This window comes from Hippopotamus amphibius, chromosome 15 (genome assembly GCF_030028045.1).
Source record: "Hippopotamus amphibius kiboko isolate mHipAmp2 chromosome 15, mHipAmp2.hap2, whole genome shotgun sequence".
In the NCBI taxonomy this organism is placed as follows: Eukaryota; Metazoa; Chordata; class Mammalia; order Artiodactyla; family Hippopotamidae; genus Hippopotamus; species Hippopotamus amphibius.
In genome coordinates this window covers 62,207,737-63,361,169 of record NC_080200.1, presented here as the reverse complement: position 1 = coordinate 63,361,169, position 1,153,433 = coordinate 62,207,737, and the positions used below count along the sequence as shown (strand labels likewise).

At 40.8% G+C, this 1,153,433-nt stretch overlaps 3 protein-coding genes, 1 non-coding gene and 1 pseudogene across 13 annotated transcripts; 2 read left to right on the top strand and 3 right to left on the bottom strand.

Moving 5' to 3' along the window:
• Positions 1 to 255,600: 255,600 nt before the first annotated feature.
• Positions 255,601 to 256,470, bottom strand: LOC130836443 (complement component 1 Q subcomponent-binding protein, mitochondrial-like; annotated as a pseudogene).
• Positions 256,471 to 350,304: 93,834 nt separating this feature from the next.
• SEMA5A (semaphorin 5A) lies at positions 350,305 to 832,926 on the bottom strand. Of its 10 annotated transcripts, XM_057709292.1 has the most exons (25): positions 832,790 to 832,845; positions 825,997 to 826,080; positions 719,465 to 719,559; positions 692,096 to 692,265; positions 662,619 to 662,815; positions 616,119 to 616,218; positions 600,438 to 600,483; positions 533,009 to 533,071; positions 516,901 to 516,999; positions 515,071 to 515,284; positions 496,278 to 496,563; positions 491,338 to 491,473; positions 483,593 to 483,797; positions 448,822 to 449,029; positions 433,977 to 434,094; positions 425,684 to 425,865; positions 419,982 to 420,125; positions 409,099 to 409,246; positions 376,864 to 377,089; positions 373,732 to 373,950; positions 370,080 to 370,250; positions 368,385 to 368,540; positions 366,918 to 366,965; positions 361,913 to 362,124; positions 350,305 to 357,878 (listed from the first exon to the last, which is right to left on the bottom strand). In XM_057709292.1, the coding sequence occupies exons 5-25, from the start codon at positions 662,737 to 662,739 to the stop codon at positions 357,759 to 357,761; spliced, it is 3,222 nt and encodes a 1,073-aa protein (XP_057565275.1). In that variant the 5' UTR covers positions 662,740 to 662,815; positions 692,096 to 692,265; positions 719,465 to 719,559; positions 825,997 to 826,080; positions 832,790 to 832,845; the 3' UTR covers positions 350,305 to 357,758. The 10 variants fall into 10 exon arrangements, with proteins under 10 accessions (XP_057565275.1, XP_057565270.1, XP_057565272.1 ...); XM_057709287.1 differs by lacking the exon at positions 692,096 to 692,265; XM_057709289.1 differs by lacking the exons at positions 692,096 to 692,265; positions 825,997 to 826,080 and adding an exon at positions 720,739 to 720,899 and having other exon boundaries at positions 832,790 to 832,834.
• Positions 832,927 to 835,946: 3,020 nt separating this feature from the next.
• Positions 835,947 to 836,016, top strand: LOC130837625 (small nucleolar RNA SNORD123). Its single transcript, XR_009049388.1, has one exon. It is a non-coding gene; the product is annotated as a small nucleolar RNA SNORD123 (small nucleolar RNA).
• Positions 836,017 to 913,863: 77,847 nt separating this feature from the next.
• On the bottom strand, positions 913,864 to 914,763 carry TAS2R1 (taste 2 receptor member 1). Its single transcript, XM_057710519.1, is given in 1 exon segment — positions 913,864 to 914,763. A coding segment is annotated over 1 exon segment (900 nt).
• A 203,347-nt stretch (positions 914,764 to 1,118,110) lies between these two features.
• On the top strand, positions 1,118,111 to 1,119,027 carry LOC130837137 (thiamin pyrophosphokinase 1-like). The gene is given in 2 exon segments (XM_057709941.1): positions 1,118,111 to 1,118,152; positions 1,118,154 to 1,119,027. Coding segments are annotated over 2 exon segments (732 nt in total). The 3' UTR covers positions 1,118,844 to 1,119,027.
• Positions 1,119,028 to 1,153,433: the final 34,406 nt, after the last annotated feature.

The window sequence follows — 1,153,433 nt, the reverse complement described above, 5'->3', positions numbered from 1 at the left end:
AAAGTGACTGCAAGAATTACACTTCTGCCAGGCAATACCCACCTTGGAGTGAAGAAAATATCAGTCTGAAATCTCTGATTCCCTGATCCATTTCCCGGGAAATGGAATCCATTTCCTGCTTTATTCCATTAGTTGTTTCTGATGTGGCAGCTGACTGATGGAATTGCTGTTTGTGCTTCTAAGGAATGTCACACACATGTGTCAGGGGTGGCCTTGTGCCCAGTGGCCACCTCCGTGTGATTCCAGGGTTCCCTCATCCAAATCTCCTCTTTTTCTCCACTCCTTTGCCGACTTTAAAAAAAAAAAAAAAAAAGCACAACATGAGAGCTGTGAGTTAAGTTTTATTTGGGGCAAAATGAGGACTGTAGCCCAGGAGACAGCACCTAAGATAGCTGTGAGAACCTGCTCCAGAGAGGTAGGGGAGGAAGGTGAGTGTATATGTGATTTTGGTGAAGGGGGAGTACATGTAATTGAGCACATATGCTTTTGCAGAAGGTATGGCTAGTCACCAGGCTCAGACATCACCATGAAAAATTTTAGTGCTTTTCTAGATAGGAGATACAAGAATTGGGCTCATAACATCGGCTCCTGAAAATATCAAACTACCTGAAGATCTGTTCTGCCAGTTTTTCCCAGAGCACAGAGGGCCTCATGTCTGCTCTCCACCCTGAACTCCTTTCAGGGGGTGTCGAAAGTTATCAGCTGCAGCGGCTCATGAGAGGTAGATGGCAAGAGGCAACGGTGAGTGCCAAGTTGTAGGTGACACCCTGAATCCTTTGCTGGGTCAGCACTGTAATCTCATAATTTACAAAAGGCCATCGTGTGGATTATTTCCAAGGTTAAGGGAGGAGCCAGCACTTTTCATCCAGTTTCACTGTAGTTGGTATTTCTTACCTCTCGATATTCACATTTTTAATAAATAGGACCAGAGCTGGAGAACAACCAGACCCATGACTGAGGGTTTGTCAGAGAGGATGGGGGTGGGTCAGGGGAAGAAAAAGTGGACACGGGAAGTACCGGGACACAATTTTTCTTCTTTGAAAATCTGTCAAAACGCTAACTTGGGACACTTTCTAGAACTTCATGGGGAAAAAAAAAAAAAAGAGGTGGAATTTGCTCATAAATTAGTCCAAAAGGAAATCCCTGTTCAGATTCAGAATGGAGTTGCGCTTCCTTCTCAGTATTACACGTATGGAGAGAGTAACTGTGCTTCCGATTGGGACTTTGATAATTTGGGACTGAGGTTTAGCATTCTGTTTGCTCAAGCTGTCCTGGGTGTCATTTCAAAATCTAATTTGGATTTTGAATTGATTGGGAAAATGCCTTTCTCATTTGGATGTATTGTTCTCTAATTCTGGTGAAACTAATAATAACATCCTTAATGAGTGAAGTTGGTAGACCGATTATTAACAAACTTTGGTCAGAATTGACATTAAGATCAAGTAAGATGGAACAAATAGAGAACCAATAGTAATGATGGTCTGTGTTAAATGCTCTTATTTAATTCACAAGCAGTGAATTAAGTAAGAGAGTTTAATCTACATAGATGCAAAAGACCTGTCTCAGGCTGCAGAATTAAAAAAAGAAAGAAAAAAGAAAAGACACTTTACAATGCTTAGAGACCATTAGGTCACAAGTTTCATTCTCCAGCTCTGGACTCCTGATTTTTCAGTTATTTGGGGATTCTTTTTAAAATTTATTTTATCTTAAACTTTCCTAAGCAGAGATTTCGTAGCTATTCTGATCACCCTTTAATTTTAATGCGACACAATATTGGCTCTGTTGCATAGGATTTAATTTAGAGCGGGTGGTTTCATAAATCTATCAAGAGTACTGGGGCGGAGAACCAATTTAGTTACTTTCTCCTTTGGGAGAATAGAGCATATGCTACAGTGATAATTTGAGATGCTCAGCCTTGAGTGGACCGTATTTTCGATGCTGAGGAGCTGGCATGTTTTGATAGCTGTTTTATGTTACTGTCTAGAAAAGATGACCCTTATATGAGACCCAGAGGAAGAAGGCATTAGTTCTAAGGGAGGGAACCATAATTTGTTCAGGGGAGGAGGGATTTCAATTTGGAAATAGTGATAATCAGTGGATGTTAGGATATACCGATAATCACTAGCAGCGCTAATGGCATTCTGGTAGGTGCATTTTTTACTGGAGATTACCATCCCCCATATTGTAGGATCTTTAGTGAACCACCCCACCTCCCCACTGTGTCCCACGCAGGCGTTACAGCAACCGAAGTAGCTCTGCACACTTCTACATACCCCACAGAGGGGCAGTATTGACCACACTAGGGATTGAGGTTCTTAGTGGGACCAGACCATGTAGAGCTTTTGATCATGTTAGTTTAGAGCCTCTGGGAAAGAGGTCGCAACGCCACAGGTCACGTGATATTTTACTGTAAAGGGTCCCTACAGGTTATAGCTGCATGTATTTGGGTCAGAGCCAGTTCTCACAGACTACAACAAAGTTATAGAGCTAAGCTGGCCTAGACCAAGCACAGGCTCAACAAAACCAACATGGCACCTGGGTACCAGCAAATGAGTATGTCTTGAGGGTGGCCATAAGCAACGGTAGGGATGTGAGCTGTCCTTGACTTTGAACTACACGGGCAAACGCATCGTGGCTCATAGTGGGCTTGGTAAGCAGGTTTACCTAAGGCAAGGCTTCCTGGTGGAAATGCTTAAGGGGGCAGCCTCTTCCTCTTCAGCCTACCCTGTGAGCAGGCCCAGCCCTGCTCATGACTGGGTGGGAAATTTTACGTAATTCAGGAGTTCAATATTGCTATCCGATGTCAGACACATTTTCCAGTTGCTCCCTGCCCTAGCCTGGCCAGGAAGATGCTGCCTGCAGAAATAGTTGTTCACTATTATTCTTAGTCCTAGAGTAACAGGGCACAGTTCCCACTCCCACCATAGTCCCATTTGGTGGGGAAGGCTGCAGATTGGGGATGTGACCTCAGAGCCCCAACCGTTTCTCTGCTCAACAGAGATTCACATTCTGTAACTCGTGCCAACTGTTGCCTGTATTGTGGCAACCAATTAATCTAAAATGAAGCGGTCACACACCAGGGTTTTGAGCGCTGGTGGAGCTGCTGGAAATATTAGGCAAATTATTCTGAGAAACATTGTGGCTTCACGGGAGAAGGAATTAAACTAATATCATGTCAGAAAGCATGAGAGTTTGGACAGAGAATGCTAATGGTTTCATATCAGGTTGTTTCCTTATAAAAGTGATTTCAAAGACTGAAGTTAGCGTCTGATATGAGAAGTGAAAGGGAGTTATAACATAGGTTAAAGTAAGACTTCGTGTTTGTGTTGCTTTATTTGTTTCCTTATAGAGCAGGCAAACAAAAAGACCAAGTCACGTTTGGGAGAATAGCTATGGAATTTGGTGACGAAGAGGTTTGTTTCACTGGATTGTCTGAAGCTATTTTGAGACAACATGTGCTACAGTGTTATCAAAATTCACCTGTGATCCAGCTCAGAAGTGAAGACTCTGGAGCCTCGTATGATGGCAGGTCTTGGTACCTTCTGGAAGGCAGTCACACTGCTGGCCAATCGCATTGGTCAGCTGTGCTAGAGGGATGCGGACTAGCATGTGGCTGAAGTGGCCTGAGAACACAGAGACAGAATCCTTTAGGTCCTTTCAATTGTTGCCAGTTTGCCACTTACTCATATCCTCTTGGCCATATCAGCAAGAGTAATGTAAATATTCATGGTCTATTAGCGTTCATCGTCAATCAACATGCAGTAACTACTCCACCTGTTGATACTGGTACTTATCCAATGTCAATATCATTATCAATTCCAATATCTAATATGAATATCAATTCCAGGGCAGCAATTATGATACACAGCTCAAAATGGTTTGCTTTGTAATCTTCAGAAGTATTAACATTTGAATAATTTTTTAAAAGCCAGTATGAAATTTCCCAGTTTCTCCCCTAAGCTACTCCTCTGCGATCCCATCAGGGATGGGAACCTTATCTTCAGTAATCACTGCACAGTATCACTCAGCTTCTCAAAGCTTCTGTTGCGTGTAGCCACCTGGACCTCAGAGGCGCTATCTCCCAGGCAAGGGGAGACGGACTCCATGTGGTTCCCGAGCTCTGTGGAGACACTGGGTTCTGGGCGTGGCCCAAAGCCCCAGAAGGTTTAGGGTGCCTTTCCCTGAAGTGCAGACCGCCTCTCCCTGCCTTTCTCCAGATGATGCATTCACTCAGTGCCTCAGGGAAAACTAGGGCAGGGATCTCTTTAATCTTCACAAATCATCCTTATGGCTCCCCTTGGGGTTAGACGCATGGCTTCCTCTTGTGGAAAACCCTTTAACGAAACAAAATGCTAAGCAGAAATGCTCATGTCAGACCTACACAAATCCTTCGTGAAATCGAAAAAAAAATGTAGAGGATTTTTATTAATTAATTTCTATATAAATAGACAGGATGAGAAGGAACACCTTTAATGTTATGTCTTAGTCTGCTTCTTGTTTTATAGTCTGCGTAGGTTGCCCTAAGAGACTAGCCCAGACTGGGTGGCTTAAACAGCAGGACATTATTTTCTCACAGTTCTGGAGGCCAGAAGTCCAGGAACAAAGTGCCTGCAGAGCTGGTTTCTCCCGAGGCCTCTGCCCTTGGCTTGCACACGGCCACCTTCTCTCACCTTCTCTCACCGCATCCTCCAGTGGCCTTTCCTCTGTGAGCACACACTCCTGGAGTCTCTTCCTCTTTATTCATCCTATTGGATTAGGGCCCCACCCTTATAACCATAGTTAGTCTTCATTACCCCAGTAATGGCTCTATTTCCAAAGACAGTCACATTGAGGATTCAGCTTCAACCCACAAATTTGGGGGAACAAAACTCAGTCCAGGACACCCCTCATGCTATGGGCTTTCTGCTTGTGCCACACGATGTGCTCCCATCAGGAATCAGGCTGTAAGATTCACGTTTAGCTGTGCCCAAGCAGGAGCATCGCGAGGATCAGCAGGTTAACAAGCTTGTATCTGTTGGTCTCCGATCGCCTGAATTTTGTAGGGATGGACAGGAGACATAGTGAAATGAGACAGAGAAATGCATTCCCAGCACATTTCCGAGCGAGTTAAGGTCATATCGTAGTTAGCTTCGTGGGTCGGAGCCTGGCACTCACAGGGCTCTGAAATCAGGATCCCACGTGGGTCAAGTAACGTCTCAGAGATGCGAATTCTGATGCACGTCCCAGAAGGCAGCACAGACCCAGGATGTCCTTCCCAGAAATGCCTCCTTGGAGCATCTGAGTTAGAGAAAGCTGATCATTCTCACTACTTTAATAAGAACCCGAGGTATGAACCCTTGAAATAATGCGTTAGTAAGAGCGTATTTTTCTCCTGTTGAAAATTGCCCTGGGTCTCTCACAATGGGACAAGGCTGTGAGATGGACAAGCGTGGCGCCCAGCTTTCTCATTGTCTCTGGACTGTGGGGTCCACCTGGGGTCTCTCGGGGTTTAGTTCTAGGCTAGCTGTAGAAGGGCTGCTGTGTGTGGTTGATGAGGAAATTGAAACTTCCATACTTGTAATTGCTTACTCTCCTCTATCTTGCAAAGGCCTGCTCGCCACTCTCAGTTAAACAGTAAAATGAATTACTAAGAGTGATCAGATAAGGGAAGAATATCTCGCTCTCAGGCACCCACCCCAAGCCTTTGTTTGAGACCCTTTGCACATAGACTTGTTAAGTGACCATTAACTTCAACCTGCAACCAATGTGAGAATGCAAATTGTGACCTTAGTCCTGATAGGAATGGGATGTCTGGCTCCTACAAGTTCCTGTTAGGACCCCCTACTGTGTGTGTAACCCCTGGCAACTCCCGCGCTCTGTAACTGCCCGTGACCTATAGTAATTTGTAGCCAATCAGTTTGTACCAATTATACATGTCTTAACCTATATAAGGAGAAGACTCCCCTGAAACGGGGCCCCAGAATTTTGGAGCGTTAGCTCGTCTGGGTCCGCCTGCTTAATAAACCTGAGTTCTCCAACTCTCCGAGTGTTGTGCTTGGTTTCTCTTGGGATCAGTTTTTTTCTGCTACATGGTGATGGAGGGCTGCTCCCTTGCTCCATGACTCCCCATATCCTAGTCCTTTAAAGTCATGAAGGGCTCAGGCCCTGGGGCCCCTCGACCTGTCACCAGGAGCTCGTGCTGGATTCACTTCCTTCTCGACAGCCCTTGTCCTATAGCAGGACCCACCCCACAAAAGCCCAACCTTGGGGGAGCCCCTTTCCCTCCCAGCACCTGGACCACTGAACACTCTGAGAAATTAACGGATGCATATGGCATCCAGATTTCAGAGCCTTGTTGGTTCCAGGCTCTGACCCACGGAGCTAAACACAAGCAGGATTTACACTTGCTTAGACATATGCTTGCAATTTCTTTTTCATCTCATTTTATTACCTTTTCAGCCAGTCGCTACACAACTCAGATGATCTGAGACCAACAGACAAATACGAGCTGTTAACCTGCTATTCCCCATAATGTTCCCACGTGAGCATAAATGAGAGTGAGTCCTACAGCCCGGTCCAGCCTTCCCGTCATTTCCAGGGCGAGCATATCATTTTGCACAGGAAGGAAGGCTTGGTGTGACTGCTTATTGTTCAATAGACATACATTAAAAATGGCTCTCATTTTGGCAATTGGTAGAAATTAATAAAAATCCTCTGACATTTTTTCAATTTCATGAAGGATTTGTGCAATGTGAAATGAACAATCTGCTTTGACTTGTCTTTCTTTAAAAAGGTTTTCCCTAAGGGGACCCCCATAAGCCTGACCCCTGGGATGTCTCACCCATGCTTAGTCACACACACCATCACCACCACTGCCATAACTTGCTCTGCACAGATTACCGGTTTCTCTCTTCTCTTTCAAAGAGAATCTATGTCAAAATGTCTCCAATCTCCTCAAATCTTTGATGCCTCTGTTCCCCTTACTCTCAGCCCACAAAGAAAACAGAAACCATCAGAAGTGTACACCCTCAGTTGCCCTGCCCCTGACCTTACCTGCATCCTTCCCTTCTGTTACCTGGGATGCGTGTGTTTCCTCCCATCCAACCCAATTCCTCCTTTGGGACTCTAGATCCCATAACGTCTTCTGTTAGGAGTGTAGATGAACATAACATTTTTAAACTTTCTAATCATTGTATTACAGCAAATTATTAGTGCTTGAGTGGCAAGAGCAAAGATACACACTGTTTGAGAATTTTGGTGTATGCTGGTAAATGGCCTCCAGCCAACATGGACCAGTTCGCTGCATGCTGACTGGGCATGTGTATATTTACTGCTTTACATACTTCCTATTTCATTCTGGGTGTTGCAATTAAAAATACAAAACCAAAAAAATTTTGCTTACCTAATAAGGGGGGACTGGTATTTCACTGTTTAAAATTTGTGATATTTTACTACGGAGGTGGACATTTCTTGGCAAGTGTTTACTGACCTTTATTTCATTTTTCCTCTTTTGTCATTGTCTCGTCTTCTTTATCCCTTCTCCGGATCATGTTTAAATATTCCACACTGGCATCCGTAAGAGGTTTTAAGAAGATTGTAAACAGAGAAATATTAACACTTATTCTGTGCTTATTAGGTTTCAGGAATAATGCTTAGTGCTTTTATTCTATTATCTTAAAATAGCAATGCACAGAGCTGAGCTGTTTACTCTACCAGGTTTCCCCAATATGTATGTAATTGTCCCCGTCCTATCCAGCACTCAGCCTTGCAAGTGAATTTATAATGAATCTATGGTTTTCAGGAATGAACAAGTGAACATTAATAATGGTGTGGACTTTTATATGTGGCGGTCAGTCCAGATCTGATTATTTTCCTGCAAACTTCACATGACTCATCTGCTGAATTATAAATCACTATTTGATTTACATGAATGTAATAGTCACTCAACATGAATTTGTCTTTTTTTTTTTTTTTTTTTTTTTGACTAAGACCAAAGAAACAGATAAGAGTCTAGAGGTAGCAAGCAGATGCTTATAATAAAAGATCAGGATGCCCTGTTGTGAATTCTCTGTGACTCTCTCTGTGGATGGCGCCGCCCTTAGGCAACCCTGGGCATCGCACGTTCCCTGAAACCAGCCGAGGCGCTGCTCCAGGAGGCGCACTGGCCAGTGTAGACGCTGACTCCCAGCTCTGAGCGAAAGCCTCAAGGTTCCTTATTGGTTTGAAAGACACTGGTCCCTAACTGGGCACATAAGAGAGAGGGTACATACGAGGCTGTGTTAAATTTTCCTGAATAGCAGGATGTGCGCGGGTTGGCAGAGCTTGAAGCTCTCAGATTCTTCAGCTTCTCTACCTGCGCCAGGTGTGCCCTTGGTGGACGGCCGGTCCCTCTCTGACTCGCTGGGCGGCAGCGCCCCCGCCTCGCCCACATGCCCCCAGAACCGGAGGGGGAGAGGGGCTCCGGGAGGCTGCCGGGTGCAGGAACGACCGTCCCGGGCCCGTTTACGCCTTTCCCGCGGGGCCGAGGGGCTCCTGACCCCCGCGTGGCCGCGGACCCCCGGAGCCCGGGCCCCTCCGCCCGCGGTCTGGGCGGGTCCCCGGGGGCTGGGTCCCTGCCGAGTCGCTCCAGTCACACAGCACCCACGCCACCCCGTGTAGTTTCAGTCTTGCAACCTTACCGACTGCCATTTTGGTAAAGGATTTGGGCCGCATCAACCTTTATAGGGAATAACTTCGCCAGGTGATGTTGACTCATTCTTTTTCTATAAAGTTCACTTGTCAAATTCTAGTGCAGCTTCGAGTTATCAAAGTACACTTTTTTTTTTTTTCCCCAAATGGCCTCGTAGCTGTTTTTCCTCCCATCTTTTGGAAACCTGCCCTGCACGGAACTGGACCGTCCCAGGGGATGGGCCGCGGTCAGAGCCAGCGCTGCCCTGCGGGGTGGGTGAACAGCGCGCGTCCTAATCCCTGGGCTCTGGGTGGAATGACACGGGGGTGGGCTGTGTGACTTCACACCGCAGGTCACCAGCGTGTGGGCATCGTGTATTAGAGATTACACGTGATGTGACTGCTCCTAAGGGTGTTTATTGCCAGAACCGTGTAAAGTGGAAACCCCACAGTCGCAGCCAACACAGGTTTATTCAAACCTAATATACTGAAAGACTGAATTTAGCGATAATGGCGTGGATGAAATCATTCCCTGAATATTTATGGGGCACTTGCACATCTCCGGGACAGAAACAAGACCCCTCTTGTTTCTCTTGTTTTTTTCTTTCCTGGTCCACGGCTTCACAGGTTCTAGCTGGTTCCCGCCCCCAGCAGGGGCGGCTCAGTCCCGGGCGCGCCAGACTTAAGGATACACCTCCTTCCCCGCCTCACGTCACGTGACCGAGGCTGAGCCCAGCTCCTCCCACCAGCTGCGCCTGGTGTGTCAATCACAGCATCCTTTCCCCAGGTCCAGAGTGCGCATTACCAGGGGCTGACCTCACTGGAGTCCCTTCTGATTCAGTATGTCCTGCAGTCCCCATCACCACACGTCCAGAGAGTTCTTCGTGTTCTCTTTTCCTTGTGTAACTTCTCTTCCTCCCACCACCACCCACTCACCCTGATACCAAGATCTTCACAGCTGTGCCTTGACTAACCCCGACTCCATTGTCACTCCTCTAGCTTCCTCCTACCCCCTCCTCCCTTTCCCTAATACGCATCCATCCAACCTGCTGCATAGGTTGATCCACTGTGATTGTCAGGTTCACAAAATGTCAAGAGAGTCAGCATTTGGTTCCATCTTTCTTTCCTAGCTCGTCTTTCTACCAAATCTCTGCTTCAGTCTCTGATTAATCTGTGCTCCATAAAGCAGGCTAGGTGCTTTGGGTTCATTCTCTTCTCTACCCTTTGCTGTCTTTCTCCTCCTATCTTTTTTTTTAACTTAAACTTGTTCACAGTTCGCAACTCTGTCCATCTCACAGAGCCCTGATTTTCCTGGCCTCCCATCCTCCCCCTTCTCTGAGCTCTACACTACTGTCTGCTCCATTAACTGGGCCTTTTCAGTCAGGTCCCTGTGTTTTCATAGCTTCCAGAAAACTACAGATGAGCTTTTCTGCATCTTCACGTGGTCTCATGTTGTCATATCTCCATCCAGGGCTGTGCAATATGGCCTTTTCTCTTCACCACCATCTACTGAGGCCCTCTCATTAGCTTAGCATACATTCGCTAGGCACCTATTACAGCAAAGGCCCTCTGCTAGGTGCTGGAGTTATAAATACTGTAGACTCCTTGGTCCTAGGACACTCACAGTAAAGTAATGGCTTCACACATAAACATAGGCAAATACATTTCAATGAAGAACATGTTTAGTAGGGTGCTATAACAATAGGTTTGGGTTCAAAGCATGTTGATTTTAATCAATTTTGTAAATTGAAGTATAGTTGATTTACAACATGTTAATTTCTGCTGTACAGCAAAGTGATTCAGTTACACACACACACACATACATTCTTTTCTTAGATATGCTTTTCTATTATGATTTACTATAGGATATTGAATATAGTTTCCTGTGTTATACAGTAGGACCTTGCTGTTTATGCATCCTCTATATAAAAGCTTACATCTGCTAACCCCAACCTCCCACTCCATCCTTTCCCCAACCCCCTCCCTCATGGCAACCACCAATCTGTTCTCTATGTCTGTGATTCTATTTCTGTTTCACAGATAGGTTCATTTGTGTTATATTTTAGCTTCCACATGTAAGTGATATCATATGGTATTTGTCTTTCTCTTTCTGACTTACTTCATTTAGTATGATACTCTCTAGTTGCATCCATGTTGCTATGAATGGCATTATTTGTTCTTTTTTATAGCTGAGTAATATTCCATTGTCTACATGGACCACATCTTTATCCATTCATCTGTCAATGGACATTTAGGTTGTTTCCATGTCTTGGCTATGGTGAACAATGAAGCGTGTTGATTTTAAAACTTGTCATCAGTTATTGTCTCAGTAAGATGAAATTAGCAATAGCTCTATCATAGGATGGTTGTGGAGATGAACATGTTAATCTGATGGGGTACTTAGCTCAGCACCTGGCATCTATACAAGCAGAGCAATGGTCCAGGTTGCTGTTATAACTCATCCCAGGCACCAGGGAAACTGTCTGAGGTTCAGGAGCAGAGAATGAGGCAGGGGGTGTTTCTCATATGGGGATAAAGGCAATGGGGTAACAGGGTAAGTTTTGAAAATTTACTAAAAATTATTTTCTCTGCTGCTATTCTGAGTACTTATCCTCCTGATAAAAATCTGCTCCAGAGAAGGATTTGATACAAAATAAAGAAAGGGGGAAATAATTAATTAATGATAATTAAAATTCAGTTTGGGAACATGTACTATACTTAGGCAGCAGTATTACAGCCTGGCAGTACTGTTTTAGGAGAGAATTTTACATATTTCTGTGAGAAATTCTAACTCCTCCTTAGAAATGTTAAGAAATAACCTTGGATAACCCAGTCTGTAAAACTCTCCTCTAGTTCAAAACATACTCCACCTCCCACATGGGATGGTAGAAATCAAAGAGAAGCTCACTCTTCTCTGACGAAGGAAGTGTGGGGTGGAGAAGAGAAGGAAGCATTGATTCTGCTTCTCCCACCCATAGGAAGTCAGGCAAAGAAACCCCTTTTCCCAACCCCACAATGATGTGTGAGTCCAATATCCTCTCCCCTGAAACCTGGACTCTTCAGGGAGAGGGAATAAGGAGGGAGGACCCTCAGGGACATGGAGCAATTTCTGGACCAACTAAATGAGTTATTGGTGAGATGCTTGTGCACTGAGTCAGCTGCTTGGATATGGGGCTCAACGGGACAAAAAGATAAGTTTTGGACAAAGAAAGAGTTTAAAATTTCTTTGCACACTTTTTTTCTGTTGAATTTGCACCATGATTCCATTAGTGGGGAGAGAGATGAGAAGTAGTGTGATGACCATGGGAAAATGCTCAGATTCCGTGGTCAGAGTGAGCTGGTTGTGTCATCTCTCATACAGTCATCTCCAACATGTAAATCCTCAAGCTGTGACAAGAAGATAAGTGAGCTACTGGAAACATGTGCTTTGTGCACTCCAATGCTGGGCTGAGTTGTATTTATTTTTATTTTATGACTTCTATTGGCAAACGGAAGACTTCCCTAAAGTAAAAATAGCCTCCTTTGTCATCTGATCATGGTTTGTTTCTTGTCTAATATTTTGCTTCATAATTTGTTGCTAGCACGATATATTTGGAAGCCAAGAGCAGGACACAGCAGTTAAGGGGGTCATAGGTCATGAGAAGGAAGGAGAAGATCTTTTCACAAAGAGGATAGAGGGGGGGAAATTCGAGAAAGCTCTGGTTATAATTATTGTATATTTTCGAAAAAAATATCACAGTAAAGTGTTCTGAAATACTGCCACATCCAGTGTTCTCTTGGATTGGTGAGTGTTGGAAAGGAGCTGGCAGAAGAAAGCTTGGAGACAGAAATCGGACGTGATGCCCTGGTACAGCCAGTATCCTGCCTGCTGTGGACTGAATGTTTGAGTCTCTCCCAAGTTCATCTGTTGAAGCTCTACTCTCGATACAATGGTATCTAGAGGTGGGACCATTGGGAGGTCAGTGGGCCATGAGTATAGAGCATTCATGATGAAATTAGTGCCCTTGCAAAAGAGGAAGTGGTAGGAGATCTCTCTCTCCACCATGGGAAGGTGGCTGTCTACAAACCAGGAAGTAGGCTCTTAAGAGACACCAAATCTATCAGTGCCTTTATCTTGGGCTCCCCAGCCTCCAGAACTGTGAGAAACAAATGTCTGTTGTCTAAGGCACCTAGTCTGTGGTATTTTGTTACAGCAGCTCAGGCAGACTGAGACACTGCTGGTGTCTTCTGTCTGCCTGTGGGCGGGCCCAGCATCCTCACCGCAAGCCCAGATGGGAAAGAGCCCTGTGTGCTTATTTCTCAGGGATTTGCTGCCAATGACGGTGTGAATGAAACATCCTTCTGTTAAACAGATTGCTCTGGAAGAAAAATGCCCAAGAACCAGCGCAAGACAGCAAAGTATTTATTGAGTGTTAGCCAAGTCCAGTGTTGTGCCAGGTGTCAGGAGAACATAGAATAGAATCAGACCGTGAGAAGCTTATGGTTTAATGTTCCTCAATGATTTTGAGGCAAAAGCATGACCTCCCAGGGCATAAGGTTGGCAGATAATCGCTGGTGACCATGGGGTGGACACGTTGTAGGCTGGTCTCTCCTGAGCGTAGGCAGGACAAATGGCTGTGTGGACAACTCAAGACTGCCCACTGCCACCCTCAGCCACCTCACCCACGGGCCCCTTAAAAGTGCCTGAAATTCCCAGGGTCAGAATCCGAGTCAGTCAGACTCCAACCAAGGAAAAAGAAGACAATCTCAGCATTGTACAGTATAAAGATTTAGTTACATGGGAAACAGAAGATGGGAGAAGCCCACAGGAGGTAGTAAGTCAGTGAAAGAAACTCCTCCACACAGGCTGCAGGGACTCACAGAAGGGGGCGTTCTGGAGCCCAGGAACTGGGGTTGCGTGCCAGAGGCCAAGATATGGCCCATCTGCCTAGTGAAGTTGGATCTAGAAAGACCAGCCATTACTAGAGATGATTAGAGGAAAAGGGTGGCAAGTACCCTGGTTTCTTCCTTCCTCCTGCTTTGCAGTCGCTTGTTGACAAAACCAAGCCGGGAGCCAAGGGAGAGGGGAGCCTGGGATCCGTAACTCTCTGTGCATGGAGCTGTGGCAGAAAAATGCCTAAGGATCAGCTGAGGGTGATGAAGTATTTATTGAGTGTTAACCAAATCCAGCGTTGTGCTAGGGGCCACTAGAATATACAACAGAATCAGACTGTGAGGAGCTTATGGTCTGATGGGGTTTGGGGCTGCCCAGAAAATCAGAGTGGAAAGTCATAAACACCAGGAGAGACTGCAGGTTAAGTGCTGTGGGAAATCAGAAAAGGCAAGAGTTTACATCTCATTAGGAGATCATGAAAGTGACATGACAAAGCGGGATTTCAGGCGCGTTTTAAGGATGGGCTGGATTTGTGTATGTGAACATGGGGGGGACACCCCCAATCCAGGTTAAGCAAAAGGGAGATGAGATGGCACAGGGCTTGTGCAAGGGAACTCTGGGTGAGTCATTTTGGCTGGGGCCCTGGATTGTGAAGGGGGAGGTTGGAAGCGTGTCTGGCCTTGAAAGCCAGGCTGGGGGATGCTTTACGTGAAGGTCCACGGATGGAACCGAGGCCACAGTGAACACCGCCCTGGAGTAGGAACTGTGCATTTTCTCTGTCTCAGAGCAGGCAGGAAAGGCCCAGCTCAGTCCTACAAGAAGCCCCAGGGATGGACCAGGAGGGTGGCCCAGGATGAACGGACCTTGGGGTGTGCTGAAGGAGGAGGTGATACTGAAGGGACGACTGACGCAGGACTTGTATAAAATCCCCCTTCCAAAAAGCTGTGGGATTTTATCAACTTCCCTGTTCTGTAAAATGGAACAGACGTCTTTCCTGGGTGGTTTGGAAGGATTAGATGAATCAGTGTGCAAAGCCGCTAGTGCAGTTCCAGCCACCGCAGACACCGGTCACGTGATAGTTTGGTTCTGCTTTGGTAAAAGGCAGATTTGAGGAAGTAGGACTCCGTTTTCCTAGGACAGTGTTGGAAAGGAGATGGCTGGGGGGGGGGGGGGGGCGGGGGGTGGTCCCACTCTGACGTGCATCGTGAAGCTGATGTAAAAGAAGCTGTGAGCCTGCTGGGGGCCCCTTCCAAGGCAGGGTGACCCAGAATATGGTCAGCATCTCTGCTGTATGGTAGGTGGTTCTTGTTCATGCTCGTGTGGAACCATCTCCGCTGGAAGAGGCTGAGTCCAAGCTGCACACGGGATTCTGATGTGTCTTCGTGTCTCGGGGTTTGTTTCCCAGATCCTCAGAGGGTCATGGCCTCACAGAGGAACCACGATTGGCAGCTGGGGAGGGGGCAGCACAGCAAGTGTCCTCAGGCACTTTATGTCCTCTTGTCATATGATCTACAACCATCACCCTTGTAAAAGCAAACACCTGTAAGCCTGTGCTCCATGGGCTGGGAAGAGGGGACTTTCAGGACAGGGGAAATGAGTCTGACGTGAAGTGCGTCCCCTCTCTTCTCCTGTGATTGCATCTTCCATTATCTGAGAAATTTAGGTTGTGGGCACAGTACATGCCCAGATATTCCTAGCGTCTGGGGAAAAAAATCAGGCAATATTAAATACTTTAGAAATCTAAATCTACAATTTAAATATAGTCTAGGGTTTGGATCCCACGTTCTATGCAAAGGCAAGATGAGCTTCCCTAGCATAAGGTAAACATATTTATATCTTTCAGGAGTTTTTCACCATTTTAACCTCTACAGGAAAATGTTTCCTTGGTGGGTTTTTTGGGTACATTCTTTAAGATTACATTATCACCATTTACCACCATGATGTGTATCCACCACTGTGGTATCATAAGGAGTAGTTTGTTCCACCTACTCATCGCTCCATCCCCCCGCAACCCCTGGAAACCACTGATATTTTTACTGCCTCCATAGTCTGCCTTTTCCAGAAATCATACAGTATGTGGTCTTTTCACAGTGGCTTGTTCTACTTAGCAACACGCATTTAGGTTTCCTTCATGACTTTTCATGGGTTTATAGCTCATTTCTTTTTATCACTGAATAATACTCCATCGTCTGGACTAATGACAGTAATAGATCCGTTTTAAATAGGAGAGTCTTATTTTTTTATTACAAAAGTAATACCTATATAATTGCCTTAAAGAGCAATTATATAAAATAAAATTATATTGTTGGTCCTATAAATTATAGAATTTTAATATATTTGACAGTAAAAGCACCAAGGAGATGCATAGAACAAACCTGTATCTGAGGAAGAAATGGCATTATTTGGTAACTTGAATACACAGGAATAATATATAAATAACAAGGTTCATATACAAACACTACAGAGATAAACTTGTTTTCCTTTCTCTCTCAGCTTCTTTAAAATATGTGAATTATATAAAAAGTAATAACCATAACAAAGGGCTTCTTGGTTGAAAACAGTAATAGAGGGAAATGTGATGCCTCACTTTCAATAGTGGACAGAACCAGTAGGTGGAAGGTAAGCAAAGAAATAGAAGACTTACACTATGGGACGAAAGATTAGAACGAACAGGTATCTGTAGAATGCTCCACTCAGCGGCGGCAGAATACATATTCTTTACAAGTGCATGTGAAGCATTCTCCAGAATAGAGCATGTATCAGACCATGAAACCAGCCCCAACAGATATAAAAGTACTAATGTCCTACAAATTATGCCCCTGAACACAATAGAATGAAGTTGAAGATAAATAAAAAAAAGAAAACTAGGAAATTCACGGATATGTGGGAATTAAAAACATACTTCTAAGTAACCAATGATACAAAAAAGAAGTGACAAAGGAAATTTAAAAATACTTTGTGATAGATGAAAAGGAAGACAAGACATGTGTCTTGAGTTGTTCCTGAAGCAGTAGTGAGAATGAAATGTAGAGTTTTAAATGCTTATATCAAAAAAGAAAAAAAAGAAACAAACCTCAAATCAATAACTTAAACTTCCACCATACAACCCTGGGAAAAGAAGATCAAATTAAACATAAATAAAGCAGAAAGAAGGACATACTTAAGAGTAGAGTGGAAATACATAAAATAGAAAATAGAAAAACAACACAGAAAATGAACAAAACTAAAATTAGTTCTATGAAAAGATCAACAAAATTGACAAGCCTATAGCTAGACTAATAAGAAAAAAAGACTCAATTTTTAAAATCAGGAATAAAAGAGGGAATAATAATACTAATTTTACAGAAATAAAATATTATAAGGGAATACTATAAACTAGTATAGGCTAACAAATTAAATGAGTAAATAAAATGGAAAAATCCCTAGAAAGACACAAATTACTGAAACCTACTCAAAAAGAAATAGAAAATCTGACTAGTTCTACAGCAAGTAAACAGATTGAATTAGTAAATTACAAACTTCTCACAAGAAAATGCCAGGCCTATTTGGCTTTACAGATGACTTATACTTACCAATCAATAAACAGTTAGTGCCAATTCTTCACAAACATTTCTAAAAATTAGAAGGGGTGAAAACACTTCCAAAGTTATCCTATAAAGTTGATATTAACCTGATACTAAAACCAGACTATGGCATGATAAGGAAAGAAATCTACCCACCAATGTCTCCTGTAAATACAGATGCAAAAATTCTAAAAAAAAGAAAATACCAGTAAACAAAAAGATACACTATGTCCAAATGAGATTTATCTCTGGAATAGAAGGCTGGTTTAGCATCTGAAAATCAATTATTTGAATACACCATATCTATAGACAAACTTTTAAGCTCACACACACACACACACACACCCTGATATCTAAACTTCCTGCAAAGCCACAACAATTAAGACAATGTGATCCTATATAAAGGCAGACATGTAGGTCAAAGAAAATTGAGCTTTCAGACCTAAACCCTCACATTTATGATCGATTGATTTTTTTAACTCTTTATTGGAATATATTTGCTTTACACTCTTGTACCCGTCTCTGAGGTACACCAATCTACACACATATCCCCATATCCCCTCCCTCCCGTGACTACCCCCCACCCTCCCTGTCCTGGCCCTCCAAGGCATCTCCCATGAAGTTGATCTCCTTTTGTTATGCAGCAACTTCCCACTAGCTATCTATTTTACAGCTGGTAGTGTAAATATGTCTATGCTACTCTCTCACCTCATCCCAACTTCCCCTTTGCCCCTCACCCAGCCCCATGTTCTCAAGTCCATTCTCTACTTCTGTATCTCCACTCTTGCCTGTCACTGGTTTCATTTTGACAAAGGTCCCAAAACAATTCAATGGGGAAAATAATATTCTTTTCAAAATTGGTCCTGAGGCAACTAGATGTGCATATACAAAAAAACAAAACTGAACCCCTACCTCATACCATACACAAAAAGTTGTCAAAATGGATTGAAGACCTAACGTAAAAAGTAAAACAATAAAATTCCTAGAAGAAAACATAGGAGTAAATCTTTGTGAGCTTGCATTAGGCAGTCTTCTTATATATGACACCAAAGCCACAAGCAACAACAAAAATAGCTATATTGGATTTCATCAAGATTAAAAACCCTGTGCTGTAAATGAGACAATCAAGAAAATAAACAATCTACAGAAAGGAAGAAAATAATTTGCAAAAATTTATATATGATATGAACTTTTAACCAGAATATATGAAGAACTCTAACAACTCAAAAAAAAAAAAATAGTAAACATAGGCAAAGGATCTAAATAGATATACAAATGGCCAATAGGAACAAGAAAAGATGCTCAATATCACTAGTCATGGTGGAAATGCAAATCAAACCCACAATGAAATATCACATCACTTCCACCAAGATGTTTAAATTAAATTAAAAAACAAAATAAGTGTTGAGGATGTAGAAGAACTGAAACTCTCATTGTAAAACATTGAATCTACATGGGAAAACAGTCTGGCAGTTCCTCAAAAACTTAAATATAGGGTTACCATATGACCCAGAGGTTTCACTCCTAATATATACCCAAGAGAAATGAAACATATGTCTACACAAAAACTTGTACGTGTGTGTTTATATCAGCACTATTCATAAGAGTCAAAAAGTGGAAGAAATACAAATGTCCATGTGGTATATTCACACAAAAGAATATTATTCTGCAATAAAAAGAAATAAAGTCCTTTATATCCTACAAAATAGGTGAACTTTGAAAACATGTTAAGTGAAAAAATCTATATGGTAAAAGACATACCCCTCGCTCTATGATTTTCATGCCTGTGACACCACAGCCATTCTCAACCATCATCAGTGATCAAACAGTTAACTTTTTAATTAACTGCAGAAATTAAGTTCTGTAGTACAGAAGTCAAAGAATACATTAGAATGCATGATATTCAAATAGAAATAAAGAGGCAATAAGGGAAAATCACATTTTTCTCAAGACAGTTGATACTTTCTTAAGTTATAAAATTTCTACAGATATTTTTGTTTCTTATTCTTCTGGATTTTTAAAAAATTTTGCCCCCAAAATTTATCTTTGTAAATAAAACTTAAAATAAATTACCAACTTTAGTCCAAGAGCAATCGGCTCATACATTTTCATGAAAATCAATATATAGTAAAATGACCAAATTATAACCATTTATAACATCTATCAAGACAGACACAAGCTACCTTTTCTAAAAGTTAGATACTAAAGAAATAAACTTTGTATGGGTGTAAAGATTCGCATTTTCATGGACACTTGTCCACAAAACATATTTATCTGAATTTAATTGAATGATGGGCCTGAAAGTTATTCTTAATATGCAGACCCAGAATTAATTTAATTATCTAGTTTGGATTTCCTATTAAAACTTCTTATAGGTTGTGGTCAAGCAAACTTTACAGTAGCTAATAAAAAATTATAGGATTGGCTTCTGAAGTGTGAATTAGAGTACAGCTCGGATGCACCAAGAGATGAATTCTGGGTATTAGGGGACAGAGCAGCTCCAAAGAAAAGTGACTGAATTCTCAAAAGTGCTTTCGTATGGTCTACAATCTACATTCAGCTTGCTCCAGCACAAATGCTTGAAAAAACTGCTAACTCAGTTCCTCACTTTGAACAGGGGGCATAGCTTCCAGAAGGAATATTTTTCAGTGCCTGGAATACTGGACAGAATAACATATGCCCTGACACTGTGCAAGGCCAGTCGTACCGACTCCCAAGAGGCAGTTGTGAAATTTTAAGGAATTTTGTGAGCTGGTTGATATCGAGCTAGTAGCTTGAAATAGGCCAAAGTGGGAGTGCATACACCAGGAAATTGGCAAGGACACTTTTACTCCACTCCTCGGAAGGGGAATGTTGAAGGAACATTTCCAACTTCTCTCTTCCCCTCCAGAGAGAATTTCCAGTCTGAACTGAGCCCGAGTGCCTTTGGATCTGTGGACTCTACCTCTTTCCAGATGTGCTACCCCTGGAAGCTCTTGTCTAGCGTGTGTTTGGCTTATCAGGGTGGCCACTGGCCTGGGACTGTATGGTTCTGGCTGTCATCGCACATGTTTGCTTTCTGTGGAATATTAGGAAGCCCACAGTGGCCACACATCTGGATCAGTTGGGGCAGCAGTAACCATGGTTACATGAGGTATCCATCTCTCAGAATCTTGGATCTGTCTTCAGCTGGTGACAAACTCAGAAGGGGAAGAAAGATGTGTGGCATTGGCTTTCTAAAATACTTCCAGTATTTACCTCCTCAAACTAACCATTTTCTTAACTTATTTTGTAATTAAAGTTCTCCCAAATCCACCAATTCTCCCCCAAAAAACAAATCCATAAATTCAATTTCTTTCTACTTCTCTATTACAAACTTTATTTTTTTAAATTATTCTTTCAAAGACTCAACAGCTTTGTCTTCAGTTTCTGCAATCTACTGTTGTGCACTAGTAATCACCATGTGTTACACGCTTACACATTTGATTGGATCTGAATCATTCAGCCCCACTACCTGGAAATGACTTCCTTTTCTTTCCTTTTGTCTCTCACATATCCCAGATTCCAAGTTGTCCTAACCTTCTGCTTTTTAACTCTGAAAGTCCTGTGTAAGAGCCTTATTGCGAAGGTTAATCTTTTGTGTCAACTTGGCTAGACCACGGTGCTCTGATACTTGGTCCAAATTTATAGTGGATGTTTCCTGGAAGGTGTTTTTGAAGATGAAATTAACATTTAAATCGGTGGACTCTGAGTAAAGAAGATTGCTCAGACATTACCCCATAATGTTACTGGGCCTCATCCAGTCAGCTGAAGGTCCTAATAGAACAACGCCTGACCTCCCCTGAGTAAGAAGGAATTCTGCCTCCAGACAGCCTTTGACCTTGAACTGAAGCTCTTTCCTGGGGCTTCCTCAATCATGTTTTGGACTCTCCATAACAGAGACAGTCAATTTCTCAAATAAAAAGAGAAAGAGATTATTACCTTTGACACACCAAACTGTTCATTTTCCCGCATCAAAACCTCTTCTGCAGTTATTGTTTTAGCACTGAGGAAGCGAGGATTTGGGGCCCAGATATGGAATCAACATAGTTTTCTCTGAAACCTAATTATTTCAAAAATCTCTCACTTGATATTTGTTTCTTTGCAGATGCAAATCTCAGTTCAGATACCTTGTTCCCATGAGTAAGACTCACAGTAAATTATGATCTAAGTAATTAATTAATCAAAGTGATTATCTGGTCTTCTCTGCATATCATTTCTTGGAAGCTGGCCCCATATTTGTCTGCAAACGTCTCAGCACACATCTTCTCTGGGAAGGGTTTTCCTACTGCTGCCCCCACCCTCGCCTCCCCTTTCCTCCAGACTTTGGAGAAAATCCAAGTACAGAGGGCAGCAGCTACTTTCCTCTCTGTTTGCTTTCCTCTGCTCCATTTGTTACCACCCTGGGCCTACTTTTCTACCTGGCACTCTTGATTTTCACGATAGGCTTTTAACTTATACAGTCTGCCCTCTCCAACCACACATACACTCACACATGCACACACACAGAGTTGATATTCACTGCTCAATGCAAATTCTAGAAGAATCATCATAGCTATCTGCATTTCCTGGAGAAGAAAACAGAAGCAAAGACCTGCCTCAACCCTCACAGCTAGTCAGTGACAGAGCTGGAGAGGCTACTTTTGTCCTATACCTATACACGTCTGACCAGGTACACCAGGGTCTCCCCATCCCGTCTACTAGCTTCTAACTTCCCAGGATGAAGTTCCTTTCTTGACACTGAATGGATAGTAAGAGAATCATGACGTCTTCCAAATCAATGAAGCAAGCCATAGACCTGCATTACTCGAAAGTGGACTTTCAAATAAATTAATTACAATTGTGTCTGTATTTCTGGTATTGAATGACCAAAGACTATTTAAAAAAAGACTCTGTGAATTACATATTTTTAAATATCAATATATCGACATTTGTTTTCCCGTTCTCAAGGGATTTCCACTATGACTTCTCTAGCTCCTATAGCTATGTCTTTAACATTAAGTGGATTAAATATTTGGAACTAAATTGTTGTCAAATTGGACTGATTATGATTTTTTAATAAATGCAGTTGAACAAAAATCAGCTTGTAATCCACAAACTATGAAAATTTACAAATGAATGGCTTCAACTAGGGCCAACCTAAGATGCCCTAGTGGCTGAGCCCCATATGCTTTTTTTTTTTTTTTTTTTTGGCACACGGGCTTAGTTGCTCCGTGGCATGCTTCCTGGAGCAGGGATCGAACCCATGTCCCCTGCGTTGGCAGGCGGACTCTCAACCACTGCACCACCTAGGAAGCCCCCCATCTGCTTTTTGATGTTGCATATTTTCTGAAAATACCAAGGAATATGGAAATTTACAGGTAAAAATTAAAATTTACACTAATGCTCAGATTTTATGATGGAAGATCTAAACCTTTCAAATGAAGTGTGAACACACATAGTTACATACACACAGTCTTTGTGTATACAATTCCATGCACACAGCCCGCTATTCACACACACACACATAGTCACTCAGTTAGGTACACACACATGCATTCACGTGCATAAGCCCCATACTCTTACATTGTGGAAGAATATTAAATGAAAGTTATTTTGGGAAACTAAAAAGCATATCAATAATGAAACCACAAATACAACTACAGCAACAACAACAACAACAAAACAGCCTAAAATTAAGTCCAGTGTGACCTCTCTGCCCTGGCTTTAACACTAGTGCACATGAACTTGGCCTGTCTGACGTCCCTGGGACACTCTCACATCTACCTCTCAGCCCCTTTAAGAAGCAAGCACAGATATGCTCTTTGGTTTCTTGTGCTCTTTACCTCAAATCTACATTTCGCATCAGAAAATAATCCAACGTAATGGCTTCTCCCATGAGATATCTCTAGATATATGCATTTATTGATAGAGTGGTCAAATGGAAATTTAATCTAATGTACATTTAAGTGGAAAGAATAAGAACAGGCACATTCATTATTTCTATTTATCCCAAGTTGATGTTGTTTTGAGACTCTACAGCTGAATATTTTTTAATGAGTATTAAGTAAAATGGAGCTTGCATCACTATTTAATGTTTCTGCTAATGTGTTTCTTGATTCTAAACTACTATAAATTCGTTGCAATTAAGTGGTAGAATTATTTAATGTGATTTTGCCCGTCTGAATCGATTATCATTTGTCCACAAGAAGCTGTCTGGCAAACACCAAGAATGTATATCACTGACAAGCGAATAGATACCCCCTCTCAGCAAAGTGTAATGTGTAATTTAAGTTCATTATCTGAGACTGTAAGATCACATTACACATACAGAAAATAATCCTCCTGGTCGGGAGCAGCTGAATTCCCACGATCAAAATATTTCATATCTCTACCACATAACACTTTATCTGGAAAAACAGAAGAAAAGTGCTATTTTTATCAGATTCACCAGTTGTATTTGTCAGATTCTAGAATGTGTCCTACATTTGTCCACAAGGTTTTAGCATTAAGCCAATAAAGAGACCACGCGACTCCCTCTTTCTGCCGTGGACCAGCCGCTGGTCTCCCTTCTACCTGTGCATTTTGTATGAGCACCAACAACCTAGAAGCTGTTTAAACTCTGATACTTTATTAGTTACTGAAAACAGATCCATTGGCATTTTAGCACACCAGAGTTCCACTCAGGATATTTCCTTCGGTTCTAGAACATTCAAGCGGAAAGCTACCTACAACATCTGTCCACTGTCCTGTTTACCAGATACGAACGTTCAGGGCAAGAATTGGGGAATGAGTTGCTCTTGTGTAGAAGTACAGCAGCTTGGAGTGTTTACTGTATGTTTCTCTCCCTAGGCCACCTCTTTAGGCTTAACTAACTAGCACATCTTACCTATCTTTCTCCACTGCCCCTGCTGAATAGACCAGTGCACACCTCTTCCCCTGAGGGCTGCCTACCCTGGGGAAGACCTTTGGGAGCTCAGAGGGCTGTGACCAGTGGCCCCAGGGTGGTTCTCAGCAGCTGCTGGGCTTGGGGCTCACCTTCTCCATGAGGCTCCAGACTTAGCTCATTCCATCGCATCCCCACCGGAAACACTCCCCATGCCTCCCCCACCACGGACGCATCCCCCGTCCCAGTGACACTTCCCATGGGAAATTCACAGGAGGGTCTTGCTGAGCCTCCTACCAGCAACTGCAGAACCACAGCCACCCTTTGAAAGTCAAGTTTTCCTGAAGGAACTCATTCAAAACTCTCCATAACTGAGCACATGAGAGAGAGAGAGAGGCACAACAGGCTCGCAATTACTGTGCAGGCTCTGGGGGTAGATACAGTGGTGAACGTGGCTGACACAGTCCCCGCCCTCACGGCGCTGGGGAGGGAGCAGAGTACAACTAGTCAGTAAATAACAAACCCTATAACTGCAGAAATGGTACGTTTTCCAAAGGAAGCAGTCAAAGTGAGGAAAGAAAGACAGGTTGAGAAAGCCCTGCATTAGGTGGATCTTGGCTCTAAGGAGGTGACACTTGAGCTGAAATTGGAAGCATAAAAATAAGCCTGTCAAACTCCAGCTGCTTTTACCTTTGCCCATGAAGCTCCTGCCACAGTGGCCTCCACTGAGAACCTCCAATCCCCAAACTTGTTGCTGCCTCCGGACATTTGCTTGAATGTTTCTTATTCCCAAGGTGCTTCCCCAGAAATCCCAAGGTCAGCTCTTCCTAATCTGGCTCTCAATTTAAATGTGATCTCCTCAAAGGGGTGGGCCCCCACTTCACCATATGTGTTCTCGACCACATCACCCTGTTTCCTGAATTTTTCTTAGGATTCCAGAAATAAATTATATGACTTACCTTTTACCCAACCTTAGTTAAAATTCTAGTTGAAACTGGAAACAGGTAGCAGTTAATTAAAAAAAAAAAAAACCTTGAGAGAAACTAAGAGTAGAAGTTATCAAGAAACACAGTGGACAAAAATATATTAAGTATATAGATATAATTTTTATAATTTTGATAAATTAATATATAAAGTATAAATATATTAAGTATAATGTAAATTCTAGACCTCTTTAAATATTAATCAAAATCATTTTGCAGGTTATAGAAAGTATATGCCATCATAAAAACATTTTGAAAAGATAAAAAAAAAACTTATAACAAGAGAATATCTCATTACCAATAAACAGAGACAAATGAAAGACCCAGTAACTCCCAGTAACTGCTCTGATGGAGCAGAGGTGATCCACAGGTGTTAGTTAGTGCAACCACTTGTTAAAGGTTTGGTTATATCCAGTCAAGCTGAAGAAGAGCAAGCTTACAACCCATCCATACTCCCAGGTAGATAACCTGGGAGACTTTGAACCCCTGCACAAGGACACATGTACAAGTTCATATTGGCATTGGGGATGCAAAAACAAAAACAGGACACTACCCAAATTCTTATCAGTAAAACAGAAAAAATAATTTTTGTCCATTTCTTCATGTGAAATTCTGTGGAAGATATACACGTCAACATGAAAAATCTCACAACTGTGGCACAGAGTGAAATAAAGCAAATCCCAGAATGTGCATGTAAAGTTTAAAAGCTTTTAATGCATTGTATTTAGCTATACAGACCTACACGAATACATATATTATATGACTACTGTGTACTGACTATTAAAAAAATGACTTGAGAAACATAAATTTCAGGATGGTGGCTCCCTCCTGAGGCAGGAAGGGGGATGGCATTGGGAAGGAACACAGGGCTTCTGAGATGTGGGAATTTTCCCTACACCAGGTTGCGTGGATGGTATGTGAGCATTTGTTGTGTTGTTATATTAGTTGCGTATATAATTCATATAAATTCATTTATGAAACATTTCATAATGAAAATGGGCAGCAGAAGAAGAAAAGCCAATATAAAAGCTTTTAGAATACAAAATGCAGAGTTAATCATTAAATTTATATAGACATAAGGAAATGCAGAGACTATGCACATACTGGTTCTCCTAAAAAAATCAAATCTCTACTTTCTCTGTATCCTTTGGCTATTAATTAATTAATTATTGAAACTTTTATTTTATTTTTCAATACCCCATCATGTTTTTAACCCAGATTTTGGCTTAAAAGCCGTATTTTCTTTTTTTTTTTTTAATTGGGGTATAACTAACGTATAGCATTATACATCAATTAGTTTAGGTGTACAACGTAATGACTGGGTATTTGTATATATTGCAAAATGATCTCCAGAGTAAGTCTAGTTAACCCATCGGCATACGTAGTTACAAATTTCTTTTCCTGTAGTGAGAACTTTTAAGATCTACTCTCTTAGCAACTTTCAAATATGCAGTGCAGTGTTATTCTCTACAATCACCATGCTGTTCATCGCATCCCTGTGACTTGTTTTATGACTGGAAATGTGTACCTTTTGACCTCCTTCACTCCTCAATATACATATATATACAGAGAGAGAGAAAGAGAGTAAACTTGCCGAAACCTTCATCAATTAGATTTCTCTTACATTTATAAACTGCTTGTCTTGGAGTTCATTTTATCACCAAACTTCTGCTAATTAAGAAAAGAGGATGACTTCTCTACTCTGGTTAAAATGAATTCAACTAGCTTTCAGAAAGCTAGTTTTCAAAAATAAATTACTAGCTATATCAGATTAACCGCAAAATGCAATGTCAACTCTTAATCTTCCAGCACTCTGATCTGATATTTTTCTGTTCATCTATTTGATTATTTCTTCCACCCCCTCATAGATGTAGACATCATGAGAGAAGGTTTCACCTGTAACATAGCTCTTAGAATAGTATCTAGCTCCTGGTGAACCTTGATAAATATTTACTGAATACATTAAAAAAAAAAAAACCTCTTCAGAGATTTATAGGCAATGGACTTACATCACAAGAGAGTCAGTAAAGCCCAAGTCTGAGCTTGCTGCACTCAGAGAGATTTTTCACAATTATTATTGACTATAAAATTTAACGAATTCTCTCATTCCTCTTGACCTTCCCCCTATGAATACAAGATGATATTTCTGATGCTCTTAATTTGAAGGGCAATAATTTTCCCATTAACTTTCTAAATAGTCAATAGCCATTATCTTTGGTGCCAAATATCAACAGTATATTTTTATAGAAATTGTTGCAATGATTCTATAGACCTTCAGTCATGAATCCTCACATATTATTTTATCAATAGTTTTCTACATATTTCTACTGGTTTTCTCCTTAGGTGACTGTCTTCCAATCCGCTGTTATCAGCTTCAGAGAAGACAGAACTAGCTTTTGAGTTGCACGTGAGCATGGAGGGTCTACCTTGTCCATCTCCCCAGCCCCAGTCCCGGTTCAGATGCTGACGGATGGCTCTTGAGAGCTCTGACGGAAGGAGGCAGCAGTTACCAGGGGTAAGAGGAATCACAAAGGACCACCACACAGGGCATTAAAATAAATCAAAATAGACATTTCAAAATTCTTCTGCCAGAGAAAATGGCAGGAGTCACCACAACTGGCCACCAGCAGCTGCCCTGGGGCTTTGAAGCCTTTGAACAGGTAACTGAGTAAGATGAGGATGGAAGCTGTCGGTACAGAAAGAGCTCAGCTGTTAAAATGGCAGGTTTAGAAGGTTCAGGATGAGAAAGCAGATGCTGAATAGACAACGAGTTATAAAATTGGCTAGTGTGCAGTTTGATGAGCTTGGACGCATGCATACCCCACAATACCATCACCACAACCAAGGTAATAACTGTATCACTGGCATGTGCATATGACACAACTCTTTAAGTGGTATACATTAAACGTGCAGGTTTTCTTGGTATATCAATTATATCTTAATAAACCTGTCAAAAAAAGATTTTTGGCAAAAAAAAAGTCCCTCTACACTGAAATGTTAGGCTATAAGTTATGGAAAGATTCCATTATCTTACATAATGCAGAATTCAAATACAGGCAAGAAAAGTACAAGGAAAAAAATTACATAGGTCGTTCTCACTTATGACCTTTTTTTTAATCCTAAGTGAAACAGCAAATTGAAAAAAAATTGGCTAAGGTTTTGTAACTCTGAGAAAGTTTAGGTTATGCAAAGCAGACATCATTGGCATGAAGATCAGGTAATATAAAAGGTTAGACTTAATGACGATAATTTTTTAAAAATGGCTAAATATGGGAGTAAAAATTAAATGGAGATGAGACTGGTTAACTGATAAAAGCAGTAGGTAATTTTTTGGTGTCAATTTTGTTTTTCATGGGATATCATGTCCAGTAACTCTACTGTATATGCCCACTGGATAATTTATTCATTCCTGCTTTTTAATCAGCTGTTTACTGAAGGTCAACCACATGCCAGGAACTGTGGGTTGAAGGTGGAATAAGTTCCCACCTATAACCCCAAGGAGTTCATGATGTTATCTGAATAATCTTTCTGTGCTGTATCCTTGTTGAAAAATATTCCACCATTTTATATATATATATATATATATACATTTTTTTTTTTTTAAATTTGCTGCACTGTTAGAATACAAATACTTCTGTGTGGGATGCTAACATTGTAAATATGACCAGTCACACAGTCATACACATGTTTAACAATTCCAAAAAAGTAAGTTAAAGAAAAACTAGCAAGCATCATCATCCTCTTTCTTCATAGCAGGTTTATTGGGAGTGATGGAGAGGAGAGAAAACTATGAAAGCTTTGCACATCTCTCCAGGTGGAGGTACAGAGGCCCCTGTGTGATGAACTGTGTGGAAATAGTCTCAGAAATGTCTATCTTATATTCAAAGATTTTCTTAGCACTGACAGTAAACATGATTATTCTTGATAATATAACACATTCTAAATTGCATATTTTGATTAGAATCTTCATAGAATTTGACTTATTTGATAAGAAACAGCTGAATTAAATATACTAATTGTTATGGATTGAATTGTTTCTTCCATAACCTCCTACTTTGAAGTCCTAAGCTCCAATATCTCAGAAGGTAACTTCGTTTGGGATAGGCTCTTTACAGAATTAGGATGAGGTCATTAGGTCAGGCCCTAATGCAATATGACTGGTGTCCTTATAAGAAAGGGAAATTTGATGAACTCCATGTGAACATGAAAATAACTGTCTGGAAGCCAAGGAGAGAGGCCTGGAACAGACCCTCACTCACAGCACTCAGAAGAAAAAAAAAAATCTGCCCACATCTTAATTTCAAACTTCTAGTCTTCAGAACTGTGAGGTGATAAGTCTAGATTGTTTAAGGCACCAGTTTGTGAAGCTCTTGTGACAGCCCTTGCAAAGTGATATCCTACCAATATCTATTGCAGAAATAACTTTGCTTTATAAAAATATCAGAGTTACATTTGTATAGGTTGTGGTTTAAAAGGGCCATGTTTAATGCATATTGGAATATTTATAAAGTTCATGAAAACCCATGGAGTTCACTGTGACCATTCTCTAGGCGATCACGTCTAGCAAATTAGGAGGCTTCCAATTTTGAACTGGTATTTCAAAATTTCTGGATTATGTTGTTATAGTTCACAACATGAAAGAATTGTGTATAAACCTAACAAAATACGTATAATATCTATATAGGAAAAAACTACAAAACTCTGATGAAAGAAATCACAGAGGAATTAAATAAATAAGGAGATAGTCCATGTTAATGGATAGGATGACTCAATATTTTCCAGATGTCGCTTTTCCCAAGTTGATCTACATGTTCAATGTAACCTTATTCAAAATCCAAGCAAGTCATTTTGCAGATATCAGAACATATGCTAAAGTTTATGGGAAGAAGCCAAAGACCCAGAATAGCCAACACAATATTGAAGAACAAAGTTGGGGGATTGATGCTATGCAACTTAAGATTTACTATAAAGCCACAATAATCAAGGCACTGGGATATCGGTGAAAGAATAGACAAATAGACCAATGGAATGGAATAAATAGCCCAGAAATAGAACCATATAAATTTAGTCAACTGGTCTGTGGCAAAGGAGCAAAGAAATACAATGGAGCAAAAATAGTCTTTTGAACAAATGGTACTGGAAGAGCTGATATGTACATGCAAAAAAAAAAAAAAAAGAAAAGAATTTAGACACAAGCTTTACACCCTGCACAAAAATTAACTCGAAATGAATCAAAGACTTAAAAAATGTAAAACTTAAAACTATAAAACTCCCAGAAGACAACATAGGAGACAACCTACATGACCTTGGGTATGACTGGGATATTTTAGATACAACACCAAAGGCACAGTCCATGAAAGCAATTATTGATCAGCTGGACTTCATTAAAACTAAAAACATCTGCTCTGAGAAAGACAGTGTTAAGCCAATGAGAAGACAAACCACAGACTGGGAAGAAATATTTGCAAAACACACATCTGATAAAGGACTGTTATCCAAAACATACAAAGACCTCCTAAAACTCAGCAATAAAAAAGCAAAAATCCCAATTAAAAAGTGAGCCAAATATTTTAACAGACAAGTCACTAAAGAAGATACAGTTGCCAAATAACCATATGAAAAGGTTCTCCACATCCTGTATCACCCGTGAAATCTGAATTAAAAGAATAAGACACCACTACACACCTGTTAGAAAAGCCAGAATCCAGGACACTGACAACACAAAATGCTGACAAGGATGAGGAGCAACAGGAACTCTCATTCATTTTTAACGGGAAGGCAACATGTACAGTCACTTTGGAAGACAGTTTGGCAATTCTTGCAAAACTAAACGTACGCTTATCATATGATCTAGCAATCACACTTTTTGGTATTTACCCAAAGGAGTTGAAAACTTGAGTCCCTACAAAAACCTGTATTTTAATATTTATAGTAGCTTTATTCCTAATAGCCTAAACTTGGAAGCAACTGAGATATCCTTCAGTAGGTGAGTGGTACATGGTACAACCAGACAGCGAAATATTATTCAGCACTAAAAGGAAATGAGCTATCAAACCATTAAAAGACATGGAGAAACCTTAAATTCATATTTTTAAGTGAAAAATGTCAACCTAAAAAAGCTACATACTGTATGATTCAAACTATGTGACATTCTGGAAAATGTATAACTATGAAGAGAGGAAAAAAATCAATAGTTTTCAAGGGTGGTAGAGGGAAGAGAGAAGGAAGTAAGCAGAGCATAGAGAATTTTTAGGGCAGTGAAATTTGCAATTATGAGAGAATAAGTTATTACACATTTATCCAAAACCATGGAATATACAGCACCCTGAGTGAACCGTGATGTAAACTATGAACTTTGATTAATTATAAACCAATGTAGGTTCATCAATTGTAATAAATGTACCAATCTCCCAGGCAAGGTTTTTGAGTGGGGAAGTCTACGTGTGTGTGAGTCTGTGCACATGTCAGGCCACAGTATATGAGAACTCTCTGTTAACTTCCCACCAATATTTCTGTAAAACTTAAACCACTCAAAAAGTAAAGTAATAATAAAAAAAATGTACTGAGGGGCTTACTAAATTCTCTGTTAATAAAATAGTAAATCTAAAAGAAATCAAAATAATTGTTTCCAACTAGTATTTTCGGTTCTTGCTACATTTGAAAGTACCATATTTCATATTTTGCCTTTTCGATTTAAAATATTATGGTCAGTACTGAGGCTATTCATGGTCATTGCCATCAAAGTGAGCTTCTGCAAAATTCCCTTATTTTGTAGTTGACGTCTGCTGGCTTCCATTTCCACAGTATTGTTTGATAGAAATGTCTAACAGGAGTGTTGATTTCATTCACCATCTATCAGTATCTTGTTATGTGAAAGGTTTTGTATATTTTACCATCATTGCTAATGGGTGTTTCAGTCATACAATGTCTGGAGAAAGTGGTTTGATGTCTTGCTTCAACAGGATGAAATTTAAAACCCAAATTTGCCAGAATCCCACATAGGCCCTCTGATAACAGTCCACGATACTTCTACTTTACGGTACTGTACAACGTTTATGTCTGGCATACAATGTCCACTCATTAAAATACCTAATGTGTGTATAGCAGCAGTCCCATGCCTGATATGTGGATTTTCATTCTCTTACTGCTCTGCTTTATGTATTTCAAAACATCATACATCAGCCTAACTTTATTTGTTGGTAGCTACTAATTCTTTACATTCTACTCTTTATGACTATAATTAGTCATTTGTTTTAACAAAGCGTGTATATCCTGGGGGTATTAATTTACATACAGACACATTCTACATATTGTTTCATCAGTTTCATACTGAGGATGGATTTTAAGACACTGAAGTGACTAAATACAGGTACACTTTTATGTCAATTGGCATCAATACAAGATAGTATTAGACAGAAAAAGGAAGCAAGTTTAATAAGTCTTACTTAAACAGATGTAAGTATGATTACACAGAAAAATATTAATAGAGTTTATCTATGGTAAATGGAAATAGAGTAGTTTTTCCTTCCTCTTTATGATGTTTCAAATTAAGGAAGACATGTTAAATCAACCATATACTACTTAGGCAACGGAGACACCGGAAGTTCTCATTGCTAAGTGAGGTTGAATGTGGTCCCAGAACATAAGAATCTTTCAACTCTTTATATCCTTTGGAGAACGCCAAACCTTTGGAAGCTGTGAATAAATTCCTTAAAATATAAGCGAATATAGTTTAGTAAAATAAAGACTGCAGGAGGCCCAGCACCAGCTACTCCTGAAACATCAATCCCAGCAGGGACAGAGCTGTATCCTAGGAGCTTTGCAGGGAGTCAGCCCAAGAGAATCCTTTCTGTTCTGCCGGATTTGGGGAATTTTGATCCTTAGGATTCTTGCAATAGCTTACTGGGGCTACATAGTTTGTTACTAAGTCTCTTTTTCTAAACATAAGTGGTCTTCAAAGAAATGTTTAGCTCAAACATTTCAATAAATTTACTTCAGCCATTTGAAAGCAAGCAAAACCTTTGAACATAAATCACTTTTGTAGGAATAAAGAGAAACCAGCCACAGAAGTTCGAATGGGGTTAAAACCTGCTCTTAGCTACAAAATCTTTTGATTTTAGTCCCTCACCCAGCACAGGGCAGATCTCAGCATAGATCCACAAATTTTATTTTATCTTTCAACGCTGTTTTATAAGCTCTGTATTCTTAACACTGTGCTGTCCCCATTGACCTAAATATCCAGTTACAGGGGACATGTTTGCTCAGGGCCTTCAGCTCTGCTTTTGTTTGAAATCACACCTGGTGGGAGGGTATGCCCTGATTCCGGCTCAGAAGGCCTATGCTCAAGCAGAGCAATTTTTGTTCCAAAAGAAAACAGCAGCCACTGAAAATCCAAGACACGCCAGCTGAGGCTTTCCTACAATACAAATGTGTAAATGCTTCCCATTTTCACTCAATCCAGGGTGTGTCAGCAATAAATGCATTTGAAACGCATTTGCAAATCTCTTAGACTCTTTACACTAATGAAATTCATGACTTTGCCCGCTTTGCATGGCCCTGCAAATGTTCTCATGCACACTGGCTCTTGATTTTTCTAAAATCCTTTGGCTTTTGCTATGAGTCATACAATTTAGCAGTGGGGTATCATGTATTATTTTATAATTGATTCACCTTGTTCTCTAATTGATTTCTGTCTGAGGTGTACCACTGAAACCACATCAAGGATCTCTCCAGAATCTTAAAGAGACTGCAGGAACATTATCACCTTCTACTGGAAAAATCTTATAAGCAAACCACTACTATAGATAAACAAATATGAATACATATATATATGACTATGAATATATATATATATATATATATATATATATATGTATATCACTGATGACCAAGGTGTCCTTAAGTTGTAAATACCCATGACAAAAAAATAAAATAAAATGGTGTTATTACCAAAATAAATATGGAAACTGGGCAGGCCCCAAATTGTGAGTGTTACCTTGTGCCCTCTTTTGATTCCATTGTGGGGTATAATTTTCTACGTGCTGCTGGGGCCCCGGAATGGGAAGTATGGAGCAAATGAGAGCTCCAACATGTGGACTTAGTTCTCCATTCTTAACTAGGAGCCCTAGACTCTTTTTAAAGGAGGGAGAGTTCATTAATTACCCAGGACATGAAAATACTGTCATCGCCTCTTTCCTTGTGTTCTTTTTTCTTTTTTTTCTGATTCTAAAACCACTTACCACTTCATTACAAAGCATGGGTTTGAAGGACAGTATGTACATGCCTCACGTTGACCACATTGTGCTATCAACAAATTCAGGTTATACCAGCTCTAACGGAGTATCTACTCAATTACAGGCACAAAAACTCTCCTGGAGCAGCAAACAGGACCAAGATCCAGACCACGGCTCTGAGGATCATGCAATAGAGTGGCCCTGGACATGGGATCAAGTTCTCCCGTGATCAGTTAACTCGCTGAATTTCATGGCCACAATCTGTACTTTCCATTTCCTACAAACCTCCCTCCAGTGAGTCTCCAGGAGTCCAGAGGGATAAGTTTCTATAAGTCTTTGAAAACACTCTGCCTCCCCTGTGAACTCTGTGGACCCCTTGCTCTCCTTAGTACAGTCTGTGAATATGGAATGTTCCATACATGCACTGCATAATTAAACCTAATTTCTGCATCATAATGAAAATTATCAGGTGACTAATGTTTAATGATACATCAACTTCATGTTTTATCAAAATTCTTACTTCTATATCCTATTTCATCAGAAAACTTATATTTTAATATGTACAACTGAACTAGTCACATTGGGGACCCCTAGGAACTCAGAATTGCCAAAGTCATGTGTGATGTCTGTCAGGCGATTCCCGAACATTGTTTAAAAAAAAAAAAGCAAATTTTAAAAAGCCTCCTTGAAAATTTAATTTACGCTTCTACTCTGAGAAGATTTTGGAATGTAAGAGCTGAAATGTTAGTCTTTAGCTATTCCTTTAGACTTGAGGAGTTACTCATTTTTACTTCAATGTTTGATTTTTTTTTTTTTTTGCATGTATGTGGATTAGCCTAGTCCAGATGCTTCTTAATTGTTGGAAAAATAGATCTTTCTATTTTGTTATATTTTTACATTCTTTAATCCTAAAGCCACACACATCCCAGATTTACAGGGATGTCCCAATTTATATTATCTCATTTTCTGCATCAACAAAAGTAACCAGATAGTCCAATATTCAGTGTTCAAAGCACATCTCATAGACAACCTCTTGCAATAAAAATGGCACAACATTGATTTGTTGTACAATTGTCCCAATTTTTGTTTGGGGGAAGAAGATGATACTCTAGATATTGCCCTAAGAAACCAAGGCAGGAGCTTCAGCTGTCACTCTGCCTGAACGTTGCAAATGGTGAGAGCAGGTTTGACGGTCACTGGGGCACGGACAGCATGCACTGTGTTTTGTTTACAATTTAGTGAACAAAGATTCATAGTGTAATAAGAGTGCACAGAGCCTGCAATTAGCCAGCACATTTCCTGGGAGGCAGGTAAATGGTCAATGTATTACATGGTGTAAAGTAGTTACAACAAAAGTGGGGACACAATGCTTTGTGTTATGGGGTGAATTGTGTCCTCCCCAAAGAAAAGTTAAAGCATTAAACCCCAGTACCTATGAACGTGCCCTTATTTGGAAGTTGGGTCTTTCCAAATATAATCTGGTTAAGATGGAGTCATTAGGGTTAACCCTAGTCCAGTGTGACCGGTATCCTTACGGGAAGATGGAAATTCAGATTTAGACACAGGCACACACATGATAACAAGGCAGAGATTAGGGTGATATACCTGCAAGCCAAGGAAATTTGAAGATTGTCAACAGCCTCCAAAAGGGAAAGAAGGGGAATGGAAGAATTCTCCCCTGCAGTTTTCAGAGGGAGCATGGACCGACTGACATCTTGATTTCTAGCTTCCAGAACTGTGAAACCATAAATGTCTATTGTATCAAGGCAGCCAGTTTGTGGTACTTTGTTACAGCAGCGCTAGGAAACTAATACACCTCATCTTCAAAAACTACCACCACACAGAGATTTGTTGATCACCAGCTTTGTACTAGACAATGGGTCATCTCTGGGGATGCAAAGACAAATAAAATGTGGCTGATTTCTTGAAGAAGTATGTATATTTTACACTAGTTGGATGTTTTGTCACAGTTGGGCGTGATAGCAGATGGAAGCCCTAAGAGGCAGTTTTGATTTCTTGCTGCAGGCATACACTTTAAAACAATAATTGTACTGTGAACTTCTTTCCAGGGCTGCAGGATATTTCAAAAAGATGTAGATTTATAATGATAAAACCTAACAACAGACTGTTATGCAAACTGTAGTTTTCAGCTCCTATATTTATTAAGGAAACATTTCTGTAGGCTAGAAGATTACGGGTGGGAATTGTAAGTCATTTCTTCTCGGTATGTTATTTTGAAATCTACTGTAGGGCTCCCAAAGAGAGGAATCTGTGTAGCTTACTGCTTTCGGGTCCTGAGTCAGTGTTTCTTGTTGGTAATCGTTCTGGAGTTTTGCACAGCAGCTTTGTGGACTTATATCTCTTCCTGTCAAATGTGTGATGTTTGCTCTTAGGAAAACATTAGTGGTAACTGGCACATTTGAAATGTCTACACTTGAAATTGCATTAAAGGCAAAAGCACCTTCTCTTGTCTAAGGATTTTATTTACTTCCAACTATCAGCATCTTTAATTGGAAACAAAATTTGAGGATAAATCAACAGTGTAAGGAATCCTGAGAGTTTCTGGCACTATTAGGAGGCTTGCTTTAAAATTATTGCACGGATTCCTCTTTTTTTTTTTTTAAACCTCACGATAGTGTTATGACAAGTAGCTCACAATGACTCAGTCTTTCTACCATATGTTCTCACTATTTAATATTAACATCTGGGCTGGGGTCTTGTAAACTAACCATAAATTTTTCTTAAAGACTATTACAGGTAAAAGAGAGGTTAGTCAACATTTCTCACCTTATTTTATGCAAGTGCATTAAATTTTGAGTGCTGAAAAAATTAGGAAGGATATGGAATCAGCTACTATCTCTTTCATTGAGCAAATTAAAATTTAATACTTAGAGATATGATGTAACTACTGGGTATTGAACTCTTTCTTTTTTCTGTCTCTTTCACAGAAACATATCTGGAAAAACTCAAGAAAGGGCTTAGATTTAGATATCATCTTCTACCCGTCTTCCATCAGAAAAAAAAAAAATCAGGCCCAGAGCAGTGACATTTTTGTGATTATACAAATAGGAGTATGTATATTAAAACCAAGAGTGTCATTTTAAAATTATACCCCGACATTTATTTGGGGTAACCCATAATATGAAGTATACTGAGAGTATATTTGAGAGTATATTTGAGAGTATATTTCATTTCCTAGAGAATAATAGAAGAAAATTTATTTTGATTACTCTTGGAGAAAAAGAAATTGTGGTGAGTATCGTGGTGAATCTTTTCATATCCATAATTAAAGCTAAAATTTAAAAAAGCGAATGGAATTTAATATTGACCAGAGAGTATCATATGAGTAGTATAATTATTCTTCTAAGCATCAAGCCAATTTTTACACAAAATCCTAGAGTTTAGAGCTCCCCCTCTTCCAGGCAAAGTTGCAGATGGGAGTGGGGAGCTGCTGTTTTACACTTATCAAATAAGGTGATAACACGGACCCCATAATTACATTGAAAAACACCACCTGCTCCTGAGCACACGGACTGGCTTGATTAAACTCTGGTGGATCCCTGTGGCATTTGATGACTGTGTCCTTCTCAGGCAATGATGTTGGCGGAGTCATTTAATTTCTCATATTTTCAGTCTACGATTTGGGAACATTAGCAATCTGTCACCAGTTTCCATCAGAGAATACGCAGAGCTCAGCGATTTTTGTTTGTCTGTTCCCAATTCTGAAAGTGACTTTTCACCTTTGGAATAATTTTGGAATCTTACACAGAGGAGGGGCCATGACACTTCCAAGTCTGACCATTGAGCATGGCCCCAGTATTATTATTTGATTATTTTATGCTCCTTTGGAGTAACTATAAAATCACTTCAAAAGGTAGCAGCAACATTTCACTTATGTAAAGTATTTTTTGTTATTGCCAATAAAAGTATAGACATATGTAAAAGAGAGATTTTGAAGAGTTCTGCTTTGAATTAACTATTTATTTGATAAACAACTAAATTAAAAGATATACACGTAAGATGTGAAAAGAAGACAGGAAAGAGGAATTTGGATCTTAGTCAAAGCAAAAGGCTTTAACTTCATAAAAAAGTGTACAATATGTTTATCCTGCAATTGGAATTAAATATCAGAGCAGTGTTTAAATAATATGTTTGTTAGTTTACTAAAATACTTTTCCAATAATTACCTTGGGGAATTTATTTTATAAATATGATTCCTCAAGAACTCTTGTTAGGAAGGAAAACAGTGTTAATTATCTGATGAAATGACTATGTAATTGTTGCCAGCTAAAACCAGTTTGAATTTATTACAAAAACAGATCTTCCTCAACTTATAATGGGATTATCCTGATAAATCCATCATAAGTTGAAAATACGGTAAGTCCAAAATGTATTTAATACACCTCACCTCAGAACATCATGGCTTAGCCTAGCCTACCTTAAACGCGGTTAGAACACCTACATCAGCTCATAGTTGGGCAACATCATCTGACACAAAGCCTATTTTATAACAAAGTGTTGAATGTCTCATGTAATTGATTGAATACTGTACTGAAAGTGAAAAGCAGAATGGCTGTCTGTACAGAACGGTTGTGAGAGTATCACTTGTTTACCCTCGTGATCACGTGACTGCCTAGGGGCTGCGGCTGCTGCCACAGGCCAGCACCAGGAGGGAGTAAGTACCACATCACAGATCACTAGCCTGGGAAAGATCAGAATTCAAAGCGTGGTTTCTACTCAATGCCTATCACCCTCCCACCATAATAAAGTCGAAAAACTGAAGTGGAATCATGTTAAGTCAGGCACCATCTGTGTAACTGAGGGAAGTATTTTTAAGGGGATCCTGACTCACTAGTGTTAACTTTTATCTCACACCATAGTTTAAGTAGATTAATATTAGTGAATATAGGTAATATAAATGAGCATATGTTAGTGCCTGCTCTTCAGTAAGTTACCTAGCTTCTGTTAGTGTACAAAATAAGGATGAAATAGTACGTGCCTCCTTGGGTTGCTGTGAGGAATAAAGGAGTTGATAGGGTATAGCAGTATCGATTAGTATTGCTACCGATCAAAGAATGTGTATGTGTGTGTGATGTAAATAACCCTATATGCTAATTTTCACTTACCATCGTACCATATGTATTTTCACATTGTTGTTACAAATTACCCTTCTATCAATGTCTGTGTATAAAGCCTTTCAGAAATAGATTCTTAGCTTAAAAAAAAAAAAAAGATTCTTAGAAAATTCTAACATCAAGAATAAAATTGCTGTACCAAAAAATGTGAAAAAAAATGGAGGCACATTGAACATGTTACCCAATTACATTGCAAAATTTTATAACAAATATATATATAATATATAAATACATATAAATATAAATATATAACATATATATACATATATTTCATTTTCACTTCAAAGTAAAAAATGAATTGATGGGGCTTCCTAGGTGATGCAGTGGTTGAGAATCCGCCTGCCAATGCAGGGGACACTGGTTTGATCCCTGCTCCAGGAAGATCCCACATGCCGCGGAGCAACTAAGCCCATGCGCCACAACTATTGAGCCTGTACTTTAGAGCCTGTGAGCCATAACTATTGAGCCCATGTGCTGCAACTACTGAAGCCCATGTGCCTAGAGCCCGTCCTCCGCAACAAGAGAAGCCACGGCAATGAGGAGCCCGCGCACCACAACGATAAGTAGCCCCCACTCACTGCAACTAAAAAGAAAGCCCACGCACAGCAAAAAAGACCCAACACAGCCAATAAAATAAATAAATAAATTAATTAATTAATTAATTAAAAAATAAAACAGTCGATGGCCTAAAAGATGGAGGCCTGGATATTTCACCTTTTACAGGTCTAGACTCTGTTTCGGTCAAGTGTGCAGAACCTGACCAATGTGGGCGGGGCTGACCTAAGGGCTCCTCTTCTCTCAGCCTCCTCCATCAGCGCATCTGCACTGGGGTCAATGCCACTGTCAGCTCTTTGATTCTTTAGTTTGCAGCACTGGGTCTTTGCAGCTTCTCTAGAGCAATAGCTACCTCAAATTTACCTTAAATGAGTCTATCTGGTTCCCAGTCAAGTCCTGTGAAGTTGGACATGAGGACAGGCAATTTCAAATGGGTCATGTGGGGGGGGGGGGGTGAGGGGGGAATGTTAATAAGTTACAAAATGACTGGACTTTGGTGGATCCTCCTGCACGAATCAGGGAGGTCTGGGCAGTCAGGGAAAGAGTTGTGGAAATAAAGATGACCTAGTGAGGATAAGCAAAGTCTAGTTAGTCACAGCTGGCTGCAGCAACGGAGTCAGTCACCATCACTTGTGTTTGGCAGGAATGTTTTATAGTGGAGGACAAGGAAGGCTTCAGAGATGCCCTGACTGGAGGCTCTTGGCATGGGGAAGCTGGAGGAGGGCTAACTAGAAGCTGGGGGCATCCTATGTGATCGGTTAGGGTTGCATATTTCTCTGGTTGGTCCTTAGGTGGAAGCAGGGACAAAAATTAGAGAAGCTGTCAATTATTAATCAGATCCTGGCCATTTGGGACTCACTGTTGCGGGGGCTGTTGTTTGGCTTCCTGGATTATTGCTAGAGACAGTGGTTTGACGTCCTACAAGGCTGACACAGACAGCAGGCTGGCTTCCTAGGCTGGTTCCATAGACAATGGGTCGGTTTCCCGGGCTGGTTGCTGCAGATCGTGGGTCAGAGTTCTCTTTCTATATATGGTCTGTGTATTCAGTCTCTCAGCGTGAAGACTGTGGAGCCTCCACGAGGCACAGAAATGGGGTCTGTCACAAACACAGCTTTCATTACTTTGCTCCTTAAATAAACCATGGCTGCTCCAAGCAGCTGTGGGGCTTAGCAAACTGATAATCTAAGATCTCAGAACTTCTCTCACCCCAGTTTCAAAACATTGCCCTGGAGAAGTGTTTCTGCAAAGAGAGATCATTAGTCACCTTTGTTCTGTTTATGGCAAAGGAAAAATACAAATGCTGCGCTTATCCAGAGATTAAAAGGAAGGCAGACAAAAATTTCCTCTTCTGTTGAGACTCTGATGAATTTCATTAATAATGTTTTAATTCAAAACAACAAAATCACAGTTTTTATTAAAGAAGAGCAGACACATCATTTCTAGCAAAATAAAAGAACTCAAGTTGGTTTGTGAGTTTTCATTTACATTCCCCACATGACCTGAAGTTCTTAATGCATTAGGTATGTAACAAAGTGATTTCTGCCCTCCCCCCCACACCGCGACTGTAGAGATAGCAGGTCCTTGCTCGTTTGGCAAGCTGTCATACCAACGTGCTTTGTCTACACTATGGATACGTTGATGCTCACAGGTTTGGCATTTTGACAAAATTTTTGACCCCAAGTCTTGATGGTGCTCATTACTGGCTTGATTTGTCTATGCCTGTGTGAGCTGTATCTTGCGAGAAGGCTCCGTAGCACTGGCTGAAGCTTCTCTGAGCCTTGCACTGAAATCTGGCAGTGACCTAACATTGACCTCCCTGGGCCGGGATCTTACCTTCAGGAATGGGATCAAAAAGAACATATCATCAGCCTGCATCCCGGGCTCCTATTAAACACCAGATGTAAGTTCATGGATAATTTTCATAATCCTGACTCAACTACATGATGATTTGGAACCTATGCTGCTGTCTCTTGTAGGACAGAGTGTTTGTAACTGTGATAGCCACATGTCAAAATGTGCAAGTTGTGTTTTCTGAGATCCAATGGAATAATCATTGCATTTTGTGAGGTGGCTGAAATGTATGGGTACCTTCCTGTGGGTGACCATCCAAAGCAACAGTTTGCTCTTAGGTGTACTGCTGGAAATTGATCATCTGTGATTTGCACCTCCAATCGGTGGTCTCTTTCCAAGGACTCTTCCCTCATCAGAATATTAATCTATCGAGTAACTTCAAAAAAGAAAGCAGGTCTGAGAGGTGAACAGGGAGAAGTGAAGCAACGAGATGAGAGACCCTGTGCAGGAGAATCACAGGTTCAAGATGGAATCAGCCTATAGACTTACGGGCCAGAATGAACAAAGAAGACATAAACTGGGTGCAGGATTATTCTGCAAGGATCAACAGGGTGACAGAAATATTTTGTGATGGATAAATAATCAAGGCAAATGAGTAGTCTATTTCTTTGATTCATTCAGAAAATCTTTATGTCACTTATTCTTCATGTGTCGGGCTTGTCTAGGCCCGATAAGGGATACAGAGAAACGACACACACGGTGGTTACAGAGACCACGCACACTTTCAAAGTAAGGGAGGAGAAACCTGGGTCCAAAACATTTTTCTGAAGACAAAGTGAAAACTCCTGGAGAATGGGTAACAGTGATTGTTTTAGAATTCACAAGGACAAGAATTTAGTAAGTTTCCTGGGGGAGGTGATACTTGAGGCAAGCCTTGAAGATGAGATGGATTCCAGCAGGCAGAAGAGGGGGCCTGTATTCCAGAGGAAAACAATGACATGAGCAAAGGTGGAGGCAGAAAAGTGGAAATTTGTTGAGTACATTAGGTTGTGGGTAATAAACAGGGGGTGTATATGAGAAGTTTCTCATCTGTCACATATTTTTGGTGGGTTGTGCCTTCAGTGTTAGACCATTTCACACAAGCTATTGCAGATTCCAGCGAGCTTTCACATGTAAACAGAAACAATGCTATTTTTTTCTACCACCCCTCACAATTTGATTCTTAGTTTTTGCACTACTTGTGCTGAGATAAAAACTTTGCACACAACTTAACTGCAGAGTTTGGTAAGTGCATACAGACACGTAGTGCACATTCCCCCAACTCCCCAATACAAAACACTTTTATCTTTCCAGAAATTTTCCTCCTATTCCTTCCCAGTCGGTCCTCGCTGCCATCCAGAGGCAACCGCCGTTCTTATTTCTTCATCTAGGTTAGTTCTGTATAACTAAAATCATACACTCTGCATGTTTTCATGTCTGACGAATCTTACTCAGATTTATCCATGCTGTTTTGCATATCAGAAGCTTTGTTTTTGACTGCAAAGTAGTAATTCGTGGAATTAATATAACTCAATGTGTCAATCAATTCTCCTGTTGATGGGTATTAGGCCTGTTTTCAGTTTTGGGTATTATAAGTAAATGCAAGTCACTTGGTGGAATGTTGTCCAAGTATAATATTGAAATGATGACTGTGAGTTTCATCCACGTTTTATGTGTATCTGTAGTAGTTGTTGTTTTTTCCTGCTCAGTAGTATGGGTTGTATTGACGTACTACTTACCAGTTGATGGACATTAGAATTGTTTCTGGGTTTTGACTATAATTAGATAATATCAATATACACACACAGGTTTAAATTGTAGCTGTTTTCATTTCTCCTGGGTAAATACTAAGAAGTGGGAGGTTTGAGTCCCATAAGCACATGGTAAATGTATATTTAACTTTGTAAGAAACTTCCAGAGTGTATACTCAAACTAGCTGTATCATTCTGCATTTCCACCAGGTAGGCATGGGCATTCCAGTTGTCCTTCTTCTTCACCAGCACGTGGAGGGATCAGTCCTTTAAGTGCAGCTATTATAATGGTATATATAGTGGTATCATAGTATGGTTTTAATTTGTATTTTCCTAACACCTAATGATCTTGAACATCTTTTCTTATGCTTGTTGGCCATTCTCTTAACTTCTTTGGTGAGATGTCTGTTCAAATATCTTGCCCATTTTTAAAAATTGAGTTAGTTGTTCTCTATTATATAAGAGGTCGTTCTCATATTATTACATGAGCCTGATTATTGAGTAAAGTTTTTTTCAATATTCAGGACACAAGTTTCTCATCTGATATGTGCTTTGCAAATACTTTCCTCCTAAACTCTGGCCTGTTCTTTATTATGTTAAAATATTTTTTTTAAAGATAAGAAGTGCTTCATTTTGATGGACATCAGTTTATCTTTATAAGATATTTACAATGTACAATGAGATAAAGTTTGTCCATCTAGATAACCACCGTTTTTTTGCACCATTTGTTAAAATACTTTCATTTTCCTCTTGAATATCTTTGAAAACTCTGTTAACAACCAATAGTCAGAATAAGTGTGGGTCTATTTTTGGACATTTTATTCTGTTTCTTTGATCTATTTTTCTATCCTTTTGCCTTAATATTACTTTAACTAGTTCATTCATCAGAGTTGCTTGAGAATATATCAATATCTCCCTCAATAATTAATGCCTTAAAATATTTTCTTAGTAAATAAGTCTATTTATTTGTGATTGACTTCTCAAGTTCTTGACTTCTCCAAATGGACATATTCAGATGAAAAACAGACCTAAACCATCCCAATGTGAAACTGAAGTTTAACTCTTGTATATGATGGAATTAATTCTTCATTTATGTGCCATTTCGAATAGTGTATAATTATGTTATTCTGTTCATCTCCTTTTTCTAAAATTAAGGAGCTCTTTAACGCGGCATTTCTTACTGTTTTCTCCGACTACTGACTGGCTTTAGTGCATACACCTCAAAAATAGTGCTTGGGTTGACCATGGTTTTGTCAATTTACAACACACGTCAACTTTCCCTGCTGCCTAATCTTGCCCATTCCTTTCATAGGTGTTTATTCCTAATTTCCAATTTGTATCCCAAACAGGAATCAAGCATCTGATTATGGAGAAACTGAAATGAGACAGGGACATAAATTTGTCAAGTGGGGTTTTAAAATAGAACATTCCATGAAAACCCCTCATTCCATTTGTCTTGTTACAACTTCATCACCAGCTCCCTCACGCTAAGGCTTTCATCAAACAATCGATTTTGGGGGGAGAATGTGTTCTGTCCTTGACACAGAAAGATGAACAGTATTTATACAGTTTGGGGGACGAGGCAATCAGCCAGCATCTGTTATTAGCTTTGGCGTACTGATAAGCGCTGCAGCCAGGCAGCCTCTCTGGGACTCCATGGAATTGTGTTACAGGTGTTACGACACTGTAACACTGTCGCACAGCGTGTGCAACATTGGGAGTCATTGCGGTCCTTTCCCCATTTTGTTTTAACATGCATGTTTGCTAAGATTGTGGAGAGTTTCTGAAAACAAACAAGCAGACAACAAACAAGGTAGCAATTTTTCCTGTCAATGATTCACTCAGTTATGGAAAAATGTCCCACGGATGATGGAAGGTAGGCAGCTACCATATTTGTAATACCTCCTTTGTGTCAGCTTAGATGTGTCCCCTAGAGGAAGGGGAATAAAAACCAGGAGTAAAGTCAGTTCAATCATGTGAAGATGGATCCAAAGTTCCAGTCTCTTTGTGAGGCAGGCATCTCCCCACGTTCTGGAAACTCTATCTCCATCTGCCCACATCACCCACTGCACTTCCAACACTTGAATTTAACAAACAAAGAGTGAGGCCCTCATCGTTTCAGATGCCCCTCCCTAACCATGTCTCTTCCTCCCCAGGGATGTAATCCACTGATAAGTCATGGTTGAAAAAGGAATCAGAAACTTAACAAAGGGCTCACATCAGGGCACGATGGGTTCAAAAATATATGTTATGAGGACCTGAAACCAGGAAATTTAATGCCAGCTAAAAGAATTAGACCCCAACTTGAGAAATTTCCTCTAAGATTTGTTTTCATATTGTATTTTTTTAATTAATGTTTATTGGAGTATAGATGATGTACAATGTTGTGTTAGTTTCAGGTGCCCTACAAAGTGAATCAGCTATACATATACATATATCCACTCTTTTATCAATTCTATTCCCATATAGGTCATTACAGACTGAGTAGAGTTCCCTGTGCTATACAGCAGGTCCTTATTAGTTATCTATTTTATATATAGTAGTGTGTATATGTCAATCCCAACCTCCCAATTTATCCCCCTCCCTTCCTTCCCCCTTGGTAACCACAAGATTATTTTCTACATCTGTGACTCTATTTCTGTTTTGTAAATAGGTTCATTTGTACCATGTTTTTAGATTCCACATATAAGCAATATCATGCAATACTTGTATTTTTCTGTTTGACTTTCTTCACTCAGTATGACAATCTCTTGGTCCATCCATAATTTCCAAACAATTGATTGGGAGCTCAAGAGGTCTTCTGTTTTTGGCATTTTGGTGATAGGCTCTGAACTAGAGTTTCGATTAATTTCTGAGGGCATCTCTTGAGGGTTAGGAGAATCAAAAAGAAATCACCTGCCTTTGGGCACAAGGGGAATTCAAGGGACACCGGACATCACTGGGGAGCATTCCTCTAGGCCCAGGCTGTAAACTCAAACCTGAGATTTCAGAGACTCAATAATTAATTTTCATTGATTATTAAAAGGGGCAGGTGTCAGTGACAATCCAGCTGGAAAAGAAATATAAACAAGAAACGTGAAGGACTCATTTTCCTGACCCAAATCCACTGCCCAAGTAATGCACCTTCTGAAAAACAACAAGATTAAGATTTTAAGGCTTCCTAGGCAGCAACAAAAAAGAAAAAATAAATCACTTTTTGATGGTTTGGGAGGTTTGAGGAGGAAAAGTCATTTCTAGATCTATAATTATGAATACACTCATAATTATATTTTTTAAATATTTATTTTTTAACATCAGCACTGGGTACTGGATCTTATGTGTGTTTCCACTCTTTTCACTCTTGTATAGCATGTGTTGACATTTTTCACATTTTCATGGTGACTAATTCCTTGCAAAATATTTAATGCTTAGGAAAATATATTCAGTAATTCTATAATGTGTCGTTAGCATCTGCTCTTCTTGTTTATAAATATTTATTTTCTCTTATTGCTCTTCAAGTTTGCTACCACAGGCCAGAATATGTACAGTTGATTTTTTGGTGATCAGGGGACAGTAAATGCTGTTAGCAGGTGAGTGCATGGGGATTGAAACTGGAGGCTGGGAGATGCCGTTTCCCTTCACAGAAAATCTTTCTCATCTAAAGTTAGGACGCAGTCAGAAATGCATCCGGTGTTGATGATGAGGTGTCAGCCTGAAGTGATGCTCCTACAAAGTTGGGTTACATATCAGAAGATGCACATAATTTCCAAATCAACAATAATGTGTGTGTAATGGTTTTCACCTGTGATGGTTACTTTTATATGCCAACCTGACTGGGTTAAAAGATGCCAGAGGGCTGGTAAAGCATTATTTCTGGGTGTGTCTGTGAGGGCATTTCAGGAAGAGATTAACATTTGAATCAGCAGACGGAGACTAAAGAGTAAAGACAACCCTCCGCAATGCAGTTGGACACCATCCACTCCATTGAGAGACTGAATAGAACAAAAGGTGGAGGAAGGAGAAACTCATTCTCTCTACTTGAGCTCGGATGTCCATCTTCTCTGTACCTGGTCACAGGTGCTTCTGGTTCTCCGGCTTCTGGACTCTGACCAGGACTTATACCTTCCATCCCCTGATTCTCAGGCCAATGGACTCCAGTCAGGACTCACAGTATCAGTTCCCCTGATTCTTATGACTTTGGACTTGAACGGAATGACTTCACCGGTTTTCCTGGTTCTCCAGCTTGCAGACAGAAGAGTTTTCACCTTCATAACCTGGTGAACCAATTCCTGTAATAAACCTCTTCTTATATATCTCTCTATACATCCAATTTGTTCTGTTTCTCTAGAAACCTTAATTCAGTATCTATCACTTTTTTCTACTAATCTGTCCCACTTGTCGCCAAGAACATAGGTAGATCTTATCATTATCTCAACGTTTAGATGAGGGGACAGATCAGAGAAGTCAGGAGTCTGCCTGAGGGAACTCAGGACCTTGGATTTCACCCTTACAACACCTCTCTCCAGCCTTGAAAAATGTTGGGTCTCTTGCTGCTGGAACAAATCCAAGCTGTAATAAGTTGTCTAACTTCCTCACAAGAACCTGGTGAGACTGGCACGGCTGGACCCCGATGGGCTTCCTACAGGCAAGGAGGTCCTTCATCAGCCCTTGTGACACCTGAGGAGAAGGGTCTAGTTTTAAGCAACACACTGCATTCACTCACAATGAATTCACATCCTTGTTTTTCACTGAGAAGTTTTCTTTAGCTTTTCAATGTTAATTTTTATAAGAATATCATTGGGTGATTAAAGTGAAAAGAATGTTAGAAGCAAGACAGCTACTTCCAACTTTCTTATGGTTTCTTTTTCTAATGGAGTAAGTGACCTCACCTCTGAATTTATTTTCTAATTAAAAATAACACATAAACTTCAGTTTTGCTGTGGCTTTTTGAGCCCTAATTGGTTAGTTATGTCATAGGAGATTTGAAAAATTAAGTGGAACTAATTTCGACTTGCTGTATTTTGTCTCTGGGAAATATTTCTGTGTTACCTGTTCCTGTTCTGCCTTTATCCATCTTCTAAATACATATTCTTTTCCCTGCATAATACTACACACTCCTTTCTGTGCTTGAAGGAACATCAGACATGAGAGAGACAGAGACAGCTGGAAGAGCTCTTATACTGCCGGGTCCACGTCTCCATTGCTCCAGGTATCACCTTACTTCATTCCCTTTTCCCTGGGTTTTGAGCCATCCCACCCAGTTTGCTAAAGTTCAATTATTTCTTATGATCTATTTCTTTGCTGACTTTGTTTCTTGAATATATTAATTCGTACTTATGATAGTCATTGGCCAATATACTTATTTTTAATGAAAAAATAAGTGAGGAAGGTAGAACAACAGCCCCCCAAAGACCTCCATGGCAAAATGCCCACAATTGCTGAATATAATATGTTACAAGGAATTAAGTTTGCAAATGGAAATAAGGTTGCTAATGAGCTGCCCTTAAAATAGGGCAATTGTCCTGGGTTATCCTAGTGGCCCGGTGTCATCCCACAGGCCCTTCAAAGCTGAAGAGGATGGAGGCAGGAGAGTGAGAGAGTTAGGACGATGGAAGAAGAGGTCAGAGAGATTTGAGGTGTGAAAGGGACGTGACACACTATTGCTGGATTTGGAAGCGGAGGAAGGGCCGGGGACAAGGAATGCAGGCAGCATCTGGAAATGGAAGAACAAGAAAATGGATCCTCCCTTAGAACCTGCAGAAAGAAACCTGCCCAGCCAACACCTTGATTTTGGTCCAGGGACACCCATTTCAGACCTCTGGCCTCCAGAATAGTAAGAAAATAAATTTATATTGTTTTAAGCCCCCAAGGGATAGTTTGTTAGAGCAACCATAGGAAATTAATCCAATGAAGAAGCTAAAGACACGTGGGAATGGTGGCAGTCATGATTAAACCGCAGCTTTCTGGTAACGAGCTAGCTGTTCTGTTGCCTCTGAGTCTCTCCTGGGGAGATGGAGCCTGCACGGATGTGGGCCTGGGGACAGTCTGGGAGCCGGTTGTCATCGGAACATATGTGCAAAAGCCTCCAAATTAACATGATCTTTTCTTCAAATAATACATAATGATTGTATTTGTGTGTGTGTGTGTATGGGTGTGTGTTCTAAAATTTCGTTTTGACATTCATATATATTTTTAATATACCAGGAGCCTAAATACTGGGTGTGGGGAAGCTCTGTGATGTCCCACTGAGCATGTCTGGGCATCTCCATCTTCAGAGAACCTGCCATCAATCTCTGAGTGTTTTATTGCACTGACTTTGCGGTTGATCCCTCAGGCAATTAAGACCAAGAAATGCAGCATATTTTCTTCTTATCTTTAAGGAATGTTTTTTACCCCTTTCTAACTGTACACAGAACTACAGATAACACTGCTGGCTCCTTTCCTATGTTTTCCATATATACATTTATATTTATATATACATATATTTATATATATTTTATATTTTCAACATGTAAAGCCTTCTAAAGGAATGAACAAAATAAATGTAATCATCTGTGTAAAATAAAATATAAATGATAAATCAAACTGCCTCTTTAAGCAATGAATGCATACAAATATATAGAGTATACAGTAGTTCCTGGCATTTAAATTATTATGTAGAATTAAACCGGTGGGAAATATTTTCCTGCCATAGTATAGTCTGTTTATGTTTTCACAGCTATTTAGCTTTTTTTTCATGTTTGGTTAAAATAATTATTCTTGAAGTGCTCTGTATACATTCTATGTTCTAGAAGCCCTGCCTGGCTTGTATTTGTGGTGTTTTTAGTGAGTACAGCTATTGTGGCACGACACTACTGCCCATCCTGTATCCTTTATTGAATTCAGTGTATAAATACATAAATATGAGATGGCATTTATAAATACTGATGAAAAGGCAATATGATTGGTGTCATTTGCATAAAATTGGTATCACCAATTTTATGCAAATTTCAGAAACAAGTTCCATCCTTAAACACTTGCTATGATCCTTATGGAAATTAGTGAGAACCATGCATAACCCCATCACAGGTGGATGTTTTTTATAGTACCTTACTGAGACCTTAAGTTCTATTTTTATTATATTCAAGTGAGCGACTTAATCTTTCCAGGTAACTGTATAACCAATAATATAGATAAAGAAAATATACTGAGAATTTTATAAATTATTACATTCTTAGATATTAGGAGCAGAATTGTGTCCCCACCCCCACTCCAAAATTCATACGTTTAAGTCCTAACCCACCAGGACCTCAGAATGTGACTGTACTTGGAGATAAAGCCTTTAAAGAGGTAATTAGGTTAGATGAGGTCATTAAAGTGGGTCTTAATCCAATATGACAGGTGTTCTTGTAGAAGAGATCAAGACACAGGCACACACAGAGTGAAATGATATGAAGATACAGAGAGAAGATGGCCATGTACAGGCCAAAGAGGGAGGACACCCCGATCTCAGACTTCCAGGCCCTGTAATTTGAGAAAATACATTTCTGTTGTTTAAGCCTCTCAGTCTGCGGTACTTCGTGATGGCAGCCCTAGGAAGCCAACGGACTAGATGTGGATCTTGAAAACCAGCAACTCAGCTCCTCTACATGAAGCAGAGAATGGAATAATTTCAATAACTACCCTTTCTTCTAGACAGCTTGCTGAGAAAATCAGTAACGTTGACAATGATTTTACACCTTTTAGAATTTTTAACTTATTTGTTTACATTTTGATTAATATAACCTTGAAATACATTCAAAACTAACCAGAACTTAAAAATATATTCATTTTACATGAATTTATTTTACTATGGTTTTCCATTAATACTCGTCTTAAATTTTCCTAATCTGTTTGATCTCTTTTATTTTCTAGATTTCAAGTTTATGTTTTTGTCCAATCTTTGGATTTCAGAAACTCCCAAGCAAGAATAAACTGGAGAACTCAGAGTCTCAACTATTTTTAACGTTTGCAATCATGATATGCTTGTTTATAAAAAGAGTTTTCATTCAAATTAGCATAGATGATGAGAGTTCCCACATTTATATTTTTTCTTCAACTATGGGTTCTAACTTTTCTAACTATGGAAGAGTAAGATTACCCACAGGAGACAAGAAGTCACTGGAAAATTAAATAAGGGAAAGGAGTAAATTGGAAAATTGTAAAAGTAGGATGAGGTAAAAGTACTTTGGCATGTGCACTTCAAAACAAAGGCAATTTTGGACAATAATTTTCAAAGTTACTTTGTTATTACAGTTGAGAGGCCTGATTGTCCAGGATGTTTTTATTTCTTCAACTTTTTTCAAATTTGTATAACATTTTGGTCATGTAGATATTTGTCATATTTGGAAATATTCTCTAAACAAGTGTTCATTGTCTCAAAAGCTACCAGTTTTGAAACCATGCAGATGCATTTAGGTAAAAAAATAGAGGCAAGAGTGGGTTTTAAACAACATGTGCTAGAAACATTGAAAGCAAGGCTCACGGATTGTTGGCTCGTAATGCATTGGTCCTATATTTGCTTGTCCGCAGGGGTAAGAAAAGTAGCAAGTGGCACATGTGCTATTGATTACTTTCTTAGAGTAGGGTTTTTAATTTGATCACGTCTGAGTTATAACCTTTTTTCTGACCTTTAGAGTAATTTATAATCAATGCCTATTTATAAATTTAAAAAATCGTGGATATTGTGTATAATAACTTAAGTGTTCAGAGTCAATTAACCATTATACCATGACCCAAGGATAAATGAATTGCTGAAAAGAGCGATGCTGTTCCAGCTTGTTCATTAGAGCTGTGAGCGTGAGCTGTTTTTCCCTTTAAAGTTGTTCTCTGAGCTTCTAAAATGCGAAGGCTGCCGCATGCCCTTTCTTTTTCCAATAATCATCTTTTTTTGAAAATAATTAATCCCGTAGTCTCTCTTGGCATTATTAAAGATTTCTGTTAATACAGACTAATTGCATTGGAAAAGTAGACCAATCCTGACAAAAATTATAAATGTATGGGTAATATCTGAAATTAAATGAATCATGGATTTTTTACTTTTCAACAAATAAAAAGAAATTCTATGTATATAACTCTTAAGGGTGACTTAGGGTATTTTTAAAATTCTACATTTACCTTTAAAAGTTGTCTTCTGAATTTTGAGTTGTTATTTTATTTTAGCTTGTATTAATTTATTAAGGAATTTGTTTTGAACACCTACTATATAGCCAGGCTATCTTCTAAGCTCTAATATTTTACTTAAAATATACCAGTTCCCAATAGAAACAATTTAAATTGAATTGAGGGATATCTGATCATCTGTCTAGACTTACTGGACTCTCTAGATTGTCCTGATGGATTTGCTGACATCTCAACTAATTTTCCTCATTTTTACTTCTGTCACAGGTATTTAAGAGTTCTAATATTGATTATAGATTGATACAGTACATTACCCTTGGGTCATGGTAGGAAATCAGCTGGTACCACCTAAAATTCAAACAAAGTTCAAACAGCCACAACAAAAATAATTCCAAATTTTATGTTTCTGCTAATCTTATTTATTAGCCTTACAGAATTTTCTAGAAATTATTCCTTCTTAAAGTTAGGAAAGATCCAATGTAAATTCAACAATTTCTTCAGCATTGAATCTTCTGAATTCAAGTAAAATCAAATTAAATATAATACTTTAATAGCAATTGTTCTGTATAATCAGATATAAATCTTGCTATTATTGTGTTTGTTTTTCTACTCATTGTTCTATATGATTCTAGGCAGAGGGTATTCTTGGATGATATTTAGGTAACATTAAAAGTGGTTATTCATGGGTCAAGAGATAATTATTGATTTTAAATTTCTTCTTTGAACTTTCTGTATTGAAAGGGAAAATCTGAGTGATAATGCAATATTCCAAAATGAAAATAGGGACTAATTTCCACCCCCAATAAGTGTATGCTTTTATTATAAAGCAAAAGTCTAGTCGTGTTTTCTAATTATACAAGTAAAATTTCACCACACTTCATTGATCATTTAAATGCATTGATTTACATTTTAAAAAAGTGTATAGTCCTATTTTCTTAAAATCTCCAAAACATACTTAATCACTCCAAGAGTATACTTCTGGATGCATCTAACTGCTTTGGATGAAGGTACATGATGATGGGGAAGAAAGAATCATGAAAAACAGGAAAACACAAAGCCTGCTTTGGGAGCCAGGAGCGGTCCCTGTGGTCTCAGGACTAAGCAGCAGTAGGTGTTCCTAGAGGAATCCGGTCTTTAAAGTGGGCTGCGGACAGACTGTGGGGGACTTTCCGTGTTAGGTCCATGAGTTTGTTCTCAGTTAGGGAACCAACCACTGGACATTTTGATTAATAGAACCTCACTCACTCATTCATTCACTCAACAACCATTTGCTGGGCGTCTCTCCAGCACCGTGCGGTGGGGACAAATGCGAGAAAGTCATGGTTCCCGACCTCGTGAAGCTCTGAGACTCCAAAAGGAGACCACAAGGTGAGCAAATAATGAAAAGTCCATGAGTTAAGGATGAATAAGGAGCCGTGAACAGAAGCGCAAGGTGGGTGGGATGAGTTCTTCAGGGGCTCATCCTTCACGCGGGGAACAAGTGCCCGTGTGTTCTGTGTGCCGCGGGTCCGTCCCCAGGGCTCCACGTGCGACGCTGCGTTCAGTGCACACGAGGCGGGTGGACGCACCCCCGCTGCCCTCAGATGCAGAAGCACAGAGAGGGAGGGACGCCTCCCCAGGTGCACACAGCCCGGGTCGCAGTGCAGGTGGAATCCGTACCGCACACGAATGCACGTGGTAGACCCCAGAGCCCTCCGTGTGCATCCTGACTTTGACACGAAATGTCGGATAAACTGCAGACATTTAGCTCACAGTCATCCGGAGTGTTTTGATTCTGCAGTTAGAGAGGAAATGGTAGAGCTCTTTGACTATTTTTTCGGCCATATATCCTAGAGCAGAGGTCCACAATTCTTTGAGGAAGATATTAAAGAAGGAAAAAAATTATCATCAGAGTAGGTGTAGAATTTTCCCCCCAATCCTCAATACCTCAATGCCTCTTTGGCTTCTACTGTGCTGTTTTGAAAGAAGTGAAACTCAAAGCTATTGGAATGATGAAAATAGCTTGGTTTTAACCAAATGTGTTACTATTTCCGTCTGTCTGAAGCATCTACAGTTCCTCAGTGGCACATACATTTATGGTAGAGGAAGGAGGCGTGTGGGTCAGGAAGCGGTCGCAGTGCTTGCATAAATGCACGCAGCTCCACTGCCCACAACTGAAACTGGTCCCGGGGTGGCGGGGTGGGGGCGGGTGCTGCATCAGAGGGGCGGGCACAGGCCGGGGGCCAGCAGGAGCCTCCGGAGTTCAGAGTGCCTGCGCCCGAGCTCTCCTGTCTGCTCCTCACGAGAGGCCACAAGGTACAGGACTGCATCGTCTCCATGTGCAGATGTGCACGGAGGGTGGTGTCGCTCAGTCAGGCGCATGGGGATGGGAGATGGGCTGTGGAGCAGAGCTCGGGAGAAGGACGCAGCGCAGCGACGCGCTGGGGAGCAGGTCCGCCTCTGATGTGGGCGCACCCGTACCGCTGCTGCTGCTCCAGGCCTGCTGGCTGGAAAAACACGTGCATCTTCAGATACCAATTAGATTCTCTAATTACAAGAAAGTGAACATTCTTTTTGCAAGAAGAACCTGTGGATTATGACTAGTTAACTCCTGTAATCTATTGTGTCCAAAGTCCTGTGTAGCTGGCCTGTACTGAGATTTTCCAGTGTCAGCCACGCCATAGAATGTGTTTTCTTGTTTCGGTCGTAAATTGTACCTAAGTGCAGTGTTTAAAGTCCAATACATGTTTTAACAACACCATAAATATAAACTAGGCACAATAGAGTGTCCTATTGACTTCAAGGAAAGAGTAGCATTCAGTAACTTTGGGTTATGTTCCGTTTTTAAATTATCTGTTGTGAATATTTCTATTAACTTGGCCAAGTTTTCATTTTAACCAGGATATTTCTCTCAGGAACCAGTCACCTGCATCATTCTTTGTTAAGAAAATACAGAATCAAAATAGGCTAAACAATATTGCCAGTATTTATGCTACAGAAGACACTTCTGTACATAGTTACCCAGACTTCAATCATGCCTTCTGCACGTTTTAGTAATAAATGTAAGGGTTTTTAAATTGATCATCTGCTGTGTAGATCTTTGGCTGGAAGTAGCTCACACTGTGGCAGGAAGACACATTTCAGAGCATCCCTTAGGCTGGGTTTGAAGGCATCCTTTTGTATTATGGGAATCTGGATTGGGGAAACATTTGAAAGCATATTTTGTCTGAATATTAAACATCTTTTGAATGTGGAGTTTCGGTATTAATAGAAAAAAAGACAGAAAAAAATTTTGTTTCATTAAATAGAAAATTCACAAATGAAATACTACTAAACCAGAGCTTGAGTTCTTGTTGGAAACTTGGGACACATGAAGGACACCCCTGTTTTTCTCTACTTTGGGGACACCTGCAGCAGAGAAACGAGGACATCCTGATGTTTGTAAACACTGCTGCAGAAGTCTGGTCACTAAGAGGGGACAGAAAGTCCTCAGTCGCTTCCCCTAGAAGGGAGATCAGCGAGGCAGAATGGCAAGTCTCTGGGGTGTTTTGCTTTCACAGGGAGCTCTCAGGTGTGAGAGTTCACTGCATACACAAGTCTGCCTTTTGTTAATCTTCCCTAACTCTACACACAGCAGGGGACGTTGGTACCTTTTAAGAAGCTAAATACAAGTTATGCTTGGACTGGTTTGAACCAGGGCTGAGAACAGCGGGATATTGGCTGGTAGATGAAGAAGCACTCCATCTGCTCTTCTGGGATCACAGGATTCTCACAGTCAGTCTGGAGGACATCAACTGCCATCGCATCTTTTTTTTTTCTTCTAGAAAGTTCTTTCTTCTCTTCCATCACAGACATATAAAAAGCATTTGTCCTGAGTATCAATCATTTTGTTTGTGTTCAGAGTCATTTTTCTGAAGGTTTTTTTTTTGGAGAGCTGAATTGCATTTTTCCCAAAGACTAGAAAGCAACATATGTATTGGAACATTTTCTATTTGTCATCTCCATGGGGGCCTGGATATAGTGGGGCAGGCTAGGTCAAACACGACCATGAGCATAAGGACACAGGCTGGTCAGGAGCAAAATGGGTGGCCAGAGAGGTCCCAGGAGCAGGCAGTGGGGGAGACTGCTTAGGAGAAGCAGAGAGGTACCTCAGGCAAAGGAGAGAATGTGTCTTAGCACGTGCTTTTATTCTGCATGTAGTTAAAGGTTATATACTGAGACCGTGAACCAGGAAAAAAGCAGGAGACACCTTAATGTGAGCAAAAGCTTATGTAATGACATTGAACACAATGTTCTTTCGCCTCATCAGGCTATGCATCTTACCAGATCTCACTGTCTCTCTCCTGACAATATAAGCCTTCCTTCTCAAATATTCTCTCCTACTTTACCAACCTTTCTGAGATCGATCAGTGTAATCAAAGAGGGGACTGTAATTTTCATATTCAGAATTGAGTGATCATCTTCATAAATCATGCAAAGTAGAGAGTGTTTCCAAGTTAAGAAGACAATGGCAAAATAGCACAAAATTCCATGTGACTTATAATCAATTTCTTTCCAGGGGTATAACAAAGACACAACACTAGCATTTTGTTACACGTTAAGTGTCAAAACATAGCAGAGTTTGGGGCATTTTACATGACAAGCAGCATGGCAAACAACAATTGATATGATGTGACTTGACAAGTTTTCAGCATGAGAGATGTTACCAGCACTACTTCTTTGCTGAAAAATGTGTCAATCCTGTGATTTGCAAGCCAAATAAAGGTTTTGCATTAGAAACAAGTGACTTCTCCTACCTCCAAATCTCTCCTGTTTTTCCAGGCATCATTGTCCTGCCTCTTAACCAATTTTATAATGAATGCTTAGTACAAAGTACAGACAATTTTGAAAGTCAGGATAGATTAGGTGTGTATGGCTGCATAGACAGTAAAAGGTTGGAATGTGTGGAATAGGATTCACTTTCGAGAGCTTTCTCCCAACGGTCAAAACGGTTTCTCGTCTCACATGCACTGGTCTTTACTCTCATGTGGGCATTTCTTCCCCATCAATTCATCTTTTCTCTCAAAAGAAGTCTGGGTTTTTTTGTTTAAAAAAAAAAAAGCAAGCCAAAACAAACAGAAAACAACAAACACCTCATCTTTACTCACTTTTGCAGTGTAATTGCAAAGTTAACCAGCTTCCCTCAGCTTGGAAGTTTGCCCCATCTGAAGCTGTGCTTTTAAGACTCATCCTCCACAGCCCCTAAGATACATATATATACAAACAAACAAAAAATGCCAGATGTTCTAGCCTGCACTGTAGACTTAAGTTGAAATAACAAACACTGACATATTTAATGTTTTGTGTTTCAAAACCTTAGAGGCAAGTCTCTTGAATTTCCTAGCAAAGGTAAATTACAATAAGTTTCTAGGAAGATGCATGAGCTACACTTACACTTAGAAGGAGTTGCACCCTTTCCTGTAAATTTGGGTAAGAAACCTGAAATAATGCTCACTTATCGAAATGAGATGGTCAAACACTCATGTGCGCGTGTACACACACACACACACACACAGAGACACTCGCATATACAAGAAGACTGATATTCTTTGGGCTGATGCAGTGAATGGAGTGAGATAAAACCAACTTTTAACTTTAGATTCAAATTTGAAATTAGCTAAATTTTTCCTAAGTTGACTTTTTAGTGTTGAACTATTTGACAGCCCAATAATTTCAGAAAGAGTTTTATTCACAAAAATTATAAATTACAAGTAAGAAAAACAGATGACTGTAATTTTGATTAAAAAAATAGATGTTTAAACCTTTCTAAATAAGGCATGTATTTTGTGGTACAGAGAGTCATGATATCTATTTGACATCTTTCTAACTGCTGAACTTAAAAAGAATAACAACTCATGTTATATTAAATTTTCCCCTATGAGAATGCAATTGTGTCTCTGTATATGTAAAGAATACTTCTACTTTCTGGACATTTCATAAAAATACTACAACTCACCTTCCTTTCTCAAGAACTGAGATATTTTGCAATATTTTTGACAAAATTCTTTCACAGATAAGGAGAAAAGAAATAGGCATTGGAGAGATGATTACAGAGTCTTTACTCTGACAGAGAGAACTCAGGAAGAATATTGAGCTACATGTTTTTTCAAATTTTCAAGGTTTTTCGAAGATGACTGCAACTCCGAAAATGAAACCCGTGGATGTCTCACCTGCCATTGTTCAGAAGGTGAGCATTATGTACAGACAGCCAATGATTCTTCATCTGTCATATGATTCATCTTATGGTCTGGAGACCCCCCATAAGGAAGGTGGTATTAAAGACTTAGTGCATCCCACATTTAAAAATCGGCTGGTAAATGCCACTTCTGTAAAGGCAACCAACAACCCTCAAAAATCCTGTCCTCCATGTAAGCAAGAAGAACACTGGTGAAACTTGCCAATACTAATATTTTCAAAACTCTGGAAGTTAACCAAGCTCTTTAAAAATTTAAGAAGCATTTATTCTAGATAATAACTGAATATTGGTTTAAAAAAAAAAGAGTGATATCTGTAATGTAATGTAACTTGGCCCATTCCTATCACCCTCCATGATAGCATTGAAAACCAACAGCCTAGCAATCATTGCAGCAATGAAAAACAGCATTGTAGAAGCCACTGAAAGGGGCAGAACAGGTTGGAACTCCCCAAAACCCCATTCTAGAGAATTGTTATTATTTGGCCTGTCAGTTTTCTAGATACCCCAACTCACAGGCCTGCTCCTGATCCAGAGTTCAGTCTGTATGAACAGCTTTCCCCCCGGGATTATTTTTTAAAAACAATTAGCAATAGCTGTTTAATGTTGCACCTGCCTAAGGTGAACCAGTTGGAACAAACAAGAAATTGGCTAAATAATTTAAAAGGAAAAACTCTGGAATGAGATATCCATAGGGACTTTGAAAAGTTCTTAACATATTTCCCAGGGATCCAGAAGTCCATCCACATGCACACAGCTGTGTATATGCACAGGAGAGACCTAAGAAGGCCCTAATCTCTCACCTCTGGCTGGCCTGGAGGCTCTGCATAGTAGGTATTAAAAGATAAGGCCAAGTTGTAAACTGCCTACTGCAGAAATTAAAGCATGCCCCGACATGCACACAGAGCCCCTCAGCAAAAGTTGGCGGACTTACTGGTTTAATTCATTTTGGAAAATTTCTGTCAAATAATTATGTAGTCACCAAGCTTACTAAACAGAGACTTCAGTTGTTACACACACAATAAAGAATATGCATTTTGTTGAAGAAGTTCAGGAAAGTCAGTAAACAAGCCAAGAGAAATAACAACAAAAATCCCTGAGAAGGGAAAGAATCTGATTTCCAGAATTCCCACATTATATTATTTTTAATGTCCAATTTTCAACAATATATTATTAGATATGCAAAGAAACTGAAAAGGAAGAGTCCTGAGAAATAAAAAAAAAAACAAAAACAAAAACAGAAATTGTACATGAGCAAGCCCAGATATTGGACTTATCAGACAGAGGCTTTTAATACCCTATTGCATTCAAAACACTAGAGGAAGTGGTATCTAAAGAACTGAAGGAAAATAGAAACACTGTCTCACCAAATAGAACATACAAATGAAACAATAGAAATTGGGGAAAGAGGAGTAGTGGAAAAACCAAATAGAATTCTGGAGTTGAAAGTATACAAACTAAAACTAATAAGCATATTTGAGGGGAATGATGAAAGAACCACTGAAATTTAAGATAGGGCAATTTAGATCAATTTAGATTATCTGTTCTGAGGAACAGAAAGAGAAAGAAAAAGGAAAAGAAAAAGCACCTCAGACACTTGCAGGACACCAGTAAGAATGAACCTGTATGCACAATGAAAGTCCCAGGAGAAGAGGTAGAGAAAGGGGCAGAGGAAAATTTAAAATTACTAATGGATTAATATTTCACAAATGTGATGATAAACTTTAATCTGCATATCTGATGAAAACAGTGAACTCCAAATTGGATATACTTAAAGAGATTCACATCAAGATACATCATATTAAAACTGTTGAAAACCTAAACAGGGAATCTTGAAAGTAGCAAAGCAGAAGCACCGCATCACATGCAAGCACTCCTCAATAAGCTAAATAGCTGATATCTCATCAGAAACCATGGCCATCAGAAGGCAGTAGAATGACTCATTCAATGAGCTGAAAGACTGTCAGCCAATATTTCTATATAAAACAAATAAAAACCATCTCCTTCATAACTGAACATTTCCCAGACAAACAAAAACAAGGAGGACTAGTTACTAGAAGTCATGTCCTACAAACAACACTAAAGGGTGTCATTCAGGCCCCAACCTGTCTCCCCAAGTCCCTGATGAGGACCCAACTCCTGGGCACAGCCTCTGGCTGTTTGTTCCCACAGGTGGTCTGTCTCTTCAGGGGCAGCAGAGGAGCCCTGAGAGGCTGGAGCCGGTCTGTGGTTGCACTGGGGAGCCAAGAAGAAGGAAGGGCTTTGACTGACAGACCCCACGTCCTGGGCTCTCAAGAAACGGCAAGACGTCCCTTAGTGGTGATGGCCTTGTGCAACTACAGGGACTGCCTTTTCAAGGTCTCAGGGTCCCTGAGATATTTTGTCCTATGAATTTCTTAAAAAGTAAGTGTTTAAATTCTGAAAAATAAAAGAGCAAATAAAAGCACTCCCTCTCTCTCTCTCTTTCTCTCCCCCCCTTCCCCTATCTCTCACCACCTCCCCTTCTCTCTCGCCACCCTCTCTCTCACCTTCTTACCTCCTGTTTCACTGATTTCAACTCTCTCATTCCTGGTTGTCCACCATAACATGTAAAATGACAAAGTCCTTTTCGGGATGAGAGGAAGGTACAATTTAGATCCAAAATGATTATCTCAGAATCTTCTGTGTGTGTGTGTGTGTGTGTGTGTGTGTGTTGCTCACTGTAGCTGCAAAAATTCCTTTACAGTTTTTTTTTTCTGGTGATAACAATGTTTTCATTCTCCACAATAGGAATTAACTGACAGGACCTCCTGATACTTATTACCTTCAGTTATTAGGTGGAGGTTTAGTTACTAAGATACCTGATACCTCATCTCTCTCCAGGCCTCATTACATGCATGTGCAGCTCTCCAGGAAGATTTAGAATGTAATCACACCACGTTTATTTAAAATAGATGATGCTGTTAAAAAATGCCGAAATGTTTATTATAAATAAGCCGTTAGGTGACTCTAGTGTCTTCTACATTTATTTTTAAGATAGACACGATATTTTCTTAGCTATTTTCCCAGCCAGAGACTTGCAAGAGGCTTGAAAATGATCACTGAAACTCAGTGTCTAATTCATGAAAATGTACAAAGAAGGAGAAAAGGCTCCAGTAATTAAATCCCCCATGAATCCTATGAATGGAGGCAGTAACGCTCTCCACAGCCTTATCTTCATCCCAGCTGCCTGCTGTTTCCAACACATCTGTCACTCCTCCATGACACAACACTTCTGCCACCATATCTAATTGAAGAAAATCTGTACTCTGAGTGATGATTGCTCATAGAAAGCTGTGAACTGTCAGTCCCTACTTTGAAATGGGTTGAGTTTCTTCTAAACTTGTGCATGTCCAGGATTAGCTCACTTTTTATGTTTGGGTTTCGTCATTGAGCATTTTTAAAATTTTTCTTTAGTCTTTGAAATTTGATTTCCTAGGACAGAAAACAGGGAAATGCACACATACGTCAATTACGACAGCAGGCTAGTTTAGCGCATGGGTGCAAGGGGAGACCCCGTGTGTATTGACTGGCTTCAAGATAGGACTGGCACTTCCTATCTGTGCAGCCTTGGGAAGTTACTTAACCTGTTTGTGACTGACAATTAACTTTATGCATCAATTTGGCTAGGTTTCGGTGCCAAGTTGTTTGGTCAAACAGTCCAGACGTTGTTGTGAAGGTGACTTTTAGACGTGATTGATATTTAAATGCCTAGACTTTGAGTAATGCCGATTACCCTCCATAATGTGGGTTGGCCTCGTCCTCATCCAATCAGTTGGAGTCCTTAATAGCAAAGACTGAGGTTTCCTGAAGAGGAGGAAATTCTACGTCAAGGACGTAACTGAGAAACCCTACCCGAGTTTCCCACCTGCCGTCCTGCAGAATTTGGACTCGAGACTGCAACGTCAAATCTTCCCTGAATTTCCAGACTGCCAGCCTGCCCTATAGATTTCAGACTTGCTAGAGTCCATGATCACATGATCCACTCTCTTAAAATCCTCCCCTCTGTCTCTAGTCCCCTCACCTAAAACCTTGTCATTACCTCACAGAAGCTGTGTAATGATATGTTGTCCTCATTTAAAAATTTTTTTTGTTTACGCATGAAACTAGGGATATAGAAATTTGGGATCTAATGAAACAAGAGTGAACACAACTCTATGTGTGAAACCTTGAAATAGACATGGATTATGGGTTGTAATTAAGGTTATTATGGTAGAAGAAATGTTTTCTCCCAATCCTCTCCCACATTCTGTAGGTAAGTTGGGCTTGATAATTGAGCTGATGGACACAGAAATCATCGGTGCAAATGTCTTTGAAGAGAAAGGTATAAAGAATCTCATGGAGGTGAATTTTACAAGTGCAGGAAATGGTGCAGAAAGATCTTTTAAAGGGACGAGGCAGCAATTTTACATGAACTGTGTGGTACATAACTTTCCATAAGAACGTTGGTGCTTCTGGTCAAGGTGAGACAGCACTGTAGGTGTTAATCCCCAAGGCAGGAAGTCTGTACTTGATCCAACCTTGCCCTGAGTGTCTAGAGTTTATCAGTTGAACGTGTATGGAAATGCAAAGCAGGAATTTGTGATTGCCTTGTTTCCTTGGTCAACATGAAGATCATATAAAGAAGTTCCAATAATTTTTCTTTGGTTTCTTTGTCATTACTGTCATATCTTACTCTTTCATTAAACCATGCACAAAACTTTACTGAGTCCCCACCTCCTACGCTCCACCGCCTTGCTAGCCCCTGAGCCAAGCACCAAAAACACAGCAGCTGAGATGTGATTTTGTTTCCTAGACTCATTGAAACTCAAATTTTAGTGAATCGGCGGAACTTTCTAAGATGGCCTTCTTTGTTTACATGCTTAGACTTTAGAGGCTTTGCTGTTGCATCGAGAATTCATCATTTGTCATTTCTCTAGACTCAGTCATTCTGCACTTCTGAGCTGATATTTCTACCCTTTTGTGACCGATCCTAATGAAAGACATGTTGTTTGCATTATAATTATGAAATGGCCTTCAGTCATAAGAACTGATTTCCCTAGTAGAATGGGGTCTTTTTTTAATAGGTGGGGGTTTGCCCAGCTTCTATGGAAAGCTGAAACTTTGCAGTCATGGCAGTTTATATTGTATGACTTCCAAGAAAGCTTTACCAGGGGACCCAGGTCCACCCTCCTAGGAGTCAACACCTTTTCAAGATTCAGGTGGAGTCAGGGTGGGGACAGGTTTCCCCAGTGCTGGGAAGACTTGCTTGGATAGCACTTATATCCAGACCTTGTTTTTGTCTGTCTGTTATAAGTAATTTGTTGTGTTGAAGGAGCAAAACTTGGGCATCAGACAGAACTTAGAGTTTTAGCTTCACCAATTACCATTTGTATAATCTTTAGAAAATTACTTGTGCATGGTAATCCTCAGTTCCTTCAGTGTAAGGTAGAAATGAAAATATCTACCTTGAATTACTGCAGTGATTAAATTATGGGACAATAGCTCTAATGTCAAAGCTGTGACCCAAGCTTGTGTATTTGTAGGGAATAGAAATGATCCACCTGGTGAATGGATTTCAGAAGCTTTGTATATGGGTCCCAGTCTCAGGGGAGAGATCGGGGCAAAAATGTAAAAATGGAGTCTTCAGCATGTAGCTGAGAATAGGAGACATAGATTGAGAGGGGGTGAGAAATGAATTTGAAACCCTGAAGGGCCCCCAAATGAAAAGAACCAGCAGGAGAAGTAGAAACCAGGTAGTTATGGCTAAGATACTGATCAAATTAAGGAAAAGATTGCCAAGTGTAGCCAAAAATTTAAAACTAAAATACACTTTAGGTTCCACTCAAATTTTCACAACACAAATAAAGGAAAATATACAAGAAAAAAAATCATATTAAATGTTTTGCTTTTGCCATTATAACAACAGTATTAGGTGAACCAACTAAATTTATTGCTTTGACCCTTCAGAGAAGAATATAAGATGGTTCATCAAAGCTATGATGAATTGGATTAGAAGATGAGATAATGTAGAAATTTCACCATCAATTGTCTATCCATCTTGCTTGTTTTAGTATAATAATCCAATGCAGTAAAATGTGAGCAGTATGTATGACTTTTATAAGAACATGGCACAAATACAATAGCAGAACAAACTCTTGTTTTATTATTTTAATATGTATTTTGGCAAAAATAAAGAATATTTTCTGTGGGTGTGAAAATAATCACAGTAATTACTGCAGGAATGGTAACTCACATTAAAATTGTGAAAATTAAAATGTAGTAAAATAGTATCTTTAAAAAGTGATTGATATTACCATACAGGCCAACAATTTTATTAAAGAATGACTTATTTGAAGATACTTCAGTGATATTAGCAACAGTATGGCGATATGTTCCAAAATTTACTGTTTCTATCAAATTCCACTGGCTATTTTGAGGCTAAATATGAGCACAAATGTTATACATTTTTTCAAAGAAACCTAGTACAAAATTTCCTATCAAAAGTAACATTTTGTGGAATTCTTGTTGATATTTTCAAAGAGTGAATATAATCAATGGGGCAAATTCAAGATTTCTGTTACCATGTTTAAATCTGAGATGAAATAGTGATGAAACTGAAACATGAAGTTTTCACAGAAGAATCAAAACATAAAAAAATAGAATATGTTGAAACTTGGGCTGCCTGTTCAAAATATAAAGCACTGAGCATCCAATATTTAAAAAGTAATTTTGTTAAATATTTTGTGGAATTAGGGAGTCTAAAACTCTAATGTGGGTGATCATTTGTTTTAATGTAATCTTGGTAGCTGTTGTGAATGTAATTTTGTACAAATATGCTTAAAATGTATTTGAAACCCCTTTTTGATAATTTTTGGTAAGGTCAAAAATTTGTAAATTCTATGGCCTAGTAATTACATTAGTAGATAAACTTTAGCTCCTTTCACCAGAAGTTAAGAATATTCAAGAGGCTGTTCCTAAGAGCAAACAATTCAGATGGCAATGGGATGACGGATTCACACCGTGGAATAGTAAACAGTCCTGAAAATGAATTTACCACAGCTACAAGCAGTAACATGAATTACGTTTTGTAACAACACTGAGAAAAGAAAAAAAAAACAAAAAAAACGCAAGTACAGGAAGACTAGATATAGCAAATTAGCCTTGGAATAAAATTAAACAAAGTGGTAACAAAACAAAATGATACTCTTTTAGGCATATACATATATGTGACCAGATAATACACAGGTTTTGAAGTTTACTCTTGGAAGAGGTGAAGTGTCTTTGGTGTTCAAATTGTATCCCCTCATTTCTCGGTGCAACTTTGGTTGTAGCCATATCTGTGTGAACTCAGCCCCCTGTCACATAGGGGGACAGTTACAGAGGGTTTCTGTATGCTTCTCAGTAGTTCCTTGAGTAATCAAATCCCTGTGACCTACAGCGGTGACCTTGAAAATCCACCCACTAAGATTGTCACCTTTGGTGTGTTGACATGGGTTAGGAATGGAAGGGGAAGAGTAGTCTTGTAAAGGAATAAGCATTTCGATATTACGAGAACAAGAAAACAGCTCTGCAAACAATTGCTACCAAAAACAGCCTATAAAATATCTAAAATAAACCCCAGCAAGGAATGTTGAAAGCTTTTGTTAAAAAATATTGAACTATATAATAAAGCCTATCTGTGCCCTGACTACATGGAGAGATATGCAGTCTTCCCATTTGGTCAGACTCAAGAATGAAAAGAGAGCTATCCTACCATAATTATAATATGAAATCAGCATATTTTGATAAAGTTTTCCCAGGAGCTCTTTTATTTATCTTGATAATTTAATTTTAGATTCATCTGAAAAAATCCCCAACAATAATCAAAGGCATGTAAAACAATAAAGGGACTTGCCTTACCAAGCAGCAAGGTGTATTATAAATCCATAGTAATCAAAACATGATATTGATGTAAAAATATGAAATTCAGTCATTGAAACACAATAGATGGTATTAAGAGATCATATATATATGAAAGCAATGTATCATAAAGGTAATATTTCAAATCAGTGATGAATAAGGGAATCACAAAGGTAAATTCCAGAAGTAATAAATATAAAAGGAAGCAAAGCTATAAATGTATTATAAGAAAATAAAAGGAATTCATTTTTAATATTGAGATAAAAATAATTTTGCAAGCAAATAAAAAATGAGAATTTTTCCCTTTATCTCAATAACAATATGATGAAACAAAACTAAATTTGACATCATGAAAATATGCTTGAATAAGACAAAGTCACTATAAATTTAAAATGTTTAAATTTAAAATAAATTTAAATTTAAATTTATAAACATATAAATTTATCATATTTTAAATTTAAACATATTTTCAGTGTATACAAGGAAAAATGATTAATATTTAGAGTATATTTAAAAATCTATAAATATTCAAATAACCTAAAAATCCAGTAGATCAGGGGATCATGAGTGAAGAAAGAGAATTCAGAAGAGAGGAGACCTCAAGGATTCACAAATAGACACAGGGTCCAATTCTCTGCCTAAGAGCAAGAGGTATGGAAATAATACAAGACATATTTTTTCCCTCAGATTTACAAGACCAAAAAATATAATAATGGCATCATCTAATTTCGTTGACAATGTAGGGAAACAGGTACTGTCATTCACTGAGTGATGGGTTGGTCCAGATTTCAAAGGATAACTTGAGTCTTTATTGACATGATCAATGTGCTTCACCTTTACCTGATCATTTTCACTTCTCCATATGAAATCTTAAAACATACTTAAAGCATAGGAAAAAACCAAGACACTTACACAGTTTTCATTGTACCTTTGTACTTAATATTAAAATGTGGGGGGAAAACATTTTGACCGTCATCTCCAGGGGAATAGTTATTCACCCACAACGTGAAGAGTACAGGGCAGTCTCCCCATTGGTCAACCTCTCTCCAATTCCAAACTCCCCGAAGGTAACCATGCTAAAGTGTAGTGTCTGTCTTCCTTGAACTTTAATACAGCATGTCCATAGTTTTATTTGTAAATTTTATATATATATATGTGTGTGTGTGTGTGTGTGTGTATGCATATATACAAATTTGTATACATACATATATGAGTATATGAATATAAACCATTAATGTGTAAATGTATATATAAATAATAAAGAAATTTGCTCCGTATATGTTTTTCTAAACACAAGGCATTTTACTAGCTGTATTGCCTTGTAAGTTGTATTTTTTTAGTTATTAAGGTTGTGGAGATAATAACCTTATAATAATTCATAATATAATAACCCCATACAATTTTTCCTTATTTGTATTAATCTTGGTTTAAAAATTCTTAATCGACTATAAGGCACAGGAGAATGATGTGTACATGTGACTGTGTATGTGTCTACGTCTGTGTATACGTGAATATGCATGTTTGTGTACTTGTGTCCGTGCAGATTGTTTTTTAATTGGTAAACCAAATTTGAATTCCTAAGATAAACCCAAAATGACCATGTGACCATTTACTTTTTTTTTCATTTTATTATTTTGTTTTATTTTTTACTTTGTAAAAATTGAAGTATAGTTTATTTACAATATTATATTAGTTTCAGGTGTGCAACATAGTGATTCAATATTTTTATGGATTAGATGCCATTTAAAGGTATTACAAAATAATGGCTGTATTTCTCTGTACTGTGTAATATACCCTTGTTGCTTATTTATTTTATTTATTTTTTTAAAATTTTTGTTGGAGTATAGTTGATTTACACTGCTGTGTTAGTTTCAAGTGTACAGCAAAGTGAATCTGTTACATGTATATATCCATTCTTTTACAGATTCTTTTCCTATATAGGTTATTACAGAATATTGAGTGGAGTTCCCTCTGCTGTGCAGTAGATCCTTGCTGGTTATCTATTTTATACATACCAGTGTGTGTATGTCAATCTCAATCTCCTAATTTATCACTGCCCCAACATTTTCCCTTTGGTAAATCAAATAAGTTTGATTTCGAGATCTGTGAGTGTGTTTCTGTCTTGTGTTTTTGTTTGTTCATTTTAACTTGCTGACTTTGTTAATAATTTGTTTAGAATTTTTGTATTCACATTCAAGAAAGAGGTTGCCCTGTGGCTTTCTTTTCTAGCACTGTCCTTCCGAGTATTAACAGCAGTATTTTAAAAGCCATGTTTTTGTATTTTCTGCATGATCTAACAGAGGCTGATGCTTATTTACTATTTGATATGCTTATTGGCTCATAATGCTTATTTGCAACATAATACTGTTATTATACTTTTCGTTATATTTTGATAATAATAATAATAATACTGATATTGGCCCTGGAAGTCTTATTTTGTGGAGATATTGTTATTTATTCAGCTTTAACCCTGAGCACAAAATCTTTGGTCTTGTGAGGTCATTCATTCTGTGTGGCTTTAATGAGCTCTGGGTTAATGGGCTTCATGGTGGAAAGGTGCTGCTTTGAACAGTGAGGGGCAAAGGTGGAAAATAATTAGTATCTATTTTAGGCCTCAAGGTCTTTCAGTGACAATGGGGGAGGAGAGGGCAAAACAGAGTAATGAGGAAAGAACTTGCCCAGCAGGACACCAGCGTAATTAATTTACCCCAAGTTAATCTGAAAAGAGTGGAAAATGGACTCAAGATGCTTATACTCACATGCATGTATTTTTTAATTGCTAAGCTTTTTATGGGGAATTTTACTTTATCCCAGTAAATAACAAATCTATTTACTTTAATGAAGATACTAAACCTGAAGCCAAAAAAAGGCACACTGTCATTTATTTATTTCATTTTAATCCATTCATTCTTTTTTTTTTTAAACCAAATGATAAACATCAACAACAAAGGCATAAAATATGAAGTAAATTGGAAGGGAAATACTTCTAAACAAATATTATTCCAGCAATAATAAAGTCACTTTCTTCACGATTTGCCAAGATGCCTCATGTGATTTTCAGTTATGCTTATTTTTTAATGAGTATTTTTGTGATTATTTCAGTTAGGACCATGAAGCAGACTCAAGGTCCTGCATACGTTTCAAATAGCCCTGCGTGATCAGGAGAAACATGGATAGTTCTCTACTAATTCCAAAGAGATTTGCTACTGAGTTTGTAGATTTTTCAAAGACATAACTTTCTGAATAGATTACCACCCAAGACAGCGTCAAAGTGAAGAGATAAAGTAATCTATCGTGATGTCTCAATAAAAGGGGCTCTGTGAAATCAAAGACTTCTCAAGGTCTCTTTTCATCTCAGCTCCTGACCTGGAACCTTCACCAGATCCCCTTGTATGCAGCCCTCTTTATTAAGAACATGTGCACAGCACGCGCTGTAAGTAATTAACAACATACAGTAAACTAGTCCATGACCCATTGTGTGGTTGTGTGATGTGCAGCTGTGAGGGCAAGCAAGGCAATGAGAGGCTTGCAGTCACAGAGACTCACTTTCTTAGCTGTGTCCCTTTAGAAAGCCCTGTGACCTTTCTCGTATCGCTTCCTCAACTGTAAAACAGACATTATTAGCCTCACTTTATCGGATTTTTAAAATAAATTTATTTACTTATTTATTTATTTATTGGCTGTATTGGGTCATCACTGCTGCGCACGGGCTTTCTTTAGTTGTGGAGAGTGGGGGCTACTGTCCGTTGTGGTGCACAGGCTTCTCATTGCAGTGGCTTCCCTTGTTGCAGAGCACAGGCTCTAGGCATGTGGGCTTCAGTAGTTGTGGCACATGGGCTCAATAGTTGTGGCTTACAGGCTCTAGAGCACAGGGTCAGTAGTTGTGGTGCACGGGCTTAGTTGCTCCGCAGCATGCTGGCTCTTCCCCGCCTAGGGCTTGAACCCATGTCTCCTACATTGGCAGGCAGATTCTTAACCACTGTGCCACCAGGGAAGCCCGTCACTTTATCGGATTTTTAGTAAAAGGAACATTATCTTGGAAAACTTTGCTCACCATAACATTAATTTTAATTAGGTTATATCAAATATTTCCCAAATTCCCATCTCAAGGTGCTGCAACTGATACTCTGGTGTAATGCTGCCAGTCATTTATCATGAAGGACCAGGTGCTGGATCTTACTCTGGTCATAAATCTGGGGAGATACACTTGTGCCTGTGGACTCCTGTGGGTGGGTGTACATTTGGAAAGGAGTGCAGTGTACTGAGCTGAAACCAGGAAAATGGAATCTCTGTTTCCTTTCAACTACTGAGATAATTGTAGATTTACATGCTATCTTGGTTTGGGCTGCTGTAACAAAAGATCACAAGTGGATTAAGCAATAAACTTTTATTTCTCATATTCGTAGACTGAGAATTCTAATATCAAGGTGCTGGCAGATTCAGTGTCTTGTTGGGGCTCTCTTCCTGGTTCATAGGTGGCCATTTTCTCATGGTGACTTCACATGGCAGATTGAGAAAGAGAGAGAGAGAGATTGAGATTGAGAGAGACAACTAGCACTTGTCTCATGATAAATAAATTTGGTTTATCTTCTTTATTTTCTTCTCAGCTTCTGGACAGCTCCATCTAACTCTTTAGTCATCTGAGTCCCAGCTTTTGTAAAGGTTACTCTTTGTAAAGCATCAATTTTGGACCGGGATGTGACCATCTGCATTCCTAAATGCCCCTGAATGACACCTGAGCTTCTGATAACCTTCAGTGCCCCGATCCCCCACCCCTGCCGAGAAGCACCTGTTTCTACGCTACACTCAATGACCAATGGCCACTGGGGTGACCCAGGAATGATTTTTGTGTCAGCTCCTCCAGACCTCCACAGACCATGCTGGGAGCTGCCTTCAGATGGTAATTATTCTTGGCTTCAGCAATGGCCCCATTAAAGGCAGAACTTTAGAGACGACAAGTCCTGGATCTCATTATCAGTCCTTACTTCAGACGTGAAGTCTGGAATTTGAAGGTTCTTCACGTGACTTCCGCACCTTAATGACGCCATCAGTCTCTACTACCTGAACGAAGGGTGCACTAATTATGGCACTGAGATGCACGACTGTATTTCAGTTAATTGAGTTCATTTGCTAGTTGGCAAGAAAACAAAAGACACAATTAAGAAAGAAACTGTGCATGTTGTATTTTTTGCAGGTCAACTTTGAAATGGTAAGTGTTTGATCTGCTCTAAATAAAATGAGAAAAACAGTCCACGCTGAACTCTTCATAGGCAGAGGTGAGGAACATATGTTTCTGACTTGAGCTAGGAGGAAAGCAAAAATATACAATTTTAGCAAATCTTAGTTCTTGACGACCACTCAATATATTTCAGCCTAGAAATGAGCATATGGTTCAAGGAATAAAGAAACTAGCTGGCTTGATGTGGAAATGATGCTGCTAGGCTCAGCATTTCATGACTGCCGTAGTCTCGGTTTTTTCCCTAAGGTTGAATTTTCAATTCCTGTGGATTTCCCCACCCGTAAAAGGATGCTGTTGGCCCATGCAGGTCCTGTTGGAATGGTATGGGTGCTGCCACTGTTTTACCTCACACTTTAGGTGGCGCAAGTTTCACAAGGAGTCTATGGGGTGTCCTCAGAGCTGCCACATCTGGATGTGATCAGGTGGCTTGATTTGCTTCAGGTAAGTGTGAAGTGTGATGTGAGGGGATGTTGATCGCCATCTGAATGGCAAGGAAATAGGGGCTCAAAGTGGAGGAGGAGTTTGGCCACAATGATGCTTGGCTTCTTTCCCAGCCAGAATGGCTTTACTCCAGTCAGACTATGGGCTATTTATTTTATTTTTTGGCACATCTGTTACTGTTTTGTTCCTAACCCTAGGAATACAGCGCTGGCTTTGCATTGTAATTTATAGAAACAACATTGATTTTAAGCTATCTCTAATAACTGAGTCACACTCTGAGATGTACAAGGTCCTTAGGGGACGCTTGTACACATTGAAGTTTGGGGATTGCTGGGGAGAGGGGAAGATGCATAGTAACAGTCCCAGATGTTTTCAGGTTCTCTCTTAAAGGGAAGCTGAGCTAAGAGCAGAGGACTGGAGCTGAAACCATGCACAGGCCCCTCTGCAGAGGGGGTGTCAGAGGTCCCCACGTCATACCCACTTTGACCTCAGCTAGTGTTTTGCTTGGTGACCCATCCGTTTGGTGCTGCCTCATGTACTGCCTTCTATATCACCGGCCTCCCTGGAGTCACAATTCATTAAGATGCAGGCACTTTCTCTCCAAATAGCCTTCTTCAAATGTTGTTTCTCATCCCAGCAGTGAGGGCCAGATATGTTCTTTATATCTCTCCTACACCCTCACCTTTCTGAGATGCCCAGATTTTTACGAAGCTGTGTCTTCCCCGGTAGTTGCAAGGGGACACTTGTCTGAGGCTTGTGTTCTTTCCTGGACTACTCACTGGAATGTGACCACAGCTTCTCTGGGGCCACAGGCTCTCAGGAGCTGGTTCTTAAAGAGGGCTCTGTAGTATCTTCCCTTGCGGGGCTGGGGGCTAGGGGACAGATCTTCTGAGTTCATTTAAATCTAACTTTTATCTTCTCCAAAAATCTATTTCTTTCTAAACCTTCAGTTCCATTCAGGCAGAAGCTCTATTCTGTCTGCCTGGATCCTCTCTAAGACCCTCCATCCCCTCCTGTATATATACTAACTTTAACTGATTTCACTCCTGAGCTGGAGGTGAATGACCTTCTTTGTCTCTCACCTTCACCTCTGTCTTTCACCTAGGAGAGAAGAAACAAATGTGTGGGCTATTTTCTCAAATTTGCCTTCTTCCATGAAGATTAAAGCAGCTGATATGAGGATATGAAGGGTCCTGCCATCTACAAGATGAACTCTGCCAACCCTGTTATGTAGACCCTGCTTGAAAGAGATCAGCACATTGTGTGTTTTAAAGAAGTGGCTCTAGATGCAGGATGAGTAGAGATCACAGGAAAGACCTAACAGCTGATGGTTTTCACCGAGGACTGGGTTGGGATTTGCCTCCAGGTGCCACAAAAGTGAACTGCCTGTGTTGAAGACAGCAGGTTAGTATGGGTGAGGCTAACCTCATCGCAGCTGTCTACTGGCTTACTTATTTTGGGATCACCTTTTGAGCAGGTGAGTTACTTTAGAGAGAAATTACAACCGCAAAGATATTTGGTTTTCCACTATTTTTGCAGTCCTTAAAGTGAGTGGTGGTCTATCACCAGAGTTTGCAGACAGGCTTCATTCCTGACTGTGCACAGCACACCTGCTAACTGGAAGTTCAGGTTTGATTGTGCAGGTGTGTAAGTGGCTGGCTGGTGTGCACTGACTCTGATGCCGTACATGATGGGTCCCCCTTATGCTTCACAAGGGTTGAGACCTCACTAGTGAGCAACACTAGCCTTCCATTTCCTCAGAGTGGAGACCTGTCTCTAGTTCTTTCTCCCCATCTCCTACAAGGGAGTTAGAGAGGACTCACTTCCCCTCATGCCTTCGATTAAAGAAATATCACAGTAGTACAATGATTAATTGAATTTTTTAATTATGTTTTTCTCTAGGTACATGCCCAGTAGTGGGATTGCTGGGTCATATGGTAGTTCTATTTTTACCGTCATACAGAGTGAAGTAAGTCGGAAAGAGAAAAACAAATATCGTATATTAATGCATATATGTGGAATCTAGAAAAATGGTATAGATAATCTTATTTGCAAAGCAGAAATAGAGACACAGACATAGAGATCAAAAATATGGATACCATGGGGGAAAGGGTGGGTGGGATGAATTGCGAGATTGGGATTGACATATATACACCATTGATACTATATGTAAAATAGATAAGTAATGAGAAACTACTCTATAGCCCAGGGAACTCTACTCAGTGCTCTTTGGTGACCTAAATGGGAAGGAAACCCAAAAAAGAGGGGATATATGTATATGTATATGTATATGTATATGTATATGTATAGCTGATTCACTTTGCTGTACTGTAGAAACTAACACAACATTGTAAAGCAACTATACTCCAATAAAAATTAATTTAAAAAAATCACAGTAGGATGTGTCAATCTTTATCTCAGCCAATGCTATGACTAACCTTTCCAAATAAAGTGTGGAATTCGATGTATATAACATTCCATAAACACATTTTCTTACACAAAACAGCACAAAATCTGACTCCTGGTGTTTAGTGACATGTGGGACTTTTTCTCACCCACAAGCAGAACTGGAGTAGTTTATGTTCTGGGATGGACCCCAGGCTGCGTGCTTGAGGACTTCTCTCTGAAGAACCCCCCCCCCCCCCACACACACACACAGTACACACACTGTGTAAATCTTTTCTCATGTCTGCCCAGAGCCCCTTCACTTCTCTTCCCACCCGCTCTATAAATCTCCTTCGTGTGGGTCAGCTAAAGTATTTACCACAATTTGCTGAATAAGATCCCCCTAAACCAAATTTGCTAGGATGGCCTTCCCATCCATCAGTCTGACCCTAGGGATCATCCCAGTTAAATGCCTGGATGAAGTTTCTTGGAAAATGTAACATTGTCTTGAGTATGCTCCTTGAAAATGGAGCAAGAGAGAACTTCTGTGGGGAACTGGTATTTAAAGGGAATGAGGTGTACAGTTGTGTTTCTCAAGCCCATTCTCACCAATAAAAATGACTCAGGATCTGTCACCTTTGTTTCATAGACAGGAGACTGCTGCTCATGAAGGTAAAATTAGGTGCTCAGAGGCTCACGAGAGTGTAAAAGTGTGCTGGTCTGTAAACCAGCTACTGCTGGAAAGAACCTGTGCATTTGAAAATAATGAGTCGATGGTTAACCACCATTCTTGGAGTACTTATTATCCCAGTGAAACCAATCATCGTATAATTGGGCCACGAAGATCTTTTAGGCCATTGAAAAGGTGTCACCTCTTACCACACAGCAAGAACAAAGCTTGTAGGAAAATACTTACCATTTGTAAAAATTACCAGAGATTCTGGAGGCAAAAACGAACTTCCACTTCACATTTTGTATCTCAAATGTATAAACCTTGAAATGTAAGTTACCTTTATGTATACCTTGCTCTTTAGTTATCTAGAGTATAAAAGGGACTTTTAATATCTACTTCTGTATTTATTGAAGATAGGTGATGTTCTGAAATTTTGGTTAAAGAATTATTGTGGAGTCTTTGTGGGTCAGTTTAGGGGAGGTAAATCCATGGACTAGCTTATTTTCTTCCTTTAGTGATGTCTTGATTTCAGTTATTGTGTAGGATGTGGTTTTAAGGCTGCACGATATATTAATATTTCTATTTGGTTGTAGGATTATTGTCTCAAAGTCACATCCTTAAATTGTTTTCAGCTCAGAATCGTTCCTTTATCATTTGTTGGAATAACAGTATTAATAGATAGTCTTAATAGTTTGATAGTCTTAATAGAATTTGATACCTGAGAAGTAAAAATATACTTCAATGCAATCCATCTGAGCTTTAAGTTCATATAAGTGATTACAATAGCAGGCCTTGTGAAGGGAGTAAAAATATCAGAGAAAAATGAGTACATCCATTGGTAGTAGTAAATTAGTTATTTTAGTAATTTGTTCAATAAAATGTTTGGGTTTCAATTATGCCTTTGCTCCTGGATTCACTGCTGGGTATAAAAATTCAGAGACATAATCTGTGCCGCCCAGAAGCTCTTAGTCCAGTACAGAGTTACCCAAACTCAACATTATTGAGATTTTGGTCCAGATGATTCTCTTGCAGTGGAGAGTGTTGTGTGCAATGAAGGATGTTTAACAGTGTCCCCCGCCTCCACCCACTAGATGCCAGTAGGATTCCCATCCACAACTGTGACATCCAAACCTATCTTCAGAATTTGTCAAAAGTCCCCTGGGAGGCACAATCATGGGTGACTGTCCTAGTAGGACAGAGAGTTTGTTAAGGTCAATGAGAGATGATAAGTGCTGGGACAGCACAGGGTGCCTAAAGAAAGCTGTGAACTGACCCCACATCAGGGCTAAGAGAGGCAGAGAGTCCTGAATGGCTTGTTTTGATGGCAGTTCACTCAGGAGAAGTAGGCTACAAATTTAAACTTAATCCGGTAGAAAGTGAGATATTGTGTTAGCCAAAAAGATCGTTCAGGTTTTTCTATAAGATCTTACAGAAGAAATCAAACAATTTTTTTGGCCAACCCAATACCTCTAAAGCCTTATTCTCCATGAAGTGATAAGATGAACATTTTCATTTTCAGCCAATTTCTCTGTTCTGAGACTTGTAACTCGTTTGTGAGTTTGAGATGGAGAAGATTTCCCTAAATATCGTCCTAATTTTTTTCACAAGTGTTTTGCCTCTTACATTCATACAATATAGTCAAACAATTTTAGACTGAGGCATTGATTCAATTTTATTGTCTTCACATGGTGAGCAAGTTTTTCAGCCTGATGTTCCTGATCTATGGTGTCTAGCTCCAAACAACCTTGGTTTTCAGTCTTCACTCCCTTTCTTTCTTCCTTTCTTTTTCTTCCTTCCTTTCTTCCTTCCTTCCTTCCTTTCTTGCTTGCTTGCTTGCTTTCTTTCTTTCTTTCTTTCTTTCCTTCTTTCTTCCTTCCTTCTTTCTTTTTCTTTCTTTCTTTATTTCCTTCTTTCTTCCTTCCTTCTTTCTTTTTCTTTCTTTCTTTCTTTCATCTTTCTTTCTCTTTTCTTTCTTTTCCTTTTCTTTCTTTCTTTCTTTCTTTCTTTCTTTCTTTCTTTCTTTCTTTCTTTCTTTCTTTCTTTCTTTCCTCCCTTTCTTCCTTTCTTCTCTCTCTCTCTTTCTTTCTTTATTTTATTTATTGGCTTTGCTGGGTCTTCGTTGCTGTGTGAGGGCTTTCTATAGCTGCAGAGAGCAGAGGCCACTCCTCATTGCGATGTACTGGCTTCTCATTGCAGTGGCTTCACTTGTTGCAGAGCATGGGCTCTAGGGACGTGGACTTCAGTAGCTGTAGCACGCGGGCTAAATAATGGTGGCTCCCGGGCTCTAGAGCACAGGCTCAGTAGTTGTGGCGCACAGGCTTAGTTGCCCCGCAACTTGTGGGATCTTCAAGGAGCAGGGCCTGTGTTCCCTGTTTTGGCAGGTGGATTCTTAACCACTGAGCCACCAGGGAAGCCCTGTTCTTTCTTATTAGCCCATTTATCCGTCTTTTCCTAACTGGCAGTCTTTGATTTTGTAATATTATCTCCTATATAGTAGAATAAGTCCTCTCTTTTTCTTTTTCAGAATTGGTTCATAAATCTAGAAAGAACTGTACTGCTGTAAATTTGAAAATTGTGCAATCTTCCCCAAATCATTTAGGTTTCTATCAGTCACATTACATTTTTTTGTTTTATTTGGAAAGGATGGATATCTTAACAGTGTTTGTCTGTGCACCTTTTACCTACACTTTATTTTGCTAAATAACTTACTCTCTAAGAGCCAATATACCTACAGTAATTCCTGGCTATGTAATAATCTAATGTTTATGCACAGTGACTTATTATGGAATTTTCTAATTACATTTTCTGCATTGCCTTAGGTTTCTGTTTTGATCTGTACAGCTATTTTGTACTCACATTTTATCAGTTTTTCTGTTGATTCGTCTGATTTTTGTATGTGCCATGTTTAAATATGCCCTGCAGATAACAATATTTGACTGTTTCCTCCTATTATTATGCTGCTTATTTTTCTTTTCGTAATGGTATTGAGTAAAAGTATCTAAAATGGAAATCTTTATAGATTCAGCTATATTTTTTTTTTTTTTTTTTTTTTTTGGGCACATGGGCTTAGTTGCTCCGTGGCATGTGGGATCTTCCTGGAGCAGGGATCGAACCCATGTCCTCTGCATTGGCAGGCAGATTCTTAACCACTGCGCCACCTAGGAAGCCCTCAGCTATATTTTAATTGAAAAAAAAACAGAAAAAAAGATGCAAGTGATTAACCAGAAATTTATTTTTGTTTCTTATATAAATTGACCAATGACTTTTATCTAAAATATTGTAGTAATTCCTAAAATCAACACGGATAAAGAAACATAATCCAAATTATTATGTTTTAATAAATTCATTCATTCATTTGTTTATTTATTTATTGGCTGTGTTGGGTCTTCGTTGCTGCACACAGGCTTTCCCTAGTTGTGGCGAGCGGGGGCTTCTCTTAGTTGCGGTGCAAGGGCTTCTCATTGCGGTGGCTTCTCTTGTTTTGGAGCATGGGCTCTAGGCGTGTGGGCTTCAGTAGTTGTGGCGTGTGGGCTTCAGTAGTTGTGGCTTGTGGGTTCAATAGTTGTGCCTCCCAGGCTCTAGAGCACAGGCTCAGTAGTTGTGGTGCACGGGTTTAATTGTTTCCCAGCATGTGGGATCTTCCTGGACCAGGGCTTGAACCCATGTCCCTTGCATTGGCAGGCAGATTCTTAATCATTGTGCCACCAGGGAAGTCCCATAGGAGATAAATTATTAATGAATATGAAAAGGCAACTCATAGTTTAAAAAATCTGAATAACTAATAAGTTTGAGCATCTTTCCCTATGCTTATTAATAAATAAGAGGATAGTACATTTAATATTGAAATACCACTTTATGTTTCCCTATTGCCAAAGTTTGAAAAGTTAGATACAAATCTCATTGTCAAGGCAATATGTAAACAAAGTTTTAGTTAGAACCTGAACTAATGCAGCAAATTTGAAGAAAAATTCAAGCATTTAATAAGCCAGGGTATATGTTTAACTTAAAACACAGTGGTTCCATTAACAAGGTGCATACTCAAAGGGAGCTCTGAGTGAATAATTTATTGTGCATAGTGGAAAGAAAGGAGATGCTAAAACGTCTGATCTACATCAGGCATAAATCATGATTTCTCCAGTCAGACCTGGATATCTGGTCACCCACCCCATGGAACCCTCATGCAAGTTCAAAGACAACTAAAGAAGGCTAATTTCATCACTGTAATATTGAAAAATGGATAAGTCTAGATCTGTCAATAAAATGGACAAATAAATTCTGGTATATAAATATCTTGAAGTATCATAGAACAGCCCAAAGTAGTACATGTCTACATATCAATATAGATTTAGCTGAAAAGCAAATTAGAAATGAAAAAAAAGTAACATTTTATATATGGAATTATACATTTCTATAAAACATATACATCAAAACACTATTTGCTCACTATTTATCTGTATATACATAGTACCTTAGTCTGTTTGGGTTGCCATAACAAAATAGAATAGACTGGATGGCTTAAACAACAGGAATTTTCTCACAGTTCTGAAGGCCGGAAGTCTGGGTTACCAGCATGGTTAGGTGATGGTGAGAGCTCTCTGCCTGGCTTGTAGATTGGCCTGCCTTGCTATATGCTCATATGGCCTTTCCTCAGTGTGTGTGACATCTCTCTCTCTCCTCCTCTTCTTATAAGGCCACAAATCCTATTGGATTTGGACGCTACCATTATGACCCAATTTAACCTTAGTTACCTCGTAAAAGTCAATGGTTACATTGGAAATTAGTGGTTCATTACAGGAATTTAGATGAAAGAACAAAATTTAGTCCATAGAATATAGTAAATCAATAGATTTATATTCATTTATTATAAGTATCTTTTATGAAGAGTTTTTATGTAGACACTGGTTTACATGAACACTAGTGAAACCTTTCACTACTACATGGGAAATAGATTAGGATTCAATATATTCAAATTGCTGTCCATGTGGAAAGGATAATAAAATTAAGATGCAGATGAAAGGGAAAAAAATAAGGACTGATGGATAACAACGTATCCCAAACTGGGAAATATAAATAATGGTATAAATTAAATTCTCTACAAATGAGGAAAAGCAGATTACAATATATGAATTTAAAACTCTAACAGGTGTACAATCAGAACGGCCATCATCAAAAAATCTAGAAACAATAAATGCTGAAGAGGGTGCGGAGAAAAGGGGACCCTCCTGCACTCTTGGTGGGAATGTAAGTTGGTACAGCCACTATGGAAAACAATTTGGAGGTTCCTTAAAAAACTAAAAATGGAACTACCATATGGCCAAGCAATCCCATTGCTGAGCATATACCCAGAGAAAACCATAATCCAAAAAGAAACATGTGCCACAATGTTCATTGCAGCACTATTTACAATAGCCAGGACATGGAAGCAACCTAAATGCCCATCAACAGTTGAATGGATAAAGAAGATGTGGCACATATATACAATGGAATATTATTCAGCCATAAAAAGGAATGAAACTGCGTTATTTGTAATGAGGTGGCTGGACCTAGAGACTGTCATACAGAGCAAAGTAAGCCAGAAAGAGAAAAACAAATACCGTATGCTAACTCATATATATGGAATCTAAAAAAATGGTACTGATGAACCCAGTGACAGGGCAAGAATAAAGATGCAGATGTAGAGAACAGACTTGATGACATGGGGTTTGAAGGGGGAGGGGTGCCGAAGGGGAAGCTAGGACAAAGTGAGAGAGTAGCATTGACATATATACACTACCAAATATAAAACAGATAGCTAGTGGGAAGTTGCTGCATAACATAGGGAGATCAACTCAATGGTGGGTGATGACTTAGAAGGCTGGGATAGGGAGGGTGGGAGGGAGTCGTGGGAGGGAGGGAATATGGGGATATATGTATAAATAGAGCTGATTCACTTTGGTGTACCTCAAAAACTGGCACAGCAGTGTAAAGCAATTATATTCCAATAAAGAGCTTAAAAAAATCTGTCAGTGTGTGTAGAATGAAAAGACCTTTGGTAATGTGTCTTGGAGAACTCCCAAGTCTAATTCAAAGTTTTGCTTATTTTGCCAGAGGTGGCGCTTAGCAATTATCACTTCATCCATTGTACCCTGCATGGATTCCAAAGAAAATAAAGCATAAATTCAGTACAATGATTTTTTTTTCAATCTAGTCTTCTGTGAAAAATAAATAACATGGTATCACAGTAAAATAAAGAAAATCTAAGTGTGAAATTAATCAAGTGCATGAATGTGTGAATGGGAGTAAAAATGAAGGTAAGGATAAAATGAAACTATTATAAACCAGCAAAGTTGAATTTATGAGCATTTATGAGTACTATTTACAATTGTTCTCTAAATAAAAATAAGGTCATGTTTTAGATGTCAAGTGGTAGAAATAATACCAGTTGAAGACTAGCACACATGCAAGATTTTGCCCCATTTAGATGAGGGCAAATCCATTAATGTTTGTGACATTTATAGCAATTAATAACTTGAAGATAAAATATAAATAAAATGAACTCTAATTTAGACGTGGTGTACTTAATGTGATTCATTTATGGTAGAATAACATTTTCACTTAAAAGATTACCAGAGGCACATGCTTTCTTCAATCTAGGACAGTTCTTGTCAGCATCTCATATCAACTCCATGTTGTCACGCCCCAAGGTTTTGTCCCTGTTCTCATCTTACTCATTTTTGACACAGTAGATATTTCTCAAAATAAACTTTTTCTCCCCCTACTTCCTTATCTATTTCTTTCAAATCTCACTTACTGTTTTGTTTGCTTGGTTTGGTATTTTGTTTGTTTGTTTTTCCCCTCTTCGAATCTGCCTGGGGCTGGTGTTCGCTCTTCCCTCTTCCCTTCATGTGTGCTCTTTCAGTGAGTGGTTTCATACATCATGTGCTGCTGATTCACAAATCTGTATCCACCATCCTCCATTTCTCAGGAGCCCCGGTCTTTTACAAACAACTGCACACTTGATATCTCTCCTAGGATGCCAGATATGTATCTGGCAGATCTAACAGATCTAACAGACCCCACATATAACTCTTGACATAGTCTCCCACCTTAGTTCTATGCTTTCCCCATCTCAAGAAGTAGCACTAGAATCTGCTGAGTTGCTGAAATCCCAAACATGAGTCATCTTTCCTAACCCACCCACTTCTATTTATTTATTTATTTATTTTGGCACACGGGCTTAGTTGCTCCGCGGCATGTGGGATCTTCCTGGAGCTGGGATTGAACCCATGACCTCTGCATTAGCAGGCGGATTCTTAACCACTGCGCCACCTAGGAAGCCCAACCCACCCACTTCTAATCTCTCAGCATGTCCTCTCGACTCGGTCCTGAATCACCCATCTTTCTGCAGTCTCACTGCTCTCTCTCTAGTCCATCATCTCTAACCCAGACCCCTGATGGGGAACGGTCCCTGCTTCCAATCTTGCCTTCCCTGCAGTCTCTCTTCCACGAAGCAACCAAAACGACCTTTCAAAAATGTTAATCAGGTCACATAATTCTCCAGTTTAAAAGCCTCCCAGGGTCTCTGATCATACGAAGGATGAACTGTAAACTCCTTGCCCAGGTGGTTATGGATCTGTGTGTGTCAGCTGGCCACCGTCTGACATTCTGACCTTCGTTCAAGGAGCTCTCCGCTAATGTTCCGTCCCGGGGAACACAGGCATTCTTCATACATTGTAGGGCACGGCTGTGTGGCATTTACGGCTCTAGTTTCCTCTGCCTGGGATTCTCTTCCCTTGGAGCTATCCGTAGCTGATGTTGGCATGTCATTCAGTTCGCAGGCCAAATGCTGCCTTTGAAGAGAAGTCTTCCCAAATAATCCACTCTAGGTAGGACCCTCACAGCCCCTTCCCCACATCTAGGTTGCTATCATGTTGCCTGGACGTATTTTTTTTCATACTGTTATCCTTTTTTATTGTAATTATAATGCTCTCGTTTACCTTTTGCAGTTATTTATCCATTAGAACTAAATTTCACGGAGACAAGGACAGTCCCTTCTGTTCATTAATACACACTAATATGTTCCTGGTCTCTAGAATGGACCCTGGCACATGGGGAAACAGGAGAGCTGATATATTTGAATGCTTGTTATGGACCAGACATGATTCAAAAATTGTTACCTTAAATCACTGACTGCTCCAGATGACCCCATGCAGCAGATGTGACTGCTACTCTGTATCACAGAGGAGCTGTACAGTCAAGAACAGCGGGCTTCCTGGGGCTGTGTTGTGAATGACAAGCAGAGCTGGGGTTGTAACCTAGCACGTTTATGTCCAGAGCCCATACGCAATGTGGAGCATTGTTACTGTATTTACAGGTAATGAACTAAGTAATGAAAGAACAAATAAAACATTTTCATTCGTGTTGTCATACATTATGTTAGTTCTTATCTTAAGACTGTTCAGATGTTGTAGTATCCTCGATGTTAAATGTTGAAAATGCCCCAGCCACTGGAGTTGGAAACAGTAAATATTCTATACACAACTGCAGCCATAAAATCCATTGACAGAGTGCTATGTACACGCAGCTTCTCATGAGTAACTGGAAATGCTGAGGGCAATGATTCACACCCACCACCCCTGAACTTATCGGCCAAGATCTAAGAGGCCTGAGATCCCTCAGTGAATCCTAAAATATCCACTGCTTTGGGAACATTGTCCTGAACATAGATTTTTCTTACATGTAATTATTCTGTCTCCTGTGGCATAGTCTCCCATGTTCCCCTTCCAGTTTCAGTGGGTGACGGCGCCTGGGTGGTGGTGAGCCAAGGTGCAGCTTACTCCCAACCCCTCCAGGAAATCAACCCAGCACCCAAAGTGTGACACGTGTTTATTCCTATCATTGTCCCAAGTATCCCACCCGCCATTGCTGCTAATAGTCATGAATGAACAACGCCAACAGGTGGATCCACAAGTCTAAACCTGTGCCTCTTCGTTCACGATTCATGCCTCGCATAATACAATGCATACCGTGTGGTCCCCTGTGCAGATTCTACACACTTTGTGACTTTGCTTTCATCTCTGCATAATCACAAGGAAGTTCAGACAAAATGGCATTCCTGCTAACTACTGAATTCCAGCCAAACTCCTATAGGGCTGCTTATTTTGGCCCGAGTTTCTGTTCTTTTTAGCTGCCAGTTAATAACATATATCATCATGGCAACACTCTCTAGGTTTACAGAACCTAGATGAGACCGAGGCATGAGACTTCACCTTTAGCTACTGAAGTAGCAATTTTCATCTTAAAGGATATTGAAGTATGAAAGATATTGAAGAAAGCTTTCATATGATTGTACAAAAAAGGGATTCTAATAGGCGTAAATCTGTCTCTATGGACTCGTTTGCTTTTACTAAGCCTGGCCTTATTTCAGTATGTATTATTAATCCTTAAGACAGGCTTTATGAATCCTTCTCTACGTTGAGCTATTTATGAAGGATGTCTCTGAATTGAGATAAGGTTAATGAGAAAAAAATATCACCTACAGCAGCTGAACCAGGGAAGGGACATAACCTCATGCCAATTTTTTTAAAGTATCAGCAAGGAAAAAAAAAAAGACATTCTGGAGAGGAGCAGATAATGCAACATGGCTTTTTCCCTGACCTCAGCCTTATTTGTGTCACAGAGCTATAATGCGGGTTGATTAAATCCCAGCAGTGCTCACTAATACTAATACTAGACTCGGAAATAATCAAAATGTAGGTTCATGTTTAACTTCTTCCTCTTCTGCCTGGGGGAAGGTGAGTGAAGTTAGGAAAGCAGACAAGAAGACTGCTCTCCTCTGTCTGAGTTGAGATCCCATAGCTTCAGTGGGAATTGAGAAGTGATTTGAAATACTACGGTATTACCCATGGGGAACACACACACACACTCACAAACACAACACAGTATATGGTAATGGCCCTGGTCTAGAATATTTAACATACTCAAAGGAAAAGACCACAGCCAAGTGATCCAGGTAAAGAGGAGACCACCAGGTGGGGATCCCTCCTCTCCAGCACCTGAGTCATTTCTGAAAGCTACATGCAAGGGCATTGCAGTTCTGGAGAGAAAATAAACTACTACCCAATAGGATGGGAAGAGAATCATAGAGTTAGCATATTACCTCAAGAGGACCAGTTGGATGCCTGCCCAGATTTGATCATCATGAACAGGACAGAATGTTGATCATGCAAACATAAGACAAGGAGAAATAGGCATCAAAAGGGTCAGGAGAAAACAGAACAAATTAGGAGAAAACAACTCAGAATGGAGGAAAATGCTCATAGTTATTTCCTGATATGAAACAATAAAAATATTCATATTAGAAGGATCTTAGATATAAGAAAATAGGAAAATGAAATGCCAAGGAAGATTTCCAAGTGAGGGAAATAAAGTTAGAATTAAAACATCACAATTATAGGTCAAAATAGTGAATTAGATCAAGGAACAGAATAGTCCTATGAATATAAAATCACTAACATAGAGGAAAGATTTGAGATCATGATAGAACATATATGAAAATAACAAATTAAGAAAATGTTAGTGAACATGGAAGACATACAGTAATTTTTATTCCTAAATTATACATTTCAGCAAATGAAGCAGACATACTTAAAAATACATTACAATTTTCTCCAGAAATTAAAAAATACTGAATCAACAAGTCAATTGATAATATCATACTCCATGATATTTTGATACAAAATACTAGCCCATATTTGAGTTAAGCGATTAAACTTCAAGAAAAAATTCTTGAGGCAACCAGGGAGAAAATTAGGGAAGTCATATTATCAGGATTTGAATAATGGTCTAGGCAACATCTATAAAGTTCTGGGTATATGTGACTTAAGGACACTCTGAACAGCCAAGCCTCAACTAGCTTAGGAAACATTGCTCTAGAAGCTCTCAGAAAAGCAAAACTGACTTAACAATGAAATTCTTCCAAATAGAAATAAATCAACGTAAATACCCTAGAGACTGAGAAACCATGAAAGGTTGAGTGATATTTTCATTTAGATATGGCACTAAAATATATTCACATGATATTTTAAAATCTAGAGAAATAAAACTAGCATTAATACTAAATTTGCATGACATTTACAAAGCTAGAAAAATTATAGCTGTGGAATGTGAATATTCTATAGTGACCAGAGATCACTTCAATAATTGATTATGTTAGGACTTCCCTGGTGGTCCAGTGGTTAAGACTCTGCGTTCCCAATGCAGGCAGCACAGGTTTGATCCCTGGTTGGGGATGTTCTGCATGCCACAGGGTTCGGCCCAAAGTAAAAAAAAAGAAAAAAAATGGCATTAAAAAACAATTGATTACATTAAAAAAGAAAATATATATTCTAGGTTTGGGTTTATACTTATTTTTTTAATTTCTAAAAATAGAAATGTAGAATTATTTTGGTGATAAGAGGGACCTTTGTCAGTTTTAAGAAAATGAGGTTAATATACAGAATTTCTTACAACAGAAAAAACGAGAGTGGATGGAACGGCTAATGATGATTTCATAGAAACTGGAAATCACAAGTTTCTAAATTACGGAAGTAAGTGGCCTTAAATATAGTCTTTTCTCTTTCCCACACAGATATTAATGATACCGCTCTACGCAGAATATGGAGGTGAAGGCTAACTTTCATCAGCTTTGCAACCAGTCAGTTCAATTCGCCTGATTGGTTTGCACATGAGCCGTGTATCCTGTGTCATTGCACGATTTCTGCTGACTTCTTTTGTATTCCTTGTCAGGGTTGTTCCAGTGCTTTGGGGGATGTGAAAATAACATACAAGGCCCTGATTTTTCCAAAATGACTCTATCCTGTAGCCAGCTGTTGCCATTATTAGGGTCACCCGTGGCCTGGTGAGTAAAAAGAAGAACAATATTTCCAAAAGCTCACAGTAAACTAATATTTCTTTATACTTCACGCTTATACTTGCCTAAATTCATTATTTCATTGACAGTGCTCCATTTGTGATCCTGTCGAAATGTTGAACTTGATTTAAAATTTTGGTACCTCCATAGGATTAGCTCAACACCAAATTAAGGGGCCAATAGAATTGGCCACAAGGAAGAGCAAGCATCTTGCTCCAAAGCCATCAGCACCAAGTCCTGTGGGTGGGAGGCTGGTGTTCTTTAGTACTGCTGCTCTATTCTGCAAGCTTGAAGTGGATTAGCTTACATTTTATTGGATCTATGTATTGTTAAATATTTTGCAAAAATATCTCATTAATTTGCTTTCTGTTATTTAAAAAAAAGTGTTCTGTTTTCCTTTCTGAAATCCACTCTGGAAAATGAATACAGAGATAGAGACTTGAGGGATTCTTTTTTTCTTTTTTATCAGTTCCCATGGTTTTTATTTTTTAACAAGATTAAGGAATCTCAGGGATCCTTCTGGCAACAGTTATATATTTTTTAAGAACTTTTATTGAGATACAATTGACATACAATAAACTGCATATATTTAAAGTGTACAATTTGATTTTTTTTTCTTATTAGTAATGTATATATGGCAATCCCAATCTGCCAATTCATCCCACCCCACCCCCACCCCCCTGCTTTCCGCACTTGGTGTCCCATATCTTTGTTCTCAACATCTGTGAGACTTGAGGAATTCTACCGAAGACAGCTTTCACACAAAGCTGCCTATTTTAAAATATTGTTGGAAGTGCTCAGTAGAAATAGACGTTATTTTGAGTCACTTTATCAGACAAAAATCCCATGCAGCTTTATTTTCTAGTCTTCCTATCTTACGTCCAGCTCCCTCCAGTGACCCTGTACCCACTCTCTAAGCCAAGGTTGGAATCACTTCTTGGCCATAGCTCCAGCCACTACCCCACACCAAGCCGGTCACCTGAAAATGTACTGCCACTGTTCTTGGTGAGCTAAGTAAGGTAAACATTAAAGTCTAAAGAGTCTCTTCCTTCCAAAACCTTTTCTTTTCACTCCAACCATGTCTAGAAGAGACAGGCCCATGCCCCTTGTGTACCCGCAGCCCTGAACACAGAGCTGAGACCCTCTGTGTACTAGGTTGTCTTTATCACACAATGTCACAGCCAGGAGGATTCTAGCTAAAAGCATCCTAGCCTGAGAATCTAATAAGGCTCTCATCAAAATTTATGAGGCAAAATAATGTCAGAACCCAAATAAAGCAACCAGATATATACACTTGTTTTAGATAGCATGTAATTGGCTCCAGCCTTTGTTCATAAATCTGCATCTCACAATAATTACCCAGAAGTTTTGAATAGAGTATTCTCATTTGAGAAATGTTTTATTACATTTCAAGGCAAGTGCATTATGTCCTCTTTTAAAATCCAGTATTCAGCAAGGGTGCAATTTTATATTTGTTGGTTTATAGATTCTAAACATGGTTTATGAAGAAAATGAGAGAAAGAAGGTGTCAGAAAAAATGAACGACTCTCCCCCAGACAGGAAAAGCAAAAAACACACAACCCTGGGGTAATATGCCACATGTGTCACCACAATGTCAGGTGTATACAGTTTACATAAAAAATATGTTAAAATTCACAAAGCTTGTAAATGATGAGTCTTTTCATTTATTAATCTGGATTTTCCTCCCTCAGGGAAATTTCATTTCACAGATTTCAGTGGGAAACACATTTTGAAATCAAAAAGGACACTACTTTATCTTCCTCAGCAAAGCTGTCACACAATTCTCTGCATGAGAAAAAACACTTGTACCAGTGCAGACGTGTTTGCAGGTTGTAGAGGTTAACTTTTAGAAAATAAGCTATTTTTAATTTTGTAAAGTTATTCTTCTAGAATTTATTCTTAAGGAAAGACACTTTAAGCCATCTGAATAATATCTTCGAAATTACAGCATCCTAAAATCTCTAGAGTTCTTATTTCTTTCCTTTTCACACACATTTGAGAGTCTAAGGAAATAATAGAATATATTCAATTGTATAGTTGAAATACAAAAAGTGACACATATTTAAAGCATGTGGTTTGATCAGTTTTGAAATGTATATAAACCCATTAAACAATCACTGTAATCAAGATAACAAACATCCCCATAGCTCCAAAAGTCTCCTCATCCCTTGGTAATCCAACCTTCTCTCCTCCCCCATTCTCAGACAAACATGAGTCCTCTTTTTGTTATTCTCTATAGATTACTTTGCATTTTCTGGAATTAAATCTAAATGGAATCATACAGTATGGTTTCTTTTGGAGGGGTTGTTTTGCTACATTTTTTAATTCAACACAATGATCTTGAGATTAATCTATATTGTTGTGCCGATAGTGCACTTACTTTTCTTGCATCCCATTGTATGGGCATACCACAATTTGTTTATCCATTCACTGGTTTTTATCCATAAACACTTATGTATGAAAAAAAAAAAAAAGAACACATCCAATTAACAGAAGCAATTTGTTAAGTACCTGCTATGAGCCAAGTGTTGCGATGGATGCTGGGGATATGCTAATGAACAAGACAACCCATCTTCCTGGGAGACAGACAGTGAAACATGTAAAGCTCAATCATGTGATAATAGGGGAAAGAGGGAACTAGGGAATGTGAGCAGGGCCAATGCAGCTGGGTCTACAGACCAGAGGAGGGGGCCCTAATAGAGAGATATTGAAATTGAGAGGTGAACCAGAGGTGAAGGATGCAAGTCGGGGAAGACTCTTCCAGGTGGAGGACACAGCAAAGATGAGAGGAAACATGCCACCTTTGGGACAAATGGAGGAGGTCAGCAGGCTTGAACCCTGGAGCGGAACTGTGGTGACAATGAGGGAGGAGAGGCCAGATCTGGAGGACTTGAGAGAGCCTGGTAGTTTGTACATATTCTGCACAGTGATGGGAGGCCATTAAAGAACTTAAGTAGCACAGTTATGTTAATTATGCTTATAACCATTCCTCCTCCATCTGTAGAGACTAGAGAGGCAGAACTGGAGGCACATGGTAAGTCAGAGAGCTGGATCTATAGTCTAGGAAAAAGATGATTATAGGTCCTGCCAAAATTGGATGGGAAAATGGAGGGATGTAAGAGATATTCCAGAAGTAGAGCTAAGCATGTTTGGTAACTGTGAGAACTTTGAGGTTGAGGAAGAGGGAGAATATCAGCATACTCTGTACAGCTGTGCAGGTTGTACAGTGAACAATCCAGGGGTGCCATTGTCATCACATCTATATTAAAATCTCTTGATTAAGCTGTGTACTGTGGTGCAACCTGAGAGCCCAATGATGAAAGGCTATGTTTTGTTCTCTATCCTGTCCAAATGAAAACGCTAGTGGCATTTATTGTAAGGTAGGAGGCAAATCAGGCTCATGATGGGTAGTTGGGTAGTGGTGGCAGTGATCAGGGGAAATGACAAGACGACTGATAAACAGTTTGAATGAAGATGGATGCTAGTCAAGTGTATATGTGTCTGCTCTTCAGGATACTGGCAAGATGATATATGTTTGAGAAATCTCCGCATTCAGTTGATAATGGAAGCGTGAAAGTTTCCTGAGATTAGACAAAAAGTGTGTAGGGACTGAAGAATCTTTGTAATTTCAACATTCATTGGCTAGGGAGAAGCACAGGATGAAGAGATCAGGGAGGTAACTGAGAGACCAGGGAAGGCTGGGGACATGGAAGAGAGGGAGGAAGGGGCAAAGTAGCTGAGTTTGAAAAAGGGAAAGTGTCCACAGGGTATAATGACACAAGGGTGGCCTTGACTAGAATGGTTCTATTAGAAAGAGGGGGAGTACCCAGGCTCTAATGGCTTGAGGATGGAGTAGAAAATGCAGAAATAGAAACAGGAGGTGTACCCAACTCTTTCATGCAGTTTAATTGAGGAAATTAGGGTGAATAGGGCAGTAGCAGAGGGAAAGTTAGAGTAAAGGGAGGTTTTAAAAACGCAAAACAGGAGTAATTTTTTTAGGAGGATAAGCAAGCAAAGTTGAAGCGATTAGCTTCCTGTTGAAGCAGATACATATCCTGCTTTGTAACAAGAGAGAATGTTATCCCACACACTTCTCATTTCTGTTTCACTTGAGTTAGCTCAAATCAACAGGATATAAACTGATACAGAAAGACACTCAGAAAGAAAATTTTCAGGAAACAGTTTGAATAATCATAGGTTCCCTAATGCAATTACTACTTTATCATTTTTTTGGAGAAGTTCTTTTTCCCTTTTCAATTTACCTGTTCGGTGGCTTATAAAATTTTAATGTTAGTGGTACAGGAAACTTAAATAGTGATACATGCACAGCACGAAAAGAATATCTGTCTTATACCAAGTTAGTTATAGAAACCTTGAAGCTGAACTTCGAAGCAGTAGCTGGATCCTTGAAAGAAGGGTCTTCTGCTACACATCCACAGACTGGCAACCAGAAGTCCACATATTTTTTTCTCGTCATATTCAAGGAAAGAGTAAAAAGGAGTTATAAATAGAAATTCAACAATTTTTGATCAGAAATAAATTTCAATACTTTGAGTACTTTCAATATATATTAAAAAGAAGAGAGATTATAGCTATTCTATTTATCCTTTCAGGAAATTATCCAGAGAAAGATTATTTCCAAGAAAACGTATTTGAAGAAGCTTTCAAGGTTACTTCATGAAAACAGCACATGTAATACTGTTGAAAATAGTAATTTTAAATAACTTGTGATTGCTTCTGTTGACATAGTTTAATTCCTGTTGAAGGAATTTTCATGTTAGAATTCGAGAAACTATCTAACTCATTATTCATTGCAGGCCCTATAGCAGAAATTCCATACAATTAAATACTATTAGATTATATATTTTGTTTCCAAGCCATCTTCTTTCTGTTGAAGACTTGGCAATGATTCCTTCTTTCTCAAATGTATGCCTTCATCACTTACAACAAAGCTGCTGTGTTAAATTAGCCCAGGGAATTTGAGGGTCTTCTGTGTGGTTCATTTTCAGTGTCTGTGTTGGTGCATTCAACTGGATGGTCCATTAGCTGGGAAGCATCCAGGCTGTCTGCACTTGGCATCTTAGTCACCTGGAGCACCACCTGTCATGCTAACACGCTGGCATTCTCCCATATTATAATCAGGTTGCAAAGTCCTACTCTTCATTAGTGTGAGTTCACTGATTTCTCTTGAGATGCTAAATTTCTTCAGCTGATGTTAGTGTATGATGGATGAAACAACCGAATCCAAGCACAACTTCAGAGACACTGTATTGTCCAGTAAATTATTTTTATTTTGTAGAAACCATTCCATTCTGTTCTCTTTTCTCCTGCAGTGTCTATGAAATTTTCTGTTTTGCAACATCACTTGAGAAAATTGGAGAGATATAATAGAGTATTTCATGATAATGTATGGGAAGACTAATTATAAATAATTAATAGATAAGGTGACACATTTGTTATTGCCTAATTGTTAGAAATATTGCTCATTTTGATTCCTTTTGCAGTCTAACCTTTTAATGCATTTTTTTTGTAGTTTCACTCCCCAACATAGTGAAATGTAGGCATCATTATATGAAATTTTGCATATGAATAAGAAGCCCTTCACTCTCAACCCATATCACCTGGCAGTCAATCTGTGGCTCTATATCCCAGAATCATTGCTTCTAATTGACCAGAAACAGTAGGATTTTATCTCCCCATAAAATTAAACATACATTTTTTTGATTCCTTATGTTAGAAATTTTTGATATTCTAAACAAAAATCTACTCACTTTTGAGCAGCAAAATCATAGAGGCAAGATAATTCCATATATAAAATGTATAATACATGTAACTCTCTCTAAAGATCCTGAATTTTTTGTTCTTAAATTAAGTAAGCAAAGTGATGCAAAGTATAAAAGTCTCCTAAAGTGTATTAACCACGGTCAGCACATTATTCCTCCAGAGTGTCTCTTAGTTGAGAAGGACATTTTCATTCTCAACATCTGAATGACTTAACCAAAACAAATCTCTGCATTTGTTAGTCCCCAAAATACAAGATTCTTGCTGTTAACTGAAGGGCAAGGCTGGTTTTGAGTGTAGGAGGAATGAAAATCACTGGCCCCAATCCCCTCTTTTACTAAAAGGAGGCTCTTGTTAGCATCTCCTTTGCATTCTCTTGCATTAGATGTAATTTTTGATGAAGGCTCACACTTAAGGAAGAACTCATATATTTGTCAAATTGAAAATAGTGTTCACATTTCTGTACTGACACCATCTGAGACTTTGTAGGAAGGAACTAAGGAACCAGGGGACACTGTCTTCTCAAAAACCCAAGCAGAATCTCACACGACACAGGGGATCAGAAAGGATGGCAGGAAGTAGCAGGCAGACACTGAGGGGGGGGGGGCCAAGGAGAAATCTGTAAAGACTTTTCTGTGATAACTAATACAGAACCTCAAGGCATCACAATAAAGTGTTCCACTGGTCAGACAACCCTCCAGGGCATTTGTTGATCCAGGCATCCTCCATCTTGTCATGCTGCCACCTTAACGAATGACGTTGAGTCCGTCACTCATGGGAAGAGAGAGAAAGAGTCATTCAGTAGGCAGGAAATGTTCAGGCTCAGAAGAGACAGGGGCCATGCTGCTTGTATCACATTGGCCAGAATTTGTCACATGACCCTAAATATGGATGAAGTTGGCGCTATCCAAAAAGCAGGGGATATCTCTGGTGCACCTGATTAAATGCTTTGCCTGGGGTGTTTCCATCAAGGACATCATGTCTAAACCCTCATCAAGATATCACCTGTGGTGTATCAAATCTGCCTGCCTTGCTAGTAGTCAGACAAGGAAAGGTGGTCACACAAATTGGAAGTGAGATACTATTTTCTCATTTATGATAACTATATTCTCTGGAAAATATTAATTGAGGTCTTCAGTTGAGGATGTGAACAATTTGAAATTTAAGAAGGCTGACACAGTATGGAGGTCTGAGGAAGAGCCGTAGGGTTTCCTCATAGGGTAAAGTGTCTTCCTGAGATTTGTTTGTGAGTGCTCACTTGAAGTGAGTCTGGCCAGTACAGATACTGTTTTCTCAGTAATCTCTCGGCTGTATGTGTGCACGTGTCTTCAAGTCTGGGAAACCCTCTTCTGTTGTTTAACTGTTGTCTTCCCTTCATTGTTTCATCTTCTTCTGGCACTCTCGTTAGAAAGATGTTTGAAGATCTGTTCTTTCCTTATGCCTTAACTTTACTTTCGTTCTGTCAGTTTAACACCCTTGCTCTGTGTTCTGAGAAAATTCCTCGCTTCCATTTTCCAGCTCCCTGATTTTCCGTTTTGTATTTAAACTACCTATTACACTTCTATTTTGTCAAAAATTTTCATTTCCAAGTCTCTTTATGATACCCTTTTCTCTTGGATACAACATTCTTTTTTATATTTTCTGGGATGATGATTACTTTAACTTTTAATATCTACCTTGTTGCTTTTTAGAGTCTTGATTCTTTCTTTAAGAGTCTTGTTTCTTTCTTTAAGAGGGTACACACTTCCATCACCCTATTTCACTCTTGGATTCATTTTGCCACATCACAAAGATGCTTGTAGATAAATGTTCATGAACCTATAGTCTTAATTGATGTTTATTTTGCACATATGTTAACATGGAAACAGAAATATTCTATGATATTTATGTTCCTTGGCCCACATATTACACATTTATATACAAATATTTGAGTCATTTATAGTCCTTCTAACTAACTTCTAGTTTTCCTCATATATTCAGCATATCTTTGTTTTGGTTGAATTGACCAGTCTCTTAATGAAACTGTTTTTGTGTGTGTGTGTGTTCTTTTTATTTACTACAATCTATTTTTTGATTTACAGTTTATAACCTAGAAAACCACATGTTTTTTATGTCAAGACTTCAAAACCACATGTTGATGTCAGATGATTTTCTCTATTGTGACTTTCCAGCTTTGGCTGCAATTGTAGGATTTCTTCTGGGTTTTTCAAATATTTAGCTATAGTCTCTACTCATTCTCAGCAGCTCACTTTTAGCTTTCAAAAAGTTAATACCTCTTTAACAATAAGTATACATGATTGGGCACATGGACAGACAGAAGGCTAAATATTCTCATGACTTGTGTGTATTTCCTAGCAATGATGGATATGATCAGTGACAGATGTGATATTAAATGATTCCCTTAGAAACAAGACTTGGCTACCTTGTACCTCAATTTTCAGTTGCTTATGTTTCTCATTCAGGGAAAGAGTTTTGAAAGGAAATTTAACACATTACCTAAGTAAACAAGAGACACTCCCTAAGAGTACCAATGGCCCCCCAAATTGGGGCTTACCTTCTCCTTTCTTCATCCATCTCAAAACTTCCCCAGGGCTCCAGTTCACTAGAACAGGACTTGATTCCTCTCTCTGATCCTTCTCTAATTCTGTTTATCATATCAGTGCTGTGGGGAGGGTTGGGGAATAAGCTGGTTATGGATTTTCACTGACATATTTATACCTGATGCACAGAGAAGTCATCTGTTTATCATTGACTCAAATGCTCTGGCTAATGTAAGGAGATAACAGGCAAATTGCCAGTTTTCTTGTGTTTAAGACTAGTTTTAGGGTCTCTCATTAATTTAATCACCTTCTTCTTAGGGGAAGAAATATACTACAAATATATCAATTATAATGTACCATCTATTTTTTTAATATTAAATGCTTTAAAAATTGTGTTTTAGAATAAGGGGTATGCTATTGTGAAATTATGTCTCATTTTGATTCAAGACACATATTGTATGCAATACCTATCAATTATCTGAATTCTAGCATTTCAGAGAAAGGGTATAAAAACAACATTTGGTCAGAGCTAGCTACATAATTTGTAAGATGAATTAGAAAATAAAAATGTAGGCTTCTTGTTGAAAAAGCAGGAAAAATATGTTAAATACTAAAATATGAATGTTTTTTCCTTTGTTCTGCAGTATCTTTCTTTACTTGTTATACTGCTTTTTGTATTTGTTATTTAATGTCCTTGTAAGTAATGACAGTCAAAATTATAAATTATTGGCAGATGTTTCATCATTCATTTTTATATCATGCAATGCCAGTGTTAAATTCAAATATAAAAGCATTTAATTCATTTGGAGAATCACTGAAATTATAGAATTCATATTTTATAGTCATACATGCATGCATATTTTATTCTTATCAGAACAATGGAAACACTGTACAACCTTGAATCACCTGCTTTTTGGTTTTTGTTTTCACTTCTTGATATGCCTACTTTTTACAACATTCTCTACCTTCCGCTTATTGACAAGTGAGGAAGGACTGAGAGGAAAAGAAACCATGGATTATTCTATTTCTCTTTCCTTGCCATCATTTTTAACATAAATGGTTAATACAGGAAAGTAACATAGGTTGAAAAAAAAGATATGATTATCTTCCTCCATTAGTTGTGTTTCTTACAATAATATTGCCTTCTTTCTTTGTTTGAAGCAAGTTCTCATTCAAAGTAAGGTCTGGTTTGAATGGAAAGATTTGCTTCTCAGGGATGCCAGTGCCTCCATATACTTAGCTGTAGACCTAACGTGCTCACCTTGTGTTCACATTGAGTCTAGTTGAACTACCAGCACCATGAGTCCACAGAAATGCTGTGCTCATTGAATATTAAGAAGGCTATCTGGGGGTTTCCCTGGTGGTGCAGTGGTTAAGAGTCCGCCTGTCAATGCAGGGGACACGGGTTCGATCCCTGGTCTGGGAAAATCCCACGTTCCGAGGGGCAACTAAGCCGGTGCACCACAACAACTGAGCCTGCACTCGAGAGCCTGCAAGCCACAACTACTGAGCCCAGGAGCCACAACTACTGAAGCCCCATGCCTAGAGCCTGTGCTCCGCAGCAAGAGAAGCCATTGCAATGAGAAGCCTGTGCACCGCAACGAAGAGTAGCCCCCTCCCCGCTCACTACAACTAGAGAAAGCCTGCGCACAGCAATGAAGACCCAACACAGCCAATAAATAAATAAATTTAAAAAAAGAGAGAGAGAAGGCTATCTGGACACAGACGGTACACCTTTCCTAAGAATAACTCAGAATGGATCACAGATCTAAATTAAGATTGAAAACCATGAAACTCCAGAATATAACATAGGAGAAAACTCAGATGACCTTGGGAACGGCAATGACTTTTTAGGGGCAACATCAAAAGCACAACCCATGAAACAAATAATTGATAAGCTGGAATTCATTAAAATCGTGCTATGCTAAAGATAATGTCAAAAGAGTGAGAAGACCAGCTACAGTCTGGGAGACAATATTTGCAAATAACATATCTGATAAAGGATTCTTACCCAAAATTTACAAAGGACTCTTAAAACTCAACAATAAAACAACAAATTTTTAAAGGTACCAGGAACATAGCAGGGAAAAAATCCCAGTACACAAGGTGGCACCCTTGCCAGCCTATCTGTGCATTTAAGTAACCATAAATAGAACTTAAAAAGCCCACTCTTTAATAGAAAGAAATGAATCCACACTCTTGTGTCTTTTAATTTCACTTCCAAGCTTCAAAGAACCTAGTGATTGTTTCCCTGTGTCTGCTGATGAATCACGAGCAAAATATCTCCATTATTCTAGGAGGTGGGTCAAAAAAGATCTTGCTTTGATTTATGTCATAGAGTGTTCTTCCTATGTTTTCCTCTAAGAATTTTATAGTGTCTGGCCTTACATTTAGATCCTTAATCCATTTTGAGTTTATTTTTGTGTATGGTATTAGGAAGTCTTCTAATATCATTCTTTTACGTGTAGCTGTCCAATTTTTCCAGCACCACTTATTGAAGAGGCTGTCTTTTCTCTATTGTATATTCTTGCCTCCTTTGTCAAAGATAAGGTGCCCGTATGTGTGTGGATTTATCTCTGGGCTCTCTATCCTGTTCTGTTGATCTATATTTCTGTTTTTGTGCCAGTATGAGACCAGATGAGAGAGTAACATTGACATATCTACACTACCAAGTGTATAACAAATGGTTAGTGTTAAGCTGCTGCAAAGCACAGGGAGATCAACTCCAAGACTGGTGATGACCTAGAGGGGTGGGATGGGAAGGGCTGGAGGGAGGGTCACGAGGGAGGGGATATGGGGACATATGTATAAATACAGCTGATTCACTTTGTTGTACAGCAGAAACTGGCACAACAATGTAAAGCAATTATACTCCAATAAGGAACTTAAAAAAATAGCAAAATACTTTTCCTGAGTGGTGCCTGAATTCTGCCAGTTCTCCAGTATATTCCCCATACTTGTCTCAAGGAAAACTTTTCACAAACTCAGCTCCCAAACCACTGACTTTCTGAGTCATTTTCTGAACAAGAAATGTTAAAATAGAATTAACTCTTCTGGCTCTCATTTCCTCTAAGAGCTTTGACGACCTTAAAGGAAGATATGATATTGACTATCTTCTGCTTTACACATAGACTTATTTTTACATATGGATTGTAATTCTAATTCAATGGTAAGTGAAATACAGTACAAAACCAAAAAATGTTTTCTTTTCATAACATTGGTAAGAAGGTACCTAATTTATCTCTCCACATGTAAAAGGGAACTGAACAAATGTGATTCATTAGTATGCATCTAATTTTATTTCTTGTAGCCTGTACCTGTGCCTTAAACCTCAAAAGGAGGTTATTTCTGGGTATATGATAAAATAAATCTGTTTCCAGGCTAATTGCCACCAATTATATAATTGAAGTGAGAACATAAAAAATTGATGATTAATGTATTTAAATTGTATTAAAGACAGAATGTAAACAAAGAAGAACATTTCCCTCCTTCAAGTCGACACTGATTCTGCAGCTCTCACCCGTGTTCAAGTTATGACTTAATCCCATGCTCACCAGTTTTCTCACCAAACCTGCATCTCCAGTGCTGATATCCACACTCAGATTTGTCGTCCTCACCTAGAGTTCAACAAATGCAGAAACAGTTTCACCATCTGACTCCTTTTCCTCCAAATTTTCCCTTTTCCTAATGATACAGTGTTTTCAGTCCATCACCCCCGGTAGAAGTCTTGTCATCTTTTTTTAGACTGTGATCCTCATTTCTGGTTTATCAATTTCTTTCATCCCCTTGGGCCATCCAGCCACCAGACCTTTTCCCTTCCTCCAACTGCACAGGGGTTAACCTATTAGACCTGAGACTCCTTAGAAAGACCTGCTTGCAAAGTTGGGTCTTGGCTGGAGTCTGGGAACTTGGCTGGTATACAGTGCCCTGCACTGATATAAAACTTCCCCTAAATGATAAGCATGGCTCACAGTGCCTAGACTGTTTGTACAAACAATGTAGTCTATGCTGAACAAGTCCTTTCCTTGTAGGCATCAGGGATTATACACGGTAGGCAGAGAGTGCTGACGTGACCAGCCCCTTACAAAAAGCCCGGGCCCCAAGTCTCTAGTGAGCTTCCCTGGTACACGACACTTCTCACATATTGTCCCAACTTATTGCTGGAGGAATTAAGCACATCCCATGCTACTTCACTGGAGGGGAACCGAGGGACCGTTGAGCCTGGTTTCTTCCATGCTTATCTCCCTGCATGTTTTCCCTTTACTGATCTGGCTTTATTTCCATTTGTTGTAATAAATCTTAGCTGTGAGTCTAACTCTGTTCTGAGCCCTGGGCACCTTCCTGGTGAATCCTTGAACCTGGACGTTGTCTTGAGATCTTTATTACACCTTATATGTTTCCATTATACTTTTTTTGGCGGGAGGTGGGGGTGAGGCGCAAAACCTTAGCTTGCTTTTCTGGCTTTTATCTTTCCACTTTCAAAATAACTCTGTAGGTTGTTCTAATTCTTAAATATTGTTCACTCTTTACTGCTCCACTCCTATCAGTTTAGCTTGCTCACTTTCTCACTGGCGCTGTCCCGGGAGTCTTCACTTGCAATCATCCGGCTCTCATCTTGCTTAGTCAACAATCTCTCATACTTTTTCTAAAATAACCCTTGAAAGACACAAGCATAATCATGGAACCCCTGATTTACAACACAACAAAAGCCCCCTGAATGACAGTCCCCGATACATCTCAGGAGGCCCCACGTCTCAGCTTTATCGCTTACTGAGATTGAGCTTGTCCCTGTAACCCACACATAGGTACCAGTCATGTCAAACTGCGCCCTGTGTCCTGGATACACCAGCTAGTTTAATTGCTTCAGTTCTCTGAAAAGCACCCCCTCTTACAGGGCTATTTTCCCCACACAGCAACGACTGAGTTTCCAGAACTCATATCAAGAGTGTCCTCCTCTAGGAAAGCTCTCTGGCATCCCATCATCCTTGTGAAGATTTGACGGCTTTCTATGTGTTGTGCATCCACTCCTGGCGTTGCTTCCTTCTGTTCTGAGACCAGTGTATGTGTATGTGTATGTGTACGTGTGTGTGCTCACGTTTGCAGGCACACGTATATCCTTTCTCACAGGAAGACCAGATGCCCCGTATCATGCTCATCCTGAGCCACTCGTGCCGGCTCAGTCACTGTGTGGAATCAGGCATCTAAGCATCACTGTGGACTCAATGATTATGCTCACTCTCTTTTTTTATTTTATTTTATTTTTATTTTATTTTATTTTTTTAAAGTATACAATTTGATATTTTTTTCTTAGTAATGTATATGTGGCAACCCCAATCTCCCAGTTCATCCCACCCCAACCCCCCCCACCCCCCTCTTCCCCACTTGGTGTTCATATGTTTTTGTTCTCTACATCTGTGTCTCTGTTTCTGCCTTGCAAACCAGCTGATCTGTACCATTTTTCTATAGTCCACAAATATGCGTTAATATAAGATATTTATTTTTCTCTTTCTGACTTACTTCACTCTGTATGACAGTCTCTAGGTCCATCCATGTCTCTACAAATGCCCCAATTTCATTCCTTTTTACAGCTGAGTAATATTCCATTGTATATATGTACCACATCTTTTTTATCCATTCATCTGTTAATGGACATTTAGGTTGCTTCCATGTCCTGGCTATTGTAAATAGTGCTGCAATGGACACTGGGGTGCATGTGTCTTTTTGAATTATGGTGTTCTCTGGATATATGCCCAGCAGTAGGATTGCTGGGTCATACGGTAACTCTATTTTTAGCTTATCAGGGAAACTCCATACTGTTCTCCATAGTGGCTGTAACAATTTACATTCCCACCAACAGTGCAAGGGCGTTCCCTTTTCTCCTCACCCTCTCCAGCATTTACTGTTTGTAGATTTTTCTGGTGATGCTCATTCTAACTGGTGTGAGGTGATACCTCATTGTAGTTTTGACTTGCATTTCTCTAATAATGAGTGATGTTGAGCAGCTTTTCATGTGCCTCTTGGCCATCCATATGTCTTCTTTGGAGAAATCCTATTTAGGTCTTCTGCCTATTTTTTGATCGAGTTGTTTGTTTTTTTGATATTGACCTGCATGAACTGTTTATATATTTTGGAAATTAATCCTTTGTCTGTTGGTTCCTTTGCAAACATTTTCTCTCATTCTGATGGTTTCCTTTGCTGTGCAGAAGATTTGAAGTTTCATTAGGTCGCACTTATTTATTTTTGTTTTTATTTCCATTACTCTAGGGGGTGGATCAAAAAAGATCTTGCTTGGTTTATGTCCAAGAGTGTTCTTCCTATGTTTTCCTCTAGGAGTTTTATAGTGTCTGGGCTTACATTTAGGTCTTTAATCCATTTTGAGTTTATTATTGTGTATGGTGTTAGGGAGTGTTCTAATTTCATTATTTTACATGTAGCTGTCCAGGTTTCCCAGCACCATGTATTGAAGGGGGTGTCTTTTCTCCATTGTATATCCTTGCTTCCTTTGTCATGGATTAATTGACCATAGTTTATCTCTGGGCTTTATATCCTGATCCATTGATCTGTATTTCTGTTTTTGTGCCAGTACCATACTGTCTTGATTACTGTAGCTTTGTAGTATAGTCTGAAGCCAGGGATTCCAATTCCTCCAGCTCCATTGTTTTCCTTCAAGATTTCTTTGGCTATTTGGGGTCTTTTGTGTCTCCATACAAATTTTAGGATTTTTTTGTTCTAGTTCTGTAAAAAATGCCATTGATAATTTGATAGGGATTGCATTGAATCTGTAAATTGCTTTGGGTAATATAATCATTTTCACAATGTTGATTCTTCCAATCCAAGAACATGTATATCTCTCCATCTGTGTGTGTCATCTTTGATTTTTTTCATTAGTGTCTTATAGTTTTCTGAGTACAGGTCTTTTACCTCCTTGGTTAGGTTTATTCTTAGGTATTTTATTCTTTTTGTTGCAATGGTGAAAGGGATTGTTTCCTTAATTTCTCTTTCTGATCTTTCATTGTTAGTGTATGGAAATGCAAGAGATTTCTGTGTGTTAATTTTGTGTCCTGAAACTTTACCAAATTCGTTGATTAGCTCAAGTAGTTTTCTGGTGGCATCTTTAGGATTTTCTATGTATAGTATCATGTCATCTGTGAACAGTGACAGTTTTACTTCTTTTCCAATTTGGATTCCTTTTATTTCTTTTTCTTCTCTGATTGCTGCGGCAATGACTTCCAAAACTATGTCAAATAGTAGTGGTGATAGTGGACATTCTTGTCTTGTTCCTGATCTTAGAGAGAATGCTTTCAGTTTTTCACCACTGAGAACGATGTTTGATGTGGGTTTGTCGTATATGGCCTTTATTATGTTGAGGTAGTTTCCCTCTACACACCTTCTGGAGAGTTTTTATCATAAATGGGTGTTGAATTTTGTCAAAAGCTTTTTCTGCATCTATGGAGATGATCATGTGGTTTTTATCCTTCAATTTGTTAATATGGTGTATCACATTGATTAATTTGCATATATTGGAGAATCCTTGCATTCCAGGGATAAATCCCACTTGATCATGATGTATGATCCTTTTCAATCTGTTGTTGGATTCTGTTAGCTAGTATTTTGTTGAGGATTTTTGCATCTAAATTCATCAGTGGTATTGGTCTGTAATTTTCTTTTTTTGTAGTGTCTTTGTCTGGTTTTGGTATCAGGGTGATGGTGGCCTTTTAGAATGAGTTTGGGTCACCCTCTTCATCATAAAAGTTCATTAAGATCCAGGAAAAATAAACATGACTGCAACTTCAGTACATATTAAAAATAAAATTAAAGGGCTTCCCTGGTTGTGCAGTTGTTAGGAATCCACCTGCCATTGCAGGGGACATGGGTTCGATCCCTGGTCTGGGAAGTTCCCACATGCCATGGAGCAACTAAGCCTTTGTACCACAACTACTGAGTCTGCACTCTAGAGCCCATGAGCCACAACTACTGAGCCCCGATGCCACAACTGCTGAAGCCTGTGTGCATAGCGCCTGTGCTCCACAACAAGAGAAACCACTGCAGTGAGAAGCCTGCACACCACAACAAAGAGTAGCCCCCACTCACTGCAACTAGAGAAAGCCCATGTGCAGCAAAGGAGACCCAACATAGCCAAAAAATTAATAAATATGTGTAATGTAGACAGGATGTTATTTTCATTCCTTTTTGATATAGGTACATCCAGGCAAATACCCTGAAGTTATTTTCAAATGTCAGATAAATAAGGTAAATGATTCATATTTGTTTTAGAAGACACTGTTTATGGTAATGCTTTCATATTATCTTTTGTTGTTTAAAGCAGATTGCCATAATATATACAATGATTTATGTCTGAGGTTGAATTGGAATAAATTTACAATATGTTGTATTGAGAGTAATAAAAAAATAAGAGCATGAATGATCCTGATGTTTTAACTTTTGTGATAGCATACACATTTCATAAGGTAAAATAATACATTTTTTTCTTTAAAAAGAGCAGGCAGGTGCAATTTTGGACCAATAAATAAAAATATACCAGAAATTTCAAGGAAGCATTTTTATCCCTATGAATATGATAAATTGAATTAAGTTGTAAAATAACAAAAATTTTGAATTTTTTAAAGTAAACATAATAGAAGACAAACTTTTATTCAACAACCTCCTGTGAAAGAAAAGTGGGTAAGTTGGTTGTGAATGTTGAATTTCATGTACAATATTATGTAGCATATGAGTTTTCCTCACTGAGTTAAATGTAGGTGAATGCAGGTAAATACAAAGGGTTGAAAAATCACTGAGTTCATAAAATAAGCATCTGAAAGAGTTCACATTGTGAAAATAGTGTAAAATCTGATAGTTGTTGAAGTTCAGAAATGTTATCATTACGATAGTACCTTTCCCATTCTTTCTAAATATACACAAAGCCCATGTGTTATAATTATTGACTTAAATTTCAGTCTGATTAGAACTAGCTAGAAATCTGACTCCACAGGTCTCTCAGCTATAACACTGCACTGTGGCTCACAACATGTTTCTCCGGAACACCCTTATCTGATCAGTGGGCTGTAGGTATCTTGATTGTGGTTGAGTAGCTCGCTGATGTTGCATTCAAGATCAGAGTGAGATTTGGTTATCATTTAGAAATTAGGATGTGGAAGGGGCTAGAAACTGCTAACAACTGTGTATTTGCCACCTGTACTCTAGGTCTGATATCTAGGTCATTTCTGGTATGTTTTATTTATTCTTCCAAAAGTGTACCTTCTTGTTTTAAATAAAAAAGTATTATTTTACCTTATGAAATGTGTATGAGATTACATAATATCTAGCACAGCATATGATTAAGAACTTGAATAGCAAACATTTGTAGAATAGTGAATAAAATAATAAATAAAAAATAAAAATTAACTTTATAGTAAGAGGAATATTTTTGGCTGTATATGGGACCTCTGATAACAGTTAAAGAAGCTTGTGCTTCCTGAAAAGGGTCATAACCAGCTCATAATTCTCCAATAAAAATTTTGACCAGGACTACCTGAGAATTTTGATCTCAATATCTTAGATTTCCATGTATTTTAGAGAGTACCAAAAAGATCAAGTCATTCTATAATAAATCCAGGAAAAAGGTGAATAAATTGGGTTTCATTTTCTTTATTATTTAAGTGATATTCTAACCTACAAGGGTAATCTATTTAATAAATTTAAAGTGAAGTCATCACACAATTTTTGTAATATTCAGAATCACATTCTTTTTAAAGTGAGTATAGTCAAATTGGAGTCAGCAAGTTTTGTTTTTGTTTTTGTTTTAATTTTATTTATTTATCTATTTTTGGCCGTGTGGTGGTGCTTGTGGGATCTTAGTTCCCCCACCAGGAATTGAACCCGGACCAGCATGGTGAAAGCGCTGAGTCACTGGACTACTAAGGAAGTGAATATAAATGTATAACTTTAAAGGAGTAGAAAATAGGTTAGAAAACACTGAGAACAAGCAAAGTAAATAGTGTCTTGCTGACAGGAATTCAATCTGAGTAAAACTCAAAGGCATTTGGAAGGTTTTGAGCAGAGGGTTTGCATGATGTCATTTATGTTTTAAAGGATCGCTCTGACTGCTGAGTTGACAGCAGACTCTTGGGGGTCACGGTTGGAAACAAAGACCATTATTATGGTTACATGAACTAGTTCAGTAATTCCTGTATGAAATGATGGTGGCTTGAACCTGAACAATATTAGGAAAGGTGCTGAGAAGTTAGAAGTGGTCATATCATAAGTGTATTTTGAGATAGATTCGGCAAAGAAAATTTCCTGACATATCAGATTTGGAATGCTGGAGAAACAAGGGGAAGTTTCAAAAATGAATACCATACTTTTGCTTGAGGGAGTGGAAAGATGGAGCCCCCTCCAGAATTTGGGTGGTGGGACAATTACAGGGAATTATTGAGTTCTGTTTTGTACACATTAAGGCTAAGATGTGTATTAGATGTTCCAGATGAGATATTGAGGAGAGAGTCAGTGATGTGATCCTGGGACCTTGAGGGAGAGATGTGACCTAGTACATAGGTGGCATTTAAAGTCAGGAGAGTAAAGGAAATCTAAGAAGGGACTATTGATTAGAAAAGCAAAGAGAACCAGGGACTTGGAGCCTTGAGTTTCTCCAACATTACACATCAGGGATAAAACATTAAAAGAGGCTGAAGGAGGAAACTAAGAGTGTGGTGTTCTCAAAGCCACGTTACTAAGGATGAAGAAGTGATCAACCATGTCAAATGCTGCCAGACAATGCAAGGACTGAGAATTGGTCCTTGGAATTTACAACACGGAGGTTATTGCTCATCTCAGAGAACAGGTCTGATAGGCTGGTGAGGCAAAGCCTGCTTGAAGGGGATTTAAAAAATAACAGGAACATGGGAATTCAAGACAGCATGCATGGAAAACTCTTTGGAGAAATGTTGTTATAATAGGGAGCAAGGAAAGGAGCAGTTGCTGGTGGGAAAGTGTAATGAAGACAATATTATTCTTTAAGGTAGAGGACAAAACACTATGTTTGTATAATAATGTGAATGATCCAGTAAAGTAGAAAGAGAAACCTTGATGAGCAGAAGGGAGATGGACCCATGTTGCTCTGGAGTAGGTAGAGGAGATGAGGACAAATGTACCAGTGGAGGTGTCTGTGCTAGAAAGGAGTTTTGTAGTTCATAATTGCAATAGGAAGTTGGGGTAGGTGGGTGCAAATGATGGTATTGATGGGTGTAATTGCTAGTGGGCATCTGTGAAAGTTCTGTTTTTATCAATGAAGGGTCCTGGTCATCTGCTGAGGGTCAGGGTGAAAAAGGACAAGTGGTGTGTTTGAGGAGAGAGTATAAGGTATGAAATGCTCGCATAAGAGAGTGAGGAAGTAAAAGGAAAAGAATATGTAGTATGATCAACAGGCAGCATTGAGGACCCAGTTGATGTTGAAGATCGTGAATTAGACACAACACCAGCCAAGGTGTTGTTTTTACATTTTTATCTGCCCCTGATTGACTACATGGGTGCAGGGCAGAGCTGGCAGAAAGTCGGCCACAAACTAGAGCACAGCAAGAGAGGCACAAGAATTTCAAAGACGTATGATGCAGTAAGAATATGATTATACTGTCTTAGCTTATGATTCTATTTTTAATTTCATCTCTTATTTGTTTTATTTCTTTACCTCCACACAGTTTGGTCTTTACAAAGTGGTATATGTTCTTTTAAAAAAGCCAAGCAGCTCTTAGAAATGTCTGTTCTCTTTAAGTTTATTTTTTGACATAATATCTTTTTGTGGTATTCAGTACTTTCTCAGAAAACTATTTTCCCCCATTTTCTTCAGTTATTGTAAAACAAGCCCTGATGTCTTTGACCAGCCTTGGTCCATGTTATCAGAAGGCACCTTGGATTGATCACTAATGTATGGTTGACAGCTAGAGCCTCTTCTTTAAACCATAGCTGGAGACAGAAGGATGCTCACAATTCCCTTTCTCATTGCCATTTTGTTCACATACATTAATGGTAGTGTGTACTGTATCTAACTGTAACTAGGTGCTTTTGGTTTTTGTTTTTAAATTATGATCCAGTTTTCAGGGGTAATGAAACTGAAGCTTAGAGTTGTGAAGCCACACTGATATCTGCTTGGAAAGGTCCTGTGTTACAGATGTGGAATTTAAACTTTCCTTTCGTTGTGTTGATGACCAGATCATCTTTACAAGCATCCTATAATGTTGTTTTCCTGTGGTTACACCTACAATCCCAAACCTCTAGGTGAGTTTATCATCCCTACCATGGACTTCCCAAATTTCTGAGCCATGGAATCTCTGAGAAAAACAATACAGTTTGTCATAACAGAAAGATAACGAGAAGAGCAAGTAAATTCACCGTGATCTAGGCTGACCACAGATTGCTTCTTCATGGACCAACATTTCAGCTCTCGGTCAGAGATAATACTTTGGCAAAACATCCTATTGCTGCTTTTTGGTCAGAAATACTCTCAAATACTCTTTTATTCTAGCATTCATTGAGTAAACATAAGCTCATTCATCATTTCTTCCCAAACACTGAATCATGTTTTTCATCATGTTATGTACTTTTTTATTTTTCAAACTATGAATTATTCTTTTCAAACTTATTGCCTGGAGTGAGAATAATATATATATAGATATTGTTGCTGATGCCAAATTAACAAGTTTTAGAATATAACGATAGCAATTATTTCTACCCAAGTCTTTTGGACATTTGGACATATAGCTAATCTGTGCATGGTTTTTCATTGTGTAGCATAATTTTGCACTAAATCAAGGATGTTTTTGGCAAGATCATTATGGAAAAGCCAATGGGTTTTGAGATTTGTGTAGGTGCTGCTTGGTTCAAGTTTTTGTCCAATATTTTTGAAATTTGAGACTGATAAATGGTTAATTGGCACATTATATCCAGACACAATGAGTATAAAAAAGCTGTAGTTGAAACCTAAAATGAATGGAAGTATTCTTTAATCTCACTAGGGTTAAAATAGGAAAGCAATCTGTGCATCTATCTCAATATTCTCTTGCAAGAAATTTTAAATTATTCTAAAAGTTTTCACTCGAAGAATATAGACATTCCAAATCACAAGTAAACTTCAAGATCCTAATGGACTTTAACTTTTTTAAAAGAAGTTTCATAGATGTTTGTTTTGTTGTCATTGTTGCTGTTTGCTGCTTCTTAGCTTTTACTTTGAGTGAGTTTTTCACTCTGACTACTTTGTTACTCTCAGTTCCTGGATTCATAACTTTTATTTCAGGGGCTCTGAATCCTCGGAGCATGAGTGTTTGAAGTGAAGAAGAAGACTGCCATACGACCTTAATACTGCATGTGTGATGCTAAAGAACTTAAGGTCAAAGCTTTAATCTTCATAAATTCAAGTTAATAGCACACAAATTAAAATGAAACAAAATGAATGATGTGTAATGTTCAAAATAAAGTTGCATCATTCAATGTAACCCCTCAAATCTACCAAAAATACGTAAACAAATGTGTCTGCATTACAATGGTCTGATAACATGCTTCTAAATGAGTTCTCCACAGTAATTTACAATAATGAAAATTAGGTCCTACTATTGTTCTTCTAATTATCTTTCCAGTATAACAAAGTATGTTGTTATTCTCAAGGATTCCATGGCTCAGAAGCTGGGGGAAGTCCATAGTAGGGATGACACACATCTCTCCCCAGGATATCTGGGGCTGGAGGCACAGCTGAGAAGACCTTCATGACTGGGAGATGGGACACTTTGTTCCTGGTAAATGTTCTTGCCTCCTCGTGGAAAGAATTCAGAGACAAGATTGGGAGGTTAAGAAAGTAAAGTGAGGGTTTATTTAAGCAAGAATAAGCTCTCAGAGGGAGAACAGGCAGACAAGTGAGGAGCTGCTGCCCTGGGTTTCTTTGGGAAATCTGTTACGAAGGGCACACAAATGAAGGGGTGGAATATTCACTAGGGGAGGAGAAGTTTGGGGGGGTCATATTCCCTGATTTTCATCCCAGTTTCATCCTTCTGAAAGGAGGCTGGATTTTATCCTTGTTTAGCTTAGACCAGAAGTGTCCTGGCTTCAGTGCACAATGCATACTTCTTATCCCCAAGGCTAATTTTACTGTAATGAAGGCATACGAGCAGCCGGTTACATTCTGACGCAGGAGATTCCCGCTTACCTTTCTTTGTCTGCCTCCAGGATACTTATCACCCAAAATGTGTGGTTTCCTGTCAGTCTGGAGGTTCCTGCTTTCCTTTGCTGCTCATGGAACCCCCTCCCCGCTCTTTTCCTGCCACCTGGCCCTGCCCCCATTTCTCTACTCATACCTAGCTACCTGCCTGCTGTTAGTTTCTAACTTGGTTAGAAACTTACTTCCAAGATGGCTTCCACCCTCACTGTTCTGATGCCTAGACCAGTATGACCCGAAGGCTGTTACCACTGAGGACCTTTCTCCAAGTACCCAAATGCAGCCTCTCCACACGACTTGGGCTTCTCACAGCATGATGACGGAGCTCTGAAAAAGAGCACGTTCGGGTGGGGCCTCAGGAAAGAGAACTTCCCAATGACACAAGCAGAGGTTTCATGACTTTCTGACCTAGCCTCAGAAGTCACCGTGTTGATTCCCTTCATTGCATTCTGCTGGTCACAGGAGACAAAAGCCCACTCAGATTCAAGGGGAGGGGACATGCCTCCACCTCTTCCTGGGAAGCATGGCAAGGTCACATGGTACAAGAAGCTGTGCGAGGGCAGCAATGCTGCAGCCACTTGGAAAATACAGTCTGTGCACCCGAATGTTGTTACCATTTGCTCGCATCTCCCAGGAGAGTCACATGTACACAGAACACACTCAGACACCACACATGAAGCCACGCCTACGAGGATAACACAAATACCCTGAAACCTCCCTCGAGCCCGCTGATGCTGCCACTTGGATCTTGGCTTACTCTTGAAATACCTTACATGAATGATGTATCAGAAAATCCATATTTCGTTATGCTATGACAACAATTTCTTGGGAGTGTAAACAGCAAGTGTACAGCACAGTTACAGTAATGAAGGTGAAAGTCAGTGTCAATGATCTTAGTTCCAGATGAAAAGTGGTGAAATATATTTATTTATTTACTTATCAATTTTTTTGGCTGCATTGGCTCTTTGTTGCTGTGAGCAGGCTTTCTCTAGTTGCAGCGAGCAGGGGCTACTCTTCATGGCAGTGCGCAGGCTTCTCTATATGGTGGCTTCTCTTGTAGTGGAGCACGGGCTCTAGGTGTGCAAGCTTCAGTAGTTGTGGCACACAGGCTTACTTGCTCTGGGGCATATGGCATCTCCCTGGACCAGGGCTCAAACCCGTGTCCCCTGCACTGGCAGGCAGATTCTTAACCACTATGCAACCAGGGAAGCCCCTGAAATACATTTTAAAGTGACATGCAGCCAAATCAAAGGACTTGTTCTATCATGCTAGGATATCTATTTTTTAAGTGTAGGAGGGAATTGGGGCAAACATAAGATGTTTTGTAATAGTACTTTCTATATGCACTGTAAATTGGTGTTATATCAAAAATAATCTAAGAAAAGATATTCAACCAGAGCCTACACAACATGCGTTTTTGTCAATTCCCATCTACATAACTATGAAAGATTTCTTTGAGCACAGACGAGTGTCTGCTGAGAGCAATTTGCTTTGCTTAGCCTGCATTTTTTAGTTTACTACATAGAATGTTTAAAATAAAATACATTACATACATGGAATATATGAAAACATACAGAATTCTACCACGCTGTATAGTTTTTTTTTTTTTTTTTTACTGAATGAAAATCCATCCCCCTTTAGGAAAATCTCTGCAGATCAAGTGAATATATGCACATAATTAATTGGATTACCAAAATATAATTTATTTGATAAAAATAGATAAATATATGCATTGAGACTAAATAACTGTCCTTTAGATTATTGCATAAAGCAGCAGTATAATATCTGCAATTGGCTTATTAAAATGTAAGGAGTAACATAAGTGAAAAAAAAATAAACTATTTAATTAGGTACATTGGTGGCCCCTAAGCCTAATTAAAAGTAGTAAAAATTTTTATGCAGGAAAAGTTTATTAGTTTTGGTCATGACGTTTGTTTTTTATTAGAGATCAAAACCTATGCTGATACCTACACTGTTTAAAGAACATCTGTCTTTTCAGAACTGATTTGCAAATTGTCCAAATAAAGCTCTGACCTTTTACTGCTTCTTTCAGACCGAGTGAGGTCACAAGTTACCTGCTCCTCCCTCCATCTGTACTTTATTATTGTGTATCTATGCTGTACTATTACAGCTCATGTATCTGTTACTGCACTTATTACCCACTCAGGATAGGATTCACCCTTTGAACATCTTTCCATCCCAAGTATTTAGCACCACGACTAACATTTTCCTACTAAAAACAGGAACATTCAGTAAAATTTATTATTTGGTTGAATGAATGAAAGAATGAATGTTAATTCACTTCTGAATCTGCTACAAAAATTGCTATCATCTACCAGTTTTCTAAGTTTATTTTTTAGGTAAAATTGACATTATTATTTCATTAGAGTTATCCAATTAGATAACCCAACTAAAGCTATGTTTCAGACACTGCTTAATCTAGACTTCTACTGGATATCCAGTGAGAATTGCTTTGTCAAGTCACAGTGTTCCAAGGGCTTTCAGAATGATCTTGTCCTTACTTTTCCTTAGTAAGCGAATGAGGCAAAGCTTAAAATATATCTACTCTATTCACATTTTCCTATTTATTAGATATTTGGGACCATATTGTACACACATGTGTTCACCCTGCTTTTTTTGGAATAAATACACACAGATGATCACTCCAAAATAAGACATAGAGTTGCTTTCAGTCAATTTTATGACTGCAGAGGTCTCCACTGGGAAGAATGTCCCGTTGTTCATGCAGCCAGGCTGCTGCATATGGACATAGTTTTAATAATTTTTGCTGCCACAAAAAGTGCTGCAATAAACAGCTCTATGTATATATCTTTCATTTTCTTCTAGTTTATCTTTGGGATAGATTTTCAAAAAAAGCATTGAAAATCATGCTAAATTGTGCTATATTTTCAAATACCCCCACAGTGGATAAACACTCAGAATTGGGATTATTAGATCATAGAGTAGGTTTGGGTTTTTTTTTTTTAATTTTTTGAGGAATCTTCATACTGTTTCCCATAGTAGCTGCACCATTGTACATTCCCACCAACAGTGCACAGTGATGCAATTTCTCCACATCTTAATCAACACTTATCTTAAAAAAAAAAAAAAGCAATCCTAACAGGTTATAGTGTCAACCCTGCCTGACCCTTGGATCTTCTCTTTTTTGTAATGCCGGTGCCTGAGCTAAGCTTTGATTGCTGAGGTTCAGACAGCTCACTGTGATGAACACACTGCCAGCCACTTGGCTAGAGAAAGACTCAGGCCTCCTCCCTAACTTCCCTATCCTCAGTATCCTTTGTTTTAGAGATTTTTTTTAAGTGATAACCTATTTATTTTCTTATAAATATAATATTTAGAGTAAATTCCCTTGATGACAAATGCAGTACTTACAAAAAAGAATATTTAGACTTGATGCTAAGCCACTGAAAAATTTTCTCAGAAGAGCGACATAACTGAGAACTTTACTTGTTCTAATCAGGGCCCCTCTGCATGTTACCGTGGATGGGGAAGGGCACACAATAATACCTCATATTCTAAACATTTCTGTAAGAACCGACATACCCATGTGAAATCAAGAAAAGAAGAAACACTACCTGGCACTTTCAGTCACTGAAAGTGGGTGAATTCACTTCATTTCCAGTTTTCCTCACCTCCAGGCTAACTTAATAAAGATTTAAAATTAATTAATTTAATTTATTTTAGGATTAAACAAATAAAGCCTTTTGCAAAGAATCAGTAGGGTTATTTTAAAATCTTTGTCATGAAAGAGACAGGTTATTTCATTAACTGACTATTTGGATCGCTTGTTTTTCATCTTCCTGCATTTTCATTTCCACTCTTATGTTGTAAATTCACCAGTAAAGAGTTAGCCTGTGAGACTCTAGGTCCCCAACCTCAACCCCAATAAAAGCAGAACCCAAGATCCAAGTTCTCCCCCTCTCTCTCTACCGGATACCTCACTGGGTGGCCCCATGTGTGCCAAGTAATTTCCAGGACCTGTAAGTAAGAAACATTTTCCCCCCAAGGTTTCTTGCTGGTTATTCCTGAGAGTGTCTTGCAATCATAATAAGAACTTCAAGGGCCAGTCCAACCACAAAATTGATTATTAATAGTTTGAGACAGAACAAAACACAGATGCGAGATGATATCTCATGGTTTTGAGTTGCATTTCCCTGATAATTTGTGGTATGTGAATATTCCCTGAGTAAAGCTGCTAAAATTAAGGTAAATACAAATTATAAGCTACATTAATAAACTTTCAAAAGTGCAAGATTGTTGGCAGGATTAAACTGAAGGCAGAACACGGTATTAAATAGAGAACCTCTTGATTTTCTTTGGCCAAAGATTGGGTAGAGCATTCACCAGGGAAGGTGACTTTTAGAAGGGGCTTCAGAGTCTAATGTGCATTATATAAAAGTTCAGTACCCATTTTTGCCCTTAATTAGGGAGTGTGACATTTTTCTTTCTAATCTGTAAATAAAATTTCAACATTTGTCTCTTCCAATGGAAACCCTTATGGATTTTTTTCTATTCCTGAATTTATTCAGAAGCCATGGGTAGATCTGCAGAGTCTCAGAGCTGAAAGGGAAGTTATTAGTCAATAACTCAAAAGGTATGACCACTGTCTTTCAAAATGAGAAGATACAGGTCTAGATGTTGTTTGCCAAGTCAGAGGCTATTGGTTTATGGAATAGAAACACATTATGCAATACAGCCCTCTCTCTGTATGGGGTGGGGGTGGTTCCAGGAGCCGGCCCTCCCAACCCCCACTCCACCACCCCTATCTGCAGATGCTCACATCCATTATATAAAATGGTAGAGTATAGTTGTCTTTCCATGTCCATGGGTTTCCCATCTGCCGTTTCAACAAACCGCCGGTCAAAATTTTGAAATTACCACCCTCGATTGAATCCACAATTCTGAAACCCTTGGATACGGAGGGCTGATAGCATTTAAACAAAACACAGGGAGAGATGGTTTCATAAGCCAGCCTTTGAGGGGTAATGAGTCTATAAAACAGAAGTCCTAACAACAACAACAACAAAAATATACCAGCTAGGTAGGACTTAGTTATACATGTTTGTAATTACTCGATAAATTCAGCTAGTGGCATTTCCTATTACTTGGAAAAGAAGCTTACTAAATCCAATTATGGGATAATATGAGCACCTCATTTGAGCAAATTTTTTCAGGAAATAAATCAACATGCTGTAATATTATATAGATTATTCAAATCTAGCTTTGATAATGCTTTTTTCCCATATTTTTTACCTTCATTTACTTTTTAATCACCAAACACTTTGCCCTAGAAATAAATGTGTGTATGTGTGTATGTGTATATATGTGTATATACATATATATGAAATTTACTATACAGGCTACCATTGTACTTTATATTCCAATGCTCATAAAGAAGTAAAAATTGTACTGGATATCATCCTGGCTTCACCAATTTACATTCCCAGCCACAGTGTCTGAGGGTTCTTTTTCCTCCACATCCTCGCCAACATTTGTTACTTGTGTTCTTATTGATGATGGCCATTTCGACAGGTGTGAGGTGATATCTCATTGTGGGTTTGATTTTCATTTCCTTGATGATTAGCAGTGTTGAGCATCTTTTCACGACCTGTTGGCCATCTGCATTTCCTCTTTGGAAAAATGTCTGATCAGTTCTGACCATTTTTTAATTGGGTTGTTTGATTTTTTGGATGTTGAGTTGTGTGAGCTGTTTATATATGTTGGATGGTAATCCCTTATCCCAGTGTAAATTGGTGCAGCCACTGTGGAAAACAATATGGAGGTTTCTGAAAAAACTAAAAATACTATAGAACTACCATATGACTCAGCCATTCCACTCCTGCGTATATAGCTGGAAAAAAAAAAACAAAAACCACTAACTCAAAAAGATACATGCACTCCAATGTTCATACCAACATTATTTACAATTGCCAGGATGTGGAAGCAATCTAAAGTGTCCATCAACAGATGAATGGATAAAGATGTGAGATATATATATATATATATATACACATATATATATATACACACACAATGGAATACTACTCAGCCATAAGAAAGAATGATTTTGCCATTTACAGCAACATGGATGGACTTGGAGGGCATTATGCTAAATGAAATAAGGCAGACAGAGAAAGACAAATACTGTATGATATCATTTACATGTGGGATCTAAAAAATGAAACAAACTAATGAATATAACAAAAAAGGAGACAGATATAGAGAACAAACTAGTGGTTGCTTACCAGTTGGGAGGAAGAAGGGGCAATATAGGGGTGAGAGAGTCAGAGGTAAAAACTACTGGGTGTAAGAAGGGCTACAAGGATGTACTGTAGAGCATGGAGAATATAGTCAATATTTTGTAATAACTGCAAATGGAGTGCAACCTTTAAAAGTTGTATAAAAAATTTAAAAATTTAAATATCATGGTTTCAGTAAAAATCATAAATACCACTTTTCACTTTATTGGATGTTAAGATACCAAAGACAATTAAAATTATAATGCAGTTAATCATAGTTCAGGCATACAAAACTGGAGGGGGGCAACCACTGAGGTCCCATTCTCAGACAAGTCCCTGCACCACTGAGAACTTGAAATTTCTGCGAACTATACCTGACCCAAGTACATTACAATTTCCAAGATGTGGAAACAATCTAAAGTGTCCATCAACAGATGAATGGATAAAGAAGGGCCCCAACTAAACCAAGGACACCAGTGGTTTTAAAACAATATCTGCTAGCTGCTACTTCGTGTCTCAAGGTTGTTTCCCTTGTAACTCTGCAACCATTTCAGGGCCCAACCAATCCTTACTTAACAAGCACCCTTTACCTTTTACCAGCTTCAATATAATTCTTGATAAACAACTCACGTAAATAACTGTAACCTTGTGGGTTTGGCTTTTATAAGCCTTCCCTATTTTGCAGGCTAGCAGAACGATTCAAGAGCTTCTTGAATCTGTGTCTCTTGGGCTACAGTCCTAACCAACCCCAAGCAGATGCCTCTTTATTTCAATCAGGTCTCTGTTTCTTTGAATTTTAGTTAACAATACTTAACATGACTTTATTTTCTATAACTGATTTTATTCTGGCCATCTGCAGTTATTGGATTTTTTTTTCAATCAACATATGTAAGAATATGCAAGCCTGTTGGAATTAATTTCCATATATAATCAATTCATTGTATATATAATCAATTCATTGTATATATGTTTCTTTCTCAATTTTTCAGTGATGTTATTTGAAATAGATTTTACTCATTGTCTGAACTTTGGATTCTCTCCTATAGTAGGTGTACCAAGTTAGTATTGACAATATTAGTAGCTATTAACTGGCTGCCTTTGCATTTGTGTTAGTTCTGTCTGGGTCATGTTTATTCTTAACTCATAGTTAAGAAAACCATTACCTATATGAGAGTGAGTCAAAAATTATCCTCACTCTGGCTGTAGAACTTATCTTAATTAACTTTTAGAAAAGATAAATACATCATTTTTCAACATTATCTCCTTGCTTTTCAATACACTTTGTGCATCTGTCAACAAGCTTTCGTATTACCTCATTAAAAAATGTTTTAGGCTGAGCTGTGAGCCACAAATGCACCACTGTCTTCACTTCTTCATCAGAAGTGAATCTCTGTCCTCGTAGGGCTGCTTTCAGGGGACCAAGCAGGTGAAAGTCCAATGGAGCAAGGTCAAGACTCTAGGGAGGATGCTTTAACACCTGAAAACGAAGTTTTTGTAGAGTGTCAACAGCGTGGGCAGATGTGGGAAGACATTCTGGAACCTTTTTGAAGCATTGAAAATGTTGAAGTATGTGGGCCGAGCGATGGGATTCAGAATGTCCTGCTTGAGCAGTGGAGGAACTGAGGGTGCAGGGCGTGGAGACTAATATCACCCTGTTTGGCCCTGAGGGATGGCTGGTTAGCCAAAGACGGGTAAGATTCCTCAGAGGAGGAACAACCTAAGACAGGCACAGTCGCAGAGGGGCCAACACGGGTGGGGCACAGACCCCTAATATCTGAGAGAGGTCTCCTGCCCCCAGGGCTGTTTTGCTCTCCACCCCCAGCTCAAATCCACACCTGCTCAACTCGGACCCAGGAAGTAAACAAAGATAATTGCCTCAGTCATGTGAGGCCTTTGATTGTTTATGAGTGTAACCTGAGAATGTAAGCCGACGAACTCAATAAAAGCAGCCTGGGATGAGTCAGCAGGGCTCTTGATCCGAGAGGTCTTGAGCCCCCCCGTCCCACTTTTCTCTTCAGTCTGTGTCTGTGTGTTCTTCAAGCTTGCGGCACCCGTCACTCACCTCGAGTTGCCGAGCTGGTCTCGGCAAGTGGCGCCCAATGTGGGGCTCAAAAGGCTTGAGTGACGAAGGTTCACGGAAAGTGAAATTGATAAAAGTAAAGAATTGGGAAGTGCCGTGAAGCCCCCAAGAGGAGAGTAAGAGGCCTCTGAGAAAATCCTGCCAGTAAGTAAATCTCTTGGGTAGTTTGTGTTCGGGGTAAAATATGGGAAATAAAAGTTTAGATTAATATCGACCAGATGTATGCCTGTTACGGCAGCTCCTAAGGGCAGGTGGAGTAAAAAGCAAGTGAAGGTCTTGTAAAAAGCAAGGTGAAGGTCGATTGTTAGAAATTCTGTAAATAATTGAGAGAATATTGTACATAGTTTCCTTCTTTAGGCTAACACTGGGTTTATGTACTTGGGGATAAGGTTGGGAACAAACTTAAAAAATTGCATTCTAAAGGGACTCCCGTACCAGGTTCTGTTTGGTCAAATGTGGTCTCTGATTAAGTCAGTATTAGAGTCTCTATTAGAGCCTCTATGGGCTCCTGAGGGCTCAAATGATAGCTTTGATGAAGAAGCTGGTCCGTCAGAGGACCGATGGGCATGTGCGGTGCCAAATAAAACTGAAAAACAGAAGGGAATACAAATGGCTGAGGGATTAAGACCATCGGCTCCCTTACTTGTGGAGGAGGGCAAACTTCCTATACTGCCCCCTCCTCCACCCTCTTTAATGCCGCCTGGGGGAGCTTATGCCTTTCCTGTGTCTATAGGACACTCAGTTTTATCACCCTTACAGAAGGGCATTTTACAGGCTAGACAAGAGGGAGATCTGGAGGCTATGCAAATGGCATTTCCAGTGACTGTTCATGAAAGGGTGGCACCTGGAGTGGATCCTAATAATCCTAATGGAATTTATGAGGCAGTACATGAGCCGATACCCTTCAAAATATTGAAAGAATTAAAACAAGCAGTACAAAATTATGGAGTAAATTCTCCATTCACCATAGGTATCATACAGGGAGTAGCCGAAGGCTCTCGTTTGATTCCAGCTGATTGGTCAACGTTGGCTCGTGCAGTACTAGCCCCGGGAGAACTTTTACAATTCAAAACCTGGTGGTGTGATCATGCTGAAACTATGGCAAACCAGAATCGAGTAAGGCAGATTCCTATCTCCTTGGATCAATTGATAGGTAGTGGAAATTGGGGCAGAGTTCAAGATCAGATTCTGATGGACGATCAGGCCATAGAACAGGTGAGACGTTGTTGTTTAAGAGCCTGGGAGAAAATAGAAGCTAAAGGGCAAGCTCCTGTCTCTTTTCAAAAGATCATGCAGGGGGCAAAAGAGCCCTATACTGAATTTATTGCCAGATTACAGGAGACTATCAAGCGGCAGATCACTAATGCTGAGGCTGCTGATACTATTTTGCAATTATTGGCCTTTGAAAATGCGAATACAGATTGTAAGAAGGCCATTGGACCTATGAAAGGAAAGGGAACATTAAATGATTATATTAGAGTGTGTCAGGGAGTGGGAACTGAGAGCTTTAAAGCAACAATGATGGCACAAGCTATGGCTGGACTGAAAATAAATTACAAATTTCCAGGGAAATGCTTTAACTGTGGTAAACAAGGACATACAAAGAAACAATGTAGGAAGAGAGTGGATAGAAGGGCTGTTAATTTTCAAGATAATGTAATCAAAGGGCAAAAACAGTCTGGACTTTGTCCAAGATGTGGAAAAGGATTTCACTGGTCAAGCCAGTGTAAATCTAACTTCCATAAGGATGGAACCCCCTTGTCGGGAAACTATCAACGGGGCTCACTCCTAGCCCCGCAACCAAAGGGAGCCTATCAGATCTAGAAACAGACAGAAGTGGCCCAATACTCCGCAGTGCCATGGAATTATCACCAGCCACAGCAGGCAGTGCAGCCTTAGACCTTCCTTGTGCAGAATCTATTATTATACGGCCTGGAGAAACTCCAACATTGGTCAGGACAGGAATTACTGGACCTTTGCCAAAAGAAACCGTTGGCTTAATACTAGGAAGATCTGGTTTAACATCAAAAGGAATTAGAATTCATACTGGAGTAATTGATAATGATTATGCTGGAGAAATTAAAGTGATGATATCAACTTCGGTTCCATGGAAAGCCCATCCAGGTGATAGAATAGCACAGTTGCTTATTCTGCCATATTATAAGATTGGCAATAGTACAAAAGTAAGGAGAACGAAAGGCTTTGGAAGCACAGGAGAGGCCAGAGTTTTCCTCTCTGAAAAAATTTTAGAAACACGCCCGACGTGCTCAGTAACTATAAATGGAAAAGCTTTTAGAGGATTAATAGACACAGGTGCTGATGTTTCAATTATAAGCAGTAATCATTGGCCTTCTTGCTGGCCTACTTGTCCTGCAGACATTACAGTGGTAGGTTTAGGTAGAGCTCATGGCTTGCAGCAAAGTGCTAAAATATTGCCTTGTATTGGCCCAGATGGGCAGCCAGCCCACTTACAACCCTATATAGCAGACCTTCCAATTAATTTATGGGGAAGGGATTTATTGCAACAATGGAAGGCTGAAATCCACATTCCAACGATAGATACTTATAGCATGCAAAGTCAAGAAATGCTAATAAATCAAGGATATCAGCCAGGGTTAGGTTTTGGTACATATCATGAAGGGAAACTATTTCCCATTCCAGCTGAAGGTAATGCAAATAGAGAAGGTCTTGGATATCAGTCTTTTCACTAGTGGCCACTGTTCGTAAAAGCTTACTGCTTCCCCCAGCACCAATCCCATTGACCTGGAAAACTGATACACCTGTATGGGTTGAGCAGTGGCCTTTAACCATAGAAAAGTTAGAAGCTCTAACAGAATTAGTGACTGAACAGTTAGAAAAAGGACATATTGAAGAATCTTTTAGCCCATGGAACTCTCCAGTATTTCCAATAAAGAAAAAAACTGGTAAATGGCATTTATTAACAGATCTCAGAGCAGTCAATGCAGTTATACAACCAATGGGGGCCTTACAACCAGGCCTCCCATCACCTAATATGATCCCTGCTAATTGGCCTTTAATAGTTATTGATCTGAAAGACTGCTTTTTCACCGTTCCATTACATCCCAAGGATAAAGAAAAATTTGCTTTTTCTGTGCCTGCACTAAATAATAAAGAACCTCGAAAAAGGTTTCAATGGAAGGTGTTACCTCAAGGCATGTTGAATAGCCCTACTATTTGCCAGAATTTTGTTGCTAAAGCCCTTGAACCAGTACGACTAGAATTTCCTAATTGTTATCTTATCCATTACATGGATGATATCTTGTGTGCTGCTCCTAATCAAGATTTACTTACTTCTGCGTATATTAGCATGCAGCTTTGCCTTGATAGAGCAGGACTTAAAATAGCTCCGGAAAAGGTAAATGCATAGCCCATATAAATATTTGGGCACAATAGTTGATAGAACAACTATTAGACCACAAAAGGTGGAACTGAGGACAGATCAAATCCAAACTCTTAATGATTTGCAAAAACTCCTAGGAGATATTAATTGGCTTCGCCCATGCATAGGGATCCCCACCTATGCATTGTCTAATCTATTTGCTTTGTTAAAAGGAGATTCAAAATTAAATAGTCCAAGAACTTTAACATCAGCTGCTTTAGAGGAACTAAAACTTGTAGAAAATAAAATTCATTCTTCTCAATTACAGAGAGTAACTGTTAATCAGCCATTGCAATTAATTATATTACCTTCTCCTCATTCACCTACGGGGATATTAATGCAAAATGAAGGAATTGTGGAATGGTTGTTTTTAGCAAATACTATGGTAAAATCCTTGTCACCTTATTTAATATTATTAACTCAGTTGGTTCTGAAGGGAAGAACTCGAAGTAAGCATTTAATTGGAACTGACCCTTCACATATAATTATTAATTTAACTACTAAAGAAATTCAGGCTTGTTTCCAAAATTGTGTAAATTGGCAAATAGCCTTTGCTGATTATATTGGAAAAATTGATAATCACTATCCGAAAAATCCCATTTTGCAGTTTCTTAAGAGAACTCAATGGATTCCTATACCAGATGCTTCTATAATTTTTCTGATATGGTGGCAGGACCCATTGACTAATATCTGGTCATCAGGAAGGTTAATCACATGGGGAAGAGGGTTTGCTTGTGTGTCACCAGGACAAGGCCTGGAACCTGTGTGGATTCCATCTCGGAGAATTAAGCCATATCATGAGCGTTCCAAAGAAACGCCATCTTGAATGGGATATAGACTCTCCGGAGATGAACTTTGTACATTTGTTTTCAGGTTTGAGCTTTGGAGACTAAGTTTACTAATTATGCCATCCCTGATAGACCTTTGTGTAAAATAAAACGGATATGGGCTGACAGACAAGATCAGATTCTTTGGGATGTTTGCTGTGGGACGGAGGGTGTGATACTACTTAATGGTTCCTATGGAACAGTATGAAACTGGTCCCCTAAGGGGTATGCGGTCTCTAATGGTTTACACCAAAACAACTCCTCCTGCAATCCCTATAAAAGGTTGTGATGGCATATACCAATATTGCCATGCACTCGCCCTATCCCATCTTATGGCTTAGGATTGGATTAATACTTCCTTGGCCTCAATTAGAGAATGGCAGAGCTCAAACAAAAATATGGAAACTTCCCTTGAGTATAAGAACATTACAAATCTGGAATGGCCATGATGCCAGTGACACATCTGCTGGGATATGGAGCGGATGGTGTCACACTGGACATACAACAATTACAAACTAAAATAACTGGCATGCAATATGAATTTTGCAGTTTCTACACCAAAGTGCTACTTTACAAAGTATAGCTGATGGATTAAAAGCATTGCATCCATTGGATTGGATAAAAGGCATGAATAGCAGTCTCCTAAGCATTTTGATACTTTTTGTTGTCTTGTAATTATCCTATGTTTAGTTCTCAGGTGCACAGGAGGAACGCTCCAAGGATTGAGGGAAAAAGAAATAACTCGAATAGGCTTATCTTCTCCTACAGGCTTATCTTCTCCTAGGAAAACAAAAAGGGGGAGATGTGGGAAGACATTCTGGAAACTTTTTGAAGCATTGAAAATGTTGAAGTATGTGGGCCGAGCGATGGGATTCAGAATGTCCTGCTTGAGCAGTGGAGGAACTGAGGGTGCAGGGCGTGGAGACTAATATCACCCTGTTTGGCCCTGAGGGATGGCTGGTTAGCCAAAGACGGGTAAGATTCCTCAGAGGAGGAACAACCTAAGACAGGCACAGCCGCAGAGGGGCCAACAGGGGTGGTGCATAGAACCTTCCTTATATCACCGTGTTTGGCCCTGGAGGATGACTGGTTAGCCAGAGACGGGTAAGATTCCTCAAGGGAGGAACAACCTAAGACAGGCACAGTCGCAGAGGGGCCAACACGGGTGGGGCACAGACCCCTAATATCTGAGAGAGGTCTCCTGCCCCCAGGGCTGTTTTGCTCTCCACCCCCAGCTCAAATCCACACCTGCTCAACTCGGACCCAGGAAGTAAACAAAGATAATTGCCTCAGTCATGTGAGGCCTTTGATTGTTTATGAGTGTAACCTGAGAATGTAAGCCCACGAACTCAATAAAAGCAGCCTGGGATGAGTCAGCAGGGCTCTTGATCCGAGAGGTCTTGAGCCCCCCGGTCCCACTTTTCTCTTCAGTCTGTGTCTGTGTCTTCTTCAAGCTTGCGGCACCCGTCACTCACCTCTAGTCGCCGAGCTGGTCTCGGCAGGCAGATGTATGTGGACGTGCACTGTCATGCAAGATCACAACGCCCTTAGATAGCAGTCCTCTGCATTTAATCTGAAGTTTAGATTTCCACATAAACTTTTCGAAACCTAAGTCTGTCGTGGATTATTTCATAGGCAGAGCCATGGCTGATTTGCAAATGATTTGCCACATGATCCACTGTCCCTCGTCTACTCGACAGAATCATTTCACGTGTACGCTCAATGTTGTCGTCAACCGTGGACGTGGATGGGTGTGCAGCTCCTTCTTGATGGCTAACACTTGTGTGACTTGCCTTGAACTTCTCTATTCATTCATACACACTTCTTCGCGACAAAACACTTTCTCCATACTATGCACAAAGTCTTCGATAAATAACAGCACAAGGTACACCCTCAGACCACAAAAATGAATCACTGCACGCTGCTCTTCTTTCATGAAAATCACAAGTGGGGCATCCATGTTTGCTCACACCCCAGTTACAAATGAACTGATGTAACACCTTCACACCTGCACAGCAGTGACTGGGGAGACACTAGTCTTGAAGGGAAAGCACTGATAAGACAGTGCAGCCAACAGTAGTTCGATATAACCAGAGTGCGGATAATTTTTGACTCACCCTTGTAGATATTTCTGACATATTAACTTCTTTTTAATAGTGCAAGTCTTTGCACTTGTTGTTTTCCGTGCTTGTGGTTATGGTTTCCATCACAATTTTTATAAGTTATTGTGCCATTATGATTTGTGAACAATGACTGGATAAACTACGAAAATTATATTTTTTTATTACATGAGTTATTAGTCTTCATTTTTAATTTTACTTTCATTGGAATTTGAGTATTTTTTGTTATTATTGTTAGCAAGAATGACCTTTCCACTATAACAACTCAAGGGGAGGCATACTAAAATCATAGCAATAGCTAAGTTCCTTTAATTAATTAGGACTTTAGTTTCTATCTATGTTCATAAGTGAAGTAAAAATGTATTTTTTTGACATTTAACAAAAGTGTAGGAGAGAACTTCCTGCTTTCTGTTGGCTTTAAATACTTTGGTACATACCAATATGTTCAATGACTATTCAGAAAATAATATAGAACATTTTTATGGCAATTATTAACTGTGTCTGAGAGAATTCTCTCCTGAACTGATGTATTGGCATTCAACTACAGAAATGAAGACATGGAAATGCTATGTCATTGCCTGTTCTTACTGCCACCATCATTACAGGATTCTTAATAGAAAATCCTTTAGTATCCGATTTGGTCTTTCTGAGAAATATTGGCTCGAATACATAACCTTGGTGCTTTCTTGTTGGACATCTTGCCCTTTATTCTTCATCCCAGGAAGGCTGCTGTCTTAGAATTTCAGTGGCTCTTTGACTGTCTGTTTTAGACCCCCCTGTAAAGTTTTTGAGCCTCCTTCCACAAATGGCAGAGTCTAATTTCTCTCCCCTTGAATGTGAACATTTGTAATGAAAAAAGAAGCAAAATTAAAATTACAGTACCACTGAGACAAGGTTAGAAAAGGTGACACTGCTTTTGTCTGGCACTCTCTCCCTCTTCAGATATGTGCCTTGGAAACCCTAAGCCAACTTCTATGAAACGTGCCTACTGTGAAGCCGCCATGCTAGAGTCACCTTGTGGAGAGGACTTATAGGAAGAGAAACACCCCAGGCTTATCAGTACCAACCTGTTCGAGTCTTAGCTCAACCCTCTGACATGGGTGGGCAAACCTTCAGATTCTTCCAGCCCAGTTTAAGGTTGTACTACTGACTGCAAATTCTGAGATGACCCTGTCCCTCTCTTCCCTGTCCAAATTTCTGATTCGTAGAATCTGTAAGCATAAAAGATGATAGCTCTATGCCAATAAGTGTTCTTTTGTTTTGCAGTCATAGTAAAGGAAACCCTCCTAAAACATATTCTTTAAAAAACATAATTAATGCATTGATATCACAGGTCCCTTCAGCTGCTCTTTCTCTCTCTCCCATCTCTTAATTTAAATCAATTTGTTAATCAATAATGGAGTATAAAGCGCACACCTGAACAATAAAATAACTATTTTATTTTAGCAGCTAAGTGGAAAGCTGCTAACCTTTTCTACACTTTGAGCATGTTTAATTCCAATAGAATATAACCTTTATTTACATTTATTTAAAATATTACCTCTTTCCTTTTCAGACAATGATCATTTGAGTTGGGTTAAAGCCCATAAGTATCTTCTAAGAGACAAATTTTATAAGCAAATCACTCAGCTTCTTTCTTTCTAAGTTTATCATTCATTATCCAGATGGGTGAAGTTGTTCAGCAACAAGTATCAAGTGCTGTTGAATATTTACAAAGATGAGGAACGAGAGAGACTAAAGGCTAATGGTAGCCTTGGCGAGAGACACTTGAATGGAATTTCATGGTAACCAGTAGTCTGAAGGATTAATGAGACAGGGACAATACCGAGTACAGCCAATTCAAGATTTTAGCTGTGAAGATGAGGAGAGATATAAAACTGTAATTCCTAGAAAGCAAACATGGAACCAAAGGAAGGTGTCAATTTTCCTTTTTTTCTTTTTAAGATATCAAATACCTGAGCAGGTTTACATTCTTTACTGAATGACTCAGTGGAGAGAAAGATTGACAGCACATGTTTTAGCAAAGACAGAAGAGAGATCAAGGTCCCCAGCTAATGAAAATAAGCTTTCTCATTTCCTACTGAGCTCACAAGGAAGGATTTGTTTAGAGACGAATAAAGGGTACCCCTTTACGTAAGATAAAAAAGAAAGATAAAATAATATTAAGTGCTAAATAGAACCTTAAACTTCTTTTATATAAATTTATTTATTTATTGGCTGCATTGGGTCTTTGTTGCTGCACATGGGCTTTCTCTATTTGTGGTAAGTGGGGGCTACTCTTTGTTCCCATGCACGGGCTTTTCATCATGGCAGCTTCTCTTGTTGTGGAGTATGGGCTCTAGGTGTGCGTGGGCTTCAGTAGTTGTGGCACGTGGGCTCTAGAGCGCAGACTCAGTAGCTGTGGTGCATGGGCTTAGTTACTCCGTGGCATGTGTGATCTTCCCAGACCAGGGCTCGAACCTGTGTTCCCTGAATTGGCAGGCAGATTCTCAACCACTGCACCACCAGGGAAGTCCTAGAAGCTTAAACTTAATTTGCCAAAAAATATAAAGTCTAAAGTCTTGACAGGATGAAAGGAAATGGAGAATAGTCTAGAAAAAGACTTCCATATTGTAGGACTTGCTCTAGGATTCTAAAGAATATGACTTCTAGTAAAAGAAAAGATGGGGAAATTCTTCCATCTCCAGCTCTTCCAAGGGAAGACAAAAGAACTACAAATTTTTAAGCAGGGCATCCTCCACTGCTAATCAGGAGGTCTTCTGGCAGAGATGTCCATCAGATCTCCTTCTTTCTTTTCTCCTCAAAGAAGTAAAAAGGATATGTTCATATTTTTAATGAATCAAAGCCGTCAACTCCGGGACTACAGTACACCATATTTTGACAATGCTTCAAATGCTTCTGACAAGATGCAAATGAATAAATCTTCTAAACATGGTAACATTTGTCACTACCTTTTTGTCAAAGCATATATAAACTACACTAAATTGTACACTTTAGATCATCCACTTTATAGCTACAAAATGTATATAGTCTGTGTATGAACCTGTGAATTTATGAATAAAGATAAAAAACACATACAACATTTTCACTTACATTCCATTGCTTTGACAAGTAAAGCTATGGGTTAGTTTAAAATTCCAAAAAAAAAAAAACGTTTGTGGAGAGTGCAGAGGTGCTATAACACAGTGACCTTTTGGAGCCACTTCTATTGCACCTAGGTGTTTAGGTAGCATTTATTTCCCAGACTGACTTGTCTCATCTCAAAAACACTATGGAATAATGAGATTCAAAAACACCTTACTACCTTTGCTATGTGTAAAATTACTGTGTTAGTTGGTTAAAACCTCCAGCCCTAACATAAAAACCAAATCATAAATAAACATTTTGAGACCCTAGACATTCATAAACATTTATGAGACTCTAATTTGGAAATATTCTTCAATTTCATCAACTTACATCCTGCTGTGGATGTAACCCCTACTTCCACTAAATATCATTTGCACATTAGTGTCTAAAAAAACCTATTTTTATCTAGGCAGTCATTGTTTTTCAAGCATAAAGCAAATACCTTTGGTATTATTTTCTGTTGGACTTTATCAATATTATATTTTATTTCTTAACATCATTCTGAGTTTGAGTGACAGGAGTCTGCTGAAGAACTAGCCCATAGTCCTCACTAAAATCCCTAACTATAGGTACTTTGTGGAAGTATAACTGCAGTTATTAGCATTTATCTGTTTATACTAGCTCCCCTCCCCACTGACACGCACACAATATACAAGGAGTAAAACCAAGACAAGATGTAGAAAACTGTCAAGAAAGGAGCTCAAGTGAAAAGATAAAGTACCGGAAGTTCACCAGTCTCTGGACACACATGGTCTCATAAAGGAAAGATAGAAATGTATGGGAACAAGAATATGATTGTTATTTGAGAGGTAAGAATCAATATCTGTCAGTGCAAAGGTAGCCAATCATCTCTAGGGGACAAGATAGACAAGGCTCACCTGCCATTAGAAGTTGGTATTATTGAGAAAGCCATTGGCTTTTCAACTAACTGGTTGTTACAATTAGCAAATCACTCAGTCCTTTGAGGTTCAGCTTCTTCATCTGTAGAAATATTTTAGGAATGAAACATTTTAGGAGGCTGGTGAAATATTTTAGGAGTTCCTAGAAAACATTCCAAGGCAATAGTACACGATAGAGAAGTGCAAAGAATGGGCGTTAGAAGCAGCAATTCTGCTTTGCCTGCTTCTTCCTCAACATCATAGGGATGCGGTATTATTTATATATATTATAAATAAAATAATATAAATAATGTCATCTTAAATAAAAATATATATAAATATATAAATAATTTCATAAACATACTTATATATGTGTATATATTTTATTTACTGAAATTTTGTTTAGAATATTTGCCTGTATGTTCATAAGGGATATTGATCAGCAGTTTTCTTTTCATGTGTTTTCTTTTTCTGGTTTTAGTGTCAGTGTGTTAGGCATCATATAATGAGTTGAGAACTATTCCCTGCTTTTTAATTTTCTAAAATAGTTTGTACAGATTTGGTATTGTTTCTTAACTCAGTGTTTCTTAGAAATATTATTGCAGCCATCTGGGCTTGGTGTTTACTTACTTGAAAAGATCTTAACTATAAATTCAATTCTTTGATAGATAGAATTCCACTCAATTGTTTATTTCTTCTTGAAGAGGTTTGCTAATTTATTTGTTTCATATAATTGTTCAATTCTGTCTAAATTATCAAACTTATTGTCACAAAATTAATCAATATTAATTAATAAAATTAATATTAATTAACAACACCCTTATTATTTTCTTAGTATTTAAAATTTTTGTAGTGATATCTTCTCTTTATTGATTATTTTGATAATTTTCATCTTTTTCCCTAATCTGTCTAGCTAGATGTTTATCAATTTTATTGATCTTCTTAAGAGACAAAATTTTTATTTTGTTGATAATTTGTTTTGCTGTTACCTATTTTATTATTTCTACTTTTTAACTTCATTATGTTTTCTGCTTACTTAATTTGACTTCACTATTTTTCTAGTTTCTTAAGGTAAAAGCTGAGGTCATAGATTTTATACCATTCTTTTTCTCAATAAAGAGTTTATTACTATAAAACTTCCTATGTATACTGCTTTAGCTGTATCTCTGAAGTTCTATATGTTGTATTTTCATTTCCTTTCAGTGCAAAAAATTTATAATTTTCCTTTTGATTCCTTTTTGCAATTGTATTATTCAGAAATGTGTTATTTAGTTTCAAAATGTTTGGGAATGTTTTTCAGATATCTTTCTGTTAGTAGTATACAAATTAACTTTATTTGGGTCATAAAGCATATTTTGAATCATTGAAATTCTTAGAAATTTATTGATGCTTGATAATAAGGCTGATTTACAGAGTTTACCTCCATACCTGCAGATTCAGCATCTGCTGATTCAACCAACTTCTGATTGAAAATACACAGAAAAAAAAAAATTCCAGAAATTTCAAAAAGTAAAACTTGAATTTTCCATACACTGGCAACTATTTAGCTAGCATTTACATTGTATTTACAACTATTTATGTTGCATTTATAGTGTATTGTAAATAATCTAGAGATTTTTCTAAACATAAAGGAGGATGTGGCTAGGTTTTATGCAAACACTACATCATTTTATATAAGGGACTTGAGCATTCACTGATGCCAAGGGATGACTGTACTGGAAAATGTTCTGTGTTCACTAAGACTGTGTATCCTGATGTGTGGAGTATTCTGAAAATATCAATCAGATCAAGTTTGTTGGTAATTTTGCTTTGTTTATGTCTTCTCTGTCCTTACTGATTTGCTGTCTACCTGTTCTGTCAGTTCCTGGGGACTGGGTGTTGAAGTCTCCAACTACAACTGTGGACGTGACTCTCTCTCCTTTCTAAAGCTCTGTAATTGGGTGCGTGGTATAAATTATTGTGTCACCTTGTTGATTAGACATCTGAGAGTAATCAGAAAAAGTGAACAAAAATCTGTTATCTCAATTGCCCTTGAATGAAGTTGTGAGCATATTTAAAAGCAAGTTGTTTTTCTGTTTAAGACACTGATGAGTTTATGTAGGGTAATTAGTGATTTAAAGGATAAAAGACAGAGAAGCAATTTAAGTTTGAGGGGGAGAAGCTCAGAGGGCAAATGGAGGAGTCAGCATATTGGGCAGGCTTTGCTGACAAAAGAGAGCAACAGGGTACCCAGTGGCAGGGTGACCAAAATGGCACCTTGCACAGTTGAAATGTCTAAGATGAGACTGGTGTGTTCTGTGGGGTAGCTGACATAAATCTTTCCTATAAGTGACCCACAAAAATCTTCATTAAAGTCTGCTTTTATACAAATGCTCTTTGTTTGAACAGCATCTTTTTGTTCAATTCAGATCAGTTTTGAGTTTTAAGTCACCATGGTGAGGCCCAAAGATCACCAAAGTGTGAGAACCCTGGGTCAGTGTGGCCATCATGCCTGAGAGTCTGAGGGAATTTAGGACGCTTTGGACTTTTTCAAACTATGGAATTTAGGGCTGAAGGTATTCACATATGTTCTAGCTGAAAGACAAAATTACAGCAAAAGAAAGGATTTTTAATCATTAAGTATACTAGATTTACCCTTTTCAGATGTGGATACAAGGGAAGTGTTAAATTTAAAAATCCTAAAAGTTGTACTGCTTCCAATACTCACTATGGGAAATCTCACTGGTAAGGCATATCATTGCAACTTTGAATGATTTGCCATTTGTCTATGGTCAGATGTTTTCTGGTTATAGTTTTGAGAACCACAATATACAGGCTTACACATTTACTGACATCAGAGCTTCCACACATATGCTTTTAATGAGTCACAGGGTCATGTGAAGGAAATTTACCTTTAGCTGAGGAAGACTTAGAGCCTTTACTTAACATGGTTTGAGTTTTGTTTACAGTTTTCCGTATGCCCAGACTTTAACAATCTGTCATACAGATTAAAAAAATCATTTGCAATCATCCAAGTTTGCTTCAGCATAAAGAATATATACCCAGAAATGTTTGAAGATAATTAAAATGAAAACCAGCAGTTTAGAGCATGCTGAGTATGAATTAAAGTATGCTATTTCCTTACGTGGGAATTTTTTTGAGAAACAGATGGGCACTTTTCTAAAAATGTCAATAGCATTCACTGATCTACAGAGTGTTTGAGTCATTCAGCCCAAATGTGGAGGTAGTGCCTTGGGAAAACGAGAGTGGGTGTGTTGCCAGCATCGAAATGCCCCTCAAGTAGAATGTTCTCAGAATAAATGTTGCAAAGTGAGTAATAGTTTCTAATATGTTAATTTAGGGATATCTTGAAAAGCTCAAAAATTCAAAACCCATGCCTCATTCAACCTGTGGAATTGGGGATAGTTCTGCCTGATAAAACTTTACTATACTTGAAATTTACAAAGAAGTTTAAAAACAGAGCAAAAATCTATAATTATACTGGAAGCTGGTTTATAAGAGTGATCAAAGTACTGGCTTCCACTTTTGCTGCAATATGACCTCATCATGTGCCCGTGGGGCCGTTATTTCACTTCTCTGAGCATGACTGGTTCTCTATCTAGAAGACAGAGATGACAATGGCCTCTCCTGATGAGGTTACTTAGAGAACTAAACCAACATGGTACACGTGGGGAAAAACTCAGAACCAGTCACTGCACGTGGTCAACGATCAGTCAATGCGTGCTCACCTTGTAAGCAAATTCCCTTATCAGAGGAAGCGCATGTGGCACCTTTTGTACTGCTTATAAGGCATACTGCACCTTGGGGATATATGCTTTAGTGGCTTTCATAAATATATAAGTAAAGGCTTTTCATTCATACCTTCGCTTCCTAAAAGCGTTCAAAAAATTTAAGCATTGGGAAAATGGTTCTGTGTCCTTGGTAAACATAAGTAAAAAGCACAATCAGGGCTCAGTTTATTGTTTGGGGGAGAAAATGATCATTGCCTTAAGGCGTCTACCTCCATTATTATGTTAGAGCAGGAACTTTTTGTTGTGAAGTTTTTACAGGACCTGCAGTTCACTCCTTCTCACTAATTATAACACTTAAATAAATGAATGATTTACTTTACAGTCTTAATAAACTCATTAAGAAGGTCTGATTTACAAGACTATATTCCTACCACAGAGATTAAGCAAAGGCATTTGACCTTGAAATACAGTAAAATCATGCCATCAGTCAAGAAGTGAGATCTAACAGGTTCAATCATGAAACAATGCAGATTGTATTTTTGTGAAATTAGAATAAAAAGATACTTTGCTGTTCATATATATTATCATGAAAAGTTCCAAAGAAAAGATAGTGAAATGTACAGCAGCCACTGAACTTCCTCTGATCTGAGGAAATTCACAACATCAGACATCAGCCACTTCTTTACCAAGTTCCCTGGAGTCAAGAGCATGAACCAACCACATGGGGCAGCTGGGGCAAACAGAAGCACGGAGGCTGCTGGTGTGTTTTCTCGCATCAGAATTTTCTGTCTGTTTCAGTGCATCTCTTCTTGCCAGTCCACATGCAGTGGGGATCTTTTACCAGCTCCGAGTCAGATGTGGACCCCATTGTTAGGATCAAACTTACTTTTCTCTGACTAAATTACATGGTAAACTACCATTCTCAAGTGAGGGTGAGTTGTCAGTAAATCTAAAATTCAGGTAACTCAGCTCTGGATTGATAGTCACACTCCAAAGCCCCCCAGCCCTTGGGAAGAGGGGATCCCGGAAGCCACGCATCCCCTACACATCCTGGGAGGGTGACCATGGTCTTCATAGAGCAGAATTCTGCTCTATGACTACACTGGGGTTGACACTCGGTGGTAGTTCTCACCCTCTGCAAGCCCAGGTAAACTCCCACAAGCACCATGCTCCATTCTGTGAGATTCAGTGGTCCTGGGGTGTAGCTGGGGCTGGGCTTTAGGACTTCTCATCAGCCAAGGACAATTTGGCGTGAAGACTCAGATTCCCAACTCTCTTATTTGGCTGCATGGTACTGAGGCGAGCTCTACAGGAGGGCTGGGTACCAGCCCACATCTAGAAATGCCACCCAAATCCACAGAGGATTTTTTTTTAACACTGTGCTTCTCTCAGTCATGGTGCCATTTTTGTATCCAAAATTCTCCATATACAATATACACATGAAGGAAATATAAAATAGTAAGAAAAGTGCTATTTGGGTTATTTGCAATTTATAGTCTTCTAAATTCTAAATGAATGAATGAATGAATGAATATACCTCTTTCTGAAAAGGTCTCTGACCAAATATAACCTCCCTAAAGAGGCATCCCGACCTCCAATTTAAATTAGGATTCCTGTGACTCTTTAAGAAAGGATAAGTGCTTTTCTTCAGAGCACTCATCTTTACCCCATATTATATTTTAATGTATATAGTAAGAGTTATATTTTTCTATCTCTCCCTCCAGAATGTTATTCCTTTGAGGCCAGTGGCTGTCTCTTTGGTCCACTGTCGCATTCCAGTACCTGAAGGGCATCTGGCTGAAAGAACAAGCTCAGAAATATTAGTTGGATACATCACTGGGAAAATAAATGAGTGATTGAGCACAGGCAATGACGACTCCAGTGCTCAACACTTCCCCATGGTAACAGTGCTTTGAAGATCCAAAGGGAATTAAGACAGATCCCTGCTATCAAGTAATTCATTCTCCTGGATTACATTGTCCAGGCAAAGATTTTTCACAACTTGATTGCATTCTAATTTGCACCTACTTGAAAATGGACCCAATGATTTTTAGAAGATGTCAATAATCAAGCAATCCATCCCAGTTCAGTGTTGGAAAACTTCCTTCAACCCCAAAGATTCCTTGTGCCTATTTCACAGTTGATGCCCACTCCTGGCCTCCACCCCAGGAAACATGAATCTGGCTTCTGTCTCTATCATTGTGCCTTTCCTAGAAATTTCACATGAATGGAATCACACAATAAGTAGTCTTTGCCTCTGACTTCTAGGACTTAGCATAATCTTCTTGAGGTTCACCTATGCTGTTGTACATATCAGTAGTTTATTTCATTTTATTAATGAAAAACACTTCAATACGTGGTTATACCGCATATTGTTTATCCAGCATTGGATGGACATGTTTTTGGCTTTGAACACTCACGTATGTCTTTGTGTGGACCTAGGTTTTCATTTCTCTTGTGTAGATATCTGGGACAGAATTGTTGGGTTATCTGATAAATGTATGTTTGATATTCTGAGAAGCTACCCAACTATTTTCCAAAGTGCTGTTTTACATTTCTACCAGCAATGTACAATAGACCTAGTTTTTATAAATTCTTGACAAGATTTCCTATTATCTGTCTTTTTCATTACAGCCTCTCTAGTGTGTATGGAGTGGATTCTGATTACAGTTTAATTTCCATTTTCTTAATGACTAAAGATGTTGAACATCTTTTCATGGTCTTATTAGTCATTCTCATATCTTCTTTGGTGAAATGTTTTTTTTAAATATTTTCCCATTTTTTAAACTGATTATTTTATTTTTATTGTTGAATTATAGTAGTGCTTTATATATTCTGGTTATGAGTTCTTTACCAGATAAATGACTTGCAAATATTTTCTCCTAATTTGAAGGAGTCCATTTATCAGTGTTATTTTAGGGATCATGTTTTAGTACCATATGTAAAAATCCTTGCCTCTCCTGAGATAAAAACATTTTTATCCTCTTTTCTTTTAGAAGCCAGATAGTTTTGATCAGTTTCCTTTCACCTTTTGTCTTTTCTCTCATTTACCAGTTTTTTTTCCTTGAAAATTTTTCCTCAGATTTTTTGCAACCCAGGAATAACGGGGATCCCATTCTCCTCTTTAAATAGAACGAGTAACTCTCTTTTGTTCTTGTTTGCTTGCTTTATCTGTTTGTTACGGTGAGAAATCTCCTCAGGGCAATGGTAGCTTCCGTGTATGAAAGCCAGGCTCCCCCAGGGGCCGTGGAAAAGAAAGGAACACTGATCAGTTGAGCTACATGAATCATGTGGGTGTATATCGTTAATTTTTTCCAGGTTTATTGAGGTATACTGGACAAAAAAAAATTGTATGGGTTTAAGGTGTACACCATGATATTTTGATATACATATACACTGTGAAATGATTACACCACAATTGAGCTAATTAATATATCCATCTATCACCTCACGTAATTATAATTTTTTGTGTGTGGAGGGGGAGAACACTAAGGATGTCTCTTGGCAAATGTCACGTATAGCATACTGTGTAAAAAAAAAAATACAGTGTATACCTATTACCTACTCTTACCATGCGCTACATCAGATCTCTAGAACTTATTCATCCCACATAACCAAACCTTTGTATCCTTTGACCAACATCTCCCAATTTTTCCCACCCTGTTGCCTTTGGCAACAATTATTCTATTCTCTTCTTCTGTGTCTTAGACCTTTTTCTAAGATTCCACATGTAATCATGCAGAATTGTCTTTCTGTTTCTGGCTTATTTCACTGAGCATAATGTCCTCCAGTTTCAGATACAGAAACAAGCGTCCATTGATGGATGATAAACATATGTATATATAATGAATTTAAAACATACAGCAAGAAGAAAAAGAATCAAGGGGAAGAGAGTAGGATAGAACATGGTGTCAGGAGTGCAGCTGAGCTGGAAGAGAGAGAAGCACCTGTCAGGTGTGGGAGTAGCTGATTCAAGCAGGAAGCCCAGAATGAAAGAGACAAGCCTTCATCACTTACTGTGATTGAAACAAGTGTCCAAAACCAGAGGAAGTGTCAACTTGCCATGTTCCATTTGTCCCAAGGAAAAGCACACAAACCCTAGGTCAGGTGGTCAGTGCAGACTTGGGGGTCATTTACTTTTGAGGGAGCCCTGAACAAAGGCCCTGAGGTCAGAGGAAGGGCACAGAGTTGAACAGTGCTGGATACTGAGTCAGTGGGGAAAGAGTTTCAAGGTTTACTGCTCCTTCCCTTCCTGAGGAGGTCTCAGCAGAGAGGCCAGAAGAGGACTTCCGCCCAAGGCTACAGATGAAGAGAGAGGAAAGGAGAGCATAAAATGCAGGGCTTGCCAATAACCAGTTGAGCAACTGTAGCTTTTATCTGAGCATCTCAGACAACAGACACATGGAGCCAGATGGATTTTACTAGAAAGTGGCCAATTTAAGGACAGCATAGCTTTCAATTTGAGGTGACAAGATTTGTGCCTTATGCAGAGATAAATTTACTTGGTTCGTTCTTCCTCCCTGAATTCCAGCAGAAACCTAGCATATCATACAAGCCACTTGCTTCTAAATTTTTTTTTTTTTAGCAGGATGGAATATTCCAATATCATCATCTCAAGATCTTGGAAGAAAAACCACTGTTGCCCTCGTGTATGAATAACACAAGATTTTGTCAAACTACTTTGACAGTATTTAAGAAGTACATCAAAATAAGCTTGGATTCTGATTAACACTGTGAAATTAAAATTAAAACCAGAAGATAGTATATGATTAGACATCTTTCTACATAAGCCATTCAAAAAGCTTGAGTGTTTTTTTTAATATAGAGAGAAGAAGAAATATTTTAAACTACCTTCTTATGCATTTGCTAATTAAAAGTTTTTTTAAATGAAAAAAATGACATATGCTGTTCATTCAGGTAGAGAAAAAACTCAGCAACGAGAGATAAAAAAGGGATCACTGAAAGAGATGTTTAAAGCAGTGGGAATGTGTCATTTTACAGCTGTACTCATTTCGATCTTTTCAAAGTAGATTTTAAGCTTTCATAGGCTGCAGGGGAAATTAACATGTACACGGCAATGCATGAATACGTGATTTATTTGGGGCCTCACATTCATTAGTCTTGCTGCCACAGGAGAAATGAGACAAAGTCTACATAAGACCTTTCACAACTGGCACATCTGTCTTCAAACTTGAGTGTCTTTCTCATACTTTCTTGTGTGCCTTCTAGTAGATGTATAATAAATTACTTTTCCCAAAGTATTGCAACTGTAGGTCTGGTAATGAGAGTGAAACAAATTGCGGTGGCCATTTAGTAAAGTGATGAATTGATCAGAACCACTTAGAGGCAGAAAACTTACCATTATGACTATGATGAATGGGTGAGTGATGGTAACACTTGTCTGTGAGATGTAGCTTGAGAAGAAATAACTCTCCTTCCATACCCAAAGCAACAAACTCTTCATGGTGAAACTGAAGATGCACATAAGCGGAAGGGAGATGGATTTGTATTTCAATATATGATGCCAAGCACTTCATTCTATGGCAAAATTACCTTTCCCCTAGAAGGAGCACCCCCACTTCCTCAAAAAACAAATTGCCTATTTTTTAAAAAAACTTTGCCTTTATCTTTTATCCCAGGAAATTACTTTTTACTTCTATGGCAAAGTGACATTCCTTGAATTCTTATTTTAGGTCTCTACTATCCTTAAATTTTTGATTAAATTCCTCCCCACCCCATCACACTTTGATGATCATGTACCATTAAATCACTTTTAATTTTACTCAGTGGAAATTGTATTAGGATTATTTTAAAAATAAACTTTTAGTACAAATTTCAAATATATTGTAAATCTAGAAATGTTGGGTAGTGAATGCGATTGCAAAAGGGCAAACTATTATTTCAAAAGTAATCATTAATTGAAATCTCAAATGATTTTCTGACATTGACTTGTCTACTGTTAAATGCATAGGAAAAATCCGATGTTCTAAAAAAATCTAAAAACAATTTAGAACCCTTGAAAGTAGTTTAGCCTAGAAAAATCAAAGGCTTTAAAATATTGACATCCTCTGCTTTTAGCATTTTTTTACCTTCACTCACTCTCTCTTACTAGCACTGGTTATATCCATTCACTCCTGATTATTGGTCATGGTTTCCCAGCCAAAGTCCATGAAGCCAGTGTCCCTGCAACTCATTTCTATAACTTAGTGATCTACTTAGCTTATAAGTCTGTGTGTGTGTTAATAAATAAGAAATACCTATTGAGTTTCCAATATGTGAAAATTATTATGAAAGATACAGGGAAGAATAAGAACTCTCCCTTGTCCTCATGCACTTTGAGATGGTGGTCGTGGTGCTAGTAATGGATGGCAATGTTATATGTAATTCAATTGTAGTCTAAGGCAAGGCTTGCAATTTTTTTTTTTTTTTTTTTTCTGAAAATGGCTAGATAGTAAAGATTTCTGACTTTGGGAGTTAAATAAAGCACCTGTTGCAACTACTCAACTCTGTCATAGCAGCGTGAAAACAGTTATAGACAGTGTATAAACCAAGGGGCATGGCTAGATTTTGCCTATGGGCCACAGTGTGTCTCAGGCAAAAGCACAGAAGTGGATGATATATAGATAACTTAATGTATCTTGTAGGCAACATGTGATGAAATAAAAGCAGGTAAGCTTTCTGTCAAGATGATTTCTGAAGGCATCTTCAATAATAATAATAATAATAATAATGTCATAATTATTGCCCTGGAGGAACTTCTAGGCTTTAATAGGAACTAGAGAAAATATAGTTATTCCGTATAAGAGGCCTCACGTAACCAAGTATTTTCTGAGCCTAGCCTAAACCAGACAGAATTAGTCAGTGGGCAGTAAACAAGAAGATAACCTCTCTCTGTGCTCCTGGGTGGGTAACAAATACAAGAAGGAGGAAGGTCCGGCAGGAGTTCTTGATAAACAAAAGGGCCTGTCTGGCGGAGGCACTGTTGTACCTGAGACTGGGAAGACTAAGAAGTTAATGTACCAAGAATAAAACCAAAAGTCATCATTCAGTCATTTTTGCAAGGACTGTGAAACTTTTTTTGAGACTGATGGCCCTGTGAGTTCAAACTTTCCTAATTTCCTTTTAACTTTATGTAAGAGCTGTTTTACATAACAGCTCAGTTATATGCCAGAACTCTATGTGATGTTTACATTTAGACACATGTAATTAGTATATGTAGCAATACATTGTGAATACTAACAGTGCTTACTCGTTTTGGATCTATTATTATTATTATTATTTTTAAGTCTACAAAAAAACCTCTCTGTATTAGAACTTTTCTGCAACCTAAATCCTTTCTTTCCTTTCAGCAGAAGTGGTCATTTCTAAGTCCTGCTTTCCTTATCGTGAAAAAAAATGATGACCCTTTGCCTAGACTCTCATTCCTCAAAAGACCAAAAGGTCAGTACAACCGTGATCTAGTAAACAAGCAGAAACGTTTAAACATTTGTTTCTTTCCCTTCAAGTCACTTGAATTGATGCATGAACATCTGGGAGTTATCTTAATACTAATTTCATAGAATTACATCCTTGATACTTCTCACTATTCTACAAAAGATGCTGTATGCCAAGAGATTGAGCTGAACCCTTTCACATGCAAATACCATATCCTTTTGAATGAGAATTCGCATCCACTACCAATAATACCTTCTTCTGGGATTAAACAGAGATTGAAGTTGATTCAAATTAATCTTTTATTCATACCTACTTTAAGCTATGAAACTATGGGTAAAATTATTTGTAGAAGTGACAGATTTCTAAAGATTAATATTTGAAAATACATTATAACAGTGTATTTTTTACTCATGATTGCAGTAACTAAAAGTAAATTGCATCAGCTAGGTAACCATTACAAAAAGGTTCATCTCCCCACACATGGAATTGTTACAGATAAAACCATGTAAATGCAGTGAATGTCAGCTGCATCTCTGCGATTGAATAAAAGATGGCCAAAATTAGTCAGCTTTTAAAAAATCGGAATGTAGATCCAATTTCACCCTATTTCTTTTGCTGTTTTTTTTTTTTCTGTGCTTAATATATCAAGAAAAGAAAATTATTTTCACATTTAGGTTATTCACGTAATTAATTACATCTAAATATGGATACCTTTCAGATAAGTCCCTTAGAGATATTAAAAATGTTACAGTATACCACCATTTCTCATAGCTTACTCTATTAGAGCTGTTACAACAAATAATTAAAAAGTAATTCAACAGGAGTGATTTTAAGCTTTTGCATGAGGGCTGACAAACAGGATACTGGCTGGTGACTCGTGGCCAGGTGAGAACAGGTCAGGTTCATTATAGCCTTGCTCACAGATGCTTAGTCTTTCTGGTGTCATATTCAAACTTTAAACTTCCCTTGTCAGATACTTTTCTACAACACATTCTACGTGGCTTCAAAAACATAAGAAATTTATGAATGTCATACATGTGTTAAAATGGGGTTGAGACAGCAAGGTAAAGTTCTGATAAACTATTAGCATTATTTTTTATTTTTTTAATGGGGTATAGTTGTTTTACAACGCTGTGTTATTTTCTACTGTACAGTGAAGTGGAGTTCCCTGTGCTATAGAGCAGGTTCACAGTTATCTATTTTATACATGGTAGTGTATATATGTCAATCCCAAACTCCAAATTCTTCCCACTCCCTTCTTTTCCCACCTTGATGTCCATATGTTTGTTCTCTACATCTGTTTCTCTATTTCTGCCTTGCAAACTGGTTCATCTGTACCATTTTTCTATATTCCACATATATGCTTTAATATATATTTGTTTTTCTCTTTCTGACTTACTTCACTCTGTATGACAGTCTCTAGGTCCATCCATGTCTCTACAAATGACCCAAAGAGCTAATAGTTAATTTCAACTTTGTTTTCAAACGAAGTTACCAGAATGTAGAGTTTCAATTTTGCTCTGGATAATCTTTAGGAACTTGACTTGGCATTTTATTTGTTCACTTTCCTTTCTTCAAATCTAATAGTGTTACCAAGTGCAATCTTGTACTGCTTGCCAAATGACAGGCCAATGACTCGAGATGAGTTGTTGGGGAAAGGAAGAGTGACTTTATTTGGAAGGCCAGCAGACTGAGAAGTTGGTAGACTAACATCCCAAAGAACCATCTTACCCAAGTTAGAATTGTCTTCTTTTCTTTTTTTTTTTTTTTGATATTTATTTTATTTTATTTTGTTTTATTTTTTAAGCTCTTTATTGGAATATATTTGCTTTACACTCTTGTACCAGTTTTTGAGGTACACCAAAGTGAATCAGCTGTATTTATACATATATCCCCATATCCCCTCCCTCCCATGACTCCCTCTCCCCCTCTCTGTCCTGGCCCTCTAAGGCATCTCCCATCATCAAGTGGATCAGTCTTCTTTTACACTAAAAAGGAAGGGAGTATGGCTCGTTGCAAACTTTTTGGTGCTAGAATCCTTTGTTCTTGTAGCTGTCCATGTGGGTCTGGTAACAATATTCCTATTAACTTCCAATAAGACAAATGTTATTCTCTGTTCTGCAACATTTTATGTATGTAGTGGGAAAGTGTTATACCTTTAAAGGTCAGAGTCTTGAGAATGGGCTATCCTGTATATTTCAGGCTATAGGTAACATTCTTTTACAGAAGGTGCAAAGCCAGCATGACTAAGCACAGGTGACAGAGCACAAGGGTAAGAGAGCTAAAGGAATAGATCCAATCAGGTTCTTCTTACTACAATAAGATCAATTAAAGGCTTGTCTGTAGTAAAAACAGTACCACATAATAGTCTGGGCTCCCCGGGCTCCCTGACATTAAAGGACCCAGGGGATCAGGCATTTTCAGCACTGACAATGGACTGTATGAAGTCTGACAACATCCACTAGGATTGTTTAGGCCTTCTGATCATACTGTAGCATTTTTAGGCTCCTTGAACCTGGAGAGGGTGCCCTAGCTGGGGGACACCTGAGTTCATCTTTGTGCTGGTACACCTCCTGTAGTGTGTGAATGCTCTGTGGATGGGAGTTAGAAGTACGAGATGCAGATGGTCCAGGAGACCTTCACTTCCTGCATCCTATCATCTTCTCTTCATGGCAACTTGGAAAAGATCCAGAGAGTTGTGGACCCACAGAGGACAAGCCTGATAAGAGCACACTTATTGTACCATTAAGTCAGCCTGATGACATGGTCCAGTGCCACCCCCCAGGAACTGGAAATGTAGCTAACATGTTTTCCAGGGCTGGAGGCAGGCCCAGGGCCATCCATCTGAGCTGCTTCCTGCACACATTTCCATCTCGACTTGCCCCAGAGTCAAGGATTTTATTGACACTCTGATTATGATGAAAAGTCAGTCTTGGGAAAGCAAGGACAGCCATCAAGAGCAATGTAGCCTAAGGGCAGAGGAGCAATGATGACACTTCCTGATGAATTAACTTTTCTGACTATTCCTGCAAAGCTTTCATGTTTGGCAAATCTGTGTTTCATCTCTGTAGACTCAGGAAGGTCACTTCCTGGGTATAATCTTGGAAAACAAATAAATAAATATGGAATTCAATACAAAACAGGAAGAAAATTGAAGTACTAACTGCCATCTTTTTTTCATTGTAAGACCAAATTCCAGTCAATAGAACTGGTGATACGAGAACCCATTGGGTGAAATCAAATTGTGTGATTTACCCTCAGTATGTTGTACTTGATCTAGGGAGCAATTGTCCATGAGAAACTGAGAGCATTAATCCCTAACCAAACTTGGGATAGGGCTAAATATGCAAAATCACTTTCACACTTTTGACTTTGCTAGAAAGATTTTGCTTAGAATGCCCTATTACTTTGGAGCTCTACCCCCAGATAGAGTCAGCTGGGGTAAATAAATAAACCACGTAAGCAGAATAATGGTTAGAAACACTCCTCACTAGTGATTCTGTTTCACTGCCGAGAGAAATTTTCTAGTAAAAAACAGAGTTAATGGGATACTTAGCTCATCTTGATACTATTAATTCCCTTGAATGAGCTGAGGGGAAGGTAGTTAACCAGGCATATTATCCCAGTTTTACTGCATCACTAATGCTCAATTGCCTGTCCCAGCTCCTGCATCCAGTTCACCCATCCTTTTGCTTTATCTTCTCAACCTTTTCCTGGACTGGCATTGTCATGAATACTGCTGAGTTCTCACCTTGTATATGAATGCAATATGTAATAAATTAGGATGGCATTAAAAGGGGGTAGCTCATTAAATTGTGATGGGCTCTTACTACTCATCACCCAGGTTTGGTCATTCTTCTTTCAACTTTCTTCCCTCTGGCCCCATCAGGGTTGATACGAAGGCTGTTTCAGCCACACCAGGCTCTTCCAGCTGTGTCTTCACACCCTCCTCCTCATCACCACTCCCCCATCTTTGTCCAGACTTGAAAACTGAAAAGAGTATTGATATGATTATCACAGGCTACTTTTTCTTACAGATGTAAGGTCTGGCCCTGGTCAGTATCTGTGTGGCCTTGGACAAGTAGTTAACCAGACTCTCAGCGTCTAAAGGACATGATAGTTCCAGTGTCAAAAGGCAGCTGAGGATGAATGAGTCAGTGCATGTGAAAGACCCGCTTATATTTCCACGCTGGTGACTATCGTTAAGTTTTCCCACCCCGTGCTCACCACCGCTGAGATTTGCTCCTCCCTTTCTGGGCATCCTTAGCATCTTCATGCTTCAAGTTTGTGTCCCACTACTTGTTTTTTTTTAAGATTTTTTTTTTTTTTTTGATGTGGACCATTTTTAAAGTCTTTAATTGAATTTGTTACAATATTGCTTCTGTTTTATGTTTTGGTTTTCTGTTTTCTGCTTTGTGGGATCTTAGCTCCCCAACCAGGGGTCAAACCCACACCCCCTGCATTGGAAGGTGAGGTCTTAACCACTGGACCACCAGGGAAATCCCATGCCCCACTTCTTTCTTACAACCTTTCTTTCAAAGACCCACTGGTTTCTCATTTCCTTGAACTTCTACAAAGATGTTGGCTCCTAACCTCATACCTGATTCTCTTCTTCCCATGTTTGCTACATCCTTGAGTCATGGATCTAAGTGGTCTTCATTCAGGATGTCTCTAGGCAAACACAAACGGTGTGATGTGGTTTTCATCTGACTGACTAGGTGCTGGGTGTGCTCCTGACTCCCTTGCTACTCTCCATTGTCCTCCACAGGTTCTCCATAGCTTGGGCAAGAACACATGTTTTCACCTTCCTTGCTTATTAAACGTCTACCTACAGTGGGCATCATAAACCCTCTTGGTTTCATAGATGACTGTTACTTAGCAGACACAATAACATTTTTTTTAATTTTTTTAGTTTTTTAATTTTTTATTGCAACAAGAATTTATTTTATCTATTTATTTTAATTTTATTGGCATGTAGTTGATTGTGTTAGTTTCTTCTGTACAGAGAAAGACAAATCATATGATATCGCTTATATGTAGAATCTAAAAAAATATGGTTCAAGTGAGCTTACTTACAAAACAGAAATAGAGTCACAGATGAAGATGAAATTTGATATAGTAAATAATTCTTGTTTAGGCATCAATTACATGAGATTTTAGGAAGGATCGATAAAATAAACTGTAGTATAACCACTTTTGTGATTGGCATCTAATCAGACTTGTATTGTTTTCAATGTTAGATATGCCAGATCTCCGTGTTTGACTATAAGTAGGCTATGTATTATGTGGCTTCTTAAAATATTTTCTTTCAGTTAGAATTATATCTTTGTATTGTCATGTTTTATTCCTACTAATTTAGATGTCTGCCTTTAGGAATGAAATAAAAAAATAGAGATTTTCCAAGTTTTAAAAATGTCTACTATTATTTGCTATATAAGTATGCCAAGAATGCTGTTAGTTGCCAAATTGGGCCAGAAAGAAATTAACTACATTTGAAAATTCTCAGAAATGCAGTATATTCAAGTAAAAGCAGATTCTAGAAGCCAAATAATTGTGATTGCCCAAAATTTCTTTGCTAATTTTTCTGCCACTCTACAGAAGGCTTTCAATAATTCTTGTTCAATGCTCACCACACCCTAAGAATTATGAATGCTTGCACCATGCCCTAGAAGAGGAGAGGGTCATCATTTTCTGCATAGTTTATCTGCATTTATTAATATCTATGCTTTTTCATATTGTATACAATGACCAACTTGAATAGTCTAAAGTACTTTCCCAGACATTACAAAAAAGTTAAAACATTCCTTCCAGATGAATAACTGAAAAAACAAACCTCTCACTTTATTTGTTTAGACCCAAGGTTAGTAGATAGTAAAATCTAAAAAGAAATGTGCTAAGATAACAACAAAAAAATAGCAGTCTATAAACTGCAGTGCATCTTTTTGAGGCAAGCTAGACCTAAAATCGTGGTCTGTGAGTGACACAGTGAACGGCTTGGGAGCACTGGGGATGCTCCCACCAGCTCACATGCTTGGCAAGCTCTCTGTATCCAGGAGTGAAGTTCCCTCCAGGTGTTCCTGCCCAGGGGCCTTCGGACAGAGGTTCCAATTGTCCCTCCATGTTCACTGTGAAACAAACAAGCTCCAACTCTCTGTGGTCATCCCCAGAGGGCAGGTGACTTCACTTGGCAAGATTCTTTAACATTGTTTATTACTGAGAGCCCTCATCTCTACCTGGTTCCACCCGGTGCTTAGGGTACCTGCACCCCCCTTTGGTCTTATCTGTATCAACCAAGTCCTCTTCTCACAGCTGTGGCCCTGTTGGATCCTGATAGTGCAAAGCTGAGATCTGAAGCTGCACATTCATCCCTCTGAATTCTTATCTTCCCGAATGAAGAGAATTAATAAAAATGACTGCATCCTCCTACTCCTGTGTTTGACATATAGATTGTAAACATGCATTAGGTTATTTGTTTCTAACTGTGTTTTTTATCTATTACCATGTATTTGCTTTTTTAGTTATCAGGCAACTCCCTTTTGCACCCCCCCTTTTTAACATGCTTCAGTCCATCAATTTGGGTGTTTTTCCTTAAGTTTTTTTTTTAATATTTATTTATTTTATTTTATTTTGGTTGCACCAGGTCTTAGTTGTGGCATGCAGAATCTTTAGTTGTGACATACGGGATCTTTTAGTTGCAGCCTGCAGTCTTCTTAGTTGCAGCATGCAAACTCTTAGTTGTAGCATGAATGCAGGATCTAGTTCCCTGACCGGGGATTGAAGCCGGGTCCCCTGCATTGGGAGCACAGAGTCTTACCCATTGGACCACCAGGGAAATCCCTCCATGAGTTTTTGTTTTGTTTTGTTTTTTAATTTAAGACTTTTGACCTATGATTAGAAACATTCTCCCATTTGCATACCTATAAATATTTTTGAGCTCTGTTCTGGGACACAGTTACTTAGAAATAAGTTGATGTTTTGGGGTCTTGCTTTTTAAGATTTAAAAACAGGAGGACAGCTAGGTTTAATCCAGGGCTGATTATTTCACACCAGTGAGGCAAGACCCTTCTGAGTATTCCACCCAATGAGCCAGGAATTAAGAAATGTTTGAATTTGGCTGTTGGGAAGGTACGCTATTCCCACCCCTATTATGACTTGCAAGTAGTGATCCTTCCAGTGATTCCAGGAGAGTCTTCCCTCACTTGCATGCTGAATAGGGGTGCTCCACGGATCTCCGGGGTTCTGCTTGAAGGCAGCATCTCTCCTCTTTGGTGCTCTGTCCTATGAACTCCAATCACCTTGGTCTCCCCAGATTTCTGGCTCCATCTCCTCAATAAGGGAACTCCACGGGGGTCACTCTGAGATCCCATCCTTGCCCCATGGCCGGGAAATTCTCCCCAAACAGGAAGCTGGAGAAATTTCAGTGCTCGCCTGATTTGGATCTTGTCTTTGAGGAAACATACCCTTGGTTTCTCAATGTCTGCTTCATATATTTTGCTTTACCATATTTGTCTATGTGTTTCCATTGTTTCAGGCAGGAAACGTGTAGACAAATCTACTCTGTTTTGCTTATCTGGGCCAGAAGTGGAATCCAAGTACCAAACTATTTTAATTACTGTTCCTTTCTGTTAATGTGGTTGACATCAGTGGGTCTTGTTCAAGCTTATTCCAAAACAGTTTTGGAAACATTACACCAATTCATACACATTTATTTTTCATAACTTCTTTAGAATCAGTTTATCTATATATAAAAACAATCTTTGTATGTAAAAACAATCCTCTTTTGCTTATTGGTTTCCATTAAATGCATAGGCTAATTTCTGAAAAAGTGGCTTCTATACAATAAATTCCAAGAACAGGATGTGCTTTCTTATTATTCAAATCTTGTACATGTTCCTCGGGAGCATTTTAAAATTGTATCCCTGTGGATTGTGTATGTATTTTGGTTTACTCCTACATATTTATGTACTTTCGTTAGTTTAGAAACTTGATTCTGTTATTTCCTTGTATTTATTAGCTGTTGTTTCTATTTGCGAAAGTTACTGATTTTTACATATTAGTTTTGTACCTAGGAACTTACTGAATTCTGTTATTTATTCAAATGCTTTTATTTGAATATTTCGGTACCTCTTCATACAGTTCTATCTCTCATAGATACCTACTCTGAAAGAATTTATTATTCATTTGTATTTTTCAATATGCACATAGGTCCCTTTGCTTTTTGACAATCTTTATTTTTATAAATTTACTAGGTTTTGATTCTACTTCTCATTTTTCTCCAAGTCAAGTAGAAAATTGTGGTTTGTGAAAATCTCATTAATAAATCTCCTCTACTCTTACCTATTCTTTTCTACTTCAAGGGAGTGTTGTGTGAATATGTAAGATAATTTTCTTGAAATAATTAAGACTGTTCAAGAGAGAGATTTTACTTAAGTATTAAGAGTTAGCATAGTGCTTTATCTTATAAATATTCAAAAATAAAGAGATGGTAACATAAGAATGGTAAGTGGGCTTGGCCGTGTTAAGAATTTAAACTACATGTGCATGAATTAAAAATTAAGTCTTAATATAAATAATTTACACTAAGAGAAGTTTAAGTACATGGCTTGGAGAAATTCAAATGCAAATATGTATCATCCAATGTTGAGCATGGAAAAAGAACACAAAAGAACGCAGATGTGCTGAGTATTACAAGGGTGAATAATTTCACTGTAATTCAATTTTTTTAAATTTCGTAAAAATATTGTGATGTCTATTAACTGTGATAGATTAATACTGCAGGGGATAATTGATATCTAAACTTTCAGCAGCTCACCATAGAAATTTGTCCGTACATTTCAGGGATCAGTTGGGATAGCAGAGGCTACACTAAGCATTTTGGATATAAAAGTTTTAATATAGGAAATAGCATTTTATACAACTTCTGAAGATCCAGAAAGCTGCCGTGGCCATCTCAGTGAGCCTGATACACTGAAGCGAGTGCTTCTTAGACCCACCAGGAAGCTGCAGAAGTTCTCAGGAATCTCTGAGATGCTCCTGTCAGCTCTGGGGGTCAGTGGTGATATGGGGGTTACTCCTCAGGGGCTCACCAGGAAGCCAGAGTGAATCCTGCATCTGCCCAGAATCTGCCTGCAGCTGGTTCTGAGAATGATGACTTGTCCTCCTCTGCTGTCTTCCATATCATGTGTGTATTCTCTCAATGTCAAACTCTAACCTGGACCCAGACAGGAAAGGGAGTTCTCTGCTTCAGCAGCACAGAGGCATTTGCAAAGGGGTGGTAGACAACAGAGAGGAATGCAAACTCGTGTAACAGTGAAGAGGGATGTGGGTTTCCTGGTTGCTGTGCTCTTTGGTATTTGGGAGGGTGAGTGCTCTCACGTTCTCCTGTCCACTCACGTTCACTTGCCTCCCCATCACTTCGCTCACTTTCCATTGACAGGGACAGGCTGTATGGCCCTACCCCGTGACAGGAGGGACCACCTCTCAGTGACTAGCCATAGGATGGGAGGAGGAAGAGTAATATGAGTGAAAAGTTAGCTTCACAAATAAATCATTTAAAGAAAAGATTTGATTAACCTGCAATTGGAAAAAAAGTAATACCAGATCTAGCATGTAACACGAAATAACAATTTATCAACATAAATTATACTGTTGACACCATAGATTTTCTTATTTATTGAATGATTACTTTGAATATCTTTGAAACAGTCTAGTGTTTCCCTAGGATACAAATATTAGTGCTAAAAATCAAAACTGCAATGAGGTACAACCTTACACTGCTCAGAATGGCCATCATTAAAAAGTCTACAAATAACAAATGCTGGAGAGGGTGTAGAGAAAAAGGAACTCTCCTACACTAGTGGTGAGAATATAAATTGGTGCAGCTACTATGGAGAACAGTATGGAAGTTCCTCGAAAAACTAAAAATAGAGTTACCCTATGATCCAGCAATCCACTCCTGGGCATATACCTGGACAAAACTATAATTTGAAAAGATACATGCAGCCTTATGTTCATAGAAGCACTGTTTACAATAGCCAAGACATGGAAACAACCTAAATGTCCATTGACAGATAAGTGGATAAAGAAGATGTGGTACATATATACAATGGACTACTATCCAGCCATAAAAATGAATGAAATAATGCCATTTGCAGCAACATGGATGGACCTAGAGATTCTCATACTAAGTGAAGCAAGCCTGACAAAGACATACCATATGATATCACTTATATGTGGAATCTAAAATATGACACAAATGAACCTATTTACAAAATAGAAACAAACTCACAGACACAGAGAACAGACTTGTGGTTGCCAAAGGGGTTGGGGGAGAGATGGAATGGAGCTTGGGGTTAGCAGATGCAAACTATTACATATAGAATGGATAAACAACAAGGTGCTACCATATAGCACAGGAAACTATATTCAATATCCTGTAATAAACAATAATTGAAAAGAATATGAAAAAGAATATATGTATATATGTAAATATATAGCTGAATCAATTTGCTGTACACCAGAAAGTAATACAACATTGTAAATCAACTATATGTCAATAAAATGAATTTTAAAAATAAATTAATAATTAATTAAAATAAAAAAAATAAATATTAATGCTGAACTAACCCCAAATTCTATTGTATACAAGTATTGAATTAATATGCTAACTTTTCTCTGTTGACAGTCACACTGATCCTTGTCCTTAAGGAAATGGTCACATTTCTGGGAACTTGCAGAAAACCTACCTCCTCAATAAAGCGATGAAGAAGAATCTGAAGTTTGCTGATAAAACACAATTTTTATATAAACATAGAGGAGACACTTTTGAGCTTCACTCAATCACCATAGTATAATTATGTGAAGTTTTACAAATAAATGCACTTTATAACCTTGTTTTGGCTAGAAAATAGAGTTTTGGATTTCACTCATTATTGTGAGAAAAAATTAGAAGTTACCTGTGGAAACTTTTAGTAAACAATGAGAGAATGGACATATTTATGTTTTCTGAAGCACCTTCAACTAAGTCTCCAAGGAGATTTGAGCAATTACTTAAGCTAGGAACATTTAGTACATTTTATTCACCTAAAAACAGCTAATTGAATGGTTTCTGAATGAATGAATGAAGTGAATTATTTATGTAATGTGTTTACTTCTCTGTCTCTACAGCAATGCTCTCAAAATCAGATATTTTATTACCTTCACCTAACAATATCTGCCACATTAATTTTTGTGAATGAATAAAAGTTGAAATTACAGTCAGATGTGCTTGATCAGTCCTTTTCTTCTCAACAGAAAACCCTAATATTTCTCCGCACAAAAACATCTTAATTATGCATTTACATCACACAAATTTACTTCTCTCATGCTACTGTCCCCTTATGCTACTGAAGTTCAAATAAAATCTACACCACTAATAGTATCCAGTCACCTATTCTACATTTAGTTTGCAACATCACATGCATTTTTATTACAAAAATGCTACAAAGATAGATTAAACTGTGTTTCCCCAAAGCTTCATTACTGTTTAAAGGCACAAAAAGAGTTTTATTGTATGTCTCCAGGTCATCCGAGTTATTACCTAAATGGATTAACCATTTGTAGCTGCCTGAATTAAAGCTTCTTCAGGGATTACCTGAAATTTGTTTAAAATTTAAGAACAATTAACAGAAACACTGCATTACGCTAGGCAATAATCACAGCTCTGACAAAGATATTTTACAGATCATATATTTCCAAACAATTTTTTTTATTCTAAAATAAGCTTAGCACAAAAGGTCTTGTCTTGTAGATGTATTATCTAAAAATTTTAGGCAGAGTGGATTTAGAAGTGAATAAACTACGAGATAATAAAAAGCATATTTCCATGTAATCTAAGGTTGAGAGTAATACTATAATTTACATTCTACAAAGCAACGTTTCAGGCATGGGGTTTTCAAGTATATAATTGTAAAATGCAATTCACAATGCTGAATGGAAGTGGCACATATACAGTTGGTGAAGAGCCATGTCAGGGACAATCTAAGCTTATAGGAAACTGAGAAACACTGAGCGCTTGCCACTTTATGTGTTTGTAAAGAAAACCTAAAGTGAAAGATAGTAATAGCAATTCAGTAGACTTCCTCAAAAAGGGGACATAAGGCTGTGTGTGTGTGTGTGTGTGTGTGTGTGTGTGTGTGTGTGTGTGTGTGTATGTGTTTGTACAGACCTCGAAAGCGAGGGCATCCTGCAGCCCTCTCAGAACCATACTGCCAGGTGGGATAGATTCCCTCCTGTACTGTTCACTGTGACTTACAGTAACAGAGGCAGTTTCTCAGGATACACTGTACATCCTTGGCGTTACTGTGTTACTGTCCTAAACAGCTGTTAACATCTGTTAGTTTTGGTCATAGAAAAAAGACTGTGTTTTAAAATTATTATGACATAGTAAGTAAATAACGATATAATTGAGTGAGATTAATGTTGTTATTTTAACCTAAAATCTGATAATATATTCTGTCACTGGCACATATTTTAATTTGCCACTAGGCCTCCATGACAATAAAGAATGTAAGTCTGTATTTGAGATGCCTATGCCTTTCCTGTAATTAACTATGGAGAAATCAATGATTATAGAAGGTGCACAGTCATTATGAAGTCTTGTAATTTTATCTCATAGGTGACTAAACATTTTGAAGTCTTAATTATACATTAATAAAGACAATGTAGACACGATAAGGAATATTACAACAGGTTATGACACTTGTTAATTAACCAGAGGAAACTGATATCTGTCCAGCAGGAAATATGTGTAATCACATAGCATCATATAGAACACAATTATGTTCTTTTGACAAATAAATGAAAATTGATGCTTTCATACTCCAAATTGGTCTATGTTTTACCTCCATTTGATGATTTTTAAAACATCAACGAAGGTATTCACTCTGTTAGAATGCTAAATTCAATCTGTAATTATACTAGAAGATAGTATGCCAAGTTTCTGTTCTTTGGCAGATTTTTAGATTAATGAAGTGATAGCTTAGCATTTACTATGGTTTTATATTTCCTATAGTAACAAAGCAAACTAGTAAAACTTATTTAAAGCAATCAATTTAAACAATTGAAAGTCTACAGAAAGATCTAGACAGAACATGCAGCTCAAATTGCAAATACTCCATCAGAGCTAATACCAGCGTAACTCTGGTCTGCATGAAATCATTCCAAACTAAACTGAGAAACACGGATATGCACAACACTGAGCTATTCTGTGTTTAATACCTCCTCACATGTGTATTTTATTTTCTGATGCATATTTTTGTCAGTTCCTTAGTGTGTTTATATAAAAATGTTGAAAAATACTGAGCCGCATTAGAAACTTTCAGCACAAGCATTTAACCTGCAGGAACAATGAAGCTTTCAAATACCATGAATTATTTTAGTAATGCCGAACCCTGTCAAACCATACTCAAACTTTGCTTAAGGTTAAACGTTTTTATTAATAGGGATAGAAATTAACATATAAAATATAATTTGTATTGTTTTGTGCTCCAAATATTTGAATTTACATATTATTTATTTTATAATATGTGTTAATTAGTAACAAAGTCACTTTCTTGTGCATGGCAAAAGTATTTTTTTGCATACAAAGGAGTGATCAGGAGAGAGAGATGGTGAGCATCGTGTTTTGGTTTTAACAATGTGGATGATCATTGATTGTCCTTTTTGGTGAGCAGTCCCTGTTAGGACCCTGACTAAACACAGCTAATCTCAGCATCCTCAGGCAAGCCCACAGAGGAGCTCTGGAGGCAGTTCACTCACTCCCCACTACTCATCTAACCTCTGAAGAGACCCCGCTATGTTTCTGTGGTAGGAGCATCTTTACCACTCAATTTTATTACTATAAAAATGCCAGTCCACTCTTTCTGGCTTCTACTGCTTCCTTTAAGAAGTCAGCTGCCAGTCTTGGGGTTTTTCCTTTGAAGATCATGTGTCTTTTGTTATTTCAGTAATGCCAAATTTAAATGTTATATTTCCTTTGATTTTCAACAGTTTTACTGTGATGTTCCCACGTGTTGCTTTCATTGTGATCTCCTTTTCTGGGGGTTCTCTGAAGCTTTTAACATGTGAGTTGGTCATTTTCATCATCATGACTTTGATTTTTGCTCTGTACCCATTCTCCCTCTTCACTTTTCAAATTGTATACGTATTTATTTTATTTAACATTGTATATAAAATGCATATACACATACATACATACACATACATACATGTATAAATATGTTTCTGCTGGTCTAATAACGAGTTCTTAATTCCAGATATTGTATTTTTTCACCTTTTAAATGTCCTTTGGCTATTTTCATAAATTCTCAATTCTCCATTCTTTCACATAGCTTGTGTGTATGTGTGTGTATATATATATATAAAATATATTTTCTTGAACATATAAATAATGATTTTATAGATCCTTGTGTACCAACTCCAATGTCTGAACCAACTATGGGAAGGCCTCCTTAGATTCTTTTCTTTTTCTTTTTTTTTTCACCTTTTCATGTGTCATATTTGTTTTTTATTTTATGTTAGACATGATATAGAAAAAACAACTGTGGGGGCTCCAGGTGCAGCAGTCTCCCAAAGGAAAGATTTTAGTTGAAGGGCTGATAACCTCGATTCAATCTGGATGTGGAGCTGGGCTGAGATTCAGTCCTACTCACTTTTATTCTGGTTTGTTCCTGTTCCCTAGGTGTTGTTTTCTAGGATTTTAATTGTGAGCCTGGTGGATATCCATCTTCCTAGCTCTAAAAATACAGTTGGAAATTTAGCTTTGCCCTTTAAAAATTATCAGCTTAACTGCTTGGCCCACAGACTATTGTAATTTGCTAATATCATGGGGAAGAGACCAGATGTATGTTTGAGGAATTTCCCCTGAGTGGGGCTTCGTTCCTGAACTCTGCAAGATTGTAAGATATTTCACTCTGCCTTGGAAAAGCCTCTAATCTAGCTCTGACATATTTTTCTTCTTTATATTACTAACAACCTCCCTGGCATTTGGCATATGTTAAGTTTATTTAAATTTTGATCCATTCATTCCAGTAATTCTACTTCATATGGCATATGATATTTTCTTGTTTTTATTTCATAATTTTTTTTACCCTTGGGTAACTAATTCATGGCTAGTTTATTTGAGAAGCAATTTCAGAAAGCACGTGGAAGAGAGTGGGAAGAGTAAGGTAGCTCCTATTGTTGCACAGCAAATTCACCCCAAACTTAGATTCTTAACATTACCATTTGGGGTTTTGGGTTTTTTTTTTTTTTTTGGTAGGGTGTGGTGTTGGTTTTTTTGTGGGAAATTTTTTTTTTTTTTTTTGCTCTTGAATTTTTGGATCAGGAATTTGGGCCGGATTGCTAGCGCCCACATTTTTTTGATCAATACATTACATTTCTTCCACATGAAAAATTCACTTATGTCTACCCAAGAACCATCAAAATTCTCATCCTGTTATAGCAATGGTCCTTAGAATGTTACCATCCACATCACCTGAGAACTTGTTAGAAATGAAAATTTTCACTCTCTCCCCAGGTCTACTGAATCAGACCTTTTGGGAATGATCCCAGCTAGCTCTATTTTAAGACGTCCTCCCTGTGAATATGATACATCTATTTGATGTTAAGAATGTAGTCACTGAAGTTTCCAACATTTCTGGTTTGAGTGAATGAATGAATCAGCTATGATTTAGGGAAACATAATTTGAAGACTGTAAAGAGGCTTGGTTTACACATATTGGGGGTTTTGTGCTTGTAGCATCCAAATGACCATATCCCAGTGGGACACTGAATACATGCTCCTAAAACTGAAGGCAGTGATAAGGGCTGAAATTATAAATTTGAGAATAATTAGCAAACTGCTGGATAAAACTGTTATTTTGGACAAGGTTGCCCAAGGAAGGCCTATAGAAAGGAATAACAATGAACCTGAAACATAATTCTGGGGATTTACATTGTACAGTAAGTGTACAGTGAGATGGATAAGAGAGCTCAATGGAAGGAAAAGATAAGGAAAGATTGGAATTAATGGCATTAATGGAAACAAGCCAGGGAAGAGGAGAGGTACGCAAAATTTATTAGTCAGATGGTTTCAGTTCCCTATCAATAAAAATTCATTCTTTTTTTTTTTTTAGGCCAAAGGAGGAAATTAATTCATTTAAGTAATAGGGACATCTGAGTGAGGCTTGTTTCAGCCCAGATGCCTTAAGCAGTTCGAAAGATGTATTAACATAGTTTGTTCTTGGTCTCCCTTGGCTTTATTTTCCTCAATACTGGCTCCACTCTCAGGCTGATTCCTGCCTTAAGATGAGCATCCGTGGCTTCAGTGTGCATTTTGAAAGATTCAGGTTAAGTTGGAAGGAATGTTTTATTTTCCAAATTCTGGGAATCACTCTGCCTACACCATCCTTGAATCAAACACCAAACACAGAAAACTCAATGCTTGCATTGATTTGGCCTGAGTTACATACCTATCTCCTGAAGTCAGGATTAGCCACCAAAACACCATACACTAAAAATGCAAGACAGAAAATTCTTCATGGAAAAGACTGGTTATTCTCATGAATAGCAAGTGCTGACAAAACTCCGTCTCTGTTCACTGGTGCCAAATAGAAACACAGAGACAGAGTTTTTGGTGAAGTAGACAAGAGTAGCTTTTATTGCTTTGCCAGGTAAAGGGGGCCACAGTGAGCTAATGCCCTCAACACTGAGTGTTGCACTCTGGAGGGGTAGTGAGGAGTCTTATAGGGTTAAATGATCAGGGTGTGATCAGCTTGTGGACCTTCTTCTGATTGGTTGGTGGTGAGGTCATCAGGAGTCAGTATCATCAACCTTCTGGTTCCAACCGGTTTGGAGTCTATGTGCTTGTGGGCAGCATACAGTTAACTTCTCCCACCTGGTGAGGGTTTCAGTATCTGCAAAACAGTTCAGAGGACATGGCTTAGAATATACGTATAGTCCTCGAGGAAGAACGAAAGTTCCTTAACTTTGTTTAATGTCTCCCTTGACAGTTTTCCTTTCTTTCTGCATTTTCTCACTTCTCTGATTGAATTTATTCTTTGACTAAAGTTTTTCAAAAAACAAAAGGCAGGCAGAGGACATGGGTGGGGGTCTGTTCTGGGAAGGCCTCATAAGGTCCTACTCAGTTACACAAGAAGAAGCACACAGAAGGTAACCAATAGAAGTAATTGAGTAAACGTCGTCAAGGAGTGAGTTATTCGTCATGGCGAATTCTACAGAGAGATTCATGGGCACGGTACTGACTAATGTTGTTGATCATTATCCTCCCACATATTCTTGTCTGTAAAACTAGTGATGGGATTCTCTTCCAACACCGGGATTAAAGGCAGCAGTTTTTCCACACAAGCTAATTTTTCTTGCAGTGCCCAATTGGATTATATTCCAACTCTTTAGAATATATTATCTTTGTGATATATTTTGTTTTGCCTATTAGAGACATTGGAAACAATTTTTCCCAAATAGCTCTTATATAAAGGGATTCCTGTTCTGTATTATTTGCCAAGGTAAATAAAATTTAGTTATATTTTCAAAATCATCTTTTCAAAGATTGATCTTGCCATCGTAATAGTAAAACAAATGTGTTTACTGAACCACCATGAAGATGTTTAAATTGAAACCCAAACACATTGGTGAATTAGCCCATTATTTTCTACTTGTTTTCCTTATCAAAAAAAAATATTGAAATGTTCAATACGTTTCACATATTTTGGTAACTATAAATGTTTCAATATTTTCTTCCTAAATAAACTTCTTTACTTAACAATTATTTAAAATTGAATACAGAAAATAGTTGATTTGGAAGAATCAGTCAAGAATAACAAAAAATTAACTAAATTTCCTGCGGCTCTAATGACAGACCCAGCTCTGTGCTCAGACGTAGATATTTCCTTTCATAATATTTTCTTAATTTTTCTTTCCCTCATTTTATTATTCAGCTTAAAAAATTGCTTGTGAAAATTATTGTTTTGGGGCAGTTTGCCATAAACTCCTTCAAGTTATTTGAGAATGACATATTAAAAATGACCAGGACTTCCTAGGTGGCACAGTGGTAAAGAACCTGCCTGCCAATGCAGGGGACACAGGTTCAAGCCCTGCCCTGGGAAGATCCCACATGCCACAGAGCAACTAAGCCTGTGAGCCACAACTACTGAGCCCGTGTGCCACAACTATTGAATCCCATGCACCTAGAGCCTGTGCTCCGCAACAAGAGAAGCCACGGCAATGAGGAGCCTGCGCACCACAGGGAAGAGTAGTCCCCACTCGCAGCAACTAGAGAAAGCCCATGTGCAGCAACGAAGACCCAACACAGCCAATAAATAAATTTAATTAATTAATTAATTTTAAAAAAATGACCGAAACATGAGTAAACTGTTGAATTATGAATTTTTCAATGTAGTGTCTCATTAATGGTGTTCTGTAGTGTAGCTTTTTTCCATATTCACATGAGGTTGTAGGTTGTTACGTGACACTCATCCATGACATTTCACTTTCTACATGCTGTCATGAAGGTTGCTCTTTCTTTAAACCCCTTAGTGGCAAAGTGAGAAAGGCTAGAGAATACATAGAAAGAATTTATCTCTGTAGGACTTAAAAGAAAATCTTTAGTTTACATACTTTTAAAATTTGGGGCAATGTCTTACTCGTTTGTTTGTTTTCAGGAAATATACTGAAACAACTGCCTTTCCACACTCCTGAACGCTGATTAGAGCTGGAGGGTCTCTTTACAGGAGTGATAATTTTACCACACATCTGTGTAAAACTATAAACGTCCGTAACAGTGTCCTCTAATACAGTCAGTGTTTTCAAGGGATTATTATTAATGCAGAAGTCTCTTTCTGTACATTTTTTTTCTCATGAAGTAACATCGTAAGTTATCACTAATGAATGAGTGATGCTTCTTTCAACATATACTTTACATTTTTCCAAAATAGTATAGGGAAACCAGCTAACTGCCAAATTCATTATACAACCATGATACTCTATAAATCCAGGGTAAAGATGATTTTTAAGGCTACTTAAGTTTTCTCGGTCATGATATTTTACGTTCAACGAGGTAATATTTTAGTTTGATGACTTCAGTGACTTAGGGCCACATTGTGCTAGTGATTTACAAAGATTTATTAGATTGGCTTCCAATTTTTCTCTCCTCTTTCCTAATTGAAAATATCTTTAACTCATCTCAGTCATGATCATATTTTATATAAATTTCTGTATACAGTGTTCCGACCTGTATATCAATTCGGATTTACTTTCAACTCCTGGTAACAATAACCTGACTTCTGAGGTCTGTACTCATAAGGATTTATTCCCTCACATAAAGGGGCAGTGGAAGTTGGCTGTCCAGGGCTCAGAAAGCAGCTCCACTGAGTTGTCAGAGCTCTAATGTACGTGAAACTTCTATCTATTTTGCCACCTTTAGTTTAAAGCTTCCAGCTATGAAAACACTCCATGCACCAGGATGGCAGTCAGAACAGCAGCCTGCATGTCCATCACATCAACATTCCTGAATGTTGATACAAGGAAGCCTACCCTTAGTATATTCACCCATGTTGGACACCAAACTTAATGAGATTAAGACAAATTTTTAGAGTGAAAGAGAATATGATGTTGAGAACACACATTTTTATTGGCAAAGTTTCTTAAATGAGTAATTAGATAAAAGATATGTTTGGAGAATGGTAAGGTTCCTGAAAAATAATTTCATTTTATTATAGGCAGAGAGTTTTCCTGATCTAGGTTTATAAACCTGCTCATATAAAATTGTGGTTTAAGAAATCATTCCTTTGGAAAATTTAAACTCTTTTTTCCTTTCTCAGGAAATTCAGACCTCAAATGTCAGTGCTGCCAAAAATGGTAATGAACTGAAGATGGTCTACATCAGTGAGTGTGACGGGTACACCCTTGTGTTAGCAATCTATTGGTCAGATCCAGCAATAAGAAGGTACATCATCAGTGATTTATAATATATTTGGACCATTAAGAGTTTAACATGTCAACTGCCCTACCAAACTTATTTATTCCTAAAGCTGCATATTTTTTCACAAGATTTATTAAAATATTCATATCTATCTATATGCAGGGCATAAAGTTTATAGTGATTGGGCTATTAAATAGTTATATGTTGTCAACTCACAGAAATTAATTTTATTTTATGCCCGTTGATTTCCCAATAAACAGCATATTATGTACTTCAGCATCTTGGTGAAATATGAAGCACTTTAAATGAATATTCTTCTAGTGGAGGTAATAATGTCCTCAGTAACAATGTTGTAAATTGCTCTTGATTTGCTAGCGTGTTTCTCTCCACATGCTTCTGCCACAAATACTTTATTAATGCCTTAAGTCTGCCATTAAAATAAAATGACTTAAATCACTCAGAACAGTACTATCCACTTAAGTCATTCGTTGCATTTCAAATACTTTGTGCCAAGGGGAAAGTTAAATGAACACACTGAAACTCACGAAATCCATGCCCGAGATGGTTTTTCATGGATTATACTGAAAATAGCATGCTATCAAGTTTGTGTCTTGTTTATTATGTGTCTTGGGATCGCTGAAGATTTTGAGGTGCCTATGGCTTTATTTGAAATCCATACTCTTCTCAACATTTTCTTCTTAAATTAACTGAGAGCAATCTGAGAATTTTAGCGTTATGTGCTGCCCAGAAATGCGAGGACTGTCTTCTCAATCTAGTTTGAAATTTTAGTGCTCTGCTTTGATAATGTATCTACTACTGGAGCTATCGAATCTAAAGAATTCTAGTCTTGGACTGCCTTACCTGTAAGTGTGCTGTGTTTCATTAATGCACTTTCAAGTGGTTTTTGTCTACACAATGCATCACAGTCAGTCAATTAACAAGTACTGACTTAATATCAATACTTGACGCATAACACTTGTATCTGAACTTTGTCTTCAGCTGCCACCTTACCATCTCAGAGAATTCTCTCTGAGTCACTTTGTTAAGCTCCACATCCAGGCTGATCTAGAACTTTACCTCCTGATGACTTTCCACATGCCTCTAGGGCCAGGTTGGTTGTTCTCCTTCTCCCAAACACCTCCATCCCTCACAACCTATTCATCTCGAAAGTTCCAGCATGCTCCTGGGATTTCTTAAATTACTCCTGAACAAGTTTATCCAACTATATATTTCAGTAGCTAGTGTGAGGAAATAAATTCACATTTTAAGTTTGAATCAACTGCATGTAAAAATCATCAAGAAGAACGAGGAATGGGATTTTACTGTGGGATTCAGAACTGAGACCTTAATGAATTTCTGAGAATTATTTATAATAGTTTATCAAATAGATTGTACTGTTTAATTCATGGTGTCCTCATGATCTTCTTTTAATAGTACATGCAAACCAATGAGTGTATTGTCTAAGCTTTATATATTTCTACTTGCTAAAAGCCAACAAGCTTCTGACAAGAGCTATATATTCTTGTGGGGGGGTGGGGAACAGATTTTAAGTGCTGGACAGTAACTTGTCATTTTCCCTGACTTCTTATCCAACTTTGTCTTTGACACTTGTCATTTTGAATGAAGATATTTGACATTAATTACACTTTTGTGACCCTTGACTACTCTTGTGGGAAAAGCCAAGGACTTCAGAGAATAAAATTGTAGTGAAAAAATCTGTGAGATCAGCTCATCTCTCTAGGCTGTCAATTCAAGTCCTAGTTCCTTTGGGAAATTGTTAAAAGGGTCCTCAATGTCATTTCAATACAAGGCTACTGAAATGCATCTTTCATTTCACAGGAAACAGAAAATATGAGGGGAATCGACTCATACCTCTGATTTCACAGCACCTGCAACAGACCCAGTAGGGTGTCTTGCTGTGATTATTTGATTTGGCATCTAACTCCTAAGTGAGGCTATAGTGTTTTTTAGGGACCACAAAAAATACATAAAACATCTCCAGTATCTAGCATAATATTTTCTATGTCAATAGTGATCAACACTCACATGAATACAGAAATATCATAGCTACTAATACATAGTATATACGTCTGCTTTTAACTGATTTGTTAGATGCTATTATTACTGGTTTAGTTTAGGTAAAGTTATTATTTTTTATTCATTTAGGCTTGGTGCAAACTTGTGCTTTTCTATTGATATTCATGTAGCTAAGAAGATGTGCTTTTTCTTTTTGTGTTTATATGCAGTGCTGCAGCTGAGCACGCTTACAGACTCAGGTTTCCATCCTATGGTTGAAGGTCTTCAAAGAGGAGACACAGGCTAAATATATTTTAGTGGAGCATTCCTATTTTCTTGATACTCTTGGCTTAGTGAGAAATATTGTTTGCCTTTTACCCTTTGTTAAATGCATGAATGAGTCTGGACTTCTAGGAAATGCTTTTTCATGTAAACCTCTAAATATTGCCTCACGTTAGCAGCTTTATTAACTTTGAACTACGCGTGCTTCTGTAATTAACGCTACTTTGTTTTATGTGGTGTCCTAATATCTTACTAGATTTTGTTTTAAAGGCTTTTAAGGATTTTTGTATGTATATACACAATTTAATGCTAGCGCATATTACTCTGAATAAGATAAACTATATTGAAGTAGTGAACAAACCTACAGTCTCAGTAGCTTAACCAAGAAAGGTCTATTTTTAGCTGATGGTATAGATGCAAAGCTGTTGAGCTGGGGGCTCTGCTTCAGAAAATCACTCAGAGACTTTAATCCACAAGGTCACGGTCATCCTCTTCTGGCCTCATCCCCGGGAGCAGGAGGTCTTCACAGTCATCGAGGCAGAGAGAAAGCATAGGCATCTTACATGCGCTGAGGCCACGCCAGCCAAATGTCAGGTCTTGCAGCCCCTGGCCTGAAGGGGACTTGTGGCTCAGCAAGGGGCTGGGTTGTGCAGTCTTTCTTGTGCCTGGATGCGGAGCTGCATATTGGTTAGCCATGGTCACATGCGGCATGTTTCTGTGTGTGTTACGTTCTGGAAGAGTTGCAATAATGTATAGTGGCTACTTGCTAGGATTTCTGTAAGGATTAAAGTTAATATGGGTAAAGCAAATACAGCTAGGCACATAGTAAGCGCTGAAACCTGGCTGCAGATGTAATAATTATTCTAATTAGGAGTAATAATGGCGGTGGTGTAGTGGTCAAGAGAGTAGCAGGAAGCACATTTGCAGTAGTCGCGGGAGTAATATGGGTAACAGCAGTGGCCGCAGGATTACTAGTAGCAGTAGTGACCATGGGGGTAGTAGGAGTAGCAGCAACAGGAGTCATAGAAGCAGCGGTGGTAGTAGTTGCAGTGGTAATACTAGTAATAGTAATAGTAGTAGTAGTAGGGTTCCCAGTGGATGTAAAGTTCTTGCCCCCTCTCGAAAGAATTCGGAGATGAAGCAGGAGGTTAAGAAAGTGAAGTGAGAGTTTATTTAAGCAAGAATATGCTCTCAGAGGGAGAGCGGGCAGACAGGTGAGGACCAGCTGCCCGGGGTTTCTTTGGCAAGCTGGTTACTAGGGGCACCCAAATGAAGGGGACGAATATTCACTAGGGAAGGAGGAGTTTGGGGGTCCTGTTCCCTGATTTTCATCCCGGCTCCAACTTTCCGAGGGGAGGCAGGATTTTTGTCCTTATTCAGCCTTGATCAGAAGTGTCCTGGCGACGGTGCACGATGGGTACTTCTTAGCGGCAAGGCTCATTTTATTGTAATGAGAACATAGTGATCCACGAGTTACATTAGGACCCAGGAGGTTCCCACCTTTCCTCATCTTTCTTTGCCTGCCTCCAGGACACTTATCACCCCAAATGTGTGGTTTCCTGTCAGTCTGGAGATTCATGCTTTTCTCTGTCTGCCCGTGGACTCCCGCTGTTTATAAGATGCGTGATTTCCTGCCACCTGGCCCTGCCCCTGGTTCTCTGCTCATACCTAGCTGCCTGCCTGCTCTAATGGCCGCAGTGGTGGTGGTGGTGGTGGTAGTGGTAGTAGTAGTAGTAGTAGTAGTAGTAGTAGTACTAGTAGTAGTACTAGTAGTAGTAGTAGTTTGGCATCAACAGCAGCAGCAGCAGTAATATCAGGGCAGCCCAAGTATTTGAACTACAGGCAGACCTTGGAGATACTGCGGGTTTTGTTCCAGACCATCGCAATAAAGAGAATATCGTTATAGAGCCAGTCACACAGATTTTTTGGTTTCCCAGTGCATGTAAACGTTATGCTTACACTATGCTGTAATCTATTAAGTGTGCAATAGCCCTATGTCTAAAGAAACAATGCACGTACCTTAATTTAAAAATACTTCATGGCTAAAAAATTCCAACCATCATCTGAGCTTTCAGTGAGTCACAGTAGTGACATCAACGTTCACTGATCACAGGTCACCGTGACAAAGATAACAATCATGAAAGTTTGAAATATTGCAAGAATTATCAAAATGGGACAGAGAGACAAAAAGTCAGCAAATGATGTTGGAAAAATGGCGCCTTTGCCCCCCACCCTGTGTCCTCAAGTCCGTTCTCTACATCTGCATCTTTATGCTTGCCCTGCCGCTGGGTTCATCAGTACCATTTTTCTTAGATTCCATATATATGAGTTAGCATATGGTACTTGTTTTTCTCTTTCTGGTTTACTTTGCTCTGTATGACAGTCTCTAGATCCATCCACCTCACTACAAATAACTCAATTTCATTCCGGATGAAGTGGGAGAGTAGCATTGACATATATACACTACCAAATGTAAAATAGATAGCTAGTGGGAAGCTGCTGCATACCACAGGGAGATCAACTCGATGATGGGTGATGACTTAGAGGGGTGGGATAGGGACGGTGGGAAGGAGTCACAGGAGGGAGGGGATATGGGTATATATGTATAAATGCAGCTGATTCACTTTGTTGTACAGCAGAAACTGGCACAACAGTGTGAAGTAATTATACACCAATTAAGAGTTTAAAAAAAAAAAGAAAAATGGTGCCAATAGACTTGCTTGATGTAGGGTTGCCCCAAACCTTGAATTTATTAAAAGCTCAATGAAGCGAAATGCAATGAAAGGAGGTATGCCTGTAGAATAATAGTGGGGTTAGTAGAAGCAGTAGTAAGGTTCCCGCAGCAGCCGTAGTAATAGCTGTACTACCGGCTCCCTTGGCACTTGGCAAAACTCACGTGTGTAGACTTTTACCTTTTTAGCACTTAGTTTTAGATTCCATATTACATTTTCATTTTGATTTGTTGATTGTTCTATTCAATTTTCCATTAGACATTTAGTTAAGCATTAGCATTTTTACTTTCATTTATTTCAAAAAAAGTTGAGATATTCATTTTACTATGATTTCACCTTATATGCTCACGACTGTTTTAATATCCTCTGAGATGGTTGGATTCTTGGATACGGAAACTAGATTTTCCTGGGCTTTGGTGCTGCCTCCACCACGCCTGAGTGTTCTCTGTTTCCTCAACTATAAAATATGAATCATAATAGTACCAACTTTGTAGAACTGTTTTAAGGATTAAATAAGTAAATATGTGTGAAGTACTTTGAACAGCGGCAAGCCTAAAGCAATTGCTGGCCAAGAATTAGCTTGTACTGGGACGTAGATGCTGTCTCTCTTCCTATGCTATTTATTTGCATCTGCTCTCTTTTTTTCTCTTAATCAGACTTGTCAAAGATTTCTCTATCTTTCACCTAATCGATTGCTTTAACTTCTGGGTATTATAGTCTGTAATCCATTCTCTTCTACTTTCTTTGGCATTTTTCATTTTTTTTTTTGCCAAAGTCCTACAGTTGTATAATTAGTGAATTTAATTTCAGTGTTTATTTTCTCAATATATGCATTTAGAGCTAACTGTTTGCTTTGTATTTCCTTAAGGACTAAAAATGTGCAGAATTTTTTCATGTCCTTATTGGCCATTCGTATGTCTCCTTTGTAATGTGTCTGTTTAAATCTTTTGCTTATTTTTATTAGGTTTTCTTATTATTAAATAGTAAGTTTTTTATTATTTATATAACATATTACATTATGTATATTTATATAATCTAGCTATACATTCTAGATGATGCAAATATTTTCTCTTAGTTTGTGACTTGTCTTTTCATTTTCTTTATGACATCTTTAGAAGTGTATACATTTTTTATTTACATTTCTTTTACCATTTTGATTTTTGCATTCTAAGAAACTTCTGCAAGTCCCAAAGTCACAAAGATTTTCTTCTATATTTTCTTCTAGAAGTCTTAACAATTTTAGATTCTACACTTAGGTCTCTGTATGGGGTGAGATAGAGTCCATCCTCTCATCCCCCACTGCATAAAGGGACATCCTACTGCTTTCATGTCATTTCTTGAAAACAATACATCTATATCTATTATTTTACTGTTTGTTTTCTTTCAGTCTCACCAATTTGATATATCTTTTTTGTCTCCTCTTTTAATTTCTTTTGGATTAATTCATCAATTATCATTATCTGCTCTTTAGTTGTACATTCCTTTACATTCAGGAGTTGCTATAAAGATCACAATACACCTGAATAAATTATTTTATTCTAAAACAAATTATTTTATCTAATCTTCTTATATAATACTAGGACTTGGGGATACTTTAACTTCATTTACATCAATGATTTTTTAATATTTTCTTATTATTCTGCTTGCCTATTTTAAATTTACATATATTTTATATACTACTTGGCATTATTATTGTTGTTTTCTAATGTTAATATGCATTTACATTTACCAGTAGATTTATTCTTTAAGTTGTCCTTGATTCTATCCTGATTTCTTTTTTCCATCTTGGATTATTTTCCTCTAGTGAGAAAACTACCTTTAATATTCCTTTTAGTGGATAGCTGCAGGTGATAATTCTGCTTTTATTTGCTTTGTCCTTGTTTATTTTAACTGCATTTTTGTGAGATATTTTCACTTAGTATAGGGAGTTCTAGATTGGAAATTATTTTGTTTCAGCCTTTAATAATGTCATTTTATTTTCTTCTGACTTCCATTGTGTTTGCTGACAATAGCAGCTGTCAGTCTTAATCTTGCTCCTTGGAAGGTGATGTGTATTTTTATTTGCCTATATTTTATTTGTGTATATTTATGTGTCTGCTTTCATATTTTTCAGCATTTTTACCAGAGCTTGTCTAGGTGTGGTCATTTTGCATTTAAGCTACTTGCATTTACTAAACTTTTTGAATCTGTAGAGAGTGGTTCCTTTATTGATTTGGGGAAATTATCAGATTCCTAACTCAGTCTCTCCTTTTCTTCTGGGGTTCTGATTGTATGGAAGTCAGACCTTTTAACAAAGCCCCCCACTCACCCATTTTAAAACTGAGATAGTATCTTATTCCAGAAAAGTTTCACCCTATTCTATGGTACCTAGCTGGAGTGGAACAAATCATTTTATTCCAGTGCAGCTCTGACTCAAATTTGTGTTAAAATTTTGAAACTTCTGCCTACCACCGATTCAGCCCTGCTACTACTGCATAGCTCTCCAATTGTCAAATTTAGAGTCTAATATATTGCCAGGCTTCCAAGTACGTCTTCAGTGCTCTGCTCAAGTTTCTGTCTCCTCTACATTGGAAATCAACTGAAAACTGCACTGCGATATTTCAGCTTTGTGTCAGCTTCATTTCTTTTTGTCAAACTACACTTCACTGTGCAGTTTAAGAGTTTTGCATAGGACAACATGAAAACTCACTGCTCTACCCTTCTCCTTTCTCCAGGATTTTGGCCTCCTGAACATGAGTTATCTACTATTTTGGTTCCAATTATGCCTTTGGAATAGAATCCTAGAAGAGCAATTATTGGGTATAATGTCTTAATGTTAATAAAATTTTGACCCATGTTGCTAAATTGTCTTTCACAAAGATTGAATCAACTCACTCTCTTACCAAAGTGTATGGCATGAAGTGCATTTACTTGTAAAGTGATTATTTTCTGTAGTCTCTTGCATCAATAGAGGCAATAAATAAAGTTGAACAAAATTGGAGTATTTTTTATCTATAAGAAAATCCTTCCATAAGTAAGAAGGGAAAAGTAGTGGCAGAGAATTCCTTTCAGCTTAATAAGAGAAGATAAGCTAATGGTGCTTGCTTGAAGAATTACAAGCATCATATAGAGATCACCATAAATTTAGCACTAGACAGTATGTCGAAGACTAATGTTATAGAGAACTTATTTCACCCATATCATTTGGCTGTGAGAAGAGATAAGTCTTTGCTTTTGCCTTCTACGAGTTTGTGTATATTTTTATCCAGGCATAAATGTTTATGTGTTTAATAGACTACAAATGATTTGAGGTTTGGGACCCCATCAATTCTCCTCCAATTACATGTCACAGCTTCCAGTGCGTTGTGCGTACTTAATAAAAGTGTGTTGAATGAATATTTCTTGAAGGATGTATACTTAGCAATATCAGCAAAATCTTTAACATAAAATATGTCATCACAATTGCCTTTTTTAAGAAATATTTCATAAGTTGGCTAATAAATTCCTTTCTGTTGGTCAAAAAGCATTATTGGAGCATCCAAGATACAGACACGCCTTGGCCAGTTAACATAGGTCAATAGCAGTTAAAGAGACTGATGTAATTCATTATCTCAATTATCTTGTTAAACATACTATCTTACATTTTTAAATTTCAGAATCTTTTCTTGCTAGCACAGCTAGTATCCAAACAAGAAAGAACTGTTTTTTTCACCATATTAAAACTAAGACTTAAAAAGAAGCCCTAGCAACCTTCCATGATTCATGCCACAGGATCCCAGGGTCTATAACGTGTAGGCTGGGCGTGTATGAGCCTGGGAAGGAATTGTGACTCGTGCAAACTAGAGGAAAGGACTCAGATCGCGCACACACACCACAGTGTAGCAGGGAAATCTGAAGAATTATTCACAGCTGTTTCACTCACATCTCTTAGTCAGGGTCCCCCCATCCCATATTGAAGGCCTGGTGGCCCTGTTCACCCTGATGGATTCACTGTGTCTGCACAGCTTCAGGCTCATTCGTACAAATATTCTGCCCAAGCACAGGTTTTACAGGGCAACGGAGCCCAAAGTATTGATGACACTATTAATCAAAGTGTCGTTCCTTAAAACTTTTAAATTACAGCCTTTAATATCCTTGGGACAGTCATGATTTTAAAGGACCTAGACTTCACTGTTTTTATTTGATTAAAAACTCCCCCAAATTCTCAAAAATTTAATGTCCTAAGACACAAAGTTTCTTCCAAAATGTAGGCATTTTGTAGAATTAAAGTAAAACAACGTCAGGCCCTGAGGGAAAACCCCTGGCAAATAATCATGTCAGCAATCTTGGGGAATAATTGTTTCTGTCTCAATGACTGGGTCATGATTTACTCCCTTGCTAAGCCAGGTATAAGTGCAGTTATAATTGGAAAGCGGTTTACCACATAAGATTAAAAAGCAACATGGTGGACATCTAACAAGAGCCAGGTTTATGATCAGGGCTGCTCTTGTCTATAAAGCTGCCAACTTTCAAAGTTTGAAGGGAAAAAAACACTAGCTGCCAAAACACCAGTCTTTTGGTTGTACAGCAAGAAAGCCTAGACAATGAGAATCTTTTTTGCTGGGTTGGTTCCACTGAAGCTTTGTCCTTGAAGTCAGAAAGTACCTTATCATTAAGGGATGCATTGTAAAGTTCTATTGATATTAAACACCTCCTCTGGCCACTCAGAACCCCATGAGTTCAACACCAAAGGCACTGAAGTGGTCCACTCGTCCCCAGACACAACATCTTCAATTTAGCCTCTAGATCAGGAGTCATCAATACATGGTCCTTTAAGGCTCATTATACACAGTCCTCTATGAGAAGGATTGTCAGTGCTATGGAAGAGCACCCCGATAGAGAGAACATCCTGAAAGCTGGAAAGGATTACACCACTGAAGATGCCATCACTGTTATAGAAAACCCACAAGAACCATCAAGCCTGAAACATTAAATTCCTGCTGGAGAGGGTTGTGTGCAGATGTCGTGTGTGATCTCACAGGATGTACAACAGAGCCAATTAAGGAAATCATGAAAGAGAGTGTGACTATGGCTAAAAAGGCAGAGGGAAGAAGGGTTTCAAGATACAGATCTTGGAGACATTCCAGAGCTGGTAAACACCACACCGGAAGAAGTAACAGAAGATAACTTGATGGAGATGAGTGCTTCCGAATGGTGCTGGGCAATGAGGAAGAAGACGTAGCAGAAGCAGTGCCAGTGGGAATTCCCTGGTGGTCCAGTGGTGACCTGCACTCTCACTGCCAAGGGCCCGGGTTCAATCCCTGGTAGGGAACTAAAATGCCAAAAGGTGTATGGTGCTGCCAAAATGAAAAGAAATAAAGAAGAAGCAGTGCCAGCAAAGAAGCTGACGTTAGACAATCTGACAGAGGGTTCTGATTAATCAAGATTGTTTTTGGCTTCTTTTACTATATGGACCCTTTTATGAAACAGGCACTGAAACTAAAGCAAACAGTAGAAGGACTGGTATCATGTAGAAACATTTTTAGAGAAGTGAAAGCAAAAAGTCGGACAGAAATTACAATGTCCTTCTGTAAAGTTGCACCAAGTGCGCCTGCCTCTCCTGCCTCCCCTTCCATGTCCGCCCCTTCTTCTGCCTCTGCCATCCCCGAGACAGCAGGACAGACGCCCCTTCTCCTCTTCCTCTGCCTACTTGGCGTGAAAACAATGAGAATGAAGACCTTGAGGATGATCCACTTCCACTTGATGAACAGTAAATAATATCATGCTGTACAGTTAATAAACTCACCTGTTGTATATGCATGTGTGAGTGTCTTCAGGTGAATTCTAATAACTGTATGGCCAGAACCGTACGAGATGCTTTTGCTCCATCATCATCATTGCCGAAGTATTCATCGTGTAATGCATCATAGGCAAAACTTGTATTGAAGTGGTTAGGCTCTCCTTACATAGCACAAGGGGAGTGATATTTAATATGAAGTTAATGATATGCTAGTTTTCTTACCGCTTTATAACTTTGCTTTCAAAGAATTACATTACCGTACAGTGTGCCTCTCTGTGAATGGGAGAAACTGAGAATCAGTCTGTCATTTCAATGAACTGGTTTTATAAAAAATGTGACAATGTTTCTAATGCTGTATTATAAATATGACTGTGATACTGTATGCCATAATAACTTTACAATGACTTATTCTTTAGAACATAGGCTAGGCTACCATGAAGCATTTGCATCGATTACACTAGGCTACCCTAAAGCAATCGTACTGCCGTTTTTTCATGATCAATGCCTGTAAATAAATATGAATTTCTTTTTCACACTATCTTTTCCTTTTGGCACCCAGGGTTGTAATACATATAACATCTACATTGTTTTGTATTATTTAAGACGATACTGATGTGGTACTGATGGATAATTCATCTTGTAAACAGATGACATAAATATACATTATCAATAAATACAGTACAGTATTGTAAATATATTTCCTCTTCCTTAAGATATTCTTAATAACATTTTTTCTCTAGATTACTTTAGTCTAAGAATACAGTATGTAATACACACACATACAAAATATGTGTTAATTGACTATTTATGCTATTGGTAAGGCTTCCAGCCAACACAGGCTATTGGTTACTTTGGGGGGCAGTCAAAGTGATATGTGAATTTTCACCTGCTTAGGAGGTCAACACCCCGACCCCATCTTGTTCAAGGTGGGGGGTTGTATACTTAAACTGTTTACTTAAAAAGGGATAAACTTGAAACCTCAAGACAATCCAGAGAACACATGTTAATAATTGGCACCAACATGATACCTAGAGTAAATAGGAAGAAGAAATAATTGACTAACGGGTGTCCTCTCTCTCTTTCTCTCTCTCTCTCTCTCTCTCTCTCTGCCGTATTGCATACTTGAAATACTAGGTAGGAGTCAGCAGGAAGAAGAAAAAATAGTAGCATATCCTGGATAATTCTCAATCTAATTAATAACACCACAATGCTCTTATTTGGCTTAAAATGATCTCTGTGTGCACAGAAATGTGAGGGTCGGAATTTCTAATAAAACGGTACAGGTTCAATGCAATATCCCTGTGCTGTTTTAAAATCGAGGAGACAAACTCTTACAAGTTAGCAGACTCTCATGACGCTGTGTCTTATCCAGTGTGTTTGGAGCAGTTGAATTCAACTCTCTGCCTATCGTTACCCTGTAGGTAATAGCATTTATCCCTATTACCCTTCCTTACCTAAAGTAGTCGTTAGGTAAGACAAGCAATGCCAAACACTCAGAGGGGGCAGAATGTTTCATATGCCAATTTCAAATATGCATCTCAGTAGCTGAAACCTGTTGGAGCACTCTTTTTTCCCCAGCTTTATTGAGATACGATTGACATACAACATTGTGTAAGTTTAAAGCATAAAATGTGTCAATTTGATACACTTATGTGTTGTGAAATGATTATCACAGTAAGGCTAGTGACCACTTCTCTCACCTCACATAATTATCACGTGTGTGTGTGTGTGTGTGTGTGTGTGGTGAGAACATTCTCTTACCAATGTTCAAGTATATAATAGAGTATGATTACCTGTATTTACCCTGCTGTGCATTAGTGCCCCAGAACTTATTTACCTTATAACTAGAGCTTTGTACCCTTTTCATAAACCTCTCCTCATTTCTCCCCACCCTCAGCCCCTAGCAGCCATCATTCTTCTCTCTGTTTCTATGAGTTTGGCTTTTTTAGATTCTACATATAAGTGAGACAATATGATATTTGTCTTTCTCCCTCTGATTGATTTCACTTATTTCAACGCCCTTAAGTTCATCCATGTTGTCACAAATGGCAGGATTTCTTTCTTTTTATGGTTGAATAATATTCCATTTTATGAATATAACACGTTTTCTGTATTCATCCGTCAATAGACACTTAGGTTGTTTCTACGTCTTGGATGTTGTAAATAATGCTGCAATGAATATGGGTGTGCAGTTAATCTCTTTGAGATAGCGATTTCATTTCCTTTCCATACATACACAGAAATGAGAATGCTGGATCATATGGTAGTTCTATTTTTAATTTTTTGAGGAAACTTTGGGAGCACATTTGAAACCTGAAAGTTTTCTCTTGTATATTCATTAAAATTTCACATGGTTCCTGGTCTTATTCCATATCTTCTCTACTGATATATGAAATACTCCTAAATGCATCTAAATACAAAATATTTTCTTTACATAAATCAGTAAGCAATCATTTAGTTGTTCCTGTTTAGAACTTATTAAATGCAGTAACATACACAAAGAAGAAGGTACTTAGGTATATGATACTGTCAGTGGATATATATAATCTGTGTCAGTTTTTTTTTTTTAAACACAGATACCTCCTAATCTTCCTCTCACTTCTGCTGATGAGTCTTTATAAGTCACCAGCTGAAAATTATGTATCAAAAATATTTGTTTCATGTACTAGTTGGATCCCATTTCCCTATTGGTAAACTTGTTTAGGAAATTAAAAATGCAATACTCTTAAAAACATATTTTCTTGGAAATGTCTCAGATTTAGAGAGAATGGTATTTACAGCAAAGCAACAAAGACTTAGATGTCAAGATTGAAGAGATTCTGAATTTTCTCCTTAGATGTTTAGTGCAACATTTTAAGCAAGTCACTTACGCTATTAAAACAAATATGACAATGATGTTATTTATTCTGAAGATTGATACTTTACATTGAAGTTCTGGGAGGCAGAAATGCTGCTCAAATGCTGCTCTTCCATTACTAAAGACTGTAGAATTGCTGTTGTAGGAATACTCTGTTTAGTAATACACATATTTCCAGACACCTCTATTGAGGTGAATTTAACTGCTGTCCAAATGGTGATTCATTGAAGTCAGATAGAACATTTTTCTGACAAATACTAATTTCCTTATATTGGTTTTATTCCATAAAAATTGCAACACATTTGAGGCCATGTTAACCATTTTTAAAATAAAATATTAATGATAATTTTTTTCTGTGGCTATTTGAAGCATCACTATATATGGTTTTGTTGTCAGTTGCATAAAAGTATCAATCTTAGGTACTAAAATATTGATATATACATCAGTCCTACTCTACTCCGTTTATACTTCAAATAAAAAAAAAATCTTAATTTTTACTCAAATACAGTAAATGAATTTTCCATGCAATCATATCTTTAAAATCTGATTTATAAAGTTATATCAATGCCTGAAATCTCCAGGTTTATGTACTACCTTCATTCACTGCAAATGTAAAATGCCTCAGGTATGTAATCAAAGAACTGGTAGTACTTGCTGTGCTAACATGTCTGCATGGAATAATAGAGTATGGATACTCTAAAGGGAGAGAAGAACAGCAAGTTTGTCTTTCACTGACAGTAACAGGCAATACAGCTAAACTCTTTCACATGTCAGCCACTGACCCTGGGCCATCCACGAAGTTCAGTTCACTAGGTGAGTTGAAGCAGGTTACCCACCAGACTGCAGAGACATTTGTAATTAGACAGTCATTTCCCAGCATGTTCCCTTGTGTGTTGTCATTGATTTGAATTCTTGTGGGTCCGCATCCCACTAACCAAGTCTGAGTTCCTTTTCTTTGACACAGCTGATGTCTGGTGCTCTGACATCAGACACCCTAGGTCACCTATCGTGCTTCTGACGAGTGTAGAATCAGGAGCAGACAATAGGTGTTTACGCATATACATTGTATAAATGTTTTGTAGATTTCACGATGACTAGTCTATGCATTCAAAAGTGGAGTGTTCCTGTTTTGTGTTCTTCTAGGCTACTGCTACATCTCAGTGCTTATATAATACCTGAAGGCTCAATTTAAGAAATGTATGCCCTCCATACATTTCCCAAAGAAATATGCATTAACTGATCATATCAAAACTTACACTCAAATAACCTGTTATAAACTTTGCTTTTAAATATTGACTTTGGTTTGTTTTGGATGGCTGATAAAAATTACATCAATTTGTCACTTTTGTGTTACTATATTTACCACAAGAAAGTAAAAGGGAGGAACTGGGGAAGGAATGGTGGAGAAACCAGTCATACCCTCCAAAAAGGGTATTCAGTAAGCAATAGCTTTAGAAAAATACCTGTTTCTCCTAGCTGATGGAGAAGATATTATAATGACTTAATTTCCAATAAAGTTGACATAATTCATAAATTTGTCTCTAAGTAAAAGTTGGTAAAAACAGGAATGCTTTTTTATCTGCAGAATTTTTTAAAAATGCTTTTTTATATATACTAAGGTGTTCTAGATCATCTTACATATAGTGAAAACCAACCCACTTTGCTGAACCTAAAAAAAGCATTATCAGGTTAATTGCTTAAATTAAATACAGCAAACATAGCCTTGATGACTTGAGGCTATTCCTAAGAGCATTAAGTATTGTAATGTCCCAAGAGCTATAAGCCTTTCAGATGTGCCACCATTCTCATTAGCCTATATTTACCTCTGCACTTGAGCCCAGATTCTCAATCTTACCTTCACCAAATTAAATCCCATAGTTGTGTTTTACTCCCCAAATCATCCTACTAGGCAGGTCTTTATACAATGCAAGTTAATGCAATCAAACTTCCCTATTTGTTTCATTCAGATCTCACGTAACTGTCACCCACAGCTATTTATAGCCAGTTCTCTGCTAACAAGACCTTACAGGGGAGACTTTGGGGAGCAGCTTACTATTTAGTCTGGGGCTCACAGAAGGGGTCAAGGCTGGAGATTGACATTTAAGAAGTCACCAGTATGGAGACAGTACTTGATGCCCATACATTTAGTGTCATTGGTGAGTGTCTTAGTTCAGGCTACTAAAGCAGATACCATTGACTGGGTGGCTTAAACAACAAACACCTATTTCTCACAATTCTGAGGCTGGACTTCCAAGATCAGGGTGCCAGTGTGGTTGTGGTCTGGTAAGACCCCTGTACCTTGTTCAGACATCTGTCTTCTCATTCTGTTTCACATGAATAGGAGAGCAGAGAAAGAGCAAGCTCTCATGTCTTCTCTTATCTTTATAAGATAATCCCATCACAGGGACTCCAACTTCATGACCTAATTACCTCCCAAAGTCCCCACATCCTAAAATTATGACATTAGAGTTTAGGATTCCAGGTCACGGAAGCAACGTAAATGTCCACTGACAGATAATGGGTAAAGAAGATGTGGTACATATATACAATGGAATATTACTCAGCTGTAAAAATGAATGAAATTGGGTCATTTGTAGAGACATGGATGGACCTAGAGACTGTCATACAGAGTGAAGTAAGTCAGAAAGAGAAAAACAAATATCACATATTAACACATATTTGTGGAATCTAGAAAAATGGTACAGATGAACCAGTTTGCAAGGCAGAATTAGAGACACAGATGTAGAGAACAAACGTACGGACACCAGGGGGGAGAGGGGGATGAACTGGGAGGCTGGGAGTAATGTATATACACTACTATATATAAAATAGATAAATAATGAGAACTTGCTGTATAGCACAGGGAACTCCACTTTGCTGTACAGTAGAAACTAACACAACTTTGTAAAACAACTATACCCCAATAAAAAAGAAAAAAAAAAGCATATGGATTGCAATGGGACACATTCAGTTCATAACAGAAAACATGTGATTTCCTAAGAGGGAGAAACACCAAGGTCTGAACTCTGGGTGAATCAACCATGTAAAAGTTTAACCAAGGAGTTGGAGCCCGCAGAGGAACCTCTCAAGGACTGGTTGTGAGAATAAGGGGAAACCAAGAGCATAGGTCTCAGAGAAGCTGAAAAGTTCGTATTTCAGGAAGGAGGGTGATGTCAAAGGTTGAACAGTTTATGAAGAAGAGGATTTTAGGCAAAAAAAGGTAAAATCATTCTCCTGTAAGGCATTGGTGCTTTGGAAGATCAACTGTCCGTGCACGCAATGAAAATACTTACCATTATATCATAAATGTTAGACACTCTTTCTCTCTCTCATTAATGTGTATAGCTATGAATCGATTCCTCACAGGTATTTTAGAAAACGTTAAGTTAAAACGTTTCTAATACACTTCGAAGGCTGGAAGCCAAGCTGGGAAAGCATTTACTGCACAACCAGCCAATATGAAACAAAAGCAAATGCAGAACCTTTAACTAATCATTGAGATGAAGCAGATGATATAAAGGAATAACAGAAAAAATGAGACTGGAAGGCAACCATTGATTCTCTCCAGGGGCTTGGCTTTCATCTCCTGTGGTGCAATAGAAGAGCACCCTTTGATGGTCAGTCATAGAGACAGACAGGGTTCTGATTCTGATTAAACCTCTCATGAGCTGTGTGATGCTGGCCAAGCAGCTTGGCTTTTCTCATCCTGTTTTCTTGCCTATAAAATGGGGGAAATTATATCCATTTCATGAAGTTTGCATGTGGACTCAGAGATTTCTGTAGAAAGTCTAGAAGGGCATTAAATAAACATCCCTACCCCTAACATATATATTTCCAAGTCATCTGAATAATAACTAATCTTTAACGTATTTTTAGATAACTAAGTAAAATACATTTCTTTTGTTATATACTAACCTTACTCATAATCTCCTATATGCTTGTTAATAGTGATGGAAAGATCATTTCATCTTTGTCTTCTCTCTATACTATGTTTTAGTTCCTGTATCCTCCAACTCTTAATATTTCAGTTGATTTTTTCTCAACCTATTTTGCAAATGCAAAAGCTTCAGGTCACAGAGGATAAGGGACTGGCTTATAATCATATAAACAGTTTGGAATGAAGAAGGGAAGGGAAGTTCATCCAAACCTTCTGTTCCCTAGTCAGAGATTCCAGAAAAATGAAGATCATACCAGATTAGTTAAAACCATTGCACCGCTTATTATATTTACCCTAACCATGTGCACTTGTGGGTAAGACATCACATCTGTAATTTCAATCTGAGCACCTTCATAATACTTAGAAGAATTAGGAGAAACCCCATAAGGCCCTATTAGAAGTTATTCACATAAAATGTGGAAGAGAAACATTCAATGATCACAGAGGGTTACACTGATCAGCACCTGGAAGTGGTTTTTTATCGGTTATCATTTATTTTAGACATATTAAAAGTTATTTTGGTTAATACTAGTTTGACAATTTAAATAATTCACTTTTGCTGTTATTTTTCTGTCATTTCACAGCCAAAACCCATTCAGGTTGTTTTTAACAGGAGGCATTAAGTGGGAGGTTGACAGTTTTACGGCAGTAAGTCACATGACTGCCTGAGTCATTTTTCACTGAGTTGTCTTCCTTTAAAAATTCACTGTAATTTCATTACAGAAGATTAAATCCAAAAGTCCCTTTACATAAATTGGAGAAACAATTTGGCTCTCCAGGTGTGTGGGATGTTTTTACTTTAACAATTAACTGACCGAAAAATAAACATTGTCACCTGAAGATGCCAATTACTGTTGCTGTTTGCTCGGAGGATTTAACTCCGTGTGCCTTCTCTATAGAAGCACTTTGTTATCCGTAACACATTGCTACTGCCCCTTCTCAAAGTCACAGCTAATCTCGTAATGCGCTTTTGCTTTCATTGAATGTGATATGGTTCCAAACCAGTTTAATTAAAGCTTTCAGTGGTTATCATTATTAATATTTTAAAGTTAAACATTATAGATCATTTCCATCCACCCACAGTTTATAATCAGAGAATTAATCATCCTAGATAACCTGCTGGCAGGTCAGTTTGAAAGGATGCCCCATTTCTTGGTTCAATTTTAACCTTAAATCATCAGCCACATTTCCTAGTTCATATTCGAATGGTGTTGTCATCCATGTGCCTGAAATTACAAATAAATGAATGAATGAAAAAAATAAAGAAAATGAGACAATGCCCACTTTGTCCTGTATAGAAGTATCATAGGCATAAGATATAAAGTTTTAAAATACAGAACACAAAGACAAAAGCATCATATTTAATGCCCTTTTCTGAGAAAAATCCCTGTTTACCACTTCTACAATTGTGTTGTTTTCTGCCTATAACAGTGTAATTATAGATGTGCACAGGTACACACATGTGCAGATTTACATAAATGCAAGAGGATGTTCCCACACACAGGTGGCTATAGGTAGTCATTTTGCATAGTCTATGTTCTATTTTTCTATCAGATATGTCTATCAGTTTTCATTTTCTAATAACTGCGTATGCTCGGTTAAGTGGTAAGTACAGTCCCTACACAGAACCCAGCTCAGGCTCCTCAGCAGCTTACTCCTACCGGGTTAGGGAATCCGCACGAAGGTGTGTGTTACAAACTTTCCTATCCCTTCTGCTCAGCAGCCACACCGTCCCACCACTTGCTTCCTATTTTATTTCCCCCACAGCTTCTTAAACCCTACCTTCTAAGGACAGGGTATTTATTTTTATCTCCCTCCCTTTGGAAACAAGACTCAAATTATGTTCTTCTTTTTTTTTAATCTTTATTGGAGTATAATTGCTTTCCAGTATTGTGCCAGTTTCTGCTGTACAACAAAGTGAAAGAGCCACATGTATACATATATCCCCATACCCCCTCCCTCTTGAGCCTCCCTCCCAACCTCTCTATCCCACCCCTTTAAGTCTTCACAAAGCAGTATGGAGGTTCCTTAAAAAACTAAAAATAGAACTACCATATCATCCAGTAATCCCACTACTGGGCATATACCTGGAGAAAACCATAATTCAAAAAGATACATGTACCACAATGTTCATTGCAGCATTATTTACAGTAGCCAGGACATGGAAGCAACCTAAATGTCCAGCAACAGATGAATGGACAAAGAAGACGTGGCACATATATACAATAGACTATTACTCAGCCATAAAAAGAGATGAAATTGAGCTATTCGTAGTGAGGTGGATGGACCTAGAGTCTGTCACACAGAGTGAAGTTAGCCAGAAAGAGAAAAACAAAAATAAAATTATATTCTTAAAATTTGGATTCTTTGTGCTTTGGTTTCTGAGTGACAGTGATGGAAGAAAAAGACCCACATGAAAAGAAACATTATAAATTCTGCACATTTTGTCTCTGTCCCAGACAACACTGTTTGCAAAGGAAAATATGCTTATGATACTAATAGAAACAAATTATCTCATTAATAAAATGAGTATTGTCATTGTAGAAATTGTTATTAAGGGTAGAGGTTGTATTTTACATGTCTTGGGAGGTCAGTTCTTTTTTTTTTAATTTTAAAATTATTTATTGATGGATACACATAAATGTTTCATTATACGAATAGACATATAAAAGCCTTCTTTTCAAAAGCCATTTACAAAAACAAAATTATTTCTCAAAAAATGAAAATAATATAAATTCATGCACATATAATATTAACAGAAAATTTAAAACATAAGCAAAGTAATTATTTTGGGTATTTATTCATTAGTTTTAATGAATTTCTTACTTATATCTGTTTCTAATACCATGTCATCAGTATTTTTTCTTTATTGGAATATAATTGCTTTACACTCTTGTACCAGTTTTTGAGGTACACCAGTTAATCAGCTGTATATATACACATATCCCCATGGGAGGTCAATTCTTATTTTAAAAGTTTGGTTTTTTCATTGGGAAATCCTTGCTTTGTTATTTATTACTGCATTGATCTCAACATCATTATTAGTAATATATTTAGAGTAAATAGAATTCTCTCTCTGTCTCTGTCTCTCCCTCCCACTGTCTCCTCTCCCTCTCCTTTCTCTCCTTACTCTGACCTTCCAAATGCCTTCTCCACCCTGCTAATTCTAACACTGTGCTCTTGGACATTAAATGTTCCTGGGTTAGGGAGAAGAGAAAAAGAACAAAATTTAAATATTTTTTTTCCAAAAGATAAAAGAAACAAGGTTCTGTGCCAGGACAGAGAAGAGAGCAAGTTAAACAATTTATCAAAGAACAGAAAGCCCTGCCCATCTGCCTACGGCGATGGCAACTCATTATTGCTGTGCTGACTGGTGGACACACGGCTCTACCAAGGTTAAAACTAAAAGCAATCACTTCACATTGTCTTCAGGCTTCAAGATGACCAAAGAGAAAGCACAGCTTTTTAATTTCCCCTGAGGTTAAAAAATAAAGGTAAGATAGTGAAGCAATTTACTTAGGAATGAGAATGATCAAAAGCAATGTTTTCTTTATTAATCTAAAATGTTTAATTATTTTCCATGCCACTTGACTATTATAAATTAATAGTCAAGATTAATTATAAATTAATCTCTCAAGAGATTTTAAGTCTGGCATTCATAGTGAATAGGTTGTTCAACATAGGGATATTATTCCCTGCAAAAAACTATTTTTTTCCTTTACAAATTTCTAGTGGATACTCTTCAGAAAATGTTAATAGTTTTCCTTTTTTATTAAATGAATGCATGCACGTATGAATGTATTTTCAGTAGAGCGTATCAGACATCTCAACCTTGGAAGCCTCAGAGATGTCAAGGCAGACATCGAATATTGGATAATTCCATGATGCAAAAGCAACATTAGGGACTGTGGGTTCCATGCTGAAGCATTCCATACTGTGATGCTCCTTAAGTCATTACATTTGCTCTTTATGTTTTTTTCTTCTGCTGCTGCTCTCTGCTGACATTTCTCAATGCCAAGCATATCCATTCATTGAGGAAACTTTTCAATGCCGTATGATATCTGCTCTGTTCTGGGAAGCTGCATGACCAAACTGAAAGTATGGGAAGAAAGCAAATGAGATCTCCGAGAAGAGGCACATCTTGTAGTGCCAGAAACTAAGTGCTCAAAGAAAAAAGAAAGAAAGAAAAGAAAAAAGAAAAGAGAACACATTGCCAACTGGACACAGGAGCCAACTGAAATAGCCAATGACCAAAGCTAAAACAATTTGAGCAAAAAAATCAGCAAAGAAATAATGGAGTATTGAGTAGAATTCACTGTGCTATACAGTTAAGTCTTTATTAGTTACCTATTTTATCTATAGTAGTGTGTATATGTCAATCCAATACTCTGTAATGACCTTTATGGGAAAAGAATCTAAAAAAGAGTGGATACATGTATATGTATAACTGATTCACATTGCTGTACAGCAGAAACAAACAAAACATTGTCAATCAACTATACTCCAATGAAAATTTTTTAAATAATTAATTATTAAAAAAAGAAGTAGTGGATAGTAACCCAAAGTAGAAAGTAAATATCCGTGAGTGTACATTAATGTAAATAAATGATCAAATAAGTAAATAAATTGGGGAAAGAGAACATCTTTCCTGTGCAGAAAAATTCCCAATAAACTACGTTGTTACTCTGCCTTCCTGCAGGCAGAGTTTCCTCCCCACTCCTTAAATGTGATCCTCACATAGCGACCTTCAAAGAGTACAGTAGGGAAAGAGGAGATAAAAGAGTAACTTTACAGAAGAGAAATCTGACAAACTCTATCTCAACCAATTGAACAAGGTCACCAACAGCCATAAATCATGTGGATATTATATACCCTTGATATCATGTGATGAGAATGGCACTTTGCCTCTGTGGCCCTTGTTCCAATAATTCACAATCCCTGTCTAACCACAAGAAAAATGTCATACAAACCCAGATCATGGGATGTTCTACAAACTACTGGACCAGTACTCCTCAAAACTGTCAAGGTCATCAAAAAACACAGAAACTGGGAGAAACTGTCACAGCCAAGAGAAGTCTTAGGAGATATGATAGCTAAATGCCATGTGGTATGCTGCATGAGATTCTGAGACGGAAAAAGACATTAGACACAAACTAAGGAAAGTCCAAAATAAACTGGAATGACTGCATGAAATAACTTGAATTAAGAACATTCCATTAATGTTGGTTCATTAGTTGGGATAAATGTATCATACTAATACAGGCAATGTTAGGGATGTGCAAAATTGTGTTGGGGTGTACAGGTACCCTCTATACTATCTTTGCAACTTCTTTTGTTAGTCTAAAACTATTTTAAAATAGCTTATTTTTTAAAACTAGCAACAGCTTATTTCACAACACTTGAATGTGTTATATCCCCCCGTTACTTACGGGAGGTGTCATAGAATCTGTCACCTTAAATCAGCATTTCCGAACTCTGATCTGCACCAAAATCGCTATAGTCTCTGTCACCATCTTATGAATAGTTCAGAACTGCTGTATGTTGGCTTTCCCTGTAAAACTACCTATTCCTGACCCCTCCCTGAGAGACTCTAACTTATTTGCTTTGGTGTGTGCTGAACAACAGGATTTTTAACTACTCCCCAGTGATTCTGATGTACAGCCAACCCTGGGTAGCCCTTTCTTTAATGTTTTCTATTGCAGATGATAGCAGTGCTTTTCCCCCCTTAGAATGTGAATAACAGACTGGTTGTATCAGCATCTCTAGAGCGTCTTTTTACACGTGCACCTTCCTGGTTTCTGCTCCACAAGTTAGAATGATGATCTTAAGGTTTCGGGTCAAGAAGTTCAAACTTAGCAGCAACTTGCTCATCTCCGCATGTGACGTTCAAATGACTGATAGTGTAGAGTCTTCAGGAAGGGGAGAAGCATGGGGGCAGAGAATGACTTAGGGAGGGAGGAAAGTGGAGGGACCAGAGGGGATCCAAAAGCAAAGGAGAATCAATTTTAAAGACTGAGAAGAGAATAAGAAGACAGAGGAAGAAGCCAAAGAAAAGAAAATAGGAACTAAAAGGTATTGGGTTTATGATTATCCATCTTCCACATGTATGTTCAATACATTCTCTTATAAGAGCCCATTTATGGTAGTATTGTCCTTATTTTACAAATGAGGAAAGGACTCAGTGAGGGTTAATTACTTGCCTTGAGAGTCTGTGGAGCTGAGAGTCTAGTAAGCCCAGGGGAGGGATGGGGGAGAGGGGTGTGAAGCTGGGATTGTCTGCTGTCTAGGAGAAGACAGGAGGAGTTGATGATGCAGCTGGAAGGTTAGTATCATCGAAGCAATAAAGTCAGGCAAACCCAGAGCAATTCTTGTGCCTGAGTCTGCCAGTGTTTCTAAGGAGAAGGGCTCTTGTAAAGTCAATACACCCATTAAATAGTTTAATATTAGAATAACTGAGTGGATTGATACAATACATGCTTGTCTTGACCTTTCGTTGGTGTTTTCCTTAAGTTGTTAAGTATTTCCTCTCTGAAATAATGTTCTGTTTCATATAATCATAAAGAATGTGTGTGGACTTCCCTGGCGGTCCAGTTAAGGACTTTGCCTTCCAATGCAGGGGGTGCAGGTTCAATCTCTGGTGAGGGAGCTAAGATTCCGCATGCCTGCTGGCCAAAAAACCAAAACATAAAACAGAAGCAATATTGTAACAGATTCAATAAAGACTTTAAATAATGTTCCACATCAAAAAAACAAATCTTAAAAAAAAAATGATGGTGTGCATTCACCACGTATTATCTAGCTGTCGATGCTGCCTCTCTTTTCCCAGGAGTTTCTTCTAGAGCACCTGTAAATAAGTGCCTAAGTCATGAGGACTTGACCGGAAGAGATGATAACCCCGGGTGGACTCTTCAGCATGGAGGTGGCTACACCAGTGAGGATGAGTACGTGGTAGGAGTAGGTATACATGAGCGTGTGAGTTTCAGGTCAAATTATGAGAAGTGATTGGAAAATGCTGCTGCTGAAATGGCCACAATATGGAATGAGAATATTTAATGATGCTGTAGAATATGTAGACACTAATTGCAAATGAGAAACATTGGGAAAAATACCTCATCCTATTGGGAAACATTGTAGTGTACATGGTTTACTTAGGGAGAGAACTATAGTACTATTTAGTTCAGGAAACGTGAAGAGAAATTTGTTCTAAGAAGAACTAGGAAGAGTCCCTTGATCATGATGAAGTGTTCACCGTGTGCTGAAGGGAGGAACTAGTTCATCAATGGGTACTACCTGTGTTGCTATATTCAAATGAGATGAGGGTCTTGACCACAGACAGTGAAAAGGAAACCAATGGGGCCAGTTGTATAAATGACTTCAGAGGGAGATTCCGTCTCAAGCTACCTGAAAGACAACAGAAGAGAAAGCAAAATCCTTCGGTGGGTATTAGGGTTTAATTCACAAAACTCTCTGAAGTTTCTGTTTATGTGGAAAGAAATTAGTCTCCAAGTGACTGAAAAGACAGCAAATTGGGGGTTAGGGAGAGAGTCAGGATAAAAGAAATGAAAATGGAACTTCATAAAGATTAGAAATGTACATTTGTGGAGATATTTTCAGAAGAGTATACAAGCTGGAGTGATTTCCTTTTTTTTTTCTTCTTCACTTTTTGTTATTGTTTCCTGTGAGTCGCAAACAAGGCATGTTTAGTTCACTCCTTTCTATATATTAACGTGTGACCTTGATCTTGAATTAAAGTTATTGAAGTGTATGACAAATATTGACAGCCATATATCTACAGGGCTGTGAATTGTTCATTTATTAACATGAAAACAATAAGATAATTTCCCCAGCTGACCTTGGTGCCCTGGCAGACAGACAGGAAGGACAGCTATGGGTTTCCCACTTGGAGATCTGGTCCATGAGGATATGTGTGCCCTCTGGGGGGCTGCTCCAGGGCAGCTCACCCTGTGTCCACAACAGACCAGCCCTGGGGATGTCTTTCCGACCCCAGACATCAGATGATACAGACTCGTGTGTGTGTGTGTGTGTGTGTGTGTGTGTGTGTGTGAGAGAGAGAGAGAGAGAGAAAGGGAGACAGAGAGAGACAGAGAGTCTACTTATTAGCCAATATCTAATTGATTTTGTCTAATTATCAGCATCCTGTCAGTTTCAGCTCCTCTCCATCCTTAGTTGGTGACCCAGTGTTTCCTGGGTCCTGACATAAGACAGCATTAACTGAGCCACTGTGATAATTTGTTTAATATGTTCAACAATTTGTGGAAATAACAGAATCAATACCATTCATTCATCTAACCGCTAAGGTTACCAAAGATGTGCTGTGGCTTGTCCATCTCCCTAGATGTTGTATAAAAATATTTGAGAAAATGATGTGTAAAAATCATCCTGGCATTATTAAATGCCAGAAGCTATTTAATATGAGAGAATGGTGAGGTTAGATCTTGACTGTATATTTCAAATTGCTGATTTAGACTGAAAGGCCTCCAGGCCAATAGAATTAAATTCAATTTATTAAAGTAGGAACCTTTATTATAAATATTCATATTTAACATATTTCATAGAGTTTTTAACTTAAATTAGGTCATGTTAAGCCATAAATCGTCTTAGAGATCAACCTTTTCTTTTTGTATCTTGAACTGGAATGGAAGGAGTGACCCTGGGGGGGGGTCTCTGTTTTGTATAATAAATAGCTTTGTTGAGGTATAATTGATATACAAGAAACTGCACGTATTTCAAGTATATGTCAGTTAATTCCGACATAAATATACACCTGCAAAACCAACCACAATCAAAGCAATAACATATTCATCACCTCCAAAAATTTCCTCCTGTTCCTTTGTGTTTGTTTTTTGTTGTTTGTTTTATTTGTCACTGTGGTAAGAACATTTAATGTGAAATCTACTCAAAATTGTAAGTGCACAGTATACAGTATTGTTACTACAGGCACAACATTGCACATCAGATGTCTGGTCTTTATTCATCTTACACAACAGAAATTTTGTACCCATGATTAGCAACTCCCTATTTCCCCCTACACCCAGCCCCTGGCAACCACCATTCTACTCCTCGCTTCTATAAGTCTGACTACTGTAGGTACCTCATGTAAGTGAAATCAGACAATATTTGTCTTTCTGTGTCCGGCTCACTCCACTGAGCATAATATCCTCCAGGTTTATCCATGTTGTTGTATATGGCGGGATTTCCTATTTTAAAGGCTGAATAACATTTCCTTGCACATATATACCATATTTTCTTTATCCATTAATCCATAAATAAACATTTAGATTGATTTCTTGGATAGGACACCAAAGGGAAGGGCAACAGAAACAAAAATAGATAAGTGGGACTATATTAGAAAAGGCACGCTACAGGATGGGAGAAAATATGAGCAAAACATCTATCTGCTAATGAGCTGATATCCAAAATATATAAGAAACTCTTCCAACTCAATAGCAAAAAAAACCCCCAACTGATCCAACCAAAATGGGCCAAGAACTTGAAAAGACATTTTCCCAAAGAAGACATACACATGGCCAAGCGTTTACGAATCTAGTTATAATCACAATCAATACATTTTTGTATTGTACTAAGGAGCTCATTACTGTGGGGTAAATCAATCTCAGTCTCCCTCTCTCTCTCTCCCTTTCTCTCTCTCTCACAATATTTTCATGATATGAATAATGACATGAAGTATTTTTCACAAATTCAAAATTGTAACAGTCTGCTTTCATAAAACTAGATAATCATGAAGCTGGTTATGCCAAATATACTGAAAATCCCCTCTCTGCACACTTGTGATTGTGGCTGAACCCAGATGATTCTTCACTGATATTGCCAGGCCATTACCTTTATAAAATTATCGTCTCCAGACTAGCGAGGACAGGATGAGAGATGGTTTTAACTTCACCCAGCAGAATCAATGCCACAGTGTGGAGAAAAGCCCACCACATATGCCAGCAATTCTTTATCCAAACAAGAGCCTGGGTTGGAATCTTCTGAAAATATCCTGAAGGATGTTAGCAGTTGCCAAAATCTACGTAACAAATTCAGCTTTTACGCTCTTCCTAAGAAAGGCTGCCTACTAATTGGTATTCAAGGAGTTTTTTGAGACATGTACTGTTTCACGGTGGGATAAATAATGGACAAAGTATAAGGGAGGGGAGATGTAAGGAAGAGGATCTGGGATGGGAAGTGGGGTGTTGATCTCACTGGACTTGGGACCCGTGAAGCCACTCATTTGGCCATTCAGTGGTTTAATTTGTGCCACAGTTCTTCGGGAAAAACGGAAAAAAATCTTTATTTCAAGAATTGTATTTCTTTTTAGATACGACTAAGTCTTGATGACAAAAAAAATTAAGTAAAATAAGTTATTCTGTTTAAAATAGGTAAAATAAGTTATAATACTGTCTTCCAAGGATGATCTAAAATAACTGTTTATATATTCAGCTTGAGTAAAATGCCACCAGACCTCATATAAGTATAGGATATCCAGCATTTCATGATGCATGAAAGATTAGGAATGATTAGAGACCTTCTGTTAGTTTTATCCACATGGTAGAAGCTCATTAAATGCTGAATAAGTGACAGAATCTGTAGACTGAGACACTGGACTGGAAATCAAATTCCACAGGTAATTTTTTTTTTCTCTGGGTGATTCCTCCACTCTGCAATTCCTGAGTTGCAAGGAAGCTCTCAAAAGAGATGTCAGTGTCCTTTGGAGGATTATTTACATTTCCAATATAGTGCGGGTTAAAAGGCCCTCAAAGAAAAATGGCCTGTAATAACTTGGGCCCCAGGGGGCCCTGTAGGAGGATGTGGCTGGAGTGAGTTATTTGAAGAATGTAAGGCAAATGCCACCCTGTCAATAATGACAAGCTCTTCCAGAAGATGAGCTGTGGCAGAAGAAATCATAAATAGGTTTTCAGGTGTCAATCAGGAAATAAGCTATTACTTTTTCCCAAATGAAGAAGTTGGGGACAGCAGAGCAAAATATTGCATATGTGGATACTGCCGTGAGCTCTGGGTACCATGGCAACCAATCATTCCCAAGGTAAATAGACCACAACAGGTTTCCCTTCTGAACTCAGAATACGGAGGCTAAGAGGTATAAATGGATAATTTATTTCGCTAACTCCATGTGCGACAGTCTGAGACTGTCCAGACTTCTGGAGACCATTGAGCAGCCCAGGGCCATGGGTGGGTGGTGGAGAGCTCATTCAAGCATCCTCTCTTCCCTCCCTTGCTGCGTGAAACTTAGCAACATCTCATTTTCACCCTGTACAGAATAGCACTGATCAGAATCTTTGCCAACTGCCACTGGGAAGCAGACAATAAGGGAATGAAGCAGAGATATTTTGAAATAAAGTAACTTCAGATAACTCGTATTTTGCATAGAATGTGAGTTATTTGCTATTGTGGAATGATAATTTTGAAATTCTAAAGACTTTCATCAACCACTCATCCTGTGATCTTAGTAACAAAAGGATCTGGGTGACAGGAGGCTGAGGAATCCCCTTGAATTTGTTCTTTGATTCTTATTTTTGAGTGGCATTTCTTTTAAAACAATAAAAACAAAAAAGCCCAGATTTGGGCTTGTGCAAATACAAGTGGGCCAGAATCAGAATGTACCATATGAGACATATTGATTGAAACTTTAATGTTCTATTTGCAATCTTCCTTCTATCACAAAAATACTTCTGAACTCCTTTTCTCTAGACCTTCTCAAGTTATGACTACAATTCTGCACCCATTTCTGATGTGTGGGTTTTTTCCCCACACTAAGCAATTCTTCTCACCAGCTGGATATCCTAGGATTCAACTCAGCTCTGACACTATCTACCTGAAGTCAGTATCAGATTCCAAGGTGAAGGGTTCAGTCCTACAAGACTGCTCTCCACATCAGACACCAATCAAAAGCCCAGGTTGTTATCTGGGCTTCTGACCAACTGGCTACAGCTTGGAGGGTCCCACAACCTCACCCTTGGTTCAGTTAATGTCCTAGAGCAGCTCACAGAACTCAGAGACATATTTTACTTACTAGATTATCAGTTTATTATAAAAGGATATAACTCAGGAGCAGCCAGATGGAAGAGATGCATAGAGCAAGGTGTGGGGGAAAAGTTGGAAGCTTCCATGCCCTCTCCAGGTACACCATTCTACTGGAAGAGCCATATGTTCAACAACCTGAAAGCTGTCTGAACCCCATTTTTTTTTGTTTTGTTTTTTATGGAGGCTTCATTACATAGGCATGATTGATTAAATATTCAGCCCCTCTCTCCCTCCCTGGAGGTCAAGGGCATGGGGCTGGAAGTTGTAATCCTCCAATCACCTGGTTGGTTCCCCTGGTAACCAGACCCCATCCCTAGGTGTTTTCTGAAAGTTACCTCATTGACATAAACTCAGGTGTGGTTGAAAGGTATTTGCTATAAATGTAAATTCTAAGGGTTTTAGGAGCTCTGTGCCAGAAATGGGACAAAGACAATATACATAATTCTAATTATACATCACAATGTTGTAGTGACTCATATGTTCCTGTGGGCCTAAGACATCTGCTCAGATACAAGAATTCTATAAAATCTTTGTCATGTCATGTTTTTATCTCATTGAGAGTCCTGATTTTTTTCTGTATATTAATGAAAAGCTTTTCTTTTAAATTTATAATCTATGTTGAAGAATCTTTTCATCGGATAAGTCCTTTGATACCTCAGTTAGTCTTTTGTAAGGTGAGATTGTATGTTCTTGCTATTTTATTTCAACTTGAAGGAAAAGCTTTACTCAAGTTTGGGAAATTTGCTCTATACATATCCATGTCACCCCTTGTTCCCAGAACTTTGACATATAACCCAGAAATACTAAGAAAGTTGCCTCTTTCTGGGAGTCCAGTATAACCACCTTCTTTCATCCACTCTTCTGAATACTAAAATCGACACCCGTTAATGCCAACACTGGACAGTAAAATGCTAATACAAAAATTGAACAACAAAATCTAAGTGGCGTTGAGAAAAGTATCCATCTTTATGCTTTTAATGCAAAGAAAATGTTTCATATTTTCACTCTCAGTATTCAAAGATGTAGACAGATGAAAGAAAATGTGACTAAAGCATGCTATTTGGAGGCTGAGTAAATAAATATATGTCCATTAATTAGTTGTAAATCCATTTAAGCACTAGAATTAAACCAAAGCTTTAGGAGACAGTCCTCCCTGTATCAATATTTCTCAAGTTTCTGAAAGTCAAGTGAACACAGGCGATAATTGACTTTACACTGGACTATCATTCCAGGTACCTTTGTATAGCAAACAGCTTGGGAAGACAGTGATAGAGAGCACCTTGCTACTCAGTAAAATAAAGACACAGTCTCCCTCCAGGCAAAGAGTGGCATGTTTACTTCCTATTTTAAGAGATTCAGGTTCCTGAAGCACAGGATACCTCTTTTTTAATGCTTTCCATGTGTAGGTACACATATCATCTAGCCTTCCTCACATCTGCCTATTTCAAGTGAAAAATATATACTTGAGCTCCTCTAACCCTAACCCTAACCCTAACCCTAACCCTAACTGGATGAGTTAACAATGGAATTCAGTTAATGAAAGTTTAATGCAGACTACTCTGATTCCAAAGATAGACCTGAAAACAATTGGAGGGATTTGCAGAAAGGTCAGTTTTTGGAAATTCTGAGCTGATCAGAATTGAATTGGTTACTTTTTGAGGAAGTGTATCCCCAGCTCTTTAAGCAGAGTCTACACGTTTATGTGAAGAGATGGAATCTGTGTCTCAGATGGCACTGTTTAAATGAGCTCCAAGTGGCCTCATTATGTCCTTTTATTCTGTGGCTGGAGGACCTGGCTATTAGGAATTTAGGAACCAAAGGCTCAGCACTCAGATCAATGTGCTCTTCATCGTCCCTATGAAAGCACTTGCAGCCACTGAAAACGCTACAAAGAATGCTAGTGTTGGGCCTGCTTCCCTATCCTATCACCTTTCACAGAATCACCACTAATCATCTTTGTTTCTTCTGGATAAATAGTAGGAAACATTCATATTGAGAGCAAGATTCATCAATAAAATGTGTCATTTGCCATTTATCTGGGATTCACCTTTAGGGATTATCTCAGCACAAATTTTCATGGTGGTTATGTAACAGGGAAAAGCCAAATCTGACTACGTGTTGGATCTTTTCCTGTTGCTTTAACCGTTGCTTCCCATTGCTTTTGTTCACTAAAAGGATACTGTCTATACTCAATGGACTGCCTTCTGCCTGAATGCTAAACCAAAGTGCCTTTGTTCAGAGAAACATCCCTGACCCTGTCCACGTGTGGATGGCTGCAAAAAAGAAGAAATTAACACATTCCCTCCCTGAAGCTGGCCATTCCAGAGGATAATTGCAAAACTTAGGGCCTTTTTACTTTACTTCCTCATCTCTCCCCCTCTCTGTTCTATAAAAGAAACTGGCAACCAGACCCTGATAAAGATGGTTTTTGGAGACATTAGTTGGCCATCTTCTCAGTCTGCTGGCTTTCCAAATAAAGTCGTCCTTGCCTCAATACCTTTTCTCCTGATTTATTGACCTGTCGTGCAGTGAGCAGATCAAGCCTGGACTCAGTAACAGTTATCCAACTCTATGCATTTGTCAAAGCTCAGAAATGTACCCCCAAAAGAGTAAATTTTACTGTATGTTAGTTAAAACATAAGTTTTTTAAAGTTGACTTCTAAAATTTCTTCCAGTTCTAATAGTCTTTATTTAAAGGAAGATTTTCACTTCCCAGAAATGTTTCCTGACATTTTAGCAGAGAGAGTCTTTGAAGGTTTGCCTTAGTAGGATCCTGACTTATACAGGAGATCTAATGAATACTGAGAGAGGGCTATACCATATTTTTCTTGGGCTGACAAGACTTTCAAATTACTAGTAGTCATGTAGCTGGCTTTCAAAGGAATGCAGTCACTTATTAAGTTGAAATAGCTTCCCTTGGAATTTGTAGAAATGCAGCTTGTTTATTTGATGCAAAGTAACACCTGGTGTTGTTTTTTACTTCCATGAATGACTGAAAAGATTTTTTAAAGATACTGACATTAGCAATCTTGGTATTTACCGGGCACTGTGCAAAGCGTTTCACATGGATTGTTACACTTAATCCTCACCAAAAACTTGCAACCTCAGTACTGTATGTCATTTTCACCTTTACAGAGAAATAAAAATAATTTATTCTGTGCACGATCATTCTACTGTAACAGACAAGGCTGAGTTTTGAACCCAGGTCTGAGTGTCTGAGAAGCTCACCTTCTCAATAACGTGCAGTAGGTCACACACATCTCAGTTTCTCTGAGCTCTGTTTAAATGGATTTTCAAGCTCTCTCAGAGGCTGGATAAACTTTGTAAGCTTCTTAGAAAGCAGTAGGAACTCACCCCTCTGTTAAACATAAAGTCTTACAAATGGAGTGTGGAAATACTACTTTCTATGACTTAAATGGTCACTTTATTTGACTTAAACTTGTCAACATTAAATCCCGTTGTAGCTTCCCATTTGAAATAAGAAAACAAAGCACTATTTGGGACTGCACACAGTCTCAGCCAGTGTGCCTCCTGTTCAAGGTTCAATCTCTCTGTGATGCTCCTAAAGGGAGATGTGCCATGTAGATGCCTTGCAGGCTCCAGGGTTGGGATAAGGAGGAGCTGGAGCAGGAGGAAGGCAACGAAGAGTTTCCTTCTCATCCTCAGTTCCCCTGAAGTTCACATGCTCCTGATGACAACATCCAGTGGCTGTCCTTATTTTTCCTGGAGGGGCAATATGAGGCTTGGGGGGCAGCAGGGGATGACACAGTAAGATGTTCAGCCAGACTTTTGCTTCTGCACATTAAATTGAACCAGAAGTCACTCTCCTCTGTGTCTATCATGTTAAGTTGTCTTTGACAGATTTGAGTAAATTATTCCTGGAAAAGTTGAATGGGTTGTGAACTTCATGCTTTTTTTCATCTATAGGCAAAGAAGTTCTGTTAGTGATTCAATGGGAATTGATAGAGAGAGTGGAGGGGATCTTTCTTTGCCTGCGAACCCTCCAGGCGGTCATCCTGTTCAATGATGGGAAATGAAATTACTGACCTTGGGAATTTAGTCTATGTTGCTGTTTAATCACCTTCATACTATTGCTTCAGGGAGGTTCCAAAGTCCTTTTCATTTCACCCCAGTTCATTCAGTTTGTTAGTGTCAAGGTTTAGGTATAAGGAAAAGAAAGTCTATGATTTGAGATATTTTTCTTTTTCTGCAAAGCTGTGCTTGCATGTCTGTAGACCTTGCTCAGAAACTATCTGGAGAACAGATACCACTCCAGAAAAGGTGTTGCATTGTGTGTGTGAAGGTTTTCCTTTTGCTTAATTTGGAAATGCTGCCTGCTGCAGTGGTTCCGTACAGAACATTAAGATCACAAGGCTGTGAAGCGTGAGTTCCTCTCACTAATTTATCATTGACTTGCACTGATCGTTCTCTGACATTGAACATCTGCTCCGGAGCTTATTGGACCCAACATGTCTCCCCAGAGCTTCCCCAGCAGGACAGCAGCAGGCAGGCTTCTAGACCAGCCCAAACGAAGCCCTGTGCATTTCCCTGTAGAGCAGGTGCTGCCTGCACTACCATTAGCCTGACAGCTTAGAGAAGGAGAGAAAAAATACAAAGCGATAACGCCACAAACATAACTGCTTGCTGAGTCTCCTAAGACTTGTAATTTCACAACTTCTGTTGAGAACATGAATGGGGAGTTAATTAGCCATTGTTGTGACTGATACTGAAGTCCATGATTTTTCTTTTTATGGGACTGATGCGTTATCTAGGCTAATTTGCAAAAGTTTAATAACCAGAGGTTTCACACCAGCATGAAAAATAAATCACAAGTGATGAAAACCTATTAAAAACATCCAAATAATCAGTCTGCAAACTGCCACTCCCAATCACTGGAAGTCATCAAAAGATAATCAAACAAAGGGATCCTTTGAGAGCTTCAGCTAAAATTCCACACTAAAAAAAAAATAAAGGACAATTTTCACATCTTGATTGGAATCAGAATTCTTAGAAACTCAACATGGATACAGATGCCATAAAAGGCAAACTGTGCTTAAATCTCATCAGGCTGTTGGGGGTGGGGTAGATGTAGACATGAGGTCAACTCTGTCCACCAAGGGAGCAAGGATGCAGACACTGCAGGCTCCAGTTGGGGCTTCTCCCAAAGGAAGCCTCCACCAGGCACATGCCAAATCCTTTCAGAGGGTCCATGGTAGGAAGCTAATGTCCTGATGTCTTCCAGCTGCAGAGAATAACACAGACTCTGCAAGGGCACTAATAACCCAGCATAGAAGTTTTGACACATCGTGAAATAGAAGCATTACTATACTCTTTGCAGTTCAGCCTGTGCAAAAGTTGGTAAAGAGGCCATTGCATAATAACCAGGCATGGATTCCAGTTCCACATGACATAAGATGAGCCTCACTGCCAGGAACACAGAGGAGCCAGGATGCAATGTCAGAGCTGCCTGGGCCATGGTGTTGGCACCCACCACCTCCAAGCTCCAATGAGTGTCAGGCACCTGCTTTCCAAAGACATAAGTGTGATATGTCAGCAATCCTCAGGAAGTTCATGGTCTGGAGTAAAGAGGAGATGGGTTTGCCCTGCAAGGAAAGGGGAAGCCAGCATTCGAGTAGTCCCTACCAGGTTCCAGAATGAAAGACACTCTGAGTGTGATCCCTCATTAAGCCCTCAGCCCAGTCCTGAGGAGGAGCTTTATCTTCTGCCTCTGACCACAGAGAAAACTGAGATTTTGTGAGACTGAGAAATGCATCCATCACTCAGCTAAGAGCCAACAGGGCAGAACCCAAATCAAGGGTCTCTGACCCCATAGTCCAAGCTCCTCCACCACCTTGTTTCTCCCTCTGGAAAACCTTGATGAAGGTCTGGTGTCCCTCCAGTCGTTCTCCCTCAGTTTCTCCAGAAGCAGACTTTCCTCACCTGTAGAACCTTGATCATTTCATTCATGTCCAACACATGATAGTCAAGTTACCAAGAAAAAATAAAATTAAAAAAAGGAACAGTCATCATTCTGTAATGTCTATAGAGGAAAAAAACCTACATTCAAGGACTTAGTTTAGCAGTACAAGGTTAAAGAAAATCAGGGAAGTCTATTTTGCAAGTTAGACACCAGGGCTTTAATTTGACTACTGTGAACTGCTGGTCTTCTCAAGTCTCGTTTCCTGAATTATCGCTCAAGACACTACTCTTTATAAAATAGATAATTAATAAGGACCTACTCTATAGCACAGGGAATTCTACTCAATACTCTGTAATGATCTATATGGGAAAAGCATAGAGTGGATATATTATACGTATAACTGATTCACTTTGCTGTACAGCAGACGCTAACACAACATTTTAAATCAACTACCCTCCAATAAAAATTTTTAAAAAAGAAAAAAAGACAAGCTGTGTGTTAGAGACATCTAGGATGCTTGTGATTAAATCCCTTCTGATCATTTAAGAGCCACTCTCCATGTATTACAATACTACAAATAGAGTTTATTCATGGGAAAGTTAACAGAGACCAGCTCCTTGATAGAGCAAAGAATAGGAGTCCCAAGAGCCACACTCACTTCAGCAATCAAAATATGCTGGAGAGATATGTGTCCACGGGGTGACTTGGGAAGATCCATGAGAGAGAGGAGCATTTGAGTTGTAATATGAATCATGAAATAAGACATACTGTGTGTGTGCTGATGGTGTGAGAGGGTAGCATTGACATATATACACTACCAAATGTAAAACTGATGGCTAGTGGCAACTGCTGCCTAACACAGAGAGATCAGCTCGATGATTGGTGGTGACCTAGGGGGGTGGGATAGGGAGGGTGGGGGGGAGGCTCAAGAGGGAGGGGATATGAGGATATATGTATAAATACAGCTGATTCACTTTGTTGTACAGTGGAAACTAGCACAACAGTGTAAAGTAATAATACTCCAATAAAAAAAAAAGACATACTGTGGACATTTGGGGGAAGAGTCTCTCATTGGAAGGAATGGCAAGTGTAAAAGCCTTAAGGCAAGAAACACTTGGCAAGATTTAAGACAGAAAAGAAACCAGCACTGCTGGCAGGTAAGGACAAGCAGGAGGATGGCATCCAAAGATCAGGAAGGTAGATGGAGGCAGGATCGTGTGGCTCCTTTCGGACCACACAAAGAAGTTTGGTTTTTGTTCAACTCGTAATGTGAAATTACAGTGGCATGTCAGTCTTCGTTTACATTTTAAGAAGGTAATCCTTCTTCCTGTGTTGACAGTACATCAGAGGAAGGCAAGAATGGAGGACCAGAAAGATTCTAAGATTCTGTAAGAGAGATCAAGGTGCCACTGATACTGGTCTGGACCACGTAATTAGCCCTTGAATTGTGAGAAATGGGTGGATGATTGAAACATTTTTCAATGGAGAGCTAACTAGATGTGAGATGTGCAGGAAAGAGAAGACACAAGGATGACTGAGTGTTGGCCGGGGCAATGGAATTTTTGGTATTAGCAACTCATAAGAAGGGGAAGGCTTTGGGGGAGGCAGGGTGTGTGTGTGTGTGTGTGTGTGTGTGTGTGTGTGTGTGTGTTTTCAGGGTTGGGGTGAGGTGGGGAAGGAAAGCTGGGGTACTGAAGTTAAGCAACAGTGAGGTGTCACTGTTGATTTCACTTTCGCTCCCTCCTCGCCTCCCCAGTTCATCCATGAGGAGGTCTAGTTGACACTACCTCCAATACATTCATATCCTGGTCCTTCCATGTTTCCCCACTTCTGCAGCCACTTCCCACATAATCATCATCTCTCCCTGAGCATCCATTCTTTCCCTCTTACATTCCATATTCCATTTTCCATGCAACAGTCATGATCTTTAAAAATGCAAACCTGATCCAATCACTTTGCTGCTTAAAAATCTTCTAATGAATACTTCTCAGATTTGGGGTAAATGTCAAGGATCTGTACATCTGGTTCTGCCATTTCTTCATCCTCCAGCCACACCACTCCCCCCACCCCCCTCTCCTACTGCAGTCTGGCATGCGAGCCTTCCTTTTATTCCCCCAGGGTCCCCAAAGAGCACATTTGTAGGACCTTGGGAACAACAGTTACCCCTGCTTGATGTCTACATAGCTGGCTTCTTCCTGTCACTCAAATCACAGCTTTAAATGTCACTCTTCAGAGAAATGTTGTCGGGCCCCTCTCCATCACATAATGCTATTGAAACTCTCATTATTAGTCTCCTTACTGGTATTGTTCTTGTTAATGTGTTTGTTGTTTACAGGCTGCCTCTCCCAACTGGAATTAAGGTGCAAGAAAAGGGGCTCCATCCTTTTTGATCAGGTTGGACAGTGCCTGACACCTAGAAACTCAAATATTATTTGAACAAATTAATTGTTATTTCCCCAGTACCTTGCAACTGCACTTGGCATAAAGCAGGTGTTCAGGGAAGGTTTTGAAGGGTTTGTTTTTTTTAATAAATGAAAGCTGGAAGAAAGAGCCCAGGAGATACTCAAGAGTCATCCAAGTGTCCCATTTCTCTTCACTGCATCACTTGAGTAGGCAGTAATGAGTAATTTTCATAATTTTTGAATCAAAATACTGCTATGACAGCTGGCAGCTAGGTACTCTGATACGCTTAATATTTTGCTTCTGTTTTGGATGTGGAAGCATTATCTCAGGATTTTCAACCAAATTTGTCATGTATTGTTAAAAATTGTCACTAAGCATATCATCCCCCATGAATCAAGGCCATTTGTCCTATTTGGCCAAGGATGGAGATTAGTGTACCTGCCTCATCAAAAGAAGATTAGACGCCTTTCCTCTTCAACTTGATGGGGAGGGGGGAGCATTTCCTTCTCTTCTGGGGAACATTTCACTCTCAAAGGTGGGGATCTGATTAGAAAAACAGAAGCATATTTGCAGATAGACTGCAATATCAATTTATTGCAGAATAAACAAGTAAATTAAGTAGCTATTCCTTCACTTCCCCACGGAAAGCAAAAAGCTAGTTCAGTCTGAATAGCGAACAGAATCAGTTCTCACCAAAACAGCCATTTATCAAATGGATTCTGTGGCACTCACACCCCAATTGACACATACAATTAGCCTGACTTCAACATATTGCCAGAGTTTGGGGGAGGATGGAATATGAAGGTACTAAAAACATCATCACCCAACTGGGGTCTGAGCCCAAGAGTACAATGAGGTAATCAGCAGTCTCGGGATAAATATGGCTTCTTATATAGGAGCACTGACTTATCTCAAAATTTTGGAGAAAATGTCAGGCAGTTAAACTTATAAGCTAAGATCATCATTTTTTAATTAAAATCACACATTCTTAGGTATGCTAAGAAGCAGAATGCGTGTTCATAAGAATTGATGTGATATGAGATGAAACTGTGAAGGGAGACCCCCTTAGACTTAAGGACTGTTTAGGTTATATAACCAGGCCTCTGGGGTATCTCCACTGCCCTTCAGCTCCCACTGCTATTAGACATTTCAGCAGAAAAATTCTAGAAACCCAATGATGAGTAAGATCACCTTCCTACTGCCTTTGCCCTAAACCCCAACAGACACATCCACCTCCCAGCTGTGCTTTCTTTCCTTTCTTGGTAAACCCGAACTGGCTCCTCCATGACCTGCTCACGGGCATTCCCTCAAGGAGATTTTCCCATAAGGAATCCATGCAAGGTGCCCACCTCACGTTCCACTAGCTGCTGAGGCTTGCCCCTCCCACTGGCCTTCACTCTCTGCTCCATCACCAGAATGCAAGCTCCATCACTCTAGCAGCCAACCTTCATCTCTGCATCCCTGATTCCCGGTACCATTAGGGCTCAGTAAATACTTGAGGAATTCATAGAATTACTCTTCTTCTTGGATCATTGTGCTGAACTTGATGACAAGATAGTGGACAAGAAAGTCCTATGAGCAAGAAGAAGCCTAAAGAGAGTGGAAAGTGAGGGTTACAGGGATGTGAGAGGATACTGGAGGGGTAAGGAAACTCAGACCATGCAGAGCCTGGTAGGTCAATGCAAGGGATCTGGACTCAGAATAGGTGCAACAAGAAGCCTTGAGAGTTTTCTTGAAGGGCGTTCATAAATTAGCGAGTTTTTGTTATTTGCATATGATGGCTGAAGGACATTTTGCAAAGTACTTTTAAATATTAAATTCATATAGTCTAAAATAATCTTAAATGTGGAGTCTAAATGCAACCTGTTCATATTATGCAATTAAACAGATGCAGAACACTAGAATAGAAAGTGGTTTCATTTATTTTAAATATTTAATATGATTTAATTAAATTTTCTTTAAATTTGAATAAAATTTTGGCAACAGATATGACATAAAATAGTGTATTCAATAATGATGTTTGTATTCTCATCTAATTTTTTTTTAAATTTTCACTTGCTATAAGTTTCTTTATTTATTTTTTGGGTGCATTGGGTCTGTTGCTGTGCATGAGCTTTCTCTAGTTGTGGGGAGCAGAGGCCACTCTTCACTGTGGCACATGGGCTTCTCAGTGCCCATGGCTTCTCTTGTTATGGAGCATGGGCTCTAGGCATGCAGTCTTCAGTAGCTGCAGCACATGGGCTCAGTAGTTGTGGTCCACGGGCTTAGTTGCTCTGCGTCATATGGGATCTTCCCAGACCAGAGCTCGAACCCATGTCTCCTGCACTGGCAGGTAGATTCTTAACCAGTGCGTCCCAGGGAAGTCCCATATTCTCTTCTAATTTTAATATGTAATTCTCAATGTTTAACCTTTTGTCACATTTCCTTTAATTTAGTTGTTTGAGGAAAGTAAATTCAATTTTGTATACTTCAAATACAATTATATTTTACTCTTAGTCTTTTAGATTATGGTAGACTAAAAAGTGAATTTGTGTTACACAAAATTGGTGTGAAAATCTTGACTATAAAAACATAATAATTTTGTCTCAATGTTATTATTTTTCCGAACATTGTCATCCTACTAATAGAACACTCGGACATAGGCAATTACAATTTGTTTTGGTTGTTTTACTATTTTGTTGACTTTCAGTTATGTAAAAAACATACCTTTATTTTCTTTCAATGTTGTCATTTTAACAACATATCTGGAAATTTAGAATAATAGAACATGTTTTATTGGACAAATTGTTAGCTTGATTTCTACATATTACCCGTGACATGGTTAAACCCTTGTTACGGTTCTGCAATATTAGGGACAGATCCATTGGCCTTCACAGTGCAGCACAATCAACTCTCTTACCCAAACTGGTGAGTCCCTTGCCCTTGTCTTTCCACTTCAACTTCTATCCAAAACCCTGACTGTGGTTCACACAAGCGTATTTCATCTGCCTCCTACACCTGGGAGTTGATCTGGGTGGGCTAGGGTCTGGGTGAAGTGTGGGAATTGAGCATCACATAGATGGAGCTACCACAAACTGGTCCTGTCTAACCGACTGGCCCCTCAGTGTCCACCACAGATACTGTGCATCCCATGAGGCTGTTTCCTCCTCCTCCTCCAATGATTCTTCCCACCCACTGCTCCTCTCCAAAGTGAGTGTGAAGGAGTCCGAAGACTTACACCGACAAGAGCAAGTATTTGAATTCTACCTCCACTATTTATTTGACTTGGGTAGACGCCAGAGCTTCTCGAGCTCGAGATTCCTTGCTTGTAAAATAGAGATAATAACCTCTATTCTTCAGGGCTGCCATAGGATTAGAAATAATAATAATAAAAAATGGTCATTCACACTTGATGTGACACATAAATGGTAATAGTACTACCCGATCCCCCTCCTCAAATAACTCTCAAAGAAGATGTCATTACTTCTCCCTAGAGAAGGATAGAGAAGAATATACAGGAGATATATATATAGGATATAGGAGCCATGAAGCAAGACCTTTCTCAACTTGCTGCCTGACCAGTTAGAAACTACTCACTTTTTTCTCCCTCCACGTCTGTTGCAGATTATTCCTGCCCCCATAATGTAAATTTCATGCCTTTACTTTCACTGATTACATTTCCTCATCCAATCCCCACTGTATTGTATCTTTACCTCCCACTGCCCATTGGTTGATACTTATTGGCTGTTAAACTAGCTTATACAATACGAAAGCCAACAGTTTTCCCCAAAGGAACATTCTGTGGCTTAGGCCCACTGTCCCAGACCATCCATCCTCCCTTATCACCACATTCTTTGTGTGGTTTTGCTGGCAGTACTTTTTTTTACTAAGGTGTGCCCATGGAAGGGAACAGGTCAGATGGGTTCTACCCTTGATTCTACCAGAGTTGCTGGTTTCATCAATCCAGGGCCACTTTGCATGGTCTTGTCTCAGGTTAGGATTCCTGATCCACACAGGTAATGCAAATTCAGACTTCACACCCCTGTGTGGCAAAAATGCAGTATGGATTTTCCATAATTCAGCAACTATTAACTGAGCAACTATGATGTGTGAGGCACTGCCTGGATGGTGGTTACAGCCTTGAACAAAAAGGCGAAAACTCTGTCCTCAGGAAGCTTACATTTTCAGAGGATTGGGTCTCTTACCCTGGGGGCACAGGAAGAGAGCAATCTCTTTTGCCGGTTCTAGGTGGTAGTGGTTTCCCTTACATACTTAGACTGGCAGCATTGAAAGCACCCTAGCTCTGTGCCAGGCACTCAGCTCTATATCCCCTTCTTGGGTAGACTCCAGGCCACAAAACCTCCTTCCCATGGAAACCCTATCTATGCAGGATATATGTTTAAAATCCTTTCCCCTTGTGCTGGTATTCAGATCCTGTATCACCTTAAGCTGCTAGGGATTTGGCTTGAGTTCCACAACACTCCTGGACCACAGTGTTTCTCTTATTTTTGAGCTAAGCAATTTATTAAGGTCACTTTTATTATTTAGTACATCTTAGGGTGTCCACAAAGCCTGAAAATAAAGATTTGTTTATACTAAAGATGTCCTAGATGATGTCTCATATATTTATCTATTTTTCCAGACTTTATGGACACATGTCTTTAGAGAGCTGGTTTTGATTCCACTCAGTCCATTTCTGCAAACTTCATATATGGGTACCATGTCCACTTTCCCACTTCTTACTTTAATATATTCTTATTGTGGAGTAATAGAAAGGGAAAGAGTCACAGACCTTGTCCTGATGCGGATATACTGCTTTACACAGTCTAAGGAGCCAACGCTCTCTTCTCCTTCTCTGTAAGGACTGTGTCCTCTGAGTCCATCCATTGTATGTTCTCTATTTTCTTCCAGGGTTTTGTCTCTGGTGGGGTATAAGACTTGGTTCTCTTCCTCTTTGTTTCCCGCTCTCCACTAGGTGGTGAACAACATTTGTTCTATGCACCCAGCATCTCTTACTCCATCCTTGGTCACAGTCCATATAGGGAGTCTCCATGTAGGGAACACTTTTCTTCCTCCTCCACGGTTGCTGGTGGGACTGTTAACATGAGTGCTCTGTTCTCCATGACGACAGGAGGGGAAGAGTGAACCAACATGGCCCATTTTATAGCAACTCCAATATTTCAGGTATCACTGCTGTGTGTGCAGTAAAACACCCCAAAGCTTAGATCCTTGAAACCACCTTAATTTATATTGAGTCATGTGTTCTGTGAATTCATAGGGTAGGTCTTCTCCTCTAAGTGATGTAATTTGGTGCTGGTAGGTGTTGCACCTGAAATCCTGTCCCCTTCTCCTAACCAATTTACATCCCTCACAAATTCTTATGGCCACAGACTCCTTCCACTCATCTTCTCCTATCCTAATGCTGTTCACACTGTTGTCATGGTGATATTCCTGAAGCACACATTTAATCTTGTCCCTTGCAGGACAGAATCCTACAAAGTCTCCACTTAGACTTCAGAGAAACGTCCAATACTATGGTGTAGCATGAAAGAACCTATAATCTGTTCAACCCTGTTACCTTTTCCAGCCACACCCCTGACCACAGTTCCCCTTGCTTCCCCTGGGCTTCACCCATACAGAACTTGCTTCAGTTCTTTAAATATATTACACTTTCTTTAGAAACAGGGTTTTGAGACTTCTGACTGGATTCCCTTTCTGTCCTTTCATCTGACCCCCCACTGAGACCACTATAATGCTCGTGTCCAGGAGGATTTGGTCAGATTGAGGCAGCAAGTGGGAAGGAAACTGGGAGATGAATATTAATCCAATATAAAAATGGACTTATCCCTGGACTCAAAAATTATACTTCTAGTTACCTAGTAGAAGAAGTACTTAGCGTTTTGCTACAAAATTATTTCATTGCAACATATTCCATCACAGCAAAATTAAAAATATCCTATATGTCTCTCCATAGAGAATAAATGTATGGATACCAACGGGGAAAGGGGGGTGGTGAGAGGAATTGGGAGATTGGGATTGACATAGATACACTATTGATACTATGTATAAAATAGATATAATGAGAAACTACTGTATAGCACAGGGAACTCTACTCAGTGCTCTGTGGTGACCTAAATGGGAAGGAAATCCAAAAAAGAGGGGATATATGTATACATATAGCTGATTCATTTGGCTCTACGGTAGAAACTAACACAACATTGTACTGCAATAAAAATTATTTTTAAAAACCCTATATGTCTCTCGATAAGAGACTGATTAAAAACAGTTTTGGACAGTTACACAATGAAATATAATACTAGGCCCCTGCTAGATCCACATGTAATAGCACTAACAGAAAAATCATATTATTAAAGAATATGAAGAAACAGGGAAGCTGAGCATCTAGGAATGTTGCACATAAGAGACTGTTGCTTTCTCTGTTGATTGGAATTTTATTATTTAGTATCAGAAAAATGTACACATCATTCCCGGAACATAGAAGTAGAGATATGTTTAGATGTATCAGCAAACAAATCTTAACATCTAGGTTAGGATTAGAAAACTTTCATCCTATAATAAAATGGTCTATTTTCTCCCTTTGTTTCTGGTTTAATTTTCTGTCTGCATTTGCCTTTGTGACTTCTCTGTAGAAACGTCAATTTCCATGTGGATTCAGGCAGATAAATAAGTCTTTTCATGGAACCAGAGCAATATGTAAGTCTTTCCTCACATGAGCACACTTTTTTATGTTTGTTTTTAATTACAGCAGCAAGTCGATATGGCATTTCTTATATTTTTACATTATTCTCATTCTCTCTCTCTCTCTCTCTCTGTCTCTTCAACTCTCATCTGTTCTTTGACTCCAGTAGTCATTTTTTCTCTTAAAATTATGAACCCTGTCATGGTTGTATTTTATAGGATACTATTTATCAAAAAATGTCCTCCACCTTCCTTATTTTAGCCCATTTGATCCTGTGCCCTGAGATGCTTGATGGTGCCAGTTTGTAAGCCATTTGAAGAATCTGTCATGTAAACTGAGTAAACTGAAGTTCCCAGCTTCTCTCAACATCACTTTGGAGTAGGTATATTCTCCATCAAATCACAGTGTCATCTGGAAGCCTTGGGTGTCCCAGGTCTGTCAGTAGCATCTTCTTCCAGATTCCAAAACCCCGTTGCTCTTGTGGCTTTTCCTGTGTTTTGTATCTTTATAAAACTAGGTCTATTGGTGACTTCTGGAGGGAACAGATTTAGTTCTTATAGCTTGAATACCATCTTTGAACTTATCCCAGAAGTTGTGTATAATCTTTAATACGAGGGCAATGTAATTCTCCTTTGTAAGTGGTTCTGGAAAGTTGAAATGGCAAAGGAAATCTAACCATGAGAACCAAGATTTATTTCTTATTATCTTAGGCAGAAAACAGCCTGAAATCTTCAGAACTACATGTAATGGATAGAACAGTATTTTAAATGATAACAAATTAAACATATCCCAAAGCAGCAGTACTAATGCATCTAATTTCTTGTATTATTGAAATGTTAAAGAATTATTTAATATCTTACATATTAAGATGCAAAGTTAAAAGCTTACCTGTAAAATATGCAAATAAGTTAAAAGAGGATTATCAAATGCCTGTGTGTGAGGTGGATAACTATTGATAACTTCCCAGCTTTAAGGTATTTGTTCTAAACCATGAACTAGAGGAACATTTGAAGTGAGTTTTTAATCCATTTTTTATTATCCAATTAAACTTCTTCTAAAAGTACAATTACACATTTATGAGAAAGGGATCGGAACTCATTAAAGAGTAAAGCTGATATCAAATTTCTAATTTATGGACTTTCAAACTTTTAGCCTTCTGCCCTTTTTATTGATTGAAATGCTTATTCTTTACAAATCTACATGGACAAACTATGGAACTCTAATTTGTCATTGCTAAACACACATGAAAATCCTTCTACATGTTCTTTGTTCATGTAAAGATGTAAGCCATACTAAATAACCCTCACTTCAAGGTTTTGGATTAAATATATCTATGTATATAACTATGCTTATATGTATATTTACATCTATATTTAATGATTTTCTTGGACTTATACTCCTGGCAATATGGTAAATTAAACACAACACAATTAGGTCTTGAGTGAATTGAAACAAATACCCTTTATTTATTTTGTCTTCTAGTTTTATTAAGATGTAAATGGCACACAGCCCTGTATAAGTTTATGGTGTACAGCACGATGATTTGACTTATGTATATCTTGAAATGATTATCACAATAAGTTTAGTAAACTGCCATCATCTCATATAGGTACAAAATTACAGAAAAAGAAAAATATGTTTTCCTTGTGATGAGAACACTTAGGATGGACTCAAATTTCATACATAACATACAGCGGTGTTAATTACATTAATCATGTTACACGTAATCTCTAATACTTATTTATCTAATAACTGGAAGTTTGTGCCTTACAACCACATTCATCCAGCTGGGAAGACTCAAAACCAGTGTGACTTTAGCTGGTGGCTGAAATCATCTGAGGGCTTCTTTACTCACATGGCTGGTGGGTAACACTGGTTATCAACTTGTACTCAAATCGGGCTGACGACCAGAACAATTACATAGCACCTTACACACGGGGTTTTATCTGTGCACCCCATGATATAAGAGAACATATTTGGGATTCCTCATGTTGTGGAGGTTGTGCTTTGAGAGCGACTGTTTGGAAAGAGTGGGTCTTTGTTATGACCTAGCCTTGGAAGTCAGCCAGCATCACATCTACTATACTCTATTGGTTGAGACGGTCACAAAGATCCATCCACCTTCAAAAGCAGGGAGCATATATGCATCCAACTACCAGATGGGTTGAATGCCAAGGTCACATTATAGAAGAGAGTGTTGCACCATCTTTAGAAAACACTCTGTGTCACAAGAGTTTAAAATCCACAGAGGAGATTGAAAAAGTCTAACATATGAATAATCAGAATCCCAGAGAGAAAGAAGATAATGGCAGAGAAGCAATTTTCAAACAGAAAATGGCTGAGAATTTTTCACAAGAATGGACTACACGAATCAACCAGGAATCACAGCCTATACCAATAAAGATTTTTAAAAAGGAAAATGTACTTTTTCATATTGTAATAAAAGATACAAACAAAAGAAAAAAGGGAGAACATTCTTAGAACAAAAAGAGAATAGAAGAATCACTTAATGAGAAATATAAGGAACGGCTCCTTGGGCACAAAAATAGAAGCCAAGAAGCAGGAAACTATGTCACCAAAGTACCAAGTGAAAAATAGATCTCATCCTGAAACTGTCTACAGAGCAACACTGCATTCCATTAATGAAGGTGAAATATATTTCAGGTTATGAAAAACTGAAAAAATTTACCTCTTGTCAATCTTTGCTAAAAAATTTTAAAGGATACGTATTTTTTTTGTAATTTTTCAGCTTTATTGAGGTATAATTGACACACAGGAAACGTTTATATTTAAGGTATACAACTTGACATTTGGTGTATGTACACTTTGAGAAACGATCAACATGGTCAAGTTAACTCACATATCCATCACCTCAGTTAGTTATCCCTTTTTTTAGTTTTCTTATCAATTGATTTTCACCATTTCTTTTTTTTAATCAGTCAATTAATTTTTGGCTGTGTTGAATATTCATTGCTGCGTGTGGTCTTTCTCTAGTTGCAGCGAGCAGGAGATACTCATCATTGAAGGTGCATGGGCTTCTCATTGCAGTGGCTTCTCTTGTTGCAGAGCATGGGCTCTAGGCATATGGGCTTCAGTAGTTGCAGCATGCAGGCTCAGTAGTTGTGGCTCGTGAGCTCTAGAGCGCAGGCTCAGTAATTGTGGTGCACGGACTTAGTTGCTCCTAGGCAGGTGGGCTCTTCCCGGACCAGGGATCGAACCCGTGTCCCTTGCATTGGTAGGCAGATTCTTAACCACTGCGCCATCAGGGCATCCACCATTTCTCAATTCATAATTTGTTTCTGCTTGGGTTCAATTCTATTATGACTTTTTAAAATTAAGACTTTTCTTACAGCAGTATGAAATTCAAGGCAAAACTGAGGTGAAGGTACAGAGATTCCCCTAATACACCCTGTTCTCACATATTCATAGCACGCCCCCACCCCATTATCAATATCCCTCTCCATAGTAGTATATATGTTACAACTAAGGAAACTATATTGACACATCATAATTACCCAAAGTTTACATTTTACATTATAATTCACTCTCATTGTTTTGCATTCTGTGGGTTTGAACAAACTTGTAATATATGTATCCATCATTATAGTATATATATTTTTGATATTTATTTATTTATTTCATTGTGCCTGGTCTTAGTTGCAGCAGGCAGCCTCTTTACTGCAGCTCACCTGCTCCTTAGTTGCAGCATGAAGTCTCCTTACTTGTGGCATTCAAACTCTTAGTTGCAGCATGAATGTGGGATCTAGTTCCTGACCAGGGATTGGACATGGTCCTCCTGCATTGGGAGTGCAGAGTCTTAACCACTGGACCACCAGGGAAGTCCCCATCATTACAGTGTTACACAAAGCATTTTCACGGGCCTAAAAGTCCTCTGTGCTCTGCTTATTCATCCCTTATCTTCAACACCTAAACTCTAGCGACCACTGATCTTTTTCTGTCTCCATAGTTTTGACCTTTCCAGAATTTCATATAGATAGAATCATACACTATGTAACATTTTCAGATTTTTTTGTTCATAATGCTTTTAAGTGGGTGCCTGAGTTGGTAGCCTCAGACACATGAGAGAGGATCTGGAAGAGGTTATTGAGGGACCGCGATCTCTACTTCCAGGTGCAGGTAGCACCATTCTGGATAGTGGATAATGTCTTACAATATAGGGAAGGATGTTACCAGTCATTTTTTATACCCAGTCTGTAAATATGTAAAATAGACCCAGGACTAATCTCCTGCCGAAACTCTGCTTTATTTTCCAGGGTTAATACTGCTTTCACTTGTATCAGCAACAAAAACAGGGTCAACTCTGTCTTCACCTTTCCCCTGTTGGAATCTTTATTTTGTTACCATAACAACTCAATCCACAGATCTGATGATAATTAAAAACTACCCAGGAGAGCATCTTCACCTACTAGAACTGAGAAATAAATCCTCAAAAGTATGAAAAAAAGTAAATACCAAGCCAGTAACCAAAAGAAATTTTAAAAGTTGTACAACTCACTGCAATGGGGAAATATATTAAAGATTAAATCGTTTAAGCATTTAAAAGTTAATTATGCCCTTCCCCCCAAAAAATTCTTTTTGCCCACAATATGAATTAATAAAGTATTTTTACTTGACTTAAAATTATTGTATGGATTTGGGGGTTTGTTTATGCTTTTTATTTATACAAGTAAGATGGCAATATGCCATTTATTAATCTTTCAAAAAACATAGAAGCATATACTGTAAAAAGGGACAAGTCCTTGTTCCTTTTCCTTACTCTTTTTTTTTTATTAATTATTTATTGGCTGTGTTGGATCTTCGTTACTGAGCGCCAGCTTTCTCTAGTTGCGGAGAGTAGGGGCTTCTCTTCAATTGCTGTGTGCAGGCTTCTCATTACTATGGCTTCTCTTGTTGCGGAGCATGGCTCTAGGCATGCAGGCTTCAGTAGTTGTGGCACGTGGGCTCAATAGTTGTGGCACATGGGCTCTAGAGCACAGATTCAGTAGTTGTGGTGCATGGGCTTAGTTGCTGCACAGCATGTGGTATCTTCCTGGACCAGGGACCAAACCCGTGTGCCCTGCATTGGTAGGTAGGTTCTTAACCACTGTGCCATCAGGGAAGTCCTCACTTTCCTTACTCTTAATTGCCAACCGCTGGTATTGACTCTAGTTCCTTCCCTATAAAGCATCACTTTTTAACACTGTGTATGTGTGTCTGTGTGTGTGTATCTGGGACTTCTCAACCTGGCACTGTTGACATTTGGGCCTAGATCATTGTTTTAAATTGCTATCTTGTAGGATGTTTAGCAGCATTTTGGCCTCTGCCCAGTAGATGCTACTAGCATACCCACCCCCAGCTGTGTCGAGCAAAACCCTCTCCAGACATTGCCAACAGAGAATACTGTCCTAGATTAATCTTCTTGGACCTTATTTTCCTTCTCCATTCACACTTCAGTGAGCATGGGTCTCCTGCAAAATGGTTCAGGTTTTAGCTTATAGCTGAGATGGTAACAGGCCAAGGAAAACTCTTCAATATCATGCTGGTGGTGGCATAGTTCCTTATAGCTGTGTATTCAAGTATTTCAAAAGTGTCACTTCAGGACTGGCTCCAAGTACCCTTATAGCATCTCTACATATACCACAGGAGGTGGAAGTTGTCACTATCTGGATCAAGTTTGCTACAATCTGTCCAAAGTGAAGAATGGCTGGAACTCTTGTTATGAAAGGTCAAAAAATTTTTTTTTCAAGTTAAGCCAGCCTCTCACACATTGCTGTTAAGAATTTAAATTGGTACGATTCCTATGGAAGGTAATTCAGAAGTATATATCAAAATTGTAAGTGCATATGACCCTCGATCTAACAAATCTATATCTAACATTTTCTGTCAATCTTCTTGCATACATGTAAAATGATACACTTACAAAGAGTCTCAAGCATAGTTTGTAATAGGAAAACATGGGAGGCAACCTAAATATTCTCAGCAAGACTGCTTAAGTAAACAGATTATATCCATAAAATGTAATTGTAACGAAATCATGCTTCATTGTATATCCATTTATATTTTGTGCATTTTAAATTATGTGAATATATCATCCATACAAAAATGAAATATAATGAGCCTTCATCCTCCTAGAATAAAAAGAGAAGAATACCTAATTATTTGGCAAAGGCCATTAATATTGGTATCATTTTAATTTAAAATGTCACCTCAACATATGTGAGATAGAATGAAAAATTATGTTTTGAAAAAATTTTCAATTGGACTAATTGAAATATGGGTAGTAAATCCACTGATGTTGTAAAATTCCAATACTTCTGTTCCTAGCATATTTCTTCCATTAGTTTATTACCCTAGGAAATAGGAGAAACAACGAAAGGACCTCAGAGAATTAGCAAAGTATGGGTTCCTCCACATCTTTGCCAGCAGTTGATTTTGTCTTATTTTTCTTTCTTTGAGGGGGATGAGGTCATCCTTCTAAGTGTTCAGTAATATTTCAATGTAGCTTTAATTTGCAATTCCCTAGTGACTAATGATGCTAAGCAAATTTGTTTATCACCTGTATCACTTTTGTTTCCTTTTTTGTTTCTATTGTTTTGTTTTATTATGTCTTTCTTTCTTTGCAATTTAAAGTTCTTTACATATTCCGGTTACCAATTCTCCATCAGGAGTATGCTTTGGAAATATTTTCTCCCACTGGTTGGTTTTCATTTAATAAACGTTTTTCAAAGAACAGACACTTTAAATACTGATTAATGTAATTTATATATCTGTTTTCTTTTCTGGTTCTTCCATATTGTGTTCTATATAAAAAAAAAAAAATCTTTACCCCAAGGTCATCAAGATTTTCTTCTATTTTCTTCTAGGAGTTTTATAGTTTTAGGTTTTACATTGAGATCTCTGGTCCACTTTTAGCTAATTTTTATGTGGTGCCAGTTGTGACTATCCATTGGTTTGTCCCCATACTTCTTTGCATTATATGTGTAGCAATTGTTTTGGGGATTACAGCATATATCTTTGATTCTTCACAGTCTAGTTAGAATTAATATCATACAACTTATCAAATATAAATATCGAGGAACAGAAAGATTCCATTTACCATGCCCGAATGTTTATCTTTAGGAGTCATGTGTATTACATATTCACGTCACATAAACTCCAAATACAATCTTATAGTATTTGCTTTGATAGTCATGTGTTTTAAAGAAGCAAATAAAAATAATAGATAATTTTAATATGGATCATATTTTCCAGTTTCCAGTGTTATTCATGTCTTTGGTAAAATTCTAGTTTTACTTTTCTTCAGACTAAAGAACTTCCCTTTAGTGTTTCTTGGAGTGCAGTTCTGTTGACCAATTCTTCATTGTTTTGAATAAGATATAAGCCACCTCTCATATCTTTTTTCCCTCTGTATGTTATGTGTCTTTTTTTCTGTCCACTTTCCAGAGTTCCTCTTTATCTTTGGTTTTTATCAATTTAACTATTTTGTTTCTGAGGTGATGAGTTTCTTTTTCTTTATGCTGCTTGGGAATTGTTTAGTGTTTTGAATGTAGAAATTATGTATCTCACAAAAATCAGTTATTGTTTCCCCAGTTTCATTTTCAACTCCAGGTTTTTCTTTTCTTCTGGAACCGCATGATACTTATGTTGAACCCCTTGATATTGTCATGAAGATCACTGAGGCTCTATTTGTTATTTGTTTTTAAGTCTTTCATCTGTCTTTTTGCTTTAGGTTAAATAATTTTGAAAGTTCACTAAATCTTTTTTCATCCTTCTTTAATCTGCTGTTAAGCCCATCTAGTAATTTTATTTCAGTTATTGTTTTCTTCACTTTTTAAATTCCATTGGGTTTTTATGCTTTATTTTTCTCTGCCTAAGTTTCTTATTTGTTTCCCCACTGAGACCATGTTTTTCAAAATTCCTTGAACACATTTTAAGCAGGCACTATAAAGTGTTCATATTTCTACATGGACTTCCTCTCTGTTCATTCGTTGCAAATATATTTTCTTTAAGTGCTTAAGCATAGTTATAACAGATATCTAAAAATCCTTGTCATTGAGCAACATCTGGGACACCCACAGCTTATTCTCCATTGATTGACTCTTCTCTTGCCCATGACTTACATTTTTCTCTTTCATTGTATGTCTTTTTTTTTTTGGGGGGGGGGGTACACCAAGTTCAATCATCTGTTTTTATACACATATCCCCATATTCCCTCCCTTCCTTGACTCCCTCCTCCTCGAGTCCCCCCCACCCTCCCCGCCCCAGTCCTCTAAGGCATCTTCCATCCTCGAGTTGGACTCCCTTTGTTATACAACAACTTCCCACTGACTATCTATTTTACAGTTGGTAGTATATATATGTCTGTGCTACTCTCTCGCTTTGTCTCACTGTATGTCTTTTAATTTTGAATTATATACCAGATATTGTGAATAATATCTTGGAGAGCCTAGATTCTGTTATGTTCCTCTAAAGAGTATTGGCTTTTTTCCTTTCACAATCTTTTATCTCAGCTGAACTCAAACTTCAAATTCTGTCTTCCCTACAGTTATCAGAAGTTAAAATATGTTAAGTTATTTAACATTTTATGGGTTACTCAGACCCTATTCTGTACAAGCATAGTTATGGGGACAGCCAGTAATCTGGGTAGATTAGACAGAGCATGTTTTTCCCCCTCTTTGCTCTATTTTGTACAGAATTTTCTCCTTCACATTCCAACTTCTGTGGTCTCTCCTTACTCTATTCTGATTTTTCATCCAGTAAAACTGTAAAATTTTACCAGAAATTTAGCCACTCCACATGGAAATAGCTGTGGTCTGCCATCAGGCAATATGCCACAAACTGGGAAAGTTACTCAGGGTTACCATCTTCTTTCCAGTGTCCAGTTTCCTCCTATCTGCTTTGGGTGGGTTTTAATTCACTAGGACTTGTTTTTTGGGGGGTTGTGTGTGTGAGTGTGTGTATTCATCTGAGGATGAGTTAGTCCAATATGAACTGCTCTGCTATTAACTGAAGAAGAAATCCTTACAGTGGTTTACTTTTAAAAAAGAAGATTTTACCACTAAGTGTATTAAAAAGAATTTGTTTCAAGAAAGACAGTAAAGGTAGAGGAAATTGATAGTTTCCTAATGACAAATGATGTAGCACCAGAGTGCAATAATAGCTTTGTAAGCAGAATTGACCTTCTGTTTACCTAAATTTACTTATGAAAAATGTAACTCATGAGCATTCCAAATATGTTTTTTGTAAAATGGGTCTATACTCCTTAAAAGTTCATAGAATGAGGGACTATTGCTGGAAAAAAAAAGTATGGTGATTATAGTAGGAATGAAGTTAGCTATAAATTGAAGAAAGGTAAATAAAGAAAATAATTTTGTTTATTTCAGCTTTCCATTGAATTTCTCATTTTGCATAAGCAGTCACATAGAAAATTAATTTAATACATGATTAAAATTTTGAAACCTTCCTAATTGTTTTGTTCCTCACTGATTCCTAAAGCGCTTTATGATAGTAAAATTCATAACTATTATTACTATGCAGAAGATGAAAAGAAGTATATTTTTTGCACTACCCAGAAATAACATACACTATTTTCAGTCCTCCTCAGGCAGTTTTTGGAAATATGCTTGTACAGTATCAAAGTGTTTCTGCATTGATATAATAATTCTTCTTCTGTCCTGTGACATGTAAGTTTTGAGTTTAGTCAATGGAGTTTAAATGTAAAAACTTCTAGATTTGTCCCCATTCAATTAATACTTGGAAATATCCTAGATATATATATAAAGTAAAAGTTTACTATTCTTTTAGAAGGATGACAAATTCTTTTGACTTTCAAAGTTATAAAACCATAGTGCATGAATTTTATCTCAGAGAAATAATAACATGGCATGTTGTAGTAAATCTCTATTTATATGAAATGTTCTTTCTTTAAAAAAATTCAGGAGGTATATCATGACATTCAATATTCAGAGTGATGTTTCTGAGGCCCTGCAAAATCTTGACTCTTAGATAAATCAATGCTTCTCAACCTGCCAGTTTCTCCCAGGATCCCAATCAATTAAGAACTTCTGAAAATGGGACTCAGGCATAAGTATTCTTTTCAAAATCTTCCCTAATCATAATATGCATACTAGATTGATAAGTACTGACAAAGTTCATCAAATAGAGGTGTCTATTATATCTTAGTTGTTGCTTTTCTGATAAATATATATGTGATAAATACACATATATGCATATCAACTATTAATCTGAAATTTAATTCCAAATAATGTTTCCAAATAATCCTGGGCAAATTTATATTTTATATGTGTTTGCTAGAATATATTAAAAATAAAAATAAAAATTCAATATAGAATAGTAGGGTAAAACTAGGATGCCTGGAGATACATCATACAAAAGAGTAGATATAATCTCACTGAATTCCCCCAATAACACTATGAAGTAAGTGACATCACTACTGTTGTTTTACAGTAAGGAAACCAAAGCACCAAATAGCAGAGTAACTTGCCCACAGTCAGAGGAGGGAGAGGAACCCAGACAGCCTGGCTTCAGAAGTCCCTGCCCTTACACTCACACCTACACTTTTCTACTCATATAGCAATGATTTCCAATGAAAAATAACCTTCAAGGAACATCCATTCCAAAGATGTCTTCCCTCTGACTCTCATAACTCCTGAATTATTTTCTATTACTTCTTCTCAAAGTAACCAGAGAACATATTTTTACTCTTTTCTCCATGAAGTCATGGTCCCTATTATTTCTACAGGGTATCCTTGCTCTGTTTACCACATACACACAGTTCACCAATAGCCTCCAGACACCTTTTACTCTACAACATGAATGTGACAGATGCCTCAAGTCCCTGCCCATATCCCCTCAGTCCACCCAAAATTTACCTGCAGCTTTGGAAGAGAGTTTCCAAATGCACCTATGGCATCATTACTCATGAACCCAAGTCTTTCTGCCTAAGGGCTGTTCCTAGGACCAGGGTTGTCTAGACATGCAGAAGTGGCAGGGAGCTGATGTTCCAAAAAGCAATTCTTTACCATGAAGTGAGGGAGAAGAGTGGATAAGAACAGATTCTTTTCTCCTCAGTGGTATAATTCTGTGTTGTGTTTTACACATTCTCTCAGGGGTTGCCCAGTGACAGCCGTCTACCCTGTAGCCCATAGTGACCACCCACTTATTAATGCACTCTGTACTGGCTTTGCCTATTCCTTCTTTGTGTTCCTGGAGTCACCTTTAAATAGATTACATGCAAAAAATTGTTGATTCAGAGTCATCTTTTGGGGGGAACTCAAACTAAGATGATGGATCCCTCTTCTGTTCCTCCCCTTCAGTTCCTTGTTACTCTTTGTCCACCTCCTAAGGAAGCTCCACTTGCTCTGTCCATCACTTGACAGTATCCTCAGGATGCTGTATAGTCCCTCTTATCATCTCACTTCCAGAGGCATCTCATCCTTCCAAAATTAAATTACCTTAAATTACTACCTGTATGTTGATTGTTCCCAAATCATTAACTCCAGTTCACATGCCTCTCCTCTGTTTTACAATTGCCTTTCCAGTCATTTATTCCACAGTATTTATCACATGCTTACTTTGTGTCTGGCACTGTCCCAGCCATCAGTATAAGATCTTCAAACACAGGTCCTACCTCAGGAAGCTCACAATTCCTCTGGGAGAGAGAGAATACCAAAAAAAAAAAAAAAAAATACAAGGTATAACTGACAAGATTAACTAGTGAGCATAATAGAAATACAACAGAAATTGTGTCAGAGATTCATGGAGATGAAGGAGAGCTTTGGCTAAGATGGCCCGGGAAGACCTTCTGCAAAGTTCATACTTGAGATGAAACCTGAGTTTCCTCCTCTCCATTGAACGACTCCGTCAGGTACCAGATTGCCTTTGTGAGAGCTCCATTTAGGTGCTTAACTATTGCAAATTGAGCACATTCAATACTAAATGAGTGATTTTCACCCAAATATGCTTCTTCAGCATCCTTCCCCATGGTCAACTCTGTTGGTTCAGCTTCTTTGGACACAGAAAGAACTAATGATCCTTTCAAGTCTTGCTTTTATAAGTTAGCTGCGACCAGGGCAGTGTTTAGTGTAGACTTAAATATTCCTCACTATGAAGCCAGGGCCCTTTGAGCACAATTCAGTCTCTGAGAATTAGGAGATTTTGCAGTCTGGGTCACGGGAGCAGGTGCTCTTCCATCTGATTCTCTTGGCTGTTTCCTCCCCAGATTTGAAGAGTTTATTTACACATACACACTCTTCAGTACTCTGTGAAACATACCCTGTGAACATCTCCAGATCAAGACCCTCTGAAGATCTCCAGATTTCTTTCTCTCTACTGTTCTCTTTCTTCTCTGATTCTCTGTCCTGGAAACTCTAGCCAGCTTGGTATTCTGCTGTTATTGGAGGAAGAAGTCAATTGATGACAAAATATTTGATTTTCTGAAGTTTGAATAATATATGCTTGAGTATACATTCATTGGCATTTATCCTGTTTGGCGTCCTCTGAGCTTCCTGGATCTGTAATTTACAATCTGACAGTAATTGGGAAAATTCTCAGTCCTTATTGCTTCAAATATTTCTTCTGTTCTTCTCTTTTTTGTGGTATTCCTTTATGCATATGTTATACATTTTCTGTTTTCCCACAGTTCTTGGATATTCCGTTCCATTATTTTTTGCCTTTTTTTTTCTCTTCTCTTTTCTATTTTGGAAGCTTCTAGTGACATATCCTATAGCTCAGAGAGTCTTCCCTCAACTGTGTACAGTATATTAATAAGTCCATCAGAGGCATCCTTCACTTCTGTTACATTGTTTTTGTTCTCTAGCATTTTGCTTTGATTTTTTTTTCCTTAGAATTTTCATCCCTCTGCTCATATTACCCATATGTTCTTTCATGTTTTCTCTTATTATATAGATCATAGGTGTTTTAAGTTCGCGGTCTGACTATTCCAACCTCCCTGCCATATCTGGGTCTCATTCTGATGCTTCCTCTGACTCATTAAATTGTGTTTTTCCTTTTTGTTTGCATCATAATTTTTCTTGAAAGGTGTGGACATGATATACTGGGTAAAAGGAACTGCAGTAAATAGATCTTTAGTAATGCAGTGGTAAGGTGTGGGGGAGGGGGAGTGTTCTATAGTTCTATGGTTAGCTCTCAGTCTTTTGGTGAGCAAGTGCCCCTGGACTGTGAACTTCCACTAGCACTTCTCAGTTATTATTCCCCTCTTAGGTGGGACAGGGTGGCTAGAGGGGGCTGGATTTGGATATTTCCCTTCCCTTGTATTCAAGGCTAGAGGGGGCTAGAGTTGGGCATTTCCCTTCCCTCAAGCTTGCTAGCTTCTAAGAGAATCCCAGTAAGGTAGCTCTGGTAAAATAATTGTTCTTGAGGGCAGACCTTGTTAAGAAGACAGAATGCTCTGATGGACTTGAAGATGCTTACTTTTCCTCTCTTCCTGCTGGAAGCCAAGGGGGTTTTTCTCAGATCTCTACTCTGAGAATCTGTTAGAGTTCTAGGAAATCAAGCTTGCAAATGCATGGGGACCCTATGACCATGACCCCCTGAAGTTTTTAACTCACAGATGTGTCCACACTTAGTCACCAGCAATTTGTCAATCACTGTCAATGTTTTCTTACCCTAGCCTTGGTTACCTGGGAGGTTTCTACTTACGGATTTCTGTGTAAGTTAGTTGTGATTCTCTGCATTTGCCGGTCTGTCTCTCCAATTTTGGAGGCAACAGTTTGCCCTGTGACCTCACTTCTCTGAAGGATCTAAGAAGAGTTGATTTTTCAGATTGCTCAGCTTTTCACTTGTGGTCAGGAAGTAGTGGCGAATTCTGAACTCCTTACATGCCAGACCAGAAAACAGAAGTCTCTGATTCCATTTTTATTTTTATGTTACTTCATAGATTAACCCTCATACAAGTAAGGAAAAGAAAAAATTTTAAATATAAACTCACTTTTTAAATATTGTGATTAAAATGCCATTAGATGGATGTACAGTTTTCTTGATTGTTTTTATTTTTTTCTAGTGTGATGTAAATGGTTTGAAAGGGGAAAAAATAAGCAATTCAGTATTTATAAGTCCCAGTATTAAATATATCTTCATTGAAAACTATGTTATGCTTTAAGCCAACACTGAAGAGTAACTTACAGAACTATATCCAGAAGCTTGTTATTAAATATCTATGAAATAGAGATTTTATACTTTTGGGAGTGTTTGCTCACCTGATAAGACTTTTTAGCAGAAAAGGAGGGTATGAAATCTGGATCACATGTGAAACTTCATTCTCTTTAAGAGGTGTTTTTTTTCCCCCAAAATCAGGCATCAAATCAGTAGTCAAATACTTTAATGGACAACACTATGTTTATTTTAAGAAGAGGTTTAGGAAAGGAAGACATTTCTGATATTAGAGAAACATACTATCTTTGTGGAGAGTGCTGCTGTAGAGCCTGGTGTCCATGGAAAAAGGAGCTTTCACACACCAGGCCACTCTCACTGTGGAATTAATCCGAGTCAAAGGAATCTCTCTGAAAAGGCTGTTCCTAATTGTACCGTCTCTTTAAAAGATTCTGTCACATTTAACCATAGCCTGGTAATGTACTGAAGAAAGTGTTTTTTAAGAAATGTTTAAATTTTGGAAGAATATGTGAAGAGATCGGATTAATACTTTACTTAGAGTCTTTTTAAAGTGATTGTCATAAGTGGGTACATCATTATTGACTAACCCCAAACCTCTTTGCATTTAAATAAACAAGATGCAAATATACGTCCTCAACCTCCAACCAGGGCTCATTGCTTTCTCTTTTCCTTGATTTCTTCTCTCTCTCTCTCTCTCACACACACACGTGCACACACGCATATACACACACAAACCAGAAAATCTAAATTCGATTGTCAAAATTCATCCCTTCTTGCATCTTATATGAATTGTTCATAGTGTTAAAGAAAGTTTATACGGTGATCTCTGAGGTATTTGGATAGAAATTCAAATTATTTTCTAATTATATTGTGTTAAATTTATTCTCTAATTATATTGTTTTACTGTGTAATCAGCTGTACAAGATAAATGATTTCTACTCAAAGTCCTCAATTTGATCCTTCATATAGTGAATAAATGTGAAATGAGACTTTTAACATATTTACATTTGCATCATCCAAAAAAAAAATAGACTTATTTTTTCAATATGAAGACATTGAGAAACCTAAAAGTAAATTGACCTGAAATTTTGACAGGTCAGAATTAAGAATAAGAGTAAAATGTAGTTATTTGATCATTTCACAGACAAAGTATAGAAATAGGATGAAACTCCCTATTATTATTAAAATTGTAAAATTTTATACCACAAAAACATTATTTCACTAAAATGTATTAAGCATAAAGTTATCATTCCATTTGTGCTGCTCTTTGAGGAATAGATTATGAAATATGTAAATACAATTAAATATTCAAAACAAAAAATCAGTCTTAGTTACTTTACATGTCAGCACTTTTATTAAGATCGTCTGCATTTAATTATATTTTCATTTTGTTTGAAACTATAAAGTCTTACTAAAAATACCACTTAAAATACACTATAAAATAATAATTGTTAGAATAAAAGTATTTTGTAATTAAAAAGGGTTTTGTGAGAAATCATATACTATTGTACCAAATATTTCTTTAGGTTACCAATATGTGCTTTTTCAGACGTTATCATTTATAACAGGGGAACTAACCCAGAAAATTCATCCTGAGTTATTTTTTCCCCTACTGATCAATTACAGAGCTAAATGCTGATGCAACTGGACTATTTGCTACTTGTGTATGTTTTTCCCGAGGGCAAGTTACTTACACTTCAGTCATTAATCTAAATAGCTTGTATCACAAAAAGTTCAGATTCAAATAGGACACCCAGAGCAGTTCCTTGTTTCCAGTTTACTTGTGGATTGATTGATCCATTGATTGATTCACACAATAGGTACTTTCAAAAAGGCCTTAAGGAAGTTCACCTTAACATACACAACATGATAAGATAAGATATGATTAAAACACTTGGAGCTGGAAAATGGGCCGTCCTTTCACTCCTCTGTCCCTATCACGTCTTCCTCCACAGGCCACACGGTGTTACTCAAACACCCTAATTCTTTGAGAAAGAGAGAAAAAAAAGGACCCAACAAAGGGAATCGAATCTTATGGAGATACACGATGCTGAATGTTCTAGAATGTCACCGGTGGGAATTCTGACCACTCATGGGTCTGCAATTTGGGCAGTTTTGCATCTGGCAGACCTATTTCACATGCGACCATCTGACCATTCTCATGTTATACCTCTTTGCAGAGCCTTTTACTTTGCTTTTTAAAATGGAGATGTTGGCCTGCTAGTCACAAGCTCACACAGAAGAAATAAGAACTGGGATTTATGATACTAGTGTTGTGGGAGCTTAGCAAACGCTGACTGAAATGCTGAAACGCCCTGTGCTGTGGGACCAGCACGCTCTGGCCATGCAAGACAAATAGCCATGAGCACCTGCAGCAGCAAGAAGGAGAAAGCCACGGCCTCCGGCCAGGCCTCTACCACGTTTGCTCTCTCAGGGCCGACTCAGATGGGGCCTAGTCACAAGCTCAATACTTGGTAACATTAAAATTTCAACCAGTAGAATTATAGTCATCAGTTTTATAAAAGCCTCCATTACTTTAGCAAATTTACTTGCTTCACATATGTGTGGTTTTATACCACTTCTCAAAAGTGAGGCAAAATGAAATTTTTTACAGGAGAAAAATGTGTCCATCTTGACAAACCTGTGGTTTACCCTTTTCTTTCCTAAAGTTTGATTGGACAAGTGAAGCCTAGAAAATGTCACCTGTGTTTTCCTCTAATTCTAATCTGCTCCTTCTTCACTCAGACCACCAGTCACTGACTCTCCACCAGGCGCTTAGGGCATGGAAGACCAGTGCTAGGCCCCAAAGACACAAACCCTACAGGACCCACCTTGGTCCGGGTGCTCGTGAAACAGTAGATTGTCCAAGCAAGTAAGTGAGTAAATCAATAGGGAAATGATTAGAAGCTGTGATGTGTGATACAAAAGCAGCAAGTGGTGCTAAGACAGGGACGGTGAGAGCAGTGATGTGGAGGGAGCCACACAGGCCCCAGGGACTGGGCTCTGGGCAGGGGCCCCCAGCAGGGAAGGAATCCCAAAGAAAGAGAACAGGGGGTAGGGGAGTGGTTAGGAATCAAAAGTGCCTTCTAGAGATTGTCATACTGAGTGAAATGTCAGAGAAAGGCAAATATCATATGACATCGTTTATGTGTGGAATCTAAAAAATGGTACCAATGAAATTATTTACAAAACAGAAAGAGTCACAGATGTGTTTCAACAAACTTATGGTTGCCCGGGAGGAAACGGGTTTGGGAGGGATAAATTGGGAGATTGGGATTGATATACACACACTACTACAGTATGTATAAAATAGATAACTACTAACAACCTACTGTACAGCACAGGGAACTCTACTCAGTACTCTGTAATGACCTACATGGGAAAAGAATCTAAAAAAGAGTGAATATATGTATATGCATAGCTGATTCACTTTGCTGTACACCTGAAACTAACATAACATTGTGGCTCAACAATACTCCAAAAAAAATTAATTTTTTTAAAAAAAGTGACTTCTAACTCTATGACTCTGGGCTAATAACCTCTGACCTGTTTCCTCACACTGTGACTATTGAACCTGACATGTAGGACAATAGACGAGAGTAAATGTTTACAGTCTGTTCATCTTCCCTTTTCTTTGCTCTCTCTTTTATAGTGCAATTCTTCTCACTTCCATTCATACCCCAACTTGCATTTCTCTCTATTCTTGCAGAATCCACTGGATAGGACCCAGGACCCATTCTGCTTTTTAAGTCCTTGCTAATCCAATGCCCAGGGAACCCCATATATACCTGAGCTCATCTAAACAGGAGATGTGCCCTATGCTATACGCCCATGGCCTTCATCCCAGCCTCTGCTTCATTCAGCAACACAGGAGTCCACCCTGCAAAGCTATGGAAGAATACAGCCACAGAGAACACTGCCACCTCCAACTCCAGAATAGCAAACCAGCACGTGACCTGTGGCTATTCCAGGGGTATTGCTGTACTGATGAGGGCACATCCTTGTTAACCAAGGATTAGCAACCAGTGCTTCCAATCACAGTGATCCAGGGTCCTCAATTCTTCTGTTACAGTCAATCTGGCCCTCAATTTTATATGTCATAAACACCTACCCCTGCCACTAGTGAGAGTCACTGTATTTTTTTTTTTACTATAAATCTGTGTTGTAGGCAGAATGATGCCCTTCAAAAATGTCCACGTCCTAATCTTTGGGTCCTGAGAATGTCACCTTACACGGCAAACCAGGGACTTTGCAGGTGTGATCACATTAAGGATTTTGAAATGGGAAGAAAATCCTGGATTTCCTGAGTGGGTGCAATCTAATGAGATGAGTCCTTGAAAGCAGAGAACCTTTCCACGCTGTGGTCAGAGAAATATGTGACCGCAGAAGACAGATCAGAGAAATACAATGCTGTTTTGCATTCTTTCATGAGAGTGTCAGTCAGGTAAGACCAGGAGAGGACACACAGGAGAGATGCAGGAAAACAAAGTGTATCACACTCACAGGTCCTAGAGAGACAGAGTTACTGCACATCATGAGGGGACCACATGGAGGGAGGACCAAGGGAGCTAACTCCACGTAGCTGGGGGGAGCCCCGGGTGTGGACCCCTGGACCAGTGCCTTTAACGAGGTCGGGGTGAAGTACAGGAGCAGAGGGCATGACGGGGTTTCACTGGTGCATGTGAATGTCGCTAGGTCACAGTCAGAGAAGGGCAAGAGGAGAAGCTGCTCCCCGGGGAGAGGTATTCACAGTCTGTTGGAGGGAATGTTGAGCCAGCAGGAAAATACTATAAGTTAAAATTCACAAAACTGACCTAAATGGGAAGGAAATCTTAAAAAGAGGGGATATATGTATACGTATGACTGATTCACTTTGTTGCACAGCAAGACACTAACACGAAATTGGAAAGCAACTGTACTCCAATAAAAACTAATTTTAAGAAATTTAACAAACAAACAAAATTCAGAGTACAATCCACCTTGTGGGTCCTCAGTGTCAACAATACTGGTTGGAGGATGACCCTTGGCACCTGGTCGTAGAGATGTGGAGGTGACTGGGACCGTGTGACAGCGCCCTGAAGCCAAGCCTTGGTAAAGGCAGCAACTAGGAAGAGTCCTGTGAGGCCTATGATGAGGGTTTAGTACCCACTTAGTACTTTGTGGCAGGAATACTTCAGGCTCCTCTGGACCGAGGGCATCTGTCAGGAGACTTGGTTACGTTATGAAAGACCTTCATCTCTTGGCCTGTTCCCCATACCTCATGTCTGCACCTGCTCAGAGTTCTTACGTACACACAGCAGGAACTACTCTGCAGAGCACGCGGCCCTCCTTCCCTGGTTAGTAACACCAGCCAAGAGCCAGTCTCTTATCCACGGTCACGTGGCCCTGGGGACTCCGGCAAGGAAGGGAGAAATGTTTGATGTCCAAAGCGGCCAAGCGGCTGATTTAACCAATGATCCTCCTAACATAGGTCAGCCTGGCCACGTTCCACCCCACGGTCCCCTCCACGCGCTACAGAAACAGAGGATCCCCATACAGGGTCTATATGGAGATATGCCAGGGCTGAAATCTCCGTTCATCACCTCTGGATGTGACCTTGGGCAATTACTGGGCATCCCCAGGCCTTAGCTTTGTCATCTCGGAGACGGGGATAATAAGCAGTGTCCACCTTGCTGTGTTACAGGAGAGTTAAATGAGTTGATGTATTTACTGCTGACAATAATAGTGGGCACATATTTCGGGCCTGTAAACTGCATGTTTCCCATGGTAATCACAGCTCCTGACATTTATCTGAGAGGGGGATATTTAGAGGAAAAATACAAGCGTCAAAAAAATTGGCTTAGATGAACAAAATTTTAGGACAGAAAGAACCCTAGATATACTATCTGATCCAAATTCCTCATTTTCTGAGACAAGGAGGAAATCATTTGTTTTGTACTGATTGCCCTCAGTGAGCCAGCAGCAGGACATGGTGGAATCAAAAATGGAACCAAATGCTGGATCGATGCCTTTTCTCCACCACTGAGACCCCTCTCTGCAGACTCTTCTTCCACAATCCAAGTGGAGAATTCATTTGAAAACAGCCAAGGAAAACCAGGATGACAGCATGTACATTCTGATGAGATACATTTGCTTATTTTTCGCTCCTATAATTGGTTTTCTTATTTCTAGTTTTCTATCGATGATAACAAAAAAAAAAAAAAAACAGGAAAACTACCAACTGCTCCACATGGTGAAGAGACACTAAATTGTCTATACACATCTTCTAAATCAGCCTGGGTAAAGAATGACCACCTAAGTCATTTATCACTTGTCAAGCCATATATCCTCTGCAACACACCAAGTTGTGGTGAGTCTATAAGTGTCACGAGACAGAGATTTTGTTGTTGCCTGTTGGGTTCAACAGTCCTTTGAACTCTTCCTATGAGAAAGGATTTAAAAAAATTCCTCAAACACCAGGACACACACAAAGACAATTTACACCAAGAAAACAGCTGGAATTGTTTGGTGTAGTTCTCATTCTAGGCACTTACCAGGAGCATTCTAAATAAAATGGGTAAATATTTACATGATGAAGATTCAGAGATGTATCAGAATTGCCCTTTAAAGGTCAAAATTTTCCTTTCTCCCCCAGGGAAATAAAATTTTATTTCATGCGTACCTGGAAACAGAGGCTTGGAGGAAAGGAGTGAATACACATAGGGCTGGCCTTCCTGAGTCTGGATTACTGAGATAAGTTTGGGGTCGAATGAAGATGTATCTCTTATCACAGGTGTAGAAAACAAATATATGGTTACCCGGGGGATAGGGGGGAGAGGGATAAATTGGGGGGATTGACATATACACATTACTATATATACAATAGGTAACTAACAAGAACCTGCCATATAGCACAGGATGGGAAAAGAATCTAAAAGAGAGTGGGTATGTGTATATGTGTAACTGATTCACTTTACTGTAGAGCAGAAAGTAACACAACATCGTAAATCAACTATATTCCAATAAAACTTAATTTAAAACAAGAAAATGTATCTCTTACCCCAGATATACAAATTATAAATGTTTTAAGTTTCTCCATTCCCAGGGTATGGTCATTTTTCTTCCCAGGCCGCTGCTAAGGTGCTCTTTGGTCCCCATGCACTGGGTATGTTCCTCTCACCCCAGCCCAGTTTGGCTCATTCCTTTTTGGTTGGTTGGCTTCGCTTATCCCTATTGTTTCCCAACATCAAGTTTAGATCTCACTTCCTCCAAGTCAACTTGCTAACCCTCACTGGAGAGGTCTAGGGGTTCTTCTGGATGAGACCCTGTTCAACCACTGTCATAGAGATTACCTCCCTGCGTCTTCTTTGTCTTGTCCATCCGACCCTCTGAGCGGTGAGCTCCTAGAGCACAGGGTCTGAGTCCTCCATCGTCTCCCTGAAATAGAAAACAACTCCTGGGGCATAATGGATGTTCGGAGAAGACTTTAATAAATTAAACCGCAGCCCTTTCTACTCTCTGATACCATCAGAGCACATGCTTGCTTCCGCACAAACCCTTTACTATCCCTTCATGAAGGGGTATTAGAATGCAAGTGAGGGAGGGTCAGGGTCTAAGGATAACACGCCATCTACTTTGATCTACAATAAACAAAGGGATATTGTGAAGCCACTCTAACTAGTAACAACCGGCTTGTAAAACACCTCATGTCAGATTACAATTTACAGATATTTTATCAATCCAGAGTTGATTAACCAGTACCCATGGATCAGGAAAAAGAAAGTTCTGTGGAACAGATATGTCCCCAAAACACACGAAGACACAAATACAACTTTGGGACATGTGAATTATGAGAGCTACACCTATATCACTGACACTAGGTGCTCCCTCAAATTACCCAGGTTAAACACAAAGATATGAGGTGAGAGGAGCAACTCTCAAGAAACCCAGCTTAAATGTGCCTTTACAATCACAAGAGTATCTGCCTATAGCCAATACATAGTGCCTCCCCTCCAAGGTATACTAAGTACCAAACATAGAGAGGTAAGGTATAGTAAATTAGGGAACTACTTACTGCTTCCATTAAATCCACGTAGATTTATTTGGTAGCCGTGGTTATCCTGTTTTCCTGCCTGTGATTTAAAAATGTAACTGTTAACTCATGCTATAAACCCAGATTAGAGTCCTGGTTCACAGAACTACAATAGAAGTTGAGTAAAATCGGTTGAGGAATTAACATCAAGAGAAACTTTAGGAGAGGAACTCTAAGCTGAAAAGAAACGTTATGTCTTTGCTCCATGGTCATTAAAGTGCAAAGTGTTCTAGAAGTTGTTGAGCCCATTTAATGAACACCCACGTGGAGGGATGCATCCTGTGTGCAGTTGTCTCCTGGCAGTCAGGTGTGTACAAAGCACCAACCAGGAGACATCACCATCCCTAAGAAAGAGCCAGACGCCAGTGCAGGACTTCAGGATCAGCGCTGGCAAAGACAGATGAGGCTTTTAAATGAAAATGTGTGCTGTTCAGAATTTTTAAGCATCTACATTCTGCATGGAGGTCAGTGCTGATGGCATCTCCCCTAGTGATTTAGTCCTATGAAACCTCAGTCTGATGCTCAGTTCTGTTGTGGTGCATTTGCATTACCTGTGTGAGGATGTGGACCCCGTAGCAGGAGCTGGGCGGCAAACATAAAGGCTGGGCTGCAGCCTGCCCCATATTGCGCTTGAGTGCAGACAGCTCTCTGCACTGTTTCATCCAGTGTTGATGAGAAAGAGTGAAGACCTCAACCCACCAGAGAGAAATATCTTCCAGGATCCTCAGGGGTGTTTGAAACAGAAGCGAGCATGAGAAACGGACAATGACAAAGAGTGAAAAATGATTAAAGCCTCATATATGACAACCAGTGTGCAGCTTTACATCAGTTGTTTCAATGCTACTCTCTCTTTAAAGTCCATGAGCAACAAATGTCTACATCTTAAGGGTTAAGGAGGCTCATAGGAGTGAAGGCAAGTAACTTATGCGATGAGTTGCAACAATTTTTCTGAGATATAAAGGCCTCACTTTCATCTGTTTCTGGGTGAGGTGAATCATAAGGACATTCCATTTCTACATTGATATATCCCCCATGGGCCCCCATCCAAGCCCATGTGAGTAGAGCTTCAATACCAGAGCAGTGATCAGCTTTCTATGAATGTGAGTTACTGGCTCATGGACAATTGATGGGTGTGCTATGAACTTGCATGTCCATGTCTCAGTCTTTTGTGTAAAACCCATCAACATCACATGAAAGGCATCAATATACGTGGGATGTAACAAAGGCAAAGTTCCACATATAATAGAAAACTAGAGCCCATCAGTAAAATGGGCTGTATTTTTGCTCTGAAATTACTGGCTAAAATCAAAAAGTAAGCACGAGAGAGAAAAAGGGAGAGATGAGAGAATTTCATTATACTTGGATTTTTAGTTCATGTATATTTTGGTAGACTGTTGGATTTTTTTCCATTGCAATATGGAATTGGTCCAATATTTTTATTTAATAATAAATATATTATGAGACCATGCAGAGATATCATGCTTGTATTAAGGACTTTGTTCTTTTTACCTTACAAGCACTGAAAAAATTATTGGAAGCTTTTATTAAGGGCAAGACGATTAAATTTACTTCAGAATCTAAAAGAACATTCCCTATAGAGAACAGAAAATGGATTACAGGATCAACAAAGCTTGTGTTGTTGTGTTGGACTATTTCCATGTTTCTCTTTGGCATTAAAAGTCATGATTCTGAGAGTCTCAAAGCAGCCTTTTTTCCTCGTATATGAGTCACACTAACTTGACCAAAAGTTACATTCTATAAAAACCCTTCAAGGAATGTTATTACTTTTTCCAAAGATGCAAAGAATAGCTTTGAATCTATAAGACAACAGAAATTCTAAGAGGCCAACAACAAAATCAAACAGGGTATTCAACAAATTTTGCATCCAACAGAGTATCTGTGTTTTGTTTTTAATGTCTTCCAGATGGCAAGATTTCAAGAAAGTTTATATAATTGCAAAGATCATACTGTGTTGTAGGTCACTTTATATACATTATATATATATATATATACACACACATATATATACACACATATACATATATACGTCATTTGCCAAAAGTAAGAATTTCAATATAGCCCATTTGCTAAAAGGATGGAAGATGTGTGGATGAATTAAGTTAGTACTTTCATTGGACCAAATTCAAGGAGGTTTTGTGAATCCTCAGATGTATGTTTCCCCAGTCAATCAATTATGAAGTTCTGGTTATCTATTGCTGAGTAACAACTAACTGGATTAAAATAATCTGTTATTATCTCTCACAATCCCGACAATTGATGATTCATTGGGGCATCTCCTTCTTGGGGTCTCCATCAATTGAGGCAGGTCAGGGCTGAGCCTGGAGACATCCAAAGCCTTCTTCACTGCATGTCTGGCATCAGTCCTGGACCCAAGATGGATAGAAAAGCTGGGGGTAGACCAAGCACCTCTTTCCATTTGTTAAAAAATCTTGGGATCCTTACATACACAGTAGTTTCAAGGGATCAAACATCTTACAGGGCACTTGGATTGCACCAGAGCTAGTGGTCTGAGAAATCATGGCAGAAATTTCACAGTGTCCTTTAGGTTTCTTGTAACTTAGTCTCAGAAGTCAGACAGCATCATTAACACTGTGTTCTCTTCGTTACACAGGGTCAGCTTGACTTAATGTAGGAGAGGGTTACCCAAGCGGTGTGAATGCCAGCAGGCATTGCTCACCAGGGCCATCTGGGAGACTAGTTATTAGGAGGTTATAGTCATCTACTGGAGGCTAGTGGAACAAACAAAGTGTAACAATAAGGGAGTATAAGTTTTCAGCCCAATTCCTTTGAATAAGAGGGATGTGTGTTACACAGCAGATCAGTGCTGTGATATTACATTGAGCAGACCCTACACAGGAAGGCAGTTTAATTAAAGAGGGAACTCATTTATTATTATTTATTTTAGGAGGAAGCAGAGAGTAAGAGCATTGCTATTTCTTACTACCAGAAAAAGATTAAATAACTGAACTGTCTCTTCGAGTTAGCAGGTTAAATTCACTTGTTAAAAATTTCAGGAATGGTTATTTTTATTGCCAGGAAATGAGGAACCAGCCCACTGCTTAGAATCTATCAGACTCTTGAATAGCCCCAGTAATCAAGGAAGCTAATGACTGATTTATCCAGAAAGCAGAAATGTCATTTGCCTCTATCACCAATCAGGAAGGTGTCCTCTTGAGATGCTGTAAAATGTGCTGCCTGGTACAAGTTACCCATGATGAATGGATCTCTTTCTCCTCATTTTCCTCATTCTTTGGTGGTTACTGGACACATGAATCACTCCAGAAACCTCAAAAGCCCCAGGGCCTTTGTGCTAAACTCTACTTATCTAAATTCTCACGACTGCGAACGCTGGATGTCAAGAGAAAAAGAACTGTTCCAAAGTGCTCTAAAAGTACCTCCTTGTTTAACTTGGCTGCCAGACAAATCGGTTCGTCTCTAGCAGGACAGAAGCTGCCTTTTCAGGAAGCATGGAAGCTGCCGACTAATACAAAGCAACGCCACATGAGAGTTTAAGCCAGGAAAGAAAAATGCCCATGTGATTGGAATCCCAGGAAGGAGAATCTCCATGGGCACACCAGGAATGATTCCAAACTGCGAAGAAGAGCCGGTGAGGCCTGAGGCCCCAGAACAAGCAGGGCTTCGATGCTCAGCGGGGAATCTCAACCACGGGAAGACCCACCTGCCACCAGGCCCTGCCAGTGGGGGGTCTGTGTCTGTGGAGGGGAACACCTTTGCCACCTGTTGGGCCACTGAAGACCCAGGAAGTTGCAGCAATAAACAGTAGGACAGGAGGGATGCTGCAGGTATACACAGAAAAGGTCAAATCATCTGAGGACCAGCTAGTTTATGGATGTGTTTTCAGTGGATGAGACTCAACATGCATTGGGAAATACACAAAATGAAGGTCATTAGATTACTCAGGTGCTACATATTTAAGCTTTTCTTTTTTGCTAGTTCTAGAAGTCTGAACTGAGTCAGTTTACAAATTGACTCTGTCTTGGAGCAGTTTAACAAACAGGAACAGATATTCAAGACAGGACAGCTGCCAAAGGCAGGGCAGGCAACCGGGCTCATTTCTCTTTTCACGAAAGTCTTCTTTGTGTTGTGGGAAGGAGAAGCTTTGTGTCATCTCCCAGGGAAGGATGTGCCTTCAGGGCCCGCTCACCCTCATTCCTCAACCAGGGGCACCAAGCACGTTAGTGAAATGGCACATTCGGACACAGCCTGACCCCTCGGGACACAGACCCCTCAGGAAACAAGTGTAAGTTTGGCTCTGAATTAACTCTGTCAACACAAGGACTGTTCACAGCTGCCGTGCGAGGCTCTTAGTGAACACAGTCAGCACTATTCATGGTTGGTTTAGAATCAAGGTGCTTTTTCTCATTATTTCACTTTTGTTACATTTTTCCAGATCCCCAGGATGAAGAGAAGAATGCAGTGCAGGGAGGGGTAGGACACTGAGCTGCGGCCTTAGGACTTGTGCCTAGAACTTTGTAGTTTTACAGCCTTGGTTGTCAACTCCATCCATTTGGATTTCATCCTCCTTAAAACGAAACACAGGGTTTGGACCAGCAGATCTCTGACCTTCTGTGGCATTTAGATGAGACCACGAATGATCGTAATGCATAATCAGAATATTGTTGATTTCATTCATTCATCGTTCACTTAGTCCCTGCATGTCTTTAAAGGTTAACATGTACCAGAAAGTTATGATGACAGAGACAATAGGGTGTGGCCCTGGTCCTCAAGCAGCCCCCACCACAGGGAAGAGACAGAGGCACAATATCTTTGATTACATTCATTGATATCTTAAATGTAATTAAGGTTTAATATTTATCAGGAAAAAGAATGACCTCTGACCTGACACTTCACAATCTGACACCATTTGGTTCCACGGCTGTCAATGAGCCCACACCCACAAAGCTCCCGTGATGTTGGGAGGAGTGTAACCAGGCGTCTCTTAACACAGCTCGCGGGGGTTCAGTGCAATAACAGCTCATCAGATGAGCAGTATCGATTACAGTCCTCCTACCTTCTCCATCACACTTTTGACAGGGCATTAAACCCTGAGATAATTATAGGCTCCAACTCAGAAATTAAGATGCCTAAACGATACTCCCAAACCTGCGAATTTAATAAAAGCATGACAAACACTCTACATGACACGTGACATCCCCCAGCCACTGCCATGTGCAATATTACATTTGATTATCTCTTAATCGTGTGAGGCACACAAACGAGAACAAGTGGGTTCTGGGACTTCTTAATCTTCTCAGATTTTCCCAGCTGGTAAATGTTCTTTCTGAATTTCTTTCTTTTTTTTTTTTTTGAAATGCTGTCCTGTTTGTTGAAACAAGGGATGCCAATCCCAGCATGGCCTTCCTTCAGTTAATGGTTTTCATGGGGTGTGTCTCCTAAATCCCACTGACAGTTGCAACAGAACAGCTTCTCGTGATGAACTTTAGCCAACTCCCCCAAGGCAGCCACGTTAGCATTTATATCTACCTCTTACTCCTCAGGGCCTTTGCCCTGCATTGCCTTTGCTTGACCTCTAGCGTTTAAGCTGCTCTATGCTGGGGGCTTTGTTTGTTTTTGTTTTCTTTTTTCCCACTAGTTCTGCTGAGTGAGGCATCAGCTCTCTGCACAGAGTGAGCTCAGGGGGCCTGTCATTCGAATTCATGGGTGAAGACCTAGAGAGAGACCCCACTTCACAGAGAAGGGTAACACGCTAAGCTTTCACCAGATCATCAGGAAGAGGACACAAATGTCAAGGTCAATCAGAAGTGCTCCTACAAGGTCAGAGCTGAGACCTGCAGATTTGCAATAAGTTAGGAGGAGCCGGGGGGTGGGTGCTGTGTTTGCCTCCGCAACGCACCCACTCCCACGTTAGCACAGGAGGGGAAAAGCAAGGCTGTGGGAAAAGCTGGGGACAGGCCCTAGACCACCCAGAGAGTGAGGGCAGCCCTGGGTCCTGCAGGCACGGCTCCTAATTCCCAGCCCAGAGCCTTTTGACCTCCCTGGGACCCTGTGTCTGGCTTTTCCCTCTGTTGGTTGAAATGACAATATTTATCCAAGAATGGTACTTGCGTGGCTTTTCAGAGGACCTTGAAGAAAGGCTGTTCTTCAAATTGCACAGCATATTTCTTGCAAGGACAGGATCTTTGAAACTGAAAGCTGAAGACTGACGTGAGATTCCATCACACAGGCCACTTACTCCCAAGCGTCCAGACAGATGCCCATCTCAGGGCTCGATGTGGGAGCCGCGCGGATGGAGCGGGTGCACGCTCTCTGCAGCCCTTATTGCTCCTGAGCTTAGTGGAGGCGGCTGAGTGCAGTCATTACCGGGACGAGGAAGCAAACGGGGGAGTCTCGGCTTCTCTCCACATCGGACAGGGCGGGTCCCACACAGGCTGGGGCTGAGACCCAAGGCTGGTGAATGGGCAGAGCAGGGCAAGTGTGTGAGACAGGAAGAGGGAGGGACTGTGAAGATGTGAGAGTGCACGTGCGTGTAAAGGCACACATTTGTGAGTGTGTTTTGTGAGAGTGTGTGGCAGTGTTAGGTGAAAGTGTGTGTAAGTATGAATGCTTTGAGTTTCCGTGTTCTGGGGGACTGGGGAGTGGTAAGAAGGATGTGGGTGAGTCTCTTAGGGACTTTCCCAGGAAAATACAGACCCTGGCATTTAGCCTAACTCATGCACGCATGTCTTGCTGAACCACAGGCCCCAAAAGTCTATAAAATTGATGCGGCAACCCGGCAAAATGAAAATAGGACCCCTTGTAAATGCAATCCGCAGTGTGCATTCTCGTCCTGGCCCCGCAGCACCTTCACCTTGGGGGTGGCTCTCCATCCAGGCGTGGGTCTGCCGTGTCATTGGAAAGAAAGTCCGCTAGAGCCCTCTGTGAGGGTCTGGTCGCCTGCTCCCTTTTGTTTTTCAGCCTGTCCTTTAGTCCCTTTGTACTTTCAGAACATATGATGCTGATAACTTCTGGGTAATAACTTTCAAAGAGAAGTTATTTGGAAAAGGTCTGTTTGCTCGTTTTAGATTCTGCTTCCATACACCTGTTAAAGAAACTCACGTAACAAAATCAGCAGAAACTAGAAGAATTTATGAATTTGCTGTTTCTGTTTTACCCTGAAGAAATCCCCATAATTGGGCATGGAGAGCTTATCTGAAAGTCCTAACTGGGGAATGTGGCTGCACTATTTTCCTTTTGCAGATGGAATACCCCTCCCCTGCTGGGGAAGGTCTTCCTCTTGCAAGCGTTGAAGGGCTGCTGTGGAGCAAAGGAAAACCCTCATCACAGCCACCTCTTCTGCCAAAGCTCTCTGAGAAAACGAGCATTGTCAGCTCACATCCCCTCAAACAGTTCTTTCAATCCAGGACTTCTCTAGAAGGAGGGAGACACATTCACTTAAGGAGACGACAGAGATGCAGGAACGAGAAAAGAAGACAGACTGTTGGAACATCCCATGGGTGGGAACCTGGGGCTGGGAGTCAAGACCCAAGGCTTCATCTTCACGTTTGCATCTTGACATGTGATTCTAGTTCTGAAACACTAACATCCCATGTAGATACATTTAATAATTATTTTGAGAAAACTTGCCTTATTCTATGAGCATCAAAGATCACATTAGAGAAGTCTAACTACAGACTTTTGAGGCACAAACTAAGAGCTGTCAGTGGTAACACCTCAACATGGGGGTGGGGTTTCTGTGTCGATGATGCTGAACTGCAGCCTCAGGCAAACAGGGACGGAGACCTTTCAACCTTTGCCCTGGCCTTTGTCTTGGGCCCTTTCTGCAGCTCCATATGGTGGCCACTGTGGCCATGGTGTCGGGAGATGACCTACCTGAAGAAGAGGCAGAGCTGGGTCAGGGTCTGAGTGCTCCCAGAGACTGTGACCCCACCCTGCTGTTTCTTGGTCTTGGCTGCTTTTTTCTTTTCTGAAGATGCCAATAAGGCCTCTCCTTTATATCTGTATATGCATCATACAAACTGATACAGTTGATCCTACAGAAGAATGTTCCTCCTGACTTGTTTCTTTGTGGATTTTCATGTTTACGACCCCTGTGGTTTTAAGTTTCAACCCAGAGCCAAAGAGAAAACACTTGCCAATACTAAGAAGGCATTTCAGTGTCTTTTCTAACATTTTAAGAAGCCAAGATTTCCAAGAAGAACAGCACCTGTGGCAGGAACTCTTCCTTGAGCTTTTCTTACTGACTTAAAATAGAGACCTGGAAGGAGTTTTAAAACATGGGGGAAGAGTGCAGTCCCACACATGAATGACATCTCTGGAAAGTTATCTGGGCCACCTGTACATGGCCCGTCTTCATCTTTCTACACCAACACCTGTGGACATGCACTGGTTTCCTCCAGCCTCAGAAAGGCAACCCAGCGTTCTCCACTGTTAGGCGTGTGCCTCAAAGAATGGAGAGACAGACAAGGAAGACAAAACCAAGACTCCACACTGAGCACTAGAGTATTTTCCATTATAAAGTCACTGTATTCAGATGATGAAAATTCCTATACATATTGCTATATGGTGACCAGGCCTCGTATTCAGAGAGAAAGGCATCTCCTTCCGTGAAGTAAACAATGAGCGCTTCAGCTTAAGCACCTTTGAGTTATTACTCATTGAAGAGAAACCAGATTGTTGGTTCTGAGGAAATACTGAAACTAAAAGGTCAATGTGATGTTTAGATTAGAAAAGAGTCAGACTTCCAAAATGGAAGATTCAGGAGCCATGGCGTTTATAAGTGAAGTGCCTTCGGTGAATGCCAGGGCCAGACGTGAAGATGTGCATCCTGGCGTAGTTGAAAAGATTTTGTTTTAGGGATGTGTGGAAAATGAGAGCTACCCTACCAATACAGGGCCTAGAAACACAAGGAAAAGAGGAAAGGTTGCATTTGTATATACCAATTTAGACATTAACAGAGGAGACACATTGAAGGAAGACAAAACAATCTGATTGCCAATCAGTAAATTATAAATTAAACCCTCATCTAAACAGAGATACATCTATTGAAGTAGAGCTAAAAATAAGAGTATTTCTCATATTGTTCTAAGTGTACCACAACCATTTTAGTTTTGTATTCACTGTTCCACAGTATTTTGGACAACTTGAAATAGGCTCTCCTTGTTCTGAAACAAGTAGCTGAAGTTGAAGCTTGCAGGAGCATACTGCATCCTCGCTTACACACGTCACCGTGGCAAATTTGCTACTCCTAAACATACCTTCTTGCAGCTGCATGTTTTAGCCAAGAACGTAAGATTGCTTAGTGGAAGGTAAACCACACTGCTTGGATATTCCATTTGCTTTGAAAGATATAAAAAGAAAAATCAATACAGGTACTTAATTGTTTTACAGTGGCTGCCATGACAAATCAGCACAAATACAGAGGCTTTAAATAACAATGGTGTTATCTCACAATTCTGTAGGCTGGACATCCAGGTGGTTCTGCTGGTTTTTTCGCTCCTGTTCTCACAAGGCTGTAATCAAGGTGTCCGCAGAGCCGTGTTCCTTGCTGGAGACTGTGGATTATCAGCTCCTGAGCTCCTGATGGCTGTTGGCAGAATCAGCACCAGATGAACGCAGCACTGAGGTCCCCGTTTCCTTGCTAGCTTTTGCCTGGAGGTCATTCTTAGCTTCTAGAGGACACCTGGCTTGTGACCGCCTTCATCTTCAAAGCCAATGTCAAGTCTCTCTCAGGCTTCAACTCTCTCTGACATTCTACATCAGCTGAAAAAAGTTCCCTGCTTCTGTGGGCTCATGTGATCTGATTGGGTCCACCTGGATAATCCAGGCGACTCACCCCATCATGCAACATGTACATCAAAAATGTACATTTCTTTACATTGTAAAAGAATGCACAGGAGAAGCTATGTGTTTTACATAGGAACACACATATTAACAAAGCATTTCTTACACCTCCCCAAAACTGTTAGATCAGTCTGAAATTTATTGATTAAATATATCCAAATGGTTACATTGAAATGCCTAAAACTATTGGACATGCTAGACTTTTTCCAAAGTCAAATGAACAGAGACTCTGAACATGGTTTGTATGAAATAAACTTTATTTTTAGCTTTACAGCATATATTCCATAAGATGCACCTTTACTGTGACTTTGCAAACAGGATAACTTTCTTTAAAAACTGTTCAAAATGTTCAATATTTACAGCTCTATATGACAGATTACAGTGCAACAGTATTCTCGTTGTGTAATTATAGACATGTTATAGAACCCAAGAGCACCAGGTAAGCAAAAGAAATACAACTCTGAGCCATCTGGACATGACATAATGGAACAAATTCACGGGTTTCAGAGATTGGGGTGCGGACATCTCTGTGGGGCTGTTATTCTTTCTATCTTAGGTACTGTTTTCAAAATACAGAAAGTTTAACAATTATCCCCATATAAGTATCTGCTATTTTGGAATGAGATATTAGAATTTTGAATTTAAACGATTTGGAGTTACTTACTACTGAATTACATTGTTCGAGCATCTTGGTAAGGATATGCATCTCATATTGGTTCCATTCCTTATGTCTCTTACGGCACATGTACATATAATTTGTATGTTGTATTATATATAAAATATTATATATGGCATATGTGTATATGAATGTATGCATATTAAAGGTATGGAATAAAGGTCACTGAATTTTTCTTATCTGTATTGAATGTTTCAATTTCTGATGATTCACTACTGTCTTCTTTCTACTGCTTTTTGATGTTTGTTTGTTGATTTGTTGTTCTTGTTGGGGTTTTTTTGTTTTAATGATCATCATATATTTTCCAAGTCGTTAGTAAAACTTTTAAAGACAGTTTCATTGGGGAAGAAAATTGCTCGATAAACATGAAGCGGATCCTCCTTTCTTCTCCTCCTACACATTTCCTCCTATGATATAATGAATACTTTTAGGGCTTTTACAAATGTAGTGCCTTATCTCTCAACCCAAATGGTATGATTGTTCATAGGTATGATTGTTATGGCTGAAAATTTGAATTAATAGGGGGAAACTAAAATGATTATAGTTCACACTTTATTTTTATAGTGGTTCACATTATTTTTAAAGGCATATTTATATTTATGTTTTGCATGTATATTTTTGCATTCATGTTTACTAGAATCAAATATTTAACTTGCAAATTACAGACTGGGTTGATTTCTAAGAAATATCTAATTATATATATATATATATATATAATATAAGAAATATATTCCAATGTGGTCCCACAGAGGATACAGGGTTGCAAAGCCAGGGCCAGATGCTAATTCTGATGCTTTCAAAATCTTCCTTCCAAAACAATGACTAAAAGAGTGAGAGAGCACCAGGCACAGCTGCATTTCAAGGGAAGCCTTTGGCTCTTCTCAGGCCATGGAGAAATTATACAAAAACCCTTAAAAGCCTGAATGATTTCTGTTGCTCTAATAACTTGTCAGTTAATATTGGACAGGAGAAAACTTGGCTCATGTCTGTCCAAGCTTCTAAACAAAGCACTGAAATTCAGGTCACTGTATTACCAGCACGCATTACACTCTCTTATTCTTTTTTAAAAAGCAAATTCTTTTTTAAACAACAGCTTGCAATTTCTGTTCAAAATAAAAGGCTGATTTCAACTCATTTGCCATGGAAAATTTCTAATGTAAGAAATTCAGAGCAAAATAAATTGAATTCAATTTCTTCTAATGCACTGCTTAGTGAAGGCAAAGACTTTCAGCAAAGAGAAAATTACAGCACTAAAGCTAACATAAAAAGGAACCCTGAAAATAAAATGACAGAGAGGAAATATTAAATATGAGAAAACCTGCCCTGAGCAAATACTGTACATTGATGTCTTGATTCCACAGCATTTCCAACATCATTTGTAAAAGTGTTCTACAAATTGCCTTCAATGTTTTGAAAGGCATTCTGTAGATTCAGGCAAAGTTGAGGAAGAGTTTCCACCTGTGGAAGACAAGGCTCTTGCCTTTGACACTAAAATTGGCCTCATGGCCTCGGACCCCAAGTCTCTGCCAGCCTGTGAGTCCTCCTCCGACGTCACCCAAGTGCTTGACATCAGTGAGCTGCGATGTCACCCGGGCAGGGTGAGAACAGGTCTGTCGCTCCAGCGTCACTCACAGGAATGAGGACACACACACCAGGATGTGGTCACGGCATAGACTGTTCAGTCTCCCCAAGACAGGCAGTGGGTGACGGGGAGACCAAGGTGTCCGGTACAACACCCTCTGCCCCGTTTCCCCACCTGGGCTCTGCATCATCAGGGGTCAATGAGCAGATGCCCCACTGGAACATCACCCTGGTACCTGGTGAAGGCTGATTGGAGGACACAGGCTCCTGGAGAGGAAAGGAGGCTCAGTGAACCTGGGAACCAGCCACTCTCTCTCCTCTGCCCAGGCCAAGGGCAAGGCCTGCAGGGCAGGCTCTCTGGGTCTGGCAAGTGCCCCCAGAAAGTCTGGGACGGGGTGGTTCCAGGCCACTCAGCTCACTCAGGGTCCCCACCGCACACGGCTCTTCCTTGGGCGCAGCGGGGAGATGGGGGAGAAGCCGGGAATCACACTAGGGAGCTCCCTTCCCAGGAGGAAGAATCAGGACTGGGAGTTGCCCCAACACACGGGCTTTGGGGTGGGGACACCCCTGACCTTGACTCTGGACCAGCCAGCCAAGGTGGGCAAGCTTCCTGATTCTCATGGGGTTTCATTTCCTCGTGTGTAAGCGCAGACAATTATGTAGATTGAGGAATGGGAGATAAAGTGTGTGAAACACTTAGCAGATGCTTCATAAATGTGAGTTAATATAAAATTTGTCACTCTGAGCCACGTGTATATTTAGTCCATCATGGGTTTTTGATACTTATTCATACAGTAACATCTGACTGGTTACAGTTACACTACAGTGCCACTCCACTTAATCTATCTGCATTCATTTTGATAGAAATCAGAATATCCTGGGCAAGGATAATGGCATATTTTCAATCAAATGCATGCAAGTGTAACTAAGTTATAGCCAGATGCTATAGACCGAATGTTTGTATCTCCCTAAAATTCATGTGTTGAAACCTAATCCCCAATGTGATGTAGTAGAAGGTGGGGCCTTAGGGAAGTGATTAGGGCATGAGAGTGGAGTCCTCTTAATGGGATTAGTGCCCTCATAAGAGAGACCCCACAGAGCTCCCTCACTCATTCTGCCATGTGAGGGCGCAGAGAGAAATGACCATCTCTGAACCAGGAAGCAGTTTTACCAGACACTGAATCTGCCAGTGTCTTGACCTTGGACTTCTCACTCTTCAAACTGTGAGAAATAAATTTCTGTTGTTTATAGGCTACACAGTTTATGGCAATTTTATTATAGCAGCCTGAATAGACTAAGACACCAAGTTTTGCCCCCCAAATAATCCCTCTATTAATTTTACCTTCTTAATATGGCTCACATTTGATTAACTTTCTCCACTTTCTCAGATACAAGCTTGGTGAAGCCACCTCTCACCTGTCCTCCTAAATATTCTCCCAGTCACAGGTCTGCTTCCTTCAGTCTCTACCCCAGATAACTGAGAGAGACTCATCTAAAAACGCAAATCAATTCAAGCACTTCCCTTTGCCTCAAGACAAAATCTAGGCTCTGCTTCTCTCTGCAACTTTATCAAACACAGTCGCCTCATCGAATCTGGGCTCCAACCATCCTTGCTGTAGGTTGAGTCAGTTTCCCCCATGTGCCTACCCTCTGGACCTTTGCCTTCTCTCACCTGCATCCTGTCCTTCTCTCCTGGCCTGGTAAACTTTACTAGCTTTTCACCTTCATGGGTATATCAGTCCTCATATTAGACATGACTTTCTCAGGAAAGCCTTCTTTGACCTGCCAAGGCTGGAGTAAACATTATATTCAAGCCATAATCTCGTACTTCACTTTATGTTATAACAATTTTTAGCTGCCACTCCCATCAGAGCAGACACTCTGCCAGAAAACAGAGCAAATTATTTCATGTGTTCTCACTACTGTGCCCAAGGATAAGCATATATTGTGTCCTGAATAAATATTTCTTCAATTGACTAGGAATGAATGAATAGGATAAAAGTACATGACTTTACTTCAGTGACTCTACTCTCTCTGTTCCCATTCAATATTCCTATTTTCCCAGTCACCACCTTTCCATCCCAGAGATCAACTACGACAGTCCTTCACACTCCACAATGCCTAGTGTAATGAGTGCCACACTTCCTTCTTTATCTGGAATAACCAGAATAAGATTCAAAGTCAAGCTCATGGATGTGACATAAAGGTGCAATCAGGAGCGTTCTCAGCATAAAGGGTAAAACTGTAGAACCCACATGGAGCATCCCTTTTTGAATCTTTTTTCTTGGGGTTTCTTCCTCTTTGATTTCTCTTCTTTCGCATCCTGCTTTGCACTTCCTTCTTCTGCTTGTCATAATCACCCCTCTTCTTTTGGACTGGTAAACTTGAACATTCTTTTGGCTTTTATAGATTCAGTTATCAGCTAAACCCGGCTACATCTGCACAAAGCCAACATCCGGAACTTTAGAATGGACAGGAAAGAATTCAGAGGAAACAAAATTCAAGTCTTAGACCAGCTATATGAGACTCGAGGAAGTAATCATCTCATTCTTCTCCCTACGAAGTGGAAACCTTTGGAGGATGAAAAGGAGGGGCATGCCTAGGTGTGTGAAAGATGCTAAGGACAAGTAGTTTTTATTCACTCTGGCTGTCCTGTCCAGGTCAGGACCAAGTCTGTGCAACTAACATCCGATCCAGACTAGCTCACCAGGTACAAGTTTTCCACACTGTGTTCCTAGATCGAAGAAGAAAGTGTTAAATATTTGCTTAATCTTCCCTGCTGATCTCCTTCAGATCCTTGCGGAAGTGGGAGGCCGTCAACTACTGGAGATTTTAAAGACCTTGTATCCCAGGTATTTCTCCATAGGTTCTACATAGACAATGAGAATATCATTGCCTCCTGATGGGGGTCAGTCCCTCTCCTAGCACCTCTGACTTTATCTTACCTTGCACGATTAAGCCTGGCTTCTATCTCACGTGTCTCCTTTCTCCTCTCTGCCCGCTTTAACATAAAGTAGTCTCCATTAGTCATCATCTCTAAAGGAAACCTTTCCTGAATCTTCTCATCATTTCTTCCTCTCATGCAGCTGACCTATCTCTAGCCTTCCTTTTTTTTCCAAACTCCTGCAAAGAACCATCTAGAGCCACTGAACCTACTTCCCTAGCTCTCATTCATTGGCCAAATTCCAAACTCGGTTATTTCCTTGAAATCATTTTGACTTTTTAAGTTATTTTCTTAAATTGCATTTGCCAAGGTCAACAGTGGCCTATAATTTGCCATATTCAATGCATTTTTTTCATTCAAGGGGCATTTTCTAAGTAGGCTGTTAAAATATGTTTGGGGGGCTCTTTGGCCTTTCACAAGCATCACCCTCTCCCTGATGTCTTTACTGACAGCACTTCACAGCTCACCTCTCAGTCATTCACATCCACTCCTCCTCCTCTACTCTCTCCCCTTATCTGGTGTTACTCGGAAATCTAATGTCAGGTCTAATTTCTTCTCCTCCTCTGTGTCATTTACAGATAATATTATCCATCCCTGTGTCTTTATACCACTGACAACTTTTAAATATCTTTCAGCATTTTGACTTTTTTTCTGAGGTTTCAATCCACATTTCCAAACTGCACAGAGAACAGCTTCATGAAAACAGCCTAAGGCAATTGAAATGTAAACTTATAAAACCAGATCTTATTATCTGTCCCTAAACACACTCTACTTCTCCTGTACCACTGATGGAGCCAAGATGGTTTTGTTAATAACGGTTTATTAATTTTTTAAAATCACTACTGTTTTCCATAGGGAAAGTCCTGTAACAGAGGCATTCTTATTGATCTACAAAACACTTTGATGTGGATGTAAGGCTGAGCTTATCAATGAAAGCTGGGGTGATTTAAATGCTTGACATAAACAAGAATTGTGAGTGCTCAGGTACTTTCCAGGAGAAAAACTGAAGAATTAATACAGGTGTAGGGAAGAAAAGAAAAGAGCAGGTAAAATGATAAACTGGGGTTTGATTTGGTAAAGAAGAGTTAGTGAGAGACTGTGGGTTTCAGAGTAGCTGAAAGGAAATAGATCATCGTAAGTTTCAACTCATGCAGGGTGAAAGGTGAGCCCTCCCAGCTCTCCAGGAAAGAAACTTCTAACCAAATTCAGCCAGTGCCTTAGATCAGGGGTCCCCAACCCCTAAGATCTAGTGCCTGATGATCTGAGGTGGAGCTGATGTCATAATAATAGAAATAAAGTGCACAATAAATGTAATGCACTTGAATCATCCTGAAACCATCCCCTTCCCCTGGTCCTTGCAAAAACTATCTTCCACAAAAACGGCCCCTGGTGCCCAGAAGGTTGGGGACCACTGCCTTAGACAGAGGGAATAAAGCAGAAGGGACTTATTTCTTGGGTCTGGAATGATATCAGGGCAATGATGTAAGGACCATCATAAAACAGATAGAAGATAATCAAATAAATAGACATCATGTGTTGATGACAAAGAAGAGGAAATGTAGACCCTGATGAACATTTGGAGAGATCTGAGGGATGCTTTCAGACTTTCAGAGTTTTTGAAAGAGGGCCGGAATCAATCCTTCCCGAGCATGAGGTCAGGAAAACTCCCTGCCAGAGTGCATTTCCTCAACTTAGTCCATAACTTGATCACAACCAGCTATCTGAGTCACTCTCAACTGAGAGATATTCACCAGTACCTCCAGCACCTCCAACAGGTTCTGCTTCTGCAACTGTTGGTCTTTACCCCATGCTTCACCCTCCTCCTCCTTACTTTCTAGCCCTGGGTCCATCTCTGCAGGCTGCGTCTCCCATTCTGCCATGACAGCTTTGCTCTGGTGGGACCCTGCAAATGGGAGGCTCCAGAAGGAAACAGGAAGGTAAAGGAAAGGGAGAAACCAGGGCATTTCTTCCCTCCCTCTCTTGTTGGTTGAGTCTTTGACAGGGGCTGAGTCTCCTCTGTGGTTTCAGGCAGGATTCTGTGCTTGCCCTGTCGCTGGGTGACCCCAACCCCAGGCTCTGGAGACTTTCTCCTGCTTTTGAGCATCCAGCCTACAGAGGAGTAAAGTCGTGTCCTGTGTGGTCCATCCCTGGGTGGCCTCACCAACTTGTTCAGATTCTGAATTTTCTCCATCACATGTATAAGCAACATTGTTTACATCTTCTCTGTTTTAAACACACAAAATGGTTTCCTTTTTCTTCTTTAAAACCTCACTGATAAATTACTTATGAACAGAGTTTCCCCAAAAAGTCCTAATGAGACACATACACTTGTGTTTCAGTTTGGATGTCATGTTTCAACCAATATCATTTCTTGAATTTAATATTAGAAAAATATCTAAAGTATTAAGTACATAATCTATTCTAAACAAAGATATGTCAAGGGTAAAACGGCTCTGGAAAGTGAAATGTTTTCTTGGCATTTTGGACAAACCAGAGAAAGAACAAAAGTCGTTCATCCATTCATTTCTCTGCACCTATTTGTTTAACAAACATTTACCAGCACCTTACATGAATCAGACAGTCTCCTTTGTTTCATCAGGAGAGGGATTAGAGGTGTGTGGACAGGAATAAATGACAGCCAAATCAGCAGCAACAACAAGAACAAAACTGGTTTCTGCCTCTGAGGAGTTCAGATTCAATTGCAGGAGAAGAGTGTAAACAATTACTGACTCCAACCAGGTTCTGCTCCCATATATATCAGTGCCAGCCGGGGAAGGAAGGACCCCACAGTTATTTCTGATTAAAAACACAGAAATGTAATTTTTTTTAAATAAATATTTATTATATCCTGTGTGTTTACTCTTACTACAGTTCACTTTTATGCATCTTCTGTTTGACATAAGCTTCTGGATGCTCTGTCCTACAAGCCTTGTGTTCTCACAGCTGTTGGGGACTGAAGTCCACACTTTTGTGTTCATTTGATTTATCAGACAGCAGACAAACGTGTGCTCTGGCAGAAGGACCAGAGCAGCCATATAACAAGACCTATTTTGAAACTGACTACATGATGTATTACTTTCTTTCCAATTCACTATTTCCCAGAGCAGAAATACATTTAAATGTGTTATTTTGTAGACTTATCTTTGTACCACCAAACACAATACTTCACTTGATTTGAAAGCCAAATGCAATCTAAGCGGTTCCCCCGTATCTTTTATGAGATGCTACAGCGTGGAGCAAACCTTGAAGAATCACAGATTGTGAGTGATGCCCTGTGGGTCACCTCAGCATCTGCGGTGTCACTGGAGAGTCACACAGATCTCCGTGATTCATAGGAAATGAGCATAATTTAAAAGGGGCACAAAAATGTTTTTGGAAATCAATTGTGTGAGAGACTGAATATACAAATGGACAGCATCAGACCATATATGACAATAGAATTCTGACCCACAATCTGCAGCGAGCAGCGCAGGAAACCAAGCCATTAACCATGCAAAGAGCCCAGGAAGCCCAGCCTGCTTTCTATGTCAGACCTGTAGAAAGTCAGACCATTTTCTCTAGTGACTAATCCTGGAAGCTAACCACTAACCCCAGTAACGACTGGTAAAAAGAACCAGGACTTGGTTAATAACTGGCAGCTTCCCTAGTTTTTGTTCCTACTTTTAATTTAGGACCAACCAGAGAAAGCCAAATACGCACATCCTTAACCAATCACAAAGGACACCTCACTTCTACTTAGCTCACCTCCAGCTTCCAATCAGGGCACACCTGAAACTGTCCCTTTTTTTTTTTTCCAAAATAGAATTTTCCACTCCTCTGCCTGCTTTTGAGTCTGCCAAAATGCAAGTGATAGTAACTGACTTCCTTGTTGTAGCAAAGTTCTGAATAAATAGCTTTTACTTTCCTCAGTTGGTCTTTATTTTCATGTATGATTTCTCTGCTTTCTCTTTGCACGTGCATTTTGTTGGCTAGACAAAGAGTTCATTACTGCACTGAACAATGTGCTTAGGTTTTTAAGGCAAGATTAATTATCAGAGCTTCAAGAAGCTACTTCTGAGAGAGACTGTGAAATTGTTTATCATAGCATCTTGGCTCTAAACCAGAGTATATCTAATAAACCCAATAAATGTACTAAGAGAAATTCCCTACTGGGGTCTATGTCATTTGTGCTAAGCAAAATGTAAGTTCTTATGGGAACAAAAGCTAAAGAGGTGAAATTAGAATGTGCCTGGAGAACAACTCTGTCATATAGAAGAGCATCCTTAACAACTACAGTAGCTGGGGAAAGGGTCCGCAGGACACCAGGATGGGTCTGGAGCCTCATTAGAGTGGGCCGGTTACAGCAGGAGACAGCCCACCCATAGCACAGACAAAAGAATAATTTCACAGTGTACATCACAGCTTTAACGGGATCTGTGGTTGGAAGGAAAAGGCGGTCTGTTTTGTGATGCTCTAAAATACAGCACATGGACTAGCATGTTGAACGCAGGTGGAAAAAAGTATTTCAAGTGTATGGTTTGGAGCGGGCATTAGACTGGGTGATTTCTTATTTGTCTTTAAGATTTCATGATTCTACACACAACTGTAATTATTATCCTGGGACAATAATGTAGCCAGATATTTGCATTGCAAATCTCGTGACTAGTGCACTTCCACTGAACAAATTCAGGATAGTGTTTTGAATTCAGTCTCTCAACGGTAGCAAGAGCTTGCTTTATGAGAAGAAATGATAAATAAATCCAATGTTTTATCCTAGATGAAATCCTGGAACAGAAAAAGGAGAATGGGGAAAAACTAAGTATCAATATTGGCTTATTGGTTGTGACAAATACACTGTAGAACATAAGATGTGAACGGTGGGGGAGAGTGGAGGGAGATCAAGATGGCAGAGTAGGAGGACGCTGAGCTCAACTCCCCCACAAACACAAGATCCACCTACATGTGAAACAATTCTCACTGAAAACAACCTGGGGTTTCACAAAATGGCTCTTCTACAACCAAGGATAAAACTAAGAGTCTATCAATACTAAAAAGGTTTTACAAGTGTTAAAGTGTCTTCTTTAAGTGGAAAAGAAAACACTACAAGAAAAAGTAAGAATTTATAGGAAAGGAAAAATCCACTAATAAAGGCAAATATAAAGTAAAGGATGTAGACTTAAAAAGTCAGTACAAAGATTAAAAGACAAAGATTATAAAATCAAATATAATTACAATAAACCATGAAGAGATAGATATAAAGATATAAAATACAACATCAAAAAAAAAACTAAAATGTTGAGGAGAGGAGTAAAAAATGTACTTTAGAATGTGTTTGAATTTAAATGACTATCAATTTAAAACAAACATATATAATCAGCTATACTCCAATATAAAATTAAAAGGTCAAAAAAATAAACAAGTAGATATAGTTACAGGTCAACATATATGAACCCCATGGTAACCACAAGTCAAAAACCTATAATAGATACACAAAAACTACCAAGAAAGGAACACAAGCATTACACTAAAGAAAATCAACAAACCACAAAGGAAGAGACTAAAAGAAGAAAAGAATGGAGAACTGGAAGAGAAAATAAAAAAACCTCCCAAAAATAAGTAACAAAATGGCAATGCCATAAGTACATACCTATCAATAATCACTTTAAATGTCAATGGACTAAATAATCCAAATAAAAAGACATAGGGTGACTGGATACAAAAACCTAGACATACCTACACACACCCTAGTTTTCATGGTAGCATTATTTATGCTAACCAAGATATGGAAGCAAATTAAGTGTGCATCAACAGATGAACTGACAAAGAAGGTGTGAGACACACACACACACACACACACACACACACACACACACGATGGAACATTACTCAGCCACAAAGAAAAGGATGAAATCTTGCCATTTGCAACAACATGGATGAACCTGGAGGGTATTATGCTTATTGAAATAAGTCACTCAGAGACAGACAAATACTGTATGTTATCACTTATATGTGGAGTTCAACGCAAACAAATAATATATTTATAACAAAACAGAAACAGACTCACAGATATAGGGAATAAACTAGTGGTTACCAGTCAGGAGAGGAATGGGAGGAGAGCAGAGTAGGGCTAGGGGATTAAAAGGTACAAACTACTACGCACAAAATAAATACGATACAAGGATATATTGTACAGCACAGGGAATATAGCCAATATTTTATAATAACTTTAAGTGAAGTGTAATTTACAAAAACATGGAATCACTATGTTATACCCCACACTAATATAATATTGTAAACCAACTGTACTTTAATAAAGAAAAAAAAAGTTAGATGAAAGAGTGTAAAGTATACCGGAACTCTCCAAACTACCTTTGCAATTTTTTTTAAATTATTGTAAAATTAAATGTTTATTAAAAAAAAACTGTGCTCCTTAAAAATATAAATGACTGAAAGTGCATAGATTTTTAATTTTCTCTTCACTAGGGTTATTCAGCTAAGACCATTGTCAAAGTTACAACATATCAGAGATATTAGATTAAGTTCTAACCTAAATCTGTGAGGTGGGAAATTCAAAGAAAGTGAGCAGAGCTCATGCTACACAGACAATTCACAACAGTTAATATATTTAGGAAAATGTGAGAGTCAGTCATTGCCATAGTTTCAACCCCAAACCGTTTTTATTTCATAGCTTTTCAAGTGTTCAAGATTGATGTTAAAGCATGGGAGTCAAAAGCTTTATTATAAAATGTATAAAATATTTTTAACTGGGCAGGTTCCTTCACGGGATTCCACTTATGTATTTGGATTTCCTTTCTAAATAGTGTGGGAATTTTAACTTTTAGTCGCTACGCTAAATAAACTGTTATAACCAAAGACTGTAGATAATGGCATATTATTTATAAATAGCCACTGACAATATTCAATTATTGGGAGTGATGGCAAAGCAAAACATAACATCTGCAGGCTCCACTAGATTAAACATTGTGATTTACTCAGCAGGTCACTCTTTGAACAGTTAAGTTTCCATCATAAATTAAGCCTAACTAAAAGTTAAATACGAGAGATAAAGGAAAAAAAATTACAAAAAATTTGAAGCAACTTACGCAATCAACTCTGGATTTCATTAGGAATTCATCATAGAGATATTTTAATGCATGCAAGTTAAAATACAGGAAAAAAATTAAAGAAATATGACTTACTTTTGCTGTTTTGAAATGTGTATATATTCTGGTGCTTTCAAACAGTTTTATTGAGGTATAGTCGACGTATAATAACCATCTATAGAAACTGTAAAATATGTGCAAGAAACATAAGACTATTACCACAATCCAGATAGTGAGCACATTCATCTACTCTGTAAGCGGCCTCGTGCGCTTCTGTAATTCCTTCCTCCCTTCAGTGTTTGCCTCCTATGCCCAGGGAAACAATGATCTACTTTCTGAATTTTCTAGAATTATATACAATTAGGTGACAAATAAATACACATAGAGAGAGAATATACTTCTTTCACCCAGTATATTTTGTGATTTATCAATGCTGTGTGTATCAGTACAATAACCCAACCTTTTTAATTGCCAAGTAATATTCCCAATATTTCATGGTATTGATGTACTAAACTTTGTTTATCCATTCACTTGCTTATAGACATATCAGTTGTTTCCAGTTTTGGGCCATTGACAGTAAACCTACCATAAGCATTTGTGTACAAGCCTCTGTACAGACATAAGCTTTCATTTATGTTGCTTAATACTTAGAAGTGGAAAAGCTAGGAAATGTCATAGGTGAATGTGAACTGCCTTTCAAATGGTTGCACCATTCTACGTGCTCCTCAAGAGTGTATGAGAGCTGCAGTTACTCTGTGTCATCAACAACATTTTTCATGGGCTGTCTAAACTTTTAGCCATTCTTGTTGGTGTGTAGTACAGCTCGTCATGGTTTTAATTTGCATTCCCCTAATCACTAATGAGGTTGAGAATTTTTCAAGTGCGTATTTGCCATCCATATATCTTCCCTGGTGAGGTATACTTTGATATCTTTTGCCCATTTTATTATTAGGTTGTTTGTTTCCTTGCTATTGAGTTTTGAGAGTTATTTATGTATTCTGGAGATGAGCACTTTATCAAATATGTGACTTGTAAATTTTCTCCCAATCTTCTGTAGTATCTGTTTTAGTTCTTTTAACATTGTCTCTCAAAAACAAGAAGTTCTTAAATTGGATGAAGTAATATGTATCCATTTATATTTTACATATATATGTGTGTGTGTGTAATTTTATTACATATGAAGCACTCCCTCCAGGTGTTGTTAGCTTGTTTGAATTCTCTTAGCACATTCTCATTCTCCAGAAATCCCTAAGAGCCAAATGTTTAAAAGATTCACCCTCCCCCCTCAAGGAAGTGAAGCATATGTTCTCATGCCTTAAATGTGGACTGCATATAGCAACTGCCTTTCTAAAAAGTACAATATTGAAAGGGGTAAAAGAGTAACTCCACGGTGAAGAAACCTGACAAAACTACCTCAGCCAACTGATCAAAGTTAACGTCAATGGTAATTAGTCATGTTGATAGTAGGTACCTTTGATAAGATGTGAGGAAAATGGCACTTTATCGCTGTGGTCTTCCTCCCAAAACCAAAAACTCCAGTGTGAGAGAAATGTCAGACACCCCCAATGGAGGGGAATCCTACAGTATAATGCAGCAGTCCCCAACATTTTTGGCACCAAGGACTGGTTTCGTGGAAGACAGTTTTTCCACGGAGGAGGGGATACGGTTCAGGCGGTAATGCAGCAATGGGGAGTGATGGGGAGTGATGGGGAGCAGCAGATGAGACTTCCCTTGCTTGCCCACCGTTCACCTCCTGCTGTGCAGCCCGGTGCCTAACAGGATGTGGACTGGCACCAGTGCACAGCCCGGGGATTGGGAACGCTGGTACAAGGGACCAGTACTCCTCAAAACTGTCACGGTCATCAAAAGAAAGTCTGAGTAACTGTCACAGCCAAGCAGAGCCTCAAGAAGACATGACTGATTAATAAATGCAACGTGATAGCCTCAATGTATCCATGAACCAAAAAAGGACGTTCGGTAAAAATTAAGGAAATCTGAATAAAGTATGGACTTATAATAATGTATCAACATCAGTTCATTAATTGTAACAAACGTACCACACTAATGTAAGATGTAATAATAGGGGAAAAGGTGTGAGGCACGTGGGAACTCTGGGTACTATCTTTCCAAGTGTTCCTTAAATCTAAAAAGGTTCCATTTTCAAAAGTGTGTTTTTAAAAATTGTCTAAGGACTTGGATTTACATAATACCTTTAAGCTGTTCTTTGGATGTAGATATTATGAACTGAAGGGTCATTTTCTATATTTCTTGTAATATAAATTGGTCACCAGCGGCCATAAAGCTGCTGATTATACGAGTATAAGAGAGCAAATGTTCCTTTTCCTGTTCCTTTGGTCCAAATGAGTTATTATTGTGAGAAGTCACTGCCTGTGATTTACAAAAGCAGATAAATATTTCACATCAAAGTCTTCCATGGCTTATAGAATTTTCTTTGCTGGAGTGGTATCTGAGGATGAAATTCAAGCTGAAACAGATATTACAGTAAAATCGCAGTGAATTTTGAAGAGTTCTGAAGGATTGAAAACATTGAGTGAAACGCAAGAAAACTAGCACTCCTTTCCATAGATAATGCTGTCAAAATATAACCAACTGAAATATTATATTAAATAGCTTTAGTGTCATTTAGTATTTTGACAGTTCCATGTTTACCATATGAACATAATGTTAGGATTTAACTACACAGTTGCTATAACTCATTAATAACAGAGTGGTACTAACAGTAAGAAATAGTGCAAGGCTGCATGTCAGATTCTGGTCTCCACCCTACTTGCTTCTTATGCAATTTCAGGTAAACCATTTAACCCAGGGTGTTCTTTTTTTTTTCCTTCTGTAAAAAAGGGATAATAAAGTATCCACCTCCCAGGATTATGAACTATTGCTGTTTTTGTCATATCATTTACCTCTAAATATATCTTAAAACCTACTATAGAGTGTTGTTCGTTTAAAAGTCAATTTTCTTTTCAATTAAAGAAGAAAGAACACACTGTCTTTTACAGTTAATCACCTATTTACCATTTACTGTACTGACCACTCCTACCTCCAGAACCAAGTTTCCAGTTGGCCTGCTGCCCTTCAGCCTGAAAGACAGTCCGTACTTAGCATTTCCTGTGCTGCAAATTGTCTCCGCTTTTGTTAACATGAAGGTATCTTGATTTCTTCTCATTTTTTGGAGGATATTTCTGGCTGATAAAATTTTATTTTTTAACATCCAGTACTTTAAAAAAATGTAACATTTCTGTAAAATCAGTAGTATTTCTTATCTTTGACTGCCTGTACATAATGTCTTTTTTTCCCCTCTGGCTGTTTTCTAGGTCCTTTTTTTTCTTTTCCTTGAATTTGCTTTAGAGCATTTTGACTATGGTATGTCTAGTATGAGTCTGTTAATACTTACTTTGTTTGCGTCTCACCGAGATTCTTGCATACATAAATCAATTTTTCATCAAATCTTGAAAGGTTTTAGTTATTATGTCTCCAAATATTTTTTCTCCTCCAGTTTTACACTTTTCTCTTTCTGAGGAATAACTACATATACTCTAGATAATTTGATATTATCTACAGTTCCATGAAGAGCTGGTTATTCTTTTTCAATCCAGTTTTCTCTTTTCTTCAGATTAGATAAATTCAATATTTATACTTATATTTTAATATCATAGATATTTACTTTTATACATTTTATATATAAATGTAACACATGTTTAATATGCAAAATAATATAATACATAATATATAATAAATATACATCATATTACTTATATATTATGTCATATAATATATTATTTATAATATAAATATTATAAGTAAATATATAGTATATTAATATGAATATATTATAAAATGTAATGTGAATATAAATATTATTTGTATATTTATATATAAATAAATATATTATTTTTAACCTATGAAATTTAAACAATTTATATTTTAATTATATATAAGGTGTATAGTATATTATATATAGAATAATATATAAATATATTTTGTTACATGTTTAATATTTTATACATAGTTCATGTATAAATATTTATATTTAATATTTGTATTCATACCTATGTAAATATAGATGTTGTTAAGTGACAATACATATGCATATATTTCTGGGGCACTGTTTTGGCTTTAAATAATATAATTTATTTTTTTATGTCTAGGAGGCTTAGCTCCTCCATTTATCTTTTTGCAGGTTAAAATTCTGTAGCAGTTGCCACCGTCATTCCTCAGCAGAATTGGACTTCCCTGATATCCTGAGCTCACATATAGCAATACAACTTGCTTTGGACAATTAAATGTGATTGATGGCCACATGTGACAATTCCAGGCATTGCTATAAGAGTCAGGATGCCCTTCACCTGATATTCTCTTTTCTCTCTGCCTTGTTGTCTATCTGTGTGCCAGAAAGTTGAAGTCTCATCAGGCTGAGTTTGGCATGAAAATTACAATCATGCAAAGCAACGATCTATAATGATCTGAGCAAAGAATAAACATTTGTTGTTCTAATCAATGAGATGTGGGTGTCACTTGTTACTGTAACCAAGTTAATTTATCCCGTTGATTCCTTAGATAATATATGCACTTACGTATTTTTAGAATAATGTGTCATTTTTAACTACATTCCATTAGAGGTTTTATGGAGTTTTATTAGTCACACAGAATAATTCAACATAATAGACATATTTAGATTATTGAATGATTCCCTTCAAAAGCATAATGTGTGTTTCCATTTATGTAAATCTTCTCTTATGCCATTAAAGAGGCATTTTAGTGTCTGTTATAGCATAATTTATGTCAACTTTTTTCTAATGAAGAGTAAGTAATTATTTTTATCTTTAATCTATTAATAGTAGTATAATAAAATATTCTGCATAAATAGTTGACATGACTTCTAATTAATTCCCCATCATAAATGCATGGAGTAAGATTACTAAATTAAAGGTGATAATGATCTTTAAACTCTTGACTACTGCCAAATAATATCTTAGAACAATTGTATGAATTCATTTCCCACCAACAATACATCTCTACTGGTAATTTCATACATACACTATTACTATTAAATTTTATCTTTTCTTCAGTAAAGCTTTCAGATGGATGGGTATGTTGACAGATAAACAGTAGATAACGTGTGTTTTGTGAGTGTTGGTGAAGATGCCTCTATAAATAAAAAGTATTTAAAATGCATGTGTGTATATGTATGTATACACACACACATATATTTTGCACCTAAACAGTGAAATATACAGATATATATTCACACCTATGTTCACATACACGTATGTGTGCAGACACATGTAATTGTTGGCTGCTGCTAGCAGATTTAGAAATCATTATTTGGTCAGTCTTCTTTAATTTGTACCCTCCAACTTCCCATTGGAGTACAATGCAAATTCCAGACATGGTATCATTTTACCCATAAATTCTTCAGCCAAGAATCTTTCATAGATAAGAATGCAACACCATTATTGCAATTAGGAAAACAGTACTTCCTTATAGCTATATAATATTCCCTTTGTTCAAATTTCCCCAAATAGCTCATAAATATTTGATGTTTTAGACTTTTTTGTTTTTACCTTCCCTTTAACAATGGGATATTAGATTAAATTATTAAAAATATGACTGCTTTTAACATGCTTGTGCATATATCCTTGCAAATGTGTGATTCATTGTATCTTTGATCTCTACATAAAAGTGGAATTGTGGGATCATAGAACAAATGCATCTTCTCCTTTCTTTTTTTTTTAGATGATACTAAATAATTCTCCAAGGTGTTTATACTTATTTATCTAACCACTGATAGTCAGTCATAATTCTTATTACTTATTGATCTAATCCCAGTTAGAATTTACTCGTAACAGTCCATTATTTATTGTTGAATTTGCTTTCTCCAATTATTAGTGCAATCGAGAATCATTTTATGTTTAATTAAGTCTAATCTACCTTGATTTTTTGTTTAGATCCTTTGACATTTTTCTCTAATAAGAAGTTTTATCTTCTTTTATTAATTTGTAAGACACCTGTATACATATTCTGAATCCTAATCCTTTGCAATAGGCAGTATAAGTATTTTCTTCTAATCTTCATTTTGACTTTTACAAGGTTTAATGGCACATAGAAGTTATATAGAAGTTCTACATTTTAATGCAATCAATCTTTTCCTTTACACAGCCTTTTGTTTCCTGTATGAAAAGTATTTCATATTACAAGACCATAAAAATATTTTATATATTTCTCTAAATATATTTTATATATTTCTTTTAAATGTTGCTTTCATATTTACATGCTTAATCTATCTAAAATGTATTTAGGATATTTCTCCACTTGGTTAGTCACTTTTCTCAAAACCACTTTTTTTTTATTTTTTCCCCAACATTTCTGCCATTCCTAGGTCTCTTATATTCATGTTTCTATTTCTTGTTTCCCCACTTTTTTTTTAGATTTATTTATCCCTCCATGAAGATTATTTATTGTTCTTGAATTTTTATTCTTCCATAGAAACTTTAAAATTAGCTTTCCAAATTTGATTTTTAAACTCTTATCAGGATTTTGATTGGAATCTATTAAATTTATACATTATTTCAGATAAAATTAACATTTTATTTTGAGTACCCCATATTTCCCCATTGCATTATTCTTTTTTTCTTTTTTAAAAATAATTTTTCACAGCTTTCTTTGTATGTTCCGTCCATCTTTTTTTTTTTTTTTTCCACCTTGGAGATTTTATTGTCCATCATTATGTTATACAAAAATCTAGAAATAACAGGTTTGTAGAGAATAAATGGTAAATAAGAGGCAACAGAAATAAGTTAAAATTAAATTATTTCCCATGATATTGGAATGAAAACCATTTCAAAGCACGTGGGCGTGGCTTCAGAATAGGTTTTGTTCACTGGCCAAAGCCTGCCATAAAATTAAGGTGTTGAGCCCCTTCTCTTCTCTACTGGCTTTTGACAAAACCTTTGAGGTCTTCGAGAAAAGTAATGCAGTCCTGGTGCTCCAGGGCTGTGCCGAGCTCCACCAGCTCATCAGCGAAAGTGTTGTCCACCCCTCGGCCCGCAAGGAAATCCATTAGGTGGTCGTATAAGCCCCCATCCAGGGAATCTGTGTTGATTGTGTAACTTGTGTCCTTCCAGTCAGAATCGCTGGCGGACTGAAAGCGCACTTCCTTGGTGGAGAAAATGTCGCTCTGGTCCTCCTCTTCTTGTACAATCTCATCTTCTGGGTAGTGACAGTCCAGCACGAGAGCCCTGTTGCTAACCTATCCTTTTACAACTTCAACCACAAAATTGGGAATAGACGTCTGTTCAGGCTCTTGTTCTGCAGCCTTCTGCCCTTCTGAGGGTTCCGCCCCACCATCAAATGGGGGTGGGATGCTATTGTTAACTTTGAAAGTGACAGCGATCTTTTCTCCGGCAACTTTCCGCGTTAATTCCGCTTCTGTCCCATTCGCTTCCAGCTCCCAACCTCCAGACATCTTGGGAAGAGGTTTATACTTCTGCATCTTCTTTTCCTCCTTAATCTCATCACTGAGGAATTCAACAAAAGCTTTGTCCTGGTCGGTGTGCAGTCCGCAGCCGCAGCCGCAGCCGCAGCCGCAGGGCTCCCGAGGCCGCAGGGGACCGGGCAGCTGCACCGACCCCGCGCGCACGCTGAGCAGCTCGAAGGGCCGGGCGCACGGCCGGAGCGCGGGCTGCAGCAGCGGCAGGGAGCGCGCGGCGGCGCGAAGGCCGGCCACAGCAGCTGCAGCATTTTGGCAGCAGTGGACACGTGCAGATGCGGAAGACGGCTCTCGCCAAGAAGCACCCATCTTTTTTTTATTGTTCTCTTTTTAGGTGATTGCAGTAGACTTTTCTGCTTTTTACCCGCACTTCCATTCTCTCCTCCAGACCCTTGGAAGGATTAAACTACCCCCACCTTGAAGTTAGATGTGGACAGGTATCTTGATTTGACCAATGAGATGTGGGCAAAAATGATGTTTAAGAATCAGTATCCCATTCCCTATAATCCTAGAAAAAACTCACAGGAACCAAGGATGTCTCATGTCACACACGGAAGCTATGACAGTGGTGCCTCCTTCAGCGTGGAAGTTCGGTATAAGGGCAATATGAAAGATAGTCCATCTGGAGAAACAATCAGACTTACAGTGAGTGGACACCGAGTCAGCGAGAAAGATTTCCAGTGTTAAACTTCTCAATTTGGGTGTTCTGCAGCTTAATTATTCTAATCTGATTGATACAGTACCTTCCCACTAAATTTTCTATGTAGACTATACATCTACGGTAAAAATATTGTCATTCTTTCTTTGACACCCCCATACCACTTATACGTTTTCCTCATCTACTTACATTAGAAAGCATCTTCTGTACATGCACTGAACACTCATTGGATGATAAGGGAATAGAGGATGACTTTGTCTTGCTCCTGTGCTTAAAGTGCTATTAAGTTATCTCTAAAAAGTACTACATTTGTTGTAGGTCTCGAACAACTGATCTTTTTCAGGTAATAGAATTTAAGTTTTATTTCTTCTTTATTTCATACATTTTTAAAATCACAAATGATGAATTTCATCAAAGATTCTTTATATAACTTTCTCATAGGACTTGGAATCTGGTGATTCTTATTCAAGGTAGTTTTGTATTCTAGGTCCTTTGCATTTAAACATAGAGTTTAGAAAGGACTTGTAATTGTCAACAACAGAAATAAAAACAGCATCATCAACAAAACCCACTGTGATTTTTGAATCCATAAATCTATTTGGGGAGAATGTTAACTTCATTACACGTCATTAGTTTTGTATAAAAAGACTGTAGACTCTGGGATTTATGAGTTGATTTCATTTATTTGTTTGTTTGTTTGTTTTGCTTTTTTTTCCCCAGAGATTTTTCCCTCTCCTTTTAGGCAGCAGTTATGAGAGGCTGATCTCAATTCAGTCAGGAGCTGAAGAAGGTCCCACCTGGTAGCAGCTTTAGTAATACCCGGTCCTCCTCTGGTTTCTAATATCTGCAGCCTGTGGGCTCTGCTGTTACACTTGCTGCAGACTCTTTCTCCAGGCGGGCTTTGCATCCAAGAGGATACAGCTGTTTACCCTCGCTTGCCAGCTCAACACTCAGCAAATGTCCCGTGGACAAAAGCAGCCTTCTCCTAGATAGGGTCCCCCTGAAGTCTGTTCCAGCAGGCTACACACTCTGCTGGTATGTTTTTCTTGCAGAGTCCTGTGCTCTGAACCAAGACCATGACCCTTCCCTCCAAGAATTGCCAAATGCCCCCAGGAAGATAATGCCCCCTATCTCATCCTCACTATCCCATATCTCTCTTCTCCGTAGAGAATTTTAGTTTAACTGGTCCTCTCTCTGACTCTCCTTTGTCTTTAAATTTTTGAGTTTTGTAGTGTGTCCACCTTTCTCCTGGTGTATGTGGTAGGGGGCAAGAGTTTGTCACTATCTACTGTATACATTTTAGAAGAGGAAGCTCTTATAATATTTTTGAATGAAATCTTTGGCAATTTTAAAGAATTCTGTCATGGTTACTGGTATTTTGAGACTTTGTACTTCTGGAGTATTGTTATCAGAGAATTATACATTCATACTTTCATGCATTCCTTTGTTCATTCATTGACTTTTAATTCTGTTAGCATAGACATGTACATAGCTGTCTACTACATCATCTTGTTATAAATTTAACTCATGTTTTCACTATTTCAAATTAATCAGTGACTTATTTAAGTGCCTTAATCTCTTTTTACCTTATTTTCAGTTTACACTTTTCAAATTTTATTCTACTTCTTTGCTTTAATGTCCTTGATGTTATTTTTCTACCCTTTAGAATATCCCTATCTGTAAAAATACAGAGTGAGAATTTCTTCCCCAAGTAGTGTTATAAACATTAAATGAGATAATAATGTAAAGGCCCTTAACACAGGGTTTAGCCCGTTTTAAGGGCTCAGCATCATAATGATATATAAGGCTTTATTTAATTAACATCTTTGATTTACACTATATTTTTGATACATATTACTCCTTTTATAATTGTTACTTTATATAACTTTTAATTCAGTCCTTAGCCCATTTCTGATCCTAAACATACATATATAATATTTGTATAAACGATATAATATATGTACCTGCATGTATATGTTTTATATAGATATATACACATACACATCTATAGGTATACACATATACATATAGATTAGAGAAGTTACACACAGGGAAGATTATATTTAATTGCTCTTCTTGATAAAGTCCCAGAGTAGCCATCTCTCAGTGGTCCCCTTCTTTTGGATCTCCCCTCTCTCCTGCAATCTCCCCATCCCTCCATCCTCCCACTGTGTCTGAGCATCTCTCTCTAAGGAGCCAGCCCTTAGTGTCAATCAGACAGTTTTCTGTTCTTTATGATTTGGCTCTCACTCCTCTGTGTTCTTTCATTATCTTTATTCCAAACAGGAGGATGTTTCCTGTGTTCACTTACACCAAATAAAATAACTATTTGAATTATAAAACTATATAAAAATTTTAAGTATTGTGACTTTTTTGTTACAATGAAATTTTAAAGCTGGTTTATCTCCCTTCATCCAGGAGGCCTTAGGAAATGGAATTCTGCATCTTCTATCAAACCTCCAATCCCTAACCATTTATATAATGTCCCTTCCTACTTCCATTAACCTGGAAAAACAGCTGTTTGGGGGCTCCTCACCAGCACTTCTCCGGGAAGATGTGAATGTCCTGAGGCTCTATGATAAATTAATCCTACTTGTAAGCTATTGGCTACACAAACCATGTTCTCAGGTTACTCAACCCACTCTGAGTCTTGCAGCCATCCTTCTTGCGCCTCCACCTCCTTTTCCTTTTCGGATGCAGGGTGGAGTTCTCGCCCAGCTGGGAGTCCAGGAAACACCATCTTTACTGGGGACAAACACATCAGTTGTTGGTAGCACCCCCAGCTTAACCGTCCCCACTCCCTCATTCAAACAACTTTGAAGAACAGTCACCTCCATCGGTTACTCTGCCCCGAGGAAGAGGCTCACTGTTTTTCCGCTGTCTGAGGCCCCAAGTCACATGCAGTCCCGCTTCTCTATAACTGTTCATTACACCACAGGGCTGCTTCCAGGCAGAACAATTAAGACAGCTCTGAAACTCTCGAGTCCGGTTCTTCCTGCATCTTCCAGGTTTCCCTGCACCCAGGCAAGTGGAAGGCCCCCTGCTGGGATCACTTCCTGTGGATGCGCCCTCCCCTTCCCACACATAGCGGCCAGCCAGACCCCTGGGCGCTATGGACCCTCGCACTTCTGTGTGCGTCTGAATGTGCACCAGGAAGTGATCATGGGACAGTAGAGACCATTGCATCACTATTAGCAAAATGCTTTGTCCAAGGGGGAGTCTAGATTCACTTCAGCAGGCGTTGGGGTGCAGAGCAGGGCAATCTTGGGTCCTGAGCAGAAAGATATTCACAACATCTCTTCTCTTTAGGCAACCATGTTCTCATGACAACCAGCCTTTTGAGTCAGAAAATCAGGCAGAATAATATATGTTAAAACTCACGGAGACGGAAGACAAAAGCTAGAGTGTAAACCCATCGCCTTTCAGGGCCTCGCTGCCTGAATCCCTTGTAAGGAGCGGGATGGCCTTTCACCAGCTGGAATGGCAGCATGGATGTCTTAAGGATCCCACACGTGAGCTTTGGAGTAAGTGTGAGGCACAGGAAACCAGTGCACTCCTTGATGGAATGTTGTTAAAAGCTGCTGCGAGAAGGTTGGCCAGCCTTCCCAACCTTCTGTTCTACTCTCAGTACCTTTCCCGGAAGGTACGACAAGAGGAGGAACTTGCAGGAGTGGGTGAAGCTTTCTTCTGACCCGTTTATTATTCTCCTGCCCATTTGTTGGCGGCACTGGCTAGCACTAAACCACCTATTGTTCCCCTGTTTTTTCCTCAGTTTTCAGCTGTTGTGTGTCATCTAATGCCTCCCGTCTCCATTTTGGCAAAGGCACAGTTGATGTAGTGATGGAGACTTTCCTAGCTGTTAATCAAGAATTCTCCCTCAAACACCTGCTTCCCTGCAGCCAGGATTATCATTAGAGTATTGCAGATGTAAGGGAACATCTTGAACCCTAAGACAGTGCTTCTGGAGACTGGTCCTGCTTTCTTTGAGGGTTTGAAAAAAATGAAATCTTTCCCTCCTTGGCACTTTCAAAGCACGGTCATTCAAGGGAGGAGTAATTCTTGCATATTTCTGTGTCCCCGTGAGGACAGAGCTGACTTTATGAAGTAACATCATGTAGAGTCTGCAGGCTCATCTCACCTGTCAAAATATACGCACTTGCCCTAATTCTAGTCAGTTTCTGTAAGAGAGCAATTTCTTTGTCTTAATGGCAACACTTCTTAAAATCTTCCTCCTGACCTAAATCTCAGGGCAGAGAGAGAAATGGGACCACTTAGATGTCAGGGTGAAAAGGGTAGCTTCAGAGAAACGGAAATTCATACTGAACCCTCATGTTTCACCTGTAAATACCATGTGAATTTTTACCATGTGCCATTTTACGTTCATTTTTTTCAGAGAGGTAATATTTTGTGTCACCCATCTTCAAGTAAGTCAATTCTACCTGAACTTTTCCGATCCTTATCTTGCAGCTTCCTGTGTTCTCTGACATAGGCAAGTCCCATTTTTAAAATTAAGGGTTTAAGATTCTTAGCTTCTCTTACTTGCAAATACTGTATCCCTTAAGTAACAGATCATGGAATAGTTTATCAGTCAATTAGTCAACTGCAGTTTAGTATGAATAAGCTTGCTAGATCTTTCTCAAGAGAGAGTTAGTGTAGAAGAAAAGATAGTATAATTATGAGGATGCTGGTGACCTAAGAGGGGAGAATGGATAACACTGAGTGAAGACAATAACAGAGAGCTGGACGGGAAGACCATCGAATGATTGTGAAGCAACACACATCCGACTGTTATTTTAGGAATCAGTACTAGGGATCAGAAGTTGGCCTTACTGTTTAATTAAGGCAATTTTAATAACGTCTATGGCAGTAGTTCTTTTAATCTTACAAACTACATTCATAATAACAATTAGCAATAAAAAGTAGAATATATTCCAGGATTAAAATGAGATCTAATAGGAAATCGATATGAATGATTGAGACAAATGCAAAGTCATCTGAACACATGTCACAAGGTTGGCACAAATAGCCTGCTTTAGGAGTTCAGCTCACAGAGAAGGGGCTGTGGAGGTTCTTTCAAGGCTGAAGGTATATTTAATAGCCACATATGGGGAATGTGGATAGTAAACGGGTAGACTAGACAAAATCAAGTTGTACAGGAAAAGAGCTCATGGCACGTTTGAAAAATCACCGATTTTTAAAATTGATTAATTTATTTAGAGCAGCTTTAAGTCCACAGAGGCATCAAGCAAAAGTATAGAAATTTCGCACATACCTCCTGCCCACATACACAACAGCTTCCCTCCCCGTTATGGACGTCCCCTCCAGAGTGATACATTTGTTATAACTGAGGAAGCTACCCTGACACATCCTCACCTTAGTTCCCATTAAGATTCACTCATGGTGTTGTACATTCTACGGGTTTTAACAAATGTGTGATGACAGGTATCCATCATTACAGCATCACAGAGAAGAGTTTCACTGCCCTAAAAATCCTCCATGTTCTGCCTATCATCACCCCCTCCTTCAATACCTGACAACCACTGCTTCTTACTGTCTTCGTGATTTTGCCTTTTCCAGAATGTCATATAGTTGGATCAAACAGTATATAGCCTTTTCGGATTGGCTTCTTTCACTGAGTAATACGCACTTAAGTGTGCACCATGTCTCTTCATGGCTTGATAGCTAATTTCTCTTAAGTGCTAAATAATATTCCTTTGTCTGATGTACGACAGTGTACTTATCCGTTCACCTACTGACGGACACACTGACTGTTTCCAGTTTTTGGCAATTGTGACTAACCCTGCTATAAATATCTGTGTGTGGGTTTTGGAATGGACTTGAGATTTCAGCTCATTTAGGTAGATACTAAGGAAGACATTGCCGGATCATAAGGTGAAAGTACATTTAGTTTTATAAGAAACCACCAAAGTGTCTTTCAAGGTGATGGTACCGTTTTGCATTCCCACCAGCAATAAATGAGGGTTCCTGTTGCTCCACATCCTTGCCAGCGTTTGGTATTGTCAGTGTTTTGTATTTTCATCCTTCTGATAAAAATCATGAATTTTTAACTTGGCTGGAATTCAGGGCATGTGTAGGGGAGTAAATTAAGCTCAGACTGTAACTGGCCCTAACAGCCCTCCTAGAAAGACAACATCATTCAATAGACACGCCCTCGTCCCATTTTTCAAAGGTCAGCTCTTTCCAGGTCTAAGTGGAAGGTACCCAAGGTTTATCTTACAATCCTCCAGTTTGGGGCTCTGGACTTGCTTTTCACGCCCACACACCCCCTCCCTGGGCCCACCGAGTCCCTCCCAACCTGCCCCACCCCCACCCCCACCCATCTAGTGTCACTTTGCTAATTCTCTCCCCTGCAGTTCCCTCCCCGGCCCCTCCCACACTTTTCATACTCCCCCCATCCCACCCTCCCTCCCACTTACCTCCCAGCCCCTGCCCATCTCCTTCCGCACTTTTCCTCGCCACCTTTCCTCACTGAGATGGATGCTGCCCAGGAAACTGCTCCTCTGCAAGGGAAGAGCCCTCACCTTCCTTGACTTCTCTTCTTTTACGCCCTGTCACCTGACCCCGCCCAAGGCTCTACCAGTGGGTCAGGGCACACCTGTGTTCCTAACACTGTGTTTTCTTCTCTTCACATGCCATGACTTTGAAGAAAGGGCACCACCCCAAACCTGTGATGGGTCAGTCTCTATCTGCCTTTCCAAAAATAGAACTCAATCCATCCATTGGGGTGGATTTGCCCCATAATCCATCCCCTCTCCCAGAAGTGCATGTCAAGGTCTGACTCAAGAAGGACCTGTGTCATCCCAGGTGCCAAGAATGTCCCAGGAAGGTTTTTTTTTTTTTTTTAAAGATTATTATTATTTTTTTAAGATTTATTTATTATTTATTTATTTTTTGGCTGCGTTGGGTCTTCATTGCTGCGTGCTGGCTTTCTCCAGTTGTGGTGAGCGGGGGCTACTCCTCGTTGCGGTAAGCAGGTTTCTCATTGCAGTAGCTTCTCTTGTTGCAGTGGCTTCTCTTGTTGCAGAGCATAGGTTCTAGGCACACAGGCATCAGTAGTTGTGGCTCACAGGCTCTAGAGCGCAGGCTCAGTAGTTGTGGTGCATGGGCTTAGTGGCTCCATGGGGATCTTCCTGGACCAGGGATCGAACCCATGTGCCCTGCATTAGCAGGAAGATTCTTAACCACTGTCCCACCAGGGAAGTCCCCCATTAGGGGTTTGATGCTCCTGGCAAAGAGCCCAGGGCAGCCAGGGACAACCTGTCCAGCTCCTTCAGAGATTATCTTCAGGATGACATTTTACTGTCAGACACAGGAACCACACAGCTGTGCGTGGAAATTCTCCCTAAACTGGCACTTACCTGCAGCTTCCCCTGCTGCCTAAGTGCCACTGGTCTCAGTCCAGCCAGCAGCCTTGGACTTCACTCCCATTTGTTACCACAGGTCTCTGTGACAGTGGTGTCCAGGTGCGCCTCCCTTCCTGGCATTTTAGAGACAGCTGTTTCATGGAGCCTGGTACATCACTTGATCAATGTGAAAACAAATGCCTGCATGCCTGCTTCTGGCTTGTGTGGACCTGGGCACCCACTTGCTTGTTAGAAATAATGACATGGCCAGACAGTAATTGAAGTCAGTGAGCCTTCCTTCTGTCATGCCTGGACGGCAGCTCTGCCCTGCATTTTTTCATTTTTTCATTTGGATTTTAGCCTAGGAGAGGTCACAGCAGTAACTGATCAGTTTGAAAAAATGCCCAATATTTTGATTTTGCATTTGAAGGTCTGTTTTGAAGGTCGTCATTGGGAACCATTGGCACACTTGGGGAGCTTTTGTGAGAGCAGACTTATCTGTTTGAGTAGTTTAAGCCTTTTTCTTACAAGAGACTAAATAACATTACAGAAAAAAATGTTTTTGAAAAGCAATGCTTTCTTATTAGTTTGTCAACTGAGGAAGGTATCTGGCATCCTATTCTGGATGGGAATGCACATGAGCCAAGAGCACTAAGACATGTGAGCCCTGAAGTCACAGAGCTTGGGGTTCGGTTACCATGACAATTGCCCACCTCTCACCTGTGGTTCACCTCTGACAATTAAGATTAACTGTTGTATTTTACTTTTGGCTCGTGGGTGGACATCACAAAGAGCCAGTTTGGGAATTTACACAGTTAAAATCCTGACTGGAATAAAGTATTTCCATGCCTGGGCACCACCCAGAGATTTTGGTTTGCTTGTTCTGTGATCAGACCTGGACATTGGAATGATAAAAATATTCAGCCAGGATCGTATGTCCCTGATGACCAAACAAGATGGGGATAGGATCTCAGGAAATATTGTTCCAAAGGTTCTTTTTCTCTTCTGATTCTTGGTTTGAAGACTGATTTAAAAAACAACAATGGTAAGGCAACTCTGTTCATATATATTGTCCAAGATTCCAATTAGCTTTCCATAAGCACAAAGTTTTCTGGGCTTGATAGGATGTTATATTGAATCTGAAAACCTTTCCTTTTCTGAGGCAGTGTCTTACTTTACATTAACAGACCTAAGAATGAATGACTTCACCAGGAACCTTGAGGCCATCTGAGGACTAACCCACAGGGCCTTACCCTCAACCACTCATGGTTTGTCAACTTGTGACTGAAAGGGTTAAACTATGTTACCATGAAATTCCCTCTCAACCTGCATTTCTACCAACAGCTTAACTGTGTCACGGCATTAGAGATATTTATAAACACATGCCTTGTCCATTTTCTTTCTGTCCACACGTGCATGTCAAGGCTGAACCTCATTTCTTTCTTTAAACTGGGCTGGCATGTGAGTTGATTTGGCCACTGAAGTGTGAATAGAAGTGAGATATCTGGCTTCAGAGCAGAAGCTTTAAGAGCCAGGGCATGATTTACCACATTTCCATGCACCTGTTCTGCAATGATGGTAACTTAGACTGAGATGAAGCTCTGTTAGTCTGGATGTGGAATTATTATCCTGGGGCAAAAGATCTTTGCCAACTCACATTGTAAAAACTAGAAATCTTAACTGTTTAAACCACTGAGATTTTGGCAATATTTGTTACTGCAGCACCACATAGTTTTTCTGACTGATACAATGCATCCCAACTTCTGAAATCTTCATAGGGATGTTTTAAATGCTTGGTGCCCCACTAAGAGTGACTTAGGCAAATGTGTGATGATCACGATGACCCTGATAGAGCAACCTGTTTGATTTACCAAAAAAAGAGATCATTTTTCATGTATGACAACTATAAAACATGTTTATGGCTTCATTTGTCAATTTCTTGGATTTGGCCATTGTGACTTACAGACATTAATGCAGTCCAGAGATTTCTGCTTCTGAGGATGAATGTTTAAGGATTTTGACTCTGAGTGACAGCCACCAATGAAGCAGTGGGAGCTTTTTTTCAATTTAGTGGTCAATGATTTGGACACCAAATGCTACAGAACTTGTAAGAGAAGCTTCATAGGAAGTGAATTACCCCCTTTGAGATTTAATATTATTGTGTTTAACATTTAATACTTGAGATTTGGTTTTACCTTATACTTGTGGCAATAAACTGGGTGGATGGCATTCAGCTAAGATCATATGTACAAAATTACATGAAAAATTGAAATATCAAGGTTCATTTAGCACAGCTGCTTGCTAATGAAGACGCATCACTAATGAAGTTATTTATTCTCTAAAAGGAACTTCCACCTGAGGCTGTGAAAATACAGAATAGATGAGTAAACTAAGACAGAGACAGGAGGCATTATTCCTAATTAAACATCAGTGAAGTATTTGCTCAGCCTCAGATACTGCAGTGAATAGATCGCTGGTTGTGAAGGTGGAATTCAGGCTCTCCTCCTAGCTGATACTGTGCTGGACTAATTTGAATTTGAAATTGCCAATGTACTTTGCCCTGTGTTCCTGTCACTTTAAAATGCAATTCTTTGTATCTTTGTTCCTGATTCATGCATTCCAAAATAAGGCAGTGAGATACCAAACAGCTCTTGAACTTTAGAACAACAACGGTAGCAGCAGCAAACACATACAGCAAAAGAGTTCTCTTTCTTGGGCTGAAGGTGCTAAAATACTGTTACCTGCCAAAGTCAAAACAGGTCCTATAACTTGTCTGGTGTTTGGAAGTGCGTCTTTCTCTTGCAACACACTCTACATTGTGTGTACATGCTTTGTAAAAACACATGGTAAAATTGAAGCAAAAATCATCTATTTTGGCTATTCCCAAAGAAGCTTTCAGGAATAAGTACAACATAAAGTAACAGAATGACAATCGCTGAGGCTGTTAAACTTGAGGCAACAATGTTTAATACAGAGGGGCCGACGCAGCCGATGAGGGGATAATGGCCAGACACGGAAGGCTGAAGTCCCAAGGACAGTTCTCAGCCCAAGGGCAGCTGATTGTGGAGTCTCACCCCTGGGGTGGGTGGCCTGATACCACCCATCCACTGAGTGGAATGTGTGGGAACATTCTGATGAAAGCTTACATCAAAGATTTTTACAGACCTCAAATGACAGCTCACATGCTGTTTCACACGCAGAGTTCTCCTGTCCACAGCAGCAGCGTGTAATGGCATTTGGGTACTGACATCCACCAGTTCATTATGGGTACTTATTGTGTGCTTCAGTGCTAGCTGAGGATATAAAAGTAAACCAGGCCAAGGCCTGATTTTCCAGATGGCAAATCCGGGTGGCCCTTGAGGCTTGTATTCTCCTTTCTTTGGGGCCCGGCAGGGAGGTAACTTAGCTGGTTGGCGTTATTTCAGCAGACAAGCAGGCTGATGTCAGTCGCTGTTCACCCTGCCTCGCAAGGAAGTTCTCAAACCAGGGAGCATCCTCTGGTGATAGTCACACATGTGTCCCCTGCTCCCTGGCCCTGAATGTGGAGCATCAGAGGACAGGGACTTGCTACATTGGCAGGCTGACCATGGGATGTGGCCACTAAGGTGTGGGCTAGCGAGAGTTCAGGGGTACACATGCTCTTCTGTTTCTCAGCTCTTAAGTCTGCCTACCAAACCCCATGTTCTACCTGCACTAAGAACTAGTGGTATTGAAACCATGCCCCACGGAGTTAACAGAAGCTGATAAGTAGTAGTTGAAATTCTTAAACTTGTCTTAAAGAACAACAGATAAGGGAACAGCTTGTTAAAACCCCTTTGCTCATAAACTTCCTTCATTGATTGTTTGTTTTCTTTTTTTTTTTTTCCTCTTTTTTGTTTTTGATTGTGTACCTTCCCAGATTCATGCAGCCCAGTTGTTTCATAGGAATTTGGAGTCAAGTTCTGCCCAGTGCAAGCCAGCTGGGGCTTGTTGGGACCACCGACCCCAAAACTGGACCTGCACAGGGGTCTGATGAATGACTTGTTGACATCAGAGGACTGGAAAACTCCACCCTCAGATCATGCCAAGCACCCCCATTTTGAACATGCATACACATGTAACTGAGGTGTGCCTGGGCAAAACACTGATTACCTCACCTTTTCCCTACCTCCAATCACCTTTCCCCAAGCCTAAGACCACCCCGTGTACCCCATAAACATCCCAACCCCCTCAGCTTTGGGGAGGCAGATCTGAGACTTGTTTCTCCCGTCTCCTCACTTGGCTGCCTTATAAATAAACTCTTTCTTGGCTGTGAACCTGCACATTCTCAGCATTTGGCTTGCTGTGAGTCAGGCAAACGGACCTGGTTTGTTAGCAGTATCTGAAAGCAACCCTTTTGCACAGCTCAGAAGGAGCACAAACTAGTCATCCGCCAACCCAAGTACTGTTAAACTGACATAAAACTAACCTTGTGCTGCACAGAAAAGAGCACTAATTCCATCTGAGTCTACTGGAAGTTTTCACGGGGATGAGGTCATTAGGTTGGGCCCTGAAAAACAAGTAGGATTTGGATAAAGGCAGGAAGAAGGCCTTGGGGTGAAGTCAGGGGTTCGAGAAGGTGGATGGTGAGAAGCCCTGCAGGGCTGGGATGTATGTGCGCTCAGCGGACAGCATCTGCCCAGACAGCAAAGCCTGCACTGGTGTTCTGGGTCAGTCTCAGCATATGATAGTGATGCTTTCTACCAGGAATGACTGGGCACTCATCTGGGCCCCTACTACCTGTGGCAGTCCCCACAGACACGTCCCCACCAGAGCTGATGTCATGGCTGGACCAGCCCATGTGCGTCTTATTATAACTGCAAGTTGCACCTCAGCAACAACCACCAGGGAACTCTGAAATAACAAAGCTTATTACTCACAAGTGCTGCAGGGTACACTGCACACCTGGAACCACACAGTGAGGTGGGGGTGGGGAGACCTGAAGTTCTGCCTTTATTGGGGTCAAGGGGGGGTGACTATGGTTTCACAGGTTCACTCTTTATTGGTGAATTTTAAACGTAAGAGTGGAAATTAAAGCACAGGGAGAGTAAATAAAGCAAGCAGGTCACCCAGTGTTTTCTCAAAAGGGAACACCACAGGTAGGGTGCCCTGGCTCTTTATCTAGTTGAATAGCTGTTGATGTGCTTATTTGACAAGTGTGTATTTGAAGTGGATGCCTCAGGATGCAAAAGCTTAATGTCAGGCACTTATAATCAAAAAAGCTAATTGTCAGATACTGACACTACAGTTGGTTTATGCCACAGAGCTCCTAGCAATACTCCAGCCAGGAGACAGTTATCTCCAGGAAATCATGGAACAGAGAGCTGAAATGGACTGAGATCTGTAATATATTTTTTCTATTGATACTGATTTTCCATCTCTCCTTCAGAGCATTGCTTCCTCAAATGCGTAGTGTCTTAAGCTCCTATATACAGCACACATACAAACATTATTAAATATTCGCTTATTTTCAAAGCCTTTTATTAATTGTTTCTCATAATTTTTGACTTATAGTTGATGGAAATGAATTGGTGCCATGCCTTCTCTTTCGACACATGGATTGATGCTTTTTCTTCTGTAAGTTCTGGAGTTTGCATATAATAGGGTGAATGTTGTCAGTACCAAAAGAGAAAAGATCAGTCTCCTTTAAAGTTTTTAAGAAAATACCTGTGTTCAACTCTATAGCAATAATGTGACATTCTGTAAAGAATTATCATTTTCTAGTAAGGCTTTCTGATATCACCTTAGCAGAGTAACTACTGGGGGGAAAAACACTAGAAAGGTCACCCAACTGCTTCTTTATATTTTTCTCAAAAACATATAATACCATTGACCAAAGGTAAAATTTTTAATTCAACTGAAAACTCCCTTGAATTGTTGAGCAAAGGTTTTAAAGATTTGAGGTTAGGTGAAAATTATAAACTTCATAATGCAACTCAACATGAAATACCCTAGCTTCTGAGCATGGAACATAAATGGGTAAAAAGGGCAGTTTTCATATTGAATTAAACATAGAGTTAAAACTTTGTATCTTTCCTTTCATTCCAGCTGCCTTCGTTTTTTTAACATGCAGTTCACTTTGACCTTCTCAAAGAACCTTTCCCAGCAGCTAGAAGAGGGCCAGGGAAGCATGGTACAATGAACACCATGAATTGCTAGAGGGGAATGACAACCTAGAAACCCAGCTACATTTTCCTCCTAAAGGCAAAACAAAGATATGATTAATTAAACAAAACTAGAGACAATTTTTTTTTTTTTTTTGCAAACAGACCTGTCTACAAGCTTTGTTAGAGATGTCTTCATGTTGAAGGACAATAATACTACATGGAAACTTGTATCTACCTAAAGTAATAAAGAGCCCTGGAAATAATAAATATGTGAGCAAATAAGAGACTTTTTTAAAGTATTTAAAAGAGAATTAGTGTTACTGAACTCAGGTTTGGCTGCTCACCACTTGAAAGCCAATACGGAAGAGAAAAGTGTTGGTTGGAAATGAAAGTTTGCTTTACTTAGGAGGCCAGCAACCTGGGGAGAAGGTGGACTTGTGTCCAAGAACCAACTCCGAAGATAATGCTAGACCATGACAGTGTTTAGAGGGAGCAAGGGGAAGTTAATTGCAGTTAATCATTTGCGGGGGGCGGGGGGGGGAGGGCGGTCAGAGTTTTTATTCTCTTCCACTGTGTGCAGACTTTCTTCTGATTGGTTAGTGGTGACTTAACAGCAACCTGTTCCAAGAATCTGGCCCTCAGCTTGAAGTTAACATCCTCCACCTGGGTGGGAGCTTTAGCTCCTGCAGAATAAAACTTACTGTATAACACAGGGAACCCTACTCAGTACTCTGTGGTGACCTAAATGGGAAGGGAATCTAAAAAAGACTGGATATATGTATATATACAACTGATTCACTTTGCTGTACACCTGAAACTAACACAATCTTGTTAATCAACTATGGGCCAATATAAAATAAAAATTGTTTAAAAATTAAAAAAATAAAGAGCTCCAGCTAGCTAGATCAAGAAAACAATGTTTATAAGAAAAATAACTGCATTTTCCAAAAGAGAAAAAAATTAGTGGGTAGGATGGCACTGTTTTATATTTTTGAAAATCTCTTTTATACCTAAATAAAAGACAACTAAAGCATCGTATCTGCTTTCACATTAATTTTGTTGTAATATAACACATAATGTAGCCTTTGGAAAATTCTCTTTATGGAAGAATACAAGTTTAAAAAGCAAACAGTTTTACCATTATGAAATGATTTTAAACTCATGGATGTTCTGAAAGGATCTTGTGAACCACACGAGACCCAAGGCTGCACTTTGAGAACCACTGGTTTAAATGAAAACATGATAACAATATATCTTGAAGTTTATAACATATGTAGAAGTAAAATGTGTACAACTGTTAGCATTTAGGCTGGGAGGAAGGAAATGAAAGTAAGTTCATTACACTTGAAATGGTATAATTTAGAAGTAGCCCATGACAATATATGAATTGTAAATCTTAGAGCAATTATTAAAAATAAATAACTGAAACAGATTTAGCTAATAGTCCAAAAGTGAAGATAAAATCAAGTATTAAAAAATAATCACTCTCAAATTAAGTCAGAAAGAGAAAAACAAATACTGTATGCTAACACATCTACATGGAATCTAGAAAAATGGTACTGATGAACCTAGTGGCAGGGCAGGAATAGAGACGCAAATGTAAAGAATGGACTTGAGGATACAGGGGTGGAAGGGGAGGCTGGGACGTAGTGAGAGAGTAGCATTGACATATTTACACTGTCAAATGTAAAATAGATGGCTAGTGGGAAGCTGCTACAAAGCACAGGGAGATCAGCTTGATGATTGGTGACAACCTAGAGGGGTAAGGTAGGGAGATGGGGATATGGGGATATATCTATACATATAGCTGATTCACTGTGTTGTACAGCAGAAACTAACACAACATTGTAAAGCAATTATATTGCAATAAAGATGTATCAAACAAACTAATCACCCTCAAAAAAAGTCAGGAAAATAAAAAATGAAACATACATATGCGATACAAACAGGAAGTACATTAAGTACACACAAACTTAATAATATCAGAAAGTACATTAAGTATAAAAGGTTCACAATCAATGACACCTTCAATTATTGAAATTCCACCTTAAGAAGACAGAAAAAGCAAATTTAAACAAAAGAAGTATACTGAAGGAAATAATAAAGAGTTGAAACAATGAAACAGAAAACAGAATCAGTAGAAAAAAACAGTAAAACCAAAAACTGGATTTTAGAATATATCAATAAAATTTGTAAAACTCTAACTACACTTAAAAATTAAAAAATTAAAATTAAAAAAAAAAAACAACAAAGCAAAAACAACTATTACCAGTGTATTAATCTGCTCAGGCAGCTATAACAAAATACCACCAGCTGGGTGGCTGGAATAGAAATGTGTTTTCTCACAGTTCTGGAGGATAGAAGTCCAAGATCAAGGTGCCTCCAGGGGTGGTTTCTGGTGAGGCTTCGCTTCCTGACTTGCAGGAAGCACCTTCTCACTGTTCCTCACATGGCCTTTCCTCTGTGTGTGTGTGCGGAGAGAGCTAGAGCTCTGGTCTCTCTTCCTCCTCTTATAAGGGCACAAGTTCTATGGGATTAGGATCCCACAATTATGGCTTCATGTAACCCTAATTACCTACATATAAGCCCTCTTTCCAAAGATAGTTACACTGGGGGTTAGGGCTTCAACATATGAATTCTGGGGAGATGCAATTCAGTGCACAGCATTCACCCTCAAAAATAAAAGAATGAACATCACTAGAGATTCTGCTGACATTAGAAGGACATGTAATAGCATGAACAAATTTATTCCAAATAATAGACAACTTAAATAAATATATTTATCCAAAGATATAAATTAAATTGACAAAAAAGTAAAATATTTTAATAGTCTTATACCTATTAAAGAAGTGGAATTTGAAATTAAAAGCCTTCTTACAATGGCACAGCAGTTCCAGATGGCCTTACTGGTGAATTCTATCAAATATTTAAGAAAAAAATGATATCAATATTACTGAATATTTTTAAAATAAAAGGATAAACTATTTCACAAATCCTTTTAGAAGGCCAGCATTGCCCCCTTACCAAAACCAGACAAAGATAATGTAAGTAAAACTGTGACTTTCAAGAACGTGTATTCAAAATCCTTTTAAAAATATTATTATTTAGCAAAATAAATACATAAAAGTATAAAAAGCTTAATTCATCATGGCCAAATGAAGTTATTGCTAGGAATATGAAGTTGATTTACAAATCAAAAATCAATTATTTAAGTTCTTCATAATGAAAGAATAAAAAAGAAAAACTATATGATCATCTCAATAGAGGCAGGAAAAAATATTGCCAGAATTCAACACCCATTCACAGTTTTAAAAATCCCTCAGAAAACTAGAATTAGAATTAGGAGAACTGTCTCCACTTTAAAAAGATCATTTACCAAAATAATAATAAAAATAATTATTGTGAAAGAATACATCCTTCCTCTCCAAGTGTGAGAATGCTCAAGTATGTCTTCTGCCACAAGTTCTATTAAACATTATATTGAAGATCCCAACCATTGCAATAGTACAAGAAATTATTACATTATAAGGCAATGAGATGCATTGTAATGACATGGACTCAACACATAGAATAGCCTAAGGACTTTTCATTAAAGGTAGCAGAGTTTATAAGTGATGATCACAGCGTAATAGGATACAAAAAAATCAACATACAAAATAAACATATAAAAATGTTACATATACCCATTCAAATGAACACTTGAAAAAAGAAACAAACTCACTCACAATTACATCAAAGACATGAAACAAGACTAATTTAATGAAACTATTCAAGACCTATACACTGAAAACTATAAATCATTGCTGAGAAAAAAATTAAAGATCTACATAAGTGAAAAGATATATCTTGTCCCTGGATTGGAAAGCTCAGTATTGTCAAAATGTCTATTCTCCTTGAAGCAATCTATGGATTCCAGGTCATTCCGAATCAAATTCTAGTAGGTTTCTAAGAAAATCTGATAAACTACTTCTAAAATGTATGTAAGAAATACATATAAATTAGAACAGTCCACAAAGTTTTCAAAAAGGACTACTACACTGCTTAGTTTCAAGACTTATGATTGAGCTGAAAGGCATTAAATAGGGGCGAGGTGGATAAATCCACAAGTGGCTTCACTTTAGCCCTGAGGCTGTAGAAATTATAAACTTCTAAAATCATGATTCCAGAATTCAAGATTCAGTCAATGAGAGAATCATCAGAGATCATCACTAAAGCTGTGGCTCCCTTCTGCTCCAGGCCACACTACAAACAGTGGGGCCGGGACCTGCACATCCCCACTCAGAGGCCTTGACAGCCTGGGACACTTATGGGCTTCTAAGGAGTTAAACATCCTTTAGTCTTATTTTGCTAACTTCTTAGACCCACCCTTATAGGGAGTGGGGGGGGGGTCTTCTTTTAAATTTTTTCTTAATTCTAAATACTCTCCCTTTAAAATTGCAAAGGCATATATATACAATGGAATATTACTCAGCCATAAAAAGGAATGAGATGGAGCTATATGTAATGAGGTGGATAGACCTAGAATCTGTCATACAGAGTGACTTAAGTCAGAAAGAGAAAGACAAATATTGTTTGCTAACTCATATATACGGAATCTAAAAATGGTACTGATGAATTCAGTGACAAGACAAGAACAAGGATGCAGATGCAGAGAATGGACTGGAGAACTCGAGGTTTGGGGGGGGCGGGGGGTGAAGGGGAAGCTGAGACGAAGTGAGAGGGTAGCTTAGACATATATATACTACCAACTGTAAAATCGATAGCCAGTGGGAAGTTGTTGTATAACAAAGGGAGTTCAACTCGAGGATGGGTGATGCCTTAGAAGACTGGGACAGGAAGGGTGGGGGGGAGTCGAGGGAGGGAGGGAATACGGGGATATGTGTATAAAAACAGATGATTGAACTTGGTGTACCCCCCAAAAAATAATAAATAAATAAATAAATAAATAAATAAATAAATAAAGTCGAAATAGCAGTTGCCTTCAGAAGGATACAGGGTAGGAAGGGGCACCTGGGAGCCTTCAGGATGCTGGAAATGTTCTCCAGTCACATATGTGTGTAAATACGTAGAATTAACTGTGCTGCACACTTAAGATTAAGTGTGCACCTTACTCTATGCAGGTTTCCCTCAGTAAAGGAGCACAAGAGAAAGTTTGGGAACATTTATCTTGCTAGATTTGCTGGCTGAGAGAAAATACAAAAATAAGTTTGGAACTATTTTATTGTCCTGTAAGACCCTTTCTTCTTTTAAATAGATCTAAAACAAAATTGGAGTCAGAAGAGGCAGGCTTTGTTTTATCACACAGCTCAGAGGTCATGTGGGATCCAATTTAATGAGAAGAGAAATAAAATCATCCCGCATCCATGAAAGTCCCCACCATCCAGGCCTGGAGTTCTGTGAAAGGCATAGCAATGACCTGCTGACTTCACAACAGCATGCCTATAAGACTGCCCTGTCAGTCTTTACTTAGGACAGCTACACACTCTTCCACAGCAGAAGTCACCACTTAATGCAGACATCCCATGTGCAGGTTGTATGTGCCTGCAGATTTTTAATTACCAGGATCTCTCTGGATCAGGCAACCCTTTGGTTTCCCTCTCTGAGAATTGGTGCTCATCAATTGTTCACCTTTCACTGATGCTACATTCAAAAGAAAGAGGCAAGGTAGCAGCAAATTAAGAAGACCGAAAGCTGAACCCTCTGAGGCTCTATCCATGTAACTGGGTTTATTTGTTCTCCTCACAAGGTAAGATAATAAAGGACTTCTAACTAACTGGACAGATTCGAGTGTTATTGCAGATGGTAATGACTGACTTGGGGACAGACTACTTGACAGGCATAGTGTAGTGAATAGGAGTCCTGGTCTGTGTAAACCAAAGGTCCTGCAGGGAGACAGGGTAAAATATTCTGGGTGCCCAATTTACAACCATTTCAAGTAAGACAAGCAGATTATTCAGAGGAAGAACAGATGAACCTGAAATCTCATGACTCAGCATAAGAGAAAATTATTTCTTACTCCTGTAAAGTACAATGGATGTGTCCAGCTTTGTGCAGGCATTCAGCAGTCCATGCCATCAGAAGCTCAGCCCTGTACAACACATGGGTCCCCAGGCCACCTGCATCTGATGACCTCCCAGCTTATGGGGGGGGAGGGGAGAGATTGGATGGTCTGTCTGGAAGTTTTTAAGGGTCAGGGCTGGAAGAACATAAATTACATCTGTCCACAACCAATTTACTAGAAGTCAGTGACCTCATTCAGATAAAAAGGGGTCAGCAAAAATAGCTACATTATGAACAAGATGCATGAGTCCTTGGTGACTAGAGAGCTGTCTCCACCACAGACACTGAAGTACTGTTTGAAATAAGTTTCAAGACTATTAATGCAGTAAGGCACTTACATGGGTTCAAACCAGAAAATGCTTGCTCTGAACATCGAAATAGCCAATATAGTTAGGTGAGATTATCCAAATACAATCTGCTAGAAAGATTTGTCTTTGGGATAAAATACTTTCCACTTTAAGGGGACAGTAATAAGCAAAATTTAATGGATGTGAATATATATGTTGAGAAAAGGGAATAGAGGCCAATATTTCCTAATTAGAGAGAGTTCTTAATAAGCATATGATTCACTAATTTCCTTATTAGGGTACATGGGCACAAATTTTAAAACATATACAACATTTATTTTTAAGTAGCTGTTTTATTGAAATGTAAAATATAAAAACTGCTCAAGTGTGTACCTCATTGAATTTTCACAAAATGAACATCCTAGGAAACGAGCAACCCGTTGGAGATAAAAAAACATGCCCAGCACCACCAGCCCTCTTCTGCCCGACGCCAATCATGAGGCCAGATACAGTTAACTGCTCTCCTGACTTGCTGCTATTTCATACAAGCGCTACCTGATTTTGGACATTATACAAGAGGCATCTTATGGGATGTACATGTTCATCTAGGTTCTTTTCTTCAACATTGCATTTGTGAGATTCATCCCTGTTATTGCATTTAGCAGTAGAATACACACTTTGTGGCTGAATGATATTCCACTGCTACTTCTGAGGCTGCTAGTTCCCAGGGTTTTGCACACAGCCTTCTTTTTCTGTGCTCTCTGAACTCTTTCTCTGCAATTTTTCTCGAATTTCCAGATAATGCTGTATTCTCACACATTCCACCTCAGCTGAGATCCCTTTGCTAATTATAACGTCTACTTTTATTGAGCAGGTACTAAATATAGAGCTTTGAGATATGGAGACTGGTCGATGTTAAGTTCTGTCTGCAGTGTTCCCCAGCCTCTGCCGTTAGGTGTGGCCATATAACTGGATTTTGGCCAATGGCATATGTGTCTAAGTGATGTCTGAGGCTTACAGGAATGGCCCATAGGAACAGCTCTCACCTGATCCTCCATGTTCTTTTCTCCCCATCACGAAGCATGGGGATCTTGGAAATCACCCACTCAAGATTTCCTGAAGGAGAGCCTTCTGCCAATCAGAAACACCAGTTAATAAGATGTATATGAGTGAAAAATAATCTTCTACTCATGCTTGAGATATTGTATCTGTTGTGTGTTTTTTGTGTTTTTTTTTCTTACAGCAGCTAGAATCGCCTTAACTAGTACACCTGCTCCAGGTGCTTGCAGACAGCTGCCCCCGACAGCTCCCCTGTCGGTTTCATAGGCTCTGCAAGCTTGGCAGGTCCCGAATTGAACCTGTTTCTCCTCCCCCACACCAAATCTATTCCACTTTCTCCATTCCATGTCTGCAATCCACCCACATGTCTAGAAGTCAGCCTAGAACCACCATAAGCCTGGAGTAATCATCCCGCCATTTTTATGGACTCTTCCTCCGGAGCATCTCTGATTCCCATCTCCTCCTATCATTTATCAGCATCGTTGCCTGGTTTGAGTCTCCATCATCTCTCACCTGAACCTCCTTGTTATTCCTGCTTGCTGGTTACTCTCTGTACAAACCAGGGTTCTCCAGAGAAACAGAACAAACAGGATATATAGATACATAAGAGGAGATTTATTGTGAGACTTGGCTTAAGTGATTGTGGAGGATGAGATATGCCAAAATAGGCCATATGCAAGCTGGGGAATGAAGAAAATCAGTGGTGTAATTCAGTCTGAGACTAAAGGTTTGAGAAGTGTGTGTGTGTGTGTGTGTGTGTGTGTGTGTGTGTGTGTGTGTGTGTGTATCAGGGGCAGGGGAGGGGTGCTAGAGAAAGTCTGAATCTGAAAGCCTGAGAACAGGGAGTTCTGATTCCAAGAGCAGGTCCCAGCTCGAGGGTAGAGAGAAAATTTGCCCTTCCTCCATTTTTTTGTTTTCTCTGGGTCCTTCAAGGGATTAGGTGAGACCCATTCACTTCGGTGAGGGCTAATCTTTATTTAGTCTACTGATTCAAATGCTAATCTCGTCCTTAAACACCCTCACAGACACAGGCACAAATATTCTGCCAGCTATCTGGGCATGCCTCAGCTCAGTCAAGTTGACACATAAAATTAACTGTCACACTGTCTTTCAGAATATTCTTCCTATAATAAAAATCATAAAAATCATTCCAAATTTCAAAGTCCCTCAGCAGTCCTTAAATTTTTTTTAAAGGCTTTAAGATCTATGATTACTGTCCAGGCTCATGTGACACTTTCCTGAGCCACTGCACTATGAACGCCCCCTGCCTAACCACTGACCCCATCCCGTGACTCACCTGTGCTAATGGACTTCTCCTGACATGTCAAGATGTGCATTGCGTGGAGGCTTTCCTTATTGCATGCTCTCTGCCTGGCACACCCAGCATCATTTTTGGAATTCCTGGGGAATCTATCTACTCACAGCTACCCATTACCACGACCTCCCTTCCTTAGAGAGGAGCAGGGTTACTAAAACCATGTTTCCTATATCAAAAGCAATTCTCTCTCTCTCTCTCTCTCTTCTATTTCCCTTGGCATATCCACTTTGCTAAGCATTACCAGTCCTGGAGTCCCATCCAGCTGCACCTCCTTCTGGATTTATACCCAAGTCATTCAAGCCACTATTCCAAAGGTGAGGCTTCATCTTCCTTCATTAACAACTCATTTCCCAGCAACCTGTCTTCCATGTCTCTTCCATGCTCAGCCATTTCCTTTGATTTCTTAACATAATTTTAAAAACAGCAAAACAAAACAAACAAACAAACAATACCTTCTTTCAGTCCTCACGACTCCCCATCTCCTTCAACCATGATATCGAAGCCTTTAATTCCATCCTGAGCTCAATTCCCTCCAAATCCTTTGAGCCCTCTCTGGATTGGTCTGGGACTCTTGCTAAAGCTTCACTTCTTTGGCCAGCCCCTCCCTCAAAGGCTCTCTCACAAGCCCTGCCCCTGACTCTCCAGGTTTCTGGTTTATACCCTTTCTGGGATGCCCTCATGCAACTCCTGGTGCTGTATGACAGCACCTGGGTGATAAGGATTGAAAATGGGTACCCCAGCTGTCCTCTGGACTCTGGATTTCCTCCAGTGCCTGAAACTCATCATATCCCAAAGAAACCCACTTTCTCTACCTGCAAATTTCCTTCTCCACTTTCCACTCAGCTTTCAAGCTGCAACATTTAAGCCTTCTTCAATCTTTCTTCCTCCCCTCCCTAAATCCCTCTATCTCCAAAACCTCTCTTGTGTCTTTCCGCCTCCATTCCTCACCAGGTGAGTTTCTGCCCTGATCACTTCTCTCCCAGGCCACTAAGTTTGCTTCCCTTCCATTTCCAAACAGCTTCCAGAAACTTCTTTCTGAAGTGAAATTGGACACATTGCCATTCTGCCTAAAATGCTCTTGGAGGCTCCTTATCGAATGCAGAGTATAATATGCAGAATCTTAAAGTGATTTTGGGGTTTCCAACCAAATAATATTACCAGTAACTGAACCCTGTATTCAAAGGCTTTCTTGCTCAGCTCTCCACATGTGTTCTACCCTGGGGGCCCTCACACTATTTTACCTTTATTTGAGAACACCATGCACATCCTCATATACCCTTCTGTCTAAGAAACCTTTAAATAATGTCCTCTGGTGCTCCTTTTATGTCTGAAGCTATTTTGAGAGATCCAACTCAGATATCTCTCGTGATGCCTTTTAATCCATCACTTCTTTGTATACCTATAGCACTTTATTAATATTCTTATTATAGATTTTCTTTCCATAAGTGAATGCATAACACATATCTATTTTTCTTTCTAGAATATGATCTCTTCAAAATTAAGGACACCATGATATTCATCACTGTATTCGCAGGACCTAGCATAATGCCTTGAATATGATAAGGTTTGGGAAACATTTGCATTTTGTCCCTATCAGACACTTATATTCTATTTTGCATTATATTTACATGTTGGAATTTGAGATACCACTAAAGCAAAGCCAGGAAAATTTGTATAATGTCATTATCAACCTGGAGAAAAATGTTCTTTATTTGCATCATTATTATTTTTTTTCAGGGCCTCTTTTTTTTCATAGCCATTTTAAAGGTTATGTTCAGCACAGCGTGTATAACCACTGTGAACTCTGAGCTAATGGACTCTAAATGATATTTTAGAACATAAAGTACTTTCTACCCTGGAACAGCATGATTGACACATTAATAGCCTACACACAGCATCCGAAGTTGAGGATTCAATACAAGTCAATTGCTTTAAATACCCAGTAACTTAACCTATAGAAAAACAATGACATTGGTAATAGTTGTCCTAAACATAATTTCATGTACTTTAAGTCCTTAGATATTGTCTTCCCCAAGATGGGGAAACACATGACAAAAACAATGGTAGTGGAGATTAAACAGCAGTAAAAACAGCAACAGCAATGACAAAACAAAACAAAACACTAACGGCTAATTGTATCAGACTCATGAGAAAACCAGCTGGATATTCTTTTCTCGACTTAAAAATCTTGAGATAATATAATGTATATAAGAATAGTCAATAGTTGAATACATCTCAGGTCATCCACAAAAGCAGAAACTCAACCGTAGAAGAATTCAGTTGCAGTTTCTATACCAACTACAAGGACAGCAAGAGAACCAAAATGGGTCACAAGATCTAATCCTTGAAAAGGTATTCAAGGGAGGATATGAACGTCCCTTTCCTGGAAACCATCAGCACTTACTCTACATCATGTACACATACACCTGGAATACGTCCAAGGACTCCTTGAACTAGAGATACCAGACATTCAGCTTCTGGACAGCCTACATTATAAAGGACAGAGCTTGACTGTGTCCCCTTGTTTCTCCAACAAAAGCATAACCCTTTACAAAGAAAAAAAGACAAAAATTCTCCATGCTGATCTTTTTTTCTTTTGTCTCCCTGCATATTTTTTTCCTCCAATTTCAATCTTTATTGTGGAGCCCAAAACCAAAATCAAAGTGAATTTATGGCCTAGCAACTCAATTCCAGAGTCAGCTCAACCTCCCCCACCCCAGCAGCACTGGTATCCGAACTTAGGCTATATTTCTTGACTTGGGCTAGCTGACAACACCACCCCATATTAGGGAAGGTATTCACCATATAGGATCCTGGCCTATCCCCTAATGACACCCTTTGCCTTATGGCACACTGACCAATCGATGAATGCCATTCTCCCAGCAGGAATTTTCTTTGTCTAGGGGTTATAAAAGTGGGCTGCGAGCCCTTGAAGGGGTCGACTCTCCCTGGTCTGCCAGGAAGTTGTCCTGCTGATTTTCCAGCGTCTTTCCCACCCTCTCTGTTCTTTGTTTCCAATAAACCTACTTTTTCCTACACTGCTTTGTGTCTGGAAATTCTTTTCCAACCTGTGCTTGAGCCATGATATTTATAGAATCACATTTGCTTCCTAGCCTGGTGCTTGGGCTTGGCTATCTACCAGGATAATTGGTCATGTTGTTGTGGTTCTGTGATTCTCTAATGTGATGCTGGCTCATGATCCATATGAACCATTTCTACTTCCTGTGACCTGTGTTGAAGGGCATGCCCTTCCTGGGAAATCTATGCAATGAGATAAGCATTACATCTTTAACTGCTCTTCAAACAGTCCTCTGATCCATAACAGTCCTTTGCCTCTTCCTGAAGAAGAATCAGCCCTTCCTCCAAATGTTTCCAAGTCACAGTCTCCAGTACCAGTGTGACAGCACAGAAGGAAAGAACCAGTTTCACATACTAGAGGGAGTATATATATGTCTTTTCTTCTATTCACAAGCATACTTTTTTTCATCTTAATAACTGAGTTTATTTGGTAATTAGTTTTCAAAGAGGCTACTTTAACTCACTTTTTCATTGATCTGGAGATTTTCTGTTTCCTCTTTTTAAGACTGCAGAGTATCCTACATCATTTTTATTAATGAGTTACTATGATTTTCTGCAACAAGTTTTCTCAATAGTTTTGTTCCATGAGCAGGTGGCTTGGAACCTTCCTTATTCTGTTGCATTGCTTCCTTTTCTTCAGTTCATTCCTACGGCTTCTCAGGGGAATTCCTGATGAGACGTTGATTGAAAATGTAAATATTCAAGCCTGATCTACAAATGGGTCTGCACAGTAAACTAGTAACACTTGAAAAATCAATAGCTACAGTATTACAATCCTGCTTGGAGAACACTCTTTCCCTGCTGTCCTTCTAGGTCACCTCGGAGTGCTGGGGCAGACTCCTTCTGCCTCTCTGTCTCTGCCCAGCACAGCCTACCTCGATGTCCAGCTGTTCTGATATCTGGGGATCTTCAGTGTTCTCACGAAACTGGGGCAGCAGGAGGGTCCTCCAGGAACTGCGGTCAGAGCTCATGAGCCCGTGGCAACTTCCCCAGAGAGGAGGACAAAGGGGAAGTCTTACGTGTAGGGCAGCCTCTAAGAACTTCCAGAAATAACTGGTGGACTATTAGGGGAAAGCACTGATGCCCCATCAGTAACACAGAAGGAATTTATCAATTCATTGGCTACTGACTGCATCGTTATTTCACACAGCCATGTCACTGTCCCCATGAGTGATTCCCTCGATCTCTTGGTTGAGGTGGTTTATACCACTTAAACAGCAGGCTTCACTTTCTGCTAATTAACTATATTCATGTTCTCATCATTTCTCACAATTCCAGAAAGATTCCACTCCCACTCCCCAAACTGATTAAAATTGAAAAAAAAAAAAAAAAAAGATGATTCCACTAGCACTATTCCTGATGATCGATTCCTAGCACTAGCGAAGGTACTTGGAAACAAGATGGAAATATATATCAAGACAGCCTTTCCAAACAGCAATTTAACAACCAAATAAAAAGCCTCAAATACATGCCTAACTTTGACCCAGTAACTTCTTTTACAGAAAATGTCTTGAGAAATGGAATATTTTCTGCCATATCAGTAAACACAGGATGTCACTGTCATCAGCGAATGCAGTCACCATGGATGGTGAGCTGGTGAGCCCTAAGGGAACTCAGGAAGGAAAGAATACCTGCCATCTATCAGCCATCAAACTGCAGCCACTCCCCACGGTGAGCCCTGAAGAAACTCAGGATGTGAAAACACTGGATCCTGGCCCCAGACAGCTGAGTTGTGTATCAAAGGAATGATTTCAATGAGCCCAGACTCTTGCATCTTCCCACACATAGAAAAGCACTAAACTCATTAACTTGAGATATCTGGTTTTCTTTCATTAGCAATAATCTTTTGATGTTTAGACTACCTGCCCTTCGTTGTAAAATTCCTATGTATCCTGGCTCCCCCCTTACTTCCTCGGAGCAGTTCTCTCAGGGTTAATTAATTCAAATGCTGCCTCCCTGGCTGGAAGTCCTAAAAATCCCCACCAAATAAAACATAACTTTCAACTTTTAGTTTGCGAGTTTTTTTTTCGGTCGACAGTCTTAAGATGTGCTTACAAACATAGTCTTCTCAGCCTTGTTTGTAATAAGCACTCTTGGAAATGACCTAACATCCCACAGATAGGGATTTTACATTCATGACATGAAAACTACAGAGTCACTTAGAACGATGGAGAATACCTAGCAGCTTGTTTCATGGAACAAATTCATGTACAATGTTAAGAGAAGAAAAATAGGCTAAAGAGGATTTAGTTCCATATTTATATAATATGTATAAGTGCTTAATAATGCAAACATCTCACTGGAATAAGCACATTCTGGATGTGGGTTTTCCTTGCCAGCACCACCACCCATAGAGTCAGAATCTTCATCTGTTTTCATGGTGTCCACACAGCAATGCTTTTGATCAGGAACTCACCTCACAGCAGTAAATGCTGCAATGGGCTTATATCCATACAATGGACTGCTGTTATCACATTTCCCCTCACCTGGAAGCAGGTCACCAAAATGAAAGGTGGAATGGTTTACTGGGGACTCAGTTATAGCACTAGTTTGAACACAATACCCTAAGAGAATGGAGTTCTGTCTTACAGGTGAAGTTTCCCCTTTGAGCCTGAGATCATCATAAGGTGCTTTTTCCCCCACATCCAGAATGCGTGAGCCTGGGGCTCAAGGGTTGGAAGTCGGTATGTCTCCATTCAATATTACCCCAATAGGCAACTCACAAAAGTTTTGCTATCTATTCCAGACACACTGAGCACTACTGGTTTGGGGGTCTTATTTCCCAAAGGGTAATGTTTGCACAAAGGGATACAGCAATAGCTCACTGTATTGGAAAGTGAGACTACTGTCTGGTCATTTTATCTTCTTATGCCAGAAAGAAAACGGGTAACTCTACTGACTGGAGAGATTGACCTTTATTATCATCAAGAAATTCAATTACTGCACAATGACAGGCAGGGAAGACTGTCTCTAGAGCCCATAGGAATTCTCAGGGCTGATGCTTAATACTTCCATGCCCAGTGGTAAAAGTTAATGGTAGAATACAGTAATCAAAACAGTAGAACTCTTGTGTGTCAATTCCACATGGGAGTGAAATGGTGAACCACTCCTTGACCAGCTGAGGTTATGGCTGAGGGCAAGAGAAATGTGAAATGTTAGTGGATGGAAAGAGCCAGAAATAATCAACTACAGTCTTGTGACCAATTTTTTAAACGGGAATTACTGTATTGATATATTTGCATATTTCCTCTTGTTTGATATATATTTATATTATTTGTAGATACTAATTTGTTTTTACCCTCCCTTTCATTTTTATTTTATGGACAAGTTATTGGTGGTGACTTTACAATAAGTCTTTAGAGGTTGTTTTGGGTGAGAAAAGAGCAGGCCATGGACACATTCTTTTCAACAAGGTTTGAGTCTCAGCCTTGGGGGTTGGGTAGGTAGGCTCTTCCAAGTAAGCTCTTTCCTTAGGTATTTCCCTCAGTCCTAGGATTAGTGGTTATCATTTACATCTCTTATTCATGTATTTCTTAAAATTCTCTTTACTGCTCTCAGTAGTCAGTTCAACTTCACTTATCCTTTGGATAAATATAAGAGTGTGAAGAAATAGAGGCATAATATCAGTGTGAGGGTTATGTCTGCAAAAGTGGCAAAGTAAGGACTTCCAAACATCTGCCTCTCCATAAAAGCAATGAAAACACTGGCAAAAAATGGTCAGAATAAACTTTTTCAGAATTCTGAAAATTAACTAATAGCTTGCAGCAACCTGATGTGCATTTAGTCAAGAAAAAGAGTTAAGTCTCAGTAAGAGCTGTGAGCTCTGCAGCTTTTCCACTTACCTAGTCCCATCCCCTGCTGCTCAGCTCCACAGCAGCCTTGGAAAATAACAGCCCAACTTCCCAGTACCAGAGGGAGCCAAGCAACTGGAACTCTCTCAGAGCCTCACTTTCAAACAGCCGTTGTTATCTTATTTGACTGCTATTTCTTCGGTAGAACCGGGGGTTCCAGGCAATTCAGGAAATCTCTTTACAGTCTCTAGCTGATCACTAAACTAATCAAGTAGAGATGGCAAAGATACAGACTTTATAGAAATAGATTTTGAGTCACTCAATGAACAAACAACAACCACTGCGACAAATAGCAACAAAAACAAACCTTGGAGTGCAGTGAGAAACTGATTTATAGAGTTGAGAAATCTTTGAAATGTCCTATTTTTAACAAAATAATGTCATAGGAAGAAAATAATGCCTATACATACAGAAACACAACAATCATTAGAAAACATCCCCTGGAAAACCCAGATATTGGACTTACTTGACAAAGACTTTAAATCAGTTATTATACATATTTTTAAACTTAAGGAAACCATGCCTAAAGAAATAAAGTATGAGAATGTAACTCACTAAATACAGAGTATTAATAAAGAGATGAAAATTCTGAAAAAAATGGAAATTCTCGAGTTGAAATTCAACAATAACTGAAGGGAAAAATTCCCCAGAAAGGCTGAAGAGAAGATCTGAGCAGGCAGGAAAAGAACCAACACACTTATCTATGGGTCAACTGAGGAACAGAAAGGAAAAAAAAGTGAAGAAAATTCAACAAAACCTTGGAAACCTGAGGAATATCATTATCAGTAATAGCAACATATGTGATGGGAGTTGCAGAAGAAGAGAGAAAGAAAGGGATAGATATTGGGAAAAAACGATGGCCCAAGGTTTGAAGACAAATGCTGGGTGTTCACCCAAATCACTGAACATCTTCACTTCTCTCTTTCTAGCGTCTGGGCGTCAGTCTCCTAGACCAAGAATACAATCAGCTACATGTGCTTTTTGTCTTTCAATAAGTGGAATGACAGAAATAGTCACATTTATCTATTTCACTTAAGTCCCTCTGTCACTCACCTGCATGGTTATTAGGAAATTCAACCTCAGTCACTATTGGTGTTCTTTTTTCACCACTCCCTCCCTGCACAGGTGATATGGAATCCCTGGTTTCTGTTTCCATAAAGCCAGTCTTGGTGACAGATGCTAATTCTGTGACGGCTTCTTGCAGACAGGAACACAGGTAGAGTTCGTGTGTTCTGTTGGAATCAGGGGCTTCGCTCCTCTGCACCAGGCCTCGGCTTTAATCGTTCCCCTAGTGTTTAGCACCCTGAGTGTGTGAACCCCATTGCAGCACATGTCAGTCCAGTGCATCCCAGCACTCCCAGAATCTACCACCCAGCTCATGTGCCAAATTGAGGGACAGCCATCTTTCCCATCCTGAATCAGGACCACTTCTGCTGCCCCGACTCTGGAACTCATTTTAGTTCTAGAAAGACATGGGATCGTGGTTATAAATGGGCCAGATACACAGACAGTATTCTCTCCTACTGTCCACCCTCCCAACCTCAGACCACTAGAACCCAAATAGGAGACTTTAAATCATAAGTTAGGAGTCGGGGTTGGTGCTGCTTTATTATTTCCTAGAGAAGCCCCAGGTCCCCCCTAGTACCACCAAAAACAATGATTAAATAAACAGTACTAAGTGGATTTCTTTCTCTTTGATAACTCCCTCAATCACATGTACATAGAGATGGATACGCGTATATACATTTAATTTATTAGATACTGAGCATCTACTTCTTTACTGGTTTCTCCTCAACAGAATTCTAATTTTATTCAGGTGGCCTTTACATTCAGGTGGTTTATCAGAAGCTGACTCTGTCCAATCCTTCACTCATTATTCACTCATTTAGCAACTCCTTCCATTGCCCTTACTTTGTTCCAGATTTTTTAAAACTATTAATTCAATATCTCACCCCCATTTTCAGATGTGCCCCTGAGTAATCTGAGTCAATCATGTTCAGCCCTTCCCTGTTGCCAATTTTTGGACTGGAAGTGGAAACTTGACACCCTCTAGACTAGTGAAGTAGAAACAGAGGTTTGACACCAGCTTCAGAGAATGCTCCTGCTAGTCTTCTGGAGAAGGCCCAGGAGAAGGCCTTTCCATCTCCAGGTATAAATGAGGAATCCTGGAGCCCCAGGTGCTTGGCATTCCACTGTCGGGAAACCAGTCCTGGCAGGAGCTGTACTGCATACCACGGTCTGGAGAGACAGGAAGCCTAGGACCCCACAGCTCCACTGAGCCAGGAAACCCATCAGCACCAAGGCCAGCGGCATCTCAGCCTTCCAGGGACTGATTCCCCAGAGCTTTCCTACTTACTTACTTACTAGGCAGTTAGGGGAAGGTTTCTACTTCCATTCACTGGAAACTCCTTTACATGTTCATGGGCCTTTCAAGCCAAGAGAATCAGGGTGTTTCTGATTATGCGTACATTGATAAAGAGAATGGCCCAGGGGATTAAGGCTGGGAAGTTTACTCTAAATCAGAGACCTGGTCCAAGAGACCAGCTTGCTTTCTAATTATCCATGCTCTGGCCCTTCCTCACTCTTAACACTCAAGTAGGTAAGAAAAATTATTCCATGGGACTTGGTGAATATGCAAATGAATGGCAATGCCCACGCAAAGTCAATTATAATTAAATGTATCATGCTTTCAGCTTGGTCTGATTCATTACAGGAAGGCAAGTTTTCAGACAACTTTGAATTAACTGTAGAATAGAATTTTGGTCTCCAGTTCCTTCCCTTGCATCACTACTAAGAGTCAGCCAGTGGTTGTGATTTAAATGCATTCCATTTGGAAGTCAGCCAGAGGAACTCCCCTACAGAAGTAAGAGGAAATAAAATAACTTGGCATTTTCATAGGCCTCTTTCAAACTGCATACCAGCAAAATTCATTGAAAAATGTGTTTAAAATTCAGCTTCCCAATTGATCCTCATTTGCTCACATTTCTAATGAAGCTGTTGAAGTAACACACATCTTCCCAAAGTTACAGATGAAATCTCTAAACTTCCAGCAGAGCAAAAAGTCAAGCAACAATGCAGTTCAAAATACATGATGTTACTAGCCTCAGTTTCCTCTTCTGTAAAGTGGGGATTGCCTTATCAATTTCAAGATTTATGGGATTTAAATGAGATACTATTATAATGCCCAGTACTATGACCATCTTATAATAGGTATGCAATTGTCACTTGTACTCACCTCCTTTTCTACTCATAATACTAACATCTGCTCAGTCTAGGGCTCAAGTTTATTCTTTATTTGGCTTCAGCTGAACTTCTACCTTGCCTTCAATTTTTCTCCTAGTAAGTCCTTCCTTCTCTCTGGAACCATCTTTGTATCACCTTCCACTCACTGTGCATTACCACCTGCAGTGGGCTTCTGCTCTGGCTACTCTCCCTCCCTCGCAGGCTCTCGCTCTCTCCAACTCCCCACACCTTGGCGACCCAGTTTTCCGCCAGCTTCCTGTTGAGGCCTCTCAGGCCCGCCGGGGCCATCCACTGGCTCTGTCTCCAGAGCATAGTCAACATCTCATTATGAAGCCGAGGCCAGGTGGCACTAAAGTTAACGGGGTGGCTGGGGATCCAAACACCTGACTTAGAGCTAAGCTACTCCACTTACTAGTCGTGGGACTTGTAAGTTCCTTAATTCACCTTTTTGAGACTCATACCCCTGTCTGTAAAGTGTGATGACAGTATACCTGGGTCATAGATGTGTTACGGGTGAGAATCAAATCACGAGCGCACGTGAAGCGCTTAGGACAGAGCCCTGCAGTTGGCGCATGCTCACTAACGACAGCTCCCTGCATCGTGCAATGACACGGGTCCTCCACTAGGGGCCCGGGCAACAGATGACTCATCCCAAAGCTGTCAGGGAAGCAGGATGCTAAGGGGACACCTTCTGGTATAAGCGAAATCCCACATCTGACTGCCATTGACAGCAAAAAAGGTTTCCAAAACATTGGAAATTGAAAATGCTACATTATACGTTCTGTCTTTCATGTGGTACGACTTGATTTCTTTCAGTTTATATTTTAATTAGCAACATGATTCCTCTAGGGAACTGAGAAACTTACAATTAATTAAAAAGTAAACCGTCTACTCTTAATTTTAATTATGTTACCTAGTCTATACATCATACTTTAGTAGAAAAATATTAACCCAGACTCTAAGTCCAGCTTGAAAAATTACTGGCCGCATGACCCTAGAAAAATGCATTTCCCTTCAAGAGCCTTATTGTCTTTATTTAATGCAACACAAATAAAACAGCTGCCCCCACAACCAAGTGTATTTACTGAGAGTTCAAACTGAGTAATTTATATGAAAGATGTGTGAGAGCTTTAAACTGCTATAGAACCTCAAAAGTCCATCAGGAAGCTGAACTTACAACAATGTTTTTAAATTAAAAATTGCCCAGTGATAGGTTTTCAATGTGTCAACTGCTCGAAGTTGCACAGAGCAAAGGGTTATGACTTTAGTCCAGGCTTTTTGGAATTCACAATTAAATCAAACTGGATAGTGCCATGACCTGTGGCCTTTTCTTTGCACTCTCCTTAAGTTAATTATTAATGAAACAAGTTTGATTTGTGTGTTTTGTGAAGGAAAAAGACGCACAGCCATATATGTTAATGTCTAGACTCTCAGGAAAAGCCATGGAGAGACAACACAGGCTTTTCCTAGAACAGAGTGATTCAACACTTGTTTGAAAGGCAAAAAGAATGCACGTGATGCCGGATTTTTAATTCTTCTTCCTGTTTTCGAGCTCCCTGTGTCCAGCAGGATTCCCCTTCATGGCACAGCAGAATAACAAGGCTGTTGCAATTGCATGGTTCTGTCTATCTACCTGCTGTGACCAGTGGCCATGAGGCAGGAGATGGGGAGAACCCACACATAAGCAGTTCAGCTCATGTTTTCTGCTGTTCAAATGATGTCTATTTTGGAAAGTAGAGAGAAGTCATTGCAGAGGTTGAGAGCTATTTAACTCTCCAGATGTCTATTGCCTCATGTATGGTGTGGGGCTGATGGGACCATCTTTCACAGCACAGTAATAAGAATTAAGTGAGAATTCACAGATGGCGTCGTGGGAATCCTGTGTCTGGGTTTTCTTCCCTCAGTATATCCCTGGACATGCACATCCCTGGACTGTACAGGATTCCCTGTGCTAGCAGAAGAGGTGTCAAATGGTGCATCTGCCTTGAAAAAGCTTGCGATTTCTGTGTTTTCCATGAGCTCTGCTTTCTTTTAAGTAGGACAAAGCACATAGAGCACCATTAGAAGTACCTTACTGGGTGTTGCCAAGAGTGGGAAAGACAGGAGCCCTTTAACCTCTCCCCGCCGGAGGCAGCGGAAAGTGCAGGAGAGGATCAAGGAAGGGAATGGAAAGAATTGGAATCACCAGACACTTCCATGTTCCCAGTAAACCTCCCCAACAGCACTCTGAGTGGGGTTATCATTCTTCCCATGAAAAAGTAGTTGAGAGGGATAAGTAACGTTTTTATGGTCACCCTGTTTCTGGTTGCCTAGGTACAAACTAGATCTTTTGGAAGACCCTGCATCCCCCTGGCAAAGGAGGTGACCAGTCCACCTTCAGGCACCCTGTCCCCTGGATGTGAGATTAAAGAGGGCAGGGAGGTGGGGAGAATTGCTCTGTGGATTCACAAAGCTTTTGCCTGGGGAGAATATCTCTTTTGCTGAGATGAGCATAAAAGGTCTTCCTTTCTTCCTATCAAGGTCTTTATCATTCTTCTCCTCAGTAACTTGAAGCCAACACAGGATTCAGAATCACATGGAGAATGCCCCTCTCCTGCAGCTCTGAATGAACTGACAGGTGGCCCATTGGAGGGGAAGGTTTTGATGAAATGCCTCTCAGCCAAATTATTCACCTGGTAAGATGCTGACTCCTCCACCGTATGTCTGCCTTAGCCTTTGCCAAGATAGTTCTTGGCCACTGTGAGTGCAGGCCAAGATTCTTACGCATTGTTGGAAAGGAACAAAAGAAATACTTGTTTAGTGAATCTGAAACTACAGAAAATAGGACAGAAAATTGGTCAATTTAATGATATTCACTTCAACTTTTATCATAAAACAACTAAATTTATTCTGGATGTTGCAAGAGGATACTATTATGGGAAAAAATTTATTTTCTAGTTGAAATTTTCTTCTACAGAGCATGCATTTGTTGGCGGCAATGAAAATCTTTCAGATCAAGAATATAATGGTTTTTAACTTAACCAATTCAGAAGTCCTGGTTTAGTAAGACGCAATCAAAATCTGAATTGTGGTTGATACTGTGCCTCAGAATGGTTTACAAATCCAGATGAGCAAGTAATTGCCCCATTCATATATTATTATTATTATTAAATATTTATAATTGAATTCTTCATTTAAATGCATTTCCATTGCTTGCATTGGGGAACACTTCTCATAAATGTATAAAAAAGAACTAGACAATTGGGATATTATGGCATAAATATTTTAAAAGATTTTTTGAATACTGCGATTTTGCAGAGGTGACATTTATAGCTTGATATAAATTTTGAACACTCTGTGACATTGGAGCTTATATGCTTAAATATTAATCTGAGGTGTGTGATACCAGGTAACTGAAAGAGCAGATGCGGGTAGGTCAAGGCAGCAAACATATGACACATGACACATGAAATGTCTTCTGTAGAAATCATGAAGAAATTGTGCTGACTCCATGGTGAAATGAGGGCAGTAGACTCTGCATTTTCAGAAAAAAGAGATCATAATTGTGCATTAAAATTGCATACTTAGCGTGTTCCAGGTACTATGCTGATGATTTTACACGAATGTCTCATTTCATCTTCAGGATTTGTCAGTGAAAGAATAGCAGGACTCAGCAACAAGGAAGAGCAGTGAACTTGAGGTCTGACTTGACAAAGTGGTATCAAAAATCACTGTTATGATTGGCAAGACATATCCTGCCATCTAGGAAGTATTTTCTGCAAAGTGAGAGTTTCTTGGTAGATAGTGTAAGCATGTCAAAGAGTTTCAGTTATTCTGAGCAACACGTATATTGGTACAGTGTGAGAATAATGCATACACAGAGAAAGAGGCACTCAGGAGGAGAGGAAATTAAATAGGACTAGATCATCAAATGAGGTTGAGGACTTCCTCAGCCACACCCCGCCAAATCCCAGAGTCAGACCAAACACATGATGTCCTGTCTTACTCTTATTGCATCGTACATTCACCTGGGTCAATGGTTAATTGAAGTAGAAGCTGAGGAATTTTTTTTAAGTGTAGATCATACAATGTTCCTGTGCATGGCAGATGGAGGCTGTTTGGGGAGATAAATTAAATGTAGTTCTCTGTATATGCACTAAACCACAGATTGAATCATGAATATATTTTCAAACATTTTTTAGTTCCGTAAGTAATACAAGTTGGACAAAAAATGGCACTGAATCATCCATCTCACCTCCTGACCGACCTAGCTGTGACTTTGGGATACTCAGTTCTGGGGGCTCTCATTTTTCTTATCTGTAAAATTTGGGCAATTGATTACCTTGTCCTTTTAAGGGAGATGTTTCCATGGCCCTGAAGCATATGTCTCTTGCAAGGGAGTTTTGTAATAGTGCTACACAGAAACCGTCAAAACATCCAGTTTTCCTATCCAATAGGTGAATTTTGTTTTCACTTTGGAACCCAACGTTCCCATAAAAAGGATGACACAATTACCCCTAAATAGAAGTGGTCGGGAGCAGCAGTATATGACAGGTTCTCGAAATGGGGCCTGTGAAACCTAGGGAGAACTTGAGTCCCTATCAGGCAAAATACAAAGTCAAAAATATCTTTATAATAATTCTAAGACATGATTTGCCTTTTTGCTGTCATCTTCTCATTCAGGTACAGTTGAGTTTTCTAGAAACCATATGCATGATGTCACCATCACTCTGATAACTAATTGAATGTATGTTTATATATTCCTGTATTTTCTAGAGTTTTCGAAAGTATTATATTTAGTGTACAAATATAAATGAGTGCACTTTCAGAGATTAACTCAGTTGTTCTCAGTGTTCCTACATTTGGTTCTGACTTGTGCTCTACCTGCTAAATTTTCTTTAACCTCGGTATTATTAAATAAATAATTATTGTTACAGCTGGAAATTTTCCTTAGACACATGCAGAAACACAATAAGAGGAAAGTACACAACTTTTTTTTCTGATCTTCATTGGAGTATAATTGCTTTACACTGTTGTGTCAGTTTCCACTGTACGACAAAGCGAATCAGCTGCATTGATACGTATGTCCCCATATCCCCTCCCTCTTGAGCACAGTTTGTTGTTTCTTTTGCAAATACATTTTTATATTTTATGAAAAACATTTTTAAATTTTTAAATTTTATATATACCATTATTTATTTTAGAATTTAACGTATTATTTTAAAATACAAGATGATTTATGTTACATTTTCCCTGTGTTTGATGTTTGATCATTGACCTAAGAAGGTCATATACCACTCACTTTCTCAAACTACAGGGGCACTGTCTATATCTAAAACTGCTCAAAAAACTCAGCTGCCGTGTCAGAGTACTCTGACTTATGACAGAAAAGAATCTACTCCAAAGAAACTGGGTAAAACTATATATAAGAAATTAAAATATGATGAAGACGATTTTTCCTCAGGCTTTATAGCTATTAATAATTGACCATATTGAATCTTTGTGTGACATGATAAATGTCTATTGTTGTTTTAGGTCATTAACTTTTGCGGTATTTTACAGCAATAAATGACACGGAAACCAATATGAAAATCTTGTAATAGCAAACTGCTTCAACAGGTATAAAATGGCAGACTAAGAATCATTTTTTTCCTTCCCAAACTTTAAAATCTGAATATTTAGTATTCCACTAATACAAATGTGTAAATCAAATTACACTGAAACTCACTTATATAGTTATGTAAAAACTAAACAATACATTTATGATTAGAATACTCTAGGTGTGTACAAAGGTGAGTCAAAAATTATCCGCACTCCGGTTATATTAAAACTGTAAATTCTACAGCCAAAGTGCGGATAATTTTTGACTCACCCTCGTATGACTATATTGAATCTTATGTAATAGAACATTTTAAATAATATTATGGTGCTAGGTAAATTGTAGCATCATTTTGAGACTAATCATTCAAAGATTAAAGAAAAAAGAATTCGCTATACTAGCTACAGATACAATGACCTCTTTAAGAGACACAAACTGTTACAGACTTTCACACCAGAAATGAGAAAGCCTAGAAGCATCTTCCAGGGTGAGTTACTGCACTGTGTTGGCTGAGGGACCACCAAAAGCTGAGACACGGATGCCTGCTGGGTGAAAATGCAACATAGGAAGCAGTGTTGGCTTTCTCAGGATTCAGTGACTTGTTGATTCACAAATTTTGCTACAAACACAAAGACTGAGTCAATATCTCAGGGCAGAATTGCACTTTGTCTTACAAGTGGCTAAATCTATAGATGTGACAGAAGGGCAGAACTTGCTATTTTGCTCACATTGGTCCAATATGATCACCAAATTGTCGTTTTAAAAAAGATTTCCCAATACCGTACATGAATATTTAACAGAAAACTTAGGTGGTGCTGAAATATTTGAACTATTGAATAACTTTTTGAAAATCATGGTTTATCCCAGAAAAAAAATTGTTGATGTTTTCACTAATGATGCAGAAGCGGTAGTGGATAAAACTGCTGGCAGACGAATCAAAGCTATGGCAGGAAACTGTACTGGCAGGCATCGTATTCCTCCCTCCCACATACTCCTATCAAACAAAACAAACAAATTTCAAAAAGAGTTGTACCTAAGAATGTCCTAGGGGAAGCAGTAAAAATTATTATTATTAAATCTCAACCCTTTAGTATACATCCTTTTAAAAAGATTTTGGGTGTTAAAATGGGAAATGTAATGGTTATCTCAAGAAAAATCACTTGTGTGATTATTTGAGTTACAAACAATACTAGCTATTTTTCCATAGAACACCTTTTATATTTGAAAAAATAACTGCGATCAACTATGGTTTTTCAAACATGGATATATGGCAGATACTTTCTTAAAAATGAATAAAGTGAGGCATTAACTTCAAAGGAAATAGCTGACAAGACTCATTTCCAGTGACAAAATCTGAGCCTTCAAATGAAAATTAGAATTTTGGAAAACTTATGTCGGCCCCTGTGAGCTAGACAGCTTCCTGATATTTTTTAAATGTTTCTTATAAGCTTGGTAGTCATATTAACAAATGTGATTTTTTGTGTTGTATATCAATAGATGGAACTCTTATAAACAAAAGCTCTTTTGGAACACTCCTTAATTTTTTAAGAGTATAAAGTGGCCCTGAAACAACAACAAGAAGAAGAAAAATTTGGAAAATTAGGGTAGTGAACTGTTGCAGGAAAACAGAAGAGAATCAGTGGAAAATAAATCCTGGTCAGACCTACCAGAATAGAGATGATTTTCTTACTTCAGCAGTTTAGTGAGGAGGTACCAACTCCTCCTCACTCACAAAGGAGGGACCAGCACTTTAGGGAGGAGGGTTTTAATATGGAACCACTTTAACGTAAACATGGTTGAACTAGTGCAGTGCAAACCGTGCCTGAGGAAGACCAGTTCTCACTGTGAGATGCAGGGCTCAGTCTGGCCTGGGAAAACCAGGGACATATGTATCGTGGCCAATGAATGAAAGCACTAACGTTGGGATAACAGGTACCTACACCTGAGTCCTGGCTGTGCCCATAACCATTCCGTGACTTAAGTTGGGTCAACTGCCAGGTCGCTTGTTTTTAATGTTAGGATACAACAGCACCTCACTTGTAGGGTTGTTAGGACAATGGACATGCATGCAATGTCCTGACAAGTGTCCCCAAAATAGAGTGAATCTTAGTAAATGCTCTCTGCCCACAGCAATTTAGTGCCCAGAGTGGCCAACCAGAAGCCATCTTCCTTAGAGCAGTGGTTGTCAAACTTGACCGTATTTTCAATCCTCAGCAGGACACTCCAGGGCCTTTGCAACTGGTGCCCAGTTCTCTCACAGGCTCAGCTCCCACCACTGTATGAACTCAGTAAATCACCTGCCTGCCTGGCTGTTCCCACTCCTGGGCCCACTTCCACTCCCCACTTCCCTCCAGTTAAAGTGCAGCAGCTGTGCTACTTCTACCAGGAGCCTCACGCACAGTCAGAATCAGTATCTCCATCTTCTGATCCATCATCACCCTCTGTGGCTCCTTATTACAGGATTATTTGTTATAACGTGTGCCATTGTTATATATGTACATACCCAACACAGTATGTGACACATAGGTGACGTTCTGGAACTGTTTCTTGAACTGAATTGAGAACATTTCCTCAATCAGGTGGCATGTTTTCAGAGAAGATAGAAACTTCTCAACTTCAAGATGATCTGATATCAGGAAGATCATCTCACTCCTGGGAAGGGAGGGGGGGGAGGGCCTCTCACTGCTGGGGGGGGGAGGGGGGAGGGCCTCTCACTGCTGGGAGGGGAGGGGGAGGAGGGCCTCTCATTGCTGGGAGGGGAGGGGGGAGGGCCTCTCACTGCTGGGGGGGGAGGGCCTCTCACTGCTGGGATGGGAGGGGGGAGGGCCTCTCACTGCTGGGAGGGGAGGGGGAGGGCCTCTCACTGCTGGGAGGGGAGGGGGGAGGGCCTCTCACTGCTGGGATGGGAGGGGGGAGGGCCTCTCACTGCTGGGGGGGAGGGGGGAGGAGGGCATCCTGGGCACTGGGATGAGAGGAGGGAAGACTGGACCCAGATGGAGGTAAGGAAGCAGGTGGGGTTGGGGTATATTTTGCAGGTAGAATGGCCAGGTATGTTTGCCTAAATCGTAACAGCCAAGCGGCATCATCGTCTGTCTCCCTGTGTGGGAAAGGCAATAGTATGAGCAGGAGGAAGTAGCATGAATCTTTCAAAAGGAAAATTTTGATCGACTAATGGCTTTTGTGCATTATTTGCAAGTATGACTTAAAATGTATAACTCTATTTTCCTCATAGAAAAAAAATTCCAGTGTTCTAGTAATTTCTCAAAACACAAATAAAGCAAAGTATTGGGTGATGCTAAGAGTGAATATTGGCAATTCTTTTACTCAATATTATTTAACCAAAAACTGAATGTTTATCATAATTCTATTGCAATGATTTTTATTATTATTAGTTTTTATGATTATACTTCAGCAGCATTATCATACTTTTTTCATTTGCCACTTCTACTTTCCTAAAGTTTCCCTATGTATATTTTTAGAGACATTTTCATGTTAAATTTTCAATATGTTAAGCATTCAATAATCATATTACTCACACTCTATTTGTATTTTTATCCCATTGTCTTTTTTTTTATTTCACTTTTATAGCAAGGGCTTTGCAAGACATGGTAGGTTTTCATAACCATTTTAAAAATAGATATACTTAGGATGATATTTCTTTGCAATTTTGACAAAATAATAATAGCATTATGACTAGTTTGCCAATGAATAGAGTGAGGAAAAGTAACTTTTCACTGCAGATACATAAATCATACAGAATTTTATAATAAACTGGCCAGCCAGCTAGCATCTGAGACAAATATCTTCAGGTTTTAGTCATTATCACATTTAAGCTTGTTACCTCCTCTGCACAATTAATAAGAACTCAATTACCACTCCTCCGGCTTTGTCTGCACTCGTGTACTCCCTTTTGGGGAGCTGGGCAGGGCTGAAGGATGCACGTTCTCGAACACGAGATACTTAAGCTGTCTGAAATTCTTCATCCTCTTGGCAATTTTCTCATGGCAAATGTTTCCATAAACTTCTTCCTTTTCAACATATCCAGTGATTGATTCTTCCTATAATGCATCTTTCATTCATCCAGTCACTCGTAAAAATAACATACAGTTTGCTCCATGGCATCAATAATAGAACTATACTTGCTATTTGCTACCACTGAAGATGCTACCTATCTGCCAATTCATATGAAATATACTGATAGTAGCAGCAACACTAATGAAGTTTTATATCAGCTTCACGTGTCTTAAGATTTTGAACTGTGGCCAAATCAGTAAATAATTAAGAATCAATAGACCCCATGGAGATTAATGGTTTCAGACTTAGCAGGAATCCCAGGAAGCCCCCTATGGTACAGGGAGAAAGACCTCCAAATTCTCAAGAGCTTCAATTCATGACTTTGTTGGGACACTTAGCCTCCTGGAGGGGCAATCTTGGGGAAGAAAGAACTGGAGAACAAATCATCTCTTGGCTTCTCATAGATGTTTTCAGTTTGGTCAGAACCAGCAAACCTTAAGCCACTTGCTTAGATTAATGATGCCAAAAGTGTTTATCTTCCCTCTGAGCCCTTAAAATTCATGTAACTTCCAGTACTGGGGGCAAAAGTAGGGTATGTTGAATTGTCTTGGTTCTATAGATAATATAAAATTACCCAGGAAATGTCTCATTTTGTTTCTTCTCACAGTTCTGTCCTCTCTACTGAACAACATAATTATAAGGAGACATTGTGTGTATTTTGTCTTCTCCTAAAGAAAAAAATTCTATTAAAAATACCCATGAAAGTTATAAACACTATCTGCATAATTCTAGAAAGTTGACATAGACCTCATATCAGTCTCTCATTTTTATTTTATCTACATAGCAATGCTGTGAGGAAGGCAGAGTGGTTATTGCCTCTACTTCACAGATGGAAAAGATCAGACAGGAAAGTTGTGTAATTTCCCAGAGGACTGGAAGCTTGGATGTGGAGGGGAGAGATTCAGGCCAAGATGTTCTAGTTTCTTCCGCCAGTAGCCTAAGCCTCCTCACTGCTCCTTTCTGCCCACTGGCTCACAGTGGTTTGGGACAGGAGGTTCATATAAATTCTATCAGTTTAAGAATATAGCTACATGAAAATCACAAATTATTTAAATAATATTAGTACCCAATTTTCATTATATTACTTTGTGTGGGCTTGGCTAGGTTTCTAACAAGTTATCAGTGGATTTGCACTCTTCTGATGATTGCGTCAACAGATTGGTTTGTTGCACTCCAAACCCTTGCACCAAGACCAACTAGAAACATTGACAAAATAAAAGGAAATATCTGCTTAAAGTCTTGGTAGAACAACCAAGACAGGAGAAGCCAAGATCCCTGAGATAAAGGAAGTGCAGAGAAGCAAATTTACCATGAAACACGATTTTTTGTCCCTTGAGCGATTTGTAAATTAAAAGGCTAGTTTCCACTGGCTCGGAAGCCAACTGATAACTAAAGCTGAGAGGTTAAGAAGCTGAGCAGAACTTCCAGAAGCGTCATTGCATTAGAGAGACTGAAAATGGAGTTCAGGTCTCAGCAAGAGGGGAATGCCTGGCAATTAACCCAGACATTCAGTTAGAAATCCCACCAAATCCGGAACGGCCACATCCTATGGATAAGAACAAACTGAAATGAACCAACCCTTTAAGAAGAATACAGTTCAGCCTCTAAGTAGTTAATCCCTGATCCGTTTCAATTTATGATTTGCTTCTGAGCCACTGAGTTCTGAATTTTTAGTTCACAAAATCTCAAGCGGCAATTGGTGCTTAACAATGAATTATCTGCTTGTCAGAAGTAAAAATAGACCATCTCTAAGAATGATAACAAATTATCTTTACAACATTTGAAAATATATATGCGGTATTAAATTAAAAAATTACTTAGCACACCAGGAGATAAGACCAAATGGTAGAAAACAAACAAACAAACAAAAGAAAACAGACACAGACCCATGAGAAATCCAGGTATTTTAATTAATGTTATCAGACACAAGCAAATTATATACACACACTAACATGATCAAGAAATTAGATGGCAAAATGGAGATTATCAATAAGGAAACTGAAGCCATAAAAGTGAATCTAATGGAAAATACAAAATTAAGTATATGCTGTAAATATAATTAAGAGCATAACATATTGTTTGACAACAGGATATTGAGAGCTGTCGAAAGGATTATTAAGCTAAAAGACAAGTCAAAAGAAAATAGACTAAAATTGAGGGAAATATGGGTAAGCGTATACAAAATAATAAAGTTCATGATGAAAAAGATCTAACATACTATGTTTAAGTGGAGTTTCAGAAATAGAAAAGAAAGAGAATGTAGAAAATCTGTATAGGAAAAAATAAATGACAAAACTTTCAAAAACTGGTGAGCAATGTACAGTATATACTAAAAAATTATGAAGAGAAATACACCCATTGGAGAAAAATTTTTAAATTTTAGGACAAATAGAAAATCAAGAATAACTGGTGGGGGGGACATAGAAACTTCAATGAGGAAAAAATCTGACAGAACTTCTCAGCTGAAACAATGCAAATTAGATGACCTGATAATAAAATAATCAACATGTTGAAATAAAATATATGCCAAACTAGAATTCTACACCCACCTAAATATCATTAATTTTTCAAAGGCAACATAAAGATATTTTCAGATAAAGAAAAACTGGTGGAATTTGTAACCTCCATACTAAATAAATGATCCCAGATGGGAGCACAGAGATATAGGGAAGAAAACAAGCAAGAGAAAGAATTAAATATGTGGAAAAAAACCTAAATGAATATCAACTTTCTCTGACAATTATAAAGTTTTAATGAGTTTTAAATATCTGGAGTATTAAAATATATGGCAACAATAGCACAAAATATGAAAGAAAAGCAAATAAAGTGTACTAAATTCTGCAAAGTGGTAAAAGTAAAAAGCATGGATTCAGGTTGTAAACTCTCTGGCAATTGTGCACCAAGAGACATGTATGAGAATGTTAGAGCAGCATTATTTGTCATAGAAAAAGGAAATCTGGAAGCAACCCAAATAGTCATCAGCAGTAGAATGTCTAAACAAGGTACGGTTATTCATACAGTGGAGAACTATACAGTGACAAGAATGGACACACACTATGAATGAATGTCACACACACGAGAAGCAGAGCACAGTAGAATACTATTGTTCATGACTTTCCGTATAAAATTTTCAAAAATCACTAAAGCTTAGCTATGCGACGTGAAGTGAAGGTAGTGTTTTCCAACACAGAGAAGAGAAAAGAGCTGGTGATAGGGAAGGGCAGAGGTGAAAGTCTCATGTGCTGGAAATGCTCTGTTTCTTGATATGGGTGATGTTTACATGGGTGGGTTCACTTTGTGATAATTTATCACGTTGAACATCTGTGATTTATGCCCTTTTCTGTACATATGGTATACTCCAATAGAAAAGAAAGAGATGTCTTCAACACTAGCAAGGAATGATAATCTGTGGTCTCTGATTTTCAGGGGAATATAGGATGCCTTTTCCAAAAGGCACCAGTATTTGTGCCAGGCTGGAAACTCTACTGAAACGAAATAGCTTTTGCTAACTCCTGCAAATTTTCCTGTGTTTTCCCCAGTGTTGATACCTTACTTCTTCCCGAGGCTGGAGGGAAGAAGGTAGAGGATGAGGCTCCTGTAGGACTGCATGCATGTGAGCCGTGTAAAGGAAGCCTCCCACTTGACTGGCCTGGAGCTGTGTTTATAAAGCAGTCAAGTTAGAATACATTTGATTATTGAGTATTAAGTAAAATGCCTCATTAAATTAAAAAATTAGAATATGTATATGTATAACCATATCGACATTATTCATTTATAAGTTTACTTCACTGGACCATCACCCAAAGTGTAAGACTTGGTTGAAATGAAAGATCAGAAATCAACCACTGGGATTTTTTTCTAATAAAATATAAAATAGAGAGTACATACACGTTCCAGTACTTCTCACTAGAATATTATGAGTAATACTTTTATAAAGTTAGCTTTTCCTATTTCTTTGAACATCCTTCTCCATTCTATTTTTTGGTACAGAATGATGTGGAATAAAAATGACTGAAAAGCTTTTCCTCCAGATCAAACGTAAGGACTGAACAATATCATTGTACAGTCCTTCTTTTGTTCATTTTATGGTCTCTTATCTATTTGTCTTATGAAACCCCTAAGCTTTATTAGTCAGAACAGAAATCAAACTGTACCAGATTCGTACAAAAATAGTACATGGGAAAAAGTATAACCAATAGACACAGAAGCTACATCATATCCGGAGGGGATTTTCTTTCTGTCTTCGTTCAAAGTCATTACTAGAACTCTGTGAACTTAAAAAAGCAGTTTATTTTATAGTAAAGATAGCAAATATGTAGGAGAAGTTATCTTTAGATTCAAATAAACATCCCAGAATGGAATGAGAACTTACTCTCATCCAATCCGATCTAAACTATAACCAATTTCCTTTCCCATTCTCTATGGATTATTTAAATATTTTCCCTCCTAAAACTCCACTTCTACAGAAGCTCTTTCTTCAAGCATCTTTGGGAATTTAACCATTGCCTGATCTATGTCAGAATTTTATCACCAATTCCACAAAGAATTGCTTTCCCTCGTATTCACCATTTCTTCCTCCCCTTCTGTCCTTGGGAGCCGGCGCTCCTGAAGTAAGCCAAGCTCTTCCCCAGATGCCCTGTGGCCTCATCCACACAGCCGCCTCCTCGATTCTCAGAAGCTCTGACCTAGCAATTGTCTTCTTTCTGCTCTATATTCAATCTCATATTTTTTATTTGCTTATCAGCATTTATGATTCTCCTTTCCTAAAAAAAAAAAAAAAATGTCCCTGGCCTTATATATTCCTCCAGTTACCCACATACCCCTTCTTTCCCACCAAAAACTTGAAAATTTGCTATATTTGCTCTCCCCAGCTCCTCACCACTACTCTCCAGCTCATTCCTAACTCTCATTTCTCCCACCGTGCATTTCCCACTACTGTACATAGGGCCCAAATTTGGTCCTTTTTTCCCAGTGTCACCACGTTCTGCCCAGTAGTTGGAGTCAGAAACCTAGCAAGAAGCGCCACTGAGATGAGAAGAGACATAACCTTCCTGGTCCACCACCTATCCTCGTGCAATTCTGCGGAGCTTCACAGACAAAGTAAATGCCAAACACGTTTTAAGACTTTGGAAATATTTTAGCAATTATCTTCGAGAATGTGATGTCAGTTTACTATTCTACTAGAAGTGCGCAAAAAGGCTGGATTTGATGACATAGGGATATTTTCCATTCTTTTTTGTCTAGGCCAACGTGATGAGTGAGAAATGGTACTTTACATTTTTGAATTCCAATAAGACTGGAATCTTTTTCCACCTAGCCATCGGCCCTTTGTATATTTGGGGGTTTGCACTTTTATCTCATTTCCTTAAACTATGCGTACTTCTTATTGGTTTGTAAACACTCTAAAAATTGATGTGACTCTTTTGAATAAAATTTTACCTATAAAAGATACCCAAATTATACATTATTTTAAGTCTACATACATATGAAAAATACAATCAAATAAAATTTGCTCAGAGTATGGTAGAAATTCACAAACTGTCATTCATAAAATACCAGCATCATGGTAGATTCAGCCTTGGGACTGGGTAGATAGTAATAGGGCCAATGAATAACATCTTACTTAGACTGAAGAAAAACCTTGAGTGTTTTTCTAGTTCATTCTAGGACAGACACTATATTGCTTCCCAATGCAGTTCAGAGTTACTGATTTTAGTCGGTCTTCAAGGCAGGAAGATTGTAGTCTGAGTTTATAGTGAACTGTGAGGTGCTTCCAATCTCCCCCTTTGGGTGTATCTGTCACTTTGATGAATGACTGCTCTGCTCCTTCTCTGGGGCTGGGTCGGGGGCAGTATTAGGTGGTGGGGGGAGGGGTGCAGATATGAGTACAACAGCTGTCTCATCCGTCCCCAGTATATGTAAGAATCAAACACTGACTCTTTCTTTGTAATTATGTAATCTAAGTGCTAAAAAACAATGATATGCAGAAATCTGGACTAAGCAAGAGATTGTTTTCAGCTCTTATCAGACAGACTCCATGCGGTTTCCCGGGCCTCTTGGCCCAGCTCTCTCCACCCCTTACCTGAAGATGCAGCCACCTTCCCAGCCTCCCTGCCTGCAGTACTCCCTCCCCGCCTGAGTTACACAAAGTCAACTCATAAGTCTCCCCACACATTGACTTTGGCGCTGTGACCCTCTACAGGCTCTAAAGAATAAGAGTAGGTTTAGGATACCTAGTTCAATGTCTGGCAGTTACTCCTTGAAGAAAATATTCATTCCTTTTCCAAATTTGAAACATAACAATAATTCTTTTTTGTTTTGTTCACTAGTGTGTTACGGTGTTTAGATTCCGCATATAAGTGATACCATACAGTATGTCCTTATCTGACTTATTTCACTTAGCCTAATGCCCTCTGAGTCCATCCATGTTGCTGCAAATGGCAAAATTTAATTCTTTTTTGTGGCTGAGTAGTATTCCATTGCACATATACATACACACACACACACACATATACTACATCTTTATGCATTCCTCTGTTGGTGGACACTTAAGTTGCTTCCAGACTCACAGATCTAGAGAACAAACTAGTATTTACCAGTGGGGAGGGGGAAGGGGGGAGGGGTGATATAAGGGTGGGAAAAAAGGATTATTATGGGATTACATGAAATCACATGTGTGAAACTTTTGAAAGTTGTAAAGTGCTATAGAACTTAAGGAGTGTTTCATTCAATAAAAATATAAAGGTGCTAATCATTCAGTGAATCCATCCTTTACAGATGGAGTGTGAGCATCTCAGTACCCAGTTGAAAGCCTCACATGTATCCATTTGCAGACAAGACCCTCTGTTCCCCCTATTCACTCTCCCCTAAAGGACTCACGGCCCAACTCACTCTGGCTTGTCTTCTGCATGTGCTAGGGGTCCTGGTTCCTCCCTGGGACCCTTCTCCTGACTCATGCTGGGAAAACCCTGTCTTTCACACAGATGCTGTTTTCCTCCAGCCCAAATGCCCGTGAGGACCTGGAACTCCCAGCACGGGTGTGATGAGCAGTACAGGATCCCAGAGCCTCAGAAGATGCTGCATGTCAGTGCACCCTGACCCCTGGAGGCTGGTCAATGCTCCTTCGAGTCTGAAAGCACTGATGGGACCACCCTCCGCATGACCACCCACAGCATTCAGTGCCTATTTTATTAGTTGCTGGAAGGCAGCCCTCAGCCTCTCCTTCTCTTTGCTCCTGGGCTCTCCAGGCATTGGCACTGATCGCAGATCCACTGGGTCCCAACCCCAGTCCCTCAGCCTCCTGGCTGACAGGTCTCAAGGCTGCCTTCGTGTCTCACCTGGAGTTCCTGCGAAGGCAAACCTGGACCTGCCGGCTAGTACCTGTATTCCCTGTGCCCCCCATGGGGCCCAAGACTCCCCTTTCCCACAGAGTCTGGGGCTCAGTCCCTCTTCAGTCGGGCGTGGCCCTGGCCTGACAGACCCAGGGCTCACTGCTCTCCAGATGACAAATAAATGCACCCTTCATCTGGGCCTCCCCCTGATGCAGGGGCCACACACACAGGGTTTCTGAGACTCTGGGGAGAGAAAGGGGTTTCCTGGGACCACCTGATTGCACTGGGCACTGCTGGTAATAGGAGGAGAATCAGAAGTCACAGGAGTACCTTCACTATGAGACTCCTTCTTGCAGCAGACAACGCAAAGAGAAAAGCCTGTACGAGCAATCGGGGAATCTAAGCTCATATTTGGGGTTATAATCCACCAAGACAGCTTGTTTCAGCGAAGCAAATGCCACCTGCAGTTTGTGGGGAGGGGTATACAATATTTACTCCAAATCCCCCGAACATTGGTTTGGGTTTGCAATTCCAAGGGGAAAAGGAGGGAAACAAAATCCCACACTTTGCTGCTCTACACTCTACCCCCTCAAGCCCCACACATGATTCTTAGAAAAAAGGAGGCAAGGGTGAATAAAAAGAAAAGGCCAAACAGCAGGAGGATTCATGTCTGATTCACGCTGCTTTCAGAATGGTAAAAACCGCTTCACTTATTCGAATACAGAAGCCACACGGATTAGTTCCTACGTGATTGTAGCACACAGAACAGTGATAAAAGATTTGGTTGATGAGTTAAGTTATTAAACTTTTATAACAGTTTATATTCACACAGATCAATTCATATTGACTCATGAAGTCTGATTATCTAAATCAAATTGAGGAAGAAATTTTGTAATCATGCAGTTACTGTCAAAGATGATAATTGCCCAGATGGATAATTCAGGGAAAAATGGCCTTCATCTCATGCCTCAATTATGAATATTCACTGATCCTTACAATTTTCCGTTAAGAGGACAAAATAGGAAATCGTTCAGTCTAGCCACTGGATAATAAAGATAACTACTAAGAAGGCTAATTCTTCCTAATTTTGGTACGTCATTTCTTCTTTGATTTTGGAGAAAAGTTTATTGTTTTCTTCCAACATCTCTTTCCTTTTTACCAAACTTGTAATCATAATAACCAGTAAAACATGTTGAGACTATTGTATCAATTTAAAATAAGATGAATATCTGCCTGAATGTATGGGCGTGTGTGTGAAATATGAAAGTATGACAGGTTAGGTGCAATTGGAGTGAGTTAAGGAAGAATGAATAGATAGTGACTACCTTATATTTGTCTATTTCCGTGTTTCCTCTTCCTATTTTATCTTCTAATAAATGCCTGTGGTCACATTTAGTTGCTGTCTTTCATGATGATTGTTAAGATGTCTGGAATTCTACTTTTCCCCATCTTATTTTGTAACTTGTGTCAGAGTTTCCTTCAACTGAAAGTGATATCAATTTCATAGTGACCTAACTAAATATATTTTTCTCCACAGGCACCAGAAGTGTAGAGATACACATTCTGGATGGGAAGAGTATCTCCAAACTAAACCTCGGAACCAAGTTCCTCCTACCTTCTTATTCTGTAATCCTTAATGTCTGACATTCATCCTCATATTCACAGAATGACTGCTGTGCCTTCAGGTGTCACATTTGTATTCCCGACAGCAAAAAAGAAAAGGGGAAAGAGAAAAAGATTGCACCAGCTGAGCCTGACACTTTTTATCAAAAAAAAAAAAAAAAAAAAAGGGAGAAAGTAGCTTCTCCAGAAGCCCCACCCCCAAATCTGGATTATTTCTTATTGGACAGAACTATGTCACATGGTCACCACTAGCTAGAAGGCAGCCTGGAAAGCTGAGACTTTTAGCTGGACACATGGCTGCCCAAACGACATTTCCTTAGAAATGGAGGAGGAGGGGTAATAAATGTGGGTAGACTAATTACAGTGTTTTTCTACTGTTCCCACTATGGTTAGGGTATACTTACACAGTTATTTTAGATGTAATAATTAACACTGGATATAAATTAAAGATATATGAGACCTATGATATTTGTGATATGAGAAGAGGGAGCTGTGATCCAAAAGACAAGCATCAAACACCGGCTGACCAGTGTGTGGACGTGCTCACAGATGGTCAGAGGAGCCCCTGGAGAAAGCCTCTCGTGCAGCTGCTGGTGCTGCTGGTGTGTGTTCACTGGGAATTGTGGTAGGACAGTGGGAGGGAGGATGGCAGGGGGTGAATTGGGAGAGAAGGGGCTCCAGAGCTGTGATGTGGACAGGGAAGGATGTACAGAAACTACAGTGAAGGCTCACTCCTGCATGGGGTTTCAGATATCCTATCGTCATTTCCCTTGATACTGTGTTTATCACAAGAAACTTCCTTTTCCTGAAGTCCTGCAGACAGAACAATGTCTAATTTCTCCACAGGACACCGATGACCCCAGGGAGGCCAGATGATAATTATGATAAGCACAAGAATTTCTCTGACATGTGCTGGGAACTAAGGTAGGTTTTTTTATTGATCCTGAAGCCGATGCTGTGTTGGGTTCTTCACCTGCAGGGTCTCATCTAACCCTCGTAAAAATCCAGTGAAGCAGGAATTCACCTCATTTACACACATGTACTGTGGACCAGGCAGATCTCCTGCTGATGCATGCCCACTTGTCCACAGCACTGTATTATCCAGAGAAACAGAAGCAACAGGATGTATACGTATATATACCTGTGTGTGTGTAATGCATGTGTATGTGTGTGCCCATATGCGTGTATTCGAGCATCCAGAAAGAAGGCGGTGTGGGAGAGAAATGGAGAAACAGAGGTACCTGCTGATCAGGTTCCAACCTCTTGATCCAGCCATGCCTGAACGAGATTTCTGCTCTGGGAGACATTAAATTCTCATTTTACATTAAGCTAGTTTGACCTGTGTTTCTATTTGGGTAGAGTATTTTCCAATAACATTTAATAAGCATCTCTTCTTCCCCAGCTGCCAAATGGATAACCAGCTGTACATCTTTCCCTTTGAGGGGTTCTCCTTTCAGCATACGTGAGCCATCCCCAGTGTGGGGGAGAAAAGAACAGGTCAAGTGCAGCAATCACAAAAAATAAAATGTGCACAAATACACCAACAGCTTCTGGCCATGAGAGAACTGTTCCTGCAAGGGTCTGCATGTGTAATTCTGAAGTCATGATTTAGAAAAATGGATTTGTACTCTTTTTAGATAGAATATGAATCCGCTCACTTTCTCTTCATCACATCTCCTCATTTTGGTGTTCTGTGCCAATGTAAAACACATTAGGGATCTTAGTATAATAGTTGATACTCCTAGATCATGTTAAATTGTTTTGCATCAGGAAAAGAAACCATTTCGATCTATGATGATACACATAATCTTTCTGTCATATGGCGGTCCTGTTATGATGGGTCAGACGGCATCTATATTCTCTCCCACCACTGCTATGGCGATGGTGTCCTGAAATGAGCTCTTTCCTTCCCACCTCACCCCCTACAAAATCCTCTGCCTCGTTTCTATCCCTGTGTGAGAATAGGCTGTGCTTTCTCAGTATATCCTTTCATGCAGTCACTTTGAAATACAACCAATTTATTCTCTCTTTAAAATACCCATTTTGAAATTTTGTAATTTCTGGAACTCATTGGCCATGTTTCATGTTGACAAGAAAATCACCTGATTCTATGATGTATATCGACTGTATTCCATATGCACATAGCCAGACTTATTCTTTAGAAAGTAATTTAGTAGCATAAATTGAGGACGAGGGAATTTACACATCTAGAAATAGATGTGGAGTTCTTTTATTCCTTGACACATTTTCCAAAATGATTGTCCTTTCATCCCAGGATTTTACATCTGGCTAAATAAGGGAAAGCTTAAATTCCCCTTAATCATCTCAGATGTATCGCCATGTCCCATAACTTCTCTTTCTGAGCAGGACATGCTCTACCCTGACCAGACTTCCCTCTCCTGGCACTTAGCATCTCCCAAATCCAAAAGTAACAGCTAATGTGCAGGCTCTTTTGTTTCCACTTCTGCCTAGTTCTGTGCCAGATTGTTAAGAACTGTGTAATAAATTACTGGTGAAGATGATCAACCTTAAATCGACACTATTAGAACCAATTATTAAAAGCACATGTAGTGATTTGTTTTCTCTTTTTTTCCTTTGGGCTTCAAGAAGTAGAAAAGCTCTGTGTATTATATTAAATGATAAGCAAATTTGTCTTTGACCTTTTCTCCCAAGGTGGGGAGTCACGTGACTACCTGAGGGTCATACAGATTGTTTTTGAGTTGGAACATTGCTTTGATACAGGTGAAAACAGCCATGCCAGAATGGACAGGGTCGCACGTGTAGCATCCCCTGGAACGTGTGTAGGGGGACTTCATTTGCATATGACACTTGTGGAATCTCAGTGGGCCCCAAAGGAGTTTTTATTTGTGAGTCTGCCAACAAAAGTAACTACAAAGACATAGTTGCAGGGCTTCCCTGGTGGCACAGTGGTTAAGAATCTGCCTGCCAATGCAGGGGACACAGGTTCGAGCCCTGGTCCAGGAAGATCCACATGCCGTGGAGCAACTAAGCCTGTGCACCACAACTACTGAGCCTGCGCTCTAGAGCCTGAGAGCCACAACTGCTGAAGCCCGTGTGCCGCAACTACTGAAGCCCACACGCCTAGAGCCCATGCAACGAAGACCCAACACAGCCAATAAATAAACAGATAAAAATAAACATAAATAAATAAATAAATAAATACATAGTTGTAGAGTCTCTGGCAATTATCTCTGGTTAAGCATGTGGGATCCAAGAGATTGCTAATGTATAGAAAAAGATACTCTTTTTCTTTTTCATAAAAAATGGCTAAAAGGAAATCCTTCCAAAAATCTAGGTTCGGATAGTCAAATTTAACACATGAAAGTACTGGAATGAATTGCCGAAGAACCCATTTGTACACACTTTCACAATCATAAGGGATTCAGTCCAGAAATCTCTGGAGCTTTGTGAGGAATTGATTCAAGAAGACCAAAGCAATTTACTCCAGCTATTATAACAGGCCTCGAAGATCAGGGGAAGGCAGCAGACATGGCCAGTCTGCTGCGAAAGTCATTGTTCCCTCCTGTGGCTCTCAGACAGCAGCTTAGAAAGTTTGGTCCTTGAGGTCTTAGAAGAGAAACATAAATCCACTGTAAAGTTAGCCAGCACTGCAAGCCAGTACGCTGGAGTGTAACCAGACCTATTTCCCAGCAACTCCTTACTAACAAAATCAACCTTGGGCAAAAACAAACAAACTTAAGAAGAGGCTCTCAGTACGATTATAATAAAAGTAAGCAAAATAGAAAGCATAAATTGCATTGTGTTAATATAGCTCTAGGGACTTCCCTGGTGGCACAGTGGTTAAGAATCTGCCTGCCAACGCAGGGGACGTGGGTTCGATCCTGGTCCAGGAAGATCTCACATGCCGCAAAGCAACTAAGCCCATGTGCCAGAACTACTGCAGCCTGCGTGCCTAGAGCCCGTGCTCCACAACAGAAGCCACGGCAATGAGAAGCCCACACACCACAATGAAGAGTAGTCCCCCCTCGCCACAACTAGAGAAAGCCCACCTGTAGCAAAAAAGACCCAATGCAGCCAAATAAATAAATAAATTTATAAAAAAATATATAACTCTATTGGAACTTTGCCGTCTGGGGACTTAATTGCCTAGTCATCTTAATTCATCTTATATTTTATCCAATAAACCAATAATATTGTTATTTATTATTATTATTGGTAATATTGAAGGAATACTATTACGTATATGCAACTGAACCCCAGTAACGACGCCATCACAATTTCTGATTTTACAGAGGAAGGATCTGTGTCTTTATCAGTTTACGTAAAGTGAGGGCAGTGATCAGAGTCAGGTTGTCTGAGCCCAGAGTCAAGTTCTGCACACTTATGCATCCTTGCCTCCCAAATTCCTGTGCTTATTACCTGGGATCTACACATTGAAAAGGATCTTGAAACCAAGGTCACTAATTTCACCTCTGCTGGAGGCTTGACGTGTACAGTTGTAGAATATCCTCCCTCTGAGACTGTCTTTCTCTCAAGATGTTTAAATCAACTTTTGTAGCAGGTGCTTAAACTAACGTCCACAGGGCCAGGCAGGTAAACTGAATGTGTTATTTCTCTGAGTATAAGAAGATATATTTCAAATATCCTCACACATCTGGTAGGCTGTCTTTTTGTTTTGTTGATAGTTTCCTTTGCTGTGCAGAAGCTTTTTAGTTTGATGTAATCCCATTTGTTTATTTTTTTTGTTTTTGCTTTCCTTGCCTGAGGAGACATATCTAGAAAGATATTGCTAAGACTGATGTCAAAGATGGTACTGCCTGTGTTATCTCTTATAAATTTCATGGTTTCTGGCCTTACATTCAAGTCTTTAATGCATTTTGAGTCAGTTTTTGTGTACCATGTGAGATAGTGGTCTAGTTTCTTTTCTTTTCTTTTCTTTTTTTTTTTTTTGCATGTGGCTGTCCAGTTTTCCCAACCGCATTTCTTGAAGAGGCTGTTCTTTCTGCATTGAATATTCTTTGTTCTTTTGTCATAATGTGTCTACATGTGCTTGGGTTTATTTCCAGGATAAAGAAGATGCAAAAAAATATATATATATATATATGGGATACTACTCAGTCATTAAAAAAAAGATGAAATCTTGCCATTTGCAACAACATGGATGGATCTTGAGGGCATTGTGCTAAATGAAATGTCACAGGGAGAGAGACAAATGCCATATGATTTCATTCATAAGTGGACTGTAAAAAAACTTACAAACAAACAAACAAAAACCAACATAAATCAACAAACCAAACAAAAGTGAACACATAGATAAAGAGAACAGAGTAGTTATTATCAGAGGGAGAAGGGTGGGGGAAAGGGTGGAAAGAGTAAAGGAGAATCAACTGTAGGGTGACAGATGGAAAATAACATTTTGGTGGTGAGCACATCACAGGGTATACAAAATTAGGTATATGATGTTGAACACATGAAACTTATTTATTGTTATAAATCGATGCTACCTTAAATAAATAAATAAAAATACAAGATGATGAGGGCTGTATCTAAACATACACATACACACACACACGTGCTCACACATGTACAACCCCAGGTATTCAAAGTCGCTTTTATAACACACTATAGGCTGACCAAGAGAAAGTGCTCCACAATCCAGATTGCACTTATGAGCAAGGGTTTGTGACCCTATTTCTGATGTCAGCGATAAAATCAAGTGAGAAAAGAGCTCACTTGAAACTTTGCTCACAGCACAACTAGTGAAGAAGATTCAGACTTTGAGGTGCATTTGTGAATGTTCTGAATAAGCAGGTTGTAAATGGATAATCTTTCACAAGATTGAAAAGGAAAACTGTTGGAATGAAGTAATAAAATAATACTATTATACTGGGGGCTATTATACTGAGCAGTAGTGGAATAAAACTTGAGCCACGTTAATGTTCTAATTAGATGCACTGTTGAATGCTGTTGCTGTGATAGACCTCTAAGTTTTTCAGAGGTTAAAGTCTTTTGGTCTTATCAGGCATGAACAATCTGCATTTGTTATAAATGAAACGCTAGGGATGCCAAAATGAAATATTCAACTCATGCAAACTACTCAAGCATTTGAATCTCTTCTGTAGCATGTTTACGAGAAAGATAAGGTTCTGAGCTTCTATAATTCATCTTTATTTAAATTGTAAAATATTCTGGTGATGAGTCAGGAATGACTAGGACTTATATTTACCAATGTTGGAGAATATTAAGGTAGAACGTAAATGTAAGCCTGCAATTGGGATGTACCATGATCTCCAGGGCACTTCAATGACCATCATGTAACTACTTTTCAGAATCACTGTTTTGGAAGAAATAACCTTTTAAATTTGTACTTTAGCTGCCTTTGGTTGTCTATACCTTATATCAGCAAAATATTGTGTTGACATTGTATTCACACTCATTTTCTACTGTAAATGGAAAAAAAAGGTGACATAAAAAATTGTTTCAGAAGACGTCCATGTGAAGGCAGAGACAGGGAAAATGCCCTGTGAAACTAGAGTTTTGCAGTGATGCATTTATAAGCCAAGGAGTTTCAAAATTTCCCAGAAAACCACCAAATCTAGGAAGAGGCAAAGAAGGATCTCCCTACAGTTTTCAGAGAGAATATATCCCAGCCAACACCTTAAATTCAGACTTCTAGCCTTCAGAACTTTCAGACAATAAATTTCTGTTGTTTTAAAGCCACGTAATTTGTGGCACTTTATTATGGCAACTGTGGGAAACTAATATAGTGGAGAAATAGAAGTGAACCTAATCAATACAATTGCCAAAGACATTGCCATTTTACATTGGTTATCTTATTAATAACATTCATTAACTCTCAAAAGTGACCCAGTTTGGATGAAAAATAATAGACTTTAATTCTATAACTTTCATCTAGCCAGCTTCAGCTCTTTAATTCCAAGTGTTCCCCTTCTAAACTATGTGAGTTGAGGGTACAAAAGGTTAAGAGATAAAGTGAACAGCATCCAAGTAGGAGGTGATAATTTTAAAAAATCTCTGAGATAGAAAGGAAGTATAGGCCACATGTACTTAGTTGGCATGTAGGAAAACTGGTTGCTTCAATTCCTAGCTTGGTTAATCTGCTTGTGAATGGTGAAGCAATTTGAAAGACTCATGAACAATGAGTAGAAACTCACATAAAAACAAGAGGACTCTGTGAGTTCCTGTTTTTTATAGCTTTTAGCTGAGGCCAGCCTTCAGTCAGGGCCATGCTGGGTGTCTAAAACTGAGCTAGAAACACAAGGTCTTATTGGCTTGAGAAATCAAAAGGCAGAGTTCAAAGTGAACATGGAAGCTGGAAAGAAAGAAAAGAAGTCCTGATATTGGAAAAGCCACAGTGGAAGAGCCCCAAATTTTGAGTATAAACTGCCCGTATCTCTGGCTGACTCTGGAATTACCCACATGAAGTTCTATATGTAGGCTAAGCTAAGTCCATCTAAGTTTAAAAGAAAAGAATAGAGATTTTAGCTACTACCCATTTCTAGGGAAACAGGGTGGGGAATTTGAGTTTAGTCAAAACAAAAACCTAAATCAATACTTTCAAGAGGAACATGTCAGAATTCATAGTTTTTATGATGTCTCAGTCATAATGCCCAAGATACAATCCAAAATTACCAGACATACAAAGAAACAATGTGAATGCATACTCAAGAGAAAAGGCAATCAATGGAGACCTCCTTCTCTGCAACTTCAGCAAAAAAAAAAAAAAAAAAAAGAGAAGTTGCAAAGCACTCAGTTATAACCATGGAGCTTTCTGGCATAAAGTAGCTAGGCAGAGCCTTCTGCCTTGGAGTATGCACAATATTCTCTTTTTATTTTCACACTTCCATTGTCAAGAGCCCTTACTTCAAACTCTTATCAATTAAATTTCTCCTTTATTATTAGAGTGATGGACAAGGATAGCCTGAGTGGGAAAGAGGAGGAAAGAGGAGGGAAAGCAGTTTTGTTTTCCTAGTTAGGTGAGTTTGTTTTAACTTTATCAGACTTGAGGATATATGACATTTATAGGAGCTGCTAAGGAACAGCTTCTGAGCTTTGGTGATCTGCTGCTCATTTACTATACTTTGTAGGACTGAGCAGAGGAGGTAACTATGTTCCTGTCAAAGATTGTGCATTGCCTCCATTTACCTCTAGGCCATATTTTCTGGTTTCTTCACTGATTTCACTCCATAAGAGCTTAAAAGGGCCCTGGAGATCATAAAAAAAGCTCAAATATATTTACAAAGTTTAACACTGGTTAGTGTCAGTACTGGGCTACAATACTACATCTTCATCCCCAGCACCTGTGTTTTCTGCACTTCAGCATCTTTCCACCAATCAAATTGCTTGAGTAACATATTAAATGTAATTTTTGTCACATGCCTATTAGGTGCCAAGAATTGTCCTGGGAGATGGAAGTACATTAGTGAACATGATAGAGAAGGTTTCTGTCCTCAATCTCTACTTACCATCCTGTCTTGGAAGCTATACATCTCCTGGCTTGGACTTCTAATCAACTGATAAATTATTTATATTTATTTATTTATAATTATTTATTATAATTTTCACTTCTGATAAAGAAATTTCATTTGTTGATTTTCCTAAAATGTTATCCCTCTGCCCCATGAGTTTTATTTAACTGCTCTATAAAACTAGACATTGCAGAAAACAAAATGGTACCTTTTTAACCTTTGCTGTAACTAGACTTGCTTCTATGCTGTATCTATTAAACATTCATTCGTGTGACAACAAACCCATTAAAGGCCATTTGAAATGATACATGTTACACTCCACGGAATATTCTCTGTTCCAGAGTCATTTAAACATCTTTTACTTGCTATCCCCCTGCTGCTTTGTTCACTGCTGAGAACAAAGAAAACAACAGAAAGGGTCATTACTTTTTACTTACTTCTTCTGATAAAATTCATTGTCATCTAATAGAAATTCATTTTCCAAAAATTAAAAATAAACATTTTGCACATTAACAAAAGACTCTTGTTGCTTTTCATGATTGTTTGTCTTCTCTTTGTTGAAACTTGACTCAGGATATTTGGCCTTTACTAATTGGCTGTAACTATTAAAATTGAATTCAACTCAACTGTAAATGCAGTGCAAACACTAAAATCATGTGGTTATTCATTTGCTCTAAGGTGATTGAATACGTAGCTGTGAGTGTTTATGTGTGCCTGTGTGTGGGTTTGGCTATTTTACCACTTCTGTGTTATCAAAATGAGAAATAACATGATTTTTTAGAATGAACATGTGGATTACCATTTATGATACACTAGGCTATGGTTAATTCTCATTTTTATGCTGCAAAGAAATCCATATCTTAATTTGCACTGCTGTGCTATTCAATATCTAATATCCAAAACCTAAAAATCAATTGGCCAACACTTTAAGACATTAATTTACACCACTCTCCAATTTACTCAACAGAAGAGTTTTGTTAATAAAGTATTACTGAATCTTCTAGCCATTTAATCTGTGCATGTATCCATATAACAACAGAAGGAAGATATTTCCTTGAAGATTTAATCAACCCTTGAGGATATTTTTCAGGTTCTCTTCAAAGTTTCCTGGCTCCTACATTCCAAAAGTGAGTCGTTACTTCTGATAAAATCAGACTTGTAGGCAAAAGAGCAGAATATGCCCAAAGAACTCTGCCTTCCACTCAAAAATATAGAAAAAAATGGAAGCACACACATAGACACATACACACACATTCAGATGTAGGTTAAAAAAATAAAGTTAAGGTAATATATCTTTGGATAGTTCTACAGAGGGGAGCCAAATATTTAGAGGTCTAAATATTCTAGAATTGGCAGCAAGCTGCGGAGGCTCACATTTAATTTGCTCAGTGAAACAGCACTTGAACACGGCCTCCTTGTTGCAGGAGACTATAGAATGCCTCCCTACATGAAGTGAAGCCTAAGCCTGAGTCCTTTACTTATGAGCAGAAGCTGAACATGCCCTGGGAACCCAACTGCCATGTTGTAAGGAAGCCCAAGCTGTCCCACACAGAGATCACAAGGAGAGGTGCACCTTCAGTGGAATCCCAGGCCTCAGCTGAAAGCCAGCATCAACCAGTCAGCATGTGAGTTAAATGGATCCTCAGGTGACTCTAGCCTCTGGGTGTTCCACATGAGGACCCCGATATTGTGGGCCAGAGACCAACCCTCCCTGATGGTCCCTGTTTGAATTCCAGACCCACAGAATCTCTGAGCATAATATATGTTTGCTTCACTCTGCTGAGTTTTAGGATATTTGTTTCATAACTTTAGTTAACCATTCACAACACATCTCTTTATAATTCACCGAATGTTGATGATTTAGGCAGAGCTCAGGACAAGAATATGATTTATTTTCTCCAAACATTTTCTTTTCATTAGAGAAAAATACATGTAGATATACACCATGCCTGCTCTGCTGATCTTTTTCTTTAGTGACTTTTGTCAATATATATTTGCTATTTAAATTTATGCAAAGAAACTGTACAAGATTTTCATATCCAGGATTTTTCAGAATATTTGCCCATTAAGATTTATTATATCTCTTAGGTGGAGGTGAGGTCGGGAGAGCGTTTCACCCACACCCGTTCCCATATTCTCCCCAAGTCCAAGCTTTAATTAGACTCTGCTTTCTGTATAAGAGCTCGATACTCATGACACTTACGCTTCACTTCCATCCACACATAAAATTTTGTCTTAAAAATAAGTAAAGTTCCAAGACCAAGTCTAGGTAATTTCCACATCAACCAGACATTGGAAGCTATGCGAAAAGTGAACTCAAGCCTGAATACATAATCTTTTTTTATTATTTATTTCAAAGTTTACATAAATTCTACAGTCCTGTAAAGACATATTAGAGGTGTCAAGTATGCATTTCCATAGACCATAACATGAGACACAGAGTCTTTCAGAGTGGACATCAGGGGGTCAATTCCAGTGCTGTGCTGAAATTACAGTTCTTATGAGTTCTGCTGCGGACAATTTAATTTCACTGTATCTTAATTTACTAGAAACAGTGATGTAAAATAAGATCTGGTTGAACACCTGGGATGTCTAATCAGGGTGATGAAGATGGAGTGAGAGTCAAGATGCCCTTGGTGTGAACGAAGCCTGGACATTTAATTCCCCAAAATAAGTTTTCTCTAACACTAATGGCATCCTTCCTACTGTGAATAATTATAATGTTATTTTCCATGTGGGCACATACATTCTTCCTGTAAGTTACCCAGTTCATGGTTATGAAATTCTTTGACAAGTGAACTAAACTTCTCCCCAAACTTTTATATTTTTAGAGTTGTTTTCTGCTCACCTTTTTCTTTTTCTTTAATTAAACCAAAATCTAGAAACAAACTATCATGACTACATGCCTCCTTATTTACAAAAAGGCAGGGCACTGTCCACTACTAGTGACGTCACTGGCAATTCGGTCCCACGTGTCTACAGAGGCTGAGTTAGAGGAGTTGTAGCAAATCATCAACCCGCACGTCCTATACGGTTCAAAATATGTGGAGTTAAGAGTTCGTATGATTTCAGCACATCGAAATTCTTATAAAATGACTTCGGCACTATTAGTAAAGTAGGAACAAATATTCTATTAATGTATTTATTCACATGTTTATTTTTAAAATGTTTTAATTTAGCTTTCAGGGAAGACCTGCTGTATCTTTTGTTAGACACATTAGATGTGAAGAACGTAATAAGATAAAATCTTTTCATTCATTAAAAAATAGAATCTAAAAGAATAAAAAGTAGATGCTAACTAGAGAGAAAATAATCTACAGGCTAAAGCTGCTTTGTGTCCTTTATTGAGTGAACTCTTCCATTTTTCTAAATTCTGTAGCAGTGTTTGTCCTTGCATCTAATATGATGGGCATCTATAATGGAAATGGGATAGACATCATCAAAGCTTGGGGGAAAGATTATTTATGGTTGACCATGAGATAAGGCACTAAGGACATTGTTTTAAAATCCAGTGTAAAATTTAAAAATCTTAAATTTTTAAAATCTCTTAACTCGATCAAATTATGCTCCCCAATTTTAAGACTTCAGTGTACTTATATCAAAGTATTCTACTTCACAGTCTCACACAAGACTTCCATTGAGATAATCATTTTCAGGTGAGGAGTGACTACCTCTAAGGGAAGCAATGCCTTTCTAGAAATGAGATGACTTCACTGGAATGCATAGGTAAAACTTTCTTCCCTGCTTGAGTTGCAGAAAGCCCTGGTTAGCCCCTTCTAATAAGTTAGTCCCTTGTAATAAGCTACTCATATGACTTCGCTGAAATCAAAAGATGCAAAGAAATGATCTCCCTTCTTTCCTTCTTCAGGACCCAGTGGGAAGCTGGCTACCCCTCCTCTGAATTAAGCCATCATTTTTTACCACTCTTTTGGAACGTATCAATGTTTCCCAGGTGTTCTTATGTAAACACATAATAAAGTTTGAGCTTCTGCAGGCAGAGTCTGCGATCATCTCAGATCCCAAACAGCCCCCCGTGACAGGGGTTGACTCTGAAGTTGACTCTCCGTTGTGGACCCTTGAATATGACAGGGCTAGCAGGATCCTCACGGATGCTTTCATCCCCATCCCCATCCTCGATAGGGCAACAGCTGCCAGTGAACCGTTCTCTTAAATTTAAGAGAGATATTTTTTCCAGAACATGAACAAATGCTGTTATTTTTACTTGTCACAATACACAATTGTTCTTCACAGATCTGCTTTCTGCTTTTTTGATAAAATACATTTGGCTCAGCCCACGGGCTTTTATTGATGGCATCTCTGCTCCAACACTCCTGGTTCTATCTATTATCCCAAATCCACATCAAGTGCAGCAGAGCTTCACAAACTTGTATGTAACCCAAGAAGACAGGTGTATTGATACAGCTGCTTAATCCAGCTGGAAGACCAGTCCTGTCTGCAGGCAACTAGAGTAAGAGTGAGGACAGTGCCAAGCATGGGGCATGACAAACGAGTGTCTGTTGTCTCATGAGGTTCAGGGCACTCCGTGCCCTTTGCCTGCCTGAACTGAGAGGGGGGCCCCATAGGGACCTGAGTGACACTGATGGGAAGGAGACAGCTGGCATGGACCCTCCCACACAAGCTGCTGCAGTGTGTGCTAGGACATGCTGAAAGTGAGACGAGTGTGTCCCAGTGCTGACTCTGCCTCAGTGAGATCTGGGACCTAGAAAGTCACTTTGTCACTCCTGCCTTGGTTTCCTCGGGGCTGGAATGATGGGATTATAACCAGATTAGTTCCAAAGGCAATGCAAGCTGTGATACTTTGTTCTTTAAAAATGTTAGAGACAAACATAGGTCATGTTCAGTTCTACCAGATGCCCAAGAGTTTTGTGACTGTAAAGGATGTACCTCTGTCTAGGAAGAGAGTTAAAACAACATGCGTACAGCTGCAACTAGCAGTATCCTGTGATGGAGAAGCTTATAGATGGTCGTAAATGATCGCATGACTGTGAGGAAACAAAAGGCATATGATATCTCAGGATTTCTATTTTTCTCCAAAGAATTTACAGAAGCCAAGGCCCTTAGATTTTACTCTTATATCATACAAAAGAGAAGCATGTACCCCAAAGTAGCACAACCTGAGGTATCAAGTTGTTACTGGAATAGGACTGTGAATGCAATTCTTTACAGCATTTTTGTTTTATGAGGAGAAAGGTTTTTATTTCATTGCAACTGCATTACCTTGAAATCCATGAGAAAAATAATGAGATGACAAAAATCGAAGACTCATTATCAAAATAAGTATATTGTAGGCTTGGTCACTTTAAAGCATAAAAACACTTCACCCTGATTTTGCTACAGATGCCACTTTTTTCATAATGATTACGAAAATTTGGGGACTATAATTTGGAATTAAGTTTTCTTTAAAGATACACATCCTTAAACCCTATCATGTGTAAAATACAAGTATGATCAGGTATAAGATGTAGCTATTTTGGTAATATTCTCCTATGACTTGATAATTGATGCAGCAGATTGTTACAAGGCATTTCCATGTTCAAGACACTCCTCTATGCGGTGATTTAAGGATGTGGCCACCTTGGTCTTTCTTGTGGGGAGTTACAGTCCGTGAGAGGATATATACGCAAATAACCACAAAACATCGCAGTGATGGGTAAAAACCTATAATAGTGCTTCTTGGTGTATGTGTTTCACTCCTAAACATTAACATTTTTGGATCCTCTCCACAGATCTGTGGAAGAGAAAAGAGTGGATGATATTGTTTCAAGTTTACCAGTGAAGACATAACCTCAAATCACCCACGGGCAGAGTCAGCAACTGAAAAATGCAGAATTTTACTTCCTCCCAGTACAACAAGCTCTACTTACAACTCAGAGGCGAGAGTGGTTATTGTATGGCCCTGTTGAAATCAGTAACCAGAGAAAGCTTTTGATTTGTATCAGAAGGAACAGGTGTGAGCTATCTTAATGGAGCCCAAGGCGTTGAACATTTCAGATGGAGGAAAGAGTATGAACAAAAGGACACATGTGATATGGTGTAAAGAAACAAGACACTGACTGATGTATGAGGCACCTGGAGGGGTACAGGGGCAAAAGAACACAGAAAAGAAGGCTGCATGTGTCAGATCTGAGCTATTGGGTGGAGATTGGATACAGAGTGTTAGTCCGTGGAAACTGAGAATCACTGGAAACACTTTAGCAAGCCAGTGATGGGTCAGGTAGGTGATTTGGGGAAAGTAACTTGGGAGCATCTTGTTGATGTAGCCTGCAAGCATCTAACTGGAAATAGAGAGAATTGGGAATTAATGAGGGTGGAGGGTAAGAAACTCCACTGAAATTAAATAGCAACTCAAAAACAAGACACTTTTACCTCTAGAAGGCTAACCCCCCAAGCTTTAAAACATAGGTGGAGAGATTGGGTTAAACAAATATGTATCTTCCTTGCTTAAGCAAATAAGACACTCAGTAGGTAGATGATGATAGATAGATGATAGATATAGATAGATGATAAAGATAGATGATAGATAGATATAGATAGATAGATGATAGATAGATAGATAATTTCATGGCAACCTCTTCCTTTGATAAGTGGAGGTTCCAACAAATTTCTCTGAAGACCCTCTCTTGGTCTCATTCCAAGAAATGTGAACCAAGAGGAGAACAAAGAGGACCCCTTAACTCCCACACTTGATAAGCCTTTCGAACTGCTGCTCATGTGTCTAAACAGTGTTATCTGATCGGACTTCTTTCATGAAGCTTTTACTGTTGAATTTATTTTGTTATTCTACACCTTGTTAAAAAATAGGTCTTTGAATAAAGGAATTTGACGTTTTCTGGGAGGTGCAATATTTGGTAAATATTATCATAACTAATCTGATTCTTCTACTGCTTGCTTCACTTTTACTTTTTGTTCCTCTATCTGTACCAAGTCTTGTCTTGCGTTTCCATTTCATTCTGTATTATGTCTACTGAGTGTATAACGGGTTGCTCTGTAAGGGGAAGTGGAGGCATAGGCCAAATAAGCCTCCAATCAAGTGATTCCCATGAACTCATGCTTGGAGTCTGCAAGAACAACAACCACTTTGTGCAAAGGTCTGCGATGCTTGGGTCTCCTCTTCTGCCCCCACCACCAACCAAGTCGATGTGAGGACATTCCTTGTCTTATCAAATCCTGAAAGAAGATCACTTTGCTAACTCCACATTCTGAGGTCAGTCTTCCCAGTTGTATCCCATATGGCTTTTTCCTAACCTGTATTCTTCGAAGACCCAAGACAGCATTCGTTAGTTTAGACTTTTGACAGTCTATAGCCTCATCATATTTGCCATGAGCTTACCTTCATCAAAGCCACAACCTCCTCCAACAGAATTCCTCTTTCCTGTATTTGTCCTCTCAAAAAAATCCCTGTGACCACCCTGATAACTGGAAATAGTTCATTAAGGAAGACTTAGAATTGTAACAGGCATTATGTAGATGTTTTGGTATATAAAAGGTACATTTAAGAGGAACTCTAGAAAAGAGATAAGAAGTGATTCTCTGATTGGATGCAGAAACATCAACAAAAAGAAAGACTCCAGGGGAGCCTCCCTTAAAGATCCTACAGGAAAACCAAGGGAAAAATTTCACTGCCACTCAGGCCTTCCAAAACCTACACACTTGCATCTCTCTACAATCCACTTTGTCTTCACCACTCACTCAGACCACTTCCATTCCTTCTGCTCCCCCTTTTGACCTTCTTAAAGTGCTACATTTCCCTCAAGTTTTGCTCCTGTCTTTACTTTTAAACAGGAAAAAACAAATCTCATTGAAAAATTTCCTCTTAAAATTTCTAGATCCATAAAAGATGAATTTAAGCCCTGGTCTAGAAATGAGTTGAGGACTTTAAAGATATTTCCCTAACATTTAAAAGTATTTATGCCTTTCATAAATACTTTTCATGAAGAGAGAAATCTTCTGTTTCATGCAGACAGAAATCAATGACAGAATTCAGGACTTTGGTAGATAATTATTGTCTTAGACTACTATTTCTGTAGTTCCTTTTATTCCTAGGCCCTTGGAAGGGGAAAATGGTTAAAGCAACACTGGGAAATTCCAGGAGAGGATCTAAATAATCTTACCGTGCATAAATCAGAAAACAGCTTTAGAAAAGGAAATGAATTATCTAAGGCCATTTTGGAAGTATTTCCCTTAAGTTCAGATTGGGCAAAGACATAAAATTATAAACAAAATAAAGATGAATCAAAATAAAAGTGAATATCTTTTAAAATAGTCCAGATATAGTTTAAACAATATTTTGGAGTACTTAAAGAATTGAATTGAAGAGAGATTTGTTCCTCTTTAAATGGGGTTCAGATATTAGAAAGAGGCTTTAAAATGGAATTGGCGATTGTCAATTTAGAAGATTTTGAACATTTGGATGAATATCTTCAAAAAATCTTAGAAAGAATTTGCAAATCATTATCTGATCATGTTAGTATCCAGAATTCCTAAAACTCTACATCAAAATGACAAACAATCCAATTCAAAATTAAGCAAAAGACTTGAATAGAAATTTCTCCAAAGAAGACATACAAATAGCCAATAAATCCATGAACAAATGTTCAATATCACTAAACTTTAAGGAAAAGAAAATCAAAGCACAGCGAGATACCACTTCACACACATAGGATAGCCATCGACCAAAATGTAGGAAAAAAACGCGTGTTGATGAGGACGTAGAGGAATTGGAACCCTTACGTATTGCTAGTGGGATTGTAAATGGTGCAGCCACTGTGAGACACAGTATGGCAGTTCCTCAAAAAATTAAACAGAATCACCATATAATCCAACAATTTCAATTCTAGTTATATGTCCAAAGTAGCTGAAATCTGGGACTCAGATAATTGGACACCAGTGTTCACCATAATTATTCATAATAACTAAAAGGTAGAAACAACCAAATATCCATTGATAGGTAGATGGATAAGCAAAATGTACCATATACATATAATAGAGTATTATTCAGCCTCAAAAAAGAACGAAGTTATGACACGGGCTACAACACGGATAAAGCTTGAAAACATTACGCTAAGTGAAATAAGCGAGACACAAAAGGATAAATATTGCGTGATTTGACTTATATGAGGTATCTAGGATAATCAGATTTGTAGAGACAGAATAGAAGAGTAGTTACCAGAGATTAGGGGCAGGAAGTGGGGAGGTATTCTTTAATGGACACAGTTTTTGTTTGGGATGGCAAAAAAGTTCCGGAAGTAGATAGTGGTGATGGTGTTACAACAGTGTGAATGAACTTAATGACACTGAATTGAACACTCAAAAAAGATTAAACTGGTACATTTTATGTCATGTATATTTTATCACAATTTTAAAAAAGACAGAAAGAAGGTCTTCCTTGGTGGTGCAGTCGGTAAAACTCAGTCCTCCCAATGCAGGGGTCCCAGGTTCAATCCCTGGTGGGAGAACTAGATCCCACATGCATGCTGCAACTGAGTTCACATGCCACAACTAAGAGTCCGTGTGCTGCAATGAAGATCCCCTGTGCCACAACTAAGACCCAGCACAGCCAAAAATAAATAAATAAACAAACATTAAAAAAATAAAACTATAAAAAAGGAGAGAAAGAGAAAGCCTTAGGAAGTAAGCAAGTTAGGAAATGAAGCAAACGTGTAGAGTCTATATTAAAAAAGCTGGATCCCAAAATAAAAACATGACCAAAAGGCTCTCTAATTTTATTTAAATTAGGAGACTATGGATCAGGACACTTGCAGATATTACAAGCACAAGGAGTCCTGGAAGGACCAGTGTCTCATGTTGTCTAAGAAATAGAGGACAACTTTCCAAAATCTTTCCAAAGATACTCTACCAATGGACACATCAGCACCCCCAGATTCCACGTCTGTATCCCCAAATCCTCTGTTGAATTGTACATAACTGTAAAATAACATGATATTTTGTGGGCATGAGTCCCTCTATAGTCCCATTTATTTTGATCACTGATGACTTAGAGCATCAATGATTTGTGTGTAGGTCTTAATTTACAAAAGCAGTTCAGTGGCAACATGCAGAGGTCAATGACATTAACAGTTTAATGTTACTCACAGTTCCCTAGAAATGAGAGGCATGGCATGCCACACGGGCCACAGTGGGAAACATCAGGGTCGGTCAGGAGGTGGAAAGCAGGGAGGGGAAGGTATAGATCAGGGTCTTTAGTCTCCAGGGGAAAAACAAGGCAGGGAAAAGTAAACAGTTTAAGATTTGCTAGTTTTAATAATTCCAGCCAGCTTTGGGGCACAGGGGCTGTCCTTAGTTGTCTGGTCCCTGGCCCGGAGTTGATTTAGGGCAGAGGAAATACTGGCCTGGTGTGTGAGAGTCAGATAAAGGAGGTCGTTGGGAGTATGGACTCGGGATTAGTTGGTTTCTGTATGAAAGCCAGGCTCACTGCCCAGTTTTTTTACTATCTTTAAGGATTAGTTAATTCTGAAGGGACAGTCTCTCCCCAACCAGCAAGTCCACCAAAGACTTCAAAATATCATATAAAATAAAATAAAAATGATTAACACAATCAGATCCTTTGGAGTTCTAGAATCAAGCATTGGAAATTTCTAACAGTCCTAAGTCTTTCCTCCTGACACAAGCTGTAATGGTTATTTTGGAACCATTATCAGAGAAACACAGTGTTCTCTGAAGCACAGCCTCTACAGAATTTAATGAGTAGAGCTCTGCTCTGCAAAGCGAAAAAACAGTAAAAGCTACTGCAGGGGGGACTAATTTTAGAAGAGCCTGAGAGTTCTCCTACACCTGGTCAAATTTTACTAATTTAGACATTAATCTAATGATGTTGTATATGATTCAAAAAACAAAGAGTTAGGAATATTCCTGGAAACTCTGTAAGCAAAAAGACTCCTCACACCTAGGCAGAATAATTAGAAAAAGTCCTTGAAACACCATGCGGACTTTTCCCAGGTTATAATAACTACACTCATTGTAGAGCACGTGAAAGACGACACTATGTTCCAGGGGTGTCAGCTCAACAACATGGAAACCTCATGATTGGGATAACATTTTTGAAATCAGAGATGTGCCCACTCTCATAATGACACATTGGATGTTTCTGTACAAAATTCTAGCTTAACATGGTTTGTTTATAGACTTTACTTTTAAAATGAAGAGAGGCAATACACAGCTTAGTCTGCAATAACACTCCAGATTCCCTTGTCGAATCAGTGCTTTACCAGATGTCAAATCACCTCAAATGGCTGAACCTATAGTCTTCTCTGGGGCATGTTAAATTGTTAAAGACAAAAAATGGTAAATATACACACTCACAGTCAATATACTTCTGAAATAGTTCATAATTCCAGAATGCTATGGAAACAAGAGTGTTCTTAACTTCCTTATGCACCCCTGTGAAAACAGCCCCAAAATATAAGAATTACTTGATGCCTAGATACTATCTCCCCCAAACCTACCATCATAAGGGTAGAGGTCCACCATGAAAAGGAAAAAAATAAAGTAGAGGAAAAAATTTAGCAGACCTTCATAATAAACACTCTGTTCTGACTAAAGGACTTTTTTTTACAGAACAAAAAGGTAAGTTCACGGAAAAACTGTAAAGATAGAACACTGATTAGAATCACAGTTTAAAAAGATCTTTTGAGCATTTCCAAATGGGTTTTATACAATTGTGTCCCTCCAAGGACTGTGGATGTGTCATAATATAGTGATTTCCTTAGATAGTTTCAAACAATCCCCCTGTTTAAAAATAAGCAGAGCCTTAGTGGATTAAAAAAGGATAGTGTTTTGTGTTTTCTAGTTAGGGAGTTATAACTTATCCTATAGTAATAGAGGAAAATATTTTACTGGGAAATCTACTTGTGATTTACTTAAGGCTTTCTCAATCACAGAATTCTCTGTCCTCATAACCTGCAAGCCTCCACAAAAGTGAGTGAGTAAATAGAATATTGAAACTAAAATTATTTAAACTATCACACACCTTTGAAATCTCGGAGCCTAAGATACTACCGCCAGCTTTCACAGCCCACAGGAACTTATATATTTACCTTCTCTGCACTGGTCACTGGCAGGCCCAGGTCACAGAAAAATACATCCATTGATGCTCAGTTCCTATACTTTATGTAGCTAAGTACCACATAAGAATAACCCAGTACACTCAGTCCTATCATGAACTTTCACAGGATATTTTTCTTCAACAAACATCTTATCAGCCCCAAAGTGACAAAAACTTGGGTGTCAAAAAGACACCCAAGAAAGGCTGTCTTCCAGCATCACTGGTGAAGACCATACCCTGTACTCATGACCACTGCAGTATAATTAAGGTGCAAGGAATCAATCTTTAAATGCTTGTTTCCCAATTAAAACAACACCACCCCTTCTCAAATGACAAAAATGGGAAAATCACAGCAATTAGAGATCTCAAACTGACGTTCTCCAAGGAAGTTGAATGACGACATAAGATCCTCAGAACAAGCAGACACTTTGTGACATCGACAACTTCTGTGCAAGACCATCAGGACAAGATTCTTTTACATGCCTGGAACCACTGATGGTCACATTTCGCTTTGCATACTTTCAGTCATATTTTTGGTCATACTCCTTTTGGCACTATTTTTAAACAGTTCGTATTTTATGCTTCTGATTTAAACAATCATAACAACTTGCCTAAGTCTATGTTTTACTACAGACAACCACAACCCCACACTCTAAACTTCAGATTTCACAACCTGTTGCTACCACAAACAATTTTAAGCATTGTCACACATTTTATCCCTTGCCAGTTCTTAGAAACACTCAAATAATGGCCATAATTGCAATTAATGCTATTAAAATCCATCTTCATCAAGGCTCTTCTTATCATTAATTAACCTTAACAAATGGTAGTCTGATAAACATCCAAACAGAGTGATTATGATTTTACGTATATACAAACCGTAACTCAATGTGATCATGTGATGTGATCTACCATACTTTCTCTTTGATGATTGTTAGTGGTACTACGACTCAAATCCGCAAAGAGACTCCAACATTTGAAACCATATATATTACTACAAAATGACAGAAAGATCAAAGTGTTTAGAACTATAAAAAATAGAGCAATAGAGCATAAGGAAAAGTTATGTTACACCAAATTATCCAGTAAAGACTCAAAGGCATATACAGAATGAAATATTGACACAAACTATAAATCAGACCGCAAACTATAAATCAAACTATAAGTGAAACCTCAACACTGAGGACAGTCAGCACTTTGGGCTGCTACTTCGGATAAAGGATGATCAAAAGAAGAGATTGTGAATAGGAGTTCTCTCACTCTCCAGAAACCATGGATGATCCTGTAACCATAGTAACAAGTAACCACAAAGAACCAGTTTTAATCACGTCTAATAGAGCAATGACAACTCTGCTCCATGACATCACTTTTATTTTTTTAATTTTTTTAATACATTCATTTATTTATTGGCTGCACTGGATCTTCATTGCTGCGTGAGGGCTTTCTGTAGTTGCAGAGAGTGGGGGCTACTCTTCATTGTGGTGTGCGGGTTTCTCATTGTGGTGGCTTCTCTTGTTGTGGAGCACGGGCTCTAAGGTGCATGGGCTTCAGTAGTTGTGGCATGTGGGCTCAATAGTTGTGACTTGCAGGCTCTAGACAGCAGGCTCAGTAGTTGTGACGCATGGGCTTTGTTGCTCCATGGCATGTAGGATCTTGCCGGACCATGGATCAAACCCATGTCTTCTGCATTGGCAGGTGGATTTTTAACCACTGCACCACCAGGGAAGTTCTGACATCACTTTTAAAGCCAGCCAACCAGTGACAGGCCACACTCCTGGAAGTGCACTTAGTGGCAGCATAAGCATGTCAGCAACCACTGTTCTGATAGCAAGCCACTCTGCACCATACACACACTAGTACATGCATCACCCAGATAATGAAACAAACGCCTAAACACCTCCCCTGTCAAAGCCCACCAATGTCTTAACTATCCACTTCTCAGAATCCTATATGAAATCAGCTCCCTGATCTGCTCAGAAAGATTGTTCCCACAAGCATAACTTTTTTTTGCCTTTGGCATGTAAGAAGTTCAGCTTAGTTGGGTAGTGGCCTCCTTCCTTGACAATCTAAAAAAAAAAAAATCAAATTGATTCATTTTTTTAAATAGTAAAGATGATGCTTTTTTAACTATGTAGAACATTAACACAAGGAATCAAAAGTATATGTCTGCCCACTGGTGGATAGATCAAATCTGTCAAATTTCCCCAAGAGAAAACCTTTGGTCATTTAAGAGAAAAACAACACAAAAGATACCAATTTTATTACAGAAAGTTCAGAAGCACTTGCCTGGGTTTCTCTTAAGACAGCAGATGTTTCTCAGAACAGTCCTACCTTCAGGGAATGTTCAGGTTAGTGGACCGTCAACCACTCGTCCATGCTGAGGTCTTGTCTTACTCTGCACTCTACATCCATATAAGCTTGGTGAGATTAGAGCTTATCTAACTTCCTTTACAGCTTTGCCTGAATTTATATGAAGAAAAAGATAGAAAAATCTTAAATACAAGATGATGGTTAGGTATTATATACTATCATATGTCCCAGACAGTTTTTCTTAGAATAATCACCTGTTTTTGAATCTGATGAGAGCACATAACACCCAGCTACCCCACTGCCTCATTCTCCCAAGGTGCACAAATTATAGATGGATTACATCCACACTCTTACAGAGCAGAAAACGCACATGACATTTAGCCTCATTTTAAAAGAAAGGGAGCCGGCTCACCTATCTTTCTTTCTTTCTTTAATAAATTTATTTATTTATTTATTTAATTTATTTTTTGGTTGAGTTTGGTCTTTGTTGCCGCATGGGCTTTCTCTAGCTGCGGTGAGCAGGGCTCCTCTTTGTTATGATGCAAGGGCTTCTCATTGCAATGGCTTCTCTTGTTGCAGAGCACAGGCTCTAGGTGCATGGGCTTCAGCAGTTGTGGCACTCAGGCTCAGCAGTTGTGGCTCACGGGCTCCAGAGCTCAGGTTCAGTAGTTGCGGCACACGGGCTTATTTGCTCCGCGGCATGTGGGATCTTCCTGGGCCAGGGCTTGAACCTGTGTCCCCTGCAACGGCAGGTGGATTCTTAACCACTGCGCCACCAGGGAAGTTCCAACTCACCTTTCATATCCAGTCTATTTTCAGTATGACCTCTTCTACCTCTAGAGCATGGCCCTCAGTCGCCTGCTACTCATTTTCATTCCCAGGATTCTAGAAGGAATTTCCCAAACCTCGTACTACGGAACACTGTGCTCCACAGAAAAAAAAAAAAACAAAGTTGTAAATAAATAAGTTGGGGAAAACACTAGAAACTAACCAACGCAATAAATAAATAAATGAAGCCAGAAGTCAAGGGAGAATCATCCAACAATTTGGTTTCACTACTCCTTAACTTTAACCCTTGTGTTGTTTGCAGAGTCATGGCTGCTTCCATAATGTGAAAACGCTGAAAACAAAAGAGATGATGGGCTCATAACAGAAAGTATGTGAAATCTGATCTCTCCCCCGGTGGTGGGAGGATTAAGAATCATTCCTATGATGTGTAAGCCAAAACCCATTAATGTACTGTTTCTTGTCAGTAAAAGTAACATGATCATGAATGTAAAAACATCTCCTCAAATGTTATTCAAAGTTAATTTCAATTTCAGTAATGACCACTTTTGCCTGATCTTTAAATGATTCATAATAACTGATTATGTGATATAAGAATCACTGAGTTCGCTCTTCTGTATTGGCATAATTTAAGAGACAGTAAAAGCACTTAATACTTTCAAACGTTCCTTTAATATTCTAGTTAACATTCTTGTTGCTAATGAGCTGTTTTTAAATTGCATTACTCCTTAGAGAATATGCTTAAATCTAGTCTTCCTTCAAACTCTATCATAACAGTTTGCTAATTCAAAATAGAGGATAAAAAAAGGAAAAAAATAGAGGATAAATTATTCCCACAACTATAGACAGAGTAGAAAACATGGAGTTTGAAGAGAAGTAAAAAGATAACATAATTCCTAGTTTATTGCAGGTTTATCTCTTTTGAGTCCCCAAATCATGATTGATATTGAGTGCAAAACTAAGCATGATGGTTGGGCCTTTGTGATTGGTGTAATCGGAGGACACCTCTCTGAGGAAATCAACAACCACCACTATGTGTAAGCTGTACATCTCAGAGACGTGTATGCACTTGCTGTGTCAGTAGGTTTCCCAAGAAGAATTAACACACTCAAATGGGATATTGATAACAATGTGTACAAGGTTAAAACAGAACCAAAACGACATTTTAGTACCCCAAATTTAGCAACTGTAAGGCTCTGATCGACCTTAGGTGTGTGCCAAGGTGGGAGATCTGCTCCCACAACCCACAGAGAGAGTTGTAGCTACAGATTAGGGTCACACATAGGAAGCAGTGCCCTCCAGTGAAGAAGCACAGCCACTGTCCACCCATGGTCCAGCAGGCAGGGAACCAGGCGTAAATATTTAAACTTTCTTTCCCTCCCAGCTATGATCTGCTCCTAGCACCTTGCATTGCACAAGTTCCGCTGGAAGCTTGGGGACAAAGGAACCAACTGAAACAGTCCATAACGGCACGGAACAGTGGAGACAGGAGCCGAACAGATCTGGGGGAGCAAATGGAGAATAACACACACGCTAGCCTTGCTGCTCTGCACCTCTAGCAGAGTTCTTCTTCCCTTTAAAGGGCAACAAGAACATCACCTCTCCACAGAGGCTGTCCTCTTTGAGACAGTGGCCGGGAACACTGACTGTGGGCAGGCCCCTCCCTCATTAACCATGTGACTCCGGAAAAAGTTATTTAACCTCCTGGAGCTTCCATTTTCTCAACTGAGAGGTAAGCTAATAATGGGATAGTAGGCATGATTTAAGGATGAAGTTAGCTTAGGTGGGTTGATGTTGAGAAGCAAGTTACAGGCTGGTACACTGTAATTCCCAGTTAGATTTTATTGTGCAAACACGTATATAACATTTACCATTGCTGTTTGTTAAATGCCAAAGTGGAGGTATAGCTTCAGTCTGATAATAAAGTTTCTCAAACTTTCGTATCTTAGGAATCTGTAATATTTCTCATGGAGAGGGGAAAATTGGGGCCTGCCTGTTGCGGTTTGGAGGACACAGGGACCTTATGAGGAGAAGGTTTTAAGATCCACAGTGAGAGCAGGTGAGACATGAGATGAAAGGGCCAGGGAGAAAGAGGATCTAGGAAGCTGGAAGTTTAGTACTTTTCCTAGTAGAAAAGCAGCTAAAAATAATAATTTCTAATAGCAAGTGAGCATTTCTAGGTGTCAAACAGCGTGCTTGGAGGCTTACAGGGTTAGCTCAGGTAATCCTCCTGGTGATGTTATGATCAAATCACAGTTTTATACTCATCTTCTAGATACGGAAACAAAGGCAGATGTTAAGTAGATATGTCCAAATTTTACAGCTAGTACAAAGAAAAGGAAAGCAAGAAAGAGAGAGAGAGAGAGAAAGAAAGAAAAAGAAAGAGAAAGAAAGAAAGAAAGAAAGAAAGAAAGAAAGAAAGAAAGAAAGAAAGAAAGAAAGAAAGAAAGAAAGAAAGAAAGAAAGAAAAAGAAAGAAAAAGAAAGCAAGAAAGCAGGAAAGAAAGAAAGAGAGAAAGAGAGGGAGGGAGGGAGGAAGGAAGGAAAGAAGGAAGGAAAGAAGGAGGGAGGAAAGGAAGGAAGGAAAGAAGGAGGGAGGGAGGAAGGAAGGTCCACTTTTTAACTATTCTGCTGCAACTTTCCATCTTACCATTGCTCCTTGCTACTCCCTGGGCTTTATTTTTTTATACCTCTTTATTGGAGTATAGTTGCTTTACAATTTTGTGATCACTGGGTAGCTCCAATGTGAAATAACACCACCACCACCCCCCCAGCCCCTGCCTCCTCCCTTCTTTTATTTAAAATGCATTCCATTCACTGTAGGTTCACCGCGTTCACTTTGCTCCTTTGTTAAGCAAATCCAGGGGCCTGTGCACTTGACAAGGGTGTCTCAGGAATTTAAGGGATGCGAAAGAGAGGGCACTTTGCTTGGGGGTCAAGGCACCTCTCAGCCCCTCAGTAGGATCCTTCTATTCCGTTCACATCCATGGTGTTTAATTTCGAAAATGGGAGGGGAGAGGGGTCATTCTGGTGAGGGGAGACTGAAAGGAGAAGAGAACATTGAGGGGTGAGGAACACCTGCTCACTGGGGTCCCTGGAGCTGATTTAAGCCTCCCCACAAGAGAGGATTCAGATGCTCCGGATCGCTGGCCTGTCTGAAGAACTTGGTCACTTGGGATGCTGAGCTTGTGTCCAGAGTCGCGAAGTAAAGCACCTTGTTGCGGGGAGACTCGCTCTTGCTTCCTGGCCTCTGTCCCCCACCAGTCTGCAGCCTGCAGGTCAGGCAGCTAGGATACCTGCCTAGAGTGTTGTGTGTCCACAGGAGAGTGGGACAGCAAGGGTCTTCCAGGGGCTTTGCAGGTGGGACAGCACGGGGTGGTGGTGGTGGGGTTGCCAGAAGAGGAAGACAAGGGTATAGGATTATTTGTGGGGATACATGCAGCATCCTTGAACCCATGAAGATCTTCCAAAAATCACTGAGGTAGAAGGGGTCCTTGGGGCAAAGGACTGATGCTCTACCATTAACATGGTAGGGACTTGACAACCCAAAGACTGCCAACTACATAATTATTTCACGCAACACACCACTGTCCCAGGCACAGTTCCAGTCATCTTCCAGTTGAGACACTTTACGCCTTTCATACAGATGGACCTCAGCTTCCCCCAATTATCTGCAGCTTCTTAGTACCCCTCACAATTCCGGAAGGATTTCACCAAAGACTTTTTTAAAAGACATTCCCTCGTAGCACTAGCAAAGGTACTTGGAAAACGGGTGGAAATACAACTTGGGATAACTTTTCTAAAGGACAATTTCACAATCAAATCAAAAGCCTCAAATCCATGCCTAACTTTGACCCGGTGATTTCTTTTACAGGAAACATCCTAAGACATACTCGCCAAGATAGTCATCACAGCCTTGTTTGTAATGGCACTTGGAAGCCACCTAACTTCCCCCAAACTGGGGTTGCACATTCCTAACAGGGGAACGAAGGAGCCACTTAATGTGGTGAAGGAGCAAACAGCTTGCTTCCTGGAACATATTCACATACAGTGTTTAGGGAGGAAAAATGGGTTGAATGGTGTTCAAGTCTGTATTTATAAAACTATTTGTATATTCCTAATAAAATGAAGATTAGTTGATAGCAGTCATCTCTGGATGCCAGGTTTATATGGCCGGTACTGCTTTTTATTCACATATTCTCCCTCCTGCCCTTCTTCCCAAGAGAATCTTTCCTTTGTTTAGAATTGCAGTGTACCAGGTAACGAAGGACACTTCCCAACCTCTCCTGCACCTGGAGGTTTGACCAAATGAGATGCAGCGGCTGTCTGCCAACGGTTCTTATGAAAGTTTTGCTGCTCTACAGCAGGACCACCCTTTTCTCCTCACCCCCTCTTACTCTCTTCCGGTCTGGAGTAGACAGAACCCTTGGAGTTGCAGGAGGGCGAAGACCACTGGCTAAGAAGAATAGAAACACTTTGAATAGAGGTGCTGTGAACATTTGTGCACAGGTCTGTATGTGAAGGTACAGTTCACTTCTGTAGGAGTGCAGTCGCTGAGTTATATATGTTACATATAGATACAATGTATAAGAAAATGATCAGTTCTCCACCCAGTACCATTTTGCATGTGCATATCACAATAGTTGGTCAAGGAATGAGGCCAGACCTGCCCATTACTAGCATGAAGATCTTTCTTCGAAATTCCCCTCTGCCAAATGTACTTCTCAGTATGTTCATATTTACTTTAATCCAACATTTTAATGTAACTCTACTGAATGAATGTCATAAACGTCGCTATTATTGTCTTAACATTGTCATTATTTTAGTGTGTTTCTACATATGGGTGTCAGCACCTTCTCCTCCCCTAAATCTGTGACTTGGAATCATTTCTGTCTTGTCCAAGTTGGAGAAGCGCAATGAGACACACACGCAGGTGCTGTGAAGACTCCGCAGCCGGCGGCAAGTGGACATGGTAAGATTTATGAGCCTCTGTTAAGGGTTGGTAATTAAAATTCCTAAAACCTCAAATTATGGCTTCCAGCTTTAGAAGGTTTTTCTAAAGTACTTGAAGTATCCTATCTTCTTGGAGAATGCTGGAAGCTTATATTTTTTATTTCTCGTCAATGCTTAATTTCCATGAACTCAACAGGGATTTTGCACAGAGACTTGACACTGAAGGTACGGAAAGTCTTTCTAGGCTCTGTGACCTTGAGCAGTTCAAAACCACAACATAAGAAATAATATTTAAGAAATAAAATCTATTTTCTAGTAAATACTCTATTTGGGGCAGACAGAGAAAAAACATGCATGGTGTAAGTTCAAGGTCTTCCTATGAATAAGAGCCATTTAAACATCATTTATCTCTAATGATACAGCAGAGAGAACTGACTGAACACATAGTCTTGAAAAATATTGCAATTATCTTTTTTAAAAGATCAAAGGGCCTTAAATGCCTGAAAGAGGAAGCATGTTTCTATAGAATGATAGATTTTAAATGGCGTTTTGGTAACATTTAGGGTAAGCTAACTGATTGAACGAATAGATCTCAAATGACATAATGGCTCAAACACGGTAAGAGTTTGGTTCTTGTGCATATATTATTCTCCAGGTCAACCAGGCCGGGAGGAGTGGTAGGGGGTGGGGGCAGGGGGAGGGATGAACTGTTGATACATCAGCAATGTGAGTGAATCCCAACCTAACTATCCTGAGTCTTCTGGGGGTCCCCAGTGGCAGTGCCAATGCCTTAGCCAACACACAACTCCCAAGGACTCGTGGGCATCTCCAGTCAGCACTTGAGCAGGGCCTGGGAGAGACTCACACCGAAGTGACAAAGTGATGTATATCCTTTCCGGTTGCTCACAGCCCAGTGGTCAGAATCCTTACCTGATTCCCCTAAATGCACTAGGATAGGGAAATGCAGTCCCTCTCTGGGTAGCCACTTCCAGGAACAACTCTAACCTATATTGGGGGGAACACCAGTCTTTTATGGACAGCAAGCTCTCTCTGACAAACTATTGTTCCAGAATTTGTCATTTGTTTTATTGATTTATGGAATACTTGGTCATTGAGATATGTCTGGGATATTTTTTCCATAAATCTTTTCCTCTTTATTTTCCCTGTGCCTAACCCCTTTATTTCCATCAACTGCATTAAATCTAAGCAAGATAGTATAAGCTGGTACCCGGCAGTGCTTTTGAGTATTGCTTCCTGCTATATTTCTCTATTCTCATTGCCAGTCTTCGGTGTATATTAAATCCTCTCATTGTTTTCGTCACGACTCTTAACATCTATTTTGTATTTCATAGCTGTGGTTCATTCTATCTTATTCCTTCGGTTCTATCTTCTAATGACTGTCTTCCCATTCGTAATATCTAATTTACCATTTACCCTTCTTTCCAGATCTTTTTCAATAGTTCTAGGGATTTTTTCAGAATTTTGCTGGATTTTCTGAATTTTCATTTTCTTTGTGTATCTTGCCTTGTTCTTGGCTCATAGATTCTACCATTTCTCTTATCTTTTCAAACATCTAAAACATACTTACCTGCTGGGACTTCCCTGGCGATGCAGTGGTTGGGAATCTGCCTGCTAATGCAGGGGGCACGGGTTCGATCCCTGGTCCGGGAAGATCCCACATGCCGCGGAGCAACTAAGCCTGTGTACCACAACTACTGAGCCTGTGCTCTAGAGCCTGCGAGCCACAACTATTGAGCCCACGTGCCACGCCTACTGAAGCCCACGCACCTAGAGCCTGTGCTCCGAAAAAAGAGGAGCCACTGCTCGCCGCAAAGAGAGGAAGCCTGCACACAGCAAGACCCATCTCAGCCAAAAATAAATAAATTTAAATAAATAAATAAATAAAACGTACTTACCTTCGAATCTTTTTATATGATTTGAAGTAGCCCCAAACTAGAAATAACCCAAATGGTCATCACCTAACGCCACTGTCTGAAACTCTCTTAAGGTGGGACCTTCTCTTATGCCTCATCCTCTTTCCTAACCTTATATGAGAACTGTTTCAGGGAGGCACACTTTGTACCCAAGTGTGGAGAATTCATAATGAGTCTTTACATTTGTCTCTGTCTGGTCCACATTATTCGATCCTTTTCTACACTAATTTTTTTCCATTGGCATTACTGAAACATAAATAACACAAAATAAATTTTAAGGGTAAACTTTAATCCTTGTTGACAAATATATACATTCTTTTAACCATGAGTCATTTATATCACCCCTAAAATTTCCCTCTAGCTCCCTTGCAGAGAATGTGTTCCCTTCCCACCACAGCCCCAGACAACCCCAAATCTGTTTTCTGAAGCAACAAGGATGTATTGTACAGCACAGGAAATTATAGCCATTATTTTGTCATAGCTTTTAATGGAGTATAATCTGTAAAAATACTGAATCACTACGCTGCACACCTGAAACGAATATAATATTGTAAATCAACTATAATAAAAGTAAAATCTGTTTTCTGTTACTGTGATGTTGCCTTTTCTGGAATTTCATATCAACAGACTCACAGATCACATAATGTGTGCGTGTGTGTGGCTTGTTTCACCCAATATCATGCTCTTGAGCTTCGTTCATGTTGGTGTGTTTCAGCAGTTTATTCCCTTTCATTACTAAGCAGAATTCCACTTTATGAATATATCACCATTTATCCTTCATTAGTTCCCGGACATTTGAGCTGTTTTTACCTTTTTGCTACTGTGAACAAAGCTGCTATGTGAATTTTGCATACAAATATTTGCATCATATTTTCTTCTTTGCCTGCTTGGTATTAAGTTAACGGATGCTGAAAATTGCAAATTGTGTGTTGTTTAGTGTTGAACTTTATTTTATTCCTCTGTAGAGTGTTGGGGCTTGCTCTGAAGATCAGTGATGTTATTTCGATTGCTTTGACCTTTTCAAGATTTGCTTTTAATATAAGCGTGAGTATAAGCAGATTTTATCATTGTGAGCTACCCTTCAGCATTTATTTCTACATTAGATGTTTGCACATTTATTGTCACGGGCTACTCGTTTCCAACCATAGCCCAGAACTCGTTCTGACATAGGCCTGGGATTCCTAAGTAGTGAGCACAGGTTGTTCATCCTGACCTTATGGATGCGCCTGACTTCCCAGTGCCTGAACCTCTATCAGAAGGTCAATGCCAGGTCCCTTTAGAATGCTATCCTTGAAGCTGCCCTACTTCTCTACAAGCATGTCTATCACCTCAAGTCTAATTTGTGCAACCTTCTGTTTTAACAAAGCATTCAGTTTAAGGGACACTAGGCATTTATGGTAGAGCTTCCTGGATGGGAAAGCCTTAAAGTATCACAGCTTTTTCTGTAAATGTATTTTATTTCCCTAGAGAAACTCTTTGACTACGTGCAGAGTGGGCAGCCTAGAAATAGGGGGCTTAGTAAACGCTGGTCGCAGTACTTTACAGGTGATGGAAGGGTAATGCAGACGGGCTTTTCCAAGAGAAATAGTTTCCCTCTTCAAAACATAAATAATCACTGAAGGGAGAATCCAGTGTAATGGAGCAAATATAATGCTTGTCTTCTCAAACAAGGCAAAAATTGGCAACATTCTCTCTAATGAATCCATGTGTGAGTTACACGTGTTAACTTGCTTTTGTTTCAGGCAGTCAAAATTTTGTAAATAACAATGCCCAGTTATGGCAGTAGAGATGCAGGATCCAGACAGGCCCGGATATTTTCCCTAATTCCTTCCTCTCTGTTGTTTCGAAGCATCTAATCTTTTTCTTTTCATTAGCCACATCCAGCTGAGCAAGGTGAATGAGCTGCCACCCCTCAGGTACTAGAAACAGATTCAAAGGGCATTTCCACCTGGGCTGGGTAACATCTCATTGTCTCACAAAGGATCACCTTCCACAAGCCCGAAAACCTTCTTAGACTGTTCAACAATAGGGTTGATTGTTACCTAGGTCTCATTTTCATTTTACTATGCTATTGATACTTGCTTTCTGAAAAGCTTCCAGGAAATAACCTGAGTACATTGTAACGTTCACAGGGATGGGTTTGAAGATAAACAGGACAGGTGGCTATTTTCTAAGCACTGAGAGCTCACCCTGCACCCTGGTCTCCAGGTCTGGCAATCTGACATTTGCTGACTGCCAAGTTCAGAGGGCCCATCCTTAGCAAAAGGCCAGCCCCTGCCCAAGGGCCCTTCTGTGCTCTCAAAGTACCCATCATCTCTCCTTCTTTCTCTCACTCTAGATTACAAAGCGCTTTTCTCCTAGTTGTGCTGCATTTATTGCCTCCTGGTCTATGAAAGGGTCATCACTTCCTGACCATGTCTTCCAGGCACTGATTCTTCCCTGAGAAGCTGTGTGGTTGGGGGTTTGGACGGTACCAGCAGCCCTGGCCGGGGGGAACAGCCCAGGAGAAGCAGGTCTCTCGACGCCTCAGCCACGCCAGCTCCACCCTTAACTGTTCTAACTGTGCTTCACATTCACTTTATTTTAAAAAGAAAGGTGCTGCCCAGTTTAAAACAAACAAAAAATTAAGGCCAGTCATTAAGAGTTGTTTGTGTTCTTGACAAAGGCTCCCTCCGTGGCGGGCTCCTCCTGATCTTTCGAACTCCTCTCACCTTGCCCCACAGAAACTCTCTGTCCCATCAGACTCTTTCTTTCCTCCCAGCCTCACTGCAACCTGCCCCGAGCATCCTCACCTCCTTTCTCCCACTAATACTCTTTGCATTGCCTACAACATACAGCTGCCGGTTGTCACACCTGTCCCTCCTCTGCTCCTCCCTCCTTCTGGGAAAGCCGCAGGGCCCCATCTCTCAGGAGTCCCCCTGCTCCCTGGTCCCTGCGACCTCACACCAGAGCCTGGGGGCCCTCCTCCTTCAAGGTGCCCAGGGCTGTGCATAGTAGACTCCGCTTCTCCACACCTGCCAGCTCCTCGCCCGGTCCTGCCTCCAGAACACTCTGCAGAGTGGGCTTGCTAACCAGGAACCAAGCGAGTAGCCCAGCTTCATGAATCCCAGCTTTCCATAATTTTAAATAAAGATGTGCATTTTCAGGGAGGCATCTTCCTGTGAGATTGCGCCTGGGAAGGAGGAGGTTGGTACTGAAATTCAGCCGCTGTGAAAGGGCTGATGTTGCTGAATTACATTATCCAAGTAGGTGCCAGGCCCTCCCAGGGGTGAGGCTTTGGATGCAGCCGGTCGACCTGATCTGGCCGCTGGCCGCCCTCTTGTGAGGACAGGGAAATATGGACGGACGAGAGGACGAAGGAGAAAAGAGAAAAGCACCTAATGTGGGCATCTCTTAGTGAATGCCTGGCATCCTGGGGTAGGCAACCGTGAAACGTAATAAGATGCCTGACAACGCCGTCCTGCCGGCCGCCCTCAGCCCGGGCGCTTCCCACGGGCTGTCGGCTTCTGTGAAGGGGCTTCCAGGCCCCTCCCGACACCTGCCGCGGTTGTGTTGTTGTGGCCATGGACACACCGTCCCCACTCATTCCACAAAGTGCACACATCGATGTGAGGCTGCGCCCGGGAACCCAGAGTGTCCTCACCCCGTTTCTACTCACGTCTAGTTCACCTGTGAAGTCCTCCGACCCGGGTCCCCTCGGGAGCGTGACAGGCAGCAGGTGGCCCGGGGCAGATGGGCTCCCCCGGCTGAGGGACACCTGGGGACCCAGTGCTTCACCCCCCACCTGCCTCTCAGGTGCTCGGCAGGTGCTTGGTCCGCTGCCCCCTGCCTCCCAGGACCTCCGGAGCCCTGGGCTGTGTCCACGGGCAGGACTCCGCACCCACAGCCGTCCCGCAGGAAGGGGCCCGTTCTCCTCTCCTGGCTCCACTGTCCTCCCTCAGATCAGCAACTCCTGCTCCTGCCTCTGCGTGGAGTTGCCACCACTCAACACATCCCTGGCAGAAAGCCAGTCGTCTCTCCCAGGGCTTGTTCCCAAGACCCTCTCAGGAGATGGAGAGCTCTGGTCCCCACAGAAGCGGGGACAGCATCCTCCCCAGCTTGGGACACTCCTCAACACTATACCGAAACTGTGCTTCCCAAGACACCCCAAGATATCTGCCTTCTCTTTAAAACCCTCCTAAAGCAGATAAACACTCACAAAAGCAGTTACACACAAAAGCCACCTGTTGCTCTGAGCCCGTGGCCTCTTTTCTGGCCGAGACGATCCCAGATTCCAGGCCGATGCAGCCCCGGCCCGTCCCCTTCTTCACCCCCCACCCGCTGACCCCACCAGGCCCCCCTCACTGAACAGCCCTCAGACTCTCTGCCTGGCTAGTCTTATCCCCAACGCTGGGGTCCCCTCGTTTTTCACCACAGCAGGCCTGGGACCCTCAGGCCTCCCCTACACCTTGGAGGAGAGCACGGGGACTTCGGTGTCACCCGGTCACACTGGATGCAGGACGCAAGGAAGACCGGGCTTCCTCTGGTCGCTGCTCCCTCATGCCTCAGCTGGACCAACTGGACTCAGGGCCCAGCCTCAGTTCAAAGGGCACATGAGACAAGGAAAATAAACAAACAAACAGGAAGACTGGGAGCAGAAACGCAAACTAAGTCATTTACATGACCGTGTGCAAAATAGATAGCTAGTGGGAACAGGCAGTAAAGCACAGAAAGCTCAGCTTGGTGCTCTGTGACAACCTTGATGGGTGGGATGAGGGGTGGGAGGGAGGTCCGAGAGGAAGGGGATATACGTATACATATAGCTGACTCACTTCGTTGTACAGCAGACACTAACACAACATTGTAAAGCAACTATACTCCAATATAAAAAAAAATTTAAAAACATAAGATTGAAAAACAAAAACAAAACCAGAAACGAAAGTGTTATTCTGGTACAAGTTGCAATCAGAGTGACCACCGACCCCCGTTCTAGGCACAGGATCTGGGTTCTTTCCTGCGCTTTTCCTACTTTCCTACGCTGATCTCCCACCACCTTTCAAAAAAATCTCATCCCCCAGGTTCTGGCCTTGTGTCAAGGTCCATCCATTGGATGGCTTGGATGGATTGGCGAGGGGCCCTGCCACCTGAAGCTGGTGCTGCTCCCGGTCTTCAGGCTGGGTCTGGACCTGCCTCTGTCCTCCTCGGAAGACAATACCATCAGGGCAGCGAGCGAGTACTTGCTTTCAAATGTCTAGACTTTCGATGCTCTTGTGGATGGCTCTCCTTTGGCCTTGAATCCCAACAGTTTAGAAGACATGTTCACATTTAGTTCTGTTTTCTACAAAGTTTTCTTTTCCCACTGCTCTCAAACCCCAGAAGTTGGCCAAGGCTACTTTGTATTTGTGTGAGTGTATGCAAGTCAGACCCCACCCAACGGCTTTAGAGCCCTACTGGGGATGCAACTTGCACGGTTCCTTTCCAGCTGACTTTACTTGTTCATATACTGCCTCTTACCTACAGGCCCCTCCGCCCAGAGGAACACTTCCAAGAAATTCCAGGACCTGCACTGTCTGAATTTCAGACTATTTTATAACTTTTCCAAATCCCAATTTCCATAAAACTTTGAAAAATACGAAGCAGTGAAAAATCAAACAGAAAGAGCAAATGACAGAATATAAAATATCCAGGTCATTAAACATGCTTTCTCTAACAGGTTTTTCTCAAGTTCTCAAGCAGCCCTTGTGGTGTCACAATGACCTTGGTCTCCGTTTTCTGAAGCAAAGTTCAGAGGTTGGATTTTTGTTGGTTTTACCCCTTAGGGCTTCCTGTCATTCTCAATCTTGCAAAAGAAAAATAGACTAGAAACAATGAAAATACTCAAAACTACCTGTCTTTTAGAAACTTGTTCCTTTTTCTGGTTATCTCAAGGTCATGGAGTCCAAGGTAAGTAGCAACCTTCACTACTGACCACAGAAAATCTATCTTTTCCATAATTCTTGAAAAAATTAAAGTCCCTCACACTCTTTGTTTGCATAATACATACTAATCATAAGAATATTGCCTTAGATGTACAGAAAACCTTCTTCTTAAGAGCTGTAAGAATATCACCTGTCTGAGCAAGTCCTTCCATTATACCTTAAAGAGAGGCTACAGGTTGTTCTGTATCCACAGAACAGAGCAATTGAGAATCTAAATGTTCCCTTCCCCTTGGCATCTCTATCACGGACAGTCATGACTTGCCTGTTTTTTCGCCCCCGGAACAATCCCCAAAATGTGCATCTGATCAGCCTGATTCTCTGTTGCCCTGAGATGGACACGTATCTCTTCTGATAGTCACTTGGCCTGAAAGCACGTTTCCCCTCTTCAAATGCTGTGTGTTTTTTTTTTCTTTTTACCTGTACGACATCCTAGTTGTCACAAGGAGTGTTCAATAAAGTACCACTGATTTAAATATTATTCACATTATCCTTCCATTTATAATAAAAGCAATAACAGTAGTGATGTGTTTGTTTAACCCTTTGTATGTGGCCAGGCCTTTTGCTACTTGCTTTGCTCGTGTTAATTTGATGAATCATCCAAAGGACCTTTCCATTCAGGCAGACCTCTGAGATGTGGGTTCGATTCCACACCATTGCAATCAAGTGAATATCACAATAAAGCCAGTCTCACAAGGTTTTTGGTGTCTCAGTGTATATAGAAGTTGTATTTACACTATACTGGAGTCTACTAAGTGTGTGATAGTGTTATGTCTAAAAACATACATACCTTAATTAAATAATACTTTATTGCTAAAAAATGCTAACCATCATCTGAGATTTCAGAGAACCATTATCTTTTTGCTGGTGGAGGGTTTGAAATATTGTGAGAATGACCAAACTCTGACACAGGGCACCACGCGAGCAAATGCTTTTGGAAAAATGGCACCAGTAGACTTGCTCTGTGCAGGGATGCCTTAAACCTTCGGATTGTAAGAAATGCAATATCTGTGAAGTGCAATAAAACAAGGTGGGTAGATGCTCTTATCTCCATTTGCAGATGAGAAACTGAGACACAGAGAAGTGAACAGCCCTGAGGTCACAGCCATAAGGGTAGAGTCACTGTTGGAATCCAGCCCAACACTGCCCCCCACCCCACCAACATCAGGGAGCCAAAGGCATGACTGTCTTGGCCAACTCTGTTTTCCCATTTTCAGGCCCAGACCTTGTGCCTGGTGGTCCAGAGATGGAGTACCATGGAGAGAATGGAGAACATGCTTCATCCCTTCACTTGCACACGGTCATGAGATTTTCTAAAATGTGAGTGTGTTACTCAGTCCAAGCTTGCTCTGCTCGCCACACGACAGGCCAATGAATTGGAGGCGAGGTGCTGAGACAAGGAATATGACTTTATTTGGAAAGCCGGGAGACAGAGAAAATGGCAGACTAGTGTCTCCTAAAAACCGTCTTATTGGGGTCCAGATGCCAGTTTCTTTTATAGAATCAGAGAGGGAGAGGTGGGGAAGTAAAGTCAAAAGGGTTATCAGTCTTGCAAAAGATCTCCTAGAATGACTAGCCTTGGGGAAAGGATGTGTTAGTTTCACAGGTGGGTAGGGTTCCCTGACGCAGGTCATTGCATATGATTAAAGCAACTGAAAAGCAAAGATTAAAGTCAAAGAAACAGATCCAACATGGAGTCCAATTTAGCTCTTCCCTGCTACAAGTGGTTTTCTAAAATATGAGTGATTTTGTAAAATATGCTCCGGTAAAGAATTCAACTGCAGGTAAGGCTCCTTTCTCTTTCCATTCTGATTCCCCCCACCCCACCCCCATCACATGTCCCCGTCAGTTAGGGGACACTGGAGTGGCTGTGGACATTTCTGGGAGGTTCTATGGGGAAATTGAGATGGGGATACATTCAACTGGGCTTTGCGAAGAGTGTGTATGTGGTTTGCAGTCACCTCTTTGTAAAGTGATGTTATTGCAGCATCTTGTCGTTCATGTGGGAGCACTCAGCCTCCCTCCATCATGTCCCCCATGTGCTGACACAAAGATGTGGCATCGGAGGGCCTGTCCTGCAGTGCACAGCTGCCAAGTCTGGGAATAATGGAGAAAGATCTGGAAACAGAGCCACAAGCTGGTCTGCATAGGTAATCCTCCTGATCTTCTAGCTTGTACAGGAATGAAAGTTGGTAGAAGTTGTTCCAAATTTTGACAAAAATCCTAAAATTTTAGATGTGGTTACATCTAACAAGGTGTTATTGATAAAGATAAGTCAACCTTCATTAATAATTATTTTCTATTCTCACAATAAAATAGTTTCTGTCTGGCAGTTAACACACACACTCTGTTGTTTTTCTTGAATTTATTACATATGCAGTTTCTGTCGTAATTTTTTTTTTTAATTTGATGTTTGTAGTTATTTCTTTTCTAAATCTGAATGAACATTGATTTTCATACTTAACTTCATAGGGTGAATTTTGTATTCCTTTTCTTCCCAAGACATCCAAATTACATAAGCTTCAGATGCTTTAAAGGGGGAATCTATCCCAAATATGGGCTACAAAAGCATGTGTCACAAAGAGTTAGGTTAGAATGACTGGAAGCCCAAGGAAAATGTTTCTCCAAGTTCAGAACGGAGCCCTTGCAGCTGTCGTGTGTACTAGTGCAAGTGTCTGTCCCCTTGTCTCTTCAGCAAACAGGAACACATCCTAGATTCAGAACACAGAATTTCCAGCTGCCCTGCTGACCTGAGAGTGGGTGCACTTGACTCCTCTCACTGGATGGCTGTCTGGTCCGGGCTGCCCATCCGTCCTCCTGATGCGAATGTCCTGGCGCCATGTTGCTGCCCTGACCATCTTCTCTCAGGGAAGTGCGAGGCCTGGCCACCAGGGGCTCCTGTCTCAGGATGGGCACAAGGAGATCATGTAACAGGCATCTACCAGCAGGAAACAGGAGGTGACAGCAGTGCTGAGGCGGGAAAGGGGAGGAAACTGAAGAGGAAGAGACCTGTGGACAGGCCTCTCTGCACAGCACTGGAGTGTGGCTGTCTTCACTGCTCTCCACGTTCTGCAGAAAGATGGCCCATGAAACTGTAACAGAACCCAGGTTTGGCCAATAATTCTAGAGGCAAGTGTCAGTAGAAAGGAAAGATGCTTTAATCAGAAAAGGGGGCGACCTGAGGAGCTGGACTCGTGTCCAGAGACCAACTCAGAATATTCAGCTCAGCCACGGCAGTTTTTAAAGGAAAAAATGGGGATGGGTGGCGAGAGAACCTCAGTGAGTCATTGAGGCAGGAGGTTGGATTCTGCATCTCCATTGCCTGCAAACTGGCTGACTCTCTCCTCAGATGTTATCTTGCCCATGTGATCTGCCAGCAGGATTGCTTAGGGGGGCTATTGGGGATAGAAAGTTAGTCTTATTTCTTTTTATCTAGGAAAAGAATCAACTGGTTGGACAAGACGTGGTGTGCATTCAGGAGCGGATAAGGCAGGAGTTAGTTTCAGTTGTTTAGTGATCACATTCCTATAATTAGGTTCTTTTAAGATTAGAGGGGACAGAAATAGGCAAACAGGAAAAGAGGCAAAAATGCTGCTTTCAAAACCACCACTGTGACGAACAGCTGACCCTCTGGCAAGGGCCATGCGAAGACCTGACGTATATCATGGAACTCACGTGCATTAAGATTGAAAAATTAAAATTCAGCCAAGCTTTCTCTCTGTTGTATGGTAGGATTTGTTTTCAAAATATTAACAGAGGCTTCTCAAACTAGAGATGAACTCTTGTAGTGCCTATGTACTGTACGAAGGCTCATTTCACAAGGGTTACCTTTTGACTTTGTTTCCTCTAAGGAGCCCTACACTGCCCAGAAGCATCAATGTTTATCAAATTTGTCCTCCTTGCTTTCAGCTCTAGTTTTGACTGTGATCACAGGGGTTGGATCAGGGCCTCAAACACTTCCAAGGAAAATGTATGTAAGTCAAGTCATTTGATGGAAGTAAAGCCATTTCAGACATCACTTTCTGTTTGGTTTCATAAACAAACTCTTTAAAGAATTAAACCAAGTATAAACAAGAATAATTCCAGAAAATAAGCACAGTTTCAGATATCATTTTAAGGACAATTTCTCCTCACATTAATTCCCTATAGTTGTGCAAGTAATACAGTGTCATTCCTGCTATTCCTCACAAGCTGGGGTTGACTTAAAAAAATAGGTACTCAATGTGAGAGTTGCAAGTTAAGTTTTATTTGGGGCAAAATGAGGACGGCAGCCCAGGAGACAGCATTTCATATAGCTCTGAGAAACTGCCCTGTGGAGGGGAGAAGTCAGGTTATATAGTTTTGCAACAAAGCACAGGTTGTCAGGAACCTCAACAGATTATTGTTAATTAAAGGAAACCAGATATCTCAAGTTAAGAAGTTGAGTGCTTTTCTGTGTATGGGAAGATGCAAGAGTCTGGGCTCACAGAAATAGTTCCTTTGGTATGCACCTCGGCTATCTGGACCAATATCCTGACACATCCTGAGTTTCCTCAGGGCTCACCACAGGGAGTAGCCGCAGTCTGATGGCAGGTATTCTTTTCAGCTAGGGCTGCAATCCTGAGGACTGTGACATCTTTTGTTTATTCATATGGCAGGAAATATTCCATTTATAAATATTTCACTTATCACCGGGCTCAAGGAAACACTTTAAATACAAATTTACATTAGAGATTTCAAAGAGGTCCAGAAAGCGATTTTAAATCATACTTCAATTTTATTTTTAAGAACAAATGAAGTAGATCCTGAAAAGAAGATGTGGATACATGAGCATTGGGTGAAAATGTCTACATATTAGAATGTATCACTGTAAACACAAAGATACAGGAAAAAAATCGCAAGGAAGAAAATTGTGGAAGCACATTTATTTCACTCACTTTCTAAACTAGTAGCCAAATGTAGGTTCTTCGTGGAATGCTTTAAAATTTTAATATTTCAGCTAATACAGATACTCAGAATCCAAACTGAATTGGTCTGGGATGGGGTCTAGGTGATATTTTTTTCAAAAAGTCCCCAGATAAGACTAGTATGGAGCCAGAGCTAGTAATCTCCTGGACTGTCAGCTTGGCTAATCAGGAAAGAACAGACCTCCACCAAAAGCTGTAGGAAATTATTCTTCTGCCCTTTTAGCACTAAAGGACACCCAACCTTCCGATAGGAGAGGTGAAGTCTTTTAACTATGCAGTCAGCGTGGATCATCTGGGTAAAGACAGGTTTTAAAAATTAATATTTCATTAGTTGGGATTAAAAGTGGTTTAGTCATTACAGCATGCTTCACTAGTTTATATTTTTGCATAGATTTACTTTATGTTAATTTTTTGTATCCATATTAAATGTGACTTTCACCTTTTTGCTCAACTGAAAATTATATATATGTGAAACTATACACGTTTATATTTACGTGTATGTGAGTATATATTAGATGTAAATATGTGTGTGTATATATATATATATGGGGGGGGAGATTTAATGGGATCATGAATATTGAAATACACCTTTCAGGCATCTTTTAGCTGTATTCATGCTGACTGAGAGTCAGCAGTTCATTCTAGAAAAACCTTGTTTCATGCAAGGACAAATGGAACATGGCGTGTTGTAGATAAGACCAGCTTAATAGAACAGTAAATCGATCAACAGTACAGATTTATCAACTCCTTGTAAATTAAAAACCTAATCTATTTTCCTTGGCATACCTGCCTTATTGTCCATTGTAATATTTATAAAAGTTGTTTACGGCATCACAGACTCATCACGAAGCTGGTTGGTCCTGTCTTGGCCTCCACACAAGAGGCCTTGGCATCTGATCACACAGGAGCGTGTTACGGGGTTTTCCCAGGAGGTCGTCTACAGTCTCACCCTGATGAAATGCTCTCCTTTAACTAGTGATGGTGCCCCAGCACATCTGGGGACATAGGGGCAACTGAGGCTGTGCAAAGAAAAATGCCACTAAGTTGTTTCCTAAATGGTAGAATTTATTTCAATGCTAACTTACAAGTGAAAGAGACAAACTATGTACATAAAGCATAAGTACAAAAAATATAATACAATTTTTACTGTACATAATCAAGATTCTCTTATTTTGGCCCCAAAATGTTGGCAGATAGTGATGAGGAGGGGGCTGTTCTGGAAGGAAGCTTGGGGACTGTTGGCTGTACTCTGGATCATCCTTCATGAATTTATTGTTTATAAAAGATGCAGAGGTTTGGGTTATAGAACCTGGCAATTCGGCAGGAACAGTGAGTGAGCAGGACACTTTCATTTCTGGGATAACAGCTCATTTTTCCTTATAAATATGCTTGTTTTCCTCCGGGTTGAGGCTGGGAGCTTGTGAGAGGTGGTTTCCGCTGATGGGTTGGGAGACCCCCTCCTGCCTCTTCCCTGAACTCCCCTCATGGATCCAGGGCAGCGGGCACTGGGCGCCCTGCCTGCACTGCCTCGGCTGGTGTCTTAAACTGATTTTGAAAACAATGTTTACCGGGTGTCATTAAACAACTTTTGTAGATATAGACCTGGACACTCTCAAGTGAGATTTTTAAGACCAGTGAATTGATGAACAGAAAAGATCAAAGTGAAGATCACTGGAAATCTGTATTTACACATTTTTCACAATAAGATTTCCAATGAAGCCTTGAAAGTCAAATGTAAGGACTGAAAAACGGTGTGGGACTCCCAATGGTCCTGAGAGGGAATACCCAGAAATGCACAAACATTCCAAGAGGGGGAGACAGTGCTACCTCATTCTAAAAAGGCTCCATTATGATTAATATATATTGTCTTTTTTTTTTTTTTTGAGATTTTTGTTTCATGCACAAGTTAATGAGATATTCTGTTAAAACAAATATTTTTATTGTGTATATATCAAGCACTAAATCAGGCTTATTTTTAATTCTCTGACTGATCTTTTAAGGTGGGTATTTTTACTCTCATTTAATAGAATTAAGAAAACTGGGGTTTAGGCAGATTAATGGGCTCACCTGGACCACAAAATTAGTTTGTATTTAAACAGAGGTCTGCCTGATACATATATATATATATATATATATATATATATACACACACACATACCATATTGTCTTTTAAACACTAATTTCAAGATCAGTAACATTCTGTAAGTTTACCAAGAGGTCAAGGTGGCTTCGGAGAAGGCTCAATGAAAAAGAAAAGGAAACAATCCCAAATAAGTTTATTTTGTATCACAAAACAGCAACAGCAAATTAACACAGAATGAGAAATTTAACATTTCATAACATCTTCCAAAGTCACATCAAGTGGCATAACACACAAATTTAGTTACATATTTTTGAAGACTCCTACATTGGACCAAGTTTGTGCACTTTCTTTGCAGACAATGTAGAATTTTGGTGGTGAATGTAGGTGCTTGTGTTGAAGTTTCATAGTGTGCTTTCTTTCAAAGTGCAGAAGTTCAAGTTTGATTTTGGCCAACAGTCATGGTACAGGAGAAAAGGAATCAAATTCCGCAGAAAAAACACTGTTAACTTTCTTAACTCAAATTAAGAATGAAAACTATGTGAAGTCATGAAGCAGTTTTGACATTGACTTCAAACAAACAAACAGCAGGCAATATTCTAGGTGGTTCTCATCCCACTCACCATATCTGAGCCAGTTATCACCAGCCTATGTCTGATTTTCCTCTATCTACAGACTTGCCTGAAGAGAGACAGTAACAAAACCCTCTAACTTCTACAGGCAACCCATTGACAATCCTACTACAGAACAAATGCTAAGGCGTTCTTTGGGGAAGATGTAAGATTACAGCGATGTCAGTTTCTGAAAGGCTGGGTTCACCTTAAATTCTAACACACCACGGCACCCCTTCTGGCATCACAGCCCCAGTGGGGCCAGAAATCACATCTGACGATGATGTCCTTCTTGTTCATTTTCTATTCCTGAGTTCAAAGAGGCATGTAAAAATGATTTTCTTCAAAGTATACTCAATCGGTCCTCTGCTTGAAACCAATAATATCCAGATGAAATGATAAGTCATCATCTTAAACAAGGCACTGGCAACTTTTTATAGGAAATTAAACCATCTGTATTTACTAACCAGTCTCTTTCTTAGTGACACGATAGGGGGATAGTTTGGATTTTCTAGAATCCAGATTGTGCTCTCCAGCTTGTATTTATCTAACATGGGAGCTATTTTAGACATCTAATATTTGGGCCATTTTTGGCATTAAGTTGCCAAAAAGCTGAGAAAGAACAGGAGCAGGTTTGAACTGCTGGCCTCCGATGTCTGACTCATATGGAAGAGGGGGAATGAAGTTCATTGCCCATCCAACATGTTAGTTGGAGAAATACCACAGAGTGGTTTTCTATCTCAACTTTTCTCCTTTCTGGTCTTAGACCATCTCTGACTAGTTACTGTCATCATGTCAACAAAGTAAAACATGTTTGCCTGCATGAGAATTGGTACTGAATCTGGTCATGGGTAATAAGATCGATGTTTTTTCTATGGCAGAACTAATATGGTCTTTTGAAAATACTTTATGAGACAGCTTTCACTAGGAACAGTACATTCATGTCAGGCTCTGATTTTGGTTTTGATGATGCTCTTAGACCCTCTGCAATGTGAACTTATATTTTCAAACGAGAACAGGTATCCATTCCTAATGCTTCTGAAACATGTACGAAATTTTGGATCATGTAACATGACCATTAAAAAAATCCCACTTTGATCCATCTGCTCCAAAAATAACTATAATGCATCTTTAACATAAATCCATAAAGAAGAGTATGGGGTAGTCATTTTAAAAATCCCTGCCAATAATCCAACTTTACAACTTGTTCATTACTTTTCAATTTCCAAAAGAGAAAATAAGCAAGGATGAAAGCAATATATTTTCTTGTGTTTTATCAGGTTATCAAAGTAGATAACCAGAAAGCATTGGTTCTGTATTTATAGAGTTACAAAACATCTTTAAATCAATTATTATCAATGACTTCAATAGGAGAGAACAGCAGAAATAATTTCCACAATGGCCACTGGTCTCCAAATATTTTATCTTATGTGGTAATACACTTGAAATATTTGGTATTCCCTTTTGCACATTTCTCAGGCCAAAATGGATGTTCTCCTACTTCACACCCATTGATCAGGATGGCTTATTAGTATCTGATAATAGTTAAGGATAAGTAATCAGAGGTAATCAATTTTGGTAATGTCATGTCAACATGAATCACCACGTCAACATAAATTACCATGAAATGAGAGAGTCAGTAGAAGGAATAAATGTTCTGGGTATGACCAATGAGATCTGTGAACTCCAATTTATATCATCTTAAATATAAGAGCAAAGAGTTTGCATATGGGTAGATTTAAGGTTAGTGTTTTAATTCCTTGCCTTCACAGGCAATGATTATTGGAGCTGTGGGATTTAAGTCCAGCCCTGCCACATGGAGAGCAGTTGCCTGGGGGCAGACTCAATGCTTGGGATCCACTACTGCTACCTGTTGCCTCTAGATAGATGCTCCAGAGTCACTTTTTGAAACTGAAAGATGGAATTCAATCCAGTTACCTCAAAATGCCACACACAAGAAAACCCCACTGAAATATAAAAGACACCCTGGGGCTAAAGAAAGTTGATGCCCATGGGGCAAAGTCAACGCTGAAAGTGCTTTGACAGTGTTGGGAAAAGGTACGTGATTGATTCTAAAAGTGAGGAAAATGTCATAAAGGAGGATGGGAATATGCGTACATTCAGACACTAATGAGGCTGCACATTCAATGTGCATTAAGGACGTGTTTACACAAAATACTAGCTGAGCACAGATGTGATACATTTTTCAATAAAATCTTCTTTGATCTGCAGTTGCACTAATAGCATCCCTTCAGGTAGCCCCTGGGAGTCTCCTGCTGAGACTCTGTCCATAACTTTGAAGGCATCTGACTCACGAACTCTACTAATGACTCCAGTGGGAACTCTCACCACACAGGCTTTGATTCCCATGAATTTCACCCTTTTGCAGATAAGGAAATAGAGGCACCTTCGCCTGCACTCTGGGCAGTTGATCCCAGAAGATCCAGGGATCAGCCCACAGGACTTTGAGAGCCAATCGTGGGTCCCCACCTGGGACCGTGTGTGACACTGGGCTGGGAGGGGCCAGGTCCCCTTCTTTTCAAGGTCACCTTCTCCCACATTTGCTTCCTTTCTCTTCGGCATCACTCGTGAGTCAATGGAGCCAGACCCCTTGTTCACGCCGTCCCCACGTCTCTTCCTGGGCACAGAGGCTTTCCCACGGCAGAGAGCCCTCACATCCCCTCACCATTTACTCCTCTCAGTTCCTTTAGAATCTCTGCCCACCCTGCACACACACAGGAACCCTCTTTTATTTCCCCAGTATTAGTGCCAATCCAAGTCAGAAACTACTGGCTTAAAGAAATGCCCCTGAAGAAGCAGGAAAGTTCAGATCCTTCCATAAATTTCCAAGGAGCAGCAGCATAGAAACATGCCTAGAGCAGGTCAGACAACTGGGTTTGGAAACGCCGACTCTGGGGACGCTGGGTCTTCACGTAGCAGAGCCTGATCCTGCGTCCCCAGAGCACCTCAGAATTCACAGAGTCCATGTCATTCAGGGTGACAAAGGCCTTAGTGTCATCAAAGCCATCATCTACAGAGTTATTTGGGGAGGGCCAACTGCTATGCGGAAGGCGGGGATTTTATGGTACACATGGTTGATATTAGATGCTGGCTAGTCTAGTCTACAGAAAGCACTGAACGCTGGGAATCACTCCCAAAGAATTTCAGTGTGAGACTAAAGCCAGTTTCCTAATGAAAACCAGCCAGATTTCAACAGTATCCAGAAATAACCCTAGAAATTAAACTGTGATTAATGTCATTTGACGTCAGGCTCAGAGAGATGCAATTTAAAAATATTAGTCTCTATCTGTACTGCTCGTACGAGAAAGAAAAGAAAAGAAGAAAGAGAGAGAGAGAGGGAGGGAGGGAGGAAAAGGAAAAAAAATAAAGAGAGAATGAAGATGTCACACAGTAATTTAAAATGTGACAAGTGTTGGCAGGAAACCTAACCATGCCAGTCTAAGGAAGAGGTGCTGTATGAAGGTTCCAGCAGAAGTGGTAGGTACCAGTGTGAAAGCCCAGCACATGGGGGCTTGTTGAAGGGTACGGAGGCATAGACACAGTTCTACAGTAATGGGAAAACAAAAGTTATTCCATAGATGGTGAAAAAACTTACATTATTGCTAAAACTAAACACTTTTCTTTTGAATAGAGTGTCAGGGGACAAAAGTGAGTGAATTTCTTTGTAGTGACAACTGTAAAGGTTTATGTAATCAACAACATGAAAATTCTGTGGTGGGGGAGGACGTTTTCTCTAGTCATTGCATAATATTGATTAAAGACCAACTTTGATGTCATTTAGAAAGCATTTCCCATCAAGGCCAGTGACTTTTTTTTTTTTTTAATATTAGTATCCTCTCTCCTAGGGGAGAGAGAATGATCTTTTAAGCTTAGAAAACATTGTGGGAAGGAAATAAAAAGAAACAGCTAAAATGCACTACATAGTGAGGACATTTTTCTTACAGGAAAGTGATGAGACAGGTTGAAGCATCTAGAGAAAATCCAACCTAAGGACACCTAGAAAACTGGCTGACTTTCACCTCCCAAGTGTGGACTTTGTGTAGACAGAGCAATCTCTCACAGCCTACACGCAATACAGGGGATATAGTATGAACGCCCCACTGGAAAGACCCGAAACATCATTCATTTGAAATCTATCAGACCTCCCAGAGTCCTACTGCAATCTAGATTTTAATTTTAGTAGAGCCATTTCTGAAAATTTGGGTATACGAGAATATTTTGAACTCAACAACATTCATTACTAAACATAGTATTTTCTACCAGGCCTTTCTCACAACACCCAGAGGCATCAAATGAATCATTTCAATCTTGTTCTTACTTTCATTAGTTACTCAACCAACTGACATATGTTATGTTTCTGTTTTTTGTGAGTAATTTATCCTGTTTTTTTTTCTTCTGGGGACCACTCTGAATAGTATCATAACACCCTGAAATGCCTATGAGTGATTGAAGCTCAGAATCACAGGGATCATTAAAAACCTTACTTCCTGACACCCTGATTTCTCAAGGTACTTCTTGAAATGCCGTTGCCCTCATACAGGGAGAAGTGGGAGTAGGTGGATGGGAAGGCAGCACTGAGATAAAAAACAAAAGGCACCAGAGCTAAACATCTCCTCCTCACCTGACCCGGAGGCAGCAAATGACAGCTTGGTACTTGGGGAGCACTTCAACATGTATAGCGACAAGCTCAGAAAGCCAACTTTACACATCATTAATGCTCTTTAGGGGCTGATGGCCATATGTTAGCTCTATCAGGGAGATGGAAAATAAAAAGTTGCTTTTCATTAAATGTCAGTTCTTTCAATACTTTCTGTAACATGGAAAATAAAAAAAAGTTTTCAATCATATTTCAGTTCTTTCAATACTTTCTTCATTGGCATTATGAATGTTCAAGATTTTTCTTTACAGAGAGAGGGGAGGTGTAGGGTCTCTTATTCAAATGCTAAACAAGTGGTTCTTTTACAGAGTGGTTCTTCAGGATATTACTATGGACCAGGCAGGTGGGCTCCCAGGCCGACCGCGTGGCAAGCAGCTGCCTGAATGCCATGAAATCCACAAGTAAGAATAAGGCGAGCTTCACAGCAACGTGTAGAACATGTTCCCCCTTCATCGGGTCTGTGCCTCTGCTCTTTACACTCTGCTCCCCCAGGGAGAGCACAGAAACTGCAGCAACACTGAGGGTGGAGCACTTCACACCTCCGACCGTCACCTCTGCAGATGAAAGCGAGGCTGAATCCCTGGGTGTCCTCAGGCAAGAAGCATTCCAAGTCCAAACACACACCGCACCATCCAGATTGAGAAGACAGCGTTCCATGGTGAGTCACTGTATGGCCACATTCATATTCTTCATTTTATCAATACTATAAACCGTGTAGAGGTGGGGAGGTTCTCATAGAAAGTGTCTGTTTTCTTGAATTAAAACATCATGAAGATTTACTCTCAAGGTCAAGAAGATGTTCCTGTTTCTAAAGACCCCTTCCAATGTGGGTGGTAGAGTTATGAAAAAGCTCAAGGAAACAACCAACCTGTTAGAAAAATGGACTGAACACAATTAAAAAACTGCACAGCATGGCTCATTAAACAATGATCAAAAATTGTAGACCAGATTTTCACGATGTCATGTTTAGATTTTTGTTGCTATTGAGGACGTGTCTTTTTGGCAGCAATGGGACACTCGCGGCTTGAAATGCACTTGAGACGTATCCATACTCCATCTCTGAAGTCTTGGAGACGTGGGCAGTCATGGGGCACAGGCCTTGAGGAACTGGGGGAGTTACAAGAAGCCAAGAACAGAAGAGCTCTTAGTACTCATCATAGTTATTGAGATCTGTAAAGTAGGCATTAGAATAGGTTTTCCCAGTGAGATGTGGGTTGAAGTATTTGTTTCTTTCCTCTAGGATCAAGTTGTTTTTGTTAAATGCCTGCAAAAAATAAAATAGAAGATTTAAGAATATTCAGTAAGTGAATACTCAGAAACAAAACACAATTAGGAGACAATTACAGCTGACCCTTGAATAACGCGGGTGTTAGGTGAAACAACCCTTCTCGAAGTCAAAAATCCGAGTATAACTTCTAGTCAGCCCTCCATATCTGTGGTTCTTCCTTATCTGAGGTTCCTCTGTATCTGCAGTTCTGCCTCCTGGATTCACCCAACCTCTGATCACGTAGTACTGTAGCATTTAATACAGTAAGTCCCCTACATACGAAACTCCAAGTTGTGAGCTTTCAAAGATGTGAATGCGCATTTGAATGCCCAATCATGTAAGCTGGTTCACGTGTCTGGTGTACATTGTCACATGCGTGCATCTTCTACAAGTGGTTGTGCTTTTGTGTGCTTTACTGTATAGTACTGTATAAAACACAGTAGTACAGTATCTTTATTTCTTGCTTGTTCACTCGATACCAGCCCCTGTATGCCAGCTGTTGTACTGTACTATTGTACTTTTCAAGGTACTGTACTGGAAGATTCAAATTTTTTGTGTTTGTTTTTTATGTATTATTTGTGTGAAAAGTATTATAAACCTATTAGAGTACAGTACTATACAGCCGATTGTGTTAGTTGTGTACTAGGCTAACTTTGTTGGACTTATGGACAAATTGGACTTACAAACGCACTCTCAAAACAGAACTTGTCTGTATGTAGGGGACTTACTATATTGAAAAAATCTTCATATAAGTGGACCCGCACAGTTCCGTATTGTTCGAGGACCTGCTGTATGTGGAATCTGAGCTCTCCCCTAAGGCTCCATTATTTTAAAATGTGTTTTCTCACTTGCTTCCTCACAACATTTGCTGAGGACTTGTCTGGTACCTAGAATGAGGTTGGCAGGTTTTCAGACCAGACTGCTTCTGCGCTTTACTCAGGAAGTCTACTTTTGAACTTTAATCAGGAAGTTTTCAAAGTCTTAGAAAACCTAAATCGAAAGCTCCTGGAAACCCAAGACTCTAGTGATTTCAAATTCACGAACGCTTTGAATATTACCACTTATAACTGAGTAGGTGTTTAAGCAGCTCTCGGGTTGTCATGGTACATTGGTAAGAGATTTTGAAGGAACATACTTAAATAAATGCATGAGAGTCTAAAGTTCTCTTCATTTTTTACACTTGTTGGAAGGTGACTCTTGCGGCCATTTCTGACCCAGACTCTCTTCCTCATTAATGGTCATAAAAGTTACCTGTACTTTTAAAGAGCTGAACTATCCCAGAAAGAGGGCAAAGTTTGAGAGGACCAAGATAAAGATGTGAGGTAGTAGGCATGCCCAAATGCCCAGGGCTTGTCTGGGCAAGGAATCCGAAGAAAGTTCTAGAAAGATTCATTCACGATTAGGCAGCAGTACTTTGCCTTCAGAGCAGCAAGATTTCTGATTAAGTGGCTACTGGATCTTCAGTGAGAACAGAAGACGAGCTGAGTTATCTTCAGATGCCTCGAGCATTATTCACCACAGAGAAGCTGATGCGCTGGGATCACGCTGAGAGGGGCCCACTTCTTGGGTCCTGGAGGTTTTTTCTTGAAGGGCCTTGCTCACGGGAGCTTGTGTTCCTCCTCATACTTTGGGAGCCTGGTTCTGAGAGGGCATGGGGACGTGTTATTAATTCCTGGTTCTTCATTTTCTGGCTCTGTCATCTGATCAGTATAAGATGCTGATGGGCTCTGGATCCTGCCATAAGTGGGGTCCATGAGTAAAAGTGAATTGGCTCCATCTCTGTGCATGTGGGGGCCTCGTGGTGGGGGTGGGGGGGAATGGAAGTGAGGACACTGCAGCTCCTGGGACACAAGACCATCCAACCAGTTGCAGTGATAAGGGCTGAAGATGTTCCGTACTCCGACATGGGAAGGAAACTGAATTTCAAAGGAAACCATCATAGCAAAGAAAGGGCATCAAAATACTCCCTAGGAATATCAAGGGGAACCACCAACTTCACAGGAATGTCAAAATTTAGGTAACAATGAAATATTGCCATTTGCAGTAACAGGGATGGACCTAGAGATTATCATACTGAGTGAAGTAAGCCAGACAAAGACAGATACCATATTGCTTCTATATGGAATCTAAAAAATAATACAAATGAACTTATTTACAAAACAGAAACGGACTCACAGACGTAGAAAACAAATTTATGGCCACCAAAGGGGAAAGGTGGGGGAAGGATAATTTAGGAGTATGGGATAAACAGAAACACACTGTTATATACAATAGAAAAAGCAAGGATTTACTGTATAGCACAGGGAACTAGATTCAATATCTTGTAACAACCTATAATGAAAAAGAGTCAGAAAAGACATGTATGTATAACTGAATCACTTTGCTGTACACCTGAAACTAACACAATACTGTAAATCAATTATATTTCAATAGAAGAAAAAGAAGAAAAAAAAGAAAAGAAATGTAGGTTAACTTAGCTCATGAGAACTCCCTGCATTTACGTGAGTGCTAGGGGATGTTGGCTGCAGTAGTCAAGAGCCTGTGATGTCTTTTTTTTTTTATTATTTTGTAAAAAATGCTTTTTAGTTTTGGCCGTGTTGGGTCTTCATTGCTGCGTGCAGGCTTTCTCTAGTTGTGGTGAGCGGGGGCTACTTTTTGTTGTGGTGTGAGGGCTTCTCGTTGCTGTGGTTTCTCTTGTTGCAGAGCACAGGATCTAGGTATCTGGGCTTCAGTAGTTGCAGCATGCAGTTTCAGTGGTTGTGGCTCATGGGCTTAGTTCCTCCATGGCATGTGGAATCTTCCCGGACCAGGGATCGAATCTGTGTCCCCTGAATTGGCAGGCGGATTCTTAATCATCGTGCCACCAGGGAAGTCCGAGAGCCTGTGATGTCTTTCCAGCCACACTTCTGACCTCTTGCGCAGACACAGTAAGAACAACAGCCGCTACATGCTGGACGCTGGGCTTCATGTACCTTAGTGCATTTAAACCTCACAACAATGATTCGGGAGTATGTATTGTTAACCCATTTTAAAGATGGATAAACTGAGGTTCAAAGAAGTAACTGGTACTCTGAACCAGGATGCAAAATGCTTGAAGTAAAAACCACTTTTATTTTGCCAGGCATGCTTAAGGCATTGTGTATAATTTACCTAACTCGATTCTCATCATCTCCAATTTACCGAGAAAACGGAGGCTCAGTCAGTGTGAATACCTGGGAGAAGTCTACCCGGCTGGTAAGTGACTCATGAACCCAGATCTATCAGGCCCAACCCTTTTCCACCTTTTCTTCCTTAGAACAAGAAGGAGACTGGTCATTTACTCTAAATTTCTGGGTCAAACATCACATGGATTAATCACCCACTTGGGAAATGTAACACAACGCATCACCCCCCACCCAACCCATCACAGCAGCATTTACATCACACGGAACTGCAGATACTTCATTATGCTTGAAAATTATACGAAGGCAGTCTTTATACTAATGTAACAACTCTTCTCAGGATGCCATCCTGGGATTCCTGCGATGGACCTGTCTCTCTGCCCAATCCCGGTCCTCGTTTCACTGCCCAGCGTGTGCAGGTCCTCGACCCAGAGCCCTTCTCTTTGGCAGGACCCCTCTTTGGAGGCTGAGGCACAGTGGAGACAGAGCTGGATGGTGACCAATCACCCGATATTTTCCAGCATTTTATTTGTTGCCGTTTCCATGTCCCACTTTTAACCTAATTCCCAATATAAGAAGCCACCTTTTCACAGGCACAGCAAAGCTCAAAAGGCAGTTCATCAAAAGAATCTGAAGAATAGGTACACGTATATGTATAATTGAATCGCTTGGCTGTCCACCTGAATCTAATCCAACATTGTTAATCAACTATACTCCAATATAAGATAAAAATTGACAAAAATAAGAGGAGCCACTTACCTTGTCCCCGCCCCGTCACCCGCGCCATCACCACTGAGCTTTGCCGACCGCCCCCCGGATCCACCTGCCTTCTCCGCACACCTGGCTGCAGTGGAGGCAGCCAGTCCTTACCTTGATGGCCTCCACCGAGTCATACTTGTCCAGTTTGTTGATGTGGTTAGTTATGCTGGTGTTGAGAGGGGCGGGCGCCACGGGGTGGATGACGGTGGCGTCGTGGGACTGCTGCTGGTACCGCTGGCAGTAGGTGTAGACCAGCAGCGTAAGAAGGCAGCCCAGGATGGAGCTGCTGAGCCCCACGGCGATCATGTGGAACAAGTTGAACTCTGGGAAGACAGCATCAGAAGTGAGGCCACCCTGGAAAAGGACACGTTCCTCCCCAGCTCGGTGGGCTCAGGGGAAAAGAGAAAGACACAGTGGAAAGCCCTACACCCCTTCCAAAACTCAGGAAATCGTAGGACCTTCCTTTGAAATGTTGTGGCCACCAAGACACTTCTCTGCCATGAGCACAGTGTAGTTTAAGCCAACTCTCTGATGGATTATAACGAGTCTTCTGGAGATCACCAAATATGCTAGCAGGGACACTTTTTTTCTTTAAAGGCTTGTAAGAGACTGTTCTTCTGTTTCAAGGGCAGCATGATCTGTGCTCTGTGGGGTTCTAGGAAACGTGTTTTCCATATTCCTGATCAGGCTGAGGGTCCCTGCGTGCGGCGTGGCTATGTCCCTGGAACAAAGCGAGGATGTATCTACTGCTTCCAATCACTGCTCACCTGTGAACCCAACTATTTCCCCCTCTCCTTTATCATTTCATTTTATTTAAAAATGTGTTCCCATTACATCATTCTTACATTTTCCATTATATTTTTTGAATATGAATATGCACATATTGTATAACATGAGAAAATGAAAAAGAGTATACAAGAATAAATCATTTTTTCTTTCTGAGAGAGAACGACTGTGTCCGGCTTCTCCTGTGCTCTTCCAGAGACACTCTGTGCACCCACATGTGCACCCACATTCTCCGGGGTACCATTTTTTCACTCACATTGTATTTTGGAGACCTTATAAAGAAAATGGCTTAGTCCAAAGAAATAAAGGATTTGTGTCAAAGGAATATGATCTTTTAACGGTCATGAAATGACCCTCTTTTTTTATTCTATTTTCTTTGAGTAATAAATACAAAATGTTGAAAAAATAAGCTGACATGCACTTGTGTCTCTAATATAGGATTGGTCTGAGTGATGTCAAGGCAGCTTAACACCTGCTTAATCTCTGACAAAGAACAACAAAAGAAAAAAAGATATTCATTGTGTGTTGGGAAAACACTTTACAATCAAAGTTTTAAGCCTTTCAGGAAATAAAGACAGCAACCAAGCTGTGCCCATGAAGCTGAGATTATTGTAAATCAGGTAAAGCCAAAGAGGACCTCATTTTTTGTCTGCTGTGTTGGCACCGTATAGCTAAGCGGTTGCCTACGCGTTCCCGGCCTTGTCTCCATTGCACAGGGCACATCCTGAGAATCTGGCTTTTCTCCCAAGGTGTCCCCTCTGCACACCACCAGAGGGCCCAGTGTCACCCTTGCACTCCCTCACTTGTCCACCCTGCACCCAAATGGGAGCACTGAAGATGCCTGCTGGGCACTGCTGTGGACACCGGGTGAGATCACTGGGCCACACGGGGAGGTCCCCAGGGCTCCTGGGGAGAGAAGACCTGTGTTTGTCTCCTGAATACAGGTCCTGGGATATCTGCACTTTAATCATCTGGGCTCCTCCCCAGGACTCTGTGAGCCACCTCTGTCTCATCTGGGATCTGCAGCACAGGTAGAACATCCTTCATCCTTCCCTAAACCCTCTAAGCTTCTCCCTCTAAGCTGTGCCCCTTTGCTGGTCCTGGACACCATGTTCTGGGGTCCTGGGAGATGGATTCGCTCCAGTAGGTGGATGAGCAGGGTTTAGAGAGGCAGCCTCTTCCTCTGTTCACTGTGAGCCATAACCAACGTATTCCACCCACACCAAGACTCCAAACAGGTGATTCCTGATGCAGGCCTCAGGTGTCTTCGGCACCTGGGGCTGGCTAATCCAGGAGGATGTTACTAGAACATTCCACAAGTATCACCCACAACCTGACCTCTGCCTCAGTGTTTCACTTCTTGATTATCTGGTCATCGGTTTAACAAAGTGGAAGGAATCCATAAATCTTTGGCTTTTCCTGATTTGGGCTGAAGCCTCCAAGGCTGGACAGCTCCCAACCTGGGGCTGCTGGAAGAAGCATCCAGGGGCCATTCCACCAGCAACCGCTAGAAGCTTTTACTCTAACCCTGAAGCCGCCCTCAAATGAGCCAGAGCGATTTCACACCTGCTGTCACTTCTCGATACTTTAGCCATTTGGACTCCCCAGGGGCAATGCCATGTACAGACAAAAGTACTTCTGCTGCACTCCTAACATACTATATTATAGTACCTGGAAGATGTATGACTCTCTCCCTGTGTAGATACTTTGTCATTAGTCAAATGACTCATTCCTGCAGGTGTCTGGGGAAGGTTGGGGCCAGCTGACATCTTTATGATGCTTATACAGTCTTTGTGTCTCATGCAACTAAAAATAGCTCTCCAAATAGGAACATTTCAATAGGCCTACATTTTTTTCTGCATAAGCAAAAAACTGTGCCTATTAAATCTCTTGAATCAGCTTAGTGTGACTCTTTGCTTTGAATACAATGCTTTTTGCTATTGTTTTCGGTCAACAAAGTTGGAATAGAGACCAACTACCAGTTGGCTTGACTGGCTGATTTTCTGTGCAAGATTTGATTGATTTTTCAACAAATTGAAAAAAAGATATCTGTGTTGTCCCCTCAACATCCCCAAACATGCCTGCTAGGTGACTGTTTTTACCTCTCAGCCCCACAATTAGCGCCACCTGACCTTTTACCCGCCTACTCCGCTGTGTCAATGTTAGCAGCCTAAGACCTAAACACTCAGTTCTGAATATTGTAGAGTAATTAACGTTTTTCTGATTGAATCAATAGCACCTCAAGGCTTGATCTGATGCAGCCTTTGGTGGAGCTGGTTCAAATCTGCAGAAGCTGCCGTTTAGGATGGAAGTGGCCTTTCTGCCTTGTGTCCTCCTGGGTGCTCAAGGCCTTGCCAGGACTCCCATATCTTAACCCTGAGAAGGTCGGCCGAGGAAAGTGGTGTTTGAACTTGTGTTAGGCCTGGAGGGCTGGTCATGCTGGCTGCCCCCAGGTTCTGCCGTGGCCTCCCTCAGGGCGGGAACACTCTCTACAAACTCTGCTCCACTCTGGGCCCTGGGTGTTGTCCAAGAGTGTCACCCAGCCAGGCTGCTGTGGCTGCAGAGCCCACATGCCCTCCCCTGGGACACTCAGCACCAGGGCCCTTTTCCTGCGGTGCTCAGAGCTTAAAGCTCACACCGGGATCCCCCTGCCTGGATCCAAAGCTGGCTCCACTTCTGTGTGTCTGCGTGAATCTCATCTCCCTGACCCCTGTGATGCCTGTTTATAAAATGCAGATAAAAAGCCATGGCTGCTATTCCTTTTCTACAATTTCCAAAACCCAAATCTCTGAAAACTGAGTTTTCATCACTCACCTGGCAGCGGAGCCTGACCTGTCCTGACCATTTGCTGCTGAACCAACCAGAACGGCCAGGAGGAGGGTTCATTAGCATCTTCGCTTCACCCACATGTCACGGCAGCATCACTAAAGAGATTGAGTACGGAGACCCCCCAGACCCTCAGGAGTGTCATATATTATATGCCCCGTATTATCCATCTGTAATCTGAAACATGCTGACTTCCAAACCCTTCTCTACCTCCGAGGGTTTTACGTAAAGAACCGCGGGCTGTGGCACCCACAAGAGCACTCTTTGTGAGGATGAAACAGGATACTTCTTGTCATTTGATACGGTGTCTGGCACACTGTGACTGATCTAAAATTACTACGGCTACAACTCTTTTTATGTGAACCAGCGGACATTCATCTTGCAGCTGGATCCCAAGGTAGTGGCAGCCAGTCTGTGAACCTACTGAACTAACCCACGTCAGACACCAGACACCGCCCTCCTCAGGCACGGGGCTCTCTTGGGATGTGACTTTTGGTTCCAGAGGGGCTATGGCTATTTGAGTCCCCAGTGTAAGCTCAACACCCCTCACAAAACTGGTGCAGAGTGGATGCTCATGAAAGAGGACTGATCAAATGGATTAACTGATGGGTAACTAAACAGTGGATTCTCAGTCAATGCAGTTTATAACTGTAAGTCCATGCCTACAACACACCTACGAAAATCCAGACTCCTTCTGAGTGTGAGAGACCAAAGTCCGTTGGGCTGAGCTGTCTGGGGCTCCCTGCTGGGACGGGTATGAAGAGTCATCAGCTACACACAGGAAGACGCTGGTCTTATGTGTGGATGTTGGCTCTGACACCAAAGGTGGACCGGGGCTGGGCTCTGACCAGTGGATAGCCAGCCCCTCCCATCCAGACAGGATAGAACTAGATGGGAAAGTCCAAAAGCATCATGGATTTGACCCAGAGCATATGATTTCTGTCATTCAGGGTTGCAGGAAGTTTGAAAAATGTCTCTAGAGATATAGGTATAACACTTTCCCCATAATATACTTGTAACATTTTATCATTTCAGCAGTTTGGAGATGCGAGGCTGGCTTCCACGGATTTGCACCATAAATATAAAGAAAATGGTTGAATTGTGCTTTACTCATGGGGAATCTCACTGTAGCTAATAATACCAAGGTCACTGGGCCATAAAGCTTATGTCCACTAGACTCACCTAAAGGGCTTATTATACCACAGCGTGCTGGGCCCCACTCAGAGAGGTTCTGATTCTGTAGATGGAGGTGCAGCCCGGGAATCTGCATTTCTATCAAGTTCCCAGGTGATACTGCTGCTGTTGATCTAAGGACCCCCCCGAGAACCACTGATCCAGACGTTAGCTCTGGACTCCAGCATTCATATTACCAAAATATAAGGTGTTTGGATCCAGGAATTTCTCCAGTCTGTTTTTCTTGGCCAGTGGCAGAAACATCATATGAAACATATGGGAAGAGAAACTGTTGGAAAATACCAAAAATTAATTAAGAAGAAGCACTTACCTCCACACCTTTTCTCTTCTACACTGCTGGATCTCGCCACAGATACTTCTGGAAGATCAAAAATTCAATCACAGTGTATAGAGGGTGCAGGGAAGGAAGGTCACATTAGCGATTCGTTACAAAATGTCTAATGATTTTGAGCTTTATGGGAGGCAAAGCTTCCAAAAGCCCGATTAATTGTTTTTTAGAAACGTACTCATTTCCGTTTGTTTTAACCAACCGGGGATGTATTTGGTCAAGGCCATCTTGATTGGAAAGGGGTGAGATTCATCATCACAAAAAGAAAATGCTATGGTCTCCTGGGCTGAAACCAGGGCACTAGTTTCAAAATAAGGCTGGTGTATGTGCTGATTCTCTGTTACAATGTATTCTGCCAGCTGTGGAACCCCACAGTGTTTGCCTGCGGTGTTCCTGCCTCAGATCTTTTGTCTCATCAAAGCCAGTGTGGTCACATTCCCTGGGGAGGGGGACCACGCCACCAGCACTCAGAGGAAATTGCCACAACAAATAATCTTCCTACTCAGGGCCCATTCATGCTGTCTGCCATGCCCCGCGCATGACACCCGCAAAGAGGATGCCAATAAAAGGTGAGATCCACCTACACGGTTAACCCCAAAGATAAACGCCGTTTCAGGAGTCCAGGAACACTATTCTCTCCTGTATGGATTCTTCATTCGATAACAAGAATTAAAAATATGTGCGTGGTTGAAAAGGAAACAACAATAAACACTCTTGCAGTTCTAGACCGTAGAAGATTGAGGTGCCTTATAAGGCTGAAGCTGATAAGCTTCTCTAAAATATCATCTTTTCCTTTAGTGGAGGAAAACAACGTATTCCCTATTATTACCCTGTAAGAGGTTGGTCTCTGCTTTTGGTCCACATCAGAGTGCTAAGGCATGTGGTTGGCATAGGTGAAATGATTTGTAAGCATCTAGCCCGTGCCTATGTGAGCATGTGATTAGCTATTACTCATAACTAAACATCGATTTCACATGGAAAAGCCTGTAGCCAGCCAAAGGGCCAGCCAAGCTCTTCTCCGAGATGAGAGCAAGGATGGGTTTCCATTTTCTGAAATAAACTAAGGTTGCATGAAGAGAAAGGCCCTCTTTCCTCTGGGTGAACACGCATAGCACAGCATTGCTGAAGCATTTAACCTGATAGTAAAATAACCAAATAACCTATTTTCATTTTTGAACAAACTATTCTGACAGTGTTGCGGTCAATATTAATCATAGAAGACCCTGTGCTTAAAATAAAATCTTAAAACGCATGGCCTAAATTCAAGTCTACAACCGCAGTTATCAACAAATCTATAATCATCTTGAAATCAATAAGAATTGACGGAATCATCTCTGTTTCACCAAACAGGACCTCAAAGAACAGATAAAACTCCCACCTATAGAATCATTTCCTATTGAGACATTGGAAATGATTTTGTTCGCACTAATAAGCATCTCTCCCCCTTACCTGGGATGAAATTGGAATCAAAAACACAGGGCCGGCTCTCCGTGGTGTTTCCGGAACACTGGCTGCCCACGGGGAACAAAAGGATGCACTGGCGGGTGCGGACCTGGACTCCAGACACATCACACTCGGACCAGTCTGACCACTCGGACCAGCTCTCTGCAGCGACCAGAAGACGGGAGATGTGGCAACAAGACCCACTAAACTCCATCAACCTGGAAGTTCGGTCAGCTTACGTACATTAAGTTTCCATGGGATGTTTATAGTGGGTCTGTGTATAAATAAGATGGACTCGTATCTTGCGACCAGTCCAGTAAATAAAATACACAGGAGCAGGAACAAAAGAACTGGTATACCTTTGTTTAGAAATAATACGCTTAAAATGCATTTTCTAAAACCCACGTTATTTTAATATTCTAAAGTAACTGTGTTAGACATCCCATAAGCTAATCCATGAAGCCTGGCTGTGCATGGTGGGGGAGAGATCACCAGTGCAGACCCCATTCCTACAGGGTCATGCTAAATGCTTCCCTGGAAATTCCTACAGGCCTCAGTGCTCAGGCAAGAGAAATGACGGTGTGTTAACGAGAAAGCCTGGTTGCGGAAAAGGGTTCAAGCTACTGCAAATACTTTCCCTCCTGTTATGAAAACAGCTCTGTAGGGTTAGTACCCCAGAGGCAGGCTGTACTTGAGGTAGAATTCATTCTATCTTGTGTTTACTGTCACTGAAGCACACAGGATCCACGTACAAGTCTGGGTCAAGGTCAAAAGATGAGCTAGCTAAGGTCACTTTACCCCAGAGGGGAAGATGTGCTAGGATTTGTCAAATTCACCCAGACCTACAGATGTGTGAAAAGAGAGGATTAATCCTCATTTTATGTAAGGAGGTTAAAAGAAATGAACTCTCAATATTTATGAAATATTAATAATATAAAAAATATTTTTTCTAGACAGTTTGCTTTTTTTCCTCTTTTTAAATTTAAGCATCTTCTTTGCAGTTCAGGGAAAATGTGGAAACCAAACTTGTGTTTTGATCCATTGTAAAGGGTACAATATTTTCCTTAGAAAAGTGTAAAGTGACAGTTTTTGGAATGACAGAGAATCTGGTTTCTAGGCACGTTTCAATATACATGGAACCTTCCAGAAAAATCTGAAGGAGCAAGTTAAATATATATGTGTGTGTGTGTTCCAAAGTTTAAGTTAGACTCAGAAGAGACTGTCTCATTTTCATTCCAAGTGGTCCCTCTATGTGAGAAAACTAAGCCGATCACTCGGATGGGGAGGGCTGCCGCAGGCCATCCACCGGGCCCCTGGGCCAGAGGTCTCCGAGCCCGAACCCCCACGCCCACAGTCCTGGGGGGATTCCCGTGAAGCAACGTCACAAGGCCTCTCCCGGTTCCCCACCCTGATTCTCAGCAACAAAATGTCAGCTCCCATCAGCAGGTTAAATATTCTAAGAACGCTTAGCTATCACGGGTTTCTGTTACTAGCTCTGCAGCTACGGCAGGGTGAGGATGATTCCACTGTAGAACAATGTGTTGGGAGGTCGCGTCACCAGTGCCGTGCGGCATGGACGCGTTCCCCTCTTGTGGTCGTACTGTGATGTTTTGTCATCCGTTTCCCCATTTCTACATCAAGGAAAAGGGCGCGTCTGCCCTGCCGTGGGCACGGGCCGGGCTGGGCTGGGGGGCTGCTTACCGGGGCAGGGCTGCGTATTGCAGAGCGCCTCTTCTGTGTGCAGACCCAGGCAGATGTCGCCTCCGTAGGCGGGGGCTGGGTTTGTGCAGGAGCGGGTCCTCATGTAATGTCCACCTCCGCACGTCGCCGAGCACTTGGACCAGGAGGACCAGCAAGACCACATGCCATCCACTGGGAAGGGACACAAAGCCACAGCACTTCTGAAATCCACATCTGACCCATCTGACGTGGCCATAGAGAGAGTCTGCACTGCAGGAACGTGCCGGGCACACCAATGACTGTCGCAGGCAGGGATTTGGGGGTCGTCCACCTGGCTTTGCACATTCCTCCCTATGCTTCTTCAGTCCCTCTTAATTCTTTCAGGGAATAGTTCTAAGCATGTACTATGCAAGCTTGAGGATGACCAAGGAGTGCATGTATGTCTTCAGTACAAAATCCCAGCCCCTGGGGATGACCGTGAACCCTGTTCTGTAGTTGTTCAGGTGAAGCCCCAGTGAGTGCTACCTCTGCCAACCGCACAGGACAGGACCAATGACTTATCCTCCTTTTGTGTCCCTTGTAGTTTACAGAACAAAGTGTGGACTCAAAGATTTCATGGACGGAGAGGCAAGGAGTGTTCTTAGCACACCAGAGGTGCTTAACAGATGTTATCTACAGAATACACACCTGTCCGAATTCATCACTTTGATTCAAAAAGTCTCCCCTTTGGGAGGTTCTCACTGTTTTTTCTTCCTCACACTTACTGTTTTCATAGTAAAGAAGAAATAAACTATCTTATTGAATTGGACTACTACTTAGGAACAAAGAACCATCTGCTGTTTCTACCTTCGCTGGCCAAGGTCTGGAATCAATTCTGAATCAAACATGAATTGAGAAAAAAGAGTGACAGAGAAAAACCAAGTTATTTCTCAATGCTGGAAGTAAATTACGTAGGCGAAGGTGCTAGTTAGACCAACAGAAGATGAAAAAGGATCATTTCAACATGGGCTTACTGCAGGTTCTGACACACATTATAATTAGAGATCAAATTTTTCATTGATTAATTGAAAAGGTATCTTATATTTCTCTGGTCTTAGATTTATTTTCCAACTTAATCATGATGAGAAAACTTGTTTTTAAAGAAAATACAGCGCCCCTTTTGTAACTGTTTCTTGTGGACCCAACAGGACAAAGGAGTAAATTCATAGGGAGGAAAGAGTCCTAAATGAGGTAAAAATAGCCTACAACCGGCCGAGCAGCTCAGCATCCAAAGCCCTGAGCCCTTCCAACCCCTCCGTGTTGAGTTACAGCCTGGCCTGTGTTAGGAATTTTCTAGGAGGCGGGAGAGAGAATTGACATTTGCCCCACTCAGCCCCCTAAACTCATACATCCCCAAGCGGAAAGTGAGGAGGGCCACTCTGAATATTTCCACAACCCTCTGTGGAATCCCGGCTTTCAAAAAGAAGATGAGAACACAGCTATTTCAAGACATTAAGGTTATGTATACATGATACTGGCTTGACCATCAAGTCAACGAAAATAAAAACAGCCACTAGAGCGTGCAGATGGGATGACTCTGAGATGGGCCTGAGCCTTGCACCCGGGGGCCGAAGCAGTGTCCGAACATCTGGGGGAGTCTCTACATTCCACCAGTCCTAACGTTCCCATGTTGCCTTTCTGCCCCATTTTACGGCATGGATCCTAATCTAATAATATTTCCCCATGGGCTCCCTCTCAGCCCCCGGAAGGAGCCCTTCCCCTCTCCATGCTGGGGCTGTGGGAAAGGCAGGGCTCTGTGACCTTTCCCAGCCCCTCGGCATCATTTGGCCAGGAAAACTGGGTAGTTTGGAGAGAAGAGTCTCTTGAGGCCGGAGAAATTCAGGCAGAGACAACCTAGGAAAAGTGGAGCAGTGGGTAAAGTGGGAATAGCTACAAAGCTGGGAACTCTATTTTCAGCTTACTGTACATGTTTATTCTTCCAACCACCTATTCACCCACCAATCCAGCCATCATCCATCCATCCAACCATCTCTCCATTCATCCACCCACCCATCCATCCAACAGATGTTCACTCAATACTGCTACAAGCCAGTTCCTTGCCTAAGGAACTCAGAAAGTTATTTGTACCGACTGAAAAAGATGCTATACTTGCAGGCTTCTGTGCCTTTAAAAACACTGTACACAGTATCTGGAATGACTCCTCATTCCCCACCTCTGCTTGCCTAGATGGCCAACTCCCACCTGTCCCTGAAGACTCAGTCCAGGGGTAGCCTGCTCAGTGTAACTGCCATGATTCCAGCTCCGTGGGTCCCCGGCTGATGTAGCCACTGCATCTGGTCATCAACCCAACCATATTGGGTTGGCACTGTTCACCGGATGCATCTTCACTAAACTCTTAAGTTCCTTTCTGACTCTTAAGCCCAGACCAGGTCACTGTGCCTTTCTTTACTCAGTGAATAGTGCACAGTGGACGATACAAAAATGTTTGCTGAAAAACTGAATAAAGAAAGGGAGATCAGGTAACCAAGTGCTTATTTTCTCATCCTTCAACAACCATCACTGAGAGCTATTTCGTGTGTGTGCCAGGCCCGCGCTAGGAGCGGAGGGCACTGCCATGAGTGAGCTGGTCCTGCCCTCCTCGGGGGGTCACTCAGACAAAGTCAAAGGCAGGACACACAGCCAGAGGCTAGCACACAGGATGGCTGTGAGGCATCGGGTTAAATTAAAGCTCCTCTGATGTGGGAAGGTCAGGGGGAAGCGATCAAGGTGACAGAGCTGCACCAGAGCCAGGGCAGGAGGAAGGCAGGTTAGAGCATCGAAGGCGACAGAGGAGCAGACAACACTCTGAGTAGGGGCTCCTTAAGCTCATTTTACAAACTCTGTGCTTGTGTGGGAATCCCGTGGGATGAAAAGCCAGGGCTTAGGAGGAAGACCCTGACAACACAGCTCCTGTTGGCATTGGGGAGAGGATGCTGCATGTTTATAGGTCTGACCCCAGGAGGAAGTGGACCCCTGTTGGCTGAGGGCAGCCCGGATGGGGTTGGCATGCCAATGGTGGGCCACCCCTGATAACTGTCATCCTGGTGAGGACTCTGTGGTATGGAGGGAGGCCAGTTCTGGGGGGGGGGGGGGGGGGGGGGGGCTGGGCGCATCAGGGTCTGCAAGGGACCAACCTCCAGTTTCAAGGATGGGACACATCTCACCAGAGCATGGCAGCCTGGCCCACTTCTCATGAGGCGCAGTGCTTGGGGCCATGATCCCTTAGAGGGGCTCCTGAGAATGTTTCAGTCCCTCTCTCTCTCTCTCTTTTTTTTTTTTTAACATCAGTCTCTTTTAAAGGAGAAGAAATAGATGAACATAATGCAGCCTAGGTCACATTTGTCTTTATACCAATGCAGTTGGAAGATTATATCTATATATGTTTATCTACATCTACATCTGTATCCACATCTATATCTACATCTACATCTATATCTTTACCTACATCTGTGTCTGTATCTATATCTATTATATATCTATATCTATGTCTGTATATGTTTATCTACATCTACATCTATATCTATCTACCTGTGTATCAAATTATGTCTCAAGCATAAGGCCAGGGAAGCTGAGTGAGAAGGTCTTGCAAGGCCCTTGATGCTTTGATCTTCACCACATGACGTGACGCACTCACCTGGGCAGGGCAGAATGTTGCATTCCTGGTATTCCAGGGACGGGCCCAAGCAAGGCATGCCCCCGAACTTGGGCTCCGGGTTGTTGCAAACACGCTTCCGGTTCCGAATGCCCCTGCTGCAGTCTCGGCTGCACTGTGACCATGAGGTCCAGGCTGACCAGGCCCCGTTGACGGTATGAGCAGAGTATCTCCCAGCACGCAGGAAGTCACCAGAAAGGCCTGCCAGGGAGATGGCCAAAGCGCGATTCTGTTAGGAGCTCTTAGAGGAACTAGAGTCCGAACTCACTTTCATTCTGTAGCGCTGTCTGCTTTGCTTCGGCAACTACGCTCTCAAATATCAGTGGAACACTTTTTACACACCTCAGAAGCACAAAACTAAATAAAAATAAAATTGCAGTTTGAGTGATAATCTCCTATAATTCCAGCTTCTTTCTCTGCAGCTGCTATTAAACAGGGGTGCAGCTAAGAACTCAATTTGTGAACGTGGCAAAGTCCTTATACAAGTAATAGGTTTTTCTTGGTAATAGGTTACTTGTTGTTCGGAGAAATTTCTTACAAAGAAAATACACCTTTCTCACTTCCATTGGGAATTCTGCAATAAAATGCCCTTGTGCAATTCATGTTCCTTTTGATGAAAATGCCTACTGACTTAAAATATTAAAAAATTTTCACTCATTTTCTCAAATGTAGGCAGTGTGACACAAGTTTTAACAACTCTCAACGTATGCCGTGAAGCTCTGGGGATGTGTGAGAAGGCAGAAGTGGGAAAGTTCTACCCATTGTTAAGCTCCTTGCTTGTTTACTTAAAAATTCTGGCTCAGAAACCTAGGCAGATGCTCCTTAGAGAAAATAGATGAGAAACCTTTTTCTCTGATGAGACAGCACTTTGTGGTTAATCAGTGAAGAACACACCATTTAGCCTCATTTCATGTGGTTGGAGGCAATCACGTCCAATTTTGTATCCTCAGGATTCAATACCAAAACGTGTGGCCGGTCATTAGAACTTGAAACCATGAAGACACAAAAGGGATGAAGTATTTTTTAAGCCATGCCCATGATACACTTTAGGTGGAAATATGTCTTTATAAACGTGTATCAAAATGTTTCCTTAGTGTATATTACTATCATCTAAAACAAATATTAGTGTTGGTTTTATATGTATCGGAGAATGGAAGGATTAAAAAACATATGTTCAGAAAAGAGGAAAAAGAGAAACAATGTCATTCGTTTTCTGTTTTTTAACTTTGATGTCATAAGAAGTAAGTTCACAGCCTGCTCTGAAATAAGGGAATAAGTGATTGAATTGGGGACAGGGTTGCCAGATTTAGCAAATAAAATACAGGAAGCCCAGTTAAAATTTAATTTCAGATAAACAGCCAATAAGATTTTAGGATAATACGTACCAAATAGTGCACGGGACATACTTACCCTAAAAAAGATTCATGGAACATACTTACACTAAAAATTTTTTGCAAAATATCTGAAATTCATATTTAACTGGGCATTTTATATTTTATCTCAGAACCCTAAATTGAGATCACAAGACCATCCTTTGCGGTATATACATCTTTAAAATGGGTCTTCAGTTAATTTATCTCTTGCTATTCTATCATATATCTTTTTTTCTCACTAAAGCTAGATTTTACAATTAATGAGTAAATATCATTTTACTTGGTTTTCTAGGCGGGTGGTGTCTATTTCTTTAATTTGAAGACGTATTCACAAAATACCCTTCACTAAAGTAGACTTTACGTTTCCCCAAGAAACAATGAACAAGCTGGTACAGTTGCTGAACTACAGGGAGCAGAGTGGTTTGCAGTCCGGAGACTGTTAACATCAGTGAGAACATGATGAGGCGTGGCTCTTGAGGGCAACTGTTGAGCCCCCAAGCATCCTTGGAGCTGCATCCTCCAAGCATCCAGGCTGGCAGCTCCAAGCTGCCCTGGGTGCTCAGCAGCTTCACAGAGGAGGCAAGGGGATCTGTGACCTGTGCAGAGAGGGGTGCCCTCACTCAGAGCCACTCCTCGTGAAAGCTTCCTTCCAACAGCATAGGAGGATATTTATGGCGCCTCCGTAAGCTTATCCCACCCACGTCAGCCCAACACGGTGACTCAGCAGCTCCGTGGCTCGCCAAAGCCAACCGCTCTGGGCCTAAGGCTCCTTCTCTAAAAATGATGTTGATGGTGACTGTGCTTTCTCTATCGCAGTCACGTTGGGAGAATGAGGTAGAATCATAAACACAAAAGTGTAAGAAATGTTCAAGGTGGTCTAGTGCAATATTACTACCACTGTTCTCAGCATTCTGCTCCAAGAACCATCTGGGAAAACTTATTTTCTCCTTAGAATTGGACAGGTTTTCTTAAACTAGGTGAGAGTGATAGGAGAGATGAATGAAGATGGAAGGAGAGATGAATGAAGATGGAAGCAGAAATGAACCTCTTTGGGATGGCCACCCTCCCCCCCTTTCCTGCAATTGAGACACCTGAGCTCCAGGGGGAGCAAGTGAGTTGCCTGAGGTGAGGTGACCATTCAGTGGCAGGACCCAGCAGAGGGTGGATCTTTCCGTCTACCTTAGTGCTCTCCCGACATGATTCATATGGCATTGAAGGGATTTACATAATTACAAGGGGCAAAGGAATTTCAAAGACTATTACAGGATTCTCACACGCTGTACTTTTTTAACAAAGATCCTTTTATAGACATAAACATAGAGATGCACTTCTGTTGTCTCTGTCCAGTTTGGGGGTAAAAAAAAAGGAAAACTTATTCGCAGCTTACATTTCAATGCCAGAAGAACGGTGGGAGAATGCTGCATCTCCCTCAATATATTTTCAGATACTAAATAAATCTCCCACAAACTATTCTGGAACTATTACACATACAGTGTTACATTGAGGGTGGATGTTTCAGGACCACCTCAATATGTAGCTACATTTTCATAGCCAGGGTCTTCGGCATCAATTTGTTATAAACTCCGTTCTACTGTAAAGAGATCATCGTTATAAAGACAGCTCAGCTATAATCAAAAGGAAAAATCCCTTCTGCCCTTTGCTTCTCTATGAATTTAGAGATAAAATGGAACAGCTGACCCCGGAAACAAGCGGGTCAGTCCCTGTGGAGTCGCTTACTCACCGTCGGTGGAGCAGCCACTGGTTCCATCACTAGAACAGTACCGCATCTCGATTCTCTGCCTTCCCACTTCCAGCAAGTTTGGATCAGGCAGGCGGGCCTTGCATGTGTACCGGAACCGCTGCTCATAGTGGCCCCCATTGTCAGAGATGTTGACGGGCGTCCAGGGTGTCCAGGGCGTGGTCTTCTTCAGCTCAGGGCATGGGTTGGTATTACAAGGCTGGTACTCCTGGGAGAGAAAAGGCATGATGTGTGCTTATGATATGGCAGAAACAGAGCCAGGGGCTTCCTTCCTTGAGTGAAAGACAGGGCTCTCAAAAACTTTAGGTCCTGACACCCACCAGCTGCTCTACAAAGTTAAAAGCTCGTTGTGTGTAAATTCGGCATTTAAGAGAATGTTCAGTGTTCAAGTTAACTACAAAAGGAATCCACACAGTTTCTGCAACAAGGAGAATGAGACAATAAATGTAATTGTATGTGAATACAAATGGTGATCCCCACCAAATTATCTTCCTTTCACCTAAGTGACCAAAAATGCTGATTATTCTGATGTTAACTTTAGCTGTTTTTTGTTTGTTTTACAATTATAGTTAAAATGATGGAACCAGAATTTGATTTTTGGACCACATTATGGTCAGTTTGAGATTTATATTTCAGGCTCTGGATCACAGATTCAAAGTGTTAGAATGGTAGCTATCCAGTTGATAACACAATATATGATAACGTTTAATCTATAAGAAATTTTCATGAGATTTCCCTGGTTAATTCCTCAATGGCATTTCTCAGTCTCTCTTCCCTTTCCTCAGTACCAGGTACCTCTTTGTGAGCACAGGTGGGAGGACCCTGGCAAGTGGGACATGCCATTTTTGGGCAGTGGAATTTAGGACTATAAATTTAGGTCTCTTAATTTAGTAAGAATTTTAAGCATTCTGTCTCCAGAACAAGACCAAATTTAAGGAGCACTGGGTTTGACCCTGAACACAGCAATAGATCCTAATGCTTCCTTTTGACAACAAAGGATGTTTCATTAGAGGGAAAACCTACAACATATAATATACAAAATTATGGTCATACTTTTAAAATAACTTTATTAATGTTAAACATACATATAATGTCAGAGATAAATAGTTTTCTAAGATTTATTATGGAAAAGAGAACTGTTCCATCCTTCCCCCATCTCTTTCTTCTTCTTTTCTTATAAATTTATTTATGTGTATTTATTTATTGGCTGCATTGGGTCTTCACTGCTGCACACGGGCTTTCTCTAGTTGCAGAAAGTGGGGGCTACCCTTCATTATGGTGTACAGGCTTTTCATTGCAGTGGCTTTTCTTGTGGTGGAGCACGGGCTCTAGGCGTGCAGGCTTCAGTACTTGTGGCACATGTGCTCAGTAGTTGTGGCTCACAGGCTTAGTTGCTTCTTGGCATGTGGGATCTTCCCATCCCAGGGCTCAAACTCGTGTCCCCTGCATTGGCAGGAGGATTCTTAACCACTGCGCCACCAGGGAAGTTCTCCCCCATCTCTTTCAATTGAATATCTAGATATTTATCCCTTAGGGCTAACAGCAAGAATTTTCCAGCGTCAGGCACTGTCTATTAACTGTGTGCTACAGGGAAAGGATTTCGATCTGTATCCCTTGGCTCAGTCCCTGTGTCTCCAACACAGAGGCAGCCTTCCTGTCTCCCATCATCCTAACATCGTTACGCTGCACTTTGGGTCAGATCCAAATCCAGTGTTTGCGCTTATTGCTAGAGGAACACTACCCACAGGGGACAGGTGTGGAGAACTGATTGGTTTCTGTTTTGTGTCCAGTTCTCCCCCAGTCCAAGTCAGGGACTATCCTGGTTTCTGGGAGTAGTTGTCTAGTTTCTATGAACTTGTCATGAATTCACCCCCCGTCAGGTATTTGGACACAGTAAGGATGTGTTGGCTGGTTTATGTTTTGAAAATAAAAAAGTCTTGGTAACATTGTATAAATGAATTCTGGCAGGAGAGAAAGTAGCCATGCATGTCCACACCAGAAGCTCTATTAAAATATTTATTTTGTCCCAATCCTAATTATTCTAATAGTTTTCTTTACTCAGGATCCATCTTTTAAAAATCTTTACAAGGGACAAAACTAAGGGCTCCTTCATGGCTGTGACTCCATGGGCTTTTAACAAAAAATGTGTAGCGCAATGATCACCAGTTTCCTGATTTAATACCTCTTTTATCCCTCCCTGGCCCACAGTGATGCTCCCCATCTCCATACCAACACACACCGGAAGACGGATGACGCCATTTTCCTTTGTTTACAGCATCTTTTATTATAGCATCTCTTGGATGCTGCCTTTTAGATGAAAAAAATAGCCCTAATGGATGCCATAAACCCAATCGTGTGAAATATTACTGGACAGAACACGTGTGTGTTCTTTTTTGCTTGAAATGGAGACCACATGATAGGAATATAATAACCTTGTCTGGGACCTTCCAGGCCCATAGTGTGGCAACACTGGCAGCCCCAGATCGAAAATGCCACATGCATTCCCTTCATGACTCTGCACCAGCCTGGCTGGACAAGTGTCCAGGGACTTAAAGCATATGCTGTCTATGGACCCCTGCTTTTAGCATTAACAAGTTTGACATCACCTACAAAACAGTAAGATCCCATGTCTCAATAAATAAACACAGAGGGTCCTCCCAATAATTCTGAACTTCCTTGCACTAGAAATTTCACCTCTTCTATGGAGATGAAGTCTTGTTTTTGAAACAAATGAGTGGAAAATCTATTTTAAAGCCTGGGTTGGCCTCTGTGTACTGGTAACATGCTTAGCAGAGTGTGTGTGTGTGGGTGTCACATGTCCCAGAGGTGGTCGCACCTCAAAGGTAAAGAAGATCAATTTGGGCCCATTAGACCTAAGCCTCTGATGACAAAGTCTGTTCTTTTGTTCCATTAGCTCCTCATTGCACAAAATCCAACAGGAGTCTCGGGACCTCTCTTTTCAACGGCTTTTTTACGATTTGATTATGATACGTTCATTTAAAGTATCAACTTATGAACTACTGAGAAATGGTATGACTGATCTGTTTTACATTAACCACCAAAATTACAGTGATTCAATTCAAAGGTGAGTAGCTGTATAGCTTGACTGAGCCCCGATGCTCCAATTTACTGAGGAACCACTGCTAAAGTCAAATAGAGAGATGGTGAGAATACAAGCAAACCCAACTTTGAGTGGAATGTGAACAGCACTGCATTTTATGTTAAAAAGGGAAATTATTTTAAAAGGGATTTCAGGGAGCTAAGTATTGTTACCTGCCACATAGGAATCTTAATATTCTGGCGGAAAATATTAGATAAGAATAGTTACTAATCAATCCCACTGCTGCTATATATCCAAAGGATTAAAATCAGGATCTCACAGAGGTATCTACACTCCCATGTTCATTAGAGCATTACTCACAATAGCCAAGATATGGAAACAACCTAAATGTCTAAGGACGAATTAATGGATAAAGAAGATGTCTCATACACACACACACACACACACACACACACACGCTGGAATATTATTTAGCCATAAGAAAGAAGGAAATCCTGCCATTTGCAACAACTTGGTTGGACCTTGAGGACATTATGCTACGTTAAATAACACAGGTAGAGAAAGACAAATTCTGGATGATCTCACTTACATGTGGAATCTAAAAATGACAAAGTCAGAGAAACATGGGCAGAGTTTGGGGATCTAATGTACAGCATGGTGACTGTAGCCAACAGTACTGTATCATATGCTTGAACGTTACTAAGAGAGTAGAGCTTCAGTGTTCGCGTCACAGAAAAGAAATGATAACTTTGTGACAGGATGGAGGTGCTAGCTAATGCTATTTATGGTGGCAATCATTCTGCAATGTACAAAAGTACCAAATCAGCACATTGTACACTTTACACTTACACAATGTGTAGGTGTCAATTATATCTCAATAAAGCTGGAAAACAATAAAAATAAAGGCAATAGCTTATGCAAGGACAAAAACATGGCCAAGAACAACAAAGGAAAAATTAAAAAAGCACGGCTTTAAACAGTTTTCCAAATATGTTGCCTGTGTTTCCTCTGTCCCAGTCAACAGTGATACAACCATCTATTTAAAAGTTCAATCCAGAAACCTGGGAGGTACCTGCCTGTTCTCCCTCACCTCTGGGCCAAGTCTTAAAGACATGGCCCCTTGGGCTCCTTCTCTTAACTGTCTCTTTTCTAATTTAGGCTACCATCACCTCAGGCCTGTTTCACAGAATCAAAGCATATATTTCACTGACATTTAATTGTGTATTTATAAGGCTGCCTCCACTAATAGACTGCAAATTTGTCACAAGCAAGAACTTTGTCATATTTACTTTATATTACCAACCGTAAGTACAATGTTATTATTTTTTGGTGAATGGATAACTCATACTGATCAATTCACAAATAAGTCCACTCCAGCAGAATTTTTATAAATTTGGGGAAAATTAGACAGTTAACTGGGGCCCCCATTTTGCTGTTTATTTTTCCTTTGAGAAAACTAAAATATATTATGTTCCATTAGTTGAAAGTAAAATAGAGAGATGGTGACCATCCAAGAAAAATGTTGATACCATGTGTTCAGCACAAAATAAGAAAATTACCCTTAAAGCAATTTCATCAATAGTTGAATATATGAACTAAGTATATTCTCATATGGAATACTCATGATTTCCATGTGCATTTATCCAATTCTCTTTCAGTAACTAAGTGTGTCACACTGAGACAGAAAGTCATTCTGCATAAGTGAAACAAGAAAGTATGAAATTGTGCTTGCAAAGGGCCAAAGCACTGAAGCATGTCACAAAAGTAGATCTGTGATCCCAGGAGCTTGTGGAAACAGAGCAAAGATTGACAGGATATAGTGGAAATTAGTTTAGTGTCCCAGCAAGGAAGAGAAGAAAAGGAAGATAGCACATTCAAAATTATAATGTCACAGAATGACTCCTGTTTCCAACCAAGATGGGTAACAGAAATGGGATTAACTCTTTCACCAAAAATAACAAAAAATACATAAAACAATAGTTCTTAAGACACTGGACATCAGGTGATGAAGGAGAGTGATCACCAAGTTTGGGAAACCTGATGTGAGTCTCACACTGACATAGCCTACGACCCTGAGAAGGATTCCAGGTGGTGGTGGAGGAAGAGATAACCCAGGTACAGACCAGTATTAGGGGGTACAGAACCGGGAAGTGGAGGAAGCCAAAGGGTCTGAGGTTCCCAGAAGGAAAGGGCTGCACAGAGAGAACACTCCAGTTATGTACAGCTTCCCCCTCAAGTATTCAGCTGAGTAGAAACCCGTGAACGTGTATGAAGACACTACACATGGGTGGGGACAGACACCTGAAAAGATCAGAGGGAACAGTGCACATCATTCACCTTGGGCTGGGGACAGTGCTTGCTCCTAAGAGCCAAGCTGAAATGCTTCATAATTCTCCTGGCATCAGTTAGGGTACCAAGAAGGGTCTTGTCTCCACTGTGAGGAAAAATCACCCCAGACTAAACTCTGCTCTGATCTCAACTAACAAAGGTTCATAAGCAAAACCCAAAAAGATCAAAACAATTTCACATAACTTGATCTTGTCCCAAAGGAGAGCTCCAGTTTACTTTGGGGAAGACAAAAGTGTCTGATGCACAACAAGGAAAGGGTCACAATGTCTTACAACTAATCTAAAATTACCAGATATGCAAAGAAGGCTGCTAAAAAAAAAAAAAAAACCTCTTATGAGGAGCAAAATCAGTCCATTGAAACTGGCACAGAAATGACACAGATGACAGAATTTGTAATCAGGAATATTTAAAACCATCATTATAACTGTATTGCATATATTCAAGGAGCTAGAAGAAAGACAATGCATTAAGTAGAAACAGAAGATATGAGGAAGAAATAAAATCAACTATACACAACATTCTGTGAGGTCAACTTTGATATAAAACACCAAAGACATTAGAAGGAAAGAAAACTACATGTGCATAGTCCCCATTAACCTAGATACAAAAGGATCCTAGATATTAACAGCATTTTAATAAAACAAAACTCCAACTATATAAAAAGGTTAATATCTCATAATTAGGTCAGGAGTGCAAGGTTGCATTAACATTTAAAATTGGATCAATGTAATTCACCATATTAAGTCTACAGAGTAAACCTATCTGAACATCTCAATAGATACAGAAATATCATTTGACAAGATCCAAAAATCTATTCCTTATAGAAATTCTCAATCAACTAGGAATAGGAATAAATTTCCTAAATCTGATGAAGGACATTTATTAAAAACATACCAAGCAGCATCTTAGTTAAAGGTTAAAGCCCACATGCTTTTTTAAAGCCGAGGAATATAAGATCAATGTAAAATATTAATTTTGTTCCTATGAACTAGCAATGAGGAATCATAAGTTAAAAGAATGCCTTTTACAATAGTATCAAAAATATGAAATACTTAGGAATAAGTCTCACAAAATATGTGCATGACTTGTGCACGTAAAGGAAACTCAGTCTTCTAAATGATCTATAGAATCAATGCAATCTTCATCAAAATCCCAGAAGGCCATTTTTAAAAATAAAATTTGACAAGTTAATTCTAAAATTCATATAGAAATACAAAGCATCTAGAATAGCGGAAGCATTTTGCAAAGAAAGGACGTCTTTGGAGCACTTGTACAACCTGACTTCAAGATTCATTATAAAGCTACAATAATCAAAACACTGTGGCATAGGATTGAAAGATTGAGCAAAGGAATGGAATGAAATGCCCAGAAGTAGACCCACATACATATGGCTTATTGATGTTTCAAAAGGTACAAAGGTAATTTAGTGGCGAAAGTAGTCTTTTCAGCAAATGGTGCTGGAACAACTTGATATCCATATGTGAAAACCTGAATTTTGATCAATAACTTTCTCTACCCATGATAATAAACTCAAATGGATCACAAACCAATATCTAAAATCATAAACTTCTAGAAGAAAGCCTAGGAGAATATTTCTGTGACCTTAGGTTAAGCAAAGATTTCCTAGATACAGTGCCAAAAGTATCACTCACAAAAGAAGTAAAAATTTGTGTTAATCAAAATCAGAAACCTCTGCTTTTGAGAGACACTGTTAAGAGAATGAAAAACTAGTCACACACAGGAGAGTATATTTGCAAATCAGATATCTGATAAGAAGACTCATACCCATTACACATTTAAAAACTAAAACTCAACAATAAAAAAACTGTATAAAATTGCCAACTGTTGAGACATTTTGACAAAGAAGATACACAGATGGCAAGAAAGCATTATGTAAAGATATTCAACATCATTTTATAGAAAAACGGGTGAATTAAAACCACAGGAAACCACCACACATTTATTAGAATGGCTAATATGAAATAAAACAAAAGAAACCTTGAACCTGACAATACCAAATGCTGGCGAACTTGTAGCACAACAGGAACTCTCTCTCATACCCTGCTAGCAGGAATGTAAAATGACACAATTGCTTTGAGAACTATTTGACACTTTGCTAAAAATGTAAACATACACTTACCATGTGACCTAGACTTTTCCCTGCTAGATATTTACCCAAGAGAAGAGAAAAGATACGTCCGTACAAACACTTGTACATGGATGTTCACAACAGCTTTATTTGCAATAGCCAAAAACTGGAAACAATGCATATATCCATCAGCAGGTAAATATCTAAGCAAATCTTCTTATATCCAAATAAGCGACTACTTAGCAATAAAAAGAAATGAACTGCTGTTATAGTCAACATGGAAGAATCTGAAAAGAATTGTGCTGACTGAAAGAAGTCCCCCAAAAAGGAGTGACAAGGTATGATTCCATCCACCTAAAATCATGAAAAACGAAAACTAATGTAGAAGCAAAAAGCTGAGTGGTTATCTGGAAGGGTGGGGAGATGTATGAGGGAGGGGTTACAAAAGGAAACAAGGAACCTTCAGAGTTGATGAACACTTTCATTCTCTTGTGTTGATAGTTGCAGGAATGTACATACTTGGTAACACGTATCAAATGCTAAACATGTGCGGTATACGGTACACCAATCATACCCAATAAAATATTAAAAATTACGTGGTCACAGAAAAACAAGTCTCTTTCTAAAAAATGGTGGGTATTTTGCTAATTTAGAAGTGATATTCAGAACAGCTGTATTTGCACACACCTGCACACAAACTAAAATTAGTTATTTTATGGCATTCATATTGGAATATTTGAGATGGAATGTAACTACTAATATTTGTAGATAAATGTTTCATAAATACAAAGTGTGCATCAAGCCCAATTTTACCTGTCATACCACATGCCTGAAAAATGCTATTTTCTATCATACAATCAGCCAGTGTAGCAAATGCCTGTTATAGCCTATATGTACATGTGCATCAACTGCATTCTTTTATAATCATTTCTTTTACAATCAGTTTCTTTAGCTGCAGTGCATTTTCACACTGATATAGGTCTTTGAACATGAAGGGGTTAAGATTATCTTCCATGGGGTTTGAAGAAGTTTGTGTGTCACAGGATGGCTGGGGGGAAGGAGAACTCAGCCCCAAGGCCACCTTCTAACTTACTGTATAATCTTCTGCAAATCTTTAGAATATGTCTTAGTCCATTCAGGCTGCTAGAAAACAATACCACAGACTGGGTGGTTTGTAAACAACAAGAATTTATTTCCCACCATTCTGGAGGCTGGAAGTCCAAGATCAGGGTGTCAGCATGGCCGCGTGAGGGTCCTCTTCTGGGTCACAGATGTCTCTGTATCCTCACATGGTGAAAGGGGTTAGCTAACTCTCTGGGGCCTCTTTTCTAAGGACATCGATCCCACTCGTGGGGGCTCCACCCTCATGCTAGTCACCTCCCAAAGGCCCTACCTCCTAATGCCATCACCTTAGGCATTAGGTTTTCAACACATGGATTCTGGGGGGACACAAGCATTCAGCCTATAGCAGAACATATGACAACAAATGACAAATGAAGCGTTACACAAGATGATCTCAAAGCACTTCACAAATACATTTTGGAATGTACAATCCTGCTTTTGATTTCGTCGGCCGAATCCAAAATAAATATTCAGTGCACGCACTTGAATCTGGTTCATGGAAGGTGAAAAGATTTGATATCCAAAGGCTGCATGACAAACAGTCTATGCCAGCTACTTTGACTAGAGGATGCTGATTTAGAGATTTTAAAGAATATTCTTGATTTATTTCCGTTAGTATTATTAGCATTAAAGGTCCAGTGAAATAAAAGAGAAATATTCTTTAAAATGTAAAAGCAATAATGGAACAAAAAGAGTATATTTTTAGGTAGAAAATCCCACATTTCTACTGCAGTAACTGCTTGCATTTCAGCAGACCTCCTCTGCGTAGACAGTCCTCTCTTAGACCACGTTCATAAATCTTCACTGTATCACTTGTTTGCTTCGGGGTCTCCCAAGCCTGCAAGCTTTTCGAGGGTAAAGCCTGAGGTGGATGTAACTTCCTTCCCATTTGGGTGACTGGCAGCATGGCTGGCTCCAAAGGGGGAGCAGATTCTATGAACATCTCACGAGCTCTCAAATGGCTGCATTTACTTTCAACAAGCAGTCAACCTGCATTCTTCGAAGTGCAGAAAAGCAGCAAAATATCCCTCTGCTTTCGTACTAAAACAAGATGTAGTTTGCCTGTGTGTGTTAGATTATATACGTGTGTATATCTATAAAAATGGAGCTGGCTTTCCTCCTTGCACATAATTTTTGGCGTTCCTTTTTATAACCCTGTAGAAATCCCAAGAGAATAAGAAAATCAGTGTTGTCGCCAGAAATCTGTTTTATTATAGAGGCTGAGATTTGTAGGCCCTCCATAAACTTACATCGCAGATGAGAAGATCCATTTGTTTGCTTTATTCTCTCACTACCATGCCCTTAAATTCTTAGTCTCTGAGACTGAATGTCAAGAATTCAGACATCTTTTTTTCTGGCAAATACCTTGCAATGAGAAGAGAAAGTACTTTTCGTTAGGAGTGAAAGCCTATCATTGGGAAAAATGTTTCCTTCTCAAGTTGACGACTGAAATGGGTGACCTTGAGAAAAGTACACCCATTACTGCCATTCCTCCATCTTTAAAGGAAAAAATGCTTAACTGTAATATATTTGCTTCAGAATATTTGGACATATTTTAAGGGTTCTTATGAGGAATTTTGGGAGAACTGGAGTAAATAACACAAACCAAACTGAGGTTGTGTTATTTAAGTTTAAGGCTTTGAAAGGACAACTCAAGGCGCGTTGCTTTTACAGTAACACACGGGGGTAGCTGCCCTGGATTCAAGTATAAAGAACGTCATCTGCTTTCTTACTAGAAAATGATCCTGCATGTGTGTGTGTGTGTGTGTGTGTGTGTGTGACCATCTCACCGCACATATACAACTGTAGAAAAATATGATTTAAGAAAAAAATAAGAAATCCTCCCTATAATCATAGGATTTGGATGTTGCGGTTACAGTCATAGAGTCACACTTGCGTGGGCTGAAGTGGCTTCATTTCTTGGCAAGAAAATGCAAAATCAAATTAGAATAATGGAATGGTTACAGAAAGTTCAGCCATGAAGACACGGGCTAAAACCATATTCATGGCTTGGGCAAACCCTGACGGAAAAAAAAATATATATATTAAAAGCTATTACTTAGCAGCCTAGGCAACTTGGTATTTTACCAATACGTGGTTATTAGTCTGTGTCTGATAAGTAAACATTTATTTTATATATAAATTAATTTCTAAAACCATCTGTTTTGTACTTTTGAGAAATATACTAAAAATAAATGTGTCAGATGGTGTTGATAAATATATGCAACTTGTTTTTCCCTGACCATTGTTTGCAAAATAAATACCATTTTCCTCTTTTAGATAATTTGGATTCTTTTAGATTGTCTTTATTCGGCTTGTGTAGCTAAAGGAACATAGACCAAAACAGAGTTGTAATATCTTCTATTTGCTTATTCAACTGGCAAAATTCCTAAAGATAACTTAGGAAGATATCAGTTTTCTTCTGCCTTTCATCAGGCATGGAGAGTTGAGAAGTCCTCCCTGGGACCTTGGGAGCAGCTGGTCTATTTGACGTTAGTCACCTGCACCCCAATTCCTTAATTACAGCACAGCTGTGATCTTAAGGGTGCTCTGACAGTCAGCGCCCTCTTGCAGATTGTGGTAGGCAGAATTCCCACATGTCCCCACGATCTTATGTAATCCCCTCCCTGTGAGTGTGGGTGGGTTCTGTGAAGATGATGGCCTAGCGGCTCTTGACTGGGTTCCTCCTGATCTAAGACCACCTTGCAGTGCACAAAAGAGAGATTCTCCTGCTGGCTTTTGAAAGTGTCTGCTGCCACGTGTGAGGGGACCACGTGGCTAGGACCTGAAGGCAGCCAATAGGAACTGACAACAACCTCCTATCGACAGCCAAAAGAAAATAAGAACCTCGGTCCCCGAATTTTAGGTCACCGTGTTTCAGTGAAATATGTTGAGTAAGTGTCTTTTGCTTAAATGCACAGGCAGAATTTAAGATGGTGTTCTATTCCTTCCATGGAAGGGCTTTTCCTAGTGTGTCTCCATGGGGTGCTCATGGCTCTAGAGAAAAAAAGCATCTGTCATCAGGAGGGACTGAGAAGCCCTGAGTTCAACAAAGTTAAATGGGTTTCATCAAACCCGGATTGATCAGAGCTGATCTTGGAGCCCGCTTTTTAGAGCTTCTCGGGAAACCAGAGTGGAGTAGAGGGCACCTTAGTAAATGCTGTCAGAGAGGATGCTACCTGGAATCAAAGGAGTTCTCAAAAGGTGAGAGCAGTTTCTCATTGGAGGACTCATTCTAAAATCAATTTCATTGATTCAAAACTGAAAACAGAGGTGTATCTCCAGCATTTTGAAACTGCGTGGAAGTCACCCCTCTTCTGCCAAACCTAAGCAGGATTTACAAGACTGAGGATGCAGTCCTATGTTCATAAAATCCTTACCCCACTTGATTCCATGTTCTAATGGGCAAAGCCATCTAGAATATTCCCCAGTGGGTGGCTTTCCAGAGAGCGTATGATGTCTAGGGAGCAGGCACTTCATTTGCCTTGCTCCTCTAAGGACTTCCAGTCTGAGTTTATTTGTAAGTAGGATGATCAGTTCTTACTGTGAAACTCTCCGCTCACTTCAAAGTTCATGGCCCTAGGTGATACCCAGGAATGCCCACCATTATGCTCTTAACCTTAACCTAGTGCCTCAACTTTCTCATCTGTAAAATGGGCATATAAAGAAACGCATCATAATGATTGGAGAGTATTAACAAGATAAGGTGTTCACAGTGATTAGCAGGGATCCTGGCATAGGGGGCATCTTTAGTCTGCATGGAAACCTGGAAATGAAGATGGGATGCAGAAGGTGAAAATATCAGGGGTTCTTCTAAGTTGGTCACTAGCAATCTTGAGAAATCATCCTCTGTCCAAGAAAAGGCAGATGGTCACAACAATTCCAGCAGGGTTACACACAGGGGAATGGATTTACCTCACTGGCAAAATATGTTTAAATTTAACTTGCATCCTAGTTGCCATGGGCATCATTTCACTCCCTTGATAATGTGATCATCCAATAGAAAATTATCTTTGAAATTTGTTCTTATCTGAGTTTACATGAAGCTGACATTTTATCAGTTCATATTCCTTAAATAATTAGTTAAGATTTCATGTGCTAAAAGATAGTAGTAGGAACATTTATTTAATCTAAAATTCCTACACCATGAAATGACTCATTTGGAACATTCACTGCTAAGGTCAGAGTTATTCTGTCATTCTCTTTCACCAGTACAGAAATATTTGGAACTCTTGGGTATTTTTTTGGCTCTCTCAGCCAGGATCCCATCATTTAATGGATCTCAGAAATGAAAAACACATATGTTTTATCAACATCTTTGCTTACAATTTAAAGCCCAATTTTTTTGCTCTTCTTTTGACCAGTTTACTGTGGGAAATTATATTCCTCAAATAAAGATCTTTAAATGACTTTCTTCTTATAATTCAGATTAATTAGGTTCCTATTACCTAGTGAATATTTTCTGCTAGAACTTATGGATAATGTCCTAAATATCTCAATGTAAACAATTATATTTTTGAAATTAAAATTCAAACTAATATTGCCCAAATAGCATTTTCAATTAATGATAGAGTGATGAAAATAGAAGTATCATGGTATCCATCTATCTATCTGCTCATCCCTTCATCCTTATTTCAATAATCACTGCTGGAGCATCAGTACTTTGTAAAAGATGCTAAGCTACATCCTCAGGGGATCTTAGATGTTAATGGTGCAAATAAACAGGGGAAGTTCAAGGTAGACGTGAAAGTGTCACAAGCCTCACACCAACTACGTGTTATGGGAATTAAGATGCATGGGGGACTTGATCTTAAATCACATGAGAACACAGTAATTGACATTGTGGCCAATTCCACTGGTCACTCGGCCTGGGGTTCTGTGTCTGACAGACCAGTTTTATACCAAGGGGTGTGTTACTCCCCAGTCACAGCATCGGGGGGACGCACCCAGCAGTTTACTTGCCTTGAGCCACCAGTTCTGGCTAAATTATCTTTGCCTTCATAGCACAATGTCTCTGCTAATTACAAAACAAATGAAGACCCCAGGGCAATCGTAACCACCTTCAGAAAAGTTTAAAGTTTTGACTACAGAAAATAAAAGACTTACTGGTTAAAATATAAGTTGTCAAAAGAGTTGGGTATGTGTCCTTACTTTTTCTTAATAAAGTTAAAATGCGTTATGCTCCAATTTTATAAATGTTCAGGATGTATACACAGGCTCCCAGCAAGAGGCCTGATGAAGAGGAAACTGGGAGAGTAACCTGTACAGGACCATGGTCCCAACTGATGGCCAAGGGTCATTCCAAGGCCTGGGTGGTGTCTCCAGGTCATCCTTATGCTCCTGGCTTTCCTCTCAAAGCGGGGGCTACCATAACAAGAGACCACTGATCTCCCAGCAAAGGAGACTTGTTCCAACCCAAGGATAAAGGCGTCGCTCTTTTCTGGTAGAGTCACAGTCTCAATGCTGTAACATAAATATATAACAACTTTTCTAATACCTTTCTCAAATAGACTATCACAAAAGTGAATCTTCTGTCTCAGTGAAGTTGACAACCTCATAACACAATCATTTGTCTAAGACCACTCTTGATGGATAGATTTCTAAGATTTATAAACCTCTCTCCCAGAACTTAATTTAATGGTTTACTGAAGTCTTGGGGTTATAATTAAATTTACTTATTACTGACAATACTAGTAATGCATTCGATTCATTGTCGCTGTTGTTTTGCCATAGCCTGGACACATTTCTCACATCTGCTTGAATTCTTTTTTTCTGTAACCTGAGTTTTTGGCCACAACTCTGCCACCGTATGCCCCCACTTCTCACGGGCCTCTTTCTCCCCCATCTATGTGATACTCTGGACGATGGGTCATTAAGCTGATTGGAGCACAGATCAAAGAGAACAGCCAGAACTTGTGAGGACTTGGAGTCTGGGCCACAATGTTGGAGAGCAAAACCTTTGTACACACCAGCTTCCTAAACCTGGCTTGACCTTGGCCTCCGGCACTGATGAGGCTATTTTCTCATTGGTGAGGACCACGGTAGAATTAAGATATTCAAGGTGTTAAGATCAAACTTATAAGCTAAACAATTCTAGCCTTTAATATACTTAACATATGGCTATGATACAAAACAGTTTGCTTACCTAGAAGTTTGCTGTAAAAAATAATTATCCAAATAAACTTTTAAAGGCTGATCTACATGATGGATTTTCACCTACTTAAATATAATTTGAAAATCTATAAATTCATAATATACAATGTGGTGATTAAATTATTAAGTGGGTAAACTTCCAGCAAATCCATATTTTTGTCACAGATATTTATTTATTTTGACGTATGCTATACATTCCTTAGATTTTAGCCATACAAAACTTTCCTCCAACTGTCACTATATAAACACACTTGTGTGTGTATATATATATGTACACATATATATATATATTTCATATACATATGAAAATATAAAAACTTATAATGGAGGTCACTTATTGGGAAGTTCATATGTGAAGATTATCTAAACCAAATGTGGCTACCAATCTCTTGTTCCAGAATGTTACTTCTTTAATAAAGCACGGATGTTTCTTGTTTCTTATTTAAAGTTCTCTTACAGGACTATAGAAAATGTCCCAGTTAAAATATTTAGAATTCTGTACCGTGAATGACTTTAAAATTCATTTTTTCTCTTCTAGGAAATGTTGTAAAATTTAAGCAAGACTATTGACTTCTTTCTGCTTCAATATGTATTCATTTAAGCAAAAAGAAAAAATTATGAAGTGGCTGAATAAAAATGCCTGCCCTTCCAAAATAAGACTGAAGTATCTCTCAGTTGCTTAATTTCCCTACAAATATAAGTATATAGAATAAGAAAAATGAGCATTGTGTTAGGGTGACTATAGACATCTAAGTTTTCTCTTGTGTTGTAACAGAAAAGAATTTAGTGTTCTTCTTTTAGATCATTCCTCAGTGTTCCAGGCTATTTGGCTTTATTATACCATGAAAGGTCCTACCCCATATTCAGACAGAACACTGCAGTCAGGGGAGTGAGATGCAAGGTTTTCTTCAAACAAGTGTCTACATGGGCAGGCAGGAAAGATACCAGCAGCTAGAAGCCTAAATCTATATTAATGCATACAATATACAGTTATATATAAAATACATATGTATAATTTAACAAAATTATACTCCAAGTCCTACGTGAGGAGACTCTACAGCATGAGAGTTTGAATGGTGGGGGTGGCAGCTTCGAAAAACACTGGCTCATTAGTGTTCATTGCGTTTCTGTGACGCCTTGTTACCAGCAGAATAAAACCTGAAGTGCTCAGCTTTCCAGATTCAGAAAATTAGATCCACTGCACTGGCTCAACCCCTCCCATCCCGTGGCCTGTATCCGAGCCATGTGGCACTGTCTCAAAGACCCACAAATACATGCTGTGGCTTCAGGCCTCTCTGCCTTTGCTGCTGCTTCCTTTCCTGTAATATGTGATTCTCCTACATTTACCTGAAAATACCACTCCCTCATTCGTGTCACCATTGCGCCCTGGAAAGTAACAGATGAAGGATGCAGCACCACAGGCATCCTTGCATGGAGGTGTCTCCAGTGATGTGTGAAGACACCTGCTACCTAGTTCTCAAGTTGTTTCTAGCTCAGCACTGGACACTTGCTGCTTGTTACACAGCAGAAGATCTCCTGGCCCCTCCTTCATCAGAAAACCAGCCTTAGCACCTGTGTTTTTGATAACTTTTCCTCAACGGTTCGCAAAATCTTTAAAAACACTGAATAATCTTTCAATCAAAAAACGATACACAAACAGACAAAGACCAAGTGGTCACAGTTCAAGTGGGGTAGGGGTCAGGTACTTGTCAGTTGAGAACCTGCCCCGCCCCCAATGCCACCTGCAGGGGCTCGACATGGTGACATTTGCCAAACACACAATAAAGGGATGTCACCTTACAGCTAATGACTGGCCATTAACCAGCAGTCCCTGATCTTTGAGACACAGGTAAGTACCTGGAGCTGGCGGGAATCCTTGGGATAAATCATTCCCATCCTTGACCTGACAACTCTTATTTCTTTGCCTTGTTGTATTACATTGGCATTGGCCATGATCTCCAGAACAATAGTGAACATTAGCAGGGCTGGCAGGAATCCATGGCTTTCCTTTGACTTTAACTGCAGAGCTTCTAACCTTTCACCGTTATGTATGATGGTGTTTGCTACATCATTTTAAACAGGTTTCCTCTGTAAGGTTAAAAAAGCTCCCATCTATGCTTTGTTGACTTCTCAGAAAACTGTTATGAATGAGGGTTGAATTTTATCAAACATTTGTTCTGCATCTATTGGAATGACTGATATTTTTTCTTCTTAATCTTATTACTATAAAATGTATTATTTACAAGATGCTCCACTCGATCAGTATAAATGTCATGTTATGAATATGAACATGTAAGTGAAATATAAATATTTGCATAGGTACAATTTATATTTATACATAAAATCTGCTGAATTAAGGTTGTACAAGTTTGCACAATATGTACACTACACAAAAGAAGATCCTGGCAGAGGGGCAGGTGAGGGCTGAAATTCAGTCTGCATCTTTTCCTAAGCCATGAGTTTTGGCTGAGGGCTGTCTGTCCTCAGAGGAAGGAACGTAAAAACACGCTGGCTGCCTGCCAACACCTGAGCCTAGGGTGTTGTGACCCTCAGAAGGGGAAAAATGTACTACTTCACACAAAGGCACCTTACAGGTGAGCAGTGCTTCTGGGGCTCATCTGTCTCTAACCCTCAAGGTCAACACCATTTACCAACCAGCTCAACCACTGGATATCTTATCTTGGGAGAACCCGCCATAGGAGTCTCTCGCTTTAAAACAAACTGTTCCTCTCTGTCTACGACTCAGCCTCCCTGCCACCATCTCCAGGAGCTGGCACCTCCAGCTCTGACTCCTCATGCCTTTCCCCTCCTCGAGGCGGTGGCCATGACAACAGGCACACAAACATTTACGTAAAGCAGAGAGGCAAATACAACTTAAAAGGATGAAGACCTGACTCTTCTTGCACATGTGATGATTGTGTGGGGACTTCCAGAGATGAAGGCTGGATCTCTGCCGCTGGTTTAAATTTGTAACAGTTCTCCCTTCATCTGAGTTTTGCCAGGGCCTTTCACACAGTTCACTGAGCAGCTCTTTTGCGCCAGGTACGGAGAAGATGCTGAGGATGTAGGGCTGAGCCACAGAGACATGGCATCTGCAACTGAGGGCCTGGAGACTCACGGCGTTCTCAGCCCGTGGTCCCCAGGCCCCCTGGAGCACCTCCCTTCTCTAGTGGAGAGGACCACAAAAAAAAAGCATCACCCAGCTTTCTTGAAATTCAGGCTCACCCAATGATTTCACCCTGGTACAGTTACAAGGACATGCTTGACAGCTTAAAACTGTGCCGAGCACCACTCTGTCTTCCATGGAGATGTAACAGAATGCCTGCAAAGTGCCAGGTTGCAAACCTTTTCTCTTTCGGCTGCACTGTGCGGCATGTGGGATCTCAGCTCCCCAACCAGGGATCCAACCCTTGCCTCTTGCAGTGGAAGTGTGGAGTCTTAACCACCGGACCCTCAGGGAAGTCCCAAATGTGTCTTTTATAACACTAGTCCCTTATCTTTTTTAACTTGAGTACATATGCTGAAAGTTAATTCAGATTTCTTTCAAACAAATGAGGTAAACCCGATAAACGTACAGTAAACTCCTAGACGTACCTACTCAGAGGCCTCCCATACACAAATATCAGCCTAAAAGCAACAAAAGGGAAGTTGCAAGTTCTGCTAAAGAGCAAGGAACAATGACTACTGGGGAAAAAGTTACAATTTCTATTAATTATATTTTTTTGGCCACGATTCGGTAAAAGAAGGGAAGAGTCAGAATTTTGAAAATTGACAATTTGTATCAGGATGAAATTGGATTTCCTTTGGCCAGATTCCTCTCATTATGCTGTGACTGCTGGGTCACATCTAAGAATAAGATAATCTATGAGCATCAAGGATGACAGACAGGCAGAGAGCATGAGAAGCCCTGAGAAGGTCATTTAAGACACATGCACCGAAGAAAAAGGCTTCCAAATCCTCACGAAGGCACACACATGGAATGACACCTCCGTAACAGCCCAAGGAACTGGAGTTTACAAAATCTAAAATCAACCCCAATGGACCAGAAGTATTTACATTTCCAGTTTACCGGCTGGGCGGGCAAAAGGACTCGACTATTTCAGTGAGATTCCCAGTGCATGGAAAACATAACAAACGGACCGGAGGTGCTTAGGCAGATCTCTGTTCCGCAGGGTACTGTGGGAGTGCCTCAGTGGATATTTGGGGGGTACCAGAGGCAAGCCGCCCCCACACGCATCCTCAGGGAAACTCCAGAGCCTCAGCCAATCCCAGTGCCAACCCCTCCTGCTGGAGCAGACTAATGGGGACACCATTTGTTATTTGAAGCCCCATTGAACACTTGTCTTCCTAACTCTCAGTAAGTCCTAAAACACCCAACCAACTTCTGCTAAAATAGTGAGGTAGGAATTATTCAGAAAAACTCATCCTGTTTACAGGGGGCTTAAAACTACAAGCTTGACTCCTTGCATCCTCTGGACACCTGTGGCTTATTTTCAATGTGGCACTATCTACTGGGAGTTGACATTCTAGGGTTGTGAGGGTTTCTCCTCCCAGGCTGAGAGAGCTTCTTGGGGTCAAGGACAGCAATTTACCCAGACTCACCTGTTGAGGGAATAGAGCTCGACTCAACACTGGTTGTGTGCATGAAGTGCCCCAAGGGAAATAAGACCACATTTGATTAACACGCAGGACGATGGTCTGAAAAGAGCTCAGGGCCATTACATTTAATTTCTTATTTACAAAGGAGAGCTCAAATATTGGAATCCATGCAACTTTAAAATATTAAATTCAGATTTTCTTTTCTAATTGGGTACTCTGCATTAGTTATGTGCACTCTTGCCTATGGGGGTCTGACAAGGTCTTGGAAGGTCAGGGCCAAGTGTAATCTAATATCAAAACCAATTTTAATGAGCTTCATACACCATGACTGCAGGCAGACTGGCTTTCAGTGCAAACTCGGATTTGGTTGGAGCAGCCTTGTAAAGCTAATTAGAAAGAATTCGAAATAGTTTAAGATTATGAGCAAGAAATGAAATGTTCATAAGCTAATATCATGGAAAGAAAAATTAAATGTGAAAGAAAGGCAGCTCCACTGGGGAATGAAGAGTCCCTGTGAAAGAAGACTAATCACAAAATATGTTCCTTTGTAAGAAACTGTAAGAAAGAACCAAAGAGTAGACAAAACCAATATAATGCACAAGAATAATCACTTCATCTGAAAAGATGTTGCTAACATTTTCCCAAATTGCCCTTGTCTTTTAGAAAAATTAGTACAAAAATTTAATAACGAGTTTCATTTATTCATCTTCTTACACTCTGCTAGGTATTGAGGATACAATCACAAATAAAATAGATATTGTCCTTGACTTTGAAAATCTAAAAATATCTTCTTTTTTGGTATTAGTAAGTTTAAAAACAAATTCATTTATTCATATTAATGTGATAGAACTTTCCCCTTTGAAATTGGAATAAACCCAAGTTTATGTGACATATTTGGGGACAACACTGACCTTAATTTATTATTATTTTTTTTTAGGGTTAGAAGCACCTACTAAAGTTGAAAGAATGATTATGGGAAAATAGCAAACTTCAGAATAAGTGCTATCTACATACACACCCACACAGATTTGCATGATGTCATGTATGTACTCACAATTAGATAGCTTCTTTTAGATAGTAAAATCAAGATGAGTTGTTTTTTTTTTTGCCATAAGGAAAAATAATTGAAAGCATGATGTAGCTTATATGCTTGAAAATCACCGATGGATTTCTATTGTGGAAATATTAACACAGAAAGTTACCCTAGCCCCAATTATGTAACTGCAATAGCAAGTAAGTGACAGCCTAATGGCTATGCCCTTTAGCCTGATATTCAAGACCGTGCAGGAATGAAACACTTTACTTTCCACGTCTATGTCTTGCCATCTTCCTTTACACATCCTCAACCACACAAACGATACTACTTATGGCTTCCAGTGTACCTCCCACAGCCGCTGATCCACAGCCTTTGTTCACGTTTCTTTCACAGAGAAGCTCCCATTCCCATCTCAACTTGGCCAAATCCTAGCCACGCCTTTGGGACCCTTGACCCAGCCAGCCAGAGGTAACCTCTGCCTCCTCTGGACCCATTGTCTTCTCTAATGGTTCCATTGGCATTCCTGACTTCTTCCTTATATTCTGACCATTAGATTTATATTTTTCTCCCATGGTTAGGTGTTTTCTTGTACACACCTGTGTATCTTCATCTCCCATAGGACCTTTACACACAGTAAATAGTCAACATTTCTGGTTGACTACATATACAGATGAAAAGACCTGAAAATTCTAGAGGATAGAATGGAAGACATGAATCAGTAACTGAAGTCACTCTCAATGACTTCTCTGTTCTTCCACATGTAAAACTGTTTAGAAATTAACAATTACATATGCGATCACACCAAACACGAGAGAAATTAATTATCAAAATGACTCGTTTAACAGGTGGAGTGCCTTTCCACCCTGCACTTTCACATGTCAAGGCTTATTCCTAAAAGCTGTTAGCAGTGGCAAGAAGATAAGAGAGAGAAATCAATTACATAAGCGTCATAAGGAAAACTGCCTGGCTAACATCAGAGAGCCCCTCCTGATGGCTGGATTCCATCTGTTTGCCCCTGCTCTTTTTGTCTCTCTCTCTTTTGAGAGGCGATGGCACACGTGCTTCTGTGGAGCCAGAATAATTTTATAAGGTAAATTTCACAGCTTCCTTTTTCAGTCACTGCCACTTCTTTCTCCCACATGATGACACTCGAGTTCCTTGGAAGACTGCTTTTCAATAGTTGCAATCCAGGCAATTTCATGGGATGAGGATAGACTGGAACAGATGTGGAAAACCTTCCACATCATGACAGAAGCAAAATGCCAAAGAGCAGTGTGTAGGATGTTATTTTCTCACGCAGCTTGGCTTAGAGAATAATGCAAGAATGCGACATTCTATGAGCCAACTCTATTTCCAAGAGGCTTTATTGCAACTATTTCTTTCAAACCAGAACCTCACGAGATCCTACAAGTCAAACAGATCTTGAAAAAAAGCATGCCATGGAGTGAAATGAACAGACAACTGTTCTAAGAATGTCTATTATTGTAGCACATCCTTGGACCACAGTGCAAAGTAATTCAGCCTTTTAATTTTTCTGACAAATGTTGAAGGCTTCTAAATGGAACCTTGTATTTCTACTTAGCAATATTAACAAAAAATCTAAATGTAGCCGTAGCTTCTTCATTCTTTCTCATACTCACATAGATGAGTTCCGAGCTAGGCTCTTATTCTTAGAAAATTTGAGGACTAATAAAGGGATAACACTTGGGAAGAAAGAAACCACGGCATCTGTGAAAAATATTCAATGCTCTAAAACCATTTTTTTCATGTTCCAACATCTGTTACTTCCTTCTTTACTTAATTACAAGTTGCTTTGAACATTGTTATGTATATGCATTGTTTTAACAACTGAAATTATACATGCTCAATAATTCCATTGGAGGTACTCAGATGAAATAATAAAAAAATAGGAAATGCAAATCTTAAGCAAAACACCAATTAAAACATATTGTTGATATAATTAAACACTCACGTTGCTTCCCCCAAAAGGAAGAACTGCTGGACATGAATAAAATCAAATGACAAATATAACAGGATCAAAACTTGTTGTAAAACTCTCTGGTTGCACTAGTATACGTGTGAACTCTTTCTACAACACCCCACACTCTTGCTAACCCAAAACTGGTACTAAAGAATATTTTGAACAACAGAACCCACAAACCAAAACAAACTAATGAACAAACTGGTTCATAGAGCATTTCAGGTGAAGTTTTGCAACTGAAAAATCCCCCTCAAGTTTTAAGGAGGAACCATGAGTCCGTTATTTCATCCTGGTAACTCCAGAGCCCATCATGGGGCAGAAGCTGAAAACTTATTAAGACATAATGGCATGGAAATGAGTAAAAAATTAAGATGCTCAGATTCTAGCTGCATCAGTGTGAGTGCAGACAGACATTTATTAAGATTGTGATGTATGCAGGTCTTGCAAACCTGAGTTAACACCACAAGAGAGGCACAATCAATTAAGTAAATGAAAACAGGCTTTGCCGACCAGAGGGATGTCTCCACAGGCTTTTGTTTGCTTGATTATTTCATTGGTTTTAGAGGGGATTTTACAAATGAGTCAGCTGAGGCAGTATGTTGTCTTCTATAACATGGAACCCACGATAGATCTGACCCTGGCTTCCCTCCACCTTTTCCATAAGTTAGTAGAGCAGAGTTAGTCTCCTGTAGAACCACGGGTCTCAGATTGATTGGGATGGCTGGATAGACAGAATGTTCTCATGCAGCCACGGCTCAAGATCCTATGAGGTATGAAAATATCTACTGGAAACATGGCCTCAGCCTGTGCAGTGCGGTGCTGGACTGGAACATGATTTTTAAAAAGTGTGGGGGCGAGAGGGAAGTACTCAAATGCAATAGCACATCCTTGATGCTACAAACGGCACACGGAGGACAAGAAGTCCTCGTCTCCAAAGGATGGCAACAGAGAACATCATTTAAAGGCCAGTTTGCTGGGATAACTAAACTGGTTTTTAAAAACTAGGAACAAGCAAAGCCTGTTCAGACTCCAAGAGAGTGTTCTCTTTAATTGCAGTGACAAGTGCCCGGTGCAACTAGAAGGAGACAAGGTGAGCTACAGAAATGGACCAAAAATAAGTGCCCAATTTGGCAGAGACATCAAATTGACTAAATGACCCCAGGGACATTCTCTATAGAGAATCCACGATTAGCCCAAAGTATCAGCAGGCTACAATCAAAGACTGCAGATGCATCTGGGAAAGGCTGTTTTTATAGGAACTTCTCCTAAGGCTTTGAATGCAGAAAGCCACATTTAATTACTCATTTTGTAGCCATTAAAACTCTGGCATCATTTAAAACAAAGGCCTGGGGGACTTTGCTGGAGGTCCAGGAGGCGCGGGTTCATTCCCTGGTGGGGGAACTAAAGATGCTACATGCCTCAGCCAAAAAAACCAAAACACAAGAAAACCAAAAAAAAAAAAAAAGAAAAAACAAAAAACAAAAAACAAACACACCACAAAAAACAACAACAACAACAAAAACAAATGAAACAAAATCCACAGGCCTGGGTTTCCTACAGCTGAGTATTTACTTATGCCCTTAGAAAATCACTTTGTCCTGTGTGTAGTATGTATTTGTCTACAAAAGATTTTTAAGCTCAGGGCCATTTAGTGGCAATTGTTACAGCTGAGAATACTGTTACTGTGCTTCCATAAGTAAAATTTAAGTATTTTAATATCAAGTATTGGAAAATCTTTATCATGGAATTTATTGATAAACTGTAAAAGAAGAATCTGTGTGTGTGCGTGTGTGTCTCACTTAAGTCACTTTTACAACAGAAAACCTCTGTCCATGAAAGCTGCTGTTTTCAATTAACTTTGCCATCACTGTATTTGAATTATTATGGGCAGAAACAAATCTGATGTTTTTGTAAAGCCAAAGAAATCCAGGCAACAGACTCTTCCAACACTGTAAATAAAACATTTTTGTGAAATACTCCAGGTCTCCACACCAATTACACTTTCCAAAGATTGTGGGATAATTCCTGTGTTCCAGGAGCAGACTTCTGATGGATGAACTCTTATAATCCATCATTTTCTTTTCTCTCCGTCTGCATCATACATCATTCTCAAACTTGATGGCCAAACTTCCACTTTGAAATTTCAGAGTGCTTATACTTTTTCGGCCAGCTGCTGTACCACTTGATTTTCTGTACTGATACTGACTTTTTCAAAATACTCAAGCCTCTTTTAACAAACTATGGCATTTTTACATTGACAATCTTTCACATTTGAAAGCTCTTCACTGAGATCTCACATAACAAAAGAAAGTCAATTTTGCTTCCTTATGCTTAGGAAAGTATAATATCCAGATTCAGCCAGGGAGATACATCATTCCCCTTTGCAGAGGAAGATATGGAAATACCAGTGAATGCATTTTACAAGCACAGTGCAGTGGAAGAGTGAGGGTGATGAAAAATATTACCTTTATCTATAAAATTTTTTCATGGTTTCCATTGAATTAGAATCAACTATTTGATTTTTACTTCATTTTATTTATTAAATTGCATTTCAGAAAATAGCTATTTTAGAATTATGAAATGGTATTTTCATAAACAATGGATAAAGCTAGTTGTATTTAACCCAGAAGGGCCACTGGCTCATTAAAGTAAGCAGAGCTTCCAGGCAGCTCGACGAGGAGTCCCTGTGAGGAGGCCAGGAGAGAGGTCAGCATCCGTGACCGAGCTTTCAAGGTATTGTTGGGGCAGCAAATAAATGTGCAGAAATGGATCTTGATCCAAAGCGAAGTAATAGCCCTTTAACTAACACATCCAGCTTAGTGTAAACTGGCAATGTCCAAGTACCTCAATCTAGCACATGCTGGGCTTACATTGTACAAACATAACAAAAGCAACAAAAATAACTGGACCAAGAGAAAGCATGCTATGTACCTCCTCATAAAAATGCTCCTGTCTTCCATTGCAGGACCTCTAGATTTTCTAGTGGATCTCTAGGAAACCACCTTTAAAAGTGAGGAAACGCTAAATCAAAGTGGAAAGGAAACTAACCACCGCATACCAGGATGCAGCCAACTTAAACTACTTGTTCAGGTTTAAAAACCTTCCCAGCTAAGGTTTCCTCTCTATTTTACGCAGAAAGGAGGTGCCAGCTGTCCCATCTGAGGGAAGTAGGTGCTATTGCAAGGAGGTTGTTATTCTCTTGAAGGTATTTTAGTACAATAAATAAATAAATAAATAAGGCCCTAAAGATAATTCTATCATTTAGGAGAAAAAAGGAAATGTCTTCTATTAAAACCTTTTTTAACTGATCCAGCTTTGTGGGCGGGGACATGAGCTCTGTCAGTTAATCAGTTCTTGCTCCTGCATCTTCTGAGGAGGCCTCAGCATCCTGGACCTCTCAGCACCTTAGGGTCAGAAGACCTGGACCCAGGGTCTTGCTCTGCCAACTGCAGGGTTTTGCGTCCATCAATTATTTTCTCTGGCCCTGATTTTCTTATTTGGAAAACCAGGAACACATGAGACGACATTTCTCAAAATATTTTGCAAACTCCACTGTGCTACACAGAAACGAGTTATTTCATAATATTGTCATTATTTTCATACATTAGAACCTATTTAAAGTTCCAACTGCCAGGTTTTACTTGCTTCTAAATGTGTCCATGGTGCCATTACTTGACCCAAACAAGTTTTAGTGTGTTACATCAACTCTGATTAACCTTCACAGAATCCCTCTGACAGCAGGTATTGATTTTAATGTCTTTATTCTTGACCTCTGGGGGCCTCTGTGGTCGAGGTCTTTGTATTTAGGAAATAGATATGTCTCCTGTCCTCCTGCTGATATCTGAAACCACAGCTTTTGTCAACTGTTTTACACCACGTGTGATATTTCAGCAATAAATACAGTGCTGGCAGGACTAAGTCTGTTTTGAATTATCTTTGCTGTATGTGACACTGTCTTTCGCTTTATTCTTTCATACATCTGCTAAACGTTTGAGGGAATTCCGAGTTACATTAATTTGAGAAGCAATTCTATTTACATACTATAACATTTTATGTCTTTCTTCCTTTCTTGTGCTGTAATTTTCAAACAAAACGCATAATTAAGATTTGGATTATAAGTTCATCTTCAATTAATTTCCATGCTCATGAGAATCTATTAATGGAACTCTCACGTTGGCAGAAAGGATATTATCACGATATTATGGGCATGAAGGGTGCTAATGAAGAGAAGTGTTAAGGAAAGGCAAAAAAAAAACCCTCTTTCTCTTAAGATATGCTTTGTACTTAATAAGAGTAAAGGAAAATAAGATCTTATCATTTACTACTTAACATTAAGGAAAAAAAATTATGCACATGCATTTGTGTCATTAAATTCTATTTGTGCCCAAAGAACCAGTTCTCAAATGCTGGCCTAGGCACCCACGAGCAGCTAGGTACCGGCCAATTTCACGAATCTCTCTCAAGTGTTCCCATCTCCACGTGGAGGTAATAATGAAAACTGTCTAGCAGGGACACAGGGAAAACAAACATAATCGATCTGGATCACTCTTAGTGCACGGCAGTAGGTGCTCAATAAAAGTTAATTATTTGATGATGTAACACAGAATTTCTGTCTATCATAAGACACCTAAAGAACAACTCCAGGGTTCTTGGTTGTAATTTCCTTTCCCTATTTCATTTGATATCATTCAGTGAGTTAGGATTTGTAGGACTCGAGGTCACGATTACCATCATGGCTATCAGATATGACCAACAAAGGTTAAAAATGAAACAAAAATATGCCAAAGATAATAAAGCCCAAAGTGGCTATTCTAAAATGATCTAGTTATTTTAAGTAAAATAATGATAACCTCAAACTTCTAAGTCATTGCTGTGATCTAGGCTTGAATCCCAGCAGCGGGACCTGGAACAGAGACACTGACCCTCTCTCAGCCCATCTCCTCGCAGGTGGAAGGGGAAGAGTCAGCAGAATAAGCAGAATAGTGCCCTTCGCCCTGGGGCCCCGCCCCTCTAGGGGCGGGCTCAGTACCCTCGGGCCCACTACCCTGGGCTGTCTCGCTCTCCTTCACCCGTAAGCACTGGTGCAGTAGCGTCACATTTACACAGTTGTTATAACAGAAAGAGAGGCAGATAGCTTGCACCCAGCTCTCAGCAGGTGCTCGATAAACAGCATCAATTCTCTTATTTCTACTGCCACCCAGGGTTACCGTGAGCGCTTTGTTATACGACACAGGAGTCCAGTCTCTCATAACATGCTTAGATAACAGCTCGACTTTGTCTAATCGTAACGCCATTTCAATAATTCATGTGACATTATGCAGTAAGTTAGGATTTGTAAGACTTGATCTAACAATCATCATGATGGTTACCAGATATTATCCAAAGAGGTTAAAAGTAAAACACATATGCCAAATATAGGCAACATAAAATAATTTATATTTAATATGAATTTATGTTTATAGAAATACAAATTATGAATTATACAGATAGCAATATAAAAGTAATTTTAAGTAGAAAAACATAAAATGTGAGTTGCTAATGCTATATATTACTCAAGAATAAAACAACCTTTCCCCAAGACTGTGACTTGATGCCAATCATGATGGTGACAATTTCCATTCCTATTTGCCTGTGTTGGCTTGGCCACTGAGCTAGGATACGTAAACATGGGTCTCGTACATTCTGTGCATCCTCCCAGCCAGCCAGGGGTTTGCATCTGTGGATGCTGACTGGAGGCGTGGAGCAGGGCCCCAAGCATCCTGCTGACATAGAGGCAGAGCTGGGAGATGGCTTCTCCTCTCTCCCCTGCCCTCTTTGCTCTCCCCACCTGCTCTGGGAGGCCACAGGTGTACAGGGAGGCTGTGCAGAACTCGGGAGGAGCAGTGGGGACTAGAGGAACCCGTTGCTCCTCTAGGTTCTAGACAAACTCACTTGGAAGTGGGAGGAAATGTCTGTCCATTAAGTGTCCTGATGTCTCTCCTTCCAAACTCATCAGAGGCCTCAGCCACCAGGGAAGGACACCTGTGCCACCAGGGTCCAGAGAAGGGGTACCAGGATCACAGAAGCAGTGATTTCAGGATCTGGGCACTTGAAGGCAAGCTGGCTTTGCCCTGCGCTTCGGGGAGGAAGACAGAGGCCCAGAGGACAGTGTGCAGGCCTCGGGGCCACACAATGAACTGGCTGCAGAAGACTCAGGCCCCCCCTTGGTGTGCCACTCAGCTTCCCAAAAAGCCAGGGTTCCGTGGCTCCATGGCTTCCACATCTGGAACCTACTTTTCTTTAACTTTATTTTTTACTATTTTATTTTCTCGTGGTACACACATTTAACACGAGATCTCCCTTCTTAAATTTTTAAGTGTTCAGTACTGTAGTGGACAGCAGGCACAATGTTGTAGAGCAGACCTCTAGAACTTGCTCATCTTGCTTAAACGAAACCCTGTCTCCCATTTCCCTCTCCATGCAGCCCCACCACCCTTTCACTCTTTGATCCTATGTGTCTGACTATTTCGGATACATCCCGTAAGTGGAATCACACGGTATTTGTCTTTCTGGGCCTGACTAATTCCACTTAGCACTAATTTCACTTCATGTCCTCAAGGTTCGTCCATGTTGCCCCATAAGGCAGAATTTCCTCCTTTTTAAAGGCTGAACGGGATTCCATTGTATGTGTATACTGCATTTTGTTCATCCGTTCACCTGTAGATGGAAATTTAGGTTGTTTCTGCATCCTTGCTATTGTGAATAGTGCTGCAATGAACATGGGAGTGCAGGGGGCTTTTCGAGATCCTGATTTCAATTCTTTTGGATGTGGAGAAACTGGAACCCTTGCAGGCTGTGGAAGGGAAGGCAAAATGGTGCAGCCACTGTGGGAAACAGCATGGAGGTTCCTCAAACAATTAGAAATAAAACTACCATATGACCCAGCAATCCTGGAATCAGGATTGTGAAGAGATATTGACATTTGGAACTTTAAGAGCAGAGCCTCACAGGAAAAAACAAATGGCTCTCAATGAGGGTCCTTAATTGTCCAATCTGACCAGCTCTTACTGAGATTTACATAAAGGTGTGGAGATTTAGTGAAAGACAAGGACATATGAATGTCACAGGTGAAACATGGGAAATCTTTTCATGACATTTCAATTTAAAAATGGTGGAGCAAGGAAAGTTTCTCAAGTCTTTTTATCAGCCATTCATGCCTGAACTTGAAACCAACTCTTTTCCTAGCGGTTGCTCGCATGCTCAGGAAATTCAAGTTGTTACACTTTCCACAAACCCGTGCTTTACTGTCTTAATAGTATCTCATCAGCATACAGTCATTTTTCACTGAGCTTGAGTTCAGAGAAGCAGCTGAAGCCCAGGAAGAACAGTGAAAGAAAGGAGAGGAGGAAAGAGAGCAAAGAGGGAAGGTGAGATCTTCAGGAGAACGGCACGAGCATCGCTGCACTTGATACTCAGAGTGGCTCTGGGAGGGATGAACGATCACCGCCTTCTTAGCGGAGGAGACAGAGATTCAGAAATATCACCTGACTTGTCATCCAGCCAGATACAGGCGGGCAGATAATCAACTTCGTGACTCCAAGATCCATAAGTTACCTATACTTAAGCCACATCTTCTTTTCAACTTAAAACGTCCTTACATTTGTTTCTTAATTCTGTTTTTTTAATGTTTAATGTAACTTTTATTTTGTATTATAGTTGATTTACAATGTTGTGTGCCATTATCTTGACAGAAGACAAAACCTCAAAAACAAACATGTTTTGTGGCCAAAGATTTCTAAACTGCAGCGAGAATAGGATCAACACATTACCTAAATAGCTATTATTTTTAAATAAACATCTTAGGAATTGAATGGATAGGATGCGTTTTCTAAGCGATCCGAGAAACCAAGGCCCTCTTTCATTCTGCTTATGTGTATCGCCATCTGTCTTAGAAGAGACAAAAACTGGAATAAACAGAAAAAAAATACGTGGGAAAAAATAAACGCTGTGCTTCTGCTATAAAAGAATGGATTGCTCCGCTAACACCTTCCTGGATTTACAATGGCCAGCAGGGTAACCATGATGGGGAAGAAAAAGAAAACTAAACTAAAATACCTAAAAACTTATATTAGGCTCCTCAGAGATGCTCATGATACTCCTCTCGATTTGAAAATTGATGTTAAATTTTTCTCATAAACCATAATTCTGTAAATTGAGACTTAAATAAAGCAACAAATACATGAACATCTTAGAAAGACATTCAGTTTTTACATGTATAATCATATGTCTCTCTCTCTCTCTCTCTCTCTCTCACACACACACACACATACACACACTCCAGTGACTACGTAGGAGATGGGCTACACTTTTCTTAATATAATTTTTCTTTCATTAAACTGTTTTTAAATGTAATAATTGAAGTCAGTTTGCAATAAGAAAATGAATGACTTGAAATGTTTTCTGAGTTATTTGTATTGCAAAGTTTTAGAAACTAAAGTACAAGATCAACTCAGGTCACCCATCCCTGTGGTTTCCCAGCACAGGAGACCAACCTTGACATGAGAGTGGAGGCCCCAGGGTTGGATGCAAAGCCTCTGGGAACAGGACTGATACATTTCAGCAAAGAATAAACCTACCACATTTGAACTGTTTTCCTAGAATATGTGAATGTTCACAGATTTACCTGTCACATTTTCATAAGTAATGTAAAATCTTAGCATCTGAAATATCAATAAATACTTCATCCTAAACTGGACACTAAGACTCTCCATGGTTGACAGTTAGTTCAGGCTGACCTGGAAAGAAATGCCTCTGTAATCAGTTATAGATTCTATTAAAGCTACTGCAATATCTTTGCCAGTACAAAGGGGAAGAAATCTAATTGCAAATCTCAATAACAGAAATCTCCTTGGGTTGGGCGTAATATCTGACAAAGCATCTCATAATCCTCTTCCTCTCCAAATTTCCCAAAGCTATCTGGAGTGTGCGGTTTTTGTGTCTAAGAAAAACAACCTTTACAGCAACAGAAAAACATCCTGAGCCTCATGAGCCAGGGTTACAAAATTGCTGCAAAGACCAACTGGAAGATCAGCGAGGAAGGGCACCAAGCCAGACCTTCTCATGGTGAACCTTTTCACCAAAACACCACACTGTCTCTGCATCCACTTTGCAGTGCCAGCACCAGGTGCAGGCAAATGAAGTGAAAGCAAAGCAGACTTTGGTGCTCAACCATTCCGACATCTGACACAGGAAGAGCCATGACAGGCCTCTGCACAAGTGGAATTTTATTTGAGAGTCTAAGGTGTTAAGAGAAATAGGACGCACTAAGGCAGAAGAAAAGCAGAACCATACGTTGTCTTTTATTCCCTCCGAATTGGCACCAAATGTGCTCTGACAATGGCCCCATGAAGTTTCTCAGTCCTCAGTGTCTCAGGTTTGTCCACATTTTATAACATAGTGTGGTCTCAGTCTGACAACCTTATCCCTTTCCCTAACCAAATATAGTACCCAGAGTTAAGCATGCTGAAGTTTCTGTACTAGCTCAAAAATGAGAACTGGAAAACTCCTGGGGCAGTTTATCCCATGTGGGAATATTTATTCCAAGCAGTCCTCAGGAGACTCTGAGTTTCCAGTATCTCCTCCAGACATTCTCACCACCCAGAAAGACTTAAGTGATTCACAGCATCTAGTGCCTGGATGTGTCGTGTTGACAGAGCACTTAACATTTGCAGAACATCTCGTGTCTGTTGAGAATCTCGTGTGTGCAGAAAATCTAGAGTGTGAGAACACCTAGTCCCTGCAGCGTCCCAGCTCTAGACTGTGTTCTGGGGCTCAGGAGGGCTACTCACCACATTGCAGCCTGCACAGTCAGGACCATTCTCACAGGTTCTGCGGCGAGCTTGAATGCCACCCCCACACTGCGCTGTGCACCGTTCCCAGGGACCCCAGCCTGTCCAGAACATGTGCGGGGGGCACAGCAGGTGCTCATTGCAGTATCTGTGATGGGGAAACCAAGAGGAAGAACCAAGGGTTTAGTGTAACGTGAGGCCACAGGCCTTTCCACTCTCCGACCCTGCACGGGATGTTGAACCCATGGGCATGCTCCGCGTGGGGGGCGCTTCGTGGTCCGAGTGGTTGCGCAGGGATGGAAGCAGATGTGGCGCTGGCCATGCTGTGTGTGCACAGACAATGGGATGCGCGGGACACAATGAGGAAAATGCTAGACTCACAATGCAGGGTGGATCTTCCTGCGCAGCCAATTAGAGGAGAAACAAACAAAAAACCCTTCAAACAGACACTCAGAAAATGAGAACACATAGAAAATACCTAAGTAGGGCATTTATCATCTAAATATAAACACTGAAAGATAAAGTAGGTTATGAATATAAAGTCAGCAAATTGTATTTGGAATTCATTTCTCCTTCTTGAATCAAATAAGGTCCATAATCCTCCTAATATAAGTTAAAGAAAAGTTAGTCTAATATTAGCATGAGGCTTCCAGTCACATGCTGCCAAGTTATTGTATTTTTAAATTTATTTATAGACTCCCAGAATGCTGTCCAACAACCCTAATTTAGATGACTACCAGTTATGGAAAATGAGTTGAATTACTGTTGACAACTAGTCCTATTTTTTTTAGTGATTGACTATACTTCTGCATGTACATTCATATTGCCAATTTTTAGCCTTCCTTAGCCTTAGATAGATCAAATTTCTCCTCAGTTTTTAATACTACAAGTGAAATAAACTGAAGTGAGGGAAAGAAATAAACCAAAAAACCAAAAATTAGAAAGAAGCAACCTGACCATGCACAGGTTTACAGCTCATAGGGAAGAGGGTATTATTCTGAAAGTCGCCAAACTTTGACACATTTGGCGGTTTAAAAGATTATTTAAATTCAATAGTCCATCTATTAAGCACACATTTAGCTTCTAGAGAACACTAGAATGTAAGACTCTTTCTGTTTTTTCTCCCCATCCTAGGCCATCTACCTTCAGAAACAAGACGCAGAGGTTCCTGTCTGCTAGGCTGTTCCCTCATCATTAATGTCATTATTAATAAACAGTCCTGCAGGGGGCATTACAAAGCTGCTTCCCTAGCACAGGTGTGTCCAACCTGAGATGAAAACAGGGAAACAGACCCAAGCCCAGGAGGTGCAGGACAGAACACACTTTTTTTTCTTAACTGAAGTATAGTTAATTCACGATGTTGTGTTCGTTTCTGGTGTACAGCAAAGTGATTCAGATACACACACACATATACACAAACACATTTTTTCATATTCGTTTCCATTAGTTTATTACAAGGTATTGAATATAGTTCCCAGTGCTGTACAGTAGGTCCTTGTTGCTTACCTCTTTTGTATGTAAATGTTAACCCCAAACTCCTCGTTTATCCCCTGCTACCCTGCTATCCCCTTTGGTAAAAATACGTTTGCTTTTTATGTCTGTGAGTCTGTTTCTGTTTTGTAAATAAGTTCATTTGTATCCCTTTCTTTTTTTAGATTCCACATATAAATGGTATCATACGATATTTGTCTTTCTCTGTTTGACTGACTTCACTTAGTATAATAATCCCCAGGTCCAGCCATGTTGTGCAAATGGTGTTATTTTATTCTTTCTGTGGCTGAGTAATATTGTATATATGTATATCTGTACCACATCCATTGTATATCTGTACCACATCTTCTTTATCCCTTCCTCTGTTGATGGACACTTAAGTTCCTTACATGCCGTGGCTACTGTAAATAGTGCTGCAATGAACACGGGCGTGCATGTGTCTTTTTGAATTATGGTGTTCTCTGGGTATATGCCCAGCAGTGAGATTGCTGGGTCATATGGTAACTCTATTTTTAGTTTTTTAAGGAACCTCCATACTAGTCTCCATAGTCAGAAAACACTATATGAATGAGCAAAAAATAGAGGTAAATAGTAGCTGATTTCCAGAAAGTAGGAAAGGTAATTCAGGGACCGTAGTCTCCTGAGAGCAAATGCTGATAAAATTTAACTGTTTTCCCATCAAATCAAGGACATTTAATGGAGAATGTGATGCCTTCAGGAGTAGGTACAGCCATGAAAAGCAAAAAGCCAGGCCAAGCTGGAGTCAACGGGATGAAGGCAGTGACCATCAGTGGGCATTTGAGAAAAAAATAGAAGGGAGGAGTCGGAAGAGTGAAGGAAAAAGGTGACGGAGGAGAAGTGAACAGGAAAAGGCGACAGGAGTGGCATGATCTATCGTTACACAAATAGGGTGAAAGAACATGAACTTTATTTACAAGGAGCCAAGGAAATCCCACCAAGCTCCAGAGATGAAATAGCACCGTCAGAGTTAGACAGTGAAGACTGGGCTGCAGGAGTTGCTGTCTCATCCTGCTGGTCTGGAGCCCTGAGATGAGGGGAGCTTCCCATGCTTAAGTGTGGTCTGAGCCTCCAAAGGAGGGTGAGGGCTTGTGCAGGAGGAGCTGATGGGGCAGATGCCAGCCAAGAGGGGCTGGCTGCAGCAATCTGACAGCACGATGGCCCAGGGTGGACAAATATGATGGTGGTGGCAAGAGAGGGCAAGGGACATCCATGGGGTTGGGTAGACTGGAAATAAGATGGCAGCTGTGTTGGACGTACAGAAAACAAATTAACAAACTACCAGTCAGCCTCTCAAATGACAGTGGGAGGCATGCTTACTTCTAGGGAGAGACAGTTGATATTTTACAACAGAAGGAGCCTCCAGAGAGTCGAGAACCAATCAGGAAAAAAGTTTGGTCTCTAAATCTTCGCATGAAAGAGTAGCCAGTGAAACTGAATATTTTTCACTCTTCTTTGTATGTTTGGTTTTTAAGACAGATAGTCTTCCAGGGCCCTGAGTCTCAGAGCTCAGGATTCCAGACAGTCTTACACATGGGAGGGAAGGGGAAAGAGGCTTCTAATTAAGAGAGTGTGACCTCTGGATAGTAGAGCCAAAACCACACTGAGGACACAACCGATGAAAAGCATCTGACCTTAGGAAGCCTGTGCAGATGTGTACTTACAATAAGTAAAGCAAAGTGTCCTATTCCTCAGTGATTATTAGCATATATGTTGATACAGGGAGCGTTCTATAAGGAAGCTGCCATTTGTTTTGAGAACGCGTTTGAAAGAAGTCAATTAAGAAAACTCAGAACATGAGAACTTTCAGCACTTAATTCAAAATATCCATGTGTAGCTTTTCTCACTGTGAACAGAAGACCACCTTCTATTTCCAAGGTGATTTTGCCCACATTTCAAAGATCTGGACGTCTTTGATTCCTTGACACTAATTTCAGCTTTCAAAAACAAACCAACAATAAGAGTAGAGAGGGTCAAGGAAAATCTTACTAAAAGTACTTCTAAAACCCTTGACTTTTAATAAAAAGCACAGCAACGGAGCTACCACTTCCCCACAGCGAAATAAATCACAGTGCACAAATCCTTTCTCATCTCTGCCTACAGCAGGCCACCCACCCCATAACATTCTCAGCCTACTATTACAGCTGAAAATGTACTGCAGGAGAACTTGATAACTGCATAGTAGTTCTGTAGCATAGATCTTTCAACCAATGTTAATAAATTATATATTTGGCTGCATTTTAAGGTGGTCAACAATGTGCTTTCCCTCTTCTCTTTCTCCTTCTATAGTAGTCCTATGACAAAAGATACACCAGGATATGTGACTCTCACCCTCTGCAAGGGAGGTTAGAGGGAACTAGAAACTGCCAGGTTAGTCTGTCCCTTTATACCTGGATTTCACTTGCAAATTCACCCTGGAAGGGTCTGCTCGGAGGCTAAACACTTACAAGCTTCTAACTCAGGATTCTCTGCAATGTCAAGGGAGTACTGTCCCTCTGCCCCACTTACTCCCTCACCCAACGAACATGTGCTACATGTTTAACATGTAGCTCTTATTTAACAAGAGACACACCTCTTGTTAAACTACTGACTTGGCCTCCCGTGTCTTTCTTGGTCACAAACAGCAACACGCATCTAAACTTAGTTACCTTGGTGACTCTGGGCGTGCAAGGATTTTTATTAATTTATGGATAAAATAGCTACACAATAGACCAGCCATTGGTTGCTCATTCTCCAGTCCTTTACACACAGCTGGCTTTTACCAAATTATAGGCGAAACACTTTTGAAATGCTATTGGCTCTCCTGGACCTCTAGCATCTTAAAGCACAGACAGTCACAGATGCATTTCACGATGCATTAAAAATTAAGACGTTAATTTTGCCTGTGACTGTTCATTCTCATTTTGCATTTGAAAGTGAATTAATAGCCCAGCAATATTTCTCCACAAATTATCCATTTTTCCACAAACCTAGTCTCTGTGAAGAGAACTGTCTTTCATAATCTTGCATAGACTAGATTTTCAATACTGTCTCATGTTCCTTGTCCCATTTCTTCATGTTACAAATTGTGTTCTGTTCTGGTTCAATCCACGTTGGCTTCTCACTGAAACCTCTGTTAGCCTGAACAGATCAGAGTCCTGTTAGAACTATTTTCTCCTTGGTTTGCTCTAGGTGATTGCTCCTTTGCTGGGCCACACTGGGATAATGGGATCCCCTGTGGCACCAAGGAATCTGTACGTGTATTGAGTCCTCTGTAATATTTTTTACTCCACGGGAAGGATAGGGCAACCATTAGGATAGAGTGATGATAATGATCGCAAGGAGCATCATTTTGGTTCATCACGGGATTAAGCAAACGTGCCCATGAAGAAGAAGGGAAATCATATAATAAAGCCCCATTTGTTCCTGGGTCACTTAACTTTGACAGTGCAGTGGAAAGACTCCAGTGTGGGCTCCATGAGCCTCGCTTCCTGGAATTCACATCCTGTGTAAACCCCTCCCACTCCGTGTGGGTGGGAACTGGGACTTGCTTCTTCTTTTTTTTTTTTTTTTTAATAAATTTATTTATTTTTTGGCTGCATTGGGTCTTCATTATTGTACGGGCTTTCTCTAGCTGCGGAGACCAGGGGCTACTCTTCGTTGCGGACTTTGGGCTTCTCTTGTTGCAGAGCACAGGCTCTAGGCACATGGGCTTCAGTAGTTGTGGCACGTGGGCTCAATAGTTGTGGCTCACGGGCTCTAGAGTGCAGGCTCAGTAGTTGTGGCACATGGGCTTAGGTGCTCCAAAGCACGTGGGATCTTCCCAGGCCAGGGATCAAACCCCTGTCCCCTGCATTGGCAGGCAGATTCTTAACCACTGCACCACCAGGGAAGTCCCCTGTGACTTACTTCTCACCAACAGAATATGGCACAGATGACAGGCTGTCGCACCCATGAATACATTACATAGCACTGTAATGCCCTTCTTTCAAGAAATTCTCTCCCTTGCTGGCTCTGAAGATATAAGCTGTCAGATGGGAAAGGCAAGGAACTGAGGGCAGCTTCAGTCCAACAGCACGAGGGAGCTGACTGTGGCTGATAACCATGGGATTTAGGAAACAGATCCCCTCCCACCTCCAACTGAGCCTCAGATGAGACCATGGCCATGGTCTACACCTTGGTGCACCCTTGTGAGATCCTGAAGCAAAGGACCCAGGTAAGCTGTGTCCAGATTATGAACACGTAGAAACTGTGAGCCAGTAAAGCATGTGGTGTTGTAGGCAGCTGAGCTTTTGGTAATATCATTATGAATGACAACTAAGACAGATCTTGGCACCTAGGCATGTAGTGCTACTGTAAGAAATACCTAAAAGTATGAAAGAAGCTTCAGGACTACAGAATGAGTAGAAGCAAGTAGAATTTTGAGGAGCATATGGTGGAGAAAACCCAAATCACCTCGAGCAGACTGTTAGTGTAAATGCAGACTTTGAGGATGCTGCCAGTGAAGGTTTAGAAGGATAATAAAGAACTAAAGCTCAACAACAACAAATCAACCCAATTAGAAAGTGGGCAAAGGCCTTGGCATTTTCAAAATAGATATACAGATGGCCAATAAATACATGAGGAGATGCTTGACACCATTTGTCTTAGGGAAGTGTAAATCAAAACCACCATGAGACACTTTATACTTGCTGGAATGGCTATAATCAAAAAACGAAAAATAACAGGTGTTGGCAAGGATGTAGAGAAATGGGAACCCTTGTATATTGCTGGTAGGGATGTAAATGGTGAAGCCAGTGTAGAAAATGGTTTGTCAGTTGCTCTAAAACTAAGCATAGAATTAATATATGACCTAGGAATTCTCTCTATATATGTACACTCCTACATATATACACAGAGGAAGTGAAACAAGGACTTGAGCAGATACTTGCAGGCCAGTGTTCATTGCAGCACCATTCACAACAGCAAAAAGGTGGAAATAACCCAAGTGTCAATTGATAGGTAAATGGATAAACACAATATGATGTAGCCATGCAGAAGAATATTATTCTGCCTTAAAAAGGAATGAAGTTCTGATACACGCTACAACATGAATGAACTTTGAAAACAATATGCTAAGTGAAATAAGCCTGACATAAAAATGGCCAATATTGTATGATTCTACTTATATGAAATCTCCTAAATAGGCAAGTTTATAGATTAAAGGTTATCAGGGGCTGGAAGGAGGAAATAATAGGGAGTTGTTGCTTATTGGTTAGAGATCGTGTTTGGGGTGATGCAAAAATTCTGGAAATAGTGTTATGATTGCATAACACTGTAAATGTAATTAATGCTAATGAATTGAACACTTAAAAATGGTTAAATGGCAAATTTTATGTTATATATATATAGCACAATAAAAATTAAAAGAAAATAGGATCATATTATGCAGTTATATGGAAAGCAGAACATGTAAGAGTGACTTGAGTTATAAAGCTAAGGAAACTTCCAAGCAAAGTGTTGAAGATGCCACCTGGTTTATTCTTGCTGCTTATAATAAACTGTGAAAGGAAAAAAGTTGTAGGAAGCAATGTTAGAAAGAAACAGGTCGGGCTGGCTTTGGAAATTCTTAGCCTCTCCTGATGGCAAAAGATGCTAAAATGAAGAAATAGCTTCTGAGCACTGTCAAGAAAGGCTAACATAGAGTAAATAGCTAAGGATGTGACTGTACAACCTTTTGTTAAAACCTCAAAAACATCAGAGCAGAGTAGTGTTCTGTCCCACACGGAGACCTTTCAAAAGGTCAAGAGCAAGAGTCGCAGGTCCTCTCAATAACAAGCAAGCTGGAGGGTGCTGTCTGTCAGCCATCTCGGCAGGAACCCCAGGTAGAGAAGGCCTATCTCAGAAAGATCTGTGGGTGTAGATTTGTTTAGTGGAGTAAACCTCAAGGAAATTCACAGATGACTTACAGAGTTTATTTCAGCCAAAAGATCACCAGCTTAGACTGGAATGTATGGAGAAAGCACCAGTGAAATGATGCTGTTGGAAGTCCCAGCTCCTACTGGCAGGAAGCAGGCTGATTAAACTGCTCAGTGGAAGCCCCTGCTACCTTTTGTGAGAAAGGAAGGATGATTCAGGAGACAGAAGTGAGAACCCAGAGCGCAGAGCTAAGAACCGTGGAAAATCATGCCCAAGCCTTGAAACTTAATCAGGCAACTCCATACACTCCTCTGAATCGATTTCAGAACTGCAGTGGAAATGTCTTTGTACTTTCCACTTCCCTCCCTTTTTAAACACAACTTTCTGTAGCTGTTAGCCTTTCCCTGCCCTACCACGTGCACCCTGGGTGTGTGCTGGTGGCAGACCATGTGTCTCTCACTTTAAAGATGGACAGACTGAGATAAGCTACACCCAGGAAGGCTCATGCACATTTGGGTCTCATTTAAATGATATAGTTCTGGGCTGTGGGGAAATGGTTGAATGGTATAAAATTTGGGGGAAACTTGCGAGGGGGGTGAAATGCATTTTGCATGTGTCAGGGACAGAAAATCCATGCCGGCAGATAAACTAGATGGTGATTTCAATGATCCCTGCCCCCCTGATGTTCACATCCTGTGTAAGGCCCCCCCCTTGATTGAGGACTGTGTCTGTGACTTACTTCTAACCAATAGAATATGGCATATGGGTGGTTTGTCACCTCTATGGTGACATTACATAAGATAGCAACGTCCATTTGGCAAGGAGATTCTCTCCCTTGCTGGATTTGAGGAAGCAAGTGACCATGTTGGGAAGGATGGTTTAAAAAGAAACTGAGGACAGTCTCAGGCTGACAACTAGTGAGAAACCGAGGTCCCCGGTGTGACAGCCCATGGGGAACTGAATGCTGATGGCAACCACGTGATAGTGAAAGTACATCCTTCCCCAGTAGAGCCTCAGATGAGACCACGGCTCTGGCCAAGCAGAGAACCCAGATGGGTTATAGGGGAACTCCTTGTCCATTGAGACTTGAGGTGATAAATGTGTGTTGTTTTAAGCCACTAAATTTGTGGAACTATTGGCACATGGCAGGAGAAAATGAATACAATGACATTTGCATTTTGATAATATTTATACACAGAGATCCACTGCTTCATCCTTGCTGGGAGCCTCTTTGGGAATCGGTGCTTCTACTCATTTTCTGCTACTCAAGAAAATCATTTTCTAGGAAATTTTAGAACAGGAAAACAAAACGCCTATGCCTTTTAAAGTACATCTAGAATATAAGTTAGATATTTTCTTTATCCTTTGCGTAGAAAAAATGATGTAACTATTTCTGAGATTTCTGTTGTGATAAAGCTCTCACTGAATTTTTCACATACTGGAGATTTCATCCCAAATAAAAAGTCACTGAGTATAGTCCTAGCATTAAGTTAGGGACTTTTCCGGGAGAGCCAATTTATGCATTTGTGGCCACTCAGGAGTTCTTTAGGGTTGATGGTGTTTAAATAAACCTGATGTGAGTTTATTAATGATCGTGCAGGTCTAGTCCATGGTCTTTTGTACCTTCTCAGGGAGACCAAGGTTTCCTTTAATCCTGAGTTTAGTTGTCAAATACCCCTTTCGTCAGAATCAGGACGGTATTTCTTTACGTTACGTTGGTAGAGAGACTTCCCACGTAGCAGGGCAAAAAAACCTAAGAAAGTTTTGCTTGTGAAGACCGAGAAAGAGACATTATGTATTTTTATCTAGTTTTCATTAACTTCTTGATTGCCTCCTAAGAAGAGTTGTTCCAAAGGGAGACTTTCCTGGGAACACAGGCCCTGTTCTTATCCATGCATCTATTACCTAGGTCCCAGTGCTCCCTTCTTAACCAACTATTCATCTAGCCCAAATGAGTGTTTCTTCTGTAAAATAAGAACATTTTAAATCTAAGTCCCCCAAACACATTAGCCATCCTCACCTTTTTCTGAAAATGGAGCTTTATGAATACTCGTAAATGGATACAGAACATACATCTGTGTTAACCACAGAATTAACCAGCTTCTTCCTTCCTGTGTGCTCAGCCTGGGAAAGGTGATAACAGGTGTGAGGTTGTGGCGGTGCCGTGATTCTAGGGGCGGCTTTGCACAGATGAAGGTGACTCTGCCTGAATGGTCTCTATTATGTGACAACGTACAGCTTTTTAAAACTTCTAACCAATTTAAAATCTTATAATGCTGGGAAATAGCAGGGGGACATCTGCTTTCCCACGTATCAACTGGTGTCAGATTGGAAATGACAGGCTTACACAAGACTGTCACAGGGGACTCCTTCAAAAACGACCAACTTTGCTTTGTAAAAACCATCCTTCATTTTTCTCTAAGTCAAAAGAACAAAATCTTAATTGGTGATTTAGGAACACAGTGAAGAAAGAAAAAAAATGATTCTCTCCAGTTAAAATCAGGTTGTAACAAATCTTTGGTAGAGAATTATCTATACACTAAGCCTGTTGGTTTTGTCTATATAAATATGAATCACATAACAAATAACTACATACAGTATTTTCATGAGGCTCCTGCTGAACCCATTTCACTGTATAAAAGTCTTACTACATTTTAATTAAAAAGTACGGAAAGCCACTTTGCTTCTCATGGGTTAACAGGGTAAGTTTTTGTGAGTATGAAGAGTAACAATCCTGAAGGTGATGTGAAACTCACCCACTTGGATTTTCTCCCATAAACGAGCATGTCCTTTAAATATGCAAGAAAGAGTCAATTATAAAAGCCATAGATTTTATGAGGCCAAAACCAAATGTCTGCGTCTATAAAAGCAACAAACTGTTAAATGCGAGACTGAACTCAAATGTCCCCATGATGTACTGAAAGCTTAAAATGCACATGGAAAAAGATCCCCCCTTCTGGGCTGTCCTGCAGCTTCGCTGAGGGTACCTGTTAATAGACAAGAGTGTAGTTGTAAATGTAACCAAAATACTGACTATGCTCTCACCCACCTGCCGGTGGCTTAATTTAGTTGTGATGGAAAACTTACCTCATCTGAGCAATACCGTTGGACCCAAGGACCAGCTCAGGCCCTATTTGGAATTGTAGATTAGAGACTGATGTAGTTAATTGTAACAAGGACAATCATTCTCCAGCAGATCCCCATGCCTAGTCTCCAGCACAGAGATGCCCACTGTCCCTGGATCTCCATCCCTTGAGAACCGCTCAGCTGCGCGAACTGTGCAGCCTCCATGGTGGCCCAGTGATGCTGTTGACCCCCTGAGCTTTGGTCAGAATGAAAGGATGCCAGAAAAAGAGGAGGGCCATTCAGCTCTACAGAAAGGGATGCCACAGATGAGCTGAGCTGGATCTGAAAGTAAAACCGCAGGGAAACCGACCACACTGGGATGACAGGAAGCGTGAGGATGACGATGCCGGGGGGAGCAGAGCGGTACCTACCTCTCCTCACGGTTCTGTCCCACGCACACCCGGCCCCCGTGCCGCGGTGTGGGGTTGCTGCAGGACCGCTGCCGCACCTGGAAGCCGATCCCGCAGGTGGTGCTGCAGGGAGACCACGAGGTCCAGGGGGTCCAGCCTCCATTCCTGCGAGAGGAAGCAACGGGGTCACTGGGTCCGACTGGCTCGGAGCCCAACCTCTGTCTGCACCCACCCCCACATCCACATGCTTCCCCCACATGGACCACTGACTGTGGGCTGCAAAGCAAAACGAAGCCAAGAGTCTTGGGAATAAATGTGCTGTCACAGGAACCTCAATTACTGTGAGGTTTTTCCCCCAGGTATCTGATTTTAGAGTCAAAATAGAAAATTTGGGAGTCAAGTTTTGAATGCTATAAATAATCTTTAAATGCACTATAATTTTTAAATGGGCTATATTAGAAACAATTAAGAAAGTTTAGTTATGAAAATGTTAAACTAATGAAAAATAATGTTATTTCTTTGAGAAGCAATTAGAGATGAATCCCTGAACCTTTAGCATTTCTGATTTCATTTGACTTGTACTATATCAGTTATCACCTATGAGAAGTGCACATTTGAACAAAATAATCATCTAAATGTTTCCTGTAAACATCTATTAACATCAGTGAAAATCAGTACCTCTCTTGATGGCATTCATATAGAAAAAGAGCACTGTAATGTCCAAAGCTTTAAAATAGGCTTCATTAAAAACAAAGAAAGGATATTTTAAATTCAGATTCTTGGCTATTTTCTTATAATTTGACAAAGATGTAGAGTATAAATAAGAAGTGAAAATTGTGTATGTCCTTATTTATGTTATTTTATGTATATATATAATAAGGTAGATATATTAAAATAGGAAATAAAATAAAAATAAAATGAACCACTTTTATAAAAGTGGTTTATAAAATACACTACTACTAACAGCTAAAGAAAAATTTTTGTTTAATATTGTATTTTTTCCTTAAAATGTCTGCACGTAGACTATTTATAATTTAAATATCTCCCTTAGCAGTTTGCCCCTGCTACTTAAAAACCAACTATAGGAATTAAAACAATGTTTAAGTATTAAAATATCTGTTAAATCCAAAGTCCAAACTCCCACGTAGATGGTTTATTGCATGTAGATTTTTTTTCTATTTGTCTAATCGCATATGCATTTTTAAATAGCTGTTACCCTCATCCATAGGATTTCTATTCCCACTGAAAAAATCAATTCACATTAATTCTTACTTTACTTTATAAATTCCTTTAAAAGCATGCAGGTCCACAGCTATAGCATTGAAGCTCGAGGTATAAACAACAAATTGAATATGTAATTTCTAACACAATTTCAAATGAAAGTTCCTCTGAGAAAATTCTTAGTATATTTCATATTTCCCTACTTTATTTTCTGAAACTTAAGAATAATCTAAATAAAATATAAAGTGATACCTCAATGCATGACATAATAACAAAGCTGCTTTGTGATAATTTAACCAAAATAACACAAAATAAGACAGACTTCCCAAGTTGCTTCTAAAAGTAATTAGTATCTTATACATCACTACCTACACAATTTTAAAATGTATCCAAGTAATTCACTGAATTGCATGCAAAAACAGCAGTTTCAACATAAATAAAATGAGATTTTTACTTTCAAAGTTTCCTTATATATGAAAAAAACTGTTAGATAATGCAGGAAACACTGCTTCCAAAATTGTTTGGAAATTCTTAATTTCCTAAGCCTTTTAACAAATGTGACATCTGATGATACAATCTACTTACAATCTATGGAATCTGTTGTATACAGGGAGATAGGTAAATGGAAGTATTTGTAAATAGTAGGAGTATAATACGGGAGGGCATAAATGAGTGCATTGTCCACGGATGTGATTATTCTATGGAGCTGGTTTGCACACCTCGAAATGCTGCTTAGAGACAGACATAGCAGCAGGCAACCAAAGAAGTAGCATAAAGTAAGCATATATCAGCAGATGGATCATTTTGTGATTGTCAGTTGAAAACAACCCACGTATGCATTTAAAACATCACTAAAGCAGGTTCATTTATCTGACTTTTAAAATAACCACTAACTGTATCGTTGTATCGCGGCTCTGCTTAGTGAATGACATTCCGAAACTAGAACCAGAACCGAGGAGGTATCAACAAACAAGTCACAGTGATGCTGTGGAAGTCCTTTTTTTCCACTAAACAATATAAAAAAGAATATCCTTCACAGACTATAATCTTCCAGCAATAACAGTTCTATAGCTTTTATAAAGTTTCTGCCAGATATCAGTGGAAACCAGCTTAGCTTTACAAAAATAATGCAGTGCGTAATGCAATGTTGACATGCTCTTGTTTTCTGTAATAACACAAATAATCCAACCTGTGTAGCCCTGATGGGCTCCTTTCAGCTTTGTGGAGAGATCTGAGCTGGCCTCTGGAAAAGGTGAACAGAGAGCAAAATCTGCCCATGTACCTTGCCTTTCCTTATCTGACTGCCCTTCTCTGGGGCAGGCAGTGCCCTTATGCCCTGGGCTCACATATAGTGTGGTCACCCAACATGATTTTCAGTGTTAGTGATGTCACAGACCACTTGCCCAGAGGTCTCTGCATTATAAATAGGCTTCTGGAAAGAAGAGAACACGTAAAAAAATATCCTACGTGAAGTGAGGAGGGAGAGTTTGGAGACTGATCTGAGAAGCTTTCTTGGTGCGTGCTTTTTAAATTTTTTTATTTATTTTTTATTGAAGTATAGTTGATTTACAATGTTGTGCGACTTTCAGTGTCCTGGTGCTTGCTTTAAAATATAAAATATTGATGTGGCCATAGTGCTATAGGTGGTACAGGGAAAGTAATAGCAAATTGAGTATAGTTGGAAAAACAAAATCTAACAACAAAAAAGCAATACGCAGAGGAGACAGGAAACCAACTCTGTGGATCACACTATTTGAATCGTTCTCCAGGTTACCCAGCAGCAGATGTTAGTTGAGTTGGGTGCTCTGAGCATAGCCCAGAGCAGAGCTTTTTGATTAAGAACTTGGCTTCTGTCTCCCAGCTACTGTCAACGCACACAGTAGTGGACGCTATGGTCTGCCTTTCTCCAGATGCTGGGGGTGCTGGTGGTTATAATTCTCAGGTGAGAGGATCTAACAGCATCAAAGGTCCTGCCTGCTGCAGAGCTCCCTGTATGACGAGCTGAGGTCTGTATGGGGCCTGCAGCACGGCTCTGCCCAGCTTCCTGCCTCCCCCGCTCCCAGCCCAGCTGTAGATGCTCAGAGCCCTCTCCAATTTACTTCCTGCACACAAATGTCACAGCGGTCCTCCGGACCAACCCAGGACAGACATAGGTTTTGCTCCTAGAGAAAAGTCCCATAAGAAGATACAAGTAAGGACTTCCCCGGTGGTTCAGTGGTTAAGACTCTGTGCTTCTAATGCAGGGAGTGCGGGTTTGATACCTGGTCGGGGAACTAAAGGTCCTACACATATGTATGTATAACTGAACCACTTTGCTATACACCTGAAACGAACACAACATTGTAAATCAGCTATATTTCAATAAAAAAATTTAAAAAGAAGGTATAGGTAACAAACATTCAAAGCGTGCAGACTTATTTTATTTAGATGACAAAGTCCTGTCAAGGCTCCAAGCCTTCCGTGATGTTCTTCCTTTCTACTTCCCCAGTTACAGTTCTCTCTCTCTCTCTCTCTCTCTCTCTCTCTGTGTTCTTCCCTCCCTAAGACTTAGAATTCAGAAGTGACATAGGCATTCATGTGTTCATTTTAATTATAAATTTAAACCAGATTTTCCTGATCGGTGGGAAGTCTGACATGGCCCTGGTTTGATAATAATGTCTGGCTTAAATAATTACTTTCTATTGTGGATTTCTTCCCATAAATTGAATGCCTTTAATCTGCAGCTCCAAGATAGTGAAGGAACAAATTTAAATGATATGATACGATAAAAGCATTTAATCAAAGATATTATATTTGCAAAGGTATTGAATTAGCAATATTTTGAATTTTCCAACACTTTCTATGTATTTGGATTTAAACAAGTACAATCATAAATAAAGAACAAGTTTAATTTAGCATCATCAGATCAGTCTTTGAAAAGGCTCTTGGAAGTACTTTGCACAAATTGAGGAAGTACTTGACATCACTGACTGAGCCAAAAAAAATGGATTTGTAAGTTTGGGGGTTTCCAGTTTTTTGCTTCCAACAAAATTGAGGCCAACATTAACAGGTTATCAACTGATAAAGGCCATTAAAAACAATCTCTGATGTTAGATGACCATACTTGTAGCAGAAATTGTAGACTAGCAGTCCCTTGCTGCTAGAACAAAAAACGTGCTGTGAACATGCCTGATCCACTTGGTTCCTCACAATTATCTCCTTCCTCTGACAGCATCAGTGGCTCCCAATGGTTAGAAGCGAGTGAGTACAATGGGCCCTCCCGCCAGTCCCTGCCATGAGGTGCTTCCTAAGCATGAAGGCAAACCTCAGTGACACATACAGAACTGTGACATGGCCAGTTTTTGTAAATGATGGAGTCCCAGCTTCCTATCCCTCAGGCGTGCTGAAAGGTACACTCCTCAGAGATTCACATCAAGCAGATGTGATGCTTCTAGGAGTTGACCAGCTAGCCTTCTACTCAGAGCAGGGAAAGGCATCCTACTTTGTCATCATGGCAGGCACTACCCCCAGTTCATGCAAGGACAGAGATGCATCCAGTGTACCAGCGCATGCATTCTTGAGTGCCTCTTAAGTCATCAACCAAAAATTATCCCTAACAGCCCATACACCAGGGATGCTCTCGTGCAGATTTGGAAAGCAATATGAACTTTTAGAAGCAGGGTCCTCCAGAAGGTGAGTGCCAACGTAGGAGGGTTTTGGTAGTTTCAGAAGCTGCCCCTAGAGTCGATATTCCTGAACCCGTAAAGGACAGTTCTAGGGTAGCAACTAACGCTCCCATGCCCACACATGTACCTGTGATGGGACAGCTACCACTCCCAATGTTTGTACTTGGACAGTGTGGTTTTTGGGCACAGTGGTCTTCATGACAAGTTACTCACCTGCCCCCTAAAAGAATGGTGATGAACTAGATACCTCTCAACTACTTATAACTTGGCATCGAAGTCTTTTTCATCAAAAGTTTCAAAAGTTGCAAAGATATAATTTCTGTTACATCACTATTTAAATGTGTGAAGGAATTTAAATACCATAGTGATTTGATAGCCACCTTCCCATTTAAAAAACTGATGAGCAGGGACTAAACATACGGAAATTTTATGCTTTTCCTTCGAACGTTACGCACACTCGAAATGCTTTCCCTAATCTAACAATGAGCATATGGATAGGTTTAGATTTATCTGAACATATAAAGAGGTTTAGAATCTAATTTGTAATTTTTTAAATTGAAGTTGATTTACAATATCGTGTTAGTTTCAGGTATACAGCCCAGCGATTCACTTGTACATATGTATGTATGTATACTATATTTATATATGTATATGATGAACCCAAGTTGTAATTTAAAATCTCCTCCCACAGATCACGTCACTTTTAAGTGGCAAGTGTCCCTGTCTTTTTGTGACCTTTCTCTTGAAGAGGAAAGGCATGTATTAGAAGCGATTTCCCAAACTCCTCCAGAAGCTGAGTTTACACGAGTGTAAGCCCGAGGGTCGGGAGGGACACACCTGGAACAGTTAGCGATCTCCATGCGGGGGCCCTCGCACGGCCAGCCGCCACACTGGGGGGCTGGGCTGTCACAGGAGCGGGTGCGACAGAGGCAGGACCCCACGGCACTGCCATCCGTGTGTGTGCAGGGCGTCCACGGAGACCACGTGCCGAAGTGCCCATCCACGGTGAGATTCCTCGTCTGCGAAGCAGACACAAGCACAGATGTCAGAAACGGTTAAGGCTGCAAATATCATAGAGAAAAAGCGAAAGGTCGCCCCCAAGACCATCAGAACTCATTTGGAATATTTCATATGACAATTAAGAAGAGAGGGACAGGGAAGTATTTTGAAGTAAAGCAGCAGAGGTCACTGGTGGAGACAGGGGTGGAGGACAGGGAGTGTGGAAAAGGAGGTAGAGGGGAGGAGGGAACAGAAGAAAGGAAGGAAAAGACGGGTGGGGGGGGAGGGGAGGATGCCAGTGGCTTGTTGATTGAGTGATGGCAGGACTGTCCTCTCATGTGAGAAACCCAAGGAACAAAAGGAATTGGAGTGAAAATTCACAGATGCACAACTCTGCTGCATTTTTATGTACCCTAAAAAAATTTGAAAGATTGGTCAACTAGTTTTATTTAAGACCTGGCTTGGCCTCAAATGTGACCTCAACCTGACAACATTTAATTTATAGCATATTAAAAGAGTGCCTATTAAGCAACCAGAACCTACTAGTTCTTAGGCACCTTCCAGTCAAACCCATACTATATCCACCTTCCAAGAGTTCATAAGCTGGCGAGGAGGAGCTGAACCCCTAATTATTACTGCAGGTAAATCCAGTAATGGAATTCTGAGCAGGGGCTGTGGGCAGAGGGGGACTCTCGGCAAGCTCATGGGACAGGGAGGATGGTGAAGAGCCTGTGCTGGGTCCTGAAGGATGATGAAGACACTGGGTAAAGAAGTCGGTCAGGGCTGTCGAGGCAGAGGGCAGCCTGAGTGATGACAGTGAGGAACGATGCTGTCACTATGTACTGAGGGCACACGGGCTGCTGTCCCTGGGACGGGAGCAGGTCATCCGGAGGAGGCAAAGCTGAGAGCTGAGCTAGGAGCCACGGCAGGGTCACAGCTGGGGGCGTGACTGCCCTGTGATGTGGATGCTCTGAGGGCCCCTCGCTGGTGGTCCCCGGGCCCATGGTAACTAGTTCCAGGGCAGGTGGAAGACCAGATGATGTCACCGCAAATCTGACCAGGGGATCTTCTCAGGAGCGAGAGTGTTCCCAAGATTTAAGACTCATGGGGCCCAGCCTTCAGGTCACTCAGCCCCCAAAAGGAAACTCCCCTCTGAAAAGGGGCTGAAGAAGGCCTAAAGTCCAAACCTCCCAAATTTAACATGGGGCTTTTTGCATTTCTTAGAAAATATGACAAAGGAAGAGATGAGGTTACAAGTAAGTCACATGCGTTCCTTTACCCTCTGCTGCCTGCTACTCCCACCTTCTCGGCCAAAGGTTCCTTCCCTGGATGATTCTGGGAATTAGAGACTCATCATCCACCCAGGAGAGGCCTCCACGGATGAGACAGTCAATTCCTCTGGGGCAAACAAACTGTACCTGCACGGCAGAGTTTCAGAACAAAGCCGACACCATATTTTGTGTGTGAAAATCCAAGTGGACTTTACCTCTGCTCTGTCATGTCTCCAAATACAACAGGAAAGAATAAACACTGTGTGCTCACCTCCTCTGACCTGGCTGGTTGCCCCTCCCTCTCCAGGTGCCACAATTATAGCTCTAACCCTCCCCTTTCTTATCGATACTCCAAGGCTTTATATCCACTAACCGCACGTGGCTATTTCTACAAGATGCTGTGATGAAAGGGAGAGGCTGAAACTGCACAGTCCTCTGCAAGCAGAGTGATTCTCTGGGTCCCCCCCAGAGTGAGGGAACGTACGAAGGCAGATCTTTCCTAAGAGGAAAATATCCCCATTTCTAAAGTCCCCGTAACCCCCCTGTCCCATTAGGATAAAGATGCAGCTTCTACTCTGAGCTTAAGGAGACCTCAGTGTTTTCTTGGAGAACAGAGCCCTGCATGACAACGGGGTTCACACCGCTAATTTCTCCCTGAATTTGTTGTTGAAGCCGCAAAGCCTCTGCCAGTTGGAAGTTTCAGGCTTCATCCTCCATCCTTTAACAGCCCTCCTGCTGCCTCTGGTCGGAAAGGCTCTTGTGCAGGTAGAAGAGGGATCAGCAGATGCCCTCCATGGGACTGACCACGCTCACAGATCCTCATGCGACCTGCCCACTATGTAAATGCGGCTGTGATTGTTCTCACTGCAAAAAGCACAAAGCCCTTGCTCATGTAGCCGGCATCAATAATAGTGATCACACTATATATTCATAATAGTTACACAGTATAGCCCATACTATTTTGACTAATCATATTCATCATTATTACTACTTTGCGTGTGTGCTGTGAGTCTGGGGAGCCCTGTGGAGTCAGCCCTCCTCTACTGCTCCGCCCTCAGGGTGCTGCGCAGGGCTGGGCGTAGGGGTGACCCACCAGCTACTGTGCTATGGGGGCCAATCCATCCCTGGTAAAGAGGAGTGATGGGAGGTTCTACCCTTAGGCTGTGCTCAGAGGCGACGGAAAACGGCACCTGAGTACTTGTCAAGTGGTCGGCACAGGGACTACACTCTCGTTAAGGGCCGACCAGAGGTAAAAGCGTTGCATAGATCATGTAGGAATGATGCTGAGTCCACTCTGATCTCACAAATACAAACTTGGTTCTACCTGCCTCCCTCAAGGCATCCAAATGATGCTCTGCCTCAGGTAAGAGCCAGATCTGGACCACAGGGAAGCCAGTTCCCTAGCCTTCCCCATCTGCTTCTGGAATGCAGGTGATGGCTGGAAGGGGAAATCGGGGACGAGAATTCTCATGGGGAGATAAGGAGAAGGGAGGTGTCTACGGCTCGGCACAGTTTCACATTGAAAACATTTCGCAACTCATTCAAATTCCTGACAGTTTTGGGTCATTGGCTGGACTTGTACCACATACGAGGGATTCCTTACTGAGTTGGTTATTGGTGAAGAGATGAACTGTGGAAAGAGGGGATTTCAGAGCACAGGACGGGACTGTGTCACCATGGTGCTGCTCTGTGCATGATGTAGGGGCAGGTGGTTGTGCCTCTTACACCCCAAACACACACACAAACATACATGTCACAGTTCATGGAAAATAGTGCAAAAACCTAAAGAGCTTAAAAGTGAATTTTTAAAGCAACGTAAAAAATCAATCAAAATAGACTATCACCATCCAAGTAGTTTATCACATCATGCTGACGCTAAAATTTTACATCGAAAACTTCCTCCTCCTCTGAAGGCCTGCTTTGCTATGGACTAGACTCCAATCCAGCCCAGAAGGAGCTGGACGCCTCTAGTTTGTTCCTGGAGGATCAGGAAAAGGGAGCCCATGAGTTACATAGTATAAAATAACATGGCTTCATGATACCAGTGGGGTCTCAGAGAAGATCTAAGTCTTAAGCACCCGCATTTATGATGGTCCTGGCAGGATGTGGAGTGAACGTGATGAAGGCAGCCTGGGCAGAGGTGTGGGTGGGCTAAGCGTACCATCAAGGGATGCTGAAGCTGCGGGGACCAGAAACACAGGGAGTTACAACAGTGCTCAGCCTGATGGCCTGTTGGGAAGAGGGGAGAACAGGTATGGGGGGCCTGAGGGAAGGATAGAGCCTCAGAAGGGGCTGCCTGACAGGGCAAAGCTGCAGGCTGAGCTGAAGGAGGGCAAGAAGGAGCACCCCAGCCTCTCTCTTCCTGCCCATGGTGCACACTCTCTGGGCCCAAGACAACCAGAAAGCCTGGGAGGGGAGAGAATAGTCTGGAAGTGGGGAAGCGCAGGGCGTCTGGGCAGGGAGTGGGTGGGCAGGGGATGGGGACTGAGAGCACAGACCAGCACATCACCAACACCAGAGGCTCTCTGAGACTTCTGATTCCTTCCATTGGCCTCCTTGTCTGTGAAGGTGTGAAGGGTCAAATAGGTCAGGGAAGTCGTTGTGATTTTTGAATGTTTATGAATTCCCCAATATTGATTAGAAACTTTTGAGGGGGGGATGATTTGGGGACCAACAGGGTACAAAGACGGTTGGTTCTCTTAAATCCCCCTTGGCTTCCGTTCCTTTGTCTAAAATTCAAAGGAAACAGCACAGAGATTGTTAGGATCTTTTTAACTACAAGAGATCTTGAATATAGAAAAATCTATGATTTGTGAAGTCAGGAGGAAATACGATAGGATGCTGACGAGTGAATGAAGATGGAAGATGGAAGCAGCGATCATTCAAAATGTTGGAAGAGGACATTTACGATGGAAAAATAGGTATAAATGGGCAAACAAAAGAATGTCAGTGACTCGTGGAAAGGGACCTTCAGGGCCGCCAGCGGAGGTGGTCTTTGTAGAAGCTAAATTTATCAGCGATGTGAGGCACTGCACTGAGTGACTGACAGGTATTATCTCCTTGTATCTTCACAGCATCCCTAGAACCTACATCTCATTTCACAGATAGGAAAACTGAAGCTCAGATGTCACTCAATTAGCTCAAAGTCACTGGCTGTAAAAGACCCGAGAATCAGTCTAAACAGGCTTAATCCAGGGTCTGAGATCCCAGCCATTTCATTGGGTAACGTGATTCTTAAAACTTTCTTTGGTGAGACATTTGTGGAAATCAGCTTCATATATTTTAAAGCCAATTGTGTAACAGCAGAGTTCCCTCTACCTAGGAAAGAATGGACTTCCAAGAGCTGGCTAAGGAGGATCCAATTTTGGTTAACAAGCATAATCCTTAATCCCATCTTTGATTTACTCATGTTCTATTCATTAATTCCCAACTGATCAAGGACGTAGATGTGTCTGATAAGCACAGAGGTCCCTGGAGCATATCTTTAGGTTCTTTCTTACTGTACTCCAGCCATCATGCTCTTATGACACAACTGAAGTCATATTCTCTATTTGGATATTTTTTTCAGAAGTTAAAAGATTTTCCTTTATTTACTTTCAAAGGCTCATGTACCTTTTGTCAGAGACTGTAACAAAATGGGATATGGGATGTGCTCCTTGGCAAGGCTTGTCTCATGTTATGACATCAATTTAATATCATCCTGAAGTCTACCTGTATAAATGAATTACATGAAGGGAAGCTAGCACCTTTGAAGAGAACTAAGCTGGAGCTCTGTGTGGCCTCTGGCAAGACGGATGAGTAGAGGCAATCTTTATTGCCTCTGAATCCCAGTTCTTCCATCTATGAAATAAAATGGAAGCAATACTGTCATTATGAACATTAAATGAGATACTCCACTGAAAGTTGCCTAACGTGGCACCAAGCACATGGTCTAAACACCCAATTAACCTTAATTCCCTGTTCCTTCTTTTACAGTAGATTTCAGTGATACCTCTCAGGCTACCTGAGTCCACCGATGAGCGACTGCTTTGGGAGATGTTGACAGCTGGGAACTACATTGTCTTGTAGACTAGGGATAATGTCAAACGTATTGGATTTAAGTCCAGATTTCTTTCCCAATGTAGTTTCAGAATCTTGTGTAAAGTCTCTGGTCTATGGTACTGGCATCTAAATAAAGGGCTGTGGACTTAATCATTGCTAAAGTCCCCTTTCACTCCAAAGATGATAATTACACAGTAGCCAGGGAAGCATCTGTTACTTTAACACATTTAGGTGCTTATTTGGTCTGCGTATATTGCTAGTCACCGCATGACATATTTTGGATCAGAGTCTCATTGTGTGACATAGGATGCTGATAACCCTGTGTGTGTGGATGACACTCACACAGACATAAGGCCCAGGTAGAGTCTTAAGACTACACCATCCTTGTTAAACAGCACTGTAAGTTATGTAGGTCATATATATTATTTGAATCACCCTAGGTATGTAAATTTAGATCTTGCTTGAGTACTTTGAATCTCTTAAACTGAGAGTAGTGTTTGCAATTACAATAATATAAGCAAAAAGAACATTAATGAACATGTCAGTCAACTATTTCCCTGTCTCCTGGACAAGAGAAACCCAGAAACATTTTTAAATAGGGATCTTTCAGTGGAAAATAGGTCTCCATCTTTACTCTGGCCCATAAGTCAAGACCTTTCTTCCATTTCAGTCAAAAATTAAAAAAGAAGAATATGAAAGCAGATTACATTTTTAACAGCTTTTGAAAATACTTCTTCAAGTCTGCTCTACATGAATGCTAATCATTTCATCTAGCTCATTTCTTTCTAAGAGATTTTTTGAAAGGGATGTATGATTAAGACAATAGTTAGGTAATATGGGATTTCCCATTTTCTATCTGGTAGCCTACGTAAGTCAGAAAAATACATGTTTTTATTTCCTGTTTTGCTCAAAGTGACATAATCCATCATTGTTGGATACTTTGCATATTCTTCTCAAAAGTGTATCTTGATAAATGACAAATTACATTGGATGAGATGACAGAGATGGTTTTATGTAATGAAATCACCTCAAACCAGAAAAAAAAAAACCTTGCTATGTATGTTTTAGGGACAGTGAATCGCAGATCACATCTCAGCTACATTTTCCAAAAAGAGATGGTGGAAGGGCAGCTCTGAAACCAGGGCAGGTCCACATCACCCTCTGACCTTGCTTGAGCTTATAAGAGAAGCTATCCTCTCAGCAGAAAGAAGCGACTTTAGTGATAACCCTCCTGTGTCTTCTTAAAGATCAGATCATCTTCATTTTCTGACCGTAGAAACATACAAGACGTACTTTTATAAACTAAGTGGGTGAGTGTGTATTTCCCATTACGTAAGTAAGCATGTCCCAGGTATCCACTAAAAGAACCTTGAGTCCTGGACCAATGGCTTTATTGCTTAAGAAGAACTGCTATTATCTTCCGCCTTCTCTTTTTACCATTAAAACTGTAAGATCAAACATCTACAAGAAGATGCGCGTGTCTGAACTTTAGAGCTACATTTCAGACAGTGCACTTTGTGTTTTCTTTAGCTGCAAAGAATTTAAGGTGAACACCTCTGCGCTTTTAAAGTGTGTTTCAGACATTAAGAAGGAACTTCACACAGACAGTGGCATGTTTCAACCAACTTCACAAGACAATGCAGAAAAGTTTGCTTCTAAATTCAGAGATCCAAAGCTAAAGAACCAAAAGGACTCACAGCTAATCCCACTGCAAGGCTTTGCTCAGAGCCTGGATGTGGTAATACACCCCCACCCCCCACCCAGTGAAAGGCCTGGATCCCCCGCCAACATTTGGGGAATAACACTGGTTTAATAGCCCTTGCTTCCTTCATGACACTCTGCCTGATTTTCTCACTTACAAACTGAAGGACAGGCTTCGTGGCACGTGGCTCAGATAATGGAAAGTGCAGGTTCCTTGATAAGAAATGGACAGACTGTTCAGGCACCCCCAGCAGTTCTGAACAGAAGAAATAGCACGGATTTAAAATAACGGAATGTGTCCCTTGCCTTCTCACCTCTGTGTTGCACAGGTGAGGCCAGAACTGACAGCACGGAGATCCGCAGTGATGTGAGAGCAACTAAATTTTCAAATATGTCGAAGTTAATAGCTGTTGCTTATATTCTCTGAGAACAGAAAAAAGAACTTGGGATGACTTGATTGAGGGCTGTAAAGACAAAGGGGAAGAAAGGCTGCATCCTACAAGTGAGGACGCAAACAAATACACTGGCAAAGGAAAGTGTGAAATCTGTTTTCTTGGACTCAGAGTCCAGCTCTGAACACAGAGGAGTCTCTCCTCATTCTGCAGGGTTCCCTGTGGGAATGTACGTTAGGCTATTTCTCCCAGGACTTCCCGTGACCCTGAGCAGTAGCGAGGACACTGTCCTGCATGGGGTTCCATCATAATATCCTTTAATTTATTCTTTTAAAAGCTCTACTTCTCAGCTTCTGGAATTACAGCTCCCAAGGGCTACTGAAGGGTGTGGAAGTTGCTATTTTATTAACGCTGCAAAGGGCAAAAGAGTCTGCAGCAAACTCTGGAGATAAAAATCCAAGAATAGAACAGAGATGTTACATCCCATTTTCAAACCAGCACTGTTTTCTCTTAAGATGGTTCTCTTCAAAGCAGACAGTAAGGTGATGGCAATCCCATGTGGCTCTGTGCAAGGAGGGGCCAAATGAGTTAAGAGAGCACAGGTTGGATTTGCAAGGAAGCTTCTAATATGAAAATGCATGGACACCACGGAAGCGTGGGTTAGGATCGGAGGATAGCTTGGTTCCCATGGACAGTGTTTCCAGAGCTGGACACACGGACACTCACAGGGCAGGTGGCGATGCTCTGCTCCCACTGCGTCATGCTCAGGCTCTCCTCCAGGCTTGTGCATTTCTTCATCACCACATCCCAGCCACAGTAAGGGTCCTGAGCCCCAATGCAGGCACTGGAAACACACAGCAAAGGGTCAACAGAAAGACAGGTTTATCTCGTACCGGAGATGCAAGCTAAGCCTTGACCCTTAGGACTAGACAGGGGACCCAGGGATGAGAAACAAAGTTTTCATCTGCACACTAGAGAACGCAGCTAACTGCATACACCAGTAAGTATCTGATTAAAATTAAGTAAATTAATTTTAGTTGAAATATCTATTTTTTCCTAAGATACAGGGCAGACAATGAAATGACTGTGCAACGTGATGCCTTTCGGGTGTCATGAACAATCTGAAGTCAGAATTTTGCAGTGCTCTAAAACACTAGTTGTCATCAGCACCACCATCATCACCCGCCGTCATCCCCTTAATAGCAGGTACTGTTTGTTGAACGTCTACTGTGATAGAGAAAATGATTACATCCTTTATACATGAACGACTTCTATAGGCGGGTGTTAACGTTTTCACTCCATCATCATCCTAATCAGTATCTCCACCATCGCCATCATCACTGCTGTCATTACATACATTATCATCTCCCTCACCCCCTTAATAATGGGGATTATTTGTTGAACACCTACTGTGATATATAAAATTACCATATCATCTAACTATTTAAACAACTCTATTGAGGGAAGTATGATTATTTTAACTTTGTTGATGAGAAAAAGGAGACACAGCAAATTTCTAAAATTTGCCCAAGGACAAACACATACACCTAAATTCCTGCAACCTGGCTGGGTCAAATTTAGTAAAATAGAGAAGTTTTCCTTTTGAGTACTGTAGCTTAAAAATGTATTAAAATTTTCAATTTAATAGTGGTTTAATATAGTCCTGTCTACAATATTCAACATATGAGATCAGAAATACTGTAGATGGTAGATATTTTAACTTTGTCTAAATGAAAGAGTTCATATACAACATGGGCATGATTAGATGAAGATTTGGGGCCCTAAGTTATTAAGACAATAGAAGGTTGGGGCCTCCCTGGTGGTCCAGTGGTTAGGATTCTGCACTTCCACTGCAGGGGGCATGGGTTTGATACTGACCAGGGAACGAAGATCCCACAAGCTGTGTGAGGTGGCCAAAAAAAACAAAAAATAAAAAAAATATAAAAGAAGGTAGTGTGGGGAGAAAGGAATCAGACAAAGATGACAGTGATAGGGCCAAAATTATACAGAAGATGACCCCACAGATGAGCAGGGCACTGAGCATTCTCTCTACAAAGGGCCAGGAGGTCAAGGGTACAGGGAATTGTAGGGAGGAAAGTCAGGGGAGCTAAGGTCTTCGGAGTCAGGGCAGAGCTTAGAAGAGGCTGAATCTGTTACAGAGTTACCAATTCACCAAGAGTAGGTCTGGAAATCATAGCATTGTCATCAAACAGGGGCTCAGGGAGGCATTCTAAGTAATAATAAGTTGTTAATATTAATGATATTTAAAACCCCTTATTAGCACATCAAGTACGCTAACCTTGTATAAAAGCACTGTTCTAAGAACTGGACCTGTATTCGCTCATTTAAATCTCATAAAACCTTTACATATCGTACCTCCATTAGCTACTCCATTTATTCTCACTTTACAATTAAAAAACTGAAGCAGAGAAAGGAGAAGTCCAAGTTCCACAGCCGGGGAAGATATATCCAAAGATAATAAATGAAGCAATAGCGGTATTAAAACGATTACTGATTAAGTTACTATAAATTATTGTGTATTAACCAGCTAAAGAAGTTCAAACGGTTAAAATTGGTGCTTCTCACTGCAGGACTAGGTGGGGGTGGGAAGGGGTGTCACCATAGCCTTTTTGATAAGTGATGCTGTACCTGTTAAAAGATACACTGAGGCCTATTAAACTGTTCAAGAGTTTATTTGAGGAAAAGTCCGTCAGTGCCAAAGGGGCATTGGTTAGGAGGCTCCGCTCACAGGGGCTGAGAAGTGGTTTTTATAGAGGAGATTGAGAAGCAAAGCTAGCAAGTTATTTGAGTGCCTGCAGCGTAAGCAATGCCTTGTTTGGGAAAGCCTGGGTGGTTGCTTAAGTTTCATCATCTCCGTTCCCAGTACAATGGTTGGTGCGGGAAGGACCAGCGTCCCAGTCCAACCACCATCACTGCTGGATTCCAAGCTGTACATCACACATCGGACTCCTCTCTGTGTTTGATCCCGTTTTCCTGTCTGTGGGCCAAAAGGGCAAAGCGACACTTCGAGAATTATTCAAGAAGCCTGAATTCCGTTTCATGTTTCTTATTCAAGCAACATGACCATGAGACAAACTTAAACTTCCAAAAAGGAGGAAATTCCACCAAGTCCCTAACTTTGCCTGCGGCTTCCCCTTGCAAAGCTGCCTGTAGAACTGAAGCAACGCCCCAGGGTTACGAGGACTACTTTAAGCTATTTTGTATGAAAAGCTGCTTGTAATAACATCTCTTTCTTCTGATACTGCTGATGGGTCTGCAGATTCTTAAAACTACACTTGAAATACTAAAACTTCTCTACGATCACAAGGGCCCATTCATTGAAAATACCATTTATACATAAATATGTTTTCCTCACTTAAAATATTTCATAACATGGGGAACATTCTGAAGAGCTCTACCTTTATTCTAAATTATACTTTAGGAAAAACCAGTCCTGACATATTATTTTTGGAAGGTGGATCTCTTAAGCAGATCTTATGGAAAAATCACAGGCTTCCTATGAATGCAGCCATCATAAAGGTGGCTTTTCTTTATTCTACTTTGAAAATGTTTTTCTTTGTGTGATGAATCTTTTTAGTAATTTTTGTGAAGAACCTTAGATTATTCTCATTTGATATATTGCCCTGGTATCTGAAAGTATCTAAACTCAGAAAACATGTTGGCCAGAATCTGAGGCTTAATTTGAAAACACATCTATCGAAAATGTATTTTAGAGCAAATGTATATTTAGAGGTAGATCTTAATTCTAGAAGGATAAACTACTCTCCTTCTTACAGGAAATTTATCTAATGATATTAAAATTCATCTAAACTCTTCCTTTATTTTTTAAAGTTTGCAGTTATACTATTTGTTGAGTAATGGAAAAAAATAGGTATATTTATCAAAATCTTTTCACTGTATTTCTGGAAGGCTGCAGCTAATTACTAAATATGAACCCCTTGCATATTAGACTATCTAAGTATTGATGACTTCATCTGACTTGTTTCTGTTATGCTAACTGTCATTATGTCAGTTTATTTCTGATATTAAGAATTTTTGCCATATCAACAACATGCATTCATGAGAAAAGGGATTTCAAAAGTGTTTTCCATCATTCATTTATTCAGCACATACTTAGCATGTGCCTTGAACTGACTTTGAAAGTGGTGGGTGTAACAGGCTAACAAAATAGACACAGTCAGTTGCACCCAAAGAACTCACTTCTTAGTGAAGGAAATAAACATTAAACAACTACACTGATGAATATTAGCAGCCAGTTGCAAAGGAAAAAAACAAAAGGAGGATGAGGAGATACGTGGGGAGGGACATGTAAGCTGGGACCAATAAGATGAACAGAGTGACTGATGTGATACTTTTCAGCAAAAACAGAGTGTTTTGGCAGGAAGACCACCATAGAGAAGGTGCACAGGCAGGAGGGAATGAACTTGAGAGCCTGAAGAAATACCTCGTAAATGGAGGTGGTGCTTTGGCTGAAGCCTGGGGTGTAGAATCTGCTGAGCCCTCAAGCCTCCCTCCCTAAGGACTCAGGGTCCCTTGTAAGTCCTGCACCTTTAAAGTGTTTCCCAAATTCTGTGCAAAAACTGCATGTCAAATGTCAGTATTTATTTGTATTATCACGATGATAGCAGAGAGAGAGAAAAATTTAGCTATTTGTAAATGCTGGTATCTTAATTCCTAAGACAATCTCAGGTGCCTTGTTCTTAACCGCTATGTCACCATATAGTTCACAATCTGCTTTTACTTTGAGTTGCATTAAAAACATTATCTTACTAAAAATAAGCCTGGAAAATTCCAGTTAGACAATAACCTTGCTGAGGAATGCATTCTAAGACACCCACAAATCCCTCAATTGGTAAATCCAACTGGAACATACACTTTCTCCAGTTTCATCTTCTGTAAAACTGGAATAATACCTCACTGCACTGTTCTGAGAAATAACTTACATCATGTAGTAGAAAAAAAGTTTTTTTGAGATCGGATGCATACAAGTTATTCTACTTAATCTTTAAGCATAATTACAAATCAATATATGCTATCAACTTCTGGGAGTGTTTGAAAACCTTCTATACCAAAAATACTACATCTGTGAATACCACAGGTTCTTTACTTAATAAGGCGATGTGAGACACCACAATGTGTTCCATTAAGTGGTGCAGAGCATTTCAGCTACATGTTTGGATCAATTCACGATGATTTTTTACTACTTGCAGGTGCAGGCACAGTACCATGTGTTGCAGACACAAGGGCCAGGGATGAACTTGCAGTCTAGTGACCAAGAAAGGGAGGAAGACCAAGGGAGGAAGACCAAGTTCACGACCATTGCTTGACAATGTCATAGTGAGCAATGACTAATAGCACCAGACAACTGGTACTATAGCAATCAGAGGAGAGAGCTGTGGCCCAGGAGAGTTCCAGGAAGAGGTGACGTTTAGGCTGGCCTTTGAATGAAGCTGGGGTTTCGTTGGCAAGAAGGATATCCCCGGTCCTGATAACTCCAGGAAAGACAATGCAGAGTCGTGTGCACGTGGCATGATCATGTGAGATGAGCCGCTTGGCTGGGCTGAAGTTTCCTTAAGATTCCGGGGAAGTGTACTGATGTGATTAAAACATGGGGGTTTTGCTTAAGCGAGGGGAATTTGGCTGTGGTGTATAGGATGTGTCAGATAGTGAAATCTACCAGAAGATTAATTTATAATTCCCAAGAAGAACTGGATGCAAGTACAATTGCAATAGCATTTTTTAAAGTTAGGACTCATGCCAAGTAAACAAAGACATAATTACCAGTAAAAATATAAGTTTACACTCACTATGCATAACTTGCTAAAGGCATTTACTAATAATTCATGTTACATGCTATGATATGTAGAGGAAATTAATGAACTAGAATTCCAATTAGTCACTAACATTAACTATATTAAAAGTTGTTCACTGTTGCCTTATCATTAAATTACATTGATTAAATAAAATGAGGATTTTTCACATTTCAATTTGCTTTTAATATCAAATTTAAATAATTGATTTGTACTGCCAGTAATGCTAAGTAAATGGTTTTTAGTTAAAATCTTATTAGGTAGATAAAACACTCAGATTTTCCTGAAAAATCTGTTTTTAAACAGAACAAGATTGATAGAAATTTTAAAGTGAGGCATTATGGGAAAATTGATAGTTTAAAAAAATAGTGGAAAAAGTAGAGGGCATTTGAAATAAGCAAAACAAAAGTACTTTCTGGAAATTTCGCACTTGTGGTCAGCTTTGATTTCTGATGTGATTCAGACAGACCCGTTTCACCCAGTTTTCCCGTACAGATTCTTGAGCTGTTTATCTTGGCCTCTGGGTGGGTCTCAGTCACTGGGGACTTTTCTCTAGAACAGACATAAAAATTTTTCTGGAAAATTCTGCCCCCTGAGGGAGGCTCTCCAGGGAAGGCAGTCTGTCCAGCTTTGGACTCAAGGATGAGAGGGGCACAGAGGGTACACAAGAGCCCTTCACAGCTCAGGGGTGTTGAAATAACTTGTAGAAGTGATGACTGGAAAATGCTTTGTCTGTGTGCCCAGGAGGGAAAGAACAGCATCCCTGGTCTCTTTGTTCAGGGAAAAGCCTACACTTTGGTCTTCTATCTTCTCTGGCCTGTAAACTAGAGGTAATTGTAGGTTCCTCCAAGTCCACTAACTCAGTCTTCTCTCCTCTCTAGCCAATCACGGATAAAAATTAAGACACAATTACTTCCTGCCCATCTCATGTTTCTTCAAGAGAAACCCTCTGTACATGAGAGTTTATGGGCAGAATCAGAAGACAAAGGAGAGGTTGAAGGGTCATCAGTCACACCTGAAGAATGTACAAGGTGTCAAGTATTACATCTTAATTTTTACACAAAACCCTAGAGGACAATAAGCTGAGAGAAAAAAGTTTTTATTATTCTGGCTTCTTATAACTCATTTGACTTAACAGTTTTCCTGCATCTGAGTGAATGTGGCTTGGGCCAAGGTGTCCTCCTGGGGAGCACAGCCCACCCTAGGAAGGACATCCACCCATCTCAGCAGAACAGTAGAGGCACGTGTGGTGCCTGCCTTGCATCTGGATTCCCTGTTGCCCTCTCCATCCTTCAACCACTGGGGTGGGTCTGGTGACAGCAGCAAAGGTAATCAATCGGCTCTCCTCACACTTGGTCCTCTCTGGTCTCCATCAGTGCTTGAACCTCAGCCCTTCTGCTAAGGATAGATACCCACTCACTTGAGACAGGGGACTACTGAATACGCACTGACAGATGCTCCTGCCCATTGGCTGGGGCCATGCTGACATCACTCACCTAGGCACAGAATGTGGTCGTGGTAGGCTCTCACAACCGCCAGAAAATCCATTTGCTCAAACAAGACAAGACCTAGATAAATAATAATGCAAGGAGCAGAATCTGGCCTGATGGGCCCATACATCTCAGACAAGGTGAAGTTATTTAATGGTGGAAGAACAAATTCTCGACAGGGTCAGTTTGCCCTCTCTTTGGTCCAGAGGCGATGTGAAGTATATCTGGGCAAAGAAGGCAAAGCATGTGTATAAGAGCAGCACTGGCTCTGCAGGACACACTGAATACCATACTCAAGTAGGAAAGGAGAGGAGCTGTCTCATATTGGATTCTTCTTATTTACCAGACCCTTTATATGGTCTCTGTCTTTTCGTCCTAGTAACACACTGAGTAACTCGCTCATAATCACACACCAAGACAAAGGCTTATTCAGGATCCACCGGAACCCAAAGCCCATGATCTTTCCATATCTGAGCTGCTTTGCAGCCATATAGGGATAACGGTTTCCTTAAGAATCATTAATTCACTGGACCATGCTGTCAGTACAATCTGAGGGGATGCTCAGGGTATAAATGCCAAGGTGCTTCTGCTCAGGATAACTCAGAGGCAAAGATCTGGAGCTGAGAACATTGCTGCAGCCCAAGCTTTCCCATAGTGTTAAATATGGGAGCTCAAAAGCATGAGGCCTGTAGAGTAGACATTAAATAATGAAACCTTGCAGTGTGAGCCCTTTAGCTGTGCCTCTCAAACACAACCGAGGTACAAAAGGTTTGTAGTTATACTGATTTTAAAGCTTTATCCAAGCGACTATTTGGAACCCAGACTGCCATTTAGAAGACAGAAACATGCTCTTTTAGGAAACTGAACAGAAAGCTGAACCCAAAACTGTTGGGTGGCTAAGGAAAGCTAAGAACCTGTACTGGGGAATTTGACCTGTGGAATACTTTTCGTACACTTTCTTGTTCTTAGAAACTTATTCTCCTTTGTAACAACAATATTATTACATTAACACATTTGTCAGAGGAAAAGAAGGAAAAAATGTACTCATAAGTCTCTGGTTGTAGGGGCCGCCCATAGCATCTCTACAAGATGACTCATATTTTCTTTGCTTTTACTGTCTACCTGGATCAAATATACGTTTATGTCATTGTCACAGGTGGATTTACCATGAAGCTAAAGAAGCTTGAACTTCCTTGCTTCATGAGACCCTTTAAGATTCTGTGATTATCGGTGACATGGATGGACCTAGAGACTGTCATACTCAGTGAATTAAGTCAGACAGAGAAAGGCAAATATCGTATGATATCGCTTATATGTGGAATCTAAAAAAATGGTACAAATGAACTTATTTACAAAACAGAAACAGAGTCGCAGATGTAGAAAACAAACCTGTGGTTACCAAGGGGAAGAGGGGGAGGGATAAATTGGGAGATTGAGATTGACATATACACACTACTATATATATAATAGGTAACTAGTAAGGACCTATCATACAGCGCAGGGAACTCCACTCATGCTCTGTAATGACCTTTATGGGAAAAGAATCTAAAAAGAGTGGATATATGTATATGTATAACTGATTCACTTTGCTGTACAGCAGAAACTAACACAACATTGTAAATCAACTATACTCCAATAAAAATTTTAAAAAAAGCCAAGACCACATCTGATTTCTCTTTGTATTGCCTACATTCAAAATAAGCTGGCCAGGAATTGGTCAAAAAATGCTTGATAGATGAAAAAAAATGATCCTGTGATTGGCTCCAGTCATTTTTGTATTTGTAACTTGATATTGTTTTCCTTAGACTAGAAAATTCCTCTTGGAATAGAGAATCCCTCTCATATTGTGTTTCATACCTCACATAATCTACACTTTTCCATGATTATGACAGAACGGTAGTGCGACTTCCATTTCTTAGTTTACTAGTCTAGTTCACACATGTTCATGTTCTACATATTACATTTTGACTGTTCCTTTCCCACCCTGCCCAGGACTTGGGGATGTAAGTTCTGACTTTGCTGGAAGACACTGTGTTCCAGCCCAAGTTCACCACAGATCCCTTCTTACAATGTTGTAATTAGCATGTTGGCACGTATTTTACAGTTGTGAATAGCATGCTGGCATGCTATTTTGTAAACAGTATTACTGACGGCACAACACAATATTGTCTTGCTCTTTTCAATTCATATCATATCATATAGATGTCTTCACTGTCATCACTTAATGATTTCAGAATAACTCACTATGTGAATACTCCACGTGTCAGTATATCACAACTTGGTAATTAATTCCCTTACTATTGGAAATTTAAGATTGGAACACTGGTGGTGATTCAGATATAGCTTAAAATAATAATTGGACAGGGATGGCAGGCTTGGCGATTAAGTCCTAGTGGAGTCCAGGATCAGATTTTAAAGATAAATCGATTTTGGGATAAAGTCTAAGATGACTCCAAGGCCCTTTGGCTTGAATCCACAAGAGATATTTGGGAGATTTTATTTATGTCAGAATTTCTCATTAGATTCTGAGCCCCACAAAGACAGGGTCAGGGATGCCTCATCCGTCATCATACACTCAGAGCCTGGCTTGGTGCTTGGTACACATGAGGTTTGATAAATATCCTATGAGTAAATTAAGGAAAATCCACAGTCTTTAGAGGCTATACCAAAGCCAATGCAAACAAAAACTCAAAACATTGAGATTTGGAAAATATTAAATTCATTTTGAAGGGAGAATATTTACTTTGTAAAATGGGTACATGTCAAAATGTCCTTCTGATGTTTGTATGACTCGTAACTGAACAGCTAAGGTTGTCTTGCTGGGGGACCTTGTGGGGGTCCTGCAATTTCTTTCCATACATTGTGTGTTTCTCCCATCAGGCAGATGCTGTCTTTAGAGAATATTTAATTAATAAAGGTGCCACCCTATTAACTCCACCTCTTAAACCCTTGCTCTTTCAAGAAACAAATGTCCTACAGTAACCTAATTTCCACACTCATTTTCTTAATGAGGTCTTAATTTTTTTATTACAGGCTAACTGAACTAAAAATGACTAGACACTCATTCACAAAGGGAGCTAAAGTTTTCTCATATTGGTTTCCCCTTTCCCTCCAGTTTTATAAAGCAAAATTTAAAAGCCATGTCTCATGTTATATATAGGCTATGATTCTTCCAGTTTCCAACTTTTATTCTCGCTCTAGTTTTTTTTTTTTTTTTTTTTTTTTTTTTTTTTATTGGAGTAGAATGGCTTTACAATGTTATGTTAGTTTCTGCTGTACAATGAAGTGAGTCAGCTATATGTATACATATATTCCCTCCCTCTTGGACCTCCCTCCCTTCCCAGGCCCCATCCTGCCCAACTAGGTCATCACAAAGCACAGAGCTGAGCTCCCTGTGCTATACCGCAGGCTCCTACTAGCTATCTATTTTACACATGGGAGTGTATATACGTCAATCCTGATCTCCAAATTCATCCCACCCTCTCCCTCCCCCACTGCATCCACCCATCCATTCTCTATGTCTGTTTAGTGTTTTTTTTTTTTTTTGGAGAACTCAGGTTTATTAAGTTGGTGTCTGTTTAGTTTTTATGACAAAGCAAAAATGAAACAAACACCTAAAGACTAAAGGTTTTCAATCCTTTGGCTAATGTTTTATATCACTATACTTTTCTGTAAAGGGAGCTTTACTGTTTCTCAAGAATTAAGGTTTTCTTTTTTAGGTTAGAAAGAGAAATAGCAGAAAGGGGAGAGGCAGAGTATCCATTTGTTAATTCAATAAGTAGTTACTGAGGCTGTCTCAGGCTGGGCACGTGCTGAAGGCTGCACGGAACCTGAAAAGACAATGCCCAGCCTTTGGAAGCTCACGTTCCCAAGGCCTGAAGGAAGAATTCTAATTTCTGTTCTATGATTCTTTGGACATTCTCTCTCTGATTCCAAGTGATCCCTCATCTATAAAATGTTAACTCTACAACCTGATGGGTTTATCTTATCTCATCATTGTGGTGGATGTCAAATAAAAAATAAAGAACATATGAGTGTCTGAAGAGTAGAAAACGCTAGGTTATTAATTTACTAGGGTTAAGAGTTAAATTATGTAATTTAATACTTAATTTGTGTAATTTAACACCTGATTTTAAAAGTCAGTGTGTATGATGATGTAAGGCACATTCATTCACTCAAACAGCATATATGATAATAATCTAATTCAGGAATCAGCCAATGACAGCCCATGGCCCTAATCCAGCCTGCTCCCTAAAGTTTTACTGAAACACAGTGTAGGTGAACGCTCAGCCCTTGTGCCCTGGTAACTTTTCATGTCTCCACGTCGGGTGAAGCTTAACTACAGCCAATGTAAGCTTTGGCAGAGTGCCCTGGGACCCTCCTGGTCATGCACATGGGAGGATTACATGGGTCCGCCACAAAGCTGTTTCCTTCCCACTTCCCTGTGCTCCAGGGAGGCTGTCATGAGATAGTTTCTCAATGCCTCCTGGGTTTTAATGAGGTGTAAGGCTTTCTGCCCCTATTCTGCCCCTACTAGGGTGCAGCTGCAGGCTATAAAACCTTAGCATGGAGTCAGCTCCTCAGCAACATGGGGTCCAAGTTCTCCTGTGTGCTGTCATCTGGCCTCTTTTGGTGTCATCTATGGGATAAGGGACCTGGGTAGCTGACACCTTTTCTGAGCTTACTTTTGTCGTCTACATAAGTAATAAACTGTCTGAGTCTAAAAGTGAATCCTTCCTTTGCCAGATGAATCTGTGTGTCTGGCTGACACACAGCTACACCCACTCATTATGGTCTGCGGCTGCTTCCATGCTACAGGGACGGAGCTGAACAGCTACAACAGAGACCACAGAGCCTGGAAAGCCTAAAGCATCTTCTGTCTGGTTCTTTACAGAGAAAGTTTGCTAACCCACTGATGTAATGAATGCACAATCTTTAAAACGGCTTTCAAGTCTAAATCAAAAGCCTTCCCATCACCACTTCCCCGAGCTTTCCTTTCCTTAGACCTGAGGAGATTCAACCCGTCGGATTAACTGGAAGGTTATCCTATTTCCTTGTGGGTGAGGGATAACAGCTTGATTTCTGGATGTGACTGTTACAGCCCGAGTCCTGTGATCCTTCTTTTCTTCCTGAAGCAGGGAGATAAGACCTCTATTAGCTCTTGGCCAGTCTGTTTTTCTCCAAGTGGCAGGTGATGACTTCACTGGTATTAACATCAGTGGGAATTAAGTTAGTGGCTATTCTTGGCTGCCTCACCCTGTGCATCCGTATGAAGAGCTTTTGCCACGTTCACGCTGCTCTCAGAAGCCCCTGGCTGTGCACTGGCCTCAGGTGAGGACGGCGTCAGCTTACCTACCTTCCACTTCACATGCTGTACCCATACACAGCCCTTTCCAGATTTCCATGTTCCTCAGAATGCAGCAAATATTAATTCATTTCATGAAACTAACACATGTGTGGTAAGTCGTAAGAGTACCAAGGATACACAGGAAAGGGAATGCTATGTCCCAAGAAGTCACCATCCATTCTGATGAGCTGCTTTATTATTTGCATAGTTCTTCCATGCTATTTCTTAAATGCATTGTGCAAAAAAAAGCTAAAATTAAAACAAATTTTTCTGCTCATTTTTTGAGGTCAAATTTGACAGAAATACATTTTTAAAAGATTGTTTTCTCAGAATAGCTTTCCAATGAAAACAGTCATGGGAAGTTACAAACATCAAGCTGCTGGCTCCAAGTTACAACGTGTGCACAGCACGGATGGCGCAGGTGTGCACTTTTTTCAGCCTCTCCTGGGTCCAGGGTCACCTCTAGAACAGCTGGAGAATGGGGACTTATTTTACAGCAACCTAGGGGTGCAAAACCTCCTTTTGGCCTCCTTAACCCGGCCTGGTGTCAGGCATCATAAAGAAGGCACGAATGGGAAGAAGCTGGGAGGCCCTGTCAGTAGACCTGAGTTCAGCCTGTCCTGGTACTAACTAGCTCTGGCCCTCAGAAACTCCACGATAAAGGTCATCAAATGTCTCGTCTCTGCTGAAATCAGACCACAGAGCATGATGTCTTCATTGTACTGGTGGCAACACAGAGAACCAAAGAGAAGTCTGGGCCTTGGTTTCAGAGTCCAGCTCTGAACCTGGGTTTCACATCACATGAGCTATGTGACCTTGGGCAGGACGCCAAAAGTCCCAGAAACCATTTCCTCATCTGAAAACTGGAGATGATGTTTGACTTTACTGTCAGGGTGTGATGATGAGGGAAAGTGGGGATGAGACCTAGCACAGAGCCAGACGTGAAAAGGATCTTGGGAAATTGCATCAATTGTCATCATTTATAAGCATTTTAATAGGTATCAAACTGCAGTGCCTCTGAAAAACAGATATTCAGAAAAATGAACAATGTGAATATGATTTTGAAGGAGGCAGGTAATTTAGTTACACTTGATTTCTCTTCTTAAACACTTCAAAATTCATTTATAAAATTGATTTTCTGATAACAAAATTACTTATATTCTACTATGAAAAGTATACTTAACAAAGACGTGTATTTACTGTTACCCAGTTGTTATGCTGTTCCTATGCAGTGTACTTCTTTAGGCATATTTCTTGAATGTTAAAATTGCTTTGTCCAGAAAAAAAAAACCACACAATATCTTTCTCCATAATTTATAAAAAACACATCTGGTCATGTAGATACCAGTTCCTTAAAAATGGATTTTTTTTCCTGCAGTGAGTGTTAGAGTGGTTTTCCTGTCTTTCTATAAGAGGAAGATGACAGAGAAACATTGGGAGAAATCCAGAGAAACTCTTGGGTTGAAATCTTTAGATTTTCTTTTCTCAGATAGAATATATAAGGGTCAAATACAAACTAACCCACTCTGGGTGTGAGCACACAGAAGACCACAGTGTATCAGTTTATAATAAAGTTATCTCTCACTGCCTTTCTTTGAGCAAGTGGACAAGTAAACAGCAGGGAGATTCAGCTCTGGATATAACTGTAAAATTTTGTCCTTGCAGGAGCCTGGTGAAGACAGACAAGGGGCTTATTCTCCTTGAGAGAAAAAGGGGGAACTTTCAACTCTTCCTGGGCGGCTGTGCCTGGTGGCGGTTGGTGCCTGTAGATTCATAATTGAGCTTCAAGAGCAGTTGCCTAGGAGACAGGAGCGGACAGAGGATGCCTGGTTTCCCAGACCTGATGCAGGACCTAGTTGCCTAAGCTGCACCTCCAAGTTGTCGAGCTAGCAGAGCACCACGAAAAAGGTGAATTGCCTTGTGCCTTGCAAGCCCCAAATTCCCATTTCAGCACCAGAAACACCTGCGTATGGTGCAGATCTGTCTTCCTGCCTGTTATCTGTCACGGCCCCAGAGCTTGCTGGGCTGGAGCTGGAGGACTGGTGCCCTTTCAGTTTCCTTTAACTTGTGACACTCCTGTTGACAAGACCCCAACCCTCCCTGTCACCCACTGAACCATCAGCAACAGGGCCAGAATAATTCCTGCCCTAGGCTAGTCGTGCAGCAAACACAAATCAGAACAAATTTCAAGCAGCCATCGGTTAAATTTAGGGAAAAGGTGCTATATAAAAGACAGTTGCTAATCAATATCACTCTCTGTTACTATTAATCACAACAGCATCATTGTTAGTTGCGAGGTCCCTAATGTTATTTATTTCTCAACACTGATACCAAAGGGGGCAACATATTATATATCTCATTGTCTAAAGTTATCTAGAAAGGAATATTGTAATGATTTTTACTAAACATAAAAACCTTCCTTCTACATAAGAATACCCATTTTGCAGAGTGCTTTAAATTTTATATTACATATATTTTCCCATTTGATTCTACAGCAATTCACATGTTAGATGAGAAAGTGAGGTTTAAAATACTTTAGTGACTGGGTTAAAAATATACATATGTATATAAACTTGTAACATCAATTCAGGAACGCCAAACACCAGCATCCTCACTGAATGTTATAATGCACTGAATAATTTATTTTAATCCTGACATCTGCTTACAGATGTTATACAGCAGCTCCTCCTCTACAGATGCTGACATGTTATTGTCATCACAGCAAACCGGTTTGCATCAGAACTCTCTGCATCCTGGGATGCAGGGCTCACAAGGATGCTAAGGTCCTCATCCCATTCAACCACAGGAAATCTGAAAGCCCTCAGGGCTCCTGTGCCCTCTCTCTGGGTGGCGCGTCTACAAGGGGCGCCAGCATGCTGGATGGTCCCCTGTGGCTGCCCTACCTGCGTGTGTGGTGGGACGGGCACCTCTTCAGTGGGATCTTGGCCACGTGCTCCCGCAGGCCCACGAACAGGACGCTCTGGCTGTGGAGGATCTGCAAGCTCCTGACGGGCTCCGGCCGCCTCTCGGGGAAGAGCTCCATCTCTTCCAGCAAACAGCTGCCCGAGGTCTGAGTCAGGGGTGCCCGCACCTTCTTAATGGTGCCATAATCTGCAGAGGCACCAGGGAAAGAAGAGAGCGAGGTCAGCGGGTCTCACCAGCCACCAGCCAGCTAAGCCACCGGGGTTTCTCCAGCCTGGCTGCACATAGAGTCATCTGAGGAGCTTTTACAAATGCTGATGCCAGGGCCCCACCCTGGACCTGTTCTATTAGCCCCGCTGGATGTGGGGCCAGGCGCCAGCGTTTTTAAAGTTCTCAGCAGAGCTGACATACAGCCAAGTATGTCAAGCTTGTGAGGAGAATCACTCCGTTACCAGCCGCCAGGTCCTGACGCGAGTCTAGAGACCCAGAGCACAGTAAAGCTCCCTGCGGCCCAGCGCAGCCAGCTTGGCACCACCCCCTGGAGAACATCAGGTGAGACGAATCCTTGGATTCTCCATGTCAGACAGAGGAAGTGACTCTGCTGCCCCAACACAGCAGATCCCACACGAAGGACAGCTGCAGATACGCGGGGAGCAAAGGACACACCCGCTTCCCTCCTGCCCTGGAAGTGCTGCTTCTCTGCCTTTCTGTCTAGATCCCCTCCTTCCTCTCTCTCTCCCTTGAGCTTGTTCTTTGGGACCCTCTCAGGGTCCCAGCTTCATGAATTCTTCTCTCCTGCAGTAATGAGCATCGTTTCTGAGCCAGTCCCCTCCCCACTCCCTGTTTTCTGCTCACCATGTGCTTATGAGCGCTGCCCGAGGACACGTGTCCCTGTGTCCCTGAAACCACACAGACTCCTGCAGAGTGGCTGTGATGGGCACAGAGAAGGGTCCTCTAAGCCAGGGAGGGGCAACGTGCAGCCAGTCCCCAGGGTCGGGACACAGACTTGAAACGTGTGCTGCTGTCCTGGGCGCGCTGTGGTGAGGCCGCCAAGGCCAGTCTGCAGGTCCAGGGAATGAGACCCAGTCCTCTAGAAGCACCTCGGAAAGCCATCCACAAGTTCCCTCAAATCACCCTGAAGGCACTGACTTAATAAAACCCATGGGGATCTGAGTTTCAAAACATTACAGTTCCTATTCTGTATACACAGACAATGAGGCTGTGGAGGTATCCAAAACAGGAAGTAAAATCAAGAACCTCTGGCTTCAAGGCTTCCGATCAATCTGCTAATCTCACAAGAGATTTGAACAGAAATACCTTTCCAGTTTTCCCTTCCTAGGAGAGTCCTTAGAGACTGAGAATGTTTACATTTAAAGAGAAAATACCTAGGCGGATATATATTATCCTGAGTTCATTAAGAAATGTGTACCTGAAACATCTCCAGTGAACATTTATTGCATATGAACTGACTGCTATGAGCATTACACATGTAATAGTGTATAAAATTACACATATAATGTATGCAGTATTAGTAAACCATTGCTTAATTTTATTTTAGGTTAGGTGGTTAAACATGTCACTTTTGAGAAAGTTCAATCACAAACAGAATTATTATGTACGCTGGGAAGATTAAAAATATAGTACCTGTCTTTAAGGGAAGCGTGTGTGTTTGTGAGCACACAGCTAGGGAGAGGGTGGGGGACAGAGGGAGGAAGGGAGAGAAAGAGAGAGAAAAGCGGTCAGCCCATGCAGCAAGGCAGCATTTTAACAAATGCTCAGACTTAAGTGTGCAAGAGAATTTGTATGTATTTACTGTGTAAGTCAATGTAATTTTGACTTGGAGACCACAGTTCCCAGCTGCTGGGGAATTCAAGCCAGTGATGTTTGGGTCTTCCTGCCTGTATGGTGCAAAGCATCGAAGATGAGCACGGCACCAAGGCAGTGAGGGGAACAGGTGGGAGCTTCAGGGAAGGTGACTTCAGCACAGTGGCTCAGCCCCGACACCCTGAGATCAGGTCTCCACCAGCAGATGGAAGTGCCAGCCTCCTGTGGAGCAGTGATGGGCACGGAGCCTTTGCTGCCCTTTGGGACATCCTGACTATAGGGCACTGTCCAAGACAGAAGTTAGGAGCCAGGGCCGCCACCACCCAGGGAGCAGTGAGACTCTCATCCGGTTTAATAAGAGATTCTTGGGAATATACACACTACTCCATGTAAAATAGATAACTAATAAGGACCTACTGTATAGCACAGGGACCTCTACTCAGTACTCTGTAATGGCCTATATGGGAAAAGAATCTAAAAAAGAGTGGACATATGTATTTGTATAACTGATTCACTTTACTGTACACCTGAAACTAACACAACATTGTAAATCAACTATACTCCAGTAAAAATTAAAAAAAAAAAAGAGAGAGAGAGAGACTCTTGGGAAAAAACAGAACATTTTAGAGCAATGCAGGGATTGGAGGTGGGGAGGGGCAGAACAGGCCTGAGTGCAGCTGGAGACCTGTCATCTTCTGACTGTTACACACTATTTTCACGGGAAACACGGGTGACAGAACTAAATCCTATTCAACAGATGAACAAAGACCCCTGGTTGTTTATTATTTACTTTGCTGATGGATTATAACTCTGAGAAACCAAATCAATAATGATTCAAACATCAATATGTTCATATGCACTTTGAATTCTTAAGCAATTGTGGGGGAAAACAAATTTTGAAAGATCTTTAATAATTTGATTTAAAAGAGCTAACCGTCATTGATCAAAAGTCTCCACGTACATTTCTGCACACCTTGTATCTGATGACTGGGATCTAACAAAGCTATAGGACTCAGCATTTCAGAGAATGGTGCATGGCGTGGATTTTCATCCTTGTCCACCATCTACGCCTCTGCTGGGTCTACTTCACTCTCTGAAGCATCCGGTCCTGCCAGGCGCCTCGTGAAGTTCCCCGTTCTGTTGGCATCAGGGTCAACATATCTGACCCCAGAGGCCCTGCAGGAGCCTCTTTCTGTTCCCTTGAGGCCTGTCCTCCCCCAGCCTGCATCTTGTCCTTGCTCTGATCACACACTGTCACCTTAGTGTAGAACACCTTCCTCACCCGGACGTTCTCAGAATACTCGCCCTAAGCTCCTGACTGCATCTGGCAGGAGCATCGGGACACATGTGTGACCACACCCCTCTCCTGCCTTGGGCCCTCTGCATTAGGTGTCAACACAGCACGGAGTCACCCATGGTCCATGTTTGGCCCAAGCCTAGCCTGGTGTCAGTAAATCGGCTTCACTGCATGCGGGCAAATGGATCCAAGTTTGGTTTGGTTATAAAGCAAGGACCTAGCAAAGTTGTTTTATTTTTCTTCCAGAGGCAGAAAGTCAGAGCCTGGCTCCTAAAAGACTAAGGGGGCAAAGGTTCATTTCATATGAGAGCACAGAACAGCATGACTCCAGGAGGTCCCTCAGAGTGCTTTTAGTTTTTGTTGTCTTTGCGTCATAATATTTGTCACAGTTTAATTACCGAATTACTTGTTTTGTGGCTTCTACACTTGATGTTATTGAACTCCATCAGGACAGACACCATCGGTTTGTTCTCTGACAGCTGCAGAGTGGCCACCACTGTGGCCTGTGCAGATTAATAAACGTGCTGGATGAGAGACTGAACAAGTGAGTGAGGGAGGGAAGGAAGGAAGGAGGGAGGAGGGAAGGAGGGAAGGAAGGAAGGAAGGAGGGAGGGAAGGAGGGAGGGAGGGAAGGAGGGAGTGAGGGAAGGAAGGAAGGAGGGGGGCAGGCAGGAAGGCAGGCAGGCAACTGTTACAAGAATGTCATGATCACCTATATTTGCCAAAAGACTCCTGATTAATATCTTTGTGTGGCACCTTTAATGACAGTTACGATATCAGTCAGTGTGAAGCTGAAACAAGAAACAGTATTTCCCCTACTCCCAAATATTTCAGCTAAAAGCAGCAAAAACTAAATATAAATGAAGAAAGCCATTTTAATTGGTTTCAGCTGAGAAAATATCAGCTCTGAAAATTCACCATAGAAAAATAAAACCATACACACCTTCCACACACCTGAAACTCAATACTCTAATCAAAGTCGGTTGAAGGAAAAAAAATAAATGCTAGAAGTACAGAAAACCTTCTCAATCAGTCTTCAACATTTTGGGATCAGAAAGAAAAGAGAAAATTGGCACCTCCTGTCAATCTCAGATAGAATCCCCAAGGAGAGAGGAAGAGAGCGTGGTTCAGGAAGGGCAGAATCATAGCTGACAGCAAGACCACAGGGCTGGCACTGCTTTGGCCCAAATTCTCATAATTGTCACCTTTTTGTGAAAATGTTAGCTACTAATGATGTTATGGACACAAATTTGAGAGTCGATATTTGTAGTTTATCTCTAAAATTGAAAACCACAGCTACGCATTATGAAGGAGACAGAGCTACTGCACGATTTTTAAGACTGATGAAAGTATGGTTGTTATTTGAAAGACGTGAATAGTTGTAATTACATGAAAATGTAAATATTGTGCTGAAGAACTTGAATTTGTCCAATCTCAGTAGAACAGGAAGCATGCTTGTACCCTAGGAGGTTGGCCAATTAAATAAAGGATGCCCACTTACATTTGAATTTTAGATAAACCACTAATTTTTTTTAGTATTAGTATGTCCAATTCAATATTGTTCATGGTTTATCTGAAATTCAAATTAAAGTAGGCACCCTTTATTTTTACTTGTTAAATCTGGCAACCTCATTATATCAACATCTCATCAAGCTGCTGAGGATGTAAGAAATACATGTATGAGTGTTCCCACTGTACAGGTGAAAAAACTGAGTTTCAGAGAGTAGAAGGACTGAAATATATTTCCTATGAACTTTCAAAATCCTGTAAGGGAGTCAGACATGAAATGGAGGTTCACGTCAATGCTAATGAACAAGAAAAAGTAACAAAGGACCCCAGATAAACTTGAATGAAAAAGCCAATGTGATTCCTAGGAAAGGGCAGTTATATGGATATTGTTTGCATACTCTTTGTACCCCATGAGATCTTCCAGACGTCATGAAATGTAACCAGTTGGGAGGTAGCTAGAAGGAAGGCAATGTCCTGATCCACTGGAAGCTGCTCACGAGGAGGACATGTGTTGGCAGCATCTGCTTCAGAAAGAACCGGGGTCTCCCTGCCCCCGGACCACATTCCTTCTCCGGGTATCACCCTCCAGGTACAGACAGGCAAATACGGTGACTGATATCCGTGCTCCCTTATACCACCTATGTAAAGAATGAGGCACGCAGAGCCAGATCGAACACATCTGTGGATGAACAGAAGTTGTACGTACACTTAAAAGGCAGTATTTCTGGGAATAAGAGAAAGGGACACCTACCCCCCAAAACAAGAGCCAGGCAAGACACCGTCACCAGACCAGACCTTGAACAGATGAAGGGCTTCACTGAGGCGCTTGCCAGGGATACAAGAACTCTCCTGGACACAAATCATCAGATGGCAGTGCGTCCAAATAACTCCTAATAGTGATTTTTGCCGGTGACTAATAAAGTCATGGAAGACCAGAGGCGCATCTGATGGCAGGTGGAAAGCACAAAGGTAAAACTGGATTCTCATCATAGGAGAGAGATTCAGTTCAACCTCAATATTCTGAGCCATTAGGAAAATGACCAAAGGAAAAAGCAAAAGTCGTAAATAAAGTGGTTTACAAAGGTAAAGTTGGAACACTGGGCCACAAAACAGTGATAAATCCAATTTTAAAAGTGACTGAAGGGGAAGACGTATTTACATAATACTTATCAGAAGACAGTGCTACTTGAAAAGAACATGGAGAAATCTGCATCCCCTCAAATTCCAACCACGAGAAGTGATGCATGAAAACAATGAAGTTTGTCCTACAACCTCCTACCCACAGGAAAATATGTGCACATCCTACAGCCAATGAGCCACCAAGCACCTTACAGGAAGAGTAAGCGAAATGAGAACAAAGCCAAATAAACGAAAATGATGTGTTTTTCTGCAGAAAAAAATATTTTGGTTTCAAAGAAAAAATGTCCTTAGAACAGAGTGTGGTAGTAAGGAAAGCTGCCAGGACACATTCCTAAGGCATTTCATTGGGAACAGAGCAACTTGCACATGGGACCTGAGGCAGCAACGAGGACTAGAATCCCCACAAAACTTTCCAGCCCTGATGCCTGGAGGCGGGAGCACACAGACTGAGTCTAGACCAGCATCATCCAGTGGAAATACGGAGCAATCCATGTAAGTAATTAAAATGTTTTCTAGTAGCTACATTTATTTTTCATTTTTTAAGATTTTGAAAATAACATTTATTTCTTAAAAGTTAACTTGTGCATAATAGGAAACCAAAGAAAACATGAAGCGAAAAACAAAGTGAACCATCATCACAAGCAGTTTACCGTCCGATGTGTCCTTCTAGGTCTCGTTTGTGTATTTACACAACTAAGCACGCATTTTTATGTACTTAAGATCACACGGTTATGTATCATGCTTTTTCACACATCATGAATATTTACTGTTTCAAAGTCCCAAAACTACGAGTATTTTGATAACCAGTAGTACACTACACCAACTCATTCTGGAAGGAAAAAATGTAATCCTGCCTTTCTTGGTGACAGAAATTTCAGAAAAGACAAAAATGGCAACAGGCCTCTAGATAAAAAATATTGGCAGATTTATGATTAAGATAGTACATTCCCTTATGATTAAGATACTACATTCCCTGAAGTGTTCAATTAAAAATGAGACATAAAGCAACAGAGCACACAAAGTATAATGCTTTTGAGAGGATTCATTATCAGATCTAAGCTATTAAAGTATTAGCAAGGAGGTATGTTTCCATTGAATCACTTAACAATATATTCCTAGAGCACAGCCAAGAGATGCACACACATCCATGGTTATCATCCAGATATAAATATGAAAGCATCCTCATATACCCCTCCCTTTATACTTCCTTCTGCCCCTCTGCTGCCAACCTAATGAACAAGTCCTGACGCACATTTCTCAGAGATGGTTTAACAATTCCAAGTCCAAGATGCTGCTTTAAAAAAAAAAAATCAATTAAAAAAAAATCAACAAAGATATTTACAAATTGGTTAATTCACAAGCTCTACTTTTTATCATACATTGTCACCTTAGGACATCTAAAAATCTAGATGTTGCAAAAGAATGAACCTTGTCCATAATAAACATTGGTACTTCATAAAAATGTACATATAGACCTATGGCTCTAACTTAAAACTGTCTTCTAGATATGCAGATATTAGCCAAGAACCCTTCCCTTCACCCTTCCTCTTACCCCTCCTCCAGCATTTCAGCGACTAAGTACAGGACTGCATCTAGCTCCAAGAGGTGGATTAACATACACACTCCCAGAAGACAGAGCCCTTCCTCTGGGAGTGTGTATGTTAGCAGCCACATTTAAAAGAGGAAAAAAAAAAAAAAAAATGAGCAGGTGAATTAAATTTAATTACAGATTTTTATTTAACCCAATGTATCCAAAATAATAAGCAATATTCCAATATGTAATGAATATAAAATGATTGTGCTATTTTGCATTCTTTCGTAATACTAAGTCTTTGAAATGAGGGTTCAATTCAGATTACCCACATTTCCAGTGTCCGGCAGCCACACGAGGTTATGGCCACAGTACTGGACAGCTTGGAGATGTACAAAGGTGGCCCAGTGCTGCCCTGAAGAGCCAGGTGTCCACCACTCCCCCAAACATGCAACAGCTTCATAACCCACAAGGTGGCAAGCTTCATTTTACTGCATTTCACATATTAGCCTTGCCATGTGATTTCCATGGAACAAAGGGGTCCAGCAGGAAGGGCTGAGAATCCCTGAACAAAAGGTTCCAGCTCCGCAAATGTTTGAAAATCCCTGCACCAGAGCTCCGACTGCAGGAAAGATGATGCAGGTTCTCAAAAGTTAACTGAAGGCTCATGGTTGTCCAGCAAGTGAGTGTAGCCCTGAGATTAGAACCTGGTTCCTAACCCCTCACCTGGCCACCTGGTGTCACCCACTGGCAATTTGCCCACAGGCAAATGAAAGATGTCCTGTGAGAGTGAATGCAATTATTGTCAGCTTATATCAGAAACTTATGGACTGCCACAAAGTAAGCACAACCACTAAAGAAGATTCTTTCTGTTTTTGTTCATTTGCTTTGTAGAGTTTTCCTTTAATTAGAGGTTACGCTTGTCCTGACTCTTTTGGAGTGGTGTTTCTGTATTGCTTTTCTGAGAAAAATCAATGACCCTGATGGCCCTCCCAAACAGAAATGGTGAAGGCGACATGATTTTTCATCACACACAGCCTGAATAATCAGCATATTAAAGCTAGTGTGAACGAGATTAAAAAAACTGATATATTTATACCAAAATTAAGCTAACAAGGAAGGAGGAGCACAGATGTAAACTTGATGTACAAACAGAAAATGACAGACCACCTTTATTTTCCTAACTTAGTCAACTTTCTGAATCCAAGATAAGTCCCTGGGGGAGAATACAAGAGATCCCATTGGTGTGGCCACACTAAATGCAAATCATCTACCATCATTATGTTTTCTAAACTAAAATTTCCAAAAGTCATAGGACATTATAGTTGGAAGGGACCTACAACAATATTTTGAATTTTGCAGGTGAGGAAAGCAAAGCCCAGAAAGGTTGAGTTCCAAAGGGCAGATGATTGGGCCAAAATTCAGGTCCTCTGCATGTCAATCAAGTGCTGATTTCTAAATTTTTGAAGGTATTTTTGTTTTGAAAATATGGAAAATGTAATATGGAATCCTTATAATGGTTCATCAGCAATAGCATGGCTGATGAGTTTCTTAAAAGATTAGGTGACCTGACAAAATAGTGTATTAAGCAGTAGTTGTTATTCAAGACAAAGATTAAATTATGACTTATGGACATGCCTATCTTATCACAGAATTCCCTACACAAATAACTAATGTATAAGTGGTGCCAAGCCCAGGACAGATTTAACTTCTCTACCAGGCTAGAAACTCTTATTTCCCTGAGTTCAGGAAGCAAACAAAATAAACTGATGAAAAATGCCTAGAATATTCTATTTCAGTTATTTTTTTAAAAAAGAGGATTTAAGGTGACAAAAGATGGATTTAAACAAAAAACTTTACAATAAAAATGACGCTTAAACCACTAATTGCTTTATATGATGTAATCCCTATGTAATATAAACTCTAATGCACATAATTCAGTCATTAGTGGTTGAAAAATAACCATATTTTTGCCTTTGGGGGAAAATAGCCAGTCTTTTTCTAAATTTCAAAGTTCAGTTTGCTAATTAACATGGATCCAATAGTTTAAACAAGATTCTATTCTGCATCTTGATAGGAATGGTCAGGTATCACTATCTCTTATTTGGTATGAAATCTTCCTTATAGTAAGATATGGACTATAACGGGCTGAATTGCACACCCTCAAAACTTATTACTTAAGTCTTACTCCCTAATACCTCAGAATGTGGCTGAATTTGGAGACAGAGCCCTTAAAGAGGTAATTAAGGTAAAATAAAGTCTTACGGGTGGCTCCTAATCTAATGTGACTGGTGTCCTTATAAGAAGAGGAAATTAAGATACAGACTTGTGTACCCACATGTGAGGAGACATTGGAAGTTGCCTGTCTACAAGCCAAGGGGAGAGGTCTTAGAAGATATAAACCCAGCCAACACCTTGATCTCAAACTTCTAGCCTCCAGCACTGTGAGAAATCAACTTCTGTCAGATGGCAGTACTCTGTCATCTTTGTTAAGGCAGCCTGAGCAGACCAGCAGAGGGACCCACGTGAAGAGTGGGAAGATTTTGTCACCCAGACAATTTGCTCAAAGCAATTTCAAAACTGACTGCAAATTATTTTTCCACATTTCCCAAAGATATTATGCTTCAAATTGTAATGCAATTATAAACTATGTTAGACAATTTTCTTTTTACCTTGTACAATTACAACATGAAATTCATATTAGTAACCATCCGGTGTTGTCAAATGTTGTCATGTATTTCACTTAATCCCCTTTACCTATGATCCTGGGCTAGAAAAGCAGCAGGAGATGATACAGAACATGCAGTACCATAAAAACTGATGCATTTTGATAAACATTATAAAATAATTCAAATAGCTGAAGCCTTGCTCTCCAACCTTTATGCTAACGACCCTGGTGATCTTTGGGGGACAATTAGAACTAAATGAGTGCTCAGGAATGAGCTTTCCAGTATTTGAGGAAAAGGTCATTGGTTATAATGAATTTCTTTTTGGAGGATGTCTAGAATTTTAGTTTCACTGAAATTTCAAGAGTTCATGAAAATAATTTTTTTGGGGAAAGAGGGAAGGCAGAAAGGAAAGAAGGAGAAAGAGGAAAGGAAATATAGCATTTAACATGTAACAATATAGCATTTACTACTGCTATAAATAAAAATAATAATTTTTTTATTTTTCATGCTTGTATGTAATCAGACAGCCTTCTGCAATTCATTAAGGCTTCGACAATGAAACAATACTTAAAGGGAAAGTCATCATGTCCTATGTGTATAGCTGCTTCAACTGTAAACGAACTTGAGAACCCTGGAAATGAAAAAAGGCCCAGAGAAATCAATTCTTCTTGAGTACAGCAGCCCGAAGCACCACCAAAACACAGAATAAATATATATTTCCTCTAAGGTGCAATAAAACACTTAAGAGGGTGGAGCTGTAACATACTGGGTACATATAAAATTTTTGTTTTAAGAAAGGAAAAAGCCACACCATGAAACAAAGAGAAGGCTAGTTCAGGGAAATGTGATATAAAAATGCAGGATTATTGCAGAGCTTTGGACGGTTAAGTCTTTTATCTTGACTCCATTCTCCTTTTACTGCTTTTCTAAGTTCTGTTGTATTTTAAAGGGTTGTTTCGTATTCAACTTGCCACGTGCTGAATCTAGTACAGAAATTACACCTGTGAACGGGAATGGCAATTCTGACCATGGTTGCCTGTGACAGGCCTGGAGATTCACTGCAGACACCAAGGACACTAATCAGGGAAGCTAAATTACTTTATTTCCAATTGTGCATTTGACTCTATTTGATTCTCTGCTGCTGTTTCCAAGAGACATTTTCAGTGTTTGTCTCGTCGACCCAGAGTTACTGCACAGTAAAAGGAAGCCCTTTGTATTTGCATCTGTTACTGTTCTGAGCATTTATCAGTGAGGTAATGATGAAATGCCCTCTTCCACTCACTGGGCACCATGTTGCCATAGCAACAGATCATTATATAAAGTTCATCAATTCAGCCGGTTGTTACTCCAAAGTAGCAAACAACTAATATGTGTCGAAAGTTCTTTCTTTTAACGCATAATTGAACAAATGAATTAAATTGGTCTTGGCACTGGGAACTCAGTATCCCATTTATATAGTAAAGGGGAATTAAGAGAAGAAAACAGGCCTTCTTGGCCAGTGTATGCCTGAAAAGGAGATTTTAATTAACCCAGTTTATCAGATTCAACTAATGGCTTATTTTTTCTCAAAAATAATATGTTAGCCAGCTTAAACATCATAAATTATATGCAACATTTTCTTATCCCAAAGTATTATTTTAAACCATATTCCTGTATCCGCACCCTCGGCACATAAATTCCAGGGAGTCAGGCGCTGGGGGACCTAGCATGTCTTATTCACTGCGATCTCACGGGCTTCTGTTCCTGACATGCAGTAGGTGCTCAAGCAGAGCACACGGTTCCGTGTGTGGACCCTGGAGCCTGATGGCCCAGGTTAGACTCCTGTCTCCAGGTCACTCACATCTGTGTCTCCTTCACCACAGGGCCCAGATCACAGTCCAGGGGCCATGCAGGGAGCTTATCTTCGCAGAAGGCTTGGGTGGTGCCTGGCAGGCAGGGTGTGTTATGTAAGAATCACTGTTATTATTTTATTGCTATTTTTAGCTTACAGATTATAAGCCCTACTCAAGTTTTGTCTAAAATGAGCAAGCTCTCTGCTCTGTCAGTACTGGCTGCACATAAAGCAGAGGAGTAGAAGATAGCTCTGTTACACCACCTCCACTGCCTTACTGAAAAACAAAATGAAACAAAACACTCCTCTAAGTACTCTAAATCCTAAAGTGGAGCTTATAGGAAATGTACCAGTGGAGTTTCCTGTGAATAAAAACCATATTCCATTTAAAACGGGAGTGCAATTAATAGAGTCCTCTGGGCATCTTTTCTAAGCTCTCCTCTAACCCCACAGCCTAATTCTAACTCACCATTCTGCTAAGGCGGCAAGTCAAGTTTCTAGAAGGTAATTACTTGCCTTAGATTTATTGTATCTAAATTACAAAACAAAGACCTAGTTGGCAAAGTCGGCAGCCCTTCTCTGACAGTCACCAGGCAGGAATACAGAGTCTAAATTACCCCCTCACCCCCCGTGGTGAAATTTATACTGTGCCTGGTCCCATTAAGTGTAGACTGAGACGGCTGAGAAAAATCTATGCAAAGCACTTTTGTACTTTTGCAATATTAATTTAGAAGAAAAAAGACAGCTCTCTACTCAGTGGAATAAGAAAATTATTTTGTCATTTTTCTGTATCACTACATTACACTAATTATGAACCAGTGGCTGAGATTCCAAACTTTGGGAGTCGGACTTTCACATGCTTTCTTCAGGCGTGATCTCATCCATTCCTGTGGCTTCAGAGTCAATCTGAGGTCTCCGTCACTGATCCAAACCTTTCTCTTTAGCCTCAAAGAAGGATTTCCGACCAACTATCAGACCTAACACAGGAAACCAGAATTCAGCACATCCCCAAAACTGAGCTGTGTCTCCCCTTCAGCTTAAATCTATTCATGAATCTGAAATCCCTTTCCATTTATTAGCATAAAATTTTCAATCTGATGTGTCCTACGTTTTAGCTTCATCTTCTATCTCTCTACCCACAACGCCAACTAATTTAATTTTTTCGCCTTTCAGAACACTCCATGCTTTTCTATATCTGTAGGTTTTCCACATCCTGTGCCTTCTCCCAGGAAGGTCCGTCCAAACATTCTCCACCAGGCAACCATCTCCCTGTCTTCCAAGAGCCAGGTCCCCCTCTCCTCTATGGGGTGTTTCTGACCCTCTCAAGCCAGGTCGTTGTTCCCAAGTCTTTGTGCTTCTGGGATCTAGAGGAAACCCTGAACCAGTCTTTGAGGAGAAGGTGGGGAAGGTCAAGTCTACACTTTTCAACTGGACCTTGAAAGATGAATTCACATTTACCAGGCAGAAAAGGAAATGAGGACAGGTCGGGGATGGAGGTGTCCTGACTAAAGTGGGGAAGATTAGGGACGGTGGCTCACAGACAAGAGGATTAAATGTTCCTTAGAAGGGTGCCACATTGGATTGGACCTAGGGAATGACCATTGGGAAACAAACAGTCCAGTTTCATGTGTTTGTGCAATGCCACAAACTGGATCAAGTGTAATAGATAAAGCCCTGAGTTCTAACAAAACACTTAGGTGAGCGATCTGGAATAGTGTAGCAGAATTGAAGATTCCAGTAGCCTTTGAATCAGCAACTTTAGCTTCCCAGCCCATGGGCCATGACTAGCTTGACTAGGTTACACATCTACCATGACACAGACGTCCTCCACTCCGGGGGCAGTGTGGGCAGCTTTGCCCTGCTGGATCGGTGCCCATGGTAGCAAGTAACCTTGATTTTTCTAATGTGCTATAAACAGAATATCACTTTCTATGGTTGCCACGATTGGGAAGCCGTGCCCTGGACAAAGTGCTGCGCATGAGCTCCAGGAGATGTGCAGGGGTTGCAGGGAAAGATGGAGAAGCACCACTTATAAGAGCAAAAAGCTGGAAACCACCCAAATGCCAAACAACGCGATTACCTTTAATTCAGGCAAGCAGTGGAAAACTGTATAGTGGCAAAGATGAAGGGACTTTAGCTGAGTACATGAACATGGATGAATCGTTGATTTAAAAAATGGTGAACAAAATCTTAAAAAGAAAATCTTAAGAGAACATACATAGATCTATTTAAAGTTCAAAACCATATAAAATTAAGCTCTATGCCATCTAAGGAATAAAATATGGTGAAATTATAAAAGCAAGCAAGGAAATAATAACAAAATTCAGGGTAGCGGACACTTTGGGAATAGGGCATGGGTTTGTGGAGGGGATGAAAAGGGGGACCTTCAGAGCACGTGTGCAGCTCCGCTGTGTGACTTGGCTGGAGGGTAAATTGATGTGTCCATGTTATTACTCTTCATACCTAAAATATATAATTAATAAAATAGTAGTCTATAATCCACCCCCAGCAAAAAAAAACACACCCACTTCTTAAAAATGGAAAACTACTACATAGAATGCAATTTTTGATCTTTGCAAACTTATCTTTTTAGGTGAATGGACACACCTATCTCTTATACCACGTGCTATACATCCCCTTCAACACATACACACATTTAGATGCAAACATATTACAATAGAAGTGAGTATTAAAAATGAAAAGCATTATAATTATGTAATAAGTTGCATATACTTCTGGTCTCTAACACTCCTGTGGGACAGAACCAGTTATTCTTTGGAGCGTGTCCTGAACAGAGCCTGAGATGGGAGCTGACACGCTTCCCCTTTATCTGCCCTCTGGACCCGGATATGGGGGGTGTCAAGGAAGAAAGTCTCCATGGGAGATAAGGGTCAGATTTCTGTTGGGAGCCTACAGAGAAAGAGTGAAAGATAAAGGAGTGGGAGAGAGAAGGCAGAGAGATGGCAGAAAGCTGCTAATAAACCTTCCTGGTGACCATGGAACCCTCACGGCATCTTCCAAACTCACACAACGCTTGCTGTGCCTTGCTCTTTTTAAACACAGTCTGGAGAAGGAGCTGAGATTGTGTCTGACTGTGTGGGAAACACAGTCTGCCTGAGAGTACGCGGGACTTCATGAGCATGAGCTCAGAATTAATTAACAGAAATTGTGGGGAGAGCTGAGGACTTCCAAGGCCACGAAATTGGGAGTCTGAAATAAGAACCAAGTATTCAAGGGGCAGGAAAGTCCCAGCTGGTCTCCACTGGGCAGGCATGATACATGTTATTAAATATTTGTGTGCCGGGAATAGACTTGCATTGTGACTTGTTACTGAGGTGAAAAGCTGAGATATTCAGCCACTAAACATGCACCACACTAATGATGCAGATTCCGGGGCCCTCAGCCTGCTGGCTTCAGAGCTGACCTTCCAGTGTGGCTCCCGAAGCTTCCGTGGGTACCGGTTTGTTTGTGATCTACACGGCCTCCCCACCCAGTTCTTAGACAGAAGACAAGTTATGAGTCCTAACAAAATGCACTGTTCTTCCCTTACTAGGGTTCAAGCAGCTGAGGGGTAGCCTGGTCCCAACACCAGCGGTGCCTCCTCCAACCATGAAGGTCAAGGTGAGTGTCCCAATCAGACACGCAGAGAGAGGACCAGAGGGGCAACAGGTCGGTGTCTGGACATGGAGCAGGATGGAGCGGGCACCAACCACAGGGCACAGGAATGGCCCTCTTGTTCCTGGGATGAGAATATACCAGAGAAGACAGGATGCAACTCCGACACTGGAGAGAAGATGGGATCGCAGGTCACAAGGGAAGATGTCAAAGGCCCAGTCACTGAAACTGGGTGTGAGGTCAGAGCCCAACCAGGGCAAGATGAGTGGGTGCTGAGCCCCAGGCCCTCGTGTTCCTGGCACCCCTGGCGCTCAAGGCAGGAAGGCCCCAGGATCTGAGGAATCCAGAGGTGCAGGTTAAGGAACCCCAGCCTTGGAAATTAGAAGGTCCTGAAGACAAGCTGCAGGTGAATCATCACAGGTCAGTAATTCAATAAAGACCAGGACAACTGGCTCTTATCCAGTCCATGCAGAGAGAAACTAATGCTGCCCACAATGTAAAAATAAATGCCAACATTATGTAAGCAATACAATTTCTAACTAAAAAAATGTTATAGTTTAGCTCAAAGAGCAACAGTGCATTGTGAAGACTGCCTGTTTAAAGACCTAGGTTACCAAGGCCAAGTCAAGGTCTCTGCAGATGGGGCTATCTTTCACTTTGCTATGGTCAAGGTCAGATTTTAAAAATTAATTGATTATATCAACAAGGACCTACATGAAATGCCTACACTGATAATTAATCTTGGAGATCAATTTCAATACTACAGGTAAGGCTTCTGTTTATGAGATTTTGAATATTTAGAATTATTGACATTTTTATCATTAACACAAATACATGAAAATTGAGGGCCATCAAACCTCATTTCTGTTCTGGCGGTGTGAAAACCAGTTGCTGCTGGTCTTAACTCATGACTGCTGTAAGGAACTGTTGTTAACTGTAGATAATGTTCAATATTTTATCCTCACATGATAACAACGCTTAACACATATTTTCTAGTTAAAGAAATCATCTATTTTGAGTAAATTTTCTTTTCCTTTCTCTCCACTCAAGTTTAATTCCTCAAATAAAAAAATTACATATTTAATCAGCTTCATTATACTCAGTTGGAGTGCAAGATTAGAATAAAAATAGATGACAAGCACTGCCCTCTGAACACTGTTTTAATCTGAAAATGCTTTAAAAATTTCAAACAGAGTTAAGCTTTTGTAGCCTTCAGAAATCGAAAAAGTGATGATAATTATTCACTTGGTCAGAAAGTTAATTAATTTGCATTGAATGCTCTTAAATGGTGAAAAAGCTCAGGGTTTTTTTTCTTTCTTTCATATTTGGGCTTAGTTAACACAATGACAATGGAGCTGGATGATTGGAAGCATGGCTGGATGGACAGATGGACATCTACCCATTTATTCAGCATTGATTTAGCATTCACTATTAGCCAGTGCACAGCAGAGAGGGTACTTTTGTCCTTTACATTCATTTTTCTTTGGTCTACAAGAGTAACTTTGTACATAATTATAATTTCTGATATTCTTGACTTTAGGGGTTGGTTGGGTTTGGGCTGCCTTGATTCTCCATCAAGGTCTCATTAGCTAAAGTCAGGTCCTCAGCTTCTCTAAGGAAATACTTATCCAACAGGTAAGTAGATAAGACCAAGTAAGGACAGCATTTGCCCTAGGGACACTGGCTTAGACCATTATTCCATTCTTAACACTATGACAACTGTATGGCTGCTTGATAAGAACCTCTGCTGCATCTTTTTGGAAAGACAATTCTGTTTAAAGACCATAAAATACCCTGTTTAAGAAACATTGATTTGGCCATTTCAATATTTCAAAGGGGAAAGGGGGATGAAAATATTAGAAACCAACAAATAATTGGACAGCTTTTTAATCGCACTGTGGGATTATCCAATTTTTTTTGCAAGAAATAAATTAAAAGAAATTCTGATGTTGACATCTCTGCAAATGACAAATACGGTTTCCCACACCCACACAGGTTTGTTTGTAGACGTTCACTGTCAATAATCACGCCACCATCAAGCTGTTTACACGGATCACAGTTTGCTGCAGGCATCCTGCTGAAAGGATTAATTGCTTCCACCTGGGTTAATTCACCACTTCCTCTAATGGGCTCCAGGTGGGAACTACAGTATTAATAGGTACATGTCGCCCCCCCCCCCCCCCACACACACACCTTAGTGCTCTCTTACTCCCAGGTCTGTTAAACCTCTTCCTTTTGCATAAGGGATTTCTCTACCCTACGTCTCCTCTGCAAAGGCTTATTTGCAAAGAAATGATGGGGTGTTTTCTCTTCTAGTCACTCTACTGCGTAACAACTTCTGGAAGGAAGCCTGTATACAATGTCATCATTCATGATATTTCATCACACAGTGGGGACTGCACTTATTCCTTCCTGGTCCTTCTGTGTGCCCTGCTGTTTGCTTTAGAATTTAATTACCTGGTAGCCAAGGCCTAAATCTGCTTCGTAATGGTTGGTCATCATTGTCCAACCATTATATATGCTGAGTCATATACACGAACCAGTGAGAGCTGTGGAAAGTGCTTAGACAAGGAATGAAAAAGGTAGACAGTCAAAGCCAAAGCATAAACCGTCCTACAAGGAATTTGCTGCTGTGATCAATTGTGGGTCCACTTCGGCTCAAGCAACCCGACCCCTTTGCAAAGCTTCCGTTACCACGTCCTCCTGCATGTTAGATGAAATCATTTTAGAATGATTTACTCCGAAAAACATGTTCCTTTCAAAGAGCGAGAGGGGCCAGCAGCCTGGCCATCTGTGTGGAACCCGAGTCTTCCTAGTGCGAAGATGCAATTTGTTAACATATCATAAACGCAATGAAATTATTCCAGATTTTATGGTACTAAGAAGAATTTTGCTTTCTGATTTCATAGCTTAGAGAATGACAGTGGTGGCCCAGTGGACAGGAATTGCACAGATTTCTTTCATGCCCAGCAGCAATGTGGAAGGCTGAGGGAGTCCTAAGAGTCTGTTCCTTTCATTCCCAAAGGAATCACAAAACCTCAGCCTGATCCTGTGTGTCCACGGTGGCCCACGTCAATTCTGAGCATCGACAGGCTCTTGTGGGAATCCTGAGTGCTCCCCTGTGGTCCTGGAATAACTGGGTGTCAGAGAGGGAGTGCCCCCTGGGGGAGAGATGCAGTCGCCTCCCCGCCTATAGGGTGATGTCAGAAGGATTCTCCTGACAGGGTGTGTGTTTATCCCTGCAGTCAGGAAAGAACCACACCTCAAGGTCACAGGACAAAGAAAGGAAGGAGGAGAGAGAGAAGGCACACATGGTGATGGCCCTTACATTTTTAATGTTGTAAGATATTTTGTTTGTTTATTTGTTTTTGGCTTGTGAGGGAATTATCTGTTACATGTCATAAAATATTTCATTTTCCCCCTGCCTTCCACTTCTACATTATTGATTTTTTTTTCCAGTGCAGACATTAGCTCATGGAGCACCAGAGCCAATGAAAAATGCCTTCATTCTGCCATGAGCACTTCAGCGGGGTCTAGATAACCAGGCGCAGAACCAATAATCAGTGCAACCGGGCAGCTCAAACTAGAGCAAGAGATGTTTTTTCCCTTTATATATGAACGATCCTAATGATTGCAGGAGTAGATATGGGCCCCGAGGAGAAACATTTTGTATTTAATTTTAAACTTTCAAAATTGAAACCTATATTGAGAGCCTTGTTTGTTTGTTTGGTGGGGGTGGGTAGCAGGTGTGGGGTGGGTGCCTCAAGAGACTCCCTGTGGTAGCAAATTTCTCCGGTGGCCCCACAATTATATATATACGTACCCCTTCTTCTTGAGTGGCCCAACCTGTGATGGTGGTATGGCACTCCTGTGATTAGGTGACATCATATGGAAACAGTGAAGGGATTCTGCAGATGTCATTAAGATCCCAAATAAGTTGATTTTGAGTTACAGTGGGATTACCCTTTGTGGGCCTGACTTGATCAGGTGAAAGGGTAATCCCACTGTAACTTAACAGAGGGGCAGGACCTTCCCTGAGAAGAAAGGCTCTATGCAGGCTGGACAGAGAAGACTGGGCGGGAAACAGCTGCAGGCAGCCTGCTGGACATGAGCGTGGCCTCGGCCAAGAGCCAGCAAAACCCTGGGGCCTCAGTCACACACCCAAGAGGACGTGAACTCTGCGCACAACCTCAACGAGCTTGCACGTGGATTCTTCACCAGTCCAGGCTTCAGATGAGATGGCAGCCCTCCCTAACATCTGGATTGCAGCCTGGTGAGACCCTGAGCAGATGACCCAGCTAAGCCCAGGCTTCTGACCCATGGAAGCTGCAAGATAATATATATAAGTTCTGTTAAACTGCTATGGTTATATACACATTTGGATAAAATCCCTTTTAACAAGTTTGGTGTGAAGAGAGATAGTTAACAAGTGTTGGTAATAACTGTACAATGTATTTAATGTATTTTGTCCCAGACATTGAAAAGAATGAGGATGGAGGGACCATTTAATTGGGAAGTTTATTACCTATGGAGATGTTGGTTTTTAAGTTCAACTAGAAAAATCCTTTTTTAATAACACTTGCAAGTTCATCATCAAATTAGCAGACAAGTGGGTCTTCTCATAACTGAATTTCCAGGATAAAAGTATCTGCAAAAACACATCCTAAATTATGCGTTTTGATAAATGGCGATCTACATTCGACTCGCCGTACCACTGTGCGTCTTGTGCGATCTTAGCTCCCCGACTAGGGATCTAACCCGGACCCCCTGCAGTGGAAGCTCAGAGTCCTAACAATTGGACCCCCAGGGAAATCCCTCACAGTAAGTGGTCTGAATGTTTCTCTGCAGAAGTGGAGATCTATAGTTCACAAGACAAGAAAACCTGGGATATTGGGTGGCTATTCCTAAAACCTGTTGGGAGTTATGACGTCATTTCACATAGAAACAATAATAGACCAACTAGAATTCTGTATAAACAAGAGGACATCAGGCTTGGAAACATGACAACAGGACCTGCCATGACATCTAAAAGGGTTATATTAAAAATGCATATCAGGCAGGATTTATATGAAAAGATGAGGTAAAGAGAAACATTTTGTATTTCTCTTTTCCACGGATTGCAACACATTACTACCTGGGGCAACTTTCAATCCATACTGCTCACGTGAAACATGAAAGATTTACCTGGGTCTAAAACAAAGAAAGGCAGGAGACAGAGAAGAAAACAGTAAAATTAGCTCCTCTATAAAGGCAGAAGTGGATTGCATCAATTTAGAGTAAATTGGGATATTTACTAATTAGCATAGAACTTCAGATTATTTTGTGGTTGGGGAACTAGGCATAAAGTACTAAAATTATTCAGTAAACATGTTTAGAACCAAAACACATTAAAAAGCAAAAATTAAGGTTCCTATATTTAGTAAAACAAAGCAATTAATGGTGTTATACCATTTTAAGTGGTTTGGCATATATTAAATTGCATTCAACAGCAGACTTTTCATTTTAATTGGGCTTGACATAAAGTAATACTAAGATACTAATTTTGTTCGTTAAGTTCAGGACATTGAGAAATGTCAGGGGAGCAGGAGAAATCCAGGCTAACACCTTAAATTTGGTTGCAAGATCAGGTGCAAAGTGGGAAAGTATACCCAGGTGGATTAGTGTCCTGGGGCAGCTATAATAGAATACCACATTCTAAATGGCTTAAAGCAATAGAAATTTATCATCTTATTGTTCTGGAGGCTAAAAGTCTGAAATCAAGGTGTTGGCAGGGCCACACTCCCTGGAGACTCTGAGTAAAATCCTTCTTTTTATCTTCACAGTGTCTGGTGGTAGCTGTCCATCACTGGTATTTCCTGGCTTTCAACTGCATCACTCCAATCTCTGCCTGTGTTGTCACATGTCATTCTCCTGTGCCTATCTTTCTTTTTTTTTTTTCATTTTAAGAACTTTTATTGAGATACAGTGAACAGACAATAAACAGCATGTATTTAGAGTGTACAATTTGGTATCCCAATCTCCCAGTTTATCCCCCCCAAACCCTCCCCACTTTCCCCACTTGGTGGCCATGTGTTTGTTCTCTACATCTGTGTCTCTATTTCTGCCTTGCATTTTCTCTTTCATAGTTGCCAGCATTTGCCTTATGTGTTGAGGTGCTCCTATACTGGGTGCATATATATTTATAATCGTTATCTCCTCTTCTTGGATGGACCCCTTGATCTTTATGTAATGTCCTTTCTTGTCTCTTGTAACATTTTTTATTTTAGTCTATTTTATCTGATATGAGTATTGCTACTCCAGCTTTCTTTTGATTTCCATTTGCATGGAATATCTTTTTCCATCCCCTCACTTTCCGTCTGTATGTGTCCCTAGGTCTGAAGTGGGTCTCTTGTAGACAGCATATATATGGGTCTTGTTTTTGTATCCATTTAGCCAGTCTGTGTCTTTTGGTTAGTATATTTAGTCCATTGACATTCAAGGTAATTATTGATATGTATGTTCCTATTACCATTTTCATAATTGTTTTGTTTTTGTTTTTGTAGGTCTTTTTCTTCTCTTATGTTTCCTGCTTAGAGAAGTTCCTTGAGCATTTGTTGTAGGGCTGGTTTGGTGGTGCTGAATGCTCTTAGCTGTTGCTTGTCTGTAAAGCTTTTGATGTCTCCATCGAATCTGAATGAGATCCTTGCTGGGTAGAGTATTCTTGGTTGTAGATTCTTCCCTTTCATCACTTGAAATATATCATGCCACTCCCTTCTGGCTTGCAGAGTTTCTGCTGAGAAATCAGCTGTTATCCTTATGAGAGTTCCCTTGTATGTTATTTGTCATTTTTCTCTTGTTGCTTTTAGTAACATTTCTCTGTCTTTAATTTTTGTCAGTTTGACTACTATATGTCTTGGTGTGTTTCTCCTTGGGTTTATCCTGCCTGGGACTCTCTGCACTTCCGGGACTTGGGTAGCTATTTCCTTTTCCATGTTAGGGAATTTTTCAGCTATAATCTCTTCCAATATTTTCTCAGGTCCTTTCTCTCTCTCTTCTCCTTCTGGGACCCCTATAATGCGAATGTTGGTGTGTTTAACATTGTCCCAGAGGTCTCTTAGGCTGTCTTCAGTTCTTTTCATTCTTTTTTCCTTATTCTTTTCCACATCAGTGATGATCACCATTCTGTCTTCCAGGTCACTTATTCACCCTTCTGCCTCAGTTAATCTGCTATTGGTTCCTTCTAGTGTATTTTTCATTTCAGTTATTGTGTTGCATATCGCTGTTTGTTTGCTCTTTAATTCTTCTAGGTCTTTGGTAAACTTTTCGATCTTTGCATCCAGTCTTTTTTCAAAGTCCTGGATCATCTTCACCATCATTATTCTGAATTCTTTTTCTGTAAGGGTGCCTATCTATCTCCTCTTCATTTAGTTGTTTTTCTGGGGTTTTATCCTGTCCCTTCATCTGGTACAAAGTCCTCTGCTTTTTCATTTTCTCCATCTTTCTGTGGCTGTGGTTTTCAGTTCCACAAGACGAAATACTGCTGATACTGCTTGATACTGCTTTCTACCCTCTTGTGGAGGAAGCTCTCTAGGAGGCTTGTGCATACTTCCTGATGGGAGGGACTGATGGTGGGTAGGTCTGGGTGGGCAGAGCTCAGTAAGACTTTAATCCAATTTGGTGGGCAGAGCTCAGTAAAACTTTAATCTGCTTGTCTGCTAATGGGTGGGGCTGTGTTCACACCCTGTTGGTTGTTTGGCCTGAGGCTACTTAGCACTGGAGCTCACAGGCTCTTTGGTGGGGCTAATGGTGGATTCTGGGAGGGTTCACGCCAATAAGGTCTTCCCAGAACCCCTGCTGCCAGTGCCCCTGTCTCCTTGGTGAGCAACAGCTGCCCCCCACCTCTGCAGGCAACCCTTCAACACAAGCAGGTAGGTCTGGTTCAGTCTCCTATGGGGTCACTGCTCCTTCCCCCTGGGTCCTGGTGAGCACACTTTTTTGTGTGCCTTCCAAGAGTGGAGTCTCTGTTTCCCCCAGTCCTGTGGAGGTCCTGCAATCAAATCCCGCTGGCTTTCAAAGTCTGATTCTCTGGGAATTCCTCCTCCTGGTGCTGGACTCCCAGGTTGGGAAGCCTGATGTGGGGCTCAGAACCCTCCCTTTAGTGGGTGGACTTCTGCAGTATAACTGTTCTCCAGTGTGTGAGTCACTCAGCCAGCATTTATGGGATTTGATTTTAACGCAATTGCGCCCCTCCTACCATCTCATTGAGGCTTCTCCTTTGTCTCTGGATGTGGGGTGTCTTTTTTGGTGAGTTCCAGTATCTTTCTGTCGATGATTGTTCAGCATTTAGTTGTAATTCCAGTGCTCTTGCAGGATGGAGTGCCTGTGCCTATATTTCTTATAAGAACACCAGTCACATTGGATTAAGGGTCCACCCGACTCCAGTATGACTTAGTCTTATCTAATTACATCTGCAAAGACCCTATTTCCAAATAAGGTCACATTCTGAGCTATTGGTGGGTGAGGACTGCAACACAGCATTAGTGGGAACGCAATTTAACCATAACACCAGGTAATTGGGATTTTCTTACACTGTTGTTATTCACTACAATTATTTTATCATTAAACTCAAAATTCGTTAAATTTTATCAAATAAGCACTCAACGACATAATGTTCCCTTTCAGCCTTGGGGAACCCCTTACTTTATAAATGGGCACATATAGAGCAAAACCAGATTAGGTTTGTATTCCAACTTCCAGTGAAAAGGACAGAATTTGGAGTGATTGTAAAAAATCTTTCCAATATAGGATTTTTGCAAATGTTTTTTATGCTTGTTTTGGCGGTACCACACAGCATGTGAGATCTTAGTTCCTGAACCAGGAATTGAACTCACGTCCCCTGCATTGGAAGCACAGAGTTTTAACCACTGGACTGTCAGCGAAGTCCCAGATTTTCACAAATTAATGCTTGTTTAGTGCTAATGACACTTAGGTAGTTGCAAATTGCTTATAAATATTAAGGGAGAGAATTGTTAGTATGGCAACAGTAAAAGTATTACTTAATTTTTGGTGCCTGAAAAGATCTCCCAAGGGTCCTAAGTCTTATGCACTTTAGTCCAATGGAATAGTGAGGCCTGTCCCTCGCTCAGCAGTCTCACCTTCCTCTCTTTAGAAAGGGAGCTGAAACATTGGATAATTAGGTCCTGGAAGAAATTACACACAGGGGGATAAAGAAGTCAGGAATAGGGTTTCAACTTCTGTTGAGTGTTGGCAATTGTTACTCTTACACAAGTTTCTAGAACATTTTTTATTTCTAAAACACTACCTCTCTTTAAAGCATCAACTAGGGACTTCCCTAGTGGCGCAGTGGTTAATAATCTGTCTGCTAATCCAGGGGACATGGGTTTGAGCCCCGGTCCAGGAAGATCCCACATGCCGTGGAGCAACTAAGCCCATGCGCCACAGCTACTGAGCCAATGTGCCACAACTACTGAAGGCTGTGTGCCTAGAGCCAGTGTTCCGCAAAAAGAGAAGCCACCGCAATGAGAAGCCCGCACACCGCAACAAAGAGTAGTCCCTGCTTGCCGCAACTAGAGAAAAGCACATGTGCAGCAACAAAGACCCAACACAGTCAATAAGTAAATTAATTAATTAATTTCAAAAATAGAGAAAACATTAAAACAAAACAAAAAAATTGTTCTGTATTAAAAATGTATTTGGAAAAGAAGAAAGGGAGGGTAGGATAGAGTCATTAATGGTATTTTCTCCATGGTCCTCACAGAAAAGCTACGTGGAGCCATGAGGCTAGGCTCGCACCTGCATCGAGGGACTTCTTTCTCTTCCCTCTGTTACCTTGACTCTAACCCCTCGTAACCATCAGAACTTCACCCTTTAGTGGCCCCTTCTCTTGCTCAGTTTTCCTTCTCAGTGAGATGACACCCAGCAGCGGGTTACAAACTTAAGACCCAGGTTCATGGGGTCTAATCTCTACTGAAAGAAGCCAAAGTTGTATATTTCCCCAAAACTGAAGTCCTGGAAACTGGAATTCCCGTCTTTTCCTCACACCTCTTAGAAATCATTATACACCATGGATGTCATATGTTACCCCTAGAAAGGCCTTCTTAACACTGAAAACTTCCCCTCACCCCCATTCCTTCTTCCTGCTTTATTTCCTCCCATCTAACATTTAATGTAACTATTTACTTTGTTGTTTGTATCTCTTCCTAAAAGATAAGGTTCTTGAGAACAGGGAGTCTGTCTGTTATGTTCACTGCTGAATATTCTCCAGGGAATTTGACACCAAAACTTCAGTTTCTCCCTTCTCAGAAAAGGTTGTCAGCAATTACTCAACTGCTCAAACCAAAAAATAAAATAAAATAAAATGAGAGACAGTCTTTTTTTTTTCTTTTTTACCCCTTTCCTTACCCATACACACCTCCAGAACATAACATACACTGAATCTATTTACTTCTCTCCATGAAAATACTCAACATCAGTGTTTCTCAAACTTTTTAAAATTATCACTCTGGCAAGGAGATCTTCTCTTATTTTTCTGTCCTCATGCCCATGAAATTTTAATACTAAAGACAGTATATTGGTTTATGGAGTGCATGTATATCTGTGCTTTATACATAAAAAGAAGATCTTTTTTGTCTCTCAAGAACAAATTTTTGCTTCCTTGGGGACAGTATAGCCAAGCTGAGAGCGTGTGCCTTAGTCCACACCACCACTGTCTGTCTGCTGGCCAGGCCCAGCACACCTGTCCCATCCTGGACCTTGTTTATGAGTGAAACAGCATTGACCACAGGCTAGACTTCATTACATAATTACAGTGAATGACATGTCACTACAATGCCTGTTTATTTTTATATAACCAGCAAATCTTGCAGCAAATCATACTGATGTTGTAAAAAAGAAATTTTACCCCAATTTTGCCCTGCTTCTACCCTTGCTGCTATTCTCCAATTCATTCTTCAGGAACTATGGAAACTAATCTTTGAAGACATTTATTGATTCCTGTTATTTCCTCTCTTTACAACATGGCCTATAGAGCATATATCATCTACCCCTGCCTTCGTTTTTTAGCCAGGCAGCTCTACCTGGTTGGGTGAATTCTCCTTAGTGTGACTGCCTAGAAAGCAGAGCATAAAGCAAGCATTAGGAGCTGATGCATTATTCGGGGTACAATCAGAGGGCGTGGGAGTGAGGGAAGAGATGGAGCAGGAAAGGGGCGGGGAATGTCGTGTGAAGGGTCACCATGGGCCACTCCGGTATGCTGAGACACAAAGGCACATCTGCTTGGCTAAGTGAAAAACCCATTGGGTTCCTGAACAGCCCGTGGGATAGGGGAAAAAAAGAAAAAAGAAAAAAGGAATTTATTAGGCAGTTCCTTCCCATATCCTGCCTCTCATTGGCTGAGGTTCACCTCATGGGAGTTAATCCCCCTGCACTTCTGGGTTGCACCTCCCAGGCCCTTTAGCATCCGCTTGAGAAGCCACATCCCAAGGCAGTGATGTGATGTCTCATCCACGTCCAGAAGTGGCAGGAGGGCCTGGTAGCCAGCTGGTCAGCATCAGTGGGAAGAACCTCATGGTCCTGCCCAGGCATCTAGCAGCCCAGGTAGCAGCTGAGATGGAGCAAATGGTGGAGAGTCCAGGAGAAAAGATCTGAGGAGGAGCTTGAGACCTGTCCAATTCATGGACCTTCTCCAAGTTTCCTGTACACATGATGCTCTCCTCCACCTCTCAGAGCCCTTCTTGTTCTATAGGACACGTTAATTTTTCTTTCATCTGAAATTAAAATGAATCTTCAGCTCACCACCCATCCTTTTTCCCTGACTTCTTTCCCGAGATTTCTGTTCTAATTTTCTTCTTTGACTACAAATCAAGGTTTTCTGGTTTGAAAGTAAGAAATCGCAGATGCTATATCTCTAAATTCTCCATGTACCTATATTTTCGAAGGAAAGATTAGCTTAGAATGAAACTCTTGAGTCACATTCAGTTTTCCTCCAATTTTCACATATATTGCTTTACTTGAAATCTGGTCGAGTGCTCCATTATTTTGTTTTGCGTTGTTTTCCTTTCTTTCTCAAAGCTTCTCGATCATTTGTTTGGCTGAATCTAGCCGGTAATTAGTCTTGTTTTATGCTAGTAAAAGACACTCCTGGTATTTATTCTATTGCCTGAGATTTTCATTTTGTGGAATGTCTGCCTGTTTTCTTTATTCCTAGTTGAATATAATACTCTTGATTCATATTTTCTTTTTTTTTTTTTTTCAGAATATTTTAGACCACATTTCACAGATTTATGCACTCAGAGAGAGTGTTCTGGAACTACCTAACTTTTTTTATTTTCCACTTGTAGGTATTTTTTCTCCTAAGTACCTGAATAATTCTTTCTTTATTTATGTAATTTAAAAACTTAACCTGACTACCTTCAGTGTTCATTTATTCTGAATCAATATTGCTCAAACATAGTGTGCTTTGAAATGTACAGACTCAATTATTCCTTTATTTCAGAGAAATTATTACTGGTACCTTTGCCTGTCCCTGCCCAGACCACCAAGTTCTATTAGATACGATTCCTGACTTTTTTTTTTTAGCCTGATATATTTTAATCATTCTGTATAGCTTACTGCATCTTAAAACATTTTCTTTCAAACCAAGTCACATCTGTTTTGCTAACTTGTTAGCAAATCATATCAGCGACTAAGGAGATGAATTGTAAACATGTCTGTTAGGCTCATGTCAGACAACAGATTTTATATCTGCATCACAAACAATTAGAAATCAATCACAGTGACGTCAAGGCCCAAGCACAGAGAGAGGCAAGGTACATTCATTATAGAGAAGTGATTCTAAGTAAAAAAAAAAAAAAGAAGAAAAGAAACAAACAAAACAAAACTATTATTTCCTCTAGAACAGCAGTTACTTAAATATGGGTCAGAAATGCCTAGCATTAAGATGACCTGGGAGCCTGTTAGAAACACCCCACTCTCTGTGCTGAATCAGAATCTCACAGGGTTGGGCTCAGGAACCAGTATTTCTTATGCCCTCAAGGTAAGTCTTATCCATGCCCTCGTTGAACAAACACTGGTCTAAAATAGCAGCCCAGAAATAAGATGGGTTTGAATGAAGGGAATAAACAGTTAGGGACAAATAAAATAAGTGGTTAGCAGAGGCGGCAGAGGGTTCAAAACTATAGAATGTGGTACCTGAACGAGAGAGAGAGAACATACGGGAGAAGGAACAGATTGGTAGACACACTGGAATAGAGACCAAGTGAAAATCAGGTAACACATTTCACCCCAGAGAGGATAGTAGAAACTCAGAAACTGAATGGTATGTCCAGGGAGGCAACACCGAATTAGAACAACCACAGCTGAGGGCAGAGCAGAGCAACAGCCACAGGTGAGGAACAGACAGAATGCAAGAACTGCCAAAGGAATATCTCAGAGGGAGAAGAGCCAGAAGAGACAGGGTTCCGCCAGTCAAGAGTCCCAGAATACGTGGATGGTCAACACGATGCTAGTTTTGTCTTTGTAGAGAGGAACCGAGCAGCTGCTTGGATATGAGACGCAGCCGCTTGCAGATCTCCAGTCGTAAACATTCTAAAGGAGTCACCACTGCCTTCTTGCCCCCTGCTCTGAGAGGACCTTCAAAGGAATACCTTGCAAAACATCAGCACAGTCATGGCCCAGATACTGTGCCTGAGCCTGGCTGAATTTCCAACAAGAGAGAGACAGGAGTGGCATGAAAACAGACTCAGAAGGTGTCCGGGAAAGGCTGTTGGTCTCAGCCGCGTGGTGGCCAGTGGGGAAATGCCATTCAAGCTGCAAGAAGCACCGTGAACTGCATAATGAACTTAGGTCTATTTCACTTCGATTTTTGGATAATATTGACGAGTAAAATTAACCAGCTTTCACATGGCCATGGGCAGGTTTTCTCCAATTTGTGCTTATTCAAGTAAACTCCAGGTGAGAGAAAATGTTATCACCAAACCTGATTCCCAAACCCAAGATATCAAACTGATTTTATTAGCAAGTTAGGAAGCATTCCAGCTTCACAGTCACTGGCTGTGAATGTTATGCTCCCGCTCTATCAGCTGGGAATGTATTAGTTCCTGAATAAAGTACAGCACATGGACCCAGCCACGTGTGCTCAATATCAGCTTTACTATCAAATGTATCCAAGGTTTGCCTTGATGTAAACTATTTGAGCAAGATATAAACATCAGCCTTTTGAATTTTAGAAGTCAAATTCTGTAATCTTTGTTAACCCTACTTATCAAGAGTTGTTCAACTCTTACAAGGTGAAGTTAAAACAGACCTGCAGTTTTGGATATTGTTTCTAAGATTCCATTTTTACATTACAATGCCTTGGAAATAAAGAAGAAAGCTATCTTCTACTTCATTAAAATGATATCCTTTAAAGCTACGTTTTATTCTGAATTAAAACTTGTAAAAGAAGATATCACCTTTAAAATGTATTCATCAGTGCTAAAAGAGATAAAAAGATCCAGAACTTGGTTGAGACATGAAATTTGTAATTTAAGGCATCCTAAAATTAGAATCATCAAGCTAGTCTAAAGGGTGAGTTGAAAGTTATCTGCACTCTGGTTATATTAAAACTTCCATTGGCTGCACTGTCTCAGTGCCTTCCGTTCAAGGCTACTGTCTCCCCAGTCACTGCTGTGCAGGTGTGAATGTGTTACATCAGTTCATTTGTAACTGCGGTGTGAGCAAAAATGCATGCCCCACTTGTGATTTGCACGAAAGAAGAGCAGCGTGCTGATCAAGAAAAAATTCAAAAGTCAACCATCAGCTGGAAAATTGATGCTTACAGTTTTCTGGGATTCTCAAAGGCCAGTATTGGAACATTATCAGGAAAACAAGTTCAACAATCAACAGTGCTCATTACAGTGAGATGCTTATTGAAGAGCTGAAGCCTAAACTTTGGATTAAACACAGAGGACTGCTGTCCAAGGGTGCTGTGATCTTACATGAAAATGCATGTCCACACACTTCTGCCCACACTGTTGAAACTTTGTTTTGAGGTGTTAAAGCATCCTCCCTGTAGTCCTGATCTTGCTCCATCGAGTCCTGACCTTGCTTCGCCTGTTTGGTCCCCTGAAAGCAGCCCTAAAAGAATGAAGATTCACTTCTGATGAAGAAGTGAAGACCAGGGTGTATTCGTGGCTCGCAGCTCAGCCTAAAACATTTTTTAATGAGAGAATATGAAAGCTTGCTGACAGATGGGCAAAGTGTACTGAAAAGCAAGGAGATCATGTCGAAAAATGATGTATTTGTCGTTTCTAAAAGTTTATGACAATAAATTCTACAGCCAGATTGCGGATAATTTTTGACTCCCCTGGTATGTATCCAGATGCTAGGAGAGCTCTGCAGGTCTGCCCTGAGTCCCTGCATATGGTTGTGAGCAGGGCTCTCTCTGGGGCCCCGTGTATCCATGGTTCTTTCCCTACTGGACAGGTCCTTCACCCACTGCAGAACCCCCTTCCCCTTGAGTTTAACAACGTGAATAGTGAGCCATGGAAACTGCAGAAGCGTTCTGTGTGCGGCATTTTCCCTCATAGTCTCACGCTGTGATTGCCATTAGTAACATCTTGCTATGCCAGGACTGAATTTACAAACAGCAGTAGATTAAAACAAATGCAACCAATCAGGTCTGCAGAACAAAAAAGTTAATCTCTGTAGGACATATTTGCCGAGTGGCTTGTGGTCTATCACTGTCAGAAATGAGAACTGCTAACCTGGAGGCAGGATCAGACAGCCTGGGGTAACCATAGCTGCTTTGACCTGAGCTAATCCCCTAGCTTTACTGTGAGAGGGGATGGGGAAGGGTTGGGGAGAGGAAGAGATCATTCAAAACAGACGTGAGCAAGTTTGTAGAAGGCTGTGCTGTTTAAAAAGCCACAGATACTGACTATAATTTAATCTCGGATTGGTAATTTATCTAGGTTGGTCCATTTGAATTTGATTTGGATTCTGTTCGGACATGTTGTTTGTAGTCAAAATCCTCACATATTTTATTCCAGTGGGCATATTTTAAACAGTGCTAGAACAAGTTGCTTATTGCTATGGACAGAATGTGTGTCCTCCCAAAATTCACTGTTGAAGCTGTAATCTTCAAAGCAATGATACTTGGATGTGGGGCCTTTAGGAGGTAATTAGGTCATGAGGATGGAGCCCTGTGATGGGATTAGTGTTCTTATAAGAAGATACAGGAGAGGGATTGATCTCTGTCTCCACCACATGAGGACACAGCAAGAAGACAGCCATCTATGATCCAGGAAGAGGACCCTCACCAGGAAACAAACTGGCTGGCACCTGGATCTTGGACTTCCGGCCTCCAGAACCGAAGGAATAAATGTCTGTTTTCTGAGCCACCCAGTCGGTGATATTTTGTTATCACAGCCTGAGCTGACTGAGACACTCCTTAAAATCAAGGTAGAAGGGCAGGGTCATTAGAAATCATCAGAAACTCACTATAAATCCCTATAAACACAACGGACCTTATAAACAAACTTGACCTTCCCACGGCCTTGGCTGTGGTTTAGGTCAGGTTTCTCAGCTTGAGGCCATAGGCTGCTCTGGGCTGACCCACCCAGGCCTGCTCAGAACCAGCCCCTCCCCCCTCACCATCCCCCCTCCAAGTACTGATGCGCAACTCAGCAGCCTCCTAGATGCACACGATGACTCTGTTCTCTGTGGTATCAACCAGAACACTTATGGGGGAAAAAAAAAAAAGGAAAATTTTGGAAAGGTCCATTTCATTCATTCCTCAATCTACCACACCCTATGGGGGAATTAAGATAAATATAGCAGAAAAAAAGGGTCATGGTTCCTTCTTAGACTCTAGTGAACAAGACAGACACTGTGATGGTAATTCCTTGTCGGCTCTTAAAACAGAGTTGAAGTCCCATCCCCCTGGGCTACCACCTCAATCTTCTATAGGCCTTCACTGAATTGCTTCTGGAAGCCTTGCTCGTGGTAGGTATTTCCCTCTAACCTCCTCCATGGTCCCTCCCTGTCCCCTACTCCTCCCTCAGACTGACCTTCAGAGGCACCAGTAGCCTCCTCTGGTGATGCAGTGGTCACATCCCTGTCCTGAGCTGTGCTGACCACACAATGGCACTGGCCACGGGTGACCACTCGTGCATCTGGCACCTTGGCTGTGACCCTCCTCGTGCAAGGCCAGCTCTGCCTCCTCAGTCAGCTCTCAGCTTAACCTCACCAGCCAAGCACAGGAGCCTTCCTGGCTCTCCTATCACATCGCTCTGTTCACACCCACCGCATAAGCTTGTCATCACCTCTTACAATTTCCTTAGTGGTTGGTTCATTATTTGCTGTCCCTACAGGAATATAGAACAAGACGCTGCCAGGCTGTTCACCATCTCACTCATTGGTGCTGAGATGAACCACGAAATAGTAAAAACTCAGTAAATATTAGTAACTGCATGAATAAAATTAACCAACTGATGGATATATAAGATATTATTAACAACAAAAGCAGAAATTGTGTCCTATGAAAAAATGTCAGTTATACAAAACACTGCATAGAAGACGTAGGGATGGGGTGGGCTTCACAAAGAGGGAGTTTCTATATGGAAGGACCTGAAGGCAAGAAAAAGCTGGGTGAGTTTGCAAAACTAAAATCCAGCCATGAGGCCGGTCTCAGGCACCCGGCGCTGTCCAGGTAATAAACAGAGATAGAACTTGCCTTCAACAGGTGAGTTACTGTGGAAACTGAAGAGGTCTAGTTGTCATTGATAATTTGATAAGCACTGCTGCCTGTGTTTTCTATAAAATATTTTCTTATTCATGTCCCCAAACATGTTCTTCAGAATGTTTCTATGTACAAGCCTTCAATAGGACTTCAATGCTGTCAGCACTGTTTTTAAACCAACTGGAAATCATAAGACAATCTCAAGACAATATTTCACCCAGCAATGTCCTCTAGCAAATTTCACCATCTTAAATTATCTGAATTAAAATGGTCTTGCCAAGAAAAGACTTATTTTATGAGTAGTAAAGAAATAATAGTGAAAAAACCAGTATTTACAATAGCCAAGACATGGAAACAACCTAAGTTGTCCACCCACAGATGAGTGGATAAAGAAGATGTGGTACATATATACAATGGGATATTAGTCAGCTGTAAAAAAGAATGAAATTGAGTTATTTGTAATGAGGTGGATAGACCTAGAGTCTGTCATACACAGCGAAGTAGGCCAGAAAGAGAAAAACAAATACCATACGCTAACTCATATATATGGAATCTAAAAAAAAAATGGTATTGGTGAACCCAATGACAGGGCAAGAGTAAAGATGCAGATGTAGAGAATGGACTTGAGATCACAGGGTGGAGGGGGTGCAAAGGGAAAGATGGGACGAAGTGAGAGAGTAGCATTGATGTATATACACTACCAAATGTAAAATAGATAGCTCATGGGAAGTTCCTGCATAACATAGGGAGATAAACTTGATAAAGGGTGATGACTTAGAGGGCCAGGACAGGGAGGGTGGGAGGGACTCTGTGGGAGGGAGGGGATATATGTATAAATACAGCTGATTCACTTTGGTGCACCTCAAAAATTGGCACAACAGTGTAAAGCAATTATATTCCAACAAAGATCTTTAAAAAAAAAGAAGATATGGTACATATATACAATGGAATATTACTCAGTCATAAAAAAAGAATGAAGTAATGCCATTTACACCAACATGGATGGACCTAGAGACTGTCATACTAAGTGAAGGAAGCAGAAGAGAAAGACAAACACCATATGACATCACTTATATGAGGAATGTAAAAACTATGGAACAGAAACAGACTCACAGACATAGGAAACAGACTTGTGGCTGCAAGGGGGGGTGAGGGAGGGAAAGACAAGGCATTTGGGATTAGCAGAGGCAAACTAGTTTGTACAGAATGGATAAACAACAAGGTCCTACTGTCTCACACAGGGAACTGTATTCAATATCCTCTGATAAACCATAGTGGAAAAGAATATGAAAAAATATAGACATATATACACACAACTGAATCACTTTGCTGTACTGCAGAAATTAACACAATGTCGTTAATCAACTATACTTCAATAAAATTAAAAAAGAAAAAGAAATCAGACATTGCTTTTCCAATAAAAATTTTGACTCATGGAGTGATAAAAGATGATGAGATTATTTTTGGAGGAGGATGAAGAGAAGGAAGCATCCCGGGCTTTGCTGTTTCGAGGAAAGAAGACAGGCCCAAAGCTTGACACTGCAGTTGCATGTTTAGAATTTAAAATACAAAATCAGAAGACAGTAGAAAGCGCCTCAGAGGAGGGCGAGCTCCTACCTGTGGCCAAATAGATGATGTGGACGAGCGCGTCCCTGCCCTGCACCACATCGACGGCCACGTGGGAGAAGCGGCTGTTGTCCTCCATGAAGGAGGGTACTGCGGTCACTGGCTGCACCACTTCATGCATCAGGATGAACTTCTGAGCATCCTGCAGGTTCCTTTCCGTCAGGTTCACGTACAGGCCCTGGTCCACGGTGCCGCACTGCAGAGGAAGACAGGCCGTCACTGGAACTGGCCACCCGCACACCCACAGCCAATCCTGGCCACGCCGTCTGGAGGGCGATTTGGAATCTGAATATCTGAGTGTGCAAACATGCTCCTTTCTCCGTTTCCCCCAAAGTCCCCATCCTTGGTGTCCCTCCCATTGTAGATTTGAACTTGTTATATTTGAGGAGTCTCTCAACTTCCATCATAAGTGAATGACCAGAACAAATGAACTTATCTACAAAACAGAAACAGACTCACAGACTTAGAGAACCAACTTATGGCTACCGGGGGGCGGGGGGGGGGGGGGGAGATGGGATAATTAGGGATTTGGGGATTGACATGTACACACTGCTATATTTAAAACGGATAACCAACACAGACCTATCGTCTAGTACAGGGAACTCTGCTCAATGTTATGTAATAACCTAAGTGGGAAAAGAATTTGAAGAAGAATAGATACATGTATATGTATAACTGAATCACTTTGCTGTACACCCGAAACTATCACAATATTGTTAATCAACTAGACTCCAACGTGAAATGAAAAGTTAAAAAGAAATAAATCAATGATCAGAAGCTAAAAAAAAATGAAGTACAAGTTGCTGCTAACTTCCATTTGCGTGGCATATACATTAAACCTCCTCATCACCTGTGGAGTCCCTTGGGGGCTGTCTGGCTAAATGTACACTATTCAATCTGTCAGATATATCAGGTTCCCAGATGGCCAACACAGCAATCAAACACATTTACTAGTTTTCCTTGGAATGGTGGATCTATAAGCAAAGTATGGAGTCCACGGAGATAGAATTAGGTCATTTTAATCTATAAACTATGTGATATTGTTCGACTGTCTTTCACATGGGCTGCAAAACACTGTGCTGGCCTTATTGCCTTGCTCTCATATTCTAAACTAAAAGAAACAAAAAATTCATTTAGAATCGAGCGTCTGAGAAAAAACACGGTGCAGGGAACAAAACTTGCCATCCCCAAAAGCCTCTCTGGCATGTGGATTATTTCGAGCCGAAAACAATGAAGGCCCAAAAGACTCAGGAAGAAACTTTGACCTTCCCCCTAAACGCCTAAAAAATTTTAGGTGGACGGCCTGTTCCTGGAATAGAGCTATCTCCAGAGATATCTGCAAGGAATATGCTCTAAGTGTGGTGGGAGAAACACAAGAGAGCCTCGAGGTCAGAGCCCACTCTGTGTCCCATTGTCTCTGCAGGCGCAGCAAACACGTATTCACCAAACATCTGCTTTTCTATGTCCAGGTCTTCCTCCCCTTTGAAGTCCCAAACCACTACCCTTAAGATGCTCTTTTACCTTTAGCTAAAGATGGTATTTAAGATGAGGGTTTCAGCCATTTGGGTGAGTTCCTCAGTTTTCCTGGGTCCCTCCCATGCATACCTGTTATTAAACTTTAGTTTGATTTTCTCCTGTTAATCTGTCTCATGTCAATTTAATTCTTAGACCGGTCAGGAGAATCTAGAAGGGCAGAGGAAACTTTCTTCCTCTGAGACAACGAAGAGCTTTCAAGAAGAGCAGGGGAGTAAGGGGATAAAGGAAGTGAGGGAGGAAGGGAGATGGGGAGAGAAGTGTCAAGGAAGAAATCAGAAGGAAGTAGGGAGGAAGGAGGGAGATTCTCAGGTAGAGGAAATACCATGAAGAGGAGTCGGGATGCCCAGGGGAAAAAACATCAGGCCTGGAAATTGCTGAGAATTAAACTCAGAGCCGTCTTGTGAAAGGGCTGGCAGGTGTCGTGTAGGATGGTTTTGGGCAAGGATGAGGTTAAAAGAGGGGAAGGAAAGCAAACAGAGCTTTCCTGGGACTGAGCACAGAATCAGAAAATTATCACCACGTTTTCTCATTCCTTTCATAAACTTTAAATCCTGGTACCAATAAAGGCTGATCCACGGCAGAACTTCACATAAGTAGGTTTGATGGAAATGAATTTCCCTGTCCATACCATCTGAAACTACCTTTATAACATGTCATTTCTAATACTTGGTTTTATAATAGGTGAAAGGTGCACAAGTATAAGATGGAAATGGCTTTTTAGAAATAGATGGTGGTGTTTTTGTAGCACTTGATACAATACCCTACATGCCATGATACGATAGGCTGATTGTAGAATTAAAGAATATTGGAGCAAAATGGATTCCAAGACTGGTCCAATGCTTAGTTTAATGTCACACCCTTGCAGGGGCGCCCCGGGTACCAGGTGATAGGAGGGTCAGGTGAAGGTGAAGGGCGCAGCTCTGTGACCCAGAAGCCACGTGGTCTCAGGTGAGGCCCTGCCTCTTAGCCTGTCTCTTTACCTGTAAAGTGGCTAGAAAAACACTTCCTCTGCTCACTTTGGAGGGCTGCTGTGAGGCCAACTGAGACCATCAGCGGAGAGCATTTGTAAATTAATTGAAAGTGCTTGTAAATGCCAAGGAACAAGGCCGTGTGCCTGGCACTGAGAAGCCACTCAAACAATGGTCAATGGTCAATGCCTCTGTCTAGTAGCCGGGCAGCAATTCTATGGTCTATTGAGCTGCAGGGGCCAGAGGGAATGAATGAATACATAAAGGAAGGACGGAATCAATGGGTGAACACACAGCAGTTGTCCTGGGGCCGGGGAAGCTGTGCCAGGAGATTTCATATAATTAGCGTATTTAACAGTAACACTTGGAGGACAGAGATATTGGCTGTTCACAAAAGCAAATCGCAAAATGAGAGAGCTTGACTGGGCTTGGTCTGAAGTCTATCCAGGTGAGTTCTAGTTCTGAGAGTGACAGTGTTTGGCTGTATACTCTTCCTGAAATTAGCAGCAATCCTGAAGTCGCAGGTGGCAAGGAGCAATCTGTCTGCTGGGTAAAGTTTTGCATGCAGGTTTTGTTTCCTCTGCACGGTGGGTGTAAAAAGTGGCATCAGAAAAATCAGGAGACATAATATAAAACGGAGGACCTCTGGCTGCTCTTGAGGAATCTGGGGACCTAGGAGACGCAGAGGCCTGCAGAGAAGGACCCCCCGTGCCCCGCCCCGGACGGCTCCTTGTCGGTTTCACAACCCCTTGTTTTACTTACGTCAGCAACCTGAATTGTCACTAAGGTATTGTGATTTATACTAAGAAACATATATTTGGTCTTTGTCCCTGTTCTGTCACAGAGCTCCTAAAATGCTTGAAATTGCCTAAGTGATGCAAGCAAGCAAGGTGTCCTTTGTTATGCTAATGAGATGACTTCAGGACCTCACCTAATGATGTGGGCTGGTCCCCAGGGACTCACCAAATGATTAGAGGGTCGGAACTTGCAGTCCCACTGCCCTGACCTCCAGGAAGGAGAAACGTGCTGGAGGTTGAATCCATCACCAATGGCCAAATGATTTAATCACTCACGCCTCTATGGAAGCCTCCATAACAACCCCAAAGGATGGAGCTCTCAGCGCTTCTGGGTTAGTGAACACATGGAGATTCAGCTCAGAAAGAGCTCCACGCCCTTTCCCCATACCTTGCCCTGTGCATCTCTTCCACTGGCTGTTCCTCAGTTAGGTCCTTTATAATAAACCAGTGATCTAGCAAGTAAAATGTTTGAGTTCTGTGAGCCTCTCTAGCCAATTAACAAACCTAAGGGGGGGGTCCTTGGAATCTTCCACCAAATCCCACAGGTCAGAAGCATGGGTGACAAGATGGACTCAAGACTGGCGTCTGAAGTGGGAATCAAGGGGAGAGCCTTGTAGGACTAATCCTTTCACCTGCGAGCTCTGATGCTGTCTCTGGGTAAACAGTGTCAGAATTGAGTTAAATTGTTGGACACCAGCTGGTGCTGGAGAATTGCTTGGTGGTGTGGGAAAAACCCCCACAGGTTGGAACTGATTGACAGAATTGTTATCCAAGAACTAGTTTTATAGTATATTCTATACAATGTCCTGGTTTCTTTTGCCAATCTATAATGAATATCTCACCCAAGGATTCTTTTTCAAATATTTTGAAAGCTATTTAAATTTATAGCATATATTTATTGGATCATAAGTAACCCACCTAGCTCTCTAACAGGCTGCAAATTCTCTCACTGTGCCTTATACACTGGGCTCCCGCAGTGTCTGTGTGACACCTCGGGGACTCTGTACAAGAGGAAAACAATAAAAAAAGTAAAAACACAGCCACCATTCTCCTGTGGTTTACCATCCATAACGGCTGTCTTGCTAACACCTCTGAGAGTAATAAGATCAGTATGTCTACTGATTCTTAATACAATAATACTTGCAGTCTCATTTATTTTTTTCAAGGATGAGAGATCCATCCTTGTCCTAGCTTATCAACCCTTGGTGGGCAAGTCCACGGTCACCTAGCCGTATGCTGAGAGTGCCTGATTTTAATGGTACCCTTCTTCCCATCTTGCTGCAAACATGTATCCTGTACCAAAGGGTGCTGATAACTTGGCCAAGTCCCTTCATCTGGTCCTCCAGCAATGGCCTCTTCATCTGCTTGACCACTTTAAGGGGTCCGTCTTCCATTTTGGCTGCATCATTTTTTACCAGTGGTAATCAAAACTGCACAAAAATTCCAGAGTCTGTCCCACTGCAGCTGTGCTGTGGGACCTGGATAATGATTTCTGGAAGTGACTGATGCTTTTTCTAGCAAGGCCCAGAGTCTGGATGACTTTGGGGAGTGCAGCCTCTAACAGAGCAAACTTTCACAGCACCACCAACAGTGGTTTCTAGATTGCATCTGATAAAAATCATAGTGTTTTTGTTTTGTTATTGTTTTTAATTGAGATTTCTATATCAAATCTTGAAAAATTATGCACTGTTTTTCCCAACCCAGTCTTCCTCCTAAACCTGAATCATGTTTCTGCTCTCCTAATTAATTAGCTACTTCTGGTACACAAGTACTGCACAAAATTCCAAATGTTGGTAGGCAAACAATAATAAAAAAAATCTAACCACTTCTAACTGTTGGTTATTACAAACACAAGGCCCTTCATCCACGACTAGTGGAAGGATCCTTAATTCAAAACATATTCCCACCTCACACCTGCCTAGATGGTCTCGTGAAAGTTGGTAAGGTTGCCTTAAACTAGCATGGTTCTCAAATAAGGTAAACCGAGAGAAAACACGTGGTACCTACTTGCACCAGGAGTTATGCAAAGAGTCGCCGTAATCTATAACTTTAGGTCCACGCAGATTTTAAATTCGACCCAAAGAAGACACGCTCAGCTAAGCAAGCTCCCTGCCTGAAATGCACGCCACATTCTGCAGGCTTCATTCATTACACTACGTGGCCTGACTCTCACCTCAGAAACATGAGTAAGCCCTGGCATTATAAAACCGGATGCCCGTGGCCTCAGGAAATGAGGGGATTTGCTGTGTGCTACAAATATATCCAGACAAAGGGGCTAAAAGTTATCCACTGCCTGGAGGTCATTAGGCATCACAAAGTTTATTAAGTCATTGTTCACTGTGAAGATGTTTGCAGTCAAAACATTGAGACATTAAAAGAACCCTATAAATATCATGAGCATCTTTGTTAATTTTTTTTTTAAACTTCAGGACTTCACAATGGACTTTCTTAAAGGGAATGATATATTTCACCTTCATGGTTTTTACAAGGGGACTTTTTAAACAGTTACGTTACTCCAAGATCCAGGGTACATAGGTGGTGTTAAGATGCAGAGACTCAATAACAGGGCAAAGAGAGTCAGTGTTCAGTTAGTAATTACATAAACTGTATACATCATCAGGAAAAGTGATGTATACTTCATGTTTGGTTCCCACTAAATTGTCAGCTTGCCTGAATTTCTTTGTCTAGTACTGAACTATCTTAGCAGCAAGGCTTAGGTAATCTGATCACTCGGTTTCCTGACTTATACATGGGACTAATGACGCTCACTTTATAGATGTACTAAGAGGAGAAAATAAGACAAAATACCTAAAAATAAACAATCCTAAAATGGTCCTCCTTCTTCATTTTATTGATGAAAATATAGAATGGGAGATGCTACATAATTTTCCCAAGTAAAGCAGGAAGTGGTAAACTCGACGTGTAAACCCATCCCAATTCCCAGCCCCGTGATCTGTAGAAAAAAAAATTCGAACAATTAGAATTGAATGGTCCCTGCCAAAGTCCAAGTAAAATGTAAAATAATTGAACTTTCCCATAGTCCCAGTTTTCTCAAAAGCCAGAGGTTTCATGTGTTGGGATCATAAAACAATCAGAATTTGGAAGCGTGGATACAGGACCTGGTTCTAGCACCAATTAGTTATGAAAACTAAAGTTCCTCTAGTCGGAAAAAGTTGAGGCTTTGCATCTGAGGACTGGGGTTGGGAGCCCAGCTCGGTCACTAATCAGCTAGTGGCCTTGGCCTAATTACGTGCTCCGAGGTTCAATGAACACCCTTCTCTGTCTGTGGGAGAAGTTGTCACGGATCACAGCACAGTTGCCAGGATGCAAGAACATACATGAGAAGCACAGCCTAGTGTCTGGAACCTGGTGGTCCTAAAATTTACACCCACGATGCTGCTGCTGCTGAGCCAATGAAAGTGCCTCTCAGAGGAAAGGCCCTCAAGGGAAGCCTGATGTTATGTATGAATATCTGTCTCCCTAAAACTCATATGTTAAACCCTAACCCTCAGGGTGGCTGTATCCAGGATTAGAGCCTCTAAGGAACTGACTGAGGTTAAATGAGGTCATAAGGGTGGGGCCCTGATCTCATAGGATTAATGTCACTCCATGCTCAGTGAGGAAAAGCCACGTGAAGACACAGGGAAAAGGTGGATGTCTACAAGCCAGGAAGGGAGCTCTTGCCATAAACTGAATTGGCTAGAATTTACAGACTTCTAGCTTCCAGAATTGCAAGAAAATAAATGTCCTGTCCATGGTATTTTGTCACAGCAGCCCAAGCTGACGAATACACCTGCTGAATGACCACACATGCGTAGATAGCTTCATCTCTTTGCGTTTCAGCTTCTTCTGAACATGGGTAGATGGAGTAGATGATGTACGGAGCCCCTTCCAGCTTGAACACGCTGCAGTTTAGTGATTCATACGAGAATGGCCTCCATCCGCTCTTCTTTCCCCCACAGCTGCCCCATCACATCCCATTCACCACAACAGGAACTCTCACCACGTTCCCAATTAGAGCTCAAGTTCTGTTTGTGCATCTCCACTGCTCTGTGCCCCGGACCCCATTCATTCCAGTGTCATTCACTAGGAGTCAGAGCTTCTGGGGACACAGAGTCCACCATCATTAGTACTAATTGAAGCTTGGACTCCCAACCTGCTGCATTATGCTGGCCTTTTTCAGTCCAGCCTCAGGCGGCACAGACGACAAAAGGCCCTTTTGTGGTGGGGCGCCTGGGTGGACAAAAGGCCTCAGTCTATTTACATGAGACAAGCCGAGTGTGGGACTGTCCTCAAGGGGGTGAGGTGCAGCGGCTCACAGCTACACGGTGCACGCACCGGGGTTTAAATCATCCCAGCCAGTCTGTCTACACAAGGTTTCTGCATGCTGCCTGGGGGCATGACAGAAGGAGTGCCCTTTTGTCCCCAGAATTACCTGGAAATTGGGGTTGGGGTTGGGATACGGCAGCCAGGCAGACCGAGAGTTCTCCTGGTACTTGAAGGGCCCATTAAAGGCCTGTGAGATGGCACTGAGGTTGAAGACACACACGGCGGAGGCAGCAATGCTGTTCCTGGGAGGCCGAGGAAGAGAAAGGAGAAGGTGGGTCAGGAGGCCCTGCAGTGACCTCTGTCCCCCCCCACCCCCCCGACGCTGGGTGCCAAGCAAGCACCTTCCAGGGGAAGACTCGCCATCAGTCTCCTACACACCCCAAGGATGACGCTGGAGCAGTGAACAGTGTCCCCCTGGCGTTTCCTTATGGGGGACCAAACACGTCACTCTAGAAACAAGGGTATTGAGCAGTTATGACACCTGTAATCCTGCCAGATGGGATGAATTCACCCAGCCACAGCGGGAGTGACAGAGGCTTGTGAAGAGCTGTATGTTATGCTGTATGTATGTTTCTCCTCCAGTGGCTGGACTTCTCATCAGCCTAGCAGGGCTCTTGTTCCACCAGTTTACCTGGTTACTTCAGCTCGCAGTGGAGCAAGCTTGCTGCTGCTGCTTTTTTAACAAGCCCCAGATAGTTGTGGTTATATGTGATCCTTTAAAACATAACCAACTAAAAGCATTTTGCAAAAAGTTCCTGTCAGAGACCCTTCATATAGTTATATATATATATATTTTTTTTTTTTAATTTAAAAAGCATTTTACATTCAAAGGGTCAGAGAGAAACATTTGACATAACATTGACATAGGACATCTTGAAGTCTTAATTTAGAATTCAAGTTCTTCAGAACTGAAGGTTGTAAATGAGAAGCTCTCAGAGTTCAGTGCCCTTTTACTAAGTGGAAACAGCAATATACATACACACACACACACACATATACATATAATTTTTCTTTTTGTTGTTGTTGTTAAATAATTCTGCATTTTGAGCTCAGCTGTGGTTTTAAAATTTCGTGTTAATGCTTTTAGCCGATAATATATCTACTTATCCATTTTTTTCCTGAATCAAAGAAAAAGTCAAGAAACTCCAAAATGAAAATATTGATCTTAAACTTGGTTCATCTGAAAAACACTGAATAGGTGGTAGACACATTCTAAAGGCTTTACAAACTCCAATTCACTTAAGCTTCATAAGGTAGGGCAGATTCACTGATAGAAAACTGGGAGTGAATGTCCCAGTTAGGTCAAGACACCTGCCCCAAATCACCCAGCCTCTAAATGGGGGAGCTGGACTGAAACCCCAGGCAGGTTGGCTCCAAAAAGAAAATTTTGAATTCTTTGTGACAGCTCCGTGTGAACAGTAATGGAAAACACCCCTATGGAAGGTTAGAGCCTTGAGAGCAGGGCTGCGTGCTTCCTCTGAAAGCTCTAGCACAGAGAGTCTGGCAGGAAGGCTCGTACCCCCTCACTGATGAACAAGCTGATAAATGATAAATAGGAAAGTATTCATATCGCTAACTTTACTCTTTTTGCAGTATCCTCAGAAAACAAGAAGATGAGAAGTCAAAATGTGTAAGGAAGAGTTAGCCTTTGGACGTGTGACAAGACCTCAGTAAGAACCAGAAGACAGCTCTGTTAGAGCGAGAATGGTCAGCCAGACCCACGGGAGGGATTCTACTTGGGGGCCAGGTGACCACACCTTGGTCTGGCACCGTGACAGTCGAGGGGGGAGTATTAATAATAATAATACCTCCCTGAGCCCTCTGCTAAGTGCCTGATAGGGGTCACCTTACTTATCACAGGGACCCTCTAGACCCTGAGGCCAGCCTGGTTTTACAGCTGTAGGAACAAAGGCACAGGGTGGTTACTGAACCCAAAGCACAGGCTGAGAGAAGTAAAGCGGGATTTACACCTGCTTTGCAAGGGGCCTTGGGGTTCATGCCTTTGACCCCATTGCTATGCTTCCTCCCAGGAAGGGAAGAAACGTATCGCCTCCCTGCGGGCATCCCATTTCTCAGTTTACTGCATTCATTCACTCTGAAGGGGTCTGGGCGGGGTCTCTGGGGTCACTCTGGATGCCCCAGTGGCTGCCAGCCTGATCATCCCTGGCAGGTATCGGTGGACACTTCTTCCCGCCCTCCTGTGAGCTGAGTCCCATTGGTACAGCACATGCGTGCTGTGTATACAACACACACACACACACACACACACGCACACACACTTTCCTGCCCTCCCTCTGCCCTTTAACTTGCTGTGATCTGAAAAGGGTGAGGAGGAAGGACCTGGGTGACTCCCGAAGCAGCTCCTTCCGTGGCTCTTCACGGGGTGGGCCTGCCTGGCAGAACTACACATGCACCTTCTCCTGCCCATCCCTGCAGGCAGGGGAGGCCAGCCCAGGTCTAGACTAGTGCGACCTTGTGGATGAGTCTGCTTAAAGCTGGGGTCAGTAGTCTTAAACCCATTTGGCTCACAGACCTTCAACCACGTATTGCAAACTGGCCTCCCTCAGTAGTCATGGGGATAACATGGCCTTCATCTAACGCTCTGTTTTATTTCTTCTCTTGTTTAGAGCCCAGGCAGGTAAAAGTGGAGGTAGCCCCCCCCCCCGACCCCAGGGAGCCCCAACAGTACGGGAACTTAGAGTTTGCTTCTTTAGTCTGCTGGAAGCCGCTGGTAGAAAAGTGGAGAAGTTCCTCCTAGCTCTTCATCTCCCAAGAAGGGAAGGAAAATCAAAACTTTTTCCCTCCCTCACTCCCATTACTTTATTATCTGAGAGCCAGCATTTTTGGATATCCAAGGGAAAAAAAAAAAAAAAAAAAAACAGGCAAAATCTTCCGAGACTCTGTAGCAAGAGTGTACCATTTCCTGCAGCCCAACTCAGCCCCAGGGGTTGAGAAAACCACATAGCGCTAGGGACAGAACCAGCTGGAACAGTGACATTCCTCCCCATTTCCCCGTGCTAGGGACCTTGACGAATACACACGGACAAAGCGACCCTACGAGCAAAAGCACCAGAGAGCTCAGCCAGGGCACTTTCAGCCATCAGTTCAGAGACAGGGCATAACTGGTACCTCGAACTGTCATTTTCTTTCAATGTGGAGCAAGTCTTGCCAAGAATGAGGTCATTTCCTGAGAGGGTAAGAGCAAGGCTGAGCCAGGAGAGGGAGCAGAGGCAGGACAAATTATGGGATCAGAGATGGACAGATCAGAAAGTTGTTCCCAAGACCTGCTGAGAATAAGTATTCGAGAGAGAAAGGGAAGGTCTGGCAATTCTATTTCTGTTAGTACAGATGCTACATGCAGGGTGCTTTCCAACATGGTAGGCATTTGCATCACTCAACAAATAGTCTGGAATAGCCTGAAACTTATTTTTGCAAGTGTCTAAATTGAGCATTCACCCTCTTGGAATGGCCCAGACACAGTACTTTTATAACTTTTTAAATTGTTCATTTTTGCTCGGAGCCAGGGGAATGAACAGCTCAGTAAGCCAAGCTCCCATTGTGTGTAAAATTGATGTCAACGGATCAAGTGCACATCCATCTTGTGCAGCCTAGGCTATTTCTTAAACAACGTTTTGGAAAGCAAATCAACTTCAGAAACTATACATTGATTTTTTTCAAAAGAAACTTATCAAGGAGAGAAAATAAGCTCTGGGGTTGAAAACCAGATTTACAATAAAGATGGTCGTGGCGGGGTAGGGGTGGGTAGGGAAGCATCCATTTTAGTCTTATTTTTCTAACTTCATGTCAGAAAGAAGACTCTTCACGGCGTCACATTAGTATCAAGCGAATGTTAACACCGCAGCTCAGCAGTGGGAAAAACAGGAGGGAAGAGTAAGAAGGACGTAAGACCCAGATCAAGTGATTCTTCAGAAATGCAATTCTCGGGCAGGCTTCTGACTGCAGAAGAGATGAAAAAGTAAGTTAACAAGACTTGGGAAGCCGAGGAGACACCATAGGGTGGCCAACTGTTCTGGTTCGCGCAGGACCTAGAGGTTTCCTAGGATATAGGGCAGTCCTGGGTGCTAAAAGCTGGAATCCAGGACAAACCCAGACTGTCTGGCATCCTACCCCACTGATCAGCACTTTCAGCCCATCCTGATTCAGATCCTTTACTTTGGATTCACGTATTTGGCTTTTGTCCAAACCATTAGATCAGCAGATAAGAGATTTCAAAGGCGATGCAACAGAGCCCACACTGTAGACTCCTGATGCCTACGGCCAGTGCTGAGCAAAGTGGAGCTCAGAGCCTCTGTGATTCCTGGGGGTGGGGTGTGACCTTACAGAGTCTTAGCACATCAGCTAAGAATGGAACTTAAGAGTGGGACCCTGCTACACTTCACCAGACAAAGAGTGAATGAAAGTCAGGAAATTTCATATGCTTTGCCTAGTCCAAATAGAAGTATCTCCCCACAAGAAATAAAATACTGTCATTTTTTACAAAAATATTTGAAAAGGACAATCATCATTTTAGAAATGCCTAAGTTAGCCATCTTCTGGAACAATAGTTTACAACCCAGCTATGGGAAAAAGAGAAGGTGCATTTCCTACAAGAGCAGGGGTCCAGGTTAAGAGTTACATTGTCTCAAAGATCAGACTCTCTAGACAACACTGCTTTCATTATGCAAAGATGCATGACCTGCGTATAGAAAAAAAAAAAAGACATCGAATACATTTCAGCATTTCAAAAAGTACCCAGAGCACACTGGTAAATCAGCAAGGAAAAATTTACAGAGAATAATTTGATGCTACCATGACACATGGATAGATCAAAACTTTCCGATTGGCTTTATTTTCCTAATACCAGACTCGAAAATCATTTCACTTTTGGTAATATTTAATTCATGCTTAAAATTTCTTTTGGCTGTTAGCCCAGTAAAAGAAGCAAGATTACTTTCAAAGCAACTTGTAAACCTCAAGGGCCAGAGAACAGTAGACTCATTCAGAAGGAGTAGAAAAGCATGGAAGGGATGATTTCCAGTTACGTACACATTGGTGGTAAAGATGCCATAGATCAGATCCAGCTCGGGCAGGAAGAAAGTGCCCTGCAGCTCATTGTAGTAGAATGGGACCTCTCCGGGGCGGGAGCAGTTGAGACGGGCTTTCATGAACGTGGTCCACGTGTCCTCCAGCAGGAAGCGGCCTCCGATGTCGTTCTTGCACACCCGGGCAGCTCGGGAGAACACGGTCTTCCCACAGTCATGCTCCACCGCATTTTCTCGGAAGAAGAAGTAGGTGAAATTTCCGATGTCGTAAGCTGACACGAAGTTTGGTTCTAGAAACAACAGGAGAGAAGAAAATTCTCAACCTACTGTATACCACAGCGAACTCTGCTCAATATTATCCAACAACCTAAATGGGAAAAGAATTTGGAAAAGAATAGATACCCGTATATGTCTAACTGAATCACTCTGCTGTGCACCAAAAACTAACACATCGTTAATCAACCATACTCCAATATAAAATAAAAAGTTAAACAAAAAAACAGGAAAGAAGGACTTCCTAGGTGGCGCAGTGGTTAGAAATCCACCTGTCAATGTAGGGGACACGGGTTCAAGCCCTCCTCTGGGAGGATTCCACATGCCATGGAGCGGCTGGGCCCGTGCGCCACAACTGTTGAGCCTGTGCTCTACAGCCCGTGAGCCACAACTATTGAGCCCATGTGCCACAACTACTGAAGCCCATGTGCCTAGAGCCCGTGCTCTGTAACAAGAGAAGCCACTGAAATGAGAAGCCTGCGCACCACAATGAAGAGTAGCCCCTGCTCACATCAACTAGAGAAAGCCCGTGTGCAGCAAGGAAGACTCAACGTAGCCAATAAATAGAATAAATAAATTAATTAAAAAAAAAACCAAAACAGGAAAGAAGAAAAAGTCTCAACATCTATATACTATTCCTTTGTGTCTTGCCTGCTTACTATTTCTTCCAAGGAGACTTGATGTTGCGTAGACAACACTGGGTTCTTACAGAAGGAACGGGAGGCCCTAAGAGCAGCTTAATGATCTATGCCACTGGGTGGGACTGAGTACACGAGTTCTAAGTGACAAGAAAGCACCAGCGTGATTCCACACATAAGCATCCTGAGTTAATGCAGCACTTAGTGCATAACATTAATACCATCAAAAATAGGCAGCAAAAATGTGCAATACACTTGAAAGCCATAGATAGTACTTCATTTGTATGTTCTTACATAACCTTCAGAAGCAGTGGGAGATGAACTTATTTACAAAACAGAAACAGACTCACACACTTAGAGAATGAACTTGTGGTTACCAATGGGGGAGGGATAGATTGGGATTTTGGGACTGACATATACACACTGCTATATTTAAAATAGATGATCAACAAGGACCTAATGTAAAAAAAAAATAGATAAATTAAAGATAAAAAAAGAAAAAAGAATAAATTAGACATAGTAAGAGATTAGCAAGAATAATAATAAAATAGAACAATTATTACAATATATTAAAATAAAGGTTATGTGAATGTGAAAAAAAAAGAAACAGTGGGAGAAAATGAGATTAAAAACAGGAAATGTGATTCAGAATACAGAAGTCCAGTACCATGTTTGTTTGTGTAGAAGACAACAGAATTCTTTGATTTTACTTATATACATGAGCATGATTTTGGCCTAAGTTATGTGCTTTTAGTAAGGACTTTAAACATATTTTTTCATTTGTGAAAACTGAAACTATAAGGTTCGTGTCCTGAATCAGCTTTAGCAATTCCTGTTACTATGGTGACCATGTAAATGTGATCATCAATTCTTATTTTCTTAGTTCTGGGTTTCTGAAGAATCCGTTTAGAGGAGGGACGTGTATCGAAATGGAGTCACTGCCCCGAAGCTTTCTGATCTCATGATTAGATTAGAAACGACAACATTATGACAAATCTTTACTTAATCACCACACTCATTAGGCGTTCAGGAATTTACTACAGTTGTCAACTGAATTTCATATATAGCATTGAAAGTGTTATCTTCATAACTTCCTGTTTGAGTCTGTTGATAATAAAGATGTGATACCCTTTCAGACACAGATGTACCCTAATACTCATCTTTAAAAACTCCAGTATCCAGGTATGACTATTACACTTTTCTCTATTGCTAAAAGCTTTCCACTCAATCAGTTAGTGTCTTAATTTATGGTGCAATTAGGATAATAGGACAATAACCTTTGGTATTCCAAATTAATGGAAAGATACACACCACAATTATATCTACAAGGACATATTTCAGGGACAGTTAGTTTTGGAGGACAATTCAATTGGCCTGGTACTTTGTACAGCAGACATGTGATTGGCAGGATGGCTAAGAATATGTTTGGCTACAAAAAGACTCATTAATGTTAAGAGTAGACCACCTTGGGGTCACCTGTGATCTGAAAAGCAGACACTGATTCAGAGACTGACAAGGAGATGGTGCTGAGTACTCTGCTATCCTGTCCAGAAAGGCTACTACCAGATTTCAATCAAATTTGATTGAATTTCAATCAATATGTGATGTCATCACAAAAAATTTCAAATTAAATCAACTTCACATTCCAAAAATGTAGCAAATTTTCTACACTGTACATGTCAGGTGTTTTTCTCTTCAGTCCATGATATTGTTAAGTCATATTAAGTACTTAAGTAACAGAGAATTCGGTAAGAACTGATTTTAACTTAAGAACTGTCAAACATAATGTCTGATCACTTGCTTTAGCTTGAAATGGATATTGAAAAAAACCACCCTGGATTGCATTAAAATGTATGAGATGAAAGTTGGAAATATTTACTGTACAGTTTGCTCTAGCATCCTGGAAAGATGCTCACAAAAACAGGAGGTTACATATCTCCAACTTGTGTTTTTGGAAAGTAAAGCAAAATATTGGGGGATTTTTGAATCTGTGTTCACTGTGAGTCTCCCAAAGAGAACCGCTCACTGAAACAGACCCCAGAAGCAAAGATATGAAACAATTACGAAACTGTATTTGGTTTCTAAAGAGAATATTCACATGTATGTCTAATTCTGAAGAGAAGGCTAAATCACTGCAGAGCAGGTTCTGCACCCAGGCTCATATAACCAGAATGCAGTTTGATCATTGAAACGAAAACAAACAAAACCCCATCATCATCAACAATGACAACAACAACAAACCTTATCTACGATGAAGAAAACGGAGAAAGAAGATGCAGGACAGGTGTGTCTAGCTACAGCTCCCAGCACCTGTGGATGAGGGATGAGGCTGAGTCCACAAGGTTTAGCAAACACCCTCATGACCACCTACTGCTGCTAACTAGGGGACAACAGCATGAAAACCACATAGTAAATATCTCCAGTAGCTAGGAAGTCTTGAGCAGGAAATTGAGGAGTTGCAAAGGTAAAAAGATCTGCCTTGGTTTCTTCCAGCTCAAGGCTGGTCTATAATTTAAAATCCCTGGTGAGTGCTAAACTCTTGTGTGAGGCTCTGTGCTGGGTGCTCCCCCTTCATAAGCTCAGCAAACTCACAAGAATCATACAGGGAGATGCTGTGTTACTCCTCCTGTTTCACAGGTGAAGACACTACAGCCAGAGATTGAAGAACGTGTCCAAGTTCACACAACTAGCAATGGGGGTGAGTTACGTCTTGATTCTGGACAGTCCGACCTCAGAGCCTGTACACATACCATGATGCTACACTGAAAAAATAACGAGCTGTAAGAGAACAATTGGTTACGTTAACAACTTTGAATAACAGGACTTGGAATTCCGGACAATGCTTTAGAAGCCAAAGCGGTGAGCAGGTGTACTCAGAAATAGGATGACACAGCTTTGAGAACAGATCAGAGGAGAAGACAGATGCCCAGATGAATCTTTACCCTGCAGTTATTAGGGACATCAGGGATGCCACAGAAGGAAGAGCGGGGAGAAGAAGCCAACAATCTAAGAGCTTATTAAACAAGAAAATTGTTGGGAAGCATTTGCGCCAACCCCAGAGATGACATTTCCAATGGCGCCTATCAGAGCCTGGGAGGGCCCCCCCAGGGACCAGAGAGCCTCTGTCTGTGTTCATCAAGTTCACCGTCCACCCAGATTTCTCATATAGCAGGGAGTATGAGTCATGCCAAGCAGGTTAACCCACGGCTTCCTCTTTCTACATAGAACCTCCAATATCACTCCAAACCACCCCGAACCCATTTTGTGACAGGGTGACCTAGAGCTTTTTAGATAGAAATGCTCAATTTTTTTTTTTCCTGCTGGGAAAACAGGGAAGAATTTGTGCCTGGTGTGCAGTGTATGTGTTTCTCTAACTCACTGCATATTACAGGTCATTTTAATCAGGGAGCTAAACTACATTTGGAAACACATCCTGCAGCCCCGCAGTGGTCCTGCAGGAGGATGACGGGCCCTGCCTGGGTGACCTGCTGTCACATCAGGAGGCTCCAGAGCCTTTTGAAACTCAGCCAGTATCCTGTTCCTTTTCCAAAGGTATTAGAAAAGCAAGAATAATTGTTAAATAGACAGCCAAGTAGCTCTTGCATTTATGGATATAAATCTGGAGGTAGGGGATGTTTGAATCTCACCAGGCAGGAAAATAAGATGCATATTATTTCCTTTCCATTATTTAAGTTCTGTCTCTTGTTAAAATGCAATTCACCATAAGCTAGTATCTGTCACTCCTGAATGAATGGAACAAGTCATAAGTCAGTCAGTGGCCTTCTTGTCTACAATGAATGTGAGTGCGTGAAAGAGAGCTCCTTTGTGTGTTATCATTATTAGAGCTACAAATGAATAGAAGGTGCTGCTAATTCAGGATAAAAAGAAATTTGCGTATATGTCAGCTTACTATAAATATATGCATGGAGAAGCTGGGTTTTTTCCCTCATGTTTGTAAAACATATTTACGGATTACAGAGTATTCTACAAAATATGTTATAAAAATTATGTTTCATGATACAAGAACTTTTATTTTGCACCTTTACTTATATAAAAGTGACCATGCAGATGGGAGCACTGAGTAGAGACCCACAGTGTAAATAAACATGAGCGATGAGAAGAGCAAAAGCACAAAGATCTTTGAGAAGCCTCTGATCATGTAAAACCAAACTCTGAACATCCGGATGGGTCCTTCCCCTCTGTCTTCTCTCTATTCCACTACCTACTGCATCTGTCTGGAGGGGCATCAGGTTTAGTGGTCCAATCCGATGACTGACTAGATCACTGAGAGGCTCTTGTAATAGCAATATTTGTCTAAACTGATGATTCAAGACAGAAAGAAATTCCAATTTTCCAACTCCACAAAAATCTTACTAGAATCAAAATCTATCAAAAATTTTATGCAATCAAAGGCTACATTGTGACACACTTGCCAAAGGCAGACTGGAAAATGGTGGGCTTGGAGCCTGTGTGGGATGTGGCTCTTCCCATCCCAGCTCCAAATCCTGGGCTGGACCACTGGCATCTGGAATGGTCCTTCATCCTGTACAAGAATTCAACCTAAGGATGAAAGAGCCTGGTACAAAGTAGCCTCCCAATAAATGATGGCTATAATTTTTATTTCATGATTTCCTTTTGATTTCCTTTTTTAATAATGTATATTTAGTAGAACTTCACATAATTATGAGTAATCAAACATGCATATATTAAAGATGATCAGAATTTGAGAAACATAAATAAAGCCAGGCTGAGTTTTTAAAATAGCAAACCATTCCACAAAAAGAAAGGAGTTAATGGAAACATTTAGACATGACACACAGTGAGCCAGAGGTTTTCAGTTCCCTAATTTGTTGATCTCAGTTACTATCAAAACCATTTCTGTGCACATTCCTAGATTTCAGGTCCTCCCTTTATTGTGAACAGTTTCCCTTGTCACAGCTACATGAAAGTGTGCTGCAGAGGATTCCAAAGTAAAGCTGCTTTTACCTAGTTATTTATTGAGTGGACAATTAAACTAAAATTAAATTAAAAAGTAGTTTAAAAGCCATCAATACACTAAAATTCTTTCCTTAAGACTTCTAGGAAGAGATTAGATAGGTAGATAGATAGATAGATAGATAGATAGATAGATAGATAGTAGACAGATATAGATGGATAGATACACGTTTGTATATATGTGTTCTGTGTGTGTGACATACATATGTATAGGGTTGAGGTATATGTATATACGGCTCAATACTTCCACCTACTGGCTGTATGAACGTAGCCAGATTATTTAACAGCCTACCTTCTCAGTTTCCTCCCTTTAGAATGGTGATAACAGTACCCAATATGCAGTATCATTGTGAAAAGTCAAAGGTAATGCATGTCAAGTGCCTACCACTTGGTCACTAATCATCAAAATATAGATCACTATTTGCTTACATATATAAATTATATAAATAATAAATACATAAATTAATAATATATACAAAATATATAAATTAACACAAACGCACATGTTGGTAAACATATCATCAGTATTCACTTCACAAGGTAACTCATTCAATTTGAATTCTGTATATCAAATTAGGGTCTGTGCTCCCTTCTGCAGATCTGGAAGCAAACATGGTGGAGGGTCTGTGCTAGAGGCGGAGCCTTGCCTGCCAGCCAGAGCCCTCCATCATCAGGTACTTCCTTACCACCTGCTGTGGGGCTGTCCTCCTGTCCTGGGCCCTGGGAATTCCACAGCCCACGCTCTCAGGGCCAGTGTGAGGCAACAAACGAGACACAGACCAACGTGTCATCACAATGAGGAGGAGGACAATGATGGCCAAGGGCAGAGAGGTCAATTGGAGAACCAGAAAGGAGGGGCCAGGGAAAGGGCAGATGCCAAGTGGGGGCGGAGCCCCAGGCCATGAGCAGGAGAGAGGGCAGCCAGAGAGAAGACCCTCAGGGTGGCCAGGAATGGAAGGAAGCTACTGCTGGCACAGAAGGAATCAACGGGACAGGCGGCAGGGGGCCCGGCCAGGCCAGCGGTCCCCAGGGAAGAATCTGGAATTCAGCTGCCCCTGCAGAGACACTGACGAGTTGCAAAGACAGGCTGATGACCCAGATTCCCGTGTGTGGTGGTGGCGGTGCCAGGTGAAGGTAGGGTTGGGATGTGGCCCCAAGCGTGTCCTTAGTGATTACGGACGCAACACGGTGAGCCTGGGAACCCCAGGTCCTTCACTCACCGAGAACCTGGCAGAAAGACTGCCATCGCTAAAACACCCCAGGAGGACTAGAAATGTGATTCCAGCAATCTTGATTCCTTCCTTCTTCGTGGGGAATACGAGCTGTTGACAGTGTGTTATTTGCATAGATATGCTGGTTCGAGTAAGAGCAACTTGTACCACAGGGACACGTGGCGTCTCCTTCTGAATGAGAAGGGCCACCTGTACATCAGCTTGTACCCTAGGAGCCCAAACTCTCACCTAGCATTCTCTCTCTCTCGATGTCAATAGGAGGTCTATTAACTGGCTATTGTCTACCTGTTCTGGCTCACAGGGCCAGAGACATCCTTCTCTATCCTGCTGACTCGCTCCATTCCAAGCACAAAGCCTTTCCGATCTCCTTTAAGATTCGACTAAACCACACAGGCCAGGGCTCAATTAGCTACAAGTAATTTCATGACTATATATTTCTGAACATTTTCAAAGCTGCAAGTTTCTATTGACATTATTTCTTTTCTTGATTATATTTTAAATGTATAGCTTCACTTCTTTCAGGAATTAATCATTTATAACCTGCAGAATCATAAAACCTTAAGGAGTTTTTAAATTGGAATATTAACTTTAATTCAAAGATCTTAGAAATAGTTTAATGCCTATAAAATATTTTTAAAGACCAAGAGGAAAACACACAAGATTTAACTGAAAGAAAATATTGGGCTTCAACATTATGCAGTTAGAATAAGTAAACTCATATGATGACTTGGCCTTGAGCTGATCTGGGGCAGGGTGAGAGAGAAGACAGAAACACAGAGATTACACCATCCAATGAGCAGCAGTGAATGAAAAAATGTGAGAGGCCACTGACTGAGGGAAAATAAGAAGTTTCGTAGAATAACATGGAGACAAATTTACTGAAACACAGAGAACTGAGTATCTTACAAAGAGGATGGCGATATGATTTATGATCCAAACTGGAGATCTTTTGAGAGGGAAAGGGAGCAATATCACGCCAGGCGTCAGGAGGGACCCAGGACCGTCACGAGGAAATAGCTATGCTCTCTAGACAATAAACATCAAACCATTTTCCTCTGTGGCTCTATAAGTACTAGTCAATTTCTACATCATAGATCGTGCTCTCTATGATGCGGTATATCTTCTTTGTGTGGATTTTTTTTTATTTTTTGATGCAGGCCTCCATATGTCTTAGTGTATGTAGTTGGTACCTCTGGCCTCATGATGGCCTGATGGGGGAAAGAAGGGTGGGATTCATCCATTCTCTTTTGAGATATGTAAACTGGAAATCTACATCTCAACTGAGCAGGACCCTACCGGGCCTTCCCAGGACAGACCCTCCTATCCCCAGCCCCATCATCCTCTGACTGCCTCTTGTCTGTTAAAAAAAAACTCGGTGGAAGAATACATTTCGTGAGAGAAATGGGAAAATACAGAAGCAGAGGAAAATGGTCAAGGAGGACAAAATAATAAGCGCCATTAAACAAAGTCAAGGATCTTCAGTTCCTCCTCAAGGACTATAGATGATATTCTAAGCCCTGTTCTTTGAGGTATTTTGCAGATACTGAAACCCCCACCAGGGGCAAGAAGTTAACTGTATGCTGCCCACAGGCACTTAGACCCCAGACAGGTTGCAACTGGAAGGTCAATGATGTTGACTACTGGTTACCTCACCAGCAGTCCGTCCGAAAGATATCCATGCGTTGATCACATACACTGCAACTTTCTCCTCATCACATGGCCCCTTCCTCTTTTCTTTATATAATCGCCAAGCAAAGCCTGGGGAGAAGAAGTTGGTTCTTTGAGTCCACCCTCTCCCCAGAATGGCTGGCTTCCTCCATAAAGCTCTATTTCCCTTTACCTAACACTTGTCTTTCAGTATTGGATTCTTGAGCAACATGCAGCCAAACCTGAGTTCAGTGACAAAATGACTTACTGGCAAGTACAGCGTCTTCATCACAAGACTGAAGGTATTCTGTGGCTGCCCATCTTTCGGGAAATCAGCACTAAATGGCCAGGGGAGAACACAATGCTATTTTGATAGAGCATCCTGAGAATTGATTCCTTCCCGTCACCTACCAGACGTTTGTGTCCACAAAAGTCTGTGTTAAATAACCCCACAGGCTCTTCTGCTTTCGGTTTAATAACCGCAGCTCATGCCATCTCCTTTTGCAAGCTTTCACCAATCAAGAAACACTGGCCACTATTTCCAAAGTCCCCATACCCCACTTCTGTGGCAGCTTGTGGATAAAAATGTGGACATCAGGAGAGAGATGGAGGCAGCTTAGAATGGTGGTATTTCCAAAGGTATTGACTAACCAAAGGGGAGGCCAGGAGCCTATAGAGGGGAAAGGATCTGTCTTCAAATCCTAGCTCGTGCACGCACTGGCCATGTGGCCCTGGTTCAGATAACACATACATGGAGTCTCCCATCTACCTGGCAAGTCATAAATAGCCACTGTGCCTTCCCCCCTGCACCTGGAGTAACAATTGGATGTACCAGAGACTCCAGCAGGTGCACAGACAGGGAAATGATATGCAGGGGGGCCATTTATTTAAACTGGTTTCTGACCCTACAAAGATCATCAGACTTGGTTTACAACACTCTTTCCAAAATACATCCATCCCACACAAGACAGACAATCCACCAATGCCCTCTGATAGGCTTGATCAAGCCTGAAAATTAGGAAAGGGCAGCTCATCATGCTGGGTCCCATGCCATGTGATTTTGCTCTCACGCTCTAAGTCCACGTGTCGTCACCCTAACAAGTCAAGGCTTCACGAGTCAGCTATCACGGGTTAGCCTTTCAGCTGCAGTACTGAATAGAGCCCACTGTTCACAAGGACACCCCTTTCAAAGCATCTCCCCAGATGCTGTCCGGTAAAATACAGAACTAGGCTGCTGACTATGCAATTGTAATTTTTGCTCTGGGTTTTACTGAGTTTCTTTTTCTTGATAAATACTATAGATTTCCTAAACAAATATACTTCGTTCCACGGCCCCACTTGTCTTTTATTTTGCTTTAGCAAATCTTGTCTGTCCAGGGAGAACCTAGTGCAGACTCTTCACACATTCAGGGACTGCACTGTGTAGACTCTGCCCAAGGTGATCTCACTGTCCCCAGGATGGAGCCTAACAGGGTCACCCCAGCCTGGCATGTCTGGACCCCCAAGAAGTGGTGTCTGCTCCCAGGGAGAATCAGAGAGCTCCACAAAGCACCTGTCCTCACGATAAGCAGAAACTATTTCTCCTTGAGTTAAGCACAAAAGGGATTTTTCTCCCTCCAAGTAAATTATCTTTAATCACTAGGAGGTTAATCATTGTATTTTAAAGACCTCAGAGTCTATTTAATGTGTGGGTAATGTCAATAAAGTATTTCAAACCAGGAGAGTTTGAGGTTGTTACAAAAAGAGTTTTCTTAACTAGAAACATAATAGCTCATAAAAATGATACTATGGACTTCAAGTGTGTTTTCCTCCAGTAGAGGTCAAGGTTGGAATCTCAGAGGATGGAGGAAGCTGTAGAGTTCGTGGAGAAAATCCAGGAGAAAGACAAACGCTGCCTCCAGGGAAGGAAACTAAGCAGGTTGCCGCGTGCCAGGGAGGTTATGCCCCTGTAGATGTCCACGCTGAGTCAGCAAAGCTCACTGATAGATTCTTTTTTCCAAGTTCCTACTGAGGTTTTAGTCCACGTGCAAGCTAGCAGTTGGCTCAGAACCCACAAACTCAATTTGTACAATGTTAATCTGGAAATGTCATTTTTTCCCTTTGCACGGGTTGACTGTTTCCCCCATTTGATTGCCAGTTTCTTGAGTTTTACAGCTTCTCTATTTTAAGCATCAAGCATTAAACATTTATTATCCTGCTTTACAGTAATCATTTAATAAGGGTTATTAACGATTAGTATTTTAATGCATTAAGGCTGTTAAGGTATTTATCTAAACACATAAATTTGTTTTAAGAGTGATTTTGGCACAGAGGAAAAATCCAATTTTGAAACCGGTATGCCCAAACATGTAACTCACTATTTCAAATTCCTCTAGAACATTACCCAATCAATCACGCTGTCTTTAATAACTGACTGAATACATAATGGGAGTCCAAATGAGATGGAAAAGGAAGATTTCAAATGTTTGCAATTGCATCAGTTTCAAACACACAAATCTGTATTTTTAGAATTCTGGGTTACAATTAATATGACACCTTCCCTCTGTTAACAACAAAATTCATATTTCTACTACTTATGCAATGTGCTTGTCTCCTACCCATTCAACAAACATCATTGGAGCCTGTGTTTCAGGCACTATATGAAATGCTTATCCCACCTAATCCCTGCCCTCACGGAATTCATGGATGGGGAAAACAAAGACGTAAACTACTCATCTATTAGCTCATTTATTCAAAAATGATGTATAGGGTGCTTACTGTGTGTCCAGCACTGTTGAAAGTAAATGGGATACATCAGTGACCAAAACAAATAAGCCCAGCCATTGGAGAATCTACATTCTAGTGGAAGAAAGGAGACAAGTACTAATAGAGCATAATACTAAGGATAAAAGTCTAACATCGCGGGCTTTCCTGGTGGCTCAGCGGTTAAGAATCCACCTGCCAATGCAGGGGACATGGGTACCATCCCTGGGCCAGGAATATCCCACGTGCCGTGGAGCAACTAAGCCCGTGCGCCACAACTACTGAAGCCCTCGCACCTAGAGCCCATGCTTCTCAACAAGAGAAAGTGCATGTGCAGCAATGAAGACCCAACACAGCCAATAAATAAATAATTAATTAATTAATTAATTAAAAAAAAAAAAGTCTAACATCACTAAGGGGAATCAAGAGGGCCCCCTGGAGGAGGGGGCCATTTCAAATAAGGTGGTTGGGGGGAGGCCCCCTTATGAAGCAGCATCAGAGCAAAGACTGGATGGGACTAAACTCACTGGCCACATGGATTGTCTGTCTGGGGCAGAGAGCTCTCCAGATAGAACTGGGACCAGCAAGCTATAGCCTTCAGGCCAGATCCTGCCTGCTGGCTACAAATAAAGTTTTATGCACACACCCCATCCACATATGCGTTGGCGATGGCTGTTTTCATGTTACGATGGCAGAATTGAAAAGCTGCAACAGAGACCATGTGGATGCAAAGTGTAAAATATTGACTCTCTGGCCCTTTGTAGAAAATATTTGCTGATCCTTAGGAGGACCAGCCATTGCCAGCGTGCAGCAGTAAGAGGTTAAAGCAGTGAGACCCAGGGGCTGGCAGGAGTGAGCACAGGGAGGCAGTGGGAGACCGGCCAGCAGTGCCTCGGTTTTCTCTGCAGGTGAAATGGGGCCTCGAGGAGTTTGGAGCAGGAGAAGGACCACGCGATCCAGTATCATGGGGTGCGTACAACCATGCCCAACACCCGCCCAGATGGGATGCAAGGGACCCACAGAGTCCCGGGGAAACTGAAGCTTCAACTGAAGCTACACAGGAGCAGGAAATACAGAGGAGGCAAAACTCGAGGGAAGCAAGAGTAGCATAAACAGCACGTGGGAAGGAGCGTGGTGAGGATGGCAGGACACCGCACACGCCTCCTGAGAGGACACCGAGAGGGCACGTGGGCCAGGTAGCAGTGGAGTCAGATCACACAGGCTGGGGCAGAGAAAACCTGATGAAGGTGCCACAGCCGGCCCCGCTCTCCCCTCCACGTCACCCTCGCTGACAGCTGATGTCCCGGCCACCACCCGGGTCTTGCGACACTGGTGCGGGGGGCAGGTGGGACACCCACTCATTGGTGTTGGTGGTGTCATCAGACATTGCACCTGGAAGTCTGGTATGAGAACCAAGGCACTCCGTTTGCTCAGAGCAGGCTGCTGGAACTATACCAAGTTATTTACGCTGAGTGTCTGGGAGGTGTGGTGGGAAGATAAGAGGCTTGGTAGGTCCTTATTCAGGGCTCTCTGTATCCTAGCAGGATGTCATCCTGGACAGCCCAATGTCACCATTTGCCTGAAGAGTAGCCCTGAAACACAGGGGGTCCCCAGGGGCGGGGGTCCATGAAGGGTCATGACTTGTCATGTTCGGTCTACATGTTCCGACGTCCTGAAGAGCATCCTTTGTGTTGTGTGCTTCTCCTAGTCTGGAGGGTCAGAGTGCTGTCTTTTGCTAAGCCTTCACTGCAGCCCTTTAAGGGAGTAATTCAGACACAGAATGAGGGAGATGAAATCCACTTCAGAAAGCTGCCTAGGAGAGAGGCACTCCTTCCCCAGAGACTGTGGGGTGGAGGAAGGAGGCACAGTGGACAAGGCGGCAGTTTAAGTGGACGGACTGTCCACCCCAGTGCTCTGGAGGAAGGAGGAAATGGGTGCAGGCCAGCTCTGCCCGGGGCAAAGAGCGTCATCCCCTGAGCCCTCCTCAAGGACTTCTGATGCTCGCTGGGAACAGGAAGGCGACCCTGTCTGTCGAGGATGAGGAGGATGCCGCTGAGAGTGGGAGACTGGGCAGCTGAGGATTCATCCACAGCACAGAAAGAGATGGAAGAGTAGCGTCGGAAAATAGGACAGGAAAGTTTAAGATTTCAACGTATGAGTGTTTCCGGATTAGGGCACTGTTACGGGTTGCACCCCCCCAAATATACGTTGGTACCTATAAATGTGACCTTATTTGGAAATAGGGTCATGGCCAATATAATTAGTAAAGATGAGGTCATACGGGACTAAGGGAGGTCCCTAATATATGAAGACGGCCAGGCAAGGACATGGAGTCACAGGAAGGAGGCCACATGAACAGAGGCCAAGCCTGCAGTGATGCTGCCAGAAGCCAAGGAATGCTGAGGGCTAAGAAGCTGGGGGAGGTGAGGAGGGACCCTCCCCTGGAATCTTCAGAGAGGGCATGGGCTGCCGACACCTTGATCTTGGACTTCTCACCTCCAGAATTCTGAAAGAATACATTTCTGCTGGGATAGGGAGGGTGGGAGGGAGTCGTGGGAGGGACGGGATATGGGCTCATATGTATAAATAGAGCTGATTCACTTTGTTGTACAGCAAAAACTGGCACAACAGTGTAAAGCAATTATATTCCAATAAAGAGATTTAAAAAAAAGTAGGCATTTCTGTTTTAAGCTACTCACTTTGCAGTACTTTGCCCCAGCAACCCTAGGAAACAAACAAAACACACACAGCCACCGTCCAAAAAGTCGCTGAAGGTGGGCTTTGAGGAAGTAGAGTTGGTTGGTGCCTGGCTGCTGGCTGGCCGGAGGCTGAGGAGGAAGATGTCTGGCACAGGACTGGCAGAGGCAAGCGAGAATGTCAGTGACTGCTGTATGGGTCATGCCATGACTTGCTCTACATGCATGAATACAATTATGCGGAAAGGCTATCTCCAACGTATAGGCAAATTATCCTACACACAATTTAACCACAGCAGTGAATCTAAAAACAGAAACTGTGCTGACCCTGGTTTACAGGTGCTCCCCTCCACATCTTCCCTGCTGAGAAAATTCTCTTTCCTCAACAGAGAGATGTTGGCAAAAAAACTAGAAAATGTCCAAAACAAAGATGTGAGCTCTGTTTATCATAACATGTGAACAGCTGTTAGCTGAGTGACAGCCGCCCAGGGACCCTGAGTCCTGCTTACACCTGGAGGTACCACAGATTGGGCAGTGATGTGAGTATGCCTGGGGAACCTGGATGTGGCTGCAGCAGGACAGGATGGTCAGGAGAGGCCGCCCAGAGGGGTGGCAAGTGGCACAGTGGGGACAGGACAGAGGAGGCTTGTCAGTGTCAGGAAAGACAGGAAGCAGGAGGCTGGTAGGTGTCAGTAATCGGGACCCAGCGCCCCCAGTGTTCCCCCGCGCACTCAGCCAACAAGCATTTACTCACTGCCACTACCATCAGATATTGTATCAGACTTTGGGGAGTTCATAGTAATTACATTTATTTATTGAATACCTGCTGTATGCCACTAACACTCATCCTCTCTGCGTGGTCTCACTTGATTCTCACAACGGCCGGGTCTGGTGCCTAGTTATCTCCAGTTTCCATTGAGGAAACCAAGAAGTGAGACAAATCAGCATCCTGAAAGGTAAGCATCTATTCACCCCTACCCTTTTATATGCCACTGAACCCGTGAAAAGAGAGTGACCTCTGCCCAAACGACCTTGTCAGTTAATAGGTGCTTGCTACCCTGTTCTCTGTCTCCTGCTGGTGACTGGGATGGAGGGCTGCCCTTCCCCAGCTCCTGGTACTCGCTTCTGGGATCTGCAGGTAGTAAACTTGTGACTGTACTTCCTTGGAGTGAGTGTATTGAAACTGCACCTTCAATCAAAGCCCCAGGGTTTTCACTTCCCCAAAGTGGGAGCTCGGATGCTGAGGGAGCTCCCTGCAGACCCCACATGGCAGGCTGTGCCTCTCCATCCAGCAGGTCATAATCCACATACTCTTAACACACCCGCCCTGGGACTTCCCAACACGCCCACCAAGCTCGAACAAGAACAGATCTAACTCTCTGATCCTCACTCGTGGACTCCTGTGCCTTGACCCTCGATCAGTTGAAAACTCAGGAGAAGAATATGAGAGCATCACTTAGAAGGTGCCTAATATCACACAGGAAACAGGACCCTTCTTGGATACTGGAGAACTAAGGGTGTTTTTAGCTTCATTGTATTTCTTTGTTTTTGTCTCATGGAAGAGGGAGGAGATCTGAGCATTTTTATAAAAAGATAATGATTATCTCCAGAGAGCAAGAAATTTAAAGATACGGAAAAAAAGGATAACAGGTCAGGTAACAACCTCCAGTAAAGAAAGAAAACTACTCCAGAGCACATTGGAAAGAACAGAGACAGGGCGTCTGGTCAAAGTGCAGATGGCAGAAAAAGTGTGGATTCCAATTAGGACAGTGAGAATAAATGTCCCTGCATCCAGGCTCAGAGGAGGGACAGAAGCAGAGCTAAGTGGGGGGTCAGAGGCCAGAATCTATGCTGGATGGAGGGTCAGAGCAGAAAATCAGAGGTAGAAATGATAACTCAGGGTTCAATAGAAGAAGAAAGTGTCCCAAGAGAACACAGGAGAGAGAATCAATACTCAGCACACAGGAACTTGGGACCCTCGGGGTGGGGGGGGCTCTGCTCTCTGTCCTGGGAGAGAGGGCCTTCCTAGTGGGGGCAGGGAGGGAGGGGGTGCTGCTCTCTGATGAAAGCGGGCCTTTCAGTGCCATGGGAGTTATGACGACACTGTGAGCCGAGTGGCAGCTTCACCATGTTTACATTAGACTTATTTGCAATGGCTGCAGTTGTTGGATAATACCATATATGATTTTAGGACATATATGCCTATCATGACAGTGGAAACCCTGGGTGAGCACTTCAGCTGTCCTCATGACATCATCACCTGACTCTCAAATGGAAAAGATTCCACCCAGAGGGTTAACAGAATCTGAGCACCTGGTCTGCCTGGATATCTAAGTCACATGGAGAGAAACAGTGTTTCTAACTCATGCTATAACCTGAATCATTTGTCCAAGATATTCTTCAGGGTGTCACTTCTGGGAAAATGAAGAGATTGTGCTCCTAATTAATTTTTACTTTGCTTTCAGCAAACTCTGAATGCAATGCTTGTGGCTGGGGAAGAAGTCATTTTGATTTTTAACTGGACACTTTGCTTGGCCAGTAAAAATCAACAAATGAATAGAAAGAACTTTTAGCTCCACAGATGAAAGCATCAGAGCGGAAAGACCTTCCAGAGAGAGTCAAAAGGTCCAGCTGAAACCAGTTCAACAGAAATAATGTTAATATAGGGAATCTAGTCACTGCTTTGGTTTGGGAAAACAATTCATGTTGCTCTTTCGAAGCACAAGGAGTCATTCAACTTGCTGAAGAAACTGGATGAGGACACTCTTTTCTCTACAAGGGAGTCTTTTAAAGGCAAACTGTGATGGCTGGTTTGACTATATTATTTGACAAAATTCTTGTGTGTATATGTACACATACATGTAAACATGCATCAATGATCATTCTAAACCAGTGATTCTCAAAGAGAGGCAGTATTTTCCCCAGGGAATATTTGGCAGTTTCTGAACAAAATTTTTGTGGTCACAGTTCAGGAGGGGGCCATGCTCTTGCATCTAGTGGGTACAAGCCAGGGATACTGCTAAGCAACCTACAATAATCAGGACAAACCCCCACTCCCAACAAGAATTATCTGGCTCCAAACATCCATAGTGCTGAGGCTGAGAAACTCGGGTCTACAATCATGAGCTTGTACTTGGCGAAAAGCCAATACATCTTTGTATGACTTGAAAGCTCAAAACAGTAAATATTATTGCAGCAATTACAAGATTGCATCTTTATGCAAACTATCAAATAAATGCTTGAGGGAATGGATTACATATGCTGCAATATATCTATCCATAACATTGTGTTTGCTAGTGTGTGTGTGTATGTGTGTAACCATATTCACACATGAATGTACACATATCCAAAGGGCTGAATTTCAGCTGGCAAGTCTCGGCACATAGCCAAGTTTAACTGCAGTTTGGGTGGCTGGAACCACTCTCTATTTGTTTACTGAGCAAGTGACCAAGTTCTAAGCCCAGGATTCAAGGGACATCTTCTGGAGGGTTCTGATTTCTTCAAAAGGAAAAAAAAAAAGGACACAAGGAATGTGGTTCTTCTTCCACTGGATATTGTCATATCTGGATGCAGTACCAGGAATTGTAGCCATGAGTTTGGACCCAGGAGCAGAGCTAGCCTGAGGACCAACCTGATAGACTATGGGTGGCAGAGACAGTGGCTATAGGACTTGGGTCTCTTAGTAACTCGAGTCATTAAAGTGAGCAACTCTGAAGACACCTGCCCTGACCTTCTAGTTATATGACTTGAAACCTTTTTAAAAAAATTTGGTCAACATATATGCACAATCTAAAAAAAAAAATGATACAAGTGAACTTATTTACAAAACAGAAACAGACTCACAGACTTCAAAAACAAACTTATGCTTACCAAAGGCGAAACATAGGAGGAAGGGATAAATTAGGAGTTTGAGATTAACATACACAAACTAGATAATCAACAAGGACCTACTGTGTAGCACAGGGAACTCTACTCAATATTCTGTAATAACCTGTATGGGAAAAGAATCTGAGAAAGAATAGATACATGTATATGTATAACTGAATCACTTTGCTGCACACCTGAAGCTAACACAACATTGTAAATCAACTATATTCCAATATAAAAATTAAATAAAAAAATTGATCGAGCTATTTGGAGCTACCTGTAGCCAAACACATTCTTTTACACAATTGTCAGAAACTTTCATGAAATGCTAGTAATTTCCCTTTTTAGGTATATAATAAAGAAGTTAAGAAAGAATGCACATGAGTCTACAGATATCTTTGACACAAAATCAGATTTCCTAAACTTCTAACAATAACATGAAAAAGCAGCTTAAGTTTGAGAAATGCTCATCTCAACATCAGCTTTATTATCATGTCCTATGATGTTGAGAATATCACTTCTCTTCCTAATGGGCAAAGAGCCATCTGATGCCTTTCCACACTGAAGTACAAAACAAGGTATATTTTGATTTCTTTAGAAAATGAAGAAATTATTTTTAGAAGCTGTGACAGTTTGCTTTTTAGCACCAAGTCATTGGGCATCACAGACCAATGGGGTGGGAAACTGGGAGTGAGGGTAAGACTTACCGTTGAGCCATTTGGAGTTGTACTGCGCAGTGCGGAGAGGGGGTAAGATGCCCAGACTGCGGTAAATGGCGGGATCGCGTCCCGGGAAATCCATGGCCGTGGCAGCATAGAGCTCCCCGCCGGCCGTGAGGAGAGCCGTGGAATTGTGCTGCGGGCTGTAGGGGCAGCGGGCCATGCCGCTGATCTGATCATGGATCTCCGTCAGGTTACTCAACTAGGCGTGAGGACAAGACAGAGAAATCAATTATCCCGCATGAAACCCCTTTAATAGTGTAATGGATCACATCCACCCAAATTGCAAAGGAAGCATGTACAATAAATAATCTGGGGCTCATACGATGTGACAAACGTCTGCACCCTGACTCGGGTGAGCACAGTACGCTGTGGTCATCCTTAGGGAATCTACCAACCAACCTCTCTCACCATCCTTTGAGTTTGTGAACCTTCGGCTATTGGATACTCACAAAAAGATGACGTTAGATTACTGTCTACGACTTCTATTTATAATGCATGGGGCAGTGCAGATTCTTCCACCTTAATTAAAAAACCAACTTCGATATTTATAGAAATATAAACTGCAATAAAAATTAGGTACAGATTTAAATTACCAATAAAAGTGAATCAAAACACTATGACTAACCCTACACTGTGTTCACAGGTAAGGATGTGTGGATATTTAGCTCCATGTAACCCAAGTTGCCAAGGCTTTAATTTGTAGCTTCCAGAGAGGCAGCTCAGTGTCTTGCAGTCCACGGGTGGGAATTCAGCATCTGAGAAGCTAAACAATCACCGAATGAGAAAAGTTCTTTGGATGGGGAGTGAATCTTTGCTCCACTGGTTTCTTTACTCTTACCTGAGATGTACGAGAGCAGAGGGATCAGGCGGGGGGGGGGCTCAGATACACTGCCTGCTTTATTAGACGTGAAGCCCCAGGTAAGCTACTCAACCTCTTTAAGCCTCAGACTCTTCTTTTATAAAACGATGACCCCAAAGATAACTACCGCGTAGGATGGATGTGAGGATGAAGTGATTGGGTTGTTGTAAAGTGCTTAGGACAGGCCGTGGTACCTAGGGATCTTTCTGTGAGCGTCACTTCTTATCCTCATCCTCCCTTTAGTTCCACTAACTGAATGTTAATTTGAAAATAACGATTAGTAAAAGAGGACAATAAACTCAGCTTTTGAGAGAAATTGTGTAACCAGGAAATTAACATAATGATATTTGTGCATCATGTTCCTTGAGGAAGATCAAATGAATATCCCAAATTAGGAAGATTACACGTGTGCTCTGATAACCCTGCATTTCTACGGGTATAAGACCTGGATGCTGAAAATTCCCCTATCAATAACGACAGGTTAAAGAGGGTGGCTTATAACTTTACTTTCCTAGGGTTCCATTTTGTTGTTGGTTTGCTTTACTTTTACGACACACTTCTTATCCAATTTGTAAACTGTATTTTCCTCATTTGGATTATGATTTTAGGTCATTTTAATACTTAGTCAGTCTCCCTACAATAAAGCAGAATAAGAAATAAGAATACATTTAGGATTATGTTAAGGGTCTCGTGGGAAAAAAAAGCTGGTAGAAATAGTTTGAAAGCATATTTAAATTTAATTAAACAAGCTGTAATTATGACCAGTTCTTTATATGTGTTATTAGTAATAGATCAATACATTAAATATTTATTCGGTTTGACAAGTTTTTTTTTTTTTTTTTCGAATTAAAAAGTAACCCTTTGCAGAATAGAAATACATTTAAAACTAGGGTGTTAATAGAATGTTTGGATTTTCCTGGCATTAAAATCTGCCAAAGCTCCACATGAAGCCCTACCGTGCGGTTGGTGCAGACAGGCGTGAACGCGTTGGTCCCGCAGGTAAATAACCGGTTGCCACCCACCAGCAGTACCCGGATGTAGTTCTGACATTCCTCCTGGGGGAAAAAAAATCACAAGAAATTCATTAAGGAGCCCTGAGCACAAGAGAAACGGTGAATATGAATACATCTTGTCTAGTTCATAGATTAGATGTTAATTAACCAGCTGAAAAACAAAACAAAACAAAAAATCTCTCGGATGTTGACCAAAAAATAACAACAAAATTCTAAAATAATCTGACTTTCTCTGCATACTTACTCAATAGAGGATATTTGTAAAGATAGATATACATATATGTTTGGTTAAAATCTCAAAGTGTGTGTCTTCTTTTGATGAATGTGATTTCATTTGGAGTTGAATCTGATAACAGCGCAAGCCCTAAATTGCCTTCAACTTATGTTAAGAAAATAAAGAAAGAAACTATAAGACGCTGCTCATGAAACAGTGTCTTAGAAAACTTCCCCAGGAACTTGAAAAAACACAGTGAATGCTTCCCCGGATTCGAGAGTCACATGTGAAACCCTGATTACAAGTTGGAAGAGGTTTTACATATTCTCAAATGAACACACAGCAAGAATCTCTAAACATGCTTGATTCTTTGATGAAAAATTAAAATATAACTAGTAAGTAAAGGACGTCTGGGACAGGAGGGGGGAAAGCCCATGCTGAGGAATGACCCAAGGATGCAAAACATACACATAAATCTGGGGCCTTGTCCTAGCAGTGCAGGAACTTTCAGCTGGAAAGCTCTTCATTCCTTCAGCCGGCAAGCATTTACTGGTTAGATACTCTTTGGTAGAGACTATGGAAGAAGTCACAGTCTAGGCCCTTAGCACAAAATTAAAATACATGCAGTTGTCCTCCTGCTCTAATAAGGAGGCACAGGAGAACACCATGCTGCTAACTGCAGATGAGAGGGGCAGGGAGGAGGTGTAGGAAGGCTTCCTGGAGGAGGTGACACCTGAGATAAGTTTCAAAGGAAGAGTAGGATTTGGTGAGGCTTCCTGGAGGAGGTGCCACATGATGCTTGCAGGATTTCACTGAGCAAAAGAGGGAAAAGACATTTCCAGCAGGAAGAATGGACTGTTCTAGGGCAATATGGCTGGAGAAAGCATGGTGCTTTCGTTGTGTACAGGGGAGAGAGACATGGGCCAGGTGTGCCAGACCAGTGAGTCTGCTTTTTATCCTGAATGTGAAGGGAACATTTTATGTTTTTACTGCATGCAGTCTTGACCTGATTCGATGTTTGTTACGGAAGGACCACGTGGGAAGCCACGTGAAAGCTAGTGGAAGTGGGAGACTGCGGTTCAGGAGACAGGTAAGGAAACCACTTCCATAATTCAGTCCCTCCTGCTTCTGCACCTGGACCACAGTGTGAGGTGTGAGAGGGCAAAGCCAGACTTCAGCAAATGGACAGGACATGGTGACCAACCGAACAACCGGCCCTAGAAGATGCCGCATGACGCTACATTAGTTTGAATCACACATTTCCCCAATCAGGAGGACCTGGAATTAATGGCACAGCAAAGCTCTCTTCAATGGAATGGAACCTCCGTCTCCATGAAAGGTTGATTTGCCAAAACTCAGGCTGTGGTACAGCCTGGCTGTGGATGTAAAATGAGCTACAATATCTGAATTTACTTTCTAACGGTAAAGTGAAATATATCAAAGGTAGGTAATCTTCCTAATACTACTACTAACGATAATTGTAACAAGTTATCATTGGCTGCTAATCTGAAGATACTCTGAGAAAAAAAAGGACAGCATGAAAGATCGAAGTTAACGATTAGAAGAATTAAGAAATGAGTGTCAACAAAAGACAATAAATTGAGTAACTGAGAAAGGTACACCACACGGGGAGGCTTGTTTTGTTCTAATCTGTTTTGTTTTTATAACTGGGGGAATGGAAGGAGAATTCTAAAGAGAAAGAACAAAACCAGCCTTCAGAAAGGCACATCGTTACCCCTTCCCGGGCTCAGGGAGCTCTCGCTCGGAGAACACAGAGCAGGGGCGCGCAGCCCCAGAGAGCGGAGGGGCGCGCAGCCCGAGAGCAGAGGGGCACGAGTTTGCAGAGACAGTATCAAGGCCTGGGTGGAAACACCAGACCCAATCGCATCTAAGGGCACTCCAGAAAGGCATCTCCGGGAATGCAGGGCTGAGACTGCTCTTGAAGGCCGGAACGGACAAAACAGACACACCAATGACACTATGATAAGGAATGAGAGAAAATTACAAATGCTGGAGAGATGTGGGGATTTTGTTTTCTATTGCTGCTTTGAGAGCTCTTTCAAGAATGAGTCAAAATGTAAAAGAATGTTTGTGTTTCGATTTTTTAAAGCAGGAGATTGACACAGGTAGAAATGCGCTAGAGGCAGTCACATCGCTGTGAACTTGGCCAAGGGTAGGTTATTCCAAGAGAATCATCCCCATTGAAAAGACGTGATCGCGTGGCTGGGTCCTACAGAGCCGGTGAAGAAAAAGCAAAGGCCTCTAATCAATTATGGGAAGAGAAACAATCATGATAACAAATGTGGTGTTTATCTAAATCTCCCAAAAGAACAACAAAGTGAAGATAGGAGTGTAGGTCACTGACCTTCCTGAAGGCCCATCATGAACTTAATGGACAACTTGAAGAATGGTTGGGGAAGTGATAACCAGGATACTGACTTGTGTCCCAGGAGAGGGTCAAATCCAACTGGTTAAAAAGTAAATGAGGGCGGGCACAATAGTATTTCAATTAGAACAGAGAGGGACTTCCGTGGTGGTCCAGTGGTTAAGATTTTGCCTTCCAATGCAGGGGGTGTGGGTTCGATCACTGGTAGGGCAGCTAGGATCCCACGCGCCTCGTGGCCAAAAACCCAAAACATAAAACAGAAGCAATATTGTAACAAATTCTATAATGACTTTAAAAAAATGGTCCACATCAAAAAACTCTTTAAAAAAATTCAGTGGGAGATTGGGATTGCCATATATACATTACTAATAAGAAAAAATATCAAATTATACGCTTTAAATACATGCCGTTTATTGTATGTCAATTATATCTCAATAAAAGTTCTTAAAAACAAACAAACAAAAAGAAAAAAACAAAACAAAACAATTAGAACAGAGAATTCACAAAGTATGTTCTGGAAATCACAAGAATACACTTTACTCTGAGAAGGCTGTACCCGCTGGGAAGGGTTACCTGTGCCGTGTGTGACCCCCACACCGACTGGCTACCCCAAGTTGAGTGAGGATGTAGGGAGGGAAGCAGGTAAATGTCAGGAAACAGGACAATCGGACATGGAAGGCTGTGCTGTCTTTTTCTAAGAGGATGCAGGCAGCCCCAGCCCTATGAAAGCCATAGTTGCTTATAGTAAATGGCATCTGACGAAGGTAATGCTCTAGGTGAGCCCAGCATGGAAGGTCGGAGGGAACAGGGAGGAGGATGGGGAGGAGGAGTTCTGTCTCACCCCCAGTGAGGCTGGACGAGGTCTGCTCACCCACTGTGTCCAACAGGAGGACCCACTGGAAGTGGGGTGCTCCTTTTTGCTTCTTCTTAACTGGCCAGAGCTGAACTCATTCACCCAACAGTCTGGGTCAGCTCAGCTCAGCCCCTTCCTCTTTCACTCCCATAAAGGTTCCCTCATGGGTAATTCGCAAACTGCTCAACTGAGTCTACCTAGAAGCAGACTGAATGTGAATCCTAAACAAATGAACACATTGAAAAAAGCAACTTTATTTTTCTTTCTCTTTGCTCCCCCCTCCCTTCTTCTCTCCCTCCCTCTCTCTCTCTCTTTCTTTTCCTTCCTTCCTTCCTTCCTTCCTTCCTTCCTTCCTTCCTTTCTTTCTTTCTTTTTCTTTCTTTCTTTCTTTCCTTCTTCTTTCTTTCTTTCTTTCTGGGCAAGTCCAAGCAAAACAGAATGTAAAAACAAGAAGGAAGAAAGCAGAAGTGTTTTGCTTTTGAGCAGAGGATAAACTTAAGAATCAGAGAGTCAGAATTAAGAATGACAGGAAAAGGACCGAGTGCCGGGCCCTGTGATACTGAGTTTCCTCATGACGCTGATCCCCAAATCCAGATTCTGCTCCGGAAAATCTACAGGAAATCGCTTGGTCAGTCTCTGCTACGGGTGAGGGCTTTTCACGGGTTATCTGAACTTGCTAGAAGTACTGCTTAGACCACCTGTTTTAAAATATAGTTATAATGTAGAAGTCCCTTTAGGAGTTTCTACTCTAGGTTTATCTTTTAAATGAGCTCATCTAAATGCCCCTGGTAAGAATCTCACCTGAGAATTTGTTTCTTTTATCCCATTACTATAGTTTGAAAATGGCACAAGGGGATTTAAGGAATTCTAGTTTTCCAAGAAGTTACAGTGCACATTCCCAAGGCTCCAGGGAGCCTGCCAGCACAGGGTTTCTGTTGTTATAATGAGACTGATCTACCACACTTCGATAATAGCACTTGAACATCAGAATAACCCCCTTGTGCCTGAGATCCCGCAGGTGGGTCAGCCTGTCCTTGACTTTGAAGCAATTCCTGCTTGAACTGATAGCTGACTCACCCAAAGAGCTTTTAGATGAGATGGGCAGATGCCCACTTGATCTCAAGGACATAAGGCCCCGGCCACAGCAGGGAAAGCACGTGTTTTGGGACCATTTTCCTCATGAAATAACTGGGTTTTCCCTACAGCACTTCATCATATTTATTTCCCAAACAGGTGTTCTGCTTGATGAACAACCCAGCCCATCGCCCACCCATCAATCTGAGGGAGGAGGAGGAGGAGGGCTGCACCCTACAGCCTTTACGTGAATTACGGCATCTCCACTGACAGCAGTGTGTCTTCCTGAATGATGCAATACCTTTGTGAGTATCCAAAGTGGAGAACAGCAATTTATAGTAATTGCATGCACCTTTTAGGCGGAATGTATACAAGCAAAATCATGATTACCAGGTGGATCTTGAAAAGCCGTACCATCCAATCAGATTTTATATATATATACACACACACACATACACACACATATATAAGATACATATACACATATGTAAGATATATATATACATGTGTATGAGACATATATATATTCCATATGAATATATATGCATACATGTTACAGAAGCATTTATATAAGTATATAAACATAACTATTATATCCATATTTAGATATATAAATATAGAATTTATATGTATATCTATAAACATAAATGTACAGATACACATGCATATGAATATATATTAAAATAGTATCTTATATAAGTGTATTAATAGAGTATATTATATATTTATTTACATAATGAGACTATTTTCAACTGAGCTGAGTCTAAGGGTGACTTGCTAGGGAACCTCACTTTTATAAACCAAAATTCGGTATGTGTAATCCACACAGGTTGTTTAGTATCTAATCTTCAAGAATCGTTCATTTTTGGACCAAATATACAGAATAAAGGAAACTTTATAGTGTGTCGCCTGCACTGATTAACTCATAGCTTTCCAAATACTGGCACTTTGGATGAAAATGTTTTCACCCCCTACGTCACCTGGTTCCCAGGTGGGATGGCGTCGTGTTTTTCTTCTCTGGTGTTTACCTGTTTGTGAGCAGAATTTGACAACCTGGGAAGCAGGACCGCAGATTACAGCAGGAAGAACAATACACACAGAGCACTGGATTCTAATCAAAACTCTCCCACTAACTAGCAAAATCATTCGAGGAACTTGGTGTTAAAAATGCTGAAATGAGATCACAAATAAGAATCTTTTGAAAATTATAAAGTATAACATGTGCATAAAGGAGCTCTTTCATTCCCTTAATAATCAGTTGTGTTTCCTTTGTAAAGTTCCTAAAGGTCATGGTGGGAAGGGCTTTGGCTTAGACATAATAACCCCAAGAAGACAAGGAGCTCTTGTTAGATCACAAGAGAATTGACTATTTACATTTAAAATAATATTTGTGTAAAACACATTTAAATACTTCTAGAAGCCAATTTTTATAATGAAGTTTCAAAAATAACTAAAGACAACAGACTTTATTATAAAACCTTTCTGAATCCATGAACAACACAGATTTCCCCCTCTTTTTTTCACGGATGGAATGTTTAAGTCATTTCAGGACAAGTCACCCCCTTTCTCCCAAGTGAGCTAAGAATTTTAAGTAAAATAGAATTCAAAGCTCACCATCCTCCCTCCTCTGCTACACAGGCCCAAATCAACGTTCTGGCAATGTTTTCTTGACCCCAATTCCCTAAATAGTCATTTTAACGCGCTGAACATGAAATGATGCTCATCGGTCCGGGAAGCACATGGGAACACCAGGAAATGTGCTCTCTCTCTTCTTGCCTGCTCTGCAGCCCCTGGAGAAATGCTCTCCCCAGAGGACTGCAGGCCAGGCAGTACCGCCCCCGCAGGCCCAGCCCCCTCCTCCACCCTCCACATTCTTGCCTCTGCAGTAAAAGGCATTATGTGCAGAAGCACAGACTGCTTTTCTTAGGGCAGGAAAAAATGAGTTCAGTCAAAATGGTTGGCATTTTTCTCATTTTTGAGATGTCACATTTTGCATTATTCTTTTTATTTCGGGGAGAAGGGAAATTCTGTCCATCTGTGTGTAAAAGTTGTCATATTACTATAGCGCTGACAAAAATAAAAAATAATTGAATTCTTATTTCTAAACTCAGGGCAACTAGGAACATCTGAATTCCACTCTCCCAAATAGATGTTACATTTTCGTCAAATGGACCCTGTGAAAATGTTTTCTGATTTGGCCCCTGGAACTGTCAGAACTGGGAAACTAGGGTTGCGTGAGTTCTGAATTCAGGGGCTAGCCTTTTGGAGCCGTTTATTTCCTTCCCTTCTGTGTTTCAGCAGCTGGGCTCAGGTCTCTGATGGCTACTGCACCTGGTGCCACTTTAAAGAAGCAACGGAGATGCTAAATAAGAGAAAGGAACTAGTAAAAGAAAATAAACAGCCCTGGATGTCCCTCTGGTCTCACCACCCCTGGACCAGCCCAGCAGCACTGCCTAGGCTGATGTCTTCATAGACCTATCACATCATTTTGTGCACGTGAACTTCACTGCACGTGGTTCTGCTACAAAACAAAATTCTATCTCAACCGAGCATAGGTTGTTCAAAATTGTCTGTGAGTTTATCAGTGTACTTCATGCAACCTAAAATAATATGCCATTTCTCTCTCTCCCAGTCCTGGCACTTTGAAATTCATCTTCATCTCTCTTAATACACTCATCTTAAAAAAGAATTCCATCCACAAACGCAGTTTGAATCAGTGTATAATTACTGAGGTTTGCCATTGTTCTTAGCCCATTAAAACCAGAAACATGTGGAACTTAAAGGTATGATTTTCTTTGACCATGTTTGTTCTGCTCATTTTCCTTCTGTGTATCAGGAAACCTCAGTTATGTATAATAATGACCTGTCCTTTCTGTGAGTTCCTAGAAGGCATGAAAGATGGCCTTTCCTGTGTGTTCTCTGGTTTTTACTCGTTTAATTTCTAAGCATCAAACAACCAATGATCACAGCTTAAGGAAAAATATGGGACAATTTTGATTCAGCAGAAGCAACTTCTCACCCCAAGGAGTAATAATCTACCAGTATAAGACTACCATATGGATTGTTTTAAAATTATAGACTCACAGACTATCAGCGGGAGTAACCTTGGCTAAATTCAGTAATTAAATGTTTTCCTTTAACACATGGGAGACTGAAGTCCATAGAGACGAAGGGGATTCCCTGTGATTTTTTTAAAGTCCATGAAATAAATAAATAAATGTGATCTAGGTGAAATATGAAAGTACTCACGGGGAGAGCAAAATTCAAGATAGACGACGTAAAAGTTGTCAATACAATAATACCACCTTTGGAATTACAGCCGGGATTTCCACCCAAGTCACTGTCCGGTGATGTCTGGAGACACTTTTGGTTATTTGGGTTGTCATGGTGGGTGAGAGGAATGACCAGTTATGCAGAGGGTAGAGGCCAGGGCCCTGCTAAACATCCGCCAAAGAACAGGACAGACTCTGCAACAAGGAGGGATCCGCCCCCGACATCAGGAATGACGAGGGCAAAACCCAGATGAAGGCTCACGTGTCTGTTCACGCCTTAGTGGAGTGGAGTTAAACGGCCTCCACAGGCTCAACAACAATCCCTGTGGCCCAGCTACCCGTTCAGGGGAGGGGGCTGGATAATGAACATGCAGCCTGACCGGGAAATACATATGGCTACTGAGAAGTGATGCTGTGTGAGGTGGGATGGGTCAGGCAGGAATCCCGAGGGCAGGGGACACACAGGTCCAGGGAGAGGGCTGAGGGAGGCAGGGAGGGGGAGGGCAAGGTGGGTGGGGGACAGTTAGGATGGGGCACTGGAATGGCAGGGAGACCCAGCCATCTCTCCCCTTGCCCAGGGCTACCAACTACATATGTTCCCAGACAGGCCTTAAGACAGGCAGTGTCAACAAAGATTTTGGCTGAGTTTCCCAAAACTGAATGGTGCTGCTTATAGGTGTATCACAGCCCCTGCAAGAAGAAGAGGAGGAGGAAGATCTAAAGGATCAGAGGAAGATGAAGACAAGAAGAGCAACAAGAGAAAAGAGGATACGTAAAAGGGAGATGAAAGCATGGGCAGAAAGAGGCCATCAGAAGGTGCACAGGGACGCTGGGGTCACCTATGTCATCAGACAAAGGGGACAGTGTTGGCATGAGAACCATGGAAAGAAAGGGCAATGTGTCCCACCGGGGGATCTTGCTGGAAGAAAGAAAGAAAGTCATTTTTTCCCACCCTCACCCCCAGGCAGATCCGATTCCCCACCGTTCACTGCTCACTACAGGGGTTCTTACTGGAAGACTTTCCTGTGCTCCAAGGAGCGAAAGTGCAGGAATCTACCCTCAAATGTATAAGCATTACAGGGAGGACAGGAAACCATATAGGAAGCCCCTATTCAAAAGCTTCATACATAATTTACAAAAATTCTACTGAATTTGTTACAGAGGTAAATAAATTTACTATATACTGATTTATTTATTTGGGGGAGTATTTTAAGAGACAATATTTCTGAATCTTTTGAACTGGGTGCCGCCTTTAAATCTTCTTGTGTCTCTGATCGTTTATCTCAGAGGTACTTTCTGAGGTTAAATATCTTTCAGTAAATAGCCTTCATCAATTTCTGCTTTTGTTAATGTCTCCAAGTGTTTCTCTAGCTAGAATCGCATTTCCTTCCTTCTCTTCTTCCTTCTTTCCAGTTCTTTACTCAGTTTCGGGAAACCTAATGACTGAGACCTGCCTCCGTGTCTGACTCTCAAAATTGTTGAGTTAAATGAAAAAGAAACAGGCAATGAAATTGGGTAAAATAAAGTGCATAATAGTCTTGGACAAACACAGGTGTCGTGAGGATCTGTTACCACTGTCCTCTCCCTTTGCTGTGTTTTTCCCCAAGCTCTTGGCCTTGGGACCATGCTTTGTACAGGGAGCCCTCTTTGCTGCTCTCTGTGTGTCTGCTTTATTCTGTAACCCAAAGTGTGATTCACATCAGAAAGGCCCACATTCCAATAAAATAAGATGATCACTAGCAGGATGAGACATAATGAGCTTATGCACCAGCTGCAGAAGAGATTCCTCAAGATGATCCAGTGGGATTGCCTCAGAAACAAAGACTTCCTCTGAAAAAAGCCTCGTGTCTCTTACTGAGCCCACCAATTGTGTGATAGTAGGCCTGCAAAGTGCACAGTAGCTCAAGAAATGCATTTCTGAGGGAGAGGATCCAGATGGTGGAGCAGGAGGACATGCGCTCACTCCCTCTTCCAAGAGAACCGGAATTACAATTAACTGCTGAACAATCATTGACAGAAAGGCACTGGAACTCACCAAAAAAGACACCACACATCCAGAGACAAAGGAGAAGCTGCAATGAGATGGTAGGAGGGGCTCAATCGCGTTAAAATCAAATCCCATAAATGCTGGGTGGGTGACTCACAAACTGGAGAACAGTTATACTGCAGAAGGGCACCCACTAAAGTGAGGGTTCTGAGTCCCATGTCAGGCTTCCCAACCTGAGAGTCCAGAAACGGGAGGAGGAATCCTCAGTGAATCAGACTTTGAAAGCCAGTGGGATTTGATTGCAGGACCTCCAAAGGACTGGGGGAAACAGAGACTCCACTCTTGGAGGGCACACAAAAAAGCGTGCTCACCAGGACCCAGGGGGAAGGAGCAGTGACCCCATAGAAGACTGAACCAGACCTACCTGCTGGTGTTGGAGGGTTGCCTGCAGAGGTGGGGGGCAGCTGTGGCTCACCAAGGAGATGAGGGCACTGGTGCCAGGGGTTCTGGGAAGTGCTCATTGGCATGAGCCCTCCCAGAGTCCACCATTAGCCCCACCAAAGAGCCTGTAAGCTCCAGTGCTAGGTGGCCTCAGGCCAAATGACCAACAGGGTGTGAACACAGCCCCACCCACTGGCAGAGAAGCAGATTGAAGTCTTAATGAGCTCTGCCCACCCAGCCCAACCCACCACCAGTCCCTCCTAACAGGAAGCACGCACAAGCCTCCTAGATAGCTTCCTCCACAAGAGGGCAGACAGTAGTATCAAGCAGTATCAACAGTATTTCGTCTTGTGGAACTGAAAACCACAGCCACAGAAAGATGGAGAAAATGAAAAGGCAAAAGATTTTGTACCAGATGAAGGGACAAGATGAAACCCCAGAAAAACAACGAAATGAAGAGGAGATAGGCACCCTTCCAGAAAAAGAATTCAGAATAATGATGGTGAAGATGATCCAGGACTTTGAAAAAAGACTGGATGCAAAGATCAAAAAGTTGGAAGGAAAGTTTACCAAAGACCTAGAAGAATTAAAGAGCAAACAAACAGAGATATGCAACACAATAACAGAAATGAAAAATACACTAGAAGGAACCAATAGCAGATTAACTGAGGCAGAAGGGCAAATAAGTGACCTGGAAGACAGAATGGTGATAATCACTGATGTGGAAAAGAATAAAGAAAAAAGAATGAAAAGAACTGAAGACAGCCTAAGAGACCTCTGGGACAACATTAAACTCACCAACATTCGCAATATAGGGGTCCCAGAAGGAGAAGAGAGAGAGAAAGGACCCGAGAAAATACTGGAAGAGATTATAGTTGAAAACTTCCCTAACATGGGAAAGGAAACAGCTACCCAAGTCTAGGAAGCACAGAGAGTCCCAGGCAGGATAAACCCAAGGAGAAACACACCAAGACACAAAGTAGTCAAATTGACAAAAATTAAAGACAGAGAAAAGTTATTAAAAGTAACAAGGGAAAAATGACAAATAACATACAAGGGAACTCTCATAAGGGTAACAGCTGATTTCTCAGCAGAAACTCTGCAAGCCAGAAGGGAGTGGCATGATATATTTCAAGTGATGAAAGGGAAGAACCTACAACCAAGAATACTCTACCCAGCAAGGATCTCATTCAGATTCGACAGAGAAATCAAAAGTTTTACAGAGAAGCAACAGCTAAGAGAATTCAGCACCACCAAAGCAGCCCTACAACAAATGCTCAAGGAACTTCTCTAAATAGGAAATATAAGAGAAGAAAAGGAGCTACAAAAACAAAAACAAAACAACTAAGAAAATGGTAATAGGAACATACATATCAATAATTACCTTGAATGTCAATGGACTAAATGTACTAACCAAAAGACACAGATTGGCTGAATGGATACAAAAACAAGACCCATATATATGCTGTCTACAAGAGACCCACTTCAGACCTAGGGACACATACAGATGGAAAATGAGGGGATGGAAAAAGATATTCCATGCAAATGGAAATCAAAAGAAAAGTGGAGTAGTGATACTCATATCAGATAAAATAGACTTTAAAATAAAAAATGTTACAAGAGAGAAGAAAGGACACTACATAAAGATCAAGGGATCAATCCAAGAAGAAGAGATCACACCCAATGTAGCATCACCTCAATACATAAGGCAAATGGTAACAACTATGAAAGAGGAAATCAACAAAAACACAATAATAGTGGGGGACTTTAATACCCCACTTACACCAATGGACAGATCATCCAGACAGAAAATTAAGGAAACACAAGCTTTAAATGACACAATAAATCAGCTTGATTTAATAGAGATCTACAGGACATTACATCCCAAAACAGCAGATTACACGTTCTTCTTAAGTGCACATGGAACATTCTCCAGGATAGATCACATTTTGGGTCATAAATCAAGCCTTGGTAAATTCAAGAAAATTGAAATCGTATCAAGCATCTTTTCTGACCACAATGTTATGAGGTTAGAAATCAATTACAGGAAAAAGACTGTAAAAAACACAAATACATGGAGGCTAAACAATATGCTACTAAATGACCAAGAGATAACTGAAGAAATCAAAGAGGAAATCAAAAAATACCTAGAGACAAATCACAATGAAAACACAATGATCCAAAACCTATGGGATGCAGCAAAGGCAGTTCTAAGAGGGAAGTTTATAGCAATACAGTCCTACCTCAAGAAACAAGAAACATTCCAAATAAACAATCTAAGCTTACACCTAAAGAAACTAAAGAAAGAAGAGCACACAAAACCCAAAGTTAGTAGATGGAAAGAAATCATAAAGATCAGAGCAGAAATAAATGAAATAGAGACAAAGAAAACAACAGCAAAAATCAATAAAACTAAAAGCTGGTTCTTTGAGAAGATAAATAAAATCGATAAACCTCTAGCAAGACTCATCAAGAAAAAGAGGGAGAGGACTCAAATCAACAAAATTAGAAATGAAACAGGAGAAGTTGCAACAGACACCGCAGAAATAAAAAGCACCATAAGAGACTACTACAAGCAACTATATGCCAATAAAATGGACAACCTGGATGAAATGGACAGATTCTTAGAAAGGTATAACCTTCCAAGGCTGAATCAGGAAGACACAGAAAATATGAACAGATCAATCACAAGCAATGACATTGAAACTGTGATTAAAAATCTTCCAACAATCAAAAGTCCAGGACCAGATGGATTCACAGGTGAATTTTATGAAACATATAGAGAAGCACTAACAGCCATCCTTCTCAAGCTCTTCCAAAAAATTGCAAGGAAGGAAAACTACCAAACTCACTTTATGAGGCCACCATCACCCTAATACCAAAAACAGACAAAGATACTACAAAACAAGAAAATTACAGACCAATATCACTGATGAATTTAGATGCAAAAATCCTCAACAAAATACTAGCCAACAGAATCCAACAACACATTAAAAGGATCATACACCATGATCAAGTGGAGTTTATCCCTGGAATGCAAGGATTCTTTAATATACACAAATCAATCAATGTGATACACCATATTATCAAATTGAAGGATAAAAGCTACATGATCATCTCAAGCTTTTGACAAAATTCAACACCCATTTATGATAAAAACTCTCCAGAAGGTGGGCATAGAGGGAACCTACCTCAACATAATAAAGGCCACATATGACAAGCCCACAGCCAACATCATTCTCAATGGTGAAAAATGGAAGCATTCCCTCTAAGATCAGGAACAAGACAAGGATGTCCACTCTCGCCACTACTATTCAACATAGTTTTGGAAGTCCTTGCCACAGCAATCAGAGAAGAGAAAGAAATAAAAGGAATCCAAATTGGAAAAGAAGTAAAACTGTCACTGTTCACAGATGACATGATATTATACATAGAAAATCCTAAAGATGCCACCAGAAAACTACTTGAGCTATTCAATGAATTTGGTACAGTTGCAAGATACAAAATTAACACACAGAAATCTCTTGCATCTCTATACACTAACAATGAAAGATCAGAAGGAGAAATTAAGGAAACAATCCCATTCACCATAGCAACAACAAGAATAAAATACCTAGGAATAAACCTCACCAAGGAGGTAAAAGACCTGTACTCACAAAACTATAAGACACTAATGAAAGAAATCAAAGACGACACAAACAGGTGAAGGGACATACCATGTTCTTGGATTGGAAGAATCAATATTGTGAAAATGACTATCCTACCCAAAGCAATTTACAGATGCAATGCAATCCCCATCAAATTACCAATGGCATTTTTCACAGAACTAGAACAAGAAATTTTACGATTTGCATGGAAACACAAAAGACCCCGAATAGCCAAAGCAATCTTGAGAAGGAAAGATGGAGTTGGTGGAATCAGGCTTCCTGACTTCAGGCTATACTACAAGGCTACAGTGATCAAGACAGTATGGTACTGGCACAAACACAGAAATATAGATCAACGGAACAGGATAGAAAGCCCAGAGATAAACTACGGTCAACTAATCTATGACAAAGGAGCCAAGGATATACAATGGAGAAAAGGCAGCCTCTTCAAAAAGTGGTACTGGGAAAACTGGACAGCTACATGGAAAAGAATGAAATTAGAGCACTCCCTTATACCATACACAAAAATAACTCCAAATGGATTAAAGACCTAAATGTAAGGCCAGACACTATAAAACTCCTAGTGGAAAACATAGGAAGACCACTCTTTGACGTAAATAACAGCAAGATCTTTTTTGATCCACCCCCTAGAGTAATGGAAATAAAAATAAATAAGTGGGACCTAATGAAACTTCAAAGCTTCTGCACAGCAAAGGAAACTATAAGCAAGACGAAAAGACAACCCTCAGAATGGGAGAAAATATTTGCAAACTGATCAACAAAGGATTAATCTCTGAAATATATGAACAGTTCATCCAACTCAATATCAAAAAAACAAACAACTCAATCAAAAAATGGGCAGAAGACCTAAATAGGTATTTCTCCCAAGAAGACATACGGATGGCCAACAGGCACATGAAAAGCTGCTCAACATCACTAATTATTAGAGAAATGCAAATCAAAACGACAATGAGGTATCACCTCACACCGGTGAGAATGGGCATCATTGGCAAATCGACAAACAGTAAATGCTGGAGAGGGTGTGGAGAAGAGCGAACGCTCTTGCACTGTTGGTGGGAATGTAAATGGACACAGCCACTATGGAGAACAGTATGCGGGTTCCTTGCAAAACTAAAAACAGAGTTACCATATGACCCAGCAATCTCACTGCTGGGCATATACCCAGAGAACACCATAATTCAAAAAGACACATGCACTCCAATGTTCACTGCGGCACTATTTACAATAGCCAGGACATGGAAACAACCTAAATGTCCGTCAACAGATGAATGGATAAAAAAGATGTGGTACATATATACGATGGAATATTACTCAGCTGTAAAAAGCAATGAAACTGGGACATTTGTAGAGACATGGTTGGACCTAGAGACTGTCATACACAGTGAAGTGAGTCAGAAAGAGAGAAACAAATATTGTATATTAACACATATATGCAGACTATAGAAAAATGGTACAAATCAACTGGTTTGCAAGGCGGAAATAGAGACCCAGATGTAGAGAACAAACATATGGACACCAAGTGGGGAAAGCAGGGAGGGTTGGGGGGGAATGAATTGGGAGATTGGGATACCAAGTTGTACACTCTTAATATATGCAGTTTATTGTCTGTTAACTGTATCTCAATAAAAGTTCTTAAAAAAAAATAGAAATTCATTTCCAACCTTAGCTATAATCTGCTCTTTCCTTAGGAACTTGGTCATGTAGATTTTCATATCAAGAGAGAGAGAGCTTATTGTAAAGACATGTTAAGATGAATTACAAAAAGTCTCAAATCATTTTTGATATAATAATTATATTTTTCATATAGTTACTTTCTGGAGTCAGCTGTAAGGTATTACTGGGGGGAATTAAAATAGTATTTTCAAAATTTAAGCCCATTTCTTTCTAAATGACATCATAACCAATTAATTTCTTATCTTATTCTAACGATTGGGAGGGCAAATGAGATCTGATCATATGTTCTGAATCCTAACAACTGACTGTTGTTAGTCTTGCTTCAATGTTAAAACCTTGTGAATTCACTGTGTATATATTTTGAATCTTGCTTCTTTTTTCAGTTTCCATGGCATCATAATCAGGAATAGATTTCATATTAAAGCATTCTATATGCAGTCCTTCAAAACGGTGACGACGGCCCATAACAACGCCCTCCTTACCTGGGACTTGCCTTTGCTGTAACAGGCCTTCTTGGTTGCTTCATCACACTCCCACTCCACAGCCTGCAGCAAACACAAGATAACAATGATTATTAGGACTCTGACTGAATAAAAGGGAAAAAAATAATAAAGCATCAGTAACCAGATTACGTAAGGTGGGCACACCATGGCACCAACATTTTCACACTAACAGAGGATACACATCAAAAACATGACATTCAGTCACGTGGGCTTATATTGAGCTTTCAAATTCAAACATTTTAAAGGACTCACCCCCTACGTATTTTCATTTACGCAGCAATAATGTGATTTAAAACTAGTCACTGTAAGGGAAGCACACACCATGAGTTGGTGACTGCTTCATTGATTACAGAAACACCCACTTCAGTGAAATCACAGATTAGATTCATAGGATGCTGAAAAGAGAAGCCTTGGAACAAAATGATCTAAATCCTCATTTAGACATGTATATTTTATTTTAATTGTCTGCCATTTATCAATATTCACATATAATGAAGCAAGAATGATTTTGTATCTCCTCACTCCCCAAACACACACATACATGATGAATAGTCAATACAATAAACAGCTCATACAAAAGCCCATCTACTACTTCCTCCCAATGCCAGTAATTTTCATGGTGTTATTAGCTCTAACTAAATACTTAGAGCCACGACTTTTAAATTTTTTTCCTCACTTTCCAAATCTAACTCTTGTTGATCATTTTTTTATGCACTCTTTCACATCTGATGCTAACTCGCAAATGGACCTGTGATTAGTTAAGATAATTCACAACACTCACTTCATAGGAAGAAATGATTCCTGGTAACATTAGTGGCTGATATGTTGAGACTGTGAATCATATTTTGAATAGATTTAAGCATCTGAGATATTTATGTTTTCTATAATTTTATGGAAGTGTGGACTTTCATAGGGCAAAAATGTTTTCTTCATTCTGTCCATCTGTTATTACAATTATGTTCTATCTTACTATTAGAGTTGGATTTCTGAAGAATTCAGGATTTCTGAAGAACCAGTTAAATTATTATCAGAAAAAAAATATTGAAGTGAGGGACAATTTGTTGTTAGTTTGGATTACTGTTGCATAATAAACTAAGCCAAAAAATACTAATGTCAAGTATTACAAAAGAGAATAATGGCTTCGCTCTTCTAGAAAGAAGGGTTTTGTTTTGTTTTTTCTAATTCCCCTAAATTGTGGAGAATTACAAAGTCATATTTACACCATTATCTAATATCTACTGTTCTGTAAAGAATGTTACATAAGAGAGATTAAAACATAAAACACTGCATCTTGCATATCTTATCTTACTTGGAAAAAATGAATCTGTAAGAAAAGTGTTCTAGAGAGAACCACTTCAGTGCCTTTCAAACAGAAGCAACACTGTAACCATTCTCCCCCAAGCAGACTTAGAGATTTTTGTCCCTGCCAACATCTGATAAGAGAATTTGTTATTTCTTCTGTGATGTTTTCCTGTTCATAATGTTTAATGGCAACAATAGGTTACAGCTAATTAGCATCTAATGCAAACAAATGACTTGAATTCCATAGCAGAATGACAGATACTTTTATGAGAAGTGATGACACCTCCAGAGAAGAGATAAGAGCCTCACATACAGTTGCATAATTATATATTCTATGCAGCACAAATAAAACAAGTGCATTGCTGTTACTGGAGCTTTCCTTCAGCAGATCTCTGTATAAAAGCTCGTTCTGTTGGTTTTATTTAAATAAAGATATCCGTGCCTTTGCCCTTCCTTAAACTGAAGACAGAATTGATACATTGATATATTCTTTAGCAGAGTAGACCCCATTAAAACTTGGATTTTATATCATCAAGAGGATTTAGAGTTATACATCACAAAGAGGAATTCATGCTCTGTAATTACTAGGAAAATTATTCAGTGAAATGCTTTAGATAAAGAGGCATTCCTAGTGGCTCTCATTGGTCTAATGATTTTGTTGAAAGTTAAATAGTAATGCTCTCTTCAGTAAACTTAAGAGCTGCAAGGAGCAGAGTTAGTCCCAGAGTTACAAGAAGGATATTTATCAAATGCCATCAAAATTCTTCAAATCCTTCTGCTGAAATGGCAAACAACCAGCTTCCCAAGTCTGCCTGATGTCCAAGTAACCTTTGCATTTTCAAGATAAACATTGGCCAAGGATTGGAAGGGGATAGTAATGGACAAAAAATGTGAGAGTTCTCAAAAATATTTCACTACTTCATCTAGTTTACCTGGGAAGGGCAACTGCTCACACAAGTTTATTAGACCAACAGAAAATAGGAAAAATATTACAGATTTTTCTGAAGGCAGTTATTAAACATAGCAAAATTACTTTCCTGAGGAATTTTTATTACAGTATATCAACTTTCCAATAATATTCAAATCCAGAATTAATTGAAGACTGTGATTGTATAGCTTTTCTGTTGATTCGCTTTCGACCTGATTAGAAGACAGGATAAAGGGAAATTACATTAAAAATGGAATTGAACTACCTATTGCAGGGTTGAACACATGTGATTGGATAGCACAGAATTTGACAAAGAATATAGTGGGAAAATGTGTCTTCTACAGATTGGCTTAAAATTGGGGGTTCCAGACCAATCCCCTAGCATTCTGTTCACTCAGTGAACTAGACTTTACCTATTTGACCACATGGCAGCAATGAAACAAAAAACAAACAAAAAAAAAGACTTTCACTGGAGAGAAATATGCATATCAATCGAACTCTGCAGTACCAGATTTCCCAAAATTACTCAGTTATCCTGTTTGAATTAGATTAAGTTTTAATCTGGTCACAACTTTCTTTATTGCACAAGATTTATTCTAACCAATTAAACTTCTTTAATCAAGCCTTCTTGTTCTATTCTCAATGGAGATTCACTGTTATTCTTTCATGCATCAAAATTTTGGAAGAAATCCCACTACTGCTTTACAAAGCCATCTTCCTGGTTGACTTCCTTCTAAGACACTTTTCTACCCACCCAAACCTATCTTTATGACAGTCAAAACAAAGGCTAAGGCATTCTGCATTCTACATTTCAGATCTCAGTGCAACACTCACAATCTTATTTTCAATAAGATTGTTTCTTTTCAATCTTTAATTTTTGTCATTGCTTGCCTTTTTCTATCGCGCGAGAGCCCAGTAGAGAAAAGGAGTCTTAATCCTCTACTCCATTCTGTATTTAGTCTTCGTTACATTTTTCAACAGCAGACATGTAGCTGTGATAATGTGGGTGCTTGGCTATCCAAAGGCAATGAGTTTGAGACATTTACATTTTAAAAGACACAAACAGTCCTATCTGTGGCACAGCTTTTTTGTCTGTAAATAGAAATAACATCTGTGCTGTTCAACAACTTGCAGAAGTGTTGCTTCATACACATGTACCATTCTCTCATTTAATAAATATTCATTAAATACCTACTAAGTGCAAGAGAGATCATGAGTGATAGAAGGAAACCACACATACAGATAAGATTTGTACACATCAGATATTCATTTACAATAAAACGTAAGTGACTTCCATCAGCCTAGACTATAGCACGCTAAAATCTGAAAACGTATCAGTGGTCACTTTCATTCTAACAGTAGCCACGTTCATCTCAAAATCCAGTGGGACACTGGAACGTACAACATCACCATCCTTCAGGAATTGACAGTGCTATGGGCAGACCTAAAAGGAAAGCGAATAGGTTTACAGAAAATCATTTTATATCTGCCAAAACCCTGGGGATGTACGGAAGCGCCTATTGTTTCATGATACAGTACACACCTCCCTGTCACAAGCACACACGTGCTCAGGTTATGATAAGCAGAGCTGTGATCTCAGGAATAAATCAGATGTGAGAAAGAAAAGAAGATTGGCTCCTTTTATGATCGAGTTACATGCGTATAAATCCACAGTTCTCGGAGGTATATAAACAAAGCTGTGTATTATCACATTCTGCAGCGAGAGAAGTTAATTAGACAGGGACCAGAAAGGCAGATACTTTTCACAAAAATGAAGAGAACAACATTCTAGGCAGATGGGCCAGTACTCTTTCAGCAGATGGCTTTGCTAATTAGATACTGGCAAAAGATAACATTAAAAAAAAAACTAGTTTAATTACACAGTGCCAAAAATTAACAACCACCTGAGGGCTTTTTTTATATGTTTGCATTCATATTCTTATGTCATGGATTTCTGTGAAATGCCGTAGAATGTTAAATTGTCATGGCGATTACAAACAAATTGCCAGGGAACATGAGGCTGTATGCGTTCAAAAGAGAAGCAGGACACAAACGAGTTGGACGTTGAAACAATTGTGATTTTTATGTGACCTGAAGCAAGTGTCAATCTAGTTATCTTTGGGCAGAGGCATTTTAGCTAATTACTTTTAGTAGTCACACCGGACAGGTTCAAAACAAGTGGCACTTGGAAATTCCCTGGCAGTCCAGTGCTTAGGACTCTGAGCTTCCACTGCAGGGGGGCATGGGTTAGATCCCTGGTTGGGGAACTAAGATCCCGCATGCCGTGCATTGCGGCCAAAAACCAAACCAAAACCAATCAAAAAACCCATGTGCCATGTGAGATGGAATGGTGTGCACTGAGGACATTAAGGGGTACAGAGTTGAATCACTTTGGTAGGATTTGTCCAACTTGCTTCTCTGCCTTTACTCCTTAGTGGGCATTAAGTGTAATTTTTCATTTTTAATATCAAGTTGCTATACACCTGCACTTATGTCCATGGCAAATATAGGCCAGTCCATTTCATTCTTACTGGCGGCCTCCAAATCGCAGAATTGGAAGGGGACTTTTGTCATATCTTCTAACTGCTGTTTTCTGATTCTTAGGAAACTGAAGTCATCCAACATTAGAGAAACATCTGAACCTCAGAGAGTCCCATAAAAATGTGTTATAATTATTTTTTAAATCCTTATATCAAAGCCCAAGATTTTCTTTCAGAAAAAAATCACCAACTCAAACTTCCTTTGATCACTGCCTGGTGGAGCTTCCAACTTGTGAAATGCTTATTGGGACTTTTTGTTTTAGAATCAGGCTTTTAAAATTGAGGGCTGTTTTTAATTTTTGTTTTGTTGTTGTTTTTAAATTAAGTGGACAATGTATTAGATTCCCAGGGCTGTTGTAACAGAGCACTGCAAAATGGGCTGCTCTAAACAATGCAAATTTGTTTTCTCACAGTTCCCTAGGGTAGAAGTCTGCAATCAGCCAGAGCTGACCCCTTCTGGAGTCTCCAAGGGAGAATCCCTTCTGGGCCTCTCCCGGCCTCTGGTGGCTGCTGGCCAGCCTTGACCTTCCTTGGCTCATAGAATCATCACTCCAGTCCTTGCCTCTGTCGTCACATGGTGTTTCCCCTGTGTGTCTCTGTCCAAATGTCTCTCTGCTTATGAAAACACCGGCCTTTGAATTAGGGCCCATTCGATCTGGTAAAACCTTATCTTCACTAATTACATGTGCAAAGACTCTGTTTCCTAAATAGGTCACATTCTGATAATAAGGGTGAACATGAATTCTGGAGGGACCCCCTGCAACACAGTACAGCCAGCTAGACATCATGACCAAAGAAATTCCAAAACGGACAATTGATAGCACACTAATGAGGACCACTCTTCTGCTGCAAATTAGCTTCCAAATCTTAGCAAAACACTGAAAACAATTTACCAAACTTTGGTTATGAGCTAACCACAGTGCTAGGTGCTTGGTGGGGCACCAAGATTCAAATTTGGTAACTTAGAGGGAAGCCTGGGCTCTAAACCACACTCCCTCCCTGAAATTGTCAAAGTAAGCAACCTTCATCACTGATTGTCACAGTTTCTTTACTTCATTTTCCCACGATTTAGAAAAGTATATACCTAAAGCACAGAAGTTTGTGCACATCTAAGTTCAGAGCTGTAGTCATTCAGTAAATATTAATTAATCAAAAAAGCCATCAATTCCCCTGTCATGGAATATATTCATCTTTAAAGCCTCTGGACCCGCTCATGGTCCTAGTATTGATTTTAAAGGGGACATGGTTTATCTAATGAAATGCTACAGTTAACAACTGTATGGCCAGGGTATGATATACAAACCTCAGGCTGATTTTGTGAAATTACACATCTTGAATATGAGAACACAGTCTGCTCTTGACACAGCAGCAATGCTGTGCTTTTAAAACGGATGTTGAGATGCCATCCCCTCTCTGCCACCGCCCTCCAGGGGCCCTTCATTCACCTGGAGTAAAAGCCAAAACCTTCTGGAATGTTCCACCAGATCTCACTGCTTGTTTTCTCTCCGGCTGATTTCCTAGTACCCTCCCCTCCCCCCAATCTGTTCTGATCCTCATACAATGCAGATGAGTTCCCTGCGTTGTGTGTACCAGCTAGTCACATTTTCTGGGATCCCCCACCTGGCTAATGCCTGTGGCTCCTGCATGTCTTTGCTCAAGCGTTACCTCCTCACCCAGGCCTATATAGCTACGCATGTAGAACGGCAATCACTCTCCCCAACCCCCACTAGAAGGTGACTTCCACCTGGACATGCATCTCGTCCTCCTGGTTCACGTCTATGTCCCCAGTACCTAGAACAATGCTTCACACACAGGAACTCGGTTGTTCAACAGTCCACTTGCTGAATAAATGGATGGGTACAGCATGCTCTATACCTGCAGCCTTGGAAGTGGCTCCAGGTGCCCTGATGGTGCCCCCAAGGGGAAGGGACAGGTGGGGCTTTGGAGCCGTCAAGCTGGCTGGGCAAGACTACCATGCCCTGTACTTCGGTGGTCAATGTCCCTCAAGGATTGCTCTTCCACACCCTTCCATGCGCTCTGACAATTGGAAGGGCAACGTCTAGGTGGGTGCAGAATCCACTAGAGCACGGATTTCCACACTTTTGCTGCAGAAAATTCACTTCATTAATTAAATTCTTATGCATAATCTCATATAAAAGAACGCAAAAACGGTATTTACCTACTTCATGTTATAAATATAATACAAGACGATGGCCTTAAATCATTAGAAAAATGTACGGTCACTTGGCCATACAGTCATAGCATTCTCAGTATCCAATCATTTCTGTATTTTGTTTCAGTTGCTGACTTTTGAAATAACACTGATTTATACCAATTAAGTAGTAATAAGAAGTCACCTTTGAAACGCAGTTAATTTGGAATAAAATCTGAAGTGGTAGCAGACAATGTGTTCCATGCTCTACAATGAACCAGGTTACCCAGGTAATATTATAATAAAAGTTATTTCATTGAGGGTTGCCAAAGCCTTAAAATTCTGTATCTGGTATTCATTAATGTAACTAATTTTTAAATCATAGAATTAAAACATATGCAATGCATAAAATCCCGTAACATCTATAGAATTCTGGGGCTTCAGGAAGCATATTTGGTTCTAAGGAAACAAGCATTTTTGAAAAGCTATTTAAAGTGCTTGGAATGAAGCTGAAGATGGGGAAAACCAAAGCAACAGAAGATGCGTTCTATTAACCCTGCTCCTGAACATCAATGAGCCCCACTAGATGATTTTGTTAAAAAAAAAAAAAAGTGCATTAGGAAGGAGGCCAATATCAAAGGACATGATAATATCTGGTATAATATTTAGAATTATGATTCTCAGACAGTAAGGCACCAAACAACTGTTACAATTCCCACACGTTGCCATCAATGAAAGTGTCGCTGGAAGGTACGGCTAGTAAGAGCAGCTGCTTTTGGTTTCAAAGAAATTATTTTCATGGTTCCAAGAGGGATCAGTTTGAAAAATGGCATATTGTCCAATTTGTTAGCCTAAATGTAGGGATAAAAATCTAATTACTGGAGAAATGACTATATACATAAACTTGCTAAAGTATTTGTATATAAAGAACCCAGTTCAAAGTCAATCAAGGGATGAAAGTGTTGCCATCACAGTGGGTTGACATCTCAAGGACCAGCTCCCTAATTAAGTATTTCCCAAATGTTTGAAAACTATTGCTTCGAATGCCGTATTTTCAAACATACAATTACATCTTCCATCACACAGATGATGCAATTCAAACATCACAATATTTGTAATGTTCAACAAAAACTGTGATGTTCACTAGAAATTAAATAGATACATCACAATCGGATCAACAGTAGACACTGTAGCTAATATAACATTTTTTCTGCACATGCAAAGAAGTACCCTGAAAGGGATAAATTGATTATATATAGTCATGAAAAGTATCAGACCAAGATGAGCTTTTTAACACTACTTGAAGACTTCACAGGACAATGACAAGAGGTTTTGCAAAATAAAAATTAAAAAATATAGGAGCAGCATATTGCCGTGGGATGCTCTGTAGGACCTTACTCGACTGGAAGGATAAACAACTTTGTGTAATTAACATTGTCTTGGAAATGTCTTCACAGTGCTAAATTTGTAGTATGGCTTTGACCAAAGCATTCTTACATAGGGCACTTGACTAGTGGCAATTGCATCTTAGATCCATTTGGAAAGTTGAAGAGACACAATTCTGGTCCTAGTACAGGAATAAGTTTCCCAGTCATACAAGATTTCATTTAGGAATACAGTTAAGGGATTCAAAAGGGACTGCATCTCACAAATAACATGAAGGACCAAGGTTGTTATTCTGAGGCAACAGGAAACAGATGGAGAAAAAGACTCCAGCAACCACAGCATGAAGATGCAGCCAATAAAGATGTAGACCCCTGGAATTCTTTGCTTGGCTTAGACTTTTATTTTATTGATGGTAAAGAATATTTTTGTGTTACATGTGTGATCGTGTGTGTTAGGTTTCTCTCGCTTGAAACATAAGGTCACTTGTACTGGGTTAATCAGTTTGGGTCCTATTATTGTACATTCTAGCTAAGTCCTAATGAAGGCATTCTACATGAGCTGTGATCTTAATAGTCAACATACATGTAAATCTATGGATATTTGTTTTTAGTTTTTCCACCAATATTTAGTTTCTCTTTGTTTCTGAAACTAATTTCATGAAAGCAAACAATACTTCATTCCCAATTCCTTTTCTCCGCGGTTCTGAGTTAGAATGTGTCACTAGACTCACTGAAGTACTTATTAAGCCCAGATTATGCATCCCTATTGGGGAATTACTTTATACTCACCGCACCACTCAGAATTTATGTATTATTCATGTTATCGACGCTTGCTTCCTGAGATGCACCCTACCACTCCAAAGACTGACTTTACTGCAACTTCAGAACTTATTGATCGATTTGCCAGATGACAAAATATATGGAAAACTCTATTTAGAAGCCTTATGCAGCATTAGTTCCATAAATTTTAATTTGCAGCTGAGAGAAATGAACATAAAAATTTTTTTTCTGGTATATACTTGGGCAGTTACATTTCTCTCTTATTTTACACAAAATGTGTAACAGGATGATACACTTCTATTCAAGAAACATTCTTTATAATACTACCACAATGTTAAGGGAGAATGTAATGAACATTATGGATATATTCATTTCCCAGTTAATATTTAACAGCCTCATAACTTTATGAATACCTGCTTGAACTTACTTAAATAAATAATTCAGCATTCAACAGCAATGTGTGATTTCATTGTTTATTTCTTCAAGAATTTGTCTCTCTTCTATAGTATAATCAGTTTATTTATGTGTCAGGGTGAATATTATAACTATTACTAAAGTCTTTGATGAGAAAGAGCTCTGTCTTGTAAACAAGTCCAAAAGTGTTTCAAGTATGAGAATGAGAGCTGGTGATTTTTTTGACACATGCAATGTGTAAGATATTTTGATTGGAAATGGATATTTTTGTTATAATTCTACAATAAATTGAGATAGACATCTCTCAGTTCCCCTTCGCCCTTCCCACTGGTTCTCAATAGGTCTCTTGGGATCTGATGAGCCAGAGTTGGCAACTAATTGCCAGTCTTGTGTGAAGGAATTTGATTTTGACCTCTACGGCTCTGAGGAGCATCCAGTAACACAAATTTGTGTGTCTAGCGGTGGGGCACTTTCGGTAGATTTGAATAATGGCCCCTGCAAAAGATACTCACAAGCTGTTCCCTGGAACCAATGAATGCTACCTTGTAGGGCAGAAAGACCTTTTCAAGGACTTCCCTGACAGTGTGGTGGCTAGGACTCCATGCTTCCACTGAGCAAGGGGTGCAGGTTCAATCCCTGGTGGGGGAACTAAGATCCCACATGCCCGCACAGAGAGCACCACCACCCCCCATCCCCCCCCAAAAAAACTTTGCAGGTGTGATTAAATTAAGGATCCTGAGATGCGGAAATTATCTTGTATTATTCAGGTGGACCTTAAATACAATCAAATGCTTCCTTATGAGGGCGGCAGGGGGAGATCTGACACACACTGAAGAACAGGCAATGTGATCCCGAGGCCGAGATTGGAGGGATGCAGCCGTCAGAATCGAGAAAAGGAAGAGAATATTCTCCCCTAGACCCTCCAGAGAGAGTGTGCCCCAGAGACACCTTGATTTTAGCTCCATAAAAATCATTTTGAACTCTTGGTCTCTAGAACTGTGAGCGAATAAATTTCTGTTGCTTTTAAGTCAGCGAGTTTGTGTTCACTTGTTACAGCAGCCACAGAAAAATGAACGCAGACATAATTACGCATGAACTGCTCCCATGCACACTCACACACATACAAGTGATTTTAACATCATCAGGTGAACAGATTCAGCTCCATGTTTCAGCCAGACATCTGAGGTGGTCCCTGTACACAGGTGGGATGCAGTCCCTGCTATGCAAGAGCTGTTGGGGGGAGACTTGCAGTGGTTTGGGGAGCGCTGAAGAGCCCTGGCCCAGGTGTGGTTAGGGATGCAGTTGCCCAGGGCAGCAGGCTTGAGCTCGATTGTGAAGGAACTGACAGTGGGGGGGTGAGGGTTCACGGAAAGGGAAGGAACCGGGCATTACGAAGGCCTGGAATAGAAAGAAAGTGTGTCTGTGTGAGGACCTGAGTCTCCGGGGTGGGGAACGGAGGGGGACTTTCCGGGTTGGCATGCAGTTTAGGACAGGCCTCATGAACCATGCCAAGGAGTTCAGATGTTTTTCCTGAACTTCAAAAAGCCATGCATAAGAGTTAAGCACGATGCTGGAGTGGTGGGATCAGTAGTTGAGAAAGCTCTCTCTGGGAATACAAGGCCTGGAAAGGAGCATGGTGGGTGAACAGGAGACTGGCATAGAGGCCACTGCAGGCAACCAGCGGGCTGATGTCCAGGGACTGAAATAAGCAGGGACAATGGGATACAGAAGCCATGAGTGACCAGCCACTGACTAGTGGGCAGAGCACTGCCTGCTGAGAAAGTAGATGTGTGGGACGGGACGCCCGCTCACCCAGCCAGACAATTGGTGGATGTCAGTAGCTCAAGTCTGTCTCACCTATAAGATGAAACTGATTCCACCCACTCCTCTGGCTGGGTCTGGGCTAAGCGCTGTGCACAGTTCTGGACTGCCTTCTTTCTAACCCACAAGAAACTCCAGTCTTAGAAAAGTTAAACTACCTTTACAATGCTGTTTGAAGAAACACATAATAGGATGGTACATCTCCTATTGAAATAGCAAAGTAGTTGACAAAAAAAACAAATTAGTAGGATGTTTTGATTATCACACTTTTGAATCAAACATGCTTTAGTTCACTGGTAATAAATTCTGTTTTTTTCAAAATAAACTGGAGAAAAAACAACAACAACCAAAAAAGCAAACCATATTCATTCATCACATGAAAGATATTGCTAGCATCATAGGAATTCATAGTAGTTCAGTAAAGGAACTTCTTCTTCAAAGTCATACAATACTGACTTTTTTTGCTTGGAATTCTGTGTCCTGAGACAAGCAAATGAGATGATAGAAAAGAAATATGAGATAAATGGGAATGAAAAATGAGGGAAAACATAATCCTTGACTTACAGGACATTTAACAAGGCTCATGAAGTTGACATTTGTTAAGTGGAAAAAATAAGAAAAATACAATAGAAAAAACCAAGCTTTCATATCTGTTAGGCCCATTTCTCATTTCTCAAATATGTGGAAAATTCTGAGAAAGAAACATGCTATTAAAAAGTGAATATTTATTCACTTCCAAATCAGCCAAATTCAGAATTCACGCTGCAGTTTCAGGTATACTTGGGTTTCAATTGCGGTAATTCTCAATGTCACCAGAGGAAATTTAATGCCATTTTTAGGGAACAAGTTGGGTCTGACTCTGATTTTCCAAGTTGTGACTCTGGATGAAGTCATTATGGCCTACGTTTTGAATCAGCATAGTGAGTTCAACCAGACGCATCAGATATGTATGGGGAAAGCTGTCAGTCAGTCTGGAGTTGACACTGTTACAGGAATAACTGGGACTCAGAGGAGCAATACATTAGCAGAAACCAGGAATCAGACAACGTGTGACAGTAAAACACCCTCAAATAGCTGCCAGAGAGATATATAGAGGAGAACACTCTAGAATGCCTGATGGGGATGGTGTCTGGTGTTCCGCCCATCGCTACAACACTCTGCCCTCACAACAGCCACATGAGGCAGGCACTAGTGTTCACCCTGCACAGTAGACAGAAAGGTACATAACTTACCAAAGGTCACCAAGCTACAAGCAGATGACCTGGGATTTGAACCAGGCCACCTGGCTTCAGCATCTCTGATGTCAGCGAACGTGCTATGCTCCCTTCTTTCAGCGAGTAAGCCACGAGGACCTCCCAGATTCCTCATTCCTTCCTGCCTCACCAGAGTCCTACTCAAAGATGGAGTTTGCTTGTTTTGAACTTGTCAGAGGAAATAAAATGTGTTGCTTTCCCCTTGTAATAAAAGGAAAAAAAGAGTCTTGGTGGGAAAATGGGAAATAAAATGATTTGGTTGAAGAGATGATGCCTGTTCACTTCGTCTTCACTGAGATTTTGACAAAACCATTCATGGTTGCAGTGTTGATTCCATATCATACACACGGACTCATTTGAACGCGTGGCAAGTATCCCCTAGCCTTCCCTTTTGAACTCTGAAAGGGCACAGAGGACACAGAAGCAAACTGAGAAATAGTCTATCACTCTGCAATTCTGCTGACTTATCCAAACTCACTTGAAATAATATCCGAGGCAAGACACTGAGTATATATGAGTGGATAGGTGTGTATATAACCCCATCCTCTGGCGCCTTCCATCTGGGTAAAGATTATTAAACTACATATGGGTAATGCAAACTGAGTTACATTTCCAGCATGAGTTTATATGTTGGGTTTGAGGGAATAAAGTAAAAACTCTCCCACAGAAATATCATGCAAGCTGATAAGCATCGAGAGCAACAGACCCCAGTGTCCTGAACAGGTTATGACAGACTCCCCCATTTACAGGGGCCACAGCCAAGAAAACACCACATTCCAGACTGAGCTCGTAAGGTTCTATGTTCTTCCCATTGCAGCGAAAGGTAGGTCTCCATCTCCTTACAATGGAATATGGAGGCCAACCACTTCCTCCCCCAGCACAGAGCAGGGAAGCCCTGAGGAGGTGTGAAGGGGCCATACCAGAGCTGGGAAAGACCAGGAGGAGGAACTGAGGGACCCGGGGCACTTCTGGGTCCTTATACTGGCTGGGAGCTAGCCTAGGTGGTCTCTCCTACAATGTCACTCTTCCTGAGTCCAGTCTCAAGATGCCCCTTGCTGTCCTCTTACCAAAGGACCCAGCCCTTCAGAGTCTTCCTAAATAGTTCCAACGTTGTCAACACTGCCACCTTAAAGGGGGAAACCAAAAGCACTGGCTTTAAATTTAGTATTTTCTAGCATAATCGTACCCTAAAAGAGCCCTAACCTGCCTGAAATAAGTGATGCTAACAGAGTTATCCTCCTCATTTCCTGAGGTCCACAGGTCTGATTAGGCTGAATAATTCAGAGAAGCTGTTTTCTCTCACTTGTTTTTCCAAATAGGATGACTTTTTCTTGTACACGTATATGTGTGCTCTCACCCAAGGGCAACTGGCTTAATGGATGATGATGATGGATAATTAGGTCTCTTAATTATTTTCTTAGGATTACTGTTGCTGTGAAAACCAAGCCACATGCACATACATTCAAACAGCAATTATAAAATATTTAATTGCTTTTTAATTTGGAAATGATTTCTGGTTTGGGGAACTATCTCTGTCCCGGTGTGTTTATCATTTTCCTTTGCACATTCAAAGACCTTATCAGTCTATTTATAACCATTTTGATTGGTTTACCTTCTATGGTGGTTTGACAAATGTCATTTGTAATTGGTTAGATTTGTATTCACGCTAATACACAATCTGGGTGATTCGACCAACACGTAATGCTTAATTACCCAATTTTAACTGACTCTATTTAAAAAATGGATGCAGCAAGTGCAAATGCAGCCTACAACATCTCAGAATTTCACTCTTTCTAGACATCTGAACGCTGGGCGTTTCTAAAACACTTCATCCCTAGGCCATCTCTGCCAATCCTTGCTTTTCCTTTAAACAATGATGAGTCTCAGGAGGAAGAAACTCAGTTTTAGGAAGTAGCTTCTATGTTGCCATTACATCCTGATGTTGCCATTACATCAGTGATAAAATTATCATTGCACAATAGTCCTGAGATGGCAAAGAAAACTCTCCCTTCTGATGCCTAACAACACGAAGGACAGCCACTGAGGCTCTTCTGTGTTTAATATTAATGAACGCATGAAACAGGAAATATGGATTAAAAACGCTGCTGTAACCCTGAATCATTTGTAATCTGCTCTATGCTAAGAAAACACCCCCGACAGGCAATGCTAACTATCCAGTCACATTCCTATGTAACCCAGTTTACAACTTGTAGACTTATTTATCTAATATTTACTGAGCACCTGGTCCATGACAGAATTTGGGATCCAATAGGCTCCTTTCTCAAACCTGCTGCACTTTAGGAATTCTGAGCCTAGCAGAGGTGACAGAAAAGTAAGGAGTGTTGATAACACAACTTGGGAAGTAAACGTAGACACCAGGAGAGCACGCAGAAAGGAACACACGAGGTGGAAGAAATGGAGAGTCACACTAAGCAGCTCAGCCAGGCTTGCATCTGAGCAGGGCTGAGGAAAAATGCAGGCTCCCCTGGTAAATGAAAGGAGTAGATGCTTCCCGGGAACAGGCAGCAGCATGTGTAAGGTCTGTGAGAAGCGAAAATGCATCTCACGGTCAGGGAACTGCAAGAACCCTGTATGGCTGAAGGCCCTGAGGAATGGTGGAGACCAGCAGGCTCTGAGGCTGGAAAGAGAAAAGCTCAGACCATGACACTTCTTAGGTGATGTGGTTCGAAAAGAGAAATTTTCACATTTAAGGGATTTAAGTAGGAAAGTAATATAATAGTGTACTTATATTAAGCCATTAATCACAGTATAAGGCAGAGGACACTAAGGCATAGAGCGTTACAAACAACTGCACAAAGTCAGGAAGCCCGTGAAGGAACTGGGATTCAACTATGTTCAGATAAGCAGCGCAGAAATCGACTGAGGAAAAAGGATTGAACAAATGAGAAAACAGAGAACAACTCACGAAAGAGCATTACTTCTTTTAAGCCCACGGAGAATAAAGCAAAGAGGCCAATTTCAAGAAGCATGAATAAGGCAGAAGCACTTGCAGAAATGGGTAGGATGTGTACGTACAGGCTCCACGAATGGAGACAGAAACGACCAAAGGCCTCAAGTGCTCTGGACAGAAAGTCTCCAGTCTGCTGCCTGAGGTCAGTTTGAGGTGCTTCATTCACGGGGTGGTGGTGGTATGAAAAAGTATTCTATTGTTCAGGAAAAGGAGTTGGATTGGAGGTGAAGACAAAACGTTTTTGACTTTGAGCCTTATATTGTCTTTGCTTGGGAACAAAGGGGATATAGTGATATAAGAGTGGCCCAGAGGTCTTGATGTGGCTTCGCTGTGTTCTTTTCTGGGAAGGGAAAGGAATAAGAAGTTGCAATAGCTCACACAATCACAAATCTGCACTCCGCAGGCTGATTAACAGGCAGTGTCCATGCCCAGCTGTCTGTCGTATTATCGTTACAGCTAAGGATAAACCAAGATCCCTGTGTGAAACACGCTTGTTTAGAGGGAAAGATGCTTTGCTGGAACACGAAGACACATGGCTAGAGCGCAGTGACATTAAGATCAAGAAAACTCAGTACGGTTTGTTCTCCTGGAGAACAGAGTGAAGTGTCCATCGCAGCATCTGATTATCTAAGCGTTTTGTTAATGACGTTTCAAAAGCAGTAGAGAGTCGACCTCTCCTTCCTTCTAGAACCACCTTCTCCCCATGCTATACAACTCACATTGTCCAGCTTTTCTTCTTCACTCACTAAGTGCTCTGGATTTTAAGGACAGTGGAAAGCCACAGGAGGGTATCAAATACAATCTAATACCTTCTCAGCCTCCTTTATCAGTTCTTCCCCTGTTGTGTTCCCTCCAGATGGTGGCCTGATGCTGGCATCTGTCTGGGACTCTCATCTTTCCTCTCAACCCCTCCTTCTTGAGGACGATGACCTGGTCCCATGGTGGTGAAAACCACCAATACCCCGTCCCTCCACTCCTATCCGTTGCCATTCACTCTTCTGACCCTCTCTTGGATCTATCCCTGGGGATCATCAAAGGGTGTCTCCAGCTGAATGTACCCAAATCACCATGCACGGTTTCCTTCCCTGTGTCCCAAATTGCTTCTCCCCAAGGTTTTCCCACATCACCAGCCACTCAGTTGCTCAGGTGAAAAATCTATGAGCCATCCTTGATTCCTCTTGTCTCCTCGTTGCCGACATCCAAGCCAACAGCAAATCCTACTGATTGTAACGGATATAAAAAGATCTTAATCCATCTGTCTCTTGTCTAAACTACTGCAGCAATTTCCTAACGTGTTCTTCCTCCCATCTTGCCCCATTATAACCTTTTCTCTACACCTCAACAAAAAGCAACTTTCTGATGTGAAAATTAGATCATAGTTAACAGCTTCCTGTGGCTTTCCATTGTATGTAAAATAAAATCCAGAGTCCCTGGCCTTGTTCACGAAACCTCATGAGATTTTACCACCATTTCTCTAACCATGTGATACCGTTCCTCTGCCCCTTGACCACTAGGAACCACTAACTGTAAGCTTCTTTAATTCCTTTGGCCCACCAGGGTCACACTCCCTTCTGGTCCTTTGGATCTGCTGGTGTCCCTTTCCAGAACTTCCTTCCCCTCACCTCTGCCTGACTCCTCAACATTCAGACATCACCCTACACATCATTTTCTAAGGGTGGGCTTTTCCCAACCACCTTATCTACAGAGCCTCATAGACACTGCCTATTGTATCACTGCATTTGATTCTCTACTTCTTTCCTTAACTATTCATTGAGTAATGTTTGTCTCCAACTATTAATTTCTAAGAGAAGAAAGCTCTTTGCACTGGCTCACCCCTTTACTCCCGGCACTTAGAAGTCTGACTGACACATAGGACATCCTGATAAGAAAGTTTTGAAAGGAGAAATGAATCCAGGAGTTCAGGAAGGCACAATGACTTTGCCTTTAGAAACTTTCTGAACACAAGGTAACATTCTTTTTTATTTGGACACGGCATGTGGGATCTTAGTTCCCCAACCAGGGATCGAACCAGTTTCCCCTGCAGTGGAAGCACAGAATCTTAAACACTGGACCGCCAGGGAAGCCCCTGGAAAGTAACAATTTTAAGGCAAAAAACCTCATTGCATTTGTTATCATGTGAACTTTGTTTTAAGACCATAGGTTTAAGATGAGTGTGAGGTTCAGGCACATCATTTTGCACATCTATATAATGGGAATAAAAATCCCTGTTTTTCTTGTTTCATTAGATTGCTGGAAGATATGAAGAGACAGATGTGGAAGCTCTATATTAACTCTAGGGCAAAGTAAGGCAGTAGTAGTTGGGCCTGGGATCTTCTGTCTTCATCAGGCATTGGAAAGCTCATTCTCGTCCTAACGTATTTGCTGCCCATTGAGTGGCTGTGGCATAACCAGGCGGTGGCCGTCACCACCTGACCCTGAAGAGTTTTGCATCCGGCAACAATCCAGAGAATAACTCTTTTGCAAGTTAAAAAACACAGAGAAAACTTCTTAGCTGTCATCTCTACTACTTCCTCATAGCAACCTGTAGTAACACATTCAGATTGCTCTACGGATGAAAATCAGCTCACCTTTTCCTTTCAGTAGAATGCATGGTACATGTGCTATTACACTGGAGAAATAGGCACACAACTATTATAAGAGGAAAGAGTAAAGCTTAGCATATCTGGCAAACTATACATATATATATGTATACACACACACACACACACACACATATATATATATATCTTTTTTCCTATCAAATTAAATTTCACTGAAAGCCAATCAAATGAAATGAAAGCTTCTGTGTAATACCTAAAAATGTTCATCAAAATAGCTCCAACACAGAATGTGTGGTTTATATTTATATTAGGGACTCAGGCTCTGTACGGCTCTAAAAAATTGATTATAGCTTCTCCTTACAACAGATGAGGTCAATGAATAATGTTTAGTATAAACAAAGCTCCCTACCTTCTTCCTTCCCCCACTTGAGCCACAAGCATCCCTAGTGATTCTGAACCCATGCACTGGAAACTTCAGCAGTGCATAGTGGTTCTGTCCATGGCTTCCAGATGTTTGACAAGAGCAGTGTTACAGGGCCTCAGTGGGATGTAGGAGGAGCAGAAGTAGGTTACAGAAGAGTGAGCAGAGGGAGACGGGCTCTAGACCACCCTGCACACAGCAATGGAGGCCCCCAGGAGGCAGAAGTCCAGAAGAGGACAGGGTGGGTCAAGGTAATATCATTGCACCCTACAACCAGCTGCCAGCACCTAGGGCAAAACCCCAGAGGCGTGCCCCTGCTGAAGACTCATTTCGACTGAATACTGAAAACTGACAACACTGAGGAGAAGAGTTAACAAATGTCACGCTGCTAAAATAAAATAGAAATATTCATGCTAATTTGGAACGAATCTCTCAAGAAGTTACAGTCCTTTTCCCTTGAGATAGATCCCCAAAATGCTAGTTTGAGGTATAACTCCATGTATTCATTTTAGTTCTTAAATTAGAAGTCTTGGTGAATCAAAATTTTACTACGCAATTAAAATCCTGACTATTGGGTTAAAAATGTATTGATCAAACTTAGTCTCAGGGATGGTGTTATATTACCTAATGAACACTGATAGCCAAGCAGGCAGGCCACCAAGCAAGGGGAGAGACAGCAAGTCTGAGACAGGAAGGGGGCAGGGCACAACCTTTAAAAGAATGAGATAGCGGAGGACAGGACGTTAACTGATTAGAACCAACTAGGTCCAAGATGGTAGACAAGTTGACTTCCACATTGTAACGCATTGTAACACATCAATAAGGTAAATGACACACCCCCCAGGCACCATGAAGTTTCCAAGGCCGACCACAAAAGTCAAAAAGTGGGCAGTGGCCCAATTCCTGGAAATCCCCACCTCGTCCCCAGAATAGCTGGAATAATCCTCCCTCTCACTGGCCTATCAAATTATCCACCCCTATAAGAACTGACAACCCCAGACACGGGTGGCTCTTGCCTTCCAAGATGGCCCACACTCTATGGAGTGTGTAACTCCCTAAATAAACCTTCTTTTGCTTTACTGTCGCTCGCTCTTGAATTCTTTCCTGTGCGAAGCCAAGAATCCACACATGGTGGCTGTCTGGGGACTTGGATGTGACCTGGGATGTGGCCATTCTCGTGCCCCACTCTCTTTTCTGAATCAGGTCTGTCTGTTAGTCTGTCTTCTTCACTTGCAGTTCAAGGCCCAAGTTACTACCACCATGGGCCCTCTCTCTTCGTTTGCTCCATGCACCCTTGGGTCTACCTGGGGGTGGGGAGAGCTGAGCAGAACCCTGATGAAACTGAGCAGGACCCTGTGGGACCTTCCCAGGTACAAATTCTTTCCAGGTCCCCATGTCTCATTTGTAGCAAGCAGGCTTCATTCAGCCTCCGTGACCTTCCCTGAGCTCCCAAGGGCAGATTCAAACAGTTGTTAATCTGGGAAGGGAGGGGATGCAGAAACAAAGCAGGAGCAGTGAAGACACAATAGTGTAGACAAATGATTGAAGCTAAATGACTTATTCAAGGGCTCTAGGCCAGCCAGCACTATGCTATTAATTTAGATTAATAGTTTTTATTTTCCCAGTTGGACTGAACCCCTGGAAGGTGAAAAAACAATTAGCAAAGAGTTCAAGTCAAATACAAAATGAATATGAGCTTTTGTGATAATATAATATCCTGATCCTGGTGCCATGTGGCAAAAAGGAGGTTGCACTGATTGAGAAATGGAACACTAAGTGTTCAAATAAATAGCACAAGGCAAGTATGTGGTACAGTTTTATAAAGTACTTTGAACTCTGACTTCCATTCAAGTATTTTAACCAGAACTCTCTAAGCAGCATTCACACACACACACACACACACACACACACACACACACACGTATCTTTAATATTTATTTTTGATTTAAAACCCAGGGTATCTTTAAACTTTTTTTTCTTTTACTTGACAAGTACATATTTATTTGACTTAGTGCCAGGAAGCATAAATATATTTGTATTGGCATATTTGCTGAGTTTTAAGTGTAAAAGGTCTAAATTTCTGAATATGGAATTTCAGATTCTAAATTAAAAAATCATATTTATATTCTTAAAAAAAAAAAAGAAACAATAGTGCAGCTTTGAAGCAGGGTCCTGGTTCCTGCTCAAGGAATATATGTAACAACACCTTTGAGTTCTCAGGCAGGAACTAAGGCCCCACCCAGGTGGAGGATGGTACCTTCAGGCTAAGCACAGGATTCCTGGAGCCCCGCCCTGCTACCTCACCAGCAACCAATCAGGACAAAGTCTGCACTCAGTGGAAGCTAAAGGTTCTGACCCCCTCCCCAAAGGATTCTTGCTCGAAACACTTTCATGGTCATGCAGACTCTTTGGAGTTGGCTTTTGTACACTAGTTTGCCTTCTCCTCAGGTTGCCAGACCCCTGAATAAAGCAATCTTTCCTTTTCAGCCCACACTTGTTTCTCGAGTATTGGCATTGGAGAAGTGAGCAAAGGAACCTAAATCTGGTAAAACTGGAAATGTGAGTTGAGAGAATCTTGTCATTTCTCTCTCCTCCATGATTTCTTATTGGTTAATGGGTATACAAAGAAGCAAAAATTTCAAAAGGTCATAGTGAGTACTGAAACTGAGCACCCCTAAAACTGAGTTCCTCTGTTGAGGTTGTATCCAAAACTGTATTTCCTTGTCCCATTCCTGTTTCCCTCAGGACTGAGAAGCACCAAAAAAAAAAAAAAAAAAATGAGAGATTGAAACAAGCAGAACCCTGAGGGGCCTTCCTGGGCACAAAAGCCCCTCCACGTCCCCTGTTTCCTGTTTGTAGAAAAGGGTTTAGTCTCCTAGGCCTTCCCTGAGTTCTAAAGAGCAGACTCAAGCAGTTACTAATTAGGGAAGTGAGGGAAAGCAGAAAAAAAAAGCAAAGGTGGTCAAGCAAGAAAAGGAATGACAGCTTAAACAACAGTTCAGTGATAAAGCAGAGATTTAGTTCCTCCTCAAGTGCTACACATAACAGCCTGACGCATATCTTTGAGTTGTTCTGCTTTTAAGACCCCACTCAGGTAGAGGATGGTGACTACACAATGACCACAACACACAGACCCAAGACTGGCTGGAGCCAGAAGACTGATGGTTAAGTTTCCAGAAACATCACCCTGGTACCTCACCACCAACTAATGAGAAGAAAGTCTAATGAGCTGCAGCCTTCACCCCAAGTGTTGCCTTTAAAAACCCTTCCTGGACTTCTTAGGTGGTGCAGTGGTTGAGAATCTGCCTGCCAATGCAGGGGACATGGGTTCGATCCCTGCCCCAGGAAGATTTCACATGCCACGGAGCAACTAAGCCCGTGCGCCACAACTACTGAGCCTGTGCTAGAGCCCGCAAGCCACAACTATTGAGCCCATCTGCCGCAACTACTGGAGCCTGCGCACCTAGAGCCCGTGCTCCAAAATAAGAGAAGTCACCGCAATGAGGAGTCTGCACACTGGAGAAAGAGTAGCCCCCGCTCACCACAACTAGAGAAAGCCCGTGTGCAGCAATGAAGACCCAATGCAGCCAATAAATAAAGAAAGAAAGAATTAAAAAAAAAAAACAACCCTTCCCTGAAAGCCATCAGAAGTTCGGGTCATTTCAGCATGAGCTGCCTGTTCTCCTTGCTTGGAGCCCTCAGTCAACACCGTACTTTCCCTCATCACAGCCTGGTCTCAGTAAATTGGCTTTACTGTGTGGCAGCCTAGCAGACCCAAGCTTGGTTAGTACTGAGAAGCATTTAAAAATGGCATTTAACACAGACCCTTAATTAAATTAAATAAATGTAATTATTTAAAGAAACATCCTTTTTAATCCCCTTCTAATTCTTCAGATATCTGTCTTTAACTTGGAAATACAGCTACGGTGCAGGGGAAAAATGCAAACAGCTACTGGGCAACAGTTTGCTTTTTATGCTCTTAAAAGGGTCACAGTAACACATCCTCCCATGTGTGCTGACAAGAAATTGTTCTTTGCTTTGGGGAAGATGTGAAAATAAAATTTCAAACAAATGCTTAAAGAATTCCAAATGATTTGAAAACTTAAATCCATTCAGTCAGTCAGAAAAAAAAAATACAGATGTCTGCCCAAAAAATCTGTTCAGAATATTAAGTTGCTTATTGCAATACCTGGAGAAAGCTGGAACAAACCATGCCGTGCATCAAGGAATTTATGAGAATTTGTTATCAGTCTGTGATACAATGAGAAATGTATATTTGGTCTTCTTCCTGTCCTTCTCACCCTCAGTTCCTGACCCAGAGCTTCTAAAACCCTGGGAATTTCCTGAGTGACAGGAATCTTTTGTTATTCATAACAAGCTACTTTCAACCGCCCTAGAATTTATGCTAATAATGTGACTCTTGATGGGCCCAAAAGTGGCTTCAGGACGGGGGCTCCTTGCAGGGTGAAGCAGCCCCATGATTATAGTGTTGGAACTTACAGTCCCACCTGCAGGAAAGGTGAGAGGGGCTGAAGGCTGAGTTAAATCATCAACACCCAAAGATGTATTCATCCACGCTGATGTAATGAAACCTCCTCCAAACACTCGAATGATGGGGTTCAGAAAGCTCCCTGGTTGAGGCTGGTGAACACTTCACGGTGCTGGGGGCTGGCATGCCCGGAGAGACCATGCACGCCCCATCCACTGCCTCGCCCTAAGCATCTCTTCCACTTGGCTCTCCCTGAGTTGCATCCTTTATAATAAACTGGTAAACGAGTAAAAGTAAAGTGATTCTCTGAATTTTGTGGGCTGCACTAGCAAACTGCTGAATCTGAGGAGGGACGGGGGGAAGCCTTGATTTCTACCAGTTGATCAGAATACAGATGACAACCTGAATTTCCTGAAGCAGGAATTAGTCTAGTGGGGCTGCATCCTTAACCTGTGGGGTCCGGCGAACTCCAGGAAGTTAGCGTCAGAATTGAATTGAATTGAATTGCAGGACGCGCAGTTGGTGTCAGGAGAGTTGGAGAACTGTTGGTGTGAGCAAAACACCCCTCATTTGATGTCAGAAGTACTGTGAGTAGATACAGATCAGACAATAAAAGGAATACACTTGCCCCTGCTTTTTCACTCTGTCCCCCAGGTTCACTGATCTTGCCACTTAACCTTTATCTGTGACTTGAATTTAGCTTCTTGCAAACATAAGAGGACATGGTCTTTAATGCTTCTGACTCGTCCTAGGGCCTCATCATGTGATTATGTGGTAAAAATCAAGTTATTCTTATTGATTACACTTCGGTTTTTCACTATGATCTATTCTGAAAGATGTCCCTCTTGGCGTGGGTTTTCCCTCTTTCGCTTTGGTGGTTTTTAATATGCAGAAACATTGCAGAAACAACCTCAAGTGCCATGAGGATTTCTCTTTTCCCAAACACGTGCTCGCCTCATCTCTCCCTATCGCCCCTGCAGAGATTGATAAGAGGAGAATTAGCTTGTAAATCTACTTTTGTTGTCTTTAAATAAATTTGAGGATTGGAGACTCTCAAATGGTGGCTATGTGCCTAGTTTCTTTTTAGAAAATATGGGCCAGTAATGAAAGACGTAAATAAACTCAATTCAGGTCTATTTTGGGGAAGTATGTTGTAAGACTGGAAGAGAATAAAACAGCTTCAAAATAGATCACTTAAGTTTTGGTTTAGGTCTACTATTTCCTATTTGAGAACATTTCACATTTGCCCAACACATTCTTACAAGCCAAGAGGAACGGGACTGGATGACAGAAAGAAGCAGGGGCAAAGAAGGAGGGAAGGGAGAAGGGAACAGAGGCCAGGAAGAAGGGGGAACTGGGTAAACCAGAAGCTAAGAGGGTGACAGTGAGGACGAGGAAGTGGGAAGGCAGTAAACCACCTGGTCTCCGAGTAAAAAATGCATTTTGTTTCAATAATGTTCGAAGAAAATCCCAGAATAAGGTACCAGAATAAGCAGCTGAAGTTAAATGTAGCCACACATTCAGGGAACCATTTCATAAGGAAATAAATTCATAGCTGACGTCAGATGAAGGACTTGAGTAGAAAACATCCTCTGGTCCTCACTTCTGGGATTCCAGGTTGGTCAGCAGTGGGGCATCCTCACATTTACACCCTCCCTTCCACCTCACCCGTGGGTACCGTTCCGTGTTTCCTCAGTGGATCCTGGGGACTGAGATGGAAACACGAAAAAGGGAGTGCATCTCCAGTTTTACAATTCTGTATATCCTATTTGAGGACAAAGAAAGTTACCTTCGTCTCAGTAACGACAGTATCTCTTTAACAAAGGACCTTCATTGCTACCTAATATGTGATGTTTCCAAGATTTGCTGCCTCGAGCGAGGAGGGACGTGAAGTGAGGGAGGGTGGCCTGTGGCCTAGAATCATGTGTCTTTATTTATTAAGTAACTTATCCCTTATTTGGAGCTCCCAAGAGGTGAATACGATTGTCTTTGATCTAAAATTCCTTCTAATCTGACTCTTGGGATTCTCCACTGTAATGTATACACACTTTAATATTTAGGAATAGAAAAGTAGGGGAAGAGTATTAATATATGAGCTGAGTGACTGAAACAGTGAATGAGTGGTCCATTGGGATTGCAAAGAAATGCATTTTTTTTTTCCGAGCTTAGTAGTTTAAGGCCTTAAATTAAGGTCTGATGTTCTGTGCTGCCTGCAAATCTGGGGGAAACCTGGAGGGTCTCGAATGGGGTCCCTGCAAGTTTTCCTCCTGCTCTGCTCCAGTGAATAAGGTCCCTTAGCCAAATGACCCTCCTCATCACTGGACCAGGCACTGTTCCCGCTCATCCCTGTGTCGTGGCTTCTGTTCCCTGCCAGCCCACATGGTTACTCAAACAAACGCATCACATCCACCTGTGGAAACCAGGGGACCCTTCACCCTTTGATACCACAAAGCCTGCCTCCCACAGCCCCGGTTGTTCACTCTATTCCCGTGTGGCCCCAGCGTCCTGCTACCCCAGCTGTGAGTACACGCGACTCATAAACTGTTATCATCGCATCTGTCCAGTGTTGAGTGTCCTGTGTCCGGCCATCCCCATAGCCCCGATGTCAGGGGATCTCCTCCCTCACCATTCGGGTGAAAAGAAGGCAGTTAAAACAGGCATCACCTCCAGGGTTAGGCTAAACCAAGTTCAAGTGAGCTGCCCCCTCAGCTTCCTTCCAACCTTCACAGGACTGGTTTCCACCCACACTGAATGTCTGGGCTCCAGACACGGGAGTGGCAGGCACTAGTGCACTCCCCACCACGCACTCGCGGGGATTGGGAGGCACTCCGCTGGCATGCCATGTTTTCATGTCCAGGGCCTGCCTGGCATCTGAAAAATGCGGCAAGGAGAGGGCAGCGCTTTGCGGAGGAAGACCAAAGAGGAATTGCTAAGTTTTAGCATTCCTCGCCCCACAACACCCCCTCTTTCCAAGCCTCTCCCACATTTTCTCCCACCACCACCAAAAAATCCACTTATCTGACATTTTCCAACCTGCTGCTGAACAAAGGACATCAGTGCTCAATTCCTCACTGTGTGAGCTCCGAATATTGCTGGCTCTGCATCTGACCTGAGGGCATCTTAGGAGACGATGGATCCTTGAAATCTCTGAACACAGGGTTGATGTTTCCAGGGAGAGAACAGTCTTGTCCACAGTTCTGTGTTTTGTTTTGATGTTGCGGATTACACGGAATGTCAGAGTTCACCAGGGCACATTCCAAAGCATGAGAGGCTTTCTGTACTTTCTAGGTATCCTATAAATAGAATCTGTTGGCAAACCTCTACTTGTAAATACTGCTAATAAAGAGGATGAATAGAAACACATAAGTTGGGGGATAGCCTGTTATTTGTGACAGTCTCTAGAGGGCTATGTCTCCATACATGACGATTACACATTTACAAGGTCTCTATCAATACAATGATGTAATGCTTGGTTGAATAAGCCCTTCTTATTTAATGTAATTTTAGGCCACAGTGGAAACTTTTACCAGGTCCCTTAAGACAGTACTAGAAAACAATATTTTACCTTTAAAGCAACTTCTTCCCACCTGTGAGAAAAAAAAAATCTAGGAAGATTATAGCAGTGAAATTATTGCAACTACTCTTTCGATAGGACGAAGCAAGCATGGTTAAACTAAAAATATCCTTGTTTCTTCTAGAGTGATGAAGAGAATTCGATCCACCCCAGAATGCCCTCCACACTCTAGCCTCCCACTGAACAGACCTTGTGCAACTCATCATTGTACCCCCAGGTCAGACTGCAGAACAAATTAGCACAAATTCAACTGTATCAAAACAGTATTAACACGGAAGGTTTGGGAGGCTCTGGACATTTGAACAATTAGTTCAAACACTAAATATCAAGCAACTGAGTACAGAAGAAAGGAGAGAGACTTAAATTATGGCCCCTTGTTGCATTTTCACAAAACTCCTTAAAGTTCAGGTTAAAGGTAGATATTTCATTGAACCCTACCCAGATAGAAAGTGGCAGAATCAAGAAGAATTGCTAGGTTGTTGACTCAAAACACTAGGGTCTTTCCATGACCCTAGGTGTCCACACTACGAAGAGCAGGATGAAACTTTTACCTGGCTTTCATATTCAGAAAAGATTAGATTCCTAGTTCATAAAACTATAAAGAGGTTGAGCTGAGAATCCAACCATACTTCATAGGCTCTTGGGTTTGGAGAGAGCCATGTGACTTCTAATCTCACTTAAATCCCCTTTATCTGTCCCTCTATATCATGCTGCCAAGCTGTTGCTCTGTCCACTTGATAAATCCTGTTGGTTAAAAACATCAATTTCTTGTGACAGTCCATCGAATCTTCAGCCCACTTGGCTATAGGAAGTTCTCTCTTTAACTGAGCTGACATCTATCACCCCATAGCTTTTACCCATTAGTTCTGGTTCTACGCCTTAGAGACATGAAGATAAATTCTTAACCTTCTTCCACATTATTGTCTGTTTCTTGTTTATGGACCCCTAAATCGTCCTCCTGGGTCTTTTACTCTCTAGACCAGTATAGCCAAGTTCTTTCTCTCATTTCTCTGATAATATGATATCTGATTCCTCTTATTATTCTGGTCCCTTTCCTCTCTCTTCTTCTTCTTCTTTTTTTGTTTTTTTTCCTCTCTCTTCTTTCTGACTGGCTGTAACTCAAAAGTACAGAATGCAGCTAAAATGTTGTAAGATGATATGACATGCTGTTGGAGATTTGCTTCACAATAATCTGTGGCTGGGGTGGGTGTGGGGGAAGTGAGTAAGGAAATACATAAAACAAGATTTGCAAAATATGTGGATACATTTCTAAACTGACTGCTGAGTACACAGAGCTTCATAATACTAGTCTCTTTATTTTTAAGTTTAAAAGTTTTTTAAACAGTATAGCATCCGAAAACACGCATGATACTTTAGACATGATAGGATTTGTTAGAAAAAAGCTAAGGCAACACATTCTATACCATAATATAGTACATTGACTAATGACAAACATGATTTCTTTTTTTTAGAGCCATGTAAGTTTTGTTGATTTGTGTTTCTTGAAAAAGCTATGTTATTTTTCATTCTTGATTAGCGTAATCAGTTCTTGTTTTTTAATTGGTGGTGGGTTTAGCTTCAATTGTAGAGCTTATTATTTGCCCTGCAGAATATTATTTTGGAAGATTTCATCTGTTAAGCACCAATAGACCCTAAAACTGTCAATCAGCTTATTCATTTGAGACTTTACACAAATATTTTCAGCACATCCTTTAAGTCCTAATCTGAATCATTGATGAAAATACCGAGACAGGCTGAGGTTAGAAACCTAAGAAGGAATTGGCAAAACATTTTCTGTGCGTGGAGGAGATACACAGTTAGCAATTCAGTCTGTAAGTCTGATTCAACAATGATAAGACCACCATTCACTGAGGAAAACACAGAAGATGAGCTCTCAGGGAAGGAAATGTAAAGCTTACTCCTTATCTTTTTTTTTTGCAATAAGGTCCAGAATTTTTTGGTAATGTAATGACACTGACCTAGAATGTAAAAAATCTTAATGATGCTGGAACTAAAAATGCCATCTTAATAAATATTATTGTCCCTGGGCAGTAAGCGTTAATGTAGAGGTAGGACATATTGAATCTAGAAGTGAGGGAAAGGGATAATTGGATGTTAATAAAGAATTTATTTTCCTTCCGCTGTGGCAAATTTCACCTACATCACACTTTACAAATAATTACCTTCAACACTTCAACAGATTGCTGCAATTTATCATGAATTTTTAAAATGCTACCTTGTATATAGATAATTAATCAGCACCAACTGTTTGATTTGCAATTGCTTAATAATTCGGGGATAAATTATATTTATCTCTGTTTTAAACATACTATTTATTTTTGAAGTAGGTATATTTCAATTTGTTTTAGAAATGATGACAGTTTCATGATAAATAAACTAGTAAAGTGTACAACATTTGCATCATACAATTATCTTCTGAGATGCTAAGCAAAAAAACATTTTTTTCACTCCAGGTTGTAAGATCAGATCTTTAGACTAAAGGAACTACCAAAAATGCATCCCTTGGAATCATCACAGAAACCCAGATGCAGAGGGAACGGTACTGAGAGAACTATTAGATGAAGAGCTGAGAGCCTCGTGCCTCAAATTTGTTATGTCGCAGAGTTACCTAAAGTCCTCACCTGCAACAAACTGCCTAAAATAGAATCCCCACCCCCAGTTACAGAACCTTGGTGGCAGTTGGAGGAAAGAAGATGGGCAGGTAGATATAAGGGAAAGTTTAATACTATCTCTGGTAGGCATGAAAACAATACAAATAAATATTCATGCTAATAACAGCCTCTTGTGCGGCAGGTGTGACTCCTCTGATGCAGTAAGAAGACACTAGAGAAAGCTGTGGAGTTCAGAGAGGAATATAATGACAGCATTTGTGTGTGTGTGTGTGTGTGTGTTTTTATTAGCTACGCAACACTGAGCAAATTGTCTGATCTGTCTAAGTTAGTTTGTTCATCTGGAAACATATATATATAAACTCCCTAATTACCAAAAAACAGTGATAAAGAGTTCAAAGAAGATAATGTCCATGAAGATACTCCTGTCATTTTCAGTAAAATAGAATAGAAACATGGTAATTATAACTATTCATGTGATAGTAGCAAAAAAACCCACAAAATAAGAATGCAAGGTTTTGTATGATAAAAGATGATCTTATGGTTTCTATAAACGTGTATAGGATTTCTCAATATATATCCTCTATTCCTACTTATGCTGTATTAAAATATAAAGAAAATCTGTGAGGGCGAGTCAAAAATTATCCACACTCTGGTTATATGAAAACTCCTGTAAATTCTACAGCCAGAGTGCGGATAATTTTTGACTCACCCTCGTACATGCACATAAAGTCAGGGGTGGTTCTAAGGGTCTTTTATGACTCAGGAATCCAGTGCTAGTAAATTAAATTCCTCATGACAATGAACTCCAATCCCCTCTTAATAACTGTACAGAAGGGAGTCTATATAGCAGACCTGAGACTGTGATCCCCAGAAGAGCCTGGCCTTCAGCTGGTATCTGGGAGCTTGGATTTCAGGGGGGGTTTCCACCATTCTCCAAGAAGATTGGTTCACTGCGCCTCAACTCTATGGAACAAGGTGGCTTACGCTGAATCCTGCTTTCCTTCAAGGAGTCTGGAGGTTCAGGAGGTTCCAGGCAGAAGGTGCCTCTGTGACCAGCCCTCACAGAACCCCTGGGCACTGAGTCCACTGAGCTTCCCTGGTGGACAGCACTTCACAGGTGTTTTGTTGTCAAAACTGGTTGCTGGAGGAATGAAGCCCATCCTCTGTGGCTCCCCTGGGAGAGGTGTCTCGAAGTTCGGGCTTGCTTTTCCCTGGACTCTCACCTTGTGCTTTTTCCTTCCCCGGACTTGGTGTGTATCCTTCACCATAAGAAACCACAGTCTTGAACACGACTTAGTGTGGAGTCCCATGAATTCTCCTGGAAAACGGTGGCAGCTGGGGGAAGGGGGTGGTTGGAGACCCTGCCCCCAAACACAATCACTTCACAGATGTGTGCAGAAGTGAAAAAGTGCAGAACTAGATGGTCAGACACGTGAGCAGTAAGATTTCATAAGTCAACCTGAAACAACCACAACCGTGTCTTTAGACTCTGGCCGGAAAAGGAAGCGTGAGAGGACCGGGAGCAAGTCCTGGCTGGTCAGACACACAGCCTTGACTTTGAAACACCTTCTAGGTCGGCCTGAGCGCTCCTGGCTTGGCCCTCAGGGACACTGGAGACCATCAGCTTGGACGCACTCTAGTCGGATATAGAGGAGATTTCTCCAGGACAAGATGATGAAACTTTGTTGTATCTGGAACTTCTACTTCGGAAGAAGATACTAGGAAATGTGAAGTTGTAAAATAGATAAATATATAATTATATGTGGATGTGTGTCTGTGTTTATACATTATAATTTAAAGAATCTCTTCATTAGCTTAACCCAATTCCTTGTTGATAATATTAGTTAACATGAATTGAGAGCTTCTAGGCAAAATAAAAGCCACTTTGTAAGTCTCATGAAATCCTCACAATAACCCTATGAGGTAGATGCCCTTGTCATCCCCATTTATGGATGAGAAAATCAAATATATTATTATTAATGAATTAAGATGGGTTAACAAAATTTAATTTCTAATATTTAATGATCTTTAAATCTACCTTTACCATGTTGACCTGGCAAAATGAACAAAATACAAAAGCAACAGACAATGACTATACTTTGATAATGGCCTATTTACTTCTATCAGAATAAAATTTCCATTTTCCCTCTAGCACAGAATGTTTCTCTACTGGAATTAAAATATTCTTCACCTTATTCAAGCACCTAATTTAATCCAGCCAACAGCTCCTAGGCAAACCATTTATTCGCTGTTATTCTCTGATATGTTTATATCAGGGGCTCCAACTGGGGATGTTTGCCACCTTAGGGACATCTGGCAATGTCTGGAGATGTTTTCTGGTTGTTACACTAGGAGGTGGGATGCTACTGGCATCAGTGTGTGGAGTCCAGGGATGCTGCTAAACATCGTAGAAAGGATGCCTAAGACAGTCCCACAGTGCAAAATTTTCCACCCAAAATGTCTACTGTGCCAAAGTGCGCAAACCCTAGTTTAGCAGAAAAGTAAATTCCATACCCATGTTATTGAATATTTTACTGATTTCCTACTGACTTACTGATTGACAGAGCTATGGAGAGATAGCTAAGGAATATCCACATTCTTACAAACATTTCTAAACAGTAAGGTAAACAGAGCCATGAAACCGATTAAAAGAGATCAAGAAGTGTTGCTGTCCCCGACAGGAGAAAAGACAGCTGTATGATAATTTGTCAGGTCACTTAACCTCTCAGAACACTGGGGCCTCTTAAGGAAAGAGAGAGATGGTTCCTGTCTCTTTTCCGTCCCACTCAACCACCCGAGCATCATTGGAATTCAGGTCAAACAAGGTTCATTCTTGGAGCAAACAGATTAATGCCAAACACACTTTGAAACAATAATGAATACAAATAAAATTATGAAGACCCAACAAAGAAAGTACAAAAAGAAAAAGGAAGCAAAGAGAGAGTTAAGGTTGGAAGGACAAGAAGCCAAAACAAGCAGTGAGGCCTGTGGACACACTGGCTCTGAGCCTTGGATTTGTCCCTGGTGTTTTCAATAAAGCAAGTGAAGGGGACCCAGGACCCCCTAAAGGCAGTGACTGGAAACTTAGTGACTGCATGTTCTCACAGCTTTCAATCAAAGGAGCACATATGTACAAAATGACACCCTCTCCTTCCTTGTGAAATGGATACTAAGGAAAATCTACATTATATAACATATATTTATAGCCAAATCCACTTAATTAATTTACTACCATTTCTAGAAATAGTGTAATCTCAAGCACCATAGATACACTGAGGCATTACCCACTTTCTGGCAGTCATACCCGGATGGATGGAGAAAGGAATTCCGAATTGGGCTCCCTGCCATGACATCAGAATGGTCTTTCTGAAATACACATTCCACCATGTCGCATGTGTGCCTCCCATTCCACAACATAAAACCTGAATTCCCAGTGGTAGGCAGAATAGAGATGTCCATGCCCTAATCCTTGGAATCTGAGAATGCATTAGGTTACATGGCCAAGGGGGGATTTAGGCTTGCTAATCAGTTGACCTTGAAATGGGGAGATTATCCTGGATTATCCAATGAGTCCAATATAATCACAACGGTCTTTATAAGTGAAAGGGGGACACAGGAGACTTGGAGTCAGAAAAAGAGATGGGATGAAGAAAGCAGAGCCCAGAGTGATGAAGTCATTACCTTTGAGGATGGAAGAGGCCGTGACCCACGGGATGTAGGAAGTCTTTAAAAGCTAGAAATGGCAAGGAAAAACACTGTCCCTGACAGCCTCCAGAAGGAACACAGCCCTGCTGACACCTTGATTTTACCCATTTTGAACTTCTGATATCCAGAAGGGTAATAAGATAAAACATTTATATTTAAGCACTGAGTATGGGGTAATTCGTTACAGCAGCAACAGAAAACTAATGCACTCCTGTTTTAATTTTCTATTGCTTTCTAATAAGTTGTCATAAACTTAGAGGCTTAAAGCAATGCCCATTCATTAGCTCACAGTTTTTGTGGGTCAGAAGTCCAGAGGTGGCTTGGCTCTGTTTAGGATCTCACCAGCCTGAAATCAAGGTGTCAGTTGGCACTGAAATCCCTTTTAAGGTTCAGGATCCTCTTTCAAGTTCATGGGCTATGGTAAAATTCAGTTCCTTGTGGTTGTAGGACTGAAGCCCTCTGCTCCTAGGGGCTGCTCACCAACTTCTGCCATGTGGCTCTCTCCACAACATGGAAGTTTGTTTTTTCAAGGTCAACAGCAGAGCATCTGGCACAACTTTGAAGCCCCTTTTAAGGGCTCACATGGTTAGCTCAGGTCCACCTAGGATAATCTCCCTTTTTGATTAACTTATACTCCACTCATTACTGTTAATTATATCTGCAAAATTCCTTTCCACATAAGGTAACCTAATCATGGACGTGAATCCTATGATATTAACAATGCTGCCCACATTCAACCAGAGATGATTAGATAGGGCATGTCTGCCAGGGGGTCGAATGATGAGAGCCGCTTAGAATTCTCTCTACTATACTCCTTGGCTGGGAAACCTAGGTACTTTGCCAACTTGCCCCTGCCAACTTATCTTTAACCAAATCCCCCAGCAGAGAAAATAGGTAAGTTGTAAGTAACTACCCTGGGTATGCTCATGGTTACATAGAACCCGTGTAACCTCAGGCAAGCCCCGTCCTCTCCAGTGATGGCCCGCAAGTGGTTCCCCCAGTTCCCTCTTAGGCACCTCAAAGAGTGCTCAAACTTCACCTCATTTTCATGGTCAAAGCACCTAACACACAATGTAGGATGCATGGAATTAATTATCATGCACCTTAATGCACACGATCCACGGTTTGAGTAAAAATAAGTATATAATGATTTTGTCACTGATTGAATACTCCAATTCCACATGAAAGAACATTGTAATGAATATCTAGCAATGCAATCATTTTCCGGAGACTATAGAACAGTAACTAATAAAGAATTCTGAAAGAAACGAATAGTGACAAGGGGAAAGCCGAAGACCTTCACTTTCATAATGTAAACTCAAACCTAGATTTGCTTGCTTGAGAAGTATCAACGTAGACACATCCTGAATGAATTATGTAGAGAAAGCGGCCCTATGGGACTTAGCAATGAACCTTCAAATAAGGAAAGACCAGAATATAATTACTTCCATTCCTTCTTTTATGACGGATTGGGTTGATTCAAATTAGACCCTGTTTATCAATTATTATTAACAATCACTACTGATGGAATAGCTGTCCTTTATTTTTCAAGTCAAGAACTCTTTCTTAGGGTCCAATTTTGAGAAAATCACAAATGGAACAGACTCCCTGATCCTGGGCTAGGGCGAACCCCTAGGGGGCTTTTATGTGAAATAAAGAACAGCCTTCCTCCTTGTTCTTGCAGTTTTCAGCTGGCAGAAGGCCTACCAGTACAAAACGGATACGCTTTCATAAACAGCTCTCCTCATGCCAGCACACCACACATTGCTTCAATTACAGTTCTACTGCAGCGCTGCGGGAAGGAAGGATCAGTCCTCACAGGCAAGCCTCGGGGACTATGATGGGAGCACAGGAACGAGGGCTCCTTCTGGCCAGCCAGACACACTGGTCCAGTCTGGGGCAGCAGGCCCAGCAAGACAGCTCACATTTCCTAATAATTCTATTCTAATGATAACACCAAAGGAGAGGAAGGCAGAAAAAAACATCTGCAACTGTGTGCTAAATTCCGCACGCCTCCAACACTTCCCAAGCCCTCCTCCCTTTCATTAGAACATTTACACCTCATCACAAGCCTCCTTTGCCTTCCATCCACCGTCTAAGACGCCTTCCACTCTAGTAAGAATTTTGAGCATCTCTTGTTAGAAAATGTTCCTGCGCACAAAACGCTTGCATTTCCAGACACAGCTCACCTACTTCCATCGTGTGGTGTGGGATTCTGCAAACCCTCGCGGAGGGGATTCTGAGCATCAGTCATTGAGCCGGGAACCGGCCAAGACAGCGGCCTCTGTGAGTCAGCTGGAAAGGCCAAGATGCCTAGAGCTCTTCCTCTTCAGAGAAGCACAGGATTAATAAGCAACTCCTTACTTAGTCTCTCAACACCCTTACGTCCACATTAAACACATCGTTACACTCAGACTATAGTCGCCCTGTCAAAGCTGTGATTCAGGCTCAAAACCAGCCAGGCCTGGTTCTTCTCTAAGCCAAACTTAAATATAAGCTCGCAAGTTTCCAGAACAGCTGTTTCTGGCTGCCTGATCCATCTCTCTACCCATCAGTGGTCCTGGGCGGGCAGTGGTGACGTCTGGTGCATGGAGAGCTGATCTCAGGAGCACAGGTGAGGAGCACACCCCCCAGGGGGTCTCAGAACTACCTTCTCCCCTATGGAGGCGGTATCCTGTAATGAATCATGATCCAGGCGCTCTGCTGGTGGCCGCTTCATGGGGGGTGGAATAAATACTATCAAAACACCTGGATGCTTCCAAGAAAACTGAGGTAGGATGTACGAACTTGGAGGTAAATCTATAGAGCTGCACTAAACTATATTTATCTCTTTATATAAAGCTTCCAAGAACACGAGAGATTTGTTCCACCATCTTGAACAAATACAGATGCTAAATTAAGGTGCTACAATTCTATCTGTAATATTATATTATATTAATTTATTTTATTTATTGGCTGCGTTGGGTCTTCGTTGCTGCACACGGGCTTCCACTAGTTGCTGCGAGCAGGGGCAACTCTTCATTGCGGTGCTCAGGCGCCTCATTGTAGTGGCTTCTCTTGTTGTGGAGCACGGGCCCTAGGTGCGTGGGCTTCAGTAGTTGTGGCACACGGGCTCAATAGTTGTGGCTCACGGGCTCTAGAGCACAGGTTCATTAGTTGTGGTGCACAGGCTTAGTTCCTCCGTGGAATGTGGAATGTTCCCAGGGCAGGGCTCGAACCCGTGTCCCCTGCATTGGCAGGTGGATTCTTTACCACTGTGCCACCTAGGAAGTCCTGTCATATTATATTAAGAAGAAATCACAAAGAGATTTCTCATGAACCTATATTTGAACATGTACCTGTGTGTTACATGTAGGTGGGTTATCCTCACCTGACTGTATCAACATAAAGACAAATTTTCAAATAGTTACAATTCTTAAAGAGCTATTTTAAAAAATTATATATTGTTTTTTCCTACCATTTTATTGATAGCTTTATTTTCCATAGACTCTGGTACCCATCCCCACCCTTCTCTCTACCACCCAGTCCAGTACGTTAAAAAGTATCAGATCCATCTTCGCGGCCTGATTTGGAATTCTCACATACTTCTTTGGGCAACAGAATAGATACGTGGTCTTCTCCTCAGCACACCAGGCTCAGTGCCAGGGAAATAGCGCTTCAAAGCATGGCCCCAAAAGACACGGGCTGTCTGTTCCCTGGTCTTAGCTGACTGGACCAGTCATGGACAGTTAACCCATTCCACTCCAAATAAGATATTCCTTAGTCCAGCGGTCCCCAACCTTTCTGGCACCAAGGACCAGTTTCGTGGAAGACAATTTTTCCACAGATGGGGGTGGGATGGTGGCAGGGAGGGATGGTTAAGGCAGTAATGCAAGCGATGGGGAGCGATGGGGAGCAGCAGATGAAGCTTTGATCGCTTGCCCATCATGGACTGCTACTGGTCCATGGCCCGGGAATCGGGGACTACTGACTTAGTCCTTTGCTTTCACTCATCCTTTACTGAACAATCATTTATTCAGATGTTCATAGTCAGTCTCCTCCTGTCTCTTGCACACGCGCGTGCACACACACACACACACACAATTAAGACTGAGAAACAGAAAACTGATGTCTGCCAACACCTGAAGTAAAGCCAATCGGCAGAGAAGAAAACAACCCAGGTTGAGACACATGAGAGTCTCCTGAGATCTGTCTGGGGCCAGGGCCCTTCTGTACCCTGGCAACACACTGACTTTGGACCCTTCAATCTTTGAACATGTTCCCCTGCTTTAGTTACAGTCAAAACATACACAGCCCATTTCGGCCCACTGCTTTTGTTCTGCACGCACACTATACAATGAAGGAGACAGATACACTCTGGAGTGGTCAGCTATGCAGAAGACCAGGAGCTAACGGATCAGTGCACGCGTGCACAAACATACATGCACACATGCAGAAAATGAATAAGGACATTTATTTTTATATTTAAGTCAAACATCGGCATGATCTGAAATACACCATCTGTATCCACACTTGGTAAGGTTAACTGAATATCTGTTAAGTGGTTTCAGAGTCAGTGAAAGTATCAAATGTTATGTTTAGGCTTCACACAATACACTAAATATTATTTAATTCAAACAAACTAGGCACTTACTCAAGTTCTTTTCAAACATATGTAGTTCTTACAGCCAAGTATTTCTTTGTACACTGTCATTATTTTTAGATGAAGGTAACTAGGAGTTTTCCCTAAGCAGAATTTAAATAATAACTTAAATGGCAAAAATTTTATAATTTCATCCATTGTAAAGATTTATAATTTGTAAGCCTTTAAAAACCCCATGCTTTTGGTAGAAATTATACCTATTTACCAGTGTTGTGTTACTCTAGTACAGAAATTAGCAAACCACAGCCAGCAGGCCAATCTAGCTCATCACATAGTATTATAAATAAAGTTTTATTTATACAATCACCTCCATTTATATATTGTCTGTGGTTGGTTTAGCAACACAATGGAAGAGCTGATTAGTTGCACCAGAGATCACATGGCCTGCAAAAGCTTCAAAATTCACTCTCTGCTCCTTACAGAAAAAAATTAGCAACCCTGGCTCTAGTCAAATAAGGCAAAGCACTTTGAAAATCTTTTTCCCTCAAACCCTAACTTAAAAAATTTAAATGCTGTCCTATTCAACCAAACAATTAAAAATGTAGATTCTCAAAAATCTCTGTCTCTCTTTAAAACCATCGATGGATGGAAAGAACTAGCAAATAATATAAGGAAAATTTAAAAGAAACACATGACATAAGCTATGTTCTAAAATAGAATTAAAATGTTTCTAAAACCAGGAAAAATCATAAAATACCTTTATAGGATACTTTATTAACCTAGGGTCCTATAAGAAATATGTGACATCATCACATAACATAATTTGGGAAAAGCTTAATAAAAGAACTATAAATTAATGTGAGTAGGTAGAAGGAAACACAAGAGTCCCCAGTGCCTCAGCAGACAGAGAGAATACTGGATCCATAAAGAGAGTCAGGCAGTACAGAGCTCTGTGGTCTGAGGCCTTGGGAAGCTGGCCTTTGGTCAAGAGCCATAGCCAGTCTAAGGTGACCCTATGGGAATGATAATCCTGTCTCCTCTCTATTCAAGTTCTATGTGACTTCTCCAGTGGCCCCATCCAACCAACTGGAAGCTTGAAGGCACAGGAGTATAGAAGTGGTCCATACAGCACAGCCCCATGGAGAAGGAGAAAGTGTACTGGGAGGGGCAAGAGAAGATGCCCAGTACAGGTACATGATTTTTCAAGGGTGATGAAACAGGAGAAAATAAATGTAATGCCATTCTCAATGGTGTTTGTATTTCTAGCAAATACAGTCTCACAAATGAAATTCATTTTCTAAAATCAGGAATAAGGGTATTCTTTTTTCCAACATTAAACAAAAAACAACTTTACCAAAAACAGGTTGCATGATGAAGTGGCTAGAACCAAAAAGTAGTCTTGATAAGATAACAGCCTGGCAGTAGGGAATTTACAAGTTTTAAACTAGACCTAATTAATATCATGTGATATTTGAAAAAAGTAGAAATGACGAAACAAAGCAAACAAGAAAGCAGAGAATATTTCATAATGTTCTCCAAACAAAGGTTCTGTTGTCTAAAAAATATTTTTAAACAAAGAGGCTTTTTGCTGGAAAGAGAATCCTAGCTGCCGTAATATCTTTTTTTAATTTTTAATTTTATATTGGAGCATAGTTGATTATCGATGTTGTGTCACTTTCAGGTGTACAACAAAGAGATTCAGTGATACATATACATGTATCTATTCTTTTTGAAATTCTTTTCCCAATTAGGTTGTTACATAATATTGAGCAGAATTATATTTTAATCAATTGTTTAAGCTTACTAGAGACCAGTATGTGGTGTTCATAGAACATCTTTAATATAATTACCAGCATTTCCCAAAATGTTTTGCCCATACATTCTTATCCGTAAGACTTTTGGCATTTACTCTTTATCAGTATATATTTCATCATTTATATATTATACATACAACTGTGCATGTGTATATATTTTTTACTACATTTTAAAAGAATTACATAAAGATACGATGAAAGTTATTATATAGAATAAATGTTATTTTATATTTTAATTAAACAAGTTTTTTAAAATCGTGGAATAATAATTTATGATATAGTGATACAGTGATTTAAAATTCTGTTTAGAGAGTGTGTTTTCACATTCAGTTTATTTTGACTTTTAGTCTAAAACTGTTATAACTAAAGCAGACATCACACAGACATGTAAACCCATTGCACCCTTGACTATTCTTACTAAATTTTGATTTCTTTCAAACCCATTTTCTGATTAGATGGTTTCTTGTTGAAATTTGCCTAGTACATTTCCATCCTCACTGATGTCAAAATCTCTTGCTTGAAAACTCATAAGAAAAGTTTAAAGTAAGCACAAAACACACTGAAACCCTCCAGCTGGAAGTTTTACAACCAAGTTAAAAGTGTAGATAAGACTGTTTAAAGAAGAATTTTCTAAATTTCCAAATTTTAAATACCGATAAAGTCATTATTATAGTAACAATTTTACTTCATTTTTCAACCACAAATTTATGTAAGGATGGAATTATTTTAAAATGTCTGATTAAAAAATTACTTTTTCATTGCATTAGTTTTTTTGAAAAGCAGATTCTGTCTCACTCGCTCTTAAAATAAGGATGACATTTTTTCCAAAAACACCTATTTATCAAACTATTAAAAATCACAGAAAGTTCAGCAAATTTGGACCACTTCTCTCTTTAAAAAGGATGGATACATAGATAGATAGAGAGATATAAAATTTGTATATACATATATGTGTATATACATATGTTAAGTTTAATTACTCTAATATATTATATTATATTATATTATATTATATTATATTATATTAATATGACAATTTTTAAAATATGTTGCCACTAAATACCTATGGAACCCCTCTATGGAACACAAAGTAAAGGTCCCTCCAACCTCATTACAAAACATTATGAAGATCCTACCACATAAATAACATAATGCAAAAGTCCACTTTACTGGCACTTGGAAACCATTTGTCCATGGTTCCCTCAGGATACCCCAGAAACTGAAAAAGTGAGGGCACCAGCATCAACTTGCATATTAATATGAGTAAACTTACTTTTATATAAAAATAATAGAAACAAATTCTAATATTTCTTCCCATCCATTTTTTTAAATTTTATTTATTTATTTATTATTTTTTGGGGGGTACACCAAGTTCAATCAACTGTTTTTATACACATATCCCTGTATTCCCTCCCTTCCTTGACTCCCCCCACCGAGTCCCCCCCAACCTCCCCACCCCAGTCCTCTAAGGCATCTTCCATCCTCGAGTTGGACTCCCTTTGTTATACAACAACTTCCCACTATCTATTTTACAGTTGGTAGTATATATATGTGTGTGCTACTCTCTCGCTTCGTCTCAGCTTCCCCTTCACCCCCCGCCCCCTCCCTTCCCATCCATTTTTGAAATAATTGCTTTTGACTCTAGACTCTGTGCGTCAGGCTCACCTCAGGTGTTTGTTAAAAATGAAGATCCTTGGTCAGTGGGGTCAGAGTCTATGGGAGGTGGGGTCACAGGACACAGGACTTAAATTCAGGGACGGGCAGACCGTGAGCCCCACAGCTGGCCCCACAGTGTCTCCCCCAAAAGGCCTTTCTGCAACGTGACCTGCAGATCCCCCGTCCAGAACTGGAGTTCAGTTCTTCACCACTCAGCATCCCTACAGACCTGGGAATGCTTGACCAACAGAATATGACATAAGTGGCCCTGTCCCTGCTAGCTTTCTGCTGAGTCCTAACTGGCCTGACAGCCTAGCTTTCAGCCCCGTGAAGCCGGCTTCCAGGTGAGAACAGGGATTGTCCTGAGAGCAGGGGAGAGTCCCCTAGGGATAAAATGACAAGGGGAGGGGGGGCAAGGAGTTAGATGGGAAGTGTTGGGGGGTGGGGGGCAGAGTGGGAGGGAGAGAGACGGGGAAGAGAAGGAGGAGGAGGGGAGGAAGAGAAAGAAGGAGAAGGAGAAGAAGAAGGAGGAAGAGGAGGAAGAGGAGCAGGAGAAGAGAAAGGGGAAGAAAGAAAAAGGAGGAGGAAAAAGAGGAGGGGGTGCAGAGAGAGAGAGAACCCAAGAAGCAATGAAGTGCAGACCTAGGAGTTGATAAACCAGCTTGAATAAGGAACTTCCAGCTCTAAATGCCTCCATCAGATGCCATGATGGGGGTCATACATCAATTCCCCAACTTAGGCTTCTGGAATTTCCTGATTCACAGAATTGTGAGCAAAGTATCAATAAAATGGCTGTTTTAAACCACTAAGTTTTGCAGTTGTCTTAGGCATCAATCAACAGGCAACCGAAGCAAGGGGTAACTACTCTGCCACAACTCCGGGTGTCTAGTAAGGACACTTCCCCTGCTAATCCAGGTGCGCATGCCAAGCCCACCCACCCACGGGGTCTGCGCTCAGCCTGCAGCACCAGAGACAAGCTGGCTTTCATCCCTGTCTCACCAGCCTGCCCAGGCTCCTTTTGCCCAGCTGGGCTGGACCATAACTGGGGCAGGGACAGTAGTGGTACTTAGAAGAGGCCAAACATTAAAATAATGATGTATTTAAATGTATGCCAATGTTTAAGCCCCCTTCAATTTACAAATGAATTCTGTGAGTCTCCCAGCCCATTTATGGTCTTCATTTTAAAATACAGCAGTTACCAGAATACACTTGATTTTAAAGTTCGCAATTAGAACAGTAAAATAACAGTGACACCCATTCAGTGCTTGTGACAGGCCGGGCTGCTTGCACAGAGTGTTATCTGCACTGATTCATCATGAAAACCTGCAGGAAGGCATGAGGAGTATTCCCAAGAGGAAACTGAGACACAGAGAGTTCAAGTAACTTGTTCAAGGCCACACATAGAGACAGCGCGCACCCAGAGAGCATTTTGCAAAACTCCTCTTCAAGCCTCTAGTTATTCATACAGAAGTTGTAGATGGAATACCAGATAACTGAACTTTGCTGAATTTATAGGAAGATGAACTACTCCAGAATTCCTTGTAAGTTTAAATAGTTTTCATGGTACTTTATTAAACAAAAACTTGCACAGAAAATAATATCTGTTTGAATGTCCTAAGTAATGTAACAGGTATTCAACTGCTCCTACCATGTGGGTAATTACAAAAGCTGAGCAGCTGCTGTTAGTGTGGACCAGTGGCTCTCAATCAGGGGGGCTATTTTGCCCTCCTCCAGCTGCAGGGAACATATGGAAATGTCTGGGGACATTTTGGTTGTCATAATTAGGAGGGAAAGGCACTGGCAGGTACAGACAGCCACCGCCCCCCCCCACCATGAAAAAGGATTATTCAGCCCCAAATACCAATAGGACAAGAAATCCTGGTACGGAAGGTGATCTGAGCTGTGTCCTGTCTTCTCTGATCCTCACTCCTTGCTCTGAGCTCCCCTGGCCTATTTGATGTCACACACTGGCATTTAAGCACAGAAGGCCTGGGATAGCACTGTCACTATTACTACTACTTTATCAGGAGCATAAATCTTATCTTGTCGACCATAAGCTTCTACTGAGTTCTCATGTCCCTTTCTTCCTTGGCAGAACACACTGCAAACAGTCAGCACCTGATATCTATTTGTCAGCATGATTTACCTTATAATTTCTGTTCCTTGAAAACTTGAAGTGAGAGACTCAAAGCAATCCAGATAATTGTTTCCCTCTGAGAAAATGTCTTCATTTAACGTCTTTGACTTCTTAAAAGTTTATGAAGTCATCCTTTCCACCTCCCCCTCCAGAGACATATGAAAAGAAAACTTTCTCGAATTTGAAATTGCAAGAGAAAGTGATCACTAGAGAAACAGAAACTTGAATTTTTGTACATGCAGTGTCGACAGCCAGCTGTTTTAAGCTCACTGAATGGACAATTGGTTAACTGCTGTGTTTTTGCAGTAATAATAATAAATTTAATGCATGCCATTAAATTTTACACTGTCCTTGACCTCAGTTTGTCCCAGTTTACATCTATACAATTTTTCTTTCATGTCTGCCTCTCCTGAACCATTTGTGCATCTGACTTTTTTTTTCACTTGTCTCTCTCCTCCTACAAATTTAGATTTATTTAGATAAATTCTCGATCCTTCCGTGTGCCTCATTTACCCATGCTGCACCTAGTATTCAGAATTAAGAAACTGTTAAACCAAATTAGTCATTGATATTCAGGTGGTGGTGGAGGAGATGTTCACATTTTTTTTGCAAAAATCAATAAATAAGTAAATAAAAAGATGAATGCTATTGGTGTCTATGTTAGCTGCATATTAACTAGCTGTGTTAGCTCTACTTTTCTCTAAAGAGAAAAAAAATGAAGAGCAAGTGGTTCCTTGATTTGCAAACCACAGTCTATATATTTCACCCTCTCAGACTTATCACCTGATGGTACCTCCACCAACAGAGGTATAAGTGGTTCTAAAAAAAAATGTTGGCTTTTAATTAATCATATAATTGAAGAGATAAGAGAGACAAGAAAATGAAATGGGGAACAGAAACTCAGATCACATAGTAATCCCCAAATCTTGTCTGTCTGTCTTCGAAGATGGCCAGACGGCACTGGGCTGGTTGCCATGCATCTGTGAGGCAGGGACCCTCTACCCACCACCAGGCTCAGCTCCACTGTGGCTGCTCAGCATTTGAGAGCTGGAAGGGGCATGACACTTTGGAGGCACTACACCTGGGAATAAGCCTCAGCACTTGCAACCTACATCACTTTGGGGAATCAGACAACGTGAGATATTCTCCACTGACATTAGCAAAGTTGCCCCAAACCTGGGCAACTGACTCTTGCCTTGAGCTCAGAAGTCACAGTTCTGCCAGACACCATGAGATGGACACTTAAACTCATCCTTCTGTTCTCTCCTGGATTCCTCCTGCTGTCTCACACAAGGATCAACATTATGCTTCCTTTATGTCATTACCTACTGGTGCCAAACTCCCTGCTTGGCATATCCAAATACTCAGTGCTGTCCAGATGTCTTGGCCAAAATCTCTTCATAGATCCACAGACCAGCCTACCTGCTTAACCTCTCAGAACTCCAAACCCTGCACCTGTTATCTGCTTTGCCCAGGGACACTGGATTCCTAACACCTCACCCACAGAACACACTACTGCCTCTTCCTTTACATTAAGGACTCAAGGCAGAACTGGCTTCTTCATGAGCCAACAATCTAGCCCCACTCCCAGACCTACCCGGTCCATAATTCATTCATTCATCCATCCACTCATTTTTTCATTTTCTCTCTCACTCTTTCACTTTCACTTGTTCTGTTTTCCTCCTCCTTCCCTCTCCTCTATCCCCACTAAGACTTTAAAATGCCTTTTCACATATCCACTGGACAGCCAGTGGGATGCTTCATCATCACTCAAGGTCATTAGCATCAAAGCAGAACTTCCCATCTTCCATCTCCTCAATCCACCCAACCTCCAGCCCCTCCAACCCCACTCTCCCTACTGCTCTCCAGCACTTCTTTGCTTAGATGCACTATTTTCACAGCCCATGTTTGGATCCATTCCCATAAAGTATGACTGACACCAGTGCTCTCCTTTCCCAAAGTTCATGTTCAAAGCAGGAATCCCAATGGTTCTAAATCCTTGTTCAATAGGCATGCAGGGATTTGGGGATTTCCACCTTTAAAAGTCTATTCAAGTGAATCTGATGATCTAACAGATTCTAGAAGCACTGTGTTAAAATCAGTGAGCGTCTGTCCTAACTTGCATTTGTAACACTCATTCCAGTGGAAAAGGCAGTGTACAGAAATAAACTAACCTTTGTGAGTTAGAATTAAGTGAACAAAGAGAGAGATGATGGACCAAATAATTCACAGTGGAGAGTTTGGATGGTAGGCTTGGCAGAATTTTCCAGTGGTTCAGGTGGCATGTGGAAGCTAAAGTGGAAACTAAAGGGAAAGGGACAGACAATGGGGAGGGAAGGAGGAGGAGGAGTCACCGTCCCCCCATCCTGTTCTTCAGTATTTATGTTAGAAGGTTAAGAACATGTACTACAGCCAGGAGGTCTGAGATCTAATCTGGAGTCCACCAAGGTGACAGGTGTGTGATACTGACAAGTTGTCTTCAAATGCAAGGTCAGGATAAAGATGATGCCTATCAAATAGGAGCCCTGATAAGATTCAATGCATGCTGAGCTTTTAGCACACAGATGGAGATATATATATATGTAAAACAGTATCTCAATATTGGCTAAGGTCACGGTTATATCAGTAAGATTCAGGAAAATGTGACCTCCTTCTATTGTTAAATATATTCAGAAAATTATATTGCACATAACTGAAAGGTCTGGGTGGAAATCACTGTCCTCACCCAATTAGCACCCAACGACTCTAGGTAGAACTAGAAAAATATATAGTTTCTATTTTCCAAATAACAACTCTGATAACCACTGGAGCAAACAGATTATTACTTATCCTCTAAAGGGTATTTTAATGGGATGAATGATAATTAAGGACTCAAAACTTCAAATGCTACCATGTTAATTTAAAAGGGGTGTGTAACGGGGACAAGAAAATACAGAACTGAATCCCACCTGAGGAAAGGAATAGGGTGTAAAAAACACCAGTCACCTTAGAGGATCAGGAAAAATGTTATCAGTGTATGAAATGTGTAATTAATACACTATCTATACCTCCCTTTATAGGCTTATCATGTCTTAGAGGCTGACCTATGAATCTTCAAATACACTGGCTATATTTAAACTGCTATGACAAACTGAAATTTGTCAAAACCTGATAAAACAGGTTTCTTTCTAAAAAAGTTAAATGTGATACATTCATACAGAGCTCTCCAAGCATCAGGCCACATGTATATGATGTGACATATTCTATAACTATGAAATATATATCTTCCATGAAAATAGAAAAGTCCCTGTGTTCTACCTGAAAAATGGTACTTTTCACAAATGTACTTATTAACAACTAATGTGTCATTTCTGGCAGAGTTCACTCCCACTTTGAATGCTATGGGAAAAAGTTAATAATTTGGGGCTTGAAATTTGACTTATGACCTAATAAGGGTAAAAAAATTAACTGAAATTTATAGGAAGATAGCAATTCTACAGTAAGACCTTAAATAATTTCACCGGCAATTTACTTATTGCATACATGCCATGTAAATCCACTAAAGGGTTTTGTTCAAACTATATCACCTTTTTCTCCTCCTTTCCAATTCACTTCAAGCACATACTATCTTCTCAAGTTTGCTGCTCCTGGATCATGCATTTTCTTTTCTTTTTGTACAAAAACAGATGCATGTTTCCTTGACTATAAGCAATGAGTTTAAGATCATATACATTTGCTTCAGCCATGCTTCAAAATGATAAAGGCCATTTTAGTTATGATTTCCTTGGGGAAAAAAATCACCTATTATTAGAACTAAACTTTTATTCATACATGCAAGGCTAATAAAAAAGCCATCAATGTGAAATCTCTATTTACCAAGGTAAATAAATTACACATTCTTTTCTGACTCAGGGAACACATTTACATTTACGGTTATGTGTAATTCCATTTTATATTCAGTTGTCAAAAGGCAATGTATTATTATGTGCTTGGTCAGATCTTTATAATGCCTGACGTTGATTTTTACATTTTATAAATTTGATGCTCAAGGTTAATTTGGTTACTTTTTTTTTTTTTAATTACAAAAGGAAGTCTGCATTTTAGAAAGTCTCTGACCAAATATAAATGCAAAACATCATACAGAAAGTAACCTGGTGCAGATGGAATACTTTATGATTTTTAAATTTCAGGATTAACTTTTGAAATAATACCTCTGCAGTATTTTATAACTTTTAAATTTCAGGATGAAATTTGGACATTTCATCCTGATGGAGAGCAACAATATTGGGCAGGGAAAGGAGACAAGAGGAGGGAAAGACAGACAATATTGTATGTGTCAGACATCATGCTCCAAACTGTGTGGGCTCAGAAAAATGTGTAAAAGCACTCTCCTCTCCTCAAGGAGTTTTAACTGAGTTACGGCAGAAGCTTCAGGGTCTCCCTCTGGAAGACAAGACAAAGGAAGCAATATGTGGTGGGCAAAGAATAACAGTTAGATTTCAGAGAAGACCACCTGCATCACTGAATGCTCCATTAGGAGGAAACAAAACGGTCGGGGAAAAAGGAGAAAAACAAGGCGGCATAACTGCGTCACTTTGCTGTACAGCAGAAATTAGCACAACAGTATAAATCAACTATACTTCACTTAAAACAAAACAAAATAGGGGATATGTGTATAAAAACAGATGACTGAACTTGGTGTACCCCCCCAAAAATAATAAATAAATAAATAAAATTAAAAAAAAAAACAGAATAAAACAAAACAAAGAAAACACAAGGTGGCATGGTGGTTTACCTAAAAATGTCTAATAGCCCAATGTTGTTGAAAAGTGATTAATTTGACTTAATAAAAAACTTTTTTCTAAGTTCCATACCATCAACTAAACTATTACCCCAGGGGTGGGGGGTGGGGAGAGTTGATTTACTTGCTCACACACATGTGCAGAATTAAAGACTATATAGATATGAACTTAGGTGACCAAAATGTCATCTATCGTTAAAAATGATATTGATAGTGTTAAAGGTTGAATTGTGTCCCTTCCCAAAAATGATAGGTTGAAATCCTAACCCCTAGTACTTCAGAATGTGGAAATAACATTTTTATAGCGGTAACCAAGTTAAGATGAGGTCATTAGGGTGGGCCCTAATCCAATATGACTGGGGTCCTTCTGAAAAGGGGAAATTTGGACACTGAGATGGATAAGCACAGAGCGAAGCTGATGTGAAGACACGTAGTGAGAAGATGGCCATGAGACTGGGGTGAAACCTACACTCCGGGATGCCAAGGACTGGTGGAAAACACCAGAAGCTGGAAGAGGCGAAGGAGGACCCTCCCCTAGCACCTTTAGAGAGAGCAGGGCCCTGCTGACACCTTGATTTCAGATTTCTGGCCTCCAGACCTGTGAAGGAATATATTTCTGATGTTTTAAACCATTCAGTTTGTGTTGTGCTGTTACAGTGCTCCTAGGAAACTAGAATAAAAGCCTCACAATCCAACTTTTTTTTCGAAAGTTGGATTGTGAACAACCAAAAATGTATAAATGTATAAATAATAAAAAAAATTTACACAGTTTAATTTTCTAGTGCTGTACTGTTCCCATTTTTAAAGAATATTAAATATGAGTTCTGTCCTCTGTTTGTCATAGAATTTTGAATAAAGTTTTTAAAGGAAAATATCTGTGATTAAGGTGCTTTTTCAAGATTGTGGTAGTAGCTGATATTTTTGCCGCTTTAAAGATACAAAGTGACACCTTTAGTGAGAAAGGATGGTAACAGTTAAACACTTCAACATGGCCCCACTGTTGCATGATTTGCAAACCGTTATCATAATATAATATTTTAGCAATGAACTCTCATGGTCTTCAGCTCCGCTCACTGTAGAATGGAGGCCATTAGCCTAAGTAAATACTTGCCTTATGGAGCTGTTAGGAGCTGGGGATCTCTTCAGTTCGGCATTTGGACAGGCTTGATAAACCAAGCCCACAGTGAACGGGCCATAAAGGCACAGAGTGAGCTAGGTTTGCTGCACCCTCAACATTAATTAAACATTGAGAGTGAGCTTAACTGTTCTGAAGAAGGGGGCAACCATAGCAACTGAACATGCAAATCTCAGAATCTTAGAGCTGAACGGCCCTTGGAGATCACCCGTCCATCTAGTCTTACTCTGCTGGGATGGAGGAGAGCAAATGAGAATAGGGACAGGAGCATTAGGAAACAACAGCTGACATGGAGGAGGGCAACTAAAATAATATCTGCCAGCAGTTGATTGAGAGGAGAATAGACACAAAAGTGTAGGGTCTGATCAGGAGAAACAGCACGTGGAGACAGGTGGGAGGTTTGCATTCAGCTGGAGGAGTCAAGCCAACACTCAGGAAGCAGGAAAGCTGGGACTGGTTCATTGGTGCCCACCCTGTCCTGGGGACTTTCTCAGAGCTGACCTTGCATGTTTATCAGCTCGCTGTCTCAGGCTGTGCACTGACTGACGGCCCGGGGAGGGAGGGAAGCGAGGGGGAGAGCAGGGCAGAAGAGTGTTGCCAGCCACCCAAGTCCACCTTTGCAAGGTGGGGCTCAGGTGCCAACTTTAAGCACCCCCCCTAGGAGCAGCCTTAGGCAAAATTTCATCATTTGTAAACACCTGTCATTTGAACAGGTTTTGGGAAGGAGGCTATAAATGCGTAACACCTTTCTCTGCCCTCCTAACTGAAACTGTAAAATGTCAAAGAACATTTACAAGAAAAACTGGGCAGTGATTATTACAAATGGCAGAAAGAAGAGCTACGCTTCACATTTCCTTCTTCCTTATGGGGCTGGACCATAGATTTCCTAATGCGGGTGAAATACAACAGGAGGAGAGCTCCTGAACCCTTTAGGGGCCCAGCTCAAGTGAGAGTTACAAGCCCCCCAAGGCTGTCACTCTGACACATTACTGTACTGAAACAAAATCTAAACAGAAAGAAAACTGCAATCCTACCCTCTCAATTCCCCAGCACTGTATCCAAAGGCATTTCCAGGACACTGTGCTCCCATAGCTGCCTCAGGGATGTGCGGATACTGTGCAGCAACTATTGGTGTAGCACAGTAAGCTGACCTGTGAGCATCTTCAAGGAGTCCTCTTCCAGGATATCACTGAGATGGGCATTAGGACAAATACACTTTCTGCCGCCGTCACCTCCTTGTACGTCTAAGGTACGTCCACTCCAGAAACGGGTCAGAAAGGCATATTTCCATAGTCCATTTGTTTTGCCAGAGAAAATCCATTCCCTCCACTTCAAGTATAGGAAAGGCAGAATTTACACTGGCCTCTGTGCTCTCCAATTTCCTGTTCTCTTATCTCTTTGCCTGTATGTCGAAAACATTTACCATCACCATTGGGCGATGTGGGGACAGAACAATGCTTCTCAAGTGTGGACAATTTTGCCCTCCAGGGGACATTTGGCAATGTCTGGAGACAGTTTTGGTGTCACAACTGGGAGGCAAAGTGCTACTGGCATCCAGTAAACAGAGGTCAGGGCTGCTGCCTTTACCTTACATCCTATAGAGCACAAGACAGCGCCTCCCCATAAAACAAAAAATTATCTGACCTAAATGTCAATAATGCTGAGTTAAGAAACCCTGAGATAGAGGGGAAAAGGAATAGTGATTCAAAAAGTTCTTGCAGCTATAGCACAAGGGGACGCTTCAGAGCACCATGAATGGGTAGAATCTCTTTGAAACAAAGACGCATAAAAGGACATCTTCTAAAGACCCCCTGACTACTACCCGCTGTGGGTTGAACGGCAGCCTCACAAAAAAGATATATCTACCCAGAACCTGTGAATGTGACCTTATTTGGAGAAAGGATCTTTGCAAATCTAATTAAGGATCTCAAGATGAGATCGTCTTAGATTATCTGATGGGTACTAAATCCAATGACAAGTATCCTTATACAAGAAAGGTGAGGGAGATCTGAGACATTCTGACACATGGAGAGGATCATATGAAGATGAGGGAGAAACTGGAGGGGTGCACCAACCAGCCCAGGAACGCCTGGAGTCACAGGAAGCTGGAAGAGGCGGGAAGGATCCACCCCTTCCTGTGTGGCCCTGCTGGCACCTCAGTTTCAGACTACTGGCCTCCAGAACTGTGAGAGAATAAATATCTCTTGCTTTAAGCCACTGAATTTTAATTAGTTAATTAATTAATTAATTAATTAATGGCTGCATTGGGTCTTCATTGCTGCACATGGTCTTTCTCTTGTTGTGGAACACAGGCTCTAGGCTTGTGGCCTTCAGTAGTTGCAGCACGAGGGCTCAGTAGCTGTGGCACATGGGCTTGGTTGCTCCGAGGCATGTGGGATCTTCCCAGACCAGGGCTCAAACCCGTGTGCCCTGCGTTAGCAGGCGGATGCTTAACCACTGCGCCACCAGGGAAGTCCCTAAGCCACTAAATTTGTAGCTTAAATTTATTACAGCAGCCCTAGGAAATGAATACACCACCCAAAGGTATGTTCAGACTTAATTCGTATGCTTTCTAAAGGACAGAACTGCCTGGTTCAAATGTGACTTTCAAATGAATTCTTTGAGATCTGCATTTATAAGCCAAGTGTGTTTCTCAGAGCTAAGTACTCCCTCAACCAATGGTAATGTTTATTTTATACAGAAGAAAATCACACTTGGTGACCCAAATCACACTTTAAACCCAATGTTCTAAAACAGCCTCTTTCCTCAAAGCGTACACACATTTTAGGCAGTAAATTCATAAGCCTCAGGAGTCTCAAAATAAGTGTACACTGGCATTCAAATCTATCTTGAGAAGTTTAAACACTAACATCAGACAAAATTAAAATCATTTTAACCAAGCCCTTAGAACTTGTCACTATCACATGACAAGTGATAAAAATTCAATTGCATTGGTTTAAGCCAAAAGTAAAAGGTTTAAAATATTTTATAACTGGAAAGTCCAATATGAGAAACGCAGACTCAAGCACAGACAAGCCTAGGGATTCAAAGTATGCTGTAAGAATTCAACAGTGCTAATTCCTAGTTATGATAGCCTCTGTTGGGCCTTATTCTTGAGCAGACACCACATGGTGACAAAATGGCTGCATATAGCCTATAATGATATCATCCTTTGAGCTCATGATTGCAAAGAAAAGCGATTAGCCTTGTTTCTTTCAGGGCATATTTCAGAGTCCTTTAAGGTCACTAATTAGCTACACTTGGGTCATTTACAGAACCCTGGAACAAGGCAATTGGATACCCTTATTAGGCTTCCTGGGTCACTAGCCTAACTGCAAAATACAAGTAATAGATGTCACTGCATTACCTTCCTGTGGCTGCTGTAATAAATTGCCATAAACTTGGTGGCATAGATGAATAGAATTTTATGCTCTCAACATTTTGGAGATCAGAAGTCACAAATCAGTATCATTGGATCAAAACTCAGGGTGTCAGCAGAGCCAAGCTCCCTCCAGAGGCTCCAGGGAAGAACTCTTCCTCACCTCATCCAGCTTCCAGTGGCTGCTGCATTCCTTGGCTTCTGGCTGCATCACTCCAGTCTTCAAGACCAACCTCTTCAAGTCTTCCTTTGTTCCAACTTCCCATGGATTTCTTCTCTGCAAGTGTGTGTGAAACCTCTCTCTGCCTCACTCTTAAAAGGACACTTATGAATGCATTTTAAGGCTTGCCCGTATAATTCAAGATATCCTCCCTATCTCAAGATTCTTCACTTCACTGCATTTTTGTCATAATAAGGTAACATTCACAGGTTCCAAAGATTAGGACATGGAGATCTTTTGAGGGGCCCGTTTTTCAACCTACCACACCAGGTCACTGGCACTATTGCCAGAATCACAGAGAGTGGGGTCCTGGAAACCCCAGAAGAAAAATAAATAATCAAAGCAGTGACAGATGCCCCTTACAGGCTAAAATGTGGACTCTTTCAGTTAACCCTCCTGATGTTGATTCTCTAGATACTAGGAAGTCATTAGTGTGGACCCTTGAACAACATGAGGGGTGGGGCACGACCCCCACACAGTCGAAAATCGTGGAATATCTTTACAGTCAACCCTTTGAATCCAGGGTTCTGTATCCTCAGATTCAACCAACCACAGATCATGCAGGATGTATTTACTGAAAAAAAAAAAAAATCCACACATAAGTGAATCCGTACATTTCAAACCCATGTTGTTCAAGGGTCAGCTGCATGTATTTGAACTGTCACATAAGCCAAAGAGAATCTCAAACCTGCTGTATCTTTGTGGTGGGACTAAAGCAGATAGTGGTGGAAACAGCCTTTAATCTCATTCTCGTCACCATGTTCTGTTCACGCTCATTGTGGGCTGTTTCTCAGAGCAGACTTGTAATGATCATCAGGGTGTGATCACAGATCACAGGTGTCCAAGCTGCTCTGGCATTAATATCAACTACATCTAGACAAAGCCAAAGCTGAGACGGAACCAGCGGCTGTGCAGATGAGAAATCTGAAGCCACACGCTGGCACTGCAGAGAACCGTGTTGAGGGTGGAAAAGAAGATACCTATCCGTTCTCTCAGCATTTCTTCTCCAACTCTCCTACTAGGCTCAAGCTGAGGAAGAGACAGGGACCCCTCAAGAAACTCTAATTACAATATGGTAAGAAGTTCTGAAATTAGGTTTCTTTTCCTGCATGAGTCTGTTTAAATGCATAAGCCTTTGATGATACTACGAGGGTGAGTCAAAAATGATCTGCACTCCAGTTATATTAAAACTTCTATAAATTCTACAGCCAGAATGTGGATCATTTTTGACTCACCCTCGTAGAAATAATGCACATATATGGCAGGAGATTATGAAAATTACAGTAAAGTGTAAAAAGGAGAATCCAAACCACCCACCACATAGAGATGAGCACTGGTTAACTTACGTATTTCAGAAACTAAATATAAATTAAATATAAAAAAGGAAAAGAACTTGAAATCAAATCAAAGGAATGTCTAAATTTCATATGTCACCATACATATAAACTGCTACAACATTCCTAAAAGATACCATTAAATTTTGAAAAAAAGTTTTAAATATGTATAGGATGAAGTCATTAAGGTTGCTGTTTATTTTTTAACCACGTTTCTTTATAGAATATGTTTTTGTTCCCATATAGTAAAACTTGGGTCAGTTATTTAAGAAGAATCAGAAGAAACAAGTATAAAAAACAGTTCTTGACAATTACAAAGTTTAACAAATCCTATATAAAATATTTTGAAATGAAACCAGTTTTAAAATCTAAGCTTGCTTTTAGCTTGATTCTCAAAGAAACACAGGAAACAGAAGATGAGCATTTATCAAGCAAAATATCCCATTCACAAAAGGCAAATCACTTCTTGGGGAAAAATAAACATTACTGAAAAGTGATTGTGTCATTAACTATAATAAATGCTAAGAAATTACACACAAATAAAGACTGCAGGCTCATGTTCCATCCACATTTGTTGCTTTCAGTTTCTCATACTAAAAACCATCCCAAGTTTGTTTATATTTGGCATATATTCTTGTTTTTAGAAAAGTTTGTTTCATATTTTAAATCTTTCTTTTACATTTGTTTTATGTTTATATTTGTTACATGTGATATTTATATCTGTTTTATATTCATTTACATCCTGTTTTTAAAAAGTTCGTTTTATATTTGGAGTATATTCTTGTATATTTATTATTTCTCTCTGTTTTCCAATGGAATTTCTAATTGAATTTCTACTTTTCCTTTTGATAAAAATAATCATCATATAATTAACCACTTTCCAGTTGTTAACCTTGTGATTTAGATAAAAATGTCTACTTTCTTCTTGAAGGCCTTTTTATGGAATGCTTTAATTTGTTTTTGCATACTTTTGATGAATTATATATATGACATCATATTTTTATTTCTATAAATTCTTTCTTGATAACCATTTTCTCTTCTCCATGGCAGCCTTTTCACACTTTATAGGATAGAGTATCTTTATATTATTTTCTTAACTAAAGTTAAATAAGCACTTAATTTATAAAGACATCCACAGGGCTTAGCACAGAATACTGAAGAAAGCCCTCTATTTTGTGGCTCATAAACTGTTTTAAGTAAGAACTTCCAACTCTTTCACTGGTCTATTTTGGCATTTATCTCCAAATCTCTAAATGATATGGTTTCACTGCTGTTTCTTGATTGCTTCAGTTAAAAATATCAATTACTGGCTCCTTTTCCAGCTTACATTCCTCCTCCCCGTCAACACATGCACATCCTTCCATCTCCACTTTCTCAATACGGATTTATTATAATTCTGCTTGGATACTCAATGTTTACATATTTATGACTATGACAATATTCACAGATGTATACACACAGATATGCCCTGGAATAAAATAAATTGCTCAAAACAATTTCATTTTTCTTGGAGGTAATAATGGTCTTAGTCTGTTCAGGCTGCTCTCACAAAATACCAAAGACTGGGTGGTTTACAAAGAACAGAAATTTATTTCTCATGGTTCTGGGAGCTGAGAAATCCAAGATGAAGGTGCTGGCAGATTAGGTGTCCAGTGAAGGCAAGATTCCTGGTTCTTAGATGGTGTGGTAACCTCACATGGTGGAAGAGGAAAGGGATCTCTCTGGGGTCTCTAAAGGTTACTAATCCTATTGATGAGGACTCTGCTCTCATAACCTATTCTTCAGTGATCCATTGCTTGTTTAGAAGCATATTGTTTAGTCTCCACATGTTTGTATTTTCTGCATTTTTTTCTTTGTAGTTTATTTCTAGCATGTGGGCTGAAAAAGATGCTTCATATGATTTCAATTTTCTTAAATTTACCAATGTCCAGCATGTGATCGATCCTGGAGAATGTTCCATGTGCACTTAAAAAGAATGAGTATTCTGCTGCTTTCAGATGGAATGCTCTATAAACATCAATTAAGTCCATCTGGTCTAATGTGCCATTTAAGTTTCCTTATTGATTTTCTGTCTGGATGATCTGTCCATTGATGTAAGTGGGGTGTTAAAGTCCTCTACTATTATTGTGTTATTGTCAATTTCTCCTTTTTTGTCTGTTAACATTTGCCTTATATATTGAGGTGCTCCTATGTTAGCTGCATATACATTTACAATTGTTATATCTTCTTCTCGGATTGATCCTTTGATCATTATGTAGTGTCCTTCTTTGTCTCTTATAACAGCCTTTATTTTAAAATCTATCTGGTCTGTTAAGTCTCTAATTTGTGACTACACCTCTCTGTAACTGCCAAACTACATACTGGTTTCTCTCTTTCTGAGCAGCAGCCAGCTACCAGAGGCTAGGCCTCTGGCTAAACCTCAAATAGTTTTATCACCTCTCTCTCCCATTTTACTTGTTCTTGTGGGCTTGTAACACCTTATGTCCTCAAAATAGTATGTCAGAAAAGAACTGAGATAATCCTGAGTGTTCAGTCTTCCACTCCTCACTGAATACCTACAATATTTTCTTGATTGTCTTTGAACATAATATTTGAAATTTCTTTAATATCCTATTATAGTCTTTGAAATATTACTGATTCATCTGAAGTAATTAGTTTTGGTTTTATCTGGCTTTCACCATAATGTTTCATATTGCAGTGTTCTCTGATCTTTTGTCTTTCCAAATTTCCAAAAATCTGTTTTTCAAAAAATCTTAAAATTTTGTGTGTTTATATATATATATATCCATTTCTACTATTGATATAATTTCCCTTTTATGCACCTTTATCTTCATTTAAATGCTATATTTTGATGGATTGAAGATCAGTACATGGGTTCTCTTCACCTTCTTAAACTAGAAACTGATGGCTATACTTTAAGAGTACTTTTGAGTTCAATACTCCTTTATTAAAATGATAAGTAAAATTTTTCAGGAAAAGACTTTACAAGGTCTTTGTACTGCAAATATTAACACAATTCCATACATAGTTTTACCCATTTTCTTATAAATAGACTACTTCCAATAGGACCTCTAATAGGGCAACTTGCCTCTGTGTCCTCTAGAAAACATGTAAACAATAATTGATTGCCCCCAAAACTTGAAAATAGAGTTGAACCTCAAGAGTGAAACTGTACAATCAACCCACGTAAAACCATAACGGACATCATACCCTACAATTTGCAAGAGGCTGAGTAGCCTCCAGGTTAGTAAGAAATGATGCAAATAGATTAAATATTGTGACCTAATGAAGAAGTATTATATAAACTCTAAAAGGTTAGCTATGTGAGAACAGCAAAAGGAGATACACATATATTAAACAAAGGTAGAACCCATCATAGCTCTATCCAGAGTTACTTTCTCCAAGTTCAACACAGTTACTGAATAAATTTAGGATGACAAATAGCTCATATGTTAAAGAATCACCAAGTTAAGAGTTTCGATCCATTCACTCAAGAATGGACCGAATGTGGCTCACGTTGTTTTCATCTATATTTCTCCCTTGATCTTCATTTTCCCTTGGCCCCTAGGTAACTGGGAGACCTCAGCTTCCAGGATACATAATCTCTTACCCAAACAAGAAATCCATTACTTAAACTTGAAACAAAGGCTTTTCCTGGTACACCGGCTTATCTGTTTGTGTTGGTGTTTTGGGAGAGGCACCATAAATGAGGAAAAAAGAAAGCAGACCAGAGAAATATAAGCATGCTTATCATTCAACAGTTATGTCAGGTACTGGGGCCACTTCTGAAATAAAAGGAGAAATGCACTTTAGATAAATGAAATGGACCCCTCCCTTTGTCTATAGCCTGTGATTGTCAGACAGCATTTGCTATTGGCTTACAGAAATTGCCTGACCTCATTTCATAAAACAAAATGATACACATGACTAAGAAAAATATTCATACATCTTCAATTTAGTTTTTGAGGCTGCAAGTGAAGCATAAATTCAGAAATGGATAGGGAAAATTATTAAAAAGTAAGGTGTGTACAACACAACAGAATGTATTCAATAATCAAGTATGTATTATATTTTTTTTTCAAAGACATAAAACATTTTGCTTCCTTGGTGGTGGGGACCAGTGTCTGTGCAGTCAGGGTCTAGAACATTAGGACAAGCTGAAGTAAGGTACCTACAAATCCTGAATGATACATACTATAGTGAATGCTCCTGGTGCCCTGCCCAGCCCTCCTCATAAGCCTGTGCACTTTCCTCTGACTGCTGTCAGTGTTGAAGGATTCTCACCCAGGCTGCCCCTTCTCTGGAGAACTGCTCTTGGCTGATGAGAGCCACTCTGCCAGGAGATTCACCACATCCCCCACCAAACTCAAAAACTTGTTTCTACTGACTGAAGGACAAGGGGGGAGCTGGGTATAAATCATCATCCCCTTGCCTCCAAGGGGACCAACTGAGATTCCATTCATGCCCTGGAGTTCCCCTGGGATCAGGCTGATGCTGGACTCCAGCTGAGAGCAAATTCTTGCCCTGTTCCTTTCTCTGCCATATGCCTCACCCTCCACCTGCTGGGAACCCACCCTCAATAAAACACAAGCATGTAAATCCCTGTGTCAGACCTCAGGGGACCCAACTTAAAATCCACAGGCAAATGATAATTATAAATTAACAACTATCTCTACCGTAGGCCAGTGGTCAACCACAGGTGCTACGGCAGTCAGTGCCAATGATGACAATAAAGTAGCGTATTAGTGATGGAGAGACTGTGCTCTGGGGCCCAACGTGCCCAGATCCAAATTGTAATTCTGCCACATCCCAGTTGGATGATCTTGGCTAAACCATATAAACGCTCCAAGCTTCAACTCCTCCTCTGTAAAATACTGAAAATAATACCTTCACCTTCCTGCCACCAAGAAAACAAAACTGAGATGATTGTATGTGAAGAGCTGAGTACAGAGCAGGGCACCGGAAATGCTGTCTGCTATTACTGTTGTTGTTGCCCTCGTTATCTTATGACAAATTAAGTCATTAAAGTTACATCAGGTAAACACAATGCCAAGTTTCCAATTACAGGGAAAGTTTTCCTTAAAGAAGGAGGAATCCAGGAGTCGTTTAAGCAGCGACAGAAGGAAGAGGCAGCACAAGGATGGCACGCATTAAGATTTTAATGCTGTAAGGGACTGCAGGGCTAATCCAGCCTACTCTTCTCCCTGACTCTCCTCTCCAAAGGCACCGTCAAGAAAAATGAGGTCCAAAGAGGTTAAGTGGTTTGTTCAAAGTATCCCTGCTTTGTTATTTACAGAAATGTTAGAAGCGTGGATAAATCTGAGTATGTAGGAGAAAATTAGAATTGCTGGAATGGCAGGGGTAGGCACAGACAACAGGATCAGTTAAGTGCACCCCTAAGTGATAATCTTGTTTTTCTAGCCCCGTGTGGGAGAAAACGTTAATGCCGGCCGATGTCTGGGGGTCCAAATTTTCTGCTTCTTTCCGAGTATCCTGACAAACTATAATCCCAGCCTCCTTGTAGTTGGTTGAGGCTGTGTGACCTAGTGGTGGCCCCTGGGCAGAAGGGAGACATGCCACCTCCTGGCATGGCCCATGTTGCTCTCCTCCACGTGATCCGCCACACTTTCTTCCACGCTGCCCCGGAGGCGTGGGTGGAAGATGGAGGCACCAGCAGCAGGACACCCTGCGCCCCTGGATGGCAGCACAGAACGGAGCCCCCACAGCTGCCGCACTGGACGGTCATTGTAAGTAAGAAACAAGGCTTCTGCGTGTGTTTAGCCACTGGGAGTGAAGAGCTGTTTGTTAACAGCATTAATTCAATGTGACTAATAGTCTCTGAAACTAGTAAAAATCTTAGTCTTCATCTACACAAAATGTACATCAACAACTCTTAAGTCCGTGTAACTATGATCAGCAAGTCTTTGGTTATTGAAACCCTGAAAGGTTTTAATAAAGATCTCTAAGCTCTTTAATCTTTAAAATCCCTGCTACTTCTACAACATCATGATTTCCAGGACATGTTTGATAAAGGAAGGCAAAGAAGAAGTAAAATTTAGAATCATGATTGTTGAGGACTACATGGAAGACCAGTCTCCCCTTGTCCAATATAAATATAAGACAAGATTTTAAAAATTAATCAATGTGAATATCTCACTTGAATAGTTATTTTAAATTATTAATTAAAATATCATTCTTTAAATTATAGAGAAGAATTCCAACAGAGGGCAGTTATATCAAATTGTTATGACCCATTAGAGAGGGTATTGGTATTATAAATTGACAATTTATTTTTAAATTTAATTTTATATTAATAAAAGGAAGCAATTTACACCCAAGAATCCCAGCGGCTTCTTTAGAAATGGCCACTAAGGGCTCATACACGTGTTTGGTTAAATATACGAAGGAATCTAAAAAGGAAAATTCCCCAAGTGTCTCAAAGATCTTCTGGATTCAATTAAGTAATGTTAACATCATAGATTCAAAAAGTGGCTTCTTCAAAACCTGTGGAAGTGGAGGCAGTGATCACCTAGGGTTTCTCAAATTAGGTGCTATTAGCATTCAGAGCCAGGAAATTCTTTGTTGACCGAGGAGAGGCCTTTCTGTGCATTGTAGACAGTTTAGCAGTGTCCCTGGCCTCTACCCACTAGATGCCACTAGCACTTTTCCCCTTCAGTGGTGACAACCAGATGTTCCCAGCAGGTAAAACAGCCCCTAATTGAGAAACACTGGTTTAGAAATTGACGGGAGTTGATATGCAATTCCCCAAACCCAAATACAGATGAAACAAAGTTAGCATTTACCTTAACTTTGGAGACAATTCTCTACCAATATTGACCAGGTCGTCAGAGACGTAACAGTTCTCAATTTAAAAACCAGAGAGAGGCAGGTGGTAAATTGGAACACAGATTTCAAATTTTCTGCTTATTCCAGCAGTTGTGAGTGAGAAACAGGCTGTGAATTCCTTTCCCTCAGTAACAAAGCAATATAAAAATGGATTTTGAGCTATTTCCCAAAAGAATGTTAGGAAGACATAGAGGTTAAATGAGCTGCAGTCTCTGTGTTCTTAGGATAGTGTTCAATGCACGTCTACCCCGGGGCCATCCGAGGCACGGTCCCAGATGGGCAAATGTTGTCAATTCGTCTTGAGGCCAGCTGCATTTTTATATTTTCCAAAAAGCTTTGTTCTTGTAAAATAACCGCTGTGATCAAGGCAAGAAGAAAAGCGATGCTGACGAGTTGGATCTGTTATTATGACAAGAAGCAGGAAAGACGCCTGATAGGAAACCTCCACATCCTGTCACTGTGCCTGAAAATGATTGGTTTCCAAGACGTGATGGCTACATTTCAGCACACGGTGAGTTACAAGGAGATTTATCACAGCCTCCGAGTGGAAAGACGCCTTATAAATGATGTCACATGAATATTTGATTCTCCAGTCATTGATGAAAAACAGGTTTTGTTTCCTTAAAAGCAACTCTTGGTCTTTTACTTTAATACATTAAGGTATGTTTGAAAATCACAATATTCCAAATAGAGCCATTCTACCTCGTGGCATATTTCTATGTGAATATCTTTGTGGTGACGCTAAGAGACTTACTTCAAACAGATAACGTTCGCTGGAGGTAATAATAATCGTGTCCCAACCCAATCCTTGCTCAAATCTTTACTGCCTCACAAACTCCACTAGCGACGTCTCAACTTTATTAGGGAGAAAAAGGGAAAAAGAACTCTGATTCGGGGTTCTGTTGATGTCAGTTCTGGACTCTGGTCAGGATCAGGCTTATCAGGTGATCTGACCTCACACTTCGTTTTCTGATTCTGAAGCCATTTCACAAAAGTCCATTCTTCTCATCAGTGGATTTCCACATGGTTGCACAAGATGAGCCACAAGGGCACGACCACGTGGGATGGACAAGGTGCTCTGATTCCTGTGAATAACACTGGCAGCCCGGCTGCCCCCCTTTCTCAACCCTCAGGCAAGAACGAGAGCTGGGCCCTCTTCTCCTCTCACTAAAAACGGAAGTTGGGATTATCAGCTCACGGGGTGGGGACCACGCTGGCGCGAGGAAGGGAAGATGGAAGCATGCACTAAGGGTGTGCACCGTGCACCCACGGTGGCTGGGAGCTGTGCTGGCTGCAATACACACGTTAGTGCATTGAATTTGGGGGTCAGGGATGGGGGGGGCCTAGAATTCTGTGAAAATCAGTAAATAAAAGAAAAAAGAAAAGAACCTTGTTCAGCATCTGTGTTCTCATTACTGATCCTAAACCAATGTCCAGGTAGAAGAATTTAGGGCAGAGGAAAAGTACAGAGCAGTATCAAGGAGACAGGTGACTGGTACGTAAGAAAGGAATGGATCAGAGTCAGGAATTACCTGTACTGTCCTGGAATCTTCTTGGGTGAGAGTGTGGATGCATGTGTTTTAGGATGCCTCTTTCACCAGGCATTACTCACTTCTCTAGTCGCTGGGCTTCATTACTTTCCTTCTTTTGAATTTAGGGACAAAAATATGAAGTTCACCCATACCCTACTAATGATAAGTTTTAAAAAGTTGTAGAGTGAACATATTACATATCAATGTCAAGGGATTCAAACTTTCACAGACATTTGTCTTGAGTCTATCACCTGCCAGGTAACTGCATCTAAGGATCTACTTTCATCTAATACTGAGGAGACCAAGAAATCAAACCCTCCAGACAGCACAGAGTGAAGTTCAATCTGAGGCGACAGATGATCATTAGAATTAAAGGCTGAGGCTGTGAAATCCCTCCGAGGGTCGTCGGCCCAAACAGACTCAAGGTGGGTTACAAAGAGGTGACAGTTAAAGTGAGATCAAAAGATTAGCAGTCTTCTTCTAGATGGAGAAGAGGATCAGGTTAAAATTGTTCACAAGAAACAGGACATGAGTAGATGCTGAAAGTTGGAAAATGGCCTCCAGTCTGGGAAGATATAAGCAGCCTGGCATTACAGACAAGGATGCGCCCCGAGGTGATGGGGAGCTGCCCCCGGAGGTGATGGGGAGCTGTCCCCGGAAGTGGACCTTGCTGTTGGGCAGAGAGGGGCCAGATCAAATGAAGCCTTGTCTGGTGCTAAATAAGGGCTGTCCCTGATTCTCCGATCTGATTCTCTCCACTGCTTATGCAAATTGCTTTTCTTTCCTGGTTTCCACTTTCTCATTTTCTCATGTTTAAACAATTACTTTCTATCTTTGAAGAGAGAAGGAAGGAGAAAATTTTTGGGCTACTGTATCCAAATTAATTGGACTGGTCCCTGGAGAAAGCAATATTTCTGCAACATAACTGAAGGCATATAAGTAACAAATGCTTCAGCTCATCGTGCCCAAACAGTGCGCTGTCCCACTGGGTAGAAACAGCTCCACTGAGCTCTTGAGCGGTGGCTGGTCCAAATCCACATGAGCTCTAACAGTGAAAGACACACTGGAGTTTGAAGACTTAATACAGTTAAAATAAAGAAATGTATCTCATTAAGTTTTCAGAATTATTGCACATTAAAATGATAATTTGGGGGAGGTAATGAGCTAAGTAAAATATATTATTAAAAATAATTTCACCCAACGGGATTAAGAGGCACCAACTACTATGTATAAAATAAATAAACTACAAGGATATATTGTACAACTCAGGAAATTTAGCCAATATTTTACAATAACTATAAAAGGAGTATAACCTTTAAAAATTGTGAATCACTACTTTGTATACTTAAACTTATATAATATTGTACATCAACTATACCTCAATAAAAAAATTGCCCCTTGTTTCTTTGTACTTGTTTCACTGTGACCATCAGATAATCTTAAACTACCCATGACCAGGCTCACCTATGCCTTTACTGGATGGTGCTGTTTATAACACCAGCACAGCCCTTTCCTTATCAGTGTGCCTAGTCTTTTTTGTTACCCTTGGAAATAGTCATTTCAATTAACATAGAATATTCATAGAAATCAAAAGACCACTTAACAGGAGACATGTAAGAAAAAGCAGTCTGTCCTGAAGAATTCCCAGAATTCCCCCTCCACGGTGAGTAAACAGTGGGCTCCAGAGCATCGTACACAACCAAGAGGAGGGTCACACTGTGAGTACCAACCGCACTGTGATGTCTGACACCTGTCACTAGGGCTGTGTGATCCAAGCCTCCACTCAGAAAGCCCCTGTCTTCCTGTTTGGCCATCTGTCAGCAGGCTGTGCTCTCTCTTACCAGGAGGAGATGCTGATGAGTTTTCCAAACCTCAATAAGAACACTTCAGTTTCATCAATAACCTCAACCTAATTGCCACCAAAAGGTATCATAACAATGAGAAGCGACAGTGAGGAAACTACAGTTAGTCCCCTCGCCCTTAAAATTACCATCACACACGTGGTAACAGCAAACACATCTCCTGAATTTTTGCATCTATTTATTTTGAAATAACGTCAAGAAGTGTTGCAAGAAAAATCCAATGGACTCTGATAAACCCTTCACCGAGATTCCTAGGTTTTCATCATTAATATGTTATCACATTTGTGTTATCATCCTTTCTCTATGCATGCATGCGTGTGTGCGTGTGTATGTACACATATATGTATGTGTATATATACACACACATATGGTAATTTTGTAAATCACTTCAGATTAATTTTCAGAAATGATATCCCTCATCCTTACTTATCTCAGAAGGTCTGTCCAAAGAACAAAGACATTCTCCTTCATAACCACATTATGGTTATCAAAGTCAGGACATGAATATTAACACATTTCTAAATGCTATATTCTCCACAGACATTAAAATTTCACCAGTTGTCCCGATAGATAGTGTCCTTTATAGGAAGAAAAAAATTTTTTCCTGTTCCAAGATGCAATTTGAATCAAGTATTTCATTTGATTGTCATGCATATTTTTTTTCTTTATGATGGAATAGCTCTTCTTTCTTTTTATGCCTTTCATGACTTCGTGATTTTTGAAGAGTAGAGACCAGTTTTTTGTGGAATGGCCTCAAGGTCTGGTCTGTGTGATGGTTCCTCATGATGAAACTGGTTACAATTTTTGGCTGTAATATGGAAATCTTACTGTGGCCTTTTCAGGGCATCTAATGAGGAAGCGTATACAACTCTTTGTCCCATTACTAGTGAAAGTACCTTTCAGGGGGGGTTGGGGGGAATGAACTGGGAGATTGGGATTGCCGTATATACATTATTAATAAGAAAAAAAATATCAAATTGTACACTTTAAATATATGCAGTTTATTGTATGTCAACTGTATCTCAATAAAAGTTCTTAAAGAAAAAAAAAAGAAAGTACATTTAACTAGTTGGTTATCATGGTACTGGCCAGGTTTCTTCATTATCAAGTCACAAGTTTTCCTCTTATAATTAATAAGTATTTTATAACTAAAGACTTTGAGACTATATAGATATCTTGGTCATCATCAAACTCTCTCCCACAAACTTAGCATGCATTGATCATTTTTGCTTGAATCAGTTTTTAGTCTGATGGTTGTCAAATGATAATTTCCTAATTAAATCATTCCTTCAATATTTATTATTTGGCATTTTAGAGTAAGGAAGAGCAGTCCCTTCTGTCTCATTTGTTTATCCATTCATTTATTTTTATGTTAGTATTTACTCACAGATCTTTACTTTATTCAATGTGTTATAATCTGATAGTATCATTATTTATTCTAATCAAATTGTCCCAGATTTCTTCAGTGAGCCCATGTCGAGCTGGCTCCTAGATCCTTTGACCCACTCTCATCATTCTTTGGATACTTCCTTAATTTCTGAAACATCAAAATCTTCCAGGCTTATATGGGACTTTGGCTGTCCAGGCCCTGGAATCAGCTACTTCTCCAAAAACATTTGATTCTTTTTAATGGAGAATGAAATTTAGAAACCAAGCACTGGCAATTAAGTGTGCTCACTGCTAATGGCATGACAATGCTTCTAGACCCTCTCAGCCAAGGGAGCCAGGAAAGTAGGAAATCAATGAATATGCATATGGAAACATACATTTGCACACACACATATCTGCATATTTCACTTTTTCAACACACACAATATGCCAAATAGTATATTATACCATGAAAACCAAAATGAGAATAATCCTATCTGTTGAACAATCTATATATGTTATAAAAGATTAGTTAAAATCAGAGCATGAAAATAGTATTTTGGTTAAATTGCTGATCATTATGATTTCTTATTAATACAATCAAAATCTTACCAATGATCAACTTATTTAAAGATTTCAGTTATATGCTAAATTTCAGTGGAGAGACGATTCATTGTCCATTGTGATGAAATGATTATAAGAAGTTATTATTTAGTGTCATCACTTTTAAAAAACAAAAGCAATTAACATTTGTTGCAAAAGTACTATGCCTTATCTCTTGTGCATGCCTTACTTTGTTTAATTCTAGCAAAGATAGTATGGGGGTGGTAGTGCTTTGTCAGCATTCCACCGAAGAGGAAACCTACAATTGCTGGGAGGCACAGAGCTAGACAACAAATCCAAGTCTATGGGTCTTCAACATGCTTTACGGATATTTGTTTTCTTGGGGGATTGGCTTATTTTAAGGCCCTGGTGAATAAAAACTAGACCTAATTTAAACCCTAGCTCTAAAGTTTCCTGAATGCTCACAAATATCAGCATCACATAAGAGAAGAAAATAATACAAACCTCTTTCCAATCACTTCTTAGAACTCTAGTACATGAAGGTGATTAAAGAACTTTTCCAAACTACAGACAGCCCAAGGATTCTGGCGTGCTCCTTGGGGAGTTCCAGAATCTTGGTGAAGGGGACACACTTATGCCATGACCCTGTCCTTCTCCAGGGAGACCCTGCTAAAAGACTGAAAAGGTGAAGTGGGCCTTTGCAGTTCAGATCTGCCACTAAAATAAACATGCCTTTCAGGTGTAAGCATCTCAGGTTCCTCCTCCTCCAAACCACAAAATACACAAGCAGGTAAATTTCATTTTTACCTATCATCACTAATTCTTTGTCATATGTGGTTTTTAAGCCATAGAGTCATATTTATTTAATTATAAATAATAAAGAAGAAACAAAGATTTTTTCTTACAATAATATGATGGCTGAATGCATGGAACTAAATAATCAATGAGGATTCTAACTAGAGGAAAAGGCCACTTTCTAACACTGAGGAAACGTCCTCTGAATTATCTATCGTTCAGTGAAGAGTAAATCAGGATGATACCCGTGAAAGGAGGAGAGCCCGCACAGCAGGCAAAGGGCTAATTGGGAATTAAAGCAGGTGATGACTCATGTCAAACAGGGCAGCCAGGCGTCCTGCGGCCTGACCCGCCGAGGAAAGGAACCCCTGCTCTGACTTGATTAATACCTTCACATACATCTGTCTTCATCCCCTCAAACACTGAGCTAATTGGGATGGAAAATGAAAGCTTGAGAAAAATAAATTGCACTTACCTGGATCAGAGACAAATCCTCAAGCTGTAACCTGAAGAGGTAGTTTCTACAAAATACAAAAAGAGAGCAGTTTCATTTTTAATAGATCTAAAAAAATTACAGTTCATAAAAATTATGAGAACAAGGGGAAAAAAACTTAACAATTTTTGGCTTCCAAAGCAATCTGCTGCTAAGACTGTGTGTAACACAGTTTTCCTTGGAACTCAGAGTTCAAAGAGGCATTCAATACGTCAACAGAAACACGCATTTAAGATTGGTGAGAAAGCTAAGGAATAAGGGGGCTGTGTGTGTGTGTGTGTGTGAGAGAGAGAGCGAGAGTGATTAAGGTAAATCTAAATTATTAATCAGCTCTCTTAATCTATGTGTAATGGACAAAAGGACGTGGGTATTTGATTCTGAAACTGAGTTTAAGTTAAGCAAGATGATATAAACACACTCTTCATGAGTCTTCATCCTGACAGATTAGCTACCTTCACCATGTTGTATAATTAAAACACATCCAGGTTTTGAATTCACCAATGGTCTGAGTATTACAGCGCTCTACCTTGCTGGATGGATTCAGTGTGTAATAAGTTTAGAAGCATGAACTTGTCTGTCTGCCATCAAGGGTTTAAAAGACTCAGCCCTGGCTGCCCAAGCATGAAAGAGGAAATCAGAGAAAAGGAAGTGATCAGTTTTCAACAATGAAGGGAAAATTGTGAAATATGCAACAGAGATCAGCAGAGCATGGAGGAAGACGTAGCTATTGGTTACACGAGACTGTGGACTGTATTGCTGTAGCTTTTAGAAACAATGCATTGCCCTCCAACTTAAGCCAGGAACAAAAGTCTCCTTAACATCATACAGATAAGAAGTTGGTGCAGATGGAGCAGCACCTGAGGGACGGATGGAGGGGAAGTCCACCCAGGTGTGAACAACAACAGCAGGGAGAAATTGGCAGCTAGTGGAAAGCAGACCTTAAGAATGCAGGAGTGTGGGGAGGGGTCTCCAAGAAGTCGGGGGTATTGTTATAATGGGCTGGTCCAAGGTGATTACTATGGCATCAGGAGAATAACAAAATTCTCCCAATACCAGCAAGAAACAAAAATAAATGACTTTCACTCTCTGGGCAGATGGGCAGATGTCAGAAGTGAACACGCTGTCCCAGTAGAGGTGACAAGGGACAGCCACATCGGGCTATGGGCATAGCCCTGAGAGAACCAAGAAACATTCCTACGGTGTGGATGCAGATGGGAGGCACAAGGCATCAGGGACGGCTCCATCCCGGGCCAGCTGCGTCCCACAGCTCGTGTGCGTACACTGCAGAAGAAGAGAAGGGACTTCGGTCACTTTTAGGGCGGATGCACAAGTCCCCTGGGCACTCAGGCGTTTCACCGTGTGTCCCCCGCCACAGGAACACTGCCATCCTGCATGCTGAAAACTGCCTCCCCAACCACTACAACGGCTTGTTCACCACAGTCTTTCTGTGCCTCCTACATAACCTCTGAAATAACACCAGAGAAGCACACGATGCTTCCATCACAAAGCCATTGGGGAAAAGTTCCCCTCTCTTTTCTTACAGTGGAATCAGCCCTCTAAGCAAAACTAAAGATGCCTTTGAGGAGGGAATGTGTCAGCGGAGTCTACTTCTATTTAGTCCAGCACCATGGAGAGACAGGTTTCCACCGGAAACATCTTCCCTGCGGGGGAAGGAATGTGAACTCAGCGCAGGCACGGAGGAGGGTAGTGGAGCTGCCAAGGTAACTGCCACTGGAGGCCGGCTAGCATTTGAAGATCTGCCAGGCTCTCACCTGATGTGAAGCAGATACCAGCACAGCTCCTCTAAGAGAAGTTAGAGGTCTGCATGTACACAGAGATAAATCTTTCAGATGAGGGGCTCAGCAGAGCACCAGAGGCAATTACTGGCCACAACCCACTCACTGCCTCTGTGAGCACCATGGCTCCCTACCCTTGGGCTGGCTTCATCCCGGGCTTCCCGGCTGCAGGAAGCTGCCACCAGTCATGCCTCCGCACTACGGGAGGAAGGGCTGTCTAGTGGTTAAGAACATTTGTGCAAAGCCCAAAGCTCTGCCACCAGACAACTTGGGGAGGGAAGCTGAGTCCTCTATGCTTCAATCTTTTCATCTGTAAAACAAAGCCAGTAGTCACATCTACCCCCTGATGTTGTTGAGAGGTTTAAATCAAAGGAAAACACTTAAAATGGTGTCTGAGCCGTTAACAGCACTCAATTAATAGTAGCTACTTCTAGGTAGTTTATGGAAAATATTACAGTTTCCAGACATGCTGAAATTCTCAGCATCTTCTCCACTGTATGGAGAAGGAAAGAGCATTTCCACCCTCCAGCAACAGCAGAAACAGGCAGGCACATTTATCTCTGCATGTTCAGGTATTGGAGGTTGTGCAGTAGGGATGGTGGTGGCACCACTAGATTTGTGGAAAAGAAGGCAATATTGTTTATCTTGTCGTGGTTCTGGGACACAGTCATCACACCCTTTCCAACTCACTGGCTCTCTTAAGGAAAACTTTTTCTCTGAACATTCCCAATAAAGAAGCCATTCATATTTTCAATCAATGAATTTCTTGAGAGCTTTGATGCTATTGCAAGGCCATCTCTCTCTCTCTCTCTCTCTCTCTCTCTCTCTCTCACCTCCTCTCCTGCCCTGCACATATATACACATACAAGCATGAATGCACCCACTATGGAATCTGTCTCTGAGAATTTTCTAGAAAGGTAGCTCTCATACACTAAGGAGGAGCTGGAAGCCCTTCCCACCATGGAAGAAAGAGGGTGGTGGTGTCCATGATTTTCTGCAGAGCTATGGGCAGGGTGACCGGATAGAATAGTTCAAAGTCCCCCTTGCTGTGGTGAGGGTTGAAGGAGGCATCGAGCTCATTCTCTGAAAACCCTGGGTCCCATTTTCAGGTGTTTTTCAGGTGTTTTTCAGGGGGGAAGTGCTATAGTCTGAATGTTGGTGTCTCCCCAAAATTCATGTAATGAAATCGAACCCTCAAAGGTGATGGAATTAGGAGGTGGGGCCTTTGGCAAGTGATTTGGTCATGAGGGTGGAGCACTCATGAATGGGATTAGCACCCTTATAGAAGAGGCTCCAAACAGCTCCCTCGCCCCTTCCACCATGTGAGGACACAGTGAGGAGTCAGCCACCTGCAACCTAGAAGAGGGCCTTCACCAGAACCCAACAGGGCTGACACCCTGATCTTGGATCTCCAACCCCCATAAATCTCTGTTGTCCGCCAGCCACCAGTGTGTGGTATTTTGTAATAGCAGCCCAAATGGACTAAGCCAGGGAGACATTGATTTACGATGACAAACATGCCACACTCTCAGCCTACATCTCTCCAGCCAAATCTAACTCTGCCGTCCACTTCTGCCTCTTAGGTTCCAACAGTCTGAAAAGGTACTCCTCTCTTCCCCAGTGGATTTCAACCTTCTACTCTTCCTTCCCCAGACACCTGAGAACTATGTGCCATCACAGCCATCTCATCAGTACTCAATCAGTATGGCAGAGGTATTCAGTAGGTGAACAGAATGGGCAGAGAAGAGGAGAATGCTTGCTAGGAAAAACAACACAGTAATTATGAGATACCATCACCACCACCGCCATCACCATGCCAGAAACCCTAATAAAGAGAAGCACCAAAGATTTGAAGTTTTCCTTCGGTATTTCCTGGGTTACAAGATGCAAGATGGTGATTTTTTAACCCATTCTCAATTTTTTTTGATCTAAAAAGAAATCATAGAATCCAAGAATTTGGAGCTAGGTTGTCATTGTAAAGTATATATCCCTCAATTTTTAGATGAGGAAACTTCTGCAAATTAAGAGGTGTTGTGTGATTTATCCACGATTATTAGGATTCAGAGAAAAGTCCTATGATTAGAAGCAAGGCCCCCCACTTTGCTGTTCTTAATATCATTGTGCCAAATGGCCTCACCAGCCAGTCATCCAGTGTCCCCTTTCTAATTTAACTGGCACCAAACACACACACACACACGAATCATTCTTGCAGTACAATTATTTCATGTCACCACTGTTCATTCACAGGTGCATTTACAAATCATTTTGAGACAATTCAAGTCTTAGCACTACTCATGACAAGCTTTTGATTGTAGGTAAATGATTCTCAGCTCCGGGACTGTGATCTGACTGTGACACATGTCAAACTGTTGAGAACATGCTAATCCTGCAGGTCCCGCTGATTACATAGTGCCTCCTTCTCCCTCTTTATTTCACATGAATTCTCCCTGAAACTGCCTACCCATACTTACCATAAGAGTGCCCAAGTTTCTTGCTTTATAAAATGAGAGAGCTAAACTATACAATCTGTCAGTATGTTTAATGCAAACTCCTAAAAAACTGTGACCTGTTTTAGAGGTATGAAATGAGTAATAGGGTTGGACAAGTATATGGCCATCTAATGAAATAACTGTTATTATAACATATTTCAATAAATTCCTGACATACTTTTCAAGTGTTTTTTTTTTATTTTTTGTAACCAGGTACCATACCTCAATAATCTTAAATGAAATCTCAGCACATAAAAGAAGTAAGAAAATGTATTCAATAATTTACTTACATATAACTGTTAATCATAAAGTCAATTGATTAAGCTGATTTGAGCATTTTGAATTTGGCATTATGGAACTATCTATAATCTCATATAACCTCAACATCCATTTAAGGCCTATTTTTGTGTTCGTTGGTTGCTTACATTTTTGTTGCTGTTTTCTTATTTTTCTTTTTATTTTGGAAACAAAGAGTTGGCAGATGCTTTCAAATATTTAACACACGAACTGTGTCTGCACAAACCCATAAGCAATTTAATGCCTTGCTGGACCTTTTCATATTAGAAATATGTAATAGTACACATTTCAGTATTCACTTTATCTATCACGCTTTTCAACAATTTTTTTTAATTGTAAAAGAAGAAATATATATGAAAAATCTGTGGAATTCCCTAATCACCTCCCTGGAACCTAAGAATCTGACAAAATATAGTGTGGATTCCTATTTTCAAAACCCTTGCCTCAAACTATTTGGTTCCAAATACAATGCCAAGTATTTTTGCTTGGAAAAATTCCAACCCAGCCAGCAACAGGAGGAACCAGAAATCTCCCAAGACAGCTTGATCCATCACAGCTTAGGTCAATGACCTATGAAGTTAAAGGTTACAAAAAGAAAGAAAATCTTCTAAAAGGAAAAAAAAAAATGATTTTCCCAGACGTTGGGGCATCTAAAGTAAGATCTACGGTCCCCTGCAAGTGGCTGCTCTCCAGGGCACTGTAGAAGAGGCAACCACTTTATCTTGCAATTGTGAGCACACAGAGGAAGAAAAACATTATATGTCAGGTTCACGAGAAAGGCTACCAACCTTTCCAACAAGAAGGAGCAATGCTCTGGCTCCCAGCCAGAGGGAATGCTAACCAAATGTTTCACATAAGGTCAGCTTCTCTAGTGGGGCAATGTTTTGAGCATCCCAAAGCATTTAAGTGGTCCCATGAATCTTCCTAACACCCCTATATGTAAATAGGTAGTAATGAGGAATATTGCCATCCTTCAGGGAGAAAGGCAGGAGGTTAAGAGATTAGATTCTAAGAGTGCATTAGTTGTGTAGCGCAGGGGGAGCCAGTCTCTGTTAACATGTCCCTCCCCTTGTTACAGAAGTGCAAAGCAAGAGTTTCACCAGGCTGCAAAGGTTCAATTTTATGGCCATAGTAAATGAAAGTATGGGATTTTCTTCCCTTGGTATGAACTTACTCTTTGTCAGATACCTTGGAATAAAATTTGACATTGCACATGTAGTAACCGTATTACTTTGAGGAGTGATATATGAGGAATACAGATATCCAATCAACTGAATAATTCAAATCACAAAACCATTCAGTTCGGCAGACACAAACTGACAATTGTGAAGCCCATTCATCCTTCCCTCCCACTAGACACCTGAGTGCGTGGTCTCCCTCTTCACCAGGGAGTGTATTTCTTTTTGACTATAGGACTGAATAACTCACTCCTGCCTCCCACCGCATCCCCCAGTGGCCTATCAGCAACAAATCACTAAGCACAACAATATATTCTCTGAGGGAGCAGTGACGGCCTTAATAGACGAAGTTCATTTGTGTCTTCATGTAAAGTAATAAAATTCAGCCAGCATTAAAGAAAAGGTTGAGCCATCACGAGCATATTAACTAAATGACTCATGTTATCTAGAGACACTATAAAACTTAACTCTGACCTCCATGCCTTATGAAAGACAGAGGTGTTTTAAAATGACAGTCTCTTAGAATAACTCAATTGGTCTCCGATGAATATAGCTATAAAGTCAAAGGAAAAAATTCCAAGTTCTTATGGAACATGTAGGTTACAGGCTTGCTTATAACTGAGGCACAGAAGTCTGAATAATTAAGAAAGAAGAACTTGCACTTGGCACTAAGAAAATCAAGAAAATTGAAGAGAGACAGAAAAGCAGGTAAATCTATAGAACATGTCTTAAACAACAGTGACAGAAACGTATGTTTGATGTTTAATAAAAGTTTAGACCATTGTTGATGATGAAAGAATCTGAGAACAAAATACCCACTGCACACAAACTGTGACCATTTGGGTAAAGCTGACAGTGAAGCTAGTCTCACCTGTACCGGCGCCAGGTTCATCTGCTCCTGTGGTTTCCCTTCCCTGCAGGACTCTCTCCTCACTTTGTCAACATCCCACTGGCACAGAGCATGATGTTGTGACTTCCTACGTGACACCCGAATTTTCAACTGCATTGATAGACTTAAAGACTAAAATAGAAATGTGTAACTTTGAAGCTAAGGAAAAGTAGTAACTATACCCTTTAAAGCACAAAATGTTTTCATAAAAATATTTTAATTCTCTACATGTAAATACTTAATATCTCAATCACATCAAAATTTTTAGAATGTGAAGATTTAATATCAGCATGTAACCAACTCATGTAGTTCACCAATCGATCTATGCTTGCTATTCCTAAGGCTTTCATTATGCTAATTGATTCTAAACAAATTCTAGGAGCCTTTATTTTTTTATGTTATTATAATCATTCTAAAAATATCTCTTTGATATACTTTTTCCATAAGATTTTGGGAGTTTAATTCAGTTTTAATATTACCAAGTTATTTTAAAGATATAGCACTATATTTAAATAGTGGGATCACATTTAGATCACAGTTTTTGAATGCTGAATTTTTTAACTTTGCTACATATTTTGAAATATAGTGACAAATGTAAAATATGATCATATTATGAGCTACCTCCTAAGTCAAATTTTTTTCAACCCTCTTCAAAAATAATAAATCTGTGTACTTTGGGCTATAAAACATTTTAAATAATTCTGATTTTATGGTTATTGTCGTTACCATAGATGTCTAGTACTCACTCTCCCCAAATTGTATTGGTTTATTTCATTACCTAGCCCCAAAAGTCTATTTCAAACCTCTGAAAAGTCTTGGTTATTATAAATAGGTTTCAAAGAATACAACAAAACCAAACTTAAACCATTTTAATAGTACTTTGTATGTTTAAATACCAAGATTAAAAGGCAAAGAAGTAGATGGATAACCTCTTACTATTTTGCAAGTAGAATCAAATAACAAAGATGGGTTTTTAGTGGTATGCAACAATTAAGACCAAAGTTGTTAGCAAATTTCAGAGATATGAAACCAGAAAAACCTTTTCCCATAAGCATATTTAGGGACAAAATTATTAATCAATACTGTCAATAATCACACTGATAATTTAAATTTTATTATGTTCTAAAGATTATGTGCAAATCTCTAAGTGCTTGGAGGATTACAGGTGATGACTTATCGCTCTAAATTTAACTCACAGCTTCTGCTTTGGCTGGCCAATGGGTTTTTGATTTGTTCCTTTCCATTCTTCAGTTACTAGAGATCATTTTTCATTTGAAAAAATACCAACAGTATTATTCTCTGATTCCTTTAACCTATGCTTTCCTAGGAATATTCACTCTTCAAATTATCTCCATATACAGTATTTTTCTGGGTTATCTTCAGAGTTAGTAAAATCTGAGATTTTTCTCATGGTCTTCCAAAAATTGAAGAATTACAGCTCATTTCTCAAATGTTAATCCCAGCTGATATCATTACACATACTTTCAAATCTCGCTCCCAAATCTCATCTTTGATCCTTGCCCTAGGTCACCAATTGCAATTGGCGATCAATCACTGTCAAACCCAGCTCTGACATAGTCTCAAATCTGACCCACCTCCATTCGCACTATCACTGCCGAAGGTTAAGTCCTTACCACTGTCTTCCTAATGCAAATCTGAGCATGTAAATGTGTAGCCTTAGAAATCTCCTGGGCTCCTACTGTCTTTAGCAGAGGTTCTCAAATTCACTGGGCCAGAGGATTACCGGAGGCTTGATAACACCAAAGATTCCAACATTACTTCTAGAAAGTCTAATTCAACTGTTCTAAGGAGAAGCCTGGCCATCAGCATTCTTAAAAGATTTCTCAGGTCACTCTCCTGACTGCCCGAACTGGAAACACTGGTCTAGGGGATGAAATCCCAGCTCCTCCACAATCTAAAGCTCCAGCCTCACCAGCAATCACCCCTCCTCTCAGACTCTAACAGGTCTAGTCAAGGTGGACTCTTTTCAGTCTCATCAAGATCTCTGACTTCCCCTTTCTATGGTCCTTCTGGCAGAAAGACTCTCTCCCACCTGCCAGACCCCTAATCCCTCTCCAAGGCCCACCTGAGAAAGCACCTTCTCAGTGCACCCTTTTCATCCCCAAAGACCATCACCTTTCTTTCCTCTTGGTGTTTCCAGGGCCCTTTATTCAGACCTCCCTGGAGAACTTAATTGCCTTGTCCCCCATACCCACCAGGCCAGGAGTCGGGAAACCTTTCCATGGGCTTAATACTGCACCTTTGCGGTCCCGTTGGAACTACTCATCTCTGCGTTGAAAGCAGGAAAGCAGCCACAGGCAGTATGCAAATGAACAGGTGTGGCTGTGTGCCAATAAAACTTTATTTACAAGCCAACCTAGGGGCCTTAGCCTGCCAACCCTTGCACTAGGCTCTAGAGCCTTTATCAGATAGAGACTCTGCTGCATCTTCATTTCCTCAATATCTAAGATACTTCCCAGCACACAGTAGGTTCAATAAATATTTGGTGAATGAAGAGTAACTGTGTCAACCAATAAATTCTGATAGACCCCATGTGGAACTGGCGAGGAAAAAAGCTCTCAACACTTAAAACTAGTAGCACACACATGCACTCAAAGCGAAGAAGTTGGTTAATTTTTATCACACTCCTTTGTTGACTCATTCAGGGAATATGGGAAAAGGGAAGATTATACGTATGTTTATAACTTAACAAGTAACTATTCTGCTAGGTCTATCTCCCCCCCCCCCCACTTCCAACAGAGAAGAAAATGCAGAGAAAATTTTGTTTTTTAAAACAGCAAAAGGAACACAATAGTTGGACATCTGTCCCACAGGAGTGTCTGCAGACCACGTGTTGGTCAAAAGCTCACACTCTGGGACCACCTTCCAGCCGCCTGGATCAGCAGAGCTGGGAGGACAGGCAGAGGAAGCTTCATTTGGCATGAATGCCCTGGTGACACTTAGGTACACGGCTGTTTGGTAAATACTGGGCAAAATGTTTTTTTTAAACACAGACTAGGTTAATTAATCAAACAGGCCTATTGAAAGACAGGAGAGAAGGAAGAAGATAAGCAAAGAGAATTTTAAGCAGAAAACACACCTATGAATCAAGATCCAACAGGAAGAAGGAAACATTTAAACCTTAAAGTACAGTTTTAAAAAAATTCCCGTTGGGGTGGGGTCAAAGTGAAGAACAGAAATGAAAGCACCATTCTTCCTTTCATCACCAGCTGTTTTCCTAAGTCATAATTAATGTAAATACAATGTCAACATCATCATTCCCTCGGATTTCTTTGCACAATGGGGGTTTACTAGTTTTTTGGATTCACTCCTAATTGCTGATTTCACTCAACTCAGCACAAGTTACCTTTAATTGTATAAACTTGACTGAAAGTGTCCTTTGGAAAATGGAAAGAAGTAATGGCTACTGGAAGCAGGCTTGCTGATATCGTAAAAATTTCCAGTTTTTCTTTTAATTATAGACTGCTTCCAACAGATTAATGCCAAGGTAAAACTTTAGAAGAAAAATAGGGATTAAAACCACCAGAAAAAGAGTGAATTCTATCGGTCAGTTTTCAAAGATGATACGTGACTCTAAAATTTAGCTTCACTTGTTTAGAACCAATGGCAAAATCATTTTCAAAGGAGGAATTTATACTAATTATATAGAAGCCTGCCCATTCATTTGATGTGATGTTATGAGAATATATGCTTGGAATACATAAAGCAAATTCAGTCTCAGCATAGCAAAAAGCAAGGTAATCTTTCTTTTTTATCTTATGTCTATAGATTCAAGCCATGAGCAAAACAATGGTTTAAAAGAATACAATGGGGACTTCCCTGGTGGTCCAGGGCTAAGATTCCATGCTCCCAATGCAGGGGGCCCGGGTTCAATCCCTGGTCGGGGAACTAGATCCTGCATGCATGCTGCAACTAAGAAGCCCACATGCTGCAACCAAGATCCAGCATGCTGCAACCAAGACCCAGCGCAGCCAAAATAGATAGATGGATAGATAATAAATAAATAGTAAAATAAATACAAAAGTGTAAAGCAATTATATTCCAATAAAGAGCTTAAAAATAAATAAATAAAGTAAAATAAAATAATACATTGAAAGGTTTCAACACCAGTTTACTGTGACTGTAGGAAACACCACACTCTGCTTTGAAAGCAGTTGGGTTTTAGTTTTCATTTTTAGCAGAAAACATGCTGATTTGAAATCTGTACTATTTGCCACACAGATACATGTACAGAAATATCTTCCAATATATGGAAATAGTCCGTTGACTATAATGGCAAGTCAAAGGGTTCCGTGCAAGGCACACACTCATGGCTCAGGGCTGGTACTCCCATCTGGCCAGATGTTCAAGGAGACCCACACATCCCCACTACCCTTTCAATTGATATCTTTGTCATGTTCCCACTTTGCGATGTAATTTTAATAGAGTTGAAATTAAAAATTTCCCAAGACATACATAAATCTTATATTTATCATCAATTATGATTTTTACCTGACCCTGTATTGGGTCTATGAGCTTCAACCCCTTCCCCTTCGTTATTGGCAGATGGGTGGGCCTCCTGGACTCACAGGTACGTGTGTGAGAACTCACAGGTGAGCATTCTTACTAAAATATCACAGGTCGCAAGGCTGTGTTCTTCAATGATATGTTTCTCTTACACTGAAGCTTGTTAGAGAAGAGTAAGAGAATCAGAAATCAATTGATAGGAAGAAAGTGAAGAAAGACCAAGAAACAAACACAAAAGCTGAAAGAAATTCCCTTTCTCTTTGATGAGAAGCTCTTTTTCTCATTACTATGGTATAGCTTTATACTTTACAAAAATATGGCTAATTTGTAAATGCCCTGATTATGGTCAAACACTGCTTTGTGTATGAATCGAGTTAGCTGTTATTCGGAATAACATTTGAATTCAGCCCAGGATCACGTGTCATCCATACACTGAACCTGAAACACTAACGACAGGTTGATCTGGAGAATAAAGTGTCATCACTCTCTCTTAGATCTGCTGCTACAATCCTATACATAGCAAAATGGAAACTTATATCAACTTTGCGAACTATTACTACCATCGTCACTTTTAAAATTATACAAAGACCTCTAAACATCAGCCGTCTTGCACTCGGAATTTTCATGTATATATAGAGGAGAAACTGCTTTTAGTAGGTTTTTTTTTAACAAAGAAGTATACAAATCACCCATAAAATATTATCCCAATAGTACAAACAAATAGAAATCAAACACTGGGGGGAAATAACTGAAAAGGTTAACCGTGATGATTTCTGAAATTGTGCTTTTTCTTTATGCTTTACAGCATTTTCTATGTTCTCTACAATGGAAGTGCCTGAGTCTCAGCACTGAAAACACAAACATTATTAATTTTTAAAGAGGCATGGGTAAAACAGGATATGAATATCAATGCTTTTGAAATAATGTGAAAGGTAATGTGCACCTTGAAAATGGTACACTTAAGGATCCTCCCAGAAATTGCATGACTTCAGATGCAACTTTCTTCTGGTACTACATAACCACAAATCACCTACAAAGAAGTGGTTTTTCAGGTTGGATTTGTTTGTTCATTTTTGTTATGGTCTTTTTTTTTTTTTTTTTGCAGCAAGAGAACTTCTTTTTGCAAAGAAATTTTAACTGATTTCAATTTAAGGAACATAAAGTATCACTGGTATAAAGTGAAACCACACAATAAATGGCTATGAGGCTTAGTGCTAACTACGGACAAACAAAAATACTATCATTGTATTTTTCCACTGCTCATATATTTAAACCATTACAGATTTCTGAAATATACACCTGCTATCTAAACTTCTTTTGCTAGGTCAAGCCCTCCCAAACAGGAATCTGAGGGCTGGGTTATTTTTAAAGTTTTATAACTGGCTCACACTCCCTCTCAAACTTTCTGAGCCTACTCCCACCAAGTATCTTAGGTAAAACTGCTATTCTCCGTACTCAGTGATATCTGCCCAAAATGCACATGCACACACGTGCTGAAACCCACAGATACCCACACAGCTTCCCCACCGCTGCATGCTAACAGGATGCCTGTTACGGTGACAATCTCTTTTCCTGCATTATTTCATTTAATCCTCACAACAGCTGAAAGGGGTAGAAATAATTATGTCAATTTTAAAGATAAGAAAATTAGATTCTGAAATGGGCTCAAGGTCATGCACTTAAGTAAGTCCATCTACGCGTTTCTTTCATCGCTTTATCAAGTATCACAATGTACCACATCCTGTTCTAGAATAGAAATACAGTCCATGATCCTACGGTTGCTTATATCGAAATTCAAGTTAACTGCACATCCTGGAATTTCATGTGCGAATTCTAGTGATCCTATGGCTCCTGGTCACCATGCCATAGTGCATGCTAGCTTGACCCAGTGGGTAGTCCAATCCCTCCCTTGGTTGGGCTGGGACTGTGGTGAGATGAGATGGATGGAGACTTTGAGAAACTCTGGGATGCAGACCTCCAGGGATACTGGGATGGATACTATCAGGAATAGGTGTCCCCTGGGGACAATTCTCAGGTGCTGTCTGCAGCCAGGACAGGACTATGGAGATGTCTCTTCCAAATCTTAGTTTTCTCAGTGGCGTCTCACATCCCCCATTAGGCGAATTGGTTTCACTGACCAAAAGCCTACCACCTGCAGATGTAGGCATGTATGTGATGCTGCCCTGTTCATGTAGCATCCAGGACCTCCGGAAACAATGGAGAGCCTTTTGAGTCAAGCTTACAGGAAAACTATTTCCAAAGTTGTTTAGAGTGGAATGAGAGATTTCGGACTCAGCTATATCAATTGAGGTAAGAGTTGCTACACCAGCAGGGGTAAGAGCTTGACTAAGGGTAAGAGCTTGTTTTCCCTAAGGATTAGATTTGGGGTTTAGAGACTGCTGTTCCCTGTGTCCTTGCCCAAATGTAAGCATCTGAAATAAATCTGCTACAGCCCCAGCCCCTTCTTCCCTATGTATCCTACCAAATGCAGAGGGTCACATACACAAATCAAATTCTGGAAATAAATATGGTGAATTAACAGATATCTTTGGGCTTCAACCCAGAGGAGAAACTGTGCTAGATTTTACAGAAAAAAATAAATGACAGACACATCCTCTTCCATCTGGTAAATCACTATCTAATAATGGAGAAGGAGTGAATATGACAAGAAATAAGCCAAAATGCACAGTAATGAAGGTAGATGGCAGGTGTGCTAATAGAGCCGTGCAGAGCAGGGAACACAACAGCTGAGGCCCAAAGGAGGACCCTTGAGCCAGATCCTTACAATGAATACGCGTTCACCCAGGGGATAAATTGGGTTGGGAGTGGGTGGGTAGCTAATATTCCAGGAAAGCAAAAGAGTTTACCAAATCGCTGAGGCAAGAAAGAGAACATTCTATAGTTGTGGGCAACATAAATAATTCCACATGCCTGGACTATGTGAGGATGAAAAAGATGTGTGTGTCTCAACGGGATGTAGGATCACAAGCCAGAGGGTCTGATGGGTCACACCAAAGAGCCTAATGAATCCAAATCAATCCAGGTGATCCCTGGAGAAAGTAATATTTCTGTCACAGAATTGAAAGCATACAAGTCATAAAAGCCCCAGTAGGACCTACTGAGGAGGTATTTTTAAAAGATGACTTTGGCCATGGTATGCAGAAGGAGAAAACTGGAGGCCCGGAGACCAGTTAAAAAGCCCTGCAATATATGGCCCAGGGTCCCAATGACAGAATTTGATGGAAGTCAGCATCAGAAATCCCCCAGGTAATCCCAATGGGCTGAAGTAAATAAAAGAATACCACGTAAGCCGTCCAATCTGTGCTCACTGTCCACTCAATAAACACTAAAAGAGAGACACATGACACGTTAAATGCCAAGAACTAAGCCAAATTCTGTCTATTCATTTAAGTTATGACTGTACATCTCGAGCCTTCACGTTTTAGGTGGATGCACAAGGTCTTCTTAAGATCTGAGAGCAAAAGCAGTGATTCTAGAAACTGTTCAGTGTCTGTCCAGAGCTTAAGCCAGATTTAACTTCGCTCAGGTAGAAACTGCACAACCTCTCTTACTATGAAAGATATGTTTCAGAGTCTAGTAAATTTGGCCAAAAAAGATAACGTGCACTCCTCTGCCCAAAGTGCTTTCCTTGAAGGCCAGAAGAGTCCAGGTCCACAAATCACCGCTTCAAGTTATTATACCATTTTCCTAAGAGATGAAATATAAAATGTTTAACCTGTATAATCCTCAAAACACTCTGGCAAGATAGGTGATTTGAAGGCAGGGATTTTGCATGTTTTCTAGGGAAGTCATGTAAATACGAGGAACACAACATAAGATCTGTTCTGATTGGGTTCCAGTGGCCTCATCGTCAAACTGGAAGGTCAGGCATGGACCTGGACACAGGAGCACGTGCTCCTTAAGAGAAATAAATAATAATGACTCAATTGAATTCTCCATTGACTAGTATATGGCATAATGGAGGTGACAAAGAAAGGTAGCGATGGGTGTTGGAAAAGACATCAAGGTCTCCTGGTCTCTAGAACTGTGCTCAACAATGTACTGAGAAGTAAAACCATGGTTTTTGGAGTCAGACTGTCTGGGTCTGAAACCTGGGTCCATCTTTTATTAGACGTAATAAACATGTCCCCAGGGTAACATATTTATCCACGTTCTGCCTCAATTTCTTCATCCGTAAAATAGGGATGGTGACAGTACCTACCTCTCAGGTTTCACAGGAGGGAAAAAATGAATTAATTCATGTTACAACAGCTTCTGGCACAGGGGAAGCGCCCAATAAACGTTTCCTATAAAGAGCAGCGTCATCTTATTAACTGTAGCACACTTCATGACACTCAAACGGAATTTCATTCTTAGACAAAATATTACTTAGCAGTCGTCAACTATGGCAGAAGCGCACGTGTAACTGCAGAGACGTAAAATGAAGTCCGAAAATATCTGCAGGGGCAAAACGTAAGCTCTCTCACCTTGCTCCTACAACAAGTTCTTTCTGTCCTGGGTCAAATGTTAACTGCGAGAAATCCACAGCGTTCTTCGCTCTGAACTCCCGCAACCAGGGGCCAATTTCTAAAGAGGAAAAATAAATAAATAAACAGATAAAAATGAATGATTTTTTATTTTCCCTCTGGGGACCACAGAGAATGAACATCAGGTAGCAAACATTACATTTCAGAGAGGATTTGAAGGTTCCCCCCGACGTGCTCTTTTAGGGGCCACCGGAGGTTTCCGTCAGGATGTCACATAATCCACACTGAGAATGTGTAAAACATAGAGGGCAGCCACCCAATAAAATGGGAGCAAAGCATCAATGCTTGGTTGTGATTTACAAGCCAGATGTGCATTTTCCTTTTGGCTCTGGACTGGGCAGAAAATAACACAGCATTCACATGATTCATCAGAGGAATACTGAATGCAAACAAGACCATTTCCTGTGCAGCTTGATGGGAAGGAGCTCAAGACATGGAAAAATCACAAAAGCCACAGGAGCACCGTTTGCCTTCTTTCAAAGTGGGACATTTCATTTTCCTGTCCTTTGGGTTCTATTTGGGCCCCATGATTAGACTAAACACATTCAGTCCCTTCTAGATGAGAAAGCCACAGTAACTTCTAGGCCTTATTTGCATTTTTTTTTGAAGGGAAATCAGAAAATAGTCACTCTTTAGAGACAGGTTTTTTATAAGCCCTGTTAACTCCTATTAAATGACCTCCAGTCTAGAGTCCGATTATTATAATGTGACAGTATTTGAACAAGGATAGAACTCAGCTTTATGAGGCACTTTTGCAACTTTCATTAGCTCATTTCTGACACTGAAAAAGTCCTGCCAGCTGTACTGAACCTGACCACTGACCCTGACAATTAACCATGTGATCTTTTCTCCTTGGGTTTAATATTTTGAGTGATATCACACTGACCACTGGCAAATCAACACAGTTATCAGTTTGAGGAAAAAGTGTGTAGCACAGAAATAATCTCTTTCCATAAAAACAGATGCTAAAAACAGACCTAACATGCAAATATGCCCATGTCCTAAAACATGTCCTGTAGAAAGGCCTTTGTTGACATGAATGAGGTAGATTATTTTCAAGCAATAGCTGTGTGTGACAAATATGACATTTCTCTACTATCAGTTATTGAGGGGAGAAAATGACATGAACTGAAAGTTCTATTCTGTTTAAAGGAAATCAGGGTTGAATTATATGGAGATCTGCATTTGGTTTCTGAAATTTTAATGTGTATGGTATCTTGATTTGTTTTAGTATTTCATACAAAATTCTTCATTTTATAGGTAAGTCAATCTTAAAAAATATTTGTAGCAAAATAAGTACAAGGCCCTGGAGCTATAAAAAGCTGTTAATAAATGGTCTGTTCCTGGAGTTTATACTTCAGTTAGGGAATGAGCTCTAATATCGTCTTTAAACATGGTATCTATAGGTACAAGATCCTACAGGTATTTGCAGGGTCACGGGAAGTATTCATACATAGAAAGGAGAGATGATTGGGGGCTTAGGGACCAGGAGAGGAGAGATCCGACCAGAGAGTCACAGAACAGTTGTGTCCTAAAGGGAGCGAGTGTGCCATGTGGGAGACCTGGTGCCCCCTGTGGTCCTAATCGGTATTGCTCATCTTCACTTCCAAGGCGTCCCTGAGCGGTTCCTCTGCTCTTGGGAGGCGGAATCCTAAGGGTTTTACGTCTGCATTGCTTACTGTGTTGCCTGCAGGTACAGTACCCTGAATGTGACAGGTGATGCTAAATGTTTGGAATGAAAGAGTAAGAATGAACAAGTGAATTCAAGAGGAGGAGAATTAACAATGAAAGAAAAAGGCACAGGGAACTCTGCTCATTGCTCTATAGTGACCTCAATGGGAAGCAAATCTGAAAGGGAGGGGATATGTGTGTATGTATAACTGATTCACTTTGCTGTACAGCAGAAACTAATGCAACATTGTAAACCAACTATTCTCCAATATTTTTTTTTTTAATGAAAGAAAAGAGGAAAAAAGGAGAAGAGAGAAAAGCAAAGCAATGGCAACTCAAGACACTACTGGGAAAGGTGTATTGAAATATAACTGTAAAGAATCTACTTACAGGTTAAGAAGTCTGCACTTGACCTCATCTGAGACAGCAAGGCTCTGAAAAGTTTGCCAGCAGGCACTGGACACAAAGTAAATATCTTAGGAATATGAATGGGCAGGAAAGAGGAGGGAATGGAGGCAAGAATATTAGCTTTGAAAACTAAAAATGTTACAATTTAGGTAGTGGCTATGAAAATGCAAAGAAGATGTGATGGGAGAGTCTGGTTGGCCTGATAACTAATTGGAGAAGAGGCCAAAGGAAACAAGTTAAAGAAAACAAAACAGTTTTGATATTCAGTGAAGAGGAGAATAAGGATGACTAAGACATAGATATCAGGAGTAAGGCTGGTTTTAGAGAAAGCTAATGGCTTCAGGGGTGACCATGCAGAATGTGATCTATGAAAAATTTCCAGTGACATATTGACTCCAGACTCAGTCATTGCTAAGCATCCCTAAGACCTAGAAGTGTCCATCAAGTTGTTTATTTCAAGAGGATCATCCTAGAGATAGGAAACCCGTGACCAGGGAGCCCTGGCAGGACTACAGTCCTGAGTACACGTCTAGGGTTCCTCCCCCCAAACTCACAGCTGCCAGAGCCAGGCACATGTCATATCCAAGGTGTTGAGGGGGTCTAGGTGGTGTGAGGGAAGAACAGAAAGCCAAGGGCTGACCCTTCTGTTCCAGAGTGGAAATATGAGTCACATAGGGGAGAAAAGACTGAAAAGACAGGGAAAGAAAACCAGCTAACTCATCTCCCATGCATTCATCTTTTTTTTCATTGAGAAGATTTGCAAGAAAGTGACCAAAAGGAACCAGATGAAGAGACATATGGCAGGTTTGGTCACTATACTGAGCAGCAAGAAAGTGGTTACACAACTTCCTAAAATAACCTCAAGTAATAAAAGGAACCATGTAAAGAGCGAAAAATGAGTTCATATCATATAGTTCTATCAATATTGTTCAATTTTCCTTATTTAAATTTCTAATGAGCTCCCCCATTAAAACTGTATTTTTATGGTTAACACTAGATCAAAGTCGGACAGTCTGCATATTCTCTTCTTTTCTGATTTCCCTGTGTGATCCTCCGGAAGGTTGGGGTACCTTGACTTTGCATAACGCGTGGCCTCTTCCTTACTGGATACCATGAGGGCCTTGATGGAAATTTCCGGCACCAACCCGTCACTCTAACTGAAAATATGCCTGCATCAATACCTGTCCTTTCAACTTCCTATATAAGATCAGAATCATGGTGTTCCATCCTCTTTTCAAAGCCAGTCCCTCCAACTTTGCTTCAGTCCCATCTCTTCCTTCCTCTTTAATCCCGTCCCTAAATTACTTTTTTTCCCTATCATCTCCAACGTTACCAAGTCCCTTTCCCTCTGCCTGTAAGAATATGCATACTCCTGCAATTTAAAAAAACCTTTTAAAACACATTTTTATTACACTCTTTTGTTATTACAAATTCAAACACCCAAACAATATACATAATTAACTCCCAAGCGCAGTATGTTAAAAAAAGCTGTAGGCTCAGTTGGTTTCACATGTAAGTGTTGCCAACTCCTTAAGGAACATAAAATCCCAATTTAATACAAATTATTTCAGAGATTAGACAAAGAGGTAAAGCTTCTCTTCTCTCTGAAGTTTTGAAGCTATTGTGATCTTAATAATATTGATACCAAAGCTGGACAGGATACTATGAAAAAAGGAAAATCCTGGGCAAACCTCATTTAAGAACAGGGCTGATATTCATAGTGAGGTGGATGGACCTGGAGTCTGTCATACAGAGTGAAGTAAGCCAGAAAGAGAAAAACAAATACCGCATGCTAACTCATATATACGGACTCTAGAAAAATGGTACTGATGAACCTAGTGGCAGGGGAGGAATAGAGATGCAGACGTAGAGAATGGACTTGAGGAAACTGGGGGGAGGGGAAGCTGGGACGTAGTGAGAGAGGAGCATCGACATGTACACACTACCAAATGTAAAATAGATGGCTAGTGGGAAGCTACTACAGAGCACAGGGATATCAGCTTGATGCCTTGTGAAGACCTAAAGGGGTGGGGTAGGGAGGTTGGGAGGGAGGCTCAAGAGGGAGGGGATGTGGGGATATAGGTATACATGTGGCTCTTCCATTTTGTTACACAGCACAAACTGACACAATACTGTAAAGCAATTATACTGCAATAAGATTAAAAAAAAAAGAACAGGGCTGACTGAACACGTTCCCAAGGAAATGCCTACATTAGCACATGACACACAGAGATATGCACACACATAGGTGTGCACACACACACACTGTTTCATATGGGATAGGATTTATCCCAGAGACACAGGGATGCTCACCAAGTGTGACATCAGAAAACCTACCACTAGAATTCTCCACCACAAAAACAGTAGCATGAAGAATTCATCAATGCTGCTTTCTAAGAACTCAGAAGGATGAACTGGGAGATGGGAACTGACATATATACATTACTAATAAGAAAAAAATATATCAAATTGTACACTTTAAATATATGCAGTTTATTGTATGTCAATTATATCTCAATAAAAGTTCTTAACAAAAAAGCAGGTTTTTTTTGGATCAGTCTCTTAAGGCAAAAGAAATAAAAGCAAGTATAACTGAATCACTTTGCTGTACACCTGATGTTAGCATGACATTGTTAATCAACTATACCTCAATAAAAAATAAGAGGGTGAGTCAAAAAAAAAAAAAAAAAAAAGAACTCAGAAAATGAACAGTTATGGATGCATAAGAAGAGCTAGGAGAGAACAGCGTCAAGTAAGGCAGGAGAGGATGGAGCACCAGGGCGAGTAAGGTGTCGAGTAAGGTCATCAGATGCCAAAGAAAGGCCAGGGAGGGACAGGAGAGCAGGCTGGTCACACAGTATGTGAGGGGCTGTGGAGACACAATTGCCAGTAACACTGGCTTTCTTAACACCTCTTGTTACCCCCAAATAATGTTTACCTTCCCACCACCCCAATCCTCTCTTCTGATCTCGCTGAAAGAACAGTATGATGAAATGGAACTTAAATACGGCAGCCAATATGACCACTGTTTGAAATCAAGTAGTGACATAAAAACCTATAAATTCAAATTGAACATTTCATAGATAATTTTTAATATTTGATATTAATCATCCTAGATAATCCATTCATTACACAAACATGGTTGTTGAAATATGGCCTCTGGAAATGAATTTCTATTGCAAAATTAACTGTAATGATTCACATCTGCCTTCTCTTACTACCATGTAGGCACCCACATGATTGCTTTATACACAGCCTAGCAAATGTATACTGGTTCAATTTTTAAAAGAACCGAGTGCTACAGCTTTTAGAAATAGGAGCTTTCATGAACATGTATCAATATTACTAACTTTGGTCTAAATAACTGGCATATATAAATCAGAGACTAGTTTAACAGATTCAAGTTCATCTCTCCCCACTCCCCAAAAAAGAAAGAAAAGAGAAAGAAAAAGTAGTAAAAGTTACTATTTTAAAAAAAGCAAAAACTCTAAAGTTGTCCAAGTTAGTGACGATTATATGCTAAGGAAGCCTTTTAGAGCCTGATCAGTAAGAATCGCAGGAGATTCTGCTGTTGAAGAACAGCACTTGTCCAAAACCTGTCAGTCATCCCCAAAATCAGACGGATGGCTCTTCCATGGGCTGAAGGCCGTAGCGCTGATGGTCCGCAGACCAAGATGACTTGTGGGCAAACACCCAGCAGGGAAACCTCCCAGGTCGAAGGAGGGTGGCTCTGGATAGCCTGAGTTTCATTCTTCACTCCTTCAAACCTCAGTCAGTTAAGGACCTGAGAAAGCAGGATGGTGAAATTTCTTTGGGGAACTTGAAACCCATATTGGAACCTGAGTCACAGGCTAAACTGGACGAGGCTAGGGGATGGCGGGTAGAGGCTGTTGAAGAGGCACCAGAGCACAGGTAGCAACGTAAATAAACATAAATGAAAGAGTAAATCAAGGCCTACTCTTCCTGATTCTCAGGAAGTTCTATTTTGGTTTAATCTACATCTACTCATGGAAATAATCATAATGCTAATAACACGATTATTGGTAAAGCAGCTAATAAAAATAGCTCATATTCAAATAGCATATGCCGCACGCTAGGTGCTAGTCTGTGCACCTCACACGTATTAATTCCTGTATTCCTCTCACCCACCCCATTATAGGTGAGGAAACTGAGTCTTGCCAAGATCAACAGGAGTGAGATTCAGCTCCTAGTTTTGGAGATGGTGTTTTTAGCCTCACACTCTACTCTTAAATGGCAGTGCATCTGAAATGTAGCTTCCCACGTGACACATTTGGAAAGTAACAGAAAGAAAGAAAAATCAATGACCCTTTCACTTTGAAAAAGTGAGTTTATCCCCGATGCTCTACACTGTTAAGCAAAAGTTGCCACGCACTCAGTTCAATACATAATACATTTATTGTTTCTACTGTTGTTACCATTAATAACGATGATCTACATGTTAAGATCTACAGGGAAAAGCATTCACCGTTTTCCGTAGTTAGGTTTTATGATCCAAGGGTCTTGATGTAAATAAGGGGGGAGAAAAAATGTCAATAACCATTTACTCATCTGCTTTATTGGATGAAGAATGTTCTGGAATGAGAAGGCAGGGAGGATGCCATGGCTGGATTTCTCAGCAGACTAAGCCACTCAGCTCTGATGTGGGGGGGACAGGACATTGTCCTGAACATGCAGGAGCTGGGTCCTCACCTCCCTTAGCAGGCACTCCTGCAGGCAGGGCGAGCAGGGCAGAAAGGCAGGGTGGACTCTGGGCTGAACATTCTGGAAGCTCTCCTTGCCTGACCTTTTCCCAAGTTGTGAGAGGAACCATCCTACCTCCAAGATACCAATTACTCTTTGAAGTTGACATGCGTCACCCTTCTAGGGACTTCATTTTCAGCTTCAGTGCATTACATGAACCATTCCATCAATGCAATCTGGGCTCAAAATATGATTGGAAAACAGAGGAGTGGAATTTTAAAAAGCCCTAAGAAGAAGAATAGCAGGGCAGGTCTGTGCTGTTTACTGCGTTATCTCTTGACTGCTACTATTTTTCTCCCTTCCCTTTCCCCATCTGCTTTTCCAGGCCTGTTCCTCCAGCAATGACTCAGAACAAAGCAACTCAGAACCACCACTTCGGGAAGCAGGTTGGTGGCACCTCCACGCCACGTTTCACCCCCAAAATAAGATACAGCCAGGCTTGAGTGGCAGATCAAAGCAAAACACAACATCAGGGAGGAAATATGCAAATTCATAAACATTTATGCAAAATGTGAAAAAATATATCAAAATAACTGATCTCTCATTTATGCTTTTTTTTTTACTATCTATATTTTCAGTGTTTACTTGGTTTCAAAATATATTAGATATTTTTATGTTAACAACTTCTTATTTCATTTAATGTTCATAATCCTATGAGGCTAGACCTATAATTTCTGTTGTAAAAATATTTTTTTTAAATAAAAAGCCCTGAGATTTTGACAAGTTAAACATCTTGCCAAATGCAACAAAGTGGGAAGCAGTTTAATTGGAATTTAAACCCAGGATAGGACTAAGGCAATATTTCCATAAGGTCCAAATTAAAAATCAATTTTCCAAGGAATGTATAAAGTACGTCAATCCTTAGCACCTCGTAGTATATCAGCATGGATTAATTTAGTGAAAACGGTGGTCACCACCTACCAAAAGAGACAAGAATTGGAAAGGAGGGAATTGGTGACAGTTTTCTGATGGGGGACAGGAACGGTCCAGCCCAGGCCACCCACCAGGCAGGGCACAGCTTTAAGAAGGGAGGTTCCAGAGGAAAGCAGAAAGAAGCCAGGGCTCACCACAGGTGACAAACATCCAGAGGAAGAAGATGCCAACAGTACAGAAAGTATCTCCATCATTTTTTTCTAAGACACGTCCTGGTTACATCTGCTACCTTAGAAATATGCAAATATGCTATGCCTTACTTTAGTTTTGTAGAAAGGTTGGGAAAATATTAGGCAAATTCTGTTTCTCCAAATGTATAGATCTCAGTTACAAGGGTGAGTCAAAAATCATCTGCACTCAGGCTGTAGAATTTATTTTAATTAACTTTTAGAAAACAAAAACATATCATTTTTTGACATAATCTCCTTTTCTTTTTTTTTTTAAGTTTTTATTGGAATATAATTGCTTTATACTCTTGTACCAGTTTTTGAGGTACACCAAAGACAATCAGCTTCATTTATACACATATTCCCATATCCCCTCCCTCCCGTGACTTCCCCTCACCATCCCCTCTTCTTGCTTTTCAATATGCTTTGTCCATCTGTCAGCAAGCTTTCATGTTCCCCCATTAAAAAATGTTTTAGGCTGAGCTGCGAGCCAGGAATGCACTGCTGTCTTCACTGCTTCATCAGAAGTGAATCTTCGTCCTCGTGCTTTCAGGGGACCAAACAGGTGAAAGTCCGATGGAGCAAGATCAGGACTATAGGGAGGATGCTTTAACACCTCAAAACGAAGTTTTTGCAGTGTGTCAACAGCGTGGGCAGAAGTATGTGGACGTGCACTGTCATGCGAGATCACAATGCCCTTGGCTAGAAGCCCTCTGTGTTTAATTCAAAGTTTAGGCTTCAGCTCTTCAATAAGCATCTCACTGTAATGAGCACTGTTGATTATTGAAACTTTTTCCTGAGAATGTTCTAATACTGGCCCTTGAAAATCCCAGAAAACTGTAGGCATCAATTTTCCAGCTGATGGTTGACTCTTGAACTTTTTCTTCTTCGGCGATGGAGGATGTTTCCATTCCATACTCTGCCGTTTACCCTCAGGCTCGTAGTGATGAATCCATGTCTCGTCACCAGTAATGATTCTCTTTAAGAAACTGTCACCTTCCTTAGAGTATCGGTCCAAATTTTGTTTGCAGATATCCAAAAGCTTCTGTTTATGCTCTTCCATGAGTTGTTTCAGTACCCATCTCTCACAAACTTTTAGAAATCTAAGTCTGTCGTGGATTACTTCATTTTGAGGTGTTAAAGCATCCTCCCTATAGTCCTGATCTTGCTCCATCAGACTTTCACCTGTTTGGCCCCCTGAAAGCAGCCCTACGAGGATGAAGATTCACTTCTGATGAAGAAGTGAAGACAGCAGTGCATTCCTGGCTCGCAGCTCAGCCTAAAACATTTTTTAATGAGGGAATACAATAGCTTGTTGACAGATGGACAAAATGTATTGAAAAGCAAGAAGGTTATGTCAAAAATGATGCATTTGTCTTTTCTAAAAGTTAATTAAGATAAATTCTACAGCCAGAGTGCAGATAACTTCTGACTCACCCTCGTATTTTAACAGTAACTCCTTCCCAGGACTTGGTAGGATGAAAGTAATTACAGTAGGACATGTTATTAATTACCCTGCAATCTATCCTCCCTTATTTTATAGTTGATAAAACAGGGTGAAGAAGGTATATGACCCCAGAGTCACAGGGCAATGAGTGACAAAGGGGAAAACCCCAAGTCCTGTGACTTCTTTGCCAAGATATATTCTTCTCCATCACAGCACTAGGAGGACATCCAAGTGGAAAACCACAGACTGGTCTGTCAGACTTATCTGAGCACATAAAACTTTCCAAATTGTAGTGTTTTTAGGGACCAAGATATCTATATCTATATTTAGGTGTATATATCTATATTGAAACGTATATTGGTAGATTCATGTGTATGTGTATTTACATATATCAATTCACACATATATACATACATAGACATATAAATATGGATGTATCAATACATACTTACATATATATCTAGATATATATACAGTTGTACATATTTATGTCTGGATACAGGCATCAATATTTCATTCATATATACACATGTGTGTGTACATGTCTTTGCATAAGTATATGTAGAGAGATATAAACACACTATATATATGCGTGTGTATATATATGTATATATACAGATACAGAAAGATATATATTATACACTAAAGACCACAGGAAAATAATGGTCTCAAAATCTTGCTACAGGAAACGATCAAAATGTTCCATGGATGTGACCTTTTCTTTAAAACAAAACAAAAATAGTTAATAATAATCTATTAGATAATTATAATATTATATTCGACAACAACCTATTAGATAATTATATTCTTATATTAGTAAAAGTGAAATAATCCAACTGCCAAAAAAAGCATAAAGTATCTTTTATTTACACTTTTTTTTGCAAACATGACACACAAAACACAGCATTTTAACATGCAAACAGTGCTTGGCCAGATCCTTTTTGTTTTTAGCTGCATATCTGCCCCCCGTGCGTCTGGTGTTCTATCAAGTCTCCTCACTTCTCACAGGTTCACTACAGGAAAAATCCACAAACTGCAAGTAGTATAAAATATCTGTGCTCTGGAATTGGGGTCTTCTAAAATTCATGGCTTTATCTTGGACAGCCTGCCTGGCGGATTTCTAAGAAACCAAAAAGGTATGATAGTTCATTTTTCTTGTAGTTCCTGATGTGGGTGTTCTTAACTCAACGCAATTTGAAAACCACATGTCTCAAATTAGGCTATGTTTTACAGCCTGGACTCCGTGGTATAATAGATATTCACAAGATAAATAGACATTAAATAATAACCACAAATCAGTGAAATTACAGGAAGGAACGCATACATAATTCCGGGAGGAGTAGAAGCAGACAGCCTGCATGGAGGCGGTGGGGGGTGGTAGCTGTTAGATAAGGGAGGCCCAGAGCAGGCTGAGGGCATGCTTTACTCCTAGAAGCACTTCTTGCGTGACTTTTGGACACAGCATTTCTTAAAGCTAGATAATTGCAGGATAACACAGAACTAAATAAATGTATTTGATATTTATCCTGAGTATATATTTTAAGAGAAATCTTAGGAAACAAAATTTCAGTGGACTCGACTACCATTTCATAACCAAATGAAATGTACTCCCTTTTTGAACGAAGTACAGGATTTATGATTTCCACTGTTTTCCCAACTTTTCATTCCTTTGCATGATTTTTCTGGCCATATTAGAAATACTTCTTCAATCTCAGGATCTAAATGTTACTGTTAGGTGAGAGCCAGGCTTCTCTGCCCCCCCCCCACCCCCCCACCCCGCCAATTCTGAGTCATCCAAGGATTACCTGAGACACACCTGGCAAGGTAAAAAGAGAAGCTTTTGGAAAGTTGTTAGTAAACTGGGTTCAAAATCCACCTGGCAGGAGGTGTTGCCGTCTCTTTTGTTTATAACTCTTAAGATAGTGGAAACCTCCTGTTTCATTGAACCATCTGGAGCAATTATTGCTGGTGACTACAGGTTAAGAACCAAGCTAATCAGTGGCACGTTTTTACTGCTGGATCACTCACACAAGAAGCGATTTCTATTCATCCATCCATCAAGGCAGATTTTTTTTTTAGTTAAGATTATGCAAATTCATATGTAAACTAGATGAGACGCTCAAATTCCTGGACTGGGATTTTGTCCTCTAGGATGAAATGCTGGCGCCTGGGCTGCCCTGCACTGAACTCTGTGTGGCTTATAAACACCCTGCGTCACCCACAGAAAACTTTCTTGGTGCAGAAGGTCTTCATGTTGCCTTGTGACCTGCAGCATATGACTGTAGGCTATAAAATCTAATTGCAAAATCTTAATGTTGTGCCAGAGGACATTAAAAAGCAATTTCCTTCAGATTTACAACTTTAGAATTACAAATGATGTTAATATGTCGTGAAGTATAAAAATGAGCAATTTCTATTCAACAGGCACTTAGATTATTCCAAGAGTCAGCCATGTGCTTTTGTGTAAGCTGTCATGACCAGAAGTCTGACAGGTACAAATAAAGCCATTTGCCTCTGTGTAACTCCAGGGATTGCAGCAGACAGTTTCAGGAATTTCTAAGAACCTTAGGGTGTTTGGTTTTAAAGTGTTCTTACACTTTGTTCTGCCACATACTCAGGGAATTGCCAGACTTTGGCTTTAAGAAAATAAATCACTTCCTGAAGCTAATATCTCTTTCTGACAATTCACACTCAGATTTTCTCAAATCTCCTTGCTGGTGGAAAAAGCATGTGATCTCATCTAAGCCTCTACCGCCACAGACCTCAGGATTCAGGGGAAGAAGCAAGCCCCCATGACTCAGGAGACATGCCAGGGTTATGCCAGAAGTCTCCTCGCCTGAAGACATTCGAAAAAGTCCCAAGGTGGTCTCAGCATGAGTCCTGATTCTATCTGTATATCAGAACTAGAATGGGTTCCAAGACAGACCCGGATTTTCCCAGGAACTTTAGGGTTAAACATTAGGACAATATACACCAAGAATATTCTTATACAGTTTAGGTAGTCAACTAATAGTTCTTGAGTACCAGCTACAAGGAAGAACTGGGCTGTAGGTACTGGCTAGGATACAAAGTTACATAAGACAGACCTCTGCCCTCAAGACATTTATAATTAAGTTTAAAAAGTGAGATGCATACACAAGAGAGTTTAGTCAAAGAAGAGAAATGCTTGTTGGTCGCAAGAAAAGTGTGATGATAAATGTTCCAAGGCAGTACTGTCCAATGAAAATATATTGCTACCTATACATGTAATGTTAAATTTTCCAGTAGCGACATTGAAAAATGTTAATTTTCAATAATATAGTTTATTTAACCCATATAGCCATGATATCATTTCAACGTTATCAAAATAAAAATTATTAAGATATTTTCATTTCACATGTATGTTCTAAGTCTCTGAAAGCCAGTGTGTATTTTCCATTATCCCAAGTCTCAGTTTGGACTAACTACATATCAACTGCTCAATAGTCAAACACAGCTAGTGGCTACTCACTAGACGGCACATATCCAAAGTACCAGGAAGACCTCAGTAATACAGAGGTATGGTTCTATTACCTCCATTACCGAAAAGGAAATTAACTCTGGGTCTTCCCAGAACTAACTGCCATTAACAATGCAACTGAATCAGAGACTGACTCCAACAGACTGCCCTCTCTTCGCCTAATCATTAATGAAAGTGACATGGTCCTTGGAGTTCAGCTGCCTTGGGTTTGAATCTCAGATGCAAAACTTTTATCTGTGGGACTCTGAGGTCAGCACCAGTTGCCTTATTATTTTTTTAACAAATTATAAAACAGGAAAATAATAGAACAATATTTTATGTTGAGAACTATATGTAAATTAATTTGCAGGAAGCAGCCCGCAGAGTACCTAAAGCAGGCGAGGGCCTCAAGAAACACCAGTTCCCACCCTCACCACTGGGGGCATTAAAGGGTCGTTTTCACCCATCTCACAATTTTACCACAAGGATGGTGCTATTATAACTTTTGACAACATCCTGAGGACCAGGCAACATATCTGACATCAGTTTTGCCTCCTCTTAGAACTATATTCACTTTCATGTATTGGGGTTGGCCAAAAAGTTTATTCAGGTTTTTCGGTAAGATATTATGGAAAAACCTGAACAAACTTTTTGACCAACCCAATAAATTACATTCTACCTGCTCGGGGTGTAAGACCCCTGCCAAATTTAGAAAGACGTGAAGAACCATTCAAAACCAACTGAAAAGGTAACACCCTTTGGCAGAAATCTATTAATCCAGTGAGAGGTTATTCAGAAATGGGCTGACTCAGCAAGTCTAGGGCATTCAACCCTTGCATTTTCCAAATAAAGTCTGATCCTTGACCAGTTCCTGGGATATAATCTGTAAGACCTTGGCATATCCTGCCTGATAAGAGTGATTCTATATACCTGGGAGTCTTGATTAATGGTGAAGACCTTTGACCATGGTGTATCAGTCTGACCTCCATTGGGACTGGAGACTAAATAACTAAGGTCAGCCACGTGGGTGTTCCACGCCTACAGACTGAGTCAAAAAAAAAATACCCTGGACCCCAGGCTCAAGTAAGATTCCCTGGTTGGCACTATTCCATGCATTTTGTCACACATCTTACTAAGAGAACTGAGTGCTGCCCAGATGATTCCACTGCAAGAGAACAAATAGAATCTTGCACCTGGTTTCTCCCGGACTTTGCTCTACGTGCCTTTTGCCTTCACAAATTTTAATCTGTATCCTCTTTTTTTTGTAATAAACCATAACTATAACAACTTTGCTGAGTTCTGTGACTCTTTCTAGGGAAATCACTGAAACTGAGGGTAGTTTTAGGGGCCCCTAACTCAGAGGTTTTTTCCCCTTATAATGAAAATCACAGTAAATAAGATAATGAAACCCATATAAATATCCCCGGAAGGTATTCAAATACAGATGTGTTGGTTTTGGTGAGTCAGAAATCACTCTCTCACTCTGTCAGAGGATTATTTAACCTGCTCAACTAAGAAGAGATCCCAGTTCCCTTGAATAGCTACGAATCACTTAGGAGGCCAGTCTACAGCATTTCCAAAGGGGCAATTCTTTCCTACAATCAAGCTCTCCAAATTCTTTATGTGAGTTGTAATAGATCTATGGCTGGAAAACAGATAAATGTTGTTCATAATATAATTAGTACATTTCATTTTGATTTTCTTCGCATATTTCACAGCCTCCCCCGCCCTGTTTCCTTGTTTTTGTTTTCCAAACCAGCATAAGAAATTCTCCACTTAGGAATTTTTACCTCGGATTCTTCCACAGAACCAACAAGATAACAACAGATTAACGAAATGAGCAGACATTCCATTACAGAGCTCATTGTTAACACTGGTATTCAATGAAGAAAGAAAGGTAAAATGCAACTGCTTTGGAGAGATCTTTGGAGGGTTGGAAAAAAGAAAAGTCACATTCAGAGTCATGAGTGTCCCAGTCCTCTTGTGAAATTCACTCTCACATCTGAAGACACATTGTTAGTGTAGGATGTCCCTGTGAACTGCCAACACGTGGGCCCACCAACAGCCTTTGGAAGGCCATCCAATACTAAGCGTCAAGGCTGCCTACGGCATGCACTGGCTTTCTCGGCCTACAAGGTTCCACGGGCCACAGCAAGCTGCCTTTGCTGGCCATCAGCTCCTCTCAGACTCACCCGCCCTTCAGTTCTCCTCTGTTTTCCCCAACAAACCCCTTCACAGTCACACCACAATCAGCTCTTCACCGAACTCACTCTCACATCTTCATTTTGCTAACCCGATTCCATCTTTTCTGAATGACCTTCCTTCCTGCTCTCTAACAAATATAACAAGCTGAGAGCCACTTAAGAGTAGGGTGCAAGTTTATTAACATCTGTGTTCTAGCATGTAGTCCAATAGGCCTCAAGTGAATACGCATTTGAAAATGAAAGTGAACACTGAAGAGAATGCTGAACATTTCAAGGCCCAGTGCAGCCCCAGAATCTACCTGCATCCTTCTTTAATAACCCTCACCAGCCATTTTCCATTCTCCATCCCTTCTGGGCCACCAGACATCACCTGTATGATACCTCTTGGTTGTGATTATGTTTCAGTTGCCCTCATGAACTATACTGTACCATTCTTTTGTTTTAAACGTGAACAAGCTCATATACAAATAATGTTGTATATTTATCTTAAAAAGCCAATTTTACTATTTATACAGTAAAATTGTTAGTATCTAGGCTCTAGAATAGGGACTGGAAATGATGGTCCATGGACCACCCTGGGCCCATTGCCTGTCTTGTAAATAAGTTTTTATGGAACAAAGCATTCATTTATGTATATTCTAGGGCTGCATTTGGGCTACACTGGCAAAGTTGAATACAGATTGTCTGACCTCCAAGGTCTAAGATATTTACTATCTGCCCCTTTACAGCAACAAAAATGTATTCCAACCTCTGCCCTAGAAGATCATAAACTAAGAAGAGCTCAATAAATATGTACTACAGATAATTAACCATACCAAGTGCAATTCATTAGCAGCAGACACAAAAAATAACACACAACCTTTAAGTAAGTAGGAACCTCTGGCCTCATCTACTCAAATGCTGCATGTGAATGATGAGAAATCTGGACTGATCAATCACCCTACCTGATTCGCTCCATAACACTTAGCATCCATAATTAATAGCATTTCCAGAATATTTCATTCCATTAGTTTCACTTGTCCTTTAATATCTTTCAACTAAAACAAAAAAGGCACACAGAAAATTGTTATTCTCCTCATGGACAAAAGTTGAGTATTCCATGCACAGCCACACAAAATCATTCTGAAACCCCAGCTAATTACTATACTTCCATTTCCTTCCCCAAAATAAATAAACTTGTTGAAATTCCTAGCATGGTCTGTTAGCTGATGTTATCTACGCTTACAGAAAGCTTACATACCTCACTCCCAGGCTTACTTTGAGACCAGTAGCCCCAAGTCAAACACTCAAGATGTCAGACTGAAAAAAAAGTGTTTTAAATTAGAAACAAAAGCTGACATTTATGGGTTTTTATTTCCAGCAGAGGTGGATTTCTGCTCGGCCCGGCATCCCCAGAGAACTCTGCCCTCTGCACCTTCACATCACCAACCTCCACAAAGACAGGTTCACGAGTGGTGCACAGTCAGAAGGGATTAGGGAGGATAAACGCTCTCTTTCCCTTTGTTTTGTCCTCTCTGGGTTTATTCTGGTGACACCGTGGTTGTTTTCATTTTTGGTACTAACCTGGCAGGGACCGTAAGCCTGGTTGTCTAAGAGCTGCTGGCATGCCCAGCAGGCAACCAAGCCACTGTGTGGACAGACCAGGAGCTTAGCTCTGAGTTCCTCAGGGAGGGTTGTCAATTCAGTGTCACAGTCACATTTCCAATCTTGTTTCAATTTTTTCCTCTTAAGTTCACACTCTCATTCCCGGACGTATCGCAAATGATTTCAGAGACCCTTCTGCTGTTTGCCCAGTGTTCACAGCATTCCTCGTGGTTGAGTCTGGTCACCTGCTAGATCCCGTTCACGTTTCCTCCCTGACCATCTGCTACCAGGCACACGGCGGCTCTCATCCGGCAGTCACTCGGCAACTCCGCGCCTGGCCCTGGTCTAGGAACCAGAGACACTGCGGATAACAGACAGAGAAGGTCTTCCTCTCATTAGGTGCATCTGCTAGTGAGGAGGACAGAATCGGGAACATGGTAAGTGCCACGATGGAAATTAAAAGGATGACTTTTTAGGGTGCAGCTTGGAGCTACGTGATGCAGCGTTTACAGAGAAGACCACTCTGCTGAGGTGACATATAAGCTGAGACCTGAGTGAAAAAAACAGTCACACAGAGGCCTGGCAAAAGGGCACTCCAGGAGAGGGACCTGTCTGGGGACAGACCTTAGGTGGCATGAGCCAGGGTCAGAGGGCAACACAGACATGGCGGGCAGGCGTGTCCTGAGAACTGAGGCCAGGGGAGGCCAGAGGGAGGCAGGGCCAGCTCAGGTAGACTTGCAGGTGAAGGTGAAAGGTTTAGACTGAATTCTAAAGAAGTGACTGGAAAACTCTCGCTGTAAACGGCCGGAGAGTATTTTAGGCTTTGCAGGCCATATGGTCTCTGTCACAACTACTCAACTCTACTGTTGTCTCTAGAAACAAATACAGATGAGTGGGTGTAGCTAGGCTCCAATTCAGTGATACTCACATCGCTGGAGGTGGGCCAGATCTGGCAGTGGGCTGCAGATTCTGCCAAGCCCTGTTCTATGGCCCAAGGAAGCCAAGGTGTGAGGCAGAGAGTGAAGGTGGATGGAGAAGCATGAGCTACTTTGCATTTTTTAAAATTTATTTGTTTATTTATTTATTTTTTAATTTTTTTAATTTTTTTTTTTTGGCCACACCACACGGCAATGTGGAATCTTAGTTCCCCAACCAGGGATGGAACCCGCGCCCCCTCCAGTGAAGGCACTGGAAGTGAGGAGGCTTAACCACTGGACCACCAGGGAAGTCCCATCTTTGCATTTTTAGAAGCGCCTATGGTTACAGCATGAAGAGGGACCCCAGGGGACTTAAATGCAGGAAGTGGCTGTACCTCAGCAGTCCAGGGAGCCAGAGGGAAGGGGTGAACGTAGGGAGGGTTTTGAACTAGCTGACTGGCGAAAGAAGGAAATGTAAGGCATTAAGGATGACACTCAAGTTTTCCCCTAGAGCAACTCAGTCTCTGGGGGCATTTCTGAAATAGGAGAGTCCAGAAGGAACGTAGGTTTGGGAGTCTGGAAATCTAAGTGGAAATTCTGCCTAGAAATCCCAGTGTTGACATAAGTAGATAGGCGCAGGGCAGTTCTGGGGCTCAGGAGTGGTTCAACTCGAGAGAGAAATCTGACAGCCATCAACACAGAGATGGTGTTTGATACAGTTCTCGACAGGGATGTTCAAGAAAGCAAGTTAGAACAAGGCAAAAACGGGTCCCTGTGCTGAAAGTCAGAAAAACGCCTTGTGGGGTGTTGAGCAAAGGAACAAACAGATGCACAGAAGACGGAAGGAAGGAAGGGAGGAAGGAAGGAAGGAAGGGAGGAAGGAAGGAAGCAGGGAGGGAGGAAGAGAAGAAGGAAGGGAGGAAGGAAGGAAGGGAGGAAGGAAGGGAGGAAGGAAGGGAGGAAGGAAGGGAGGAAGGAATTCCATGCTCTGCGTTCGTGAGGTCATGCTAGCTTTCCCCATCAGCTCCAGCTCCTGTAGTTCACTGTAGAATTTCACATCTAATCGCAGTGATGGTATTGATCTTAGAATCTGACGACATAACCAGTAAGCCATTTATCTGCATATGTGCTTTTAAGTGTCTCCCAGTTAGATGCTATTTCTAGCACCATAAATATAAATTCTAACTTGCCTCCTCTCACCCTTTATAGGTCGTTAGGTCCCCAGCCTCTCTGAAGGGGCGTTTCCTCTCTGTGGGCTCCCTTCAAAGACAGAAACTCTTTTGGTGGTAATTAGATGGGTAACTAACATCCTTTTGGAACCAGTTACTAGTTATTTGTTCTTGTTTGTTTCTGCCTCCCAATCCACTCATTTTATGTGCATGGGCAGAAAAAGGACGTGTGTGCGCGTGTGTGTGTGTGTGTGCGCGCACGTGTGTGTATGCACATGTGTGTGCACGCACATATGCGTGTGGCGTGTGAAGAAAGCTCAGCTCTGCCTCTTTGCCCCGGGGTATGGAATGTAACAGATGTTACAGTAACTACAAATCTTTATGCTTTAAGAAAAGGATGAAGGAGCTGGAGTGGGCTGACTTGAAGGGTCCTACCAAAAAAAAAAGAAAGGCTTTGCACACAGTTACAAGAAAGTGCAAGCGGAAAAGAACCCCTACAGAGTTCAAAGGCACCTGAGTTTAATCAGACAAAAACAATTTTTATAGCCTCAGGAACCCACTCCGTGTGCGAGGAAGTTGTGCATTAGGCATTAAAGCCAGCAAATGTTTGTATTATTCTCTCTTTGTTTGCAGTGAGTGTTCAAAGAAATTCACTGTGTAAAACAGATACTGAAGTGGATGAAACCCATGAATTAACATTGTCATGAAAAGCAGCTTCCAACTCTGAGCAAGATAACGAGTCGCCTGTCAATTACAGTCCGTGCAGAGCTCCCCTCTTCCAGGGGTCCTGTAGCCTGGTTCACTTTGTCTCTTCCAATGGTGCTCTATGCACATGAAATGACCGTCAAGCTACCTCGTGACCTCACCAATGAGTCCAACTTCAAGTAAAAGCCCTGAAAGAAGGGGTGGCAGAAGCTGGCAAGATGTAGAGAGTCCTTTTCCTCTGAAAAATCTTTCTCCTTCCTGGGCCCATTCACACGGGGCTTTGTCTGTTTCCTACCTGAAGGTCACATGCGTGGCCAGAACTCCATCTCATTAATTACAACTGTTGGCAAGCCATTAAAAATCTCATTTCATTTTACCGTTCACCCTCCTTTTAACTGACTTTTCATAATTATAATTCCATCTTTGATATACTAGACCTATTAAATTTAATGCCATACAGAGATTTTAGAACTCCTTAAGAAAGGACCAATGCTGGACTGTGTCCACCAAAAAAAAAAAAAAAAATGCAGTCCTTGTTTGAGAATAAGTGAGGGGGAAACCGAAGAGAGTTCTATTTTCATGCGGAGAGAAAGAAAAGTCAAGTTAATTGCATATGGTCAGTACAATAATGCCGCCCTTCTGGAAAGACTATAATTAGCCAGAATTGTTTTCACAAACAGGACCGACCAAGCTGATGACTCCAGCTTGCACTAGTTCTTTTTTTAATTTCCCCACCATCTCTAAACATTTCTATTTTTATTCTTCCCAAAACATAAACTCTACTACATTAAAGATGCCTAAGCATAAGAGATCCTGACAGTATCTTTATAAACTCTAGAAATAAACATAAGCCTCTTTTCAAATGTTAAGTCCATTAAAAGGATTAGGGTGACGAGAGAGAGTAATTCTGTGACCCAAGGAGTCAACACTGAATTGGCGACGTGAAGACGAAAAGCCCCAGGTGAAACATCTCTTCTGACTTGTGTTAGTACTTGTCCTAAAGGGAGATGCACAGAAAAGTCATCTGACGCCCAGTGTAAAGATGAGCGGGTCATCTGAATCTTTCATGTCTTAACATTCATAAGGGCACGAAAAGAATGAAGTAATGTCATTAGCAGCAACATGGACGGACATTTATTACACTGAGTCAGACAGAGAAAGACAAATACCGTATAATAACGCTTAGGTGTGGAATCTCAAAGAAGGATACAAATGAACTTATTTACAAAACAGAAATAGTCACAGAGGGAAAACAAATGTATGGTTACCAGGGGGTAAGGGGGCAGGGAGGGATAAATTGGGAGATTGGGATTGACACATACACACTACTATATATAAAACAGATAACTAATACGGACCTACTGTATAGCATAGGGAACTCTGCTCAAAATACTCTGTAATGACCTATATGGGAAAAGAATCTAAAAATGAGTGGATATATGTATAGGTATAACTGATGCACTTTGCTGTACAGCAGAAACTAAGGCAACATTGTAAATCAACTATACTCCAATAAAAATTTTTAAAAAATATAAAGCAAACATTCTTTATCTCTACATCACGCAGTATATCAATGAATATTTATGGATACATTTCTAATGCACTTCTTAAACCAAAGTTATTTAACTAACATCACTGAGACAAGAATTACGAGAATACCTTTCCCAGTGCTGAAATTCAACTAAAAAAGTAGGAGTCGTCAGGTTTTAATTAAACTGAACTCAAGGAAGTGAATTACCCTGGAACAGATCGCAGTGACACTCTCCCCCCTCACCCCTGCACCCATTCACGGAATCCCGCTGCTTCTACTTCTTCAATGTGCACTCTTGGCCCCCCTGCCATGACTCTGGTTCTGGCCGTGGCTCCCCCGGGCTGTGCGGAGAGTTGCTGCCTCGGAGCCCCGGCCCTGCAGTGTCCCCTGCCTGTGACCCCACGTCAACATCCTTGGATGAAACGTCGGCAGAACCAACTGACCTGGCTCCTCTCCAACCCGTGCTCTCTGCCGTCCGAGGTGCATTTGGGTTCTAACTGTATCAAGGACTTTTGCTCCAGGGACTCTCCAGACCTCCCCTCCCCTCCCCTCCCCTCCCTCTCCTCACCTGGAGCTCTGTTACCTGTTTGCAGGTGCCAGCTGTGACAGCAGCTCCTAGGGGAAGCCTCCGTGAGTCTCCCCAGACAAGAGGAAGGATGCTCCCACGCGCACCCACGGCACAAGCTTTGCCCTATCAGAACCCAGAACCCAGGACGCCTCGTCTATTTGCCTGTTCACGCAACTGTCTGCCCGCTTCCTGCATTCCCAGAGCCTAACACAAAGGCTGACACGAAGCGGCGCCCCCTGGAGAACAGTGTAGCTAATGCATGAGCAGATGCTGGTTGAATGAAGAGCTGAATGAATGAAGGTTGAACACAAAGATGAAAGAATGAGCCTTAGTCCTTCGGTAGCCTCTCTGCAATGAAAACAATCAGTCTGGAATACAAGACAAAGCTGTGGATGTAGGCTAGTTCTTTCAACTACGTGTGGGTGGGCTGTCCCTCTGCAGTATAAGAAAGACCCCTGGAATCCAGCAAAGGAGTCCCTTACTTAGGCGTGAGGTACATAATGAGACATTCTAGCCTCAAACTTTTTGACTCAAGGGGCACAGCACTGGCTGAGAGCCCCTTGTAAATCTGGCAGCTAGGTTAACAGAGAAGCTTCTGGTAACCCGAGGAGGGGGAGAGACACATGTAGACTAGGATGGAGCCAGCGTCCCCTCCCATCTGGGCGCCCAGATCCTCAGGGGCACCCAAACCCACTCCCCTCCACAACACACACATACACAAACTAAGACATGCGCACAAACTCAGAGCAGCATGGAACAAGCATTTCAACTGTGACATCATCTCTTGGCAATGGCCTTGGAGCCATTTGGGCAGTTCAGTGACCTAGTCACCCAATGAACCACTGTTCACCTCTGTAGTGGGTATCATATCTCATCCCCCAAGGCTAAGAGATGCAGAATTTTAGAGCCTGACCCATGCATTCCAACAGGCCAGGGATCCAGTCCCTGCTCAGCTGCAAATGTACTGTGGGCTTGTGGGCAAGTTACTTCACTTCTCTTAGCCTGTTTCCTGGGCTGGATAAAAGGGTAGAGACAGCACCACATTACAGAACTTTCATAAGAACTAAAAAACATGTGGTATGTAAGGCTCAGTAAATATTAGTCGTTGCGTTGTGAGGCATAGTTAGAATTCAAGACTGCTATTCTTTATTTTCTTATTTTCTTCATAACCTGTCATGATTATCAGCACTGTTTTTCCTGCAATAGATTCCCTCTGTTAGCACATGGCCCAAATAATGAAGTGGCCAGAGAGGGAACTTCCAAATATCAATTCAGATTAAAGCTGAACTGATGACAAGTTGACATCCATGGAATTCAAAATGAGTCCTTTCTCTCATAGAGGACACTTTCATACCCATACTAATTATTCACATACACCCAATTTTGCCCCTTCCTTTAAAAATTCAAAAATTCATCAATTCCAACTTGTTCTGTGTTTACATCTGACACCACATCATGTTGGCTTGTTGAGCAGTGAAATATCCACGTTAGCATAACTCCACCATTTTCTTGAGGGCAAGGGAAAAAGTAAACCAAAAAACATGGAAAAAGTTACACTTTGAGGGCAAAACATCCACTCAGTTTCATAAGAACCACTGGGAGAGGAGGCAGTATGATCTGGAATCCAAGACTGTGATGATAAGAAAATTATTCCTTTGAAAACACTTGGCGGTTGATTCTTCTAAGGTCATAATAACAGATTTTAGAATTTATATTGTCCTCATTTTACAGGCAGATAATAAGAGATTTTTGTTTAGTTGTTAAATTCAAGATAAACAAGAATTTCAACTGTGACATCATCTCTTGGCAATGGCCTTGGAGCCATTTGGGCAGTTCAATGACCTAGTCACCCAATGAACCACTGTTCACCTCTGTAGTGGGTATCATATCTCATCGGTACTGTCTGAACATCAAACACAAGTTAGCATCAAGCAGGGACACAAATACTTGGAGATAATGTTTAGGGCACTATTCACAGGGAGGGGATTTTGATTCTGTTAGCAACCCTAATAAACTACAACGAGCAAGATCTTAAGAAATTTGACAGATTGAATATATTTCAAAAGAGACATTTTTTTTCTTTAGCCATGCCACGCAGCATGTAGGATCTTAGTTCTCCGACCAGGGATTGAACCCATGCCCTCTGCAGTGGAAGCATGGAGTCCTAACCACTGGACCACCAGGGAATTCCCAAGAGACAACATTTTAATAGTCTAAAAATCAGTAAAGGTGTTATTTGAAATACATACATTAACAAAAATAAAGGCAACTATAAAAAGAGGTTAGGTTAAGAGATAGAGACTCAGGAAAAAAGAACTATCTCAACAGTAATCCTCAAAACAAATTTTTTTTTATTACATCCCATACCTTACTCTTTATAACAAGACAATAGCTACCAATAGAAATGAAGCCTTAGTACACACTCTTGAGGAGTTTTATTTCAGATGATGGTGAAAATAATAAATTTGCAACAATAACACCAATAATGGTATTGACTGCACACAATACTTCAGTCACTAAGTTAAGCAAAATTTGATGGTTATTTTACAATATACATTCCTGAATCTTGAAAAATCCTGAAGCAAATAATATTATCCACATTATTCATGTAAGAAAACTAGAATTCTAAAAGCCAAAAGGCAAAGAAGAGCAAGAAACACAAATGATGGATACTTTCTATTTTATAATTTTCTCTATGATTTACTTTTGAAATGCCTATTTTTTAAATTTTCCTCATCCTATTGGAGAAAGTAAGCTCTCTGAAAGCAAAAAATTAAGTATGAAGTCATTCCACCAACAACTGTGAAGTCCTTGTTTCAGGTACGAGAATGAATAAAAGAGAAATCTCACCCTCTAAAAACCCAAGTCTATGCAGAATCATATACTTTTCTCATTGAAAATAAGGGGAGAAAATATGGCTCTTTTTAGAGAGATAGGAGGAAAGATGATCAAAGTTAGACTATGGAGTCTTCTACTTTTTTTTTTCTGTGATGTGGGACTGAGTCATATATTTTTTACATGTTATGATTTCTAGATAAATACTTAAATGAACCCGACTCTGAATTCAAATAGAGACTAATCTATCCTTCTCTCTGTACTACATGTGCACAGATTTCCTCAGCCTTTTTTTTTCCAACTCATGACACTCTTCTTTGCTACATCTGTTTTCTGTCTCATCTATGCCCTGGCCTCTTGCTCTGGACATCCTGATTCTACTTGCACATCCCTTACGTACTTTAAAATCTGTCAGGGGTGGGTCTACTACAGGGTCTAAGGGGGCACACGTTCTGCATTGACTGTGTCTGCTGACTCTCTCGGGGTGATTTATGCCCTCAGGGTTACCTAAGGTTTGGCTCTGAGCTCATCTTCAGCAAGAGTGAGTCCCCCAAGAACCCACGATCCAGGAACAGCGGAGGCACTAGACAGCAGAACACTAGAGGGCCCTCTCGGGTCCAAGACCTGGGGTTTTCCTCTCAATCGCCTCTTTCTTTGTTTGGGGCTCCTCCCCCACAGGGGTGGTATACGCCTGGATCCACAGCGGGATCCCATAAAGCAGGCATGGTGTTTGAACTTCTCCTTCAAGCCTCTCTTTCCACCCACAGCCAGCTTCCCTCCGCCTGCTTCCCAGCGGGCTGCTTCTCTTGCCCTTGCCTTTGGCAGGTAGGACTGTGGCTTGTAGCTTTATACTGGAAGTTGAGTTTCTACTCTTCCTGCCCAACAGGACCCCCCCCCCCCCACCACACACACACACAACTTCCATCCATAAGCAGGTTTTAAAACCCCAGCCCCTAAGGCCTTTCAACTTGGACTGCTACAGAAGATTCCAGACTTGACTCTTATTTGGATACCTGCCCTCCAAGACGTCCCCTTTTCTGCTTTTGGAGCCTCTCTGTATTTTTTTGATGCCATTATATGAGTGTGAGGGATTTCTCCCATCAACTCAGTTTACAGTTTTGCTGGAAATCTTAAATAAGAACTGTCTTCTTTATGTTTTCACATCAATTCCTCAGGACCTAAGAATATTACCCTAAAATGAACAGAGAAGATTATTCCCAACATTTTCATGTTGATAAATACTCACATTTCAAATCTTCAGGGAAGAGCTATGTAATTTTAAGTCCCTACTTTCTATTTAACATCTGCTTGTTTTAAATAGAATTTAAATTACTAAGGTAAATCTCATTTAACCATTCATTATATCAAAAAAAAATAAAATAAAAAAGAACATTAAAAATCCAAGTGAACACAAAATTCAACTCTGTGCCCCATGGTTTTAGGGATACAGTCCACACACATCTAATCTCTTTACTGGGCCCTCATGCTAGATAAATACCAAATGTGAGATGATTTCAGTGGTTAGGAGCTGGGGTAAAAGTAGAAAACATTTAATCTCCAATGCAAATCTTAATTTTTTTTACAGTTTTATAAATCGTTTTTATTTTAGCCACCAGTCTGCTCAAAAAGACATATGTGTATGAAATTAATATGTGCTAGAAAGTAATGATTTTTTTAAAATCTTAACTTGCTGAATATTTTTTAATTAGACAATTTTTTGAGGGTTTTGTTTTTGTTTGTTTTTACAAAATTCTGCTCTGAGGATTTAAAAAAAAAGTTTATTGAAGTATAGTTGCTCAAATCTTAATTTTTGTATGCAAAACAATCTGTAAATGCTTAGAGGAGAAATGATGAGTTTCCAGAAAACATTCGACCCCTCACCTGGCCCTAGGGAGTACTCAGAAGGATCCCTCAGTGACTTCCTGGTCATGCAGGCACGCTATTTGTGAATAAGTCTTATTTATTTTATTTTTTTGCATTTTTATTTCCTTCAATATGGTTAGGAAAACCACTCATTAAAGATCCCAGAATTCCATAGTACATTTCATTAGAGTAGGATTTTTCATGAGATCTTATAATCATGCTAGGTTTTTCGGACATTGTTTGTGTGGTTATGTGGCCAGAGGAATTGGGTCCCAGACTATAAAAGGAATAAGTCCTTCTCATCTACACATGAACAAATATAGTACACGGGAAATCATTGCCAAGTGCTGATAGAATCATTCCTGTTTTACCCCATCTGAAGATGGTTGCTGTCTCTCCATGCATGCAGGTCCCTTAATGCTCTACGGATGATAAAAACACAGCAGAATCTGCACCTAAAAACACTTACGGCTCCTACTCCCACCTACCGCAGTAGAAGACGGAGGTCACCATTATATGATAGGGCAGGAACAGGTCAAAAGCAAATTGCTGGGATGAGAGAAGTTCTAGAAGGTCACACTGTGGGACTGGCTGGAAAGTAGTTCTGGCTCTAGCAAATGTTTTTGCTTGGCTTGAAGTCACAACAAGAGCTGTTGCTGCTTAATAGAATTACACGTCCTCTGGGAGATATCTTTCGCTTGGAGTGTGAAATTCTTGGCGGTATCAGCTGCAGCTTCACATAGGTATAAAGGTAGAAGAAACCCAGAGTGTTTGAGAGTTACAAAACATGTCACAGATGGAATATTATCTAACTATATTTTCCAGCCCTGCCACCCCACTAGGCAGCAGTTACATGGTTCTTGCCAAGAGCTACAGACCTGCAATGGGTCTGTTGCTCAGTTGCAATGAAAACAGTTTCTAATTCATGCAATGGAATGGCTGAATCAAAAAAGAAAGTAAAATAAAACAAAAAGACATCTCAAGTGACCAGAAAAAAACGAGCATATGGAAGTAGGCAGGCCATGAGGCAGGATATAGCTGGGAGAAACACAGTATTACATTGGTTGCTTAAAAAAAAAGGTTGCCTAAAAAACCAGGGGTGCTCAGGTTTGGCTTAGGAAGAAGGGGAAGTCTTAAACAAGAACAGTAATGATAAACACATGCAAAGCTCCCTATAATCTTCCCACTTTTTCTTTCACTGCTGTGTAAGTTAAATTTCCTCATAGCAGGCATCTTTAACAACCAACTATGTAAATTTATTATTTCCATATGTTCTTCCTTTTCTGGCCCTCAATTCCAAACATTGCCCTCAAGAGCTTTCAAAGCTGAATTAAATCAGAGAAGACACTGAGCAATTTTGTGCAGACACCTTTGAGACTGAAGAATTTATATCTTATAAATGGTGTGAATAATACATTTGACCCTTAATACAAACTTCTTTCATAGCCTTGCATGAAATTCCTACAACATATCTATATTAGACAGGCTTCACAGGTCTAGATGAAATTTTTTCATATGAAATTTTCATCATGGGAGCGTTACTTGTATTCTTAAGGAATAGCCTGAGAGAATTTTAAATCTTTCCCAGTGAGAGATGGTAGCCTTGCTCTTATCACGCTCCCTAGGGGGAAAAAAGCTTCAGAGGTTTCAAATAAACAGTTTATCAATATCACCTAAGAGTTAATCAGACCAAAGATAGAGTGAGATGAATATTATAGGAAGGGTGAATTCTTTTGTACCAGCTTTCATATTGCATAATTATAATTTCCACAATTTTGCATCATGAGTTCTTTGAGAACATTCTTAGTCACTCAAAGAGTCAAATTCCCATTTTCCACTTCAAGAGACATGAAAAGGCACCAATAGATCTTTCTATTCTCTCAACCTTTTCATGAATAATCTTTTAAGTCTCACGTCATTCAACAACATTTCTTTTAAAATATGAGAAACTACAAAAGTGAGGAATTCTTGCTCTTCTTCATGGGGTCTCAGATTTGGTTGGAAACAATCTGCAAGGCAAAGGTTTTCTGTCTCCTACCAAGGGAGTGTCTAGTCAGTGTTTCAATCACAAAGAGTACTGAGCACTACTGCTCTTCAGAAATAAATACAAGATAGAGTATACACTCTGTTTTTCAACCAGGGTTTTAGAATATAAAATATTCCGTGAAGCATATAAAATAATTTATTCATGGGACAGATACACCAGAACCAATGGCACACCTCTGCAGACAAAAGCTCTGAGCTGCCTGACAGCTCCTCCTTGCTGACAGACCCAATTTTGTAAAGCAGCAAAAGCTGGGACAAGAGGTAGGCAAGTGAGGTCCTCACCTAGAGTGTGAAATTCAAGAGGGTGCCAAAAAACTCAGCAATCAAGATAATACTTTAATGCAATATTTTAAAGGTGTAAATTAATGTAAAAATGTCCATGAAGAACAAACGATCAAAATTTTAAATAAAGATATTGGATCTCCATAGGGCTTGGAAGGAGACTGTGCTGATCTTGACTACTTAAAATCTGCATAGTTTGTTCACTGCAGATTTTTTTGTCGTTCATATTGATTTTAAAAAATATGTATTGCATTACCTTATCTCAGTTGACAAGTTTTTTGGTGCCTCTTAAATATGCACCCAAGGTGAGTTCCTCATCTCACCCTGTTCCCAGGCCTGCTGGACTCAGGGGTTAATTCATGACTTTTCCCATTCCATTTTGCCAGACACTTCCTTTCCCTTTACAATTTGAGGCACCCATGTGACACAGCTCTGGCCACTTGCATATAAACAATTCTGCACATGGCTCCCATGAAAGATTTTGCATTTGTTGCTGATTTCTGACACGAAACAAATGAGTAAAGAAGTTGGTTATTCCCCATCCTCCTGCTGCTGCCGGCCTCCAAATGCTGTCAACAGCTATCCACATATGAAATGAAAACAAAAATCAAAGGCCAACTCCATGAGGATGATTAAGCGAAATGACAGAGCTTGGGTCGCTGCCGACACTTTTGAGCTTGGATGCCTAATTTTTTGAGTCTAGTTAGGGAACAATAAATATCCTTACACTTTAAACCTCTATTAGGTCCGCTGTCTGTTACTTGCAGCCAAGATATGTCTAATTGATGTTGTAAGCTTAATAGCCAGTGAGCTTTCAGCGTAAGAGTTTCTAAACTTCCCTGCATTGGTGACTTAAAATATAAAAGAATATTTCACATCTGAGTTGTTTGCTTCTACATAGAAAAAGCGCTATGTCTAAAGTGAAATATGATTCCACTTTAATACATTAATTAATTATGGAAATGTATGAAAATGAAAGTTCAAACCATTCTTTATATATGAAATCAATTCATTTTTCCTACTAAACATTTGTGATAAAAATGTTGTCAGTGTCAACAATGTCAAGAGAAATCTCAATTCCTATTTTGCTTTTATCATACAGAATTTTACATTATTATTGTTTGAAGAATAAGAGAGGGGGGAATTTTCTTAAAGACATAAGGAATGTCCCAAATATTCTTTGGGCTACCTTATTATCCTAGTTTGAAGAGCAACAGAATAAGTGTGGTAAAATCTTTGACAAAATAGCCCAGTATACTCATTTTTCATTTAAATAAATTCAGACCAAAAGGAAAGACAACAAGAGATTTCTTTTACATCAGAGAAATAGTTAATAGCAGAATTATAACATTTACACAATTTTCCTTTTCCTAGCCCAGTTTTCTTAAAATGTGAACCATGATGCTTTCCAAAAACCTGACTCAGTGAGGATGCCAGGGCACAGGGCAACCTGTAGACACACAGGAACAGCAGCCTATGCCAATATTGATCATATACTGCTAGAAGCCAAAGGTCTACACCTGTGCTATTCAACATGGTAGTCACCACGAATGCATGCCTATTTATATTTCAATTTTAGTGTATTAAAATTAAATTTTAAGATTCATTATTTCAGTTGCACTAGCAACATCTCCGTCCTCAACTGCTACAGATGGCCAATGGCTACCATGTTTGCCAGCGCAGAATACAAGTATTTCCATCCTTACAGAAAGTTCTATTGGACAGCACTGCTTTACACAAATGGGTTCTTTAATTGCCCCATTTCTAACTGTAGAAGTTGGTAGAAGGAAAGGACCACCTATAGAAAATCAGCCCTGTAAAGAATAAAGAACCCAAATGAACTTTTTGGCCAATCCAATACTATATGCATTAAGACCAAAATTATTGTAGCTAAATATGTACTTCTCTCATTTCCTCGCTATGCTTTTAATAGCTGCTAATTCCAAGACATATTATTATCTCTTAAATTAAAAAGTAACTTACAAATCAGCAATTCTAAGATGTGATGACATCTTCTCAAAGCACATATGAGTCAGAAATATTCTCCTCCAAAGATTACACTTGGGTGGGGGCAGTGTTTGAAGAAGCTTTCTATATAAATTACCTCTCTTCTACCAAGTTAACCTGAACTACAAGGGTTTTTGGCTTTTAAAATAACTCTGGAAGGAAAAACCTGTACTGATTAAGCTTATGTGGTGGTTTTCCGTTGAAGATCTGAATATCTTGGATTTTAAGTAGCTTTGCTGGTACACACATACATATATACACACAGCTTATTAAATGTTGCATAACATTATACATAACAATTTTTCTCATGGTAAAGTTCTCACATAATGCTTGGCCTTAATGCCAAGGAAATGTGGCCCTGTGTTTCAACAAAGTCAGGCGATTTCTTAAGCAATTCGATCCTATGCTTGGACAAGTCCATTCTTTTCCATTAGAGCTGGAACTAACATAATTTTTATTTATTTTTTCCATTTTGTTTATTTTTTATTTATTTATTTTTATATATACATGTATCTATTCTTTTTCAAATTCTTTTCCCATTTATATTATTACAGAATATTGAGCAAATTTCCCTGTAAGAACTAACATAATTTTTAAAATTCACTTCACTGAGATATAATTTAAACACAATAACATTTACCAATTTAAATTCAATGACTTTTACCAAATGTATAAGCCTTGCCACCACCACCACCTAATTGAGAAATAAAATGCTTGCATCAACTCACACTTTTTCTCAGGAACCCTTGCAGTGAATTGCTTCCCTTGCCCTGTAAACTATTAATAAGTATTCTGCTACTATAGTTTTGTCTTCTATAGAATTTCACAAAATGGGATAACACAGAATATGTCATCTTTTCTCTCTGGAATCTTTCACTTAGTATAATACTTTTAAGATTCATCCATTTTGTTGTCTCTATAAGTAGTTTATTTCTTTGTATTGTCTGGTAGTATTCTATTTTACATAATTAATTTGTCTACCCCCATTGATGGACTTTTGAGTTGTTTCCAGTTTGGATTAGTAGGGATGCAGCTACTGTGACCCTTTGGGTACAAACCTTCCTGTAGACATTATTCAACTTTTTTTATTATCCTTGGCCAAAGAGCTACAAGTGAGTTGGCTGGAATTTAGTGAAATTATATATTTAACTTTTGAGCAAACTCGTGTTCCAAAGTGGCTGCACCATGTTACATTATCAACAGCACATCCTACCCAACGCTTAGTACTATCAGTCTTTTTTATTTTAGTCACTCTGCTGGATGTGTAGGGATATCTCAGCCTGGTTGTCATTAGTATTTTCAAATTGTCTAAAATCTCTAGTTGATTTTTAAAAGTTGCAAGAATTTACATATTTTGGGCACAAAAACATTATAAGATATATGTTTTGTAAATATTTTCACATAGCATCTGGATTGCTTTTCCTTTTCTCAATGGTATCTTTGAAGAGCAAATGTTTTTAATTTTTATGTGGTCCAGTTTGTCAAATTTGCTTTTATGTACTGTTTCGTATCCTAACAAACTTTTGCCTAATCTATGGTCTGAGAAATTTTCTTTCAAAAATTTTCTTCTAGAGAGTTTGTAAGTTTGCCTCAACTTTAAGTCTATGATCCATTTTAGTTAATTTTTGCATTGAGAGGTCCAGTTTTTCCAGCACCACTTTTTGAAAGAACTGTATTTCCTCATCGAATTACTATGGCCACTTCACTGAAAATTAACTGACAGTAATATGTGGGTCTATTTCTGGTCTCTGCTTTCTGTTACATTGATTTCTATGTTCTTCCTTGTGCAAACATCACACTGTCTTGAATTAAAGTACTGTAAGCCTTCCAAAACTACTCTCCTTTTTCAAAACTCTTTCAGCTTTTCTAAGTCTTTTGTATTTCCATGTACGTTTTAAAATCAGGTTTTCAATTTACACAATAAAATCACATGAATTTTTCACTGGGTTTGCATGAATCCATACATTGTAATGCATATGGTATAGTTGAATTTATACCAACATTAAATTTATGATTTATAAATATTTCTCTCCAATTGTTTAAGGTCTTTTTAATTTCCTCGGTAATGTTGGGTAGCTTTCAGTGTTTGAACATATTTTGTTAAATTTATCCTTATTTCATATTCATGAGCTACTATAAATGTTACAATTAAATTTCAGTTTCTAATTATTAAGGGATAGTGTATCACAATGCAATTGAATTTTTTTATACTATGTATCTGAAAATCATGAGAGGTTCACTTAATTGTTGTAATAGTTTTTTTTTTTAATTTCAATGACAGCTCTTATTCTTCCCTTTTAATCTGTATGCTATTTGTTTATTAAATTACTTTTATTATAATATTTATTTATTTATCTAATATTAGCTTCCTCAGGGGCTAGTACAATGATAACTAAAAGCACTAAAACTGGTAAGAGTGAACATCCTTACAGGGAAAGCATTCAGACTTTCACCATTAAATATTATATTAGATTTAGATTTTTTTAAGATGCCTTTTGTCATGTTGTGGCAACACCTTTTACTTCTAGTTTTTATCATGAATGTGTTGAATTTTATCAAATATTTTTCTATATCTATTGAGATGAATTTTTAAAAATATTTTTGGTCAGTTAATGCAGTGATTTACACTGATTGATTTTCAAGTGTTAAACCTTGGAAATTCTGTGCAACCTTATATTTATGCACTAAAGCCCACTGGGATGTGATGTATTATCCTTTTTACAAATTGCTAGATTCAATTGTTGAACTGTTATTAAGGATTTTTGTGCCTATGTTTTTGGGAGATATTGGTCTATAGTTTTATATTTTAAAATGTCTTGTCTGGTTTTGGTAAGAGTAATAATGACTTCTTAAATAAGCTGAGAAATGTTCCATCCTCTTCTATTCTGGAAGAGTAGAATCAGTGTCCTCTTTCTTTCCCTTAAGTACTTGTCAAAATTCACTATTGAAGCCATCTGGATTTGAAGTTCTCTTTGTTAGAAGATTTTCAAGTACAAATTTAATTCCTTTAGTGGAAACAGAATTAGTCAGTTTATCTGACTTTCCTTAAGTGAACTTGGGTAGATTATCTTCAAAGAATTTGTCCATTTCATCCAAGCTGTCGAATTTATTGGCATAGAGCTGTTCATTGTGTTCTATTAATATCTTTTTTAACTTCTGTAGGTTCCGTAGTGATGTCTCCTCATTCATTCCTAATATTGGAAATATACCTCTCTCTTTTTCCTAACCAATCTAGTTAGAAGTTTATTGATATTATTGGTCTTGTTAAAGAACTAGGTTTTAGTTTCATTGATCTTCATTATTCTTTATTTCCACTCATACTGATTTATACTCATCTTCATTTTCTTCTTCCTTCTCTTTACTGTAGGTTTAATTAGCTTTTCTTTTGTAGACTTCCTTAAAGAAGATCCCAAAACTATTGATAGCAGATCTTTCTCCATCCCTAATATAAATAAATAATGATATAAATCCCCCCAATCTCTGCTTTAGCCATACATGACAAATTTGGATAAGTTGTGCTTTTACTGTCATTCGGATGAAAAGATTTTAGAATTCCCGTTTAATTTTTTTATTTGACTTATGAGCCACTTAGAATTATACTGCTTAAATTCCAATACAATTTTCTATATACCATTTTGTTATTGATTTTTAGTTTGATTCTGACATGCTCATTGATTATACAGGCAGGACTTCAATCCATTTTAATGTATTGAGACAACTTATGCCAATATATGTTTGTATTCTCCATTACTGTGCTATGTCTTGGAAGCTACTTTCAGTGAGCTGAGACACTCATAGGACTATCTTGTTTATTTCCTTTCCCTAAGAAATTACAATCCTGCACCATCCTCTGCCTGTTGTCCATTGTCTGAAAACTGCACTTGCTAATATTTTGTTTCGTTTTCTTGTTTAAATTATGAGGGTAAATCAAATCCCTTTTTCCCATTACGGCCAGATAGTAAAGTCCCCTATATCATTTCTCAAATTAAAAACCATCCGTTTACCAAATCTTGGTCAAACAAAAAACATAAATGACAGAAGCTCTCGTCAATTCGTATACAATTTCCAAAATTAGTATTAAATGTTATGGTTAAAAACTCTATCATGAAAGAAGAATTCACACATTCATATACTTTGTGTAGGTTTGCATTTATAGTCCCCAAACTAATTATCTTTAGTTAGGGATTTCTACGTTTATTCATGGGTTTATCAGCTAAAATTTTGTTTCCCCACTATGAAATGGAGAATTTCCTTGATGGAACTTTACTTTTGTAAATATGCTTTTTTTAAGTAGGGCTCACTCTTTGGAATTAAGAAATAAAAGTATTCAAATGAGTTCTAAGTTTGAATGAATCATGCTTTATATTATTTTAGTCTTTTTTTTTTAATTCAGAAAATGTTTAAATCGGGCTTGAACCATCCATACAACGATTTGAAGTTTTCTCTTTAACTCCTAAATTATAACTTCGCAACATACCTTTGAATTATACAGAGACTAACATTAAAATCCAGACAAAAATCATAAAGACTAAATATTCAGATTTCTTGTTCCCTTCATCACTGCTAGTTCCCAAATTGACATGCCTCACAGAGTTTTCAAAAATTGCTCCCCAAAAATCCAGACTTGGATATGCAACTGCTTACTTGACATTTACACTTAGATGCTAAAGAAGCATTTTATACTTAACATGTCCAAAATTGAGCTTCCAAAACCCTTTCCAAGTATGACTCTCTTACAATCTTCCTCATCTCAGTAAATAGCACTTCCACGCCAACCAATTGCTCAAGCCAAAAGCCTTCAAGTCTCTCTTGCCTTTCTCTTTCTCTCACAGCACTTATACAATCTGAAAGGAAATACTTTGGACATGACTTCCAAATACATTATAGCCAGAATATGGCCAGTGCTCCTTGGTGTCCGCTGTTAACACTCTCATCCAAGCCACCACCATCCCAGCTTAGATTACCCACCAGCCCCCAAACTGCTCTCCCTGCCCTGTATCCCATGAGCCCACCCGCAATTCAGTCCATCCTCAGCACAGCAAGCAGGGTGACCCTTTAAGTCATGTTAGTTCCTTACTACATCATTCCTCTGCTGAAAATCTTCCAGTGCCCACCCCCCCCAACTCAAAATAAAGATCAAATTCTTAAAGGCCCTACAGAACCTGGCCCTTATTATCCTTCTAATCTCACCTCCATTAGTCCTTCCATTCTGGTCATACAGGCCTCCCTGTTTTTACTCAAGCCTGCCAACTACACTCCCACCTCAGGGCCTATGCACTTCCCGCTGCCTGAAACACACTTTCCTCAGTTATCCAAATGGCTTGTCCCCTCACCTCCTTAAGTCTTGACTCAGTGGGTTATTCTGTATGCCTCACAATTTACTCAGCAGAACAGAAACGACGCTAGGTAGCTTGAAGAGAGAACATTTAATACAGGGAATTGGTTGTAAATGTATTGGAAGATAAAGTCCAAGAATGAAGGAAGAATGCATGACACGCAGAGATGAGCAGCTGCTAACACGCTGGGCTGGACCCCATCAGCCTGTTGCTACTGCTGTGCTCTTCTCAAGCAGCTGTGGCTCCAGCTGTGACTGCCTGCTCCCCAGCCGGGGACTCAGAATCACCTCCATCCTCAGCCACTCTATGCAGCCATAAAGGTGATGCTCAGCATTCCTCCAGCCTCCTCAGCATCTGCTGGCTCCTCCCATTCACTCCTCCTAACAGGAACCCAGCTGGGCCGGGAGCCTGAGACATTTCGCTGACTCCCTGACCAGTCTTACAAAGTGAGATATAAAAGGGGCAGGTGTGGGGATGGAGGCAACAGGTAAATGCTGGGCATACCTGGATACCCCGATGAAAATTGCAAGACTCCTCCCCTACTTAATCCATTTCCTGCTTAATGTCTTTCCTCGGCCCTTAGCACTACGTAATCCAGTCTGCATTACATCATCTTATTATTATCTGTCTCCCCTAATAGAATGTAAACTCACTATGGACTGAGGTTTCTACTGTTTCACTTATTGGGGTAACCCTGTGACGGAAACCATTTCCAGCACGTCATACACACTTGAGAAAGACTGATTGGATTATTGACGAGCTGGACCTCTGCTTTCATCTTCAAACAAGCAGAAGCTAAAGCACTCTGTGGGATGAGGTGAGGGAAACCAGTGGCACAAAAATCAAAAATACAAATGAGAATGACAGTCGTTAATCACCTTCTGAGAGCCACCAGGAACACTCGGCCAGCCCAGCCGTTCCTGGCATCAGGGTCTCGTTTCATTGATTTTATTTAATAGGGTTTGCACTCTGTGTAACACGCAGCCCAGAGGTGTTTTCAAGGTGGGAATGGTCAAATAGCATACGACAAGTCTGTCATCTTGCAGACTGGAGGAGTCTGTTCTTTTGATGTGTTAGCACACGTGGTTACCGCGCTCCTGATTATGAATGAGAAGGCTTCTTGTTTCACGTGACACATGTGATGTGACTTTCTGAAGTCCACCCCAACTCACATGAGGGAAATGGGAAAGCAAAAAAGAAATTGAAAAATTACTCCTCTTTTAAAAGCTTCAGGAAAATAAAAGGTTAAGGTGCTGATTAAATTAGCACACAAACTAAATAAGATTTAGAGAACTCCATGTGGTCTTTTCTTTGCTATATTGATAACAGAAAAATTTCAGCACTGCTGTCTGCTGAAGCGGGCATAATGCTTTGTGTCCTCACATGTGACCATGGCTACTTACCTTGCCTTGATATTAGAAAAAGACAAGGAGTCATAAATCCAAGAAAAATATTGCTTAATTAAAAGCTTATTCACCCTACATTTAATCTCCAACGCTTATTCATAAATAAAGTAAGGATGATAAGATTTCTGTCTACCATCATTGTGAGAAACGGATGAATAGCCCATTTAACGCTTAGAAAGACTATGATATGCTTGAAGAAAAATAAGATACAACAACATACCATTTGAGGCCAAATGAAATGATTGCTTTGAATCAGAGTCCTGACAATAGCTTCACAAAATCTTATCCCCAGTTTTAATGCAATCCCATTGAACTACTTAATTTATAAAGTATTCCATTTGCAGTCTTAGAATAATAGAAAGTATTTCCCTACCCAGACAAATCAATCAAAAATTGATTATCTCAAGATAAAACACAGATGTGGAATCTTACAAATTATTTCATTAGTGGCCTTAGAACACAAAAATAATCCAAAAGCTACTGATCATTCTAGAAACTCAATAAATTATTTTCATCAGAACTTAATGTTTATAAAAAAACATACAACAGGGAGCCTCTCAGCTTTCATCAATCAAAGATCAGTAACAACATAAAAGTACAAGGTAGGTACTGGCACCAATTCACTCAATGAATAACGTACAGGGGTTTTACAATGAGTGCATATTCTTCTAACCCCTCATGAGTGGTCATTAAAAACCTACATTATAAGAGTTGAAAAGCGGTGTGTTTTTTAATATTCCATTTTTTCACATAGCAAGCTAGCACAGACTTTAAAATAAAAAACATATTACCAAATGCAGTTTTTAATGTATAAAACAGGCAGTGTACTTATACCTTATCTGCTTCATTTGTATATAGGTTCAAATATTTTGCCCATGTCATTTTGAGATTACATTATATGAAACATTCAGTCATTTGCATGATAACAGATATTAGATTACTGATGGATCAAAGGACTTTTTACAGGATTCATAAAAACACTTTTCTTTCCCAAGTAACCGCAAAGGAGAACTCATAATCTGTTATGAAACCAGAGACCCACACTTGATTTATGTAAATTTTAGTTTTTACAAAGAAAAGCCTCGAGTTCAAGACAGCTTCCAGCAGTAAGCAGTGTCTTGATATACTTTAATCTGATTCATATGAAAATATTAAAATGAATTTTATGCACTCTAATTTTAGTTAAAATAAATTTTCCTAATTCTTCCTTGGAGAAAGTGGGCCACTGTCATGCAATCATACACATTTACGACTTATAAAGGTCAAATGGCAGATCTGAGACTAGAAGAACAGAGAGAAATACTGTAAGCAATTTTAATCGAGGTCTTTACGGGCTCAAAGATGAAATCTCTGAAATCTGACAGGGACTCTAGAAATTATCTACAACAGCCCCTCCTGTGGTGATGAGCATGCTAGATTCTAAGATATAAAATCCAGCTGGGATCCTGAAACCACCTGCCTGTCTGGGGCATCAGACACCAGACAGCCAAAACCCAAAGAGACAGTGGAGCATCATGGGACACGTACAGAGCCCTGGGATGCGCACGAGGCCACGGGATAGGTATGGAGCCCCGAGACAGGCATGGAGCCTTGATACGCGCATGGAGCTGTAGGGCCACATGAAGAGCCTTAGGACAGGTATAGAGCAGTGGGAGATGCACGAGGCCACGGGACAGCCATAGGACCCTGGGACACAGAAGAAGCCAGAGGACAGGTGGGGAGCCCCAAGGGGAGCAGGTGTGAGCTGAGCACTGCCAGTGGTCCCCAGGTCTGTGAGACAGGCAAGGGAAGAGCGGGAACAGGCAGGACCACGGGCAGGATTGGCAGTTACAGGGCAAGAGGAAACATGCCCATGCCACCTTCCAGACTGGGAGGGAGACAGCTGCTCAGAGGTGAGGAGCACCTGAGGTTCCCAGCAAGTTAACATGAAGAAGAGCCAACGGAGGGTTACAAAACTTGCCACACAGTCTTACGGTCGACATTGAAGAAAGCAATGCCTTTAACAGGAAGACAATGGAATACAGCTATAGCATTCAAAGGGAAAGTACAGGATCCGTGAAAAATAATCATTCATCCTGTGATATGGGAATAGAACCCGAATTATTTAAAATCCTATGTTGGCCCCTTTCAGGCATGGTTTTTTCAATCACCCAAAGCTGCATGTGGCAATAAGGCAGTTGTGTAAACTCGAGGGCCACATGCCACGACCCAGTCCGGTCCCCATGATGGCCCAGGCTGCAATATCCATTCTCATCCCCTCAGACCTGGGGCCAAGTGGTACCAATCCACTGGCAAGCATCCATACTGTCCTCCTGCAATCTCCAAAACAATTCCCAGGCCAATCAACAAACCCAGAAGCAGGAAGACACTCATCAGGAATATCCAGGAGTTACAGAAAGAGATCCCAGGAGCTGAGAGGAAGATTAACAGCACCTGGACTGATTCTGCAGGCAGAAGTCATCTTAGGCATTGATACCAAGTGATGTCAATCCCACTCCCAGGCAAATATCTGGACAAAACTATAATTCAAAAAGATACAGGCACCTCTATGTTCACAGCCGAACCATTCACAATAGCCAAGATATGGAAATAATCTAAATGTCCATTAACAGATGAATGGATAAAGAAGATGTGGTGTGTGTATGTGTATATATATATATATACACACACACATGATGAAATACTATTCAGCCATGAAAAATAATGAAATAATGCCATTTGCAGCTATATAGATGGACCTAGATATGATCATACTAAGTAAAGTAAATCATAAAAAATAAAGACAAATGCCATATGATATCACTTTTATGTGGAATCTAAAATATGACACAAATGAACCTATTTATGAAACAGAAACAGACTCACAGGAAAAGAGAACAGACTTGTGGTTGCCAAGGGGAAGGGGATGTGGGGGAGGGATGGATTGGGAGTTTGGGGTTGGTAGATGCAAACTATTGTACATAGAATGGATAAACAACTAGGTCCTAGGATGTGGCACAGGGCACTATATTCAATATCCTGTGATAAACCACAATGGACATGAATATGAAAAAGAATGTGCACATATACACATATATATTTTATATATGTATAACTGAATCACTTTGCTGCACAGCAGGAATTAACACAACATTGTAAATCAACTACATTTCCAAAGAAATAAATTTAAAAAATACTAACTGCTGTCAGCTAAGACATTGAAGAAAGGCCTCAAAATTAGTCATGATATTAAAGCTGCAAGGCAAAGTAAGCCTGAGTACAGCCTGACTCACTCCAGTGGTGCTCTTTCTCTGTGCGTCATGTGAAATTGCTCCAATTCCTTTAACTGGCGCACGCTCTCTAAATAGCGAGCATGCTGGGTAAACTTTAATCAATATACAAACAAAAGCAGAATATGGCACTATTGCCTTAAGTGGACATTAAACATTTACAACTCATGTCGGAGCGGTTATGAGACTCAGTAAGCGTGCCGAGAAACATGCTGTCTTGAAGGGTCACTATTTTCCCCTCTTTATTGGAACAGACATTTAAGCAAACGACAAGGACATCCGTGTGAAGGGTGTGTCTGTCACGGGTCAGGGTGTTTTAGCAGCCACTGCACAGTCAGGGATAAATATTCCAGAACATGTAGTCAAGGGAGTAACCTTGCAAACACAGCAAGCTGTTAGGGCTTGTTGAGCAATGAACTCCACAAGACAACAGGAGCCCGAAGTGGAAAACATTTTACCACCGTGCTGGGAAAAATGATCCTGCCAGCATCTTCTGCCCAGCCAGGTAAACCGAATCAAGACTTCAAAGATGCGTGCTTCGTTGTATTGAGATGTTCCTGTAGACTCTTCCTGAATTAGCCTCCTGTGCAGAGTGCCTCCAACATATAACGCTAAGTCATGAAATTTTAAATGTACCCAGAAATCAAGATTTTAAACGTCAAAATGATCCATGCTTCCTTTGTTTCTCTCTTATCAGCATTTCACTGTACTTTCTCAAACTTTTTTGCAGAGAGTACAGAAAGGTGTTTCTGGGGTGCAGCTGTGGCCACCTGCTCAGCTATCAAAGGAGCCATTTCAAGGACTGACTGGGCTCCGAACAGCCACGGGGAATCTTTTGTGTCTGTTTTGGATCAACAGTCTTATCCTTTCTTTAGAGAAGCACTTCCTTCCTGAAGCCCCCATCCTCTTGGCCCGTGGCCTGCTTACTCCTTCTCAGCCAAGATGGAGGTCCTCAGGAGCTCCCTCCCTCTAAGTGCCCTGGCCTCCCTCTCTCTGGGCGTACTGGCAGTGGGGTCTGCTTCCTGTGAGCTAATCCCTCACCTGTGCCCAGTATCCTATCCCCTCCTACAGCCCCGGGGACTTTGCCTGGTCAATTATCTCCCCCGTCTTTTCTCTCTTCACCATCACCATTTAAGGATGATTAAGTAATGTTCTCTTAAAAGCCATTCCCTGTCCTCACGTCCCTGCCACCTGAGACAACAATTCTCTATTTTTGTGTCTACTTCTTCACCTCACATTTATCCCTCCCCTCTTCACCATCTAGGTTTATCCCCCAGCACTGCTCTGAAACGGCTCTGATGAATGCCGTTTGTGATGGGTTGAACGTGCTCCCCGCCCCAGAGATACGTTGAAGTCCTAACCTCATGTACATGTGATGATTGTGACCTTATTTGGAAATACAGCCTTGATGTAATTAATTAAGATGAAGTCATGCTGGGTTAGGGTGGGCCCTAAACCCACTATGACTTGTATCCTTATAAGAAGAAGAGAAGACAGACACGGAACACAAACACACTGAGTGAATGCCCTATGACTACAGACTCACAGATTGGAGTGATGCAGCCACAAGCCAAAGAATGCCAAGGGCTGCGGGCAGCCACCAGAAGCTAAGAAGCAGCCGAGAAGGAGTCTTTCCTACCGCCTTCAGAGAGGTCAGGACCCAGCTGACACCTCGCTTTTGGACTTCTAGTCTCCAGGATTGTGAGAGAGGTAACTGTTATTGTCTTAAACCACTGAGTTTGTATTATTTGGTTACAGCAACACTGGAAAACTAACACACCATTGCTGACAAAGTTTCTGGGAGGGTAATCATCTCTCCCAGTTTTCCCAGAACATAGAAGGGTTTTCAGTGTGATACCCCAAAAACTCCAGGGAAATCAGGATGAGTTTGTCGCTCTACCTTCCGGCCCACATCCGTCTTGAACTGGCTACATCATCAGACACTCTGAGGGCCACGTCCCTCTCATAAAAGCTCTCCTTTCTTGGCTCCCATGATACCTGCTCTCAATTAGTTAACTCCATTCGATGGCAGCTAGGAACTCAGCTTTCTCCGTCTAACACCATCATTTCTGATTCCCCGTCTTTATTCCATCTGGAATCCAGAGCCAAGAACTCGGGGCTCACACTCAGTGCCTCCTGCTCCCTCCTGTCTTACATTCTTTAAAACATCAACAACACCCTCTTCAGATTTCCAGATTCCACCCCATTCTTCACATTTCTGCTAACACTCCCGTAGCTCAGGCCCTCATGCCCTCATCACTGCTCCCTTTGGTCCAGCAGAGGCCCCAGAATTCACTCTTTCTACCACCATTTCTCTATCCTCCAAGCTAAGCCTGTGCAGACAGAGGGGGACTTCTTGAGATGCCCTTTGATGCCGTGCATTAGTGACTCCTCACTTTGAGTCTCAGCTCTCTCTACTTCCTCTCCATAATCTGAACTAAGATTTCATGACTTACTGTACTTGACTTGCCAAAACCTGCTGTGCTCCCTCCATGAGATTCATAAACAGCTTCTAACAATCACCTGGGACTCAGCTCTGGCATTGCTTCATCCTAGAAACCTTCCTTAACCACTCCTCTACAGCCCAGGCCGTCTGGTTCAGACACCTCTTCCCTGGGCTCCCACAGCACCTGGCAAAGACACCTGTGAGTACTCTTAATAGAACACAGTGCAACAGTCCTTTTGGTTTATAGTCCTCAAGATACTCCAAACCCTTAAAAGGAACTATGTTTCTTACCTCTATCCCCTCAACATTTAGCACAGACCCTGGTACATATACAGGCACTTATTAAATGTTTGTTGAACGTTCAGTCCAAATTTTAAAAATGAAAATGAAACGTATGTGGAGATGTCACTTATGAGCTATGGGGTTTTCCCAAATCCCAAAACATAACAGTGCATTCTGCTGGAAAGGCTAGCGGGAAACAGAGACTGATACCCAGGGCACCGAGAAAGCAAAATGGTGCAACCTTCCTAAAGGGGACCCGGGCAGTATCTAGCAAAAGCAAAACTGCACTCACCCCTTGACCCAGCAATCCCAATTCCAGGAATCTCTGTCAATGGTACACTTGCAAAAATATCAAAAGATGTCTGCAGGAGGTGCTACACATTGTAACACTATACACCAACACATCTCCCAGCAGAGAGTTGCTGAGTAGACTAGAGTTCATTACATAGAGGAGAGCTATGTGACTATGAGAAGAAGTGACAAAAACTCATACTACTGGGGCGTGGACTCCAGGGTATATCATGATGTCAAAAAATGCTAGCTAGAGAGAACTTTGTACATATGCTACTTTTTAAGAAAAGAGGGTATGAATATATATGTGCACGTGTATGTGTGTGTGAAGTTTTGTTTACATTTAAAAAGAAGCATAAACTATTAACTATAAGTAAAAGATGAGCTAATGGCAGAGAGGGTGAACAAGGTAAGGAAAACAGTTTCTCTGGGCACCCCTTGTTTTATTCATTTGACTTTGAAACAGTACAGAATAATGTAATGTAAATTTTGAAAATCTTGAAAAATCAAAAGTGAAATTAACCAAATTAACTGGATTTTGAGTTAGTGGCACAGCCATCCAAAAGGAAATTCTTTCAATTTCAAGGTGGTAAATTTGCTTCAATTTTCCTGTGAGATTTATGCCCTGAGGACTAAAAGAAAAGAAGGAAAATCCTCTGAAAGGATTTCCTGTGGTCAACAAGGGCTAGAGTTGCACAGTACTGTTATTCTGAAACAACTGAGTATGTATTGCAGGAAAAGGCAAAGGAATAATTATGTCAACCTGCAGAGACAGGATTCTGTGCACAGGGAAGATAGAGACATAAAATGGAAGAGGTCCAGAAAATCCCTAGAGTCCTGGAGATGAACTGGAAGTATCCAAATCAACTAATGGTGCATTTTAAAGAACGTTTTCCTTAGCTCTGTACACTGAAAAGACCTCACTTTGATCACCTCTATGTTTGAATCAGATAAAAATGGCTGATTCTCAGGTCTATGAAAGGAAATGGATAAGAGGAGTCTTGTTATCCCAGAGAATAATCAGGCCAGCAAAAGCCTCTTGGGTTGTTTCAAAAGAACTCAGGAGCCAACTTCAAGAATTGAAATGTGACGATTTCACCGTCTATAAGAATATAAGCTGCAATTGATTGAAATATATCAAATATTGAAATCCATGTATTAAAAATAATTTTAATAATCAATTTTTTTTAAATCAAGCACAACATTTTATTTGTCCCCTTTGGATAATATTAGAGAACCAACTAAGTAGGCTCTTTAAAAAATGGTAAAGGGAAGAAAAATAAGCATTCACTCTGCCTTTCCTATGTCAGTTGCACCCTCAGGATATTCAAATAGTTGAGCAGGGAAAGATACCTAACGTAGAACTCTTCTAGCCATTAAATGAAGAAAGAATAGGAAAATTTAAAACTCTCAGTTTTGCACCCATGAATGAATCAGTAGATTTATGTCATGACCATTGATGACTGATCATTTCCCATCCCGATGAAGGACCATCCACAACACAATAGAGACAAAAATATGCACACCTGAACCTGGGTGGTCTCTCCATATCGCTACCAATTTACTGAAATATTCGGGACAGAAGAACATGCGAATGACACCAGTGGGAAGCCCTGGGAGAACTCCAGGCTGTGGAAACTCTACAGGATGATGAACTCGAGTGTCTTTAAAAAATAATTTGCAAGGAAAGCAACAAAACAACAACAACAACAACAAAACAAGGTGAAGGATGAAGAGACTCAAGAGAGGCACCAACCATCTGCAATACACGAACATCATTCAGTTCCTGACTCAGTGCAACTGTTAGTGGCACAAGGCATGAGCATTCCTGCCACCGTCAGGGCTCTCACAGCCCTCACTGGATGTTTGCTAATTTTATGGCACTGGTTTTTGTTGGGGTTTTTGATCGCTTGTTTTGGTGTGGTAATAGTATTATGAATTTCTTATCTTTGATAGTCAAGACCTGAAATATTATGACAAAACTATATGATTTTTTAAATCTGCTTCCAAATAATTTGGTGAGTGTGGGCAGCGCATAGGTGGGGATTTACAAGAAAAAAGGTGGGCCATGAATTAATAAATGCAGGGCTGGGTGCTCCTTAGACGCTCCTATCTTTGCATATATTTCACATTTTTTGTGATACATAAGTTACAAAATAAAACACAAAACTATCTATTGGATGAATTATTAAAATATAATGTCTGATTAATTATACTTAGCTTCATGATATAAGTGCCAAGTTCCTTGAGGACAGAGACAAAGACTAGTTTACTTACCATCTTAAATGCTTAGAAATGTTCAGGGTGTAAAGCACCCTAAAGAAATTTTGATGAATTAAATAATAAAAGAATGTGTATACATACTAATCATTTGTCCCGAATATGTAGACATATTTCAGACAGCAATCAATTCTGTCTGCCACATAATGCCAGATAGAGACAAAGGCGTACATTGTGTGGTGGGACTAAGGCTTTGTTGGGAAATGCTGAAATGAAGAATTTTTTGTTTTGCTTGGTTTTGTTGTTATTTCGGTGGGTCATATTTTTCTCCCCCGGTTCAAATGCCTAGGAGGCTGAGAGCACCTGGTAAGTAAAGGTGGCCTCAACAATGGGACTTTCTACCTGTGATAACTCTGAGCTTGGAGTCTTCTTGAGACAGTGATCCGTTTCAGAATATGAAACTCTCGTGATGGGAGATTTTGTATTTTTGCTCTGATTTTAAACAACGTCTAAAGCAAGAGTCACAGAATCATCGAGTGATAATCGCTGCTATTCTGAATATGAAATGTGCATATAAATAGTGCCTTTGCAATCAGGGCGTGTTTGACCCTCACCTTTATAGGAAATGACCGGGTGCTCTGCTCTCTGGCACTGAGATGCGTCTGTCTCTGGCTGGGCAAGTCTCCACCACCCCAGGCTTGAGAACAGCCACGCGATGACGCAGGGTCCCTTCATGGTGGGCAGGAGACCTTGGGCTCTGGACACTTGTCTTTAACCAGAAGCTTGTTGTCCCGTCATGTGGGGAAAGTGCCTAAAACACACAAAAGAGAACAAGTGCATGAACATGGGTTCGGGTTTTCCGGTGGGTGGTCTTTCGGTAAAGCCCCATCACGCCCTTTAAAAAACAGAGCCTTGGAGCGCTTGGACAAACACACCTTTTTCTAGAAGATATTTCAGAAATGTGTGAGTAATTGTGTATGTCTCAATCCAGACCTCTTTTCCTCCCAATAATTTTATAACCCACTATTATAAAAGAAGGAATGTTCAAGTTTAAGCTCTATCAAGTTGTCATCGCTGCCCACCCCACCAGAAGAATTCAGTTTAAGAGCTGTGATCGGGGCTTCCCTGGTGGCGCAGTGGTTAAGAATCCACTGGCCAATGCAGGGGACACGGGTTTGAGCCCTGGGCCGGGAGGACCCCACATGCTGCGGAGCAACTAAGCCCGTGTGCCACAACTCCTGAGCCTGTGCTCTAGAGCCCGTGAGTCACAACTAATGAGCCCGAGTGCCACAACTACTGAAGCTCCTGTGCCTAGAGCCCAGGCTCTGCAACAAGAGAAGCCACTGCACTGAGAAGCCGCACACCATGATGAAGAGTAGCCCCAGCTCGCTGCAACTAGAGAAAGCCTGTGTGCAGCAACAAAGACCTGACGCAGGCAATTAATTAATTAATTAATTAATTTAAAAAAAAGAGTTGTGGTCATTGATTGGTTTTCCCTTAGAATATCATTCTTGCCCCATCGTGCAAATGCAGATCTATTTGTGGAAGCCCTAAGAATCCCTCACCTTTCCTTTTCAAAATACAAAACCCCTATTAAATCAGGCCATGACCATTGTCCTTTCCTAATAACCTGATTGATATCATGCTACCAACTCTTAAAAATCATCCACAGTGGGGGCACGGATCCTTTGAAATTTACAGATGACCCGCCTGCAAAGTTTCTGGCTAGAGATCAAGTGTGAATCAAATGAAACCTATATGGAACACCTACTGGATGAAATGAAATTACTGTGCTGGGAGCTGGGAAACTTTAAAGATTATGAATAATTTAAGAGATTAATAAGCTTTAAAATAAGGTAGGCTTATAAAAATAACTATAATCCAAGCTGTCAGAAAATCATAAAAAGAAGCAGGAGTGCAGCGCGAGTTAGCATAGAGAGCACTACTGCTATTTAGAGGGATCAAGGATGAGTCCAAGGAGGACTTCATGTTTGAGTTTAATAGTGGAGGATACAGAGGATTTCAACAGATGGAGATTTCCGGCAGTAATCCAGAAGAGGATGAAAAGACGCACTGGAGGGCCGAGAGGAAGGAGGAGGCAACATGTGTTGGGAACAGTTTACTGTACTTGACCCAGACCCCAGAGGATAGAAAGGGAAAAAGTGGGAAGCAGCTTAGAAAGCAGGTTGGGTTAAGATTTGAAAGGTGAACGATACTAAGGTCTGAGGTCTCTATGTTTAGGTATTAACCTATCACAGCATGTTAACATTAGAAGAAATAACAAGATGGTTCTCACCATGGAGTACATAGGAAATCGGGTAAAGAAGAGCACAAAGGTTGAGAAGTGAAAGTGAAGCTACAGCAGCTGTTCAGATGAGAAATAATTGAAGCTGTGACGTCAGGTGGAGTCAATGTGAACAGACATGAAGGCAAACCCAGCATAAACTCAGTGCGATAGGTAAGGGAAACTACAGAAAATTAAAGATGTCCACAACTTCTTCGACCTTCCTCCCACTGGAAGCTGGATCTGCGCCGCCTCTGTTGAAGCTGCTTTTCTCAGTCGAATGCAACAGAAGTGAAGGTATCCTAGTTTCCAAGCCCGCATCCCAAGAAGCTGGCAGTTTCCATTTCCTCTCTTTCAGGACATGTCCTCTGGGGCACAGAGACACCGGGTCAGAAATCCAATGCCTCTGAAACTGCCATGCCAGAGGGACCACATATAGGTCCTCCTAGTGACATTTCCCACTGAGCCCAGCTTCCCAGCCAACCCCATCAAGATGCCTGATACATGAAAAAAGCTGAAACCCACTGAGTGACTTCAGTAAGTGGCACACGAGCAAAGGAAGTCAACTAGTTGAGCCTTGTCCAATTTCCTAACCCCCAAAGTGTGGAATGTAATACATGGTTGTTCTAATCTGTTAAATTTGGGGGAACAGAAAGCAGAGAGGCACAGATGGACTCAAGATAAAGAACATAAAAGTCACTTTAAGGATAGTCATGCCATTTTTTCAAATATGATAATCAATAGAAGATGTTTTCGAGGACGATATGATCATTTGGTTTAGTGTATGTTGGGTTGAAGATGCTGAGAGAATATTTAAGGAAATGCAGCAGATTGTGGAAAACCCAGGTTGGATGCTCAGGAAAAGAAAAAAAGAACTGAGACAGCATATAATATTTGGAATGGTTAAAATCATGGGTGTGGTTGAGACTCACCAAGGGAAAGCATGAGAGAAAAGAGGGCTAAAGAGAAGTGTTTATTTAGAAGTTTTTCAAGAAAAGTAACCACCCAAAGATGAGAGAAGGGAACAGATATAGCACCATGGGAGCCAAGTTAAGTTGGAGGGTAGAAATAGCACATTTTAAAAAGAGACCTCGTCAACTGTATCTTGACGAGGCAGAGTGAAGACCACTGTCAAAGGACAGCCTATGGTCAAGTCTGGGGTCAGTTTCAGAAAAACAGGAGACAGAATCCATGATGTGAGGAACCAGGAAAGAATGGATGGAGAAAAAGTGGGACAGCATATCGGTGGTACCTTGAATGCAAGGTAACCACAGAAAATTCAATGAAATCAGCTAAGCACTAAAAGATCAAAGCTTAGAAAATTTTAGAGTATAGAAAACAGATCATTAAATGTAGCTTCTTTTCTGAGGAGTGATGAATGGAGAAGAGATGTAGATTTAAGAGGGAGAGGTGGTACAAGATCCAGAAAAACAGAGGTGGCAAACTATTAAGGTTCCAGTAGAGACGGTGGTTATGAAAGGGAGGAGAAGGGAGAAGGGCCTCATTTCTTTTCTTTAAATTGGGGTATAGCTGCTTTACAATGTTGTGTTAGTTTCTGCTGTACAGCAAAGTGAATCAGCTATAAATATGCATTATATATATCGCCTCTTTTTTGGATTTCCTTCCCATTTAGGTCACCATAGGACACTGGGTAGAGTTCCCTGTGCTATACAGCAGGTTCTCATTAGTTACCTATTTCATACATAGTAGTATATATATATGTCAATCCCAATCTCCTAATTCATCCCACCCCCCTTTTGACCCCTTGGTGTCCACATTTGTTCTCTACATCTGTGTCTCTACTTCTGCTTTGCTTTAGGTTCACCTGTACCATTTTTCCAGATTCCACATATATACACTATTATACAATATTTGTTTTTCTCTTTCTGACTTACTTCACTCTGGATGACAGTCCCTAGGTCCATCCACATCTCTACAAATGACCCAATGTCATTCCTTTGTACAGCTGAGTCATATTCCACTGTATATATGTGCCACATCTTCTTTATCCATTCATCTGTTGATGGGCATTTAGGTTGCTACCATGTCCTGGCTATTGTAAACATTGCTGCTACTAACACTGGGGTGCATGTGTCTTTTTGAATTATGGTTTTCTCAGGGTGCCTAATCTTTAAAAAGGAGTTGTGCACGTGAATATATGGTGAGATGTCAAGATGGAGAAAACATGAAGTGGAGGGTACGTCGAATTTCACAGTCTCCATATTTTGAGCCCCATTGAGTCAATGCTCCCATAGATGGAAATGTTCAAATTAGGCAGAGAAACAGGTGAAGGGGAGGCAAATCGACATGAAGCCAGAGGGTGGTTTCCAGAGGAGGGAGAGAGCCTGAACGTGAAGGCGGAGGAAGGAGTGGAGAGGAAAGCTGGGGGCCAGGGGCACATCTGTCCAATGGGTCCATAGTCCCTGCCCAGGCACAGCACATTGTAGGACAATGGAGGCACACGTGCTATTTTTCCCTCATTTATAAAATTAAAAGTATGATTAATTTCCCTCTCAAAAAAGGGGTCACAGTATGCAAAACTGGAGACTGCTCTAGAACTCAAGTCTGGAGGCAAATACATGAAGCAGCCCTTCTTTTCTTATTCCTCTGACCTGAGACTTAAGACATGACATGACATTTCACCAAATGACATATCTTAATAGGAGTACGAGATTAACACATACACAATACTATATATAAAATAAATAATTGACAAGGACCTACTGTATAGCACAGGGAACTCTACTCAATATTAGGTAATAACCTATATGGGAAAAGAATCTGAAGAAAAATGGATATATGTATATGTAGAACTGAATCACTTTGCCGTACACCTGAAACTAACACAATGTTATAAATCAACTATACTCCAATATAAAATAAGGAATTAAATTTAAAAAGAGTAACTCCCATTAGAGGTGTTTTAGATGTAATTTTGATCTGTTCAGAGCAAGCAGATTTGGAGCACCCTCACCAATCCACTCGAGGAAGGGCTGCAGGTAGATTATCACTGCCCCACGTCAAAACAAAATGGTGATGATAAAAAAAATATGGGAAGGATAATGAAAGTAACAATGAACTCTGAGCAAGTGCTAGCTAGCTCTGTGGCAGGCGGGACACCACGCACTTACACCCACACCTGGTTCCCAACAGGCACCCAAAGCAGTATCTCTGACACACCGCCTTCCACCGAACAGCATTCATCACAGAGATGGATGGGAGCATGGCCATCTTGACCTCTGAGACTGAGCGCAGGTCATCCAAGGGCTAAAGGCAAATTCTTCTCTTGCAGATAGCTTTTCAATGTGTCAAACCCAAGACAGCATAGAATCCCCTTCTGTTAACCATCAAACAAGCTATACAGACAACTGCCAATTGGACCTGTCCTACATTTACAATAGCCATGCACTCCCATCTCAGTCCTAACATCTTGCCTCCTGCAGGAAAGGTGAAGAAAAATAACACAAGTGCCTGAAACGTTCTTTCCCTGGGATTTTGTAAGTGATGATTAGAGAAGGAAATGCCATGTCAAGTGCAAGGGCAGCGAAAATGGGACAGACACATGGTTCAACGGGGATGAGATGAAATTATATGTTTGCCATGTTAAGCGAAGGGAAGCACATTTAATGAGAACAGGTGATTTTTAGAAGTTTATAATTTTCAGAATATAACATGTTACCTTTTTTCTTAAAATAAAGGTACTATAAACAGTCAGCCTGGTAAGGTGCCAGGGAGGGGTATTCACAGTCTTCATTTAAATCAGGGTTTTCTGAGCATTCTACCATGCAAAGCTAACTCTGTGAATAGCCTTTTACTCTAAATAGGCTCAGATCTAAAGATCAGGTCCTTCCATCCTGGACTCTCGCCTCTTCGTGGAATATGGGGTGGGGTGGGGCGGAGAAGCACGTTTATATCAGGGATTTTAGTGCTCAATCTCGGCCCTATTGTGCCAGGTAATTCTTTGTTCTTGGAGCTGTTCTGAGCATTTAGCAGCATCCCTGGCCCCTCTCTACCCACTAGATGCCAGTAGCACTCCCCCCCCCCCCCAATCTGTGCCGACCAAAATTGCCTCCAGACTTTGTCAGATTGCCCTGGTTGAGAATCTCCAATTTGTATGTATCAAAATACTTCTCCCTCTCTAGAAATGAAATAAGCTATCATCACTTGAAAGATTATTTTAAAATATGCTTATACAAATCACCCAGCTGAATTCCTATGGAGTCATTTCAGCAAAATTTCAATAAAAATGAAAGTCACGTTAATTAGAACTATTTGCTACATGGCGGAAATACATGATGAAGGAATTTTCAAAGGATCAATTTCAATAAAAGTTGTTCAAATTGCATCCTACAACCTCTGGAAAATTAAAAATATATTTGGTGAGTTAATACTAAACAAGTGATTTTGCCAATAGGAAGATTTATTACAGCAGGCCAATTTGGGCTACAGAATAGAAGCATTTTTGTTGCATCTAATTCAAAATCCCTGAAGCCTTCCCTTTAGTTTCCTGATGTGGGAGGAGGTTCTCTCTGTAAGTTCATTCTAAAGAAGCAAAACTCTGTATATACGTGTTTGTGCAATAAATAACATTTCCCATTCACACCCACACTGCAAATGAATAGGCTTTGGGGAACAGAAAATAACTGTTCCTTTTAGTTAAAAAAAACAAAACAAACTGCTGTCAGATAGAAATCAAAAGAATGAAAGCTTCCACAAGAACTTTTGCTTCAGGAACAAAGTCTAACTAGTTATTAATAAAAATAGATCCAAAATAAGCTTTGTGTACTTCTTTTCAGGGGAGGCTGGTTTTCTTCTGAGCTTTAGACCCACTGTCAACCTGGAATAGGCCAGATTCATTGGGCAACTCAGAGTCCACAGAAACTCTGCCAGCCCGGCTCCTACCTGATGGCTTTAGGACCTACACGGCAGAGAGGATGGAGAAGTCAGGTGAGAGAATTGACCAATGAGCTGCTAGGAAAGGACCAGGAAGCTGAGCCCCAAGCCCACTGGACCACAACAGTGGAGGATGCTTCGCATGTGCATCTTAATTGTAAAAAGTTAGTCTGTTGTAACGTCAGAAACACAAGGACAGGATTTATAAGAAGGGGATGGACAGCTCTTCTGAAAGGTCTGTGTTTGCCTTCATCTTTCCCTCTCTTGGCCCTGTTCCATGGGATCAGATGAACTGCTCCCTGAGAGAGTAAAGCCCAGCCCAAATTGAAAGCAGCAGAGCCAATGAAGAAATCAATCCATCATCTGGACAAACCATGGAGCCTCATCCCCGCACACCGCAGCACAGCCAAACATGGCATGATGGCATCTCTTGCACAATCGTCAGCTGCTGCCAGGTAAACAGCCCTGCCCTATTTAAAACTTCTCAGGATTTTCCCAAAGCTTTCCAAAGAAAAGACTGTGCTCTTTCACCAACAACCCATCCCCTCCTAATTCCACCTCTACTCCTCCTACTGCCAAGGCTTCCCTTCAGCCCCTCCAGCCTAGCCATGGTCCTCCAAGTAAGCCTTGCACACTCATTTGCACGTCTGCTGGTGCCTCAGCCCCCACATCTGCCCCGCGTCTTCCCACTACCCAAGGTCAAGGCTGGCCTCCACGTTCTGCACACACGGTCGCCGCCTTCTCCAGCCACGGTGGCACATCCTTTTTGGGAAACCCCGATCTACCAATTACAGTGCCTGCTTCCTCATCAAAGGGTTTCATGGAAAGTCATATAACCTTCCAGGTTTCTAAGTTTTGACTTCTTTTTATTGTAAACAAGCTATGGGTTGAACATGCAGTTACAGCCCCAAGTGAATGCATTCCAGCATGCTGAATCGGCCTTCTGAATGAATCAGAAATCACACAGCCAACGTTCTATTCAGCACCTAAAACTCAGCCATCCCTTGCCACAGAGCAAGCATCACTGTCAGGTGCTTTATTTAGACCCTTGGCACACAGGAGACAGGAAGTAAGTCAACAACTCACTGAATTTGAGAGGTGGAAGGGGCAGTTGAAATCACCTCGTCTCTCTCGTCCCTTTGCAGCAGAGAAAATGAAGGATTAGATGGATTGAATGGATCTTACAGGTTAAGGTAAGATCAAGTGCACAGGGGCAGGCCATGTCAAAACAGGAGCAAAACTGTCTAGCCCTTTGCACGGCACTCTCAGCCTTCCTCCTCATACTGCTAAAAACACACACTTCGGGCCACAAGTTCAAACAATCTGAATCATCCCCAGAAATGTAGTCCTTTCTCCAGAGTAAAGTTTAAGGGATGAACCCATGCCCTGGAAACAGGAGGCATCTTTAATCCAGCCAGTCATATTGAAGGATGCCACCTGCAGGTAAGGGACAGCCCTCCAACACAGTGGGGCAAAGATGAAGAGGACACATTGTGGGCACATCCAGCTGACAGGTATGAGTAGTCAAGCAAGTAAAAATCCATCTTTCAATGATTACCAAATTATCCTAGGAGTAGGAGTAAAGTCCTAAGGAACATAGAAAAGGGAGGAATCCTTCTGGAGGAAGAAGACAAAAGCTGTGGCCTCTGAAGGGGTTCAAGTTCAAGTGTTCCAAGACGGCGGAATAAAGGTCCAGGAGCATCCAAGCCCACAGTGTGTATTCAGGGCTGGAAGGAACGCGTTGAGTGAATCTGAGCTCGTTGCTAGCAGTAACATCAGACATTCTAGGTACTAAGCAGGAAACAGCATTAGATGAAGAATCAATAAAACAATAAACTGAAGTTAATGCACAGTGTTCAAGTAAATAGATTCTTCTAACCTTTTTCAAAAGCAATAACTGAACATTTTATTCTTTGGGAAATAAAGCAAAATTAAAGTTTTCTTGTTATCGTGTTGCGTCTATAAGCGAAATTAGGATGTTCACCAGACATACGGCATCTTCACTTTTTAGGTACATTTTTGTAAAAATTGGATCCTATTTATATTATTTTTAACTCATGTACTGCGAAAGCCAAATTCCAGCCAAAAGAGGTTTAACACAAACGAATTAGTGCAACAGTTTTAGGAACATCTTAATACAAACACTGACCACCCTCAAGAACAGAAGCACTGCTGGGTACCATCTTCAGGTAACCGAAGACGAAACTGGCTTTGTTACTCACAGGTTTTCATCATATCTGAACGAAGATGAGATAGGATTTTATGGCTATGTAAAATGACCTCATGGTATAAAATGGGAAAAAGCAAACATTAAACTATTTTATACATTTCAATAATGGTTCGGCTCCAGTGACCTTATTTTATATCTCTCTTCAAAGGAAATTGTTATTACACTTTTGCCTTTTTCCCCTTGTTTAGCTCCAGATCACCTGGAGGGACCATAAAAATAAATGAAGTCCATTAGATAAAATTATTATTTACACAAAGGCAATATTAATTTTATCTGTCAGCAGGTTTTAAAACTAAGTGAAAGTTCATTCAGTCTACTTCTGTGCTAGCTAACCCAACGGGAACCCTTTCTAAGAAGGAAAGAAATAAAAACCTTAAATAACGGGTCCTTCAGGGCAACATAACTATATCGACAATTTCTAAGGGATTTATCCAGAGACGTTTCCTCAAGGCAGGAAACTCATATGGACAGAACAAAATAATCACGTTATAAATGACTCTTATAGTGTAACAATTACTCTTCATAGCTCCAGTTCTTTTTTGGGTAAGATAAGCACGAGGTGGAGTGCCACTTTGTCTCTTGTCAACTAGAAGGCGTGATGTCTATGATGACCTGCAAAAGCATGCAACCCTGGCAGGAAGATAAGAATGTTCTCCAATGTCTCTGCTCTGGTCAGCATCACTGGTCACCTTCTGATTGCCAACTCTGGTGAGCAGATGGGCATCTGTTACCATGGCATCTGTGCCTGTGACCTCTCCTCTTGAATATCTCCCAAAACCCTCTCCTCCCTGGTTTCCTTAATCCCCTAGTCTCCCCGTGTTCCTATGCATCCAGAACTCTTATTTCTCACTCTCTCCTTTAAATGAAGGTGCATCCCAGTCTCTCCCAAACGCTCTCAGTGGTCTGTCTCTTCAAACTCACGTGACTTTATATACTTCCTAAAAGTGGGTGACTTCCAAATCTGTAACCCTCTTCGAGACCTCTGTACACAATCCAGTTGCGTAAATCAAAAGAGACATCTTCAAGCAAAATAGCCATCATCACACAAACAAGCCAGAGGTACCTCATCCGAGGGCAACCTCGTTGTCTGTCTTTATCAACGTCTCCTTTGTACCCATTTCCTCTCATGGCTGCTCCTCTGTTTACGCTGACATCCAACTCATCATCCGAGGATTCACCCGCCATCTCCTCTCCTCCACCTTCCCAAAGCTCGTCAGTCATGTTGTCTCTGTGTTCTGACAATGCTCCCCGTACCCATATTTAGAATCAGGCCCCCTCCCCACCCTCACCAACCCTCTCTACTTCTCACCTCTACAATGTCGCCTGTTTTTTGACAGGTTTCCCTGCCTCTAGTTCCAATTCTTAAGCTTCATCTCTGAGTAGCCTTCTTTGACTTTTTCCCACTTCCCCCACCCCCAAGGGGACCCTGGACATCAGCACTCATTTCTATGATAGACTTTATCACCCTGAACTATAATTATCTGTGTATGTGCCTCATTCTAAAATAAGGCTGTGAAAATCTCAGCCTCTGGACAATACAGCCTCTTTGTAGTACACACAAAAAATTACCACCTGAGAAAGGAGTCAATGGAGAAAAACAAGGCAAACCCGCATCCACCTCTCTAACTTCTTATCAATATTTATGCTTCCATTAAAATGCAATTCTTGTTTCCTTTGCTTCTACGACTCTGCTAGTCATTGTCACAGATGTTTTATTCCTCTATTAAAATGCTCTTAACATCTGGTCCAAATACGAGGATTCCCATGGTTTTGAGAAATGTCCTTTCTAAATGTCATACTTTTCCGATTAATGGTCAAAGGGATGAAGGGATTACTATAGGCAGACCAGCTAAAAAGAGGAAGTCTCCTGGGTCTGGAGACATGAAAGCACATGGAAGATATAACTGAAGTGTGTGAACCCTGAGGGCTTTGGATAAGTCCTTCTGGTACATGTAATTCACTGGAGCCGCTTGAAAAATCAAAGGACAAAAAAAGGATGATATTACAATTCACAGCAAAAGTAAATTCATCAAATCCATTATTCTAGGGTGAAAAGACAAGTACCTTGAAATCGTTTCAGATAAACTTACAGAAAATAGCCTACTGATACGCTTGGGAAAACTAGAATAGTTAGTGAAAAGGTCTCCGATTTGTGTTTTCAGATTTCAGCTGGGAATGGTCCCTGTGAGTGATATCTGATGAAACCTGTTAGGCTCAAGGGACCAACGTGTCAAAGCTGATTCATTTCGGTTCAAATCTGTCGCACTCTTTGGTCTAAGGACAAAAAAAGACACACCTCAAGAGCACTAATTACAATTTTAGGGTCCATGTATTAAAAACAAGGATAAGAAATCCTTACAAAAATTAAAAATAACTACAGTCAGTAATATAGTATTGCATATCTGAAATTTGCTAAGAGAGTGAATCTTATAAGTTCTCACCACAAGAAAAAAATACTGAGACGTATCATATACAAATCAAACACTTCACTAATCAGAGAACAGTAAAATATGGGGGGGGGTGAATCCTCGGATTATGAGTTGGATGTCAGAGTAAACACTGCAGAGAAGGTTATGTGGTTACGCACAGCATTAATACATCCCTTGTGCTCCTGAAATAAGCCTGTAAAATATTAGCATTCTTTCCTAGTCTACAGATGTGGAGACTCAAGGAGGTCCCACAGATAAATGGAAGAGCTCACAATTCTAACAGGTACATCCCTGGCCCCAAATCCATGGTCATCTTGCTGCACTGAAGATAGCGTCTCTGTGTACACCTCATTTCTGCAATTATCATTTATTGACTAGGAACCGGGAGCCCTGCTAGACACATCTGGCTAAAAAGAATTAGCAGGGGCTCTATTTCTACAAACGGACTTCTGGTTGGGCCTGAATATGTGTCTTCTCGGGGACAGAAATTTCGCTAAGTGACTGGCAGCATCATTCACCCATCCTGGAGCCAGAGACCTCACTGATCATCAGGCCAATGATGAACGTGCACCAGCCTGTGCGCAACTATGAGATGGCCTTAGTATCTTGTGTCACCCTCTGCCCACCATCTACGCATCCTCCTGGGGGCCCAAGATGTGGAACTGCAACCATTAAGCTGGTGAATATAAATGTATATCTCAGCTCCAACCTGACCCTGAAACTGCAACTTCCATCCTCGCTTCACTTCTACCTGAGTGCAAAGAATTACCTCCAACCAAACATGGACCTGACAAACCCTTAGCAGCCCCTCTTCCCCAAATCTGCTTCCTGCTTGAGTCCTCCCCATCACAGCTTAGAGTCACTTTGGTTTCTCTAACTTCCCCACCTGACACTCTACACCATCAGTAAACCCGGTCCTACGGATTACATACCTGGCCCCCTTTCACCTCCATGGCTGCAGTCCCATGTGAAGCCACTTCCTCTCTCACCTGGACTCAGCAGAAGCCTCTCTAGTCTGGGTCTTGGGGCTTTTCACACTTGCCTCCCCCTACCCGAAGTCTATTATCTACATTGCAAGCAGAGTAATCTTTATAAAGAGCCTAAAAAAGGCAAAGTCATAGAAACAGAGTAGAACTGGCTGCCAGGGGCTGGGGAGTGGAAGAAATGGGGACATGTTGACCAAGGGGTATGAAGGTTCCGTTAAGCAGGATGGAAATGTTCTAGAGATCTAATGGGACAGCATTGTGACTATTGTTAATAATACCGCATTGTGTGCTTGAAATGTGATGAGAGCGTAGATCTTAAATGTCCTCGCAGCACACACACACACACACACAGGTAACTAGGTGAGGTGACAGATGTGTTTATTAGTTGGGTTGTGATAATCACTTACAATGTGTGTATATATATCAAAACATCACATTGCAGTTTATGCTAATGATATGGTATGCTTATATGATTTCCTAATAGTGGAGCACCTTTGCATTACAAGCCCAAACATAACTAAATCAAGGCAGAGTTGTTACTTTATTACAACTGATTAATTCACTTCACTAGGATCTTAAGTCAGTTGTGATTGTATATTACCTTTTTTAGGTTTTGTTATCAAAGTTACATAAGTTTCATAAAATTGTTTAGATAATGTTCCAATAAAATTTTCACCTTATTTGCTCTTTTAAAAAAAACATGTGCTGTACACTATAAATATATGCAATTTTTATTTCTCAACTGTACCTCAATAAAGCTGGAAAAAAAGAATCAACTATAATAAAATATCTGTATTTTTTAAAGGATGGGCCCCACCCACTTCTGTACCTTCCCCAGCGCTCCCATGCACCATACTGGGGACATACACACACACACACACACACACACACACACACACACACACACACATATTCATCTCTCTGGTATTTTCACCCACCACGCTCATCACCTTTCAGATGCCACTTGCTGGTCCTCAGGCCCAGAGATCATTTCTCTAGGTCCTTTCAAGGGGCCTCCTTCTCTTTACCCAGGTGTCCCTTAATGTCACCTCCTCAAAAAAGCCTCCCCAACCAGACCAGCTGAAGCACGGCCTCTTCCTCTCTACCACATTCTGCTACCTTCTCTTCTTCAAGTCACCTAAAACTATGTGAAATCACTCACGGGATGTTATCTGTTTATGGCCTGTTTGACTCACTAGAATATGAGAACTGGAGGACTAAGCCTGGGTCTTGCTCACTGGATGTCCCCAGGGCCCAGAAGAGAGTATGATATTAAATACTATTGACTGGCCAACTAGTTCCTGGAGGGGATAGAATCCACGACAGCCTCCATCTAAGTGATGGAAAAAAATCACCGTAAAGGCCTGGATGCTTTCTGACGGTGCAACTGAGTCGTGCTTACGGCCAGTTTCAGGAGCGTCTCTATGGAAAACTACACGTTTCCCTCACAAGGAATCGGTCTATGAGGTGAGATTTCAGGAGAACGAGGAAGTCAAGGAAGACCATGAATTAGCTGCCGCAAAAGCACCGAATGATTAGCACGTCATGCGATGCCGGGACAGGCAGACGTGCTGTGAGCATATGGTGTTTAATTCTTCAGTTCATTAGCCTGAAATGTGGAAAGGTCACTGAGGACATTACAATGAAGGTCTCCATGGTTTAAAGTAATCCCCAAGCGTTTTAAAGTCTGCCTTTCAAAATATTACATGGTGGATATGTTAATGGAAACACAAAAAGAACGATTCCTGAATACAAGTCCAGGAAAAGCAATGACAGATTGCACCAATTTGGCAAGCTGTTCCTTAACAGTGAAGGGGCTAACCACAGCTGCAGGATGCCCGCTTGCTGGCTTTTGCCTTGTGAAAAGTTAAGGACTATCTCTGGTACCCTCAGCCTGCAACGTCCCGGTGCCCCACCCTGCCCACTACCGCTAATTTGGGAGAGGCAGCGTCACACAGATGCTGAGAACACACGCTCTGGAGCCAAGCCGCCTGGGTTCCACTCAGCTCCTGCAATAACCTTATGCCTCAGGTTCCATCATCTGTCAGATTAAACCCATGGCTTAAGATTATATGAGTTAATTTGAAAGAACATAGAAAACTCCCTAGCAATTAGCAAGCACTAAAGACGTTTTGATAAACAAATAAGGGCTATTTTAAAAACCCTTCTCAAATCTTGTAGGAAAAAAAAACTCTAACCACTAAATTAGTGTCTTCCTACAAAGAGACGATAAAATCAGTTCACTGTTTAAAAAGAGCTGTGATGGTGGGCGGCCTCAGCCTTAGGAAAATTCCACATCTCCCCAGGAAGCATGTAAAAGAACATCCACAGCAGCATTTTTCATAATAGCAAAGAACTAGAAATAATACAGGTGTCCGCTGAGAGAATGGAAAATTTTCTAGTATATTATATCATGGGGAAAATGGATGGACACCAGCTACATACAGCATAAACAGATATTAGAAACATCACAGTGAGAAAAAAAGTCGAGAACAGTATATAATATATCATTATTTATTGCAAATATACAAAGCAGCAAAACTAAACAACAACTTGAATTTGTTAAAACTATATTTAAACACAGCATTGTAAATCAATTATACTTCAATTTTAAAAAGATAAAATTCACGGACACGTTTTAAGATGATTTAAAAATGTAACAAATGAAACATAAAAAATATATTTAAAAAGCAAGGAAATGTAAACAGAAACTTCACAGTCGTGGTAGCATGAAAATGAGTAAATATTGAATGAACAAGAGAGGTATTTCAGCACTTCATCACCTCCCCATGATCAAACCACTTAAATCAATCAGCCTCTCTAATCCTCTTCAGGTTCCCCACATTCCCACTTCCACCCTTCTGCCTGGAACACACTCTTCTATGTCTATATTAGAACCTCACGCCTCCTCTGAGGTCCAGATCAAACACCAGTTCCCCTAGTCCCATGACCACTTCCCCAGCGAGAAGCAAGGGCCCCTCCACTGAGCCTCCTTGGGATACAACTGTCTCCACAGCCTTCAGCTGACACTGTCCTATAGTCCGGCTTCTTCTTCTTCTTCCACCTGTGACAAGGCATCCCTGCTGTATGGGAGGACCACACAGCAGAGCCTGTGCCCCACTCACCACTGGAGCCCCTCAAAGCCCACCAGATTTTTTCTGTACATAGAAAATACCTAATATTTGTTGAATGAATGGATCAACCAACCACTTACAAATAGTGGAAAGAAGTGTCCAGCTAATATAGGAAGAGGCTGGAGAACATGGGAATCATGGAAATGAACCGGAAATAAAAAGATTACATTTGGGGCAGAGAAACAGAATAAAGTCTCAGGGTAGGATTTACTGAAAATGGGGTAGTAAACACATTCATCTGCATGAAATTTAAAGACCAAAGTTATAAGCAATGAAATCAAATAAATCTTGGCACATTCATACTATTAAATAGTATACAGCTTATAAAACCAATGTAGTAAAACTCTATGCACGGATGTAAAAATCCAATAATGATGCTGAGTGAGAAAAATAAAGTGTACACATTTATCTATAGAGAGAGAAAAGAGAGAGAAAGAAAGAGAAGGGTCCCATTTTTGACTGCAATAAACCAGATGATTTTTATGTTTATATGTTTGTAGGTGAAAAAAACTTGCGGTTACTCCTAGGCAGTGGGGGAGTAAATGTGTTATATTCTTCTGCAGTGTTTGAATTTTCAGAAAGCATTGATTTAGTTTGTAATTTAAAGTGAGTAAAAATATTTAGGTTTCATGTACCTGAACAGGGTGAGATTAGTTTTCTGGATTAACTAATGAGACTGCAGCCCTAATGCTCATCTTTAGATTCAACTCAGGTTGACTCACTGGTTATAAGGGATAGAAAATGATGGGAGAACAGGAGCTAAGGGCAGGACAGAAAGCAGGGCAAGTTGAAAGAGGGGATGGTTAGAAGGTAGAAATGTTGACAGAGCAGAAGCCAACTTCCCATAAGGATTCTCCAGACAGAACAGGAAATTCCTATTATTCTCATTTAAAGTCGGGTGAACAACACTTATGATGAAAATACATGACTTGCAGGTGTAAACTAGGAGTCGGTGATAGACATTTCTACAAGTGGGGCCTCTTTAACTCCTTTATTTACTACACTCATTTCACCTAGGGAAAAAGGGAAATCTTCACTCTAAATAAGAAAATGGGATTGGTTTTACCAGCCTAGAGAGATAAACTGTAATATGCAAAGCCCTCTGCTTATCCAGAGAGGAAATGACAAGGCACCCAGGCTTTGACAAACACTTTCCATCCTGACATGGCCATCCTGCGTTTTTGTCCTCAGAGTTGCCCCTTTAGCTTGGTAAATAGCACATACTGTGAAATCCGTACAGGGAAGTGAGCTCACGTGTTTGCTTTGTCGATTAAAGGCCTGGATGGAAGTGATGTAGCTTTTCCAATACCATATGTAAGAGGCAAAATGTTATGGTTAATCTGGGTATTCTGCAAGATTCGTGCGGTTCTCTCTGATTAGAACCACGAGAAGCAGCGCCTTACCCCCAGAGGTAAGATTGGGGGTGCATGGGCCTGTGCGTTCACTCACAAACACTTCATTCTGGAAAGTCCGATGTTTCCCAAGCACAAAACTTGCTGTTTGAGGACACCCCCTTGCAGCAGAGACTGCTCTATCTAGTTGGTAACTAATGTCACGAATCACAATAAATCGGCAAGTTACAGAAGAAAGCTATGTATTTAAGAAGTTCAAAAGCAAAGCTTGTTTCCACCTTGTAGAATCAGGTATTGCTTTAACGACCGCTATTTTTGAAATTCGAATAACGAGGCACTTGGCGGTGACTATTGGCTACTTGAAAAACTCAGGTTTTTTTGCCTTTGATACACATACACACACTCACGCACAGACACTCACACCAACACACACGAACACACACACACACTCACACCAACACACACACAGAGAAAATTTTTAAAGGGCTTAAAAGTATTCATACACTTCACCGTGGTGGTTTCATCTCTAGGACGTTCTCCGAAGGAATTCTTCAGATAAATCAACAGAGACTTACTTTGAAATATATTCCTTCTCGTCTGATTATTTTGTGCTACAACCATGATTTGCAAGCTTCTGTTTAGAGAAAGGGAAACGGTTCTATACAAATAAAGAAGATCAGGAAGATCTGCTCTGTTTTTAAGAGAAAAACAGTAAGAGAAATTTCCGTTTCTCTTAAATTTTCTCTTAAAATTTCTCTATTTTTAAGAGAAATTTTAAGGATATGAGAAATACTCAAGATACAACATTAAATGTATGAGCAGGAGACTAAACTCTGTGCCTGGCATATAAACAAGTGCGCACGTGCACACAGGGCCCACCCACAAACACATGCTCACGTGCATGGACACACACAGACATTCTCATACTGAAACGTAAACAGACAAACGCTGGGAGCCTGGGCGCTGAGTCGGACTAAATTGGATGCAAATTCCAGTTCCGTCCCTTGCTGGTTGCATGGCCTCTATTTCCCTCTTCAAGTGGGGATAACCTTTGAGGATTTAATTTTTTAGTCAATGTGAAACACTTAGAACAATGCCAGCCCCGCGGTAAGTGCTCAATAATTGTTAGACACCACAACGTGGATCTGAACTGTTACAACGAACATCTGGAGGAAAATACACCCGATCGTTAGAATGGTCTGCGATGTGTGGTTCTGCATAGTTTTCTGGTACTTTTGGGGGTGGTTGTGCGAGTTTACCGCAGATGGGCATGTGTAATTATTATCATCAGAGGACGTGTTTATGTATTCTTTTACTGAGAAAATGTTACAGAGAAGAATCAAGATGAGATGGGGATGGCAATCCCCTCTCTGACTCATTTCCATCACCAGAGGACAGAAGTAGCCCTATCCAATAAGTCCAGGATTTGTTACATGTGTCATGCTTGAAGATGCTAGCAAGAACAGGGAAGATGGTTTCAAAAACAACCTTCAATTATTTTTAAAAGGACCAGATTCTTGTAGCTCATCAGAGGTAGGTCGCCATCAGAAAACAGCTCCCTAACTCAGGAGCACCTACTGCATCTGAGTGGTCCTCTTCTCAGAGAAGAGCTGATCAGTGCTATAAGCTTCAGAGAAAAATGCAGCAGAACAAGATGACACACCCAACGTCTCTGGAGGAAATTCCGCACAGCCGAAGATTTTGCTCACAGTAGGAAACCAGAATTTAAATTAGATTTGTTACCTAAGCAGCACAATGACCCAAGATCCGCTGGCTGAAGCCAACACAGAAAAAAAAAAAAAAAAATCAAGAAAAACAGGATAATGTTCTGAAGCCTAGAAAAACTATGACAGTGGCGTGGCATCAAATGAAGGACGTTTGCAGGAGTCATCCATAACTTCCTAAATGGAAGTCAGAGCTAAAGTGTTTAAAAGCACATCGCTGGAGTCTTCATTTATCTTGTGGGTTTCTCCCACACACACCATAAAGATAGAAGATAAAATACAATGAGATCATAACCCTTCAAAAGCTTAGTTTATTGTCCAATATTTTTCTCTAGTGGTTAATGGTGATTCTCAGAGATTAGAACAGAAGAGGTTACAGGAAGAGGCAAGAGTGCAGGCACACAGAGAAAACAATTTCCTAGCAGATGAGAGCCACAGTCGAGTAGCCCGGTGTGACTTAGGACACCGAAGAGCTGCAGTCCAGGTGTGCCAGGCACCAACCCCTTCAGCCTCCAGGTGAGAAGTCTCCACCACTTACCAAATCTACCCACACGATATTACCATTTTCTGCATGCAGTGACAAGAATTACTTTGGAAAAAGCTGTGAGAGCTTGAAAATCACAGACCCGAGCTCTCTCCAGTCAAGATGCTATGACTCAGAGAACTCAACCTTCTGGCTGCAGGTTATCGGCAAAATCTAGAAAGGACCAGAGCCAGAACTGGAATTCACATGTGTTTGACTCAAAAAACTGTGCCATCCCATGTCACCAACGGTACAATGATTGACTGCCTTAGGCAGATGGACAATTCTGCAGTCACAGTGTACCAGCCCCACTAGAGAAAGTCCCATATTTAAAAATGTATAAAGTGTGTGCTATATTTCAAATGTAAGACGGTACTAAACCATTTGTCTCTCTGTAAAAATGAATTCCAATGGTCCAAGGTATTCTAAGAAAGATATATGTACACAAAACATGTACATGAGTGGTGATAGCATAACGATGCATAACAATCCAAAAAAGAGGAAATAATGTGAAAGTCCACCAACTAATTAATGGTGATTGAAAAAAGAAAATGTGGAATGCCCTAGAATGGAATATTATTCAGCTAGGAAAAAGAATAGTGCTGATAGATTGTATCAACCTGGATGAACCTTGACAACATTATGCAAAGCGAGAGAAGCCAATCACAAAAGGCTGCATATTCTATGATTCCATTTATATGAAATTTCTAGAAGAGGCAAATCCATAGAAACACACTATATAGCAGTTGGAGGGAGCAAATGAGGACATATTGCTAATGGATACAGGTTTTCTTTTGGAGGTTATGAAAATATTCTAAAATTAAATGGTGGTGACTGCACAACTCTGAATATATGAAAAGTGCTGGTAAACTTTAAAAGGGTGAATTCTATGGGATGTGAATTATATATCAAGTAAAGCTATTATTAAAATAATTCCAAATTCCAACTCAGGCTACCATGTTCTTGTGATGATAAAACTAGGAGCAAAGAAAGAAGGTTTGTGTACAGCTGATTTCCAGGAGGGATCTTGGCGGATCTTTTCAGTTTGGGGGAGGAGGGCCTCCAGCAGTGCTGTTTTGGGGTGACAGCAATGGTGGGGACCCCATAAGTAAGGAGAGAGCTCTTCATATATGGAGATATTCATAGGCTGGGTTCCCCTTAGGCTGACATAAATCCGGGGATGGCTGGGGCAGAGGTGGTTGAACTACTGGTGAAAAAAAAGTAAAAGAGCCATACAAAAGCCAACATGCAACTGACGTTGTTACTCAATGGTTTAAGCCCAAAGCACATTTTTAGGTTGAAATGCACTAATTATCCAGATAGCTTGTTACCACATACATACCCATGAAACAACTGACTCTGCAATAAATTTAAGTATCCTTCACTATTTATAATGATGAATTACTTTATAACTTATATTATCCATCATAAGGAATTACCTCATCATTTATATTACTTATATTCTACTACTTAATACTCATATTGATGGAGACCTGGCTCCAAGCCCAAGAATTGACGTCCCCAACATGCCATGTGAACCCTTGGACAATCTCCCGAGACTATGCCCACACTTCCTCACCCAAACATATCTAATAGAAATTCCTATTCTTTTCCCAGTGTTTTTCCGATGTGAGAGCAATTATATCAGACAGCTAAGGAAAGGTCTTCCAGGACCGCATTTCTCATTCTCCAAAGAGGAGAGTAAGTGGAAGAATGAATGAGCATGAAGGTGGCTGGGTGGTGACTGTACCTTTGGTCCTCTTTTCAGCCTTTAAATATCAGTCTTCCCCCTCCCTCCACTGTCCCCACAGCCTGAGGCCATAGAGTATGCTGTGAACTGTCAAGTTACCATTTCAGATCACAAACGAGTAATGTTTTCCCCAAACCTATATAAATCTTTAGCCAGCATATCTTTACAAATCAATTCCTAGACCGCGGAGCAAGATTTCATCCAATGGGGATTTTCTGGGCAGGATTCTCATCACATGGGAGTCTTCCTGAGGAATTCCAAGGATGAGAACAAGTCCGGGGATGCTAGCTAAGCACGACACAGCCCTAACAAACAGCTGCCTCTTCTCCTGTCACCATTCCCTCCAGGGCAGTGTCTCTGAGCAGGCCAGCACGTTCTTCAGCATGCTCTGATAAATCAAACGCAAGCCTGTCCCAGTCCAAGAGGGCCCCACAGATGAATTGCTAGACAGTCCTCTGCACTGGTCTACAGCACGGAGAATCGTGTCCGTATTTGCTGTAACCATGTGCTTAAAACAATTAACTCTGCACACTCACAAACACACACGGGACTCAGATGTCTAAACCCTTTTCTCTTGGTCCACCCTTTCCACTGAATGTCAAAACCCATGAAGGAGGATCCAAAACACCCCCACATCTTATTATTCATAAAGTGATTTTGCCCGTGGGGGTGGGGGCTAATTGGTTCCCCGTAAACACACAGCCACAGAGCAACAAAGGACTTTGACAGCTTATCTAGTCTATCAACACCTCTCTGGAATGTTTAGAAGCAGCATGTTTCAACCTCGTCCTCAATCTCAGAAGAGATGCTACAGCTTTATCTCTAATTCCACTATGCCAATCCAATTATTCCACAAGTCTTCCCAAAGACTTTGCAATCAGACAGATGGGAGTTTGAATTCAGCCTATCTTCTAGCTTGAGAATTTTGGAAGAGTTTCCTAACCTTTGCCAACTCTCTTTCCTCCTCTAAATTACTAGGACCATCTAAGTGTCATGGTGTGTGTGAGGACCACATAAACTCATGCTTTTAATGCTCCCCACATGTCACCAGGCATGTACCAATGGTCCATGTTGAATGCCCTGCTCTCCCTGACCCAGCCAGTGTTCTGGTTGAATCACGACTGGCTTTTTCTCTTTTTCTTCCATCTATGCCCAACATGGATTAAATGCCTCTGTCTTGACCCTCTGCATTTGATCCTGTGGACAGTTCCTGAGCATGGCTGACAAGATGCAACACAATCTTACTCCAAACTCCTGTCTCACATCCCACCAGGTACCACGCACGATTCAGCATTCTTGAGACACAAGCAGGCTTATACTTGTACACCCCTTTCACTCTTTATGCTCAAAAGACCTTCTCCCAACTATGACTTTCCATCTACAAGTCCTCCTAACCTGTGAAGGCCCACCTCAGATGAATCTGCAAAGGCGTGGTTATCTACCCACTCTCATCCCCCATGAGAACTAGTTTTTCCTTTGACCTTGCACTCAAAACCAATTGCATATACCCTTCACCATTCCACTTACAAAGTGACATAATTCTTCATGGACTTGGTTGCCCCACCACAGCATCAGCCCATGGGTAGCAACAGTCTAATTAGTAGATTTTTTTAAATTACAATAGAGAACTTGGATAATAAATGTTATGGAGACACAGCGAATGTTTGGGAGACAAACGAGGACGTACAGGAGTGGCTGAGAAGCCCAGCTCCTCCGTCAGGCTTCCTAGGTTTCAGTCCCTGCACTGTACCTTGCTCACTGAGTGATTTTGGGCAAGTTACTTAACCTCTCTAAAACTCAACTGCCTCGTTATGAAACGAAGATATTAATTGTACTTTCCCCGTGGGTTGCTGTGAAGATTATGATATTGAATTCCTCGCATGCATCATCTCCCACTGACTGGCACGCAATGATTAACACACACCTGCTGTCACATTGTAATGAAAATTGGAACCCCTCATTTCAAGCCATCTCATGCTCTGTTGAAAAATGGGCCAATCTTCTTCACTGAGTATTCCTTGTTAGTGCTCAGAGGTTTAAGCCTTAGAAACAAACAACTTAATAAAACAGAAGAGGATGAGAGAAAAGAGAAACAGAAACTGTACACACACAGCTCTCCTCTTCTGCTACTGAAGCTGATCAGAAACACAGTAAAGGTGGTACATGGTGTTTACATCCAAGTTCTAAGATAGGGACAGTGTTCTACTGTGAATCATCTTTAGAAGATGTACATATGGCCCTTTGGTTAATTTCCTCATGCATGAAACCCAGGGTTATCATATATTTCCCCTCACCATGGTGATACATGTTTTCATTAGCTGCCTGCCACGAGGTTAAACTAAGCAGGACACATCAATGACTTTTTTTTTCCCTAATCAAAGCCATAAAGTCAAAGTCACTCTCATACATGTATGTGTGTATATACATATATACATATGTACATGGGAGAAAAACAGGACTCAAATTGCAGCTTGGGTACCCATAACTTTCTAATACCAGTGATTAATCTCTAAGACAAGGTAAACCATTTATAAGATTTAGTAGCTGCTCAAAGTTTCCAATGCTGTATCACTAGCTTCCTTATTTAATCAAATTATTTTGAAATGTATATTTGCAATGATGAGTGATTAAAGGCTCCTCTTATAAAGGATCATTCCAGTGTCCCATTGGCACATAATTTGAAGACAAATAATTTCCCCTTATAGGCACAAATCATGATTAGACTAACTTCTGATAGCCAGTTCTTGAGATCATACAATGGAAATTACCACAAATGAATGAACAAACACTAAAGCCTTCCAGGTGGACTGTCTCAGGTGATCTCCAAAGGTTAACTCATGTGAGGGGGATGCTGGCCTTTCAACCCTAAAACCAACAAGCAATGGGCTGTTTCACCATCTCCAGCTTGCCAACAGGTAGTAGATTCCAGAAGGGATTATCGGGCCACTCAAAGAAAGGGTGAATAGAAGGTAACCAGCTCTCAGGCATGTTCTCTCACTGATTTAATGAGAAGCCATGTGGTTTGGAAGCAACTTCTAGAGTTACAGAAAGCTAATCAAGATACTCATTATTTTATCCCACTGTGAAACAACAGGCCTGAGCAGCCAACTCCGGGAACGGCCTTGGAGACTGTGTTAGCACACGTCAGGAAACAAAGCAGGGGGTTCAAAACACCCTACTTGTTACAGCCTTTCTGTCCCTTCTGAGAATCTGAGTAACACTTAGAAATGGCTTCACAGAAAAACGGTCTCTGCAGAGATTCACAATTCTGCAGGAATCCCACACTGGGGACTCTCCTGCCTGCTCTCACAAAAATCCTCCCTACCATCCAGAAGCCATGATTATCTCCAACTCAGGGCTTGTCAAGCTTTCCATTCATATGCAGCACCTTTCCTAATTTTAAGCCATATTTGAAGGTAAATGTGTGAAGGCCCAGGACAGGGTTCCTTCCACACCTGGTCACCTCCCTTCACTCTCGTGGAACTGAATGATTTATACTGTTTAAAAGCCAGTGGGGCTCTGGTGAGAAGACATTACTTGGAGCTGGGCAGACCCGAGCCAAACATGGAAATACAAACCTCAGCCCAGTGACTTCAGCTCTGTGAGGTGAACTAAGGGTACCCAGGCCCACCTCGCAAGGTCATTGCAAGGACTAAATGAGCTAATAACCTGCAAAAGGTCACCAGGGTGCCTGGTGCCCAGCTGAGGGTCAGTAATCAGGAGTTAGTTTGCATGGCCTTTTAAAAGGGGGACTTTGAATCTTCTAGATTCTCTTCCGTATCACCCATTACTCCTTACTGCTGAATGGACCACCTGGAGGACATGTGCGGATAGACAATGTCTGCAATAGAGGACACCAGTGCAGCTGCGATAAGTATGCACAGCCAGCATCTTACACACTCACGTGATACAGCAGCAGGAGAAAGGGGCCCACAGGCCAGCAGAAATGACCAAACATGGTGAACATCTGGGCTGTCTCTTTACCTACCAGGAAAAACAGAGCTTTGGTTTTCTAATTCCCCATGATGACATTAATTCATGTCCCCTGGCTTAACTAGTCAGAAAAATGGGAGAAAGAATTTGTTAGAAATTAAATAAACAGAACACAGCGAAAGTGACGCCACCAAATCAGCTCTGTCTCAAAGGGTTTCACATGCCCAACAGCGGAATCATCCAAGTAGATACATTTTCCTAAAGGCAATTGCTTACTCATCATTAAATTTGGGAAAGTCTTGGATATCTATTTATAATATCGTAAAAAAGAGAGCATAACACAGGCTTTTAAAAGGTTGGCCAGCGGGAATAGTCTCATAAAGGCTCTACCCTAGATTTATTAAAAATAAATACAATAATCAAAGCCTAGAAAAGTAGGAAGCTAAAAATATTTCCTCAGACATGAAGCAAATTATCCTCATTTCAGTATTCAAATCCAGTGAGATCTGAATGTATTTCTTCTTTGAGAGAAAAAGAAACACTGATTTTTCTCTTCAATGAAAGAAATTATGAACATCAAAAAAAATAATATTTTAACTTATACAACTGCTTCAAGTATCAAATATAAACAGCAAATATGTATTGGATAAGTAAAGCATTATAGCATTAAACTACATTTTGTAAATAATTCAAAGAACTTTACAAAGTATTAAGGAGCTTAAAACCAAATGTGGGAAGAAAAAACATATATGCAAGTTGACTACTAAAAATTGATAAAAATTCCGTGTGGAAAAGCAGAAGATATTTGCAGGGTTAACACTTAAATTGGAAAATTTGTATCTAGAGAACAGAGAGAAAAGATATAAAAAGAAATTAGCCCAAGGCAAGAAGGTTTTTTTGTGGCACACAGATTTCAAACAGGTCTTTGAGATTAGATGTTCATCGTCATGAAATTTGGAAAACAAGAGATTCTAGAATGAGAAACCTGTATCCTCTCAGTTTTTTCATAGAATAAACACTACATACCAGAGTTTCTTAACCTCAGCATTACTGGTATTTGTTTGGGATAATTCCTTGTTGAGGGGATGGTGCTGGGGGTCCTGTCTGAGGACTGGAGGGTGTTTAGCAGTATTGCTCGCCTCCACCTAGGAGATACCAGTAGCTCAAGACAATAGTCTTGACAATCAAAAGGGCTCTAGATATTGACAAGTATCCGTGGTTTAGCTGGGCGTGTGGGTGGGAGCACAAATCATCCTCCCTCCCACTGAGAATCACTGCTACATACAAAGTGAAAATTTCAAAGACGTTTCTGAGTTTTGACATAAAAAAAGGACGACACATAACAAGGGAGTGTTCCAATCTTTTCTCCATGCTTCAATTTTCTTGTCTACTTACTATGCCAATATGATCCTGTAAATAGAATGCTCTGCACATATTAATCAGGACTGTGTCCTGAATCCCTACAACATACAATTTCACCACACTGAACTGTGGGTTTCACAAAATAGTTATATAATGGAAACCAGATAAGAGTGCTTGTTACCACAGGAACGAGGACAGCGCAGTTTCGGAAATGAAATGAACACGGTGAAAATGTGTAAGCAAAGCCTCTATCTAATCCATTTCAAAACCCTGAACAAGAACCCTGAATGTCTTGAGGAACTGTACGTTGATCCCTCAGCTACCTGGCTGCTTTTGCTTTGCTTTGCAGATGGTAACAGAACTAGAAGCTACGTACAAGTACATATCTGCGGAAGAGGCTATCTGACCTTCACAGGGGTCAGCCATGAAGAGTAAAAAGAAAGAAAGCTAACTGCCTATCTAACTGCCTACCCCCCATTTCTCTTCTCCTCTTGCAGCTAAGTGGCTCTTTCCCTTCAGTCCCAAGAGCCAACCGAGCCTTTTCTTATCAATTGGCCTGGAGTCTCCAGATGCTTTTAAGCTCTGGGTGGGGACAGCACAATAGTTAAATAAAAAGGAGAGTCTCCTGTCCTGTTCCACTACCATCACCACCACCTCCACCATCATCACCACCAGCACCACCACCATTACCACCACCTCCTCCTCCACCACCATTCCCACCATTAATATCACTTCCATCATTAAGACCACCACCCCCACGACCACCATCACCACTACCACCACCTCCTCCTCCATCACCACCATCATTACCACCACCTCCTGCACCACCACCACTGATCCCACCATCAACATCACCTCCACCATTAGCACCACCACCACCACCATTTCCACCATCAATACCACCACCACCTCCACCACCACCATCACCACCTCCACCACCACCATCATCACTGCCACCATCACTAACACCACCACCTCCACCACCACCATCATCACTGCCACCATCATGATCACCACTGCCATTAGCTGGAATAGAATTCCTACAGCTAGGAATCCTGCAGCCCCACACTGGTCCCCAGCACAAGCTAACCCCTTCTTGGACATAAGCCCACTAAACTTTCCAGCACACACGTCTTACCTACACTAGACTTTTCCACTTCTAGAATGCCTAGATTTCCAAAACTTGCCCAAGTTGTTCTCTTGGCCTGCAACATCTACTCTACACAAATGCTTAATTTACCAACTTATGAAGCCAAGGTGGAAACACATGGGACACGCAGAAAATACTGAAACTGCACACAAATTGCAGAAATTCTCTCCACGTTACAAAACGAGTTTTCCAGTGGATAAGCATTCATGTATTTAACTCCTACACAGTGCTTCCAGGTGCCAGGTGCCGTTCCTAATATTTTACAGTTATTAACCCTCCTGCCCCTATAACAACCCAATGAAACAATTACTATCATTATCTCCTATTTCAATTAATAGACCTTTTACTAATTTTGCATATTAATTATGGATAATTAATATATTTATTATTATTTTTGGGGCCACACCTCATGGCATGTGGGCTCTTAGTTCCCTGGCCAGGGATCGAACCTGTGCCCCGTGCAGTGGAAGCTCAGAGTCTTAACCACTGGACCGCCAGGGAAGTCCCTAATTTATATTTTTAAAGCAGCCTTCATTTCATAGCAAAACTGAGGGAAAGAGATTTCTCATGTGCCCCTTGACCTCACACATATACAGCCTTCCCCACCATCAACATCCCCCACCAGAGTGAACCTACACTGGCAGACCATTATCACCAAAAGTTATTGTCCTCTTTTCACAGAGGAGGCAACTGAGGCACAGGGACATTAAGAAATGTGCCTACAGTCAGAGTAAATGGCAGAGCTGAGATTCGAACCCAGGCAGCCGTCTCTCCAGGGTCTCTAAACCACTCCACTCTACAGCCACTCCAAACTGAAAACAGTTCCAAAGCTGTTATACCCTTTGCAGTATGTAATATTTTTCATAAACTTGTAAGTTCCACTTTTTAAATAAATGTCAACGACTCATCCAGAGCTCTAGGAAACTTTGGTCTGCTGATTTTCACCCTGTTTTTCTAACAACAGAACTCTATTTTCAAAAGCCTTGACCCCACCCCCGCCAAGAGCACGTAGAAACCACTGAATTTTACTTCAACCTTCTCTATTCACAGACATGGAACCTGAGGCCCCAAGAGAACCAGCGAACCACTGAGCTACTTGATAACAGAACTGAACCAAGAACACAGGAGTCATGGTACCAACCAGCCGCTCTTCAATTATCCCTTAGCACCCTGGCTAATTGACACACACAAGTGCAGTTTACTATATTAGTTTAGTATCTATCATAGAGATGTGGCTAAAGACACATGAAAACAATTCAGCAGGAAAGCCAAAAGATAACCACTCCCCCAAACACACCTCTCTCTCTCAACCTTCAGGGTCAAGCATGCTAGTGCCAAATCTGGGATCCGGGCTGTCCCTCTCATCTATGGACTCCAAAGACCTTTTCAGGCAAATCTGGGCAACCAAGTCACTGGCACAGTTGGCCAGGGAGAAACTATAATAAACACTTCGATATCCCAAGTTTATGGCTGAGCGAGAACTAAAACCTGGGTCCTCTGTCTGTCTGTCCATCAGTGTCCAGTACACACCCCCAGCCCCAGGCTCTCCCTCCCGGCCCCACCCAGGAAGGGTCATTTACCTGCATGGGGAGGAGACACAGAGGCTCCTGAGCAGCTGCTCTGTAATTGATTTACAGGTTGACCTTGAGACCTTCACATCTTAAAACTTTCCCTGTGGAAAAACAGTCCTCCCTCTCTGGGGAGGTGTTGAGAAATGCTTTAACACACCTGGTCGTGGTGTGGAAGTGCCTCCAACAGAGATGGGGCGTCTGTGCCGCTATCAGGATGGTCCCCATCCCTCTTTCATGCAGCTACTCAAGCCAAAGTCTCCACGTGGAGAAAAAGACTTCTGGAGAAAGTAAGACCCCCTACTGCTCTGTGATTTCATATTGAGATTAAGTGTGATCCTATATCCTTTACTTAGGGTGTTTTCCCCTATATTCAAGCGTGATGCAATCTGAATAAAAAATGTTATGTATCTTCCTGTAAAATAACAATTCGATAGGAAAAAACGCTTTTAGCTTTCATTTTGTCATGAGAATTTTTTTTCCTAGAAACTGTTAATTAAAAGTGAGTCCTAGAGGTTTTATTTTCTGGCATCTTTCATTTGTTTTTATTAAATAAAGGAAAGTGTGTAAATAAAAGATAAGCATATACCTACACCTATAATAGGACAAAAGAAATTGTACGGTTGTAGGTCTATTTATTAGAAAGTAAAAAATAATAACAATAATAAACTCCAACAAGACACTAAAATCTTATTAAAAATATCCTATGTGTAACTAATAAATTTTCTCTGACATTACATGGGCTCCAAAAGGTAGGACCTCTCCTTATTCACCTTTTCAAAGCATTATCTTCCATCTTCCTAGGGCTATTTTCATGTCTGGTTTCCCTGGGCAGTCAGTTGCCAGTCTCTCCAGGACTGAGATTTCCATTTCATTGGTCTTTAATCTTGCAAAGCATCCAGGCTATTCTTTTCACAGATTATAAATAAGTAAATAAAACAATCTGCAAGTAAAGAAAAAAAAAGGCATACAAGCTGCTTACATTTCCACAACAGAGCGTTCTGTACCTATTCACTTTATTTATTCTTGAGTTATAGCAAATGACAATTTCCATCTGGGCTTTTTTTTTCATAAAAGGCATTTCTCATCTCATCCTGTGATAATGTGAAAAACTGTGTACACTGTGTAACCATAAATAAAATAGCTTACAGCACCACTCCAAAAATTATTCTCAAACTTCACGCATACTAAAGCTAGCTGTTCCAGCCCAGCCAAGAGAAACAGCATCAGATGGCTGCACGATGGAGGGGAAGAAACAAAACGGTCTGTCTCTGGCATGTTCTCTGCTGTGCTGCTGATTATCTCGTGGGCTCCAGAGTTTAATGAATCTTCTTAATTGGACACTTAGCTCAGCCACTGGGTTAAAGCAGTCAAGTAAGAGACGACTCTTTGTTGTCCATTTCTACTCCGTGCCTTGTCTATGCCCTGGGTACCCTCTGAATTCAGCCACTTCAGGGGCCATACATCTCCAGCCCATATGCAAGCAACATCACGTGAAAGCCAAAGCGTGACCCTAGCTGCACTCGGATAAAAGCCACCTGTCTCACGTATACTATCCTCAACTACAATAAGCTGGGCACTTCCCTTAAGTCACCCATAGACTGACAGTCAAGTGACAGCATTACCACGTTTCACCCCCTGCCAGAAGGGTGGCTCATCCCCAACTCAGAGAATTAAACTATGCTGCAAACTAACTACCCACAAGGAAGGGACAGGAGAAGAAAGAAAGAAAATCAATCTCGTGCCTACCAAATAGAAAGGCTTATGTGAAATATATAATGATGATATCTAATACCACAAATTATAACCTACAGGAGGATAAACTGAAGCTCAGTAAGGTCAGATAATATTGTGACTGTCGGCACTAGAGCTTTATGTAGATGAGACACAGGGTCTTAGCTAAATCCATGCAAGGCAGTCCCTGGAATTAAAAGACGGTCCCCTTCAAGAAGGCAGTGTCCTGTCCCAGTAAACCACGGGTGGAAATTCACTCTTGTCATGCGTTCCTTTACCCTTCTCTTCTTCTGCTGTTTGTTCCAATTAAGCTTGAGAACTATTTCTGTGAACAGAAAATACAGTCAACCACTTCCCAGATTATCCTATACCTATTGATGAATGACTTATCTTTGGGTTGCATATCTTCATTGACTAAGCATATTCTTTAGACTTGCATGTTAAGAGTGTCATATAAAGCAAAGAACTATGAACTGTATAGTGGACTCTACTACTTTACTATTGTTTTCGACACTGAACAGTCCCCATTGTTATTATTTTCCTGTATAAAGAGACTTCATTACCAAAACACAGTGTTCATACGTCCATCCATCCACCCACCCATCCATCCATCAGCAATCTCTGATGCTTCATCTACAGTGTCTACCATCCCACATAACCCACCCCATGAAACGTACGTGGAGTTATTGAAGGCCAGAGGGGAAACAAAATCTGCATCCCCAGCCAGGGGCCATGAGGTCAGACAGCCAAGTATTGGGGTCCTCAGAGTCAGAGTAAAGAAAACTTTGGGAGTGACAGGTACATCCCCAGGAGAATGGGATATAAAATTATCCAGTGACAGGGCAGTGGGCAGAAAACGTTCCCTAAATCACTATTAGAGTACTCCAGGGAAGGAGAAAGGGCATGACTTAAATATAGAGCACCTAAGATAGCAAATATAAAAGTATGCACTTGCTATAGATGGGGCCAATTGGAAATAAGGAAGTTGGGCTGAGGAGAGTAAGAAGGAATTCAGTCGGCTTCTAAAGACTTAGACAAGACTTGGAAAGTTCAGGCAAGGAGTACTGTAAGGCTCGCGTGGCAGGACGATGCTATCGGGGAGGGCGGAGCTAGCACTCACAGCAATGGGCTGGTGTACACTGCTCTGTTGGGTATCTTCTGGTACATTCAGTTCGACTTCCTAAAGGAAGACGCGTACGTCTTCAGAATAGTATGAATTGGAAAGAATGAAAAGGTGAGCTGGCGTGTGTGACAGAAGGTGGGTAGAAGAGGGAAGGTTAGAAGAGAGAGTAAGAATGAGTGCTTGAAATCGTTGCATAAACTGGAGAAGTTAAATCATGATCTAGTTCCACCCTGTCGTGTATACTTAGTTAAAGGACTGGAAAGACAAACGATAGCAGGTATTATTTCACAATGTTTTTGTTATACATGGACAACAAAAGCTCCAAATGCTTAATAAACATCAAATTACACAGTATTAATCATCTGTTTCCGAAACATTCCTGTCCTCTGAATTTCCCCAACAGTCTAGCATTTACAAAGCTTATTTCTTCCCCTTTAAGTGAATTTCACTGAACACAAGAAGGTATGTTCCAAAATAGGTATGTAAAACCTCTCTAAAGAAAAGCTCACCTGAAGAAATTAGGAGATGACATTTCTAACTTTTTTTTCTATCTAGTAGAATCTGATTCAAAATCATCATCTACTGTATTTCTTATTTCGCTAAATGGATACCCAACTCTTTTGTCACTATGAAATGAAAATTTATTATGTAATTATTTTAGGAAAACACATATGTGTAAATAGACATTATTATAATCATTTTTCATTGCAATAATATCTGAGACTTTAAAAAATACCATCTAACAAAATTAATTTCATTTACAATAAATGAAGCAGAAGATATGGAAAACCCTACCCGGCTGTGTTCAAGATCTAGCTATTCACTATCAGTAAGAAAAAATTACTTTCATCTAAGATGAGAGTTTTTCTCCAGCTCTTTCTGCTGATGCCTAGACAATATATTCTCTCCAAATGAACATAAAGTAAAAAAGTTCCTCTGATTAGATTTTACAACATAAATTTACATTCGGTGCTCTAAGTATCATGAATTTTCCATAAACATTAAGACGGAAACATGTCCATTTTCCAGTGTTTATAAGGCATTTGCTTGAATGATGCTTTTACTGTTTACTAATCATAACATGGAAACACTGGCCACATTCTTTACTAGAAACTTCCATACAAATGATATAAGAAAGTTAACCAAAAACCTTAGCAAAACCTACCAGATCTACTGATGAGAAGAAAATACCAACCACAGGTATCAGTCACAACTAAGAGAAGAATATTTCCCTGAATCAGGACAAGGTTTTTTAAGGTAGAAGATCCTGGAATTAATCTACCTTCATGATTCTACCCTGGGAAAGTTAAAAAGGTCTGCGTCTCAGCTTTAGCTATTAAATGGGAATAAAACCCTTTACCCTGCAGGGTTTTCATCATGACTGACAAAACACTCAAAAAACTCCTAGAACCACGCCTGACACATAGCAGGTCTGCTATAAATATTACACCATTTCATAGATGGCTGTTCAATAAGCGTTACACCATTTCATACATGTGTCTTAATTTTGTGTGATTCATTGCCACCCAAAGCTTAAGGCCCTTCATACCAAGTTGGAGAAGATCTGGTTCCCACGAGATAGGACGGATCTGTAAGCAGATGGGCATTTGACCCAAATAAAACAGAGACTTGTATTTTTCAAATGTTAAATCAACCACTTCTTGACTTATCCAATAAGTTCTTCCAGTCAGTAGTTACTTTTAAGATGCAGCTTTCAGAAAACTGTTTTCTTTAAGCAAAATTTCATTAAATAATGAAAAAAAAAAAAAAATCTCTGGCCAATATAGAAGAAACTGCACCAACCAGAGGGTATTGACTGCTCACTGTCTAGGGTTCCTTGATTGTAAGACGGAGCTCTCCTACCTAATAAAGTGAAGATGATCACTGAACACAGACACCTGTGAGAAGTACTGGGCCTCGGAGATGTAAAAGGACAGCAAGAGGAAGGACAGGAATCTAAACACATTGTCACACATACCAGATGACAAATACTCACCAAAGAAAACTTAAAGGAACTTAATCTAACTCAGTGCATGTGTTAAAAGATGAAAAATTAGCATTTCTTTTAACATTCCTTTAAAATCAATATTTTTATAATTTTTTCATCCTCTATCTTTTTTTTCTTTCAATTGGCAAGGTGTCAAAAGGCAATAAAGAGAGAAAGTACTTCCAGATGGTGGGTCCAAGCAAAATGGGTGGAATTTTCCTTTAAATAAAGTGGAAAATGTATGTAACAGAGGCCATGCTGAACACCTATCAAGTCAAAATGACTACTGTCTACATCGTTACAATTCACTCCCTGCTTTATGGCCTCACTCTATTTCAAACAGTTTCCCAAATTCACACAACGTTCTGCAGCGCTAGGGCTGCCATCAGGTCTCTGATTTAGTGCAAAGATATAGACTGTGAAATTTTCCGTTGTTAGACAACATTCTTCTTGGGAACACAGTTGAGAAAGTTGAGGAACAGCAAACTAATAACATTTTTTTTAAAATTTGCATCCTTTCAAAGGTAGCTGTAACCTGCCCTCACTCAGCTCAGTAAACTCCATGGGTCTCAGGGGTAACATCAAAAAAAACCTCACTTTGACATTCCAAGTATATATTTTACTCTAATCATTGTGTTGTTTTGGAGGGCTGTCAGTTAAAATAAGGGAGGCAAATGAAATGATGGTAGGGTCATCAGATCATAGATTAACTCTCAAAGCTCTTAGAAAAACTTACTCTTAATTTCTTCAACTTTCGATTGGGAGGTTGAATTTTATTTGTCCCACCCTTTTATTCTAAAATGAGTAAATGAGGGGGAAAAGCATTGAGATTTAGAGATGTGGGAGGTCAGGGAAGGCAGAGGTTAACTGGTGGTAGCCCTGGTCCACTCTAACCCATTTCTGATCACTGGTAACTATGGGATGAGCCCCCACGTCATTATTCATCAAAAGACAGGCCCCACACTTCCCAGCAATTAGATCCAGGTGAGCGTCCCAGAGCCCCCAGGGAGGGGAAAGTAGACACCGTAACTGCGGGTCCTGCCTGACCCCTCCCCTTCAGGGCTGTCTCCCCCGTGTACTGGATGGAAGCTGCTGGCACAAGGTCAAAATACTGTCAAAGGCAACATGAAAATTGCAGTGTATCGAGTCCAAGCCTTGGCCTTCACAGCTGTATGGCTACACGAATACACACAACATTTTCAGGACTTATATTGGTCCTGCTTTTAATTTAGTAGCGTGCGTTCAGACCAATAGCTCAAAACCAAGGGCGATTTTAGTCCCTCTGCCTGGGAACAGTTGGCAATGTCTGGAGACAATTTGGGCTGTCACAACCAGGGGATGCTACTGGCATCTAGTGAGTAGAGGTTAGGGCTGCAGATTAATTTCCTATAATGCACTGGAAAGCCCCACCCCCATAAGAAGAAACTACCCTACCCAAAGTAGTGTCAAGGTTGAGAAACAGCTCCAGTAAAAAAAAAAACAAAAACAAAAACCTGCAATTTAGGGGGCATCGTGCCCTGTAAGAAGAGAAGGACTGGGTAAGACCAATTACCAGATATAACAATCGGCCCCCTCCCAGGACAGCAAAGAAAGACTTGCCATTTGCTCACAATTCCTGTCCCAACAGGAAAGTTCCCTGTCCCCTGCATGTGACACCTATTCTCCACAGCTCACAAGCTGTAAGCTACGGAAAACTGCAAGCTCCTCACCACTGAAACTTTTCTCAGCTGCTAAAATCAGAAGCCTGCGACAGTCATTGGACAACTTTCTAATTATCTTTTACATCCTATACAGATTCTCTCTTTATTCTGCCATGTCAAAAATAAGAGAGGCAATTTATAGCAAGCATTTCAACTCTCTGCTATATTATTTTAAGACGCTGCTGCTTTTACTTTTTACCCCAACAAAGCTTCACTAGAATAAATAAAACCAGTTGGACACAATTCATGAACAATTGTTTCTCAAAGAATATTTTTTTCAAAACGTTATAAGCTGCAACTTCTAATTAAATATTTGATTCCACTGGGTTGTATATGCAGAATATATTTATCATTTCTACTTATGTACATCATCTGCTTTGCTAAAACATTTTTTTTCATTTCTCACACAAATCTACATTTATTTAAGCCCTGGATGGGATCTCAATGTGTGCATTTTTCTTCTCAACTACCCATACTATTTGATTCCAGTGATTCCCTGGCATTGCCTGTAACCTGCAGAGTAGGAACCAACTATTAATTCTTGTAGATTTCAAAGCTGAGAGTTACAAGAATGATGGTGAAGGTTCAATCCACCTGATTCTATGCATGCAGTCCTGTCTCTGGAGACATTTTTCCTTCACTTCTGTGCTGTGTCTTTATCACCACGGATCCTGGGATCCACACGTCCTTCGCACATCAGTCAGTCTGTTTGATAACTTCATTTTAGCATTTATTAAATCCCTCCTGCCTTAGTCAGCTTGGGCTGCTATAAGAAATTACCATAGACTGGATGATTTTTTGTTTGTTTGTTTTGTTTTTTAGACTGGGTGGCTTTAAGAGCAAATATTTATTTTCACAGCTTTGGAGGCTAGGAAGTCCAAGACCAAGATGTGACCTGATTTGGTGTCTGGTAAGAAGCCTCTTCCTGGTTCATAGAGGCCATTTTCCTGCTGTGCCCTCACATTGCAAAGAAAGAGAGGTGGGTGGCGGAAAGAAAGAGAGGAGGGAGAGCAGTCTCTTGTATCCTCTATAAGGGCACTAATCTCATTCATGAGGGCTCCACCCTCAGGATTGCATCACCTCCCAAAAACCCCACTGCTGACATCATCACATGGGAATTAGAAATTTAACATTTGAACTTCAGAGGGAGGCCACCATTCAGTCCATAGCACCTTTTACATGAAAGATGGAGCAAAATTAGGGCACACACTCCATTTTCCAAGTTTCTCTCCTCAGTAGGAGCAGCATTTGGCTTCAGCCCACAATGATCAGATGCCCTCCTGTGATTGCAATCAAAGCCTTGCCATTTGCTCAAAATCCCTGCCACACAACAGGAGAGTTCTTTATCCTCTGCACGTGACAGCTGCCCTCCCTAGATGACAAATACTGAGGGCAAGCTAAATGGCAAGATTCTTACCATCAGGAGCTCTGATATCTATGTCTTTATATACAGAGAGAAATAAACTCATCCTAAAGGTGCTCCTGATGTTGATGAGGATGAGGAATGGGGTTCACTCTGCTTGAAACCTCCTGGTGCTGAGAGGGGCTCAGGTGGCCAACGAGCATCTTAGTCATTTAGGACAAAGGAAAGGACAAATAGAACATGTCTTGGCCAGACTATGTGCTTCACTTAGGAAGTAAAGGCAGAGGCAGAGGAAGCGTGGTGCAAAGTCATGCTCAGTGAGGTAAACCTGCACCTCTGAGCTGAGGATCAAAGAGGACAAGGTGATGATGGACTCTGGGTGCTGACTTCCCAGCTACCTCTCAGCCGGGCAACCTCTTGTGATGCGGTGTGCACGCAAGGAGTTGTAGCCCATGCATGGGCCTGATGGTGCCTGACAGAGGGGATAAAACAGGAGGCCTTGGGTCTTTCCTGGCGGTCCAGTGGTTAGGACTCTGTGCTTCCACTGCAGGGGGCATGGGTACCATCCCTGGTGGAGAACTAGAATCCCATATGCCATGTGGCACAGCCAAAATCAAAAAACCCACAAAACCAAAGACAAACAAAAACCAAAAAGAGGAGGCCTGGTCTCCTGGGGCCTGCTCTAATGCACAAGTGCGTGGTAGATTTAAATGTTTGTAAATGACACCCGCATGACTTCTATTTATTCACCTGGGCAGCGTTTCACTTTCCTCAAGAATCCGTATATGATAAGATACAGCTAAAGCCCAACTAAATCAACATATAACCGGTAAAAACAAATCTAGTTTTCAGAAGAGCAAATTAAGAACAGCTTTTGTCTGTGGTGTCACATAGAGAAAAGGTATGACTAGAGCAGACACTCTTTAATGTGTATCCGCAAAGCCCTACAAGTACCTGTGCAGCCAAACCCTTGGCTTCAGGACGTGCTCTGCTGGGCCCTTGGCCGCCATACTGATTCCAGATGGAGTTCAAATAGGGAAGAGCGTTTGCTCAAGGGCAGCACTGTTGCATTTCTCCCTGGTGTCATTTGCTGGTACATGTGCACACATGGCACTGGAGTGAACCATCAGGACCAAGCACGGTGCACTGGAGCTTTTCAAACAGCAGACCAGATAGTCTACAGAAACTCAAGGGAGCCCCACCTCTATCACTGACTCACATGTATCTCACCACGCACCATGTATCTTTCTCTCCCCCACTCCCTCACCAGTTTTCCTTCTTTTAAGTAATAGCAGCAGCATTCGCCCACAGAGCAGTGCTGGGGGCTTATATGAGGTTCAACCTTTCTGTTTATACAACACCTCCTGATAAAAAGTTAGGTGCTTCCCTAGTGATGCAGTGGTTAAGAATCCACCTCCAAATGCAGGGGACATGGGTTTGAGCCCTGGTCCGGGAAGATCCCATATGCCTCAGAGCAACTAAGCCCGTGCGTCACAAGTACTGAGCCCACGTGCCACAACTACTGAAGCCCACACGCCTAGAGCCCGTGCTCTGCAACAAGAGAAGCCAACACAGTGAAATGCCCATGCACCACAACGAAGAGCACCCCCTGCTCTCTGCAAATAGAGAAAGCCTGTGCATAGCAACGAAGACCCAATGCAACCAAAAAATAAATAAATGAAAGTAAATAATAAAATTTTTTTAATCTATAAAAAAAAGTTAGGCATTCACTGTTATAATTTATCTTATTTACAGTATTTATCACTACCCATAATACCCAAGAGAATTATGGTATTTTCACACATAGAAAGGGAAAAGGAGACCCAGGAAGCTGTTTTGACTTGTCCTGGTTACTCCTGTGCTGGACAGAAGGGGAAAAATCAAGTATGTGACATCGAATACCTAAGGGTAGACTTAGGGTTTCTAATGCACTGCTGGTGAACGTCTGTCTTCTAAGAAGGGACTATTCAAAGGAGAATGAATGTTATGAAAAGACAGTTAGAAAGGATTCCTCACATAAGGAAGCAATGGATGGTGGATGAGGAAGAGCCCACACCCCTTGTGTGGCTCTCTGATGATCTTACTTACAACCAGACCTCTGCTACATCCAGAGCAACAGCATCAGTGTTTACAACCCGAGATTCCCCAACCTTCACATTTCTGTAAACTCAATGCTTACTGCAGGGTCATTTCTCCAAAGCTGCTTCTCTCCTACCCACATAGCCATCCTTAGCAGTCTGGTGGACAACCTTCTAGATCTTTCCCCATGTTCACGTATCACACAGGTACAGAGACTTGGGGGATGAGGGTGTTTCTGCCTTATGAAATGAGATCCAGTTTTCTCACTGATTTTTTTTAAGAACTTTTATTGAGATAGAGATAACAGACAATAAACAGCATATATTTAGAGTGTACAATTTGGTATCCCAATCTTCCAATTCATTCCCCCCCAAACCTCCCTGCTTTCCCCACTTGGTGTCCATGTGTTTGTTCTCTACATCTGTGTCTCTATTGCTGCCTTACATTTCCTCTTTCATAGTTGTTAGCATTTGCCTTATGTACTGAGGTGCTCATATATTGGGTGCATATATATTTATAATTGTTATCTCCCCTTCTTGGATGGATCTCTTGATCTTTATGTAGTGTCCTTTCTTGTCTCTTGTAACATTTTTTATTTTAAAGTCTATTTTATCTGATATGACTATTGCTACTCCAGCTTTCTTTTGGTTTTCATTTGCATGGAATATCTTTTTCCATCCCCTCATTTTCAGTCTGTGTGTGTCCCTAGGTCTGAAGTGGGTCTCTTCGAGACAGCATATATATGGGTCTTGTTTCTGTATCCATTCAGCCAGTCTGTGTCTTCTGGTTGGTGCCTTTAGTCCATTTACATTCAAGGTAATTATCAATATGTATGTTCCTATTACCATTTTCTTAATTGTTTTGTGTTTGTTTTTGTAGGTCCTTTTCTTCTCTTATGTTTTGCACATAGAGAAGTTCCTTTAGCATTTGTTGTAGGGCTGTCTTGGTGGTGCTGAATTCTCTTATCTGTTGCTTGTCTGTAAAGCTTTTGATGTCTCTGTCGAATCTGAATGAGATCCTTGCTGGGTACAGTATTCTTGGTTGTAGGTTCTTCCCTTTTATCACTTTAAATATATCATGCCACTCCCTTCTGGCTTGCAGAGTTTCTGCTGAGAAATCAGCTGTTAACCTTATGGGAGTTCCCTTGTATGTTATTTGTCGTTTTTCCCTTGTTGCTTTTAATAACTTTTCTCTGTCTTTAATTTTTGTCAATTTGACTACAATATGTCTTGGCATGTTTCTCCTTGGGTTTATCTTGCCTGGGACTCTCTGCACTTCCTGAACTTGGGTAGCTGTTTCCTTTCCCACGTTAGGGAAGTTTTCAGCTATAATCTCTTCCAATATTTTCTCGGGTCCTTTCTCTCTCTCTTCTTCTTCTGGGACCCCTATAATGCGAATGTTGGTGTGTTTAACATTGTCCCAGAGGCCTCTTAGGCTGTCTTCAGTTCTTTTCATTCTTTTTTCTTTATTCTTTTCCCCGCATCAGTGATTATCACCATTCTGTCTTCCAGCTCACTTATTCGCATTTCTGCCTCAGTTAATCTGCTATTGGCTCCTTCTAGTGTATTTTTCATTTCAATTATTGTGTTGCATATCTCTGTTTGCTTGCTCTTTAATTCTTCTAGGTCTTTGGTACACTTTTCAATCTTTGCATCCAGACCTTTTTCAAAGTCCTGGATCATTTTCACCATCATTATTCTGAATTCTTTTTCTGGAAAGGTGCCTATCTCCTCTTTATTTCGTTGTTTTTCTGGGTTTTTATCCTGTCCCTTCATCTGGTACAAAGTCCTCTGCTTTTTCATTTTCTCCATCTTTCTGTGACTGTGGTTTTCAGTTCCACAAGATGAAATACTGCTTATACTGCTTGATACTCTTTCTGACCAGTTTTAAACTGCTCTGGTGAGCATCTCGTCTACTTCTTGTGCCTCATTCAATAGCTTCTCTGGTCTGCCAGTAGCTTTCATAATTAACAACCGCAAGCTAGGAGAGCATATAGGCTTAAGGCTATGGTCAGGATTTTATCTGTTGGTATTGGAGAGTTGCCTGTAGAGGTGGGGGGCAGTTGTGGCTCACCAAGGAGACAGGGGCACTGGAGGCAGGGGTTCTGAGAAGTTCTCACTGATTGTTGGAATCTCTCCACATTAACCAGGAGTAATTTATTTTCGTCTTTAAATGGCTGCAAATTATCTGAGGCATTCTTATATCTAATTGATACATAATCTATAATCTATTGATGCATGCTCAATATTTCGGGTTGTTTTTGTAGATTTTTTTCAGGGGGAGGAGAGCAATGAAAACAATCTATTATGAACACCTAATACACATACCCTTATATATGTATGCTGGCATTTTTATCTTTATACTCTGTGTTCCCAGAAGTGGTAGTGCTGGGTCAAAGAATGTGTACATTTTTAATAGGAATTGTCATACTTCTTTCCCCAAATTATAAACAATTCACATTTCCACCAAGAATGGGTGAGAATCCCCTTTTATTAGCATCCTTACCACCAGCAGTGTTGTCTTTTTTTTTTTTCTTGACAGTTATAAGTGGATAAAACATTATTTGATCTACTTACTGGACATCAGAATTTAGTCATATGTGAATTGTCTATTCATATCTTTGCCCATTTTCTTGTGGGCTGTTTGAATTTTTCTTATCCATTTACAGCTTTTTTTGTATATTAGAGACACTAACCTTAAGCCCATCATATGCATTACAAATATTGTCTGTATGTGATACTCAGCTTGTTAGATTGTTTATATTATCTTGCAGCATAGATTATTTTTTTAAATGGCAACCAAGTAACATTGTAGTCTTTTCGTTGCCAAAAAAAGAAGAGTAAATCAGCAGAAAATTCCCAGTTTGCAACTGCTAAAATTAAGACTCAAAAACCCACTGAAACATAAACTTGGAAAGGATCCAGTATGAATAAAACTACATGTCCAAAAATGCATTCTTCACCATTGGCACAAACGTCATTTTCCCCCTTGCCTGGCTGAGAAGAATGTGCCTACCCACACAGTCGATGATGTGGCTAGTCCTGCCTGACCCTTGGGGTGGATGTTACTAAATGTAGTGCTCTTTGTAATTCTTAAATCTGGGCAGATTGTTTGGGAGTTTTCCGCTACAAATACTACTCTGTGCTGTCCAGAAGATGGATTTTCTTTTTTTTTTTTTTCTTGACCAGAACATTTGCATGATATGCTTTGCTCAGGAACTGTCTCCAGTATCAAGAGAACCAGGAATCCCAAAAGGAATGCAGTGTAGCTGTATATATGAAATGGGGTGAATTGGAGGGAGAAACTTCTCTCTGTCTCTTTTAAAAAGGTATGTGGCATCACAGTTTTTCTCTACTTTAGAGTTAAAGAAACAAGAAGGCTAGCAGACATATAGTCCACCAGAGAAGCGGTTCCTGACATTTTCGTTGAGAGTTTGTTTTCCAGCTCTGTCATCTCCCAGAGTTTTGCAAGTAATCAAGTCATAGACTTTTTTGTTAGGTGGTAAAGAAGGAGAGAAATATATTTATAACTTTACCCGATTTTTGCAAGCATCTTTCAGTGCTGTTGGGTTTTTTCATCTTATTGAATTTTTATCAGACTGACACTGGTATCAACATTAAAGATGCTATATCATGTTTCTAATCCCACAAATGGTGGAATAAAGTTAGTCTTAAAAAGGACAATGGAATCCCCTTCAGCTCAGTTACCTAATATGACAGCCTGGATCAACTGTAAAGTCATAATATAATCCCAAGTGATGTGATCTCTGGGTCTCACAGACAATGTTTGTGATGCATATGATGGACCTAAGGTGAATATCTCTAATATACAAAAAGCTATAAATTGATAAGAAAAATTCAAACAGCCCGCAAGAAAATGGGCAAAGATATGAATAGGCAATTCACATATGACTAAATTCTGATGTCCAGTAAGCAGATAAAATAATGTTCTACCCACTTCCAACTCTCAAAATTGACAATAGTTCAAAACCCTGACCAGTGGCGGTAAATCCCACCTTCATGTTGTACTGTCCTCAGTGAGCGTCACATTATTCAAGAAGAGACACTTCTAAGTCAGAGAAAGACAAACACTGTCTGAAATCACTTATATGTGGAATCTAAAAAATACAACAAAGTAGTGAATAAGTCAAAAAAGAAGCAAACTCACAGATATTGTAGAAAACAAACTAGTGGTTACCGGTGAGGGAAGCGGGGAGAGGCAAGATAGGGGTAGGGAATTTAAAAAAGGGTTATTATGAGAGTGTATGAAATTATGTGTGCAAAACTTTTGAAAATTGTAGAGCATTACAGAATTTTTTTAAATAAAAAAAATTTTTCTAAAGAAGAAGAGACACCTGTACTACCTGAGATCCGAACAGCACCATACATCAGAGAAGGGAAATCACATAATTTTACAATTCAGGCTGGCTGAGACTGAGGGTGCTGAAGGCTGACCTATGACCCCCTGATTGACTTGTTCCAAATGACATTCATGAGAGGTGAGTCTCAATCTCAAGAAATAACATGAATATTTAAAACAGGATGTCCTATACACCATAGAGTCTATAGCTAATAACAAGACTATATTGTATAATTAAATTTGCTAAGAGGTTAGATCTTAGGTTAAGTGTTTTACCAAAATAAAAACAAAAAAACAAAAACAAAAAAAAAAACCCAATAATAAGAAAAAAGAAGACAAGAGGAAACTTTGGGCAGTGACAGCCTTGACGGCCGTGATGGTATCATAGGTGTATTTTTATTCAAACATTGAGATCTGTACCCTAAGTATGTATAGCTTTTTATATGTCGATCATACCTCAATAGAGTGTTTTTTTTTTTTAAATAAGATCTTCTGGATAATTTATAAACTACTTTCTACATCGGTATTTTACCAATGAAATGACCCACTGGAAAAAAGTCTTATTCTTTAGTTCAGCTCATCAGTTTTAACAAGTGCTTGATCACCGTGCCTTACAAATTGTGCATGTCCTTTTCACAAAGGTCTCTGTGTGGATTCTGGATGCTCAAACCCATTACTTCTCAACATACGGCCCTATATCCTGGCTTACAGCAGAAAACATCTGTCTCAGGGAATCTTAATGGCCAGAGTCAAATCTTATTTTCACTAACTACGAGAAATGAGAGTGCTCAACCTTACATTAATTGGCCAAATGCATTTCTCTTTGATAGAAATCAAAGTTCTAAGCCACTGATAAAATTCTGGTGACATCCTAAGCTTTGTATCTTTGACCCTTTTACAAAAGGCGTTAACAATGTGAGCAGGGTTAACTAGAATCCTTGCAGGGAATAAAGCACTAAGTGGCCTGCCTCAATCTCTGCTGTATTATTATGAACAGCATGCCATAGAGTCCCTTACCCAGCGCACTGCCAATGTCCACGGAGATTCATTTCGTCAAGAAATATGCAGACGGCTGCCAGAACGGACATTGAGAATATGAAGTTCATTGGCAAAAACATTCCCCGGGCCTCTTAAATACCAAACTTTCACTAGCTCAAGGTCCCTGGGGAAAAATATCTAATTACAGTAATTAAAAGAGCACGCTGAGGGATAAGAAAACAGTAGTGCAAAATTTTAACGCCAGAAAGTAGCATGTTGGTAATAAAACTGGGTAGATCATTAAAACCCACGTCACACCTTGTTCCATGTCTCCCAAGACTCAACTGGGAAGAGACTGCTTTGAGAAACAGCAGCAGCCGGAGCTGCTGATTGGAAGAAAATTTGCAGTTTCCACATCTGTGATTCAGCCAACACCGATCAACATGGGGAAACCTAGGGCCAACTGTATTCACGGCACTCCACCATTTACTATAAGGGACTTGAGCATCCTCAGATTTTGGTATCTGGGAGGTCTCAGAGCCAACCCCCTGCAGAGACCGAGGAACTGCTGCACTTTGTTGTAAGAATATGACCTTATTTCCCACAACCAGAATGGCATTTTATGTTACAGCAGTGAAGAATTTTGCTGCTAACATGTTAAATGAAATCTCTCAGTGGGAGAATTACCTTTGGGACGCTCTGTCACTTTTAAGATCACTTCTGGAGTATCAAAGCACTACTACATCAAGCAAATATCATGAAGCACCCCCCAACAGGTGCCAGCACCCTACTCAAACGTTGCAGCTCCCACAGCTCTATCTGCGGTGCCCTTTTCCTCCCTAAGGTCTCTCCTAGGTGAGAGGCCTGGGACTTTAAATACTGTCAAATATGGAGATGACTCCAAAATACTGATCTCTGGTCTCAATCATCCCCAAACAGTCCAGACTCACCTATATGACTGCCTATTCTTTCCAAGTGGATGAAAAATGAAAGCCTTCAACCCAAAATTTACATGACCCCAGGAGAATTCTTGTTTCTTCTTCCAAAACCTACACTTCCCCAGAACTTCTCTCTCAGTAAATGGTGCACAATCCAACAACTCACTCAAACCCAAAGCTTACTAAGGCGCTTAACTTTTCTTCCCCTCTCCCCCAGGGCTCAAGCCATCAGAGTACCTTTGACCCTGCTTCTAAAAACATGCCAAATCCATCCAGTTTTCTCCACCTCCACCAACACCCTGGTCAGTGCCACCATCATGCCTCACCAGGTCACCTGTGATGGCCTTCTAGCTGGTCTTCCTTCTTCCCCTTTTGCTACTCTACAATCCCTTTTCCCAATGGCAACCAAGAACATTTAAACGACAATTTAAAAATGCAAACGAGGAATTCCCTGGCAGTCCGGTGGTTAGGACTCAGCTCTTTCACTGTGGTGGCCCAGGTTCAATCCCTGGTTCGGGAACTAAGATCCCACAAGCTGCGTGGCATGGCCAAAAAAATAAGTAAATAAAAATAAATAAAATATAAAAATAAAAAATACAATATAAAAAATAATACATAAAAATTAAAAACTAAAAAGAACAAATCCTATCGCACTGTTTCTTCGGCAAAGGCTTCCCAGTGCCCATACTGAGGTTTCCTGTACTGTCTTACAAAGCCCTACACACTCTAACTCTTGCCCGACCTCTTGGTCTCAATTCACAGCACCCTCCCCTTCCCCACTACACACAGGTGGCCCAAAGTTGCCACCTAGTCACTGCCTATCACGTGACCCTATCTGGACTCTCAACATAGTACTTACCATTATATGTTACTTTTTTATTTATTGTGATGTAATTATTGTTTATAATCTAACTCTCCCCCAAAATGTACTCCATGAGAACTGGGAGCCTTCTTGTTTGCCAGTATATCTCCAAAACCAAAAACAGTCTCCTACCCTGTATGTATTCAATAAAGAATGGTTTGGAGAGAGGGGGTGGTGGATACAGGTTATTTCTCCTTGTCACTTTCCTTGCAATTTTCAAGAAAAGTGGTTAGCGTGTTACAACAATAATAGAAACCCAATTTCCAACCCGACATTAATTGGGATGCCCGCTAGTCCTTGATGACCCCGTGTACAGGAAGAGATGCTTCAGGGGCACCCTGTGTTTATACAGATGTCTGTCCATGACGGACTTTTGTTTAAGATTAACCACCAATCATGTGTTTTCCGCAAGGAAATTACACAGTGAGAGTGGATTCCAACCCTCAAAATGTTTGCTGGCTCAGTGAAATAAAACCAAGACACTATTTGTAGAAACCTATAGCGGCTTTATTTTGCAATAACATTTAGGATAGGTAGGTCTATTGCTTTATAATTCTTCTCCGTAATATTCTGCAATGGAGTTCCCTTTGCGACCTTTAAAAGATAAAGGGGATGAAACACATTCTGGATTCAGAAGTTATCTATTATCCACTGGGGTTGGCATCTGAGTAACCTCTAAATTACCTTGGCAAGTTTCTTCACCTCTCATGCCTCGGTTTACTCATCTCTAAACTGAGGATAACATTAGAACCTGCTGTGTATGGTTGCTGGGAAGATGAAACGATATAAATAAAGCAGTTATACCAGTGCCTGGGATGCAGGGCATGCTCAAATAACTTAAGCCACTGGTAAGAATTACTGCTAAGGTGTTACCAGTGGTTTATAAAATGTTCCATATTAGGAAATGTTGGACAATCTCTATCAAATTTCTATTATCATTGCCACATTACAAGGGGCTGTTCAATAACTTCCTCTAGTGAACATGCAGGCAGGTACAGGGAGAGGTGACCACCCTTTCTATATGCGGGGAAATGGCCTTCATTCAGTTAAAAAAGAAGAACCTACTCCAAATCAACATCTTCACAAACCATGCACCTGTGGTTAGAAATGTTAGTTGCAGGTACATCTGACCAGTCAGGATTTGCTTAAGAAAACCAAAATGAGTTTGTAAATGCTCTTCCATAGTGACACAACTTGAACCAGAAAATAAGCGTCAAAGTTAGAATATACATGACACAACATTATAACCACAGAACAAAGTTAGACCATCATAATTCACTTTTCTTATTATTGCTGTTATTATGACATCCCAGAAGATACTTCTAAGACCTTGACACAACCCTTATTACATCTGGATTATGAAACAACAGCATATAAAATAGAAAGTTGCAAAAGAAATGTAATCAGCTCCTAGAAATATGGAGTGGAATGATCACTTTAGCCTATAACCACATATCAAATTGAGTTAGGAAGGAATTCCAGAAAAAAAGAGAAAAGTCATAGTTGGGAGAAAAGAATTAGATTTGCCTCCTAAAAATTTGCTTGCTTCAGTGATGACAATTCCGAATGAGCATTTGTATGGGAAATATGTGGTCATTCACTGCTTCTGTGATGTTGTGTCATGTGATCTTGTTTGGGTCCTACTGTGTGCCCAGCCTGTGTATGTATCCTACCTGCTGCTCACAGCTCAGAACATGTTCAGGGATGGATGATAAAAATGGTGGCGCCTTGTCCACACCGTCCGATGGAAAACATTGTGTGTGTCTGTGTATGTGCACGTGCTTATTATAGCGCCAAGTCAGTGAAAGATTATTCATTTAAAAGGCACTGCATAGCTGTGGATCCTTCAGTAGCTATCAATTAATTTACCAGAAACTCATAATTAAGCCACAAAGCTGGGCTTTAGTACACTGTTTTACACATTTATCTCATTGATTGTATTCCTGCCTTAGTGACCTTCATGGGCTCAATGCTAGTGCCATCTGTGTCTGTATTTAAGGCTATATCAGCTATACCGATATCTGCAAACCTATATATATCTATCAATATATCTATATCTATCTGTTACAGGGAAGAACTAAATCAGACTCCACATTGGATCTGTTTCTTTTATTTTAACCTTTGCTTCTCGTTGCTTTTGTTCACTAAAAGGATACTGTCTATACACAATGGCCTGCCTCAGGGAACCCTGCCTCTGTGCCTGAATGTTAAACCAAAGTGCCTTTGTTCAGGGAAGCATCCAGACCCGGTGCACCTGTGGGTGGCTGCAAGAAAGAAGAAATTAACACATCCCCTCCCCGAGGCCAGCCATTCCAGAGGATGTTTGCGAAACTTATGGCCTTTTTACTTTTCTTTCCCACCCCTCCCCCTCTATGTTCTATAAAAGAAACTGGCATCCAAATCCCAACAAGATGGTTTTTTGGAGCTATTAGTCTGCCACCTTCTCAGTCTGCCATCTTTCTGAATAATGTTGTATTCCTTGCCTCAGCACCTCATCTCCCAATTTATTGGCCTGTCGTGCAGCGAGCAGAGCGAGCTTGGATTCGGTAACATATCTATTTATATCTACCTATCTGTCTATCTATCTGCCTATCTACGGATGTATGTATTTAACTGCCTCGGAGTTGTGACCCCAGCATAGCAGGGACTTTGCAAAGGCACATCAGTGCTGTTTTTTGAACATGCACATCCCTGATAACTTCTTTACAGGAAATACAACTCCACGGTTCAGAGCCTGGCTCAGCCCCATGACCTGACAGATATGCTGCTCTGTGCTATTTGTACATTTAATAACACATACTCCTTGAAGATGATACTGATGAAATTCCAGTGTGATGCTGAGAATGGGTCCAAACACTCAATTTAAGAAGCATTAAATGCCAGGAAGGAGCTGACATCTGATCCTCCAGTGTAGGGGAGGGGCCATTGGTCTTGGTCTGTGTGTTACTAGACTACTGTCAACTTCCCTTTCAGTTACCTTCACAACCCACAGACAACCATCAGGGAGAAACACACTTCGGAAGGACCGTGCACTCTTTCCTCTCTAAGATATACTACGAATGATGTGCACTTACACTAGAAAACAGCAAAGACTCTGGAAAAACAGTAGAATGAATGGCCTCAGCTGGACAATTTGGGGATAGTCTATATTGGCTACCGCAAATCTAATTATTTAATTATTGTGAAATCATGAAATAAACATCTTAAATCAAATGTAGCATAATCAGAAGGCTAGAGGAGCACATTTTTATCACACTCTTAAGGACCATTAGAGTAAATCACGTTTTACAAAATTTCAGTTGGAATCGCTTCACTAAATAACACCTAAATATTCAGTGCTTGTTGTACGCTAACTACTAGGAAGGTGAACACAGTCAGGTCAAGGGCTTCGTGGTCTGAAAAGGAAAGACTGCATGTTTACAGGGAACAGTTCAATGAATCCACCTTTACATTGCCATCGTGGAGACACGCCCAGGAATATGGGGACACAAAGGAAGTGCCACGTGATTTATCCGGCCATGGAGAGGGAAGATAAGGGTCCATGGAGCAGGTAACATGTGAACTGAGCATTGGTGAACAAGTAAGTACCCACCTGCTGGACAATATGGGGAAAATTCTACCAAATACACCAAATTCTGGTTGAGGGTAGAGGGTGAATCATCCCATTCCTTCCTCTTGCCAACAATCTCACGTACTTTCTGGTTCTGCACCCAAATTAGAAACAGGGTTTTTCTCACCCAGTTTGAAAAATCCCAAAAGATCCATCCATCCATCTACCCAACAAATAATTATTGACAGCTGTTCTGTCTCAGGCCGTTCTCTCTGTCTGAGGATGGAGCATTGATCAAAATAGGCAAAAACCCCCACCCTCATGGAGCTTACACTATGGGGAGAGCAAAAATTATACAAATGGTGAGGATGGTGGGGGACGAGATGAAGTCAAGGCACCGAGTCCTTCGGGACTCCAGCTGGGCAGGGAGATGAACAGTTGAGACAAATGGCCAGAAATGTGGGAGTCACTCCAGGGAATAGTGATGTCTAAAACCAGACAGAGGATGGAAGATGCCTTAGAGGACTGGGGCAGGGAGGGTGGGGGGGACTCGAGGGGGGGGCGTCAAGGAAGGGAGGGAATATGGGGATATGTGTATAAAAACAGTTGATTGAACCTGGTGTACCCCCAAAAAAATAAAAAAATAAAAAAAATAAATAAATAAAAATAAATAAATAAAACAAGACAGAGCAAGTGCTTCAAGGAGGTGGGAGGGATGGACTATATTGTACAAATGCTGCTGAGCTTGACTGTCACATGTGTTGCTGACTGCACATCGACGACTGGATGTAGCAATATGGCGGCGACCGGTGACCTTGAAGAGGCAGGACTGATGGAAGGACCCAGTGGTTCAAGTAGGTTCGAAAGGAAGTGGACCCCCAGGAATTCAGGGTAATACATATAAACAAATGCTTTCAAGGAGTTTTTCTGTAAAGAGGAGAGAACTGGGTTATAGCTGGAGGGGAAATTCAGGTCAACAGGTAAATTGTTTTTAATGGTTTCATATTTGCATTCCTGTTGGAAAGATCTAACAGGGAGGGGAAAATAAAACCTGATGAGGCAGAAAAGAAAGGGAAGAACCGTTTAGGCACTATCTTCGAGTAGAACAGAAGGAATGGGATTTTGGTGCCCAGGATGGAATCTTGGCCTCGAGTAGAACTGTTCAGAGAGGTCACCAGGTGGGATGTGTGATTGGCCAGTTGGTGCAAGAGCCTCACCTTCACTGAAGCAAGGAGGTGGCTTTCTGTGGAAGGAGGAGGAACAGTTCTCCAAGGTTGTGAAGCTGTGAGCAGAGGAGTCACCTCCCCCACCCCCCAAAAAAGATGCTGAGCAATGATGGATAACTTAGATGCACCCACCTAACTCGTCAACGCTGTAAATGGAAGATCTGATCACTATTTTTAGATACTATCATATGAAAATACAGTGGTATTTACTTCCCAGAATCTTCTGACCATCTTTCCAACCTTTGCTTTTTCTGCTTTGGTTTAACCAACAGTGGTTACTGCCCAAGCTTTAAGCAGAAGCAAATGAAACAAAATGACGCTGCTCCCTTTGTGGCCTGGGAGGCCAAAACAGACGCAAACACACACAAAAACCACATGAAAGGCTCCAGTGGATAAAACATGAACTGATTAGGTTTGCAACCCTGCAGCTATAGAAACCTCTCCAATACTCTGATCTGGAGACCGCAAGACAGGAAAACCTCAAGTCCCATGAAATCCAAAAATCCAAACACAGGGTCATTTTCATGCCCTTCGGACAGTTCTGCCAAAAAAGAGATCTTATGCACAGTTTAATCAAGGGGGCAGTATCCTCACACGCACGTGTAAAGCTTCAAATCCAAGCAATCAATCCCACATACATCTGCCCCTCTAACGGGCATGTGAGGATGAACAGTACGCAAATGCCATCCCAAGCCCCACTTAAACACAAACCGAGGGCACAGAAATGGATTCTGAACGTCACCACGCCTCTGTGACTCACATATATTTATAGCAGTCACAAAGCCAGGACAATAACACACTTGCCGGTACTCACCTATACAAACAAACAAACAAACAAAAAGGCCAAATCCCAACAGGGAAGAGAAGAGGAGAGAAAGCAAGTTTCCCCCAGCTCGGGACCCGGAATTCCGTTGCCTCCTCGCCTGGATAATGGAAGCAGACACTTCTCCTGTCGGTGAACTTGGCAAATGTGGAGTGAGATGCACATGCCAAAGTAGATCAGATCTGCATGGGGCCCTTCCAGATCGCCTCATGGAGATTTTCCATCCGGCTGACTAGACAATGGGACAAGAATAATAAGATCTGGAGACCACAGCTTTAGTATTTCAGACCTTATTGAGAATGACAGGCTAAATCTTGATCAAAATACAACCACTCAGCATGTTTAATCAAGGGTTGTGTCAATAATATACATAGAAATGCATGGCAAGTACCATAAAATAGGATTCCGATCAGCACAGCGGCACCACCTGACACACTGACAGCAAAACTCAGAATTGTACAGCCAAGAAATCCAGAAAACTAAGAAAAGATGGAGACTTGAGTTGGGGTTCAGTCTTTCCAAAGCCAGGTTCACCTCCATCTAAGAAATAGAACTCTAGCTAACTCTGTATCTTTTGGAACTTAGAAACTATGAAACCATTATTGTAGGCACATGATAATTTAGTAATCAAACTAATATTTTAGGTGAGTGCTCTAAACTCAACGAGTGAAGACATCAACCAATACACATGAGATTTGACCAATGTTGCCCTGGTCTTTCAGACACGCTACAGAACATCTAATGCAAACACCAAAAGTTAGGTACAAAATTAAAGCAAGAAGAAAAACACTGCTCAATAATGTTCAACGTAATGGGTTAAGTTCTATGAAAAAAGTCTGAAATACAGATGTTAAAATATAGGTAAAAGCTGTAGAAGACCTGAAAATGCAAAAGCTAACCTTTCCCTAACCAAAAGAAGAAAGTAAAAGAATGAAAGAATTTCAGTTGTCTGGCTGTAAAACTTGGTTTGTAGGATGAAGCAATGTGTCATTGAGATCTCTCATTTACAAATATTTTGATTGTCTGAACATGCTCCTTAGATTAAAATTGTGGGATAATTTTTGGCAGAGAGTTAAAAGAGAGGCAGAATAAAACTATGAAAAGAATTATAAAAAATGATAGCTATCCTTAAATAACTCTGATTTGTCCAGAATTTGAAGTGAGGAACAAATATATTATCATCTACTTTCCTTCTACATTATCCCTCCTGTTTCTATTCCAATTCTATCCCAGCCTTCATTTTAAAATGTGTTCCTAGAATACTTTATACCTTTGTCTTAGCTCATAACTTACCCCTTCAACCTAGAATTAGAACAGACCTACTTTTTGAGACCACAATCTTCTGGAGGACAAGGACTGGAGGATTAATCTCTGTATTCCTCCAGGAGGTACATAAAAGCATCAAATGATGACTCAGTTGAATAATGTATTTCTGTTTTCTTTCTCACAAGGGAGGCATGCCTAGAGATCAGATTTAATTCAGTAAATTACAGGCACTGTGCATTTCATAGTGGAGGGGATTGTTGGGAAATTTTGAGGGGTGGGTAGAGGAGGGAGGAAGTCACTGGTCATTTTGAAGTACTTCCATCCCTGGTCTGGGCAATTAGCTGTTTATTTCTGATTGTGCCCTGGCCACTTTGTTGTGTTTATGCACAAGAATTGTATGTGCCAAGTTCATTTCTTTTCACAAACCTACGCTTGTTTAGTTTGTCATCACTCATGCCACGAGTCTAAGTCACCTTAGTCATGTTTCCTTACTCCTTATATCTAGTCTCCAGCTAAGTCCTGTCAGTTCTACCTCAACAGTCTTTCATATCTTTTCTCTTCACTTAGATAATATTCAGTGGCCTCTCATCTTCCTTTACCTCTTCTTACTCCCAGCCTACTTTCTACATGATGTTAGATTCATCTTACTGAAACCTAGCTCTGACCATGTATCCCATGTATGCATTCTATCTTCCCTACTAGACTGTAAGCTCCTTACGGGCAGGATCTGTGTCTGAGTCATCTTTGTATCTCCCATAGCACCTATCAATAAATATATCTTGAATGAACAGCATAAAAAAAAAAAAAAGAAGTATAAAAAATGATAGCTATCCTTAAATAACTGAACTCTTCCCTGAATTAAAGAGTTGAATATTTTTAATAATACCAGAAAAAAGTAAAGGAAAATTTTGATTCGGTTTCTAAGCACTGGTTGAAATAACCATAAAGGAACTATTTGGCAACACTAAAATAAACTTCTTTAAATTTAAAAGGATAAACTTAACAAATAAATAGAGTGGGAGAAAATGACAACAAAGTGTTAATATTCTTAAAAATAAATTCCATAAATATCTGTAAGAAAATGCTGCATCTCAATAGCTAAACAGTATAAAATAAGGACTAACAATTTTTTCACACATGTAAGTTCCCTTCCTCCCTTCTACTTTTTCTCTCTCCCTCGCTCTCCCCCTTCTCAAAAAACAGCTAATTATCACATAAAATTTTTTAAAATCTACCAAATAACATAATGAGTAAACAATAGAACATATAAAAGGAAGCAATACTATCAACCTGATAAAAATATCAATGGTGATAATGACAGGAAGGTTTTAGGAGAACAAACTCTCTAACATTATTGGTGAAGTATAAATATCTAGGATGCTTCTGCAAAGCTAACTGGCAATTTTATTAAAACTCATTGGCCCTGAAATAGTAAAACAACTACAGCTAGTCTGACTTAATGAATTAAACTTCAATTTAAAAAAAAAAGCTATGAGACTTCCCTGTGGTCCAGTGGTTAAGAATCCATCTTACAATGTAGGGGATGCCGGTTCCATCCCTAGTTGGGGAACTAAGATCCCACATGCCGCAGGGCAACTCAGCCCACGTGCAACTACTGAGCCCCGCGTGCTCTGGAGCCCATGGGGCACAACTAGAGAGAAGCCGGTGCACCACAACAAAAAGACCGCAGGCCGCAACTAAGACCCAACACAGCCAAGAAGGAGAGAAAGAGAGAGAGAGAGAGAGAGAGAAAAAGGAAGGAAGGAAGGAAGGAGAGAAGTAGGGAGGGAGGCAGGTAGGCTGGAAGGAAGCAAGGAAAGTAAAGCTAAAAAAAATAAAATAAATTTTAAAAAGCTTTGTAAGAATAGTTGCTATTGGTTATGAAGCATCTACTTTATGCTCCAAATTTCTACTTTTCACAAGGCAGTGATTGTGTGAGCTGTAAAAATCAGAAAGCAGCAGTGGAATCCAGGTGTTTGCTACACTACCCTCAACATGATCCTTTCACATTGTCTATGACTTTTGTTAACTGAAAATAATATATAACTCCAGCAAAGAAGAAGCAGTAAATTACATTATAGTGCCTTTACATGATAGAATAGTATGATGCTCTAAAATAAAATTTGTTAACAATTTTCAAAAACATGATATATTATTATCGTATGTGTATAACATAAAAGGTATGCATTATAACAAGTGAAAAAGCAGTAGGTAAAATTTTATACCTAGTGTTATTTCAACTCTGTCAAACACTCAAAAAAGACTATATTTTAAATGACAACATTCATTGTCTTTGGTGAAGGCATTATGGGTCAATTTTCCCCTTCTTTTACATAATTTCCATAATTAGCATTCACTTTTTAACTCTTTATTCCATATTTTTAAACTGCAAAAATACAACATTCCTAAAAAAACTTTAAATCGTAACTATATGGCTCATAAAGAGCAAACACCCTCAACCGCAAAGATAATCTGTTTAGAATTTGGTGTATACTGACATATGTTCTAGTGGACTTTGTAACACACAGGCACTTGCGTGCAGAGGGGATGTGTGTGTGTTTTTAAGATGAGTGGGAGTATATTAAGTTTATTATCCTGCAACCTGCTTTTTCCAGTTAATAAGTTACCTTGCATAGCTTTCCGACACTTTTATACTCTGAATTTTACTTTTTATATCATTGTGAAGAACACTTCTCCATTACTTATGGAACAAGTACCAAAGGACCAGCAGCTCTGGAAAAAGGCATATCTTCAAAAGTTATCCTACATTAGGCTCATGGGCTTGCTACAATTATTTATTTCTATGAATGAATGAACGAACAAATAGGACAAGTTCGTGCTTAAACTCCTTCAAGAAATACAAATTAATCGGTTTTCCTTTACCCATCTTGTTAGATGATAAGCAGTGAGGTAGAGAGTCAAACAGGCCTTAAAGTGTCAAATGTATCTCTCTTGTAAGAAACAGTTAAAAAAAAAAAAAAAACCCCGCCACCTCATCTGATGTATGTGGCCAAGGGTGTTGCCATGTTATCCCATGATTTATGTTGATCTTATTCAAACTTGACTCTTGTAAACATCTGCTTTTGCTCAGAATAAAAGATGATGTGACACCAGAACACTTCTGTGCAATATAATTATAAGACAGCCCAAGATAACTGCATATTTTCCCTAATACGTTTAAGTGGCAGCATATATAAGAATACAAAATAAAAATGTCACGTTTAGAAATTATATGGAGACCAAAACAGGAAATGCTATCTGAACTTATTTTGTAAATGAGCTATATATTCTAGATTACCAAAATAATCTTGATCAGGCCCTGTTTTGAGCAAAGCTGTAGTCTAGGTGCTTGGACTTAGGCATACAGACCACGGCAAGCATTGGAACACCAAATGCACCCACTCCAACGAGTAGGTTTTTGCAGCCACAACAGACTTCATTAAAAGTGGCTTACGATTAAATTCTGAGCATCCAAGCTACATTTTGTTAAGGGACTCACACCTACTGGCCACTAAAACGTTCTCACTCTCTACACTGGGATCTTTGAGCATTGCATGTAGATCAGGGCTCAATGAACTACAGGCTGTGGGCCAAATCCAGCTCAGCTTGACACCTGTCTTTGTAAGTTCTGCTGGAATACAGCCACATTTGCTCATTTACATAAATCATCTGCGGCTGCTTTAGGCTACAACACAGAGCTGAGTTAGTGCCCCAGATATGAAATGGCCAGCAAATCCTAAAATGGTTACTACCTCAACCTTTTCAGAAAAGGTTTGCCATCTCCTGATATAGACTGCTGTCAAAAAACTGATTTCTTATTATTTATCGTGAGCTTTTCTTTAAGGACCCGAGTATTTCCATTACAGAATGAAAATGTGTCTGTCTTTATTCTCAGGAGGCATTCTTAGGGCTAAGAGGTAGTATTGCATTAGGGTTAAGAACGTGGTTTCACATCCCAGCTCTGCCTCCAACTGCTTGTGAGATCTTGAGCTGCTTTCTTCACTTCTCTGTGCTTCCAGTTTCTTTCTGGAAGCTTGCTCATTCGTTCACTGCCGTTTTTAACAGCAGAGATAACTGATGCTCAACAGCCATCACAGCACCTCAGTCTCTAAAATTGCTGGCTGCTTCATTTCCCATCGGGGTGTCCCACTTACCAAGGAGGGATGGGAAGGAGCGTTTCCTGGTTCATGTATCACACAAAGAATCCACAGCCGCTCGGGCAGTCCCGCACAAATCTCACACACCAATGCTACAAAAAAGAAAATGAAAAAAAAAACCCAGACATTCTATTAATCCATTTTAAAAGAGGCCGTGGCCACTGCTTATCGATTCTGCAAAGTTCCATGAGCGCCCTGCACAGCCAGCTGCTTTGGCAACCTTAGGCTTATTAGTACAGAGTGACCCAGAACAAGGTGGAAATCACAAATGTGACAGCCCTAGCCGTGTATCCCATCCACCAACGGACTTCTTTCTTCAGAAAAGGAGAAATAAACATTCAAATGTTAATATGTGAAAACAAATCCCGTGAAAACAAATCCCATGAAACAACCAAAAGGACCATCATTTCACACCTATTTGAACTACTTTAAGCAGCTGAACATCAAATTCAGATAGCTTGTGTGAATTTACCCACTTTATGATGGCTCTTTCATTCTGTTTGGGGGACTATAGTTCCTTAAGTGATGCATCTCAAAAATGGGAGATAAACGCAGAAGGTATAGAATAAACTATAGCAGATTTTGAGCTTGTATTTTTATTTACATATTAGTTTATTTGATGCAAGTATGATACTTTATTTTAAAAAGGAATTGTAAACCATAAAAACAATTCACTTTACTAAAACCAAGTAAAGTTATCCAATCTGCTCAATTTAACATATAAAAATCCTGAAAACTTGATATTGTAAGGTAATGAAAAACTAGCGTAAAGCACCAGCCTCCTTAGAACCATGTATGCCAGAAACTGGAGAAATGGGTTACTTTCCATTTCTTATTCAAAAAAGAAACTTGTCCACTACTGGTTAAGGGTACTACATTTTGGGGGCTCATGCTTTTCCTGTTGTCCTAGTTCATGCTGTGTTTTCTACTCTCTGCACTCCTCTGCCATAAACTTCTAAAACACTTCAGTTGCCGACCCCAACACAAACACCTAAGTAGCAGCTGAGAATGATGATGAGAAAAGGGGGAGAAGTTTCCAGAACATTCTGGAACATTCTGGCTATCCCTCTATGCAATGATTCCCACACTGTCTACTTCGTAATTATCTAAAGGCCGTCTGCCTGCAGGAGATCCACTGAATTACAGCATCTGGACATTTATAAAATTTTCTATCTGCTGACATGCCGTTGAAAGTCCTGAGGTTCCGTGGCCAGAGGGCAGTGGCTAGATGACACTGCCCCTCTGTGAGGCTCCGGGCCTCCATGAGGTACCTTTTGTTAGTTCGTGGGAAGCGAGGGCGTGGTCCAACATATTCAAAGTTTATTCAGAATTGCCCGGGAAGGCGCCCACAGCTCAGGTGCACGCGTGTACTGCAGCATCACAGACCCCGATGAAGTCCCAGGTGAGTCTTTGAAAGTCTGTGACTTCATCCCTTGGAAAGGAGGAGGTACAGATGCAAGTCCTTAGGCCAAAAGAGCAGTAACGGAGCTCTCCCCAAGGTAAGACGGCATACTCAGCCCAGGAAAAATTCCTAGGAGCGGCCAGTTGCTTCCTCACAACACCAATAATATCTCTTTTGGGTGTGGCAACAAATATGTTAGTTGGGACTTCTTTGTTAAATAGCATGCTTGAATACAACAACTTCCTCTCTTGAGCCCTAAAAGTCTATTTTACAATTAGTACTAAAATTTCTTTGTATTTGTTTATCTCTTAATCAAAATTTAGCTAATAAACTTGGTCAGGTCCACTGGTTACTGCCATGAATACCCAGCAATTCCTATAGATTCCCGTGTGTCAGAATTAAATTAAAAACAGGGCTGATGATTAGGTCTGGAGGCTGTGCTCTCCCATCCTCCCTCAGTGAGATCATAAATTAGCTGATGTGGTCCCTCAGCTAGGACATCCAAGAGTCACTCCTGCAGAGAATGGTCAGCCTCTTAAAGCCAAAACGGACATAGAAAGAATCGAGAATCACTGACACAACCACACAACAAACACTGCAGGAAGAGCACATCCCTGCTGAGTCCAGGCGGGGACAGCCTGCATCCTGGTCAGCCAGACACTCCTGGCCCACCCTTCAGACTTAAGACTGGGATTGCCATATATACATTACTAATAAGAAAAAAATATCAAAATGTACAATTTAAATATATGCGGTTTACTGTATGTCAATTATATCTCAATAAAAGTTCTTAAAAAAAAATGAGACCTCTCCTTGTGAAAAGGCAGCACTCAAGTAACAGAATCCCCATTAGAGAGTTCACATGGCTTTGGGGGAGGAGAGAACTCCCTTTACAATCTGTTTAAATCCACATTTTTTTTCTCATTCTAAGCAGCAAGGGCAGGGGGAAATTTGCATATTTTAGCAGAAAGCCATGTTCTGATGGGCGCTTAGTACAAACTGACACTTAAATTTTACGTATGCATTTTAATTTAAAGAGAATTTTAAGATTGTCTAAACCGGAAACTAGTTCCAGCAGCAGGATTTGGAGACAAACACCCGGAAAGGCTTTAACTATACTTGTAGTCACATCAACAGTAAAAAAAGACATTTTACCACCCTGGCCCATGACAGCCAAGCAAACAGCATCAGGACCTTCTACTCTGGAGGGTCAACCCTTGCCTGGGTAGGCATGCCACCTTCTAAGGGGATATACACCATTCAATGTGACACCCACCTGCACCGAGCGCTGTAGGCTCCAGGCGGAAACCACAGCAACAAAGCAGTGACCTTGAATAGGCTAAGCTGAAGTCACAGATATCAGCCCCTTCAGGTCTGGAGGCTGAGCCCTCCTATCCGCCCCTCCCTTCCCCGCCCCCACCGTGAGGTCATAAATTAGCTGATGTATAAACCGTAAATCACTGACACATTTTCTAGAAAACTGAGAAAACTTCAAAAGGTAAAGAAGCTACAAAGCCCCAGAGGGTCATCTCAGACGGAGGTTGGAATATCTTAAAGCAGATATTTAACTCCCCATTAAGTAAGAAACTGCTTATGTTTTATTAATATATAATGTCCCCATTGACTCAGTTCCATGTGACCCTATTATTTTCTCATTTAGCTGAGTATCAACTTCAGTAGAAACAAGTCCTAAGTCCTCTGCCTCATGATGTTCAACTAGGGCCTCGCCATGGAAAGGACGGTCACTATGCACATAGGTGTAGGCCAATCCCTCCACCACTCTGTGGTTCACAATCAAGAAACCTTCCTTGGAAGTTGTACCTGTAGCCACCTTCACAGGCTCTTAAAATTGTCTTTAAATTAAAACATATACATAAAATTTAAACATCAATTAGCACTAAGTGCCCATGAGAACATGGTTTTCTGCTAAAATATGCAAAATCCGCCCCCCCCCGCCCCTGCCCATGCTGCTTAGAATGAAAAAAAAAAAAAATGTGGATTTAAACATTCTCCTAGAAACAACAGGTTGGCTGAGCAGTGGCCTTTATCCTACAGATACAAGAGAGAAATTAAAATTTCAGGCCAGTCTTAAGAGCTCCATTTAGAAGTAGTATCACAGTAAAATCATAGGAAATACGGTGAAAATGGACAAGACCACCTGGGGTCACAGAGATGTTTAGTAGAGCCATGGAAAGAAACCCCATGAGGTACAGACTCAGAAAACCTACAAGCTGTCGGGCTAGGGTTTCCCAAGTTCCAAGAATTTTACAGCGTCCATAGGGCTTCACTGAGAGACATCCCATCATCAGTCAATCGGTTAGTGAACCCCCATGCACAGCACACCCCCGGTCTTGCGTGGCAGGAGGTTAGAGGACAAAGCAGGAACTGATTCTGTTCTCAGGAACTCACACAAGAGACTGTATGATTTGTCTGCTACACAATTCAGTAAATACTATGAAAAGGGAGGTAACTTCTGGGTGAAAGAGTCAAGGAGAGCTTCCTGGAAGAAGACACATGTAATCTGGGCTTTGAGGAGTGGGTAGGATATTCAAAGAGATGATGGCGTGTATTTGAGTGGAGTGCATTACAAGTGAAGTGAATGGTAGATCAGGCAGGAATACCTGAGAGTTCTCTGATGAAAAATGAACGTCTGGTACCATCCTTGGATGGAGTGAACTGATGGAAACCCCCACTGTGGGGCCACTGAAGACAGGAGTCTACAGGAGAATGGACTGACCTGGGACAGGTGAAACAAAGCAGCTCTGCTAAGGTGGAAAATCAGGTCTGGAGGGCAGTGAGGATCACAGATGGGAAGCTGGGCTTGTGCTCAGGTTTGTGGAGGAAAACAAAGAAAGCAAACAAGAGAATGGGTTCCGAGTGGGAGGTTGAGGAGCAGGGAGGGTGGCATCAGGAGTGTGTGGACCAGCTGGGGAGTGTGCAAGGCAAGTGTACGGGAAAGGCCACTCCCATGCATGGCCAAGTGGGAGGAAGGCTCAAAGGGGCAGCTCCAAGGAGCTAATGGACTAGAAAAGCAGACAACTGGGGCATGTTAACATGAAAAGGAGAGGAGACTACATCCAAAGGACTGGGGAGTGGAGGGAGGCTCTGTAAAATGCCAAGATGAGGGTGGTATTGAGGAGAACCAAGATGGCAGCTCTGCAGAGAACAGACAAGATGGAAGGAACCACGGGCGAGAAGCTGCCACAAGAGAACTTTAGATTTTAAAATATCTTTTAAAAGACTACAAATCATAGCCCATTTTTGCAAAACATTAGTTGTATGGGAACATCCGTCTAGAAACTGAGCGTGGACCCATGAGGAATGAATGTCTCTGAAATGAAGACAATAGCGAACACTGAGAATCAGAATTTTCTCAGTAGGAATGGAAGACACAAAATGAGTTAAGGATGCTGTTATTCCCTCCCTGGTCCAACACCACTCATGTGGTGGAGAAGCCACCACTCAGAGGTACACAAGGAGTTGAAGAAAATGAGTCGACTGTCTCTGTACACGCCACGCCCCTCCTCCTCCTAACACTGTCCCTAACTTCACGCTTCTGTGTGAAGTCGCCTCGGACAGTCTCTGTGGTTCCCTCTCAAACACTCGTGCCTCGCTGGACTATGCTTGGAGAAATCAACAGGGGACACTAAGGGGAAAGAAAGATGCTGGCCTGAAATTAAGGCAGGCTCCTGTGGGCTGGGGGGTCATCAGAAACCCCCAGGCATCCAGAAAAAAAAAAAAAAAGTGCCAGCAATAGGAACAGGAAAAGAGGCCTGAAGGAAAAATGGTAGAGAGGAGCGGGGACGAGGGAAAGAAGAAAGAAGGACACAGAGAAAACAACGTGAGGACTGAAGACCAAACCAAATGCACACAAAGCTTGAGGTGATGAACAAAGCATCTGGTAACGGCAGCAGTCTGTAGAGAACCATTCTGAGCTGCTCTGGGGAGCGGCCACCTGCCTGTCCCCTCTGGGCAGATGGTGGCCAGTGTCCGGGGCTGGTCCACGGGGCAGGTTCATCACGATTTCCCCAAATATAAGACTGCCAACCGCTTTACACTCAATACCGGGTCAGTATTCACATTTTGAAAAGAGTTTTGTTTTTAAGATGAGTCTGTTGATTGTTCAATATTACCACCTAAGCTCTGAACGTTTTTTGACATCGGGATGTGTAAATGCTGAAAGCAGTGTTGGAAAAGGATGGGGTGAGGTGGCCCAACTCTTAGGACGTTTATGTTTGGAAGGGTGGTCCTTCACCTCAAGGTTTTCCCGCACTGGCCAGCATTATGGAATTTGTGGTGCACCCCAGCCAAATTCTGTTTGCCAAGTGTCTGAATCAAGTAGCATTTCCACAGGTACAACATCAGCGCAAATAGCTGCGGCTTTAGAAGGTTAGAGATCTTACAGAAACATGGATGAAACAACAAATGTTGTATCTGAGAAAAAAAACATTTAAAATCTTTAGAGTTGTAACTACACAACAATATTGTATCTGAAAAAGCAAATGGATGTTTTGTCTTACTTTCCACATCAGTATACACGGCCAACCAGACACTCTCCTGCATCACAGTTGAGTAGAGGATGTATCAAAGAATGGCATGCACAATGCCATCACTGTGTGGAAGGGTCCTGTCCTCAAAGAATTCACCCTTGGCTTTCCCCAAATCAGAAATGATCTCTTTAATAACCACCTAACTAGTTTCTGTACAAATAATGCCACATATTGATCAAGACCATTTAGTAAAAAAAAATCTCTGATAATTATCTCACCTACGTTTAGAAAAGACAAGTACCAAATGTCACAATTCCCCTTCTTTAAATCTCTGGCTGCCTTAGCAAGAGTAGGAACACCTAGAGACCAGCCTTAGCAATGACGAAGGCTTCAAGGACAGCGTGTCCTCATGTGGGGACACAGGACCTCACATCTGGGTCATTTCATGTCACAGTCATCAGGCTCTGAGATCAGCAGATGTAAATCCTACCTCCCTGAATAGAAGAAGAGGCACTTCTGAAAGCCGTAATCAAAGAGTAAGATGCACACGCTTCCCGCTTGGAGCCCGCACACCCAGATCTACCCCGAGACCCCTCTCTCCATCAGATAGCCGTCCCTGTGAAATGTGATGGTTTAGAAATATTAGACACAGCTGAGACCTACAGAAAAGGGCAGGCGGAATTTGGGGATTTCATTTCTCACAGTGTTGACGAATCCTAACAACATTTGGGAAAAAAGAAATCCAATTGTTTTCCATTTCGTCTTCCTGTAGCTCATCCTTTGGTGAGTATTTAAAGCTGGGAGGAGTTGCTGACCCGGGAACAAATACATTGCCTCAGTAACTGAAACAAAGCTGGTGTAAAAAAATACTTCCTATTCCCCTGCTCCCACACCAGCCAATGAGATGCGTTCTGAGCTGCCAGGAGGCATGGAAAGAGAGGGAAAGGAAGAGCAGAAATGACAACTTTACTCAAACAAACAAGTCGCCCAAAACTAAGCAACTGCCCAAAATGAGCAGTTTCTAAGATCGGCTCTCTGAGGACACCAACGTCTCCCAAGAGTGAGTACTTTCTTCTTTCTGCCGCCATGTGCCAAATTTTCAAAGGGCAGCCTCACTTTCCATGCAGGCAATTTTGAAGCACTTGCACAAGTGGTTAATTTGCATGGGCAGTTGGCCTCTCCATTTTCATTTTGACAGCTAAATTGATCTGTCCCTTGTAGACTAGAATCTCACTGCCCAGGAAGAGAAGGCTGTCTGAGGCTTTTTGAAAAATGTGGTCTCTTCAATTCCTATTTATTCGGAACAACGCATTCAACAAGAGTTACCCTGTAAGCAGTAGTTTGTTCACACAAAAGAGATTCAAGATTCAACTCAAGATCGAAATTCAAGATTTAATTCTAAGATCAAAATTTAACCCTCAAAAAATTACTTTACTGTTGCTACTTCTGTTAAAGCCAACAGGACAGGCTTGAGTTCTTAAATCATCTGTTTGGTCATTACATAGGAAGAGGGAAATGTCTGCCACAGATTAAACTCACCACTGGCACCAAAACCTTCTGTGGACGCAGCTGAGCTAAGGCAGACAAAGGTCTCATGCAAGAGCATGAAGGAGAAGACGGCATTTAGCCCTGGAAAGATGGCAGACTGTGAAATTCACAACGAATTGTTAGTGAAATGGCAATGGGGTAAATCACTCAGAAAAATATTTTCTTGAAAAAAGAACAGATAGAAGTTTTTTAGAAGTTTCTAGCTACAAAGGATGCTCCCTCTCCATTTCAGTAGAGGGAAACATAAAGACATTCTCCTTTAACTCAGTAAGGACAATCAGATTACTACAACCCACACAAGCCAATCCCGTAGGCATTCTGGGCTGTGTCCATTCTGCGTTCTTCACGTCTTCATGTATTTCATGTGCCCAGCCTCTATGCTGCTGTTTTCATGGATACAGCAATCTGGGCCAAGCAAATTGTGTTTTGACTTAAAAGTGAACCTATGGTCTTATTTTTTGGCTTAAATCCAGCAAATGCACTGAAATTATTTCAGAATGTCCATTTCTCCAAAGGCATGAAGACTAATGGACATTTGAAACCTGCTGAAATCAGTGGTAACAACCTGTTGGGTCTTCCGCTGTCAAAGGTGGGCTCCAAGGCTAAGAAAGAAGACAACTCGTTTTTTTGTTACTGCGAGAGGCCACGCTGCTCAAAGATGTATTTGTTCCATGCTTTTGAGGCTACAGCAGGCTTGACACAATATGAATCCCTGGGTGTATTGCATAATCCAAAATCTACTTCTGTTCTATCTGTCATCCTCTCAATATAAATTAGTGATAAAAATAAGAAATAGGCTACTACGCATTGAACCAGATGGTGTCTTACCTTCCTATAAACAGGGCTGTGTTTAGAGTATTTACACATGTGGGGGAATGAAAAGATTTTCATTTCTTTACAGTTGGCAATGAGTCATGTCACCGGTTTCAGCACAAACTGTACTGAAAATTCCTCCCCAGGAAGAACCAGCACAGCTTCACTAATGTTTAAAAACAATTGTGTCAGCTGCCTTTGATTAGTCACGAAGCCGTTCTGCCCATCCCGCAGCCTCCAGCAAGGACAAGATCTGATCAAATCGGACTCGCTAAATGGAACCAGAAGGCCAGGCGCATCCTGATGCAAACCTGCTGTAGAAAAGACACTCTTTTGTATGAATCAAAGATGCTTTCTCCATTTTCTCTGCAACACACACCCTTAAAAATGTCAGCCCAGGACCCTGACTTAAGGGCATCCCCTCTACCTGCATCCTTCTTCCCACCCTTGATGGGTGATACCGTGGACCAAAATAATCAGACCTGGGAGAGGAGTGTTGAATAATCGAGAAATTTCTGAGCTTACTGATTGTTAAAGGAGGCACAATCCAACACTAACCACTGCACTCAATACAAGCCCTGCTCCGCTGGACCAAGTGGAAAGGGAACAATATCGGTTTGAAAGGCAAACCGGTATTTTACAAAATTGTGTTCCGTTTTTTTCCACTGAGAAGCTCTGCCAGCAAATGTGACAAAAGAGGAGAGTGATTCAGGCCATGTCTGACCCATACAAACTCCCAGTGCTCGTTTGCCCTGTCCCTTCTCCCTGCCCCCACAATGGGGTGGGTTTGGGTTTCCTTTTCATAAACTGTCGAGAAGACAAACCACCCCCCCTCATTGGATGGACAGTATGAAACTTACCGCTGACATTGGTTTGTTTTCTTCTTCTGGTTTTGCAAGCTACTGAGACAGTAACTCCCCGCCTGGTGGTATTTATGAAGTTTATTTATGAAGCTGAATCGAGAACTCTGTATTTCTTGCCCTTTTGGATTATATCTTGTTGGCTTGACCTTGTTGCTCAAGCCAATTAACCTAAGAGCCGTTCCTGCATCCCAGCAGGCTCTCTGAAGTCCACATGCGTCCCATGTGACCCATGCAATGTAGTCACCTCTCCTCTGTGACCAGGACACCCAGTGCCTGCCTCTGGTTATCTCACATTGCCCTCTGTTGTTTATTTGTCTGCTTCCCCCATCAAGGGCACTCATCCTGTCATATTCAAATTTGAGTCTCTGAGCCTGGGCTCAGGTAAATGGGCAAACATCCGATAAGGTTTCCTTCATTTTACTTCCGGGTATATGCAATGATAATGGACCCATGGACCCAGCGGCAAACCCTAAAATCAGCTTCTCGAGATACTCTTCCAACTTGGCATCACATCATCCAATCCGACATCAAGCAAAATCACCCAGAAAACAGGGGCAAACCTAACCTAGGTGGGACTGAGATGCTGCCTGGCCCTCCCCCAGGTCTAGAAGATGCCAGGTGCTCAGCAGGTGCCAAGGTAGGAGATGGTAGGTGGTGGCTGTGTAGGAGAGAAAGTCCTGAAGAGAGGGAATCACGGCTTCCTGGACCAGAGGCTCGAGGCTTGCCTTGACCCCATCTCTGCTCGAAATAAAATTCTCCTTTCACCTCTCTTTAGAAGGATTTCAAGTCTCAGAGGCAGCTTTCTGATGCTACTCATACAGGTTTGTGTACCCTTTTTTTACATCCTGTTTATGCTGTAAAATCCAAACTTATCCCAGACTCCTCTGTGCAAAGAAGCTGAAATAGCTCTCTGTCTGTTAAGCCAACTGGCCTATACAAGGGTCCTTCTGCAGACTCCCCTGGGGGAGCTGCCTCAACAGCCCCCATAACATCTCCAGGTGCTCAAGTACGTCCCCACGGAGAGATGGCCACTCACAAGAACAGAGTCAGGATAGGAGAACAAGGCCAACCCGGTGGCCAACAGTGACCAGTCAGGAACATACCTTTCCTTAGTGATACAAACATTATCTTTGTAAATCGAACATGTATACTGATAATTCCCTTCATAAACCCGTTTCTCACAGCTATCAGGTCAATTGCTAAGGAAAAATTACTCTGAGCTCTGAACTAGTGATGTTCATTTGAACTGGAGTGTTTCCTATGTAGCGATTCCATAGTGAATGATTAAAACAAAATCCAGTTTTGGTTCTTGGGCTTCTGTTCTCTCTATAATCACAGGTGTCAGGCCCCTTCACTCACACAGTGTCCTGAACATATTTGACTCTTGGATGGTGGCCTGCACACGCTGTGTCCTCTCTCCCCAGTTAATTGCAGAATAAGAAAGTTTCAAGCAGCTCCCTCTCACCCTCCTGTTTTCCATGTCACACGCAGCTTTAGAAAACACGGATGTGCTCAGGCCAATCTGAACATGAAATTATGATGTGCTTTGCCCTGTTAAAAACTTCAAAGCATGTTCGGTAATTTAGCACCAGAAAAATCAATCTGTTCTTGGGGAACATTTTATGCTTGACTTTAAAATGTACATTTTCATCACAATATTATGTTTTTTGACTCTGGTCGTTCATACTTCTAATTCCCGTCAACCACTCTTTAGGCCTATAGAATCGATGCTATTTCATGAGGGTAATAAGCCTAACCATTGAATCCAGCTTTAAAGAAGGGTCTGTATAACTCCAGTAAAGTGGACAAAACAGTGGTACAGAAAATAAAGTCAAGTGACAGCAGGACACAGACCTGTCCTTGCTTTGGGATTTTGTTTTTCAAACTATATACTCAAATGTTAAAGTAAGACATTCTTGTCACATCAGGCTTCTCATCCACGTCCCCTCTCTTGGACCAGCAGACAGCCAGCATTTCAGCACACTGCTAATGCAAAATCTGTCTCTCTCTCCTCATGTATTTCATCAGAGGAACTACGGTCTAATTATGGACTATCCTATCAATGCAGCCGTCACTGGGAACGTCAGGGAAATTAAACCATAAACAGAACCCCTCGTTCACATGGAAAGCTGATAGCATTGTGGGAAGAGGTGATAAGACCCATTAATATTCTTGGAACAAAACATCTCGCCCTGTCTGCCGTTTACTTTGTCACGTGCTTCAGATCGCACTGGGACAGGGCTATGCATTATTTACTGATAATTTCTCAAGTCGTGTTCCCTTCCCAAATATCATAAAAGAAGCTATAAGTCAGAAAAGTGGCATGAAATTTTGGTGACAGCTGCTTGTCTCAAAGACTCCTAAGGTAAACCAGCAAACCATAAGTTGATGTAACAGCACGGTCTTGACCAACATTCCTTGATGAACTCCTCACCTCCTGCACACTAGATCTCTCCTAGCTTCATAGTCTGGGGGACACAGGGGTCTTCCAACAGAAGCTAAAAAGATGCAAATTGATCATAATCACCCTGAGATGAGCAAAAGCCAGGTCTCATCACCCCCCTCGCTGTGAACTTTGGGAGAGGTCAACCTCCCCAACATCATCCTCTTCATTCTGCCATGGATGGCAGACAGGAACTCTGCTTCGCAGACAAGGCACCAGACAAGGTGTGCACACCAAGTAACAGTGTGGGTTCTATCTGAGCCTTGCAGTAGAAGGAAAAAAATAATAATCATGGGGGTAATCTGAATAACTGAACTGTTTGAGCCCTACACCTAGTCCATCTGCCGTCAAAGGACAAACCATCAATAGAAACAGACTGTTCCCCTTGGTCCCTTGCTCTACCTTTCCCACCAGCATTTTCTCCGTTTGTCAGTCCTACAACTCCCATGGGCCCTACTGTGCTCCTTACGGCTAGGACAGGCCTTTAAAAAAAGGAAGGGCAGAGAAGCAACAACGACATGAGCTCTCCTCCCTCGAGGACATTCACTTCAGGAACTGTCACCGCTCAGAAGACATCTTCGTTCCTGCTGAAATCACCAGAGGGAGTCCCCTTTCTCCTCGATTTCAATTTGCTTTGACAGACACACGGCCATCGAGGAGCCGCAGGCTTCCCAAAACAAGATGCTGTGCAGGAATTCCAGAGCCGTCCTCCGTCCTCGGCTTGTCAACAGACGGCGGCGGCTTGGGAGGAAACCACTGTCGCAACTCAACCAGGGTTCCATCCCACATGCAGACACGTGATCTCACAAGCAGAAAAGCATCCCCGCCCAGATGACTCCAGCCCAGCCTCTGAGGCCTGCCACCAGGGCATGGAAGCTGGTGCTGTGTTTCGGAAGGAAGTTTCACAGTCCTGTTAAAAGCAGAATCACGGTGGGCTCCCACACATAAGGCCACATCCTTTAACCCAGACCAAATGAAACTTTCTTTTACCTTCCAGCCACCCTCTCCTTAAGCAAAATTTAAAAAGAGAAGCTGGAGATGCAAAATAACCATTGCCATTACTTGCTAGGTAGATGTGCCTACCTTCCTCACCCAGCTTGTTATTCAAGGTGTTACTTATCACAAAAGCTTTAAATCGCTGTTCTCCTTCAGGTCAAAGCAGAAGCACTGATGTCCAGAGATAATGAAGCCATCAGCAGGACAGGCAGGAAAGCTTCCAAGGAGGTCTAATTCCATCAGGAAGAAGGAATGTCTGAGAGCTGCTTCCGAGCTGGGAGGTTTTCCACCAGTGATGCTGCAACCACGAAGGACATAGGGATACACAGAAAATCCTGCTTCCTTACCAGGAGCATAAACATCTGCTTTGCACCTATGGGATTCAGAGTACAAACGGAGTTGGACAACTCCAGACATTACTTCTTTCCTACGGTAACTGATATTCATGCAAGAAAAAGAAAATACAGTCAATCCTCATTATTTACAAATTCCACATTTGTGAATTCGCCTATTGGCTAAAACTTATTTGTAACCACAAAATGTGCTGTTGGCTGTAAGTTCAAAGGTAAGGAATCAACTATATACTAAATAAGGTGTCTTTAAACAGAAATATGCATACGATGTGGTTCTTTATTCTTAGGTTGATGAAGATGTTGGGACCAGAGGTTCTCGGGAACCTAGCCCTGTATGTCTCCTAGGAGCACTGATTCACAACTAGCTAATTCCGGGTTCCAGGGAACTCACCAGGCATGAGTACCATGAGTCCTCCACGAGGACAGACTGTAAATACTGAAGATCAAGAGTGACACACAGAATACCATAACCATGCCCCAGCTCCACACAGGGGTGTCAGACGCTGGCTGATGGGACGATGACGTGACGATGGGCGGCAGGATGGCATGAGTGGAGTGCATGTCACACGGAGGAGGGGCCACCTCGATGGAGGGAGATGAGGGGTCAGGCAATGCAGACTCCAAAGATACAAGTGACCTGACTGTTCCTGAGAAGCAAACTATTGGCGTTGTGACTTAGAGGAGCCCAGAACTCATCGCGCTAGTAGCAAACTGTGGGAGTCTCTAGTGCCTGGCTCTCTGGCAGTAACCTTTCTGAAGTCATCCCAGAGTGACAACTAGACCACTCAGAAACAGACATCTGGATAATTCCGGGCATCAGGGATGACAGGCCAGTGGCCAAGGTCACTGGCTTGGCGAGTGGGGGCTCCGGCTTCGGCCGGCAGGACGCTTTAGAGCCCTCTTTATATAATGTGACCCAGATCCCGTCTTCTGTAGCAGATAATGATCCTTGCTCCCTCGATTTAAGGGATGATTACGGTCTAAAGAGTTGATTGGGTCTCATTACACGTGAGATAATAGATGCCTGACAACCGAGGCTATTAACGTGAACTTCCAAACGCATCACACTGGCCCCCTGACATGTTCCCATCTGTCACATGTCAAATAGGAAACTGTTTTCTTGCTACACAGCATGTAAAGGAGAAAAAGCTAAACTGGTATGGAACGGTGAGTACTGTTTTTGGTTTTTTTTTCCTAGTCCATGAAAGTCTTAAGTCAATTGAGTCACTACACTACAAAGTACATGGAGACCTTTAACATTGAAAGACAAAACAGGCAAAGCATTCCATGAAGGCCATAAAATAAAAAGGCCCAAAGCCTTTAGGTTCTTGTTTCCTTATGGTTTTACAGGCTTTTTCCTCTAGAAACGTCTCCCCTTTTATTACAATATTAAGAATTATAATTACTACATTTCAGAATGGAATTAACTTCCTTTTAAAACTACATTCCTCCTTTTATAATGAAAAAAGAAAGAAAACTGAGCCTCTCACCCCTCCTCCACCTGTACACTGGGGGTTGTCCAGAGAAAGAGAGTGAAAATAACAGAAACGGCTCACACGTGTCTCAGACTAAGAAAACATACGGATAAAGCAATGCACGCACTATTTCCCAAGTTCAGAAAGAGTACTTTCAACCACGACCACAAAACTATCAGCCAGTTGGCTCCACAAACGCATTCATAAAGAAAATCAGAATAATCTATAAATGATAAATCAAACCCAAGAATTATGAATATGAGTCAGGTACCTGCATTTTTATTTCACCAGCCTGAGACAGGGCTGTATCTTGCCCATACCTGAGGCTGTGATTATCGCAAACTAACCACACCTCTCAAGGAGTTCCCTGGGTAGTTAGCATATCATGGGCTTAGTTCTTGAGACAGGGAAGTGAGGTGCCAATATGAACAGGCCAGGACAGGAAACGAGTTTCAAACTGGGATCAAGCAATCTTGTAATAACAAATTGTGAGTTTTTTTTTTTAATGACTATTCCATCTGGCTTTCCAGTCAAAGTTGGCTCTAAAAATTCCCTGATCTCTCCGAATACTAGATGCTACAATAAAGACACGTGTGTATATGTTAACTGAGAGTTTTAAAGAGATCCAGTGGCAACATGAAAGGAAGGCTTAAGCACCACTAAAATTTGGAGCCGAAAGCAGAGAAATGGTTGACGTTTGACTAAAACTTTCAGAAGACCCTTCCAGGAAGTGAGAGTGCGTCAGCAGGGTACACGGTATCTGGAGAGCCTCAAACGCACAGAGCACTGAGAGAAGGACGTGATCAAAAGAGTTTGAGGACGACCAGAGAAGGTGCTTAGAAAGAATCAAGTCTCCGTCTGCCAATTACAGCAGGAGTCAGCTCTTTGTTTCCAAGAAGCCAGCACTTACGGGACTGAGACTGGGGCATAAATTCTAATTAAAGTAAATCTTTCTGGGTTCCCTGCAGAATTTCCACCCACCAGCTGCATCTTTCATCAGGGTTTGAGCTCCTTGTTACCCAGCTCAGCAAAGAGCTGCTGTGTCCCCAGCCCGGCCAGGGAGGGAAATACGTGTCATGGTCACACTGTGACTTCCTGGGAAGTTTAATCTCTCTTCTACAACCCACTTAAAAAAAAATTGCTTCTGTAAGACAAGCACCGGGGATCTGGGTGCAGAAGGGAAAGGGTAGTTGAAATCAGAGAACAAAACATAACAAAACAAGAGAATGAAAAACCCGGACTTTCAAGGGAATTCAAGGAGAACCAGAGAGGGGAGAAGAAGAGAGGAACGTTTCTGGTGAGTGGACAGAGCCCAATTAGGGACACCTGTGACTTTGGGCGCTAACAGAAAGCAGATGTGTCCGTGGTCTTGGCTTTCTGTCCCTTCAGCTGGTCCTAACGCGTCCGAATGGTACCCCCAAACCACGAAAGGGCTGGAAGGGAGAAGGGAGAGCTAAGTGGGTCCAGCTGCGATAACAAACCAGAAGGGTCGAACCACGAATGCTTTTAAAAATAAACATTGTGATTCAAAGCAAGGGGGAAACACAGCTCTGGGGAACATCAAGGAGCACTGGACCTCCCCAGACCTCCTTTTAAAAACCATTTAGACCTGCCTTTCAATGAGGTGTTTAAATGACAACAGAGAGGCCTGCCTCACCGAAAGAGAATAGGATCAAACAGAGAAATCCTCAGAAGAACCCTGCTCAGACTGCTCTACAAACAGACTCAACTCCCCTTTTATCTCCCCATGGAAACTTCCTTCCTCTTGAACAAGCCTCAAAGCCTGCAGGACACTGAAAGCTTCCAGAGTCTTAATACTCTTACCCCCTAAATTTGCTAAATCAATCCTAACAAATTAGCCCAACTATGCACCTATTTCAGAGCTTTTGGGAAATAATTGGTCTCCCTGTTTGTGCTAAAAACCTGCTGTGTCTAAGTTCAAGTCCTGAAAGTACAAACTATGGCCCACAACTTTCCAAGTTACTTAAAAAAAAAAAAAAAAATCAGAACAACACATCACCCACCCATAATGGCTGTGTCTGAGTGAATCTACACCCCACTCCTTCTTTTTTGAGAAAAGTTGGAAAAAGGCTCCCAAAGGTCTAGAAGCAGCACCACCACCCAAGTTCAAACCCTATCACTACTTTCTACCTAGGTAGCGTGGACATGCTTTTTTGTGGTTGTTTTGTTTTGTTTTGTTTTTTAACTTTCCTGAGTTGTTTCCCTTGTAAAAGCAGGGAAATAACAGCAATCAGGTTAAAGGCAAGTTATGAGCTTTCAAAACTATGCCTGCCAGGTTCCAAGCTCAAAGTTGGTGCTCAATATTTCTATCATCATAAGAAATGGAATTATTCCTTGACCCAAAACAGGGACAGCCTAGAGGATGCAGGTTAATCTATTCTATGAGCCTGGACTTTGTTGCCTTATCTAGACAATGAAGTTGGTACGTTTGGATTATTTTCTTTACTGCCTGTTTCAGGTCTAGAAAATCTAGTTGACTGGGAATTTGGCTTCTTCCTCTGTATTGTGCAGCTGCAAAGACTCATTCTATGCCTATCATGACATTTTTTTTCTCCTAGCAAATTTTCCAGAAAAAAAAACTAAGAAACATCAATTTGATGCCCTCTTAATATAGAAGGACCACATGTTTTGAAAGGGTCACAGGACAAGTTTTGATATGAAGTACAAAAGGAAAAGGAAACTGTGTAAAAATCAGCATCTCTCCTTTCATATGAGAATGGGGAAGAGCACTTATGCATTACCATGTGGAAAGGTCCAGGGAGCTGATAACAGATGGGTCCCATTTTTTTCCGTAGTGACAGCAGTTTTCTTCTAAATCTTGAAGTCGGCTACCTTCTAAAAATTGATCAGATTAGTCTTTTGGTCTTTCTCAAAGTATCAGGATAACATCGAAAGTATAAACCTGAGGTAACTGCCTGAAACTAAGAGGAGCATTTGCCAGCGATGCACTCTCCTCAAGTGTTCAGCTGCTCCACTGTGTAAGCACATCAGTAATAAGCCAGTTAATGAAACATGGATACAGGCACCCATCCACAAGTGGTCCAGCATGTAGGTTCAGGCAGCTAATGGTCAGATCGCCCATCAGTCCACAGAAGGAGGCTGCAAACTGCTCCGGGACTGCATGTTGAGTCCATAAGCTGCAGCTCTGGGATGGACCTGGGAACGTGTCCGCAGAGGGCTGGTTGTCCATGTGTAAAGTCAAGTTTGCTATGAAATATATGACAAGAAGCTTTGAGTTGCCGTGGATGGCAGTGACAACTCCACAGGGCATGTCTGAGCATCACCATTTGGGGGACCCAATAACAGCTAACAGGCAGATGTAAGAAGCCGAGGGGCTCAGCCAAGGAGTCCCAAAGGGGTACACATGTTATAATCAAATTTGCATCAATAGTGACATCCTTTAAAGCCATCACTTGCTACTTTCAGCTTCAGTTAGGAGAAAGTAAGCTATGTTGGATAAAAATGGATTCCGGTAATCTTAGAAGGCTAAGCTCTTGATTTCATCTATTTTCATAAGATAAAATATGGACCAGGAAGATTTTTATTCAATGCTGGTGGCAATAATCAAATACATAGTGCATTTTATATGATGTAAGGTTAATATCTAATATCTAATTTTTAAATTTCCCATAATTACATTGTTTTCTTTAAAAACTGGAACTGTCTTCCAGAAAACTATTAATGGGTCATGTCTCAGGAAGACTCTAAGACAGCTCCCAGGATACCTGGCTTGCAAGATCCCCCTCCTCGAAGGTAGGTAGGACATGTGACTTGCTTCTACCAACACAGGAGACAAGATATGATGATCATGTGACCCTGTTATATTGGATTGCAGCAGCTGCCTTGCTGGAGTCTCCTTTCTGGCTGGCTTTGAGGAAGCAAACAGCCAAGCTGGAGAAGTTCACATGACAGGGAGCTGGGCAGCGTCTAGTGGCTGAGGGAAGCCCCTGGCAAGAAGTGAAGCCCTCAGTGCTACAACCACTAGGAAATGAACCAAAAGGCAGATCATTCACTATAAGCCTTCAGATGAAACCCCAACCCTGATCAACTGCCTTTGATTGCAGCATTGCAGAGAAGCCAGGGAAGCTATAGCCAGACTCCAGACCCACAGACACAGTGAGATAATAGATGTGTTCTTTTAAGCCACTAAGTTCGCAGCATTATTTTAATATATTGATAAGATAACTGATATAGACCATTAGAATGAAATAAGTAACTTTATTTAAAATAAGCATGTATAGGATATTAATTGAACTGCTCTATCATAAACTATAAACATATATTTCTTAAGTGACTGATTTTAATAAGATTATTTTTAATTATGGCACAAAATCAAGCATTGTAGATAGCCAATCCTCATTTTCCACTCACTACTCCACGGTGGTTCTAAAGATAGCAAGGCCTTAACCTAATAAGAGAAATAAAGTTACATATGATCTTTACAAATAAAGATCATAGCAGCAAGATTTGATCATTAGTAACTAACCATCGATAGTTCACTTTTAAATTGACCTGTAATTACTATAAAATGTCACATCTACTATTGTAAAAGTTTATTTTCAAAATTCTGATAGTTTGTATAAAACATTCCTGAGAACACACACTAGGAGAATTTGATTTTGATGTTAACAATAAAATAAATGAAGGATCTGGTTGTCTGAAACAGGCATGAGAGAGGTATTGCTAAACTCTGTTATATAGACTGTTTCATGTTTGGGAGGTATATTTAGTCCACAGGATGTGTTGAAATAGACAGTCAAAACAGAAAACTAAAAATAGAATTACCATATGATCCAGAAATCCTACTCCTAGGCATATATACAGGCAAAACTATAATTCAAAAAATACATGCACCTCTATGTTCATAGCAGCACTGTTCACAATAGCCAAGACATGGAAACAACCTAAATGTCCATCAACAGATAAATGAATAAAGAAAATGTGGTACATATATACAATGGAATACTACTCAGCCATAAAAAAAATGAAATGATGCTATTTACAGCCACATGGATGCAACTAGAGATGATCATACTAAGTGAAGTAAGTCAAAACGACAAAGACAAATATCATATGATATCACTTATGTGTGGAATCTAAAATATGATACAAATGAACCTATCTTTGAAATAGAAACAGACTCATAGACAGAGAGAACACACTTGTGGTTGCCCAGGGGCCAGGGGTTGGGGGATGGACGGAGTGGGAGGTTGGGGTTAGCAGATGTAAGCTTTTTCATATAGGATGGGTAAACAGCAAGGTCTTACTGTACAGCACAGGGAACTATATTCAATATCCTAGGATACACCATAATGGAAAAGAATATGAAAAATGTATGTATGCATAACTGAACCACTTTGCTATACAGCAGTAATTAACATATTACAGATCAACTGTACTTCAAAAAAAAATAAAAATATTTGTTTCTTATAGTTATTGAGGCGAGAAGTGCAAAATCAAAGTGTCAGCTGATTCAGTTCCCTGGTGAGGGCACAGAGAGAGAAGCAAACTCTCTGGGGTCTCACAAGGGTGCTAATCCCCTTATGAGTGCCCCACCCTTATGCCTTCACCTGATCCTAATTACCTCCCAGAGGCCCCATCTGCAAATATTATCACACTGGGAATAAGGGCATCGCTATATGATTTTGGGGGAGACAACTGAGTCCATCGTAATAAGTATTAAGTATTTTTTAAAACGTGTTTACAAGTTAATTTAAACCCATGGTTGGTATGTTTAAATACATTATTTCTGTCTATATTCTGTTAAAGAGTCTGAAAACGCATGTAATAAAATATAGTATTCTAGATATCCAAGTAGGAAAATTTTGCTGCTTACTCAAAGCTATATGTTTTCAATCACATCTTCATTTGGGGAGGAAAAGGGGGAAATGTTTTCCTCATCTTGACATGTTTATCAATTTGAAACAGAACCAAATGTTCCATGTTTACATTTTCTAGCTCCCAGAAATTATGGAATTCCTTATTTCATAGAATTCATTCTTCTCTTGTCATTGAAAGTGTATAATACAATTAAATGAAAATAAACACCATAGTAAAGCCATGTATTCCTCTACTTATAATAAATTGATAAGCCTTTGTCATTATGTTTTGATAAAATTTAGATTATTTGTTGCCTTAAGTCTTAACTTTGGTTGGTTATCTCTCATGTATAAGATACTTTGCTATCTTATAGAGAAAGCTTACTGTAGAGAACTTACTAACTTCCAATTATTCCCTCTGTCTGCTGTCTTAGATGTCCCTAAGCCTTGCTGAACAAGTAGCACAAGGCTTCTCTTTGGAATTAACCCCAAAGATGGCTAAGTAAACCAAATACTGACAGTCTAATTTACATCATTTGTGGAAATGCTTATTTTCTTAGTCACAGGCTTTGCTGTGCATTTAGCATAGAGATTTCCTAGCACAGAAATGATATTTAAAAGCTCTAGGGCAGAAGACCTAAATAGACATTTCTCCAAAGAAGACATAAAGATGGCCAACAGGCACATGAAAAGATGTTCAACATCACTAATCATTAGAGAAATGCAAATCAAACCTATAATGAAGTATCATCTCACACCAGTCAGAATGGCCATCACCAAAAAGTCTACAAATAATAAATGCTGGAGAGAATGTGGAGAAAAGGGAACCCTCCTACACTGTTGGTGGGAATGTAAGTGGATACAGCCACAATGGAGAACAGAATGGAGGTTCCTTAAAAAACTAAAAATAGAGTTACCATGAGTCAGAAATCCCACTCCTGGGCATATATCTGGAAAAGACAAAAACTCTAATTTGAAAAGTTACATGCAACACCAATGTTCACAGCAGCACTATTTACGATAGCCAAGACATGAAGCAACCTAAATGTCCATCGACAGATGGATGGATAAAGAAGATGTGGTACATACACACAATGGACTACTACTCAGCCTTAAAGAAGAATGAAATAATGCCATTTGCAGCAACATGGCAAATAACCTAGAACTGATCATACTAAGTAAAGTAAGTCAGACAAAGACAAATATCATACAGTATCACTTATTTGTGAAATCTTAAAAAAATGATACAAATGAACTTATTTACAAAACAGAAACAGATTCACAGACATAGGAAACAAAGGGGAAGGGGGGGAATAAATTAGGAGTTTAGGATTAACAGATACACATTACTATGTATAAAATAAACAACAAGGTCCTACTGTGTAGCACAAGGAACTGTATTCAATATCTTATAATAACCTATAATGCAAAAGAATCTGAAAAAGAATATATATATAAAACTAAATATATATATGTAGTTTGTTTTTTTCTTAAACTTAGTTGCAATCATTCTATAAAGAAAACATCCTTTCTCCTGGGTACAAAGTAAACACAGCAACACAGCAGAGCATCGACAAAAATAAAGCAGCCAGAATTTAAAGCATACAAAATTCTGGGGCTAAAAATGGATACTCTCATTTTGCCTGTGAAATTATAGGTTTGGCAGGTGCTCCAAGCCACCAAGGCCTCCTCTGCCAACGCGACCTTCCTCTGTCCCCAAGCAGCTAGCTCTCCTCCAGCAGAGCCATATGATAGGAAATAGCGAGGTATGTTTAATAGTCACATAGTAGGCGCTGAAACCACCAAAGTCGTTCCAAACCAACAGATGCAACAATCAAACCCAGACAGCAGTGCCCTCACTCCCAAAAGTGTTTTCATTGCCTATATTTTGTGACTTTGGGGAAATGTTATCCATGTTGTTACTGGTTGGTAAGCTAAACTCTGAAGGCAAATCCTGATGAATCTTTTAAAATCAGTGATGCTATAGCAGGCTTCCTCCACATTGGAAGCACTGACATTTGGGGCCAGCTAATTCTCTGTTGTGGGGGCCAACCCGTGCCTTTAGGGTGGTTGGTAGCATCCCTGGCCTCTGCTCTCTAGAGGCCAGTAGCACCCAGCATTGCCCCCAGAGCTGTGAAAACAAAACTGTCTTTAGACATTGCCAGATGTCCCCCAAGGAGCAAAATCGCACCTGATTGAGAGTCACAGGGCTAGGTCTAGAGGATGGTACAACTTTCAAATGCAGACATTGAAAAGGATGGGGCCAATCTATTTGCTGCCCTAGAACTATCTTTGAGACAAAGAGTTACATGAAAAAAAGCAGGAGTCAGAACAATTTCTAAGTTCCCAGTTCTTACAAAGGGTCTGTGTGGTATGTTTCCATCTGCTTAACAAACTTCTGGAGAAAAGCCTGAGACTTAATCCTGCTTGTCTCTGGGGAGGGGGATCTCACTTACATTTTTCTACCATGTAAATTTTTTGCTACACTCCTTTTCAATCATTTAAGCAATAATTTTAATAACTTTCCATATTTTTAAAATTGTAGCATTCAACATACTTTCCAAAAACCTAGGATTTTTTGTTTATCTGTTAGTTAAATTGCAGGTTTTTTTTTTTTTATTGAAGTACAGTTGATTTACAATGTTGGTTAGTTTCAGTTATACATACATATATATGTATGTATACAGTGATTCAGTTATACATACATATATATATACATACACATATTCTTTTTCAGGTTATTTTCCCTTATAGGTTATTACAAAATATTGAGTAGAGTTCCCGGTGCTATACAGTAGGTCCTTGCTGGTCATCTATTTTATATATAGTAGTGTGTGTCTGTTAATCCCAAACTCCTAATTTATCCCTTCCCTCCCCACCCCCCATTTCCCCTTTAGTGACCCTAAGTTTGTTTTCTGTGTCTGTGGGTCTATTTCAGTTTTGTATCAAATTACAGTTTAAATGGGGCTTGAACCTGGAAGCCTCAGCTGGGGGAACTGGACCCAAGGGCAGATGCCACAAATGCCAGCCTCTCTCGGCCCTGGCACTGAAGCCTGCTGACCGTCACCACCTACCCTGAGTAGAAAGCGGGAGAAAATGTGGGAAAGTGACACAAGTGCCCATAAATGATTGCTCACTGTGTGGTAGCCTTAGCCCTAGAACAGGATCGTGATGCCTCATGGACTCGGGCCTCCTGTCAAAGGGATGCTGGCAGCAAGTCCCGCCCGCTGGTCCGCAACCATTCATGACTAGAGGTTTGCTGCACCCCGTCTCCGTGGAGTAGTGGGGGGAGGGGTACATGGCCATGTTCCACGTGTCTCCTAGCATCCCCCAAAACCTAGTTTCAGGAGTCCCAGTTCCTTCATCCAGGACGCACTCGAAGGCTGGATGGCATGCAGTTGTTTAGCGCTGGGTTCTCACAGCCCATCAGAATCACTAAGGATACATCAGAATGCAGGGTCTCAGGCCCATCTCAGACCCACTGAATCTGAATTCCTACTTGAGGGGTCTCAGAGCCTCAGTTTTAACAGGTTACCCAGTGATTCCTAGGAAATTTTCCTCTTATCTGTGAATTTCGTAGATCTCCAGGTTAAAATCACAATCTTATGTAAAATACACTAACTTTCCCAACAGCTGAAATCTAAGGATTTCCCCCAAAGCCTCCATGTATGGATCTTGGAACAGGAGAGAGAAATTTATTCGTTTTTCACCAATTAAGAATAGTTTCAATCACCACAACGAGCTAAGTTAATATAATCAGTTTCAGTCCATTGCGCTGACAGCTTGTAGATATTTAATTACATCATTCTGGGTCCTAGTCACTGCCTGGAATGCCAAGGTGACACCTGAAGGTCTAGAAGCATGAAGAAGAGCATGGAAGGTACTAACATGGAGAAGCAAGAACAAAATTTCTGTGAGAAGTTCCGTGTGGCTCAAGTGCAGAGACCTTGGCGGGGAGTTTGGAGATGCGCTTAAAAGTTAAAGTGATGGACCAGGAAGGCCTTAAAGTTCCCCTCAGCTTGACTAAACTCTAGGCACATTTCTTCCTGACCCTGGGCCCTGACTGCCCTTTTCTTAGAACAATTTACTTCAGAAAACTTAGAGTTGTCAATTCTTTCTCTGCTCCTTTGAGATATACATCGTCTCGCAGTCTCTTGTCAGATATACAATCCAGGATTTGTTTGTCTCAGGGACCCGGGAGCCATCCTTTTGAAGTGTGATCATAAAGGAAGATAGGGTGCCTGTCTCCCAGCCTCTTTGGGACAGTGGAAGCCTAACCAATGGGTACCAATTAGCGAACACATGTGGCCTCATCACACCAGACAGCCACCTTCCTAATACCCCCCCAGTACTTTTGCAGCAGGTCACTCCAATGCCTACAAACTCTTCCATGTTTCATCTCAGCGGGACTGAGTTCAGTCTCTCTCCTCTGTTGCAACCGTCTTGACCCCTATTGCAATAGCCTTGAATACAGTCTTCCTGACCTAAAGTCTAACTTCTCCCGTACAATTTTTCTTTGGCATTACTGAAGGGACCTGCATATAAGGAAATCTGTTTCTTACTTCATCTCAAAAGCAATGGGCATTCAGTGAGGTCTCAGAGCTGGGGGTGCACAGATCTGAGTGGCTGTTTATAGAGGTTATCTGATTACCATCGGGAGATCACTTGGAAACAAGGATTAAGCCGGTGAAAGTAAGAGGAGCCATGAGGCCAGCGAAGGAATGATGCCTCAGTCTATCCAACTGGAGGAAGAGAATGGAAAAGAAGGGCTAGAATTTTGGGGGTGGGATGGTTTATGAGACAGAATTTGGCAGCTATTAGAGAAGGGGTGCAAAAAGCAAAAAAAAAAAAGATAGAATTTAGAACAACTCTGAGATTTCTAGTTTGGAAATCCAGGTAAATGTATTTATATACAAAGATAAAGAAATCCAATTAACAAAGAGTCGTTAAATGAATACAGTCTGTTCTTATGTTACTCTAAAGTTATTATTTTCAATGTTTATCATAAATATTTTAGAGTTAATGATCTGGGATTGGTTTCACCTGAGTAGTTGGCTGATTTTTCTCATTCTTCCTCTTCCCACACAATATTAAATAATTGGCATCCACTCGCAACGAGCATTTCTAAAACACTCTTCAAAGTCACTGCCAAGAGGGATCCTGTGTTTTCAGATCAGCGTGTCTCAGATTTACCACAGGAGTGGGCAGATGTGACGGAAAAGGAGAATGAGGCCTGGCAATGCCAGTGCAGAGACCAGTTTCGTTGTCAGCAGTGAGGAGCCGCAGACAGCAGGTGAAGGCATCCTCACAAATGAGTGTCCACATCCATCCTCTCCCCCAGACACGAAGCTTCCACCCTTTTCATCTCAGGAGCCATGTAAACAAAAGGAATCCTAAGCCAGGAACAGGGAATTGAGTTGCACAAAGTGTCCTGAGCCCTGCTGAGCACTGACTTAGTCCCAGATTATGACTTTGAGCATCTTCCGCTTCCACAGGTGGGAGCTCTCGGGCACTCGCCAGGGGATTCCAAACTTCCACCTGGCCGTGCTACTCTGCAGAAATCCGCAGCCAGGACAGGGGGCTTAGGTGGAAAAAGTGTCTTTGTTTCCTGGCACAGACCAGAGGGCTGTAAGCACGGGTGGCTTTCTACCCGGACGGAATTTGGTAAATAAGCCCCAGGAGCCTCGCAGCCAGATCAAGCCGAGGCAGGTCCCAGCAGCTCGGTGCCTGGAGGTGGGGGCCAGGGTGGGTGGAGAGGCCAAGGCAGGCCTGAGCCCATCCAGCCCGGGGTGGGCCTGGCGCCGTGCCTGCAGGAGGCTCCTCCCTTGTGAGGAATTCCTAAGTGCTACAAATAGGGGAACACTGCAGATGAAAGTGTGACGGGTTTATAAGTAATCACACCATCCAGGGCACTAAAACTTCAAAGTCCTTTGACTAACAAAGTCCCACTAATCCTTACAACATCCCAGCGAGCCGAGGCAGCAAACAGGGATCATTATCCCCATTGTGGGGAGAGCAGAGAGAGGTGAGAAGCTTTGCTCAGGGCTGTAAGAAGAGCATCGTTGCTCATGTCTTGGTGGCCACCAAGTCCAGATTCAGAGCAGCGGGCTGCCGGCTCCACTGACTCACCCTGGGAGGGTCAGCTAAGGAGCCTTTCATTACTCAGGATGAAACTTGTGATTAGATTTTATTTAAAATAAAAGAAGCAGGCATTGTTTTGTGCTGTAGCTTTAATAACAGTAAAGGACAGTAATTTGGCCAAATTAGAAATGTCTGACTTGAAGCGCTGGCCGACGCCTCCACTATCAGAGTGCTGACTGTATGATTTTCCCAAATCCTGTCCAGTGCTGGACCGACGTCCCCAGGCATCCCCCCTGCCCGTGGCCCTCAAGTTCTGCTGCTTCCATGGCAACCTGAAAAGCTTAGGCATGAGTACGAAACCACCCTTAGTGTTTTCTTCAATCTCCCTTTAAATACATTATAATATTTCTCTGAATATTTAGCTATATTGTGAGAAATTTTGGAAAACAACAAAAAAGGAAAAAGAAACTAAGAGTGGTGAGGGACCTCTCATTGGCAGATTGTAAATGACCTCTGGTAACCTGTGGGGGCATGTGCTACCTGTCAATTTTTATGGATGTAAATACATTTCTATTAGGTAAAATTGGGGTTACTTTAACTATTTTTACCCAAATCCTTGAACATCACTCAAACATACGGATGAAACGGCTACATAATAAACCATCAACAGTGGCATCCATGTATTTAGCCAATCCCCAGCTAGTGGGTATTTCTGTGGCTTCAGTTGGTGCCAGCACGACCCTAAATTAACATTTTGCATAAACTCCTCTGATTATTTCCTTAGGGTAAATTTGTAGAAGATGAATCACTGAGTCAAAGGATTCACACATTTAATTCATATATATCAATACTACCACACTATTCTCCAGAATGTGGTATCAATTTCCACTTTTGCCCACTTTAAGAGATTAAATTTTCTGACCCCTCCAAAATTCCTCTACTGGTGGAGCTTAAGAGAGGCAATGGGTTGCAGTTTTGGCCAGAACATTTGGCACAGAGCCGTGTTTAAAGGACACATAGGTTTTAGGCGGATGGAACGCTTATTTGGGACGGCTAGTGTGGGCTGCCAGTGAAGGGGAAAAACTAGCATCTCTCCATCCCCCGAAAAAGCCACCCCCATTCATAAAGTGACCAGCAAAAACAATTCAAGTACAAGGCCCTTGCAAGGTGTCCCAATTTTACACTTGAGAAGAATGAGGCTCACAGAGATTCTCTGCCTTGGCCATGAGGTGATGGAGACAAGAGGGCAGCCCCCGGCTGTCTTGTCCCCTCCCACCGAGACTTATATGGGAATCCTAACCATGCTGGGGACCCGAGCAGGGTGGGTAAGTGGCCCCTTTGATCATGGCTATTGTCCCTCCTCTCTTGTTTCAAGTACTAATGGCAGAAAAGTTTTCAATCCTAGATCCAAAGCAACCTTTATCCTGCCATGAACCCCTAATAGGCTTGTATTGAAGAAGTACTTTTACTTATACCCTAAGGCACAAAGGGTTTCAAAGGCAAGCTTTGAGTCAGACAACTGTGGGTTTTAGTCCTAACTCTGCAACTTATGACATGTATGACTTTGGGCATGCCACCCACTCCTCATTTATTAAATGAGGATGAATAGCAGTTAAGGAGACAGTGCAGGGACTTCCCTGGTGGTCCAGTGGTTAAGAGTCTGTGCTTCCACAGGGGCGCAGGTTTGATCCCTGGTGGGGAACTAAGACCCCGCATGCCACAAAGCACAGGCAAAAAAAATAAATAAATAATTAAAAAAAAATAAAGGAGGCAGTGCATGCAGAGGGATTATCCCAATGCCCGAAACATGGTAAATGCTCAAGAAATGGCCTCTCATAAGAATTCTTATTATTGCCAACAAGGTGATGAGGATGTAGCACAGGTATTTGACTCAGAAAAAGGTAGAGAGTAATCTAGCTTCCACACTCTGCAAACTCTATCCTCAGGATGTCACGGTATTTCCCTGGGTAGCATTACCCAGGCAGACACAATTAGAGAAGTTCCAGGAATGGCAAGTTCCTTGTCCCTGCAGTGCTGGCCTCAAAAGAATTCTGCAGCAACCTCATGCAATGGCTAAGAGCTATGGCTCTGGGGAAACAGACAAGACTAGATTCCACCAACTCTGTCCAACACTATCGGGCAGCCTTGAGAACTTACACATCCTCTATAAGCCTGTGTGTAAAATAAGGATCATCACAGACCCTACCTGCTGTGAGAAGTAAATGAGATAAAACTACACAAGCAAAGGTTAGGGTGACAACGCTTGGCACATAAAACACAAACAAACAAACAAGAACTAATTGCAGATATTACAGTAATCATGAAAGCTGTTCACCTGTCTTCCCAGAGCTCTCCTCCCAGCAGGTGGTAGAATCCCACCTCCCCACCTCTTTGAAATGGGCTATAGACACATAATTCCTCGGGCAGATATAAGTGGATGGGACAGGAGTCCCCTTGCATAGAAGCCTTTAAGAGACAGTGGTCCACATTACCATGTCCTCTCCCTCCCCATCAAAATGACCAGCAACAATCCAGGTGACAGTGGCCCCAGAAGTCAGCCTGCCCCCCAACAGAGTGAGGATCAGGGGTAGCAGAGCTTCTGGAAACCCCAGGAGAAAACCCAGAACCACACAGAGCATGAATGAGAAATAGACATTTGCTAATGTAGGGAGATTTAGGGGTCCTTTGTTACTGTAACTTGATGTCACAAATTGATGCTGATATTATTATAATTTGTCAGACTAGTTCAGAAAAGCTGGAAAAATGATTCCAGCTTTTGAACAAAACATTAATAATAATAATTGTGATTGAGGACTTTCTCAATTAGAGTAGGTGGCTAAGGAGAAAGGCTTTTCCAGAGCAATGGAAAGTTGGAGGCGAGAACTTCGTTCAGGACTGGGTGGGAGCAGACTCCACTTCCTCCTCTGGAGGTCAGGAACCAGGAGAACCCAATTCCGTCACCTCCAGAGATCACACCCCTCTTAGGTCTACAGGAAGGGTGATGTAAATAAGCACCTTGAGGATGAATGAATGACAGGGTCTGAAAACAGTGGTGCTGACTTCTTGGTTCCTGCAGGACTGTGGGTCTCCCCGCGGCACTGCCCAGCCAGGCATCTGGAGACAGATGGATGCAGAGGACGCAGCACAGAGATAGAACAGGTTTGCTGGGACCGGGCGTGTACACGCCACCTCCCAGAGGTCCCTGTGTCACCGACTGAGTTGGTAAGGGAGAGAATGGTGCGGCCTCTTCCCACCAATCTATAACCACCACAGACACAGGAAATGCTTTTGTACCAGATTTAGAACCAGCCATGACTTCAGAAAATTCAAAAAGATTGTTGTCAAAGCAACCGGTTTGGGGTGTGATTAGAATAAGCAAGAGATTTGTTAAAATATCCAAAACATGCAGCATAACTCAGTTTCACCAGTCATGTGCAATACATTGAATAACTGTTGCTATTAACAGTTTCGTCAACCAGTAAGTCTGTATGTATTCATTTTAACAAGATTCATTAACGATCTCATTGAACGATACAGTTACAAGCAAACTCATTTACTCAAAATTAAATGCTCTGTGGTAGGTTTTTATTTCCAATTTTGCTTGAAGGAAGAATACAGAAAAGTAGAAAAAGTAGCAAGCTGCTACTCTTAGTAACATGATGTAAAACATACTTTACAGTATAAGATCTAAACATAAATTATTAAGAATGGGACGCTACAATTTTTAATTTTAAAAAGGCTATAAACTCTTGCTTTTGTCTCTCAAAAATACATACACTCAGTCATGTTTTCTAAAGGCACCTGTCTTTCAGGACATTTTTCTTCCACTTTTTCTTTAAAAGCTTGGCAGTGTTTGGTTCTGTGTTACCTTTTGTTTTTCTTCTATCTGCCTCTTGACATTTTTGAGCATAGAAAAGACATCATATAGTGCTCTGGAAGAGATTTTTTGTTTTGATTTTTGTTCTTTTACAGCACCTCCTGATAGCATTACGTGACTCTGGAAATCTATTCTGTGTTCTGTGAATAAGGTATGAAATGGAAAGTTCCTGCCCTGTGTTCAAAGAACAGAGTCAGCCCTATTGAGGCTGTATTGTATTTTTTCCTGTATTGTTCTACAGGCACAGAAATAATCCTTAGCTCAGTCTGGGGCAACAGCCAAAGGAATTGTCCAAAACAGCAGATCCCGAGGGGGATAAGAGAGTTGGGAAGTGATGGGGGAAGCGGTCAAAATAAAACTGTATAATAACAATTTTTGTTCGCTTCCACATATGTTCTTAACGGTTTCATAGGTCTTTTATTCTTCACTGTGTAATCTGCATATATTCATTGTAGCACATTTATAAAAGTATACAAAAAAGAAAAAAAATTTTTCATAATCTGACCTCCAAGAGATAATCACTATTGCCATTTCGCTGCATTTCTGTACAGTCTTTTTTTAGAAATGTATGTATTTTATATACGTGTATATAATGCATACATTTATATAGGATCTGTAGTTATTGAAAAGATATACACAAAATATATGTCCACGGATATAAAGTAAAACCTTTTAAGTGCAGGACTTTTAACACCTGCACAACATGCATGTTACTTGTGCAGCATTATTCATTTAACTGATTCCTTGCTTCCGGCCATTTCTTTGATCCATATTTTAAGCTGGTTTTTATTTTCTGGTCTGTCTTCCTGTCTATCGCCACAGTTAACAAGAATGATGAACAGCGACAGGGAAGGGCAGACCACCTCGTCAAGTGAATGATTTAAAATAACAGTGGAAAAAAACACTTAAAAAAACCATCTGCAAGCAGCAGTTTTACAGTGAATGACACAGCTTTAATTAGTACAACCTATTGGTAGAATTTGGAAATCAGGAGTGAAAATGAGGACTACTAACTGACCCATAAGCCCAGCAAAGACCAGTACAACAGCAAGGTGCTGTGACCCTGGGTTCTGACTCTCTAGGAGATCAGACCAGACACTAGGGGATCTAGCAGCAAGACCAAGTTTCCCACCCAAGGAAAACAGCAAATATAAGGATCTGACCCTGACATTTTAGCCAAAACTAGCGTACAGTATATTTAGTGAAGAGGAGTGAAGAAATGGAGAAAGGAGGAGAAGAGGGAAGATGGGGAGAAGGAGGGAAAGAGAAGCCTGGGGAAAGGATGAAAGGAAGAGAGAACAAAGCAAGCCAGGGGATTGGGGTGTGATGGCCAAGGGCTGGTTGGCACGAGGAAAACGCCCAGCCTGGCCAGCTGGCAAGGACCAAGCATCTGAGAACCTGCACACGGGTCCTGGGGAAACCATAGCCAAGGACTGGAGACCCCATGTGCTCTCCTGGGCCGGGGTTAGATCAGCAGGGCAAAGTCCAGACGCTGGAAGTTGGAATAGCAGAGTTGGGAGTCAGTGATCAAAAGACAGAGTCACCAGAGTGGCACCATCAGTGATGCCAAGGAGTCCAAAGATGCTGGTGAGAAGCACGGCCATGATGCCCACGGCACACTCCACGTGACTGCTTGTTATGCAGCATGCAGGACACATGCCTGCCTCCAAAAAATATATATATCTACATCTACATCTATTTATATATATATATATATATATATATATATATATATATATCATCTACCTGTTTCTTTATATCTATCTACCCATCTGTCTACTTATTTTCTATATCCATCTATCTATCTATCTATCTATCTATCTATCTATCTATAACAAAGAGCTTTTTTTATTGTAGTTGGTTTACCAGAGTTTAAATACTAGGAAAATGGTGGGCCATATGATAAAGGAGGAGCTAATAAAAGCTGTGGAAGGTGAGAGAAAGGGGCCCTCCCCAAGGTGAAGAGTTCAGTCCCTTAGGGCTGGATCTGATCTTGACAATCAGATCTGCCGAGTGAGCAGAAATGACTTTCTCCTGAGTCAGAGCATCTCAATAAAGGCCGCTCTCGCACACCCAGCTGAGGCCAAGTTTGAACGTGGCGTGAGGGGTAGGGCTGAGCCTGAGGGCAGGGTTAAACCAAAACATCTGCCAGTTAGCTGGGTTCTGGGGGAGAAGCCAGACACATGGGGACACCAGCTGTGACAGATGCAAATCAAAGGCAAGGACAGGACTTCCCACCGGGCAACAGGAGTCTGCCTTGAAAAAGACCAAGGAGTGAACAGGCACGTCTGAGAAGTACTTTAACTTGTTTTTGTAGGACAATGTGATATTTCATCTGGAAGAGTCTATACATGTTCTAAAGACGTATCTATTCACTAAGTAATTAGGAGAGGAATACCCACCCACGTGCAAAGCGCTATGGAATTCATCTTCTACCTCAAAGTTAACTGGATTTGCCCGTCACCTCAGAATCTTTTCCATCGCAAGGTACAAACGGCTACTGCACTCTGCACAGTGGCAATGCATCCTTAGGGCCACCTGCCACCCAGGCCCTGCCCACCTGCCCTGCCTTCACTCTGACCATGCCAGTCCATTTTGGCCAACTCTCATGGGCCACTGGATTCTTTCTTTTTTAGTTGAATGGAAGATTCTTTAAATTCTATAGTGCTTTACAATTTTCAAAAGTTTCACACACGATTTCCTATGATCCCATAATAATCTTTTTTTTCCACTGCCCTTATATTAACTTTCCCCTTTCCCTCTTCCCAGTGGTAGCCACTAGTTTTTTCTTTTGTCCCATGAGTCTGCTTCTTTTCTGTTTTATGCACTTCATTATTGTGTTTTTTAGATTCCATATATAAATGACATCATATAGTATTTGTCTTTCTCCATCTGACTTATTTCATTTAGCATAATGTCCTCCAAGTCCATGCATGTTGCTGCAAATGGCAAGACTCCATCCTTTTTTATGGTCAAGTAGTATTCCATTGTGGATATACACCACATCTTCTTCACCCATTCAGCTGTTGACGTACACTTAGATTGTTTCCATATCTTGGAAACTGTAAATAATGCTGCTGTAAACATTGGGATGCATGTATCTTTTCAAAATGAATGTTCTTAGTTTTTTCCACTCTATGCCCAGGAGTGGAATTGCTGGGTCAAAAGAGATCTCTTCCCGTCTCCACAATCTCACATGTGGAAAGCTCCCCACTGCTTGCATGGTTGATTCCTTCCCATTCTTCTTGTCTACTTTCAAATGTCCTCTCCTCGGAGAGGCTCTTGGGAACAGCCCCGTCAAAATCAAGCCTGCTCCTTTCCTCCACAGCCCTTATCGCAATGTTAATGACATAGTTGACTCCTTGTTTCCTTATCTGTTTTCTGTTTCCTCAACTGTACTTTATAAAGAAAGGACCATGGGCATCCTGTTCATCAATCCGTTCCCACTGCCTGCCACGGGATCGGCTCTCCATGAATACATTCTCCAATGTGAGCATTTCAGACTATGACTCACATAGAATTAGTTTTGATGGAAATACAGCTTTTAAAATAATATTTATTTCCTATATCATAATGATTCAGAAACTATTTCAGAAATATGCAAAATATAACTTACTTGCACAATACCGAATGATTTTTTTTTCTATTTTAAGCTAACTGTCCTGAGCAACAAAGTAATGAAGGACACCAAAAATAGAAAATGGGATTAATTTGTTCATGTAGCTCAATATCAAAAAAAAAAAAAAAAATCAAAAAATGGGCAGAAGACCTAAATAGGCATTTCTCCAAAGACACACAGATGGCCAAGAGGCACATGAAAAGCTGTTCAACATCACTAATTATTAGAGAAATGCAAATCAAAAATACAATGAGGTATCACCTCACACCAGTTAGAATGGGCATCATCAGAAAATCAACAAACAGTAAATGCTGGAGAGGGTGTGGAGGAAAGGGAACCCTCTTGCAATGTTGGTGGGAATGTAACTTGATACAGCCACTATGGAGAACAGTATGGAGGTTCCTTGCAAAACTAAAAACAGAACTACCATATGACCCAGTAATCCCACTCCTGGGCATATACCCAGAGAAAATCATAATTCAAAAAGACACATGCACCCCAATGTTCATTGCAGCACTATTTACAATAGCCAGGACATGGAGGCAACCTAAATGTCCATCAACAGATGAATGGATAAAGAAGATGTGGTACATATATACAATAGAATATTACTCAGCCATGAAAAGGAATGAAATTGGGACATTTGTAGAGACATGGATGGATCTAGAGACTGTCATACAGAGTGAAGTCAGTCAAAAAGAGAAAAACAAATATCGTACAGTAACGCATATATACGGAATATAGAAAAATGGTACGGATCAACCGATTTGCAAGGCAGAAATAGAGACATAGATGTAGAAAACAAACATATGGACACTAACGGGAAAAAGTAAGGGGGGGGTTGGGGTGGGATGAACTAGGATATTGGGATTGCCATATATACGTTACTAATAAGAAAAAAATATCAAATTGTACACTAAATATATGCAGTTTATTGTATGTCAATTATATCTCAATAAAATTATTTAAAAAAAAAGAAAATGGGATTAATGTGGCCAATAAGTATTTTCTAAAGTTTTCCTGGAAGCTACTCCATAGCAGGAAAAAGTGTCTCATTCATATTTGTTCCATCAGCATTAAGCAGGGCACGTGGCAATTAACAGGTGCTCAATAAATGCGTTTGGGGCTAAAAGGTTTTCTGTTTTAAACTAATATGTAGTAGTCAACTGTAAAAGTAAAGAATTATATATAGTGGAAAAAAACCTCCCTTTCATCCTCTCAACCTAATTCATTTTACAGAGATAGCCAATGAGAATAGGCTGATGCATAATCTTTCATTTTCCGTGTATGTATAACCAAACATGAGCACACAAAAAGATTTACACGTTATTTTATAACTTACTTCATTCACTCAATACATCATAGATATATTTCCATGGTTGCAAAAGTAGATATGCCCCAATCTTTTTAAAGGACATGTATTACTCCATACTTTATAAAACATTTATAAATGTCCCTTTTTGTGGACATTTGGGGTTTTCTACCATTAAAAATAAGAAATCAGTGAATATCTTCTACCATTGCACAATTAGTTGAGCATAAACACAGGATAAATTCCTAGACGTGTCACTGCCTGGTCAATTAACATTGACAGGTATGTTCTAAACTGCCCAGTGGTTGTTATATTCATATCAGTCCTTGCACACACTGGGGATTTACTTTTTTTTTAATGTTTGCCAACCTGGTAGGTGAAAAATCATTTGATAGCTTAAATGTTCTTAATTATGAGTGAGGCTAAATAGCTTTTCATACTATTAGCTGCCCTTTATATTTGTTTTCTAACAAATAGAGATGATCTGATACCTCCTCACCAAGCAAGATGCTAAACACTTGAGGAGGATGTTGGAAGACTAACAGCCTGTGGGCAGGAGGGTGTATGAGTCAGGACTGAAATCCACTCAGAGCCCCAACCACCTGCGCTCTGCCCCTCGCACTGAACTGGCCCGACTCATCCCTAACTCACCCAAGCTTCCAGATAACATGCCTGATTCATCTTTAATTGCTTGTGTGTCATTTCAGCTGATATAGTCTCCATTATTCCTTACCATAACTTTTAATAAGACAAAATAAAAATGCCTGCTGTCGTTTGGAAATAACAGAGCTTCTCTTCCCAAGAGGTTCAAAGAGAAGACACAGCAGAGACACAGGACGGGCACGGACCCTGCTACTCGTCAGCCGTGAGCCGGACACAAGGCTTCCCATTCCTGGGCCTCAGCTTCCTCCTCTGCGACAGCACCAACCATGCAGGAATGTTGTATCCAGTGCTCTAAACTTCAATGTGGATAAAGTGAGAAATCAAAGTGGGAATTATTGGCCATATGAGACAGGGTTTTCATGTTAGGCTGTAAAATCCCTCTTGAGGCACTATTTCACTTCACACAGGAACACAGAACACGAGGAATATCTGCACTCTGTCCCCACCTCGAATCACGACTACAATCTGTCCATCTCCGTCTCAAGGCGGGGAGTGGTGCTGGGCATGGCTGTTCCCCCACTAGCCCACCTCCACCGGATGGAGCTGCCAGCAGACTGTGTAGCGCAATGATGGTCATGTCCACTGACCTCATTACCCTCCCTGCCGGCCTGGTACCTGAGTAGAACAGGTGCTCACAAAAGATCTCATAAATAAAGAATGAATGAAACGTCTACCCTGGAAGCTCTCTGATAAATGCTCTTTTTTTTTTTTTTTCTTAAGAATCTGTTTAGACCAAGGGTTCTCAACCATGGCACTCGAGGCACTTGGAGCTGGACAATTCTCTGCCGTGAGGGCCTGACCTGAATATTTGGCAACATCCCTGGCCTCCACCTGGACACACCTGGCACACACACCCCTGAGGCAGGAGACAGACGGGCCCCCAGGGCAGGCACTCTGAGTTCGCTCCCTGTGAATGGATATCCTGAGACAGGAATAACGGGACAATTGGGAGAGGAGGCTGGGCCCTGCCCAGATAGAATATAAGAGACCACATACTCCTCATTCTCCAAGTCAGCAGACCTCCCCCGACCACACATGCACAGAAAGCCTCCTTGGAGGTCAAAAGGGGAGTGATGCCAAGGGGCCAATCTACCCACAGGCCTCTTCAGTGGAATCCATCTTGGTTAAGAGATGCTCGGTCACACATGGGACTATCCTGAGATACACCAAATGCGGACTCTGAACCAGGCAAATCAAAATGATTGGTCAAAGGAAACACGAAAGAAATGCCCCGTGTAAGTGATTTAAACTGTCACAAGGGCGCAATTCTCTCTGAGCCTGCCCGCGTGTCTATCCACACGTATTCTGCTCCTTTTTTCCCTAATAAATACTTGTTTCACTGCTTTCCGTCTTTGTGGAAATTCTTTTCTACAAAGCCGTAGGGCCAGGGCCTTGTCACTGACCACTGGTCTAGTGACTAGTGCTCTCACCACCGCTACCAGACCTCAATCACTGACCGGGAGCTGAAACCCCGTTTCAAGCCACTGCGGGCTGAGGTCACCTAAGATCACCCCAAGTGTGACAACTACAACTGTCCCCAGACATGGCCAAATGTCCCTCGGGGGACAAAATCACCCCCAGTTAAAGAACCACTGGTTTAAACCAAAAGAAAACAGCTAAGTATGTTTTTGTTTATTTTAAAAAATGCAATGCTACAACTTGTTTAATTTTTACTGTTCCTGAATCCAGAGCTGTTTTGAGAGCTCAGCCAATAATATAAGCTATAAGTTAGCAAAATAAGTCATTGGGGCTATTTACAACTGATTGGAGAATATTAACCGCCTCAGGCAAATCAGTCATTAGCTACCGCTGATCTGGAGGGGACACAGCATTAATAATTCAATAAAGCAAAGGCTGCTGGCAATAAAACCTCGGGGTTATTTATTTAGCCAATTAGATTCGTTTTTGGTGGCAACCCTGGTCTTGTGAGTGGGAATAAGCCATGTGTATTCTTCAATTAATCAGGAAAATTGTACATCACAAATCTGCTCTTATTGCCTTTCAAGCTGGAAGATGTGAATTGTAAGTGGTCCTCCAGCCTGCGGAGAAGGGAAAAACCGGCTCGGGAGAGCAGCAGACTCATCACTTAGCCGCCTCGCAGGGAACAGAGAAGCGAGGGAGAGGTGTGTAAATCAGACACCTCGCCGCAGCCTTTCTGCTCCACGGCAGGACGGGGGGGAGTCCCACCAGGTGAAATTTAGATGCGCTGACACGTGGACAGGCACAGTTTATTACTGTCAGTGATGAACAATCCTATCTTAACCACTAAGAGGCTGGAAAACGTGGTCTAAACATACGTCTGTTGTCACAAATGCAGGATCGTTTTGTTTACCCTTTCTCTGTTTAGCGTATGGGAACCATGGGTCCTGGAAGGGGACTTTTTTGGAGGGAGGGTGTTATTTTGGTCCAGGTCACAATATGTCCTGTCAATCAGGAGTCATCTCCGAGCCCCACAGGCTGTGATGGCCAAAAATATCACCATTAAAAGACTATCTAAACCAACATAATTCTGTTCACTGGGACAAACCAATGGAAATTCTAGAGATTTCTGCCCAAACTATTGAGATTTAGAAATGTCTTTTTTTTTTTAGTCGATTGCTTCCATTTCTGGTCTATACTTCACTCTCTTTTCCCTTTCTTTGGTCCCATTCACTGTTCAGAGGCCAGATTTAATTATAAGGAGAGGTGCTTGTAAGCTCGGAGGCACCAGGAAAAGCCAGTTGCTAACAGAGGCTAGTTGCTCCCTGAAAGGCCATTGACAAGATTCCAATGAAGAGATGCTCTCCTCGCTAAACAAAGAACATGGCCCTACAAACCCCTCCAAAGGAAGATTTCAAATGCACAGACACATCTACTTCAGCCTCCATGGACATGCGAGGTCAGTTGAATGGCCCTGATGAAGGCACAGAATGGAAATCACATCTCCAAACCATTTCCGTTTTCCTGAAATTGAACTGATGGTTCAGTAAACAAAACATAAAGAGTCTCTGCTCCTCATGAAATTTCACTGACCTCAAAAATCATCTTGGTCTACCCAAGCATACTTATCTTTCATCCTTTAATGTGCTTTTGGTTGTGCTGCCCAAGGTCAGGGGTACACACAGGCAGAGTCGGATGACACTGCTGTGACCTGAGGGCTAAACAGGGCCTGGCATGGCCTCCATTTAGGTGATGGGTTTGTCTGATTCCAGAAGACCCAGAAGATATTTGTCATGTTTTCAGATGAGGTACCCAGGAGAAGTATCCTATTAATTGAACGCAGTTGCAGGGCCTTATACCAAGGGGATGGGAAGCCCCTAACACAGAGCAGTAGCTTACAGGAATGGAACTCAGGGCAAATAAATTTTGATTGAGGAAAAGAGAAAAATCAAAATATCCACGAGACACCCACTGCCTCAAGTGCATATCCTTAGAGGTCAGCATTCTGGGTGGGAGGGAGGTGTGAGGGGAAACAGCCCCCTGTGGACATCCAATACCAAGTGCTGTGGATACTGGTCCCTAGAAGAAAATGAGGGGCACCCGGAGATGCGTTGGGCAGTGTTTAGTAGCAGGATATCCTGGGAGCCCTGATCTGCAGTGTTTGCCAATTTCCATGGTGTAAATGCTCACATCAGGGCCCACTTCAGGCTCCCAGCAGGAGGACACTGGACACAGGGATGGAAGGAGATGCACACATTGGCTCTGAGGAGGTGAGAGGCTGGACCCGGCCTGGCCCACCACCAGCAAAGGAAGTAAGAACTGAAGGGGAACCAGTTGGGGCCCTGAGACCCATTTTCCACATGTGGGGATTTGCCCTGTAAGGGGCTTCAATCTTGACACAGCTGTGCTTTACTGACCATGTGTTCTAGGACGTTGAAGGCAGCTTCTTTCCTTGATCTCTTTCCACTTGCCTTTATAAGATTCTTAGAAATTTAAAAATTCATGAAGAGCACATATATTAACTTAAATCCAAACCTCAAAGGACTGTTCATTTTCTTTCTGTTGTGACCCTAGTGCATTAAATATTGCATGAAATTATCAAGCCACTAATTTGGATTCAGATGCACTTTAGTTATGTACAGATTTCCTGTTAATGGTATTCACTGACCAAACATTATCACCTTCTCATTCTGAGACTTGCTGGTCTGTCTTCACCTCTCCCTCTATCACCCTTTTCTCTCTCCTTTCCTTCTCTCCCACTGTGTTCTCTCTATTTGGGGGGCTCCCTCCATCTCTTCTCCATTTTTCTTTCTCAGTCTCTCTCCACATCTCTCTCAATCTCTCCCATTCTCTCTCCCTTCTCCTCTTCCCCCCTTACTATTTATTCCCCTTTCTCCCTCTCTCTTTCTCTCTCCTCTCAATTTCTCAGTAAGGTGAAGATTTATACATCCATCCTCATAAAATACCTGGCAACCCAGGCCCTGGTTTCCAATCATGTTTAAGGGACTGAGGGACACGCCAGACTGTAAAGGGAACAGAAAGAAGTCAATGAATCTGCCACAGCAAGTACCATCCCTTACAAAAGGCTGGATGAAGCTCAGAGTGCGTAAAAAGGTACGCCTTACCCGTACAAACTTAATATGAGGTACCAAAGACAGACACAAGAGAATAAATTACTAACCATTTAAATAAAGTTAGCTGGAAATTCTGCATAAGAACTCTGAGTGTTATTTCTCTTTTAATTTCTGGTTTCCCCTTGCCCTGGTACATACTAGCCAAGCCCTTAAATTCTTACATATCAAAAAGGTTCAGAGGAGAAAAGTAAATTAAACTCAAAGTTTGAAAAGCATAAGTCACAAGATGAGTGCAGTTCAAAAAAAATAAATACTCTAAGATTAGGGGGGAGGAAAAAAAAACAGCTGTGAGGGATTAGACAAAGAATAGAAAACCTATTAAAGATATAGATAATGTCAAGGTCAATTACTCCTTTCTGTCTGACACAGACAGTGCAGCCAACACGTGCATGAACAGATAGAAAGTAGTAGGACTCTAAATGTGATAATTGTTTGAGAGCTAATTCTTTATTCACAGAATCATATTCTGCAATGCAGGGGTCCCAGGAAATACTAACTCAAAATGCTGTCCCCTGAGGATAATAAAATAGGAGAGGAATTGTTGATATCCACAGATTTTGCAGAGGAAAAAGAAACAGATTTCCAACTTGAAACCATTAAAATGTAGGCAATTTTATAAAGGAGTTTTTTCCAAAGATTAAGGCAAAGCGTGTACTTTATGTTCTTCTGCTAAGTAAAAATGAAAGCTATATTTATAGTTCTTAGAATCATTTGACAAATATGTCAATAATAATTAGCCACTAACATGACATCACTGGCCTCCCACAGTCAGGAAAATATTAAGATTCCTTACGCGATCTCTTTGTTTTAACACACTTGTTCTTATTTAGCATGTCATCAGGAGGCCGTAAGCAAACAGCTAGTTAGCTAGCTGTCATAGTCAACATACAACATCTTTGAAGTTAATGATACTAAATGGAAACTCTAAAAGAACTGTAATTAAAGAGTGTGTTTTAATAATACAACTGAAGAAGTATTTTACATTTCAAGCAAGTACTAGAAATCACTCAGTAGACTGTATGGTATCCCATTTGAAGCGCTATTTATCATTATATATCAGCATATTTATTGTTAGAAATTCATTTCTTCACAGTTAAATATTATCTGGATCATTCTATACTTAATTATTTCTATGGTCTGAACATTTGTGTCTCCCCAAATTCATATGTGGAAATCCTAACCCACAAGGTGACAGTATTAGGAGGTGAAATTGATTAAGTCATGAGGGTGAAGCCCTCAGGAATGGAATTAGTGCCCTTATAATAGCACCTGAGAAAGTTCCCTTGCCCTTCCAACATGTGAGGACGTGATGTGCAGGCATCATCTATGAACCAGAACTCAGACCTTCACCAGATACTGGATCTGCCGGAGGCTTCATCTTAGACTTCCCAGCCTCCAGAACCGTGTATGGTATTTTATTATAGCAGCCCAAACAGACTAATTGTGAAGTTGTCAATAAGAAAGCACCAGATCAATAGGAGATAAGTCAGTCTTGGTTCAATCACCATTTCATTTGGTGCAGTTCTCAAAGTGGCTGATCTAAAGGATCTGCAGTGTCAGGGCTCTAGAGAAGTCCATCCTTCAGGTCCCTAAAGTATGGTCATTACCTCCTCCACCCCTACTCTCCATCACACACGTTCCTCTAGAGTCAGTGCAGGTAGGGTTGCCAGACTCAGCAAATAAAAACATAGTATGTGCAGCTGAATTTGAATTGAAGATAAACAACACACTGTTTGGTTAAATGTAAATTTAAGATAAACAGTGGATACTTTTTTTAGGGTAAGTACAGGTTTACACTAACACAATTATGCACTGTTTATCTGAAGTTCAAATTCAAATGAGCACCCTGTATTTTATCTGGCAATCCTACCCACAGAAAGCTGTGTGAAACCATGTATATAGTTCAGGGCCCTGACCCTGGCTACCTGCCTCCTCTTCCCATCTTAGGACCCTGGAAATGACAAAAAGGATGTGCACATTTAAAAGAAAATGTTCATGAAAGTGCTAGAAGATGAAAAGCAAGTGCCATGCAGGCCAGAAATCTTGAGGAATTCCTGAAAGACAAAAAGGAAATCAGCTCATGTAAGCAGAGGAACTCACAGCCTCAAATACGACCTAAAAAGACTTCTGGGACACACCCTGGTGTCTCTAGGGCTGCTCCAAGTTCAGAAGCAACAGATGCAATGATAAGCAAGAGAAACAAAGGCCTTGGGGATTAGTTGGGGAATCTGATTCAGAACCTCTAAACAATGGTGCCCACCCTGAGTCAAGCAGCACAAGCATCTGCTTTTGGGATGCAACCACTGGCGTGAGTACCTGGACCAAAGAGGCAAGGAGGTGCCCTGACATTCAGCAGTCACAAGAAAACGAGACCCTACTGTATGCCCAACCCCGTCATCCTCAGTCGTGACTCCAACTGCGGAAAGCAAAACTGCAGCACACATAGAAGATTCCAGGCTCTCAGGATGACCCAATGACCAAGAACCTCAGGAAAACCGACATCAATATCAGGAGTCACCAGAGCACGATCTGGGTCCCACACATTCTTTTAAGTTAATTCTTAGATACTTTGTGTTTGTGATGCCATCATGAATGGGGTCACATTATGTTGTTATAGATTCATCATTTATTGCTGGTAAATAGAAAATTATTGACCTTTGCATATTTATTTTGTAACTTGTAACCTGACTGAACTCATTTCTTCCAGTACTTGTAACTGTGTTTTGGGGGCAAAACACAAGATGACATGGAATAATTTTATATTTTCTGTTTCAACATTCATATTTTCTTATCTCCTTTTCTATCTAATTGCATTGCTTAAAATTTCCAGTACAGCATTAAATCACACTGGGAAAGCCAGCATCATCCTTTTCCCACTTTAATGGGAAAAGAACAGTTACCACCACCACCACCCCTGCCCACACTCCTCTTAGTAGTTATATTCTGCCTGGGAACATCCACTCTACCAATGCTCACCTGTGAAGCTACTCCACCTCCAGCGCCACTATGGCTTGAATCTCTCACTCTTTGGTCCTTCCTTAGAAAGACAAGAATCTGTCTAGATGGGCATCTCCCTCTGCAGGTGAACTGAGATGAACTTGGACTACCCACAATTCCTGCATGTCCCCTCTGGACATTTTACAACTCCTAAGTACCACTTAGAAAATGAGTCCAGATGCGACATGCACTGCCTTTCACAGATACGTTTGTTGTGAAAGACAACTTTGACCTGTCATATTCTAATGTCACTATATTCTACTCTTTGTGACCATATTATTCATTACTGCTCTTAGGTCAGGAAAATCAATGACTCGTCTCAGTCCTGCATCTGTTAATACCAGCATCTGTATGGAGCACGTGCCTGCCACACACCTGCCGAAGACCGTGTCCTCAAGTTAATCAGTTCCTACACTGACCTGCCCCATGTTCTCTAATGCACTGCTTGTGTGCCCCAGATTACAAGTATTTACTTACAATTATTTTCTTTTTCTATTCTCTAATAAAATTTGCCCATTACAGAGTCTTTTTTTGGAAACAGAATCTATTTTAAATCTATTTGAAATCCACCCTCAGGTTAAAAATTGTGGAAAGGAGAGTGTTAGAAATCTTTGGAGTTCCTTCTGAAGTGAGTAAATTTTAGCACAAACTCTCCCTCCGTATCCTTTGGGATGCTAAGTCAACACAGCCTTACTTGCAAAAGCACCTTCTGCAATGTTCACTGGCTGGTTGGTTTGCTCTGTTTGGTTTCTGGTTGTTATGTACTTTGCGTTTAGTTCCAGTGAGAACCTGCTTAGCATTTTCATGACTGGCAGCCCTCTTAGAACAACTCAAAATCCCTGGTGGGGCTCACGCCTCATCGTCTTGCAGGCTTTCCCCAGGTCCAGACAGGAAGTGACCCAGACGCTACATCCAGAGAGGGTCCTTCAGCACCTTGGCCCAATTTAAAAACAAAAACAAAAAACGAGATTTGAATGTGGAATGGAACTAACAACAGTGGCAGCCTTTAGTTCTAAGGAAAATTAGTCAAAAGAGAACAAAATGTTAGCTTTTTCATAAAACCTGTTTACAGGCCCTTACTAAATGGCAGGGGCTATGCTTGGCCCAGGACACAAGGGTGTCTTTAGTTCCAACTAAAATTGTGCAAAAGGGAACAAAACATCAGCCTTTGCATAAAGCACAACCCCCTTGGTCCCTCCTAGAAGACAGGCTCTCTGTCAGGCTGGAGAACATACAGGAATCAAGAAGCTGCCGCTGGGAAGAGAGGCAGGGCTTAGTGGAGATGATGGTAAACATATTTTGCCCCAAGTAGATGGAACGTGCTGGGTACTGTGGATTACACTGTGAATGTCTGATCCATCACATTCATCCTGAGTATCAGAAATTTTTAGAAAACCACTCTTCAAATAGCATGGTCAAAAGAATTCAAATAGAATAAAGGAGTGAAGTAGGTATTTAACACTTAAGAAACGAAAGTGCCCTTGAAGCAGAGCCGGGAGGAGGATGAGAGCAGCTCCAAATTGGAACAGCGATCGCATCTCTGCACATGGACGGATGCGGTATTTCTAACATTGTCATCCATTACGATTCATTGCGAATTTCCATCTAATAGGTTACCCAAGTGAGTATCTGCTCTAAATACACTGCCTTCAAGCACCAGTCAAGGCTTCCAATTTTTAGCTATGTGACACTGAACTTTAGTTGGCACTACTTTACCCTCGTGCTGTCTTTGGCATTTTTCTTCTTGCTATGTGATCACGGAATAGATACACAAGTGAGCCAATAGGCACAGACCATTTGAAATGAAATATGTGAGAAACTTATAATTAGAGATAGGACTGATTCTCATCTGCTCCCCAAACAAATTGAATTCCCTGGTGAGAATGCGTAGGTAAAATAATTAAACATATGTAAAGTGTCTGAGCTGATTTCTTCAAAACAAATGCACTCAACAAATAGGATTGCCAATGTTCTTCTGCTCATTTGCTAAAAAAGAGCAACGTTTGCAATTTGAGAACATTAGAAAGGCCCAGTTTGAATTTGCTGAAGGCCTCATGCAGCAGAGAACAAAAGGCGAGTGTAATACATCTTATTTAAATTGACACGAATTTTGTTGTAGCACAACCCCAGCCTTATACTACAGCCTTAGAGACTGTAAGTCAGATTTTGAGGCGTAAGATGGAAAAATAGAAGACCATCTTCTTTCATGCGATCCATCATTAATTTCTCTGTATCCGGAAAAACACAATGTGAAAATAATTTTACGCTAGTATTTTGCCTGGCCATCAGCATTTTATTTCAAAAATATTAATAAGGCCAATATATAATAAATAAATAAGCGTATTCCTCCTTCAGGGTGGCATCCAGTTACTGTACTCACAGGAGCCGGCGGTGAGCGTAACTGCAGCTCTTAAAATAACCAGTCTTAAAGCTCCAATGCTAAAGCCTAATCCCGCATCTGGTGGGAGAATGTGGCTGCTCTCCTGCCACTTCTCAGGGAGAATCGACTTAGGAGGCCTTACCTGGGGGGGGGGGGGGGGGGGGGGGGGGGGGGGGGCGGGGGCTGTGGCTGCTACATCACGTGGCAGACAGTGTCCTTGACAATAATCACCCATTTCACGCAAGTCTTAAACCTGACTTCTTTTTTTTAACTTATCTCCCAGACCTGGCAAGTGTTGGTCCTTCTTACGCCAAAGCTCACACTGTCCTCACTGCCACACACCGCCTGCTTTTCCATGGTGTCCTCTTTGGATCCACAAAGAGGTTACGCCGGAAACTCTGTCTATTCTTCTTCCGCCTCATGGAGTGGCTTGTAGGCCAGCACTGTCAGTCATAGTGGCAGATACCCTGAAGAGAAACTAGGAGTCTCCTGGCCCAAATCCACGACAGGCAGCCCCTCGTAGGTGCTCACTGCCCGTGGCCTGCACGTCACTCATGATGTCCTCAAGTTCAGCCTTGGACAGTTGTACTTGTATCACACACCCTTTTGCCTCCGTGTCCCCCACCTGAGAACTGGGGCTGTCCCACCCTGAGGGAAGCCCATCCCTAAGCTCTGGCCACAGCAGCTACTAGACCTACATCTGAGGCTTTGAAGTTCTTTTATACCCATGTACCTACATTGTCTATACAATTCAGTGACTTGTACAGATGCAAATGCAGGTAAAACATTTAAGGAAGTAAAAGTTTATGAACAGTTAATAAGTATTAGCAATTTCTCTGATTAAAGCCAGGTTCAGATTTCTATCATCAACTTTCTTGTTTTATTTAATCAGATCACCTATACACTACCATTGCCAAACTAATGCTAAGCTAGAAGGAAAAAATGAAAAGAAACAAAAACAATAAAAAAGAAGGAGAAAAAAATTTTGTTGTCACAACCATGTTATCCAACAGAAAGGGACAAAAGTACCCTAATTCCTTGTAGAGAAACTGGATAGTCTCACAATCATGAGTTGAGATTTTTATTCCACATATTTATTGAGAGAAGAAACCACAGATACAATTAATTGATTTGCCAGTAGTGGTCCTAATTTATGGGCATCCATGCCCTTCCATGGCAAATCTGTGGTCAGTCTTCCAGAAATACAAACAAAAGGCACAGAGCAACTTCGATAAAACCCATTGGAAAGTTCATCCACTCATTCAACAGCTATTTATTAAGTGTATCAGACACTTTTCTAGGCACTGGGGCTCCATCAGCACAAGTCATATAAACAGATCTGCTCTCATGGTGCTCATGTTATTATAGAGGAAAAGAGATGATAAATAACAGAAGAAGTCAATGTTAGAATAAGCTGGAAAGTGCCAAGTTCAATGGAGAACAGTAATCTCCCATCCCCCACTCGTGTGCCAGGCTTTGTGCCCACATCACTGAGAAGGCATTACTGACACCTTTTCTGGAAGAGAAAATCGAGGCTCAGGAAAATTAAGAAACTTGCTTAAATTCACACAAATGGGAAGGTGACTCACAAGGGGAGATTCAAAGGCACATCTGGATAACATTACAGAGTGTTTGTCTGATCGATCATTACACTATTGGATTCTTGGGAAGTCCTAAAGAGACCGCATTAACTATCTGAATAGGGAAACCAGGTCGCACACCTCCTGCAACCTGGGTAAGAAGTTAACACAAGGGAACTGGACACCAGAGGAACCAACGCCCCTAGACGTCACCGAGACCCAAGCTCCCTGCTGTCTCCTTGGCTTCTGCAACACCCAAATTCCACTTGCTTTTCATTTCTGCAGAAACCTTTATTCAAAAGAAAATAGCATAAAAGAGACTTCCTTTAAAAGCATACTGTCTTATCCAGAGTTGCCAAAACATGGGAGGAACCAAGATGTCCTTTAGTAGGTAATTGGATGAATAAAATATGGTACATGCAGAGAGAGGAATATATCATTCAGGGCTAAAAGGAAATGAGCTAACAAGCCAAAAAGATGAGAAGGAACCTTAAATGCATGTTACTAAGTGGAAGCATCTAATCTGCAAAGGCTACCCTCTATATGAGTCTAACTATATGAAATCCTGGAAGTGGTAAAACTGTGAGACAGTAAAAAGATGAGTGGTTGCCAGGGGTTTAGGAGGAGGGAAGGATGAACAGGTGGAGCACAGAGGATTTGTTAAGGCAGGGTAACTACTCTGCAGGATACACAGCATTCGACATTTGCCAAAACCCATAGAAGGTACAACACCAAGTGTGAACCTAATGTAAACAGTGGACTTGGGGTGACAGTGACGCGTCAGTGTAGGTTCATCAGCTGTAACAAGTGTGCCCCTCTGGTGGGGATGCTGATGGTGGGGGAGGTTGTGGGTGCACAGGGTGGTGAGGGGGTGTGTGGGGGCATATGGGAAATCGATGTCCTTTCCACACAGTTTTCCTATTCACCTAAAATGTTCAAAAATAAAGCCGATCAATAAACGTGTGTGGATATGGATATAGATACGGATATATATATAGATATAGATATAGACATATAGATATGCGTATATATATAAAATATGTGTGTATATATACATATAAAACAAGTGTTAAAAAGCATACTGTCATCACCACATATTTATTCAGAAAACTTACATTTTTTCAAAACAGCTTCCCTCTATCTTACCCACATATGCCCCATTTGATTACTGCAAGACTCCTCTAGAATGATGCCCTGGTAACGTTAATAATTAATTATTAACGTATTTATTTCTATAGGGAGAATGTCAGTACAGTCTATTTATAAAACAGAACTGAAAGCCTGTTTTACAGAAACAGAATAGAACAATGAAACAAGAAGAGAAAAATCTCATTAGGGTCTGACAGTCCTTGATAACGGGATTAAAGTTCTTTTCCTCGCAACTACAACGTGCCAAGTCCATATTGTCGTGTTTTCTCTTCTTAGAAATGTGTGCTACATCCTTGCAAGGAACTTTTTCCATGCTATCTTGTCCCTGACTCCCAGGAAAGAAAGATGAAAAATGCACCCAGACGATGGCTTTGATGCAACGTCAGCAAGAGGCCAGCCCCTCGTGAGGTAACAAGCATGCCAGCAGCAGCTCAGAACTGACCTTTACAGAAATGAACGTTTTTGGAAAAAAATGTTTTCTAGCAGTGAACCTACAAATTCCCTGATCTTATCTCTCAGATGCTCAGGTTCAACGCAATAGATGTTGGGTCACCATGCTCTTTGCAAGTAGCATCTATTTCTAGCGTGTGCTAAATATTCTGCCTATTGTTAGTGAAATTTTAAAAATACATTTTTAAATACGAGTGGGCCACATTCTTAACTGAATCTGTACTTCCAAATATCCTCCACAAAGACTGAGTGTAATTATCCCTCTTTTAATAAAGCCAAGTGAAATCAACAACTACCCACAGCACTCTTTCCTTTTGCACAATTAGCCAAGTGTTATAGGAATAATAATATAGAAAAGAAATGCAAGGTGTAGACCCTGACCTCCAGGTGCCTACTCATGGAGCTGAGAGAGAGACAAAAGGGTACCAAGAAGTCTCGAGACAGCTATAGAAATAAACTCAAAGGCAGTACAATATTCACCCTGAAACTGACAAGGTATACTGTATAATGAAAGAAGTCTATTTCTCACTATAATCTTTCTGCTTTCCAAGTGAGTTCCCAAAGACTGGATCCTTGATCAGAACAGAATCTATGCAGGAGACATACTGATACAGTGATTCTACAACCAGCCTGCTCATCAGACTCACCTGGGAGGCTTTCTAATCAATCCTGCTCCCAGCCCCAGGCCTCCAATCTTCCGCTTATTAGGTCTTTGTTGAGTCAGATTCTGCCAATTCCCCTTCTCTCATGGCCACCACCAACCCAATATTTGTATAGCACTTAAGAGTTTGCAAAATTTCCTTAAACCTCCTAACTTTGAAACTTGTATGAGATCACGACTGACATCATTTTAGATGAGAAAACACAGGCTACGTAGTACATTCCTGTTTGCAGCCAGCAAATAATAAATGCCACAGGTTAAATCTGGACATTATTCAAGATATATTTCCAAAACAAGTATTTTGTCCCAGAGGCTGGTATATAATAGTGGCATCAGCTCATATACAAAAAGTCCTGCTTTCCAAAGTATCTGGTTAAAATGTTCAAGCTTCACTCTCTAAGAAATAATAATAGAGACTTCCCTGGTGGCACAATGGTTAAGAATCTGCCTGCCAATTCAGGGACTGTGTTCAAGCCCTGGTCCGGGAAGATCCCACATGTTGTGGAGCAACTAGGCCTATGTGCCACAACTACTGAGCCTGCGCTCTAGAGCCTGTGAGACACAACTACTGAGCCCACAAGCCACAACTACTGAAGCCCATGCACCTAGAGCTCAAGCTCCACAACAAGAGAAGCCCCCAATCACCGCAGCTAGAGAAAGCCCATGCGCAGCAATGAAGACCCAACACAGCCAATAAATTAATAAATTAATTAAAAAAAATTTTTTTTAATTAATAATAAACGCTCCTTTGGGTAGCTTTGACTTTAAAAATTCTTGCGAACTGATTGTATACATTAAAATATTCATTCTGAAATGAAAGCTAGGAATTTCAGAAAAAGAACAATATTTGTACTTAGCTGTATGAACCTACTTCAAAAGCAAAGTAGTTGTAGAAAACTTCAAAGTGCTGAAATTCTTTTTTATTTCCTTTGAGACTGCCATTATTTCAGGTAAAACAAACAAAAAAAAATCTGTGTTCCTTCTAAGCCATGGGGCTGAGACACCTTTAGCCCTGCCTGGAGTACACTGGGGGCCCGACGGCATGATTAATTACCCAGAGGCAGTGATTAAACCGCGGTTACTAGGAGTTGGCAGGCAGGCATGAGCAAGGACACAGGCTCTGAATAACAGCTTCACCCAAGAGCAAATTCAAGAGCTACTCAGGAAGCCTTCTCACAAGAGAGCTGGAAACGTTCCGGGTGGGAGAAGCTGACTCCTACGGGCACCTCTATGGCCCTGACCATCATGATTTCCCAAAGCAAGAAGACTCACTCCTTCATTTGCAGTATGGACTGTACCTAAACACATTAGAATCTGTGTGTTCCACCATTCAGTATATAATTGTTGATGCCCTACTAAGTGTCTGGCCTGGTAGCAAATGCTGGACTATATGAGGGAACGAGACTGAGCCCACAGTGAGGGAGTTTACCTGGTTGAGTAACCAGACCATCAACCAGGAAGTAGTCCATTCAACAGATGTGTCTGCAAGAGCCTGAGGAGAGGACTGGTGGGGACCACCCCAGCCGGGATAGTCAAAGGATATTTGTATATTTTTAAGTGGTTCTTGGCAAAGCAAACTAATATTTTTTACATTTAAAAACAGACAGTAAATAATAAATCAGTCTATTTGAGTTTTAGCGTCCATTCTTCCAGTTTGGCAATTGATCCTTCTTCCCTAAACTCTACTTAGAAGAACTAGGAAATAAATTTTGAATGTAATTTTCTTTGTTTTGTATTTCTGAATATATATCTGTTCTTTAGTTAATGCACAGGAGATATGTGACTTGTTATTTGATAATTAAAATGCAATAATTATTTCTTATTAAAAATTTCCATCATGCCATTTCAAAAGCTACAGTGTATAAGTTCATCTGTATCTTTTTTTTTTTAGATTCAGCGTATAAGTGATATCATATATTTGTCTTTGTCTGGCTTACTTCACTTAGTATGAGAATCTCTGGGTCCATCCATGTTGCTGCAAATGGCATTATTTTATTCCCTTTTTATGACTGAGGAATATTCCATTGACTCTCTCTCACACACACACACACCTTCTTTATCCATTCATCTGTCAATGGTCATTTAAGTATCTACAAAAAAGAAACAGACCCACAGACACAGAAAACAAACTTATGGTTACCAAAGAGGAAAGCAAGGGAGAGATAAATTAGGAGTTCGAGGTTAACACATGCACACTATTATATACAAAATTGATAAACGACAAGGACCTACTCCATACCACAGGCAACTTTTTATAATAATCTATAAGGCAAAATACTTTGCAAAAATAATATATATGTGTATACATATATATATATGTATATATATAAACTGAATCACTGTTCTGAACACCTGAAACTAACATGACGTAAATCAAACACACGTCAATAAAATAAAATAAAATTTATTTATTTACTTATTTTTCAAAAGATGCCGTATAAATTCAAGTTGCAAAGATTCTTCTAAGTATTTATTTAAGGTTTCAGCTGGCTGAGAATTTACCCTCAGAGTAAAAGTAAGAAATGCATTTAAACTGTAAAGTGCAGAAAAAGTCTCACATAATAAAGTGTTTCATCGCCATCCTGGTCACATCTGGACCACAGCTGCATAATCGCCTGCAGAAGCTGGCGGCAGGGGGACTTGCCTTTCGCAGTGTGGGGTGAGCCTGCTGGCATCTCCTTCACACCCAACACCTCCTCCCTATCACCACTAAGATCAAAAGGCTAGTAGTCTTACTATTACTCTCCTAGGATGGGTGGGACAATCTGACATCACCAGTATGGGCCTAGCTTTAAAAGGAGTAAAACCTAGCCATTTCCTAAAGGTCCAGCTAAGGTGTGCAGTTAAAATATAATGGCAAGTATTTCAGAAATATTTTCTACTAATATTCCTGCTTTGATTTTTCGAATCAATAAACTAAATAGCAGATATTTCAAATTTTCCTTTTCTCTAACAAGAATCAAGAACACACTTATTCATCAATTCATTCAATATGCATTTATTTGCATGAACGAGCCTGCTAAGTAGCAAGCATTGTACTAGACGCTGGACATGAATGCCCTTCAGATGTTGACAGTCTAAGAAGGAAATCAGAAAAATATATCAACTGGTGTGAATAAAAAAGAAATACATGATATGATGCAGTGTTAGGACAAGAAGAGAATAATCAGCTTTGTGGGGAGATCAAAGAAGAACTTTCAAAAGTTAGGTATAATCAGCTGGATAAGAACAAAAATGGATGAAGTCACAAACCTTTGTGTTCCCAAGAAGGTCCTTCAGTGGATACACATGAGTGTTAGTAAAATATTTTCTGTGGGTATCTCATGCGCCCTTTGCTTCTTTTTTTAAACAACTTCTATTGAGATACAGTTAACATACAACAAACTGCATATATTTAGAGTGTACAATTTGGTATTTTTTTCTTATTAGTAATGTATATATGGCAATCCCAATATCCCAATTCATTCCCTCTCCAACCCTCCCCGCTTTCCCCACTTGGTGTCCATATGTTTGTTCGCTACATCTGTGTCTCTATTTTTGCCTCCAAATCAGTTGACTTGTACCATTTTTCTATATTCCACATATATGTGTTAATGTACGGTATTTGCTTTTCTCTTTCTGACTCACTTCACTCTGTATGACAGTCTCTAGGTCCATTCATGTCTCTACAAATGACCCAGTTTCATTCATTTTTACAGCGGAGTAATATTCCATTGTATATATGTACCACTTCTTCTTTATGCACTCATCTGTTGATGGACGGTTAGGTTGCTACCATGGCCTGGCTATTGTAAATAGTGCTGCAATGAACATTGGGGTGCATGTGTCTTTTTGAATTATGGTGTTCTCTGGGTATATGCCCAGGAGTGGGATTGCTGGGTCATATGGTAACTCTATTTTTAGTTTTGCAAGGAACCTGCATACTGTTCTCCATAGTGGCTGTATCCATTTACATTCCCACCAACAGTGCAAGAGCGTTCCCTTTTCTCCACACCCTCTCCAGCATTCACTGTTTGTCGATTTTCTGATGATGCCCATTCTAACCGGTATAAGGTGATACCTCATTGTCGTTTTGATTTGCATTTCTCTAATAATTAGTGATGTTGAGCATCTTTTCATGTGCGTCTTGGCCATCCGTATGTCATCTTTGGAGAAATGCCTATTTAGGTCTTCTGCCCATTTTTTGATTGGGTTGTTTGTTTTTTGGATATTGAGCTGGATGAACTGTTTATATATTTCAGAGATTAATCCTTTGTCTCCTGATTCTTTTGCAAATATTTTCTCCCATTCTGAGGGTTGTCTTTTTGTCTTGCTTATAGTTTCCTTTGCTGTGCAGAAGCTTGGAAGTTTCATTAGGTCCCACTTATTTATTTTTAATTTCCATTACTCTAGGGGGTGGATCAAAAAAGATCTTGCTGTGATGTATGTCAAAGAGTGTTCTTCCTATGTTTTCCTCTAGCAGTTTTATAGTGTCTGGCCTTACGTTTAGGTGTTTAATCCATTTTGAGTTTATTTTTGTGTATGGTATAAGGGAGTGCTCTAATTTCATTCTTTTCCATGTAGCTGTCCAGTTTTCCCAGCACCACTTATTGAAGAGGCTACCTTTTCTCCATCGTACATCCTTGCTTCCTTTGTTGTAGACTAGTGGACCATAGTTTATCTCTGGGCTTTCTATCGTGTTCCATTGATCTATATTTCTGTGTTTGTGCCAGTACCATACTGTCTTGATCACTGTAGCCTTATAGTATAGCCTAAAGTCAAGAAGCCTGACTCCACCAACTCCGTCTTTCCTTCTCAAGATTGCTTTGGCTATTCGGGGTCTTTTGCGTTTCCATACAAATCGTAAAATTTCTTGTTCTAGTTCTGTGAAAAATGCCATTGGTAATTTGATAGGGATTGCACTGAATCTGTAAATTGTTTTGTGTAGGATAGGCATTTTCACAATGTTGATTCTTCCAATCCAAGAACATGGTATATCTCTCCATCTGTTTGTGTTGTCTTTGATTTCTTTCATTAGTGTCTTATAGTTTTCTGAGTACAGGTCTTTTACCTCCTTGGTTAGGTTTATTCCTAGGTATTCTATTCTTTTTGTTGCAATGATGAATGGGATTGTTTCCTTAATTTCTCTTCTTGATCTTTCATTGTTAGTGTATAGAAATGCAAGAGATTTCTGTGTATTAATTTTGTATCCTGCAACTTTACCAAATTCATTGATTAGCTCAAGTAGTTTTCTGGTGGCATCTTTAGGATCTTCTATGTATAGAATCGTGTCATCTGCGAACAGTGACAGTTTTGCTTCTTTTCAAATTTGGATTCCTTTTATTTCTTTTTCTTCTCTGATTACTTTGGCAAGGACTTGCAAAACTATGTTGAATACTAGTGGAGACAGTGGAAATCCTTGTCTTGTTCCTGATCTTAGAGGGAATGCTTGCAGTTTTTCACCATTGAGAATGATGTTGGCTGTGGGCTTGTCGTATATGGCCTTTATTATGTTGAGGTAGGTTCCCTCTATGCCCACCTTCTGGAGAGTTTTTATCATAAATGGGTGTTGAATTTTGTCAAAAGATTTTTCTGCATCTATTGAGATGATCATGTGGTTCTGTCCTTCAATTTGTTAATATGGTGTATCACATTGGTTGATTTGCATATTTTGAAGAATCCTTGCGTTCCAGGGATAATCCCTACTTGATCAAGGTGTATGATCCTTTTAATGTGTTGTTGGATTCTGTTGGCTAGTATTTTGTTGAGGATTTTTGCATCTAAATTCATCAGTGATATTGGTCTGTAATTTTCTTGTTTTGTAGTATCTTTGTCTGGTTTGGGCATTAGGGTGATGGTGGCCTCGTAAAATGAATATGGGAGTGTTCCTTGAAATTTTTTGGAAGAGCTTGAGAAGGATGGGTGTTAGCTCTTCTCTAAATGTTTGATAAAATTCACCAGTGAATCCATCTGGTCCTGGACTTTTGTTTGTTGGGAGATTTTTGATCACACTTTCAATGTCATTGCTTGTGATTGGTCTGTTCATATTTTCTATTTCTTACTGATTCGGTCTTGGAAAGTTATACCTTTCTAAGAATCTGTCCATTTCATCCAGGTTGTCAATTTTATTGGCATATAGTTGCTTGTAGTAGTGTCTTATGGTGCTTTTTATTTCTGCGGTGTCCATTGTAACTTCTCCTGTTTCATCTCTAATTTTATTGATTTTAGTCCTCTCCCTCTTTTTCTTGATGAGTCTTGCTAGAGGTTTATCAATTTTCTTTATCTTCTCAAAGAACCAGCTTTTAGTTTTATTGATTTTTGCTATTGTTTTCTTTGTTTCTATTTCATTTATTTATGTTCTGATCTTTATGATTTCTCTCTGTCTACTAACTTTGGGTTTTGTGTGCTCTTCTTTCTCTAGTTTCTTTAGGTGTAAGCTTAGATTGTTTATTTGGAATGTTTCTTGTTTCTTGAGGTAGGTCTGTATTGCTGTAAACTTCCCTCTTAGAACTGCCTTTGCAGCATCCCATAGGTTTTGGATCATTGTGTTTTCATTGTCATTTGTCTCAAGATATTTGTTGATTTCCTCTTTGATTTCTTCAGTGATCTCTTGGTTATTTAGTAGCATATTGTTTAGCCTCCATGTATTTGTGCTTTTTACAGTTTTTTTCCTGTGATTGATTTCTAATCTCATAGCGTTGTGGTCAGAAAAGATACTTGATATGACTTCAATTTTTTTTAATTTACCAAGGCTTGATTTGTGACCCAAGATGTGATCTATCCTGGAGAATGTTCCATGTACACTTGAGAAGAATGTGTAATCTGCTGTTTTGGGATGGAATGTTCTATAGATATCTATTAAATCAAGCTGATTTATTGTGTCATTTAAAGCTTGTGTTTCCTTATTAATTTTCTGTGTGGATGATCTGTCCATTGGTGTAAGTGGGATATTAAAGTCCCCCATTATTATTGTGTTGCTGTTGATTTCCTCTTTCATAGTTGTTAGCATTTGCCTTATGTATTGAGGTGCTCCTATACTGGGTGCATATATCTTTATAACTGTGATCTCTTCTTCTTGGATTGATCCCTTGATCTTTATGTAGTGTCCTTTCTTGTCTCTTGTAACATTTTTTATTTTAAAGTCTATTTTATCTGATATGAGTATCACTACTCCAGCTTTCTTTTGATTTCCATTTGCATGGAATATCTTTTTCCATCCCCTCATTTTCAATCTGTATGTGTCCCTAGGTCTGAAGTGGGTCCCTTGGAGACAGCATATACATGGGCTTTGTATCCATTCAACAAGTCTGTGTCTTTGGTTGGTGCATTTAGTCCATTGACATTCAAGGTAATTATTGATATGTATGTTCCTATTACCATTTTCTTAATTGTTTTGAGTTTGTTTTTGTAGGTCTTTTTCTTCTCTTATGTTTCCCTCTTAGAGAAGTTCCTTTAGCATTTGTTGTAGGGCTGGTTTGGTGGTGCTGAATGCTTTTAGCTGTTGCTTGTCTGTAAAGATTTTGATTTCTCCATCGAATCTCAATGAGATCCTTGCTGGGTAGAGTATTCTTGGTTGTAGGTTCTTCCTTTTCATCACTTTAATATATCATGCCACTCCCTTCTGGCTCGCAGAGTTTCTGCTGAAAAATCAGCTGTTAACCTAATGCAAGTTCCCTTGTATGTTATTTGTCATTTTTCCCTTGTTGCTTTTAGTAACTTTTCTCTGTCTTTAATTTTTGTCAGTTTGACTACTATGTGTCTTGGTGTGTTTCTCCTTGGGTTTATCCTGCCTGGGACTCTCTGCACTTCCTGGACTTGGGTCCTTTCCCATGTTAGGGAAGTTTTCAACTATAATCTCTTCCAATATTTCTCACGTCCTTTCTCTCTCTCTTCTCCTTCTGGGACCCCTATAATGCGAATGTTGGTGCATTTAATGGTGTCCCAGAGGTATCTTAGGTTGTCTTCAGTTCTTTTCATTCTCTTTTCTTTATTCTTTTCTGCATCAGTGATTTTCACCATACAGTGTTCCAGGTCACTTATTCGTCCTTCTGCCTCAGTTAATCTGCTATTGGTTCCTTCTAGTGTATTTTTCATTTCAGTTATTGTCTTGCATATCTCTGTTTGTTTGTTCTTTAATTCTTCTAAGTCTTTGGTAAACTTTTCTTGCCATTTTTCAATCTTTGCATCCAGTCTTTTTTCAAAGTCCTGGATCATCTTCACTATCATTATTCTGAATTCTTTTTCTGGAAGGGTGCCTATCTCTTCTTCATTTTATTGTTTTTCTGGGGTTTCATCTTGTCCCTTCATCTGGTACAAAGTCCTCTGCCTTTTCATTTTCTGTATCTTTCTGTGGCTGTGGTTTTCAGTTCCACAGAACGAAATACTGCTGATACTGCTTGACACTGCTGTCTGCCCTCTTGTGGAGGAAGCTATCTAGGATGCATGTGGGTGCTTCCTGATGGGAGGGACTGATGGTGGGTTGGGCTGGGTGGGCGGAGCTCAGTGAAACTTTAATCTGCTTGTCTGCCAATGGGTGGGGCTGTGTTCCCATCTTGTTGGTTGTTTGGCCTGAGGCTACCCAGCACTGGAGGTTACAGGCTCTTTGGTGGGGCAAATGGTGGACTCTGGGAGGGCTCACACCAATGAGCACTTCCTAGAACTCCTGCCACCAGTGCCCCTGTCTCCTTGGTGAGCCACAGCTGCCCCCCACCTCAGCAGGCAACCTTCCAGCAACAGCAGGCAGGTCTGGTTCAGTCTCCTATGGAGTCACTGCTCCTCCCCCCTGGGTCCAGGTGAGCACACTTTTTTGTGTGCCCTCCAAGAGTGGAATCTCTGTTTCCCCCAGTCCTGTGGATGTCCTGCAATCAAATCCCGCTGGCTTTCAAAGTCTGATTCTCTGGGGATTCCTCCCCCCGTTGCTGGACTCCCAGTTTGGGAAGCCTGACGTGGGGCTCAGAACGCTCACTTTAGTGGGTGGGCTTCTGCAGTATAACTGTTCTCCAGCTTGTGAGTCACCCACCCAGCATTTATGGAGTTTGATTTTAATGTGATTGCACCCCTCCTACCATCTCATTGCAGCTTCTCCTTTGTCTCTGGATGTGGGATGTCTTTTTTGGTGAATTCCAGTGTTTTTCTGTTGATGATTGTTCAGCAGTTAATTGTAATTCCAGTGCTCTTGCAAGAGGGAGTGAGCACACCTCCTACTCCGCTATCTTGAACCATATCTTAACTCCCATACTTTGCTTTTTAATTGAAGTATAGTTGATTTATAATATTGTGTTAATTTCAGGTATACAGCAAAGTGATTCAATTATACATATATACATATATATCTATATTCTTTTTTCCGATTCTTTTCCATTGTAGTTTATTACAAGATACCGAATATAGTTCCCTGTGCTATACAGGAGGTTCTTGTTGTTTATGTATTTTATACACAGTATTGTGCATCTCATAATCCCATACTCCCAATTTATCCCTCTCCCCCTCCACCCCACTTACCCTTTGGTAACAGTAAGTTTGTTTTCTATGTCTGTGAGTCTGTTTCTGTTTTGTAAATAAGTTCATTTGTATCCTTTTTTTAGATTCCACATGTAAGTGATATCATATAGTATTTGTCTCTGACTACTTCACTTAGTATGATAAGGTCCATCCATGTTGCTGCAAACGGCATTATTTCACTCTTTATGTCTGAGTGATATTCTATTGTATACATGTACCACATTGGCTGTATCCATTCATCTGTCGATGGACATTTAGGTTGCTTCCATATCTTGGCTACTGTAAATAGTGCTGCTATGAACACTGGGGTGTTCATCTCAAGATGCACTGACACCTTTTGTTCTAGACTATCTTTCCGAGGATGTTTGTATAGCAAACAGTCTTGGAAGAGAGAGATAGTGTCTCTTTCCAAGTGCAGAGGATTTGTATAGATAAAGAAAAATATGGTTGACAAAACAGTAAACTGCTAGTGAACCACAAAAGCTGGGCTTCACCCTGGACACAGTTTAATTCAGACTCAGCATACTCCCACAGATACTTCCAATGAAATAACATGGGTGTCACAGAAGATCCTTGGTTTTCAAATCAAAATCCCAGAACTGCCAACCTAGTTTTAAGTGTATTTTCTACAAGTGTGTCAAAGAGTCTCCATATGAAAACACCATCTTTTTACATCAAAGAAAGCTGTCCAGGTTGAAGGGAGAGCTCCTATAAAAATTCAAGAGGTCCTTTAACAGACTCTTCTTTACATCTTACAAGGGACCGTCTTCAAGAGCGGCTGGGGCTTTCTAAGAGATTCTAGTGGCCAAGCTGTCTCAGCAGGGAACATTACAAGGGAGTGTCCTTGGGCACCATCATTACTGTTTTTAACAAAAACAACACTGATTCACACAGTTCCTCTGGGACATCTACAAGAATGTCTTTGAAAGAGAAGCCTGAGGAGGTGAGAGCAGGTGCTCCCACCCAGCTCAGGTGCCTCCCCCAAATCATTCACCACATAGGAATTATAGGGACAGGGAACGAGCAGACCCCTGCATGTCCCCAAGTTGGGGCCAGTCCTGCCTGATCTAAAGTGTGAAACATATCAGTTCTCTGCCACTTCCTACCACATAACCAACATCCAGTCGAAATGCAAATGTTCCCAGATTTTAAACCATATCTAATGTGGTAGAAGGGAGCTTGGGGGGAGGAATAGGTAAATAAGGTGTATATGATTATTTCCAATCTATCTTTACTAATGAAAACGAATCTGTCATGGTGTTAAAAGCAAACTGCAAGTGAAGTCCATACCAGCTCCACTATGGTATCTGTTTACAATTTTAAAGGCAAAAGAAAGTTTTGCCATCAGTCTGGCTTAACGGGTCCCAATACCTGCCCTGATACATCCCATAGAGACCAATGTAAAACGTGATTCCTCTCAACCAAACCAATGCAAATACTTTGTTCCACCAAAAGTAATGACAATTCATGCAATTAACCCATCCTTTAAAACTTTGTGCCAGCTTTCCCCCCTCCAAAAAGGCAATTTAAATGACATGGTTTTCCAAGTTACTGTTGGTGTTGGAGAAGGGAGAGGAGAGAAGAGGAGTCTCCCAATTTACCCTGCTTTGTATTTCTTCACAGAATTTGTTTGCCCCTAATAGACTGAATATTCATTTGTTTGCTCATTAATAACCAGCTGCCCTTCCCTCAACCACACACACTAGGGTGTAAGCTACACAAGGAATATAAACTCCTGGCTCCCAGGATGCCCAGCAGACAGTGAGCACTAAATATTTCTAGGATGAGCATTTGAGTAAATGTGAAGTCCTTCAATGAAAAATGTAGAATTGCATATACAATTGCATACAATGTGTTTTGGAGGAAGCTTAAGGATAATATAATTATAGAAGTTTATTTCATGGGAAACACTAGAAACTTCCATTGAGACTGTCTCTAGGGCTTCCATGGTAGCACAGTGGTTAAGAATCTGCCTGCCAATGCAGGGAACACGGGTTTGATCCCTGGTCCAGGAAGATCCCACATGCCTCGGAGCCACTAAGCCCATGGGCCACAACTACTGAGCCACACGCCACAACTACTGAAGCCTGTGCTCCACAACAAGAGAAGCCACCACAATGAGAAGCCTGCACACCACAATGAAGAGTAGCCCCCGCTCTCCACAGCTACAGAAAGCCCGCATGCAGCAATGAAGACCCAACGCAGCCAATAAATTAAAATTAATTAATTAATTATTTATTTTTAAAAAAAAAAAAACACTGTCTCTAAAAGCCATAAAAGTGTCTGAAGCAGCTACCTGGAACAGAGAAGTTGCAGTGAAGACAGCGCCCCCAAAACAGTATTATAAGCATTTTTCAAATCGTGAAATGTGTCCAGTTTAACTGAGCCAGGTAAGTGGCAGCATCAAAACCTGAAACTCGGGGCTGTTGAAATCTGAAGCATATGCTCTGTCCAGTCAATACACCAACCTGCCCACCAGCAGTCCACCCAAATCACTATTCTGGAGCAGTTGGTAACTTACCTAAAGGACGGTGAGTTTTTAGAATTCTGATTCTTCGATTTTTCTATTTTTAGGTATACATTTTCCTAATTTACAGAGTCCATGAGAATATTAAAACCATGCATACTCTGCTACCAGTTACCAGGAAGGACCATACTCTGAGCAGCATATCTGAGATAATCACTGTTCACTTACGTTTTAATATGCATGAATAAAAAGGCCTTAAAATAGCCTTGTACACGAATCCAATATTTGTCTTTTAAATTAGTTAATCTGGTATGGGCTTCCAAATGCAATGCCTTATTAAAGAGAACATCATATGGTACCATTTTTCTTTCTCCTTTCAGCTGAGTGTATGAGAGACTTACAGGGACATGATATTTCTCTCTGAAACACTCGGAGCTGGTGAAACCATCAGGATATGGAGACAATCAGCGTTCACATTTGACGGAAAACGATGAGTTCCTAATGGTAACCAGGCTGTGTATATTTAACACCAGTCGTTTCTCAAGGAAAGCATCACCATTGTTCATACTGCCTCAAAAGCCATTATGCTCAAATATCTTTTTATTCTTATTTTTTTTTAAAGGGCTGCATATTTTTTTTGGCTGCACTGCGTGGCATGTGGGATCTTAGTTCTCTGTCCAGGGATGGAACCTGTGGCCCCTGCACTGGAAGCCTGGATGCCTAACCACTGGACATCCAAGGAAGCCCCAGGCCTGTGTATTTTTATTCCTGCATCCTTAATATGTTTCCATTGTCTAAAAACATTTTTCTATTGATGGAACTAAGTCCATGATATTTTCAAATACAGAGTCCACCCTGTTTGATACACGCACCTGGGAATAGAGGCTACTGTAATGGCAATGATGGAAGATGTACCAGAGCTCAGGTCATTATTTTCTAGGACATGTCAGCAATTGGGCACAACTCACGATATCTGAGACTTAAGGTTGAGCATTATAGCTACTCTGGTGACAAATTTCTGAAGGGAGGTTCCCAATAAAGACGGTGTTACCTAATATTTAGCCAGCGCTTCAAGATAGGAGGCACCTGAGCGCACGATGGTGATGGTTCAGATTCAACCCAGTGCCCTAAGGAAGTAAGAACTCTTGTCCTCACTTTATGGAAGAAGAATGAGCCAGAGAAGTCAGGATTTTGACCAAAGTCACACAGCAAGGAAGCGCTGAGCAGGGATTCAGCCAGAAGCCTCTCTGTGAAGTTGCTGCTCTTAACCACTGGGCTGATTTGCCTTCATTAATTTCTTGCTAAAACTGCATGTTTCTGATGTCAGTCCCTCTTTCCCATCACATGGAGGCCTCTTGTCTGACTCCTGGCTGGTGCTCAGGAGCAGAAGGACTCCACTCTATTCTAAGTTGGTAAACTGTGTGCTAATCCTTGGGATGTGATGCATGCAGAGCTGGGCACAGCGATGGGCACAAGGACGTCATCCCAAGTTAACTGCACAGAGGCCAAGGGCAACCCCCACCCCCAGCACAGTCCATCTGACCCTGTAAGTCACTCATAAGCCATTGGAGTTTAGGCTTCAAATGAAGGTAGCCAGTTCAATGAAACTGTCTCTTTAGTCTCCTCAACTGAATGATAACAGCTGAGTTTTAAATTACTGTATTGCGTAACTGAAAATTACCCCTGCATCTTTTAACATGTTTCCATTGCCTAAAAACATTTTTCTATTGATATTATAAAAAACTTGCATACTAAGATAGCTGGGGAGGACCATTTATCACATTCTCCTGTCATTGGAGATTCACGGTCACCTTATATACGTGATGAGCTGCTATGGATCTCTTGGTCGACTCCTCACTTGGGACAGGACAGAGGTTGGACAAAGATAAAGGATGCTGCCCGGGGACACTCCTGGCTCCTCCCAGTCACCCTTCCTAATCTGCTCAAGTTTTAAACATGTGTGTTCCAGGGAATAGATACCACACCATGCTCTAGGGAAGTGCTTCTTTCCCACTGGGTTAGAGAGTAAGGACATGACAGAGGAGGGACGGGGCAGAAGGGGTCACTTGGGCACTGGGCAGGCCAGCAGCTCTCGGTGGGGCTCTCGGGCTCCGTGTCTCTGGAACCAAAATGAGCACCAGCAGCTCCCCCAACCTCAGGCCAGCCTGAGAAGCCAGGTGTCAGCCTCTAAGCCTGAGAGTCCCAGGCATTAGGGAGCTGCTGGCTGGTCCTCCTCTGTGCTCCCAGATTTGCTTCTTTTATGTAAGCGGTGAGATCTTTCTCCTCAGATTGGCCTTTCCTCAACAGTGAAGAGGTCAAGATTCAGGCAGAGGTTTTCAGGGAAATGGGTGAAGAAGGAAGCTTTGCCTCCTTGAGGATTAAGTTCCTAATCTAACAACACATGTGTCCTTGCTTCAGATGGGGGTGAGGGGTGGGAGGAGGAAATGGAAGGGCCGGGGACAGAAGATGAAGACTAAGCTGGGATTGGGGCACAGTTATAATAAGGTGCCCCTGAACCTGGCCTTGGCCTTGGCTGCTATACTTTCTGGAACCTGTGAGATGGTAAATGCTCAGAAATAGGTTTCAGGTGTTCCCAAGCTCCCCACTGTCAACCAATGAATCTTAAAATGCTTAATACGAAATTAACCCTGATGAAACGTCTTATTCACTCAGCTAGAACTGAGAAACCATTTCTTGAAATTGGGTGCAATCACCGTACAGAGTACAAATTTTTCTGGGCCCACACTCAAAGATGCATTTATTTCCTATATCCAAAAGAGAGTTTCTAGAATCACAGCACAATTATAATAACACAGTTGAGAGCACCATTATCCTAAATAAACACAAAGAGTCTAAAATATGGCAATGCCACCAGAAAGGAAAGGACTTTCAATTCACCCTCCATCCAGCTCTTTTGAGAAAATTACACCAAACTTTGTCATATTTTATTTCAGTTCGGAAATAAATTTTAGAAACCATAAAACAAATTTCTGGAAGCTGTGACATTGTTTTAAAAGAGTTGCAGTTATTCTTCAACTAGCTCAGACTCCTGTGTGGATTCCCGGAAGGCACTTTGTCACGAGGCAGATCCATTAGGGAGATGAGGTGTCCACAGGGTCCGTTTCCCAGCCCACAATATGGCACCAGGGAGCAAAACAGCATGAAACAGTAGATGAGCCTCAGATCACAAATTCTTCAACAGGCATTCTCGGCAGCTGCTCTTTTCCCATGAGTATATCATCCAAGTACGGCAATAACCAACTCTGACCCAATAAACACATCGTGACTGGGGCCATTATGATTCAAGACTGGATGGCTGGAGTTGAACCTGAACCATAACACAAAAGGTGACGTTTAGCATGGTTGGAGCTGGGTTGGATTTAGCGTAGTTGGCCTATGTTTTCCTTCTGTATTTATATTGTGTATTTGTCCTGTGTATATGATTAACAATTACAGAATTCACTCTATCAAACAGATATATCAGTTACTGCAAGCTAAAGGAACGTAATGAAAATGTATGCATGTTGCAATTATGATAATGCCACAACCCAATGAGTAAACTCGAGGCGTGGGTGTAAATACAAGCATAGAAAGGTCCCATTCACTCCAGAGGGTGCGAGGATGCTCATGTTTTTGTGGTGCCACCTGGTGGAGCCAGGGAGGCGGGAGCATTGATCATAAAAAGGGATGACTGCCCCCCACCTGTCTCCACCACCACCAAAAGACCTCCCAGGAATACAAAGCGTTGCTACTCCTAAAACTTCACAAACCTTATGGAGCAATCGAAAAACAATAATTTTAAGGGAAAACATCAAATAGTTCGTCGTTTCTTTATTCTCTATTCCCACATGAGTTAATTTTCCCATATTTAAAAAAGTCAGCAAATGCCAAAAGAACAGATAAAAATAATGGGTGTGTTTGGTAATGAATACACTACAAAACCACAGGAATTACACTATTAGTAATGGCACAAAGAAAGCTTGCTGCCTACAAACATGAAGAATGCCTCACTGATCTCATTACCTGGATATATGTTTTCTTCTCCCCCCATTAAATTGCAAGCTCCTTGAAATCAGAGAAACACCTCCTATATCTCTGAATATCAGTCACCGCCTTACATACAGTAGGCTCTATAAATAATCTATGTAGGAACATAAAGTTTGATGACTGAGTTCTTTCCCATGGTCCAGAAATGGACATTTCAATTCTTTAGTATTTTTTTTTTTTCTGTTATCATTAAGGATAAGGAAACAACAGCCATGGCAGATAAAGAACAAAACCACAGTCATCAATACAAAAAATATCACCGTTACCTTCAAAGTGTTTCAACCCAATTATGCATCATTAATTTCCACCCACTAATAACAAAACCCAAACTCCAGGGCACAGCGACTCTTCCGTCCCACAGGAAGGTGACAAGGAAAAACTGAGATTAGAAAGTGTAGCAGGACTTCCCTGGTGGTCCAGTGGTTGGGACTCCGTGCTTCCAATGCAGGGGGCGTGGGTTCAATCCCTGGTCTGGGAACTAGGATCCCACATGCCTCGCAGTGCAGCCAAAAGAAAGAAAGTGTAGGAAACGTGAGGGAAAAAAAGGCTGAAATTTGTGCTGTCCTGAAAAAGAAAAGTTTTATTTTACAGAATAGGTATAGAAGTAAACAGAAAACAATAAGGAGAAAATATATGGGATGCGAAGCACCATTAGCAAGCGTCCATCTGTTACTCACATTTTAATATCTTCCGTATCACCCTACAGCACCACACATGCAATTAACAAGAGACTGCAAAGCAATTGTTTTTGAATAACTTATTGCCAACATGCCGACCACACACAGCCAGATGCAAATCAGAGTCAATTCAACGCCAGTTGATAAAGTCTTCATTAATCCTCAGCTCGTTTTGTGTTATTACAATGCATTATTAAATGCAACACACGGCTCAGACTCCATCCTTTGTCAAGTCGCCACATACCAAGAGTGACGGCGGGGCGACTGTCACCCTCATGAGGCCTCGGAAGTGATATCCTTTCCCAATGACAAGAAAACTTCTGTTCCTAAGACCCAAGTGCAGAGCAATCTGGCAAAACACCAAGCCTTCCGAAGGTTTTAATCACACGAGCTCTTGACGTGTGTGTATGCATTTTGTTTTCACAGAAAAACTAAGCAATTTACCCACCGTTACACAACTGATAAGAGGGTTATCCAGAATTAAAATGTTGGCAGTCTGACTCCAAAGACCTCATACTCAATCCCAATCTCCTAAACTATCCCCTTCTCCGTTCCTCCCTCGTAATCTTAAGTTTGTTTGCTACTAATAGGGACCCACTGCACAGCACAGGGAACTCCACTCAATACTCTGCAACAACCGACATGGGAAAAGAATCCAAAAAAGAATGGACATATGCACACGTGTGTGCATTTTTTTTAATTAGTCTCTTTTTATTGGCTGCATTGGGTCTTCATTGCTGTGCACAGGCTTTCTCTAGTTGTGGTGAGCAGGGGCTAACTCTTTGTTGTGGTGTGCGGGCTTCTTATTGAGGTGGCTTCTCCTATTGCAGTGCACACGCTCTAGGACACGCAGGCTTCAGTAGTTGTGGCGCAAAGACTTAGTTGCTCCGAGGCATGTGGGATCTTTCCAGACCAGGGATCGAACCCGTGTCCCCTGCATTGGCAGGTGGATTCTTAACCACTGTGCCACCAGGGAAGTCCTGAATTTTTAATCAAAGTGTGTCTTATTATTCTACCCAGAGCACTCATTTGCCCAATTGGTCCAGACCCCACCCCTCCACTCACAGGACTGCACTGAGCTGAACCAGGTTGATGGGGCACAGGGGCCACAAAGAGGTGCCCTGAGGATGGAGGGCCATAGAAAACCCAGGACACCCAGTGAAATGTATTTCAGATAAATAACAAACAACAGGTAATAAATATAACTAGGTCCCATGCAACACTTGGGACATACTTATACTAAAACACTTGTTAACTCGGGCCACCCTACTTGCATGATTTGTGTCCTGTGCCTGCCCCGTCCTCATCCTCACTATTTGTTTCAGAAGAGGGAAACCTCAGCGGATCTAGTTTCAAGTGACCTTGCTCCCCTGTGAGCCTCTCCCAGCCTTTTAGGTACCTGACAACACATATCTTCTAAGCTGGGCCTTGACTCCGTAAGCATCTTTCATCGATATCTTCAGAAGCTAAACTGTTAACTAAAGATCAAACTAAATTAATCCCCTAGCGAAAGAATTAACTATCTTTGCCTTTATGAAAAAACCTAGACACTGATTTAATAGCCCCTATGTGAAGCTAGAATCTCTTACACTGATTTTCTTGATACTTATAAGGATGTCATACAAAGACCATGGAGAAAAATTAATCAGCAAAGTTCTAAGACAGCTTTTCTCCAATTAAAACATGCTTGATTCACAAAATACATTAGCAGTTTCGTATAACTGTGTCAAAATGGTTGGTAATACCGTTTAATCTCTAACCTGTTAGAATTATAATATACTGTAGAAATAAAATCCATGTATATTTACATTTGAAATGTAGGATGCTGACATAAAAGCGCTGAGATTACTGATCAATTACCTTTTACTCTAAAGACAACGGAAATATACATATGTGTCTGTATGACTGTGTATATATAAAATACTCTATTAATATATTTACATAAATATAGGCACACATTCCTTTGAATGTTTTTCTATGTGCTGAATTAAAAATATATATATATATATATTTATAAAATAGGCAAAAGAAAGGATCCAAAAGCTATGCCAGTAATTGGAAGAGTTCAGGAACACAGCACAGACATTGGCATTGCCTACTCAATATCGCTTCTCTCTTTCTCCCCAACTCAATCATCATCCCTATTCAATTGTCCTGGGGCAGCCACGTGCCCACCTCCCCCTCTCTTGCCATCAGGGTGACCCTGGATGGTTACAGGCCACTGGGAAGCCAGCAGGAGGCACTGAGGGGAACTCAGGGAAGCTCTTCAAGACAAGGAAGAACTGGCTCTCCCTGCTAGAATACAGGCTCTCAGCTGGAGCGGGAGCAGCCTTCTTGCGCCCTCTGGGCAGGAAGACAAAAGCCACACACCAAGGATGGCTGAGGGAAGGAGAGAGGAGCCTGGGTCCCAAAGGTCACCCACCGGGCTCTGGACATGCAGCGTGCTACATGACAAAACACAGGTTAGCTAACCTGCCATAGATCACGTTTGCAGGTACACACAGCTGAACAATTGCCAAACTATTACAAAAGGGGAAACTTAAGAAGCTCTGGAATCTACTTGCAGAACAGGTAGCTTGTTCAATTTCTAGACTGTCCAGCTGTAATTCCCAAAGGTAAGATGGAACTCAGTTATGTACATTGTTTCATGGCATAAGGACGATATCGAAAACAATCACAGCTCCTGCAGAAACCGAAACAGACAAACATCTAAACATGAGCGTTCTAAGCAAACTCACTCTCTGCCCGTAGAAGAAGTACAAAGCACTACGCATAAAACATTGCACAACACAGGGAATAGAGCCAATATTCTATAACTACAAGTGAAATGTACTCTATAAAAATTGTGAACCAATATACTGTACACCTGTAACTTACACAGTGCATCAACTATGCTTCGATTAAAAATGTTTTAAAGACATCATTTTTTAAGTGAAAATGGCAATACCGCCGAGGCACCTGAAGGGTCTTCGTTAACAACTGAGGAGAAAACTGATGGGAACCTACTGTACAGCACAGGGAACTCTGCTTCATGCACTGTGGTGACCTGAATGGGAGGGGAACCCACAAGCGAGGGGAGATATGTATATGTATGGCTGATTCCTTTTGCTGTGCAGGAGAAGCTAACACAACACTGTAAAGCAACTATACTCCAAGAAAGAAAGAAATAAACAAATAATTTTAAAAAAGAACATATCTCTGGAGGAAGCATGGATAGTTTTTCTTGGAGGGCAGAGTTCATTGCTCTGTAGCAGCGAACATGGAGGCCAGGAAACATTTCCATGCATAACTAGCATTTAAATAAAAGCAGAAGCAGCCACTTCTCTGCAACACGGATCAAGCTGTGCCTACACTTGAGGACTCATTCTCTTCGATACATGCGCATGTCAGTGGCACCACCTGGGCCAGGGTAAGAATGCCCAGCTGTGCCTGCAGGTTCCTGAGCGCACGTGACTGAAAGAACTGAGACATCCACTTGGTGGCCAGGCCAACAGGACCGACAGCAAACCGCATGCCAGAAATAGCAGAGTGCTGGCCTGGACTCCCTTCCAGCCGTGCACGAGTCTCTGGACACATCCTGCGTCTCAGGCTTACCGGGTTTCCACGGGCTTCCTCAAGGGTCAGCCAGCCTCCTCCTGCGCAAGGAAACGCGTGCTGAGCTTGTTACCTGGCGCGTTCCCAGGGAAACCAGAGCAGGTGGTCCCGGCAGGAGGCCCCCGGCACTGCGGCCCCCAACTTCAAGGAGAGGAACAAGTTCAGCCTGAAATCCATCAGGGACAAGCTGCCTGGGAAAACAGAGGCGACTCTGTAATGAAATACCTTCCCAGAGGCAACGGTGGGGGGCTGGGGGGGAGCGGGGAAGAGAAGCAAAGATGGGGAGGTAGGCGTGGGGATCAGCAGGGTTTGTTCCCTTCTCTGATTTCCTGGATATTTCCCCAGAGGGACACTGGAATGCTAAGCCCCGACTCAACCAGGACTGCAAAGTTTGCATCCCGAGAAGACGTCTTCTTGATCATTTTACACCGTGCTTTTTGCACATGGTCCGTGCCCAAATAATGACAGTACAGAGAAAGCGTGAATCCCTGGCATAGGGCTGTCCATACAGGAAACGGAGCCTCTGGCCTTTCCCGTATTTAAACAAACAAAAAGCGGTGAGGAAGAAAGAGAGTACTCAAGACATGCTTATAATCCCACCCACTTGCAGGACTAGGTGTGCGTAAGAGGGGGACTTCTGATCTGCACGCCCCGCGGAGAAGAGATTTCCCAACGCTATACCGGGTGCCCTGCTGGAGGACAGCAGCTCTTTACTCCATAGGAACACAGAGCATGACCTCAGGCAGAAGTGAGGGCTTCCGCTGAGAAGAGAAGGTTGAAAGAGCCCCAGGACCCCAGCACAGGTTATTCCTTGGACATTCACAGCAGGCTGATGGGGAAAGCCTGTTCTGTACCAAGAGCCGGTGTCCTCAGAGGCTATGTGGTTCCATGAAAAACTCCCAGTAAGTGGATTTCAGAGCCAAACACAGAAGGCAGGTATAAGGCCCACGTCCATTCCATTATTATCTACAGAGCAGACTGTCCACATCCCGGGGCTACCCTTGAATGCTCTGAAAGCCACGTGGGACCATCTATACATATTTTGAACCACATCCTAAAGTGATGTATGTTCAAAATTCACAAAGAAACACTTCCAACAGAGGACCCCTTACAATGGATGAAAGTGAGCACAGGGGTCCTGCTCCTAGATGACATCATTCTTGACTAAGGATTGAGAAGCTCACTGCCCGGACACTGGAGAAACAATACAACTGCTTGTGGCAAGGGGACAAAGAGTGAGTCACTGATTTCTTTAGAAAGCAACACTTGGTATCATTTGAGACGGGACGTGTCCAGGTGCCTCGCACAGAGAAAGCGGGCAATAAATGACAGTGGATGTTAACTGTAACTATTGAAGGGTGTTAACCAGTTACAGATGATGAATCGTAATCTCCCCTGTGTTGATGTTATTAAGCCAAGAAAACACAAATGCGTATTTTTATAGCTTCCACAAAAGACAACGTTAACTCTTTCAAATAGAATGCTCATTTTACAAATGTTGGAGGATCTCCTGTTTTCTAGAAATTTCGGCCAGCCCCAGAGATGCACAGGGAGCAGGACAAAGTCCCCGTTCCCGCAGAGGACAGAGGCACGCCAGGGGACAGAGACTAAACCCATAAATAACATAGATACATGATGTCATGGTGGGTGATAATAAGTGCTAAGTAGAACAACGTATGATGAGGGACAGAGAGCGATGCTGGGGAGAGCCAGAGACGGAGCGGTCAGAGCAGCTGCCCCAGAGCGGGTGATACTGGAGCAGAACCCTTCCTGAAGGAAGGCAGGTGCCTTCGCACCACCTGACAGCTCAGGGAGAAGCATGTGGTGAGTGTGGGTGGAGGAGAGGTGCAAGGGAGGAAGTCAAGAATGAGGATAAAAAGGAGCCAAGGGCCAGGCCACGTGAAGCTCTGTCATTGGTGAGTCCTGAGCAGAGACGTTATACTGCTACTGATGACATCAGCGGATTACATCATGGTGCCAACCAAATGATAAAGGGCAATGCACTGGGTTTCTTCTTTATCCCATCCTCATTTTTCATTCCATCACCTCCTCCAAAGGCTTCAACGTTCCCCTCTGTTTTCATAACCCCCTATGCTTGGTCTAGCCAATAGCTTGATGTCCAATCCTCTTCAGCATTCCAGTAACTGCATTTTTGATGGACATCAAAAGTCATCACCTAGTAATTTCTCCTGACCAAAAATTACAACAAAATTCAGAATGCTGAAGAATTAAAAGTCTAATTTAATTTCACTATAAATCTATCTGGGCAGAAATATAAAATAACATGTGGAGGGGAAAAAAGCTCTGGAAACATCCCAGTATTACTACAATAATGGTCGAGCAATTTCACATGAAGGGGACGAAGGATGTGATGCCCAATTTCCTCCTCCTATCCTGGATCTAGCTCTCATTTTAATAGCTCACAGAAGGCAAAAGCATCTTGATTTCAACAGAGAGCCCATTTGGGCTTAGTTTATCCAATGAAGAAATCCATTTAGTAGAATTTTTTAAATTATATTTCACATCTATGACTCAGGCTTTCAAATTACAACCTCACTTCATCAGTGATTTTCACTAATTACCAGTGGGAGATCTCAGATACAGCTTCGCTGTTGGGGGAAGAGGAAGCAGTCTGTGAGATAGATGACAGCCTCCTCTCCGCCTTGGGGACAGGTCCACAGATTGTCAGAAATTTTTGATGACACGGTGGAGGCAGTTAAACCTCCTCTAGTCCATCTAACTTCCCTGAAGCACTGAGAGAAGACCTGCTAAATAGCCTCTTCCAGAAAGTAGAGCAGCCAGAGAGCCAGTGCCCACACCCGACTGATCCCCGTCCTTGAGGCCTGAGGACCCAGGGATGCAGAGCCTTGGCCGACAGCCCATGGCATCCAGCACATCTCTGCTGGCATCTTTTCCCAGAGAAAGACCAGATTCCTAAAGCTGAGACTGTGATCTCTTCTCTAACTGCTGTGAGGAGATACAGTGCAGGCTCAAGAATGGGGAGCATGGCTTTTCTCCATTGTTTTTGACTTCTGGGTTTATAATTTCAGGGATCAATGATAAGAACAGTCTCAAAGTGAGCAATCAGAAATTTATTCACGTAGATGAATTGCCACACAAGCAGCTTTTCTCTACCTTCACCAAGAACAGAGTCAGATGAAATATGCCCCAAAGGCACCTTGGGCTACAGATGTGGGTCCTCACCCTTGTGGGAAACTTACAAGTATAATTAAATTAACATCCACCCACAGTAATTTACACAATGGCTGCAGACAGATGAAAAGAAAAGGGACCAGATAATTCAGGCTTCCTTTTGCAATCATTTAAAGACTGATTTAGCATTAGACAGGGACCAATTTAGTTGTAAAAGTTTAATTTTACATCAGCTGTAATGGGGACACTTTTAGCAGGCGACATGTATTAACTTCAAACCATTGATTAGGAGTTGCTTAAATTACCTAACTTCTTAGTTAGTTTATATCTCCATTTAACTGCTATAAAATATATTCATACATCCTTACGGGTCTAAGTTTGTTAAACAGATCTGATGTTTAACCCCCAAGTTATTTTTTTAACCCAATGTCAATATAAAAGATCTTTTTATTAAACTTTTGATTTGGGCTGCAAATAGCTATCATCAGACAATCTTATGCGTGGTCCAGTTTTTAGAGAGACAACTGCGAAGAATCCCATTTAAGGAGGAGGTGATATGTGATGTACATGCACCCCCATGGGCAGGGTCAGAAGAACAGACCCCGGGTCTCCAGCAGCATCAAAACTAGGGATAAGAAAAAAAAAAAAAAAAAAAGGACCTCCCTCATGGAGCAGTGGTTAAGAATCCTCCTGTCAATGCAGGGGACACAGATTTGATCCCTGTGGGATCTGGGAAGGTCCCACATGCTGTGGAGCAACTAAGCCCAAGCACCACAACTACTGAGCCCACGTGCCACAACTACTGAAGCTCTCAAGCCTAGAGCCCGTGCTCTGCAACAAGAAGCCCGCACACCGTAACAAAGAGTAGCCCCCGCTCGCCACAACCAGAGAAAGGCTGCGCACAGCAATGAAGATCCAACACAGCCAAAATTAAAAATTAAAAAATTAAAAAAAAGAAGCTGATGAGGGTAGGGAACTGGCTTAGTTAAGCCCCTTACAAATTGTGGGCAAAGATGGCAAGTAGACACATTGAGAAGGTAATGAAGTCCATCAAAACAAAGTCTTTAAAAGCCAAGGCCAACAGGGAGCTTCTGGAACATCAGCTTCCAGTTGTGAGGTCCCAGAACACAACCCGCTTCAATCCCCAAGAGCACACTATTACCCTGAAGCCCTGCCTCCCACCCACAGCCCACACCAGGACCACCATGTTTCTTACAGGAAGCCCTCCACTGCAACTTCTCTGAAACATGAGCTTGTGCCAAAATAACCTTTAAAATTAAATAATTACTGAGTATTCGTTTAAAGCTGGTCTTATTATAAGTTTGCTACAACCAATAATAGAATGAAATGGGTGTCAATTCCTCGTGGAAAAAGGTCCACTCCTGTTAGAAACGGGATGAAATTAGCGAGGTGGCATAGGTGTTATTTCACTAGAAATAAAACACTGTTAAGAAATTACATGGTTGTGTTCCATTACAATTAGATCTAATTCTGTTTTATTGCCCTAATAAAGGAGTGCGTGCTTTGGAGAGACTGAGTTTTCACCATCACCCCAGACTAGCAGGTTTTTGCCGCCATTACCTTCAAGCCACTTTCAGGTTAAAACCATCCCAGAGTATCTGGGGCAGATTTACATGTTAGCTAGTTCCTTGGGGAGAGGGGATGTGAGCAGTCTTAGAAAGCAAATGCCATCTGGCGCAGTATGACTTCTCGCTAACAGTTTATCCGAGTGCCATCATCTTGTGGGAACACACACGCCTTAATCACCTTCTTCAGAATCAATCGGCTGTCTTGTCAAACCTGCTTTTCCATGCCTTCTACACAATATGGTTACAGAGGCTTATTACTTTGTGCAGGATGTTCTCCTGAGGTCTTTCTTTATTCCCCGGCTTCCATATTTGATGCAACATGGTGCGTCTAAAGCCCATGACGTAAATTCTCGGTCGGCCTTTGGGCGGAAGGAAACAAAATCCTATAGCTGCCACATGGTGACCCAGGCAGGACCCAGTTTCCACCCTAGAAGTGTCCACCACAGAAAGCTCTTCTTCCAACACAAAGGAAAACTTCAGGAAGGCAGGGTGGGGAACTGTTTCTAGAACATGGTCATAAAGCTATCATATCAGCTGGAGACAGATGAGTGAATGCAAGTGGGTTCAGTCTTGAGAGCCAAGGATTCGAATTCATCCCCCTGTGACGCCCCACCAACAGCAACAGCTAACGTGCCTTCTCCAGTTGCTCACTTTGGAATGAAGCAGCCCCTCTTCTAAGGATCAGGCAGGAGACCCGTGAGTGTCACCTGCCTCTTCATCATGAAGGTCCCTCCTCTTACCACATCCACTAGGCACCAAACCCTGCACATTGAACCTCCTAAATTCCTGCTACGTGGACCCCTTTCCTCTCACCCACTGCTACCTCTCTAATAAAAGCCGCCACCATATTGGACATGGGCTATTGAGGAGGGCCCCAAACTGGTCTCCCTGCCTTCAATCTTGCCTTCTTCCAATCCATTCTCCACGCTCCACAGATGCACGCCACTGACTGTGAGACAGACACCAGCTGGATAGAACGTTTCCAGGTCTTGAGCTGCTCCCAGCTTTCTCGCACCCCAGCCTTTTCACACGCAGCTCCCTCTGCCTCCCCCACCGCCACACCTAGGCCCTCTCCCTGCCTCGGGTGCCCACTTAATGGCCTTCTTAAGGCCTTCCCTGTCACCTCCTCCCTGCTCTACACTCTAGAGGCTTCTCTATGTTCCCTTCAGTAACCCTCCTCCCACTTCAATGCAGTTACGTTGCGACTTTCCCATCTTCCTTGGCCCAATGGAAGTTCTGTGAGATTCTACTGTCATATCTGTCTTGTCCTCTACTGGGTTTTTGGTACTTATTACAAAGTAAGAGCTTAAAGTTAAGGTCAAATGTAAAGTGAATTATAATGAAGGACAAAGGTTCAAGATAGATTCTCACTGGCAACCCTAGAGGATGGTTATCAGAACCCTTGCGAGTACAACAGTAAAAGCGAGGATTTGACAATGAAATCCAGGCCTACGAAAGAGAAGAGAAGCCAAGTGATCTGCAACCATTGACCAATTCTGGCCAAGCAGAAGGTGTTGGGGTAGGTACAAGGAGAAGCCCACTACCTCTCTCCAGAGCTGTATTACCAAAAGCAGAAGGCAGATGACAGTGGGGACTGAGGACGTGAGAAATGGATGGGGGATAGGACTTGGGAAGCCCATGTCTACCTTTCTTCCAAGATCTGCTCAGTATCCAGCGCTTAGCACTGCGTGGGCACTCAACCAAACAAATGCTAGACGAAAGAATATTGGTTCTAAAGCCCCGGGGTCCCTACAGTACTTGGTGTCTGCCCATCCACGCAGGCCCAGGGTGTTATCATTATAATATTCTAAATTCGATAGGAAGGCTTAGAGTGTCATCTTAAAGCTTAGTTTCCAGGAAAGACGACGTGCAAATCAGCTCACGTCACTAGAAAGTTTCTTTTCAAATGATTCCTTCCTTCATGCATAAAATATTCACTGAGAACCTACCATGTACCACTCACTCTTTTAGGAACTGGAGATACATGATTGAATAAGATAAGGTGCCTCCAATCACGGACCTTAGTGGAGAAGACAGAAGAAAAACAATATATAAACTAGAAAGCATGTGATTTCAAATAGTGATAAGAATGAGGATGTGGGGGAAGGCAGAGAAGAAGCAGCAGGTCTTTCATGGGAAGAGCCACGGGTTATCTCAGATAGGATGTCCACACAGGGCTCTCCGTGATAGGCCAGGGTGATAGGAGAAATTAACTTCATGGAATCTGGAATGAATTTTGAAAGAAAAAGCCTTAAGCCTGGAAGACATACCACTTTAGTCCCATGGCTCCGGGCACAATGCCACGCGCCAAACTTATACACATTCACCCATTCAGTCTTCCATTCTTTTACTATCTCATTTATTCCTTCAACAAAGGGTGCACTAGGATTTACAGGCTGCTGGCACTCTGGCGGACAGTAATAACATATAATATAATAAATGTTTGTTGCTTGATTGCGAAAATTAAAGTCAATCTGATCATGTAAAATCTCGAAAAGTTGACAAATGTTGACCTACCAAATGGCAGTTTCATATGATTCAGAGATGATGCTTTATTCCTAAATTAGTAAGCACACACTATTAGGAGTTTCTAACATGCTTTAGAACCTGGATTTTCCAGGATTTTTGTAAAAGGTCATTTATATATCATCACAAAATATCAGTATTTTTAGTGAGCAAAAGAGTCTCATCTCTGGGTGATGGGATAATTTTTAAGGGATCCTTTGTTAACCTTGTTCCATTTACAGGTTTGTTCAAGTAAAACTGCATGTTCTTTAAAAATGTTATACTTCAGACCCTCTCCCAAGTTAATGTAACGTTAACAATATTTTACATGTATTGGTATATAATAGAATTCCTTCCATTTACCTCCCAACAAGAATTTCAACCTAAGATTATCTTTCTAATCTCTCAGGAGAGAAATCTCTTAAAATATAATTTCGGATAGCAATTCAAAGAACTGAGTTAAACGAGTTTGGAAAATATTTTTGGTAACAGCCATTACACACGATAAAAAAAAAACAAACCTGCTACAATAAATGAAATCATAGTCCATTTGGTCTATCACACCAATTCCAACAGACACATAATTGGAAGTTGCTGTTTAAGTCATTCAAATTTCAATCCACATTCTGTGGCCATGAGAATCCAATCCTGCCTTTCCTGGTATCAATCTTAAGAGTTAGAAATATTCTGAATTCTCTCAGTAGCCATTAACGGCTCTGCAATTCATGAGATCATCCAAACCTTCATGGAATTCAGGTACAGTGAGTAATTATAATAGATTCCTTAACTCTTGGGGTGATGAATTTTAGAGGTGTTTTTCCCACTGTGCAACAGAGTCTTTCCACAGATAGTCAAAAAAGTGTATCACTTTCAAAAGATTCCATGATGTAGTAATATAATGAAGTTCCTTTAATCTACATTATTCATGGTGATACAGAATTGGACTATGTCCTATCCTCAGTCTACGCTAAGTCAAGGAGATGTATCCTTTTCACAACAGAGTCTAACCTTTTTATCTGAATAATTCAGGAGGCAACCACAAGGGTGAAAACTCTCTGACTTTGTAAGTACTTGTGAATATCACTCCAGATCCTCAGAACCTATGAAAAAAAGTATCTCTGCTATAGTGGAGACACAACAGCCCTGATTAAAGAAACTGAGGGCACCAACACTCTCAGAAGACCCTTCCCTCCAACCTGCAAATGTTCTAGTCCAACTTGTCCTGTACCTGCACCCTAGGCATAGCCTAAAAACAAAGCTAAATTACCCTGTTGATAACCAGGAAACAAATGATTTGAGAGGAAATTACGATAAATAAATTATGTAACACAAATGCAAACAATACCCTCCTCAGACAAAGTGTGACTTCTTGTCCCATCTGTTCTTCCTGCACAGACATCTCGTCCTCTGGAGTGAATGATGGAGGATCTGCAAACATCCTTTATGTAATTTTGAGGATGAACGAACGCAGAGGGGTATTCATTGGTCTTAGGTTCCTGACATCGAAAGCTACGGGAAGTCACGACCATGGTTCCCAGAAGAGAGAGGAGCTGAAACAGCCCAGGTCCACCTCCCTTGCTTCATGGGATGGGAGCAGACCCAATTCTTCTCACTTCCACCCCAAAAAGTAAACAAGTGTACAAAAAGTTTACTTTCCTCTACTTCAGCCATGTTCAAAACACCTTCATAATTAAGCACTTCTTTTTACATAAAATTATATTTTATGAAGTGTTTGCATAGACCTAAAAAAGCAGCGGTCCCCAACCTTTTTGGGACCAGGGACTGGTTTCGTGGAAGACAATTTTTCCACGGACTGGGGTTGGGGAGGCGGGGATGGTTCAGGCGGTAATGTGAGCGATGGGGAGCGGCCGATGAGGTACCGGTCCGTGGCCTGGGGGTTGGGGACCCCTACTCTAAAGAATCTTGAGTGGAAGCAAGGTCCATATTGCTATTTTGCAAGTGAAGAAATGTTTTCCTTTTATTTTTTAATATTAGGTGTGCATAGTAACTGAGCAATCTCCATGCGCACAGAGAGGGTTTAAAACTCGGCACTTATGTTCAATGTCACTGCACTGTGGACAGTATCCTGGAATCAGGCACAGACCTCAAGAAGAACCTGGGCTCCTGCCAGCAGGAGCTCAGCGATGCATCTGGCTTCTCCTTTTAAGGCATTTTAAATTAATGTCTTAGATCCCATATCTTTCTGTTCCGCTCACAACCAAATCCTTTCAATGAAAGCACCCATTTGGTTTAGCAGCAGATTATTTTTATCTAATTTTGAAAGTCACATAAACTTAACCTGAACAAATATGTTCCCCTGCATGTTCTTCCTGAATTGCAGTCAAAGTTTCTCAGTAATTAAGCATTTTTCCTAGAGCGTTGTGAACCAAATAGTGCTACATGCCAAAGCAAGGAAAGCATTAATGAAAACGGAAAATAAAACGAAGCCAAGTTCAAGGAGTAAAAATGTTCTGCCTTGTTTCATCAAAACAAGATGCAAAAGAAAAATACTCAAAGTGAGGAAGAAAGTGTGTTCATGGTTGTCGATGTGAATTCTCCCACTAAAATCTTATCGGAAAATAAATCTCCCATCTCAGGAGCTAAAAAGATAAATCACAGTCGCGTGCGTTTAAGGTGTGTTTTGGTAAACTTAAGAACATTAATGATTCACTCCTATAACATTTTATCAAGCTGGAAAACTTTACTACCCTTAGAGGGGGATAAAATAATCCAGAGAGAACCCTGTCTCTGCATCTCATCCAAGAAGGTATCAAATCCTCGAGATTTCATCAGATTACTTTGAAATTTTTTTCTTTCTAAAATGTGTTAATCAAATCAATTTTAAAAACATATTCATCCTAGAGAGTAGTCTTCCAGAAAATATCAGCCACTGGGAGCACATATTTGTTTGGCGGGGGAGGGAGAAGAGGAGGGAAAGGTTGGAAGAGAGACAGCATCACATCCTCAGCAAAATTTACAGTCTCTGACTGTACTATGTCCTGGCAGTAGCAGCCCCTTGCACAAAACAGATGGTACAGCACAGAGCTGTGTTGTAAAAAGCCAAGAAACTAAAGAATCACTGATTCTGTCTACTTCCAAAGCTTTCCCAATCTACACCCCAGAGTCACCTTCTGAATTTTTGCATTTTAATTCTCCCCTTATTCCAATCACTATAGCTATTATAATTTCACACAGCCTCCATGACATATTTGAATATTAGTTTTATTTTTTGAAAACTCAACGCCCTTAGATGAAATGCTTACTAATTAGACAGTGAAGTGCAATATTAGTTTCCTATGTAAGAAATTACGATAAACTTACAACAACTCAAATTTATTCGCTTGCATTTCTGAAGGTCAGATATCTGCAAAGGGTTCCCCAGTGATGAAACCAAGACTTCGCAGGACCGCGCTGAAGGCTCTGGACAGCAGCCGCTTCCTTGCCTTTTCCAGCTTCTAGCACTGCACTCTTGCATCCCTTGTTTTCCACTCCCTTCCTTCTTCAAAGCAACAGCAAAGCATCTTCAAATCTCTCTCTGCTCCATCTTTACATCCTCCTCTCCTCTCTGTCTGCAGCAAATATCCATCTGCTTCCCTTTTATAAGGACTCCTGTGATTACATTCAGAACTCACACAGACAATCAGGATAATCTCTCAAGACCTTAACTTAATCATATCTTTTCTTTTGCCACGTAAGGTCATGTTCAGAGGGTCCAGGGAGTAGCAAGGGGACATCTTTGGGGTCCATTATCCGGCCTAGTGCAGCAGTATACATTTACCTCTCAGAATCATCCCTCCAAACTACTTCCTAGTCACCGTCCCAAATGAAAACATGCTTTCTAAGATTCCTTCATAACAATCAGCTTGTTGAAATCTTTGATTAGTTTAATTTCTACTCCAAATTAATCTTTATCCCTGTGCATTATGAAACTCCTGGAGAAAAACTACAGGATGGGATCCCAGGATTCCTTCATTCTCCCAACAGAGAGATTGGAAAGTTTCAAGTCAGATTCCTCAAGATGTTGTTCTCCCACACTCAAAACATATTTTTGTAACAGCAGTCAAAACCCAACTAGAAATTGGTCCTCTTTGGTAAATTCTGTCACTTAAAAAAATAATAAAAGTTTATTAATTTAACATTAAATCCACTGCCCAAACACATTACAGTCATGGGATGGAAGGGAAAAACGTCAGCATCTGAATGTGGTCATGGGATATTTGGGTACAAAGTCAATAATCAGATATTTGAACTCAGACCCTTGGTTATCGTCAAGCTACTGTTGAGCTGATGAACATATTTTTAACTAACAGGTCAGAGGAATAAAACTTTCCAGTTTTAATTTTAAAGTATTTCAGGAAAGGTCAGATGAAACAACTAACTTCAGTAGGTCACAAGGGCCCGTGTGAAGCCCTCTGCAGCCCCCAGCTCATCCCTACTGGAAGGTCACAGCCAGGGAAGACACAAGAGGGTCTGCAGGTGCTCAAGTGGATGGACAAGCTATCCCCGCACCCCACCTGCTCAGCAGCATCTGATGCCTCTGTCCACCGCACAAGCTCTCCTCCTGCTCCATCACAGCCCCACCCCCATCCCCACCGACGCATTTTTCTGGTTGCATTTCCTCTGTTGTCACAAATGTCCAGGCTCTTCGGGTAGTTCTGCTTGTCCTTGGTGACATGTTGTCCTGCAGCCATGGCCCTTGGTGGTTTCTGGAAGAAGCACCCCACCTCTTCAAAGATTCGGTCAGCTCTGGAGGGCAGAGCAACCATCCTATCCTGCACTTTCTGGAACAAAAGCTTCCAAGGGAGAATGTGACTTGTACTGCTGGCTCCTTCCTGGATGCTAATTTAACTGTCATCAGGTTAGGGGACAACTGAGGTTAAATAAGGAAAGTACACCTGACCGTGATCAGAAGATAACTGCCTCTCCCCAACCCAGAAAAATTAGTCTCCCCGGTCTCAAATGTTTTACGTAGCTCTGTGGTCTCTAAAGTTTAAGATGAATAATGTTGTTGATGATAATAAAACTGATATATATATAGTGTGCACCAGGCAGGGCTCTTTTATATGAATTCATATACTAAGTCATGAATCCTAACAAAATTCCTAACAGATGAGCATTGGCATCTGCATTTGACAGATAAAGCAACTAAGCACAGAGAGGTTAACTCTTTTGCCCAACGTCACACAGCTAGCAGGTGGCCCAGCCAAGTCCAGACAATCGGTGTCCAGAACCCATGCTTTTAAACCACCACCCCAAACCACGTCTTTATTCAAAACATTTAGCATAAAAAGAATTCTGGAATTTTTTAGATTCCACATATAAGGAAAAATCATATAATATTTGTCTTTCTCTGTCCCCAGACCTCACTCCATCAGACGCCATCAGTGTGGTGCCTCACAGACAAACTGGTGAAAGAATTCTCTTATTAGTTCATTTGCTCCTTTCTTCACCAGTTATTTGAGATTCGTGAGTTCAGTCTGCAAGCAATCGCTTTTCATTCCATCAAACACAGTACTCACGCATTCAGTCCCCTTTAACCAAAGAAATCTTCGGTACCCGTACCCGGTGTGAAGCATCACGCGAGGCACGGCAGAGGGCGCCAGGCTGGACTCGACCCCAGCCCTGCCTTGTGAGGAGGCAGCACACGTGCACGCACACGCACACATCACACACACAACACACACATGCATGCATACATACAGTTATGCACACCATGTAAACATGCATGCACGCACCAAGATACACACACACGCGCCCATACGCGTAAACACAGGGATGCACAGATATGCCACGTGCACATACACACACCCGTGCAAGCACATTCACATGGGTGTGCACTCACACGTGCACAGGCACACAGGTACACACGCGGACATGCACCGTATGCCTAACCTGTCCCGCCTGAAGAGCAGGGGTCGTCTCGTCAGTGGCCGGGAGGACTAAACGGCCCCCACAGGTAAGGGTTTAGGAGCACCACTGCTTGAGTTGGGGGGGTCCCACTTAGAATTTCTAGAAAAACAGATCCCTCCTACCCACCATTTCTACACACTCTCACAGGAATCCTTCCACACACTCAGTTACACAGGTTACAGTCCACAGTGGGCAAACTTTCAAAATTTAGGAAACTGCCTTCAATTTAGTGTGAACCAAAGAGTCTGCCCCCAAAAGGAACCCAATGCGAAGAGGCACGATGGCCAGTACGTACAGCCTTCCATTTACTGAGTGGTTGACCATTTCCAAAGATGTTGCCTCATCAAAGCATCTGGAGCCCCAGAGCAGGGAAGCCCCTTGAAGAGTGTCTGACTGCCCCATGGTCTGGCTGCCCTGGTCACACAACTGGAGAAGCAGTGACCACGCAGTCGCAGTCCTGGGGCCACACTGGAGTGACACCTCATGGGACACGGGGGACGCCCTGAGATGTGTCATAGAACCACGGATCCACACACACCCTCACTTAAAGAACACCCCCACACACACCACTCTAGACTCTGAAATGTGCACGATATCCCGATGGAGGGAACACAAGTACCACTGAACTGAAAAGAATCTCTCAGTTCTACCAAATCTGGTATTATTCCCACATCAGCTTCTTTGGAAAGAAATACAGAACAAGTCAGTTCAATCAGTTTCTGATTATTTACTTTCTTCTCAATAACACTGACACAGGGACCTCTATGACTTTTTGGTCAAGAAAGTACAATAAAAAAAAAAACTCTCCAGTCTAGGTGGATGGGGAAAAAGCCCATCCGTGCTGTCACCATTCAAATAACCAAACACCAGCGGAAAAACAAATTCTTCCATGCCTGTGGATAGTCACATTTTTTTCCTAAATAAGAACAGTGAGATTGAGCGGACATTTTGCCTAGCCTGTTCACTACATGCCTATGGAGGAAGAAAAGGGAATTTACTCAGAGGTTTGCCAGGGCTCTGGAGCTCTGTGTAGCATAACTGTGGCTACTCAAACTGAGGGCCCAAGACCAGTGGCATCAGTATCATCTGGGAGCCTGTTAAAAATACAGCATCCCAGGCCCTGTCCTGGAACCTGGGGCCAGGATCTGCATTTTTACAGAATCCCCAGATGCTCTGTAAGTATCTTTCGTTAAGTGAAGCAGTAGGATAAATACCAGGAGTGCAACCAAGACCAAAAAGAAGTCACTCATAGTTGACTTTTTCAAATTTTGACGATAATTAATTCCTCTAATTCATGAAGTGAGCCTAGCAATGACTGGGGGGTTCCTTGGCTAAAAGGATGAGTTTTGATATAATTAATTCATTTGGGGGCATCACTAACGTTTACAAAGATTATTCTCTCAGCTCCTGATGAAGAAAATAATAGCACAAAAGAATGGAGGGGCCGCGGCTTACCAACAAGCTAACTCCCTCTCATTTGATTTCCTGTGAGCACAGCAACTCACACTTACAGACTTAGAACACAAAAAAAGCAAGCAAACTAACACAGAGGAGTTTTCCCCCTTCTGGTCGTGGTTTATGGTAGCAACAGGTGAGAGAGGTCAGGATGAGCAATGCTTTGCACCATCCCATGAAAAAGAAACAGGAGCAGTAACTATGGCAACCAGATAAAAACTTCAAAAATGACCTGCAATTTACAAAGGGTAGGGCAACTCTATTTCGCTCACCAAAAAAATTAACAGTGGACAAATCCACGGAAACGTTTCCCAGAAATAGCCCAATTTGCAGAAGACAGTAACACAAATGTTTTACTTAAGCCCCTTCACAAATTGTTTGATTTGCTGTGGAACTGCTAAATTACATATTTTTACACGTGGGTTATTTAGGTGTAACTCCATTTAAATCTAGATTTTCATGTCTTCTAAAGATAAAATGGGCCCTCACGTGAGTCAGCTCATTTTTTAGGTGAAAGGCATATTGTTTTGGGGGTGAATTAACTGTTGAAGGTAAGTAGGGTGTCATCTCACCAATTTTCAAGATTTAAGAAATAAATTCACATAACTTCTAAACTGTCTAATTTACACCTACAGAAAATGAATGATCTCAAGGATCCTGCCCGTTATGTGTTTACTGAGTCGGTCCTCTAGAGATTTCCTACGGAAGGATCAATCTAAATTGACACATTATTTAGAGAGAAAATGAAGACGGAACACTTCACTGTTAATGTGAATTTACCCTCTTCCTAGAAATGTCTGCCCATCCAGTTCCACTGCCACAAGCGACTCCCCCGTGGGTTTCTGTAGATTCTCCCATTTATCTGTTAGGTGCTCTGTCTCCCTCACTTTCAGATCAGATGTTACCTCCCTCCTTTTTCAGATCAGCGTGTGCAGGGCCACACCATTAACAAAAGGAGAAGATATTAAATCACAACAGAAAGGAGTTTAAAACAGTTGTAAATATGAATCTCAACGATACACTCACAGTCCACAATGACACGTCTGTCTTTCACGTATTTTTCTCATTCCACATCGGACCAGAAAATATTTAGAGGCCTGGATAAATGAAAGCTCATTTGGGGCACCTGAATTCCTGCTCTCTGGGTTAAATGAATAACTCCGGCATATTATAAAGACATAAATATGACATCGGGCTCCATCCATTCTTAGCGCATTTATGTGAGTTTTTGCCTCATTTTGTGTATTTGTGTCTGATTTTCCTCTTTTCTCTGCAAAACACGCCGCTGCTAATCATCACCGTGCTGTAACCTACCGGCAGAGTGTGCAAAAAACGCTGACAGTGTTTGTGAAGCCCTCCTGCTTGTGACTTTTTTTTAAGTGAGTGCCCCACTTTCAACTGAAATCTAAAAAGAACTCTAACACATTTCAAAATTAAATATTTGATCCTACTATGTGCCCAGCATGCTTTGGATGGATTGTCCAAAAAAAATTTTTTTTTTTTAATTTAATGCTGTTTTTTTTTTACATGGCTTTAAAATAGAACAATGCCCCTGAACTTTCCATTGTTCAACTCAGGGTTTACAAAGTGAGAAAAAGCTTTCCACCACCAAAAATGCAAAAACAACCTGAACTAGCTGCTGTGACCATTCCAGAGTCGTTTTAATTTGGGGTTAATTCTCTAATTGGCTCATTTATTTTCTCTAACCACATAATTGATGCTGAAAGAAGCCTTTGAGAGGTTTGCTACTGAGCGCTCTGTGTCTTAGTAGAAGGGAAAATTCCTTACATAGGTTTCCAATCACCGTGCATGTACTGAAGCCAAAAACCAACAAACTATCACAAAATCCACACAATTAAATGTTGAAAGCAGCAGGACCTAAGACAGCTAAAGACCGTGCTGAGACCAGCACAGGCTGGTTTTCCTGGCCTGTAAATGGGATTGCACTTCAGTTTTCTATCACACGATCATTACATGCTAATGCATCATTTATTCCAGGATCTACAACATCGATTACATTACCCTCTTCCTTTTGCTTTCACATAGTGTGTTTCTGATTGACTCTGATGTGTTTCCCAGATTGTAACTGTTGACTTAACGAATATTCACAACCTACAAGTTGAGAGTCATGACTGCAAGCCTTGAAGGCAGCATCTCAGGTAACCCTGAGAGAACTGCTCCAAGAAGGTGAGGGGGGGGCCGCCAGGTTACATAGAACTTTTGCAACAAAGGGCAGGTAGTCTGAATGTCAAAAGATGATTATTAATTAAAGGAAAACCAGATACCCCAAGTTAAGGAATTTAGCGCTTTTCTATGTATGGGAAGATGCAAGAGTCTGGGCTCAATAAGCTCATTCCTTTGATATGCACCTCAGCTATCTGGGGCCAGGACCCTGTATTTTCACATCCTGAGTTTCCTCAGGGCTCACCATGGGGAGCGGCTGCAGTCTGAGGGCTGCTAGATGGCTGGTATTCTTTGTTTCCTGCCTGAGTGCCCTCAGGGCTCCCCAGCTCACCATTGGAGGGCTGCAAGCTCTGATGACTACGACACCCTCTATTTACTGATTTGGCAGGAAATATTCCATTTCTCAAAACCCATTTCAATAATCCTAGATTGTGGCTTCTGCAAATATTGTCACAACACAGAGTGTTGTGCGGCAGAAAAACAGAGCGCCACCAAACCCCACAATTCTCAGAATATAAATTTGTGAGAAAAGTTAGCAGAAAAAAGCCACGTGATTCCCACCAATGGTACCCGAGGAAGGCCCATCACCGTGGCCCAGTACCAGGCTGTATTCACCCCTAAACTGTAACCTCGGATGCAGAGGAACATGGTCTAAAGGCTGTGACCTCTCTTCCTACAGATCGTTCATTCCTTCACTTGTGCCTTCCACATTTTTTGAGCACCTTTTAGGCACTGGGCACTGTGGTAGTGGCTGAGCATAGAGTGAAGGAAGCACTCCCTCCGCCCTCCAGGGCCTGCCCTCTAGGGAAAGAGGGCATCAACCACACAGACACAAGACTTGAGGATGCCAGGGGAGATGAGCCTCAAGCAGAAAACAGAGCAGGACAAAGGGGAGCAGGAGTGGGGTGGGGAGCAGGGGGCTGAGATGGGATGCTGAGGTGACCTCTGGAAGGAGAGGATCTGGGCGAGCACAGAAGGAAGGACAGCCACAGAGGCCTGGGACAGTGAGGGTGGAGCTCGCTGAGGGCCTTGGGCCCTTCCAGAGACCCTAGATTTATACACTATTCTATATTTTATACCATCTGAGCCAGGTGATTAAGGTCAACATCATCAGTGACAAGTCATGCTAATGGCTGGACCCTTGATACCCATGGGATGACATTTCACCTCTGTGGTCTTCCTCCTAAAATCCATAACTAAGGTTTAGTCCAGAGAAAAATATCAGACAGGGGAATTCCCTGGCGGTCCAGTGGTTAGGACTCTGCACTTTCACTGCCAAGGGCCCGGGTTCAATCCCTGGCCGGGGAACAAAGATCCCGAATGCCGTGCAGTGTGGCCAAAAAGTTAAATTAATTAGTTAATTAAGTGACTAGTAAAACTGACAATTCTTTAAAAATAAATAAATAAATAAATAAATAAATAAATAAAGGATGCTGACAACTTCCAGGGAGTAAAGCAAGATCGGGCTAACGTAATAAAGAATCTCATGCCCCTGGAGTAGCCAGGTGATGTATATGGGAAAGAAAATGAGGAGAAAACTAGGGCTGGAGGGACAAGAAAGGGAGGTGTGTCTGGAATGATGCCTCACTCTCCTGAAGGGTTTTACTTCCTGGGCTTCCAAAATAAGCAATTTTAACCTGAAAAGTTAAACCAAGCCTTTGAGATTTATAATAAGTACAGAATTAATAATATTTAACGGAAAGTGAAATCTCCTAAATGTGATCTCCAACAGGAAGCCTTAACATAATTCAGCATCTCCCTTTTATGTTTTAGTTGTGGCACTTCATCACAGTTCTTGGTCAAATTGATCTTCCACTGCAATTGAATTCACGTAGCCTTTTATACAGTCAGGACCATGCAGCTGCTGACAACATTACATACAATGTATTGAAAGTAATTTTTTTTCTTCTTCAAACTACTGTGCACATGCATATTTTGAGCTTCAGTAAAATAAAGATATAAACAATTGTATGAGATAAAGCAATTTGTAAGTAATAAAGTGATTTGATTTACATCGCCAATAAAAGTATTTAAAATCTATTAGAAGCTGAAGAAATCTGTCCTTTACTTAGATAAAACAGGAATTTTTTATCTAATTTTTTATCTCTCCCAATCAAGAGAAAAATGAAATCAAAGATGAGACATACATAAGAGAACTGTGTAACTGCCAAACTGAGCCCCCACAAAGGACAATATGATTTGAGTAGAAGAACTTAATAAACCACACTGGCTGTGGTGTGTTCTTTTAAATGTTTAAATGCCGCCTCTACTTCCAGAGCCTTATCTTATCATGGTGCCGTTAGAGACATAAGCTCTTGTACCACCACCTCCCTTGGAAGAAAGTGGTTTCAATTTCTAAAAGGAGAAACTTAATCCTGCTCATGGATCCTATAAAAATGCAGAAATTGTAAACATTTACAAAGTGAGAAACCTTCACAGCGTACTTTTCAAATCTTAGCTGTCATTGTAACCACTATATATAGTATAGAGTTGTTTATAAAAGCTCAGAAATAGAAACCATTAAACACAATCTAAGTGTCTCTAAATTATCCTATAAATGTATAAAAAGATATAAAGAGGGACCAAAGGGAAGGTGACATGAGTCAGTGTTTCAGCCGTGAAGTACCAATAATCAGTCATCATGACCACATCACAACCACCTCCTGGGCGAGGACGCCCTTCTGTCAGCAGGTGGTCTGGAAGAAGCGGCTTCCAGGCAGATTAAAATCAGCAAATGTTCATTAAGTGCTCAAAATCATAACTCCTCATGCTAGATCCAAAGCAAGTAACTCGGTACCATCCCGAGAGGCAGAGAACTCTCCGTGGACCTGAGGCAGCTCAGCCATCAGGCTGCCAGCAAGGTGCCACCTCCCTCACCAGGTCCCATGCATCACTCCCTCACAGACGGTATACTGGGCTGAAGAGTGAATAGTGTCCCCCCCAAATTCATGTCTACCCAGAACTTCAGAATGTTATGTGATTTGGAAATAAGGTTTTTGCAGATGTAATTAGCTACATTAAGATAAGGTCTTTCTGGATGAGAGTGGGTACCAATCTAATGACTGGTGTCCTCATAAGAAGAGACACGGGGATACACAGTGTGGCTGCAACGTGAAGACTGAGGAAGAGCCTGAGGCGATGCGTCTACAACCCAAGGGACACCAAGGACTGCAGACACCACAGCGAGGAAGCTGGGTAGACGCCTGGACCAGATTCTCCCTCACAGCCTCAGAAGGAACCAACCCTGCTGACACCTTCATCTTGGACTTCTGGCCTCCAGACTGTGAGAGAACACATTTCTATTGCTTTAAGCCACCATGTGTGTGGTGTGGCCACCCTAGAAAACAAATACAGATAGAAACAACCACCACCACAACAATTATGAAAATCCCCTTGGTCATCGTGGAAAGACTTAGGAAATCTCAACCACTACTAACGTGATTATAAATACAAACATTTTTAGGGTAACCAAAAGAATATTGAATAAGCTATCAGCTGTCTTCCAGTGAAGGGATTTTGCGTTTAGGGTACTGCATATCAATCATTAACTAAACGTGTACTTGTTGCATGATCAAAATATTTCAGGCTTTGACTTGGACATCATAGAGACAAAAAACAAGCTCAGAAAAAAAAAAAAAAAACCAGGAGACTGAGAGATTCGGATGTGTTTGAAGTAGAAATGAGACACATTTCAGATGATAATGAGATTTACAACAAAGGGTACAATATATTAGCTTGAATCATATGAAACTGCCAACAGTTGACCTTTTTGGAACAACGAAAACAGCTATTGCATATGCTTTAAGCCAGGGATGGAAAATTGCAGCCCATGGACCAATCCTGAACTGCAGCCTATTTGTATAAATAAAGTTTTATTGGAACACACCCACGCCCACTCCTTGGCATGCTGCCAACGGCTGCTTTCGCGCTTCAACAGCACAACTGAGTCATGACAGAGATCATGTGGACCTCAAAGCCTAAAAACTTTGCCAGTAGGCCCTTTACAAGAAAACCTGGCAAGCTCGTACAACTTCACAGTTACATCAGGTGACTGGCAGAGACAGCAAGGTCAGCAGAAGCTCAGGAGCAGGTGAGATGAGGGCCGTGTATTCCCTGAGAGCCCAGACTTGAGCTGGGACTTAAGAGCCGATTCTGAACCGGAAGGGAAAAGGACTCTTCAAGGGACGTCAACAGATGATATTGGCCGTGCTGGCCCTCAGGCCACGGATGCCAGGGGCACCCCCAGTCAACTGGGACAACCAAAAATACCCCACCACTTGCTCCCAGGCACTGCCTCTGCTGAGCGCCCTGGGGTGAAGTGGAACTAGAATGAGGAGAGTTTGGTAAGGTCTTCAGAGATGTCAAACTTCCCAGAACACAGACGGAGAAAGGGTATCTTTCTTCTTTAAGCATTCACCAATAGAGAGGTGGGACAAAGGTTAAATAGATGTGTAAGGTTAGGGAGAGAAGCTCTGTGGATGTGAAATAATTGAATTTAGAGCAAAAACTGTATTATTTGGAATATCTATCCTTGTGGCCCTTTGTAGAGTTATATCATGAGGAATAATTATTCCAATGTTTGCAGCAATTATATTTTAAAGAACTCTGGCATGTTTCAGACAATTAGGAACCCCTCTGGGTTATCAAACTGAAAAGTAATCAAAAGGAGCATTTCTTCCTCATTAATAAGCCACACGTTTCATCCAAAATATGACCTGCTATAAAGCTTGTATTTGTCCTGTACATTGAGTTGCAGAGTTCTTGCTACCAAAGATATAAAAACATCAAAAGGAAGAGGGAAATCTGTCTGAGTCAGGAAAGCCCTCCTCTTCTCCCAAAGTACATTAAAACCTGGGGGTAACAGACACTGAAGCTGAGAATTCAGCTAGAAAGCCAAGTAGGATGTGTGTGTATAAACCAATAAGTAAACAGCTATTTGCATGTTTACATATCTGAAATTAAATATATCTTGGACCCCATTGACGAGGACTGTTCGGGGTAAAACAGTTTACCGATTTTATCAAAACTAATTCACAGCATTCACAGGTGCCTTTCATTACATAAATCAGCTGTTCACTGCCCAACGGAGACTTCAGCTTGGAAAATAAGAATCATCCAGCTTAGAGAGATGGATGTAGAACACAATCGCTCCCGATTTCTAATGGAAATGCTGCCAGCCCTTAGGTACCTTCCAGGGGTGACGTCTTCCCTGAGAGCCAGCAGTGACTGGAGGGCTGCTAGCTCAGGCCCCTGGTTCCAGCCCCGCGAGTGACTGGTGACGTTGGGTGATTAAAGGGCCGGGGTTCGGGCCCTGTCTCAGCTCACTGTCTTCTTTCTGGTGACAGGATCTGCTTTACCCCTGGTGTTTAATGTGACTTTATGTGAGCTTCGTGTGATGACTCAAATAACAGGACGACCACCTACCATACAGGGATAGCAGTGACATCCACCTGACACGCTGGGGAGGGAAACACACAAGGCAGAGCTCAGAGCCAGGGCCAGTCCCAGCCGGCTCAGCTACCATCTCCAGGCCTGCTGCCCTGGAGGAGGGCGCATTTCCCAGCCCTGAGAACCTTGTGTGGAGGCCCCTTATGGGTGCTGAGGCCTTGGGTGGAAGGATGCAGCCAGCCCACGGGGCACAAGCCCTCTTCCCCCCACCCCCTTCTCCAGTGCTCCCATCAGGAGGACGCCAGCCAAAAGCAGAAAGCTGGCCAGCTTTGGATGCGGTCCACGTAGATGAACCTTCCAGAGCCTGGACAAGGCTCAGAAAGGCTCTGCAGCACCAAGCAGAAGATACCAGAACAAAAGGATAAGACCTCACCAACCTCTCCTTCATTTTTTCCCAATGTCAAGAGACACTTGCTTTCATGTAGAGTATAGCAACAATTTCCATTCCAACAATTTTTATTTTTAGCTAATTCCACTTTTCCTCCCACCTTCCTTCCTTCCTCTGCCCTGTGTGCATTCCCGTGCAGGTGACCTAAGACAGGGGCTGAGCCAAGTGCATTGTGCCGCGTGCTCTCGAGCAGAGGAATAGGTTAACCCACGCCGTGGCCTGTCCAGAGAACTTCCATTCATCAAGTCATCACAACAGTAATACCTGTTAACATTAAGAGCGTTCACTACAGAGCCGGCAGTTTACATGCATCGACAGTCACAAATGTTCACGAAGACCCCTAAGAGGCAGGAACTACTCTTAGCATCTTAGAATTGATGAAAGTGAGGCACAAAGGGATTGAGTACATTCCTCAAACTCTCCTGGCTCCTCAGCGGCAGAACGGAGCTACAAACCCACCCATCTCCATGCAAAACCCACTCTCGTAACCACTACATCTCATAACCTACAGTGAAAAGACCTTGATGCCTAAAGGAATCCTGCAGTGAATCTTCTGCGTGGAGTGAAAACTTCCATTTGAGGGAAGAAGATGACCCTTTTGTCATTTGTGAGTTGGATACGTCATGTTGTATTTGCTGAAGTACCTGTGTGCTTGCTTCCAAATCCTGTCTTTACAGAAAGGAAGTCGAGGATGACTGACTCAAGCACGTGATTACACATTAACTTTGTCGGTTCTCATACACTGAATATGAGGAATGATGTAGCAGATGGTACTTCTCCACAGATGACTTCAACAGCCCTGCCCCCCACACATGATCTTCTGCAGTGCACCATGACATCTGCCCATCAGTAAGCACTCTATTTCTCCAACCTCCAGAGTCTGGGCAAGCCCTAGGACTGCCCTGAGCAATGGAATACAGTGGAAATCCTTAATTCTGAGCACAGCCTCTATATAGCCTGGAAACTTGGGTTTTCTGCCTCTTGAAACCCATGCCTTCATGTAAGAAGAGGGAGGCCATATGTCCAAGTGAAACCATCTGCAACATGCAGCTCTACAAAGTCGTCGATGAGGCTAGGCTAGACTGCTAGCAACAGTTGCCACAGGACCACGGCTTCAGGAGAGACCCAAGGGGAACCACCCAGCCGAGCCCAGCCCACCCAAAGGACTGTGAGAGGGAATAACAAAGTATTGTCTTAAACCACTAAATGATGAGATTATTTGCTACGTGGCAAATAGATCATGGAAACAAATTAGTTTATCAATTTAATGTATTTTCTTATGAGAAGAGTGAAAGGATAAGAGGCCCCTGAGCCGAAAATAAGAGAACGACATTGTTTCCTTAAACTCCCAGGAAGAAAAACAATTTGATCTGGGAGCCAGGCATCTATAGGAAACTTCAGTAGGACCCAGCTCCAGAGGTCTAGAAAGCTGTTATGATAGGCAGTCCTTTCCTTTTTTTTTTTTACCTTTTTTTTTTAACTATTTTAAAGTTTGTACCTTGGGAAACTTTTCACCAATTTTGCCCACCCTGCTCCCCCACCTCTGGCAAACACCAATCTGATCTCTATATCTATGAGTTCTGGTGCCTTGATGGCTGTGTTTTTTTAAGAATCCACATATAAGTGAATCGTTCGGTATTTGTCTTTCTCTATCTGAATTATTTCACTCAGCATAATGCCCTCAAGGTCCATCCATGCTGTCATGAATGGAAGGATTTCCTTATTTTTTATGGCTGAATAATATTCATGTGTGTGTGTGTGTGTATACACCATATCTTCTTTATACGTTCATCCATCATGGATACTTAGGCTGTTTCCATGTCTTGACTATCGTAAATAATGCTGCTATAAAAGTGGGAGTGCAGATATCTTTTTCGAATTAGTATTTTCCTTTCCCTCAGATAAATACCCAGAAGTGGGATAGCTGGATCAAGTGAGAGTTCTATTTTTAATTTTTTGAGGAACCTCCATACTGTTTTCCACAGTGGCTGCACCAATTTACATTCCCACCAACAGTGCACAAGGGTTCCCTTTTCTCCACATCCTGGCCAACCCTTGTTATTTCTCGTCATTTTCACAATAGCCATTTTAACAGATGCGAGGTATTATCTCATTTTGATTTTGAGTTGCATTTTCCTGATGGTTAGTGATGTTGAGCATCTTTTCATGTGGGCCATCTGTATGTCTTCCTTAGAAAAATGTCTATTCAGATCCTTTGCCCATTTTTAAATTGGATTATTTGGCTTTTTCCTATTGAGTTGTATGAGTTCTTTATAAATTTGCATATTATCCCCTTATCAGATATATGATTGGCAAATATATTTTCTCCCATTCCACGGGTAACCTTTTCATTTCACTGATGGTTTCCTTTGCTGGGCAGAAGCCTTTGAGTTTGATGGACTTCCACTTGTTCATTTTCGCTTCTCTTTCCATTAGGTAATTTGTAAGATATGGCAGCTATATTTGCAGGTCTTGATGCTCCCAGAAAATTGGGAGAGACAGGCAGAAGGGCAGCTTTTCTGAGCTTTGAGACTTGTTGTAGCGCTGTATGCAGATGGTTCTGGCTATTACCATAAGTCTTCCTTCCAGTTCTGAAAGCACAACCAGCTGTCAGCTACATTACGGTCTGAAGAACCGTCCAGGGATGGCGGCCAGGCCTTGGGTGCGAAAAGCTGCCTGGGTCAGGGTGCCAACCTTGCCGCACATGTTTCCACCTGTATCATCGAAGCAAACGTCCCCACAGCGTTCCTTCTGGCTGCCAGGCTGGTCAGCACCTTTCTGAGAGGTCAGGATGTCTCTTGGCCAGCCCCCGGAAGGCAGCTGAGAGCTCCCTCTTCCTCTGTCTGCTCCCCACCCATGACGCAGCTCCTCCCAACAGCTTCAGGATATAGGACCATGGGCTTCATTTCACAGTGAGCTACTGAACCAAAGTTACCACTAATAAACTTCAAATAAAACAAAATAAAACACGCAAGCTCTTTACTCCAGGAACATTTCAGACTTTGACCTAGAGGCCTCTGCCAACATGATTAAGATATCTACTGAGCCGGAGCCAGAATTTTTTTTCCACATTATAAACTGATAACTTGCGTTCAAATACTGGCCTCCACTTGGTATTTCAATCCTTATAAAATTCCATGGGTACAAGTAACTGAAGCTTGCTTTCAGTTACTCATTCATTCTGTTTAAAGCTCTTCAGCAAGAAGGGGGTGGGGCATTATGAAATAAAAGTTATTTTGGGGACTTCCCTGGTGATCCTGTGGTTAAGATGCTGCACTTCCAACGTAGGGGGTTCGCGTTCCATCCCTAGTCGGAGAACTAAGATCCCGCATGCCACATGGTGACACCAAAAACTTAAAAAAAATTAAAAAAATGTTTTTTAAATTCTTTTGGGCAACCTGATGTATGTATGGTTAACTTGTCTTTCTGCTACTTCACTACCCAGATTCTCAGTGCTTTATACTTTCCCTCGGATCATGTGGAAGTGTAGCCTTCAGAGTAGTTGTCTAAAACTTAACCACCATAAAACCCAAAAGGTGTCGTATTCAAATAGACTCCACATGGTTTCCAAAAGGCTCAGTGGCCAGTGTGACCTCTGAAGAGAAGGCAAAGTGAAAGAATCAGCTTGGCAGACAGAAAGAGGTGCTGGGGGCATTTCCTCAGAACCCCCACTTGCTGTTCCTGATCCCCACATCCTCTGGCTCTCTTAGATATGACTTTCTGGAGATTATATCAAAAGCAAGTCGGCAATTCTTTGCTGTGCTGGGTTATCGCATGAAGAGACACACCACGTGTTTAAAAACAAAAATCACTTTCACTTAGGGCTGCAGGTGACAGAAGGGGAGTTCAGATATTCCCATTTAAACTAACAGCCACAATGTTTTATGTTTCGAGGCTTTCACAGATGCATATAACTTGATGGGTAATTAAAACATCAACACCTTTCTCCAAATTAAACATCCAAAAGGAAACAACCCACATCACTTCAAGTCTCAAACAACATTCTTAGAAAAGGGGGCTAATTTAAAATAGGCTCTTTATTTCTAAGCTATTTGCTAACATTTATCCCCAAATGAGGTGCTTCTCTTTCAGGTTTATATCAAAGACAAAGGGAAAAAAATAGAATGGAAGTGAATTAATTCTACTGGCTCTCAATGAGAAATGATGCATGGACCACACCGGCACAGAACCTCAGTGATTTAAATAGTCACTGGCATTCTGACGTCAAGGAACCCACTGATGATGGCTCAGCTCAGAGAAAGGGAGCATTTGGGATACACAGAGGAAGGCTTCTGGAAGGAGAAATGACCCTCTCCAGCAGCACACAGTCTAACCAGGGATCTTGACCAACAGGCTGAATCCCTCTATAAAGGAGCTTTCCCATAAAGCTGGACACTACGTTAAGAGGCGAGGAAATCAGAGTGAGACAGGCAGGCGGGTTTGCGGGCATCCCCGGGGAAGGCTGGCCGGGAGTGAGTCTTAAGCAGCTCAGTTATCTGACCCTGCTCCAGCGCCAGTTCCCCATCTTCACATCCTGAGGCTCTTCAGTTTCGGGAAAGGTCAGCTTCCCTTCTCTATCCTGACTGCAAAGTGCATTAGACACTGGCTATGACGGTCCTGCAAGGAAGGTGGATTCTGTGATTTCTGTCTCTAAGAAAAACACTGAGAAACATATCTCACATTTGGAGTTATTGACATAAACACCTTTATCCAAATCATACAGTGAGCTAATCATTCAGAGGTCCCAGCATCCCACCCTGATGAGGAAGGGCTCTGAGTCACCCCATGGAGATGCCTGCAAACTTCTCTAAGATCCTGAAGGGAAGGCTGTGGACAGTTCCACCCCTCCCTTAGTCATCTTGAAGTCATTCCTGGGTTTCGGGCCCTCTCTGCTCACAGAAAACCACATCTAAAGGCACGTATTCTGGCTACACGTGCTCTGATGGGTGTAGCTGTGCACCCCCAGTGGAGGGTCCTCCCCAGAGCCCTGCACCGAGTGCCAACGATGCATCAAAGCCAGCGGGGCATCTTCCGAACCTCCTCAGCTCCCTTGAGTCCCAGCAGGGAAGGAAGCTCCGCCAGGGCATGAAGGCAAAAATGCTGTTTCCAATGTTCCCACGCCCCAGTCTCCCAACTGCTGTCACCCCATCCTGGCTCGAGGTTCTAGGGAACCCTCAAAGTTTGATGGTATCTGAAGCATCATTCAGGTTCTGGAGAATCACTGGAAAAAAATGGCATCCAGGCCAGGACAAGAAACATCCTACTGGAAAATCGGCATCAAGAGAGCAGAAAGCATCTCTGTCCCCTACACACTCTGCATTCCCAGAACAGGGCCAGGGGTCTGGCAGAGAGGATGTTTCTGGTAAAACACTTCTCAGATGACCAAATGTCATCCTTCACCCAGTGCTCCTCTGGAGCTGGACTGCAGTAGAAACAACTGGCCCATGTTATAATAGAACCTCCATGGTAGCCCCTCTTTAAGAACAAAATACATCATGATCTCTCCATTGAGGGTTCAGAAAAGGCCCTGGTTGCAGACAAAGAGATGCAGTGGACAGCCTCAACAGCGTCCCCCAAATTCTGTAATTTTATGGAATGGTTACATCAATTAGAAGGCAGTCAACAGATAAGACACTATGCTTCAACCAAGAGCATTTCCCTTCCTTCGACTCAGATCCACCTCCCGTTTCCCATGTCGATTTGAATTAAGACAACAGAAAAGGTTTGTCAGAATAAAGCTATTAAAAATTAGCCCATCTTCTGTCAACTATGGATTACTTTATAAGCAAACAAAAAACCTTCGGGAAAAACAGTAATCAATGAACAGAGCAAAGGATAATTGTATCCTGCGTGTGTATTTAATAAGGAAATGTTTCTCTAGACATGGGGAAATGTAAACATAATTCTTTCACAATGAATTGGTCATCTGTCTCTAGAATGATTGGGGGCAACATGTGTAAGAAGAGATCTTTTCAGGAGGGTAACTGTATCTCTCCTTTTTTCCACAGATGAAAGACCCCTGTGATCACCAGGCCTTTCCTGCCCTAGGGGTCCCATCAACCTTCTCCTTTGACCTTTTTTTCATGTAAACAAAACAGAAGAGGGAAAAAAATCTCAGCTGTTCTTTTTTATGCCCCTACCAATAAAATAAAAATGTCCCTGTTAGGTACTTAACTGTTCTCATCACCAAGAGACTGTCATCTTCCAAAAGTCAGAAAGTGTTCCCAATCTTACTCAGCACCCACTTTGCCTAGCGTGTAATTCCACAGCTCCCGACCTCTTAGCTCACAATGAGAGGTTATCCTTTGTTTTCTCCGAAGAATGATGTATTGTTTGACCAAAGCAATCAATCCCAGTGGTAGATTTAGGTTGACAATTCAAAGATGTGGAGCACGCTGATTCTCTGAGCCCCAGACACTGTGGTGGCCAAGATCCCATGACTAATTTTGGACCATTGGAAATCAGCCACCACAGGATACATTTGAACACATTAAAAATAGCCCAGTTACCCCTAGGAACATTTCAACTTACTGTGGCAGTCACAGAGACGTGCTTCTCATTTCAAACCTGGCTTCCTCCTCTGGAATGCAATGAAGGAGTAGCATTTCATGATAGGGAATTTTTCAGGTTGTCCATAAGACTTTTTAAATAAATTTTTCACTTTAGAACTAACAGTTAAATAATTTCAAAAAGATTATTAACATAAATTTGAATGTCTTTTCTCTAAGTATAAGCAAGCCATATTGCATATTGTAGATCAATAGAAAACAATTGATGCTATTTTTAGAGCACTCCCTGGGCCTCTACTCCACTTAAATGTGGAGCATTTAATTAAATAAATCCCATGAATCATCTGGAAGCTAATGTCGGAAAGGGAAACAGCTAACAACCTCCCAGTTGCTCAGAAAAGCCAAACATTTCAAACGTGTATATTTTACAAGTTTCATATGTACCTCTCATTATATCTATATGAATTCCTTTAGCTTTCAACCAGTTCTCTAACATCTAATATCAAACTCTTTGATAGAAATACATCTATTGATACAAATCATTTTCTTCTCTTACAGAGGAAAGACAGAGGGATGGATTTAGCTGGCACTGATGGTTCCCTTCACCAGGGACTTTTTAAAAATCTGACATAAACTGTAACTTATTTGGGTCCACGGCCGTTATCAGGCAAAATGGCTAACTGGCAGATATCAAAGTTCATCCCAACGGCTAGGTTTAAAAACACAGGGTACATATATACAATAGAATATTACTCAGCCATCAAAAAGAATGAAATAATGCCATTTGCAGCAACATGGATGGACCTGGAGATTACCGTATTAAGAAGTAAGTCAGACAGAGATAGGCAACTGTCATACGATATCACTTACATGGGGAATCTTAAAAAACAAACCAACAAAAAACCGATAAAAAGAACTTATTTCTATAACAGAAACAGACTCACCAACTTGGAAAACAAACTAGGGTTAGCAAAGTGGAAAGGTTGGGGGGAATGGATGAATTGGGAGTTTGGGACTGCCACGTACACACTGCTATAGTTAAAACAGATAACCAACAAGCACCTACGGCACAGCAGAGGGAATGCTGTTCAATATTCTCTAGATGACAAGGAGAAGCTAAATGAGAAAATAATTTGAAAAAAATAGATACATTCATATGTGTAACTGAGTCACTTTACTGTACACCTGAAACTCACACCACATTGTTAATCAACTCCACTCCAATATGCAATAAAAATTTTTTAATAAAATTTAAAAAAGAAAATACAACAAAATGCAGGGTAATACTCACCTGAAGAGCAACAGAGATGTAAACACGAGGGTTCCCACACTCTTTCAAGCAAGAAGCCTTCCCTAACGTGCTTCTGACCTGTTTTCATAAGTTTACCCCTGCAGGCTTAATGAAACTCAGTGTTCGCTCAAAAGTACAATTAAAGAGGAACCCACAAAGGGCCCTTGGCCCTGCGGGCCTCCCACATCAGTCCCAGATCTGAGCCGTTCACAAATTGTGCCCTTTGTCGGGGCCTCTTAATGATGATGTTTGCCAAGCCTCCAATAGCAATTTTTATTCTTCTCACCTAGCCCTGTCTCCAGCAACCTCCAGGCAGGAAATCTGGGCCCAAAAGCCAGTTCTTCTGGAAATATACACTTTTAATTTAAAAAACAAAAAATTAAAAGCCCATTGAAAGGCACTTAGCGGCAAATCCAAACTTGCATTAAAGTTCATGCACTACCACCAGTAATTAAAGAGACTCCAGATTACAGATCAACAGGGGGTGAAGGCGTAACCTTGTTTTGTGGGCCACAACCTCCACGGTGCCCACTCCAAGGGGCAGGTTGGTCAGTGCCCCAGTCTACTGAGGCTGTTCCCACACCAAACTATATCATGATGCTCCGTGGCTTTTCTGCAGATCACAAGCTCACTGAAGACGGGAAGGATCGGAGCTGTGACTGATTTTGCCATAAAGGATGACTGTCTGGGTGGCAGGAGGAGGTCAGAAAAAGTTAGTATAAAATTTATTAAAAGGAAAAAAAGAGACGAAATGGAACCAATGTTCTCTGGAGCGCAGAGGGCTTTCCAGTATTCAGGGGCAATCCTTTCCTTTCTGTGTTCCGTCTTCTTGTTGACCCCAAACCAATGCACCAATGAGCTGGGCATTCTGATAGAGGACAGAGATCTGGGTGACACTCTGGAGAAGTATGAACCAAGATCTGCACTTGACTGCGTTTCTCTCTCTTCTATACTTACTAGCTGAGGAGTCATGATATTCTTTTCCCTCTTGACAGAAAAGAACAAAGTAACTGGCCACCAGAAGAAAAACTGAGATTTTTCTGAAAGATTATCAAGGAACTCAGGGTCCCAAAGATCACATGAAGAATGTTTACCTGGTCTTCTCTTTCCCAAACTCAGTCTGAAGCTAGTACTACTCCCATCCACAAACCCAAACAAATAAATCAAATATACTTACAAAGCAGGTTTGGATATGGTCTGTTTAATCTACTGTTATTATTTTCATTATATGAGAAAAAAAAAAAAAAAGTCCCTTTTAAATACCACGTAGGCCTTGGGAGGTACTCTTCTTCCTAATCAAAAATGTAAGATGTGTTATTCTCTGTATTCTCCTCCCCATGTTGGCAAGTCAGTCTCCTCTCTGGCCATGGTCCAAGTTCAAAGCATTGATTTCCTTGAGCCTCCCTCAATAAACAATTAATTCATCAACAGACACACTTTTTAAGTGTCTTAAAGGCATCTGAATTGACAGGGTGTCTGACCACTATGAAAACGGACTGTTCCCCTCTGTGGTCTAACTGGAGTTTACCACTTTAGCAACGAACGTCCAAGCACTGGTATTGACTCCACGGAGTTCTAAACAAGTGGACCTTACTGCCTAGATTTCTGGGTCAGGGATGAGTGAGGTATGAGACATCCAGAAAGGCCCTTCTGCCGGTACCATCTCTGCGACGTGTCCTCTAAGATCTCCACTGTGAGCCCTTCACCACGGGCTTTCCTCTGCACCAAGATAAACCGCGAGGAGATGGAAAACCAGCAGGTGGGCCTGGAGAAACTGTTCAGAGTTAAATAACATTTGCCGGCGTCAGCTTTCGCGTGAATGACTCTTTGCAATACTTACGCGCCAGCTTGCAGTTTCTTGAATGATTTCTTTTCACAAGCTGGCGACAGAACCTAGGAATTCCATCACTGCTGGCAGACGGAGAGTAAATTTGGCTCCAGGCCTGACTTGGGAGGCTGCGTGAGAGGTCTTGACAGCCAATGTGCACTCCCTGGACCTCCCATCTCCACCCCCGACCCCCAACCACTGCACAATTTCCATTCACGGGGCATTACACGAGTTTCAGATGTGCACTGTAAAGAAAGCGGGGGTAGACAGGTAAAGAAGGAAACACCGTCCACTCAAGCACCTGGGTTCAGGTTATCCCCACCTTCCTGGCACCAGCTTTGTGACCAGGGGCCAAGGAAGTGAGAATTCAAGACGGAGAGGAGGAAGGGCCTTGAGAAGCACAGCTCCAAGGCTTCCAATCTCTCCCACCAGGACAGAAGGCTGAGGAATGGCGAGGTTCCCACTGCCTTCTCACAAGCGCTTCCCTCGCCTGAGAAGCCGATGCCCGCTTCCGCTTTTCCCAGCTCCAGAGCACCATCAGATGTGAAGCAAAGGCTGGGGTGGACCAACAGCCATCACGTTCCCGGCATATTTGTACCTGACCTAGATGAGAACTCACCTATAGGAGCCGACGTGGAGCAGCCCAGGAACAAGACTGAGCAAAAAAGCGTGTCCTTCGATGACATCTATGATAGCCCATCATCCAGCAGCAGCTCCGAATCCCCAGAGCAAAGAGCAAGTACTGCAGATGCCACTGCCTGGACAAAGCCTGGCAAGTGCCTTTCACATCGGGGAGGGAGTTGAAAGAGAGGAGGGACGGGCAAGAGAGCGAGCCAGGTCTTGTTAGAAACTAGAGGGTCAATCACAAGTTCGAGCTCAGCCTGGCTCAAAACTTTGTGGTGATGGAGGAACGCAATACTTAAGAGGCAGCTGGATTCGCAGAGAAACTGACCAGAGGAGGATCACGATAAGGAGGGAGAGAAGGAGATTCCCTCTGACAGGAGGGATAAAAAGGTCATCGAAGGATGTGTGAGGAGCAGCCTCATCGGAAAGAAGGGGAAACCACAATCCTGCCATTCGCCTTTCCACGTGGGACATCTGGTCACCTTACCTTGGGCAAAGGTTCAGCATCTGGGGGTTGGACCCCAGCTCAGTAAAACATGATCTTTCTTCTATATTTACAGCCCAGAAATATTAAACTTAAATAAATAAAATGTCCAACTTTAACTCCGAGCTCCAATGTTAAAGCAGTTTTCCTTTGCCGACATGTTGCCAAAGATCCTCCAAGTTTAAACTTCAGAACAAGGACGGGGGAAGGGAGGGACCAGCTGAGAGAAGAGACGGCAATAGCAGCCCTCTAGGCTGTGAAGTGAACATGTCGGGCTCTTCCCTGTGTTCCAACTGCTAGAATAAAGGTAGGATCCTAAACATTTTAGTGTCCAAAATCGATATTTGAGGTTAACATCTGGATGCTTTCCAGAAAAAGAAATGGTTAGAAAAAAGTAAAAAAACATCTAAACTAATGGTCTGATACATTTCCCCACTTAGGCAACGTCTTCACATAATTCTGCAGGCAACACGACGTGTTCCTTTAATTATGATCAACTCCAGCTATCAGATCCAATACGAATCAACAATGACTCTAACGGAGGTCTTACAACAAGAGAAAATGGCATCGTTTTCTTATTCCTTGTGTTTCAAAACTAAATATCTGTCCTGGCAGCATGGAAATTTCTCTAATCATGTAACCAGTCAATCCATTTAATCGAATGCCTAACTAGTTATCCTTAAAATATAGAGAACATTAGCTCCTTGGAAATGAAAGAAAACAACCACCAAAAGTACCCGCCTAAATGGTATTTTATTGACCAATTAAAGCTATCAAAAGTGACATCAAAATATAAATGTCACCCACTCCTTTGCCATCCAATAAACAGAAGGAAATATTAATGCAATCTCATAAATAACTCCTCACCCCTCACCAAGGGTGAGTAATAATTTAGGGTTGGTAATAGAAAAAACATGGTCATTTTTAAACTTTACTCTTAATTTGTGTGTAGGTTAGGCTGCCAGTTTGGGAGGAGGCAAATTCTGAATGAGCAAGTTAGAAATGACACCGGTAAGAGGTCAATAAAACTACTGCACTAGGATTTTAAACTCTTGTCCCTCTCAATTTTTGCACACAACTACTAAATGGGCTGAAGAAATTAGATGTTGTTTAAAAATGCTTTTCCATGTGTATAAATACAGCTGACTGACTTTGGTGTACCTCATAAGCTGGTACAAGAGTATAAAGAATTATATTCCAATAAAGAGCTTAAAAAAAAATGCTTCTCCAAACCATCTTTATTACTAATGGAAAGATGGCATATGAGCTCTGAAGGTGGGTGGGTCCCTTCCAGCTCTCAAAAAGCCATGCTGGGTGTATCTGGAGCCTGGACCATCTTTGCCAAAGTAAACACTCCCACGGAAAGTCACCATGTGGAAACCAACTGGTGTGGGGAGAGCAAGGTGCCCGAGAGAGATGAGGAAGCCCCGAGGCAGCAGGCAGAGGGGATTTTCATGCACTAAACAGATGGAAGTTGCCATAAACAAGAGGGAAGAGCTAAAGACACTCCCATCCAGAGACACCAGCCGAAGAGCAAGGAAATTACAGGCAATTCATGTGTATCTCTACCCATAACCTACTCTCAGCTTGTGCTGTAACTGCAAAAACGTGCCAAGGCAGGATGGAAAGAGCCAGAAGTGATTCTATGGCTCTTCTTCTAATGGGGAAAGGAAAGGCACTCTCCACTCTAACTACTGAGGCTCTGGGCATTCAAAACCTGCCTTCTGCCACTGGCTCTGGCTGTTAGAAGTAACCTTACCAGGGGAAGCAAATGCTCTGCTATGTGAACAAGGATACAGACGCGGGTATCAGGCACTTTGCTCCATCCCAGGAAAGCAGCATCCTTTGGCGAGCAGAGCCATGCTCCGGGAGTTCCAGACCCTGCAGCTCTAATGTGACCAGGAGATTCTGTGTTTTCAAAGACTCCCCCGCCCTGGACGCCAAGCAATGCCATGTACCAATAAAACTGGCAGAAGAGACGTATCCTCTAACAAACGACTGGGAACCAGGGTGTAGAAAACACTGAGTAGCCAGGTGGGCCGATGAGTTTGGTTGGATTTAGTTCTCTGGTCTCATCTGGAAACAACCTGGGTTTGCTCGTTTTCATGACAGAGATCACAGCTCCGCACACGTCCCAGGAAGTGCCGCAGGAGCAAGGCTGCTCGTCCCGGCATCTGGTGGCCTCGGCGCTAGGCTTTGTGAAAATCATGGAAACACAGATACAATTCCCAGGAAACACAGCAGGATTTGTGTAGGCCATGGGCAGTCTAACATACTCTAACTTTGGAGATGATGTCCCAGATTTCTTTTTTCTTTTTTTAAACAACTTTATTGAGGTATAGGCTACATACCATACATAACATTTACACACTGTAAGTGTACAATTCACAGATTTTTAGTCAATGTACAGAGTTGTGTGACTGGCCCCACCATGCAGTTTTAGAACATTTCCATCACCCATGTGCAGTGCCTTCCAAGCCCCAGCCCCAGCCCCAGGCAACTGCAAATCTGCCTTCTGTCTTCACAGGTTTACCTTTCCTAGACATTTTCTATAAATGGAATCATACAATATGAGGTCTTCTGTGACTGGCTTCTTTCACTAAGCATAATGTTTTAAAGTTCACACTTAACGGCACTCTCTATCAAGAGTTCATTCACAGGATGGCTGAAGAGTGGTCCATTGATAGCTAGACCACATTTTGTTTATCCACTCATCTGTTTCAGCTTATTAAATCTATAAATCCAACTAAGTGACAAGGCTTACGGGCCTCATCACAAAAACAAAATAAGAAAGGCTTCCCTAGTTCTAAAACATTCTCGAATTTCTATAGGTCTCTGTAATGTGTGAAAATATGTCATGAGGATACAATATTTTCCCTGGAATTTTTGTGCCCGTGGGTGGGGGAGGGGAGGGGTGCACCCCTGAATTCCACTTTTTTATGTTTCAATATACACAAACTATCTGAATACACATAAAGTGTTTTATGCTAATCTCCAACTCCAGCAGGGTCACGGATTCATGCAGCAAGCATTTACGATGGTGCAAATAGCTCTGTATTACGGTCTATGAAGGGCACAGGCCTTGGCTCACAAAGACATGTGTATTTCAAGACTATGCGAATAAATCAGCTTGGGGCGTATTTGAAACAATTTTCTCCACCTAAATAGTGTTTAGCTTCCATGGCTGGCCCCCAGAGTCTTGTTAAAGTCACAGCCTTTATCCAGGACACTATATCGCAGTCTGTACTATTTATATACCACATAAAGGCATGTACCGATTCATTCACTCACCGCACATATGAACCCGGGCGGCCTGTGTGCCAGGCGCCGTTCTAGGCACAGGAGACTCACCAATGCCAGTCTCGTCTGGCTCCTAAGCTTCCATCCTCTGTTGGTGAAAGACTTGCATGCAGCGTGTTGGGTTGCAGCAAAATGCTACGAAGAGAAAAAGAGGAGGCTAAGGAAGGGAAGAAGGAGGGAGGGGATGCCGTCTTAGACGGTGAGATTTGGAAATGCCTTTCTGAAGACGAGACACGAGCAAAAGCCCTCAAAGCAGCCAGATCTGGAAGCTGTGGGCCTTCAAGGAAAGTGGACGAAAGCATCCTGAGCAGAAGGAAGAGAACACGTGAAGGCTGAAAAGGAGGCTGGAGGGGCTGGGGTCAGGAGGGAGGGACAGTGGCAGGGCCAAGTCAAGTCAGGGAGCCAAGATCACACACGACGCATGACTTCCTGGCCTCGGGAGCACATCTGCCCCCGTGAACGGATTCCATCCCACTGCACGGCCCAGGCCCCCAGGCCCATCCTGCACGAAAGCAGCAGCCATCCGCCTAGCTTTAGACCCACACTTGGCGGGCAGCCAGTCCCGCGTGCTTGGTTCTTTCCCTGCATCCAAATTGTTCCCTCAAGATGGTCTCCACGTCAGAACTTACTTCTAGGGGTGTGTTTTGTGTTATCAGTCCTGAGACTCTACCTCGGTAACCCAACATCCTCACACTCTTGCGGAGAGGTCCTACCCCGCTTCCTGTCTTCACCTCCCCTTCCATCTTCTGGAAGACCTGCTTCTGTGAGGACCCCCAGGGATGATGCAGGCCTGGCATCCTGACCCACCACTGCCGCCTGGCCATCTCCATCCACACGCTCCACCCGCGTCCTCTGGGCAGGGCCCTCCTAGGACCTCTATCCGACACCCCTCAGTCACACGGGGATGGCTAAGCCACTGTCAACTGCTGCTGCCCTCACCACCCCTCTCCAGCTGGCCTGGAACCTGTCCACCACTGCTGACATCTCTCCAGCACAGCAGGCCGGCCTGTCCCCTGGGGACCTCTCTGTGGCCAGCGAGTGCTTCACTGAAGACGAGGCCTCTCCCAGCTGCCCTGCCCAATTAGGCAAGCACTCTATCAAAGCCCAGGCTTCTGGTAATTATTCTACCCAGCTTTCCTAGAACTAACTTTCCCAAAGTCAAGTCCACAGCTAGAACACACGGGAATTGACTTGACAGGCGTCTCAGAAGCAAATTCTTCTTCAGCTCCTACGTGCACCTCAACTGGCATGAACAATGGCTTAATGGTGACGTCTGCTGAACAAAGGAAGGTTAACGTCCAGAGCGATTATTTTTGCTTTATGCCGCCAGTTACAAACAATGTTCTCAGCTTTACAATCGGTAAAGTTTTACGGCAGATCTAAATCTCGACCTTGTAAAGGGAATCACAGAAGCCAGCTGTGATGCTCTAGCCCACTCGGCTGCAGGATGCCCAGCCATAAATGTCCCTGGCCTCCGTCCGGGGCACTCACTGGGCACCGAGTGCTTGAGTAGCGCTGGCAGCGGGGCGGCCGCATCCTTGGTGGCTGACCGCGCGCAGCTTCGGAAACCCTCCCTGAGTTGTGTCACATACCAAAAGGGAAGTTCCTTGTATGGAATTGTATTGGCGTCAGTTGGTGAGAAACACATCTCTTCCGGGAAGTTACAGCTGGGCACTAAGTCACTTATGTTTCTGCAGACAACTCACAGAAAACAGCTTTGCAGAATTTTTCTTATTGCTTTTTTTTTTTGACTGTTTTTCTTTGCATAGGCGTATCATATATTGTTGCCAAATGTGGGGTGAATCTGAACTGATGGAAAGAGGCTCTATTTCCTGTGAACAATTTATCCTTGCTCAATCCTGACTGTCACTTGCCTAGAACTTATTTAATTTCACATCTCAGCAAATACAGTATTATTTCTCCAGTAGAGCTGCCTTCTGATAGCATCAGTCTCCTGGTTATTTATCACACATATCTGTAATTGAATTATCTATTGCAGTAATGTGATCGACTCTCAAATGGACATAAAAATGCAACATAAAATAAAATTATTCCAATGTGTACCTTCACATCATTCTACACGAACCCTAGGGTAGCTGATTCCCCAGAGAGACAGTGACAAGTAATGAATGACAGATGGGAAGATGAAGATTTGTGAGTTCATGGCCTTTCAGAAATAAAAGAAATTCACCCCCTACAACTTTATTCTCTTTTATTGAATAAAATATAGTGTTTTCAATACTCATCAGGGAACCAATTCTAGTACATGTAGAAAAAAAAAGAGTAAAGAATGGAATGATTTAATTTTTTTTCCAAATGCAACAGTACTACACTAACATATTTTAAGACTCAGGAAAGAGAAGTAAAGTGCTCGACTTTGCTCTTGTCAAACAGCCATTAATCTTGGCCAATAAAAGAAGGTAAAGAAAAAGAAAAAGACAATAGCAATTCCTTTGAGAAAATTTTCTGTTTTCTGGAGCCCACCGTTGGGTTAATCCTATTTTAAATGTCATGCCCCAGGGAACAATAACTTGTCTTTGAAGTTGCTTCAGAATACTTGCTGCGAAATTCAGAGCCAGGTTTCCCCAGCTCTAAAACCTTTAGATGGCAAAGATTAATTGTGTCAATACCAGTACATTATAATAAACTACTTGTTATACTGGACCTTCTCTTGGATCAAGTTTTCATTTGCTTTGTTCTATTTGGCATAAATTCTGAATCAAAACAAATTTGTCTACTCTATTCCAGCTTACTTTAGTTTTCTTCCTCTTTTCTTGCCCTTGGAAATTAATTCTACATACATCTAGATAACCAGTACCTGACAAATTCATCGAAGAAATCAGTGATAACTTTACCCAGTACACCAAAAGCTGCTTCTTCAAACTGCTTCCCAATGAACTAGCTACTCCTCACCTGTTGAATTTACCTTTAAGATGCTACCAATTTGTGCAGGAATTAGAGACAGCGGATTGCCCCCTACCTACGGCTTATCATTTCTACAAGGCAGCAAGCAGATAAAAACCAGTAATTTTCAACAAAATTTCTGCAGCTCAATTTTAAAAGGTTGCTGGAGACATACGTGATAATGTCTATGCTTTCAACAACAGTACACAAAGATAGTATAAACAACTTAAAGTGCTTCTGTGTACTCATCTTAGGACTCAAGAAAATAGTTCATTTTCTCTGTATAAAAATGCAAATAGATGTGTGTGGGCAGAACTGTACAAGGTTCCACACACACACTTTGCACTTCGGTGTAACTCAATTTGTTCGACACCATAATTTACATTTTAAAAATTATTTAACTCCAAAGATAAAAATGTGTCACCTTGGTGTTATAATTATAACCTAAGCAATTTGTCTTAGTAACTATAGCAACACTTGCAGAAGCATTTTTAAACACAAATATGGTATAATTTTAGAATTAAGAATTATGGAGGATTTACTGCAGGATATGGGACTTCTCTCAAACACTTGTACATAGACTATTCCAAAAATGGATTCCTTCACTCTGACATATAATAAACTAATTAACTTGTTCTGTATAGGATTTGTGATCCAAACCTCTTCTTAGGGATTAGTTTCTAATCTTAGTTAACTCTAGAGTTGCTGATTACTTGTTTATATAATGGAATGCCTTTAGACATTTGGCTGGACATTTAAGGAAGGACTGTTTTTCCCTCCCCCACTTTCCAGCATGCGTATCAGAAGCAAAGCCTCAATTTCAAAGCCTTTATAACAACAAAAATAGACACTTGGAATCATTAAAAATAATCATCAAGTTAATAAAAATTATGTAATGATTCAGCCAAGCAGCTCTCTCTAGTATCAGGAGCATATGACAGAGTCCCAAGGAGCTGGCATCTGCTATTTTGAGCAATTAGCGTGCAACACAGAGAAAATTTTGTTGGTTTTAACATCTCCAAGCAAGAATCTAAAGTCAAGCAAGATTTCTCGCTGCAAAGTCATGAATGGGGATTCAGAAGGTCTACAAACTCTAAAACTTAAGCAAAAGTTTACGTGAAGGTGTGTAATTCTTCACGCCCCACTGGCCGACATCTTTTAACAGCCACTGCACTGTACGTGTCTAAGTTTCATTCTATCCAGATGTGGAGAAGAAATCATTTTAAAAAGGAGACGGCAGTGAAGAGCATAAGTTTATTTCTACCAAGTTTTGAACATCTCAAAAACATCTTCTGGACAAAGACAAGCTTTACCACCCAGGAGACCAAAGTCTTTGCTCACAGCAGGAATCTCGCAGCTGTTTGCCATTACAACAACCAACTAAGTTAGTGCAATTTGTAAAAGGCATAAAATGATTAGCATCATCCATCTCCTCCCGGTTAAGGAAAGTATGTACAGGCTAAAAGCACATAAAAGCAGGTACCAGTTCATCACCCCCAGGATTCTGTGAGTATGCAAATGATGAGCCAGACCAGTGCAGCACAGTGGATGAGCTGCTATTGCTGGATGAGCTGCTATTTTGTGGCAAAGTTTCTACAAGAAAGAAAGTCAAGGAAAAAGAAATGTATTTCAAGTGGCCCAAGCAGCTACATTTCAGAATGCTTTTTCATTTAAGACAAGCATGGAGGGGGCGGGGGGGTGAAGGGGAGGCTGAGAAGGGGCAAGGGACACAGACATATATATACTAGCAACTGTGGGATAGATGGTCAGTGGGAAGTTGTTGTATAACAAAAGGAGTCCAACTCGAGGATGGAAGATGCCTTAGAGGACTGGGGCGGGGAGGGTGGGGGGGACTCGAAGGGGGGGAGTCAAGGAAGGGAGGGAATATGGGGATATGTGTATAAAAACAGATGATTGAACTTGGTGTAAAAAAAAAAAAGACAAGCATGGAAAAAAAATCTTTTGGGGTTCAAAATCCCTGTTTCTTCTGGGGTAAACAGACATGGACAGGAAAAGTTACATAAATGATACACAAGTTAAGGTATTATCTGCTTGAACTGAAAGTGTGAATTGCTCACTCAAAATAGTGCACGATAAACTTTACCCTCTCGTCAATAATGAAAGTGGCATTTATTAGCAATTAATTTAGCAGTCCTAATTAGGTGTTAAAAATCTTCCTTGGTAAAGTCTGTTTTTGTCTTTCTGAGTCTCCTTAGGAAAGACTAACTCTATAATTAATAACATATCTGCTACAAAGGGAGTCCAACTCGAGGATGGAAGATGCCTTAGAGGACTGGGGCGGGGAGTGTGGGGGGGGCTCGAGGGGGGGGGGGAGTCAAGGAAAGGAGGGAATACGGGGATATGTGTATAAAAACAGATGATTGAACTTGGTGTACCCCCCAAAAAAAATAAAAAATAAAAAAAATAACATATCTGCTGTTTCCAAACTTGGCCATGGTGACAGAGTTCTTCTGGATAAACTAACTGTGACATACAATCGTTTTTCTTAAAAACGAGATTCAATATAAACCTCAATGAAAAGAAAATGCACCGATCATTTGTAACTCCCGGCATTCTAATACGTTCCTGAGGAGAACTTAATGTCAATATTAAACATAATTCACATTATCTTCATTCAATTTCGCTTTCTTTCTGAGTAAACACAACGGTCACAGGGAGCACAGGGAGGAAGACAGATGCACAAACAGGAAGAGTTTACAAGGATACGTTTGTCTCTGGAAGGAGGCTTTCTATTTAAGGGACTTGAGTTTCGCAACCACCTTTCCTGTCCCTTCTTCTAACAAGGCTGACAGCTCCCTTTGATCAACAGATCAACTCCCCCACCACCCTCCACCTCTATGAAATTACTGCAAGACCCGCCTGGTCCTGCTCTTTGCAGACTAGGACCCCCACCCCGTCACCAGCACAGAGCAACTGCTCCGAGCATCCTCTCGCCCTCTTCCTGCGCTCGCTCTCAGCGCCCCCTGCCGGGGGTCCCCGGGACGCCGCAAGTGCAGGAAAGTTAAATCCCAACTCTCAACAGCCGCATCCAGGTACAAAGCGAGGAAAGGGCGAGGAGGTGAGCGCGCTTCCCGCCAAAGCCTGGGAAATTGGGATCTGACTGCGCTAGGCCGGGCACCCGGCGCCGCGGGGAGCGATCCCGGGGGGATCACTCCTCGGCGGCGGCTCCTTCACACATCTTCCCTCCCGGGCCCAGATCTACCTCCAGCCCCGAAATCCTGAGCCAGGGGATGCGAAACCGGGGAGCGGCGGAGAGATGCCCGCGGAAAGGCCACTGGCCAGGCTGCAGCCCATCGGGCAGGCGGTTCCCCAGGCCTCTACATCCTCGGCCGCGACGTTCGGGGCGGCCGCCAGCCTCAGTCTCCCTCATTAACTAAAGCGCTCAGTGGAGTTGAGCCCAAGTCCCACCGCCTCCCGGATTGTCGCGGGCGCCGCAAAGCCCCCAGTAACTCGACCAGAAAAACCTTGCCCCGGGCGGCGATTACCGGACGGCGAAGTGTTGGCCACCGGGACCCTTGCCCTTAGCTCCCGACGATGCGAGCCGGGACACGCGCCGGGTGCGTGCACAGACCTCCACTGCGCACCTGATGGTGATGTTGGGTAGGGGGTCCCCTCTCTCCCACCGCCCGGGCGCCCACCAGGTCAGCTTCCGCTCCTCACCTCTGCACACTCAGACCTCGGTAAAGGCTGAGACACAAACTTCCAGCTCGAGTACTAGCTCAACTGTGGGCGCCCCCGCACTGACCGTAGTCCTGATCCTGCCCCCGGGCTGTCCCCCGCCCAGTGCCTGCAGATCGACCCGACCCGAGATCGACACGACCCACCCGCCGACCACTGCCACCCCCGGGTCCTGGCCCCAACGCGGCTCGGTCGGGGCTGCGGCTACGCCAAGCGGGGATGGGGCGGGGGGGTCGCTCACCAGGTGCGGGGCGCGCTCCTCGTGCCAGTCATCCAGCGCCGGGGGCCCGGAGCGGCTCTGAGGGTCTTCTTCAGCGCCCGGCGGGGGAAGTCGAGGCAGCGGCCGCCGCCCCCCGCCACTTCCCCAGAGCCACCCCCAACTCGCTGTGCTCCGGGCTGTGGGCGCCTGCTCCAGCGCCAGGCGCACCGTCCGCGGGAGCACGGCCGGACCAGGGGTGCGCAGGTTCGCGCCCAGCGGGGGCGAAGGGCGTGGAGGCAAAGTTAGGTGCTCCAGCCAGCACCTCAGGGGAGCCCGGGTGGGAGACGGGAGCCCCTCGGATGGGCCACAAGGGTCGGGCCGCTCCAGCGGAGAGGAGGTGGAGGGTGCGGGCCGCCGCCGGGCAGGGGCCGCGGGCGGCCGGGGGCTGCGGAGCCCACCCGCCGCGGGAGCACAGCGCGCGGGAGCCGGCGCAGCGAGAGCAGCCGCCGCCGGCGCCGCCTTCCCGGCGAGTAGAGCGGCGCGGGGAGCGCGGGCTGGGAGCGCGGGGCCGCCTCGCCCCGCCCCCGGCCCGCCCCGGCCCCGCCCCCGCCGCCGCGCCTCCTCCTCCCCTCCCCGCCCGGGTGAAACCCGAGCGCCCCACCCCGCGCCAGACCTCCCCGGGCCCCTCCCCCGACACCGCCCCTTCCCGGGATCGGACCCCCTGGGCTCCCGGGGCGCCCGCTTGGACTGCAGGGGCCCCACGCCTGCCTGCCCACCCAGTGCGACTGTGCCCTGACTTTCAGGGACTCCCTCTCCCGCGACCCACCAAGACTTTTGTAGCTCCTCCCGCCCCCGTCCCGCCGCTCCGACGTGGCTGCTGGTGGGGCGGGGGGGGGCGCGATATAAAGGGCTGGAGGCAGCGCCTGCCGAGACCCGAGACGTGGCGCGTCCACTCCCCCGGCCTCAGCTCCAGGTACGTACGCGTCCCCCGGCTGGATCCGGCCGTGTGGTGGGGGGTGGGCAGGCGCCGCGAGGTCCTCCCGACTCCGAGTTTGTGATTTTGTTCTTTTTGTGTGACATCCTCCTGCGTGCTCTGAGCTGGAAACTTCTTAAAGACCGAGGGAGTTGCTGTGAGTTCTCGGAGGAGCGATTTGGGGGTGCGCCTCGCGGCTAGATGGTGTCAATTTCAGCAGCGTTGAGTTAGAGAAACTAACAAACCCGACGAACCAAGCAGGCAGGTCAGGGGGTCCCCAAGTGGCCGCAGTGAGCATTAAGGAGAGGAGCCGCCAGATGGACAAAGTCATCTCGTCCAATTATGGGGCAGATGTTATTGGTACTTGTTGCACTTTTGCCGAATCTTTCGCCTTTATCGAACGAGTACTCCTGCGTGAAAAGATTCATAATTGGAAAGCAGAGTACCTTTCAAGGCTCCTGGAATTTGTTGCAAAATTTGTTCATACTTTGTTGCAAACCGGTAGGGAACCCTGAAGGGCCGCGCCTGACCCTTTCCTTCTGGATGAGGGTGGGAGACAGTCTCTCTGGGCCCTTTTTTCTCCATCTTGGCCTCAGAGAGTGGCTTCCAGGTTTCTCTTGCGTAAGGAAACTCATGAACCGCCCACCACGGCCCTGTCACTGCAGTGACAATGGAAAGCCCTATGACCCACGTTCCCACAGCCGCTCCAGGGCCAACGTCCGGGTCTTGGGATTCCTAATACCGGGAGTGGCCCAGTGTGCCCATAACTGTGCCTTTGAGTTCATCTATAAGACAAAGAGCCCATCACTGGCTACAGGGTGTCATGGCTCACGCAGTAGCCACGCAGATCCAAGAGAAGGACAATCGAAAGACAAATTGCCACTGATTCGTCTTCATTTTCTAGAAATATTTTTTAATGAAAGAATTAAATGAATGTAGTTCCGCAGGTTTCCATGGAAGCTCAGCTGGGCCTCAGATCTCTAGTCTCTCTGTCGCGCTGGTGATGGAGCAGCTGTGGGTACTCAAGGCCTCACTCGGATTTCCTCTAAGACGTCCGGAGGAAATGTCCGTAGCTGGGCGGGCCTCAGAGCTGCGTTCTTGGCGGGGATGTGTTGGGGGCGCTCAGCCCAGTGCCTGGCAGCTGCCGAGCTCCTGGGGCCTTAATGAAAAGGTTAACACGTCTCCTTCTGTGCTTGGCACGTGGGGCACGAGCTCCATTCCCGACAGTCCAGTTCTCCTGCCTACGTGGCACAGAGGCCCAGGAGCCCTCCCCTGGGAGGAGGAGGCCCGCCAAGGTCAGCCGGGCAGCTAGGCTCCGGGGCGGGCATGGGGGGTGGGGGGGAACACTGCCTTACACCCGACCTTGCACCCCTTGGGTGGATACGTGGACCTTGGATCCTCCAGCCGCCAGGGCGAAGGAAGACAGAAACTAGAACCCAAATGTGTTTAACTACTCCTTGTTCTTTGCCCCTCAATACTACAGTTAAAGGCATTAAAAAAAAAGAATTCTCTGCATATAGAAAGCTAAGCGGTAGGAAGGAAGTAGCTTCGTACCCGGAAACCCAGGAGGGCTAATAACATTTAATTCAATAAGTTATGTGACTTTATGTGTCTATTTGGGGGAGGGTCAGTTTTACAGGTACTTCACAGACTACAGGGAAGCATTATTAAAACATGTATGTTTAGTGATAGTGAATTACAAATACATTAGTAGTAAAATGAGGAATGGCAGAAACCGGATAATAATTTAGGGTACATCCTTAGTTTAAAGTGAAATGGAACCAAAGTGAAGTCATGATTTTGCCTTGCGACCTGGAGACAGTTCCTGGACTTTTTGAGCTATAGCCTCCTCATCAGGAGCTGAAGCAAACCTGCTGGCACATAGGTTCTCTGTAAGCATTAAAGGAAAAAGAAAGTGATGTAAGTGAAATACCCAGGGCCCGGCACAGAAGTAGGCTCTCCACATCAAAAATTCTATAAAAGAATCCACAGGTGTTTCCTTTTTCCAAATGCAATTTCTGGGGTTTTTTCTTAGAAAATCTCTACTCAGCTGAAGAACTTCTGACCTTAAGCTGCTTCTCATCGCAGTCAAAACTAGAGGTGATCATTTCAAAACAAAACTGTTTCGTTCTCTTCTTTTAAAAAATAAAATCATAATTTTCCCTAAACTATATTAAGTAAGCCATGCAGATATTGTAAAAGAATGAGAAGACCAACCAAACATGTGGTGAAAGTGATGACTTCCGGGGCGCTGATTCATGTGATTTGAAAAACGCCATCCATTTCCTGATTCACCTCAATTTCTGGGTGGAAATATGAAGGATCTCTTATGTCTCTGAAATAAGTAATCGATCTTGTCTTGTCGTTGCTTCCCTCTTTTGTGCTTGAATTCTAGCCACGTGGTTAAACTGCCACCTCAGAAGAGAGAAGCCGGGAGGGGGCTGCCAAGAACGTCACCCGCAAGAGACCATGGTGCAGCTCTAGGTCACAAGTGACCTCAAAGGGAAACCTGGCTGTCTGTGAGCCTTACAGTGCAGTGAGGTGGTATTAATATCACAAAAAACCTTAGCCCAGAAATTGCGACTCTAGACATTTACATCATAACTGGATTTTCCTACCATTGAGCCGGAACCACATTATAGTTGCCAACCACAAGTGTTCTCTTTTCACCCAGTTTCCTTCTTTTAGATCCGTGGCATTGAAGAATTGAAAAAACTGCTAGATCACATATCGACCCCATCCGTTTTTTTCCTTAAAATGGCCAGACGTTGGTAAAAAGATACCTAGTTTTATGCCTCAGTAAAATCTCCCAGTGCTGTTTTTGGTTCACCCATTTTAAGTATTTGGAAGAGTCATGATTATGGTTGCAGGTGACATCGCGATGCTCCCCAAAATTTTGACAGGTGAAGAATCACCGAGAAAGGAGAGTTCAGGGAACCATCAGTTCCTACTCACATCCCTTGAGCTTTACAGAGACTCTTTGGGGTTTTTTTAATCCCAAGAAACACTCACTCCCCTTTTAGTATAGCAGCCCACTCCCTTGGCAGAGGTCAGCAGACCAGTTTTATTCAACAAAAGCAGCCCAGAAACGAGGACAGAACAGAAGGAAGAGTTGTGGCACATCTGAGGACGAGTATGGGCCTGGGACAACGTGCAGGTTCCTGGACCTTAAATGGAAGGACCAGGTCAACCACGTGGGCGCCAGCACTCTGCCAGTCTGTGCACTGGAGTCTCCATCGTGTCCCCTTCTCTGAAGTCTCAGTTTCCACCCAAGTCCATCCAGGGTCTGCTTTGAGCTTCCCATGTCTGGTCAGGGGAAGATGCTTTGCCCCACTGGTTGTTCCATGCAGGTTGGCACAGAGCGACCTGGCTCTCGGCCCATCCAGGTGAGTTCTGCTCACCTATGAGCTCTCAGTCTCACTTCACAAGTGAAAACCACCTTCCCAGACCTCTCAGCCACATTCAAGAGAGCAGCCTGCTTAAAATCTACACACTAGGAACCTCAGCAAGAACTCAAGGATACAACAACCAGTGCATATAGTCAACAAAAATGCTCACTTATTTTTTACTTAGAAAAGCTTAGTAATTAATCTCACTTTTAGTAAGGGCCTGTTAATAAAAGATGTGTTTTACTTCAGCGATGTATCCAGAAGACCAAAGTATTCTAGAAATCTGGAAGTATTTTTCCTTGTGTTTATGGCTAAATGTCTAGATATATTTTTCTAGCCACCCACTTTCCTTAAAATAAAATCAGTGTGCTCAAAATACCTCAAGTTGTCTTTTTACAAGTCTTGTATGGGGAGAGGGATTAGCTTAAAAGACTTTGGGAATATCTAGAGGAAATGCAAATGATTTGCAGCATGGAGATAAAGCACTCCTGGGTGTAATTTTCTGGCATCGAGTCTTGTATATCTCTTGAGTATCTATAAGCAAGGAATGACTGTACTTTTAAAAAAATTATATGTTTGATACTTATTAAACAATGTTCTCTATATTCCTCTGTCTTTGGAAATAGAGCTTTGGTGGGGAAATAAGTGCATTTGGAAATATATTTTCAAAAATAATGCTTATCCTACATAGATTTAGAAACACAAATTAGTCTGTCTTAGTTTACTCCATCATTTACCAGGGAGACCAACTCATGATGTCCTTGAGTTCAATGAAAAGAATGTCTACTACATGAAATTAAACCAATTGGCAAAGTGTCTCCTGAAGCAAATCAGCGGGAAGATGAGCTGTTAAGGATCCGGTCGCACCGTCTGTCGAATCTCATTTCAGACCATCCTTTCCATTCCCATGGTTGTTGCCTTAATTCAGAATGTCAACTTCTCTCGCCCAATATACCAACCCCTCCTCTTCCCAGTCTCCCTGTCGCCACTAGTCTATATCACTAGGCCGTGGTGATCATCTGCAGACAGCAACCTCCACCCCCATCACCCTTAATAACACAGACCTCCTGATTATATTGAAATTGCAGTCTGCCTGGCTTTGAAAAAAATTTTCTCTTGCACCTAGGTTTGAACATGGAACTTAGCCGTGACAAATAAGATGTAAATGAGATGTAAAGGGGGACAACACCTACCTGGGGTGTGATCTTTCTTGCCCTTCCCTCCCACACCCAGATTCCTGCCCTGAACCTGACGGTGATAGTTGAAATTCCAGCCACTATCTTGGACTTGTAAGTTAACCTTAGGATATAAGCCATGAGCTAAGGATAAGAAAGCTAGGCGGGGAGAAAAACAGCCTGAATCCCTAGTGACTTTATGGAGCCCCCGTATCAGCCTGGAATTGTTGCCTCCAGACTTCACACCGTGAAAAAGAAGTGCCTTTCCTTTTTGTTTTATCTGTCATCATCTCTGATCTGGTTTTAGCAGAGGGATTGGTTCCTAACTGACAGAAGGTATCAGACTCTTCCAGATCCAGCATCCCTGCAGGTTCGTCTCTCAGCATGACCACCCCTGCAGCCCTCCCTCTCTCCCTCCCTCCCACTTTGCCTTCCTGCCTTCAGTATAGTTCCTTGCCTGGCATGTGCCCGGCGCTTGGCCGCAGGTTGAGTAGAAGAGAGAGCAGCATGGCCAATGCCCGCCCTTTCAGAATTACCTTGGGAAGGTGGGAATCAGTGACTGATCCCACAAGTATGTCAGAAGCCCTGGAAAGTGCTATGAAAGGCAAGATTGGGGTTGCCTGCTGTAGCCTGGGGAGTCAGAACAGGCATCATTGAGAAGGTGGCATTTGAGCTGACCTTGGAAGGATGAGTAGTGACTAACAAGAAAATGGGGGAAGAGAGTAAGATGCAGGAAAAAGCAGAAATACTTAACTTTAGAAGTTAACTCACACACACTTGTTAAAATACCAAGGATAGCAATCGTGATTGCAAAAGAACAGCCACAGAGACAATCTTCTAAAACAGTAGAGAGGAGAAAAAATGAAACAAAGACAACTGGATCAATCCAGTAGAAGGCAGGAAATGGAAAGAACAAATGGAAAAAGAAAAATTATACAAAGGGAAAAACTTAAGAGAAATTAAGTAAATATATAAAACCTAACTATATCAGAAAGCACGATAACACCAAGGGAAAAAAGTATACCAGGTAAACAGCAGTCAGAATGAAGCTAGTTTGCAAATACTAATACCAGAAACATAGATATTTAGATTAAAATCTTTTTCAGTAAAAATATTTACTATCTAAAAAAGACAGTTCATTAGGGAATACACATACGTATACAACTAACAAAAGAGTTTCAAAATATAATAAAGTAAAAATCTACAGAATTGTAAGGAAAATTGACAAATCCTCAGGCATTGATGGAGCACATTTCTCTCACTAACTGATGGGTCCACAAGAAAAAAAATAGTACGAATTTATAAATATCCTGAGAAAAGCAGTTAGCAAGGTTATTCTAATGGATATATCAAATACTTATGCAAGATTTACAAAAATTAATCAAGTCTGGAGCCATAAAGCAAGCCTCAGTGAATTCTGAATTAGTCCCATAATTAGGTTACAAGTTGATACTTTAAAAAAGAATTTAGAAAACTTCACATTTGTCAATTGTAGCCATAGTTCTAATAACACGTGACAAAGAAGATATAATGGAAATCAGAAACATTCATATGCTATATAAACATACAACACATAGGACTTCTGTGATATAGGTAAAGTCATATTTACAGAGACATTTAGCCTTAAGTACTTATGTTAGGGAGGAAGCAGTGGAATTTTTTTCTTCCAGCTTTATTGAGATATAATTGACATGCAGCACTCTATAGCGTAAGGTGTACGGCATAATGATTTGACTTCCATCATAAAAAGATTGTCACAATAAGTTTAGTGAACATCCATCGTCTCGTATAGACACAAAATTTAAGAAATAGAAAAAAATGGGTTTTTTTGTGATGAGAACGCTAAGGACTACAATTAAGAAGCTAAATGTCTAACTCAAAAACTCAGAAAAAGAACAAAGAAGGAAAATCATGTAGTTAATATCACATCTTAATGAAATAGGCTATAAAGATACAATAGAGCGAACAGACAATACCAAAGCTTTTTTTAAAAAATCATAAAAGATTAATAAAATAGACAAACCTCTGAAAAGGTGTGTCACTCACTGGAAAAAATCAGCCTTAGAAAACTAAAGAAGAAATGAAAATCCAAAAACACTTATAACCATTAAAGAAACTGAATCAGTAAACACTTCTACAAGAACAGACCAACAGTCCTGCATGGTTTTCTAGGAAGATTCTACCAAATTTTCAAGGCACAATTAATCCTTATTCTATGAAAGTTATTCCAGTGAATACAAAAATTGTAGACCAAACTCCCCAGAATTCAAGGATGTTTTATCCTTAGAAAATATACCAATATAAATCACCTCATCAACAGAATAGAAGAGAAAGACCATATGATCATTTCAGTAACTACATAATATGCTTGAATAAAATTCAATGTATATTTATCATTTTATAAAACCTCAGCTATTACACTAGTAGTAGAAAGAAATTTACCTAACCTAATAGACTATCTACAAAAAAATCAACAAAAAATTTGTTTAATTGTGAAATGTTGGAGATATTTACTTGAAAGAGAAGATGGAGACAAGTATGCACGTCAGCACTTTTTTTCAACACAGAAACGGTGGTTGGAAAGAAAGGAACAGACTTTAAATTGCAGACCATATAAGTGTCTCCAGTAAAACCACTTAAGAACATCTGCAGATAAATAATTAGAATAAAGAGAAGTTCTGCAAAGTTGCTAGGTAGAATCTCAACACACAAATCAATTATGTTCCCATAAGCCAGCAGCAAATACCAGAAAATATAATTTAGAAAAGACAACCAAAAAAATCGATTTGTTACCTAGGAATAATGTTGGCAAAATAGTGTTGAACCTTTGTGGAAAACTTATAAAACTGAATCTAAAGATCCTTAAGAAAATCTAAATAAATCAATCCTATCTCACATTTAAGGGTGGAATGATTCAGTATTTAATATCTTGAACATGTCATATTCATTTTGAAATGTCCATCCTCCCCAAATTCATCCTTAAATACAATGTAGGTCCAATCAAGATCTTGACTGGCTATATGGAACTTAGGTAGACCTTAAAATGTATAAGCAAGGCAAGAGCAAATGTTCAGCAGTGGTTAAGGAATTTCTGTAGAAAAGGAATAAGGTAGGTGGGAGTCATAAGATACCAATATTGTTCATAAAGCTATAGCAATTATGACATTGATATGTTGGCACGGGGAGAGACAAAGAACCACGGAACAGAGGGCCCATTAACAGACCCCCACATATGCCATCTTTGACATGTGACAAAGGGGCTCTCTGGGGAAAAGTGGAGCTCAAACTCATCTAAGGCAATTGACTACCCTTACGCAAAACCACTTCATCAGATACTTCCCTCAAGCCATTCATAGAAATCACTTCAAAGCAGATTAAAGCCAGAGTGAGGAACAAAACATTAAAACATTTAGGAAAACACATAAGCATCTATCCATATGACCTCTGGGTAGGGAAGCAGTTCTCAAAATAAGATATAAAGACTAGTCTTAAAGGAAAAAAAAAATCAATACAGCAAACAACATTAAAGTTTAAAACTTCCACATGACAAAATACAACTAAAAAGCAAGCAATGCCTGGGAGAATTTTCTGTTCATACAAATGACAAAAGATGGTAGACAGAATATGTTTTCTAACTCCTACCCATCCATGGAGAAGGAGGAAGAAATACAAAAATGTGCAAATGAAGCAGGAAGCTCAACGGCCAGTAAACATAAGAATAGAATATAACTTCCCCAGTAATCATGGAAACTTAATTAAAGCAAGATGGCCCCATGTCAAACCAATCAGATTGGCAATAACAAAAATGTCTGGCAATACCAACTGTTATCACATATTGACAAGGGGAACTGTAGAGGTGTAAATTGGTCTGATCACTTGGGAAGGCATTTTGGCCACCCCTATAAAGTTGAAAATGTACATTCCATACAGCCCACTTGGGAAAGTGGCAGAGGACATGCAGTATCCTGCCAGTTTATGTAAAGTATTAAAACTCCAACTCATATCTGTATCATGTATGGATACATACACAGTAGTTAAATAGCAACAGAAATGATAAACACTAAATTCATGTCTGGGGAGGCAGGGGAGAAGGAGATTGTGGAAAGATAAACAAGGGACATCAACTTTGTGATTCTGTTTTCCATTTAAAAAAAAAAAAAGATATGAAGCCAATACTGAGAAATGTTACGAATGGATAAAGCTGGTTTTGTGGGTGTTCATTAGATTATTATCTTTTGCTATATGCTCACAAGATTTCATAATTCGATAAAGAATGTTAATGGGAAGTGAGGAAGTACAGACAGTAGGCAAAGAAAGCTCATTAGAGCGGTTTTGTCCGAAGAGGAACAAAAGGACTGGTAGCAGCTGGAGAGACATGAACACAGAGGGCTATTTTTTAAAGTAGGTCATTCAAAGCATGTGTATACATTGATTGAAATACCTTCATAGACAGAGAGAAATGGCCTATGTAATAGAGGAAACAAGATAATGCCAGGAACAAAGTCCTTGGAAAGATAAGAGACAGTAGAATTTGTGTTTGGAGAGAGCATGGGTTTGTCTTAGTGTTGTCATCGGAGAGAGGACCAGGGAGAGACCAGACACAGGCAGGAATGGAGTTTTATTGGTACCCATGCAAGCCTGCCCTTCTGATAACTTTTCCTAATGAAGTACGTTGTCAGGTTTGGGGTGTGGGGGGGAGTAGGTGGGGGCATGAAGTTTAGAAAAGAGAAGCTGTGAAATCAGCATCTTGGAAATCAGGAAAACAAACTTAGTGGACTCCCCACGGTGCATTGGATGACAATTGAGCTTTGTGGTCATCCTCCTAAAATGACCCCCACCCGCATAGTAGTGGCATTTCCTGCAGCAGAATTCAGCAGCTCAGGCACTGGGGTGGGGAAAGCCAAGACTGGGTCCAACCAGGAGATGATTTCTCCAAGCAACAGAAGAAGAGAAAAGCAAGAAAACTGACCATGTTTACAAGGAAGTGACTTTAAGGAGGGTTATGTAATGGAAGCCAGTTAAGGAGGACATGGGGACAAAAATAATGGTGTCAGTGGACTGGAGGGTAAGATAAAGTCAAGGAATCATTGCAAGGGTTCCCGTTGAAAGTGAAGCAGAAGTTGTTATGGGGGAAGGGGAGGTTGAGGAGGTGCAGGGCATCAAGGTGTTTCCATGGCGACAGGGCCCAAAGTGGAGAAGTTAGTGGTTGTTGAAAGTGGGAGGTCAGACGGGTCATGGAACAGAAGGCCAGCGTCTCAGATGTGTGATCAGTGTAGACGCTGAAATCACCACAAGGAGTCTTCAGTGAAAGAGGCAGGGTGACACAGGCAGGTCAGCAGACAACAGCCACAAGAAAAGAGCACCACCTTATTCATTTTACAGAGTTTGAAAATGTGGTTCCGAGAGAGTCAACCTCTGTGAAGTAACTCACCGACTAATAACCAGAGGAACCCAAGAGGGTTGGGCTCCAAACGCCATCCTCTTCCCACTGTACTCAACTTCTTATACAAGTTTCAACACAATAAACCTGAATGACTGTACAATGGAATTTGATGTTAATCTCCAGTATCTCTTCTGGTAGGAACTGGTCATCACAACCCTTAACCAGCATGACTAATTAGAAATATCTGGGGAGTTTGTCAGCAAGCACAAGCCCAGGCTGACCCTCAACCCAGTGAATTAGTCTCTAGGGGGTGAGTTCAGACCTATGATTTTGAAAAAGCTCCCCAGGTGAGTCTCAAAGACAGCCTGTACTGACTCGGGTTATTGTCAGTACAGAAGCTCACCTGTCTCTAAAGCATGAGTAGTTCTGATGGTCCTGTGGAAGAAATGATCCAATAGAACAAAGGCCTGAATGTCCAATTTGGGAGTGTTTTTCTATCCATCTCTAGGATTCTGGAATTCTTGCTCTGAGTAGCCTATATAACAACTCATCCCAGGCTGAGCTGCATTGAGAGACATGTTTTTTTGTTTAGAATCTTATGTAATCAGAGCAGATTCTTAATATTTGCTCATCTTGCCCCAAAATTCATTAAAATATCAGCTTTACCTCTACATGGGAGTGATGCTTGGACTATAAGATGAGCGCATTTGGAAAGTGAAGCATGACTCCGTGGGGTTCTGTGGGAGGCAGAATACTTCACTGACCTGAAACGTTTCACAAATTACACTCTGTCATAATGGACAATAAGTGATGAGGTTGCTGGGAAGATGGAGTGATCAACAAGGACAAAATTTTCCCAGGAAAACTTATGTCCAGAAACCCTAAATGAGAGCACTGAGGATAGATACAACTGATATGTAAGCAAAGCAATTCTTTCCCTAGGAAGACTTTGCTCCTTGATTATGGCCCTCGTAATAGTAAAGCAACAACTACATATTTTCAAAAATTTTAGCGGTTCTCGAGTATAAAGCCTTCAATGGCCACCTCTGCAAAAGAATACCTCAATCAAGTGCTACAGTGTGTCAATACATCTTAATAATAATGAAATAGACTCCTTAAAAAAATCAACTTTTATCAATTGACTTCTATAAAATATTTTATCTATAATATCTCCTGTAAAATGTTTGTTGCCTTGATTATTACTTTAAAGAGTGCCTATATTTTGGGAGCCTCTCTCTGTCTCTCTCTTTCTGTCTCTGTCTCTGCCCCACCCCACCCCCACCCACCCCCCACTTTTCTCTTCTGCTGGGAGGGATTTTGCAGCTTTGCGCATGAGCGAAAGCCCCTTTGGTGGGATGTGAAGGGAGAAAGGATTCCCCCACTGAGTAGCACCAAGGTCATTTTGACCGTTGTTTACTCTCCCTCTACCCTGAATTCTCAGCTCAGCCAGCACAGACATGATTCTTTAATAACGCAAGCATAGGAGCTACAATAATATTTATTTCACCTTTCACTGCCCTCAGGAGATGATATCATTCCAGCTCACCCCTGGGAAACACGTCAGGCTCTTGAGTGGGTGAGGAAATGGCCTATAGGTACCTCGTTCCCAGAAAATGATGCCACACCTGCCAGCCTCCACTGCGTTCAACACTGCCACCCCCACTGAGTAGGCAGGGCTGTCTTCTATGCCATGCCCCAGAGCCTCGCGCTGTGCAGGGCACGCGATTCCTCACCTGTGGTGACTGCACAGGTGAAGTCACAAACATCGGAGGCTCAGGCAGCCCCCAGCCAAGTGTCTTACAATGTATCTTTCATATATCGATGGAAGACATGTGTTGAGCATTTCCTGTTTACCAGGCTCTGGTCTAAAATGTTTAAACTGCTGTTAAGCAGTGTCTGATCCAGTGGGTCTTGGGAGAGACTCAAGACTGCATCTTTCACCTGTCTCCAGGTGATGCTGATGCTGTGGGTCTGGGGACCAGCCTTTGCGAGTGACAGCCTAGGGGAATGTTAGCACCCACAGCCTGCACGTTCTCTTCTGAAGGTAAATCAGAATTAGTGTAAAATCTTGCCATTCCTATCATTAAATCCCTCTCATCTCCTTCCTCTTCCAGTCTTTATCTTCAGGTATTTTGTTTTCAGGAACATCAGCTCTTCAGACCTGGACCAGATTTTATCTTCTTGGTATTCATAGTGCCAGGCATAGTGGCTTATGTTACCAGGAGTTCAAAACAATTTTCTTGTAGAATGAAAACAAAATGAATGACTCTAGTGCTCTGTTAGATTATTTCTAACAGTTTTAGAATGTGACAAAAATACTAAGGACTTAGGAAAAGTGTTTAAACTCAGAGCATGACCTGACCCAGTGTGGGGAGATCATTTGTATGGTACAGTAGCTCATTTTTTTCCCACTTCACAAATTTAAGGAAAATCTGCATTTTAAGACCGTCCTGAGTTTTGTCCAAGTCACATTAAATGTAGCCTCTGCGGAGCTGTGATTCTCCATCAGAAGAAGCCCTTGCCTATCAAGATAGTCCTTAGAGGTTGCAGACAAAAGGAGTTGTAGGTTATAGGATTTCACAAAAGGCATTAACAATCTAAGAAACAACAGATCTTCCAATTAAAAGATTGGGATGAGGCTGACGGGACGTGTGTAGAAATAACCCCAGCACAGGATACCTGCCGGGACTGACTGCCCCTCAGGGTAAGTAGCCCCGTGTTAGGCAAGGAGCAAGCCGCTTACAAATCTTAGTGCCTTGGCGGAACCATAAGGGCATCAGGGCCCCCTCATTCTCTTTATTGAGAAAAACAGGTAGGAAACTTTAATGTTCTCCAAACTATTTGAATTAAAAGAAAAAAGAACCTCATTTGGTTTCAAAGCATGACTTCTCCTTTCTTTTTCTCTAACCCCCTCTCCCCCCAATTCTGAGAAAAACTGAACGCAGCAACAGAGTGAAAACTTGCTCCCTGTCTTTGGTACACAAGCGTCAGGGCCTTCCTGCATCCAAATGTTAATTTGAACTGACAAAACACTCTCAGCACTTTAATTTTATTCCATAACGGAGAAGGCAAACTTAACTTCTAAGCGTTTTGATTCCAAGTTTAATGGCTCCCATTCCCGAGATCGACAAACAGATGGAGTTGAAGGCGAGAATGTATAATTGCTGATTAGGAAACTGCAAAATTAATATTACTTTGTTAATGTCAAGATAAGATTTGAGAGCCGAAGGGAATTTTCAAGATCACTGATCTTGAACTTCATCACACAGATGAAGACACTGAGGCTGGAGCGGTTATGTGTCCCTCCCAGATTCACAGAGCAGGCTGGGGACAGAGCGACATCTGATGCCTGGCCTCCTGGCATGTAAACCAGTCCCCCTCCCCCCCATGCTCCACTCTCCCCATTAATTCCTTATGGGAAAGGGGCAGTAATTTAGCCCCCAGTGCTTCACCTTCTGATGGATGTGTATATGCACAGGTGCACATGCATCTATAATAATTATTTGGTTGTACATTTGAGTTTAGTCCCCCATCTTCAGATACTTCATAATGTACTTAGATCTGTTAATAAAACATTGTACAAAGACTGTGAAAGAATTATCCAAGAATGACTTAATCTCGCTATGTGTGGTAACAAGGATTTAATTGGTCTTTACATGACAGAGACTCAAAATAATGGGCTTAGACTCTGGGGGCAAAGGAAAAGCCAGGGCTGTGATGATATAGCACTTCCGAAGTTCCTCAGGGGCCTGGCTGCTCTCTGGGGCCATTCCTAGTGGGCTTCCCATGTCTTCAGGGTCCATCGTGGTTAATCACCACCCCAAAAGTCCAGGCACAAGGGAAGGGAGGGGTGAGAAAGGGAATGCATACTCTTTCCCATGTGGACATGCCCTGGAAGCTGCACACACATGACCTTGGCTAGAACTTAGCTACCTGGGCAGATCTAGATTCTGAGTAACCACGTGCCCAGCCAAATATAGTATGTGGAATTACATACTACAGAAGAAACAATGACTATTGATTTTTGCATTACTTCTGCCTTAGTTGGCCTTTCTGGCCATTCAACATCTATGCCTATCACCTTCTCACGTGAAGACACATCCAGCCTCTGCCGCAGGCAGGCAATCCCGTATGGTCGCTGCATTTGCCTCCAAGTGTGTGCTGTCTTCACCGGGTCCAGGCTTGGTCCCCTCAGTCGAGCAAGTATAAATTAAGACAGGTTTTCTGCCCGCCCATCACGTCCAGTATACAATGGTAAAGTAGGAACAGGAAACTCCAATGAAAAAAAAATCAGCCACAGGTTCCTACCAGTTAGCAAATCCTTCTGAAGAGTCCCTGGCCAGGAAGTGGAGTCACCTCCTTGGTCCCTTCGTCGGGACACCCAGGCAGAGGTCTCTGGAGGGAGATCCTCCTCCTTTGTCTTCCGTGACTTTGTCTGATGGGAGTGTCTTGCTTGTCCCTTAGCCTGTGTGGTCCAGCTGGGGCAAGCACAACCTCCAACAGGATGACAGTGGGTCACCAGTCACATATGTGCGCAGGCTCACCTTGTACAATAGCACAAGTTTAATTCCTTCACAACATACTTCTCTTGAAAAACTTAGCAGTGACTGCCATTTCAAGCTTAAAATTCAGCATTTTTGTTTCCTCACCTCTGCACTCTGCCAAAATTCTTTGCAAGTAAATGGTGACTACCTTGAGGGTGTCTCAAGGAAATAAGGAAATTTCCTTGTTCTGGTCTCCCATTGTCTGATAGAATACTCCTTCTTAGAGGAGCACGAGAACAGCTATGATTCCTTGCACTTATAGTGTTCTCTGAGCTGCCTCTTGTCACTGCATCAGTGTGTGGGGTATCAGACTTATCAAGTCCCAAGAGGACCCTTAGTCAACTCTATTGACTACGAGGGAGTGAGTCTCTTCCTCAAGAGGGAATGTGACTTAGCAGAGCTGAGGTCCTTCAGTTTTTACGTAACGTCTGGCTGGCTCTAGTTTTGGTTCATCTCCCTTGTGTTCCAGTAGCAGCCAGAACACACCGACATCCTGAAGTTTCTCATCATTTCCCTGAATGTTGGTGATGGCATGTGTTTTGCCTTCCATGATACTACAGAAGACAGTGTCACTGAATGTTTTGTCCCTGCATAGCAAGGACCACCAGCTTTCCAGCCACCAGGATTTGTGTCTTTACCACCCACTTATCAAAATGTTTCCTCTAAGACAATGACGTCAGTTTTAGTTTCTAACAAAGGCAACGTTGCACTTCCAGGGATCAAATTCTGCCCTGTAGAGTCCCTTGAATTTATGATGGCTTAGAAGTTGACTTCTTTCTCACATAGAATCTAAAGGGCCATCTCTGGTCCACAAGGTCACCGTGTCCCCAGGCTCCTTTATCCTGGCCGCTGTGTCATGCCATGGTAATTCTCTGGTCTTCGTGGCTCAACGTTTCTTACCACCGTGTCCACCAGTGAGGAGGCAGAATGAGGGATGCTGTGTCCCTGGAGATTTCACACATCATTTCTGTTCAGTCCCATTGTTCAGAATTAAATCTCAGGAATAAACTCATTTTTCAGCATGGCTTTGTGCCCAGACAAAACTCAAGGTTTTTATCGCTGGAGAAGGAGGGGAAGTTGACAGCGTGGAGCTTGAATGGCCTCTGCCACACTATGGAATCTTTTTAATGTGAAACATAAATATTGAGAAAACAACCTGTAATTAGTTTATAGATATAATTGCAGTGTGACTATACTTTTTACCTATAAATCTCCCTCCTCTAGAATATTGGTAATACTGCCAGCAAGGAAATTTTAGGAAATTCCTTATGCAAAATATTAGGGCAACCTCATCTCCCACTGTCATTTGATCTTCCCCCTGTTCCCAGACAGCAGGCATCCACTCTGGGTGATGCCCAAACAGGCTCTCCTTCTATCTGAAATGATATTAAATTGAGTGAGTAAGTTTTTAGGTACCTGCTCGAAGTTCTCCTTTTGGATATATCTGGTTTAACTCCTTCCTTTAACTTGCCCGTTAAGCTTTTCTTTTCAATGGCCACAATTTTCATTGTTAGAATGTACGTGGTCTTTTTGTAGGAATATTGAGCTTATTTTCCGTTTTCTTTTGTGGCATTAGTCATCTCAAATATGCTAATTTTGTCCTTAGTATCCTATTTTTCTCGTGTCTGATTCTACTGTTTGTGTTTTCTGCTGACTTGTGCAGCTGGTGGGTTGTTCTTGTGTGATTTTTAAGGGTCGATTGTGAGTTTGTGCTCAGTGAGACTTTATTTGTGAAAACCCTGAGTGTCCTGGATTAAAATATGTCCCTTGGAGAAGGTTTGGGGCATCCCGGGAGTGATACCAGACTTGGGCTACGTTTTTTTGTTGTTAATTTCTTCCTTTGGGGATCCCATGTGTAGTAACATCAGACTCAAGACCTTCATGAAAGAAATCTTAGGGTTGTAATTTTTAAGGAAAGAGTTTTTCCCACCATGAGCCCAGGAGAAAATCACTGTATTATCTCTTGGCTAATGAGTGTGTTTCACATTACCTTTCACTGAGGACATAACCAATCAAGGGCTGTTGGGGTGGAGGGAGGGAGGAAATATCACCATACCCTCTTGCATGCCCCAAGGCCTTATTTCCTGTGACCTTAATATCTAAACCCCTTGGTTATTGCTCACCAAGATAGGCTGCCCTACTCCTACCACACAAAGCAACCAAGTGAATTTCATTCTCTGTTTATTTTTAACCCTTGGGAGTTTCCTTCCTCTGTTGTGAGCACGGCTTTGCATCTTAAGGAAGTTTGGTTTCTTTTTGTCCAGCCTCTCCTGGTGTTCTGCAGAGGAGGAGCTCCAGAGTACCTGGTGGACCACGTTTCCATAAAAAGAAGTCACCTCTTTATTTTGTTCATGTAGAAGAAGTTACGTACTTCAACCTAATAAACTGCAACAGAAGCAACAGACTACAAGAAAATAGAAGAACATTTGCCACATTTGTCACAGACAAGACTTAGTGTGCTTGTCTATCAGGGCACATCTGGCTCTTTGAGCTGGATCCCAGATGCTCCTAGTATAGATGGTGGTCCTTCCTCCCCTTCCCAGGCTATTCATCCCCTCCCTGAAGCCTGGCAAATTCATGCACCCGCTCTGTGGGCAGCCATCCACAGAGTGTACAGGATCGGCACTACTGTTTTCTCACCTTAGAGAAGGTAGTTTCTCTGTTTACTCCCAAGAGTATTCCTGACCATCAGTGGCAGCTGTATGGCTTCTCAGTGTGGCATCTTGATGGTACACATGGACAAGTGGGAGCCGGACCAAGGTGGACAGAGGAAGTCAGAGAACAGGCAGTGATGGCACCTCACTAGCTGGGCTTATTAGCATGTGGTGGGGGACGTCCCTGGCAGTCCAGAGGTTAAGACCCCTCACTTCCATTGCAGGGGGCACGTGTTCGATCCCTGGTTGGGGAACTAGGATTCTGGATGCTGTGCGGTGCGGCCATAAAAAAATAAAAATAATTAGCGTGTGGTGGCATTCCTCTGGGGTCTCCCAGAAGTGACAGAGAGTGGATGCTTTGCAGTGAGCTTAATCCTAGCAATCAGCCTGGGGGTGACGAAGCTCCTGTAATTGATTGGGTCCCTAAAGCTAGGGTGACTTTACACTGCCAAAACGTGGACCATCTGGGTGATGCTAAATACACAGAGTGCTTAAGAAAAAGAAAGTCCCATAGAAAAGAGGAATGAAGGGTAATTCATAAAAGGGCCAAGAAAATACATATCAAACATACAAATTAATTTTGCTAAAAAATTAAATAACAATGAGATATTTTCACCTACCAAATTGACAAAGATTATCAAATATGTATTTTCCCTTCTTTTTCTGACTGGTGGGCATGGAGATTTGTATAAATGTTATGAAAGGAAATATTTAGCAGGAGCTTTTAAAATGAATATAGCATTTTACTCCAAAATGATTTAAAGAAATAATAAGAGGTTTACAAAAGTTGGGGACAGAGATGGTCCCTGTGACACTCATATACACAATAAAGAGATGGGAGCAACATAAATATCTCACAAGAGAAGTAAAATCAAATACACATTTTTCCATCCATTATGTAGCTGGTATTGAAATATTTGAATCTCAGTTTCTTCTCAAAGCCTATTTCAACTCACGGAAAACCGCTTATGACATTCTTATGAAAATTATTTACAACAGAATTATGTTATGACACAGGTTGTAAAACAATATGTAAAATATATAGTCCTCATTTTGTATTTATACAAGTGTTCATGAGAAAACAGCTAGACGTGTGTATACAGATGAGTGATGATCACTTTCTCCATCATGAATTTCTCCATTTTCTCAGTTTTTCACCATGAACATGAGTTATCTTTATGGTCAATGAAAAGGACAATAAAAGCTATTCTTATGGTCATATCATTGCTATCAGTTGGGTTTCCATGGCTCTAGAGTTTTTACTCCCATTTCCCCTGATCCACACGTCTAGAGAGATGCTCACAGAGAGGTGGCTCTGTGTTCCCATGACCAGAGCTGGCCCCTCCTGCTCACTGTCCTCTGCAAGGAGGATCCCTGGGGACCACGTTGGCTCTGGGCTTGGAGGGGGCCCACTCACGGTTGGGTTGTTCCCTGAGTTGTTCATTATTGAAGACTCGTATTTTTTTAAAATATTTATTTATTCATTTATTGGTTGTGTTGGGTCTTCATTGCTGCACACAGGCTTTCTCTAGTTGCAGCGAGTGTGGGCTACTCTTCATAGTGGTATGCAGGCTCCTCATTACATTGGCTTCTCTTCTTGTGGAGCACAGGCTCTAGGTGCACAGGCTTCAGTAGTTGCAGCACGTGGGCTCAATAGTTGTGGCTTGCAGGCTCTGGAGCACAGGCTCAATAGTTGTGGTGCACGGGCTTAGTTGCTCTGAGGCATGTGGGATCTTCCTGGAGCAGGGATTGAACCCGTGTCCCCTACATTGGCAGGTGGATTCTTAGCTACTGCACCACCTAGGAAGTCCCTCGCATTCTTTTTTGTTTTGTTTTTCTTTTTCCTTTGTTCTGAATCATCTCTTTCTGAGTTGTTCTGCTCATTAGCAATTTCATCACTCTTCATACTGAGGTGTCCCTATATATTAGGGTCAACCAGACGAAAGTGCCAATATTTAACAATCTTTTACTTTCATAGAAAGCACTTTCAAGTGGTTTAACCTACTTCAATTATATCTGTTCCTCATCTAGTGGAAAAATCTTTCTCCTGATTGATTAGACATTTCAGTTAGCTGGGTGGCCCACATAGGCAGTAATGATGGGCAGAGCTACATGGGCTCTGAGCAGTGCTTTCACATGAGCACAAATGGGTTGATTTTTACTTGGTATTTTTAAAATAATACTTTCCCACTAATCTAAACCATCAAATTACAGGCTCAGGTTGGAGTACTGGCATTACAACGGGCTTCATATATATATAAAAGAACAGTTTCCACCTGCCTTCAATTTAGAAGAATAAGCCTGAAAAGAAAAAAAAAGGAAAAAAAAAACTTTTACAACATTTTATACATTGATTAGATTTGCAACATACTTCAAAACAAATTTTATTTCAGATGTTAAAAGCTATAGATGACTGGAAATAATGTTAAACTGAAAATCCAATTTTAAAATACATAGTTCATGTTGGAGTAGAAGAAATATACATCTCAAATTATTCCTGAATTTTTCCAAGAAGAATAAAATATGTAATCTAGAAACAAAAGCAGAAAGACGTTAACAGTTCTTGGGCAACGATTAGCAAATGGGTCAAGCAATTACTCCTTAAACTAATTTATATTCTCTTTTTAATATTAAATTGCTTTTAATTTTGGTTTAAGAAATGAGACTGTCTTGGTGCAAAGTGATGATACAAAGTATTCCTCAGGCAGGCACTTGGGATGTACAAGTCTGAAACTGGAGAGAGAGGTTTGGGAGTCTTCAGTTCAGATGTGATTCGACAGACTAAGAACAGGGATTCAGGGATGCGGAAGGTCAAAGTGCAAGCAGTGAGCTCCGAATTCAGGGGAACCAGCAATGGATTCAGGAGAGCCCAGTGAGATAGGAGGAACCTGTAGATGGCTCAGGGTCCTGGAAGCCAGGAGAGGGAAGCAGGTCCAGGAAGAGACGGAATCCATCAATGTTGCTGAGAGGTCAGCTAAATGGAGAAATGCCCATTGGATTTAACCACGTGAATCGATGAAAATATTTCGCTGTTAGGAGTGGAGGGGCAGAAGTCTGAGAGATGGTAGAAGAAGAAATGGAGGAGTGTGGACCATTTTTCAAAGTTTTTTTTTGCAACTACCTCCTAACATTTATAGACAGAAAAAACAGTAAAAAGAGGCCCACTTTATTAAATACTCAAAAATGTAAGTGCAACTAACAAGCTGTTACAGAAAAGGTGCTCAATCCTCATATTGAAAAAAAAAAAGATACTTTTAATGAAAGATGTTACCATTAGAAAAAAAACAAGTAAAGCATATCTGGGATCTTTCTGGAGATTTTCTTACAACTGCCTGTGAATCCACAATTATCTCAAAAGTTATCAGTATAATTATCTCAACAGTTAAAAAGTGCTACTTTTGAAACCTGGAAGGCTAGGTTTCAATATGATATTAGAACTCCCTCAAGCTCTGTTTGAGATCTGGCAGAAAGGACTACCTCTATCCCTTGCAGGACAAAGTGCACATGAAAAATTGGAGTCTCCTATTCAAGAATGGTTAAGAATTTCAAGATGTGGCCAGCAGAGCATTAAACCAAGGGTGGAGCCTCTCTGAGCAAGGCTGTGTGATGGCCCGGGTGGTCCAGCCCATTCTAGCAGGGGTCAGGGCTGTGTGGCCGGGCTTCCTGGGGCACCACCACCTCCCCCACACATGGGCAGAAGGGGAGGGGACAAGCAGCCGTGGGCTGGGAAGCTGTCAACAGCCATATGTCAAAAATGGGGTCACACTTTTTATGACACACTCTCACCTCCTCCAAGCGTTTGTCCACACGTCAGTTTTCCAGGGACGCCTACCCAGTGGTCCCATTAAAATGTCCCCCCCCCCCCCACACACACACCTAGTTCCTCTACAAAACTCCATCCTCACCCCTCATCCCCAGGGCGCCTATCACTTTACAACATTCTATTATTTTACTAATAAAAATACATTCTATTTTAATTAGTAAAATAATACTTTCACTAGAAAATAAGCTCCATAAGGACAGGGATTTTTATCTGTTTTGTCCTGAAAACATTGCCAAGCCGATATTTAGTGCTCAGTAATATTTGTATTCGAATGAATGGATGGATGGATAAATATAGGGTCTAAGAAATCAGTCTTGATGGGAGGGCTTCCTGTGAAGTCCCTAACCCAGAACAGCTCATCTCCTCTTGAGTGTGAGTCTTAAATTACATCAGTGGAGCCGGCTCCTTCCTCTCCCTGTGGTCCTCTTTAAAATGCAAACATTGCAAGGGTTGAACATTATTTAACACTAAGGTTGTGTCAGCATTTTACTGCTTTTGGCCCCAGACGGTAGAAAGACCCACAGGGCAAGGAAGGGTGGAAATGTCACCTTTAAAGTTTAAAACTGAAAACAGCAAAAGTTAAGAGAGTGACTGGGCAGAAGAATAGGCAACATTTTAAAAGTTGATTTCACAAAAGCAGTCATCAGACACCACTGTGTGATTTTAACTCAAGATACTCAAGTAGCTCTCACTCTGATTGTTAAAGCAGGAGAATGATTGGCTTTAAGAGGATTTACTCCTCCAGAGAATCTGAGATTCCTTGACTGTCTGGAGGGACCAGGGTGTTTGTGGAAAGGTGGGGGAGGGTGGTGGGAAAGAGTAGGCCTGTTAAAGGAAAAACAGGGGTCTAGAAAGGAGTGGATAGGAGAAGCATCACGGGTAGATTTCATCTTTTCCCCAGGGCCCCTGAGCGCCAGGCCTGATCACCTGCATCTAATTGGGAAGCGTGGACTTTGGATGTCATTTCAGGTTAATGGATGAAATCAGTCTCATGTCAATTCATCTTTCTTCTTGTGTCCATGTTTTTTGAGATTCAGAAATAGGGGAAAAGCCAAATGAAGAGCTCCTTCCGGGATACCCACATTTTACTGTATCTCTGCCCTTTTTGATCCAGCTAAGTTCTACCTACACTTCCATGGAACTGAACCCATTGTGTTTCTTTATTATTTAGGTTCTGAATCAAGATTAAGTCTGATTTATGGGCCTTTCTGTGTCTGCGTATAGGGGCAAGAGAAGAGAGTAAAATAAAGTTGCAGAAAGGACAGGGGAAATAAAGTAAGTTCATCTGATCCAACCCTACACTAGCCAGTACCCTGTATAAAAGTCAATCTCTTTATTTGACACTGGAATCTGGATTTGCCCCAGCTGCGAGGAAAGCCTGCAGTCTTTCATCCCCTGCCCGGGATTACTTTCTCCACACAGCCAGCCTTTTCTGTGGACTACGGGCACAGCTGTACCTCAATCTTCACACAAAATAGAAAGGAGGCACACCAAGGAATTATCATTTCTACCTTTGATATAGAAACATGTTAAAACAAAAAGCAAAAATCCTTAATCACTGCCTGGAAATGATCACGAGTTTTGCCCCTGGACGTGTAAGGTTACACGATTAGATAATGGTGCCGTGCATGTTACGTCAGTCTTTGGGCCTCTGTATCAGTCATGACTTTAGCAAGAGAAGAAAGTCTTCCGCACACACTACCCAGCTGCAACTGGGGAAACACACCGAAGTCAAACTAAGGAGTTTTTAGAAATAGTTGGAACACTTGCTGAGGACCTCATGTGTGTCTCAACAGCATTGAGAGAGGCAATGGTACGTTCCAACATAGCAACTCAGTAACTCTTGTAAAGGATTCAAGAATCACTATACTTTACCCCCTGGTGAGGAGACTTGGTAAACTTTGCCTGGTAAACTTTGATCTGTGCCTCCCATTCTTTACAAATGGAGTGATTATTGTGTTCTTTTTCTTCAAAGATAACTCTTTAGCTGTTTGTTCATTTTTGTCGATGCTCTTGTTCGGGGGTCTCCAGGTAAGACCTGATGGAGAGACTTGGTGAAATCCTGGACTTTGATTGAAAAGGGTCTGGGGAATATTTTCCTCTGCAAGAAGGTGATGTCTGTTGCGTGCAGAAGTGGGTAGAGGAATACTTGTGACCCAGACAGTGCACTGGGATAACTTGTACTACTGTTGTCAACTATTGGCTCCTTCTTACTGCAAGAGGAATGTCCTCCTCCTCCCCCACTTGACCATGTGACTTGCTGTGGCCGACAGGTGTGAGCTGATGTAAGCTACCTCTGAGCAGAAGCTCCAAGAGCCGCTGGGTGTTTGCCCCGCCCCTCTCATTCTTCTCCATTAGGAGTCATTCCTCCAGCTCTGGTGCTGGAAAGAAGATACCTGAAACTGACCCACAAAGGACATCAAGTGTGAGTGAGAAATAAACCAGAGATTCGGGGGTTGTTTCTTCAGCAAACTCTGAAACCTGATTGGATGGATTCTGGAATAACTGAACTCTTTGTTCAGTGGATTATTCTCATAAGGAGAGGAAAGCAACACTCTGCCTATGAAGCATCACGTAATACAGTCAAGGTTTTTGTCAATTAAAGGTTAAAAAATCTGAAAGATGACAGGCTGGGAGCATGTAAACAATACCATTGGATTACATACTAAAACTTGCACTGAAGTGAAGATGCTGCCTGTCCACCTCTTGTTTGGGGATATTCATCATGTTATTAGAAGCTTTAATGCTTTTGAATGTAGGAATGCCCTAGTAGTTAGAACTAGCTTGCACGCTGCCTGACTGTAATGTGCGCTGTATGTGATCTTCTCAGGGAGTAATCAAAACTTTCTTCGAAGATGAAGCAAAATTGAGAAGTTCTTTAAGCTGGATATCTGTACATTTAGCATGGGATGTCCACCCATCACTGATTCAAATGTTATTTGACATCTTTCCTGTTTTATATAAATTCATTGTAGAGGAGAATGAACACACTGGTGTTTTGTGCCCTATCCTTCTCTTCTCACCCCAGATAAAAATATGAAGAAGACTCAACAGATTCCTTTTAAAAAAAAAAATCAGCATTCAAACTCACATATTCAAAGTCATTTATATAGATTGCCAGGAAAGCTGTTGCCCTCCTGTGATCAGTGGGCTCTAAACAGAAGTTTGATAAAGGCTGTCAGTGTGCTTGTTAGAGCATCAATAACCTTGGCCTTTAGGAGGGAGGCTGAATGAAGACGGATGGGTGGCGGGCTCCGGCCAGGCAGCCTCTTCCACTGCCAATTGTGGATACTGACACACTTGCCAGCGGCAGTGCTACCCAAGTGCAATTAACAGATGCCGCAGCCCGAACAACTGTTCACCTCACTCTGTGCCATCACTCTGGCTTCGCTGCTAACTCTTAATCATTTTAATAATGTGACATGATGCTATTTTTGTTTGTTTGATACATGCTGGAGTGACAATATTTTCCAAAGAATTATTCATAGTGTGATAAAAGTCATAGGTTAGTTGTACAAGTATTTTTTTGTCTTTTTAAAAAAATTGTGACGGTGCATATAGTATATTCTTTTTTTTTCTTTTTTTTTTTAATTAATTTTTATTGGAGTATAGTTGCTTTACAACAAGTTTTAAGTTTTTTTAATTGCAGGAAAATTAGCATGTGTGAGTGAAGCCCTGACAGTAGAAGAGGCACATTAGACTCTCTCAGTCAGTTGGAAAATATAACCCCACGTATACCTTATGTTTCCTCAAATACAAACACTTTATATTTGCTTAAAGATAAACTATAAACCTACCATGCATTGATTTCATTAAGTGGTTTTTTATCTATATGTATTTTTGCAATCTATACCTCTATTTTATTAGGGCGCTGCTATAACAAACCCAACATTTGGGTTTTTTAAGATAATGGGATTTTTTTTTTCTCTTGTTCATGTAACAACCCAATGAGAAATTCCTGGTTGCTAGGTAGTGTTCCTCTAACTTGTGATTCAAAGACCCTAACATTTTCCATCTTGTGGCTCCACCATTCCCGAGTGCTGTGATGGACTCCTGAAGTGTTGTTTTCAACCAGCAGAAAGGCAAAAAGACAGAAGATACGTCTCCTCTGCTTCTTAAATACCCCCGGGAAGATGTGACACACATCACTCGTGCTCATATCTCATTGGAGGGAAATGGTTCACGGCCAGACCTGGGTAGAACGTTGAGCTGAAAAATGTCTTAAGTTGGGCAAGTACCTACCAAAAATGTCTCTATATGGTGGAAGAAGGAGCACAGTTTTGGGTTTACAGGTTGCTTTCTCCACCGCAATCACCTGCTGCTGTAATACATTGTATGTTTTCCCCCCATATATTTAAAAACACAATTTCTTTTTATGTCAACGTTAGGTCAATTCTATTTCAAAATTCAAGGGGTAATGTCTACATACGGCACTGGATTATTCACAGTCTGACTCTGTCTTTCTATAGAAACAATTTGTGTTCTAGTTCTCAAAGCAACAGTATGAACACTTGCTAATTAAAGTCCGTCTAATATTACTGGACCCGTTTGGAGAGTTTCAGCTTATACTCACGGTTTGGGGTCGAGAACAAACCTGATACCATGCACACACTCCTTCATTCAGATGCCATAAAAATATGAAATTTGATGACCACAGAAACGTATTGCCTAGGAAGGAATAAGTTCATTCATTCATATATTCAGAAATATTCATTATTCTCCTACTAGAATTCAGGCATGACGTCCCATTGGACATTCGTCTGCCAGAGTAAAATATTTAATTTAATTACCTGTAATATTTCATGTAAATTTGTTGAGGATTTTCCAAAGGGAAATAGACGGCGTTAACTGATTCTCCACCCCTCGCTCCAACATGTTGACCTTGTTCAGTTTCTCACAATGCTCTAGCTTATTTGTCAATCAGGGAGCAGTTCGCCTGGCAGTGCCCTGTTTATTAAAGCGTAAACAGTGAGTTGGCTTTCCTGGTAGGGAGCCCTGACTCACAGCCCCAGAGACTCCAATCCCCCACCCCTCCCCCAACTCCTTCTTTTGTGTCTTCTGCTCACCCAGAGGACCCAGCAGTTCTTTAGCTTTTTAAGGGGTAAAAAGTAGTCTTATTGAACAAAAGCAACCCTCTCACTGTTCCTTTATCTTCCCAAGGTAGCCGTCTCAGAGACGCACACTTCAAGAAATGGGGAAATGAGTCCATACTAATGATTTGATAATGTCAGATTGGTTTCTGATTTTTTTTTTCAACTAAATTAGAGGAGAACTTAATTGAATTGTCAGCTTTTAGAATATTAAAAGTAATTTTTGATGATAGGTTGTAATATGATTTCTGAAATGTAGCTTGGAAGAGTTCAAAGAATTGAGACACATTGTTATAACAATTTTCTTCCATTTCCATCTATTTATGTGGATGAATTTTCTAAGCCCTTGAATTTACAAAAGTGCAAAATAGGAATAGCATTGATACTGAATCCTTTTTCATTTTAGCAATAGGTAATATTCATCCAGAGACTTATGAACTACAAGAAAAAAAGAACACAAAAGAAAAGAAAAAGAAGGGGAAAAAATCACGCATTTCACTAATGATGCATTTTTTCAATAAAATGTTCTTTCTTATAATTATCAAAGTTTGTGAGACATTTTCATTTTTGTTCCATTATGCAATAGTAATTGTTGTAATGATAACTAAATCCAGAAGTAATTATTCAAAATGTAGAGCGAGGTATTTAAAATATCACATGATATTTTAGAAAATTAAGTTTAAATACAGACCTATGTTTATATTGTAGAGAAGTATAATGGAAATGCAAATTTAATGAGCAAAAGAAATGATGTAAAACTTCTCCTGTAAAAGAAGAGTTTGTTCATGTAGTTTAGAAAGAGTTGGATGTCAAATCACTTTGAGATTGAGATTCCACTGAATATGTTTAAAAGAGAAAATATTAGGGTTTTACTCTGTTTCCAATGTTGACAGGACATTTGAAATTATAATCTTGTAATTATTTAAATTTATTATTTTGGATATTAACCTGAACATGTGTGAAGGGGAACATTCACACATTCAACATTCTATTAAGAAAAATATTTGAAGATGCCAGTCCTGGTGTCAGTGCATTTCCAGATCAGCACGCACCAGATTGGACTAAAAGCCCACAGTGGGAGGGTGCACAGATCTTCACCCAAAGCTCCAGGAGCCGGAGCTGGAGCTTTACAAAGGTACATGGTACCTGTACCATGGAGTACACAGCATCCTGTGGTGGGTTAAGAGTGGCCACCAATTCTTTTTTTTTTATTAGTTTTTATTGGAGTAGAGTTGATTTACAATGTTGTGTTAGTTTCAGGTGTCCAGCAAAGTGAATCAGTTATACATATACATATATCCAGTCTTTTTTAGATTCTTTTCCCATGTAGATCATTTACAGAGTATTGAGTAGAGTTCCCTGTGCTGTACAGTAGGGCCTTATTAGTTATATGTTTCATATACAATAGTGTGTATATGTCGATCCCAATCTCCCAATTTATCCCCACCCCACCCCCACCCACCCCGCAATTCTTTTTTTTTATTATTTTTTTAATTTTTTTGGGGGTACACCAAGTTCAATCATCTGTTTTTATACACATATCCCCGTATTCCCTCCCTTCCTTGACTCCCCCCACCTCGAGTCCCCCCCACCCTCCCCGCCCCAGTCCTCTAAGGCATCTTCCATCCTCGAGTTGGACTCCCTTTGTTATACAACAATTTCCCACTGACTATTTTACAGTTGGTAGTATATACATGTCTGTGCTACTCTCTCGCTTCGTCTCAGTTTCCCCTTCACCCCCCGCCCCCCTCCCATACCTCGAGTTCTCCAGTCCATTCTCTGTATCTGCATCCTTGTTCTTGTCACTGAGTTCATCAGTACCATTTTTAGATTCCGTATATGTGAGTTAGCATACAATATTTGTCCTTCTCTTTCTGACTTACTTCACTCTGTATGACAGATTGTAGTTCTATCCACCTCATTACATATAGCTCCATCTCATTCCTTTTTATAGCTGAGTAATATTCCATTGTATATATATGCCACATCTTCTTTATCCATTCATTTGTTGATGGGCATTTAGGTTGCTTCCATGTCCTGGCTATTGTAAATAGTGCTGCAATAAACATTATGGTACAAGTTTCTTTTGGGATTATGGTTTTCTTTGGGTATATGCCCAGGAGTGGGATTACTGGATCATATGGTAGTTCTATTTGTAGTATTTTAAGGAACCTCCAAATTGTTTTCCATAGTGGCTGTACCAACTTACAGTCCCACCAACAGTGCAGGAGAGTTCCCTTTTCTCCACACCCTCTCCAACATTTGTGGTTTCCAGATTTTGTGATGATGGCCATTTTGATCGGTGTGAGGTGGTACCTCATTGTGGCTTTGACTTGTATTTCTCTGATGATGAGTGATGTTGAGCATCTTTTCATGTGTGTGTTGGCCATCTGGATGTCTTCTTTGGAGAAATGTCTATTTAGGTCTTCTGCCCATTTGTGGATTGGGTTATTTGCTTTTTTGGTATGAAGCTGCATGAGCTGCTTGTATATTTTGGAGGTTAATCCTTTGTCCGTTGTTTCATAGGCAATTATTTTTTCCCATTCTGAGGGTTGCCTTTTAGTCTTGTTTATGGTTTCTTTCACTGTGCAAAAGCTTTTAAGTTTCATGAGGTCCTATTTGTTTATTCTTGATTTTATTTCCATGATTCTAGGAGGTGGGTCAAAAAGGATGTTGCTTTGATGGATGTCATAGAGTGTTCTGCCTATGTTTTCCTCTAGGAGTTTTATAGTGTCTGGCCTTACATGTGGGTCTTTAATCCATTTGGAGTTTATTTTTGTGTATGGTGTTAGGAAGTGTTCTAATTTCATTCTTTTACATGTTGCTGTCCAATTTTCCCAGCACCACTTATTGAAGAGGCTGTCTTTTTTCCATTGTATATTCGTGCCTCCTTTGTCAAAGATAAGGTGCCCATATGTGTTTGGGCTTACTTCTGAGTTCTCTATTCTATTCCATTGATCTTCCTTTCTATTTTTGTGCCAGTGGCCTTGTAGTATAGTTTGAAGTCAGGAAGCCTGATTCCACCAACTCCATTTTTCCTTCTCAAGATTGCTTTGGCTATTCGGGGTCTTTTGCATTTCCATACAAATCGTAAGATTTCTTGCTCTAGTTCTCTGAAAAATGCCATTGGTAATTTGATCGGGATTGCATTGAATCTGTAAATTGCTTTGGGTAGTACAGTCATTTTCACGATGTTGATTCTTCCAATCCAGGAACATGGTATGTTCCTCCATCTGTTTGTGTCGTCTTTGATTTCTTTCCTCAATGTCTTAAAGTTTTCTGCATACAGATCTTTTGCCTCCTTAGGCAGGTTTATTCCTAGGTATTTTATTCTTTTGGTTGCAATGGTGAATGGGAGAGTTTCCTTAATTTCTCTTTCTGCTCTTCCATTGTTCGTGTATAGGAATGCAAGAGATTTCTGTGCATTAATTTTGTATCCTGCTACTTTACTAAACTCATCAATTAGTGCTAGCAGTTTTCTGGTAGAGTCTTCAGGGTTTTCTATATATAATATCATGTCATCTGCAAAGAGTGACAATTTTCCTTCTTCTTTTCCAATTTGGATTCCTTTGATTTCTTTTTCTTCTCTGATTGCTGTGGCTAAAACTTCCAAAACTATGTTGAATAATAGTGGTGAGAGTGGACACCCTTGTCTTGTTCCTGTTCTTAGAGGGAATTCTTCCAGCTTTTCCCCATTGAGAACGATGTTGGCTTTTGGTTTCTCATATATGGCTTTTATTATGTTGAGGTAATTTCCTTCTATGCCCATTTTCTGGAGAGCTTTTATCATAAATGGATGTTGAACTTTGTCAAAAGCTTTTTCTGCATCTATTGAAATGATCATATGGTTTTTATCCTTCAATTTGTTGATATGATGTATCACGTTGATTGATTTGCATATATTGAAGAATCCTTGCATCCCAGGGATAAACCCCACTTGATCATGGTGGATGATTTTTTTAATGTGCTGTTGGAGTCTGTTAGCTAGTATTTTGTTGAGGATTTTTGCATCTATATTCATCAGTGATATTGGTCTGTAGTTTTCTTTTTTTGTGACATCTTTGCCTGGTTTTGGTATCAGGGTGATGGTAGCCTCGTAGAATGAGTTTGGGAGTGTTCCGCCTTCTGCAATATTTTGGAAGAGTTTGAGAAGGATAGGTGTTAGCTCTTCTCGAAATGTTTGATAGAATTCGCCCGTGAACCCATCTGGTCCTAGGCTTTTGTGTGTTGGGAGATTTTTAATCACTGCCTCAATTTTCATACTTGTGATTGGTCTATTCATGGTTTCTATTTCTTCCTGGTTCAGTCTTGGAAGATTGTATTTTTCTAAGAATGTATCCATTTCTTCCAGGTTATCCAATTGATTGGCATATAGTTGCTTGTAGTAGTCTCTCATGATGTTTTGTATTTCTGAGGTGTCCGTTGTTACTTCTCCTTTTTCATTTCTAATTCTGTTGATTTGCATCTTCTCCCTTTTTTTCTTGATGAGTCTGGCTAATGGTTTATCAATTTTGTTAATCTTCTCAAAGAACCAGCTTTTAGTTTTATTTATTTTTGCTATGGTTTCCTTCCTTTCTTTTTCATTTATTTCTGCTCTGATCTTTATGATTTCTTTCCTTCTGCTCACTTTGGGGTTTCTTTGTTCTTCTTTCTCTAGTTGTTTTAGGTGTAAGGTTAGGTTGTTTATTCGATCATTTTCTTGTTTCTTAAGGTAGGACTGTATTGCTATAAATTCCCTCTTAGAACTGCTTTTGCTGCGTCCCATAGGTTTTGGGTTGTTGTGTTTTCGTTGTCATTTGTTTCTAGATATTTTTTGATTTCCTCTTTGATTTCTGTAGTGATTCCTTGGTTGTTTAAGAGTGAATTGTTTAGCCTCCATGTGTTTGTATTTTTTGCAGTTTTTTTCCTGTAATTGATATCTAGTCTCATGGCGTTGTGGTCTGAGAAGATGCTTGATATGATTTCAATTTTCTTGAATTTGCCGAGGTTTGATTTGTGACCCAAGATGTGATCTATCCTGGAAAATGTTCCGTGTGCACTTGAGAAGAAAGTGTAGTCTGTCGTTTTTGGATGGAATGTCCTCTAAATATCAATGAAGTCGCGATGGTCTAATGTGTCATTTGAAGCTTGTGTGTCTTTATTGATTTTCTGTTTGGATGATCTGTCCATTGATGTAAGTGGGGTGTTCAAGTCTCCCACTAGTATTGTGTTCCTGTTGATGTCCCCTTTTATAGCTGTTAGCATTTGCCTTATGTATTGAGGTGCTCCTATGTTGGGGGCATAGATATTTACCATTGTGATATGTTCTTCTTGAATGGATCCCTTGATCATTATGTAGTGTCCTTCCTTGTCTCTTTTAATAGTCTTTACTTTCAAGTCTAATTTGTCTGATATGAGTATTGCTACTCCAGCTTTCTTTTGACTTCCATTTGCATGGAATATCTTTTCCATCCCTTTCCTTTCAGTCTATATGTATCCCTTGGTCTGAAGTGGGTTTCTTGTAGGCAGCATATAGAAGGGTCTTGTTTTTGTATCCATTCAGCCAGTCTGTGTCTTTTGGTTGGAGCATTTAATCCATTTACATTTAAGGTGATTATTGACATGTGTGTTCCAATTACCATTTTCTGAATTGTTTTGGGTTTGTATTTGTAGGTGTTTTCCTTTTCTTGTGTGTCCTACTTAGAGAAGTTCCTTTAGCACTTGTTGTAAGACTGGTTTGGTGGTGCTGAATTCTCTTAACTTGTGCTTGTCTGGAAAGCTTTTGATTTCTCCCTCAAATCTGAATGAGATTCTTGCTGGGTAGAGTATTCTTGGCTGTAGGTTTCTCTCTTTCAGGACTTTCAGTATATCCTGCCATTCCCTTCTGGCCTGCAGAGTTTCTGTAGAAAGGTCAGCTGTTATCCTGATGGGTTTTCCCTTATATGTTGTTTGTTGCTTTTCTCTTGCTGCTTTTAATAGTTTTTCTTTGTGTTTAATTGTCGTTAGTTTGATTAATATGTGCCTTTGTGTATTTCTCCTTGGGTTTATTCTGTATGGGACTCTCTGTGCTTCTTGGACTTGGTGAATTATTTCCTTTCCCATGTTGGGGAAGTTTTCCACTAGAACCTCTTCAAATATTTTCTCAGACCCTTTCTTGTTTTCTTCTTCTTCTGGGATGCCTATAATTCGAATGTTGGTACGCTTAATGTTATCACTGAGGTCTCTGAGACTGTCTTCTATTCTTTTTATTCTTTTTTCTTTTTCCTGCTCTGTGGCGTTTATTTCCCCCATTCTATCTTCCAACTCACTTATTCATTCTTCTGCCTCAGTCATTCTGCTGGTTAGAGCATCTAGAGTATTTTTAATTTCAGTTATTTTGTTATCCATTGCTGTTTGTTTTTCTGAATTCTTATGAACTGTTTCTTGTACTTTCTCTATTTTGTTGTCGAGATTTTGTATCATTTTTACTATCATTACTCTAAATTCTTTTTCAGGCATTTTTCCTATTTCCTCCTCATTTATTTGGTCTTGTGGGTTTTTTTCCTGCTCCTTTGCCTGCATGGTGTTTCTTTGTTTCCTCATGGTTGTCCATACTTTTGGGGTTGCTTGTCCTTCAATTTGCCACTCATTTTTTCATTATTCCCTGCTGGTGTTAGAGGGTTACCGGCAGAGGTGGGGGGCAGCTGTGGTTCACTGAGGAGACAGGGGCACTGGAGGCAGGGGTTCTGGAAAGTGCTCACTCCACCCCACAATTCTTGACTACGTCTGCCATTGAGAAGTAGAGTCCATTGCCCTTGTCCTTGAATCTGGGCTTGGCGTGTAACTCGTTTTGGCCACTAGAAGGCAGTGTAAGTGACACCCTAAACTGAGCCTGTGCCTTGAGAGGGCTGTAGCTTTTCTTCCATCTTCTTGGAGCTGACCCTCTCAAAACTCAACTGCCATGCTGAGGAAGCCCAGGTGAGTCACAGGAGAAGGTTGTGAAGGAGACCTGAGATATGTCAGCCCAAGACACCCTCAGCCCCTGTGAATGAGCCATCTCAGAAGTCCCCACCCAGCTGGACTGCCAGTGATTTAGCCCACAGCTGACACCAGCTGGAGCAGAATAAATGGTGATTGTTGCATTTAGCCGTAAGCTTTGGGGTCCCTCCTTACATTAGCACTAAGGTAACTGGTATACACTAGTATAGAGAAATCTAGAAATAGTCACAATGTAGGGCAATAAAGATTATAAACAGCCTCACATCAGTTCATGTCAAGTTTTCACTAAAAAGTTTACTAGGTCATTTCCTGTAGCCACATGAGGTATGAATAAAATGGTTATGGAAGCATTTTGGATTTTAGAATTGTGGATATGTATAGCTAACTCTCCTTGTGAATTTAATTCACCCCTAGTTTAAAACCCAGCTGAAATCCTTTATTCTCCAAAAAACTATAAGTAATAACACCTATCACAGGTTCCCTGTAACCGTATAGCCACCACTGTACATCCAGAGGCAACCTTTCCTCAAAATTTTGCATCTTTTCTCATTGCCACACTAGATTGTGTGCTCTCCTGAGGCAAGGAAATGTCTTTCTTCTTTCCTATCTTTCTGGTAATTTCGGACACTGGGTTTTGCATCCAAATGTAGAAACTTGGCATTCTCACTGTTCCGACGTCTCATCTTTGTTATGTAAGTCTACAGTTATCCCCCTCTGTAGATGAAGAAACTGAGACCCAGAGAGATTAAGTAACATCCCAAAGTCCCATAGCTAATAGTCTGAAGTGTCTGGATTTGAACCCAGGCAGGTGACATTTAGAGCTATACAAATGCAGCCTGCATTTTGGAGAACCACCATCTGAGCTGGCAAACCCCACGGGTAGGCATTTCTCAAATGAGAGGAGGTGACGTGTGAACCTGTGCTTTTTTTTCCTACGAAAACTTGGTACAATTCACAGATCTTTATAAAGCAGCCAAATATCGTATTAGTTACTCAAGCCGATGCAAAGATGATTGACTATTCCTGGAAATCACTCAGAAGTGAATATACAGATATAAAAATGCATATTGCCCAATTAATTTTGTTAAATCATTGAATGAATAAACTACCAGTTTGATTTTCCTGGCTCATCTGTCAAGGAGCTCACAATCCCCCTTATTAAGGAAATAAAACATGGATTCATCAAATAGATGCTCTTGTTGAAAGCAGCACAGGCCAAAGACAGCACATTGTAAAAGAAATATAGGCTTTAATAACAGTCAAAGTGCACCTGGTTAGTGAACAATGCTTGCCAGATAGAAGCTTGACCAAAGTATGTTCTTCCTTAGACTTAGCTATTGTCTTCCCTCCTTTCCAAGACATCACAGAGCTTCTCAACACTGCTATTACTTCCAATGCCAAGTCCATTGCACTCCAAGGTTCCCCTCTGTCCCTTTTAATTTCTTCTGCTCTCCGTGTTTTGCGTCACGAAGACTCTCAACTTGGGCTGGTAATTGACCTTCTGTCCTCTTCTTTGAAACTGACTGATTCAGAAACCTCCCCTCCTGGTGAGAAGCTTTCCATTTTATAACTGCCTTCTACAGAAGCCAGATTCTTTCTCTTGGGAACATTTGTAAGTCAGCAAAAACAACCAAACACATTTAAAATGACATGTGAATGGATTCCCTAGAGGTGCATCTAAAGGAGTGTAACAAATTTGCAATGCACTGAGATGATAACATAGCACGTCGGAAGAATGTACTGTTTGGCAACATTTCCAAACTTGGTAGATTTGGAACCTACAGCAAATAATTGGCCTCCTTAGTTTGAGAGCAAACACTTTTAGAGAGAACTGGCATTCTACTTACTAAATCATGTAAAACAAGTTGGAAGAGGAAAAGATGCAATTAAATCATCATTCAGAGATTTCAAGGAAAAGAGATAGTAATCTCTCCCCATAAAAACCATTAAACCACAACTATGATGAAGTTGAATGATTAGTAATAATCTTTCAGATTTAAAAATTAGAGAACTTGATCACTGATTTGGAACAACGGTCTCTTACTATTTAAATCAAAATTGTTAGAGGCCAAGGTTTTAAGTTTATGGCTTTATGTTAATAAAATTAATATAAACAAATAAGGTTAATATTTGTATTTGTAACATAACTTCATATATATCTGCATGTTTTGCCATTTAAATGGTTAACATCTGGAGTATTGTGTATAAATGCTTATTTAGGTTCATGAAGAGATCATATATTTAAGTAGTATTGTTGATAAAATTAAATATTTTTTGTCCTGAAAGGCTGTTTCTGAAATAAGAGAAGTTTTTGCATTGCTAAAGAAATGCAAATATTTGCCAATTTGCTGCTTACTCTTATTGTACCAAAAACCACCCGAAGGGCTACTTGCCTTTAGATTTCCTCAGCTTAATTGTGTTGACAATGAAAGTCGTCCTGTGCCTTGCTGCAGATCTGAATTTTCAGCGTGGTGGAGGGTGGCGTGTCTGTGTACATTGCTCGTGTGAGATCTTGACTCAAAGAGCACCTGGAGACATTAATAATAACTGTCCACACCTGGATGGTCACCTCCTCCTCTGCCCGAGGTCAAGTCACAGCCGGGGCCTCAACTCAGAAGATGAAGCACGTGTATGAGACACAGTCTCCCTGACAAAGTTATTCCAGAAATTCAGGTCCTTTTGTAACTTATCTGATCTTCTGTAACTTATCTTAGACAGCTGTCTGCATTTCTCCAAAATGGCCAGCTCTTAAAGGCTGGTTAACATAACTAGTTCACTAGCACTGGGCTTCTCCCAGCACTGTTCTAGGAATGTAGGCTGGGCGCACATCACTGATGAGACAGACAAGGGCGTTGGGCCTGTGTTCACAGGATGTCGCCCACTTGCATTAGGTGGCCGTCCTGTGGTTGTTCTAAACCCCAGGTCAGTAATGAGCATAAATTAATGGTACCAAGGCGCCTTCATCAAGGTGCTTCACGGATGGGAAACTGCACCTTAATGAAGTAGCTGGCTGGCCCCACACTTCCTGGACAGCCAGCTTATTAGGAATACATCCTTGTCATCAAAGGCTGTTTGCTCTCTGCAGAGAGGGCTGCAGACTCCTCTTACTCACGCCAAGAGCAGATATCTCCAAGGGAGGCTGGTCAGGGGGAATGTCAGGCATAGCCCAGGGAAACTGGTCACTGTTTGTGATGTGGCTCAGAGGAGTCAGGGGTAGAAAAGACCAGATGGGTTGTTTGCTTCTGCTGGCCCTAGAAGGTCAGATTTTGATAAAACAGCCCAAACAATAATAATACCATTTTACATCGTTTATATCTGTTGGGATTAGGTTCCGCTGTATGGCACAGAAAGCCCAAACTGACTGTGGTTTACACAAATTACATATGTAACCTGTGTTGCCTGTAAAAGCAGTCCAGTGACAACAGTGAGGTCATGTGTGAGCCTGCTCCCCTAAGTCTTCAGGGCACAAGATTTGTCCAGCTATCCCCAGAATGTGTCCCAGGACCTCAGAGTCCCAACTGAATGCCAGAGCTCGAGCCATCACAGCCACAGTCCAGGGAGGAAGAAGGTGGCCCTCGTCCCTTTAGAGTCAGTTCCTGTGGCTTGCACAAAACACTCTGACTTACATTTCCTTAACCAAAACACATGGCCACATTTAGCTTTGATGAATGTGGGTAAGCAGTCATTTGGCTCTGTGGCAAAAAGATTAGGGAAAAAAAAAATAGGAAAAGAGGGAGGTGGAACTGAGGAACAACTGGGGTTTCTGCTGCATATAATTAGGACCTCTTATCACATAAATCTCTTCCATTAGGGACTGCTTTTGGAGAATAATTTTCTTTTTTAAAGCGATCATATCATATAACCCTAGAAACAAAGTAAGTGAAGAGCATTTGCCTGTTCATTATAATGATATATAGAATTACATCCAGACTGGAAATTATTTGAAATCCTATAAAATGTACTAATTATATATTGAATCATCAAGTTTCTAAAGAACCTTGAATACTATAAAGATAACCATAGGATGAAAATAGGATTCTCATTTTGTTAAACAAGAAAAACAGCAAAAAATCTATGAGAAAAAGTCATGCTTACCCATCTGGAAGTTCCAGAGCTCAAATCACTAAAGCTTTCTATACCAGCATTTGGATTCGAGTCATAGAAGAATTAAACTTTATGTATTTACTTGGAAAGGGGCTTTTTACCACTCTCTCCCCAGTGCCCTCCCAAAATATAAAATCAAAGTTTATATTTTGAATTCTAAATCTGGTTGCTATGACAATTACAATAATGATACTCAATGTATACCCAATGATACTCCATTGGGTCATACTGGTTTCATTTGTTTTTAAAGGAAAGGGTGTATTTTAGTCCCTGAAAGACAGGGATGATGGATAGAATCTCAGACTAGAGGTCGGAAGACTGGTTTCTATTCTCAGCTCCCAGCATTGATTTGTGTGGCCACAGGCTAGTTACTTAAAGTCTTTGGTTTTATAGCTATTTGCTACAAAGCTTGGCTACTTCCATTTGCTAGCTACTCCTTAAAAGTGTTAAGTATTAATTGGGGGATCTACTATGAAAACCCTTGAGGTCCTCACATTCTGAATACTGCCCATCCTAATTTCCCTACGTAGGTATTTCCTCTACATCACCCAATCAAGCACAGTCCATGTAGGCAATGCATTTGGAAGGCTCTTTTCTTGGCAAGCCTTCTTCACTCCAGACATCTGAGGAACTGCAGACTCAGCAGCTTCAAAACTTCAAGGAATTGTTGGATTCAGATGTATTCAAATTGTATAAGAAACTCAATTATAACCCATTTGCAGCCAAGGCATGGGGAAGCAGATTTCTCTGGACATTTCATGTGAATTAGACAAGACCAAGAGAGTTCAACCAAAGCTCCAGGAAGTTCAATGCCAAGTCTCAGATCTAGGTGGAGATGTGAATGAAGAACACCTGGGATTATCCATTTCTAGCACAAGACAGGCATTTTCATCTGCCACACAAATGTGCCCAAGGAGTTTCTTCTTTTCCTTCTGAATGGTCTCTTGCTATGTTTGAACACACGGTGAGATCATCAATTGCTCTCTTACCATAGAGTTCAGGGAGAAAACTACTCATGTCAAAATAAACCAGTCCACTAAGAATGTTTCGATTCACTAGAAACTTTGAGACTGCCTACATGTCCATAATTGGAAAACCAACCCTTTAAAGTATTCTAAAAGGCCTGTCAAAAATAAGAATATGTGAAGGACCAGCGTGATAAGTACCTTGCACAGAATCATATTGCTGCTTAGGAAAGAAGTCATAGGGGCTTCCCCGGTGGTGCAGTGGTTAAGAATCCACCTGCCAATGAAGGGGACATGGGTTCGAGCCCTGGTCCAGGAAGATCCCACATGCCGTGGAGCAACTAAGCCCATGCACCACAACTACTGAGCCTGTGCTCTAGAGCCCATGAGCCACAACTGCTGAGCCCATGTGCCACAACTACTGAACCCCATGCACCTAGATCCCATGCTCCACAACAAGAGAAGCCACCACAACAAGTGAGAAGCTCCTGCACCACAACAAAGAGTAACCCCTACTCGGTGCACAGCAACAGAGACCCAATGCAGCCTATAAATAAATAAATTTAGTTAAAAAAAAGAAGGAAAGAAGTCATAGAGTGTTTACAGAGTTGATAAAAATCTATGTCCTGAGGACCATGGTGATATTTGAGACCAAAATTGATATCACTTCAGATCATCCACTTTAGTTTCAGACAGAATAAATCTTATCTTCACTGTTTACTATTGGTGCAATCTTCAGCAATACTCTCTCTGAGCCTCAGTTTCCCCATCTGTAAAAGGGAAATAATGTCTGCCTTTCAGGGCTATGAGCGTTAAAGAACTTCAGGATCGAGAATGCAACAAGGCTTCAACATCGTCAAGTATCAAAAAGATTATTTCCTTTCTGGTTAGAAACTGCCTCAGTGGAAGCAGGAGGCACATCCCAGGCAGGTGGTGGGATTTTATGCTCTTGCCTGGACAACTTTGACTCCCTCCTTCCAGTTTCTGTAAAACACATAAATAATAAAATAAAAACTCAAGTTCCATAATCAGCACAAAGCTTCATCAAGCCCACATGGAGTCTCTGTGTCTCACTTTTTGTTTTCTCTTTCTGCTTCTTTGGGGGAACATCTTTATCCTGTGGACATTTAAAGAAAATGTAAAGGTGTGATGACCATGTACACACTACTATATATAAAATAGATAACCAACAAGGACCTATTGTATAGCACAAGGAACTCTACTTAGTGTTTTGTAATAACCTATCATGGGAAAGAATATATATATATATATATTCCATGATAGGTTATCTGTATTCCTATATAGAATTAGATAAGACCAAGAGAGTTCAATCAAAGCTCCAGGAAGTTCAGTGCCAAGTCTCAGATCTAGGTGGAGATGTGAATGAAGAACAGCTGGGCTTATCCATTCCATTATCCATTGTCTGTATTCTATATTCATATATATGAAATGGAATCATTTTGCTGTACACCAGAAACTAACACAACATTGTAAATCAAATATACTTCAATAAAGAAGAAAAAATAAAATCATCATTAAAAAAAAGTGAAAAAAAAATAAAGAAAATGTAAAGGCAGCCGTAGCTTGTACTGGGGACACAGCACTCTGTAAGAGGGGAGAAAAGATTCCGGGTATGCCTCTGCCTTGGTTCTGATCACCTTGATAAGAGTGTAACCCATCTCTGCATTCAAGGAGCTTTGGGATGGCAGGCAGGCCTCAGAAGTTTCCCTGGACGTCCGTCTTCCCAAGCATCCCCAAGCTTCTGTCCTTGCTCATCCACAGATGTGAGAGTAAAGTCTCAGGAACATGGAAGCTGGGCTCTCCTGGAGCAGGAGGAGCCCCTTAGGGGCCTTGGCTCCCTTTCCTGTCCTTCAGCAGGCTGGCAGAGCTCAGGGACTCCATAAGGAGTTTGGGATTGACATGTATGCACTGCTGTATTTAAAATGAATAACCAACAAGGACCTACTGTATAGTACAGGGAACTCTGCTCAGTATTCTGTAAAAACCTAATTGGGAAAAGAATTTGAAAAAGAATAGATACATGTGTATGTATCACTGAATCACTTTGTTGTTGTACACCTAAAACTAATGCAACATTGTTAATCAACTCTGCTGCAATATAAAGTAAAAAGTGAAAAAAAAAAAGAAAATTAACAGCATGGTTCTGATGGCAACACCATCTTCAGTGTAAATGCAGTAGAAGAGCCCTCAAAGTCTGCTCTCAGAACAGGGGTTTGCTTCCAAATACTGTTCTTCCCAGATCTAGATCCCATGCTTTCCATTTTTAGCTACATATCACACTCCTTTACTACAAATGACATTACTTGTGCTGGGGGAAATATACAAATACACGGTCATTAGGTAAAATAAAGCAGCTGGTGAAAGAGGGCACAGCGTCTCTGCTGATCTCCTACCCGCTTCTGTCCTTCTCCAGCCTCCCCCAGCTCTGCTCAGAACAAGGCACATTATGTCAGAGGCCACAGAAGGAGCTGGAACCTTCTTTTGCCAAAATTCCTTTTAGAATATTGGCAAAAATCTCAACTGTCAGTGTGTAGGGGAGCAACAGGGAGAGATTTGTGGGTGCATGTGTGTGGGAGAAAGAGAAGATGTATGTTAGACAAAGAATCTGGTCCACATGCTCTCTTAGAGTCTGTTTCTAGGGTGAGCAGCCCACTCTCCACTTCCCAGCTCCTCCTGCTGGCCCCTCCTTATAACGCTGTCTGCTGAGAACTCCCACCAAGGTCAACCAGCACTGGCCTCAAACCCGCTCCTCCTAGAAGCCTTTGCAACTCCCATCCTCCGGACTTGTTCTGTTTCCCCTGCAGACTGGCCTCCCACACATCTTTCTCTTCACCTACACGTGAGGAATGGCAGTTTAATCACCAATAAATTTTCTGAATCTGCTTAACTGGTTCCCATAGAGCACGGGCCCCTGTGGAAGGGTATCCGTGCAAAGGGCATCACACCTATCATGCTTTCCTGGCTGGGCATGGGGTGAGAGAGAACATATGAGGGCTCCCCCAGCCAGTAAGAAGCCTTGTCAATTGTCATTCCTCCTGAGAAGGCTACAAGGGTTAAAGACAGCAAGCGGAGGGACTGGGACACCTATGCCCACAGAGAGAAAGCAATTCCACCTACAGTGTCATGAAAGAATTGCAAATTAATGCACTAGTACTGTGGGCGAAGGAAAGGCTCTAGAGAGAGGCAGAGAGAGACTGAATGTACATCTCTTGACACTTGCTGCCCGGGTGGCTTTGCAAGAGTCAGGTGACCTCCCAGAGCCTTAGTTTCCTAACATGGGAAATTGGGAACATGTAACCAATCATGCAGTTGTGTTGAGAGAATGGCTAGCATTGCACCTGGTGTATAATGGTGTAAGTGGTGGTTGTCAATATCACTGGTGTTGGGTGCATTTGGTGCAATTTTTTAAATGCGAGAACTAAAAGTTGGCAAAATTGAGGGCAATCAAGTAGAATAATAATTATGTACACTCTTTGAGGATGTGTAATCTTTTGAGGGCATTCGACCGTATATGCCAAGAGCTTCCAAAATAGGATACATATTGTTTGAACCGTTGCTTTCCTTGTGAATTTGTGTTAAGAAAATACTTCAAAATTGCAATGTGTCATGATTATAAACCTATGACAATAAATTCAGGGCATGGTTAGATAAGTAGATCAAGGCATCAGAATAGAAAGCCCAGACACTAGACCCACACTTATGTAGTCACCTCGTATGTGACCAGAATGACACTGTTAGTCGGGAGGAAAGATGGCCTTTTTGATTGATGGCGCTGGGCCGATTGAATATCCATATGGGAAAAACGATTCCTGAGCCCTACATCACACTAAACACAAGAATCCATTACAGATGGAGTGCAGATATAAGTGCAAGTGGTAAAATAATAAATCTTTCAGAAGAAAATAGAGGAGAACATACTCGTGACTGTGGAGTACGCACAGGTTTTGAAAGACTCAAAATATGCTAATCGTAAGAAAACAACACAAATGGAAACCACATTAAAATTAAGAACCTTTGTACATCAAGACACCCTTAACAGATTGAAAGGGGACCCCATGGATTGCAAACTATATATCTGAAAAAGAGCTTGTATCAGAGCATATAAAGAACTTCTACTAATCGTCGAGAAAAAAGGCAGACCATTCAATGGACAGTTTGGCAGAAGACTTGAACAGGCACTTAAAAAGGATACTCCAAATGGTAAATAAACGTATGAAAAGATGTTCGAGAGGCAACAGGGAAATGTGAATTAAAATCACAATAAGATATCGCCGTAAATCCACTAAAGTGACTGAAATGGGGACAAAAACATCAAGGGTAGAAAAGGTATGGAGTGAGCCAGACCCTCCTATACTGCTGGTGGGAGTGTAACTACTTTGGAAACTTGCTTGGTAAAAATATTAAAATGGAATATAACGTATACCCTGTGATTCAGCAATTCCACTGCCAGCCTTGTACCCAATGGATTGTACACATATGTTCATCAAAAGACACGTATAGAAATGTTCTTAGCAGCACAGTTGCAATAGCCCCAAACTGGAAACTGCTCAAATGCCCATCAACTGCAGATCAGATAAATAAATTACAGTATATATCTGCACATGGAATGCTATGCACCTGTGATAAATGAACAAACTACAATGACACATTGGTGCATGTCACAAACACAACACTGAGAAGAAGAAACTAGACACAGCACTTTAAGATCGTTGGAAAGTAATTACTCTTAAGTAGGGGGAAGGAGACACCAGAGGGACTCTCTGGGGCTGGTAATATTGTTTCTTCTGAGTACTAGTTACATGGTTGTGTTCACTTTGTGAAAACTCACTAATCTGTATCCTTTTTTTTTTTAGCTGTTATTTTTATTCCCATTATATAGAAAGTAATTGTATTGCACCACAGGAAAAGATTATTTACTATATAATATCTTCCGCTTCAAACCACCTCATTTTGTTCTGCTTCCTACTGTAACCTTGAGGACGTAACTCCTGCTCTATGGCCACCATCCATGTGTTCCCATGGCTGAGCTCTCTGCCATTCTAGCCACATGTCCTTATGATTTGTGTGTATTTCTGGGTGTGTATTGTACCTCAGTAAAAAGTTTACCTTCCAAATTGCAATATGTATGAAGACATAAATGCACACATGCACACCCAGTTTCATTAATACCAGACTAGGGGAAGTCCTAATGTCCCTGTGATGGTTCATTTTACAAGCCAGCTTGACTGGGTCATGCGGTGTCCAGAGATTTTGTTGAATATTATTTATAGGTGTGTCTGTGAGTGCTTCTGTGAGAGACTAGCATTTGAGTAGCAGGCTGAATCATGCAGACTGCCCTCACCAATGGAGGTGGGCATCATCTCATCTGTGGAGGGCCTGGATAGAAAAGAAAGGCAGATGAGGAGAGAATTCTCTGCCTGGTGGCTTGAGCTGGGGCATTGATTTTCTCCTGCCCTCAAACTGGGACTTACACCATCAGTTCTCTTGGTTCTCAGGCTTTCGGACTCAGACGGGAACTACGCTACCTGCTTTCATGGGTTTCCAGCTTGCCAGCTGGAGGACTTGTCAGCCTCCATAATCACATGAGCTAATTCCTTATAATAAATCAATATCTATGTCTATGTCCGGGTCTGGGTCTGTGTCTAGTCTATGTCTGTGTCTAGTCTATGTATATATCTAGGTCTAAGTCTATGTCTATCTATATCTATGTTTATATCCTATTGGGTCTGTTTTCTGTTCCTCTGGAAAACCCTGGCTAATACAGTTCCACATTACATGTCCATGAGCTCTGTTGTAGACAGGCAATTCTGCCCTAGACCTTCTTGCATCTTTCCAGCTGCCATCTGACACAGCATATCATTTCAGATGCCCTCTCTCCCACCGTACTTTACATATGCAATTTCTTTATTGTCTTGTCAAACGAGAACTCTACTAAACCTCATCATCACTGTTTCCCACAAAACCCACTGCTCCATACCCGTGTCTGAACTGTGGGAGGTCACCAACTCAGTGGATCCCAGAGACTCCAGCTCCTCACTCTATTGAATCAGTAGATCCCAAAGAGCTGTTGATACCAACTGAACTGGAAAGTGGCTGATGGTCATTACCGTTTCATTGGGAATTCGAAGAGACAAACTCATCAGTATTTGGACAGAGAAAGACAAATATCGTATGATATCACTTATCTGTGGAATCTAAAAAAAATGATACAAATGAACTTATTTACAACACAGAAACTCACAGACTTTGAAAACAAACGTATGATTACCAAAGGGGAAAGGGGGGATGGATAAATTAAGAGTTTGGGATTCACATACACGCTACTGTATATAAAATAGACAATACAACATCACTCATCATCAGAGAAATGCAAGTCAAAGCCACAATGAGGTATCGCCTCACACCGATCAGAATGGCCATCGTCACAAAATCTGGAAACAACAAATGTTGGAGAGGGTGTGGAGAAAAGGGAACTCTCCTGCACTGTTGGTGGGAATGTAAGTTGGTACAGCCACTATGGAAAACAGTTTGGAGGTTCCTTCAAAAACTACAAATAGAACTACCATATGATCCAGTAATCCCACTACTGAGCACATACCCAGAGAAAACCATAGTCCAAAAAGAAACATGTACCATAATGTTCATTGCAGCACTATTTACAATAGCCAGGACATGGAAGCAACCTAAATGCCCACCAGCAAATGAATGGATAAAGAAGATGTGGCATATATATACAATGGAATATTACTCGGCTATAAAAAGGAATGAGATGGAGCTATATGTAATGAGGTGGATAGACCTAGAGTCTGTCATACAGAGTGAAGTAAGTCAGAAAGAGAAAGACAAATATTGTATGCTAACTCACATATACGGAATCTAAAAATGGTACTGATGAACTCAGTGACAAGACAAGAACAAGGACGCAGACGGAGAGAATGGACTGGAGAACTCAAGGTTTGGGGGGCCGGGGGTGAAGGGGAAGCTGAGATGAAGTGAGAGAGTAGCACAGACATATATATACTACCAACTGTAAAATAGATAGCCAGTGGGAATTTGCTGTATAACAAAGGGAGTTCAACTCGAGGATGGATGATGCCTTAGAGGACTGGGACGGGGAGGGTGGGGGGAGTCGAGGGAGGGAGGGAATATGGGGATATGTGTATAAATACAGATGATTGAACTTGGTGTACCTCAAAAAAAATAATAAATAATAAAATAATAAAATAAAATAAAATAGACAATAAAGAAGGACCTACTATCTAGCACAGGGAACTCTACTCAATACTCTATAATAATCCATATGGGAAAAGCATCTGAAAAAGAGTGGATATGTGTACATGTATAACTGAATCACTTTGCTGTACACCTGAAACTAACACAACATTGTAAGTCAACTATACTCTAATATAAACTGAAACTTAAAAAAATCTCCCATTGTGATTGGTAAGGTATCAGACAGGGATAGATTGGACAGTGCTGTAGAAACCACCTGAAAAATCTCAGTCGCTAAATGACAAAGTTTATTTCTTGCTCACACTGTGTGTTGCAGGCTCCACTCATTTTAATCACTCAGAGACCCAGGCTTCCAGGGGCTCCCTGCTTTCATCATGTCAGGTGAGGGAAAAGGGAGCAGGAGCTGGCTCTTAAAGCTTCCATCCAAACACACTTGTATTTTATTGGCAAAGGCAAGCCACGTGGTCCCCTTCAAGGATGCTTTGTCCTCCACAAGGAGTGGCACTGAATACGTGTGGGTGCTGACACAAGTCTCCCACAGGTGGAACTTTGGGGGAATTGAGAATATGAGATGCTGACAGTCGTCAGTTATTTTTCTTCCCAGGTGCAGTTTTGAAAGAGGAACCCTTTCTGTAATGAGGCAGAGGGCACACCCCCAGTCAGCCAAGTCAGCGGAACCAACCCTGGTCCTTAATAGGTGCCTACAGTCACATTGAGTAACATTCCATCCAGACAATGATGTACGTATTAACCCTGCGTGATCAGAGGGATTCCTGGGTTATCAGCAAAAACAGAGTTCCATTTTGTTCTATTTGTCCAGTGGATTACCCTAAAGAACACCTAAAGAAAAATTACAACATAAGCAAAATGTGGGGAAATAATCTCTTGTGGAGATGTGAAATATTCTGTATTTATTAGCTTACAATTAAGGAACAGGGGGACACGGTCCACAGACATTAAGCAGATGAGTTGGTAACATGTAAATAGATTTCCTCAGTCTTCCTAGAGAGGAGACAGAAAGAAATTCTTTCTTTAATAGCAGACTCACTGTAGGTTAAACAGTAGAAAGGACTGACTCTGCATTTCATTGTCTAAAGAGGCTATGAGGTGTTAAGATCCTGGTAAATGCGTTGATAGTATCATTGAATTAATTTCCAGATGCACCCCCTCCCCCAAATCAAATTTGGAAACGTTTACTAAGACTTTGCTCCCTTTGTAATGTCAACCTCTTCTTTACCAGAGCAGTCGGCTGAGCATATGCATGGTCTCTGCAGTTCTATAAAGTTTAAAAGAAAACAAAATAAAAATGAATTCTATACCGCAGATGGTAGGGGCTCGGGATAAGTTGTTAATTTTATCGGGTGAATTATTTTGCCATAAAAGTAAGTTTCTGCATTTTCTGGAAACCCTCATTCTGCCTAGGGATCCGGTAGAGCTGCTTCTCAATACTCGCCCGGCTCAGCTTGCAAAGGGAGAAAAATGATTGTAAATAGCTTTGTTTCTCCTCAAACGGAGTCCTTTCAGGCTTTGAAGCTGAGCCTCTAATGAAGGGAGAGGACGCGGCTCCGAACTCCAGGTGCAGAGCTGTTTCTGATAAGATTAAAAGGATGTTTTTCTTACCAGATACATTCCCTGTAAATGCTGTATTTCCTAAACAGAGTGATTATATGCCAAATGCTGCAATTTATCTCATAGGAGCCTGATTACTTGCTTCTTAGTTCCTGATACAATGATTAGCTCCGAATTTTTTTTTTTTTTTTGGTCATTTTTGTCCCTTTGTTTTAATATTCCCACATCAGAAGACAAACTCAGAAGCTATGGGCAGAAGAAATTAATATCCGTTGTGAGTTTGCTTTATTATCAAATCATCCTAAATTATGAGCCTATAAGCAAATTATTTCAAATTTGGTGAATTTCATTTCATTCTTTCCATTGATTTAAAAGCAAAGATATTATTATATGGATGCTTAATTATTGCTTGCAAATTGTTTTATAATAAACTCAACCAACTAATATTTTTACTGTGATAAAATACAGATAACAGAGAATTGACAATTTTATTGATTGATTGATTGATATTTGTTTTTATGTGAGTATAGTTGATTTACAATGTTGTGTTAGTTTCAGGTGTATAGCAAAGTGAATCAGTTATACATATGCATGTATCCACTCTTTTTTTAGATTCTTTTCCCACATAGACCATTACAGAGTATTGCATAGAGTTCTCTGTGCTATACAGTAGGTCCTTATTAGTTATCTATTTTATATATAATAGCGTGTATATGTCAATCCTATAGAATTGACTGTTTTAACCCTTTTAAAGTCTACAATTCAGTGGCATTGAGTTCATTTGCAATGTTGTACCAACCATCACCTCTATCTGGTTCCAGAATTTTAATGACTAAAATTGAACATGTGTAATAATTCAAAGAAATCCCCCTTCCCATGGAAAATGAGTATCTGTAGCCAAATGATTTTATCAAACAGTATTTTTTACCAAAATAATTTCTCGAGTGTAGGAACAGGAAATCATAAGGGATTTCCTTTTGGAAATCCCACTCTCCACCCAAGTTCTGCTGTGTGCTCCCTCTGGGGTGCCTCTGAGATGACACCATCCTCCCCATAGAACCATTACCCTGGCTCTATGCCAGCCCCAGAGGGACGACCCCAGAGCAACCTGGCATGGACACAGTTAAATCTAGAGAAACAAGCCACGTTAATGAACTGTGCAATGGCTCCTTGTGTAACAACTCATTTGCAGTCTCATCCCTCACAAGTGTGGGGGGTATGCGAAGGCCAACACCTTCAGAACCGAGAAGCTTGACATTTTGATAAGAGCAGTTGCAAAAGGGAGAAAACTGAGTTTCACTCCTTTATTTAACCTGAAGGTTCTCTTAATTCCCTGCATAGTAGTGCCAAGAACTCTGCTTTCTGGGACTCAATTGGACTAAGAAGACATGTGGATTTGATTTCAGAGGGAAAAGGGGGCCAAGACAATAAAACGAGTGCCTTTCCAAACGTAACCTTTAGGTTCATGAAATAATTTCATCCTATTCCTCGGCCTCCTCTCCCCGCCCCTCCCCCTGCAAACCCCTCATCAAATCCTGAACGCATCTGGCTGCTTTCAAATATGAAAGAAGGGTTTTAATTCATACCAAAAATGTAGGCTCCTTTAATGTTCCAAACTACAACTTTAAACCCTTAATCATTCCTATGGAGGCAAAGGCTTAAGAAATCTGGGGTAAAATAATCCTTCTCTAAAATATAAACTCCAGCATTTTATAATGAAAACAAAATGTGTTTCCCAGTAGAAAAAGCACCAAGTGTCTCATTTCACAAGAACAAGGGCCTCACTGATGTATCCCAGCACCTAGAACGTGGCCTGGCAAGGAATAGTCACCCGTAAATATTTGTTGGATAAATAACTCTCCGTGGAAATTAGTGTTGTAGTGCCTCGCGACAATACGGTATAACTTACTCCAAAGACAACTATTGGGTCCAGGGTGACTGGGGCACCTCACAGTACAGTTTCCACTTCCCTCTCTCTTATCTCTTCTTATGCTTATTCCCCGTGTTCCCTGACCCTCCTCCCTCCCTACTGCCAGCTTCTGTACATTTAGTCTTTGCTTTCCTCTCCTTCTTCCTACCACAGCCCTATGCCTTGCTCTAGACTGAAAGTGTGTGTCCCTCCAGAATTCTTACGTTGAAACCTCATCCTCGATGTGCTGATATTTGGGGGTTGTGTCTTTAGGAAGTGACTAGGTAGTGAAGGTGGAGCCCTTATGAAAGGGATTAGCGTCCGGACAAAAGAGGCCCCAGAGCTCCCTCTCCCTTTCCATCATTTGAGGACACAGAGAGAAGTCAGCTGTCCAGGAACAGGAACCTGGATCCTCACCAGACACCAGATCTGCTGGCATCTTGAGGCTGGACTTCTCCACCTCCAGAACTGTGTTGCTAGAGTTTTTTTGTTTTTGTTTTTTGGCCACATTGCATGGCATGTGGGATCTTAGTTCCCCAACCAGAGATCAAACCCATGCCCCCTGCAGTAGAAGCATGGATTCTTAACCACTGGACTGCCAGGGAATCTCTTGTTGGAGTATTTTTATTGGAGCAGCCTGAGTGGCCTGAGACCTGCCTTTTCTCCTTCTATGTAATTCCCATTTTGCCCTCTATGGATTTTCTCTTCCCTCTTCCTCTCATTTTCTATTTTGCTTCCTCTCTCCTGTCTGTCTTCTCCCATTTTTAGCAAATACATGGAGTTAAGCTATATTTTAAATTGATATTCTGATTTATTAAATATTAGTCTCACATTATTAAGTTTTCTTATGGAACATTAAAATCTCATAGGTATCTACATTGCAACAAAGAACAAACTATTTTTTGCTTGTCTTTGGTAAAAAAAAAAAAAAGTCTGTTTCCATGATGGCAAGTGCAGCAGTGTTCCAGAAAATTGACCAGTTCCCATATGATAGAAATAGGTTATCCTGTTGCCCACAACTCCTACTTTATGAAGCAAATAGAACACAGACTCAGGGGAAAAAAGAATGCTTTTGGAGATAAAGGATTATGCTGCTCTTTTAATTGGGATGCCTCAAGTGGGGTCTTACCTTGTTAGGGGACTAGGTAGATGGCTTGTGAGGAATGAATACTATTATCCACAATGCCTGTTTTCCCATTTCCAGCTTCCAGTTAATGTTGGTACAACATACATTAAATTGAGGGGTAGCCATACATTCAGTGGAATGCAATTCCTGAATTCCTGGAAGAAGAGAAGCCTATGGTTTATTTCCTCAGTTAACAAAAATAAGCATGAGACTTACTTCCACTGTTTTCTACAGAGTGATCAATACTTACTTCTCATCATACATCTTTCTCCTTAGTTTAAAGGAATAACTGACCAAAGTTAATCAGCAATGTCAGCATGACACATCACGCTGCTCTGTCCTGATTTTGTTCAAAAAATTTATATAAAATTGGAGGATCAGAAAAGAAAATAAGATAGTTCATCTTTCCTAGTTTCAAACACCCAAGTTTTCAAGTTCTCCAGGTAAGTTAGTCTTCAATATAATGTAAGAATAATCTTTTTCTGCTCACATCCTATCCATTTGTACTCTTTCTTTTTGCAAACATGTAGAAGCAATCATTGGCTTGCTTTCTTGGTTGGTGGATTAATTTGCCTCCACTGTGTGTCTCTGCATTTTTTCCAATCATTCAGCTATACCTGCCTGGGCACAGCGTTTCCCCTCTTCTGGATAAGTCAAGAAATATGATTTAATGATTAGCCTACCTGTGATTTCCAGATGCCTTTGTTCCCCTCCTGTTGATTCCTAAGCACTTGCCAGGGGAGGTAAGCTAGCATGTCAGGAGGCAAAGACTCTTCTTCAATAAGTGTGGGTGGGTGAAGGAAGGCTGAATAGCAAGGGAACAAAAAGGGAAGAAAATAGCATACTTTGCTATTTCTATAACCTTTGCTAAAATTTTTCTTCTGAGGCTATAAATTCATTTCTTTCAAATAAGAAGCTTTGTTGAATAAAAATATTCTTAAAATTGCCATTAAGTGCACCATTTTGTTCAAGATGAACCCATTAAACATTTTCTTTATTATAATTAAGTCCAATACACCACAATTGGAAACATTTGTCCAAATGCTAAAAGATTAGCTATCAGCTTAGGGTGAGCTGGGAAGCCAAAGAATAGATGTATATTCACTAAGCCTCCAAAGAGCTTGTTTTGTTTTGTTTTGATGCTGAAGGAGGAAAGGCAGGTGGCTGAGACCCAGGACAATTGTTTTGTCTCCTCAGTATAAGCCTATTCAACTCGGCTTTGTTCACATCCACAAATGCCATCATTCCTGGACCAGAGACCAAGGGGAGTCCTAAAACCAGACAGATGACCTGTGGAGGAGAGCAGACAACCAGGGATAGGTCAAGGGCAGCCTGCGTGGTGCACCCAGATGGGAATAGACCTGGTTAATGGGTCATTATATAAAGAAAGTTGACCACCCAGCCTCCCAGGGCTCACCATTAGAACCCGGACTGTTTTCAGCTACATTGCATGTCATCTAGATGTTTATCTGCAATGCTCTCTGTGACTTTTTAAGGCATAACAAGATTGACTGATAATGACTGTCCCTATAGAATGAAAACTACCTAGAGTTTCCTGAGTCATCCATGTAAGTCTACCCATATATCCAACAGACTATAAATAATATGGAAGTGCCAGATAATCCAATTGAGAACATTAATTTTTTTTCCTGTAGTTATGGAAGGAAAAGTAGCTTATTTCCTCTTCTTTTCTCAAATGGAAAAGAGCTCTTGGAGGGAAAGAGCTGGATCCCTGCAGAAGAGGTATGGAAAGGGGCAGGGAGAGGAGAGTGGACCAGCCCACAAGGCAGGAGTCACTGGGGCTTGGGGAGGGATATTGATGGGAGTTTGCTGGGGACACCTGGCTTCCAGGGAGCACCTCATCTGGAGGCCACCTATCAAGGTAGCTTGTGATGACTTGGAGACTTACCCCTAAGAGCTGTGACCTTTGAGTCTGCATGAAAGATCCAAGTCACCGGATTTGTCACAAGGGAGTGGAGGTTTGCCAGCCTTTGGGTGGCCCAAGGAGAAGTCTGCAAACTGTGGCCCATGGAGCACACCCAGGCTGCAGCCTGTTTCTGTAAGTAAGGTTTTGTTGGCATGTAACCACATCTATTTCTTCACCTATTATCTACGGCAGCTTTCACACTACAAGAGCAGAGTTGAATAGTTGTGACAGAGACCACAAAGTCTAGAGTATTTACTGTCTGGCTTTTTACCAAAATAACATGCTGAACCCTGAAATGCTAGCTTGGAATGTGGCTTTAGATGATGGGCATGTCAGCTCTTCTTGCCAGAGCCTGACGTCAGGAGATCCTTTGTAAATTGTCTGCATCACTTAAGTCCTCAAGGATACAGGTGAGATCCTAGACCAGGAGAAGGATGGATAATGACTCAAAGGGCTCCTTTCTCTATCATCCCAATTCTAGCCAAGTTAGTTCTAGATTTAAATATGAGATGATATCCTATATTTCTAGGGTGACATACATATTAGAAATTAATGTGTTTCTTGCACTAAAGCACTGTAACACACATCCATACCTGCTACCTACTGCATGAGTTTCCCATCGCTGCTATAACAAGCGACCACAAACTTAGTGACTTAAAACAACACAAATGGGTTATCTCACAGTTGGGCTCAGAAGCCCCAAATCAGCCTCACTGGGCTAACATCAAGGTGTCGGCAGGGCTGTGTACCTTCGGAGGTTCTGAGGGGAGAATCTGCCCCTTGCCTTCTAGAGGTCCCTGCAGTTCTTGGCTTGTGGTCCCTTCTTCTACCTTCAAAGCCAAAGATGCAGGACAGCATCTTCTCTCCTCTCTGACCTCTGCTTCTCTTGTCACCTCTTCTTTGACTCTGATGCCCTCCTCTCACTTCCCTCTTATAAAGATCCTATGGTGACATTGGACCCACCAGGTAATCCAGGATAATCTCCCCAGTAAAATCCTTAACTTAAATCATAGCTGCAAAGTCCTTTTTGTCATGTGATGTCACATATTCACAGGCACCAGAGATGTGTCTTTGGGGGTCATATTCAGCCTAATGAGGCTATGATACTGCCCTCAACATGTAAGGAATTGCTGACCAGTCATGCAAGACTATAGGAAATGGGTCTGTTCTGGTCCGGTACAGAGAGTCTACAATTTTATTCACCTGCAACTCTCATTCAGGAAAGGGGTGAGTGGTAATGGCACAGGTAGTCCCTCGTTGGTGGCACATGTCACCACCCCCTGCTGGGTGAGAACAGCCCCGCCTGCGTGATAGAGTGGGCTCTTGAGCTTGCTGGTTCTGCAACCTCAGAGGGACTCCCTGGTCCTCTCCTCCCTGACTCCTGCTATGCTTCTGGGGTGGGGTTGGGGGGGGAGATTCATTGTCCATGTCACATTCCTTCTTGGCCACAACTTAGGAGGACTTTGGGAAGGATGCCCCTTTCTGGGGAAAGCAGACAGAGTTTTAGTGGGACAGTTCTTGTGGTTGCAGGTTTAGTGACCAGAAGACTGCCTCAGGGGTCAGATACTCAGAGGCTTTTAATTACTGGACTCCAAATAGCTTTAGAAAGGGTTTTCCTGAATGAAAAAAGAAAGAATGAAAGAAAGGAAAAAAAGGAAAGGAAGAAAGAAAGAAAGAAAGAAAGAAAGAAAGAAAGAAAGAAAGAAAGAAAGAAAGAAAGAAAGGAAGGAAGGAAGGAAGGAAGGAAGGAAGGAAGGAAGGAAGGAAGGAAGGAGGAAGGAAGGAAGGAAGGAAGGAAGGAAAGAAAGAAAGAAAGAAAGAAAGAAAGAAAGAAAGAAAGAAAGAAAGAAAGAAAGAAAGAAAGAAAGAAAGAAGAAAAAGAGAGAAAGGGGGAAAAGAAGGAAAGAAAGGAAAGGCTTCCAGTCTGCTATGGGCGGAATTGTGTTTCCTACGAATTCATGTATTAAAATTCTAACTCCTAGGACCACAGACTATGACTGCATTTGGAGATAGGGCCTTTAAAGAGGTAATTAAGGTCAAATGAGGTCAGATGAGTGGGCCCTAACTCAATATGACTGGTGTCCCTGTAAGAGGAGATCAGGGCACAGACAGGCACAGAGGGAAAACCATGTAAGGACTCAGGGAGAAGGTGGCTGTCTGCAAGTCAAGGAGAGAGGCCTCAGAAGAAACCGACTCTACCAATACCTTGACCTTGAATTTCCAACCTCCAGAACTGTGAGAAATAAATTTCTTTTGTTTAAGCTGCCCAGTCTTTGGTACTCGGTTGTGGCTTCTCTAAGAACCGATACAGTCTCCAGGCAGTGGAAGCTCTGGAAAGGCAGGGGGCATAGGTGAATCTTTAGCAGCCAACACTCCCAGCAGCTGGGGGCACTGGCCCAGGATGGGCATCTGGGCTGGCCACCAAAACTGAGTCTTCATAGCAGGCCAGGTCCAGTCCTAGGAAGAGAGTCAAAAAGAACGAGAGCTTTGCACTACTGTGAGCTGTGAAACTCAAAACTGGGGCACTATCAGGAGCTTCTGAAGCTGGAGTTTGAAGCTTCTTTGTAGTCAGAGTAACTTTGCCTTAAAAATAGCAACAATGGGAAAAAAATAGCACCCAGTGAAAACTATGGCACCCAGAGGTAAGGCTGAACAACATCTAATCTGCGTTGCTTTGTCATGATGGGCTACAGGCGTCCGTCTGCATTGACATCAGTTTCATTCTCCTCTTTGCCCAACGTATGGGCTGGAAAAGCTTTTGAATCCTTAAAGCAGGATGGAGAGATAGGTCGTGTTTTCTTCCCCCTCTACCTAGTGCTTCTCAGTATAGAAGCTGTCCACTTACAAGATACGCTATTTCCTTTGTCCCTTAATCTTCTCAAACTTGGTTGCAGTCATTGTCCTATTATTCACTCCATACCAGATGGATGGATTTCCCCTGGTTTCCTATTTTCCACCCCAGTGCTCCTGTCCCTGGCAGGGATAACACAGCACTGTCCTTCTCGTCCTTTAAAAGTTCTGTCCTACGAAATGCTCCTCTTTGATGCTCTGGTATAAACCACGTCATCCACCCCTACTCATGATTTCACTGACCACAGATTGTTTGTGGCATAGATTCTTATTTCTCATTTCTCCTGTGACGTTCCACTCTGTGTCAAGTGCAGAATGAATAATGGAAACAACGTTCACCTTTATTTTCCATGCTTGGAAGAACTGCAGGGGCTTGTAGCAAAGGTGAAGGTACAAGACGACATTCAATTTCATCATCAAGGAGGTCATTTTAAATGAGGTGGAACGCCAGCTTGTGGGCTAATATTGACACAGTGGTATAATGCAACAGTGACTCAGGATATGTTTTTTAAGCAGTCTACATGTTTTCTGTTGCATAGGACACCAGACAAAGAAATACAAATATTTGGGGTTTTTGTTACAATCAAAGCTGGGAAAGGTGAGGTAAAAAGTCTTGGTGTGATCAGGAAGAGGTCTGCGAGCCCATGAGCTCTTTCTCTTCGAAGAAAACTATAGGACATTGAACTTTCTGCTGAATTTAGTTTTCAGATACTGAATGTATAGAAACAGAATGGACGTTCATAAAAAGGATTTAGTCCGGGGGAAAAATAAAGAAGGTGAAGTCTAGATCTTTCTTTGTTTCTGATCTGAGGACTGCTACATCCAGAAGTGAATTATAATGAAGAGTGCAGCTCAAGAGCGGAAACAATTAGGAACTATTAGGAGCTATTTGAAGAACGTCAGTGGACCAGCTGATTCCAAGTAGGCAGGTAAAAAGATGTTGCGCCACCAACAGTGCTGTGCACAGATGCTTGGAGCATGTATGATGAGCTGTGTGGCTGGGTGTCCTCAGCAGGTTCAGGAGTTGGTTAAGGCCATGGGGACTGGGAGCTCGATGGAAGAGGCAGGTGTGGAGAAAAGAGTCTCTGTTATTCACAGGACCGGTACTGAAATCAGCTCTGTGTGTGTTTGGTTGAGAGTAGCTCAACAGGAGGTGGATTGCACAGGAAAGAAGCCTGCAAAAGAACTACAAAGGAAGTAAGTCTATTCAGTCCTTCAGTCCAGCTGGTGGTCTCCTTAACTAAGGCCATGGTTCATCCCTTCAATCACTGTTTACTGAGGGACTGTGACATGCAATCACGCGTAGATACTGGGAGTGAATCGGGCAGTGTTCAGGCTGCTGTTACAAAATACCATAGACTGAGTGACTTGCAAAAAAAAAACACTATCTCTCACAGTTCTGGAGGCTGGGAAGTCCAAGATCAAGGCACCAGCATGGTCGAATTCTGACGAGGGCCCTCTTCCTGGTTCATGGCCAGCTCCTTCTTACTGTGTCCTCACATGGTAGATGGGGCTGGGGATCTCTTTAGACCCTCTTTTATAAGGGCACTAATCCCATTCATGAGGGCTTCACCCTCATTACTAGGCATCTCCCAAAGGCCCCACTTCCCACCATCATCTTTGAGGGTTAGAATTTCAACATGTGAGCTTGGCAGAGATGCAGAATTCAGACCATAGCTGTCTCCTCCCTCACAGAGCTAACATGCCCGAGGGAGGACAGGTGATCCTGCAGTAGTGCAGGTTAGGGGCTAGAGAATGGGAGGGAAGGGAGTAGAGTTTTCTATAGTGTGTTCCTACAAGGCCTCACTGAACAGGAGGTCTTTGAGCACAAAGTGGAATGGAATGGAGTGAATAGTGTGGAGACCCCAGGGTTGGGGGAGGAGGGAACAATCCAGGCAAAGAGACGGCGTGCAAGGATCCTCAGGTGACAATGAGGTTGGCGAGCTCCAGGAGCAAGAGGTTGGTGGGGCTGGGGCAGTGGTGATGAGGGAGATGAGAGACGAAGACAGTGGTCAGCTGTATGGGGCCCTACGGGGAACCAGCATTCTATCCTTCCTGGGATAGGAAGCCACTGAGGAGTTTCAAGATTAGAAAGAATTAGAAAGAGGTGAAGTCAAACTGGTGGTCTCACTGGCCATCACCGGAGTGCACCGGAATAGGCTACATCACGTATTAGCTCATTGGCCAAAGCAAACCCTTTAAGTCCATCTGGGACTTGGTGAACAACTGCTGAACTCAAAGACTCCAAGTTATTTTTTGCTCTCAGTGATCTGAATAATGTATAAGTGAAACATGGTAATATCAAAAACTTTAAAGTTGAATTTTTTCATGCCTCAAGCATAATTTTTGTTTTATTAGGATCAGTTATAGGATTCCAAGGGTCCTAATTAGCTGATTTAATTTATTTTTAGTTTTGTATATGAAAAATAATCAAAAGCACAAATAAGTTAAAACAACTCCGTTGCATATACGTATATATTTCTCACACACACACACACACACACACACATTCCTCCACCCAGAAGAAGCGTTTCCATATTGGAAATTCCATCCCAGTGTGATCTACTATGGAATTCCAGCCACTGAACCCCTCTGAATCTACCCCCAAGAGATGATTGCTGTCTAGATTAGTTTGGAGCTTATCTCTGCTGAACATGTCCTGTTTTCTGGCTTCTCAGCAAATTGGAACACGCTTGGTAAGTCTGAGAATTTCTAGCCCTGTGAGTCCCACCTCCCTAAGGCAGAATCCAGAGGACTTGGGGTACTATCTCTTGGAAGCTCTTTCCAGGTTCCACCAAGCTGATCCTCACACCCAGGCCCTGCTTTGGGAAAGAGCAGCCTGAGAAAAGAGGCTCCAATGGAATCTACTTCTGGGGGATGCATCTGGCTCCTGGGGGTGGCTGCACTTGCCTACATAGTCCCTGGAACAAAAGTGGCCTGGGACCTGAGGCAGCAGCCACTGTGGTCAAGCCTGGAGGCCATGCACACCGTAGCATCCAAGGCTTAGCAACAGCAGAGGTACCACTACCACTGTCATGACTGTCTTTGTGCATCGTCTGAGACCCAGTTTGGGACCCAGGACCCAGCTCCTGGAGGTGGGGAGCTTATTTCTCAGATGTCTCAAGAATATCATGGGCTCCTCTGTCTACTCTTTTCTGCTGAAGCCACCATAATTAGTTATTGTTACTTGCAACTGACTTGGTCTGATCCTGGCTGTCCTAGCCTTGCTCAAGCATCTCCCCAGAATCTATATACATATAAGCAATAATGTGCTTTCATTGGAAGGTGGAAGTCTGCTGTACACACTAGTTAGCTTAGACCTGTCCTTTCTTGTCAATAGCGGTGATATTCCATGGTACCGTATTCTGCACCATAATTTGCTTAACAAGCCCCCTATTGATTTACATTTGAGAGATTTTCCTATTTTAACTGTTATATACAATGTAGCAATGAAAAATCTGACACATTTATGCTTACCAACTCTCAGTATGGTTTTTGTATAGATTCCTAGCAATAAGATGGCTGGATTGTCATATATATATTAAAAATTTTAATATATAAATTATATTTGAAAAGGTTATACTAATTCATACTCCTACTATGGATGCATGAAAAAATCAGTTTTTCCCACCCTGGTTCTAACACGTGATGTTATTAGTCTTTTTAAATGCTGCCATTTCAAAAGGCAAAACTGCATCTCATTTGAATTTATATTTTTAAAATTATTAGTGAGATTGAGTATATTTTCATATATTTACTGGTCATTTGTATTTTTCATCTTTGTTTTGTCTATTTATACCCTTTGTCTATTTTCTGATTTTTATTGAGATCATGTTATATTATATATTTTAAATATATAGTATATAATGTATATATTATAAATATATAATATGTAACATGTATGTTATGTAGTGTGCAACTCGTATTCATTGTTTGAAAATAATTTCTCTAAATCTCCCATTTAGTTTGTAATTTTATTTATGATATCTCCTGCTACACCATTACACAAAAGTTCTATTCCAGACTTGCTGAAATAGTTCAACATTAAGGAATCTAGAAATATTATTAATTTTATTAATAAAAATTTGAGTAAAGATTTATATCATCATATCCTGAAAAAAAACCTAATTAAGAAGAAAATTTTGTGACTAAAGACTTTAAAATAAAAGTTCTGATTAAATATTTCAGATAAAATAAACACTTAAAATGATTTTTAAAATGATGCCAGAAATTATATAAAACATTATATTAAAGTGTAAAATCCTAAGTGCATTCCTACCACACTTGGAAACAGGACAAATGTCAGGGAGTCTCTCACTAAAACTCAGTCTTATTTAGGAGAATTTAGCTAATGCAATAAGACAGAACCAGGTAAATGATGGAAATATTGGAAAACAAGTGAAAACAGTATCACTTTTTGCAGCTAATGTGATTTTATGCCTAGAAAATTCAGGATGCTTAACTAAAAGAAAACGTCTTAGAATTAATATTTAAAAACACCACCATATGAAGATGTCACTATATAAGATAAATATTTTAAAAAGCCAACAGTTTTTCTCTATACTAGTAATAACCATTTAGAAATTGAAATGGTAAAAGATTCCATTCTTGACAACTACGAAAACTACAAAATCACTAAAAGTAAATTTATCAAGGAAGTCATAAGATTTAGAACATGTATTTCAATATTAATATCTTATAGAAGACATAAAAGAAAGCTTCAGTAAATGAAGACATGTCATATTCCTAAATGGGAAGACAGAACATCATAAGCACATCTCCAATCAGTGTGTAAAGTTAATGCAACTCCATTCAGAATCCTAATGGTTGTTTATGTATTCTGAGCTTCCTTTGAAATTAGATAAATTGATTATAAATTTCATATGAACAATAAACTTGATCATTTCTGAGAATGTTTTGGAAAATAAATTATAAGGGACTTATTTTCCAGATACTTAAATGTATGTTAAATTGACTCTAATCCAAACAATATAGTTTGGGAATATACTGACACAGAAATAGACAAATTGATGAAGATACAGACATAGAGCTCAGAAACTGAACCAGAAATGCTTGTTTTCAATATATGATAAATAATACTAAGACAAATAGCTAAAAATTTATAAAATAAAAAAATGCATTTATACAAAATTTAAAAATGATTTCTAGATTGATTAAAGATCTAAATGAGAGGTACAATCCACTTAATGATATAATAAGATAGACGAGTTATGCTTTTTTTATATAATCATTAAGAGGGGAAGGTACTTCCAAGCAAGACTGGGAATTCAGATACCATACAAAAACCAAGACAAAATAACCTCCTTATCTCTTTGATTATATGTTAACTCCATCATTTTACAGGTTTGGATATAAAGCCTACAGATGAGAATGAGTAACTCATCCAACATCACTCAATTCAGTGGAGATAGGAAATAAGTGGCTACTCAAGTGATTAGAATAATTAACTGGAATAAATTATACACTTTTCTCTTTTCCAGTGGTTCTTAAACTTTAATGAGCATAAAAATTACCTGATGTACTTGTTAAAACAATCACCTAGGCCCCACCCCCAGTTTTTAGATCAGGTTAGGGCCTGAGAATTTGCATTTCTAATCAGCTCACAGGTGATGTTCACACTGCTGGTTGTGGTCTCACTTGGAGTAATATTTCACCATCAAACTTCCTTGTGTAAACATTAATCATGCTATTATATATACTAGCTTGAATACCATCAACAAATACACATTTTAGGGGTGTACCCATGTTTTAGGACAGTGAAAACTTGGGCCTAGAGGGATAAATAAGTACAAAGAATCAGGGTCAAATTTGTTCAGGAACAGAGCTATCAGGTCAGGCCAAGGTTACATAAAAGCAGCATAATTATTTCACGTATCAAAAGAAAGTTAAATGACATCAATGAAAAAGGCAGGAAATTCTTTTCTCCAAGTATTCTGTTCCCCATAAAAGCAATGAGACAACTGGCAAATGTTGTCGGAATCAACTCTTCAGAACTCTGGAAATTAACCAAAGTCATGGAGTAATCTAAGTAGCATTTATTAGAGATTAACTGGCTACATTTCAGTAAGACCAGTGAGCGTCATGGCGTTTAACTTGCTCTAGTCCCATCCCCTGCTCTCCAGATCTATAATAACCTTGAAAAATGAAAGTTTGTATTTCCGTTGCAACCTGGCAAGCACTAGAGCTAACAGAATGGAGCAGGACCTCTTACAAAGCCCCAGTCCCAAATAACTGTCATTATTGGACCTGTCTCAGTGTTCCCTGGAAGATCTCACTTGTAGGGGTACCTGCATTTGATCTAACTTAGAGCTTGCCCAGTGCAAAAAGCCTTCTCCCCAAAGGGTGCTTGTTGAAAACAATTAATGTTGAGATGTTTAACTTTGTAGCTGCCTGAGGTGGTGGATATCAGTTGGGAGAAATGCTAGACTAACCAAAAAGCTTAAGAGAAAAAGCTGGGGAATGAGAAATTCATTGAGGCTTAGAAAAGCTCTGACATATTCCTGGGAATCTAGAAAGACTGTGCATATGCCCTGGACTGTATGCTCGCTCAGAAAAGCACTAAGAAGGTCCAAAGCTTTCACCTTTGGCTGACCTTGAAGCTCTGTGCAAGCAGAAAAGGAAGGCAAAGGCAACATTGCCAACTGTCTGACTGAGAGTTGAAGGAGAACCTCAAAACACATATAGAGCCCCTCAGCAAAAACTGAGACCTTTCTTTCCTTTTATGAGGTTCCAGTGTTTCTTCTATCAATAGAAAATTACTTTATTTATGCAAGTCAGGTGACTCTTAGACCACAAAACCCTTTGATGATTAACAGATTATCATTAGGTGCATATCTTAGTGATATTTTGTGAAATGTTATGCCTGTGTTCCAAAAGTTGAATACTTTTGTCTTTATATATCACTGTCTTCAGTGTACAGCATGGTTTTGCTTAACTGAATGTTACTCTTTAATATTTTCTTCTTTTAGAAGAAACCATACCCTTTTGTATGACATGTTTTAATAAATGTTATCTGTAAACTTTGTAAAAGTTTTGTGTTTCACTCTGGATATATTACCACATGTCTTTGTTTTCATTCTGGGTTTTGCCATCTGAGAATGAAAGTTATATTGTGGCCTTTCAATAAGTAAATGCCAAATAGACAGCCTGGAAAAGAAAAAAAAAAAACCTGGGAGACATTGGTGTTCAGACATTTAAGGAAATCTCTATCCAATCACTAACTGACCACCAAGTTGAGTAGAGACTGCAGTGGCCACACAGGAAGAAGATACAGACTTTATAGAATTAGCTCAGGAAAACTCACCAGACAAAAAGCAATGACAAGAACAATTTAGGGTGCAGCAGGGGTGGGGGGGAGGGCAGAGGGAAATCTGATTTTCAGAGTTGCCACATTATATTATTTTAAAAGTCTAATTTTCAACAAAAAAATTATGGGACTTGCAAAGAAACAAGAAAGCATGGTCCCTACACAGGAGGTGGGTAGAGGGTAAACAATCAGTAGAAACTGTCTCAGAGGAAGATCAGATATTGGCCTTACTGGATGAAGACTTTAAATAAACTATTTGAATACGTTCAAAGTGGTAAAGAAGGCCATGTCTAAAAAACTAAAGAAAAAAAATGTCTTATAGAGAATATCTATAAAGAAATAGAAATAATTAAAAATCATATAGAAATTCTGCAGTTGAAAAGTACAATAATATGAAAAATTCACTTCAAGTCTCAACAATAGACATGAGCAGGCAGAAGTGACACTAAGTGAACTTGAAGATGGTCAATTGAGATTATCTATTTTGAGAAACAGAAAGAAATAAAAATGAACACAGTCTCAGCGACCCGTGGGACACAAGCAAAATTCTCAGCATATGAATAATGGGAATCTCAGAGGGAATGGAGAAAAAGGAAGGGACAGAAGAGATATTTGAAGAAATAATGGCTGGAAACTTCCCAAGTTTGATGAAAAACAATCTACTCATCCAATTAGCTCAATGAATTCAAAGTAAGAAAAACTCAAGGGATCCACATATACACATCATCATCACATTGTCAAAAGCCAAAGACTGAGGGAGAATCTTGAAAGCAGCAAGAGAGAAATGACTGATTTTGTACAAATGACCCTCTTTTACATAGATGGCTGATTACTCATCAGAAACTATGGAGACCAGAAGTCAATGGCATGACATACTCAAAGCACTGAAAGAAGAAGCTATCAATCAGGAATTCTATACCTGGCAAAACTATCCTTCAGAAATGAAGGACAAATGAATATAGCCTCATATTTTAAAAAACTGAGAAATATGTCTCTAACAGAACTACCCTACAAGAAATACTGAAAGGAGTCTTTCAGGTTGAGGTGAAGGGACATTAGACAGCAACTTGAATGAACACAAAGAATTTAAGAGCACCAATAAAGGTAAGAACACAGGTAAATATAAAAGATGGTATAAATGATTGTTTTGGGACTTCCCTGGTGGTCCAGTGGTTAAGAATCTGCCTTTTAATGCAGGGGGCACGGATTTGATCCCTGGTCTGGGAGCTGACCCACATACTGCAGGGCAACTAAGCCCAAGCACTGTACCTAGTGAGCCCATGCACTCTAGAGCCTGCATGCAAAAAAAAAAAAAAGGCCAGTGCACCACCATGAAAGATCCCGCGTGCTGCAACTCAGAACTGATACAGCCAAATAAATAAATAAATAAATGTTTTATTTATAACTTTTCCCCTCCTATCTAATTTAAAAGACAACAAAAGGAAATAATTATAAATCTGTGCTGATGGGCATACAGTATACAAAGATGTAATCTCTGACAATAACACCACTCAGGTGTGGGAGGGAATGAAGCCAGACAAAAGCAAAGTCCTTGCATAATACTGAAATTAAATTGATATAATCTGAACTACATTGTTATATGATAAGATTTCTTATCATCCCCAGGGCAATCACTATGAAAATAATGCAAATATATATCGTAAAATAAATGAAAAGAGAATTATAATGGTACACTAGAATAGATGTATCTAACGTAGAAGATAGCAGTAATAGAGAATTAGAGGAACAAAAAAAGACATAAAACATATAGAAACAACAAACAGAAAATGTCAGACGTAAAAGCAAGGTGAGCATTCTTGTCTACAGTACAAGAAGTGGGAGAGGATACCAGGACTCGGCAGGAATGAGGAAGGACCAGGACAAGAACACATATAGAAGAACATCTAGAAGCATAACCGTGTCAGTAAATCCCATCCCCTCACCCCAGCAGGCATCCCATCTGTCCCTCATGCAAGCTTTTGAGCTATTGCTGCCTGCTCCGAGGTTGGCTCCCGCTCAGCAGTGGGCTCACCATGAAGAGAACAAAGTTTACACTAGCTGTGCTCTCCTCCAGGGATGCAGGGAGTGTTCAGCAGCTGCTGGCCAGATGCATACAGCATTGCCCCAGCTTATGGGGCCTACAGGAAAGGGCAGAGAACTTCCAGTGCCATGGTCCTTCCTGTGGCCCCAGCATCAGCCTGTCTCTTGTGGATTCATGGAGCATCCTTGACCTCAAGGAGAAGGATTTGAAGGTGCTGCTCTGTCCTCTGTTTGGAATGGACCAGCCCTGCAGTAGCAGGAAGATTAGGGAGGGAGGTGGGAAACAGACCAGGGGGTGGGAAGCTGGATCTACCACTGAGGCAGTGACTGTGGGATGTCACATCCAGAGAGCCTGGGGGATGAAGGCTGTGGACCTCTGAGGATCTGACCTCATTCTGCACCCACCCCCGCCCACCCCCCAGGAAAGACCCAAAGCCCCCAAGGGCTTCTCTTGACTCTGCATCCCTCCCTAGTCCCACTGGGAGGACCCACTGAGCAAGAAACTGCCCAGAAAGTCACCACCGTGTCATTGCCAATTATGAGAGGTGGTGCCGAAAGCAGCTTTTCCAAACTATCAATAATAAAAAAAAAATTCTGTCAACCTTACTAGAGGAAAGATGGAATTAGGTTTCTGTTCTCTCTACAGAAAATGATATTGCTAAATTATTGTCATAGGAGGAGGCAATAAAAGTGTGCAGGGAAAACCCAGAGACATGAGCATTGCCGACGGGTGGCAGAGAGTCGGTTACTGCTACTGCTAATAATAACAATGTCATGTGATTTCTCTCGGTTTTATGATGTTGTGATATTTGTCAGCTTTTTAGTGTGTAAATTTGTGTGATTTTTCCCTCACGGCATCATCCAATTCTGTATAAGCTTCAACCCCCACCACACCTGGGCTGGGCCTGTCCCCACTGTGTACAGATGGCCATCAGGGGGTTGCCAGGGCAGGCAGGGCCCCCACCTCAGGGGAATCTTCCACTTAGTGTTATGAAGTTGGTCAGGGAAGTCTCTTACAATTTTTTAAACTTTTTTTTTATCTGTTTTGCCTCCTTTGTCATCACTAATATAATTTCTCTGCGTCTTCCTCTTTTTGATTTAATCTGCTTTGTCAGTAGCTTATTTTCTATTTTCTAAAAGCAGCTTTTGCTTTTGTGATTTTGTTTCTTTGTCTTCTAGTTCATTAATTTCTACTATTGTTCCCTCTCTTTCTTTCCACCAATAACTATATACCAGGCTTTTCTTTTTTTTTTTTTTTTTAAGGAATTGTGGATACAGCAAAGAACAAGCCAAAATCTCCCCATTATGGAGTTTCTGTTGTAGGTGGGAGAGGCAAGAAACAAACAACAAACAAATGAAGGCATACTTTATCATCAGCTGGTGACTACTCAGGAGCTTTGAGGCAAAATAAAGGTAAGTCAGGGAAACGGAATAATGGGGAAGTTTCTGTTTTAGGCATGATCAGGAAAGGCTTCTTCATGGAGATGACACTAGCAGAGACCTGAATAAGTGAGGAAGAGAAGCAGACAGTGCATCTTTCTGGGCCCAGGGAAGCAAGTGCAAAGACCCTGGGGTGGAAATGACTGCCATGTTAACTAGAAAATCAAGGAGTCCGTTGTGTCCCACGCAGACCAAGCAAGGTGAAGAGAGAGGGAAAAAACTCAGAGAGGTACCAGGGCTCAGATTTCACGAGAACTTATAAGCGATGGGCAGAGTATGGTTTTAATTCTGAATATGAAGGCAAGACAATGGAGGGTTCTGAGCAGCAGAGCGGTAAACCAGATTTACATATTTTAAAGCAGCCGCTGTGCCCAGAGGCCTTTTGCTTCCAATTCTGCTTCTGGAAACTCGTTCCTGGTGTGAAACCAGAAGCCTGAAGGAGCTAGATCCTGCAGGTAACACTGGGTAGGAGTAAACATGGGATGTGGGCCTGATAACAAGGAGGGAGGGAGTTGCAGGAGAGTTTGGAGGGTTCAGACCAAGGCCCAGCTTTGAATGTAAGGCAGAAACTGAGAGTCAGAAAGTCATCCACACGGGGGTGGGGAAGGGGAGGCTGGGATGAAGTGAGAGAGTACCATTGACATATATACACCACCAAATGCAAAATAGACAGCTAGTGGGAAGCTGCTGCATAGCACAGGGAGATCAACTCGATGATGGGTGATGCCTTAGAGGGCCGGGACGGGGAGGGTGGGGGAGAGTCGCAGGAGGGAGGGAATATGGGGATATGTGTATAAATACAGCTGATTCACTTTGTTGTACCGCAGAAACTGCACAGCAGTATAAAGCAATTATACTCCAATAAAGATCTGAAAAAAAAAAGAAAAGAAAGTCATCTACATGCAACAAGTTCACAATCAGAACAGGCAGTGTAAAGGCTGCTCAAGAGTCAGAGCGTCTCTTTTCATTTTTATTGTTTTGCTTTTATTATTAGTTTGTTACACAAATAATACATGTTGCTTGTCAAAGTATTAGAAACTACAGATAAGATAAGAAGAAATAAAATTATTGTAATTTGCAAATCTAGAGATAGCTACTGAATAATATTTTGATGTATGTAGTTTCAATGTTTCTATATATTTACGTGTAAGTACATGTGAGTATACTTACACATTTTACATAAATAGAATCATATATAAAACCTTAAATCCATTTTTTGCATTTAGTGCTTTATAACCATCCTCATGTCCATAAATGCAGGTCAACATAAATATTTTTAATAGATTAGGATTATGCCATTGTATGGTTCAACTGGGGTTTATTTAAACTCTCTCCTGGTCATTTAGGGTTTTCCACATTTTTGCCTTCATAGAAGACCATGTCATGAAGTTTTCTAAATTTTTGTTTGGAGCACTTATTATTTCTTGATACTAAGTACTTAGATGTGGAATTGCCAGGTCAAAATATTCGAACTTTCCAATCTCAAGGTGCAATGGCCAACGGTTCTTAAAAAACTCTATGCTGATACCAAACCAGCCTGCACACTACGCCCTCCACCTGCAGAATCTTCAGCTCTGGCTACCTCATCCTTCTTCATCTTTGTCCACCGGCCCCCTAAACTACGGTTCTACCCAACCGCTGTTCCAGTTTGCATTTTCGGTACAAATTTCTCATGTACTTTCCAGCCTTTGTTGAATCTCCTACTTCCTGTCTTTTGCCAGCTCTGTTGAGCACACTTACTCTTTTCTCGTGTCTTTTGAGAGTTCTTACTATGTTACTATTAATTCTGTTGTATAGGCTGTGATCGTTTTCCATTATTCTGATGATTATCTGAGATTTTTTTTCTGTAGAGGTGTGTGAGATGTTTCTATCATCAGATCTATGAATTTTTTATTTATTTTATATTAATACAATCATGTATAATACCTTAAATCTATTGTTTGCATTTAGTGTTTTATAAACATTCTCATGTGTGTAAGTGTAGGTCAACATAAATATTTTTAATAGATTCAGGATTATTCCATTGTATGATTCAGCTGGGGTTTATTTAAACTCTCTCCTGGTCATTTAAGATTTTCCACATTTTTGCCTTCATAGAAAAAAGGGTTCTGCACAGAAAGACCTCTCCCACCCCCAGTTCTGTCAGGATGCAGTTTATCTTTCTGTTGGTAAAGACTTACATTTACATGTTAACCCAGCTCTCTGTCTTTGTGCCCTTAGCATTCTGGTGAGAAAAATAAAATTAAAACAGAGTCATACTCAGAGAAAGACAAGGATCATATGATATCACTTATATGTGGAATCTAAAAAAAGGGTACAAATGAACGTATCTACACAACAGAAACAGAGTCACAAGTGTAGAAAACAAACTTATGGTTACCAGGGGGTAAGGACCGGGGAGGGATAAACTGGGAGATTAGGACTGACATATACACACTACTATATATAAAATAGATTTCTAATAAGGACCTACTGTATAGCACAGGGAGCCCTATTCAACACTCTGTAATGACCTATATGGGAGAAGAATCTAAAAAAGGACTGGATGTCTGTATATGTACAACTGATTCACTTTGCTGTACACCTGAAACTAATACAACATTGTAAATCAACTACACTCCAATAAAAATTATAAAAAAACCAACAAACCAGAGTCATACTGTCGCACTAGTGCTCCACACTGTTACACTCACAAACATTCGTCCCCCCTTGCTGAGTCAGAGTCGACAAGAGAGCAGCCACCCGGTCGGTCGCCGTTTGCAGCGAGGTCTCCTCAGGCTCCCATCAGATAAGGCACAGTCCCTCCGCGGGGGGCAGGGCTTTCCCCAGCTCAGCAGTGATCACACACGGCTTCTCAGGAAGGAAGTGAGGGGCAGTAGCAGTGCTGGCCGGACAGCCTGCCTGCTTGACTTGACCTCTCCCTCCATGTGTCTCAAGAGGTGATGGATGACGGTGGCGGAGACACCCTTGAACTCTCTGCAGAGGCTGGTCTGCACTCCCAGTGACCCAGCAGGCAGACAGCAGACGCTGCGGAAGAGGAGCATCTGGCCTGGTCTTCCTCCGCGGCAGTCACCCCCATGTGGACTCTGCCCCTAAAACCTACTCAGAGCATCAGATGCTGTTGTCTGAGCTTCAAGGACAGCGTCCTCCGTAAGAGGAACTGAAACAGAAGGACGAGGCTCTTGACCTACATAGACTTCCGAATCCATAGAGAACTTTGCTCTTCTCTTGATATCTCTGTCCCAACGTTACCGAATTTTGTCCCCATAAGTTGGTGAAGCCTCACAACACTCTCAGATCACAGGTGCACACCCAGTACCACTATGTCCTCACTTTGGGACTAGAACTGCTGTTTCTTAGAGGCCATAACCAGCGGCTTGAAACAGGAAACAAGGGAGACCACGTCCAGGGGAAACTTTCTGGGAGAAAGACAAAAACGGACAGAATTGAATCTGGTTCAAACGGCGCAGATCTGAGTTTTATCTGGAAGGGGATATTCACAGAAGCTCTGTACTCTATTATTTAACTGTATAATTAGTACCATCATCGCAGATTACTTTTAAATTATAAAAATGTTCATCTACATTTTTATGAGTGCATTTTCCCTTTGCAGAGTAAAATAAATGAGTTCTGCTAAGACAGTTATTCCCACCTGGGGGTGACTGCCCCCCCCCCACCCCCGGGACATTTGGCAACATCTGGAGACATGTTGTGCTGTCACATCAGGGAGGGGAAGTCCCACTCCTGACATCTAATGGGCAGAGGCCAAAGATGACGCCACGAATCCGCCCCCACCCTGCACAGGACAGTCTGTCCCCCCTAGATGACTACCCAGCACCAACTGCCAGGAGTATTGAAGTTGGGACCCCTGGTGTAGAACAACGAGGAACAGGTTCTCCCCCATGATCCCTTTCAAGTTTTTTCTGTTAAATCCAAGAAGGAGAGTGTTGACCTATAGGGGATGCAGGAAAAACAGTACATGAGGAGACAGGATTCATTGCTAAACTGATGGAGCCATTCTGGAAAATCAGCCTTGTTGAGGGGGAAAGGTTAAGCCCCACCCCTTGCCCTGGGTCATGTCATCCCCGTAGTGTGACTTGAGGGTCCCTCAAGTGAAAATCCACCAGCAGAGGCTCTGCAGACCTTTCCTGCCAGTGAGCAGGTCAGGGCACTGGGAATTTCCTGAGCGCTCGACTGCAGAAGCTCAGCCCTGCTGTGACCCCGCTGTTCCATCCTCAGCCCCTACTTCACAGGAACCACGAGGCGCGCAGGTGGCTCTCACGGTTCCTCTCCATCTCCTTTCTTAGCTCCTCAGCCTGCTTGATGTAAACTGCTGCCAGACCTGGACCCTCCGGCCACTCCGTCTCTGAGCCTCGGTCTCCTCATCTGTAGTGGGATCAGTAACACCCGCCTCAGGTCTCAGGGTTTAAAGCACTGAGATCAGGACACTTAGTGCCTATGCTCATCACCACCGTCATCACTGGTACCTTCATGTCTATTAATTTCTAAATTTCAATATTAATTTCTAACAAATAAAGAAGACAAGGTACAACCATTTTACACACTTGTGACATTTCTTCTGGGTGAGCCTCATTCCAGGGAAGACTTTGAAGGGCTCACGCCCAGCCCAGGTGTCCCTGTGTCCCGGCACTACAGCGAGGCCCTGCAAGCGACCACTGTGGAGTCAGAGCACCCGAGCCTGCATCCTAAAGGCCGAGGCATCCTGGGCAAACAACATCCCCGAGAACCCCGTTCCGAGATCTGGAAAGTGAGGGTGAAAGTGAAGCCGCCTTCCACAGCACCGTGAGGATTTAATAAATAACCTCTGTGACCACGTAAGGACAGACCAGCCCACGGGAAGCATGAGGTAGTTGCCAACCCCGTGAGGGCTACGGGGAGGACTGTCAGGAAGAACCTCACCGTCCTCGCTGCACATCCCGCCTGAGAGCCTTGTCTGCCAGCCGGGACCGCCCTGAGCCTTCAGCCTCTGCCCCAGAAGCAGGCAGTGACAGCCACCGCGGGCCAGGCTCTGTGCCGCAGGTGGTTAGGGAGAGCCCAGTGACTGGGATCCCAGGACGCATCCCATGCTCACTTTGAAAGTCTTCCACTCGCTGAAACAAGGTTTCTTGAGAAACCTTGAAAGCTGACCAGGTTCTGTGTCAGGCCATAGCAAAAGGCTTCTAAAATGAAGATGAAATGTAAAAGTTATTCAGTAATTATTTTAAAATAAAGAGATTGGCAAATTGAAATCTCTCTTTCTGCGCCTATGAAATTAACAATTGATAAGAAACCCAGCAATTTTGTCCATTGCTAAGTGACAAGCCAGCCAGCCCACACAATCTCCTCATGAGGGAGTTTGCGGATGTATTTAATAGCCACGGACCTAGGAATCCCATTTTGAAGAATTTTTTCCTAATGAAGTTATGCAAAAAGTACGAAAAACAATAATAGCCATTAAACATTATTTATAATAATAAAAATGGAAGCACACTCAATGCCCCCCAAAATAAGGAAGTAGGTAAGCAAAATATATTAATTCCTCTTTTCAACAAATATATATGAACTGCCTCTATTTCTAGGCACTGTGCTATATATCAGCTCGATAGAATATTCTGTAGTCATTAAAATAATCAAGAAAATACTTCATAAGGGAAACAAAATTTATAAAAATAAATACCTTTGCCATGATGATAATAAGGTCAAAATTAAATGCGTTTTTTCCACAGCATTTGAATGGGAACATGGGCAGATCCAAATGGCTGATTTATTAGGATGTGAATTCCAGAAATTTTCTTCTTCACTGTTTGTTAGTCATTTTTATGTTATCTGCAATAAATAAAAAATCCAATTGAAAATGTAAAAATCCCCACCTCCAGCCCAGTGAGAGGACAGCTGGACCTTTGGAGCTCACAGTCCCATCAGGATGCCCCACACTTGAGAGGGAAACCGCCCAGGTCTCACTTGATCTTGGTCCCAGAAGGCTCAGCCCCAAGGGCCCAAGGCTCCTTTCTCAGTTAGTCTTTGCCAGCTTGTCTGCCCTGTTCTGCTTTATTTTATTTTTTGCTCTCTCCAATGTGATTTAATGCCCCAAAGAGAACATGCTGAGTTATTTCACAAGAGGTCGGTTCATTCTCTTCCTGTAAAAACAGGGAGACTGAGAGCTATTCATACTTGGATCCCCCCAGGGATGCTGTAGAAGGAGTGGTGCTCAGTCCTGGTAACCGATGAGCACATTCCAGTGGATCTGGGTGGAAAGGATGCTGAAGTAGCTGAGATATGCGGATCACAAACCTGGAGGTAACAAAGCACAAAGCAGGGAAAGAGAAACAAGTACCGCATTTTCAGCTGGGATTGCCCAGCTGAGCTCGCTGCACTGAAGCCTGGTCACATTCATAACTGGACAAGGTCAACGATCCCCAAAGATGCACTCCCAGCTTGCTCCCTTCAGAGGCTCACAGTGACAGACACTGCTTCCAACTAGAGAAGTGTTTTTATTTTGAAGGTTCTAGAAGCATACCCTTTGTTAGTAGCTTGGTCACCTGAATTAGCTACGAGTGACTGAATCAGCCTTTAAAATTCTCTACTACAGCCAATCAAGTACAACTTCAACTCCCTTTCCATTCCCTAGCAATTTGCCCCAAGCACCTTCTGCCCATTAAAAGAAAGAAAGAAAGAAAGAAAGAAAGAAAGAAAGAAAGAAAGAAAGAAAGAAAGAAAGAAAGAAAGAAAGGAAGGAAGGAAGGAAGGAAGGAAGGAAGGAAGGAAGGAAGGAAGGAAGGAAGGAAGGAAGAAGGAGTTACTTTTTAGGTTTATTTGGGTTTGACCCTTCAATGAAATTTTTAATTTTTTAATGATAGCAGAGGGCTTGATTTTTTTCCCTCTATTCTAAACAAAGGACTTAATTTTTAATGATATCAGAGGACTTGATTTTTTTTTCCTCTATTTTAAAAATCCACTGCACATTCTTAGGGTCAATGGAAGGTAAAAGCTTGTGTACTTTGAGGAGGAGGAGCTTGTATTTGAATGGTAATTATCTATTTAGATTCTAAAAGGTATCTAGGTTCTTAATATTTATCTATTCCCCTGAACACAAGCTGATTCTAATAGCAAAGGCTGATTTAGGAGTTAACAGAGAGTTAATTCACGATGGAGAATCACCTGTCATCTGTTTTTCTCATGAACCATACCACAACACATTAGCAGTTTGGGATTAACATAGACACACTACTATATATAAAACAGATAAGCAGATAATCTGTAAGGCCCTGCTGCATAGCACGACGAGGAACTCTACTCAGTAATCTATAATAACCTACATGGGAAAAGAATCTGAAAAAGATGAAAAAATATGTATATATAACTGAATCACTATACACCTGAAACTAACACAACATTGTAAATCAACTATACTCCCACACAAAATAAAAATTAAGTAAAACAATAGTATATCCAGCCCCTGCCTCTTTCCTTTTCTGGTAGAATTTTTTTTATTGTGGTAATACATGCATAACATAAAATGTACCATTTTAAGTGTACAATTCAGTGGTATTAAGTACATCACAACTGTCGACTTAAAAAAAAATTGCACAACATGAGAGTTGCAAGTTGAGTTTATTTCGGGCAAAATGAGGACTATAGACTGGGAGAAAGCATCCCAGAGAGCTCTGAGAAACTGTTCCAAAGAGGCAGGGAGGGAAAATTAGTATATACTTATTCTTGGTAAAGGAGGAGTACATGCAATCAAACACGTATTTTTGTAGGGGGTTTCTGCAAGTCACAAGGAGCAGATGTCACCGTGTAGGGATTTAGCGCTTTTCTAGAGATGAAGGTCAGCAGCTGCAGCAGCACGTGTGATTTAATCCTTGTAGTAGAGGTAGATGGCACGTGCCCATGGGAAGTGCCAATTCATAGTTGACACAGTGCTGTGTAACCATCACCACTATCTAAGAGCTTCTTAATCATCCCAAACAGAAATTCTGTACCAATGAAACAGTAACACCCCACTCCCTCCTCGCTCCAGTCCCCAGTATCCTCTATTCTACTTTCTGTCTCTATGAATTTGCCTTCTCTCGGTACCTCATATAAGTGGAGCTGAAAGCAAGCAGGACCCTGTGAGGCTCTGGGGCACAGAAGTCTTTCTGTCCCCCATTTCTTGACTCCAGCCTCCATGACCTGCCCTGAGTTCCAAAGGGCAGATTTGATTTGAACAGCTGCTCAGGGAAGGGAGGGGATGCAGAGACAAGGGAGGAGCCGCTAAGAAACAATAGCACAGCCTTGGGGCAGAGTCCTGGTTCCACCTCAGGGGATACACACAACAATGTCTTTAAGCTATTTCTAGAATTAGAACCCAACAAATGGATGATGTCAGCATTCTTCATAGGAGAGAAGACTGCTTGAGGCCAGGAACCAGAGAAGCTCACAGACATTACCTGAGACCAGATTAGAGAGGTGGAGGTCCTGCACACACCCTAATCTTATCAGCAACCCCACACTTGAACAGTTGCTATAAAACTCCTCATCAGGGGCTTCCTAGGTGGCACAGTGGTTAAGAATCTGCCCGCCAATGCAGGGGACACAGGTTCGATCTGCGCAGCAACTAAGCCTGTGCACCACAACTATTGAGCCTGTGCTTTAGAGCCCGTGAGCCACAACTATTGAGCACATGTGCTGCAACTACTGAAGCCCATATGCCTAGAGCCCAAGCTCCACAACAAGAAAAGCCATGGCAATGAGGAGCCCGCGCACCACAACAAAGAGTAGCCCGCCCACAGCAAAAAAGACCCCACACAGCCAATTAATTAATCAAAGAAAGAAAGAAAAGAAAAGAAAAGAAAAACTCCTCATCAAATCCTCCTTGGCTGGGACATACAGTTTTTCAGGGCAGGAGCCCGCTGTGTCCCCCTATGCCTGGCAAAGCAATACAACTATTCTTTTCAACGTCACCCAAAATTCTGTCTCTAAGCAATGACGCTTGTACACAGAGGTCAAACTTTCGGCCTCAGAACCATACAGGATTTGTCCTTTTGTGTCTATCTGTGTTCTATCACTTACAATGTTTCAAGGTTCATGTATACTAGAGCATGTATCAGAATTCCCTTCCTTTTCATGTCTGAATAATATCCCACTGTATGTCTATTCCACATTTTTGTTACCCATTCATCTTTTGATGGACAGTTGGGTTGTTTCCACTTTTTGGCAATTGTGAATAATGCTGCTGTGAATATCGGTGTAGAGGTGTCCGTTCAAGTCTCTGTTTTTAATTCTCTTGGATGTATACCTGAGAGTGGAATTGCTGGGTCATATGATGATTCTATGCTTCACTTTCTGAGGAAGCACCAAGCTGTTTTGCACAGTGGCTTCCCCAGTTTGCTTTCCCATATGGTAGAATTGTTTTTATTCCCAAATAGTTGGTATAAGATTTCATCTCTCTCCCCGCTTTACATTGGATTTGGCCACTTTATGGCACAATCCAGCGGATATGGCAGAAACGTTAGAACCGCCATGTGACTCCCCAGCCTTTGTTCTTTTCTCTCTGCCTCAAGAACAGCACATCCCAGACAGGGGCTGCTCCTTAGGAACTCAGAATAGCAACAGGGATGCTGCAAACGCACAGCCATCCTGCAACGTATGTGAGAATGAACTTGTGGCTGCGAGGACTGAAATGTTGGCCCCACTTATTAGTGCAGCAAAGCAGCCTGATACACCCTTTCACTCTTGCACTTTTCTATGTTTTTATATCTTTTCTTTGCCAGATAGCTCTACACACACTGTTTCCTTATTTTGAAATTAGCTCTCTTCCCAACTCTGTGATTGTTGCCTTGATTGATTATTGGGGAGAAGTGTACTAAACTGTCATTTCAACAGGTCAGAAATGGTCCCATTTCAGCAGTTTCATGTGACTTAACAACAACAAAAAACAACACTAGCAGCAGCCAGGCAGATTCCACTGGCTTATCAACATATCTCATTCAGCCTGGAATAACCCGTGTACCCATTTCAAAGATGGGGAAATGTGAGGTTCAGGCTCATTGAGTCACACAGTTCACTAGCACCGGGTCTAGATTCCAAATCAGGACTTAATATGACCCTCCATTGTTCAACATGTTCCTTTCCAATGCCCCCCGCCTCTCCAAAGGTGCTGCTGGAAATTGCCTGTGACCATATTTATTTCAGCCGCTTTACTCGGCAGTTGCCTTCATTAGTGCTCACACCTCCGTACCTGGAACTTTGTTAAGCACGTGGTACTTATCATTAGCATCCTCATTTTACAGATCAAGGAACAGAGGCTCAGCTCATTACTGTGCCTGCAGCATTGCACAGATGTTGCTTAAGTGACACAAACAAGCAGGTGCAGTTCTAGCAAGAACTGAGGACACCAGGTTGCTCGCTTTGGAAGACTGTGGTTTGTCTTCTATTTGGATTAATTTCTGATCTCTATGCTATAGGACACAAATCTACTTAGCCTCCCAATCTAAAATATTATGCTCAAGGTTTCCTCTCTCCTCCCATAGAACCCGTTCTCCACATCCATCATCAACTGGTACCATTAAGGACGTCATGGTTCCACGATCAAAGGTGCAAGCGCTTGACTCAGGAATTTCAAGTATCACAGCAGACACGCAGTGGTGCACATGCTAGAGAATATTTATCATGAAACCGAACCTTTTGATGATATCTAGTCAATGCTTTCTGGAAGCCAGTTCCCTGGGTTTCAAGCGAAGTAATCACAAGCATAGCATTTGCTGTCCAAATGAGTGTGTTTGAGGCCAGAGGGCCTTCCATATATTTGATAATACAATATCTTAGCTGATTGTTACCCACTTATTTTTTTTCCAGTCCTTTGCCACCTGCTGAGCTTCAGAAGAATCTGAAGTTTCCCCAGTGGTTCTGGAATCTAGGTCATTCAGAGCGTGCTTACCAAGGGCTGAGCCCAGTCTAGCTACAGGGCCTTAGATTCTCTTGAATTCAAATTCTACCCAGTTATACACCAGCATGTACTTATATAATATGACTTACACAAATCTATAGGAGGAAGAGATTTTAGTTAACAGAAACTAAAGATTTCACTTACAAACGTGCATTCCAGCCTCAAAAATTGAAAGAGTAACAATGTGTTTTCTCACTCAGGAATGTTGAGGCTGAAATAAAATGAATCTTTAGCCATCATTTTAAAAACAGACACGTTTTCAGAGATTTAAGTAGATATTTTATTTAAAATGATGTTATATTGATGATCTTGTGGAGAAACATTTAAAACAGCAACAAATAGAGCACCAAAAAGAAAAAAGGAAACCCACACTTCATTGATCTGAATGTTTTAAATTACAGGATAAAATCACCAACCTGAATCTCAACCAGAATGATTAAGTGGATCCAGATGTCACAGATATGAAGCCAAATGTTTAAATCACATCTTAAACACACTCATTATTTCATCCTGCAAAGGTATGGAGTGATGCATAAGATTGTCTAGTGTATCAAGGGGAGAGAGAGAGAGAGAGATGCTTGCTTTACATAGGAAGACATCGAAACAAAGGCCCATGAGCTATCTGATTGTATATTGACTCTCCCCAAAAGCTTAATGTTTTTAGCTCACTGGGACCGATTTTCTCAGTCCCTACCCTTTTTCCTGGCATCAAGGTTTCAGATGACAGTCCACAATGATTAGCTGGCAAAAGAATAATTCTTCTGAGAAGAATATACCACTGACATTGTTTGTGTTAATACAATATCTAACCTGATTCCAAACTCATACCTTAGCAAGACCCTCTTTAAAGCAGGTGGGTCTCCCTGCCCCTGTCATTGGCTTTTTCTCCAATATGGGCACCATCTGTCTGCAACATCTGTCATCCCACTGATTGCCAAAGTTGATTTGGATGATCTGGCTGGTTTCTTTCCTTCTTGGATATTTCGGACTACCTCTCGCCCAAAAAGATAAAGGTCTACATGCCCCAAAATTATGGAAACCAGATTTTCCAGGCCTAAAATTAGAATATTTATAGTTTGACAAGAACTTAAGCATATAATGGGGCACAATATGTAAACGGTCTGAAGTATCTAAGATGGGTGGTCCTTAGCCTAAAGAAGATGAGTAGACCTTGAATGCGAATGTCTTCCTCCTATTTTTAGGTCCAGATTATTCTAACTTCAAGCAGTTACTACATTCGAATGAGAAACTGAGAATTTAAGAGGCATTCTTAATTTGTGAGAGTTTTTAAATTGTTGCGTTTATCTCCTAATATTCAAATAGTTACAGCATTTGTATTTTGAGAAATCTGTTGCTATCAGCACGCAGATTTAGCCTTCTTGGTTGGAGTCACTATCTTATGGTCACTGAAACCGTGGAGAATCCCTGGAGCTTGGGCACCGAAGGGGTCAACATCAGAATGGAGAATGGGATGCAATGCAGCAACATTTGTCTTCTGGTTTGGGGGTGTCCAACCTCTCTCTGAAATGGAATGGAATAGTATTGCTGGCCCCCTTTGCAGTAAGATCCTGCCTCATTGCCCAACTCCATTGCTACTGACTGAACAGGGGAGCCACCGGAAGTGCAGGAAGGGTGGACAGTGCCGCGTCCTGCAGTCAGCAGTCCTCTGGCCTGACCTATGGGCATGTGAGCCCATAGCCAAGGCTCCTGGGCAACTGTGTCCAGCCCCATCTCAAAAAATGCAGGGATGGGGTGGAGGACGATGCTGTACCATGATAGAGGCTAACCCTATGCTAAATGAACAGGACGAAAACAACTTGTCGAGGCTAGGGAGTTCACATAGGGTGGCTACAGAGAGACAGAAGACTGAGTCTGTTTTGCTTCAGTGATGGAGCAATTAGTGTCCCACACAGTATCCGTCAATGTGATAGCTAGGCAACATTTCTGGAAGGATCTATATTTCTAGGAAAACAGACTGCAAAAGTGTTTCTAGAAGAGTTTGCTGTAGCATGCATTATCTTTTTTATAACTCTTGATAACTTTTAAGCATACAAACAATCACACCTTCATATTCGTCTCACTAACCAGCATTATTAAAGCAGGAGTTGCATGAAATTGAATGAGAATTTGGCATCTGAGTAAAAAAAAAATCACACGAGATTTTTCCCTGAATATTTGAAATCTCTCCTGCTCTCCTTTTCTCCACCTGCAGGTATACACACTGTGTTTCAAGAAGAAGGCAACTGAACTTGAGATGTACAGAGAATAAAAGTGATTCCCCACTATCCCCTCCCAAAGCAGGCGCGTTTGTCACCTCCAGGACACAACTGCTCTTCCCAGAGCTGGCCACCTGAGTGCAGAATTAACTATAAAATTCCCACCTACTGGGACATGGGAAAACAAAACAGTAGGAAGACAAAGGCTGTTCTTTTGCTCCTTCCTTTGTGGGAAGGAGAAGAGTAGCCTCAGAGCTTTCCCGCACCCAAGAAGATGAATACCTCCCTGGATCTTCTGAAGCAAAGACCTCAGTTTAGTACAACCAGGCTTGCATGTCTTAGGTTTATAAACCAATATTTGAATCCATGTGATTGGTGATTGGCAAATCCAAACTTAAGCACATTTTCTATCATCACACATGAACTTACAAGCTTTAGCCAAAATGAGGAACATCTTTTGCTTCACTGGAAGAAAAGGGATCTGAAGTTGTTTTAGAAATATACATATACATCTTAGCTAGCATCCGACTTCATCAGCCAAATAGAAAATGCATTTGTGACTTCAAGCAGATGGAGACACCTCCAGCCCACCCACCTACTGATGACACTTTGTTGGGAAGACATGCAATGTAGTAGGAGTTCCAAATTGCCACCATCCGTTGAAAGGGTCCCAAAGCCGAGCACACAAGTGCAAAATGAAATATCCTTGCAAGCTATTGTCTGTTCGGTGTGTCCAATTAGGGGAAATGGAAAATGAGAGTTCAGCCCTTGATTTCTCTTCCTCTTCCATCTGTCTGCCTTTTCATCCGTTAATGGGGCCCGTCACCACAACATCTAGGATTCAGGCAGCATGGAGCAGGTGAACCTGCTTACAAGGACGGAGAGAGCCAGCCTGTCCTCAGCTTCCTCTCTGATCTGATGAGGAAAAACGGTTCTATTGTCTGTGACTGTAACAAACAGTGCAGAAACAATATCCAAGAAGACTAGAAATGAGTAGTCAGCCCTGCCAGTCAGGGTAACTCATCTAAGACCAGGAGCCAGACACACAGGGTCCCCACGACATTCATGCGTTCTTCTGACGTCACAGGTTCAAATATGTGCTTTCCTATTTCTTGAAACTTTTTATCTTGAGATAACTGTAGATTCACATGCAGTTGGAAGAAATAATACGGAAAGATCCTGTGCTACTTACCCAGTCTTCCCCAATTAGGTAACATCTGGCAAGATGATAGTACAATATTACAGCAAGGGGACTGACATGGATGTAATCCACCAACATGTGCTATGCTTTGAAAATCAATGTATCCCTTTGAAAAAGGAACAAATCCATAACAATGTCTCAGGTTGGACAAACAGTCTTTAGATGATGTTTTGTGTATTTATGAACAAACTTCTTTGTTTGGCTGAGGGAGGCATGGCTGGCACCTGTCCACTCACCGAACGGTCGGTTCTTGGACTGGATCAAAGTTCTCTCTCACTGACAGCACTTTCTGGGGAGGAGCAATTTCTTTGCATTTTGTTTCATTTTAGGATTTCCTAAAATTAAGGTAATAGAGTGTCCAGATTGGTATGAACCAACCATGAAGATGAGAAACAGGAATATAAAGCTTCTAAGGTTGAAAATTCGATAAAAAAGCAAAGCAGATGTCATGTAGTGGCACAGGTAGAGGACCAGGAAGGACAGGATGGAGAGAAGGGTGTTGATGTACACACGCATGTCGGGGGTCCTGGGGCCTGTTGCTGTGTTTCTCATCTGCCAGGTGTGTCTCCCCAGGTAAAATAGCAACAGCAGAGAAGAAATCAGGAAGATAAGTAATGGTAGTGAGTGCCCAACGAAAAGAAAGGCAAACTGTAAAGCAGGTATGTCTTTGAATTGAGTGGTTGCATTTGGGGACAAAAGGCCCAGGAAGTCTTCTTTGGAAAATGCCCATCTATTTTTACTGTGGAAAAAAGCAGAGCTAGATGCATATAGCAGAGATCCAAGAATGAGCCAAGGAACCAGCTTGGAGATCTTCATCTTCAACAGGAAGAAGAGTGGGTGAGCAACGGGGGCAATCTTGGCGCAGTAGAAAACGCTGAGCCATGTGGCAAGCCAAAGTCCCAAGTCATTTACAAATGTGAGAACCGCAAACTTCTCAGTAAGCGGAGGGAATTAGATCAAGGAAAGAAAGGCCAGGTCAATGGAGAAGACGGCCAGCTGCAGACAAATCCTGGAAATTGCCAGGCAGGAAACGAGGAGATTCAACGGAATCATTTTTTTCTGTTTGATCAAGTCCATGCCGTTCACAACCACGATGATGCCGTTTACTAAAACCCCAGTGAGAAATTGTATCATTGCCAAAAGAAGGTGGATAATGAGGTGAGGCTCCAGCATTTTGAGAAGGAAAAAAATCACTTACTGTAAAAAATGATGTGTTATCTTTGGACAGTTTGGATTATTTGAGTTTTCTACTTTTTCTTCAGCTAGATTAGAACCGCTTTGGAGGACACAACTCTTAACAATAAAGATGATGAGGTAGGAACGTGGTGGACATTTGTTTCTATCACCGTTTTCTCAATTTAGTTCCGAGGCAGTCAAATAGGAAAGAGATACTCTAGCAATAATTTGCTTCTTAATGATGGCATTTGCATTTTCCAGATCTACTTAGCTTTCAACTTCATCACAAGCAAATGATGGAATTGGACACCTTCAAGGCTGGGAGAAGGGCTCCTCCACTACATAAGCAGTGGAAGTTTTCTCAAGCCTTCATCTCCACCATGGATATTTAATTGTGCCTACAGATGTGATTCTACTTAACATTCTTTACAGAAAACTATTTTGTGACCATCACTTATGCTATAATGATGTATAATGATGTAGTACAACCAGCAACATAAGCCTCCTAAGTAGTAGTTCTCTAATATGCAATGGTTGAGGAATTCAAGACCACCTAAAATTTAAAACAGTTATGTAATAAAACATACGTGATAAAATGCAAAGCAAGACAAATTGTAACGGCAAAGTAATTAGGCTTATACATCTGTGTATCCAAGAGGTCAAAAGCTTAAAGGAAGGTGGGCTTCCCTCATGGCCAAGTGGTTAAGAATCTGCCTGCCAATGCAGGGGGCATGGGTTCAACCACTGGTCCGGGAAGATCCCACATGCCACGGAGCAACTAAGCCCGTGCACCACAACTACAGAGCCTGTGCTCTAGAGCCCGCGAGCCACAACTATTGAGCCCATGTGCCACAACTACTGAAGCCCATGCTGCCTAGAGCCCGTGCATGGCAACCAGAGCAGCCACTGCAAAGAGGAGCCTGTGCACCACAATGAAGTGTAGCCCCCACTCGCCGCAACTAGAGAAAGCCCATGTGCAGCAGTGAAGACCCAACGCAGCCAAAATAAAAAAATAAATTAAAAAAAAAGGCTTAAAGGAAGGTAATACGAGAACCATTCAGCACCATTCCCATCACTAACCAACCGTCTGCAGGATAACACACGACTTGAGACTTTCTCCCTGTTAGTTTCTCAGGACTATGACAATTTTATGACATGAGCTGTTTGTTCCAGGGGAAAGTAATGATAAAGGAGGACATGATTCAATTTGTCATTGTAACTGTCTATGGACTATTTTTGGAAAAGTTAAATGAGCGTTTATTACAATGTATTCTCTGTGAGGTATTATGTTAAATCAGGTTTTCTCAACCTTGACACTACTGACATTTGGGGTTGGATATTTTAGGGGTTGTGGGTGTTTTAGGGGTGATGGTGGGTGCTGTCCTGTGCAATGTAGCTGTATCCCAGCACCCCCAGCCTCTAAGCATTAGATGTTAACAGAGGAAGGAACACTCCCAAGCTCATTCTACAAGGCAACCATCACCCTGATACCAAAACCAGACAAAGACGTCACACAAAAAAGAAAATTACAGACCAATATCACTGATGAACATAGACACAAAAATCCTCAAGCAAACACTAGCAAACTGAATCCAACAACACATTAAAAGGATCACACAACATGATCAAATGGGGTTTATCCCAAGGATGCAAGGATGTTTCAACGTCCGCAAATCAATCAATGATACACCATATCAACAAATTGAAGAATAAAAACAATATGATCTTCTCAATAGATGCAGAAAAAACTCTTGACAAAATTCACCCCCCATTGAACACCTCTGTCTTAACACTGTGGGGACAAAGGTGGATACAACAGTTTCTGTCCTCAAGGCAGTCAGAAACTAAAGGCAGATAAGAGCAGCTTGTATAGAGTGGCATAAAACTAAATTTGGTATTTGGACACCAGAGCACAAAGTGGCGAGTGATTTACTAAACCTTTATGGAATGGAAGCTTTTCCAACCTAGCACTTGATTACAGTGGACCCAGCAGAGCCCCTAATGGGGCACGTGTCCCTATGGATACGTGTTACTTTATCCGAAGGTGTCCTAAACGGCTCTTAGGATGGATCTCACATTTAGAAAACTGGAAGGGAAACCACATGAAACCATTCAAGGTGAAAGCAGGCACCTAGTTTTCTTTATTTTTCTTCTCTGAATATGCCGTGTCTGTGCACATGGAACTCTACTTTGTTCTTTGTGTTGCAACTTCAGTGGGATGTAGGGAAGAGCCATGAACATCTTCAAGGAGATGTTGAGGGAGGCAGCTCGTGAGTGGGTCCTATCAAAACTGATCCAGATTCAAGCCTGACAATCAGGATAAACCTTGTCCTTCTCCCTCAGGTGGAAAGAGAAAAGTACTAGAAACTTCCCGATTTTACATTCTGCAGGCTGGAAAAGTGAAAACAGCAGGGCATCCACTTACGAAATAAGAAAGCCAAGAGCTCTCACAATAGCAGTGACTACTGCTTCCGTGGTTTCTCCATCACACCTCTGTTGTAGTGCCTGTTGCTTTGCCTGCAAACTTTGGGTCCTTTCCTGTACCCTTGTAGACTCCGCTCTGGGAGGGCGTATCTGGGTTTTCTTCTCATCCCTAGAATTCCTTCACCCTTTCAGTGTTTTGCAGACGGTACATTTTTAAGTAGAACCAAATTCAACAGTATTAGGGTTTTCACAGCAAAGGAAAGAGAAAAAAATATTACAAGGTCACTTGGAAAGAGCTTTTGTTTTTAACCCTCTGTTCCTAAAGACATGGGGTCACAGGTCTAGCACTTGCCTCTGCTTTGTGGCTACAATATTGTCATGACATTTATATATTGAGCCCTTCAGTATGCTCTGTACACTTCAGTATCACAAAAAAATTATGGTAACATTAAAGGGGAAAAGTGGGGGAAAAAAAAATTTTGTTCTGAGCCTAGAATAGCAATATAGTTTTTCAGCACTGACATAAACTAGCAGAGGTAATGCACAGCACACCAAAGACTGAAAGGAAATAACTATGCTCAATTCTACTTATTAACGTGCTGTTTGTCTTTTGAATTCAAGCATCTGGAGGGGGTATTTGGTTCCCAAATATTCTATTATGATGTTTGTGAGAACGAGCTTGGGGAGTATCAGTAATTCTTCATAGAAAACTTTATTTCATGTAGAACAGGTCTTCTGGCACAGGAATCCCGTGGAGTAAAAAATAAAAATTCATGAGGCTTAAGCTACATTTTTTTTTCATTCAATAATTCCCATCACCAGTCTCTTCACTGAGCACAAACAAAGGCTGCTGAAGGCACAACAACTTGCCTGAGACGTGCACTGATTCTGTCGAACGATGGAGGAATAAGAGTCTGTCCTAGGCGCGCAGCCTTCCTGCGGCTGCAGAACTGATGCCCATTCAGCCCCGGAGCTTTATTTCAGTGCTGATGGGAAGACCTCCGAGGCTGCCTGGTCCAGCCTCCCTCTTAGATTCCACCACATCAATCAAGATAACCATGGATGTTGGTCGTGCTCTTGTGCTAAGTGAGGGTGAGCTAAGTATTTTAATGAGCCACCCAACAAACCAAATAGAGGAAAGTGGTCCTGAATATAGAACCGCTTTGTGTCTTTGAAGCCATTTGTTTTAGTGAGAAGGACACATCAGAGAATTTCTGACTCTGAGATGAAAAACATACGAGTCTGGCCTCACCTGTCAGTCATCATTTCGGAATGGTGACAGTTTTACATGGACAAATGGCTTGGAACAGATGGGACAAATCCTGATGTGGAGAAATTCACATGATGATTACCCTGTATTACCCTGATTAAATCTGCTCACTCGCACTCATCTGTAATGAGCAGTCATTAAAAGAGACAATACTAAATATTCTGGAGGTAACTGACAGGCGGAAAGGGTTGCTTATTTATATTCAAATCATTCAGCTCCTCCAAAGAAAGTGCGATTTTGTTTCACATGCAGTTAGATTGACATTGGCAAGCTTCTCACCAGGTAGAAGGCTATAATGATCATCTTTCTGCTTTCCAGTGGAACATGGACATTTACTTTGGGATTAGAGTCACCGTGAAAGTGAGCGATAGTTTTAATACCTTTCCCAAGTGGGTCTTCCCACTTCAGCATCAAGGGAACAATTCCTGCTTTAAGGAATGTGCATCTGTATTAACATTATTGTATATTTAATAAGACTGTTCAAATGAGAAAGAAATAGACTCTGGGCAGACCAAGGCAGACATCCTTTCTGAACCATCCCTGTAGAACAGCTCAGCCCTTGGAAAGCCTGTATGGAATTTACTCCATCTAAAATTCACAACATTTTGGTTAAAAAGCTTCAGACACTTTCAGACCAATAATTCTTTAAATCCATTCGTTTGCTTCTCTCCACTTAAATTTGCAGTTGATCTTTAGGACTAAAATTTTTGTCTTTAATATTCAGGTCACTCCCAGATGCGTGTCCCTTCTCTGCTCTATTTATCCTGATAATATATTTCTGTGCTTTTTCTTCCTCCTCTCAATGTTCTGAAATTTACTTGCATTGCAGCAAATAGAATAATGGAGCCATGTAATACATTGAATTTAAATCTTACACGTAAAGAGTGCTTTACAAGCAAGAATCCCTTGTTAGTTACAATGAGGAAAGGGATGCTGCCCTTATATCACTCAAGTAATCGCTGGTTCTCACGTTTTGTCTTCAGCTCTGAACTGAGCTAGTGAATTTCAAATCCTTCCATGCCTCTTCCCTCCTTTCTCTCTTCCTCTCTCCCTCCTTCTCTCCATACATGTCAACACATATTTATTGGGTCTGTTATGGACTAGGCACTATTTTAAGCATAGAGCATGGACTAATGAACAAGACAGACAATGTCTCTGTCATCTTGGACATTACATCTCAGTGGGGAAGAGGATAATTGAGCAAATAAAGAAATAAATACTTCCAGGTAATGCAGAGAGAGGTGCACTTTTTAGGGAGCATGGTCAGGGAAGGCAGACTCCTCCAGAGAGGAGGTGATACCTGAAAAGAGAACTGAGTGAGAAGGAATCGTCTATGGATATCGAGGGGATGAGCATTCCAAGTGGAGAAGGCAGGAGACAGCGATGCCCCCTTGAATCAAAAAAAGAGCTTGAAGTGTTCTAGAGAAAAAGAAGTCCAAACGTTGTGGTGCATGGAATGGCAGGAGCAAAGGGAAGAGCACAAGGAGAGGAGGACAGAGGGGCGTGCATGGGCCACGGTGAGGGCTAGGTTACATCCTCAGCGTGATGGGAAACCATTGCAAAGTTTGTGTGAGTGTATGCGGTTTTGTTTTTTTTTTTTTTGGAGGGGGGTGTTATAATCAGATCTATGTTCTAAAACATAATATTTATGCAGACCGCTCTAGAAAAAGAAAAGAGAAGAAAAAGGAAAAGAAAAACATTTACTCTGGAGGACAGACTCAGGGCTCAGCAAAAAGCTGGAGTGGGAGCAGAAAGACCAGTCTGAAGGCTGTTGTAGTACTCTAGGCAAGGGATGCTGTTGCCTCAGATTAGATGGTAGAAGAGGGTGGAAAGAAATGTCTGGATTTGAAACCCCAACAGGGACTTCGGATGGTTTTGTTAGGGTGAGTAAGGGAAAGAGAGAAATCAAGAATACTTTGGGGTTGTTGGCATGTCCCACTGGTGAGCAATGGTGCCATTTTTGAAGAAGGGAAGACTGGGGGGGGCAGTTAAAATCAAGAGCTCTAGGGCAGGCATTTTCGGTCTGAGATGCCTACTCCAGGAATAAGTGTTACTAAGCAGTGGGTGATAAAATTGCAGTTTCAGGGGAGCCACAAGGGCTAGAACTACACACATGGAGTTTACTTGTTTGTGGATGACATTTAAAGCCACGAGACCGGACAAGATTATGCAGGGAAGAGATTGCCAACTGTAGTGTCCGCGCTCTGTAAATAAGAAATTATCTGTGTGCTCACATCACTCTTACTGTCCTGTCTGATGCCATCTCTCTGGGGATGGAAGCCTAATGAGAGCAGAGTACGTGAGTTGACACTTGCATCCCTGAAACCAACCTTACCAGTCATGGGAGCCTAATCTCATTATATATGGCTGATTCTATTTGCTGTTTAATTTGGAAATATCATTCCTTTTTTCCCAGGGAAGATTGGTCTGGAGATTTTCCTGGTGCTATTTTTGATCAATTTGATTATCCATGTTATGCTAGACTTATCAAAAAGTTGTTAAGCTTTTCTTATTTTCTATGCACCAGAACAATTTAAATTACATGGGAATTATCTGTTTCTTGGGGAATGGAAAGAATTCGCAGTGAAAGAATCTGAAGCCAGAGGCTTTGGGGAAAGGGCAGAATCCTTACCATTTGTTTAGCACTTAAAATGCGAAACAATTGACAGACGCAGTATCAATTTGCCTTCTTGACGACTCTATGAAATCAACATTATCTCTACCTTACAGATTATTAAATTGAGGCGCACAGAAGATTGGAAATTGCCCAAAGACATGTAGTTAAAAAGTAGCATTTCCAAGATGTGGACCCAAATCTGTTATTAAATACTATTTGTGTCCGTAAACATTCAGCGTCACTGCCTTCCAGGCTAACACTCAGTGTTAGTGAAAATGCCTTTGAGTGGTTTAGGCATGAAGGTTGGACAACTGCTGCTTTTGCTCTGCCTGGCATTCCTTCCCTCCTCTTTACCCTGACTTTCTTTGGAGGGACTACCCCCCACCCCCTGCCCACTCTATCCTTGTTTATGTCTCTTATTTGGGGCTGTCCTCATCTCTAAACCCAAGAAGTACATGACCATGTGTAACAGTTAACAAACCCACTCACCTGGCCAGGAGAGGTCCATTCAGGGATGAGCATGAGGTCCAAATTCGTCAAGTCAGAATGAATCCCAGAATTTTTGATAGAGCAGGCTGGGCGAAATGACCCTCTCTGTCAGAAATAGGATGTTTGACTGAAGCTGCTGGCAGCCATCTTGCCACCATGAGGGGGGACATAAACCTGCCTAAGAATGGATTCTCCACAATGAACATCAGTGCCCAGAGAAGAGAGAGCAAGATGGGTGTTCACAACTTGTCAGCCGCCCCCAGAGTCAGCCCTCGTATATTGTTGGCCTTGACATTTAAATGAACTTTTAAGTTCCCAGTTTTTGCTGAAGCAAGCTTGATATGAGTTTTTCTCACACTGGGTGTACTATAATATAATAGCTGTGGGCTATATAGAAAAGCAGAGATGTGCTTTTCATTTTTAAAATTTTGGAATTGGAGCCAGGGAAGTGACTTTCCTACAGCCGGTCGTTTAGTGATATACCTAGGTTCCAAGCCTGTCATCTCTAAATTAGAGTTGAGTGCTCTATTCACTAAATACACAGTTTTTTCAAACATATTTGTAGGAGAGTTGTTTCGAAAAATACAAAATTCTTTTTTGGGGTTTCCCTACACATTTAATGATTCCTTCCCCATCACAAACTCACTCAAACCACTCAGGTTTATTGTGCTATAGGAAGAGTTTACAAACTATGAGGTTACCATATGGATATCAGTTTTATTCACTCCACACTGCATAGACTGTCCCTGGCATTGAACGCTGAATGGCTATACTTTGTCCAAAGGATGCTTGGTCCCATAGACTTTAATCTGCCTAGGTGTATATGTTGGTTGCAACCATCGGGTTGGACACATGGATGAAGATGGTGCATATGTGGTCTTGAAACCCATAGCGCCCTTTCTGCCCTGGTCTAATTTTGAATGGTTCCCTTTTAACATAGGAGCTGAGACTCTTTTTCCTGCTCCACAAAGAAAGGATACTACTTAGGAATTACAATGAGATGGTAGGACTGGGCATTCTGGGTTTTCATGCAAAAAGGCTTGTTTCTCCTTCTCCCCCTCAAGACAGGCTTCTCCAGACATAATTTTGTCGACTTCTAGAAGACCCAGTTTGGTGCTTCTTGCTTTGTTTCCCCAGCAGCTGGGAGTAGGCTTCAGGGTCTCCCATGTCATGTGCTTTGGGGACACTGGCCCATCCCCTGCATCCAAGAAGAAACATATATGTGTGGATATATATGGTGATACTCTAGAAACATCTGCTGAGTGAACAACAATGAAAAAAAATGAACAAAGCTTCTCAGCTTTAGGAAGGTGTTGCTAGTTAGGCTTTAGTATTACATCATCTTTGTAATGTTTTTCCTCTGGCAGAGAATATTATTCCATCTACCCACCATATTCTAGCATCTACCTGTTGTGAAAATTTTTACACAAATGAGTGGAATGATGGATAAGACCTGTGACTAGGAAATAGAGTAAATCTCACTGATTTATAGGGAGTGAAAATAAAAACGTGAACTTGACTTTCTGAATTCAATACAGTAAGTCCCCTACATACAAACGAGTTCTGTTCCAAGAGTGAGTTCGTAAGCCCAATTTTTCGTAAGTCCAACAGAGTTAGACTAGGTACCCAACTAATGCAATTGGCTATATAGTGCTGTACTGTAATAGGTTTATAATACTTTTCACACAAATAATACATAAAAACTAACACAAGAAAATAAAGAAAGCATTTTTAATCTTACAGTACAGTACCTTGAAAAGTACAGTTTTTATAGCTGCTTTTACGCTTGCTTCCAGACATACTGGGCTTGAGATAAAGATACTGTACTACTCTACTCTATACAGTACTGTACCATAAAGCACACAAAAGCACAACCACTTGTAGAGGACGCACGCATGTGACTACCTACGGCAGACACGTGAAATAACATGTGATTGGACATGAGAATCCACGTTCGCATCTTTGAAAGTCGGTTAACTTGAAGGTTCATATGTAGGGGACTTTTTGTACAGTAAACTTAATACAGAACCACATCCTATCAGATCTGCAAAGGATGTTAGTGCTTATTTGTACCAACTCCTTATTGTATGAAGAAAGAGGAAGCAGAATCCCAGAAGAGATACACAATCCCCTGTCACTTGTTCCAGGGAATAGTCAGATTTTATTCTAGAAGAGGGGGTATTGTGGATTTACTTCTTCTAGGTATGACTAGTGCAGCCTTCTGGGAGCAGGATGCAATAATGGTGGGACATTCGTGGATGGGACTGGTGGCTATGGTCCTTCCCAGGCATGACTAAGTACCATGTTCTGGGGGAGAGATATGCAAACCTCCCATACATGCACCTGTATCCCACCAATGTTGACTGCAAAGTATAGACACAAGAATTAGCGGTCTTTTCTCAAAATGTGAGAACAAAAAAGAACACTTAACAATGGTACCCAAGGCTCTTCAGTCATTCATAGATTAAAATGGTCCAATGTAATTTAAATTGCAAGGTGACATATTAGAAATGGAAACCCAAAGGCAATCTTTCATTATAATTTTCTATAGTCATTAATACTCATCCTTGTACATTTAAGGCTCCCTAAATACATAATAAATGATGATAGAGAATTTTCATTTTATGACATATTATCCTTCCTCAATTACCCACCAATCTGAATGTTGTCTTGTTATAGTTAAATCGATAATACCAATTTTTTAAAATCTACTCTTCCTGCTGGGCATGAAACATGTTTTATGTAATCATAGATTCTGCCGTAGCAGAGGAGATTTGGGGAATGTTTACAATTAAGCAATCAACAGCAGCATTTTTGTTACGTTCAGGGGACTCTGTTTTTTCTTTTTCTAGTTATGTCTTAACACAGTGATTTACAAGACTTACTTCCTCCTAAGAATTCACACAATCATGAAAAAAGCAATCTTGGCTTTAAAAGCAGGATGAGATCAAATATACTCCAAAAGTAATTGTTGTCAGAGATACTCTGAATGCATCATGCTTTGATCTAAAAGAGAAAGAGAGAAAGTAAATATGACCATGGGTACACAGTGGTAGAAGTGGGGGAGGAGGGGAGAATAGCAGGACACCTGAGAGAAAAACATGATCTTAACTGTGTGGACAGTTAGTTTACGCAGCTCAAATCTTATGTGTTGACCCAGATTGTCGGGAACAGACATGTAGACCTCATTTAGTTTCTAACCACTTTTAAAACTGAATTATGCAACCTACTTTCTTGCCTTTTCCCCCCTTAATCTATCAGATCTACAGTAGAGGTGATCTGCATCACCTGCATCATGTGGGGGGGTGGGCAGTTAAGTGTGACAGGAAGAGGCCAGAACCACACCCTCTGTAAGGTTAGATGAAGTTCCCACACACTGGGCCGTGGGGGACATGGTGGGTACCCTGAGCAGAAGCAGAGCCCACCTACTTGCACTAGGTCTCCATCAGCCCCATAATGGCTATTACTGGAGGGACAGTAGTGAGGAATGACACATTCTTTGCAAAACGGGGTCCTGCCAAAATGAAGACCTCAATTTCTTTTGACCCCTCTGCCCTTTTTTGCTGGGGATTTGTAGCATCATGTAGGAAGAATCTATAATAACGATCTACACCCAGTGACATCCAGCAAACATCTAGATTTCAAACCCAATTCAGCTGTAGTAAGGCCATCCACTCATGTAGAGGGAGGGAGAGGCATCAGTAGCAAAGCATCCTTGAAGGCTCTCCTCTCCAGCTTTTCTCCTCTGGAAAGCCTCTTCTCCATCAGTGCACTCCTGACTCGGATTTAAAACCCTTATGTTGTGGTTTTGAAAGTGAGTTTGTTGTGAGGTCCATAATTCCGCATTGCTAAAAGGGAGCTAGAAACGCCTGCTTAATTCTGAGGGTCGTCATTAAAAATGGACCTGACCAAAACAGTGTAGGAATGATTGTACAACTGAAAGCTATCTTAAAGATCCACTACTTCATTTAGCAAAGGTACCAAGCACCTTGGCACACCGAGATCTTTGACATTGCACTTATTTATTTGTCCATTGAACAAATACTTCCTGGGCACCTACAGCACGATGCATTTATTCATGTGTGTCTTTAGCAATGTCTGGAAGCAGCAGAATGATTGAGTTAATATATCTACTCAAAAAACTGTTTGCAGAAACAGACTGACAGACATGTGGTTGCCAAAGGGGAGGGGGTGGGGGATGGATAGATCGGGAGTTTGGGATTAGCAGATGCAAACTGTTGTATACAGAATGGATAAATAACAAGGTCCTGCCATATAGCACAGGGAACTATATTCAATATCCTATGATAAACCATAATGGAAAAGAATATGAAAAAAAAAGTATAACTGAATCACCTTGCTATATAGCAGAAATTAACATATTATAAATCAACTATACTTCAATAAAATCAATTAAAAACCAAATAAAAAGCTGTTCACAATTGCATTTGAAATAAGTTATTTGCCACTGTTTTCTTTTGGAGGCCATAATATGACAAATGTAACATAGGGAAGTATAGTTAACACGAGTTGGGAGTGTTTGCAAAAGATCTGTGCAGGAGCTTGCTGCCTTCAATGCTGTACCCTCAGTGTAGTGTCTCAGGGATGATCAAGCTACATCTTATCTTTCCAAACTATTCCTGGCTGATACCTCTCTGGAATGCAACTTTATCAGCTTCTATTTTCCCAGTTTCCTATAATTCAATCAAAAGTCAGCAGTCACATGTCCTAGGGCAAGTTCTACCTCAAATATGGATTTTTAATGAGACACAAATATGCACTTGCAGTTTCCAGCAAGTTATTCTGCACTATGCAAAAGTGTATTAAAAGTGGAGCCACCTTTACATTTGTTTTGCATTTGTGATTGAAGAGGTCAAAACATGTAAACCGCATCCACTCTTGTCGATACCTTCAAGCAAAAGAAAATTTTACTAAAGTCAAGTTAGATTCACGAGCAACAGCACAGCTAACATCCCTTCTTTTGGAGAAAAGGCTGCATTTTTTAAAAAAAATAATAGGGATTTATGTTTTCTCTAAAACTGAAAATACTTAACAAATGTGCCTGCTTGTTTTAAACCAGGTATAAAAGCCTGCATATAAATATGCAATTAAAAAGCAAACTTAATTATAAGCAGTTTACCACCCAAACAGGGATAGGTATGCAGTCTGCAATTGGTGCTGGAAATTTTCATATGAAAAGTAAAATTAGTAATAGAGGAATAAAAGACATTTAGTGATTTGCAAGGAGGTGTTTTAGAGACAGCCAATTCTTACCCAAGATCTACAAATAAAGAGTATATCTGTAAAAAACTTTGTATTTTCTAAGTAAGATGATAGAAAAAAAAATCTGCCCTAACACAGCTACAAAATTTTCATCTTATTATGTATATGTTGGATTTATTTATGGCTGCTTCACCACAGGAAACTTTTCTCCAGATGAAAGAAATCAGATTTAAAAAAATATCAACAACAGTGTTTGCCCCTGAAAATACTGAACACAAAATGGGGGGAAAGGAGCAGGGGAAGCAAAATAACAATTGCATGTGTGTGGTGCGTGTCCCATGTACTCCTGGCCGTGTGGAGTGGATGGACCACACTGGCACTTCTACAGCATTGCCTGGTTCCTCTATGGAGCTCCAGATCTGACACGATGGGGATAATGTGACTTTATGCCTCTGGTTTTGCATGGGTTTTTGTCACATGTGGTGCACCCCATACCAGGATGGACACTGTGGTATGCAGGTGTTGCCACCAGGGTAGCCTTAGTTTAACATGCTTGGAACACCCTTGCATAGCCACACGATTCAGGCCCTCTCCTAATTCAGGTCAAATGTCACCTCATCAAAATGGCCTTATCTGATTTCCCGACCCCACACCATCATCACTCTTCACCCCCTTCCCCTGTTTCAGTCTCCTTTTCTTTGCTAATGCTTATCACTATCGAACATACTAACTTTCATTATCTGTTCCTCTCCATAGAATCTAAAATTCCATTAGCGCAGAGAAAAATTTTGTTCACTGATGTATCCCCAGTAATTAGATAGTGCTTGATACTTATAGTAGGTGCTCAAAATTCTTTGGTGAATGAGCTCACAATTAAATGTTTAAAATAAAAATACATCTGTTCTTTAATGACGTTGTGGAAAGGTCCATTAGAGAATGCCACCTGCGGACTGGCTGGGAAATAATTCTTACAAGGCTACTGTTTGGAACATTTAGGAAATACCAAGACTTCTTCTTTGTTCTTCAGACACACTCAGAGTATGGAAAGTGTTAGAAGATACTGTGCTGTGCTGTGGAAAAATCCCCAGTGGAAAAATTGAACGTACTCCCTCATCAGACCCCATCAGCCGGATGCTCTAGGGTGATTGACTTGGCAGCCTGGGCGAGCGGCGCTGTTTCCAGTTTCATACATACATCTCTGAATTGACTCTTAATGTAGCTACTAGATTTAATTACCATAAATCTATGCAGAGACTTCCGTTTTAAATAATGGGGTCAATACTTATTCACACAGGTACTGGTGTGGAGGAAGGTAAGGTCTTGGGTTGGAGAAGGAGAGCCCCTTCAGAAATAGGCAGTAAACATTTCCAGAAGAGAAGTGTGAAATAATTCCAGTGTGTTACTTAATATCACCCAAGCTACTAAATTCTGATCTGATAAACAAGATAAACAGGGAAGTGATTCACATTCGTGAAGATTTTTCATCTTAATGTCGGTATATTTAATGGAGAAATCTCTAACAAATTTTAAAGCTTTCAGTTTTTTAAAGATTAAACCCAAACCCCAAATTTTATGAATATATGTATAATATAAATGCAGGTGAATTTATCACTCATTCCATTTGAGTGAGTGCAGGCCAGCTCTGCGTAGATATCGGTCTTTCTTAAGCAGCCCTGGTGAGGGTTCGAGAATGATGAACACTCCGGAGGCCAGGAGCCAACTTAGGATCCACAGGAGGTAAGGCTGGAGCTTGGCATCCCCTTCCTCCCCAGCCACTCCCCCCAAGCCCCTCAAGCCACTCCTCCAAGCTCCTCTAGCCTCTTCCCCCAAAGCCCCTCTAGCCGCTTCCCCCCAAGCCCCTCTAGCCACTCCCCCATGCCCCTCTAGCCACTCCCCCCAAGCCCCTCTACCTACTCCCCTCTGCCTCAGCTCCAGAGCACCTAGGATGGTGTTTTGTGCTCATCTCAGCCTATCGATAACCAGCCCTTGTGGTTCTTATGATTGCAAGACAACTTTCAGCAATAACCATCAGGAAACTTTGGGAAAAAATAGAGGTTTTATTACTTATGAGAACTGGAAATTACACAACACACCTGGGACCACATAGCAGGGTCAAAAGGAGAGAGAGGCAGAGAGAGAAAAAGAGAAACGGGGCGGGGCGGGGGGGGAGGTTGAGGTGAGCCTGAGGTTCTGATTTTATTGGGGTCGAGGGTAGGGGTGTAGGGTTTCAAAGTTTCACTATTTATTGGGGAACTTAAAACATAAGAGAGGGAATTTATACAGCAGGAAGGGAAAAAAACCAAGTAGCCCAAATGGTCAGTTATGTAAATCCCCCAGGCTCTCTAAAGCAAAGGAGCCTGAGAGCGAGGAGGCAGCCTGCCCTCCCTCCAGTCCCGCGGCTGCGATTGTGTTTACTCGAATTAGCCCACTTTGCAGGGGGATGCCTCAGCACCGAAGCTCAAGTCAGGCACTTATGTTACAAAAACGGGAAAAGCCAGCGGCTGTTAGAGCTGACACTATATAGATGGGAGAGCTGTCTAGAGGCGGGCACGAGCCTCTAGTTACTGGGCTTCCGTATTCCCATCTGTACCAGCGGTGCTTGCCGGTCAGGTTTCTGGACCATCTCGTCTATAAACTTGATCTGATCCTCCTAGTGACTAGCACCATAAGAGTCACTTCACTTGAACGTCAGGAGGAAGTTTCGAGGTCAGTTGCTGAATCTTCATATCAAAATGTGGCTTAATTGAAATAATATGTATAGTCACGTGACTGCAGACAATCGTTCTAAGGCCGCCGGTGGGACTGAGCGTGTAGACCTCATAGCCCCATAGCTCTCTGCTCCCCATAAGAAATATCCTTCCTACAAAATTCTGACTGCTGGGATTGTTACTGATCTTATCATATTGCTATCCTGCACGATGTCTCTGTAGCAGAGACCCGCAGTTCCCAGGAATATCTGAGACCCCCTCTTCCTCGGACACAGCTGGACTCCATTTCCCAGTGTCCCTTGTGTGAGGTGTCTCCCTGTGATGTCATTCAGGCCAGTGGAATGTGACCAGGACGGATATGGGCCCATCCGAGGTCTGACCTGTAAAAGCTATCCAAGCGCTATCCTCAACCTCTTCTTCTTTACCTGGCTGAATAGAGAGAACTCCAAAAAGCCAGAGGAAGGTGCGGCCGCACGATGGAAGCATCCCCCCGAATGACTGCGTGGAGCAGTCACCCCACCACTGCCGCCTGCCCCCTTTAAAAAAAAAAAAAAGATGAGTGAGAAATAAACTTGTATTGCACTGAACCATCCAAATTTCGGGATTTCACATAACATAACGTCTTCTTCTAGGCTCCTCCCCATTGTACCATGTGTCAAAATTTTCTTCCTTTTAAAGGCTGAATGATACTCTGCTGTGTGTATAGACCACATTTTATCTGTTCCTCCATTGCTTTCACTGTTTAGCCATTGTGAATAACGCTGCTATAAACATGGGTGTGCAGAGACCTGGTCTTGTCCTTGCTTTCCATTCTTTGGGGATTTTACCGAGACGTGGAATTGCTGGATCATAGGATAGTTCTATTTTTCATATTTTGAAGAACTACCAGACTGTCCTCAACAGCAGCTGCACCATTTTATATTCCCACAACGTGGCACAAGGGTTCCAATTTCTCCACATCCGCACTAACTCTCTTTTCTGTTTGGATTCCCTAGGACCTTAACCTCCAGCACACAGAAAGGAAAGAAACAATATGCTATTGCATCAATTACTGTCTTAAATTTTAATCAGTGTCACTGAAAGTTAGTCCCCAAATAAGAACTATTCCCGAATATTCAAATGTTCTTTCCTTGATGTGAGCTGCAACTGCTCTTTCTCCCCCAAACCAGGCTTCATGGTCCTGTGGGGACTTCTAAGCATGAAGAAAGGTTGCAGGTAGCACTGTGGTTAGTCAGGGATCTCCGGGAACAACTTGCTCCGCCAGTGGGTGATGTCCAGCAAGGTCTGGATCTGACAGCTCAGCTAGGCAGTTTTGATTGTATGTGCCTTGAGAGTATTGTACCCTCATCTGGAACAAACTCACAAGAAATGCAGTTCCCCTCCAAAAATAGATTCCAGACAGTTGAGAATTTTTAAAATTACTTTCCTTAGTAATTTCTATGGTGCCTGAAGTTCAACTCGGTATGGAATTCAAAACAAAATCAAAAATCTTTCCTGCATTTGCTGTGTAGAAATAGCACCTAATGCTTTAAAAAAGAATATTTTTTATTATACACATATATACACTACTATATACAAAATAGGTAATCAACAAGGACCTACTGTATAGCACAGGGAACTCTACTCCATATTCTGTAACAGCCTATATGGGAAAAGAATCTGAAAAAGAATAGATATATGTATATGTATAACTAAATCAATTTGCTGTACACCTGAAACTAACACTACACAACTAAATCCACTGTACTGGAGTATGATTATAAATCAACCATACTGCAATATAAAATAAAAGTTAAAAAAAAAAAAAAAGATGGCCGGCATCCCTCTTGCAGGAGTTCCAGCAAGAAGAAAAGGAAAACCAAAGCAAAGGCAATTACCACAGAAGTTATAGAAAGTTTCCCTAAACGGCCAAAATTGAAATGGCCAGTTGCACGGTGACGGGGATGAATGGGGAAAGACCCTGCAACAGGGTACATCGCCATAAAATTTGGAACAAGGATAAATAGAAACTCCTAAAAAATTCCAAAGTTGGGGGAAGGGACAGATGATTTGAAAGAAATGAAAACTAGACTGGCATTAGTAACACTAGATGCTAGAAGTCAGAAGTATATAGGAGAAAGCCTGAGAAATGGAATTGCTGGCAAGAAACATATGAACTTTAAAAATTTTTATTGATGTTGCCAAAGTGTTCTCTCAAAATGCTTACCTAATTTACTTTCCCAAAACCAGTGTGGAAAAATACTCATTTCCCTGCATTCTCACCTATTCTGAACAACTATTGTCTTTTTAAATTTTTCTTTTGATTTAACTTCAGTCTGATAGATGATAATGATTGTTTTAATTCACATTTAGATGACTACTAGTGAGATTGAACATTACAAGATATTCGAGTGCTAAAATAATAATAATAATATTTTCAGTTATTATTCCCTTGGGCATAAATTTACAGATGGCTGGAATAATCTCTCTATTCTAGTCTCTATACCTCCATCACTCCTTGACTTATAAAAATCAAATTTTTAGGGAAATAATCCTAAACTTCAAGGAAGATTAAATGTATATTAAAAAAAGCAGGAAGCCTTTTGGAACAACAAAGACAAAAAAGTAAAAAGGGGTGACTTTCGCTATTGGATATTGAAATGTATTATGAAGCAACAGTGATTATAATGGAGCAACACTGACCTCAAAAAACCAGAGGATAAATGGATACCCCAGAAAAAGAAAAATGTGCATCAAACCATTTTGGTATTTAAAGCAGTGGAGAGATTATGGACTATTTGGTGAGTGTCATTGAGGTAAGTGGCTAAACCCCCAGGGAGACGTAAAGTCAGATTCCTATTCTCAGAATTTACCTGGAAATTACTGAAAGATGAAACAAGTGGTGACAGTGTGGAACAGCATGTCTTGTTGGTGGGAGTGAAAATCATATGGCTACTCTGCAAGACACATTGAACCTAAATGGGAAAAGAATGTGAAAAAGAATAGATGCATGTATATGCATACCTGAAGCACTTTGCTGTACACCTGAAACTAACACACCATTGTTAATCAAGTGTGCTCCAAAGTAAAATAAAAATTTTTAAAAAAAGGAAAAAAAGTGATGTGGCTACTCTGGAAAATAGTTTGTCAGCTTATTATAAAGTCAGACATACACATCATCAGTGATTCAGCAGTTTGACTCCTTTCTCTTCATTTACCAAGAGAAATAAAGCATATGTCCACAGAAAGATGTGTGCAAAGCATGTTCATTGCAGGCATTTTATAACAGCCAAAAACATGAAAGAAATCAAATGTCCACCAAGAGACACATGGATGAATTGATAACTACAGTGAAATACTGTCATGCAATGGATTACTGTTCAGAATTAAAAGGAACAAAGTACTGCCCTGTGCAACCACATGGGTGGGTATCAAAGACATTATGTTGAGTGGAAAGAGTACATACTGTGTGACAGTATTTACATGAAGTTCTAGAATAAGCAAAATGAGTCTCTGGTGTTAGAAATCAGAACAGTGGTGGTCTGTGGTCAGGGCACAGTGTGTGGAAAGAATTGACTAGTACAGAACAGGAGGGCATTTTCTGGAATGAGAGAAATATTCCACATCTACACCGTAGTGGTGGTTACGTGGTGCATAGATTTGTCAAAACTGATCTAACTACAAACCTCATCATATGACAGTTACATCTTAATAAAATTATTAAGTAGAGAAGGGTTAAATATTGAAGGGAAAGGTTAACAAATATGATTGCTTGATTTAGATTTCTCTGGGATCAAAAAAGAACATAAACAGTATTAAAAGATGAGTAACAACCAGAAAAAAAAAATCATTATGTATAAGAGATTGAGCAGATACTTTATTTTAGAAATAGAGCTCACAAAAAAAATTCCACTGAATGAACAAAAATTATAAAATAGACAATTTATTAAAGAAGTATATAGGCCCTAAACATTATTTTAAACGTGTGATTGACCAAAGGTTAATATATGTCTAAAAGTGTCCTTAGAAAATCAAAATACACCAAATACTTGGATGTTTAAGCAAAAGATATGAATAAACAGTTCACGAGGAAAAAAAAAAGTAGATAAATATGGCCAATAAGTATTAAAATATTCAACTTGTCTGAAATCAAGGAAATACAAATGAAAATAACTTGTCCTGACCTTGCCCTGCTTCCTCCTGCCACTGGAGTTTCCATTCGTCCTCCAGGACCAACATTTCCCAACTTGATGTCTGGGTAACTCCTATCAATCCTCGAGATCTCAATTCAGATGTCACTTCTTTGATAGTTTCTCCCAACTCTCAGTCCTGAGGAGGGACCCGAGCTCTGCAATGCTGTGCCACGCATGCTCCCTTGCAGGACATTCACCCTCCTGCACTTAAGGCGCAGCTTTCTTCTAACAATTGCTGTGATCGTAAGTTCTGTAAGGACAATGCTGGAGCCTGAGTGCCTCGGAAATACAGGTTCTTGGTCAATATTTCTTGAATGTTACACTGAATGATAGTGCTTTTTTAAATTGGGAAGCATTAAAATGGAGCAAAATATCCAGTGTTAGCAGACTTTTAAATTATGGCACTTTTACCCACTACTGGTAGAAGCATAAACAGATATAATTTTGGGGGGTGAGAAGTAATTTGGCAACATTTAATATAAGCCCTTAAAATGTTTTGTCCTCTTGATCTAGCAATTGAGCCTTTGAGAATATAGTCTAAGGAAATTATCAGATAGGTGTCCATGAATATTGGAACATGAGATTTCATTGCTTACTGGTTATAAGATGAAAAAATATTTTAAAAATACTTAAAGCAGTAATTAAATAAATCATTAGTTATAATAAAATGTAATTCAATAATTAAGTTACATGATAACCTACAATTATTGATGTTAAAAACTCATTCAAAATATGCTAAGTTTTAAAATTCAGTTAAAAAGAGAATTATAGTATAATCTAAACAGTTTAAAATATATGTACAGAAAAACCTGCAGAACCACACATCTAGAAAATTAATTGGCATTTTCTCCAGACAAAGGAATTATGGATGAATTTTTTTCCTTCTGCTAATCTGGTGTTTTTAAATTTTTATTTCAACTAATATGACTTATTTGTGTAATTTTAAAGAACTAAGGCATTAACCAAGTGCTTTGGAAGCTCTGTTATCTTTACAGAGATGGGCTTCACCTTGAAGTTCAGTCTCTCAGGATTGAAATCAAAAGCAGATGACTGAGATCCACTCTCTTCTCAAAAGTGTTATTTGCTTCTACTATAAATATTCCTGCTCTGATTGGTCTGAATGCTGGCCTACATGTTGCCTGATGTTACCCTAGCAGGATAAGAGACTGGGATAATGTTTAGGAATGAAGTTTCAAAGACAAGAGTGACCTTAAAAACCAACAGGCCTGCAGTGGTGAAGAGACATTCATCAGACATGTTCAATAGTGTGGTCCCGACCTTGGAGATGCAAGCCCATTTTTCCTGGTGCCACACCCAGGGCTCCTTGGCCTTCAATCACCACCATTCAAAGGCTGAACTCTCAGCAAATTGGAGCCAGTAAAGCAGACACTTCTATATTCTCTCTTTATCAGTCCCAGAAGGAAAGCAGTAATAATAGCAGACACCTAGCACGTGTTTCCTGTTTGCCAAGCACTGTTCAGAAGACACTTTGCCTGGGCTGACTTGGTTAACCCTTACAACAACCCTGGGAGGTAAGAACCATTATTAAACCCATTTTACAGATGAGAAACTTGAGTCTTAGAGAGGTTATAAGTAATTTCCCCAGAGTACCCAGTCTGCAGTGGAATAGCCAAAATTCTACTCAGTCTTGCCCTAGAATCCATGCTCTTAACCATTTGAGGCACAGAAGAATCATCTGAAAGATTCATTAAAACCATTTCCTGGACTCCGTCCTCAGAGAGTCTGATTCAATAGACCATGAACCCACCTGTCTGTCAAGCTCCCATGTGGTGCCCACGCTGCTGGTCTGAGACCCACATGCTGAGCAGCTCTGCAGACATGAAGGGTTGCAACAAAGTGCACCAGCTACTTTCTGGAATTAAATCTAGTAAACAATCAATAATGGATGAGTTACCCGTGGATCAAATTAATTTACCCCAAATGACTTCCTATTGATATAGCAGTAATTGGTAGCAAAGTTGGTTGATAATTCAACTGAAAAACTGTTACTTATTCAACTACATTGTGGCAAGTATGAGGTGATGCATTCTCCTGACAAGCCTGCTGGGAGTCCAGAGCAATGGAACACAGAGGGGTACCCTTTACTGTAAAACCGCTGTAACAGCACAACACGGACTTCTAATCACGAAAGCCTCATTTTTAGAAGTCAGGGAAGACACAGTATGAATACAGCATTCCACAAAGCCCTCATGCTCCCTTTGCTCTCGGTCTACATCTGTTTTTCCAGGAGAGGTTGCCTTGGATACAAGTATCCTTACACCAGCAAAGTCCATCCCCTGTGGCAAATTAGCAAATCGGCATTCAGATTTAATAAACCTGCCTGTTATTAATTTCCCTGCATGGCTCAAACCCCCAAAGTTTGATAAGCTCCGTGAAAACCAGCAAAACCAGTCCCTGGACTCTCAGATTGGACAGCGGAATCCAGACCTGTGGTGACCACAGTGGGGCACAGGGACCTCCTTGAACTCCTGCCCCAGAAAAAGGAGAGCATCCTCCTTGTTAAAGACATTGGGACTATGATGAGTGAGGCTGACTTCTGAAAGGTCACCTGGACTTCCCTAATTATGCTTAAGACTCAAGACCTAGACCAGCTGCCCTCTGGAAAGGATGACAGTACTGCATTTAATAATGATCTCAGGCTTAACCTTCCACTGCTTAGAACAATCAGTCAGGCCAGTAGCATGGGACTGGTTTCCTCCTGCCAGGAGGTCTCCCATCCCTGTGAGCACCCTGGAGAGCTACATGCTAGTGGCCAGTGGACAGAACCACATGACATCACTTGGCTCCCCCATCAGGTCTATCTTACCTGTAAGAATTCAGTGAGTGAGCATATACCTGGTGATGCTCTACGGCACAACCATCCAAAGCTATTAGAAGAGAAAATACATGACATGAACATTTTTCTAAGGGGTCAGGCCCAATAGAAGGTCTTCATTTTATATCACCCTGCCTCTGAACGAAATCCAAACAATGGCCCCAAATGAATTCCCTTGCTATTCGCTGTCTCCAATCACTTATGCTTACTGTGAAAGAGGAGGACTTCTCTGGGTCAGAACTATTCCCTGCAGAGTCAGGAGAGGAGGCTATGGGTCATCCTTCAGGTGGTCTTCTTCTGTAGTGAAGAGATTTAATCGTCAAGACTCAGATTCACCCTGAGCCTCAAATTCTCCAGTGAGTGTCTCAAGACTGGGGAGTGAAAAGCACTAAGCATTCATCTACGAAGGAGTTCCTGCATAGTAGGAGGTAGTAAAACATGCTTTTTAAGAATAAATAAAAGGTATTATGGAAAAGTCAGAAATATTTCTAAACGAAGTGACAAAAAACTTCCTTACACAGAATATGCCCTAGCGTTCACCGAGGGCCCCAGATATCCTAATCCATTCCCCAAACTGCCCAGCCTGGGAAGTGAGATCCAGTGGTCATGAGGTCGTTAAGACCTACACCTCTAATCATCTATGTCTCTCTGTAGGCTGTGAGGGGCTGAATGATGCCACATCCTTGGCAACAATGCCCATGTCCTGATCCCTGGGACCTGTGAATATGTCACCTTATGTGGCAAAATGGACTTTACAGATATCATTAAGGGACATACCTGGAGATGGGAAAGTTATCCTGATTATCTGAGTGGGTCCAATCTAGTTGCACGAGTTAAAATTGGAAGAGGAAGGCAGGGGAGTGAGCCAGAGAAATGGGAGCATGAGGAGGGTCTAGAGGTAGGGACAGTGTGCAAAGATCTGAGAGAGGCCTCTAGGAGGTAAAGGCAGCTCCTACTGACAGCCAGCAAGGAATGGGTCCTCAGTCCTACAACCCCTAGGAACTGAATTATGCCAGCGTCTGAATGTACAAGGGAATGGGTTCTTCCCTAGAGCCTCCAGAAAGAAACTCAACCTGCTGCCACCTGGATCACAGCCCATTGAGACCCACACTGGACTTCTGACCTCAAGAACTGGAAGATAATAGATGTGTGTAGTTTTAATCCATGTCTTTGTGGTTATTAGTTATAGTAGCAATAGAAAATGAATACATAGTTTTCATGCACTTCCTTTTTAATTAAAACCATTCCAATAGCTAAGACATGGAAGCAACCTAAATGTCCATCGACAGATGAATGGATAAAGAAGATGTGGTACATATATACAATGGAACATTACTCAGCCATAAAAACAAATGTTACTCAGCCATAAAAAAAGAATGATAATGCCATTTGCAGCAACATGGAAAGACCTAGAGATTATCATACCAAGCTAAGTAAGTCAGATAAAGACAAATATCATATGATATCACATATATGTGGAATCTAAAAAATGATACAAATGAACTTATTTACAAAACAGAAATAGACTCACAGACATAGAAAACATACTTACAGTTACCAATTGGGAAGGGTGGGGAGGAATACATAAGGAATTTGGGATTAAAATATACACACTACTGTATATAAAATAACCAACAAGGACTTACTGTATAGTACAGGGAACTATCTTATGCTAACTTATAATGCAAAAAATCTGAAAAAAGAATATGTATTTATATACATATATATGGAAAACTGAATCACTTTGTTTTACACTTGAAACTAACACAACATTGTAAATTAACTATATTTCAATTAAAAAAAAACTTTCCACTTTAACCAATCCTATTCTTCACAGTTGAAGAATCTAATCAGCCTGAACTCTAGTTCTGTCTTGTAAAGCAATCCTCTTTCTCAGTTGAGATAATTTAGAAAAGTTTTTATAATTTTTATATTTTTTATATTAAAAGCATCAGTGGATTTCCATGCTGCATTTATTTAGCCCAAGTGATTCCAGCTTGACTAATCACAGCAGTGTCAGCTAAGAATGATGTAATCCTCAACTCCAAAAGGAGAATGGATGCTATCTTTCCTGACCCTGAAGGTGGTCTCAATCATGTCTGGCAATGACTGCGTAGCATATTCTGGAATGCATCAGGACGAAGAGGGAAAAACAAAGATACGGATCTTCTAACCTCACAATCTGGTTTTAATATCATTTGTCTGCAGAAGAATCAACTATTAGAGAATGATTTCCTGAAGTCCAAATTTTAAGACCCCTTTAATCTATCCATCTGCTAAGATTATCTGATAGAAATGAGGGAAATTTCAGTGGACACATGAATTTCTTTATTTATAAAATAAAAATTGAATCGCAACGTTCTTGACCCAGTCTGCTGATAAGAATTACTTTGACGTGTACACATTAGTGCGTATGTATATGTATATACGTAATGTGTGCACAGATTTATACTATACACACACATTGATACATACGTGTTTGTGTATATATAACATGTACACATTTATATTACACGCACACACTTAACTACACACACGCATTAATCAGGATAAGCTCGTTTAAGCTCCATCTGTTATCCATTGCCACATACACACTACACAACATTAGTGCCTCAAAAAAAACCAAAATTGTATTCACTCACAGTTCTGTGGGCCAGTGCTTTGGATTGGGCTCAGCTGGCAGTTCTTCTGTGAGTTTTGCCTGGGGTCACCCATGTGGTTCAGTCTTCTGTGGCCCATCCTGGGCTGAATGGTCCAAGGCATGTCTATTCACATATTTGGAGGAGGATGCTGGCTGTCAGTCAGGTCCCTCTCTGCACATGGTCCCTCTCTATAGACGCTGGCTACACAGGGTGGTCCGAAGGCAGCAGGGAGGTCAAGCAGGAGTTCCAAGGCCTCTAGAGGCCTTTGCTGGGAACTCTCCCAGTGTTACTTCTCAGTCTATTGACCAAAGCAAGTCACAACCTCAACCCAGTTTTTGGGGGTGGAGAAAGGAAATATACCCCGTGATGTGAAGAGCAACAACTCACACTGCAAAGAGGATGGAGGAATTTACGGCTAGTTTCATAATCTACTATTACCCCCAAATCTCAATGATTTATTTTTACTAACGCTGGATGTCCATGGTGGTCTGCTAGGGGCTCTGCTCCACGTTATTCCTCATAAAGAAGTGCAGGGTGCTGGATTTCTTCCGCTGTGCAGAGAACGCTGGGTTGGTTATCATAGGTGAGGGGCAGATAGCAGTGATGTGTCTTGCAGGCAATTAAAAGCTTCTCTCCAGGAGGGACATGAGTCACTCTCAACCAGTCACCGTCCAAGGCCGCACCTGACCTCAGAGGAGTGGGAGACAAAGTCTTTATCATGTGCCTAGAAAGAGGGGAACTCAAATATGAGCAAACATATATGCTTATAAGCATCACAACATATATGCACACACACGTACGCACACACACCGTCAATCTGTTACGTTCACACAGACATCTCACACGTTTGGAAGTACCCAGAATGCTATCAGTGTTCTGGAAATTATATCCTCTAACTATATATTGTTAAGAAAGAAAAACAAGATTGTTAGTATTTTTGTCATTTGCATAAGAAATTTTGGTAGGAAGACTAATTCTTTCTTGGTTGTTCCAGAAATAGTGATGTAAATGAAATTTACTTGTCAATACCCAACTACCTTTGATCAGACGTGGAAGGATTTTATCCTCAATCTGACTAAAAAGGTATTCTGCCATTTTGTAGTTATGCCCTTGGACATAGAGGTGGGGATTTCAAGCTGTGGTAGTTCACGTGTTCCCAAATACTCAGGCTTTTTCTCCTTCTGAGCCCTGCTTAGCCCCCATCCATTTAAAATTAAATGTCATGTGACTTGATTTGGCCAATGAAATTCCCCTTTATCTTTGCATATGATTCTATTACATTACAAAGAACTATTACAAATACTATCTCATAACAAAATTATCAAGATGATTGGAAATTAGCTTGCTCTCATGCAAACTTTGCTAAGTAAAAATGATTCTATGAGGGTGAGTCAAAAATTATCCACACTCTAGTTATATTAAAACTTCTGTAAATTCTACGGCCAGAGTGTGGACAATTTTTGACTCACTCTTGTACAAACAACATATGTGCTTAAAAAAAAAAAGGCAAAACAAATAATATTGAATCACCATAACCAACAGTTGGAATTGCTGGACCCAAATAATGGTAATACATTTAAAAAATTGGAAAAAGGGTAGAAAATAGGTTAATTTTTTTCACTGTTTTTTTCTTAGTATTTTCTTATTTTTTATGTTGGAATCTTTTTAGGTGTGGATTGATGTAGGAGGAGACGTTTATAAATTCTAGTTGCCTATAATGCTCAACTTTTTTTAGGGATTTAATCTTTTTTTACCTTCTAAGAATGAGCTTTTCTGTTCATGTAGAAGATTATCCTGATATTTACCTCAAATCCAAACTAGAGAATTTTTTTTAACTTAAAATACTACCCACATAAATTTGCCACATTGGGCTTGCTTTCTTTTTCCTCATATAATTCCACATTTATTTAAGAAGGTATATGCTATTTCTCAATAGGTTTTAAGTAACAGTCCCTCTAGTGATTTGAATGTCCAACCCCAGAAAATATATTTCCAAGTCCTACCCCTCAGGACCTGTGAATATCAGGATTTGGATTAAGATTCTTTGCAAGTGTAATTGAGTTGAGAATCTTGAGATGAGATCACAAATCCAATAACTTGTGTCCTGATAAGAGACAGAAGGGAAGAGGAAAAGGCCATGTTAAGATGGAGGCCAAGATTGGAATGATGTATCTACAAGCCAAGGAAACCAAGGACTGCCAGCTGCACCAGAAGCCAGGAGAAAGGTAAGGAAAGATTCTCCCTCAGAGCCTCCAGCAGAGACCAAAACTGCCAACACCTTGATTTCAGACTTCTCACCTTCAGAACTGTGGGAGAATAAATTTCCATTGTTTTAAGCCACCCAGTTAGGGGTGACTGGTTGTGGCAGTCCTAGGAACCTAATAAGACCCTCCATGTCACTCAGGATTGCCTTCCCTCTTTCATATATATATGTATACTTATATTTGGCATTTCCCAACAAGGCAGCAGAACCATAATCTCTGAATTAATGCTGTTTAAAATCTCAGGGATTTCATTTCACAAGGCTTCCTTTGACTTCTATAGAAAAGTGATGGTTACCACAACACATACACCAGGTGTCAATCACAGATGTGAACGTGCATGTTGTGCTTCACATAGAAACTTTTTAGCTCTCATTTGCACATGCAGAGTAAATGGTATGGAGTTGAAATAAAAACGAGCCCTGTGTTGGTCCTGCCTCTGACAGTTGGCTGTATGAACATATGGGCTATAAACCACTGTATATATTCTATACTGATTTCCATTTTTTTCCCACTTCTATTTTATTTTCCAGGATTGAAAGTTGCCTCTGAAAGATGCCACAGTCTGAGATCTGTCTATTAAAATGCAAATTCATACTTCTGCACAACAAGTGATAGATTTGGGTAAACTGTAGAGTTTTCTCCTCTCAATTCTTTACTAGTTTAATTTTAACTTGCATTGTCTATCAAAACTCAGCCTATCTCTCAAAGTTCAGTTAAAGTTCCACTTGCCTCATTCAGTTTCTCTGTTTCACTCTTCACTCTTAAAATCTATTTTTTATACCTGTGAAATGCAGCCACCTTTATTGAACTCTTACTAAGTTTCTGGTGCTAAGCCAGACTGTTATGTAATGATTTCATTTAGTCTTCAAAGAACACACTTACCATAAGCCCCTCCTTACAGGTGAGAAAACCAACTCATCAGGGTTCAGGAACCTGTCTGAGGTTATTGTATTAGTGCGCTATTGCTGTGTAACAAAGTTCCACAAACTTAGCAGCTTGGAACACCAATTTATTTTTCTCATGTGATAATAAGATTTATTTTTTAAGAACTTTTATTGAGATAAAGTTAACAGATAATAAACTGCATATATTTAGACTGTACAATTTGGTATTTTTTTTCTTATTAGTAATGTATATATAGCAATCCCAATTTCCCAATTCATTCCCCCCAAACCCTCCCTGCTTTCCCCACTGGGGAAACACCAATTTATTATTTCACTATTCTTTGGTCAGAAGTCCAACACAGCAGGACTGGTTACTCTGCTCAGAATCCTACAAGGCTAAAATCAAGGTGTTGGCCAGGCTGTGTTCCTTTCGGGAGGCTCTCTGGAAGACTCTGCTTCCAAGCTCAGGCCCATTGTTGGCAGAATTCAGTTCCTTGCAGTTGGAGAACCAAAGTCCTCATTTCCTTGACACTTGGCCTCCTCCATCTTCATGTCAGCAATAGCACATCAAATACTCCTCATACTTTGAATCTCTTCAACTTCCTCTCCTGCCTCTTCTTTTAAGGTCTCCTGGGATTACATTGAGCCCTCCTAGATAATCTCTCTATTTTAAGCTCAACTGATTAGTACTCCTAATTACATTTCAAAGTCCCCTCTCTGTGTATGGTAACATATTCATGGGTGTGGTATCTCATCATTTTCAGTCCTGGAGTTTAGGATAGGAATGTTCTTAGGGCCATAATTCTACCTACCCATATTTTTCACAGCTCATAAGGGACAGACCAAATCTGTTTTATTCTTTGACCTATGTCCTGCTTCCTCCTTAAACTCACCTTAACCTAAGCCTGAGCTGTGGAAACACAAACAGTAAAATCTGAGGATGCTAGTGAGATGGTAGAGTGTAATGTCTAAAGCCACAGGATTCTGGAGTCCTGTCTGGAGTCAAATCCTCAGTCCCCTCATCTGTAGAATGGGTATAATATCAATATCCACATCTAAGGTTTGTTATGAGAATTAAGTGACAATATTTGTAAAAGGCTGAGAACATTGCCTGGCATATGGCAAACATTGTAGAAGTGATTTTAAATAAATAAAAATAAGTGAACATAAGGCAAGAGAAAGAAAGAGACAGAGAGGACAGCAGTTGAGAAGTGATTTTTCCCATTTTATTACACCATAATTGTTTACATAACTTGTTTAAAAGTTAAAGTATTTGTGATTATAACACTGCCCTACTTTTCAGCTAATACTGTAAAGTGTATCTTCACCAAGTTTCAATCTACTTTTGGGGGTAAGGAATATGATTTCTATGCATTAGATACTCACTAATCACTTGGGGAGTTGAAATGGATTCAGGAAAATTATATAAAAGGGACTTTATGATTTTTTTTAATGTTGCCTATTTCCAGACAATTTATTAGGTGGGAAAATAATTGTAAAAAATATTTTTCTGTTCTTAAAAAAGTTTCATTTTAAAAAGGACTTGGGGAGAGTTTTACTTATTGAAGCAATTGCTCTGAGAGCAAAATCACAACATAATTAATAAATAGTTAAAACAATCTCTGTGACTAAAAGACCCTTGCTATAAATATGGTGTTATAGCTGACTTATCGGCAGATGTCCTTCATGGTCGACTTTGATGTATAATATGAAGGTATTTACAAAGCTTGCATCTTCCTTAAAATGTCATGTCCCCCGGCTGACCAAAGCTATGGAAACTGCTCTTAAGATCTAACAAAATATCTTTGTTAATATTCATGATATCTGGGAGGGATAAAATTATTCATAATCTATTCCTTTCTAGGCACTGATGTTTAGAAAAAAACAGGTTTTTCCCAATGAAATTATACTTTATATTTGCATACTGGCATTTTTAGAGTATAAATAAACTGGTAAAACCTTAACACTAAATAAGAGGAGAATAAAAATATTACGCGTCTTCAACTTGCTAGAGAGTGAAAAAATGGAGACAATATCTTGATCAGCAGATGACGGGGAAGAGGAAAGGGAAACAGGAAACAAAATGGAAGAAAGCAGAACTAATGTGGTGGGAGGCAAGTTTCCCACTGCAGGACTAAGAATTTACAGGTAAGCACAGGGAGGAGCTAGAATAATGCATATGGTACTGGATTAGAGATGGAGACATGAGTATGAACTTATGTTTAGCCTGATACAGGTGTAAATTGTTACATACAGAAATATTTATAGATATGTATATACATGAATGTTAGTATATATACTCATTTACTTCCTTTTTCTATCAGCTGAGAGAGCCTAAGAAAAACAACACCCCAGGAGCAATGAGCACCACTAGTACCCAAATCTTGGTACCTGATACCATCTTACCATAGAAGGAATTAAGGCTCCTTGGAGAAATGGCTAGTTCTTGAAGTGGAGCGGGGAAAACACAAGATGAGCCTGGAGCATCTTGTAGTCCCAGATATGAGAAAGTACCAAGAGGAAAACTCCACATGATGGGTTATGTCAATAAGACACAGGTGCTACTCGAAGACTTCCCAATAAACAGAGCTGGACAACGTGAACAGCAAAATTAATAAGATAGCATTGGATTATAATCTGAAGTATAAAACAAATATTCATGAGTCTGTACTGATATAAATGATTGAATAAATTTGTAAATGGGAAGAAGAGACCAATCTCCCATGCAGAATATTTCCAAATAATTTATGTAGATACTCAGTCCCCAAGGAGAAGGACATAACTTCTCTTCCTTACATGTGAATAGTGCATGGTAACTACCTCCCGAAGAGCACAGTGGGAAAGGGAGGTGGGGGGAGAGTAACTTTACTGTAGAGAAACTTGACTAATACCACCTCAGCCAGGTGATCAAGGTCAACAACAACAGACATAAGTCTTGTGGATATTGTGTACCCTCAATATTATGGGATGAAAATGGCGCTTTCCCTCTGTGGTCTTTCTCTGAGTAGCCCATAATCCTGGTCTTACCAGAATAAAAATTTCAGATAAATCCCAGTATAAGAGCAGCCCACAAAATATCTGACCAGTACTGCTCAGAACTGTCAAAGTCATCAAAAATAAGGAAAATCTCAGGAACAGGCAGAACACGAAGAGAAACCTAAGAAGGCATAATAACTGAATCTAATGTGGTATTCTGGATAGGATCCTGGAACAAAAACAAAAAGACAAAATGTACAAATGAAGGAAATATGGGTAAAGTATGGATTTTAATAATTGATAATATATCAGTATTGGTTAATTAATTAACCAATGCACTATACTAGTGTAAGATGTTATTAGTAGGGGAAGATGAATATGGGGAATATGGGGATCCTCTATAATATGTTCTCAATTTTTCTGTAAATTTAAAACTGTTGTAAAAATTAAAGTCTATTAAAGTTTTAGATTAGATCATGAAAATTTCCTTTAAGTTCTTTAATATCCCCAATCACTTGCAGGATAAAATCAAAATTAATCCATCAGTGCTAATCCACCCTTAGCCCTGAATTCCATCCCTTATTTTCTCCGCTCTCCAACACACGCTTCGTTTCATAGCTGTGGGAGCTTCTTGTGGTTCAGGAACAACCAACCAAACAAACAAACAAAAACCAAAGACAAACAAAACAACGACACCAACAACAAAAAGTCACTCCCTTCTCCCTTCCGCAATTCCTCACCTTTGGAAATTCCGTTACTCCAGATCTTTTCTGACAAATGGCTCATGTTTGAAGATTCAGTTTAGTTGTTGCCGGCCCACCCCCACTCCAGAGAAGTCTTCCCTGGCCTTTCCAACATGAATTGAGTGGATGCACCGTCTCTGAGCACCTGGTCTGCTAGGGAGTGTAATTTCCTCTACAGCCTTGCTGCTCACTACTCAGTGTGGTCCATGGGCCAACAGCATAGGAATCACATGGGAGCTCATTAAAAATGCAGGATCTCACCTCACCCTAAGCCTACAAAATCAGCATCTGCCCTTTAACAAGATCTCCAGATGATTTGTAGCCGTATTACAGTTGGAAATGCTTCTCCCCAAGCCCTTCACATGTGGTTCTCTGAATTTTTTTAATTGTCTGTTTCTTTGCCAAGTTATGAACTCACTGAGGATGGGGCCATGTTTCATTTGTTTTTTCTTTATCTCCAACATTATCACAGCATCTGGGACATTCATGGGAACAGAACTGAATTAATGACTGTCTCAAGGACACATTAAATGAGAGGCTGTATTAGAAAGTTATATAAGTTTTATAGGTTAATACCTAACACTCCATTTATCCTTGCCAAAATTTAGGAACCTCTAAGAGAGAGGCAAAGGGTCAGGCAGATGATGTACAAAACATCAAATTTATTGCTGATAAAGCTGATCTGAGAGAGCGTGGCTTTGCTCTACAGCTAGGCAGCTTCTTTATACCTTGCCCAGAATTAAGCAGACATAAAGTTTATCCAAGCTTCCCCTTGGTGGGTGGGGATCTGCTATTGTACGGTGTAGAGGCACAGATCTGTATTGTGTTCTCTCCAGGCAGAGTCCAAAGAGTGGAAACAGAAGTGCCTGCTCAACCTGGCCAGGGTCTTCTCTCTAATTCTCAGGCAGCCTTGTGCCCTCCCTCCTGTAGTGGATAGTTATTAGGTTACCCTGATGAAGTGACAAGCACCGCTACCCACAGTGGGAAATTCAGAGGAAAAGAGGAATGAACAGGGATTAAGGGAGAAAACAGAAACATAACACATGAACTAAGATCTTGAAGAACTAAAAATTTCAAAGTGAAGATCGTGCAACTGACATGCATACAGAATTCCAGAAGGCTTGACTTGGCTGAATTTTGCTTTCTTTAGGAGGAGACCCTCACACCTGCTCCACCGTGAACCAAACTAGATCTGAACTGTCTCCATGTGGTTTCCAGGTGGGCCAAGGGCTGTCTAAAATGACTGGCTCAGCATCCAGCCCCAACTAGTCACACCAAACTGAAGGGAATGGGGGTCACCATTGTTCCACTTCTTCCAGGGGCTCACTTTCCAAAATCTCTTCCTCTATTGACTGGGAAGTTACATAATATGGCATATAATGGCATCTTTAATCCATTTAATAAGGATGAACTCTAACCAACCAACAACCAACAGTAATAGGTTGAATTTTGAGAAGATCAGGGACAGGCAAAAATCCTTGAATGTAGTCAAATACAAAACTACAAGGGCTCAGAGCCACGTCATTTGAAGTATTATTTATTCTTTGCTTTTTTGTTTACCATTGGACACAAAATCTGTATTTTCCCCTAAAATCTTTGGATAATATGGATTATAGTATCATATTATTATAAAAATATAATATTATAATGTCATGTTATTATCACCCTCAATCAGGCAGAATACCATGTCCTGTAAGCCTCCAAGTCTCTTTGGAAAGGCTTTTACATAATGATTTAAGACTCATATATATGCTACCCTAAAAAATTAAGATGATGATACTCACTAGTCACATACATTAAAAAACACACACTACAGTTTGACAGCCACAGTTTTAGAAGGTTCAAATACTGACATAATCATGCTGAGTCCGCCTGAGGCACAAGGGCTTTTAAACACAACTCAGCAAACCATTCTGATGCTCAGGCAAACATCCAGTGGTGGTTTCCCCTAGTTCTTTTAGAAAGAAATTGATGTTAGGAATATAGGATGTAAGTGCTTAGAATTCATGACCATATACCTCTAGCTACTGCCCCTGGCAGACATTACTAATTGATCACAGCAGTCTTCTGACTCAATCTAGATGGAGACTTTTCAACCCAGAGCTCAAGGCAGCCACGATTAATTGATTGGAGTGTGCACATGAAATAAAAGCTATCTGATATTCCACAGCTCGGACATTCTTCTTTCACACCCTCTTCTCCCCAAACAGAGCTACGTGTGCATGCCTCAGCAGCTTCTGCTTTTGCTGTGATCTTTTCAGAATGTCAGCTCAAGCTCTATGTGCCTTTTGTCATGTTGTCAGCATCTAGCCAAGTGTGTGGCATATTTTTGTTACAAGCTTAGAAGAATAGGTCAAGGGTGGTGCCAAAAACTCAAATAGGGACTAGGGGAGAAGAGCAGGTCTGGGCAAAGCCCAGAACAAGTTCAGTTTGAATTGAGTCTGAAGTTTTGGTAGGACATCCCTGTCACCCTCCTCTGCTGCAATCTAGACCGCAGAGGACAGAAACTTTGGAGGGTTCAAAACCAGCTCTGCAGCTCATACATGTCCAGACTGTATTTGCTGAAAGTAGGGTGAATTCACAAGACATATTCACGAGGCCTTGGCATGTGTGGGTCTGGAGAGCAAAGGCAAACTGGATCTGCACCAGCAGTATGAGAGGCATCAAGGTAAAGTTCACAGGCAAGTCTATGGGGAGCGGGGCCTATAACATAACCTGGTAATGTTTATTCTCTCCTGATGAAAGCACTAGAGAGCAGTTTTACCATTTAAGCAATCAAAGTGGGGACTATAAGAAAAAAGTGCTCTTTGAAATGGATTAACTGACCACACAATACAACCTTACAGAAGCATAGAAAACACCTCATCTCAACTAAAATATGTCAAGGAAAAGCACTTTTGGAGTGCTAAAAATACAATAATTAATATTTATGTATTATGTTTATAATATAGTTATAGTATAGTATATATAGTTATATTTATAGTATTATATAATATATAGTAATATATAGTATAATATTTATAGTACTCTGTTACAGTATCACATTGTATAGTATTGTACTATGTTATATCATAAATATACTTATAAAAATGCAACTGGACAAAATGTCCCTTGGAAATCAAGTACACTGGAACCACAAGCCCGCTGGGATCAGTCACATGTTTAACAACTGGGCTGAAGTCTGGGCATACTCGTTTTGTTGTTATATATTAGTATCAGATCTTGTGGGACTGTGTATCATGCCCATGCAAACCACCTGGCCAGAGCTGATGGCTATTGATAAATGACATATTCCAGTATAATTCACGCTACGTGGTGCCAAGGAGGAAGCCTAATTATTTCTACAAAATTATTTTTAAGAAAAGCATAGTGCATTATACTGTGTACAGAATGAAATATTGTTACTTAATGTAGGCAAACTTTACCCAGATAACACCATTTTGATTGTATCTTTTAAACTGCAACTGAATAAATCCGTTTCATAGAATCTTCAATCCCTAGAGTTATTTTTCAGCACCTCAAAAACAGATAACTGTCCTGAATGCCAGAGTGTCATCAGGAAGACAAAGCTGTTGCCACTGGGAAAAAATCTGAAAAAATTCTTCTTCTTGAGGAAAGAAAAAAGAACTTTGATCCAGCCGTCCTCACTGTTATTGCTGGGCATTTCCCGGAGACTAGATCACCAGAGGGGAGATCTGGCCCCTGGTGAACTTCTTCCTAGGGGTCATTAATCCTGAGAAATGCCTTGGGACTTTGCTTTGTCATGTAATTAATCAACACACAAGACCTGGAGTGTGACGTTCACGTCCTACTCTTGTTTATTTACAAGAAAGAAGGGAGATGGAAGGAAGGAAGGAAGGAAAGGGGAAGGGGGGGAGGGAGGAAGAAAATAAGAGTGAAGAAAAGAAATGATCCGAAAGTCCAACATAGGAAATGGCCAAATAAATAACATTATATTCATGTGCTAGAAACTATTTGACTGGGAAAATTCGCTTTTCAAAAAACGATGTTATGGAGAAATTCTCCTAATGAAATAACATTTTTTTAAAAATTTATTTATTTTATTTTTTATTTATTGGCTACATTCAGTCTTTGTTGCTGCGTGCAGGCTTTCTGCAGTTGTGGACAGCCAGGGCTACTCTTCATTGCAGAGCAGGGACTTCTCAGTGCGGTGGCTTCTCTTGCTATGGAGCACAGGCTCTAGGCACACGGGTTTCAGTAGCTGTGGCACGTGGGCTCAATAGTTGTGGCTCTCGGGCTCTAGAGTGTAGGATCAGTAGTTGTGGCACACGGGTTTAGTTGCTCCCCGGCATGTGGGATCTCCCCAGATGAGGGCTCCAACCCATGTCCTCTGCATTGACAGGTGGATTCTTAACCACTGCGCCACCAGGGAAGCCCAATGATAACTTTCTAAAAGTAGAATTTATAGTAGTATATACTAAAAAATTCCAATTTTATTTTAATATGTTAGCTACCATAAAATGAAACTAAATATTAATAGTAATGACACCTTGGTAATAGTTTAATGGATTATTTTTATTTCCTTCCACCTATTTTTCTGTATTTGTTGTTCTTCTGTATTACCCTTCAGATTGTAATAGCATACTTTTTAAAAAGTAAAATAACAAATGTTAAATGTTTTTTAAATATCTAGTTATCTTTTGCGAGTGTGTTTCAAACATAAAATATTCAACAAAATATTTATTTCTTTATATTTTTTAAATAAATTTATTTATCTACTTATTGGCTGTGTTGGGTCTTCATTACTGCATGCGGGCTTTCACTAGTTGCAGGGAGAGGTGGCTACTCTTTGTCGTGATGCATTGTGAGGGCTTCTCATTGTGGTGGCTTCTCTTGTTGTGGAGCATGGGCTCTAGGTGCCCAGGCTTCAGTAGTTGTGGCATGTGGGCTCAGTAGCTGTGGCACATGGGCTTCGTTGCTCCGCGGCATGTGGGATCTTCCCGGACCAGGGACTGAACCTGTGTCTTCTGCATTGGCAGGCAGAGTCTTAATCACTGCTCCACCAGGGAAGTCCTCAACAAAACTTTTAAGTTGTGATGTTTCTTTTATAGACAACAGGAAGATAACGAGTCATTAACATATAATTCAAACATATGTCCTAATATATGATGTATTTTAATAAGGAGTCATTAACTTACGGTGCATTTTAAATAAAAACCACAGAGAAAAGGGGGCTCGGTTTGGTGTGTCTATTTACAGAGTGTAGCATATCTAACGATCTTTCAGAAGCTAGCATGTTATGATGTAACAGTACATCCTGGGTAATGAGTCTTAAAAGCATAAATATCTACAGGCCCCAGAGAATTCTATCCATGGTTTTGTTGCTTGTACTAAACTATCGCCAGATGAAACAAGAGCCAGCGGTGAAAGGAGAAACATGGATGTTTTCACCCTACTTGGGAAAGGTTTTTGACTTTCAGGTGATGCTGGCATCTGTATACAGTTCTATTTTGTCATCCTCCTGCCAGTGAGAGTTCCATGAGAACTGTGTGATGAGACTGATGGACTGTGGTGGGGAGTAGAAGGGCCCGGCAAAGCACGCCCCAGCTCAGATGAAGGTTTAAGGATCCCAACATGGACCTCCTCTTTCTACTCTCTATTGTCCGACTCCCTTTAGCCAACAAAGAGTCACTGTGCCTGCAGCGTATGCCCCACCCCAGCATCTCCAAGGCCATGCACAGAGCAGGGCAGAAATGGTTGTCCGATGACAATTTCCGTGTTGCCAGCTCCATCCATGTAATTTCTCTAAAGCTTCAAGAAGGAAGAATTGGTGTTGCATCCTCCTTTGTGGCATTCTGAAGCAGCTGCAGATATGGCTGGCCTGCAGTAGGTCTTCAGTTAGCATTTGCTTTGTTTAACTCTAATTGAACAAGGCACTGAGGAATAGAAAATGCGAGCCCTTCTATCGATGAGAATCGATGGGGAATTTCGTGGGTAGCTTGGTGCTGGATGTGCCAAGTTTCAATCCAAAAAGGCACTTTGAGAAATCCCCAGAGTCACTGACATGGGAGAACAGACTCCTGCATAGAGGAAAAAAGTAACCAAAGACTTTTTTCAAAACAAAGCAGCAAATTAAGCATTACCCCATGCCTGGGAGATTTGAGTACCAGAAACCTCAGAACAAAGACATGATTTTTCATCCTATGCTTAGATAACTATGCTAAGTGATATTAATTTGCTATCAATAGAAATCTGGGAACCCTTTAAACCATTAATGGAGTGACCTTTACAAAGCTTTAATATTCTTACCATGGACGGAGGGTTGATTTATCACTTGTGTGGGTTAAATGACGTCTTATATTGGTATACGAAAATGTGTCTTTTTCAGAAATAGAGGAGTTCTAGAAGTCTACTAAATAAAGAATAACCTGTTGGGATTGTTTTTAAAAATAGAGATTCCCAAATATCTGTCAGAGATTCTGATTAAATCAGTCGAGACAAGGCTGGGATTTGCATTTTCGACAAGTACCATAGCTGAGTTGGATGCAGGTATTTCTTTTCCTTTCTTTTTTTTTAAATTGATTTTTATAGGCTTATAGTTGATTGAACAATGTTGTGTTAGTCTCAGGTGTACAGCAAAGTGAATCAGTTATACAAATACATATATCCAGTCTTTTTTAGATTCTTTTCCTATACAGGTCATTACAGAGTGTTGAGTAGAGTTCCCTGTGCTACAAGTAGGTCCTTATCAGTTATCTATTTTATATAGAGTAGCATGTATATGTCAATCCCAATCCCCCAATTTATCTCTACCCCCTTTCCCCTTGGTGACCATAAGTTTTCTACATCTGTAACTCTATTTCTGTTTTGTAAATAAGTTCACCTGTACCATTTTTTTTTTAGATCCACATATCATAAGATATTGCTTATATGCGGATGCAGGTACTTCTGATGTATGCTAAATAATGCAGACGCAGGAACGAGACAGACAGATTTTGGTGCCAAGTAGGTGCCCACCTCCACACACTTCTGGGAGCAGAGTGAGTCCCCTAGGTTCTGGGAGGCGCAGCGTCTGCGTCTTTATGATGGGGATCACATCCACCTCCGTGAAATGTTGAAAATGAGAAGATCCTTGTCCAGAGGATGCTCTGTGGGTCATGTCCCCACCCCCGCCGCATTCCAGAAGCCCCCTGTGTAACTACTCTGTAACAACTGTGGCTGTAGGAAGGCAAAGCAGGGAAAAAATGGAGAGACTGAGGGCCTTTCCCATCTTAGCAGCTTCATGCTTGGGGATGGGCTGCTTCAGTACCGGACACAAATCACTCAGAACTGGATACTGGGAAAAAGTGCTCAGCAAAGATGGACCTGACCGTCATCACATGGGCACCACTTGCACCTGCTGATACAAGGCATTTAAAAGCTTGAGCTAACTCAGGTGGCCCTGCAAGCTGTTCCAGGACCACTCGGAAGAGAGGACTCTCATTCCTGCCCATTTACTTACTTTTATCAAGTCTATTGCTCTGTTCTGGCCTGGCCAGTCTCCCTTCATCTATCTATCATCTATCTATCTATCATCTATCTATCTATCTATCTATCTATCTATCTATCTATCTATCTATCTATCATCTATCTATCTACTTATCTATCTATCATCATCTATCATCTATCTATTTATGCATCCTGTGACCTTTATTTTTGCCCATGAGCTCAATTAATCATTCCTGTAAAAATACCCAAATATGCAATGGACTCCAGATACCTAGAGGTGATCCTTCTCAAAGTGTGTTCCCTGGACCAGTAGTATCAGAATTACCTGGGAACATGTTAGAAATGCAAATTTGCAAGTTCCATCCCAGACTTACAGAATTTGAAGCTCTAAGAGTGTTTAATAAGCCATCCAGATAATTCTGATGCGTCTTCAAGACGGAAGGCCATTGCCATAGGGAGTTAACACCTACTATCATCCACTTAAATATACATATAATAGTAAGCTCTTTTCTAACAGTTGGAAAATTTCTCTCATTCTTTTGCTCCTTTGGTTCTCCCATAGGTTTTTATTGTAGCGTAATACATTTTTTAGGCTAGAGAATATTTTATGAATTTACCATATCATACTTTCTGGAAGAAATATAGATAGATAGGTAGAGAGAGAAAGAGAGAGAGAGAGAGAAATTATATTTTTAAAAACATCCTCAGTTTACAATTTTCTAAATATTAGATTTATTATGTTATAATTTCACATTACAATAAATAATTGAGAAAAACTACGTGATGCCGACTCTGATATTTTTCAACAAAAACAGAATATTATTACAAATTCACCTCCTAACGTGATGAGTGAGGGTCTTTTAATGCTCACATGTAGAATGAGCTAGGAGCCCTCATCAAGTTTATTCTCATTAAAGTCAAATGTTGAAAACTATGTATAAATAAGTAGATGGGAATAGAGTTTTGTTGAAATATTTTCACTCAATTCACTGAAATTTTTCTAAATTATGTGATCAGAACAACATAATAATATGCCATCAAAATTATCTTTAATAACCTAATCACATGACTAGGACCCTCTCTACATTGAGAGCAAAGAATTTGAACTTGCCTAACTGGTAAAAGAATTTGCTATTCTGTTATTAATATCTTATTGTAATTCCTGGAATACACTTTCCAAAAAAAAAAAAAATTGCTAAAATTTATCAAATGACTTTCCTGAAGAAGCAGTTTGTTTAATTTGATATACTCGTAAACATTTGGAAAGTAAGATTTTGTGGATTATATTATTGTATAATAATTTTAAAATAAAATGTCCAGGTCTGTGAGTTTAACTGCACAGCTTGTACACGGTCCAACTTAAGGGGATGACATTTGCAGAGACTCTAAGACAAGTGGCAGCCCTGGAGAGACACAGAGCAGTGGCCCTCCGATGCTTTTGCTTATCAGGTGCTTTGAATCTATTCTCATTAAAATTAAGGCCATAACTCAGCTTGTGGAAAATCGCCTTCATATTATCTAATTAGTCAAATGAGTCATTGTCAACCCAATCAAGTCAGCCTTAATTTCTGTCAGGGAAAAAAACAGTCTGACTTCATTTTCAATTAAAAGTGTTGATGTCTCCCTTGACCAAACATCTTACTTCTGAATTCCAAAATGGAGACGAAGAGTTAGATAAACAAGGCAGAGATGCCCGCTCAGGTTGCCGACTGCATGAAATAAGAAGCAACTGCCTTTATTTTGAACACCTTGGCCTCCATTGTGCTGGGACTCGTCCCCCTGAGCAAGCCATCCTCTGCCAACAATCAAGGAATAAAAGGGAGGTCATGAAAAAATGAACGAACAAAACCCTTCTCACTGCCTACTCTACCATACAGCTGAACTCAGACCCTTCAAAGCCAGGTTGACGCCTCTCTCTCTAACACCATGATTCACTCTTTCCAGAAATGCATGTAACCCCAGGAGATAACCCAGTCCTGGGGCAGGATGTGCGCTGCAGGGGGTTGAATGGTGTCCCCCAGAAGATATGTCCACATTCCAAACTCTGGGGCCTGGGAATGGGACCTTATTTGTAATTATGTTATGGAGCTCAAGATGAGCTCAACCTGGAATATGCTGGTGGTCCCTAATGTCTTTGGAAGAGACACGCAGAAGGAGACAGACACACAGGAAGCAGAAGGGAAAGCCACGTGAAGATGGAGGCAGAGATTGGAGGGATGCGGCCACAGATCAAGGAAAGCTGGAGCCACCAGATGCTGGAGGCAGGGAAGGATTCTCCACTAGAGACTCTGGGGGGAGCGTGGCCTTGCCGCACCTTGAGTTCTGACTTCAGGCTTCCAGAACTGTGAGAGAATACTTTCTGTTGTTGTAAGACACCCAGTTGTGGTACCTTGTCCCAGCAGCCCCAGGAAACAGTACACACAGACTTCAATTGACTGAGGCTTCCCATGCTCTTCCCAACTGTACGGAGCTTGCTGCCTCCAAGCTTCCGGGAAGCTTCCAGGGAGTGAGAAATGCGCCGTTAGTCTACGTTATAGATGATTATAAAAGGGGAAGGGAAAGTAATGCTGGCATGGCTACGGAGACGTGAACCAAAAGCATGTTGTATAGCCGACCAGCGTAGGCCAATATTCCAGTCAAAGACTAGGCAGGATGGCGGCACTTCAATGCTGATTACTTGGTGAAACAAAATGGGATGTCTGGTGCTTTCTTTGAGGCTTTGTCTTAGTTTCTGGTTCTACCAACAAGACTTATTCGATTTAGACATTTTTAAAAAATGTCTATAGAGTACCTACCCCTTAAAAACGAACCTGAGGTTCAGGTATGGGCAGATCAGATGATACTTTCCATGGCCCCTTCCCTGGGACTTGAATGCCTCAGGGCCATGGCTGGAGACACTCCCTGTAGACCATCCTTTGTCCATTGTTTGGGGTGAGTGGAATCTAAAATATGACACAAATGAACTTATCTATGAAACAGAAACAGAATCAGAGACTTAGAGAACAGACTGGGGTTGCCAAGGGGGAGGAGGTTGAGGGATGGATGGAGTGGGAGGTTGAGATTAGCAGATGTAAGCTTTTACATACAGGATGGATAAACAACAAGGTCCTACTGTAGAGCACAGAGAACTATATTCAATATCTTATGATAAACCATAATAAAAAATAATATTACAATAGCCAGGACATGGAAGCAACCTAAATGTCCATCAACAGATGAATGGATAAAAAAGATGTGGTATATATATACAATGGAATATTACTCAGGTGTAAAAAGCAATGAAACTGGGACATTTGTAGAGACATGGATGGACCTAGAGACTGTCATACAGAGTGAAGTGTGTCAGAAAGAGAAAAACAAATATCATGTATTAACACATATATGCAGACTAAAGAAAAATGGTACAAATCAACCAGTTTGCAAGGCAGAAATAGAGGCACAAATGTAGAGAACAAACATATGGACACCAAGTGGGGAAAGCAGGGAGGGTTGGGGGGGAATGAATTGGGAGATTGGGATACCAAATTGTACACTCTAAATATATGCCGTTTATTGTCTGTTAACTGTATCACAATAAAAGTTCTAATAAAAGAAAAAGAAAAAAAAAAGAATGTGTGTGTGTGTATATATATATATATAAAACTGAATCACTTTGTTGTACAGCAGTAATTAACACAACATTGTAAATCAACTATACTTCAATTAAAAAAAAGGAAGTCTGGTCTCTCTCCTCAGCCACTTTCTCAGCCTCATGAGGAGGAGCAGTGGCCTTGTACCTGGGCTTGTGTCCTTAGCTTCCACGTCACACTGAGCCCAGCTCCATTGATTATCAGAGCTTGTGTTTCTTCTCTGGTTGTCAAAGACACCAGCCTTCTAGGTGCCAAGCAGAGCACACCTGGACCCTGCCTCCAGCCAAGGGTTACCAATACCTCAACTCAGAGAAAAAAATATTGACATAGGGTTGCCTGAGAATCACAGACCACCCTTCCTCCAGACTGTTGATTCTTAAAAACTGGGGGTCGCTGTTCCAGAGCCTGCTGACCTTATGGACTTTCACTGACTACACACTCAATTTTTGCATCCAATTTTATGGGGGTTATAAGTGCATTCCTGTAAACCCCAATGATTCTAAATATTAAGCTTTTATTCTTGAATTAACCCAGACTATCAAAGACCCTAGTCACATAGTTTGGTTACCTGTGAAGATGCTCACACCAAACAGCATTTTGGTGCCACCTGCTTCCAAGAAGGGATACTGAGCCAGAGTGCAATTTTCAGTTGACCTGTGGTCCAGCTGTAGTGGACCCTGTCGCTCATGACATTACATTGTCTCCATGAAACAATGAGAGGATTGAAAAGAGCTATGCCTCCCTTGAATACAGTGTTTATATTGTGTGGATGCCAAGAATTACATGACGAAGCGTGTTCTCCTCTCTGTGTGACACGGAACTGGCTTTGAGGCTCACCTCTTTGTCCATAAACCTCACCCTGGCCCCATCCTACTTTTTTTTCTTCACCTCGACTTCTCACTTATTTTTAAAAACTTATTTACCAAGAAAGATGATGTTCACTGAGGATGTGTGAGACCCCTGTTAAAGGAAGTGTCATTTCTCTTGTCTGTGTGGACTTGTTGAATTCAGTAGCCGTTTCCCTCCCCTCCCCAACATTCCCCACAGAAGAGCTTTGAAAGGCTGCTCCCCATCAGTGGATGAGCCCCTGGGCTTGAGCAAAACACTCACACAGTTGATGGTGAATCAGAGATGGCTGTCTGCCTTCAGTCCCTCAAAGGAAAAATTATATAAACTTAAATACAGGTAGATACATTACACAATGACTATTTAAAACACTTGGCTTCTTTAGGCAATTTACAAAGCTTCCTCAAACCTTTTTCAACAGAGAGGCACCATAAAGAGGTGAATGCCTTTCTTATTTCCTCTTAGCTGTATCCCTTGCTCAGTGATAGTGTGATCTCTGTTCTGATGCTTTCTGTTGCCAAACTGAGTTTGCCGACTATATGGCCTTTTTAAAAAAATATATTTTATCACACAACCAGCAGTTAACCAATGTGTGGGTCCATTTGGAATTTGGTTTGTGTATAGTGTCAGCTATCATACAGCAGTTTGAAGAACACGGCCAGTTCTTTATTTTTTTTAACTTTTGTTGGAGTATAGTTGATTTACAATGTTGTGTTAGTTTCAGGTGTACAGCAAAGTGAATCACTCATACATATACGTATATCTACTCTTTTATTTCCTTAAGATTCTTTTCCTATATAGTCCATTACAGAGTATTTTTTTGAAGGTTTAAGAAAACAAAACTTTTATTTAGAAAGGCTGAAATAATTGTATGCTAATTTGAACAGGTAGGTTGTATAAGAAAATGCCATTCTTGATATCCTCCAAGAGTTGCATTCCATTATGTGTGCTCTGTTCTTTCTTCAGTGCTCTTAACTTCCAAGGGAGATGAGCAGGAATATGGCTTACTTCTTTCCCCTCAAATCATTCTCAGGCTCCAGACAACGAGCTAGACCTTTGAGCAAACAAGCAGGTAATTGGCAGTGGTACCTTTTAACTCTGGAAGCCTTCCAGGAGTATACAGGTACAAGCTGCTCCACTCTCAGCTCTTTCCAGGAGTTTGACCCTGAGCAGAGCAAGAGGCATTGTAAGAGAGATGAATACATCACCATCAGGACAACCTGCATCCACCCTGGGAGGCAGCTGAATTCCTTAGGATTGGTGATGAGATGCTGGGGCACCACCATAATGCTTGATCCATACAGGGATAGGTCTTGTCCCATCCTCCAACCTGTAAGCTCTTTTGAATTAAACCGCATTGTAACAAGAGATCTTTGCAATCCTTTAGCATTCGACGCGCGCCAGAACCCTGCAGACAAGAGGACATCAGGTCAGCACTAGGCTATCTCGCGTTACAGAGTATTGAGTAGAGCTCCCTGTGCTATACAGCAGGTCCATATTAGTTATCCATTTTATATATAGTAGTGTGTATATGTCAGTCCCACTCTCCCAATTTATCCCTCCCCCCGCCTTATCCCCTGGTAACTGTAAGTTTGTTTTCTATGTAACAGGGCCAGTTCTTATGCTCAAGAACAACTTAGAGTGTAATTCATTTTGACAGAATTAAGCGAGCTATTATAACTCAATAACCCTCACCCCCAAGATTCAACCACAGTCTATCTTCAAAGAAAATACTAGCTTTTTTATTTTTTTCCCCTGTGAGGCATCAATTTTAACAAAGCTATTCTAGCCATAGTTTTGCCACACAGGGAAACTGCTTCTTACTAATTCACAAGGGAAGATTTATAACTAATTAGGTCCCCTTTGCCAAAATTAAGACACAAATGAATCACAAAATCAATCCTTTTAAGTGTTGCGTCTAAGATGTTTGCAGCTGTTGACAACAAGAAAGCAGATGATAAATTCTAACAAGTGGAACAAACAAGTTTTTAGTTCATAAAAATATGGAAGAAATTAAGTTGAGATCAAAGGAAATTTAAGTAGTTGCAAATCAAACAAGAGATGAACCCAAAGTGACTTCTTGTCTTTAGCTTAAGGGCCACCAAACTAAGGCCTTGAAACTAATATTCTTCCAAGATAGAGGTAAAAAGAATAAGAAAGGGGATTGCGTTACCCTACCTATAAAATAAAATTTTTTTATTAATTTTGGCTTCCAACTTTTTAATAGGTGTCATTTAGCATTTGAAGTATATCACCTCTTCTTGCCACCTGTAAATCTATGAATGGAAAATGTTGAAGGGCCAATTTCTTTCTAATGGGTTTATGTTGCTTGATCTTAATTTTACATCTTTTTCTCTTATCTCATTTTTAAATACTGTTTTGTAAGTGATGATGTTTTGGTAGAAAGTGATGTCACTTACAACGTAAGCATTGAAGAGGATGGTATGCAAAAATTAACTTGAAAATTAATAAAACAATTATTCTTTAACTCTTTCTCACATATTAATTAGTTAGGTTAATTTTGATCATTAATATCCCATGGGAGTCATTCCAGAAATTTGCCTCTTTTTAGTGTCTGTCTCTAGAATTCGACTGAATTCTCAATTTTCCATCGTGTTACTTTACTAGTTCACCATTAAAGGACTTTTCTCAATTCCATGACATTGTTCAGAGTTTAATTCTTGTGCTCTGGGGGTAGACTAAGTAATATGTAAAATTATTTCTACTTCCAGTGCATGGCCAGCAATGTTGATTCTAGAGTTAAACTGTCTGGATTCAATCCCACCACTGTTTCCCTGCTGTGTGGCTTAGGGGGTTGATTCACCTCCCTGTGACCATTTCCTCATCTGAAAATAAGAGGGAATAAAATTATCTATTACACAGAGTATATTAAATAAAGCAATTCAGTAATTCATGCCTGCTGCTTAGGCAAGCTCTTAACAAAATCACTTCTGTCATTGCTGTTGTTACAGTAAGTAGCAGTGACATCATTATTGTTTTTGTTGTGTCGGTTTGTCACCTCACGATAGCCCTGAGAAAGCCTCAAGAAAGCCTCAATTCCTTTCTCAGTAAAACACCTTTGAAGATACAGGGGAATATGCCAGTAAACTAGATCTCCATCTGACAGAGTTACACTTCTATTTCCAGCATTTGGAAAATGTTTGCATCAACCCTGAGGCATATGGAACTGGTTTGAGATAAATTTGGGCCAAAGGAAAGTTTGTATGATCTTCCATATTCCCTACAGAATGAACTAAGGAGGGTGGGGGGAAGATCAACCTAGATGCTGGATATTGAAGCTGTAAAGGTCAACAGAACCTCCCTCTGAATGTCTAAAAAGCTGTGTGGTGCCCCCAAGGGGATGGAGAGTAAGGCCATGTGGAGCTCAGAGACTCAAACTTAGAGAAATAGCAGGTCTCCATGACTGCACCTGAGGATGACCACAGGAAGAAAAGACACTCATACCCAAGCAGCACCTGTGAGAAAGCCCCTCAGGATGAGCAGGGGGAATGTCATCTTGAAGGCGCAACCAGGGGACCTACCTCAGTCAAATATTTACCATAGCAATGGAAGCCTGATTCAGGATATAGAGTGTGAGGGAGACCAAGCAAGTAGGAAGCTGGAAGATGTCACCTCTGAGAAACAGCAAGGAGAAAAGCACAAAGAGAAAGACTTCAGTGAAAAAGACCCTGGATGAAATAAACAGATTACCTGAAAAACTTTCAAGTGAACTAAATAAAATATACACTGAAGAAAGTAATAAGCCACGATAATGAGGTAAAAAATAAAGTAATTATATAATGGATAAATTTAAGTGGGCTGCTGGCAGTGGAGAAGAAAGCAAATGCAAGACCAAAAGTAGTCATTTAATGACAATAATTTATTTTGAAAACCTCAGGAGGTATTACTAAAGGCAGAGGGAGAGTAGAACTTTTACGATTTTTCCTATTACTTGGTGGAGTCAAGGTAAAGTAGAGGTTTTAGTCTTACCTTTGAAAATAGGAGGTTAAACAACTTTTGAAAACACATCAAACTTTAAAATAGCCTATATAACCATTAAAATAAAATCAAAATCACAAGCTATAAACATAATAATGAGAATAATGAGACTAGACCATATAAAACATTAAAGCATACTGCTGAGTATATAATCAGAGGAAAGTTCACAGCTTTAAATGCTTTCATTACCAATGAGATAAAATAATGATAAGTGAACTAAGCAATTAACTAAGGAAGTTCAGAAGGAACAATAAATATGAAAAAGAAGGAGAAGAACAAGAAGGGAAAGCAAGAAGGAAAGGAGGAAGGAAAAGCAATTGCAATGGAAATAATTGAATTCAAATTCAATCTAAAAACTGCCTTAAAGAAAAATAGACCTCTTGAAACAAAAAAAGAGATGCAACACAAATAAATACTGCCAGGAAAATGAAAAGGGGAAATTGTCCCCCAAACACAGAAGGTTTCGTTCCAGTTGAAAGAATACTAGACTGTGGTGAAAGAAATAGAAGAAAACATGACAAAGGGAAAGATCCATTCATGGATTGGTAAAATTAATATTGTTAAAATGTCCACACTACTCAAAGATATCTAAGATTCAATTCAATATCAATCAAAATTCCACTGGCATTTTTAACAGAAATACAAAAAACAATCTTAAAATTCATATGGAAGCACAAAAGACCCCAAATAGTGAAAACGATCTTGAGAAAGAAGAACAAAGCTGGAGGCATCATACTTCCTGATTTCAAACTATACTGCAAAGCTCTAGTAATCAAAACAGTGTGGTACTGGCATAGACTTGTGGAAAAAACCAAAAGTCCGGAAATAAACCACATAGGCAGTCAACTAATATTTGACAGAAAGCCAAGAATACTCAGTGGGGATACCACATGCAGAAGAATGAAATTGGACCCCTATCTTATATCACTCACAAAAAATAATTTGAAATGGATTAAAGTCTTAAACATGAGATCTGAAACCATGGACTTCAAAAGAAAACATAAGATAAAAGCTTCCTTACATTGATCTTGGCAACAATATTTTGGATATGATACCAAAAGCACAAGAAACAAAAGCAAAAATAGACAAATGGGACTACATCAAACTGAAAAGCTTCTTCACAGAAAAAGAAACAACCAACAAGATGAAAAGACAACCCACTGAATGGAAGAAAGTATTTGCAAATCATATGCCTGATAATGAATTAATAATATTTAAGATATATAAAGAAGTCATACAACTTGACAGCAAAAAAAAATCCAATTAAAAAAAGAACAGAGGCTCTGAATAGATATTTTTCCAAAGAAGACCTACAGATAGCCAACAGGTACATAAAAATGATGCTCAACATCACTAATTATCAGGGAAATGCAAATCAAAATCATGATGTGATATCACTTTATACCTGTTGGAATGGCTATTGTCAAACAGATGAGATAAAGGAACATTGGTGAGGATACAGAAAAAAAGGGAATCCTTGTGCACGGTCAGTGGGAGTGTAAACTGATGCAGCCACTATGAAAGACTCTGTGGAGGTACCTCAAAAAATTAAAACTAGAACCAGAATATAATGCAGCAGCCCCACTTCTGGGCATATATCCAAATGAAATGAAAACAAGTTCTTGAAGAGATATCTACATACACATGTTCATTGCAGCATTATTCACATGATCCAAGATGTGGAAACAACCTAAGTGTCTATCAATGGATGCATGGATAAAGAAGATGTGTGTTTGCATATATAATGATAAATTATTCAGTCATGAGAAAAAAGGAAATCCTATCATTTGTGACAACAGGGATGGACCTTGAGGGCATCGTGCTAAGTGACATAAGTCAGACAGAGAAAGACAAATACCATATGACATCACTTATGTGTAGAATCTAAAGAAGACAAACTCATAGAAACAGAAGGTAGAATGTTGGTTCTGATAGACTGGGGGCAGGGTAAATGGGGAGATTTTGTTCAAGGGTGTAAACTTCCAGTTAAAAGATGAATAAGTTCTAGGGATCTAATACACAGCACAGCACGGTGATTGTAGTTAGCAATACTGTATTATATACTTGAAAGTTGCTAAGAGGGTAGATTTTAAATGTTATCACCACAAAAAGAAATGATAGTTATGTGACAAGATGATAACTATATGGTGTTAATTGATGATAGGTTGGTAATCACATAAATGGATCAAAGCAACATGCTTTACACAATGTTATATGTCAATTATATCTCAATAAAGCTAGACAAAGAATATGGCACATAATATCTAAAATAAAATTTAAGATTTTTAAAATAAATGGATTGTTTCTGAGGAAATACCATGCGTAATGTGTGTGTATTCTGAATGAAACAAAAGCTACAAAATAAAACAAAACACTACACACCATAAAGACTTTATAGCTATTTTACAGATGAGTTCTTTGAAACTTTAAAGAAAGAAGTAGCCACTATAATATGTAAATTATTCAGATAGAAAAATAGACAAAACTAGCCAGTTCATTTTATCAAGCCAGCAGAAGAGCATTAGACCAATGTGTAACAAATATACCACAAAATAAATGAAAACTCAAGTCTAATTGGAAATATGGATGTTAAATATAATTCAATTATACCCGAAAATAAAAGTATCTACCCCAGAGAAGAAGGTTGGCCCCACTAAAGCAAACTGTTTTAGTATTAGGAAATCTATTAATATAATTTTATCCATTAAGAGAACCAATATGAAAAATGAAGAATTCTGCTATCTGCCAAAAAGAAAAAAATTTTCATGAAATTTTAACACTATTTTAACACACACAAAAAAAAGCTCAGGTAATTACAAATAAAAGATTACTTTCATAATATGATTTTTTAAATTTTCAAATGAACAACTACCACACTTAATCTTTAAAATACTGAACACACTCTGGTTAAAATCAAGAACAAGAAAATCATTGCTGTTATTATTTTATATAATTCTGAAACTGATTTTTGCAATAAGATATGGAACAAAAATTAAAATGTAACCATTAGGAAGGATAAGATAAAAGTTATTACCAACTGCAAAAAAAGGAGATTTAAAAATCCAAGAAAATTGATTTAAAAAATCTCTGAGTTAAGAAGAAAACTCAATAAAGTTGACAAAAATTAATCTTAACCTCCGCCCCAAAAACATAAGTCTTAAAGGCAGGCATCTTGTTCTTAGCACATTCACAACATAAAGCATCAAGGAATAACTTTACTAAGGAAAGATAATGTTATTGTGAAAGACAAAATATTTTTTTAAAAAACTAAAGGAGCAACATGCTATGTTCTCAGATAAGTACATGATGAGTATTTTAATACGTCCATTTTCCTTCGTGAATACATAGTTCTAGTGGAATTCAAATCAAAATCCCAATAGAATTTTTTTTCTTGGAACTTGAAAAACATGATTCAAAATCTCTTGAAAGAATAAGCTTACACAAATAGCTTCGGTCTTCTTTATTAATAGTTTTCAAATGAATTATATTTGACTGCTACAGCAATATCATAAAATAAGATGCACACCACCTTTACATATTGTCAACATAATATCAAAATTGGAATCCTAAAATCCTGGTTAATCTATTTCAATGGTTGTACAAAAAGTGCCTCTCTGTAAAGTTGTAGTATTTTGTGTTGTTTTTAATAAACCTGAGACAAATTTTTCCATTGACTTACAAAGTTTAAAAATGTGCAGGAAAACATAAGAGGAAAGAGGTAGATACCCTCACAAATACTAGCACACCCGAGAATAAAATCAGCAGGTTTTATTTTAGCAACAATAACAACAAATTCTTAGTAATTACACCCTATGAAGGCAGAGAATATTCTGGAAACCCCAGTCCTCTTAAGTTTGTGAAATTCTTGTGAACACCAAAGTTAAGCGGCGAAATTGTATGCAGATACAGCCAGACATTACAGATTTCATGAAAGAATGTTATTTTTTTTAAAAAAGTTTTCAAAGAAAATGACTCTGTATATGTTCTTCCTCGGTGTCATGTTCCAAATGTGTTTGCCTATCCCTCCACATCTTAAGTGCACATAGGGAAAACGGAGTGACAGCCTGTTATTCTTTTTATAAGAAAGGAGTTCTACAATAAAGGAGACTTTCCTATTTAAAAACTAAGCTGACAATAGATCCCAGCTTACCACAGCGTATGTAACACCCAACTGGAAGAATTTCAAGAAAAATGTCAGATGGTTCAATAGGAAAGAATAGATTGAAATTAGGATCTCAAAGAGATGTCTGCATTCCTGTGCTCATCGCAGCACTATTCACAATAGCCAACATATGGAAACAACCCAAATGTCCATCATCAGTGCATGGATAAAGAGAATGGATAAAAGATAGATACTCACAATGGAATATTATTCAGTATTTAAAAAGAAGGAAATCCTGTCATAGTTGACAATACGGTTAAACCTGGAGGACATTATGCTAAGTGAAATAAGTTAGACACAGAGAAAAAAACACTGCATGATTCCACTTATATTAGGTAATTCAGAGAAGCAGAGAGTAGAATGGTGGTTGCTAGGGGCTGGTGGGGAGGGGGAAACAAGGAGGTTTTGTTCCTGGGTATAAACTTTCAGGTATGCGAGATGAGTAATTTCCAGAGCTCTAGTGTCTAACATAGTGCTTATAGTTAACAACACTGTACTGTAGACTTAAAAATTTTGTCAAGAGGGTACATCTCACGTTAAATGTTCTTACCACCAAAAAAAGTGGGGGAGGCAGGAAACTCTTAGAGGTAACAGACATGTTCATTACCTTGATTGTGGCGATGGTTTCGTGGGTGTGCCCATATGTCTAGATTCACCAAACTGTATACATTAAATATATGCAGTTTTGTGTATACCAGTTATATCTCAACAAGCTGTTTAAAAGGAAAATGATATAGGTAAACCATGAAATCAGTGAGAATAGACCAAGGAACGTAAAAATAAACTTGTTCTCACAGTCATCCTCAAACTATAGAATGAAAGTAATGATTAGAAGCATCTAGTTCATGTAAACATACTAGACCATCTACCGTGTAAGTCCAATCAGGGATGTAATAAACCCTGTGAACCTAAGTCCGGGTGATGAAGCTGAACATCCGTGAAACAAATTAGTTCCCTCCGAGGCGTTCATGCTCCTATTAATATGTAGCTAATGCAGCTTTCTGACTTCTAAGGATGATTTGCTCCTCTGGGGAAGAGTTATATGAGTTGAAATGATACAATCCTGTTTCATCACTTGTGCCTAGTGCCTTGAGCCACTACCAAATAACAGATTCACATCAAAAGCCAGAGTCAGATTCTATCACCAAAACTCACACGATCTTGGGGATTCTGTAATTGTTTCTTCTGGCATCTAAAACTCTGTCTCCAAACACACTTCCCCTGTGGACCTTCGTTACTCACGGGAAAGCCAAGGGCTCTGCTGTTTGGCCATACTTGTGGGGCAGCTTGATAGAACCCTGATGTGCTACAGGCCAACTGCCCCTCAGCCACCTCACCTTTCTTCTCTCTACAAGCCTATATTCTTTTAACTGAGACATGCTGTTTCTGATTCTTGATTACTTTGCCCTCTACAAAGACATTTTTAGCTAAAGGCCTATAACATCTTTGAAATAACAGTTCACTTTTTTCTTATATCGACATAGAGATAGCAGGGTCTCTGGACCATCATCAGCCAAAGGAAGAACCACAACTACGCATCTTTGATGGAAAAGAATTGAGCCTATTTCTTCCAAGTTCTTCAGAGGAAGATCGCCCATCATTTCTCTGATGATCTATTTTAGTATCTTTTAAACTCCAAAGAAATTCTGGTGTCTAACCTAATCCCAATGTGTGAAAAACAGAGTTTCACTCTGCCTTAAAAAAAGAAAACTAATCCATAAAATTCTGGACACAATGAAATTTTTTTCTCATCATTTGCACCACTGTCTTCTCGTCAAGATTCTAAGTGAGTTGATTTTAAAAATGACCCTGATTCAGAATCTAGCGTATGTTTCCGAACATTGAAATTGAATCATTCATCAGGTTCACAATTTGAAATAATGAGGTTTTTGGCCCAGAAACTATGTGTCTACTCTAGTTCTGTTATGAGTTCAATTTAACAAATAATGAAAATTGTGATCTTGGGCAATGTATTGATAGAATTCAGTTACAGACTAGCCATAGATGTAAGGTAACAGATATAGATATAAATATAGATATAGATGATATAGTTATATCCATAGAGATGCCCTTAATTATCTTTGCCCTTATTTTCAATGTGTATAGTTGGTCAGGAAGTAGTAGAAAAGACAGACTGGTGGGCAAGTCATTCTAAGGAGTTTAAGGAGTCTATATTACACGATTGCACAAGAGGCTTGGAATACAGTATATGAGTTTTCTAGGGCTACCATAACAAAGTACCACAGACTGTGTGGCTTCAGCAACAGAAATTATATTCTCACAATTCCTGAGGCTGGAAGTTTGAGGTCAAGGTGTCAGCTGGGTTGGTTTCTCCTGAGGCCTCCTCCCTGGCTTGTAGAAGGCCGTCTTCTCCTGTGTCTTCACGTGGTCATCCCTCTGTGCATGTCAGTATACTAATGTCTTCCTCTTATAAGGACACCAGTCTGTTGGATTAGGGCACATCCTTGTGACTTCATTGTAACTTAATTCTCTCTTTAAAAACCCTATTTCCAAATATAGTCACACTCTGCAGTACTGGAGGTTAGGACATCAACATGTGAGTTCTGGGTGAGGGAGGAAACACCAACATTGCAACAACATTTATCAAAGGAAAGATGAGACCATTCAACACTTCTGATATAGGGGAATGCCACTGGCCGACTGGTCTCTAAAAAGTAGAAGTGGTAAAAACAAATGACATTACCCCACATGCATGGATGAGGAGCCGTTCTAGCTGAAAGCAGTTACTATTTCATTCGCAATATGGTGGACATATCACATAGGGAGACTTGCAACGATATTTATCTCTCTCTTCCTTGAACTCTTCTTTCACTGAAATTCCTTCTCTTCATATGTCTGGCAAGATGAACAGCAACTTTTCTGGGACCAGGGTAAATAACTTTGAGTTATTGCATGGAGCAAACCACTTTTCTGACAAGAAAAATAAAATGTGATGGGATGACATTGGTGTTTCAAAAGTCTTATTAATATTGCATATGAGTATAACTTGGTACAATGACAAAGGGGAAGAGATGCCTGTTTCTCTGAGAAGCGAGAATCCAGTGATCAGTACACATAAACTGAAGGAAATCTAAACGCAGGAAATTAGAACCAATGACGATTTAACAGATACTAATTTTAAAGCACACCTGTATGTGTATTAACTCCAAATATTTTATAAAGTTGTTTCTTCATATATTGGGAAAAATTTTCCAGTTCTTACTATAACAAGGCTTTCACATGTTCCATATGTCTTCAAAGATTATTAAACATTTCCCAAATCAAAATTACACAAATTTATCTTCTTTCTTACAAGCACATCACTACCATTCACGATAAAAACATTTCTCAAAAATTAAAGACAGTACTTTTCGGAATGGACTATTTTAAAATTTAATATAATTAAAGTCTTTGCTAGAATGAGGTGAGTATGCCTTCAGGGGACAAAACTGGCCCAAAGGTCCCTTTATGTAGAAGAGAATGAAATTTAGATGTCCCGTCTCAAGAAAACTTTGGAAGAGATGGTGAGCACTGAATCTACTGTTAGAGCTGTGTGTTTTCCATCCTCTCATCTCTCCAAGGCAGTCGGTTACAAGGCTATTTCCTTCTTCCTCTTTCCTTTAAGCCCTGAAATACTCCACTTGGTAAGAATCTATGAAAGGTCTGTTCAATAAGGGTCAAATACTAAAATTTTTGCATCTGTGGGAATAAAAAACTGCATTCACTTATCAAACATACTTTTAGCAGTTCTCACTCTTTCAGCTATTGTAAGAGGTCAGTGCTTCTCAACAGGTCAAGGGCAATTCTCCCTTCCCAACATCAAGGGACATTTATAATGTCTGGAGAGATCTGGGGTTGTCCCACTGAGGAAGAGGTTTGCCACCAGCACCTAACAAGTAGAGGTTAGAGATGCTGATATACCTCCTACAATGCACAGGAGAGCCCCCCCTCCAGCAAAGAATTATCTGGTCTGAATGCCAATAGTTCCAAGGATGAAAAACCATGTGATAGATCCTTGGAAACAAAAAGAAACTTATAAGGTAGAAACTTATAAGTGCATAGAAACTCACCCAGCTGAGCCCAGCCTATTGCTGATCAGAACTATGAGTTCAATAATTATTGTTTCAAGCCACTATGTTTGGGAGCGATTTATTACACAGAAATAGCTAATTGACATAAATTGGTCATTTAAAAAACTGGCCTAGTTGAGAACACCCAGCATGATCTGGTCATGCTAGAAGAGATGAGGGGAAAACGATGCAGTGCTGGAGAGAGGCAGGTTTTAAAGGGATGGTGGAGTGATGGAGAGAGACAGTAAAAGTGAGGGAGGGAAAAAATACACAAGAGAGACAGAGCTAAGGGAGTCACCAGCGACAAGAAATGAAAAGTTTCAAGAAAGGAGGGGAAAATAAAATCAGATGAAAAGGAGAGGCCAGTAAGAGAAGCACTGGAAAGGGCTGGTTAAACAATATCTCCTTAACATCATCGCCTTTTTTTTTTTTTGGCCATGACACGTGTCTTGTGGGATCTTAGTTCCCTGACCAGGGATGGAACCCATACCCCCTGCATTGGGAACACGGAGTCTTAACCACTGGACCATCAGGGAAGTCCCATAACATCATTGCCTTAAAGTAAAAACAAAGCTAAAGCCCAGTAGATTATTTCCAGCCTCATGTACCAGGGTACTCTTGGAGACCTGACTGTTCTCCAGAGATGGAAATAGAGATTTGGGACTCTAATACCAGAATACTCATAATACTAGGATTAAGGGCATCCCCCTCTGCCAACAGCTAGAGGACAGTTCTTATTGGGTAGAGAAGATGTCAAAAGGAGGAAGAGGGAGAGAAGTAGAAGGGAGAGGGGGAGGCAGGAGGGGGAAGAGGGGGAGGTACAGGCATTCCATCAGGGACCATGGCTGGTCTGGGCCCAGGGTGCTTTTGGGTGTCAGACTGTTCAGTGGAAACACAGACTCTAGTACTTTTCAAACCAACATCCTCCAAAGAGAAGACTGGAAAAAACTGAATGAATAAATAAGTCCACCACAGTCATCAGTGCTTTAGAAATGGAGTTCATCAGACTGGTAAAATTGGGCATCCAGTAGAAGGACAGTCACTCTAGGGAGCCCTCACTTTGTAAAACAGCTATGAGAGCACCTGTTTGGATGAAGCAACAAGGGCCACATGGAGACAAGAGCGGGAACGTCCAGGTAGAAGGGATCCTACCACATATACACAAAAGGTCAACCCGCCCAGCAGGAGTGACTACAAGGAATGAGGTGGACCAGTCCTTGGTAAGCTACGATGGCCAGCTGTAGAATAGAACTTAAGTGGCCACCAAGAATGCATGTAACTGTTCTCAGAACATGAAAGTCAAGATTTTTGGGAAACTTGGCCATCCCATCATTTTCCAGGTAAAGACTCAGAGCCTGGCTGACTTTGTATCCGTGCCCATAACTGCTCAGATTTGAGTTGATGATGAGGCAGGACTGACTATTAGAAAGAGAATTTGTTCATATTCTTATGAAATGAAATGTCTCAGCTGTCAGATGAAATTCATGCTCTGAGAACAAGTAATATCCCATAAGATCAAGATTTTCAGGCTGAGAGGTTCAACTTTATAGTAATGGAAACCGATTCCAGAGTAGTCAAAGTTATAAAGCTGATTTGTAGTAAAATCAAACGAATAATCATTTCCCCCGAATTCCTAGTCTAGAAAATGTTTGACTGTACTATGGTCTATTTAATTTAAATAGGGGACTCCCCGGGCGGTCCAGTAATTAAGACTTTACCTTCCAATGTAGGGGATGTGGGTTTGATCCCTGGCCCGGGAGCTAAGATCCCACGTGCCTCTGGGCCAAAAAACAAAACATAAAACAGAAGCAATATTGTAACAAATTCAATAAAGACTTTTTAAAAAATGGTCCACATCAAAAAAATCTTTAAAAAAATAAATGAATTAAATAGGAAACATTAACTGACACTCTGATGGACAGGTGGAGAAATTACAGGACAAAAACAAATGCAGTGATTTCCCTACAAGTAGAAAATTTAGGATGAAATTTGAATTCAGAACCTAAGTTTGGATTCCATGAGCTTAATAATCCCTTAGCTTTCTGTTTTATGATATGTTCACCTCAATTTTCTGTATCACTATTTCTTCCCTCAAAAACTTTCCCCTCCCAAGAGTATCTTCTTCTTTTATTGACCCATGTTCTTTATCTCCTTCCTGCAGCAACAGCTCTGCTGAGAAAACATTTTAGATATTATAAATCTAATTTGATAAGTGAAATAGATCCCACGAGGTGCAGGCTGACTGCTCCTGAGCTTCAGTGAGATTTAAGTATTTAAATGTAAATAGTTAATACCCTCAAAGAACAACAAAAGGCAATTCATGGTGAAGAAACCACATAAAATTATCCTGAAACCATAGACCGTTTTTTTTTTAATATTTATTTATTTATTTATTTATTTATTTTATTGGCTGTGTTGGGTCTTTTTTTTGCTGTGCTTGGGCTGTTCTTTTTTTAGTTGCGGTGAGTGGGGGCTACTCTTCGTTGTGGTGTGTGGGCTCCTCATTGCCGTGGCTTCTCTTGTTGCGGAGCATGGGCTCTAGGCGTGTGGACTTCAGCAGTTGCAGCACGTGGGCTCAATAGTTGTGGCTCACGGGCTCTAAAGCACAGGCTCAATAGTTGTGGTGCACAGGCTTCATTGCTCCATGGCATGTGGAATCTTCCTGGAGCAAGGATCGAACCCATGTCCCCTGCATTGGCAGGCAGATTCTTAACTACTGCGCCACCTAGGAAGCCCCATAGACTGTTTTAAAAGAAGTAGAAGCATGCAGGTTTCAAAAAGAAGGGGAAAATGGATATGAAAAGTTAGTTCTCTCACACACACACACACACACACACACACATCAGACAAGTGACCGATTAGTGACCAATGTATTCAGGCCAACAAGTGAACTGAGATTCAGCCTAACTTATGGCTAAAATAATGCAAATAAAATTATAGCTTATTCTTCACTGTCAGATTGCCAGAGGTGAAGAAGTTTGATAATACCCAGAGACGATAAGAGAGTTTGAACACAGACATTCTCACGCATTGTTAGTAGGAATGTAATTTGGTGCAATGTATCTGCGCACACTTCTAAATTGTCAGAATGTAAAATGGACATATCCAGTGGTATCACCATTTCTCTTTTAGCAATTTATCCAGTAGGTACATGGGCACAAATACACTTACAAGTTTATTCACTGCAGATCGTTTATGATAGCAGAAGATGGACCACAAGCTAAATATCCACACGTGGCCAATTTGACATTGCTTTTTGGTGGGAAGAAAACTATACCGTCATTTTTTAACATTTAAATAAATTTACATGTGTTCTTAAGGATGGAACCTCAAAATAGAATTATTGCAAGGAAAAAATATGGAAAATTGTCATGCATAGATACTTGTGTATAAAGAGGCTTTCATATGCATTGAGTGCTAATACACTAACATCAGGAAACTCTTGAGAAGGATGGGGGATGGGAATGGAAGATGACTTCCCATTTTACTCTGTACTCTTTTGTCCTGTTTGAATTATTTCCTGTGACTATGCTTATATTGCTTTCCTAATCACTATTTAGTGAAAAGAAGCCATACTACTTCAGAGATGTAAACTAAAATTGAAATAATGTTCTTATTGATTGCATCTAAAAACCCCCAAATCCTAATCATTTTGGTCAACCTGGTCCTGAGCCCAGGGGAGTTTCAGGATCTTGAGTGACCAGCTGCCACAGCATGGCTGGGACTGAGGGATTTCTGGGATACAGGGCTTTTAGTGAGAAATCAGGGCAGCCTAGGGACAAGGCAATCACCCTACTGGAACCACTGAGATGTAGCTACCTGGGTGAACAAGTTTCCTCAACAGGGACTAAGCTCTTATGGTTGGGCTTTTCCAAGGTCCAGTCTGACTTTGGGGGAAGGAGTTATCAAGTCCCTGTGGCTCTCCCACCTAAGGTACATTCTCTAAAATCAGCTGTTAGAAATACATGTAATGTGGAGACTTCCCTGGTGGTGCAGTGGTTAAGAATCCACCTGCCAATGCAAGGGACACAGGTTCCATCCCTGGTCGGAGAAGATCCCACATGCTGCTGAGAAACTAAGCCCATGCACCATAACTACTGAGCCTGCGCTCTAGGCCCTTGCCAGAACTACTGAACCCTGGTGCCACAACTACTGAAGCCTGCGCACCTAGAGTCTATGCTCCACAACAAGGGAAGCCACTTCAATGAGAAGCCCACGCACCACACTGAAGACTAGCCCCCACTTGCTGAAACTAGAGAAAGCCAGCGCGCAGCCGAAACTAGAGAAAGCCAGCGCGCAGCGACAAAGACCCAACACAGCCAATAAATAAATTTTTTTTTTTAAAAAGGAAATACGTGTAATGTTTTGATCCCCATCAGAATTTAGGCTTAGAAGATGGGTGTTTGCTTTTAAGCCTTCCTCAAACCCTCAACAAAAAAAATTCCAGGACTGCTACTACAAACTAGCACCATTTTTCATGTTAACAATTCAAGTGTGGTCACCCCAGCTTTAAGGAATGCTGGGACTACCCTGGGCAGTGGGGTGAAGGAGAAAGCTGAGCTGTGCTCATACTGGGGGCCAGTGGAATTAGCCTGGCCATCAAGGCCAGCAATCCAAATCCCAGTGCCCAGTTCAGGCTCCCCTGGGGCCAAGACATAGAAAAGAAGAAACCATCCAGTGGACAGATGGAGAGTACTGAGCAACTCCTGGAATGTTGTGGTCCCATATGCTCTGTTATGTTTTGAGTGAAACCCAAAGCACTGGTAGGGATCTGGCCAGTGAGTGTTAGATGGGGGGCCGTGCTCCACTCAACCAGGCAAGAGTTTAGGGAAAAACACCTTCCTCATCAAGGGATAAACCAAACCAGAAGTTGGGTTGTGCAGCCCTGCAGACACAGGTGTATTTGCGTAGCTGAGAAGGGCAGGCAGAAAAATAGAGCTCAGAGGGTATTGGGTACTCAGAACTCACCACACGCTGCCTGATGAAAAGCAGAGAGCATCAGGGCTCTTCCACATGGTGGCTGCTGGTGGGCGGGGAGCTTCAGGCTGGGAACTTTGAACCTTCACTGAGCAGGACTGGGAAAAGCAGGTCCTGACATTAAGGAGATATTTTGATATATTAAATGGTGCTGTTTTTGTGTGTGGATTTTTTCTTCACTTTGATGTCTCTCTTTCCCACAGTCTTCCCATGTAAGATGTTTATGAGTTACTCTCCTCATGATTGTCTCTGGTGTGGGATGTGACAGAGTGAAGGACAGAAAGATCCCGAAACTGTTATAGCTGCTCCAAAGCCAAGAGAGGATTCCAGAGACAGAATTTCCAAACCCTTGAGAGGAGGAGGATTTCCTCAAGACTAGGGAAGGGTTCCCTCTGGCTGGTGGTAGATTTGGGGAGAGGAGTGAGGAAGCAGGAGCACAAGGGGAACAGAGAGGTCTCCTAATTGCACCTCAAATGCCAGGTGGAGCTGCCAGACCCCCTCACAGGCACCCTGGTGCGGCACATCTAGTGCTCATCCTTCAGGACTCTGGATGGCCTCACGAAAGTTCCCATGCCCCAAAGAGGCTTAGAAGACCAGAGAGCCTGCTCACCTGAAGTGACTGCTTACAAAGGCTAAGTGATGCTTCCACAGGTACCGTGGAGCTCTCAGGCAGCTCTTCCCGAGCTTTGGTACTGTGTAACGTTCTGGAAACAGGGCACCAATCATGCGGGGAAGGGATGCAAAATAGCTCAGATTAACTGTTGTACCAGAGCTGTGAAGACCCCACCAAGACCTCTGTGGCACTCGCTGGTCCAAACCACACTACTTACTCTCAGCTTCTCACTGCAAACGCATGTGACTTCCTGCCTGGGGCTGCTTCCCGTCCAGGGTTGCCTCCTCCATCTGAAACTCTTATCTCTAGTGTCTACTGACAGTGAGGGAACAGAAGGGACTCGACCATAAATACTGTCTTTATGGTACAATCTTCTACTAGGATATGTCATCAGTTGAAGGTAGCCTAGAAAATGGAAATAAACTTCGAACTCCAAAGGGGAAAAAAAAGATCCCATAGAATATGCTTCGAATGAAATTAGCTGACCAACAGGCACTTTGAGGCTTTCAGGCCGCTCAGCTTAAATGAGAGTGAGCGTGTAATATGGGTGGCAGACCCTGTTTGGATACAGACTGTCACTTCCTTTCGGTTCTCAAATAAGAATCCCTGAAAGGCTGTGCCACGTGGCAGATTCAATTTTGTTCACTTAATTTTCATCTCTCCGACATAGTTTTCTTCTGCAAAAAAATGGAGGTACCATTTTCTTCAAAGGCAACTTACCATTTAAGAAATACACAGAGAGGGAGCAGAAAATGAAGATGCTCATAAAGCAACACATTTTCATACACAGTGATGTCTCTCTTTGTGTTCAGTCTAAATTTCACACACATTGATTAAAAGCTTCACTAGGATATGTCACATATCATCTACATTGGAGTTTTGTTGTGAAGCAAAGACAAAAGGTCTTTCTTTTTTAGCCCCATGACTGCTACCTTGGTTTAGGCTCTCAGCTTCCTTCCCTTCATTCATTTGTTCACTTTCTCAGCATGCGTTAAGCATCATGCTAGACACGAGAACATGAAGATGAACTAAGTATGGTCCCCTCCTTTAACCATCACCTGCTGGTTGATGTTGGGGCTTGGATGTCCCACAAAGCAGCTCAACTTCAGCAGAACCCATATGGACTGGACCCTGCTCTCCTTTAACCTTTTTCATTTTATCTAACATCACCATCATCTACACTATTTATGAAACAAAAATGTTGCATGGTTTTATTTCATCTAGCCTTAAACCAATCAATCTTAGAGCTTGGAATGCCTCTCTCTCCCCCATATGTCAGGAATGCTTAAAGCAGCACATAACAGAATGGCCATCTCATGGTGGCTTAAATTCTTAAGGTATTTATTATTAATGTAAAAAGTTTTAGGATTGATTGGTGACTCAGCAATATCACTAGACACTCAGGCTCTGCCCATCCTCCCACTCCACCACGTCAAACACAATGATTTGTCACCTCATTGTCACAAAATAGCTGCAACAGTGCCATGCATCAGGTTCTCACCGAGTTATTTTCAAAGGCAAGAAACTTCACGGAAAACCAGGGAAATGGTAGTACCTTCATCTTCAGCTCTCTCTTTGATCAGGATAGAAAAATTTTCCCAGAAGTTCCCACCATCAGACTTTCTTATTGATTATAAATGAGTCATTTATTCAGTCACAGGTTTCAATGATTTTGTTTTTTAAGTATTTGTCAATTCAGTTTCTCTTTCTTCTTTCTAATTGCAATAGCCCCTCATCAACATTTAATTGAATCAATATTCTTCTAAAAGGTTCCTACCTCAAATCTATCCTCTACACAAATGTTAACCCAATATTTAGTGTGGTAGCCATACCTAAAGAAGGCCTTAAATGATCTGTGCCTCCTGGTATTCACACCCTGTATAGTCCCTCCCTCATTGTCCCAGGGTGGTATGGGTGGCCAGCAGAAAATGGCAGAAGTGATGGGATTTCACTTCTGAGGTTAGATTATAAAAGGCACTGTGGCTTCATCTTGGGATCTCTTATCCCTCACTCTGGGGAAAGCCAGCTTCCATGTCCCGTGGATGCTCGGCAGTGCTATGGAGAGGTCCACACAGTGAGGACCAAGGCCTCATGCCAACAGCCACGAGTGGGCTCGGAAGTGGATCTCCATCCCCAGCCAAGCCCTCAGCTGATACCTTGACTAACAAGTCATGACAAGCCCTGAGCCAGAACCACCCACAAAAGCTGCTCCCTGGTCCCTGATCATAGAGACTGTGAGATGATAAACGTTTGCTGTTTTGAGCCCCTACGTGTGGGGAGTGTTTGTTACACAGCAATAGATAATGAATTCACTGAATGAGAAACTGTCCTGCTTAAAACCTGCAAGCAGGGTCTGTGGCTCACAGCAGAGGGCCTGCCCTTGCCAGCCAAGTGATGTCTGGTCCACGGATTTAAATATTCTGAACTGACATTTCAAATTGGGAGATGTCACATAAACATCAGAACATCCGGCCATACTAGCTCCACATGCCCACAGAGCACCATGAGCTGGGCCAGGGGATCAGCTGCTTCCTTTAAAAATCCAATTCCAATTCATTGAGTGTCCTCTACTATTACTCCTTCAACAGGAGTAAGGACACGTGCTACTTGCTGTTTCTAATCACTGCTTGTACCATTATTTGGGGTTTAACAGAGACATGCTCTCTTGTACCCATGTCCTTATCCAAAATGAGGGAAGAAAAAATAGACCCAAAAGCCTCTGTTAAAAAAGCAGTTGAGGGAACATCTTCACAAAAAAAGAATGTTCTCATGTGCTTAGTGTGTAAACAAAATGGAAGAAATATAAGCAGGTCTCAAGTCACCCATTTATCTTAACCTGCCTGGTCCCCTTAGGCATCTATGTTTATGGTCCCAGATCTACAGGGCAATGGTAGTTTGTTAGCACAATTCAGCTTCTCTGGGATCCAGCCCAAGACCACCACTGATTTTTATCATATTCACCACCCTTTGACACATCACCTACTGAGAGTGTTTTATGTGTCAAATTGGCTAGGCTATGGGACCCAGTTGTTTGGTCAAACACTAGTCTAAGGTTTTTAGGTGTTACTCAGATTGAAATTGGTGGACTTTAAGTAATGCAGATTGCTCTCCATGATGTGTGTGGGTTTCATCCAATCAGTTATAGGACTTAAGAACAAAGACTAAGACTTCCTGAATAAGAAGAAATTTGGCCTCAGGACAGCAACATAGAAACCCTGCATGAGTGTCCAGCCTACCTGCCCTGCCACTCAAGACTGCAGCATCAACTTTTATCTGAATTTCCTGCCTGCTGGCTTGTCTGACAAATTTTGGACTTGCCAACCCCACATCGTGTGAGCCAATTCTGTTTCTCTCCTTTCCTATACATATAGTTTTGTTTCTCTGGAAAACCTTGACTAATATACACACTACTATTGACTGAAATGTGTCCCCCAAAATTCATATTCTTGAAGCACTAACTCCCAATGTGATGGTATTTGGAGGTGGAGACTTTGTGACGTAATTAGGATTATATTATGTCATGAAGGTGAGACCCTCGTGATGCGATGAGTGTCCTTAGAAGAAGTAGAGGAAGGGAGAGTAATCTCTGTCTCTGTCTGTGTGTCCTTTCTTCTCTCCCTCCCTCCACAGGAACACAGGGGAGAGGCCCTGTAAGCTTGCAGTAGGAAGGCAACCATCTGCAACCCAAGGTGAGAGCCCTCACCAGACACCAACCCTGACGGCACCTTGATCATAAACATCCAACTTCCAGAACTGTGGAAAACTAAATTTCTGTTGTTTAAGCCACCCAATCAGTCTTCGGTGCTTTGTTATGGTAGCCCAAGCAGAGTAAGATACCCACCTTCCTCATCCTTCCTGATTCTGTCTTCCAGGTCGTTGGTCATGCCACCCCCTTTCACCCAGGACATCTTGCCCCACCATCACCATCACCATCACCATCTCCTCCTCTAAGACTCAGCTCAGCCATGACCTGCCCCAGGAGGCTTCCCATGACCACACAGTCCAGGACATGTGGTCCTCCCTGATGATGCTCTCTTTGCAGTATCCCCTCCAGCCGCATGTCAAATTGAAATATAACGACCTCCTTTAAGTGGCCCACCAGAGCAAGAGGAACTGGCTCTTATTCTGTCCAGTGAATGAAGAAAGAAATGGACGAATGTTAACACATTACCCCTGAGGAGGACAAACAGAGTATAATTTTAGACAAAAGTTGTTTTATGGAATTAACATGTAAATCACTATAGAATAGAATGAATGCTCCTTAATTTAGGGGGGAAACAGAAGGATTTTTCTGGGCTTTGGGCAGAGCTTTTTCCCCAACTAAATCATTTCATGTGCAGCTTTTGCAAATGCATCTTCTGCTGGTCATAAGTATGCGTCCCCCACCCCCCAATGTTTTGAATTACTTTGTGCTAACACAAGAATTGTTCCACAGAGAATCAGATTTATTTGCTGAAATGTGATGAGGAGAAGTGGGATAAGAGACATACTTCACACGCGGCGCCCGCTGCTAGCACAGCTGTATTTCTGAGAAATATATTTTAGTCCTTTGCTCCATTTCTTTTGTAATTTAATAACTGAAGTACAAAGCTCATGAAAGCTGGGAATGTGTTGGAAGGTCAGTGAGGAAAAATGTGCGGGGTACAGTTAGGAGAGCTGAGGGAGTTAAAATAACAGGGGGAATGGATCTTTCTGACCAGAGGTTTATGGCTAAACGTCTGTTTCAGCTAAAGACCAAACACTGGCTTATAGCCACCAAAGGGTGGAACAATTAACAAATTCAGAGGCAGAATTCCTTTTGCTCCTCTATCGTAAGCATAATTATTTATTTAAAATTATTTCATGTAAGGCCACGTGAGTAATATCTTCATATCAACATATAAAAGCAATGGTGGCACTAGTTCTGCTCTTTGAATGGCAGACCTACACATTCAAACACTCTTTCTCACCTCGAATGGAGCCTTGCATGCAGCACATGCCGTGAGCACAAATGGCTTTCTGTCAAAAATCAACATTCACTGAGAAACCAGAAATTTGAACAGGTCCCTAATGACGGGTAGGCTGACTTTCCTCCCTGAGGGACAGTAGTTTGCAGTCTATACTTGGTATTGCATCTGTAAATGGGATGTAGATAATATCTTCATGGTTTCCAGGGAATCTGGTGTTATCCACACCAGCATTCATGATAACAAACTCAGTGTCCCAACTGAACTTTTTAATCAGCACTTTCAGAAGAATGAAGTCTGTTTTTGTTCAGCAGACGCATTTGATGCTGTCGAACCATCTGATGCTGTGATGAAGTACAGAACACAGGCTCTGTAATCAGACAGATCTCCAGCCATATTCAGGTCTGGCCTCACCAGATGTGTCATCTCGGGCAAGATGTTTTGCCTCTCTGAACTCTGTACCCCACTCGTTAAAAGGAGGGAAATAGAAACCACCTTACAGGAACAATACAAAAATTAGTTCAAGCAATTCCAACAGTCCCTGTTGGAATAGGGATTGGCACATAAGAGATGATCAAAAATGGTAGAAAGTGTTTGTAACAGAATATGGTAGACACCCTTCCCTTTGGCTCAGGATTCTGGTTGAAACTTCAAACGAATAGGGGGAGAGCCCCTCGTGTTCCAAAGCCATGTACTTAACACATTCCTTCTGGACTTATTAAAAGACTGAAGAGCCAGTCTAGTGACCAAACTGTGTCTAGCGTGATAATGCAATATATGTGCAATATGCAACTTACACATCTATACTATACGTATACACATCATGTATGTTCTATATAGAATATTTGTATATGCACACACATATGTGAATAAATGAGTTCATTGAAAGATTTGCCAGCCAAGGAGGAGACTGCTGTGAATTGTCCCTCCACAAAAGAGGGAAGTCGGGTGCTTGCCCATCTTTTCAAGCTAAGGAAAAGGGAAATCCAGGAAGAGATATCAGAAGAAACTATACACATTTTAAGAGGGAGAGATTTGCATCTTACTACCCATTACAGCCAATGCCCTGCACACTAAATGAAGCAAGAAAGGGAGTTCCTAGGAGGGCTAGATGTGTGTTTCTTAGAGTTGGGGGGTATATGTAGGAAGAGACTGTTGCCTGCTTCTTGCCTGGAGAATTTGGAAGATGAGAGGCTGGCTGGAGCAGTGGAATGTAAGAGCTAGGGAGAGAGGACCCACTTGGGGCCCTTATGCCCACCATTTTGAATGACAAGGATGCTAAAGATGGTGGCCAAGCCAAGCAGCTTGGAAGCACCAACCCCTAGGGCAGCCTACTGAATTGAGGGGTCCTATCACCAGGAGGTGGTGGGTATACCATCAGCACAAAAGCAGAAGGAGGATTTCACAAGGTCCTCCACAATTCAGTCATATATTTGCAGAGACCTCTATGGGACTGCCAGACAACCACCGAACAGCCTCCCAAAAAAGTACCAGTTTGGGGGAACCAATCACACAGAGGAAGCAGGTGCATTATAGCAGCACCAAGCACTGAAGATTTGACCCCTTTCTTCCATTCAGTTTTGCCCTGCTGCTGTCCTGGAGAGGTGATGAAAAGGAAAAGACAAGAGAGGAGGGATGGAGTAGACCATGTCTCCCTTCCCCATTGCGGGACCCTGAGCTGGGGTCGGGGAACAACATTGCGCTGAATGTAAGATTCAAGCTTTTCATCTAACTAGATTTGTAGTACCTGACAGTGAATCTTCTCTAAAAATGAGGCAAAGCATCAAGAAAACTATATGAATCTGCCTAAGATGTCTTCAGTGGTCAGGGAAGGAAACTCCAACAGAGCAAGATTGAAAATATGAGTGGGAGAAAAATGAAGTCATTTCCTGTTTGCATATTTCAGACCTCAGAGGTCACAATAAACCAGCTATATACTCTCATGTTATTATGGCATCCCCCCAATGGGGGTGGCACACCCAACTTCACAGGCCAAATACTTTTTTATTGCCCCAAATCAGAACATGGCGGGGAGGGGGTGGAGAGCAGTGCATGGTGCCATTTGTTTGTGAATCATATTGATTTAAACACAATCTAACTTAGAGCCTAGATTACTACAGTGTGACAAAGCCCCAGGGACAGTGATCAAATTCAATCAAATCCAGATTTCCAGCAAGTCTATGTTTTACAGTTTTTACCTGCAGTTACTCCTGGAACTCTGTCCTCATAATCACCCAACCATGGACTAAATGTGTTCCCTAATTTCTACCCTAAAAGTTTCCCTAGACAAGCGCCTTTTGAGTAGGGGCACAGAATTTCTTCATCAGTTGAAATTGTACCTTCTCTTTACTCCATAGTCTCTGAACATACTCAAGTCTTTCTCCAGTGGGGGAAAAGACAACTTTTGATTTGAAATTTACCTCTAGATTTGCCTAGATATCAAGCTTGTTAAAATACAGTCTTCAGGCTTGGGAGAACAATGATGGGAGGGTTCTGAACCTTGGCCTCCCTCCCCAAACAACCATGAAATCAATGAGGAAAACAAATGAAACTTAAAAGAACTCATGGCTTCAGCACTGCCAGAAGACAGAGAAAGCCGCAACCTTTCGATTACCTGAGGGTAGAGAAAAAACAGCAACAAATTCCAATGGAGCTGCTCTGCCCACTCTCTGCTTCTGAGAACATGCGGATGCAGAGAAAGGAGAGGGGAGGCTGGAAACAGCCATGAAAAAGAGCAGAGGGAACAGAGGATGTACAGACAAAAGCACCCCCAGAAAGAGGAGGTGAAATCATAAATGCAAAATTACTCAACACCAGTCAGGAGTTGGAGATGCATAGCACTGCTATGGAAAAGGCACTTGGAAGTGCATGGGACCAGAAGGGGCAGCCTGAAAGAAGCATTACTTGTGGGAGACACACTGATATGTAGAAAAGACGTGGTAATCCTTGGAGATGAGGCAGTGAAGGGAAAGAAGGAAATAAAGGGGGGGAAAGCATCCTGCAGAATAATTGAACAAAAAGAACAACATCCCTTGTTCTTGGTTCAGATGTCTCAATCTTATCCAGATGTCAGTTCTCCCTAAGTTAATTTATAAATGTAATGCAATCCCAACAAAAATTTGAAGGAGGTTCTTAACGGATCTAGACAAGTTAGAAAAATAAACACACAAGAATAGCTAGGAAAACACTGTCAAGGAATAGCTCAGTGGGTGGGGGAGACTGAGGGGAGGAATAGGCCTACCAGATATTAAAACATAATACAAATCCTATACAATTAAAACAGTGTGGTACTGGCACAGGAATAGACAGAATTGTGGAACAGAATACAAAGTAAAGGGAAAAAATGCAAGCAGGTATCTCAAATCACTGGGACAACAATAATCTCTTTAACAAATGATGTTGGGCCAATTGGTTAGTCATTTAGAAAAAGATGAAATTAGATCCATTCCTCAAACCATACATAAAAATAGATTCCCAGTAGAAAGGGAGCTAAATGTGAAAAATAAAACTGTATGCATACACATACTAAAAGAAAACAGAGGCAAATTCTCCTATAAACTGAGTATAGTAAAAGGCTTGTTAATTATGACTTAAAATTAAATGCTATAAAAGATTGATAAGTTTAACTGTAAAAATAAAATAAAAATTTTGGATGGCATAAATACAACATAAACAAACTCAAAAATGACAAATGGGAAAAAAAGACAATATATATTATAGAAAAAAGGATTCATATTACTAACTTATGCAAAAAATTATAAAGTTGTAAAGCCATCTATAAATTTAATCAAAATCCTAATGGAAATTTTTACATAAATAGAAGAAAACAATCCTAAAATTCACATGGAATCACAAAAGACCCCAAAGAGCCAAAGCAATTTTGAGCAAGAACTGAACTAGAGGCATCACACATCCTGATTTTAAAATTTATTACAAAGCTATAGTAATCAAAACATTATAATACTGGCATAAAAACAGACATACAGACCAATGGAATAGAATAGGGAACCCAGAAATAAACCTACACATATGTGGTCAACTGATCTTTGACAAGGATGCCGAGAATATACAAAGGAGAAAGGATTGTCTCTTCAATAAATGGTGCTGGGAAAACTGGATATCCACATGAAAAAAAAATAAAATTAAACCATTATCTTACACCATCCACAAAGTCAACTCAAAATAGACTCGACTTAAACATGAGACCTGAAACTGTAAAATGTCCAGAAGAAAATATAAAGGAAAAGTTTCTTGACATTGGACTTTGAAATAATTATTTGAATATGACACCAAAGCACAGCAACAAAGGCGAAAATAGACAAGTGGGATTACACCAAACCAAAAGCTTCTGCACAGCAAAGGAAATAATCAACAAACGAAAAGGCAAACTATGGAATGGGAGAAAATCTTTGTGAATCATATATCCAGCAAAGGTTTAATACCCAAAATATATAAGGAACTCCTGCAACCCAATAATAACAAAACAGTAACACACAAAACCTGCAAATAACTCAATTTAAAAACAGGCAAAGAAACTAAATAGACATTTCTCCCAAGAAAACATACAATTGGCCAACAGATATATGAAAAAGTACTCTATTTCACTAATTATCAGAGAAATGCAAATCAAAACCACAGTAAGATATTATCTAATACCTGTTAGAATGGCTGTTATCCAAAAGACAAGGATGTGGTGAAAGGGAATCCTTGTGCACTGTTGGCAGAAACATAAATTTGCTCAGTGACTATGGAAAACAATATGGAGGTTCCTCAAAATATTAAAGCTAGAACTAAAACATGATGCAGCAATCCTACTCCAGTGGACATATCCAAAGGTATTGAAATTAGGGTCTTAAAGAGATACCTGCACCTCCACATTCATTGTAGCATATCCACAATAGCCAACACATGGAAGCAATCTAAATGTCCACTGATTGATGAATAGATTTAAAAAAATGTATTCTATACATACAGTGATATATTATTCAGCCTTAAAAAAGAAAGTTCTTCCATTTGCAACAACATGAATATATTAAATAGATGACTTTATGCTAAGTGAAATAAGCCAAATACAGAAGGACAGTAGGTTTATTGATCATGGTGATAGGGATAAAGCAATGCTGACACTACTTTAGATGTATTACAGGATTGAACAACTTAGTAAATATGCTGATAGTTTTGGAGCCAGAGTTCTCACTAAGGAAGAAGGGACCTGTGTACACGGGAAACAGAAAAGGAAAGAAAGAATCTTATGGGAATGGATTGAAATCAGTGTGACTGTGAACTCATGTTTTCAAAAATGTGTTTATGTATGGGTACATGCATGGCTATGCGCACATCAAGATATGTAAGTATTTATGTATATGTGTGTGTGTATGTATATTTATACGTATACAGGCAGGTTTGGATGATCCTGGTGGAAGTTTCCAGCCACGGCTCTAAGCTACAGGCTAGTCTGGTTCTAGCCATCTTCCGTGTGTGTCTTGTCCTCCATGGAGCAGTGGGTTGACTGGGATGTGCTGCTATGGCAACGGCAGGAGGCAAGAGAGCAAATAGAAATAAGTAATGTCTCCGGAGCCCTGGGCCCTGAACCGGCTCACTGTCATTTCTACCCACATCCCATTTGCTAAAGAAAATCAGAGGGTCAAACGCAGTCAAGGGGCAGAGAAGGATACGCTGTCTCCAGTGGGAAGAACGGCCAAGACGCTTGGGCAGTGGCGTGGCCACAGGGAAAGATGTGTCTGGAATCCTCTGGAAGTAGAAAGTATGAAGCCATTTGGAAACTGTCTCAGTTGGCTCTTGGTGAGGGTTCCTGTAACTGAAATGATGGCGCAGAAGCATGAGGCATGCCGGTGAGCCGCCACTGGGGACCGACCAGTGTTCTTCATGGTGGGGACACGGGTGAGTACTGGTGTCAGGGAGGCGGCAGACAGAAGCATCCACATGAAATAACCTTTACGTGGAGGCTTTTAAAAAACCTTTCTTTGGGGAGGATGGAAGGCCAGATGTTCCACTCTCTAAAGTTTTTAGATTTCTTCCCCCAGCCAGCATTTCTGGGGAGCTTCAGGGGTGGCATACTGAACTTGGGGGGTTGCTACCCCACTGCTCCTGGTGCTGTCCCGCTCTTTCCCTTGCGCATGCGCAGTGGCTGCTGTGCTGCCCTGGACCCTACGGGCGTGGTGGCTCTGATGGGACCCCTGTGTGTCCCACTCCCTCACCCCCCACCCACTCCCAGCTGCCCGAGGCAGTAGCTGAGAACCAGCAGTGTGTGAGGTTTTCCCTACCGATGTGTGATCTGCTCACATCGATAGCTAGTAAAGCCTGTTTTGGCAAAAATTCTCTGACAGGCTAGGAGCAAAGTATACATCAGCAAAGAGCAAAGGAGTTTCCCAAAACGTGGCTTCCTGGGGGTTCTTGTAAGAATAGTATATTTGATACAAAGGCTACGTACATTTTTAAATGCACTTATTTTTGTTTTTTGTTTTTGGGGGGTTTTTTTTGTTTGTTTGTTTGTTTGAATGGTCCAGAAGAAAACTGTATGTGAGAGTACATTCTAAAACCAGACATATGGAGGAGCTGCAGAGCATAAAGGTTAAAGTCACAGGCTCTGGAGTTAGGCTGGGTTACAACCCTGGTGCTCCTAACCAGCTTTGTGATCTTAACTCCCCCAAGACCACATCTCTCCATCCGTAAAATACAGCCCATCCTAAGCTTGCAGGGTTATATAAGAATGAAAAGAAAGACTGTATTAAAAGTCCTTAGTTTCCTGACTAACCCACAGTAGGCACTGAATAAATAAAACCTTAAGAAAAATGTCTAACAAAAAGTATTATCATCATAGTTTGAGTGTTGCTGGAGGTGTTTTTTTTTTTTTTTCCTCTTTCTTGCTCATCTATTACAGGTGTGTTACTCAATTCTGACAGATTTAGTTTTGAAAATTTTTAGTTCTTTGTGTGATCTCTTCCCCTTGCAGGTGGGCTGGACATCACTCGCTTCTCAGGCATAGTGTGCAGCCAGAGTGATGGTATGTCACTCCTGAGATTAGCGTATACAAGACTGATTTCCCTCCCGTTTTCACTTTCTCTCTCTTTGGTTCTTCTGGCTTGTTTGCTCTGCTGAAACAAGCTGCCGTTTTGTAAGCCGAGGGGCCGAGGAACTGATGATGGCCTCTGCCCAACATCCAGAGAGGGGCTGAGGCCCCCAGACCAACGGCCACGGAGGAGATTCAGCGTCATTTTTTTATGCAACAAATTGCTAACTGATACATCTACATTGTACTAAACACTATAAGAAAGTTTGGGTTTCCTTGCAGGGACCCGTGTGATGAGGCTGCAGGCAGAAGGCAGACCGAGAAGCTCCTGGGACGGGAGGAGCTGTAGGGTCCGTTATGAGGATGGTCATCCCTGGTCAGTCTACAAGGTCACAGCTGGAACCACCAGTTTGTTTGCCTTAGAGAATGTTAGGGTGTGGGGGATGGTCAAATTGAAAAGGCCGTTGGAAAACCTGCTTCTGGGACATTATTATTAATGTTGCTAGGCGTGACCATAATAGAGTAATTATGTAAAAATCTATATTTCCTTCATGAAGTATTTTAAGGTTAGTTGATATGATGTCTTTGATTAGCTTCAAAAAACTCAACCAAAAACAAAAAAAGGAGGAGGGGGAACACAGGTAAAATAGTCTCTGTATGTCAATAATTATTGGAACTGGGTACCTGGGTTTTATGATACTATTTTCTGCACTTGTATGTGTGGTAAAAGTTTTCCACCGCTAATAAAAAATGTGAGGACATCAGGCTATAATGTAAAAAAAAAAAAAAGAAAATTTGGGTTTACTCTCCAAGAGACTAAAAGATTGAATTTGCAGCCTTCTAGAGAAACCCAATGGATTGCTTTCTTGCCAAAACACTACACTTGCCTCTTGAGCAACGGCTGTTGTGAAGGGTTCCAGCGAAAAAAATTAAAATGCTAAGCCTCCTCATCTTGGGTTGGCCTCAGATTTGCAAAGCGAACATTTAAGTTCCCATATTCTTTCCACTTGTACCTAGGACCTAGGGTTCTATCTTCTTTCTTTCTATTGCCTGTGGTATTTTCTGCAAAACTGATCCCTCACACAACCTCCTGAGCTTCCTACAGAGAAATAGCACCTGGTACTTAGAATGTCAAAAGCACTTTGTGAGTGAGCAAGCATATTCACAGCCCATAGTGATGCCAAGGCTGAAAAGCTGATGCTTGGAGTAGACCCAGCACCATCACTCCGGAGGAGGCCCCAGCCAACTGCCATCAGCTCTGCCTCGCCTGTACACTTACGCAGAGATGGTCACTCGGGCTGTGAAATGGCCCCACGGAGCAGCCCACCGCAGTGTGTCTCTGCTGCAGGACAAAGATTTGCCCGGTTCTCAAATGGGCAACCTGCCTCCAAAGCAGATGGACGAGAGGGAAAGCAGGATGGAGATCAGGAGCGTGCACAGAAATATTTCAGTCTGGGGTCGAATTGGCATTTGGGAGCTTGCCACCATCTGCTGCCCCAGGGTTCCAAGTTTGCTAATCCAGCTTGCAGATGGATTGACATTTTAAAATTCCTTAAACCTTGGGGATAGTTTCAATGGTTCTCTGCTGTTGCCATGAAGATTGTGCCTATTCTCTATCAAAAGACAGTTAAGGTCGACGGCTCTAAGGCTCCAATATTTTACCATCTAATTATTACGGGCCTGTAGTCTTTTCCCACGTGGAGAGTGTGCTGTCACTGTGGACTCTGAGGGACAAAATCTTATTACCCATCTTTCCATTCTGTCACAGAGACCCAACAGCACACCTTTTTATGAACAGAAGACAATAAAATTGAAGAGGCGAGGCCAACCTCAACTCCACCCGCTCTTATTCCGTGTGGTCCAGCCATGGACAATTTCTTACACACCATCACAACCACCACCAACAGCAACAACAGCAACAACAAAATCACCACCACCACCAACAGCGCAACGACCACCAACAAAACCACCACAACTGTCACCACCAACAAAAATAACAAAACCGCCACCATAATCTCCCCCAGGAACAACCATGGCCCCTACCAGCCACCACAACAAAATCAGCACCAACAACACAACCAGTGACAACAAAATTATCATCACCCAAAATAAGCACGAAACCATTGCCCCACATTTATCAGATGTCTCCTTTGTCAAGTAGTGTCCTGAGTGTATAAGTGTTGTATGTGGATTCTTGCACTTAATCCCTACTCACTGGGGTCCTTTGAATGGCTCATTCTGTCTCTGGCTTTAGAGCTTTTACACATTTACTGCTTAAAATCCAGTATCTCTATCCTTTCACTCACCACACCACCACTTCTGACTCTGGCAAACCCTACTCATCCTTTAGACTTGACTTAAGCATTTTAGGAAGACTCGGGTGCCTCTTGTCTTTTCCCTGTGGACACCTCTCTCACAGAAGTTATGTTGTAAGGCAATTGCTTATTTCCATGTGTTTCATCCAACTGTGATTACATTTCACGAAGGAGAGAGATTGTGCCTTCACCACATTTGTGTCTTCAGTGTGAAGCACAACTACATAGTATTCACTGCAATGAGTAGTAAAGCTCTTTTGGAAAGATGCAAAAAAGGGAGGGGGTAGAGTAGGTCTGAGCTATTATCTATCATAATAGAAAGCTGATAAATAGTTCAATATTTACATAACAAGGAATGACAGAAGACATTTATTTAGAGATATGAAATAAATACTAGAGGAAACAGTTCAAAGAGTTAAAATAGTTTCCCCGGAAAGAGGGTCTGGATGGAGAAGGGGGAAAATCTGGAGATTCTTGCTTTGCATTATAAGTAGATAGAAGTTGGAGAGCGTATTTCCACATGAAAAGACATGCCTCTGTTCTCCAAATATCACACATCCCCGCCTTTTTTAATCGTCATAACACCAAAGGCCTTCAAGTCACTAAGACCCCAAGCTCCCAGGTATCCAGCAGGAGGGAGTAAGGAGCGTGGATTTGATGTCAGATCTGGGCAGCTGTCCCAGCTCAGCCAGTTACCTGCTGTGTGATCCTGGGAAAGTCATTCATCTCTCTGAACCCAGATTTCACATCTATGCAGTGAAGACGGCAATTCCTACCTGCCAAGATTCTCATGGGAACTAAATGAGGAGGTAGACTCAAACAGCTCAGCACAGAGTAGGGGTGCTTTCCCAGCATACCCCCCAAATATGCCAGCACCAGTTTGCAACACTGATGGATCACCTGGGCAAAGCCAGTGTCACTCCACCCAGATGGTGCACATTTGATTTTTTTTAAGATCCACAGTGGCCTTTGATTGAAGGTTGTAAACCCTGTCTATCTCTACCATTGGTTCACACGTGTGAGTGGTGCCCACTTCTTCCGTAAGAATGTTTGCATTGTTGGCTCTGCCTGCTATCGCCGCTTTCTCTTTGTCCTCTGCACGTCTCTGCTGATGCCCCCTCACGCCGGACCCAGTCTTCTCTGTGCTTCCCTCCGGAGCAGAGTTTCTCGCCCTCGGCCCCGCCCACATTCTGGGCTAGATGACTCTGTTGTGGGGCTGCCCTGAGCTCTGTGGGACGCTGGGCAGCATCCCTGGCCTCCACCCAGCAGGGCACCCCAATTTGTGACAGTGAAAAAGGTCTGCGAACGAATGTCCCTTGGAGGGTAAAATCGCCCTCACTTGAGCACCACTGTTCTGGAACTGGACTTGTCCCAGAGCGTGTGCTTTTGCCTCGGCCCCTTGCCTTCTCCTGGCTTAGGTTTCTCAGTCCCTATAAAGGCCCCACCAGGATCTGCTGCCACACCAGGAACACTGGGGAGCCCTCCACCTGCTGTCACAGCTGCTGGTCCCCACCCCCCACTCCCCGGTGGCACTGGTGAGGGATGACCCCACCCACGTGGCATGACTCTCCCAGGGCAGAGCCCAACCAGCCTGCTCGGGCTTCTCCAACAGGGCCACACCCAGGAAAATACTCAGGTTTATTTCATTAAAAAGAAAGGCTATTTATAAAGAAAAGAAACGCTGGCAGCTGCAGGACAGAGACCCCCTACCTGTTCACATCTGCAAAGAGACGTCCACGTGTGAGTGGATGCACTGACCACCAGCACGGAACCCAGGCTGATTCCACCCTCAAGAGGATCAGTGTCAGGTGCCTTCGGGACACCTGAAGGAGACCAGGGGTCTCTCTTCACCCTCCCTATGCACCTGGGCCTCGGACATGTATAAAGCTGGACCTTTGGGTAATTCACGTGTGAAGACATTCACAAATCTGTGTCCTGGAGGCTTCACTTCACTTGACTCTTTTTAACAGAATATACAAGAAAGATGAAATTTTACCACCCCTGCTTATGTACAAACTAATATCACTTGCAATTATATTTGAAAAATAAAACACATTATTGGGGAAAAGAAGTGCTCCCCACTCTCTTAGTCTAAGGGGAAGCTTTTATATTGGATTCAAAGATAAAGAAAGAAAATGTTATGTCCCAGTAAGGTAACACTGGGAACACTGTCACTGAAAGAAAGCAGAACATCCTCTCTGTCTTCTTTCCTTTGTCCCTTTGGAATGACCTTATGACCTTTGAAATGACCTCATGACCCTTGACCTGTGGACATGGAGCACGTCTCAGACTGTCTCCTGTAGGCCTGTGGTTGAGAATCATATTCCCCCCTTTGCAGAAAGCCTTTCCCGTGAAGACTCAAGGAAGAAATAGTTCCTCCCTCGGTGTCAAAAGAAGCAGATATTTTCCTGACCAGTCTATACCTTTTTGAAATTCAACTCAGACTGGTTGCATGTGCATCTTCTTTTCAACCTCATCAGTCCCAGAAGTAAATTTGTGATTCGCCTCCTATTATGGGTAAGACTGTCTGACCTGCCAGGAGACCCTCTCTCTGGCTCTGTTTTAATTTCAGACCCCTTATCCTTTATTTGGCTTTCTAAAGAGGCTTCTCTTAGATAGTCCTAAATTTTTTATTATATTGAAATATTGTGTCTTCTTAAGCCATTTTCCATTTTCCTTTGCAAGGAGATAGAATATAAATAAATTACTCAGTACGCAACAAGAATTCCCCCCCCCCCCCCCCGCTTTTATTTCCAAGGTGGGGAAACTGTTTAGATTCTGCTGCACTGTGAATGGACTGGCAAATGTAGTCTTTGTGTGCTGTTCTCAAGCAAGTCTTCCAACAAGACCGACCGCTTTCTGGTAAGCCACGGAGGCAAATTACATCCGTGTGCAGAACCCAGGTAAGCACTGACAAGTCCCTGATATCACGGGGCCAGGTTGAGTATCAGCATGACCCCATTTCTTCAACATGACTTTTCCTGGAGGAAGCTTTCCAAGCAGGTGTTCTCTAACGGTGTGGCTTCAGGGCCAAATCCTGAGTTCATACCATGTGCAGCCACCCGGCTAGACGCTGGGCAAAGAGTTGAAAATGGTTTGGAGAAATTTCTCTCCGAGGACTTTACAATTTAGGAAAAAGTACTGATCGCAATGTAATTCTTCCAGAGTGGTAAGATCAATAAATTCAGAATTATCCCAAGAAGGTGTGCTTTACTCCCTGGAGTCAGGGAGGCATTTTGTGGTGCAATCCATTTCGGCCATGCTTGTGGGATTTAGTAAATTTTAGGACTGTATTTCTGTGAAAAATGCTGCTGGAATTTTGATAGGGATTGCATTGAATCTATTGATGACATTGGGTAGTACAGACATCTTAACGATATTAATTCTTTTCCAATCCATGAACCACTCAGGCCCCTGGGTCCGTGAGCTACCTAGACATGCGGTGGAGAGAATGGGGTGAACCTGTTAAAGGAATCCTAGAGCCTATTGGGTGTGACCTCTCGTAGAGTTTCCAAATCTAAAAGTGGGACTTCTAAACAGAGGGGCTAAACAGTACGGCTTCATCAAGAAGATTTTCTTATGATGAGAGCTCTAATTGGTGCCATGCATTCCCTGTGGAAGACCTGTCTTCACACGGGGGTACCTATCTACGGATGAAGCTTTTCATGTCAGCCGTGAGCAGCTGAGGGACACGTTTTCAATGTTTAAAGCAGGATTTGCAAATTGTCTTGCTCCATCACTTCGGGAAGGAAGGCCCACTTACTTCACATCAGTGGTAAAGCAGTCATTTCAAATTCTGGACACAGCAATCCCTGAGCTCCAAACGATACCCAAGAAACAACACAAATGCTCCAGTAGCCCCGGGTGACCTCACCTGTGCTGCCAAAGTGCTTTGTTTACTCCCTGTTATCAAGCTTTTCACACTGAGGCAGCTCATTTTTTTATCGCCTTCCTGATTGTTAGCCCTTAAAGAGACGAGGTATTGTCTTCTATTCATCTAACATCCTAAAACCTTAGTACATTTGTATCAGAAAGCAGACTCTCAGTAAGTGGTCGTTTAATAAATAGAATTGGTGAAAAAGAGAAACTGTTTGTCTCAGACAAAACTTTTCAGTGTTAACTGACATTACCCTTGTGTATTTGCTTGGACTTTTCACCCTTTCACTCTGTTGGGGAAACCAGAAAGAGCAGAATTCATGGGCTTAGGTAAGTAATGTCACAGCAGAAAGCAGTGAAAAGATTTTGAAGTTTTACAAATTTAGGTTCCAAGTACAAAAACCTGTCCACCTTTGCTTTTTCACAACTTCCCAGACATTCTTGACTGGGAGGAAGGGTGGTGGTGGTGGTGTGTCAGTAGGGGATGTTCCCAGGAATAAACAGGGGCCCTAGTTAGGAGCAAAGTGTTGTCACAGCTGGTCAGAAAGGCGGAAATTAAGACTGACTCGGGAGCATCTCTTTCTCCAACCTGCTGCGTGGTTGGGAGGCAGAGGCCAGGCCATTAGGACAGACCCTACTCTTCAGTGAACACCCTGTGATGTCAGAGACCACTTTTCTCACTGTTCATGGTGATACCCACGGACATCTTCCTATAGCTGTGTGTAATGAAGCTGTGCCGAATGTGTCAGTGGTGGACAGGGAGATAAAGGAGGAAAGAATTTAGAAGAAACTCTAGGAGAGGAAATTTGAAGTTTATAAACATATACATACCAACTCCTTATTTTTATTTTTTTGAAGGCATCTTGTATAATACACCAGTATAAAATCATATGGAATAGTGGTAATGATTGCTACTCTTCTATGTGCATCTTTAGACATTAATTTTTTCAACATTAAGATGATTTCAATGCATATGGATTCCAAATATCACTGTGACATGAAGAGGAGGTTCAGGCAGAACAAGAGAAAAATTATACCTGGGGCTCTTTCATCTAAGGCCTGGGGTCTCCACCACTGCTGTCTCTTTGCCTCTCACAGGGAGTTTAGCAGGTAGGCCAAGGGAATAAATTTACATCTTGGCTGTGCATAAAAGGGAAGTTGAGGCAAAAGCCTCATCTTTACAAGATGACCTTTTGGAAGTAAAGTACAAGGCTTGGTATCTGATGTGTTTTATGTGTAGCTACAAAGCCACACATGTAGGCAAATGTGCTATACCTGTGCAGGTAAACTGATGAGGTGCAGACCACAGAGGGGGCTCTGAGTAGAGTAGAGCCATGGAAATAAGGTGAGGATGGGAAGGAAATATGTTTCAGAGGCAAAAACAGGAGGCTGGGCTGCCTTCAAGAATTCTGGCTTTAATAACTGGTGGTTGGTGGGAATGTAAATTGATACAGCCACTATGGAGAACAGTATGGAGGTTCCTTCAAAAACTAAAAATAGAGCTACCATATGACCCAGCAATCCCACCACTGGGCATATACCCAGAGAAAACCATGAGTCAAAAAGACACATGAACCCCAGTGTTCACTGCAACACTATTTACAATAGCCAGGTCATGGAAGCAACCTAAATGCCCATCAACAGATGAATGGGTAAAGAAGGTGTGGCACATATACACAATACAATATTGCTCAGCCATAAAAAGGAACGAAATTGGGTCATTCGCAGAGACATGGATGGACCTAGAGACTGTCATACAAAGTGAAGTAACTCAGAAAGAGAAAAACAAATACCATATATTAACACATATAAGTGGAATCTAGAAAAACAGTACAGATGAACTGGTTCACAAGGCAAAAATAGAGACACAGACGTAGAGAACAAACATATGGACACCAAGGGGGGAAAGAGGGGGAAGGGGAGGGTGATGGAATGAATTGGGAGATTGGGGTTGACATATATATGCTAATATGGATAAAAAGATATCTAATTAAAAAATTAAAAGTAATTTAAAAAACTGGTGGATTGGTTTACTAACATGGGAAAGATTGTTGAAAGGATGGATGGATGGGTGGATGAATAAACAAACAAATAGGTAAAGATAATAACACAGTAAAAGAAAATGAGTCTTCAGGGCAAAAAGATAGTTGATTAGGCATATTTTTCCTGTATCAGTCAGAGTTCTCCAGAGGAACAAATCTTAAGATATATGTATGTATCCCATGCCTGGGGACCCTGACAAATCTGACATTTTTAGGGCAGGCCAGCAGGCTAGAAACTCAGGCAGAAACTGGGTTTACAGTGTTGAGGCAACATTTCTTCTTCTTGGGAAGCCTTAGGATTATGTTTTGTTTTGCTTTTTCCTTTTAAAGCTTTCCACTGACGGAATGAGACCCACCCACATTACTGAGGGTAATCTTTACTTACAATCAACTGACTATAGGTGCTAATCACATCAACCATGCAAAATGACCTTCACAGCAGCGCTAAGATTAGTGTGTGATTAAATAACCGCGGACTCCAGCCCAGCCAAGTTGATAAAAATAACCGTCACAGCTCCAAATAATTACTCAGTAGAAACCATTAGACTTCATTAATGGTAAAACCCGAAGGTCAGCAAACTAGTCAGGGGGCCAAATCCTGCCCGTTGCCTATTGCTGTAAGTGTGTTTTGGAACGGAGTCACGCCCATTCATTCGGGCATTGTTTATGGCTGCTTTTGTGTGACAACTGCAGAGCTGACTATTTGTGACAGAGACCAAATGGCCCACAAAGCAAAAACATTTACTATCTGGCCCTTTACAGAAAATGTTTGTGGAGTTTCTCAAGGAAGTCAACGTGACTGCTCAATGGAAAAGACTCGGGATTCAAATAGTCAGCTCTTCTGAACCCAGGGAAGAAGTGGAGACATTTTTTAAAAATAGTCAAACATTTACGGAACCTCCAAACTGTTTTCCATAGTGGCTGTACCAACTTACATTCCCACCAACAGTGCAGGAGAGTTCCCTTTTCTGCACACCCTCTCCAAACTAAAAATAGAACTACCATATGATCCAGTAATCCCGCTCCTGGGCATATACCCAGAGAAACCCATAATCCCAAAAGAAACATGTACCATAATGTTTATTGCAGCACTATTTGCAATAGCCAGGACATGGAAGCAACCTAAATGCACATCAACAAATGAATGGATAAAGAAGATGTGGCACATATATACAATGGAATATTACTCAGCTATAAAAAGGAATGAGATGGAGCTATATGTAATGAGGTGGATAGACCTAGAGTCTGTCATACAGAGTGAAGTAAGCCAGAAAGAGAAAGACAAATATTGTATGCTAACTCACATATACGGAATCTAAAAATGGTACTGATGAACTCAGTGACAAGAACAAGGACACAGATGCAGAGAATGGACTGGAGAACTCAAGGTTTGGGGGGTCGGGGGGTGAAGGGGAAGCTGAGACGAAGTGAGAGAGTAGCTTAGACATATATATATACTACCAACTGGAAAACAGATAGCCAGTGGGAAGTTGCTGTATAACAAAGGGGGTTCAACTCGAGGATGGATGATGCCTTAGAGGACTGGGACGGGGAGGGTGGGGGGGAGTCGAGGGAGGGAGGGAATACGGGGATATGTGTATAAATACAGATGATTGAACTTGGTGTACCTCAAAAAAATAATAAATAAAAAAAAAGAACTTTCATTGAGATATCACTGACATGCAATAAACTGCATATATTTAAAGTGTAAAAAAAAAAAATAGTCAAACATGACATTGGGAAAAGAAACCCAAAGCATTTACATTTGCCTTCAAAGTAGCTCAGTGTTGAAATCTGGCACAAGGCAACTGTTACTTCTCTGCTCAAAAATGGAAGCTTGGGGCCTCTGGATGTAAGGCTGACCAGTAAGTAAACGCACACAGGAAACAGCCCCCCGCAAGGCAAAGGCTGACCATCTTGCTTGATTTTGCAAGTAGCAACTGGCTCAGATTTTCACGTAGTTTTTAAGCAGCGTATCATCACCTTGAAAAGGGGGAAAATAACCTTCAAAAACTTCTAATGCTTTTTTTCTGATAAGAGCATATTACATACACATTTTACATTTTAATGCAGTAGTTTTCCCGCATAATTTTATTCTTAAGTTTTGTCTACCACTTGATATCTTAAAATATTTTATCTTCTCAGTGGAAACTCCCCCTCCCACCACCCCATCCTTTCCTTTTTAGAAGAAACTTTGTGGAAACAAACCAACTCTAACATCTCAATTAATCATCCTGTATCTGAACCAAAATCATCTTTGTTGAACTACCAACTAAAGGGAAATTTTTTAATTTTTTTATTGCCAAGGTATGAGAAAAACACATAATAATATAGACATATGATGAAATAAAATTAATTTTTACAGAAGACAAAAAAAAATCCCGCAATGCTTAGTTAAATAAAATTAACTCTGATACTTTATCTATCATGTTTTGTAGACACAGCACATGTTCCTCTTTACCTAGTGCTATACTATATATTTTGCTTATAAAATCCCCTGTAATCCCTATTGTAATCCTGGGAGATGCATACATTTTTTATCTCAGGTTTATAGATGAGAAACCAAGCCGGGATGAAAGCCAGGCTCACCTCCTCTGCAGCCCGCACCCCAACCACTGCACGAAGCACTTCCCTAACTTAACAGAAATTGCTGTTCCAAAATCATCAATTATATAATTGCATTCCTCTTGACTGACCCAAATAGTGCTTTTTTTTTTAGAAGTGTAACTTTTTAAAGAATGTACAATTTCATTTAAGAACCTGCACAGTTATGTCACGTAACAAAAATATGCCTGTCATTACGTTCTGGATGGAGAGCCCGAAATAGCCAACTTCCTCCAATATTTGGTCCATGTCCTTAGATGGGTGACAGAGAGGACACAGGAACTTAGCATCTGAGCATCAGTTTTCTCTGTCACCTCTGCCAAGTCTCCATTCATCCAATTTGCAGACCTTATACTTGTTTCCTTATGATGAAAATGCTTCATAAATCCTCTGGCGGTGTTTGCATTGTCACTAGTTTCACCTTATTCTCAATGCACAGTTTCATATTAAAGCATCACCAAATGGTCCACTGAAAGTGTCATACAGGTGCTTTTGACACAGGTACCCCTGCCTATTGGCCCTCTTTCTCTTCCCCACTTGCCAAGGCAAAGGCGGAATTTATCCTTGAGCGACCCCAACCTTCTTGAAATGACTTCCCTGGCTGGAGAAGCACAGAAAGACACAGTTGCACATGTGTCAATACCCCGCCCATCTCTCCGTGCTCACACATTTGTCCAGGTTCAACCAGGAGCCCCATCTGCTCTCACGTGGGCAGACCCAAAGCATTCAGGAATTAATGTCCTTTGGGTTGAGAGCAGTGAGTCAACACCCCAGCATCCTCAGCCCTCCTGTGGGATAACTTTAAGGTGCATCCTCTAAACCATCTCCCAGTGGGCTTGTGCTCCTCTTGGCCACAGTGGTAACTTGCTTGGGGATGTGCTCTGTCTTCCCAGCATGCCTTGCAAAACCCACTTCCTACGTGGTGTTACTTGGGATAGCCAATAAAGTACTCGTGCTGAAACCCTTGCCTCAGGAATCCAAACTAAGTCAGCAGCTTCCATAACTAACCCTAACTCCCCCAGCTCTAAGTACACTTCTCTCGAATGGTCTCTTATTTCAGTCCTGAGTTCCATCCTATAAAGTCTTGTGGATCCCCAAGAGGGCGTGGATGGAAGAGGAAATCTCTCTGCCGTATCACATTCAAGGTCACAGAGAGGAATGGCCCTGCCTGCCTCACTCCAGCCCTCACACTCTATCAAGTGTTCCCTACACTCTGTTGACTCTTGGCCTTTCATTCAACTCTTCCCATTCATATGTTTTGAGATCTTGTTTGATTTAATAACTATTCTGCCTCTTTTCATTGTCCTGGAGTTTTGCTTGGGTCGTACAAATGGGCAAGTGGCTGAGCCAGAGATGCTACTATTCCAGTGGATTCTGAGAGTAAGCAGTGGCGCTGGTCTTCTTTCTTCCCCATGGTATCCTAAGGACATAAAATCTCGCCTCCTGCCAGGATGCAGACTCTCCTTTCCCCATTCACAACTGGGGTGTTGAGTCACATGATGAGCCAATGCAGCTGTGAGGGGTTCTGGAATCTAGCCAACGTGGCTCTATCACTAGCTGAGGGACCTTGGGGAAGTTATTTAACTTCTCATAGCCTCAATTTTCTCATGTAGAAATTGGGAACAATAGTGATAGCTATGTCATTAAGTCTTCACGATGTTAGGTGAAATGATGCTTGACAAGCATTTTGACAGTACCTGGCATGTCTGAGGCTTCTGACTGATGTCAGTTGTGGCTGACAGCCTCTCCCCCTCCCGGAGTGGACCCAGCCTCTGGGGGGGTGATAGTGAGGGTGGGAGAGGGATGTTGTCCCCAGCCCAAAAAGATAAGCTCAAGGAGGTTGAGGTGAGGCACTGCTATTCCCTTTCCTGGCTCCTTCCAGATGGCCGTGTGGATAAACTGAACAGGCAGGACATTGTGGACATGCAGCTGAATGATTAGTTATTCACACTGACTTAACCGGAGTAAGTTAGCAGTACCCCAAAACTCCAAAGGACACAGACTCAATTAACCTTTCTATGCATCAGTCAAACTCCTCCTCTTCATGACTTCATTCTTTATGAGCCTCCCAGACCTTCTCCACGGTGGAGCTGACTCTCAGCAGTGGGGCTGCCTCCTGATGATGGAGTCCTTCTCTTGTGTGTGTTTTGTCCTGATGTGATGCTGTTTCTGTAAGAGGGGGTTGCGTGCCCAGGACAACACAGAAAACACAGGTCTGTCTTCATCCAGATCTTCCCACCTGGTCGAGGACCCAGGTCACTCCAGCTGCCCTCCTGCTCGTGGTTAAAAGAATAGAAATCATTTCACTATTCTGCCTCCTCTCTCTCTCTCTCTCCCCCTCCTCCCATCCCTCCCTTCTTCCCTCCTTCTGCAAGATTTGATTTTTTTTTCTCTTCAGGGTCTGATATTTTTTTACTTCCCAGGAAACTACTTTTTCAGGAGTTATTACCATTCCATTCTGAGTCCATGGGTGAGACGTGATCCAACCAGAGCTGGAGCTACTGTTTAAAAATGAGAGGCCAGGGGCTTCCCTTGTGGTGCAGTGGTTAAGAATCCGCCTGCCAATGCAGGGGACATGGGTTCGAGCCCTGGTCCAGGAAGATCCCACATGCCGCGGAGCAACTAAGCCCGTGCGCCACAATTACTGAAGCCCGTGATCTGTAGGGCCCATGAGCCGCAACTACTCAGCCCGCTTACTACAACTACTGAAGCCCACACATCTAGAGCCCGTGCTCTGCAACAAGAGAAGCCACCACAATGAGAAGCCTGCAAGAGTAGCCCCCACTCGCTGCAACTAGAGAAAGACTGTGCGCAGTAACAAAGACTCAAAGCAGCCAGAAAAAAAAAAAAAGGACCTCCTGTAGACAAGTTGTGACAATGTGGACATTGGAAGAAAAAAAAAAATGAGAAGCCAGTCTGGTGTGTGCGCTGGGGGAGGTGACACTCAGGCCCTAGTAGTCTGAGTCCTGTTTCCTGAAAAATGAACCAGAGAAGCGGAGGAAGCAGTTGGGGAAAGAGGAGGTCAGAGAAAAGCATTTCTCCTAGGGTTCAAGTCCCTGGCTCTAAGCTTTCCTGAAGCCAGAGCACATTCCTTACTTTGGGTCCCAAAGTGCAACCCAGTATTATTGGAACAGCACCACCTTTGTTTTTAAGTTGAGGATGGTTTCTCTCACTAGCTCATCCAGCAATGATTGTTACGTTATTTAAACCGACTCCATTTCTGTTTCTTCAGGGCGCTATTGGATGACCAATTAGCCAATTGGTTCATAAACAAATTCATGCTAAGGCCGTGACAGGAAATGTCACTGCACTACCTTTTGTGATACCAACTTTGCCTTGAAATCTGACGTTTAGTGTCTTGACTCAGAGTAATGACTAATAAACCCAATGTCAGCTGCAGGAGACCCTCAGAGGACACGCTTCAGTACAGACTGGCCTGCAGACAGCCCTCAAATATTCCACTGGGTATCTCTGCCCCTGGGTGCACATACGCTAAGGCTTGAGTTTAATTTTTTTTCTCACCCCACAGAGATAAGCTCTGACAGTAATTCCCATGTCAGGCTGCTGGAAAAGCCAAGCTCACATTATCATATTTTTTCTGACTGTTTTAACTCAGTTTGAAAAAAACCACAAATTTCATTCAGTGCCTGCCTAGTTCTAGACAAAGCTAAGTGAAAGCTAGAAACGCGGAAGACTGCCTTTACCTTCCTCCATAATGGAACTTGGTCCGTTTGCTTCCATGCCCTTCCTTTCCGAAGACACTAGTCAGTATTCCCTTGTTTGTAGGACACAAGCCCCCTCACTCCTATGAGTTCAAATTCAGTTGTCTTTCCTCTTTGGTGCTTTTTCTGGTGAAGTGGTTGCTCTCCCAGTGCACAGCGACCCATCTGGTTCCTCTGGTCCAGTCACCTCCTCGAGCTCTCCTCTGCCCCCTGCAGGTCGGGTGGGTCAACAGTGCCCTTGGTGACACCCAGTCTTGTTACATCTTAGCTGCATGGTCTGTAAAAGGCAAGTACGATTCCCAACAATTCCTTAGAGTTATGGTGAAAGTTATTCATGCAAAAATTATATTTAAGAGATTCAAGCATAAAGGCCTTTTAATGCTTAAAATCTCTTTCTAATGCCCTTCTCATCTCCTCCTTTCAAGGCCTAGTAGCCAAAGCATTCCTAATTCTAAATACATGAGTACTACTTGTATTTAGGGAATTTAAGATATCTCTAAATCAGGATGAGTCTTATAACAGAAGCCATGTCATAGTTTAACTAGCAGCATTTTTTTTCTTAAAAGTACATAAAATGATGGTGCATTTTATAACCAGTGGCATTTTAGATTCTATGAAATACAGCAACTAAATGAGTCCTTCCAAAATTCAAGGTCTTTTTTAAAGCAGGTTAACTTTGTTATTGGATTTAATTCATATCTCAGCGGCTTTTCTCAAAATTTGCAGAGATTGTGCCTTGTGGATCTCCTCATGGAATCGGGAAGGATTATAGAGGTCATCTGGCCCCATGGTCCTCAGGGGCGTTCCTTGGTGATAGAATTTAACCCAAAAAGGTTCCATTGTTTAATAAGTTTGGGAAATGTGGTGTCAAATTTCCCAGTTGCTTTGATACACTAATATAAATTATGGGTGTTCTAGTGTTCAAGATTTCCCTCGCTTATTTGACAGCTAAACCTTTTTCTTAGGACTGATTTGTAGGTGAATAAAAATGCTGAGAAAATGAGGCCCCAAGAGATCACACAATTTGCCCCAAAGACACAGCCAATAGTAATAAAGGCATGAATACAGTCTAGATCTTCCGATTCTAGTTCTGGTACCTCTGCCACACAGCACTATTTCATGCACCATTTTTCAGTGAGGCTGGTAAGGCATCCTGGTACAGCTCTCTCTTGCCTAATGTACTACCTTATGGATTTCAAAACCAGCACGTTAGTGGAATCTAGTTTCAGACAATTTCACACTGGAGATCGACAGCCACCTCAGGTGTGGAATTGTTTAGCGCACTGTACTGTCCACTGGAATTTGTCAACCAATTGCTTTCCAAGACCCAAGAGCAGCTTTTGGAGCATTATTTCAGAGTAGGTACAGGTTAAGAGACAGAAGCTAAGAGACAAGCTAAGACACCTCCATTACCACAAGTCTCCCCTGCCTTGAATCTAACAAAACTCTTGAGCAGGTAACACCCACCAGTGGGTCCATGCTTCTGGCTTGCAACAGCTTCACTTCTGAGTCTGAAAATATCCTTATTACCCTGCACTGCACCATAATCATTTGCATTTTTATTGTTTTCACTCCAAAGCTCCTAAGTTATCCAGATAAGCACCATTAAACAAAAATCTGAGCAATTAGTTCTTCTGATGCATCCTGGTGGCAGCAGAGAAACTCAAAGATGTTTATTAACAATACAATCAGGCTCAGGTGGGACTTATTATAAGCAGAGCTTAGCCCCAGGGAACCTCCCATTAAGTCCTGAACAGGAATTAGGTATTTTTCTCTTCCCATGCCATTCTTCATCAACCTGCCTCTGCCACTTGTGTGGGATTATTATACCTTTCCCTCCACTAAAATGCCACAAATCACTGCTAATGTGCTGTTCCAGAGGGTGGCCAGAACACAAGCACACACTACTTCAGCATCCACAGACTCAGAGAACTTCAACATCAGGAGAGCATCTCAGAGATTGTCTACCTTGCCCTCATTTGACCCATCAGAGAAAGAGATCCAAGTAAACTGAGATTTCCCGAAGGCCCACAGCTGGCAGTGCGACCCATCTCCCATCTCTTGTCCCAGTGAATTTTCCAGCCCACAGCACTCCAAAGCATCCCACTGAAGCCAGTGCCTGAAAGTCACCAACAGATTCTGGCTGTTCTAAGTTACTTATCTAACTACAGCAAAACACCCACTCTCTCCCCAGAATGACAAATGTTATTAATGTCGAATGTTGACGTGAAATGCATTAAAATAAGGACATTTGTGGGATCTTAGAAAATTACCAAATGAAAGATTTACATGAAGAAAAGAGTGATTTTATTTTGAGTTCGTTGGAAGACAGAACTGTGAGTTGGTTGGCATCTGTGGCAGACAGGGGACCTGTGATCTCATCTGTCCTTAATTGGCTCTGAGATACCCAGCGAAGGTCAGACCTGTCGGGGTTTCAGTCCCACATCTGGAAAACAGGCTGACCAGCACCTGACTTGAATGCAGTGGGGGCAGGAGGGAAATAAGCCAACTGACCCTTGAAAGCGCCTTCTGGCTCCAGGAGCTCCTCTTCTATTCAGATGCCTTCGCTCCTGTAGGTGGTGGGGTACAGCGTACATGTCGTTGTTAATGAGGCTTTCTCCCCCGGGTCATGTAACATACAACAGCACAAACAAGATTTCAAATAAAAGATTTCCTGTTAATCTATCAATGTTTTGTTTGTGCATGATCTCCAAGGAGTAGACATAGAAAGAGAACATTCACCTGCCTCTCTCACCTGCTGCGATCACTGTCCTGAAAATGTTAGCCTGGAGTCAGGTGCCACAGAAACAAACTTCTACCTGCACACCTACTCCTGAAGCATCAGGCAAAACACATGCTGAGTCTTTAGCAAAACAACTGTATGCTCCCCAAAATATTTAGACAGAATCGATCTCTCTTACATAACATTTTCTACATGCAAATACAGAAATACCCAAGTCTAAAGGGGCAAATATTTCAGATGGGCAAAATATCTTTGTTTTTTAAAAAATTGGAGTATAGTTGATTAACAATGTTCTGTTAGTTTCAGGTGTATAGCAAAATGATTCACTTATACATGTATCTATTCTTTTTCAAATTCTTTTCACATTTAGTTTGTTACATAACATTGAGCAGAGTTCCCTGCGCTATAGAGTAGGTCCTTATTGGTTATCTGCTTTAAATATAGCAGTGTGTACATGTCAGTCCTGAATTCCCTAACTAGTTGACCCTCACTTCCTAGTTTTCCTCACTTCTATAGCTAAGATCTGTGAAAAACAATGTAAGGTTCAGTCTTGATTTTCTTAACAAAAGAAAATACTTGGGTTGGTTTTTTTCCCATACATGGACTTTAACTCAAATTCCTGCTGTCACCACGTACCACATTAATAACTTCATGTGCCGAGAAGATTCGTGATGGGAGGTGGCATCCATTCAGTGAGGCTTGGTTGAATCTAATTCAGTATCTTTCACAGGAGAGGCTGAAAATCTTTACCTGCCTGAAGCCCTAAATGGTAATGGAGGAGAAAACGCAAAAGATAAATGAGAGATGCATGTCTAGATGAGACCTAAAAAGGGGAAATTGATGACATAGAGGGTCAGAGAGGAAAGCGGTAAGCTCAACTGTGAGGAGTGACTGGGTGACATTATTAGCATAAACAAGATCCCATCAGGAACCAATCCGAAGGGCAAACTGGAATTTGCTGACATGTGAAAAGCAATAAGTAATGCAGAAGAATGCCTGTGCTCTTTTTAAAAAAAACTTTTATTGGAGTATAGTTGCTTTACAGTGTTGTGTTACTTTCTACTGTACAGCAAAGTGAATCAGCTATATATATATATATCCTCTCTTTTTTATATAAATTTATTTATTTATTTGTTGGCTGTGTTAGGTCTTCGTTGCTGCGGGCAGGCTTTCTCTAGTTGCAGAGAGCGGGGGCTACTCTTCCTTGTGGTGCGCGGGTTGCTCACTGCAGTGGCTTCTCTTGTTGCGGAGCATGGGCTCTAGGTGCACGGGCTTCAGTAGCTGTGGGATGTGGGCTCAGTAGTTGTGGCTCACGGGCTCTAGAGCACAGGCTCTGTAGTTGTGGCACATGAGCTTAGTTGCTCCATGTCACATGGGATCCTCCCAGACCAGGGCTTGAACCCGTGTGTCCCCTGCATTGGCAAGTGGATTCTTAACCACTGTGCCACCAGGGAAGCCCCAATACCCTCTTTTGGATTTCCTTGCCATTTAGATCACCACCATTTAGATTAGAGCATTGGTAGAGTTCCCTGTGCTATACAGCAGGTTCTCATTGTATCTATTTTATACATAGTATCAATAGTGTATATATGTCAATCCCCATCTCCCAATTTTTCCCACCCTCCCTCCCCCTTGGTATCCATATGTTTGTTCTCTATGTCTATGCCTCTATTTGCCTGTGCTCATTTCTTTTCCATTTTCTTCAACCAGAAACCCCCAAAAGAGACTGTACTTGCAGAAAGGTCCAGATTAACTTTATCAGCTGGGTTGTTTGTCTTCACAGTTACGTCATGCCAGAAGCAACTGCCTTCTGCTCTTCTATCACCCAGGGCTCCCCTCGGAATGCTAATGAAGTCAAGAGAGGTCTAAGTCTCACAGTCTGAATTAAGCAGTGCTATTCTTTTCTACTGGCAATCCGGAAAAAAATAAATTAACTTGGAGGATTTCTTGATGGAAACAGTTTACAATCAAACAACCCACTGTTGAAAAAATCATCATAACTGTCACTTCACACCTCTCTGCCAACTGCATAATTAGTGCCATTACCAGTAAGTCATGGAAATATAAGTGAGTGTGGATTATATAACACAACATTGCATAAATATGAATATTTTATGGAACCTAAGCAATGTCACAAATTGTCCATGACACACACTTGGCATTTACTTCCAGAGGATCTTATGATCTCTCACCCAGACTAAGTAAACCCTCTCATGAAAGGACATCTTTAGAAAGATGTTTCTGGGTGGATATTCTTGAAGGCAAGTGATGAGGAGGAGAGGAGGGGAAAATATTCTGTTTGGAACTGATTTAAAAACACATAAATTTGTTAGCATATTTTTATGTTTAGGACATGTAATTTCATTTTTATATTTTCCTAAGTGGAATACAATTTCCAAAAACAAGTTTTAAATAACAGAGTTTAAAGCCAAATGCATCTAATTTGGTATTACCTGCTATTCTGGATCATTCATGTTTGAATACTTTGGCAAAAATGTTAGACCAGACCTCTGCACCCAAATTGCCTCTAATTCCTCCACCAGGGATGCCTTTCTTCCTTTCCCCTCTGCCCAAGACCAGTTCAAGACACACTGCTTTCTTTCTCCCTTCTTTGAACTTGTTAAGCCTGGATCCTTGAAACTATATCTTTTGACATTTCCTAGAGCCTGTAAGATATGACTGTCAAATTCTTTTTCTTTGTGTTAATTAACATCTTTGGAATTTCCATACTTCTGCAAACTCTCCCCTTCTCAGTGTCCAATACTGGGCTCAGAAGTCATAGGCACTCCCTAAATATGGAAAGGAAATTATTTAGTTAAATGACATGTTCTTTAGTTTCTATAGACAATGAGATGGGAATGGGAAAATAATAGAGGAAGACTGAGTACTCCTTTCAGCCGAGTGAGATTACAACCTTGGAAACCATAAATTCATACACAAAAAGAAAGTGTGTTCATTAAAATTTGCTAGTGGGGGTTAGTAAAGACCTTTCTAATCAAGATTGTTTATTACAAGCGTGGATGTATATTAAGAAGCTGCTGAGTCTCACATGGTATCACTGGATTATTAGCTTGGTGAGGAAAGAAACTTTTGTCTCAGTGTACAGAGCTCTGGTAGGCAGAATAATGGTCCCCAAAGATGTCCACAGTCTAATCCCTGGAAACTGACTGTATTAGGTTACCAACTAGGCAAAAACAAAGCGCAAAGCACAATTTTTATCCTCAGTCTCAAGATCCAGGAAGTACTTATCATGTTTTGAATTCTCCACTTTGACTCAGTTATTATGCTTCTTGAATATTTGTACAATGTAATGGCAAAGTTTCAGGAAAGCTTTGAAATTTACAACTGCACTAGACAAAAGATAAATCCACTTGTTTAAAGTTCAAAATATAGGTTTTTTTTTTATTCAAGAGATGAGGCTGAAGTGACAGAAGGTTGAAACTTCATCTAGCAAGGAACTTTATCCTATGAGGTTTGAAGTGGCACCAAGCAATTGACATAACATTTGTGTTTGTGGAAACTCACTCTAGGTACAGTACAGAGAATGAATTGTCAGGAAAAATGAGCAGGCAGACCAGGTAGGAAGTATTGCATTCATTCCAGCAAGAGGTGCAAAGGCCTGACCTTGGAGAGTGGCAGTGGAATTGGAGAGAAAAGGATGAATTCTAGGAAAGTGTACGAGGTAATATTGACAGGAGTTAGTGGCTGGAGGAGGAAGAGAAAGAGTCAGTAGGCATTACAGGTTTTGAGTCTGGACAGCAGGGTGGATGATCACCACACAGTAGGTGCAGAGTATGAAATACTGTGGTTGAGTATGAGGGATGTTACGCTTGGGTGTAATAAAAGGAGCCCTGATCTAGACATACTGCGTTTGTAATTAGGGAGAGGATAATAAGTGATACTGGAAATAATTATATGTAATTGGGTATATCAGTCTCCAGCCCAAGGAGGATATTTTGTTGGAAATATAGATTTGGGAGTCATCAATACATGAATGCAGATGGAGACCATTGGGTATGGCATTACACAAGATAAATGTATAGATTAAGAACCTAGGGGAAGGACTTCCCTGGTGGCGCAATGGTTAAGAATCCACCTGCCAACGCAGGGGACTTGGGTTCAATCCCTGGTCCCGGAAGAACCCACATGCTGTGGAGCAACTAAGCTGGTGTGCCACAACCACTGAGCCTGTGCTCTAGAGCCCGTGAGCCACAACAATTGAACCCACATGCCACAACTACTGAAGCCCATGCACCTAGAGCCTGTGCTCCACAGCAAGAGAAGCCACCACAATGAGAAGCCTGCTCACCACAAAGAAGAGTAGCCCCCACTCACCGCAACTAGAGAAAGCCCATGAAGCAACAAAGACCTAATGCAGCCAATAAATTTATTTATTTATTTATTTATTTATTTATTTAATAAGTAAAGAATCTAGGAGAAAACCTGGGGAACACTATTTTTAAGGGGCAGGATAAAAGAGAAAAGTACACAGGAGACTGAGTGCATAGCCAGAGAGAAAGAAAACCAGGAGTAGTCTGTTCTGACAGCTAACAGACCATTTCAATATTGTGCATACTTATATGTCAATCCCAATCTCCCACTTTATCCCTCCCTCTCCTTTCCCTCGCTGGTAACCATAAGATTGTTTTCTACATCTGTGACTCTATTTCTGGTTTGTAAATAAGTTCCTCTGTACCATTTTTTTAGATTCCACATGTAAGCGATATGATATTTGTCTTTCTCTGTCTGACTTACTTCACTCAGCATGACAATCTCTAGGTCTATCCATGTTGCTGCACATGGCATTAGTTCATTCTTTTTTATGGCTGAGTAATATTCTATTGTATGTATGTATCACACTACAATATATATGGTAGATAACTAATAAGGACCTACCGTATAGAACAGGGAACTCTACTCAATGCTCTGTAATGACCTAAGTGGAAAAAAATCTTAAAAAATAGTGGATATATGTATATGTATAACCGAATCACTTTGCTATACAGCAGAAACTAACTGTAAATCAACAATATTCCAATAAAAATTTTTTAAAAAAAGATTGTGGATGTAATCCAAGGCACCAAATGCTGCTGAGAGATAAAGCAAGGTGGAAGGGTTGGCATTGGGTCTTTAAATATATATACCATTAGGGACCAGAATGAGAATATTTTTAGTGGGAAAGTGGGGACAGGGATCAGCCTAAAGGGTGTGAAGGAGGGGTGAGCACAAGGGAAGAAGAGGGAAAACAAGTCAAGAAGCTTGACAAAAAAAGAGAAGGAAGAAATTGAATTGTGAAAAAAGACTCTGCATTTTGAAAAGAGAAATGCTTATCTGGAGAGGGCAGTAGAGAAGACGAGGTTGATAATTTAGGTTGATAAGGGGATAATGATTATCATGAGGAACTGGGATGGGCCCAGAACAGAGGGAAGGATGTGCTGTGGATGGCGGTCCGAGACGTGTGCCCCACTCTGGTGAGAGGGAGCGAGGAAACGATGGATGTAGGATACTGCAGATCAGTTTTTAGTTCTGATGGAGGAAAACTGATAAAGTTGCCCTCTGTTGGCTTTTTATTGTTTTGTTAAATAAGAGATGAGGTTATGTAAATGCTTACTTTCGAAAAGAGAGATTTTCTAGAATTTAAACCAAATTTTTAATACAAGTAAACCCAAGGTTCTCAAGTGGTACAATTTTAGCATAGGTTTGAATTTTTAAAACAGTAATGCAGTGGTTTGAAGTAATTTAAAAAGGGATTGCAAACTTATTTGATGTTCAACATTATATAAAAGCTCATTCATAATACAAAGAAAAAATTCTCAAACCTCCTTCTACTCCTCCATGAATGTCTCACTCCTATAGGTTCTCCAGAGCTTCTCAAACATCAGCCACCAAACATGCTTCTTCATACCCAGGCTGTGACCACTTTCCTACCCTCTTCTCATTTCCTGCTTGCTGACTTTCTGTTGTGAAGATAAACTGAAGCTCTTTCATTAAATCCTTTTCCTCCTACTTCTCCAGCTTTTTTCTTTCTATCCACTCTCCAGATTCAAAGGTTTGCATCACAAAAGATCCAGGAACAGTTCTGGAAAACACAGACTTTTTCTTGGAAGATTGGGACAGGAATATAAAGAAAAAAAAAAAAAAGAACTGGGGAAAGAACTCATACATTATTAAGTAGTGGGATGGCCATCCCAATACGACACGAGAGGCCTTTGTAGAACATGATGTCAACATTGGAGAATCATCACGCACTCCATCACCTCGGAGTGTAGACCTAAACACTAAAGCCTGCCTCCAAAAAAGGACAAGGGTAACGTGGATAAAAGGGCAATCGATAACTCTGAAAAACTGACCATGGCACAGTGCTGTGGCTGACAATGGACAAAATTTGAATTATTGATCATATATGTCACATGCATGGTGTAATACTCCAGGTGCTGATAGAACCAAAAGGAATGAACAGGAATGTCAACCACGTGACTCACTGGAGACTTGAGGTTAGGCTGAGCCAGTTACAAAATCCCCTTTGGGGGATTTGAACGGGATAATGAAGCTTAGTAAATCCACAGGGAAACAAGGAGATGCATTTCACTCCTCCATCCAGCCATTGAAGGGATTTTTGTTTTTGCACACAGACAAGAGGAACACCATAACTTCTCCCCCGCAAAGTGCCCAAGTGCCTATTCAGAGTGGATGTCTTAGTCAAGTACAAACAAACAAACAAAATCTCACTGACTTAACACAACAAGATCATTTCTTGCCTATGCAAAGTGGCTGGTGGATCCAGCCACCCTTCAGGACAGCTGTCCTCCAAGTAGAGGGCTTAGCCTTCCAGGCTGCTCTGAACCTGTGTCTCCTCCATTGTGCTCAATGCAGGGGGGAGGGTGCTGAGGGATTCTGTGCTGCCCAGCTCCCTTTGCCCTTCCAGGGCCCCTGGCCAGCATTCTCCAGGCTGTTCAGAGTCTCAAAGGTCTGATCTGGGTGATCGTGTCCTCTGGTTCTCATTGCATTTGACCAAGGGGATGTATCACGCCAGCAGGAGCTAAGTGAGTTCCGGGTGTTATTCCTCCACTCACAGTCTGTGGGGTCATGGTGACCTGGCTACATCTCTCTGCTAAGTGCCAGAACTCTCTCTCTCTCTTTTCTGACACTATCTCCTTCTCTTTTCAAGCCCAGGTACTGCACTAGCTCTCTGCTGTTACTAGACCAGAGTGTACCAGCAACGTTTGCTGCTTTCTTAAAACCTAGCCCACACCTTTGCAAACACTTGTGCAAACGTAAAATCCAACACACTCCTTTAGTAAACTCTCTTCAGTTGCCCAGATTTTAAATGTTTTGGTCTGAAAATGGCCCACATCACTTCCACTTGAAATCATTGACTAGAGTTAAGTTATATGCCCTGCTTAACTACAATGGGCCTGGGAAGTTTAATCCCCTCAATTTCTCCAGAGGAAGAAGAACTCAATATTGGTAAAGACCAGAAGTTTCTATCACAGAGCCCCAGCAATCGATACAACATGATTTATGTGATAATTAGAGAGAAAATGGTCACTTTGCCACTTTCATCATTAGAAACAGCACATAACGCATCACAATTCCTTTTTGGTGTGATTGCAGACAGTTGGAGCACTTCCAAAAGCAGCGATCAAATACAAAATTGCCAAATTAACCCCCAGCTGGCAATCAGATTGAGACAGCTGTTTCCTTTCAGGTTAGAGAAGATTAACCCTTAGCTCTTTAAAAGATTAAGCAAGGCAAGTCACAGGCCTTAATGCAGTATTGATTGGATGTGCCCTCACATACAAAATGCTATAGAGTAGCTTTCAAAGAGCTATTACAGGGACGTCCCTGGCGGTGGAGTGGTTAAGGTTCTGTGCTTCCACTGCAAGGGGTGCAGGTTTGATCCCTGAATGGGGAACTAAGAGTCCACATGCCAGGCGGCCAAAAAGAAGAAAGGAAGGAAGGAAGGAAGGAAGGAAGGAAGGAAGGAAGGAAGGAAAGAAGGAAGGAAGGAAAGAAGGAAGGGAAAGAAAGAAAGAAAAAGAAAGAAAGAAAGAAGAAAGAAAGAGTCTGGACTTAATTCGTAAAAAAAAATAAAGCTATTACACAACTGTCGCAGAAGGGGCAGAAATACAATGCTATCTTTGAAATACTTTGCTGATTGATTAAAAAAACTAGACAGAAGTAGGTGTGGTACCCAATCCTGAACAGATGTGCTGAGGGCATGCAGGATGACAAGAATAGTATACATGACTCAGGGGACCCCAGACCATGCTCTCCTAGTCACTGGCTGGATGTCCTTGGCCACATCTTCTAATCTGGTTTCTTACGTGTAAATTGAGGCAACCTGATCAAGAGCACTTGTAACCTGTGATATATGGATATATCATGAGAGCTGTTAAAACTGTGCAAATTTTGGAATCTATTGTATGTTTGATTTTATTTTTACAGAAAAGATTCACAGGTTTCATAAAACACCAAAACATCCTTTCTCTCTCCCCTCAAGAAGAAGTTTAGGATCAGCGAGCTAGATGAGGTCCAGTGATTCCTCCAGATCTAACATTTGATGATCCTATGGTCATTTCTGGTCAATATATTGGTCAGATGAAAAAACATAGAATATATTTCCATAAAACAACGGAATTGTCTTAGTATAGTTGACACTCAATAGAGGCGTGTAAATCTGAATCTGCATCTTTTTTAAAATTTTTGAGTATTTCATCTTCAGAAGGTCATAGAAACATTTGTTACAAATAATATTTTCTGCTTCCTTTTCCATTACTTACTCCATAATGAGTCCCTCACTTGCTTTACATTTCATATTTTGATTTTACACTCAGTGATTCCATGTACAACAGAAGGTTGACAATAATTTCCTCCAAATGAAGTGAGAGGGCACAGTTAAATGACTCAACTTGGAGTCAGATCCTAAAACACCTATTTAAATAACTAGTAATTGTTCTGCACAAACTCTTGTCCAAAGAACAAACTTTAAAATGATTACGAGCCACTCTTAATGGACCAAGTTTTCCAACTTAAATGTCCTAAGGCACCTAAACCACCAGCTCTCGGCTTCACTGTCCAGTTGCTTTAATTAACCAGAGGTTCAGATTTACTTGCATTCTAATTGGGTCCTTGACTAATTGTGCATTAAATACTTGGCAGTGCATTACAGATAATCTTACAAAAGTCTTCATTTCTCCCAACTTTAATTTGTACATAGAACCCAATCTGGGAAGGTTAGGTTGTCAGAGTGTTACGGTTGATAGTTTCCCAAGGAAACAAAGGAGAGAGGAAAAGATTTAATATGACTCAAAAGCGTGATCAGTACCCACAGGCATACAGCAGAGATTGGAAATCTTTTTTTAAAAAGATGCTCTGTGTTCAGTTAGGAACACTTTCCATCCTGGCATTTGCACAGTGCATTTGGGGTGAGGCTGAATACATCTTTAGACTTGAGAGAAGGATTGAATGTACAGATGCTCACAAGGACAGGTGAGCATGTGTCCTGTTACTCAGTGTCCTGTCAGCCAAGGTTAACGTTTGGCAATGGCAGAAAATAAGTATGAGAAACTTCTGCACAAGTATTACAGCCTCAGGCTTCTCACTTAACATACACTGCTTTTGTGCTTGAACACACACCTCTTATTTAGGGATTCTTAGCTAAGATGTCAGCGTTAAATTCTTGTCCAGTATTGTTTTCCTGTAATTTCCACTTTAGATTTTAAAATTTTTTTGATGAGACATGGGAATGGTCAGGTGGGTTAATTCCAAAGTCTATAGTTCATCACCCCAATTCTGCACACCTCAAAAACAGAATTATCAAAAGAGTGCTTCAAACACGGACTCAGAAACAGGCAAGTCCAAGGAGCTGCTTGGTGTTAGATGGATGACATGAACCGGACAGACTGTTAAAGGATGATTTTTCAAAAGGATCATTTTCAAATTCACAAAATCACAATTGCTGCATAGTATAAAGTGAACACATGTAACTGGTTCAAAGAAGAGGCTCAAGACCAGATATATCTAGAACATCAAAAATGTTAAATTTGCTGATAGATGCAAAACTAGGTATGAAATGTAATCTTCGTAATGATATTTGGATCATCTTTCCTAAAGGGTAGAAATCAACTGTATCACTACCAGACAAAATTCATCTGCATGTCTGTAGACAAGAGTCATTTGTGTTTCTACAACTTACCGAGCTGTGATGTAGCCTAGACAGGCAATCAAAGGTGCATCCCTCTATAGAATTAAATAACTCTGGAGAATCTACTAGACAATTCCCAGCATTCTATTTAAAAGGACAACCTGAAAAGATTTTCCAAAATTGTCCCAACAAGCTTGCCCTGGGGTTCACAAACACCATGTCCTAATATTCTGCTTGATCACAAAAGTGCTGATCTCATTGGTTTGGCCTTATTTCCATAGGTGCTGCCCTAGTGCTAATTAACCATGTATTTGCTTTGTAAATTGAGGACCATGCAGCTCTGAGCTACTATTAAGGCCACAGAAATAACTTCCATCTGGAAGTTTTCATAAGGAGATTGAGTTTTACTTTTTAAATCCTCTATCATTTGCTATCCAGAAGGTAGGAAACCAAAATTCAAAGAAATCTTCTCTACCAGATTTCAATTGCTGTACCTAAAAATTTGGGTGAATCCCTTCATTCTCAAAGTCCCCAAAACTTGCTAAGTTTCTTGGCCTGCCAGGAAGTGACCTTCCTTATCATCTGTAAGGCCAGGACATTAAGTTAGGTTAACCCTAAGAGATAACATTCCAGGATATTGTCAGGTTAACCCTAAGAGACAACATTCCAGGATATTGTCAGGTTAACCCTAAGAGATAACATTTCTTCTTTAAAATAGCTTGTCACTCTCGATTAAATAACAGTTCTTTTCAAATGTGACACCCCTTGATTGGCCTTGGTTGCACAATCTAATGATATTCTGGTAAAAAGGTGGATGGACTTGCATTAAACCTACATAAATAACTATTGATACGTTGTCATGAAAAGACTCAGTAAGATTTGGTGATTTCTGAGGGATGAGTGAGAATCAGATTCCATTTTGAAATGTTCTATTTCACTTTACAAAAGCAGAACCTACTTAACAGTTAGTGATGACTCAGAAAGAAAGAGAAAGGACTCAATATAAACATGAAAAATATAACATTAACCAAATAGTTTAAAAATTCCAACAACTAGTCACAACAAAATTTCTGTCATCGGTTTACTCAGTCTCTTCTGCTGAGTCATCAGTCGCCAGCCTGTTTTGTGAAGCCATCTTCTTCCAGACTAAGGAGAGTCCTGGAGATTCTGCCTCAGGCCAGTGGTAGAATCTGACAGCCTTTAAATGATGTCAGTTCAGAAACCTGTACCCAAAAGTCTTTACTTTGAAGAATCAATAGATCAAAGTAACTGCTATAGTCCTTTCCATGAGGATCTAAGACTAAAGGCACAACTGCTCATCTGTACCTTATAGTAGAGCCTTCAGGCCAGCATCAGAGTAAGACAGAAATTACCTGTAGATGACAAAGAGTTGGTGATTAGTATCATCAATGATATCAGAATGCAGGAGGATAAACTCCCTATTGGAGTACAGTACATAATTGTTTTGTAAGGGTTGAATCAATGCACCTCCTGAGAGTAAGACAAACTTCCAGAGTCTTCTCAGAAGGCACATACTGTCTGGAATATTTATATTAATAGCACTGTACCTCAACAAACTCAAGAGAAGCCTAAACGTCTCTTCTAATTTGATGACTTTCCCCATGTAGCTCTTGCAATTGAGTTGAGCTAATTTAAGAGATATATAGCACGTTAAACTAACTTAATTATGTCTAGTCTTTCTCATTTTACAAGATAAAAAATAAATCTTGGAGATTGCCATGGGGCCTTTGTGAAATCTCAAACATAGTTTTAGGTGTAAAAGATATCCTGAAGGTTTTATTTTATTTTTTTCTAAATATAGGATCCGATCTTGGTAAAGCAAAATCAGAAGAGCTGTCAGAGGAGATTTGGGGCACTTGATTCTGATTGGATCATAGGTGCCTGAGAACTAACTGCATGGTGACCTATTTAATCAAAAGCGACAACAAAATATTTTGAAATACGCATAAAAGGTAATAAACTTGTAAAGAACCTCAGCACTGTCACGATGAGAAAACTTTGTTCTTTGTTTTGTTTTGTTTTTTAACAATCAAGGACATAATAAAGTCAACATAAAGCACAAAAAAATTGTTCTGGTAGACATAGGTTCTCTGCTACGTAGACAGATTTTGCAAAAGGTAAAGAATATTTTTTCATCTTGTAGACGAAGGCATTACTCAGTAAACCGGTGAAACCAACCCATCAAAAATGAGCAACCTTAGCTAAAATTTTAACTTATGTCTTCTTTTCAGATTCAGTTATTTTAAACCAAATCGAATAAAATTTATTTTTCAGGTCATCTTTTTCAAGCTCTTTCATATTCTGGAAGGAAGTGACTCTTATATGAGAACAAAGCTACTCTTTTTCCTTTGAAAATAAAAGCACACACCCCTTGCATTTCTCCATCATCATTGTTTGGTAGTATAGTCTCAACCGTGTATCTTAATTATAACTCCTGACCGACATGAAAATTTTTTATTTCACAGAGAAAACTAGGGAATATGATTGAGAACAGTCTGTCATTCTGTAGCTTTTAAGCAGAATGACATAGCTTGTGAATATACTTAACACAGCTTTCCATAGCCACACTCATCCCTTTTATACCTTCTCAAGGTGGCCAAAATGAACACATTCAGTAATATAGGCCCTCGTAGCATATAGAAATATGAAGCTTAAAATTATGCTTAGGCATTAGTATTTCAGTAATCCATATCACTTAGAAAATATCTAGCTATCCAAGAATTATCCATTAATTAGCTCAATTTAATATTAGTTTAAGGCTTTAAATTACCTAAAGACCTTGGAAATTATGTTTAGGCTGACACACTACAAAACATAATTACTATTGATATAAAAAGTTTGCTAGAATAATGATTCAATTTAGTTGAGCACAAATTACTTTTCATAATCTTTAATACTGTGTGGGAGTATTATTAGCTTATTTGATCATGAAACTGGGATAATTTTAGGAAGTTTAGACTATTCTCTTCATGAATGAGAAAATCACTCAAGTAACGTAACATATATGCTTGTATGTAGTTAATGCTAATAAATCAGACAAAGGACATAGATTTCTTTTGAAAATTGTAGTTATTATATCAGTCCAATTTGCCAAGACTACATTTTAAGTATGTAAACTTGAATCCTTAAAATGTTTCTGACCTAGCAACATAATTTTTAAGGGTTGTTCTCTTAAATTATTAGAAATTCAATTTCATTACTCTGGGGGAGCTTTAAGAATATTTTATTTATATAAGCATGTATTTACCTCTATGAACAATCAGGAGAGAGCTTCTTTAATTTAAGTGATGTAACAACCTAATTCATTAATATCCTCCAGAGACAGGGGAAAAAATTGCTACTAACACGATGAGAGGAAAATGCCTTTCTCAGTAACACATACAGACACATGACATGAAGACATATAGAAAACTCATAGCTTCAGTTCTACAATATCAGCCTCAGGTCAAAAGTAAACACAGACACACAAAAACTCTGTGACCCACATCTCAAAGAGCTGTGTCCTGTCCCAGAAATTCCTAATTGATTAGAGTTCAAAATAGATAAACAAACAAAAAGGACTGAAAATATGAACTGTCTGTTGTCTGTTATCCAAGGGAGAATAGATCACTATCCTCCATCTATAGAAATTCATAAGCCATAGGGTATAGAATCAAATTTTCAATCATTGCTGACTCTAATGGGGAATAAATTAACTTCTATGTGAACCTTCTGTATGAACCAGAAACAAAGACAAAACAAAATCAAGGAAAAAGAAGAAAATAAAATAGAGCATCCACAATGTTAAAGTGCTATAGTCTTGGAACTCAGACTGGAAGCCAAGAAACAAACAAACAAACAGACAAAAACTACACAGGCTTAAGCAGTCCAGGACACATGCTTTTGCAGCCAGACAGCTTTCCAGACAAATCCTGACATCTCAGTGGGACCTCCAAGCTAGTAAAGAATAGTTCTCAATGTAAAACCACGACTCTCCTAAGAACATAAAATAAGCACATGTGAAAGACTTTATTGTCCTCTTCAATTAATGAGGGAACTCTTATATGTAAGCATCTGTGTCTAGAATGTTCAGCTGGATTGATGAAGCACATTTTTTTGCACAGCTTCCCCAAGTCATAGCAGACAGTGGTAGACGTCAAAGCAGACAGTGGTGACACCAATATCTAATCCTGTTGATGAAACATAATATCTGTCACATGCTCTTTATAACTTCTAAAGTAATTACATATGTTCCTTATTTAAAATTTGATATTCATGATTGTTAAAATACGTTCAAAGTTTACTTGGATGATAAGCTGGACAATCATCACCAGTGTCCTGAGCACATCATTGTACAAGGAAGCTGAAATCATGGGCTGTTTCCAGCACAGACACTGATCAACTGCACTGCCCCCTCTAGAGGTCCAGCATCTCATTCACAAAATGAAGGATCAGGATGGATGCACTCTGAAGGTCTTTCTAGCTCTAAGGTCAACGGCAATGTTCTCAGTCAAAGGTCAGCAGGCCACTGCATTGTACTCACCTGGGGTGCTTGTACAATTAATAATTTTGAGATGTGTTATTTTTATTAATAAGTAGCTTTGCTTAAAATGCCTTTTATGTGTGCTTAGGATAATTTTTTCAATATCTGAAAGTCCAAAGTATTTCTGTCATAACTGTAAACTTATCTTAAATGTATTGAAACATTCTTGGATATTTTGCATAGTCTTCAAGCCCTTAAAATCTGAAGGCTAATCCAAATTGGCACATTTTAGAATATTCAAGAAGAAAAATAACTACTTTTAATGACAGCCTTTTAGATTTTATGAAGGTTTTGATGAGGAATAATATTATATAAGCATTTGAAAACTTTGTAAATTCCTTTCTATAAAATATAAAATACTCAGTATCTAAATCAGTATCTGTTAGACGTGGGAGATCATGTTTAACACTGGATGTTTTGTGTTTTTATGTTTATATCATAATGTTTAAAATGCAAGTATAATGTTTAAATATTGGTCAACTTAATTTTACAAAAGTAAATTCTAAATACTAAGCTTTATTTGTTCATATGGTCTCATACTTTTTCAAATCACTGTAAGGAATTACTTATTTTATATTAAAAACTCCCTTAACCCCACCTCAAAATAATAATATTTTTCTGGCCCCCTCTTCAGACATACCAAGTAGAATTTGGGTGAGATCCAGAAATTTGCATTTTAAAAATCTCCACATTATTCTTACACAAACTGAAGTTTAAAAACTTGTCCTCCTATATATACTACCAACTGTAAAATAGATAGTCAGTGGGAAGTTGTTGTATAACAAAGGGAGTCCAACTCGAGGATGGAAGATGCCTTAGAGGACTGAGGCAGGGAGGGTGGGGGGGACTTGAGGGGTGGGGAGTCAAGGAAGGGAGGGAATACGGAGATATGTGTATAAAAACAGTTGATTGAACTTGGTGTACCCCCCAAAAAATAATAAATAAATAAATAAAATTAAAAAAAAAAAAAAAAAACTTGTCCTCCTAACAGAGATAAAAGCCAAATTCAAGTTTTGTACCAGCTTACTTTTAAAATTCATTTACTTAATTAAACTTATTCTAAATTTAGTCAATCCTGACCATGCACAAAACTCTTTTCTTGGGGTCCAAAGTCTGTAAAACTTTTTATCACTTTCTGTATTCATCACTTTATTTTTCCACCCAGAAACAGCCAGTTGTAAGTCAGACCTACTTTCTTTCACCTTAATAAAATGCAACTCCATTCCTTATACCTTCTTTACTGAAAACACACATCCTACTTTCCCTAAGTAACCATGAACTTTCCTTTATATCAGCACTCTGTAGATTGGTAAACATAAATCCAAATAATAATTTCTTGAAAAATGTGCTTTCTTATAAAAACAATCCCAATGTGGCACAAAACATTTATTAATAGTTCTAAACCTTTTGTTTCTCTGTAAAAGGAAGCCAATCTTCAGTAATTAATGTTTCAGTATCTTATTTTATTTGGAAGTGACCTGGTTATTCAATAAACTTTCATCATTTAACTTAATCTAGCACAACTCTAGAATTTCAAGTTACCAGAATCTGGAGAGAATATTTTCCAGATGACATGAACCTGAAATTCATTCTGGTCAGATTATATTACTGAGCATTTATATAAGCTATAAGCACTTAATTTCCTTTAAGTCAATTAACTAAAGCTCTTTTACAAATTAATTTTGGCAATACCACACATCTACAATACACATGGATATACATGAACATGCAAACAAACACAGAGACCTCATACTTTCCATTTCAAAATTTCAACCCTGAATTAGTTACAACAATGTAAAGCCTATCAGTTACAAGGGGTTGGATTCAAATTGCGCTTCTGGCAGATGGAACAAATCAGGGTCACCTACCTAGAGGGCTAAAGCCTTTTTACTAATGTTTACAGAAAAGACACTTAGGATTTCTATTTATCCTTGACAAGTCAAGTTCTAAATTACTTTACCCTCTTTCAAAATTTGCATTTTAAAAAGATGGCAGAAATAAGGGTTCCTGAGAAGACCAGGTGGGATTGGAGTATTACAGGGAGATAGGCATGGCACCAAAAGCCCATATTTAATGAATTTTGAGATTAGGGGTTGGAGGCCTCATTAGAGCCTCTGGTTTTTATGAGGTGTTAGAGCCTGTAAGGGAAGTTATTAGTTTTCTTTAAGGTGATTTTTCTAGGAGTGACAAATTTTGTCCTCCCTGGGATTCCCTGATCCCAAACCTGTGGATCTATAAGTTTTTTTCAATTTGGGAGGGAATATTTTGGATTGGACCATGCATGTCTTGTATAATACATAGTCCAGATGAAAGCATTCCTTGGCTTTGGTCTTCAGAGAGAGTAAGAGTTGCCCTCAAGGCTGAGTGTCCCTTCCCAATAATGGGCTGGGACACTCAGGCAGACAAGAAACTTGTGAGTTATAAGGGTCTTTTCCCAGGTGCAAGTTAGAGGGGTAGTGAAATGTTTTAGTTTTGACTTTCCTTCAACCCCAACAATAGAGTAGGTTTCAGGGACAAGGGGCCCATATGAGAAGTCAGGACAGAGTAAGTGGTTCCCGTGTCCACTAAAAATTGGACAAGCTTACCTGCCATATCAATGGTCACTCTCAGTTCCTCCAGTGTGATGATGACTGTCTTCTCGGGAGCCTTGGGAGGTCCTGGGTCTCCTGTCAATCAACCACTGCCATGACTGGAGTGGGGGAATTTCCTCACTCCCTTCGGAGCTGGGGGTGTCCCACCTTCCCATGGTCCATCTTCTTGCAGAGGGGGCATGGCGTTTTGGCTATAGACTGGGACCTGTTTCCTGAGCATTCCTTGCTCCTGTGTTCAAGACTCCCACAGTTAAAACAGGCTCCCTTCCCTGGCAGAGGTCTTTGGGAGTACTTTTGGGGCAACCAGGAGGTGGTTTAGGTCTTGTCATGACAGTTGCCAAAAGCCTGGCTCACTGTTGTTCCTTCTTTAAGTCATGCTGTTCCTTCTTTTCCTCCTCAGCCTGGTATCTATGGTTACAGACACTGAAGGCTGTGTCAATAAGGTTAAGAGGGGTTGGCATTCCCACAGCAAGCTTTTGGCCTGGAATTCTTTGGTGAACTGGCTAGGGTCCTCCAAGAATCTGCCTAAGCAGGTGCAGCGTTGGTCAAGGTCAGACAAGGAAAACAGGCTTGTGGACTCTGGTAATTTCCTGAGGCCAACCTACTGCTTCCTGACAGGATCAAAGAGGCTCTGGCTGCATTTCCGGTATGGAAGGGTAAAGAGACTTATTGGGCAGGGGAGAGGCTGAAGATGACAGAAGAGTATTGGGGCTTGGGTCTTCTCTCTGGGCCTCCTGTTCTTCCAGGGGTGCCACTAGAGAGGGCTTTTGTGCCGAATGGATCCCAGCCAGCAAGTTTCCCTGATATAGGACTTACATAGCTCTGGGTTTTCTCTTAGGGCCATAAAATCCTGTATGTAAGGAACTTCTGTCCATTTCTCCTGTGTCTTGCAAAAGATGTCTAACTGTATAATGGTATTATAGTTGAGGGTCCCATTTTCCAGCCAGGTCTCATCATTCTTAAGTTTATATGTTACAAAAAGAAAATGAGTTTTTTAGTTTTAAAGAATCTAGAGAAAACTTGTCCCAGTGACTCAAAATGCACCTGAGGGGTGAGTTCTGGGGATGGAGGTGTAACCCATTGTTTCTTTAGGGAGAGAGTGCTCCTGTACCAGAGTGCTCCTGTACTGTGGGGGCTCTCTAAGACAGGACTGGTTCCAGGCATCCCCAACCACCAAGTCCTGTCGACTTGATCCACAATGGGGGTCAGCTACTCCCCCATGTGGCACTGGTATTGGCCCCAGCGTCCTGTGTCCCTTGTCCTATCCACCACCTGTGGTACCCTGGAGGAGTGACCTTCCTGAAGGTTTCCTATAGATTCTATAGATTAATCCCTGTGTTCCAGGATATGTTCCCCTGGAACGGATATCCTCACTGTTCTAAGACTTGTTGAAGTCCCAGCCTTTTTCTCTAAAAAGATAGTAAGTTTCAGAAAACGGGCACCGGCCATTAAGGGAGATGATTTGGAAAAGAAAAAAAAAAAGCCTGTCTTTCCCTTCCCTTTTGTGGGCAGCACCCCAGGGCCTAGGTGTCGTCCTCCCCCCTACCCCTTCCCATGAGTGCTCTGGCCAGCAGGCAGTGGGCCTGGGTGCAGGGGCAGAAATGGCAGCCAAGGTAGAGGCACTATGACTATAGTTAGGGGGATGGATGGCCCCTCGATCCTGGAAGGACATTCCCAATCACAGGACCCCAGGGAGGCAAGCACAGCAAATGCAGGTCATTGCCCAGCATGTATCCCTGGGTACATCTGTGTGCACAACCCACCCAGTCTGAGTACCCTGCCGCACCCTAAAAGAATAGGGGGGGCGTGGGGTCAGGGTGGACCCTAGAGGGGGCTGGCCAAACACCAGGAGGTGGGAGGTGGGCATTGAATGATGGTCCCACTGCTGTGAGTCCCAACCATGTGGGACAGGACCATCCCCCCCCTTACACCAGGGGGTATGTGCAGAGACCCCCTACTGCCTAGGGAGCTTCTGAAGGGATCAAGGCAGCATAACCATGGCACAAACTCTAAGTAAGTCTGCAATTCATATTTTTACACAATTAGACATGTTAACAGTTGATTAAATGGTGGATAAGGCAAACCCAGTGGGCAAAGATCCTATGGTTCCAGTCCCTATCTGTCTGTGAGTGTGGCTGGAAACTTTCCCTGACATCCCCTGCACATATGTAACAGTAAGAAATGGAAGACCTAGTGGCAAGATTAGAAAATACCTGAAAAATTTCTTTTTCCCCATTTCCAGCAGAGTAAGGCACAAGATAAGAATGAAAAGTAAGAGTGAGGTAGGGATGCAGGGTTGAGACGAGGATAGTTAGGCACAGGTGGACCAATAACAAGCCTATGAGGGTAGTCACGGGAAGAGGGCAGTGTTATGCTCATCCTGCACTCACATTTTTGTGGCAATATGTCCAAAAAAGAGACAGACTATAAGAAAGAGTGGGAGAGAGAGAAAGAGAGATGGAGATGGCTAGAGGCAATGCCTCTCAGCCCCAAGAGAGAAGAGAGGCTAAAAGTCCGAAAAGGAAACGGAGAGTAAGGGAGAGAGTAGGAGAGCTTGGGATAACAATGGTAGCACCTCTCAAGCACAAGGTAGGAGAGAGGCTGAGGCTTACAGAATTCTCCTGGCTGACTTTGCCAATATGTTGCCGGTGAATTTAAGGTTCTTCCTTCACGGTGAAAGAATTCGGAGACAAATTGTAGGTGAAAATGAGATTTATTTAGAGAGAAACACACTCCACAGACAGAGTGTGGGCCATCTTGGAAGGCAAGAGGTGGGAGGCAAGAAGTAGTTTTTAAAATAAGCTTATATTTACTGAAGAAATTAAATTAATAATTAATAACCTTCTGAAATACAAAGCACCAGACCCAAATGGGTTCACTGGTAAGTACTACCAAATACTTAAGGAAGAATTATACCAATTCTCTACAAACTCTTTTAGAAGGTAGAAGTAGAGGGAACACTGTGTAACTCATGCTATGAGGGCAGCATTACCACAATGTCAAAACCAAAGACATTACAAGAAAGGGAAACTTCAGACTGATATCTCTCATGATACAGACTTTACAATCCTCAAAAAATTAGCAAATAAAATCCAACAATGTATAAAAATAATTATAATTACAATGAAGTGGGAAATGTTTTAGGAAACTTGCAAAGCTGCTTCAACATTTAATCTCTGTAATTCACTGTGTCAATAAGTTAGAAAAATAAAATAATGTCAATTAATGCAGAAAAAGCATTAAAAAATTTAGCACTCAGTCATGATAAAAAAACTCTTAACACACTAAAAAGAGAGAGAAACTTTCTCAACTTTATTGAAAACATCTCTACAAACCAGTACCTAACATCATATAGAGACTAGATGCTTTCCTTTTAAGCTGGGGAAAAAGTAAGATGTCCTTTCTCACCATTCCTATTAGACACCACACTAGAAATTCTAACTAGTGCAATAAGACAAGAAAAATAAATAAAAGTTATACATATTGGAAAAGAAGAAATAAAATCACCTTTATTCATAAATGATATGATTGTCTATGCAAAAAATTCCAAAGAATCTACAGAATAACTTCTGGAACTAGTAAGAGAGTATAACAAAATCAAAAGATAGAAGGTTAACACACAAAAAGCAACTGCTTCCTTATAAATGGTTTATCTTTCATTATGGAAAAATGTTAATCTGAATAAATTAACATTGCCACTTTGAGAAGGTTGTGGCCAAATTAAAGAGAAAATACACCTTTCCCTGAGGAATTAATATTCTTCTGAAAGAGTAGCACAACATATGCTTTTTTTAAAATTACTTTATATTCATTTTAGATTTTTCTTGGAATTGGATGAGAGAAAGGATTCTAGTTAAGAGTCAGTTATTAACTGGTAAGTGACTTAAACCAAGAAGATGGTCTTGATGGTTGTACTTTAGTAACAGAAACAAAAAGACTGTATATTTTGATGAAGGAAAATGGGGATTTAGCCTTCCTTTATACAAATGATAAAATGGAAGACAAATCTCTATGCTACTTCAAAGGTTCAGAAGGATAGAGGAAATTGTGTTAATACCTTTGCAAAATAATTCTGATAATTATCTTCTTTCCTATGCATTCAGTTTGAACAAGAGCTTTTGTCCTTTTCTCTAAACTCCATCTGCGTTTTGAAAAATTTTTATATAGATGTTTAGTGCCCTAGCTCAGTTATTCAGAGGGTTATGACTCTCTGTGCCTGCTCTCTGATGATGTGTATGTGTCATCAAACACAAGAATTGCGATAGTAATTACTACCCTGTTACTAAACAGCCCAGTAATCTCTGCAATAAAACCAGGCACAAATGTTCAGACCACATCTGGACATTAAGTTTGGCTCCAGACAGCTTTTGTTCATGAAGCCTACTTTACACAGGTTTTTGTGGAGCTCCACTGAATAGTTTTCCAGAACCCTGAAATCTAACAAAATTCCCAAATCCTGGAGCTGATCCCATGTGCTTCTCTGAAGAGATGCAGCAATAGGAGCCTGGAGGACTTTAAGGGGCACTGGTTTTAGGCTGGTTCATGTGGGTCCCCACGAGCCTTGCACAACCCACCATCATTTTCCTGAATGCTCAGAGCTCTCAAAGAGTCAGAGAGTTCTCCAAAGCACTACATCCCCCTCTTATGTTATGAGAATGTGGAGACCCTTTCTTCAACCTCACCCTGCTAATGATAGAAGAAAATCCTGTCTAAATTCCTTCCACCTTTACCAAGCAAGCTGAAGCTGCCAAGGGTGGGTCTCTAGCCTATCCAGCACTCCTCTCACTGTTCCCACACCCACCTACACAGCCCACAAAACAGAAGAACCCTATGAAGCAAAATATCCATTCAAAGGAATTTCTACACATGAAGGCACAAAGCGAGATAGTGTACCTTCTATCTCTTTCAGGACAGTCAAAGGACACCAATCTTGGGTTATTATGATTATTAAAACCTACTTTATATCACCAGCTTCACAGAGGATAAAAAATACGTTAGGTTTCACAGCATTTCCAGCTAAATTATATCATTGGTAATGCATCTTTCCCTACCCGCTACAAAGACACCATTTGTGTTACTACCTGAGTAAGTGCGTGAGCACGTTGCAACACAGAGATAGTACATTGTCCTGGGAACTTTCACTTTCCAAATCAGGTTTTTGTGTGAAAGTTTGCAATAACCTGAATCTTTTCCTTTCCTTCCTCATTTTTAAAAGATAGCACAAAAGCTGCTAACAAATCTAAGCTTGACACCTACTTGTTAGAATTCAGAAAGGAAAGGTGACAAACTTCGCACCACTTGGAGAGAGGATCTCTTTCAAAACCACCCTTCTGGCAATAGAGAATGATTTGCAATTTGTAAGAGCTCCTTGTCTCTAACCTTATGCCGGAAATTTTTTCTCTGGGATGAGAAGCTTTGCCTAAATTGGAAACAGAAAGAATTCTCTTTGGGGAATTCCTATCAAAAAGAAAGAAAAAACATGCCCCATTGCCATTTCTCAATGGAATTCTCCTCTACAAACACACTCCAAGATAATAAAAAATGATATTCCGGAAAGCCCCTTTATACATGTCCACTTCAGAGAAAAATATATGTGGATTTGTGATAATAGAAGGTAGCTGCTGAAGCACGAGTATAAATTCACTTTTGCTCTTCCTCAATAATGCTCATATCAAAACCTTGTTTAAGCTTAACCTTTGGAGAATTCGTTTTGTAGGGTTTAAAATAAACTGAAGAAGTAGAATTGAGAAAGTCACAAAAAGGAGGTGTTAGAAATATGACGTATGAGAGAAAACAGCAATGCCAGCATTCATTCTATGACTCCATGAATCCCAAGGAAAATCTAGAAAAGGAAACAATCAGAAGTGATTGTCTATAAAGGCACCAGATGTGCAACAACATCTGAAATCCTGCTCTGCCAAGGGGCAGAGCGGGGAGGAAAGTGCGAATCAGGAGAACAAAGGGAAGCACAGGAAGAGAGATAGTACCGGGAGCCGGGGGTACAACAAAGAATTAAAGCCATCAGAACCGCAGTGATGGGGCATTGGACTCCACCAGGAACAAAGGAGTAGGAAATAAACATGAAACAGACGATTTTCAAATGAATTGCTGTGTGTTCCTAACCAATTTAGAGCGGCATTGTTTAGCTGGTAAAACAATATGGAAAATAAAAGTTCGTAGAAGTTCAAAAGGAAAATAATGCAAGAATCTAATTACTTCACAACTTAGGGAGGATAAAAGAGAAGACACAAAAGATTGAAGGGAAAATCGAAATGACCTCCTAGCCTTTATCCTCCCTAAATTTCCACAGGGATGCTACTCAAAAATAAATTAAAAGCTCATGTGTTTCACAGTCAGACTGCAGGAGGATAACAAGTGGCCCTGGGAGCAGAAGGGTGGTAGATGGTCTGTGGGAGATGAAGGTAGGTTTTGAAATATTAAATGCAAAATCCATCATTATTTAACCCTAATTCTGGGAAGGATTATAAATCACTTACACATCTGAAATCTTTATAAAAGTGTGGCAATTACTTTTCATCCCCTGGTAGGACTTACTTCTCATATTTGTCCCAACAGTTTTCGTTGCTTTTTAGGAAAACACTTAGTTCTGTAGAAATTTCAAAGGTCACCTTTGAAAGTATCTTTCAGATTAAAATGCTCTGGTAAGATTGGGGTTTTTAAGATTAAAATAATTTCTGGCTAGCCTTTTCGAGCTGCTCCCAGCATCCTTATTTAAATACAGATGTTAAATACAGGTATGTAAAGACAGAATTCGCACTTCCAGCAAAACTAAAACTTGTAGTCAGTCAGCTTATCACTTGGATCCAGGAAGAAGTTCTGCTAAGGAAAAGGCAAATGTAAGAATTAGAATGTCTTTACTAACATGTATGTCCCCTGCACGTATAAACATACATGCAAACACTGTCCACCTCAAAGAAGACTACCTTGGTTGGATGGGTCTCATAACCCCTGCTAAGGCTGTGATCACGGACCCATTATCCTTGATCAATGACCCCTCCAGGTCATTCACACCCTTTCCATCCTAACTCAGAGAAGCGTCTCTATGGGGAACACTTTCTCCCAATGTACTAAACAAGAGCAGGTGGCACAGGACCCAGAGATCCCAGAGGTAAAGAAAGAGCCAGAGATTTCGACCAAGATTTATGCATAAAATTGTTTATGGTACTTTTAAAAAATCCAATTAAGAAATGGGCAACCCCTGAACAGCCACTAGCAAGGTAAAGGTTAAATAAATCATGACTTAGCCATGAGATCACTTATGACAACTATATCAGGGGAAATTTTAATAACATGGGAGAATACTTACAATACAATATCAAGTGATGAAAACTAGAATATAAAATGTATTTATAGTATGAAGCTAAACATGTTAAAATGACACACATACACAAACATACATCTAGAAAAAGCCTAAAAGTTAACATAAATGAGTTAACAGTGGTTGTCTCTGGGTGGCAGAAACACAACAATAATTTTACTCTTCATACCACTAAATTTTCTCTGTAATGAGCATACATAGCTTTCATAATAATAAAAATAGTTTATAATTAATTTAAATAAAAAATAAGCGAAGTGTGGTCATGGGGCTTAAAAGAGCATTGAACTTTGACCATTACATTTTCCTATATTAACACAGACAAACTTATTGCTTTTTATGAATCTCAGGTAGCAATATATGCCCTCTGGGTCAAGAGGGAATTAAATGGAATAATTTAATTGAAATAACATATTTTAAGTGACAAATACAACTCTAGCACAAAGTAGGTATGAATAAATACCAGTCGAACCTGCACGCATACAACAGAAATAGTCAGTGATGTATCAAAAAAAAATAGCCCATTCCAGATCAGTATTTCAACTGCTACTTTTCCATGGGCATGGGAATAACACACCCACACATGATTTTTAGGGCCCCCACCATTTGGCAGATGCTTCCAAATGCAGGAAACAACCCTTCCTTTGCTGGATTGCCAGACGACATGGAAAGCTTGAAGAGCCCCTTCATGATGGTGGCAGGAACATGACAGCCAGATACACAGAGATGAAAATAGTGGAAGACCTTACACAAGAATAAACGACCCAGTACCTAATTCTACCGCAAGTTCTCACATCGGTGCCCCTGGATTAAATTTAGAGCATATAGTTAAAACTGTGTTTTCATGTCCCACGAGGCCATAGACTAGATTACACCAAGACAAAAGCATCAATGTGTCAAAGGCACAGATAGGTGGCCTGAGGCACTGAGAAATATGTTTTCCTCTCACTCTATTAACATTTTATCTGAATTGCATTTCTTGTGTCTGGTGCCCTTGTGATCACACAGGGCTGGGTTATTCACACCCAGACTGCTCCTTGGCCTTTCAGATTTAGGTTTCATCATCTCCAACAAAAATAGTTAAGCTTTATACAGGAACACAGCACAAAAGCCAAAGATCTTCTAATGCGTTTTTAGAGTAAATCATTATTATCCATCTAGAAAAGCAACGCTAGAATATTTTGATTTTGTTGGTGAAAACCTGCAAGACACCTAGATAATCCTGACTAGGTAGGTGTTTAATATTTTTAATGCAAAAAGGTGTTAAATACATGTTTACAATTGCTTGTTTTAGATTCAAAATCAGTTACTATGGGAAACCAAACATGTAGGAAAGAGTGGTCGAGGATGTCTTACTCTTTAATTTTACTCTTTAATTTTACTCTTTTTTTAAAAAAAAAAATTTGAAGCAGGCTGAGGATCAAGACTAAGACAGACTTCAGGCCCTCCTTCATGGGCATTTCCTCTGGGACACAAAACAGAGATGCTGAAAGAAGGTAGGAGGCGAAACAGCACGAAACAGCCCATGATGTAGGACTTCCCACGTTGTAGATCTACCTGGGCCGGTTCCGAATCCCCCAGAGGATCCCAGGTGCCACCTGGGTTGAATGGGTCTCATAACCCCTGATAAGACTGTAATCACAGATCCACACCCACCCTCCAGCCTGCGGTGTCCCCATACACAACCATCAGCCATCACAAAATCAGGCTGGCGTCCCCAAGGTGGGCTAGACCTCACACCACTGTGTTGATACTTTTATCTGGGTGAGCCTGAGTTTCTCTCCTATCCCAGCAAATCCTATCCAGGAGGGTTGACTCAGATCAAGGGTCTGTTCCCAAATTCAGGCAATGGCCGGAGAAGCAATGCCATGAGTTGAGCTGAAGAAGCACACAGTGTCAGCAGAGGTTAAAGCACACAGAGAGAGGGGGGTTAGCAAGTTCCTGGGGGTGGGGTGGTTAGTTAGGATCTGGTCAGAGCCAGGAGCTCACGGAACCCTCTCTTGGTTTCCTCCTACCTCCCTGGCTCCTCCCCCTTAGTCCCTTACTGAAATCCTCTCTGGTTGACACTGCGGTTGGGAGCCCCAGACTCAGTCCTCATCTTCCTTCTCTTCCACGTACAGTCTCTTCCTTTCCATGGGTCTATACATGGACAGATTGATCTATCCATGGATAGAACTATAGCATCTATACATACGTGTCTCCATCCCCAGCCTCTCCACAGCTTCAATGAGTACATCCAACTCCCTACCCCACAATCCACAGACATTTTTGGAAGACATCCATACCTTATGTGCAAAGCTTGTTATGTGATCTTCCGACCTTGCTCCTTTCATTGGTCTTCCCATTTCAGCAAATGGTACCACCCACCGACAGAGTTGCCCTGACCGCAAATCTAGAAACCATCCTTCATTTCTCTCTTTACCCTGCAGTTCACTTAGAATTCGTATCTGCCAGTTCCATCTCAAAAATGTATCCTGACCCTGCTGTCTCCTCACCAGCTCTTCTATTCTTCTCACGTCTGAGCCGTCCACATCTCTTGCCCAAGAGATGCGGCTCTGAGCCTCACATTTAGACGCAGACCACCAGGGTTTGACTCTTACCTCTGCCCCTTATTAGCCAGGTTAAATCTGTGCCTTCGTTTCCACAGCCGTAAAATTGGGAAAGTAATATTTCCTGTCTCTTGGGGATGTTGAGGGGCACATAGCAAGCACTGTCTCACAGGGTCTTGGGCTCCAGCAGACCTCCTGACCGGTCTCTTCACTTCCACTCTTGTCGCCTCACAGCCCATCTCCTGGGCGACAGTCAGGATAAACCCACATAAACAGATCACATGGCTTCCCTGCTTCCTCATCACCCTGCATTGACTTCTACTTCTTATTAGTATCAAGTCCACACTCCTTCCTGGGGCCCACGAGTGTAGTCTCTCTCCTGCACCATCTCTGACTGCATCTGCTACCAGGACCCTCCTGGTTCAATCCCATCCAACACGCCATCCATCCATCCTCGTGTTTCCCACATGCTCCACTTACATTCTTCCTAGGAGCCAGTGTACTCTCTCTATCTGGAATGTTCTACCTGCAGCCTCCACAGGGCTGGCTTCTGCAGGACCCAGCCCAGAGGTCAGTTGCTCAGAGGGACCTTCCTTGACTGTGGTATTCTGCCCCTTTCTTGGCCACTCTCCGCATGTCACTGCACACACTGTTCTCCTCTCTCTTCCCTAAGGCTCCCAGCTTTGAATCGCATGTCCCCAGATTATATTACCCACTAACCCTAGTGAGGATGCCAACTCTCCTCATTTCTAGTAGGTATGATTTCCTAAGTCAGTGTCGCTCTCCTAAGGCCTCTCTTTTATTCTGGGCAATTTCAATACATCTATAGACAATACATCCAGTCCATGGACTCTTGCTCAGTTCCTCGAAATTCTCTCTTCCATGCGGCCTCACACCCTCCACCTTTCCTCCCTCCCCTCCTTACTCAGCTTCCAGTCCTTGGGTGATGAATTTTTCTTTGCCCATATCCTTGATTTTCTTGGCTTCGTGTATTATTATCCTTGCTCAGCAAAACCACTACCCTGAAATCCATCTCTGCTACTTGAACGTAGCTGGAGAAAAACACATGCTGACTGATCCCACTTGAAATTCATAGTGAAGAAACTCGGGTGGACCTTTAGTGACATCAAGCATATGATCTATTAACCCTGGTTTATCGTTTTCCCATTTCTCCTGAATGACCAATTCACCAGCTTTTCCTCTTCCCTCAAATCCCCAGAAACCTTCTCTCCTCTCCTCTCCTCTCTCTGCTTTCAGCTAGTGACCTGGCTTTCTACTTGACTAGGAAACTGGAAGCACTCCGAGGAAAGTCTTCAGACTGTCTCCATTCCATCTCTCTTCTTCCAAGCATCTGTGTTTACATATTCTGCCTTCCATCTGCTCACCAAAATCTGTGGTTCTCAGAGTGTGGTCCTGGACCAGCAGCATCAGGGACTCTGGGAACTTGTAAGAAATGCAGATTGACAGGCCACATCACAGAACTCTGTGTTTTAAGAAGCCCTTGATGAATTCTGATGCAGGTGCAAGTTTGACAAACACTGCTTGAGAGAAACCCACGATAACATCAAAGGTCCACTTCTTGTGCATCCCATCCCTTCTGCCCTACCCAAGGCCTTGCTCCAGCAAGGCCCCCTTTCTCTCCTATATTCCAACCTCCCACCTTTATATGAGACCATCCCCATCAGCACAGAAACCTGCTATTAATCATCTCATCTTACCAAAAAAAATTACTTGACCCTCAGACAGAAGCTGATGCTGCAATCTAGAGGCAGAATTCCTTCTTCTGTAGAAAACTTTGGTTTTTGCCTTTAAGGCCTTCAACTGATTGGGTGAGACCCACCCACATTATTGAGCATAATCTCCTCGACTTGAGGGTCAATGGATTTGACCACATTTAGATCTAACCTTGTCTACAAAATACCTTCATACCATCACCTCTGGCTTGGATGCTGTAATCGCCTCTGAAACGTTTCCACCCTTGTTCCCTAATCTCAGCAGCAAGCCGTGTGACCCTCTTCATATGTAACCTGAAACATGCTGCTTGTTTGCTCTGGACCCCACTGCTCCTCCGCCTTATGCTCAGAATAAAAGCCAGATCCTCACCACAGTCCAGTCCTAGAAGATCGGCCCCTTCCCCTCACTGACTGGACCCTCTGCGCTGCACTTTGTGTGGACGGCTCTGACCACACTGACCCCCGGTGCTCCTTAAATTCAGCAGACAGTCTCCAGCGCCTTGACCCCAGAACAGTCCCTCTGCCTGGGATGCTCTTCCTCGGATCCTCACGTGCTCATTCCCACCTCCTTCAAGTCTTTACTTGCATCTCTCTTCTCATCAATGCCCCCTGAGCGCATTGTTCCAGCCTGCTCACCTGTCCACTCCAGAGCTCGACCATCCGCACCCTGCTCTCACCCTCCCTGGGGTTCATAGCCTCCCCACTACCCTCGACTCACTCTTCACCTGTCCTGTCTAGCTCTTCCCCTAGAATGTAGCCTTTCTGTTCCCTACACAACGTTTCCCACATGCACAGAAGGCCCCTGGCACGCGAGGAAGGCACGAGCCGTCTTGTGAATGTATCTTCTCGATGCACTGATGCCTTGTCTCTCTCCTCCGTCAGAGTAGAAACTCCTTGAGTACAAGGACTTGCCTCACATTCAAGTGCCTTGAACAGTCCCCGGCACAGGGCAGGCGCCCATCTTTAGGGGGGCACTGGGAGCTTGTCTTAGCCCATCAGGCGGGTGTAACAAAATACTATAAACCATACTATAAACCGCAAAATCTATTTCTCACAGTTCCGGAGGCTGGATGTGTGAGATCAGGGCACCAACGTGGTTGGGTGGGGGTCCTCTTCCAGGTCACAGACCTTCCTAGTGTCTTCAGGTGGCGGAAAGGGTGTGGCTCTCTCTTTTATGAGGCATTCATCCCATTCCTGTGGACGCCACCTCATGACTTAAGCATCTCCCAAAGTCCCCACCTCCTGATACCATCACATTGGGGTTAGGATTTCAACATGTGAATCTAGGGGGCACAAACAAGCAGACAGCGGCAGAGCTCTCTTGGCTAATGAGTGTCTTCAGGGATGAAAGGGAGGCCAGTTCCCGAGAGTGGCGCCAACTCATCCTCCTCTTGTCCAGGTGCAGTGGGTTGGGTTCTGGAAGATTTTGGAAATGACACTGCTTCGTTGGGTTCTGGAAGATTTGGAAATGAGCACTGCTTTTAACAGCACAGTCTCCCCCGCCCCTAACTGCTCTTTCCCCTTCAAATCCAGTTGTTCAATATCGCATCATATCGTTTTATATGTAGAATCTAGAAAAATGGTACAGATGAACTTATTTGCAAAGCAGCAATAAAGCCACAGATGTAGAGAACAAATTTATGGTTACCAAGGGGGACAGGTGGGGTTGGATGAATTGGGAGATTGGGGTTGACATATATACACTATCGATATTATATATAGAATAAATAACTAATGAGAACCTACTGTATAGCACAGTGATCTGTGGTGACATAAATGGGAAGGAAATCTAAAAAAGAGTGGATATAGGTATACACATAACTGATTCACTCTGCTGTACAGCAGAAATGAACACAACATTGTAAAGCAACTATACTTCAATTAAAAAAAAAACCGGATGCTCATATTAAACTGATTTCTCCTGGGTGGGCATCCTGATGGGGAGGGGCAGGTCCCACCCACACAACAGGTCCTGATCTTGCTGAAATTGACCTGAACACTTGAGCCTCAGAGCAGGTCAAAGAGAGGCCCCCAGAACCCAGCCAGGCATCCCTTTAGAACCCGAATCTATCAGCTGCTCCATCTCCAACCACCAGGGACCTGTCTTCCCATCACTCATGAGCACATTACATTATCCAGAGACTAAAAGGCTTGCGTGTTAGAATTCGCATCTACCTCCCCGTGACTTCAAAACTCTTTCAAAGGCAATCGCTTTTTCTTCTCTTTCTAATGCTGGAACTAAATGTTGCTTTGTCAAAGAAAAGGATTCCTACTTATAAAAAACATCCTTTGGGGAGAGGGGGAGTGGTCCTTATCTGGAAACTGATGGGGCAAAAGGGCTCACATTTGACAAGCTGCAACCAAAACCAGGAAAGCTCCTCCGAATGAGGACAGCTGGGGAAGGACAGAAACTCCTGAACAAGAAGACAGAGTCCTGGCCCTCAGGTGGGTGAGCGTCGCTGGAACTGACAAGCAGCAGGCGTCCAAGAGGTTTGCAGACCATCCTCGCCTTCACCAAATCACTGCAGCCCCTCTGCCTTCCCCTCTCTTTCCTCGATTGGCTTCTGAGTATGTCATGAACTTTCAAATCTGGCTGTTTAAATGCTTGCCTAGCCTAGCCTAGCTTGCCTGCACCTAAAAGAATCATTACGACCCGTGTCTCTCCTCATACACTTGAATCACCTCACTCAGACATCTGGAAAGATCATCTCAAAGATGCTACTTTAACTCCTTCGCTATTAAGAAAGGCAATAATGTCGGCAGGCTCCAAAACAGGAGCTGCTTCCAAGAGCACCTGATCAGCTTAGCTGATGCAAAGGTCTGGCTGGCCCAGGGAATGCCCCAGCCAGAGCTGTCCTCCGGGAACCAGAGGGCCTCGGGACTGTGTCCATCCGAACTCCACCGGGGCCAGAGGTGGGGCTCTAGTTAATCACCTTTGGGCCTGCCCTGCCCGCACAGGAAGTCCTTCCTCATGTCTGACCTGAATGCCTCAGCCCACACCATCCTCTCTGAGTGACCGCACTTCCAATTCCTGAATAAGCTTCTGGGTCTGATTTCCTCTAGAACAAAAATATTTTATACCTTTTTAAAGGAATAAGATTATTCTATTTTTTCAGCATCTTTTTTCCTCTTGGTTATTTCTAGAGCTTTAAAATATGAATACCAAAACTATATGTTATTATCTCAGAAAGGCCAGAATGTTGTGAAATGTACAGTAGCTAAGATGAGTCTCAGCACATAAGCCTGTATTTCAGGAGGAACTGTGTGCAGTTAATGAGTTAATAAATGTAACACCTTTAGAACAGGGACTTGCTCAGCACTGAAGTGTCTGGGGGTCATGGGGGGGTGTCATCCAGTGGTCATGATCCAGCGCCTGGGAGCTGAGCCGCCTGCATTCAAATCCCAGCTCCTCCTCTTCTTAGCTCTGTGACCTTGGGCAAGTGGCTTCACCTCTCTGTGCTTCAGTTTTACATCGGTAAATTGAAGATGGCAATGGTACCTCGGGCATTGGGAAGTGGTGAGGTTTAAATAAGTTAATTTACATAAAGGACAGAGAATGGTACCAAACATTTTGTACCAAAGAAAGGTCTACTATGATCATACACTCAATTTTCTATAAATGAATGTAATTTTGATTCTGATTATCTGCCTAACCAGACTACCAGGGAGCTTATTTCTGGTCTTCAGGGATTCCTCTGGGGAAAGGAGAGCCCCTGAGCCTCTGGGATGTCAGCAGGCCCAGGTCTGTCCCTGCCAGGCCCTGTGACCTCCAGGTCCTGGGCTCCTGAGCCAGGCTTGAACCTTGGCACTCTGCCCCGGTCTCCCAAGAGTCCACATGCAAGGACACACCTCAGGCGTAGGTATTCCCAGAGCCTGGTACACAGGAAAGAAGAAATGACAACAGCTAGGCAGTAGGAATAGGACAGAGTCCCAGCCTTCTACTTAAGCATCGGTGAACAGTCTCCCTCCCCAAACCCCCAACCTGCCCTTGAGAACCCAAGGGAAAGCCCACAGTTCACTTTATAAGGTCAATTTACACGACACAAAATGCAGCTATACTTTTAGGGCAGAAATAAAATTTAATCTTGGATATTGCAGCAGAAACTTTAATGACATGGAAAGATGGTCACAATATTTTGTTAAAAGAAAAAGTCAGGTTATAAAACAGAATCAAGAGTTGTGTCTATAGGAATTTTCCAGGGCTGCTGAAACAAAGTGCCACAAACTTTGTCGCTGAAAACAAGAGAAATTTATTCTCTCACAGTTCTGGAGGCCAGCAGTTCAAAGTCAAGGGGCTGGCTGAGTAGTGCTCACTCTGCAGGCTCTAAGGGAGGACCCTTCCTCGCCTCCTCCGGCTTCTGGTGGTTGCCGGTCCTTGGTGTTTCTTTTCATGCCAGTGCCATTCACGTGGTGCTCACGCTGTGTGTCTGTCTCCACGTGATCACGTGGTCATCTTCATACAATGACAGGGATCATACTGAATTAGAAGCCCACTCTACTCAGATGGCCTCATCTCAATGTAAACAATTATATCTGCAGTGACTCTGTTGCCAAATAAGGTCATAATCTGACACTGGGGTTAGGACGTCAATGCATCTTTTTTAGGAGACACAATTCAGCCTATAATGGTTTCTCATGTTAAATTAAAGAACCTACAACTTTTCCACCAACAAAAAATGAATGCATCTCTTTATGAAGCCATAGGCCCACGTACCCGAATGAGATCATACCCTGGATGCCATTTTCACCACTGCTACCACCTCCTCCCCAGCTCCCCCCATACCCCACTCCCCTTATCAGGTGAACTGTATTGATACCTGGATCCTTCCATATGCCCCTATTTACCCATAGATTCCTGCCCACACCGTTAGAGGCATATACTCATGATGTAAATGTGCATCTTCAGCGGAGGGTTTTGTTTTTTAAAAAAATGGACTATTTGATGTGCTTTTTCTGAATCTTGTTTTTCTCACATAATAACAGCTAGGAGAAGTCCTTTCAAGCCATCTAATAAGGCTCTCAATCATTTTTAACGACTGTGTAATACATTCTGCAGTGTAGGCATTAGACAAACATTATCAGTGATTATTTGAAGATACTTAGGGACAGGGATGTTCTTCCATTATCTCTGTTTATCTGACCCTAGCACGGCGCCTGAGATATGATGGCTGTCCAATAAATATGTGAGTCTTTGAATAGCAGTTAAAGCATTTTTCAGAGATTTCAACTCTAACTCCAGCAGAATTGTGACCTAAGAAATCTCATTCCTGCTTGAGAAGGACACTGACATTTTAGGGTCCCAGAGACTAATGTTTAACATGCTACGTAAACTATCACATTTAGTCATCCTGGCAGTTCAAGGGGGTAAAGTTCACCTGTAGATAAGGAAAGGGTCTCTGAGACATGAACACTAAGCTGTGTAGCCTATTGGTCACACTGAGTAGTCAAACCCTAATCTACTGATCCCCAAGACCATCACTCTGTACCAGATCAGGTTTCATAAGAGGCACCTCATCTCATTTGCTTGAACTGACTCAAAAAAATCTAGATTTGGTTCTTCCCAAACTCACCATCCAAAGTTTCGTGACCATTGAAAATATACAAAGCAATGAAGCATACCAAATTATTTTGAAGTTTTAGCAATTCAGGACCCAGCCACTCTGCAGAGAACTGTTTCAATTCTCCTTTGCTTATTTAAAATCAATGACTTGACTTTAGAACCAGATGTGTTACACATAAAGGTTTAGTTTCTAAGGGCAGAATAGAAACATTAGCTCATACACGATGGGGCATTGAGTCATCAGGAAGTAGTAAGAGAGGCAGAAACCTGGGATTTCAGGCTCTGAATTGAGGGAGGACAGTGGTGACCTGTGAAATTTTACCAGGGCTTCATTTACTATGTATGCCCTCCATTTCTGGGAGTATATATCCTAGGAAGATGTTTGAGAGCTTTTGACAAAGATGCCATACGAAATTTCCTTTAACTACCTATAAATTTATGTATGACTTTGATAGATGCTATAAACCTTGGTGTACAAAGTGATGAAGGACCATCACAATTAAGAAGGGATGTGAATTTCACAGGTAATTGTTTCCTAGAATTCACCTTTCTTACCCTCCTTAAGTGGCAGACAGAAATGTGGTTCTCAAATGTGGTTCTCTGAACATTGTAACCATGTAGAAGGCTTTAAAAGTACTGATGCCTGCATCCCAAGTAATTGGTATTGGATACAGCTGAGCAGCGAGATTCTAGAAAGCTCTTCAAGTGACTCTAATGTGCAGCAGAAGTTGAGACCCACACCCTTAGAAGATTAAAGGATTAAATCTTCAGTTTAGCAAATGGAGAGGATTAAAATTGCTAAAAACTAGAAGGGCTGTTTGTGAAATAAGATAACATTAAGAATGAGAAATAACCTCCTCCACGTGGCAATGCAGCCTTCTATGACCCTATCCTTACCTTGCTCTTCAGCCTTAGCTTCCAATTTCTCCCTGTACTTCCTTGCTGCATCTGAACTGAACTCTCCGCATAAACCACACCATTTCTCTCCTCTGCTCCTTCACAAGTCCTCATACTCTTCCAGGAACCTTTTCTTAAATGACTTGTGATCATTCTTGGCAATTCATCCCATGGTCTATCTCTGTGAAGTTTCTCTATGATCCCCTAAGGTGTGAACTCACTGAGTTGCATGTAGTGATCTGTTTTCGTGCAAGTTCTACACTTGACACCAGGGAACATCCTAAAAGCAGAGATTCTGCCCATTCATTTCAGGTTCGCATCACCTATGCCAGTAGGTGGCCAATCAAGGATTGATTGTGAGATGAAGTCAGAAAGCAGGACCACATTAGGAAGCTTTGTAATGTCAATATCCTCAATTGTAATATTGGAAAATGTACAGGCTTAACAGGTATACACATTTAAGAGAAAATTTTCTTTGTGGAGGATAGTACCCAAAGGCTTAAATGAGAACGTATGGAAAAGGAGGGTAATATAGAATCAGTTACATTTTATATGGTGTTTATAAATTCATCTGCAATTCCCCCTTTGTCCTTAGTTTTAAAAGCCAAGTACCACTGCATGGGGGGATCGTTCCAAACACATGCATGTACCAAATCATGAGGTACACTTTAAATATCTTACAATTTTATATGTCAATTATACCTCAATAAAACTGAATTTAAAAAAAAAAAAAAACGGCCAAGTAACATAAAAGCATCCTAGTAGCCAGGATTTTTTTCCAGCCTGATGGAAATATAAGATACTCAGCTTCTACAGGTGGTCCTACAGTTGAAAGGTCTTCCCATGGGGAGAAAGCCATGCCCTGAAATACAGCTGCAAACATTTGCTGACCTGCCAATCATCTCTTGCAAGCAAAGTAGCCAAATGGCAGTGACACTTCAGAAATATCAGAACCTGGTAATTTATTCCTTGACTGTCTTCCCAGACAATTAAGAACCAACCATCCCCTGTGGGCTAAGCAACCCCGGGGCTACTCCTTTCCAGCAACTTCGCAAGAGACAGTGTCAGAACTCCTTACCAACAATCAGGTCTGAAAGAGAGGTCTCTGGAGAGTGTCTGCATTTGAGCAAACAGTGCCAGAGGTGAAGGAAGGGCAAACTTCCCCTGCCAAGTGCAGCACGTGTTGTTAAAGATGAAGTTCTTGTTCAGGGTTTCTCACAGTCGTGTGACACTCTGGATTAGACTTTGCAGAATGACAGCAATTGGACCAACAGCGCTTGGCTGGCAGATGCTTTATGTACACTGTCAGGCTTAACGTGGCATGCTCCAGGCGATTCTGCCGTGCTGGGCACGTGGCAAGCCTGCTGAGGGCTGTCAGCGGCCTCACAGGGTGAGGATGGAGCAGAATCACGGGGTGGTCAGCGTTCAAAGGGGGTCAAGGCGTCATCTCTGGCAGCCCCTTCATATTGCAGATGAGCTAAGGGAGACCAAAGACTTAAGGGTTTCTTGCTGAAGCATCACATAGATAAGTAGGTATATGCGTGCTCGATCCAAATTCGAGGCTTAAGCTGGAGTTGTCTGCCTGAATGCTGTAAATTGGCTGTTTGCACTGTCCAGATGCAGCAGTTGCTTTTCAGAACTTCATCTGACTCTTCACCTTACAGGCAGCTTAAGGATGACTGACTGTATCAACTTGGGCAAGTCAAGTTGGGCGGTACGAATGGTCTATATCCAATCACTTCTGCTGTGCGTCCCTAATACGGCTAAACTAATCCCTGCTGGCATCCTATTATTTTTCTATCACTCACCACGTCTGGCTGACCCCTATCTTTGACCCAAAAATCCTAGAAAGTTAATTATTGGAAGTTAAAGAGTTTCCAATGGGTATGTGAGAGCAGAAGCACTTCTATTAAGATCTTTGTCTCTTTGAAAAAAAAAAAAGGAATAAAAGAGGAGATAGGAAGCCAGAAGGAAATATAATTATAGTTCTCTTTGCCTTGCCTTTCCTCTCAGAGAGAAATGTGGAGTCTTGTGTAGCCTGTGGGTTGATTTCAGCTGAACCACAGTCAACTCATTAGAAGCTATTAGGGTATTTTGGAAGAGAATACAGAGTGGTGGTTGTAAGTAAAAATTAAAGTGTTTTGTGTTCTAAAATGAGAATAAATTTTCTTCAAAATATAGAGACAAAATTAAGAGAAAAAGAAAAATAGAAGTGCAATCTCAGATTAATTATTGCCTTCCCAACCCATAAATAAGGGCTGTGCGTGAACGATGTATGGGTGTATACCTGTGCACCCTGAGTACCTATTTTCTTATATGTCTTATGATTTCATAATGATAATAACTGTAGCAGACAAGACTCTCTTGCCCTATTCCTTCCTCACTCCCAAATAACTTATGTATTGTTTTAAAAGAATTGCCAACCAAATAGGAAAAAGGAGCATCAACAACTGAGAGTGGGGAGGGCTTCCCCTGGGGCACTGGCTACACGGTAATGACTTCAAAAGCAAGGCAACCGCGGGAGGCAGTAGATCTTCCCTCCAGAACAGTTAGGCATTTGCTGTAAAAAATAGCACAGTGTACTCCTTATTCTCCCTCGAAACGGACAAATCCTTTGACCCATTTTTAATTCAAAATGCGCGAGCAATGGGCAGAGGTGACTCGTCATGTGAACACGACGGGATCCCCAAATAAAACATGGTGCCTCAAAGTGGGACAGCCACTATTTCATGGATTCTAAGACAACACGACTGTAAGACACACTTTTAATTTTCAAATGACTCAGGAAAACAAATTGTAAATTAAGCTACGCAGATGCCTTCATGACAGTCTGTGAATTAGATGTGTGAATTGGTCACACCATTCTCCCCTTACCTTGAACACCTTTGCTCTGTTCTCGGGGATTTGGCAATTTCTCTTGCTTTTGGGCTGCTTTGGTGGCCTTGCACTCGGCAGTCCGTCCGCATAGATCTTAGGAGTATTTTATTTTCACCTATTTCTTTTCTTAGGCCCCTCTATGAGTCAGCTTTCGATAAGCTATGTTGTGGTGTCAACCATCACCAAAACCCCAAGGGCTTCCAACAACACAGGTTCTGTCCTCACTGGGTTCAGTGCGCTTTCAGGTTGGCTGTGATGGCCACCTCCGCAGGTCTGCATTCTGGGCACCAGGCTGGGCGAATGGCAACTCCTGGGGACATGCCATCCTCCTGATAGAGGGAAATAGGAAAAGCAAAGTAAAGTGACTGGCTCCCGAGTCTTCTTTTCAGGAACACATACATCACTCTGCTCACACGCCATTGACCAAAGGAAGTCACGTGGTAAAGTGTGGCATGATTGGGCATGAAGTAAGTTCCTCCCACAAGTAGATGCAAGAAGGAGGGGAGCGATCCAGGAGGCAGGAGCAGTGAATATCTTGAACCAATATTATAATCTGCCATTAAGCCTTTGGTGGTCACTTTGCAAGAAGTAAGAGACTATGGCCATTCTACTAAAAAGGCATATTTGCCCTTCTAACATTATACCCTGCTACTCTGTTTTCACGCCTTTTTGTGTGTTTAATAAGTTTTCCTTTAAATGCCAAATCATACATAATTTTTAGAGACATTTTAGCCTTTGGGTAAACTCAACCATGTTGTTACTAACCACACTCCCAACTCACTGAAGCACCGTTAGTGTGACAGTCAGGACCAAGTCTACCTGCACATGGGCAACATCAAATGTGCCAGCTATTTCTTGGCTGACAGCTGGCATAAGACATCATCGTCTGGAAGACTGCACATTTACTGAAAAGTGGGGAAAAAATTGAAATATTACAACCGATGAAAAATGGTATTTGTGTGTGTAAAATAAGATTTGCTGATTAGTCTTTAAGTGCTCTGCATCCTCGCTCCTCAAAGTGTGGTTTGTGGCTCGGAGCCATTGACGTCCCCTGGGAGCTGGTTAGAAATGCAAAAACTGCTGGACCCCAACCTAGACCTACTGCCTCAGAACATTAACAAGATCTTCAGGTGCTCCCGTGCTCAGTAAAGCGTGGTAAGGAGTATTATAAATGGCATTGGCCTCATAGCTGTGAAGGGTATTACGCTAGCGTGAACACACACACACACACACACACACACACACACACACACAGGAGCATGGACAATGGGGACAAGAGAGTGACTCCCCTCCCCACTCCTCTCTGCATGCTGGAGCCCCAGCACATGGGGCAAGAGGAAAGAGCATAGAGGGTTATTCCATTCATCAGAGGAAGTGTGATGACAAGGACAGATTAGGCATCTCCACCCCGGCTGCACATGAAAATCACCTGGAGATGTTTTTTAAAAATACTGAAGCCTGGTCACCACCCTCAGAGATGCATTTGGTTTGGGGCATCTGTGTTTTTAAACACTTCCTAGGGGACTATGGGTGGGGGTTTCTGATGCAGTGGGGGACAGAAGGTCTACTTGTGAAGTGAGCTGCCTGTGAGCTAGAAGCAGAGCCGCCAGGCTCTCCTGTGAGCACATGAATCCTCACGGTGGCTCTCCACACCGCTACATAAACATGTTCTAATTTAGGGACAGGAAAGAGAAAGATGCTGGATAGTGTTTAGAGCCACCAGGAGCCAGGGTCTGAGTAGGAGCACACCAGGACTCCAGATTTGATTTGATTACTCCTTGAGCCTCAGTGCTCTACTCTGTTAAATGGGCTTAAAGATCATAACTGCCACCTGCCCTCCTCTGTCCACATCTCCAGGGATTCTGAGTTTACAAAGATGCTCTTTACAGGATGAAACTTATCAAGGTGCTACACAGATACAAAAGTGTGTTCATTTTGTACGTACTTTTAGAATTATCCTCGGATTATTTTTTCTCTCTAAAGAGTTACTGATTATTTATAGTTAAAAGAGATTGCCTCCTGCTTTATATCACTTGAATCTGGGTAGAAAACCTAAAATCAAGAGTTTTCAAACTGGGTTCCTTGAGGCACTGGGATTTACTAAATTTGGATTCCAGTACAACTGGCTTTGGTGGTTTTTTTGGTGATTTTATTTCCACACTTTAAATTTATGAAAGGATATTTTATCTGAATTTAGTTTTTTCTTCTTCCACTTCCAAGTTATGTTTCCATATTATGATGACATCATGTGTTTCTATGTAAAGGAAGCCTAAAATTACATCGAGAAATAAACACTAAAAATATTGCCACTAATGGGGAGAATATTTGGAATAGCATTTAACTGTTTTGATGTTATTATCATTTTTTCTGAGTTAATCTAAGTATTTTTTTACTATATATATATGTGGGGGGAGTGTACACATATAAAATTGATAGTATTTGCTTTTACATGTAATTAAAGCAGTATGATTTAAGAAAGTTTCAGACATATATATATATACACACACACATGCATGAACATTTCATACATACATATGTATCCACATACATGAACACTCATATTCACATATGGTAATTTTGTTTTGGGTTTGTATTTGTAGGTGTTTTCCTTTTCTTGTGTGTCCTATTTAGAGAAGTTCCTTTAGCACTTGTAAGGCTGGTTTGGTGGTGCTGAATTCTCTTAACTTTTGCTTGTCTGGAAAGCTTTTGATTTCTCCCTCAAATCTGAATGAGATTCTTGCTGGGTAGAGTATTCTTGGCTGTAGGTTCCTCTCTTTCAGGACTTTCAGTATATCCTGCCATTCCCTTCTGGCCTGCAGAGTTTCTGTAGAAAGGTCAGTGGTTATCCTTATGGGTTTTCCCTTATATGTTATTTGTTGCTTTTCTCTTGCTGCTTTTAATATTTTTTCTTTGTGCTTAATTGACGTTAGTTTGATTAATATGTGCCTTGGTGTATTTCTCTTTGGGTTTATTCTGTATGGGACTCTCTGTGCTTCTTGGACTTGGTTAATTATTTCCTTTCCCATGTTGGGGAAGTTTTCCACCATAACCTCTTCAAATATTTTCTCAGACCCTTTCTTTTCTTCTTCTTCTTCCGGGATGCCTATAATTCGAATGTTGGTACGTTTAATGTTATCACTGAGGTCTCTGAGACTGTCTTCTATTCTTTTTATTCTCTTTTCTTTTTCCTGCTCTGTGGCGTTTATTTCCCCCATTCTATCTTCCAACTCATTTATTCGTTCTTCTGCCTCAGTCATTCTGCTGGTTAGAGCATCTAGAGTATTTTTAATTTCAGTTATTTTATTATCCATTGCTGTTTGTTTTTCTGAGTTCTTATGACCTGTTTCTTGTACTTTCTCTATTTTGTTATCGAGATTTTGTATCATTTTTACTATCATTACTCTAAATTCTTTTTCAGGCATTTTTCCTATTTCCTCCTCATTTATTTGGTCTTGTGGGTTTTTTTCCTGCTCCTTTGCCTGCATGGTGTTTCTTTGTTTCCTCATGGTTGTCCAAACTTTTGGGGTTGCTTGTCCTGGTGATAGAGGTGTTTATAGAAGACTGTCCAAGCCTCAGACTAATGTCCAAGTGTTGGGTTACACAAATACTAAGTCTAGGAAACACATACATGTATAAGACACACAATTACTGAATCCATTAGGACATAAGGCTCTGGAAAGACCTGACAGAACCCCAGTATGCTATCAGATATTCAAAGAGAAACCCAACAGAAATTGACAACTGAAACAGAACAAATCAGAGACAAAAGCAAAAGCAAACTAACAAACAAATAACACCTTACACATACAAACACTAATCCAGGGAGATTTTGTAAGCTAGAATCAAATATAGAAAAGAGCCAGAGTACCACCAGACAGAATGGAGATTCTCAGAATGAAATTAGACAATTATACTAAGAACTAAGATAAAGACAAAAACCTAATATTAAATACCAAGGCGGTGAGTTATCTGGAGAACAGAGCAAGGAGTCTGAGCAGATCGATAGTGTTGCTTATAAGTATGCTAAGATAAAATAAACTAAAAATGGATGGAAGAAAGGGGAACAGAAGAGTGTAGTGTGATTGGAAATATGCAAAGAAAAAGAAAGGAATAGAAATGTATAAAAGATAGGGATGAAAGGAAAGTATGAGGGATATATTGTCTGTACTACCAAAAACCTAGCTAGAAATAGAAGTATATAAAAAGGCAAAAAAATAAAAATAGAATAAAAAATAGCATTAAAAAATTAGGTTATAAAACTTGTAGATTCCTTAGGACTAAGATCGTAATTAATAAAGGAAAAAAGAAAAAGAAAAAGAAAAACAAATCCAGAACTGATCCCAGAATGGACAGGTTCAATAGGATTGATACTAATATTTCTGTTTCCTTAGAGTCTCAGCTATAAGTGTCCTTCTACTCGCCTTGGGTTTTTTTGCATTGTTCTGTGACCAGCAGAGGTTCCTTTATTGTTCGTCTGTAAGCCTCGGTGTGTGGGGAGGGAGAGGGTACAATAGTGGCTCCTTCTCCTGGGAGTGAGTGAGCAGTGGCGCACTGTTGTTTCAGTCGGGCTTGGAGCTGCCTGTTGCAGAGGGATGCCGGTGGCTCAGGTGTAAACAGAAAGTCTTAGAGTTGGGCCTCTCTCGGGTTTTTGTTTGTTTGTTTGTTTTGTTCTTCTCAGCAGCCTCCCCGCTGCCGCTGCAGGCGGCGTTGCAAGGGGTTTTACTCTAGCCCCGCCCGAGCGCCTGAGGGTGCTTGTTATCCCTGAGCGCCTTAGGTGGCCCGCAGGGCGTCTCTCCACTGCCTGTTGCAGAGGCCCCGAAAGAGAGGGAGAGGCTATGCGCGCGGCTCCTCCCCCCGCCCGGGAGCCTGCAGCCTCCAGCCGCCATCATGGCCGGGCAGCTCTCAGGGACGGGCACTCCTCTCCGCGGACCTCCTCCCTCCAGTCCTCTCAGTCTGTCAGCTTACTGGCAACAATTTTCTTCACCCTGAACCAGCTCTCCGGTTCCCACGCTCCCGCTCCCGGACCCTCTGTTCAGCCGCGGATCGATGTCTCGGTCCGGGAACACTGAGCTGCACTGCGGACCCTCCGTGTGTCTCTCACTCCCTCCCGTCTGCCACAGCTCCGCCGCTTGACCCTCTTTGAGCCGTCGTAGATGCCTTCCTACCGGTTATGTCGGGCTCCTTGCAGTCCTTTTTGGCGTCCGAGGTCGTCTGCTGTGTTCAGCTGGTTCTCTGTGGGAATTACTGTGTCCTTCCGTGCATTCCCAATGCATCTGTGGAGAGGGATGCACTCCACGTCCCTCTGCTTCGCCGCCATCTTTTTTTCCTCCCACATATGGTAATTTTGAAGAGATGGTGAACTTTTGCTGTTTTAAAAGCCTCTTAGGGGCCTCCTAGGTGGCGCAGTGGTTAAGAATCTGCCTGCCAATTCAGGGGACATGGGTTCGATCCCTGCTCCAGGAAGATCCCACATGCCATGGAGCAACGAAGCCCGTGAGCCACAACTATTGAGCCCATGTGCTGCAACTACTGAAGCCCATGCACCTAGAGCCTGTGCTCCGCAACAAGAGAAGCCACGGCAATAAAGAGCCCGCACACCACAACGAAGAGTAGCCCCCACTCACCGCAACTACAGAAAGCCTGCACACAACAACAACAACAAAAAAGACCCAACACAGCCAATAAAATAAATTAATTAATTTATAAATTAAAAAAAAAAAAAGCCTCTTAGGTTGTCAAGGTCATAGGTATACAATGAAACCATCTGTACCAGCTGGTAGCCTGCAACTACAAAGACCTGGGGTGGATAACGTTATTACTGGAGCAAGAAGACTTTCTTCGTGTATTTCAACTTTGAAACATCTAACCATCTTGAGTTGGTAACACTCAACCAGACTTCTGAAGGGGAAAAATTGCTTGCACCGAAGCTACTGACAACAGACCTTTTATTCCAAAAGGATAAAAAATTCAGAAGTGAGTATGAATGTTGGCCAGGCCATATTTCTTTGCTCAGGTGTCAATCCTACATCTCTGGGAAGTTCCCAAATGACTACTTCCGCTTGACAACTTAGGAGGAGCTGTGGCAGTGACCATTAATCTCATGGGGAAAGTGGTATGTGTGATGAGAAAAGATCTGTCTATGAGTCTTACTTTGGGAGATAAAAATAGGACACGCTGGGAAGAAGAAGATGAAGAAAGAGGATAATGTTTTCCACTTTTCATCTTTAAACTCCTGATATTCTGATCAAAATGTTCCTCTTACCTCAAATCCAAGCGTACGATCTTGGAAGTGAAGACAGTCTTATGATGAAAAGTAAGAACCCCAGGTGCTGCCCTGGTGGTCCAGTGGCTAAGACTCCTCGCTTCCAGTGTAGGGGCATGGGTTCCATTCCTGGTCAGGGAACTAAGATCCTACATGCTGCATGCATGGCATAGCCAACAATAAATAAAATAAAATCCAATGTTTAATTGTTTTTTTAAAAAAGCTGTAAAATCAAGAAGCCCAGATCTCTTCCCTATGCTGGTAAGGGTAACATAGCATAAAAGACAGTGCCTTCATGAAAGAGAAGTCCTTGGTCTCATCTACAAATAGAGCATGAAGGCAACCGAGAGGCTGCAAAGGACCACATTCAACTGACTGAAGTCCCAGAAAGAAGCACTAATCAGAAAAATGGAGGCATTTTTTTCCTTTGTAGGTTTTATGAAGGAATGGTAGGGGATCAAGGGAGATAGGATATGTGTTGAAGAATATTCTAGAAATTAAGAGTTATATAAGGTAAGTGAAGATAAAAGAGAAAAGAGGACTCATGTTAGGAAATTTTTGTTTTCAAAACAACTTGATGGTACCCATGGTGTTAAGGGATAATCAGTAAATAGGTAGTTCTTTCAACTCAAGTAACAAAGAGAAAACAAAGCTTTGATCACTTCAAAGGAAACCAAATACCACAAATAGGAAAACCTTAAGGACAGACAGAAAAGGAGAGTGTTAGCTTGTGAGGGTGTAATAATAAAACAGCCCTTAGAAGACACAATAAAATGAGCCCCAAAGGCCCTGTAGGCATCCCTGGTGTAGGTTTCTGCTGCAGTTCTTCGTTAAGGATAGCGCCAAGCCCACAGTCTGGGGGTGATGAACCCTTTGGCCTTGGATGCTGAATGACGTCAAACAGAAGAGAAACCAGATGCAACCCTTAAAGGGTGCAAACTCGTCAATTTAAGTCAAGGCATTAAAAGCTATGAATTATTAGATTGCTAATTTTTAAAAAGTGGGTAGCGAGAGCAGCACAAAACATCAGGAGGCATGAAAAGTGAGGCACTGAGAAGTCCTATCCCCTGTGACCCCACAGTTCTGGACATGGTACCACGTCCTCTGTCTGAGTCCAGACTCTGCAAACATAACCTGGATCTTGAACTGCTTTCCAGAACTGAGCCTTAGAGGTAAGTCAGCTCCCTGGGGACAATTATGCAACTTTGTAACCAGGAAGGTGAAGAAAAACATTCAGAGATAATGCAGCAAATCTAACCCACAGCATCAGCACTTCTGTATTGAATTTAGGAATGAATTACGTAATCATCATTAGAAAGAAAAACTGTGTCATTTAAATCACTTGAAAAATCTGTGGGATTTCAGCATATTAAAGCATAGGACATATTGGCCCAGGGGCTTGATTTGAAATTTTCAGTTGATTACAACCTTGTGGTTCTAGGGTGAAAGGAAGAGAATTCGATGAAGTTTATAGAGAGTGTTTGATAGTTTAATAGAACTTGATTTACTCACTTGTTATATTTATAAGAGATGAGTAAGTGCTTAGAAGGAATCTACTTGGGTTTGTAAGTCTGTCCTGTGGGAGATATGAAAGATTTCAGATATATTAAATTTCGTGAGTAGATTTTTAAAATGCTTAAGGAAATTTAACTAATTAAGTTTCTAAGTTTGATTGGTTGTTTAGGTGAATCCCATTTGTTTAATCCCATTTGTTTGATTTGCCTAAACAAATACCCATAAGCATAAGCAGTTATTCTCATATTTACACCAAAATGATTAAATTTATTAGTTAAAATTTGTCATTCTAACAGCTTAAGAAAAAATTAATTTTCAACTTTAAAAACTGAGCATTGATTTAAGCAAAATTATTCTAAGTATTCTTTTCTGAGACAAAATCTTTACTAAAATGTGCTTTTAAAAACTCTAAACTACTCTGTACCTCAAGGAGACTCAGAAATGGGTCACAATTTGCTTTGAAACATCAGTAAGTTTGTTTTGGTTTTTTTGAATAGTCATTTGAAGAGTGATCCTAATATTACAGTGAATTTTAAAGCCCCTACTGCATTGAAGACAACATTTTTTAGTACAGTATCTATGTTGCAACCATTCACCTTCCACTCAATAATAATGTAATAATATTTTTAGCATTTTGGTTCTTAAAGCGCGTCCATTGGCTGTCTAATCACTGTTTTCTACATAGCAACCAGGAGCAATTTGTAATCTGGCTCTTATTTATGTCCATTTCAAAACTGGAGGCACATGCCCTCTACCAGCATCATTGTCAAGTGTCCTTGAACTTGACAGCTAAAACTATTTCATTTCTAGCAGGCTTTTTTCCCCTTGGGGCTAGAGAGAAAAGGAATAGCTTCAAAAGCTAAAAGCTCTTTAATACAAAAAGGGCTCAACACCACATCTAGCACGTAGTAGGTGCTCAGCATACAGGGGTCCCCCTATTCTCAGCCCCCTGACATCAAGCCTTTTTTTTCTTGGCTACGCCACAAGGCATGTGGGATCCTAGTTCCCCGACCAAGGACTGAACCTGCTGTCCCTGCACTGGAAGCAAGGAGTCTCAACCACTGGACCGCCAGGGAAGTCCTCCCGACATCAAGCCTTCATTGCCTTGTTCCTCCAGGAGAAAAAGGAGCCAAGATGGGAGGCAGGAGCCTTGGAGGATTTCAGGCAGTGTCTCCGGGACTCAGAAGATGCGGTGTTTTAGGGCTTCACACTTGACCTGCCTTCCCTGGTCGTGCTCAGCCCTGGAAGGACGCACTTTGGGCAAAGTAGGAACACTTTTCTTGAGCACAGTGCCTTTCTTCAAGTCTCCCCCCTCTGGTTTTTCCTGTGCTCTCAGGCATCCATCATGTGGGGACAGTGCCCAGTTCACAGAGCCCCAGGCTCTGAGTCAAGGTCCTTATCTTGATCCCTATACCCAGGGGACCTGGCACCTGTGTGCCCATGTTGGGTACATGTAAATACTTATGGGGAGAGGATCCAAAGCTTCCATCTTGTTCTCCAAGGGCCCCACAGTCAGAAGGGTTAAGGTCACCACTTCAAATACTTCTCAGCTCCACCCCACTGCCAAACACTCTGACCTCTGTCCATTTCTGGGGATCTCTGTGAGCTGGCTCTGCAGACAGGTGGGTAGATCAACCCCAACAGAGGTGTGAAGGGCTGCCAGGGACCTCAGCTTACTCTTCAAAACTCAGCATCAACTGTACAGCAAGAGAGTCAACCATGGGGTGTGTCAGGCACACTGATGGAGATGAAAATGTTTCTAGAAACACACAGACTGAAAGAACTCCTCATCAACAGACCTGCACTACCAAACACTTCAGAGCTCTTCAAGCAGAATGAAACTCTGACCTATATGAATTAATGAAGATTACTCCAGAAAATCTTTGTGACCTTGGGTAAGGCAAAGATTTTCTAGATACAAGGCCGAAAGCATGATCCGTTAAAGAATCAAGATTATAAGTTGAACTTCACCAAAATTAAGAACCTCTGTTCTTTGACACAGATGTAGAGAACAAACGTATGGACACCAAATGGGGAAAGTGGTGGTGGAGGTGGGGAGGTGAGGGGGAATGCATTGGGAGATTGGGATTGACATATATACACTAATACGTATAAAATAGGTAACTAATAAGGACCTGCTGTATAGCACAGGGAACTCCACTTCACTGCGCTGTGCAGTAGAAACTAACACAACATTGTAAAACAACTATACCTCATTTTAAAAAAATATGTTAAGGAAGGCAAAAAAAAAAAAAAAAAAAAAAAGAACCTCTGCTCTTTGAAATACCCTAGTAAGAGAATGAAAAAATAAGCCACAGGTGGGAGATAACATTTGCAAGTCACATGTTGGAGAACAAAATTAATTGAGAGTATATAAAAGCCCAGTAGAATAATTCAGCCTGGACAAGACCACACAGTAGGCACCTGAATGCTCGCTGTACTGACCTGCCTTCCCTCACCCTCCACTCTGGACAAAACCCTTCGCACTGACTCACTGCTCACAGCGACGGCCCACCCACCCGTGTAGCGGCCCCAGCAGGACCACAGGGATGTGTCACCGCACCCACTCTCCGTGAGAAGAACCTGCAGCTTCAGGGTGGAGAGGGCTCTTCAAGGTGACAGGGCCAGCCAGGGCCACGGGTAGGACTAGCTGCAGCACGCCACCTCTTCTGAGCAAGCTCACCAACTGTCCTGGCATTGGCATGGAAAGTCTTGCATCCTGGGAAAACTTTCAGTCACTGAAAATTGGGGTGATTGTTTGTCCTACAAATGAAAGCCCCAAATTCCCCTCTTCTGGGAAAGTATTCAGAGCTCCGTCCTCAGCCAAAACAAGGGAGTGGCCCAGAAGTCTTTTAAAAGTGTGTCCTTTGAAAACACACAGGAAAACCTTTCGTGTGGAAAACTTCTCTTTTTTTTTTTTTGCAAAAGATCAAAGTGTCCCTCTGCCCTTTTGCCAGGAACACTGAGCACACGTTCCTTGCTAAGTGGCAGACGTGGCCATCTGGTGAGCAGCCGTTTTTTGACTCAAGCAGCACTTGACTTTGCATCAGAATTAAATGAAAAGTTATTCCCCCTTCAAGCGGTCATGTTTTCATCCACTTGTTTCCCATAACATCCTCTTCCGAGCCCAAACATGTTTCGCTTCACAGTAAAGCTCATGTTGCCCCAGGCACGGGATAACGTGGATCCACTTACAGACCGCCTCATCTCTGAGCCTTCAGCGCCCTCCTGGGATCCTCCTGGATCTGGGAGAGGCTTGGCCAGCTCACGAATCCTTAGGCCCTCCAGAGAAAGAGCAGGGCAGGAGATGGCCTCAGGCCCGTCCCCTAACCTCTCCTTCTAGTGGGATGGTTGTGCCCCATCACTCAGGGATGTTGGAGCCCTTGTTGTCACAACCGGGAGGTTTACCGCTGGCAGCCAGTGGGTAGTGGGCTGGGATGCTGCTAACACACCCTACAAGGCACAGGAGAGCCCCCACCACAAAGAATCCAACGTCGGTAGGGCCGAGAGTAATGGGGTGGGGGGCGCCTTTCAGGCTGGTCCTACGGCACTTAGGGGACTTGGAAGATAACACAGCCCGAAGCCTGCACATTTATCACCTTCTCTGATGAAGATTCTCACTGTTTCTGAGAAGGAGAAAAACATCTTCTTTTTAGAGGGAGAGAGAAAAAAAAGAGTATGAATTAATAGAAAATAATTCTAGTCTATAGAAAAAAAATGCATCTCCTACCCACCCCAGGTATTAGGAAGAATTAGAGCCTAAAAGGCTGTTGGCAATGGTCTAAGGATGTCAATGATGTCACTGATGGTTTCCAGCTCTTCTCCCTGTTATAACTGGGTAATACCCTGTGACTACGCGGTGGGTAAAGATGTTGTATAGGGTGCTGTTTTGGGCATCATAGCAAACTCTCTTTGAAACACTTTGCAAATTCCCTTTAAAAATGTATTGACATGTCCACACAAAGCCTGGTGCACAATTTTCATAGAAGTATTATTAATAACAGGCAAAAGCCAAAAACAATCCAAATGCCCATCAACTTGTAAGTGGCGTGGTGATGACTGTGCAAGTCTATAAATTTACTAAAAAGCATTGAATTATGCACTTAAAGCCAGTGAATTGTATGGTATGTAAGTTATACCTCAATAAAGCTCTTACCCAAAAAAAGAAGGATTTTTTTTTAAGAGCATGAGTTTCCTTTATTAGTAGACTAATGTTAGACTTAATATTTATCATTGCTTATGTGACTTTTCTTTTTTTTTTCTTTTTTTTTTTAAATTTATTTATTATTTTTTGGTGGTACACCAAGTTCAATCATCTGTTTTTATGCACATATCCCCATATTCCCTCCCTCCCTCGACTCCCCCCCACCCTCTCCGTCCCAGTCCTCTAAGGCATCATCCATCCTCGAGTTGAACTCCCTTTGTTATACAGCAACTTCCCACTAGCTATCTATTTTACAGTTGGTAGTATATATATGTCTATGCTACTCTCTCACTTCATCTCAGCTTCCCCTTCGCCCCCCGCCCCCCCAAACCTCAAGTTCTCCAGTCCATTCTCTGCACCTGCATCCTTGTTCTTGTCACTGAGTTCATCAGTACCATTTTTAGATTCCGTATATGTGAGCTAGCATACAATATTTGTCTTTCTCCTTCTGACTTACTTCACTCTGTATGACAGACTCTAGGTCTATCCACCTCATTACATATAGCTCCATCTCATTCCTTTTTATAGCTGAGTAATATTCCATTGTATATATGTGCCACATCTTCTTTATCCATTCATTTGCTGATGGGCATTTAAGTTGCTTCCATGTCCTGGCTATTGTAAATAGTGCTGCAATAAACATTATGGTACATGTTTCTTTTGGGATTATGGTTTTCTTTGGGTATATGCCCAGTAGTGGGATTACTGGATCATATGGTAGTTCTATTTGTAGTTTTTTAAGGAACCTCCAAACTGTTTTCCATAGTGGCTGTACCAACTTACAGTCCCACCAACAGTACAGGAGAGTTCCCTTCTCTCCACACCCTCTCCAACATTTATTGTTTCTAGATTTTGTGATGATGGCCATTCTGATCGATGTGAGGTGATACCTCATTGTGGCTTTGACTTGCATTTCTCTGATGATTAGTGATGCTGAGCATCAAAAAGAAGGATTTTTTTTTTCTAATCTTTGGTAGAAAAAGTCATAGAAAGAACACTTAATTGGGAAAAAAAAAAAAGAAATCTATGTCCTAGTCTCAATTCTACCCATAATTAGCAGCATTACTGAAGGCAAGGCACTGATTGCTTCTGGACTCAGTTTCCTAAACTGTAAAGTGACTTGTAGCCCCTGAGGTACTGTCTGTCTCTCGTGCTGTGAGATTTGTTTAACTGACTACTCACATTTCAACAGGAAGAGCAGCCCCTGCAGCTTAACTCATGGGCCTGGATCATTACTTTATAATAATCAGATCACATTTGAATCCCACTTCAGTTTATGGAGAGTAGGTGACTGCACTGATATAAGTCAAGTCCAGGACCAGGCAGATGCCTGAGGCAATCTCTCTCCCGAACCCATCCTGTGAGCGGTAAGGAGGGGCTCTCCTTCCCATCACTACCTCAGTCACAGACAAGGATGTCACAGATGAGGATGTCTGCTGTCAGACCAGAGAAGGGCCAGCATGGGGTCTTCTCAGGCAGGTACACACATGCCCAAGGGGGTTCCTCTTCCCCTCCCAGGTCGGGCCATGGTGCCACTTCACCCACTTTGGACAACAGCCTAGGGCATGCAGCACAAACTCAGATCTCATTGCCCGAGGTTAGGCAGCTGCTTCACCCTCATCAGGCTCAACTTGCTTGGGGGATGATGGATGTAGGTGAGCAAATAGGATCATCCTCTGGGGAGCTCTTGCCTCTTCAAAGACTCAAGGACGGCAAGCCTCTCACCATTGTCCTGTGCCTGTATACCCAATAAGGAACTAGGAAATGTCCACCCCACCTATTGGGGGGATTGCCCAGGCAGAACCGTAGGCCCACCCAGTGGACTGGGACACCAGAGCCTCCATGTGCAGTTGCACAGGTTGTGGACTGTACAAGGACACCCAGCCAAGAGGACAGGGGTAGGAGGTGAAATCCATCTGTGCTCTGCTTGCTAAACTCAGTGCACTGTGTATGTCGATGGCCATGCAGAGAAGGGGCACCTTCTCCTAATTTGAACCAAGGCACCTAATTTGAACAAAACAATGTATGGACCAGAGGCAGCCCTGCATATCATTGTTCTATGCCCATGGGGCATCAGATCTTCCCTGCTTGGTATCTTGTAGAATCTCAGGAAGGGCTGCTCCTGCCCTCTGCCCGCAGCCTCCTCTCTGGCTCAGACATGATCTGTTGGCTAAGCAGGACCCAGACACCTCCTAGATGTTCCAATTTCCATCCCAATCTCCTTCCCTCCCACTGCTCTGTACCCTAATGGCCCCAACTACCCTCCTTCTCCTTCAGTCAAATGGAAAAATCCTCACTTAAATGTTTTCACATAAACCAATGCCTCTATGTTGCAGCTGAGAGTGCTTCGTGGTGCAGAGGTGACGTAAGACAAGGGCCCTTGTGATTTGAGGGCAGGGTCTGGCTGGATGCAAGAGCTGTGCCCGGATCTCAAAAACCTCACAGGACAGCTCTTACTCTCCCTATTTCACAGATGAGGAAACTGAGCCTCTAAAAGTCAAACAATTCATCAGAGTTGCAGAACCCAGGGCTGTGGCAGGTCTAGCCAACTCCACGTCTCCAGGTCTCTTTGATTTCCTAGTACACATTCCAGAATTAGCTTTCCTCTCCTCTTTGTCTTTCAAAACCCACCCAAGCACTGTCTGGCTGAACACCGCTTAGATGATGCCTTGCCCATGATGACCTTTACAACAAAACCACGTGAAGAGGGCCTCTCTTGCTAAAGCTGCTTTTGCACTGCCCTTTCATCATGCATCTCATCCCCATTAGGGACTGTACTCTGGTTACTTTTCAGTATGCATCTTTAAAATGTAAAAGATTTTAAAAATTTTAAAAATAAAAAAAAGAAAATAAACTTATGGTTACAAAGGGGAAGGGTAGAGGGGAGGGGTAAATTAGGAGTTTGGGATTAACAGATACACACTACTATATGTAAAACAGATAATCAACAAGGACCTACTGTGTAGCACAGGGAATGCTACTCGATATTCTGTAATAACCTACATGGAAAAAGAATCTGAAAAAGAATAGATATTTGTATATGTGTAACTGAATCACTTCTCTGTATACCTGAAACTAACGCAACATCAACTATACTCCAATATAAAATAAAAATTAAATTAAAAAAACAAAAGTTAAAAATAAAATAATTTTAAATGATGCCAAAGGTGAAGTCCCTTCACGAGATATTTTGGGAAACCCAATTTTATTGTTCTGGTCCCTAAGTCCAAGCAGTCAAGAAAGTCCATATTTCTGAATTTTGCAAACACACACAAAAACACCTTCTCACTACAAAGGTGGAAAAGCATTGGTCTTACCTCATATCTTTTTCAGGTCATTAAAAAAATGGGAGGCCACCCTAACTCAAAACATTTTCCCAAATACAGTGCCTCTCATTCTTGAATTCCCACCCATGTCACACATAGTGATGAGAGTCACTTCCTCCCAGTTATCTGACGTGATAATCTTCCAAGGAGAGTTCTCTTGGCAAGTAGAGGAGGCTCAGCCAGGCTGCATGGAATCAGGAAGATTTGCTAAGAAGGCTGAAAACTTAGGGCATCATCAGACAGAGGGTCCACCCTTTACACCAGCTGATGGGGGACACCACAGAGCATCTTGAGAACAATCGGGAGAGACACACGGCAGTCCTGAAATAACTAATTATTTCTTTTACGAAAACAATCCTGCTGTGTCTTTTTTACACCGTGTTAACTTCACGAATCCTCTGAAATAATTTGCAATTCTGTCACTGCATTACTAAATTAGGGGGCATAATTCTCCCAATTAAGCATTTAAGTCAAAAAAAAAGAGGAGAAAGAAAGAAACATCTCACAGCATCTTTTGCTCAGCTTTAAAGAAACTGAAGACTTGTTCTTGCCAAAGAGTGAGTGCTAAATCCTTAGGGCTGTCACCGCTTCAAACGAGCTAACAGATGTTTGTTCTCAAGTGCATTTTCCTCTCAATGGCATTTTGAGGGTATCACAAATTAACTGACAGTATTTCGGTGGAAACTTTTTTTTTAAGATTATTTTGTGATTAAAAAAATCCAACGAGCATTTTTGAATACACATTGGCTTATGTGAAACAACAGATGAGATTTAGCAACCCAGGGAAAAGATAGAGACTGCAAAGATGATGCCTTCACACACAAACTTGGTTGTGAACCTGAGAGCAGGCTTGTTTTCTTTCCTCTTTGACCACTCCTCCTCCTGAGTATTCCTGGAATAGCCAGAGTTCTGGACCTGGGGCGATTTTGTCCCCAACGGGACATTTGGCAATGGCTGGAGACATTTTGGCTGTCCCAACTGGGAGATGCTACTGGCATCTATTGAGTAGAGGCCAAGGACGCTGTTCAACATCCTACAATGCACAGGACAACCCCCAGCAACAGAATGACCCAGCCCCAAGTGTCAGTAGTATTGAAGCTGAGAGTTCCTGGCATAGAAAGAAGGTAATTTTGTCTGGGTTCAGACTGTTGTGAATGAGACACGCTTTCTGCCTGTGCTAAGCTTGTAGTCTATTCAGGGCAGATGCATAAGCACACATTCCCAATGTAATGTAAGGGTGCTCTCCAGTACAGGGCGCTCTGTACTGGGGACTCTGTCTTGTTGGGAACAAGAGGGAATGTACTTGACACCATCAAGACTAAGGACAGGCTGTTAGAAAACTCAGCACTGTGATGGAAGATAAGTAAGAACTGGCCTAACTAAAGAGAATGGAAAGAGCAAGCAAATGTGTGGGCACCTTCAAACAGCTCTGCCTTACCAGATGGAGAGCGAGGGGAGGTAGGGAAAGTTCCTGCAGTGCCAATGGATGCCAATCTGGGAATCTGTCTGCTGGGTCATGGTTGTGGGGTCATGAGCTGAAGGTCATCACCCTGGTGTCTGGGTGGATGTTGAATGTTGGGGGAGGCTTGGAGACAAGGAACTCGATGTTAGGTTACTCCTGGAGAGAGAGGAACTGGGCAGAGGAGGTGGGTATGGAAAGGATGGATCAGAAGCAAGAGTTAGGAGGTAAAATCTTAATGAATTTGCTGGTAGGAAGAACAGAAAAGGAAAGCTCCAGCAAGACCTCCAAAATTGTGGTCTGGGCAACTGGTGCTTCCTCCAGATGACTCTTCAAGCTTCCTAGCCTCTTGTTTCCTTCACCTCCTCACCCCCAGTGACCTTTCTCCCCTCCCCCTTGGCCACCTGCATGATAGTCATGCTTTGTTATGGGCAGAGATTTCAATCAGAACTCAAGGTTTTGGTCATCCCTTCTTTGAGTTCCTCCTCTTCTGCTTCTAGAATATTTGCTCAGAACTCTTGATGCACCAAAACACCCAGACCTTCTCATGCCACCTCTTTCTCACTATCCACTGACTCTCTATGCTTCTGCGTGTAGAGACTTTTCTGTATGTCCAGCTTAGAGTTCTTGATCCACCTCGATGACACTCTGCCCTCTCCACCTCTCTCCTTTTATTATCAATGCCCGTCAAGACCTTCATCCTTACATGGGATCTCTCTGTATTTCTTCTTACAGCTGCAGGTGATTCTACAATTGTCTTAAAATGAAAGGTTTCATTTAAAAACCACATCTCCTCAGCCATAAAATGGAAGGAAATTGAGTTATTTGTAGTCTGGTGGATGGACCTAGAGTCTGTTATAAAGAGTGAAGTAAGTCAGAAAGAGAAAAACAAATAGTATATGCTAACTCATATATATGGAATCTAAAAAACTGGTACAGTTGAACTCAGTGGCAGAGGAAGAATAAAGATGCAGATGTAGAGAATGGACTTGAGGACACAGGGAGTGGGGGAGGGAGAAGCTGGGACAAAGTGAAAGAGTAGTATTGACATTTATACACTATCAAATGTAAAATAGATGGCTAGTGGGAAGCAACTGCATAACACAGGGAGATCAACTCGATGACTGGTGATGACCTAGAGGGGTGGGATAGGGACGGTGGAAGGGAGGCTCAAGAGGGAGAGGAAGTGGGGATATATGCATAAATACAACTGATTCACTTTTTTGTACAACAGAAACTGGCACAACTGTGTAAAGCTATTATATTCCAATAAAGATCGAAAGAAAATTAAATAAATAAATAAACACATCTTAATCCTGGATGATGCCAACTCTCTGGCACACCTGCAAGTGAACAACTAAAGTTACTAGATACACAATCAGGCTGATTCATGATCACAAACGTAACACGGAACCTCTCCCATTTGTCCTTTTTCTCCCCTTCGCTTATCCTCTATTTTACTATAGATTCGCATGTGTGTGAAACACATGTAGACCATAGGTTGATTTTGCCTTGGTCTCCGGGACAGAACAAGCCCACTTTTAGCATGTATGCAGAGGAAGTTATACCCCAGTCAATCTTCAAAGGACCCCAATCTGTCTCCTGCTTCTACCATCCAAGGAAACGTCTCTCAACAAGTTCCCCAAAGTCTCCATCTGCCAAAACTAAAGGAAGTGAATGAGCTATTACTTGACCTCTCATTAGCATTTGATACAGTCCCTTCTCTGAAAACATTCTTCTCTCTTGGCTGCTGTGAGTCCTCTGTGGCAGGATATGAACGTTTCAGCCTGTAGGAATACGGGAACTTAGCCATTCTGTTTTTTTCAGCTCATTTTGCACTGCACATGACCTTGGTCCCTGTGACCTCTCAGCCAGCACCACTTTCACAGCTTCCACTGAGTCCTCCTGCCTGGACTCCTCTGCCTTGTTTCCCATATGGGTCATGAACCCTAAACATGGAAGAAATGCTGGCAGAAACAGCAGTGGAGACCCTCCATGTACCTTTTGTCCCACACATTCCCTTAACCCTGCAGCATCCTCGTAGAATGGGACTGAGCCTTTGGGGGTCTAAATGCACACCTGTATGTGAACTTCCAACAAGAGCTGAGGGTAGAAAGTGACACTAAGCCCTCATCAGGACACCAAAGCTGCTTGCAACTGTTAGTCTGCCATCAAAAAATTGGGGAAATTCCATTGGGGTGAGGGGAAGAGAGGGGAGGATTATACACACACACACACACACACACACACACACACACACTGGAATACTACTCAGCCCTAAAAAAGAATGAAATAATGCCATTTGCAGCAACATGGATGGACCTAGAGATTATTATACTAAGTGAAGTAAGTCAGAAAGAGAGACAAATATCATATGATATCAGTTTTATAAGGACTCTAAAATATGACACAAACGAACATATCTACAAAACAGAAACAAACTCACAGACATAGAGAACAGACTTGTGGTTGCCAAGGGGAAGGGTGGTGGGGAGGAAAGGATTGGGATTTGGGGATTAGCAGTTGCAAACTCTTAAATATAGAATGGATAAACAACTGTATAGCACAGGGAACTATATTCAATATCCTGTGATAAACCAGAACGGAAAAGAATAGAAAAGAAAATTGGGGAAACCCCTTAGTTATGAGTCACTGGGGTAGATACAGGAAACAAGTGGTGATCAAAACAAACATGGTCCCTACCCATAGGCAGCTCATGGTTAGTGAAAGACAACGGTTTGTTAGCGGAGACTGTGCTTTCCAGTAAATTCCTTTCTCCTCCATTTTACCTGGGCATCTAGCTGCCCAGGTGATAACTACAGCTTCCCTTGCAGTTTGTTGTGGACCTAGACTAAGTTTTAGTAACGGGATGTGAGCAGAAGTGAAGCATATCATTGTGGGCTGAATTGTGTCACCTCCAAAACTCATAGGCTGAAGTCCTAATCCCCAATAGCTCAGAATATGACCTTAATTGAAAATAGGGTCTTTATAGAGGTAATCAAGGTAAAACTAAGTCATTAGGGTCAGTTCATATCCAATATGACTGGTGTCTTATAAAAAGAGGAAACCTGGACACCAAGTGATGCATAGAGGGAAAATCACATAAAAACATATAGGAGAAGATAGTCATCTATAAGCAAGGAGAAAGGCCTGGAATAGATATTTTTCCTCAAAGCCGAGAGAAGAAGTCAACATGTCAACACCTTGATTTTGGAGTTCTGGTCTCCAGAACTGAGAGACAATAAATTTCTGTTCTTTTAACCACCCAGTCTGTGGTACTTTGTTTCAGGAACACTAGCAAACTAATGCAGATACAGCTTTTCGGTCATGACCCTAGAAAGGGATATGGGTGAACTTCCTGGTCCATTTCTTCCCTGCTGGCTTGCAGATGACTAGATCTAGAGCAGACATCTTTGGTCCAGAGTAGAAACCACATGCTGATTTAGCAGAAATATACCTCTGTTAACAGAGCATACTAGACTGCTCCGCTCTGGGCTGTTACGGAAGATAGTCTATCTTTTCTTTTTTTTTTTTTAAACAAGACAGAAGTTTATTTTTCTTTTAAATAATAGCCTAGACAGTTATTCCAAAGAGTATATAGTAGGTACAGAAGGCTATTTTGATGTGCTACCAGCCTTATATGTCATTTCCTCATTGTGGTCAGATGGCTGTTCTAACAGCAAACATCATGGTTGCTTTCCAGCTAACTGCAAAGAAAAAATGAAGGATTCCTCCTCTAAAGAAGCATTCCCCCTTTAAGGAAACTCCCCAGAATTTTTTTTTTATACCACTCTAAAATACAGTCATCACAAAGCCACACTAAACTGCAATGGAAGACACAAAATGTAACTGGTGTACTATATACTCAGCTAAAAATCAAAAGTTTCACCGCTATAGATGAAGAACAAATAGCAGCTCTTGATATAGCCACAAACATTCGCAAAATTACAATCACGTCTCTTTTTGAGACCAAGGCAATATTAACACAGATGTATATGGAATTTTATAGGTAGGAATGTAGGAAGTCTATCTTTTCTAAGCCACTATGGTGAGGGTCCTTTTGTGACAGTAGCTTAACCCGTATCCTAAGTGATACATCTTGCATACAAGCCATGGCTGGCTGTAAATAGAGTCACATGTGACTGCCAATGAATTACACTTGGCCTTTCATCTTTGCTGTACGTTATTCATCATATTTATAGAATTTAATGTGCATCCTGTCATATCCATCCCTGCCTCCTAAACATCCAATTTCACTGATCTCATTAACGAACTTGGTTTTCATTGCCAACCTCACTTCTCTTTCCATCTGCAAACCACTCAAAACATCTCTTCCAAGATTTTTTCTTCTTTTCTCCTCAACAACAATATTCCTTTTATTTCACTCCAATCTGGTTTTCAAGTTCAAAATGCTTTCTGGAATACAAGCCTGCCACTGCACGATTCTTCTTTTCTTTTCAACCCAGGCACAATTGAATGTGACTCAGCCATCATCATTACAGGTAAAGCACTTTCCCAAAATACTCTTCCACCTTTTCTCCTCTATCTTTTGCTTTGAAGTAAAATCCCCTTTGAAATTAAAGGGACTTCTTCCCACAATAGAATCCAGTGACAATGGGATTTGGCTAGACATTTTTGGCCTTTTGAAAATGTCGACATTAAAATGCAGATTTGCTGTTAATTGATACCCAGATGTCTGATTTTTCTTAATCAATAGAAGGAAAAGGAAAAAGGACAGAAAAAAAAATACTAGCACAAAATGCTAATTAAATTCTGTTTTGCTTTAAGGAAACTCCATAGCAAGAATTTTCTTTTATCTAAGCTGGAGTATCCGGAGTAAAAATTCTGAACATCAAACACAGGTTGTTTGGGGGTTTTCCTTTTGAAGCATTCTGTTGTTCCCAAGACTTTTTCTCATGCAGAGAGCCTATGAAAGTTCAAATAAGGGATCCTTTCTACATTCCAGGTAAAAATTAAAAACCACTGAAGTATTTGTCTACAAATGCAAACTAATGAGTCAGTCCTACATTCTTTTTTACTCTAGAATGAAGGGCAACAAGGAAACATTTGAATCACCCAACAATGACATCACTTACGTTCTCGAAGCTCCACTTTTACTTACAAAATGGCTATATACTCAGTGGCTCAATGGACAAAGCAGAAGATAAAATATGGAAAAATCATATTTCTTTTCCTCTGTCAGAGAAAGAGTATGTGACCTTGGGAAAAGAAAATATCTTTTCTCTGACTTTGCTTCCTCATTTGCAAAACAGAGAAAGCAAAGTCCCACTAATTTACTAATAAATTATCTCATTACTGAGTGTAAACACTGTTATTGTTTACCATTTATTTCTGCAATCTGTCAGGATATTTTGAAATTTCTGCATGAAATATACAACTTAATGCAGTGTTTCTCCTTCTTCCTCTACCACGGCCTGTCGGAGGAGGCAAGGCAGAATGGTGAACACATGGGCGATGTAAATACAATGCTATTTATTTTGAGATGGATAAAAGGAAAGGTAATTAAGCTCCCTAAAAGCCTTCCAAACAAACATCCCTCAAAGAAAGAATGGAAAAGAAAATTGTAACTGATCAAAGTTGTGCATCAGTTCCCTTGACACTGGAGACAAAGGGCATATTGGGGTAACCACCAATCTGTGCAGTGTGATCCAAAGACTTTACAGGATGGAGGGGAAGCACCAGAAGTATCACAGAGTATCTTGTCATCACAGAGAAACAAACTCCATGTCTGAAACCTTGAGCTAAGATTGACAATTGGTATAAGTGAACTCTTTCTCTCTCTCTCTTTTTCTTCATGTACTTACAATTAAATATATATACAACCTATGTTTGTATTTAATGGTGAAAAACCCAGATGTCTCACCAAGGAGAAATAAAGCTCTACAGATCTTCAGACCCTTAGAGAAAGATTTCCTTCTATTACCTACGCAAGCTACCAAGGATAGCAGAGAATCCACAGCAAATAACCACTCTAGAGGTCTGCGTTGTTCATTGGCTAAATTCTGGTCCCTGGCAAAAAAAGAAAAGTACAAATATAAAGATACTCAACAGCCCACATATATTTTCAGCTTCTCTTCAGGTTACATTTGCAAACTAGTTTGTAAACTCCACAAAATGAATACGGTTTACATTTGTTCCAAAATTTTTCACCCTTCAGGAAACTCAAGCTAAAGCAAAACTATATTTATTTCTCAGGATTTTATAATTCTACTTTCTTTAAAATCACACATATGGGAAGTGGTCACCCTCTTAGGGTCATTAATGTTCCTGAAAGTTACCCATCATAGAAACTGGCATTTTAATCCTGTTCTAAATACACGTGCATGCTTCAACTTATCAACAGCCTGAGCAAACAGAGGGACCCCACTTTAAACTGATTGTGGGGTTAACTGTCAGGTGCCAAAAGAGATAAACGTATCACGATGTACGTTTCCTCTCTCAAGGGTTATATGTCTTTATTGTAAAACAAAGTGATGAGTTTCCACTAAAGAGTGAATATTTTGTGATTGATAGTTTATCAACTGTCACCTACACTCTGTACTGATTATTTTCTTTCCCCCTTTTCAACATGATCAGTTATGAATATGTTATTAAGCCTGAACCCATCTAGCACATTATTTTTGAAAAATAAATATACAATGTTAATCTGCCAGTAAAATAACATATTACTACGCAGGATAATCAGTTACAATTGATTTTTTTAGGCTTATTGTCTTTCAAACAAAGACAGTGAAGATCTGAAGCACTCTCTTGTTAAAATAAGGTTTTAAAAACTGGAATAAACATGAAACAATGATCAGAAATGGAGCAAAACTAAAGTGCAATATAAAATCCCCATAATAAAAACAGCCTTTGAACCATGGGTGAGCATAAATTGAAAAATCTACTGCTTTTTTTCTGTTGACATTCCTCAGGATAGTGTAGCTCGTGATTTTAATAATAATATAGTTGATAATTTATATACTTAAAATACAATTTTCTACCCAGCTCATCCCAATTCTTAAAGTTTAAATTAAAATGTGCAAAATAAATGTTTAAATGAAATACACTAAGATGAAAGCAGTCGCTAATTTAGGGTGGGTCTGATTAAGGGTCATTTTTATTTTGTTTACTGTATGTAGTTTCTAATTTCTCTGCAATATTAATATTTGATAATAAAACATTTCCATATTATATTTGATTTTTCCAAACTTACTAATATTTTCATTACCTACAAAATGTCTCCCTATATATGGTACTTTATGTGAGTCAAAGTCTTCAATAAGATTCTGAGGTCTACAAAATTAAGCAGAATATGATTAAAATTATTTTCAAACTCACATATCATGAGCTGAAGGAATGTGTGGATGAAAATCAATATCTGTAAAAACATCCTCTTCTCCTAGAAAAATATACCCTAAACTGAAAGCAGCAGTTGTCTCCATGGAGATAGGCGTGAGAGTGGATTTTACTTTCTATTTCACATGTACCCATTTTTCATTTTTCCATTGCTTTTATTTCTGCATTTCTTCCATTAAAAAAAAAACCAACCTTCTGTTTTCCTTGAAAACACTTGACTTTTTAATGAAAATTCTACATGACTCACAAATGTACACATTTTCTGATTGCAAAAGAAGAACTAATGTAGAAAAAAATAATCTGGAAATTCTGCAAACTGAAAAAAGTTTAAGTCACTGAGGTAATGAGTATGGGGTTCTTTTGGGAGTGATGGAAATGTTATACAGTTAGATAGTTGCACAACCTTGTGAATATACCACTGAACATTACACTTTAAAATGGTGAATTTTATTGTGTGTGAATTGTGTCTGAAGAAGAAGGAGAAGGAGAAGAAAAAGAAGGAGGAGGAGGCGGGAGAAGGGAGGGGGAAGGGAGGAGAAGATTAAATGCCCTGGACACGTTCCCCCGTAATCACTGTGTCTCCTTCCAGCCAAAAAGTAGAGGATGAGGAACAGACACAGGGTGCTCACAATGGCCAGCAGAGGCTGTAGAATGCTCAGGCCATCTTACCCACAACTAAGACCTTTTTTAAATCAAGTTGCATTGTACAGGTAGACACCTTGGCTACACCAAGAAGAGACTCTCAGTGAAGGTGTTTCACCTCATGGGGACAGGAAACTTCCTCCCTCACTCAGAGTTGGAGACTTTTGCAAGAGTGTGTGCCTTTAGCGTGGTCACCCGGAGCCTTTTATCTCATTCCGTAGCCATGCTGATGCCTCTGTTAGCTGGCTTTTGCTGAAATTTTAACCATCTCCAAATTTAGCGGCTTAAAACGGCAGCCATTTATGTCAGCGGCCCCCAACCTTCTTGGCATCAGGGACCGGTTTACATGGAAGACAATTTTTCCATGGCAGGGGTGAGGTGGGGGCGGGGGCTATGGTTCAGATAGTAATGTGAGCGACGGGGGGCATCAGATGGTGCTTTACTTGCTCACTTGCCGCTCACCTCCTGCTGCGCAGCCCGGTTCCCAACAGGCTGAGGACCGCTACCTGTCCGCAGCCCGGGAATTGGAGACCCCTGATTAACGTAGCTCTTGCAGGTTAGTCATTTTGGCTGAGGCTCAGCAGGGCTCACTCAGCGTCCACATTCAGTTGTAGGTCAGGTACTTTGGCTGTCTGTGAGCTGGGGGATTGGGGTGATGGCCACATCTCCCTCTTCATCTGGCAGGCTAGTGCAGCAGCTTCCAAGCAGACAAATGAAGTTTGCATGGCCTCCTGAGCTGAGCCTCTGAACCAGTACAGGCTACTTCAAGCACATTCTTGTGATCAGTGAGTCACAAGCCCAGCCCAGAATCCAGCAATGGGGAAACAGGCTCCATCACTCCATGAGAGGAAACATGGCATCACCTAGTGAGGCATGGGATACACGGAGGAGAATCATTGTAGCTGCTTTTTGAAACAACCCACCACGCAGCCCTAAAAGGAGACTCCCAAATTGTAAATACAAGGAAATAAACATTCAAGGGCTATCAATTTACAGGGCTAGTCTTCCTAGAGGGGCACAAGGAATGTGATGATTTAATGACTTGAATGCCATGTATTATTCAAAGAGAGAGAGTTTTCTCCAGAGAAAACATCCCCAAGTGAAATGAAATGCATCTGCAGCCCTCATCACTGTGTCCCCCTCTTTTCCTTAGAGCTCCTCAGTTACTATTTTAGGTAGATGGAAGGGAGTTTGATTCAATAGGGAGGAAGGCTGTAGCCCTTATGTAACCTCAGATGAGGATTCCTGAGGGAGTTCCAGGGATGGCCAAGGGAGACTTAGAAACATTTCAATGAGCATGAGTCAAGGGCAGGTACTGAGTTTTTGGAGTTTAATACAAGGATTATTGATATGCTTGAGTTCACCATCCCTCGAAGATGAGGCTATCAGGTCAAGGCACATGTTTCTCCAGATCCATTTCATGTGGCTTGATTTTATGAGGTGAGAGCAAATAACTGGGAAGACAGCAATAATCTTGAAATAAAGAAGAACTGAGCAGAAGCACACCAGAATTGGTCAGTAAATCCATTAAAAATACTTCTTTTGGGACGCATTCTCAGACATTATGACCCAGAAAGTTTGGGGTTTATTACAAAAACACTGTAATTTTAGCAAAGGTCTCAGTTTGGACAAGTTTAGTTTTATTATATAAGAAACAGGACTAATTGTATCTGCTCCATCCCATTTCAAGAGGTGAACCAATAGACATGGATGGATGCAGCATGTTGACCTGAGGTGCATTTAAGCAAATCTCATAAGCCAGGCTAATCATAGAGAAAAAAACCCTGAGATAGTCAAGCTTATATTGGGCATATTCCTACCTTACTTTCCAGGATTTCTATTTTCCCTTGCCATCGGCTGATCAAGCATTAAAATCTAGTACCTTCATGTGACCCCAAGTGTACTGTAGGATTGCACACAACTGCAAGTTACAAAGACCTCAGAAAATAATACTTAAGATAGAAACATATTTGTTGTCAGTAAGGAGCCCAGCACTGACGTGAAACCGTAGGGGACTCCACTTTTCCACCTCACCACGTCGCCACTACTCAGCTTCACGGCATAAGGTGGAATTGGGTCTTTAGCCAGCACTGGAAGAAGGAGAAAGAAGAAGCAGATATCCCTTTCCTTTAAAGAAACTTCCTGAAGTTTGCACTTTTCACTTCCACTCACATTCCATTCATCAGGAATCAGTCACATAGAAAGGAAATTGCTTGAAAAGAAGACTGGAAGATACACTCTCTGACCAAGACTGAGAGATGGGGGCTGAATTTCTATGGAAGAAGGAGAAACAGAAATCGTAAGACAAGAAGAAATCCCTGCCTTAACCAGCCTATGTCAGAACATTTACCTATGTTCACAGCCTATAAAAAGTTTTACGAACAAAGATGTTCACTATAGAACTATTCATAATTAGTAAATATTGGGAAATACATCAAATGGTCAACAATGGGAAATCATTGTCAACTATGGTACATCAGTTTAATGAAGTAACATAGAACCATCAGAAACGTTGGTTACCAAGATCACACAATCATTTTCAGCTTGAAATAGTATCTAGGTTCTTCCAGCTTCTCTCTTAAATACCCATGAAGCACAAAAACTCATAGCACTAAAAACTAAGGCTAAGAGATAGATTGATTCCTCAGTCTTACAAGAAATAGCCATAGGTAGCTCAGAGAGTTTAATTAAGATAAATCCACCCAGGCTTCAATTCATGGCAACCTTAAACTCTACTTTATAAAACAAATTCATTCTAGAAGCGAAAATAAAAGGACTAAAAGAAGAAGATATTTTCCATCCCCTAAACAGTGTCCCAAGACACTGACATTCTGGCCCATGATCCCAGGCCACTCTTGAAGCACTGGCAGATGAGGGGGCTTTACTTCTCCTCAACATTCCTGTGCTCTCCTGCCATGGTCAACCTATATCTACACAGAAATACAAATCCAAGGAAACAGCTTGGCAGGCAGTAAGGAAGAAAATGCTAGAAGAATCTTGGTGTTCTCTGGTTGATGATGTCTCAGGGATAAAGCTTTAGAGGTGGGGGCAGAGGCAGAGAGAGTCTTGACAGCAGTGCAAGCCAAGAATTGTAGCTTTTCATATACCTCACTGGATCTGAGTATAAGAAACCATACACAAAAAAGGAAAGAAAAAAAAAAAGAAACTACACAGGCAGGGTTTCTCTTGAGAGAAGAGATGTACAGGAGGAAAGACTTAGAGGCTGGGAATCCTAGCGGAGCCCTGCACATCAACAGCAGCCCCCCTTCCAACTGTAGATTCAAGGAGAGATGCATTCATCTCACAAGTGGGCAGGAAGAAGATTCAAGAACACCCCTGCTTGCCTTCTTTCTTCATAAGCACTCTATTGGAACACGTTCCCTTGTTTGACGATAGGTATCAGTGAAAACTACTTCAAATCTGAAAGATCAGTAGAGGAACAGATCTTGGATGAACCTTTTGCATTGGACACATGAATTTTACAGCCATTATTTGGCAACTTTAGAGGAATGCAAGGTCTGGCTATTTGGAAACACCTGCGGAATATCCATTAGGCAAAAATGAACTAAGATGAGAAAACAAGAACATGATAATAAATGAGAAGTGGTTGAGCAGGGTTGCAAAGAGATTCAATATATTATGACAAAGTCACAATTGCAAGGAGGGATAAATGCTTTTGCTGCTGTAGAAAGTAGGCAGTGATGAGTAGACTAAAGCTGGGTTCCTCTTTTAAAATGAAAACCTCCCCTACATCCCCCCAAAATATCTGAACTTGGAAAAACAGAACAAGAAAGGTATGGAATTTATGTTTTTCAGAAAATAACTAAAAAACATCACTATGAAAAGAAAAACAGCTTGAACAAAGACAGATTTTCCTGTTTTTTGTTTTGTTTTGTTTTGTTTTTTGATTAGAGGGCTTAAAAATAGAAAGGAAACAAGTCTCCCTCTGTTGGTAGGAGTGCAAAATGCTGTGACATTTTTTTGAGAGGAGGCATTTTGAAGGTATAGCACAATGTTTCCCGACTTTTTTCCTATCATCTCATCCCCTCTTTAGACATTTTTACCAATTGCACCCCCCCAAAAAAATTTGAGTACTACAGGTTTGCTGAATATCTGTTTATATACTGTATGTGTAACTGTGCTCTTTACATAGAAGAAGCAAGTTTATTCCACAGTCTCCCACAAAAATAATGTTATAGATGCATGCATTTTCACATACACACTCTATAGAAATCATCCAAAATCACTTTTATGCTCAAATTGTTATGACTGGCCAATGGGAGCATTTTCTAGCTTAATCCTATGTTTTTTGTTGGTTAATTTGAGAAATTTCCTTGCTTTCCTGGCATAACAAGCTGTTCCAGTCTCAATTTGTACATTTCCTAGTCTGAAATAAGACATTTATCTAAGACGCCATGATTCCCTCTGGGGTTAATAGTATTAAAGGCCAAGATCTGACTTTTAGGGGTGCTCATTACAACTGAGGTGATATTGTTTGTAGGTCATATCAGTGGTCAGAAATAGAAAATGTAATATTTAAATTATTAATATATGATATTTTCAACTTAATTTTACCATTATAATGTTCTTAGCTTTATCTTACAACATACACAAAATAAATTTTATTTTTTAAAATTTTTATTGGAGTATAGTTGATTTACAATATTGTTACTTTCTACTGTATAGCACAATGAATCAGTTACACATATACATATATTCACTCTTTTTTAGACTTTTCCCATATAGGTCACTACAGACTATTGAGTAGAATTCCCTCAATATAGAAAATTAATATACATAGGTCCTTATTAGCTATCTATTTCATATATAATAGTGTGTATATGTCAATCCCAGTCTCCCTTATCCCTCCCCCCTTTCCCTCCTGGTAACCATAAGATTGTTCTCTACATCTGTAACTCTATTTCTATTACAAAATAAATTTTAAGTAATGATACTAATATTACTACTAATATAACCACTGAATGAGGTTTATAATTTTTATAACTTTTTTATCTTTAGATGCACAATATTAAAGACTTACTTTTAGTACTATATATTAAAGTCACTTGAAATAAATCTTTTCTCTATTATGTTACCAAATTTATATACAAGTATATCTGTTTCAATTTGCTTTAAAATTTACTAACACCTGTATGATTCAAAAGTTCATGTAAGTTGATTCCCACTGGCTATCTATTTTACAGTAGGTAGTATATATATGTCTATGCTACTCTCTCACTTCATCCCAGCTTCCCCTTCACCCCCCACCCTCAACTCAATGATGGATGATGCCTTAGAGGGCCCGGACGGGGAGAGTGGAGGGGGAGAGTCACGGGAGGGAGAGAATATGGGAATATGTATATAAATACAGCTGATTGACTTTGGTGTACCTCAAGAAGTGGTACAACAGTGTGAAGCAACTATATTCCAATAAAGAGCTTAAAAAAAAAAGACTAATGAGTTTGGCAAAAAAAATAAAAAGCGGGTTATAGACCAATTGTGGTGAAATATTAACAGCTGGAGAATCTGCTTTAGGAGGATTTGGAGTTCTTTGTACTATACTTCCAACTTTTCTGTTGGTTTACCATAATTAAAAAGCAAATTATTAAAAAAAAAGTTCATGTAAGAAGGAACACACTAAAATATCTCAATAGGCAACTATTTCATTGGTTTCTTGTTTATTCTTCCACTGTTTTTACAAATATATACATAAGATATAAAAATATCTCTTACTCTTGCAAAGTTAACTTTACTAATTAGTAGAGTTTTCATTTAATATATACTATAGATAAGCTAGCATCTTTTAAAAACTTGCACAAGATATTTTTCATAGCTACACACCAGGGTGCTTTTTTTTCCAATGATCATGTGCTGCTTTTGACCTTAAAACATACTTAATTTTTTTTTTAATTAAGGGACACATTTTAGCCTTAACCTTGCTTGTCCTCTAGGCAACACTTGGCTTTTCCCTCCTTTTGGAAGCATTCTCTGTTTCACTTCCACAGAACATACTCCTTGATTTTCCTGCCACCAAATTCTCAGGTTCCTTTGAAGTCTCTTTTTCTCATTATCCCTTAAATGTTAGCGTTCTTTGGGAACTTCCTGATTTGATTCATATCCTCATTTTTCTGTGCTTGAAGCTCAAAAAACGTGTGAGTGTCTAACTTGTGGAGTCATGTAGAGATAAGTGGGACATAAGTCATTCTGAGTGCTACAGTTGGATTCCAGACTATTGTAAACAGCTGTCCATTCTTAATTAAATGCAGTAAATTATGCTTTATCATATATTCATATTCCCAAACTGCTGTAAATCAGAAAGATGATGTATTAACCTTGAAACATCACGCTTAATAACGACTCCCCAGATAAGGCATAGCTTCTTGTATTATTTCAGGTTAGCAGAGAAGAGTTTTATTACATTATTTGGTATACGGACCCTTCTCTATAGGAATAGTCACTGTGAGGCTAAGATTATAGAAGTGCTATGTCATGATTACAGAGGAAATGTGTTTCTACATAGTGTGAGTGATAATTAGCCATTAATAAAGAACCTCAACTCTGTTGTGAACTTGAAATAAATGGATTTATGTCAAAAGAGAAGACAGCAAATGTAAGGTTACATCCTGCTAGGAAGAAAAATTACGGCAAAGTAATGATTGTTTAGCCAGAGGCCAAAATTTCTGCAAAAGCTCTGAAATAAACATTTTGAATAATCAAAGGCATTAAAGGCTCTTGTTCTATTAAGCTACAGTTCTGATAATTGTTACTAAAAATGAAAAAAAATGCCACGCCATGACATGTGGGTAACATAAAGAGACAAGAATGATGGAACAGGAAGGGATCCAGATGTACCACCCAGTCGTTCCTCTGAGAATATCTCAGGACATTGAGACTTTACCCTATCTCTGCAATCGTAGACAAAAACATTTCTCATCCTCCAAAATCATTTATGTGATTCAAAATAAAAATCTCCTCTTGATGACCAATTAATTTAACTATAGTTAGAATCCAGATATATCTCCTTCTCTGCTTTCGATTGCAAGAGAGAGCAATGACCCCTACTAATTTCTGCTTCAGCATCCTGCTGGAGAGGCAGAAACCTGGGCTGCTAAACCCCAGGTGAGGGGTCAGGGCCTGGAGTAGCAAGAACTGTCCCTTCAGCTCTAGAACTGTCCAAGTAACCCAGACAAGAAAACCCTCTAAACATTAGGACAGAAAGGTATAATTGAAGTGTCAGTCAAAACCAGAGACAGTACACCAGCAGAAATAGGGAGTTCAGGAGACAAGGCAACAGAGATGGGGGGGATTACCTGAGCAACAGGTGTGAGGCCACAAGGGCTGTTGTATAGAACACCTACAGCTTTGTCTGTGGAGGGAAGCAGTAGGTGTTAAGAGCACTAGGCTTGCTCAAAGAGTTACTGAATAAAGAGAGACAAGTGATAGGCAGATAGATGGATGGACAGACAGATAGATAATAACAGACATCTGGGTATCAAATTATCGAATCTTGCTTGGAAGATTCCTTTGCTGGAATCTTGTTGGAAGGGATCTTGAGGTCTACCTGATACCAAAGTACGAGTCATTGCTCTAGTATTTCCAACCAATGGGACACTAACTCTGAGGTCTCTTCTCCATCTTCTCCAAGAGCATATTTTAGTGGTCGTGAAGATGATCTCATTTGATGCCTATTTAACAGAGTTGAATACAGATGTTGAGAAGCAAAGTGACTCGCTCAAGCTGTGGTATTTTTCCTGAGGCTGCATTCACTCAGAGGTTTTAGTCTTTCCAATAAATTCCCATGCACGTGGATTCTTAAAAATCATCTCATGCATGCATGTCCTTGTGAAAATCTAAGTTTCTGGTGATTGGTCAAAACCACTAAGACATCAACAAATAAATGGATAAAGGTCTTGAAGAGAGTTTTACAAAAAGAAGAAACAAACCTTGTTAACAAACTATGGAAAAATATTTGTGTGTGTAAGAGAGAGAGACAGAGACAGAGAAAGAGAGAAAATTGAAGCAAGTAATAGTTTTCCCTATCAGATTAGCCTCTAATAATATAATTATATAATTAAAATATGATATAAAATTACATATTTATAACTGCTGAAGAGTACACCAGTGAGACCAAAAACACATAGTTTTTGGGAATGCACTTGATAGAAATTTTCTGGAAGGCAATTTAACAATATTATCTACAACTTCAAACTTGTTCATTTCCATTGATCCAGGAAGCTCAGGAGTAATAACCCATTATGGAGAAACAGAATCTAGAGTATAGTGTTATGCAAGATGTTTTCTACAGGATTATCATGAGAAGCAAAAAATTACACCTATGTAAATGGTGGTGTAATCTCACAAAAGAATAATATGGAGCCATGCAAATGTTGACAAAAAATAACATTTAGAAATGCTCATTTAAATATAAATATAAAATGACAAGATACTGAATTGAATATATTCAACATTATTCAGATTTTTTTAACCAGAGAAAAATGCTAAAAGAAAATCCAATGAAAGATTAAAGGTGAGCTTAAGGGATGGAACTATGCTTTTATTTTGGTATGTGTGAATTCTTTGGCGATTTTATAGTTTTCTCTAATGAGCATGTTGCATTTTTTTCAACTCATAACATACTAGCTTTAGAGACAAGCCAGGCTTACTTCTTACTACATTCATTATTTTAGATGACTGTGTTATCTTAAAATTATTATCAACCTTTTGTCTTCTCTCTGCCAAGGCAAAATAATTTTTGCTTTTTAAACATTTTATTCAAGGTCTTACCAACCAACTCTTAATTATATTTGTTACTCTTTTTCTAAAAAGGTCTCAAGATCCTTCTTTAAGAAATTTCCAAAGAAAATTCGGACATATTAGACAGCTCATAGGATCACTAAGTTGTTAGGAGGTTCTTAGAGTTATTTCAGTTTAACTCTGACATTTTTTTATGGAAAAAAAATAGATGCTGAGAGAAAGGATGTGCCCTTCATAGGTTCACAGAGCCAATCAGGGCCACGGCCAGCTTTTTCATTTACTCTTTTATTTACACAAAATAGCTGGACCTGTTAGCAAGTCCAGTTCACCTCCAAGTTGAATTCTCATCCTCTTTGATCTACACCCTACTCTGGGTCTCATTCTCATAGTTCTGTTATTGACTAAACATAAGGATAAATGAAATTATGCATATATTAACCTCTTTGCATTGCACCAGTTCTCAATAAAATACATGAGCAACATTTTCCTTCCTTTACTCCAAGGCTTTCTCATGCTGTCCTTACACACATACTGGAAAGGAACAGAGATGCCTTTTACAGAATCCAGGAGGCAACTGATCTAAAAGACAACCCTGCTTGTCCTGAAACACGATCTAAGACTCATGATTGAAAATAGGTATGGATTAAGGTTTGGAAACTTTACTAAAAAGATGAATCATGAATTGAAGCAAAAGGAAAAACCTTGAGAAAGGAGAATACTAACCGTCTGCCAACGTCTGCTTCTGGCCAAGACTCTCCCTACAGCTGCTCCACTCTGGAAGAGTAGTTTTTCTCTTGGTCCTAATCTATACGGTGATTAAGCATTCTTTGCAGCATTGAAGACAGTTAACCATTGAGATGCAAAGGGTTTCCCTCTGGAACACACCACCTACACGTGAACAGAGTAAAGGGAGCAAAAAAGAGATGGTGAACGTCAATGAAGCAAGCAACTCCATGCAAGCAGATAAACTTTAAAATAAGGGTAATTAAAAGAAATGAAAATATATAACAAGCCAAAATATTGCTAATAGTATTGAAGGGCTCTAAAATGATTTCCCTATGTTATGTAACTTCCTTTAACTTTTCAACATCATTGCTAAGAGTATCCTCTGCTATAGAAGACTCCTCTTGATAAGTTGTGAAAAGACTAACCTAAGGTAAAACGACAAAGAAGGGTTAAAGATAAAAGGATGACCTAGGGTCCATGGTTAAATGCAAACTAGAAGATAGCTGGGTGACGGAAGATTGACATCAGGTAAAAAGGAATGCCATTATCCCAAAAGAGGGGAAAAGGACTAAGACTAAATATTTATAAAGGAAGAAAAATGTCTGGATGGCAGAAAGGAAAAATCATCCCATCCCATCAAATCACCAACACTGATTAAGGGTTGTTTCCTTTGTATTTATAAATACAAATTTATAAATATAAATACAAGCATATATGTACTGCATACATACAAACACATTTGTATGTATTTATTGCTTCATATGAAATACCGTTTTGGTAGGTCAAGAATAGTTTAATATGCAGGTTGAAATGGTTTAAGCAAATGAATTAACAGATAAGATGCATGTTTTTCCCTTGAGAGTGGCAACTGAGTTCCTTCAAGCCAATCATTTTGGTATAGCTCTAAACTCCTTAGCTTAGAGACTACCTTTACTCCCCAAGGAAGTAAAACAGGAGAGTAGAACATCTTAAGAGAGTGATTCCTGTGGGGGAGGGATGGTCATTGGCTGGTGATTCCTTTGCTCAGTATGGAGGTACGTGGCTCCCCACCCCTCCCCTAATCTCCACTTTCACTTTCTAGGCCCCATGGCCTGGAGCTCTTAAATCCCATTACAGCACAAGGTCCCCTCATGTGTCCAGAAAGGTAAGTGAGCAGTGCACTACCCAGTTTAAGGTGCTCAGAGTGTAGACTCAGAAGCCAGCCTGCATGGGGTCAAGTCCCAGCTGTGCTACTTCCCAGCATTTCTTCAACATCCTCTTTCCACTTCCTTCCTCGGAAAAGAGAGGCACCGAAAGCCCTGAGTTAGCACAAGCAGAGTGCTCAGACCAAAAAGTGCCCAGCCCATGAAGAAACTCAGTCCATAGTAGCTACTGATGTGATTCTAATCTTTCAGTGGACGTGTGCAATTCCAGAAAAGATATCTGCACACACATACAAAGAAATATAAAAATACACCCAGAGTACAGAATTCTTTATGCTAAAAAATGTGCTAATTCTTTATGTTAATTCATACCTATGGATAAAAAGTCCATAGCATGAAAAAAATTTTTAATATCAAACACAGGAAAGCAACTACAGCAAATACTTGCACTGGTCTAGTTTCATCTCTATAGACATCCCCCAGAGACGTGGGCAATCCCTCTCCCCCTGCATCATAAAGATGACTGTCAAAATTAATCTGCAGTATTAAGGGCAGTGTTGACAGCCTCATCTCTATAAATGTTATTACTGTATTTTTTTAAACCCACAAACCTCTGCCCATCTTTCTCCATCCAGACACTTGGAGGGCTCTTCTGGGGGAGAAGCACTTCTCGTCGATAGAAATTCAATTTGCAGCACAAGTTAAGATGCAGTAAACTTCTCTCCCCCTTGCTTTACTGCTGCTTTCACAATCATAAAATGAGCCTAATGTTTAAATGTTAGAAAGCACTTAATGTTTAATCGTTGGAGATTAAGTCTCCTTCATGATGCCTGAGCTGCCCAGCATTAGGTTAGAAATTGATTGCCTGCCTGCCCCAGGGGCGCTGCCGCAGCTCAGAGAAACATCTGCCCCAGCTTTCCAAGGCTCATCAGTGCCAAAGGAAATGAAAGGTTTCCTTTTCCAAGGCAGTTGCAAGTTTTGAGGAGCCAGGACAGGGCAGCATTGGGCAGTATTTGGACTGGTGAAGGGAAGACATGTGTACCCAGGAATTTATGATGTTCTGGGGCCCCAGAGTCTGTGCCCCAAGCCAGAGCCCCCTCAGAGCATCCTTCCACTGTGGCCAGGGAGGAGCCCAGCAGTCACCACATTCTTGAATTGAAACAAGCAGCCATGGCCCCTTGTGAGAAACGCCTGGACATGGCCTGTTCAGCATTCACTCCAAGTCATGTGGCTCAGACACATTCACAGCCATCCGCTGGCACTTATGCCCATAGAAATGTTGTTCTTTTGTGCCTCTGAATAAGACCAGAGAACACAGGCAAAAGACAGAAAGGAATAATTGGCTGCTGTCACCCATTCAGTCTCTAACAGAGCCAGTTTTGAAAGAAAAGAATTCAGCACCACTTGTCAGCATGCTGTTGATGCCGTGAATGACATCACACAGCCAGACCTCAAGTGACCAACAAGCCCTCACAAAAGAGGAGCCCTGCCAAGTAAGGACCCCGTGATGCCGCCAGGACAGCCAGTTTCTGTTGAGTTGGGCCTCAGAAGCAGAGACCCAGAGTTCAAACCCCTGTTCTGCCACTCAGGGGTGCCCTGATGTTGGGCAAGAATCTTCGAAGTCAGTTTCCTCTTTATGAAAAGAGGCTGGTGATGCCTTAAAGCCTGGGGTGTCTGGGATAATTGTGCAGGAGGTCACCCAAGAGAAACCCAGTAAATGTTAGCTGTCAGCACCAGAGTCCAGAGAAAATCAGGGTTTTGTGTGTTATTTGGAGCTTCCGCACTAAATAAACTGTATCATCATTCAATCCCTTTATATCTGGGTTTCTGGACCTCAGCACTGTTGCCACTTGGGCCTGGATAATTCTGTATTGTGAAGGGCGGTCCTGTGCATTGTAGGGTGTTGAGCAGCATCCCTGGTCCACCCACTAGATGCAGGTAGCATCTCCCCTCCTCAGTAGTAACAATCAAAAAATGTCCCCAGACATCGCCCTATGTCCCCTGAGGAGCAAAATTACTCCCAGTTGAGAACCGCTGGTGTATATTATCATGGGATGCTAGGAGGTCTAACTGCAAAAGCTATTCTCTGCTGCCCATAGGCTGCATACTGAACATACGGAGATACCAGTGAGCCACAGAATCAGGAGGCTGCCTTTTCTTGACAGTTAAAGATAATCTTTCCACAAAATGAATAGACCAGCCACCCCTGGTGCCCTTGGACCCACAACTAGGGTGAGACTGCAGCACACTCCCCAGGCATAAACAAAGTCTGACCAGGAGGAAATGATTGTACTCAAGAAGAATTCTAAGATTTTGCCCATTTATATTAGCAGAAACCTGAGGAATGTACATGAGAATAGACTTTAATGGTGTTAGACTGTGGAGCATAAAATTTAACACTGGGTTTGTCCTAATTTATCCATCAGGGTGTACTGATGAACGTTTCTGGATTTGTTAGCTTATGTAGATGGAAGTGGCTCTAACAGTTTACTTGGTTGGTTGGTTGGTTGGTTGGTTGCTTGCTTGCTTGCTTGCTTGCTTGCTTGCTTGCTTGCTTACTTGCTTGCTTGGCTGATTGTAAGATCCTCGAAAGCAGGGATCTTATCTGTATTTTTCACTGCTGTGTCCCCAGCATCAAGAAAAGGGTTGGGCACATACTAGGTACACAATAAAGAGGTGTTGAAAGAACCATCTGCTTTCTGTTTAAGACGTTGTGTGTCTCTCTAATGATCTCCTCTTTTCTCTAATATCTTCAAGTCCCAGGCTTGTTTCCTCCATCACACCAGAGACCAAGCCTTGCCTACGGTGAGCATCTTCATCAAGCCCATGTGTGACATGCAGGGACATCTGCCCCAGGGATGTAGTTTCCAATCAGGATGAGGATCAGAATCAGTTTGGGGAGCTTTCAAAGAGCACAGACCCCTGGGCACAGTCCCTGAAATGCTGGTTCTCTAGTTTGGGGCTGGGGGCTGGGAATCTGTAAAAGTGTCTGGGCAGTTTTGGGGCACCCTGCTCTGTCGCGATCACACTCTGCATCCCTGCCCTTCTCCAGAAACATCAGTGGGCTCCTGGTTCTTCCCAAGAACCCAAGTCTGAGAATTCAATGTAGGAACAAGGGTCCCCAAGAGAGTGTGAGAGCACAGGAGATTGGTGACGGGACTAGAATATTCCCCTTAAAATGAAGATGCCTCATCTAAACAACCTGAGGAGAGGTCCACCCATCATGACAGCCAAGACATCCTCCAGCCCTATTTTTTTTGCCCCAAGTATGCAAAGAAAAAGCTGCAAAAAGGACTTGTGGTAGCCAGTTATGCATAAATAATGTGAAGTGACACCTCGAGATGCAGAGATTTCTGTTCTTCAGTAACTTGTGGTCATCACTGACATTTGCCTTTGATTTTTTTTAAATTTTATTTATTTATTTATTATTTTTCGGGGTGTACACCAAGTTCAATCATCTGTTTTTATACACATATCCCCGTATTCCCTCCCTTCCTTGACTCCCCCTCCCCTTGAGTCCCCCCCACCCTCCCCGCCCCAGTCCTCTAAGGCATCTTCCATCCTCGAGTTGGACTCCCTTTGTTATATAACAACTGCCTTTGATTTTAATGTCCACAGTTCTCAAGATGGAATCAATCAGAACTTCTGAGAGCTTTCAATGCTGGACAAGTTTCCCTCTGAAAGAGCAGCTCTCCTCCGCATCACACCATAGCAAGCCCAGAGAAAAGAATTCTTTGATATGAATATTTTAGGAAGGGAGTGAGGTGCGATGATCTCATTGGGAAGGAAGCTCAGTCCCTTAAGATCACCTTCAGAGCTGGAAATGATTCACGTTGAGAAAACCGACCTTCAGCATTTTCTCTGCTAGATGTTTAAACAACAGCAGTGGGCTAAACCAGCAATCTGAAATGCCACGAGAGTGGGGAGGTTGGGAGACTCGGGTTTCAGACTAACTGGATATGTACGTGCAGGCTGGAGTACTTATTGCAGAAGCCTGTGAAAAGACATGTCTACTGAAAAAAAAATTGCACAATGTGAGAGTTGAGAAGTTAAGTTTTATTTGGGGTAAAATGAGGACTGTAGCCTGGGGGACAGCATTTAAGATAGCTCTGAGAAACTGCTCCAAAGACGTGGGGGGTGGGGGGGAGGAGGTCAGTATATATGTGATTTTGGTGAAGCAGGAGTACATGCAATTAAGCACATATTTTTGATAGAAGTTCTGCTAGTCTCATGAAGGTTACTGCTAGTCACAAGGAGCAGACATCACCATGAAAAATTTTAGTGATTTTCTAGATATGAGGAGATGCAAGAATTGGGCTCACAAAAATCTTCTTTTCAATATATCTAATTATCAGAAGACTTGTTTTGCCAGTTTTTCCCAGAGCACAGAGTGCCTCATTCCCGATCTCCACCCTGAACTCCTTTCAGGGGTGTTGAAGGTCAGCAGCTGCTGCAACTTATGATTTAATCCTTGTAGAGGTAGATAGCAAATGCCAATTTGCACTTGGCAGACATATGTTTTAACATTCAAATTTTTAACTCAGGACCTTCACTTAGCATCAGACAGGCCTCTGTCATCACAGCTGTAATGGAGCCTGAGCTGCGCCGGCATCAGGGGAACCAGGGTGCTGTGCTTGCCATTGGGAATCCAAGGAGACCGATGTGCCACACAACCAGGTCTTAATACAGCAACAGAGGGTGTGGGCCTGCAGGCGGGAGAGGACGATGGGGACCCAGTGCACATGTGCAAAAAGGAAAAATAATTTAGGCTGAACTCCCAGGTTTCTGACACTCAAGCTGCCATGTGAAAAGCAAGAGGTAAGAATTCATACATAATACCCGCAATAAAACTAATCCTGTTTTAGAAAACATTGAAATACTCTAAAGACAAGCCTTAGTCTTTCATAAAGGCAAGCAGATCTCATAAGTGAATGAAAATCTCGTCCATTACTCTTTTTTTCTTAAGACAAAATAAAGAAGAGAAGCTTTCAGTGAAATGATGAAACTCCTTGACATTACGATCACAACACCCTTGACAGCTTCAACATTTGGAAGGTGTTTTTCTACACCAAAACATGAGAAATTGTGCATGAGGAACCCAATAAGTGCAAAATGACTCAAAGCTCGATTATGCTGTCAATAAAGAATGAATGAGCAAAATTCTTCCCAAGCTTCACACCAGAGGTACTGAGTGTTTCACAAGACTCCAAAGCAGATGGATATTTCTTTATGTACAGTTTTGTTCAGGCATCTTAAAGATAAATACACCTATGTAAAAAAAAAATAAAAAGTCGAATGCAGGAAATTATATATTTAAAATGATAGTCATTATTCTTGCTTTCCAACATATAACAATTAAGTGTTTATGTCTTGACTCTTTTAATATAGAATATTTATTGTGATATATTGTTTGTCATGACATAGGGGAAAAGCAATTTTCACCCCCTTATCATATCAGACCCAGTTGTACTCACCATTTCTTTTATTTATTTATTTATTTATTTATTTATTTAGGCTGTGTTGGGTCTTCATTGCTGCATCTGGGCTTTCTCTAGTTGTGGCGAACGGGGGCTACTCTTTGCAGTGCAGTGGCTTCTCTTGCTGCGGAGCACGGGCTCTAGGCGCACAGGCTTCAGTAGTTGCAGTACATGGGCTCAGTAGTTGTGGCTCACAGGCTTAGTTGCTCCGTGGCATATGGGAGCTTCCCAGCCCAGGGATTGAACCCGTGTTCCCTGCATTGGCAGGCGGATTCTTAACCACTACACCACAGGGAAGTCCCTACTCACCATTTCAAAATTTCTGTCCTCCAAGAAGAGTTCTGAATCCAATCACTTAGGACAATGGCTGTGGATGGATCATAATTGCCAGCAATTGAGATGACTAGGCATTAGAAGCTTTGAACTCTTGTACACTTCACTGCCTTGTATTTCTGCTGCATCAGGTTCCTTCATGGGGGTTTGTTACCCATTTCGTTCATCACTTCACTGTAAGCCACAGAGAAGGTCAGAGAAACTAAGGACTGACCTGCAAAAACAGAATATTCCTCACTCTTCTTCAGTTCTACCCGGAAAGCAGATGCCTCAGAAAAGTTTATGTCTGGCCCAGACGTCTCTTCAGAGAGCCACATAAATTCACCCAAACATCAAGTTTACATCTCTTGAAACTCTTTCAGAGTTCATCACCTGCATGAATGACACCAATATTCACTCTGTTTATATTTTCCTATCTTTGTCCTCTGTTTTGCATTATACATTATCTTACTGTCTTTTAGTGGTGACTCTAAAGATTACAGCATGCATCCTTGACTCTTTAAAGTCTAAGATTTTTGCCACTCTCCAAATAATGTTACAAAACATTAACTCCCTTTACCCACTCATGTCTTTTCAAAAATCAGTCACATATCTTGATTCTGTATTTTCTACATGTATTTTAGACCCCAGAACTTTGTTACTATTTTATACAGTCAATATCCATTTGTATTTATCACTTCTTTCACTCTTCATTTCTTCCTGTATTTTTGTTTTTCCAATGGGATTCTTTTTCTTTTGCCTGAAGAACTCCCTTTAGAATTTTTTTCATGAAGATCTGCTAGTGACAAAATCTCTCAGATTTTATTTATCTAAAAATACGTTTATTTCACACTGACATTTAAAAGACATTTTTGCAAGAATTAGAAATCTAGGTTGGTCTTTACTTTCTTTTCAGCACTTTAAAAATGCCACTCTATCATCATCTGAATTCCATCATATTCTTTGAGAAGTCAGTTGTCTGTCTTTATTTTTGTTCCTTTGAGAGCAACATGTCTTGTTTTCCTCTCTGCTTACTTTCAAGGGTTTTCTCTTTGTCATTTGGTTTTTGCAGTACTATGGCAATAGTTTGAATTTATTAATATTGAGAGTTGCTGAGCTTCTTGAATATGGGGTTGAATGTGTTTAATCTGTCATTTTCTCCTGAAATATTGCTTATGCCCCTTTCTCTCTTTCTTCTTTGAGGACAACAATTATGTATCTATTAGTGCTTTTCACAGTAATTCATGTTTCTTACTTTATATGTGTTCAACTTTTTGCCTTTTCGTGCTTCAGCTTGTATACTGTCTATTCTCTTAGTTTAAGTTCACTAATTCTCTCTTCTGATTGGTTAAATTTGCTATTACATTCATCTAATGGGTTTATAATTTTACTTTTTGAGTACTTTACTTCTAGAGTTTCAAATGCTTCTGTTTTTACAGACTTCAGTACTTAATAACATTCTCCACTCTGTCATCTATTTTCTGGAATATAGCATGTTGGGAGAGGCAATCTCTCTTGGGCTCTAAGCATCACTTTTCCTTTCTGCTGGGGATGCCAAGAATGAAAGACCCTGGCTGCCATTTACCTGGGTCATTTCTCAAGACTGCGTTTTCATCCAGCAGTTTTGAGGAATAATGTAATGTCTTTCTCTAGGACAAAGAACAGGCTTTCTTATTGCTAGCTATAAAGCATAGATTCTCTAAGTTCAGTGTTCCTAAGTGGGTTCCATGCAAACCCACTGCATATGTGGCATTCATCTGAGCCCTATCACATTGCCCCTGGGGAACCTGAGAGGAAAGAGCAATGCAAATTTACCAATGCTCATGCTGCTTGCTGAGCCAAGAGCAATAAAATCCTTTCTCTGACTTAGGAGTCTCATGTCTTTTGCCAGCATCCATGAAACAGTAACAGAATTATGTATTATCTTGAAGGCAAGGTGAAGTCAAATTCTGGCCCAGGCAATCAAGCACAGCTTTTTTTTTTTAATTGAGGTATAGTTGATTTACCACAGTATATTAATTTCAGGTGTACAACATAGTGATTCCAAATTTTTATAGATTTACTCTATTTAAAGTTATTCCAAAATAATGGCTATATTCCCTATGCTATACAATATATCCTTGTAGCTTATGTATTTTATACATAGTAGTTTGTACTTCTCAATTCCCTACACTTATCTTGACCCTCCCTGCTCCCTTTCCCTACTGGCAACCACTAATTTGTTCTCTATATCAGTGAGTCTGTTCCTGTTTTGTTTTATACGTTCATTTGTTTTATATTTTATATTCCACATAAAAGTGGTAACAAAGAGTGTTTGTTTTTTCTCTGAGTTATTTCACTAAGCATAATACTCTCTAGGTCCATCCATGCTGTTGCAAATGGCAAAATTTCATTCTTTTTATGGCTGAGTAGTATTCCATCATATATATTTACCACATCTTCATCCATTAATCTGTTGATGGACACTTATGTTGCTTCCATATCTTGGCAATTGTAAATAATGCTGTTATGAACATTGGGGTGCATGTATCTTTTCCAATTAATGTTTTTGGGGTTTTTTAGATATATACCCAAGAATGTAATCGCTGAATCATATGGTAGTTATATTTTTAGTTTTTTAAGGACCCTCCATACTGTTTTCCATAGTGGCTGAATATATTTAAATGGAGCCTACTATAGGGAAGTCTATACTCACTGGTCAGCTGTGGGTCCATCTTCTAACTAGCCTTAGTCCTTTCCACAGCAGAACACTGTGCAAGCTCCCATGTCTTCCCAGCAGTTGCAGATTTCACAGTTGTCCATATTCCTCATGAGTAAACAAAAGCTAGGTCTCACTCCATAGCATGAGGGTCTCTTCTGAACATCCTTAGTTATCATGGAGCAGACATGCTGGGGCAGGAAGCTACACTGTAATCACAGGACAGGGGAGGGAGAGAAAACCTTTGTCTTGTGTAACTCAAACATCAGTAAAATGGATTCCACCATCATAAGCTATACATTTAACTCAATGTTTCCAGTGAGCTTGATATCTTGCTTGAAAAGTGGATGTGTGTCTGTGTTTGTCATGAAAACTTACCAGCAGAAATCCTCACTCCTTTGCTACAGATTTAGCAAAACTTGTTCAAGTTTTTTCAGTTTAAACATTTCTTTAAATGTATAGTATTTTAGAAACACAAATCAATAAACAATTGATCTGAAAAAGAAAGTCAGAAAATTAAAGCACAGTTATTTTAAGGTACATTTGTGAAAACTCTGTCATCTGAGGGTCTGTTTCTATTGTCTTTTTTTTTTCTCAGTCCTATTATTAGCATGTCTGGTAATTTTTTTTATTGAAAGTCAGGCATTATTTACTAAAAACAGAAAAGGCTCTAGAGCACATTGTCTTCCTGCTAGGAAAGTTCACCCCACATTCTGGTAGGCAGTCCATATTGAAACAGACCACCTTAATCTAATCTAAGCTCAAATCCCATGCTAAGATGATTTGAGGCAAGGTTGAAGTTCTTGTTAAGTCTCTGTTTGTCTCTGGTTCATTTCTACTCCTAGGATATAGCTTCCCATGGGTCCCAATGGGAAGCCTGGGATATTTACTGTTTAACTGGTGCCTTGTCTCCTTGGCAAGTCCTGACCTCCAAGTTTTGTCTTCTGAGCACCTCAAGACTGCCAAAAACCTCTTCTCTGCTTTTCAACAGCTTCTTAGCAACTATCTCAGTGCAGCTTAATAATCAGGCAAATACCCTGAGGGGGGAAATCACTGAAGGTTGGATTTATTTCTCTATGCTATGCTTATTTCCAGGACTTTGGCATCTCCTGTTCTACCTAACTTGGCAATTTCAAATCACAAATGTTTGTTCTCCAACTTCATGCTCTTAGAAGTATGATTGGTTTCTCTGCCTTTTATCTAGGGACCTCTTCCTGGTTTCTCAACCCCTCACCCACCGTAAAGGCTCTGAGAAAAGAGGTAGCTCACAGAAAGTTAACTTACCTCTCTGTAATTCCCTTCCCTTTGGATTATTTTCCCTTCAAGTTTTGGTTGCTTCAGTAGTTCTTCAATGTCTTTAATCAACTTTTTTCAATATATTTAATCTGCCTGTTCTCCATTTTTCAGGAAAGTCTTTGATCCATCACAAACCAGAAACCAAGGAATCATTTCCTACACACCCTTCTTTTTACCCTCTCTACTCAGTACTTCCTAAATGATTTTCAAATCATTCTACTCCTCTCCATCTCCCCACAATTACTTCATCTCTCACCTATGTTACTGGTCTATCCTCATCCTCTCTTTTCCCTTTCAATCTGTTCTCTAAAAGCAACCACAGGGGATGTTACACTAAAACAAAGTATTAGTTTTCTATTGCTGCAAAACAAATTGCAAAATTTTATTGGCTTAAAATAATGCAATTTATCATTTCACAGTTTCCGTGGGTCAGAAATTCAGACACAGCTTAGTGATGTCCTCTACTTGGGGTCTCACCTGGTTGCACTATAGTTGTCAACTGGGCTGTATTTTCATCTGAAAGCTTGCCTGGGTAAAAAACTTTTTCTAGGATTATTCAAGTTGTTAGTGGAATTCATTTCCTTGCAGCTATGTGACTGAGGGCTCCAGGTTTTTGCTGGTTGACCACTAGACGCTGCCCCCAGACTCTACAGGTCTCAGTTCCTTGGCATGTGAACTTCCTCAATGTGCCTGCTCACTTCATCAAGCCAGGGGATAGTGTCTAACTCTAGTCTGTTAAGGCAGAGTCTTATGTGGTGTAATGTTATCATCAGAGTGACATCCCACTGCTTTCTCTACTTTCTATTAGGTAGAATAAAGTCACAGGTTCTACCCACACTCATGGAGAGGGAATTATACCTGGTGTACCACCAGGGGGCAGAGATCATCTTGGAAGTCTGATCATCTACATCAGCCTCCTCAGATTAACCCCCTTCAATGGCTTGTCATTACTGTTAGGAAAAAAATTTCTTAGAGTGACTTGTAAAGAGCCACATGATCTAAACCTATGCTCTCCATCTTCATCTCATGCTATGCCATCCCTTATTAGCTGTACTCCAGCCACATTCTTAGTCCTTATGTTTGCCCAGCTCCCCTAATCACAGGACCTTTGCACAGGCAATTCCTTTACACACAATTTTTACTTAGGTAATGCCTACTCATTCTTAAAGTTTCAATTTAAGCACAATTCCTCTAAAAGTTTTCCCTGACATCCTTAATCAGGAAAAATCCCTTGTTACATGGCCCCAAATACATCTCCTTTGTAATTTCAGATACAGCATCCACTTATTTATGGGATGATTTTGTTTTAGTCTGTCTCTTCCTCCTCCTTTTCCCCCTCCCCTCTCCCCCTCCCCTTCTCCTCCTCTTCCTTCCCCTCCTGCTCCTCCATAAAATCAAATGCCATATCTGGTTTGGGTTCCACTGAATCCTCAGTGCCCAGCACACTGTGTGGCACACAGGAGAACTTCAGGATGCTTTCGTTCAATAATTGTTCAGCAGATGAACCCAGGCTTTCACCAGCTCTGCACTATGTATGTGCAACTATTAATAGAGTGGTGTTTTGACTCCTAATTATCTATTGCTTCATATGTTACCTCCACAGGAACCTAATAGGGAGAAAGGATAATTGTCAGGGAAAGATTTGAGAATTTCTAGGACGAAAATCTCACCTTGAAAGTATCCAAGTTCAAAAAAATAAAATCCAGGTTCTGCTAAATATCTTTTCACTATTCATGTGCATTCCTGAGACAACAATAATATATATTACAGGATAAAATCTAAACACTAAATACTAAATATTGGGCTGACAATTTTAGATAAAGTATCTCAATTAACAATCATATTGCCGCTATCCTATAAAGTGGGTACTATTATCCCAAGAAATATGATTCAGAAAAGTTAAATAACTTGCCTGAGGTTAAGCAGATGGCAAGTGCCAGTGTGAGGATTTGAACAAGAGTAGAACAACCCCAGAGTCTGCTATTAATGGCCCTACCAGGTCAGTGCTTCTCAAATGCTCATTAATAAAGGTCAAATTTATTATTATTCTTCATTTCCAAGAAACCATGGGCCACAACCTTTGTAAAGTGCAATAAAAATAAATTATTAAAAATAAATACGAATCCAACTTTTTTTAATTCAGTAAATAAAATTACTCTGTCAAATTAACATAAGTTTCTAAATGCTTATTCTCAATTGCTGTACAAACCTCATTTCGACCAGCAGCAAACAATTTGCAAATCAGCACAGATCTGACTGCCACCGTGGGCAAGTTCTTCATCAGCTATGAATTCTGTATTCTGCATTTCCTTGAGGCCTTTTGCAGTGCATACATTTTTCTGTGAAAAAGATTATAGTCAAAGTCTTTTCTAAGCCAGCCAGTTCTTAAAGACAGAGCCAGGATGAACAGAGGCTGAAAAGGAAATATCTCTTGCCAGGTGAATATTCCCAAAGCTGAGGTCGGTTATGATATCCTCTTAATCAATGGCATTAATGGCATCAGTTAACATCAAATTTTTTTCTATATTCATTCCTTATTGGCCTTGAAAGGTCCTCATAATCTAAGCTTAACCAACTTTTCCAAACCTATTTCTTATTACACCCTGGACTAAATGCTTGTGCTTTCCCCACCCCCAAGAATTCATATGCTGAAGCCTTAATCCCCAACGTGATAGTATTTAGAGGTGGGGTCTTTGGGAGGCAACTAAGTTTAAATGAGGTCATAAGGGCAGAGCCCCCATGATGGGACTAATCCCTTTTAATGTCCTTGTAGGAAGAGGAAGAGAGATCTCTCTCTCTGTGCACACACATGCACCGAGGAAAGGTCATGTGGGGACATGGTAAGGAGGTGGCTGTCCACAAACCAGGAAGAGGGCCCTCATAAAAACCTGTTGGCATCCTGATCTTGAACTTCCCAGTGTCCAGAGCTGTGAGAAATAAACTTCTGCTGCTCAAAATACCCAATCTATGATATTTTGTTATAGCAGCCCTAGCTGACTAAGACACACCAGTCTAAATCCCAGGCTGTCCTGGGCTTTTTGCTATTCCTCACATACAAACCCGATTTTATTATCAGCTCCACCACTTTGTATCAGTATCTTAGATTCTTTCTCATTGTTAAACTCATACAGACCTACATTAATCCTTAAAAACTGAAGTAAGTGAGGATGCTTGGAAATGTATGTGAGGTGATAGCGACTGAAAAACTAGAGCACATAAATATTATATTCTCCACAAATGTCACCATGTTAAAATATTTGATAAAGAAATAAAAGTCAAAATAAACTGTCATTAGATATTCATAGTGGGGCTTTTACATTTTACATGAAACCATGTTTTTTTTCCTATATAAACCATATATTTATATATAAACATATAATAAAATGTTTAGAATTCACAATAACAAATTCTATTCATTTTTAGTGGCCAATACTTAATATTACATATGGCACAATTAACCCCAGAGCCCACTCTTGTCACCAGCAGTTATACCATTGCATCTATTTTTCTTCCTGGAGGCCCATGGCCCCCCATATTAAGTCCACTGACCTTACTTTTTTCTATTTCCACCCACTCTGCTTCTCAGGATATAAAGTGATAAACCAAATCCAGTAAAAAGATGTGGCCTTTCAACATGGCTCTGGTTCTACAAAAACAGGGGGTTCTTTTTCTTTTCTCAACTATTTACTACTGTTCCTTACAGGGGACAAATGGTGAATTTAGAAAAATTTTAAGAAAATTCAAAATATTCTATTAGTGGTTATTTCTGGCCCATAACCGGTGCAATGGAGACAGCTCAAACTGTCCCAGGAGAGTCAGTTCTGTACATTTCTTCCCAACTTCACATCCAGTAACATCAGGTTGATGGCTTGAAATCAGCTGTATTGGGAGTATTTACACCATGAATATGTACAACTGCCACGATAAGGGCTCCCCCGCCCCAGAGAGCCCATTGCTAAACATTTACCAGCTTGCCACTGCCGGTATTGAAATATAAGTGGGCCTGGTTCAGGTGATTTGAATGATCAGCAGACTAAATTCCTCCTTCATTGTTTGCTAAAAAAGAATTACCTTCAATGAATTCCATCAATTTCTTTTTCTCAACACTCCATTGTCATTGAGCTTGTATCTCTCTTAGAGTCTTTACCCCATATTGCCTTGTACTGGGTATTATTGGGATAGTGTTTATCTGACAGATTCATATGTGCTATTAAATAAAAAACTCAGTTCATTCTGCTTTATCTCCTCCATAGAACCTGGGCTTGTGCTTTGCATGTAGTAAATATTTAATAATATTTGTTGAATAAATTAGTTGCGAGTGAAATCAGCTTCTGCATAAGCTCCTAATTGAAGGCAGAAGAAATGTTAGTGTTCTCCAGGGATAAGACAGTGTGTTTTAGTTGTCAAGTTTGAAAAAGATGCAAGGCACCAAGTATGATGCATTAATGCACCAAGTATGGTGCAGTAATTCAAATGAAACTGAGCCTTAAGTACTTCAGAAATGTGACAGACAACAGCTAGACATCATGTCAGGAGAGCAAAAGAAGGAGGACACACAGAAGCTGAAACCAAAGTAAAATGAGCCTGTTTGCAAATGCAGCCTAAACTAAGGACCAAAGTAAGTGATGAAATGAGAAAACACCTGGAAAGTGTCTTCCAAGTGCTATGGGGTATTGCTGTTATTCTTTTTAATTTGGTTTACTGACGGACTTAATGATTACGGATAACATAGTCAAGAATATCCTGGAAACAAAAGAGGCATATTCTGGGAAAACAATCCAAAACAAGAACAAAAATAAAAATAAACCAAACAAAAACAGGAGAGGCAATGTCAAATGCTAAATAAAATCTGAAAGAAGAAGTCAAAAAATATTATTCATATGTTACCATGAGCTTGAAGATAATGTTTTGCTCTGGGACCAATTACTGGAAGGAAGGAGCTAGAAAATGGAAGTAATAAACTATTTTTTTAAAAGAGCAAGAAAAGGAGGAGAGACATAAATATAATTAGATGAGATTTATATGAACCAATAACGTTTCCAATGAAAAGCTGGAGAACAAAAAAAGGTCTTTGAGTGGAGAAAATGGGACCCTTAAGGGGAAAATAACAGTGTGCAAACGTTTACAAGGTCCTGAAACATTGAGCACCTATTGATTAACACCTGTACATTGTTTCCCTGAATAGGACCTTGTGTCTTGGGGGCAAGAAAACAAGTCTGGAGGGCAGTGGTCATGTCTTACCCATCCTCGACGCCTTCTTAGAGTCTTAGATAAGGCCCTACCCACAATGCACGTCAGACAAACTTAAGTCATGTTGCTGGTGCCTCCCTGACACTCCAGTTCTATGGATTTGCCTTTGTACACACCTCTCATCTCTCTAGGAATAAGATAAAATGGCCGGAATAAAGACCATTTGAAATAACCTTCCCCATCTGCCCATCACTGCGTGCCTATCTCCTCTTAAAAAATGTTCAATAAATGTTCAAAAAATGTTCAACTTACCTCCTCTGAATATATTTATTTGAGATTATGAGAAAATGCATTTAGGTGAAAATGTTGGCTCATGTCTAAACCAATCACTAAACACACACACACACACACACACACACACACACACACACAAATGAATACTGTTGTAGAGCCTAAAATTGCTCAAGGGCTCAGAAGTTCGTAACACCAGTATTTCAACATATGCCGAATAAAGTTAACCATATTTTGTTGTTGTTGAAAAATAAATGTATTTTTAAAATTAATTTTTGTTGCAGTATAGTTGCTTTACAACGTTAGTTTCTACTGTACACAAAATGAATAAGCTATACATATACATATATCCCCTCTGTTTTGGATTTCCTTTCCATTTAGGTCACCACAGAGCATTAACTAGAGTTCCTTGTGCTATACAGTGGGTTCTCGTTATTTATTTTATACATAGTGGTGTATATATGTCAATCCCAATCTCCCAATTCATCCCATCTCCCCTTTTCCCCTTGGTATCCATACATTTGTTCTCTACATTTGTGTCTCTATTTCTGCTTTGCAAATAAGATCATCTATACTATTTTTCTAGATTCCACATAAATGCTTCCTCCCCCATTTTCCTCACTGATCTTTTTTACAATTCCATGTAGACGCTGTCTGCTTACTTTCTTTTAAGTCTGCTTTTCCCTTGTGTATAACCATGGGCAGCCTTGAAATTTCTATCCCAGGCCATCTGTTTTCTGCTGCTCAATGTCTCAGTAACCTCATAAACCCCCACCATCTAACTACAAAGTGTGAAAATGATTTCCAAAGTTGCAGCCCAGCCCTGACAACCTGCCCTCTCTCAAGCTCTGTATATGCAGGTACCTACATGAAGCCTTCACAGATATCCCTAAAACACACAAAAGTCTCATAAGCTGAAATCCAAGTTGATCTTCTCCCAAAACAACCTTTTCAAATTGTCCATTATTACGGAGAGCTTTGTCGTATTCACAGACTTCAGATTTCAACCACCTGGAACATCTGTACATCTCCTTTGCCCCACGTCTAATCTTATATAAAATATTACACATAGTAAGTGGATCTACATTAGCTCTTCTTTTTTAACAAAACTTCTTTGGATTGTCCTATTTCTGTTTCCATAAAACTGTGTCCTCAACACCTAATGCATAAATCCCTGAACAATGTACAAATGAGTTTCCTTGTTTGGGGCTCTCCCAGCTCTAGACCATCTGTCTCAAGTCAGTTTCACCAGAAGCAGAATCTGAGATACGATTTCTTGACCCTGTGATTGACTGAAGGGGTGCTTTCAGGAGAAGGATCTTGGGGACAGCCAGGTAGAGCAAAGGCAAAATGCTAACAAAAATGTGCTCTCAGCCAGAGATTAGCTTGAGTCAATGTCACAGGGAAGCTTTGGAGAATCAGTGACAAGACAAAGTTGACTCCATCTTGAGACAAGAGGATCAGCCATTTCTAAGCCTTTGGTGTTCAATGTACTGTTGGGTGGGGTGCTTTACCTCCCAGAGGGTTCAATTAACCAAGGGCAACTCCCCAGAGACAGGACAGCTATGGGGTGTGACCACACTCAGAGCAGATGGGGATGGGTTGAGGGCATCCGGCCAGGGCACGAACAACATCCCGACACCAGTGGTTCTCGAAGTGTGGTCCCTGGACCAGCAGCAGCAGCAGCACCCAAGAACTTGTTTGACATTCAAATTCCCAAGCCCCACCCAAGACCTACCAAATTCGTAGCTCTGGGATGGGACAAAAAATTTGAGTTTTAACCAGTTCTCCAGGTGATTCTGCCACACACGGAAGTTTGCATCATTCAACACAGAGCTTATGAACACCTCTAAGCCCCATATGAATATTTTTCCACTAATCAAGAGCCTGTAGTAACTCTTACTCAAAAATAAACTCCCAATGTTAACAATAAATGCTTTCCTCCAAGTTAGACATCTTCTATTTCTCCAAAGGTCCATCTCAGCAACCCCTCTTTCTCTGTGGCTATTTGTTATCACAGAAACACAGAACAGTGGAAGAAAACTTTGAGGTTAAGTAATCTAGCTCCCTACTTTTTGCAAGTGGAATCATAGAGGCCCCCAAATTGTAAGCATCTTAACCGAGTTTACACAACTGGAACACTCGTTTCAAGTTTAATCATTTTGTCATATGCAATGCCAACTTTACTCCAAATTAAGAAAATTCATGGGACTTCCCTGGCAGGACAGTGGTGAAGACTTCGCCTCCCAATGCAGGGGGTGCAGATTCGATCCCTGGTCGGGGAGCTAAGATCCCACATGCCTTGCGGCCAAAAACCAAAGGGTAAAATGGAAGTAGTACTGTAACAAATTCAGTAAAGACTTTAAAAATGGTCCATGTCAATAAAAAGTCTTTAAAAAGAAAATTCATTACAACACAGTCACAACTGGCTCAGTTTTATCTCTTTACACTTGCAGTTTTCACCTCTAGTTAATATACATGCCCAACTTTTTTTCGACCTATTTTTGTTACCTCTTCCAGGAACGCTTTCATGACAGGTGCGATATGTTGTTATTATTTATCAAATATCACTACCCCTCCCTACCTCCATGGGAGGAATACCTTCCCCTCCCCCGCTGAGGTTGGTCTTGGCGGTGGGATGTGAGGAGGTGTGATATATGCCGAGTGGGACACTTTGCTTGGCCTGCAACCCAGGGCTCCTGCTCTCTGACGGGATGTCTCAGATGGGAGGTGGGCTCTGGACCATGGAGACACATGGACCAGACTTAAACCAGACCCTCAGCCTGAGTACAACAAGTCAAACCCAGGGGAGCTGCCCCCCAGCCTGCAGACCCATGAGAGAGAAATGAATACTCGGTGAAACTCCATCCTGGTTGTTTGTTGCAAAACTACCCCCAAAACAATGGCAACAACAATAGCGACAGCTTTCCTGCACTGCTCAGATGCCAGGGGACAACCATGCTTCCATGCCCTGAGCATATACTAACCCATTTATTTCTCACAACAACCCCATAAAGTGGGTGCTATTTTTAGGCTCATTTTGCAAATGAGGCAAGGAAAGTGATGTCACTTGCACAAAGCCACGCTGCTGGGACAACCCTGGGATGCCTAGCTCTGAAGGTCATGCTGTCTCCTGTTCCATGGGTGACATTTCAGGCATTTGGCTGCTCCTGTGTCCCCCATTTCTGGATGCCGACATTTCCACAGGAAGTCCTGTAGCTTTGCCCTTATTTCATGGAATTAAGCTGCAAAGGTCTCTCTATTTAACTCCCCACCTAGGCGAAGAGGCCAAATATGACCTAGTCCACATGAGGAGCCTGTAGCAAGGAGTTTAGGAAGTGTCGGCTAAGTGATAAATGATGAAGCCCTAATGTGGCTCTCGGCACCAAGGGACCAAGGGTCAGTGCCATTGCTGTGGTCTCTTAACCAAGCTCCCATCTCCCCCCCACCCCTCTCCCTGCACCCACAGGCAATATAGCTCTGTCTTGATCAGCTTTCTAAGGCCAAACTCTCAAGCTGGTGTCTTGGTCGCCTGCGATCTGTCCTTACAATATCTTCCCTGCCTCCTCTTTCACATCTCCTAGGTTTACTCCATGCTCCAATCAAGCATGACACTCCCTCGCTCCTGCCTGAACATACAATTCCCTCCACCTGGAGTGGTCCTTCCCACTCTAACCACAGATGCAAATCCTCCCCACCCTGATGGCCCGGTCCACACACCACTGCCCCAGGTCCACAGCTGAGCATCCTCTTCCCTCCTCTGGACTCTGATAGCACATCTCTGTATCTTTGGTGCGTATGTCTCTATGCTTACAGTGCTCCTCTCAAGTCAAGCAACTCTTGATACGTGTGTCTGCCTCTGAAAGCTGAGATCCATGTCAAATTCACCTATATCACCCAGGAGCACCTAGCACAATAGCACAATGACTTGCAAATAGTAGGCATTCAATAAACATTTCCACAATGAATAAGGGATGTTGGAACTGGCTTGCTTTCATGAAGTATTCACCGTTAGCTTGTTCCAGAGGGAGCTGGGTGACAGCGTGTAGCAGGATCAATGACAGAGGGCACATCCCCCACCAGTTTCCCATCGGCGGATGTCACCCATTGCAGAGCTGCATGCTACCCTGTTCAGGCACTGTTGCCAAACAGAAGGTACCCTTGGCAGGAGTGTTGGTACACGCTGCGTTCTGCAGGCTGCGCCCCTGAACCGGTTCCTCCACTGGCAAACGAGCCTTCTCGGAACTGGCTTGTGCCACCCTCCACAGGCCTCCTGCCACCCAAACAGATGGGCACAGATGTAAGTGGGCCAGGTAGCAAGCATGCACATCCGCTTGGAGCTCCCAGTAAAAGATTTGTCTCTCGTACATGGTGTCACCCTATCCGAACAGCGAAAGCACACTGCTGTGTTATGTGAGACGCTACAACGGAATTACCCTCGTATTCTAATTTGAGAAACCATCAATTAGATTCCCAGACCTGGAGGAGGGAGTGAGGATGAGAAAGAGATGAAAGAAAACATTGTCTCCCATTAAAGCTTTGGCTGGTGGCATCCATGGAGCTGGGAGAGATGCTCCTTCCAGGTGGAGTTCAGATTTAAGACATGTCTGTAGGCAGCAGCTAAATCCATGAGCGGGGCTTCCGAAGCTGCCAGCGAGGCAGCAGGATGACAGACACTCCTCTCAGGGCCTGGTATGTTTCCACACATAGAGGTGAATAAAAGTTTAAACTCTTCCCACCTGAGCCAAAATCTATAAACCATGTTCCAACAGCATAGGTTCAGAGAGAAGAATAAAGCGTTCAACATCCCGCCTTATTGATAACCGAGCTGCAGTTACGTCCCACCCCAAGCTGAAAACTTTTATCGACTCAGGGGTCATCTTAATCGTCTAACGGCCTGAGCTGGCTAGATAACACAGACAGCCTCAGGTCAGCCAATGTGGCCTTTGGCGTCCATTACAATTTTAAAAGTCTGCAATTGGCAAAGAAATAATACCACCAACTCAAGGCACTTTAATTCTGGTCTTTTTGAGACGCTAAAGAGACAGGAACAGCATTGATCTTGCACGGTAGATCTCACAAGTAATTTCTTCCACTGGGATTTGTGGTTTTGCTTTCACTTTCCAAACTCTAATGCACCCATGACTCATTTGGATACAAGAAGTGCAGCTTGAACTTCCCAGTCTATCCGCAGAATGTGCCAAACAGCTATCGCACCACGGGGAGGCCACATAATGGAAAGCAGATCATCTGGCAAAACTGTCCAGTGGCCAGCAGGTGACCCAGTTGCTGGACCAATATGCTGCCTAGCACTGGAAGATGCTTAGTCTCCAAAATGGGTTATAAATGTTCATTCCGGGGTGTAACATTTGCAAGCTGAGACTCTTAAAGACCCCAAGCTTTGCTGGTCACACCAGGGGTGTCAGGTGCTTCTCTGTAGATAAAATCTATCCAATCTGTTTATTGTCTGCCTTTTAAGGCATTCCTTGTTTCCAGTCGGCTCCAGACAGCGACTTGACTAGGGATTATGTATCCATCATGAATGTGGCTCAGAGACATTGAAAAAGAATAAGAGAGATGAGAAGTTTAAATATCTGCTATAGGAAGGTTTTCTCACTGTGACAGCTTGGAATGTTGTGTTGATTAAACAATGGAGGGTAGCATATAGCTCTACTGTGTGCCACAGTTGTGCTTGAAATATTTTTCTGCAAGGAAAAAGGTGAGTTTATTTTTAATAATGAGTCAATTCCTGGCCTCTGGAATATTTTACATCACACGTTTTGAAGAAATTAACCTCTAATATTATTTACATGCATTTTGAGAACTTCAAAAGTATTCAGAACCCACTGGTTTTTCAGTCAGAATCAGTCCAAGAGTTTGACTTTTAGCATCTTTGGATGGCTTAATTGTAGATCATAAGTGTGTCCAAACTCGTCTTCGCTGCCCAGAATTTTTTTTTTCATTCTCTACTCTCTCTGGCAGGAAGTCACTACAATGTTCATTTGTCTGGTAGCAGGATGAATGGCCAACTCCTGGCATATACAAGTTGAGGAAGCTGTAATTTGCTCCCTGTTTCCCTTGAAGGTCACTGAATTTAATACTGTGATTGAAACCCAGTGCCTTCTATAAATCTCCAAAGAACTGTGATTCCTAAGAAGGCAGATAATTTGGAGGTGGGATATGTTGACCTGTGCACACATGTTAAACAATTATAAATTGTTTCCTTTCATCTGTCTCAGAAGTAATCTATAGCAAGTCTCCAAAATATAAATCCTCTCTAAAACGAGACAGCTAGGAAATAGCCCAAGAGGACTGGTGGGTTCATCCACAACGCTGACACCCCTGTACAGCTTCAGATGGTGACAAATGACACCGATTTTCAGCCTTGGCTTGACTTGAACCGGTTGCTTCTATCTCTGGCTTTCCTCTTGCAGGTAAAAAAAATGTCTCATTCATCCCCTTGGCATCATTCCCGGTCAGTGAATGAGGGTGACACTTATCCCAGGTAACTATCTCAAAGTTTTCCAGCTGAGCTAGTTTGTGTTTTGGCATTGGAAAATACATAATAAAAATCATTTTTTCACTTTGTGCCTGGGAGGGAGGGTAGGGCATTTAGGACAAAGTAGTTCTGCCTTTGCCTCTCCCAGTTTATGTAATCTTTGATATCCCAGAGTGGAAAATTGGTTTTATCCCTGGATACACGTGAAACCACTGGATGTGCCTGGGTCCTCTAACTGGGCATAACTAGGGGTGCTCTGCAGGAATGTAACTTTGTTGGGATAACAGTGGCTTCTGGCCAAATGGGATTGGGTGCATGTAAGAGTATTTGAGGCAGAAGAATTGAGGCAGAGTGATCCATGATGGAGGATCACAATAGGAAAAAGCATGTTTGAGAGTGATGAGAAGGTCTAAGGTACTAATAACCCCAAACCCAGCTCCCTATAATTTCTACTGGTCTAAATTGAAAGAGTTCTCCATTATCCCTATCTTTTATCATCCTTCACTTCAATCCACAGTGAGTCAAAAATTATCCACACTCTTGTTGTAGAATTTAATTAACTTTTAGAAAAGACAAATACATCATTTTTTGACATAATCTTCCTGCTTTTCAATATACTTTGTCCATCTGTCAACAAGCTTTCATATTTCCTCACTAAAAAAATGTGTTAGGCTGAGCTGTGAGCCACAAATGCATTGCTGTCTTCACTTCTTCATCAGAACCGAGGCTTCATCCTCTTAGGGCTGTTTTCAGGGGACCAAACAGGTGAAAGTCCAATGGAGCAAGATTAGGACTATAGGAAGGATGCTTTAACACCTCCAAATGAAGTTTTTGCAGAGTGTCTACAGTGTGGGCAGAAGTGTGTGGACTTGCATTGTCATGCAAGATCACAACGCCCTTGGATAGCAGCCCTCTACATTTAATCCAAAGTTTAGGCTTCAGCTCTTCAATAAGCATCTCATTGTAAAGAGCACTGTTGATTGCTGAACCTCTGAGCCATAGCTGATTTGCAAATGATTTACCACATAATCCACTGTCACTCACCTATTTGACAGAATCTTTTCATGTGTAGGCTCAGTGTTGTCATCAGCCGGGGACGTGGACAGGCGTCCAGCTCCTTGTTGACAGCTAACACTTGCTCGACCTTCCTTGAACTTATCTATCCATTCATACACACTTCTTCATGACAAAACACCCTCTCCATACTGTGCATGAAGTCTTCGATAAATAACGGTACCAAGTACACCCTGAGACCACAAAAAAATGATCACTGCACCCTGCTCTTCTTTCGTGCACATCACAAGTGAGGCATCCATTTTTGCTCACACCACAGTTACAAATGAACCGATGTAACATGTTCACACCTGCACAGCAGTGACTCGGGAGACAGTAGCCTTGAACAGAAAGCGCTGATAAGACAGTGTGGCCAGCAGAAGTTTTAACATAACTGGAGTGCGGATAATTTTTGACTCACCCTCATAACTCACACAATCTCCCATTTTTAAGTTTCCTAGGGCTGCTGTAACAAAGTAACACAGACTGGGTGGCTTCAACAACAGACTTTTACTGTCTTACAGTTCTGGACGCCAGAAGTCCAAGATCAAGGTGTCAGCAGGGTTGGTTCCTTCTGAGGCTGTGAGAGAGAATCTGACCATGTATAAACATCCCCTTTCAATAAGGATACCAGTCATTTTGGCTTAGTGACACACCCTGCTTCAGTATGAGCTCATCTTAACTAATTATCAATACATCTGCAACAACCCTATTTCCAAATAAGGTCATATTCTGAGATACTGGGGGTTAGGACTTTAACATATAAATTTGAGGGGGGCGCTATTCAAGTTATAACACCCCCTAAACAGTATTTCTATAACAGTCTGTATCCTCCTACTCAGGCAGAGGGATCAGGGCTTCAACAACAAAGATTATAATAAGGGACAGAGGCTGTTTGAGGTAATATAAGACCACAGAATCAGGGACATGCTCAAACTGCAGAAGCAAAAAGAATATCAGAAACCAATTATCTAAAAAAAAGAAAGTCTGATGGATGGCCAAACTAAAAGGACCAGAAAGAAATAACAAGGTTTAATAGATGAATAGCAGAAGCTGTAAAATTGGATTCAACATAAATATACAAAATGCAGGGAAATGTAAATGAATGAGGTGCAATTATCGAAACTGAAGTTTTGGTAAGATTTTGCTACTCCAGAGAGCTATGGAGTATGCTTTTATGGGAAAATATCCAGCCCAACTCAACTTGGGGTAAAAGTCCTATATAAAAGGAGTTGAGTGACTTTTTCTCAACATCTCAGACACTGTCTCTTTATAATGAGCCTAGCGTACCACATGGGATGCATGAGAGAAAAGTTACTACATCCCATCCAAAGGATGCTTTTAGATGTTAGGGCCTAGTTCTTTCCCAGAACACTGGTTAAGAAGTGCTGAAAGATATTAATAGTCCTACATTCTGATCAGTATCAAGGCAACTTTTCCTTTTTTAAGCAAATAACTGTTTTCTAGTTTTCTGTGTGCTTATTTTTGTAGAAAGAATTGGATTTATACTTTATTTTTTAACAAAGAAGGCAATGACTTTCATTTCCAATAGTGGTTTATTAGAATCAAAACTTCAGATAAAAGAAAGCAAAAATTCTGGATAGACTATTAAGTATAATTCCTTAAGAAAATTTAAAAACTGACAATAAAAATTATAATAGTAATCGAAACAAAATCTAAGGAGAGCTGAAATCCAGAGAGCCAAGCACAGGACACTTAATCTACTTTGACCTGAAGGCACTTGCCCATCCTCAGAAGCTCCCACTTTGGTTGTACAGCACAAGGGGCAGAGGTCAATTCCCAGGCTCTGCCCCAAGTGAGGAATCTAATGGGACACCTTCCTCACATTAATTTAGATGTTAAAAAGAATAACAGTGAGCTATAAGTACACTCTTCTTACACATCTATGCAGGAAACTGTGGAGAAGATTGTCTTGGCCCCATTTGGACCAAGTAGAAAAAGAAAGGAAAAAATGTTCCTTATAGCCATGGGCTAACCTTTATAGCATTGCCTGGAAGATCTAGGTATCCTCAAGTTACAAACTTGGTTATGGTGGTCCCAGACTGGAAGTACTCCTAGAACTTGCCACTAGCAAATGCATATCCTCTCTGGAGAAAATCAACTTTCTCTTGGCCCTCAAATGATTACCATAATAAAATTTTGAGCATAATGATCAGCACATCAGCAACCAAGCTCACCAGCAAAGAAATCACTGTGAGAAAGGTTAAGAAGAAACAGCAGACAACAGAATTATATTCACAAGACTACAGTATGAAAATTGTCAGAAATAAATTGTAAAGAATTATGATTACTATATGTAAGGAATAGGAATTTTTTTAAAAAATGACCTAGCACATTTGAAAGAGAATCAAATAGGACTTCTAGAAATAAAAAAAAAATAGGAAAAAAAATTTTTAATGAATGGACAAGTTTAACAACATATTAGAAATGGGTGAATATAGCAATGACAGTCTGGAGAATAACCCAGAAGAAATTATCCATGATACAGCTCAGAGAGACCAAAAAAAAAAAAAGAGAGAGAGAGAGAGAGAGAAGGAAGGAAAAAAGAAAAGTGTGGTGGTTAGTGTGAGAAAAACCTAACATCCATTTAAACAGAACTGCAAAAGAATAATAGAGAGAGAAAAGAGCAGAAACAACATTTAAAAGTAAAATCCCTGAGAATTTTCCAGAGCTAGTAAAAGATATAGAAAACCCAACAAATCCCAAGCAGGGAAATAAGAAATCTACATAAAGATTCATCATAGTAAAATCAGATAAAAACAAAAAGAAAAAGAAAATTTTAAAAGCAAACAGAAAGATAGAATACCATGAGAAAAGCAATAGTTAAATGCAGTTGAACTCTTAAGCAGTAATAAAAACAAGGCTGCTGTGAAACTGTGTCTTCAACTAAGCTTAAGGGAAATAACTTCCAACCATCAAAATATTGTTTAAGAATGAGAGTGAAACATATTTTCAGTAAACATAAGCTGAAATAATTTTTCAACAGCAGATTTTCACAAAGGAAATCCTGAAATATATGATTCAGGTAGAAGGAAAGTAACAACAAAAGAAATGTATGGAACTGGAAAAAAAAATGTTAAAGGGCAAATATAATTAAATATTGGCTGTATACAACAATAAACTGTTTTGTTATTGATACTGATTAAATTTAAAACATGATAAAAGTATGTAGGTTGTGATTTCTAAGATTACTAAAAAAGAAACATAATATATCACTTCAAAACAAGAAAATGCAAAAAATAGATTGATAAGAACTACTCAGTCACACAAAAGTAAAACAAGAGATAAAAGACAAAGGAATATAAATAGGAAGAAGCAAATTGAAAGTGCAATAAAATGATGATACATTTAAACCCTAACATTTAAATCATTATATTAAATGTAAATGGAGTAAATGTTCCAGATAAAAGTAAAGATCATCCAATAGATTTCTAAAAGGCCAGCTGTAGATTGTGCATGATGGATACATCCCAAACATAAGGATCCAGAAAGGCTGGATAAAAGGATTCAAATATATATGCGAGTAACTGCTAACCAAAAGAGAAAAGCTGTGGCTATTGGAATGTTAGATAGAATAGACTTTAAGGCAATAAATATTGCTAGAGACAAAGAAGGTCTTCTCATAATTATAAAGGATTTAATTCACCAGGAAGACATAAACATTTTAATTCATATCTGCTTGTAATAGGCTGAAAGTTAGCCCCTCAAGAGGTATTTTTCCATCCTAATGCCCAGAATCTGTGAATGCTGCCTTGCTTGTAAAAATTCTCCTGAGGTTAATTAAAAATAAATAGATGAAAACCAAGAAAACTCAAATACCTGATATCAAGAATTTTAAATCCTAAACAAATATTAGCATATTGATTGGTTTATTTTTAAAAGTAGAGTACATAATATCTAAGAATGAATCAGTGGATTTACTCTAGGAATCAAGCTTGATTTAATATTAGAAATTAAATTAATGTACCTCATTTCCAACAGCTACAGATTATTTCAATACATGCCACCAAAATGACAAAATTCAACGTCTATTCATAAAATCATTTATGTAAACAAAGCACAGAAGAGAATTTCCTAAACATGATAAAGGGAATCTAAAAGGCATTTCCTACTTGATAATAAAATGATGAAAATTTTCACTTTGTGGTCAGGAATAGAATAATAATGCTTGTTATTACTACTTCTGCTTAAGTTCGTATTCTAGGTCCTATCCAGCATAACAATACTGTAAAAAAAAAGGGGGGGGGGCACTGTATAAAAAAATTTTAAAGGGAGTATAAAATATCTCTTTATTTTCAGACAATATGGTTGTGTGTTTAGAAAATCCAAAATAATCTAAAGATGCTAATCAGAAATTGTAAGTTTTAATTTGGAGGTTCCTTCAAAAACTACAAATAGAACTACCATATGATCCAGTCATCCCACTCCTGGGCATATACCCAAAGAAAACCATAATCCCAAAAGAAACTTGTACCATAATGTTTATTGCAGCACTCTTTACAATAGCCAGGACATGGAAGCAACCTAAATGCCCATCAACAAATGAATGGATACAGAAGATGTGGCATATATATACAATGGAATATTACTCAGCTATAAAAAGGGATGAGATGGAGCTATATGTAATGAGGTGGATAGAACTACAATCTGTCATACAGAGTGAAGTAAGTCAGAAAGAGAAGGACAAATATTGTATGCTAACTCACATATACAGAATCTAAAAATGGTACTGATGAACTCAGTGACAAGAACAAGGATGCAGATACAGAGAATGGACTGGAGAACTCGAGGTATGGGAGGGGGCGGGGGGTGAAGGGGAAACTGAGACGAAGAGAGAGAGTAGCACAGACATATATATACTACCAACTGTAAAATAGTCAGTGGGAAGTTGTTGCATAACAAAGGGAGCCCAACTCCAGGATGGAAGATGCCTTTGAGGACTGGGGCGGGGAGGGTGGGGGGGACTCGAGGCGGGGGGGAGTCAAGGAAGGGTGGGAATATGGGGATATGTGTATAAAAACAGATGATTGAACCTGGTTTCCCCCCCCCAAAAAAAAAAAAAGTAAAAAAAAAAAAAAAAGAAATTGTAAGTTTACCCAGTAATGAGGGCAATATACAGAAATCAATTGTACTATACAATGGTATGCTGTATTACCATCAAACAATTGGAAAATAAAAATTGCTTTAATTTCACTTACAGTAGCACCAAAAAACATAAAATACCTAGGAATAAATATAACAAAAACAACACAACCTCTACAATAAACACTACAAACATTGCTGAGAGAAATTAAAGAAGAATTAATTAAATGGAGAAACACACCATGTTCGTAAATTGGAAGACTCAATTTAGTTAAGAGAGTTAATGTAGTTAAATGCCATTTCTTCAAAATCAATGTAAAGATTCAACGCACTTCCAGTCAAAACTCGGGCAGGTTTTTTTAGTAGATATTCACAAACCAATTTTAAAATGTGTATGGAAATGCAAGAACTTAGAATAAAGAAATCTTGTGAGCTAAGAACAAAGATGAAGGATTTACCCAATCTGGCTTAAGACTTACTATGTAGCAACAATAATCAATGTAGTTTGTTTCTGACAAAAAGACAGACATAGGTCAATGCAACAGAACAGCAAGTCCAGAAACAAATCCACACATACATGGTCAGTAAAGTTTTGACAAAGCTTTTAAGGTATTTCACTGTGGAAGGGAAAATTTTCAACAAATCATGCTGGACCAAATGGATATCCATATAGGAAAAAAAATAAAAACCTCAACCCTTGCTTCACATCACTTACAAAAATTAACTCAAAATAGATCATAGGCAAAGAGTAAAACCTAAACTATGTAATTTCTAAAAAAAAACATAGAAAATTTTTCTGACCCTGTAGTAAGCAAAGATTTCTGAGGTGGAACTCAAAAAGCATAAAATGTAAAAGGGAAAAAATGATAAAGTGGAATTCACTTCAATTTAAAACTTTTGTTCTTGGACAGATGTAATTTTAAAACTAAAAGATAACAGGGCAGAAGACAATATTGGGAACACGTATCGAACAGAGGACTTGTCTAAGGAACACATACAGAACCACTCCAAGTCAGTACTGAGACAAAGAACTCAATTTTTTAAATGGGCAAGATTTAGTCTTCTTTATCAAAGAATATATACAGATCTTCCACAACTTATGATGGGGTTACTTCCTAATAAACCCACCGTAAGTTGAAAATATCATGTCAAAAATGCATTTAATTGGGGCTTGCCATCTGCCTGTACAAGAATTAAACCACTTTGTGCTGCTGTAGCTGCTGGCCTTCCACATCCCCGAAGGGAATTCAGGGTGGAGACCAGGAGTGAGGCACTCTGTGCTTTGGAAAATGGGCAGAACGTGTCTTCAGATAGTTAGATGTTTTCAGGAGCTGATTTTGTGAGCCCAACCCTTGCATCTCCTCATATCTAGAAAAGCACTAAACCCCTACATGATGACGTCTGCTCCTCTTGACTAGCAGAAACCCCTTACAAAAAAATGTGTTTGATTACATGTACTTCTCCTTTACCAAGAATACATAGATACTAATCGTCCCCCCTGCCTCTTTGGAACAGTTTCTCAGAGCTATCTGGGATGCTCTCCCCCGGGTTGCAGTCCTCATTTTGCCCAAAATAAACTCAACTTGTAACTCTAAAAAAAAAAAAAAAAAAAATGCATTTAAGACACCTAATGCACCAAACATCATGGTTTAGCCCAGCAAAACTAAAATACACAAAGAACACTTCTGTTAGCCTATTATCTAACACAAAGCCTATTTTGTAATAAACTATTGAGTGTCTCATGTAATTGCTTGAATACTGTACTGAAGGTGAAAAGCAGAATGGTTGTCTGAGTGCAGAATGATTACAGGTGTATCTGCTGTTGACCCTCCTGATCACGTGGCTGACTGGGAGCTGCAGCTGCTGCAGCTGCCCAGCATCACAAGAGAGTGTCATACCACACATCATTAGCCCTGAAAACAGCAAAATTCAAAGTTCAAAGGATGATTTCTAATGAACGTGTGTCATTTTTGCACCCTCATAAAGTCAAAAAATCGTAAGTTGAACCATCGTAAGTTGGGGACCAGCTGTACAAACGGCCAATGAGCACATAAGTGGTGGCATAGGGACAGGACAGAGGAAGAGAAGGCTTACAAAGGAGCACAGAGAAAGTTGTGGGGATGGTAGAATGTTTACCATGATGTGGCAGTGGTGTCACGGGTACATACGTGTATTAAAACGGATCAGATTGTGGACTCTAAATACAGCTTATTATACTTCAATTGCACCTCAATAAAGTTGTAAAATATCAATTTTGCATCCATATGAAATAATAGTTTTACATATATTTGGAAATATATATTACAATAAACAATAAATAAAACCTTAAAAAGGTACCACTGACAATAACATCAACAATATAAAAATATAAGGAATAAATATAACAAATCATGTTCAAGACCTCTTCAGAGGAAATCAATAAACTTTAGTGAAAGACATTAAAAGACGTAAATAAATGAATCTACCATGTTCATGGAATAAAATATGCAATATTTTAAAGATTTTAAAGATGTCAGTTCTTCAAATTAATTATAGACTGAATGCAATCCCAATCAAAATACCAGCAAATTAATGTGTGTATGGACATGTATGGAAATTGACAAGCTGATTCTAAAATGTATAAGATTGTGCAAAGGCCCAAGGGTAGCCAAGACACTGATGGAGAACAGGGGGTTCAGACTTGCTCTACCAGGTATGGGGACTTGTTATAAATCTTAGGTGATGAAGACACATTTGTCTTGGTGCAGATGCAGACAAACTGAGAAATGGAACAGAATATACAGCCTAAAAACACACACATGCTTGTGTGGTTATTAGATCAATGACAGGGGTGGCATTTCAAATAAGCGACTGAAGATGAACTTTTCAATAAACCATGCAGAGATAATTAGATATCCGTAAGGAAAAAACAAAATTGAACCATTGCTTCACACGACAAACAAAAATAAATTCCAGCTGAATCTAAATACTAAATGCCAAAATCAAAAATATAAAAATTTTAGGTGATCATATATGAGAATATCTTCAATACTGTATTAGTCTGCTCAGGCTACCACAGACTGGGTGGCCTAAACAATGTAAATTTACTTTCTCACAGATCTGGAAGCTGGAAGTCCAAGATCAAGGTGCCAGCAGGGCTTGTTTCCTCTGAGGTCTCTCTCCTTGGCTTGCAAATGGCCACCCTCTTGTGCCTCTTCACGTGGTCTTTTCTCTATGTGTGCATCCCTGGTGTCTTTGTGCGGGTCCAAATTTCTTCTTCTTTCTAAAGACAGCAGTCAGATTGGACTAGAGCCTACCCATATGATCTCACTTAACCTCACCTCTTTAAAGGCCGTATCCCCAAACACAGTCACATTCTGAGGATGTGGGATCAGGGCTTTACCATAAAAATGAGGAAGGGGACAGGACATGGTTCAGCCCATGACAGATACCTTGGGGTCAATAACGAGTGCTTTAACAAGACCTGAAATGCACAGATCACAAAAAGATTGATAAATGTCCCTGACTTAAAACTGGGAACCTCTGTTCATGAAAAGCAATCTAAAGCTAATAAAAAGAGAAATCAAAAGAGGATTTTTGCAGCATTTTTGCAGTCTTTTATAGCTAACAAAAGACTGCTGAACAAAATACGGAAAGAACTTCTACAAACCAAAAAAAAAACAAAAGCAAAAAAACAAAAAACTCTAAAGGGAAAAAAATGGACAATGGGCTAGAAAAATAACTTTAGAAAGGAAGAAAATCAAATGTCCAAATATACATTGAAAGGTGCTCAATTCCCTTCATAATCAGGAAATGGAAATGAAATCGGCAAAACTTGACGTCTTAACAATACTAAGTGTTGACGAGGGTTTGTGGCAAAGGGGAACACTGTACAGTGTTGAGGGGAGTGTAAATGGTATAGATACGTCGTAAAACAACTTGCATTATCTAATAAAGTTGGAGATAAACCTATCATGTGACCCAGTCATATTTTTCTTGGGTATCAACCCAGAGGGACTTCTACTGTGTTCACTCAGATATGTGTATCAAGGAAGAACTGGAAGCAACCTAAATGTCCAACAAAAGTCAATTGGATTCTTTTTAAATGGTGATACAGTCATTGGATAGAATAGTCAGTAACAATAAAAATGCATGAATGACAGCCACATATAACATCTTTATGAAGCTCACAAACAGTATTGAGTAAAAGAAGTCAGACAAAAGAATACATTCACTCTGATTCCATTTATGTTTAGGCAAGAACAGGATGATCTCAGTTATATTGTTTAGCGATGCGTTTATAAGAGATGAGTACTTTTAAAAAGCAAGGATACGCTTATTGAAAACACCAGGACAAGGGTTGGTCCCTGGGGGAGAAATAGATTTAAGAACGAAATTTGGAGCCTTGTACGTCTCTGTATCTTCGACAGTGTGGCCATTACGGGGTTGTTTGCTTTATAAGCGTCTATCAAACAGCAGTTCGTATCAATTGAGAGTGCTTTCTGTATGTGTTGTATTTCACAATAAAACAAAGAAAAATAATTGACAAAAGAGAATGTCTCTAGAAAGTCTAAAGACTTCAGAAATTAAAGCAAGAATTGGTAGGTAGCAGTGAGCCACAGAAAATCTTGCACAATTGGGTAATGAAGTAGTGTCGGCTGCTGGCTTTCCTGTCCCAGTCACCAAGAAGTAGGCAAGTGTAATAGCTGTGTTTAAAGTGTCAGATGCAAGAACAATAAGTCTTTTTCTTAAATGATTTTTTTTTTTACTAATTCCCTACCAGCTCAAGAACCTTTTCATTATAATGGCCTTTTCCTGTTTGTCAGGGAAAATCTCAGGGTCTGAGATCCACTTAGCAGCACCCTGGGTCTCAGGTCAGCCAAACATACCTCCAGTTCTCTCTAACCTGGACTGGATTCACCACATAGTCAAGGTAGCTGAGAAAGAAAGCTGTGACAGAAATCAAGCAGAAGCAAAGACACAGAATAGTGGAAGATGTTAGTCTGTAGAAAGAAAAAGCTTAAGGCATTAAAAACGACCACAAGAACATTCTGCCCGCCACTGGATGTATTTCACTTACAAAGTGCGTTTTGTTTCTCATAAGGTGGGTTCATCCTCATTTAAGAACTGAAAATTCAGCACTCTTTTGAAGGTGCATGTTTTTCAAGATGATGTAAAAGCCCCAGATGGTTTTGCTTAGAGTGTCCCATTGATTATTGCTGCCTACAAGCCACAGATCTCTTAGAACCTAACTGACTGGGGTGTGTCCGTTGTTTTGGTTTCAGAGCAACTCTGTCCCGAGTCACACACATGTGGGCAAAGAAATGCTGAGGGACCGGATGAAAGCTGCCCATTAGAAACCCCAGTGGCTGGTTAATTCTTTCAGAGAATTGAAGATATTACTCCAGCTACTGTCAACAAACATGCATCGACAACAAACTTTGCACCACATCTGGACGACAGCCCCTGAGTAGAGGAGTGAGTGGGTTCAAGTCTGAGTCACAGTCATCACTGCAAGGACAATGATTCTTGCCTCTCATGGGTTTCAGTGAAAAACTGAACAAATGAAAATGGATTGCAAACATCTGTATAAAGGAGCCAAAAGTACCGTGCGGGTTGTTATGAAATTATTAAGTCAACAGTCCCGTTGTGTAACGCACCCAAAGTCTAATATCTTCCAGAGACCTAAGTTGGAAGAGTGTGTGTGTGTGTGTGTGTGTGTGTGTGTGTGTGTGTGTGTGTGCACGCGTGCGCTCACCTGTGCTTGAGTGTGTGTTTTAAGTGTTAAGTGAGGGGAGTGGTGATAAGGATAAGAAGGAGAAAAGATAGACAGGAAAGGAATCCAAGGAAGAAATACATAAAAGAAAGACCATGACCTAACTGCTCTTTAACTAAATAAGCAAACACTCCGAACTTTTGAGGAATCGGGTACCAAAGCTGTTACTGTGAAAGGCTTTCACTGCCCTCTGCTAGGAGAGACACCACCCATCAGCGCAGCCCACTGTCCAGACCTGCATCCCCTAACCTCGCAGCCTGTGCTTCCTCCACCATTGGAACCTTGGCATTGCCAGTCTACACTCCCCTCCCACAGGCTTGAATTCCAGCCCCTCTCCTTGCCCTGCAGCTCATCTCCCCAGGCTCTAGGCACCTTGGAAACTATCCAAGGCTTAGAATAACAAGTCAGAAAAAAAAATAGGAAATAACAAGCTAAGGAAGCAGGATTAGAAGGGAGACTCCCTTGCAATCAGATCTTCTGGTGCCTTGTGTTAGTTTCCGTCTATTGAGTATTCCATGCGCAAGGGATTTATTGGGCAAGAGAGCAGGAGAAGGCAGGGAGAGGTTGAGACCACAGTGCAGGTCTGATGCTCTGGAAGGAGAGAGGGAAGGAAGAAACACTAGGGAGCAAGAACCTCAGCTGCAGGAAGAACAGTTGGCCAAGTCTGGGGGCAACCCTGAGCCAAAGTGGCACACTGGAAGAGTCTGCACCTTACGTTAGTGCCCAGCCACGCCCAGTCATTGGCTGGCTGCAGCCTGCAGAAAGGGCAGCCTTGGTGTAACTGTGGGAGTGGATAAGAAGGCGAGTGAGTAAAGCGGGCCACTGGTCATTTATGTCTCCTGCCGCAGGAGAGAGACCTGAGCAGCTGACTCTCAAGAACTACCTTCCCTTCTCTATCAGTCACTTGAAATCAAAAAAGCCCATTTTTATTTCTTAACCTATAGCACCGAAGTCACAAGCTGACTGCAATGGGTAGAATCTGGCAAAGACTTTTTTTGTTTTCGTTGTTTGTCTGATTTTGGATTTAGGGATTGATCATGTTTTTAAACTTCTGAGCTAGTTACCAACATTTAAGAAACCAGAGATTTTACATGTTAAACATTCAGATTTTCAGCTTTTTCTTGAGATGAGATGCAAAGGGCCAACATTCCCACAGAAGAGCAGGTGCACTTCCCTCTCCAGGTGGTCACAGTCCCCACAACTCCTTTATGCTTACACCAGCCCACACCACTCATTACTTTACTGACTGTCCCCTCTGGTCATCTGAACTTTTGACTCGCCTGCATTCGTGCCTGTGTCACTGTCAGAATATCATCTTCTTAGGGAGTGATTTTGTCTGTTTGGATCACTGATGTAAATCAATGATCTGAAACAATTCCCGGCACGTAGTAGCTGCTAGAGAAGTATTTGGCCAGTGCAGTGGTGTGCTGTCTTCACAGAGGACTGGAAGGTATTGTTTGGGTTGATGGTGGTGAAGAAAAAGAAATTGTTTCAAAGTTTTATCTGGGACTAACCTTGCTCAATTCACACAGAACCAAGTTGGCACCAAAGGAAGAAAATGAGACTCCAGACACAGCAGTAGAGCGCATTTGTCCTCAGGAATGGGCGGGAGTAAGGTAGCTACAGAACGGAGCATCCAGCAACAGACACGCTACCATTGCACACCCTGCACTCTCGTGTGGGGATTCTTTCTTCCCCTCCTAAACTTAGGGGGAGGGAGTGGGTTTGCACAGGGAAATAGTGCTTATCTCCGCTCCTTTGCTGGCCCTAGCCGGAAGCATTGCTACAAAATACTTGCTGGGCCACATTCCAGGGCAGCCAGGCCTGAGGGGTCCTCCCCCCAGAACTAACACTCAAGCATGATGGAAAGAATCAAGCTCAGTGATGATGTGATGTGCATTCCTCAAATGCAAAAAAATGCACGTGGACAAATGGTGCGAATCAAACAGAGAACTGCCTGCCAGAGGCAAGTCCCCCGTGGTGTCTCACTAGCTCCGAAAATGACTACCAGATGATAAAAGGAGAGCAGGCCGCGTGCAAGCTGATTACCAGGAGGGACTGGCAAAGCCATTAGGAGCAATAGGCCTCCTTCAAGTCCATTTTACTTGCTAAAAACAAGCAACATTAAGTTTAAAACAATGAGTCAATTTTTCATCTCATTTCTCACTGTTTTGTATTTGTTACATCCATCTCCAGCTAAAAGACTAGAAAAGGTTTGTGTTTTGAGACCAAATGTGGCTGCTATTAAAACTTGAAGTTAGATCTAGGCTTGACACGATGAGGAGAGCTGGAACCTTCAGTTTGTGGGCAACTTGCCCTGCTGGCCTCATCTGTAGAAAAACAGTCAGGAAGGAAGAGAAGTAACTCTTACAGAGCACCTTCAAGGCATCAGACTGCAGAGCCCTTTGCATATGTCTTGTCACTGAACTGCCTGTTCCAAGGGATAAGGAGGTTTATAAAGAATCCAAATTAAGCAAAATGGGGCACTTTATGGAAAACAATATGGAGGTTCCTCAAAAAATTAAAAATAGAACTGTCAAATAAATAATCCAACAATTCTACCACTGGACATTTACCCAAATTAATTGAAATCAAGGATCTCAAAAGCAACCTACTGAATGGGAGAAAATATTTGCAAACCATATATCTGATAATGGGTTAATATCCAAAATTTATAAAGAACTCATACAACTCAATAACAACAACAAAATCCAATTAAAAATTGGGCAGAGGACCTGAATAGACATTTTCCCAAAGATGACATACAGATGGCCAATAGGTACTTGAAAAGATGCTCAACATCACTAATCACTGAGGAAATGCAAATCAAAACCACAATAACACCTCACACCTGCTAGAATGGCTATTACCAAAAAGACAAAAATGACAGGTATTGTCGAGACTGAGAAGAAAAGGGAACTCTCCTGCACTGTTGATGGGAATGTAAATTGGTGCAGCCACTATGGAGAACAGTATGAAGTTTCCTTAAAAAACTAAAACTAGAACTACCATATGACCCAGAAATCCCACTACTGAGAAAACTATAATTCAAAAAGAAACATGCACCCCAGTGTTCATTGCAGCACTGTTTACAATAGCCAGGACATGGAAGCAACCTAAATGCCCATCAACAGATGAATGGATAAAGAAGATGTGGCACATATATACAATGGGTTATTATTACTCAGCCATAAAAAGGAATGAAATTGAGTTATTTGTAGTGAGGTGGATGGATCTAGAGTCTGTCATACTCAGTGAAGTAAGCCAGAGAGAGAAAAACACATACCGTGTGTTAACACATATATACGGAATCTAAAAAAATGGTGCTGATGAACCCAGTGGCAGGGCAAGAATAAAGATTCAGGTGTAGAGAACAGACTTGAGGGCAGGGCCGGTGGGGGGAGCTGGGTTGAAGTGAGAGAGTAGCACTGACATATATCCATTACCAAATGTAAGATAGATAGCTAGTGGGAAGCTGCTGCATAACACAGGGAGATCAACTCGATGATTAGTGATGACCTAGAGGAGTGGGATAAGGAGGGAGGGAGGGAGGGAGGCTCAAGAGGGAGGGGATACGGGGATATATGTATAAATACAGCTGATTCACTTTGTTGTACAGCAGAAACTGGCACAACAGTGTAAAGCAATTATACTCCAATAAAGATCTGAAAAATAAATACATACATACATACATACATACATACATACATACATACATACATAAATAAGCATTAACAGGAAAAAACAAACAAAACAAGAAAAAATCCAAAAGGGGAAGTGGTCAGATCTCCAAGAAGATGGAAGAGGGGATGATTAAGCTGCATTTTGAAAGCTCAGTGGGTGTTCTCCATAAAGACAGAAAGGATGAGAGGATGAAAAGCACACTGCAGGGAGAAAGGGCCATGTCAAAATCACTATGTCTGTGGAAAATCGCAACAGAAAATGTCACAGGAACTAAGCTAATTTAAAATGCAAGGAATTGGAGACTTCCCTGGTGGTCTAGTGGCTAAGATTCCATGCTCCCAATGCAGAGGGCCCAGGTTTGATCCCTGGTCAGGGAACTAGATCCCATGTGCCGCAACTAAGAGTTCGCATGCTACAACTAAAAGATCTTGTGTGCCACAACTAAGACCTGATGCAGCCAAATAAATAAATATTTTTTAAATGCAGGGTATTAACTTTCTTAAAATAGCTTTCACTTGAAAATGTAACTACCAGGATAATCTAATGAAATAAAAGAACTAGTGTTTCTAGTGTTTTTCTGAATGATGCAGGGTGTGAATGATTAAGGCTCTGGACAAGTTTGTCTCTGTTGTCTCTCATGAGAGCAGCTGGTATGCACCCTTCCTTTCATGAGAGCAGGAGACAAGAGCCGGATTCAAGTTCCTGGAGACACCAGGGGAATGTGAGAAAAAAGGATTATCAGAGGAAATCTTAAAAAGGAGGGAATTAGGATAAGGAAGACAATTAAAGATCTCAATAGACAGGGCAAAAGCTCTTCCCCAGATTAATTCTTGATAATACAGGGTGGATGGAGGAGAGCACTGGGGAGTGTCTGTTTGACCACGTGCTTTCCAAGGTTGTCCAGAGAACAATTAACAGCTGCTGTTTCAGAAGTTGGCTGCATTCACATCGGCATCAATCTTCCTACGGTCGATGTCAAAATTACTACTCACAGGAAGATTTGGGTGGAGAATGACTTTCTGGCACCTCTCCAGTCTCACCACAGTGTCCACTCTGCCTGGCTCAATTGCATCTCTGGACACAGATACAGGACCCCAGCCTGGGCTCACCAGAACATCACAGAGAACGCCTCCTTCGCCTCCCCCACTGCTCAGACTTACCCCAGGACTTTCCTCTCTTCGGGTGTGAAAAGGTGCCACCTGAAATTTCCCCTCTGCTCCAAATGATGCCCAGACAAAGGAGGACAGTCCACGGATAACTGTTATTTAGTTTAACAACTATTAAAAATTTTCTATGGGTAAGTGGCTGCACTAGTTACCACCAAGCTTTTTAATATGTACAAGACATGCTCCCTGCCCACCACAAAATAAATACATCCTTGGGAAATGGGAAATTCAACCAAAGTGTCATAATTTGTCTACTGTTAGCAAACACAATGATCAAAGAGTAAATCTCCATGCAGACCTATGCTCAGGGCAGAAAAACAAAATCCATAGGAACAAAGTGATTGCAAATAATCTTGACTCATTGCTGATTTCAAAAGTGTAGATTTTGTTATATAATAGGTTTAAATATATGTATGTAAATATACTAATGTACTACGTAGTCTTTTTCTCTAAGTCCACAAAAGTACCTTTATTTATATGTATATTATTATTTTTGCTTCCAGGCTTAAAAACACTTTTTTACAGTATTGTGGCCTTAAAAAACAAGAAAAAGAGCCCGGCGCGCCGCCTGGGGTGGAGGCGGCTGCTGCTGCCGCCCCTCGCGGCCCCGGCTCCCTCGGCTCCTCCGGTCCCCAGAGGGTGACGGCGCGGCGGGGAGAGGCGGGACGGCGCAGCCCCGTCGAGGCACGCGTCGCGCGCGCGCACGCCTCGCCCCGCGCGCCCGGGAGCCCCGCGGGCCTCGGGCCTCCCGCGTCCCCGCCGCCGCCCCGCCAGGCGTGCCCGGGCCCGCGCGCCGCGAGCGCGGCTGGCTCCGTGGTGCGCCGCCGCGGAGCACGTGTGCCGGCGGTTTCGCGCGCCGTTTGATTAGCTGGGGCACGTTCTAATGTGGCGTTTTTATGTTTTGAATGCAGAGACCCGTAGTCCGTTATGGAGCATGCCATTACCCCGTTGGAACCCCTGCTTCCCGCTTGGAAGTTTGAAATACTGCCTTGTGATTCTGAATCAGCCTTTGGACAGATGTTTTCGTCATCTTTGGCGCAAAGCGCTTCTAAGAGCCTGTGCTGATGGAGGTGCCAACCGCTTATATGACAACACTGAAGGAGAGAGGGAAAGCTTTTTGCCTGAATTCATCAGTGGAGACTTTGATTCGATTAGGCCTGAAGTTAGAGAATACTATGCTACCAAGGGATGTGAAATTATTTCAACTCCTGATCAAGAGCATACTGACTTTACCAAGTGCCTCGAAGTGCTCCAAAAGAAGATAGAAGGAAAAGACCTTCAGGTAGATATGATTGTGACCTTGGGAGGACTGGCTGGGCGCTTTGACCAGATTATGGCATCTGTGAACACTTTGTTCCAAGCAACTCGAATCACTCCTTTGCCAATTATAATAATCCAAGAGGAATCTCTCATCTACCTGCTCCAACCAGGAAAGCACAAATTGCATGTAGATACTGGAATGGTAGGTGACTGGTGTGGCCTTATTCCTGTTGGACAGCCATGCAATCGGGTTATGACAACAGGCCTAAAGTGGAACCTCACAAATCATATGCTTAGTTTTGGAACACTGGTCAGCACTTCCAATACGTACGATGGATCTGGTGTTGTGACTGTGGAAACAGACCGTCCCCTCCTCTGGACCATGGCCATCAAAAACTGACCCATGACTGACCTCCACAGCTGTGCCTCTGACTTACCTCTTGCCAACAACTTCACGCTCAACAAGAACAGTTCCCCTTGGCTGGAAGGAATCTAAACCGGTCCCTGGGAAGCCCGCTAATTCTAAATACATTAATGTTTAGATCATCCAGGTAACATTATGAATGATGGATCTCAGTTTTACAGTGAGGGGGAGAAATCAGCATTTGTTAAGAAAGTAAATATGCTCTATTACATTCACTTGGAGAACTAATGTGAATCATTCCACTCTAAATTCAGTACTGATCACTCTTCTGTTATTCATCATTTCATGTATCCTAGAAAATTGTTTTTAATTTTGAAGCTGAGAAAGCTCTGTTGAGGCTCCGTGACGTCCAGCACATAAACCTCCCCCTCCTGTTCGTTCTTAAATGCTTGACACCAAACGCTACTTCTGTCTAATAATATCAGCTCTCTGGATTATATATATTCCCCTTCACTGAAAAAATAATTCCTTCTAGTTTGGGATGCTGGAACTGCACCATTTTATTCTGGCCTTAACGGTTTTTGGTATTATCTTTTAGTAATAAATAAAAAATCATTGGCCTGATTATTAAAATTTAAAACAGGTAGAACCTGCCCCACAGCTTTACGCAGTGCAAACCCCGTGTTGCTGTAAGGAAAGGGACCAGCAGCTGTCTTCTTTCTGGTGCTACAACAGAGTGAGGGTTGCATTGTAAGTGGAGAATGAAACTGGGACCAGTTGAACTAGCATACAGTTGCACACAGTTAATCATTAGAGATACTTTTTAATTATTTATGCAAGTATATGTGAAATTGAATCCAGATGTCAAATAAAAATATTATCAATGTGAAAAAAAAAAAAACCAGAAAAAAATATTTCCTGCAATTTCCCCAAAAGGTTCCACATCATTCAGAGAGCTCAGCAATGGTACAGCAATTGGCAAACAGATATAGCAATGTAATTCACACCCAGCCATTTAACTTTGCATTTTCTAGACTGTCACCATTAGCTGGATTGGAAGATGACAGAGAATCATAGCTAGGACCATAAGTTCTAATTTTCATAATTTTCTCCTTTGAGGAAGCCCATTCCTCAAGGCAGTACAAAACTAATAATAATAATTCAAAAATCAAACCCCTTATTATCATCTCTATCCACCCATCACTCTGGGTAGCAGAATGAGATAGCTGGAATCAGATACTCAATTAAGTGTTTCCAAAAGGCCTCACACTTTCTATTTTCCAAGGCCTTCATGACAACTTTGGAATTTTCTATCTAAAATTGAAATCTGATACATGAATGGAAATAAATACCAATATGTCCAGAAATTAAATTTCACCTGTAAATTTATCCCACTCCCCCAGGCCACTAATCAAAAATGATTTAGGCAGATTAATTAAATAGGTTAATTCTAGCACATGAAGAAATGATTTGTTAATGAAGCTGGGGAAATGCAGACAACAGATGATAATCACACTGACTGTTGGACACACACTGACTTGAAGAAACAGCACATCTAATCCTAAAACTCACCGGTGCCCTGTTATCATTAGGTCATCCATTAATTCCATTATTCATTAATCTGTCAGGTAATGTTCTGGCCTTGTGATAACGTTCTGGTGTTTTGAGGGTTTATGGCATGTCAAGAGTGCTCCTAAGAACTTCAAAGATATCACAGCAACCCAATGAGATAACACTATTCTGATTTTCACTTTACATACAAGGAAACAAAAAATTCAAGAGGTTAGGTAACCTGTCCTGAGTTTGAAACTAACAAGTAGAGGTCCTGGCCTCAGCCTTGGTGCCTGCCTCTGAGCCCCAGGCCTTGCCCTGTACCAGACTTGTGCCACCCACTGAGCATCCTTCCCTGGGCACCAGGGTCCCTCTCTGGTATATTCTTTGTCAGTGATGGACCCTGGGGACCCCAGACTGGCAATCCTAAAAGGCCACCTTGGAGACTATGCAACTGAGCATCTGGACTGCTTTCTCCTAGTCCCGCACAGGGAGTGTGAGAGAAGCCACTAGGTTTTTAACTTCCTCTTGGACTGTACAAAATATTCCAAATAGGTAAAATATTACCAAAACTCCATAGCAACCCATTCTCAACATCGCCTGTGATAAAAACAAAGCATCACATGGCACGCGTTGGGTAACTAAGTGTCACTTGATTTCACAGTTATCAAATATATCTTCCCAAACTGACAAAATTAATATAAGGGCAAAATATACAACATAAAGTTGTACAATGCATTTTCTCTGCATTTTATATTTTAAACAATGTCCTTTATTTTTCTTACCTTGTTGATATAAATTTGCCAACATTTTTCTTTGGAGGAACTGTTCCCACTTTGAGATTATGCCCATCCTGTTTCTTTGGTTTTTCTGGGGGAGAAAAAAAAAAAAAAAAAAAAAAAAAGTCCTTTATTTTATAAGATTATAGAGATAGTAGATACTAGTATTATCTAGTAGATAGCAGGTACTAGTTTCATTTTGTTTTGTTTTCAATATCCTACATGACAAAGTAAGGTGTTGGCAACGTTAGGTTAATCAGGAAAAACTACTGTTGTAGTTATCTTTAAAAAAATCTGCAAAATCTAAAAATCTAGAAATCACCTTATTTCTCTTCACTGACTCCCTAGCATCATCCCTCAGGCAGAGACTCTGGGGTCCCATTTCATGGTCTGGATCAGAACTTCAAGGCCAGAGTGGCATCTCAAAGTCCTACTAAGACCTCATCTCTGCTGCAGGACATAACTGCCATAGGATTTTTTTCTCTTCTTGTTTTTTTTAAATTTTGTATTCCTGGTCCAAAGTTTATCTGGGTTCACCTAAGACCACACATTAGAGGACTTTTTTTTTTTAAGTGAAGTATACATAATTGATTTACAATACTGTGTTAGTTTCAGATGAATGGATAAAAAAGATGTGGTACATATATACAATGGAATATTACTCAGCTGTAAAAAGGAATGAAACTGGGACATTTGTAGAGACATGGATGGACCTAGAGACTGTCATACAGAGTGAAGTGAATCAGAAAGAGAAAAATATCATATATTCACACATATGCAGAATATAGAAAAATGGTATAAAAACCAGTTTGCAAGGCAGAAATAGAGACACAGGTGTAGAGAACAAACATATGGACATCAAGTGGGGAAAGCAGGGAGGGTTGAGTGGAATGAATTGGGAGATTGGGATTGCCATATATACATTACTAATAAGAAAAAAAATACCAAATTGTACACTCTAAATATATGCAATTTATTGTACGTTAACTGTATCTCAATAAAAGCTCTTAAAAAAAACATACCATGTTAGCTTTAGGTGTACAACATAGTGATTCAATGTTTTTATAGATTATGCTCCACTTAAAGTTATTACAAAATAATGGCTATATTTCCATTCTGTGCTATACAATGTGTCCTTGTAGCTTATCTATTTTATGCATAGTAGCTTGTATCTCTTATTCCCCTATCCCTATCTTGTCCCACCCCCATTTCTCTCTCCCCACTGGTAACCACTAGTTTGTTGTCTATATCTGTGAGTCTGTTTCTGTTTTGTTATATACATTGCTTTGTTTTATTTTTTAGGTTCCACATATAAAAGTGACAACATAGAGTATTTGTCTTTCTCTGTCTGACTTATTTCACTAAGCATAATATTCTCTAGATCCATCCACACTATTGCAAATTGAGGAATTTGCTTCTTTTCTATGGCTGAGTAATATTCCATTGTGTGTATATGTAGATAGATAGATGATAGATAGATGATGATAGATATAGATAGATGATAGATAGATAGATAGATAGATGATAGATAGATGATAGATAGATAGATAGATAGATAGATAGATGATTGATAGATAGATAGATAGATGATAGATAGATGATAGATAGATAGATGATAGATAGATGATAGATAGATAGATAGATAGATAGATAGATAGATGATAGATAGATGATAGATAGATAGATAGATAGATAGATAGATAGATGATTGATAGATAGATAGATAGATGATAGATAGATAGATAGATAGATGATAGATAGATGATAGATAGATAGATGATAGATAGATGATAGATAGATAGATAGATAGATAGATAGATAGATAGATAGATGATGGATGATAGATAGATAGATGATAGAAAGGTATAGATCACATCTTCTTTATCCATTCATCTGCTGATAGACACTTAAACTTAAAATTTTTTGCCAAGCAAAGGAAACCTTCAACGAAATGAAAAGACAACCTGCTGAGTGGGAGAAAATACTTGCAAATGATATGACCAATAAGGGTTTAATATCCAAAATATATAAATACTTCCTACAGCTCAATATCAAAAACCAAACAACCCAATTAAAAATGAGCAGAAGACCTGAATAGACGTTTTTCCAAAGAAGGCGTACACATGGCCAGCAGGCACATTAAAAGATGCTCAAATTCACTAGAGGACTTTCTTGATACAGACTTGGAGTCAAGAGATCTGGGTATATGTGCCATCTCCACTCTGTCTGATTGATCACTCAATCTCCCTTAACTTCTCTTTTTCCATTTCTAAGTCAAGGTGTAAGATTTCTAAAGTTCATGCATTGATCTTACATTTTATGTGATTTCATCAACTTCCCATCTTCAAGCCAGATCCATCAATTTCAAGCAGAAGAACCTTATGCTTCAGATCTGAGTTTATCATCATTTGTACAGTAATGGTACTTTCAAGCATCTTCTTGTGTGCTAAGGGAGACACTATTAAGAGGGGTGTGGCTCTTCTCTCATGCTGTGAAGTCCAAACAAGGACAAGAAGACCTACTGTGTGTAACAATGCTTTTACAAACTTCATGGAGGGGGATGCATTTTGAAAATAAGGCAGCAGTTCAGCTACCTTTCCCCCCTCCATTTGATCACAAATTCAGATGACTTTAGGAATCTGGCAGGTCAAGTCAAGAGGGAGTAGGCAGGAGGCAAGGAGGAGTGGTGAGGAGGATGTGGTGACTTGGAATGGGGACATCCTACTGACAGGCATTCAAATTCAGATGTTTTTACAGCTCTGTGCCAGCCACACTGAATAAGGCTGTCACCTGAATCCAGCCCCTGTGCTGCCAGCTTGCAGCTTCACACCTGGACTACTCAGTGCCTGAGAAAGGGCGTTGGTCCTTGGGAGACACACTTGTGAGTTTGGTCCAACCAGTCAGGAAAGGAAGAGCATGCAGGCACTCGCAGAGGTCTGCTCTCTCACTGGCCCATCATCTAGTATGAAATCCCACAGCCTTCACCCAGAACTGTCTCAGGATCTGTGGAGAAGAGGGGAACTGAGTGCACTGGGAGCCAGCATTGACCACCATGCTAATGCTTCATGATGTTAGCCATGACTCAGTGTCTCAGAGCGAGGGCTGCTCAGATGTGAGAAGGATGCCTATAAAGAGGGGGTGTGAGGATTTCCCCAAAGTGAGTAGCAATTCCTTTGTGATAAGTTAGAAAAAAGAGATTTTTAATGACTAACATACATTGGACAGCCTGTCAGGTAAGTCTTATGGGAGAGACTTTATGGTGAACTTCTTTGGGAAGGGGTTCATCCTTTAAACGCTTTCTCATAAACCTCTGGAGACTGTCCTACTTAGCATTTACGTGTAATCTTTCCATCCTATGTTGTAACTCCCATATGCAATTGCCCCATCTTCTCAGGGAAGACATTTGTATAACCAGGTGTGATGGCAACTGGGGGACTTGATAAACCAGGTTGAAGAGAGGAGCCCTGTCTTACCTCCAGCCATCTGCTGAGCCCCATAGAGAAAGCAGCAGCATCTCCAGGGATTCAGCCGTGCACAGAAATGCAGCATCCAGGCAAGAGCAGACACAAGTGAGAAGGACCCTTTCCTGCCTGGACAGCTCCAGAAGGACGGGATCTGGGAGTCCTGGGAGCCAGTTACCTGCTGGAGGAAGCTGGCCTCTGAGAAGTGCAGGTGGAAAGGGATCACAAACTGAAAGATGTGCAAGGGGTTCAAATATGCATTAAATGTCCTGAAGGGGTGAGCCAGTGGGGTTGCTGAGCTGAGAAGACATGGAGAGGCGTAGCTTAGGGTAATGAGATTATTCCTGCATTCGTTTTTTTATATTACTGTTAAAATGAGATCTCCAGATCTGTCAGTCTCCTTTTTCCATACCTATAGCTGTTGAAGTCCATAACTGTTCTCTTGCACATCTGACTAGGAAATCCAGCCCTCACAGGAGCCACAGGGAACATTCCATCTAGTCCTAAAGCGAAATCTGTCACATCTCAGCAGTGCAGTCTTTCTCCTGTTCTATGGATAACGAACATTGCTTTTCCTGGTGGGTTTTTTAAAATATTATTAAATAAAGCCTTGCCAAGTTTACTTTGCAGAAGTATCTTTTATGGAAAGCAGATGGAAAAAGCTAACCTGAAAATGCAAATCATAACATTATAATGACTTCTTAATTTTAAAAGTTATGGATCCAACTTCCCAGGAGGGACCGAAAGAGACGGTGACAACAGCTGCAGAAGAGACATCAGAAGTGGGAAGTGACAGAAAAACAAAAGGAAGTGGTGGAGTTGCAGAGATCGTAAAGAATATTCCTTGTCCTGAAACGTGGCAGGCTGAGCACTCACATGTGTTCAAATCCGCAGCATTTATTCAGGTAAAGGAGAAGAACAAAGACACCACCAATCCTCAGGATACAGATTACTCCCAAATGTGTCTACACATGCCACAAGGAATACGAGTCCTAGAAATACACATTTAATGTCCTTCCTCCAGCTTTCTGCTCAACTCCTTTCTGCGGGAATATGAAACCACAGTTCACAAATGCTCCCAATCTAATATATTTACTCAGATGTTAAACTCCTCCTGAAATGAATATTTAACACAGAGGTTTCTTTATATTTTTGTAACTGGCTTCTCTTGAAACCCACTGTTCAAGAGGGTTGAACTCTTAAGCACATTCTTATTTTTGTAGAAAGTAGTTGGGTTTCCTCCCCAAACTGCGTTTCCTACTGTCCATTAACCCTTCTCCTGCATTCTTTCCTGAAATAGAAGAGATTTTCAAAATAGTTTCAACTTACGAGTAAATTTTACTATTGCCCTTGTGAATAAAATTCTATATATATGCAAAATATGCCTCTTTCACCTTTTCAATTCTTTGTATTTTTGGTTTTTTAAATTCTTATTTTATATTAGAATATAGTTGATTAACAATGTTGTGTTAGTTTCAGGTGTACAGAAAATAATTCAGTTATACACATACATGTATCTATTCATTTTCAAATTCTTTTCCCATTTAGGTTATTACAGAACATTGAGTTCCCTGTGCTATACGGTAGGTCCTTGCTGGTTATCCATTTTAAATATAGAGTGTGTATATGTCAATCCCAGACTCCCATTCTGTGTACTTTTTGAATAGCAAGTGACCACAGGTATTAAAACACACACACGCAGTCTCCTGATTGATACACTGAGAAGTCCATCCAGGAAGTGATCCTGCCATGGATGGCGTCACCTCGCTGACACACTGCTCAGGGCCGTCTGGCCTGTGTTGAGTATTACTTGCTGTCCTCTGGGTGAACGGCTGACACATATTTACTTTCTCGATAGAGCCGCCTGAAATTAAACAGCTGGAAGTATTTTCAAATTTCTGTCTGGGGACCACTTAATATATCAGAACTCAGTATGAATTTCCCACTGAGATGAAAGTGTAAAAGTTGTTCTTTCTTTTTCCTCTTTTTTTTTCTGAGGCTCCTCCTTTACCCCCCCAAACAGAATATCAATAGAATACCATGTCTTTCAAGTTCTTATCATAGGTTAGAGAAAAGAAAAGGAATCTAAACTCAGCTGTCATTTGCCTTCTGATGGAAAAATGGATCCAAAATCTCTCTGGGGGGAGAAACCAGAGGAGGAGGACACATTAGAGCTTGTGGCTGCTCTTTCTCTCCACCAGAACCAAGCACAACCCACTAAAACTATTCCACGGAAAGCCAGTAATGGGAGTCATTTTGACGGCGATATGTGGGGAACACGAGTCATTGGGGGGCTCTCAGTCAATTCGTAGGTTCGGAAAACAAACACAGTCACCGTAACATCTTACCATTCAGCAGAGAGTAGAATGCAATATAAAACGCTTCATCTTGAACTGCATCCAGGGCGTTAAGTTGCTGGAACACCAGGAGCTTCCTCAACATTTCTCCACTTCAGAGGAGGAGTTTCTTTTAGCTACTCCACCCCATGCCCAGCAACACTGCCCTTGGGACCCTGCCATGGCGTGTGACTCCAGGAGGGTAGGTCATGCTCATCAGAAGGTTTTCACTCATGAGAGCCTTGAGCTGTGTGATAGGACTCAACATGCATAAGCATCCAAACAGAACTGGCCATCTAACAGATAGGATCCGACAGTATTTGCATCTAACAGATAGAATCTGGCAGCCTTTGGACATGAACCAAGAACGCTTGAAATGAAGCAGTGCTGTCTGATCACTTAGACAATACGAGCCTTTCAAAGCTATCTATTTGCCTTGAGTTTGGGGTCATTTTTACTTAGGTCATGTGGCTACATCATCATTCTTGGCTTACAGCTATAAGAGTATTAGTTACAACGGGTTCCAAACACAGTAGCTGTGTCAGGGTAGGGACACAAAGAGCAACTGGGCATCCTTTGAATGCACTTTTAGAGAAAATTTGGAACCTAGAGGCATTCATCAACACCTTTCACAAAGAATAAGATCGTGCAAAACGTTGGAATGTTCTGGTGCCTTTGACCTGTGTCAACTACGCTAAGCTTAAAGCACATTTCCTAGGTTCCCGTCCCTGTGTGTTCCTGGGTTAGTGCTGGCCACAGGGGACATTTTGCATGGGATTTGGAATGCAGAAGGGAAGTAGCAGCTCTATCTTTTTATGCTCTGAAGGTCTGCACAGGGCTCCAGGCATGGTGGCAGCTCACAGACGTTGTCACTGGCCTGCCGGCTCATGTTGGTGGTGTGGAGCAGCTCTCCAGTTTCCACAAGCAGGGAGATACCAGGGTGAAGTGTGCGAGGCACTGCCTTGGGCACACAATGTAAGGGGGCATCAAAAAGTCAATAAGCAAGATAGATAACATATTAATGTGATTTTTAGATGAATGCAGAAAAATATATGGTGAACAAATTATGGCAATGTTAAATAGAAAGGAGGGTCACAGTGCAGGAACGAGACGTTGCAGTCTGAGGCAAAAGGAAAAATCAGTAAACTGATCTCACAGACCATGAGGTCTCCTTCAGCTTGTCCGAAGCGTGGGACTGGCACATGTGCAGCTCCGTAGCAGAGGGCATGTCTGTCCACAGCATTGACGGAGACAGTGAGCAATGTCTGCAAGTTCCATTTTTCCCTCTCAGGGTCCAGCTCTTCATTCTTGGATGCTCCAGTTTCTCACAGCACCCTTCTATATGCAGCTGTCCTTTCCAACTGTCTTTTGGATGGACCTACAGAGACTTCATCCTCAGCCCTCAAAGCAGACACCAGATCCCATGGCAACGAGCAGAACAGAAGGCTCCAGCAGCATCCCCATACTCCATGCCACTGTTGTGGTTCTCCTCCTCTGACTGATAAGGGCGCGATTGCTGTATACAAGCTAGATTATGTCCACTAGGAATACAACACAAGTTGCAGGATTGGTAAAGTCAAATTGTACAGAGCAGTAGCTACAGCTTTCTCTCCCTGTCTGTGTGAGCCACCTCTTTGATGTGCTCAAGATGTGAATTCTTTTGCTAAATGACCAGAGGCTCCATATCAGTGGAGCCTACTGTTTAAACCCAATAGAAAACAGATAACCAGGATGTCCCTGTCTCTCTTCTGGGACACAGATATTCCTCTTCAAGTATGGGTTCGTTTTTTCTTTATCAGCAATAAAGACAAAGCCGTCATCCCCTGGGGAAGGCATAGAGCATGCTTAATAAACTCAAATTCCACAAACCTGAACCCCATTGGAGGCAGCTGCTGTTGTTGTGTTTCGAAGCACAAGTTGAAAAGTTCTGCCATACTTAAAATATAATTAAAAGGGAGAAATTGATTATCTTCTTTAAAGATGTTTATGAAGATCCCAGGCTATGAAATCACAGATCAGTTTCTGAGCAATCTTGATATTGTTATAAGTGCTGGAGCTGTTTAAGGTAGAGACGGGGCAGGATCACAAAAAGACTCTCACACAATCTCTGGGGAAGACACCTGATCTTTGAGGAATTTTGACTTAGTTGGATAAACCACAGTTTATCAGACTGTGAACGACTTTGCTCCTGAGACTTGCTATGAGAAAAGCTGGGATACAGAGAGGTGGACTCCGAGTGCAGTTGTTGGAGATTAGAGACTTTGCTGTCGAGGGACGCATTCTCTGTGACAGATCTAGACCAGGGTTTCTTGGTCTCAGCGCTATGGATAACTGTTGTAGGGAGCTCTCCTCCACGCTGCAGAATGCTGAGCAGCACCCACAGCTTCTAGCCACGAGATGCAGTAGTACCACCTGCCCCCATGGTGACAGCCAAATACATCTCCTGACATTGCCAGACATCTGCTGGGTGACAAAAGTGCCCCCAGATAAGAACCACTGGTGCAGACGACAACAGCTACCAGGGCCGATGCTGTGGTAGCAAAGCTGGAAGTGGGAGCCCCCTCAAGGTCAGACATTGAGAGTTCAGAGGCAGATAAGGATGCAGTCTGCCTACAAAATAAAGGCAGATTGTAGACAAGGAGAGGCTGATACCAAGTCAATTGCCAGAGATTCCACATGCCGGATAAAATTCAAGTCAGGTTCAAATGAGGGACCAACTAGAAGACCAGCCTGTGAAATATGAAAGCATATTTTGCACTGATGTGGTCAACATCATCTATTTGGTAACAGAGAGGGGAAAGATTGAGGACCTTGAGACCATATTACTAATATTTAAAGACAAAGCTCAGCCTCTTCAGATAAAATTGATTGTGTCAGCCAGCTATTGCTTTGTAACAAGCTGCACCAAAAACTCAATGGCCTAAATGGTATTTTTATTTCTCCTGAGTCTATGGGTCAGCTGAGAGTTCTTCTGGTCCTTACTGGGCAGTTCTGAGGCACTTAGGCTTTCTCATGTACTTAGAATAAACATAATGGAATATCTCATGTGATACCTTTTCATCTTAATTGTTGAAACAAAAATCACTATTATTGATTACTAAGGTATTATTCCACAGGAATCATAATGGTTAGATTCCGTCTGTCTTGTCACCCCAACTATTATTATGCTGTCACCCTGGCAATCCACAGTAGTAACTCTTGCCAACACTAATTTTTCTCTCTCTCAGCTAATAACCCTTATTTAAACGTTAGCTCCAAACAGCTTTGACCTTTTTCTAGCAAGTAGCTGGATGTCAAAAAAAATCATTTCTTTTCTACGTTCCCTATCCCTCAAACTGTGTTTTTCTTGTTCCATGGACCCTTGCTACACAAAAAATGGCTTTACATTTTAAATTGACATTCACTTTTAGTCCTAAATAATAGTCCTCAAATAATAGTTCACCAACACAACTGTAATGATGGTAACAAAGCCAACAAAACAACTAGCATGTATTGAGTACCTACTATGTAATGGGCATAGAGGTTATATATATGGATAACTCTTTTCATCTTCACAATGACATTTTTTACAGACAAAGAAACTAAGGTACCAAAAGGATAAATGACTCACCAAAGTTCACCCAGTTGATACAGGGGTCAGGATTCAAACCCCAGCCGTCTGATCCTGAGCCCATGTTTCCATCGATACACGCTACTGCCCCTCCAATGTTGAATAAATTATAGATATTCAATGAAATGTTGATTTTTTTGATAATCATTATGAAGTTATAATTTCTTTTTTGAAGAAAAGTTAAATCCAAGTGCAGCCATTTGGTTGAAATATGAGATTTGCAATCACTTTGCAATTCAAAGACTGCTGACTTGGCTAACTAGAGACAATATTAATTCCTTTCACTTGTTTTACGTAGATATCACTGTAGGCGAAACAAAAATTATTTAGTGTAATAGGATCCAATCTCTCACTATAATATACCATAACTTTGTTTCTGCAACACTGCTCTAATTGACTCTGATCAAACATTTTTCGGTTATGTGATGCTGTTAAGTTTGGATGTTTTAAGACATTGAACTAGAAATGGTATAAGTCAGGGAAAAAAGAAGTTCAAGTATGAGAAGGTACAGTTTCATCAATAGTTCTCTACAGCCTCCAATTAAAATGTAAATTCATCCTTTAAGAAAAAAAGAATGATCTGATCAACTGAAAATTTACGTGGAAGAAGAACATGTGTCAATGAGTCAGAAAAGCTGGGGGCAGGGGAAGGATGACATGGCAGCAAACTAACCTTGGAAGGAAGGGAAGCCTTGGGGTGACAAATGCATATGAAATATAAAACACAGATTACAATTCTTTTTAACAAAACTAGCACAGTGGTCATTTGAAAATCCATTTGCAAATAAATAAGGAAAAGTACTTTGGGAAAGAAACACCAATAAAATTATGAGCAGTATCAAAGAACTGGTTTCTTACAGAGAAACTATATTAAGAAAACTGAGGATAGTATATATCTTTTTACTAACAAAATATATAACATTATTTATATTTTGAGACTATTTTATTGCAGTTAAACACACAGAGACATTACAAGGCCTATACGTGCATTTCATTGAGTTATCGAGAAGTAAAACATCCACATAACCATTACCTAGGTCAAGAAATAAAACATTTCCACACCCCACAAGCACCTTCAAGCCTAATCCCAACTACTTAACTCCCAATTTCCCCCCAAATGTAACAACTCTCCTGGCCTTAACACAACAGAAGTTTCCCTTTTTCTTATGTTTTATAAAGTGGTGAATCTCACAGTCTAATATTCTTTTCTGTCTGCCTTCTTTCTTTTCACACTATGTTTGGGAGATTTATCCATGTTGTTTCATTCTGCAGTATTTCACCAATTTTCACATCTGTATCAAAATTTACTGCATTATTGAATTTACCAAAATCTATCCATTCTACTATGCATGGACATTGAGGTTGCTTCTCATTTAGAACCATTATGTCTAATGGCACTGGGAACTTTCTCACGCACCACTTTTGATTCACATACATCTGCATTACTGTTGGGTGAACCTGCTGAGGCATAAAGCATATCTGTGTTCACTTGAGTAGATCCTGCCAAACTGTTTTCCAAAGCAATGGAACCAACTTACACTCTACCAGTAGCACGAGGCAGTTTCTGTTGTCCATAGCCAGCCATCACTTTCATTTTAACTGAAAGGTAACTTGATCACACCATGTACTAATAATCACAGGCAGTGATTTAACTCCCAGCAAATCTCAACCTGTCTTCCCAGTTTCATCTGCACCCTGGTCACACAGAACTTCAAAGCCTTTTCTTCCTGCTTCCAGACCACATTCACTCCACTGACTTCGATTATCCACATGTTGCCTTTGTCATCCCCCAATCCTTGGCTTGTCAGCTTGTCACATGAGGTTTGTCCACCACCACCTGTAAGTCAAAGGTGGTGTCCCAAACCCCCACACCACCCAGAACACCTGTCATCACTTACTCACTTGTTCCAAAGACAATCATTTTATGCAATGTTGACTGTGTGCTTGTCACTGAGCTCGCACTACAGATAAAAGGTGAATAAGACCTGGACTCTGTCTTGAAGAGCTTGCAGTCCAGCAGGGAAAACAGATGTGAACATTACAAGTATAATAAGTTTTAGTAAGCATAACTAAGGAAATAGAAAAATGTGTAGACATTATACAGCATAAAAAGAAAGGAGTCAAAAGAAGAAAGAAGAAGAAGAAGAAGAAGAAGAAGAAGAAGAAGAAGGAGAAGGAGAAGGAGAAGGAGAAGGAGAAGGAGAAGGAGAAGGAGAAGGAGAAGGAGAAGGAGAAGGAGAAGAGGAAAAGGAAGGAAGGAAGGAAGGAAGGAAGGAAGGAAGGGAGGAAGGAAGGAAGGAAGAGAGAAAGAGGTCAGTTTACCTGAAAAGAAAAGACAATGGATGGAACTGTGAGCAAAATCTTGAAAGCTAAGTAGGAGGTTCCCCGGGAAAGGGGTTACAGTTCAAGGAATATAGCAAGGATACAGGACCAGAGGCTGAAGAGTGGAAATGGCCTGCTGCCCTGGACCAGTCCTAAGTACATCAGTACAGCTTGGGCATCAACAAAGCTGGAGAGAATCACAGATGTGACCCATAAGCTCTGAGTCTCCCACTGTCCATTCCCGCCATGACTTCCCAGGACGCAGACCACCCTTCCTGCTCCAATGTCCCTTCCTCCCTACCTATGCTGCCTGATGCTGAAGCACATTCTTCCTTTCCTCCTCTTGCTCTAGATTTACTGACAAATGGGTTAACAATCACAAAGAGTGAATCTCCGTAAGAAAAAGGATTCAACCTCACCTACATTTTCTCTGCTGAGTCACTTCCCCAAAGCCTAAAAGACACTTAGTGCTCCATCATTTCTAAAGCATCTAAGCAATAGGAACAGGATTCTGCTGTCCTGAACTTTTCACACTCTTGTTGGATTATTTTTAAAATCAATCAATCCATACTGCATGTATGGGGAGCCTTATGTACAAAGCATGTAAATTGCTGGGTAAGCACTTTACGGGATGGACCTGGAGTTACACACAGTGGTGAGAGAAGGCACACTGTCGTCCCCCCAAAATGGTCCCAGACCTCACCAACCTACATCCAATTGAAGAAGTAGTTATGAATCAGAGTTGCAGAAATGAACGCCAAATTACAGCCAATATAAATGCACAAAGGAAACACCCGTGGTCCTCACAGTATATAACGGAGGAAGGACCTGGAGGGGATACAGGGAGCCTTTTCTGAGGAAGCAGTGCCTGGCTCCCCCAGAGGAAGAGCATCTTTCTTCAACTATGTGGAAATGAGAAGAAGGGGGGAGCACTCAGGCTGGGGGGAAAGAAAGTGTGGGCAACGCCAAGATGGCGGAAGGAGGATGGCACCATTGAGGAAGTGAAAACCCACAAGCATGCCAAAGGGAAGAGTGTTTGGGGGAGCATTTCTGGAATGAAGAGGGAGGAGCGCAGAAAAGGCAAGCTATGCAGAAGCCTGAAGGCCAGCTTGAGAAGTTTAGACTTGAGTTTGCACTTCTGATAATGGCTCAGTAATTCCTGTGGGATGAACCTACCCTCAAAGTATTTAAAAAACAAACAAAAAACCAAAAAAAAAAAAACCTCCCTGAAGCTATTTTTAAAAACCTACAAACTTGAGATCAGATATAATAAGCAACTGTCTGAAGGTGCTGGAGGTTGACTAAAGCAGGCAGAGACTGGTGCGGCGATGATATCTGAAAAAGGAACAGGAGCTGGTAAGTTTCTTGGTTGTGTCTTTTGCTCTGAGGGCAGGCCCCAGGGTGTAGCATGCAGGAGCAGATGAAAATTTGCAGTCTTTTTGGATTGAAGATGGGGAGACAGAGATGGAGCAACCCCACCAGGAGGGTGGTATCTGGCAGGAAGAGAGCTCCAAATTCTGGGCATGAACTCTGCCTGGATGTCTGGCTGACTCAGGACTATGCAGGCCCAGCTAGAGCTCAAAGAACAAACTCAAAGTTCTGTGCTCCACCAGGAAAGCAGAGTTTCCACTTTGAGTTAAGCTGTTAAGTGTACAGTTTGAATTAAATCATTGCAGTGGGTATTTTGGGTCACTATTTTTTATTAGGAGAGTGGACTGCATGACCAGAATTGTATTTTTGCATTTTCCAGTGGGGATTCTGACTTTATTATATGGAGCAGATTGTGTTGGGGCAACAGGGGATGCAAAGAGGCCTTAGGAGACAGCAGCCAAAGTCCCACAAGGGGTGATGGTACCTCGGGTGGGCCTGGAGGAGGTCTGAACTCTGAGAAGTGGACAGGGCATCCCCAGAACTTAAGAAGGGCTTAAACAGGGCTGGGGGAAGCACGAGGGTGAGGAAGGCCTCCAAGGTCTCCAACTAGAAACCCGGGGGATGACCTTCATGGCAACACACAAGACAGGAAGACCAGACTTGGGGAGAAGCATGCATCTGCTTTCAGACAAGTTCATTGTAAGGACTATTTGAGATATCCCAGTAGACATGTCAATATAGGAGTTTAATATAGGAGCGGAGGAAAGTCAGAGCCGAAGATATAAATTTGTGAGTCAACTGAGTTTCGGGGAGATGAAGCTGTGGGTACAGATGAGGTCCCCTAAGGACAGAATATGGGGTAGGGAGAAAAAGAGACCCAAGATCCAACCTTCAGAAATCCCACAACTTCATGGCCAAGTTGAGTTAGGTATGCCTGCAGAGGAATTAGAGAGGGCAAAGTCAAAAGATACCAGAAGTTCTGCTCACCAAAGGCAGCAAGAGTAATCAAGGGTACAAAACTCCTAACCGGCTCTCATCCCCAATTCAAATTCTTTGTCATGAGTATAAACTCACCCTGGACTGTTTTAAGATTTAACCCTCAAATTCATCCTAAGACCTAATCTTCTTTAAGGAATCCACCCCCTTCTAACATCTAAGTACCAGCAACCTCAGTCCATCCTGCCTTGCTCTCTCTTTTACTACATTCCAATGTGGTATGGGTTCAGCAGTGCATCCTCTCCCCACAAGGCTCACATCGACGTCCCCAAATAATAAAGAATATCACATTGTCATCTAAAAGTATAATTTGAAAGTCTGATCCAATCCCCTAAAAGCGACCTAAAGAAAAAAAAAAATGTTTGTTATGAGCAAGACTGAGCGTCTATAAAAACTAACATCTTAAACATGTGTGTCCATGTGAAAGAACCACTTTTAGTTTGCTTTGCTTTCCTGTTTTTCTTTCTTTGAACAATTCAAAGTTTAAATGACTGACCTGGTGAAATTGCCTGACTCTGGTTTTGAGGACCACTGTGACCTATTTATAACCACACAGCAGCCTTAACACAGGATTCTGAAAACAAGAAACAACTGTACACAGAGCGAAGAGACATAGAGGAGAAATCATATTCGAAAGTTGATTATAAAAGGTTTCATGGAGGCCCCGTTCTTCCCTGTGGATGTCCCTTCAGGGCCAGCAGCATGGGGCATCCTTCCACTCCCTCAACAAGCCTCAGAGTGTCGTCCAGGCATCTCTTGAGATCCCATGACCCTCCTGAGGGGCCACAAAGTCAAAGCCATATCTGCACTAATATTAAGTCAATATATGGCTTTTTATACCTCATCCCCTCGCTAGTCTTTAGTGGAGCTTTCATGCAGTATCAAAGAAGAACATCCACAATTATCAGGGGTAAAAAGTACATATATATTAAATACCCCTCCCTTCTCCCACTGCATACCTGGAAAATAACAACTTGCCAAGACTGAGCACAGAAGCAGATGTGAGAAGACAGCTGTCCTCCATTAAAGAGAAATGCAAAAAAGAACGTAAAACAACGCCAACCTCTCACCCAATACCTTTTTGTCTGGAAGAATATTTTAATTTTTTCATAGGAATGTTACTTACATTGTCATGTAATAGATTTTTCATTAGTGCCCTTAATGAATTATTAAATAAATATGTTTAAAAGTTTTAAAAGTTCCATTTTGATAGATATAACCCACATAAATAAATTCTTTGGTGGGGGGGGAACTTCCCTGATGGTCCAGTGGTTGAGACTTCACCCTCCAATGCAGAGGGCCGTGTTTGATCCCTAGTTGGGGAGATAGGATCCCACATGCCTTGTAGCCAAAACCCCAAAATGTAAAACAGAAACAATATTGTAACACATTCAATAAAGACTTTAAAAATGGTCCACATCAAAAAAATAAAATAAAATCTTTTAAAATCAATAAGTAAAAAAATAAATAAATGAATGAGTAATAAATAAGCTCTTTGGGGCGAAGGGCAGGTGAATTCTTGGTCCCACCCATAGGTACAGGTCCAGATGGTGACTGCAGAGGGCTCAGCCTCGGCCCCTCCCCCACTAGCCCCGCTAACCCATCGAGTGTACTTACCTCCGTGTGGCTGCTATTTTTCCAGAATCCCAGAAGCAAATTGGGCAAGAGCCCACAGTCCATGGTGTCCCATTGGTTCATCTAGAATGTCAGCATTCACCTCCTCCTCTGCAGATAGAAGCCCAGAGAACAGATATTAGACCAAGGCTCATGTTCAGCCAGCACTCACCCGTGCCGCTGGACCAGTGGTTCAAATCCTAAAGAATGTCTGTACCCCAAGTCTCCAAAGTGCTCCTCCTCCAGAACCCCACAGGCAGAGCCCCACTATCTGCCCATGAAAAAGGCAGAACCTGGAGATCTGACTCCAAAACGTCCCACCTCACCCGCTCTGGCTTCCGCAGGACCCCGCGGGCTACCTACCCTCCTAGTCCACCCCACATCTGTAGTGTCTGTACTGGCTGCTGCTGCCCATCAGAATCCACGCAATCCCAACACCCACCCCCTTCTCATCCTCTCTCTGAATCCTTCTCGCCGCAAAACTCTGGACCAGAAGACTCAGATTTCAGGATTTTTCTTCCTCTACCTCACCTCACCTTCCTACTGCAGGGCAACCAGGCTCTCAGCCTAGATTTCAAAGCAGAAGGGCCATCCTTACAGACAGGCTGTGGGAGGCATACTGATCGGAGTGCCGTCAGCCCTGGTCTTTGAAATGCTACATGAATTTTGAATGTGCTGAAGGCTCTAATTGGCTCTTCTTCTCATGCCACGACCCAACAACCTCATTACTCATTTCTCAAGCTTTGGAGGATTCTTCCCTGCAACGGTACCCAGGTATTGCAGTGTTTTTCTCCCCACTCTTTCCTTTCCAATTACATCCTTGATAAGCCAGTAGTTCTTAGACTTCGCTACATATTAGAGTCACTGGGGGGACCTTCAGAAAATGCAGGTGCTCAGGATAAGCCTCATACACAACGTGTCGACCTCAGGGAGAGACCCAGCTGTCAGCAGTGGTAAAACTTCCCAGAGATGCCAATATGCAGGTAAGATTAGAGCCAATGGTCTAGGCTAGAAATTCACTGCATGTTTTCTTCTTTGTGATTCCCTGCCCTGCCTCCCCCCACATCTCCAAGACTCCATGTCTGGAATTCTAGAACTACCAGGGAAAAGTGCTTTCTCTGCCCCATTCTTTCCATTGGAACCCTCCACCTGGCTGGCTGGGCCAGTGGAAGCGGGCTTGGGGCCAGGTACCAGAGTCTTCTACTCAAGAAGACTACGGCTTCTCCAGAAGGCTAAGGCTCATTTCTATGTCCTCCTCTCTTCGCAGATAAGGAATAAAATAAACTAGTCAAGGGACCCTTCATTCATTTGCCCTGCACTCACTCCCAGGAGTGTGCAGGGCAGGCCTGACCACTGATTGTGCACCAGCACCAGCCAAGGCCAAGTGCTCCACATTAGAATCCACCCAGGAAAGTTCTAGAAACTGCTGATGCCTGTACCTCTACCCAGACCAAGCCCATCAGGCTCTCTGGAATGGGGCATGAAGAGCAGTATGCTTAACTCACCACAACCTACCCACCCCCACCCCTCTCCCCACACCCCCGCCCACAATCCTTATGTGCAGCTAGAGGCAAGAACTGCCAAGGCTCGTGGTCCAGGGAATCTCAGCAGGTCCTGCCTCCTACCTTCCTCTACTAATATCTGGGTGATGCCTCGGCTGACTCGGCTTTCTATTTCGGTTTTCTCCTGTCTATCATCTCATAGGTCACCTGAGCCACCTGTGCTTCTGTCTGTGAGTCTTCCAGTCTGTTCTGCCTGCCCCGAAGCCCTGCTAAGACCTCACCTCCGAGCTCCTTAGCACAGATGGATATTGATCTGAAATGACAAGCTCCTAGACAGAGCCCAAAGTCCATTCAACTATAGTTTTCCAATTAGACTGTTCAAAGATCCACTTGGAAAAAAAAAGTCTTTATTTTTAAATTAATAAATACATTTTTATTTTAAAAAACAGCACCCACATATGTAACAATGAGATGAGTCTCTTTCTGCTCTAGCTCTCCTGCCCCTTCCCAGAGGGAAGAACTTCTAAAGGATGCATCCATCCCCTGACAGACTTTTCAATTTTGTAAACACAGAATAGCTTCCTAAGACCTGACTACTGCCTGAGACTCTCAGAGGGAAATGGGGGGGCTGTTCCCTAAACCTGCACCTTTAAGAGCTGCTCAGGGATCAAGGATCAGATGGGTATGGAAACTGTCCCTGACATACAGCACCTGACGCAGCCTGTAGGAGCTTAGGGGGCTTTGATCAAAAGTGATAGGATGCATGGTGGGGGCGGAGCTGGGACGAAGTGAGAGAGTAGTATTGACACATATACACTACCAAATGTAAAATAGATGGCTAATGGGAAGCTGCTGCATAGCACAGGGAGATCAACTCGATGCTTGGTGATGACCCAGAGGGATGGGATAGGGAGGATGGGACGGAGGCTCAAAAGGGAGAGGATATGGGGATATATGTATAAATACAGCTGATTCACTTTGATGTACAGCAGAAATTGGCACAGCATTGTAAAGCAATTATACTCCAATAAAGATCTGAAGAAAAAAAGAAAGAAAGAAAAAAGTGATAGGATGGTGGGACTTCCCTGGTGGTCCAGTGCTTAAGAATCCGCCTTCCAATGCAGGAGACACAGGTTCAGTCCTTGCTTGGGGAACTAAGATCCCACATGCCACAGGGCAACTAAGCCCACGAGCCACAGCTACTGAGCCCACGCACCACCACATGCTGCAATGAAGAGCCCGTTTGCCGCAACAAAAGATCCCACATGCCTCAACGAAGATTCCACGTGCTGCAACTAAGACCAGACACAGCTAAATAAGTAAATAAAATATATATATATGTATATATATAGGATGGCTCCTAACTGTGGGAAGGGAATGGGGATAGTCATCACATGCACTAAAGTAAACGTGAGCTGATTCGCATTCTCCCAAAATTCGTATGTTGAAGTTCCAACCTCTAGTACCCAAAATGTAGCTGTATTTGGTGTCAAGGGCTCCAAAGAGGTAATTAAATTAAAATGAGGTCTTTCATCTGGGCCCCCCTACAATCTGACTGGTGTCTTTATACGAAGGGGAAATTTGGACACACAAAAAAGCCAGCAGAGGAAGGTCTGTGTGAAGACATGGTGAAAAGGCAGCCATCTCAAGCCAAGGAGAGAAGCCTCAGAAGAAACCAAACCATTGACACCTTGATCTTGGACTTCCAGCCTCCAGGATTGTGAGAAAATACATTTCTGTTGTTTAAGCCACCCAATCTGTAATATTTTGTTATGGCAGCCTGAGCAGCCTAACTTAATTCCACTCTGGTCACCTACAGATATTAAGGCAGGTTAGAAACAGAGTTACTGGACACTGGGGACTCTTACAATGATGTCATCAGCCTTGGTGCCAGGAGACATCCTTGTCCGTGAAGCCACTTCACAGTAGGTTTCTTTGCATGGTTCAGTTAGTACATTTTTGGCCAAGATAACAAAACAAAATATCCTTATACCGACTTTAGGACAAGAAAGCAGGAGAAGTTTTTCAGGCTTGATGCATGAGGTTCAACATTTTTCTGAAGTTTAAAACACAACAATGTAAAGCAATTATACTCCAATAAAGAGCTAAAAAAAAAAAAAGAAAGAAAAAAAAAACACAAAACACAAATGCCAAAAAGTGGTCCCATAATCGGCTCGCATAAATCAGTCATAATGATAGGGATAGTTTCCGATGAGCAGGAGTGTAGTTGAGACTGAAGAAGAATGTCCTGAGGAGATCTGGCAATAAGTTCATCTCACTCTGCATCATTGGACCAAAGCCGTTTGCTTTCTCGTGCCTAAGCGTCATCGACTGCGTGGGACAGAGAGGGAGGTGAGTATAAATGCACAACGGCTCGTGCAGAAGAGCTGGGACTGCAAAACCAGTGCCTTCTGCTGGAAAGCTAACTCACAAGAAGCACATGGTTTCCTCCCTGCTTTGAAAGTGGACCTGGCTTTGATCAATAAGCTATTATAAATATGATGCACAGTTGCGAGAGAAAATAACTTGGGTTTCAGAGGAAATGGTACAGATGAAGGCGCCACCATTGCCTTTGAAAGTCAATACCCCCTGCAGTGATGTAGCAGCTGCTGTCCATGGATAGCCGTGTGGGTCAGCTGGGCACCAGGCAGCCTGGATGATTACTGGAATAACTCTGCCTTAAAAAGCTTGCAGAGAGTAAGGTTTTCTTTGGAATCGGTGCCATAATCGACTTAGATTTTTTTTTTCCCCAAAACTCTTGGAGGTGAACAATAACTGTTACAGACCTGTTCTCTTGCAAATCCAATATAGGCAGTCTGCCCTTCTAGGCACTCTAACAGATCTGCCCCAGCCCACCAACCTTTTATTACACTGTCTGGAATGCCCCTAAAAATATTTCACGAGAGCCAGTGTGATGTTGTGTAGGGGCCAGTTCATTTAAATTACAAGTCTAGAGACAGCAGTTGCCCTAATAAGAGTGGCAAGCCCAGCAGTGGTCTGAAGGAGTTACAGGCAGGAAGCCAGCATACCAGTAGAACTGCTTCAGGGTGTCTCCTATCTGGATCTCAGTCACCAACCTACACTGCACATATTAATGTACTCAGTGCCAGAGACGGAGCTTTAGGAGTGAAAACAGTGGCCTCTAAAATTCTGTGATGACTGTCAGAAATAGGTTCTCCTTGGCAAAATTAAAGGTATTTCATATTCAAGATATGTGAACCAGTAAAAATATTTCAGATATACCCCCTCATACAGAGTATAGGAGTCCAGAGAAACCTGTTGTCACCCCCTTAGGAACAGGGTGAGGACTGGGACCCTCACCATCCTGGGTTTAGCCACCAGGGTGGGGGCTTCCTGGTGGTCAGAGAGTGATTGCAAAGACAGAGGCAACTCTGAAAGGTTGTCTCTCTCTAGTCATGCCGGAACACCTAAGGCACAGAGAGCTGGGACTTCATGATCTTACAGAGCAGGTTGGATCTCTTGTATCTTTGGCTAATAGGCATTTGCTTAGTAAATATGGGATACAGAAGCCTCTGGGCTGAGACTTCGCTTCATGAGAACCTGGCATTGATGCTAAGGAATAGCTAACTTTCAGCCACCTCTAAGGCGACATGTCCAAAGCTACATCATCAACCAAAAAGAACCAAATTTCCTGAGGCCATTATTCTCCGAATTGATTGGATCTCTCCAAGCCTCATTGGTGTTACCTGCCCTCCCTTCTCTAACCACTGATTTAAATCTAGACTTCCCCTCAGTCACTTTCTTCCACAGAAAGTCTTCTTCACCTAAGCTCTTACTTTGTAACCAGAAGGCAAGGGCTGAATAAATTAAACTAGACCTCTCATCATTTTGCCATGACCTTTTTGGGGATGTTTTCTAGGTCTAAGCATTTCAAGTCAATATTCTAAGACCTCATTTCCTACACTTGCAAATTATTTTGTATCTCCTTAAGCAATGAGTCCAATCCCGTGAACACAGAAATGCTTGCTAAATGCAACCACTGTGTCTGCACCTACTATGTGCGTGATTAACTTCAGGGTTAAGGAGAGAGACCACAGTTTCACTCTGATCCTCAAGAAACGATTCAGGAAAAGAGCTTGGACTTGATGGTCCAAAAAGACAGGTCTCTTAGTGAGTCTTTGCATTCATACATTTCACAGTGAGAACATCTGTGTTATTGAATTTCTGGAACCCTAGGAAAGGGTTCTGGAACCCTAGCTACTTCTCCAGATGGCTAAGAGTAGTCTCAATTTTTCCTTCAGTTGATGCTTTAAAGACAGGTAGTGTGGTTTTTTTTCTCAAGAAAACTGGGTTTGCGATTGATGGGTTCCAATTAACAGTCCATCACTGCAAACATAACATTAGGTAATATATTTAATTTCTTTGAGCCTCCAGACACTCTTATATAAGATGGAAATACTATTTATCCAACAGGGTCATTGAGAGGCTTGAATAAGTAAAGTGCTCTGTATATTCTAAAATGCTATACAAATGTAAGGCTTTGTTACTTTCAAGTAGTCACTTTTTTTGACAGCAAGATCATCCTGGAAGTACTATTTCAGCCTGACACATCCATTGAACTCACACTATTAGGAGCTTTAAATAAAAAGAAAAAAAAAACCTTATTAAAAAATCGTTTCTTGAATTAAAAATGCTGCATTTTGGAAAGACTTTTGTTTTTATTAAAACAACTGGTGAACACAGAATTTCTCACACATTTGCTATCTTACATTTGGGACTTTTTCATCTCTTTCCAAAGTAGAGATAGAAGTAATAAACTAGAAGCAAGGGATTTCCCTGGTTGGTGGAGCAGTGATTAGGAATCTGCCTGCCAATGCGGGGGGACATGTCCGGGAAGATCCCACATGCCTTGGAGCAACTAAGCCCATGCGCTACAACTACTGAGCCTACAATCTAGAGCCCATGAGCCACAAGCAGAGAGCCCGCATGCTGCAACCACTGAAGCCTGCATGCCTAGAGCCTGTGCTCTGCAACAAGAGAAGCCAGTACACTGAGAGCCCTCGTACCACAACAAAGAGTAGACCCCGCTCGCCACAAAAAGAGAAAAGTCCACATGCAGCAACAAAGACCCAAACGCAGCCAATAATAATAATAATAAAATAATAAAGTAAAATAAATTAGAAGCAAGACAGTTTATTTCCATTGGCTATCCAGGTGATTCTGGAGGGCAGTGTGAAATTCTAAAGCAAGCGTGTTGACCTCAGTTAGCTTCCAGAAGATCTACCTGTGCTCATTTTGTCTGTTAAGCTGCACACAGCAACTGCCCCAGAACTTGGAGAGAGGCTTGCTGTTTTCAACTGCAATAACTTTCCTGGAATGACAAAGCTGGCACGTATCTTTGCCTAAAGTCAAGTTTTATGAGCTCATCCATTCCCATTCTTATAAGGGTTCATTTTTTACCGAATTAACATTAGGGAGAAGCCATTTGGCTTTATTAAGCATGTTTCTTCCACTTTAGTAGACTAAGCAGTTCAAAATGTGTCAGGAAGAGGGTGAAAGCAAGGAAACCATTTATCTGCAGAGAAAGAAAGATAAAATCACTAGGAGCCTGTGGATGAAAGAACCCGTTTTCTGTTTTAGATTGATATATAAACACAACACTTGGAGACAAAACGCAAGCGAAGGACATATCTTCAATGTTCTCCCTCTAATTTTAACTTTAATTAATTTCCTGTATTTCATAACAATGTATTTTCTCATTACACAGGAGCTCGCTTCAGAATTCCAAGTGGACTGTTACAGTTCATAAGTCATCCTTGTGCTTCTAATGACTCAGTTTTAAACTATTAATACATATCTCATCTTAGGTTAATTAAATAGGCAAATTCTCCTTGCCTAACAATTGTTCATAATAATCTGATATTTTTTAAACTCCAAAATAACCATCTGGAAAATATACACCCTCAACTTAAGTTTGTATCTCTATTAGCGCTCTGCCGAGAAACAGAACCAGTAGGAGGTATATTGATATATATACGAGGAGATTTATTACAGGAATTGCTTCATGCAATTATGGAGGGCGAGCAGACCTGCAATCTGCCACATGCAAGCTAGAGAACTAGGAAATCAGGGGGCACAATTCAGCCCAGAGGTCTGAGAACAAGGGGGGCTGTTGGTGTAAGTCCTGGGATCTGAAGCCCTGAGCGTCAGGAACCCCAGTGCCGAGAGCAGGAAAAGATGGACATCTCAGCTCAGGAAGAGACAGAGAATTGGCCCCTCTATTTCGTTTGTTTGGGCTTCCAACAGAGTGCGTAATGGCCACTAGCGAGGGTGATCTTCCTCAATTTACTGATTCAAATTCAAATCTCTTCCAGAAACAATTGCACAGACACACCCAGAAACAGTTTCACCAGCTCTCTGGCGACTCCTTAGCCCAGTGCAGTTGACACATAAAATGAATCATCAGAGTATCCTATTATCACCAATGGGAAAAATGCAGAAGTAGATTACTGAGTAAGACATTCACAGTTCCCAGGCACAGAGGAATCTGAATTTCAAAGTACCTCCCCTTTTGTGGCACAATAATCTTACCCTCTGCTCTTGGTTCTGGATAAGAGGGAATTCTTTAAGCCAGCAGAGCAAGGTAGAAACAGTTATGCGTGTGTGGTTTTGACAGCCCTCCCAAGGTAAGTTTGCTCTTTTCAGTAGATGTTGGTGGTGTCTAGAGATGAGAAAGGGCAAGAAGGCACCTTCCATACAGCCTTGCTACCACCAAAGGCCACATCACTATGAAAGGAGGTCTCGGACACAATTCTGCCACACGCATTTCTTGGCCAGGACACACGTTTCATGTTTCTTGGCAAGCTGGCATGAAACAGCCTGTTCCTGGAAGCTTGATGGAGTCCAGCTCTCAGCCACTTCGGTGCTCCTGGAGTACCTTGTGTGACCCGGACACAGAATTCTCAATCAAGAGGCCAGAAGGAAAATGCAGTAGAGCCCTAAGCCAAGCACGAGACTCCAAAGCAGCACACAGAGGCTGCTGGCCTGCCAGATTCCTGCACCCTGCCCATGGGAGGGCAGAGGGACCTGGGCAGGGTTTAACCAACTCACATATGCCAGTTATGATGTGCACCTCTCATCTCCCTCCATAAGAATTACCGCCAATTGTCCTTATACGAATTAACCGTCTCCAGGGCAGAGATTTGCGGATGAGGATGGTTGAGGCCTTGGAGCAGTGGACGCTGGACTGTGCACTTATGTTCAGCATCTCTAAAATGCTAAGCGTGCCTGTCAATGGAGTGTGCATTCCTCTTCAGGACACTATAAATGCTAACTAACCACCCCCAGGACAGTGAGTAAAACTAACTAGTGCACACATATAGAAACTTTACACTGTCTGTGCTAAAGTGTTTTACAGGGAAATCACCTGTGTGACCATGGCGCTCAGAGTGATGACTAACAGGAGAGTGCAGAGGGACTGATGTGACCAATCTCTTAATTTCTCTGGTCCACTCCCTTTCACACAGCCCAGGTTTTCTAAACAAGAGCACCAGGAGGGATTTTTTTTCCCCTCCCAGTTTGAATACAAGACAGAAAAAATAGCTGGAGATGACAATTTTAAATAAGCAGCCTCCTCACCAAAGATGAAAACTGGAGTCTAAGTAAATAGACATAGAAAACGTGCATTGTAAGTGCTTTCTTCTGATAGATGTTCTAGAAAAGATTCACATAGTTACCTTATAATCTTACAGAGCTTTTATTTGAGCAGTAATCAAAGTTGAGATGTATCACAGGAAGGTGGTCCACAGCCCAGAGCCCAGCTCCCAAATAGGTTAATGAATTTCACCCTGTTCAATTTCGAGTGCAATACCTCATCCAAGAATGCCTGAACACACAGCCCAGTCCCAGGCAGAATACAGTTGACTTACAGGAGACCAAGACATATGTTTCATTCTGTATAAGTTATCACTCTATATTTTAAGATACACTTGCTCAAAGGGATTTAATTTGTGTCAGCTGCAACAGAACAGTTTATCAGGGACAGAACCTGGTTAAGGAGTGCGTCTCTGAAACTCAGTCTTTCCCCCTTGGAGGGAAGGATAGCTGGGCTCAGATTTTACTGCTGCTTTGCTTTGTACCACTTACTTGTTCATCAAATATTTACTGAAAGCCCCCCTCCCCATCATACAGTGAGGCGGACCCTAAGAAAACTACAAGGAAATATAGGATGGGCACAGTTCCCGCTCTCAAGGAGCTTTGATTCTGAGCTTGATTTAAAAATCAGAACAAATGGCTGTGTACGGTGGTGAATGACTCAGTACAAATCAATGTCCCAGTCCAGAAATGATACAGTGCCAAAACAGGAGAGTATACAAGAAAAACTCCTGTGTTTCTCCTCTACTCCCACTTCTGACACCTAGTATGTGAGGCTGTCCACACATCAAGCAGCTCTTCAACACGAACTGGGTATCCTACCATTCAAATCAATTCTGATACGAAGCAGAGTTTGCACAGACCACACAGGGTAAGGGCTCAGTCCTACAAGACTCCCATCCACTTCAGATGCCAATGGCAAGTAGTGGGCTCCCAGGTTACCCACAGCTTCTATACAACTTGGCTACAAATCAGAGGTTCTCACAGCTGCCTCCTTGATTAAATCATTTGCTAGAACAGCTCACAAAACTCAAGGAAACATTTGTGTTTACTACTTTATTATCTATAAAGGCTATGATTAAGGATACAACTGAACAGACAGAAGAAGAGATACATAGGTTTGGGAGAGTCCCAAGTGCAGGAGCTTCTGTTCCCATGGAGCTGGGGTGCATCTGGTATGTGGATGGGTTCACAAACCTGGCATGATCGATTATTAACTCTGTTTCTAGCCTTTATCTCCACTTGGAGAATGGAAGGAGGAGCTGAAAGTTCTAAGCTTCTAATCATGGCTTGGTCTCTCTGGTGACCAGCCCCCATCCAGGAGCCCACCATGCATCACCTCATTAGAACAGAAGAGTTCCATCACCCAGGATATTTCAAGGGATTTAGGAGCTCAGTGTCAGACGCTCCTATCACTCAGGAAATTACAAAGGTCTCAGGAGCTCCGCACCAGGAATCAGGATAAAAGATTAAATATTAGAACAGAAGATTCTCCTAGCACCTCTATTTACAAGAGTTTTAGGAGCTCTGTGTCAAGAATCAGGAGCAGAGACCAATATATATATATTTCTTACTGTTTCACAGAGACACTGGAAATTGAAGTGGTCAAAAAATAGAAATAAAGCAAGCTTCTTAAAGAAGCTGCTTCTGGCAGGACTTGAAGCAGGCACAGAATTTGTTTGGGTAGAGAGGAGAGTATCCACTAGGATGAAGAAAGGGCACAGGTAAAGAGACAGTCATAGAAAGGGGCATTTGTTCTTCTGGAAAACAATATGGCCAGAGGCGAAGATAGGTGCCAGTAGATAATGAGAAAAAATTATTGACAAGACTGTCGTCTGAACACAGAAGATCTAGAATATTGGGTGAAGTTTACACTTTGTCCCGTATGCAAGGGTGGGGGGAATTGAAAGGTTTTTAAAGGGAGTGCATATGATAAATGAGGTATTATAGAGAATAAACCTTCCTGTAGTAAGAATGCTTTGAAAGGGAGAAAGACAGAAGGCAGGGCAACCCAGGAGAAAACAACTTCAATTATGCAAGCATGAAGTGATGTGGGTCTAGACCAGAGTGGGGCAGTGAGATATCAAATTGTTCTATTCACTTTCTGTAGGGAAAAGAGAAAAGGTGCAACAGCCCTAGAAAAATAGCTTTGGCAGATGCCCCATATAATAGATTGTCCTTCACTTATTTCACCCGTGGTTTTTTGCTTTAGCTGACCGCCGAATAATTGCTTCAGCACCAGCCAATTTATCATCCTCCCAAGTCCAGCCCAGCAGACCTGGACTGAATGAAAGGATTTCAGAACTGGTGGGCTCACTGGACTGCAAGATCACATTCCTGTTGGTCTTCCATTACTTTTTTTTTTTTTAAGATTTTCTTTTTTTATTTATTTATTTTATTTTTGGCTGCATTGGGTCTTAATTGCTTCTCACAGGCTTTCTCTAGTTGTGGCGAACGGGGACTACTCTTCACTATGGTGCTAGGGCTTCTCATTGTGGTGGCTTCTCTTGTTGGGGATCCCGGGTTCTAGGCACACAGGCTTCAGTAGTTGCAGCACCTGGGCTCAGTAGCTGTGGCACATTGGCTTAGTTGCTCTGCGGCATGTGGGATCTTCCCAGAGCAGGGATCGAACCCAAGTCCCTGCATTGGCAGACAGATTCTTAACCACTGCAACACCAGGGAAGCCTCTTCCATTACTATTTAATGTGGCTTCTGTCTCCCAGATATCACCAGCAAGGTATGCCAAGAGACCATAGCTGACACCTGGGGCAAGCCAAGTTTTTACCCCCAACACAGCTGTATAGCTCTTAAAATTGTTGTGTCATTGAATACCATGCTCTACCATCTAGACTTACCAAGGATCTGTGAAGTTGTAAAGTCTTTATTATAAATTTAAAAATTATTACTGAATGCTACTTATGCTTATATGAACTGAATGTAGCAACTGCTGTCCTGGGGTGGGGGGGGTATGTACTAGATATGTAACTGTGCTTTTGAGTTCTCCCCCAAATCCAAAAGCATAGCTGCCTTAGCCCCCATCCTAGAAAGCAGAAGCCCTAACTAGCACATAACACCTCAAAGTTACCCTAGCTATGGCTGTCACTTGACTGTCCAGCAACCAATGAGATTCTTTTCATAAAATTTCAACTTCCGGTTTCCAGTCTAGCATGAAAGGAGCTTGGAAGTCACCACTCCATCCTAACAACAAGTAAAAAGCTGAACAAGCTGAAAAATCAACCACACCTTGACAAATTTAAAAGAGTAGAAACCATATAATGCCTACTCTCAGACCACAGGGGAATTAAACTAGAAATCAATAATAGAAAGATAGCTGGAAAATCCCCCCAAAACTTGAAGATTAAATAAAGTTTCAAGAGATATTTAAAAATATTTTGAACTAAATAAAAATACAACTTAGCAAAATCTGTGGGATGCAGTGAAACCAGTGCTTAAAGGAAAATTTGTAGCACTGAAAGTATATATTAGAAAAGAAGAAAGATCTAAAATCAAAAATCTAAGCTTATGGGCTTCCCTGGTGACACAGTGGTTAAGAATCCACCTGCCAATGCAGGGGACACAGATTCAAGCCCTGGTCCTGGAAGATCCCACATGCCATGGAACAACTAAGCCTGTGGTCCACAACTACTGAGCCTGCGCTCTTGAGCCCATGAGCCATAACTATTGAGCCCACATGCCATAACTACTGAAGCCCACGTGCCTAGTGCTCTGCAACGAGAAGCCACCGCAATAAGAAGCCCGTGCACTGCAATGAAGAGTAGCCCCTTCTCTCCGCAACTAGAGAAAGCCCGGGCACAGCAACGAAGACCCAATGCAGCCAATAAATAAAAAATAAAATAAATAAATAAATTTTTTTTAAAATCTAAGCTTCCACCCTAGGAAACCAGAAAAAGAGGAGCAAAGTAAATCCAAAGCAAGCAAAAGAAAAGAAATAATAAAAATTGGAGGAGAAATCAATGAACTTGAAAACAGGAAATCAATAAAGAAAACCAATGAAAACAAAAGCTGGTTCTTTGAAAAGATCAATAAAATTGATAAGCTTCTGGCCAAGCTAAGAAAACAACAGAGAAGACACAAATTACTAATACCAAAAATGAAAGAGAGAATATAACTACAGATCACATAGGCATTAAAAAGATACCAAAGGAATACTATGAACAAGTCTACGCCCACAAATTTAAAAACGTACATGAAATGGGCTGATTTCTTGAAAGATACAATCTTTTAAAACTCACACAAGAAATAGACAATCTGAATAGGCCAATATTTATTAAGGAAACCGAATCAATGATTTATGACCTTCTAAACAGAAAGCACCAGCCTCAAACAGGTGCAATGGTGGATAATACCAAATATTAAAGGAAAAATTATACTAATTCTCTACAATCTCTTTCAGAAGACAGAAGAGGAGGAAATACTTCCTATCCATTCTATGAAGCTACCACTACCCTAACACCAAAACCAGAAAAAGACATTATAAGAAAACTAGAGAGAGTATCTTTCACAAATTTAAGTGCAAAAATTCTTAACAAAATATTAACAAATCACATCCAACAATGTATAAAAAGAGTCATACACCATGACAAAGGGGTTTATCCCAGGTGTACAAGGCCAACTCAACATTTGAAAATTAGCTAATGCAATCCATCATGCCAACAGGCTAAAGGAAAAAATCGCATGATTTTATTAATAGATTTTATTAATATGACAAAATCCAACACATTCATGATAAAAATTCTCAGCAAACTGGGAATAGAGGGGAAATCCTCCACTGCATAAAGAACATCTACAAAAAACCTAAAGCTAATATCATACTTTTTTAAAAAAAACTTTTTATTGGAATATAATTGGTTTACACTGTTGTGCCAGTTTTTGAGGTACACCAAAGTGAAACAGTTGTATTTACACACATATCCCCATATTTCCTCCCTCCCATGGCTCCCTCCCACCTTCCCTATCCCAGCCCTCTAAGTCATTACCCATAATCCCCATCATTGAGTTGATCTCCCTGTGTTATGCAGCAGCTTCCCACTAGCTATCTATTTTACATTTGGTAGTGTATATATGTCAATGCTACTCTCTCACTTTGTCCCAGCTTCCCCTTCATCATCACCCCCCCACTCTGTGTCCTCAAGTCCGTTCTCTACATCTGCATCTTTATTCTTGCCCTGTCACTGGGCTCATCAGTACCATTTTTTTTAGATTCCATATATAATATCATACTAACAGTGAGAAACTAGAAGCTTTGACACTACTATCATGAATAAGGGGAGGATATACCCTCTCACCACTCCTTTTCAACATCATACTGCTAGTACTAGGTAGTGCAATAAGACAAAAAAAGAAATAAAATGTATACAGATTGGGAAAGAAGACATAAAACTGTCTTTGTTTGAAGATGACATAACTGTCTATGTAGAAAATGAAAAGAATCAACAAAAAACTTCTGGAATTAATTAGCAACTATAGCAAGTTATCAGGATATAAGATTAATACTAAAAAGTCAATCACTTTTTTTACACCAGCAATGAACAAATGAAATTTGAAATAAAAAATACAATATCATTTACAGGAGAACCCCAAAAATGAAATACTTATATATAAATCTAATAAAATATGTACAAGATCTATGTGGGGAAAACTATAAAACCCTGATAAAGAGATCAAAGAAGGACAAAATAAATGGGGATATTTTCCATGTTCATGGGTAGGAAGACTCAATATTTTCAAGATGTCAGTTTTTCCTAACCTGATATATAGATTCAAAATCCCAGCAACTTATTTTGTGGGTTATAACAAACTTATTCTAGAGTTTCCATGGAGAGTCAAAAGATCCAGAGTAGTCAACACAATATTGACGAAGGTCAGAGGAATAACAGTTCTGAACTTCAAGACTTAATACAAAGCTACATTAATCAAGACAGTGTTGCACTAGTGAAAGAACAGACAAATAGATCATGGAGCAGAATAGAGAATTCAGGAACAGACCCACGTAAATATGGCTAACTGATCTTTGACAAAGGAACAAAGGCAACACAATGGAGCAAAGATAGACTTTTCAACAAATGGTGCTGGAACAACTGGACACCCACATGCAAAAAAAAGATCTGAGCATAGAACTTATACTCTTCACAAAATTAACTCATAAAACATAAAACTATAAAGCTCCTAGAAGATAACATAAGACAAAATATAGATGGCCTTGGGCACAGTGATGATGTTTTAGATACAACACAAAAGGCACTATCCATGAAAGAAAGAATTGATAAGCTGGACTTCATTAAAATTTCATACTTCTATTCTGTGAAAGCCTCAGTCAAGAGACTGAGAAGACAAGCCACAGGCTAGATGAAAATTTTATGGAAGATATATCTGATAAAGGATGGATATCCAAAATATGAAAGAAAAAAAAAAGCCTCAACAATAAGAAAAAAACTAGTTTAAAAATGGACAAAAGACCTGAACACACGCCTCACCAAAAAAGATATACAGATTACAAATGAACACATGAAAAAATGTTCCACATCAAATCTCATTAAAAAATTAAAAATTAAAACAACAGTGATAGCCAGGACATGGAAGCAACCTAAATGCCCATCAACAAATGAATGGATAAAGAAGATGTGGCACATATATACAATGGAATATTACTCAGCTATAAAAAGGGATGAGATGGAGCTATATGTAATGAGGTGGATAGAACTACAATCTGTCATACAGAGTGAAGTAAGTCAGAAAGAGAAAGACAAATATTGTATGCTAACTCACATATACGGAATCTAAAAATGGTACTGATGAACTCAGTGACAAGAACAAGGACACAGGTGCAGAGAATGGACTGGAGAACTCGAGGTTTGGGAGGGGGCGGGGGGTGAAGGGGAAACTGAGACGAAGCAAGAGAGTAGCACAGACATATATACTACCAACTGTAAAATAGATAGTCAATGGGAAGTTGTTGTATAACAAAGGGAGTCCAACTCGAGGATGGAAGATGCCTTAGAGGACTGGGGTGGGGAGGGTGGGGGGGACTCGAGGTGGGGGGGAGTCAAGGAAGGGAGGGAATACGGGGATATGTGTATAAAAACAGTTGATTGAACTTGGTGTACTCCCCAAAAAATCATAAATAAATAAATAAAATTAAAAAAAAAAAACAACAACAACAGTGAGATGCAACTACCACCTATTAAAATGGCCAAAATCCAGAATACTGACAATACCAAGTGCTAACAAGGACATAGAGCAACAAGAACTCTCACTGCTGGTAGGAAGGCAAAATGGTACAGCAACTTTGGAAGACAGTTTGACAGTTCCTTACAAAACTAAATATACTTTTATCATACAATATGTCAACTGTTTCTTGGTATTTACCCAAATGTGTTGAAAATTTATGTCCACACAGAATTCTGCACATGATGTATATACAACATCTCTATTCGTAATTGCAAATATTTA

What these genes read in the sequence shown, in the direction of transcription:
- SEMA5A (XM_057709296.1), bottom strand. Translation starts at nt 662,739, where the DNA reads ATGAAGGGACCCTGCGTCATCGCGTGGCTGTTCTCAAGCCTGGGGTGG. An exon ending in AGAGCATCGCCACCTGCCCT is followed by an intron (nt 425,866 to 433,976) that starts GTGAGTGTCCGT and finishes TCTGCTTCGCAG; the next exon opens with ACGAGGAATCTCACCGTGGA. An exon ending in CAACATTCTGCCCTGCCCAG is followed by an intron (nt 370,251 to 373,731) that starts GTGAGTGCGTCA and finishes GTCCCTTCCCAG; the next exon opens with TGGATGGCATGTGGTCTTGC.